Source organism: Erithacus rubecula (assembly GCF_903797595.1).
Source record: "Erithacus rubecula genome assembly, chromosome: 4".
NCBI lineage: Eukaryota > Metazoa > Chordata > Aves > Passeriformes > Muscicapidae > Erithacus > Erithacus rubecula.
In genome coordinates this window covers 20,618,810-21,535,359 of record NC_136686.1, presented here as the reverse complement: position 1 = coordinate 21,535,359, position 916,550 = coordinate 20,618,810, and the positions used below count along the sequence as shown (strand labels likewise).

Below are 916,550 nucleotides of genomic sequence, written 5' to 3'. Positions count from 1 at the left end.
CATGGATGGTTGTGTAATAAAAAGAATGTGAAATGGGATTTCTAATTTAATTTTGAGGAGTGACCTTGCAAAGCGGGTGGAAGAGCTGTGTAATGGCAGTCAGTGTTACCACTGAGGGGAGGGTCAAGACTTAAGCAATGTCTTTTCAAATCAGTATGAATGATTATCACAATATGCATAAGAGAACACATTCCATGTCTCCAATACAAATTAAACATAACTCCATATGGAGAGACTCAAATGAATTGCTTTTTAAGTGCAAAATATGCTTATTACACCAACCTGAGAGTAGAGTAAGGGTGAATAATATAAGTATCAGACTATAAAACTGAAATAGAGATAAAATCTTAAGGCTTCAGGCGTCCTAGATGACATGTCTCTAATTTGAGATGTCCACAAAACCTTCACCATGCAGCAGATACACAGCAAAAATGCCCCAGGAAGCCAGCCCAGCCATAAAGCATGGTAAATTCTACCATCTAACTATGCAGATTAAGCCAAGAACTTCCAGGTGAATTAAAAATGGGATAGAGTTACTAAAGAAAAAGTTAATGTATTTTAAGTTTCAGAAAAAACTTCTCAATATTAGTAGTATGATAAATAATTCTCAAGGGAGTTTGCTTTCATTTAGCTCACATTTAGCTTTCATTGTCATTTCAGTCAAAGTAAAATTACCCTCGTATTTGTATTTAAAATGCCAAATCAAGAAAGTGTCAGTATTTTTTTTACAGTAATAATTATTTCATCATAATTTCTGTCTGTTTAAAAAATGTATTTACTTTTCTTACAAAAATGCAGTGTACATTCTTATGTCTAGACTTTCACTGGGCTTAAAAGCTTGCAAACCACATATATAAATGAACTGAAAATTATGTGTCATTAATATAATTGGTAGAAAAGTTTTTGAATTTTGCTTTCTTCATAGCAATGTTTTAGCCAGTATAAAATATGGTAAACTACCATTTACTCTGGCAATCCTGTCTGTCAGCAACACCATTTTGTTTACAAACTAAAAGAATTGTTTTGTTTGCCTTACTGTTTTTTTCTACAGCATATGCCACAGCCTTCAAATTGCATGAGTATAAATTAGATGATAATAGAGCTCTCCAACTGTGTTGTTGAGATGATAAGGTCAATAGTAATGTCTTTTCTGCAAACCTTGATAGATATTTATCCAGGTCAAAGCTGAATTTTTATTCATTACAATATGCTAGTGAAAAGAATGCCTTTCTTGCTTTTTAAAAAATTTAGGCAGAGAAAAATAAATCCTACCCAGTGAACCTAATTCTCCTCACAGTTAGGTATAAATCTGTAGTAAGACCTGCTATCTTAAAAGCAGAGTTTTCATGACTGTTATCTTCTATAAATCAAACTGCCTCAGAGTCCTAAGGAAGTTAATGTACCAATGCATAATTTTAATTCAAGTGCTGAATTTAAATACAAAGTTTTAAGGTAACAGAGACTGCAGTTGCACTCTGGGGACATAGTTTCTTCTTTACTGAATAGTTCCTTGGTCTGGGGCAAGGTCATTTTCCATACTGTTCATAAATCTGTATTGAGAATCCCCTATCACCTTCCTAGGCTTTTTGCTTTTGGCCTCTTTGCTTGCCAGTCCTTTCACCTTCCTTCTCAGCTCTTTCTGTTCATCTGAGAATATATTCTGGGATAACATTGCTAGTCCTCAGTGAAATGGTCTGAACAGTCACAGTCATTCCCTTCAGCCTGATGTCAGATGCATTTTGCAAGAACCAGGATTGGCTATTTTATCTTAGAGATGAAGGTGAAGTCTGCAGTCAGAATTATGGCAGATTATGAGGTGCAGTAATAAAGTGGTTCCTGCTGGGAATGGAAAGATCATTCAGTCTTTGGTTTGGTTTCTCATTCTTGTTTGTATGCAAACAGAAGTAGCTACTAAGGAGTGTTGCTTCCTGGTTAAAACAAAATAATAAGTTTTAAAAATCAGGAAAAGAAAAGAATAAAAACAGACAAAAAGCAATTTAGGATGGGGATAATAAAGCCTCTCCTCAGTGGAAGCTTGTCTTTACCCACACTGAGATTGGACTAAGAGTTTGCTAACTTAAGCTCAGTAATTTGATCCTAGGGAGAAGTTCTGCCCAAAGGAGTGTTTGGTACTAATTAGTTTAAGGATTTTGGCTAATATCTCCTTGTTCTTTAGTGTGGATTTTCAAAGAAATGGCGATTTCATATGGTCTTTGATGTTGGAACTCTAAATTAAAATGTTCTTTCTGAAGATGAGACCTTAGATTAAGTTATTCTGGGATTTAAAGTGGACTCCTTCATTCCTTTCTTTCTTCCTTCTGCTGAATCTATGGCCTACACTTTCCCACCACAGTCACAGAAAGGTATTATCATCATTATTCCCTCATAAATACAAAGGTATCTGTAGAATAACCTCAGGGATTTTTTAGAGCATCAGTCATTCATCCTAAGTTTAAGAAGACCTGTTCAATGCTAAGGGGTTTTTATTAGTTTCCTCTTCATTTTGGCTTTTCCTTTGAAAATTATTAAACTTTATCTCTGACCTAACTGTTGGGGTTTTTTTTAGGAAACAAGTCACGCCATTTCCATCATATAGAATTTAATAAAAATGTTTACATTTGACTTTTCCCAGAAGATTTATATTAGTTTTCTTTCCCTTCTACTCTTATTTAAATACAACTTGACTTTTTTTTTCCTGCAGTTACTTCTAAAAAATCCTTGATGTTTTTCTTTTGAGAAAAAAAGGTTATTTGCCAAAGTGATTTACAGTTTAATTGCCAGTTTAATTACAATCTAATGTCTCATTTACTGTGACACACTGTACTCTGCAGGCTGACCTGTGATAGATAGTAGGAGTCAGTGGCAACAGATTCACCTGTGTCTGAAGCTGGGCAGCCTCACACTGTTGTCAGCAGACCTGCCCTGAAAAACCACACCAGCCCTCCAGTGATGATCAGAACAGGAAAAATTCTTTGACAAAGCCTATTTGGAGTATTTCAGTATTGTGGTATTGTGGCAAAAAACTCCAAGATTTTGCCACTGATGCATAGTCCACTGACTTTCTGTACTGCCTGTATGTTGGTGAACATGTTCAGTGGCTGTCTTAGAAAAGACATCTCAGAGTATGAGTGCAGAGACAAGCTGATGCTTTGGCATGTTTTGTCTCACTCCTCTATGGATGCTATCATATATCTGATGTCAGCTTACAGTCCTCCACAAGGATCTCAGAAGTCTGTCTACCTTTCTGGAAGGATCTCCAGAAAGGGGGTTGTAATGCCATGCTGCAAAGAACTGTATAGATGAAGAGTATCCATTTCAGGTTCTGTTCCTATTTCTGGTGCTGGTTAGAGAGTTATGTGAGAAATAAACATTTGATGCCTTTGCATGCCAAATTTCATAGCCTTGAAGGTTTGCTGCTAATAACATGTAGTCGTGTATATGAAGTAACTGAGGTTATGAAACATTTAGGGGTCATTTGTTCTAAACACATGCTCAAAGCAGATCCTGATAGAACAGCTTCCTCAGGGCTTTATTGAGTCAAGTTCTGAGCACCATGAATGATAAAGGGTTTCAAGTCATGTAGGTGGCCCTCCAAACCTCCTCATAATGCACCAGATGTGGCTTTCCAAGTACTGAATAAAGAGATTTCTTGCTTTGACCTCCTGTGTCTTCTCTTGCTGACACTGCCAAGAATGCAGTTGGCCACTTCTGCTGCAACAACATAGTGCTGATTCATATTCATGATGCAGAAGCACAGCTATACATTGAGAAATTGAGAGGCTGTCCATCCTTGATCAGAATCTGCCAAAATGGCTCGCTTCCCACACCTCCTTCATGAATTTGGTGTCAGGGAGTCCATGAGCCATCCTGTGAGGGGCCACAACCATCTCTCTCCTGTTTGAGAGCTGTGTCTCCTAGGGTAGTGGTCAACTATGAACACCATTTATCACTCTAAAAAGTTGGGGAAACTGTGCAATACCTGGAGGAATATAGGGATTTTTCTGAAACCATTCCATTATGGATGATATACATGAGGTCTGTGAACAATTTTTATGATCTTGACAGTAGATTCTCCTAGCTCAAACTAATGATCAGGAGTGACTAAGCTTGAAAGGATAATGACATCCTTCTATGATCTGGAGCTTCAGAGAGGTATACCAAACACTTGACAAATGCAATTATTCTGGTCCTGAAATTCACTGTCACCCTGCAAATCTGCTTTAAGCTGTTGCAGGCCTGGAGATGGATGCTTTTCCACTATCTGAAAATAATTTCATTTGTCCTAAGTTTCCGGACAGCAAAGAACTCATGCAGCTGATTGCACTCATGCAGCTGTGGTCCAGTCTGTTCTGGTAGGATGTTAGGATTTGCCTAAGAGATTTTGTTCTGGTTCTTCAGATGGAAGAAAATGAATGACCACTCACCTGCAGGATGTCTGCAGAGCAGATTTAGATTTGGGCTTTGGGAAGCAGAGAGCTACCCCTGTATTTGGGACAGTTACAGTATGTGTTTGAAACAGAAATTGAGGGTCAAAAAATGCAAAATAACGATCTATAATTATCTACAGCCACTAAGATTTTGTATTGAGGGGAAACCAATCTGGGACACAATCTACAGATTGCAGAAATGTGGATACAGCTCGAGTGTGTACCAAATACAGACAGCCTATCAATCACCTTTGCAAAGTATGTAAGGTATGCAACACTTCACATAGTTTTAAATTTCGACTTAGACTGTTCATGTTCATCCATATAATCCAACCTTGGAGTACATTTCCCTGCTTACCTTTTGAGCCTTCTCATTATACATTGGAGACTTCCTTTCCAAGCAGTCAGGCACAAATTCATACTGAGGTGGAGAATGGTACTTATATTTTCTACAATTAAATGTTATGAGCTCTAGGATAACTTACATACTTATCTCTATTACAGCACTAGGAAAACCTGTATAACAGTAGTAAAGATAGTATAAAGTAGTGAAGCTAGTATAGCAGTATTAGAAATGAAATTAATTAATTAATATAAAAGTAAAATAAATCAGTGTATTTTCTAAAATGAACCAAAAATAGCACATAAAGTAAAATAAAATAATACATTAATTAACAAAGCTAGCATAGCTGTAATAGTATAGTATTAAAGATATTTACTATAGCAGTAAAGGATGTAGTACATTTTACAGTGAGGCTACTATAGTAGTAGTAGAGCCAGTATAGCAATTAGGAGACTCTTCTCTTGCATGGAGAGTGAGTTTAAAGTTTGTTTTGGAACTGGGGTTTCTACTTTCTGGAAAAAGATGAAAAAGGCTCTTTCTGATATTATTCTTTTTAACTTCAAGGGGTTGCTGGAATACCCTGAAGAAACCTTAAAATATGCAAAAGTCTTTCACTTTCACAGTAAGAACTACATTTTTAATACAGTTTCAGTAACAATTCCTCCTATAATAATTTTGCTGCAGAAAGTTAATGTATGTTTACTCTTCTAATTAAAAAATATATCTAATTCATTTTTTTTTTTGTGATAGAAAGTATAGCAGAGTAATCTTTGCCTTCAGGTCATAACACTTGAGCCAGAACTGGGGAGCTGACTGAACTAAGATTCTCCTAATAAGCCACAGAAAAGTGACTAATACAATGATAATCTCTGCAGCTCTTGCTGGAACCATCCACACTATCTGAGATTGAATATTATTACTATTCATCATCAATATCCTCTGCCTCAGGATGTCATTTCTAAGGTGATTTTCTCATCACTATTTTTTTCCCCAGTTTTTGGTTTCTTATCTTGTCTTCTTTATCCTTGCCATGTATTTATAGCTTCCACACAGGGACTGTAATTAAACCTTTTCTTTGCTCTATGCCTTCAGCCTCTAATGCATTGTATAATGTTATAGTCCTAAAGTAGAGGAGTAAGAATCCACTAATGTAAACTTTTGGGAAGGTTTCCAAAAGCACATTCTGATTTGAATCATGTAATAAATTGCACTGACATACAGTTAAGCTAATAATGGTGTACTAAGATCTCTCCACAGATATAACAGAAATATGGGACTTCTGTGACTTAGAATTTCTAAAATGGAGCTCTGGGTGAAAGAACACACGTAATGTGAAGTCTGAGGATGCCTATGATCAAACACATCTTTTTTTCTATTGATATCTAAATATAGGTTTAATGACTTAAATGAAGGTCATTTTCTGGCCTTTATTCTTCCTAGTGTGAGAGATGTTTGGCTACAGGAGTACAAGGGTTTTCTTTGCCTTTTTTATATTATTTTCCTTTCCATGTCTTGTTTGTATTTATCTGTATCATTTTACTCCAAGTTCTCTAAAGTTCTTCCCCTATTTTTCCTTCTCTAATGCTGTTTGTAATATTTAAATTGCATTTGAACTAGACTCCCTGTATCTGACTTGCTGTATACAGATTGCATTATTTAACCTAAGTTTTCCATTATGAAACTCCTCAAAAATCCAGTGCTCACAAGATGACTGACAGTTTTGGGACATGTACTTATTGCTTTCCATTTGGACATTTTACTGGTCTCAAGGCAGATTTAATAGAACCCACATTTCTCCAAGTAGAACTAGTTTAAGAGTGTAAAGGTAGTTTGATCTTTGACTATCCTATCTTCTGAAATTCAAGCCTTTTAATTAAATGCTCTATTTTTTGTTCTGATTCTTTATATATTTACTTGATAGCATTGACCCCAAGAATACTGGCCCTTCATGTGAATATCTTATTCTAGCAGCCTAATTTAATGTCAGCCTAGCTACTGAGAAGATGCTGAATATATTGAGTATATGGCTACTTAGAAGCTGCTGAATCTCAGGTTTCTCTCTACAAGTTGCCTCTATATTTTTGGTATCCCTTGAAAGATACCTGTTAATGCATTATTCAGCTTTAACCCGATGCTTATAGTAAAAATATAACAGAATTGTTAAGTCTTTATTATTATAATTTGCTTTAAATAACACTTACTCATTTTTTTAAAAATTTGAAGAAGCTCAGATGTAGGTGGGCACAAAACCTCTACTTGTAACAGCATAAAGCTATATATTTCTGCAAGTGGTTTCACTTGTTTTCACATCTTAAGGATTCAGATTGGCTCTTACCTTGACAGGAGCAGTTTGCTGTTAAAACTGAGGCAGATTTGAAACCTGCATCCCAAAACCATATGTGTGCTCAAAGGTCATTGTGCAGTGGGAAACAGGGCCAGTTTTACACAGGGTCAAATTTATCTAAGAACAGAGATCCAAGGTGCTTTTATTGATGCTCAGTCTCTACTTAGTTGAAGAAATATAGCAAATCTGTAAATGACAGATTCTCAGTGGAACTGTGCTGGAAATACAAGATGTGGAAGTGGAGGAGGACACTGTAAATTCAGATTACCATATTACAGCTATGTCTGTGCCAGGATGCCCTGACTAACACAGTTTTTATTGAGGTTCTGTTTGTAGGGTGTAGGTAGTTCATAAACTGTTCTGTTTGGGGCTTGATAAAGTGAGCCTAAACCCATTACCCAGGGTCTTGACTAAGAGATCACATTCACATCAGGGCTGTGTCCTCTTCAGAGTGTGTCTGCCATGGCAAATGTAACAGGAATACCAATCAGGAAAGACTTTTAAAAGTTTTACAAATTGATTTGTGTGAAACATGTCCTAGCACCTGCCAGTACCTCCCACATGGACTAGAACCACATAGCATCCTGCTTATAAAACAAACTCTCAGATGTTTCCTGTTATTAAAATGCCAGTGATGCTATAGCACTAGAAGACATTTAGCATAATTGTTTTGCATTGGCATCCATAATTTCTGATGTCTGTTCCACATATCCTTGTTTCTGATTCCACCACGATTTCAGTCTTCTGTTTTACTATTTTTGTTTTTTCTATGATTCATTCAAGCTTGTAGTTTGAAAGTCCATCTGCTTATTTTAAGAGCACATCTTTCCAATCAGGAGAAGAAACAGCAGAATCAACATGTTAACATAGCTGGAATTCAGGTAATGGCGCATATATTTTCAGAATGCAGATGCTTTCCTTTTCACAGTCAAAATTTGTAAACCAGTTTAATAATGACTGCCCTCCAAAATATTCATGCTATCATTGCAGGAAACAATTTGTTTTGTAAACAAATTATGTGGAATGATGCAACTTGACATGAGTCATGCAGTCTAAACTTGATTCCAAATTAATATAGCACATTTCATTAATTGGTAATATTTCAAACACAGAGTTTTACAGGACCAGTAGACATTGGTATTGTAATTTGCCCGTAGTAAAACAACAAATGGAAACAAAAATTCTGAAATTATGCTTCAGACAACTAATTTTCTCTTGGCATTGAGCGCTCATCTCAGCTCTACTCTGAGCCTTGGGATTTTGTGAACATTTCAGATTTATTTTTTCACTTGTTTTACATTTGCAGCTAGCTTAAAAACATTATGCAGTAAAGCTTGAAAAAACAGCACCCAAGTGTTAAATAGCACAAAATGCAATCCCCAAATTAATGTATTTTTCTAAATTTAATTTTCAAGCCAGTCTTTTAGGATTTTGATTATTTTTAAATAGTTGCAGTACTAAAGATTCTCAAATTCTCATCAATGAAGTCATAATACCAATACACAAGAATTGATGTTAATTGAACTTATAAAAAATCATTATCAGAAAAGAAAGATGAATAAAAAGTCGTTTGGCATGAATGGACCATGTATTTTGGCATGTGCTGAAGTGGCAGTATTTGCTTTATTGCAAAGATTAATTTTCCAACTCAGTTGATTACCAGAAGGCCAATTTTTATGCTTCTCTCAAGAAAAAATTAGCAAGATTTTCTTCTATACCTTTCTTGTTATATCTCATAAATGTGACTGCTTTCTGGTGGGTTAGAGCTCTGGTGCTTTTCCTGGTTTGAGGTTTTCTTCACCAGTTTAGTAACCTGTTCTTGTGTCCCTAACTGTTTGGATTATTATCATATTCATTTGGAATGCACTTCTAAGGAATGCAGAGAGTCTGCAAAATACAGTTGACAGGACTATAGGTGTTTTCATATCCTTGGATTTGCATATATCTGTAATGGTTCTTAACCATTTGCCTAATCTTTTCAATTTCCATCGTTTCACCTTGCCCCAAGTTACCTAGGAGTTGAGCTGAAAAACAGGCAAGATTAGACATTTAGACTGTTTTGTATCTGAATAAAGTGGGAGAGATGAAAAATGCAAAATTCTTCCCTCTATGTAGATGATTTGCTCAAAAGATTAAGTTGGTCTTTCTGAGGAAAGCAAGTAATATAGAAAGCATCTATAATAATGGATCAAAGCAGGAGGTATGTCTCCTTAATGAATGATTTTGAAACTTCTGGACAAAAAAAATCTCAATGCAATTAAAAGGAATGCAGGCAGTATAGAAAACAAAAGGATGCTTATGGAAATATAGGTCAGAAAGTGTGAGAATAAGAGGACAAGGAAAATGCTAGAAGAGAAAGCTTTGCTGGCTACAATAGACATCAAGGGTCTTAAACCTAAACTGGGCTCTGGTGGATTTCTATAATTGCAGTTTTCCAGATTAAATCTGACTTTGATAACTCAGTGAATTAATAAACAGCACCTTCTCTGATCAGATGTTCACTGGTGAGCAGAAAGTCTGTTGGCCTTGTAAACAGGACAGGTATTCAACCAGGAATGCTCTAGAGATATTTTTAAAAGGGAAGTTTTGGTTTCCTTTCCAAATAGGAAATTATCAAAATATCCAAATATCTACCTTTATCTCTGATCCCATGCCATTCTCCTCTTTTACTCTTCCCATTTTCCTTCTTTGAAATAATTTTTCTTTAGTGTAGCTCCCCAAAATATTCTTGATTCATTGGCATTGGCAGAAAATGCTGATCTGTTTTAATAAAATTCTGTAGGAATGTATTTGTTTCAGTGAAACTACAGATGAAAGCAAATATGGCCTCCAAGTCTGAATCCCTGTAACAAAATTAAAATTTAAAAAATCTCAGGAGCTTTTCTAGCTACTAGGTTTTAAGTTAGTGGCACTCTCTTGGGAATTGAGGCTGCAAGTTCAAGTCCCTGTTGCATCCAGTTTGGAACTCGAATTGGAACAGAAAATTGAATCTGGGTCATCTGCATTTCAGGCAATTATCCTGCTCAGCAAGCCAAGAAGTCAGCATCCCCTATCCAACAAATGTTTTTCATTTAATGAAGTCTTGAATAGGAGGGATGTACCTTCTTGCCTGCAGTGCAGAGACGCTGGTACCATGTGCCCTTTCCTGTCCTGAGCCACGTGGCAGAGCCAGGAACAGACTCAGTCTCAACAGACCCATTCCTTCCTTGTAAGTGACTATCAAAAGCCTTGCTAAAGAGAATTGGTACACTCAAGCTGGCACTCCCCTGAAGTCCTGGGCTGCCATTCTCTCTGGCACTGCAGAGGTGTTCTGTCCTCTCTAGAGATAAAGGCAGGAAACATGGAAAGGTAACTGAGGTTCCCCATTCCCCCTTGATGCTTAGCCTAATAACAGCCCAGCCCTCCACTCCCTGGTCCAAGGCTGGAAAATAATAGGAGAGACTTGTGCCTGGGTAATAGGAGATGCAGAACTTGCCTGAAGCAGTTTTTCTTTTCTTAAGGGAAAAGGCTGGTAAATGGAAATTTAGAAGTTCGACATCCATTTGAAGTATTGAACTCTTGTGTTTACTTTATTCTCTCCCTGGATTTACAAGTATGAGCTATTTTCATCCAAACTAGAAGAAAAAGCAAGGCAAACTGGCACATGTAGTAATCAGTTTCTTCCTAACTCATATAGGCCTGTTATGAAGGCCTATTTTAAGTTTCCTTTTTCTCCCAAAAGACATGTTAAACTCAGTTTTTAAGGGCTTAACAGTATAATCAAACCAGCTTGGCACAGCAGGAATTCACATCTTTTTTCCCCATGTTATTATAAAGTCTACTTTCAAGTGTCTTTGTACACCATTGCATTTTGGGAATTCTGGAGATTATAAATAAAAGCATCTTCTTTCCTTGAAAGAACCTCCAGGCTTGTTCTTTCAACAGAAGCTTCTCTTCACAACATTAGAGAATGCAGTGTAAAGTTCAGTGTTTCAGGAAAAATATTCCTCCCATTTATCAAAAGATTATTTTAGACACGTTAGTTTAAGACATAACTTTAAAAGGTTGAGTGTTTAGAAAGCACAACAAAACACTTTGTTTTCTCAATCTGTATGTTTTCTTTGCCACTTTCAGGCTATACCTTCATAGTTTTGTTCCTTGTTTACTGATTTATTTTCTAAATGCACACAGATCAACCTGGAAACACCATTTGTGCATGACCTTATCTCAAAGTGCCAGATGGATATAGACAGGTAGCATGAGAGCCATGTAAAAAGTAAAGATTTTCATTTGCACTTCCTGACAAGTCCTTCTGAGAGATGGGATGGGATTTGCTTAGTCCTTCAGTGAAGGTTGGATTCATATTCTCAAGCAAGTCCAATGGGAAATTCCTATTAGGTCTGCCAGCTTTGTCTGTTGCATGAGATGATGGATTTGTATTCAAGTAAGACCGTGAGGATTTCAATGAAAATACTGGTGATTCAAGAAATTTAGCTAAAAGTTCTTGGCTGACTCTAAGGTGTTATACAGTAATTTGTGGAGGGTTGGTTGTATAGGACACAGAGATTTCCAGAAAAAGGTTCACCCAAATGTAAGAGTTAATGACATATTCAAAATGTTAGCTAAATACAAGTCACTTTCCTCTAAACTTTTTTATGTATGACAGGTATCTACCATATTCCCATAGTGGAATGAACACCAGTACAGAAAATGGGAATTGATCATAACTGCTGCTGAAATGGAGAGATAATGACCAATGACCTTCATTGATGCAAACAATAACATTTACCATGGGTAAAATATATACTTGCAGGAATATGGCTCACAAACAGAAAATCAATAAGGAGAAGGTTCAGATTCTGCTGCCTGTGTACTAAATGTTTGCTGACCAAAATGAGAGCTTAATCGGCAGATCTGTGACCTGAATGTTACAGCTTTGACACTTTGAAACTGGTGAAAAAGTTGGAATTGAGACTTACTCTTCACACCCACTGTGTAGTTTCACAGACAAGAGAAAATGAGGTTTTTACAAAAAATATGGGAAATAATAATTTATCAGAAAAAAAAGTTTCTTTCTCTGAAGAAATGTTAACTCCCAATTATTTTCAGAGATTATTTCAGCAGGAAATTCAACACACTTCAAGTTGCAAAAAGAAAGTGTAACTATGCCTCTTTGTATACAAATGTTTATTAGGAACCCTTTATTAAAGAATTTGACACATAGGATCAAAATGTAAGATTGGTTTTAAATCAACCATGTCTTAATTCAATGAATATTTATCTTTACTTGTGCCAAATAAAAGCATGTGCGTGTTGTAGCTCTTGCAAAATGCCATTAAATTAAATTAAAAATACATGCACTGTTATTTTTCAGAATCAATGGCTTCACAGAGTATATTACAACAGGAACTCAAAGAACCCATTGGGTTCTGTTTTAATTTTATAATATTCTGGATAATAATGTCTATTAAAACATCCATTAAAAAACCATCACGCTAATTTAACTGGGAATATATAATAGATGCTGTTTAATACTCCCATTAAATTAATGCCAAGACTTAGCATCTTCAATAGATGTTGTTATTAATGATATCTTAAATAGATACTATTATTAAAAAGAGTAATGCAACATTAATTAAAAGCAAGCTAGGACTTCACTGTCAAAAGAAAAACTCCTTACCTAATGGGCACCAAAACATTAGCAGTAGCAAAACATTTTCTTGTTTGGTTCACTGTCTTCTACATTCTGCCATTATTTTCCCTTCAGTGTAATGACCTCAACTGTGCATTGTAATCACATGAGGTGTCAAATGGATATAAAATATATGCCCCCACAGTGATGGAATGCTTCTTATTTTCTTTTACTTTCTTTCTATTTTTAAATTAGTAAATGCAAACTTTAAATGAACCAGAAAAGTATTGATGTCCAAAAATTATTTCATAGTAATTTCTGTATTTATAATCTGTATTACATTATGGATGCTGATTGTTTTATATATGTGCATATATTTCTGTGCAATTGATGGTATAAATTTATTAGTTTTTTCAAAAATTCAGTCTAATTCATAAAGGTCATATGGCTGTAAAGCAACTGAAAGGCAAGAAATGGCCATGTTTGACTGCTGTCAGACAGAAACACAAGTAGGAGTCATCACACTTGCCATGATGGAGCTGCAGCAAGTACAAAACAATATAAAAGCCAAAACCCATGGTTTGTTGCAAGTACTGCATTATAATAAACCTTACAGTTTACATTCATGCTACTATTGCTTTTCTCCAACTTGAAATGCAAGCTAGAGTACACTGATCACCAATGTAGGAATAATATAACTTTGTTTTTAAGCTTGAAAGTCATTGCTTTTCTCTGTCATCAAAGACTGGAAAAACACTGAGCAGAAACAAATACATGAGAAAGAAAATATCATGAAGATAATGCTCACAGTCACATCTCCGATAGGGAACAAGATTCACATCACTTTGTAGACTCATATTTCCTGACATTTGTCCTAGCAGATTATGATCAAAGAAATAAAGCAGTGGCTGGGAAACACCACAGGAAGGATTAAATTAAATGATTATGTAAACTTCCAAAAGAAGACTACTTCTACTTGCATCCTGGCAGCTTTTTAGAGTTTATTTAGAGACTGACTCTTTTTCAACGTAGCAGGGTCTTGTTTAGGGATCCCCTGACAATTTTAGCTTGTTTTATTGGGCATGCATTGCCCTGCAGTTACCATCTCCTTGAACAGAACTGGCTGACAAACCAGCAGCTGCTGCCTGCAGCCTCTTCACCAGTGCCAGCCAGCAGGAGACCACGGCCGAGCTGCAAAGTAAGAGAACATCACATCAAAATCCACTACAGTAATATTAGGTTGGTACATGATTAAAAATCTCAGGTACAATGCTAATGGGAACCTCTGTACCAAATCCTTGTAATTCTAATGAAGCATTATTTCAAGAAAGTAAGAGAGCTTTGCATTTAGAAGTGAAAAAAAAATAAAAATGACTACCTTCTTTTAACCCCAGTTGCTTAATATATTTCAGGCAGGGAATTCAATCAGCAAAAGCTAAGTGAATTGAACACTGAAAAGATTTTTCAAACAGATTGGACAGGTTTATAGCCTATGTAAAACAAAAATAATCAAATCATATTCATGTGCTAAACTGATTACCTTCAGCTCCAGTACTGCACAGCAGGCCTGGTCATGAGGGAATGGGAGGAGAACTGTAAACAGTTAGGCTGACACTGACTGGGATTTTTGCCTGGTGGAAAAACAGGGAGAAATAAGGGTTGACACTCACAGTAATAAATCTTTCCTTCAAGAAAAGGATTATCTGATAATTGATATAGTTTTTAAAAAAATTCAATTTTCATTTTCCTTTTGCTTTTAGAATTAGTTACAACCCGGTTGCAAAAACTGTGTGTGGAATAATATAAAGGGTACTATTTGTTAGCCATTAACCACAAATCTTTTAAGAACTCTGGTTTTTAACTTATGGGCTCTCCCTTCTCTTCACTCTCAGCAGAGAAGACACCTTTTTAACTTCTCTCTATCTCATACAACCCAAGTTATCCAAATCCTTGTGTCTTGTGAGATCAACTGCTCAGAGAGTACAAAGGGAATACTATATGTTAATTGTGTTGGTTTCAGACTTTGCATCTGTTTTGAACAGCTACACAAATGAAAGTAATGCAGAATCTGATTCAGTAACCTTTCGCATGAAGTGTATAGAGACTGTTTTTCAGTAGGGAAAAAAAAGTAACTCATACTATTAATGATTAATTCATAACTTACCACTCTGCCTGCGTTATAAAGGGAAGAGTAGGTAGGTACTGGTGAATTGAGTACTGGTGAGCAAAGTTGAATATCACTGCAGAGTTAAAAGAGATTTTAAATTCTTCTCACCAAGATTTTCTGAGATGACCAGCTGAGGAGCACGTTTAATTAAAACTGAGTGTTTCCTTACCCTTGTTTACCACATGTATTCATGGCTTTAGAAACAAAGAAATAGGTGCTTAAAGTATATGAACTAAGGTCAATTGACACTTTGTGATTTGTGATATTCTCATAAAAATTTGCAAAGACAAATTATAAAGTTTTTGTCAATAATCAAAATCATTATTTTAAACTATATATAACTAACAGCATGCCTTTATCAAATAAGGGATTTCAATAAAATTTTTGGAAATATTTTATCCAGCCATGTCACAAATAAGAACAAAAAATTAATTGATTTTATTTAAAACTCTGTCTTACAAACAGAGGAAAAATTCCAATTTGGATGTTGAAAAGCTGAAATAGTTATAAAGCTCTAAGAGCAGTAATTTTCAGCTTTGAAGTCAGTACAGATAGTTTAAAAAGCAACACCTTATGCATTCTCTTTCTGGCAACAAAGTGCCTGATCTGTGGTACATTATTAGAACTAGAAAGCTCCAGCAAATAGCATAGAAAACAGAGGAATTCCTAAATCTGATGGCTGAGTCATTCCTCTTATTTCATGGTTCCCCTCAGCATTAAAGCACACTGCTGATCAACCTGCAAGACAGGGATTTGCAATGCCAAATCTTTCAGGACAAAACTGATTGCTTATTAAAGATTCCTTAATTTTGGTGGTTGTGAATCAAGAGGTGGAGCTTTGAGAGCTGGCGCTGGAGAGCAGCAAGGCTGTTACAGAAAAGCTGACCATGGGAAGTAACCTTGGGTTGTGTAATAAAGTCATGATTCATCTTCTACTCACAGATGGAAGAAAATGCACTGAAAGATAAAGAAAATTTTATTACAAAATGTATTCCCTCTCAAGAGGAGAAACTTGGATAAACTTTGATAAACTGAAGATATTTCTGGTATTAAGAGTCACATTGAGGACACCAGGACTCACATGTAAAGATTTAAATTCCCTCCAGTCAATGGATTTAAAACTGTCTAGGATTTATATTACAAACAACACAGGGGTTAAAAAACCTGCAGGCTACAGTTCTGCTGGCTGGATGACTACTTTGTGAAGGACACTTTGGAACAAGGAGAAAGCCTATTCAGAAAGGAATAAGGCCTGATTAGCAAAGAAACATTTAAGACATCAAAAAGGGCAGGAACAAGAAAGAATTTGAGAAATATATCTAAATAATAAAAGGTTCTCCAGCAATACAAGTAAAAAGAGAACAGAAATACCCAGGGTTCCATACAGTAGGAGGAAAATATGAGCTTTGGCATCATGCCTTTATTAGCAAAAATAATTTTTTGCTTTTAAAAAACTGAACTATGGTATGAATTGGCAGGGCAAAGCTAGAGGGTAATGCAAAGAAAATGGGTGTAAATTCTTTCCCCCAATTTTAATAGAAATGCCATTATGAGCTTAAAAAATAAATTCTGTGTATTTTTAACAAACCTTTTCAGTAAGAAAAGATTACTACTGTTACTATATGGTTGGAGAATACAAAAAGCAGTTATATTTTCAATGGAGAATAAATGTGATACAGACAAGTGCAAACTTGCTCTTTTGTCTGTATCTAAGATAACAAAAGGTGAAGCAGAGCTCATTAGAGACATTAGGGGTTAGAGAATATTGGTTAAATATCAGAGAAAGTTACCAAAAGTAACTTGGTAGTGTATTTTCTCAACAAATCAATATAGGAGGTCTTACCTACCTTAAGAGGTGTAGCACCAAATAACTGAGTCAAACGTAGAATTGTGGGTGAGGTTGAGTGTTGCTGGAATAACAGTATTTGAATTGCTTGACAAAGAGATTTCAGATATCTTTGCATTCACCAGGATGCTTCAGAAGCCCATCTTCAACCTTTTAATTTGCATTTCAAAAACCACATGCTAAATTGGCACGGATATTGCTTCTGTTTGATGCATAAGTAGTTTACATGTTCTTGGAACAATCTGCCCACAGTATCCAGATGCTCTGGAGTCAGAAAGATAGTGCTTATGAATCTGACTGGATCCCCTTGCCAGCTTTACAGTGCCAGTAAAGCCCATAACATATGCATGGGAACCCAACATTCATATCAGATCAGTCTGAACAAGAAAAACCTTGGTAAGGTATTTTGGCAAGGCAGTAAGGGTATGCATTGGTGGAGCCTATGCCAACAGTAATTAAATCTTTACCATTTACTATGGAATTCTTAGGTTAGATATAAATGTACTCCCAGTTTTTACTTCCACATTACTAAGCTTTACTTGTCCATAGCTATTTTAGTGATCAAACCCTCCTCTTTGGGTCCCCTAGATGCTAAGTTTCAGCTGGAGAAGACCAGCTGAATTAGCACACCTGTGGGATCTCTTTTTGATAGCTTCAGACTACCTTCACAGAGAGTTTGAGCTGTCTGTTTCAGGTGACAGATGAGCCTAGCTGCTCATGAAGAAAGTCATGTCTTATTTCACCAGGATTTTCTAGCTGATGCTCCTGTCTTGGGAGCAGCACAAAGAGCTTGTGGAGCCACACTATATGAACTAGGACAAACAAGTGAAATCTGATGTTCTGCAAGCAAAAAGGTTAGTGTAGGAAGGCCCTTGCTGCTTTGTCACTCCAGGTTGAGAATTGTGTTGCAACTGAACTCAGTTGTGAGTAGAATTATACATAAAAACATTTTCTTTAAGCATGTTTTTAAGTTGAGTTGGTTGCACAATCATTCTGCTCTGCTGGAGGCATAATCTGTGGGTATGACCACTCTCTTGTGTCAGTTCTTCAGTGAAAACATACCCTAAAAATCTATCTTTGCTGCAGAGTTAGTTCCAGTGACAGGAGTTCATTTGTTAAGAACTAAGTGGATTCTTGCCCTGCTTTTGGGCAGTGCATTTCAAAGACATGCTCCATCCCTGCCCTACCTTATGTGTTTACAGCACAGCACTCAGCAGCCTAAGTGGAAAGGCTGCCTTGCTGTTGCCTGTGGCACAGATTCTTGCTGTAGCTTTTAAACTGCACCACTGCTCGTCCTTCTCTCTCGATTATACATTCATACATAGGAATAAGTGTGGAATAAGTGACTGCTTTACAAATGTGCTTTCTCAGAATGCAGAGCTGCTGTCTGCGTGGAGCATTTATTCATGGAGGGCCTGCAAGGCTGCTGTGTGAGCAGTAATGCAAGCTGACTGTGGCTGCCTGGAACTGAGGGCAGCCACACCAAGCTGGAGAGCTGCTGACCTTCGCAGGGCTGTGTTTACTGCAGGCACAGAAAGGCACCAGAACCAGAACAGGTGGCCCTGAGTTGTGAGAACAGCCTACGGGGTTTTAAACAGTTTTGATTTATTCAGTGTGACAGTCCCTGTATAATAAGGTTGGACTTGAGATGGCAAAATATGAAGTTTCCATGTGTTTTTTTGGTGAATATGATAAGGAAAAGGGGCTATAGCTTTTCATGTAAGTGATTGACATTCACTCCATTATCACTTTTAAGATTCTGAAGAACACTGCTTGTGGACACATCTTGTGTTCCCTGCTGTTGCCTGATGTCTCAGCCAGCAGTGCTCAGGCAGTGCTTCCTTATAATTTGCTACTTTACCATAGTGATCATATTCCTAATAACTTCAGACTAAGGTAAGTGTTACTGAAATTATTTGTTGAATTTTTTATTTTTTTTCTGTTAGATATATTTTCTTATTTTTTTCCCGTGTGGATTTTTTCAGATTTAGATCTTGATCTTTCAAACAGGCAAATTAATTCAGTGGATCTGTAATAACAGATAATAAAACAGGAACACCAGTGCCCCCACAAAAATCAAAATACTTACCTGGTCAGCTCTCTTGAGCAAGAATCTTTCAAACTTGTGTTTGTCAGACTATCACAGAGGTATATCACACATCTCACTACACTATCATTTCTTCTGGTCTTAAACAAGTTTGTTCTTGTTTCAAAACTGTCCATTGCAGTCGAATATTTAGCAACCACAGCTTGTATTTTGGGTAAGTTCATATCTTTACAAATTCAATTTTATTGTCAGTGTAATGTGACAAAAGTCATGGCTGAATATAAATAGTCTAAGTCTTTCCATCTCTTACAACTAAATATTAGGAGTTGGGCATTAAAAATAGAAAATGTGTATATACAAAACTTTGACAACTCTGCAAACCATGTCTTTACAAAACTGTTTTCTGCTAGATGTTTCTTTCAGGGAAAGTCACCTGCACTGACCTGGGGATGAGGATGTAATACAACCATACTTCACAGGCACTTGCATCTTCTTCTCTAAAAGGGCTTTGTCAGAGCCTCCAAGTGCAGTTTTCAATCTAGTCATGAAGGTGCCTCACCTTTGCTTTAAGCAGTGCAGAAATTTTTGACAGAAAAAAAAAAAAAAATCCAGTTCTTCACTTTTGGTGTAGATTAATTTCCATTTACACATACCTTCATAGCAAAGGGTTGAGACAGAACATCCTTTGAGGAGATAATTACAGTTCCAACCCTGGGACCTTCCTAGATGAGCATTCTCATGGCCTCAGAATTCTCCTCTATGTTTCCCAGCTGTGGTTCTTTCTGACCCAGAGTAGAAGTTACCTACAATACCCACCTTCACTTAAGGTAAGGCTGCTATTCCCCACAATTATGGCTGCAGGCTGTATCCTATACCAGCCTTTTGTCAGCCACCCAGTTGATGGCCAGCTGCAGGGCCCTGGAGACATGGGAAAGAGCCTTTTTTACTTTTTTTGAGAGCAGCTGAATTTGTACCCCACCTGAAATGGTTGAAACTCTCACTGTGCAGAGAGCCAGAAAACATTAAAAAGAGGTTTCATTGCTGTAAAGGGACCCTTTCCAGAGAATACCAGATAACCTGGAGAGTTCATGTAATAATTACCAGCTAATGCACTTACATATAGCAATGGTCAGTAAGGCAACACAGTGATTATACAAGGTGGGGGAAGATTATATTGCATCACCTCTGTTTTCTATAAAACTTCAAATACACAGTAAACTTTTGCCAACTTCTGTCATTTGTTGATGTGATTTTGTCTTACAGAAGGCAGAAATTGAAATGGGCAGAAAGCCAGTGATTTTCCATGTTATTTACTTTTCATTTTATATAAAGCCTCTGTTACATGGTCTTTTTTATCTTATCAATTTTTATTCACTAGCCACACTCTGTCACCACCTTTTAGAATCACATCAGTACTAGCAGCACCATTATTGTTCTTATTCAGCAAAACACATATGTTCCAAAGTTTCCAAAACCCCTGCAGCAAGAGTAGTTAAAGAATGATCTGAAAAAAACCCTCTCATTTTTCTTGATATTCTGTCTAACAACACTGTACTGTAGATGTTTCTGAGGTTACACAAATAATATGGAAAATGTGTTTGGGTTTTTATCGTATTTTTTATCTTGATGAAGTATTAGTAGGAGCTCTCTGTGCCAGATAAAGAGGTGGAATCACATTTATATTTGATACAAGAAAGGTACATGAAAGCAGGCAGAAAAAAAAAGTTGTGTGACTTAAAAGCAATCAGGTGCTGTAGAAAGATGACTTTTTTTTTTTTTTTTTTTTTTTTTTTTTTGAAAAGCCATGCATATCTCCAGTCAAAAGATGGGGATGGAATGAGAATTTGAGCTGCACCATTTGCTCCAGCAGTATTCTCTTCACCTACTCTCTTCAACTGTCCTTTTCAATTTAATTTGATTGGTGGGAGAGTAGGAACTAAAGGGCAATGAAGAAAGTTGAAGAGAGTATTTTTGTTCCCTGGAAAATCAGTATCATGCTTCTACGAATCAGGAAGCTGTAGCTGTCTGGGCTCCTTCCACACATCAAACTAAACTCCAGTGCAAATTTTCTTCCTCCATTTGCTTATTTTAAGCACCAGCTAATTACAACTCTTTCATAGTCTTACAAAAATCACCCCGTGGGAACATTAGAATAAAAGTATTTTTCTTATCATTGTACCTACTAGGTATTTTATATATTTTTCTTCCAGATAATACCTGAAAATGCCCATAATGCACATGAGCATATGTTTCTCTGTGTGTGCATATGTGTAGTGCATACCTACCTACACAAGCTGACAGACACCTTGTAGAAAGAGGAAAGAAATGAAAGACTGTCCCTGATCTTGGGGTCAGGAACTTAAGTCTGATTAAAAAAAACAAAAAAAAAAAAAAAACAAAAAACCAAAAAACAAAAAAAAAAAAAAAAAAAACAAAACCCAAAAAAAAAAAAAAACAACAACAACAAAAAACCAAACAACAAAACCCCACCCAAAACATCTTTGGGATGAATATAAAGGTTCCTGCATGAGGCAGCTTTTTTTCCAGTGCATTTTACTTTGTGAAGAAAAACATTTGGCTTGTTTACAATACTCCCATATGTCAATTACTTTCACAACTGATTTGTGCAGTAAATTTCTCTAAGCTACTGGTTATTGTCCTTTTGCTATGGATGAATACAGTGCCTAGTGTAATGCATCACTGGTGCTCAACTATTCCTCTAAGTGAACACGAATAAGCTAAGTATCTGAGTAGATGTTAACTGCTTTAAAGTAAGTTAGGTAGTATTTGTCATGTACTGAGTGTTTTTTAAGTCCTGTGGGGAAGGGATTACTTTCTTCTCCTTTTTCTTCCCTTCAAATTTTCTCAACTCAGAAAAGCATGAACTGCTTATTGAATTACAACCTGCAGTTCATGAATCACTTAGATGCTGGAGTGATTAAATAATAACAAGACCATTTCTATAGAAATTGACTCATTTTTATGCTACTTAATTTTTTTTTTTAGATGACAGTTGCAGAAAATAAATCCTAAAAAATACCTTTATTTTGGGACAGGGGTTTGAGGCTGGGAGGGAAACAGTCCTCTTGCACTGTACTAACATTATTTCAGTGTCAGAAATCCCTTGTACAGAACTGGGATACTAATCTGTAATTTTTCTTGTCCCAGATAATTCTTTGTTTAAATGACTGCTGATTATAAGGCAACTGCCTCTATCAAAATCCTGTATTTTACTGTGTGTAGTTTTTGGATATATCTTAAAACGAGACTGATTACCCAAACTCTTGAAAAAGACTAAAAAAATAATGAAAACTGAAATAAAATATTTGGATGTTCCTCAACTAAATTGTTTCATTTCCAGTTTTTGTGCAGGCAGAAGGAATTAATTTTGAGCTGCTTCAGCTCTGAATTGCATTACCAAGGAGGGGATACTACCACTAACCACTGGCATTTGGTAGTGCTATTTTGCTTTTAGACTGGATTTCCTGGCAGGAATGTGTATTACTCAGAGTTAAGAGGTACTGTCATGTACTAAACAGCTTTGGTAGAAAAGTGACCACAGTCATGACAAACCTGGGTGATTGTTTTATAGTAGTCACAGAGGAGTTGCATGAGAAGAATGAAGAAATATTTTAGTTTAAGAGAAATTTTAGATAAAATGTCATTTCAATTAGCATATTATGCTGCTTTCTCTCATCCGTGTGTTTCTATGTAATTCAATTGTGAAAAGCTTCAGGGTTTTTTTTTGTTGGAAACTAATTATCAGTTTCAATGCAATTCAATACATCTTTGGCTTTCTACCTCAGTTCATGATTTTTTTTCTGCTTGTATTGCTGAAATTAATTGCAGTTTATTACATGTCTAGAAATTATTAAGATTTCAACAGATTTTTGTGGTATGTTCAAGTCTTTCCACAAGGAAAGAGGATTTTTCCAGCAAATTTGAAAGAGCCATGAATATGTCTCTGTCAGCAAGTTTTAGAATTCTAAGTTAGGGTTTTAAGTTTGAACATTATGCAGTTATGAACCATGTATACACATGCATGCAACATTCTTTCAAAAAAATGTTTGTATCTCATGTCACAGTTTCAGCCCTTGAGTAATTTATGCAGTAATACAACTATAAAATAGTTTAGGCCAAAAAGGACTTCTAGAGGCTGTTTTGTTCAATGTCCCCACTCATTGGGTTAATCTGGCCCTTGTCCCAGCTGAGTTTGAACATCTCCAAGGATACAGATTCTGGGGGATTATCTCTCAGTGCTTGACTGCTATTACTGTGAGAAGCTTTTTCGTTGTATATAACCACAGTTTTAGTTGCTGGAATTTTCATTCATGCCTTCTTTCCCTCTCACATAGCTCCAAAAAAATCTGTCTCCATCTTATCTACAGCCTCTATTAGCTAGCTGTGTGCAGTCATAGCATCCTTCCACAGCCACCTTCTCTGGGCTGAGCAGACCCAGCTCCCTAAGCCTCTCCCTGTTCACCCTGTGCTCCAGCCCCTGACCACCTTGGTGGCCCTCCCCTGCTGGACTCCTTTATCATAGTGCTGCTCTGGCTAGAAGTTCTCACCAGATCATTACTTTGCTATTAATCTGCTGTTTTACATATTCATGATGTCATGAATAGTAATGAGTGGCATCATAAGCAGATTGTGAAAGCATATAATTAGCACTGGAAATGTTCTCTTTTTCTGGTTTGTGTCACCCTTGGAGAACATGCAGTTGCACATGAACATGCACGTGCTGGTTCTAAAAGTCTTACTGCAGAAATACCTTGCCAGGTGCCAGATTGACTGAGAACTCTCTCTTGAGGACTCATCTCAAGATCTCCATGTATTCAAGGAGGTATCTGCCTCCTGAGATCTATCTGAGCCAACAAAAAAACCCCAAAAAAGTTGAAGAATATTTATCATTTTCAATATCATGTCACAAAGATGTTATATATCATGGTCTCTAAAACATTCTTTGCTGTATATTTGGTATAAGAGCTGGTCATCATTTATTTTTAACATTTATTTTAAATTAATTTTTAAACATAATGTGCTTTAATATTCATCTATTAGTATCTGCACCATCAAAGTTAAATTTTCTCGCAGTTTAGTATTTAGTTACAATTTTCTCCTATTTTAAAAATTTTCAGGTAGACAACACTTTCAACAGAATATTCAGACAGAATGTGTCTTCTCAGTGGCAGATTAAGTAATTTCTCTTCACAGTTTTTTAAGAGAAAATGGCTCCTTTGGTAGTAAATGCCACAATAATGTAAAAGTAATTATATGTAAAGATGCTGCTGTTTTTTTGCTATCTCTTTGGGGAGAGAATATTCATAATTGTCTTAATCACTCTCAGGTTTTTGTCTTTTCTGGCTGTATTATTCAAGTTGCTCATGTTCCCACTTCACAGAAAGCACATTTCTCTTTACAGTTACACCAAGTGATCCTCCTTAAACACTCTCCTCAACAAAACAGTCTACACTAGCAATATAAAACAGTAAAGCTTCATAAGAGATGAAGTACTGCTATTTTTATAGGATGCAAACCGGATTAAAATTTTCAGAGTCCTGATATGATCCCTACTTATAAACTTCCAGAGTTTGTCAGAAAAAAATGCCTTATTACTGTTTTTTCAAAGCTCTCACTCGTGTGTATTATGCAGCCTAAAAAAGAAATACTAATTCTTCTGTGAATCCTGAAAAAGAAGCAAATTCTTCAAAATGAAGCTTCAGGAACACTTTGTGTTCCAGGTCTTATTTTAATTCAATCTTATGACAACAGAAAAGAACAATCACAGTCACTTTGGGCTGGCTTTTGCTAAATGCCTAGTTTCCTCAGGATGAATTTTACACCAAGAAGAATGTTTGATCAACAATTATGTTCCTGTTTCTTTGCAAAGTTTTGTTTGATTATTTGGCAAATCTCATTTTGCTTTTATTACAGTGACAAATGAAGCAAAGCAAGAGGTTGCCATCTCCACACTGACATTACATCCAAACCCCTGGCTATCAAATCAAGCTTGCTGGTACAGTACTGAATTTTGCCTCTTGTGAGTGTGATCAGCTTGAGAGAAGTGGAGTCTTTTGGGGAAGGTGGGGAACTCTATGTTGGTTGCTATGGAACTCATAATCTGTCTAGCAAATGCAACCTCATTGAAAACAACAAATTATTAGTCTCAAAATGTTTAACTCCTGATCATAAACTTCCCTCTTGGCAATCTCTAACCAGAAATGCTCTGACACATTTTTTCAGTGAGAGGAATATTAGCAGTCAAAGATAACTCATGATGTGAGGCAGACTTGAGTTACATGAAGAATCTTGCATTCAAACTACTTTACTGTTCCAGCAAAACTGCTGAAGTGGGAGCTATAATTGGTCTTGAAGGACTACCACCTCTGTTCTCAATTTGCTATAGTTAATAATATTTTCAAACTGGGATATTAGAAGGGAGAAGGTTTTCTGTCTTTTCTAAGGGTCTGATTATGGATGGAACAGAGTTCTTTGTTTGCAATCATAATTTCTGTTGTGGCTTAATCCATGGGTGGATTCATGCAGAAAGGCTGGATGTTTACACCATAATCAAAATTATATACTGTTTTCCTATCTAAACACTGCTTTCTTGTGAATCACACTTGTTAGATTCTACCTGTTGTCTAATCACTATATTAGCAAATAAACTTAAGCCTCAGTGTGATGGAGGGACAAAAATCAATCTTTCTTCCCTGTGTTGTGTCATTATCTTGCTATTGGCAGGTTTTGTATTTTAACCATTTCCAGTTTAATTTCTGTTTCTTTTCACAGTTCATGTAAGTAAACACCACATAGAACACTTTTTTTCCTTATTGCTTTGAAGGCTAGAAGTGTCCCTGCCTCCCTGCCCCCAAAAATGACCCTTATGATGTGTTGTGGTTTTTTCATTAAAAGCAACAGTGTCGATATATATTTCCCTTACAACCAATACTCTTTAATTAAATCTGGACTTTTAAGAGAAAACCTTTGGTAGTGTGCAGTTTTGAAGATATGATCTCCATACACTGTTTCAGCCATATTTTTAAGATTCTTTAATGCTTTGAGAAATGCCTGCAGGGCTCTAAATTAATGTCTCCCACTGATAATTATGGAGTTGCCAAAGTTAGCTAATATTGACATAGCAGAAGCATGAAATTAAATATTTTTGTAACCTTCCATACCAAGGCTAGAGCAGAAGTCTAGGGAGAAATTTATCTGCAATACACTTGAATCAAATATGTTCTAGTAAACAGAGTGGAGTAAAATTACTTGTTTTAGGAGTGATTAAAATTTTAAAAAGACAAAAAAATCTTTTCAAAGTGCATAATTATTAACTATCCAAATAATGATTTTTAAAATTACTAAACAACTTGAAGAACTTGCTTGAAATTTTTCCTGAATATCTAAAGTATTCTAAATGTTTTTATTCTATATATTTTTAAACCTAATGGGCTGCTCTTCTGTTCAGAGAATAATTTGTTGTGCACCCTTCCAAATTGTGTGCCTGTTTTGGAATTGCAGGCATACTGAAAGCAAGACTATGACTAAGCAAGAATAAATCAGCCCAGTTTCCTTCTATCAATTCATAGGCTGAAGACCCTCTGCTTTTGCTTGAAAGAAGCAATAGTGCTTGCCTGCTTCTTTTGACAAGGGAATATTATCTCCAAACGAGTCATCTACTCTATTTTTATTGACCACTACTGTATTTCACTTTTACATCATGAAGATATGATCCTGTACAGAAGCCTATTAGAAATGATGAGTGTCATCAAATGATAACAAGTGGTTTGATAAAACAAGGAAATATAAGCTGCTAAGGAAAAAAAAAAAAAAAAAAAAAAAAAAAAAAAAAGGAAGACGAGAAGAAAAGGGACCAAAGATAAGATTAAAAAACCATAGCAACAAATCCCCCCTGCCTAATTCAACATAATGTGCAAAAGAACATAATTCTCCTCTGTGAACCCTGCTAAAATTTGAATCTGCTGGCTCCCAATTTGGCTGCTGAGACCAGGAGAAACAATACCAGTGGGAGATTTCTGAAAACCAACAGCTGAAAGCATCCCAGACACACAGAGGGTGTGGGCAGGGGTGCAGACAAAGATGGTGAGGAAGTCAAAGTCTCTGGAGACCTAAAGTGAGCAGAAAGCTTGTGTTTTTAAAGGCAAAGTGTGGTTGCATGAAGTAGGGAGGAAAGGACTAAGGGTTCAGCTGAGTCCCAAGCTAAAGTGGGAACACCTTTCCTAGCATCATGTGGTCTCCCAAAAAGCTCCCATGGTTAGTCACAACACATTCTCCCCTCTCCCCATCTCCCTGTGCCCTCTCCATGACCGGCTGTCCTTGGCCAGAGCTGCTGAAAGTACAGCTGCCGGTGTGGAGATGTTAATTCTTCACTTCTTTCAGCTTTGGAACTGAAACAGCCTGACCTAAACCATTGCTATTTCTGAGAAGTAGGTCATAATTTAGCAGTATTATAGAAATATTGTAGTTATATGTGGACATATATCTACAACTATATATATTCTTACTAGCACTTCAATTAGAAGATTCATCTGCCAAAAGAAGTATGTGTAGTAATGTTTGAATTAACACAGTACATTTTCAGCAGAAATATTCTTTTTGATTACTTAAACTGAAGTGCTCCAGTGAATTATCCCCATAATGATTTTTTGGGAAATATTTAGTTCATGTAAGAAACATCTTGGGAAGTGTACCTCTCCAAACCATTAGGTGCTTTGCCATACAACAGTTACATGTAAGTAGTAAGACAGTGACAAGACTAATGGAGAAGGTTTTATCAAAATAACTATTGCTTAAAAGGAAGAAAATTATAGTGAGGACTGCAAAGAAGAAAATTACATGTTGTCATCATTTATTTCACACAGGAGAAAAGTTGTGTTTTTCCATGCTAAGTGCAGTTGCAAATTCAAAGAGCCTCATATAAACTCTGTGTGATTCCAAATAAATAAAGCTGCCTTCTGAGCCTCAAGATAAAAATTGAAAATTGTGAACCACCATCATGATCCTTTATTTCCTTGTGACTACTGAAGCAATACTGCCTAAACCAGACACAGAACATGCCTACTCTTATACCTAGAATACAGAATAATAATTCTCTATGGCATGAGAGAAGAGCCCATTTAAGCATCACAGGCCCACCCAAAAACACTAAGGAGGGTAAAATGAACTTCAAGAATTACACAGGACCAAATAGTACTGCTGCATCTCTATCTCTGTAAACTTACTGCCAGAAAAGTAGAGGGAATGTTTGCACCTTAAGGTTAGGTGTTTAACATACCTGTCATGTGTCTTGAAAAAAAGCTGTGTGTCAATGCACTTACCGTGTCTGCCTTTACATGTTGAGTCAAGTATGCCTTTTTTAAAGCCATAAATTACATGGTTTAATTGAAATCTATTTTAAAATCAATTCTGTTAACTCAGTGCCTCTGAATTCACTGACGCAAATCGAACAGGAAAAAACAGGTTTAAGCTGATTAAAGTGACTGAACATAAAGACTGAATACAACCCCTTTTTTCCTGTAGCCTGAGTAAATTCGGATAGTGTGGATTTATTCATGAGAAACTTAAGGCTAATGATACAGAATTTTGTTTTTCAGGACAAGGAGGATAACCAGAACTTACTGGGACAGTTTTACTCTATTTTTTTCTCTGTTTTACTTCTGTTTGCATCATGCCTCACTTACATCATTTGCTCTCACAAGCATTAAATTCAGAAAGAAATTATTTTAAAATTGCATTTCAATGCATCATGAATCACTTTCACTTAAGAAATGACAGCTTAGAATCACATGAAATTGCTTCCAAAAAGGAGCAAGATACCTTGGTAAGTATTAACTAATTTAGAATCTCTTAAATCCTTCAGAAGTACCAGATCTCAGATGCTCAGCTCATCATCCCATCCATAGATTGGTACAAATGTTAGAAGACCAAGGAGGGTCCTTGGTAGCTCTGATCTCATGCAGCACAAAGGGGAATACTTCTTCCTTTCTTTGCTTCATGTGTTCTGTCTCCATCATTCAGTGTGTATCAAAACCACCTACAAACTCCTGCAAATAGGAACATTTATCCATAATCTTACACTCCATAAAATTCAGCGACAGCCCTAGGGTTTTTTTGTAGAGGTTTCTGATGCAGTCAGCATCAGCATCAGCAGACTTGTACTGTGATTATTTAGTTGGATTTTCAAATTTTTTCAAAAGTACTATCCTTCTACAAGTGTCCCAAGTGTTTTGAACCTCATCCTATTTCTCATCAGCAAAATCATGTGCAGCATTCTTTTATGGTTATGACTGTTTTTCAAGTGTGGTCTCCAGTGTAGCTATGATTCTCATGGAAATTTCACTACTGAAGCCACCAGGTACCTCTAGGCTTTCCAATATCTCAACTTTTCTCATCCTGGCCTCTATTTCCATTAAGAAAAAATGATGTAAAAGTAAGAAAAATATTTTCTTTCTGTTAATGCATACAGAAAAGAATCAGAAGGTCTGAGTTTGTATTTGGATCCTTATCTGTTGTCATTCAAGTCCAATTGCTAAAAAGCTTTTACTATGGCACCTTCTGGCTCTTTTTGATAATAGCAATTTGGTATTGGCTTAAGCAGGAAAAAAGCAGGACTTTCATGAAGTTGCTTATCTAGGTACAAATGCATTTTTTAAAGTTTGGCAGCAATGAAGAATAAAACATACTTCCCTTCATTGTTGCCAGGTCAGCACACTGGGGTTTTTTAACATTAAGCTCAGCAATAACAATCTAATGGACACCAAATTACAGTAACATGCATTTCTCCTGCTTCCTCTTTTCATATTTAACAGTGTTTCATTACAAATCTTAGTGCTTCATTAGCATAAAGGAAAAAGTTATTGTCACACTCTGTTTTGCTTTTCATTACTAAAATAAATTAATTATGGTTCTTGAAATTCATGAAGCGTTGCCACTTCCAGTGGTCTAAGCATATTAAGCTGTCTTTTTGGGAAAAAACAGTAAGGCCACATCAGCAAGACTGACATTTATTTCAATTTCTTGCTCTAAAATCTGTAGTTAACAAGGTCAAAAAGCATTGGGTGAATTATGGGACAAGAATTCTTAAGATGATTTGCAGCAGGGATTTATTATGAAGCCAAAATCGTATTGTCAGGGGGAAGCAGATATGTAGTGAATATGAGCAAAAAACCAGTCCATCTACTTTACATGCTGTCAAGTGTTAAAGGCAGGAATGATTCACAACTGCACAAATGGTGCAATTCTGAAAGTGTAGGAATTATTTCCTCTTGTATCAACCTTTGAGAAAAAATACCTTTGCATATGGGTTAAGTGTGGAAATAACAAGTTTTTTCCCCTCTAAGTCAGGAAAGTATTACCCTATGTCCAATTAAACTTTGCAATGAATAACTGACATACATAAGAATAAATTTGCTGGAAGTAGATCAAACCATGCATTTAAAACTTGCCTACAAAAGATTTCCTCACTGAGATTTCCTTTTCTCTCTTCCAAGCAATGGGGATTTCACAGGCCTTATTTTTTTTAAATTCTTCTTACACTCCACAGGAGTAGGAGGTCTTGCATGTATCTTCACATTCCTCTTGAAAAGCTGTTGCACTCGGCATCAGGAGTAAGAGAATGTTCCAAGAGGCTAGAGGACAGCATGGGAAAACAGGGCTGGATGAAAAGCCCATCCCAAACTCTCCAAGAAGGAGCTGAGAAGCTACAGGGAGGCTCCTGTTGTCTGCAGGCTTTTTCAGATCTTTGGACTCATGCCACATGTGCTGTTCAATGCCAACTCCAAATACGTTCCCTGCTTATTGTTATACCAGTGCTAAGTGATCTAATAATGATGTGAAATAGTTTGCAGTGTAAAGCAAAGCAAGATCTCTGAAAATCCAGCTTGGCTGTTTCACCAAAGCCCAAAAGAGAAAATCCAGGGAAGAAGGTGCTGCAGGGCAGGTGCAGAGAGATTGAGAAGTGGTTGAGTCACCCCGCTTGAAAACCAATCTATATCTAATTAGTGAATCCTTTTCACAGCCCTGGAAGGTATAGAAGTATTGCTGCTCAGTTTTACAGCAGTCTGGGATGGAAAGGAACAAATTCTGCTGTGTTTTAAAAATGCCTTAAATGCCAGTTGAGTGAAGGCAAATTAGGCAGTAATAGCTGTGAATGTGCCTTATAAAGTAAAACTTAATGCCCCTGCTGATTACAGTTGCTGTTTACATGCTACAGAACCCTTATATTTACTGTTCCTTCAATGCTTTATGATTTTATTCAATTTCACATCCACAAACTGCTTTTTCTTGGAACACATGATGAGATATATGCTGGAAAGCTGCTAGCAGTTGGGTAACTCAAAGAGAGGAGATTTGTGTGCAAGTGTTGTGTGTGATTCTGATGGGTCTTTGAGCAGCTTGCTCTAGAGGAAGGTATCCCTGCCTGTGTGCTAGGAGAGTTGGAACTAGATGGTCTTTAGCCCAGTCCTTCCCAGCTCAGGTAACTCTGATTCTTTGAAGTATCTTCTTACCAGAGTGACTCCATCTGGCTTGTAAATAGGTATCCACTCTGTCCTAGCTCCCATGAAACATATGACGTAAGATGAATGACAACATATAGCACCTGAACACAGCACAACAGAACTGAGATACAAATACAGGTTATCAAAACATACATGGAATTTTCTCCTCCCAGGGCCCAATTCCTTTATGCTACTAATAATTACTAGGTGAGTGGGGAAAGGAAGGAGGCTTGTACAGGTCCTGTTAGAGAAGAAAATTTTAAAAAGTTAGTCTTGAACTCTTAATGAAGCTGGAGTACTTATCAGTCTCTAGACTTATTGCATGTTTATCTAATAAATATACTAATCATGTAAAAATATATTTCTGGCAAGCAAAATAATATTATATACAGGTGTTCTTTTGGGGACATCTGCTGAACCTGGGCAGGAGATTCAGTGTCTTGAGAATACCATGTATTTCTTGTCACTGTTTAAAGCAATCTGTCCAGAATACATTATTTCTTTGCACTCTAGGCTTTTATTATTTATCAAGAAGAAACTTTTCCCCCCTCTGAGTGGATGTCACTTGAACATAACCAGAAGAACCAAAACTGATTTTGAACATCTTGAAAGAACCTATTACACAAATAAAGTGCACTTTGGGGCTTCCATATTGACTAGTTTAAAGAAAGACACTTTCAAATTGAGGCATGCTTGGGAATGCTAATGAGCAGTCTTGGACATATGACTAAACAGCAGTGTTACAATGCTATTGAGTAGTCATCTTCTCCAGGATGTGCCTGCCAAACAATAGCTACCAATTTTATTTTTATTACAGAATCTTCCCCTGAATATGCTATTCCTTCTTTCTTTTTTTTTTTAATTTTTTTTTTCTCTTTTATTTAGTTTTCTTTTCATTGTTGTTTTATTTTTTCTTCCTCATTTTCTGCTAGCTGAATATTAAAAAGAACCCTATTAGTAAAAAGTTATTGTTTATGGTCAGTTCTTTTTTAAAAATACCTCTTAATTTATTTATTTTTTTAAAAAACAAAAGCAGCAGCAAAATTTAAAAATAACACTCTATAGTTTTTCTAGAATGCATTTGAGGCATGTAAATGGGAAAATCACTTTGATAAGAGGTACTTTATCCTTGGTTAACTGATTTCTTCTAAACTGCAGAATGTCAGGATTGCTTCCAGATTTAACTATTACATCTGCATTACAGAGAATTCTCAAAATTTCAATAGGTCTGGCTGGAGGAGTACATAATATTCTGAATATCTGCAGGTATACATATATGTCTGAAACCACTGAAGTTTCCTCACTTCTGTAAGGTCCAGTCAGAATTATTGTTGTTTTAGCACATCACTTTTAAAACCTGCTGAATGCTCAGCCTTGCTAGTTACTCCCTGAGCCTTATTAGGGTGATGCCTGAGGTTGTCCTGTCCTGTATTCCTTATATACACATTTGTCACCCTCAAAAAGATGTTACTGGTCTGTAGGAAAATGAATAACCTAAGATGCCAACAACTGGAAAAGCCCAACAGCTTACAAATAAAATGAGTGAAGTGCTGTAACAGATAGAAGCTTTGTGATGCATTTATATTCTTGATGGATATGAAAGGTTAGGGCCCAAATATGGAAATACATGGCTAAATACATTATGTTAGTTAGACTGACAAACATGTCAGCATGGAAAAAAATTACAGAGAAATGTAAAGATATTTAAAACATTAAGGCAATAAATAACTAACAGCATGGAAATTGTCCATTTCCTTTATTAAAGGAGCTTATATTGAGAAAATACACCTTGGGAAATACACAAATGAACAAGAAGATGGGCACTAAAGACAAAACTGCTGAGTGCAACCAAGCTATAATTTCTTGGTCCAGGGAAAAAGGAAAAATCAGTACTGTCCAAGGTTAAAAGTGACTTAAAACTCCTAAGTGGCAATAACTGTCCAAACAGGAAGAAATGACAGAGTCTTTCTATTACACTGAACATAAATTAAATACATTTGTCAATGAGTTCTAATGGCAAGATAGAGTGACTTTTATGCTGGTGAAGTCTCCTGAAGAAGCAACTTCTCCTACATATTGACAATAAGTTTGAATAATAACCTTTATGTTAAAATTTCTTTCAGAAGACAATGTCACCTTGTATTTTTCTTACAATGGGCAATAAAATCAGACCATCAGTTCTTCTAAAAATAATATCCATATTTTGCTATCAATAAAATAGTTCTTTAAATCTATTGCAAAGACATTTTCCAGATTTTTTATTTGTATACAAATATATGAATAATTTATGTGGCTGAATGTGATTTTACAGATCATCAAAAATTTGCACAGCCAGAAATGCATTCCTGAAATCCAAATTTTGCTTATGTAAAAAATTGTCATGTTAAACAGTCTGTTAAAAATAGTCATGCTGATGTATCTGCCTTTGTTGTAGTTGTCTTATGATGTCAGAACTGTTTGTGCTAGTTTCTTTACTGTCACCATATCATTACTTTTTGAAAGAGATGTGATAGGCTTAAACATTCTGCTTATCTAACTTATGATTGACAACTGAACTTCTGCATGGCCAGATAACCACTTATCTTCAAGCAACATAGTATTCAAAAATGTAACAGGTTGCAGTTATTCATAATTGCATCTGCTAAAGCTGTAGCCTAGAAAACAGACTGTATTTTCTTAGAAGATGGTGTCTTCTGGAAAGGTGTTTTTTGGGGAGGAACTGCTTTGTCATTGTGGAGGTACAAGAGTGTGCAGGTACTGCATACACCCACAGGCATATCCAGGGATTTCTAGCTAGCTACATGGCTTTTGTAGCATGAGTCAGCTGGTTCCTTCAGGAAAGAGGGTGAGCACAAGAAATGATAAGGTAGGAAAATGTTGCTCTTATTACTACATACCACAGGAGTTTACTGAAATTACTGTTTTAAAATCCAGTAAGTTCTGTGGTCCAATAAAGTATGGCTAAAATATGTCAGTTTCCTAGCCATCATTGTTTTAAAAATGTCTAGTCCTCAATTTCAAAATATCAGATGGGTTTTACGTGCTTTAGCCATTAATGATGACTAATGCTAAAGCAAAGATGCTAAAGGTTTTAAATCATAAGACCTGAAATGGTATTTAGGAACAGCAGAAAGTTCAGCTTTCACCCCTTTGAAAGGTCAAATGGGAATAAAAAAAATGACAAGTCCCCAAACTTTTATAAAAGCAGTAATATCTTGCCTTTGTATGGTGTTTTTTTTCTGAGCACTGTATAAACATTAATAACAGCAGAAGTTCTGCAACTTGTGGAGTATCCATTTTACAGATAGAAGAAAATAAGGAATGAAAAAAGTTATGGTCTAAACTTTCAGCAGTGCCACTTAGGTCAATCTTAGAAAACCTTGCTTAATTTATGGCATTACAGAATAGCCAAAATTCCCAACAAATTTATAGAAAAGATTAATAATTCAGTACGAATATAGCCAGATCCAGAAATCCTGAACATGCATTCTTAAAAGTTAACAGTCTTTCTCACAGCCACACATAGGCAGCAAGAATGCACATAGGCACTAGAAAGCTCTATTTGAATTTTTACCTCAGGATTAACACGGGGCACAGATTCTTTAGATAGCAACCAGTGAAACTGGTAATGTCTCCTGTGCATAAAAAAGAAAAGAGTAAATTGCAGTTTGTGTTTAGTTTCTTTAAATCAGTCCTACCATGGTGTATTACATGTATTATCAGCCTCTTTGAAGCCAGGTCGATTCATGTTTTGGCTTGCACCCTGCAAAATGGCAGTACTTTAATTCTGCTCAGTAACTGGTACACAGAACTCCCTTGCACACATCTTTTAAATGTAGTTCATAGCAGTATTTTCTGTTTTAGAAAAATCCCACATATCTTTACCATGTGACAGAACCTCGTGTAGGTACACTTCAGTTACGCCAGAGCAGGTGTGCCCATCAGTGAGAGCATAAGGAACACTCTGTGCATCAGAACACTGGTCTGTCCAGCCCCTTCTTCTGGCTGGCTCTGGGAAGAGCATCCTGGCCTTTCCTCTTGGTTGTCTTCCAGCATCCACAATGTGTGTTGCTAGAGGATACATCCATGACCATCTCCCTTTAGTATCTATTTATAGATTTTTTGATCATGAATTTGTCTAATCCCTTCATGAACATGATGATGCCTATATTCTCCTACTGATTTTCTGAGTTTCCTTGGCTGCTATCTAGTCCTTGTCCCACAGAATTTGTTGAATGATGGACTGTATTCATTTCACTCAACAGCACCTTCATGTATTTCATCATAGCCCCCTGGACCAAAGGGATACTCCAGACCATATTACATCAGGTTCAGTATACAAAGTTGAGGAAAGAAGGAGGAAGGGAGGGACATTTGGAGTGATGGTTTTTCTCTTACCAGGCCACTGTCACATATGATGGGGCTGTGCTCTCCTGGAGATGGCTGAACACCTGCTTGCCCATGGAAAGAAGTGGTAAATTTTGTGTTTGTTTTGTTTTTCTTTGCTTGTGTGTGCACCTTTTGCTTTCCCTATTAAACTGTTCTTCTGTCAACCTACTGGTTTTGCTTTGATTCTCCTCCCCGTTCCACCACACTGTGGGGGAGAAGGGGATTTGGCAAATGGCTGCCTGGTGCTTCATTTCCATCTGGCCTTAGACCACAGCACCCCATCCAGTTTTTCCTTTTCCAAACTGAGAAGTTGTAGTTGTCTCTTTATGTAGGCAACTGCTCTAGCTTTAATCATTTCAGTTGCCCTTCTCTAGATCCATAGCTTCATTCCAGCTCAATAAACGTGCATTGCCAGGCTAAGCAGCTCAGCTCAGCCTTGCTGGATTGGGCATCCCTGCCCTGTTTTAATGTCTGGTGTAGTCCTGCCACAGAAATGTGATTCTATATCCACTGACTGCAACACTAAAACTGCCCTACATTCCCATCCCTGTGATTAAAATAGGAACAGTAGCTCACATTGCGTGTGCAAATTTTTTTTTTTCCCTTTTAATTGAAAGAATAGGAATAAAAAAGGAAGCTATTTCATTATGCTTTTAAAAGGGATTTGGAGATGCTGGCAACCTCTAGAATAGCTTCTTTTTTCTGCATTTTGTCACAAACCTCACAAAATTAGTGTTCAGCTATGCAGTGACTGCACAATGCAGATTTGCTTTGTGATTGCCTGGATTAAATCTTGTTTTACAATATACCTTTCAAACAAAATACAGATTCTCAAGCTGTCTTTCATTTATAGAAGTAACAAAGTCCTTCCTATTTTTCAGTGTTCTTTTTAAAATGGTGCTTCTAAAAACATAAGGAATTTCTATATCTTAAAAGTAGGAAGATACTTAGCAGCTTTATTAAATAAAATAATTAACTTATATGTTTCAGAAGAAGGAAAGAAATGAACTGATTATTATTGACTTGTTTGACTAAATAGGTGCTGCAAGTCCATCCTGGGACAACAGATTAGTGACCTCATTCTGGTCCACAGCTTTTGCAGCTGGTAGGAATATTACAGCTATTTCACAGGTGGTAGGGATATTATCTTGACATTCAATTGTCACAAATTCCTACTGTCTTCTGCTATCAAATGCTGTGTGAATACATGCATGCTAGTCAAGTCACAGATTTGTCTAGTAAAATTCCGTTGGAATAAAGACCTTAAATCAATTTTTTAAAAATTATCTTTGTTTTCCCTAGGTGCCAAATCTGTGCCTGTAACAGAAGTATTACTGTGTGCCCAAAGCATGGACAACCCAGGGTAGCTGCTTGTCACTCAGCCTCATAAGTAAAAAATGTACACGTCTGAGTGATTCAAACATCTTTCTGTTCAAACGGAATATTAGGGTGCCTTCAGCCAGTGAGATGTCTGACCTATTTTATATTCATGCTGTCCTGTCCCAGTTTCCTGGTTTGCTGCTGGAAAATTGCTGAAGAAGGGGTCCTGTGTCCTCCTGGGGTGTCTTTAGATGAATCCAGGACACAGAGCTTGAGTGTGGCTCTGATAGCTTGTGGCATGTTCACTCTCCATAGATTTGCAATCCTTGCCCTGCTGTGTTCTGTGTTCCCTTAACCTCCTGGCAGGCCTGAGAGCATCCAACACATCCTCCTGCTGTCAGTCTGTAAATACACTGCTCTGTGGGCCACTTCTTTCCAGGTGATTCAAAGCAAAAGGCATGAATGTGTGTATAGTCACAGACATGTACCTTGGGCTTGCAGTGAGAGGTCTGTGCTGTGGGAGGTTACTCAGGGGCAAGGTCACTTTACAGCAGATGATTCTCTCAGCACCCCCATACCCTCCTTGGACACACTTGGGTGTTTTCTCTGGGAGATTTAGGACAGTTTAAAATGACACATAGGCCAAAGTGCTGGCTTTGGTGTCTGTACCTGTTTACCCATGCTCTTTTCCCCAAAGCTGTTGCTCACTAGTGTAATAGTTTTGATCCCTTCATACTGTCACTGCTTCTTAGTGAAGCTTGAAAATATCACAAGGCTAAATGAGATCTTAGTTTACCTTTAAAATAGACTCCAGCAGTTCTGAGACAAATGTAGTTTAAATATGGAGCAGGAAAAGGTCTCTCTGGAAAAAACACTTGGATCTCTGCCGAAGCCACTGCAGAGCTGCCATTTCTCCATTAGTTCAATATTCAAATGCTAGACTGAAAATGACTCTTGCTCTTCCTCACAAGGACTACTTAAAAATGGAAATTACTCTAAATTGCCAGGCAATAATTTCTCTCAGGGGGTCTGCTACATTTTAATTCTACTTACTTCTCTCTTTTCTCCTATGTACAGCATCCTTCAAATGTTCTGTTTCCTTAAGGCTGTTTATACTCCACTGTGAAATTTCTGTACTCTGCCTGCCAGCAAAAATAATCAGAAGTAGGTGGCTGCAGAAACCAAAGGATGCCTGTCTTAGCTGGCACATCTGGCTACAGCATTTCTATGAGGATGGGTAAATTGACCACATGTGAAAGACCTCACACAGAGTAAGTACAAGAGAGATTTTTCCTGATCAGGATAAATAGTTGATTATTTCTCAGATCACAGATAATGTTTTGCAACTGTTCTGAGTGAAATAGTGAAGCAGTCAATTTATAGCAACCACTTAAATCAAAAAAAGCCTCTATGCTCAGCAATGAAAGAGGCTGCAGAGCCAAACACAGGTGGGGAGAGCATGCAGAACATGATACACTGAGAGCTTTCCTCTTGAAGCCCTCCAGGACTCTCCTCGATGCAGGAAAGGTACACCCATTCATCTCAGTAACTTCTGCAGTCTTGCTTTGATTTTGGTCTGCTGCTGAATTATCTCCCTATACATATATGCAGAGCACAAGTGAGCAAAATCCTGTTGAAATTTGCATGCCTTCAGCACTCGATACAAAAGTGCTTTCAGAACTTGTTACAACAGCACCAAACTTCAGTGGTTCCTTAAATTAAATTACTGACATAAAAATATCTCCAACAGCTATGTACTGGAATACCTGGAATACCAGAATTGCTGAGAGTAGGAAGGGCAATTTCTTGTTTTTTCTAGTTATTAGAAAACTTCAAGAAGGGGAATGGCATTTTCCATGAGGCAACAAGGATCACATCATCCTTTTCACCATCCCACATGGAAAATGGCCAGTGAGCAATTCATTCTGTACAGAACAACAATTTTTTTTGCCATGCGTTCTGCAGTGCTTGTAACCCATAACCTGGAAAGAATAGAGTCCAACACAAACTTCTTCTTTATAGCACTGCATCTCCTTGCATCCTTAAACCTTTCTGGTTTATCTTGATCCAATGAAGTCCAGAGAGTTTCTGAGAGTTGATGCTGAGGTGGATAAACCAAAAAGAGGAAAGGAGGACCAAATTGATGTGGAGCTGTAAGACATATATCAGTGTCAATCAATATTCTATGCTTTTGGAGACACTAATCAATAAGAGGCACAGCACTGACAAGAATGCCTTAGTTTTCATTAACATATGAAAAGAGCAAAGTCAAAGAGAGTTTTTTCTGCTTTTTTGTTTGCTTGCTTTAGGTCAGTATGATGCGTTGTGTCTCAGGGAGAAAATTTCAAGTTGTAAATTATGCAGAGCTAGGCAGAGGTGGTCTACTGTGCATTTTTTTTAGGGGTAGAACTATAATTATTTATTTTCCTTTCTGTTCCCTAAATGTCTGATTATTTGAAAAGTGTAACATGAAAACAGTGATAGGGATTATGTGCCGGATAAAAGAAGCAATGTTGACTGTATAGAAGGTGCTGAGTTTTAAGAATACCAAGATCTATATTTCTTTTTTGATGTAACATGTAACAACCTTGGAAGTAGTCATCCCTGAGGATTTACTAGGTCTGGCCTTATTATTTTCTTAAGCTATGGTTAGATAAACAGTAGGCAAAGACAATCACTTTGCAATTAATGACATTAAAACAAGGCTGAGCCAGACATGAAAGTTGTGTTTAGCCTTGAATTTTTATTAAACTTGTTGAGATAATCTGACCTAAGCATTGCTATTATCCCAGCTGAATTCATGAAGCGTGTATTCAAAGCAGGCTTTGATATTGTAACTAAATTAAAATTGATTTTGTAATGGGAATATCTGGTATTTTTTCTTATTTAAAAATCTCACTTCAAACTAAGTGGCTTGTGTTTGACAAGTCAAGGAAATCAAATAATTTATATGTGATGGCAGGCAAGTTCATAATGAAGATATATATGGACACAAAGTTATCGACAACAATAAAAAACCTTGTAGTACTCACCCCATAATGTTCTTTCCTTTGCAGTTGTGCCATTGCTAGGCAACTGAAAATGGATGAATAATAGATTTCAGATGTATATCTATACACTTACATTAGACTTCATTTGCAGGCTCATGAAAGGGATTTGTGTAAAACGATCATCTTTCTGATCAATATGGCTTTACTGCCAAAAAGGACAAGAAAACAGATTATTTCTAGCAGGAACAATTTTTGTTGATAAACAGCACAGTATATATTTTTTTTTTAATGCAGTCTTCAGTTTAGTAATTAAACATTTTCTCAAATTTTCATGCTTCAATTTTTTAGTCATCGTATTGTGACATTGCACAAGCTATGCATCCCATAGTCAATTAAATAATTGTTGGTGAATAATCAGTAACTAAATTTTAAAATATTAAGAAAATTTCCTTCAGGAAGGATTATAAGTAGTTCTAACAGGTGGAAACTCTTTTTACTCAAGCAAATAATCTAATGACCTTTGTCATTTAAAATCAAGTTACTCAATTCCAACTGAATTTTCTACATGCTTCAGCAAACATTAAATTCATATTTCTAGTTATGTTTCACAGTAGGGGCAGAGAGATTGCTATAGGAGTTTTAAGAGTAGCTGACAATTCATATTTTCTGTACAGCCTGCCATTCCTTCAAAAAGGGGGAAAAAAGGAGAAAAATCTAGTCCCTTGATAATTAGTACCCTTTGTCAAAGCTTCAGTTACAGTTTGATGAAAAAAAATCCTAAATGTCAAGAACCATGCAGTCTGATAAATATGGATGACATTTAAAAAGCAGAGGAGGCTGTTTCTAGAAAAGCAGAAGAGGTACAAAGAAATGTAATATTTATGTTGAGAAATATTTTTTTTTACCATGTATTCTCCTCATATATTGACTATTTTGTACTCCTAGTTCTGTTTTCCATGATGGCTGTGATCCCTTTGTCTTATATCAAATGCCTCATCTGCATTTTGCAGTGTTTCTTCAGTGGAAAACAGTACATTTGAATGACCCAGGCCTTTCCACTTGTAATCACTCAATATAATTGATTGAAAAGACAGAGTCAGAGAACCCTCCAAATATTTTAATTTTTCAGTGTCGCCTAAATTTAGCAAAAAAAAAAAAATGACACCCTGAGAAAATGAAATGGCATGTACTCGTAAATTGCTAACTGTGTGCTACAGATCAGTCACAGCCCTCAGTGATTACTCTTTAAACAAGTCTGTCTCACAAGCATATTCAAAGCAATTGACTTGCTGAATGTTAACAAACTGAAGGGGAAGATCTTTTGCTTCTGACAAGTTTGAAAATTTACTTGTTGGAAAGTGTTTTTCAGCAGGTTGAAGCAGAAAGCTGGCTCTGCCCATTGCCTGTGCTGGGAGTGACAATGCCTCCTACTACAGTCTTTGTCAGCACAGCACTCCATAAGCAAGCTGTAGCAGAATGGAAGATTGGCATGGAATAAACAGCTAATTGAAAAGTAATGTGCAATGAGAAAAGATTAAGTGGCCAAACTTCTCAATGACAGGGTTAGAAATGTGTCAATGTATTACAATGACAGAAGGAGAGACAGGGGTTGTAAGGAATTAACAATCTTCATTTCCTGGTTTATCATCCTGCCAGAGCCAAGTGCACTAAGAATGTAAATGCAGTCACACAGTAAGATGTCATCTCATCCTGCTTTGACAGGATCCAGGTGCTATTCCTCTTCTGACTTACTTTTCAAGGGATGTTTCTAGAAACAGCCAGTTCCCACCCATACCCTTATTGCCTGTCACAGCAGCTCTTACTGCCAAGAGGTACCTGTGAGCTGCTTAGCCAAATCTACTTTTATCAAAATTCAGGAGCTACAAACAAAAAAGTAGCCTACCATATTACAAAAATTGACTGAAAAAATTTATTTCTGGATCAATTTTATGATGTCCAAAACTGTGTTTGACTTATTTATGAATGTCAAATATGTGTCTTTCCTATTTAATTGCAATATATGAAAATCTAAAAATAAATATCTCTCAGATTGTCTTAGCAAGAGCTGTCTCAACAGATCTTGATCCTTATAATAGGTTTTGAGATAGCTTTCAGATGGAGGCAGTAATATAGAGCCAATTTATCTCAGATATCAAATCACACCTTTCATATATGTTGAAACTACCATGCTTTTACTTAGTAATCTGAGAGATTTTGAAGAGCTCATTAAAATTTCCATCCTTTAACCAGCTCTATGGCCTCCATCTATTTGATTCATTATCTCAAATGTATTTCCAACACTGACTCCATATTGCTTTGCACTTTTGGAATACTGTGATACCAGTTCTACAGTAACAAGGACTGAGAGACCTGTACAAAAATAACGTGTGAGATCTGCTATGTGAATGTGCTTATTCCATCCCTAAACACTTGAGTTGCTCCATCCACTTGGTGCCAATATGCAGGTCACAGAGGTTCCCCTTTCCCCAGTTCAGCAAGGCAAATGAATGGTTTTCAAGTTTACTGCAAGACTGTGTTTCTCCCCAGACTTCCTCACTGATGCAGATGAAGGGAAAGAAGAGCTCTTGTCATAGTAGTAGTTTTCTTTGCACCAAGAGGGATACAGTCTGGCCTCAGATAGAAGGATTATGCCCTACCAACAAATATCCTTTAAAGTGAGATTAAAATACCAGCACTGAGAAAGTTCCCAAAACCCTATGAAATTAAAGATGTATGCATACAAGTTGATATTTTTTTAACTGATAAATGAGGAGAAAGATGCAGGAAGAGAAAAAAAATTGGCAGTATTGAGTTTGTGGAAAGACACAAATCTTGAAACCCTCTCACCAGGCATGTGTCCAATCATGGCTCTGTGTTTCTGAGAAAACACAGATGCTTTGCCAGCAATCGTCTAATCTACAGAGGTGTGACATTCTGCTGTAGTGCATGACGTTCCATCATCTGCACTCTGAGAAAGTCCTGAAACAAGGACTTCAGCCACCAGTTTCAGCTGTGATCCTAATTACTATTCTGCCCTGTTTCTGGTGAAATCAGGGAGAGCATTGCCACTGTTTTCAGGATAAGGCTTTTTGTGACTGAAGTCCTGCAGTTAAACAATGCATCTATATATTCAGGTAATTTTGTTTTCAGGATTAGTCACAGTATGGCTAATTTAAATGTCCTGCAGCACAGGTAAAATACTTTCTGGTTATTTGTTAAAAGCAATAACATACCTGCACTTGTACGCAGCTGCTACAGCAGAATATATATACTGTATTTTAAGTCACAACCTTGCTTATAAAAATTTCGTCTGCCCTTGTGTAGTCTGTTGTGTTGGTTGTGGGCTTTGTTTTCATTGTTGATTTCTCAAGTGAGCTTTCCTTCTTGCACTGGCCTGTTTGATATGCACAGCACAGCAGTGCCTTTAACTGTGATGGTAGTTATACAGAGAGAAACGTGGTGTTGTCATCTCCCTTCCTTCTGGGAGGGCTATGCAAAAATTGCTTTTCATGAAAAAAATCATTGAATCTTCTTAAGGGTGTTGGAATTCAAGTAGCAAAAGACTAGACAGAAGGTTATTTAAAATGCAATCCTTTTGTTTAAATATTCACATCCCTTAAAAAGAAAAATTCATAAAAGCGATGCATGGTTAAAAATTAATAAAATTTAATTTTTCACATGCCATAGGTTCTGTTTCATAAAACTATGTATTTGAGAATGAAAGCCATGTGGTATTTTTAGCATTGTCATTTTTTTCTAAGGCAAATGTAAGAATATCTTTGTCTTCAGGAATAGCACTTCAGCATGAACTTTGAATCCCAACCCCCAGCCATCAGCTTCTTCCTAGATTAGCTGAGTGCATTGGGTCTATTTAACCATTAGCTTTTATTGAAGGATAGATGAATATCAGTCCCTGAAGAATAGTGAATTAGCTACTGCCTTGTAGCAAAGCATTTTCTCTTTTCACTCTACAATAGGTCTGCTATAAGCACAGCTTTTCATGATACAACTGGCAAGTAAAGTGGCAGGTCGGGAGAAGAAAGTGGAAATCTTTTGAAAAAAAAGACTCTTAATGTGCAAGGGCTTTTGCTTTCATTTTAGTAACCTTTGAATAAGGTTATTCTTTTGAGAATAGACTTTTATGATAAAAGGATTTGAGTAATGCTTAACTGGTCAAAAATATCTTCTAGTGAGCTTTAAACAACATATGTTTAATTGCATATTAAAAAGTCATAGCATCTCTTAGGAAAAAATAGAAAACCAAAAATAAAGACTCAAAAATAATTGAAATATGAAATTTGGCAATATAAACCCTAAAACAAAGAACAGCAAAAACGTAATGGAGAATACCTATAGTAAATGCATTTATGAATTTCTGTTGCTGCATCTTATGTCTATCCCACCAATTTTCCCTTATTCTTTCTCTTGATAGAAGGCCAATTGAAATGACATCAATTTGAGAAAAAAAGATGAGTCAGAATTACTGGTTTTTTTCCTTTATTTAAAAATATCTGTGTTTACACTGAAAGAAAGATATTAAGGCTGTATTCTCTTCCTTGTTAGCTCTCAGCTAATGCTCATGCAGGTCTTGGATTTTTCTTTTAAATTTGAAAGGATATTCTTAAGAGAGCATAAATAACTCTCCTTGTTTTCTTCAACAGAGAGCTAACAGAGGGAGGAAGGGAGCTACAGATGTTTATGCCTCAGTCCCTGATAAGCACAGACTAAAAACCTTCAAGGCAGACAACAGATGATGTATGGGTCAAAAAAACACAGGTCTATGGGCATTACTGTATCTTTTCCTACTTTTTAAGTATTGTTGTGCTTTAAATTTAGTATTTTAGTTAGAGGAAAAAAAAAACCACAGGTTTGATAGTTTGCACTAGAGGCAGAGGAGCATGAGACAGCCTCAGGAACAGAGTGGAGTGCATTTTCACAGACTCCACCGATGATCAAGACAGATGACATCGCAGTGGGAGAGGAAGGGGGTTCAGAGGAAACTTTTGGGAAGGAAAATAGACTGGTATCTTGGCTTTTTTTCTCACAATCTTGGGTTTGCCTTCACACATGACAAATTATAATTTTTTTAAAATAAAAGTTACCAATGCACCAACTTTTTAAAAATCAGTATTCAGGCCTGAAAGACAGAGAGAGCAATTGTTCAGCTGACCAGTTACATACTCGGGATGCTGGATGGGCTCTCACATAACATGAGAACTCTTCTATATGAGATGCCAATTGTTGTGTCATTTTCTTTCATCATTCACAATACTGGCCAACATCTTTTCTGGTCACTCCATCCTTTTCCTTCTTGATGAAAATAATGAAAGTAGAAATCTCTCAAAGAAATAAAGAAGACAAATTTCCAGATCTGTACTGAGGAGGAAATTATTTCTCTCTGGATAAAAAGAGAATTCCTGTGGCATCCTAAGGGCTTGATCATTTTCTGTAATCAACCTGAGGTCAAAGACCTGGGCCTAATGCTCTTGGTCTTCATGGCTTTGGTCTCTAAGACCCAGTCTTAGAGAACAGTTGCCTTTTAGAAATATTTTGCTTTCTCTTTTTACATAAAGATTTGACAAACCAGAGGCTGCTGACCTGGTATCATAGGTTGGTTCCAATAGCAGTCTGTCTTCCACAGGGTGAGTTATGAGACATTCAGTTCAAATGGGCAGAATCTGTCAATGCATTAGAAATGCAAACTCAGGCTTACAAATACCCTATTTGATCCAATTGCTGTATATTCTTACTGTTTTTCTTATATGCTGTGGGTACAAAACCAAAACAAAATAGCCAAACCCTCTTCTTGCATAAAAGTGAAAGTAGCAAAAAGGTTGCTTTGGCAGTTTAGGGAAATATGGTTAGCTCAATCTTGCAGTCTCTTGCTGAGCTTTAGTTACGTCCATAGTTGAGGAAGTCCAAAGTTCATCTTGCATTCTAAATACTGGACTATGATTAGGCAAGCCTGCATGTGGCAGAGGAAAATCACATTATAATATTTCAAGTGATAGAAGAGTGAACTTTGAGTGCCCACTCTTGAAGCTATTTGTCAAAGAGCATTAAGCTACACTTGGAACAACAGCGCAGAGGTCAGAGAGATAGAGACAAAAGTGGGTAGCTTTTCTACCATGCTGGGAGGTAGAAGAATACCTGGATTCAGATATTTTGAGTTCTGTTTAATGACCTCAGTTTAAATGACAGAGTAGAAAAGTTTTTTTCATTCATTCACTGGATCTAACCCATGTGTGCGTCAGAAGCACAAAAACTTCTAAGGTTGAAAGACAAGCTAGAGTTTTTAGGCAGTGTATCAAGTTATCAGCCTTGGCTTTACTCTGAACTAACCTATAGGACTGGCCTGCTTTCCGGGTGAATAAAATTCGAGTTAAACTCATATAGGGCTAGAGTGAAAGGGCAGTCCTTAAAAACATAAGGATAAAGAGAATATAACTGCCCATGGAATTAATGTTACTGCATCAGAAGGGGGTATAACAGATCAAAAAATGTTCAGTGCCTTCCAGAATGTACTTGTGTTGCCTTGTGATTGACTAAAACTCAGATATTGAATAAATCAGGCCTTCTTTGGACACTGGCATTGTGACTTGGGATGTTTCTGAATGCCAGAAAGTTATAGTAGAACCTTAATTCCATAAAGGCTCCAAGGTCTACATATTTAACCCTCATGGACAATCAAAGAGTTAATGAACCATGAGATCAGAACATATCCAAAATAGAGTTTAATTTCATAGTATCAAAATGGTTGGGTTGGAGGGGTCTTTAAAGAATATAAAAATCCCTTGCTGTAGGTGGGGACACCTTTCACTAGACCAGATTGCTCCAACCTTGCCTTGAACACTGCCACTCTCAAACTGTGACACTGAAGGCTGAGAATGTACAGCAGCAGTCATCAATAATGAACAACAATTAAATTTTTTAAATGCTAGAAGCTTCACTTCCTGACGCACATAACCATGTTTAAGCTTGGAAGAAAGTGCAAAGACATTAAAATATTTACTTCAAATGGAGAAAGAATTACAGTAGGTTGGTGCAGAGACTGCTAGCCTCTATACATTATCCCATTCTTATGTTCTTTTATATTCTGGCAGCCACAGGACTCATCAGCTAGTGACAGAAATATTCCTACTGACATCTGGCACATTCCTCTGGCAGCTCTGGAATCACCTTTAAGCTTGAAGTGGTGATTTTGCTGGTGGGCTGCCAACTATTCAAAATTACTTGATAAAAATAATTATAAACACTGGCTGCACATGAAATTTTTAAGAGTTTTATCATAATCCTTTTGTCCAATACAGCTAACACTTCTAAGCTTGAACTACATGCTGGAAAATTTTGTGTATGATATATCACAGATTTGTGATGGAACATGACAGATTTTTGTAAGGCCATTTCATCTGTTTGTATGACTTTCCTCAGCCAAAAGTTGATCTGAAGTCAGAATTTCTGCTCAAGAGCTCTACTGCACAAAATACAATTGAGACAACATAATGGAAAAGCTTAAAGGGACTAAATTGCCAAGCAGCTAGAACAATCAAGTGTCTGTGAAAAAACAAAAGGCACTGAGTTAATCAAAAAGGCAGACACTGTGGTAACTAAGTGACATTTACTGTTATCTGTGTTGTGTTTGGTGAACACAATTTGTGACTTTTTCATCAATTTAGATATCATCACGTTGTTTGCTCATGCAGGAGTCACAGGCCCATTTTATCATCTTTTCCCTGAATTTGCATCCTCCTCTGCAAACTTTGATGGGTTTCATTAATTCCAGGGGCTCAAGGGGAAAGAGAGAGGCCCTCTTGAATCATTTGCTGGCAGCTTGTATGTCTGAGATTCCCCTCAAGCAATTGCAAACAACTGGTTCAACTTCCTTGGTGTTCTCTAAGTCAGTTGTTCAGAATCCTTGATCCTAGCCTTAGGACTGCAAAGATTAAACCTCTCTAGCTTAGGAGGAGGCAGGTAAGAATATTGGCCTCTTATCAGTGCCTCACTGGCTGAACAGCTTAATATATTTTGGTTTGTTTTGGTTTTTTTTTTTTTTGTTTTCTATTCTTCTCTCTAAAGAATATCTCATTTAATTATCCCTGTGCCATCTGGCAAAATACCACCACACTAATAAACTCACTCTTTGGCATAATACAGGGAAGCCCCTGAAGCTGATGATCTGGAACGGGAATATTGACATGTTCCATGCTGTACTCCTTGCTGAACCTTGAGTACGTGCTCTTTTAATTTGTATGTTTGGAGATAGTGTCTTTTAAATGCACATTTAAACAACACTCTCACATGTGATTATTTGGGCTGTCCTGTACCAGGACTTTGGTGAATCCTGTGAATCCCTTCCAACTCAGAATATTCTGTGATTCCCTGTTTATTTTTCCCAGACACTGATGTAGCTTCCATTTGGTGGATGTGCAAACTGCAAAGTCTGTATGCTTTTAAAACATTCAAGAAAATTTTAAATCTACTCAGGAGAATTAGTTTAACCCTACAGTCCAACACAAAACAGATTAAAAGTTGAAAATAGAGCAAGTCAACTGAATGTAGCACTGTGCCTACTAAGGCAGGAGGACTGACCTGCTGACAAATGAGTTGTCAGCAGCAGCATCCTGAGGCATCATGATGCCCCTCTCAACAGTAATGTGTACTCCCAGTCCCCTGTCCTGTTGTCCCTGCAGTGTCATATTTCACACTAGTGTGGGTGCTGAGGGCTTCAGCCACTGTGATGGCAGCCAGTGAAGTACAGACTGGGAAGCCCTCCCAGGTAACAGAGTTCCCATTCTGCCCAGGGAATTGGAGTCTGCAAGAAATGCTGCTCACCTCTGAATTCACAGCACATACTTCCAGAAGCAGCATTTAACAGAGCTGTATTTGGGATTGTGATCTAAAATTAACTGATGCAAAGTAAATCCATGCATATTTATTAGTTTTGATTAAACTGACATAGCCACCAACATTTTTAGAAGTAGCAGTTCAAATCTAAGATTTTACAATAGTTTAATTATGTTATATTCATTTCCTACTCATCCCCCAAATCTATGCAAAGCAGCATCATTAGTTAGCCTGCCCACTGCAGCTGCTAATGAGGTCACTGATTGATAACAGAGCTTTCTCAGTGTAAGCTGTGGAATCTGAGTCATCATTTTAGGTTAGATAAGATGGACTGTGTCCCTCACTGCCTTCGGGTCACTGTCAATCAGTGCTCTTTGCCAGTGCATTTATTTTTCCCACCACAAAAATTTCAGTAACCTAAGAGATTCAGAAATGTTTCAGTAATATATAAGACACAAATCACAGGATCACAGAATAAGCTGAATTGGAAGGGATCTACAAGGATCATTGAGTCCAGCTGCTCACCCTGCATGGGACCATCCCCAAGAGTCACACTGTGTGCCCAAGAGCATTGTCCAAACACTTCTTGAACTATTGGTGGCTCAATGCTGTGACCACTTCATGAAAGAAATATATTTATATTATAAATTTAATGTTTCAATTCTAGCATATGAGAATATACTTTACTCATACAAAACATTACAGTCACTTCTAAATTTGTGAAAATTGGCAATATGCTTGAATTAGGGACCTTATCAGAATAAAGGAAGAAAAGAAATTTAATGCAACTTGTGAAACAAATATCCCTCTATCTCTCTAAGTGAAAGTGTAAGATGAGGATTCAGATTAGGACTAACATTAAAATCCTTTATATTGATTTGTAATCTCTATTTTCCTGATCAAAGGAAAACACCCTCATTAAGCAGGCAGTAACCCTGGAGATTTGCTGTTTCCAGCCCCTTTCTCTGTGTATTTCTGGCCTGGCTGTGGCCAGAAGATGTAAAAGTATGAAGGCTACTCTAAGTAATATTCAGCTAGTAATAAGTAGTTAGAGAAGCTGTGATTTTAATTAATTAATAACTCTCATCAACAACCAGTGTAATGTACTCACAGACAACATCAATCAGTCAATCAATCAATCAATCACTTGTAATTGGTCAGCTGATTGCTGTGTAGCTCTCAATGTAAAAAAATAATCATATTCATGAGAACATGGATGTTGTGGAATGACAGCTAATAAACTTCTGAGGAAATGCTGAAAATATTCAGTGGAGTCATTCTAAAAATGATTATGGACACAATAATCTGTGGAAACCATTAAGTTAAAACCAGTGGGACAAGGATTGAATATTGTCTCTATATAAACATAGGTGGCTATTTAGCATTGTGTCTTCATTGAGGCTCAACAGTGACATCTGATAGGAAAGAGGCTCAGAGTGTTACTTTTCTGGTAGGTCATGACAATTTTAAGAGAAGGTATTTATCTACCTACTCTTCAAAAGTATCAATTTTGTATTAGTTCTATTTAAGTCTTTTTGCCATTGATTGCAGTCTCACTGGCTCACACTAAAGAAGTGTAGTGCTTTGCAATCAAAATGTAGAGCCATAAAAAGGTCAAAATTACAAATAATTACAATAATTTGTGAAATTATATTAAAACTTTAAATCCTGATGACCTATTCAGTGAAAAAATAAATGGCAATACTAAATGTAAAATGCACAACAGGATTCCACTCTCTTGACAAAAGGCTACAAAAGATTTTTCAAAATGATCCCATAATTACAGAGCAAGATGTAGTACCATTTTATGTAAGGGAAAAGTAAATTGGCAAAGTTGGTCATCTAAAAGTAAAGAAATAGAGTTGTGTTCCTGCATGATCCTGGAGAAAAAAAACGTAACTGAACCTTCCCTGAGCAAGGGGAGTGAACTAGATGGCTTCCAGAGGTCTCTTCCACCTTTATCTATTCTGAGATTTTTGTGATTCCTTCCAAGACACCCTCTGTGCACAAGCTTTATTTATTTTGAGTCAATTACAAGGTCTTGTGCTACTATTTTCCACAAGAATCCTGACCTGTTCAAGAGACTGATCTAAATCTCATTAAAGGCCACAGTAGTTTTACCAATGGACTTCAGTATGTTCTAAATAAAAGCCATAATTCATATGATGGATGGTATGTATCAAATAAGAGAAAAAGTCTTACTTGAGAGAAGACTGACTTTTGTTTTGAAATAATAATTATCACAGCAGTAAAGAGCAAGACAGCAAGGAGTGCAATTGCTGTCAATGCAAATATTATTTATCAATGGATAGAACATTAAACAAATTAATTAGTAGTTAAACAATACTTTAAATACTTTTAAAAATTAATTTCTTAGTAAATGAAGCCTTGCATTTATGTCTGTATTCAATATATGATATTATCTGATCTTCCCATTGTGAGTCAGGGTTTGTTCTTTCTTACTACAATATGAATTTAAAATAACTTCTTTACTTTCAACTGAACTATTCCAAACTTATGCTGCTCTGAACTGGGGCGTGATCAGGGAGGAATCAGCTGGGCTGTTATGTCTGTCATCATAGTTTAGTGTAGAAAACACAGAAGTTGGTCCTGGGATTTATTCAAGATTTGCAGTGCTTTGAGCTGCCAACAGAGCATTCAGTGCTGAAAAAGCTTTGCTTCTGTGAAAGGAAAAAAGGAATTGCCTTTGTGAAAATAAGGAACAGTAAAATATTTATTCTTTGATAGTTGCTTACTTTTTTACCTTTTGATTATTTTGCTTGCATGACAGCTCTTTTTCTGCCCACTGTTCTAATGTGACATCTGTTCTGTCTTTTGGGGTCTACCTCTGTCCAGTGAGTGGCATTTTATGAAAATAATTTCCCATCCGTTTTTGTACTATAAAACATCTAGTTTAAATAATACTCAGTTAAAAATAAAAAAAAAAAAAAAAAAAAAAATAAAAAAAAAAAAGAAAAAAGAAAAGAAGAAGAAACAAGGAGAAACCACAGTATACTTTCTGGATGTGAGTCAAATTAATTTGGTTTTATCTTTTGGCTTTGTAGACATTTTGTGGAAAGCCTGAGTGAAGTGCAAAGATAGAAGAAAGCACCTTAGCTTGCTTCTGACTCATCTCCTTCTGTTTCCTATAATTTCCTATGCTGACTAATTGAGCTTATCTCAGCTCAGGTATTCTTTGCAGAGGGACCATTAATTTGCCCTGTAACTTTAGAGTCAAAAGCAATAGATGCTCAAACCCCAGCTGTGGTCTCTGGCGGGTGTGTACAGTGGATGTGTAGTGGTGGGAACAGCTACAACTGGGTGCCACTATCACAAAAATCTGGCAGTTTATGTTTATCATCGACTTAATTTTTTGGAAACACACTTAATGTTACATAGAGGCACCAAAAGCAGGTCAAAGCCTCAACTGAGGCAATTTAAAAAATTTCAATACTGTGAGGAGGCCGTGCATCTTTTGCTTGAGGCTTAAGGGTTTTTTTTGTGGAAAAGAATACGAGTTTTTATCTTCAGAATATCACAAGTCTAAAAGTTATGAAAGCTTTAAGGCTAATGGTCTTTTGTCTAGAGGGAATATATTTTATTTCTGTCTTGTATAAACAACACTTATAGTCCAGTTATGTAATAACTGAAAATTTCTGACCAGAAGTGTCAGTGCTCTCCAGTTTATCTCACTCTTGGACAAAGAGGGTAAGATACTGAAGTAGAATTCCCTGAGTAGAAATAAACTGAAATTGTATCACATTTTATTTTGATGACACACTGTATTATTTCAGTTGCCTTTTCACCTTCCTAGTGGAGCACTTGCCTTTGGAAGACTGAGTTGTATGGTGAAAAGTGAGAAACATGAACTCAGATTGTTCAGAGTTGGAAAAAATAAACAAGAAATTTCATTTTTATTAATTACAAACAATAAACTATTGCTGGTATTAAATTGCCCAATATTAACTTTGAACAGGTACAAAATTCTAAGAAACCAAGAAGCAGAAAAACTGGAAAATGTATTAATAATAATTTTTTTAATTAATAAGTTCACAGATCCACTGCAGTATTTTAGCCTACTGTCAAAACATCAGCCAGGAACAGAGCTGTTAGCCGAGGAGCCACAGGACCCTGCTAGCTCATCTTTTGATTTTGTTCCTAAATGAAATAACTTCTATTACCAGGACAAATTAAGTCAAATTTCTAAAAGTAGGAAGTTTTAAGTCTACAGTAGGAAAAAAAAGAACAAAACTGAGTTATTTTCAAAGTAGTCTAGTAATGGCTTATATGTGGGCACTTTTGTGATGTGTGATACTTGCTCTGTTCCTCATTTTGCATCATCATGTCACAGCAACACCTTTGCAGAGAATTTCCATTTGTAGGAAGAAATAGGAGTTGAAATGGTTAGACACTGACCTTCAGCATCTCCCAGCCTGTCCAACAGCTTCTGGATGGATTAAAAAAGTTCAGAGGTCAGCCTTGCATGGATTGCACACTTGTCTGGTTTAAGACCTTAAGTATATCTAGCCAAGAAAAACTATAATACATATATCCTTATGTTTTTATTAATTTGGTCCTTCCCAAACACTGTTACAAACCTCACTGGTAGGACATAATTCAGATGAAGAAAAGGAAATCCTGATCTGTGTTTACCATGGAAAAGAGCTAATAAGTAGGAGTCCTTAGTCAGTAAAGAAAAGAAGGATGCAATAATTTGGAGACAGTAAGGTTTTCTCAAATCAACCAAGAGCTGTGATGGTCAATGTAATTTAGTCATTGGTGTAGACAAGCACTGGACAGAACGTGATTTAAATTATCAGTAATTTAGAAAATACTATTCTGCCATGTCTTCTCTTTCTCATTAACAAATCTGGATGCAGGGATAATTCCTAAGTTTTTGGCTTGCCCCCAGGAGAGGCAGGTTTTCTGATGATCCATGCCACTTGAAATTCTCTTTTACTTCCATGTTATGGTGTAAGGATAAGGTCAGGACAAGTGTTTTTGCTATAGCAGGCTCCTGCATCTCATTTCCAAATGGGAAACATCTCCTAGAGCATAAAAGGGAAGCAAGGATCATAGACTGTCACTGCTCAGGACTGCCATGTCCCATCACTTCCTCCCCACCAGTTTTGCCTGTTGGAAATATGAGAATCTTAGCAATATGTATTTCTTTCTCCCATCCACCAAAGTATAACTTACAAACTTTTATGGGATTGTTCCTGCTTCAACAAGAACTTGGTACCTGAAGAACAATTTTCCAATGAACAAATGATTGCAGGTCTGTTTTATAAAGACAGTGGCAGTAATATGAATATATGTAATCTTTCTTGCTGTAGAATTCAAAGCAATCTATACACCAGGAAAGATAATTGTGTCTTGAATCTAAAATCTGAGAACTGACAACAATTGTAGACAATACTTTGCTGTAATGTGCCAGGCTTTGAACTACAGAATCATTAAATTTTGAAGGGATTTCCAGAGGTCTCCTTGTTCAGCTCCTGCTGCTTCTTCAAAAGCAAGGACAACTTGTATCATCATGCTCAGGGCCATGTCCTGTTGAGTTTAAAATATCTCCTAGGGTGGAGACCATGCAATATCTTTTGACAAGCTGTTCCAGGGGATGGTCAGCCTCACTGTGAAGTTTTTGTTCCTAGCATGTAATCATAATTTCACATATTGCAAATAGTGTTTCTTCTCCTTTTTCATTTTGGCAACAAAGACATCTAAAATGAAAGTAAGTCTTTTTTCACGTCAGTTCCTTCAAATGTTATTCTGCTACCTCTTATTCTAGAGAAAATGTTATAAACTGGAGATATTTGGAATTCCCAAAACTAGAAAGGAAAAGAAAATTTTCTAGGGAAAAAAGGAAAGAAAAATGCTAATAAATCCATCTTGATATATTCAGAGATTAAATATATATATTCTGTGAATAAACAGTCTTGAAATTTTTTTTCAGTGTCTGGACAGAAAGACAAAAATATTCCAAATGTTGAAGCAATCCTAAGGAGTTCACAGGTATCACAAATGATAGTTCAGAACCAGACTGTATCAGGTACATGACTGGGTTTTTTTACAGTTGGCTGATTACTCACCTTTGTCTGTCACAAACCAGCTGTCAGCTAAGAGAAAGGTCACTGAAGATGATTAGCATAATTTCATTTTGTCTAAGTAATTAAAGGGTTAGTGTGGTTTTTGGGGAGTTTTTTTGGTGGCTTTTTTTGGTTTGGTTTGGTTTGTTCTTTTTTATCTGAAGTAAAACCAAGTACAATTATTTTTTTAGTTCCAGAAGAAGAAGCTGACAGAAAATATACTTCATTTTTTCTATGTCTTACTGAAAAGTGGTTTTGATCCTGGTGACTCAACTGGTATATGTTTACAACTACACAAGGGAAAATGGATCATCCAAGTTCAAAGATGCTGCAAGAAAAGTTATTTATTCTTGTCTGAGCAAAATAATGGCAGTCTTTTCAGATTATTAATTTATTCATGTTTGTTCAAATCTTTTAATAATGCAAATGTTTTAGTGACCTGAATATATTTACCCATGCTTTAACAAAAGAGAAATAAATTACTCATCCTTTTCCAAACTCAGTGTTTATAACTGCAAAATTAAAAATTACATTACCTGAGCTCCAGTCACCTATGTCTGGCAGAAATCGAGATTTAAACTGGCCTTTCTAATGACTCTGTACAACCTTTACTGTCTCTTAGGTTTTTGTGTTGAAACACTGAGATGGCTGGGCACAATAAAACAAATAGCCCATGGATCCACTGTGCCAGTAACTTCTTTTAAGAAATTACATGGTCTTTGACAGAAAGCTTTGCAGGTTGAAGGGACCACTGCTTACTAAATCTGCCCACCACAGGATCTAAAGGTGAAAGAATGACCATCTGCACATCACCTACATAACAGGAAGCTACTTGTTGAGAATAAAAGGACAGTTCCTGACAAACAAGAAAAACTATGAGCAGTTATTTTTGAGAGGAATGTAAGATTAATCTCTTATTGATGCATGCTGAGAAGCCTTTTGCAAAATTAGAGGCTGAGCTGGAAATATGTAAATTGTAAATTGTAAACCAAAGGGTCCCATATTGCATGCTGACTTTTCAGTGAGTTGTCACTGGCTTGGAGAATCATGTTGGATGTAGGTGCATATATGGGGCATATGCACTATAATAGAAGACAGAAATGCTAAACTGGTCAATGGGATCTGATAATCCACAAAGCATTTTGGGTTCTCAATCTTCTATGAATGTCTTTAAATTCCTGCTTCAAACAATACTCTCCTAATGTTCATTAACAGGCTGCCTAGTCTAGCTGCAACTATGCTGAACATAGCCTTATTATGTTTTCTGGGATATTTTCTATGGCTCTGAATGGTATTTGCATGTATGCTCTATCTGCATTATCTGTTTCTCCATCTGACATATTTGCCTTAGTCTGTAGGGTTCTCCATATTAAGAAGAGAAAGTTATAAGGAAACAGTGTCAAAGCAGCACTCAGAAATGCAGTCTCTGGTGCAGGGTATGGCTGAATTCCTGTCTAGGCTGCATCTTTGCCCTCCTGGAAAACTCTGCTGACAAAAGTGGGGTAGAGATTAGAAATTCTCCACATCCAGCTTGTCTTTATTTCTTGTTTCTTTTCTTGTGTGTGAGCCACTCATCTGGCATAAGGGTTTCAGGCAAAATTGACCTAAATGGTTGCATGAACTCCTGAACTCCCCAGTACACCTCCCAATAAAGGTCAAGGGGCAAAAGGCACTATTTTTTCTCTGTTTAGCCTATAGTGCAACCTCTAACTCAGAAAAAATAAGATTTCCACAGTGAAAATTTACTATCTACAGATTGAAGACCAGTCGTAAGATATAGATACCTCCAGGAATTAGTCAGGTTTTTTTCACCTGAGCTGTTAGTCTAAAGGTTGAAGTTTAAAAGTCAAAATTCTCAGAAAAGCACTGCTGATTGGGGAATTGGCAAATCTAATTCTTCCTGCCTGCTAGGAAGAAAAAAGCATCCTTACAATGTGCAAAATTTTCCTCCTGAATGTAATGACTATGTCTGATACTGCTTTCAGTCTACTGGAAGACAAAAATACCACTATAATAAACCCAAAGGCCTTAACACAAGGGAAAAATAGATGGATTCCAGCTGAGAGACATAGATTTCTCAGATCATTACAGGACTAGCTATTTGCACTTTGCTAGCAAGCACTAGGTTTTCCTTATATCTGTTTCAACTCCTGCGAGTTCTCTTTAATACTGCAGACTCACATTGTGTGTGACAGGCTCCAAACCATAAATTGATTGAAGCTTTTGTCTAACCAGGTATCTTCATCTGTGTAGAGGTAGAAAGTGATACAGGTCTAACAGAAGAAGACTGTGAGTGCTGGTGATCACTCATTTGTAAGGGAATGTTGGCACTCTGCAGAAGAGGCAGCCTAGGCAAGGGTACTGTATCTAATCCATCAGTCAGCTGGCAAAACAGAAAACGGGGTTGTTTGTCAAGATTTCTTCAAGGGCTTAAAGCTTGTTGTTCTAGACAGGAAGAAAGACAGAAAAGGAATAAAATGTGGAAGAAAAAATCTGATTAAGTAAAACTTGGAGGATTTTGATTGGTTCCTTAACAGAGCACCACAAGAAGCAAATAAAACTACCTTGGACAGCAGAGAAAGGTAGGAAGCTGAAACACAGAAAGGCATGTAGGCATTTTAATTTTCTGTCTCATCTACTGTGAGATGTTTTCCAAGTCCACAATTCAAATTCAATAGGATAAGGTCTCTTGTTTGACACGGTGGTCTGGATTGAACTTGCAGACTGATCAATATATATTATAGCATTGGCAGCAATTGCCAGCAGTTGTCAAGGCTTCAGCTGTACAGCACATGCATCCCCACTGCCCCTGAGAGCATTTGTCCCACTTGCCTTCTCAAACCCTTACTAGACTCCACACTTGCAGCACTCATACTTTCTTCACTAGAAAAAAAAAATGTAGTGGGTTTTCAGGGCACTTGAAGCAGTGGAAAACAGTGGAGAAATCAATAACCCATAAACATGCCTTTATAGCATGAACAGCGAGCTCAGCATGCTCTGTGGTCACACACCAAGAACCAAGTGTGCCACACACAGTATGCTGAAGGCCTAACCAAGCTCCTTTCCATCCCAAACATGTTGGTGGTAACAGCACAAATGGGAGGCTTAATACAGCTTCTGGAGAATCTATCCCATCTCTCTAGTTTCTCCCCAAAAGGGTGAGGCTCTTCATTAGCTGCTGCAGTGCAGTGCCAGTAGCATGTGTGGCACCAAAGACATCAAGCTGCAACAACAGATAGGAAAGAGTCTCCTCTTTGCTCCTCCTCTGGAATATCTATGCCTATATATTGAAGTGTCAGAATTGGCTGGTCTACAGAGAAATGAGAACCTGGAAGTTTTGGATTTCACCCATAATCCGTATGACTGGAATATGCTCCTCATCTCTATGTTGGTCCTTCTGTTACTTTAGACTAAATTTATTTTTATTTATGTCCTTTTTGGAAATATGAAGAAATGGGGAAAATAATCAATGAAAAACTCCTTCTCATCTACCTGAAAAATGATTTAGCTGATAAAACTTCAGCTTCTTTCTGGATTCTTTCTGCACTGTACAGGTGCAGATTTAATGCAAGCTGTTTCAAAACCTGACACTGTTTTAGTTAAATGTGTACCAGGTATAACAGATTAAATTAATACTATGCTCTATTTTCTTTACCTATTAAGTATAAACCACAGCTCAATGCAGTTAATACAGACTGAAATTTGAATAGTTTACTGAGTTGTTAGTAAATTAGTATTTTTAAAATAGGTTTACTTTCATTAAGATACTTCTTAGAGCCACAAAGAAAATCCAAAATGCATCTGGACTGGTAATGGGAGACAATAATTTCCTCCTGGAGTATCACCTCAAGTCCAGCCCAGACAATAGTAACCTGAATTTTTTATCTTCTTGAAGTTACCAGATCACATTATATTCTCTATAGACAAGTGTGTCCATTAGAAATATGCAACAGCTGGCACAAGTCGGCTTCTTGCTGGCATTTGCAAGAGCAAGGATGGGATAAGAGTGTGGTTGGAATCTAAATGATTCCTCCCTCGAGGTGGTCTGGCCAACATGGATAGAGGCCCTTTAATTTGAAAGGGAAACTTGAACTTTGTAGTTAATGGATGAATAAATGGAAGGCTTCAGACTGCAGGACTGTTAGATTGGTAGTTTTCACAAACACTTAAATCAAATACCACATCTGAGGGGAAGAAATTAAGACGTAAATATCCAGGAGCCAGTGCCAAGACCAGTGAAATCAGAAAACAAATTTGCACTATTTTACTTCTGTGCTTCAAAGTATAACAATACATCAACATCTTATTGCCTGTAAAGTTGGTTTGTCATGTTTTAAAAAAGGTACAAAGGACATAAAATCTTTATTGTCTGATCTGCCAACAAAATGAATTAAAAAAAAAAACACTTAAAAATGGCTTCTCTGAAAATGCAAATATTTGTATAGGGAGAGATTAATTGGACACTACCATTGCCATCAACAGTAATTTCTGTCTGCTGATCACGAGCACTTTCCTGAAAATTATAAGCAGCCCACTCCTGTGTCTGCTGTGTGTACTTACTGATGAATCATGCCAGTCAGACAATTTATAGAGCAACTCTGAGTGACCACTGGACAAGTCTGAAAAAAATATTGGACATTCTATAAGCTTACCCTCAACTATTGTTAAATGCAATAACCCAGATGTATTTATACCAATGTAATCTAAACATGCATCAAACCTCCTGAGCTGGTAAGAAATGAGTTTCTTGCTTTCTGGGAAGGCTGTGCAGGGCAGAAGCTGTGACTCCAGCATGGTCAGCTGCTAGCACAGGCTTCAGTGACATTCAGGGCACTTCATGGTTCAGGAAATCGAGCTGCATTAGTCTACACTGTGGACATGTAGTCTATATTCCTAACTGAATATGGAAAGCACCAGCTGTAAGGAAACATAAATTGTACAGTTGGTTTGGTTTTGCATATCAAATATGTGCAGCATATTATTCACAGATTCTGTTAATTAATCCTGATGAAATCATAATGAGAAAAACATTAACACTAATAGATTTGGATGAGATGAAATTTCAGACCTTCCTGACGTTCTCATTTGTGGCACATACCATAATGAAAAACAACCAACCAGCTTCCCCCTTGCAATGCAAGCATTAGCTTCCCCAGTGGTAAAACAGAAGATCAGCTTAAAAGTCCCATTTTCTACAATGAACAGCAATGCTTTGATTGACATAGAAGAGCGTGCAAGTGTTAGAGCTGTTGTTTTCATAAAGCTATTCTGCTGGTGACTATTCATAGCCACCCTTTGCCACACGATTCCTTTCCTGAGCAGCTTTCCAATTTAGGTTTCCATAGGCTACAGTTTGACAGAGTACCTAGAAGAATTCATGCATGTATATTATGGAGTTTCATTTTCCTTTTTTCTTTCATGAATAGCATTCCTTAGAGGATGTGTTCTGTGGGTGCTCAGTGCCAAGGCAGCATTATTTGCACTTCTTGACTGATGAGGGTTCACCACAGACAAATGAATAACAGGGTTGTGCAAAGTGTTTTTCAAAGGCTCAACAAAAGGCAACTTCTGAAAGCAAGCAGTTGGACCTTCATGAAAATCCCTCTGGAAAGCAATATGAGCTAGCATGTTTCCTGGACTGGTCCCAAGCTGGTCACTGATTGCCACAAAAGGTCCCTGGGAGCTCCCCACTATTCCCTACTTGCAGAGGTTGTGTGTAGCTGCCCATGCCAAGCACCAGAAATCATAATCCAGGGCAAAGTCAAGCCCAAAAGGCTTACATTATCTCTCAGCCAAGTTGAGAAATACTGTGTGATTTCTCACCCAGAGTCTAATAATCATTCAATCAATCCTTTCCTTCAGAGTGTTGAGTACTGCAGAAGTTACCCTTTTATCTTCTCTCTCAAATAAGACCACATGTCTCTATTTAAAATGCAAGTGACAAAATCAAAATGCACCTTTAGCTTTTCGTATCTGCATTTTGATTCTATAATACCTCCAGCTGACTGGGTAAAGTGGTGAGTGCATCAGAAGAAGTTTTCAGCAGAAAATGTGAAAGATGTGGTTTCATTATGCAGAGGTAACACCTTGCTTATTGCAGAGACTTCTGCAGACCTCTGGAAAGAAAAAAAAAAGCAGCAAAGTAACCTTGGAATAAAGTATCCACCTTTGACTACCCTACAAGAGAGTCCCCTCTTAGAAGAGAGCCATTATAAAAGACTATGAAAAAGTGTCCACTTCACACTTTCCTCAAGCATGCACAAAAGGGGGACTTTTATCACAGTTTATCTTTTGTTTTCTTGTATATTTGTACTCATGGCTTGTGAAGGCCTAGAAATGAGTGTGCATCATGCCCAAAGTTTATATCCATCTGTCACCAGCACAGAGGCTGCTGCATTTTAAATCACTTCAGCATATTGCTTGCACAGTGACTCAGCCCTGACAGGGGTGTCCACCCTGAGGATGAGAAAATGATTCAGTATTCATTAGTCTAACTTAATGCAGTCTCTCCTCAGCAGGAGAACAGCCAATCACACACCTTATCTGTGCCTGCTTCTGTGATTTATCCACTAAGGACTGACCTACAATCAAGAACTTTATTTAAAACCCTTTGACAGGCAGCTAGCTGCCAGTCTGGAGATAAGGCTAAGCTAAATACACCCATGCTAATTTCAGACTTTGCTTTTCTTACAATCTGAGAGCTCTCCATAAAGTTTTTGAATAAAACAAGTCAGACATACTGCTTATACATATATACAGTTTTCATAAATCAGAGGTGTTCTGTTTCCTAAATTGATCTTGTGGGGTTTTTTGGTTTTAATATTTTTATATATTTATTTTTTTAATGTTCAAAGAATGACACTGTTCTTAGTATATGATTCTAGAGATGTGTGTTCCAATCTGTACAGCATTTCAGAATGGTAATGTAATGTAGAATGAAACCACTAAGTACCCCAAACTTTTTCATTTGTGAAGGTGGAAAAACAGACTGCTTGACTAAAGAACAGAGAAAGAGAAAGCGAGTCTAATTCCAGCACATTCTTCTCAAAAAACCTGAAGTTGAAACATTTGGAAACTCTCTATATCACAAGACAATCTAAAATGCTTTCCAAGGGTGTCTGATTTGATAACAAGATGCAAAGAGGAGAAATAGAGTGACAGATCTGTCCATCTATAAAGAACTCTTCTATTATTTTCCATTCCCTGTGCTGATTTTTCCTTGTCAAACTTTCCTTATGTTTGTAGGTAGAAGGATAGAAGAGCAATAAGCTGTTTTTTGTTTTTCTGTGCTTTGCTTTCAATGCACTCCCAAATACGATTTTTTTTTCCCCCCACCTAGGTTAAGCTGCAGTTGTGGAAATAATATTTCCAACAAACATTCTCAATCTCAGTGGATTTTGCCCTGTACCTTTACAGAACCTTTAATTCAGTCAATGTGTGACACTTAGTTTCAGTTTAGAGAAAGGAGGACAGAGTGCTTTGCCCCACAGCAAAAGGGAAACAAGAAGGATCAGCCCTGAAGAAGACCCATTTTTAAAGGATTCTTTGACCTCATGTAAATTTAAATTCAGAGAGAGGAAAAATTATTACATTTTTTTCTTGCCTCAAGGTGAAATTATTGGACTCCCAAGGAAGCCAGATAGATTTAGAAGATTCAGGTGCTTTCAAACACCTAGTCAATTTACAGATAGCAGTTTTTCATATAATCCCATGATTGAAGAATTAATGAATCTGACAGCCAGCATCTCAGCAAGGTAAGAAATCAGACTATTTTTTTTCCAGTGTCAAGTCAGTGTCATTTTGGGAAATAGCCATATTTGGGATCAGTTTTCCGAGTTACTCCTGCCTTCAAGAGCAAAAAAGGGAGAGGAAGCAGCCCATAATTAATATAATTAATAAATATGTGTTGATTTTTTTCAATATGTCTTCCTTCTGTCAATTCCAACCACTATCAGATGGAGTTAGCATTAGCCATGAGATACTTTTTTTTTTTTTTTTTGCCTACACATTGTGTAAGTTATGAGATATTTTTCAAAAATATTTTCTTAAATTTGGCAAAGTTTCTCCTGGCTCAAGAGTAATATAGGGGCCTGGTTGTTGTTTTTGCATTGAGGTTTCTTTGATGCATTAGAGAATGATATAAACCCTGTAGCACTGAAGGTTAATGGTGGAATTGTATGTTCACTCTACCTGTTCTATGTTTTTTTTTATTTTACTGAATTTCTACTGAGTGTCATACATTTGAAGTAATTTAGGGTGTTTCCTTGTAACTAACACAACTTATGTTTTAAGTAGCTATTTTAATGTGTGTGTAGAAGGTAATCTTCTGTATTGTATCAGATGGAGAGCTGGTAATTCCCAATGTCCCAATGACTTCTTGAAGCCCTGGTGTTGAAAAAAAAAAAAAAAAAAAGGTTTAAAAATCTTGTTTTCCAAAAGTTTACTTCTCTGTAAAAACAACAAATGATTTGTATGCACCTGAACATTACCATTTTTAAGACTGCCAGACAAAGCCAGTAATAATGATTTGTTTGTCTAGTAAGTATTGGTATTTTTGAACCTTCTGCTTTTGAGATAAGCAGATGGGAAATGGATGAATGCTGTGAAGCTCTATGGAAGCATATGAAGCATAAGAAAACATAAATAAAGTGGTGTAAACCAATATGTTTAGCTAGCCTCCAATTTTAACTCCCACAAGCAATACAGCAAAGAGATTGGTAACATACACTGATTAAGGCTCAAAGGCAATAGTCAATCCATAAACGAAGACAAACTATGTAGAACTGGGATTTTTATTTTAAATTGAAAATATGTAATTGCCAGCAATCAAAGCCCTAGCAATATTCAAGTCAAAGCTGAGAAAAGCCAAAGTATCTTTTTGCATTGCTATGTGGTTGTCCTTGATTATGTGTAAGTGCAAACAGTACCTTTTTATTTTTAAGGCTGGTCAAGAACTGAGACAATTGGGGGGCTTCTTATGCCTATTTCACCTTAGTATGACAGAAAGTTATGGATATTTGATTTTGTAACCCATGAAGCAGCAAAAAAATCTTCTGTGAAATCATTTATGCAGTACCTTTCACAAATGCTTTCTATCACTTATGTCATGTGAAAGTTTTGTTCCCAAAACTCTGCAGAAAAATGTTGGAACTACTGGTACTGCAAGGTCAGTCGGGATCAAGAAAGAACAACTACATTTTTCCTGTTTTACTTTCATAGTTACAGAGACCTTTTTTTTCCCTTTACTTGGGATTTAGTGTTTTGTTTTGTTTTTTTAACCTGACAGAAGCAAATCAGACTGTGCTACTTCTACCAATATGTGAGTACAGGAATGGATAAAAGAATTTCAAGAAGAATTTTCAAGTGCCCTCAAACTGACCTTTACTTTTGTATGTGAAAATTAATTGAACATGGGGTTTTTCCCACTTTAATTATTTTTCCTTTTCTTTTTTGTCTTTTTTTTTTTTTTTTCCAGAGCTGGAAATCAGTCAGGCTGTTATTTGAGTTTTTATGAGCACTGTCTGTTTCTGAATTTCACCTAATGTCCAGTCAAGTTACCGGAATGTCTGTGGATGCTCACTCATATCATGTAACTTCGAGCCCCTTATTTCATCCACCAAACCAGTGAAGTTGTGTGCAATATTTCTCCTTGCAAATTACTGCTAAGCCATTTAAGAAATCTGATTTTTGGTGGATTTAGTGCTTCTTCAGAAAAGAAAATATCACTCAAAAATCTATTGAGAAATAAAGTACTGACTGATGTAACGTCTCCTCTCTTCTTGTGATACTAATATTTAAATCTAAACAATTTCTTTGTCATATCTTACTGAAGCTTTTCTCTCATCATGTGACTTTCTATCCTGTCTGTCTGTATAAAATTTTAAGGTGGCCCACAATAACTTAGAAAATCGTGTAGTTTTGCAATGCATTATAGAATCAATTTTCATGGCTGCTAGTTTAGCAATATTCAACTCTTTGCTCTGGAGACTTTCACTGCTGCTTCTTAAGAGGATGAGGTTTGATTCTGTGAAGGCAGAAAAGGTAAAGGGATTTTGTCATTTGCAAGCTGTGAAATTCATAAGATGTATTCTGTATTCAAGTCAATATAAGAAGAATATGAGGTAAAAGGTTTAAAAATAGTCTTATGTAAAAAATAAAGCCAAAGATGTAGAAATAACGTTACTGTAGCTGTTTCTTTTCCTCATAAGAGAAAGATAAAGAGAAATATTACTTGACTCAAACTCTCATTTTTAAGATATAAAAGATTAAAATATTAAATATCTATATGCACACATATATAATATTACCTTAAAAAGAAAAATAGACAAAACCTAAAAAATATATGCATTCAAAACAGATTGCTAGTATATCCTGAGAGTCCTCTGATCTCACTGGATGAGTGCTGGTAGTAGCAGCTGTTATCTTTGAATCCATGAGAAATACTTTTCTGTGTGAAATCACATTGGCCCTAGCTGCTTTCTGTAGCATATTCCAGTCTGAAGGGGGAAGGGAGAAAACCACAGATACACCATAACTGCAACTTTACCTTATGAAATATAGGTATGAAATATTCTGTTTTCCCAATGGATGAATGGCTCTTTGGAGTAGAAAGTTCTGGAATATGCATTAAGTTGCAGCATATTAGGCATTGCCACATTTCCCATAGATCTGTACATAAATATCAATGCCTGTCAGTGGCTCTCTTAGATGTTTGTAGCTTCTTCATGATTATTGATAAAAAAGTCTAGTATTCAAAATTGGACGGATACTTGATAAGCTTTTCCATTTCCTTTTTGCAAAGATTTAATTTCCTTTACTCATTTATGTGTGTGTATTTCAAAACTCTCAAGGTCACTGATTCTCTAAAAGAGATACTCCTCTTAAAATAGATTAGCAAAAGCTACCAAAATCACTTCAGCAAATTTTGGACTAACCTGATGGAATGCAAATGCATATTCTTTAAGACAAAAGCAAAAAATTCTTTTCCAATAGGCATTCTAATTGGTATCTAAATCTTAAGAATTGATTTACAGCTGTAGCTCAGATTTACATCTTTTGGGTCTTCACAGGACAGGGGAAATTCAAAGTCACCTGATGCAACTTGAAAAACTACCATGATTTCATACATTTAGACAGGGATTATCTTCTTTCCAATATTAGCAGCTTTTGAGCATTGTGAAAGATAAAAATTTGGATACATTTGTCTGTGAAAAGCAGTTCTTTTGCAGAAATGTGGTCTCTTTGCAGGGCAAAAATGTGGTACAAAGAGATAAAAAACATTCTTAACATAGTGGATTAGAGTGTTCTGAATACACATAGGTTTTTTTTTTTTCATTTTGGTGTTGCAAATTCTTTATGATAGTGAACAAAATATCCTAATAAATGTCAAGAAATCACATGGCTGCCATATAATTTAGTGGTTAACATAATGGTCATAAAAACATCATGGTTCTCTTCATCTTCATAATTATTACTGGAAAAATATCTGAAACATAACAAAACTGATAATTTCATATTAATAGATTCAGAACTGATGTTACACTGTGTACTTTCACTCTCCATGGTAACCATTAATAGAATGTATAACTATTAAAAAAAAAAGTGTAATTAATTGAATTAAGAATCAAAATTAAGAACCAGAAGTAATAGTTTATTGATGTATCAATATAATCTGTGTCATGAAAATGAGTCATTACTTCTGTGATTAGATGAAGGGAAGATAGGATATGTTCATGGACTCATATAATGAAAAGTCTGAGTGAATTTTAAGAGGGATTTTCATCTCTATGAATTCAGATTGTGTACAACCTAGATAGGCAGCAGAGATAAAAAACAAAAGCAGTGATGTAAAAACTTTAAGGTCATGTTCTACTGAACTGTGTGATCCTTACCAGCTCTTTTCTCCAGAATTTTTTTTTATACATTAAATTTTGCTACAGCATATCTATGCCAAGAAGGTTCAGACTTTCCATTTCCTCACAACCCATCTGCAGAAGAAAAGACATAATATCACACTCATATCGTTTTAATTCATAATGTATCTAAAAATATGTAGGGATTAATAAGTAATCACAATCTCCAATGCTCTCCTTTCTCCTGGCACGTGTGTTCTTCCACAGTTGTCTTTCCACCTTTGACATCCTTTTCAAGATGTATGTTCTGCTCTTTTACTCTTAGGACTGGCTGTAAATAAACTAGATCACTATATTACTGTTAGAAAATAACACCTGTCTTGATGACTTACAACTCTCAATTTTTGTTTCCTATAGACATGTTGTACACTGATCTATGCAAAGACCAACACTTTCCAGGTGACCAGCTAATGTTGGAGCCACAGCCACCGCTTCAGAGAGCACAGGGAATACGGAGTTAAACGCCTGCTAATTTGTCTGGGCTGGTTTGCATCGATTTTTGGTTTGCTTTGGGTGCCAGTCACCACTATCTAACCTTGCTGTCAGAGTTACTGATGGTGTTCCCAGTCTCCTCCTAGGCTGCCCCTGTTGGTCTCAGCCAGGATTCAATTTCCAGGAGGGGTGGAAGGCGTTCAGAGCTCCTCAGTTGAGGAGGAGGAGGCACCTGCCCCACGGTGCCTGCAGGATCCAGATGAGGCAGGCAGATCCAGTGCTGGCCCCTGTGTTTGCTGACAAGGGAGCTACAGGGGTGGCTTCTGTGAAAAATTGCCAGATTTCCCCATGGGCAGCAAAGCCAATTCCAGCCAGCTCCAGGATGGACCTGCTGCTGGCCAGGGCTGAGCCATCAGCAATGGCGCTAGTGCCTCTGGGATAACAGGCTTAGTAAAGAGGGAACTGCTGGAAGAGCAGCCAGAGAGAGGAGTGAGACTATGCAGGAGAAACAGCTCTGCAGAAACCCAGGTCAGCGCAGAGGGAGGAGCAGGAGGTGCTCCAGGCACTGGAGCAGAGATTTCCCTGCAGCTCCTGGTGCAGCCCATGGAAAGGCAGGATGTGACCCTCTGCTCTGTGGAGGTCCATGGAGGAACAGAGATCCAACTGCAGCCTGGGGGGGCTCCACACTGGAACACGGAGAGCCTGAAGGGGGCTGTAAGTGTGTGGAAACCTGTGCTGGAGCAGAGTCCTGGCAGGAGCTGTGGCCCCATGGAGACGGGAGCCTGCACTGAGCAGGTTTGCTACATGGTGACCCCATGGAGGACCCCCTCTGGAGCAGTGGGCTCCTGAAGGACTGCACCCAGAGGGAGGAGAAGCTGCAACCCCTTGGAAGGACCTACCTACATTTGGAAAGCTTGTGGAGGACTGTCTCTTGCTGGAGGGACCCCCACACTGGAGCAGAGGAAGAGTGTGAGGAGTCCTCCCCCTGAAAAGGAAAGAACAGCAGAGACAGTGTGTGATGGGTTGACCACAGCCCTGATTCCTCATTCCCCTGCTCCACTGGGGAGAAGGAGATAGGCAAAATTTGTACTGAAGTTAAACCTGGGAATAAGAGAGGGGTGGACAGTTTCAGATTTAGTTTTTATTTCTCATTACCCTACTCTCATTTGATTGGTAATAGATTAAACTAATTTCCCCAAGCTGAGTCTGTTTTACCTATGATGGCAATGGTGAAAGTTCTCTCCCTCTCCTTTTTTCAGTCCAGGAGCCTTTCATTATATGTTGTCCTCCTTTGGGCACTCTCTAATAACTTAATATCTTTCTTATATTGTGGTGCCCAAAACTTCACACAATATTGAAGGTGAGGCTGCCCCAGCTCAGAGCAGAGGGGACAATCCCCTCCCTTGCCTGGCTGTGATGCTGTCCCTGATGCCCCCAGGACAGGGCTGTCCCTCCTGGCCCCAGGGCACTGCTGGCTCTGTTCCACTTGTCATGGACCAGGACCCCAGGGCCCTTTCCAGGCACTGCTCTCCAGCCTCTCACTCCCCAGTCTGTGCTTACATCCAGGGCTGTCCTGTCCCAGGGCAGAATCCAGCACTTTTCCTTGTTAAACTTCACATGGCTGATGATTGCCCATCTCTGATTTGTCAAGGTCTCTCTGTAGGGCCTCTCTTCTCTCAAGGGAGTTGACAGCTACTCCCAAATTAGTATCATTGTCAGACTTCATATTCTTTTGAATACCAAGTTACATTAAGGGAAAAAGCAAAATTCTGCTTTTGTGGTCATCCATGCTGTTTTTATTCTCAACTATACCAAGCATTTATTATTGCATTAATCTCCTATGAAAGGAACATAGTATGTTAAAAGGTGAAGTGAATTATTCCTGATACTGAAAAATATTTTCAAGGCATTTTTGAAAGAAGTGCCTTTCACATCTCACTGACCATAGTTTTTGCAATTAAAACTAGTGGATTTTAGGTCACATGAATTAATATACAATGGTAGCTATTACAAGTTTTTATACTTTGCCATATTTTTCTCTCCAAAATATTTCAAAATGTACCACATCCAGTTGTAAATGTTGATCTCTGTTTAGTCAGAATGATTAAGTGACGGTCATTGCAGCATGACTCATTGCTTCTGAATAGGAACATTTTCACAATATTATCTTTGTTATGAAGTGCAGTTATGATTCACATCATTCCAAGCCTTCTTCAAGAGAGGATAGTTATGATTACATTTGGAATACTTCATGCTACTTGGTGATTTACTGGTAGTGAGCTCAGTACTTACACTGATAGCTTCTAAAGGAAGAAAATAAAAGAAAGGTTGACTGCATTCCTTAGAGATTGGTGGTGCCAAAACCACATGTTCTCATTGGATAAAATGAACCTCTTTAGAGGAAAATTCTTCAAAAATTCTCTATTAGAATCTTCCCACAAAGAACAGGAGGTTGCTGACTCGTTTGGTCTTGTACAAGGTTCTGACAAAGACATAGGTTAAAGTCATAGCAGAGATTCAGTTTTCAATGGAGCTTTGATTTTACATATGTTACTAGCTCTGAAGGAAGATTGCAATAAAACAGTTACTATGAAACACGTCCCTATTAAGCTGAATTATCTGAACAGCTGAGCCTAGCTTGTGTACTAATATTGGAATCTGGGATAGTGTTCTTGCATCTGTGTGTGATCTAACCTAGCTTTTTGCTATGTTGATCTTGCACACCATGTTCAGTGTTTCAAAAGTAGCTCAATATCTACTCTAATCTGATTGTTTCTATCTCCTCAAAATGGTGTTCTAATAGTAAAGAGAAATAAAAAACTTCTTAACAACTTGGTTTTTAATCATAGGGCCAGCAGCATCAACTAAAGTATATGTTTTAGACAACTCTAAATGGATTTCTTTTGAATGGTCTATTAAAGTAAATAAATGTAAATATACTATCAGTTTTAGAGCATAGTGATCTACACTTTTTTTTTGCAAAGTAAGAATGTGAGTCTTGAGACAATCAAAACACTCCAGGTGTGCTTGAAGAGGAAAGGTTTTGACCTTACCAAAAAGCAACATTTCATCTTTTTCTTCCTCAAAACAAACAGGCACATTGACAGGCATCAAAGGAACTGATGAATTTTAAAGATGTCATATTCTCTGAGAGAAAAATAACATTCTTGACTGCAATTTTTTGACCACTACTCCTTCAGATCTTTTAATGTGCACTTTTTAATGTCAGAGAGATGCCTCTGCTTGCCTTATGTAAGGCATGCCTAATATACAAGTTAGCTATGCATTAGTTCTGCCTTCCACATAATGAGTCAGTCAAGAAGGAGGTGTATTTGTCATTTATATGTACCAGAAGGTGTGAGCATGGACTGAAATGTCTTTCTTTCACAGAATCATGCTCACCTTCTCTTCAGTCCACTTCCGTGTCACTTAGGCTATAACTTAATTTTTGCAAATTTCATACCGGGCACATCTTACTTAACCTCAGCCAAGTATTAGGGAGCTACCTAATCAGACTTCAGCTGCCTCAGACTTCTATGGGAATGAAAAGACTGTGTTTCTTCAGTTGTTTCCATTAACTTAAAATAAATTCAAAATTAACATCCCACTGTTTAATACACAGAAAGAGACCTAATTGTGATGTTGAAGCAATGAAGAAATTCTTTTCCAATGCACTTTGACAGCAGAAAGTCCACAGCTTTCTTAATAGCATTCAATTTACAAAAGGTATGTCATCTATGTAGGGCAATAAATACAACTCTACCTGCAGCAGTTCTGGACATCTCATTACACAAGAAGCAGTGACAGGTGGAAAGAAATCCAGGGTAGCAAAACAAAAGTGATAATTCACTTGGAAAACAGACTTATGGAAATATTATAAGGACTAAATACATACCAGTTAAGCCAAAGAGGAAATAAATGGAGACAGAATTCCACTGCTATTTGAATAATGCAGAGACAGGAGATGGGCATGTGACACATTTGTTTGCCTGATCTTAACTTTGACATAACCACACCAAATTTAGAGCCATATATGAAAGATTTAGGATAATGCCAGGAAAAGTCCTCAGCTGTGCCACTCAAAGTACTGGGCTGTTCTGAACTGGGTATACCACTTCAAGGTGCAGAGCTACAAAAAATGGACTCCAATATAACCAACCGACCAACCAACCCCCTCTGACCTTCCAACCACCCACCACCATTCAGAAGCAAAACAAAGAGCTGCCAAAGCACACCTACTGAGCTGCACAATGGGGGAAATTTCTTGCTCACAGAAATTAATTTCTATCACCTAAGATTTTGATGTAGATGTTTTCTTAAAACATTTCTGCCAGCATAATAAGGTCTGGTAGTGCTGTTTTTTTCTATTGATTGAATAAAGCTCCCTTCTCAGGAGGGACTGACAATAACCTAGCACATAGGTTTTTTTTTTTTTTCTGGAGAGCCCTCAAACTCTCATGTTGAGAGTAAAAAAACTGCATTGTTAGGACATATACAGTAACAGAGCAAGTATCACTGCATCCTGAAAGTTTATCCCTTCATGCTCCAAAATTTTATTCCTTCCAGTCCAAATGCTAGCTGCACTGAAAAATTTTTATTAGTACAGAGATGTTGAGAATAGTTTTGGAAGGAAGATACTAAAGTTACACATTATTCCATATACACAATTTATCTAGGAGTCTTTCTGGATCCTGAAAAATTCAAAATCTTCACCAGGTTCATCTCCAGAGTTCTGAAAAGATCTAATTTTCAAAACTTCATAATATAGAAAGTATTTGCAGATGTATAATCAGTCCAACATCAATAAGAATACTTTTTTCTAAAAAATGTTTTAAAATATTTTCTAGTAACAGCCATTACTTTAAAATAATTCTGTTGTCATGAGGACATGATTAATTCCTTCTATTTTGTCTCTCATGGAAGAATTAATAATTTCATATTTTTTTTCAGGGAGTCAGAAAGAAAAATAACTGAATCCTTCCAATCTTATTGTAGTCATGGGACCAGAGGCACCAGGAGGATAACAATATTCTGATAGCAGTGGTGCTGATTATTTTCTTCGAGTGCTCTCTCTTTTGTGGGATATACCAAAGATAATCAGTAAATATTACAATTATCCTAGATTAGTTTTGCATATTAGCTTACTAGGTGAAGCATAAATACTACTGATAATTAAAAAAATGCCCTATTTCAATCAGTGCTTTGTAGTGATGGTGACATTTATTCAAAGTATACAGAAATGGGACTCAGTTCTCCTTGCTGACAAGTTCTGCCATGATTATTAATGGTTACTTTAACATAACAGGAAGTTTAGCTTAAAACAAATGTACAAATAAAGCCCGGATATTTAAGGACAATGTCATAATGATAAGAGCATTGCACTTATAGGCAGGCAGATGGGAGATGCTCAAGGGGGCTGCTCAGCAGGGCAGTGTACAAGTGAGTCCTGCTTGCACAGACTGGACATCTGTGTCTGGCAGCTCAGCTCTGTCTTTCTAGAAAGGAGGCTCTAAGCTAATAAAAACTGCTGCCAACAGCAGCCCACACAAGCCCATTTGACTGCCAAGCTGCAACAACATCAGGCTGTGAAGTTGTTTTTCCCTGTTGTTGCCAGAATTATGAAGGGACTATCACTTTAATGCCTTTTTTTTAATTTTAATTTTTTTCTAACCACAGATTAGCAAATATCTATTTTCTTTTAATTTACTGTGACAAGACCTATGGGGCATCAGTGCCAACAACACATAGAGCTCTACATCTGCATTTCCATTTTACAGAGGAATAAAACCAAAACAAAAATAATAATCAGTGAATACATATTTTCCTGTTACAAGCTAGGTTGGCAGTGGTCTTATTTTCTATGACAAGCCTTCATAAACAGTCAGAAGAGACAGCTGTGCTCAGAATTGTGCACCTGTAGCATGTCCTTCTCTCTCTTCCAGCTGATTAGGGGTAAGAAAATTTAAACAAGGAAAAAAAATTGCCAATGTTTTTTAATTCCATAGAAAAAGAATAGAAACATTAAACATGCTGAGCACTGTCTCAACACTTATTAGAAAGAGTTATCAGCTTGAAAGCAATTTAGAGGTACACACATTATACAGTACACTCACTGTCAACAAGCAATCATACTGCCTCAAGTTGATAAATCAGAGAAGTGAAGAGCATCAGTGGAGAAGGGAAGCCAGCTAGAGCCAGGATGAGAAAGGAGGAGAGTTAAAGCAAATTTATAACCCTCTTAACTGAAAATTCAACACCTGCCTTCAGCTCTAAGATGTTTTAAAGCAAATGCCATAGGCTGCTAGCTTACATTATTTTGGGATATGATTGTTGGTATGGAACCTGTTACTGAGGAGCCTAAATGTTTATAGTATCCACAGAGGCACAGAAATGCCTCTGTAGACCTAACTTTATCACTATTAGGTCACTGAGGTGAAATGTATGTTAATTTTTTTCCCCAGAAGTTCTATTTTTGTGTTATTTTAAAAGAAATGCATATTAAAAAATGTTGTTCCCTTTTATAGGGCCCCAGTATAACTACTTGTAGTCCTAGCTCTTTTGGGGAATAGGTAGCTTATTTAAAAATAAACCTCTCTTTCTTCAATTAATTGCCCATATGCTACAGTTTTCTTTATGCCTCCTAAGAACTCACATAATACTTTTAGTCTCTGGACTGCACCATCTTGTTTTTTCTCAAGACTGCCTCTAATCTGGGCATTCTGTAGGCTGAATATCAGCCAAGGCTGTTCTGCATTTTCCATGTGATGCTCACGTGTCCCTAAGTCAGCTGTGACCAGCCATGAGCAGGGTGGCAGTGCTGCTGAGGTGCTGCCACCAGGCTCACACAGCCCACCCAGCTGCACTGCTCTTGCAGTTGCTCTTGGTGCAGCTGCTGCATGTGCAAGGTTGGCAGTGTGCACTGGCCCCAGATGACAAGCCCTCCCTGTTAGTCCATTATCTGACCATGCAGCTCCTCAGATGTGTGTGGTTCCAATGACTGTTAAAGACTTCCACAACATTACAGCTGTTCCCCATACCAGCTTGGCTGGATGCAACATGTGAGTTTTGATGCAGCAGAAAGTCATGATGCCCAGGTAATGCCAATTGGCACTAATAGGCACAGTGGAACCCTCCAGCTCTGTGTTCAATGAGGGGTGAATAAATGCTTCTAGGTACATAATAGAATTTTTAACTGCCACTTCCTGTCACTGGAGTTTTTCTGAGCAGCAATGCTGGAAAATCTTTTAGGTGGAATCACACCTCCACGAGTTACTTTTGGCTGTGGCTGCTGCAGAGCTGTGCACCATCTGTCATGAAGGCGGCAGAGAGGAGCACTGGAATAGCAGCCCAGACTCATTTGGGAAACCCTGGCATGGGCATTTGGCAGAGCAACTGGGAGCTTCCCGAAGCAGGCAACAGCTTCCTATTGTAACCTCCTGAGAAATGACAGGCAGAGCCATTGCACACACAGATCTGGGCTCTCAAGCAGTTGAAACTGCAGAACGAGAAAGAAGTTGTGGCAGGCAATTCTCCACACTTGTATGAGACCCCTAATCTGTTCTTGCTAGCAAGAGCAGAGCCTATGCCTTGAAGTGTTTTTTCTCCCCATACTCTTATATCCCACCATTAACGAAGATGACAATATGTAGGTAAAAATATATTTTGGCACAGAGCACATGTTTGTGAGCAACAGTAACACTCTTGGATGCTCTTATTATTAATAGAATATGGGAGAAATCAAGCATGCGTCAAAAAGATACACATGAAGGATTTGTGGTAGCTTTAAACTATGTCTACTCTGAAATCAAAGAAAATAAACTGAATTACTGCTAATGTCTCAATTTAGCATAGTTTAGAAAGCTAAGATTAAATCTCATGTTCTGTGTTGTATATATGTCAGGCTTCATTATCTATGAATGGGAAATTAGCAGCAGTTACTTAGTGCCCAGCAGGGTATTTGGCAGCTGTTTGAATCAGGAGCTGATCATCAAGTTTAGAGAGTTGACTAGAAAGGAGAGAAGACTAGAAAAATCCTATAGGGCTACAGTGCAAGCAAAAAGGCTTAGTTCAGAGACTTGTGAAATCAGAGAAAAACTCAATTAATTTCATAGTGAATTGTGTAGACCTTTAATAAAGGCTCGTATGATCTGAGTAGGAATGAACAAGGACAGTGAAGTGGCTATGAACTCTACAGGACTGGACAAAATTCTTCTTTCAACAAAGAACAAAATCAGCTGGAGACACTCTGGAATTTTGTAGGGATTGGAGGAAGAGCTGGAATCCTCTCAAGATTCACCAGAGGATGGTAACTTTACAAATAGGATTGAATTTATTAAGCTTCTTTTAGTGAAAGATAAAGAGTGTACTGGCCAGTCATAGATTGTTGTCTAGGTTTCATCTGCAGCCAGGAGCCGCCATAAGGCAATTCAGTCCCTCTATTTTCCACTAACAACAAAAGAAAACAAGATGGCTATCGTATGCTACAAGTGTTAAAGGACTAAGTTTATGTACAAAGAGTGCAACTATCTGTTATTAAGCTGTGGCACTTGAAAGACTGTTTTGAGGAACTCAAAAGATAATCCAGGATCTACTTCTTGGAACCTGCTGAATATTGTCTTTTTATAGATTGAGCTGTGATGTTGTAATTGTATCTCTTTTAGAGAACCGTTTACTTAAAAGAACAAAATTACATTCAATTGCACTTTTATTAGATAAAAGGAAAGCCATTTTCTGCAAAAGTGGCTGTTTAGAAAACACTGACACTCTAATTGTCTTTGTTTATCCTGGCTGGACAGAGCTCAACCAGGTGGAAGCTTCCTAATGCAAATAGCTATGATGAGAATTGTTGAACACTTTAATCTAGACAGTCCTCAAAACTTTTCTCCACTGGTCTGAGAAGGCATAGTAAGAAAAAAAGATCTCATAAATGTAAAACAATGCCTTAGGCTGGGCATTTGGAGCAAGGATGGTGAAAATTAGCTTTAGGAAGTAGTAAGAAAGGCAAGAGATTTCTTAGGGGGATGAAGGAAGCGCCAGCATTGGACACTTTTGCATGTTATTGGCAACTAACCTTAACTTTGGAGAAATGGATGGTTCTTTAAGGATCAGAATCTTCCATCAGAAAGGAGCACTTTGAACTCAGGATAGTGACCTGGTGTACACATATAGCCTTGATTTATTTTCCTTGATTTATTGTTACTATCAGACAAATTCATGTTAGACAATTGAGTATGCAGATAAATTATTATGATGAACACATCGTAAGAGCAAAGCACAGAGCACTTACATTGTATCTGGAATTAAGCTGTGAAAAGTCTTGGGTAAACTAAGATTTACCTTGACCATGCAGTTTGAGAGCTCTCTACCATGCTGGGCTGATGGTTACTTTGCTACCCTCTGTTCAACCAGCTCAGGTTATCAACTGTATCTCAACACTTTTTTAGTAGTCTCAACTGGTTTTTAATGTCACAGGGCCAGACAAATAAATGGGTTTGATATTCTCCTGCTTAGACACCAACAATGGAAAACCACTCAACTTGGCCAAAAAATTTGTTCTAAGAAATGATATATGCAGTGAGAGATATTTGATAGTTATACTTCTCTTCATATGATCTTCTGAGTATATTCTTGCATTTATGGTCTTGAATATCCAGGACATATTGCAACTTTTACTTAATTTTTATTGCATAAAAATCCCTTTAATGGACATCAGTGCAAGAAGAAAAAAATAAATGTCATGTTTAAAGACCTTTACATATTTACATGAACTAGCGAGAATATGAAAAATATTATTTAAATGTAAAAATATAACAGTGGTGTAGTGGTTAATAGCTAAATTACGTTTTAAAAAATTATATGAAGTTGAATGCTTCATAAGGCTAAATGGGTAAATTTAAGCTACTAAGTGGTTAAAATACTAATATCAAGCAAAAAATGTCTGCTGTAATGAAGGAGGGCAAGGGTTAGGAATTAAAGAGAATCTCATAAAGTAGAAGCTGTTTCCACATGATATGATGATATAAGACTCTGTGAGATATAAGGTGCTCTGATAATCCTTGAGGAGTGATTCCACTTAATCCTACTTTATGCCACTTTATTTATATATTTTCTTGTTCACCTGCTTGTAGCAAACATTAAGACTGATAAAAATATATTTGTAATGCAGTACAACATCAGAGAAAAGAACACTGTTAATGAAGTTCTGTGATTGAAATGGCTTCTAGCAGATAGTACACTTGTATTTTTTCCAATGTGACCCGTAGCATATACTACACTTCTAAAATTCCAAGCTGCTGCCATATCTCTTCCTTACACCTCTTTTTAAAGATATAGCCACTGGAATGATAAGGCTCATTTAAGGATAACATCCTCCAAGAGAGGTAAAAATGCTAAATTAAGAACAACTTCAGAATTCTGAGGACAAAGCTTGACACCAAGAAAGAAAATTTAAAAATCAGTATTCAGTTTAACTGTTGATCTATTTTGGAAAGAAACTCACCTGCTTTTTCACCAGTATAACAAATTGTCATACAATTACTTTAGTGTGGCCATCAGAAAATTGAGAGCAAATGTATCTGCTACACTGAAGAATGAAGATCTAACTGGACCCAACCATTGTGAAAGTGAACAGCTGCCAGCTGTGGAGCCTACATGTCCTGTGTCACCCCTCCTGTACTCACAGATCTTCAGTCTGCTTATTCCAGACAGCTGAGGGCAAAACTCAAACCTGACTCCCACAAAGTGTTTCAGGCAGTGAAACATGCCTTGCTGATATCACAAGGGAACAGAAAATTTACTTTTCAAGCCTCTCTTGAAACAAGTAATTTATTTTTCTTCTTTAATCAGAACTCCAATCAAATCAAACCATATTAATGGGGATATCTTCACCAGTTCAAAAATTGCACTTAAAGACAGGTGGTTTTCCTTAGAAGCATAATACCAAAATAGGCACTCCTACTCAAAGATATAAAAAAGTAGAATTTTTCCATGTGTGGCTTTGGTATATAGATCATGCAATAGAATTAAATTAAATAAAGAAGTCTAAGATGTTATTACATTGTTGGAAAACATTGTTGGATGGTTTTAAAAACTTAAATCTCTTGCTGTAGCAGAAATTTGATTGAAATTATTCCTGGTTGTAAAATTTGTCAGTGATATTTCCAACCATTTATTTTTTTTTAAAATACCTCCTGAATGCTATCAGTTCTACATATAATCTTTCTATATTTGCATAGATAAACGAAATACTGACACAAACAGGTTGAGCTTTCATGTTTTTAGGCCAGGATTTGCAACTCCAAGACAGGTGGTGACCTCATCTTGAACCATGCTGAAGCATAAGTGAGATAAGAGTCCACAGGTTATCCTCCAGGTAGTATTTTTGGTAAATTAAGACATGCCATAGAACAGAAACTGGGGTGAAATGTGTTAAACCCACATTAATTATATTGGTCCATTTTCTTCTTCCTAAAAATCTTTACATGAAAGGTCTGGTAGATAGCACTTTACACAGTGGCACTTTAACAGTGATACAGATCTCTCCCTCTGGCAAATTCTGATCTTTGGGTATAGCCAGACAAATGTGTTATTAAGGAGTTAACTTGTAGCACAGCAAAAACATACATGACCTATATTAAGACCTACTCCATGGTAATTTATCCTCCTCCACTAGCAGAGAGGAGCTCTTCAGTGTGTACACTGGCAATTGGTGACACGCTGGTCTCATGACGTGTGTCTAAATCAGCTTAGTCTGCAGAGACTCCTCTGCGCCCTGCCAGGCACACCGGATGCTGTTTGAGTGCTAAAGGAGTCACAAAGATGATATTTGGGACAGTGATCTGCCTGCTATTTATATTTAAAACTGAGTCAAACTAAATGGATTTCTGAAAGCCTCTTAAGGAAGATTTAAGGAAAGCAACAAAACGAATAGAGGAAACAAAACAAAAAGAATAGGGAAAAACAATGCAGAAAGGTGGGAGGCATTTCACCTGAATAATAGTTGTGTGCACAGTTTACCTGTTTGTTACTAGATTGGACAAAAGAACAAAACTTAAAGATAAAAAAGGAAGGAAAGGGAAACTATCTTCACTTGGGAGATTCTGACTTTCCTGATTCCAGCAAGGAGAGCATGATTATTTTACCTTAGGCCTATGCCTCAGGGTTTCCAGCAGTACAGACATGAAAGAAAGACACTAACTAACAGAAACTGTGAGTGAATTTCTAACAAAGTGCTGGCAGCTAAACACTGCAGGGATAGTCTTATGGCCCCACATCAGATACAGGGTCTGAACTGTGCTAAACTTATCAAAAAACAAGCAAGGACAGAAGACCTGTGAATTCACATGGCCGAGGACAGTATATACTTCTGTAGCCACTGCTATTCTTTTGACTGTCATATCTTCCTTCTGACAAAGCTGCAGTGTACATTTGCTGGCCACCAGGTAAATTGCTTCTGTTTATCTGAAAATAAAGTAATAGGCAACAGGGCTGAAACCTTAGTACAGCACTAACTCCATTTGTTAGGAGAAAGGATGTACAGAGAGTCTGCAGGAGAGCAAGATGTAGCAAACTATCTTCCCTGGAAAAGGGCAAACTAAGTGAGAGTTTAAATCTTTAACATGGCCAGCTAACTATAAACTGAGGCTTGTTGAAAAGATGCACTGGCTCTCAATTAGTAGAAAAAGCCAGTGACATGCATATGATTTCAGGCTTTGCTTTAAAACTGGTTAAATAAATATTAAAACAGCATCTCTTGAAAAGTTCTTCTTGTAATGAATACTGAGGAGAAAAGTAACTTAATTTACAAGTACAATTGCTTGATATTGTCAAGAATCCTGAATGCTGTACCTGCAGATCTTCTTACACTTCATAGTAAATAAGGGTTGTATGCAGCTAAATGCATTCCTATTAAAACTGGGTAATATTTAATGTATCTGGAACATCAATCTGGTTTTACCTATGTTTTTTTCCTTGAGTAAATGTATTTAATTGTCCTTGTGAGTCAATTCCTGTGAGACATAAAAGAGAAACTGATACTGATATGAATGAAGTAATTGACATTAGTGTACCTGAGTCATCATAGAAATTCCCTAAAAACAAAGATATCGTAAAGCCACAATACCTTATAAATGAGATATTGCAATGGGGTCCTTAGCTGGTTTAAGTCTTACTGATTCCTCTGTGCCAATTCCATTTCTTAAAGAGATTCAAGTGTTCCTCAGAACACTTAGCTGTTTTTATATGATGCTTAAATCTCATCCACCCACAAGTTACCTTTTTTCCTAAATCCCTAAGCAAACGTGATTTTGAGGGATTTTTTCACTCCTCTTTTTATGGAAGTGGGCAGTGTGCATTTACCATTAGTGCCACTTAGTCTAAGGTTTGCTGAACCACAGCTTTTGCCTGCTGAAGCATACACAACCTTTAAAGTTCAACTTCCAGCTTTTGGAGACTGCTAAAGACTCACCCTGCTTAGCAAGAGTTTTGCTTAATGCTTCATATTTTTCACCATTTCTTTCCCTGACACTCCTAATGCTGAATTTCATGGAAATAGTTCTGTATATCAGTATTTGAAACAGAATTGTAGCCACAGAACCAGCATCAGAGCTTCAGACAGAAAAGAAAAGGGTGTTCCTGTTTCTCATGAAAACTCGTATTCCTCTGCCAGGAAGGAATGGAAGTGTTGAGCATGTTGTTCAACCAGTCACTTATGAATACACTGTTGATTTAAAATTAAATAAAACAACATCCAGCCATTTCAAATATCGCAAAAATGCAATATTTCTGCTGGTTGTTTTGGAATAAGTTTTTGAGCAACATCCCCTGTGAACTAAAAAACTAGTTTAGCAGCCAGCAAACCAAATGGTCTGTCTTCCTACAGGTCAGTGCCATGTGGGTGATTGTTGCATTAGAAGGTACAAGAAATTCCAGAGCATATGGAGGATGTTTATTTGACCAAGCATTGCTTGGTGAACTAGCATTAGCCCTTCTTTATTGGGCCTGCTACAAGAGTGCCACAGCTCTGTAAGACTTGACAGAGTTAAATGATTGTGGGAGCTTCAGGTTTCTGCCAAATTTAGTTGAAACTTGTGGCTGCTACTAATACTGCTATGACTAATAATCATAATAAAGAGGATGAGATTTCTTTTTAGTGTGAGAGCAGGCATGAAAAACAAAGCAAAGAACCGTCTACACTTTTCCAAAGAAAATGTGATTTAATTCCTCTTTCCTCCATCTGCCCACCAATGTCTTAAGCTCCATCCTGAATGATGTGGTTAATGTCAGTGATTTCACAACTGTTAATGGGCATGAAGATTGCAGCTACTTTCAACTTTCAGTTTGATTTCCATTAGCACACCATCATCACACTGTACCTAACATAAGGTGCCAAAATATCTTTCAGTAATTCCTCTCAATTTTCTCCCTTATGGAATTAAGAATGCATCTCACAGGTGAAGCAGTGTATCCATTTTCCCATGCATCTTGCTAAGCTTGGTATTAATTCTCAGCTTGTCTAGATACTGCTTCACCTCAGTGCAATTATTTGCATGCATGCTTTGCAAGTGCAGCAGACTTTTCTATTTCTCGGATTACATGGAATGTACTTTATTTTCACCTGCTCATATTAAAATATTATCTAAAAAATATTTCTAGCTCTAAAAATGACATTTAATAAATTTTCATAGACACTTGAGCACATATTAAAATCTAACTTTTTGCATAGCAGATAGGATTTTTCAGTTTCTCAGAACTTATTTTTATGTAGCTTTCCTCTAATAAAGCATGTAATGCCATGGAGGGGGCTGCAATGTCTTTAACTGTGAAGCAGTCTTTGTTTGTGGTGATCTCTGCTGCTAGTACATGACACTCAAAACATGTTCACCCCTTGTCTTGGATCAAAACTTTCATTTCTGCCAACAAGCACAGGTCATGTGTTTAAATAAGTCAGGAATGAAATGACATGGGTGTACATTAGGGTCTTAGGACTCAAAAGTGGATGAAGAGTCCTACAAATGTACTTGCCCACACCTCAAGGAAAAGAGGTCATCATTTTTGCAATGTCCTTTGCAGGCAGCAGGGTGGAAAAACAATGGACAGAGGGAGATGCAGTGAGCAGCACCAGGGCAGAGTCCAAACAGCCCTGTGGAGACAGCAGGTCTGAAACCCCTGTGCTGGAGCTCTCTTCTTGTGATGGGGAGCTGCTCTGGCCTGGCACACACAGGATGGTGTCACACCATGTCCAAAAATAGGGTCTGCAGAGGTTACCAGCTGTGGCTGCTGAGGGGGCCCCAGCTGTGGGTCTGGTGACACCTGAACAGCTCAGGTTAGCAGCTGTACCTTCCCTTGGCCACGTGAAAAGCTCCTGAAGTGCCTTGTTAAATGGAAACAGTTTCTGATAGAAAGAATAAATTCTCTGACCGGAATTTAGATAGATAATAGATATTAGAAAGGATTAGGTGTCTCCTTGTACCACTTCACACTTTACCACCAAACATGTTCCTGGTCTGGAGGTGCAGGTTTGTGCAGACACTGAGTGCATTTTGTGTGGATTTATACTGGCCACACTCTGATGCTGTTCTCATGGCTGGCAGGAACAACTGAAGCCACTCAATAAACATCATGTCCAGTTTGTTTGGTGTTATAGGTGTGAATTGGTGATAGGAATCTACAGTGGAGCCAGCAAGATTGAAGCCTATGAATTTCCTAAATGTAGATAGCCTCAGATAATAAAGGAAAAAGTGATATTTCATCCTGATATTTCAAACTAAGACAACATGCAGAATAAATGGTCAGAATATTCTGACAAATTCACAAAATTCTATCTAATTTTTAAAACTAGTCACAACTTGATACACAGTTTATCTTCCTCTATTTTTTCAAAGTAATCTCAAAAGAAAAAGAAGTTAGAGATTACTTGCAAACTAAATCACTTATTTAAAAGAGAAAATAAATATTGCTAAGAGATTCAGCACCTGCATATCACTCCTGTTTGACCACTGTCTTTTATGACCCACTCTACAAAGAACTTTTGAGAATATATATTTTCAAGGACAGGAAAAGTATTTAAGAGATGTAAAGGTCCATAAACATATAGTCAGCATATCTGCCACTAAACACACACGTTTCTACTTTGTTCCCCTAAAAAGCAACCCTTCCTCATTCAGCCAAGGAAATTTGCAGCACTGTTTTTTCCTTTATCAAGATCAATTAGATATATGAATTCAAACTAGCTTATGCATGGGTAGAAGTTCTGGGTGAAATGTCTTGTAATGGGCATGTTTTTCTGCTCCCGTTGTTTTGATTTTATTATAAAAATTGTTATAAATCTATCTAAGCTTAAACAAGCCCTAAATAAAACATTAACATTTTTCCCTCGTGTACTCCTGCACTGGATTGACCTAGAGTTCTCCATAAATGAGTTAATTGATCACAAATGTTTGTTTCTCACATCACAAACCCACAAAATAATTTAGATTGGAAAAACCTTCAAGATGATCAAGTACAAACTTTGATGGAAAACCACCGTGTCAACTAAGCCATAGCACTAAGTGCCATGTCCAGTCATTTCTCAAACACATCCAGGGATGATGCCTCCACTTTCCTGGACAACATGAAGACACAAAGAGTGCCACCAGCTCAAAGCCACAGCTTTTCACAGTCACCCTCTGTGAACAGGCGTGCTTCCCAAAATGGAAGATCCAAAACTGTGCTTGGACATCTTTAGGCCTTAGGTTTCTGAGAGTCAGTTTGGATTTTGAGTCAACAAAATGTGTGTACTTTAAAATCCTTGCACATATTTAAGGAACTTTTGGACATATGCATGAAATCCTGCCAATGCTTTCCTGGTCTCCTGTTACAGAAAAACAAAACGAGTCAGCACAAAGCATAACAGGAAACAGCTCTGACAAGAAGTGTGCATGTGGATTCATCAGATGGACACAGACCTCCTGGAAAGGAGCATGAACATGTATCTACTAGATGTAGATAGATCTAGAAGAAGTTCTCATTCTGTCCTACATAAATATAATATTCAAAAGTAAAATTCAGTAGAAGCGTAAATGTAAGTTGTTGCTCTCATTTCTGTTGGCGGGAGGAGAAAGAGTTACTCAATCCCTTTTTTTTGCCTTTAGAAATCCTGATAGCTCAGTCTTGGAGAAGAAGTGAAAACTGGTTTACTGTGAAAGTAAAATAGCATTGCAATACTGCTCTGCCATCTACACAATGACAAGATCAGGACAAAGCTGCAAATCTATTCCCAAGGCAATGTGAATTCAAGCAAGAGCAGGGGGAATCAACAAAAAATCCTAAAAAACGATCATAATAGGAAGGTGTAGGATACATATGGCTTAAACTACAGCTCTTGATGAAGACACAAAAGCTTTTAATGACATGGTATTTGAAATCCTTGCAATACCTGGCTTTGAATTTAAATCCCAGCAAATACATTAAGGGTGATTGTGTGCTAGCCAGAAAAATCAAACTGTTCCTTCTTGGCTCTTGATGAATCATGTGAATGATGCAGCAGGACAGATAGTGCATTAATGGTCAATACTTTATGTAAGACTGCCTTGGGATGACAGCAGTACTCCATAATGTGTACATTACTGTTCAGAAGATTTTGGGAAAATACAAGGGGTCTCCAAAACAACCCCAGTCCTCAAGTTGTACAGTGGGCCCAAGAAGATATTTTTAACCTCATTCCCAAACAGCTGTGATTCTCAATCAGTGTCTCAAAAATGCAGGAATCAAAACAGGAAAAGAAAAAGGAGGAAATAATTGCATACATGGGGGAGAATTCAGGTTAAAATATAAGGAGATGAGAGTGCAAATAGACTCACATAATGAAATTGCATGGATATTTTACAAGTGGATGTCATGAATGATAAAAAAGGCAGTTATGCCTAAATATAGCTGGTTTATCAAAGTAATTTTCCCACTATTAAAGACAATGTAATAATAGCAATTCTATATAGTGTGATAGAGAACAGTCTTAAATTAGAGCTCTCCAGGAGATACATGCTATCAATACTGAATTTGGAAGCTCTAGGCAGAGCATGAACACAGCATTTTCCCCACCAATCTGAAAGACAGAGTATTCAAGATATTTAAATCTTTTAAATCAACAATTTACAAACAAGTCAGCTGATAAATTTCCAAGATGTTTTTCATTTTTCCATGCTCCAAATATACTTTTATAGTTTCTCAGGCAATTATTAATCCAGTTAGAAATTCTTGAGTTTGGGGATAAACCTGATAAAATCTGTGGAACTGATTCAAAGTCATTAATAAAATGAGTGATCTTGACTTTCTTTTCACCTCCTTATATAACAAGCTGAATTAAAAAGTCTGCATAAGGAAGACAGAATTGTTCCAGGACTTGTCTCCTTGTCTGTGAATGATTAATATGTAAAGTCAGATTAAAAACGTTTTGGTTTTTTTTGTTTTTCCTGGCAGGTGAAAACAGAGATACCAGGACCAAATTCATCTCCAGTGACAATTCTTTAGAGTCAATACAATTACCCTAGGACAGCATTTAACATTGTTTCAAAAACAAGACAGAGCAGAAATCCCTCTGCTTTTCAATGAATAAATATTGAACAGGTACTTCTGTCTTCATTTACCTAGATCCCTTTAAAGGAAGTTATTTGAAAGGCTATGAGACATTTTCTGTTTATTCAGAAAAAGAATGCTTTTATCCTTGCACACCCGTGTCTTCTAAGCTAGGAAATTAGTCAGCTATGTTTTGCTGAAGTAGTATATTTTTAACAAATTATACTGAATGATCTGTGTCTGAATAGGAGAGTAAAGCACCATTCCATTTAGTATGGTAACACACAGAAAAATTATTTACTGTCACTTGCTGCAGGAAGCCACTGGGATACCTCTACTCTGCAGCACATGACATTGGGATCAGGCCACTGGGCTTATTTGTTGAGTTCTTTGTAGAAACTCCTCTCATATCTTGATGAATAAAACTGTCTGCTTGAGCTGTTACTAAGCTTAAGTAACGAGAACCTTATTTTGATAACCCAGTTGCCTTTGAGCAAGCACAAAACATTTAAAAATGTGGCTTGGGTACTTACCATGACTCTAAAATTAAAATTCTTGCCTATAAATGTGACTGAGAGTTTGTATTTTCTTATTGGTTCAGCTCAGGTTTTTTTGAGATGTTGAGAAGACAGGAGCTCTAATAATAATCTCAGTGAAATTCCCACCCCAATGTCTCAAATGGAGGCACACCATGCTCAACAAAACTCCATTATTCCCAACAGCACCTGGAGCAGGGATTCTTTTCAGCCATAACAGAGAAACATCCTCACTTGTTCTGTGCTATCATGTAGGGTGAACAAGGGCTTTTATCTTTTTTTAAGCAAACAATTCAATCGTGCAAAGAAATTGATAGCACCTGCAAGTCTCTCTTGGTATTAGCCAGCCTTCACCATCTAGACACTCTATCAATGCACTAAGAATTATGCAGTTTAAATGAATCTAGAATTGGGAAATAGTAATGAAAAGCTATAGCATAAAACTGTAAAACTGACGATTATATTGAAACTACACCCCTGTGGCAGGGCATTTGGAATTGGATGATCTTTAAGGTCTCTTCCAAACCAAGTCATTCCATAATTCAATAGCATGTTACAGTTATACTCTCAGTTGTTCACTTTCACTTTCTGAGGAATTCTCTTAATTGACAGATGAATGTTTAGGGAGATTATTTTCACAAAAACCAATTGACATTCCCATCCATTCTTATCTGTTATGAAGTGTAGAGTATCACCTATAAATTCCTCCTATTCCTGCATATGGGTGCAGTTATTAGGAAAAGTCTCAGGAGATTATTAGAGCGTCTTAATTTAAATTGGGTCTTCTTTGATGTTATGAGTAGTCAGGGAAGGCACAGACCTGAGGACTGGGTGAGAAGGGACTTCTGCTAGTCTCAGGGTTGACATTGGTGTCCTTTTAATTCTTTTTCTCATTTCAAGAGTCATCACACAGACGACTACCCACACAAGTTACAAAACAAAATAAAAATCTAAAGTGCCAAAGGAGAGATAGTTAAGAGGGATTTTTTGCTCTCTTGCCCTTTTAAAGAATATTTTGCATGTCTAGAAAATGCCAGAAAAGTTGAAATTTCAGAATTCTGCTAATCACAATTATGTAATACAAGTGTTGATGCCAATATAATATATTAGCTCTGTGAAGCACATCAAGAATGGGACAGTACATTTCTGCAGTGATTTTCACAACATGATTAAGAACATATTTATATCCTATCAGAATGGTTGCATTGATAAAACTTACCTGGCCTGAAAACTATAGGGTGTCTAAAACCAAAAGGATTGTTATATCTATTTTTGTGGTGTTGTTGAGCTACAGGAGGCCAGTTCAAGAGCCCTAAGGATAAAATATGGAAACAAAGTTCAATAGACAATGTGATCATGTTTGTACCAATCTTCTTGGTATAGTCAATTTTCTTATTGCTTCCACACTAGATTTAAATTTTAAAACCTATTTCTTTGCTAAGTAATGGATATTTTCCCCTCCTTTATGACAACTGGTCAAAGCTGTGCTCTTATTTATGTGCAGGTGCTCTGTTGCCCTCTTGGGAAAGAGGAAGGCAGCAAGCAAACTTATTTTCCTACTTAACTTCTAAAAATATTGAACATTTTGATGTCCATGTCATTATAAAGCAATAAAAAGGTGCCTCAGAACTAAAACAGAGAAATAAAATTTCAAACTGCTCCAAATTATGTTAGTGTAGAATATATGATTTTATACGCAACTATATCAGGCACAGAGAGTAAATTTTGATTCTTTTTGGTTCAGTCTGTAATTAGAAGCAGCAGATTTCATTGTTGTTGCTGCTGGTGGTTTGTTTGCTTGTTTTCCTGCCTGCTCTTACTCAGCTGAACAATTCCCCTTAGCAGTGAGACGAACCTCTCTGAGGTCATACCATCCACCAGCTTATGAGGCTGAGATACAGCAAGGTGAATTTAATTGCATGATGCTCTGCTTTGTTTCTTCTGTATTTCAGGGACCTTTCCCAGCTCAGAGGGACACTTGAATTCAATTACAATTCCATTGAAGGAAGCTTGTTAAGAGCCCTTCCAGAAGTGTTCCCTTATGAAAGAAAGCTGCACCCCAAAGATAACTGTTTGCCACGCAGAAATCAAGTTCTTAAGAAAATTTTGTATTTTTTCAAAGTTGTGTCTGTATGTTTGTCTCAATTACTAATGCTGTGGCCAGAAAGTGAAGGACAAAGACACAAATTATTCCATTTCTTTTTCTGAATATGTATTCCCCTTTTCAGTCATTTGAAAGACAAAAAATGCCCCATGATTTTTATAATCATTAATTTTTTTCCAGAGTTCTGCAAAATTTCCAGTCTAAATAACATACTCTTTCCTCCATCACACCAGACTCTACAAATTCTTTTTGAGCACCACTTTCTTTGATGTAAGAATTTTAATATCTTTGTATTCACTTACTAATCCTCAGTATTTGTATTTCACCACAGTACTCCCTATTGTCACAGTCAGACTCCTTTCAAAAACTTCCCAGTACTTTCTCATGGTCTTAAAAGATATATCTACAGCATTAGTTAAACCTAAACATCTCTTAAGAGCTACCTAATTGCAGTTCTAAGACTCCTGTCATCATTAACAACTTTGTCTTCTCAAGTTATAAACAGGATCTCTGGGAAAATTCAGGAAGTTAACTAGTCTAGAGAAACCCAGTCACAAGGATGGTTTTATTATACACAGCTAGAAGGAATTGCCACCCACTGATTAATTGACCTAGGGAAAAGGCAATGCCCATATTTATATTAACTGTCCTATGGTGCTGTACATTTCAAAATCCAATCATGAACTTTGCATTGATCATGTAATTAAACACAAGAATTCATGTCTGTTCTCTATTATGAGTCAATAATATAAACAACAGAACCCCAAAAAATGTTAAAGCTATGTGAAGATTACAGCTGAAAAATAGGAGAGAAAGGTAAAGCAGATACATTGTGGAAAAATAATACAGCTCCAGCTTATCTGCACAAGTCCCAGCACAGTTTTCCTTTCAGTGCCAAATCCTTCTGGGTCATCATCAGCAGAAATGTAGTGAAACTCTTCCCCTCTAAGCACTTTTATTCTTCCCACTGTTTATTTTCCCCCACTCCAAATCTTATAGATCTGCATTAATATTCATCTGTATTTATTGATACAGGCTCTGTTAAATGTTTCCATTTAATTGGTCTGGTGTGTTTCAGCACTGATTGACTCAAGTCCCAGCTTCTATTAATCTTCCCTGCTGACTATGACAAAGCTCTCATAAATTTTTCCCACAAACACAAGTGGCAGATCATTTTTCAAATTCATTTCATGTTACCTTGTACAGGAGAAACTTCTTGTTCCCTTGACCAAGGGTGGCACTTGTTAAGCTGCAAGGCAGCATTTAGAGAGTGACTGCTTCAGTGTAACGTTGACTGGGGACATAAACCAGTTTGAGTTGTGATACTTCAGGGTTTGTTAGATCAGGTAGCCTCCAAAATAACTTGGTATAGAGCAGCCTGAACTAGACTGCCAAACAGAATATAGTTTTGGAACAATTGCAGAAATTTGTTTCTCTCTAGCATAGATTCCTTTGTTATCATCTGCAATATTAAATAAAGTAAGTTTACACAGGGTTTACAGATCTTTTCCTTCTAGATTGAAAAGAACAAGTGAACTGTTCAAAGCCACACAATGGAAAATTTCAAAAAGAGTTCTCAGCCTGTCAGTTGAATTCCCTGATAACCATGATTTTGCAATAACAATACTAACTGGTTCTTTGAGTGCAGAACTGAGTGGTATCATTCATGGTAAACACATTTTTGTTTGGTCCATTCAGGAGAAAACTCTTTCTTGTCCTCCCTTCCAGCTTCAGGAAGCTGAAGAAAAGACAGAGAAAGATGTATGTATTCATCTACATGGCAGAGAGATGTTTGAAGACAAAGGCTGGACAACTGTGAGCATTGGAATGAAGGAGTAATGAAACCCACAAGGCAGCTTTTGTTGAAGACTGTGGAGACTTTCACAATAGAATATTGCTTCATTAGGTTCATCTTTGTAACACTGCTTTGCAGACAACTTTTATGCTGTTATAAGAAGAGAATGGAAATGGAGCAAGGACAATTAGACTCATGGTCTATCATTAGCCATGTTGTAGATACCTAGTCCTAATATTCAGCGTATTTCTTCTTTAATAAAGGACAAAAGTAAATAGTCTGTCTATTAAATAAAAGGGATCAAATTTCCAGCTCCTACTTTTCTTCTCAAGTTGTAGAACAGTATTTTCTCCACAATACCACATCCCTCTACATAATTACCAGCAGAAGGTGTTGTCAATGTCTTTAGCTGTCATTAGCTAAGTAGGGTTGAAGAATGAAATTTGAATTCTTTCATAAAGCTATGAGCTCCTGGAAACATCATCAGAGTGATAAATGTTTTCCAAAAGTTAGCTGGAGTAGGTACTGCACACATTGCTGCAGTTAGGAAATACATTATTTCTAGAACAGGTAATCAAAGAAAACATGTCAAATTTCACAATCCTAATAGAAATTTTACAAGATATTTTCCTAATAGAAATTTTTACAAAGATTATCCCTTGCTAGCCATCCTGTTCATACAGCAAACACTTTTTCCTTCAGGCAGCTCCAGGCACATCAGGAGAACTGAGAACAGTTCATGTATCAGCAGTCCTGCCACCTGGACCAAAACCTCAAAATGATGAGTTCACCAAGGAAAAAAGAATCCAGACACATGATACAGAGACTGCAAGTGAAAGGGTGTTACAACTGAAGAAGGGAAGAGGGAAGGGAAGGGAAGGGAAGGGAAGGGAAGGGAAGGGAAGGGAAGGGAAGGGAAGGGAAGGGAAGGGAAGGAGGAAGGGAAGGAAGGGAAGGAAGGGAAGGGAAGGAAGGGAAGGGAAGGGAAGGGAAGGGAAGGGAAGGGAAGGGAAGGGAGGGAGAAGGGAAGGGAGAGAAGGGAAGGGAAGGGAGGGAAGGGAAGGGAAGGGAAGGGAAGGGAAGGAAGGGAAGGGAAGGGAAGGGAAGGGAAGGGAAGGGAAGGGAAGAAAAATCCCAATCATACAAATTGAGATTCTCTCAATTTCATAGCTTATCTCCAAAGACAATAAGTAGGCAGGATCAAATTTTGGGAAGCCTGATTCTCTCTGACTAACCTGGTTTAAGGCACTGTTTCTGGAGTTAGGCAATGCATGTTAATCAAAGGAAGATTTTTCCATGTGGATGTTTGGTTCCCTGGGAAGAGAATGCATTTGCCTTCAGAAGGTAAACATTTTCCTTTTTTTCCTTTCTCCACATGACCTAGAGTTTAGAAGTTAATCCTTAAGCTTTTTACTAAGTGTTACCTTGTTTACACTGATCAAATGTTTTTCCACTCCCACTGATACAACCATTTTATTAAGGACTGGGTGCTTTTGTTCTCTTTACTGGTCAGATAGTATCTCCATAATCCCTAGTACCATCTGTATTGTACACAGCTGTGCTGAAGTTAGCAGAGCTGACTGACTTTCTGCATCACATGCCTTTTGATCACACAACACAGCAACTTCAAATGTGATGCTGGGAGAAAGGGAGAGAGACACAGTCCAAATGAAAATTAATTTATCCTGTCCAAGTCCACTCTTTCCCTGAGGCAGAGCAGCAGGACAACACAGAGAAAAGCTAACTCCCTTTTCCAGAACCACAAAAGCACAAATAGAAAAAGCCCTATGAAGTCATACGGTCCTCTGACTTATCACTATAGAATTGTCCTTTGCATTATATTTTATGCTTCAGTTTTAACTTACACAACCATTGAAATAACCAACATTTCCCTTAGGCATATATTCCAAAAACTACTAGGTCACATTCTGAGGAAATAAAGGGATAATAATTGCAAAAGCTTATCATCTGTCAGATTATAAGTCATATATGAAAAAATAAATTTAGAACTACGTTAACAGATCATGACATTTAACATTCAAAAATTTAGAAATGAAGAAATTAATGCTTGAGTACTTAATATCATGCACATTTACAAGATGATATATTATCCAATTTAACAGTTATATACTCTTCCTTCCCCCCCCCACCTCACTTAATGAGCTGACTGTGACAGTTTTCCTTCTCCTCGTTTTTAGGTTTCAGATTAACCAAACCCTTCTGAAGTTTAATCTCCTTAAAGGTTTTTCTCTGGTGCTCTTAAAAATACAATTTGGATGTTTCACACACACTATGTGCAGGGCAGCCTTGGGCATTGTCAGGAGTGGTGTTAATTCCCCCTGACAGCCACAGAGCCCAAGCGTGGAGCTCTCACAGTGTTTGGTGCTCAGCCTGAACCCCAGAGCCTAAATGTTCAAAATAGTCAGACTTATGCACTTCCATGTGCACCCCAAGTGTAGCTGCTGCTGCATCAGTTCCAGTGAGGTTCATATAAAAATCAAATCACATGTCCCAGGTCAGACTCTGGAAGCCAAGGGACGAAAGCACTGAGTGTCAGTGCAAAATAAAGATTTAGAGCTGGATAGACCAACACCCCAGACTCCATATACTGGACCCAGTCCATTTGTAGGTTTCTATAGCCTCATGCTCCCTGTACAATATCTAAGAGCAGAATTCACAGACTTGCTTATTCACAAACCCTCAGTGGAAACTATTTCCCATTGTGTGAAATAAACATGTATATGTTCAACTAGAGAAGCAGAAAAAGCTTCAGACTTAACAGATGGGCATTCATGGACATGCTACTATGGTTAGTAGGTGCAAAACCTAGGGAACAAGTCCTGATACTACTTCAACTGAATGTTTTAACTGTTTTAGTCAGAATGGAGAAGAATCAGCAGAAATAACTAAGATTTTTTATGCCAAAGAGGGCCATTCAATGCATTCATTACAGTACAGCTTATGGCTTAATAATTTCAGCTGAGCTTCCCACATCTAAGGGGATATTCTAGAGACTGGAATTCTGAAAAAGTATTGGTGGAAGTGTCTTTGCCAGTGGCATCCTGTGTTGTGAGAAGATTAATCTAAGAGTTAGTCTCTGAAACAGATACCTGATGAAAAGAGATAGGCAAAATAATGGCAATTTGTCAATCTTGACAACATTTTGTTGAAAGATAGGTAGTTATTCAGCATTGTCAAGATTTACAAGACTTAGCTAGAGTAGGAAAATTACTATCACTGTAAGGTATGGGTGTCTGGGGGCTAAGGGAGAGATTCATCATCAGGGTGTGGAAAAGAGGCAAAGTTCAACATGGTGTTCAGGTTGACAGTCACCCATCCTACCACATCTAGACCTATTGGATAGAACTCTCCTTATGTTTTATTGCAATAAATATGTTTTTGTGTATGTCTTTGTGGTGTTCCCTGTTTTATTGAAATTAAACTCTCTCAACAATCCCAGCTGCATATGTGAGAGCTCTCAGCCAGACAAGAACTGGGCCAAACTTTTGACTTCTTATGCAGATATGGGGATTTTTGGCCTGAGAACAGGTACTGTCTATCACAGACTGCAAAAGCAGTGTGTATCAAACAGACACCAGTGTGGAGCACACCATGGTGTATTGATATACTGCGGCATGTTGCAACACATGAGCTTTTATTTAACCCTAATATATATATGGTGTCCGAGGTTTTGGTATGAATTAAGCCCTTCCTGGGTCTCTGACCAGGAACCCTTGCACCTAAAGGAGATCAAGCTGCCATATTCTTGTTATTATCTTGTCTAAATTGGGAAAACTGATACGGGTGACTGCTGTTGTATATTCATGGGCACCTGGCCTTTACTGGAAACAATAGCATACTATCGTATATAAGAGGGCCTGGAGCTCAGATCCAGTGCCAGGCTCTATAGAAAACTGTGCTTTACTGGGAACAGACTTGGATATTTTGTTCCCCACCTTCTCCAAACTTGATTCGTCATCCAGTGCCTCTGGTCTACTCCTGGTTGCTCCTGAGACACATCCTCTCACTTCATTAGTCCTAGAGAAGTATTCTCATTTCTCATCCTACTCCCGGTTCTTTTGCATAGCCAACCCTCCTCTACTTTTCTGCACTGCTGCCCACTCACTGCCTCACTCCTGCTCTCTCACCCAGTAGTCTTGTTAAGTAGTCTCATTTTTCTTTCTGCTACCTCAATTATATTTTTCTTGTCTCACGGGGTATTCAGTTGTCTTCTAAACTCTGTGTCTGTTCCAGTTACCTCCTTCAGCTTTGCTCCCCACCACTACTAAGAAGTTGCTGCTGTCCTGCTGGGACTGGCACTGAAGCTTCCTTTCAGACCCATTTTTTCTTTTTTTTTCAGATTTCATCAGTTCCTACATCCCTATGCAAGCTGCTTAAGAGATCAAGAGCATTAGCTACACTCAGAGTAGCCCTCTGGTCTTGCCCAAAAACATTTCAGAGTCTCTGACAGATGCTCTATGCCAAATTCCCAATTTTGTCCCTCAGTCCAAATCACAGTCTAAGTTTCTCCCTTTGTTTGCCATGTACCTTTCCAGCACCTTTGCCTCAGCTCTGCCTTGTTCCCTGTGCATAAAATCTGGTTAGCTCTTTGCAAACTGCTGGATGAAGGGACAGGAAGAGAACTGGAAAAGAACACAACTCATCCAGTGTGGGGGTGTAAACCATGTACAGTCACAGCAGCACAGAGCTGCAATGGCAGGAAGATATCTCCTTCCACTCCACATTCAGAGAAAATGACATTTTCAGGGCATTTATATTCTGGAATTTCAAAATGTGTGATCTGTCTACATTGGCTTATCAAGTATGTGTGGGTTTTCATGTATAAAGAAGTTGCTCCTCACTAAATGTAAAATTTGCCTCCAAGCCGAGAACTACTGGAGTTTCTAGGCAAAAAAATAGTTCTGACAATGTATATTCCCTCCAAACTTTCTCTACTCCAATCTCCCTCTTTTAAAAAGGGAAGTTAGGTGCTTATAAGAGCCTTAAACATTCTTCTTAGCATTCTTCCAAATTCATCTACAGCACAACAAAAAAAACGGTTACCGGGGAAAAAATTCCAACAATCTGCTAATGCTTTCCACAGACAATAATCATCTGACGACTGGAACTTGAAGATCAAACTAGAGAACAGGATATAAGAAAAAACTCCCCTAACATGCTTCAGGAGTAACCTGTTATCAGTTCAATGGACCAGATGCTAGCTTGGCAGTATGATGAATGTTCAAAACAATGGAAAGCAAACCAAAGCACAAATGCTGGAAAAGTAAAAATCGAGTCGTTACTGTCATTGATTTGTTCTAGCCCATTCGTATAAATTTAGCACTCAATGGAAAATACAAAAATTCCAGTTCAACAGAATGGCCTGTGTGCTGAAGGTGTATATGTTGTAATTTACATCCACAGACATGTTTATCTAGCATTTTCCTACCTCTGTAAAGTATATACCAGGCTATTTTAAAACAGTAATTTTATTTCCCTTGTAACAGTTTTTTTCATTAGTTTTAATTAAATATAACAAGAAAAATGGCATCTGGATTAAATAACATGCTGTGAGAGCAAAACTACCCAGTAGTCAAAGATAAATAGTAACGTAAATCCAAAAATGCTAATGACACACTGTGAGTGCAGCGATCAGCTGATTAGCCACTTAATTCCTCATTTGGAATCAAATTTGCATACCTAACTTATCAATTCAGATGTGACAGTGGCATTAAAATTAAATATGTGTTTTGGTATTTCAGTAAATGACAGCCATTGGTTAAATAGCAATAATACTAGCCTTTGTGACAAACATGTAGGCCTAATTCATTTCATTTTCAAATGAACAAAGAGTGACTCTGAATACCCTGTTTCCCCACAAATACGCCTGGAAGGGTTTGTTGCTAATACTGGAGGCTGAAAGATGGCGGCTGCAAAAAATAAGTACCATTTATAATGTCAAAACCCAACCTCTGAAACAGAAGGTTCAGACACCAGCTCCCCAGACAAGATAAGTGTTTTGGAAGTGGTTTGGACATAGCTGCTCACCAGACATTATGTGTCCATGAAATGGTCTTTCTAGAAACTAATATCAACTCTCAAGAAGGAAATCTGAGATTTCTATGGCTCCTTAATTGAGAACCTCTCCCCTCCAAACATCCCCGACAATTAATGGTTTGTGTAATATTTAAATATTCATGTTCAGAAAAATGACCACCAAAAAATTACACAGCTATGAAATTTTGGTCAATGTCTGCTTTACTGAGGAAGATATTGAGCCACTTCAGGGACATTAAGAGCAAAATTGTGCGAAAAATAAAGATATATCTTCTGATGCATTTCCCAGTACTGTTGATTAGGACCATGTATCTGAGATACCTATACCTTATAAGAATTTCTGCATTATAAATTCCTATTTATATATCTGGGAACAGAGACATATTGGAATCCATTGTGGATGGATTATCACTGCCTTTTAAATATGATTGAAAAAACAATAAGGAAAAGTAAATTTTTTGTCTTTTTGACCAAGTGACAAGAATTGAATTTCACCACTTGCAGGTTACCTTTTCTTACATTTTCTGTTTGTGACAAAGATACTTGCTTGGAATGTTAATTCATAGAGGATAGAGAAAAGAAAAAGAAGAAGCTGGAAGATTGGAACTCTATCTGCTACTGCACATTTGGAATGATGGAAACACAGCCTAAAGATATGAAGAAACAAACCACAGTGCAAGCTGTGTGGCAGAACCTGAATGCAGAAATCACAAAACTGTAAAGACTGTTATATAAGATTGTGGATTACCATATGATTATCTTTGCTTACTATATATATATATGTATATATATGCACACACATATACATGTATATATGTAGTTCCCAGATACATGCAAGGATGGCAGACAAAATATTCTTTGCCCTGTAGTGTTTAAGGCTTTTAGTCACATCTGTCCCTACTTATCATGGTTATTTTTCCCACCTGCATAGCAATGTTCTGTGTGTCAATTTGTGAAAACTATAGGAGATCACCACCTACATAAATAAGTATAGAAATTATAACATTTATGGATTGAAAAAAGTGACTGAAATGCTGTATTAGTTGTTGCCGAGTTCCACATACCTGTTTTCCCAGAATTTAGTGTCTTTCAGCACAAAGCACTCTCTGTGTCAGTCTTGAAAGCAGCCTGCAGTTTCAGAGACAAGGTTTGTTACAAGCTTATTTCCTTTCATTTCTTATGTTATTAGGAAAACCCAACAACTTTTCTATCTGTCAAACATTGCCATGCCATAAAAATTAGTCTAGTGGATGTGGGCATTAAATTGCTGCAATTTTCTAGCACATATTTATCTCAAAATGATCCATTTGCAGTAAAAGAGAAAACCTGGATTTGCAGAGGTTTGGAGGATTAAAGAAAACATTTAAGAATGGAAAGAGAGACTTCCCAAAGCATGCAGAATAGCCTTCCTTCTGGGCTCTGCAGCAGCCTTCTGTTAATAGCAGACCTCTGCTTTTGGCATCAATTAGGAGGATAATTTAATAAAGTGCTGTCATAAAACTGTAAGACCAATATTTTTTAACAGGTGTTGCTCTTGGAGAGTATTACATGGGACACAGTTTGATCTTCTTCAGACTACCAGTCTGAACAAAATGCTGTGGAAAGAATTCATACTCTGACCATCAAGTAACAGCCCTGAAGGGCACTAATTAGTAAATCTAAAGATTATAGTGACAGAAAAGATTTGGTGGCATATTTTTCATCACAAAACAGAGTTAAATTTGGCAGCTAGTCTGTCATTTCTTTGAAGGGTAAAGGAAAAATATGTGCTTTGTTTTTCAGGAATATTCAAATTGGAAAGTCTGTGGACACTGGCACTTTTGTTAATCCAAAATCCAGTGAGTGCATTGAAACTCTCTTAGCCAGATGAAAAGCCTCAGTTTCCAGTTTTTACTGGCTTAATATGCAGCCAACTTGTCACCATGTCATACAAGAGCCATAGTTATTTCTGTGCCATGCCACCCCTCCAAAGCTAAGCCACCAGAAATTGCTGAAGAGTCACTCGATTCATCTTCTCTCCAGCAGCCCTAATGGCACTTCTGGAGCAGGCAGACAGCATGAGTGACAGCAGCCCTGAAGCTACTTTAATGTATTTCACAGACACAGGCTGGCATTTGTTACCTGAGGTTCAGGGATATGCTTCAGTGTCTTAGTGCCTCTTCCTTCTAGTTCAAATTTGCTTTAAGCACTATTCTTCTACCCCAGAAAAACAAGGCCAAACTGCAAGATATTAGTTACTGCCTGGAGTAGGAGCTGGCCACAGCCAGTGCAGAATGAAAACCTTGGTCCAGGGATTATTTGCAACAATACTGTATTCAATTGATTTTTGCATCAAAAGGGGTTTTTGCCCCCCTCCATTTGTTAACTAAACTTTGACTGTATATATATCTGCCAATGCTACTGCTTTAATAAATAAAGATCCCGTGATGGATTTGAATACAAAATCTGAGATAATCCTATCCAAGGAAACTTGTATTTCTTGCAACGACAAAAAAATTACACCTAAATATTTTTTAGTAATATAAGGTAGCATCACCATTCCCAATCAATGCTGTCAGAAGATGGTGCAGAGAGATAAACATGACAGTTGCTGAATCCTCACAACAAACATAGATAGAAAATAGCATCCAGAAGGTGACTGACTTCTATAAGATACTGTAATGGATCAATGTCATTGCTTCTCTTAAGTTTCTGGATCCCTGGTACCCAGGCCTAGAATGAGAAACAGAGCCTGTAATCATTACCTTTTGTTCCACAGCAAGATCAGAAGTGCAGAAGAAAATTTGTTTTGAAGGATGATTTTTGGGGTATTAAATAAGAAATAGAGGACAGCCATGTCCTTTTACAATCCCAAGGATCTTCACATGTCCTAGGACAGAAACATTTGTAACATTTAAACTCCTCATCAAAGTCATACCAATATCAAACCTCCTGTTTATTCATTTTATATCTTTATTAGAAAACTGGGAGAGTAATATATTTTTGGCCACTTACTTTTTACTTACATATAAGTACTTACATACTATGACGACAAGATTCATGTGTTGCTGTTTCCTCTTCTAACCTTACTGCCTTTTATTTTGACAGCACACACCTGGCTGCTCATTTTTCAATTTTTCCTAGGGTTTTGGCAATTCTTCTCTGTCTTGTGTTGACACCTCTTGTTGCTGATACCTCTCTGATCATGAGTCAGAATGGAGGGAGAGGCTCAGAGCAGGGCCTCAGATGGAGGGTCTTAGACTCAGTGCAAGTGGTCAGTGTAGCATTTCTTAAGTAATCTTATGATACTGACTGAAATGATTTGGAAAGTGATTTCCATGGATAGGTTTTTTTATTTTTTTTTTTTTTTGCAATGTAACTACATCTGCTGCAGGCTCACAGAAGAAGCAAGCAGCTCAGGAGATAATGCTGACAGATTAGTGGAATGAGAAACTTGTTGCAAAGGCAGATTTGCTGCTGATCCTGTTTGTCTCACTTGAATGAAAAGAAGGTGGGAAAACACTATTCTTCATCAGAGCTGCTACAGGTGGGCAAATCATACTGTAGGTTTGGGGGTTGTAATGTACTGGTCCCTAATCAAATTTCACTATTATTCTTTTATCTTAGTCTTACTTCTCAGTTTCTGTTTCTTCATTTTGCCTAATCCATCCCATTTTTGTATTTTCACCTAGTTCAGTCCCAGCTCCACTTTCTGTTTTGCAGCTGTTCTCTTCACCATTTAAATGACATGTCAAATGCAGCACTGCAGGAAAAATGAGGAGCCAAGAAGGGAGAGAACTGCAGCTCTCCCCACGTCTGCAGCACTCTGCCACTGCCAGGGTTGGTGGCAGTGCCTACAGCAACTGCTTCTTCCACTTGCTGGTGACTCATGGTTCCTTTTGCATAACCACAATAAGCAACTCCCACACAGAGCCATCAGTCAGTTCAGCGATGGCAGCAGAAAAAAATTCTTTATATCTTAGGAAATGCTGCATTTTTGGAAAAAAAAGGAAATCAAAACAACACAAACAACTACTGGACAAAGGCTTAACCATTCAGTGTTCTGTTTTCAAGGACTATATAAATTCCTTTTTCAGAGAAATTCTCTTGCATAGCCTATTGGGGATTTTGCAAAAATTTTGACTTTTAGGAATAACTAAGATTTTAGGGAATCAAGTTCATTGTAATCTGCTAGTGGAAGATTTAGAAAGAATAAAACAGATTGAATGTCACAACAGCTAAATAACTGACATCTCCTCTATGCTAAACCTCTCACTGTCTTCCCTAGCATACATTACTCAAACTACTTAAAATGAAATCCAAATAAATTAATAAAAACATAATTACTTGAGGAACTCTGAGAAATATAGATATAAATTACAAAGATAACAGCACATGCCTTGCAGTCCAACTTCAAAAAAGAGACAAACCACAGTTTCTGGTTTAAATACTCATGTCTAGGTCTTTTGGTTTTCTGACTTTAGGACATATTTAAAAATGCAACTCTATTGCATAAAGACCATGAACTCTAAGTGACCAAAACTATTGTCTTTTGGAATTGGAGGCATTTTTTTCACTCTTTACTGAAGTCTCATACATAGAAGCTCAGATCACAGTTTCGTGCAGACATTGCTGTATGCTTTTGAAATAAGCACAGTGAGTAAAGCAGAACTTTATCATCAGAAGTAGCTCAGAGACATAGGGCAAAGTTAGCATATTTCATCCTTCACCCATCACTTCACTTCATTTAAAGAGCCAGTTAATGTACAGCCAAAGTGACAAGCTTTTAAGAAATTGGAATTTCTAATTATTTTTTTGCTATTTTCTTTAGCTTTTAAGCAACTTCATGTTGAGATGGGAGAATGCATGATAAGGCACCTAAAAAACGACACAGACAGCATGCATCACTCCACTTGACTATTTTTTGAAAATAAAATCAATTTTCTTTTCTGGTTTGTTTTTTTTTTTTTTTTTTTTTTTTTTTTTTTTTAATAATAATGAAATGCATTTATTCTCTGGACTGACTGAGATACCAAAGGCTCCAGTTTAATTTACTTGATAATAAACTTTAGCAAGGCCACAGTATGTATGCTCAAAGAGGAAATTAGCATGTCACTTACTGAACAAGATAATATTCACTAGATGTGTGGGCATCTTCTGTATTCTTCTCATTTCTTGGCTTTTTCACCTCTATTTTCAGCCCTTTATACCAAGAGAGAAACATGAATACTTATTCACAAACACACCTTTGTAGCTCTCATTTCCCATATAAATCAACAACTTATTACAAGTGACAAGAGGTGGCAATATTTTCATGATCCATGCCCTCAATTAACACATTCCAGTGGCATCCGTGCTGGGATGGATTTTTTCCTGTGTTTCTGTTAGTGGGGTCCAGAGTCACAAACCTGGGAAGTACAAAGCCACACAATGCTCCCCCCAAAGCTTTCATTTGGCCTTTCAGTAACCCTCACCAAAATCTCTATTAGCATTTCAAGTTTGTTACCACTTGCAGCAGTATCATCTATGGGCAGATGGAAATTCTTCAGGCTGAGGTTTGGAAACAACTGAATCCAGGGGGAGAGGATTCCTGAGTTTGTTCTGCCAACGTTTTCAGTCTTGAACTGTAGCTTTTCCAAAACACTGACTGCTGCTGCTGCTGCTTGAGCTCTCTGTTCTCTCTATTCCCCATCCTGCCACTTAAGCCAAAGGATCAAGGATCAGTTCAGTGCCTGCCTGCATTGCAGGAAGCCTCTACTGGGCCAAAAGTTTTTCCCAATGCACTAGATGTAAAATTCAAGACCACAGCTACTAAGGCCCTTCCAAGTGCAACTACCTCTAAAACAACCATTCTTCTTATGTTTTCCTAAAGAAGTCTTTTAAAAGGCTTTATTAATTTCGAAAATGTGTGGTCTTTTGATTGTTTTCAAATAGAGAGTAGATTACTTTGGATGAAATTTGAATTATCTTCTTTGTAGTAATGCCCAGAAATAATTAGCAAAAGCACCCTTAGCATGTGACCTCACTTATAGAATGGTTTTCCTGGCTTGGTGATTGCTATTTGAAATAGAAAAAAACATTTTTCTTAAGACAGTCTTAGCTGCAGAGGTCATGTGCTGATCCATGCAGATGAGGGAACGCAATTGTGTTCTTTCTTATTCCCAAGGACCTCTAAAGGATTTTCAGGCTAAACTGGCAATTAATTTGTTGAACTGAAATTCATTAAATGCTCAAATTGCAAACATGCAGTTGAGTATTAACAGTATATGAATCATATTTTTCTATTTTATGCAACAAAATAAATTTCCAGTTGAACTCAGTAGGACGAGTCACACTGCCTAAGGGAGCAATTTCTTAACTCAGGGGACTGAGTCAGATTCCTTTATTATCATTATACCCCCAAGAGGGAAAAACGCAGAATGAAGTTGAGCTAAAATGTTGATTAAAATGAGAGTTCTGGATTATTTAGTAGTGGAATTATTGTGTATGTCCTCCTAATTCAGATATCTAAGTGAAAAGCCAGTGAACTGGTATGACTGCACACAAATCACACAGGGATAAATACCTCTGCACATATGAGCATGGCCTGGCATGAGATTTACACAGTATCCTCCAAATTTTCAAGGAGCAGCAAGAGCTCACTGTGTGCTGCCATGGTCATGGTGCTTTCCCAGGCTCACACCCTTCTGTCATGGCAAAACAATTTCAGGATATCATGCCCTTCACAGAGAAAACACACATTTCTCTGGATGGTTTTGCACAGTGGCACCGTGTGCATTTTCTAAAAATGATATGAGGAAAGGCCCAGGGACTTACAGGTCAGCCAGGCTCACCTCAGACCTTGGACAAATCACACAGCCTGGGATGCATTGATAAGCATGTGGAGAACAAAAAATAATCAGCAATCCCCAGGTTTACCAGGGGCAAAAGATGTTCAGCAAACTCGGGGGCCTCCCACAACAAAGTGAGGTTTGTGGATGTCGTGTATCTCAGCATTAGGAAAGCTTTTGACTCTGTACTCTGCCAGCTGGCAGCTGAGGAAGTGTGTACTGGAAGGAATGATGTTTAGATGGACTAAAAATTAACAGTACCTCTGGGCTTCAAATTTATCAATGAGTAGCTCAGCATCTGCTTGGTGGCCAGCAGTGAGCAGAGCAGTTTAATGGCTGCTCTTTCTCACAGCTGGATGTTTTAATCAATGAACTAGGTGATGACCTCAGGTGTGCCACCTGCAAATCTATGAATTAGGCCAAATTAGAGGAGGTTACTTGCAAAATGAATGTCATAGCTTGAATCCACGGGGATTTTTATAAACTAGAGAACTGGGAAAACAGAAATGTAATAATGTCCAAAAATGAGACAAGCAAACTTCCACTCTTGGAATAGTATAAGCTCACATGTGATTAAAGAATTTGTAGTAATCCTGCTGAAAAGAAGATTATTGTTTGTTGGACTCTAGCTTGAATACTCTTTCTCCCTGTGAATAAGGTAAAATGAAGATCACCCTACTGTTGAAAGGAGTTCCCTAAAAGAGATGAGGAAGTTGCTTTTCCCATTGCCTGGGGCTTGGGAGGCTTCATGTCAGAAAATGAATCAGGTTTTGGACAACCTACTGGACCACAAGGAAATACTGAGAGATCTTTAGACTGCTGAAGAGTCTCAGGTTTGGTCTAAAAGCAGGCAACAACTGCTTGAAGAGGAGTGAAAAAAAACCCCTTAAGCACTTGAGGAAAAGCTTTTCACTAGGAAGAAAACCTTTGCAGTGTAGCCCTGTTAAGCTGTGCGGGTAAACTGAAATTTCCATCCATTTTTTGAGGTTTTCAAGATGTAGCTACACAGTCATGGCTGATCTGACCTAGTATTGGCAACAGTCTTGCCTTTTAAGGTGAGCAGCCTCAAAAGTCTTTGAAATCTTTCTGTGATGAGCAGCTTTATGTTTACCCTCTATTATTCTATACTGCCTAGAGATTTCTGCATCTACACCAGAAATCCTGGCAGGTTCCACAGGATTTGAAGATTAATAGGTTGAAAAATACCTTTTCCATGGTTGCCTGGAAATCCTTAGCTCTGCCTCCTGTGCATGCAGAATGTATTTTTATCAAGATCTGGCTCCTACGGTGGAAGCTTTATAAACTGTAGCTGTCCTTACAAATTTGTATGTAAATTATGATTGCACAGAGAAGCTAATTGCAGAAACATCCTGTATTTCAGAAGTTTGGCCTTTCAATATGATGCAACTTTTCATAGCAAACCCAGCACTTAGTCTAAGGAGTGTTAGGACTGCATGCCTCCAGAAGAGACATCTTACAGCACATCTGCTTGTAAGCTGCTGATAAAGGAGAAGTCTGCTGTTCCAGGGGACAGTGCAGAAGAATCAAACCCAACATATATTCCTTTGGGGCTTCTGCACTTAACATCCATACACAGGGAAGAAATGAGGAATCTAGAAACTCCCCATGATGGCTTTCCTCATCATCTCACCTCAGGGGTGGGGCTGGTACCAACTGCAATCCCAGAGAGCTCTGTGTATTTTTCTCCACCCATCAGAAATGAGGGAGTGGGAGGGATGGCCCATACAAAATGAGACAGTGGCACTGGTGATATATTTTGAGTCCAGGGATATTTTAGGACACAGTAGGTGATGCAACTGGTGCTAGAGATGCCGATCAAGCTAGTGAGCAATCCTCTGCAGAACATTTTTAGACATTAGTTTTAACACACTGAAGAATCTTCCCAATCAAGACACATTACTGAAGGCAATTAATTATTATAAATAACTTTCACATCAGTCAAAACGGAATGCAATTTCACTGCTCAAGAATAAAATTTATCCCTACCTAAGGATCTTCTACCTTCAAGTTCCAAAAGCCCCTGGGAAGGAAAACATCCTCAAACAAACAAACTGCAAAATTCATTTGCTGATCCAGGTTGTAAATTGATAAAGGAAAACAACGTGTGATAGAGAAATGCCTTGCTGTCTGAAGGCTTTATTTTTAAGACAAGAATTTTCAGATTTTTGAAGTAGATGCAGGTGCTCCCTTTGTATGTCAATGCCAGGAAAATTGCAGAGTTTGGCACAAAACCAACAGAAATACAGTCAAAGAGAAAATACACTTTAATTATTGTTCCACCTTAAAAGCTGTGTTTCTAAGCCACCACAAGAAACTCGACTTACAGATTTGTTTGCTTTTCTTTCATTTGCTTTCACCCATTATGCTTTATTATTCTCGCTCCTCAGACCCATGTCTAAGAAGTAGGAAATTAATTGCCTCCATGCTGGTGGGTGCTCATGCAACTTGTTTCATATAGTGCTTCTCAGTATTTCAGAGACCATCTTAAAATTACATATTCAGGCTGCAAAATAAGCACAAATAAAATTAGAGAAACACAGCACTGATAATTTAGCTAGAGAATCTGTCAAAATATGTATGCAAGCAGTGCAAGCCCAGACCACATGCTCTGTTAATCTCTTTAGCTGTGTCATGTAGTAGTGAATATTTATCTCAACTATTGATACCTGTAGATGAATGTGTTTGCAACTGGCTGTTACCAGCTGTGAGTTTTGGGTTGTGGCTCATCTAAAGGCACTTTTCCAGTGTCACTGGGTGGGGCTTACCCTGTGGATGCAGGGCTGTGGATGGTGGTAGCTGCACTCCAAATCATTAGTCAAGGTGTGGGTAGAGGAACAGACACCTGTCCATCTCCTCTACCTGTTCTGTTCTAATCTCTTCTGTCTGTTCTACCATCTGCCCTTGATACTTCCTTGACACTCAGTTTGCCCCATTTCCCACTTTCCCTGTTCTCTCATTTACCTGATGAACAGGTAAAGAGATGAATTCCCAGTACTCAGTTGTATCTCAGTGGTTCCCTTTACTGCCCTACTGATCTTGAATGCCCCAGTTCATCCTTAGAATCTTTTTGAGCTGAGGAAGGTACAGGACTGGTCTCATACTCTCCATCAATGTAATTCCAAACCCAAATCCTCAAAGATACATCCTGGAAGATGGCAAGCAGAGGCATCACTGTGATAACAGCCTTATGAGAGTTAATATCACAGTGTAACAGTCACCAACTATTTATACATATTCAATCTGTACTGTTTGAGAACTAGTCTGAACTTTAAAATTTACATGCCTCAAAGCATTTGCCTTAAATAGATGTTTCATTTCCCCAAGTAATGGGCAAGCTGAGGCTTGCTTGTTATATCCCACTCTCCTCAGTGAATCCTACAGCACGAATTACAAATCTTCACTTTCTTTTCTCCTGAACAAAGCAGTTGCAATGTCATTTATAGAGTGAGTCTCTGAATAGAACTATGGCTTATAGCTAATATGTTCTCAACACCCCACACAATTGTGTCAGACTCCTCAGAGATGAAATTTCCACTTTCTGATGCTTTTTGGAAGAGCTGGGTCACACCTTTTTTCTTTTACTGTAAAAATTACAAGCCTAATTTCACTGTTAGTCACTCTAACCACGAAATTTCTATATACAACCATATTGTTCTGGAAATTGCATGAGTATCCTCTGCTAGCTCATTGTACAAATTGTCATAAAACCAGTCAAAATGGTTGAAATCCTAATTTGGTGCTTTCTGAGGAAAATATATAGACTGACATACTGCACATATAGTCCTTCCCAAGCATGCATTTTGTAAGCTTGTTTACAGCCCACTGGCCTGTGTAGAGGCCAAATAGTTCTGCTGGGTAAAGTTCTAGCTCTCCTCTATAATTTCCATTAGCAGCAGGACTCTCTGCCCTTTCTTATCTTATAAGTAAAAGAGTTTAGGAAAATCTGGCAGGTTCCTTGACACACAGTGAGGTGGTTTTTCTTAATTCTTCATTGCAGTTTAAAAATCTCTACTGGGGAATAAATTTTCAGATCATCCAAGCTCATGCAAGTCAGGGAGTCTATTATATTAATGGCATATTTCATTGCTTTAAAATTCAAAAGTGACAATCTATGACACCAGTTAGGAATAACCGAGAGGGAATAAGCCCAACAGCCAAGGCAGTGAATGACACACTGCTCCTTGAGCACTGCACCTTCCTATGTCTGAAAGTACAGCCACAATGGAAAATTTACTGCATCAGAAGGAAAAGACTTCTTCTGGTCCACAACTGTCAGTACATGCCCAATAAAATAAATTGGAAATTTTGGGGGTATCTGCTTATGATAATTTTGTCACTGTTGTGCCACTGGGGAATTTGGGCAAATCCTCCAGGAACCAGAAAGAAATGATTTGGAGGAATTCCTAAGGAGAAAAGGGATGGATTTCATTATTATGAGACCTCTCCTCTCTCTAAACAAATGCTCTCAATGACAGTGATAATGTCTTTCAGTAAGGTAAGCTACATCTGAAAGAGTTGAAACTATGGTCATAATGACTGTAACAAATACATAATTATCATCTGAAATGATTCATAGAAACTGCAATAATTTATGTTTTATCTAAATTATGGGAATATAGCAGTGCCAAAAAAAAAAAAAAAAAAGAAAAAACACAAACCCAAACCAAAATAAAACAAAACAAAAAACCCATCAAACCTTAATTCAAAAATATATACAGAAAAATCTGTAACCTATCAGTGATTTTCACTGCACTAGAAACCATGAGGAATCTGATGATACAATATTAATTAATTTTGTTTGATTTTATGAACTCTATTTATTACTATGACCTCTGCTTTGCTTTAAAACTTTCTTTTTTATGGTAGAAAAAGGCAGTATCTTTGAATCTTAAACAGGAACATCAAAGACTGTCATCAAAGAGACAGGCTCTTCAGGAAGAACAAAAAGAGACGAATCACCAAACACATCAGAGGGCTGAGCTGAGCAAGCGAAGGACTGGAAAGACATGCTCTCCCTAAGGATGCTGAAAGGTATCCCAGTAATGGTGATGATACAAGAGGAGGAATTTGCTGTCAGATATTGTTTTTTGTACACATCTGTAAATCTCCTCAGTTGTCTGCAAGCAATGCTATTGCAAATTTAAGAAGTGCTTTAGTAAAGCAGACTGGTTTACGTCTTTTATTTGGTCAAAGAAATAAACCAAGAATCCTACTCTAGCCATTTCTGAATAGTGCATGCAAGGGTTTGCAGTTATCCTGCAGTAGTGTCAGGTCCAACACTGGTATCTAGAATCTGGGAAGTGGCCTGTAGCCTTCCAGTCAGGGCTCACTGGAAAGCAACACCACTTTTTTTCCCTGGAAGGTGTTCCCAGTGTGCCAAAACTTTGTGTGGTGTGTGTGCTTCTGCTCTCACCATACGGCATTCACAATGTCCCAGTTGTCAACATCAAAACTCATATTCCATGCCCATAGAATTTGTTTTCAGAGCTATTTTTTTCTGTCAAAACAAGAAAATTATATTCTGCTTTCTATCAAAATTGAAGCATTTCATATGCCAGCAGATGACTATCACTTTCAATCTTTATTGGACTAGGCTCAATTGTGACCAACAATAAAATTCAGAAAAGGCTCCAAAAGCTTGCACCCATTCCAAATTATCTCCCCCTCCCTTGATCTTTCTATTTCAGTTTCTCCCTTTCTTTTTAATAGATACAGATTTACTTCTTTCCCCCTAGGTAAGTGCCCAGATTTAATATAAGCCATTCATTGCAACATAAGCAAAAAAAAAAAAAAAAGCCCAAACCAGATAAAATCTGACAGAAACACTCACTATTGCTTCTGTCATTTCCTAGAATCTGAGCTCATATCTCAGCTGTCTTACCAAGCTTTGAGCAAAGCCTCACTTATGCAAGTTTGAGGGGGAGAAAAAAAAAATCTTTAAAATCTAAGGGATGAATTTCTGCTGAGCTGCATCAAGAGCTGCAATTTCAGGAAGTTTTGCTACACCAATTTTTATCTTCCCAGTTCTTGAATCTTGCCTACCTCTTTTCATCCTTTCTTTCCACTGCCTACCTCTGTCATCATGCTTAAGATGCTCTCCATTCTTTATTGACAACTGAACACAAAATGGCTTATTTTTCATTCTCTCCTTTTCCAAGTAGCTCTTCATTCTCTTGTTTTCTTTCCCTTACAGATTTTCTGTTTCAAATTAATTGTTCCCAGTTCTAACTCTCACTATTGTCCTCTGCTCTGTCTTCTCTTCTGTACATCTCTCATCTCCTGTTCCTCACTTTGTGTTTTGGTCCAACCTCTTCCCATTAAAGAGAAATAAAGGTTTTTTCCAGCAAAACTTAGAAGGGCCAGCAGATTAAAATTATTCCTTGGACAAGGAGACAATCTGTCAAGTCCAGGCCATTTACTGGAATATGTCAGAATTTTGCTATCAAATTTATTAGTACTACTTACAGTAACATAAATGTGTCATTTTGACTATGTGTAGTTGAATTTTACAAAAATAGCAAGATACTCTATCTTTGAAAACAAGTTTATGTGTGTAGTAAAGGCCCTACTAGAGGAAAAAAATACTAAAAGGAATAAAAATATGGACTAATTATTATGAGAAGTGAGAAACCAATAACAAATAGAAAATAGGATATACCAGAGTTTCTCTGTCAAACAACTTACCTTCTAGTGTGGAAAAAATATTCTTTTGTTAGTAATATCAATCCTGGAAACACCTTAAACTTTCTAAAACAAATCAATTATGCATTTGAGCAAAAAAGCCCCACTATTCTGAGCCATTCAAGTTATTATATGTTATAGGCATTTAGTAAGAGCATCTCAGTGTTATGTGCAGGGTCTGCTCAGTCTTATGGGTGCACCACTTACCACAGCAATGATTGCCCAGTATAACAGTGAGTCAAATATAATCCTTGCAAATTTAGTACAATATTTTAAGTGTTTTTCCTGAAAGCACAAGTCCTTGGTGGTTGTAGGCTGTACATCTCACCACTCTGTGTTCTCATCATGTCAAATCCTTCAAGTGAAGTGACATTACACTCAGTCTGCACTAAACAGTGCTGGTGATTCACTAGACTGCAGTCTTCCTTTTAGGTCTGTACAGAGTCAATACTCTAATAGGGGCTTATTAAAGAGCACCCTGATGTTGCAGGTCTAATCCTTTGATGGGGCCTACTGTTGGGATGTGCCCTCTTTTTGATCATGTAACACAGAATAATTTTTCTGAAAGTCACAGTTTGCCTCTTAACCTGGATATTTTAGATAAATTCCAGCTCAGGAATAACATGTTGAAAACTCAAATCCCTTGACAATTTCAGTGATAGAAACCAAGTTACTACTTGAACTGTTTATTAGTGATGAAGACTTTAACTAGTGGTGATTCTCTGCACCAAAGGAAATTACCTCTGGTAATTCCATCCTTAACTGAGTACTCATTGTGCAGGTGTTCTCTGCATCTTAGAAGTCTTATGAAAAATACTAATTTCAGTCATTGTTAAGGCACTGCAGACTTTTATGCAAGAGCTGCCATGTAAGGGTTAAGTATTATGTTGCAAGCAAGTTTATCACTAAATTTTTTGGGGTTTTTTTTAGTAGTGTCCACCTATCTTCACAAATGTTTAAAAATACAGTTCACAGGAAGCAATTCTTTCCACAGGCTTGGAAAATGGGGCATTAAAATATTTTCATTTAAATACCTGTCATATAAATTCATGATCACTTCACTATCTAGGAAACAGAATTAAAAGAAGTTTGTTATGATTCCTATTTTGTATTAAATAAACACTATCTATATATCATGTTTAGAAAATGAAGATGCAAAATGTCTTTTGGGAAAAAAAATAAAGAAAACAGAGCTTTCTAGAATCTTTAAAGGAGGCCAGTCTTCCTGAATAGGAATGAGTCATCTATAATCACATATCACATCTAAGCAGTTCTTAGTCAGGTGTATAGGTTTAATTTCCTGCTGGATTATTAATTCTGTCAAGAAACCCCCTTCTCTAAAACTGTCATTTGGATGCTCATATTTTGGTCTGTTACAGTGCCAAACACTGAGAAGCAGCAATAGTATTTTTTACAGCATTTTTCTTTTCCTCTGCTGAAATTCCAACACAATTATTTTTTTTTTAAGCATTGTCCTAAAAAGCAATAAAACAAATAATTTGTCAGGGATCCAGTGCAAGCTATATGCTTGCTAGGATCTCTGGCCATTTTAAATCTCTGAACCAGACGGAGAACAGCTCTAAACAAGTGTGTGACTGCACAGTGTGACACTTCTCCAGCTGTCAGGAAGGCATGGGGGAGACAAAAGTTTGGAGGGACTTTGGTTAAAGCCTCTCCAGAAACCAACCAGGGAAGAGTGAGGAAAGATGAGTTCTCTCCCTTCCTCATGCTGAAGTAAAATTTATATGTTAATAAGTGTTACGTGCCTTTTAGAACTTTTGCATCTTTTACTTAGGAATAACAACCTTTCCAAAAAAAAAAAAAAATAAAAAGGAATAAAATCAGGTAAATCAGGTATTGATTCTGGAAATATAGCTTCCTTTGATCCTGACAAGATTTAGAATTTTCTAAAATGTCAGAAATAATTGATTGAACAAAGACTTGATCTTTCAGTCATTCAGACCTGTATCATGACTGGAGTTTTCCATATTCTCTATCTGAACATCAAGGAGACAGATTCTAGCTGCTGAAGAAAGAGTATTTTCTGTGTAACAACCTTTTCAATAACTTCAATTATGACCTACAAATAGAGATATTTCCGAATTGCTCCATGTTCTTTGCCCTTAATTTGAATTTTATAGCTCCAAAAGTGATGACTAGAATCTGGATCAGTCTCTCAAAATGCACAAATGAAAAAACACTCAGGAACCTGCATGGATTTAAATAACTTCTAAATACTCCCAAGGCATCCATCTTCCCTCTACATACCTGGAAAGAGCTTCTCAGAACATTAGGGTGTGTAATCCTCTAGTCAGTGCTAAGTAGGCTGCTATTTTTCAAGCAGAAAGAGCTATTCTTTTCCCTCCCCCCCACTGCCCTCCAAGCAAAATGGAGACTCTATTTGAAGTCTCTATAAAAGAACAGACAGAGAAAGAAAAAAAAAATCAATATGAGCTCCTTTGGTAGCTGAAATTAGATGCTTCATAATGCTGTGCCAATCTCCCTGAGCATCATGTGCTCTACCTTCAATGCCTTTCACTTCTTTTTGTCCATTACCTGTGGGAATAAAATACAGTCTTAGGGTGTTTGGTTTGGGGTGTTATTTGTGTCAATTTTTTGAATGCCTTAGGACTTTTAAAATAATTATTAGGAAAAATGTTGCATCCCATATCAATAATTGGAGTCCCCTTGTAATGAACTGCTCCCACATTGTGTGTTCTAAGTTCAGTTAGGTAGTCAAGGGGCATGTTCTGTTTACATCCTAAACAAATGAAATCAGTAGTTTTTTGAAAGCTCACTGCTAAGGAAGACACACAGAGTAGGCAGAAACAGCATGAGTGACATGCTGCTCTGAGACTGGCTGAGAGAGAGTGATTTTGGGATATTCTTAAATAAATTAGCATTGTGTTGATGAAATCCCTCCAAAAGGCTTGCTGAATTTGCAGTGGTTGCCTCAAAGTACTTTTGGATGGTCAGCTGGAAAGAACGATATCAAGCTCAACTTAGGATACATTTCATTATTGAAAGGGCAGTCACACACTGAAACAGGCTTTCTAGAGAGGTGGTTGATGCCCCAAACCTACAAATATTTAGGAGGCATTTGGAAAATGCCCTTAAAACCATGCTTCAACTGAGGTGGTCAGGCAGCTGGACTAGTCATAAGTCCCTTCCAGATGAAATAGTAACTCTGCTTGATTCAATTAGATTTGATTTGATTCAATTCTAGTTCTTGTAGAATATACTGTTTAAAACATTCTATCTAGCAGCTCTTCAGAGGTGCAAGCAAACTACAGCTTTTTTTTTTTTTTTTTTTTTTTATTTTCTAGTGATACCCATCAAAAGGTAACGTTGTTGAACACTCTCATGGGAGAAGTGTGTTTCAGAGGCTGTCCATGCCCTTTATTGACCTTCACAACCCTGATTAAGTCAAGAGGCTGAGTGCTCCTTGTTCAAAATGCTGCCTGACTGAAGCAGCATGAAGCAGCAGGACAAACACACTGAGGAACACCCCAAGGTTTTTCTATTTTGGCAGAAACAGCAGAGAAATCCTTCTCAACTCTTCATTAGCAGAGTGGCTTCTGCAGAACAAGGGGAGGAAAGGGTTAAAACTGGACATTCTCTATTTCATTATTAATAGGCAAAAAAATTCTTTCCAAAGTGAAGAAAAAATTAACTGTGTTTTGTAGATAAACACTTGGTCATTGCCTTAAATTTCTTTCTATTTTCTCTTCTCTTAAAGATGAGAATATTACCAGGTTGAGTAAAGAAGGATGCAGTGGTTCTGCTTACTAGGGGTAATAAAAGAAAAACCGATAGAGTACTTGATGTTATCATTCTTATTTATTAAACTCAGCACATTAAACTGCTTAATAACATCTAAGTTTATTAACTGGTGGTATCTACAGCAATGCAAGGTAAATTTCACTCCCTGCATTTCAGTCAATTAGTGGGTGGCAGTGTTCTGAACTGCAGGCAGGACAACAGGTGTACTCCCTGCATAGCCTGTACCCCTGCCAAGGGTTACAAAATGTTGAATTCTGCATCTGTGACCTTTATGTAATGAAGAAGGTCATTTTAATGCTAGGACAGCTGCACTAAGCCATATGGTGAGCTAGAAATGGTGTGATCACCACTCAAAATATGTTGCAAAGATATTATTCTGGTGCTGCATGCCCTCTGGTATCCTCAGGCAGAGTCTTATTTATCACAGAGTAAAAGCATAATCATTCGAAGAAAAATGATCTGGAGTACTTAAAAAGATATTAAGTACTTAAATAGAAATATTCTCTGCTGGATCTGAAGATCATCTCATGGACATTGCTCTTACATGCCCTCGCCTTTGGCTTGGGATGCACACTGCATTTGCTGCAATCCATCATAGGACCAACAAAGCCAGGAGCTCTCACAAGTAATGAATTAATGAGGCTAATTAGAGAACTGTGGGCTATTTCTGCTTCTGTTTATATGGTGTCCTGATTTAAGCCCACAGTGCAGCCCAGATGCTGGTCAACTGGATGAGAAGACCCAAAGTGGTGAGCACCCAGAATAGGAATGTTCCTTCAAGTGGTTTCTGTCCAGCACACAGATCATTGCTCAGATTTGAAGGAACTGTCCCAAATTTTAGATTTCTCCATGAATGTCTCTCTTTGTACACCTTAGTGATGCAAGAAGACCCCTCTGTGTGGATAGAGCCAGCTTTTAAGAGAAATGAACATTGGAAAATGTATTCAAATCCCAAAAGAATAATGCTTGTGTAAGAATGCAGTACAAAATAGCCAGGAGAGCCAGTCTCCTTGTTCCCAAAGCTGCCTTACTATTGTTAAGAGTATTAAGATTAGAATCAGGATGTGCTGAACACAAGTGAAACACCTGTGATAAATGCTCTGAAAATAACTCAGCAGTACAGAGCTCTTACTGGGTCGCAAATTACTTGATTAGAGCTGGAAAAACCAAGGTTGTTTTTGCTTTTCTTTATCAAAGAAATGACAATTTTTCTCCCAGCAAACAATGCTTTAATGTTGAGTTTTAATGGGATCCTTATCATTCAGATGCATTCTATAATATTTTAGGGATTGTATTTTTTTTTCCCCTAATGTTATTCCACTGTTACATTTGAAAAGCTTGATGAACAGATAAAAGTGGAAAAAAATTAGTTTTTCACGTAAACAAAGAAAGACTATGTCCAAGAGGATTCCTTGATTTTAGGAAAATTGTCCTTTCTGTTATACAAAAAAAGAAAGCTTTGAATTGATTTGTAGTTTCTTCAGATTTGGAGATTGTTAGCTTTGTCTCAGTAAGGTAATTTAAAATCAGCTCTGAAATAGGCCAGGAAAACTATCACACCTTTTTTTTTAAAGAATAAGATGTAATGAAGGAGATTACAAAACAAGGACGTGTGGTTATGATGGGGGTCTTTCCTTTTCCCAAAAACCCAATTTCCTGGAAGGTAATTTAATAATTAAAAGAAATTTGGACTTGATGCGCAAAAATACTACTTTCAACATCATAATGAAAGATCACTAACTGAATGCTTTTAGAGGAATAATTTATAAACAAGGTTAACTGACTATCAAAACTTCTACTGTGCTACTAAGATTCTCACTGAGATCTTCAAAGCTTTGCCTTTTAACAAGGGGCAGGGTTTTGTCCTGAGAGATTGCACATCTGGGGGTAACAACTGCATTTGCAGTCTTTCTGCTTGTTTGTCCCCTCTTACAGTTGTGGTAGGAGGAAGTCTACCTTTGCAAAAAGTGGATTATAGCAACTCTGACTGAGCCTACAGGAAAAAAAAAAAAAAAGAAAAAGAAAAAAAGCCAACCGACTCCCTGTGGTTATTTTTTTCCAAATTAAAAATCAATCTGGTCCTGCAGCTGCAGTGTAAGCCCAGCAGTCATAGAAGGAAATGGGGAAGGTTGTTACTTCCACAGCTCCTTCCTTTGCAGAGTGCTTTTTCTCAGAAAACACTAATAATCTCCTGGTAACACCTGTAGACTTCTGGACAATAGGAGTGTACTATGGGGAATCTGCACTTTGATATTTCTCCTGAACTCTAAGAGAAGTCTCCCCACACACTGGTTTAACTACAGGATTGTATTTTCAGCATCTGTGCAGTTAGTCTCTAGTGAAATACTGTGTTTGAGACACTCACTAATTTATTTCTGCTCTTGCCAACTGATTTACCCTGCATATTAATATTAACAATCATGTTTGTACAAATGGGTCCATTAATTCTAACTTCATTTCCTTTTCAATTGGTAATATATGTAAAGAACAATAACCAATGCAGCATAATTTTACCCATGGCTATTAAAAGTGAGTACACAATATCACATTTATTTCCTTCTAAAAGCATTGCTTTTAAATGAGCAAAGGATATTGCAACAGTGTTAGCTTTTTTCCTTCCCTCAACGCACTGCAAAGATATGGGAGAGTTGGGGAAGGAGAAGCCATTTAAAACCAAAAGGGAGTTTGAGAGCTTGAGCCAAAGTGAGATTCCTCCAAGGGGAATGTCCCCTTTTACTTTGTGAGGGTTTGGTACAGGCCCATAATGAGCATTAACAAAGATGCCCCAGCAGACACAGAAAGAGAAAATGTTCTGCAAACTTCACCATAATAAACAGTATTTAACTGAGTCATTATGGAAAAAAGGAAGAAACATATTACAAAGCATGGCTGAAAAACATTCTGTGAAATTTCAACACCAGAAAAATCTGACTTCACAATCCATATCATGCAAGCCAAGAAAAATTTGCAAACATTCTTTCATAAATTGAATTAGTATTATTTTTCACATTAGGAGCACAGAAATAGATCAAGTGATAGTTTCTATCAGAGTTCAGTGTTAGATTGTTCAGCAGGGAAGGCAATCAAGAAAATTAAAATTACCTTTAGAAAACTCAAGGAGTAACAAGGAAAATAACATAGTTGTACTAGCTTTTGAGTTTGTATCAGGCAAGACCCTGGATAATCAGGAAAGAGAAAATTAGGTCCTCCATTATGGAAAAATACTATGAGGATCAGATGATCTTGGTTTTTTTTTTTTTGAGAAAAAGGGGTGGTTTACTGAAGAATTGATGGCGGTATGACTAGAGCTTCAAAGCTCATAGATTCTCACACAGAATATTTCAAGAAAGAGCACACAAAAAATGCAATATTGTCATCTTTTACATGGCAAATAACTGCACACCAAACTCAGCTCATACATCCCACTAAAGTTACTTCCATGAATGTGACGGAGAAATATTACTTTCAATTTAATTTTATAAAGGCTGTCTATATTTTTAAAACTTTTGTAAGAGGGGCAAAACTCATGAGTTTCTAAAAATAAGTTTTGCCACTTTCTCTGGGAACGCTACCCTAAGATCTTCTTACCAGAATGGGCTAAAGCATTACAGAATAGAATAAGCATCTTCAAACAACTGAGCTGGCCTTACTGAGTGGAAATATCCATTGCCACCAAGAGATCTCTCTGGCATCTAGTCCAGAAAGAAGCATTGCAAAGATAACAGAAATGAGCTGACTGATTGCTTTCCACAGCAATCTATGTATCTTAATTTTCCATGTTGTTTAGTGGTGATTTATTAGATAATTTCTGGGAAACACCTGTCATGTAGGTCGTAGCCCACCACAATATTTGGTAGCCAATATCAAACTGGGATCATCTTCCAAGTTTTCCTGGACTTTTTTCCCTTGGAACTTGGAAAAATTAGGATTCAATATTAACTCTTAGTGAAGTGTACTGGACAGCAGCTGATTTAGCCTATTTACTTTTATAAAGCTTTTTTTTTTAAAAAAAGCCTGACAATATTCTGTGGCACAAAAACCTGGGGGTAGGAGTTTTGCCCTAAGACATGCCCACTGCTTCAAAGGGAGCAGGCTACAAGCTGGCATGTGATTTCAGGGCAAATCTTTCTCTGTGTGATGGTGTCAGGTATCATTAGGAGGTTCATTCCTCCTGAATGGTTCATTCCTCTGAGGTTTGTCTCCCTCACTGACACATGCAGACACAATAAAAATTATTTCAGAAAGGTCTATGGGACCACATAAACCCCAAATACCCTAAGTGTATGGTTAAACAGTAAAAGCTCATTATTACAATGTGTCACAAGTGCAGAGCAGAAGAGACCAAGGGTCTCTGCAACAGGAAGAAATTTGTGCAGTTAAATTCCTGGGCTGTCTATGGTAATACCTCATGAAATCAGGGAAAAAAAAAAAAAAAAAAAGAGATATAAAACAAGCTTTGAATGCCCACCCATGGAAATATTCCTTCATTCTCACAAAGGCATTAGTCTCTTTAAACCTGAGCAAACCAGAGTAATCAAGCCCCTAAGAAATTTTAGAAGCAGTAGGAGTGCTCCTGTGCTACTCCCACCAACCTATCTCCAGCTGCTAGTGCATAAAAAGAAAACTTCTCCTCTTTTCATTTCCCTGTCTTCTGCTTTCCTCAAACCAAATTATGCATCCAGAGAAAATTTGCCCAAGCATTTTTTCTTTCTCATTCTCTTGGCTTCATCTTCCTTTTGGTATCCCTTCATAATACTTTTTGGAGACACCCTCTGCATTTTGATTTAATTTCCCAAATCAAAAACCCACTCTGTGTAAAAACTCTCTTTAGCATAAAGTTGGCAGGCTTTCTCCCTTGCTGATAACAGGCATTTAGGTTTGCTGCCAGCAGTTACTTCAATAATAGTCTCACTGTCTTACTGACAATTAACGTAGGCTTCCCTGTTAGACTGGTAATTAGGGCATCAAAATGTCAGAATCTGGTCCAGGTTGAATATCCTGGATAGTGATGGTGAATAAATAAATCACAATAAAAAAGCTGAATAGAAATTGACAATATCTGGCTGAAAAGCAATCCGGACCACAGTGTAATCTGCTTCCTGGCATGGGGGCCAGACTGGCTCAGTCTTGGGAATTCTGCTGGTTGGCCCCCTCTGGCTCACTCAGCCAAATCAGTGTGGTTGCTCACCAGCTGCATCAGGTACTTTCACATGAGTAAAGAAAACAAAATCTGTCAGTTTGCAAGACAGAGAAAGATCTCTTTGAAACACCACTGCAGTGGGTCGTATTTATTAGGAGTCTTAAAGAATACTGCATTTAAATTGTCTGGAATGAAACTTGTGCTCCAGCTGCACTATAGGTGATGACAGAAAGACAAAACCAGAGAATTCCCAGTTATGCCAAGTTATGACAGAGGACCTGCAACAAAATCCTTCCTACTCAAAATAGAAAAATTGGGTAAGGGACATCTTCTATTGCCCTTTGTCATAATAGTATACAAATTTACAAGACTTTTCACAGAATCAAAATAAACATTCCTTATAAGTTTACCTTCCCTGGGAGGATTTGGAGAGCTAAGCCACTGCCAGTTGAGGTGCAGAACCTTCCTGTCCCACATGTCTGAGTCACTTCTCTTTTTAAAAACACCAATTTGTCAGAAGACAGACATTTAGCCAAGTTCTGCCAGCTCAGCTCTACAACACAGCTGCCCTTTTTGACCCATGCAGTTAGACAGAGGATTTTGGGTCAAAGGAAAATCTAAGATTAGACTGACAACTCTCCTATGCAACCTGTGTATTTCTAACTTCTATACTCCATGGGCTAAATGAAAAAACAATTTGTGTATGAGTGAATTCACAGCCTCTTTTTATATAGCCTTTCTCCTAAACCCCAAAATGTTAGTTTTCTTCTAATTACTTTTTTTTCATAGACTCTTCAATACCTTTTTTGCCACATATATCCCTGCAAAAGAAGGAGAAACCCTTAACCCTATCTCTTTATCCACATGTGTTCTGTAAGTATGCCAGGGATGGCTGTGTCCCAGAAATTGTTGTACTATCCAGGTCTTCAGGAGAAGATACCAAATGTTCTTACTTTTCAAAAATTTTTTTACAATGTTTATTAATAGTGAAAGATACGTAATATTAAAGTCAGGGTGATTTAATCCAGCCATATCAACAAATTTTGCAAATGCCTTCCAATTTTATACCTTGAAAAAAAAAAAGTAGATTCTATTTCCAAGTTGTGTCAAATGTAATTTTTTACTGTATATATAAAGCAAATTATACAAAGCAGTTACAAATTTTGTCTTATATTTAGAAGGAAGAAGACTGTTCTGAGTTTTTTAATTTCAGATAAAATATCTCTGTTTTCAGTAAACTTTACATATTTAACATTTAAATGAAAAATATGTTCCAGCCATGGAAAAATCATCGATTTGGCAGCAAACTTATTCTAGAAAATGGATTTATCTTTATTCTGAAGCAGCAGTAAGTTGTTTATATTTTATGTTGGTTTTCTTTTGAACTGAGAAATCTGGTTATTTAAAAAATAAACCAATATTATATTTCAGTCTGCCATATTCTGCAGGAACAAAACATCAGACTTGCAAAGTGCTGTAATCACTGGAAATAAGAAACTAGAGTTGATAAGCTTGGCTTCCCATATAATCATTTCAGGTGAATTGGTGACAGCTGAAATCAAATTCTGGGGATGAGCAGATGTGTCTTTAAATGGCTGAGATTACTGAGTTTCTTTTCCCTCTTTTTGTGTATGCAGACCTAAGGAGAGAAAAAAATATTTTAAGGCTTTGATAATACAGCTTTTAAAACAAGCTGTCTTTTTTATCTTTGCTCATGTTTTTGAGAAGGAGGGGGCTTTTGACTGAGAAAATAGAACAAAATCCAGCTTCCATTTTGAAAGGTAGCTTCTTTCCCTCTGTTTCAAATGTTAGGTCTATTGCATTTTATTTGGATATATGTTTATTTATTGACCAATGTGTGTGGTGTAGTGATAAGGAGGTCCACTAGAAAAAAAAATACTTATGGGTTTGATTTTAAGGTTTTTTTTTTTTTATTTTTGACTTTTTAAAATTTTTCTCTTAGCTCCCTACAGCCAGCAGAGAATAATAGGGAAATTCTAGCTGTGGTGGAGCTGCGAATGCACAATTCATGTTTGATAACTTCCTTTTAGGTAGGGTGGGTTATTTATTTCTGAGGTCAGTGAAAGAGGTGGGCATGGAGGTGATGGGTTAGAAAACACGACTCTGGACATAACAGGAATTTGAGGTGAGAGGGAATGAATTAGAGAAACCTGGAAAAGGACAGTAAATATTTCCTTCCGAAGAAAAAAGAAATTCTTTTTTCCTATGTAGAAAATCAAAGGGAATAAAAGAGGATAAAGGAGGGCTTGAGGATGAAAGCTGTGACCCAAGCACCATTAACAACACAGTAGCTGCTCTGAACTAAATCTGCATTTCTCTTATCCTATTAACTGGGAAGGCCAGGTTATATTTACTGCTTACTCCAATTAAAGAGCAGCACAGAGCGGCTCTACCTCCAGAGGAAGCCTCTGTGGCAGGTTCTTCGTGCAGCTACTGCTGTCCTCCCTCCTTCCCCCTGCTCAGCTGTGACCTGGGGAGCCCCTTGGCCTCCCCTGCCCTGGGCTTGTCAGGGGAAGGGCAGTGCACGTCTCAGCTCTGACTGCATTTAATCTTTCCTTACTGCCTCTGTCAGCATGTCGTCAGGAAAGGTGGAAAAAAGCCTCTCCTCACTGAATTGTAAACCTCCAACAGGGTAGCTGGGGGAGGGGTCAGAGAATTACCTTGAAGTATATTTTAGTGCCACCTGGGATTTAGAATATTCAAGAAGTAGCAGAAAGGGGCTAGAGAGGGCTTGACACACACAAATGAAGTGTGTGTGTCACCCTCTCTGGTGAAGGAAAAGAACAAGCTCTTTTTCAGCTTCCTGCCTGCTACCAGCAAAACAGCTGCAGTGGGAGTGAAGATCTTTGAAAAAGATCATACCCTCCCAACCTGGAAGGACCTTGCTCATCATTTCAAAATAGAAGAGAACAACATGCTAAAGCATTCAGTTGGATTTTCAATTGCTGAAAAGCTTCACTTTCCAAGGCATCAGGTCTGGCTCTCCTGGGTTCTCTAGAGGGGCTCATAGCTCCTCACCATCTTTTCAATATATCACTGCAGCTGGCAGTCATCCCTATGCACCAGGTTTTGTTTATTCTGATACACATTTATTTTTTGTTTAGGATGAAGTAATGAACATTGCAGATTGCCCAGCAAAGGTGTGTTGTTACCCTCAGTGAGGGTGGAATAACAGCTCAGTTCTTGCTCCAGGTAACTGAGGGGACCATGCAATTGTGCAGAGAAAGGCACAGTGGGACCAAGCCAGTATCTCACTCAGCTTGAAGCCAGTGTGAGATTTAACAGCCTAATGTAGTGCCTACAATGCTGCTCAGTGCCTGCCCTGCTGAGGACTGCAAGGACTGTGCTGGTGAGGAAAGTGGAAACAGAATTAGGCCAGATGCCAAAGGCTTGTGAACCAGGATTAGTTCATGCAGTCTTCCTCTACAGCACCTTTAAGAACCAAAATGGCCATCATGTTCATTTCTTCTCTACTCCACCTAGAAGAATTCCAAACTGCACAGTTAAAGTTCAGCAGAATTCCTGACTGGCAGTCACAGACATCATTTCTCATGAATAGGCTGAGGTCTGGTGAGTGCCTCTGACAGAAGATGGCTGCTGTGTCAGACTTGGATGAGAAAGCCCATCCTGGTTACCCCAGACTAGTTACACGAGAATTTGTAGCATATTTCCCTTGAAACAAAGAAACATGGCACATAAGACAGCCAGAGACCTGCAGCATTTCTCTCCCAGAGCTCCTGAGTGTTATTATCTTGGAAGGCAGCACTGCCATCTGGGGATGGAAAAACAATATTTCAGTCACAGTTACTGTCTCAGGAGGGGGGTGGTGGTGGAAACATGGAAAAATAAATAGAAGCTTGCAGTGGCTCACAATGATTTTCTTACAGTATACATGAATCAACAATCCCCTCTTGGATTATTGCTCTCAAATTGGTTTACATTATTTTTCCCTTTAATACAAAGGTTCTACCCTTCCACAAGCATAAGTGGGGTCTTGCCTTTTTAATGTTTGTATCATTTAACAGCTGGCTACATGGTGCAAATGTTCAGCAATGAATTCCTGTAATTCCTTGAATTACAGTATTATTCCCTTTTTGCTCACTTATACCAGTAAACAAGAGAAGAAGTGATTTGCTGAGCCCAGCTAATAAACTGTTCCAGAGGCCAGTCTGCAGTCTTTGGAATTAATAACAAATAATAATGCAGGCATTACTATACCCATACCTTTTGACATCCTACTGAGTCTACTGTCATTTTCTTTACACACAGCATTTATTCTGAAACACGTGTCTAATTCCTGGGAAAATTGCTGTCCTTTCTTCCGTCTCATCTAGGTCTGTCAGGATTTCCTTCTGTTTCACTAAGAGAGAAATTTCTGCACATACTTACATAGCTAATTATTTCTCTGATCTTGCCTAAATTCCATGTAGAATATAGAGCTGGCAGTCTTGAAGAAAATCCACAATCTCAAAAACACACAACCCCCTCTAGATCCAATAGTCAGCAATGTGATTTATCAAGAATTATTATATGCTGGCATGTAGCCAGCTGCTTCTGATATCTTGAATTGCCTGCATGTTTTCTGTATATGTGTGTTCATAACAAGTGTGATGAAGCACATTAGAAGCATAAACTGACCTGAGACCACATAGGGGCCAGAAAGGTGATTCCTGTTCCCTCTCTGCCCTTAACCTTGTCCTTCCATCCTTTCATTGACTTGGCTCAGCCAAAAAAATTGACCTTGCTGAAAAATTTGTGCTTGTTTTTTACTTTTAATTTTCTCAGTTGAAGGTTAATCTTCAGCCAGATCTGATCCCTGCGAGCACTGGCACAAGGGAAAATTGAGATCCTGCAGTTAAAATTGCGGTTTTGAGAGGTAGAACAAGATATGTATCTGCTTACATTGAGCATAGAACCACATCCTCCCACATGCAGCTTACAAATTTAATAACTGACTCATATCTGAGGTATCATGCTTAAGTCCAGAAAACTACTGCATAAAAATTCTGACAGTTCATGAGTTTTCTCAAAAATTTATTTCTTTTCTGTAAAACATATGGAAGGAATGTTTGTCATAAGCCCAAAAAAACATAAAACTGAACAAGACTCTTAAAGCCGAGTACAGAGATTTTTATGTAGATTCTAATCTTATAAATAGATTATATAAGCACACCCTAATAGATTACCCCAAACAATATTATTCGAACTGACTCACTACTTTTTATTTGCCATTTTACAGCAAATAACTGCCCTCTGCTTGAAGCCACTTTCTTTTTATATCATTTGCTATTTTAGTGAGCCCATCTATCTTACCTCTGCTGAAGGGTTTCTCCTGCAGTAGATAGAAAATATCTTTAATTCTGTCTTAGAAACCTTTATTTTTTCGCAATTTTCATGGAGAAATGTTTCATAACAAATGCCAAAGGCCTGTCTATGTTTATGAAATACATTTGCCATCAGACAGGCTTTACTTACTCACAGGACAGAAATAATTTGGTGCAGCATTTATGCTGCCAATCTGCTTAGCAGTTTGCTTAAGAATGGTTACCAGAGTGATGTTCAATTCAAATGTGACTCCCCAGCACAAGTGGGTCCAGATGTTCCAGCTGTGGGAGCCTCCAAGCCCTCAGCTGCCAGAAATGATGAAGAGGGGCAGTTAAGATCTGTCCTCACAGTGGAAATCCAGTCTGCAATATGACTAGGAGCAACTGCCTGGCCTCTTTTCTCATGTCTTCTGCAAATATGGAAGTGGTTTGGTTGGCTGGGATCATATGAATATTTTGGAACCTGACATTAAGGCTGGCCACCCTTTGTGCATAGCATTTTGAAGCAAATTTTTTTGCATTTATCCTAACAAAGGTAGTGGCTGCTACTGAGGCTTGCCAGAATTTTCTGTACTTTAATAAGTACTAATTTTGCTCTAATGTAAGACATTAAAAATGTTGCTTTTATAAGGACAACAAAAAAAAAAATCTTTCTGGGCTTCAAGTTAATGTTTCCAGAATAAAAATTAAATGTACTTGATAAGGTCCTTAAGAGGTTTATCATTCTTAACCAAGCCAACAGTATTGACTCTCAGGTACAACAGAGCAAGCTTTGGTCACTTCACACAGAAAGTGGCATTGAGCATTAATACTGGACAGCATCCTGCCATCTCAGGTCAGATTCATGGCTTTTCTGTCTGAAAGTCTCAAAGCACTTCTGAACCCCAAAATATGCAGGTGATGTATTCAAAACTGCCCAGGGGTTTTAGACACCCAAATCTCATGAATTATAATGGGAAAAAAAAAGATCTTTCAACCCCTAGAGGCAAGTCTGAAAAACTCAGCCAGATGGTATTGTTATTAAAGCACAGAGCTGGGAGTTAAAAGCTGCTGTGAGGAGCTTCACAAAGAAAACATTGATGTGCAATAGAAAAATTAGCATTACTGGATCTACAAAACAGACCCCAAACAAAACAGGTGTATGGGTACATAATTCAATGTAGTCTGTTCTACACTTGGCAAAACTTAAAAACATGGGCATACAAGTCCTTAGAGCTTTTTTTTTGTGGCCTGTATAATCCCTCTAATATAATTCCTTCCTGACTGTTGAACTTACTGTGCTTCTGCAGTAGCACCTATGGAAGTGGTTGATACATGGCTGAATTTTATATTTGTACTTTAAAACAATTCTAACCATCATTATGTCTGAGGGCAAACTACATGGAAAGAAATTAAACTTTTTTCCCCCCACTGGTACTTCAAAGTTGTTGTTTCAACTCAGTGAGTGCAACTTATTATGAAAGCTCCATACTAGAATCACTTTAGGATGGACTACAAACCAATGTGGGGTCTTATTGTTGAAAACGGAGGCAAAGAAGATGATAAGTACCTCAGCCTGGCAGAATCACAGCATTCATTTCCATTGGACAACATTTTGACCCTTTAACTGGAATGAAAGCTTACTAACAGTAAATGGCAGCACAGCTCTTAGGCTGCTGAAGTTTTGCAGAGTGGAATGGTATTTCCTCCCGGAGACCAGAAGCAAACTCTGGGAGCATCAGGGCTTGTGTTATTCATAATCCACACAACTTTGCTTCCCTATAACCACTGTAAAAGAATAAGCCACATTAAGTCTCAGGGATTGTATCTCAAGGATTTGTTACATCTACTTCTTTATTGTTTCATAGCAGAAAACTTGTTCTCTTATTTCCTTTGCTCCATATTACAGGATATTGCTGGAATCTCAAAAATCACAGCTAGGTGAAGATACCTTTTTTTAAAAAAAAGGTATTACATTTTAGAAAGTTTCCATTCTGGATTGTGGTCAAAGCATATAGTCTATTAGTTCTGTTTATCTCTCATACACCTATGCTTTTGCATCTGAGTCCCAGTCTTGGCAAGATAGCATCTTGCAAGACCCAGTGACTTCCAGGGTCCTTGAAGTGACTTGGTGGGAGTCATATTTGCTCTGAAAATGAGGGACCAGTGAAGGTGGCAAGTCACAAGTGGGGTGTTGTGTTTCATCTGTATTACATAAGCATCTTTATTGGGAAAATATGGGAGGAGTATGTGCAGGGTATTCCTTCAGAGCTAAATGGAGTATCCAGCTCATGGTTTACCTTTTCTGAGGAACCTGACTGGTTGTGGAATAGGCTCAAAACTCTCAGTGGAATAGTGAAACCAAGTCACAGCTATAAACAGCTGCACCTATAAAGCACACCCATAGGACCTAGTTTTAAAGTACTGTCAGTTTTACACAGCTGCAGTAAAGGAGCTGTTAAAGGACTTCGGGAAATGGAAGCAAAAAGTACCACAGAGAAGCAAAAGAGTCTCCAGAGAAGCAGCCATCTGAAGAGGAGGTGAGAAGAAGAAGCTGGACTTTTGTCCCTCTTCTAGGAGTGATGAGGAAAATAGGTGGACAGTGGACAACAGAAGAGAATGAAGACAAGTATCAGCATCTCACAAATGCAGGGTCAGCATAGGGGCTTTGACAGGCCTTTGGCCAGACACTCTACATCTGCTCTTTTGTCATTTGCTGCTGTGTCAAGATCTGCATATTTGTATCAGTGAAAGCAAAGAGGGTGACTCTATGCATCTCTCTACTAGCATCTTGGTGGGTCTTCAAAGAATTCAGAGAAGCCAGTGCTCTGAATAATAAGGAACTCATTAAAAATATGAAATGAAGGGTTAGTTTCCAAGAAACAAGGAAACTCAAGGGTTTTCTTAGGAAAAAAATTACTAAGGGTTACCTTCAGACCTGTCCCAGTAAGTATAGCAGTTTGGTCATGAAAGGAGCCAACCCTGCAGGCTATTCAGACTAAGACAGACTCAAAAGCTGATGAGGCCAGAGCAGCGGTTACCCAGTAACTGGATCAATAGGGGATGTGCATCTGATATCACTGAAACCATCAGGAAGGATATGTTATAGCTTCTCTGTTTGCTTATTTTTTTGTGTAGGATGCTATTTTTTTTCAAATCAAAACTTTCTCCCATTTATAAATGCTTCCATTTATAAATTATATGTGATTTTCTTTTAAGAAACCATGTAAAATAGATGGGATGTTTCACATAAACAGGTTTGTAATGCAACTGTAACTCTGTCTGAGCTGTAATAAGGGATATCTATGAAGAGGGAAAAAACCACAACTCTCAGAGGAAAAAATGCCCTCCCACCCTTGCCTTTTCTTGAAAGGTAGCAAGAGAAAGTTTTCCCCCATTCCAGTAAGCAGCCTTGCCTGAGGCCATTGTTCCAGCTACACTGCAGGGAAAAAGCCTGGAGGAGCCATCACATGTCCCAGCCTGCCCTTTCTAATACGTAGCCTTTTTGTTAAGAAGGCAGCTTTAATTGAAAATATGTCTGCTTGAAAAAGAACAAGGGTCATGATCTTGCTCCACAGTGGGAGCCTGCAGGAAAGAATTGGCCTAGCTTTTTTAAAATGCCTTTCTCCACGAGCTGGATGCTATCTCTGCAGTGTCCAGTCCTGCTCATATGCACATCACCCCTCCACGTCCTGCTCCCAGTAGCTTAGTTGGCTTTTGGCTGTCCCAGCAGAAATAAGTTCAGCCAAGATACCTCTTGAAGACAGCTTTTTGATGAAGGTGGAGCAAGGCATGAGGAAGGGCACAGACCTGCATCCAGGGATGCACATTACCCCCAGTGTGCACCCCAGTCCACTGGGTTCAACCACTCTGAGCAGTGAAGGAATTTGCAGGTGCTCATGCTACATCTACTAAGACTGTCCAAGCTTATGCTATCCTAGCAATTTTCAGTTGCAAGATGGCATTTTGCCCAAATGACAGCAATAAAGCGGCAAATCAAGCTAAGGATTAATTCTTTCTTAGTCTGTAAATTTTAAGAAAGCTGTGGAAATAAAGAATAGAATTCATGGTCCAAATCTAGTGTTAATTCTTATTTAAGCTATAACCCAACTAAACAAGGCACTTAGAGACTTTTATCCTGAAACTGAAAGGACACCCTTTCAGAAACCTAACCCTGTAACAACCTTGAATTTGACCCCTGCCTTGTTACCTTGGTACAATACAGAGCCCCACTGATACTGCAGACACACTCACCTGCCCAAGAGCTGCCTGCAGGAGGTCTTTTTAAAGGAGGTCTGTACTCCTCAAACAGCCAGGGAAAGCAGCAAGAGGATTAGTGACACCTCATTTCTCCTGTCTGCTACAATCAGCTAAGGACTTGGAAAGGACAGCTTTATTCTTTTGAAGCCTAAGTTGTGTGGGGTAAATTGATTCTTTTACCCTAAATCTTTATCTGGTGGTAGGAGCTGAACTGATTTCCTCCAGGTACCCAGGAGTGTCATAACAGGTTGTCTGTTGTTCCATTGTGCTGCTCCCGATACCTCTTGCTGATGGCAGAGGCAGCACCGTTTACCTGTTGTTTTTTTTTTCCTGACAGAGAAATCACAACAAATACAAGTCAATCACTTTCCTTTGGAGGGTAGCAGCAGGAAGGCAGGAACATAGCTTCTGAATTAAAGCTATTCTGGAGAATTTTATTGTCCCCTTGGGCTAGTACTGGAGGGGCAGTTTGTTAAATGGTGTAAATCAGTACCGTCACAATATCACCTAAGCTTCTAAACAAAAGGTTTCATTGCCACTCTGAAAAGATGCCTGATCTCTACCATGAGAATATTTACACATATGACACTAGTAAACCATTGACAATTGAGATCACAGTATAAATTTTGATGATGAAAAGATTCATGTAAACAGAGTGATTGACAACACAGCATTGACTTTGCTCAATCAAAAGCGTGACGTATCCAGCATAACCAAAAGTCACTGTGAAAAGCAAACATATTTGTAATTCATCTGTTAAAACAGCAGCAGAAGCAAATTAACTGACTGCTACCATCTGAGAAATAGGATAGAAGCATTTCAGTTGGAAGCAAAGTTTGTGAGGTTTTCTTTATATTCTGCTTATTTAGTTTTATTGTCTGAATATGAGAGGTCCTACTTCAACAATGAATTTGAGTGCATTTTTAGCAGAGTCTTCTGCTAAAGCAAACAGAACTCTTGTGCAGCCTTTGGGCTGTCAATCCATAACCCAGTAAGGCAGCCTCTCCATTAAAATTCAGTGGTTATATCTATCCTGACCTTTGAGGGCCTTCCTACTTGCCTCTAAATTTAGGCGCAGTCTATCCTGACTGTGAATTTGCCCCATTTGAAGAATCTGACACCTCAAGTGCCTGAGTGTGTCTCAGAACTAGATGTCTTAAGATGCTGTGAATGAATTCAGATGTTGCCAGAGACCATCCCCCATCCTGGCATGTGCAAAGATAATTGCACTCACTGAAAGCTGGGAGAGGCAGATGGGACAAGCAAAACTGCCCTTAGTGGTGCCTGTGGAGGGCTGTGCAGACAAAACCAGCCTCAGAACAGACCCCTCTCAAAAAGGGCTGGACCGCAGCAATTTAAGTGTAAATTAGGGAAGTAGCTATCAAATTAAATAAAGCCATAATTCTAGTTAACCAGATCTTTGGCTGGTTAAAAATTCAAGGCAGCATTTTCGCCCTGTAGTTTTGCAATCTAATTTGAAAGACATTTATTCTCTCCCTGCTCCACTTCACCCAACCATGACGATCATCAAACAGAAGTTGTTCAGCCTCATTGCATGAGATGAGCTGTCTGGCTCACAAGCAGTCAAACCTTTTCCTCCCCTCCAAACTCTTTTGTAACCAAACTATTGATCACCATTTTTATTACAATAGTTCAAAGGTGTAGAAAATGAAAACATCAGTGTGTAACCTGCAACATTTTGGTGACTTTGCCATGGGAGTGGGGGATGAGGGAGGGAAATGACAGGGGATGCTGGGGGAGACAGATTTTGAAATGCAGATTAATCACAATGGTTATTCTTACAGCAAATTTCCATCTGTGCTTGTGCCTAGTTCTCATTTTATGTCGTTGTTATTATCACTCCCTTCAGCTAGGGAAGGAGCCCTGTGTTTTGATTCAGACTTCTAATGAGAGGAGAACAGAAAAGAGCTGAGAAGAGCAGAAGGTACCCATATGGGTGAGATCAGTGCCCAGAGAGACAGTGGTGTAAATTAAATGACTATAGCTAGTCCTTCAAGTAAACTGGGTCTGGGAGGGCTCCCAGGATACTATTGCAAGAAACAACTCTAGCCACTGATTTAGAATATAAAAAGTGATGCTGCAGAGGTAAATAAAACCTAGTGGAAGAGAAGAAGGTGTGCCAAAGGACACAATCTCTTTTGGAAACCAAGAAATGTAAGTAAAAGTGCATTACATAATTTGCCTTAATGATATAATGAAACATGAGGTGAAATAAAGAATAGCACAGACAAAGCAGATTTTTGAGTCACAACCATTTCATTAAGAAGCCTCTGTCAAACCATTTTTTTTGGTCCTAGAAGAAAATGTTATAGGAGGGATTGGAAGTGAAAGCACCAGATCTGAGGTAGTAGCAATGCACATGAATTAATCATTCTGTAATGATGACTTGCAATCAAGTAAAAAACGACAAACATGACACATATCAACAAAATGGTGTGCTGGTCCTCAAAGAGCCCTCCAGTACCCTTAGAACTTTGGAGATATAAGAAAAATGTTGTGAGAAAATTCGAACCTGTAATTTACACAGACACAGAAAACAGCATATAAAAAATCAGCAGGGGAGAGATATACTATAGTCTTCAGTTTTTCTCTATGCTTCACATACATTTTCCTGCTGGGACCTCATCTGCAAGACAGATGTTTTCATTTCCATATGTTCAAAATACCTGACTCACAATGGAAATGCTGCAGATTGAGCAGATGCAGTGTACTTTTCCTGGACTGGCAGAGGATTAAAGGCTTGAGCTTAACAGAACTTGGCCTGCTAAGCTAAACTATAAGAATGATGAGGGTGGATAAGACTCCTAGCTAATAATATGTAGGGTGGGGAAAGAAAGAATAAATGCAGAGACACTGGAACTTTTTTAACTCAGAGGCAGTACTGGCACAAGAATAAATGATTATAAAGCAGTCATGAATACATTTAGACTTGAAATGAGAAAAGATTTCAAACTATCACAGGAGTGAAGCAGCTTTACAATGGGGAAAAGTAGTGTTAAAGACAGAGCTTAAGAGCTATTGTTTAATGAATGGAATTGAACATGATAATGATAAGAAGAGAATAAAAATATGAATGATTTCTTCTAGTTCACTTTTTGCTATAAAAATCCCTTTGATTTTTTATAGTGCTAGATAAAAACGCATTTTCTTTAATTATCACCTGTAAGTTATTTTCTAAATTGCATTAATATGAACACTAAAGAACACTAATTATCCACTAATTAAAATGCAAATGTAATGCTAATAGTCACCTTTCATTTGCTGCATCTCACAACTGGAATATCTGAAACCAATCTAATATAATGGGAGTCTACAAAAGAGCCAAGAGTTTTACTTGCTTTATTTGCTGGATAGTAGCACAGGGTTCCAGAAGGAGAGAAATTTCATTGCTTGATGAAGAAGGGATAGATCTTAATTTCAAGATATGAGCCTTATTGTAGAGATCACTGTCCCTGGATAAGTGATAAATAGGAATTAACATGTTCCTTTCTTTTCCCCCTCCCCGTCTTTCCCTTAATGAATCCCAGAATGGGCTGCCACAATGGCCCTTATTGTGACAATTGCTCTGGTGGACTGATGTCCTGTATTACCAAGATAAAACCAGACAGGGATTGGCCTGAGGTACTTTATGCATAACTCTGATACCACAGCTGTCACATTCAGCACCTACACACACACAGAAACATGTTAACCCATTCCTGGATGCCCTTCCTCATCCCTCGCTCCATCACTGGATTCCAAGTATGAAACACCTGCTGCAGGGAAGCACTTATAGGCAGAATCTCCTCTTGATAGGGCCAGATTGTTTTCATGCAATCTTTTCTTCACACAAGAGGGATCATAGGGTAATACAGAGGCTTCCCTTAGGGAGGAAACAATCACACTTGGGCATAACACACAAACCTCTGGGAGCCATGCAAACCGGTATATCCTCTGCCTTCTAAAATAAATGTTTTTTTAAACTCTTCTACAGTGGTAGAGTCCTACTGTCGTAGTCCTAAGACCTACATTGGAACTACCAATGGAACATTGTTGTTTTCAGACAGAAATCAAATACTTAAATAACACTGAAATCAAGTCAATGTCTCTGTCTTTAGAAACCCAATTGTCTTATCTTGTTCTGCACAGTTAAGCAATTGTTTGTTATATAGCACATTACACAATTATATGGTTATAATTGCAATAGTCAAACTATTTCAAATTATATTGAGAATATATTTATGCTGCTTTTTGCAAAAAGCTGGTAACTGTACAAAATGAGGTTTTGAATAACTCCTTGAAATCCCAGGAGGCATATGAAAGTGTTAAAGGTAGAGCTTAAAAAAATAACATAACAAGAAAAACAATCACTTCATCCATGATGTCTATATTACTTTCACAGTGCTTAGTTTAAGTGCTTCAACAACTTTGTTATTACCTTCTCAGTGTAATATAATCTCAATGTTCACTAGACCATTCTTGAAACACATCAGTGGAACCACTAATACAACAGTAGCATCTATTATTAGTAAATAAAACTGTTGAGTCTCAAGCAAATGCAAAATTCTGGAATTAAGAAAATTAGGAAAAAATTAATGGGGACTTTCACCTTTTAGAAAGAAGTATGACAGTCATGATCTCCAGGAAACGAAAGGACTCCACACAAAAAGATATAATAATAACAGGGAAATTCAAACCTGGTATTACCAAATGTGAAAGGTATGAAGAAAAGACTTCAAAAGAGAAGCATTCCAAGACCCAGAGCAATTGATTTAAATAATTCAATGGCTAGCCTTCTCTTTTCAGTGCTTCCCTCCTGCAGCAGAAAGTGACTGAAGGAAAGCCTGAAAGCAAGAATTCCTGCAAGATCAGTAAGTAGATTTGGACAAAAGTGTCAGTGAGCCTAGGAGAGTAGACAACATTACAGAGCTGATGAATGAAGAAGGGGTTTAAGAAACAGTTGAATTTAATGGGATCTGGAGTAGTCCCTCGGACTCCAAATCACTAGCCAATTTTCCCTTGAAGGTAGTGGGGAGCAGGGAAGTCAGGGGCCACTTCAGGCAGATGGTTAGAACAAGGAGTGAGTGCTGCTGCAACCACCCTGGTAGTGCTTTGGGGCAGAGGTTCCACAGAGATGGGTGAACAAGGACCCAGCACAGGTTACAGTGGGACTCAGAGGTTAACAAGATTCATCAGGCCACGTTAAGCTCCCTCTTCTGGAGAGCAGGGAGTTCAGTATAGCAGCTTTATTCTCCAGGACCTTCACTGCTGCTACTACAAAAAACTGGTGCTAATGGGATGAGCTTATCTCATCTGTGGGGAGCACCCAATCGATTTTGCCTGTATGTTACAGCTTTGATGCCTGTTTTGTCCTCTTTGGTCAATGTCTTCTCAAATAGTCCCATTGGCTCCTTGAAGTGCTCTGCTCTTTTCTTCACTCAGATATTTTTGCTTAGGTTTTACCCTCCTGTTCTGTTCCAGATTCTTAAAAACTAAGTCATTGTATTTGGCTTAATTTTTAAAGCAACAACTTTTAAGCTGATTTGATAAACTGCCAAAAGAGTTTTCCAGGACATCCACATGAGCACTTTTGTATGATGATAGTTGAAATTACTTTCTTTCTCTTGCTAAAACAGCTTTGATACTGTGCAAGACCAATAACAGAGGTTCCTTTTTTACTGAAGAGACAATGTAATTCCAGTTAAACCTGAACCACAACCATGACAGAAACCTATTGTCCTGAAGTAACTACAGAAATACAAATGAAAACTGCATACTGCAAAAGGATAAAGAAACAAAATTAGATGGCAATTTACTGAGTTTTGCTAAGCCACTTTACTGAAGGGATAAAAAGAACAATTCATACAAATGAAACCTTGACAATTCTCCTTGGGCTAATAAATTTCTTGATGAGACATAATACAAATGAAGAGATGCATCAGAATTTTATGAAAGAAATAGACAAGGTATTTTCATTTGGCCTTCCTTCTAAATTAAATCTCTAAGCAATATCACACTGTTATTTTAAAAATAAGCTTTGCCTTGAGGGAAGAACCACAACCTAAAAATTGTTTCACAACTCTTCAAGCATTAAAAGCACACAGGCTTCCTAATGAGCAGCTTCTGAGGTAATGAATCCCATTTCTGTGCTAACTCAAATGTTTTCTTCTTCCACCAGTGCATTCCTCTGTACTTTGCTTCCATGTCTGTACTCCAATTCTCTGAAGTATTGCCCTCAAGTACCCCCCCCATGACACATTTACCATCACACCAGAGTACTAGCTTGTTTCACAAGTCAAGAATAGTTTTTTAACAAGGGTTAAAACCAGTAGACTACAATTAAACAAAAAAATTGACTAATAAGACAAATCACACCCAAAGTCAATGAACCTCCTGGAAAGAAGAATGAATAGGCTTCGAAATATATTTTATTGTAAGTCTATAATTATTTAGTTTCCTTTATGCTTAATCCATGAACTTTAATGGGGGTATCTCTTCTACAATCCCTTTTGCATCTGCAGGAATAAATCTTCTACAATACTTGTTGCATATTTAGAAAATACTGTCTTTCTACACAGGAAAATATATTATCACTCCAAATAATTATTGCACAGAGCAAAGAGAATCATCTCTCCAGAGCATCTCTGCTCCAATAAGAAATCAGACCAGCAGAAAACCTCGCTAATGAAAGCAAGGAAGATGGAGTGAAAAAAGGTTTTCCTGCTCCTCCGCCAAGTACAAATGCTACTTACTAATAGTTTTAATGAAGAGGAATGCTTTAAAAAAATTCTAGCTGAAGCTTTATTTAACTGGGAATATTTTTGATGTTGACAACACGACCTTCATGGAGATGCCATAGCACAGCACTAATATTCAAAATGCTCTCCCACCTTGATGCAGTGACAGGATGTCCTTGTGCATGTAAGTTGTTTTTCCACACCTGATAGCTTAGAATTATAGATCTGCAGGATGACAGTGACTTTTGTCATCCAGTGAACACTTCATATTGAGCTTCCCACTAAAAATAAGGCAATGAAATGACAACAAGTGAGAAGATTCAAATTCATTCAAACTCAACTCACAAGAATTTCAGTTGAATCTCTTTTGTCACAGCAGTGTGATTTATGTCTTTCAGTTTTCCACCTTTACCTTTGCTTCATTCCTGAATCTTGAATTTAATTTTGATTATAAGTATCTTGGAAGATAAAACTGGAGAAAAGAGTACAATGGCTGTATTGTTTGTCCCTTCATCCCTGTTTCTTTGCATGTTTGCAGCTGCCTGGAGCTTTGTCTTTCAAAAGTGCTGCACAACACAGAGCTCTGAAAACATTTCCTGATTTATGCTATAATACATTAATTATAGTATTTATTTAAATTAAACCATTTGTATGCACAAAGGGTACTTTCAAACCAATTTTGTTCACAAAATCGGTCCTACTATTTATTACTACATGAATATTAATTGTTTTAATTAAATTGCAACAATTTCAATGTCACAAGCCATAAAGAATAACACACAATGTATTCATCAGAAAATTTGGGAAGGAGTGGGCAGGGAGCATCTAAACTTCATTATAGCCAGTGAGAAAGACATATTCAATATGTTAAGCTCTATGTGTAGCCATCATATATGTGAAAATCTCATCTCTTCAACAGATGTAAGTTAAGGTACAATTTGACAAATATGCACATTGTATACTATTGTATTAATATTTCAATGATTTAAAAGAAATAAATCAAGATTTCCAAACAAGCAGTGTTAAGGAGCATTCAAACTCAGAAAAAAAGGAAAAAAATGTCCCCATTCTAAGCAGGCCATAGCTCTCTGATGACAAAATGCCTCAAGCAGGACAAGTAGGCAGCTCCTGACTGGGCTCAAAGCTCCCTGAAATTCCTTGGGAGCAGTATTTTAAGCCTTGACATTTCAAACAGATGAATGTTTCCCTTCTCAGCCCATCCTTTTCTCCTTTTCCCCAGTGCTCTCATATCTTCTTTCTAAATACTCATTACTTGGATGCTGTGGTCACACAGAATCGATTTCAAAGCTTTGCTTCCATGCACAGAACTGAGCAGCCACAGGAGCAGGGCTTTGAAGAGCAGAAGAGACAAGCAGCTGAGTTCACACAGCTTGAAAAACTGAGCTGCAAAAAAGGACAAGAGAAGGGGAAACTCGAGTCTGACATCAGAACAGTGTTACTGACAGTCATTATACATTATATGACACTCCTGCTTTTCTTCAGGGAGTAAGATACAGAATCTAGGGTCTTGGTCCAACTGCACTTAAAGTTTGCACAAAGCTTCTCTTCAGAGAGGGGGGAATGACCAGGCATCTCCTGTGAGCAGTAGGATACCTAGCCAGACACAAGTGTCTTAAGCTTTGCTGCAATGCTTTCAACAGGTTTCAGAAATAAGTCACTTATAGACCACTTCCTTCTTAAAAAATGTGACAGCATTGTTCAGGTCACTGAAATCAGTCTATGAAGTGTCCCAGTCCCCTTCATTCCAGCATCAATTTGGCATTCATGCATTTCAGTATTTTTAAATACTATTTAATAACAAATTCCTCAGCAACCATGATCACACAGACACTCTGAAATTCTTATAATAACTCTTTGTGCAGAAGTAAAGCAATTTTAATAAATCTTTTAATCTGATTTTCAGGGTTCCAGGATGATTGGGAACTGTAGTACTTGCCAGTACTTGGAGTGAGGAAGGAGGCATGTTCAGCCTGGAGAAAAGACAGCTTCAGGTGGGATTGACAGCTTCCCCCTGGTACCCATGAGGTGCTCACCAGCAAGACAGAAACAAATCCTTTACTGTGGTGTATGATGAAAGAATGACAACAGTGGTCACAAAATGGGAGTTTCAGACTTGAAATATAGAAAAATAAAAATTTCAATAAGGAAAACTAAGCGTGGGAATAAGTGGCCCAGAGCTGTGGAAAAAGCCAGCTGTGAATTCAGTGCTGACCCCACTTCACCCAGGAAGTTTGTCCAGGAGACCTCCAGCATAATTTTCAGCCCAAATGAGTTTGTGGCTCTCTGTGGATCTTATGACTAGAGCGACGCCAAGGGAGCAAAGCCTCAGGATGTGTGCACTAATGCAAAGCTCAGTCTAGCTCTGAAAAAGCCCTGGAGTCTCAAGAGTGAATTTACAACTTTTCACAGCACTGTGAAATGAATAAGATAAACTCAAGCCGTGTCTGTTCTGTATTCTCTATGTGCTGTTCCAGATAAGAACTTAAAAAGATAAGGCCCTATCTATCGTCTAGTCAGTAACCATCTTATAGCAATATTTATTATTTCAGTTTTACTGTGAGTCCTTGCTAAGACTTTTAGTTTTGCAAACATAGGTATAATATTCTAGCTCAGTCTTACCTCTATGAAATACAAAATCATTATTTCCTAGCATATACACACCTTTGAAGTGCTAGCATTCTGTGCATATGTGATCCAGTTTGAACAGAGCCACAAATTAATTTTATTCATATTTAGAATAACCTATGGTCCATAAATATTTAGAGATTTATCTTCAGTCAGCCGTGTAGAATAGTCCTCCAGTGAACCTAACCTTCATCTTAAGGTCTATACTATGCCTTATTGGGATTTCAGGGCAACTAAACCTTTCATATTATTAACATCTCATGAGATGCACTGCAAAGATAAGGATTTTCTCATAAGTAACTTTTGACTAAAAAGTTGTGGCACAACTTCTGTTCACATTTATTAGGAGTTTTGTTATTGGTAAGATTTCTATGTTTTCATTTCTACACGTAACAACACTTCAGTGTAAGAAACTAAATCCTAAGATGTGATAAAGATACAATCACATTAGTTAATCCCGCTTCGTGATGTATAGAATATAAACATATTTTGGAACAGAGTGGATCTGGAGATTTTATGTAAGTTCTGCCATGTGGACCCAATGTGGCACTGGTTATCCTGTGAAATGCAGTATTCTGCCTTCCCTGTGGCTTAGTACAGCTGAATGCAAAAGGGAAAAAATGCAGAAAAGAATCAGAAGGGCAAACAAGGAGCTCAGCTCTCAACATGAAGGTTAAGAGAAGACAGGATTTTTCTCCCTAAATATATTAGAGGCTGACAGCAGGAGAGAAGGCCTATTAAATCTAAGGAACAACACTAGCACAAGAGCAAATGGGTATGTGGTATGACTCATTTTAGGCTGGAAGTTAGGAATATTTACAGGAATGGCCTTTCAGTATGAGTAATCGAGAGGCAAACAACTTGCACAGCATTGGGATAAAGCTTCATTAACTGTATGACACAATTTCTCATGATGGCATGAATCCAGGAATTCCCTTCCATCTTATGAAATGTGCTAACAAGGTACATCCACTCAGATAAGGCTCCTCCTCCACTACTGCTATCTAAGGATAAATTTAGGATGGGGAGACATTCTCTTCCATGTGACTAAGCAGAGCAATCTTGCATCTTAGATCAGGAGAGACATTACATAATTTGTTCATGCCTCCTTTCCTCAGAACAGAATATCCTTCTGCTTTAAAATCCTGGCTCCCCAGAAGATTATAGGAATTTTGTAACTGATAAAAAAGTGAAATGTTTATAAAAGACAACATATTATATGAATAATGCTATTCATATAGCTAGTCAAACATTAAAAAAACAAACAGTCAAGCTGCTGAAATCACAGGGTAACTGTTACAGAAAAAAGACCCCAAAATCATAGTTGCTCCTTGTTACTCCTTGTTATTCCTTGCTTACTTCTTACCAGTCTTTGGAGGATAAAAAACACCAAATCAACACCCGTAGCTATGTAGCAATTAGCAGTGCTTGGAGTAAAGGGTTTTTCACTAAAGGCAACATTGCCTAGGTACCCATAATTCTGAGATACTGCACATTAAATTAAAAAAACAAACAAACAAACAAACTCCTGACAAAAAATAACATGCCACTTAAAAGAGGAACTGAATTTGCTATTACAAAATAAATATGTGGCCAAACCCCCAGACTTCTCATAAAAGCATCTATAAAATAGCATGAAATCAGATTAATAAAAACTTCACAGTGAAATAAAGTACAAACAAATCCTTTAAGAAAAGAACATCATGCACACAAATGAGGCTTAAAGACCATGAAAAGCAGGACAAATTAAAAAAAATATAGATATGCACAGCTTGTGAAGTAGCCAGAAACAGTACATTGTGTCTACTATGTCTGCAGCTGCAGTATAAAACCCCTTTGCTCTCTCAAAATAATATTTTCAAATTATGGATTTGCAACCCTAAGATTTCCTGTTGCCATGACAGCATGAAACTGTTGTTGCCCATCACTATGGATCATGTGTTTTAGAAATTTGATTATATTGCTGTAGTATTTAGGTTACTTGGAAAACACCCTGCTGCTTTTCAATGTATTTCATTTTTTGGAGAATGAGGATTATTAATTCTTTTAAAAGGCACTCTTATAAAGGGTGACATACCAGAAATATAGTGTATTCTGCTCCAAACAAAGTAAATATTTTCTATGAGCACAAATATTTTATGGGATATTTAAGCAACTTAAACCATAGTGCTATGAAATTCTGTAAATCTATACCAGAGACAGGACTCTCTTAATCTGGAAGGATGGTTCTGTGAATAATGGAAATATACATTTTCAGCTCAAATAACCCTTTCTAGTCTTGCATTCGACAGGAGTTTTTATATCTAATTATCTATAGGATGATTACTAAGTGCACCACATTTGTTATGCTGCACTAGCTTAAGGTGGCACTTATGCTTGGAAAAGGGTGGGCTGATAGTTGCATCAGGATATCCCTCACTGAGAAAGTTCTTAGTTTAGTTTATTTTGGTGGGGGTTTTTGTTCTTCTTAACTTTTATGTATTGCAAAGGGCAAGGAGATGTAAGCCTTGATGGCTGCACAAATTCAGTCCTCTAAGCTCCAGGTACAGTAGATCACAAGTGACAGCTCTGGCAAGTGGATAGATAGAACAAGTCTCTTCTGTTCACATTATTGGAGCAACTTTACACTTCTGATTGATCTCTTAAAATATATTTGTATATAATAAAAGCACAGGGGCTTTATTCTTGGATCACACTGGCAAACACATCCTCTGCTTTGTTGAGGGTTACCATTAGCAGTACTTGCACACAGGCTGATGCCCAGGAAATGTCCCTGCAGGATTTCCAACATCAGGAAGACACTGGAGTGCTGCTGGGAGCAAAGAAACCACATAGCTCTGTTATGGGCAAGTCTGTTCTGTTTTCTCCTACCATAAAAATAATACTTTGTTTTTCCTCCATCCCATACAGCACATCAATGATGCCACCATTTTGAGAGGTACCACAACAATGTAATCTGCATCTCATAAAAGCAATTTTTGTGACTTGTCATTTGCCAAACAGGAAAAGGAACATGAAATTCTCCATTAGGGTACCATCAGTGGGATAATTAACTTGGGCAAATACATCATGATCTAGTGACAGAGCATCAGCTAACAGGATTAACTGGCTGATTTTATTCCCTTTGGTCTTACTTCAGATTTCTACATGTGATGATTGTAAATAGCTCAGTGGTGCTTTAAGTAGAGAGAAAAGGATATATCTGTACACCTAAGACTCGGTCTCTCTATCATATAAGGGATGAACAAGCTCTTTTTCCAGCAACAAAGATGTTGTGGTACCGAAGAGGAGTAGAGGGGAAGAAAACATAAGAAACATTTCTTTTACAATTTTTTTCCATCACTAAACATGGCAAAAATTAAAAAGGTACTAAACCTGATAATGGGTTTGGAAAAACCAAGAAATTATCTCCAAAATCAAGGTGAATTGCTGAGTTAACATGAAGAATTGAGCAGTATATTCGTATACTATATAGCACCAACTGCCTCTGTAAAAGATTATAAAATAGATCTATGATGTGTGAAAAACAAATTTAAGCCTTCCAGAAAAAGCAACTGAAGGTATGCCAATAAATCAAAGTATTCAGGAAAAAGTAGAAAATCAGATGTTACACATTTAATGAAAATGTCTGTTATAATGCTTCCTTGGACTATTTTGGTCTTTAACAATTATCACTATTCCCAGCAATTACCAAGCCTTACTTGGATGCTGTTTGCTTCATGGAACACTCCCACAGTCAGCAGGCTCACAGAAAATTTCCCAGGTCTGTGCCTCCCTGCCCACAAATGTTCTTGGGCACATTTAATTGACCTGTATATGGAGTCTACAGCATCTGAGACATACAGGGTAAGACAGGGATGATAAATAATGATGTGAGAACAAACTAGAAGTTAACCTCAAAAGCGTGTTCTGGCTTACATCAAGTGTTAGGTTCTACTAAGAACAGATAGAATTTGGCTGGTTTAAAGATTAATATTTTCCTAAATATCTCTGCATATGATTTTGTAGCTTATCATAGGTACATTTTACAATTAATTATATCCGTTCCATTTAGAGGGTCCTTAATTCTGCCTTCTGTATGGTTGCATCTTGTATTTCTGTGAATACACTCAGTGATGCAATCACAATCAAGTGATGTAAAAGAAACCAAGTAGTAGCAAAAGCAGATTCTTTCAATGGTTTTAAGCATTAGCTACAATATACTGTTCCACTGGCTCAGTTTTGTCTTACAATTGCTGCCAGGAGCTGGTAGCAGGCAAAAACACTTCTACAGATCTGTTCAGCCATCATAATTCAAATGTCTGCAACTGTCCTGTCAGTCAGTAGAAGCCACATCTCAAAGCCAGATGCAATGCCAGCCTGAGTATTCCAACCTTCCTACTCACTTTCTTGAGAATGGGTCTATATCTGCAAGTTTACAAGTGTGCAAATATGCTTAAAAGCAAGAATGGTCTTTTGGAGAGAATGGGTATTGGTAAGTGATTTTTTATGCCTTGTTTAACTGAACTCTGCTTTATTTAAGCATGTTCCTTCCTTTTTCTTAGCACAGACATGCTTTGTGAATAATGCTATGAAGCTTGTCTGAAGCAGAGTTGCAAAAAGTTATCAAAGGAGGTAAGGAGAACACAAGGCTTAGTCACAAATGGTTAAAACAAGCTACAAATGCTTTTAACCATAGAATGGGTCAACAGCCACTTAGACTGAGGGAAAATGAGTCAAAGCTACTAACGATGGTTTTCCAGACTTCCCTGTGGACTGGCATCAGAAGCTAATCTCCTCTAGAAAACTCATTTATTTCCTGGTGGACCATCAGAAAGTATACCAGAAAACTTCATATATAGTGTTTACTATTCAAACCAGCAAATCACTGTTTTGCCTGATCTGAGCCTGAACTGAAGATCTAAGCAAGATACTGACATAGATGGGTATGTAACTGCCTGAGGAATGTAGCCCCCTTCTTAAGAAGCTGATTCTAAACACTATCTGCCTCCTACCCTTCACTAAACTTGTCAGTTTGTTCAAAAATGACATTTGCTCTTCCTCAACCCCTTCTTTCACTTTAGGATGATAATTCAACTGCAATTTTGTGGTCCAGTTTTGCACACTGTAGTAGCATTAGATTTTCTTTCCCTTAACAAGTCTCTCTGTGTTATGCTTAAAGCAAATACATTTCTTATGTTTCCCAGAGCTCTTAATAGAGTTTACAATAAACATGATGGGACTTGCTGACAGAAAAAGCTATTCAGAGGGCACGCTCAGAGCAAATGCATGCAGCACAACATCTAGTTCATCCAAAAGGAATTATATCACAGAGGGCATCTCAGCATGCTTATGCTTTCATCGAGAACTAGTAATTTGTTTTTTCTTACTTCACTACTCTACCAGCTCCTTGCAAGTGTACAGGGAGAAGCCAGATTTCTATTATGTGGTTCATATAATAAGAAATGTGGGAAAAAAAAAAGAAGAAAAAAAAAGTATGACAGCACACGCCTGTCGCACCCAAGTGATGGAAGTGTCAGGAAAAGGTGTCTATAAAGCATCTTGGGATTATGAAGACCAAGAAGGTCCATGAACAAGAATGCTTCACCCCCACCTCCCAAAGAACCAAGCCTTAAGTAGGACCCCAGAGTGCTTGTCAATCAGAACATCTAAACCAAGGCAGAGTCCTGAACAATTTGGCTTACAATTTGGCATTTATTCTCATAACTCAAAGAGGCCTCTAAATTTAACAGCCTTTGTAACACAAAACCAAATAAAAAAGGCTCATTCACTCAATCTGCACATTTTCCAATGAAATTCAAACTACTGAAGTTTTGTCTCCTTCAAATTCATCAATCTCTCTATACAATGTAGGAATTAAGGTTTTTCGGTCTTTCAATGTAGTCATATGATTCTGTTTTTTATCCTGTCTAGAATCTTACAAATTTATCCATGTAATGAACCTCCCAATATGGTTCCTATTTAGTACAATATATACATGAATCAGAAAACCACCATTGCAACAATTTATTTTCCTAGGTACCAACCATGTCACTAGTGTCAGTCTGCTAGCAAACAAGGATGCAAAACTTGCAGTTTGTGGGGGATTTTGGATGTTCTATGCAGAATTTTAAAGGAATTTTTTCCCACCCCAGAACTAATGTCAGTCTCACACCTAAGGAAATAGGTCAGCAAGAACTGCATTGCCTATGGCACTTTTTATCCTTCTGCAACAGTGAAACAGAAGCTGTCTTTGAAAGACAACAAAGATGGAAGAAAATTGCCATCAAATAGATCTATATTTAAAAGTTAACATTTCAGACCTTGGTACAGCACAGACAAGAAGCTGATTCTCAGACAATCTCTCTCAGTCCCAGGCTTCCCTTTACTCCTGGAATTTTGGTATTGGTGTAAGTACAGAATAACCTTGAAATTCAAAGCCATATGCAGAGAAATTAGAAGTTCTCAAGAAGTTCAAACAATTGGCTACTGTGCTCTGGACTTTTCCACCCATTCATCCCTAAGTTTTGAGTCCTGATAAGATTTTATATATATATGGGGTTTTTTTTGGCTTGAATACAGCTGATGTAAATTCAGGAGTGAGCTGCCAGGCAGAAAAGTTGCTGGTTTCAGAAATATATGACAGTAAGACATGAGGTAAAGTGTTCTTTAAAAGGTTTCAGGCATGAAAAAGGTGGATAAGGACTCATTCTGCTGGAGTAGAGTCCTAGCAGAAGGAGAAGATGGAAGAAGGGTTGTTGAGACTAGTGGGAGCAGAAAGCCAACAACAAACAGATTGCTGCTCCCCGACTGGCCCAGCAACACGCCTGCAAGGTGTTAAACAAAGAGCATGAAATTATGGCACTGAGAGGAACACACTCCAAGGGTTTATAGAGTTGATAAAGCTTCTGGAGCACAAGCCTAGACAGGTGCTGTCTGTTCAAACTCCACACTACTGCATAAATTGCAGAGGTATAAAGTCAAGGTTGAGAAAGTAAACGTAAAATCCAAATGGTCGTAGTCTCAAGGCCCAGGATAGATACATTTTATACTTTGGCATACTTTTGCCTGCTTTGGGCATTAAAGTAATGAATTCTTGTCACTGCTTGTGTTGGACTAAGTGACAGGCCTCTTCCCTCATTTGCATCACTGGCAGGGCCAGAGATGGATGGACTTTATGAAGACAGATATCTCTTTGCTTGGCTATAAAATTTACAGGCTCTTACTCCTAACTATACCCCAGAAAAGCATGACAGAATGACCTATAAAACAAACAAGTAAATGAACAAGCAAACAAGATATAGAACAAGTTACAGACATTCTTGTAAAGACTAGGGAGCAAAAAGAAACAAAAATCAAACTACCATTGCACCAAAAACATCTGAAAAGGGAAAGTGGTTTTCCCAAATATATATATAACCTTCAGCTGCCTGTACAGGAAACCCTTCTGGTGGGGTTCTGCAGTTTCTGATTTCACCTGAATGTAAAAAAAGTAGCAATCTTATTTCCCAGCTCTTATGTGAGCTAAACTCTCAGCTGGACTTCAGAACTCACAGTACAGACTGCAAGTAAAAATAATTCTATTTGAGTAATTCAGGTAGTTCTCAGAATCTGTGGTGTCCTGTGATAATTTTCTCACTTTTCACTGGGCTACTGAAGAGTCCCTCTGGATACAGAGTGGTGGGATGCTGAGCAATACTCCTCAGAGCCCATTTCTACATGGGTGTGGAAACAGTGATTTCTTGGAAAGACAGCACTTCTGTCTCTTTGTATATCACATCCAGTATAACAAAGCTTCTGTTGATTTATAGCAACCAAGCCACTGCTTTTTCAGAGCATGACATTTACTATTATCTCTTTGCAAAGCATGACAATCTCAGGGCAACGAGAAGAAGACTTGGCTATCGATTAAAACAAACTGGATTCATTAAAAGTACTGCTGACATTTCCACTGATCTGTGATATTCTTTTCCTTCACATTAAACAATGTAGTCGTTTAAAGCTCTTAAGGTCACTGTTCTATAAATGTGCTGTGTTTAAGGTACCTGCCATTTAACCATTCCTTGGCCTAAAGGAAAAAAAAAAAAAAGAAAAAAAGAATAAAGGGAAGAAAAAAAATAGGGGTTGGGTGCATTGCTCACATTGTATTGCTTGAATTGCTTCCCCTCCTCCAGAGCAGAGCTTCCCTCAGAGGTGGAGAAAAAGATTCACTGGTTAAACACATGCAGGTACTTCACATGCACACTCTCCCATTAAATACAAAAATAGCAAGAATTCATGCTGTAGGACTACTTGTTTATTCATCCCTGATGTCACTTTAAAATTGCCATTACAGAAGAGGGTCCAGCAAAGCTTAGCCAGTACCCACACACAGCCAACAGAATCTTAAGGCAGAGCTCCTATGAGTCCAGCTCCTCAACCCCATCAGCAGTTTCATCTGCCAGCAGTTCAGTTTCCTAGCAGCCCACGACTGTACCCTGTTCCCTGCTGAAAGCAAGATTTCTATGATTTAACAGTGCAGTTCCTACAATTTCGCTACACAGCGTGAAACTGTTTAATTCACTGTTTGTTTTACAATTAAAGGGGGAGAACATATTTCTAGAGAATTTCCCATATCCAGTAGGGTTACTGCCTCAGGGAAAGCAAGTAAAAGCCCACATGTGGCAGCTTGACCCATTAAGATTACTCACACTCTAAAATGCCAAGCCTATATCAATTGTCTGACTTCACTTCTAATGGAGTGATGGTATTCTTTCCCCAGAGGAAAACAAATACTTCCATTAGGTAGAGGGTCCTGGAGAATGAGGGGAGCCAGTCTCCCACTAAGGATGCTGCCTAAAAGCTCACCAGTTTTCTCTTGCAAAGGGCTGAAAGGCAGGTATATGCTTGTAAATACCTAATGAACACATATTTTCTGGATGTTTTTTGCTTTGGAAGAGTCAATAATTAAGATTCAGTTGTCTGTAGAAGAATTGTGTCATGTTATCAGTCTCTTTTTTTTTTTTATATACAGGGTTTTCTTTTATATAGGCTTTAATGTTTGTGTCACTGACACAACAGTGGTTTAATCTCAACACATATCCCTGCTTTTGTTATGGAATTTGTCCCTTAGTCTTCAGGTTTGACTTTTTGGGAACAACTGGATATTCTAAATCCTTCTTGAAGGTCAGGAAAAAGTTATTAAAATCCCCTGCTTTTTCATTTGTCTGTACATTGACTGAATCTCCTGAACATGAGACAAAATGTGCTTAAAATGGCTGGAACCAGGTGAGAATGAAGTAGGTCCTGTGTTGATCGTTCTCCAAACAAGAGGCCATGTTCTAATTTCTTCTTAAGCCTTTGCTAAATAATAAAGCTTGAAAGACCAGGAGCATTACTTTTATAATTTGATGGGCTGATAAAAGGCGAAAATTAGGAAGAAAAAAAATAGAGAAAATCTAAGGGGAATTTGTTCTTAGAATACCAACTGCTGTTTGTCTTCTGACAAGCGTATATGATTCTAATTTATTGTTGGTCAAACCCAAAGTGTATTTTGGAAGCAGAACCAGTCACTAGATTTTAACACTCAAACCAGGATATATTTCTGAGTATTTCTATGGCCTATCTCATAAACACGTGATGAATTGGTACAGTGAAAACTCCTGTGAGCAGCTCCAGAATTTACAAAACCTAGGTGGAAGGGGGACTGCTGCATGCACAGTTTAGCAGACAAATGGGTGTGCCTTCCCACACAGAAAGTGCACTTTGAAAGAGTCACCAGGGGTTGATACCTGAGAGGCGCAATGACCCTGAAGTAGCTCAGCACTTGTGAGGGGATGATTTATTATCATTATAACTGGAACTTTTGAGGGGATAATTTTTTGTCGTTATTAAAATCATCCATTAATTATTCTATCTCTCACTGGATAGTGAATTCTGCCTTAACATCACTTATCAGCGATTTTCTGCTATAATCCTACTCTTACAGCAAAATAATATGGCATGTTAATGATTGTGGTTACCAGTCAAGCATGAATTCAAAGCATTTATGTCCACACAGAGTTGATAGTACTGATTCTGCACATTTGAATGATGTGTAAAGTAAATAAATGGGATAGTATCTATATGTGTGAATTACTTCTGAGGTAGAGAATTGGTTGTCCTAGGGGCATTTTAGACTGTCTGCAAAAATACAAGAAATACAAATGCAGTCCAACTGCATTGTACATTGAAATTGGGAATGAAATTAGAATGACTTTGGAAATCTGAGAGTATTCAGAGCTTAATCCAGGGGAACTGCAAGACTTTTCTTAGCATACTTCACAAAATCTGTTCCCAACTAGACTTCTCCTGCTGCTGTAAGGTACTAGAGCTAGTTTAAATGTGAGGTTAAGGTGTACCACAATTCCCAGAAGTAAGGCAAGATTTTTTTTTCCCCTTCCTTTAAGATGAAAAATGCATCCAATCTAAGGAAACTCAAGATTTGCTAATTTGATTTTAGGAGTCTAGGGGTTTTCATCTTATATTTATTTCTTTCCTATAGTATGATATTGCAATACATATTCATTTTTCTAAGAATTTACTGATATTTCTGGAGATATTCTCAGAGATTGAAGACTGAAGATACGAGAGAAAAAAGCTGCTGAATGGAAATCTAAATGGTGTATTTTTAGGAAGAAAAAAATGTCACACTTTTAAATGCTTAAACATATACCTGTATTTCTAGAAGTGTAAATATCTTGAAACAGAACAATTAATTTCAGTTCAAAAGGATGCATGACCCTAAATTACTAAAAATATCTAAGAATGAAACAAACCTTCTTTTGCAGAGATCAGGAAAGAAATTAGTTTAGTTTCTGAAGTTTTTTCAACCTGGAAACACCTGAATTCTAGATTCTACAGCATCAGATAAAATAAATATTGATCTATAGATAAAAATTTGGTTTTGCAGCAACGCCAGTTATGAAGATATTTGTCTGGGTGATTCCGCTTATTATGTACAAAGAGCATCCTTCCTTCACTTTCTTGCTTCCATATATCTCCTGCTGTGTCAAAACCTAAAATTAAGATGCTTGCTCTTCAGTCAAGAAATCTGCCTGTCCTTTGAAGCACTAGCATCAGTAAATACAAACTCCATAAAGAACTGCCTGCAACCAAAAATCTGTTGAGAGGCACAAGCATTTAAACACAATTCTGCTAAAAACCTCTAATGATAGAAAGGACAAAAAGATTCTCCAGAGCCATATTTTACATATAAAAGAACTAATTTTTTTCCAGTATGTTTTCCCCTGAAATGCAGATCAGCTTTGAATGTGCTAGTATAAGAAGGTAGTCTGTATGCAGACTGGGCTGGGGTAACTTTGTAAGGAAGGCCAGTGTGAAAATGTCACAGACTAGAGCACAAGCTTGGACAGATCATGTTATGACTGCTAGCTGAGATGCAAAATCATGGAGCTGCAGTTCAGTTAGTTCACTCCTGCTTCTTTGCTGCCCTAAAACTCTTTTGACCTTAGCATTTTTTTACATGAGGTACCACATTTCCTTTGTGACTTTCTGGTTCATCAAATAAATAATAGCAAATATGTTTTGCAATGCTAATTCTTATACTTGATTGTTATTTCTTTCAGAACATTGCTGGATTAGATACTAACCTCTTAAGCCCCAAACCTCAATAATTGTGCTCTCAGAAACATGCCAAATATGTCTGTGAAGTTAATGATGAGGAAAATGGGTAGCAGGAAAGTTGACTATGTGAATTACGTTGGTTATTGAAATAAATAATGGAAATAACAGGCAGCATCAGTGAAAAGGAGGTGAGATTCTGGATAAATCTTCCTGATTGTTAAACCAATTAATTATGTAGAATCTAATTCTTCTGTGTCTTCAAGCAAAATTTATGGAATTAAACAATACAGCAAACAGAGTCCTAGCCATTTCTTCATTATTATACTGTTTTGAAAGGTGCACTTGTTGCATTCACTAAAACCATGGAGCACTGTGTATCTCACAGAGGAGGGAATTACTATATTGCAGTGACATACCAGGCATGGAAGGTGCCTTTGAGGCATGATGGCTTTGGACTGGCTGCTCTCAATCCACTGGTGCCTGTTGGAAGGGTAAGGGATCAACCTGTGCACCATAATGGTGGGAGGACCTTGCTCTGCAGGTCATTATCCAAGCAATTGGCCATGGCTTCCTTGATGCTGTGAGAGAGGCTGATATTTTAAGTCACGTTTGTACAGGCCAAACAATCCTATCTGTTGCAAAGGTTTAATTAATACAAGGTCTGTGATAAAACATTAAATAAAAAAAAGGAGAAAAAGGCAAGTGGGTAATACAAACACAATTAGTATGCAGTGCTCTGAAATTTAAATTCTGTTCAGCCTAGCTGTACTGGAAAAACAAATAACAGAGGTGCTATCATTGCTACTGATAGGCTTAATGCACCCAGGAATTGTGCAGATAGAAATTAGAGTCTGTTTTTCATGCCTATCTAGACCTTTTCATGTCCTCCCTGTTCTTTTGTTTCTCTCAGTTGCTGTTTCTTATCTCTACAGTTTAGGTCTTCTGCTTTGGGGACTCTCTTTTATAGCATCCCCATCTAGTACAGTGGGACCCTGACCTAATTAAGGTTGTAAGAGCCAATGCAATGGAAATAAGCAATAAGAAATTGTTTTTCATCAGAATCAAATAATGAAATTATGCATAAGAAAATTCCCCGTATTTCAACATCTTTCAGCACAACTTTTACTAATAAGCAAAATTAATGCCACTGAACAAAGAGACAAGAAAAAAAAAACCCTAAAACACAAATTAACAGACTGGGGAATAAAGGAGAAAACAAAACATTTATAGCTCAGTCTCAGGTATGTTGAGATCCATGTACAGTGAACTCTGAAGATTCAGGGAGACCTCATAGCCCTTATTGTCAGATTGTTTGAGTTTGTGAAGCTCAGTGGTGGTCAGTGGAATGACAGCAATTACATACCAGAAGGATCTGTCTCTCTCATGACTATTGCCTGTTAGGAGGCAGACCCAATTAGAACTTAATACAACTATCATCCATTTAATCTCTCCAAGGACTTATAAGAATGCTTCTATAAATGTATAACAGGGAGCATAAAATTTTTTCTCTAATTTACATTTTTTTTTTTTTCTGCTCTAAGGGGAAAATACTGCATTCCATTTTGTTCTAAGCATGTGGCCCTAATAAGGTTGAAAAATCCTTAACTAAAAAAATATCAATTATAATACTATTAGCTGCTCAGGGTATTAGAAAAGATTGCTTAAAAAGGGGAGATGATCCTGTCTAAGATGTGCCCAGAATTTGTGCTGTGAATGTGCAAATGATTCATGTGCAATGGGCATTCCAGTGAGTTCTGTGATCTTGCAAGTGAAATTCCAAACAGATTTCACTACCAAAAATCTTCTAGAGAAGTTTTTATAGTAAAAGAGAAACATCTACCCCTGAGTGACTTGCTTAAATAGTCTGTGGTCTGAAAATCCCCTGCCTGCAGCAGTCTCTTTTGCCTCCCTGCTGAACAGACTTGGCTCCTCATGGTTCAGCCTGGGCTCTGCCAATTTCCCAGGCAGCTGCTCCCATCTGCAGAACAGGAAGCTACTACAGCTCCCTTTGAAAGCAAAATAGGGTACAAAACCCAGAGTCAGAAAAGGAATTTAAAATGCCAGTGTCTCATACAGGAGCACTGCCAGTAATGCAAAATACATTGCCAAGGACTGTCCTCAACCCCCAGATTCTCCTCTGTGCAATATCAGCTCCTTAAAGCTCTTCAGCATGGGATGAGCTGTGAGCTTGTGCAGTTGTGCATTAGACACCTAGAGGGTCCTTGTCTGTAAGAGGCTGAGAGAAAAAATATTGTCAGGAGAAACCTCCTGAAGGAAGAGCAAGGGAAAAAGGGGAAAATCAAGGACAGACAGAAGGAAGGGATCATTAGACAATGTAGAGAAAACAGGCACCATAAAGTCAGAGACAAAAAGGACAATATTAAGGAGTCACTAGCAAGTCAAACAATAGCATGAAATAAGTGCTAATAGCATATACACCGAGCCCTTACACTGGTGAGGTCTGTCCCCTGATGAGGTCCAGCACACTTTCCCCCATGGAGCTTCTCTATCTCACTGTTCCAAGTGGTATTCACCTACCCTGGCTTAGATATTTCACCTTCAGGCACCAGTGCTACTCATCTGAAGATGTCTTTGTATTCAAGAAAGAAAAATAGATGCCTCAAAAGAGCAATTCATTTGACCTACATTGGATGTCTTTCTTTGGATGAGATGAATCACTCTCTAGAAACGCCATTTCTATAAAAGGAGGCAGTGGTAGCTAGATTAATGTTTGATATCAAAACTTTAATGACCTCTCCTTGGAAGAAAGTTTCTTTGGTTTTCTACATTAGGATTTTCTACATTAGGATGAAGAAAATTACTTTGATTTCCAGAAAAATATACTCAGAGATGAAAGTGAGATCTTTTACCCTACCAAATCACTTCACTCTTTAGTTTAGAAACCATGTTGAGAATCCACTCACTGTGATCTATCACACACATTTTATAAAAATTATTCTCAGACGACCTTACATGACCGGATAAGGGAAGATTACACTGACATGCATTATAGTAGGACTCAGGATTTGACCTTGAATCAAAAGGACAAAAATCTCAGGCACACCCTGACCAACTGAATCCATACTGTAGTCCCAGTGCTTTGCTGCAGTGAAGGAAATGCTGCCCTGATGCACTTTCAGGGATGGATCAGGAGCCTAATTAGATCTGACACCCTCAGCATCTTGTCAGGGTGCCAAGCTACTCTGCCAAACTTTGTCATAACTGCAAGAAAGTGACAAATCTACCTCACCCTGTGGTCTTCTAAATTGTTCTGCTGGGCAAACTAAGCACTGCTTGTATTTAGACAAGCTTGTTGGGAAATCGGTAGAGATTTACTTTGGTGTTTGGGCAGCTGATTAAAATAGTCTTACAGGAGATACTGGACTGCCTCTCTCCACTGTGGTGTGGAGCTATTAGGAGGCTGTTTCAAAAAGCTGCAACTTGTTTTGTACTTTAATTTTAATTTGGCAAGCACACTGTGTGTATGGCTTGTCCTCCTCCATACTACATGCTTCCTATAAAACCACTCAGAGAGTCAGGGGAAAAAGGGTAGACTGTACTTCTCCATCACAATTATAAGTAGCAGCAAACCAGTGAGAAGAAGAAATACTTCAGTTCCTTACTTGTATAGTCCCCTAGTCTAGAAGAAAACTATTTCACTGCATCTTCCATTCTCTGCATTCTCAATAGAGAAATTTCATCTTAATAGCAAAGTTAAATTAATGAGCTCTTCACTTCCAGAAGAAAATAAATACATCTCTAGTGCAACTGCTTGTGTTAGATACACTTCTCATCTGCAAAACTGATTTCTAAGTCCCAAAAGCATGCACAGCAGTAAAGACAGAATGCTAGAAATTTCTTATTATTTTGCCTGCAAGTCTTATAAAAAGAACAATATCTCTGCCCTAATAAGCAACAGACAATCTCCAGAAGCTTTTTAGCAGTATTATTTGGCTGGAACACAGCAATTATCTAACAAAGTGGCTGCCAACACAGAAGAAAAGAAAACCTTCTTGAAAACTTGTTTGCTCTGGGAGTATGGAGCTTCTATCTTAATGTTATCTATCTTCTTTCTTTAAAGATTTCCAGCTAACTATTTTTTTTAACCTTTATGCAAATTAAAACTTTCCTTACTACCTTCTGCACATATATTCATATCCACTGGAAATGGATGATGGCTGCAGCCTTGCAGGGCTGACAATGGCAGTTACAGCCTTGGCCACACAGCACAGGATCTCATCTAGCCCACAGCAGACTGGGACTGAAGCTCCAAGCCTCCAGGTCTGTACTGACTGCTGAGCTCCAACATCCTAAGATTACACAGGCCATGGGACTTGGACATGAGCAGTAGTTTTACACATCTGGGAAAAGCAGGGGTGGCACAAACAGTGGTCTCAGCATCCTGCTCCTGCCAGCCTTGCCTCCCTTCACAGAAGTATTGAGAACACCCTAACTTCAGTGTGTACATACCAACCACAAACAGAAAAGCAAGCTCTGATTCCACAAATCCTACTGTTTTTTTATTCTGGTAAATGGAGCCTCTTTTGATCCACTGCATTTTCTTTAGGCTAAGATTGAAATGCAGAGATATTGGGTCTTAGGAAATAAAAAATACATTTGTCTGCACTATGTGTTCCACCAGGTCCTCACATGAAGTTTAAGTAAGTTTTAGGCAGTCTGCCTTATTCAATCTGTTTTTGCTTCCCTAACAAGAAAATAATTTTATAAAAATAAAATCTCTCCAATCACCCGAGAAACACTATTATTTCAAACTGCAGAAACAATATTCTCCTTTAACTAAGCACTAGAAGACTGCTTTTTTAGACAAAGTGTGGGTTAGAATATGTCAGAAATATTTCAGTCTGCCTGCAGAAAACAGGTATTTTGTAAAAACTTTTAATATGCAGCTTCATCGTGCACAGACTACAGCTGCCAACACTCAACATCCTGCAAACTGTCTTCTGACCTGCAGCACTGTGAAGCATTGCAGAGTGGGACTTGCAGCCTAAAAATGACACAAAGTGAGAGGATTGTTATTGGATGTATCTTTCAAGGTGAATATTGGCACTATTTGTTCCAGAGGCAGTACTCAACCTTCTTGCACTCCAAATTTTATAGTAGATATTCTCTCAGCTAGAAACTTGTCTGAATCTTTTCCTGTTTAGTGCAGCTGCTCAAAAGTTTCTAATATGTATTTTTCTAATTGAAGACAGGCATAGTGGAAAAGACTAAGGCATTGAAGTACACATTGTCTGCTGATAAGCCTATTCTTAAATACAGCAAGATTCTGCCCTCTGTGCAAAAATGATTGTCACCAGTTTGATTTGAAACTAATGTTCAAAAACATCCCAAATCCTAGTTACTTAGTTTTTATTGGAATCTGACTCTGCATTCTGTAATTCAAGCTAAAATTCATTCCTGTGTTTTGTATTATCCCTTTTCTTTAGATAAGAGCTTAAGTCATAAACTTCAAATGGAAAAGTTTGAAGAGAGACTCCTTCATACACCTTGATTTCAATGAAACAAGGCATTAGTCACTACATGAAAACATCAAGGGTACTGAGGTGTCTTAGTTTTATAAGAAGTCAAAAAGAGATGAAGTTCAGCATCAGCTACTCTGGAAAACAAGAAGTATCTTTCTTACTGTTTGCTAAATTATGAAGAGCTGTCATTAGTAGCTGCTCCTCATCTAAGACTAGATAAAGGCTCCATATGAGATATACATTGCTTGAACTTGGCTACTTTTATAAGAAGGCAAATACAGCTCTGAAACACATGATTTCTAGAGTCTGTTTTCACCTGTGTCTGTTACCATACATACAATTTTTCATGCTCACCTGCCTTCATATGTGCAAAAGCCAAGGTAGCCTCAAAAACAGTGTTCCCTTCTGTCACAGAGAGAATCTCTAGCCTATCTTTTCTTTCTCCTTCCTGAAAAGCTCATGAATAAAATTATTTAATTACCAGAAGATCAAAACTTAAGGGCTATAAAACATGATGAGCCACTCCCCATCACAGCCAGATCTAATCCCTACTAGAGTTTTCTATTTTGGGGGTCTTAGAAAAATTATTCCCAAGCCACTTGCAAAGCCAGCAGTAAGACTTGAGGTTTGGAGTCTAGATAATTTAACAATGATCCTTATGACTGTGTCTAAAAGCAGGCAAATTCCTTCCTGCCCAAGGAGTATTACTGTGTCTTTGCCAGATCAGTATGCCTCTCTGAGCCATGGCAAAACACAAGATAGCCTTAGCCTTACCTCATTATTTCAAGAAGCTTCCTAATGGTTTTTCTTATTTTATGGTTTTAGAAAATCTCTTTCCTCTTTTCTGACTCAAAAGCCTTTCTTCTTGCTCAGTTTACAGGACTATGGCCTCATTAAGAGAGGATCCTTGCTGTCTTTTCTAAGGATGCTTTTCTAAGACACAGGCAAGGAGTGGTCCCCTCTTGGGAGAAGCAGCCTCTGAGAGTACAGAAGCCAGACATCAGCCTGGGTCAGCACCAAACCCTGCCACTCCCAGCTGAGATTCTCTCTACAGGACCTGCAATTCTGAGAAGGGTCTCCCATGTCAGCAGCTCTCATTGCCCACTTTGAGCTTCACCTTGTTCTTGTGTCACAAATCAGAAGAACAGCCTGCCATCCTCACAGTAGCTGTGAGCCAAGGCCTAGTCACACATTCCAAAATTTTATCTGTGACTAAAACTAGGTCTGCAGAGGACAAGAACTAACCAGTGACTGATGGTACCATCATCTGGAGCTTGGCTGTGAAGTGCTTCCCAGGACTGGTGGCCTCCCAGTATTTATAGGAACATTCCTGACAACCTTTGGACTCAGGCTGAAGTTTTGTGGCTCACTCCACAGGCAAAGGCTCCCAGAAACATCAGCCAGCAGTTTTGTTCTGTCAAACACTTCAATATCAGCCATGAATCCATAAATGGGCACTTAGTGGAACCACAGTTGATAGCTGGCTTTTTGCTAAATCCTTGAAAAAACACACTGCTTTCACAAATTTTTCAAAAAAGACCATATCCTTCAACAAATAAAAATGTTCTTAATTTCCAGGTTTTTATCTCCTTTAATTGGGAAAAGCCTAGTTGTCATTTCATGGAGATCTCACAGTACTCATTCTTCTTTTGAGGCATTTTTCACCCATTTAAAAAGCAGGAATGTTTTCAGCTTTTGTAAGAGAGGTTGAACAGATGGGTGGGCAGACGGTGAGTATAAAATAGTGCTGCAGGAAACAGCCAGGGAAGCAGCTTGCTCCCATCCATCCCTGCTTGTTTGTTAGAGAGAAGATGCTATTTGAGGTGTGGGCTATAATGGGACAGTGCCTCAAAAGCATAAGGCCTAAACTTGTCGTGGTAGGTTTGCTCCATAGCTCCCACTGACTTCAGTGGGAACAGGGCCACACTCTATGAACAGCACTATTTAAGTGCTGCCTGATGCAAAAAGGGTATTTTGTGCAAGTGTTCTGCCTTCCATGCCACCTGGCATGCTGTAGGAGTCTGAACAGGAAAAAAAAAACAACCTTTTTACATAATGGAGAGCAGCATACATATTTTCAGGATGCTGAAAGCTGCAGGACAGAAAGAGAAGGGCAGACCCTTTTATAAAGGCAGTGAATTGGTACCAAACACAAGTGATTCCATTTGGCTAATCTTTTCTAGTGCTGGTGCAGACTTGATGTCTGCCAACAGACCTCTCATTCTGTCACAAGCCTCCAGTGAACACCATCCTCTCAGGCACCAGCTTCATCTCTCCTCCTCCTCCAGCCTCTCTGCTGTCAGGCATGTTCTTGGTGGGACAAGGTTCTCCCCTGGCATCTGATTGCAGCTTCAGTGAAGGTCTGTCCTCTACCATCTCCTTTGTCCATTCCAATTTCCACACTAGTGTCCCTGCTTCTTTCTGACTTAATTCTTCTTCTTCTCCTGTTTTCTCTTTCAACTTTACCTCCTGTATGACCTCTACATGGCCAAGGGGCTTCTCTCTCACCCCATAATCAGTTTTTCCTGATCACTGTCCTCACTGCTGCAAATGTTTTTCTAAATTCTAACTTCTGAATATATGAAGATGCATGTACCACAAAAAATTGGGCCAAAATATTACCTTGAAGACCTATTAATATCTATCTATCTATCTATCTATCTATCTATCTATCTATCTATCTATCTATCTATCTATCTATCTATCTATCCATAAAGAGATACATAGATATAGATATAGACATAGATATAGATATAAAATGAAGGAAAAGGCTTAGAAATTATCTTAAAGAGTGTTGGTTTTCAAGAGCAGAAGTCCTTCAAGTACAATTTATATAAAATATGAATAATTGAAGTAGAAGCTGGTTTAGAATACTAACATAGGGCATTTGCTTTAATGGCAACACCTCTGTACTTCACAGAGAGTTGTGGCAGGAATCAGATTTTGTGAAGAGTGCTATGAGCCAAAACCCAACAACCTTCCCTCCCTCAATTAATTTATATTGAACTTCAAAATTTTTACAGTGTTGCCTGATTAATTCTGGAGTATGCATGTGTATTTTCTTCAAGCTCATCTTAGTCCAGATGCTGTTTTGCAATTTTAGGCTTTACTCCACAAAGACTGTTTGTAATTTTACAGCCAGTCTCTTTATCTCTGAAAAGCTGCATGTAATAAAGGTTATTAAAATTTTATGAGTGGTGGATCTTCAGAGCTAGTAAGCCTGGGCAGTCCTGTTCCACATCAGTGCTATCATGCTTTTGCAATAGGAAGAAATACAACAGGGAGTTGAAATCCTGGCTGCTATTTACTTGCCTCACCTTACTCTTCCTACAGTTCTATTGATTTAACTGTATTGTATTCTTTTGTGAATATTTTTACTGTGTTTTTTTTCTTGTCTTCAAGGACTTATTCTTGTCCCATCAACAATATACTCATTAAGAAGTCTTTCCTCTTTCATCTGATTATTAATTTCAAGTTGTAGTATAATAATAAAACCATGCAAATTGTAAATAATGTAAGTGCATTTATGAGAACACAGAAATAGACAATTTCTATCTAGCTGTCTATATCAAGAAAATATTTTCCATATTTAGCATTACTTGCTACTGCTGTAGACAGGGAGACTGAAAATGCAGCAGTTATGTTTGCCCTTCATCCCATTTGGAAACCCCTTCAAAATATTTTGGCATATAATTTCTTATCCAGTTTAAGGTATTTTACACAGAGCTTGAAAATTTCCTTACATTACAATTCAGTGATATTATCTAATCCAGTATTTTTTCCTCTACAAACGGCCACTGGCTAATTTTAGATATTGCATCTGATGAATTATAAAAACAGAACAACCAAAAGAGTATATTCTTCATCAAACCCAGTAGGTCTTCAGTTTATATGTAAACCCATGCTGATTTGTTATAACTTTTCAAATATTTACTTTGAAAATACATTTAGCATCCAGATTCTCCAGGGAGTTCAGAAATCCTGAACCACAGTGGTTATTTCTGATAATGGATGAGCTGGGGTTTTCCCTGCCACAAGCCAGGAGAAACATCCTGTGTATAAAATGCAAAATTATCCAAAAGAGTCATAAATTAGACCAAGAAGTAGAGATGAGTAATTTAGGATAAGACGAAATTTCAAAGGAGAAAGAGCTAGTCACTGAGGAATGGGAGAGGGAGATTTATGACGCATAGTCAGTGGAAATTAGAAGCTGAGGACCAGGGCAGGGAGATAGAGAAGAATGGCTTCATTCTTGCCAACATAGAGGAAAACAGGAGAATTTGATGTTAGATCATTAGACATGACAACTGCAGCTGATATTGTAGGTGGCAGTTGGCCAAGAAGGAGGAAAAGCTACTGTGAAGAAAAAGGAGAGGAAGACACAAACACACAAGACTCAGCTGTGGGAAAACTAAGTAAATCTATCAAATAGATGACATCTGTCCAAAAAAGCCACACAGACTTTTCCAAAACAGTCCAGCCTGTTTTGAACATAGCTGTGATAGAAGGTTTATGGTTTGGGTTTGGATTATTTTTTGTTTACCTTTTTTTCATAAATTTCAGGTAAAAAATCAATCAAAGTTGAAGAAACAATAGTCAGTTTGTCAGTGTTGGGTTAAAATAATGATTTCAAATAAAAGTTTAAGTTACTTTCTTGTTCAAGGATATAATGTTTAAAACAAGTTTGCAGATCAGAATGGAGTTTGGTGTGATGCCTTCTCCCCCAAAATGGATTTGAGAGAACATCAGAACATCCTGTAGAGGACGAGACAGCAGATGGTGTGCTATCTCCCTGCGGCAAAGACACAAGGTGTCACTCTCTAAGTACAGCTACTGGCAGGTCTGGAGTGAGGTATTTCAGTATCAGTATCAGAACTGGTTTTCTGAACTGATACCAAAAAAATTTAAAAAAAGTTAGAAGAAGAAAAAAAAGGTCAGGTTTGCTTGAGTCTTGGCAGCAAGGGAGCAAGCAGTAAAGGAGTCAAGAAGTCAAAGGAGTTAATTGTCCTTGCTTCTTCAGTGAATTACAATTTTACAGCTATGGCCCTTGCAAGGGAGCTCATTTAAGGTTGGCTGGGTACCTCTACATTATTGTAGTCTCTACTGTACTTGGAGATTCAAAAGATTTGTGAAATCTCAAATGAAGGAGGTGAGCCAAGGATGCTGCCCAATAGCACCTTCATAAACTGCTTTAGAGAAATTCAGAAGTGAGCTGAAGGTAGAATACAGCTAAGAGGTTTTCCTGGCTTTTTCATCTTTCACTAGCACCTGAAGATCAAGCCAATTTTTTTTTTTTTTTTTGCTGCTTTGTTTTGGCAAGTTAGTTAAGACTGATGTTCTCTCTTCTGCTAGAATATTTAGTTAGCCTCTCACAAGGTAAAGGGGTTATATTATTTGGTGGAATCTATATCAGTATGGTGAAAGCTTTGAGGGGAGAGTCCAGATAAACAAGTCAGAAGACATTGAGAAAAAAAGAGAAAAGATGAAAAGAAGAATTGAGTATCAGAATAAGGTTTCCAATCAAAATTAATCTAGAATGAAAGCACGTGGGTAGCAAAACCCTCTAATTGCATATAAAGCAATAAAAGGGACCTGGTTAATGAACACAAGTAATCAGAAATGCTTATTATAGGGCATATACTTCACCTTAAAACTATTACTGAGATGTTGTGGGAACTTTGACATGATCAGCTATTGAGCAGATTCAATTTCAGGTCACTTAAGTGGATGGAAGGGCAAGAGTTTGACCGGCTCAGAAATAACTGGTCTCGTATCTGGGTAACAGAGTGTCTTGGATTGTGCAGAATCACCTACTACAAGGCTTCAAACATGACTTGGTATAAATTCTGATCATAAAAAACCCAGAGTAGATGAGACAATATTGCAGCATCTTACATATCTTCTACTAGCTGAGAGAAATAAGAGAATACTTCATTATCATGGGAGCTTTAGTTCTGCATGACACTGCCAATACTAACTGATATTTGTAAGTTTATGCCTTAAGTCAGACATGCTCACTCAACACAAAGGAACTTTGTGTTGGGCCTCATCTTGACAGAAAAGTAGGGTTTGGATCACAGGGCCAGAAATCAGGAATAACTTGTGATACCTTGGCATCACAGAAAGACCCTTGCTGTGATCTTTGGGATTGTCCAGATATGCTTACACAGTGCAAATGAAATAATGACTTCTTACATTGGCTTTTTGCCAATGAAGAATAAAAATTTTCTTGATAATAAGGTTTCTTGAAACAACAACAACAAAAAATTAAAAATGGGGAAATGAACCATTTGTAAAAGAAATTTGACAGAACTATGTGAACATGACTGGAAATTTAAGAACGTCAAAAACTGCAATACCTCTACTCAGATAAAAACAACAATAAATATAAAATAATATAGATAAAGCCCCTTATTTATGTGTCTAGGTTTGTGTACAATTATGTCTACATTTATATTTACATTAGAAATATTTGTCTTCTGGTATGCATATTATAGACATATTTACAAGATAAGACCTTTCTGATATTTTGAATTGTATGAATCAGAAACAAGGAATTGAGAAATACTGAGAAGTAAGGCAAAAGGAGAAGCAACCTGTTGTAGGAAAATATGAATCGATTCCAAGTTCATAAAGCAGAGCCTGAATAAAGAAAATTCCAAGAATCTTAATAGGTAAGATAGAATTGCCAATAATTATAGATGCAAAGCAAAACATAGAACTACATTTATCCACAATAAGAAAAGACAGCAAATAGTAAAATTATGTCATACAGTGATAAAATACTTTTTTTCCCAGAGTAGTTTGGGATTTTGTTAAATATCAAGGATTCAATAGAAGCAATTTACAAAATGCAGAATACTTATAATGCAAGAACTTTTCAAAAGTCAAAACTGATCACAGAATTTTTTTAGGAAACTTAGACTACTTGAGCAGTTCTGCTAATTAAAAATGAGTAAATAGGGCAAACTGAGTAACTCCAGACCCTTCCAGAAGAATGATACTAGACATGGTTAAAAACTTTTGAACAGGAGAAGCATCCACAAGGTAATAATGACCAGAGTAAATTTTAAGGATTTAGAAGGTGATATGAATGACATTGCCTGGAACAGATTGTCCAGTTTCCAAGCTCAGAATTCAAAATGAAAGCTTGTAAATCAGGATTGGGTCAGGAGGGAGCTATGATATGATGTAAAAGAGTAAAAAACCCAGTTTTTGAACAAAATTCTGGGAATTTATTTGATGAGCAAGGTTAAAAGGTGGCATAGCCATAGCTTATGAGTACGTGCTTGAGTAAGTGATTTCTGAGAAGTGAAATTCTTCTGCAGAGAGGAAAGAATGCTTAAATAGGTCCAATAAATGAAAAAATGTTCCTTAAAATCATTATTTTTTGTCAAGTGTAAGTAAAGGCTCACCACAATTTTGTTGTTCCTTTTTTTATGGTACTTTAACAAGCCCATCAGCACTGTCAGTTCTGCCTGCAGCACATCTTCATGTCATCTCTAGACAAACAGGTAGACCAAAATCTCAAAAATTTATCATAGACACAAGACTTTTGGCTGATCTTTCTATCCAGAAGGACAACAGGGATTTCAAAGTTAGCTTTTGTGTCTAATTAAGGTGAACTGCTGTAATATTACAGGCACAAAGTCGTAGCAAATCTGATTTTCTATGATAACAGCTAAACAAAGTTGAAGGCTGTGCTAAAACCTGTTGTGCCAATGAATGTGCATTTCTGTTGCCAAAGTCGAGCCAGGTGAACACTACACAAAAGCACCAGGGGGAAACAGGTGGTGTGATTCCTGGCTGCCCTTGTACTTTCAATATTGTACTTTTTCCCCCTCTTTAAGTAAACCATGCCACAAAGGCAAAAGAATAGCAAGAGGAGACTGGAAGCATGCAGGATTTGCCTTCCTTGTGCCAGACAGCATCCCAGGGCTGTGTAAGAGATGTGCTTTGCTCTACTGACAGAGCTTTCCAGAGCAACAGGACTACCAGCTAAAGAACACAGAGCCCAGTACTCAGCTAAATGTGTAGTGTTGATAAGGATTCTGATCATTGTGTTTCAGCATAATAAATGTTTGTGGACCTAATGGGACCTTCCTTTTTTTAAGGCATTTTGTTGTTTCTTTATCCTGACCCTTGGACTCTGGTGGCTGATACCATTTGCCCAGCTGTGTTTGTATAATGCATCCTGCCTACCAACAGTACCAGGCTGTTAACTCATAATCTGGTTCACTGGTTATCCTCCCTCCTCACTTGTAGCACAGAAACAGGAAATTAAAAGAATCAATTTTTAATTCTTTATTATTGTTCATGGCTTATAACACTTTTACTGATCATCTTCTTACTGATCTGAATTCTTGGCTATTCATCTCCACTCACAAACTGTTAATAATTTTCTTCTTCTACTGTCTTTTTTGAATGGGGATCATCAGCATACCAGCTGAAAATATTTATTCATATAACTGCAGTGTATTTTAAATTTAATTTTTCAGAATTCCCAGCCATCCATATACATTTTGAATCACCACTGTGAAGTATGAGAAGGTTTTTCACAGATGGTCAAGATTTACCATTAATTAAGAACCTTGCAAGTATATGAATAATTCCATGTACTTATTAAAGAGTGAAATACTTCTGTTTTCTAAGGCATTTTTCATCTGCCATTATGTGTCTTCTTTTTTCTCCAAATCCTCTGAAAATATTATCACCTCCATATTCTGGAGGTGACCATCTCCAGACATTATAAACTAAGTAATGCTATTACCTGTGGCTGTTTTCTTTGTTTCCACATCATGAATAATCACAATAAACAGTGATATGGTCCAAAATGCTGCCCCTCCTAGATGCAGGATGTGACCAGAGCACAAGTCTGTAAGGCTCTTGTCTATCACACTCACTAAATTTAACAGTGAACTCAGTGTTGAACATTTCCATTAGAATTCACTCTTCCACCTCACACACCCTAAAATAATCAAGGAGTATCCATAGGTCTCACTATGGGAAGTAATCAGCAAATCTTGTAACAAAGATGACAATTTGGTGAAGAAGAGGGTGACAGAAGCACAGATGATTGATTGAAGAGGATGCAAAGCTTCTCTTCAGAAGATGGGATTATTATCTGAGTTCTTCCTGCTGGAATGCAGTGAAGAGATATTGAAAAGAAATGTACAAAGGAATTGGTGTTTCACTTACTTGTTCTCTTTAGAGCAGAATTGCAGCTGGCTGTAGCAAGATGCAGTGTTTCGTTTTAGTAAATAAATCATTTTTTATGGACATATTTCTTTTCTGATCCTTCTTTACAAGAATCACAGAATAACTAAGGTTGGAATCAGCTTCTAAAGGTTACATTGCCTGTCTCCTTGCTCAAATAATATTTAACTTAGCAGGTGGAGCAGACTGCCTGAGGCCTTATCCTTTCAGGTTTAGGATACCCGTGCAAGCTCTTCCAGTGTTTCACCATCTACATTTTGATCTCTATGTAGCTTTTTTGTCCTATAATCTACCATTTTAGCTGAGAAGAGGATACATTTTTTCCTGTTGCTCTGTTTTTACTTTCAAAGACAGAAGAGTATGTAAAATATTCTGGCAATTGAGAGTAGTTCTAATAGCAAGCATTTCATGTTTCTGTAAACTATTCTCTCAAAACCCTGTCTCTAGCACTAATAACCTCTGTTTCTCAGCTTCAGAGAAATAGATCCAGACAGGATCCAGCTATGCCACCTAGAAACAGCAAAGCAGAAACCACTCACTTCACCACATCATCAACCATTTGAAATCAGAAGGGTGTGATATGAAATGAAGTACAGAAACACTCCTGAGTTTTTAGATAAAAATTCCCACAAAATACCTTTTCTTCTGTAGCCTATCCTGGCTTCTTCTGGCCTACAGATGATTGCTATCACAGTCTTGTCTGTGACCTTCTTAAATGATAATTCTTCAGCTGTAACATAAACTTCATGTATCAACTCCAGCCCCTGACATGCCTGCTCTGGATAGGGGTAAGAGATCTATTTTAAAAAACACATTATTTCCTCAAACTCACCTGCCTTGTCCTTCTTAAGAACTGTCTCTTTTAGGAGCATTGAGAAAAAAGGGAGAAGCTCTTCTCAGAGAAAACTCAGTTTTTTTCCTTATTCAGCTATTTGGCATCCCAAAGACTTGAATACTAACTCTGATGCTTCTTCACCTTAAAGAAAATGTGGCTTATTTTCAACTCCTTTCTCCTTCCCCTGCATTTTTATATTTTTTTTTCTTCCCAGATCACAAGTATACCTAAAAATTACAGGTTTCCTGTTGGAACCTACATAAAACCTTCCATTTCTACTTGCTGTAAGCATCAGGCAGAAGAAGGCTGTTTATGTGTCAGAAGGCTTGGGATTTATTGGATGGGTTAATAAAAATAATAACTCCTGTTAAATATCTAACCACAGATGAGGAATTCAACAGCTTCAAGGGTTGATCAGTATTTGGGCACTGATCAGACACTCAGGCACTGATGAGGTTAAGAGCAACCTGCAGCCTATTCAAGATGGCAGAAATGGATAGAGGGTCTGACTATGGACCTGAGACAAGTTATATTCTTTGTGTAGGAAAACTTGTTTCTCTATGTGGGATTCCTAGATGAACCAAGTAAGAAAAAAGCACAACAGTATGTTCTTGTCTATCTTTGTTTGTTTGTTTGTTTGTGGAGATTTTTGTTTGTTTATTTTTTTGTTTTTCAAGCAGCCATTACATTAATAATTAGAGAACATTTGGGGATTTTTTTTTCCTAACCAAGAGCAATAAGTCTGGACTCATGTGCAACTATATGTGAAAAATATAAATAACTCATCCTTTGTCACAGATAACTATATCATTGTCATCAATACCATCTCACACTTGGATGTGATCAAAACACTGATGAAAAGTGGCAGGCTGAAATGGAATACAGATCACAACTGGCAAAGGAGGATAAGGACAAGGAAATGGTTATTCTTGCTTTTGTCACCTGTCAGCTGGACTGAGGCTCTCTGATATATCTGAGTGTGAAGTCCACAGCCCCAGAAAATTCCAAGTAAAATGGAGCAAAACAGCTACCTTTGTCTGCAAGTCAGGATGCTGCATATGTAGCAAATCTCTCTCCGAGCTGCATACAAGCTTTTCATAGCATTTAAAAGAAAATTTAACATTTGAGATAAAAAAAAATACAAGTGAAGTTGTGCCCAAGATATGTTAATAAATGTCACTCTGTACATCTGAGTGGAAGAGAGTCCTCCACCTCTCTGTGCATTTGGTACAAAGGATCCCTGTAAGCAGGGTGGATCCTCCCCATCCACTTGGGAGCATTGTACTGAAAGCAGCCTCCTCACCTAGTGCTCCCAGAGACCCACCTCCAGCCACTCCAGTCTCACAGCAGCACATGGATTTATAGAAAAGCAAACAAAAATGTCTTCAGAGAACAAAATGTTGTGCCTCTACTTCTACCCCTGAGTGAAGGATTAGAGTACAAACAAGACATGAAAGTTGTTTGTCATGGTACGTAAGTGCTCAAGTGCTCTCAATACAGCCTCAGAAAAACCCATAGGATTAAAATACAAAATAGCCTTTTCTGCTTTCCTGCCTGCTTCTGTCATGTTGCTGCCTATCTTCTCTTTCCTCCTTTGCCTCATTTTTGTCTCCCATGGCAGAGGGAAATCCTGCTCACCAGCAAGCACAAGCACTGTCAGTAGACTCTCACTCTCCCTCTTCACCCCTCTGCTGTGTTGACAGAGGGGACCTTTCCAGGCAAGCTGGAGCAGTGACATGCAATGGTGCTACCCTGCCACAGCATTGCTTAAAGTGCCTTGTTTGGATGGCTCAAAAAGTGAAAGACGTGTTTTGGGTTACATATGAAATATTGAGGTAAGGCCCAGCTAACTCATATTTCTTTATCTGTGGTCCTGCAGCCATCACTGTCAATGCACAGAACACCCACAGGTCTGTATTTCTATGCAAAATGCTCCACATGGCTGCAGGGAGGATTTTTCAGGGGGAAGAGGTTGTTTCCCACCTAACTATTGCTTTACACCTCATGCCACTCAAAGTAAATGGAAATGATTGCAGCCAATTCAGGAATGCTACTGCTGCCATCTCCTGAGAAAAGCTAGGTTGAGCATGTTTAATGGAGTTACAGAAGCTGCTGCTGCTGCCAGAATGTCTGCCTGACCATGCCCTAATGAAATGGGGTCTTTTGGCTGGACTAGACTAGTCTGTAAATGAGTTATATCTAAGATTACAGTTATCAAACTAGAAATATGGGATCCAAACCCACATGTCTAGCAGTTGCCTGGAAATCTCATTTGCAGACATAACATTAGATCACAGTGTATGATGTGATTAATCTCTGCTTCCCAAAGGCACACAGGAAATCCCTGCTCTACTGAGCCACGGAAGCCTCCAAGCCAGCTAACTGGGAGACCTGAAATTTTGAATTCAGAGACATAAATGTTGATGTGACTCTAAGCAGAAATGCTTACCTTCTCTCATTTAATCCTGAGCGTAGAAATTTTGAGGAAAATTGTCATAAACTACCATAAATTTAAAAACTGTCAAGGGATAATATGAAACCTTCTCAGGTAATCCTGAGCCACCACTGAAAATGTAATTCAGTCTTCTTCACCAACTAAGTAACATCAACAGCCCTGTGAAATTCCCATTTATAAAATCCCCAAATCAAATTATTAATATATCCCTTCTCTTTCTCCATATGCAGACATATGATTGCATATGTTCTCACAGACAACAACTTTCTAGAAGCAGATATGTGGGTCTAAAAGGCCTTCCCAGATTCTTCTTTTTCAGATATTAAAAGCAGTATGTTACACTATAAAATCCAAAAAATGTCCTAAAGCTACATATTATATTCAATGTCCTCTGAAATAAGGGGTGATGGACAGTAGGAGTGCCAATTAGTTCCAGAGCTTTCTTCATTAGCAGCACCTTGACACTCAGTCCTTGCAGGAAGCTGGGCTATGTTGTCATGTGCACCCTGCTGCTGTTAATGAGATTTCTTTCCAATTCACTCCTTAACAATAATGCCCATCCTGACCTTTGTAAAGTACTTCAACATGATGCTTCAAAATCACTAAGAAAGTATTAAATAATATTACCTGATCATTATAACTCCTGTGACAACCATGAAAAAATATTTTCTGTGTTTGCCCAGAGCTAATGACTACTTAACAAATATCACTATAGTAACATGACTGTTTCTAATTTTCTTTCAAATTACCAATTTGAGACTTTGTTTTACTTTCAAGATGAGATGTTTCTGCTCATAATTTCTGAAATTGAAAAATTCTAACATTTTTTACAATAAAATTCACCTTTCTTAATCACAGTAGTGGCAGTGCTGATAGCCTTCTTTTCCTTTAGCCAACCATAAAGAAAGAGAATAAAACTGCTTTGAAAAGACTCAGTCTGAGAGCAGAAGAACAGCTTTGGAGCCTCTGCTCCCACTGTCCTGTATTCTAGATAACTGTGTGTCTCCCTCCTTACATCCCACAGTCTTCCCCTAGCTACAAAATACGATTTATTTAGTTTTGGCAGAGTACTAAAAGCAGGAAAATGTTGCTTTTAGCTTAATATTCTTCAGTCAGCAGAGATGGGGGTATAGGGAAATGGATGGGAGTACTGAGGGGCCATGACCTTGCAAGTCATTCAGCTTTTTCACTGCAAACTTATTACCATGGGTAGGGTACAGGCTTCCAGGGGCTGCTGACCTCTCCTGCTGCTGAGTGGGTCTTGCCATGGCACTGGCAGAGGAGTCAGCACTCAGGCAGAGTCCAGGAGGGGATGTTGCTGGCTGGATTGTGATTGCCACACTCTGCTCAGCTGTGACAGCATATGCTCAGCATTCAGAGCCAGAAAAGGACATGATGCTGTCCTTGCACACTCTGAGCAGCCAGCACCTACCAGGCAGTGAGGAGATGGACAAGGGAAATGTGTCAGGCAGAGAAGGGGAGCCAAACTGAGTGTCAATGGGAACAGCAGAGAGAAGAGGAACATGTATGAGAAAGGCAAAAGAAGGGATGTGCTAAATGGCCTAAGGGCAGAGAGGGGAGTGAAAAGGAGGGAAAGGACCTGTGACAGGTGACACTTCTTATCCATGAAAGGATTCAAGCAGAAAAAAAAAAAAGGGTAAAATCTCAATGCTTGGAGTTCTCTGAGAGAATGCCTTCCTTTCTTTGGAAATGACAGTTCTCAGAACAAGTTGCAAAGTCTGCCTCAATAAAGCTACCATTGCCACTGCAGTCTAAACAGACTGTTAAGGATCCCATGTTAACAAAAAGCTGGATCCATATAGAAATTATCTTCACAATAACATCCTCTATGTACATGTGTTGCAAATAATTTCAGTAAAAGCTTATCTAAAAAATACCACTGGGAAGAAATTCTCCATGCTTTCATTCTAGAAGGAAGAGGTGGCTTTGCTCATATTGTCTGGAACAGATCAGAGCAATGTCTGCTTTGTCCTCTCTTCCTCCTACACATTCTAGAAATTTTTACCCCATCATTAACTTTATGCCATGTTCCTCCATGGGAGGTGAGGTTAGTGAGGCTTTTCATTGTGAGGGATTCTAGGATATCCTACCCACTTGTGCTGCTGGAGCTTCCAGGGAGTGATGGTCTGAATTCCTGCAACAGGCACCTTTGTAGCAAGAAGGTGCTCTGGATCCTGAACAGAACTTCACCACATCTGCCAATCTCTGCAATTCTGGTTCTGAAACATCTGCAGGGGAGGTGGCAGAAAACAAGGACAAAAACATTCTCTGTTTGTGGCACATCCAGAGTTTAGTTACTCTGACAATCTTTGGTGCACCATTTGTCCTTCAAAGGACAGCCTTGTTAGTTGGAAAATTTCTGTCCAGCTGTGGTTTGATGTTCAGCAGGTCTGCTGATAAAACTGAGGGGAGAGAATTCATAGACACAAATAGGCAAATGAACCAGACCTCTTTTCTTTTTTTTTTTTTGCCTTTATCCTGCGTCCCACAGAGGAAGGACTCTGCATAACTGAGCAAACAGGTGGCTATAGGTGAAATTTCTGTGCATCATAGTATGTCCCCAAGAATTAGGCAGAGAGTTTCAGTATAACAGCCCTCAAATCCTGGATATTTGTTCTAAAGTTCACACTGAATTTCAGTTTTATATTTTACATTTTGATTACTGTTAGTTTAGATGCTCCCTTCCCCCCCCATATCGTTGACACCTGGTAAGAAAACACTATAATTAGTTTAAAAATTACCTGATTTATCAAGCAATGGTAACAGCTGGGTGCTAGTGATATTTTTTCAGTAGAAACCATTTCTTCCAGCATTCCCTGTAACACTATGCTATAGCTTGCCTGTCTTTCTCCAGGTGGAGTTGTCTTGCAGCTAAAATTAGGCAGTTAGGCTTTACTGCCAGCAGCTGCTCCACCCCAGAAAAAGAGAAGGACTCCCTCCATCCTGATTACCAGCATGGTCTGAAGACTTTATTCAACACTATAACTGGCAAAATGGCAAACCACTGAATCTGTGCCTAAGCATGCAATTACATTACAATTTTTGAGTGTAATACTCTGCACAGTTGCTGCAATGTTCAGCTGAATCTTGCAGCAGTTAGTTGACCATCTTATTCTCTGAAGATAATGGTTTATGGAGGAATAAATTGCAGGCTCTGAAGTTGAAATTAGGGAAGCACTTCATATGCTTAACCCTACATTCAGGACAGAAATTAAAGAACATGACTTACTCAGAATACATAGCAAGACTGAAAATGTTGTTTAACCCCAGAGATCCTTAACCTAGAGATGAAATTCACTGTGTGTGAATGTAGTTCATTAAACAGGCTGGTAGATTGATACAAGGTAATAAACAGCTCTCAAAAAAGCTGTATAATTTTATATTTGGAAACATAATTTGTTTTTACAAGAAAACTATTTATAAAGTATTTGAGACACACTGACTCTACAAAAGCAGTAATACAAAGACATTAAGTAGTAATGAGATTAATCACAGTAATTACTAATGAGACAAGAAGGTTTTCTTATATAGCTTTTAGGATTCTTATTTCCTCTAGAGGAAGAATACATTTGCATTGTAATGTTTGTTCAGTTAAGATGCAAATTCTGCCTCCAGTGTGACTTTGCACAGCCACAATCAAGAGTCAGTACCATTAGTTCAAAACAGTGCCACTAGCTTGACCCAGAAAAGCAGGGACAGAGTATGCTAAAGATCATGGCAGTTACATGAAGGGCATGGTAATGATGGAGCTAAATTATTAATTCTGCCACCATTCAGCCTACATGAGTGGAACAGTTTACCTGCACCGAAGAGCCTGTTTTCAGACTGTGTCTGTCCTTTCACTGCACTTGTAGAGTGCAGCAGGACATATATAAGGTGTATTGAATTATCAGTGCTAAAATACAGTTAACTAATTTAAATTAATTTTTCATTCTCTAAGTCTTTGGGCTTTCGTCATACAGATGACATGTATTTTGTCTGCTTTGTTCTGTCAGAGCCATCTACATATGGCATGATAAAATCATTAGTGCTGGTTATGTGCCACCACATAAATGCTTTGTTTTTTTACTAGGTGTCTTTTCTTCCAGGTTTGGCATTTAATTGTCAAGATGCATTTAAGTTTCCTAAATTGTATAATATAATTTAAGAAAATCTGCTGGAAAAACAAATAAATGCACTAACAAAGGTGAAACATTATTTCATTTATGAAGTTTTTTACTAAAGACATGATTATTCAGTGAGCTCTCTCATTGCTGTTTATCAGCATTTGTTTAAGGTTGCAATTGAACAAAGAACAGTAAATGCAGTTTAGTGTAGAAAGACAAGGTCACATGGCCTTGGCTTTAGTTAATTTATCTTTCATGACAGATTCTATTTTCTGCTACTAGTATTATTACCAGCATTACATTTCTCCCATGACAGTGCATCTGGAGCTCTTGCATTGCCAAACTTAGTGGTAGCATTTAATTTATGTGACATTATTCAGTTATCAAGAAAAAGCACATGCTGAGAAATGCTGTAGCTAGTTAATGATAGCATAAAAAATGAGTTCTAAGAAAGAGCAATGTCTCAAGTACTTTGCTAAAAACATTTCTTTCTGAGGCTGCACTATCCCAATCCTGTCATGGGAACTTGGGCATTCCCCAATCAGGTCTCCAGATGAAGGTTAGCACATAGATATGCTGAGACAGGAGACACAGAATGAGTTTAACAATTAAATTTCACACCTTTCTCCTTAAGTAATGGCAGATGGACAACATGCAGACTGCAGCACTGAACTATAGGAAAGGCATACAGAGATCACCCTAGTCGAGTCCTTTCTCTGTGGAAGATCATTTCCACAATGTAATTCTCAACAGAAACTAATCTAATCCATCTTTGGAGGCCTACAGTGATGGAGATGCCATGTAACTCATCATGTATTTCCTGTATTATTACATACAGGTGGCTTTGTATGCTTATATCCATATTAACTGAAATACAAATATACCCATGGCAGAAGTAGCTGTAAACAATGCAGCTGTAAACAGGAAATCTTCATGGAAGGTCTCCTGCTTACAGGATTCAACAGGGCTCTGCTCTTGACAAAACATAACTTATTACCCTTATGTACAAACTTAAAGACTAAGTAAAATGACAGTGCAGGTTTCAGAAATTATGAAAGCTGCTGAAGCTGTAAATTAGGCAGATGATAATTGTAGAGAATTAATCATTTAGTAGGGTGGGCTGATTTGAATATCCTGTTTTAATACAGATAAATATGCACTCATATATCTAAGGAAGAAAGAGCATAGTTTATATAGACAGGATTGGACTAAGTATTTCAAAATGATGGAACATGAAAAGAAGTCAGAGTCTTGGTAGATAATTAACTGAACATGAGTTTGCAGTGGGATGATGCAATTAGAGATTGAATGTCAGCCCTGAAGCCTAAGAAGGGAAAATATGAAGAGGGAGTAGGAAGGTGATATTAGCTCTGTTTATAGCAAATGTAAAACCACGACAGGAATGCTGTGAACATACCCACATTTCAGAATGGATTATCTGATAAAACACATAGTCAGAAAGTCCTGCAATAAACATGTTGAGGACTGAAAGGCATGGCTAATTGTGAGAAGCTAGGAATGAGCAAGCTGCCTGTCCTATCAAAAAGACAAGCAAAGTACTGTAAAATATGTTTTTCATTGTGTCTGCTTTTTAGTAAAAGAATAAAGGGCATAACAAAGGACAGTATGGGATATTGTTCTCTTGGAAAAGTGATATGTAAGATTTAACCACCTATAAAGCCTTTAAAAAATCCAAACCACCCAGTGAATAATTATTCACATCTTTAACAAGGTGATGAATCTTTTGCTCTGTACTGATATGTCTAAAGGTCTTTCCTGGGATATTGCACTTCCAGGAGAAATTACAGACCTGCTGTTGAGATTTACAGCTGAGATGCTGCAACTTGCAGAAGCATAATGATCTCTTCCAAACTCAAAGTCTATGATTAGGTGACTAAGAAAATTACACTTTTCTTCTTTGAATTCTATAAAATAATATTGATATATATACCTGTTCAGGAAGCAGCTCTAAATTCTTTGGTTTTCAAAATAAGGTATTATACTTCACTGGTTTTGAACGGATTTTTTGTCGCTAAAATCAATAGGCTTGAATGTTAAAATAATCCTGAGAATGGGGAGATTGTGAAGTTGTTTCTGAATGGCATAAACTGTTCCCACCAAGGAAACAGCCATTCAACAATCCTGCTGAATCACTGGAACTGGAAACAGTACTTAATTTTGTTTCTACAGAGATTAATTCTGCTGAACACAGAAAAATCATATCCTTCAGTGTGCCATTTTGTTTTCATGTTCATAGATTTGAAATAATATCTGTTAAGTAGTCCTGACTTCAAAAACACCAGACTGTGTTTTCAATAAATAATTCCACTTTAATGGCAAAGTAATAATTTAGACAGATACAGTGTGCACACCTGCAAAAAAAAAAAAAAAAAAAAAAAAAAAAACGCAAGCTGGTTTACAAGCTAGAGGAACAATAAACCAATAGAAAATACATCATCCAGTTAAGTCTGATGACACCAAATACTTATTATTAGGGTTTTACAAAGACTACAAAAATTTTCAGATGATTTATTTCACTGTTTCTGTCTATTTACAAGATATGTTACATCAAAAATGTACAAAATATAAAATGTGTACAGACAAATGTTTCACAAACAATTTCTGAGTTGTAAACTAGGTGGACTCACTGAGATGTATTGCAGGAAGTTTTGTATACGTAATATTGTGTGTTTGTGAACTAAATATGGCAGGAAAAGATTTGCAGGTTTGCTCAGAGCACAGGTACAAGAAAGAGCAGCTTTGCTTTAGTTATTTGAGTCAGCCAAGGTGTATGAACTGACATTTTGCATCAGAAATGGATCCAGGTTTTGGGGGGCACGATGTTGGTCCGACTGAATCCTACGTGCATAAATTCAGAGTTTTATTAGGGCAGTAGCACCGTGTAGGAACCTCTAGATTCAGCGATGCAGCTCAGTGCCATTTGGAAACTGCACTGGTTTTGTAAAGTTACAGCAGGTGGCCACGGGGAGGCCACGAGGAGTGAATAGCACCAGATACACATCCCGAAGGTAACATCCATGGAGGTGTACAGTACATGACTACACAATGCCAGAGCCCTTAGGTACCTCCTTGTTCACGTGCACCTATTTTAACCTCATGGCTCTTGTGGTAGAAGAGTGTTTCCAGTTACTCTGAGCAGCCCAGATGCAGTCTGGTTGTAGCCTGCCATGACATATGAACTTAGAACATTTTCAGACTTTTCCCCCCAAAATGTATTGGTTTCATACAGATATTGAAACGTGCTAACTGTAGCATTGATAGCTCCTGCATAGTCGTAACAACTGTAAGTACAGGACAAACACACCAGGTAATAACAGCTTTTAGGTTTTGCATTCTGTATTTGTTTGCAACATACAGGAAATCTCAGCAAGTGAAACATCTCTTAACACCAACAGAATAAAATACAATTTTTTTTGTTTGTTTGTTTTTGATTTGTGCAAGGCTTTTTTTTTTCTTTTTTTTTTTTTTTTTTTTTCTTTTTCTCTGTATTTACAATACCCACCCAGTAGACTGTGCAAAACCAACCCACTTTTACAGTATAAACTCTTCCTCTTCCACAGTGGACATCACTGCTTCAGTGTTCTTTTATGCTGAATTCTTCATGTACAACTATAGCAATCAAAACAACATGCTGAAACTAGAAAAAGGAAAAAAAAAACCAAAAAACAAACAAAACCCATATATTTGTGCTCATGCTGCATCAAGTGCATCCAGCTCTGCTGGATAAGTATTCAAAACATCTATCCTCCCAAAAATTCCGTTCCATGGGACCAAATGGATTTGAGCCTATTTTGTCAGCATTTAGGTGGCAGTGAAAGTGGGTTTAGGTTCCTTGTGTACTTCTGAGGGTAGGCAGAGAAATTTATTCACAAGATAAAAATATTATATAGCAACTGTTCTTTCTCGTATCCATTACTTTAAAAAATCATGATATACAGATATGAGGCTACTATGTTAACTGATGTTTTCTCATTAGTAAATGAAGAAAAAAACAGTGTAAATTACCAATGGTTTAGGAATTAAACCAACTGTAAAACTGTTCTAGAAATCTGTTTTAAGGCAGTGAGACAGCACCATAAGAAATGTTCCTTCTTTCACTGAAAAGGCTCAAACAAATGAAGCCCTAAAAAGCCTTTGATCAGTGTTGGTTAATAATTGGTAGAAAACTGTTGTTAAGGAGTGGGCAGGCGGTTAAAAAAGACCCTTGTGGTAAAAATAACTTTATAAAATCTGTGACTCGTGTACTAAAAACTTGATGGAGCGCATCACCGTGACCATGGCAGTTAGAATTAAATTGGCACTTATCCAGCATATCACAGTCATGTTTTCTGGTGATTGCACAATACTGTTTGTGCTTTCTGAGTTACTATCATCTTTTACTCGTTTTGGAATGGGCAGTAGTGTGTAACACAAGCACCACTGCCGTCCTGTGACCAGCACCATGCGGCACAACAGAGGTTAGAAGACAATTAGAAGACTGCATTGTTCATGCAGCATCTCAGGGTAAACCAAAGGAAAAAAAGCCAAAGATGTTTCGCTGTAAACTTGTACAGAGAAACACAGAGAGACAGAGAGAGACAAAGAGGATAAGGAGAAAAAAATATTCCAGTTTGGCTAACACGTGTGCAATCTGCTCAGATGCCCTTGGTCTAGGGCACTTTCCAGTTGACAAATGGAGTCTTACTTGGCTCCATAGGTATTGAAATGCCTTGAAATTAAACTAATTCAAGCTTTCCACTTCAATTTTTCTTCCTGACTTTGCAGAGTTAGGTCTCCTGCCTCCCTACAACACACCATTCTTACTCAGAGACCATGGTGTGCTGCTTTAATACTGGCAGTGGTCTAGTGGAAACAGATTTTACCATCATCCTACAGCAAGACTTGTCCCTTTCAGAGAGTTGATTCGAGGGATGAATCCAAAATGTCGTCATGGTGGCTGGTGCTATCACTGTCACAGCTCTGTGCACTCGAATAGTTGGCTGCCTCTTGAAGCCTCATTAGCATATTCATCTGAAAGAAGAAAGCAATGTTTACATAATCTCATCTCATCTAATTCTGCAGTGGCCGTGTTAAAATTTAATTAAGCTCCCTTGCTGTATGAGGTGTGCTGGTACCTAGGTGAGTGGCTGTACAAAAGGATTTCAGAAAGGGCAGGGTGTTAGCAGCTCCTACTGGCACACTTTTTGTTGCCTTCTGGTTGTTAAATAAAAGTTTAAAGCTCCAAACAGGGATGCAATGGAGCTGTCTGATAACTCTCTTTAATTCAGGGGTGAGGCCAGCTGCAGCTGCAATACTGGCAGAAGAAGGAAGCTGTATCTCAACTGGACATCTGGGCCCATATTTGGAGACAGTCAAGCTTCCAGATAATTTTTGGATGGTGTAGATGCCTTACACTGGAAAAGCAACTGAAAACAAAATCACAGTAACATACCCCCTCTACAAGAGAAAGAGGGGAGGGAATGAGAGAGGGGTGGACTCATGCCAGCTGCTTCATAAATGAGTCCCATCTGCTGTTGAGGGGCTGATCTCAGGAGTGGAACAGCAACAGATCCTCCTACCCAGGACAGTAGAGCCCTCCATAATTTAGGGATTATTGATACCTGGAATCCATCTGAAAATCATCAAATAGCAGCATTAAGATCCAGAAAATTACTTGGATGCCTGATGCCTGACTGTATAATGGTCATGATTTTATTTATAAAGCATCCACTTCTGCCAGCATCCTAAGGACTGCAAACAATGTTGACAGCACTTCAGTGGTTTTCAAGGAGCAAATACACTGTTGTTACAAAAAGCAGGCAAAGAAAAACCAAAGCCAAGTATGTATTTCTACTGACTTGTGTTTCAAGCCCTTATTTCCAGTTTGTTCAGAAATCCTTACATCTCTGTGCTTTCACTTGCACAGTGAAGTTTTCTCTAGGCACTCAAGAGCGTTCAACAATTTTGTGTAGCTTTTGCTGAGGCTTTAATAGGTATCCATGCTTGTGAACACAGGATACCTGTGATGGGTGTTCAATACAGCCTGCATGAGATGTGTTCTGTTTCCACAAGTGCAGTGTCTGTCCACTCATGAGCTCCACTGGAGGTGGGGGCAAACCCTCCAGGCACAACTTTCAGGCTCCTGATATTTACTCAGGTACAGATGCTGACCACAGTATGCAGGGAGCAGAGGTGAGTGGACACAGAACTCAAGCTGCCCATAGCCTTTTCACCATAGGGGAGATTATGCTGTGCTGGAAGCCTGTCCAACACACTCACTGGAAACCCAAATCACAGGGTCAAATTATCACCTGAAAGCTTAGGGAATGCGAGAGGAGTTCAAATAAGATGATTTTCTACACCTCTTCAGGATGCAAGGCTTGTTTTCAAATGTGAGAAAATGAGGCTGAAAAACTGTTTTCTTAACAGTGTTAAGAGTTAAATGTATTCTTCCCTAACAAATTCGCTTTTCCAAGGGCTGCCTGTATTCTAGAAATACAGTTCTCTAAAATGGTATTTCGAATTCTCATAAAGGCAGTCCATAGAGAAAGTACTACATAACAATAGCAGTTCAACATATGCATTTTAATAGACCATTATCAGAGGAGGCAATGGTAAACCTGAAAGTCTGGGATCATATTTAAATAAAACAACACATGGCGTTGAGGGAAATCAACTTCTTATCATTTAATGCCACCACAATTGCATTTCTTCTACATTAAATCTATTATACAGTCTTCAGTTATCTTGAAATATTAGAGAAATGGGAGGATGACTAATTTCTATTTTCACTAAATTCTCTACAGTAGGTAAGTTAGACAATGTGAATATCACAGTCCTTCATTTGTACAATGTAGATGAAATACTGCCTGATGAAGAAAGATGTTTTAATGATAAAATAGATAAATCAGCTGCTGGAGAGTGGCACCCAAACAACATAATGATGAAGACCTGATACATAGTACCAGATACATCTGGGAAGATTGGAAATACAAACAATGTAAGGACATATTAAGGTGTTGGTGATATATGCCCTCCTGCTTCCTTTAATTTTCAACATTTTCACACATTATAGAAGGATTCAGTTTAAAAGCCTATTCTGGAACAGGTGCACAGAACTTTTTTACTGCACAGTGTACAGTTTAACATGTGAGAGTAAAGTGCATATTAAAAATCCTTTTCCCAAAGTTTGAATCTTACCAAGGGATCCCCTTCTGTATCAGTCTGTGGAACATGCTTAGAGGTTGTTCCTTCTTTTGCTGATGCATAACCTTCATAACCAACATCTTCAGGCCTTAACTGAAGTAGTGATGGCCACTCATGCTGTAGAGTTGCAGAGCTCCATGGATAGGTATCACCTACCCACTTGGAGGGATCCTCCCAGGGCGCTCTCTTACCATACATCTGTATATGGATATAACACAGGTAAATATTCGACAGAGTTTTCAGTAACAGTTGCAACAGCAGAAAAAAAAAGTCATCAAAATCATCTAAACTGCTTTAGAAAGAGATTTGCTTTCAGATGTTCTCAGTACTCAGGCAAAATTAGACCTTATGGGGATCAGATCATTTCCACTAGTGCTCCTTCATTACACAGAGTAGCTGCAAGGTGGAAAATGCTCCATAACTTGTGATATTTGTAGACAAGAGCAAGTTCTTGATACAACATGAAATGAGACCTCCAGGTAATTTGCTAAAGGCATATCAGGAAAATTAACACAGACCTATCAAATGCATTAAAATTGGATTTTGTTTGAAGTGAATTAGAAGGTGGCACTTTTTGAACTATTGTTCACTTTTCCTTGCAAAATGAGATACTGGAGCAGACATTTGTCCTTATCCTACAAGTCTTAACTTTCAGAAGGTTAAGAGAAGAACTTCACAAGGGATATATTTTTCCTTACTATGAAGCATAAAATGCTTATGAATCTGGGAGGAGGACAGAGAAAGTAAGAATGATAATTTTGTAATATTAGGAGATCTGGTAGCTTTGTCACTAAAATTTACCCTACTCTGTATTGCTGTTCACAATCAACATGTTAACTGAGGGCCCTTAATGGTTGCTTGCTGCTTTAAAGATTTCCTTTAGCTGTGACAACAACACACTGCAATGGGGAATCACCCAGCAGGGCTTTTTTGTAATTTCTCCTGCCTCAAAGAACACTGTGCTATTGGCAGGGCACACACTCCTGGAGGATGCAGTGGGCTGCACTCCTAAAGGGACTATAACAGGGGAGGACTTTAGTGATAAAGGCAGAATGATGGGTTGTGCTTATCACTGCAACACCTGCTGCCAGGCACTTCCTGAATGCAGAGCTGCAGGTTAGGCACCCAAGTTCCCTGTATTAGGCACAGAGATACTCAGAATTCTGCCCTGCACTGAAGCTAGGCTGCTACAACAGGGATCTGCCTAAATAAACCAAGAGAAATGTTTCTCAGAGGCAGCAGGCTAACTCCAGGCTGTAGCACTTCCCTTCATCTGAGATTAAGAGCAACTAAATCTTTTCTGGAATCTAGAGCAAGATTTGTAAATCCTATATCTGACAAGTGAGTTTGCATAGTACCCAACCAGAAAGGCAGTTTCTATTCCTCTTTGGTTCCAGGAACACTTAATTATATGATATAAAATATTTCTGCTTCTTATTAATAATTTTATTCTATGGAAGCCATCCAAAGCAGCTAAAAATCAGTACAGCTCATGAAACAAACATATTCTCTTCTATATGCTGCCATCTTCTGCTGCACAACTGAAGTTTTCATTTAAGCAGTTACCCTGTATGCTTGGTAAAATATGAGCATAAAGAATATCACTGCATTTTTATAGCTGGTCTAAACAAGTGCTGTTAATCTCACTGTGGCTGTTCTATCAAATGTTTGGCAACATTCTGCACCAGGCATAAACACTGTAATTCCCAGAGAGAGAAGCAGTTTTAGGAAAGCATGAGATATTCAACAGGCAAGATTCTAAACCTCCATTGCATCAGTATGTCACTGTGTCAATACAGGTGATAAAGAAACTGCAGCTGCTTACACAGTTCCTTGCCTTCTCCATAACAATCCCCCCTGAACTATGCAATGATTTCTTTTGGTGTCATGTGAAAAGATGCCTTTCCACAAAGCATCTTTTTAGAGGACATAGAGTTGCAGTGCATAAACGAAAAAAATAAAAAGAGAAAGGGAGAAAGCAAATTAAACACTGGGGGAAAAACAAAACAATGGGAAATGGATTAATGTAAAGATACAGGTTTCCTCCAAAGATGTGGAATTATCCAAAATCCTAACCTCCTCTGGTATAACCTAGAGAAGCAGAGTTATCCTCCTGGGAAAGACCTCATTGCAACCTTCCAGGGGGCTTAGAAAAAAGAGGGGGAACTACATTTTAATGTGGGCAGATAGTGATAGGACATGGGAGAATGGTTTTAAACTAAGGCAGGAGAGATTTAGATTAGATGTTAGGAAGAAATTCTTTCCAGTGAGGGTGGTGAGGCACTGGTACAAATTGCCCAGAGAAGCTGTGGATGCCCCATCCCTTGAAGTTTTCAAGGTCAGGGATTAGATGATTTTTTTAGGTCCCTTCCAATCCAAGCCTTTCTATAGTTCTATGCAAACACCCTTGTTCACAAGCTTTTTCCCCATGAACCTGTGTACCTACATGTGTATGTAGGTGGTGGGAGGACTAAACAGACCAAAGCTGTTTTCTGGCACCAGTGTAAAGTTTATTACCTGTTCCATTCAAGGGTAGGCTGAGACTGCCTTAATTCAGAGAGACAATCTAAGCTGCTTTTTATCCATGCTGAGAACTCTTTAAACAGCAGAAAAAAACCACCTTCCTCCAGTCACAGAGAAAAAACCCTCTTCATAAAATACAAGGTATGCTAATGCTGGAGCAAACAATGCCAAGTTATACACAAGAGGAAGAGCAGGTCTAAAGGAATTTGAGTCTGCCTTCAATAAACCATTCAAAGATTTTCCTCTTTCAAATGCAAAAACATTCATACCAGGATGCACTGCTTAAAAACAGCTTCGAGAAAGCCTTTGAAAGCAATTTAAAAAATTTATAGGAAACAAATGACATACCTGGAGTCCTTCTCTCACAGCTTCAAGAAGATATGGAACCAGGGAATAGTTCCAAAGGTCTGTGAACCACACTCGAGAGCCATCAACATCCATAGGGCAAGGGAGGAAGAGACGGGGACCTGAGAAGTCAAGTTGTGAATTAAAAAAGGTAGAACTGGGAAAAACATTTAAAATAATCTTCTCAAAATTAAAAGAACAGTACTGGAACAAGTTCAAGCTAAGAGAATACTAAAACAGGGTTCATTAAAGGAGCTAACATTCTCCTGTTATTAAAAATGAACTGGTGTCATTTAGTCCAATCTTAGGGCCTGCTGAACACTTAGAAGTTTTATGGCAAAGCTATGTAAAACCAGACATCTTTGCTAACATAGTTATTCCATTGAAAGGCCTCAGGTCCAAGGGGTTTTATTGCTGTAATTATACTGCAGTGTGAAAGCAGGAGAAAAAAAAATAAGCTTAGGAAAGTTACTATGGGGGTAATTGTTTTTAAATTTCATTTTAAAAGCTGCAGTATTTAGCAACAAAAGAACTACCAGCAAATACATTAAACTTTCTGTTTTCCTTTAGACAAATTCCCCACACCTATGCTGTACTTCTCATTGAGACACGGTAACTTAAAAAAATAATAATATATTATTTATAAATCCCCAAAAAGCTCAGCCTGTATCCTTATTTCAAACCATTCCACCAATGGACTCACCAATGGTTACATCTGAAGAGCTGTGTGTTTCTAGGAAGCTGTTGAGATGATGCCATGTTTTGGGGATCCAGTCAATGATTTTCATAAGCTCATTATTGCGTATGTTCTTTTCTATTTCAGTTTCAATCAGTTTCCTTCTCAGATATCTGCCTAGGAAACCTTTAACAGGCTCAGTGTGATTAGCACACAGCACCCACCTGGGTAGAAGAGATAAATGTCAAGAAGCAATGAATAGCAAATACATTATTTCCTCTTAAACATATAGATAAAAGTAATGTCATAAAGTCTCATTAGTCAGCAAGTACAACACTGCTCCCATAAACCTCATTACTGCTCACTGTTTCAACACAGCCATTTCAGGGTCCAGCAGGAATTCAAGACACTGCTGAAGACAAATGAAATGCAGGAATGCAATCATCTTCAGCAACTTGCTAGAGGTGCCAGACAGTATCCTATTTCTTTTACCATTCCCCAACAGCATTCAGAGACCCATCAATAGAGGAGAGACACTGAAACTGAAATACTTTACTGTGATGAGACACAAGATCAATATTTGTCAAAGAACTGGGCTTAGAAGCAGGGAGCTGTGCAAACATGGCCACAGTAAATACAGAGTGAATGTACCTGAAATTGTGATGCATCTCCAGATTTGGTGAAGAAGAAACTCCCTGGTTCATGGTTCCAATAATATAGGGACTGGAAATATAAAAGCAGTAGGATTTTTTGAAGGAGAATTCATTCAAATATTCAGAGCATATTCCTTCTTATTATCTGAACTAGGCCAATTTCAAAAGAGTCTCTGGCTCTGCTAGAGTCATAGATTTAAAATATTTCTCAGGTACCCTTTTAAAAATGTTTATTCTTGTATGATTTCCCTCTTGCACATATGTATTTTACTAGTGCTCATCTGTAATGAAGAAATAAATAAAGCAACCCTGTCTTAACCTAAATCATAATTTGGCAGTAGACTTAGTTTTTTAACTTCAAAACCCAGTGAAACTCATGAGTAAGAAATAGCATGCAATGATTTTATGAAGAGAAGTCCCTATGATGTCACTTTTACAGCAGAAATAACCAAAATTATAGGCCAGTAAAAGTTCCAGAAAACCTTTTTACTCTTCTTGAGAACACAGGACAGTTGGCCAGCTTTGTATTTCTGCACTGCTGCAGGGAAACTGTGGGAAGGGCAAATCTGCTAGATACACAGCTGCTCCTGTATGGCATGGTTTATCCCAAATTCCACTATTAGAAAATATAAGCTGTACTCATGGTACTAATGAGCTTGTGAAATCTGACAGGGTGCAAAGGATAAGACTATAATTTAGCCAAGTGTTTAAGTACATTCTTAAATTTTGTGGTACATTTGCATCTCATTGGGAAGCATGGGAATCATGCTTCACATGAAGCATGAAATGAAGGGGAGACAACTATGTTCTTGGTTGAAAAGGGTTAAAATTATTGAAGCACATAACAGCCTTGCAGATGGCCTATGGGAGCCTAAGTTTTTATTGGGACATTTCATTTTGCAAAACAACAATGAGTTTTTATTGTTTTAATTGTAAAACCTGTGAGTAAGGAGAGAGAAGAGGTACTACCTACCATTTATTATATTTACAGTTGAGGAAACCATTGAAGATGTCACTTAGTGAACTGACGTGGTGGAGATTATCAAGAATTATGACGACAGGGAGGTCAGCACCATTGTTGTCAGCACTGCATTGCTCAGCTAAATTCGCTAGGTATTGTCGCAGATCCTTCAGCAGAATTAATAAAAAACAAAAACAAAACCTCAAAAAAATGCCCCAAGCCCAGAAAAGATTAATCCAATTGGACCACAGATGTAATTTTACTGGAAGAAAAAATTCAGAAAGATAAAGTGGCTACTAAAGAGTTTTCCTTCTATAGATCTCAGCTGAATCTGCACATGCAAGGAAACATGATGCTTACACAGCCACATGCTAGAAAAAAAAAAAAAAGTGATAAACACAAGGCAAATGGCTGAAGCATTCTGATTTGGGGGATATATTCCTTAGAAATTTGCTGATAAAATATCTTGTATCTAGAGGAAAATACATTGCATTAAAATGTGCCATTTCCTATGGGCTGAGATAGTCATTAATTTTTGGACCTTAGTTCTTATGAATACCAGATTTATACACTAAAACCCCATCACATAGTCACACAATTTTGGTGTATTGAACAGCTCCTTTAGATATCTCCTTTCAGCACTCTCACAAAAAATCTTCCTGACTTCTTGGGGATGCTTTATCACACCTCATAATAAAATTTGTTGTGTAAATTCTTATTTCCTGACAGCAGTCTGGCTGCTGTTTGGTGCAGAAGTAATAGAGAGCTTTCTAAAATCACAATATTTCATATTTTTGTCAACAGTTGCTCTTGAGAATTTGGGCTAGTCAAGTTTTACAGCTGTATCTCTAGAGGTATCTAATTTTGTCAGGGTTGAAAATTATGGACAAAGTTCCTATTGCCATTTCATTTTCTGGATCGGAGATAGCAGAATCTTTTCCTCTTTAATGGAAACATGCACCTTTTTATTTCAAGAAAGATTTTTCTTTGTCTTTTTACAATCAGGTGTCTCTCAGGGAACATTATAGGTTTCTTCCATGGAATAGTACCATCTGTGTTATTCAAACACCCTTGGTTTTTGACAGTGTTGCTTTTTCTTTGCTTTATTACAGACTCAAAAATTCTACATTAATTTTTATATAAGTAAAGAAAAAGGGGAAAAAAGCCCCAACCAAGCCAATCCCAAAAACAACAGCTAAACACCAAGACACAGAGACCAAGAAATTTATCAGAAATCCAAAAACTGGCTCTTTTGTGGGACAATTTTCTTTACAGATGTGTATGGTATAACAATAAAACATAAACATATTCTCTGCCAAAGTAAATGGCATCACAAATCCTCTGTATAAAGACAGTGGAAAGCAGTTATTTTTGCCAGAATGGTCCTTTTGCCCCTTTGGGATCTGTATATTCTCCCTTCTTATGATAGCATTCATTAGCTTTCTGTGCAAATCAGAAAGCTCTGGGAAAACCCTTTCATTTTTTCCCCCATAGGTACCAAGTTAGGAGTACACTCAATTCAGGACAGCCAAGTGAATAGTATTATCTGTGGCTAGCACAGTAGTCCTGCTAAAAACTTGATAATGTGAGCTATGTAAATCCCAGGGAGTGTGACGTGATGGGTGAGGCAATTTCAGCATGGTCAGCTTCCTGACTGATGCACACCAGAAACCATGACAGTGCTGATTAAGAAATTGAGCCTAAGACAGTAATTTCAAATCGCCCCTTTGAAATCTTTGCTAACAAAGGCTGATGTTATAATAAAAAAAAAAATAGTATTAGTATATAGCCAACTTCCGAGAAAGGAATTAAAGACACTCAAAAAATTTAATTTACATAGGAGCGAGATTCTACATCTATAAAGTGGGTTTCCTGAAGAGAGAGAGAATTGAGACTTCCTTGACAGTGTTTCAATGGTTTCTTTAGAGCAGAAGGATCTGGTCCCTGTACATCACTGGGATTGGAGACTGAATTCTTGTGGGAAAAAATGCTAACTGAGCAGCAAAAGAGAACACCAATTAATGGAATCTGTTCTGCATCATCACTACAAACTGGGCAATAGATTATGTTTCCAACTGTAACTTACCTTGCTTGACTTGTGATCTATGTTAAAAGTAGCAATTGCATCCTCAGTTTTTTTTCTGCCAGATTTAGTTATAATATATTCAGCCAGCCTGTTAGCTAAATAGGTCTTTCCTGTGCCACTGGGTCCCGACAGAATAATTCTGCGATGCTCCATCAGTAAATTAAAGTACCGTTGGGTAATCGGCTTAGGAATTAATGTGTCAAACACAAAACTGTCCAAGCTGTTTTCTTCTACTCCTGGGGATAAAAGAAAAGAAAAATGCCCTGTCTTATCCTTGCCAAGGTAGTTATTTGGCCCAGCATTTGATGGCATCAGTGCTATGCCCAAAGCAAGGTAAAATACCTCTTAAATCAAATCTTATAAATCAAATCACTGTTAAGGACTTCTTTACTGTAGAAATACTGGTATCCCTCCACAAATAATTAAACAGCAGGAGTTGAGATGAGTGGGAGAGATGCAATCAAAGTAAATGTGAAGAGAAGGCTCAGTGAGGCAAAGATATGTATTTCAGACATTACTGGCATCGATGCCAAAAAAAAAAGGTCAAATTGACAGCCACAAGGGTTACCAGTTGTCACATCAATGTATGTAAAGTCCTCCTGAAGGACCCCTCTCCCTTCCAATAGCCAAACCCTAGAGCTTTTGAAATGTATAGAAATTTTCCTGTGGATAAAGCATAAATATTTCATATTCTCTTATTTGGGGGTGGCTTTTTTTGCCACTGTTTAGAAATCTATATTTTTTGTGATTTGGCAGTCAGGCAGGGGAGGACATATTTTTAGATTTTCCTCAAAAGGCTGGGATAGATATTATGCAATGTCTTACAGACAGTTTATGTGACATATATGTCCTTCAGCTAGAGACAATACAGAAAGATCAGGTGTAAGAAAAAAAAAAAACCATAAAAGAATAGGGAACTGCAGTGCAGAACTCTACTGTATCTGCAGAAGTGTTCTTGGGGCTTTACCTTTCAGGTTCACAGTGATGACGTTATTATCTCCAACCAGATATCCACAAGGCAGCAGTTCAGGCACTTCTAGGCTATGGGCTCTAGTTATATCCCCTATACAATAGCTAGCAATGCAGTCAGAGCTTAAACCCAGGCTAGTAGTTGGATCCACTCGAAAAATATACTCCTGGAATTATATGAAAGCATAAGTCATAAAAGTATTTATTGAATGAAAGCTATTTGGAAAATTGCCTACAGTAATTAAAAACAAAACAAAAACAACCAACCAAAAAACTGCAAGATCAAGAATAAAGTTTAGAGGTGTTAGCTATATATCAAAAAAACTCCAAACCAAAACAAAAACTTGGGAAGACAACTCAAAGAATATAGAAATTTTCTAAAACTGAAAAAGAAAATTCTAATAATACGTAAGATAATACAAAGCAATTTTTCAGTGTCTTACCTTAAAGAGACGTCTGATTACACCATCTAAAACATCCCATTTTGTTTTTCCACTGACTCCAATTGATCCTATCAGGTATGCATGTGGCTTTTGATCCTGCAAAGAGAGATTTTTGGAAACTGGACTAAAAATGGTGCTAATTTGTTTTCTATGAAGATTTCATAGATTTCATAGCTCTCCTAATGAAGAACAGGAATATTATTTAGAATGAGAGGTTAAAACTCTGTGAGAGAAATTGGTATAGATTTTCTTTATAAAGGAGGGAATACAGAATCTTGTTCTACTCTTTGATTGCATTTGTATTTTTAAAGAGATGACTGAAAATAAAGGTTGCACTGTATTTATAATTTTTTATAACACAGAACATGAAAACGTGACAAGACAATTTCTCATCAGTAAATTCATAGTTGCACCCTAAGGCATAAATCTAATTTCTAATGACTTTTAAATGGAGACAGCAAGTCCCAGGACATCCTACTACTAATTAAACTAAGAATGGGTAGTGTCTAAGCCACCACAAATGCAGAAAGGGGCTACATGACATTCGTCTATGGAGTGTGCCTAATGTATTGAACTTGGATGATGGAGAAGAGAGCTGCTGTCTATGGGATATTTCTCTTCCGTTCCTGTCTTAAAATACTGAAAAATAATTGAGCTACTATATTCCAGGATTTCCTTGAGCTATAATTCTGCTCTGGGTAATGCACTTACCTTGGCGCGACTGTAGCCTTTGTTTATAGTGACTAAAATTTTGACACTGTGACCTTCTTTGTGGAGTGCTCCATCAGTGACATCATCCAACAAAATATCTACATTAAAAGAAAGGGAGTGGTTAGTCTGAAAAATCACATCAGTTATATTCACATCATCAGTTCAATATTCGTTCAAAGAATTTTTTGGTTGAAAACAACGACTTCCATGACAAAAACTTGCAATTGTTATAATCTGTACTTGTTTCTAATTAGTCATTTCTGATGGAGGTGAAAAAAAAATGTTACAAGTTGTCAATTTTTGAAGGAATAATAGGAGTTTTAATCATGTAGAAATAAATGGATAATCCATTAACAAATAAAATGTTGGCTTTGTTTTGCTTGGAACTTTTTCAAAATTACAGTATCTTCACAAAGAAATGTTGTTTAAAAAGCAAAGTAAATTTATGTCTTTGGGCACTCATTTTGCCCTTTAGAATTTTTACGACGATAAAACAAGAAATTCTTGCATTGATATTTTTGCTGTTCAGTAAAATAGCATTTAATTTCACTTTCCAGATGATTCCTTTACTTTCTCTACATATGGCATGGATAGAGTCCTTTTCACCCCCATTAGAACACCATGTTGGACTCCTCCAGGATATGGGACTCTATTTCCAGTCATTCCTCTAAGGAAAGGCTCCATTTTTTTTGGAGGTAAAGGGTAATTTTGATCTGCTCTGCACCTCTGTTTCTACCACCTCATTAATTCCTAAAATGAGAAAGCAGATGTATTTCTGTTAAAGGCTAGGCATACAGCTTTATTGCAAGTGATAAAACTCCTGCTTTCTTCTAGAAGTTCTTTCTGAGATTTTACTGTTAGACATTTAAACTAACTATAAAATTAGATGAGATTATGGATTTGCATTTTCTTCAAAGGCCAGGGCTGTAATACACTAACCTAAACCCTGTTCTCAGTGGGAAAAACATCAACCTCATGACACAAGGTCACATTTCACTGAAATTAAATGAGGTACCAGTAAGATCCATTAAGCCCTTTGTTCAAAGGAAAACCAAGGAAGGCTTATGAATATAATTTCAATTAATGTATTAAAAATAAGTTTTCATGTTAGAAGTTTGATAACTTACATGCAGATATAGAATGCAGATTCTGCTGCTGGGTTGTGGTGTGGGGTTTTTTTGATTTGTTTTATTTTGTTTAGGTATTTTTTAATTTGTTGAACAAGGAATAATTTTTTTTTTTTTGGTGGGTTTTAATAAATCTATGTTTGCTTTGTTCCAGGCAGACAGATTTTCTGTGTCACCATTGAATGTTTCACTTCATTTGTCTTGTGTTTCGGCATATTTGACAAACCTTTGAGCAAACTTAAGAGCTTTGATAATGTCATAGTTTGTCTGAGGGCAAATTATAGTATGATCCCCCTGTGAAAATTTTCAATCTCTAAATGACCCTTATACAGCCCTTTAAATTCATTTCTCTTTAAGTCTTTATGAATGAGGAACCACTCCATAGCAAAAGAACTAATTCCACTCTCTAAGAGCTCTCTCTATCACTGATACAAGGGGCTGAGGAGATGACCAAGAGCCTCTAATTTCATGGTGGTACAAATTGTTTTAATTACCCCCTGCCAGTCTGCATTTTAGGCATGCTATGATTACTTCAGTTCAATTCTTGTCAGAGCTCTGGCACTCTGGGCCAGTCTTGTACTGGTCCTTGTTTTCTCCTTTCACCCCAGTGACTGACTGAATTAGGGGTGTCAGTAACCACCAAATCCCTTCCCAGGCTCACACTGATCTGGAGGGCACCATCACACCCTTGGGAAGTGACAGTGGATAGCTTTGGTCATTTCCAGATGACCATGGTTAATTAAAAACATTGCTCCCAGGAAGCACAATAGCATTTTTATAATATGAAGAGCCAAAGCACTCAATTCTCTGAGCTTAATCCTCATCATGATTAACCTCCCCATATCTCAGAGACTTTTGTTCACTAGTACTCCAGCTGTCTCAGAAATCCCACAAGACTTAAAGAGATGCTGTCACCCTTCCAAGTTCTCTGGCATAGCAACAAAATGATCATAGCAATGATCAAAAATTCTAGATTCATAATTAAATGTAATTATCTACATCTCATTAGGCACCCTTATATATTTAATTTCTTATAATGAAAAGTAAATACTTTGCATGTGAGAAAAATACTTAAAATTATAACACAGAAAATTATATAAAGTTTATGAAATAATGGAACCATTTAGGCTGGAAAACACCCTTAATATCATCGAATCCAACCACTACTCACAGTCATCCTGGTCTCCTTCTTCTTGTTCCTTTCCCCTGTCTTTTTTACTTCCAGCTTTTATTTTTTCTATTCTTTTGCTCAACACTTCCTTCTAATTTTCTTCACTTACATTCTTTTATGTTATCTTTTACCTTCCCTTTTCTCTCCCCCATTCCTCTTTACCCTCTGTATTCTCATCTAATTTCCCCTCCTTTTCTTCAGACCTTTCTTCCTATATGTTTACTCCTAGACAGAATTAATGCCAAGCAGTAAAGTGCTAATGGCTGCTACTCATGAGAGACATTCTATAACCATCATAATGCAAACAATTCTGTTGCTTTTTCGGGGTTTTTTGTATGTTCGTTTGATTTTGTTTGTTTTTAATATGTGTGGATCTGTGAGCAGTTAAATTTTTTTCTCTCTGCTTTTGCAACATCTCATTGCATGTTGAGGCCTAGTTCAGGGTCCTCCATGCTAAAAGTTAAACCTCTCAAAGAGCTGGAATGTAAATAAAAAATACACAACTTTTCATACAAAATCTGATATTAACCAGAAAAAATATTCAAATATCCATGCAATCAATGACTGGCAAGATAATATGACTAACTGCCAATCCAAATTACAGTCAGTTTGGCATGTTCCCAGCTATATTCTTGCCTAGACTCTTTCCACAATTATTAGCCACATTTTTATTGCTTCCAGAGACTGCATTATAGTTTCTGTGGCGTCTATGCTAATGAGTGCTGCTTTGCTCCTGCTTTACTCCTGGTTCTAATGTTAAGAGACAGCACTTTTGTTTCTTGGCTCCATTATCAAAACAAATGTAGGAGGCTTGTTATTATAAACTCCATGGCATGGAAAATAATCAAATGTTAATATTCAGGATGTGGACAAAAGTTCTGCTTGCTTTCCTTCATTTACAGAAGACAATGAGAGTGCCTAATAGGCCAGGAGAGGTTTGTGATAAATGTCACAAATAAATGGCCTGTGATAAATGGTGATTTGGTCCAACATAGGCTAGCTAGCTGTACCAAATTAAAAAAATGTAAGGGATAAAGTTAACTGAGACCACCTTCTGCCTTAGCTGCAAATACAAAGTTAAGGGAGTTAACTGAATGATCAAAGGTCTGCAAACAAAAAGAAGAAAGTTTCACATACTATAGTCATATTTATCCCATATGGGCAAGAGAATATATAGATATGGTTGTCATGTATACTTCAACAGATATTTATTTTCAAAGAAATTGTAAACTGGATGACCAAAGAGTATTGTAAACTACATTGGTAGTGAGTGTCGTAGCTAGGAACAAAGCAAACATATTGAACAGTCTGTTACTGCTGTTCAGGGGCTTCTAAAACCTTCATTTCAGACATGACCACTAGCATTCATCCTCATCTCTGTTACTGAATATATATCTGATGTTAACCTGAATGATATGAGGTGTTTTAATTTCCAGTCATGCTTCTCCTATGTGGCCCATTAAGGGGCTGAAAAAAATCTTAGTATCAGCTGAGGCATGCATGTGCCCCAAGTATGTTTACCTGATGTAACAGATTCTGTGATGTTTAGGTTGTTCAGAGAGAGCCCCAGCGACTGCCGTGATGAAGAAGATGATGTGCTGCTTGAGGACTCTGATGAGGGCCGGGCAGGCTTTCCAGTATTGCCAGTCTCTGCCTTTAAGCGATCATTCTCAGCTTTCAATATCTCAATTTCATTCTGTATACAAAATAAAACAACACCAAAGTACAGGAGGTTATTATTTTGGAAAACCTGTGGTGGTGGATAGTCTGGTGATGCTGTTTTCCTGAACTTAACCAGTTAACTGGTTCAACACTTTCACAGCAGAGATATAACACAGTGAAAGATGGATTGTCTTTACTTCTTAAATGAAGGAAAACCCCCAATTACCTTGTTTTAGCTTTTGCCTCAAGATGGATTCTAAACAATACAAACTTTAAGCTTTTGTACATTTGACTATAACATGAGTGTGGTTAGAATTTCCCCAGCTATCCCAATTTTTTTAGCTGCTTTTCACTGTCAAATACCACATGTAACAGTAACTTAAGAAAGTTACTGGATATTTCAATGTTTCTAAAGCCACAGAAAATTATTGCTGCTATTGAAAATAAAATTTAAGCAGTAACTTCACTGAGAAATTAAACTAAAAATAAAAAATTAGAAATTGATAGTTTAAGAGTTTCATAACCCTTCTTGCTATCAAATAAGACTTTTTGATCATTCAAACACAGGATTGTTCACATAGCAGTGAGCAAATTCTCTCTGATGAAACAGACAGTGACAGATGAATCAGAACAACTGGAATTTTTTTAGCTGAATCCTCTATGGTGCCAAGTGATGATTGAATCTACAATAATAAAATGAAAACTTAGCTTGAGAACAGTCTGGTACCAGCTAAATCTAGCTTCCAGTCACTTCACAAAGCACATTACAAAGCAACTGCTTATTCTTGCAGATGGTTCTGCACATCAAATTTGATTCTACATTCACTGCCACCCTCCTAAAAGTCCTGTATTTTTATGGAGGCTGCACAGCTGTATTACACAATATGTATACAATATGTAAGAGATAGGTGGCACAATAAAAAAAGACCCTACTACAAAAATATTAGATCACATACACACGGGTGAGGAGATAGTGAAAGAGAAGGAACAAACCAGCATAATAGTAACAGAAGATAATGGATGTGTGTATCAGTTTAGTCTAGGGTTCAAATCAGGAGCCACTCTGCAATTTATGCTGATTAATTATGCAGCTCTTAGCAGTCTTCAATTCACCTGAGCTTTTGGTTTTTAACGTGCTTTAAATCTAAAAGTACTCACCTATCACTTCCATCAATCCTATTTTTTCCCCTTACCAGTCCTCACCAATCCTCTAAAACATCCCAGCTTGGCAATGGCAAGGCAGCTGCCTCTTCTTTTAGGTAAACTTCAGAAATGGTGATTACTAGTAACAGCATCTCAACTAGTTGCCTCTGCTCAGATTTGAGAAAGTTCAGACCTTGGAGAACTGTGCCTACAGCAGACTCCTCCTTCTGCAATCAGATGATAAGCCTTCAAATCTTTTTTCCACCACTGCAATTGATTGTATTCTATTCCTCATAGTTCCTTAAAACCTTTCAGTGCCTCAAGATCGATGGCTTACTTGTATCTGGTCAAAAGAAACCATATTTATGGACATGTTCTTGATAAGTCTTTCTTTAACTGAACTTCAGCCAAATGTCCCACAGTAATGTTGGCACCCTGTGGTGTGAGCACCTGAGAGGGTGGCAGGTATAGATGTTTAAAGATCTGGCTGAGACTGGTACAGGCATTGTCTAAACAAAGAGCTCTAGAAAAGACATTGAGCACACCATTTCTGTAGTTATGAAATCAGGTGCTATGGACATCTACACCTAAAGGTGCACCTGAGCTAAGCACCCAACACAGAGCAATTCAGCTGGCAAGACACTGGGCTTGATTCAGCTCTGCCACTCTGGGTTTCCAGTGGCATGACAAACATGGTCTTCCATGAAACAATGCTAAACCCAGATGTCCTGTGCAGATGCAAATACTTGAGGCTGGTTCAAATGGAAAGATGTGCCTATGCTCAAAGAACTCCATTTCACCTTCTGTACCTATCTTGGGGTAATTTTAGGATAACTCTTTAGCCTTCACTACTACAGGACTAAAACTCAATTGACTACAACAGAAGTTTATCACACAACTCCTCCCTAGACTTTTAAATGCAGCCAACCTTGTCTCAACCTGAATCCCCAGCCCATGGCCTTGATTCTGTTCCCCAAAAACAGATCTATAGTGTCTTCAGGGATGATGCAGGTATCTTAGCTGCCATTCCAGAAAGGCCCAGTTCTGCAGAATGACAGCATGTTCTACTGTATGTTATACTGTGTGGATATTACAGATACTTCTGGGCACCTACCATGGTAGTGGGCATTAGAATGTAAGCAACAGAGTTGAGACCATAAAGCCCTGTGCTCCATTGAAGAATGCTGCCATTTCCTTCCAGCCTCATGAAAGAGAAAATCTTCTAATGAAAAATGTGTTCATGAAGGAATTGGAGCAGTGTAACAAAATAATGTAGCAAAATTTTATGATGTTTAATACAGTAATTAGTTCCATTTTATGTTCTTTGCCTTGGCAAGCCATAACTGAGTTAGGAATCAGAAATGATGAAAGAGTATGCATATAACATCCTGGCCCCTCCATGGCTCAAGGATTTAAAATGCTGTAGAAATCACTTTTTGATCTACTTCTCTGTCATGTTGCCTACCCCAGTCATAGGCCTGAGATAATAATTATCCTTTGGGCAGGGATTATGTCTTCTTCCATATCTCTTAAATACATTTTAGCTATTAATATATGCTAAGAATGTCTTTATCATAAGGTGAACACTTATCACACCCATCATTCAGAAGTACTGTCAATCCAGCAATTTACTTTGTATTGACAGTTTTTTGGTGCCTGAAGGAAAGCACTGGGAAAGGAAATGCAGCAGTCATAGCTTTGGTGTGCATCTTTGCCATCATTTAACTCTGCACTGACCTGCATGCGGTTCATGGCCTCCCGAATCTGATCCAGATGGTGAGCAGAGCTCAGGGCTTCCAGACGGATATCCGTTAATTTTAGCTCCTTCTCCCTCAGCTCGCTTTTTAGCTGAAGAATAATTTCAGCCTCTGCCTCTGTGCACTCACAGATCCTAAAGAGGAGCAGGAAACAGGCAGATTAAAGGAAGGCTCTCTCCCCAAAGCAGTGTCATTATTAAATATCAAAGAACAGAAAAATGCTTGCTGCTGGTGAAACCTATGAGTGAAGAAAGAAACTTGTCAAAGAAACATGAAAATGATCAAACAGCAAATTAAAAAAGGAAAAAAAAGCCCTTTCCAGAAGAACTGATCAGATTTCTTTATTGCTTTTTAGTTTAGTTCACTAGGGTGAAAAACAAATTCTTAACTACTTTTCAGGTATCTTTTTTTGAGTGTGCATCATCCATTGGTTTTAATTGGATTTTATACTCACATAATTTCTTTGGTGGAAAGTTCATGATTTCTCCACGTAACAGTAGTCAGAACTAAAGTGTGCCAATTAAACTGTACTGCTGATATTTATTATTTGTTAGGCATCAATATTTTTCTCTGATTTGAATGTAACACAAAGGGACAGTCCTTGACTTTATGACCTAGAAGATTTTGATCTGTATGGTTTTGATTTGTGATGGCTGATGTTTTGCCTATAGCCTGTCATTTTGTAATGTATGATATAGGAAATCATATATAATATCACTGGTTTTTTTCCCTTGAAATTGGATTACCATGTGGTTATTTTGCATGAGCACTTATCTTAAGAGGAGAAACCCCTATATTGTAAGAAAAGATTAAAACATGGCTCACTCAGGGATCCACAACTGTCCAGCTCTCATGTCAGACTGTTTTGCCTCTTTGCATCATCATCAGAAACACCAGTAGAAAATAAAACACTGAATTTTGGCTACATTGTTACAGTAAGCAGTATTTCCAGTCAATTCAGCACATGTTATATGTTCTTTATTACTATAAATAGTTAATATTTGCAGAAAAAAATTCAATATGAAAAGTATTTTATGAAAATAAGTATTATTATTGCAATTATTTCTGCTAATACGAAAAAAAAGAGAAGAAAAACAAAGGTCAGCATTTAATTGCCAGAATGCATGCAAATGCATTTTGGGGAAGAAGATGCAGCACTCTTCAGGTGAGCAGTTGGGTGTACAACTCCATGCCCCACACTCAGCTTTACCGGGATCTATGCTTGTAGACCACACGACCATTTTGCCTTTTCTTTGATGCCCAGACTAGTGATGACCTGCACACAGATGTATTAGACAGATGCAATTGGAAGAAAGTAAAGGTAATGGTTTAGAACACAAGACTTGGTCAAGAAAATATATGAAGAAATGTTAAGCAAAAGGAAGATGAAGAAGTTCATGGTAAATAAAATATATGTAAAATAAGGAAGAAAAATAATGAATATAATTCAAAACATGCACAAATACTTTAAATGTGATTAAAAATGATAAAGACATACATTAGATTTTTTTTCCCAAATATTATGGCACAGCTCTTTCTGTGATGTGTCCATACCTACCTATGCTCAGCAAATAAGAAATGAAATTTTATTTCCATGGATATTCAATTTATTATTTAACAACACAGTCATGAGACTAGAATTCCTTAAGAAAGAGTAATTGTGACTTGATTAATCTCAATTAGGAGAAGGAAAGTAAAGCTAGCATTAGTAGTAGGCATTTTTTGGGTTAGATTTTCCCATATTAGAAAGAGATACAAGTTTAGCAGAATGAAAAAAAAAACAAAGCAGAGGAATCTGAATGAGAACTGGGAATTTTATAAGAACATATCAGATACTAAAAAAATATTGAAGAAATGGGACAGCTGATGACTGATGACTTGTTCTCAGACCTGAAACCTTAAGGATGTTGATTTGAATAAAATATAAAAGAAAAATCTCACAAAATATCTAACAATCCCACAAGCTGGTAAAAGGGGAAATAGATTAAAAATCATATACATCAGGAGCTACAAAGTAGATAAAATAATAACAGGAGGAATGAGTATACTGTAAAAACTCATAGCCACCTGGAAAAAAAAACACATGCTAAGAATGTAATGACATTGCAAGATTTGGCCTTTACTGACTGGATACGATAGTTGCTAATGGTGCAGGAAAGCACAACACAAGCTTTTGGAAGCTTGTACAGCTAGGTGATTTTGGGTAAAGTCTGTGAAAGGAGAAAGATTATGAATAAAGGGCTGCTGCAGAACCAGCGTAAAAACAGTGAAGCTCAGGAGAAATCTGGCAAATGGGTGGAGCTCATGATGAAAAGATCACAGCTGTTGACAGTGGTTTCTGAACTGCAAATGGTCACTCTGGAGGTCTCCGTTTCCCAGCCCATCCCATTTGCCAAGAGAGACACTTACGCAGATGCTGACTGGGATGGTTTCATCGATGTGGCTGCACACTCTCCTGAGCTGTGGGGCAATTTAGGTGAGGAAGGAAGAGAGGAGTCTGTCAGCTCTTCTATGTCTGAATGTGAGGAAGGAGGTTTGGTGGACTTTTTCTTCCCAAAGGCCTGCTTGAAAGAGCTTCTTAGCTGGAAAACAAATACAGAGCAAGATTATTGTCCTCATTGCAGCACTTTGTGTGCAGCTCATGTTTTGAAGAGTTAGTTTGCAGATGCCATCCTAGCCACTGCCTGAGGTCAGTACTCAGAAGCAAGGTATTAACATATGCAACACAGTATCTCTAGAAACATGATACAGTGCTTTTTTTTGACGTTATTAATCCAGCGCAGTGCAAAAGTAATGCTTTGGAAAAAGTGCAGGACTGAGTGGTACAGCTATTGGGGAGGGGTGCTCATTTAAAGCCATTAAGCCCCAGTGGAATCCCATTCCCATGGCATTCCCTTCGAAGAGGTGGCTTTAAATAACCACTTTGCATGTAGGTACAGGCAGGACTAAATGCTGAAATCACAAATCCAATAGCCAATTTATTTTCCCCATTAAAACTTTGAATGGTCAAACTATGCAAATGCTATGATTCGGATCACAATCACAATCTAAGCTGGGACATGAGGTTTGCCTGGTTGTACTATTGAGAAGAGTGTTAGCTGAAAGGAATATACTGTTTGTTGCAGTTTCCTTTAGAGTGGTAAGATCTCTGAAAGTACAAGCATTGCCTGTTCCCTCTAGAAGCTTGTATCCAGTACTGAAAAGGGACAGAATAGCCAAAGAGCCATTTATTTCAGAAGCCAAGATGACAACAGTTTTGTCTGCAGTTAAAACTAACTAGCTCATTTGCTCGCACCTTTGTCTAAAGACAGAACTTACTCATCTTTGGAAAAATAAGAGTTTAGATTTATTTTCAGAAAGTTGTTCTGATCAAAACTGAACAGAACACAACAACCAGCTGGTTCCTCTACGAAAAAACGAGGACTTCAAACACATCATTCTTATTGCAGAGTGGGGAGTGTGACCACTGATCTTAATGAGAGACAATATTTATGTCTTTTCCAGCTCATGATGTCTGATGAGAAAGAAATGGATTTTGGCTACACTCCCCCTTTCTGTAGCCTAAACTTTGAGATTAAAATTAATAAAGACAAACTGAGAAGACATACAGGATAATCTGGTTTTAGAAGGTATAAAAGCCTACTGCCAAAATAAATAGCAATCATGCCAAGACAGGGTTTGTTTATAGATGCATGCCAACTTTTCCATGGTTTATATTCACCTCACTTCCTCTAGAGTTCACCTTGCAGAAACATGAAAGAGTGTGTAATTACAAATCAAGGGAATAAAGGCTCATCAGTAATTTTAAAAAATGTTTTTGCAAATAATATTTTTTAAACAATAAAAACATATTTTCTGATTCTTTATTGAAATTATTTAATTAAATCTTTAGCAGTATGTGCTATTTGTATGCTCTGGTTAAGAAACATCTTAATTTAATTAATTTAATTTAATTCTTGGTCAAGAAGAATCTTAATTTCTTTAAACACCATACTACTTTTAAATGAGAATTCTTAACAGATTTACAATTCCTCCCTAGCTGGGTAATATATTTGAGTCAAGCTTTTGAAAAAAACTCCAACTGAAGAAAAATCAAACAAGGTTTGGCCCAGAGTTGATTTTGGTCACAACAGCTATTTTAAATTTATGTTGTTGTTGCTTTGTTTTGTAATTGTTGCTTGTACTTTGGTTTGTTATAATTACTCTGACTTACACAATAAAACCCTGCTGATATTCAATAATTTTTAGTTTGCTGGTAGTGTCACAGTATGGATACACATGAATTTCTTTATATCCATCTGGCCCCACAAGAAAATTGTAGATGAAATGGACCATTACATTACTCAGACACTGGGAAATGACATGTAGCTAGAAGATAGGTTTAAACCTGCTGAGTACTCACCCAGTTTTTCTTTTTCTTTTTTTTGGAATCAGCATCATTACCACTGCCAATACTTGAATGACTTGTAGCGCTGTTGATACTGGAAACACTTTCTGAGGAATGTTGCCGCCTTATACGTAAATCTAAAGGAAAGAAATTACTGTGAAATCTGTTTCTGTTTTAAGATAATAATAATAATTTTTGTATTTATATAGCATCTGCCTCCTCAAAAGCAGCCTAAATTAACATAAATGACATTGATGCTTGCAATGGCACAGATTCAAGTTATTGAAGCCTGTGAGAAACCCCAGAGGGACCGAGGGGCATGCATGCAATTAAACCAACACTCAGGTGCTTCTCCAAACGAGGCAGTTCCTGCCCTGAAGGCAATGACCCTCCACAGCGAAGTATGCACGTGTATCCTCACAGCTGAGCACGTGGAATACTTGACATACCAGTGCCATGTGTATTATAGTTCTGAGGACTGCAGGCACTACTCAACTTGTAGCAGCCCTAATCAGTGTTCAGATGCTACCTTCTAATGTACCATGGTGGAAAGAAACAGGCAGAAGTTCATTAAAAATAAATGAAACAAAATAACCAGGAAGTGGAGAATATTAAAAGTAGTTGGTGAGGCTTCTGAGCTTCAATTTCTTAAAAGTCTCTGATAACTATATCTTAATCACTGGAAATTATTCTTGCAGAACATGCCCACTAATAGCAAGAACAATTCCTTTTTAGATTATTTTCTTCTTCCTAGAAATTCGTTTTGCTACACTCAAGTCATGCAGTGAAATGACCTTAAGGCAAACGCCTAAATAATGACCTCTCTAAAGTAAGATCAATAACGCTCTCAAAAACGAACACCATCATTATTTCTTTCAAGTAATTCCTTTGCTGTTGCTTATCAGCAGGTACTTTTGAAGTAAATATTTTATCATGCAATATCTGCCTAGCTGCAATGACAAATTAATTCAACATCTGGAATTTAAAACCTGCTTTCCTTCACTGATTTAGCACTTCTTGAAGGAGATGAGCTGTTGTCAGTCTGTCTCTTACCAATGAGAACACCAAATTTACAAAGCTACAACTTTGATTGGATTCCCAAACTATAACCATGTAAAGACTTCACTTGTATCTTCACACACTGCACACACTTCATTAGTCAATTGCAGGGACACAGTTAACCCTTTATCAATTCCTGGCCACCCAGCTCTCAGAAGATAAAGCTCTAGGAGCTTTGGCAGACAGGAAACTTGTGCAAGGTTTCCAGCTCTGGAAATACCACAAGTATGACCACCATTTCCTTTGCAACAGAATTCCCAAACAACAGAAAAGTAGTGACTTAGCTGTCTTTTTTTTTTCCTCTGGGGAAAAATTCAGCATTTATTTTGATAATGACAAACCCATACCTTTGTGGGTATGATCAGGGCCATTCAAGGCTCCTTGAATAGCAGCTTGTGCAGCAGAATTCTGGGCTTTCAGCATTTCAATGGTTTCCCTTAGCTCTATAAGTTCAGATTCCTGTGGGAAGTGCAAAGAGAGATCAAAATAATGGCAAAGAACAATGTTTGTCTAGAAAAAAACTACAAGAAAAGAGTGTTCAAAATAATGATCATGGGACTGCTTGGGTGAACATAAGAGCAACAATAAAAATAATGCATACTTTCTCCCAAAAGATATTAAAGTCAACTAACATATTCTTTTTAATTTATTCTATAAAAAGCAATAATGTTACTTTTAAGAAGAAAACATTTTTAATAGGGAGTAATCTAAAAAGGATCTCAATCAGTTATTCAATATAAAATTAAGAAAAGCTCAATGACTTTATTGCAAAAGACACTGAAACCATTTGAAGTACATCCTTTAATGTGAGGCTACTGTTTAATGGATGAATTCAAAAGACTTAATTTCTTAAATACTAGTTTAATTAAAAATCTCCTGTTTAATAGAAATTGTCCTGCAAGTTGAAGTAAAATTACTTCACTTGAGTGAGGGAAGTTCTGTATTAGAATTCACAGCTGGTTTTTGTTAAAAAATATCTTTTATTATTGCTTTTATAAGCAATATTTTATTTATTACTCCCTGTCCTTCCAGTCTGTACTTATATAATTAGGGTTAAAGGAATTTAAACTTAACAATAGAGAAAAGAAGGAAAATAATAAGCTCTCAATCTTTTGGGAAAGATTTGGAGATGATGTGTTTCAATGTCACTGCTTAACCCCTTCTGGAAAGAAAACCTCCTGATGGAATTATACTTTGTAAAACAGTTTTAAGTTTCGGTTTTAAGAAAATTCCATTGTGATTGTGATCTTTTTCCTTCCCTCCCATATGATGAAACAAAAGCAAACAATACAAATATTTTCTATCCAGTTCCCAATGAGTCTTGCCACATTTCATCTGCTGGTGCTCAAACAGACTCTGAAATGTTATTTTTGTAGACAGCTACAGACTCCAGTGGTGACTAGCAGCTCACAGATAAAATTTCTTTCACTGTTTGGCTCAAGGAGGCCTTTCTGTTAATAGGACATTGTTCAGAACTCGTAAGGGTAAAAAGTTGCAGATGGTTAATCTTGGAAGGATAAACAGCCTCTTTATCCTGAGCTTGGTAAAAGGACTTACATAAAATTCCTTCCTATTAGGTTTACAGCTTTTTTTCCCCCCATTAGACAAAGTTTTTTACTTATGGATAGGATGCCTAATCTTTGTTAACTTCTCAATGGAGCTACTTTCCTCTACCTAAACTTCTTTGTTTCCTGTAATTCTGTTATTCTGGTATCAGTGGGAGGCTGGAACAAAGCACTGCAGCACCTTCTGATAAGTTTTTGTTATAGGTCTTTCAGTATGGAGTAAACCTGAAGTTGCACATGTTTTAACTAAATTCCTGAAATGAAAGGTTTTATCTTCAAAGTATTTTGTGATACTGTCTGTGTAAATGTGATGCTGCGTAGTTTTTTCTAGATTCTGCTGGACATTCATGAAAATTTGACTGCAGCAACCATTAAAGAAAAATGTTTCTTATTTTCACAGATGTCCCTGTTTCAGTGTTTTTTAAAGTAAAACTCTAATATAATTTGCTGACTGTTTTCTACATTAAAGCATCTGCTTTGCTAAACCTACCTTTTGTTCAGCTGTCATTGTTAGACTTTGCAATCGGCCTGTCATATTTCCCAAGCTTTTTTCGAAAGCTGCTACTAGATGAGCCTGTGAAAAAAGACAACATTTGTCATTATAATAAGGCAATTTTCCCAGATCTATTTGATTTTTTAAAAGTATGTTTTTCCTGCAAGCATATTTTCTCCAGCTCTTTAATATTAGTTTAAACTCAGACTGAGCTAAGTTGGACAGATGAATCAGCCAAATGAATCCAGTGTTCCTCAGGCTTCTTTAGTCCCCAATGAGATTAGCTCAGGTATCTCTGACTGGAAATGAATTATGGATTTAATGCCGAGCTTTAAGTTTACTGATGTATTGGCCAAAAGTAGTCTGCTCCAAAAGAGAAGTCCAGGAGCAATTATTTTCAATTACTGGTACTTCAAAACAGGAATTCAAGTACTTTATCTTGAAAAACAAATTTTAACTTCACAAATAAAACTCTTGAAAAAAATCCTCAGCCTCAAATAAAAAATATCACAGTTACTGTTATAAAATGTCATTGCTTAGTCTATTAATATTATATTGATGTCTGTGTGTGTATAAAATATATTTTTAAAAACATAAATATAACATTTATAGTGTGTGCAAATATATATATATAAAATAAAATCTTAAAAACTGGAAGTTTTGCTTCTCAGGACGAAAAGCAATAAAGTTGAAACAGATTAAAATATTTTATAAAACTTTTTATTTTCCTTTTCTTTTTCTCTCTTTTTCTTGTTAAACAACCAGCATCTTACACTGCAAGCAAGCTAAATTTATACAAATGATATTTCATCAGATCTAACTGGCATTGAGCTTTGTAGGCAAAGAAGAGCAAGTGGCCATTAAAAACCTCAATATGCTAAGCCAGTTTGCACAGCCAAGGGAAAGTAAGGGTTTAATTTTTAAAGAAGTCCATATAATCCCATCCATTTCTCTCCCAAAATCAAACAGCAAAAGCACAAGGAAATGCTTATTTTCTTGTTACCATCTCAAAGTGGTAACAGTCTCCATACATTGGCACTTGGAAATACAACTCAAACTCACTATTTTTACATGCACAAATTGATTAGCTGAGTTTCCCCGCTGAGGAAATTTAGTTTTTATTATAGCAGTGCAGGCATACACAGTGTCTGGCAAATTTTTCAGTTGCAGGTTTGCATGCTTTTACAAGCATAATTGAAATTGTTTAAATGTATGTGGTTGCACTGAATCAGGTATAATCAGAAAAGACATGGTCCAAAAAGGATTTTGCTCTGCATTCTAGGAGAGGGGAAAAAGTTTTGTGCCCCTTTGCTCTGTATTATCCTTCAAATAGAAGATTATCATATATATAATAGTGGGCTACTTCTGCATCTCTGCTTCAGAGCTGTTATACTGATGAGTGACTTTTGTGTTTTGCAAACAATTTTGGATTGCTATAAATATTTAGATGTCTTGAAAGCACCTTATTTTATTCTTATTAAACTTACTAAAAGTTTAGTCCTTGTAAAATAAATTATTAGTATACTTAGAAATACTTCATTACTTATGGGTATAGTGGTCAATCTACCTGCTTCCTGCATCTGCAGTGATATCTTAGGGATAATTCTTGTGGTAAAGGACACATATCACAAGGACTAACTCCAGACAAACATGAGACTAGATAAATATGCAATCTCTTAAAGATTAATTAGTAATTGTATATACTCCTATTTTAACATTTATAACTTAGGCTACATTCTTGAAGTTATAATCTTTGATAAAATGAACCTGGAAACCTGTAAATCAAAACTACAGCCTTTGGTTGTTTTTAGTACTCTATTCCTCTGAGAAAAAAAAAAAAAAAAGTAACTGTTTTTTAAACTTAATTTTAACTTTATTAATTAGCTACATGTTAAAAAAATCCAGACTAATCTATAGTGTTTTATTTCCAAAGATGATGACCACAGACCCAGAACTATCAGAGACAAAACAGATGCACTACAGAATTTCAGCCAAATGTCTCTTCAGTACTTTTGTTTAACAGGAAACTAATAGAGCTCACTGTTCCCTGCCCCATAAAAAATATATGGCTTGACTGATGGCCCATGGTTCTGCTTTACTCTGAGAATTACAGGGGGGCTGAGAGATTGAAAGAGGAATAATTTGTTTAATTATGCAAAGCTTTTGTCCTTTTCCAGCAATTAGACTGCAATAACCACAGTACTTTGGCACCAAACTATGTATACTTGTGCAAAGTATTTTTCTATTCCATAGCTACAACTTCACCCTGTATTGCACATGAACAGACAACAAAGAACTTTCAGGAAAAATTAAGTACTAAATAGCAGGATTAAAAATGCAATCAAAAGTCACTGAAACTGTTATTTTCTTACAGCCTTTAGAGAAAGACAGCCATGTCACAAGGATCCTTACAAAAATTCAGCCAGTGACAAAGCACATTACCTTCTTGGAACATTATCCCAAAGGTTTTGCATCATAAACATAATTGGATCAAGATCCATTTTTCCTAACTCATTTCTAATAAAAACTATTCGGTCTTGATTTGCTGAAAAAAAATAAATGGAATTCCAAGTCCCATTGACCAAAACTATTCAAGGAAAAAACATTTTAATTGCATTGTTCATTACTTTAAGTGTTTGTTACAAGACAGCAGACTCTTCTTCTGAAGTATTAATTTTACTTTCAGAGTAATAAACTGTTCTGTCTTTCTCCATGGGAACTAACATCCATTTATTCAGCTGTCTAGGGAGTCCCTACTTGAAAACTTAAGTAGATTTTGCCCATGGAAATACTATACAACAAAATAAGAAAATTTAATTTGAAAAAGGCTAAATTATCAGTATATTTATTTATGTGTTGAGGCATACATAAAACATATATATATGCATATATTCCCATTTGAGATTAGGCTTTGCATTTAAACAGTTAAATGCAGAGTAATTAATAAAACAATTAAAACAAAGAGAAAGAAGTAACTGTCTTTAATAACATTAATCAGAAATCAAAAATTCTAATTAGAAACTTTCTGTACACTTAAAGATTTGGTAATTTATTTTGACTGGATTGCTAATCCTCAGTTTCTGAGGATGATTTAATTTGTCTAAAAGTTTCCATTCTTTCATCCTTGTAAAAATATTTAGGAATTGCTTTGCTTGGTTTTTTTTAGGATACAGCCAGTTTCTCACACCTTAGAAATCTCTGTATTAGTTTCAGTAGTTTCATTCATGGCATACACACATCATTGCAATACTTCTAAGAGTACCCTGAATATTACATGTGCTTTATATAATGCTCATTCTAAAGTAAAAAATTAGTCTTCACAATTGAATGCAGTATTTGTACTTGAAAAAAGACATCCTGGAATTAGAATTTAGTACCTGGGCATTACTTGAAGTATGACAGCAGCAAAATATATCTACGATTAACATGACACAGATATTAGATACAGAAATGTACAGTTCCTAATCTGTAGGTATCCTTCATGTATGAATTAATTTTGACTTCTATGTACATGTGAAATGCCCACTGGAAATAGTCAAAGAGATGTATGCTTAGGGAATAACTTCAGTGCTAAGATGACAATTCTGATTTTAGACATTTCCTTAGCAAATTATCTCAGCCAGGCAAACCCCAAATACCTCAGCTCTCAGGTCTACAGCCTATTTAGAACATGACATTCACATAGGAAACATCTGTCTTCCAACACACTTTGGGATTTGACCTGTGGCATTCAGATTTATAAAACAAAGGTAAATAAGTAAAGTTCCTCCCACCTGACACGGCTGAATGAAAGGAGGTGTGAAAGGCCAGAGGAGATCGGGCTGATTGCAAGCAGCAACTGTACATCTGGTGACCTTTTCTGTTTGCTGCCTGCTAGCATCTTGGTGCTTGGCTGTAGGATAGTGGTTCAGAGCTGGCCAAACAAGAGCATTAGGCAGCAAACCCCCTCTGCTTTCCACTGGCATCCTGGCTGCACTACAGTTTGCATGTATGCACCCTTCAGCTTTATACAGTTCAAAGCCTTGATCAAAGTCCCTCTGAACAGGCTGGGTCAGGCTGCTCCCTGGAATTTGAGCCCTTGTCAGTCACACACAGAGTCTGCTGGTTGGACATTTTCTGCACTGTAAACAAGCCCTTTCTGAATTACTATTGAGATTTAGCCTTCAGCCACACTGAGACAGATGCCAGGGGTAAAGCAAGAATCTCAGAGAAAATCTGTATATTAAGCATCCAAATGACAGCTGGGCTCAGCTTGAATTTAATCATATGCAAGCAAAACACTTCAGCACTTTGGGGTTAATCAAAAGAAATAAACTGCTGAAGTCAAACATAGTGCTTGAGTCCAGCCAATGAAACCTGAACAACAAATGAAACCAAGTAAGAAAATTTTTAGCAGTTGTCAATAATGCCTGAGAAATGCTGTAACTTCCAATGTGGCAGATTTTGGTATAAAATAATGTACCATGCAAAGTCTCGATCAAATAGGTCAAATTTCAACCTGCCAGTCTTTTAATGGCTTATGTACCAATGTCACCAATAGTCTTCTGTGGAGAAGCAAAGAAACACATAAATGGTGTTGAAATGACATGAATAAGGTGCTCTTTTTTCCCACTTACATACAACACTTCTGCTCAGTTCTACAAAGGGAAATGCTAAAAACAAATTCACATCGAGATGAACTATGAGGGAACAAGATTTATGGCTCTTAAGTTTCCTTCTTCAGACCACAGCATAGCAAAAGTGAAGGTATGGAAATCAGAAGGATCTTAGGACTAACACTAAGGACTAATTATAAGATTAATGCATTTGTCGCAAAAGCATCAGAAAAGACAGAGTATTTTTCTGGTTGGCAAAGGCATCACAAAAGATACTCTGTTCATACATTCCTCTGTCTGCCAGAAACAGATGTATTGGCAAAGACAAACAGTGATCAAACTTTTCTGAATTAAACTTAATGCTTGTTCAATTTTTAGCCTTACTGATGAGCAAAGGTGACCCAAAATGAGGGTCACAGTAGTATTATCCATGTAGACATTTGATTTCTCCTCTGAGAATAAACTCCACATTTTGTAATTAGGAATATTTCCTAATTACATATTTAAAGGAATATATCCTTTAAAAGGCAGTGACTAGTGAAGTATGTCACTTAGACTACAAAATAAATGACAAAAGAATACATGCAAGGAATGCATTGCTAAGGCAGTACAAGTTAATGAAATTTAGAAAGCCATCTAGGTTTTCCATACGTTGGCCAAGTTAAATCAACTGTTTGTTAATAATTATCAGAATTTTTATGAAAAAATCTTAATAACTGGCATTTAAACATCAAGTCTGTAAGTAGACTAAATTTAAGTGGTTCTATCACAATTAAATAGTTGATTATACACTCTGTTTTCAAGCTGGATTTTATTTGTGATATTTAACAGATACTTTGTAGAATTTCTTCTCATAAAGTGCTTGAAGGACTGACAGAAGGAGTACTAAAACATTTAAGCAGTCTCTTTTGATTGTTTGGATGCACATGTAAGTCTTTTTTTAATACTTCACAAGTTCTGTACCAGAAACAGCAGAGAATGAACACAGGACCAGGTTTATTGTGAAATACTTTTCATTTTTTTTGGTTTTGTAAAGTATGTATCTCATGAAAACATCCTGCCAAAAATATTTACTCCCAATATCCAGTAATATCTATTTTTCTTTTAGTATGGTATTCATTGTGTATTTAATTTTGTTCATGGAGATTTTGAAGCCTCTAAGTTTCATGGTCCTGAAAAATTTAATTTTGAAGGAATTTCTACGTGTTGTGGATTTGGCAAGAGGAAAGATTTTTTATCATTTAAAAAATGCACGTGCAAAATGGATCAGCCTTAGGGTTGATTATAGGTTTAGAGCTTAAAGAATATCTCCATGGAGATGGATTAGAAGGTGTGTAACAGTCAAAAGAATATAATTAAATTAACCAAATGTGGTACTTCTGGATAGGAAAAACAGATTTCTATGCATATATTTTAGCTAGCCTATTGAAATGTTGTCCTACAGTTAGATCAGTAAAAAAGCATTCTTGCTAGCTGTTCAGAAGGCCAGAGGCAGTATATAGAAACAATTTCCCAACAATCCAATCTTATTTATACAGATCAACTCAAATTTATTTCTTATCCATGCAGCTGATTTAGTTTGAGTGAAAACCAAGCCAAAAGACCCATCTTTAACTTGACTCAGTTTCTTTGAATTATGGATCAGATCTGATTACAACTTGGAGCTGGCTTTGACAATGAATAATAAATAATGTTATTACAAACCATCCTATATGGTGTTTATTTAATAGAAAGACATATTGGCCAGAGGTATATGAAGGACTTCCAAATAAGACTGAGGAGAGATTGGACACAGTTTGTCCAAACAAATAAAATAATGGCTTCATTTTCTCAGCTGAAGAGAATGCTCTGACATTCCCATCTTATTGCATTTGTTGCTCTATTATAGAATACAGCATTTCTGGGTTGACTGAAAAGTGGTGGAGACTGAGTAGTCTTTCAGCTCTCCCTTTCAACACAGCAGTTATAAAGAATATGCTGGTGTTTTCTGTTCTGAGCCAGTGGAAGGAGAGAAAACTCCTTTTCTGCCTGCAAAGTAAAGAGAGGAGTGGTACCAGGGGCCTGTGCTCCCCACTTCCATGCAGAATTGCTGCACCTCTGGATTTGTGGTGGAAAGAAAAGTGCCCTGCAGAGAACAATAGACTCTCTAGCAAACACACCTACCCAGAGCATGCTATTTAGCTCTTCTGACCTCTCAGTGCGGGTTTCAGTTTGTTGCTGTCAGGATAGGTGAATGAAGAACTGCCCAGACTGGTAAAGATGGTCAGTGTCTAAACCATGTGAGGGAAAGAACCCCATACCCAATATGCTGGCTATTCTAGCTAGACATTTTCAAATGAATAACCCAACTCGAAAACCAGGTTTTGAATTTACAAACATTGCAACGTCCCACATCATCTGATCCACTAGTTCATTCTCAGTATTCAGAAGAGTCTGGCAACCCACACTGTTACAGATGTACAAACACCCACAGGTGCTCTGCAGCCATCTGAAGAGAAAAATAAATTCTAAGCATAGCTCTTCCCCATTTTCATGTGTGGAAGTCATACACAAACAAGCAGCTACCCCAGAGCTAGAGATTGTTTTCTCACAACATGAAATAATTTCTTTAAAATCAGCAGTATTTGTAAATCTAAACATTCAGGACACCTACACTTCAAAGAAAGGCACTCTATGGGCTGTCCAAGGTATCAGGAAATGGCTTTCATGAACTGCAAAATGATACATTCCTCTAACAGCATCTCAGATTTCCCTCACAGTAGTAATGACAATTATAGTCTGAACTGCATTTTAAAACCACAACACTAGACTGTTCAGCAACTTCATTTGAAGCCACAGCAATCAGACTGTATAGACTCACATTCTTTATCTGGCATTATTTTCAGATAACATATGCCATAACTTAGATTATCAATATATGTCAATTGGAAGGAACTCCAGGACGCTCTCTGTAAAATAGTCCAGTTTTAATTAGTTATATATCAGCACTGTTTTTGCAGCATAAAAATTCTATATACACTTGTACACTGTTTCCCTTCACACCTGACTGCATTTTGCAGGGTTTGTCTTTGTGAAATGAAACTCTAATGAATTCTATTAGAATATGCAAATAATGTCTTTCTTTGGTTGTGACTCCTTAATTTTGGCCTTTTTTTATAATTGATTCTGAGAAAAGGGTGAAACTGAACAGGATAGGACTGTCACATTCAAAGTGTGGAAACTCTGAATTCCCACTGTCTACTTTCCATTTCCACAAGATTTCTTCTACTTGAATCTGGGGCAATACAGAAGTTTAATGAAATCATTAACTTGGAAAAAAAAAAAAACCCAGATAAATAAATAGTAAAAGTTTCCAAGACTATGCATCAAGTAAGAGCTATTGATAATGTATTTGTTGATACTCCTTATCATCACAAGCAAAAAATACTTACATTTGCTGAAAGTTGAGAAGTAAGGGTAGCAACTTTCTCTTGTGATGCAACCAACTCTCTCCGTAGTTTCTGAATTTGCTAGAGAAAAAGCAGACTGCTGTCAGCATTTCACCTTTCTTTTTTTTGCTGTGGTTATTTTGTATGTGTTCTTGAGAGACCACCTAATGTCTTAGTTTCAGATTTTAATCTCAGAACTATCCAGAAAGACAAATTATTAAAAGTTGTCTCTTAATGCAGCTCCAACTGTTTCCTAGCTCTTAACCAGTATACAAGCCAGGACTTTAGTTAAGGGAGCACATATGGGCAAAGGCTTAATTCCTTTGTATGTACCATCCTCTTTTGCAAAGGAAATGTCACAGGTTTTTACCAAATCCCATAAGTTTCACACATAAGCTTAGTGCAATCAAGGAGAGCCACCCTATATGTGCCATGAGGTTTTGATCATGAGTGCATTTGGATGAGGTTTGCTCTGCCTGACTGCAGACATAATGCGACCAACAAGGTCTACATTAGACTAAGGTAACTTGAAAAATGTACTCTCATGCTGCCTGGCATAAAGATGGCTTTGATGGCTACCTCAGACACAACCTTTTTTTTTATGGATGTTTAAAATTAGGTAAGGTAAAATAGTATTTTTTTTTCTCTAACACATGCTTCCTCCAGTCCCTGAAATTCAAACAATTTAACCTCTTTAAACGTATTCAAAAACTTGCTTGCCAACTTAAAAAAAATAAATGTAGCTATAAATGTGCTTGTTGACATGAAAATAAACTCAAGAATACTTTATCCTTTAATGAAAAACAGAACCCTTAAGAAAAATATCTGTTTCCATTTCAGCTAGGGTAGATACCTAGCATGAAGCTTGCACATCATTTGAAGATCATTTAACCCTATTTGAGATCTTACAGGGACTTCTGGGTATTGAATTAAAATCAAGCACAGCATGGAGTTTCACTTTGAAAAGCCTTTCATATTCAGACATAAACTATTCCAGACTAGAGAAGTAAAATGGGGAAAAACAAACCTAGAAAAGGGAACATGTAACACACACTAGTAAAGACTATTACAGTACTTTAGTTTTATAACTCCTGTGAAAACCAACCCGGAACACTGCATAAACAACATGAACATGTTTCTGTATAACACAAAAACGGCTCAATCATTTATACTAGTTCAGTGCAACAAGGGCAGATTATTGAGCTGTTCTCCATCCTTGACTGAACCTCTAATTTTTCCAAGTTTTCTCTTTGGTTTTTAAACACAATTATTTGACATTCCAGTTTAGGCTACACTTTCATCATGGTCTTGTAAATTCACTATGTTAGGTCTCATGAAGCACTGTTCAACATCTCCTGTAAGAGCATCTCAAGGAGACCCAGATACTGAGAAAATATCACATAGAAACATAGGAAAGAAATGTTTCATCTCTATGTACAGTCCTATACACAGGCAATAAAATGAGGAACTGTAATTTGCACTACTGAGCTATGGCATGCCTCATTACCTCCTTTGTTTTAACTTTAAGAGATGTGAGCTTAGACAAAATTATCTTGAAATATACTGCATCAAGGAGGGAAGAATATGTTTATTTGTTCAATCTCCTCAAAATATCTTTTTGTTGACTTTTTCTTCAATTAGAATAGTAAAAATAGGAGCAGCATAAATGCAGGAGTTGGAAGGCATGCATCTCTGTGAAGTGGAAATGCACCCCTTGGTGCTGTATTTTATTGCTGCTACTCTTTGGTGCCCTTTTAATACAACCAGGACTTCATTTTGAGAAAGGCTGTAATTGTATCCAGCTGCTGACCCAGGCTTGTCTCCCGTTCTTATACACTGTGAGGAGAAAGAAGCCATTTTCCACGTCAAATTTGATTTATATCTGAAATCAATCCTTATTGCTCTGAAATCCATCAAAGTGGTCAGTTTCAGAAATTTAATATAATGCAAAATGTGAGGGAGAGAAGTTCAAAGCGACCATTTGAAGTATTTTTTCTCCTGAAAGGCAGCACCTTACCTTGAATTGCACAATCCCTTAGATCCTGCACAGAGTGGTATTATGACTGAAATCAGACCTATCTCAACTCCTCCACTCAACACCCATCTTTTCATCTTTTCAGAATGACAGCCAGGAGGCTTTCTTCAGCACAATGCTAAGAAAACACCTTCTAGTGCACTGAAAGCTGCACCAGGTTTTCAGCAATACTTAAAAGGTGATGCAAAGACACAGGGTGTGTTTTCTCCATCAACTATGCAGTTTAGCAAAAGCAGGTAAACAGTAAACTATAAAATAATGTAAGGCAATATAGAAGTATAAATATGAAGAAAAATTCTTACCTCTGAATGTGCCTTTTCTTCTGCCTGGAAGAAAACAAAGAAGAAACAGCTTAGAATCAGTGTGCAACATAATTGCGGTAATAGAACATAAAAGCCAGCTACACTGAAGTGAAATGAATAGCTTCAGGCACCCATTACATTTAAGAAAGATATCCAGGAAAAACAAAAAATGAAACTCCTTTTAACTTGCTTGGCAAGGCTCCAGCTGAAACCCCAAAGAGCTTGCCAGTGTACTGACAAAATGAAATGGTGGAGAAAGGGAGAGCAGGACCAGAACTGCAGAAACTGCAGCTACATTTCTAAGATATAAACAAAAATTTACTATGCTTTCACTAATTGGACCTTAGTTTGACATAAAAAATGTTTATGCTGCAATAATTATTAGGGCTCCTGGACTTATATTTGTTTTACTGCATACAAAGAAACATTCCTAATATGATAATAAGTAATCCCTGGTAAGAGAAGTTGACAGAATACCAGTAAAACATACATTGGGAAAGGTGAGGGGAACTTGAAATTTAATGTGAATTCTTCCATACAGAGTACTGAACAGAATATTAAAGGCTATCAAGACATGTTAAAGTTTTCAATTAAACTTGCCAATATTATTTAATAATTTAGGTATTTTCCGTATTGCAAAATATTGTGTCATATATTGAAGTTTTTTACTCAGCATCCTTTTTCAAGAAGCTAAGAAACTAAATCACTGCAAGGCAAACATTTGAAAGTCATTCAGTTTCTAAGCATTGGATTAGTCCTTGTCAGAGACATTTGGTGGATGGATAAATCTTGCTTCAGTAGGATTCTAATGGAAAAGAATGGCATGCCATGAAAAAGGAACCCTTTCATAACATAAAATCAGAACCAGTTAATGTACTGGAAATCAATCCACCCCGTGGTCTGAAGTGGCCCATGTTCAGAGAAGCAGTCTACATTATCTGGAAAAGAATTTAATTATTTTAATTAAGATACTTATTTATAATAGAAATGTTTTTTTGCTTTACCTTGTGTAAAGGGAGAAGACTTCTGGAAAATGCCTCTTTCCACACATGCTTATCTGTTATCAGTCACTAAACAGACTATCATGCTATGATATTTACCTTGGTAACACTTAGAAATGCTTTTGGCTGAAACTAATACCTGACACATCACTATGTGAGGATGATTTAGTATGAAGAGATTTTTTTTCACTGATGTGACACACATACTGTAATACACTCTCTGATCTATGTTTGTAAAAAGGAGATCTGCCTACAAAAAAAAAAAATTAGATTCTATTCCCATTTTTGTTACATGAAATATGTAGTGCATTGAGAGTCACAAAGCGATTGAGGCCATGATTTCCACTTATGATTTCTTCTGTGAGAACAAAAGCAAAAAATTAGATTTGGTGACCTTTCCCCAAAAGTGCCATGTGGGGACAGGGTACTTGTCCTTGGACCACCAAACCTGCTGATGAAGGCATTGCTACATTTTGTTACCAGACAATTAATTTCATTTTTAAAGAGGCACAAGGAAGTGTTGCCTTGCCCTGAGCTCAGAGAGGTGGCTCCAATAAATCAGATTTTGTGGGCAGTGAAGGAAGTCAATAAATGAGAAAGACCAGGATTTTGAACATGCTGTCAGCTAAGAAAATAGAATCTGACAACTGAATACATCTGAGCAGTTTTTACTAAGTTCATGCTAACACCATTGCAACCCAGGACTCAGCCATTGTTTCAATAGGTTCTAAAAAGAAAATCTCTTTTTCTCACTCTACTTCTCCATCATATGCACGCATCCCATCCTTGCAAGGAATATCCTTCCTTTCTTTGAAGGCTCAGAATATTAAGGTACAAATGACACGTCCTTACACAACTCCTCTGAGCATGGCTCAGTACAATCAATGAAGCCTAGGGAGTCAAAGTGTAGCTAATGCTGAGAGCCAGTGCAAGAAATTGGCAATTAACTAAATATGTGAAAATTCAAGTGTTTCACCTACTGAGCAGGAGGCAATTGAAACAGGAGCCAACCTATCAGAATTTTTTCAATTGCTCATGGGGTTAAATTAATTCACTGCCAAAACTGAACCAGTTTACTACATCTGCTTACATGGTATATTTTCCTGTGAAACAAAATGGATGTCTCTGTACATGCATATCTTTACAAGCTATATTTCCAGTCTGTGCAAGTTAAGTCCTGAAAACCCAAATGCAAGTCAAGAAGAAAGCCAATATATACAGAAAGAGTAGTGAATGCAAAACTTCTGTGTCATTGGACTTATGTAATGGCAGAAAATAATGAAATATCTCTTCTGAATATCACATTCTAATTCTCAAAGAAACAATCTTCAGAGAATAACTTGAAGATTTTCAACTATCTTCTGGTAATGATCGAATTGATGACATGAAGGTCGTGATCTTCATTTAGTACTTTGTCTGAATTTCTCCAGTGATTAAGCCACAGAAAACACTATCACTAAGGCTTAAGATAATGCTTGAGAAATCTGACAAATACAATTAATTGAGATAACCCTGTGAAGCTATCCCATTGCTCTCTTCACTCAGCTGATGTGATACTGAATGTTAAACTTTTCATGTTTCTGCACTCCACTTGTGCATCATCTTTTGATTAATTGGTGAAAAGTTTAAACTCTTTTCACAGGGGGCTCAAGCAGAAGAAATTCAGATCAAAAATCTGCAATAAAAGTCAATCCTAGTAATTTTTTCATACCAATTTTTTTCAGTCCATTTTTAGATTTTTCTGCAACTTTCATTATCTTGCCTACATAATCCATTACTTAAGGGGCCTCAGCTGCAATGTGAATTTACAGTAAGAGGATATTTATAGTATGAACCTGGGTGAACAGTTTAAAGTTTATTTTGCAGGAAAAATACCATTCTTTACTATCATGGGGTTTGGTTAATATTTCCAAGATATTCTGTTGAAAGATAACAGGTTATATAAATAGTAAGTATTCATAAATTCTTGCTACATTACACAATATCAGAGCAGAGATATTTCAGAGTTTCTCACCTACTGGGTGCTGAAAGCATCCTGTGTCACTTTATAACTTGATTTTTTTAGTCTATCAGTTTCATAACATTCTTTAAAATTTGACATCAACACCTGAATTATAATTTTTGACACACCTTCCCATGCAAACTGATTGCAGTGTCTCACAGACAGTGAAATAGTTCTAAAGTTTTTTTTCAACCACCAAAACATAAGTGAGAAGCTTAACTCTGAATATTAGTCATGTCTCATGTGTATTCAGTCTTTATATACACACTACACTTTCTACTTTCACCTCCTCTCTCCCACTTCCAAACAATTCAGGAATGGTCTGGACTGGAATGACTTGCAACTTGCAGTTTAAGGCCTGTAAAAACCTAAGGTATGCATACTTAATGTTTTAGATATTCCCTTTTATGAAACTTTTTATGATTAAACACAACTAGGAGAGGCACATTGTACAGGGATACAACATACTTTCCAAGCTAGCATGAGTTTAGCACTGAGACAGAGCTACCACGTGCTACAAATGCATCAAACTGCATGAGTTTGGTATTCCTAGAAAGAGCTGGTGCTGGGTCTGGGTAGAGGAGTCCATCTCTGGAATGTCAGCTGACACTGTTCAACCCCTGGACACAGGGAGAGGACTCACACTATTCACAAATGCATGGGATGAAAGTTGGTGAGTGAGATGCTCTCCTGTGAAAAGGGGCTACTGCAGCATGCAATTATAGTTAGTGAGGAGGTAGCAAAGCAAACTGCTGTGTATCAGCAAGGGAATGTCCAAATATGTTCAACTACTCCCCTATGGGTGATTTCTTGCTAGTGGAGCAACTGAAGCAATAAATGATGCAAAATATATTTTAAAACTCCCCATACAGTTGAAAAAAAACCAAACAAAAACCAAACAATAAAATACAGGGAAAAAGTCACCTAGAACAACTTCTGCAGATAGAAACAGATATTAGTCAATCTAATTAACCTAACAAAGATTGAAATTTTATAAAGCTATTCTCTTTGTAAATAACATCTAAATGCTGTCACTTGCAATAAAAATCAGTAGACACCTAAACTCCAAATTACATCTCCCTTGCCCTAAGGCAATCGTTTGTGTTTCAAGTTTACCTCAAACAGTGCCAGGATAGAAATAATTTTCTAAGCTGTGCACTAGCTGAAAGTAAGAAAAATGACTCCAAATGGTCAACTACAATAGCATAAGGACTCCCATAAAAGAGACACTCTTAGATTGTGACCTCTTCTTAGCTTTCAAAATGTATACTGGCTAATTTTAAACATTTAAAAGCAATTCACATCAAAAGGTGAAAAAATGTTTTCTAAAATAGTATGCAGTAGTACAAAGCTGAAAATAAACATTCCTACTTTCTTGAAGTAAAATTCTAATTCTTCTAGATCACAAAGTACTGAAATTTTCATGAATGATGAACAAGAACAGAGGCAATCAGAACATTTTTCTAAAATATCAATACTCACCGTAGAGTAGAGAGAAGACGTGCTCGAGACAAGTGATAATGAGGACCCATGTACTTTAAGAAAAGGAAAATAACATGAAATATTGATGAAAGCATGAAATTTCCCCCAAGTAGCTCAATAAGTAAACAAATTTTTAAAATGAGAACCAATTTTCCACAAAGAGCAATTATGAGCTATCAGTATAGAATAGCTATTGATAGATTTCCCTGCATTTAGAAAGATTGTCCTATACAGAGAAAACATTTTCTACTATGTGGGGCAGGTGAGTGAGCCAATGACATTTTGTATTATTATCAGCAAACCAAGCATCACCTTTGTTGCTTTGACTAAAAATCACTTGATAATTACACTCTTAGAGAAACCAGGAATCCAGCTGTTTATACACCTGTCCTAAGCTGAGCAAATGACTTTAGTAAGAGGCTGTGCTTTGGGAAACAGTTCATATTCCATGGGGTGAGATCCCAGTTTTCCCTCAGCATTGCTGCCCTGTGTAGTTGTAGTCCACAGAAAAGGGCAGTTTTGAGGGGTAGTGCCATATTTCCCCTAATCCTCAGTGGAGTTAGCCTCAAGAACATTGAGTGAATGTTGTAGGGCTGCACTTTAAGAAATGGAGTTCCTGGCCTACCTGGAAATGGCAAATGAAGACTAAAACTATAAAAAAAAATTGGCCCTTTCTACTTCTGATGACTCTCCTGAGGAAGGCTATACTCACAGATAATTTCAAAGAAGATAATTTATTAATTATTAAATTATTACTATTTTTATTTTTGTTTCACAATAATTTGCCAGGGTTTGATTTAAAAAAATGCTTTAATAGCTACCTGTATGCAAAAAACACACTCTAAAAGAATACTTGGATTAGCAAAAAGGAATTTAAATCTAATTTTGTCTTTATAGGACCACTGACCATTGAAATGGAGTGGTTTCCAAAGTATGGTTGGTTTTCAGTCTCTGGTTTAAATGTCTCAACCAAACTGCCATTCTGCATGCATACACAGTGGCTCTATGAATTACCTCACTTGCTTCACTTGAACTTTCCTCAGAGCTTCCACCTTAAAATACATTTGACCTTGTAGCAGCATTGCTTCATGTTAATCTCTAATGATTGTAAACTGCTGAAAACTGTTTATTACCACTGCATTGACTTTCATTTACTCAGAGTGATCATGGTTATCCACTCCAGCTGGATATGAAACATAACCAATGAAAAAGCTTTCAACAAACCCACTGGTGACCCATTACTGAAATTCTACACTTAACACCTCTTTCTCTATGCATAATTGCTTTGTTTTCTCCATTATTTTTCCAGTGTTTCCTTTGATAATTCTGTTCCTCAGAAAGGGTTTGTAGTCAGCTCTGTCCTTGAATTATGTGATATTCTTCAGTGCAGTCAGCCATCCTCTCTGTGCTGACAACTCACAGCTTGAGTTGTCCTGCACCCTACTGCTAATATTACATACCCAGATGTCTGCCTGATATATCCTCTAAAATACAGTAAAAGGAATCAAAAAGTAGAAGTATTTTTTTGTTTTATCTAGGACTTTCACCCCATTTTATATCATAACTGTGACCTTTAGGGCTAAGGCAAGACATTTTTTATTTGCCTATTATAAAGATAATTTACATTGCCATCACTTAGCAGTGAACAAGAGGAGAGCTGTAGAATGAATTTCATGGAATTTCAGTTGTCTATTTTTGTTTAATTAAAGGGTATAAGGACTTTGGACTCATGAGAATTCTGAAAATAATCATATTTACCAGAATATTATTTAGAAGAAAATGTTACAGTGCATTTAATTAGGAGTTGTCAGGTTTTCTGTGGATAAAAAGAGCAAAACCCAAAACCAAACCAAAAAATATTCACAAAGTTCCAGATGTTGTAGATAGCATTAAAGAATGCAGACAGTAATAATCTGCAAAAAATAGTGAGGTCAGTTTAAATGACAGAATTTCAATATAGAAATTCACATGGTGTTTGCTATAGGAGGCTGTAGGAAAGTGGGGAGATTAAATGACTGCAAGAGCAAGGAGATGCTAAATAGAACTGGTGTTTGGGGAAAAAAATGGAAGGACAAAAGTAAGACTAAGAAAACAGAGAAACATAGTAGTCAAGTATGTTCAGACATGTCGGATTTAGAGGAGAAAATAATAATTTTCCAAGAATGGCTTCCTTTTCTTCAAAATTTCTACAGAGGATTTGTACATTTATGAGATACATACAACATTGCTTATTACTGGATGAAAATAATACCTTCCATGTTTTAGGACAATGCAGGCTTTTGAGTCCAACTCAACAGGATTAATAAAAGCTTCACAAAATCATTTAAGTTTCTATAGTGCAGAGTGCAGAAGAAACATTTTTAAATTTAACGACGCTTTGGACATCTACTTTGAGAAATGCTTGCTGATTTAAGAGGTTTCTCAGTCTTACCTTCTTCCATGCTGTCCCTGAATGAACCTGAATGACTGATTGCTCGTGGTCTCTCTTCTAAGGACGTAGCACTGCCACACAGCTGGGAGTCATCATAGAGATCAAAAGAGGTGTCCTGAGCAGGGATGCTGTTTGAACGCATCATGCTGGGTCCAGGAAGGTTAAACTGTGATAGGTTGGTTGGACTCACTGGAATAAAAAGCTTTATTAGTGAAGCACATTTCTATTAAGTGAATTTTGGTTCTGCACAAAATTGTAATGTAGAAGTAGCAAGGTTAGGTGGACTTCATGCTGTTGAGAAAATGTAAGGCTTTTATTCCTACATTTATAGCTACAACAAAAAGGTGGAGCAGATGGCCTCAAAGGAGCTGTAGCTGGATGACATCAGTCCTGTAAAACACAGGGTAACACTAACACTGGTGTCTGAATACCCTTTGGCAGCCCAAGAAGGAAGATCAATGGGGGAGATTCAAAAGTTAAAAAGGAATAAGAGGTCATAACTATTTTAAAAGCAGCTCTTTTAATTAATCAGTGTCTGTATTTTATTGTTATATACCTGTATTACTGACTCAAAGTTAATTTGCATATGCATGACATTTATCCTTTGTTTTTTAGGAGCAGCTACCAATATATTAAGTTAAATATTCGTATAGAGGCCTCAGTTGAATCTCATCCTAATAAACAGGTGTAGTCAGACATGGCTGAAATCAAGAACAGCATTGATGAGCCTACTTTAAGCTTTTGCAAGGTTCTTTTGCCAGTAGGAAGGAAAGCCTGGCTATAGTGCTCCTAGACCACACAATCTTAATGCCTAGAAGAAAAATCAAACTGTCTAGCCAAATTCAGTCTCAGTGTCTGGACTTTTATTTTAGAACATCCAAGATGTGTCCTAAGTTATAAACTACCAGAACAGCTGTGTTGTGAGATGAAATTATTCCATAGGACTATGAAAATTAAAAAAAAAGCAAAGGACAATGAAAAAATAGATTTAAAACCCCATTATCTTATTACTCTCTATTGTGAGCTCACAAGAACTGTGAACAAAAACAAAAGGAGATAATTGTAAATAGAAAATAAGATAGTGAAAAAACACTGCTTACAAAGAGCTGTGTGTAAAACTATAGGAGGAAAATTCAAAGCAGTGATTTGTTCAGTGAGGATCCAATTTCATTTTTAAAAGTAGCTTAGCTCAACTTCTTTTCCTGTATACAATAAATATTAACATGTGTATGTCTGAACAAATTTATTTTGAGTGATCATAATGTATAGATGCCATAAGCTGTGACAGAGTGATAGAAGTGCTAATGCTTCAAAGGATGGTACTAATTCCTCAGTAAGGGCTCATTGTGAACCTAGGTATGTGTGAAGTGCAGGGCAGATAAGTGGTTTTTATTCGGAATTAAAGAAAGTATTAAAATTATTTAAAAAAAAACAAAACAAACAAACCAAACTTATGTTGGATTAATTTGAAACAAGATTCAGAAGAACCAAGTCTAAATCTTGCTGTGTAATCAAATAAAACTGCAGTGTGACTCACATCACAAAATACAATATTGCATTCAAGGTTAGGATTTGGATGACACCCAGTGCAGTTTCAGCCAGGTCCAGCTACTGAAACACATTGAAAAGATCTGTCTCAGAGCAAACCTATATGTAGGAAAAATCCAATATTTAGTTTCTGACCTTCACTAAAATCACTGGAAAGAATCCTACTGACTGTGAAACTTAAATGATGAAGAGCTTTGAACTAGAAGCTAATTTCCAGCTCTCCCTCAAAATTTATCACCTTGGTTAAGCCATAAAGAATCTGTGCTTTTTTTCCTCTGTGCAAAATAGGTGGTACCTCGATCCACTTCACTACCAACACCATGAGTTTCCCCTCATTAGTGAGGTAAAACAATTTGGTGATGAAGATGTTAAAAATAAACTACCTAGTCTGGCAGGCTAAGAAATATGTACAGTGGAATTTCACGGTTCTATTATGGAGGGGAAGAAACAGTGAAGGGAAATGGCATTTACCCAGGTTGGAAAAGTGATATTTTCCAGTTGCAGATGAAGACATAGCTGAAGGAGAAACAAGTGGGGATTGACTGCCAGTGTCTTGCAGGCCTCCAGTTGAATGGGAGCGTAGCCACTCTTTGCCTTCCTCCTGACTTGTCTGCCGGGATGATGGCGTGTATCTGAAAAACCACAGCTGACATGCTCAAGACAATGACAAGGATGGTTTGGCAAGAAACAGCTGTAACACAAATACCCTTCACCAGTTAGATAGAACAAATCCCTAGGAAAACATCAGGTGTAGTCAAGTGGTTATCATCAGAGAGTTTAATTAGGTAAAATTTACCATTGGGTTACAACAGAAAACCCACAGGACTTGAAACCCCCTTACTCTTCATCCCCCCACCCAAAACAGCATTCCCTCCTTTTGAAGAGACAGGATGACAAACCATAGCAGACAGACAACTGAGCTGACAGAAAAAGACTTCAAAGCTGTAGGAAGTGTACAGGTTGATGCAAAAGCTTGGAAGCTGTATGGTTAGGATGGGGAGTTGACAGAATAGAAGCCAAGGAATGTTAGTAGCCACTTACAAAATGAAATCTGTCACGTATCATGTGGGCAACTGATTAGACAACAGGACTGAAACAGATCAACAACTCTGAAAAAGGAGTTTGCATTGGTAATGACAGTGACCTGGTCATACTCTCTGCCACTCCGATACCTGGCATTTTGTCCTGCCCCAAACTGAGGGGAGGGAAAGGGACAGGAAAAATAAACAACTAGCAGAAATAAGTTCACTGGAAGGAAGAAGTTTGGCAAATGGTTAATCAACTGCTTCCTATGGTAAACCAATAAAACAAGAGCAGTCTGACATGTGGGCTAAGAGGAAGAACTGGTAACTCACTGGTCCAGCCTTGGCTGAGCTGGAAGAAGGGAAATTCTGGCAATGATTAAATATTAAAATGTGCAGACAGTGTGGGTCTTAATCAAGAGATTGTTTTCAGAAATGTCTGAAACAGTCTGCTTCATTCAGACAATATCCTGCTGAGAAATGAACACCTTCTTTGCTACTGTCATGAGCCATCAGTGTTCCCCAAAACAGTAGAGCAGAAAGGGCTTTTGATATTCTGGCTTCAGGCTTGTGAGGCACAAGTGCTTCTGCTTAGAGAGAAGATTAAATGAACATGTAACTACTTCTGTTGTGGTTGGGGTTTTGTGCAATATTTTACAGCAGTAAACCATCTTGTCCTTATTAAATATTTACTTCCTTTCTCCTTTCAAAAAGACAGCTGTGATCTTTGCCTATAAATGTGGTAGAGAACAGAGTGGTTATCAGGTTGGAAAGATGGCAAAATGAGAATTCAGGATCTGAGTTTTGGACTGGGATCCCTGCACATTAAGTCTAACTGATTTTTTCTTTTTTTTGGGGGGGGGGGCAACTGATCATTCTTGTATGCCTATAAGCAGTTTTCCCACTCCACTTTCAGCTTTCAGCCACCATTACAGCTGTGCATCCACAAACCTCAATCATCCCATTGTATCCTCACAGGGTTCCCATTATGCCTTTAATATCTTCCACCTCTTCCATTCTCTCCAAATCCAGTGATTGGTTTGTGATGATAGGAAATTTGACTAAATTCTTATTAAGGAACAGCTAGTGCAGAAGCTCAGAAGGTGCATTATAGTGACAATAGTTTAGCATTATCTTAACATTTTATAAATAGATTTTCATAACTCATGAGATGTAATGGTGTAATTTCAGTTATTGGAAAGCTGCAGAGTGTCTGTGTACATGCACATTTATCCTTGTTTGCCAAATCTTTTTCCTGGATTGGGGAGATGGGCTTCCATACCTGATGAGACCAGCCAAGTTACCTAATGATCCGCTCTTTTAACCATGGAGGAGAGAAAAGGGTGGATAAATTCTGTTTTCTGTGATGAAGACAGAATTTAGTGATGAGTTAGTAGCAAAGTTGGACTCTGTGTATTGCTGGATAAGAACCAAGAAAACTGTATGGAGCAGCACACATTTAATACTTACAAACCTTGGATAGTAAAATTATTATTTTGTACTTTCTGGAATTAGTATTTCTACCCTTTAGTAGCTCTCCAGTTCAAATTTCATGGGTGTTTGCATTAATTCAGGTCAGACCCATCTCTAAAACCTTGCTTTTCTCCATAATGTTTTCAACAATTAGTTGTATTGAATTGCATAAATATCTTGTTCTGTCTTTTAGCTCTCCAGGATTCAATGCCTTTTAAGATTCATTGCATAAGGAAATGATCCCTAATGGCATTTACTTTCCATAGTATATATTGAAAGAAGATTTATTCCTTAGGCAGACATGGAAAGAAAAATTTCATTGTTAAACTTGACATTTTCTGGTTTGAATCAAAATTTCAAGAACTCTATTGTAAACAGGATCAACAAAAGAAGAAAGAAAAATAAAGGCAGTGTAGAAAAGATTACAAGAAAATAGAGAAGCAGCAGTCATGCTCAAAAAAAAAAAAAAATATACCTTAATCCCTTTTTGGGTAGTGTATTTCTGTCAAGCTGCATGCTGTTAAAACAAAAAAAATCCCTAAGGACATACAGTAAACAGGACTGTTCAGCACTACATATTTTAAAGCTCTAGGTTTGTGTGCATAAGAAAAGGTCATTGAATGCTTTTTAATAAAACTTTCATGATGAATCCTTTACTTATTGGAGGGAACAAGAGGACAAGGGCTGCTGCACATTCATTTTTCATTTAGACATGCTCTGGGCTGGGTCAATAGTAATTTGGAGACTGTCCAAGTCAGAAAAAAAGTGCTTCTTTACCATTCCTAACCTTTCTACAGCTTTGTTCTGCAATCTGTGTGAGAATCATATGGTCACAGTAGGAATCTTTTTTTTTCACAGTTGCATATGATAAGGCAATAGCTTTCCAAAAGGAATGAAGATTGTGGCACCTGCTAAGAGGCAGCATGGCCTTGCCAGAAGCCAAATGACAGCTCTGCATGTAGAAATATGTCCTAAAGATTCAGACTCTTGGCTTTCTTTGTTGAGGGTTTCACATAGCAAGGTGATGGTGGGGACAATGAAAAGTGGCACCAGAGTGATGTTGTTTCATTTTCTTGCACACACAGTGTCAGAGTGGCAGATCACCCAAAATATATGGATGGAATTTTCCTCATTGAAACCACATCACTAGAAGGGCACCCACTAGCCCTCCTTCCAAGTGCCATTTGAGCATTTCACCATAAAGTCTTGGTAAATTGGAATCTGATTGGTGTGGGTTGAACTAGTTATCATCGAAAAAGTAGTGCAAAATTTTCTCCCTTCCGAACATAGCTTAGTATCAACATACAGACTAAATGGCAAAATGGCTTTTCAAAGCCTCTGTATTACATACCATAATCACACCTCTGAGAGCAGCAATACCTTAGGACCCTTGCTACCCAAGAAATCCCTTTATTAAAGGTGTTTCCTATTGTGTTGGGGGTGATGATACTATTACGTAGTCTTGATGCAAGCAGATAAAGGCAGTGGTATGGACAATGTATTACTATAAGAGCTTGGATGAATGGAAGCCAACTACTCTTAGCACCAGGAAATTTTACAGACAATTTTGCTAGTTTAATGAAGGGCCTTGTTCCTGCATTTGGAGGAAGCAAATGGATGAGCAGTATTTCAGCACAGGCCCAGTTATCACAGTCCATGGGAGAGTCAGACTGTATTTTCAGCATTTTGCTCCCAACATATCTAACAAGACCCAGAATGGCTGGCAAAAAGACAACACACATTTGAATTAATGACTCACTTTTTTTTTTCTTCACAGAGAAAAATGGGGCCATGATGTTCCTTTATTTACCCTTATGCACCTCTAAATTTCAAGATGAATAAACAAGATCATGACACCAGTTTCTTATGCAAACACTTAAAAGTCCAAATGAACAATGTATTTTCTAATATTACTTAGAGATATATGTATTTCAAAGTAGTCTATAGCACATTATCTGGAAAAAAAAAGGAGTCAGTGCTCCTTTAAACCAATCACCAAGCCGAAATGATGCCAATTGTATAAGTAAGTTAAGAGTGACCACAGGATTTTCCATAAATCTTCTGAATTCAGAATATCAAATGAGATAGGGAGGAATATTCCTCAACATAAACAAGGAGTTACTGCAACTGCATTAAAGTGACTGTAGCAAATGTTCATTGTGTGTTTTTAAAATAATAAAGCTTACAAAGATGCTCCTAGATTTCAGATAATTGTATGAAACCATTAAGCATGGTAACTATTACTTCAGATCAATAATTGCCCTTATCTTTTTAATATCTGAAATAATTCATCCACCAAAAGTTGGGTTCATTGCTTCCATAGAAATCAGACTTTTGATAAATGGAACTGAGTTTACCTTTATCTCTAAAGTTGATAATGATAATAAAGACAGTCCTTTCCTGAAAGAAGCAATGCATACATGAACAAAAAACAATAAAAAGTGAGTATGAGAGTATCATAGCATTCCTCATATTTTTCTTTGCTATGCAAATTGGGAAAAGCAATCTTGCAGAAAGAGGACTGAGGATGTAGCCTGAAGTTATCAAGCCCACTGTACCTCATTCTCTTTTGTTTATTTTACACTGCTGAAACTGACTGCAATTTCTATGACAGAAATTACAGGAAGCCTTACACTCTTTTTCCTACCTGCCCTTGGTGATGAGGTTATCTTGGGAAAAGGCCAAAATAGTATATCCTTGAGCTACATCTAACTCTTTCAGAGCTGTTAGGGAATAAAACCAATTATAGCAAGCTAAGAAACAACTAGAGAGCTCCATGATAGGCTTGGCCAAGGTGATATAGGCCTTACAAATTAGTTTCTACAAAAGGCTAGGCATACAAGAAAATCTGATACATGATGCACTGTTTCACACCTTAAAACCACAACTATCAATTATGATAATTTAAAATAATTGAAATTCTTGAAGGGTTTAAGTGGATTTTGATGCACTTTCATAGCACTCAAAACTAAGCATTCCTTTAAAGCAAAACAGAGAAAGCCAGTCATGTAACTAAAAACCCACTTCTACTCTGCTAATCTTAAAATGCAGCTATTACTGCTGATTAGACTACTGTTTATTTCTTTATTTCTGCAATCTTATACCTTCCTTGCTGTGTCCCTTGGATCAAGCAGAAGAAAGCTACAAATATGCAATGCTCAACAATTAAGGCTCAGCAATTAAGGCTTTGAAAGAACTACTGGTGATGTGTCCACATGGAAAATTTCACAACTAAAGCAGTAATATTTACAATTAACCACAGAATATGTTTTAGAGTATAAGTACCTGCATGATTTTTTCCTAATCCCCCTAAATTGTTGTAAGGTAAAATAGAAGTGTCCTCCCATAGAGGGAATGACACTGCTATGACAATACAATTAGACTTCTTAAAATACTGCTAGTGCAAAATCAGCAAAAAGCCTGAGAGAGATGCAAAATCTACTTTCCTTCTGAAAAAGAAAAATATTTTGCTTGCTTCTACTGAGTCTATTTTCAGTTGTTAAAGTGCAACAGAATCTCACTGAATGATGCAGAATTTGGCTGGATTAAACTTTGACACTTCATTCCAGGAGTTGTCAGGCAGCTCTGTGTTGATGCTGTACCATCACTCAGTGGGTAGCCTGAAGCTGTGGGCAACATCTGATCATCCCTGGAGGGATAGGGCAAATATAGCAGAGACCTTGCAGATTTGCTGAAAGGTGACTCTTTTTTTGGAGGCAGTCAAGGGCTACTTAACTTCACAGAGAATGTACATGTATCCGATGTTTTCTTTCCAGCTGTTCTTTCCTAAAACTTGATGTCCCAAAGTCTAAAGTTAAAGCCTTAATGTTAAAAAGTATAATGGGAGAGCTACTTTCTAAAACTTATATGCAATACTTCCATTTTCAAAATGCTTTGTCCCAGCAATGGCACTACAACTCTGCACACACCTTCTGCAAATTAGCCTCCCTATTTTCGATTTTCTATCTATGCAAATATATCCTGTCCCATTCTATCCCTTCAGACTAATAAGCCATTGGTCACTCATCTTCAGTAACTCTTCACCAACTATTCAAGCACCTTTATTTTCCCCATTTGCTTATGAGAGTGTTATCTGCAACAGCACTTAAAGCTTGAGTTGAGTAAATTCAGGATTTTTATTTCATTTATTAACTATTTTTCTTCTATTCAGAGAGCATGTTTTCCAGAAAATTAATTAAATTAGTCTTTATCATTTAAAAGGCTGTTAATCACTAATCCCATGTTGTCTGCTACTTAACCTATTTTGTTTAACATCTTCTGTATTTTTCCAGGCAAACTGGCCACCGTGTAATCCCCTCGCCCTCCATCCCATCTCTCCCCCTCACTCCTTCCTCAGCACAGACCCTTTGAAAACTTTTCTCCAGTTCTAATGACTGCAAGATTTTCAGGCTGTATCTGAAGCAGGGAAATGAAAACTTCATGAGGACCAGTAAACTGAATATATCTTTAACCTTTTCACTTCCTCTTAGTATGCTTGCCATCACTAATATCTATCAAATTACAGCTAATGCTTCAATGAATAAATCTGTATTTTTTTTTTATGTCATCTATCATTAGCTCTCTCCTCTCTTTCAGTTCTTCCTGCAGTTTCTTTGCATAGACTTTATGTTGCTTTCTAGTTGTACCTCATCATGCACTTTGGTCTGATTTTGTCCCTACATTATATTAGAACATTTGATTATAAGGACTGCTGATTCAGTCTTTTGCAAGCTCTAGGGTGACTGAGGAAAAAGGAAAAACCTCCTTTCAGATAATTTTTTATTCTATGCCATGCTATAGTCAAAGGCATTCCAAATTACAAAGAAAAAAGGACATAATTTGCTGCCAAACATATCTGCCTCCAACATTGCAAATCAATGCTTTTGTTGTGAAAAAATACTTTGCTACATGTAAGTTTCAATGTAGAAAAGAGTTTAGAAACTCAGCCCTTGTATCAGACCTTTCAGAAAAATCAAACTGCTAAAACCCAGTTGGGGCTATAATTCAAGAAATGACACCATTTACTCGAGGTACATATATTTGTTTTGAGGCCAGATCAACATGAACAATGGCTCTCTCTGGACTCAAACATAATATCCCCATATGGACAAATCTGAAACTTAAAAATATTGCCAATGGCAAAGTACTTGGAACCACTGAAATTAAGTCACTGAACAAATACATAAAGTATTAGCAGTGGGGGTTGCTCAGGAACTTCTGCCAAGCCATTAATTTTTGAAATGTGATGTTTAAGGTCCTGCATATAAATATAATTTTTGGCATAAATCCATACTTGTCCACATCATTCTATTGACCTCAGCATCTGCATATGTGGCAGTGAAGGATTCTGTAAGCTTAGTATTAATAATTGACCTTTTAAGAAATATTGTCACATTCAGTTCATAGTACACAAATTCAAATTCCTACTTAAAAATTAAAGGCACGGTGTAAACTACAAACTGCTCATGTATCAGTGTATTTATAATTACTGTATTTTTAACAATACTATGTATTGTTACAGAATATTATGTTTTATAATTATTAAAATGTATAATAGAATTAATCAGTATATAATAGTAATATACTTTGCAATTATATTAATAAGAGGTGTGATTTTTAGCTGATATAGTAATACTTATGAATGTAACATAAGAAAATGAAATTGATTGAAAGTTTCCATTTAGATTGCTCAAAGCTTTGATTATGATTTTTTTTTTAAATGCTGGCTCACTGAATGTGAATTCCAAAGGATGGGTATCAAAAAATCTCTGAGTTTTATATAAAGGGCAAAAAAACCTGATGTTTTATGCTTCTCCTTAAAATATTTCTGCTGTTAAACAACTAAGCTTAAAATATTTATGACTGATTCAGTAAAATTTTCTTTTTTGAATCAAAGGCTAATGAAATATTTAATATTAATTTTACAGTCCTCATGTGAGATGAGTTTCACTGTCAAATTCTGAAAATTTTCATGCAAAGCTGAAGTAACTTAGTGTCTCACAAAGATAACTTTTTTCTCTCCTGCAAAAGTCAAATAAATGTTTCACAAAAAAAAAAAATTAAGAAAAAAAATATTAAGAAAAAATATTAAGAAAAAATTATTAGGAAAAAAATTAAGAAAGATTTTGGTTCAACTGTGCCAGATAGATTGCATCTTATTATAATGCAACTTAAATGGTAAAATATCTTCATATAAAAAAAAAAAAATCTTTAATAGAACAAATACAGAAAAACCTTTTCTTTTGTTTCTTTGCCTGTTTTGGGCACTTGCCAGGACTGACCATAAAGCAAGGATCTCATCTTGTAAACTTTCTCCCTACCAGGGAAACTGCACTTCAGTAAGGATCTGTGTAATGATTACCATGCAAGAAGCAACTTGTCAAGGCTGAGTATTTTAAGGCAAGACAGGTCAGCTGAAGACCAGGACATACCAGCTCTGCCTGTGCTTTCAGCTAATGGGAGGAGAAAAGCTGGACTCCCACAGCTGGAGGTTTGCTGGCTTTGGAACTACCAAATACTGGGACAGCAGGTGGATCCAGCATGCAGGAATCATTATGTACCTGCTGGCTGTTTACACTTGCTGTTAATTAAATGATTTCCACTCTTTTCTCTCCTTGTCTCCAGAACAAGGGAACCAAAAAAATTTCTCAAGATAGAAAAAGTGCTTGTAAAACCTTAAAAGGCAGTTGATTCCACATTACAGTGCCTTTCATCTCTCTTTTCTTCCTTCCTTTTTTAACACAAAGGACTAAGCTGCTAATTAAACAGTGTCCCTTTAGCAAAACAGATGGAGGGTTTATATTTTTGGCTCCTGTCCTTTTGCCTCTCTCTTATTTTGTGGTCACTATATCTATAGGTAAGCTCACCTTTCCGAAAGAGTAGATCTGACGCTGCCAGTCCTCATCAGCAGGCTCTGAACCTCCTGAGTGCTTGTAGTCAGTCCAGAGAGCGAGCCATGATGGCTAAGAGGAAGGTCAATGGACTCGGAACTGGTGTGGAGGCTAGTCATGGACTGGTAACTTGGTGTGTCCTTACTGCCCGCTGAAGAGCTGCTCAGGTTTGCAGCCCACACAAGAGCACCTGATGTGAAAGAGTGCACTGAGGCAGGACTGGAAGCCAGGGAGTGACTTAAGCTTACAACATCTGCATTTAAGTCCGAAGGTTTACTGAAGAGGGGGCTGCTGCTACCACTTTGCCCACCTGCACTGCCCATGCTGCCTGTGCCCGAGGATGGCGATTCCAGGCTGCCTTGCCGTGCCAATGTGGTACTAGGGCTGGGCATTGCCGATGTGGGTTTCACACCTTCAGAACTGGGTGCAGAGGCAGCTTTACCACTTGCCTTGGCACCAAACAACCTAAATGTAAAACAAATAGCTTTAGAGAAACTGATAGCCACATCAAACATTCATGGCGCAACATCCTAAGAGCCAAACTACACATTTTTCATTACTGCTACGAAAATCACGCCTACCTACTTGACCAATTGCAGAGAAAATTTAAATTCACTTAACCATTTCACAGTAATCACGGTTTGTATCTTTAGTAATCGTTCTTATTCACTCCTATTCAGATTTGCTCTTTGCACAGAGACTCTCCCAGAGAGAGGTAAAATAATCACATTTTTGCCTTATTAGTGCATAAACAGATTACACTTTCACCCAAATTCAGTAATTAGGCATTCCCAAGTCATTAGCTTTTAAACTCCTCACTTCTCAAATCTGCTTAAATGATTGCAACGAACACTTGCAAAATCCTTCATAGTTTAATAAACATCTAAGTATTTGTGCCAAATTCCCCTCTCGTTGTTTTTCTGCACAGCTGGTCATGTGGTCACCAGTCATGTTGTAACCACTCAGACAGAATAAACTGCACCATTTCTGCACCATTTAAATTGGCACAGTTTGTCTCCAAGGACACGAATTATAAAAATTTATTTCACATAATACAATCTAGCAATTCTAGATACAAAAATCCTATGGTGATGATGAAAAAAATAAATTGCAAATCCTCTAAAATTTGAACTAAAAGGTCATGTGATGTTTTAATGTATTTCTGAAAATATTTTAAGCTGCAGCTAATGTACAGCTTATAAATTAAAGGTAAATATAATGCAAAACTTATCGTGATGTAAAGTAAGCATGTCTAATAATATATGAATCCGTTTTACATTTTACTAAGCCCACAAAACTAAGCTGCACCTCCCCAGCTTCTTGGAGATGCTGTTTTGGTAAGTAGGCACGAGAGGGCACTATTGGCTCTTTCTCCAGCAGAGCAAGTGCTCCATCCCTAGTCACGGAGCATTTATCCGGATTTATACTTCCAGAAATGGTACAATAGAGCATTTACAATTTTGCCAATGTTTGTGTCAAAAAATGTAACAAAGCTGCTAAGATAATGAATGAAGCGTCTGTAGCTGGAGCTGCCAACAATGTGAAAGCAAATCTAACTCTTTATAATTTAAAGCGCTCTTCAGTTCTCCATCCACAATATGGTAATGCCTGTTCCATTAAGAGAATGTGCCTGAACATAGTGTCCTTCTTCCCTTTAGGGGTTTACCACAGAAGAAACTGCACATGTGGCTGAACTCAGAATCATAGAATATCTTGACAGGAAGGGACCCATAAGGATCAGTGAGTCCACCTTCTAAGCTTCAAGCTATGGATGTGGGGATGTACCTAAAATGCTTAAAGCTCAAGGATCAGCAGCCATTTCAGGTCTGGTAAGGTCTTCAGATATCAAAGAAATGATTATGTTGTATGAAAAAAAGTACTGCCCTTTTCTTTACCTGTACTTGATTCGTTTGTGGCAAAATATTCCCTGACAAGGCTTTTTGAACACTACTTCAACATATTGAAAATCCTTGCTTTATAATATTGCAACTTCAGGGGATCACAGAAATGCACTAACCTTCGAAACGTGGGGGAAGCGATGTCTGGGTATTTGGATCCTGGCTGTCTAAGTCCTGGTGTGCCAGAGGCGCTTGCCGAAGTCGGGCTGGATTTAGGGGAGCTGGACAGCGAGACGCTTTCAGAATCCGACACGGCCACTTTCTCCTTTTCCTTGTCCGTCTGGTTGATGGTGACAGGGCTGGACCTCCCGGAGCTGATCTTGCTGGGCTCTCTCAGTTTGGTGGCGGCAGCGCCCGCAGACTTGCTGCTGACGTTGGAGTCGATGCTGCTGGTGCTGGAGCGGTGGCCGCCCCTGCCCGGGATCCCGCTGCCGCTGGATTTCGATGGGCGAGGCAGGCTCCGGTACTGCAGAGTTGTCTTGGAGCTCACGTGCAGGACGCCGTCATCCTGGTTTTGGGAGCCGTCTAAGCTCGTCTTCCTCCCTGCGTTGGACTTCCCACTGATGGCTGAAGATTTTGGTATTTTTCCTAGCGTTGCTGACCCGCTGGTGATGGTCGCTCCACTTGTGGTGATTATGGTAGAAGATCCCAAGCCAGATTTCTTGAATCCAAACGACCCTGTAGCAGTTGATCTCCCAATGCCCGAGGGAGGCTTTTTCCCTTCATCACCACTGCTTTTTCCTGCATCTGATGGAGATCGCTGTATGGAAGCTCCTTTCAGGGGAGTTTTCACTTTTTCTGAAGCTTTTGCGTCATCGGTTTTTCCTAAGCAAAAGTATATTTGAAAAGATCACTTGTGTTTAAGCTGCAATTCTTAATATGCAATTTCAACACTGTTTGAATTTCAAAATGAAAAAATACACAAATAGAATTTCCCTAAAGAAACAGACGGGTTTGGTCTTTAGTCTCCCATCTGTAGCAGGTATGACACATTACAGGTAAGTTTAAAGTATTAAAAGCTTGACATTCCTATGATGACTTCCAGTATCATATATATGTGGAAAATATAGTTGTAGTAAATAATCTTGAATGAGCTATAAGGAATTTTGACTATTTTTTTTCTGTTAACTGTATTTCTGTATGAAAGAAATAATACTCCAAAATAATACATTACATGTTATAACCATTTCCTGAAGTATGACATCAATTATGCATGTAGAAATTAGTAGTACTTATAGAGTTCTTCGATTTTCACTGATTACATCTTTTTAGCTTATGAATAAGTTTGTTCTGGTTTTAGTTATACAAAATTATCAGGGAGAGATTATGTTATGGAATGAATCGTCTTGATCTGTAACATTATCAAACACACAAGTTAATTGGTCTTTGTCATATCCTTCATGTCTTCTCAAGATTTTTGATTTTTTGAGAGGTCTTCTTCAGTCCTGTGTAGGCTTGTGACTATATAACATATATTTCTATGTTTCTTCCATATTTTCTAAAACTTTATTGTAATGTGCAGAAAGGTCAAAGTAAGATGTTCTGCTATATCAGAAACTACCCTCTTCCTAATTTACAAATAACTAAAAATTGCCATTTCAATTCTAATTTATCTCTATGCATCTATTGTATACCACTAATAACTCCTAAAACATACCAAAATTTTTAATTAAGTCTTCAAGTGATTATGGAAGCCTTGGAGGTGGATGACTCAATTTCTCTTAAGAAACTAGAATGTAGTAAAGAGTAACACCTGCAAAGCAGAACTACCTCCACTCATGCTTTTATCCAGCACACATTTTATGCTACACAAACAGATGCACATGCCATGATCCAGATCAGACCCTGACCCAACAAACACATAGACCATTAGTAGTCAAGGCCTCAATTCTGTGTTGCACAGTGGCTGCCTGATCACCTTGACCAAAACAGATTTGGAAAGCTTAGCTTGGCATGCAGCAAACCTTTTAGTATCTTTGTTTTTAATTGCTATTAGAGGGCTATAGTTTCTGTATCCATATGATCACCATGGCAGTGCTCCTCAGGGATCTCACAGATCAGAGAGTGAACAATGTTTAGCAGTTCCAAATTGCAAAGAAACAAAAGAGGTTCACAAAGGGTAGGAATTTTTCCTGAGGAGATCTTTGTTAGGTGCCTTTACAACAAGGGGTTGAAGCAGGCACAATTTTGTCAGGACACGAAAAAGCTCCAGAAAATGTTCTACTGAGAATACACATTTCCTTAGTAAAATGATGGATTAGGATTAGATGGTTTTAATAATTATATTTTTCACCAGCTTTGTAGTTTTTGCTTCAAAACTAGACTGCAGAAGTGGTTATTACTTCTGAGAGGCCTTCCAAAATTAGCACTGAAAGTGTGTAAAAGGACATTTTTCATCACTTTTCATCACTTAACACTGGTCTGTAGAACACCCATGGTAAGTGGAATGTGATTTAGTTCAGAAATAACTAAAAATATAATTTGGAGTCCCTTCCCTTGAATATTCAATCTTTTTGACTCAGCTTTAATATTTGGCCATTTCTATGCATATACTGAATTATCAAAGCTAAGGTATTCTAGACAATAAGGATATGGAACAGATGAATCCAAAAATACTTTTAAGAATTAATAGACATTGACATACACAGATGATAGCATAGTACAATGCAATCACAGTTTTTCTTATGCATGCACCCATGTGTACTTAAATTATAATTATGCATGTAGCAAACCGTTATAGAAATGAAAAAGTTATAATATTACAATCTTAGCTTGCAGTAATTTCTGTGAGGAGAGGACAATATGCATATAGATTATATATATATATAATATCCATCAGTTATTTTAAGAGCACTGTAATCTGAACTACAGAAGTTTCCTACCTGGGGTCTTGAGTGCGCTTGTTCCTGCTTTGTTCCTGGACTGAGCTGCTCCTACTTGTGCAGTCATGCCTCTTCTCCAAGACCCAGTCTGTGATACAGAGAGAGGTGTTTTCTGCCCCCCTTTCTCTGACTCTTCAGACAGCCCCGAGGGAAGGCCTTTCCACTTGCCACTGCTGTCTACGCTGCTGTCAAAGTCTTCCTCTGGCTTCTTCAGCTCTTCAGTGCTGCCCCAAGTTTCACTGTCTGTCACTGAGCGCTTCTCTGAGTCTGTCTTCAGCTACAAGAGATTCACATGAGAAATGGTCAGTCCCAGCATCTCCATTACTTGGTGATTTCTTAAATCATAGTATGGGGGGAGAATTTGGTCTATTTGCAGAAAGGGCCACAGAAACTTTCCTTCAAAAACGTTCGTATCCTAATTCCAAAAGTTTAAAAATATACAAAATATAGCCATTTGGGGCTATAGACATTTCTCTTTCATTTTCAAAAGATTTAATCCCTTTCCTTTATAGATAAGCTGTAATGAAATGAAACAGCAATTCACTCTAATCATCAGTGGTGATACCCTATTGCTCCTCAATTCAGTCTGAATTTCAGAAGTGAATCATAGTGCTGAGAGGTTTTACTTAGAGCTTGGGTGAGCAAATTGCTGAACATACTATTAAAATCAGCTCAGTGTAGCTTCTTGCCTTTTCCTATCCAAGACTTCCAGTGACAAGATTAGGAATATTTCTCGAGCAGAACAGAGTATGTTGTACCACCTGTGAGCAAGGATAGCATCTTCCCCAAAATTATTTGTACTACAGCTGTTGGCTTTCCTCCACAGAAATGATTTGTTTCCATCAAGAAACTCTCTCTAGCTGTATCAGCTAACAGAGCAGAAGAGAGGCTTGTGCCAGCACTACTCATCCATGGTGTGAAGACAAACAGCTGAGCTCATTCTCCCTCTAAAACTCAGACCCATGTGGAGGATGCACCAGTGAGGACCTAACACCCCAGAGCACCTGCCTTCCCTGAGGCATGCTGATAAGGGAGTGCTGAGGGAGCAGCCCAAGACAATGTAGAAGCTGTGAAAGTGGCTTAAATAGAAGCAGAGACTGACCATACCCTCTGTGTTTGACAAGACTGGTGTTCTTTGTGCTGACAGGCTGCTCAGTGTAACTCTCCCTTCTGTGTTTTTCAGCAGCTTTCTGACCTCAGTCTGAAGCCTTATTTACACATCACCCTCTCACCACTCCTGCTTGCCTCTGCCCCTCTTTAACAGCAAAAATATGCTGCTGCTCTCAGGTATCACCAGCCTAAGAGGGGCTGCAAAATGGATTGCATTGAGGGACAGGCTATTTATTATTCTGTGCTGTCACAGCTCCTTCACCACAGAGACCCCTCTGTGGCTGTTTCCTAGCCACTGCTGTCATAAGTAGGATTAATACTGATTAGATGACCGACATAATAACCAGTTCCTGTTTGCATATTTGTCAGCTGAGGTGTACAAAATGCAACAGCTCTCTGCACTTCCATAATTACATATATGCTTTGGACATGATAGCACAGATTATGGGTAAGGATTAACATGAAAAAAGCCCAAGGAGATATCTACAAAAATATTGCAGGGTCGTTCAAAATAGAGTTTTCATTAAAGTTATTGTTACAACATGCATAACATGGAACAACATGCTTACAGACATTTTACCATAAATGAATGACTGTAAACATTTAGCCATACATTTTTAAAGCAAACTGCATAATTTAGAAAAACAAACGAGTAATACAATACTTTCTAAAATACTCTCTTCACCACTATAATTCTTTTAATAAGAAAACAACAAAATTTGCAATTCCTGTCTCAGTCCTTACTGTTCCAATCACTTAAAAAGACTGAGAAAGGGATCTCTGTGTTGCAGTATATCTAAGACTGAAAAGAACCCAGAAAAATGAGTATTCTATTCATTTTAGCTTCTGACTAAGATTGCCAGCTAGCATGGAATACAGCAAGTTCCACTTAATGTACCTAGTAAAGGCATATCTGATAAAGAACTTTCTCCTAGTCTTCGTAATATAAAGAAACTCTGGAATGAAAGTAAAATTTGAACATGTTCTGCCTCTCCGTCTATCGCTGAACAATTAGCAAATAAAACAGAGGCTTATTATAGAGCAGCTAGAACATAAGATAATCCAAATGAAAACAAAACCACAAAGAATTAAATTATCAGCCTGAGATTTCCCAGCCCTGATGACAAGCAAGCAGAACTAGCTGGCCATCATTGTTGATGTGAAAGGGAACACAGTAAGCAATCATGGAAGTCCCTAATGGAGTGGGAAAGGCAATGTAAGGGCTGAAGAATGTTGGCATTTGAGTGACTATCTTTTCATGAATAAGCATTGGTCTGAGATCTGTCCTGTTGGAGATTAAAGTAATTTTCATTCCAAAAGTAACTATATTTCCCTATTGTCTGGGGAAAATGTGTTTTTGTCCTGCTCACAGAGTCTGCTGCAGTCTACACTGACAAAACAGACCTCTGAATTGCAGACACTGGCTGCCTGCAGGAGTCTAAATGGAATCAGAAGTGTCTCTCTTGTGCCCTGGATACTTGACATCAAATCACTGGAGGCAGCCACTCTTTCTCTGTGCTGAGTCTTCAGTGTCAAAGTTCCCTGCTTGTAAACAGATGACATGGCAAAGAATATTTCCTATTGAGACAAACTTTTCTGGTTTTATTTCCTTTTTGGAAGGAACCAAGTCCTGCAAGGATTCTGTATTGACTTCTCTATCACTTGCAATTTTGAAGGGAGCTGGGAAGAAATGCTTGGACACTTGCTACAAGAGCTTTACACACACACCCATAAATATGTGCTTTTTCAGTGGTAGGATGCAGCAGGGGCTGGGACCAATGGGGGCTGCCCCAGGGTGGGCAGAGCTGGGTCTCACCAGCCAGCACCTTCAGCAATGATGCATGCCCTGGGAGCAGGGAATTTGGAATGTCAGCTCACAGACCAAGGTTCAGTCAATGGAGTCTATGGATTCTTGCATTCTGGTGTAGTAGAGGATTTTGTAAGATATGAACACTTCATTTGTTTAGAGGTATTGCTGTCAACCTTTTTCATTATCCTGCATGCTTGGGGGGTGTTGCAACAAGTGGCAACAAAGCTACTCACCTGAGCATGAGTGTTCTTCCTTGAAGAGGCTGTTATGTTGGAATAAGAGCTGACAGAGGAGGTGGTATTCAAATCATCTGTGCTGAGGTTGTCAAGAGTGTCACTGAGGCCACTGCTAACCGAGCTGCTGTCATCCCAGCTGCAGAGAAAGGAGAACATCTACTTTACATACCATGTCTCAATAGGTAGAAAGCATCTCAAAATCAATAGATGAGATTACTTATTTTTCAAGTGATTTACCAGAAACTTTCCAGTACTATTTCCTAAGGTACAATGAATATTGTTCTTCAGACTTTTAAATTAATTATTCATTTGCAGTCAAGAGGTTGCTTGCTCAATTAATGAAAGAAAGATGCAGGTGTCCTTGAAAAATTAACAGCAGGTCTAAGTGTAAGTCATTAAAATAGTTCCTTTCATGCTTCACTGCAATCACATTCAGTACACTGGCAGGGAAATCCATTAAGCTTACCTGTTATTGCTAGTCAAAATATTATTAATACATTGGAGAAGACCTGATGAATTGCCAGGCTTAAAAAAAAAAACAACAAACCATCTTTACTGCACACTAATGCACTGACAGCAAGAAGCCAGTATTTTCAAAAGTTTTGTTTTCTTGTCTTCAGTCTCTGCCTAGCTGGTGCCATGTCATCAAATTAGGAATCCCTGAGAATACTGTCACTGGAGCTGACAGAGAGTAAGTTATACATCTCTTAAGAAACACAGCCTGTCAACTGTTTTGCTTTGGGAGATTGAGACAAAGGATGCAAACGAGAGGCTGTCCTTACAGGAATATGATTACCAATTCCCACAAATGCCTTTCTTTTGCAAGGAAGGGAGATCTATCTGTATTTCTCAGACTTTTCTCCACAGAATTACTTCTCTATGGCATCACATTTTGACTTTTATTGTCACATACAGCACCGTACTTCCAGTATTTTTGCTACATCCCCACCTGTTCATCTTGTTTTGGATTATTCACAGGCCAAAAGTTTAAAAAAAAAAATCACCTTATCATTTTCATCTGGATAGGATTCATCTCCTATAATTTTAGGAATACAAAACTTAGGTCTCTCATTTAAGTTATCTAGGTGTCCTCTCTAACCAATATTAAAAGCATTCTCCTCCAGGAGGTGAAGCATCCTGGCTTAAAATGTCTCAGGCTTGTGGGATACACTGCCCACTGAAGATGCCTCTTTTTGACTTTTCCTCTCTTAGAGAGGAGGGGGTTGATGAAGCCTTTCCTAGATATATAACTTCTAGAAAGACAAAGCCAGGTGTTTACACCTGCTGATAAAGTCTTAAACACAAGAGAGTGCATTTTGTCCTTGTTTTGCTGTAGCCTCGTGAGAGGATTTTTAGAAAAACAAATGTAATTTAATCCTCTACTTAAATTAAAGCTCAGTACTATTGCCACTAGTCATTCAGAGCAAACAAGAAAAATATCTGTGAATCCTTATTTTACATTTGGAGTTTTGGGAGACAGCAGCAGTGACAGGGAACTGCATGGAACAAAATGTGTGCTGATGTACCAGAAAGTTCAGTGCACTAGTCTTGTATCATAGCAACTGCAGCATGCATTACCTTTCTTTTGAGCAAAGTGGAAAATCACATTAGTAAGCCAGCTCAGTGACAAGATAAACATATTTCAGAGGGCAAGAGTTTATTACAGTACTGCACTTTTCACCACTGAGTACAATCACTACAAATAAATATGTCTTCTGCTACATTTCCAGGTGATAAACACATGAGTGATTTAATAATGAAATTATAATGTCATACATAATAGGCTGTACACATTCATCTAAGAACCATCTCTGAAGCACTAGTCATTTTGTTCACAGGCTTTCTGTGTTTTTCCCTGTCTAATGTGATGCATAATTTCACTGATGCTAAAAAGGCATTAATAAAATGTTATGTACCGCATGGGAATATACCTTTAGAAGAACAATGTTAAGACTGAGAACCTTAGGAATGGATAAAAACATAAATACTATAAATGTGATTATGTTGTAGAAAAGATATTACCTAATTAAAAGCTGCACTTAAAAAAAAAAAAAAAAAAAAAAAGAGATCATAAGCCAGATACAAAATTATATATATTAGATACTTCCAGAAGGAGTCTACCTAAGACTCTTGGGATCAAATTTCATCCTCTTTCCCATTGTCACTTTGTTATTATACTCTAATTTAATTTTTCATACTTCATTTTGGACTCCTTTTTCTCTGTAAGAGAATTTATATTTTCTAAATTCTGAAATAGTTCAGCAAATTCACAAAATACAACTAATCTCTCTACAGCCAAAGTTTTCAGGATTTTTTTGTTTTCTATTATGGCTTCTCTGAGGAATTTCACACTCATCACACCTCAGTCACCAGTGGATTATTAGTTTGTTCAGGGAATACTCATGGCCATCCTGGAAGCTGTATTTTAATGTATTATCCAGAGTTGTTTAATGTTAATGTGCTCATGCATCTAAATTTTTGTATTTCAGTATTTACTGTTTCTGCTTTTACAGACCTCTTTCCCCAAATTGAGATACTAGAGCTGCTATCAGTCAAGTATGTTTTTGATAATGAAAATGCCTTGTCTATAATTTGGAAAAAAATTCTTGATGACTCATATTAATGTATCCTTTAAACTAGCAAACTCATTACAAAAATATCTGATAAAAGTATTGTGCATCACTTTGAGACTGAAAACAAGTTGTGGGAGTCCACAGCAAACTTTAATTTTAGTTTTTGTTCCTCCTAGTCTTCCTTAAAAAATATTAATTTATATTTTAATATACTGTCTGAGATCTATCTTTCATTTTTTAAATTTTATTTTTCACTTACTTTTCACTTTCTCACACATTCTACAGAGTCTATGACAGGTCAGGTTATCACTGCTGCTCATGAATGCATTATACCACATTGCTGTTAAAAACCACATTTTAAATACTTATAATGTTGACAGAATTTGCTTCATTTTTCTTGGCATTAGACTCAGGCTGATTTCTTTAAAAGAAAATGTCACCAAATGGTATTCAGCTATCTGGTAGACTGATTCCCAGTGGAAAGTGCATTGTTTTGACAAGTTCTGGCAACTTCATGTAGAAACCCTTGGATCCCAAGAGGATCTGTAGAAGAACCTTGATATTCAGCAAGACATAAAATTCTCATTAAGGATATGAGTTTTGCTGTTTCTAAGAGAAATCTTAAATCTGTATAATTCATAATTGTCTTCAAAATCTCTGCTTGCATGTAACTGACAGATTTTTATTTTCAGCAGCTCAGCTCATTCTGCTTGTTTGGGTTCAAATCAGCAAACAGAGAACAACAAACTACCCAGTAGTCACTGCTCTCATTGTGAATGCATATAACACCTAACAGTGTTTGATAACACGTATTATTTTTTCTCTAGAAATGCTTAATTAATTTAGTGTTTGTAAGAGGTCTGCTTAAGGGATTAATCTGAATTTTGCATTAAGGAAATATGTTTTCTGTCATCATTTAAAGAAGCTGAAAGTAACAAATGGGATTATATGAAGCATGATTGAAGCCCCTGGTGTAACAGACTACCTACAATCTGAAAGGTGACTTTAACCAACATTTTAAAATAAACAGGACACCAATAAAGAGCTTCTAATTTACTTTAGTGGTATGCATTCAACTTGCAAAAATTTAATGCATGGAAATATGTGCTTTGAACCTACATTTTGTTGCCTTAACATTTACGTTAGTATCAATTCGAATTGCATGTCCAAATCTAGCACCACTTTTTTGGCCTTACTATTGGTGCACCTCAGCTTTACACCTGTAAAGTGGAGACAAATACATGCTCAAATGGTTAAACTGATGGCCACTGTGTTACAGTTTTCATCCAAAAACATACTTCATGCCCTCTGACTTTGCCCAGACTCTTTGCAGTAACCTTGCCAATATTCTTTCTGCTCATATCTACATTTTCCTTTATGCCAATGAGATTGTTGTGCCAATGAGACATTTGCACTAGTTAAAGCTCACCCCCCAATTCTAGCATACATCTTCAAATCTGAACAATTCTTGCCTATGTTGATGCAAGACATTGTCACTAACTGGTGAGGGTGGCTATGAGTATTGCACACATCCCAGTGCTTCACAAATTGCTTCAAACCCTTCAAGTAACATTTCAACTCCTTGACCATATCAAATATTCCATAAAGTCGAGAAACTTGCTCTCTACACAGTTGGCTAGTCTTCACTACCACTCTTTGTCTCTCTTTCATTGGTGTGTGCTAGTACTGAAAAGATCTCCTCATAATAATCCTCTCATTGACCTCCCTATCATATAATGTTCTGGAAATAGCAAGGTGTCTGAAGGCAAAACATGGTGCTTAGCATCAGTATGTAGAACTGAACAAAGATTACAAACACATTCCAAATATCCTCAAACAGAAAGATAAAATGCACTCAGCTGTACTCTTGAATCTTGATGCTTTCCACAAGTATCTGGGATTTTTTTTTTAGTTCACACACTGAAGTATGTGAACCAAATGAGGAATATTAAAAAAAAAAAAAAAAAAAAAAAAAAAAAGACATTATTTCATGCACCAAGCAGGCAAGCAATAGAGCTTTAGGGCAAAGATGCAGTTTGACTGTAGCCTACATAATGAGAACCTGCAGATAATATGCAACACATTTTTCTAGTTTTTTTGCATGATATCTGAAAGTAAAAATGCACTGGATAAGGAGAGGGATGAATTCTGAAGGTAATACCACAAGAGGAAGTGGTATTAACAATCCGTATTAAATATAAATATTTTCATTTCAAAGTACTTGTTTCAGAAAATCAAAGCAGTCTAGTTGCAGACAGGACATGACAGAACACTTAGACATGACCATTGTTCCACCCACCCTTCCTGCTTCTACTTTCAACATTTTCCTACAAGCCCTTAAACTTGCCAGCTTATTGAAGTTCACCATACTGTTAAGCTGGGTCACTGCCTGGAATTTGTTTTAACATTGGCATACTTCATTAATTTTAGGGACCATCTCCAGCCAAAGTGCCTGAGTATGCAAATAAAGAAGCTTTTCATAAGATCATCAGACACAGCAAGACTCCAGCCAATGTGCTATCGTGAACACCAGAAAATGATTCCTTCAATGCATTCAGTCCTTGCACAGTTTGATGAGTTACTCACGTTGTTTTCTTTGGTTCATTACCATTTTTGCAAGCAGAAGCAGGAGCTACAGCTTTCAAAAATACAGATCTAGAAAACAACACCAGAATCTTTCCTCTTGAAGCATTCATTTAATCATAATAACTGTTCTCTCTGGGGAGGTCTGTAGCTGAAAAAAATAGCACTGTATTTGTCACTTGTTTTGTAGAGCACATGAAGAGCTTTAGACCACAGTGGACACATGTACTTGATTAGGAATGAGAAATCCTTAGTCACATTCTTGCTAATGCCAATGGAACTCACATACCCTGAGGGACTTTTGTATGGATTTGTGATTCGAGGAACACATCTAGCAAAATAACCTTTACTTGCTTTTTATGGTAACTGGGCTTTTGAATTTTGAACCCCTTCTAAACACTTTTAAATCTTTTATAGCCATGGCAGGTACATGCAGGGTGGTGCCCAAGTGTACTCCTGCTGGGGGGGGAATGGTCTTAGAGGACAGGTAAGATAACTGAGAACATGACACAAGAGTAACATTCAGAGCTAAACAGAAACTTGACTTCTGAATGTTTGAGGATCTAGAAATCCATTCTAAAAGCAGATCACTGGTGAGCAGTAAGGTGATACCCATGTCTTTGCCCGCATACAGCTCATGGTTTTATGCTAATGAATCCATAGGTGATGCAGGTCTCCCTGTCCCTTTCTTAGAGCATCTGATATCACCACACAGTTTTGCATGGAAACAGTAGATGTATGAGAAACACCAGGAATTTTTTTGATTAGTAGAGCACACTTCCATATTTGCCAAATAAGACGCTAGCACAGTAGTCTACTGCAATAGATAGGACTAGGACATCCTCAGTTAAACAGATACTTATTTAAACTACGCTGTTCTAAAACCACAAAATCCCTAGATTTAGGTGCCTGTGAGGTGAACAACTACCTGGGGTGCAAGATAATTTGTGTCAGTGATGTGCATTAAATGTGAGCTAGGAAATAAAAAGTCAGCATTTAATCCCCTAGGTAGTCAACAGACAAAGGCAGGTATATTCAAAGGGTAAGAAGGAAACACTGGGGAGATAACAGCAAAGTATAAATATATGTCCACAGAAGAAAGTTGGAACTTGTTACACCTTTACTCACACAGAATAAGCCCTGCAAGTGGAAGATAGAGTATAATCTACTTCTACATATATAACATCCACAAAACAGGGGGAAATGGAAAAATCAGCCTCCACAACACACTCCATGCAGGTGATCATTGCTCCACAGCACACCAGTGAAATCAATATTAACATGCATTCTGGGCTGTTGCCATGAACTCTCTTCTCTGACACCCATATTTCAGGTCATGTTTCAGGAGAGTAAGAAAGGATTCAGCTGAATATAAAGATTTTATAGCTACTTCCATAATTGACTTTTGAGAACAGAAATGATCTCTTAGCTCATTAAGAGAAAAAGATAAGAAAATAATTGGACAGTTTTACTTCAAGCAACTCCCCACTTACATGCCAATATATCAGCTGGCAAAATTTCTCCTTTAAAGTTCAATTCAAGATGAATTAATCCTTTTTAAATCTTCTGCTGTGATCTCAGCTGCTCATTATTCATGAAACAGCTACACTGACCCTTCACAGTCAGATTCAAGAGGGCACAGAGTTTGTAAAATCAATACTTTCCTTCATTCCACAGATTGTGAGAGCCAAAGCCCAGGCCTTGAATCAGACTAGAAACTTACAGGAGCCGTAAAATTCCCTATGGCTATTCTTTGCTCATAGCTAAATGAAAACATGGCCAGTACTACTCATACTCCATCACCTTTTCCTCAGGAAGTGTAATGCATTACCTGTCATACAGAAACAAGGTGACTGCTGAAGCCTTAATCCTGAATTACTTTGAGGTCTTGAAGGTAGAAAATCATGCCATGTACATTTCAAAATGGATGTACTCAGCATATTTGAAGGAAAACTGTTTAGAGTTAAAACTAATAGGAATGCAACTGCTTTAATGTGATAGTTGCAGTATCACATTGCAAAGACTTTTATTTCATGTTAGAAATTTATTTTATAAGAAGATCTGTTTAGAAAATTATATCCTGCAGCAGAAAATAGAGCTAACCCAAGAGCACAATTAAAGAAAAATGCATTTTTGCAAGGTCAGTTAATTTCCATATTCTTCCAAGCATTTCATAAGTGCCATAAGAAATAATTTGGTTTTAGACCCAGCAGGGAAAAAAAAAAGAGCTAATGGAAGATTTACACTCTTTGAGATAATTATACATACCTTGCAAAACCTGCATACCCACACCACAGGATCTGAATAAGTCCTTGCCAGAACCCCTTCTGGTTTCCACTTATTTTTGAATAAAACACTTAATCTGACATGATAGGGACAGCAGAAAGTCATTATCTAGCTCTAAATTCCTAACAGAACATATAAACAATCAGAAGAAGGAATTTTGAAAAATGAAATTAAGGCAAGTGAATAAAACAATAAATATCCAACTAAGAAGATATTTTGTTTCTGGAATGGACAGCTTTGTTTCATTTTTTTCTACATGAGGCACATTAACAGCATCCATTTTAATTATATTTTGAACAATCTTCGGAAAATAGTAATGTATGGGTGGAAGCAAGATATAAGAAAGTAATTCCATCAAGAGCTGTTGACCATATCACAACAAACCAAGTGAGAAAAATCTTTTGATGGAATGGTCTTCCTGCTGCTGTTTGTTAAGTTTTCTACACACAAGATATAAGAGATGTTTACATTTTTCAAATGCAGATTCAGACCAGCTAATTGCCATTAGTTGAATGAGCATAAAAAAACAAAATACAAACTGCCCATGTGGTTCTTCAGAAATTAACAAGCAATATAAAACCCTATTACTTCTTGTTACCTCATTATTTTATGAAGCAAAAATCTCATTCTTCACTTTGTGTATGGCCAATTCCCATCCCCAAAATTGAGAAGAAAAATATGATGCCCCAAACATAAAGAAGTGTGTCATGGTATCTGCATTTATAGACAAAGAAAAGTCATACCAAAACCAGCCCCTTAAACACCCTGAGACAAAAAGAATTTTCCATTCATTTTTGCAAGCTGTCAGTCAACTGCTTCAGATGGGAGAGAGGAATTAAAATATCAAACCTCTATTCAGCTTTGTCTCTACAGCATATTAAGAAACCAAACAGATCTTCCCGATAATAGCTCAGAGGAGAACCATTCCCAGTAATTATTTGCCCAGTCTCAAAATCCTGATTTACTGGTAGCCTCTTCTGTTGTGTGCAGTCTCTCATGCTTAATCATCTTTGTTCCTAGAACTACCTGTCTTGTTTTTGCTTATGAGCAGAAGCAGGGATTTATTTTCCTGTCTGCATCTGATTTAACTCAATCTGAAAAAAAACAGTGTACATAACTATGTTAGCAGAATGAAAAATCTGTCTTCATTCTAGTCATGATACTCATCCTATAAATCTCCATGATGTAGCAAGTCTTAAATCCAGGAGTTTTATACAGCTTTGCTGCTGTGGTACAGCAAAATTTGGAGTGTTTTTGGCTTGTGACAAGTATTTGTTACCCCACACTGTCATTTGCTTAGAATGGGGAGATGTGGCAGACAGAGACTAAGCAAATTTTTTTATATTGAATTTGTAATTTAACTAGGGTTTTTTTAAATCGTCCTTTACAAGTGTAGGCTGACAGCAACGACATAGAGTTGGACCCCTCATATCCCTGTCACCTCACTGCAGCACTCCCTAATAACCTTCTTACCATAACAGGGTCCCAGAGTTGGCAGCCTTGCACTGCCATCCAAGTAGAGCATTCCAGGAAGGGCATTCTGGCTGCAGGAAGGATCTCTGAACACATGAGAACTGTTGGAAAAACAGTGCCTCTGGAAGTGTAAAATGAGTTCAGTCTGGGGGTACAATGTGCTTCCTCACACACAGTACAAAGTTATTTTTTCCCTGCAGGTCTCAAGAGGAGATGCTGGTTTGCTGAGTTTAGCAATAAGCTGTGCTTATGGGAAAAGATGCTAGTTCAAGGCCTAAAGAGTTCTTAATAAAAACCTTCCCCCCTGAACCTCTCTGACAGCTTGATCCACCCAAATATTTTCAGATAACAAGGTAAGCCTATTTCCTGAAGCATAATAGGATTACTGCTTGCAGTCAGCATCGCGACAACCTGTGTGGCAAAGGACAAGTTGAGCAGAACACAAGGGTCTTTCTTTGCTTGGTTTTGTTTTGCCATGATTGCATCTCATACCTCTTGCTTCTCTCCCAAATTTTGCTGAGTAATGACCCAGGTTACAGCTTTAGCAGAAGGTGGGAAGGGACTTTCTCCTGCATGTGCATGACCTGATTTTCAGCATCAGAAAGGAATAAAGGCTCCAGTGGTCACACTCACTGTGCATCTGGCCATAGGGGTCTTGCTCATCACTGCTGCCTGGACAAAACTAGTGGCTGATTTTAATAAAACTTTTCTTAAAACACAAAGGTCAAAAATTATTTCCTAACTCTGAACCAAATACACAGCCACAGGAAGACAGAGGCAAAGCAGAGGTATTTCTGAGACGAAATGTGCAATATGAATTAAATGTATTCATGAAAAATCAGAGTGCTTATAAATTAGCAAAACCAAAACCTTTATGTAGTTCAGGTGTATCTTTAGTCTTTTTAAAATAAATAAGTTCAAGGAATATTTTTATTCAGGTTTGAGATTTGGAGATTTTCAAGACCCTCTAGCCTTGTCACCCACAAAGGCCAAGGTGCTGAGTTTAGGAAACACAGATTTCAGAACCTAACTTATTTACAGAGGTTTAGCCATCCAAGCATTTATTTGATATTTGATTTTTTTTTTTTCAATATCTCAAATATTCAAGATTTTCTTGCTCTGCATTAAAGGGCTATCTTGGAATTTATATTATTGACATAGCTTAATTTAAGATAAATTCAGTTTGAAGGGTTTAATATTATCTTTAATCCTGACTTGGATTAATCCAGAAATCCAAGCTTTTGCAGAAAATCTAAACACTATTAATTTGCACCTTATGTTACATGACTGCTTTTCACATGGTTGTTAACAGCAGTCATTGACAGTAACAGTAATTTAATTGTGCTCAGAGATCACAGCTGTCATTAATTCTATCACCAGACATTTTCAAACATATTTCTTATTTCATATGCTAGTGGCACCCAATCCCAGTTGGCCTCATAGTCTCTTAAAAAGTCCCTGTGCCATGTGTTTATCATCTTGCCAAGGATAGGAGCTCACTTATGGAACTGTTACTTGAGGTTTGAACCTAACCCTCATCCAATTTTAAAGAGTCTGGAAGAGGCAGGGATTTAGGAGTAAGTTATAGGCCAGATAAACTGCTCAGGTTTCTGGACTATGAAAGAGTAAACTATCATGGAGCTGTGGGGATATAAAGATAGGTGGAAATTTTCAAATAAAATATATTGACAATACACTATTTTTAAAATGTCTTGCAAAATTATAAAAATAATGATTTGTCAAAAAAACAGAATAGCATAGGAAACTAATTTTTACATTTCAATCAATCTATACTTACTTAATCATATTAAAATCAGAAATAACTTTCTTGCAGTAAGAAAACCGGTGTAATAGGACACTACAAATGTTCTTTTGGTATCTTAGCTTCCAGATGGTTCAATTTACTTTACTTGATATTTCAAATCATTGTGGAAATGATTTAACAATTGAACAAATGTACCTTTTAGTAAATTGAAACATATTCAATGAAATATTTAACATATACTAGCCATATGAAAAATGTATATATAATAAAATAATAAAGGGTAACATAAAATGGCAACCAAGATTTTAGAAGATAATTTCTTATTTCCTAAATGAAATATATTTGATTTTTTCTTGTAACAAACTAATAAACCACTCAGGATTGAATGCAAAACCAGAGCCAAAATATAAAAAAGTCCTTTAAAAAGAAATGACATATTTTAATCAAATATCTAAAGATACACAATGAAAAAGCAATAAATAATTTTTATGCATACTAAGCATTTTGGTATTCTTCCTAGTACAGTGACAGATATTTCTTGGAGGCATTGCTGCCTTCTGTTTTGTGAACAATTTTCTTCAAAAAATAAAGAACCTAAACCCTTTAGAAAGATGCAGTCCTTTTTCTAGATAACAGAATAATTCCCTTGGCTATTTTTAGCTCAAATTTCAGAGAAATAGCACATTTAAAGACCCCCTATAGGCTGAAAAGGTGGCTGCACTAATGTATCTCACCATGAGTTCTCTCTTTCCTGGGGATGAAAGTACTGAAATTACTACTATTGCCAGATTGACTGAAAGAGAATAATGGTGCTCATGGACTCAGGACACTTTTGACACAGCTTGTAGATGTGTTGTGAACAGAAGGTTTTAAAAAGAGGACACATTTCTGCCTGCAGCAGAAAAATGCCTGATCTCCCTGTAGACACAAAAATAATTGCCCAGGAGGATTTATCCCTCTGACATATCAAAATATGTGAAAAAACTAAGGAATTAAGTTCTGGCTGTTTTTAATGAAATCTGGAAGATTGGGAAGTGCAGTGACGTCAACACCAAGGCATAGAAAAATAATTTTGTGATAGGACTGAAGAAGTCATAAATGACAGGGACAAAAGTCCTCTGGTTGGTCCTCCCCAGCCCACCACAGCCACACACCTGTTTGAGGAATGGCAGCAGCAGACAGAGACCACAGGGGAGGAGATTTTGGCACTTGATGGGCCTTTACTGCTTGTCAAGGCATTTGTGACTGACTCTGTCATTCCCACTGCATCCTGTTGGGCACCAGGGGCAGGATCTCTCCATCTGACACCTCATCACAGAGCCAGTCTAAATGTCCCTCCAAAATGATGATGATTCCATTTGGCTTGCAAGCAAGACACATTTTAAGTGCAAGTTATGCAGCTGTGTGAATTTTTAATTAAGTTCAATAATATAAAGAATAAGTTCAGTATTTATTATTACCACCCAAAAGACCCCAACCCTAGGCAAGCTGTGAAAGTGGGCAAATGGATCTAAAACCATTGAGAAAAGAAAAGGAAAGAATGAATGCTCACTCTTTCAGTTCAGTTTTTCTACATGAAAAAAAATCCAACAAAACAAACCATAAAAGATAGGCAGGAAAACTGTGGTCCTGCTGGAAAGGGAACAGAAAGGACTAGAATCCTCTTTATCACCTCCTAGGAGAACTGAGAATTAAAATTCTCATCTGCAATGTTGCAGAAAGAATTAGGATACAAGAAAGGCAACAACAGACCAGGCAGCAAGAGATTGTGGAAATATGATGGATTGCAGCAGAGAGGGACACCAAGCTCAAATCCTGCATGAAAAAGGGTGAATGTCACCTACAAAGGTCAGAGCTCCAGACATTAGCAGGGAGTGGAGTTTGGAGAATTGAATTGCTGCATCTCAACCCTGGACACATACAGCCAGACAAAGGGCACTACAGACAGCAGCACAGGGCCTGCAGCAAAATCCCTCCCAGACAATTCCAGCAGAGAAACTAAGCTGTCTTTACATTAGTCAAGTACTCTGTTTACTTACTTTTCACCTGAAATTGCCCTATTCTCTTCCATTTAACCTAAAATTCAAATAATTTTTGCTCTCTGACAGACCACATAAAATTACCAGAAACAGTGGAAATTAAAGGGCAGAGGGTATTGCAGCAGTGAGAACAGGTTATGGCAGGGTGAAAACTCTACTGTAAACTTACCTTTAAAATTCCCAGCACATACAATATGGTCTACTACTGATATGATAGCTCTTCTACAAATAATCCATGCTTCTAACATCTAGCTTTCTTCCTTATAAGAAGCCCCCATTTCCATATGAAATCCCCCCAAAATTTCATTTTCCAGGAAAGATACAGATTTACTGGCATAAACACAAAACCCAAAATGTCCTAAAATGGTTTTGAAGAACTAAAATTTGAGCAATGGGGTACCTATACTGGGTAACAATTAGGATTATTGTTCTAAAATGTAACAGATAGGACCAACTATGAGAGAAGCAACATTTATTTCAGTATTAAATTTCTAGAAAAATGAATGAGTATCCTTTTCTTTTGCAGTAGCGCAGAAGTAAAAAAAAAAAAAAAAAAGCAAAAAGCACTACTCCCTTTTCTTGATTATATTGCTGCAAAGGCAAAGGGGCAGCAGTATCACAGAAGGAATTTTTCAATTGCATTGCTATTTTTGTGGCTTTTTCCAAAGGAGGAGAACACCAGAGAGAACAGTCAGAGGACCTCTGACCTTACCTCACTTTTTTGCTAACTCACTGCTGTAATAAGGATGGTTGCTCTCTCATCTTTCATTCAAACCTCTGGTTTTCTATTGGCACCTCTAAAATTGCCATTGCATCTAAGAGAAATCCATGTGAAATTCGTGTCTTATTTGAGTAATACCATTCTAATGTTCTGATTGCGAGACACTTAATTGCAGAAGATGCTTAAATGGGTTAAAGATTCATTTTTAATAACAATGTGAAAACTGGATGTTGGAGACAATGTATTCACACTGTTCAAAAGCCAGGTTTGGGTAGGGAATAGGGTCAAATAGAAAAGACCATGGGGTGCTCTGTGCTCAGCAGTGAAGCTCTGTGTCTGGCCCTCCCCTCCCTTGGTATTGCTTCTCTTTCCCTGCTGAGGCACCTGACACATGTACTGGCTTAAGCACACACCTGCTTTTGGCCTCAGATTCATTCTGCAGAAATACAGGCATACAGCCAAATGCCACAGTAATTAATGCTGGTGAAGAGTAAAAATGAGAGTGCCAAATTCAAAGTTCAAGTTGGAAGCCAGTTCCAGGCCTCTGCAAACAGACTTGTCCAGCTCTTGGCAGGTGCTCTCACATAAAGCAAAGAAAGTCTGATTGCTACAGATAATTACAGGAAACATCACAAGATTACTTATTGTGACAAACAAGAAGACTCCACTGGACTTTCATTCACTATTCGAGTTTTTCTATGAAAAATTGTAAATTTACTCCTTCTTCCTCTTATTAAAATATGGATATGAGTCAGGCATGGTCTGTTGGCAGCACAGCAAACCCTAGGAGTCTCCCAAGACTGACAAGGCACTCAGCCCCCACTTTTTTTGCTGTTACTCTGCTATTAAAAGCATTTGGCAGAGTTTAACATGGCAAGCTGCTGGTTCAGGCCTCTGGTCATTCTCAAATCTGTCAAATGTGATGGCTTATACTTGGGAATGCTGGAGTGTGCATCCTTGGAAAATAAACAAGCTATTAAGTGGTCTCCTGTATATCGTGCAGCATGTGAGTCCATCTCATTATATCTTTATTCTTTTCCACTATCAAAATAGTCTGTCAGTAGAATTCAAGATATTTATTTGCTAGCATAAACAATTCTGACATCTATTGATACTTAATTCTCTGTTTATTTGCCTTTTGTCTTATCAAATTCTTCAGTTTAGGTTTTTCTAAATATGTTTTTGCTTTTTGTTTGCTTGCTATTTATGGTATAAAAGCTTTTAGCAGAGTTTGTCTGAAGGAAATTTTCACTATTTTATTTATAGTTCAATTGCTGAAAGTGCTTTCTTTTAAAATCCTTACTTGAAACACTCCCAAAAGCAGAAGTCTCTCAGGGAAGAAATGAAACAAACTGAGATATAAAACAACATTACAAATTTTTAAAAACACTTACTGAAAACAATGAAATATATTTAATAAAGCAGTGCACAATTAATACCTGATCCTAGCTAGCCTTTTTGAAGGAATTGGAAATTCATAAGGATAATGCAAATATACATTTTTAATATTAGAGTTAAAATAAAAGCCCTTTATGTTTCAAGGTGTAAATGATCTCTAAATATCCTTCCCCTAAGATTAGTATTTTCCTAAAACTTTCCTTAGAGAACAGAGATTGCCTTTGTTATAAAACCGTAGAATAGAAGATTTCAGCCCTTACTTCTGAGTGGTTTAAAAGACAAGTTTCTTGATGTAACATAATTTTTCTTTACAACATGTAGGATTTAGGTAGAGATCAAAATTCTCAACCACTGATGTCTAAAACTGTAACACTTAAGCAGTTGTCCTGATTTCCCCAGCTATTGTACACCATTCAGTCTGTTGACAGACAATCTACTTAAAATTATGGCAAAAAATGAATCTGAGCAGGGAAATTAGAAAGGTCTCCTATTGCTTCTTTGTTTCTATCTATTGCTCCCAAATAAAAGACAGATTAATTTTCCACTTTAAATTATCTGATTTCATTTATTAACCTCTTTTTGCTTTTAAAGTTTGAAGGGGGAGGAGTTGGTTTACTCCTGAGTACTAAGTCTTCCTTTTTTATACACTCATGCTTTTTATTTCTCTGAAATCAACAAACTTTACAAATACTGAAGAAAATTTAATGATAAACTGATAAACTGCCCTGTTTAATGCTGCTTGAAAAGATCCATTTGAAAGTTAATAATTTCTGAGTCAGGTTCTGAATGCATGGTATGTCAAATTTGACAGCTTTCCCAAGAAATGTTGCGTTTGATGATTATTTTAGGGAATAAGATCTGATGAATATTCATGTTCCAAAACTAAATTCACTGGCTTACAGCTCTTCAAACTAGCCATTTGGTTTCCTCTGCCTTTTTTAATGCATCCTATGTACTTTTTGCTGGGAGACAACTGAGAAGTAGAAAGACTAAATTGCATTTTCAAGGCCACATCTTCTCTTTGCAAAGTAATTAAAATCAGTGGAAGTTTGTGACACATGTCTTTTGACAGGTTACTCTCCACATGGTAGTTTACTTTTTGGGACTGGAAAGGAACATCTATTCTGATTTGCAATTGGACCCCTAAAAATAAAAAAAATAACTTTTACATTGCAACATCCTGCAGAATAACTGGAGTGTACAGGGTCAGCAAAAGACCCCAAAATCTGAATAGTCTGAATGGCTGACGAGAGAACATTTCACGGAGCTGGTGTAAGAATAAAACTCTCTACCTCCCAGATGGAAAAATCCAGTATTGAAAAAAAATTAGTCCTCTTAAGTGAGACCAGGCCATCAGTTCCCTAAATTCAGATAGCAGCCTTCATTTCACTGCAGCTTGGTATCATTAAATGCAAATCAAAAGCTGGCAATCACTTCCTATTTCTTCTAATTCAGGCATCATTTTACAAACTGCCACTTTCTAATTCACTGCCATTTATGTATAATATTCTTACTGGGTATGTAGGCTTCAGTGTGCAGCCTGGTAAGTTCACAACACGCAGCACTGTGAAAGATAAGCCTTTGAAATGGTGTGACACTTCAGGGTGAACAGCTGAGCCATCGTTTTCCTAGCAAGCCATATTTCATAGCCAAGATTACCTTGTGCAACTGAGAAATTGCCTCCTAAGGCCATGACATGCTACACAGTCCTATGAATCTGTCCAAACAACCTACACCCCAACAACTAATCATGTAAAGTCTCAAGTAATGAGATCTTCAGTTACTCCCTTACTAAAAGTGGGACACAGACATTATTAGGATTGAACATGAATTCTCAGTGAGACATAGATGAGAGCAGAATACTGTATGCAACTTCAAAAATAAATTATAACCCAAGAGGAACTTTCCATAGCTTAAAAACTTCTGCCAGTAGAAAGAAGTCTTTTATTTCCCCTTGCTCACCCAGCAGTGCTATGCTGGGTCAATATGTTCTATTTGGAAATGACACAAACAAACAGAATTGGGAGGAGAGAGAAAAAAGGACAGTCCTATTGACATGAAGGCTGCCTGGCAGTGAAATTAGAAGCAGTGTTGATAGGCAACAGCACAGATAAGCAGGAGAGAACAACCAAATCCTGCTTATTCCTGCCAGTGTATAATTTACCCAAACCCAAAGCTCCCCTTGCAGGCTCGTTGTGGCTTCACCTCCCCCAGTGTACTTCCCCTCCTTTGTGTACTGCAGTGGTGACCTTTTCCTGCAGGGCTCAGCAGCACTAATCCTCCCTGTCAGCCATCCCAGGAGCCTCTTCTATCTTTAACCTTTGTACAAAAACCTTAGGTATCGTGGTAAGCAGAATTAGTAGCTGCTACCAGAATCAAATCATTAAAGCCAAATGAGTTCATCGACACTGTTGTCACTACAATGAACAACCTAATCTCAACTGCTGTAAAAAATATTGATTAAAAAAAAAATTAAAGAGCTGCAGTTATTTTCGAGAAATTGCCTGCAGAACAATGGAATCTGGAAACAGCATTCTGGAAAATTTATCTTATTTCGATTTAGGTTGAATTATTTTACCTAACTTCATTCTCACTGTTTTCTAATCAGTTTACTGTGATTTGCTCTAATTTCATTTGATATTCAGGTATTTGATGGATGAGAACTTCCTTAACCATTTTTCAGCTACTATAGAGAAAATGTGTTCATTATTCTATTAATTCATTAACGTAGTGATATATTAAGAGCACAATGAATATTAAAAACCTATCCAGTGACAACGGTTACTGTGAAATGCCATAATTTTCCTGTTTCTTTATGGTTTATGTGCCAAAAAGCATTTTGAAATTGCTAAATCTCATTTTGGTCTACCATTTTGTCTAGCAAAGTGTTTATTACAACCTGCTCTGGGGGATAGCATTTAATAGGTAGACCACCTACAGTGTGCAGAGTTATATAACACTGCAAAGTGAGTCAGGAGATTCCTCTCCTTGATTAGATAATGAGCTCATACTGAGTTCTCATGTACCAAGTCTGGGAGGCCTCTGCTATTTTATAGCAGAAATCAACTGTCAGTGAGAGGAGGTATTGAAAGCTTTATAAAATAGCTTTTTCCAAAAATATAAAACAAATGCAAGGGAGTAGCACTGCAGAAAGCAGAAATATGCTTGGCATTTTCTCTTTCATCACATTGTGACTCTTTGTCAAATATAGCAGACCTTTTTCCCATTGTGAGGATTATGTAAATAATATACACTTGAATTTATTGCATAAAGCATAAGAAATACTAAACAATACCTCTTGATTCCCTGTGGGTTGTATTCCCATTGTGTGGCTCTGCATTTATTTTCTCAAATTAACTAATACTAACTTCCCGCCTTCGAGAATTCACTGAGCAGAATTTTAAAGTGTTTCCCTGCTTTTCCTTTCAAAATTCTAGGATTGTTTTTGTCCAGATACATCAGATTAAAAAGTTATCAAGGAACATTTCTTTCTGTCATTGTTACCACATGCTAATTGTACCTTTATAATCAACCACTGCCTTGCAGAAAATCAATAAATACTTTATCAAAATGGACATAAACATTACTACCTGATAAAGGCCTCTTTTCTAGTGCACTATTAGTGAGATTATGAAATCTATTACTTTTTTGACTTCCCTAAAGGTCTTTATATTATTTTGCCTTGCTTTTTTGCCTTTTATGCTCTGACTTCTTTTATGATAGCTCCTTACAGATATTCCCTGCAATTTCTTGCCTTCTAGTATTTACTGCTAATTTTTATATTAGTATTTTATGTTACTGCATTTGAGAAAACCTATATAAAAACCCAGCCCAGTGAGAAGAGTAAATTTAATGAGATGCTCTGGGCATAACATAAAATCTTTACTATGGGAAATAGAATATTCAAGTGAGAACAGCCAAATATAATTATTTAGCAACAGTGCTGAATTAGACTACACAGTGAAACAAAGGGGCTTTCCAATCCACATCTCTAATTTCACAGCCCCACTATCTCAGTACAAAATACCCTCAATTAATCTTTTCATGAACAGCTATATTCCAACTATTTTTGGAATGCCATTTCAAGGAAGAATTCTGCTGAAAAGGAACAACGCCCAGCATGACTGAATCATTAAGGAATAACATTAGGTGATGCTTTCTGACTGAATTTGCATAATGGCTGTAAAGCTAACTTTGTAGGGGTTGTTTCAGATATTCTTTACTTATGGTTACTCTAAGATGTACTATGGTGTCCCGTAGAAATAATACTACAATATTTTAGTTGAATATGTTTCCCTGCACACTGGAGCAACATGCAACTAAAATATTTGCCCCAGAATATTTATAATTTCCATAGTGTTTAGGACACAAGAAGATGAGAAAACAGCCAGCATAAGCATTGAAGCACCAGTGGTGACCACGTGCAAGAACTGAGCAAAGAAGCAGATGAAGAAATCAGACAAAAGTCATTTGCTTAAGGAGGCAAATGAGAAGTAAGAGTGTAAAGACCAGATCTATAAGAGTTAACAAAAAGAATACATTCTGACAGTGCAGATATAAGCACAGGTAATATATGTATGCTTTTGAGGAAAAATGGGTGTTTGACTTTTGAAAACTAAACTCTGGAAGATTAAAAGGGTTGATAACCAGTCTACAAAACAAGCAGACTTAGTACTTCAATTTTAAAGAAAAATATAGCTCTTTTTCTTCTGTTTCCTTTATTTCAAAATAAGGAAAATACTCAGCATTGGGATTTTCAGAGTAACAGGGAATGTTTATACATGTAGATAAAAATATTAAATATTTAAAACCAGAAATTTCCTATGACTGGTGATGGCAGAGTGATAATAGAATATTCCCTTCCTTTGTAATTGTGACAAAAGGAAAATATCAGAATATGCTGCTTGCTCATTTCTACTTCTGAAATATATAGTGAGAGATAATGTAAATTAGGTCTAGTATACAGTACTATGCTGTCAAGCAGAAATTGGTAAATAATTAGCAGATCCAAATGACACTTGCAGAGTAAATTTTTAATTATCTAGTTCATAAGACTAGAAGAGCCAAAATAGCTTCTGGAACCTAACTCATCTTTGCAAAATTCTTTGATGAATAATTTTACTCTATCTGTAATCACTTGGAGAACATATCTATAATCACTAGGGGAACATTTTCACTGCCTTTTTCTCTCTTTGGCTCATAGTGTGATTATTTATCCCTTACCTTCTTAAGACAAGCCTTATACTTTATCCTTCAAGAGCTAGAAACTTACCATGCTGTGTCATTGCTAACCACTTAGGGTCACAACCTCTTAGTTTTTTAACACCCATTAATTTCCAGGGTGATATTCAAAGTCAACCAGCTGTAGGCAAAGAGCCAGCACAGATGGTGACAGCATGAAGAGGCAGTGTAGCTTGTGAACACCATTTCTTCCTCTGCTAAGAACCTGATCCCTCACTGCACACACACAGAGGCACTTACTCAGGGGTGGGTACCAGGAGTACATGCTCACACCACCTGGACAAGAAGCTGCATGCAAGGACATATGTAGGCATAGACATGATGATATAAATGTAATGTGCTGGTTGGTCATTTGCAGTGATGGGTTTTCTGCAGAACAGAAAAGCAACACTTGGAGTTTGTTCAAATCTTGCATGGCATAGGGGTGGACATGGCAAAGAAAAAAAGTCACAATTTTGCCTTCTGAAAAGTTGCCTACAACAAAAATGCATACCCACTTCTCCAGTCAGTCTAGGGAAACAGTGCATGTAGATTTACTGTACTATGACAATTTAAAAACAATAAATGGAGTAGTATTAACCCAGGAATATCAGACCTTTGCTCTGTGTGCCTGTTCAATTATAGCTTACTATTTGATTTGGGATTTTGGTGCTTATTTTTCAAGGCAAAGTAATTATATCTAGGCAGCTTGAAATAGAGGCTACTTAATAACAATTTAATGATTTCCTCAATATATTTGCTGTAAGTTTGGGACGAAATACACCTGTAAGTTTCCAATTTTGTATTAGGTGAAACAGAAAAGGCTGTTTTGTAATAGCAAAGAGAACCCACGTTGTAGTAATTTTCCTGGCTTATCCTCTGATTCTTTTATTAGATTCTCTAATTATTTAAGTCCCAAAGCACCTGCACACAATGCAAAAAGCCAGTATAGTTCTGGCTGAAACCCAGAGCATATTCATCCTTTTTCAAAAATTCTATAAAACATATGCTATTTTGTCAGAGAAAGCAAAACAGACTTTGCATGTAAATTATACAAATGGCAATATGCATCCAAAATGGCTGATTGCTTCCACAGCTTAGTTGGAACTTATCAATGTTTCATATTAAAAATTAAATAACTCTTAGGCTTAGGACTTGAATGACTAAGTCTGTGACACAACAAACTTTTGCTGAGTAGGTAATTGGACCTCTGGCTATCTGTGTTTATAGCATTAAATATACCAGGCTCACAGTCAGGGAGATAAGGCAAGCTGCTTTAGTAAATCACTGCCAAAAGGCAGCCAATCACCCAGGATCTCACCCCAGCATCCTGAAGCTCTCTCATCTTCCATAAATGTCATCTTGAGTTAAAGCCAGAAAAGGCAAAAAAAGCAGGACTACTGCTTGGCTGTGCACACACACAAAAATAACAACCACAAGCCCAAACCAAAACAAATTAAAAAAACCCTTTATGAGCTAGAAGTCTTGAGGAAGACATAGCAGTGATACAGCACATCTCTTTTAGCCTATTAATTACTCCAGTTAGGCAACTAAGCTTCAGAGGTTAGTCACTAACAAAGATGGAAGGTGGCCATAAATGGTTTTACTATATAGGGTGAAGAAAATACCTACTTAAAAGTCCCCATTAGAATAAATACTTTCCATACTTCCTACTTTCATAGAGGTAATATTCAAGTTGGAGAGCAGACTAGCAGGTGACAGATAAAATAAAAATAAAAATATAGCTGCAGATAGCAAAAACATTTAAAGTCTGTTGCAGTTAATTAAGTCTGCCATCTTGGGAAACTTTGTCCTCCTCTCACGCTCCAGACTTCTTGGCTGTCATGTTGTTACCACCCACTTTGCAAAGCAGAAATAATTCTTTGGATGTTCCGCATAGCAGCAGTATGTCAAAGAATTTTTTCCCAAATTGAATACTGACAACAGCCTTTTGCAGTTCTTTCTCATCCCTGACCACTGTTCCTATCTCCCAAGTCCAGCCAGTGTCTATCACTTAAGTTTACTCTGGTGTTAGAAGAGATTGAAAGATAAGCTGGAAGAGGACAGAGCTGTTGAAAATTGGTACACTGGAAAAAAATCTGAGACCACAAAACCAATCCGGAAAACAAATTACAATTATCTTTATAAATGCAACTGAACAGCAAAAGTAGGTTCTCATATTTACTGCAGTGACAGAAAGAGACAGAAAAAATACTGAAATTTCAGAATAGACCCATTGGTGAGCTATAATCTCACCATCAAAAATACTGTGGCAATAAATTTAAAAGAGAGGATCACTATGGAAAAGCCAGGAACTAATAGAATCAAATACCTATTAGAATGGGGAATCAGAGTCTATTTTGAATTATAGTCTATTCAAGAATAGTGCAACTAGAGGAAGGAGCTTGGTATCTTTTTCTTTGGTCAAACAAACAAGCAAACCAAACCAATAGATGTTGAGTATAAGAATGAAAGTAGATCAAAATGTGAAAAAAACCCCAAACCCAAAGAACACAACTACTGGAATACAGAAAAGCTGGTCAAACTTAAAAGACACCCCAGGAGGTATAATGGAATTCAATACTGCTTCAGAAGGAAAAATGCAAGGAAAAAGAAATGACCAAAGTGAGTTAAAAGTTCGAAGGTTTAAAAAGTCCTTTCTTGTAAAAGAAAAATGGGGAGGAAAGCAATTAGTAATATGGCTTCAGACAAGTCTTGCAGGCAAGAGATAACACCAGACAAGAAGCATAGTGAAGTAATGCTACCCAAGTGGGAATACAGAAGGCTTTTATAAAAATATCAGAAGAAAAACTAGCACTAGGAAGAGAAACCCATTAAGGAAGGAGGTCTAACTTTAAATTAGCAGTGACTCAGAAATGACTGAGGTAGCTGCTTGTTTTAAAAAATCCATCTCCAACAAGAAAAAATTAAAACCTCTGCTGAAATTAAAAACTCTGCCAAAGGTTTGTTCTTAAGAAATCCTTGCTTTACCAGTGACAATTAAAAAAAAAAAATTCTAAGACTTCTCTTGGAATTTACAGAAAAATATCAGATGCAAGAGCTTCATAGAGAAACATCATAATACTAGCTTTCAGGAAATGCCTGAATGATTCTATATGTACTTGTCCAACAAATTATTTTTCTCTCTGCCAGCACAAAAATGAAAATATACTGGGAAACCAAAAAATCTTTTCCTTAAGTAATGCAAAATTAAAGCAACCTGAGTATTAAAGTGAATTGATGGATAAAGACTGCAACTTGTTACACATCACACCTTCAACTATGTATTTTTTTCTTAAAAACTGTTGCTGCATGCGTTTTTATAGAGCCTCTGATATTAGCTTTGTGAGATCTTTCTCTGATTATAATATGAAGCTGGCTGATTCCTAGGGTTTGCATGAAGTCCTGATGGAGCTGACACACAGCCCTTGTTACAAACTAGCAGCTAAATATGAAACAAAGAACTTTGAAACTGTAGCATGAGGAAAATCTACCAGTAATTTTTTTGTCACTATAGGATATTACTCTATTATTGTAATAAATGTTTTTCCATTCCTGACACAATAATCAGTGATTTATTGAGATTTAATACACTCCTCCTGATGTACTTTGAGTTTTACATAGCCAGCTACTGCAGTTTAAATTCCCTGTTTCATCCCAACTGCACACAGAATATATTGATGCCCCCAGGCCACGTCTGGATTTTCACAATCTGGGGATAGCTGGCAATTAATGAAATGGTTTTTGTAATTGAGAGCATCACAAAGGGTTCTTCAGTGATCATTTTGCTACACGTAGCAACTGGCAAGAGCTGAGGCATGAAGCTTAGGGAACCACACCACCACTGCTGAGCTCTCAGGTTCCTCTGAACCACCAGCAGCATTTCAGGGGTGCTTAGGGCTCTCTCTGCACCTGGCCAGCATCCTCTGCAACAAAAGACCAATCATGTTTCTCTAAAAGAAGTCAGAGCATCCATGCTAAAGCCAAACATAAAATAAATACTTGATTTTTCTTTCTTTTTTTTTTTTTTTAGTCAACAGCCTATAAAATAATTTGAGACTATCCCAGTTGAATTGAAGGACAGTATTTCAGGGTGTAATGTTGCTGGCATACTAACCAGAGCAGAAGGGCAGCCACACAGGCATGCACACTGTGCTTGTCAGGCTACAAACACAGCTGAGAACAGCAGTCTCCTCAGCACCCTTCTGATATCCTCTATGCAGTTTCAGCAGTCTCTTTAGAAGACCATGAGGTGTTAGGAGATGTATGATAATTCTGCTTTGATATATAATTAGTAACACAGTTTGCATCTTCTTGACAAAGACCCTTCTCTGCTGTCTCTGGAAGTTTCCTGCTCCTGGTTTAGCCCAGCCAGCAGGTCACTTTCTGACTGCCCTTTTAACAGGTTCTCATCTTGAAGAGCTGCTCAGGAAAGTACTAAATTATTTTGGCAATATGCAAAAAATATTTTGAGTGTACTAATAAGAATCTTTTTGGGAAGCTCTGAATGGCAAATACAGAATTGCATGTAGGGTATGCACTGGAGAGGAAGTGTAGGAGCTTTTTCATCCTTTTTCACTGGGACTGAGTAGTAAAATACATATAGTGAAAGTTAGACTGTTTAAATACATTGCAGAACCACAATATTCTCACCAGACTGTTCCACATCTTCTAAAATTATAGCTGTTCAACATAATGGAGTTTATTTTCCTATCAGAAATAGAAAAAGACAGAGAAGAGCAACATTCATGTCTAACTGAGTTTCTTTAAATAGATATGGCTTTCTATGACATGTACATTAATACACTGATTTCTCTTGAGGAAATTCTCCAGGGTCAAATAAAAAGAGAATGTAATTTGCTAAATGTACAGCTTAAGCATTGAGCTCTTGAATTTAATCATGTGCCATTCAGAAAGACCTGACAGCACGTTTGGCATAATTTCTACATTATGGCAAGCTTCTGCAAACAATATTTTGGAAAAACATTCAAAGGTGAAATTGAAGACAATTAACTGGGAAAGATTCAGTTTTCTAAAGTTCACTCAGGAGCATTTCTGTTTGCCTAAAAGACGGATAGTAAATATGTAAAGATTTAAATCTGTCCTCTGAAAATCTATTTTTATTTGTAGCTTTTCAACCTCCATAGTGCAAGCCATTCTGAAATTATTAGGTTACTTACAATTCTTATTTTTTAAATCAAAAGTTTTTTATTTATTTTGCCTAACTTATCCTATTATTCATTTCTAGACAGTACTTATTTCTTGATAACAAAACTCTGGTTTTCAAATAAAAATCCTATAAAACCAGGTATGAGATACTTAAATTGGATTAGTCTTCTTAGGATTTATCTCAGGCTTTTATCCCAGCTTCTCCTTGCAAAACACAACTGAAATACCAGGAACAAAACCCACAAAGCTCCTACTCAAATACAAGAAGGTGTTTTTTCAGAAAATGGCAGCAGAAATAGGAGAATCTCCTTGCAGCTTTAAGACAGCCAATATCACATTATTCAGTTCTCCCTTGCAGCAGAGTCATGGCTAGTAAAGGAAAGGAGCTCTTGTCAAGGAAATAGCTATGGTTACCTCACCAAACCCACCACAGACTGAGGACCAAAATTACATGTGGCATTCTGATCAGCTACCTTCAGTATTTATTGCCTTTGTGCTGACTTGGACCAAATAGCTGCAGCCAGTTCAAGAATCTGACAAAACATCACCAAGGCACCAATCCAAAATTAATAAACTATCTTTCATAAATTGTCTGTGATGTAGGCTGTTCTTACTGCCCACACTGGAAGGCTGCAGAAATTGATCAGAGTTACTGGGGCTCACTCAACAATTCCAATCCAATAGATGCATTTCAAAAGAAAATACATGGATAATTGAATTGAAAATAAGCTGCTTAGGGAAAGCTGTTGAAAATCTAGTTAGGATATAAAGTTTCAAAATTCATCTGGAAGGCTCTAAATTATCGTTGTTACATCTATTATTTTTAATATATAAAATTATTTTTCCTACATGATTTTGCATTGAGTTTATCCACTTGATATTAATCCATTTCTCAATAGTATGGCTGGTATCATTAATTTAAATTATTAGAAAGAAAGATGTACAAATGAAGGGATCATAAATTTCTTTCTGTACTGAAAAAAGGGAAAATGCTTTTAAAATAGAGCAAATTCAGTTATTTACTATGCATCAGAAGGTTTGGTTCATAAGTGGCACACTGAGTCAACTCTTTTCATGAAGGGGAATGATTTTGATTCAAAGAGGAAAAAGAATAATTCTTCAGCCTTAAAAAAAAAGGTGCTGATTTTTCTTTCAATAACTTTGATGTACAGAGAAAGAATCCATTTTAGGGAAATCATTCTGAAAACCCTTGAAAGATAATTCCTTCCACTAAGGAACCACCTCAGTGACAGGCTGTTCCTTCACTGCTCTACTAGAATTTATTTTATTTGAAAGAAAAAAAAAATACCTTTTTTTTCATAAGTTCTTCAAAACAGTTGTGCTTCATCTTAATATAAGCCAAAAGCTAAAAGTCTATCAGTGTTCCTAGTACAGTCGATAGAGATAAGAACTTCCAGATAGTGGTTCATGAGTCATGAAGATTACACACCTTTGGTGATCTCCGGCTTCTCAGAGAGCATTACATGTCCTCCAGTCACCCTAGATGCAAACTATTATTAAATTTTGTCTACTTTAGTATTTAAATCATTAAATAAATGTCTTTCTTAGAGAAAGATTAGGCTTGATTTAAATACAATAAAGTACCTTTATTCTTCATATCTTGTTCCTAATGTTTACAATGCTATTGAAATTGTGCATGCATTTCTAGTTTGAATAAAAAAAAAAAATTCTGGTTTTATATCCTGGCTATCAGTATGAATCTGTTCACTGATAAACTCTCAGAAAACAGACAATACATAACTTAGTGTTTTCTGGCTCTCTAGTTTTGGGGTTTTTTTTCAGAAAATGGTTGAAATCCTATCCATTTGAAATACCCTAATTTCACTTTTAAATCAGTATACCTAATGGCTGATCAAAAACTTCGGGGTATTTAAACATAAAAGACACTAGCTTATATCAATAAGGTTTGTTTCTAGATAAAATACTTTGAGGAATGACGGACACAAATTCTAACAGTTATTGTCCTTCCCAGGGCAATGCAATTATTTCCAACACTAGACATGTAATTAAACTACAGTAAAACAATTTTTGCTTCTATGAATTTACATTCACAGCATTTGACAGGGTTAGCAGCCATTTTCCATTCTATTCTGCAGTATGAAACATACTAGAGTGCAATGTATATAAAAAGAATAAAAGGGAAAATTTAGCACATCAGAAATTAAAGCCAATAGAGGCAGGAGATTAAAAGTTTATTGCAGTAAATGAAATTAGGTAAAGCTGGTATTAAAATCTCCTTTAAAAAATGCAGTTTAGATTATTTTAGATAATTAAGTCAACTATACAGGTTTGAATTATTAATATATTGTATCCTTTTGCAAAAAGCTTCTGTAGAATTCATTGAGGGTTCCATTCTTTAAATTTACACATCTGATCCTGCTTAAATTGTTATGACAATCTTTTGTTTACAAAGGAAATCTTTGAAGACTAACTATTTTAGCAATTAGATACAGATGAGATTAGTGCTGTAACTTCAAAAGAAAACAAACTCCTAGAATATTGCTGCAGCAAATATTCCCCTGTGTGGAGCTGAAGTTATCACAAGGGGCTCAGGACGGGCAGGAAGCCTCCACAACAGTACTTGGAGAGCAGATTGATGAGGGAGTCTTGTCTTTTTCTCTCTCCATCAAAAGAAGACTCAGAGGTGACATGATTAAGATTTATAAATAAAATATTGATATAAACAAATGGAGGGATTTTTGTCCCCAAAAGATAAGGTTAACACATGCTGTGCCCTGCAGCAGGCAGCGTGTTCTATGAGCTGGCTGGCAGATTGTCAGCCATGTGATATTCTTCCCAGCTTTCCCTTCATGCTCTCTCCTTTTGAACACAGTCTTTAGCCAGCCTACAGTGTTCAAAGTCTACTTCTCTGTCAAGGGAAATAAAAGGCTTCCATGCTTTTTAACCTGCCCAGCTTTAGAGACATCCTTCTTATAATTTTATTTAATCATAGATAACCCATGACCAGTTTTCATCTGGATTCCAGCTATCTTTAACCACTAACAATAAAGTTACCTTGCAATGCAATTTTAATCCCAAAATGAAACATCTCTGCTTTCCTGGACGCCCAGGACAGTGTAGCACTGTTTTGTTCCAAGAGCAGCACTTTGTAAAAGAAAGAGTCTAAACCTTTCAATTTTCTTCTTGTGCACTGTAAGCAGACCTGCAGCCTGAGCAGCAAAGTGCACTTTTACTTTAAATGTTTAGTTTAACTTAATTTATTCTTCCTTTCACTTAACTATTTTTTCCACCTGTCAACTAGGAGAAAGTGCAGGTGTACAAAACAACAGTTCACTTAACCCCTTCCTCATAACATCTCATGAGTGTAAAAAGTTCATCATGATGGGGCTATCCATTTCTATCTATTTCTCATTATTCTAGAGGTCTGCTGAAATTGCCATATTCATATTTTATTTGAAGTAAACTTACAGCTTATAAGTCCAAGGCAAAGGATTTTTATATTGTTACAAATTAATTTATTTCCATGAAAGGGTTAATTGGAATGTTCTTATAATTCATATGTTTCATTTGACAAGCATGCAACTACCTCAGTCTGAAATGCAACTATTATAAAAGCAGTTCTTTAAAAAGTGATTTAAGCAAGAAAAAGTATCTATCAGGCAATTTAGAACAAAAGACAGCTTAGCAATCATGAACTGCTTTATCTCCAATAATAAATCATCAAAATTCACATTTTTATATCCAGTTTTAAGAGGCTTCTGTCTAAAGTACTGCATGCTTGTTAATGTTAGAACTGTAGTATCGATTGCAGCTATTCTATTACAAATTTCAAAAGGATTTTTTTAAAAATGGCCATGCAGGAGAACAAAATGACAATAATTGTTTCCTCCAGCCATCAAATGAATCAAGACATTTTAAATAAATTAATTTGTTTCTTGACTTCAGGACTCAAGTAGGTATCACATGAGAGATTCAAGTTCTTGAATTTTATATTTGAGCCTGGGGTATTTGGTTAATGATTAAAATCATACTACCCATGTTTTATTCTAACACAAAGAGGCAGTACAATAGTCTTTGCTGGTAACAATTAAGTACAGTGGTGGACCAAAATGTTGCTGCTGCTAAAACTGTAAGCTGAGTCTTGGAAAGCTTTTATTTTATTAAATACATTGATACTCTTCAGAGGTAGACTGCAATCAAAGTAAACCATCTACACTTTGCCTGAAGCATTAGAAATCTGTTAATAAAGACAAATTCATGTCTCATTTCCAATAATTTTAAAGTATTAAACCAAATTTTGAAATAACCAAAATACTTACAGACTGCATGTCATTAGTACCTAGCTCCACACCACCCACTTTTAAAAAGTACATTTACAGCAATATTATACATGTCATCTGTAAAGAGCCAGCCTTTGGTTCAAAGAATGTATGCTCAGCTCATTTAGCACTGAATGAGAATGTATTTGTCTTGTATTCCTCAAAAGTTTACATACTTATTTCTAATAACTCCTTTTTAATCTAAACTGAAACTAGTTGTCCCTCTTTCTTCGACTTAATAAAAATTTTAAAAACAGAAATCTCAATTTGTCATTTGCAGCCTGGTCTTGTTTTAAGGTGAACATCTGCCATTAACATTTGCCTTTTCTAAGTGTGATTTTCATATGTAAGCTGAGTGAAAAAAAAAGTGTCTGCAGACAGGATGTTGCATGATCATGACATTTCAACATACTAATAACAGCATGCTAAAAATGTAGTTTGTTTATGTCAATAATATTAATATATTATCTGAACTTAAAACCACACAGCTGGTAAATGTTTCCATGTTTTGGTTTGTGGTTCTATGGGCAATTACAGTAGATGCTTAAAGCAAGTAAGGCAGGGTGAACTTCACAAAATTAGATCAAAGTCCAGTTGCTTTGCCTATTTTATGTTATCCAAATCCTGACTTTGAACGCATGACCAGAAACAAATCATACAATTCAAATAACATTCTTTATAAATTAATAATGCTGTACAATATTTTTTAACTGAAAAATTTATTTCTCATTATGCTTTTGAAAATAAGGAATTCATCCTCAAAGAATTCTGAATACTTAACAACATAATGATCCAAAACTCTAGGAGTGCTCCCTTTGACACAATTATTCTGCCCTTCATGCATGGGTACACACATATTTATGCTTTAGGTACTTAAATTTAACATCCACACTTTCCAGAAACAATAAAAGCTGAGATACACACTGAAATAGATACTACTAACTAGTTACTTTTTTGATAGCCTAGCAGATGCCAAGATGAGGAAAGATTTACACCAGAGACTGTGAAAATGTAGGATCATTTGAGAATAATAAAAAAGTAAATGGTGGGAAATGTTAACAGCAACAGCTGTGGAAAGAAATTAGAGAAGATTAAAAGTATAGAAGAGAACAATAATAGTAAAAAACACTTTAAAATTTAAATTGCTTCACAAGAGATATTCTATAATTATGGCTTCTATAGGTATTTGAATAGTAACTGCAAAAACAGAGAGGTATAGGTATTTAAGTTTTTTTCAATATCTTAAAAACTTACTAATACTATAAAATCACAACCACCGAATCTGAATCACACATCTGAATATTATAGCATCATGAATCATGCTGACTTTAAGGCCTACAGTGACTTTTTTAGATAGTGAACAGAGTAACAGTCACAGGCACACTGAGTGGTGAAGCTAGATGCAAAGACATTGGAAGCCCCCCACAGAGTGAAGTTTTAAGGCAAAATTCAGTTTTGCTCAAGAAAGCCTTAGACAGCATGAAGAAAGTATATCAGTTTCTGTGTTTTATTATTTATTATTTCATATCTGTGGGATGGATATTTGTATTTATTGCCACAGACACAGGTACACAGTGTTGGAGAGAACTGAAACGTTGGCAGACAAAAGAAAGGATAGAGGGCTGAATGTGTGCATACAGTGAATAGTTCAATACTGTGGCATATTTCCTTTATCCACATTAAATCCTGCTCTGCAACCAGAAGCAACAAACTGAACAGGTCATAGTTGCAACTTGGCAGAAAAATGGTCACATCAATACCAAACTGCAGAGACACATAGCAGTAAACACAGTATTTGTACAGTGATGAAACACATCACACAGAATTACCTGGATAGAAAAGCAAAATGTAAAGTATGCACCTCCATTCAGCAACATCCCAATGGGATAAATTCCAAATGACAGCAGAAATTTCAATGTGCTTCTAAAACTGTCTAGTATGAGAACAGGCATTGTATTCTGGTTAGATTTCAAGTTACTGTTCAGGGTGTCTCAGCCTTTTCTGATATGACCAACCCTATGAAACAGAGCTCCTAGTTCAATTCCTATTGAACTCTGGAAAAGTTCCTTTCCAAAAGCACAGTATTCCAACTCAAGGCTCATCTACTCAGACAAACACCAGAAGAAGGCTTATAGTCATTCATGCAGGAAGATAGCTAATAAACTACAGGCAAAATCTGGAATTATTTTATTATAATTAATAATGTATTATGGTGATTATGGTTTGGCTGAGAGCAAACAGGCCAGCCTGAGCTAGTCTGAGATAACTGCCAAATCTTCTGCACATGTGGCAGATGGTGGAAGCATTTGGGAGACTCCTTATGCATAAGAGCTCTGTATTACAGGAGCTCAGATTCCATGCAACAGCAAAGTAGTTGATAGAAGGGTCATGATAGAAGCACACTAAGCAGCATAAACTTTAAAGCTTTGGGTTCCACCCAAAGAAAAGGTGAAAAAGAAAGAATATCTCATTCAAGGGATGTCAGGGGAAAGTGGTTGTACAACCTATGGTGACTGTTGAAAGTGAAGAAAACTGTGGCTTATGGCACACTGCACTAAGTTCTGCAGGTATAGGGAGTAGAAGAACAATGTTTGAACTCAGTGGAGCTATATTCCCTTCTAATAGGACTTACTTTAGATTTCCTTAACAATTTTCAAGAACATCACAGGGTGGTTTGGAAACATTACAACTTACATTGCAACAAACCTTATTCTTCCGAAGAACATAATTCATTTTGTGTATTTATGTCTAATCTCTTTTGGCTCATCTCACTTTGAAAAAGACTTTGAACTCCAAGAATGTTCCTCAAATACTCCCTCTATAAGTCCCAGGAGGCAAATGCTGGAGCTTAGAGGAAGTAGACAGGACAATAAATTAAATGTAATATAATACCACTGAGAAATCTCTTAGCCATATCCCATGTTATATCTGATGCAGAAAATCTATCTTCCTCTCTGATTAATTTCTTATGGTAAATGAAGCAAGGTCAACTGAAAGGAATAAATATTTATTAAAAAAAAAAAAAGGAAAAAAAGAAAAAAAAAAGGAAAAAGAAAAGTGTCATGTTAAAACAAACAAACAAACAAACAAACAAACAAACAAAAAAAATACCAAAAACAAACCACCAAGAAATAACACTCAATGAAACAACTGTTGACATCTGATGCTGCCAGTGTCATTTCAGCCTTTACAATTCCTTTCCAGAACAAGCAAGTTTGCTTTACTACTTTCTGCACCAATGTGCTTTATAGAGCAGTGTGCAAGCAACACTCAAGCCTTGGCTTATGTTGACTTCATGAACTGTTATGAAGTTGTTCAAAGAGAAATTTAATGTTATGGGGATGAGCACTCTTGGGCTAACATAGGTATCCTTCAATCCTTTGCTTTTTGGCAAGATGTGGAGATACAGGTGCTATCTGAGCCAATTTAGTGTCATCACACTGGGGACCTGCTTGTCCTTTTACACAATCCAGGAAATAAGAATCAGTCTGAGAGTATAAATTTACCAGAAATGGCATTACCCTTTAGAGATATCAGCCCACATCTCTAAAGAATATTGTACTTCCAGCTCCCAAAGAGAAAAAGTTTGAAAATATAAGCAGAAGCTACAATTTCAGTTAATCAGAGAAAACTCAAGTTGACTTTTCATGAACATAGGATTGCTTTCAGCAAAAGCTGCTGCCTCTAGTAGTGGATAAATACCAAAACTTCTCTCCTGCTTGCTAATGTAAATCAGATATTTGCAGCATATCATTTATTTTCTGTCAGAGAAGAGATGCCAGCAGAAAGTCCTTTGCAACTGAAAGGCAAGGGCAGACCATGCCAATTATGAAAAAGGTTTAGAGTAATGATACCACAGAGACAATGCAGATGTCCTTCACATATCTATGTGAAGGGATGACAGTGAGGACAATAATCCTCTTTCACATAAGTTCATCGTCTCAGTGGCAAGGCATATCTTGAAGCTGTGACACAAACCCTATTATTATGTGAGATCAGATGAAATCTTAGGTACCCACACTGTTGTGAAGGACTGAAACCTACCCTGCCAAAGTCTCAGCAATTTCTATTGCTTTTTTTCCCCCTGATTTTACATCATAAATGTGGCACACATTCTTGAAGATCATCATAAATATTTTTTTCTACCTACCATATGTTTTTTTGCAACCAACTTTGGCAAGCATGTGTTTTATTATCATCAGAACTCATAAAAGTATTTACATTTTACACTTCATGAACAGCTTTTGCTTTTTCAAGGAGTAACATATACTTACATCTAAAAAAACCACCCTATTTCCATGAAAAATGGTTAAGTTTGTAAAATTAAAGCACTGAAAGGTCAACAAATGCCATTACTGTCTGAATAGCCATAATTTAAATACCTCATGCCTGTGCATTATGATAAACCTTTTAATTAAATATTAACATAGTATGTTCCATGAAACCTCATTTACAGGGTCTAGAAGAACATAGGAACTCAGTTTTCTTCCTTTGTGTAAGGAAAAACAGTCACTTGAAGTAAGTTCCACTTCATATTTGTAGATGTATGTACATGCACACTGTACAGAATAAATATCTACATTAAGACAAATAAGCATCTCATATTTGAGAGCTTGAGGAATACTAAGAAAGTAAAAATCTCTTATTTTGGATCTCTTTTTTTTTCCTTCCCTGGGGGAAGTCTGCGTGGGTGAAACCTGGGTGTGAATTTTGCATGGTGGGAAGAGCAATAATAACTTCAGTCCCAAGGGAAAAAAGAGAAACATACAAAAATGTGGGCACTAGTGACATTCTCTAATTACATGACTGCCAGCCTCTAAATTTTCCACCCTCTCTCTCACTTTGAGCATAAGGTTCCTGTTCTCACATACAGAGCTCCACAAAAGTCCCTCCTGCCCACATCTCATTTTTCATTTTCTCCTTCTGTTACTGCCTGAGTTCTATCCAAATTATTTTCTTAAACACCTACTATACACTTTCTCTGGTCTTTGTGTCAATGCTTGCATTCCAAAGAACGTATCCGTGTTCATTTGAATTTCTATCTAAAACAGGGTTTTTCTGCAAAGTCAATAAATGCTCTGATGTCAGCTAAAGCAACCTTCTTTTTTAAGTAACTGGTTTCCTAGACGAAAATTATATCCTCTATCCTGATGCATTGCTTGCACTGTTTGACCAATACAGACTATTCCTGACTTACATCACAGGCATATTAGAAAATGTGAAAAGTAAAACTTCTATCATACCTAAGAAAATATCCTAGAACTTCTTCTAACTGATTTGCCAGGTTTATAAAACCAGAACCATTCCATGAACCTTTTCCCCCTCTGTGATTCAACACTTTCTTTTTTTCCTAAAAGAAACTTGATTTTAAAGTGAGGGCGCTCAAACTGACCCCATAACATTTTAGACTGCCAAATTTCACAGCTGTTCCTTATCTCTATGATGGTCTGAACAAAACCTCAGAGCTGACATCTCCAAGTTCTGCAAAGGCTGGTTTATGAATTTTTATTTCTCAGATGAGGATACAAGCCATGAACATGAATCTACTTGAGTTTAATGAAAAGAAACAGACACATGCTAGTGGGAGCATGTTTTTATGCTCACACTCATACATAAGGGCAGGATGGAGCTGTTTGTTTTTTCACACTGTACAAACAATGGGATAGAACCTCACTATTCACTGTTTGTCAACACTGCCTTCTCCTGGTACTTGCAAAGGGCAGAACAGGTGGACAAGACCACAGTTCTATTTCCAGCCAAATCTAAATGTATGTTTTGAACCATGTCACCAGGCACATACAAGCTGTCTGCTGCCCAGAGACCATGCCCCTTTTTCCCTTTGCTCATCAATTGCAAAAATCATGTCACATTTCAGAAGTTTAAGATTGCAAATAAGGCCTTGGCTTCTCAATATTGTCTCTTACATCTACAGCAAAAACTTCTTTCCGAGTCTCCTTCCCATGAGAGAAGTTTACTTTTTTCCCCCCACTCATTTGTGGTATTTGCTATTTTGGGTGCTCAGGAACCTTGCAGCCTCAGCAGTTTGCTTCCTATTCCTTATGTGATATTTAGCAAGTATGAGGGATGCAAAATATTTATAGAGCTGATGGGTTTTTTACTTAGCAAAGCACTGTTACCTGTCAGCATCCACAGTCACGTCATGAACTCCTCTCTGGATGACGTCTCGAGAGGCAGCAAGGTCTGGTATTCGGTTCAGACTTCTTGTATATAGGTTGAGTCCTCCATCTGTCATGTACCTGAAAATAAATTTGTGGTCAATCAGTGGGAAATGCAGCCATCTGGCAACATGTTTCACTCTAAAGTTAATGGTCTGTGAAATTCAAATGTTTAAGGTACAGGTTGTCTTATTAGATGGTAGACTTATTCTAAATACTCCCATTTTATGTGCCCAACACAGGGAGATTGGTTATCTTCCTGCCTGTTTTCTGGGATCATTTGCCTTTTTCTGTCATGGCTTACACGCCAACCTCTTTTTTGGAAATATTTTTGGACTGAAGCCGTCAAGTGCCTTTCAAAAGCACATAATAAATACTCCGTTGTAGCCAAAACATAGCACCAGGTGCAAAAAACATCACTCTAGCTAAAAATAAAAAAAAAAATTAGCATTTGTCCAAAGGGGAACAAGGATTAAGAACCCCAATTCATAGTCCATGTTGGGATTCAATTATTCAGATATGAAAGAGATATCCACTGAAGACCTTACAATGATATTAAAGAATATTTTTATGTGTGTTCCTTTTACTTAATTTTCACCACTTCACATTATAATGAAAGTCTAATGAATGAAACAGTGAGTATACTGCTGTTTAGTCACTAGAGAACCACTAAAAGTTTATTAATTGAAAGTACCAGTTGTAATGTATTGAACGTCTACCTACAGTTTGGCTGCGTCTCTGAGAGGTCTTGGCACTTAAGATGGAGTAGCATCACAAGCCTGTCTCACCCCCAAGACTTCTCCATTATGTTCCCAAAGGGCATTTTGTTAAACTGTCTCCCCTCTTAGGCTCTTTCTGTTTCCTGTTTGTATTTTCTGATAACTTCAATGTACCAAAAAAGTAGCATAAATTTATTTGTGAAAGATCACACACGTGCACAGCACTGAAGATACAAGCATACATATTCAGAAAAAATAATTCTGCACCTCACTGAACCAACTCAAAATAAAATGCAGACTTACTAAAATAGTTGCCGTCCCAACATTAGGTTTATGGCTAAAGTGATTTACCATAGTTTACTCACAATTCCATCTTTAACACAAGCCTTCCTTGAGCCATGAAATGGTGCCACACAAACCCACCTCAGCCTAAGCAAGTGTGCAAGCACACATTTACTCCAGTAACTGCACACAATCCCAGGCACAAACCAAGGCACGTGCACACACTGCTGCTACTCCAGCTGTTTTATTGGTGCTCTCCCTGTGGTTCCTTCTGGGAGCAGATTTAATTGAAATTATCTGTGACAGAGACCTGGGGGCCAATTCAGCAGTCTGGGAGCACCTGCCTCTGCCTCCATCCAAGTGGCTCAGGGTGGCTGAACAGATGCAGGCCTTGAGAGCAAAGCTGCAGTAGTGGAGCTGTGTGGTAGCTCCAGTTTGAGAGGGCATCATGTCCTGAGTGGTGATATGGATGAAGGTAACCTCAAGTGCATTAAAACACAAAGGGTTCCTTTGATAATTTTCAACAGAACTCTGAGACATTTAATGGATGGGTAAGATTTGGCTGGCAATTTGGCAAAATATTTCTGAAGCCTTGGTATCTGGAGTTTGGAGAGTTTAACTTCACATTTGTTTTCCAAGGTAAATTAACAGTCACATTTACATACTATGTTCATCTTTTTATTAAAGACAAAATTCAGATTTTTTTTTTTTTAACAGATTATTTAGCTGGCCTTGAATTATCCAGTAGATTCCACAGCTCTAGAACTGCATATTAAATTTAGCTGTGGCTTGAATGCAATCCAGACTATATGCATTTTCATTCCTGTATAAGTGAGGAGAGACTTAACAAGTGCAATAGGCCTTCCTCACACTAATTTCTAATTACTGCTGCATTCTTTTCCCCAAGTGTTTAAAGTAATTAAACTGATTATGGAAGAGGCATAGAAGAGATAAGAGTTTACATGCCTCAGTGAATCCTGAAACTTCAGAGCTTATCAACTTGTTTTTAACATTTACCACACCTAAGAATGCTATCTGAGCACAGAGCAACTATCTATTGAGTTATCCTTATTACAGATGCAAAGAAAAGTCACATAAGATGACTATATTCGCCCTTTAATGTGATAAACTAATTAATACAACTCATGAGGCACTGCAAAGGATTATAATTAAAAAAAAAAAGAATAAACTATGCATCTGTCAAAGGCAGCATTAATATTTCCTTTATGATAAGAGGTTCTCAGATATTAAAATACCCTATTTTCCATATGTATTGTCTATTTTCTAGACCATATAAATATGGCATTCTACTTGACAGTCATTAATGTGTCATATGTTGTGGACAGTGTTGTCAGCAGCGCTTCATACACAGATCACTGAAAAAGTAGAGATACAGGAATATGATTTCTTTAAAATGATGCTTTCTCTACAGATCTATCTTTGGATGCTGCTTGAGAGGAGATGCTACTCTAGAGACAGCTTTGATCACAGACTTAGATTTGCCTTTAGGAATGTATCATACTCAATTTCATCACCCACTATTCTCTAATCATAGCTATACTTCAAACTAAGAGATTAGATTGACAGCAAGAATTCTAAAATTATAGAGTGAGTGAAGCAATGTGGTGTGACATGACCAGGTGGAACTTCTATTCAACACAGTGTTACACCAGTCAGGAAGCAGCCTAGAGATGCCAACAGCAGCAATGAATAGTAATTTAAGTATAATTGTAATGTGGCAGTTCTTTTTAAATTATGTTCTAGGAGTTCTAACATACACAGGGCTGAAGTGCCTTGTATTTCTAGGCTAGTATAAGAACTATTGAATTTGAAACACAGGGAATGCAGTACCTCAAAGTACTTCAAATTGCAGTACCCCAATTGATTGAACAAACACAAATAGAAACTGTAATTTTTACTTCTAGATATACTAAGAGAGTAACTGGTCTAGTCTTTTATGAAAAGATATTGCTGCTGCTCAAATGCGTTGAAAATCTACTATAAAGGCCCATTGCAATGACTATGCTAGAAATTATCTGAAATGGAAACAGAGAAAGTCAGTGCTGTCAACAACTGCTTTTCATCAGCTGCATCCAATGCCATACCTACCATCTCAAACAAACATGAAAATACCAAAAGAAGACTTATCCCAGGGAAAGCAATTCAAAATAATGGCTCACAGGACAACCAAAAATTTCCAGTAAGTAATATTGCAACTCAAAGTTCATAGCAAAGTCATTTTGATGTTAAAGGAGAAGAACAGAATATGAAGGCAGCTGAGAGTATCACTTGCAGAGTAGAGGTTTGACTTTTTATATGTGTGTATATATATATTTTTTAATATTGCAACTATAATGCAACTTCTACTCGTGTGCCAACATTTTTTAGAAAATCCTTCTACTCCTACCAATCACGCATTAATCGAAATGGAGAAAATGTGATGCTTACCCGCTGTTGATGTCATCAGTCCTCAGGCTTTTCCCAAGAATGTCTCCATCACTCATGTAGCCGCCGACGTCGGCTTCAGACGCTATGTCCAAATCAGCAGCTCCCTTCTCGCTCACGTCCACCTGCGGGATGTTTCCCAGGCGCGAGACGGCGGCGCGGCGCAGCGGGGTGGTGTACATGAAGCGGGAGGGGTCTGTGTGCATGAAGCGGCTGCTGCGGGCGTAGCCAGCCCCCAGCGACGGAGCATCCCCCGCCTGCAGCCGAGGGCTGGCCTGCCCCAGCCTCCAGGTCACAGCGCTCGACCGGCCGGATAAGCTGGGAATGCTTCGCCCGTTCACCTCGGTTGTCACAGTGCTGTCAAAAGTTGTCTCCAATGTGCTGCCAAACAGAATGGAGAAGTCAGTGAACTGTGCTTGCTGTGTTCCTGAGAAATCAAGAAAAGTGAAGGCTGGAGGGAAGTGTATTGTTTTTTATAAAATTCTCTGTGTGTATGTGCTTTCACTATATGCACACGTGCTTGTATTGCACGCTCAGTACTGAGGCCAGTCCTGTTTAATATCTTTATGAATGATCTGGATGAAGGGATTAAGTGTCCCCCTCAATCCCTTTACTGTTGAAAGTTGGGCAGCAGTGCTGATCTGCTGGAGGTCAGGAAGGCTCTGCAGAGGGATCTCAACAGGCTGGATCAATGGACCAAGGCCAGCTGGATGAGGTTCAATAAGGCCAAGTGCTGGATCCTGCACTTGGGTCACAACAACCCCACACAGTGCTACAGGCTGGGGACAGAGTGGCTGGAAACTGCCCAAGGGATAAAGTAGCTGGGGATGCTGGTGACAGTGGCTGAACATGAGCCAGCGTGTGCCCAGGAGGCCAAGAAGGCCAAAGGCATCCTGGCCTGGATCAGCAATAGTGTGGCCAGCAGGAGCAGGACAGGGATTGTCCCCCTGTCCTTGGCTGGTGAGGCCACACCTCGAGTGCTGTGTCAGGTTCTGGCCCATGACTGCAAGAAAGACATTGAGGTGCTGGAGAATGCCCAGAGAAGGGCAGAGGAGCTGGTGAAGGGTCTGGAGCTGGTGAAGGGTCTGGAGCTGGTGAGGGGTCTGGAGCACAGGTCTGAGGAGCATGGCTGAGGGAGTGGCCTGGAGAAAGGGAGGTGCAGGGGAGACCTTCTCAGCCTCTACAACTGCCTGGAAGGAGGCTGCTGTCAGATGGGGGTTGGCCTCTTCTCCTAGATAACAAGTGATAGGACAAAAGGAAATGGCCTAAATTTGTGACATGGGAGGTTTAGATTAAACATGAGGAAAAGTTTCTTCATGGATAGGGTTGTCAAGCACTGGAACAGGCTGTCCAGCAGAGAGGGGGAGTGACCATTACTAGAAGTATCTACAAGACTTGTAGATGTGGCACTTCAGGACAGGGTTCATTGGTGGACTTGGCAGTGCTGGGCTAATGGTTAAATTTGGTGATTTTATAGGTCTTTTCCTACCTAAATAATTTTATGATTCCATGATTCTAGAACCTCTACTTGTGGGAATGGTGCCAAACACCTGGTATCTTAACCAAGATGAGAACAGGAGAATATTGACACAAGAGGCTTTGCTAATCTGTGCATGTGATTGAAGGTGCTGTGGGAAAACTATTTTGGTGGAAAATCCACCATACAAGTGTATGACATGGTGTGATTGAAAATAATCACATGCATGGAATGCTTGAGACATGTTTTGTGTGTTACAAAATTAGCAGAGACCCTAGGGACAATCAGAAGGTGGTGGTTTATCTGTAACAAAAATAAAAAAGAGCTCATGTGGGAAGAAAAGAGATGGAGATGAAAAAACCACCACCTGGAGAGCTCAAAACTATAACAATACACCAGCGTGTCTTTTTCCCATCATTGAAATTTATTTTTTACATTTAGATTTTTCCTTGCATTTGATCTCATGTCCCACATCTACTTATAAAATTACCTGTAACAAATTTTGTTGGCTTTCAGGTAGATGTGTATGATGCAATAATTATCTTTGTGATCAATTATAAAAGACACTTTGACACTAGAGTATATTAAAGTCACAGCTAATTCTCCCTTGCAAGTCTCTCATTCATCCATTCATTCATTCAGCAACGAGTACTACTGTCCCATGGTCCATATTTTTAGTCTACACAAAACCAGTATACCTGTGGCTTATCTGGGTTCCTCTAAGGCTGGACATGGTTTCTTCCAAATTCTGTCTCAGGTCTGCAATATTCTTGACAGTTCTCATTCTTCTTGTCTCAGGGTCTTCCCCTGGAAGAAAACAGTAAAACCAGCATACACTTTAGCAATGAGTTTATTAGGCAGAATAAAGTGCACACATGTATCCACAGCTGAGAACACACACATATGATTGTAAATAGGGCTATGCCTTTAATTCTTAAAAAGTAAAACTTCATCCTTTTGATAATAAAACACATATATGCTTGTAAATAACATGATATGTAAAAAACCCACCAAAGTATCCCTGTAAAGGCCCAAATCTATTAATTAAAGTCTGAATTACAGTTTTGGGATGCTTATCCTCTGTAATCAAGGCATGATGCAGCCCCAGACCACTTGATACATTATAAAGTCCCTTTTTAGTTCTTGACATTTTACATAACTCCCTATGAAAAAAGCCACAGTAAATCTGTGTCTGGAAAAAACTGGGACGACTCTTAGAACAACTCTTCAGGATTCACTTAACATCCAGAATATTTCAAAGTAATTCTTAGGTAAGGCACTTAATAAAGTATCTTTCCTGGACTGTAATGCTTTCCTAAAGAGGGACATCATTCTTCATATGGGATAAAATAAAATATGCTTCTTGGGATATAAATCTGAACACTGGAAGCACATGCATCATTTATACAATTACAGATTTCAACAGCCTTCGGAACCCATTGTGAAGAGCTAGTTTCATATCTCAGATAATGAAGCTTTCAGAACTTCACCTGGAACATCCTGAACAATGTTTACTTCGTACAACTAAAAAAAAAAAATTAAAAGAGTGAAGCTATATATGATATGTTACACAAGAGAAACATAAACCTCAAATAATCCTCCAGTGTTCATAAATAAAGAGACAGAAATGCAGGTTTTCTACCAAATTCATAGATCAAGGAAATTTAATTCATTTTACTTTTAAAAAATAAGAGAATTTTAAAAGAACTTTTGTGACAAAATGTAAGATTTGTTCAAGGCTAGTATTCTACTTCTGATCATGTCCTGCATCTCTTGTTTGTAAGAAGGCTGGCAAGCGTCAGTATTAGAGTTACATGTGAATGCTGAACTTGAAATTAAAATAATTTCTTTTGACTCTATAAATTACAAATTTCACATCATACCCTACAGACCTTCTGCAGTCAGGCCCTATTGCCCAAACACTGTAGGCTATTTAGAAAAATCTCAACTCCTGATATTAAATGGAAATAAGTTAATTCATATATATTCCATATAAGCTTTATTTCTTCCTCAATAGGCACATGATGCATTAAACTAGCCAACAAAACCTGCAGTTGTGGCTTAATGTCAAACCAGCTTTCACAGCAATGCCATTTTGAGGTTTTCCCATCTACTCTGCCCTGGTTGTGTCTTCTGTTCTCTTTGCTGCAGCCAAACAGTCCTTTGGGAAATCATGTTTGCATATTTTATCACTCACAAAAAATTCTTCAGTGCTTTAATGATGCTAATGTCTATAAACCTCTGTTTTGGCACCATGGAACTGAAGGTGGATCAACACCTAGGCAGGATGGAAACAAGAAGTGGGGATACAGGCCCTGTGCTGCTGCCAAACTCTGTCAAGCCACACCGCAATTTCTGTTCACAATATTCAGTTCCATAAAATAAACTACCTGTGTACATTTTTACATGTAGTGCCTTGAAGGAGGCAAATGCTGACAGTCACTGAAATTGCAGCTGTTCCTGTGTTTCAAGCTAGATGTGTTCCATAAAGCACTGGCAATCAGTGGATGGATCCACCTGCTCTTTGCAGAAGTTTCTGTACCACCCTGGAGATTCCTGCAAGGCAAAAGGGCTCATGGCCAGGCTAAGCTGAAGACATTTAGGCCTTGTTAGACTGAGACTGTTTTTTAAAGCTAGAGAATTCCAGGCACACTGTCCATGCCTGCCTCCAGCCAGTTGTCTGTGGTGCACTCAGCTCCTCACTGTCACTGCCCTTTGCCTCCCTGCTCTGCCAAATGCATTCAGACTGACTGCCAGGAGCTCATTATATCCTGCCATAATACCAATACAGGGAAGATCCAGGAAATGGTACCTGCCCTGCCTTGAACCAGAGGTGAAGGAGTAGCTTGAAAATCCTCTATTTACACAGAAACACAAATTCAGAGGTATATGCGGGCAGAATTGAAGGCAAAGCAATACTTTACCTTTATATTTATTTGAGGAACTGAATACAATTCATATTTTACAGTGACCTTGCTCTTTTCCTTCTTTGTTTATCCTTGTCAGTTGTCCTTTGCTGCATGTTAACATTGCAAATTCTTGCAGCAAAAATGACAGCAACTGTCTTTTCAATATGTATTGCACAGTAAATGGCATAACAAAGCCTTGAGGTACAATTGCAATACATTAAATAAAAAGGTACATATATGGCAAGCTGCCAAAGTATGTTTTTCCAGTGAAGAATACTTCACTTTCAGACAAAATATACCACAAAATTGGTGTTATTATAACCTGAAGACATAAAAAGCTTGAAATCTAATATCTTTTGACCTCTCAGTGACACAGAGGATAACTTAAAAACATTTCCACCAGTTTTAATTAAAAAGAAAGTGAAAATCGAAGTCTCATTATATTAAAATACTACATAGTACTATTTTAAAAATTCTCACACTAACTGTTAGAGTGGTTTAAAAGGAATTGATCTTTTCTCTTTCCATCATTCTCTAAAGGACATATCACAGGAATCCTGCTGTACCATGGATGAACAAGTCAGAAAGTATAAATAGTTGAACATGACAGTGAAGAAATTTTCTGTAGTGAATACAAGAACCTACATTTTCCTGAGAGCATCGACTCCACCTCCACATCAAGACCCCTTCTGTGAAGAGGGCCACAGGGATGATGAGTATGTTTATTTTTCTGAAAACTAGCTACACCATGCCTGCTAGTGGAGACACTATGGTGCTTATTGCATCAGAATTGGGTTCTAAGGGATCCCAGACTCCTCTGGGGACCATGTTTCTTATAATATGGTACACTGCCATCACAGAGTCTGGCCATAATTGCAGGACCTAACATACCAGAAAAACTCCCTCTCTTGTTATGTCAAGTGATTCTGGTTTTTACACTAAGAAAAAAACAGTCTGTTTCACACATGAGGAGACTGGGATAAGACTAAAACCAGGGTAACCTGAAACTTTCTGTCAAAATTCTGTTCCTTTTACAAGAAAGGCCATTTGCTCCAATCATCTGTAGCTGCAAAATTTATATTAAACATGAATATTCAAAAGATGATCCCCAAATTTTTGCCAATCAACAGTGAATCATTATTTCCTTAGTAAATTACTGAAAAACATGTTGATTTCTTCCACTGTGTGAGATATATTCATAGGAAATCAAAACAGACATTTTACAGAAACCACTAGATGCCCAGGTGAACTTTTACATTCATATTTCTGAAGATCACCCATAATTTCAGATTCAGTAATACTGTTCATAATAATTTCTGTTCTTCTGCACAGAATCAAATCACAGCCCAAAGCAAATGGGAGAGTAACAATTCCATCAGTTGTCTGATTTGCTTTAAAGTATTTACAAATAATAAACGTTTCCCCAGAGAATTGTCCACTATTAGATATTAATTCAGAAAGGAAAGTTCCAGTTTCACTCTGCAAGCAGGGAAACTGAGGCTTACAAGAGAGCAGGGATTTGTCAGTGACAAACAGCTGAAGAGGAGCAGAGGCAGGTTAGAGCTCAGTCTCCTGTGCTAGCAAGCTTAGGATCTCTAGCAGAAGCCCTTTTAACCTACTGGTACAGTCTAATAATAAAAGGTAGGCATACAAAGAGAATTCTTGCTTCTTTCTTGTTTTGAGATGGCAGCTTTTTACACTACATACACAGCAAAAATTTTGTCCTTAATGTTCAAACACAATCAGGGCTAACATATCTACCAGCAGGAAGCTCCAGGCTGGACACATGGCATATAACCTTCGAAAAGCAAGCAGCTACTTCAACCATTTAACTGGCTGCAGAACAAAGCTTTGGAAATGAACACTTTGAGCACTCTTATAAAGGGCTGAGAGATGAAAAGTAAAGCCAGCAACACAGAAGTCTTTGAAGCACCTATGGCTGTGGACTTCAAATACTCACTGGCATGCACAGATATAAGAAAACTGGCTATTTAAGCTAAACTGAAACCCTGGCTCTTGCAATTCCACATGTGAGGGTGCACTTATCTGCAGGGGGGCTAGAGAAGGGGAAAGAAATACTGGAGGGAGAGTTTGTAGGAAGGCTGAGACATAGTTTGTCTCATCCAAAACCTGGATTCAAAATATCAATTTCAAATTAATGAGAAAAAATGTCATTAAAATAAAATTATTTAACAATAAACTCATAGCACTTAAAAATGTCACCTTTTTTTTTCAAAAAGGCAAGCAGACTATGTTCAGTTATTCACAAGTTGTTGCTGCCCCTACACCCATCAAAAGCAATTTAGACATTTGTCTTCATTTCACACAGTCTTAAGAGGTCACAGTAAGCGAACAAAGAAGCAATGTCTAGACCCTATTTTTGCAAACTACTGCAAATAAACCCAGTTCTGTCTTGGGAAATCACTGTCAAGATCAAAAAATCTGCTCTGCACAGATATGTGCTAACACTTGAGCCTCCTCCTGCCCTTCCTGATGTCGAGCCAAAGTTAACTTACCTAAAATATCAGTATAAAGGACCTGTTCTAGGTCACCCAGCATTGTGATTATGACATCTTCATCCAGATGTGCAGTCCCTTCACGCAAGCACCCCTCCTCCTCCTCCTCTGCCCAGGTCCTGCTGGGGAAATGGGATGTGCAGGCTGCATTTTCATCATCGGAGTTTTTACCCTCCTCACTGTCAGTCTGGAGGCCTTCACCTGACCTCCTGGGTGTCCTGCTTCCTGCAGGTGGTATCCCCAGAAATGCCTGGGGTGTGGTGAAGCTGGAGTGGCACAGAGAGTGCACTGACTGTGAGAATGCCTTGGACAGGGAGCCTCTGCACCCAGCTTCTGCATCCCGCTGCTGGTAACTCTGGCTGGACTTGGAGGCGTTCCCAAACCAGTTCTCCCTGTATGAGTATCGCCTTTTCTCCCCTTCACTGATGAGCGTGAGATTGGTTAGAGACTTCTGCTTCTGCAGACGAACACACCCTCCTCTCCCCTCCGTGCCTTTGAACACTGACAGTTCAGCAGGTCGCTGCATCCTCCTGGCCGGGGCTTCCCTCAGTGAGATTTCATGTTTCTGAGGCGGGCAGCAGCTCGGCTCTGGAAGGCGCGGGCGGTGCTGCCGGCATCGCCGCACGCTGCGCACCCCAGGTGGCACACTGGCAGTCACGGCGAAACACGGCACTCTGGGCACGGCAAGGGACTAGGCAGCCACAGGCATCTTTGAAATTACGCTGCTGTCTCTGCTAAGCCACTTCTCGTCCGTCACATTAATCTGCAGCACTCACAGTCATTTTCACTTAGATTTCTCTCAAGCAGAAGAGAGTTGATCAAACACTCTGCTCCAGCACAGAAGTAATCCCAAAAGCCAACTGTGTTTTCCCCTCTCCATCCAATCACCAGTCTCATCGGAGCAGTGGGCCTGCATCTCTTTCTACAGCTGCTGCCTTCTGAAATCCAAAGTAGGCACAAGAACTGTCTCGGGCTTTTCCCTCCCTCTCACCAGCTCATGACTGATCCTAGTGCACAGCTTTTCACTTTAGATGGGCTGACACAGAACTGCAAGTACAGCCTCCACGTCAGAGCTCAATAAAGAGCCAAAATTAACCACTGAAGCACAAGCCTCCTTACATTTTAGTATTCAACCTGCATTCCCAGATATATGACTCTTCTCTGCTACTGCAGTGAATGCTGCTGGCTGCCATGGCAGCAAACATCCCGGTGAATTAAACCGGAGACACAGAAGCCTCTGCCCAGTTTACAGTGCCACAGGTTTCAAGACACAGCTTCACCTGGATGGGATGCTACAGTAACAGGTCTAGCTCATGGTCAGTCAAATCCTATTTTTCTCCCCGAAAGGTAAGGATGAAAAACTATTTCTTCCATATCACTGTTACTCCCTATGCAGGAAGCTAAAAGCAGACTTGCAAAAGGACATTCGGTCTTGCAATTTCTGCTCTAAATATATATTTAAAAAATTAAGATAAGACAGGGAACACAACAGTATTTGTCTGTTTTCATAAAAGGATTCATAAAAGGAAATATTTAATTTCTTTCTCCTTAGAAAGCTACCTTGTTTGTACCTCTGTGCGATTCAGAGGCTAGTATAGAATTTAAACAGCTGTTAAAAAAATCGTTGTTTCACAATATTCTGAAGAAAACCTATTAATGGAGGAGTAATTTTTTTTATAAAGCAAATCAGTATTGTGCCTGAACTAAGTTCAGCAATTTTGAATGTTATTTTTTAATTCATTATACAGAGAGAAAGAAAACTTATGCTTAAATGCATGTCTTTTCTCACAAAGAAAAAGATATTAGTCCAGAAATAATGGACAGATGAACAAAGAAATAACTGAATTTAATTATATTTTTCTTTAGATGCAAAATTGTATCTAGGGGAAATTAATTTCACAAAATATTATGTAGAAATCTACAAATAATAAAATTGCTGTATAAAAATAAACTGATTTTGTCAGTGTGCAAATATACTCAAGTCTCTACCTGAGAAACCTTGACAGACAAATAACCTTTAAAAATGCCACCCTAAGAATCACAAGCTGTTCACAGATTTCCTGTATGAATAAACAGATGTTAACAGAAGCCTCAGTGTGTTTCTTGCCTTTCACTGGTTCAATTTACAGTTTTTGAAGATACACAGGGGAAAATTCTTGGAAATTTCAAAGGAAAAGTACATTTCTTCCTAGATAACTCTCAGAAACACAGAATACCTGAGAAAAAATCAGTAGTCTAAAATAATGGTGGTTTTCCATATGAAAGTGCTGACGAATTCCTAGAAAGACATGTTCCACATCAAGAGGAGGTGCCACTCCCATCCCCACCCAGAACACACAGTCAAAGAGAAGACAAGAGGAATGGTCTGTCTGCCCAAGTACAAAACTATCCCAAATATTAAACACCTATCATTTTTTCAGCATGGAAACAAAAGATAAAAGACTGCTGTATTTACTGCCAGGGTCTGCCAGCTGCAGTGACATATGGGCACTTGGTTTTATGAACGTGCTGGTTTCTGCCTGCAGCAGAGCCCAGTGTGGTGTGGATGCTGATGGTGTCTCAGAGCTGGTGTGGGGCTGGTGCTGTCCCAGAGCTCCTGCACTGCCTGCACACTCCTGTGTTGGTGTGCACTGACAGTTCCATGTGGCTCCCCACAGCCTGTCCAACATGCCTGATTAAGCTGTGGTTGTTATAAAGTCCTCACAGGGAGGTATTAACAATAGAGAATTTAAAAAAAAAAAAAGGGCCAACTCACTCTTTTCACAATAATTTGTTTTATATCCTAAATTTATACTCAAATTGGTATTCCCCACTGCTATGTTTTGAATTAACAAGAAGTGTAATGATTTTTAGCTCAGTTGGTCAGAGCACAGTGCTAATAATGCCAAGGTTGTGGGTCCAATCCCTGTATGGGCCATTCACTTAAGAGCTGGACTTGATGATCCTTCTGGGTGCATTCCAACTCAGACTATTCTGTGATTTGGCCCTGTGATGCCAAAGTACTCTTGGTGATTGTCTTGGAATCAAGAGAATAAGCTCTTTTCCTACCACAAAGAGCCAGTCTAAATCTCTCCCTGATATTTCAAATCCATGAATTTGAAATGTGTCCACCTGCCCTTTCGTGCCCCAACACCTGCAGGCAGCGACCTGTCTCCATGGCAGGCTGCAGGCAGATGTGGACACACTCTGCCTCCATCCAGGCTCCAGAGTGTGTGCTCACTTGCAGCAGCCAGCCCTGCAGAGCTGCAGCTGGCCTCAGGAGCCCCTGTGGGCAGGCACACCCCTCCTGCTGAGCACTGCTCTGCTAGAGAAGCAGCACATGGCACGGCTGCTCAGCTCCAGCAGACCTGGACAAAACTGCCAGAACTGGCCAGGAACAGTCCGTCCTATTTCTAGCTGGGAGCAGAAAAAGTTATGGCAGCCTCTCACAAGCCATAGGTGCCACAGCCCTCCAGGCTGGGCGGGTCTCTGGCAGCAGCACAGCTGTGTCCAGGGCAGCCCAGTGAGCCTCAGTGTCTCTGCTGACCTGTCACCTGTCCCAGCTGAGCTGTTCACTGCAGCCCAGCTTCAGCAGCACACAGGGCACAGACCAGCACACTGAAAAGGGAATGACAGCTGGACTGTGTACGTGTGGCTGGCAGCTACAGCGTTCATCTGCCTCATTTCAAAACACATTGAAAACACACTGAGTCAAATGCTTTTATACAGAGGAACTGAGGCTAGTCACACAACCTTCATTCAGCTTTCCTTCAAACATTTTACTGCATCTCTTACTAATAACATTATATGAACTTTTCTCCCCTTAATCCCATTGCCTTGCTTGGGAGACAGGCCATTGTGATACGGCAGATACTTATCTTAGATTAAGTGCTTAGTAGAAACAACACTGAATTTATCCTTGCACTTTACCACATCTCTCTGCAGGGTGTCATTTGCCAAAACATAAAATTGCAATGTGGAAAATTCTCAGGTTTATTTATTGAAAAGTAACTTTGTAAAGCTCAGCTCTCCATTTGAAAATGTTTAGATATAGCAACCAAAAATACATCTTTCTAAGTTAAGATGAAAGTATAGGAGACTAGAGGAGAGCAAATGTCATGACAGCATTATTCCCCAAGTACCTTGCAATTCAGTGTGCTCTCCACCCACCAAGAACACCTTAGGGAACTTCCTCAATCCATCACAGTCAGTGCAACATACTACTTTATTTTTACTATTTCTTTCATAAAAGGAAATATAAAAAATATTTTAATAACTAATAATCTTTGGGCAAATTTTACTATTAGATAAGACTTTCTTTGAAGTCTCAGTGGATGGTTTAGAATCCTACAAATGAATTATGTAATAGATCTGGAAATGCATAAGATTATAAATCTCTTCAGCTACGCTTACTTGAAAAAAAAAGTAAATTATTCCTGCATATATTAATTAACTACTTCTTTCAAAAAGCAAACAATTAAGCATAATAAACATAAAATATTAAAATGTGACTGTTTTTATGTTAATCTTGCCATTGAGATAGGCCTATAATTTTTAAAAGTACTCTTTCATTTCTGCTTCATCCTTCAGATTTTTAATAATTAGTCAATATTTATAAATTCATGAATGATTACTTAATCAAACACTTTGTATTAAGCTCTTGGAACATGCCAGCATTTCTGAAAGCCAGATGTTATCACTGATTTAATAAAATCATGTTTTGTAGTTTACTGACATGTACAGTTTACAATGGATAATTAACTAATTAACTTACTGACATCCTTCTCCAATAAACTTGCTGCAGAAGGTGATAAATGTCACAGCTACTTTATGAAGAAATAGTTGCTAACAAAGCCTGAACAACTTGTTCCCAGCCATACCATGAATAACAACAACCAAACTAGATTACTTTATTAGCCTTTCTTTTCATTATCATTTTATAATCCTGTTTAGGAAGGTGCATTCCAGTTTTATAGAAACTGAATGGATAGATACTTAGACTTGTTGAGGCAAATGGCACATACAGTACAAGCAAGACATTGTGTTCACGCCCGAATGCATAATTGTTTCTTATTTAGGTGTCTCTGGATTTCCTGGACAGAGGTCTGCACAGCTGTGTGCCACATGAGCAACAAGCCTACCACACACAGAACACACCAGCACTACTCCTCAGGTTTCTCCTGCCTACAGACAGGGCTCATTCAGTGGGAATACACATATCACTGGAGCTGTGCACAGAGGGGATTTAAGGTGTGCAGGAAGACTAAACACTGCTCTAGGTATGCCCTGGAGTTGATCTGCATGTGCACTGTGGAAACACTTGGGGCTGCTCTGGCTGAGCTGTGGAATATTCAAAGTGGGGAAAAGAGATAGAAAAAAAGACTGAAGCACTTCAGATCACATCTAGAACAAATTCCCACCAGAGACACAGGAACAGATTTAGAGTAGCTCCACCAAGAATCAGAGAAGTCTTTAGGCATAAGCCATGTATTCACCAATGGCAGCAGATTATTGGTAACAAGGTAATAATAAAAAGGCTGTCCAGTTTATCAGGACAACCACAAGCCACACTTCTGAGTCCATGTCTACACCAGCCTCCCCACCTCCCTTGCCTTCCAGCACTATTCTCTTCTCATAGCTGTGCAGGTAAATCCAAGTAAACACTTGCAAAGCAGTGGGCAGGAAACAAGCAGCTTGAGCTCTGACTTCACCTTTCACCAGCTCTGAGCTAGAAGACAGGAGAGCCTATAAAGGTAACCAGCTCCCTTGGAGGAGGAAGACAGAGCAGAGGAGAGCTGAGAATACATTCTAGATTCTTGCTTTACTTTCTACTTCCCCATCACCACTGTTTAGACAGTAGCAAAGGGATGTGAACTGCCTTGCTGGACACAGAAAGGAGAGTCATGATTTTCACCACTGGCCAACCACTCCTAAATAATTTTAACATTATTTTTTTGTGCATCCAACTTTTTTTTTTTGTCTTTACTATGGAGAAGTCTTGAACTAGACATACTTAAAGCATTAGTTAAGGTTAAATTGGCTCCAATATTGCTCCAAAGTGGATTAGGAGTTCTGATATAAGCAGCTTGGCTGGTTATGGGAGCAGTAATCTTCAGCCAAGAAGCAATAACAAACAGGAATGTGTAAATGCTCAGAAAATAGAGAACATTATGTAACAATATTGGCTAGAATATTCTAGTCCTGAGGATGTCAGCCTTAGTTGAAAATATTTGGCATTTTAAAAATAATAATAATTAATGAAACAGAAACACAATATTGGTGGGATAGAACTTTGCAAACACACTCCTCCAAGCTGTTTAGTGATTTCCACTGATGTTTGCTCTTTTGCATTATCCTTACTGATCCTTACTATTTATAAACATATTGTGCTAGGGTGGTGACTACCAAGCTTCAAAAAAAGATCAAGATAATACAAAGATAAAGCCTACCCATAGCAACAGTTGACAATTTCAGGAAATAGGTAATATCAAAGAAACTGGATTGCTTAATACCTCGAAAATAAGTGACCAGACCATGGAAATTAACTATGCCTATCTCTTTGTTACAACTAGTGTAATCCCTTGATCATGCCAGAATAAAGATGCTCTTAAGTAAAATAATTTGACTGTCCTATCTCATAGCTAATCCATCATGGAACACTCCTCTGAGCAACTCTCACATGAGCTTTTATCCTAATAGATCTAATAACAGAACGATAACAATCTAATAACTAATAACTATAATCATAAATAATGACTATCATAAATGATTTGGTGATAGTTCATCTACTCAGACAATTAATTATTCAGCAAATATAGTTCTTGATCCATTTATTCCTTTGCTGCTAACAGTTAAATAAGTGACACACCTCTGTTTCCCTATGGACACAGCAAGTCACTGACCACATTTTCCCAGTGGTTCTGCTTTACAGTGTGTTATGCCAATCAACAGCTAATGCCAGAGTTTAAATAATCAGATTAGGAACATCTCTGGCATCTAGTTTTCTTTCTGTTATTTCTTCTTTTTGATGCTGTTTCTTTTCTGTTCAGAATGTAAAAGGTCATCAGACATGATATTCTGTTTGATCATTTCAGCATGTATTGAATTATTTGGGGTTTTTCTAGCATCTCTCTGCATGATTCCTTGAAGCATTTCTTGATTTGTGGTAAGTGTTTCAATTAAAATCTTTATATATATTAGACCCAAGAGTCCAATTTCTGGAGTAATTAAAAATAATTTTATATTTTAGCAGGCATACATCACCTCCAAAGAACATTACACCGTGTTTCAGAGTGAAATATTTATCACAGAAGCTGACTGTGCAAGTAAAGGATGTTAGAAAACTTACAAAAGGACAGAGACAAACCAGGACAAAACGTTTTTCAGTATGAGTCAGCTAAATGTCAAGACAGTCCCCATAAATCTTGGGCATCTGATTTCCCTTCTGGTGGAGTGATAATTTTATACTGACGTTTCAAACGAATGCTTTAAGTGAGTTATATCCTGTGCGAGAACCATGACTCATTACAAATTCATTTGAATGCTAAAAATTTGTGGTAAAAGGGCAAAACTATAGGTAAAACCAGTGAGATAGGATATCACCTTTTGTTTTTCTAAAATTATAAGAGTGAGGATGCTAATGAAAAACAAAACAAAGCAGCAGCAAAAATAAAACCTGAAACTCCTAGGCAAAAGCTTTGCAAAGAGTCCCAGCTTGTATGCAACCCTGCAATTGAGTCCTGATGAGAAAGTGAGCTGTGGAACACTTTGCTTTTTGCATCTACAGGCAGAGTCATGGCCAGATCCAATGATGATGTATCTCAGCACAGTCCTGTTGACTTCAAAGGACTTATTCCAAAATGACTAAAATACCCCACCCCTTCAGCTTTTTAACCTAGTAAGGACTTTAAACCATGTTTACACGGAATTCCTTGTAACACAACCTTTAGCAGCTTAGCTCTAACAGCAGCTTACAGGTCAAGTACAATACAAAGGACTTGCTTGTTTTCTGAATACAGATTCAATTATAAAAGCAACGTGCATACCATATAATTTATGTCTCTGATATTATGATTTGATTTAATTTGATGTTAGAAATGAGAAAATTTCTGAAGTCGACTTTCCACTGCCCCTCTTGAAACATTCAGGATGATTAAATAAAATAACAATTGCATGAAACCCTAGATTGTGAAAGCCCAGTTTCTGCAAAATGACAAAGAGGGTATTTGAACAGAAGGAACCAGTTCAATGAGATAACAGTCGATTTGAAGCACTAAATATGCATGACCTAAATTTTCTGTGTATTTAATACCACTCATGATTAGAGGTTAGAAGTATTGTTTCAACCCATCACAAAGCTCCTGGTAAGAAACAGATGTAAATAGAGAAGTTCACAGTCTTCTCCTGACTTATTGTTACTCACCAGATATCTCCTCTAGGCACTGTTTGGCAGTCTTACTAAACGACAAATCCATTTTAGTAGGACTGGTACAGGAGTCAGCAGGTGGTAAAGAGGTACTGTCATTTTCTGAGAGAGTTCTGAAATCAAGCAAGAAGATTGATTATTATTATCTATCATTCATGTATTCATGGAAAAAAAGTGCTAGTTGCAGCTCCATCTAGAATCATATCATATCATATAGGGTGAAAATACAATTTTTGTCACATTATTATTATGCTAGTTTAAAGTCCAGATACAGAAATGTACAAGCAACTAAGATTTCTTTTTTTTCTCTCTCTGTCTCTCTCTCCCTCTCTGCAGAAACTACTTGTAGTTATTTCTGTGAAATTTGAAGCCATTTTTTCTCACTTCTTTTTTTTTTTTTTTTCAGGATTTGTCAACTAAATCTAATTTGAATTCATTTACATTGGTTAAGTCACATCCCTGCACACACATAAAGGAAATAAAAACTTGTAATTAATGAAATATTAAGTGAGAAAGGCCATGGGGAAAAAGCTTATGCAAGGCTGGATGGAAATTTGGCCCAGATACTTAAATCTATGTGCAGCTTCTTTTGATAATGCCCCTTATATAACTCTGGGGAATGCAATAATACAACTTTTTCTATTAACTTTCTAACAAATAGCTCATATTTTCTTTAAGGGTATATTTCTGTGAATATCAATGATAAATTATAATAGGAACCCCTCACTGAATGCAGTTACTTTCTCTTATATGAAGGTAAATAGCAAGAAATACATGAGCACACTGGTTATAATAAAAATATCTCACACCTATTGCCTCTTCTTAAGGAATAGCTGTAGAGCCTACTTTACAGTGAAACTGCTGAATAATGATGTCACCAAACAGCAACATGTACCACCATGTGTATACAGTAAAAGAATACATCTAAAGATATAATAGCCAGCTTTAAATATAAAATTTTATAAGATCTTCACTTAGAGCTTAAGTTCTTCAAGCTTTTCTAACATGAATAGCAGTCATGCTTATGATTTGTTAAAAGACTAGTAAAATATTTATATCCTAATTTTAAAATGTGACATTTATAGTTCAATTTTCAAAATTCACCATAAAGTGTTTCCAATGATCAACTAAACTTTAAAAAGAAAGATTTAACTGTGTGATGTCTTTTTTTTATAAATAAAACTCATAAAAACAGTGACATCTCTTAAAATAATTTTATAGCAACAAATTTTACGAAAAAAAATTTCAGTTAATATTTTCTTTACATTTAAGGAATGGATTTGTTCAGTAATTGATAATAATAAATGAGGAAACACATATCTGCACAAGAGCAGAACAAGTACTGACATAGTGGAATCCATTGGTTAGAATCATTCAACTCAGAAACAGAAATGTAAATTATGCCTGATCAGATGCACTGTTTTCTTATCAATTTCTGTACTTTTGAAATGCTGGAAGCAGACAACTGCCCTATAAAAAAAGTATTTTTGGTTCTTTTCTGTCACACACTAATGGAAACACAAGCTCAGCACATGTTGCAAGGTTAACTCTGTCCTGCCAACCTTGAATGTAGTTTTACATTTGATGCTCAAGTGTCTCTTAAGTAATAAAAGATCTCACTCCATCCCTCTGCAGTGAATGCACTCTGAAATTCCAGTTCTGCTTGCTTCCCCAAAGGGCTTTAAATCATCCAAATTTTAATTGTCTGAGAGTAAACAGAAATCTCATGGAGGAGTCTGGATTTCACAGCAACCTAAGTTCTGCTTACTTGAGACAACTGGTTATTTGTTGTGGCACAGAGGGACTAGATAGCATCAGCCCTTGGGCAGCTGTGATGGAGATGCCACCAGGAGGGCACAGGGACAGGTGTCTCACAAACAGCCCTTTTTCTCCAAGTTTCCAGGGGGTTGCTGGCTGCCAGCACCTACACACCAGTCCTGCCTTTCCATGCATGATGGACAAGGTCCCAATTTTCTCTGGAGCTGAGCTTAGCTCAGATGCACTGAGAATAGTGAAAGACTAGACTAGGTGTGAAGAATTTCCAGGTAAAATGATGTAGGATTTTGAGGCTCTTGGGGAGCAAGGAGTCCCAGATATACACTGGGTACCAAAACTTCAAGTTGCATTGCTGCGGGCTCGTTGTGGGTTGTGATACGTTGGACCAAGAATATAAATGCCTCTTCTAATATTAGAAAAAATGGGAAATGAAATTGTGAGGTTTGACAAAATAACCCCCACAGTTTGTCTTCTATACTTCTGGCTTTAATGTGTTACTATGGGATGTATTAATGCTATGAATGACTCAAGTGATCATTGCAGGACTGCAGCACAGATTAAGCTCGAGGCAACTAAACAGCAAATTAAGTGATCTTCTCATTAACCTTGCATGCCAGCCTTAATGAATTATCCTCTATTCTCTACCTATTCACAGCCCACTGCCTTAAAAATAATTAAATTCTTGTATCTCTCTTGATATAAAGAAAAGGGAAAAGAATTTCAGTTTAGTCAAAGCCAGCCCAGTGATATCTATTCCAGTGCTGTACATCTATAGTGCAGGTTAATTTAGGCAACCTTCATGAAAACAGGACAATCTGTTTCTATTTTAATCATAGCAATCAGAGAATATATTTATCCCCAACCCGCTGAGTTACATGCTACCTATATGTAAAAGCATCAAACTCACTGAATGGGACAAATCCTTCCTTCAGTTAGACCTGCACAAGCTTATTCATTCTGATTAAAATGAGCCTGTATGGGGTAATTAGGAACAGAATTTGAAACACTGCTTAATAAGTGGTCTCTGAAACAGTCAGTCATTTCCTGTCTCTAATGAAACAGCCAACCTTAGATAAACATAGATAACATCAAAGATTTGTTTGCTCTTTAGTTGACATTCCAAAAGATATCAGATGAATATGATGGCATTTTTCCAGCAGCTCTCTGAGATGCAGCTGTCTTGAATGTGTATCACTGTCAGTGTAACAGACTGGCAGGACCACGTCTGCAATATGAGCAGTTAGATCACTCATGTTCAAGAATTGTGAGTTAAATTGGGAACAGATGCAAGGAAGGGCTACTAGGATGCTCATGGGGAAAAAGAAACTCTTCTGGAGGGATGGGATTATTTCCTCACATATTTAAAAAGAGCAGTCAAAGAGAATTAAAACACATTGTCCAGTCAAAGGATGATTAATCAAACGTGTTTATAATGATTTCTTCACTTATTATGCTTCATCCCATCTCTTAAACTAACATCTCTATAATGGAAACTTTGCTTGCACAATTACTTGAAAATCAATCATGGAAAAATGGGAAGATTTGTCTAAAGACCACGTATTTGTTACAAGTAAAACTGGTGAGTGCTATCTTTAGCACTACTACAACTGCAAAACTTTGGTAGTGAGCATTGCTTTATTTCCACAGCAGCAATGTAAATAACAGGAATCAACAAAGCATTGCAGCATGACTTTGAGTCCTTACTTCATCAAAGAAAGTGTGTTTAGCAGCATAATATCTTATTAACTGACAGAATGTTTTTTTCTGTAAAATTAGTTTCAACTCCACAGTGACAGAGAAGAAGCTTCTGGTCATTAAAACCAGATATCAATATAGCTTCAATAAACCCTGCACATGTTATGGTTACAAGATCCTTGAAGGGCAGTATAATTTTTCCCTAAACTTGTATAAAAACATCCTGGATAGGCATCTGGAATTGAATTTCACTGTACTTCCAGAGATAGAATCAGATTACATCCTCCTCCCCACCTGTCACTACTCTAAACTTCTTGCTCACCCTTCAAGCTAGTACAAGAATTGTGTTAATCACCATGTATTAAACGAGTTGGAAAGAAGGTTTTAGTAACCAGTAACATGTTCACTTATTACATTGATATGTCCTTTTTCTGCCCTATCAATCAAACACTTTAGTCCTTACAGAATCATAAAGTAATTGAAATCAGAAAGATGTTCTTGGTGCCATCTGATCCAAAGACTTTCTTAAAGAGAGTCTGGTCACATTAAGTTGCTCAGAGCCTTGATTTGTTGGATCCTGGACTTGCCCAAGGACAGAGATTCCACAACTTTGCTCCACAGCCTGCACCAAGTGTTTCATTGCCCTCAAATTAAACCCATATTTTTTAAACTTTCAATCAGCACCTCCCCTTCCTTAAATTACATCTGATACCTCATCCTTTCACCCTGCATTTCAGAGAAGAGTCTAGCAACATCTTCTCTACACCAACATATTAAGTAGCTGAAGTTACCAGTTTCTTGCTTTGCAGAGACAAAAGAAGTGCCAAACTGATATTTGCAGTCCAGCATTAACACTGAAGGAGTATCTCTGCAAGACTACAATTCACACACTGCTGAAACTTCTTCCAGATGTTGTTATCATCAAACTAAAACTTAGCTGAAAAATGGAAATTCAAGCAGTGCACAACATGGAAGTGCAGCTTGGGAAGATGAGTGCTCAGCTAATTCTCAGCAGCAATTTCTATACTTTCAGCATTTCAGGCAGTAAGCAGTTCCTGAGCAACACAGGCTCTGGGATTTCAGATTCTGTATCTCAGCCATGGGGAAAAAAACAACTAAGCCCCTACAGCGGATACTGGAGGAGTTAAAATAAAGCTGAAGTGCAGTACATCCATCCAGTTACAGCTACTGAAATTCAGTAGTATTTACTTTTTTTGTCATTAATGTACCTTTTTCCTCCAGTCTGCACAGTAGCCTAGCAAGTACTAAACTTCTGTGTTATTCTTCTCTATTTGAAATTTAAGCACTACTAGGAAGACAGCTGAATTCTAAGACCAATTTCCATATAAGTTTAAGGGACTCAGGAAAATGGCACAATTTTTGGCCTCCTACAATTCTGTCTAAGTAGAAGAATGTGTAATTTTAAGTAGTGGCTGGTGCACTTTAAACAACACTACAGTCTCTTATACATTCCTACTGTATCTCTGTTATCAAGCTTTCTGGCAAATAAATTACATCTTCTTCAGTCTTACATCCATTGGACCCTTCAGTCAACTTCAGAGGAGACACATAGAGGATTGTAAATAATATATTCATAGCCACATTTGAAAATAAATAATCACTTTCTGACAGAATGGAAGGAGTTAAATTATACCAGTTTAGATAATCTCAAATGCAACTCTGACTGTTGCTGCTAATCTTTGAAGAGAAGTTGTAATCCCATATGAATCTTGATGTCAGGTGTTTAAGAGAAATAAAAATACAATGTGATATCATATAGGGCAAAGCACCAAGACTGCAAACCTGAATAGTGCAATATCCCACTTGAGAACCTCCCAGTAAAACAATATTTTCCATTTACTGTTCATTAATAAAAATATTGACTTTTTGAAAACATGATTATTAATAACTATTATAGGTTTGAAATACTTAAGGAGAATACATGGCTGTCTCAAAAAAACTCTTTGGAATACCTCATTTTCCTCACAAATCTACAGTAATATCCTCTTGCTTAACAAAAAAATATTTCAAAATATATGGTATCATTAGGTATCAGCAACAAACCAGAAAAACACTAGCTTACTTATGCTTATGCTAATGGTCTAAATAGATGACACAAGTATATTACAAGATTCTGCAGAACTCTGGATAAAAAGCACTGTGTTTTTTCCAAATTGTATGAACATTTTTTTACAAGGACTGAAGTACAAACTTACAGAGTCTAGATATTCCTTGCAGGGAAAAAAATCCTTTTAGTCTAAATGATAATAATTATTTAGTAACTCATATAAAGCTGTTAAAAAGCACACATGAAAATTCTGTGTTATTAATTGGGGTAGCTGTTTTGAAAACAATTATGTTGAAGAATTTAAATGTAAATATAATACAAAATTAAATATAAGTACAAACTCTTGCTCATTTCCACTTACCATATATCCACAAAAATAAATATGCCAACTTTGAAAATTAAGATATTTTATCCTTGGCTATATTTACATTTTTCTATTAAATCATTGTGTGGTGGTACAAAGCCCTTGAGATTTTAAAGCAAATTAGTTGCTGTGTATTTTTTAGTCTGTATCTGCACTCAGAGAGATACATATTGAAGCAGCCTCATCAAAGTCAGTCTTTCAGTCTGAGTTTATGGTATTTTGAGATCAGACACTGGCTCTGAGAACTTTATTTTCATGTGAGATTTAACTTCAAATACAGTCTCCTTTGCTGTTTGTTTGAAGCAAAGAGACAATTATTAATACAAAATGTTACTGGAAGATGCATGCTTCTATCACCCTTTAAAATTCAAAATACATACTGCTTCAAGATGAAGCTTAAAACAAAAATAAGACATCTCCTCTATGCAATGAACTGGCACCAATATGTGGTAAAATAGCCCTTAAGTAGCACATACAGCAAAGCATAGGTCCTTTTTCTCTCTCCTTATATAGCACCCTAATACATATGTAGGCTGTCCCATGTACCACACTACACATCCTGTCCATCACTGAGGTTATTCCAGATAGCCACATGCATATTAAGTGCATCCAGTGATACATATAATTGAAACTCAAGAGGCTTCACTGCATATTAGAATAAATATAACCCATACTGAGCCTTTTCTTCCTCCATATGATTTTCTGAATTTATCAGTCATCTAGATTGGTTTTGAAGCTGTGTTTAGTTGTGTGTAATGATATATATACTTCCTCAGAGCCTACTTCATCACATCTTTAATCTTTAGCCAAGATTATCCAGAGTACTAGTCACTAACAAAAACTGGCAGTGTATTTTGCTTATTAATGTCATTTTATCAGATGTCAAATTTACCCACAACTGTAACTAAATCCCTCCAACAGCTGGCATCTGAAAACATAATTCAAATCAGCCTGTCAATCTTTCTAAACTTTTTGTGTCTTCTGAATTGTACAGCAATGAATCTCCCAGCTTCTCTTCAACTGCTCTATCATATAGCAAAATAAATTCAGAGAAATGTTGATACATTTAAATGTTCATTCTTCTTTTCCAGAGCCTTGGCCCTCTGAAGAGTTATTATTGCCTGTAAAAATTAACTGCCTGCAAGGAGATAATCTACACCTATTTCACGGAGAAAACTAAACAGGAAAAGAACTCCAAACAGCAATCTTTCCTGTCTACACAAACTGTGGAAGTATTTTTGAATACTTGTAGAAGATAGGATATATTTATTCCTCAAATATCCATCAGTACTGTTAAACATTTTGAAAACATCAGGAGTTTATTTTATGATATTTGAAAAGAATAGTGAATTCTAAGCAAATATTATTGAATATGAGCAAATAGATGTTAAGGTTCTTAGAATACAAACAAGAATATTCACATTAGAAACCTGACTCAGCTGTGACCTTTCAAAAGCAGCACAGAGAATGTACCACATGGTCTGTATTTATAATCAAAACATCCTGAATATTAAATGACAAATATTTGAAGTGGATTGGTTTTGTGCAAGGTAAAGACTCGGAGTTCTTGTAAGAAATTGTTCATACAGTAACATTAATTAAAAAATAATATTAGGAAAACATTGGCATTATACTGTGACAGAAACTGGGGGATGACAGCGTGATCAACCATTACTTTATCCATTTTAGCTCTCTTTCTAAATGGTATCACAAGCCCCAATTTTCCTCCACGATCTTACCTATAAATGAAAGGAGCTACCGTGGCAGTGTTGGGGTGGCTGTATTGCTGTTGCTGAGGAAGCTGGACCACACCATTTCCTGTGCCTTGGCCACTGCCTGCAGCCATCGAGGCTGACAGACCGACAGAGGACCCTGGGGTCAGAGCAGCACTTGGTTCTTTCCCTTCAGAAGAAGCAAGACCAGAGGAAGGAGAAGCCTTGTCACTAAGCTGAGATTTTGGTGTTGACTGGGACTGGTTTCCTTTGGTAGTCCTCAGTTTTTCAACCTCCTTACTCCCTGTGCATGCAGAGGAAGCACTCTGCTTTGCTGTTGGTACCTTTGATCCAGGTTTTGGGATCCCACTAGAAGATGATATTAAACTTTCTTTCTTGGCTGCCGTTGTCTTGCTTCCCTTTGGGATTAAGCTTGCAATTTTTGAGCTCTTCTTTGTAGATGATTCAATGACCTGATCCTTCTCTTCCTTGACCGCTTTCTCAGTGCAAACTTTGTTTTTGTCCCTGTTCTTTTCCTCTTTGTCCTTTGGCTGTAGCAGAGACTTTTTATTGCTGAGATTTTTGCTGCCAGCTTTCGGAGGGGTTAATTTCGGTGATACTTTGGGACTGCTGCTTGTGGAGCCGCCGCTGTTCACCCCACCACTTAAGACATCCACTTCACCACACTCTGAAAAGTTGTCATCCTCTCTCCCGCTGTCACTGGGTCCTGAGCTCAGTGACAAAGGAGGTCTCAGAGCAGTCCTAGCATTAACCAGCTTGAATTTTTCCAGCATAGATTTTTGTCCAGATGAAGGGGGCTTCACACCTTCAGAAGGGGGTGGCTTGAGCCTGTCTGAAGTTGGAGTAGGGGAGGTTGCGGGGCTGGGCTGCTTCACGGACAGCATGGTAGAGGTCGCGCTGTGTTTGACATTCATGGATTTGCTGCGCCAAGGCTTGCTGGCACTTGGAGAGGGTATGGCAGAGACCTGCTGCTGCCCGCTGCTGGTGGGATGCTGCACATTTCCATTCATGCCTGCAGAGGGGTGAGGGCCTTTTGGTGAATCTGCTTAAAAACAGGAAAAAAAATAGCGGTATAGTTACTGTCCCATCTCCTGATTGAAGGTGATGTCATACTCCCCTGGCATTGAAAACACGCTTATATGTGATTTAGAATAAACATAATTTATATGTGCAACAAACATGAAGGATGCTGATAGAATACACTTTTCTTTCCTCCATTATCATGGTGTTTGATACTTTCACAATTCCAAGAAAGCCTCAGAAACACATTTGTTACAACAATTTCATCATGCAGATCAAGTCTCCAAGTTAAGATTTTATTTTTTAATCTTTCAATCACTTGTTCATAACAAAACACTTAAGAAGAAAAAAAAAAGAATGCTGCAATTATGGCAGAAAAACAAAACTGGACAAAGAGGAGTTTGATGTTTAGTGAAAGAAAAATATGTGCTAGAAAGCTAAGGTTTTGGGAAAGAGGAGGAGGACTTAGTAGTACTGAAATTAAATTGATAAAATCAATAATTGTAAAAGCAAAAAAGGCTAGTGACAACACTTTTTTTTGTTTTAGGTACTGTTAACAATATTTAACAGCTCACTTCAGGAACTTATCCCAGTACACTTTCATAGGTAGAAAATAATTTTATCAACAACTCCACCAGTGTCAGTACTTGAAAATTACAGATACAACATCTGTATGGATACAGCAATGACAGCTGATTAGGCTCTGAACTCAGGTGAGGCACATTCACTACACTTGAATCATCCAGGAACTTCAGTGGATGTTCAGAGTGAATGAGAACAAAGCTCCTTCTGCAGTAATCAAACTATGCCAATTAATAGCTGTGATTTTTGTCATCTAGCCTTATGAAGTGAAACAGACCAATGCATGAAAGGATTAAGTTATTCTGTATGGAGTTCAGATTCCCAAGACTTACCTGAGTATATAAACACAATCATTCTGAAACACCAGAGAAATTAAGTGGTAATGGCAATCAAATCATGTGGAACATAGCTATTTCAGCATCTGACATATATTCTTTGATTGGATATATTCTGCCATGCCATTCAGTATTGGGACTGTTGGGGAATTAGATGTAAACTGGTCTATAGTATATTGAATTCTGTACTACAAAAAACCCATGAAACATGCAGTGCAAATATAGTTTGTGTAGTGACAAAAAGAGTGCTTGATGCTTTGTATATACACATACTATCTCATAACTTGAGGCACACTTGTCTGAGTAATATCACACACGAGAATGCTGAGGACAGCTGTCCCTTCAGCACAGAGTATGAAGCTATGAAGCATTTTCATTTTTGCAGTCTCAGGTCTAAACCTCAAATAAAGATTCAACTACTCATCAGGAAGTCTGAAGGCTTCTAGTACATTCAGGAAGGGCAGGATTTTGAGAATATTGAAAGTGAAACTGCTTTTTCTTTAACAAAGAGAATGTGAACATGGCAAAATTTACTGCTCTGAATAGCACTAGGAAGTTCTAGTTTTAAAATGTTTTTAAAATCTGAACAAAAGTAACATGACAACATGTAACATTTTTACTTGCTTAACGCTATTAGCAGCTAATCCCATTAAGCCTATCACCTCCACCTTAATAGAGATGCTATGTAATTCCAGCTGCTCAGCATTTTTTTTGTGAGCTCCTCAGCCTGGTATGCAAATGCCACAGCACTACATGGGTGACAAAGATGATGAAGGGATTGGAGTATCTGTCCTGCAAGAATAGGCTGGGAGAGTTGGGCTTATTCAGCCTCCAGAAGAGATGACTGAGAAGAACCCTCAAGTATCTAGAGTACACAAGTACACTAGTACACAAGTATCTAGAGGGAGGTGTTAAGTCAGGCTTTTCTCAGTGGCACCAGCAATCAGATAAGAGACAACAGGAAGACCCTGATGCACATGAGATTCCACCTGAATATGTGGAAGAACCTCTTTAGGTAACCGAGAACTGGAACCCAGAGATGTTATGAAGCCTCCCTCACTGAAGATACCAAAAACATCTGGATGAACCCATGTTCAGTGTGTTGTGAGATGACCCTCCTTGACCAGATGACCCACTGTGGTCCCTTCCAACCTGACCCATTCTGTGGTTCAGTAAATGAGCTCATTCCACCTTCACAAAAGTTTCAAGCAGTTCTGGCAAATCTTGTTTTAAGCAAGAAAACATTGACTGGTAAAGGTTGCTTCAGAGTATTTTTTGTGACAGGTGAAGTTACAGCAGATTTCCTGGGCTCCAGGTTGCACCACGGAGCCCCTTTGGTGGGCAGCTGTAGTTGATTCCTTGGGACCAAGGCAGGAATTACAGCTGGGCCCCTGTGCTTCTCTAGTGAGCCTCAGATGCTGTAAGAGAGCCTGGGGCCAACCACAGCTGTTGGAAATTACTGCAACCCTCAGGCTTTCTTAATTTATACCAGGAGACAGCCACAGGGCTGATAGCTCAAAAGTGGGTGTGCACTCGCACGCATCATGCCTTGCACTAAGCTAGCCCTAAATACACAGGAGGATTGGGGTCTTAAGCTATACCAATAGGTTTGCAGCAGAATATGCATAAGAATATGCAAAGCTAATGTAGAATACATGTAACAATCTGTGAACAGTGGGATGTCACTACATTCTGTTGTATTACTTATGTTACATATTTATGGCTTCAGGCTATTAGCTTTACTGCAAAAAAAAAGTGTTCTGATTAAAAAGAATGCCTGCCTTGCCATCTTTCCAGCTGTAAAATATTGAACTCATTGAGGGGAGAAATGTAAAAAGAAGAGTATTTACTGCTTCATCAGCAGCTTGTTCTGCTACATATATAGCAAAAAAAATACAGGTACCTGGACCCATTGGTATTTATTTGATCCCCGTGTCACAAATCATAAACAAAACCAAAAAATTACAGAGAATTTTAACTTGCCATTAATCTTCAATTTAAAGGGATCCTTAATATTTCTGCAAGGAATGTGAACTGCATACTCTCAGGAAATATTGACACCCCGTCTGTATGTTTAAAGATGTAGAATTAAAAGATCTTCCCCCCCCCCACCTCCAGCACAAATGCATTACTTGAAGATGAGCACAATTAACTGCTTTCTGTGTGTTCAATTGGGCTTGGCTTTAGCTTCTCATTATGTGAAACCTGTCCCCACCTTGTGGTGATTTTGAGACAGAATGAACCCAACCTATGAAAAGGATTTCTTATTTCTGTAAACTAAATTGTACAAGAACTCAGTCTTCTGTTTTGGGCTTAGCCCCTTATTCCTGAGATGCACAGTCAGCTTCTGGTGAAAACAGTTTTGCATTCTGCCTGAGAACTCAGTGCTTCAGAGCTCAGCCTCAGCAGAAACACAACACCCTCAGATGTTCAGTGCAAAAAGAGAAATTTCTATCATAACCCAGCAAGACCATGATGATCGAACAGACATTTTCAAATCCACTTTTCATAGGCTGTTGAACAAATAAAGGACATGTGAAGAGCTGAAATTGGGCCCAGTACATAACCAACCTCCTTTGTCTTTTCATCTGTGACCTTTACTGTGTCCTGTGCTGCTGGAGAAGACAACCTCTTAACAACAGCTCCTCCACTGCAGCAAAATTACTTATGATAATCTAAATATTCTGTAGCAGGCAGGTGTCCAGATTGTCCATTTTTACTCAGTCACTATAAAGAAGGTTAGTAGAAAATAGAAGAGTTGCAAGGGATTACTATAAGAAAGTTTGAAGGAATGAGAAATCTATCTAGTGAGATTGAAATAATTCAGCTTGTCAACTCTCCCTTTCAAACTATGCTAAGAAAATAGATACCCCTTATCAGCACAAGAGGAAAACACCACCAGGGACAACTGGAAAAACAGTGGCACCAGAAGAAATATACACAAACTAGCTATAGGTGTACATACTGCCCAGAGAGGGACAATTTGCATCGGCATCATCACATAACAGAGTTCCAAGGCAGAGTTTCTCAGAGTTCATAGAGGCAAAATAATAAATATTGTTAAAATTGAGTTTTGAGAAAACAGAAATATCATATCACTAAATTATATTGAAAAGCTGGAAATACAGCTCCATGACATAGAGACCTTCATTAGTGTTCAAACACACTGTTTCTAAGATCTGAGGCGTAAAGATATGTTTAAAAATAAGGCAAGAATTACTTAATAAAACATTATTTCATTGCTGTACTCAAAATGCACTGGTTTTCCACCTCATTAGCATGCTGAATAATTACTTCTTTAAATAGTTTAATTTTTCCTAGTTTTATTTCTATCTTTATGTTCTTTTATCAGAGACAGATAAATCTGAAAGCAGGCATGCTCTTTAAAATTTATCTGTAAGCTGCAAATTCCAGAAAAAAAAAAAAAAAAAGAATTGCACTGAAGCTCCACAAAAGAGTTTGAGCTAATGGCTTGTTGAATATTTTGGTGCACTCTGTATTTCAGAGTTAACCAGAGCTACACACAGTGTCACACATGGGATTGGGTCTGCTGGTGGAAACTGCTCTGCTTAGTAAAGAGCAAACCTGCATTTACTCAGGGGAGCCAGGTTTCCTACTGAGCTGAACTACTCCCTAAGCAACATTCAAAGGAGATCACATCAATGAGACACGAAATAATGTAATACAGTGTAAGGGGCTGATATCACATCTTGTTTTGGATCACCTTCAGGTCTCCTCTATCTCTGTGGCTGCACATCCAATTCACACTGTGACTGAGTGACTGTGTTATGCAGGAATGGATTACAGGTATTACTTACAGCTGGATTAAAAAAGAATCTTATGCTGTATATATCTACTGAAGTCTCCTTATTGCACATACAGGAAGATGTACGGCAGAGAAAAATATAACAACAGTGGTCCTTGAAGAGGTTTGATGGTCCCAATATCTAACAGGTATTTAATTAGCTCAAGTCATCTCTCTGTTTTAAAAATTAGGGCATATAGACAGTGCATGTGTTAAAAAAAAGCTGGTAAAGTTATATTGTTTCAAGCATGTGCATCAGAAGCAAAAATTGAGGTATAAGGTCTATTATTTATCTGCACTGTAGGGAAATATCAGTTTTTATTGTATGGTGACACTATTTTTTAAAAAGTCGGTTTTTATGTTATTTTATATTATTACTATTGTAAAAGCTGAAGTTTCTAAACAAATTATTCAAAAACCTCAGGTTACAGAGCATCCTAAAATACTTTTTGAAATATCAAGAAGTAACTGTAAATCTCATTTTAATATTAAAAAAATTAGTCACTATAACAACTAAGTTCAAAATATAGCATGGTGGTTCATTTTCTCTTTAGGAGAAGTAGAGCACAGTGTACTCAAATACAAGTTCTTCTGTTCTTTTAGGAAATTATGAAAGAATATCACTTTGCTACCCTTGCATTCACAGCAGTCATTTTCTCTAATGAACTTCTGCTTTACACCTTAGGACAATCTTGTATTTATCTTTATCGTGTAAGATTAATGTTTTTTTCATCCATTCTGCTGTTTCAATAGGAAAAAAAAAACACATGGAAAAATCTCAAATACAGTATTCTATAGATAAGCAGCATTACATCTTCTATTTTCTGTAAAATTAATTGTTTGACTTTACAAAAAAAGCCACCCCTTATTCTCTTGCAAGTGGTGACTGCACTAAAAAACTCAAAAAAAGGTTCTCATTCTCTGCTGTAAAGAAATGGGAAAGAAATACATAATGCAAAAAGTCACATAAATGTACAGTGCAATGCAAGCCTTAGCAGTCAAAAGACAGTTTCCAAGTAATGAGCTAAGAATATTATTATCTACATTCATGTCTCACCTTGAATAATTTCATTCTCACATATTTCAGTAGCAAACATGTCAACATTTTGAAGCAATTCTAAAACCTAAACTGCTGTACATACCTTCACTCAAGTAGCCACATCTCCTGCTTCATAACTTCACTATTGCATTTGTGAACTATACAGTGCGTGCTCAGTCTTCACTCTGATCTTTTTCTAGTTTTAGCTTGGTTGTCTTGACACAAACAAGTCCTTGATAAAATAAAACCCACTATAGAACTATGTGAAACATTCAATCCTGATAGTAAAAATAAAGAAATAACTATTGAAAGGATGGTTTTATATCTCCAGATACAGCTAGGGGCAAAGCATGTTCATCAGTTTTTTGTAAAAAAATCTGGATAGCTGCCTGTTGCTTGGATGAAGAACATTCACTGCATACTTGTTCCTCCCACAGACCCCAAGGATGCAAACGGGTACTATGTATATTGTATCATTTTCAACTGGGTTCTAACCCAGAGATATGAATAAAATGCTGTTCATTACACAAAGGGAAAAAGAAGGGGAGGAAGGGGATGGATTAGTTACACAACTCAGAAAGCTGCATTTTTGCATTATTCTTTTTGAGATAAAGCCTGAAGAGGCACATTTTCCAAGAAAATAGAGTCAGGGTGAGAGAAACGGAAGGACCCAGGGTACTCAGTTTGTTGTCGTAATGGCTCCAAATCCCTGCAAAATTTCCTTTCACTTCGAATTCTTTATTCAGTATTATACCCACACACATGGTCACATTCTGACAGAATTGATAGATCTAATATTCTGATGCAAATATAATATTTTGATTCTTCTGTATTAGAGAATAAGATGCCAAATCCCCTGAAAATGATGGCAGTACTCCTTTGGGTAAGAGTAGACTTAGAGTCTACTTAAGAGTAGATATGATCTTATTCCAAATAAGGCATCCAATATGAATTAACTTTTACTTTGCAGAAGTTACCCTATGATATTTCCATCAAAAATGGATAAAATATAATTATAACATCTCTAAAGTCTTCATACCAGAACTTAAATCCGAACTGAACCACAAGTCTTAATTCAGGCCCGTATTTCCATAGGTATTCCTTTCCAAGTATAAATACCATATTCACTTCTTTGACCCTCCTTTTTTTTTCCCCTTCTTGTGTGTTACTGAGAGGAAGCTTAGTAACTTTAATCCCTTACCTTTTTCATTTCCATTTGCATATTGTGGAGGCTTGTTTTTGTCAATGCTGTTGAAGCTCTGACTTCTCCGATTTAAATTGGAAGCTCCCTGGACTTTGGTACTGCTGCCTGCAGCTGGCACCCTTGAGGGTCCTGGAAGCCTGGAATGGTGAGAAAATCAGTAAGAAACCAGTGAGAAATCTGTTAATTATATGTCATTAATAATGCAACATATAGTGGAGACAGTGTGCAAATATCAGATCACAATTTTAAACCAACTAAACCCAATGAATTCAGGAAGCAACAACAAACAGGAAGATTCAAATTAGTTAGACTCCACAAATGAAAATTAAAGCTTATCCTTATGCACACAAAAAGAAAAAAAGATGCTTTCTAGAGTCACAAGACATGTAAGAAGATGCTTTGCATTTGCCATTAACATTGCTAAAACAGATTCACCCTAACAAATATTAAAGTGCAATATGAACCTTTATTAATGTCACTTTTGGAGAGGAAATACTAAATAAATAGATTAGAAAGCACAGCAATACATAATTGAGAAATATTTTGTATCTCTTACTCTATTACATTTTTCACAGTTGTGTTTAGCGTAAAAGCTGCCTTTTTAGTTATCTTCTTCAGTTATTTTTCAGAGGGCTGTTGGCTAAAATACTTCCAACTTTTAATTTTTAAATGAAAAGATTGAAAGTACTTATTTTATCTAGATGATACAGATGTATTTAGACTATGCAGTTCATTTCTTAGTATTTGCTGCCACCATCTGAACCCTTACTATGTGGTTATGCTAAGGAAAAAATGTAGATTCTTGTTGTTTCTGGCATGTGCAAGCCTGCATCTTTTTCAATTTGTTTTATGCTGTAAGATTCCTTAATGCAAGCCTAGTTCAAACTTTCTGCAGCACCTGTGTGGGTACCCCAAATTTTTTCAAGTTTTGTTATTTCTTAGACAAAACTAATTGCTCAAATCAGTCATAGGCTTTTACCATAGAAGAGCATCTCTTCTGTTTCTTGCTTATTGGAATGATTTTAGTAATGGCAGTGCAAATTATACAAGAGTTATCAAATTCTGTTAGTTTTACTGTATTATAAAAAAACAGCATTAGAAGGAAGGAAAAAAAAAAATCACATTACGAAGAAGTACAAAGCATTTAATTTTTTCCAAAGTTTTTTCTTTGTTTGATCCACTGGGATAACAGAAATGTTCAAATAATTTTACTTTCATTTGTAAACATATGTAAACAATTCCATATTCTCTTCTTTACCAGTTTAAACCTCAGAGAACTAATCCACTGGTAATTTTCATGGCTCATTCTGGCCACCAGCCTGCCCTGCTAGTCTCTGTGCTGAACCCAGAGCAGACTGTCTCTGCTCTGCAGCTGTACACATGCTAACCTTTACCATGACCCATGAATTCAAGTGATCTTCTGCTCCCTGAAGAATGAACTAAAACAAACTGAAAAATCCATTTGCTCCTTCTCATTACCCTAATTTGACAGGCAGTAAGAGCCCTGAGACCATTTGTCAAAGGTAATGACAAAAGCAATGAAAAGGCATGTGCAACACTAGAAATTAATCTGTTCTGTTAAAATACAAAATAGTTCTGCATATATTCTGTATGCCAGAATTCAAGAACTTGTCACAAACAGCACATTATGCATTAGGTCATTTTCTCTACACACTTTCCAGTTTACCTCATTTGCTGACTTTCTTAATTGAATTCAGGTTTTACATTGCTCTTGCAGAATCATGTTAAGCAGCTAAGGAAATGCAAAGAGTATAACAAGTAAGGGACAAGTCACATACCTCTGAACAGGCTTCGGAAACACTGCCACAGATTTAAAGTATTAGACAATAAGACTGTTAACTTTGACATGTTGAATGTGGACAAGACAGGAGCATCAGCAATAAGGAAAATGAAGACCTATAAATGCAGGTGCAAAGCAACTGGACCGTGGTATAGCTCATTTCAAGCTATCACCAGCAACTCACATTGTGTTAGTGTTCTAAACTGCAAAATGCAATCTTTATTGTAGATTATGCAATTCAGAGTTCATTAGTCTCACCAATGAACTGTACAACAAAGGTATAATTAATGAACACATTAATTACCCTCCCACCCCCCTAAAAAAAAAAAAAAAAAAAAAAAAAAAAAAAAGAAGCTAGAAACAGAGTAAGCTTTTAGACCTCAGCTTCTTTCTTCCACAATCTGGCTTGTAGATTTTAGTGCTCATGGAAATGACAGACTAAAAGTACTGACAAAATCTGAAACAAGTCAGCTCCTACACACAGTTCTGTCAAATTCACTGCCATAACAAAGCCTCTCATTCATGGGGACTGTGTGCAGGCTACTCTTGATGGAGCAGAAGTCTCGGAAGTCATGCTTTTATTCTGCTCTATTTTGCTTCTGTGTAAACTTGACTCTGTGAACTCAAACTTTCAGGTGGGTTTGCTGTATATGCAAAACATCTAGTGAGAACTGGGGTGGACTCCCAGACTTCTTTTCACTCATGACTAAATTCAGGAATTGAGCCAGAAAGTACAGAGCACTAAAATCACCAACTAATCTTTCACATCCAATATTTTACATGCAGAATACAAAGATGCAGGATACATAACAACCAGAAATATTGCTAATATATAGTACAAATCAGCCAATTGGCCAAAAGCCAATTAATACAAGGCTTTTCTGTGGCAAAGCTCATCATTCCAAAGCTTGCACACATAACAAAAATTGCACATTGTTTAGTGTCTGCTTAAGTCCAAAGGATAAAATATCAGTGGGCATATACTTGCTTGAATATCACTAACAAGCAATAAATTAGAGATATTTAACTGACCTAGAAGCCTTTTTTTGACTGGTTGCAATTCCACTGTGATTAGACTGAGTTGCATATCTGGCTGTGAGACTGTATGAGAAGAAACAGAGAAATTGAATTAAAGAATTTCTTTGAATATGTACAGAAAGAACACACTTACCAGCAAACGATGAGTTAATGAATGCAGATTGAACATGGATAGAAAAGGCAAATTAACTGGCAACAATAAGAAACAATGTAAACATGAAGATTTTATGAGATGCAATGAACAGGTTATAAAATAATGGATATTGTTATAAAATGTCTCATTTGCTAGAAATTATCTTATGAATAGAAAAAGTGAGCAAATTTCCACAATGACTGAATTCCTGAAGTATAGCTCAATTCACAGAGAATGTGAACTTTAAAACATTGTGGGTTTTGTTGTTTGTTTTTTTTTTTCTCTGTGAAAAGCACTAAGCACAAATACACTCCTACTGGTCTCTCCACCAACCTGACTGCATTCACAGTAGGGCTCTAAGGAACAAATCTGATATACCAAATTCAACGTGGACTCAGAAATAATTCCTGCTAAAGCAAGGTGACCCTCCTGACAGTAGAGCTATATGGAAGAACCACCCTGTCACAAATTTTATTACTGTTACACTCAGGTCATGTATATGATGACCCAGGTAGTGAATCAGAGGCTGAATTAAGAAAGTCCTGGCATGTGCTTAGACTCCCTGTGAAATTCCATGGGAAAATGCACCTTTGTCTATTAAGGCATCCAAGTAGCATTTCTGCAACAGAAAACTTGCTATGCTACAGGGCTAAAATTTTTGACACCCAACAATTTGGCATTATTAGACAGCAAATTATTTCCTCTAATCTTTTAGACATTTGCATAGGGGATATGTCAAATGTATGGCCTAGGTACAGCTTTCTGTCAGGTAATTTCAGTTTCCACAGACAGGTGCATCCTTTGAGATGCACACAGTCCAAGGCTGTAGACAGGTGCCTAAGCCAGGTGCAATCACAACATCAAATTCCTTGAATTATTAAGGCAGACATGGACAACTAGGTAAGCAAAAACTCTGATAGTCACAGATGTCTTGTTTCTCAGTTCTGCATCTTCCAGCAATTCTTGTGAGTAGCAGCAGAAACCACAGTGCTCTAGTCCCAGCTTTATAGACTGCCAGCACTTTTTAGAAACACCTGGTGGTGTTGAGTCTACCAGAACAGTGTTAAGCAATTTCTGCCAGTCCACTGAAGCAGCCAGACCTGAGTGTAAACCGGGTGGGAAAAGCTGTCAGGTAAGAAAGGTATTCCCTTCCTTAGCACTGCAGTGCTAAAAGGCACAAAACAAGACACAATGTGAGACTAAAATGGGATGAGAGATTATTGCTACTTTACTAAATTAAACCCCAACAAAGGTTCAGAGCTGCCTCTGATCCTGCCAATTAAAAATGGCATATTTGCTATCATGAATATAAAAGAAAGAAGAGCACTTTAGTCTTAAGAGGGCAAAAAGGAATAATTCAATAAGAAAAGCAGCATTCAATTCTCTGACATATATATTGAGATTAATGCTGAAAAATTGCTTTATTATATAACCATAGCTTATGTGGATATTGTAATGTATAATATCACTTATAATAATATAATACATTACTTATAATAATACCAAAACAATTTCCTAATAATTACACTTTATGGATTTCTGTCTATCTAATTTTTAGTACAATGAATTTATATTTAACTTACAGCTATATTTCTTAAAAATGTCTGGACTCATGATGCAAATGTGATAAAAGTGGTTTTGCTGAATTTGCTACACTTGTGTCTGGTATAATAGCCCAACTTTTGATGAGCTCTCATGTTTTTTTCTCCAACATATTTAAATTGAAGGAACCTAGAAATTAATAGCTGGTTATCTGCATTGACTAAAATAAGAGATTTGTGAGAAAAATTGTCAAATAAAACCATAATGCGTTTATGCTGTAAAAGGTGAAATGACACACAGTATAATCAAGACAGAAAGTCAGATGGGAAAAAAGAGTGAGTAGGTTGCAGTGCCTCAGTGTATCATAGCATTTCTACCTCAAACAACACATTCCAAAGTAAACTGAAAGATAAAACCTCTTAATCTCAGTACTGATAAACTAGCCCACACACTTTTAATAGCAATAAATACATAAAATACCTATCTGATAATGCTTGCTAGAATGCTTCCCTTCTGTGCCTGTTACTTGAGACTCCATCCACTAGCAAATTCATGAAACTTCAGCCTATGACCACCTTCAAGCTTTCCAGCTTTCCAGCTTTCCAGACAGGCTTGACAGGCACTGATGAAAGTGTCAATGTCAGCAAAACATGATTTGTAAAGCATGATTTCCACTGTGACTGAGTAAATTTATTTTCCAAAGTAATGTGAGAAAAGAAAGGCAAAAGGAGAATTTAACAACTCATAAAGCATGTGCATCAAGTTCCTAATGACTTTAGGTTTTCCTTGTCAATTAGCTCTGGATGTGATGAGCCCGTGAAAGCTTTGCATGGATGCTTTTCCCAGTTGCTGGATTCACTTTTATGAATGTGAACTGCAATGCTATTTCAGACTAGGCTTGCCTATCCACTCTTTTAAATTTATAAACAAGTATTTACCTATTTCCCTCTATCCTACCAGATAATTTTCTGTGGATATAATGTGTCAGTCTGGAAAATAAACTTGTTTTGTTTAAAAGTTATTTCTAACACTTACAAATCCACACCACATTATAGTATGTATGTGTCTGCAATAAAGTAGTAAATGGATCTTAACATATCAGACAGTACCAGTTTAATGCTACAGCATTCAGGACAAGGAAGGATCTACTCCAGAAGGCTAGAAAGGGGTTTTGAAGGCCTCTGGTTCTCAGCTGTCTACAACAAAGACCCTTTCCACTGTCATAATACTCATATCAGCAATCATCTACACCATGTACACAGGACCAGATATCATGCTTAGCTCTCCTCTTCCAAATAATATGTGAAGTGAAGCAAATGCTGCCCAAAACAGTAAAATGGTATATAGGCCACTGATACCAAATCCTTAGAAATAATCTGGACTCTGCAAAAATAATAAGGACTTTGTCTTCCAGATGGAAGACATCAATATTTTGACTTACAACCAAGGAAATATTAGTCAACGCATCAGACATGAAATGGTGACAACTGGAAAACTTCTTTTGCTGTGATGGAATGGAATAAACATCCTGCGACAGCCCAGAAAGGCAGCTCAGCACAGAGGTAGCTGAGACAGCATTGAGGAGAAAGGACAGTGCTGCTGCTGAGCCCGAGGTGCTGATGGAGAACACCTTGTCTGTACTGTCCTGGCTGGCTGCAGGAACCTGGTGCATGGTGCCATGTGGCTGTGCAGCACAGTCAGCTGCCCTGGGGACCATGTGCCATGTGCCATCAGGATGGGGAACTGGTAGAGTGTTCATTTGCAGGCATGACACAGCTAGAAAATGGTCCTAAAAGGTGTAGAGGAGACTAGGAAATCAATACATTAAATGACTTTATGTGGCACTTAGGGACAGGTTTTAATGGTACACTTCCCTGTGCCAGGTTAGCACTTGGACTTGATAAACTTAGAGGTCTTTTCCAACATAAATCATTCTATGCTTTTATGAAGAAGGAAGGCAACAGACTGACACTGAGCTAAACTACCAGAAACTCTATCTTGCATACAGTATGTCAGAAAAAAAGCAGGTCCTTAAAAGTGGGTGAACACATAAAGCTGAAGGATGAAGTTTCTATAAACCTGAAAAGAGCATGAATCAAGCTAAAAATATTTTAACCTTTGTCTTCAAAAAGTAACCCATGCAGTGACACCCTGAATATCATATACTTTTTATTAAGTCTTCCAAAAGATCAAAAGGATCATGTTACATCACACTGTCATTTTCCTGTAATGTTAAGAGTCACTTGGTGGTTCTAAAATGCAGCTATGCACTATGTTAAAATTACAAGAAGGCAAGGGGTTTTGTAGTATATAATCAAACTCTTTCTTCCTTACTGGCATACTTGAATTTTAATATGCTGTTGATAAGTGCATTTAGTCTCTAGTGTGAGAGCTGTTCAAGACTTTTTTATTAGAACAATTATCTGAAAAATGACTAGTTTAAAAAGAATGCTTTTTCAATGTAAAAATATGCCTAGAAGGCATCAGTTGCCCTGTGCACATTTTTTTCTTTTAAATATTATTTTTTTTACTTAAGTAAGCTATTTGGCTGCTCATCATCCTACTGGTTGAAAAGCACAAGAGGTAACATTCTATAATATACTTGACTTCAAATTCCAAGTGTGCCTGGGAGGATTCCACAGGAAACAAAAATTTCCAAGCCCTCACCATACCAAACAGTTTGGGCAGGTAGAAAATCCCTGTTCTCCCAAATGTATTTTGAAGGAACACTGAGGAAGAAACCAAAAAAAACTTGATTTTCTAGACAAACAATATTTTTCAGACATTTCTTTTCCATTTTTAGCCCAGCCTTGGTGCATGTATCTATATATTGACATATATTTATACCTATGCATATTTATTTATTTATAAATAAACATTTAACATTCATATAAAAGTTATTTATGAATGTATATTTTATAGATAGATGTATATTCTCTGTATATATCTACCACATAAATACTTTATTTTTTTTTTTTTCATTCACAAGAGGAGATTTCTATGGCTCAGGCAGTTCTAGCTCATACCCTGTCATCTGTTCTAAATTATTTGGACATTTCTCCTTTCTGCTCTTCAAACTTCTGGCATCTTATTCAGGCAGTCTGTCTCCAAATGATTTATGCTTTAAAATTATGTTTTCAGTGTTTTCCTATTGTTCATAACTCCTAAACCAAAATGCAGACAACCAAAATTTGCATCAATATTTATGTTCCTGCAGAATACAGAGACTTTATAGTGACCATAGCTTTCCTGCTTTGGTCCCATTATTGCAGTATAGGTAGTATAGGTATTTTGTGGAATTTAATGAAGGAATACATGAATCACAACATCAAAGAAGCAAACTGGCTATCTAGCAGAAGTGTGTGTTGTGGTTTAGGACACTGTGCTACTTAGCTGCTGCTCTTAACCTGTAGCACACCCAAAATACCATCTTTTAAACCTTACTATTTTTCTCTGAATGAATTGGATAAGTGGGTAACAGTGTGCTGCCAGAATAAGTATCAGGCCCTAAGGGACCAATTGTGCCATTTTATGACCTTATCTCCATACCATTTATGATCTTATACTAGAACAAAATTATATCAGAGTATCTGCAGAGAATCATCTGCCAACCATTCTACTTCACAGTTTAATACAATAAAACTGTAATAAAGTTTTGTCCTAGAGGGAATGGAAATGGAGGCGACAGAAATGCTGATGCTTTCACTTCTTCAAATCTATGCTAATTATCTCTTAAATCTTTGCACAGATTTTCAGAAAGTCCACATATGTAGCACAGACTAATATATGGTTGGGATTGCTATAAACCTGCCTCAGTCAAAAAATTAACACATGGTTAACTGTTTCTATTAACAGCAGTAAAATATGTTTGTAAGCATTTTGTTTGGTCTCCCCATTGACTTTAAAATGGCAAAGTGCTTTGTAATATAAAGAAAATACAAAGGATTCTACCACCAGTTCAGTTAACTTCCTGTATTTTCAAAACACAAGTAAATCCTTGTAACTCTAGTGAATTATAAAAATAAACCCCCTTTTTTTTTTCCACTTCTATTTAATTGATTTTCCACAGGCAATGATTGCCAAACATCCCTACCTATGCTGCTTCATAATTTATATGGATTTTTATTTTGGATTTCTTTTTTTGGTAAATGAAGAGAGAAAGTCATCTCCTGAGCAGCATCCAACTATAATGTTATTCCATTAACTGACACCTGCAAAACCACAATATGTAGAATATAAAATTTGTTGCAAAATCTGAGAGAATAGTAAGAAATAGCAGATTATAAAAAGGCCTGACAGAAGCAAAGAAAGTAACAGTACAAACATAAAAGAACATTTTGCTTGAAAATAAGTAAAAAAAGAATCATTTGAAAAAAAGAAAAAAATAACAAAGACCATGCTAATTTAATATGGCTACCTTTGCATTTTACATGTGTTGAAATTCTATTTGTCGTATACAAATAATTATAAGCAACCTCTAATGTTGACAAGACATCAGAATTAAATTGATGGCAGGTCTGGGAAAGTAATAATTGCATGGACATTTGCACCAGATTTCATTTTCAGAGAATGAGAATATCTAATGAATCTCAGTAGAGAGAGTGAGGGTAGAGCTACAAAGAATGTCTGAAGGAAAAATATCTTCATTATAAAGCTTCTATTCCTTCAAAAGGAAATATATAAAAGATTGGATTCAAGTGCTACAAGAATGAATGGAACAATTCCCATTAAATTCTACATGATCTGGATTAGCACCAATCAAAATTATGGCCAAAATGCATCAAAACTGCCATATAAAAAGTAATGAGTGGCAAGGGTGACACAGGCCAGACAATGAGAATATCTAAAATGGACAAAATTAAAATTGCCACTAAACTGGTTTAAAACACTCTTTTAAAAACTGTAAGAACAGATAATGAAAAAAGATGACAGTTGTATTTTGAACTGCAAACAGCAGAAGAGGCAGGGAAAATATTGTTCTTGAGAAAGGCAATTTATAAACAGAAGAAAACAGGGTAACTGCATTTCACAGGTTCCTAAAGAAAGTGCTCAGACAGACATCAGGTACTTTGCCAGGTCAAAAAACTGTGTGCAACAAACAAGGGGAGGCACCAATCAGTAAAGGACAGGTTTGAAGGATCCAACCCACAGAAATATGTAAGAAGGTAAAATACACAAGCAGTTTATGAAGGATTAGTAGTGAAATGGTCAAATAGGGGATGAACAGTTTAAAAAAATCTGAAATGCTCTTAAGAGACCAAAAATGCTTTTTCATTTACAGTTTTTATTTTCTCTCTAGACATGCTATTGTCTGCTAGAGTGGTGTACTATAACTATAGAAAAAACATTTATTTTAGAACCTGAATATCACTTTGAAACACCCTTTTCCCAATTATTTTAAGCTTAAGATATGTTATTAGACATCTTCTTAGAGAGGATGGGTTACATGGAAGAAGTATATGAAAAATAAATTCTTACAACTGCTTTGTTCTCTTTTCTGTGTGAAGGTTATTAGGCAAGTTAGCCATTTGCCACTGAGACACACTAAATGATTTATTTACTTGGGCTTCAGGACAAATATGATGAAAGAACTTCCTTTCTGAAGTTTCTGTGATTTGGAACCTTGAGGGCTGTAATGACTGCATCTTTGGGCAATAGAACAAGATGGGACCATAGCTGATTTGCAAGGTAAAATAAAAGGTTAAAATAAAATTAAATACCCAAGGGCCATTTAGAGGTCAGCTTCCTTCAGATCCTGGAACAATCACATTAAGCAACTTATTCTACATTATCTTCCAGACATACAAAAATACTTCAGATTAGATTAATAGCACTTTGTTTGCTTAGACTCTTACTACCAAACATAGAACAGAAAGAAGAAATAAATATTTTCCTAATTTTTCTTCTCTTCAGAGTCAGTCATTTGATAATGATTCCACAGTGGGAAAAGCAGGAACTACCTACATTTTTCTCTTTACCAAAACTAAGTGACTAGCAATGGGAAGACCTAAGGACAGCAAAGGGACTTGTTTCATCACTTTCCTATATATTAACCAAGAAATCCACACAACTGTGTACACCTTCAATTTTCCAGCCTATGTCAGTGCAATGCACTTGGTGTAGACTGCTGTAGCCATATTTTAAACCTTCAGAATATTTAAATGAAGGCCTTTTTCTAAGCACAGTGATGTAATCAAGATTGCTATGCAGATTGCCACTATTCTGCCATGTATCTATTTCAATTCATAATCATAACCACTACATTTTCATTACTGTATTTCACACAGCACAAGCTCTGTGTCCAATATGCTTAATTTCCTCCCTAGTACTTCTGAGCAGCTGGCAACATGAAACCCTGTTCCTTGCAGTAGTTATATATGCAACTTCCTGTAGAAATCAGCTACCTAACTTTGTTTATATGCCCAGGAAAACCAGGGTGGACTTTTAATTTAGCAAATTTAACCAAATCCATCTGGACCTCAAGCTGTGCTCATCATTCCTGTATGTGATAAAACAGTGTGTCCATCTAGGGGAATTTTTTTGACAGCTTACTGAAACTAGTTTCTGCCTAATCTGTAGATGAGACAGAACTTCTTTCATCCACATGTGTTTTCTCTTAGTGTCTGGGTGGTTGAAAGATCATCACCACAGATGTATTGCTCCAATAATGTAATGCACTACCAAAGCGAAGCATAAAAATATAATGTAGCCATTGTTGTCATCTATCTGCACTGAAAGATATAAATAAGGCCACCAGCACTGTATTTTTAAAAATAAATCTCAGAGCTGCAATAAAGTAATAAGGAAAGAGTGAAGTGCCAACTTCATATTTTGAAATATTAAATTCCCCCCATTAGTCATGGAAGAATATAGGAAATTTTAGGGTAAAAAGAAATCAGAAATCACATCTAAAACTATTCTTTGCCTTTGGTTACAATTTATTAACCACAGATTTTTCACTAATAGTCTAACAATTTCAGAGCTTTTATAATTACGGGTACAAAACCATGACCTTTCATAAAGAAAGTATGCTTATTGCAAGGCAATTTCACTTATCATGAATCAACTTCCTTCCTTCCTTTAATACTTAACTTGAAATGTTGCTGTTGGCCATAGGACTAGATAGGCCAATGATACTCTTTCACAAGAAGAATCTTGCTTGACTTCTGTATGCACAGTTTTCACAATTCTGACGTTGGTCACAGACAGCTTACATGAGAATAGCAATGTCAGAATATTGCCACACTGACCAATTTTGGATAACTTTGTAAGGAGCCTGTGAAAGGAGATTCATTATCCTCCCATGCTAACTTTGCACTTAGGAAAGAGAGGCTCCTCCATAAACTGATTTAATTGCATTCTTGGTCTGTAATGTCTCCTAGACACATGAGGACAACTAGCCTCCTGAAATTAGTCTCCATTTCTGCACAAAACAGATCCATCCAGTCTTGTGATGTTCTGATTAGAACTTCCCCCCGGGGAGGTTTACCTTACCCTGTTTGTTCACCTTAGCAAAACAACCTGTGTATGAAACCTGTAGAGTCCTAATATAACTTGGTGCCTGATTCAGCTTTTGTTAACAAAGGGTTCAGACACTTCCAATTAGCTTGTCTTCAGTGGCACAGGGAAGCTTGCAGACACAGCAATGACCACAGACATTGCTCATTACTGACACCACAGCCTGGAAATGGGGATGAGTACTGTCACCACCACCACCACCATCATCACTATCATCACCAAGAGTACCAATCTTTTAAATTAGAATGAGATGCTAGCCCTACACATAAAAAGACAAAACTTTCATGGTCTTCAGCAGGGCTTGAATACTACCACCTCTGTAATTTGATCATCTTCAGTGTGACTTCTTAGAGGCATTTCCCTTTCCCCATAATCTGTATTTCTCTTGGAAAAGTGAAGGGCATCACTTTCTCATATTTGTTTAATAAAGAAAATACTACAGCTTTTTACCTTAGGAAATAAAGTTGAAATTACACAAGATGCTTATTAGCTGGAAGCAATGAAGAAAATAACTTTTCGCGTAGAATATTCTAAGCTAAAATGACCTCAGTTATTAATTGAAACTAAGACATAGTTTCAAATACTTAAAGTACATGAAATGTAATTGATTATTGTAGATTAAAAAAAATCTATGAAGTCTATAAAAGTGCCTACCCATTTCAGTGTGTGCATTTTGCTTTTGCTTACATGTATGCACACATACAAGCACATGGATATCAAATGCACTTAAATGTACAGAGTGCATCAGAAAGACATCTTTATTCCTCACATGTCCAGCAAAATAAATATGTGTGGGTCTTCCCCAGTAAAATGAAATACCCATGGAGTAAGATGAAGATTTTTGCAATACCCTTTAAAATTTACTCAAATTAGATTTGAGGTGTTTTGCCATTATTGACAAAAGATTAATGTCCCATTCACTTGTTAGCAGCTACATTCATTATCTTCTGCTATAATAAGAAAATAATTTTTCTTGTTCCTTCCAAAAATCTGAAAGAACTATTTCTAGGTAATAAAAGACCACAGGTCATTTTAATAAAAATTACTCTCTGTTATGTGCATTTGCCAAATATTTTTTCCAAAATATACACCACAAGGGATTCTCTGCCTTAAGGCTTCTGCATACCAAACCTTTCCACAGTTATGTTACAAATGTTAGAAAAGAGAAAGAATCAAGAATTTTTAAAAACATACTCAGAACTCTAACACAGTAATAAAAAAAGGACATACATGTACAGTAAGTGTGTAGTAATAAACAGCTATAAAGATTAACAATCACTATGAAAGAATAAAACAGCTTGTTTTATCAGCACCACTTCAGAAAAATAAAATTACTCAATTTTTGATTGATAGCAGTTAGATTATTTATTGAGTTAATAATTTTATATGGACCGTGTGAAGAATCTAAATTAAAATACACTTCATACTTTCCAAAATTCTCCATACAGTGAAATGTGCAGGTTTCACTATCTGTATGAAACCACTTTTTGCCAAAAGTATCTAAAGGTCTCAAATGTCCCATTGAGCAGCCTTGTGAATCCTTCAGGACTCTCTAAGTCATGAGCTTCCCTCAGCTCAGTTATGTGGGTTGCTTTTGTAATTATTGCTGACATATCTGACATGAAAGCCATCATAGAAATCAGTTTGAGGAATCCTGTAAGCTACCTAACCACATTCCAGACAGCAAGAAGTGGGCAAGAGGCAAAATGAATCTCACTGAAATCATCTTTTCTTTTTTAATTAATATTTGGCTTCTTTCTAAAAATAAGCTTTTATTTACTCATTAGCACCTTTAAACTAGAAAGGTGTTTGGTAAATATTTTTAAATAATTTTTCAAATTATTTATTTTATTGGGAAAAATTAATTGAAGTAAATGACTGCTATTAAAAGAAGTGTTGGAAATTCCACCACAGACAATTCACATCAGTGTACATTAATATATGCCTATCTATTTGTGGAAAACTTGTTTTCACATGTAGTCATTTTTCTTAGGAAGGGAAGTATTATTTTATGCTAATTTCTTTATATTACTTCAAAACAGTGACAAATGAAAAAAAAAATTAGTTTTGAAAATAAATTTCATTTCTGTTTGTTTCTAAGTTTCAGGGCTCCTTGTTTTGCTAGCAGCTCATAGTACTAGATGAATTTAAGGTAGAAGATAGAAACTTTTCATAGAGGGGGTAGTTTTTTAGTAGGCACCTTTCTTTATCCTAAAAGACTTAAATTAAAAATTTTATGGATAGAAGAAACCATACTCCCTCAGGTAATACAGAATTTTATAGCAACAAGCATCAAACTTCTTTATATGTGAAAGCAAACAGAAAAAAAATCTTGCTTTAGTTTACAGATGAGAAATAAGAAAGATGGCAGCTTGGTCTAGCAAGATCTTGGTCCAGTAATTTTTTACACAGAAATATTTTACATCTGAAACCTAGTTATGAGCAGAAATTTAATTAAAGAATTAAATTATTTTAAACTCATAGATTAAAGGGAAAGGTCTAAAGCACACTGGTGGAGGTTGAGTTTTTTTTACATCAGCCTTAGATGTCACTCTACAAAATATAAATGTGGAGGATCTGGGACATGGAATAATTGTCTTTCTTCCTAATGAAGCATGATATAATATAACAAAAAAGAAGAGGAGAAGAAACTGCAGAAGGACCATGAGATCTCACGAAATTATAATGGAAAGCTTAATAAAAGATTCATCACCTCTTTGCCTACCACGTGCAATCACTGACATCCATACAGTAAAAACTTTCTGTACCTGGGCTTTTTTTGGACAAACCCTTGAAATAGTAAAAATTTATGAGGGAATGCTGTAATTTTATTTTTTTTTTTTGTTATTAAAAATTCACCGTGGGTAAATTTTAAAACCAGGAAATGTTTTAGTTATTTCATTAAATTTAAAACAAAAAACAGTAACCAAAGGTATTTACAGGAAACTGTCTAAGCTCTTAATTCCCCTGATTAAGGCAGTTAACACTTAATTCCTGAATAACAAGATGTTAGTCCCTCTCATGCAATATTAAATACCCTTCATTAAGCAGAAATTCAGCTTTGGAAAATGTTAAGAATGGTCAGACTCTTCTTGGACCCCACCATAATTTCCTAGATTACACATTAATAGTATATTTCACAGGAAAAACCTTCAAAGACATTAATTTTCAGCAGCAGAGAAAATAAAAGCAGTTTACTTCACAATGCCCCAGCCTAACACGTGTATCTCAATTTTTGCATCAAACGAAATAATTTAAATGGTATTGGCAACGCTTTTCTCCAAACACATTTTTAAAACATTTCTAGTTCCAAGATATAGACTTCTATCAGGTTTAAATGTTAAAGCTTTGTCAATTGAAGAAGAAATATGTGTATTATACATGTGAAAGTATAATTAATATATCAAAGTAGCTAAAACCAGAATCTCAGTGTATTAGTCTGATACTTTTAATCCAATCTAGATCATTAACTTACCACATTCTAGACATACAGTTGTCCAGTGAGTCCACAAAAATGTTTTAAGCAAAGATATAAAAAAATATCAAGTCCTAAACCCAACAAAGCAATAGACAGAACTCTTCATGAAGATCTCCAGTTGAGTTTTTTTAAACTTCCCCAATAAAATATATATTGTTAATACTCCTTCCATTCAAACAGATACTTTTGTTTCAAATTCAATCTTCTATAGTGGCCTTTAAACGACTAAAATATGTTTTCAGATGCAGTCTGAAAGCAATGTAATTCAGCAATTATTGAATTCTGATAAGTGCTTTGCTTTCTTAAAACTAAATAAAAAACTGGTTCCTTAAAAGGAACAACTAGATCAAGGCTATTTCTTCTCCCTTTTAAAAAACTTTCAAATAGAATTAGGCCATCTAAAAGCAGAATGTATGGGGATAAAAAGTGTTTATAACAAATTAAAGTACTAATTGTGCCTTTTCCCCATCAGTTTTGTTAATTATTGGAAATTGTTCATTTACATGTGGAATTGTGTATGGGAAGAAAACATGAAAATAACCAGTATACTAACCACAGAGTGTGCTAGCAGCCTCTTATTTTGCAATGGGCAGAAAAATCAATATTAAAGTAATATAAAGGCTTCCAATTAATTGAAATTGGAATTAAACCTAATTGGGAACATTCCCTGCTCTTGCTCTTAACTCTACTCCCAAGAAATGTGGGCTTCCTACCAAAAAACACATCAAAACCACTGTGTAAAAACTAAAAAAAAAATTGTCTAATTATTATACAAAATTTTAACTCTTTCAATCAGAAAAAAATAAAAAGCTTTTACATCTGAGAAAAATACATTTTTATCCTACCTTGACTGCATATCTTGGTGTGTTTTGGACTGGCTGATGTCAGCTGGAGTTGAAGGGACTTGCTGCTGGAGCTCCACCAGAGACTGGTAGTACTGCTGCTGCTGATGCTGCTGCTGTTTGTACCGAGACAAACTGAAAAACAGCCCTAAAATGGCTTTCAAATTTCCATTCCTTATTTCTATTAAAAAATAAAAAAAATAAGAAAGAGAAAAGGAAGTGAAAAACTTTGGTTTTAGATTTCAGTTTTGTAAAGGTCATACTAAAATATGTCTATATTCACCTATAGCTATACATGTTTATGTCATATCTCTTCATATGCTTGTAATATCAGAGACATTTTAGGTGCCACTGATAGTTTATTGTTTATTATAATTTTAGGGGTTTTATGTGTCTGTGTTGTAATAAACACCTATCTCTGCAATATCTTCATGATGACTGATTTGTATGGTCATAAAGAAGAGTATATCCAACCTAAAATATGACACATAACCTGAAATTAATATTCCTGTCTCAACAAAGTACAAATACTCTAATTAAAGCTCATTCAGAAAAATCTGACTTTTTTTTTGGTCTTAAATATGCATCCCTTCTAACCTCATGACCTTAAATTTCTAGTTTTGCTTTTGGGGTAAATTTTGTGCACATTGGTAATAAACAGTGAATTCTGGAAAAATCAAAAAGACTGTATGGTGATGGTTCTTCTTGGGGAGCACATACCCATTGATATAGATGTGCAGGAAACATGAGAGAAGAAAATAAATGGAAGGTTGCATTTTAAAAATGTGACTGTAATGCTCATGATTTTAACTTTCAAATGACATGATTTTATAGCATTGTATTTCATGCTGCTATTACTGATAATGAAGACAAAAACTAAGCTTTGATGTGGGCAAACAGCTACCTGAATACAATTCTAGTGAACCCTGGTGGCATCCCTATGTCTCCCATTAGTTTTTTAACTCTTGACCAGCCTGAGATGAAGATTTTACAAGGATGTTGTTATTCTTTGCTGATAAAGGATCTCAGTGTCAAAAAAGAGACCTCATAAGATTTTAATGAAATTATCTGCATCATGTAGGTCTGTTCATAACCTCATTATTAATTTTCTTTGGCACTAACCCCGTTGTGAAAGGTTTTTATTAGACCTATAGACTTGCAACCTGACATGTAATGCCACAACTATTCTGCCTTCCCTGAAAATCAAAATACTGTGCTGTATGTGCTGCACAGCTTTTTTATGCAAACTTTCAAGTTGAATTTATACAAAATTAATGTAATTTTCGTGTCTCTTAGACCATATTAATTTTCTTTTAAATAGGTGAAATATTAGATTAGGTGAAATGTTAATACATATCCTAAGGCCAGTAAACACTGGAGCTTTTATGCTTACAACCTGTTCTTCAAAAGTAAACCCAATCCTGGAGACTGGAATATACTTTTCAAAATGTGAATTTGTTGTAAGCAGCCATACTTATTTATCTCCCTTGGGAAGATGCTGCACGATCTTTGATTAGCAGTGAGACCACAACAGGTATGCAGAACTCTCTCAAAACAAGTACAATTTTTAGGCAGTTATGACATTTGCATTTATGCTGGTTTCAAGGAAGATCACTGTCGAGGAATACAGAAAAATGGTATTTAAAATTATCCTAAAAACACCCCTAAAAACCATGTAACTATCCATTTTAAGTGTCTCTGATTTGAGAAGACTGTTGGTAAATTACACCCATTTATTTTATTTATTTATTATCACTTTGCTTAATTTAATGCTTAAGAAGAATCCTTTGTTAAATCCCACTCAACATTTTTTAATTTAAGATTTTTGAGTTAATATATTACTATTTTTAGAGAAGGATGCTACCAGCAAAGTTTTCTTTCCTACTCTTAATAGAGTTAGAGTTTGAATATTTCTCACAAGCAAAAAATCCAGAAACTTCTAATGTCTACTAAACATACGCTCAGAAAATGAGATTGTTTTCCTTTGTAGTAACTAGATAATTATTTATCAGCTGGGCTCTCAAGCAAGCATTTGGCAGTCAGGATTTGAAAATTACTTTTTTTTTCCAGAGCTCTTTGCTCAATTGTCAAAATGAAGTCATAAACTGGTTGTGAAATCCTCAAAATTGTTAAGCTTATGGTTTATTGTTCCACAACCTTTCTGGCCATTAATAAATGATCCTATTGACAAGACACATTTACCAAAGCTTATTGCAAGAAACTCAATTTCTTCTCCCCCTAAAAATTGTACTGTTCAGGATTATACATAGTAAAAATGGTATATTTAAGGAAATCAAACCTCTGCAGTACTTTGAAGAATATCATTATGAAGATAATAGTGTTTTTGCTCCAGATTCATGACCAACTATGTAACAGCAGAATTAATTTTAATCTTACTTCAGCACTAAATGTTAAAATTCAGCTTTGAAGAATAATGAGCATTTTAAATCAGAGTCCTTGCATTTATTCTTATGTAGTAGTACTGCTTTTAGTAGTATATGATCTTAAGCTACACAATTGAAGTTTATGTCTACCCATATTATTTTCCAAGGCAAAACAAAAGTACGAATAAAGGCATTACAGAACACAGATTCTGATTTTAAAAAGTACAGAAAAAGTGTCATGTGCCATGTCAAGGTATTAAAGAATGATGAGTATCCTCGTAAAATAAATTCATGCTATTCACACATTTAATCCATATTTTATATGAAAGTCAAAACAGGCTGCTCTAGAATTTCCGTTTCTAAATATCTTTGAAGAGAATGACAGATTGAAAAATTCCAGTATTCTCTTGCAACAAGATATCTACAAGTATACACAAAGGTTCTCTTCTATCGCTAAAGTAGCTTTTCACAATTTGACAATCAAGGTGAAGAGATAGTACATCTCATGTCTGTGTTGCATGTTTAAAAATAGGTTCAGATGTTGAAAGATAGTAATTCTAAGTTAATATTAAAATGTTCTAGTGTTTAGCATTCCAATATTTTTTCTCCGTGAATCTTCCAGAATTCAACTGAAATTATCATCTCCGAAAAAAAAACCCAAACTTCTAGCTTTTAGTTGAGATATAAGCAAATTAAAAATACAGGGTTGTGTCTCTGGACCTGTTACCTTCAGGTGCCATAGAGGTCAAAGGGATTTTGAAGGTGCACAGCACCTTGCAGAACTGATTAATTTGCTACAGGACAAAGTCATATAGATTTTATTAATTCATTTGCCTCTTACATGAACAGGGCAATATTACATAATAGTTAAGCCAACTGGTATTTTTAATGCTTTAGTTTATTATATTTATTAATTTAGTTGCAACCATGTTAGGCAATCACTTACAGTGACTAATACAACAGAAATAACTGAAGCAGCAAAGCCATTCACTCTTTCACTTAACAAGAGACATCAAAGGAATACTGTAATTTTCAAACTCATCTGGACAGCATTACTACTAATAATAAATTTGCTGAAACAAATAATCTTCCCTGGGTTTATTCAACTGAGCAAGATTCTTTTGTTCTTGTTTGCTGTTTTGAAACAAATATATGAACAAGTGGAAAAAAATGTATGCTTGGGATGTTCTGCGCCTATCTAATATTGTGGAGGTAACATGAAAACATTAATACCATTGTAAAAACATTCTTTTAAAACATTGTCTCAAGCTTCATAAACATTGCATTTCTTGGTTCAATTTCAAGGGAAAATTAAAAGGAAACTCTCCCACTTGTTATCACTAATCTATATTTGCATGCTGTTCAAGACAGCTGGAGCTTGGTATTTAGGTGCAAGTGATTTCAGAAGAAAATCTTGTTATTTGTTCTGATTATTTGTTTCTCTTACCTTCTGCAGAAAGACCTTGAACATTTACGCCTCTGGCTGCCAGAAAGCTAAGGCAGACATCAACATTCTCAATCTGCAACATGAATAGAAATAACAAGCAGGATAAGGCTATGTGACAAAACATAGAAATGTTAGGAGAGGGGGGAAAAAAGTAAAACTGCCCAGGAATGAATACTTTACATTCATTGCATACTACAGCTCTTTACTAAAGTTTAGCAAGAATGATTATTGCTAATTGGGGAATCAAGATAAAGCTTTCATTGTCCTCTTTGGTACTTAAAAACAATTCACAAATGCCCAATCCAGAATGGCATGCTGGCAACTCAGCAACCCACCTAGTTAACATAAAACTGGATTTTGTATGCTACAAACAAGCAGCAGTGAAAGCACCCATAGAGAATTAGACACGGAGTATATGTCTAGAGATGTGAATGGCTGAGTTTACTAAAAAAATGTAAGCAAAAACCTTCAACTGTGTAAGCAAAGGTACTTGCTTGGGGTGATGAAGGATTCTGTGAAAATGGTATCACTCTCATAAGTGGTTGTTCCTCTAAATCTTTTCCTTCAAATCTTACAATAAATAAATTTATTTATTATTTATGCTCCTCAGAGGAGTTCTTCCTCAATAAAGAGCATGGTGCTGGCTTCTTCTGGTGATTTAGAAAAAAATTGCAGTTACAACAGAGAGTTTTATGTATAAAAATGTAGCCTAAATGTAGATCAATAAAAGGATAAGTTCTGCCTCTAAAATGAATAATCACAGACTGCTTTCATGTGTCTAACAGATGAGGGAGATGGGGTGTTCCAAAATGTTCTTGAGTCAACATCCTCAGCTGACTACCCAGTCTTTCCAGGACCTCTGAAATAATAATCAGCTATAAACATACAAATTACTATCTTTGTCTAGAAATATATTACTATGAAAACAGAAAAACAACGTATAGAGAGGTGTTTGATTTTAAAATACTTTTTTTGGTTGATTTCAAGGCTATTTGGACCACAAAAATAAAACAAAAATTTAACAATATATTTTAAATACCTATTATCATTGGAGAATATTTAAAATAAAGCAAAGAATATTCAACACTAAAAGTATAAAACTGTAGTAGCTCAGGTCCATGCAGTTATTTTATTTGAATGTCTATGTTTCACAATGTCTCACGTCAATGGTTTTCAACCATCAAAACATAAGGGGTAAATTAATTCCTGGAAAGAAAGCTACTTTCAGTATCTTTCTGATAGTAAAGATCCTAGGCAGTATCTTTCCCCAACTAGGAAAATCTTTGACTACTATCATCTTTCTATATTAGAGTTCTGACATTGTTCTCCAGAAGTGGTAGTAGCTAAAAGGATGTAAATATTCTTTTTACTCCTGATCCTAGAAATATGTATTAAGAGTCTACAGACTGTCTTGATCCATGGGTGTAAAAGTATAAATACCTGAAAAATATTTAGGTATGCTCTTCAAGAACAATAAAGGACAATACACTGCTAAACACATTTTAGAAGTCTTTTCAAACCTTGATTTCGAGGGCATGCAAACATTTACAATGAATGATAAACAATCTCTTTACTGAATCAATTACGGAAAGAAAACAAAACTCAAAGTCTGTAGTTAAACTATGACATTTACTAAAAAACTGGGGTCTACCATAAAGTTTTCATAAATCGGTTTGGTGGGTATCACCAATTTTCACAGATTAGAATGTGGAATATCCTTCCTAAAATCAATGGGATTACTGCAGCTCTGGCCCGGTGCAATCACTGCAGAAACGCAGACATTAACCACAAAAAATTCCAAATTGACTAGGCAATTTTGTTAAGTCATAGAAACATGACACAGCTAAATCAGTTGCAAACTGGCTGAGCTAAAATAGGAAGATCTGATTCTTCCTCACCTCCTCTTCCTCGCAGGTGAGGGTGCTGGGCTTCACCAGGCTCCGCGCACAGAACTCACCCCGCAAAAAGGCAAAGGGATTTCAGCCACCCCAGCTCCCCGTGCAGCCAGATTAGCCCAGGAGCCAGCAGAGGCCAGGGCGTGTTCCAGCCTGAGTAAATCGTGGCTTGGGAGAGGAAAGGGGAGGTGGGAAGGAGGGACAGGGAGGATGGTGCCACTCCTGGTGGCTGTGCAAGGCACTGGGCTGGCTCAGCCCTGACCTCCAGCTAAACCCCTGCATCACTTTAGAAAACAGTGAAGAGAATATTTCTACTCAACCTTTAAACAGTGTCAACTACATAGGAAAAACTTTGAATGGAAGTTTTTCTGCCCAGATAAATTGAAAATAAATGAAGATTTGTTAGGCTATTAGCTGTATAACCCATTGTGTCTGGACTTTTGGGAAATCCTGATCTATAATTTAGTACTGGAAGCCAAACAGAGAGAAAAAAATGGAAAAAATAAACTAGGAGAAATTAGTACAGTACATCATTAACAGCCATCTTCAAATAACTGGAACAATATTTCCTAACACATATTCTAGTTTAATCAAGTAATTTTTGATAATGAGCATGTCCCCTCTGCAGTAGTTCAGGAGACCACAGTTATAACAAAAACCTAACTAGTTCACTGGAGAATACTTAAGGCTTAATGTGAAAATATCTCAATATCTATCTGCAATACCGAAGATCCAGAAAATAATAAGCCTAATACCTAAACCTTCACATACATTTAGTGAAAAATATCCTATATAAAAAACACCTGGTTACTTTATGAGTTTACTTTTACAGCATGTGTCTTTGAAGTGATGTCTCAAACTCCCAGAAAAAAACGAATCATTGCAACTAACACCAATGACTCAGTATGCTGCAGAACTACAAAGCAAATTCTGTTTGGCTTCAGAGAAAGCCAAGAGAAGTGCAACAGAAGCCCTGAATCCAAAGTCACCCTTATGGTAGGGGTGTATGAAGCAATAGCAGTGGCCAAATTTCAGACAATACACTGGGGTTGCACTGTTAGCCTTATAATAAAGTCTTGTTTTGACTTGTGAATTGAGCAAGTTTGGTGTGGCAACTCACAGTCCCATAATACCCTGAAAATGTCAGAAAACAACTCTTGCAGTCAGTTTTCTGATAATAACTGCAGTTACTATACAACTTTCAGAAACTCTTAGGGGATTCAACAAGACATGCATTAATGTATTTTTGGGTTATTTTCACTTTCTTTCCACTCCAGTCTAGAAAATGTTAGCCTAAAACTTGTCCCATTTTCAAGCTCTTAGTGTGTCTCTAAATATTGCTTTAATTACCTACTTCTTGCCCTGGCAAACCACAGTTATTCTTTGAACTCAAACCCAAGCAGCCCCAAACACTTTTTCTTCAACCTCACACACAGATGAGAGTAATTTTGCAATTATAAAAGTTCCAAGAGATTTGAAGCAGCTTCCATTCCTCAGTACTGTTTCAATCAAGAGTGGTAGGAATTCCTGAAGTCCATGTTTATATAAGTAGTTATTCACTGGGATAAACTCCTAGAGCTGACACTGTGTGTAGAATTCTGCTGTTTATATACCAGCAGCTGAAGATTTTGTGCTGCAACACAACACAGACACCAGACAAATTTTGTACCTTATATTTGACCACAATTCTGTAGTGAATTTTGCCTGCAAAAAGAACTAATTTATAGCAGTGATTATATTTATCACTATAGTGAGTAGTATCATAAGAACTACAAGGTATTGTAGCAGAAGATGTCATTCATTATGGTACAGAATTCAGGATATACAAATTGACAACTAATTTTACATAACAAAACAGAGAGGAGTCTCAAATTTGTAAATTTGCTTGTACAGGTACATGTAGCAAAGATCATTCTGTTGTTCTTGATAAAGTTCTTCACCACTATCAATCCCTGATTTTTCTTTTGTTGCAAGGCTCTTATTTTATATCAAAGATTCCAAGGAGTGGAATAAATGCAGAACACTGAATAGCAGAACTTCAATATTAAAAACCTTAACAACTGTAAATAGGATAAGTTAACAATATAATAAACCTTCATTGTCATATAGAAATTTGCCACTTAGCTACTCAATTAACCATGTTGAAAGTCAAACAACCCTACATGAAATTGCTTTTCAGAGGTAACAAAAGTCTAATTCTGATAAGTAATCACCTCCTTATCAAAACTCAAGGATATTATGTCAAATTCTGAAATGTAACTCCAGCAGTGTGGGTAAATATACACTTGACTAAGATGATGATAATTTAGGAATTAATTTGTGGGCATCATTGGGTAGATAACACTATTTGATACTTTTAAATTTAAGCCTAATGGGTTATGCTTACAATATATTAAACTTTCTTCATAAATGTGATCCTTTCAATAGTATTCATACTCACAGCATCATAAAAAAGCACCTGGAATACTTAATACCAAAATATTAGTGATCTCCAATATATTTTTACACTGACATTTAAGGAGATACAGTTTACATGATGATGTACAAATAAACAGAAATCTCACAGCTCAGATAATATTAATAGATTAGGTGGCATGCTAAGAAGATATATTGGAGATATGTTGACACATGATATTGCATAGTTGTGGGTAATCTGTTTTTGAATGAAAGCCATTGGAAATTTATCGACAGAAATAAATCACTAAATCAGACTGGGGGAGTTGCATGTAGATAAACAGTAGTACTCAATACCCAGCTGACTTACAGGAAGAGCTCATTTGTGGGATGTACTCACCAGTGATTCAACACATAGAACATGTCTATTTATTCCTATTATTTTTGCTTTTGCCAAGATTAGTTTTCATCTCCTTTGTCTGAAAGACACTTTCTTCCCTTCAAAAATACATTTAATTGTGGGATGCTCAGAAGTCATGTAATTATGACTAACACAGCATTATGTTTCTCTGTGTGTATAAGAAGCTCAAAAAATATCTTGCTTTGACTAACTCCTTTTATTAAGTTTATGGCAATACAGCTTACAAGAATACATAGACAAGTTAGTTACAATTTGTCTACTTTGAGCTCGATTCTTCCTGAAAAATGGGACACCTTTATAAAAACAACAAATTATTATAACCATGTAGAGTTTCTATACATATATGCTCTTAAATACTCTTGTTTTGGCAGCAAAAGTAAAACAGTAATTTCTGTTAGCTCTACATTCAGCACTATCTTCCACAGTTCCATGTGTGTGTTTTGACATTCTGATTTGTGACGCAATTCCAGATAAAATTTGGCAAAGGATTTTCCCTGTAGAAGTTTTGTAATATTGCTGATGATTGATTAACAACATCCATGGAAATAGTGATCCACAGAAATCCAGAGAATCACATACATACTCACTTTCTAGAGAGCAGAAACTTTGCAAAACTCTTCAGTATCTGGTGCCCTTTTTTTTGAGATTGGTATTATGGTATGATACAGTATGTGTCATAAATATCTGTATTTCAAACACACTTTACCAGCATGTTTCTTCCTAAATGTCCCCAAAGTATTGAGGTGGGAGACATGCCTTTGAATCTTCCTCTTTCATGGATATTCATTACTAATACAATTTGTGGAGGATTTAAATGAATGCAGAATTAGAAAATGTATTATTGTTGTTACACATCTCCTCCTTCAAGTTCTGTAGTACAAATACAAACAAAATCAAATAAAATTCAGGCCTCTCAGGTGGCAACCTGGACTCCAAATATTTACGATTCATAGGTTGTATAAAATTATTTAAATTTAAAGAATGTAAAAGGAGATACTATTTGTCTGATTTTAACAGGAGTCATTCAAGTAAGCAGATGCACAAGATTTTGAGTTCTGGCTGCTTCTTCAGTAGGTGAAGAGCCAGTGATCTGGTCTCAGTTGCAGGCTCTAGAAAGATCAGAGGTTCAGGCAAGCAACCAAGATGTCTTCATGAGTAAATAAAATCATTCTTGATGCACATGTTAGAGTTGGTAAGGGAACTAAACTTTTCATATAGATTTAGTGATACAGAATGCTCTGGGAGGCACTGAAAATTATTTCAAGGTGGAAATGGCCTGAACTCTGATTTTTCCACGTCTAATAGCAGTAAGAGAATTGGTCATGTACAGTCTCACAAATTCATGATTAATCCTCATACATACACTACCTAAACAGACTATTCTTTGGCCAAATGCATGAACTTTCACAACCTGCTATGCCCATAGGTGTTCTCAGAGATTTAAAAGGACAAGATTATTTCACTTTCTTTTCTTAAATGACTCATCCATTGCACTCATTGTGACTTGTTGACAACTCACTTGTCATATGGGAAACACCCAGATTTTCAGTTTGCTTTGTAATTTTGTTCCCTATGGGTTTCCTTCCCAGCTGGTTTCACTGGTTTGTATTTATGTTCTGCCAGTCCTTAAAACAAAGAGCTAAAAAGTTACAAGACAGAGAAATAGAAAATGTTTGCTGTTCTCTAGTGCCATATTTTTATTCTCAGTTTTATACTGAGATTATTTAGCAAAACTTGATAAACCAGGCTTCATAAACTAGGCTGGTGGACATTTAGTTTTTTTCTACTATGTACAAATGGACATGTATCAAATACTTCCTTCACCAAAAAATAAACATCAAATAAATCAAGAACTTCCTCCATTTCAGTGATAAAGGAATACACTGCTCACTACTTATGAACATCCTTGCTTTATACATGTCTATATGTGCTATGATTTTCTAAGGCTGAGCATTGGGTGCAGAAATACATTTTTGATGGCTGACTTACCCTAAAGAGATCCAACTGAAGAGGTCAAAAGCACCATCCAGATTAAAGCTGATATACCAAAATGGATTTCCCAGTCCAATGTCTTTATCCTCCTGTCTATCCATTCTTCAAATGTTGCATGTTCAACCCTGTTTGGGAGTCTAGGTGATTCTTAAATGATCATTTAAATAATATTCACTAGTGAGAGTTCCCTGTTCTTCACTATAAAACAGGTGTTCAGCACACCTGAAATTCTGTTATGTCTTTAGAAAAATGTGCAATGGTAATATAAAGAAAATATAAAAAAACCCTAATGCCTTCATAATTGTATATGTCTTGTGGGATAAAATGTATCTAATCAATTAAAAGTAAGCAATTATTATTTATTTTTTATAACATGGTAAGATTTATTTCAATTATTTGCAAAAGTATCAATCAGTAACCTCAATCACTATAAGAAGCACCTTCTATGACATGTTCCTTTTCAATCCATTGTTGACTCACCTGCTTTTTGTGAAAAGCTGTCATGAAATTTTACTTGCAAAACTGTCATATCATTTTCACTACACTGTATTGTTGTATGGTATCTACAATAGTTGATTCACAGATATTCTAAAGGGAGAATCCTTTTTTAAATTTAAGAGTAGGGTTTAAAAGGGAACAATGAGAAATAGACTTATATGGAATCATTTTGTGAGTCTTATAATTGAACTGCCACAAGCAAGCTGGTTATTTATATATATATATAAATATATTTATATATATAAATAGTTTAGAAACAGACATACAGAGATCTGCTTTGTTGTCTCTTGCATATTCAAATTTGTATGTTCTTGTTAACATGTAAATGTGTTAATACTAAATTATTTACAGATTTTTACTCTTGAGCAAGACTTTTAGAAAGTTGCATATTTCCATCAAGATTCCTTGTGAAGAAAGGGTACCAAGTATTACTGTGTAATAAAAAAAAATTACTAATACTACATAATAAAGACACTTTGAAGAGCAGAGAATACACACAAATTGTTCTAAATCTGGAAGTAAATGCAATGGGAAGAAATGTGGCCCAGAGTAATACAAAACTTATAAAGACTTCTGAGGAAGCAGTTTCATTTTAAATTTGCAGTTTCTGTGGAAGATGCTTACATGGCAGGCTGCATGTTACACAGTTCCCTTGGCCACAGACTACTGAGAATGAGTGAAATTTGCCATGAATTCTCCGTTTCCCTTGTAGAAATGGGGAAATTGGAAGAAAGGGAAAATCTGGAGACAAACAAGCTCTCAAAAATCATGTTATTTATTTTCTAGTAATTTATTTCCCATAAGTTCCTACCATGGCAGCTTATTGGAATAATTTTTTGTGACTGCACTGGAAGGTAATGTCGAATTTCCACGAGTGGTGTAAATTAGGAAACCCACCCAGATAAAACAGGTGTTAACAGTCCTGCTGAGAGATGTTTTGTGCATTCTGCTGACTTGCTGTTGCATGTGGCCTAGATTAAGGCACATTCCATATTCCTATCAAAATTATGACACATGTTAGGTGGCTAAGCAGAACACACTGACATTCAGACACACTTGGCTTAACTCTTTTGTAGCAAACTCCACATTATTTGCAATAGAATAATTTAAGGAGCATTTAATAAAAAAATCTATCAGTGAACCATGTAGCTTCATTCCAGAAAACTGTTCCAAACTAAGCATTGACTTTGCAATAAGAGACCATACATACAAATTAGAAACTGATTTACTGGAGGCATTTGGGGAGAATTTTACCTTAGAGAATAATAACTACTGGTATGTAGAAAGCCTCCCAGGCAAAAATTTTTAGGAAATGATGTTTGAGTTATTTAATTATTAGTTATTTTTTGAGGAAAAAAATTACAATCTTATTTAAAACTGAAATAACTTCCACTTCCTTTTCCAGCAGATATTAAGGAACACGCACATCAAATTCTTCCAACATGCAGTCCAAACACGAAATATGACCAGTAAACCCAGAAATGTGAAAACAAATTAACTTCTCAAGTACTTGGAGAATTCAACACACATATGTACTGACCTGCTGATAAAAGAATGTATGAGGTCACTGCTGAGGTCAAAGCATGAACTGGGGTGTGTATTGTTTTTAAGAAAATGGTACAGTGGGAATAGGATCACTTCTGGCATGAATTAATCAGCTCTGTCAGAAACACGCAAGTGACAATTGGCAATGCACATTTTTCACCTTGCTCCTCACTTGGAGTTTGGAAATCTTAGAGTAAATGCGAGATAATTTATGTAATGGCAAATACAGAACATTGTTTGTTTGCTTCTGTCTGTACACATCAGCAATTTAATGATTTTTTTTTAAATTCTAAAAAAAACCAATCCTAATCACAATTTTTAGATGGCCAAACAGATCATTATAAACATCTGCTGGTCATTTTCATATCAAACAAAAACATGGTCTATCCACAAACACAAAAAACCCTCCACCACATAAGAGGAGAATGGAAAATTTTACTCTGATCATCTATATAATGGTGTGAGCTTGCTTCCCCACTTTTGTATTCACTCTTTTTTCTGTTTCTTGTCTTGTCTGCATTTGCTCTCCCAATTTTTATGCAATAGTCTCTGCAGCAGACATTGTAAACTACAAAATACAATAATAGTAATTTCTGAAATGCTTTTGCACTACTATAAGAGAAATTGTGAGAAGAAAGTTTTGGATTTTTGATTAGAATATAATGCTGGGTTTGAACTCAGAAAACCACGGGTGTATTTCAATATGTTGCACAAATTTCTTAGCAAGCTCAATATGGCTGCACAACAGAATGGATTTAAAGAAAAGACTGGACAAAATTCTCTTCCAGTGTCTGCAAATAACTTGCTACTTCAGGACTCTCATCTCTGCAGGCCTGAGGCCACCACCACCATGAAAGAGCCTTATACATGCACTAAGAACATTAAATGGAAGATAAATACTACCCTGGGAGTAGTCCTGGGAGGACCTTTTTTTAAGGCAATGATAAAAAGAACTCTGTTTAAACACGGTGTTTCTTAAAGCAATGCTCTACTCTAGTGAGCCTTTTTATAAACTTTTCTTTTTAATTATGCAACACTTCTGAATCAGCAAGGTACCAGTGTCTAAATATTTATGGAGCTTGGCAACTTCTGAAAACTGGAGGGCAATGTGAAAAAGCACGCTTCTGTAAAACAGAGGAGGTTGTCTCCATTAGGTCAAAAGAGAGTCTACAACAGAGTCTTCATTTATTAGATTTAATTAAACCTCTGAAAGAATTCCAGTTCTCTCCTTTACCACTACTTAATGCATAGCTACTTCATTCAGCTCACTCAAAAAAGGAGCTTTTAGAAATAAGGGCAGTACAAGCAGTGATGGAATGAATCCTTTAAAAAATAAGTAAACAAGTAAATTATGAGGTATTTCACTTCATCTCTTGAACTTTGCAACTAGAATCCATCCAGATGCACTGTGTGCTTGCTGAGCCCTCCCTCTTGACCATCAGAAGTCATAATGCTACAGCTTGTGCAGGAGAGACACTAAAAGTTTGCTCCTATCCATCTGGCCTTTTGATTTTAAAAACATTCTAAGGTTTTTTTAATTAGACATATTTTTCATATTACCCTGGGAATAGTTATAGAATTTATAGAACATGCAGTGTTTGTAGAACATTGAGCTCAAAAAAAAAAAAAAAAAATAAAGTGATAAAAAATACTTGTTATTAGCAACCTCTAAAAGTACAGCCCAAAGTTTTCTGTAGGACTAAGGTTATGGGTTGATCCTCCAGCTGGGACTTTAAGTCCAGCTTTTTCCAGCTGGGAATACATGCATGAAAGAACATAATTTACTAGTTTTCCTTTATGCTTAGTTTTCATATTACACACTCAAATTGATCTAAGCCCTAAAGATAAAGACAAGGAAACCTGATGGTGAATTGACATCCCAGGTTATTAAAACCATTCCAATTAGACCAGATGTCTTTAAAATCCATGGGGATAATACAGGAGGCTCATAGTCAGGCTTTCACTTTTGCTAGTGTACCTGAGCATTGCATTTCAAACCATGCTTAGCATAACATACAGAGGAATATGAGGCCATGTTGCATATGTTTTCCTGCTATGCTCCTAGACAGCTTTCATGCTTGTCTATGTCTGCCCTTTTCTCATAACTATGGTGAGAATTTTCCCCCTTTTCATAAGATCTCATGTCTAGATTCTCAGTCAGGGACAATAAAAGCACCTGGAACCACAGTAGTCAGGGGGATATCTGCTTGTAGGGTATTTTTTTTTTCTTCTCAGCCAAATGCTTTAAGTGGTCAAGCCTATAAAATGAAGCCTTAACAAGCACTTAGGGCTTGTTGTCACATCACTTCCAGTTGTAACCAATGAAGTGTAAAGTGTAGGAGGAAACAAATTTTTAAATAGTTATCCAAGTGTTTTAAAGTTCCAAAATACTGCCAGTATTTCTTGAAAAAAATAAGCCTTTTAGAGGGGGCACATATCTTCAAATACATTAACTCATACAATGCAACAATCTAAATCTTTCAAAACTGTTTATGACAAGAAATCTAAATAGAAAATTTACATATACAAGAGCTGTGAAAATACCCTAGCACATGTTTACCCTGGAGTATTATTGCTGATCTGCCCATGAACTAAGTAAGAGCTCTTACCAAAAGAAAAACAACAAACACCTAATTTAAAGTTGTTATTGGGATGAATTACTGAGAAAAATCTGTGTGACAGGCAAAACAGCTCACAAGGCTGGATGCTGGTTAGTTAGTTATGTGTACAGTTAGAATACAGAAGACTATAACTACCTAACTACATGAACTACTATTTATGAAAAAAAAAAATAATATGAACTATTACATGCAAATAGGTCTCAGTTCTTCCGTGTGGAAACCGAGGGACAAAGAAAATTCTTGTGGTCTTTTTTCTCCCCTAGAGGAAAAAACCATTTGTACATTCCCATTGCAATTCCAAAGAAACGCTGAAGAATGAAAAGGTATGAATAATCCAGCCAAGGTTCTAATTAGCTACCAATACATGCCTAAACAAAATATAATCTAATGGTTATAGAATTAAAGACTGCCAAAAGCTACAAGCTAAAATGCAAATATATTTCTCTTTCAGGAAGACTGTTCACATTCATTCTTCAGAACTTCGTGGGTTTGGTGTTGGTCCGGATGCCACCTGAAAGAGCTGCTAGGAACTGCTTAGGTAAACAAATGGTTTAAGTTGATATAAACTGTCTAAAAGGCAAAAAGTATATGTGATCAGTTTGTGAGATTGAATACAAACATGTCCCAACAGCAAAAAAAAGAATCTTGGACAGACACTGAAAGGAACCCTGCCCAAACTAATGCATACCCAGACACTGGGCCAACTTAAAATAAGTTCAACTCTAAATAAGTATACCTCTGATTTATGTCATGTGGTCATCTGTTGATCATATGGTCAGCAGACTTCTCAGACTATGAGTGTTTTAAATAATTCCTGCACATCTGATAGCTGCCAAATAGATTACTATATTTATATTTACACTATTTCTTTCAGCTGAAAAAAAAATGGTTGTAGTGTATTCTAACTATTTAAGTATTAAGTTTCGGGTCATAATGAATTTAAACAGACAAGTTACATTTAGAAAAATAAGGAGATTGTGGTAATATTTTAATTAACTTGATCAAAAGCCTTTACATGAAAAGGGATTAGTTAATGCTGTTGATATAAGCAGTCTTCATGATAACTTGCTTGTTCCACAGTTAATTTAAGCCAATTTACCCATCTGTACCTTTATAGCATTCTCCCTTATAGGGTCACCAGCTGTAATAAAATTTATATTTAAAGTTAACATCAGTCCAGTTCAAAGTCCACCAAAATCTTTACCAACACAGAATTTCAGGTGCCTCATGCTGTCTGGTCCCCCTTCAGAGTGGTCAGATCCATGGGCTCCTGACAGCAGGAGAAGGCTGGCAGAGCAGTTATTTCAATGAATGAAAAAGCCATGACTGCTCTCCATCTGATCTCATGGCTGTGGACATGATTGTGAAGGACACAAGACATTTTCTGACAAATGCGGCATGTTCATTTTGACATTTCATGGAATATATGGTGATTACAACAGCAGTGCATAAATATATACTTAAAGAGCAGGCCTAGAAGTATATTCTAACTCCCTAACACAACAACTTTAGATATTGGGCTAAGAGGAGGAGAATGAAAGGAAAAAAATGCCAGGGTCAATTGCTCTTTTTAAGTGACCCCTAGCATTGTCATCCTCAGAGAGGGCATAGTGACCTGATGGACCACTGCAGCAGGCTAGCCATGTGTGCAAGCACTAGCAAATTGGGGAGAGGCTGTAAGTGGAAGGGATTTGCAGCAGAGTTCAAAGAGGAGTTTGTTCTTGGAATATAATTAAGGGCAAATAAAAGCACAGGGTTAGGAGGGTTAGTGTGCATAAAAGTCAAGGAACTCCAAAATGGTGATTATGTAAAAGACACTGTAAAATCAAGCAGATTTGGCACTCTTTCCATGAAACAGGCTTACACTAAGCTGCAGCAGATGTAGGCAGCTTCTGTTCCAGCAAAGATCAAGGGCAGAGTGAGAAAATACATCCGGACAGATCACAGTAGTTTCAATATGCACCTACTTTTATTCTTTCTCTTCCTTTTCTAACATTGTAATTGTATTATATTCTGGAAGTAATGCAATAGTGCTGAAAAAAACTCAAACTTTTTGAGGCAACACATTTTTGATACTTTACCTTCTAGCAGGAGAGCAGGGAGAGGTTGTCAAGACTTTCTAATGTGTCATGATTTTAAATGTAGTGAGACAGGATAGCTTTTGTTGCCACATTAGTCTATAATTAACAACTAGCTTGCTAAGACATTCTGTGTTACTTTATTAGCCTCATGTCTTGCCATCTCTTTGCTGTAAAACACAACTTTTAAATACCAGGTATGTACAGTGGCTAAAAGATGATTGAGTGACTGGTACTGTCACCTAATCACAATGTACCACACAATACCTCCAAAAGCTTAAACATTGTTTGGATAGAGTTTATTTCAATTTTAAACATATGTATGTGGTTAAAATTACAAGAAGGGTGTTTTCTTTCTTCCCTTCTGCAGCTAAACTCACAACACAATCACTGTTCCACCCTAACAATGGTAGTTCCTTTAATTACAATGGAAACCACAACTTGTTGCTTTCTGGCACCCTCTGCTGCTCCACACATTACACCACAGACAGCATTTTATGGACAGTTGCACAGTTCCTGTATCTTCATTAAAACATCTCCTCAGTAGTTGCATTTCCCAGCCCAACCAAGTAAAAGCTGATGACACTCATACTTGGTGTGTGCCCTAATTTATTGTTTGCAGATGTTAATGCTTAATTATCAAAATCTGTTTAGTAGCTCTTTTCTAAACTTAATCTGGACTCACCCTAAGGAACAGAGATACTAGTTCTGGCAAATCTGTAGGAGAGTGGCTATCTCATGCTCTCACAGATGTCCAAATAATACAGTAATTCCAGGAATTTGAAAACTCCCACAAACTTTGATTCACAAATGAGAAGTGGAGTGGCTTAAAAACCTTTGGAAGTGAATAAAATAATTGAGAGTTCAACCAGAACTGCACTAGGTACTTTACAGAGATGCATGGCCATGTGTGTGAGCCACACACTAAAACACACACTCACATTGTTTCTCAAGACACTTTTATGCTACTGAGGCTTCAGGATTCTCCATTGTCAGGAGAGGCAGTGGAAGATTACTTTAGGAAGAAAGATGAGTGAAAGGCCTGGGTACTTCACCTCAATGTTAAGAAATGTACTTTTGTGAATAGTCTACCTCTCTGAGGAAACTCAGAGCTCCACAGACATAGAACAATATGTATGTTATGGCACTCAAAATTACGAAAGTCTAAGCAGAAGTGGGAGTGGTTAGAAAATATTTACATAGAAGTCCTCAAACTCTAACTATAAGAGAATTGGCATTTTGCCATAGTTCCAAAATAATCAGACATTTTAAAAAACCTAGAAAGCTTATGAAATCTCAGCATTACCAGAAAGCCTTGTTTGGTTATACTGTAAAATAAAACCCTTCAGATACATTGCTTATTTTCTTGTTCAGCTTAAATATGCATTTTTGCTGTTCAGCTAAATATCACGCACTTTCTTCTCTATTTTTAAATCCAGTAAACATTCTAGACATTCCTGGTATTTATAACATACTCTCCCTATAGAACATGATAAAAATATACCATCATGAAGCAGACATATTTACTGTAATCTGCTGCTGCTAATATCTGGGAAAAATCTGGTAATGTCCAATAACCACAGGTGCTTTCTGGAATGTATGTTATAGTCAATTTGTGTGTATGTATTTTAACTGCATGTTTATATTAAGACTTTTCAGTGTATTGCTATTAATGGAGGTTTATTCCTCACCTCTTTGTCTAAGCATATGCATTGCTAATATTTGTCCTATTCCAAAACTCTAGGGAATGTTCAAATATTTTTTTGGGGGTAGCGGGGGAACCCACCACAAAAAAAACAACCAAAAATTGAAGAGCATGAAAAGCTAATTACAGATGGGTGAAATGGAGAGATTGTAACTTGCATCTCTTCAAACAATAAATACTTCAAAATGTACCTCACTCATTAGTTTTCAGTGCATGCTGCAGCATTTAATCTCTGCATGTCCTCCCAACACAGTTTAAGTCAAGTTTGTGATCAATTTATGTTTCTGACAAGCATGGCTGAGGGATGGGGAGAAGAGACAGATGGTGAGATGGTCATACCTCAGGGGCAGGAGTGGCATATTCCAGATAGAGATTGAGGGGAGGTGGATTTCAAGGAACTGCAAGGGGGAGAGGGAGAAGGAAGGCAGTGATTGAGGGGAAACAGTGGACTTTAAGGAACAGTCTTGGTCTACAGAAGCAAAGAGTGCAAAACCCTAATTCCAGTCCTAACCAAGCAAAACCATCTATAACCTAATGACTCAGTAGATTTCCTGGAGACTGTATAAGTATTCATCACAATACTTTTCATTACATGATTAGTTCATTAACATCTAGATGAGTTATTCTCATATGATTCTGCACAGTAATAACACAAGGGATTTGTAAGTGTAAACACAAAGGCTAATAACAGCACATGATTTATACTTCATGAATAATGTACTTCTAGCTTAGTAAAATAACACTCAGGATGTGTTCCTGCAGAATTTTCTTTTATGGCTTCAGACAGTCAAATGGGAGTGACTGAGGGGAATATGAATCTCAGTGCCTGATACCAGTGAGTAACTCTGAGCTATTCTGTGAAGAGAGATTGTTATAAGTCTTGTGGTCTTTTTAATGTTCTCAAATGTAATGTTATAAATGTAAAGAGAACTGCTTGTCTCAGTGCAGAATAAAGAGGTCTTACAAAGAATCAAACTAGCATCAAACCATATCAAAAAAAGGAATGATTTTGTTGCCTTTTCCTCCCCTTCCTAAGACAGTAACATTCTTAGGCAGGATGAATGAAGTATTCCATTCTTTATTCTCTACTAATCTCACACTTGCAGCAGTTCTTCCATCCTTTCCTCAGCTTCCTTGCTCTCTCAGAGTAAAAATATTCTTGGTCAACCACAAAAAGGCAACTGTTACTCTCTCTCCAGCTGTCATTCCATCTATATTTTCCCCTTAAATTTCTCGAGTTCCTGGAAATTTTAGTGTTTGTTTACAAAAGCGCTTGGAATTCCTCCTTTTCCAGGAGTTGCTTCTTACTCAAATTGGCTGTGTTAATAACATTAATAATCTCTTATCAGCAAAACTTGAAACAAGAATTCAAACATTTACATCCTCAAGATTCAACCATCGCTAACACCTTTAACCTTGCCCTTACCGAATTTGTTCTCTTTCCTTTCTCTGGTCTCTCCATTCATAAATTCACAATTATTCCCAAAATATATTCTTATATAGACTCCCATTATTCCCTTTATATTTTTTTCTTTTGAGGTTACACATATCTCCAGTCTTGATATACTCATTTTTATTTTTACTCTGCTCATTATGTCAAGTTAATTTTCTCTGTAAACAAAAAAAATAAACTTCAATGTCTACACTAATGAAGATATTACTTCCTATAACTATCCTTCAATTTGCATTATCGATTTGCACATTTTCACTGTAGATACATCTACACGCATTACTTTTTCCCAGATAATTTCTGAATTTCTGTGGCACAGAAGATTGCATAAAAAAAGGCATAAGCCCTCTACAAGGCATACACAAGGTTATAAAATGGCTTTGTTGCTGTCTAAAACAAACAAGGAAAATCGAGTCCTGAAATTCAGCTTTTAAAATTTTGTCCTGCACTTATCATTCATGATTCGTGAGTTTGAAATATGGGAGACTTCAGTGATAGCTGGCTTCAGCATTCACTGCATGCCAGATAAATTATAAATGCTCTGAAGCTGTCTTGTATATTGTACACTGAACAGTGGCTTGCAAGTGTCTGGATGTGTCAAACATTCAAGAAAGTCTTCAAACAGCTGAGGACAGTCACTGGGGAAGGATGTGGGGATGGGATTAGTTCTTAAAAAGAAGACCACACCCTGAACCTACCTAGGAAATGAGAGGACTTGTCCAAGAAAGCATCTTCAGAAGGCTTGTTAGGACATGCTCCTGGCTACAACAGTATTGAGCACTTGGGTTCTGGGAATCCCAGTAAGGTTAAAAGCTTAATGTAAATCCCCTACCTAGTGAAGAAATTCACAAAGCACAGCTAGTTCTGTAAAAAATATACACTTGAAAGTCCCATCAGAAAATGGGAAATCTGGATATGTATCAGGTTGAGGAGTGTAATTTCCCTCACAGAAAAACATCTGCTTACATCCCTTCATGATGGAGCTATATCAGCCTTGTCTGCTCTTCCTCCTAGAGCTGCCAATGTTGCAAGGCAGGAGAGAACAGATTGTGAAAGGAAGTGTTTGTTACCAGTGTGGCTCTAATGTGTATTTAACCCACAGTTCCCCCCAGAAAGTTATTGCACAAGACTTAATTCTGCCAAACCACAAGAGTTGGATTCAGAAATGTGTACTTAACAGGTAAGTAAATTCTTGTGACGCAGGACACCAAAGAACATATAAGCTGTGCATTACCATGACCCAATTCTCCCACCACTTAAAAAGTCCAAGGAAGAAATGCAATTGATGGGAGCTTGGTAACTTTTGGGGACAGGCTCATCTACACTGAGGGCAAAATGTCCTCGGCAAATTCCCAGCTGGACAAAAGCCTGGCTTGAGTCTGGACAAAAGTGTGGATAATATGGTCTGAATTTTACAAAAAGGGGATTGTACAAATGTCAAAAGGGGTCATATAGGTGTCACTGCAGGAAGAAACTGCTTCACACACTGAAGGAGCTCGAGTTAGTTTCCAAAACTCAGATTGAGTTCTCAGTTTGCCAAGGGACCATATTTCTTCACCCAGCCAAATTTCTGTATATATTTCAATCTGTCACACTTGTGTGGAAGGCTCACCTGAAGCTGCTCCAAAGCACCTGCAGCTGCTCCAAAGCACAGAAAGTATATTTTGAATCCATACAGCCAATCTCTCCAACAACTGCACCAGCAAAGGCAGGAGGTTCTCACACAGTTCAAAACTGTGCAGCCAGGAAGAGCTCACGTGTGGGCCCACTGGCAGTGAACACAGGGATGACATTTTCAGGTTTCCCATTCCTCAAAGAGCAACACACAACCATACCACACACCTTTTCACATGGAATTCATGAACTTTAGTAGAACCTTCAATGCTTTATACACGTTATTCCTTTTTCCACAATCTTTAGACACAGAATATCATGCTGATTGTATCCATCAATATCCATCCTTGGATATTGACATTGCTGGACATGGATGGGTGCTACTCCACAGTGTCTGCCCAGCACATCCATGTCAGAGGACGTCTGAAGGACACATTTCACATTTAGCAGTTGCAGTTTCCACCCATCTATCCTGTTAACAGACTGACTCCCTGTTAAGAAGAGTTCTGCATGCACTCCATCCTCTTGCAACCTTGTCCTCCTCCAGAGAAAAGCCCGAGCATATAAGCAGAGATGGAGCTTCTGGGGGACTACAGGCACACTGCAGAGCACATCTAGCACAATAAAATACAAAGCAATGTCTACCACTGCATACGTGGTAACTTTGCCTGTCTTTAGGCCTCATACACTTCTTTAACTTTTTAATCTCTCACAGAAAAAGCTCCCTGGTTAAGCAGAGACTATTTCACCCACTCCACCTTCCTCTTGTTAATGCACACAACTTTTATTCAGTCTCATACAATAAAGCAACATTTTTGGCATTCTTCTGTCTTTTTTACAAAACATTTTTAATTTATTAGTGTCTTTTCAAAGGCATTATTAATGAAATCAAGTACTATATCTTAGAAGTTATTTTATTAGTTTTAAACATAGTTACAACAATTCCTACTTTTATCAGATACACTGCTGCTCACCCCAAATTGGTGCTAGCTCTGGCAACTAAAGCTTTTTGCTGAAGATTCTTATCAATTTGGCAATATTCTGCAGTTCCAGCACCTTTTCTCCATTCCATGATTTCCAGGATGAGCAAAACCTGCATTTTTAGGCAACTCAAATTTCTCTGTGGGACTACAGCATATCTGTATTCCAAATTATATAAATTATCTTATGCATACCTTTGGTTGTATAAACTGGTAGAAAAGTGTGCCAAAGATGAGACTGACAAAATAAAAGTAGTCTTCATGAAGTGCATATAGCAACACTAGAAATAAGAAAGGTCTCTCCAGTGCTATGAGAAAACCCCTGCTACCAACAAAAATTAAGGATACTTTTGTACCTAGATGGGTATTGGCAGAGACAATTCTTGTGGGGAGTAGCAAGAGCTAATTCTAAGAAAAAACACCTCTTAAGGCAGCATTAATCTCTGAAGGAAAAATTAACTTACAAAGAAGCAGAAAGGAATTATCTTTAGATTTTATCAAAACATAAACCCTCAAAATCCCATTTTTTTAAAAATAAAGATGATATGAAATGTCCTTAATTGATAGACTTATGGAATAATTCATACAAGGAAAAAGATAGAAATTTATGTGGCATTATTTTCCCTTGAAGGGATTCAAAGAGATGATGAAAAAATTAGAAATTCTATGTTGCCCCTTGAAAACACAGCTTTCAAGAAAAAAAATAGGCAAGACTCTACGTGACAATCCAGACAGACAACATATATTGTAATACACAGAGGTTTAAATCCTTATTATATGTATGAAAACAATTCATAAGAAATACTAAAATCTTTTCACCACAGTAGGCTGACCCAGCAAAAAAGCAAACCTGACCAATTCTCTTACAAATTTCATTTATTTAAAGCTTCTGAGATTTGAATATGGAACAATTTACCCCACAGTACATCTCAGATTCTCAGGTTCTGTGTGCAACATCAAATGGGTGAACATAATGAATCCTGCTAAAGGAAACTATGCAGAAACTGGTTTTTTTTAGTTTTTATGAACCTGGACCTATAGAGTCAATTCAGCTTGTCTGCAAGTACTTTATATGCCAATGCCAAAATGAGCATAGAGAGCAAGACATTGAAATACAACTAACTAAAGGAAAGCGAAACCCAAGCTTTTTATATACATTTAAAATAAACATTTAAATATGTTTACAATTTAAGGTAACAGCTGAATTGAGATGCCTCAAAAATCACTTGAAAGATGATGCCATTGGCAAGAGGCAAACCAAATTATGAGTGGAACAGAACTTGGGAATATTGGTAGTGATTAATTATGAGCTGGTATCAATATCATCCACAGAGAGTATCAAGAATTTCCAACAGCAGACAATCCATGTCAGTTCTCCCTAGCTTTTTTAAAACTAATAAAATATCTTAGACCTCCTGAAAATGGGTATCAAAGGCCTTCTGGAAAGGGTATCAAATGGCAGAAGAATAGAGAAAACATTTCCCCCTAATTGTAAGTTATGAGAGCAAGGATTATGAAAATATATGTGCAAGAGGGTGGTGGGATTCTTGAGGTTTATTAACAAAAAATTTTAAAATTAAATGAGTGAATGAATGGGTAACAAATGTTATTGGAGTATTTTGACTGCTGCTGGTTTGATGGCTGATGTTCTAGCAAGTTCTGACAGGACATATTGCTAAACATTGGTGTTTGTCAAACACACAACATACAAACTAGTTTTGACTACTGTTATATTTTGTTTTCCTGCATATCACAAACACCTTTAGAGTCCACTGTAATAAGACTTGCTCTACCATTAACTGAGCAAAACTGAGCACTGCCAAGGAAAATTACCTGAAAATATGGTAAAATTGTGCCTGTGGCTGGGTTAGACCAGTGCAGGCCTGAAGGAAACAAATGGAGAGCAGGCTCAGAACTGGGGTCTCTGAGAGAAAAAATGGCAAATTTGAATGAATTTAACTTCAGTACATTTTAAATTTCCTAACCCAGTTTAGAAATCAGCAGTATAGAATTGGCATGTGAAAAGGCAGGAAAATAATTTAATCAGTTTGTAGAGACAAAACAATGCAGTAAAGAGATTGTGTCAAAGGATGGATAAATACATATATTACTGTGAAGTTAAAGTAGCTAAATGTGACACTTCAGTCCCTGTGCAAAAACTGATGTATGACTATGCACAGCAGTTTTCAAAGCACCTGGTTTGACATGTTCTTTGTCCTAAGGTAAGGTGATGGGGTTATGGGAGAAGAAAGATGGACACAAGGAGAGCCACAAGTGCTGCTGCAGAGTGGGCATGCACTGACCACATTTCCTCCATAGCTGCATGGAGCTAGAGATAAAATCCAGAACCCCTTTGCCACATAAAAATGCAACAGGCAACATACATCAATGCTGCTTTGCAAACATTGCCAGAGTGAATAGTTCTCTCTGCAGCTTGTCTTTCTCTCATGGGAATGAAGCTTGATAGACAACAGAGCACTGGGTCCCTAAGCAGCCCTAGATGGCCACTAACCACATGTATAATCCTGGAAAATCACACCACTTCCCTGTGCTTTTGTGTCTCTTTGTTTGTCTTGCCTGTCTGGAATGGCAAGTTTTAATGTGATTAAAGTAGAGAGTGATTATCTCTTGATCTGTGTGTGTAATATTAGAGTTCCATGCTGGAGTTCCCAAAGTTCTCAGCCAGAGCCACTAGGTGCTGCTGTAATATGAGCAATTAAAATAATAACTATTATTAAGGAAATGGTGTATATTCTTTCTATGGATTGCTTCAAAAAGTCTGAAAGACAGAGAAAAAACTTATTCTAAATCTGCATGTTTTTTAACAATAAGAACTAAGAGACCCCATTATAAACATCACTAGTATTCAAAAATTTTCCCCTTACCTTTTGATGCTTTGCAGGAAAAAGCTGCAAACACCTTTCACCTTTAAAAATGCACTGAACAAATGCACTTTTTTTCTACTTCATTTCCATTTTTAAACTCAGTTTCAGCAGTTTTCTATTATGCAAGTTCAACCAAATCACTATACTCCAAAATCCTTGCCAGCTACACAATTATGCACCTTATTTAGGTATTATTTGAATGTGAACAGAAAGGTAAAGACCTCAGCATAGGAGAACATGCCTTGGATTGCAAATTATTCAATAAATGCATGGTGATTTTACTGAGGCTCAGATTTTGTGTCTGTCACTTTCACAGTATCCTAAGAAAGTTTCATCTTATTAAATGTAGTAGACTAGCCATAAACACAGTAAAAGAGTAATAAGACTTCATATGAATCACAGTCACTATATGCTTCTTGTCTGAGAATATTAAAAAGTCTTCAGACAGCTGCCAGCTATAGCTCAGACAGCTATATGACTAAAGTGCTATTTCTGAAAGTCTTGGAGTCCATCTAACTGGACTTCACAGTGGACAATCCAAATGGCTATTTATATTTTAAAAAATTTGGCAAGTGTTGTTTATCAAACCAGTTCTCCAGACACAAAGACTCCACTTAAAAATTTATTCTTGGATTTACTGCCCTTAAAATGAATCTAAATGAAATTATTTGGATCCTCAGAAGAACAGGTCTGATAAGGTAATTCTGGATTAATTAGAAGTGATGAAGTTTTGCTGCCAGGTTCTCTTAAGTTAGCACAGAAACAAAGTTAAAAACATTAAGCATGTGTGGAAAATAAATATCAGGAACCTGTATGAGAATTAGGACTTTATGGTAAAAATGGGACAGAATATTCATATTTTATATAAATCCTTACTAAAATGCATTTTAGGAAGGTGGAGTGGTGCCAATAAAAACTAAAAATATATTTTATTCTTACCATTTGAGATTGGCTCCGTGGACAGCCATTGATATCTTCAACCTTTTCATTTGCTACACAAAAACAGTGAGGGGAAAAGCAAAAGTAAACAATGAGATAAAACTTTCCTTTCCAACCCCCAGTCAAAAAAAAAAACAAACTCTCAAACCCAAAAACTTAAAATCAAAACGGAAAAAAAAAAATCCCTGAAGAAAAGCAGAAAAGGCACAGCAATAAAGTGCAGAGGGTTTTGTTGACAGAGAGCTCCTTTCTAAGTGCAGCTCAGTCATACAGTAACAACACTCTTGTTAGCAGCAGTTGCTTCCATATGCCAAATCATGCAAAGGGGGAAGTGCGAAGGAGGTCGCTGCTAATTCTTCAGCCCCTGCAAAATAACTGCTGACATGAAATCTTCCACAATTGTCTTTGCAGGGTCAGGATACAGTTTCAAGGCATCCCAGAAAGTATGAGCCACTCCAACTAACAAAATGCACACATGGGAGACATATGGTTTAATGGAGCATTCATTTCTGACAATTCAAAGTGTGTAAGATACAGTTCTGGCCATTTAAAGTATGGTTAAACAGCAACTTCCAAACATGCTCACATAAACATATTTTTTAATTAAGACAAGGATGAACCACACAAATATCAGAGACATATGGACCCAGTCAAATTCTATTATTCAGGGTTCATCTTATTGTTAAATACATTCAACTTGAATTATATATTCCCCCATGCAAGGAGTCAGCTCGCAGTGCTCCCCTCAGCCCTGGTCTTACCGATGATCTGGATGATTTCTGCTAGCAGAACTCCATCTGCAATGTCCTGTTGCAAATCCTTGATCAGCCGCTTGTGGCCAGATTTTGCTAGGTAGTGGTTAGCCCAGTCAGTGTAAATCTGCAGAGCAGAGCGGGAGGGCAAGGGGAAGAGGGGAAAAAAGACAATAAAAAGTCTTAAAACAAATGTTGGCTTACATAGCAGAACTATTCTGGAACACATTCCCATTTAAGAAGTCAGCACCAAGGGAAACAATTTTAATGTGTTTTTTGACTTTTTTTTTTTTTTTTTTTTCCCTAACGGTCATGCCCCTCCCCCTCCCATCCTCTGTTTTATTTTAGCTTCAAATGATTCAGGCTGTTTCATGAGGGTTCAAACTTGCTGTGACCAAGCAAAATTCCCCTTATGACTGTAAAGGAAACTCCTGTCGTAAATCAATCACATCTACCAAAATTCCACCTCCCACCACGTTTCTACCTCCACGCATGCCCTGCCAACAATGTTCATACTCTGGACTGCCTGAGAGAAAGTGATAGAAGAGACATGTGCCTGTGTCTGAGTAAGGATTAATTGGGGTGTTGCTGGGGATGCTCTGTAACACTTTGTGCAGTAATCACTGTGTCCCACTGCCCAGGGACAGGTCATTTGCCCCCTGCCTACAGTTCAAAGTGCTCTAATGTGCACAGAGGAGGCTGAGAGCACCAGATGCACAGTAGGCTTATCACTGGAATTAGAGTGCATATATTCTGGAAATATGCTGTGCCCTTTCTTTGCCTAAAGAGCAGGGAGGAACAGTGAGACTGAGCAGCACCAAATACTCAGCAACAGGCAGCACAAAAATGGCAATTATTAACAAAATGTTGAAAAGGACCAGCTGCATTGCATCCTCCAAAATAAGGGAGGAGAGGGGCATGAAGAAAGAAGCTGAAGGTATCTCATAAGGTGTGCATGTACACAGAGTGTTTGGTAACAGCTACAGCACACACACAAGTAGAACCAGGTTTACTCAGAGTAGGAAAAGAGGAACACATTCCCTTCTACACTGAAGGAGAGGAGTTCACTCCAATAGTTTCTCACACCTCGCTGGGGTGTCCCAGCATGCAGAGGCACCTCACAGAAGTGGAGATTGGCAGGGGGTGTCACACGACAGGAGGGCATCTGTGGCCTTTGGCAGCCAGCTCTGGCTGCCTTTTGCAGGCTGTCTGTGACCTCTTTCCTCACTCCAGAAAAAAGAATTTGTACAGAACCTCCCAAACCTCCCACTGCAGTGGGATGATACCACTCAGGGAAAGCACATATGTATGATGCCACCACCCTGTGAGTAAATATAATATCTAAGAGTCTTTCTCTGCTGAGAATATTGTTTGAAAATGATGAAACTGCACCTTTTTCATAAAAAAAAATATAAGCTTGCTTTATAAACATCCTTTTATTTAACCACATAGACCCTTGGGAGAGGAAGGGGTCAGAATCCCATTTTACAAAGATGAAAAGAGGCCAAAGCCATTAACTTGCTTATTTCAACAGGGAAATCTGTGGCAGAGCCAGGGTGGGAAAACAGATGCAATTCCCAGTCCAGAGCCTAACCCAGAGAACCATCATCTGCTTTCCACTCCACAAAAGTGTCACCACTTGCTACCTGAGAACCTTTCCACAGATTTTCTCCCTCTTTATTAAAAGAGAGAAAAATAGATCTTGTTTGGTCTGCTCTATTTCTTTCCATATTCTTAAAGGTGGATTTGTCATAACTTTCTTGACAACTGTAGAACTTTAAATAACTCCACAGAACTAAACTGTGGAAGTAGATTCAGCTCTCCCAAAGGATGCTGCTGCTAATCTCCCTGCTACACCCAGAAGTCCAGTTGAATCTCCTGTGTTTTCACTGATTGGTATCCATTTTTTTCCCCTATTACAGCTGAGTACCACAAAAAGCTTCATTGAAATGTTTTGGTGTTTTTGTTTCTGTTTTGTTTTTTTAAGCAAACTGTAGCTAGGAAAATGTTTCTCCAACCATAAAATAATCTGGAGTGAATGTGGAGTCTCTATAAAGATTGAATGAACACATATTTAAAATGATATGAAACCATGATGATAAAAGACACATACCTCACCCATAGCATCATATATTCCCTACTACTAGTATTTCAACTTCAGTCATACTTTTAAAGTAATGTTTCAAAAATACTCTCTATTAATATAAGCAGAACTATTTTCTGTATTCCAATGAAACTGATCCACTGGAACATACAAAATTGAATACCACTAGTATTATTTTTGGTTAGTTTCATATTACAAATAAAAATACCAGGCATTTCCTTTTTCCTTTGTCACACCCTCACATAATCGGGTGTATCACTCCTAGTTCTGACTACAATTTGAACTATCCTCCCACTAAGCAGACAAGGAGATCTCAATATAGCAGCTGCTTTACAAGTGTCTAGTATTCAAAGAATGGACTTCACTGATCCATCCACCCCCTTAATAATTTTCTTTTTTCATTAATTTAAAAGTGATAAGCATAAAGAATGCAAACAGTGTTTTGCAAGCAAAGGCTGATTATCCACATCATACCAAAATTTTTCTGATGGTGTAGCATTTGAAAGTCATGTGATAGTACAGAAACAGTACTGGGAGAAGCCAGTGTTGAAAGGTATTATAAAAAATCAAGAAGGCTAATATTTATTGATGTTCAATACAGCAAACCAACACCCAGCTGGCAGTGGAATATCACATTTTATTTCCTCTCTTTCTGTAGGAAATGCCACTTGCTTCTGCTTCCCTCCCCTTCTCCTTAGGATGCCTTTCTCATTCATCTCATTCTTCTGGGGACTCATTTGTCAGGAGTCTTACAAAAAATGAAAAGCATGTAGATAGACACGTGAAATTATAAGAGTGTGCATATGACACTATAATCTTTTTGCATTAAATTCTCTCATGTAAATGCAATGAGATACAGAGACTCTCCCCTTCACAGTTTTCAAGTATCAACGCACCTCCTAAGTTTTATCTTTAAATCCTTGGGAAAATAATAAGCTCGAGTGTGCTCCATCATTCACAATACTCAGTTATCCTGGGAGAAAACTCAGAAGATCAAAAATCAGTAACTTCATGAAAGTCTGCTTTTTATGACTCAAACTCCCCTTTCGCTGGGTGCAGAGCAGCTCTAAGGAGGAGCTGTGCACTCTCTTCTCAGAACTAGCAATAGATCACGACATCTTGCATTAATTGCGCAGCAATGTTTCCCAAAATCTTATCTTAGATTTTTCAATAAGGAGGCTTTCAGAGAGAATCACAGACACCAGTGCTAGCTGTTGCAACACTTCCTTCCTTCTCCACTGCTCCAGTAACCCTGCACTACAGCCACACACTGGGCCGGGCTGCTGACTTACTCATTTCCTCCCCAGGCTTCCTCTCCTACCACCCTGCTCCACAGGCACGGCTGACCGTGGCCACTCCAGCTCTGGATTTGGCAGCTGGCAGCATACAGGACAGAGAGACTGGAGTGCTGGGGACCCACAGGACACGGTGATCTGACAGCTGGCAGCGTACAGGACACTGCGGTCGGAGTGGCAGCCTACAGGACAGACTGCTGGCAACCTACAGGGCACCCACTGCAATCTGACAGCTGGCAGGGTACAGGGCACCCACTGCAATCTGAGAGCTGACAGGGTACAGGGCACCCACTGCAATCTGACAGCTGGCAGCCTATGGGGCAGGCACTGCAATCTGACAGCTGGCAGCCTATGGGACAGCCACTGTGACCTGCCATGGGGCAGACAAGGGCACAGACCTGATCCTGCGCTGGTGCGGTCCGAGCCCCGTGCCAAAGCTGGCGATGCAGCAGGATCCATCCAGCCGGGCAATCCCAGCCCGGGCACAGGCTGCCTGTGCTAATGACGGTTTCCCCCGGCATTCCTGAACTGCTCGTCATGCTCCCCTTCAGCAGAGTAGAGGAAATAATCCCTGATACCCAAATATAGTTATGAACTTCACCTCGATACTTCGCAAGGAGCACGGAAGAGCTGCCTGGCAGGATCCGTAATGAAGCAAAACACTTGTAATGCAGTAGCTTAATGAAGTGAGAAAGAGCGGGGATCTCACAGGTTACTGCCTTTTTAGAAAATGTTTAGTCATAAACCGTGTAATACACATCAGGCAGTGATATAAAGCATCCTCTTTAAAACTACTACAGAAATGTTACTGCCCACGATCAGTGCCAAGTGGGAAATGTCAGATGGGTTTCAGAAGTGCACTCAGACTAATGCAATAATAATGCATGACACTTCATCAGTGTCTTTGACTACATCAGCTCAACATGCTTTCCAGGCATAAATGAGATCACTCCTTCTATTTATTATTTCTGTAGATGTGAGGAAACTGAGGCATAAAGGCTGCTTTTGGATGTGGCTCACTCAAGGGCAAATAGCTGGGATTAAACCCCAGATATTCTGAGTTGAAAATAATTTCTCCTGTGAGCTTTTATACCAGATATTTTTAGAAAAATGCTTGGTGGGAAAATGCATATTCCAAGAATTTGGACCCTTCCTGATTTTTTTTTGTTTTTTATTTACTGCAGAATATAGAATCTCTATAGAATCCTGTTGCTATTGAGAAGATGGCTTTCCATATGCCTCTGTCACTCCCTTATGTGCCAATGCTGCTGCTAAGGGAGAAGAGCTGCTGCTGCCAATTGAAGTACAATAAGACCTTGACAGACTTCCATGTCATTTGGGAGCATAGGTTAATTTAAAAAAATATTTAAATGTTTTTCCACTGAATGAAAAACATATGAATTGAACAGACAGAATCCAGTTCACTTGTCCTTTAAAATACTCTGTAGGAGACAATTGTATCCTCATTCATTAGCATGGCACACTTGAAATGCTGTCCTGCAGTGCTCTCTAATATAAGGACCTTTGGGGGTGGGGACATTTTTTAAGAAATCCAGTTCCCAAAAGGAATCTGTAGTCAAAAGCAAGCTTCTCACAGATTATTCTTTAGTGTTTATTTTGTGGCAAACAACAGTTGGACAAATGGAAGGAAAAATTATCTGTTTAAACCAAAAAGTTGCTAGCAGAATATCTGGGTTGCAGTATTTCACAGCAATACAAAATGCTACTTCTCAGCAGACCAGGAGTCTTTTATGCTGTTTGGATTATATCAATACATTTCATAATTCTTTTTTTTTCTTTATGAAAAATAGAGTAAAGGAAAATGAAACTATTAAATAGCCCCAAGACTAGAATTTTAACAGTCAGCCAAAGTGGAAATATGGCACTGTTAACTTAAAAAAAGGGTTATGTGACTTCTACTGTAATGTTTTCACTCTACTTAAAATGTTGCCATTGGAAACAACTGATAGTTGATAGCACTTAGAGCTTTTCACCCATGGACACTTTTTCAAATTGCCCTTGAAAAATAAGAGATTGATGAGTTGTTTCTGTTGTTCTCCAGTACGTTACAAAATGGGCTGTAAATGCTGTATATCCATTTCCTGGGAGGTTTTCCAGTGTGTGGCCTCCCCTGCATGCTGAATACCAAACAGAGCCTGCAGAACAGTCCCTGAGTCCCTGTGAAGAGGATTTGCTGGAGGAGAGGGCATGACCACAACTTTATTTCAACTTAGCTGGTTTTGGCTAATAAATTGTGGTAGCAAAGCACGTGTTGGAGTGTCCCTGAAGCAGTTTGTATTTATAAAGAGAACCTGGGAAACACACTGATTAGTGTTAGATTAGAGTGAGGAAATCAGATTGCAGAGAGATGCCTTTCTCCTTTCCACTGCCTGTATATTAAGGAAAACTCAACTGGAGGGCAGGATCTGACCTTTTAAATATTTTCTTATTGAAGGTTATGCCTCTGGGATGCAGAAGAATAATTTATTAGTTTCAGACCTCCACTTAGCAAGTAAAAAGACTTAACTTTGAAAACAATGATTCACATTTAGACTGCCATAAGAGACAGATCAACCACTCAATTTATGTCTTGATTTAATTGGCTATAGAAAATACTCTGTAATTCATTTTCTATGAATTAAATCTAGGGTCTGGAGGTGGCACTTTTTGTAACAATAAGCAAATTACATGAGAAAGAAAAATATTTACACAATTAAAAATATATAGCTAGAAAATGAAACTAGAATTACTTAATTTATAAGCAAGATGGAAGCCAATGCACTTTATTTAACAAAATGAAATGAGTATTAAATGGCATTCCACAAACCCTATTTCTGAATCCCACTGAGTAATAGAGAACAATTATGAGTTAAGGAATAGAAACCACTTAGAGGGATACATGCCAATTAACCAAAATGTCAGAATCCCTGTAGTACAATTCTATTTTGTAAATAGCAGCATGTATCCATCAACACTACTCAGCAGTTTACAGATAAAAACACAATTAAACAAAACTCCACTAATCCCAGCTAAGAAAATTAGTAGAAACAATACCCTTCAACAATCACTGGCAAGCTTTAGATGACTTACTCAACTTTAAGGGGGCTGTTTTATATTTCCAAGTTCCACTTGCAGTTTGGGATTGAATCACTGAAGTAACATTAATACTGGCTTACTGTGCTCCTTTTCTACTAATTTCTTCCCAAACCCCAACTCAGAATTAATTCAACATGTTTCAGGCCAATACTCACGAATGGCACAGGAGCAATACTTTTGATTTTTCTGTGCCAGATGGAAGGTTACAGTATAAGCTTACTTGAATTTACATGTGTGTGTGTGTGTGTGTGTGTGTATTTGCCTGTAAGGGTCACTGAGTAATTTGTATATTAGGCCAGATAAAAAGTCAACACTTTTTAGAATAAATTCACTTGTTCATGCTTTGAAAAGAATCTCACTGATTTGCTTTACAGTCAAATAATATAATTTTATTCAGTGGCTCCAGTCTTGTGCAATAACAATAAAATGCCACTGGAAGGAGCCAGATCTTCGTCCTGAAGCTGCAGGGACACCCTGAACAAGCAGCTGCTTCTCTACAGGCTTGTGCTGTGGGGAGGTGATACTTGTCAAGGGAGCAACAGCACCACAGTTATTAACACTGGCCTCCAGATTCCTGAATTACCAGGAGACAGCATTAAGTGCCACCCACACAAAGCAATCCTCCAAAGCAGTTGACCTTGAGACTTTCTGTTATAAATGTGCCATATACTTGATCATACAACTTTGGAACTATTTCCATAGATACGGATATAGATAGACACATAGATGTATAGATAGATACATATGTGTGTTATAAGGTGCAATTCAGCATCCATTTAGTGAAAGTGCAATAAAATACTGGGCCTAGTATTCAGTGCAGCTTTTACATAAAACATCAATTTAAACTAATACGTCAGATAATTTTAACAGTAAGGAAGATCAGGATTATCCAGGTGGCAAAAATGTTACTCCTAGAGACACCACTAAGAAGGTGTCAAATTTTAGTTTAGATAAGCAGTGTGATTCTAAAGTCAGTCTCCTATCACTTGGGCCCTCTCAAAAATCCATGTGACATTAAAAAAAAAAAAAAAAAGTGTTTTAGTTTCAGGAAAGCCATAATTCAAGTTTTCCCAGCATCCAGGACAAGAGAGACCCCATTTGTGTAAATCTCAGGTCTCACATGTGTCTTGTCACTTCCAGGATAAGTTTCATGACGAGTCCTGCATTCACTTTGTTAAAGAAACTCACAGTAAGCAGAGTTAATTTTCCTGTAAAGGGAAAAAAATTGACTGAATTTGAACAGGTTTCCTTTATGGCTCCCCATTATAACACCACCAGGTAAATGGACAAGACTTCTACAATCTGAGGAGGAAGCATGAAATAATTTTGAGAACAAAAGCATTATTGCATTGTTGGTTCTTTTTTTGTTCACAAGCAAAAAGCCATTCTTGCTATCAAACAGACCATTTCTGGGTGAACACCTGCCTCTGCAAATCAGCAGTGGGGCTCCTCATATGGAGCTGGGAAGATTCCACTGTGAGACTACTCCAGATTTTCCATCAAAGCTCATTTTAAGGATTTATAACTTGGACAGGGAGATTCTTTCCACACTGCAATTTGGCATTAAAGATCTTGGCCCAGGGATCAAAATAACTCTCTTTGCCAGCACTTCTTTTTAAGTGTGGAAAGGCAAATTTCTGATATATAAAAATACAAAAATATTGGGACATACATTTGTTCTCTTCTTATGAGAAAACAGTAGCAAATAAGGCCATAACTAATTTTAAATAGTCTTCAGCACTTTTTTGAGGTTTAGATAACTAATTTAAATTCTCTAGTTTCCTCTTATATGGAAGAACAGTTTTAAAAATCAAACTAAACAAAATACACTGCTTTCTGAGCTACATATTTTGTAACAAGATATTTTAACTCCTGGGTAATTTTTCTCTGTGCTTTGATGTTTAAAACTTGTTTTTCACCAACTCCATGATTTTAATATCAATAATGGTCTTACTACTCTGAATATCAATATTCAGAACAAGCATTGAGTAAGGTAATGTTTCAAGAGTCGTGATCTGAGACTCTTACTGTCAGCAATCTCTGTTAAAACAGGCTTTGGTGGTGAATGGAGAGTTGTAATGGTTGTGTGTGAAACTGCTTTGCCTTTTGCTACCCCTCTGAAGCTTAGGAAAATGAAATTATGCTTACAGGGATGACAGCCTATACTTACACCTCTTTAGCTCAGGAAATGCAGTGTTTCAAGGACTTGAAAGACTGAAAATGCAGCTCGGTACAATTGGGATACCACTTCAGAACTCTTTTTTTTTTTTTTTCCCTTTGATCAACATTGAAAGAACTGTCCATAATAAATACCTACCCATTCTGATTATAATAAAATTAAATTTACAATCACTCAGGTCAAATAATTTTAAACAATAAAGAGGATAAAGAAATCTTATCATAGACAACATAGACAACAGAAGTCTTTTCATCTCAAATAGGAATCAATGGTCTAATCTTTCTCCTTTCTTAATGAAACATGTGTATCATGTACACTTTCTGTAACACAACCAGATTTGGAAGGATCCTACAATGGAAAGAAAAAGGCTCTAGATTTCTAAAAAACTGTCCTTAACACCCTTCCTTTCTATCATAAAAGGTGCCTAAATGCCTCTAGTGAGTGCTTTGGCTACACATCACAGAGCAGAGCCAGTGTCCCAGAGGGAGGACCTTAAGATGTGGGGGGTTTTATCCACTGCTCAATTTGCAGTTTCCCATGCATACATTCCACCAGATTTTGATTCTCCTACACCCTTCTGTAGGAGGACAGCACCACTCAAAATAGCCCCAAAGATATATGACCCATGACTCAATTTTTTTGCCCATGATTTACCTCTGAAGACAATGGAGTCCCCTTCCTTTATGAGACAAAATGGTGCTTTAGTGTTTGAGGTTTGTGGCCTGGGTCGTCATGACTGCCTGTAAACTGGGCCCTCTTCCTCAGGGGACTGCTTTCCACATCTGCAACTCTTCATCCACTATGCTATATTTTCTTTTAAAATGCACATTCTGGTGATACCATGTCTCTTGGATGACAGACTAGGAATGAAGGATAAGGACTGACTAACTCACTTTAAAGGGCCACTGCCTGTAAATTTAATTAAATCCATATCTTCCACCTCCCACACAATCACCCCTTGGGACTAAAGGCTTCTGTAAAGGATTAGGAAGGGGATACTCTCAGTGCAGCCACACCACTATAGAGAAAATAATTCAAGATTGGGGAAGTTGTGAGCAGGAAGCAGATGAGGAAGAAAGGGACTCACTGAAAACACAAACAAATAACTCTGCTGGCTAGAGATTATAGCATTTATTGTGGACAGAGGCAATTGTGCTCCAGCCATTCCTTCCAAGAGCATTTTTGCATTTTGTCCTACTAATGTAAGTAAGAAATAGAAATGTTCCAGTAAAAGAAGAATCATGTCTCCTCTCAAACGAGTTCCTAACTCAGCTGTCTATCTCCTTGTGTCCCATCCCATGTCAGGCTCAGTTATTTTCTCGGGCTGTGGTGCTGCACTAATGGCACCAGCAGCTCTCCTCAGGTAGCTCTGGGAAGCTGGCACAGCCCACAGGGCTCTTCAGTCATTCAATGCATACGGAGGATTACTTCAGGGACTTCTGTTGACACTTCTCCATTAAGTCAACTTCTTTTCAATAAGAAAAAATGGGTTTTTCTGACCTTTTCTATTAATGTCCTAACTCCCTGATAACATTTGAATAAACGTAAATTACACATGATAGCTTTTCTTTTCTTTTTTTTCTTTTATTTTTTTTTTTTAATGAAATACTTATTGCTGATGAATAATAAATATTTCATTCTGAAACACTGGCAAGACTTATTTTTTTCCCCAGTTCAATTTTTTTTTTTTATAGTAGGCAGGTGCTTATTTCACCTGCCCTTTAAATAAACCTTGCTGGCAAGGTACTTGACTTTGTGAAGCCAACGCAGCTTTTGAGCATTCTCAGAGGTGCAATTTCATGTCTGTACAGATCCTTAATGTAAAAACCTGGACTGGCTATGGATGGAACATGAGCACTGCCAAAATTGACAGCTGCTGAGTGGGAGTTCTGAGAATGAGAATGATGGACATAGACACCTAAAATGCAAGTGAGATAGGTCATAGGGACATAAATTCTTTGGGGGAGGAGGGAAGATCATGTTTCAGGAATTACTGTACAAAGGATATACTTTGTTAAAAGTCCAACCATTTCCTACATTATTTAGTGCAGACGTACAGGATAGAATAGTCCTTAAAACAACTTCTTCCTTAAATTTTTAAAGTTGCTCTTGAAGGTCCCTGATAAAGTTTTTACTAGCACTTGTTACATATCTCTTATTTTGATGCAAATGTAAGGACAAATGCTTTGGAGGAAATTTCAGAGAACATTAAAGAACCCAAATGCTGCCTTTTCTTTTTTTTTTTTTTTTTTTTTTTTAATTTGGGAACTTGAAGTTGGAGTGGAAAGTGAAGTTTCAAATTTTATGAAACTGGTATATCTCTCAAGTTGTTCAGTCCCAGAGAGAGGCTTCTCAAACCTTTCACCAGATGGCTTTGTTCTCACCTTCCCTGGACAGTTTAATGTTACTATCAGGAATAAAGTCCCATACTTACACCAATGTTTCATTTTATGTTACTGTCATTATCTTGTTACAGGTTATAATGGTATTGGCATTATCTGCCTAATAATTATTCTTGAGTAACAGCAGTAAAACTCTTTTAGGTTTCATGCTCTGATCTTGAGTCTGCTGAACTACTTAAGTTTCATCTGTCTCTTTGACCGAAAAAAGATGTTCCTTACATTAAAGAAGAATGAAAGTGGGCAAATGGATTCTCTAGTCTGTGGTTTTGCAGAAAAAAAAATCCCATCTCAGCTAGATAGATTAAATGCATCTCACCATAATTTTTCTTTATATATCTATATATATAAATATAAAGTTAATATTATAATATTTATATATATATGTATTGTGTAGATGAATTTACTGTATTCCTTCAACTTCTAATCCACCGAAGCAGTCTCTTATAAGCAACTGTTTCTATCACTGTGCAAAATAGGTGACTTTGTTACATGTCAAACAATCTTGCAGAATTTGAATCCCCAAAGAACACTATAAAATGAAAATAGTGCAGTATTTTAGCATAAAAATGATAAAGTGTCGTGTATTGCAAGCCATTAAAAATATTATACCCTAAAAATGGTATTTAAAGTGCTCACTGTGATATTCAGTGGTACATTTCTGTAAATAATTACTATAAGAACTATATTTTTCAATTAATACTGTTAGCACACTCCAAATTCCAATCACACAACAGCCACAGTGACACAGAGGGCACAAAACAATTCTGCACAGTCAGCTTTGAAATGATGCTCAACCAACAAACTGCCCACAGAGTAGGGAATCCATTTGAATGTACTTGATGTGCAGCAAAGGTTATTAAAAAAATGCATGCTATATAAGCAGAGCTCATGAAGAATCTGACAAGTAAATGAACAGCAAAGCCAGGTGAAGAGAAGCAACAGAAGTCAGGGAAGGCATGATGTTGAAGCACAACCTGCAGAGTTGAGCAAATCCTCAGCTGGGTACACACCCTCTTGGTGCCCTTTGTGGGAAGAGGCAGGGCAGACACCCCAAAGGAGCTGTAGCATGCTCATTTCTTACATTGCTTTTTTCAACTGACCAGACCATATGACTTTGGCACCAGGGGACTTTTTTTGTGGAAAGCTGTCAGAATCAGATGTGCAGGGAACCCCAAACACTTCTAAACAAACTTCATGTATTTATTCACTTGAAGTCAGGAGGCAGAACAAAAAGGCTTAAAGCAGCAAACAGGGGCTTTTTTCCCCCATTGCCTATTTTCAGTGTTCCTTGAAAGCATTTACAAAGTCTCTTTAGTCTGTTCTCTGTTCCTGGCTGGAAGGGGCTGGCATCTTTTCTCCTATCCCTGTGACTGTGGAGTTTTTAGAGAGCCATGACAGATACATCATGGCTCAGTCCATTCCAAACCTGCAGTTGGGCCCCTTGAGGTAGAAATGCTCTCTTAAACCCTGCAGCAGTTCATGTGATCCAGGAGATGCAGGGCCTCTGTATCCACCTCTCCTGTGCAAGCTGGAAGTGCTCTGTCCCTTTAAAATGGTAACCTTTACAAAAGTAGTGTTTATCTATTTTTGTCTTTCTGTACCTACAAGCTCCTACTGATGCTTCTGCTTTCTAGCACCATCATTTTTAAGTTTTAAGATGCCCTGATGCCCTTTAACCTTACTCTTCACACTTACCTTTGGGAAGAGTAAATTAGACTCAGCTTGAAGAGAGCAAAGACATAAAATACTTCCATATAATTACTTCTCCTCTTTTTGCATAAAAGATAATTTTTGCCATCACTTCTTGTAATATTCTTGACAGATTTTTACATGGTTCTACCTTGAATCCAGAGTGGCTGTCAAAATCTATGATAGCCTCAAAACATATTCCTGCAGAACTGTTTTATCTTCTATATAGCCATGTAAACTGACTTACAGTAAGCATTTTTTTCCAACTACTTTTCACAGATGCCTTAAAAACAGTCCACTGATTCATGTAGGTCTCTTATATGATGTGTGTGAAATCTTAAAATAAGGAGGGAATATTTCATATGACATCAAGTATTGAGAACTAAGCAGGAAAATAATTAGGAATTAACATATCCTTTCATAAAATATTCTTATATCTTATTTTTCATAACTACATTTTCCATTAAGAGACCAGTTTGATATGTTGTCTCTGTGAAGATATATCTAAATTAAGAGATAAGATATATCTGAAAGACAGCTAGGCATGCAGTTTTGCTAGGAGCAAAGGCAAATGTAAGGTTTTTCAGGGATTCAAATAAATTTGTCGATATGACTTTGTGAAAATTGTTTTTGTTGAGATGATGAACAAAGAAAAATGAGCTGACTAGAAGTAGCAGAGACAAAACTCAGGGTCAGAAAAATCACTTTAGGAAAAAAAACCCAAAATCACAGAATAACCTGAATAGTATCAGTGTGAAGAATAACTAAACAATTCATGTTAAGCTTGTGGCTAAAGTAGTCTTGGGGTGTAGGCAAGGAGATTGGCCTGGATTATTTGGATATTTTACCTTTTAAGATAGAAAGCTGTCCTAAATTCCTGTAAAGTATAAAATGGGATTAAAAATCTCTCTTTTGTTTCTTTTGCTAGGAATAACCAACTAAAATCTGAATTTTTTACTAGCTATGCAAGACAAAGGGTTAGGCATGTGCTTCAGTAACTCTGTTTACTAGAAGGACACTCAATGTCATGACATCAAGTACAGGCAAGATCTTCATTTCCCTCAAAAACATCCAACTGCAGCATATACTGATGCAAAAAATAAATAACATTCCTCTCCTCACAGAGGAGTTTAAACACATTCATCTGTTTTAAACTGAATCTTTCATTACACTTTCTGGGGTCTGGCCTCCCCCTGCCTGAACCACAAGAAAGCAGAAATATCTCCACAAAAGACAGTATATAAACAGAAGAATTGTTGCATTTAGGATAAGAAGTAGGGCCTGGAGCTAAACAAACAAACAAACCAACCTACCAACCACATCCCCCCTTGGCACTGCTGAGCAAATTGAAGTGTTCATCACAGCTTATTGTAAGCTTATGGCACTAATGACTATCTGATGCTCTGTCTTGCTTAGAAATCTGCCTTGTTTCTATGCTGGATCAACTGCTTCACTAATGCCATTCAGAACTTTGTCCTGCCCTAATCCTTTCATGTGGAATTAGGTGGAATGAACTGCTTTGTCTAGCACTGCCATCTTTGCCAGGCACCAAGAATCAGCTCAGGGCAGGCAGGAGAAGCCCAGGACTGTGGCACTGAGGCCACTGGGTGAGAGCAGGATGAGCTGTGGCTAACCCTGGATGAGAAGGAGTGTCACCTGCCACCCCCACACCGTGAGAGTCCCTCATCCCACTGCCCAGTGACACTGAGGATGCAGGGGAGCACTAACAGCATTTACACAAGAGACCTGTGGAAAAGCAGGGCTGCATCCACCAGTGCACACACTCCCAGCTCAGGTCTGTGACCTCTGCTGCTCCCACTCTCGAGGGTTCAGAGCAGTAAATGCACCAACTGCTACAGAATATATCAAATAACATACAGGATAAATAACCTTGCAAAACTATGTTGCAATATCTCTGATTTTTGGATATTTGATTATGTATACATATTTCACTTGTTTATACTTGTATGAATATCCCATACAAGTTTGTCTGTTATGGAAATAAATATGGCTGATCACTTAAAGTTGCTAGTATTTAAGAAGTAGATATTTTCCTCCAAAAATCAGGCATCTAGCCAAAGGTAAGCATCTCTGCTCCATCAACAGTCTGTACCAAGAGAAACAGGAAAGTGTGAAGCAGTTTAACCCAAGCAGGATGTGAACCTAATACAAGAAGAATTAATTCCTCTCTGGAGTTAAATTTCTATTTTTTTAAAGGACAAAAACTAGCAAGGCTAATCTCCCACATGTAGTGCATGACTATCTTTAAACTCTAATTTTGGGGTTGACTCTGGAGCATTAGGTTGAAAGAGTGAAATAGGAGGGTCTGTAGAAAAAGTGCACAGCAGATACTCCTCACAGTTTTAGTGAAATCCTTGCTAATTTATCTGTTGATTTCTACTGGAGCAAGACTGAATGGATTACATCTGTTCTGTATTGACTTGATCCTGCAAAGGGACAGCAGGAATTTGCAAAGCAGGAGCTTATGGAGATGCATGCATTCCAAGAGGGCCAAACTCCTGGAATATGGACATGGATAAACATCCCCTATTTCACTATCTCATTGTCCCTTCTTTTGTTTTCTACCTGCAGAACCAAAAAGTATCCCAGGCCTGGCACATATATTGCTACGAACAAGCTGATCACACATAAGTGATCATGTATTTAATAGGAACTGAAGGCTGGAAATAAAACACAGAAAAAGATGTTGAGAACAGGATTTCATAATGTGGCAAAGCCTCTGTTTGGGGGTTTATCTCACTGAAGGATGTGATATGGGGAGAGAAGTGAGAATGTATATCTAAGCAGAAGCCTAATAACTTGATAGAGCATAGAAATGCAGTCAACTGCTTCTAGCAAATTCAGTTTATTCCACCTATGGAAATAAAAAACCACTAAATATGAGAAAGAAAGTAACAGCAGTAATTTACTCTGGAGCTATCCATCATTTCAATATAAAAATATAAATATGTCAAGAACTACTAATAAATTTATATGACATATACAGATCACATACAGATGACACAACAAATTGCTTTCATTCTCCTCTGATCCCAGGCCATCTCTGTATCAGGCCAATATCTTGGCATTAATTAATGTAGACTTAAAAATGCTTCACCTTTTTCCAGCTGATTAAATTGTCCTATAATTCTCATGAATTATGGGGGTGAAGCTGTCCCAAGTTACAGCTGCTCTATCACACCTACCAGCAATCATGGCTCTCCATGACCCACCATTCTGAGTGTCCCCTGCCAGGACATTGAATGACAACCATCTCACCTGGTAAAAGTGCTGCTCTCAATCCTCCCAAGTCTCTCCTAAACTTCATGTACAATTAGTCATCTGGCTATACAATAATGCACTATTAAGAGTCCAGCACTGGGGAAAATTACTGAGGGAGAGGGTCATACTTTGATGTGGTGTTTTGAGTTCCATTTAAACAGTCCACACATAAAGAACTAAAGTTGCTAGTGAGCTTTATTTAATGCAAATCCTTGGTGAGAGAAAGGGAGGAAAATTATCAGTGTGATAAGTTGCAATCAATTCCAATATGAACGTCAATTTTTGAACAAATCAATAATTTAGTGAGAGAAATGTTCTGACTGGTTTCCTAGAACATTTGTTTCTAGGCACGTATTTTATTTGCAAAAGGAAAATCTGCAAAGGGCATTAAAAAATTACTACCTTTGTAGACAAACAGGAATTGTAGGATTCTCACTGTTTATTACACTGTGTAAAAGAAAAGTACACATAATTTGTGGTTGTTTCTTGAAAGAGTCACTCAAATGTCTAAAGTGAAAACTGGAAGGAGTATGATAAAAGCCACTGTTAAGCAGCAGCCTGGAGTGTTAAGGGTGTGTTTTCTTGACTTGGATTTTCGGTAGAAAGAATTTGAAAAGGTGTTTTGGTAAAAACTGGACTCTCTATATAATTAGTCCTGTTTCACAAGGAGTAATAACTATATTGGATTGCTTACAGCCAAGGAGCAGTAGGCTGTGTTGACATCCACTTACACTGACCACTAAAGCATTTCAGATTGCAGGAAAGAATGGCACTACTACCCCAGACAAACCAACAGGTAACTTCCTCCTGACTTTTGTTGATGTGCAGCTGTAACCCTTTTCCTACCCTCAATTTTCTTTTTAAATCATTGGTATCCCTCTACAGCAGCAATTCCACTTGTTGCCAAACTTCACATTCTCATTCACTATTGCTTCAAGGGCACTTTTGGTAAAATCAGTTGCACTTAAGAGTTACAGATCTTTACAAATGTTTATTAACTGTAAAGGGACTCTTTCAAGTGAAGCTTTATGCAAACAAAATATGTGGCATTCATAAGCAGGCCAGAGCCACAGTGTATTCTAAATAGGTGCCTTACACCAGCAACATGTATTTGCTCTTGCAACTTATACAATCCAGATATAATTCATTACATCCTATTAAAAAAATCTATTTTATTTTCAATGTGAAATATTTATTTTTCCATCACATCAAAACAAGTATAAAATGAGATCATCAGCTTTCTTCCACAAGGCTAGAAGAATTTATAAAAGAACATAAATAGCATATGAAAAAATCTTTTACAATCCTCCCAGGACATTCTGCAAGCCAGAATCTTTAAGGTGATGTTAGAATTTAGAAGTGCACCTGATTCTCTGCTTGGAAAAAGTCAACAAGAATAAAGAGCAGCCAGAGAAAGAAAAAAAACTGTCCCAAACCAGATCAGCATGTGAAGCAAGAAATCAAACTCATATCCTGAAAGGATCACTGTAAAATCGCCTGGTGTCTGATTCTGAAGTATCACCTAAGAGTATGTATAACAGGAAACACATTTCATATTTGCATATTGGCAATAGGAATTAAACAGTCTTGCAAGCAACTAAAAACACTCTGATAATCAGTACAAGCCATTTAAAGTTTTCTGTTTCAAAAGTCTTTCCTGGCTTACATATGTAGCTGCAATCAACTAACAGGGAAGAAGGTTTTGCCATTAGGCAGAAGCAGATTCCAGTCTACTTTGCCTTTTTTGTATTCCTTATAATTGTGATAATATTCTATTTGGGATCACAAAAATTTTCCAAGGAAAAATTCTGGAAAAAAAAGTGAGAAAAACTACAAACTGGCTAGCTGGTCTACCAACTAACAATCCTACCTCAATCTTTGAAATTGTTCTTGCTACCTAAGTAGACAGTGTACAGTGCTTGACTCAAATACCATGACATATTCAAATACTGAAAAAATAAAATTTTATTTTAATTGGTGATGAGGGAATATGTGCTATATAGGTAATAACAGCTGAATTTGTTCTCTTTATTCTCTCAAGATATGATGGAAATCCAAATTACTGCAGCAAGTCTGAGTGAAAATCCTGCTCTAGAAATATTAGGGATATATTATATTATATATTTTACCCTCACATTACTTAGACTCATGAAACTTTAATATCATCAAAATATCTGAGGAGATAAAATAACTAAGGAGAAAAAACCAAAATGCATTAACCAGAACTGAAAAAATAAATTAAAAAGAGCTTGTATACATGGGTAAGGAAAGCAACATCTCGTCCCACCCACACCACCAGCTTCACAGTACAGTAAGAAAACAAATCAGAACAGGGGGAGGAAACTAGGCCACTATGCCAGGAATGTGTTTTTGATGAAAAAATTAGTCCTGTTTTATACAATGACTGCATTCAAACACCTCTCAAAGCAAGCCAGATGTTGGTTGGAGCAAACTAATAACATTCTGTCTGTGCTTTTAGCCCACTCTGACTCTCATCCTATCGGCCATTTGTCCCAAAATCTCCACTCAGCTCCTGACTGGAGGAGATTCCTCACCCAGCTGAAAGATCCATCTCCTGAAGCAGCTGCTGCTGTACAAAACTCCTGAGCCTTTCTCACCACTAGCAGCCCTTGGCACTGGCAGCAGCACAGCTTTAATTGAAAGGCAGGACCCATGTCCTCTGCTTGGACACCCCTGGGCCCATCTGAATGTGCTCAGCTGGGTGTGCTTCCCCAGGAGCAGCCTGCCCCTTTTCAGCACCCAGGTGGATCATTCCTTTTAACTGTGCAGAAGCTGGAGGCAAAGGAAAGCCTGGGCTCCAGGGAGAGCAGCTTGGCAGCCCCTCAGATGCACTGGGCTGACAGAAAAAGAGAGGTGCAGGGGAAGGAGCAAAGCAGCAAACAGAACCTGGGGGAAGCTCACAGCATTCAGGATGTAGCTGCATCATATTTTCAAAGTAAAATCTCAGGAACCTATGCTAGAATCACTGAAAAAATAACTAACATTGGAGAAAACACATTTAGTGCTGATTATGTTATTTCTTTTCTGCCAGCTTATACAGTCCTACATGAGCTTCAAGTTATTTCCTCAGCATATTGTAGTGCAAATCAAGATTTTCAAAATGCTGACTAAAATTAAAAAATCAGTATTTTGTCTCCCAAAGAACAAGTGTATCCCAAAGTATCTCAGCTTAGTAAAGAAAAGGAAAATCGTTAATGAAACTAAGTCCACTTCTAATATGAGAAATTCACACACACACACACACACAAAAATTACCTCTCTCTCTCCCAGTAGCCTGCCCAATCTCTGAAATTCCACCAGCAAGTCCTTTCTTTTTGGCACCTGTTACACTCCCCAAATTGCTCTCAGAGCCAGTGCACCACCACCAATGAAGAGAAACATCTAGAGAGTTTCAACTACTGCACTGCCCCTGAAATGTATTTCAGAAATAACAGCAGCTGTAATGATTTAAACTAAAACACTCCCCCATCGCAGAGATTTAAAAATATTCTAGAGCAGCTAAACAAAGTGCTGCGTGTGTTACTAATTAAAGTACTATAGCATCAAGAAGTCCTCCTACACTCTAAGATTTTCAATTCAACTACAGAACTACAGAAAAAAAGTAATTGGAATAATAAATGAGGAATAAAGTAATAAATATAATAAATAAAATAAATAAGAAATTAAAAGTATTTCTTGCTTTAGATAGTGAAAGATCCATCTACAAGAGAGGATATTGCAGATTGATAGAAAAAGACATTTTTAGAACACCAGACATGCCTACTCTGTAGGTGCAGGTTTACTCTCACAAATGTGTCACCCTGGAAACACTAGAAAGGTAAACCCCCTATCCCTCAGGGAGTGAATCCCAGCCTCCAGCTGCAATGTTTGCATGCTTTGCTGGTGCACAGGTACCAATGCACAGTGCAACAAGGTGTAGAAGTAGTGAATCAGCTGACTGGTTTGGGGTTTCTACCTTGGCAAGGACAGAGTTTTTGGGCATGCATAGGACACTAACAAGGGTGACTGGAGTAGACAACACTCACTGCACAGCACCAGCAGACTGAACAGCAGGTTTGCTTTAGACATTACACTCAGCTCAGGTCATACAGGCTCAGACAGAACTCTATGGCTTACTTGGCCTGCTAAGGAGGCAGTTTTCAGTGTTAATATGATAAATAGAAGGAAACTCCAAATGGTTTACATCTTATTTTCTGCACAGTCCAAAAAGTCCTCATCTTGGTCCATGTTATCTTGGAAGGAGGCTACTTCATACCTATTTTGTTGGAACTTAAGTGTATAACATATTTCTAGCTAAGAGGCTTCTACTTATATTTTTTTTCCTTCTCACGAGAATTATCAGCATGTATTCTTTAGTGCATTAATCTTCTCAAATGATCTGCCCAATCTAATTCATGTTTTGCCTGACTTCTTTTGGATTTTCAACACTATTTAAATAATATTGTGCCCTTTTGAAAAGGACTGCCCACATTTTTTTTACAGCCATGCTACTCATCTTTTAAAATTTCACTCTTCAAATTCTCATATAATGTGTGGCTTGGCACTGAAAGCAGTTTAATTACTATTTGAAAATACTGACAGCTGAAGCTAGAACAGGATTTGATTCACATCATTATGTTGTCTAATTAAAAATATATTTCATTTTGCAGCCTGCCACTAAAAAGTAACATACTGGAATTCTGCTGAGCACTCAATCGATCCAATGCTACAAAGGCAAGAAGGCAAAAGGACAACTGCACTCCTTCTTAAACATTAAGCTTCTGAATGTGTTGAACTCTCAAAAAATCTCTCTTCCATAGCAGTGGTGTTCCTGTCCCAGATCTAAATGACCAGCTGGTACATCATTTAAGAAATCACCACCACCGAAGCTGTTTATCAACAATATTAAAAAACAACAACAAAAAAAAAACAAAAACAAAAAACAAACAAACAAAAAAAAAAAAAAAAACCCAAAAAGCCCATCAACTCTTTCTTTCTTAAATTAATTATTTTATGAAGGTGAGAGCTTAAATTGCCCAGAGGATGGCTGCCTGAAATTAACTGCTTCAGAAAGACCTAAATTTTTTCACAAATTTGTCCTTTAAAGTACCTCCCTTCCCTCCAAAGCAGCTGTTCATCCTTGTAGCTCTTCCATAGTTCTGAATTAAGAGACATGCTGTGACTGGCACTTTTGGCTTTCTGTCAATAGACAGAAAACTGTGAAAACTGGATCCTCCTATCCTCCAGCAGGTAGGAGGTGGGAAGTGGAGGTGGGGCCCTGGGCAATGAAGTGAGAGAAATGTGTGTAAAGAGCAGAGGAGTAAGAAAAATGCAAAGCAAGAAGATAAATAAATCACACTCACTCTTCAGTGAGTGTTAGGCACCAGACAGTAGAAAAGGGCATTCAGAAAACAAAGTAAGAATAGGACAAAAACTGTGATTTAAGTAGCCATAAGGGAGCTTTTATTTTTCTGCAACTCCACCCCTTTCCTTACAAGATGCAATCCCAGTGGTGTTTTATGCAGAGACAGCTCTGTGAGCTACCCTATTTTTATACACTTCTGAATCACTACTGTCTACATGAAGTTCCAAATGAATCCCAACAGGGGCCTCAAGATCCTCTTGCAATTGCACAGTTTGCAAAAGAAAATAGTTGCAATATTCACACAGTGAATGATGCTAATTGAAAGGCAAATTATCCATGACATATGTACAAACATAAATGTAGTAGTCAAAATACTCTGCTGTCTAAAATCAACGTCTGCCTTTTCTGAGGGGAAAATAAACAGGTTCTGCTGCACAGCAAGGTAGTAAAGAAAGTGTGCACATGTTCTGCTCTCAATATTGACATTAGAAGTTGCTCTCTATAGCTGGGTGTACTGACCATTCACAAGAGAAGGCAATTACTATGCAGAGGGGAAAAGTTTTAGATGTTTTGAGCTCTGTGGATGTGTGGCCAAATTGTGAAATACTGGATTATTTAGTGTGTTAGTAGATAAATACCTGGATGAACCAGAATTATATGTAATTAGGAAATAGTTTCAAGAATACACATGAAGCCACTGAAAAATTATCTGTACAATGATTTTTTTTTTTTTAATTGCATTGTTTTCCCTCACAAATTTTAAAAACAACATGGCTAAGAAGAATCCTATAAAGCCTACCTAGGGCTTCAATGCAATGCTCAGAAAAATCTACATGCCACTCTTGTTCAATTCAGAATGTTCTTACCACCTTAGAGAAATTCCATTGAAGGTACAAAGAAGGGTCCTGTGCTTGGCAGGTGAGGAGGAGAAACCCCAGGAGCAGGGTCAGGGGCATTTTCCAGATCAGCAGTGCCAGTTCAGCAAACTGGAAGACTTCTAAGTCCTGGTGACAGTAGCCAGGCACCATGGGGAGACATAATTAATGTCTTTCCTGCCTCAGTCTTTTCTGCCTTTAACTGTTCAGTCTCTAGTTCAATAATAAGGATGCTTAGCAATTTCTTAATTTACTCAAATATCAGGCTCTGAGGACATGTATTCTGCCAAATTTGACTGCTTCCTTTTCCACTCCTGGTATGGCCTGAATATAAAGGGCTAAGATCAACACCATAATTTAATTCTCACTGATGGCACTCCTTCTGACTTCTCATCCAACTTTCACAATCCCATTTTTTTTTCTCACTTGCCCATTTCTTTGGCCCCAGCTTTTTCATAAACTTGGTTCCTCTTCTTAACAGAGCTCTAAACTACATCCTCTTTTTTTATTTAATTGATCTTGTTTCCCCCAAATGCCAACCAGGCCTGAGGAAGATAAATCCTGTTGCTCAGGGCAGACCCTTAATTTTCTCAGTGCCTGTGTCTGGTGTTACAGGGACCTCTGATTGCTGGGAAAAGCAAGCCAAGCACTGGAGTGTGATCAGTACAAGTATAATTAAGGGTAATTTATTTTCTAATCTCCAAGTTTAGAAAGCTTGTGTGAACTGAGATTCTCCAATGCTCACATCCTGCTCAAGTTTCAGAAGATTTTTCGCATGGAAGGAGTGAAAAGCATTTTGCTGACCCCTCCAGTGTTCCCTTGCCAAATTTGAAGACTGCTTCAAAACAGAGTTGCCATAGTGAAACAGCCCTAGGACTCTCCTCATTGCATCCAGCACCATAGTGCTTATCTCCACCTCACTTTCATTCTTTTAAATAAATTAAATACAATTTAATTGCTATTCTTCTAAAATTTCTGCTTAAAGCAAATACTTGCCTTAAAAGTATTAGCCCATTTATTCAAGCTTTTTAAAGCTATAAACAAGGCTTTGTGATGAACACAGATGATCCATCATCCTTACCTCTTTTAATATATCTGGTATATTGGCACTGAATCTCATTGAGCCCTAGATGCTAGGTCCCTAAATCACTCTGAAAATTAGCTCAGAAGCATTACTTCAGCTTTATTTCTCTTGGGAGGTTTTGTGGCATATATGGGGAAGGTGTGCTATGCCCTCCCTGAAAGAAAAGAGAAAGATTTCATGGTTCTTGTCTCCTTTCTGCAGTCTACTTCAAAGGGTGGATATCTCTGAATTTTGAAGTCAGTGAGAGGCTCTAGTCTTTCAGAAAGCCTCTCAGAAACCCCTCACCCCACCCTAGGACAGGTGTGTGCAGAACCTCAGTGAGCTACATGATAAGATGTCTCACCTCCAAGACCTGTTTTAACTGCAGCATCACCAATTTGCAGATACAAATCCTCTGCTGGAAAAAGACACGGAATAGAATTAAAATCCACAAGCTATGAATGGTGTGGTGTGCTAAGCAGCTGGCTGGAAGGAGGAACAATAGTAAATGAGCCCTTGAGTCAGAAGCCAGATGTGGCAGAAGCACCCTGCAGCTGCTGGGCAGGCTCAGCCCAGCCCTCTGAGCTGGAGGTAACTGCACCCCCTTTGCTATGGGGTCTCGGGCATGGACATTGTGGCACTCAGAAATGGAGTGACACAGTCCCAGAGGATAATCCATAGAGTAAGATTATTTTATTGTTTTAAGTTTTTAACATGTAGTGTATTCTGTTTTTTTTCCATCCAAAATACAAGTTGTAATTTTCTGTCAGTCCCAGCAGACCACAACTCCTATTCTAAAAATAACATTTCTTCAAGTTTCTCAAACAACTATAAAATAGGCTTATAAATGAAACAATAGCCTTAGTCAAGTAGCCTTCTAAGAAAGGTGCCTTTCTCAAAAGTATTTATTGTTTTCAGAAAGAAAACACCTGGAAAAAAAGGTGTTCTCTGGTTATATGACAGACAGTTTCTGATTTTTCTCTGAATATAGATTACCTGAGCATCAAGCACCTGAAATAAAAAAAAAAAACAACATATTATGGGCAGCTAAAATATAAAGGGCTGTGTGGGAACTTCAGATGAATATATTGGTCTGAGAGAGTAGAAGTCTCCCTTAAGGAGAAGGAATGGAGACTGGAAAAGGAAGAAGAACTGGGCAAGCATACAGTTGTAAGTCCTGAAAGCACAAAAATAACAGTTTGCAAAAGCCCAATAAATAAGTTAGAGGAATTTGGTGAATACTGGGCAAGTCACTAAAGCCATTTGTTATCTGATTTGAAGCCTGCTAGGATCTTAATGCACTGTTAGCTACTCTGTGCCCCTGACTGACTGACAAGGGGTGGGGACATTCTAAAAACAGTGGGGAACAATTTTTTTCAGCAAAAAATATGCTGTCATTTCACTTTTGGCATCATTTGTTTTATAGTACTCACAGTAATCTCAGGGTTTAAACAATGCTGAAGCAAAAGCAGGCATGAGACTGTGGTCACAGAAAGGTTTGGGGTTTGTTTTTATTCAAATAGAGCCACCAACACTCAGGCTCAGAGTATTTGAATCTGTTTTCCTGTTACGCTTTTCCTTCGTAATAATTGCTTTTCATTTTTTTAAAAAATACAGCAATAAACCCGGAAATTCCATAAAAGCCTTCTTCTTTTATATGAAAGCAAAGGGGGAGGGGAACCACAAAACCATATGGAAGTCAATGAAATGTTTTATTTGTTCAGCAGAGAAAGGGGATTGTGTATTTCCTGAATTAAATTTGTTTTCATTGAACTTTTGTGGCCAGCTAGTTTAGGGAGATCATATACAATGTCACTCTTCATTTGTGAATTTTTAAAATAAGAGTACCTGTATTCTGCAGGTACATGGTTTTGCAGCTGAAGCTAACTTCTTAAAATCTGTTCTCTGTGTTTACAATGATGTAACCGGAAAAAGACTGGTTGCTGTTACAATTTTAGCAATGCAGCTTTCATGTAATTCTCCACAGTTGGATAATAAAAGTATTAACAGCTGTATAATTTCTGTTAGCAATGAAGAACTAGTCCTTAAGGGAAAGGGTAAAACCAGTCTTCACACATTTTTTTTTAATATCCACAAATACAATACGTGTAAGGGTATAATTTGGGGCAGCATTAGATATAGGGCTCTGTTGAAGAAAAACTATTAAGAAAATATTATGTATAGACTGATCCATTATTGCAAATTGCAGGTAATATTGTGATGAAAATTGAAAAAAATCTCAATGCCCTACGTTCTTTGCTGAATACCGGACATGCAGTGTTCCAGTTTTAAGAGGATTTAAGAGCAATGAGTCATCTCGTGGCTACTGTTTTACCATCCTCCTTTCTAAACTATTACATTTTTAATTGCTCATTAAGATTTTTAAAATTGGCTCAAACAATAAAATTTCACATGCAATCACCAAGTACCTCATTGATTGTTATAAGGATAATATGAAAATCAACCAATACTCACTGATATTTAGATATTAATTAGAAAGTTCTCTCACAAATGAATGTATACCTTAGTGCAATACACTGTTACTAGATCCTATGATCTATAAAAAGTACCTGGTAGAAAGAGAAGAATGACAAATGTTTGTCCCAGGGAAAACACAAAAGGGAAGAAGAAGAAAAACAAGAATAGTTAGCATGAAAGTCTTGGCATGCGCTTTTAATTTACCTGTATGGTATTAAATTGGTATTTTGGTGACAGCACCTGTAGATACTATGTGAAAGCAGGAGAGGGACATAAAACATAGACTATAATAGATGGAAATTATGAGGAAGTGATAAAAAACACTGTTTTGGAATAGAAAGATGCATAGTCAGCTTTTTATACAGCATATGAAGAGCAAAAGGAGATGGCTTTTAATTCTGCACAAAAACATAAAAGAAATCTGTGCTTGATTATTCTCTCTGAACAATACTCTGGCATGGTCTCAAAATACAGAAATGACTGTTTATTAGTAATTTCAAAAGTTGGATTACTTGGTCATTAAGTTATCACTACATCCAAATGAGCTCAGAGATAAGACTTATGCATTGCTCTAGTTTTCATACCAAAAGAAACAATGCAGAAAGAAATGTGAAAGTACAGAATCACTATGTTCTGTTGATATCTCAATAACATCTCAAACAAATTGAATAAAGGCTGATTAAAAAACTGAGAGAAAATGATAAGAAAAAATAAATCTAGAGACATCGAATGCACTTTACAGATATTCAAATACAAATATCTCAACTGATAACCTCTTCTCACACATTATGTCTTTGGATATAATCATATAAAAACACATAATAGGCTCCTAAGAAAAGTTACAAAAGTAGAATACAAAGCTAGGAACTTCAGACAAGGAATACTATTTACTTCATAAAATGGAATAATTTGAAAATTGAAATGCTTAAAACTTCTCAGAAATGTGAGGCAAGTGGGGAGTTTTAACATAAATAAAAGCCAAAGTGAACCATTAGCCAACTTAAAGGGCTTACATTAAGGCATCATAAGGAGATGAATTCTAACAGCTGCCATAAATTTGCAATATCTGGGTGCACTAGTCACATAATGTGAACTCAAGTATCAGCAAAAGGACATTTATTCTGTGAGTCACACACTTGTTTGAAGAATACTCCATTGCATGGGAAGATCAGCTGAGCAAGGAGGAGGAAAAGGAAAAGGAAGCACTTTTAAAATTATTTATGGTCACAGTGAAACTTGTCAATTCAGACCTGATTTAGAAGCACTTCTGGGCTCCTTGCTGATGTTAAGCTTCCAGCAGTATCTGTAATTCCAGATACAAGTTCCCTTTGTATCACCTCCAAGAGGTCAGCAAAACCACACCAGCAGAAAATGGCTTACTCACAGATAAAGATTACTCTTACCTCAGTTGCTTCTCAGCTGGGCCCTAGAAACACCATTTTACTATGTGTGAACCATTTTTCAACCATCATCGAATTCTACCTGGAAAAAAGTACTGCAGCACTCTTGGTACTCCAAAATGCCTATATAATCTCATGCTGGGTGACTCATACTCACACCCCTCTAATCTTTTCACTTTTTCAATCAAGCTGAAAGCTTATTTTAAGTTACTAAAATACTGCTATTTTTTCAAATACTCTTTGTCTTCTCTTAGAAAGATAATTAAACTCAAAGCTGCTACAGTACTAAAGCACATAGGAACAGCAAATGAAAATAAGAATTACTAAATAGAAGGATAGACAGCTGACATTAAAAATTGATATGTGATGAATGTATGGAATTCTACAAGTTTCTTTAGCTTATCTAGCAAAAAAAGAACATTGCACATAGGAAATTAAAGCCACATAGATGTATGAGGAAACATCAAGGCTTACATTGCATGACACAGTACAGAATTCTGTCTTGTTCCATTAATCTCTGTCACCTGCTCCTATAACCCTATTGCCACCATGAGTCTTCTCCAAAATTGGGCACCTATCAGCCACCTTGCTGAACAAATTTAATTTACCACAGCAGAAACCTGCTTGACAAGCAGAGAGAAATGATTACCAAAAAGGTGAGCAAGCTGAATCAATCCAGCTGTCTGGCAAGCATCTGTGCTGGCCAAAAGCAGGAGAAGAGAATGTGATCTTGAGCAGGAAGGGAAGCAGCAGATGAGGAGGGAGAAGGAAAATATCCTCTTCATTAACCAACATTATTTCTGCTTAGCTTTATCACTAAACACTATTTTGGGACAATGTTATTTATTTACTGTTGGTCTTCCTAGCTTCAGACAACAACAGAGACAACAGACAGCAACTTCTGGTGAATAAAAGCTTATGTCTCCAAAGAATTTTCAGAAAAGCACCAGCAAAGAATGTATTAGTAAGGAAAATGAGAACACAGCAAACAGCATAAAACATTGTAAGAAGCAAAGAATCCTGTGAATAAGATTTAAATAGATGTATACATGTGCTCAACCTTTACTGGCACATATTTAAATACAAGCTTTCACAATATAGTGACTATTACTCATGTGTAAACTTCAAGCCCACACCTTCTTTCCAGTTAAACAGGGTGAAGTTACACAATGTTTGCTTTGCTCACAGGTTGTTATTGCTATTTTTTAAAAGAGAGAAAATTCAAATCAAAAGCAGCTAACAGTAGCAGTTTATGAAACTTCTGTAGATAGATTAGCACCTGGAAATGCCAAAAATTTTACCTTTCCTGTCCTGATCCTTGCACAGTAACACGTAGTCAACACACTTGAGTAAATGTTGTGAAGTGCATCATGATGAATGCACGCCAGCAAGAGGGAACAGCATCTATGTGAGTCCAAAATGCACACACCACTTAAATGGGGATGCCTCAGGGCCATCTTTAACTCTTTTGTTTGTATCTTTTCCACCCAATTGTTCTGTCTCTGGCTCCTCTGTTGGAAAGGATGGGATGTAACCCAACAGATGACTAACTATGTACAATCAAACCCATTTTGTTCTTAACCCCAGCAGCTGCCATATGCTATTTCTGAATCTTAAGGACCCTTTAGCTATCGTGCTGTGGTGACCCAGAGCATTAAAAAAAACCCCAACAAACTAACAACAAACTCCTCTTTTTTTTAAAGACAAACAATAATTTGCACTGAAAAGTGTAACTGCTTGCAACAATCTAGATGTCTCAGAAACAGCATAGTAGAGTTTTGTTCCATGTTCAGTTAATGTCACTATTTCCAAGCACATTGAAGTCAGTGAAAATTTTTTCAAGGATTTTAATGAGCTTTGTGTAAGACACAACTGATTTAAGTCACTGACTTCAGTTGATCTGTGAGCTTGATGTGATATTCCGAAAGCAATACCAAAAGTTAGTTAATAAACACATGCATGTAAACAGTGATGTACCCTAAAATACAATACTCAGCTGGTTTCCATCTCAAAACTCACATTAAAATAACACAGAAGCCAGGTGTATGGCACTGTCCCAGACTTACAGTTTCAGATCTAATCTCAGTAAAGCAGCCCAGCGTGTATTTTATAACAAAGTTATAAAATCTGATATGAGAAGTAGTAATGGCAATCTGAAAATCCAAAATGTATTTTGCAGGGTTTTGAAAATAATAATTTTTTCCATTAGATGGCTTTACAAATTGACCTATCATAAAACCAGCATTCTTGTACACTTATGTCCATTATTGTCAGTTTTTGGTAAAGCATACCATTGCCATTTGAAACAAACTATTATTTTTTGCACTGTAAATATGATAAAATATTCTGACTATATGTTTATTATAGCACAGATTTCACCCAAGGTTTATAATTTGACAAACCTCTAGGGTCACAGAGCTACTAAAATTGACTTGATATTTATACACACATTTAAGAAAAGGAGCTTTAGGCATCTGTGAAAGCTTTAGGCTTCTGACTTCCTGATAGCTTACAACAGAAAAAAAGAAAACTGTATGCACCCACCTGCATTGGATAACTAAATCCATTTATAAATTGGTTGAACTTTAAACACAGAGAAAAGGTAATGTTTTTGTTCATATTAAATATTAAAATGCTTTTACTATGATGATTTACAACAAAGAATTGCAGGAGGATTCCTGTGGTTATGGCTCCCTGCTCTTTTTGAACACTTAAATAGGTAAAGAAAATAGTGCGACAAAAAGCAATGTTTAAAGATAAGATTGTCCATTCATGGCTGTCCTAGTTCCTCCTATTGCCAAACACTTTTGGCAATAAAGTGTTTCCAGCAGTGTTTTAAAATGGTCCTCTACAGCAAATGTGGTTCAGGTCTTAACAAAGAAATTAATCACTTAAGAACTTTCTCCTTTCCCACTTACAGAGCATTAAAAAGGTTTTGCTATTTTCTATTTTCTGAGTACTTTGCTAGAGAACCCAAAAGTCAATACTGATGACCAGCCAGCCCTGCACAAATTGTTAGGGCTTTACACAAGGACTTTGGGGGGGCTCACCAATGGAAGTGCTGGACTCAGACTGTACTTTATTTCATTTCAGTGTTTACATGTATCTTTAGTCACTATCTATGTGAAAGGGCAAAGCATGTTCATACAGAGGTAAGTAATTTTCCCCAAAGCTGTCAAAAATAAAAGAAATTCATGTGCTAAGAAACCAATGGGGAAAAGGAGAGACTTAAGGCCCTATTGTGTCTCATTACTGTCATGACTGAAGAAACATTTCAAGTAGGAGGAAATAAGGGTTTGCATATTTATAGATCAAATCAAATAATGCTAGAGATAGCCACTTCAGAGTTTTTTAGCATCAATTACATGCAATGACCAAAATTTCCCAAAGTGGTTTGAAAATCCTGTCCTCAAAACTAAGATTTTTCAAGATGATTTTAGAAAGTCACTTTATAGTCCTAACTATTTTTAAAGATCTTCCACATTTACTTTATGCATGCATGCATCTGCTGTCTTACAGCATTTAGAATTACGTATCTTATTCTGACAGGCTCTGAGACAGGCAATTATTAATCATCTTTGCTTGAGACAGTCAGTGGCCAAATGAGGAAAAGCCTGTAACTTCTGATCTAACACAGAAACTCAGCTCCTCTTCTATCACACATCTGCTTTCCACTGACAGACAGCATCTCTCTGCACAAACACAAATTTGACATAGACCTCCTAGCCATCTTGAAAATGTCACAAATTACCTCAAATTCCAATAAGCAAGCTGAAATTTAATAAACTGGCAGGAAAATTAACTACTCTCTGTGTGGTATCCTATACATCCATTGCTTTTTGAAACTGGACCAAAATTTGGAAGTAACTGTATGGAACTGTACACAAATGATTCAGTCAAGCACCTTAATTTCTCCATATTGAAATCTTCCACAATGCTGTAAGCTTTTCCCTAAAAGAGCAAGAATTCCAGCCATATGATTTCAGCATTTAATGGATACAAAGGGATCTCTAATAAGGTGCAGCAGTTTCCACCTCTCTATACACATACGCGGTTTGAAAAAGTAGCATAAATTTAAATTGAGCTAAAGTATCCATGGGACTTTCATTACCATCATTGCAAATAAGGATTTGTAATTAATTGGCTTTACAAGATCTGGCCATACTACTTTAAGCAAATCATTAACATCAATACTATTGCATGGAAACAAGACAAGGACAATGGAGTTTAACATTTTTACTTACCCTATTTTATATGAGTTTAACAACCATTAAAGGCCTCTGGAATCTAAAAATGTGTAATTTCTCTGTTTACCCAAAGCATGCATATGACACAGATGATAGCAAGTTTCTCAATGATGACTATGTCAGCTGCCACAGGCAGTCACCTCTTGGGTCAGAGGACAGTTTAGTCTCCAAGTTATCTCAGTCAGTGGCCTCCTTGCTGTGTTCTCCAGCATGGTATTAATTAGTTGCAGTTGTAGGGTAGACTTCTGAAATATCAACATCTGTTCACATGCAAGACCACACACTTATCCTACACAGGCCTAGCACAGCCAGTTATGACTGATCTGGACTTCAGCTGCATCACAGCCACAGAGTAAAACCCTCTACAATGTTCACATTAGTTTGACTTTTCATTAGTCGCTGTTTCTTCACTAAATACATTTAAATTCCTAATTTATTTTCTAATTTTCCTTTTTTAAGCTTTTTCTTTCCTTTTTCAGATGTGTTTTGGAAAGCTTTTGCTTGACATGGTTTCTCTTTGAAGAGAAGCTCTTCAAACAGGAAGATAATTTGAAGGATTTGACAAATAAGAAAGCATTAAACTGAGATAAGTCAGTAGTGTTCAAATACCTGATAAAGGGTGTATGTTTTAAACCTAAAAAGTTTAAGACACTTTTGCATAAGAGCTTTTTTCTGTCTAGGAACTAAGAGTCTGTAGAAATCCAGCTGTATGCCTTTTTGTGCTCATTTAACACTCTGATCTGCAGACAGAAATGAATGGATGTATGTACAGTGGATGTTCAAATGAATGCTATCTTCAGAAATATGATTAGAATAGCAGAGATGTTCCTAAAGGGGAGATTTGGAAGCTTCTGCAGGGTCACAGATCTCCTGAGTTTTGTGGACTCTTCCCAAAACTTCTCTTATAAATCTTGTTTCACTGATGGCTTTTAGTAGTCTATGGTCTCATGACCATATTTAGGGAGAACTAAATTTCACTCCAGAAAACAAAGTAAGGTTTCACTGGTACAGAAGATAAAATCTGAAGCAATGGATAAACTATGTGATAAGTAAGAATGTAAGTAAACTGCATTTTCTATTTTTGAGGCTTTTAGAACAAAAAACATTATATTTTCAAAAGCTTGTCACTGTCTTTACATCATGTAAGAATTCTAAATGCTTTTTTTTTATAAAGGAGGTTGCAAGAAAAGTCAGCTAAACATTCTTATTAGAAATACTGTGTTCTTCCTCATTCTTCATCAAAATTCATCAAAATGGATAGACTCCAAATGAAATTCCTACATTATGTGAAAACTCCACTTTGTCTACAAAATTATTAGAGCTCTGTTTTAGTTGGCATTTGCCATATTTAGCAGGGTCTGAGGTCACTATTAGCTTGATTACAGAAGCATGAAGTCATTAATATGAATTAGTTGATATAACCTAGAACACTAGGCATCAAATTATCCTTTTTTTCCCCCTCAGTAGTCACAGGAACTAAATTCAACCCTGATAAATCGGAGTGAGGAGAAAAGAGAACATGATACTAAAGACTCATTAGTAAATAAAATACTCTATTAGAACAGCCCAGGCTGTTTTGCTCACAATATTTTTGACTCATTAGGGAAGCTGGGTGGCCTCTAGCTGAAACTGATGCAGAGTTTCCGGGAATCACCTCAACAGTTACAAAGGGAAAATCTGCTGCACCTATTTTTCCACATCATGTCCCACTACAGTCATCTGCTGTACCTCTCTTTCCACACCATATACAACCATAAATATTTTATGTTTGTCAATGGCCTAGTTTTCTAGATTAAGCAGGAACATCGTGTCTCCTGGTCTCCTAAGCATTTTTCATAGAGTCAGCAACATGATTCATACAAGGAAATTTAATTATTTGCCATTTCGTAAAAGAACATATTTGAAGTGATCAAGCTAAGATATAGAGCATCCTAACAAAGCAGAGCATTTCTGTTAAATGAAAAAGGTACAAGAGATCAGATGTTAAAATTACAAACTTTAAACCTTTTGCTACACAGACAAATCCATTAATCTTTCTGAGTCGTCTGCTACTTATATAGTGCTTGTGGAAAAATTGGCATCAACAAAAACCAGTCTAAATGATCCACATACTGGAATTACAAATGCTTCAGTGCATAGCATGTTTAAAGACTGAGAATCAGTTAAAAGGCTCAGAGAAGGCTCTATTTTCTTGAGGATTTTTCTCACAGGATTCATGAACTAAGTAAGGATTACATTTCTGTGTCACATCTGAGGTGGCAAAGATGGCGTTTACTTTTGTACTTGGTATGTCGAAATTATTTATATGTTCATTTTCCCAGTATTTTTTAACTTCTACATTAAACAGATACTAAGTAAATAGGCCTTAAAGCAAGACTGGAATTCAGGGCCCACCCTTTAAAAAAAAAAAAAAAATCAAACTCGGTGAGATGTTCTTCCCAAGTCTTTTATTATTGGGAGAGAATTAACTCAAAAACAATAAATCATGCTACATTTGCCCATGTCTAATGATTTCAGCTCTCCTGCATGAAGTAGGAAAGGTGGGGTTGACTCCCTAAGTAGAATTCAAAACTTCAGACTTTTGCTCTCAGCTATCTGTAATCATCAGACTCTTGTAAGAGGATGAGTGCCAGATTTCACACCTTTTTATTTAAAATATCCCTAACCAAAAGTGGTCAATCCACTTGCATTAAAATTGCAAATGTGTGTTTAGGAGCTTTTGATTGGTGGTAATACCTTCTTGGGGCAGGACACAGCTCTTCTGACCAGCTTTTGATCTTTGACTCATCTCAGAAGAGTTGGACAGCCTGGGCTTGCTCCAGAGCCAGAAGTCATGTTCACAGTGGGCTCAAAGATTACACTGAGAGAATCCGGTAAATTTAAGATACTGAAGGCTGAGCTATCAAGAGATCTTAGGCTGAAAGATTTCAATCACCCTGCTGAAGACACACATTTTATTTCTTCTAGCCTGACAAGACTTTCCATCTTCTGTGGAAACAATTCCTTGCCTGACAAAATCTACCCATCAAGATGTCTTACTAAGAGCAAACTGAAGGGTTTTTCCTCATATCCACTAAGAATCTGGCTTTACTGCTCTTTACTTTGTACATTTTCAGTTTTCTCTCTCAGTTGATTTTTCAAGACAAATCAGCCCATGGATGTACTTAGTTTTGATTATGCATTCAGTTTCAGAAATGAATTAATGTCTTACTTAAGGGAGAGATTAAGAAAAAGTTTCAATGAAATATTGCTTGGATAACCAACTTTTTCATGTAGGATGTATAAAAAAATTATTGGGACCTTCTTCACCCAGTTCAGAGCAGAATTCATCTGTAATCCACAGTGCACTAAGAATGGCATAGAACTAATGAACAGTTTCTTTACTCCAATTCACATACCCTTTTGATTAAAACAAAACTTTTACTCAAATGGAATAAAAAAATTAAAATCCAAAATCTTGTCCTATTAGTCTTTCTAATGTCTTTTTTTAAATGCTGTGAACTTTTCTCATCACTTACAGAGATGAACTTCAGCAATACTTCCCATTTTGGCTGCATACTCATGATTGCAATTTGAACTGCAATTTTTTTTAGCAGCTGTTAGCACCTACAAATATTGTCTTATTTGAATAATTATCTAGCAGGATTCTACATAATCAACCTATTTTCAGCATGAATAAGACCTATGACTTTCACCTAGGATCAACTTCCCCACTGTGCAGTGGACCAGCCAAAGTTTTATGAATTGTCCCTATACTGCATTGCTAGAAGGTATCTTTATTTTCATGCATTGCCTCTGCATGACAATGAAGTACAGATCTAACTGCAAAAAGCCAGCAAATGGTGACAAGGTTTCCAAATTCCTTACATGTTAATAATTTAAATTACAACAATAAATTGAATTATTATTTGAAGAAAAAAATATGTTCAATGCACATCAGGATAACACCAGATATTTTGGCTTGGACCCAGCATTTTTATTTCCTCAAAGCAAGAGGTTTTGCAAAGCTTTTTCACAGTACAAATATTCATCAGAATTTTTTGTGTTTATGTTATTGGACAAATTATTTTTACCTATATTATTTGTAACACTATGCAGTTGCAATTAATGGGGGGGAAAAAGCATGCTTGATCTGAGGCAAGGCTAAACCAATGCATTTTTGCTCTACAAACTGGCTAAAGAGTTTTACTCTTACTGTCCCCAGATGTAATGGACATTTCAAAAAGCCATGGTGCATTCCTGATACTTGGCTTTGGTGGATAGAATGTGAAATAGCACATGCAACTCAGAGTCAAAACTGGGAGAAACAGCAGAACATCTACACTGGGGTTTGTGTTTCCTGCAGTCATGCCAACAGAGCTGGCCAATGTTTAACCCTGACACTGATAAAGAAAGAGAGTAGGCACAAAGAGCAGAAAAAATATTCTTTGACAAAACAATTACAAATATTCTTGAAGAATACTATATTTTTTTAGATTGGACGTGAATTTGCATCAGTGTTGTCCATTTCAAGCAAAATGCTAACAACAGGTGTGGTACAAGTAGGGGAATTCCACTAGGCATCCAAAGTTCAAACACTTTTTAAAACCAGGGGTTATTACAGCAAGAGAGCTCTGTGAAAAGAAGACTGCAGTTAGAGACTCGTGGTTGTTATTTGCTATCTCTGTTCCAGTATCTTTGAAATGGATATTCAAAGTCTTTTCCATTCAAAGCCTCTGATCTTCAAGTGTGCCAAGCACTCTTGAAATCCTGAAAGAACATTATGAATCATGTAGGAGTATTCACTGACCTATCCATTTTAAATTTTTTTTTAGTTCTGAATCATCAGTAGAAATCTACTCCCTTCCACAAGTCCCTATCAACTATAACTTAAAATTTGGACTGAGATGCACTGACTAAAGTCTCAGAAAATAAATAAAGGTTAGCCTGATGAATGGGACTATAGCACTATAACTTATGAGAGGAAATAAAAGAAAGAAATGCTAGGTTTTGCCAGCTCTGTATGCCTGACTTGTAAAATAAAAACATTCAGGATGTCAGTGAATGCAATAAAGATGAGGATTGACATTGAGATCTGCTGGGCACTGAAAAGGACAGAAAATAAACCTCTGGAGAAGCTCTCTCTCTAGTACGACACTGGATCACTAAGAATTTTGTCCAATATTTAGGTATCACCATGAGAATTAATTACCATACTTTCATTGAAGAACTGCAGAATATTTATGTCTAATTTTTATCTATGTTTTATGAAATGCATAATCTAATTAGAATAAAATACAGAATGCTGAAGATACGTATTTGTGACCAGTGAGTCTACATTATATGATTTAAAGGTTAATTTCAATTTCTGTTGTTTTCAGAATAAGATAATATTAATATTGCTGACAAGTCTGAAATTCTAAATTTGTGGATGCAATTTTCACATATATTTACATTTAAAAGGAACCCAGGATTTATTGCAGAGCAGGACTAACTGTTGTATAACAGTGGGAAAATCAAAGATTACTAAACTTAATGTAGACTCATGGGAAACTCCAGCTTTGCATTTCTATTGGAAGCACATTTAAACATATACATCTGTGTTTTTAAAGTAGAAAAGTATTGACTTTCAATTGACTTTCACAAGAACTGTACAATGTAATTCTTTATAATCTGATCTTTCATGTTACCAGGAGTTAATGACAGCACACAGAGTACTTAGTTACCAAACATTACTCAGAAGTATCCTATTTTTTTTCTAGGAAGATGAAGTATGACAATTTCGCCTTAGGACTACAAAAGCATGTTACAAGATTTTATTTATCAACAGTTCTCCTGCTCATATGACCCTGTTTTTGAACTTTCTCGAGTTAGCAGAGCTCATGACACCTTCCTCTCTTCCTGTCTCCAATACTTTGAACTGTCATGGAGATTTCTGGTACAGCATCCACTTATAAAGCAGGGAAAATAACAGGTATTTATTTCATTTCAGCTCTCTTGTGTTGTGCATTTGCAGGTGGTGGAAGGAAGTGCAGTTTTGCCAACAGCTCTTACACCATTTCCCTAGATCTTGGTAATTATCAAGAGTGTGGACACGAGGTTATTCACAGTGTTGTAAAGCACAACCAGACACAGCAGCTCCTTTGTGGTCTGAAATTGCACAGGTGCAACATGAATTACAAAGATATGGCACTTAAAGGATTTCACTATTCTTTTGATTCTACCATGACAGTTCATGGACAAATTCACTCTTTTAAGCAACTCTAAATTTTTAATATTTAAATAAGAACTTATAGTAAAATTTACAAGTTAAATAGAATTATAATGCATAATTTATATTTTAAAAAAGAAACAATAAGGCCACACCAATACCTCAAAGACAAATGACATATAATTGGGAAGAATTAAATTCAAAACACATGCCTCATGTAAATTTGCAGATAACCCTGTAATATGTCTGCTCTTCAACAGCAATAGTTTTTAGTTGCTGTTTTTTTTTTTTTAGTAATTTCAAACAATTTCTAAAATCCAAAAGTGTATTATTGTAATAATGATGATGATGCTTATATAGAGTTTATTTCTCAAGTCATTTCTTTGTCTTATGTCCCATAAGACAAATTGTATTCTTTGGATGTGCTACCCCTTTTTGATTCATTGAAAATCATGTATAACCAAGAGCAGATTTTGGTTTCTTGAAATGCTCTAAATTATGGTGTTAAGCATTCAAAGATTATTTTCTGCTTATTTCAATGGATATTTCTTTTTATTCCCCCTATTAATGAGGAAAATACTTCTCAGCAAGAAAGGTATTTGTTTTGTTTTTCAAAAACCAGTAACAAAGTTTACAGGTTTACAGTAACCTTTATACTAACCAATTGAAAACTGGTAGTCATTCCCTCCATAATGTGGCTTGCATTAAAAAACCTTTAATAACTGATTATAACTGAATTTTCTTCTCCCCCCACAGACATTCCATTCTTATATTTCCTAACTAAAACAGAGCACACAGGCAGGTGATATAGACATTGTCTGCACAAAATCCTGCACTCACTTAGCTAAAATATGTGTGTTTCAAGCCAATTTAGTTAAACTTATGCAGTCTGTTCTAGCACACATATTTTCATTTACAGATATATTAGAGGGAACTTTGTGAGAGCAGTCAGTTGGATTATAGATTCTTATTTAGAGAGTGTGGCTGAGATTGAAATTGGATCCAGAGAGCATATTTCTAATATTAAATCCATTTTGCCCATTTGGAAAATAAATAGAAAACTAAGGGATTGGTTATGGAAATTTCTGTTCTCACAAAGAAAGTGGTTTCTTTCTATATTTTCTTACAAAGTTTAGAGTATTATAAAAACTGTCACATCATCTAATCCCACAGAAGTAATGTTTGCTATAAACCTATAAATTGAGTTGTTCATTGGTGGTCTGCCTCTTCACTTTTCCTGTGCAAAGCCAGCTTTCATAGGGAGCAGTATTTAAGGTCCCTTATCCTGTTATTTCATGTATCTGGCTTTCAGGCACCTATTTCTCCATTTCTGCATGGACACATTATACTGGGGACCTATTTAATATATTTGCTCCACAGGAACATGTTTAATCCTCTGTAGAAGTAAAGTAATAGGAACCTGAGGATCATATCACACTGAAATTCAAATAAACTGATTTCCTTTCTACATATTGTAGGGAGCATATATAAAGGCAGTGGGTTTTCTCTGCCTTTCAATTAATCATCAGCTATACTTTGAACAGCCCCCCGTGGTGAGAAGGAGCTCTAAGCTGTGTGGTCTGTGCTCTTCAAGTTGCTGCAGCCATCTCACTCTCATTGCTCAGGCCATAGCTGCAGCCTGGTGGGAGACTTCTCCTTTTGCAAATCTTCTCATCAAATAATCTAACAATATTTAATTTACCTCTAACTGATACTATCACAAAGAATTATTCTAATTCACTCACAGAATAGAAACAGAATTTCTTTTTCTGAATGGTGCCAGAATGAATTTCCCAGTAACTTCTGCTCCTGGTTCCAATACATTCCAACAGAACGGCTGATGGATTCTCCCAGTTAAACCAACATGAGTAGGGCACCTTTCAAGGAAATGGGGGCCTGTGGATTGAGACTGAGAAAAGCCTAAAATTCGTGTCTACTGTTTCTTGCTGTGGGTATAAAATTTATGTGCAATATTCAACTGTTAAGCACAAAGTAAACACATCCTCCTTCTGCAATAGCTTGAAAGAAAAACAAGAGATGTTCTCAGAGTTTTGTCAAAGAGCTAAAACCTCCTGGGGACTAGCAAATCCCCAAAAATAAATGAATAAAACAGGGACCTAGCTTTTCAGTTTGACCACAAGGAGCCTCTCTGAGGTACCCAGACCAACAGAATTGTTCACTTAGGTACATCTTTGAGGAAAAACTGAAGTGCTTTTTCTGGCTAGAAAGCACTGTAAAATTGGTTTGCTTGCTTTCCTAAATCCTTGGGGGTTGATCCCAATTTGTAAATTTGTCATTTCACTGTTAATATAGTACCTTTTGTCTTTAACTGCTGTGTTTTTTGTTTCTACCTCTAAACTATTTTCAAGACTGCTCTTAAGTCCTTTATTTAAAAGATTATCATCTCAAAGAGGTTGTGAACACACTCCTTGTTTCCACCTCTCTCTTGTCAAGATGGATCAGCTCATATTGGATTAATGTATCAAGAATAATTGTCCCAGCAGCTAGAAATTTTGCCACTTTAATCAGCACTTCTAATAAAGGACATTCTTCAAATGCCTTCTACCTGGGGCTCAGAGCATGGATCTTTATCTTACAGCCAGAACCTTGTTCAATTTTCACTTTCACAACAACATGCCTACCTTTGAAAAAAACTATATCCCTGTTCTTCTAGAATAATTTCATTCCTTAATATTTAATTCCACCACGGAATGTTATTTTTTCCCCCTAATTTGGCATCATCTTTCTATATTCAGATCAAAATGCATTGCAATCCTCAGTCTGTTCCATTCCAAAATATCATTTAAAATATGTTCCTCTGAGATGTTTAAAAAGTTTTCCTTCAGTTATCTCACTTCATCTCTTGCCAATCTGTGTTCTACTTCATCAACAGATGTCTTCTTTTTCCAATGCCTCTCCTTGTCTGGCCACTGAATGGGATTAATTCCCCTTTCATAGTGTATCTTTCACCTCCTGGAAAAAGAGTTCTGCATTTTGCAAACTCTGTAATTTATTTTGCTCCTTTTCAAGCCTTTTCTTCTCTCTCTTCCATAACTTCTAATCACAGCTGTAATAAATAGAGTAACTACATTCTATGCCCAAACCCCACATACAACTTTTGCACTATTTTTACTACAGTCTAAACACACATATGAATTCAAAAATTATGTTGATACATAATTTAATGATATTTCCTCTTCACAGTGCATATTTTTATATTTTTATGAGCATTAAAGACCATAGCTAGTATTTGGTTGTTCAGAACTCCTTTATCCTCATAAGAGTTACGTGTTTAAGTAAAAAATGTTTTGTTGCATATCATATTTATTATGCAGTTACTGTGACGAAGAATGTAATAGAATGTTACAATTATTTTGAGAAAAAGGACAAAAAGGTCCACCCTCCAAATTAACTCAAAGAGGAAAAATCTGAACAAGCCAAATATCACAGTACTCTTTCTATCTCTCTTGTATTTCTAAAATTATTTCCAAGATGGTCTAATTCTCCTCCTATGACTGACATGCTAGGGAAATAAAATAGCTTTTACACAATCAGAAATACCCTTTTCTCCTCAAACACCCCATCAACACCCCTCCATTTTTCTTCCACACTTAGGCACACCATGAAGGTGAAGGAGAAAGGTGTGACAAGAAAAAAGTAATGCAAACAATGGAGGAGATGTGATAAAGAATGTAGCCAGAGAATATTTCAGAAGCAACAGGGGATCTTAAGGGGGAGCATGGAGTGAAAGACAAACTGAAAATAGTGAGTTTCTCGAGCAATTCATCATAGGGACAATAAAAAGAGGAACCTGGGGTAGAGCAGAAGAAAACAGCCTGACCTTTGGTGAGACAGACAATGCAAAAATATAATATTAACAATATTAATAATAATAATAATCATAATTAAATTGTCTTTGGAAATATCTCATCTTGACTTAGCAATAAAAATTCAAAAGGATTACTTGATTCATAAATCTGATTTGTAACTCCCATAAAAAGAATAATAAAAAAGAGAGATAAATTTGATTAGCTAAGGAAATAGATGACTTGCTCTTAATGATCAGAAATAACTCCCTTCATGTTTCCAAAACACATATACATATATACCTGTTTTTCATTGTTAGGCACTAAATTAAAAGAATTTTTTCAGTCAACTGAATGTTTCCTTCCTTCCAATTACGTGTTTTTCCTTTGAAGTATCATTATATCTCTTATTTAAAGAAGGACTTAACATTCCTTCTTTATTTACAGACTTAGTACAAAACTACATAGATGTACAGAACTTCATCAAAACTTTATGGATGCTAGTTTAAATATGTCAGGTCCTCAGGAAAATTTATTCTTAACTCCTAAGACCTAGCACTGGTTCAACTACAGTTTGTTGTAATAGAAAAAAAAAAAAAAAAAAAAAAAAAAAAGAAAAAATAAAAAATGAAATTTTTATAATTTCTATATAGCGATATATATTCCATCCCAGGAATAATCATACAAAGGTGATTTTGGTAGTATTTCTAGATAAAAGTAACTCCAGACATTTTAGAGCTTTAATTTAATCTGGCAGCCATTTTAGAAAAAGCTTGCCATATTCAGTATCCTGCATCATCTGTAGAATTCCTTTCTTATTTATTTCTAATACAACTTCCCAGTTCCACAGCTTTATTTAGTATAAATCTAATGCTTCATTTTCAAACCAAGAATATTCAGGTTCAGATTGTCTGATTGGCAGATGATCTTCCAATGATTGTAGGTAAATTTAGGAAATAACACTAGACTGATTTTAATTCCACCCACAGTACTTTCAAATTGCAGTTTCCTATCCATCAAAGACATAAATACAAAATTTAAAAAGCCTCCCCTATTTTTCTTAGGTTCTTTTATTTTTAATCTGAGGCTATTGAGTCTTAGTCTAAGAAATGTTTTAAATTGATATAAACTGACAACTGCTTCAAAAGTCCTATTCACTTCCTACACCCACTGCTTACTCCTCCCTTCATCTCCTGTTCCGAGAGTCAGTGAACAGTACTAAAAAACAGATCCAGATTAAGTCATGATTTCTATTTAACTTCTGCTAAAAGTCTATGAATTCTGATCTATTTATCTACATGGCTACTCAAATAATTGTGCTACTTCAAGGCTGAGTGTCAGAGGAATCAAAAGAAGAATAACAGCCATACCTGAGTGTTTGCAAAAGCAGGATCAGAGAGACTCTAATCATTTTCCAGAAAATGCAGGTGGAAAAGCACTAATGCCTTATGCATTGCACACGACTTCAGGAAATATTCAAAGTAATGTGTGGATGAGACGTAGCCTTTGGGACATGTGTAGTTCATAAGCTGATTATGAAACTACTTGGCCAACATGTACATTTGAAGTAAATTTTACTGAGAAAAACACCATTTAAATTTTAAGAATGAAATAATTTTGCTCCTTCTTCATAACTTTGACTACACACTAGGCATGCAGTAGGTAGTTAAAAGCAAAATTAGCAACAATGTTTGAGTAATTTCCAGGGAATTTTCTAAACTCACATTTGTAAAACCATCTTGCCTAATACTAGGTAGCTTTCTCAAAGAGGCATGGACCAATCTACAATAATATGAACACATTTTCAAGGATAGTGCTTCAGATTTTTCTTTTAACCTTCAGTTCTTGCCTTTCTGATTTGCATCTGTGCTGATGAGAACCTCACATTAACTTCACTTGGAGTTGAAAGATAAAACATATAAGGAGATAAAAATGGGTCTGGGAAATTGCTTGATAAAATTTCTTGGGTATCAGCAAGGCCCTGTTAAAATCAAACAGGTCTCTCAGTTTTGAAAATATCATACATTAGTAGGTTTCTACATAATCCCCTATAACTAGCAGAAATGTCCCCAGGTAAACAGATGAATCCATTTATATGCATCCTCTTTCTCTATCTACAGCAGCATGACAGAAGTGGTACATATTACCCAGAAAAATGCCAGTTGATCAAAATGTCAAATTCATATATTTTTCAGGTGTTACATTTGAACAAATTCTGTAATGGTTAATGGAAGTTATCTGTTACTCTGTCTTTTTCACCTGACACTTATGAGGAGAATGAAGACCACTCAAGAGTAGAACTGCCATAACTCAGTATCATTTGTGGCAAATAAGAAAACTGAAATACAGGAACTTACATCTAAGTATCAATAGTAATGTTTTGTGCATTCAATATCTAATCTGTGTTTCATTTCTGCCACACTTTTAGTGGATCCTAATTTGGCTGAATGACAACTCTGAGTGTTTTCAGTGGGTTTTTGCAACTGTCAGTGGAATATCCTTTCCCATGTAAAGGAAAGAAAAGTAAAAGAAAAGATATGAAAATGAAACAGTATTTATCTAGGAGGAAATACTTAACATTAAGAGAGACATCCAGACTCAGGCCAAAGCACACCATCTTTCTTGTTTTAAACCTCATTTCCATGCTATTTACAACACATAATTATGCCTCATGCTGCTTTTCAGAAAGTCTGCTTTACAAAGTCTAAATAGGATTAGTGACCCAGACAACTAGCTTCAACTCCAAGATCAATGTCAGCTTCCTCAGAGGGTCTCAGTAGGGGACAGACAAAAACAAATAAACAGACAATACCTTTACTGAGGCCTCTTTTATTTGCTGTTGAATGGGGAGCAAGTATAATTGTGAAGGGGAACTCAGTTGTCCCTGGAGTTTTGGTGATGTATGAAATCATACCAAATTTTTAAACAGATGTGAGTGGGTGGTAGAGAGGAGGGAATCATGTCATAAGCACACAGGAACTCTGAAAGGGCTGATGCCTGCTAAGATCATCCATCTGCTCATCTGCAGTGAGGTGAGGTGCACCATCCTCTAACTTGGCATGAAGTAGTGAGAATCTGAATTATTGCTCCGTCCCAAGGCTACTATGGGCATCAAAAACCATCAGCCCTTCCAATTTGCTGCAATGGCAATCTCTGTGAAATCTGCAGTTTTGCTTCTGTTCAAGAGGAAGGCATGCAGAAATTGTTAGGAATAAAGTTTTATTCTTTGGCCGAGGAATGGGAAAAGACTTAGCTCCAAAGTCTTTTAGGAAGAATTATGAATTATTAAACTTACAGGAGTTGCAGTACTTTGATCATATACACCAGGACCATATAGAGCTGCTCAGTTTTTACAGAGACATGAATTTCTTGGCATCATGATGCACATGCAGAAGTCAAGCATGACAAGATATGTCCCCTCTCTCTCCAAAAGATTGAAAAGAGAGAATCATGGAAATGTACAGATATCTGTGGCTCAGCAGTAAGTTGAATCATATTTTATCCTCGATGTGGATAATATACACTGACAGCAGAGGAAGTGAAAATATCTTTTTGACAAGTTGAAATCAGTCTGAGATAAAATCACAGAAGGAAACTTTTAAGAAGATGTGGTAGAATTCAACTGTATTTACTGAAGAATAATAGATATCATAAAGAATACATGTGGCTAATGAAAGTTGTGTGCTGATTAAATGGTCCTGCCCTTTTTGTTGGCAAGAAACACCTGAGGAACAATAATTTCAGTATTGGACCCTGCTGAAGTGCAGAAAAACATAGGTTTCACCAAATGACCCAGTGAAAGAAGTAGAGAGGAACAACATGAAGATTTTACCCAAATATTTATCAGAAAATCATTCTTTGCCCAAAGCAGGAAAGAAGGTTTTCCAAGAAAATTAGGCTGTAAGGAAATTACATTTTATGAGTAGATCTGTAATATGTATCCTCATGCTCTAGTCTATTATGTTGTTACAGGTTTTCAAATACAAATAGCAAACTATTTTTAAAAAAAAGATGACTGAAACAGATCTACAAACAACAATCAGTACAGTCAAATCAGGTTTCAAAAACTTTCCTTATACAGTTGGTACAGATTTCCCTGCCATTTGAAAACAAAAGAACGTGGCCAACCAGATGGCAACCATGAGTATAATCTTTTCCTGTGTAGGAATTTCAGGAAAAAAACTCAAGAGTTTGATGCTTGAGTGAGGCAAGGATACCTGCCAACCACCATAAGTCTGCTGTTGTGCATATGTGCAGTCTTCTGAAGAAGAAAGACAACTCCTAATATATGTTATAAATAAATTTTCTAAGTGCTAGGATAGTTTCATTAGAATAAATAACAACCATGAGGCCAATGGGACTTTCAAATCCTTAACTTCTGGCAAAGAGTTAAAGGACTCTATTCTGTCCTTGGATATGCATGGATCCCAGATGTACTCACAGATAAAATACTCAGCCCAAAGTGATGTCAGGTTTGGTGTGAATTTTGCCTCATCTCACATCTGCTTTAATCTGGGCCCCCCTGAAGTTGCTGCAAAAATGCCTTTGATATTAGTGACAGAAACACACAATAATAGTGGTTCCTGTCCTCCTGTGTGCCCTGGTAAAACCAAAGTAATATTTGTAATATTACAATTTGGGAACAAGAATGGTTACTGTGAAGTAAGCTGGTGGTTTTTATTCCTTGCATTTAGGTTACAGTGAAAAATGTGCACATGATATTATCATGGGATAGCAATGAAATACCAATGAATCCCAATCCTTGGATTAGTGGTAATTAGCATTGTGGTAATTATTCACCTAGATAAATGTTTAGAACTTTTCAGGGCTAATGAATACTGGCCTTATTTGTAGGGGTGCCTTAACAATCTGTCATAGATCTCACAGAGTAATGAGAAAAACTTTTTCAGTAAACCATGAAAATGGGGTAAGTCTTATAGGAAACCTATTTTCAAACCACATTTTAAATCTGAAAGCTAAATTTCTTGATTTTAGGTGCCTTTCCCATACTTTCTTTGTATATTATTTTAAGTATATATATTTTCAGCTCAGTAATTTCTTTTCCTTCTCTACACATTCGTGCCATATAGGCCTTTAAAAGTGTCCTCAAATTCTGCTTGCAGTCAGCCATCCAGAAGCATCTCATATATAATACAACAGGTGAATTTTTACTTTCTCCCAATAAGAAAACCTAAAGCTTCTCAATTCAGTGAGAGCAGGCCAAAAGTAAAGAATATCTAATGCAGTAAGATTTAGCATACTAAAATAATTATTGTATCAGATATGCTGAATATTATACTATCCAGTTTATAATGGTTACAATAATGGATGTGTTTGAAAAGTCAGTAAAGACGTGAGCAGTCCTAGATAAATTCAATTATCAGGCAAAAAGGAAGTCTTCTTTCATTGCCATTTAGTGGCAACAGCTCTAACATGAACTGTATTTTTCTTTTGATGGTAGTAAACAGTGAGATTAAAACAAACTTCACATGCAAATCATCAATCTATAATTTCTGCAGGGGGAATACTTAAAACTGGCATTAAAACTATCTGAGCATTAATTATAGATAACTCTTTTTATTCTCTACATTCTAGAAACTTTTTTAACATGGAATGTTTTAAAAGGGACAATTCCTTTGGCATTAACACAATCTCACCAAGATAATAAGAATCAATTTGTTTCAAAAGATGGAAAGAGTGTTTAAGGTAAAAATAAAGCAGTTTACTGGGATAAACAATTTACTAACCCATAAATAACACACCTGAACAACTCATGTGTGTTAGGTAAAAAATAAGGTTGCAGTTAGCAATCAAATCTGAAAAATAATTGTTGTCCCAAGGAAAATAAAGATATTTCCCCTATCAACTTCTCTAATGCAGTCTATTAAGTTATTATGTGCCAGTATAAAAAGCAAAGAAAGCAGGATACAGCCCCTGTGTTCTTGAATTTACTTCCTTCCATTGTAACGTGTTCTTACTTTATGTGGGATTACTCTGCTCTTGAAATGAGTTTTAAAGTTGACTCTTGTTTTCTTTTTTCTTCTCCCAAACATAAAAACAAGCCAATCTAAACATGCTGAAATTACTCAGCAAAGTCTGGTCATGTTGTTGTTTCTTGCTTCTTTCACCAATGGCAGAAAACTCAGTTTTGACAGTGTGCATTTAAAGCAATTCATCATTGGTGCATCAGATTCACACAACAATGATCAAAGGAAGCAAAAAGCATCCTTTACCACAAAAAAAATCCAACAACCTATAAGTCACAGCAATAGTACATAAAAGTCTTCTTTGGCCAAAAACACTGTTGAGAAATGAGCTAACAGCTGCACATTTTTACTTGCTGAACTTAAGTCCGTGAAATGAACCCAACACTGAGTCTAATATGAGGGAATCAATGGACTGTTGCCTTACTCAGTGCTTCTCCAAAGACTTTTGAACTAGAACAGAATTCATTTTAATGAGCATCCAACATCTGGAAAAGCCCCTTAAGAGTTACAGAAAGCCAAGTTTAAAAAACCTTGCAAGAGTACCACATCTCTACTGAGAAAACACGAGAAAGACTGTAAAAGGAGAAAAGAAAAAAAATAAAATCTTCAATTCAGCTAAATACGTTTTGGAAGCAAGAGTGAATTATATTATGGTTTGGAGATTTACTTTAGAATAATTTCAGACACAGTTTCTCCTTTGAGTATTTGATAAAAACTGATATACCTGTAATTAGCAGTAGATTTTTGGACTGAGTCCAAACAGCAATTTTTCTAGTGGCTTTGAGTAACATAGTTTTACTCCTTTCTGTAGAGCATAACTATACCTTTGACAGTACCATAAACAACCATGAGGAAAAACACTCCATATCTCTAGAGGGGTTTTTTTATTGCCTCCTTTCTGCTTCCCGCTCAGTTTTCAAAAATTGGCTGCAATGCTTTGCTGTCTTGAAAGTAAAAAGAACAGAATATTTCTGCATCTCTATTTTATTAGTCCTATAGCTTATGCAACAGGTGGCTAATGTCAGAAGAGTTCAGGTCAAGCAGTGTCTGTGCACTTGCAGACATCCAAAGTCCTTTCTAACTCAAAAGTACATTTATGTATGTGTAGATATATTTGACTTTTGGCCCTCTGTTCCCCAGTAATTTACATTAGGCCCTGAGAAGCTAGAAAAGCTGGATCTACTAGGTAACATTCAGAATATCTCCAGATTTTACACATGCAGGAAATGCTTTCTGAGGTATGGATTCTGAGGAAGGACAACTAATAGCATGTTATATATTATTAATTTTAATATTCTGGAACTTGCTTTCATCATTGACACAAATGAAAGCAACGTGCTAGAGTGAACTTTTGATTTTTTGATGGCTGAAGAGCCTTATAAAGATGAAACATTTAAAGATTTTTTTTTTTTTCTCTTTGGATTTAAAATTAAAAAACAGTAGATAGTGATAGATTAATATATATAGGAGAAAGGTTGGAAGGAGGAGAAATAAGATTAAATTTCTAAAGAGTTTTCCTTTTCTATTTGCTATGATTTTAATAAACTGTGACCCTATTAAAACCACCACTCCATACACTTTTGTAATCAGTTCCTTTTTTGTAATTGTGCCAGTGTTGCATCCACTGTATATGAATTAATGCCAGATAAATATGGCTATGCTTCAAGAAGCACTATTTTTCATAGCACTACCCTGAACTTTCTGGCTCAAGTACACAAATTTGAGGGACAAATGTCTCAGAAAAGAACAGTCTACAGTGCTTCCAACCCTGCTCTCCTACATGACTCTTCTGCAGTTGTACAAAGGCCAATGAACATCAAATGAGACATGCAGACTGAAGCCAAATAATTCAGACTAAACTGATCAAGTTTACCCATTCAGTGCAAGATGTTTTCAGTTCACGAGATCTTTTTTCTTTTGTAGGCTAATTAGAACAGCTTGACTAAGACTTACTGAAATATTATGTTCCTTGCCATTCAAAAATCGTATTAGCCAATGCCAACACTACACCCTGTTCTCTTTTAAAGCCATATGCACTTCTCTTAAAATTTTAAACCTGCTTAAGGTATCCACAGCTGCTTCTAATATTTTGACCGTTAAGTTCTGTTCTTCCTCTCCAAGTGAATTGCTATAAAGTATTCCAAGCAGTTAACATTGCTTTGTTTTTTTGTCTTCTTGCAGAGCGATGCTGTATTCAAACATGGGAACTGTACAACTAAACAACTGAAGCTTGTATTTTTAGGTTCAAAATTGAATAGCTGCCCCTAAAAGCTGGAGTTGGCATATTTTGTTCAGCATTCTTCATATTGGTATTACATACGGTTTTACCATGTATAGGCAGCATAATGAATATTTGAAAATATATCTCTCCAAAAAAAGTCTAATTAGTATTTAAGGTTTATCCTGGCAAAAGTAAAGAGAAGCCATATAGTTTTGCATTTGTCTTTTATATTTCCTTTTTTTGTTTGTTTGTTTGATTTTTTGTTTGTTTGTTTGTTTTTTGGTTTTGGTTTGGTTTTTTTTTTTTCTCAATTAATCTGTTGGGTTTCAGACTGATAAAGGATTATGTGTTAATTAGGATGAATTTAACAAAGAATAAGACTTGTAGGTTAATGATTTAAATTTTGCATAGAAGATCTTTCTCATGTTGCTACTCTGGAAAATATTTAATTTTCTACAAAACAGAGACTCTTTTAACTTTAATGAATTCTAGGTAATTTTAAAGTGTGTGTTTTATCTCAACAAAGTCTTATGTTCTCCAAGATTCACACCAAGAATAAAAATCCCTCTATGACAAGCATATAAAATAAGAAAATGCAAAAAGACTTAGAAACAAATGTTCAGAAATTTAATAAATTGCAAAGCAGCTGAGAGGAAGAGAAAAAATCTGAACTTTAAAAACTGGAGAGGCTATATAGATGTATAATATTATACAGATACATACATATCTCCATATATAATGTGGATACTATATACAGACAAGACTGTCTATGATGAGAGAGAGGGAAAATAGTGGAATGTTTTCTCCTTACATGTACTCTACTCTGACACTAGATTACAAATTTATTTCCTAGTGCAAATCAGATTATTGTATTTTATTCCATTCATACCTATACCTAACAATTGAACACATTGGTTGCTTTGAACAAAATCTGCAGGAAAGTGAGTGTTCTTAAAGATTTTAAAGACTTTTCATTCTGAATTTTTTTCTTTCTTTCTTTTATTTTTTTTTCTTTTCTCTTACAAATGGAAACAGGAAGCCAGGAGAAAAAGAAGACTCTCAATTAAGACTGCAGTGTGAACCCACCCCTGGTTAGATTTTAGTTCTGAGCAAATGATTACCAAAGGGCTAAGTACTGAAAACCAGACATCCCTACTGTTTTCATGGGTGACATTGCATACAAAAATGTAATCAGTTGTATATAAAAATGTATCACTATTAGGGGAACTATGATACCTTGAAATAGTAAGAATGAATAATGGAGAAAAGGTGCTGACTAATTTTACAAGCATCATACACTGTGATCTTTATGGAACATCAAGCTATCATCGGTCTTAACTAGCACTAGGAAAGTCCATAGATGCAACTTTATGTTAAAAATGTACATGTGCAACATATCCAGTTTTGGAAGCAGCATGATGCTGCTACAGCAGCACCCAGCAGAGCATCAATGATTGTTTACATACCACTCAGGTATGACACAGACTTCAAGCTCTGCAGTCAGCCACTTCCCTGTATTTCAGGACCCCACAGATACAAGTTAGACTGCTGGAGAAATTTTCACTAGCTCCAGGAAGGGAAATCTGAAGTAACTGACATCATCTGTAGTCATCCACAATTGGAGCTTCCTAGAGAGAAGCCCACACTGGCAATGCTTCCCACAGCTCTACTCAGCAGGAACAACCTAACAAGAGCTGAAAGTGTTGGGTAAGGGAAACATTCCCTCCATGAAGGCAGGGGCAGAGGATGAAGTTATCCTCTCCAATCAATCAGAAATCAGAGGAATCAGAAAGGATATCCACCTACAAAGACTGGAGCAGCTGGGTTCAGTACTCTTTATAGACCATTTTCATTACTTTGCATTTTACAGCACCTGTCCTTGGCAAAATTCACCGTTTTCTCCATTTCGTATAAACACCATCCAATGTAAAGTCAAAGGAAAAAGTTGTTTTTTCTTTCTTTTAGTGGCAAACTTTGAAAGATGATTCATAGTATGTTTCTGAGACAACCTTAGATAAGAGGTTTTTGAAGAAACAGGAGAGGAGCAGCATCAACAAAATCTATTTGCCTCACTCTTTAGTTAAATTGTGACTCTAACTAGGTCAGCTATAGAAGTGTAAAGCAATCCAATAAAAGGGTAGATTGTTCACAAGATCACAGAATGGGTCATCTGGTCCAACCTCCCTGCTCAAGTAGGGTCATCCTTAGAGGGCATGGTGCAGGATTGCATCCACACAACTCTTGAGTACCTCCAGTGAGGGAGAATCCACAGCCTCTCTGGGCAATCTGTTCCAGTGCTCAGCCACTCACACAGTAAAGATGTTCTTCCTCATATTTAGGTGGAACTTCCTGTGCATCAGTTTCTGCCCCTTGCCTCTTGTCCTATTGCTGGACACCACTGAGAAGAGCCTACAGACCTCCTCTTGATACCCTACTTTGAGATACTGATAGACATTGATGAGGTCTCCTCTCAGCCATGTCTTGTGGAGGCTGAACAGGTCCAGCTTTCCCAGCCTTTCCTCATAAGAGAGATGCTCCAGTTCCTTCATCATCTTTTGCTGCTGTTTCTGGACCCGTTCTAGGAGCTCTGTGTCCCTCCTGCCCTGAGGAGCCCAGAACTGCACACAGCACTCCAGATGTGGCCTCACTAGGACTGAGTAGAGGAGCAGGATTAACTCCCTTGACTGTTGACAATGCTCATCCTAATGCACCCCAGGACACCACTGGCCTTCTTGTCCACAAGGGCACTGCTGGCTCATGGACAGCTTGTGGTGCACCCCCAGGACCCCCAGGTCTTTCTCTGCAGAGCTGCTTTCCAGCAGTCAGCCCTCAATCTGTGCTGATCCCTGGGGTTAGTCTTTCCCAGGTGCACGACCCTGCATTTGCCTTTGTTGAAATTCAGTTCTTGTAAACAATCAGATAAGGGTCAAGTTGTAATTTCCTTTTCAAATATCTACATTTCAAATATCCTGCATTTTCCAGGATTGAGGTCATAAGGGCTCTAAGCAGTAATGCAGAAAGTGAGGGAACCTAAATGCACATGGAGTCAGCGCACATAGAAAACTTGCTGGACTCTTAGTATGAACCCTGTTATGGCAGAGACTGAGTCAGCCCTTTGTGTTGAGCACTGAGATGTACAAGCCTATTCTCTGTAGCTGGTAATCCCATCCTATCTCTTCAGGGTTCCCATCTCCCTCCCTGCTCACCCCTCCTTAAAATCCCTTTTATTGGTTTGAGCCTTGCAAGGAAAGTAGTTGGGAAGAACATGCTAGTTGCAAGCACAGTGACACTCAGATTCAGGACAAATAAGACAGAAAAATCTATATTAATTTTCTGCTTTCTTTGCTTCTACCCTCCTGTGGAGTTAGGAAAAAAAAGCTCTCTTTCAATAAGAAAGTAAAGTCTGCCTGAACAAGCAAGTGAATGCAGTATTTGTGTTGCAGCCATTCTCATACAAACAGTTTCAGAAAACTTTGCAGTATCAGCCTCAATGTGTACTTTGTTTAGAAAAGATTCCCCTAATCATCAAAGCACTGCATAAAAAACAATCATAGCAATTAGGACATGCCAAACAGAAGAGACAGCTGTGGAGATTTTTTTTGTCCATTTCTCTGAACATCTTTCCTTTGATTCACTTGAGTTGAGTTCAATTTTCTAGTCTTTAACTTCAGGCTCTTTCAAATAGACACAGGCTTTACACATCTACACAACTGCCAACACTGCTCCACTGTCTTCACAGTAATAGCAGAGCCTTGCTCCTCACTCCTCCAGCCCTCACCCAAACATGCACACTGTTTTCACCCCATCCCCAGGCCACTGAAAGTCTCTAGGACTCAACTGCCTTTTCCCAAGAGTGATTTCTGCGAGGTACTTGACAAGAAATAAGTTAGCATACTACAGCAGGGCCAAAAGAAGTTCAATATTTAAACATTTATGTTCCAACATAAGCATAGATAAAAACTTTCATGTATCTGTGAGTTGCTTCCTTTTCTCCTCACTAATTTGAGACACTTTTTACATCACAAATGATGTAAGGGGAATTTAGATCACTATTCCACTTCTATAGCATCTAGTATCACTGATCTGTCATTTAAGTGCTTGGATTTAATAGTTTTTAAGCCATAAGTGGTAGAAGATAAAAGGTGGGGTTTTTTAACTGCACCTTTTTCTACAGTATGGCTTTTCATTTTCCCTGATACACTGTCAAATTCATTATCATGAAGCTAAAAAACATAGTTGGTTTTTTTTTCTTAAAAAAGAGCTTGGAAGATCTATTAAGAAATATCCTGAAGCAGGTAAAATACAAGAACACAAGGCAAGGAATTATTTTTTAGGAATAAGCACTGTGGCACTTTAAGAATAATCACTTTAAGAATAAGCTGTGCTGTGCCACAGCTGCACAGTGGCAAAAGTGAAAAACAACACCAGTTTCCTATAAGTAACCAAAATTTTTCAGAGAAATTTTTAAAATTACTCAGTTCAGCCTGCTACGATTAAAAGAATTTTGTTGTTTAAAATTAATTTCAAAAAGCATGAAAATATTAACAACTTGAATATTTACTTTTCTCTGAGCTAATCTGTTTTATTTTCACTTCTCATATAATGGAAGAGATATGAGAAAATTAGCACAGTATTAGGCACTTTCTTTAGCAAGTTCAGCAGTGTTTTGGACGAAAAGGAATGGTTTTTTAGATGTATCTAGGAACTTTATAGCCTCAAATATTAGACTAACTTAAAAATTTTGAAAGGAATTTAGTTTCCCTACTATGTAAAGACCCTCAGATGCAAAAGCCAATCACCCCTTTAATATCATCATTTCCCATATGCCTTTAACACACATCAAAATGTTTATATTATTGAAATGGCGGGCATTTAGCTACCTTTGGATGACTATTTTGCAAGACATCATTGTAATTTCACTGATGGCTTCTCTTTCTTACACTGGTATAAGGATCTGCGTCTGTGTTTTTGGGACTGCCTTGCTTGAAATACAAATGGCAGCAACCAAATTGTCAGGAACAACACACACCTGCAGGGCACACTCAGACTAATCTGCATATTCCCCCTAGCAAAGACAACAAGCACAGTGTCCAAAATGAAAATAAGCAGACTGGTTAGACAGGTGACATTGCCAATGCTTTCCAAACATCTCTACTTCATGAGTCTGCCAAGCAAAGTAGCTTACAGCTCTTGAGGGGTTTACCAGAGATTACAGCAACTGCAGCCAACGAGCAGCACCCTTTGCAGAGCACACATCCAACCTGATTAAGCCTGCATGCAGCCCTGTCACTTACTATAAGCCTTCCTGCTCATTTCGAGTTGTTAAGCAGAAACCACAATTCCTTAATGATATCCTTTGCAATAAGCAATGGCTGTAGCAGTTACAGCAATGTCATTCAATTCCTAACAAGAAAAAATATAATTCACATGAGGGAGGTGGCAATTCTCAAGAAAAACTTTCCTAAAATGTTGTATGCAATGCTCTGCAAGGCTGAGAACATATTAATGAACATCCCATTTTTATACTGGCTGAAATACTTGCCTTCAGATTCTGTCTCTTTTAGTATATGAGTAACTTCTAGATTAATGCCACTCTTCTCAGAAAGACTGTGACAGCAAGTGAAGGAGGGAATCTAATGCTGGCAGATGAATGCAAGTGCTGTGTGTATTTGCATGAGATTCTGCAGAGACAGTAGAGAACTTTCAAGATTTGTGCAAGTACACCCATGTGTACATCCAAATGTGCAAGTTAATTCCCCACCAACTCACTAAATATTTCTCCTTGTCTGTGCACACATAATACTCATGTGTTTGTATACACAGTTGTGCTGCCATACATTCAGTAAACTAATTCATTATAGTATTTCTAGGTAATGACCCATTTCATTGTCTCTACAATCTCTGCAGCATTAAGCAGAAAGCCATGAGAATTTATCAAAATGAAACCTGTCTTCTTTACAGAGTGGTCTCCATCTCCCATGCAATGGCTCATTTTGAATATTATTTTTGCTTGCCTATTACTTCACCACTTCTCAGGGATTATCCTTATCTTCATATCCCTAATCTGTTTTAAGATTCCAAAAGAGGATATCCCTCTCATAAAAGCATGCCCAGATTCATCCCCCTTATGAGGTCTATGTCTACACTAGCTTGCAAAGTGGCCTCCAAAGATTTAAATTATGCACTTTGAAACACAATTGTACAATCTGTTGTAATAATGATAACTTTAGCAGCAAGTACCTGAAAAGAACTTCACAAATAGAAGTTCTGTACTACAGGTAAGATTCATCTCAGCTAATTTCAGACACTGAAAATCAAGTGTTTAACTTAAATTAGGTGGTTCATCTCCCCTTAATTAAGCAATATATGCATATATTGCCAGAGGGTGAGTCATTCTACATTTACATAAGCAACTCAGAAAAAATTAAGGAGTTGCCCTCAAGAAATATTTATCTCTACCATCTGGATAGAGTAGGAGCTCAGACTAGATGTCAACCTTTTAACTGGCTTTAATGACGTAAGATGAATTCCACTCTGACTGGAGCCTCATAGAATCACAGGATCATTAGGGTTGGAGAAGATCTCCATGGTCATTGAATCCAACCTTTGACCAAACACCTCCATATCAACTACTCTATATCAGTAAATGCCACACTGGGTTGTTTCTTGAACACTTCCAGGGACAGTAAATTCACCATCTACACTGTTTAAGCATCCTTTCACTGGAGAAATATTTCCTGATGTCTATCCTGAACTTCCCCTGGTGCAGCTTGAGACTCTGTCCTCTTGTCCTGTTGCTGGTTGCCTGGGAGAAGATGCTGACTCCCATTTGGCTACAGCCTCCTCTCAGGTATTTGTTCTCAGTTCTCAGTTTTCAGCAGCACCTCCATCCATTCCTAAACTGACAAATACAATTAAAAGGGTTCTAATTCTCAATAAATACAATAATTACAAGACAGAATTAACAACTATTCTTCAAATAATTTTTGTTCCATGCTCCCCACTCTTTGTTGATTCTGACTATGATGCAGTAGAAAAGATCTAGGACTCTCTTGAATTTTCTAATATTTCCATTTGTCCCAAGTTATTTGCAGGCAGGAGAAAGCAATCCTAAAGAGCCTCTCACCTGTGCTCCACATATTCTATTCATACTGACCATTAATCACATACACTTGGTCCTGACTTAACAGCAGCATTCAGCAATCGGGACCTACTATTACTGAACTTGGAAAGAAAGATTTCCTTAAAGAAATACAGTATTTTAGGACAATGATCCAAATAGACTGGACTCTTTTGGTACATTGAATAAGACAGAGAGAGCTGACATGGATTGGCAGTAAAGATTGTGAGTAGATTTTTACTGACCACATTTCTACTGCCAAAAGTAATTTATGGGTGGGGCAGAAGGAGCCTCAATTTTAATCTTTAAAGCCATGAATGTGAACAATTCTCTCTGCAGAATTTATGAGCTGTTTTATTTATCAGTATTTCCTCAGAGTTTTCACACAGTCAGATTGATTACCCTTTCCTTATACTGTTTCTGCATACTCCAGTTTGGCTATACAGTGCATAAAATGGACATGAACTGCATACTGTACCATACAAGGAAATAAAGGCAGTGACATGCCAATCATAGTTCTTAAATTTTTGCCCAAAAACACAGCAGGGTATCATGTATAAGAAATGTCCAAATGTCCATCTAAATGTCCAAATTCTTCAGCAACAAGGATAACCTAAATATTTGGGAATTTTTAATTGACTAAATTCCATATGTCATCTAAAGAGATAGAATTTTAAAAAATAGTACAGTTTTATTTCTTTTTGTAGCAAGCCCAGCTTTCATAAAACAATTCATCCTGAATGTTTTCAGTGCATAAAGAAGTAGAATTTTGGTTTTTTTTCTCTCTCTCTTTAAATGCATAATTTCCCAGAATAAAAATCTCAGAAAACACCTGTCAGCTGACATAAAAAATCACAGGATACAAACACAGCCCAACATTCCCAAAAATGAGACACAAAAGCATGGCTTGAAAATCTTACCTTGTGAAAATGTAAGAGGTCATAAATTGTCTAACCACAATGAAATAGGATTATGTTCTTACTCCAGTGAGCAAACAGAAAAACTCCCATTGATTTAAAGAACACAGCAGTTCTGATTTCAGAAGGATTATTTTGTCATGTATCTAGAATGAAGTATGTAAAGTGATGGAGCAAACAATGGACATCTTTCTATAAGACATCACAGACATGGTGAAAGGAGAGAGCTGCAGAAGCATACAAATATAAGGTAAGAGAATCTAATCTGTTTGGAAACTGACTCCCAATAAGTTAACAAATTTATTGACTGCATTTTAAACTTCTGTAAAGATATAGATAAATGTTAACAGATATCTATATATGAGCACACATATCCACTTCTGCATTTAATATGAACCACAGAATAAATATGCATAGTGGTTTCACTCTACGTAGGATTCACTACTGGTGCCAAAATGCTAAGGCATTTATTATCTCTGTGCTAAAAAATTGAACCTCATGGTGGCTTCAGAAGAATTGTACTAATCTATTCATGAATTGCTGGACTTGGAATCATATCCAACTGTATCCTGCTACTCGAAAAATGTTGGGGCAAATCAATGCTTGTCACACTGAAACACATTTGAAAGTATCCTGAAAGCAGCTGCAGAACAAAATTAATCATATGAGCACAAAAATTATTAGTTAAATAGCTGTTCTAAAGAGTCTCACTGTTAAGGGCAAAACACTCAAATTGCACTCAAAGGAAGACAGTGTGCTGATATCAAAGAAAAAGCATTGTATACTAATGTTGCCTTACACAATCCATTAGTATCCAATCGGAATTGTATCAAATATTAGTTTAAATATCATCATTCCAAAATGAAAAGGAAACTAAAGGTAGTTGTAGAAAAGTTCTGTTGCACTTGGAATTTCTTATTTTTGTATCTAAGGCTCGACTTGAATATTTCTTCTAAAATATTTCAGCATTAAAAAAAAAAAAATTAAAAAGAAAATAAAAAAAAGCTATATATTCACACAGCTAGTGATAAATCCACATTAATATTACCAAGCAGCTCAGGAACTACCAATAAATTACACTTTGCCTCATAGTGAATCTATGTGAAGTAATACCCCAGCCTTTTTCAAAATTATCTGAAATATTTATTTGCTTTGAAATGGTGGCAGTATTCATACATTGTAAAAAGCCTCTACTCAACCTTCAGTTCAGGTTAGCTACTGCATCCATGCAGAATTTTATGAGAAATAGACTAAATTACAAGCACAGGCTTACAAGATGGCAGGAACCAATATTCACCTACATCTTCCAAAAGACCAATACTTGGATATGACACTGATTAATGGCTTGATGAAGATACATAATATTTCTCTCTAATTAAGTAGGATAAAATAACTTGTTTTTATTGAAATGGTGTCGTGAATTGCATTACTCTGTATAAAGGCTGCTGAGACCTTTAAAGACAAATATACATCTGAGTGAAAATTATTTTTGAAAATACTGACTTTATTTTCATACAAAATAAAATTTTTACAGGAAGTGAAGTTTTGTCCCTTAGACTGAAATGTGACTCTGTCTTTGCTGGCATTTATATAAGTATTTAAAAATGAAATCTGGCAACTTGGCTTAAATAAACTAGCCTATCAATTGTCCAGGAAAAAAGGGATAACATTTTCCATAGATGCAAATATTTCCATAATCCCCTTGCTTTTAGGAGGTCTACGTATTTTGCTGATCAGAATCTCCTGTATAATATTACTTTTCTTTTGCCAAATTACCCTTAAATAATTTTTCTAATGACATTATTCAGTTCAACACACTTGTACTCAGTATGTTGAGATTTGCATGCTCCCTTTTCTGAAACTTTTCTTAATCAGGTCTCCTCAGTACTCTACATCTCTGTATCATGTCCACAAATAAGGCTGAATAACTCAGAAAAAATCCTGCACTGACTTGGTGGGGCCCTGGGAAGAAAGCCTTGTTTTCATTTCCACACATTTTTCTTTTATTCCCCACTCCCTTGTGCTAATAGCTTATCTTATAAACCAAAACCCTTTAAGGCTGTGACTGACATAGCTGTCACAGATGGGGAGGGTTACTTTGCTCTTGCTCATCAGTAACACAAACACCAACCCATTCCCAACACCCAGCTGGAGAAACCTTGTTCTTGCATAGGAGAAGTCTGGGTGTGAAAGTTCTGCAAATTAGACTGTATTAACCCCCCCACAAACATCTGGAGAATAGCATCACCTATAAACAGAGTACTTGACTGTCAATCATTACAATAGTTTCTTTGTGGAGCAACCTATTTCTTAGGTTTCAGCTAATAATACAGAACCATACCAGTCTTCAGAATGATACTGCAGCAAGGTAAAGGAAACAGCAAAGATGCTATTATTCTCTCCTTATTTTTGTCAGAATCACAAGGTTATACAAGAAAAAAATGCATGTTGTATATAAAATCCCTTCTACCTCTGTCTTCTTATTACAAGCAGGAAAAAAGGATGGATGCATTATTAGCCTGACAGACAGGAAGCTGAAAACATCAATAAGAGATTAGGTAAAAAAAAGGGGAAAAAAATGATGATAATAAAAGTGACTTCAGTAACGCTTTTAAAAGTAGCTAATCTGATTATTTCTTCAGTATTTAAAAAATAATAATAATTTAAGAGTTAGCCAAGAAACAACTGCACTCTAAAAATCCATTCATTATTACCATTTCACATATGAGCTGATTTCAAGGAGGTACTTGATAGTAACCAGAAATGAAAAACTGGATTTTGTATTCCCATGTGAGTTGCTCAGCCTTACTCCCTCTCAGAAGCATTTCAAAAGAAAATCTGAACCTGCAGCTCTCAAGTTTTCAGATTTGTGCTGCTCCTTCATGAGAAACAGATTCCTTCAGCTCTTTCTTCCAGCACTCTATGGCTGGTGAGCTGGCCAGCAATGACGAAAGCAGGCAGACTGCTCAGCTGAGGAAATTTCTAAACTCCTTTTGAACTTTTATTTGTTATTTCACATTCTTATTTAATGCCTATTTATTTCCACTACAGAGACAGCTTACAAAAAAAGAGCCTGAAAAACAAAAACCAAACCAAAACAAAAACACTCAAAAAAAAAAAACCTAACTTGTTTACTGCATAGATGTGTTGCCAGGAAATCTCATTGTTGTAGTGGTGAGTAAAAATCCTGCACCCTGACTTATGTCTTACTCACCCCTAAATCACATATGAGCCATGCACTGATTAATGAAAGTGTTCAAATATTTTACAGCACTTGCTGGGAAATCATCTTTCTGTGCATGGCCATGTCATTACTAAGCTGTGATGGTTCTACTCATGCCCTGTAATTTAAATCCAGATGCACAACAGGAAGTTTTCACTGCCAAACATTTTGGAGCTTAACACAACACCAACAAGATACAAAGCCAGGTGTTAAAACTGTCACAGAGAGATAATTCGAAATGGAAAACACAAGAGAGAGCTCAACAGCTATTTTTGCTCCAATTTGTTTTCAAATTTGCTGCAATTTGAGAGTTTCACCTGAAAAAAATATTTTGATGAACTGTTGAGAGATATATTGAAGGATGAAATGCTTTCTGCTGAATTAAGTTCAGAAGGGCAGAGCAGCAAAGGGTTTATAAGGAATAAATATAACAAAAAAGATAAGTCAGACCAAATGCCATGCTGAAAGTAGGTTAGGACAATACTAATATTATACTTGGTCAAATTCTCTCATGTTTTATGCAGAGTTAGTACATTTAGTGGCTGGCACCTTCTCAGTTTATATATCCAGAAATATTATGATCCAGCTCTAACCACTTCAAAATTATGCTTCCCTTCGATTTGCTTATTTTCCAAGTTCTTTCAGCTTGGTTTACACAGAACTTACACAAGAGCCATCAGAAATCTGCACATCTTACATGAGGGAATTATCCCTTCACATTTACCAGACAAAACACTCTGCATTCCTTTTCTGAGTTTTAAAGAAGTTATGCTGTCTTTCAGCCAACATCCTCCTGCCAGCAAAAACAAAAAGGAAGGTTTGTGACCTTAAAAACATCATGGGCAAGTGAAGATTCGCACAAAATAGTCCACTACTAGGTTTGAGAATAGATATATGCTTCCTCCTCTTCCAGCTTAATCCCCAAACACCCTCACTTGTCAAAAGGCTATTGTTAAGGCATGGGCTTCCTCCAAGACCACATCCTGTGAATCAGGTCAGAGTGAAACAGAGAGCTGATTTAAATGAACTGCTCTTTGCATGCCCTGTATGTAAGTGCAAGGAAAACTGTGTGACTCAAAAAATAGCCCAGTATAGTAGGGAAAAAGAGGCAGTGGACCTAGACCAAAATGAACAGTTAGACAAAAAAATTAGCAGTTCTCATTTGTAATTCACACCATTAGTATTTACTAAATACAAGTTTTTGCTACAAAGAAGCTAGGCAGTGTACTCAAAGGCACAAATTAGTACCCAGAAAAGCCATTTTTCTTCAAAACAGGCCTGCTTCACAAATACTTAGATTTTCCACATCATATTTAACAAGTCAACAGCCTATCAACAGCATTACACACAGGACCATTGATGAGTGTTATACTGCCTCACAAAGGGCACAAAATATTCTGCATCTTTAATAAATTGTGCTAGTCAGTGCTGGTTGGATATATCAAAATCAAGAGAATATGTCTCCTGGAGTAAAATTCCACCTCCAGCTCAGAGCTGGGCCCACACTTAGCTAGCTATGGACATAAAAATGATGACAAAGTCAAACTGTCCTTATGAGGCAAGCAGGAAAAGTAACTCATTATTTGGATGTTTCATTCTTAACTGATCCCTTAAAAGACAAAGGATAGGCTTGTGGTTATGATGTGGAGATTGGGACTTGAGATATATATGACTTGAAATTCCTAGTCCTGCCACAGAGTCCCAGCCTGAGTGTGGGAAAATCATCCATTTTCCCTTTAATCTCTGCCTTCCCTCTGCACTATGGGCTTTATGTTTTTCCCTTTCTCCCACAGTCCGTGTAATGCAGCCATATGTTCTACAGGGCTGGACTGACTTTTGCACACATGTACACTACCTGTCATAGTAGGACATCAATCTAGTAAAAATATCTAGGATCAAAGTGTGGTTGAAATAAACAGAAAAATCCACAGAAATAACATTATTTTTATTTGAGAGAAGAAATGTTTTTCAGTGCAACCAAACTCCCTAATCTTAGTAAACCCCTCAATAAACTCATTAACAAACCCCTCACTCTGATGGGTACTTTGGGATGCTCCTGTCTTCTAGGGACCCCCTATAAAATGCAGCTGGAAGAAATAATCATTGCATGCTCCTGAAGGGATTTTAAATCAAGGATTTTTATGTTCATAGGGCTTTTATGTTCCTTGTTATAAAGAATTGAGTCTCCAAGATCCCTCCATTGTCTCACAGGCTCTTGAGGCATGAGGACACTCCAGTATGGATAAACCAGGGAAATAAGTGTTTCCAAGCAAGCCACTAGCTTGCTTGGGCTTTCTGGGCTTCAAGAGCACCCTACCAGTGCTTTTGGGAAAGTTAACAGGAACTGTGATATTTCAGTGCAATGCCTCTGGAAACACCCATACTGCCAATGGCACTTCTTCCAAGGAAGTGAATCTGTCTCCAAAGTGAGTTCTTACACATCTATATCATTGTGGGCCATGGTGCTGTCAAGCTCAGGTTCTCAGGGAAGCATGGTTTCATTTCAATGTGCCTGAAGGCAGCTGAATCAAGAAATGACAAAAGAGAAGGAGAAGACCACCACGGCTGTCACTCATTCCTTTGCACAACAAAAGATCACTGCCAATAATACTATGACTGGCAACTATACACATTGGGGTGTCCAGAGATACTATATTTTCCACAGGCAAAGTTTCTCTATTTGACTACTGTTACGGCTGGGAAGTTTTATTAAAGCCTAACTAAAACATCCTGAGGTACAATATAAGCCCACATTTTTGTCTGAAGATGGAGACCACTTATCTCCGTTTGTTGTTATGAAGAATGGATTATCCCAGGGGGCTGCAAGTGTTGCACCAACCAAATGTTGCTGGGTTGCTTCAGTTCTGCTGGTGCACTCACAGTGCATCATCCTGCAGATACACTCCCATTTTTGAGGAAAAGATTTCTTACTGAATGGTTGTTTGGTCAGAAAAACCCCAAGCAGGCACAAATGCAATATGAAAGAGTGGGATTGTTTTCTGATGATGTATAATACTAGCTCACAATGCATCAATTAATATGGAATAAGTTGAATTCTATGCTCTTACTTTGTAAGAGAAATTATATGAAAGAAGTAGAAATTTAGACAGAAGTCTTAAGCTCAGGTTGGCAAATACTCTCCTATACATGATCCCAATTACAAATTACAAGTAAGAAACATAATTCAATCTACATTCAATGTAATTTGTTCACAAATAGAAAAGATTTAGGAGTTGACATCTTGTTACTTTATATTTATCTCAACTCTATGAAAATGTGCTTGACACGGATGATTAGACAATAAACGTGTAACAGTGAAATTTACTCCAAGCTCATACAGAATGAAGCTCTTAAATCAGTTATAATATAGCGTAGACAGATGGTACTGGATACATAAAGCACATTAAAGACACTGTTATCTGTTTGATAAAGAAATAATTCAGAGCACTAGACAAGAAGCTGAAATTGCTGACAATCTGAACTCCTGCCAGCTGTCCTGGCTTCACTGGGGCTGTGTGAATTTTAAACACACATAGTCCCAGGTGTCCAGAGTGCTGACTGAAATTTCTGGCAGCTAGTTGAATGCTTTTGGAACACTGCTGGCTTCCCATCACTAGTGGTCACCATGGGGAGAAGATAGGCGGATTCTGGCTGCTTCTGCTGCCCTTTCTGCTGCCTTGGCTCTGGTGCTGCAAATGAAGCACTCGGCACAATGAGCAGCCTCTTCTCTTGCCAACCCACAAGGCAGATACCTCCAGGGCACTAGTGCTGAGAAAAGGAAGGGCATGACAAAATGGGGAAAGAAACTAATTTATTTTTGTTCCCTAGATTCAGTGCATCAGGAAACTCAGTGGGGCTTGGCCCTCAGAGACCTGACAAAGACGTATCCAAGAAATTGAAAAGTCAAAGAGATCTGTGATTGCAACAGATGCCTTGCTTTGGAGAGATTTGGGGAATGGTGGGAAAGGGTCACATGAAACCTAAGTGGTGCAGAAGGGTTAGCTGAGGAAAGACAGAGATATGGAAGTCATTTATGGCACACATCTGGTATTCCAATGTGCACAGCACTCCCGTTGACGTGACCAGGAGCTCCACCCATGTATGGAAAACAAAAATATTTGTCTTGAGATCTGTCTTTATAAAAGAGCCTAGCTGTTTTCCCAGTTTGGTGTCTTGTGACAGGCAGGATTTACCACATCACTTACAAACTACTTAAAATTGATGAAGGAAAAATGAAAGGTTTCCATGCACGTCTTAATGACCTAGTGCAAAGGGGCTGGCTGAATGATACCAGAAGGCCTCAGAATAAAACTGAGATGCAATGGTATGATGCCAAATGAAATGTACCTTAAGAGTGACTTTAACAGCTACAGAACACGCTTTTGCCTAATCAGATCAAAGATTTTAGCTTGGTTTTTTGACACTGACATTCATTTTAGATTATTTTAACAACATCCACTTGGTACAACTAAGTGTTTTGGATCCCATTCTCTGTTGGGCATGCTCCCCAGATTGCACAATCTGTTCTGCTCTGTCCTGATGATTTACTGGGAACTGCTTTCCCAGCTTAATTGTTCAGATTTCTGTGCTCTAGAGAAGTTAGTTGTGTCTCTTCACTCAGGTGGACACATAAGTGTGGAAAGAAACTCTTTTTCGTTTCTTCTGGAAGGCCTTGGAGAAGATCAATGTCATGAGCCCCCTAAGATCTCCCTGTATAACAATGGAATTGTTTAATGTACTTAGTGGGGCTGAACCCTGTAAGAGAGATCATAAACAACTGCCTATTCATCCTCTGGATACCAGTATCTCCATACTACTAGAAGCTTACTACAAGCCCCCTAAAACAAGGTATCTAGAAAAGGTTTGGGTTTACATATGTGTACTGGATCAGCTGTGGAGGCTGACTAGCACTTTCTGATAACGAATAGTGATATGAAAAATGCTGCAGGCAAGACAAGAAGACTTGATTAGGGGATACAGAGAAAAATAATTCATATTCAGTAGCCTGTAAAGATGTCTGCCAACAGGAAGAAAGAAGTAGATAAAGCAGACAGCCACAGAGAGATAGCATGAACAAAGAGAAACTGAGAACAAAAAAACCTAAAAGAAATAAAATAATACAACAGTAAAGGAATTAATTGAATCAGGAAAGAAGGCTAAAATCTTATCATCCAAGTCATACAACCAAAACACTACAATTAATATATCAGATTAATCTCAGAGAAAATTCCCTTTGCAAGCATAAATGATGGTACAGGGTTCTTGAAAGAAGGAAGTCTAGTGATAGGAGGAAAACTTTGGGAGCATAAAGCAGTGCTCTCACTGCAAGGAGCTGGACCAGAAGACCAGTGTGCCTAGCAGGGGTTGCTGACTCCTGGTAGCTGCACAGCTTTGTGCTAGAGAGGATTCCTGGCAATGCCCTTGTGACTACACCATCAAATGGGTGAGAGTAGCTGCAGTCAGTCATGCTTTCAGGTGACTTGGAGTAAAACACTATTGCCATTGGCATTTTGCTACAGATCAATTTTACAGACTCGCTGGAGATCTTTTGTCCCCTCCCTACTAAACACCTCGAACAGGTTGCACAGGATTGCATCTAGATAGGTTTTGAATGTCTCCAGAGAGGAAGACTCCCCAATTTCTCTGGATATCCTGTTCCAGTGCTCTGTCACCCCCAAAATAAAGAATTTTTCCCTGAAATTCAACCGAAATTCCTGTGCTTCTGTTTGTGCCCTTTGGTGCCCTGTTTCTAGGCACAACTGAACAGTCTGGCCCCAGCCTCCCAACATCCACCCTTAAAATAATATAGTCCAGAGTAATTATTTAGTGACCAAGAAAGCTGGTTTTGCAAATAATTTCTTTCTTCGTTTGTATCATTTCAATTAATTGTTTAATTTACCTTTCTACAATATCAATGGATTTTTTTTTCACTTTGTTATTGTTTAGTGGCTCATTCTATAACTAGAACAATATCAAAATGCAGCCTATCATCATCTGATGATTTATTTTTCAAGCATTATAAATAATACTATACCCACTATATTAGAAAAATATTTGAAAATATAGCAGTGTTTACAGACATGGTTTTGCATAAAAACACTCTATGGTCCAGCTGAACAGAAAAACTCCATCTGCTTCAAAGACAGCCAGCATTTCACCTCATGAATCCAGCAGCTGGATTCTGTTCCTGTGTACATATATAGGAATAAACTTTTGTCTATATGATACTCAGGGAAAAAGAATGTGCTCTGAATACTTGTGTTGAAATATTTTGCATGACTATTCACATCATAAAGTGCTCATGCAGTCAGCCTAAACATTAGTGGGTTTAGCAAGAAAGCAGATGGACTTGTTGTATGAGACTTAGGCACCAAAGCACAAATTATGAAAATCATGAACCAAAGTGCATTTGAATAAACTGCACACAGAATAATTTAAATCATTAGCAACTTATTATTTGCTTTCATAAGCTTTACTAAGTTTTATACAATTAAGAAAAAAGGTAAACACCTCAAACTTTTTCTACCACAGTTTTTATGACAATATCACTTTTATTAAACCTCAAACTTCATCATCTCCACAAAAAAGAAAACAACCAAGACTGCATGTGCAAGCACAACAAAATGGTGTGAAATGAAAGAAACAGCAAGGGAAAAGAGAACTGATATTTGCCACTGTATCCCCTACCAGCCTTGGCCTTGTGAGAAAGCCAACAGAAGAGACAAAAGTCTCAAACAATCAGGTTTGGTGAGAGTGAAGTTCATAGAGGAAACAGCTGGATGGCAATGACCTACTTTAATGACAGACATAACCCAATTTTATTTTAGAATTATTAGCATTTAATAAATAGCAACAGGATATGTCACATGTCAGTCTAAGTGCCTTGCAGTCAGGATGAGAAAATTTGTAATCCACAGTGCAGCAAATGTTAAACACCAAAAAAGCAAGCAATGTAAAATGCACTGTTTTCAGCAGACAAGAGCCAAAGTTAACTAGATGATGAATTCATGTGTTCCATTGTCTTTTGCAAATAGAGATTCCATATTTTTTCCTCTAAAATCAGTGCTGCCTCATATGCAATGATATATATAACATAAGCATACAAGAAATATGTTAGATTTTACTCTGAGTTGGAAAGTCCGACTAGGTGATCACTACATTTTGATTGAAAAACTTTTTATCTGACCATTTTTATTGCTACAGAGTCCCAGTGTACAGCATTGCATACAACAGTCACACAGAGATATCACATGGATTAATGTGTTTGCTAACAAAAGATCTGCTGGAATCAGCACTCACAAATGGTCAAGCTTCAGGATGACACAACCTGTAGTGAAGAACTTGCATCTGTTCAGCAAACCTAAAGAGACATTAACTCCAACAGTTCCATCAGATCTGTGCTTAGAACTCCTCTTTAAATAACCTACACATATTTCTGAGGCTACCCAGGTAGTGTGGATCTCCATCCCTGATGGAGAAAACAGCATTAATACTTTTAGGCTGATCCTTTGAAGCTTACTGGTAAGGAGAGCATTAAAATAATGTCATCTTCATAAATACCCATCCACCTTACAGTCCAAATCCCTTTAGCAAAAAGATTTCAGGAAACTGTTTAAAAGGTGAATAAAAAGAGAATCTTTCAAAAAATCTGCCAGGACTGAGTAAAGGGCTGCCACTAAGCATTACTGGGAATGTCAGACTTAAGAGGGGCTAATGCAGAAAGGCTTCAGAAATTAGCAACTTTTTGAATGTTCAGCACTTCTATGAATCCAGGTGGCTGGGGGAAGTTTTCAGACCATCATGTGCACAGCCTGGCCTTACTCTTTATGGAACATCTTTTAAAACTGCTCAGCAGCCTCCCTTGAGAACACACATAGAGAAGGCTGGTAGGTTGTTTTTGGGAAGTTGGTTTGCTTTTTGTTCTTTAGAAACACAGTCACTGAGATGACAGCTATTGTCAAACCAATGAAAATGCCAATTGGTACCACAGTTTGTGTCCATCCAAGTTGTTACTTTACTCACTAGAAGTTCAGCAGAGTTCAGGACCAGATGCCTTGGAAGGCTGCGTCTCCCAGTTGGTATCACACTTATTACTAATAGGTCCCAAGTGGTTTAAATGCTGAAGGCAAAATGCTTTATATCTTTCCCCACACTCTTATAAGTAAACAAGAAACACTTCTAAGCAGCCAATGTAACCTTCTGCTTTTTAATGGAAAATAGTATTTGCAAATCTAATTTACTTTTCATGGAATATCCATTAAGCAACACCATTAAAAAACAAACAAAGAATATTTTCTATTAAAAAGAAGTAAACAAGCAGGAATTGCACTGTGTTGAAAACCTATTACCTTCAAATTTATATTATCTTTGTACTCATGTTATAGAAATGGGCTGTTCATCACTTGTAATCAAGACATAAACAGTTTTCTACTCTTTTTACATTACTGTATAGGCTATCTGACACCACCAAATGCATCATCTCTGGGAGACAGGGAGATGTGACACAGAAAACTCCAAGGGAAAAGTTAAGTGGCATGACTAAAATCTCATGTGTAAATAAGTGGCAAGGTTTGAAAAAGAAACCAAATGTTTAGAATCCCGACCCTATGCTTTAACCACAAAACCAACTTTCTTCACTCAAACTGAATTAACCCACCAACCAAAAACAAAGAAAAAACAAGTCCATATATTATGTGCATCTTGCCACTCTAACAGCTCTAATGATATTTAAGTGCTTTCAAACTAAGATACAAATAAAAATATATGTTTAATTCCAGTGTGGTAATCAGTTCCACAAACCAAGAGTCCTAGAAGAGCAAGAGGAAGTAGCCTCACAGCTTGCTGAAGCTGTGTAAACCACACATGCAGCTGTAATGTAGTGACTGAAAGACCTACAGAAATATATGCTGCTGACAAGAAGGGACTAAATACTTGTGTACAAAGCATGAAAAATGTTTTCAACTACAACAGAAAGCCTAGTTGAAAATCAAGCAGAAGTTCTTTAAATGTTAATTATGACTCAAACTTAATCCCCTTACAAAACAAACAAACAAACAAAAAAACCCTAAGCGGTCTAAAAAATATTGTGGCATCCTACTTCAGATAATCCTTTTTTTTCAAAAATCACAATGAATTGGGGCTGGATAGGGGCTAGGAAGAAGCTATTTTGCAGAAGAGAAAAGCACAAGTACTTTTCACTGAGAAGTTGTTTTTCTGGTTCAGCAGTTCTGCAGCAAGAATAGCCAGATCATTTGAAAATTGAAAAGAAAATCAATTGCATGTTTTTATTTTAAAAGAGCCTCCCTGTGGGAATAGGTGTGGGCGTGAGATCTCTTTTTAAATTTCATAATATAGCATAAAGCTGCCAAGATTTTTTTTTTTAATGCTCTGTTTACTGGGTGCCAGAATGATTTTTCTCTCCTTATGATTCCACTGATCCTTATCAAAATTAATCTGTGAAGTGAATAACACTAACATTTAAAAACAGAATACTTATTCAGACAGCAGCACTGAGCAAAACAAATTTTCAAGGCTGCTATGGGAGTTCAGTGATGACAGAAAAGTCTATTTACTCATTTACCCCCAAGTTCAGCATGCAGAAAGTTTGTATCAAAGATTTTTTCAAAGCAAATCAACATTTTTTTTTAGAAATGAGTTCCACAGGTAAAGTTTACAACTAACCTTGCTATCTTCGATCTCCTGGGTTTTTCCTTGAAGCGTTTTCCTCTCTCCAAAGTCACAGGTTGACTTTAATGTGAGCTGACAAGAAAGCATGGAGCTCTCTGCCCCTGTAAGCTCCAAAGGCTTTGGTGAGTACCTCTGGTTGGGAATCGGGAGGGCAGTGTGGACAGGCTTTGACCCCACGGCTGGCTGTCTCAGCTTGGAGGCAACCCCAAGCACAGGCATGGCTTCTATAAAAGCAGCTTCTTTCTGCCAAAGAAAATGCTCCTGACCTCAGCCTGGTAGACTCCAGCTTCAGCAGTTTCAGAACAAATGCTTTAAACAAAAGTAGCAGTCATCTTTTCAAAAAGCCTTAAAACAATAATATTACGAGTTTCACAAGGAAGCAGAATTTTTCCTTCATCTCTCCCCTTGTGCCTCGCAGCCACTCACACGCACTGCTCAGTGAGTCAGTGGCTCTGTAAGACTAAACGCTCCTCTGGGGCGTGAACTTTTCTTGAAGGTAACTGCCACAGAGCTGCCTGTCTGGGATTAAAGAACTCATAAATTCGCTTTCTCTTCTTCCTACAGCATTCCAGGTCTGTGCATTCAGTGAATGAAGGATGGTAGAAAAGCAGAGAGAGAAGAGAGGAAACCTCCCCGTACTCCAACTGTCAAAACAGCTCAGAGACCACAACACTGGAAGCAGAGACCTCTTCCTGGCTACATAAATAACCAGCCCACATCTTAAAAAAAAAAAAAAAAACAAAACCTCTTTTTTTTTTTCTGTTTAAAAAAAAAAAAAAAAAAGGACCTGAGTAGTGGCCAAAGCAAACAGCTGTTGGACGAGTTTTCATCCCGGAAATAATCTCAGCAATGAAGCTGTTTGTCTGATTCCTGGCTATTTTTCACTGCTGACAACCACGAGCTACGGTGTTTCATTCTCTGTCCCTCCCGTGAAATCAGGTTAAAATCGTGCAAGAGCGTGGCTAGAAACAGACACTGAATCACACTGAATCACACTGTGGGTAGCGTCTGTCTGTGCTATGAAAAATCCATACAAAAACACAGAGCAGGATATAGGAGAATCACAAGCATTGTTAGAAGATTTAGTCAATACAGCTTTCAGAACTCTTTTTTTTCTTTTTTTTTTTTTTCTTTCTTGGTGGTGGTGTTAACGTCATCTATTCAGTGTTAACACTTACCTTTCTAAAAAACATTGAAAGCTCCATGAAGTCCATGTCCAGTGCATCATTTCTGCTTGTTGCTCACAGAAATGTTCTTTCTGACAGCCTCAAATCCTTGCATATAGAAATACAAGACAGGCAGGCAGAGCAGGCTCCAAAGTGAGTCATGATGGACAGTCCAAATGGCTAAGCAGCATAAACACTTAAAAGAACAACTGTAAATTCCTTTGAGATCCTATACCCTTTAATACTGACATGAGGAAAACCCTGTGCAGAAACACCACACTGTTCAACTCCCATGGGATTTTATCACCCAGCATTATAGACATGGGGTATTTTGCTATATCTTCCAAAGTAAAACATAAGATGACTTGACTTATTGTGCCCCAATATACTACATGGTATTAACTATGCCTTCCTAGAACAGTATGTACTATTACCACCATAGATAAAAGCACAAGAGAAAATAAGAGCACTCTGGACATTTATGTTCTCAAAAAAGGGATGGCAAAAGTATATTGAAAAGATCTTAAATCATGATTTAAAATTATTTTGCAGAATAAACCTGTGATACCTGCAGCATTGTCTTCTACCAATCACTTACAAAGATCACACTAACACAGTATATAAATTCAGGTCTCTGTATTGACTTACAAATTATCTCATTCTTGTTTGTGGTTTGTAGGGGTGAATTTGACCTGTTGTAGTAATCTCCTGAGTTTTGAAGTGAGAATACATATCATCATCCTCTGCTTATCTGCCATTTGGTTTTGCCACCAATAATAATAGATGCAATGGGTTTTGTGCAAGAATGCACAGAGGTAGTTGCCCTGTGCAGCTTTGCAGCTTGCATTTTAGACAAGTTCAGCCCACAGGATCCATCTGTTTGCTCCAATGGGTGAAATATTCTTGTTCAGTGTGATATTTCAGATCTTCTGCAGAGCAAAGGGGAAGAAAACTCCTTGTGCAGTCTGCATTCATTCTCCAACATTATAAAGCACTGAGGATGTGTAAGGAATTTCGATTTCTAACGCACAACTGTTAATAGTTAACACTTCAGAAAATACACTTATGCAAAGACTGAAGTGGACCACAGGAAAAGAGGGATTTATCTCTTTCAAGGTTTCAGAAGATGAAAAATCCTCATGAGAACTGTTACCCAATGATCAAGACAAAGAATAAACTACAGCCATGAGACAGATACTTTCTTAAAAAGAACTTTGCCAAAAAAATGTAATTGAATCTTATTACTTCCCGGGGTTATAATTTTACAAAGTAATGCACTTTGGTAATCTTGCTGATCTTCTTTTGAATATGAACGATGAGGTCATGATACCCACAGTCTCTTTTGCAACCCATTTTCCCAGCACAGAAACCCTGAAAGTAATAAGTAAGCAAACTTACTAGGAGAGAGTCATCTGTAATACATAACCAACAGGATTTGGAAACAATGATGTGAGGCTGGTGTTACTGCTACTCTTTTGAAATAATTCTTCATTATATGTTGACTTTAAAGCTAGTACCAAGTCAGGGCCTTGGTGCCACTTTCAGAACCCCATCTACCTAGAATTTGTACAATGATAAATCACAGAAGTGCTTCCAGTCTATTGAAGATGCAAACAAGAATATGCAAGATTCTTTGCAGGAATTATGGAAAAATAATGGAGAAAAACAATTATACTCTGTAAGTAAAAATGCAGCTTCAGATCTAGTGTTCCTTTTCTTTTTTTTTTTTTTTTCTCTAATTCTAAGCAAAAGATAAACAAACAAACATCTGGTATTTTTAGAAATCACTTAACTACAAATTTTGCTTGAAAGGCCCTTGTGTACCTCATGGTAAATGTGGGTTTTATGAAGGCTGGTTTGGGGAAAAGAGTATTTAACAACTAAGCTTCAGTATACTGTTTTCCACACAAATAGGAAAGTACAGGATAAAGCATCTGTGGACAACATACACAAACTGTCAGCAGATGCAGGTGGTGATGGGATGACCCTGCAGGCAGGAGGTGTCAGAACATTCTGTAAGGGAAGGAATTGTACTGAAAGGGAAAAGTTGGAAGCTGCAAAGAAGGGCACATTGTCAGGCATCAAGCTGAACATGTGAGTTTAGTGGGATTTTCCTCAGTATCTGTAGAGTGGAAAGCTATGTGGCTGTCAAGCAGGGCAGACAGGGAGAACCTGAAGTCAAAATGAGGATGGTTTAGATATGTGTGAATAATGTCCAAACAGGAAAAAAAAGTCATCTATGAGAATATAGGGGTGGAGAAGGTGTAAACTGTGGTTATTACCTGGAGTTACAGGAAATCAAACACAATACCAGACTGTCTGGCATGAGGCACTAAAGTATTACAGTCAGGATGAAAAAAGCAGTGAGTAAAGAGTATGACTGACAGAAATAAGGGACACACATATTCATTTGGTTACATGAAACTGATATATCTAGAAAGGGACTGCAAATAAACAGGTCAGGCTAAGCATTGTTCAGAGAGGAACTGTAGATTTATAATTTATCCTCTTAGACTTTAGAGTATACATCCTCCAGCCAGGCAGGTAGGTGACATCATCTGGATTCAGAATTCAGGATAAACACAGATCATGACTGAAGTCCTGACACAAGGGAAATGATGTGCAGGAAAGGTTGGAGAGTTATGAGGATGCTAGAAGAAAACTGATGTGTGAGAAAAAAAATAGATGCTAACATTTCAAGTGGGATGCTAGATAAGAGGATAAAAGTGTAAAGAGGAACCAAAAAATGGGAAAGCAGAGCAAAGGTAAAAACACAATCTTTAGTAGTTTTGTCAATGGTAGTGGCATTTCCAGTGATATGTTGAAGGTAGGCCCACTGCTTTAGCTGATAAAATAGTGTCAGTCTGGCTGTAAAACATGACTGTGAAAGTGTCACACCATCAATATTTTTACAGAAATTATAGATTATATTAATTATCTGAACCTCAAATTAAGACAGTATGTATGTATTCAGTATATTAGTACCCACATCCTAAAAAATAAAGCTGTAATATTTATTTCAAATAGCAGGAGCAAACACACCTGAAGTCTAAGCTACTTCATAAAAACGTATCAGGCACTTGTGATGCTATGGTGAATTTTTGCTCTCAGGACTGAACAACAATAACTGTTCACAGCACAACACCCCAGCATATATTTCCTTTCCTTCATTGAGTCTGATACCAATACAAAGTCCCGTGAAGACTGCTCCCCTTCTGCACCCCCAGTCCTCAGACAAACTGCTCACATGAACTGGACAGCTGGCAGAGTCTCCCAGAGCACAGGAAATATCAAGAGAGGGGACACCTGCCTCAAAAATGGAGCCAAGCTATTTGTTTGCTCCTTCTGCTCTATGATCTTCAACAAGGAAGCTGTTGCATGTGTACAGGGTCAAACAGGAAATGTCAGGGGTGCAGAGACTGCAGAGCTCTGTTCTGAGCTGTTTCCCCACTTCATCCCACTGGTGTAGCAGCTGTGTGTAGAGTTTACATGAGCCAGGCCAACTTTGGAGTGAGCTTGAATGTGCTGATACAATCACACGAATTTGTGCTCACTAATTTCAGGTTGAGCAGAAAGTTTTCCCCAGCTGAGGATGGACAATTCTTGAAAAATCAACCAAGGGTTCTAAAACACTGGAGGTACCTGAACCAATATGATTAATTTATTTACTCCAGATAAGAAAGGTTTAAACTTTAAAAATGCAAGTACAATGGACGTGTCTGTTTGGTGTATCAAAATAGGTTCAACCTGTCAGATACTGATGAGACAAATCCTGCAGCTCTGACTCATGTTCACAGCATAATTCCATGGACATTATTTTTGTTATTACAAAAATCAGGTGAATCCATTAGTCACAAGGCAAGATACTTTAAAAAATTATTTAATCCTATCTGCAAGTATGCAATGCAACTGAGTAAGCTGCTGTTGTTTTTCTTAGCAGTTTTGTATTCCAAAAGATATAGAATCCAAAGCCCAGTTACAGTCACAGAAAAAGGTGCATCCGGCTTCCTAAAGGAAATCCTTCTGCTTTGGCTGAATGTTTGGGGAAGTTTTTCAAAGAGGACAACTTTTAAATAAGGATATAGTTTTGTTGTCTGAACAATTTGGTCTTTCAAAACTCAGGCAGGAATTCAAGGGTTTGAATGCATTAACTGATAAAGTTACCAGTTCTTCTATAAATTTCATTCATGCTGTATGCTTGCAGGATCTTCCATCAGATGGTTTTAAACCTCTATGTGTAATTTAGCACCATACCACCTTGTAAAGTATGTAAAGTATATTAAAATATTTTCAAGTGTAACCATGAGGCTAAATGACCTTCCCAGATCTTCAGTACTTTTTTCTTAACTAGTTTTTTTTTTTTTTTTTAATTATAAATCTGTGTGGGTTAAAAATTAGTTTTTTCTCTCTGTTGTCCACTCTATTTAATCATGAAGTGTTTGGCTTAAAGGAATTAAGTTTAAATACTACAGGATTGGAAAACATAAACTAAAAATTTATAAGGATAAGAAAGAACTGATGGCAACTGAAGACACTATGTAAGTATTTACATACTGATCTACTGGCTAGACCACACAACCAGCTGGTAAAGCTTAATGAAAGGATCAGCTTTTTTCTTTGGGAGGAAAAAAAGAATAATCTATTTGTTCATTTCTAAGCAAATGACCCAAAAAACAAATGCTGAAGATTCTCAAAGCTGATGTGAACTGAAGCTAACAAGGAAATGCCCACAATCAGCATAAACTGGTCAGAAAGCAAATAGTCATCCCAAGAACTGAAGTGACAGCTTTTCTATCCCTTTTTCCTTGTCTCCTTGGTTTCTCATCTACAAACTCTCTCCAGGACACAGTCATAGCAGGCATACTGGCTTCTCCAGTATCCTTCTGGACACTGGCAGATATCTTTGCCTTTTTCCAGTTCTGCTTTCCCAATTTGTCTTTCTTCCTCTGCAAGGATTTCTGGCTTTGTATTGCTTTTGGTAGGCCCTGGTGAATTATGATTTCTACTGCTTGCCCTCCATTCTTCTGTCTTAGAACGTATGACAGAAACATGACTTCAGTGCTGCATTGCCAAAGAGCATTTCTCCCACTTATTATGGTAATTAAGTGCTTCAGTTCTTTGTAGAACTGCTGCAGGAATGTCTAAGGTAGACATGACAAAACATTTATAGAATGCATGATTAAGCTCTTATGTGATAGCATTACTTTCAGTGTAAGTGGTGAGGAACAGAATCCCTAGCCTGTTTTTAATATTGTTATTGATGGAAGAAGTTTTGTTCCATTTGAAATTTTGACCAAAACTCAAATTATCTCGTGTTTCCCTCAAAAAATGGTCCTCAGAATTTTTTGCAATCACCACTGCTTTCAATAGGGATTCCCCTGGAAAAAAATTTTCCCAATGCAAATGCACCCTAAAATTTTGATGGACTATTTCATGATGCTATGGAGACATTTATAAGTCTTAATCAGATGAGAAGAAAATGGGCAATGTTTCTAATTAATCAAAGCTGTTCTGACTCTTGATACTAAGTGTGAACTGTTCAGAACTTTCATCCAAAATTTCTTCAGAGAAATTTACATGCTTTACTTACTATGAAATATCCTAACAAACTGTAAAAAATAACCCATAAAAAGAAACTGAGACTAAGCAGGAAGGAATCTGCTGATTATCTGCCATCAGGTGGCTGGCAGAGTGGCAAACCTATGCTTTCATCTGCAGGAAACTTTCCTCTTATGAACACTGTGGATCTGATAGAGGGTTTCAAAATCACAGTTATGTTGGCATTCACTTCAGCATTGCAGTGAAAAACTTCTACATAAGGTTCCCACTAGTCTATTAAAAAAAAAAAAAAAAAGTTACTGTAGGAGAATAGCTTAGAAACATCTGCTACAGTCATGATCAGACTCTTGGCCAAGAGCAGCAACAACAGTAAGAGACTTTGAAGTCAATCAGCTTTGCTATCACCAGCAGATACCCCTGCAGTCAGTGGAAATTACTGCACAGAGAGTTTAGGAGATATGAAGAAAACTCACTCTGCCAAAAGTGTATATAGACAGCAATGAAAGAAAGAACAATTTTTTACAATCACTAAAACTGTTAGGAGTGAAAGGTTAGCAATAGGTGCTAAAAAAAGACTATATTAATACTTAGAGAATACATCATGAAAACAAAGATGGATATATTTTAAGGGATTAGCTTTGATATTTGACCTTAAACAAGTGCAAGCTGCACTGCAGATGGAGGAGCACTTCTGACTGATGATCTGCTGTCTGCTTCCTTCTTCCTTTGAGACTGTAATCACTCAATGCCAACTTGCATCCCCCACAGTTTACACCTATTATAACAATGCCACCTCTACCCATCTGCTACCCCAGCCCTCGATCTAAGTATTAATTATTGCATAATATTTCCTGTTATTCCTCACTGCTTATCAGTATAGTGGAATTATCCCAACAATATTTTTGGTTTCCTGTTGGCCTTTGCAGATAGTCCTCATAACTAATTTTGTTATCAAGTAACCCTTCCTACAATGCCCATATCTTCATCTTCTTTAACCACATAAATATTTGATTTTTATCCTACATTTCCTGTAACTTGCACTAATATGGGAGGGACTGATACGCATTTTAAGGGCAAGATTTCCCATGGCAAACATAACGCTTCAACATAAAGTACAAAAAAACACTGTATATCTTGGTAAAGCATTACAAGATTACCATTATATCCCCTTCCCTGCCACAATTTGCATCAGAAAATCTGTCATTTACAATGCTCTCATGCTGGATGGATGTACTGTAGCAGCTTGACTGTATGATCTCAAGGGTCTTTTCCAACCTAAATACTTGTACGGTTCTATAGGCCCCATTGCCACACACCTTCCTTGCACATCACCTCTTGCTAATGGTTAGAGGCACCACCCTGAGTGTTGGCTCTTTTCTGTGAACAGGACTATTATTTTTGATCTCAAGTTGTTGCATGAACAGATATTGTACTTTCAAGTCACACTAGGGTTTTTGTTTTGATAAAGAGACATGTTCTTTTAACCATGTTTTTTGTGTTATTTGCCTGCTCTTATGGAGAAGTTATGGTAATACTGTGTAGAACCCACATTTTTCAACAGTGTTTCCTCACCAGGGCATATCAATACACCCACTGTGGTTTTCCTGCTCCTGTCTTGTGCTTGATCAGCTTGGAACTCTGGCAGAGATGGTCACTCACCTCTACCTGTGAAATATTAAGCAGAAAGGCCTTGTGTGTCAATGAATGAAAAACCTTGACAATGTACAGTTGAGCTGTTCGTCAGTGCTCTTTTCTTTCAAATAAAAATTGGCCTAATGCACATACTAAAAGTTCAACCATCTGCCTCTGTCTCCTGTTGGCCATATGTGAACATTTGCTACAGTGAGCCTTGAAAGCTTGTGGCTTTCTCCATTCTGCTGTGATCAGAGCGTGCTCCAGGCCAACTTCTGAAATGGGTTCTGTATGTCACTAGAGTAAACCTTCCAATTTTTGATCAATAAGTGCCAAGGAACTGCTGTTTTCCATCACCAAACATCTCCCATCTATGCTAAACCATACACCTTGTGTCATCCCAACAAAAATCTAAGAGTAAATTACAATAGCAGCTTTTCTGGTCAGCAAACTATATTTCCTCACCACTACTCTGTCTATGATTTTATCTTTTGTGTATATCTTTATGTACACATGAGTACACATGTTTAACATGTCAGGCAGACATTAATGTGCTTTAAGCAATACACCTGGGTTGTTTTATCTTTCACAAAAAAAAAAATGGAAATCATCAAACCCTCAATAGCACAGCTGTCAAAAATAACTTCAAATCCTGCAGATGTTAGATGCTTCCTTCCTGCTTCCCTGCATACTGGGGAGAAATATTACCTTACAGATGTGGCATGTTATTAAAAAAAAAAAAGAGGACACTATGAGTATAGCTACGAGTATATTGGTTTTACCTTCAAGGGCAAGAAAAGTGCTAAATGGGAGACAAATGATAAAACTCTTCTCCCAGCTTTCATCCATCACTTGGGCCTTTAGAACTGACATATGTAACAAGCATTTGGCAGCCATAAAAGCAACATCAGCATTCACAAATTAAAAAATAAAACAGAAAGCCAAAATAATTTTTTTCCACCTACAATAACTCTAGGATGAGCTACAAAGAAAGGACATTTTTATCAAAACCAGAAGGGAGACTAATCTGGTTATTTAGCTGCAGCATCCAGCTAAACAGACACTGCTAGGTATAAATCAGCAATAAGTAAGTTAACAGCCACTAGTGAAAAGGTCACTGGTGGAATGTGCACTTTCAAAGGTAACAAAGGCAGAAACTATTATCTTCAGATAGATTTGTCCTCAGACAGAAAATGTCTTCATTACATGTTCATGCAGAATCACAGCCAAGAATACAGTAACTTTGCTGATAGAACCAGGAAGATTTTCTATTGCTACAAAACCTTGTGATTCCCACTTCTTCTCCAGGCCAAGTACAAGACATACAGTGCAGTCTCTCTCTCAGTTTAGAAAAGAAATATAATTATATTACATACATTGCTCCTTTCTATGCCTTTATTTTTTTCTTATATTCTCTTTGAAAGTTTTATTTTTCATTCCATTCCTTTCTCTGCACCCAGTGAGGGAATATTCTTCAGAATAAGAACAAGATGTGCAGGCAGTATTTTTATTTTCTTTTCAGAGACCATTACAGCACAGCATTACAATTTCTGCAGTACAAACCACCTGAGCATCACTGAGATCTGTAACTATCAGACTATTAAAAAATCTCCTCCGATAACCTCTCAAAAGCTTCTGGTGTTCTCTGAAACCTACTTCAATTTAGGAAATTTCCCAAGTTTTCATAATTTTGGTTTTATATTTTACATTTTATATTTTTCTATTTTACTTGCCTCAACTATAATCCAGACACTTTTGCTTATATTGCACTACTTCTTTTTAGCCTTCTATGGAATTTCTTGACTCTAACATGCCTGAGCACTTTTATTCTGCCTTACATAACAAAGCTGAATAAGTCCAATGCCTAATGCCATGGGATGCTAATGTAAGGAGCAGGAGTCTATACTTGTTTGAATATATCAACTAAAGATGGTAGAGGAGCAGGGGAAGAATAAAAGAGGGATGTACAGTGTGCAGTCTGCTTTCTGACCTGGAAAAGGTTTCCTTCTGTGATTAGAGTTTGTGTTAAAGGCTAGTTACATTCTGGCCAAATTGATTTTCCCACCCTTACATAACTGAACTCTGTTCTTCATTATATGGGTGTAAATCTGCAGCAAAAACTTTGAACTTCCAATGAGTAATTCTAGATTTATGCCAGAGTAATTGAGAGCAGAATGTTGCCTCTTGGTTGCTTGTAGATACTGTTTAAGATTTCTATCCTCCAACACACTTGTGACTACTCAACTTTACCCTAGTCCCCTCTCTTCCTTCCTTTAAGCTATTCTACAAGTTGACAAAATATTTGGATTTTTAAATACAAATCATATTTGGAAAAATTTTACTTACAAAACAAGGGAAAATGTAACTACTGAGAATGTATGTATCAAGAGGTGCATTTTTTTCCTCAGAGAAAATCTTTAAGAACAATACAGAAGCATTCTTCTGGGCTGACACAGGCTGCATGCATGACTGTCCAGCTCTTTTGCAAGTCTGCATAACTGTTATTATTTATTAATCTCTAGACTACTAATATTATTCAAATAGCAAGCAGCTCAAAAATTTCACTAAATCTGTATCTTTAAAACTGTTACACAATTATTTTGTAACCAGTGAACTCATTAAAAATAAAAATTATTTCAATGAATTATACTTTTGAAGTGTTGGGTAAACTTTACCCCTGGTATAAGTTTGATTTATTCCAGTGAGTTTTCCTCCAGCAGGAAAGAATTTATTGGTTATATTACATGCCAACAATTTTCTAGATTTAACAAAATATGAATCCTTCTTATGTTATAACTTCTGTTTAAAAATTTATCCCAGTAAGGTTTTTTTTGGAAACAACTTTGCTGATAATGTCACCCCTTTTTTGCTCTTCACAGAAGCCAGCAGGGTCTCAGAGATATTCTTGCATGTGCTAGTGGCTTCAACCCACCCTGTTTGTTCACATAACACCAAAGTACCTGGAGCTCAGAAATTCTGACATTGTCCAACTGTGACTAGAGAATTGCTTTCCTTTGATCTTTGCTTTCAAGAATCCTACACTTTCCCCCTCTTTGAGGCATGTCAGTTGGTTTTAATTAAAAAAAAGAAAAAAAAAAACATTAAACAGGAGAATTTCCCAACAGGAAGCAGAGTTAAAGTGAGCCAAACCTTAACACCATACCTTTTGGATCATGCCCTCAGCAGGGTGTAAATATATATAGTCCTTTTAGGCTTCAGTTTAGGCCACCTTAAATTCTCACTAAGATCTGGATTTACAGTGTACAAATGAAATCAAAATCTTACAGAACAACTATTTCTCAAACACGGCTTCAAGCTAGGCTGTTGAAAGGCTAGAATTTTAAAGGTTTCTACTTTAAAGGTCTCTGAGTAAGCAATTGTCATTGATTTCAATGAAAGGGAGAGGAAAAATCCACTCCTAATCACAGTGGTCTCAGGGAACCCAAGCACCAAGCCCAATTTCCACAAAAATCTTTCCACAGACAGAAATCTTTCCATAGACTTTGGTGGCTACATGTGCTAAATAGTTCTCACTCAAGGACTCTGAGGCTGGGATTATATTATTCACTTATGTAAATGAGTTCAAAGAAAATGTAGAAATTAGTGGGAATGGGAGAAACTTTAGGATCACTATGAGATTTGCTTAAATTGGCAGGCTAAACTATTCGGCATCACTTCTATAAACTCCTTGAAACAAATTTGGTTTAAGGAGGAACTCTTCTGAACTGATTAAAAAACTTATCAAGGCTGGTTTTAAAGATTTATTTATTCAAATTCTCTTATGCTACTGGCAGCCAAGTTGAAGTCAAAACTCAACTGTGATTGGAAAAAATCATTTGAATGTCAGTGGGTTATGTAAAAGCTAAGACTTTTTGCCCAGAAGTAAATCTGTGAATGTTATATTGATAGTGCTATTCTGAGAAGTCACAAAAGGATTTAGAATCTCAAAGCCTCAGATGCTTTTCAAATTATTATGGTTTCTTCTTTCTGGAGAGAGGTCACTGAGAGAAGCCATTGGGTTTTTCTGCCATGATATAAGAGTAAAACGTCTATTCCCAAATGCCTTCCAAATTCCAAGTCTCATGCCCTGAAGTTTTGACCCTAAAGGAAAAGCTACCAGAGGCTTTTTGAAGTCTGTTAGAAATCTTCCTGTGACTATTAATTTTACAGAGATGAGACAGCATAGCAATGGAAAGCAGTATCAAACCTTATTAGTCTTTTTCTATTTGTTTCAAGACAAGAATGATAACCACAGGACCCCAAGATCTATAGAGAGAACAAAAAAGTCAGTCCTCCCTTAGGGGATATAGTGGGCGAGAGACATCATCCAGATTTTGCTGGTAATACCTCAACACATGCCAGACTGTTTGAAGAGATCTGAACTGTCAGATCAGGAAACCATCACAACTATGATGCTAAGAGAAATATTGTGAGTGATTAAGATCTTACAGTCAGTGGAATTCAGATGGAACAGAGTAGACACTGAGAAAAAGTATCTACTTGCAGGAAAAGCAAGATGATATTCCATCACCATCCATCATCCAATCTTGCATCTATCTGTGTCAAAAATATTATGGAGCCTGGCCACTCATTATTCATACACCTATCTGTTGAAAAAAAACCAGTACTGCTGTATCCTTATGCTTACTGTAATAAGCGTGTTTATGAGTCATGACCTGGATTCTAGAGTAATTTCATCATTACCCATTCTACTGTCCTTCAGCTGATCAATGTAGGAAAAAATACCACATTATTATGCATAGCCCATGACTGCATTTCAGTTAAAAAATCCTATGATTTAAGTTTTCTTCTAATCCTCCTAGAGCCCTTAATTATATAGATTTAAAAATGTACCCTATAACTATTATGGGTCCAGCTTGAAATTAATACTTGTTTTTTCCCCCCATTTACAAAATTCTTAACTTACCATAATTTTTTTACTTTAAAGATTCTATACTAAATCCAAGTTTTATTAGCTCTTAGAGCTCTTAAAGGGGAGAACTGAGAGTCACCCTTTTTTCTGCTTGCAGCTGAATCTGTTTTAAAACAATCAGTGTCTATAAACTTTGATAGAAGTACTCATAAATAGCTGTAGTTAATGAGTATTTTTAAATTCTCTTTCTCACATTCAGTCAAAAATAGTGAGATACAGATAAAAATACACTAGTTCAACAGTAGTGAAAAAACCTGAGGAATGCTACAAGCCTTCAGCTGTACAATAGGGTAATGTACTTCCTAAGGGTTTGATCCTGCAGCTCTAGCACATACTCATTTCTCATCACCATCATGAGTTCAATCATCACATGCAGACTATAAAGCCATATCCATTTCAAGTCTTTAAGAACAGCTTGCAAGTTGAAGCAGGTGGGAGTCATGCAGATATAGGACAGTAGCTGGCTCTGAGGTTTTTGCTAATTTGTTCACCATCCTTTGAAGCACAAAAGAAGGAAAGAAAACCACATGAAATATTAAATCATCCCACATTTCCAGGAAGGTTCTGAAACAATTAAAAGCTACTACCCTAATGTATAGATGCTAGCTGGTTCTTAAAGAAAACCAGAAAAATTGTAGTAGGAGTAATAAACTTTCTACTTACAACAGCAGAGTTTATCTTTGGTTGTTTTCCACTGAGCAGTAAAATATTTATTGAGCACTAAAAAAATAACTATATAAGCACAGGCTTTTTGTATTTCAGGCAATAGAGATTTTATTAGGAAATTGATTTAGATATTCCTCCAACTTTGAAGATATATACCCATCATAAATTTAGGTCTGGACTTGACAAAGAAGATTTATAAAAAACATGAGGAGACAGATGGCAACAAAATAAATGCTTTAAAAAAAAATAGGTAAAATATATTAAGAAAATCTAAATTCCAGACTGAAAATTACTAACAGCAAATTATTCCTTCTTTACTTTTAAAAGCAGTCCTGCCTCTTGTCTGAAAACTACTTTGTTCTCTTTCAAAATTCTTCCTTCAAACCAACCAGTTTTAGTTACATTTTAAATCAGGTAGTGATGAGGCTTAGTGGTTAATCACATTTTTAAAAACTCCTGAAAAGCATTTCTTTGCCACCTTTCTTCCAAATATTTTACTCCTAATTTTGAAAGTGTTACATTTCAAAACATTCTAAATGCTTTATTTATAAAAAGCATTTAAAACATATTACATCAAACAAAATACTTTTCTCTCTCTGAAACAATTTTAAAATAGAGTTGCACAGCTGTAAGGCAAAAGAAGAATAGCTGATGTTGGCAAGCAGCTGTTGTGCAACACGCCTGTTTCACAAATGAATCATAATTGTGTCTCTTGAAACTTGTGCTCCCCCATCTGTCTGTTGTATCTGTTACAGAGAGGAACATGGCTCTATGAAATTATGAACTACATTTTGTGTTATGTTAGAGCACATGTCTAATCTTGCCCAAAGCAAACCTATCGAATTCCTTGCCAGACAGCTGCCCTTCCTGCAAAAGATGCTTGACATCTTAGTGGAAGAATAACACTGAAAAACCATTGAAACTGCAATTTGAAGCCTATTTCCTCAACTGTTAAGTCTACTTCATCTGTTTAACTAAAGTTATCCCATGGAATAGCTATGTAATCTAGGCAGGGAGTCACTAAAATTGACGAGGCAACTTAGTATGGAAAGGGAGCCTTTGAGAAGAACAGCAGAAGTCATAGTTAAGACGTGGCTGTATGAAAGAAAGGAATCACACAAAAGAATAAGAGGATTAAAGAGGGTTTTGCCTGTTCTAGGACACGTGCAATCAGGAATTCATCTCATGCATCCTCATAGATCTTTGTCCAAGCAAGCCAGCCCCAGCTGTAATGACATTCAACAGAGAGAAACTAGAGGCTGCTTTGAGTGTGATGCTGACCAACCTCCTGTTTCCTTACCCTGACCACTGTGAGTCTCCTGGAGGTATGACAAGGCTACAGTTTAAAGTTACAAAACACCAGGCAAAACCACTGGATTACTCAATTAGACTATTCTCACCTTTGTCCTCCTGACCCCAACGTTACTCCCAGCCCCAAGCCACAGGCCTCTGCTCCTTAAAAGTGCCAATCATGTCTATTAATTGAATGGATCCATTTTTAGACAAACCTTTTCCCTTTTTCTTTTCCCTTTTTGTCCCCCAAAGCCTTTTTTTTTTCTTTCTTTTTCTTTTTTTTTTTTTTTTTCTTTAGTATTTCCTAAGGGTAGAATAACTTGCCTAATCTAACTCCAGAATAACCAACAATTCCTTATGAAAAACAGAAAATATGGCTTCAGATCATGCCTGAGAGAAGACAGAATTAAATCTGGACTAGTCAGAACAAGGACAAACACACTAATCTCCTGAGTTGACTCTGAAAAAAGTCCCAATGCCACTGGTCCTTTATTATTATTTTTTTATTTTTGGGTTTTCCTCCATCTTTTGCATTTGCTTGTATTGGCAAAAATAAATAATAATTAAAAAAAAACCAAAAAAACAAAAAAAACCAAAAAAAAACCCCAGTCAGTATATTCTAAGTCAGTCTAAAATTCATGTCATAACAGGAGCCTCAGGTTATAATCCAATTATCCAAGACAACCCAAACTTTTGTACTAAGGAAAGGAGCATTCTATACCACCACTCATCAAAGATAAGTGCTGAGACTGGGACTGTGCACTGGTCCCATATATAAGGACAGTGGTTATATTCCATCCAAAGCCATCTGAGATGGGGCTAAATGGTTCCAGTTGCCACACACAGGAGACCCTTTGCATCCACTTAGACTGCAAGTCCTTCAGGTAAATAGCTGATATTGCACATCTCTAAATTGATGGTCCCCAAGATTTCTGGATAATTCTTAGCCTGCTTCTGCAGAGTTCCATGTATCCTGTTTATGAAAACAAGGATCAGAACACAACACACATATTGAAGACTGGCACTGAACACACCCATGTAGTAATCTGAGCACTACAGCTCTGAATCAGGTAGCACAACGAGACTAGTTTGCTTAAATCTAACCCCAAACAGCAACAAATCCACAGTGTTATTATTTTATTCTTCACACACACATGGGACTATTTAAGTGGTCAATACTGTTAGATAAAACTGTAGTGGGATAAGAGAATTGCAGCACTACAAATTTCCTGTGGAGGAAAAATTAGTGTCAGCATAAAATCAATCTCAAGTCTCAACAACTTTTGTACATATCCACAAATTTAAACCTAGTTTTTGGCAAATTAATGATTGGTCCTAACACTCAAACTTTGAGCTCAAACTCATAGCCTTGCAACAACCTCTTATCTTTCACTGATGACTAACAATTCCATGTGAAACACAAGAAACCCATACATGAATTGAATTATCTCCAGTTCTTCTCTTAATTCATAAGGAAAATTCATAAGGAAAATTGTTCCTAAGCTGCTTCCCATCCATTACTTAATATCTTTGACCATCTACTGCTAGCCACATAATAAAAGTATATGAAAATCCAAGTTTCTTTCTCAGAACTTCAGCAAGTAAAAATGTTGAGAATGGAATATCTCTTCTTGAGCAAACTTAACAACATGAGTCCTTTAAATTTAAGCAATCTGTCAAACCTTTAATCTCTTTTGGGTACTTCAGCTCTAGAATATTACAGAAGAATGGCATAAATTTATTTGATGATTTCCATGTTTGAAGGACATCAGGTTATAGGCAAACTTTATTAAAGCACATCAAAAAGTATTTATATATAAAAACTAGAAAACTTTTTCGGAACAGCTTTTATGTGTTTAGCAGGAAAACAGCAATTAAAAAGTAGTCAATCAAATAAGTGTTTTTCCACTTACAGTTGTGCTTTATCCATCTAATTCTTTCTGTTCACACCCCAATATTTCAAATGGGGTTGCTTATACAGGCACATAGTGATATTAGGAACTGTCTTACCACAAACATCCTTCAGTGTTACTGCTTATGGATGGTCCTTACAGTATATTTTGGCTCAAAGGCACAACTCACTCTTAATTTCCTCTCTTTGATAGGTTTTCTGCCCTCAGGCTAGAAGATCTCCAAGGATATCAGCTCAGAAGTAACACAGAGGTATCTGGAATATTTGTTATGCTATGACTGCAGCTCATATGGCCTCACCTGGCTTGACATGACGGGTGGCAAAACCTGAGCTATCTGCATTTTTATCTAGACAAAAAAGGGATTGAAACTACTTTCTCTAACTGGAAGGACAGTTCCACTTTCAGTCACTCCCTGGATTTAAGGACCACAGGGTTGTATGTAGCCTTAACTGAAATGTTTGTTGATTTACCAGTCAAACTGGATCTGTGCTGAGGGCTTTGGGGAAATTTTCCACTCTATCCAAGTACTGGTTCAGTCCTTCTAATACTAATAATATAATGAATATCAATGCAAATAATCTACTCATTGTAGCCATCACATCTGTTTGCCATCACAAAAGTCCTAGAAATTTGCCTAAGAAGGGCTCTCCAGAGGGTATCCATTCTGCCAAGCACAGAGGGGGATTAAATACAGGGGCCACACACATCAGCTCACTGCCTGAGTGTTTCTTCACCATCTCCCATGAAGGGGATAATACAGTTTTGTTAAGCAACCTGTTCCAGCACTTTATCTTCAAAGCAATTAGAAAGCTTTTCCTGGCACATGGTGTTGTGGTAACAGCATGTATCCTGGCTCAGGAGAGGTCTGGATGACAAGGGAGCATGTGTATGGGAGTGGCCTTTAGCAGCAGGAAGTTTTTGGGTTGTTGCTTTTGTAACTTAGGAAGCTGCCCTGAAATCTTTCTTGTGGGCAACACCTCAGTAAGTTCAGTCAAATTATGTTCTGTCACTAATCGTGTTTTTGAATAGTCTAAATCCTTGGGTATTGATTTTATCACACCTCCCACTGGAACTTTTCCACCATATTTCAGACCAGAGTGGGGGAAAAAATCCATTAACGGCTTTTCTTTTCATACAATATTACTACAGTTTTTCCTTCAACAGAAAATATACCAGTAGACACAGAAAGCAAACAAATTTTTTTTAATAAAATAAAGCAAAAGATAGTCCAAATAAAAAGAAAAATACTTTTTAAAATGCATAAATTTAAAAAAAGTCCTTGATTCTGTAAAACAATTTTTGTATATTTAATTCTTTTACAATTTAAGTGGCAATTTTAGCAAAATTAATTAATTGGTGGGAGCTCTGCAACTAAATCTTTTAAAGGGAACTTAAAAATCCCTTGGAATTTCTCCTACCATATCAAGTCAAGGAGAAAAAAAAAATTGGTGAGATTCAATTGCAACAATTTTATTACCCTACAAGTGATGTAGGATACCTTCAATAAAGGCTGGTCCTTTGGCTGTGCTCTGCAGTTCTTGCAGACCTAAGCACAAGTGGAACTGTTAGTTTATAGCAGTCAGGTCTACAGGTCTTTTGGTTGTGCCTGGGCTCCCATCAATGTCGAATTAAGAGAATTTGGCTTACAGGAAAGAATTGGGCTGTATTTCCTTAATTTATATTTCAGCAAGAGATTGTAAATATATATGCACATGTGTATAAATTGGTTTTAATTTTAGCTTTAAAAATGGTTCTCAAACATATGCTCAGTTTTGGTTTTCCTCTTTTTAATTCTTGGGTAATTCAATCTTGATTTCACCAATGTAAAAGGGAGAAAAATGAAGAGAAGAAGAAAAGTCACTGGTGGCCTAGAGACAGCTCTGTGGCAGGAATGAACAAAAAACCACTGCTCATACCTCTGCTGTTATATGAGGATATTCCATTTAATCATAACCCTCATCACAAAGTGCTCCTCAGGAGAGTATTCCAAATCAAAATTTGCATATGTTATACAACGACTTGGTTTTACTAAACTGTATATGTCTCTAATGTTTTGGCAAATTATTATAAATGGGACCACAACTTTAGGAAGTATCCAGGCCCATATGCCACCCAAAATACAAAGATGCCTTGTAAATTTGCAGTTCATTCTCCTTTCATTTCAGTTCAAATGGCTCAGATTTTCCTGCTCCCTACAATCTTTTTTCCCTTCTGAAAATGTGAGCTAGTGCCTGTCTCCTGGAGCCTTTCTGCCAGACATATGGCATTACCTTCCATGTGACACTGCTGATCAGCTTGCTCAAAGGGCAGCTCTTCCTACCATGCCCTCCCCTGACATTTCAGAGACAAAATTAAGCTGAAACTTTTCACAGTTTTCACACTAATTATCCATTCCCTCATGAAACAGTAAAAGACAGCATTTGTGGTGCCTAAGGAGCTTTTAAATTAGGCAGGGCAGTTTTGAAAATTACAAAAACTTATTGAAAAATCAGGCATTCACTAAAATGACTCCATACACATAACTGCAAGACATACTTATGATTTTCAGGCATTTTAAAATCTGGTTTTAATAGGTTCGCAATATAATGTTTTTATAACAGTAAAGGTGACAAGCCAATAAAAATATTTGCAATTTTTTTTTTTTTCTAGTGGAATATAATGAACCCAAGTTAAGACAGATATAACAGTCCAACCAAGTGCATGTCTATCATCCTTGAAAGACAAACTGATCTGTAATTCACCATGGAAAAAGTTGCAAAACTGTGGGTTTGCTATAAAATGGGACTGAACATTTCAACCCAATTTCAGCAACAGAGTGCAAAGAAAAAGAAAAAAAAGAAAATACAGAAAGGAATAAAAGAAAAGAGAGCAAAGAAGCTGTGTTTGATTTGGATTTATTTATTTCATAAGCAAAAGAAAAAACTCTGTCTCAGGAGAGCAAAAATTAAGGCAGGGAAAAGGAGGGAAAAAACTGCCCATTCCTACACAGCCATTGTGTCACACAGAACTCTTTAAATGCTAACTGAACAAAATGATAACTTGGTTCCTTAAAGCTCTGATAAAGTGTGTGCACAGAAGACACTGACAGGAGACAAACTTCTGACTACATTAGCACTTTTTTCCAGAGGAATGTCTTGTCTCTATAAACATGGCAGTGACAAGGTCAAAACCACATTTCATTTCAAGAGTTTCTAACAGAATACAAAATTACCTTCTTGGCTATTTCATCCAGGATATTTGTATTTTTCCAAAAGTATATGCATGTTCAAATATCTCTCTCTGTCTCACTAGAAGTTGCTACTCTAAAATATGCAGAGGAAGAATAACAGGAAATTCATGTCAAAACAGCAGAAACATTATATGCCATCCTGACAGATATAAAGGGGATGTGCATTATCTTCAGCAAGATTCAGAGAAGCAAAGACATGAACTGTCTGAAGTGTATGGTTTAAAATTTGAAGAATTAGCCCAAAACAAATGCCATGGATTTGGTTCTTGCATATGTTACAGCTAGGTTTAAAAAGGCCAGAATTTTGCCAAATTCCATTGAATGTTTTCTGTCTTCTGGCAAAAGTCTTAGTCCACGGACAGTGCATAAAACTGAGTATCATTTTAATGAAGAAGAATGAAGATAAGGCAGCTCTCATTACTTTGAAGGAGATATTTAGCATGGATACTTGGAAAATTTTTATTTAAGGAAAAATGTAGTCAAGGATTACATAACAGAAAGTGTGGGGGGAAAAAAGAAACTTCAGGCTATACAAACACAAGGAAACAGCCTGCTATATGACTTCTGCTAAGGTCAAAGAGGCAAAGCAGCTTTCATGACACAGAAGCTGTGGAAAATCCCCAGGAAATAAGAGATCAAAGCAAACCACATCTCAAAAATAGGCCAGTTTTTCCCAACATTAAACTCTAGGTCACCTTAAGTGCTATTTCCAACACATAATGAAGTTTAAGCAAAGTACATTTTTTCCTCAATGTCATGACTTTTATCACCCATAAAGTAATAAATACTTTGAGTAGATTGATATATATTTATATATTTTTACATAAGAAAAGAAGAGACAGTCTCAACCTTTTATATGAATGCTGTAATCAGATTAATACACATAGAGGAGAAAAATCCTCTTCCCAAGGCCAGACTTAACACAACTAAGTGGGCTGCTGCAAATACCATACAAGCTCATCCGTAGACAGTTGACTGCAAAATTTAAAGAAGGTGTAGGAGGGCTGAAAGCTCAAGCCCCCATATTCAAACCAGAAATTACATATGTATTTCTTAATTGTCAGAATAATTAACCAATAAACATGTAAGACAATGGTTGTGATGATCTCTTCATTACCAGAAATTTTTTAGGTAACACTAAATTTTTGCTGAGAAGACAGACCATAGTTCAGCTACAACTATTGGAGACTCAGAAATCCAGACCAGATATCACACAGTATTCCCATCACCTATTTTGTCAGGAAACCTCAGTTTTAAGAAGGAACTAACCATAAAGCCAATAATTAACTATAAATGTAAAGGAGAGAGATTGAGAGCTAGATGTGCATGCAGTGTATTTCTCAGGCAGAAACAGCCCTGATGGTGCAGACCTCAAAATCAGCCTCTGTTTTCTAAGAGTAAGAGTAAAATGCAACTGATACAACACAGGTAACCCCAAGATATTGAATTGTTATCTGAAGGTACCACAAAAGGAAAATAAAAATAGGAATTTCTCCCTTCTGTGTTTTCAGTTCTCTGCCCTTTGAATACAGTAGGAAACACCTTGAGTTGATCACTCGTTGTCCTGAATGTTTGGAGGTAGATAGGAAAGGAGTAATATCCAGCTCCAGCTTTGAACACAGAAAAATAGATTGATTCAGGGCAAGGCTACTGCTTTAAAGAGATTTTGAGGTGTTTCTAGTATGGCTAGGGCTGCCCCAGGGCTGACCTCCATCCCAGGACCCAGAAGTAGTTTTATTTATTGATGGTGAGACCAATCTGTTCATGGATAGCATGAGCAGATATTGCTTGAGGGGGCTGGTTTTTCTAAATGTCAAAAATTACCCCAATAAGCATGGAATTTTTGCATGTCTCTATATACATAGAATCTCTTCAATAATCTAAATCAAAACATACATTATTAAAACATTTTCATGTCTTTATCTAGACATTTACTGGGAGACTTGTAGAAGAAAGTGGAAGGGAATGGACTTGCTTTCCATGTGAGCACAGCATGGAAAAAAAAAAGGGAAGTTGGGGCTGAAATAACATTTCTGTATTGAACTACTGCAAAATATGGAGCAGCTGTTGTTGCTCAGAGATTTTCCTAGCTTGTACTCATCCACATTCTATTTAATGTGGATCAAGCAGAGACTGAAATTTTTTCACATAAGCTTGTCCTTGAGTGGGGCTTTGTGCTCAAAAGCTTGTGTTTTTCTTCAGCTGTATCAGCTGTTATAATAAAAGATAGCACATCTCCCTATACACCATAAGCTGTCCTTTCATCAATGGAAGCTGAAATATCTGTAGCTGAAAGCACCATTTTCCTTCTGACAAAGACAAATGTGGAATTCAGAAGGCTGAAAAGAAGCAAGTGTTGAGCATTCAACAACTTCATGAGATTTTTTTAGGAAAAAAAATTCTAAAAAGCAGACGTCAGTTATAGTGGAAGTCAAAGATAAAACAAAAGCTGTAGCAAATGAAAAAGTGTTAAAAGGGAACCTAGGCTGACACTTGACTGCTTTGATTTTCTGATTGTCTGGTCCCAGTTTCTGTGTGATTTGAGCTAGTTTCAATCTGGCCTCAGGTGAGTCAAAGGTAGATGCACAATGCTGAGGAATCAAGGCTTCTTAACAATATCTTCTCTACCTCCAAATGCAACAGGGTTTGAGTAGCTGAGTGTCTTACTGCAGACTGAGACACCAGGCCACACAGGGATGTTAATACAGCATTTTAACAGCACTGTTTCCAAGGCCTTACTCGGATCTAAGTCACACATATTAAAAAGTGTGAAAAATGTGTAATCAGGGTGATCCTGTGGCAGTACAAGAAGGGGCAGGGTTCACATCCAATAATGAGTGTGCCTTCTTAATAGTATGAAATGAATTTCTGGTAATGGAGCACCACCCCAGCACCTCCAGAGAGGTCTGAGTCACAGCAGGTTACCCTGTGCAATTTGAGGAAGAGGGGAGAGACACCAGGAGCACCATTGTGGCTTCACAGCTGTCATCATGGGTTTTCCTTTAGGTGGGACAAGCAAACACCCCATTCACCCTATGAAGTTTACTAGAAAAACTACTTTAGGCTACTGGCAGACCTTTTGGGGATTCCTGTGAAATGCTGGGGCGGAGAATCATTACAGTTATGGCATTGAGTAGGTAACTACCTGAGTAAATGTCCTCTATGATTACCCCTGTTTATTGCTAACCCCATCAAATTTGGGAGGTTTGACTGTATGTTTTAACAGTCATGCATTTGCAGTTTGATAAGGGATAATTTACAGGTTTTGTAAATGACAGGAGATGGGAGCAGTGGGAGGAGGAAGGAGAGAGAATTACACTCCATGAATGTCCATGACTTTGTGTAATTATACAATTGGAGATAGATAGGAAAGGACTCCAAGTCCAACTGTGACCTAGTATAAAACCTAGAATTTCAAAACCAAAACAATATTCTACTCTAGGGGTAGCACATATTCTATATCCCTTTACTTTAGCTTGTACTTATCTGAGAGGTTTATTCCCAATACTAACTTGGATGTAAGATCACTGAAGGAAAATAATGTGATGTGTGAACAGAAGGAAGAGCAGAGTATGAAAGGGCCACTGTAATTACCTCAGTTTGTAAAACGTGTCTCTAACCATGAGACAACTGCCCTATGACATGGAGGCCATTACAGTTAAGGATTTTCCAGTGCTTTTGTTTTAAATTCCTACATCCAGAGCTTTATAACTTGTCCATTGACTTCAGCAAACTGATTACTATGGTTGAGCAAAATAACACTTTCTTAAATATTGATCCGGCTGTGCCATTAAATTACATGAGCCTGAACAGAAAGAGCTTTCCAGTAACATGATTTAAGAAGAGACTCCCTATTTAAAGTGCAAATGGTTGCACCACATCCATCACATTGTCTCAGCTGCAAAGCTGCCATAAGGGGCATTGCACATTTTGCTCAAAAAGAACAGCAGAAACATCCACTATCAGATTATAGCTGTACCTTCCTATTTACAACCTACAGATAATAACCGAATGCTAAAGTTCATGCCTTTTTCATGACCATTTTGATCTCCATGAAGAAGCCTGAGGACAAGTGTATCTCATCCTCACATAACATTTTATGAATTGTTTGTGAAGCACAGTAGGAAAGCAAAATATTTACTCTACTTCTTGCACTGAGGGGGGTTGAAAGTAGCCCCAAATTTTCTTAGTGCCAGAAAATGTCTTCCTGAATACTCTTCCCCCACAAACAGCTGTGTGCACTTTTTCTTTAATGTATGGTATCCCTGTAGGATGAAAATAACTTTCTTTGAAAAAATGCTTGAGGTAAAGTTTACCATTGTTTAGATAAATGTTTACATAAAATTTTCTAACATCCATAAAGTCAAGATGCTTTTTGATATTTGGGGAAAAAAAAAAAAAAAAGCAGATGCCTCCACCTCTTGTATGAGAGTTCCCTTGAAAAATTAGACCTTATCTTCAGAGTTCAGCAGGAAGATTGCTTGCATATGTTCAGAATAAGATTGTTTGAAATGAAAATTTTCTCTCTGCAATCTCTATGAATTACATGCAGAATTTTTGGAAAAAAAGGGTTGATTTCTGTCTTAAGAATCTACCAAAGAATTAATATGAATTAATATGAAGAAAAATATCTGACACAAAAGAAAAGCAATCCTACATTACATAATTTTATGAATTTTTTGCCTACTGATGTATTTGAGACAATTCAACCCTAGGTAACTTTGGACAAAATAAAATTGCATGCAACAACTACGTTCACAGAAGTGCATCTACCAACAAATTTTACTTTAAAATAAATATAAATTACAAATGCAAGCATTCATGCACATATATCAAAATTCACAGAAAGATAAGTAATTAAAAAGAGTAATTGTTCAGCTGAACTCAAAAAACATCCAAATAGAATAATATGTGAAATATATTGTGGTCCAAGTCCATTACTGAAGGCCATTATATTTCTCTTCATAATAAGAGGGAATACCTTATTTCAAACACAAAAGTCCAAACTTGCCCCTTAGGTTCTTAGTACAAACTATTTTGTTTAACATCAGGCATAAAATAATGGTTGATGAAAGGTAAATTACCTTCAAACCACCCAGAGGTTTCTCACAGGCTCTAAATTTTTAAGGATGCATTAAAAAATAAATATTAAAAGAAAATTTAACTGTGTTAATGCCACTTACAAGAGTCATATTAAAAAGAAATCAGATCACTCCCATGATCATTCAGAAATCTTGTTCTTAAAATGTTTAAATGGCTGAATTTACAGCTCAGCATGCTGAAATCACGGTTCATAAAAAAGGTTAATGGTGAAACAGTGACAAAATCTGCAGCCACAGGTTGTCCTCAACAAGATACCACATAAATGATGTCAGTAATTATCAGGTGCTGAACCACATACTACACTCCTGATGGGAAAAAAGTCCAGTTATGTTCCAATTATTAACAAATATTTCTTTTTGTCTTTTAGTTTAGTTCATAAATGTTATGCACTTGTTCTAAACTATAGCATTTAAAAAGTATTGGTGCATTTCCTAACATTTGACTAAGCCATAAAAGCAAGATGTTGATTTATGTTAAAGCAATATATTAACTTTTCTGCAAACACTGCCCTTGATTTACAGGTATTTGACTTACAGGTGGTGAACTGCTGTCCAAAATACCATCTAAAAAACACAGTGTTAGGAAGTGGGCAAGAGAGACTGCAAAAAATAAACAAAATAAGTAAAAGACCCTTATTCATTCTATATTAAATTCACCCCTGTGCAGAGAGCTGGCACAAGACTTGTGTACTTCTTATGTCTTACTTAAGTCCCATTTTAGGAATAGGTGCATAAATTCATGCTGTCACAAATATTTCTTAGACTCTATAAAATATGTCATTCCTCTCTCTATGCATGTGAATTTCTGCCTTTCCTGCAGTATGCCAATCCCAATTACAGAACAGTAAATAATGAACTTTCTTCAATCTGAAGTAGCACAGTTATGCCCCTGATTTTCCATGAGCATATGCATAATTTTCAGCCACTCTTGGAATAATTTATCATTGCTGTACTGTTCTTTAATTTTCTCCTAATCAGGGACTAATAATGTAATATTGAACAACTTTCAATATTTTTTTCTCACTCTAGCCTTCTATTCTCCCAAGACAACAAATGGTAACATAATAAAATTCAAATAAAATGAAAGGTTCTATTTTAGAATTCATGCAGGGGTTTACCCATATTAAAAAAAAATACTTATTTTTCCACTATTTTTCTATTGAGACCCATAATTTAGGAACATGCGAAAAATTTTCCAGTGGAAGCACTCTATCCAAATACCTTTCAGAAGGCATGTTCCCCAAAACTTCAACTTGGAAGTGTGCAGCCTTGATGATTTAGAAAAGTATGCCACAACGAAATGAAAAGAAAATATTGCTCTGGTTCAGCTGTAGTGAGCTGAAATGAGACCTCAATGTCTTGTTTCAAATCCTTCACAATCCCATTAAGCTGCACTTTTCACAGTGAGTGGGTTGGTTTGAACGGCTGCTTGGGGACAAGGCACGTCCTGCATGGCATCTCCTGCCATGCCACCAGCACCAGCACCACTCTCACAACTGGGCAGAAGAGGCAGCAGGTGAGATTAAGTATTTGTATATTAAGTATGATTTGGGACCTGGAGGGAAGCAGCAAAACAACTGCAGTGCTGCCCAGGAGCCGTTTGTAGATTCCACCTGATGCTTTCCTGTGTAACCTGCTCTAGCTGACCCTGCCTTGGCAGGGGGCTGGACTGGAAGAACTCCAGACATCCCTTCCAACCCTAACTGTGCTGTGATTCCTAGCAAAAAAAAAAAAAAAAAAAGGTGTCTTATCCTAGGTGCAGAAAGTGAAGTTTTGCCTGCATATCAAATCACACTGTAGAAACTGTTTTCCTGCTGGGAATCTTGAAGAGTGCTTTGTTCTCTGACAAGCTCCATACAACTGAGAGCATTACAGAGAACATTTTTCCATCTTTAATATAATATGATGTTTCCATGAAAAAAATCAGAATTTGTTTTGACATTTCCAAAAATATTTGCAGTCCTCACTCCTACACATATAGACAAGCCCAAAAATGCCAAATTTTATCTCACTAAATTAAAATTTCCTTCTGAATAAGCTACCCATTCCTAAGTCACTAGCTCTAGTGAAGTAACTTTCATTATTAAAAGACAAACATTGAGCAAAGCATCACAGATGGTGTAAAAATACCAAGAAAATCTAAAACTTACCTATAAGACCTAATATTAGTTATTTTAAGAGACAAAACAACCTCCCACAACACTTGCATTTAGACCTGACATGTCATGCAGAGCTAGAAGGAGACAGCAAAGCTTGATAGCCTGCCATGCTGCACAACATCCTCTAAGCCCATTTCTTAGCCTACTCCCACTGATGGTTGTTACAGACTTCTCAGTACCTACAGAAGATACTTTGCTCAAAAATGCCCAGGATAATCTGCAGGCATCTGCAATAGTACTGTTTTCTTACTGAATCTTATATGATTAGTTTCTTTGAAGCAGAAATACACCTTGTGACTCCTAGGCACTGGCAGTTGCATCTGGAAAGATATGCAATTTTAAAGATTCCAAATCCTACAGATTAAAAAAAAAAAAAAAAAAAAAACAAACATAAACCAACCAAAAAAGAAAAAAGAATAGGAATATTTCAGTTACATTTTCCTTTTTGGGAGTATAAGGTCACTGAAAAAAGCATTCCCATCAAGAGTAAATATTCTATGTCTGCATTTTTCCTTAGGCTGACAGTTGCTAGACATAAGGAGTACAAGTTATACAGAGAGTTTTTCCATTTCATGATATCTTTGTTGAAATATCTGAAATACTGAACAACTAATAGAGAACAAAGTATCTATTTTTTTATCTGGGTGAAGATAAAAGATGGCTCTATGGACTGCTTAGCAATAGTTGCAGCAAATATTTTTGATTAAGGTGAATAAATTGTTTGCATTGAAATATCTACCCTTCACCCTGCTGTTCATTATAGGCAGCCTCAAAACACTGAAGAAATTATCTTCATTCTTTGAGTGATGTTTCTGTTGATGCATTGCCCAAGTGTACAAAACAGTATTTCACATGACAAGATTTACAGTGAAATAAAAGCATTTCAAAAAGCATTCTCTTTAAATTGTCTCTGTGTTACACTGATGGAATAAATTTTATAACAAGAATACAGTTCTCCCAAGTTTTAGACAGATGACCTACTAAAGAACAATTAAGAGTGTGTACTGAGGCAGTGCAGTGCATAGCACATAGGGGATACAGCTCTAAGGATTTGCCTAAGCTAACCACTGCAAAGAACTGTTTGTGACATCTATCCTCATCTATCCTCAGCATCTCAGAAAAGTGCAGGAAGAAAATGACTGTCATCTGGACTAAAATGCACAATTTGCAATGAAATATTATTGCTCCTATACACACAAAATGGAGGGGCTAGAAAAGAGGTTATCATGAGGAACAAAAAGATAAAAATGAAAACACAGGCCCCAAAATGAGAAAACACAGATGGAGTGAAAAAATGAGCTTAGAAACATACTAGATAGAGATGATATAGATAGATATAGATTATATAGATTAGATATAGATAGATACACTTAAATCACTTAGTATTCTGTGCTTTTTTTTCTCTGCTACAGTGTTTTCCCTCTATGCTATCTCCATATGAGCCATCAAGACACGTTTGAGACAGAAATCCCTGAATTGGTGACACCTCCAGCTTATAACTCCCAGAGAAACCATCTGCAAATGAACTTTTTATGGCACCTTCACCTACTAGATAAACTTCTGCTGAACTGGTGAGAAGACAAGAGGACATTCCTGTAAGGAAAGATTCCATTTTTATCTCAGGTATTCAGTCAAGTCTTCCACGTCTCCCATGCACTTTACTCATGACACAGCAACTAAACATTCTCTCTTTATGAGTTAAATAGGAATAAAAATTACATGATATTGACTGAACACATGAACACTCATAGCAACAATTCTTGATTAAATAGAAACATATCTTTACAGAACAAAGCCCAAACTTTCTCGGTCCTCAACTTGCAGGTAAGTGATGCAAAGATGCAGAGTAAAAACCAGACCCAAGCTTTAAATACTGCCATATGGGGTTTTTTTTGCTACTGCTACCACTAGCATTCAGATAAAAATCATGCACACACCATCCCCACCCCACCATATGTCAAACCTAACTGACAGCAGCACCATATAGTTTCAGCCTTTCTGCTTATTATCATTAATTAAATTATTTCATGTCTTGATATCCCTAAAATGCCCAGAAGGATCAATTTGATGTTTCTTTAATGAGAGGAGATCCTTAGAGCCAACCTGAAAACGATGAATTGATGATAGTAAGCAGCTGGTAGAAAGAGTACTCCAGTGGAATGAGGAGAATCAAGCCTGAGCAATATCATATAACATTGCTTAATATCAATGTCACAAAAGACCATTTTAGTGATCAGAAGTAATCCTTTCAACCCAGGAAGAATGCATCTTTGTTTCTGGTTGTTTGTACTGACTCAGGCAATTTAACTTTTACCCAGCTTCTCAAATAACTTTATCCATCTAACTTTAATCTCATAATAGTAGTCAAAAGGGACAGAAAATTAAGATAAAAATATAAAATTTGAACATAAAATATAGTTCTGTGTTCAAAACCTTCTGGGCAAGATTTCAACCCAACTTTATCCATGTCCAGCTTTTATTCATAATAAGCAGCAGCACAGCCCTGTCAGCAGTTTAAAAACCGTGCTAATTATGGAAAAAGGAACTCTCAACTCTTTTTAGAAAAGAGCTGCTTCTGATTTAACATAGTTATCTATCCCTTCCACATCCCCTTTCTTCTCCCTAATGTAAAAAAATCCTCAAAAATAAATTGCAGTATGAACCCAACTGAGATGAAGCCTTTCTTCAGAACCCAAACCAAACAGAACTGAATGGATTTGGATTCTTTTATCTGGTTTCAGCAAATCAGAAGAAACTCTGTTTTTACTTAAGGAAATAAAAGCTGTTTATTCCAAAAGAGGCCTTTAGGGTGAAATTCACTTTAGCACAGGAGGTCAGTGAAGATGTAGTCTCTACTTTAGTCCGGCCCAAACCCTCAAAACACAAAATAAGAGGCACAGAAGCCCTTGGGTTAGCCATCCTGTGCTGAGACACACACAAAAAAAAACTAATGAAGCAAGACCGAGAATCCCTTGTTAGCTTTCAGGGGATGGAGTAAACTCATAGTTCTCATGCTCTTGTATACCAGGATCACCTGTGACCACTGACTACCTGGGACCTAGTCAAGACTCTGTTCCTTTCCCCAGATTTTAACTTAGGTTTTTTTTTTTTCTTCTTGCAATTGAGCACAATGTCTGACCAAATATAACCTGGAATACTGCTTTTCAATTGCAGACCATTTTTTAAGAAGGAAATATCCTAAAGTTGCCTATCCCAGAGCCACCCAGTTCCAGTGTACTTTTCCTTTGGATATGTACCTGCTTGATTGTATCAAAATTACTATTAGAATGGTGTGAAGGGAGCTAGATGCAATAGACTTATATCAAGGGGGTTAACACTTCTTATGAAGTGATATGACCCATCTTTTTTCCTTGTATTCCTAGTGTTAACGTTTTGTTCCCTGATTATGGAATTCAACTTTAGCACTCATCAACATTTACAGACCCACTATATCTGTGGTTTTCCTCTCCTGACTTTTCAGAAAAAAATATGACTACAGTTATCTCGATGGCAATAGCCCTAATATTGAAGAATTTGAACTGCAGGTTAAGAAATATTAATATTTTTAAATGCAGCATCCCAAAATTATTTTGGAATTTAAAGCATTATAAATGAAGCCACAAAAGATTTAGGAGTTGATACTTTGCTAGCAGTCAAGGCCTCTGTGTGGAACTCCTGGAAGTACTTTAACCACTGTATAGTATATTGGAAGCCACCTCAAGAAACCCCAGACCACAGAGTGAAAATCCCTCATCTGTGACAATTAAACACTGTCACATGAAATGTTCAAAGCATAACGTTCTCTGAACAACATATATTCTAATTAGTACACAACACTTGTATCACTCTGTCTTAAAAGAAGGCTTTTTAAGCATGTAAAGTTTGTTGTCACAAGTCTACAGTGAGATAAACCTCAGGAAAAAAAAATCTGGCACTACTGAAGGACTGCTTCTCACTAATTTTACCCATGGAATATTATATGCCATTCCACAGAGAGGAGGAAACAAGCATGGAAGCTTCAAACCAGTCAAGAAATAAACACTTTAGTAATTCAGTAATTCATGTTTCTGTCTGCTCTATCACCACTGGACTAGACTAACTCTCTCTCCCAACAGACCATCTATGACAACAAATTAATGTCTACTGATAACAATGAGCCAGAAAAAATATGCAATTAGCCAACTGAATAATTATGGGTTTTATTTTGTATACTTAAAATATTAAGCAAAAAGAAAAGACAATTACATCTTTCCCCGCTTTTAACTACTGGCCCTAAAACTAAAATAAATACACTCAAAAACTTATCAACAAAAAAGCAAAAATTTTTGAAGGGCCAAGAAAAACAAAAATCTTCATATAAAAATTGAGTTTTCACAGAGATACTGGAGAGCCACATAATTTACTTTTCCATGTCCTTATCCTGAAAGTCTTTGTACACTCACTCACATGCATAGTCCCAGCGATTCTCAAGAGTATTCTTGATATTGCTTTCATTAGCTCTTTTCCAAGAACGGGATTTTTTCTCTATCCCATAGTACAAGCATGTATGATCTAGCAGCCTAAAATCCATTTGCTAATCCATTAAACACAAAAGGAATCTTCACTTTCATCCAATATATGCAGAATCAGAGCCTTCTAAAAGATTTATATTGTCTTAAGGCAAGATTTTAAGTTTTACATCAATTGTTTTTACGTAATTTTTTTCCTTAGTAGAAGTTCTGGATAAAGATCAATTCCTTGGTTTTTTAGTATTAATTCTGATTTTAGGTCCTTCTTGTGGTGTTATGAGCCTTCCTTATTCCTAAACTCTTTTTTCAGAACATCTAATATTTTTCCCCCCAATGGCATAATAATAATTTCCTCTTCATGTTTCTAATTTTTCAGGAGGAATCTTGACCATTTTAGTTTGTTGATGTATCCTCAACAATGCAGCTACAGATGCTCTGTGCCCAACTCTTTTCCTTTTACACAGAATATTGACCCAGCCTATTGTTGAGCTACCCCAGGGGTGACAAATGACTATATTTGCATTTACAATAGTGCCAAGATGGAATCACTCTATTACATGTCTGATACTTCCAGATTTGCATTTCATTTGTAACAGTGGTGCTTAAGAAACAAAGTAAGTATTTGAAAGCACTGAAATATTTCTTTTAAAAGAGACTGCAGCAGCTTTAAGTGATCCAAGGCAGTATGGCTCTTTTTGTGGATTAATGTGTTTGACAAAGCAAAGTAATTTGTATAGGACTTGGTGTTACAACAGTTTGCCCACTCCTGATACTTCAACTACATGGCTCAGAAACCTGCAGAGCTCATTTATATCTGGAACATTCTGCAATCCATCTTGAAACTGAAAAACTATAAGATAAAGATTTCAGATGTATTTTATCATCTAATTCCCATAAAAAGTACTGGAAGCTTGCAATTTATTGCAGTTTAAAATTAAAGCCAAAGGAAGCTGTTGAATACATATGGGATGAAGCACGTATTCATCCTTAGGGAGAGATATTTAGATGACTGCATACAGGGACATGGATTCAGAGGTGTAAAGCATTCTCACATCCCAATGACCAAATCTGCAAAGGTACTTAAGCATCTAACTCCCACTGACATAAACAGGAGTCAATAATCTTAAACATCTGTGTTTAACCCCAGTTTTGAAGTCACTTGTGTCTGGTTTTTAAAGACATTTCTTGCCTAACATGCTGGTAAATTCTTAAGGGTATTTTCAAAACTCCACAAATTCCTATTTGCATGATAAGACTCCTTGAAAATTAGCCTGTATTTGTAAACTGGGGCTTTAGATACATCAGTTAAATTCAAATTCTCACCAACATTAAGATGTGTCACTGTCACAGAAAGAGGGAAACAGAAGGCCCTGACAGTTTTGAAGATCTTGCTGCTAGGGATTGCTGAAAATTCCACACATTTTATTGATCTGTACCAAATACTTAAGTACAATCTGTGATTTTATATTTGCAATTTGACCTTTTTCTTTTCAACTTAGTGCCCTCACTGACCTCAGCTGCAGTTGTTGAAAATAGTTGCACTAATGCTGCCACTAATGGGAATTGGATTTGGTCTTCAGAGAGTGAAAGGAGTAAGGAAGAGGAGTTTTACATTACTACATAACTATTTGAAGGAGCCATCGCAGCAGAATTCACCCATTCAAACATAACCACCAATATGTTTTTATAGAAAATGTTTAAGGCATCATTTAATATTCACAGTTCTGGAAGCCATTCTCATCTCTATAAATTGATTGTTCTTGGCAACCAAGCATTCTGCATGTGCCAAGAAGACTTAAAAAAAACCCCCAAGAAATTGAAGCCAGCATACAGCAGCCTTATGTCAAGACTGATTTTAAAAAGAGAGATAATGAGATATCATTGTACTATGTTTTTTGATAGTGCTTCTAATTTATTATTACAATCAGCACAGGAATTGTTTTTAAAACCCAACTGATTTATCATCATCGACTGTCTCTGCAGTGCTATTCCTCCTTTAATGGTATGGAACTTGGGCACAGAGAAAACTGTTTCTCCAGAATCAAACATGTCACTTTACAACACAACCAGGAATTATAAAGCCCTGCAGCTTATTTCATGAACTTTACCACAAGATCATAATTGTTTTCTGTACTTCATTTAAGATGAGATATTTAAATTACCTCAACAGTTTGGGGCTTTAATTGGCTTTGTACCTCTAGTCACCCAGGAATTTTTTAATTCCCATGCATAATTTACATTAAAAATGTGCTACTCCTGCTTCTTAAATAATAAAGAAGTTTCTAATAATAGAGTAATATTTGATGTCCTACTTCTAGGACTAAAGTTTGCTGAATGCATCACAGAATGACTTTTTTAATATGGAGTAGCACTGTGAACTCATTGGAGCTTTTAGTAGAAAATAAGAATTCAGACAATCAGCATCCCTTTATACTTCCTACAGTTCCTCTAAAAAAAGTTTAATACCTGCACTGTTCAAGAGGCAGAGAAGAATCTATTACCTGTAAATATATTTACATTACACTATTTTAAGAGCCAATTTTTAAGACTGTACTACTTAATGTAACACACGTCCTGCCTAAGAAGCAAAACACTTGAGAGAATAAAAATGGCCAATAGCACCACTGTTCTTGGAGCAGCAGTATGATGTTTTGAACTGCTTTAATATACACACACTCTTCTACTTCTTGGAGTTTCAATGTTGTTCCACACCAGCTCTACACTGGGGTTCAGTGCTGTTTCTACTGAAGAAACTGAACCAATGGAAACACTAGGACATTTTGCAAATTCTGGCTGGCAAGTGTAGAACTCCCATGTAGATTTTAATAACCAAGAAACTGAAATACTTCTAAGTGTTCTGCAGCTGGTGCTACTACATTAATCTCCCTGAAAAGCAGCATCACCCATCAGTTTGATGTAAAATGTTCAGTATTCAGATGAATTCTGTAGTGGGAAAACCAGGATGGAATTAAAGAATCAGATCTTTATTTCAGAGGAACAGACTGGAAATTAAGAAATGTATCCCAAAACTCAGTTCCTGTCCTGCACACCCACTCACTTTCTTAGCTCTGTTCTGTTCCCAGCAGTCTGCTTCTGGCAAGGAAGTCCTCTCCTCTAAAACTCTCATTCCAACTGTAAAGCAAGTGAATTTTTTTTTCTGTTTTTTCAGTGTTTTCTAAGTATTTATTTCAACCTGAGACAACAACTCAGTGAAGGAGTATTTTATATCAAAGTTCTTTCTTTTGTGGTAACCATGGAAATAACATCCATGAAAGAGTCAAAAGGACCTGAATTACTTTTTCAAGTCCAAGTGATGGTCCCACTGTTCTCAAAGGCAGCAGGATAAGCCTTTGTATGTAGGTAAGTATAGCATAGTCCAAAATGCAGATGAAGATCAACTTAGTCCTTATTTAATAAATTATAGCCATTCAAGTGCAAAGTTCAATGTAATGTTTTTGTTTTTGTTTTTTTTTTTTATAAGACAGCTAATCATGAGGTAACAATGATGGAGCACTTTCTAGCATGGGTCAGAGATTTTCAAATCTGTCTTAGTTTTTAGTTCAATAATTATAAAAAAAAAATTGAGCAGAACTTCAGCAATTGCCTATTAATTAAAAGATTCCAGCTTAAAATCTAATCATGACTGCCAACAAAGAGAGTAGGCAAAATGAAAAAGAAATATTTTCTTCATCATAATCACAGCAAATTCAAACAATAATTTTCCTAACACACATGAATTTATCCTGCAAAGCTTGGGCCTAACTTCATGCAAAAAATGTTTTGAAATGTTAAATGCCTTGTATCCTAATTTTACACAGGAGAATCCTTACAGCTTTAGCAGAGTTCAGGAGTCTGCAAAGCTCAGCTACTCAGTTCACTATAAAAATGATTGCAGGAATCAATTTCTGACACCTGGATTATTTAGGTGGTTCTTATGCTCCACATTTAGGAAAGGAACCCCCAGAGAAATAACTGTGTCCAAAGCAAAGAAAACCTATAATTACTTCACCCTTCAGTTGTATGAGAATACATTTCCTGTAGGTTTGAAATTCATAAGAAGAAGAAACATCAGAAGAATGATTTGCAGCCTGAAGTCTTTTCTCAGCTGGGAATTTCCTGGAAAATTGTGTTACTCCATGCACTTGAAAATAATAAAAATCTGTGTATTTGGGTACCTATGGATGCAGAGAGCCCTGGGCACTGTTTATGTATAAAAAGGAATTAGGTAAATTCATGAATATTACTTAAGTTTAAATAAAATAAAGCCTATTACACACTGAGCCCAACAGGTGAGTTACAATCCCATAGCTGAAGTTTAAATCTAGAATATAGGAAATTCCTGCTGTTTCCTACCTAGAGTCTGAACCTCCCTGATTCTTCAACCTTGTGAACACATCTATGGCTGTCAGGAAGTCCAATAGTTATAGTCTAATGGGATGTGCTTTCCAACTTTGTGCCTTCCAATTATCAGGAACATATCTAAGTATAATATTTACAATAAATCTGTATTTATTATGGTAAGGAAGGTCCTTATGGCCAGGTGGCCCCCAACAGGTATTTTATACTGGTTTGTGTAAGTTGGTGGCCAGAACAACTTTTCAGGGACTCAAAAATCTGTTTTCAAAAATCTAATTCAAATTTTATACTCTTAATTTTCTTTCTTTTTACTTTCCATCTTGCAAACTCTTACAAGGTTGTCAGTTTAAAAGTGCTAAAAGTCACCTTAAATAGATGAGTGCATCATGTACAGGTGGAATGGGAAGCAGCAGCCAACTATCTGCAGGAGAAGCAGAACCATTTCCAGGAGAACATGAGACTCCATTCAGTTTTAGTGATACCACATAGTGACACAGGAGTCACAGTAAAGGACATAGTAAGGGGTCAGGAACATTAATGCCTATCAGATCAGGCTTTTCAATAAATTATATACTGCTTTGTCTAATCCTCATTCTAAAAATTCTTGTGAACCCTTCATTCAAATTTGAGATGATAAACAGATTGGGTTTGGACTAATCCCATTATCTCAGTCATGCAGTTGGGTTTGCAGAGGTATCTAGGCAGACTACACTCTACACAATTCCCAGAAGGGGATTTTACACAATTATATGTAGCTATGTGTCATTTGCACTTTTAAAAATCTTCCCCTTAGTTTCAAAAAACGCCAGGTGTACAGTTTGTTTCACAATTTAAAGATTATAGCCTGATATGTGTGTCTGGATTTTACAGGTATTTCAAAATTTTCTTTAAAAACACCAAAATGAGTTATTTTTGTAGAGAAACAGATTTTATAAAATACTCTAGTAAATACACTTGCCATGATTTGTCACTGAAATTTCAAAATTAGATGCCCTTCCTGCTTTACATTATATATATATAATATTATATATATTATATATTATATATATATATATATAAGAAATATCATGTGTTTTGTCATTTATCATTAAAGAGGGATTGGAAGAAATATTTTTCTTTTCTAACTAAAAGATAGTGATAATTCATTAAGCTGCATTTGGCTGTGTTCATATGCTTCTGACAAAACACACAGCATATGTAGATAGGACAATCCACTGCTATGTTTGTGTTACTTGATGGAAGATGTGGTGGGTAACTTGTTTATGAATAACCTCCACCATGACATTATTTTCCTGCTATTTACTGTGCAATATTTTTCATTTAGAGAAAATTTTATGAGCCAAGAGACATGTCAGCTGTGGAAAAGGTATTTGCAGCATCTAGAGATGGAGCACTGCACAGCAGACAAATAAATCACTGATAAACCCTAGATACAAAACTGTAACATGGGGCCTCAGGGAGATCCTCATATATTTTCATAATATCATTGGCTTTCATGATGAAATGTGACTTTGTACTCTAGGGAGACTTAGATTTTTAATGCAATTTTATTTCATCAAAAGGAAATGAAATGGAAAAGAAGGAAGGGGTTCAAAAAGGGAAGGAAAGGAAAAAACTCTTAATTCAATCACTTTTATATTAAATTGCAAATTATATGCATTTATCTCTGTAACCTTTGTCAGTTTTGTTTTCTCCAGTTTTGCATAAAGAAAAATGCAGTTGTCACAGTATTGAAAAATTGAACTGCATTATTAATACAAAAGTGAACCATACAAGAAAAAAGTAAGTTTTTAAATGAAAATCAAACTCACCTCATTTTCTGCATCAAAATACATTGACACAAATTGATTAGAAAGTTTTGCACAATTCTTTCATTGTAAGGATAAAGTTGCTAAGAAAGTTTTCAAAGGCACATGAAAATTTAATTGCCTATCAATTTGTATTCACTACTTTGTAGAAAGCCTTAGCATTAGCAGCCATGTACTTCTGCTAAGAGTTACCAGCAAATGGTTCAGTCTTAAGACCACTGGATCAAGGGATCGCAATACCAGAAGCAGAAGAGTGCAATAAGGCATGAAACAATCCAAGAAAAGTCTTGGATGGCAGTCTGGCACTTGAAGCTTTAGATCTTTAAGAAATTCTGACTGATGGAACTTGAACATTCTTAGGAAATCTAGCTCAAACTAAAATTATGAAGAGTATTAAGAATTTTGGAAAGTTGTTTTTTTTTTTTTTTTTCAAGGTATCATTGTAGCAGTTTGTCCTTATCTTTTCTAACCAAAAAAAATCTTAAATGTGCTCAGCAGAGTGGTGTGACACAGTTCTCATAACTTCCTCTGAGGAAAGGGGAATAAAGTTGTCATGATGAATGTGACACAGTGTGAGGGCTGAGCAGGACAGGATCCTAAGCAAGGCTGAAGCATAGGAGGACACAATATAAACATGATGGAGTTGGTTTTGGACAAGAGCCCAATGATGCAGGCAAGGAGAACGGAATGTGTCTCAGTGAAAAAGTCTATGGCCAAGGCCATCACAGCTGCACTCTTCTTTCTCAACCAAGCCCTGAGAACAGCATAAAACAAAGTTCATTTTATATGGCTGGAGAATATCTCAGATGGGATTAAGAGGGGAAAAAAAAGTCAACAGCAACAAAGAGCAGACTTCCAATACTTCAGGGAGTTCACTTGACTTTAGCTCCTCTGACTTGTCCTTTAAGTCTTATCTCTTTATTTTTTTAATTGGTCCTTGCTAAACAAAATTCAATTTTCTTACTCTTGTGAGGGCTGATAGAAATGCCTACTGATATAATGACAAATTCCCTACTAGATAATATATAGAAACTTATAAAGAAAAATAAATTTTCTAATAAACTATGCTACATAACTGTGGTTTATATGGGATTTTTCCAATGAACTGTACATGGAAATCCTGAATAAATCAAAGTGCCATAGAAAGTGTGAGCCTTTCTGTTGGGAAAAAAAAATTAAACTAGCATTTCAAATATGCCACAGTGTATTTTAACGTGAAAGTAACAGTATATATTATTTCTCTTTTACTACTAGATATCATTATTATCAGAAAAATTAGCCATTTCAGTATTTTGTACTGAAGGCAATAAACTACCATTTTTACAGTTGAAAACTCCAAAGCAACAGAAATTACTTATACCAAATATGAGACTTTAGCCAGTATTATAACTAACATATATATATATATGTATGTGTATGTATATATAACTAGCCTTCCCAGGCTTTTGAGATGCTCTTCTCTCAGTTGTAGTGCACAGAAATGGGGACTTTAACTGTATACCTGCATTCTTCATTGCTCAAGCACTGACAAGTCACACCCTGCAGGCCAAAAGCACTATCTAGCTGTGCTCTTACCTAAATGGGAGATTTCTTTACCTTTATTTTCAATACAGACTATAGCTGACTGAAAATTTTGATAAAGATAGGAAGAAATTAGTACACTAAAATGAAGTTTTGCTTTTTCAACAGGTCCCAGACTGCTGTAATATTCATCTAAAGATGATAAATCTTGTAGAGCTATTACTAGGATCTCTTATGGGTTTTGCTTTGAAAATCTCAGAAAAGCATCAGTTAAAAAATGTCAGTAGGAATGAAGTTGGAATGACTTGCACTGTCAAACATCACAACAGCAAGGATACAGACACCTGGAGATTCATGTTTATATATCTAGGCCAAACAGCAGAGTACTTGATATGCTTAGGAGGAGTTAGGTTAGTTGTTCAAATTGTTGTGGGTTTTTTCACCTTTATTTATAAAATATAAAACAATCATCCTTAAGTTCCAGGCTGACAATATTTATATTAGTATCTGAACTGAGCTGCTCTAACAAATAGAAAGGTATATTCTTTTTTCCCCAGTGTTTGAAAGCATAAATAGCAACATTTTCCACTTCAGAACTAGGCAAGGAAAGAAAGAGACTGTGACAAAGCAGTACAGCTTGTATAATTCAAACCTTCTCCCTTCCCCACATCCTAATTCTCTCATTCCTGCTGAGATACAGATGACACTAAAGAGCTCAAACACATCAACTTATTTCTGTGTGGCTAAGACAAGGTAAATCAACAGTCTTTTGTTGGCTTCTGACTTGATGTTGCTTTCCCCAGAAGACAAATGATCAAATAAAGGGCAGAAAGAGAAAGGTAGGTCATTAGGAACTAGCTTCTGATACTCTGTACTGCAACAAACATAGACTGAGCTCATACAAATTTCAGTAGAAGTGAAGGACTGAGAAAAGCCAAAGGCTGTACTTTAACAGTTTTTTCTCAGAAAAACTTTAGCAGATGCTGTCTGAGATTGCAGTGATACATCTTTGGGGTGGGCAAATAGATGGCACAACCATGACCAAATAAGAGGTTGCCATAGCCTGCAGGAGGCAAGTAAGCTCACCATCCTATCCACAGAAATTCTGTATATGCTCTTCACAGATTGTTTTGGATATCCTTGGCTAAGACTGCATAACATAAAATATTATATTGTAATTTCACTTCTTTCCAGGATGAATAAGTAAATTGCTTTTACAATACAAAGTGAAGTACAGGAAACTTTTGTGCTTTCATGCTTATTACCTCCCTGTTGTCCACTACTGTGTTTGTCATACTTCACACCAATTGGGCGTTTCAAGTTTGGTCTTAAAAGGAAGGAAATAAAGAAAAAAAGTAAAGAAAATAAGTAAAGAAGAAAGAAAAGGAAATGGAGGAAGGGGATGAAGGAGACGAGGAAGGAGAAGATAAAGGGAGGATAAAAAAGCATGCAAAGGAAAAGAAACCTTCTCAACTGCTGTCATCTTAGTCTAACAACTTCTTATTACCATTGCTACTGGGCAAAGCCACATGTGTTTATATTTTAGCAACTGGAACCAATTTTTTCCACTTTCACATATTTCCAGTTTGCTCGAAGACACCAAAGTCATTCAGACTAGGGAAAAAAGTAAGAAAGAGCTGGTACAGCTTTCTGATGGAACACCCTCGTCAAAATAAACTACCTCTCCCCAACTTTTAACTTCCATATGTCTTATTACAGCCTGCCCTGTATACTCTAAGACAGATTGACCCCAGTAAATATTCAATCATCAGGTAAATTTTCTTGCCTCATCCCTTATATCCTGCTTCCCAAAACAAGGAAAGTAGAAAAACTCACTCCATACAACAGAACCCACAGTCAGTCTCTAATGAAGGAGTTACCTCCTAGATTTTATGTCAGAAAGGATTTTGTTTCATGTTTTACACCAGAGGAAGACACTACGCCAAGTTTAAATTAAGAACAAAAGTCCAAGTAATGGTGCATCACTTGTGGTTTTGGCAAGAGTAAAAAAAAAAAAAAAGAAAAAAAAGATAGCCTCAAAGAAAACATACCTTTTATGGAAACCAAATATAGACCACAACTGGCAAAGAGAAAACTGCATGGACAAACAAAACTGCTGGATAAACAAATCAAAATTACACAGGAAGCTGACACCCATTCTTTACAGTGGAAAACCAAAGATAAAATGAGTCATATATCTTATATTTTTGGACAAGGCAAACTCCCGTCTGTCTGGCGGTATATGATTTATATTCTCAAAGTAGTTTAATATTTCCAATATTACCCCTAAATGACCAACCAAATAATCAAGCAGAAGAATCATTTAAAAGAGTTGATGTCATGGAATAGCTTACTACTTTGTGAATAGTAGGAAAATGACTGGCCTTGAACTGCAATATGCATTTTAGATGAAATTATTAGAGCATAGATATAAAGAGTGAGCAGGGGAGGGAGAAATGGAGGAAGACAGGAAGAATGACATAAAGAAAGAAATAGGGAAAATTCCTAATATGCACTAGGTACATTAGATACTAAGTTTCTTCTTAGGAATGTAAAAACAATTCTAAAGTAAATCACCTTTTTTTATTGGATTTTAAAAATTTGAGTCTGGTTTCATTTTCTTGCTTCTTCTCCTTGAATATCTTCATCCTGATTTTTTTTCCATATAAGGTGTCATTTATAAAGAATTTTACTTGTTTGACTGGCAGGAATGTAATCACATTAAATTCAATAGTAAGAAAAAGTCAGTACCACAAACTGGGTCAGGAGAAATGAAACAGTCAAGCACCAACACATCCTGCCTCATGTCTCTGAAAGTTTTTACAATTCTGGAGCCCTAGCAGATCTTTTAGTAATTTATTTTTACATATTCTCAAATACACAACGCTGTTATCTCATTGTGGTCTTGCTCATTCCCTAGCCAGAGGTTATCACACCTCTAGAAGAACTGACAGAAGCAAACGTGCACCTACACCCCAGCCACCCTAACTCACAGGTGGGTGAGAAGCTGAATCAGGAGCAAAAGCAGGCAGCTAATTGTAATGCCTTGTGGGCAGAAACATCACAGTTTTATCACACCTCTGATACGAGCACAGTAATGCCTTTAGGCACAGAGATATTGTGTTGATTTGAATTGCAAGAGGGTAATAAATATTAGCTCTTCTAGTGACTCCTCTTGAGTCCAGGTATGTCCTTTTTATAAGCCACTTGTCACTTTTCCTTTCAGATAATAACTACAAATCCTTCCTTTTCTACATAGAAATAAAAGAAACTTTAAATTTACTTATAAATTTTGTCATTGCAAAATGTGGAACAATACTTTAAAGTGCATGCTGGATGGATCATTCTGATGGAAGAATAAACACTTAAAAGATTTAGCTGATGCTTCCCTTTGAAAGAATGAAAGAATTAGGTGATATCTGATCCTTATTTAGGATGCCTACAGTCTTTTCTACCACACTGCACTTAAGACCATCTATATAAGTCTACTAATTTGGAAGCTTCTTCTCACTAGAATAAATACATAGATGAAGTACAAATTGCTGTGCAATGCATTCCTGTGTATCTGTGTTTAGACTCCCTTAAATTAACTCCTACTCATCTAGTGATATGCTAGTGCTGTGTTTCACCACAATCCTAGGAAGCCATGGTGATTCTGCTGAAGGATAAAGAAAAGGAGGTAGGATTTATCTGTAAATAACATATATATTGCCAAAGTCAATTCATCACCATGATCTTTGAGACATCTTTCTATCCACCACCACACACAGAAATAACATTTACTATTGGCTCTTTACTGTTGAGCAGAGCACAATTAAATAACATACACATATGCAAAATAATATAGAGATACTTTATATATCCCTTTAAAACTTGCTTGTGACAGAAACTCCAACAACTTTTAGTATGGGAGCTATGATTCCTATTAGTGGGACTGTAGGCTTCAGGCAAACATTTTGTTATTTAATATGCTGAATAAGATACTTGTACTCTAGGAAGCAGAAAGAAATGCAATGATTCTGTTTTTGTACAGAATGCTCTGTTTTTATACAGAGCAGTGAATGTTCATACATCAAAGTTTTCTCTCACTGCTGTAGCAACAAAGCAAGACAGAAAAAATAAGTAACAACTTCTAAATAGTTCAGAACAGCTTAAGAAGAAAATAGGGCCAAAATATTTTTAAAATACTGACCTGAATGATTGCACTTCCCCTGGAGAGGTGGGGAAGAAAGAGAGACAACAAAATGCTTAATTCCCCTTCTATAAATCTAACATTGAAGAGAATGAGAATGGCTGGGAGCTGCAAGGTCCCTAAAGACATGCCACCCACTGGGGGGCTGATCCCCAGAACTTCACTCTGCTGCATCCTTCCACTTTGCTACCTCCCTTCTTACATTGGAGAAGAAGAAACACAAGTATTAATATCTCACTGTGAAATCAACGTACAACCATCTTCCCAATTAGAAGATGTCCGTATACAAAAGTAGCTGAAAAATACAAACCAATAAATGTTTTGAAGGCCATACTTCATTATGTCCATTTTTATTAAAAGCCATAAATTATTTTTGGAGATGTGAAATTACCCTAATCATCTGTATTAACTCTCTCACAGTTTAAGGTTTCCTCCTACTGATGTTATTTAGGGGGTTTTTTGGTTTTGGGTTTTTTTTTTCTTTCTTTTTTTTTTTTTTTTTTTTTTTTTTTTTTTGTTATATTCAAGAATAATATCAAGCATTTAGATGGCATTATATTTAGGAGCATTAGCATATAACTTATTTTATAAAATTTAATAAACATACAAAGAAACAAGTACCACATCTTCAAGGGTCAGGATAGTCAAAGCAAGTTTCTTGAGCAGAGCCTAAAGTTGGATAGATGCAAAAGTGAGAGCACAAGCAAACAGCACTCTAAGTTTCAGAGTTAAATATCAACCTGATCATGTGCAGTCACCCAATTTGGCTTTAAATAGTCAGCTTTGAAATGAGAAGTCAGAAGTTTGTTCAAGCCCTAATGGCCCACCTACTGACTGAGGTTATGGTAACTCATTCTGCAAATATGTGCCCGAAGTTACCCATTTACTGCTGAGCAAAATGACAGCACAGGCCTGGGTCAAAGCTGAAGCACACGGTATAGACAAGTCAGTTACTGTCTGTCAGAGATCTAAAGTTATTATTATAAAAACAGCTCAAGGTAGTTAAGCATCCAAGTCCAGTACCTTCTGAGACAATTAACTTGGTATTTTACCCAAGAATATGTAGAAAATTATCTCCAACACATTTCCACAAAAAATATATATATGAAGAGAATTATTAGACAAGCCAATCAATACCCAAGAGACAAACTCTCTTTCTCTCCACAATGAAATGGGGCATTGAAACATTGTTCTGAGTTACTATGAAGAGAGGAAAGAGGTGCCTACAGAGATATCTGCTCCAACAACTGCAGCAGTGGGCTGTCATCAAAATCCCTGTACCATTTAAGGTCTCAAATGCCTGTGGACCTTCTTCCAGTAAGGTTATTTAGAATACACATCTGGGTAAATATTCAATGTACAGTGTAAAGGAAGAATTCTGTATATTGAAAATACAAATACTTGGGGAAGAAGTCATTCCTTCTTACTACTCCTGTGTAGAATACCAAACCAAGGAGTGACTCTTACCAGTAATATTTTTCTATCTTTGCACAGATATTCCTGTGCTTATGATGTGCACTTTTGTGAAAGAGAAGGCACTTTGGTCTTCAGAGAGTCTGCTTCACAGATTCAAACTCTCCATTGATCATTGAAACAGAGGTTGAAGAAGGGAAAAGGAACAACAGTATAATGGGCAGCCCAAGTCACCTCATGCTATATAGTATGCACATATATCCTTCATCAGATTAGACTTGTAAATTCCTTCTCAATTTTCTCTATGTTTTTCATCAGCTCCTCTCATCACTGGGATCCACACATTGCATCAAGAGATAAAAAATGCAGCTGATTTCAGAATGTTTCTAACCTTCCAATGGCAGGAATGTTAGGAGTTTATTTTAAAAATAAAATTAGTAACAATAAAAAAAGCCAACGGTATATTTGGATATATTGGTGGATAAGGTGAAAACAACATTCTTGTCATATCAGCCTTAAGAAGATGTTTAAAGAAATACAAGGACACACAGACATGCAATTAGAATTGCAGGGAGAGGGAGCATGGCTGCATCTTTCACTCTCCTTTGAATTGTCTTTACTCCCTGACAGCCTTGACATTTACCAGATGGAGTCAGATTTGTCTAATGCACAAGAAGAGGCAGGCTTCAGCTAAGCCAATATTTTTCCTTTCAAAATACTGGCATTAACACCTCAGTTTTAAGTAAATATAAGCATTAAGTAAAAGGAGAAATTTAAATTGCTGCAGCCACACAACAGTTTTTCTCTGTGCAATATGTGAAGTGATTTGTAATATTTAAAAAAATAATTTCAAAGTCTGTAATAAACATCAAAAAGTTGTTGCAACAGAGATGAAAGAGGTGATGGTTTTAGCAGGTGAATGACTAGCTTTGTAATAATCCTTAAGCTATTACCATAATTACCCATTACTTCTACTCAAACTTTGAATCTAAATTCAGTGGTGCAAAAGAAAAAAGGCAAAAAAGAGAACATATGAAGACTTATATTACTTACACATTTTTCTGGCATACTTTTTCCTAATATCTATCCAAAATTAATAGGTACTGAAATACATGAAGCACTTAGCTATCATTCTGAAGGAAAAATAAATATTGTTTGATGACTTACGGGTTTCACTTGCATGTAAATAAAATGTATGCTGCTTGATGCCATGATATTTCTGCCAATGATATCTTAGGTGAGCCTATTGAAATTTCATGCCAAATTTGATTTGCTTTCCACAGTTACTATCCGAGTCAAGGAAAGCACTAAACCAGATAATCAGATCAGTACCTACACATATGTGCTCCTATTACATTTCCCAGTACATTCTCCCAGTAATGATGCTAGTTAGATCCTCAAGAAGTGAGATTAGATTATGTATCTGTTAAAATCAACAGAATAAAATACCTGAAAAGTATCAGAATAAGTCTGACTACTTTGGTTATTGGTCTTATTCTAAGAATAATATTTTTGATATGTGCTGTTCATAACTGGTCATCATGAGCCAACTGAAAACCAATTTTTTTTTTTTCATAAGGAAAAGGAAATTGAATACAGCTTTTCTGGAAAAACTCATCCTATACTTCTATTAATGTCAACAGTTATAAAAAGTACTGGGTTTGTCTTCAATTACATTGAATTTCACATGGTAGGAATCCAAATGAATTCCCTTTCTTCTTCCATATTTGTATCAGGATCAAAAAAAAAGGAGGGGAGGGGAGGAATAACAGATCCTCTGAGACACTAGAATGTCTTAGTGACCTTTTATAAGCCAGCTTTGAAAATTCCTTGACTTTAAAGGAGGATGAGTTCTTCACAAATTTTTTAGAATAGCTATTGTCTGCAGAGCAGAAAGGAAAATAATGCAAATAATTACAAGTAATTCTACATATTAATAATGCAGAGCTGTGAATAAAGCTGTTATTAGAGCTCCCTTTTTCAATCAAATCATACTCTGACTCTCATTGCTAGTACTGTCACTTACTAGAATCCAAAGGGATGCTTTACATAAAGGTTATACCTAGGCAATCTCTTTGATGTCATTATCCACTGTATTTGAAATTTACTCCTCTGAAATAAAGGAAAAAACAAGAAAAATGAAAATACAAGTATTTATTTGTGTTGCTTAAAAGCAGAGACAAAGATGACCAAAAAAACCCCAAAAACCTGTTATTTTGAATGGTGGGTCTACCAAATCAATCATTCAGTAAGAGAGCTCAATTTATTATTGCTGGACTTGCCTGAGAAAGCTCCAGGGCACCTCAAATGTACTTTAATAGAACCATTTAAAAGGGCAGTGGTTGCCTCTGCAAAGTACTGACATTTCAAATATGCATTGGGAAAGTAAGTATCCAGAAAAATCAAAGCAAAGACACAAATCTCATCTTGCAGAAATGTTGCCAGTTTTCCTGTAAGGCAGAAAATACATAGAGACCCCAGAAAGCTCTAAATGGTAAAAGAGATTTGGTATCATTTTCTTTTTTGCTTCATTTTTAGTGATTTCTCCCCATACCCAAAAAAGAATATATTTTGAACCTAGAGTTGCTGTCTACTAAACAGAGATGAGGAAAATAGGGTGTAGCAATTCTGAAAAGAACATAAATGTACATGTGCAATGCAAAGGAAGAAAAAGACATCCTTTGTAGCCACAATTTTCTTTGGACATGCATGTATGCAATGTACAGGGGACAAGGGAGTAAGAAATTCTCTAAAGGAATATTCTGTTTCTCCAGCCAGACTCCATTTCCCCTTCCTCTAGGCTTGAGGGATCTCCATGGCTCTCACCAGTGGCTGGCCCACAGCTCTCTCCTTCCCACTCAAAACCAGCCAAAATTCTACTAAACCCCTCTGCTGATTCCCAAACCTCTCCATCATAATTCCTCTCACAGTTTGTTATTTTCCCATTGTCCTATTTTCTGGTCCCAGCCTTCTCACCCCCTATCCAAGCCTCCTAACTAAAGCAAGCTCCTGCTTTGGCAGAGGGAGGGGCAGGACAATTGGTGAGAATTCAGGAATGACTGGTTGCCTAACCTTGGAGAGTACTTTATGGCCTCCACAAAACACCAACATTTCAGGAAAATCCTGCTTTACCTGCCTGGATTGAGAAGCACAGAGTGACTCTGGCAAACAGCTCCTGTGCATTTCATGGACACATGCAAACAAAAACTTGTGCCAGCACAGAAAAGGCCACAGAAGCCTTTACTGAACATGTCTGATTGATGCAATCTTCAAAGACTTATTTATCTCCCAGATCTCGACAGGTTTCCACAGCTACAAAGAAGTCATGTGTTCAATGCAGAGGTCACATGATGATGTTTAAAAATTACTTAAAATGAAATATCAAAATTATTTCAATTTAAAAAAAAAAAAATTTCCAGTTTTTCCTAAATATGAGCGGCAGACTGAAGCTTTCAGAACCAGTTTCTGACAGAAGATGAAAAGGCAAAATTTAATTAAAATTAAGAAAAATTTGGGTGAACTCTTATCTTGGTGCCCCCAAACTTTGGTGTTCCCAAGTGAGCAGATGCCTAGTAACTTGAACACATGTACTGCTGCTCTAATAAACAATATTCTACCTATGGTTTCTATCACTTTCCCCCTTTTGTAAGTATTAAAATTTCAAAAGAGAATATATGCTGTCATCAGCAGGATACATGTAGACCATCTACTTATATTCTGCATAGGAACATAAAGATGTTATGTTATGCTATTTACACACTCATTTATTGATCTCTGCCTAGAAGCAGTAGCTACAAGGGAAGAATAGCAATACCACTTGTTTAAAACCAGAGATCTTACTATTTACAAAACAAAACAAATAAATAAATAAACCAACCAAGAACCAAACCCACAAAAGCCCACAAACAAAGACCCAAAACAGCAACACAAACAAACCTGAAATTTCTTGATTTCTCAATTGGCCATAGTGGTGTACTGAAAGGCTAATAATACCTTATCTATAACAGGATCTTATCTATAAACAGCATTTAAAAACATGTCCATTTCCCCAGATTTTTATGTGAAGAACCACTTTGGGATGACTATCTGGCCAGGCAAGTATGAACAAGGGAACAGAAAGATGCTAAGTTTTAGCACAGGATAATAAATCAAGCTATTCAAAATTAAACTGAACTGACTAAACATGCTGAGACAGCCATGAGGAAGAGACAGTGCATGAAATTACTGAGCTTAGAAATGCCTGACTTTTATTCTGCTGGTTATCAAACTTTATAGAGCTTTCATAATGAAGAATTGCATCTGTAAATGAAGTTAAATGAAAGAGGCAGTGGCCTACAATTCTAAAACTTCACAAAATCACCAAATCATTGAGATGGAAGGGACCTCTGGAGATCTTTTAGTCCATCAGAGTGCCCAAAGCAGGGTCAAACTAGAGTAGGTTGTTTTGGTTCCATGTACAGTCAAGTTTTTAATATCTCCAAGGTTGGGGACTCCATGACCTCTCTGGACACCCTGTGTCACTACTTGACCATCCTCTCAATTTAATACAGTATTTTATATTTAAATGGAATTAAAACAACCTGCTTTGATTTTTGATCACATTTTGGGCAATGTGTGCTTCATCTTATCTACAATAAAACAAGAATCTTTAGACAACAGAATCACAGATAATTATTGAAAATTTTTAAAAACTATAGTAGTCATATCTTAAGGTAGGATAGATATACACAGACAGTAGTATAGAGCAAATTTTCTTTTTGGTTTGGAAAATATCCATGAGAATAAATAATTTCTAGTTAAATTTCATTGTTCTTAATGGATTAGGATTTGGTTTTAGCCACAAAAATCCAATAATTCCACACTGGCAATGGTTCCCTATCTGTTATGAGTAAATCTGCTGTAATAGCTCAGTGCACTTCCGAGGTTCCCAGCAATGAAGTTAGGACACTTCATGACAGCACCAAAATCTATGAGACTGTGCATTTTAAGAAAAGAGCAATTCTAGTGAAAGAAGTGAATCTTAACTGAATGCTGCATATAAATAAAGCAAGAGACTGGTGTTTTGTTAATATCCAAAGAATATTGTGGCTGAAATCCATTCTTATGGGTCTGAAGGCAAAGTGATTGGTCTATAATTAGCAAAAAGGCCTTGGATTCAGTTCAGTCTTGCTGGCTGTGGACTGAAATAGTAGCTGTTGCCCCTTAGCAGGCAGTTTGGATCCATGTGTTCCTGCTAAGAGCTTGGCACCTGTGCCATCTTCCCCCTGTGCTGGCCACACCAGCCCTGGAGTGGGCTCACAGGTTGCCATGCTCCACATGAGTGCAGATGTTCCTTTCTGTGCAAACCACAGCCTGTTCCTCCAAAATTCATGTGTGCAGGCAAAGCTGATGACAACGTTTTCTCCACAAAAGCTTTCAAGGCTAAAAATATGGTTTAATTTAAGGCAGAATTCTAAGGAGAATGTGATTGTTGCTGAAAATATTTTATTTTAATATGCGAAATGTAGTTTTAGTTCTGCTTTTCTGTTAAAATCCAATATAAAAGTATCAAAGATATAATAAAGAGAAGTACTTTTACTGAAAATGTAGCTGTGTTTTAGAGAAAGTTATCTCCCAATATCAAGGGTGCCCACATTATAAACAGCACTGTGTAATGTGTGAGGTGAGAAGAGGATTTAAAGTATCCTCCTAGTCTTATCTATATATTAAAGCAATCTCAAAGTTGCTGCCAGGAAATATGTTTAAAAATCGTGTTTCTTAGACCACGACCCACTAGACTTTCTCAAGTTCAGTGTCTACTAGAACTGATATCTCCAGGACCAAGTTCTAAGCTCTTCCAGTCCTTTCACCACCAAACTTGCACCTGTCAGGCAACCTAGAGCAAGCAACCTCTCTCAGCTGGAAGAAGAACCAGGGACCTGAGATTGCTTCCACATGCAGCTCACAGCACCCTGATCAGAGCCAGGGGCACAGCAATTGTGGGGAGTGAAGAGACAAGGTCACTGGAAAACCAACTGGGGTTCAGAACCATGATCAGCTAGCTCAGATATCAATCCCTGCCAATGCCTGTGGGGCCCCTCCAAAAACATATGCCAGTGTGCTGGATCCAATCTGCAAGTCAGGAGAGTAGAGCCCCTTGCTGATTTTGTGGTTAGGCTGCCATGGGACTCCAGCATTAGTGTTTGCCTACTGTTTGTTTGTCTGCTGGGTTTTTAGCTTTTTCTTTCTTTTCTATTCTGATTCTCAAGTTTAGGCTATGTTCTTCTCCCCATTTGACTATATCTTGCAAAATGGACAATGATCAGCTCAAACTTCATGTAACAATGTAATATCAAATAATCAAAACAGTAAAAAGTGAGGATCGATGAAGAAAACTCATAAAACTCCATGGAAAACACTTGTATCATGGTTTGGAATACTAAAGCAGGCACTGGAAATGCTCATAATAAAAATGAGGCAAAAAACTTCAGGGCAGCTCACTAAACATAGCATGTTAATCACAGGCTAAAACCTGTGATATCTCACAAACATTTCCAATTTTGAAGGAATGGGATGATATTCTGCCAGTAATGACAATGTATGCGGCTGAATACAAGAACAGTTCTGATAGTTCTTTTATTCAAACCATATCCCTATAAAAATAAGTGTGGAAACAGCTTGGATGTTCTTCAAAGAGCTCAATGGGCTGCATAATAACATAAATTAAGGCTAGTTCAACCAAATGGAAGGAGAGTATTTTCATTTTATTCCATTTCTGTAATTTTGATGTAACTTGAACACTGTTGTAGACATGAAGTAAATCTCATTAAGGCTAATCAAAACCTAATGTAATGCACCATTAATATGAAGAATATAGAAGATATTTATTTATTTTGTATAATCAGCAAAAAGTTTCAGACTACAGACTTTCATATCAGATTCCTGCATCTCCTCACATAAATTTAATTAACTAAAGTTTTCTAATTCTTTATCATCTAGTCATATATCTGTAGTACTAACAAAGGTAATTAACCTAAAACACAATAGTATTTGTATAGGTGAGGTCAAAAATTAGTTTTTAAATCATCTCCTTTTTGAGAGTCCATCTGTTTTTTATCCAACAGCAATGGAAACCTATCTTATTTCTGAGCAATTTACCCTCCAACTCTTTCTAAACTGTAGTGTCAACACTGAAATTCTCAGTGTGTGTTCCTGAGTCAACCACTTCTGAGCTTGTATGCAAAGTTCCTACCACAAAGGCTGCATTCCACTGACTGGAGGTTGTCCACCAGCATGTTTTGAAATCCTTGCTTAAACAAGCAACCTCTCACAGTTTTCAAACAATGGGAGCAAAATATGTTTTCTGATTGATATTTATTTGTTTTCAACCAGGTTTTCCCACACTTGCTAGTTTGCTTGTCTGCAATTAACCATAATTTGGGTGTGGACTCTCTACAGGCATTCACTTTGTGCCACATCCGTTACTGTATAGGAGGAGATTGATCCTTTTTTTTCTAACATTGTTTCACTTTTGCCTATTATTCTGTATTTGAGAGTTGATGTAGTAGTGTCAGGTCACTCTAAAGTGACTTTCCTAAGCTTCAATACCTTGATGCGACCATATAATTTGGGACTAAAACCTTCTCTTCCTCTTGAAATTATTATAATCCTAATATTAATACTAAATACTACCAATATTACCATTGGTTATAGTACATAAAATGACTTCAGTTCTTTTTCTAAAGTGTTTGTCTTAGTTTTCTAAGCAGTGGCTTTCAGCAGCAAGTCCAAGAAACACAAGGAAACTCTGCATTACTTCTATGGGGCCTTGAAGGGGCAACAAAGAAGTGCAAGATAAATATATTACACAGAGACTCATACCACCTCTGACAAGCATGTAAATGTGAAGATTTTACAATCAGCACTCTAAAGCTGTACTGTGAAAGACTAAATACTTGCTGCACTTAGGTCTTGTAAATACACATTAACTTTTCTCTCCTTTCCTAAACTTTGCACTGTTCTCCTACTGATGCTCTGCTTTACAGAAGCTGAAATAGGCCCTGTAAACCAAAGTTGATTGGCATAGCTGTACAATATCAGGCTGTAAACAGGCTGAGTCCTCCAGGAAAAATAACAGAACTTTATCATAATTCACTTCATTCTCAGCAGAATTCACATATGGCTGTTAACAAAAATACTTGAAATGAGTAGAACCACGTCAGCAAATATTCAGACCATATGTTCTGAGCTTAGTTAACAATAAATTCTGAGGTATATTAACAAAAACTAATAGAAGAAATGAATACCATCTCAAAGCTCATCAATAATTTGTGCTTAAAAAAACCAAGTCTTTTCCTGTCAATAGCAAGTTTTCTTTCAGTTATTACATTATTAGTATTTTTTCTACACTGTAATAATCCTATATATTTTACTTTTATTAAGGAAAATATTTATGGCTCATTATGCTTAGTTATCTGATTTTTGATCAAGGTTTGTGATACTTCCATGGCAGCGGGCATATTTGCTAATGTGATCACGTGTCTTAATTAAGCTCAACAGAGAAGATGTTTATTCAATACCTATAATGTGTTCATCCATTTATACACACATTGGCATAAAATGTGTTGGTTAAGAAACATTAGAAGTTTGGGGCTTTTTAGTTTATGCTGTTTACCTTCATCCTTGCTGTTGATGCTAATTTTAACATAAATTTAACATCTTAGTTTTCTTAATCTTTGCCTTATTTTTTTATTCATGATGTCATAAGTGATTACTTACATCAAGGGAATTGCTACAGAATGACTGCACCTTTGCTTTAATATCTCTCTGCTCTTTTCCTGATTGATTGATTGATTGTAAAGCACCATGGTAAAAAATTTGTTCAAATAGTTACTGTTTTGAGGTGCCTAAGTGTTTCTATTACCTTTGTTCACTGCTGAAATGATAGCTACAGTCTTGATTTTACATCCTCTCCTGCTCTGCTCATGTACAGTAATTACTGAGAGCTGGAAGCAAGTGACAAGTGATGAGACTTGTGAACACCCTGAGCTGGTCCCAGAGCACACAAACCCACAGGACAGCAACAAAGCAGCAGTCAACAGGTTACAGAAAAATCACATGAGCCCTCCCCTAGCACAGAAGAGTACCTCTGATTCTATGCCATATTTCCAGCCAAAAGATTATGTTATTTGAGACATCTAAACTAATACCACACTTGAAGCTTGCAGGGCGCATTTCCTTTCATTTTCTGCCAGATTCTTTTTGCCATTCCCACAGAGAAATATAAGGAACATGAAGGGACAAAATATCTGATAAAAGCATGAATGTCAGGGAATTCAGAACCACCTGCATCACTGAGCGTTAAATAGAATTACATTTTTTATGAAATCAGCACTGTTTAAAAAGCAACATAGAGGTGAAATGAAAACATACAGAATAATTGTGTTGTAACTTCCACATTTTAACTTTTGTTATCCTCCACTGGCACTAATATCATAGTACTGTTTAAGACAATTATATAATACTGTAAAATAGCTTTCTGTTTTAAAGTACACCATTTCTAACAAAAACGGCTTTTTTAAAGACATGAAATGGTATCATAGTTCATTGGGCTCCTTTTTCTTTTTTTTTTTCTTTTTTTTTTTAATAAGAAAAATTTCATTTTGCGTTAAATCCAGACATATACAATTACAAATATAGACCTCAGTTTGTGCAAAATTAATCCAGGCTGGTCAACTTCTATCAGACTTAGTATTAAAGTGACTTAGTTTCCCCATCTTCAGAATATGTATAGGTAAAAAATGCTGTGTTGCATTAATCAATAAACTGTAGAAAGAAGAGAAAATAATATATGTATGCATTTTGAAAATGTTATTAAACAAGAAGTCTCTGAATTTTATCAATAGTAAAACCGGGAGTGTGTCCCGAAAGGACAACTGCTTTTCACTACCCAAAATTCTCTTCCTACCAAGGTTCACCCAGACAGGCATGAGTTGCACTCCAGTTGCTCAGAGAGATCCTTGCAAAACAGCTGAGGTCAGGACTGTGGCTGAAGGCCTGATTCCTGAATTAGGGAGGTCTTGGCTTCAGATGTACTTCAGATGTATATAGCAATGAAATGAGATCTCCTGTAACACAGAGGACTATCCCACACTTCCAGGCCACCAGCAGGTAGCCAGCTCTCTCTTTTCCAGCCCACCTGAGCTTCTGTGCAGACAAAAACTGATCAGCTGAAGTGCAGATCAACTAAAACCTGCCCCTGTGATCAGGACACTCAACTGTGAGAAGATAGACCCTGGAAACTTCCTATTTTACATGAGACTTCCATCAGGTAGTAACACCAAAAAGCCCAGAGAGCAAAGGCCAGGGCTCTGAGCATTTCCTCTGCCTGTCCTCCAAGTGCTCTATCTGCATGCCTTCATTCAGGCTCTTTCTTGTCTGCTCTGAAGTTTCCCCTGCTGGGATTTTGATGAGTTCTAAGATGGAAGTGAACTGCTAGTGCTGGCTGTTCTCAGCTTGGTGCTTAAATTGTTAAGTAGAAAAGGTAGTAGTCAGATATTAATAACATGCTTTGGTGGAAAGACCCCTGGCTATTTCTAGGATCTTCAGAATCAGTGTTAAAGGGAAGACTGGTGAAATCAGGATGCTCCAAACCAGAATAACACCAGGAAGCTGACATTGCTGCCATACAAGTTTCTTTTTTGTAACTAATACTTAGTTTAAAATGCCCAACATTTCACTGATTTTACTTTGCTTTATAAAAATTATAGAGAAAAAAAATCCCAACCCACAATTATTCCCAAAACAAAGGAGTATCCAGAAATGGCAATTATGCACTTCCAAATGTCATTGTGCAGTACTAAGTATTTCAACATTATAAGAGTACTTTACTTCAATTATTTCATAAGCTATTTGATTTGGAAATCAGCTAACCAATATAATAGCATAATATTCATGCCAAGATAGAAAATCTAAATAAGAACAAAGCCAAGACATCTCAAATAAGATGAAAATAGCTGCCAGAAGAATCCACATCAATACAAAACAAAAATCCACAAAGCTTAGTTTCATCCATTCATTCTGAATTAGTCCAGGAAAGGAAACAAAGCAGAATGGAAGGACAGGACAGTGTGCAGACAGAATCAAAGTACAGTGACACATAGTAGCACTGAACATGCAGTAGTAATGATTCAGAAAAACAAGTATTGAAGATTTAGGGGCAAGACAAAAGACTTCTTATAGGACTGATTTACTCTAAGATTTTAAGGGGAAATAGCTGTTTCATTTGTATCTTGACTAATGATTAAAATATGTATCAGCAGCAACAGGGTGGTCGAATCAGTAAAGCTGTTTTTAGCTTAACTGATGATCTTACAATGTAATTTCTCTCTTCCTGTCACATTCTGTTATGAGTCAGTTGTGTTTAGTCATCTCAGTGCTTACAGTGTTATGAGTGGTCACCATGTGGAAATGTGCGCTGTAATAACAATGCACTGGCTAAAAAAAAAAAACTGTAGCAAGAAAAAAAAAAAAAAAATCAAGATTAGACTGAAAAATAGGGTGGTGTAATTTTTCATTTCCCCAGGCTGGATCTTTCCTCTCTGCATTTTATATTATGGATTTTTCCAGTGGAGTTTTATATGTCTCTATGATAGGGATTTCTTGGCTTCCTGGTATTCACCTCTCTTGCTTTGCTTAGTTTTATCCTATTATTATCAGTTTTCTCCTAGGGCAACATGAAATAACTTCACTCTCTTCTCAGTGTTTACATCCTTATTCATAACAACTGAGTTTACAAGTGCTCAAATAACAGAAATGGAACTTCCAGAAACAAACAGGATTATGGACATAAATGTAGGATTACAGAAACAGAAAGCAAGTTAGAGTCCTTTGTAAAGTCTGCCAACATTTTAATATGTTAAGCAGAAACTCATTTATGGAAGCAACAGGAAAAAATACTACATGTGTTGGTATAAATAAGAGTCCTATTTTTTTTAAGTTATATAACAGTGATTTAAGACAATCAACATTTTGTTTTTTGGGGTTTTTTTTTGTTTTGGTTTGGTTGGGGTTTTTTTGGGTTTTTTTCTTGATGTTTTTTTCTGTTCAGAGGATGGAGATCAAACATCATCCCTTTCATAGATTACTACCCTACTCCATTTTAAAATATCATTTCCCCCCCACCACCCCAAGTATATAAATTTGAAAACTATTCCATAACTTCATTTCTCTTATGGTTCTAATTTCTAATCTTGATTTTTTTTTAGGATCATTTTACGTGGAATTTTCTTTCTTGGAAGAGTCATTAAGTTTTTCTTTTTCCCTATTGCTCATGCCTCCCTATCATGTATTCATAAAGAGAAATTATTTCCCCTCTCAGCTTTTGATTCACTTGACCAGAGAAGCTCTCACAAAACAGGCAAGATAAACTGAGCATCCTCCTGGCCATCCCAGCAGCCCTCTAGTTGTATCCCAGTATGTGTACTACGAAGGCTAGAACTGAGAACATTCCAAATCATATCTTAACAACACCCCATATGGGGAAGTTTTCGTGCCATTATTTTCACTGAACATTGGATAGAGGATCACATTTAGCTTTTCCTCCCTCTTAGAGCTCCTATTCATCTTATGATCAACAGGTATGATTTTCTCTTCTTGTATTTTCTGATGAAGCAGCTCATATATTATAAATGCAGAGCCACTTTGCCCCATTTCATGTTGCTTCATGGACCTTAGAGACTCTCTTTCATGATGTCTTGATCCTCCTTTGATGACGCATCTCAACTTTTTGATCTCCAAATGCCACTGGCAAAAACCTTGTTGTGCCATAGTCATTAATGAGAATGTTAAATAAGATCCACCCTCAAACCTATCCTATAGCAAGGCTCCAAGCAATCTGCTTTAAATGGGATTTCCTCATTAATGTTCCTTACATATCTTTTTAATCATGTACTAATTTTAACTTTCTCTTACTAAATACTTCTTCAGATGAGTATTGACTTTTTGTGATCTATTATATATCCTTCATAAAGAGGGCTGAATGTAGTGAAGGCAAGAAGGTATAACCTACCCTGGCAAATCAGTGTCACTTTCTTGTTCATCATCCATTTACCTCCACATTCATTCTTCTGAAGTATTTCGTGGAGCATTTTATAAAGTTTTATAGATCCTTGGATTATTCTTTTTCTTAAAATATTTGTAAAACACTGATCAATTTTTGTTCGCCCAGTGCCATCCCTGGTTTGATAGTCAGTAAAACTCAAGGCCTGTGGTTTCATAAATGCCAGACTTGCCCTCCCCCTCCCCCCATTCTGTACCTTGTGAACAAAAGATTCCTGTCTGTTTACTGAGAATACAGTCCTTTGTGCCTCTTAGGTACGGCAATTTCCATTTTATGCACTCATTCCTGTTATTTAGTCACTTGGCCTTTGGCCTCTTGTTCCACATCAATATTCTTACTGAAAACTGACTCAAAGTATTCACTGAGTTGTGAGGTCACACTGACTTTACCTTTAACCTGGATGATACAGTCACAGTGTAATGATATCCCATCTTTCTCCTCTCTCTTTTCTAGTGACTAAAGAGCCTACCACAATTTCTCATCAGTTCCTGAAAAATGCTTAATCAGCTTCACTTTGGAAATGTCACTTACTCACAGTACTTCCTGACTTTAAAATGGACTTGCACTACTACCTGCTCAAGTTCTTTGCATATCTTTTCTCTCTAACAACTTGAAAGATACCACATTGCACATTAAAATCTGTATGTCTTCATTATCCCATTTTCATGTAAGACATATCGATCCAAATTTATTTATTTATCCTTCTTGCTATCCATATCAGTAGATGCTGAACCCTTCAGTCTTTGTGCCAGTTGTATTAATTACTCAACCATACTTTTGTTAAACAAAATATCTGCTTTCAAAATCTGAATTCCAAATTTTTCACATTTAAGGATAAGGCCTTGAACTGTGGTTGGTGGAGCACAGTCAGTTCCAGGCCATACTAACTATGGCCCTTTCCTTATCTATGCATTGTACCTTGAAAGTCACAAAAATGTTTGCTTTCCTTACATTTGCTACTTCATTGTCTCCAAATGACAGCCCTTTTTCATCTAATTGTCACCTTTCTACTTCATAAAAATGGGTTACAAGACTACATGATTCTTTCCCTCGCTTTGTATTAAAGTAATTATTCATGGCAAAGCCAGAACTCCAGTCTATCCACAGTGAAGGGACTCATTTCTGTAAACGCAGTCTAGGCTTGTATAATTGCTAATTCTGAAAGTACCACACTCATTACATAAACAAATCTCAGCCGACATTACCAGACATTTTTGTCTGAGCTACACCAGATAAAATCTATTCCTCTGATGCTGCACCTTAATCAGATGAAGAAAATAAAATGGCAAGTTTCAGTAACTGATGCTCAAGCTCTACCAGGAATACAGTTTTATACTTTATCAAGAATTTATCTTCCAGTGATTATTTCCACAAACAAAAGCACAACAGCCCTTTCCATCAAGCTACTAAATAAACCTTAGTGTAGAAAAGTTTTACAAAAAAGTAATTGTAAATGCTTCATAATATGGTAGTGTGACTCAAACCTCTTTTAATCATTGTATTTGTTGTTTGCAACATGGAAAAAGAACTACAGTGGAGACAAGTATGGACTCCTTTGACAGGGTAAGAGGGAAAGAAATCAGTTTAAAGGAAATACCAGTTAAATATAACATGAAAGTGAACTTAATTCCATATGCTTGCTTTAATGTGGTACATCAAAAGTGTTAATGGAGAGCAAGTTGACTGTATATAAAATATATATTTACTGGCTACTCCTCTGAGAACAGGTTTTGAGTTTTGGGTTGGGTTTTTTTTCTGAAGTTGCTTTCATATTCCAGAGGATTTCAAAATAAAACTCCTAGTGACTGTTTCACCCCCTGAGATAGAAAGACTATGTGGAGTAGGAATTGACATTTTTCTGGTTTTCCCCTCTAACCTCTGTGTTTTAAACTGTTTACATTTCATGGTTGTGCATCTCTTGGCTAACAGTGCTTGAGGATGAACTCTGTTTTGCATTTGAGTGAAGAAGAATGCAACCAAACCTTCTGGAAAAAGTATATTCAAACCAACTTTCATTTTAGAAGCTGCCACATAAATGAATCACATGTGAGAAAGCAGGGATGTGCTGCACACCCTTCTAAGCACCTTTTGCCTTCTATTTAGCCTTAAGTGTTAGAACTTTACCCAAAGAACAATAAGGAAGATCTTCCTTAAGGAGAAAATTCTTGAAGTTTTACTGAAGAAACTTAAATGAATATTTGGTCTAGGATGTACTTTGTAATCTGACCTGAATATTGGTTTGCCTTATGATATTTACTTCAATTCCATGTTCATGGGAGAGTGCTTAATTGTCTTGTAGGCTCAGGCTGGAATATCTTCAAGTGCAGTATGGCCTGGAATGAACTGCTGGGTACTGAGTGCAGCTTTTTCATAGTTTACTTGTTCTGCTCCAACTACATACCAATCACCTTAAAGCTACTTTTCTTTATATCACATTTTTTCCTAATTCTTCTCCCATCTCATGCTTCATCCAGAATGTACATCTAGAGCTTTAAAAGCTTAAACTAATAGAGACACACATAGCTTGGCTTACTCTTACATTAGGCTCTATTTTGCATTTTTAAAAAACTTAAGCAAGTTCAGTAAGGCAAATCTCAAGGGCAGAAGTTTTTTACCCCTTCTTTTGCAGTTAGTGGGGTGTAAAATTCCTTCAGTTCATCAGTCAACTGACACTAGGAAACTGAGGAGAAAAACTTAACATTTTGCCTTTCTTAACTGGAAACTGAAATTTCCCTGGGAAGACACATTTTGGAAAGATTTAAAAGAATTAATTCCTGGCTTCAACAGCTTGCACAGAGCATCTCTTTAAGAGGATCAGCAGTTGGAGAAAGAATATCTGTTGGGACAATCTAAAGAGTTGATATAATTTTCATGTACTTTTTCTTGAAATTTTTGATGTATCATGTCAAGCTACAAGCTTTGCTATAAACACCAGGCTCCCTTTTCACTACCCATCAGACTTGAAAAAGCTCATCTTTCAATTATCTTGGAGTTTGTATACAATTCATGTATGAAATCTAAAATCCTATTTAGAACTTAAATCTTATTAAAGAGAACAGTTTAGAATGAAAATTAAGAAAAAGACAAAATTAAGCCTGTTAATAGCAATAAATGAAAATAAGCAAAAATCTTAGTGGAAGCAACCCAAGATCTCACACTGAATTAAACACTGATGGAATCCAGCAGACTGAGAAAGCTGGAACTTTGATTTTTCCAGAATGAAAGCTCTAATTAGGCAGCTTAATTTGAAAACTGGGTTCAACTATTATTGCACATAAGAAATTATTCCAGTTTGTCATTTTAAGCCAAGAAGGCAGCTTGTGGTCATTTCACATGCATGAGACTGGGACATAGAACAAGGGTAGAAAGACTTTTCCAGTACCAACAGAGGACTGTGAAGTGAAGGGCAGTGTACAAGACTCAGCATATTTCTATTTGGGGAAAGGTTATTGCAAATTAATGCATGTAGAAGAGGGAATGAATTATAGCTGGGCTAAAGGGCACTGAAATTATAGGGACTTGGCAAGGCACTTAAATCACTTTTAGACTCAATAAATCAAACCCCATTTTTTATCAGCAACTACACATAAAACCTGAGAATGATTTTCAAGATAGTTAAAAATAATTTTGAAAAGCTTTCCCCCTACATCTCCAATTTTTCTGCAACATGGGTACAGTTCTCCCACCTGAACAACTTTGTTTCTCAACTGGGTTGGTTTGGATATTTTTTTGATAGCTTACTGCTTTTATTTCATATGTTGCTTCTCACTGCCTGATCAAAATGCATAACTATTTTAGAGCAGCAATCAATTTGTTAGAATGATGCAGGAAACAGGAACACTGCTTAAAACTTGACCAGGTTTCAATCTAAAACCACTACACAAGCTAAAGTGGCTGGCTGAGAATTGTGAGCTACTTCCTTTGGGACATTAACCTGTGCAAGGATACCCACTGCACTAATTTCTGTAAGAGATACTTGGGGGATGAAGGCACTTTCCAATTATTTTAGAGGGAATGTAAACACCTGGCAATTCTGACAATATCCGGTAGGTGGCAGATACCACATGCAATACAGTAAAAAGTTACAGAAATGCAAAAAGGCCCTCTGAAAAACACTGGTAATAGTTATGAAAAGTTAACCTGTCCTCATACCTAATTCTTAATTATATAAAGCTCCCAAGTAGGAATCTCAGTGTAATTAACAAGCAAGGCTAAAACACAAACCTAAAAGCTCTTTCAAACAATGGAAACCAATTTTTCTTTTATTTTCTTAAAATACAATGGTTTTCAGTACAAGGCACAATTCACCATATGTTTCTCAGGATAAGAAAAACATTTAGTAAAAAAAAAAAAAGATTATAATATAATCATTTTCTAAAACCTGATACTCATTTTCAGGATTTTGTAACATTAGTGAAAGGATAATGAAACACAGAATTTGTTAAGCAAACCCCCTGAAATTTCATTTGAATTTTAAATTCACATACTTTCAAGAGTCTAAAAGCATTAATGTTAATGCAATTTAATATTTGCAAAATTGGCTCTATGAAAAGAGGTACACAATCTCATGGAATGTGGCAAAATGGGATGTCTGACACGATTCTTTTTCAATTTAAAATGAAAACATAACTATTCTCTAATAGCTGGAGATGTAGACTAGGCTAACGTGGGCAGAAGTAACTGATGAAATTAAAAGGGGAAGGTCACAGACTGTAACTGAATTGTCCAACCATGACTCATGACATTAATTGAGTTTTTAAATGTCTGTGTGCAATCAGGCTTCATAATTCTCAAATCCCACTTGACTCTCCATACCACCTGTCCACATTCCCAACTGGAAAGACAGGATGAAGCTGCTGTTTCTATATTTTTAGAACCTTCCAAAATCACTTTTAAATCCTGAATTTATGGCTGCATCTGTAAGTAAAGACTCTGTAATAAACAAAGTGTTTTGCCAGTGTTTCTTAGGATGCATTAATTTAAGCAAACTTATTCTTGAGGAAAAAATATCTAACTAATCAGTATTAGGAAAACAGGGTTTTTACCTTTTTTCAGCTGATGTACTTTATGACTTGCGTTTACACTAATCAAGTTATTCCAGCTTAAAAAGTGCCCTAATGAGCCTCTTGTCCTTCAGCAGAGGAAAACTGCTGCTCTAGGAATTTGCATAGATCAGATTATGCATTAGCCTTCTAATGCTGTCTTCATCAAGACTCTTCAAAGATCTGCTTTTATGCATCAGAGTACAAAATTCATAACTCTTAACAGGGCTTGAAATCAGAAATCATGTGCTACTCTGTAGAAACACACCTTTGACTCTATTTATGAAATAGAAACATTTTTGCAGGTATAGGTAATGAAAAAGTAAAACACATTAAAATTCCTTGAGCCTAAGGGTTTTTGAGGGGTAGGCCTAAAAATAATTATCAGAATTTTTTTTTTGCCTTCTTTCTGCTTCTAAATATTCTTTCAGTCCTACATAAAACTAATTTTAAAGAAATTACTTTCTCAGTTTCAAGAAGAGTTTTTAATGTTTCTAAGGTGCTAGAGGCTAAAAGTAGTGAAATTTGAATAAAATAAAGTATGTGTTTTCCTCAGTGAGGAATACAACTATATGATCTTTCACTCAGCAAACAGAAGCTAATGATAAATCTCATTTATTTTTAATAAGCAAGATTTCTTATTTTCAACATGACTGTATATAATTAGCCGAGCAACAAAGTAATGTAACATCTTCTGGAGTACTGACATTTCATAAATATCTAGTGTTGCAAGCAAAAAATACTTTTTTAATAAATGGGAGTACTGAAGAAATATAATCAAATTTGCTCAAGAAATTATAAAAACTAAGAAGCTTTTCACTTTTGATCAAAGGGATCAAAAGAGAACAATGAGTATTTCTCAACAGCATTCTGTAGTTTCTGTGATGAACAGAGATGACAAACCCATCATTTTATGCCCAGGTCAGTTCTTTCCCTGTTTTTTTTTTTCTCTCTGAAAATCCAAAGTGTTTTGACAATTTATAGCAACTGGCATCATTCTATGTGTCATGAGGATACCTGACGCTGAAAACTGAGGCACAGTTGCAAAGTTATTTTATACACAATAAACAGTTGGCAAGGTAATAATTAATTTTCAGTTGCTAACAGCTTGCAGTTCCTCCCATCAAGAAGGGAGGAGGTGGCAATCACAATTATATTACTGTTCTCTGAGCCTTACATGTCCTCTCTCTTGTGATCTGGGAAAAGAAAATGACATGTAATATTTTTTAAGTCTACAATGAGAGTTATTCCTTTGAAAATGTAGCACATAGCTCATTACCTCTAAGTGACATCAGCTTCAGATACCACATGTGAGAATATATTTTCTCAAAGTCAGACTCTTTGCAACGTTTTCTGCCAGAAAGACTGAGACTTCATCTCAGGATGACAGCTGCATATGCTCCTTCTAAAATAAAGGAATTAATTCAAATACTGCAAGCTTCTGCTCCTGCTAGAGTAATCCTCAAGCTATCTGACTGCGAAGGGGAACCACAGGCTACCCAAAATAAATGCTAGATGGCAGAAATGCAAGATAAAAATGTCAAAGGTGTATTCTGATTGCCAGCATTATGTGGCACAGGCACCAAGAATCGAGGGCTTGGCAGCACAGACCCCAGGAGCAGGAGCTGCTCCTCACTCAGGGACTTGGGGACTCTCCCATTGCCACCAGGAGCTCGCAGATGGAGAGGGCAAGGCACCAGTGTACAGAAAACTTCTGACATTATGGACAAGGAATGATAAAAATGTCCAAATTATGGTTGCACGTGCAAGGGAGCGTGAGAGAGAAAATTAGCAGGTGCATTCAATTCCACATTGCCTGTAATCATTCCAAATAAATGAAACAGAATTTATACGCTGATAATGTAACATGTTTTTTATTACTGTGAAATAGATTCATGGGAAAAAATTGTCTTAGGACTTTGAAAACAATAAATGCTGAATTATTTAAAAATATTTCTGAAATATCAACAAGAAGTATGGAAATATCACAGGCTAATTACCTTCCAAAATGCCATTTGAAAAAGCAGCTCTTTCATTGTAGATGAAACATCTTCAATAAAAACAAACAACAAAAAAGAAAACCCCTGCATCTGTTCTGAAAATTAATGTGGTTGTAAAATACCCGAAATTCTCCTTTATCTTTCATGCTTTTCATGCCTGCTTCAGCATATTTTAAACACCAAGAAAGTTTGTGTATGTGTAAGCTCACACTTGGCACTACTTCTGATTAGTTTTATATACAGAAATCAAAAATAATTGCAACTGTTCCTTAAACAACATTATTAAGGTGTTTTTACAGGCTGTGGTGCCCTGCACGTTTTAAGTGGCCTAGAAGAATATGGAGAGATGTTTTTCTTGGCTTTTACAGTCTCCATTCTGCTAACAGTAAGGACACAATAACAGAGCCAGAAACAATTTATTAGCCAAGAGTAAATCCAACTAAAAATGCTTTTTTTGGACATGGCCAAATTACTCACAATTTCAAGTCAGATTTGGCAAAGAATTCTGGCTGAATGAAAATCCTGGGATAGCTTTTTGACTTTCTAGAAGTAATTTTCTGAAGAAAATGTTTCAGCATTTTGTTCTGGAAAAGGATTTTTATTTCAAGATTGACCTACTTTTAAAAAAGCTGCAAGAAGTATTGTTGAACTGAGATCCATTTGTTTCAACTACAGCAAAATTCTTTTTTGACAGCCTCCATACCTAAACACTCATATTTTGCACTCTGTCATACAGAAACTCCCTTGGAATGGCTGATAATATAGAGAGAGAGGACAAATCATCTGCTTGCACATTATTTTGTGCAGATATATTGTCATAAACCTTGTTGATACTATGATTTTAGTTTCTTCCTTCAAAAGTAACAGATTTTGCACTCTGGTACAGCTCTCTCTTCCAATCCAATTCTTATTGAAGTCTTTGATTTACTACTATGTCAACAATATGGGCATATATTGTTATTAAAAAAAGTGATGACTCCTTATGGTCAGAGATAAATGTTGTTGCTGCTTACATTAACCTTTATTATGCCTATATAAATGAATGGTTTCCAGCATAAGCTTTCCAGAGACAAAGGCAAATATAATCCTGTTTATATAGCTGCATGATGGATTTTACTTGAGAAACACACTATTTTTATTAAGTCTGGAATTAAGATAGAAACTAAAAGAGTAAGAAATTCCTGAAAAAAGATGAAATATGGTGCCTCTTTTCAAGCTAAATACAATGGATCTGTTTTAGAAATGGGCAGACTTTCTTGAATGTCAGCTGACACATGGTTCTATTTACATCTCAAAATAAAGTCCAATTTATACTCCTGTAGTTTACTTATTTTGACTTGTTTATGAAGAAAATTCACACATAACATGCACAAATGCCTTCTGACAGTTTCCAAACATGTTCAAAAATTATTTTTTCTGGTTTAACCAAAGACTATACTAATAAAAAATACTGTAGCTGCAAAGTCAAACACTAAAAAATTTAAGGATGTTAAAATTATGCCTATTTGTCCCACCTTAATGCACCTTGCTTATGTATCCTCCTAGGAATTAATGCACTTTCATGCATTAAAGATAAGTCATAGGCACAGTACTCATGACCAGGATGCATTCTCACTAACAAACCCCAAAACACAGACATTAGCACAAGGACAAAGCCAGCACTTTTATACAAGCTGAAGTTAGTTGAGAGTCATGTAACAGGACAAGCACAAAACTGTGAAGTCTCTACCCACAGAACTTTCCAGAGTGAGAAGGAAGGAATCCCACTTAAAACATATTTGCATATCCTGACTGTTCTTTCTTAGGAAGTTTAGGAGAACTGCTTGCCTCTTTCTGTTTGTACAGGTTGATGGGTACCCGAGGTGTGCATGTGTCAGAATCCTTTATGCACCTATGTCTGCATATTTGGATTGCATTCTGGGAAGCTGTGAAATTAAAAGAACTATAAAATTCAAAACAGGACCGTTATGAATTATGGATATTTATGACACTGCAAAAATAGCTGTAAGTATTGATGTTCTGTAGAACAGTAGGGAGATTCAATGTGCCCTGTCTGTCTTCTGGTCCTGCTCATTGTTGAGCACAGGTGCACAGCACCTGTGCACACACCTGTGCTCCACAACCAAGCTCTGTCCCCAGGATTGGCATCTTTGTCCTCCCATCTCACACTTCAAAGAGAAATCTAGTGGGTTTTTACGTTAATTTTTATTGCAATTACTCTAAGGAAAAAAAAAAAATCAAAATATATACAACTATTTTTACTGACACTCCTAGACTTTACATTTATAATCATTCATTCTATGTTCTTGTAGCTTTATGGCTCATGCATTTAATCAACAATAATGCTAAAATCACACTTGAAACAATTCATTGAAAACATCCAAATAATAGATGATAATAAAATACACAGATTCCTTCATAGTGGAATATATCTTTCTTAAATAAAAACAACTCTTAAAAGTTCCTCATATTAAGGTTTCCTATAAATTCAAAATAAAATATATTAAGTATAATTAATAGGTGACAACTGAGAGTATGCAGTTTAATGAAGCTTTTGAATGTGAAGATATGTATTGGTTCTGGGATTTTTTGATTAATGCAGCTGAATTTAATAAGAAAAATCACTCCACTTTCTTACTGCTGAATTAGGAGCATCTTCAAAGTCATTGGGACATAAAGTTTATGAAAGATCCACCTCCCTTAATACATATTACTTTCATGTGTTATATTTATTCCTCCAGTGGCTAATAGCACTATTTGTCTTCCCAGAAATCAGAATCAGTGTATGTGGTAAATGAGTACAATGTAAGAAAGGCTCCACATGGAAGCCAGAGGTACATTTGTATCACTTTTAGAGTTGGTCCATGGCGTGTTGGTCCAATGCCACAGTGGTTGTGCTAGTACACTGTTTCAGTTGCAGAGTGTCAAATTATTTTTAAAATATTTAACATATTTATAATTTTTTTTTAAATAACGTGCTCTTTTTTAACAAGTACAGTAAATCTAAAGTGCAACATACAACTCCTAAAAACCTACACAAGAAATATTGGAATCAACAATACTAGAGAAATACAATTTTATGAAAAATGTGCTTAGCACTTACCAGTGATGTTTACTAATGTGATCTCTTTCAATGATTCAGAAGAAATTACTAAGGTAGCTATTAAGATCTACTGAATGATTCATGGAACATGCTAAGCACAATTCCCTGGTAATGCAAGCTGATTTGAACAGATTAAATTTTAAATTCAAAGTGCATGTGAGCTGTAAAAGAAATTACTCAGTGTCAGTGAAGCTTAACTTTCTATAGAAAACACCAGAAGCTCATCCTTTATTTATTTTTACAATTTGGGGGAGGAGGGATGAGGAGGAGGAAAACAAACCAAGAGAGTGAGAGAAAATTGAGACACCAGTAAGCTGGTGAACGTGTTTTGATAATTAAATGATGCTTCAGGAATAAAATGCAGCTGCATACAGAAATACATATAAAAACATATTGCCTTTCATTTAAATACAAAGATATCATTGGTAGAAACTAAGCTTTTCAATCTTTTGTGAAAGGAAACATTATATGTTATAGAGACCATTATACAGTGCAGGTATATTTAATATAGTACCAACTGTTGGTATTTTTTTTTTTAATCCTACCATGTAACAAAATATTGAATATTATAGGCATATTTAATACACAAGGAAGATATTGTTATTTTATGGAGATGTCTCTGACAGAAAAAATATCAGTATAGTTTCTGAGCTATTAATATCTACCTGATTGAGGCATCTTAAAAGAGAATAAAAGGAAAATAATTTATATGCTACTAAATTTCTTATCCTGACCATTCTCTTCCTCTTTGTACATCTGAGATTACTCTTGACATGATGAATTAATTTGTGGCCTTGCAATGCTCTACTTCAAAGATAGTGAATCCATCTAAGCAATCCCTTGAATATGCTGAATTCTTGCTCTACAATAACATTATTTTGTAATTCCAGATAATACTCAGCAGTAAACACAAAGGTTCATACATTGATGAGTTAATACCTCCACAGACTAAGAATTCATTTGCAAGAGCCTGTTATCAAAGTCTAGCATCAAAGTCTTCCTGTAGGGCATTCTGTCTAATTAGTAATATGTCTGACACTTAAATTTATAATCATCAGGTCAAACTATAGCATTTGCACCTATAAATTAAGCAACAAGCTCCCCAAATCAATCATTCAACTAACCAACCAATCAATCAATATTACTGGATAGCAACTGGTACACAGTAAATTACATGTTTCTAGTGTATTTTGTGTCACTTTGTATCTTACTGTATTCAAAAAGAGTGGGAATGAAATATAAAGAATAATATTGTGCCAGAAAAGAACAGCAAACAGGAATAACATACATATAAGAAAAGGCAAAAGCCATTTTTTGTTAGGTCATAACTTATTCTTGAAGGATGTACCTTGAAGATATATACTCCCACATTCCATGAAAAAAAATAAAAGTAAAAGACATCACAGAGCACAATAGGTTAAAATACTTAATTAGCCTTGCAAATTTTAATCTATATTTTTACTTCTGATGCCCTTCACAAGGGGTAGGGAGTTACTCAACAAGATCACACAGTGAGAGTCCAGATGCACACAACAAGGATTGCAAAAGCTGTAACAAGTGTGGGACAGTGATTTGCCAGCTAAATTGGAGGCTGGTAGAAAAGTCTGATGATTTATGTTCAGCCCTTCTTGATCAGATGCAGACTGTACTGATTGTATGAAAGAGGCAGCTTGAGCGAGCCCATTGGATTTATTTGCTTTTTGGTGCTATGGTTCCCCGAGTCCTCCTGCTACTTAGAGGCACTGTGTAGTATCTGCAGGGTAGAATGCCATTCCTGCTCTTGGCTCTGCTTCTCTTGAGCCTTGTTTTTATTGACCACAGATCTTCCAAAGTCACCTGCAATGCTCTCATTTTCACATTCAATTTCTATCTTCTCTATGGAGTCCCCTGCAAATCCTGTATTGACTCTGACTTGGAATGCAAATTTTGGGATCACTGTACCAAAAGATGGTATCACCACATTGTCTAAGTTAATATATACGCAAATAGGTAACAACTTTGCTTCAGGATATGACTATATACATTTTTAGAATTAAAAAGAACTCACAGACCTGGGCGTTTATTTAGTCTTACACAAGAAAATCAGTGGGTGTGCTAAGTGGTACTTATTCTACAAATGCCTGTTCATTAACAATATAATTTTCAGTATCAGTTAACTTTCTTCTGTTATTTACTGTTTTCCAGACCTTGTATGCTTGTGCATTTATCCAAACACTGTTCTGCAGATTATACTGAAAATTGCAGATAATAAAATCTCACTTTAGCTGACTCTATGTGTACATTAAAAATGCATTCTTACAAAATGCTGAGTAATCTCCTCCAGTCCCTACTGAACTGTTAGGATAATGAGATCCACTAAACTCACCAGGCTTAATTGAAGGAAAAAAAAAAAAAAAAAGTTCTGGCCTACAAAGTTTCATCTCTGCTTTGTCATCATTTGAGTACATGGCCACCTATTTGTGTTCAAGAGTGAGTACCTGCACAGGAGTTTTGGAACATATGAAAAGGTCATACAAGCAACCACACTTGAGGAATCGTCAATGTCAGAAAATACACCAGTTTGGTTTTTTTCTCCTCACTCTTTGCATTCACATTGGTTGACATTGACAAGATAAGACGTCAAAAATAATTTTTACCAGGTAAACGGCACCTCTCTGCCCAGACGTTTGCATTTGAGTGCTGCACCATGTTGTAAATTAGTTTAATTCAATGAACACATCTCATTCTCCTAAAGTATAAATTGTAACCTAATGAGAAAAGTAGTAAAGCTAGGGGGACATACACAGCCAATGCACTTTTCATAAAAGGAAAGACATTACAGCAGCACTGCCTGAGTTTTTTTATGCTATAATAATGGGCTTGGAAGTAGAGAGAATCATAGTCAATTATCCATGTTTTGGAGGGACAGTTTCTCCATGGCCACATCTATAATTGAAAAGCCATAGTCAAAGAGAACTCTCCACTATTTCATTACAGCGACAGCAACAACAAAATGGTTTAAGATGCTGAATTTTCAATGTTTTCTGCTAGTACAGCATTCAGCACTCTTCCTGGCCTGAAAAAGGCTTCACCACAGTATTGATAAATCTAGCACACAGATTCTTGTGTGTGCACAAGTGAGAGATTGCCCATGTGTTTTCAGTGGGAGAAGGGGAACATGGTGACCACTGACCATCAACCACTTCCTCAGGAGGTAAAGGACCCAACTTGATGGTAAACTGTGGCAGGCATTAGGGCAGGATGTAAGAAGAAGCAAGGAAAAAGAAAATACTAACAAATTAAGAATTCTAACATATATTAATGAATGGAGAAGTGAGCTAATAATAAGCCAGTTCCCAAAAGTTCTGTCACATTTAAAGGAGTCAAATATGGTGCCTGCAGCTCTGCTCTGACTGGCTGAAATTGTTTTCTTTTTTAAATATAAGAGGGCAGAATGAGCAGGAGGGGAAAAAGAAGGCCAAGAAAAAAAATACAAAGTAACAAATATGCAGCAGAGGTAAAAAAGGGAGCAGCTCTGAAAGTAAAATACAGTGTGTACATTCACTAAAGCAAATTCTTTCAAGAGAGCAAACATTTAAAATTAACCATAAATTGAACAGATCTAATGGATGTAAGCATTATTTCCATGTCTGTCAAGCATATCCCATCACTGAAGTTCTTTAATGACCAAGGCAGATGACATTACAATGTCATCTATGTACTGCAACGAAATACAAACAAGTCTCAATTAGATAAGGTAAAACATGGGCAAAGAAACCCAAATATAAAGTATTAGGACATCTCAACATCATACCCATTCCAACTTGAACAAATTAAACCCATTTGTGTTGGGGTTCTTATGTCTAGGGACTATAACTTGATAAACAAATTGGAGCCAAGGGAAAGACTGACCCAAGGATGGCATATTTAATGGTCCAAGGACTAAAAGTGTTCCAGGGGCAAAACACCTCCACATCTTTCTCTAAAATGCCAGTCCTGAAAGGAGGGTGAGGAGGCATCTCCCTAGAAGAGGAAGTTAGAATTAACACACTGCAGAGGAAAAGTCAGGAGACTCCCTGTGCCCATTTTCCACACAAGAGAGATTATTTGCCATAGAAGGAATCAGAGGAAAGTGTGTACAAATCTCCAAGTTTTTAAAATATGCCACATGTAAAGCTGAATGATTTTATCCTAAACTCCATATAGTGACTTTCCCAGAGGATACAATAAACTCTGCACAAAACTTAAGGCTTGTCAATCCAGCTATTTAGTATTTTAAGTACAAAAAGTAGCTCTTTCATTAGCCTGTGCTGCCAAGTAAATCTTCAAATGGTGTAGTTATGATCTCCATTGTCAGATGTAAGTCTTGTAAATTTCCTTGCCATTATTGTGCCCTCAGCTTTCCAGTATTCCCTTCTCTTTTAACTAAAGACAGCTACTATAACAATAGTGAGAGCTTACTTGAAGCAAGAACTACATTATTTTACACATCACTTGTATTTCATTTTTAAATTTGAAGGCCATTAAAACAACACTCATCTTCTGTGGCTCAGGAACACATTCTAGCTAGGTCAAATGATCTCTTTTATCATACAAAGCAGACACTGTAGATAAATCAAGTCCTTCCTGTCTGTTTAAGATGCAGCTCACATTGACAGCTAAGCACTGATCTGGAGATCTAAAGATTTAGAAACCAGGCTTATTTTTTAGTCTCTCCCTCTTGCACAAAGTGAATTCAATATTAAGGTTTTAATCAGGTGTTTATTCAGTGCAACTGGATTGTTTGGCTTGGTGGAATGGAGGGGGCTGCTTCTAGTTTGAAAAATTAGAAGAAGGCAAAAGGAAGCAAGTTTTATGTATGATTTATGATTATTGATTCACATTTCTGGAAGAATGCTACTTTGAATCAATGGATGCAGGTTTTGTACAGCTTTGTATTGCCAAAACCACTTCCAGAGCTAGAGAATAAACCTTGATTTGAAGCACCATAACATTTGTGCAAAAAAATTAATGGACTCTGCTCACTACTGGTGGCATGAGTAACTACTAAGACAGACAAAAAATCCTAAGTTCAAAGATTCAAGATTTTATTTAAATAGTATTTGACATTAACTGCACTTTGGTGAGGATTCACTGAGTAGATTATCTTGGTCAGATTAAATAATTACAGGAATCCATATTAAACAGGCAGATTATTGAAGGTTGTTTCTTTTGTTACTTGAGCTATTCATTTAGCCTACTCATCACTGCTAGCATTCTAAAATATTCTTTGCTATTTCATGCATGTCTTTCACCTTATTATAGTTTCAGCTTCCTCTTTCATGCTTTAAATCACTTAACTAGTAAAAACTGGATTGTTCCATGCTCCCTTTGTAGCTCTTCATTGGCTTTTGTTTTTCAGTCATGCCTGTTTTCATGGGCATCTATGCAGTGCTCAAGAGGAAATTTGGTATGTGTACACAGGAGTTAGGCTAATCCTAATATGCTTCTGAGAATGTTTATAAAACAGCTAGAAAGCTTCTTACTGTGTTCTTTCCTCATTGCATTTTTTCCTCTCTAAATATTTTTTTTGTTCCTGTCATGAGGTTCAGTATTTAGATTTTTCATTTCCCCATGCTGTTTGATTATCAGCTTCTTAGAAAGTGTGCCTCATATTTCACAAATCTAAAAGTAGAAGTTAAGGTATGCATTTCTAATATGACAATTGGAGGATATATGAACACAATGCCAGAGAGGAAACTTGTAAATCAAGCATGAGGATGTGTTGTCTTCATTTTCAATGGCAGTTGTTGTTAAGTGGGTTGCAGAAAGCCTATTACTTTTCCAAAGCTGAGACTTTTTATTTTTGCCAAATCTCACATAAGCAAAGATACCTGGGTTAATTATCCATTTTCATCACCCATCATTCACTTGCTACATTCCTTTAGACCATATTAAGAAAAGACAAACAGGCAAAGCACATCCTTGATCTTCACTAGGGCTTGTGGTCAGCACTATAACATAATTATTAAAAAGAAGAATCCCTTGGGAAGTAGATGTGCATGAAAACAAGCTTTGGCAAAGGCAGAAATGTGCAAGCTTTTTCCACAGTTCAGAGATATGCAACCAATTCACACCAAAAACAAAATTAAAAGCAACTTAGAAATTGGGAAAAAAAGTAAAGTTCTTCATTTTTAATTGAATAGAGAAAAAACCCCCTACTTTTATGCTAGTTGGGGTTACAGGGGTATACTTTGAAATACCAATTGAGAACCCCTCCATCTCAGACTTCATTGGACGTTTGGAAGAGCCCTAGACTGAGAGCACAGGATATCACTGGGGAGTTTGGTTTGTAAAAATAAAATCTATAGGATCTTGCATCTATACTCTATAGGCTCTGTCGAAATCAAGCCATGTTCTGTTACTTACTGGGCTTGTGGTTACACTATGATTTTCAAGATCCTATGTACTTGTGCTAATCCATTAAAAAAACCCAACACAAACACTCAATACTTTTGAGGGCTCAGGCACCTTATCAGAGTCAAATCCTGTTATTCTGGAGGTGCTTAATAGCTGTACAAAGCATTTATTTAATTTTTTTTTTTTTTTTTCTGATCAAGAGTTGCAAGGTTTGAGGGACTCCAGTTTCCAATTCTCAGCTGATTGCTTAAAACTCCACTACATTGACTGTCTAGTCGTTTGACACTTGTGAATTATGCAACAGGCAATCACAGTGCATGCTGAGTGATAATCTACCAGGAAGTTACCCTCAGAATCTGTGAGAGGAGAGAAGTGTGTAACAGCAATGGGCATGAGAATGAAACTATAAATTAAGGAACATTGGGTTGATTATATGAAGTAACATAGACAAGGATGCTGCCTTCTCCAAATCCTACTGCTTTCTAGCAGACTGTTTCTGTGGACTAGGAAAGCAGTGATGTACTCCACAGGGTTTGGTGTTGTTTATTTCATTTGGGGTGGGGGGAGAGGGGGTTTGAGGACTGGAAATTGATCTTCTTCATTAGTGATTCTCACCTTTCACCAGTGAGGAAAATTCTGCTCTGGCATATTGCTGTTTCATCATTTGGATGAATTCTATATAATTAGTTTTTAGTAAGTCTTCATGAAATCTAAATCTTTCATCATCATTGATGCCTTTCTCTGAATTCCTTCCAACTTTCCCATGCCAGCTTGTCCAGGATTCAAACCTTGCAGCACTGTTAAACTAAAAGACAGCTTGCTCCTAAGATCTCTGTGTATTAATACAGGGTGATCCAGTAGGAAAGCTGTTAGACTGGGCACAGTTTCTGAATAATTGGCCAACAAAATGCAGGCTATAACTTATGTTTGAATTCTGATGCATAAACTCTCTAATTAGAAAATATCAGGCATTCAAATATTCCACTTACACCAATGATAACTAAATAGAAGAAAATAAGTGAACAGCAATGAATTACGGTATATAATGTTGTATTACATAAAGATTTCTGTCAGCTATATGCTGATTCTCTTTCATAGACTTTTTCACATGAACAGCACAAATCCTGGAAGGAATCAGCTAGAAACCTCTGTCTATCATTAAAAAAATGACAATATGCTTCCATGCTACTTGTTAACTGTGTGACATCCCTTACACTTCATCTTCTTTTGAAACCTTTAATGAAATACCTTGTCAGAAATCTACATGGCTATGGTTTCCCATGCTCAGCAGGGAGCTGACTATAGTAGTCCAGGTGAATCCCAAGGGAAAATATGGCAGCTGAGCTGGAGCTGCATTAGACTGTAAGTCAATGCTGGTTGGCTGCGTTTATTTGAATTTTGTGTTAATAATTTAAACAGTAAGCTCTATCCTACAAATGTCAAGCACAGAAATGAACAGGCACTGAGTAAGCATCTGTGAAGTTGTGATGTTGAGAATGTAGAATGTTGAGACTTGACATCTTCTGAAAGAATAATTGAAATAATATAATTTATACAGCAGGTCACTACAGCCTTCCTTCCACACTTATCTTTGGCAGCATCAAGGGCATGAGGCAATATGGAAAAAATAATATCTCAATGCCAGCCACTCTATGGTGGAAACAAGTAGAGGAGGAAAGACAATTCTACAGCACCCTCACTTGTCCTGATGAACATGCAGGATGTGGAATGACGAGATATTTCTAGAGAGGCAAGAGCTGCTTTCTTTCCTCTGCTATGCACGTCAGTGGAAGGGAAGCATTGCAGTTTTGATCTGAGTGCTTCTGAGCAGAAAAAAGACCTCTTTGATGTTGGTATAAATTCAGGCATCCATGTATTTCCACTTTATCAGGACAACCTGTCTTTCCTTCCTGCAATCTCAGTTGAGCAAACCACTCTTTCCAGTAATGGCAAGCAAGTGCTGAGGTTAACTACGTGTATGGGTCTTGCTGAATTAAGTGTTAAGCACACAATTAAATGCCTTTCTGACACTAGATGTAAGCTTTCCTCAGGCAACAGCAAGGGGTGCAAAAGCTCCTGGAGCACAAAAGCAACTACAGAGCAGATTTCCTTGCTGCAAACAGCTTTGGGGAGTACTCTTTTATCCTCAAAGCAAATCCATGCTGTTTATGCAGTTTTCAAAGACAGAAGATTAGTTCTTGTGTTTGCAATATAGCTCATAATTTTGTTAAGCAGTGGGCACAAGATTGTATTTGAGGTAACATGCAGGAACTAGATTATACTGAGATGTTTGAGCAGGAAAGTAATTATTTCATTTGGTAAAAAATGAATAACTATAACCATAGATCAATCCTTTCTAGGACAGAGGGAAAATATTAAAATTCTGCAAAGATCTCCCATAAACAGTCAAGTGAAGCCAACTTGCTATTCTACCCATGAACACAACTCATCTCAAGCTACAGACTGGATGTCTTGTAGTATTTGCCTAGTCCCATAAATGTAACTGAACATCGCCATCACTGTAAAAATCTTTTAAAAATCACCACTCTGCCACTCTTGTTGCATATGAGAGTGACCATGACGCCTTTATTCTTTAAGGGGATGAATAAAACATGCTGTTTATTGAAATGACATAGGGACAGACTGTCTCAGGCACTCAAGTGAAAAGATGACCAGCATAAGAAAAATGAACATCAGATTAATGGTTTATTAACTCCCTTGAGAGTGCTTCACAAGCCACCAGTCAAAACTCCTCATTACTAATTCAGAATTTTTGTTGCAGTTGCCCAAAAATATAGAAGTCCCAAAATACAGATCACTTACCTTTTTCATATTCCATTGTTAGTACTTGCTCTTTCTTTAAAGTCTATCTAAGATCTCATTTCAGATATGTATTCTTATTGTATCACATCACACCAGCTACAAGGGTGTAGCTCACTTTCTTTATAATTTCTTTATAATTGCAATTAGGCATAATGAAGCCATGGAATAGATTGCATAAGATTTGTGCATAATGTTTTTATGCTACACATATTATAATATTTATTTCTATATAGCACATAAATATAAATATACATATGTGTATGATTTAGCTAAATACAAAATGCATGCCTATACTCCTTTAAATAAATTAGGCAATTTACAAAGATCATTTACACACAATGTACAAAAAACATACTCATTTTCTGAAAGAAAATAATTTATGTTCTTTTACTTGGAGTAGTTGGAGAGAATGCTTTACTGTGCAGAGGAAAGGTGTGTTTCCCCCAGTTTTTAGAGGCAGTTGGTATCTTTAATTAGATATCTGACCTTTAAAATTTTATTTCCTTTCCCCTGCTGCATCAGATGCACACCACTCCCATAATTACTTTGCCCTGCAGACAGCTTTTTTTTTTTTTTTTTCTTTTTGTCCTTGATCAATCATTCACAGCTACAAATAACAACCAGGACAGAGCAAGTAACAAGTGGTGAAGAAATATGTAGGCAAAATTTAGAGGAATGTTGGTGAATTTGATTTGATTTTTCAATTTTAAATTTCAACATGGAGTTGAATTGTTGCACCCCTTTATATTTTAATCATACATGTGAGGGCTGTTTGGCAGGGGAAGAAGGAAATGCTAATTCATACTTTCTCCCCTATCTCCTTAATAATTAGGGAAATATTAGATGCATACTTAGCTATTGGTATAGTTTGATGAGATATAATTCAGAGCCTAATAATGAAAAAATCTTGATGTGCTTGTTTTTTTTCTTTTTTATACTCTATGGAATTGGCATAGAAATATACCACCCAAAGTATATATTGGAAAATTCATCACCAAATAAAAAATCCCTTTTTTTCCTGTGATGTAACCTCGTAGAAAGCAGAACCATACAAATCTCTGCCTATTCACATTGCATTTGCTGAAACATCAATTAATACAAACTGAAGGCAAATAAGCTAAGAATGTGTTTAAGAAGAATGAAGGCAAATATTTTCAGTCTGTAAACCATGAAATTATAGGAGGTACAGGAAAATAAAACTTCTTAAATTACAGAGCTACTGGAAATGAAACAGCTTTTAGAAGTCCTTTGAAGGCACCCACTGAGGACAAATACTTAAAGGCACCACAAAGCATCCAGAAGAAACCAATTACAGTTAGAGAAAGAAAATCTCATTGCAATGAGTCATTGCTTAACTGTCTGGGAGAGGGGATACTGTGCTTTGGAAGGAACATCAGGGCTTGTGTTTCCTAACCCTGAGACAACAAGCAGCTCTCCAGCATCAGGAAAGTATTTTCTTGCCATAAATTCCTCTTTGTGCTTTTGCAGAGCTGGAGCCCCAGGTGGCAGTGTTACCTTCTGGGATTGCCCTCTGCATCCCAGCAGGGAGAGACAGCTACCAGACAGGACCCAGCAACCTCCCACCAGCTGCTTGAGATGAGGTGCCTTTTCAGGGAGTTGACCTGTCCCTCCCATACAGCAAGAGGCACATCTTATCAGAAAGAAGGTTGGTCTCACTTAAATTTTTCAGAAGACACACTCATTAGAAAACTCAAGATTATTATTAGGCTGGGTACCATTTTGAGCAAAGAATGGGGTGAGGGGGGATGGAGGGGGGGAGAAGGATAAAGCCCATTATCTTAAAAGCAAGCTCAGTCCTGTATTAAAATAAAGCCATCATTTATTTTCTTAAAAACACATCGTTGTCTTCTAAACAAACTTACACAATGGGTAAAGAAGAATAAAAACACCTTTAAAGTCCACTGTGAGATCGAATTGTGAAGCAACAAGATTACTTTTTATGAACATGCCCTTTCAAGTAAATTTGCCTGGACCTGGCATTGTTTTTCCATCCAAACTTTAGTAAAGGATTCTGGCAATATGTTCTTGCTGTATTTGAGTCAAGAGTTGTTTAAAATTATTTTAATAACCTGCAGCATCCTTGTTTGTTTGTTTATGGTGTTCACAGTGTGGAAAGAGGAAAGTCTGGTCTGTAAACCATCACAGCATATATCATCAGCTCCATTAAACAAGCCAAGACAGACCAGGCAAAATTCAAAAGATAGCTCAGCATCACAGAAAGCTTGAAAACAGAACAGGAGCTACTCTGTTTGACTGCCCTGAAATCATCATGGAAAACAGTCTGTTCTGGAAAGATAAAGCAAATTGTGTTACTTCTACTCAATGTTAATTCAAACTAGGTGGGAAATGTAGGAAATACCAATATGAAGAGCCCAGCATTAATGACGGCATCACTTTAACAAATTTCAACCACCTTCTGTATCTATACTTGAGTTTCTCTTACAAATATTGGAAAGAAGGAGGGCTCCCATTTTCTGTGTTTGCTATTCAAAGATGCTAAACAACAAATACAGACTAGAAACCTAATTTTTATGCAGCTATGCTTAGGCCACCTATGTTTACCTAAATAAAAAAATTAAAAAAAAAAAAAAATCTGAGGAAGCGAGAGGTTTAAGAGGACAGTTCTTCAATATGCAATAAAAAGTTTGTTGATGAATCTGATTCATTTATAAAAATTGATTTTATAAAATAATCAAATATAATAAAGGAGAGCAGAACTGCTAGTAGTAGTAATTATTTCATCACTAGCAGCCAATAACAATATTGTCAAAAAACCAAGATTTTAAATTAAAATCTAGGCTTTTCTTAGGATAAAAAAGGTATTTGTCTCAAAAACATTTGTTTAAAAGCAAATTAAATACTAGGTAAAAGTATAATTCTGGAATCTCTCATTTTTAATTTTACTTTTTAGTGCCTGTTTTAAACTACTAATAATTTTCTATCATATGAGAAAAACCAGAGCAAATTTAGCACACTTGCAATCTGTATCCTACAAGGGAGGAATCTCTGGAAACACTTTATTATCAAAAAACTGGTTCTCCATTAGCTCAGAGAAATGAGCTATTTAAAACTAGGAAAAGAGACTTCAGAAGAAGAAACAGTGATTTTTTTTGCTTGTAGTGAAAATACATTTGGCTCTTATAATTACATAAATAATTACTATAAAATTGCTTTCGGTTTTTGTATTACTTATGACACTAATAACATTTTATCTTTTCCCTCTGAAATCCTCAAATTTTTGTATTTCTTTAATCCACTAAGAAGGTCTTGTTTTTTAATTGAATTAGCTCTGTAAATACCACTTTCTGTCACTTCAGAGTAAAGAACCCACTAAATAAAAAACTAGAAACAAAAGAATTATATTAGTATGATTTTCACACAGAAAGGAGCTTAGAATAGCTACTAGTCGCTACTAGTAGAAGAGGAATTTGTATCTTGTTTTTTTTCATTTTGTTTGCTGTGTCAACAACACTGTGCAATTTTTACAAAACAGCTCTGTTAGTCTTAGAGAAATGTTAGAAGGTATAGAAAACCTATTATTTTCTTCTAGTGTTTTTTTCTGTGTTTTTGCTTTTTGTTGTTGTTGTGAGGGGTTTTGCAAGAAATCAACTGCTTTTATCAAGTGCTTCCTGTTATATTTGAAAATTGGAAATAAATGTCAAAATACTCAATAAGCACAGTTGCAGCACGATTCTAAGACTACTTCTGCTTCAAGTAGTCAAAAAAATCCAAAGGATTAAGTCCACAATATCTGAATTTGATCCTCAATGCTGCAAAACCTTTGCACAGCCTACACCTATCAGCATGGGAGCATTTGTATTGCCAGCACAGACAGACTGAGCTGTGACAATGAACCTGTGTCAGCTGCACATGAGCCAAAGGCTGACACTGTGTTTCTTTCAGATGTTTCCAACTAAAGAAAAGCTAATATTCCAGAGCCTAGACACACATAAAATTGATGGAGAAAAGGATGATTGCAAAGAATGTGTTATCAGCAAAATATGCATTCCAGCTTGAAAAGGCACAAGCATTGTCTGCATTCAGCAGGTCAGACACTAATGAGATTGCCTGTGCCACTGCAGTTGATGGGGAGCAGAACAGCTCTCTAATTAGGTTTACTGACTAGGGCCTTTGCTGTCCTCTCTGCATTAGCAAGTTGGGAATGCCACAACCCTCTGCATTGAAAGGAAACGAGGCATCTGCCTTACTCCCCATGCAACCGAAACAATTACAAGTCAGGAGTGTCTCCATCACTTCATCCATTCATTCATGAAGGTAATTACTTCAGTCTGTCATTTTTACAAGCCTTGAAGTTACTGAAGGCAAGCCTTAGGCAAGTCACATGCATATCACTGACAACAGTAACCTACTAGATAATATTTACTAAACTTTTCTCTTGCCTTTTTTCCATGTGTCCTTGCTAGGGTTCATACTTCAGCAAAACTGCTTCCTATTGCAACATTAGTACTGATAAAATATATTCAGAGAGCCCATAGTATCCATGTCTCATTCAGCCTCTTCTCTCCAAGAGCATGAAATTAATGGACAGTCACTGGACTACTTTTTCTGAAAATCATGCTTGCAGTTGCAAACCATATCAGCCCTATATCCTGTGTCCATATTGACACATACTAGTACTTGAACTCAGGTGGAAATTCTGATATTCAGATGCTTCTGTGCATGCAGCAGCATCCACCAGATAGGACCTGTTTGGCAATCAATCCTTTGGCCTCTATTTCACAAAGCACGACATGACACCTATGCCACTTTAACTTACTGGTTAAAGCTACCCAATCTGGCTCCATTAGGTCTTTATTATTATATAATCCTGCTGACAGGGACTTGTGGTTTACACTGAACTTCATACAAAGAACAGGAATGGCAGCACAGCATATCAATGTTACCTGAATTTTGTTACAATACCTGTATTTCAATAGCATGTACTTTTGTCAAAAATTAGCTATTTGATTTGAAAGTTTCCTCACTAGCTTCTGCATTAAGTGTAGAGAGCTGTCAGAGCAATGAACTTCTGAGGAATCAGCACCTTCAACTTTGGTCTTTGCTACCATGGTAATGCTATTTTGCAGTTCTCTTTTAAGATGACTAAATATCATATGTAAACACATGATTTTATATAAAAACATATGGAAACTAGAATGGTACTGATTTATATATAATCTATAGTCCTGAAAAAACAAATTTTGTTGGTCTCTCACCTGCAAGGTAACAAAAAGCAGATGTGTAACACCTCACTGGATACTAAATCCATGCATAATGTACAGAAGTGTGAGGATGAGAAGAAAGCACTGCTGCTCAAGTTTACTTTGCAATTACATGCCATTAAACTGCTTCAGGACACCACTTCTCCTTAGAGGTTTTTGAGGGATCCTCCTAAATACCCTACTCTGTTTTATGCTAGAATTGTTAAAAATACCTCTATAGATTAAATTCTAAATATTTATTAGTGGAAAAATTAATTCACAATGAGATTGAGAACTGTATCAAGCAGTTTCAAGAGCAGTTCTGCTGGCACAGTCTTTGTGTAGCTTGCGAAGCAAGTAAGGGCATAAAAATTAGATCCTGCTTTTATTTCATATAAACATTACAGTATTCTTTTTTAAAATATCAAGAACATTATATCATAATAGCTAATAAAAAATGTAAGCATCCAAACCTGACAATTAAAAAGAAATGGAAAGCATTGCCGATTCATTTTTTAATGAAATTGGTCATGTATGACTTCATCACAAGCAAGAGATTAATTTCACTCAGAGATTATCTGAAATGAGTTTTTCAATTAATGGTCACTAGCTGAATAAACCCCTAAGGAGATCTTAGTCTGTATTACACTATACTACGAAAATAAACTTGGCAAAAACAGAAACAGAAAGACAAAGGTCCTCTTTGGTATATCAAAGAAAACCTATTGTCTGTGAAAGCCTTTTATTTACTAATTTTAATCTAAAAACTGCTGTATAATCTCTTCAATAAAGATGATTGTCTGTAATGTGGCTACTTCCTAGATACTTTGATATTTTTTTAAAAAAAAATAGGCTCCTCTCAAGTTTCAGTTCAAGCCTGAAAATAAAGGGCTTCTGTTGCCACACACCTCTTATAAGAACATCATATTAACATCAAAGGCTTACAGAAGGGACACTGGAAGATGTGAACCCAATTGAACAGCTGTGGTTGCTCTGCCAAGCCCTGTAGCATACACTGAATATGGAGATGGCCAGGTACATATGCCCTTTGAAGCACAACTTGCCCAGGCATAATTTCCACTCAGGTTCCTTGGAGAGAAAGTCTGCTCTGTATTCCCAGTCTCTGCAAGCACTGAGATCCATCCAAGTGTTATAGTGCCCAAGCATCCTCCCACAACTTCTAAATATTTTTATTGTGAGCTGGGTTCAGAAATTATTTTTTTTAAATGAGGTTCTCCCCTTAAGTAGGCAGCTCTAAACCCAGATGCAATTGAGAAAGGTAATCAAGGATAAACTGTGACAGGATGTTGCTGGAGGAAGAGTTCCATACATTTTCACAACTTCAATGCTAATAATGACTTGCCACTTTCCTCCTTTGCAGACTCAAGTTCACCAAGCCTTAGACTTCAGATTTCCTCAGCATATGTATTGTTTGGGGCTACCTCATTTAAAAACCATCAAGATTAGTCCTTAAATACAATTTTGAGGGTGTAATTTACTGGATTGCATCAACAGTGTTTTTTGAACCTTCCACAAAGAGCAAACATCCAGTTCCTTGCTGTTTATCCCATCTCCCCATCTCCTCTGAATTTTCCTGTCTTGTTTCCATTCACCTAATCTCATTCCACTGCTCACCAGCAAGTGGACCATTTGCAACAGATAGTTCTGAAATGCTTAGAATTAATTCTAAGGTGTCTTCATGGAAAACAGAAAGGGCCTCATCTAAGAACAGGAGAAAAATAATGTACTATTGAAAAAATTACAACGAAACAGTCCCTTTCAAGTTGCTGAAAGTTACAAATGTTTTTGACAGACATTACGATAATTTCTAATAATTTCATTAAAAATAACTCCCTTTTTGAAAGGCAGTGTTACTATTTCCTGAAGATGATCTAAATTCACTGAATACACTGACTATTCAGAGCAGTCCACAAAAACAGTCATGGTCTTTACTGCGCTTGTTCATGGAAGAATCTTGTTTGTCCCCTCCCCCTCAAAAAAAAACCAGTCTATGTTGTGAAGAAAATAATCCTCATAAAAATTCTGTAAGTGTAAAGGATTTACTGGATTTCATTAAGAGAATTTAATAGGAAGAGAGTGCTATGGGTCATTCTACCATTAAGAGTATTGGGAACAAAATATATCCACATTTACTTTTTCTTACATATATATTTTAATAAGATGCAGAGCTAAATATTGATATATTGATATTAAATCACAACATTACATAAAACCCACTTATAAATACTTGTCTTTTCAAGGAGCATGCGAAACAGAGGAAAAGCTGTTTTTCTGTGAAAGTTATGATTAAAAGGATAAAAATCAAGTATAAATTCCAGTTCAGGCTATGAATTTTTAACTGGCATCATCCTTATTAGTTAATCTGTTATTACAATCAGTTGTAAACACAGATGTAATTTTCCACATTAAAAAATAAATAAAGAAAAAAAATTTTGTTTTTTTCCTTTAATGTGTGTGTCTGTAAGATAAATTTGGTAACAATGAGTGAAAATTGTTACAATCTTGATAAGCAGAATATTTAGGTAACCAGATAGTACTTATTATGTCTTTAAGTTTTTAAATATTTTTATGTTGCACTAAGCAATTGAGGCTTAAGTATATACTTTAATTATATTACTAATTCTGGGACCCAAACATCAAGTTTCAAATTCTTAATCATGCAAGTTATGTAGAAAAACTCTTGTGAAGTTTTCAGAATGCTATGATTCATTTTCCTAGTATTTGTTAGTCAACTGTAATAACTTTCATGAGCTTTCACATTGCATATACATATACACCATTTAGTAGAAAATGTACTCTTTTAAACTTATCAATTAATTTGCCAGTGTTTAAATGTCAAAAATTTTATTCCCTGATGTCAATTTCAATAATTAAAAATAAATAAAAACCATGTCAAGCACATATCCTTACCATTCTTGTCAACCAACTCTACAAACTTTCCATTAACTGAAATACAGGATATTCTCTGACATTGCTTACAAAGCTTACATCCTTTCCCTCCCAGCTTTTCTACTTTGATATACTTTCAACAACTCCTTGAGATGCTGACTGTAAACTGTCTGCAATCAAGATTTTGGATATGAGGTCAAAACTCTTCAGAAGGCCACCCAGTCAGCAGCAAAGGGTGACATTATCTTTGTATGAATAGCAGGCTCCCCTTTAACATCTTTGGTAACCATTGAATATGCATCTGTGATCTGCTAACTTTAACAAATTCAACTGCTAAGAAGCTAATAAATTGCAACAAATTCCTTGTTTTTTCTTTGTTAAAAATGATGAGCATAGATCACCTATATCAGCAACCATGGACATATGTGAGACTACACAGGTAAATGTACATTTATGGTTTGAACATGCCATATGTGTTTGAGTTCCAGCAATATCATGGGGTTTATTCAACGAGTTACCAAAGATAAGTATCTCTTCTTAATTGTCTTCTGGACCCTGCTTGGGCAGAGGTGGACCAGATGAGCCACAGTGATCCTTTCCAACCTGACCCACTCTGTGATTCTGGGAAGTGATAATCTGAGCAGTTTAGATTTATGAGGCTTTTTAATCCTTTAAACAGTGACTGTGTATCCTGACAGCAAGAGGTTTCAAAGCACTTGCTGCAAGTTTTAGTGCACATATTAAAGAAAACAAGAGTTTCCCTACATAATTGAAAGTGTTTAAGGCTTTGTAAGCAAAATTAGCCTTTTTGTCTGGAAGATTAGTAATGTTGGGGAGATTGTCCTCACTAAATGGTGTTGGAAGAGATGAGTAGATGCATACAGGAGCAGGGGTACCAAAATAGTACCATGAAAAAGAGCAAGAGGAGTGGGGTAAGTTGTGTTTGGCCATATGTATTAGAGGTGTGACAGCAGCAATAATGAGTCCTTTGATTCCAATACAGAATAACCCTGAAAGACAAATTTATCAACTACAATAAAGCAGGAATCTTTGTCTGGAACTGAATGGTTCAGTGTAATGTAATAATACACAGAAAAGCAAAGTTTGAAGTCTGGAGTCTGACTCCACTGCTATGCTATTCAAAAAAGTTTGAGTGTATAGTCCCTTAGCATGAATCTAATTCCAAATGACAGATATATTGTAAAATGGAGTAAATTTCTTTTATCCTGACTAAACTTAAAGACTTATTATCCCAATGAATGGGATATGCTCCTTAGAGAAAGACATACAGCATTTCTGTAACTCCAAAGAATCTGCTAAAAATAGTTTATAATAATGTAATAAAGGACTGCAACATCACACAGATGCACAAATGGAAAATAAAATTTTATAATCTACCTTAATTCCACCTCTACATGATTAGCTTCATATTCATGATATCATTTCTTAAACACAGTTTTACTGCTTTTGATACAGTCCATTCCATAGCAGCCCTCAGGAGTAAAAAAAGCTAATGAACGGTATGGATACAGCACATTGGGACTCAGTAGGCAGACTGTAAGCAGTCTGCTTACAGCAGCTTTCAGCTAGAAGACTATTCCTATAAATACTGATGCATTTGCTAAAACTTGTCACACATGTGAAAACTGCAAACAGGCACAAGATTGGAGCCTAAATAGCTATGGTATGGTTTAGGGGCATGGCTTAGTGGTGGACTTAGCAGTGCTGGGTTAACAGTTGGATTCAATGAACTTCGAGGTCCCTTTCAACCTTAACAATTCTACGATATAGAGGAGGAAAAGTAAGAAGGGATTTTAATTTTTTTTAAATTTTCTTCCTTATTTCACCAGAGAAAATCACGTACCACAAAATCAGGCAAGTCTATGTGGCAAGCAAAATTTGAACCCAGACATCAGCTCATCACAGGTTTGTTTTCTTGAGGTATAAACTGCTAATTAAAGCTTGGGATAAATCCATTACAACACTGTATCCAAGAGCATATTCAGTATTAGCAAGCTAACTTGAAATTCACATTAGCATGCTAACTTACACATTGAAATATCTCAAATATCAAAAATATCATTGTGAAAGAGTCATTATCTTTCCCATAAAGATGGATTTTATTTTTTTTTACTGTTGTCATGCAGTATAGACCATTTTAAAAATTGAAACAGCTATTCAACCATCATTTTAAATCTCACTAAATATCAAATTGCTTCAACCTTAATTGGATGCCTACACCACAGCATAGCCTTTTAACACTGAAAGCTGGAGACAGCCCTGACTTAGCCTGCAACTCAGCTGTCTGTGCTGTACATGATGAATCACTCCCTATTTTGAGCAGCTTTCCACACACTGGAACTTGCATTCATAAATCCACATTAGCAGTTAATGGGACAGAATCGAGGTTGCTATGGCAACAGTGTGATGTGCCCTATCACTTAAGTGAGAAAAGGAACACTAGTAATTATCACCAAGCAAATGGTATTTTTGTCTTTTGTATATGGTATCTTTTCAATGTTTTACATCAGTTAATGAATGGATTTGTGATTTTCTATAAAGGTAGAACAAAAATCAGCCAATGTATTACCTGATCTCCTACTAAAAGTGAGCCAGAATACATCACCAAGCAAAGTTCACATGCCTTATGTATTTGTAACCAATATTGACAAGATTATAATGACATTAGGAAACTACAGCTCTGAGTTTAATAGTAGGATGCATCAGATGAAATCCACAGGATGAAGAAACACTGCCTCAATGATGCTTTCAATCTGAAATCAAGATTACCTTCATGCCATGAAGCCCAAATAGTCATAAAGAACATACAACACTGAATTTTCTCATTAGAGTTGCAGCTGATATACTTTATTGCAGAATAATACAGTCAAGAGCCCTTTGTGCACTTGCTTTTCCTTCTGAGAAGGTCAGACTGTCCTATTAACACCTCTTGTACTTAAAAAGACAGATGCAAGCAGAATACGTCTGGACTGATATTAAAAAATCAAATATTGCTGGAGTCAGTTTTATGATCTCTGTTATGTTTCTTATTTATTCCATACATAATTTAGAATCAGCAATACTTATTTTATTATGTTAAGAAAAAATATATGTATATGTTCACATTTGAAGCCTCTACCTCACACCATTGATCTGACTCCCCTTTAATCTCTGGGAGTTTGAAGATGTTTTTTTACCCACTTAGCAGTAGATAATTTGAAACTGTCCCTATTTTCTTGGTCGTTGAGTACAGAAGCTCTCATTTTTATCTTAAATAACCTGAAAGAACAGACTCTCATCCTCTGAAACTGCCAGTGACCAGTATGTTTTAGAGCTTAAATAAGATAGTGGTGTAACCTGCCTTCTGTCTGGCAGAAAATTCAGGTATGGTTTTTCAAAGAATTTTGAAACAGCCTATCATCAAAATACTCAAAACTGAAACATACAGTATATCTTTAAAGTTCTGAATCTGCATGATAATAAGATAAACTTCCTTATTCCCATGAGTTTAGGGGTTTTAATAGAGGCACAAATCCAAAGATTGACATTTAGGTTTAGTGCAGTTCTGACCTAACTTCATAGTCATTGCTACACCAAAAAGTCCATCTGCCTCTGACAGGTGTAAAAGATCAAAAAGTGTACTTGGAATTGTCCTTCTACCTTTACAGTCTCCCAGACTCTTAAGTGTCCTAAGAGACTGAATTAGAAGCTCCTGTCCCACAGTGAAATCAGCATCCCATAAAATATAGATAAAGCTCAGGAGCACCAGAAGAAACAAGGAAAATATTTCAGTGATACACAGTAAAAAGAGGAATAAGAGAGAATGATGCTGCCACAGAATGAGTAACTCTTCTATGTCCAACACTGTAAAATAACTGTTAAAAACTCATTCATCAGTGATTTTAGTGCATTAATGTAATTTATTTTTATATTTTCATAAAATAATGTTTCTAGATAGCATAAGGTGAATATATTGATATGTGTGAGGTAAGGGAAAATGACGAGAGTCTGGAGAAAAACAAAAAACCAAAAACATACAAACCAGGTAGTCAGAGATTAACACATTTCCCAGCTTTTCACAATATCCACTTTACTGAACATTCCTATAAAGCTGAATTTGGTACATATACGTCTGTATACTCAAAGGTGATTTTCCATTTAACCAGGACTTGTTGGGTTTATTAAGTAGAGCTTAGCTGCAGCTGTTCTTTTTTTCTCATCCAAAATTTTTATCTTCATGCTTGCAGGAAATATTTTGCTTCAGATTTTTAAGGAAAGTAATGTAATTTGAAGTTCTAAGCCCAGCTGGGAAGTTAAGGAGATTTAAGGACTATATTTCAGATCAGTAATCTCTACTATGTGACCTTTTGATCAGTGGAATTTTCTAGCCTAGACTGCAATTCCCATGATATCAGTAGAGGCACAGATTTTGGCTCTAAGCAGTCTTCATTATGGACTTTTTCCTCAGGCAAATTATAGTAGTTGGTGATATTCTTCTGTGTATTTAATGGCAAAACCAGATCCACTCAGAAAGGCAGATGATATGAGCTGAATGCTAATGCACAACATAAGCAACATTTTGTAGATAAGAAAGAAATAAAATAAAGTTGTGGAGTCCTGTTTCTACCTGAATGTAATCATCCTTCAGTGTAGAGCTGTATATTATACTTCATTACATTCATAAAACTAAAGATGGCTTTATCTCAGCACTTTAATGAAAAATGGCAGAACTATTATATTGTGATCTTTCAGAGGTAACATTCCCATTTACTGCTCTGAAACCAATGATCTTAAATAAGCTACTGATTTATAGAGTCTTCATGCTTTTCTCACTCCAACACATGATCAGTGGTAGGGCACAGAACTGAAGGGGTTTTTTCTCTCTACAAATGCAAGTTTTTCTCACATAAATGGTTACACTAAATCACAGAACAAGCCTAAATAGCTACCAGAGTTTCACCAAAAGGACAGTTACTCACACATGATTTATAAAATCCCTCTTCATGGTGACCTCCCAAAACTTACTCCCAAACCAAACAGCCCAGCTGGGAGATATCTTCTATTACACTTTGGAGAAAGTTTTGTACAGCTGTTATCTATCAAATCCTGACAACCTGCATAAAATAAATTATCTAATCACTTGCTTTAAGAGAAAAATCACTGATAGCAATCTTACTGTTAAACACAGAGATGTACATTTATTTACATAGGGAAAGGCTTTTATGCTGCACTTTCTGCTGCTCATAAATTGTGAGCAGGCAATTTAAGAACTTACTTTCTTCATAAATCTTCATTAAATATTTTATTAAAAAAGTAAGAACTTCAATTTAAAGAACACACTTGGCTAGGAAATGATGGTATAGTTATAAATAAAAATTATTAATCAACTGTCACTTGAGAGTATTCTCAGCAAATTTACTGTCAGTGTCACAGATAAATTTTTGTACATTTTATTTCCTTGAGCAGGAATTGTACTGTGAAAGCAACACAATAATGAACAATGACCATGACTTCATTTACAGTAGGAAGGGAGAAAAAGAGGGTGTCTGAAAACAGATTAGTGCCTGTATAATCTTAAAATTCCATTTTTCATACAGCCACTGATACTTGTAAAAATTCAGTGTGAATTTACAGCTTTGTACTGTAAATCTGTACTGTGCAGGGTTTACATCAAACCAGACATGATCTGCCCTTCCATAACAAGCCTAAACCAAATGGACTCCACATCATCTTCTCATGTTCATTAGAACAAAAACAATGCATGCCCATGTCTAATCTAATCCAAAGTGCCATTAGATGACCTCAGACTATACAGGTGAATATAGATTCATAAATTATATTTTCTTTAATTTCTTCATATCTGAATCAAATATTTTAAATTGATTAACTGTTCTGATGTTCTAAAAAACTCCTGGGGTTTTTTTATGCGTTTCCCCTCAACTGGGCTTGAATCAGGGCTGACTTAACCATCTGTCTGAAAACAAGGCATTTGTAATCAAAGAACATTAAGTCCTCACTTTCTCAGCAGTTCCTAAAACTAGGACACAATGACAAGTGTCCAGATCCTCCCCCATAACTTCTTCTAGACTAACAGAAGTGCTCACCTCTAAAGATGACATAAGTGTCCATTTAAAAGAGAGAAAGTACCACCATTCAGGGACAGCAGGGTTTTGATTTTTAGGGTAGTGTACTGTGAAACATCCTTGGGCTAACAAGCTTTTGTTGTACTCAAATGGGCTCAAAAGTTAGCAGAAATACACTCTACCTTTTACAGAACTGTCTCTCCCTTGGCAGAAACTGGTACAGGGAACAAGTATCTATTCTTTTCTAATGCAAATTTTGTTGAATTCACCCTGCTGAGATTTTTTTTTTTCCTGAAGTTTAAACTATAAAGCAATATTGAGCAACATGGATAATTTTTAAATACATAGCTAGGATTTTGACAGGAACAAAGTTTACACCAATGCAAGCACTTCTGAAAATGCCAAGCTCATATGATATTATGTCTTAAATATTAAGAAAAGCCAATGAAATCACTATGTGTGCAACACTAAAAGCACTTTCATGTTTTACATAAACATCATGTGCAGTTCTGTGCCCAATACATGCTGTCTTGCCACTTTAGATGTGTGCAGACACAGCTGACATCTTTACACACCCACATGTACTTTCACTTGCAAAACCTCAGTGATTTTAATTGAGAGTACTTACCATAGTTACAAGTGATGTGCATAGATCAAGTATTTGTCCACAACTTTCCTATATTCAAGCAAGTGCATGTAATGAAAATTAAATCTCTTTAAATACTAAGAAAAAGTTAACTACTATCAGTAGAGAGACTGAAGCATGAAAGGTGCTATGTGAGAGTCAATGAAACTACAGAAAAAAAGGAAAGAATTTGTCATTCTCTCTCGTTGATGTTGTTATCATAACTTGCAAATCAAGATGTAAAGAGAGTTGAAGCTGACACAGGCACACAACTTTAAAATTTTCTATTGAATACCATATTTCATAGAGCACAAACAGTATGATGCACATAACAGAAGCAAAATTATAGCTTTTCTAATGTAGAAGGAAATACCTGCATTAATGTTCTGTATCCCAGAGGCTCCCTAAAAATTTTGAGGCTGTCCTACCATATCTGCATTTTACTTTCATAATCAAAGATTAGGAGTATGAGGTGGGGTAAAAAGAAGCCCTTATGAGATCAAGAGGTCATCTGCAAAGGTGTTTAAACTCTTACAGTTTCTCAGTTGTACACCACACAAAGGAGATAAACACAGTTACAAACTGAAGAGACTTAAATTTTCAGCCTTTCCTTGTATTCAATGAAGAAGGTTATTTGTTTGAGGGATGTGATCTTGCTCTGTAAAACCCACACATGCCATGCATTTAGCTCTTGTCAAGGAGACTCTTGTATGAAAACATGGGGTCATTTCAAAATGAGACTAATGGCATTTAAGCAGAAAAGTAAACATTAGCTACAAATAGCACAAAAAAACTCTTTTCAAAAAGAGTAAAATGTTGCTTGCCTTAAAATACTGCCTTTGAAACAGTAAGCCCACTAATATTGTAAAAATATCTAAACAAAGAAGAATGGAAACAGCAAGTGTTACAAAAAAATGCTCCTACCAAAATAAAAGTCATGACCTTGAAGAATAAGAAGCTTTTAAGAGAGACAGTTGATTCATCAAGGATGGAACTGCTCAGACAAAGCTAACATTTGGAGAGCTTTGGTTAGGTAAAAAAAAATCCCTTATTATTCACCCCCCACATTGGGATTAAACAGTTCCTTGCTTGAAAATGTTGTCCCTGAATGTATATAGAACAGAGGACCTTTTAGCCCTTTTAAAGGATATTTAGGAGCAAAAGGTTGAGCAAGGGACAATAAAGTGGGAGAGAGGAAACAGAGAGAAACAGAACTGACTATATAGATTGGGATCCCTGGATCCTTGACTCCAGATGTAGTGCCAGATCAATGCCTTCCTCTAAAATAAGCTGCTGTTACAGGAGTGGCAGAAACAACACCTCAGATTTCTTGCCTTCAGCTAGGATAGGGATCTGTCCTGAAGCTGTCACTCAGCACTGTGTGCTTGCTGCTGGAGCAGACACAGGGGAGCAGCACTGACACGTCTTCCTGAAATTGAACCTTTGCACTAAAAATCTGCCCTGTTCCTTTCACAGAATCCCCTGATTAATAATTCTGGAAATGCTGCATTTCTGCACTGCCTGTGTCTGATTTAACAGAGAGGATCTGCAGTGCTGCCTAGGAAGCCTGCTCAAGGCATTTTTGCAGCTGCCTCTACTTTACTGTTTCTTCTGGAATTTGAAAAGGTGAGGCATCCAGAGGAGTTACAGAAGCCTGGGGTGGTGGGGAGGAAAACTAGAGAGAATTTAGTCAGCCCTAAACTTCTGGGCACAATCCAGAGTGCCCCAGAACTGACATGGGCAACTTTGCAGTCTTGACAGCAAATCGAAAGTTATTGATACTGAGTGGTTATCAAAAGACAGATACATGCTTGAGACAGTGTCTGCCATGAGTGTTTTTAGCTCCCAATGTTGCCTACCCTCCTGTCCCACAGATAACCATCCTGGGGCAGCAGAGCACAGCCCATGGGCTCACACTGGGGCTGGCTGGTGCCCAGCACAGACACTGAGCCACTGGCACAGACTCTGCCAGCTGACACTGATGGAGCACAGCAGCTGGCCTGTGACATGCCATTAATGACAGGCCACTACTGCTGTGCCATTATCTGCTCCTGCTGCCCCTTCAGTACTCAGCACAAACAGCCACCCTGTGCACAGCACACAGCTTCATCCTGCCCCTTCCCTAACCACTGTGTTTCCTCAGGCTGGACAAAACTGACAGCTCCTCAGCACTCGACAGGATGTCAGCATATGGCTGAGACACACAGGAACAAACAAGCTCTGTAAGTGTATTCTCAGTATAGCAGAACCCATTGCATTGACACAGTCTACTACGAGGCAGATTTATTTCACAGATAAATCACACAGTAAAATTTGGGAAGCTAAAGCATAAAACATTCATACCATGCAAACCCAGGTAAACAACTTTAGTGTCCTAAATGAAGCCCATGCTTTCTTACCCTGTAGAAATGAGGATTCTGGAGAATGATAATGCAATTTCAGAGAGTTAGATATAGCTAAAAAGACAAAGGGGAGTGCTTATATGAAAATATCCCAAAGTTAATGGAACATTAATTGGTTAAGAAATCTTATGCAGGAACAATGGAAGCTTCCCATTCAACTTTAAGATGCACTCATACCATCAGAAGCAGTTACATCAGTAGTTACAAAACATCACCCTGCAATTCAGGAACTGTATACTTCTCCATATGGCAGTAAGATATGAACAGCTGTCTCAGAAGTCTAAAGAAATTTCTACATTAAAAAAAAAAATTAATATCCCCACATTCCCATATCATTAAAAATATGTTCATTGTCTTTATCCCCAGACTACTTACTATCCTACAGACCATTACTATTTTCAATAAATTTGTTTACAAGATCCTTTGTGGAAGGCAATAATGAAAAAACCCCAGTATTTGTGAAACATCTGCTAAAAATTTCTTCAGAAGGCAGTTGACAGTTTGGGAATCCCTATACAGTCCTAGTAGAACTCTAATAACATTTAAAAAAATCTAATAGAAATACATTAATACTTTTTCACATGCATATAATTAATTCACTTAAAACACAGAAACACCTTCAAACACTAGAAGAAATTCCAATATAGCATTCAAATAAAATCGCAATTAAACCTTTTCTAACTAAAGGTAATTGCTTTGCAACAACCAGAATTAAATCCTTTTAAGTTATTTGCATTTTTTAAAAAAATCAATAGAAGCCTTGGGAAATAGAGCATAAAAAGTAGTACAGGAGATAAAATTATTCTTTCATGTTCTGATTAAGGGTTTGTAGATAATGAGGTGTTTGTAAGGCAAATACAATCAGAGAAACACAAAAATACTCATAATTAAAAAAAATAAAAAATGAAAGCAGAGAAAAAATTGTTTGTTTTTGATTGCTAGTGTTTCTTGTTTTGTTCTTTAATAAACCAGAGATTTTTGAGGTTTACACACAGGCAAAATAGCACATTCATATGTGAATATCTGAAAAATCTTTCCTCAAGCTACAAACTCCAGACATACATTTTAAAGGACACATTTGGTCTCCCTGAGCCTTGGGGACAGCAATCAGTCTGTCAATGGCAAATAGGAATGACTTGATGAATATAAAATATCTTTCAGTTGAAAGATTTTTTTCACTGTTTGGAAAATACTTGTCAATAGTAATCCATTTCAGTCTCTCCTGCTGAAGAATACAAAACTAATTTTATTAACCAACAAACTAATTACTTGGACATCAATGCTTAATAAAGATTTTATTACAGAATTGGGTCATATCTGTGGGCTTCACTACTCAGAGAGGTAAATTCAGTTACAATGCATCTGTTCTCTACCCCAGGCCATGGTCTAGACAATTGTTACAATAAGACTTGCATACTGTGAATTTCTCATCCAGAAAAAAAAACAAATAAACAAAACAAAAAAACCCCAAACCAAACCAAAACAAAAAAACAACCAGACAAAAAGACTAAATACCCAAAATATCAGCAATAAGGAACATAATGGCTGTCTGCACATGTGGGTCAGCATTGGGAGACATAGATAAGGTTTTAATGAATTTGAATGACTAAAAACCAGAGACCTGAACTTTTCACTTTGATATTGACATTATTTTTAGAAAGAGGACTCATACCTAACAAAAAAAAAAAAAAAAAAAAAAAAAAAAAAAAAAAAGCAGAGAATTTATTTGGGGAAGTGATTTTCATCTGTGGCAGGATCTACTTCATCAAACCAATGACATAACATTGGAGCTAACCTGAGAAAAATTCCCAGTTGGATTATATCACCTGGGTTGACATAGTGCTGTCACAAAGCAGCACAATAAAATATGGATACTAACACCACATGTCTCTCTGGAATAAGGGAGGGAGAAAAATAACACAGGTTTAAAGGTTGTTGTCTGTGAGACTGGAAAGCTGGAATTGCAGTAGATATTACAGAAATATCCAACAGATTACACTGCATTTCTTCTTTGATTATCTTAATATTTTGCTGCAGAAAACACAACCATTTTAGCTTTCACACCAAAAGCTTTCCTAAGTCAGAATTGCTTCAATGCAAGTAAAAAAATAATCTCAATAGTTAATTTATTTTAATACTTTATGAAACAATAGTATTTTCTCATAAATGTGTTCAGAAACAGCAGTGCTACCCAGGAATGTGAAAAGAATGATTTATACACTCTGCAGAAAAATGTACGTGGCAATAGGAAGCAACTGAAAGCAGCATCACAAGAAATAATCAATTTGTACTCTCAGTGCTGATAAATGGACAGGCCACAGGGTACTCTATTCTCGTGTGTCAAGAAATTAAAACAATTACTTATGATGAACTGAGGAAAATTTGAGACATAGATACCATTACAATACAGAAAAGAAGTACTTGAGTTGATCAAGCTGCTCATGAATGAGGCATTGTGGTAAAGAATTTCACTATATCCAGGTAAGCAGCATTTGGGTTTGTCTTCTTTTGGTTGCAATTTAGAGAGTCTGATCATACCCTGTCCATGTTACTGGTGTTTATGTCTCTTAACTCTCATCACCAAGAAAGATGTAACTCTTAAAACTGACTTCGCCCACATATTTCTTTTCCTTTAACTGGTGCTCTGCCTCTGCACAAAAGTTCCCTGTCCCCTTTATTGCCTCAGCTCCACTGTGTGCAGTTAGCTCCTCACAGACAAATTACTGTTCCTCATCATTGATCAATGGCACTCCTGTGTTTGCATTACCTGTCCACAAGTGCATTTGATGGGACCCTGATCTTGCCAAGAGTGGCAATGCTCTAAGCTGGACAAAGGATGGGAGAGAGATCAGAGAGGGCTGCATGGGAACACTGATTCTTTATACCATGACTACATATGAGATCAGCATTCCCAAGATGCTTCACAAAGAGCTGGGTCTTGTTTTATGTGGCATCACTTGCCTTCTCTTATGGTAATCTTCATTTAGCATTCTTTTGCAATGAGACTGAACATGCATCTTAGTGTCTGAGACTGACTTCCTTAGCTCTCTGTGTTCATCTTCTCTGCAGTCACTACATCCTGTTCTTTGTCCCTCCAGTTGCAGAGCTCTAATCAGGAAATACATTCATATATCTACATACACACATATATTAGTTTCCTTTTTCCTTAGGGATGACACCAATGCATTGTCATTGCCTTCTGGAAAAGGCCCTGGGGGAAGCTCCTGTCAGATCAAATGGTAGTGATCAAAGTTATTAAGAAAGTAAAATAAAACAGGAGTCCCAACCAAAGAGGAAAACCCCCTTCTGTACAGAGGAAGCCCATGGAATAGTTAGTGAGCTGAGGGAGAAGCCTCTGTTCAGTCTCTTCTTCAGATGTAGCATACAGAGCCCTTCTGTGTTTGTTTCTCATTTTGCATAGCTGGCAACAGGATGGAGAAGGACCTTTGAGGGGGAAGGGACAATTAATTCTGTTCTAAGGATATATATGTCTACTGATGGCCCTGTCTTTATACAGGAGATATTTGAGGAAGGGATGTGTTGTGGATTTTTGATGGGGGTGGTTTTGATGTTTTTTTGCGAGATTTTTTTGGGTCTTTTTCCTTTCAATTATGAGACCAGGACACAGCTGTTCTATTTGTTTATAAAGTGCCCCTCTGGATAATCACAGAATAATTCTGGCTACAAGAGACCTCAAGAGAGCCCTCTACTGCAATCTCTTCCAAGAAGAGTCTTCTCAGGCCAGCTTGCTCAGGGCTGTTCTCAGATGGAGAATCTCCAAGGACTGTCTGCACAGCCTGTGCAAGTGCTCTCATTACTTGTACTGTCCTCATGGTGAAAAACATTTTCCTTTCAGTACAGCTCCTCTTTTTCCAATTTACTCCTGTTGAGCATGGGAGAGCAAGAGTCAAAGAGCCTGTCATGTCCTCAATGACCTCCTGGGAGGAGCTGATAGACTGCTCCTCAAGCCTTCTTCCAGGCTTCTCATCACAGGTTGCACTCTGCTGAAGTCCCTACAGCATATTGATATCCTTCTTGTTCAGAGGGGCCCCAAACTGTAAGGAGTAGTTTAGATGGGTTATAAGAAATGCCAAGTAAGGGGCATCATCAAGTCACTTGATCTCAGGTTATGTGTCTGTTCACCCAGCTGAGGGGCTGTTGCTGCCTTTGCTGTCAGGCAGATGGTGCTGCCCCATGCTTGCCTTTCTGCCCACCACAGCCCCAGGCCACAGACTGGTACACCTCAGTCTGTAACTTTGTGAGGAATTGCTCTTTCCCAGGAGCAAGGGTCCCAAAACAGCACTTTGTACCTTCCTGCAAGTCTTAGTTTAAGATACTGAACACAACCAGAACAGAACCCTGTAATACTTCTCTCACTACCATCCTCCAAGCAAAGTATGACCCATTAAAATCACTCTCTGGGTTCAATGATCCAGACTAAGTACTTGTTCATCAGACCACAACTCAGATTTCAAACACCTTCACACAAGAATGCTGTGCAAGAGAGCATCAAAAGCCTTGCCAAAAATCTACTCCCACTCTGTATTTTTTTATTAAGAGACAAAATCACTCAGCTATAGCATTCCTACAAATAAATAGTATTTTTCTCCCAAACTAAGAGGCTGGTAAAAAATTCTCACTGTGAACTAGTGATGAAATCACTGTACTGGGATAACTGAAGACAGCTGTTGACTTTGTATCCTGGATTTCTTCCAGCTGTCACCTGCAAAATGGCATTTTCTCTGGTGTTATTTCAGCTGGCACTGTGGTCCAGTTTCCATGCTAGAATTCCTCCTTGCAAGTTCCAAGACTGTGGATAACCTTTGCTTTCTAAAACACTGTTTCCTGCAGTATTAAGAGAATGAATTTCCCATAGCATCAAATCTCAGTAGGTAGGGATCCCCTAAATAAATAAATAAATAAATAATTCAATTCTTAGAAGTCAGAGTAATTATACCTAGAAATATATCAAATTTTAGGTGCTAGTGGCAGTATTGCCAATTGGATGAATTGAAAATGTACTGCTAAATAGAAGAAAGCGCCCTGGGGAGGGGAGTGGAAAAAGACAATTTTTTTCTGTGCATTTAAGATATATGTCTGGATACACATCCACCCATACAAAAGGGCTTCTGCTTCTTTCCACCAGAAAGGCCTCCAACATCACCTTTACAAAAGTTTCATTTGGAAATAGCTACCAACTACATGGACACATTTGTTACATAAACAGAAAGGGCTGGTTCTAAAAACATGAAAAACTGTTCTCAGATTCTGAAGCTTAATACTTCTTCACCTCTGGACATGGAGTGCATCTTTCAGAAAAGAGATCTCCAAGTGGGGAAGAGAGTGCCTCAACAGCATAGAAAAATATCTGATAAATTTAGAGATTGCCCAACTAAAAACATCCTTTATAGAATCATACTATCTTTCCAATCTAAAACTAGTCAATTATTGAAGAACCTACTATACTGAGAGGTATTAAAATGTCTATATTTAGTTCTAGATTTTGAAAATATTATCCCTAAAAATTTTGCCCAAGATCATACGGATCAAGAAATATACACAACAATAATTTCTATGGATTTCAAGCTTATATTAAAAAAGACTTTCTATAAGTGCAAAGATCAAATACCAGTGCTGTGATTTCTGCTAGCCAGTGAAGAAAATTAATTGCTTTTTATATTATTGTTTATTTGGGACAGAATTAAAACATGCTGCAAAAATTGCTGCTACAAAAAAGCAGGGCAGTCATCCTATAAGGCTTCCCCTAAGCTCTACATGTAACAACTGAGGCACATTTATAATTCCAGTGATGTCAGACAAATCAAAGCCATAACCTGGCATCAAGAGTAAAAATGAAGAACTAAAGTTTTGAGAGGCTTTTATATATTGTTCTGATCCTTGAAGAGCTTTAATGCTAAAGCACTTTCCACATCTGCTGGATGATTGATGATTTCTGGGTTCTGTAAAAACTCAAACCATGGCACAGCTATTTATGTCTGAGAGATCCTAATTTTTTACACACACGTGCCAAAACCTGTCTCTGTTTTCATCTTTTCTTCACTATGTACTTTTGAACAGAAGTCTGGGTTATATGGGAAGCAGACAGACTACTTCAGAGACCAGCCTGGAATGAGGGACGGCAGAGTTGTATCAGGGAGAGGATGAGGCTGAACTCATCAAAAATCATTTTTTGCACCAAAAATGAGAGGGGAACAGATGCATTCCTGTGAGCACAGAACTGCACATTTTGTTCATCTATAGAATCTTGACATGTTGCAAAGGTGGTGAAGGGCAAGGTCTTCAGCTCTCCTCTGTCTTGCCCCACCACAGATTTCAGTCTGATACAGCCACAATGCTCAGGTGCCATTTTTTGGAAAGATGCCTCTTCTCCTTCAGGCTTAAGTGCTCATGAGCCCTGCACAGGTGGGTGAAACTTGGAGATGAAGGTACTTGCTCTGGGCATGGTGGGTCTGTGTTCTGCCTGAGAGCACAACAAATTCAGAGCAAAGCAAGTTGCCACCTACCTTCTCTTAATATTTACTTCTAAGCTAAGATTCTGGATTTTTTCCTAACCTTAAAACAGTAGCAGTCCTCTATTCTTTGAGCTAGATTTAGAGTACAGATGCTGATTTTCCACCTTATTTAACAACATAGTAAAGGCAATTAGTGTCAGAATCTACCCCCACCTCCGTCCTCCACATCTCTCTTAGAAAAATTTTATCTGTCTGATACAACAGTTGCTAAGAGATGACTAATTTAAACAGCTCCATCACATCTCCCTGCAGATTTAGCTTGAAATCACAGATATGCACATTTGCATGGCCATGTACCCTAGCAAACAAAGATTGGACTGCTTCTAGGAAATGGTTTCAGTAAGAAAAGAAGCTTCTGCAGCTTGCCAGAATACCAGATAAGTATGGCAAAGTTCAGAAAAGTCATGAATACAGTTAAATATTGAAGTTGATTAATACACATAAAAAGACAACCACCTCAGCAAGAAATGGTTAAGTAAGGCATTGACAGTTTTAATAGGATTCAGCAGTTGGAAACCCATGATGTCATCGCTAAAGCAGTCGAGGATTCCTTTACTTTCACAATCCTTTCTGAGGTCAGCACTCACTGTCTGTATTGCAAATCACGGCACCACACCTTTCCCTGTAGCACAGGAGCAGAACTGAATGTGGGGATTGCTCCTTTTCTGAAAATTCTGAAGCTTCACATAAAGAATAAGTCTCTTTCTAAAATAGAACTGAAATTCTCCCTAAAATATTCTCTGAAACATAAAAACAAAAAAAAACTAGTAATTACTCTGTATATTCTGTATCTAAAAGAGTATCTGAAAGAGTATTTAAAGAGCAGCCTGAATTTTGTAGTACAGATACAAATACAATTTATTCTGGCTGTGATTAAAGCATCAGAAAGCACAAGTCAAATCAGATCATGTCAAGAATATAACAAAAATTCTAGTCTAAAATCTTTAGGATATTTTGCTTTTCACTCTTTCATTATTTGCAGTATCTAAAGAACAAGAGACAATGAGTGATTTTAAAAGACAGGAGTAAATTAACAAAACAAAGTTGTATGGTCTGCCTGGTAATACAAGCCAAGGATGGTCAGATTTCCTTACCACTACTCTCACAATATCTTCATTCTGTAAAGATGGCCTTAATAGGAAACACATAATTCCTTTAGTACCTTATAATAGATATTAGAACTTTAGAATTCAACAAAAACAAAAAATAAAGGCAGGGGGTCAAGAAGAGCAGTTAAAACAATAATTATGTTTAGGCTGTGGGCCTCAATTACAATCTGCAAAATATAAAAAATATGGTAAAACAGGTAAAGGAGACTTTTCAACAAGACACAAAGAATTTCTGCTCTGAGTGGAAGTAGTAGTCGACATATTTTAGTTAAGCCAAAACAAATGTGAAGTATAGTCAATTTTCAATTACTCATGGAAAAACTATCCAGATTTCAGACTAACCATAATACATACAGAAAAGATCCTGAACTTTTCCCCTTTCATTTTTAACCTCACTTCATATCTTCATTTTTTATTTAAATATAAATTATGTACAGAATGCTCTTGCAGTTATTTTACATATGTTTTAAATTTGTGGGTTTGTTTTATTTTCCCTATCCTGTATCATTTATTACCCAGGATGGCAGACTCAATTGTAAATAAATACATACCAAATGTACTTCTCATTTTATTTTTTCCCAGTGTTTTTAGTTGTTGTTACAATAAATCTCAAAAGACCAGATTTACCTCTCTTACTAAGAGACTCTAATTCCTGTAAATTTATTATTAGCTATACTATCTATAGAGTGTAGATCTATGTGAGACATGACTAAGTAAGAAAGATGACTTCTTTTTAAAAGAATTTCTGAATGGCCTTTGTATGTTGCTAAACTCAGGCTAGAACACCATGATCCAATCTGTGACAAGAGAGAGATAAAAATTGTATAAAGGCTGAACTGGAAGAAAAGGTCACCCTAACAGATACTGTACAGTCAAGGACATATTTAAAACATCTATTTTAGAAAAATACATGAAAAATATTCATCAAGATTAATAAACTTCTCAGCTTGTTAAAAGTGGCTAGCAAACATCTTTCAGGAGACTAAACAGAACTCTCCTGTCATTTACAAATACTCAGTCCTCATATCAAAAATTCTTCTGCATAATTTAGACTAAAGCTGAAATATTTTTTACCTCTGCCTTAATTTCATACAGATAATAGAAAATCCATATTTAATGAAATCTTCTTTTGGCAAAAGGGAATTTGGACTCAAACAGACTCCCAGCTGTAACCCAAATCCTTCCAAGAATTGTTTCACAGATATAGGGTAGAAAAATGCTTGACCCAGTATTGTCACTCAAAGAGGTGCAAAATTAAATCCTGAATTGGAGTAAGAGTGCTTGTAGAACAGAAAAATCATCAAGTTTTAACTCCTTCAAAATAAGACAATAGAAAAATTTAAACAACATTCTGCTACCCCTTTTTAAAACCCAATACCAGAATAAATCAGTAAAAATAAATCAGCAAAAATTACCCCAAAAATAATCAAAAAACACTTATGTTCTCTTCATTTTTGTGAGAAAAATTGTCTAAGGCTTTTCAACAGGGAACAAAGATGAATTCCTAAATGCCTAATTGTATCTAGTACTTTGATACCATCAGTGAGCTAAATTATCAAACCATCAATGAATATATATATATCTGTGCTCAACTCAGTTTGGAATACAATAATGGAAACAGGAAATCTCATCTAAATCATAATCTGAAAATGTTGAAAATTTGCATCCAAATTTGCTTAGGAGCATCAAGCCATCCAGATGTTGATATTATAAGTTAAAGTACAATCCATCACACCCAGTGGGGCCTAAAATTCTGGATATGAAAGTGGAAACATGTATTGCATAACTCACATATTCTGACAAACCCTGCTGCACTGACTCATTGTAATAGAAAAATCACTTCATCTATTTGCAATGGCTATTTTTCCAAGTTTTTGAAATTTTTGGCAGGTTGACAAAGAGATATCCAGGAACAGTATTTGCACAAGGTCAGAAAAAAATACATGTCTAAGACCCAGACATATAACTTCTTGTTTATTGAACATGGAGTTTATATAGGTTTTTTATATAATTGTAACAATCATTTTATCTTAAAGAATGGAAATGAAAACTCCCCCTTGATTTTCCTCTCATTATAGAGATGTCTTAGGAACCCACAATAGCAAAGTTGAACAAACAAAATCTTGACACCTGCCACATAAAAAGAAGAATAATGGCAGATCCGAAAGGATGTTTTATAAAATAAAATATAAGCATCTGCCTATGTAAAATGTGTATATCCACTGATTTATGCTTTTCCAATGACACTGATTTTCCTTGTGAGCAGTAACACAGGGATTATACATGATTAGCTGCTGCAGTCATTGTGAGGAGAGGCAGCAGCCCTCCAGCACAGGCTGACTGTGAGCAGAATAGGAAAGTGTTTTCTTTCCTTCTGAAGTAGACAGAACTCAAACTAAAGCTATATTCAGTTCAAAGACTTCAAAAAGCACATACCACAGCTCAGGTTTTAGATAAATCTCAATATACAAGCTTCAGCAGAGAGACAAAGATTTGGGTGTTCAGGCAGGCAGTACTTTAAAAAAATTATTAGGAATTAAATGCATAAAACCATGTAACTGCAACATTAAGTTATGAGTATCTTTGCAGAGATACTGAGAAAAGCTAAAGGTTCCATTTGCTGGCTAAGCAGCTCAGCATATTCTTATTTGTCCAACAAGAATAAGCATTACATGTATTTAATGTCTGCATACAAGGCATACAAAACCAGATGAAGCAAGGCTACTCTGACATCTTTTCCATTTCATTGTCTGGATGGTCTAATATAATTTGGCCCTTCCAGATGGTATTAGAAGCCTGGTCATACCTTCAGGATACAATCACATATTAAAATAAAATGGCATAAATACAGAAAGGGAAAAGTAGTAAAGAATGTGAGAACTTCTACCCAAAGAGAAAAAATATGAGACAAATCAATTCAAAGAAAAATGCAATCAAATATAATCTTTTAGGAACAATAGAGAGGTCAAAAGTAACTCAAATTTCAGCATCCTGATGAGCATCTATTCTTATAAGTTGACTGTGCTGAAAGTAACGCATAATAAATCATACATTTTCCAAATGAGGGATACATTTTAAAGGCTTAAAGGCTTTTATAGGCTTGCATATATATTTGGCACTTGATAATGAAAAAATAGTTATTTTTAGTTTAGCTTTAACAGCAAAATTAGGATTTAGTTTACTGTCCAACGTGACCTCTTATTCAGAAAAATTCTCTCTGATCAAACACACATTCCAAGACAAATGTCTGACTGCCATTTAGAAATATGAAGACTCATTCACTGGTGAAAATTAATTGGGGAAAAAAAAAGAAATAAAACAGTATTCAATAGAGCAACTAATACCAGAGAAATATTTTTTGCCAGCCTAAGAAAAGATTCAGTACCCAATAGTACTATAACAACTCTTCTAGAAAGCACAGCACTTCTGCTTTGATTAGATCTTCCTTGGACACTGAGTTAAAGAGACTTCTGATTTTTACCTGTTGCCCCTTGATTGCAACATTTCTTTTGAGAGAAAAGCCACCATGGTCCAGGAAGCACTGACACATTCCATTTCCTACAGTGCTTGCAATGATTTGAAAAGCAAGGCTTCATAGCTGGAACTAACAGACATAAGGATTAGCTACAAAGTCTCTTTTGTTTTAAAGCTCCTCAGCCCTTTCTGAATTCTCTCTCCCTCACCTATATGCCAAATCCCACCCTCTCTCAGTTAAACAAAGTCCCTGCAGAATTTCATTTTGCAAACCCTATATATATATATATATATATATATATATATATATATATATATATATTCTATCCCTTTATCCATTGTCTCAGATTTGATTTGCTGCCTTTCAGGACAGACTACAAGATGGATTTCTTAATAGTAAAGACCTTGTCAAAAGACAGTTCACTGAGACAAGTCACTGAATTTATGTCTCAATGCTGTGCCTGGACATAAGCACCCACAGCTTAGAAGTTCAAAATCAAAACATGACAACTAAACAGTTGAAAAAACTACAAATTTTTACAGGTTTATCAGAAACTTCTTAGTCAATGCTATTCTTTTTGTTCTCTTTCAAAGTGATAAAAACTGGAGGGTGTCCTCCACCTGGCCTGTCAGGCCTACTCATAGAAATGCACAGCTGTATTTCAGAGACATCTGTTGGGTGGAAGAAATTGTCCAGTTTCTTCTACACAGTGGGATAAATTACAGGTGTTTCAGTGCATGGGATCCCCTGCCTTGCTCATTCCACTCTGGTTCATTCTCCACCTGACTTGAGGCAGCAGTGGATGGTCTGAACCTCATAATAGCCAGGGACATTCCTGCTATTTGCAGTGGCTCACAGATGTTAAGCAGCAATGATCCTGAACAGCTCTAATCCTATTTGCACATCTATTAAAATACAGTATGTTATCTGAATAGCATAATTCTGGAGTTTTGTCATATTTATGAATTTTATGAGTACATTGTGAGTAGGTCTGATGTGGTATGACTGCATTAATTTCACACTGTATCTGCTACATGCTTGAAAGTTATTTTTAAAAAAAAGATCAGAATAGTAGTAATGCATAAGCAAATTGAGTCAGCTACTTCAGTGCCTTCCAAATGTGTCTTTTTCTGTCAATTCTCATTCTTTATATGCATTTATTTTTTTCAGGTTTGATGATAGAAATGTTTCTGAAGTGTACATTTAAATAAAAACTGGTACTAAACAAGCACCCACCACTACCAATTGAAGCACAGCTATGCTGAAAGACTACAACTGACTCCTGTATCTTAACTGTAGTGTTAAAGAAACATTACATAGATTTACATATACATACACAAATCTAAGTGCATATATTCATGAATTTATATGTACACTGATAACAGAATAAGATGATAAATGGTTATCACAAGACTGTAAATGTTTAATTGATATCCTTATTATCATTTTAATTAATTATTTAGCCAGTACTGTAGTAATTAGAGCATTTACAAAGCATTTTGAAAGCTATAAAATAATTTTCCAGAAATATTAAATTGATATTTATATGGTTAAAATTTTCATCTCTATTTCCATGTTTATCACATTTCTAAGCTAATAGTAGAGTCTAAAATATTAGATTGCAAAGGCTATCAACAAAAAAACTAAAAATACAAAAATACTCCTTTTATTGAACTCCAACTATACATTAACAGATTAGATTATAGCAGGGAAATTGTTAACTTAATATCTTTTTAAGAAATATTCTAGATTAATACTCATCAAGAATGCAGATTAGTTTCAAAAATAATGTACATAATGGTAAAAGGGAAATTGATAGTTAAATTAATTTAATAAAGTACAATTTGGACTTAGCTATCAAACCCAGAGGGGAAAACCCCCCCCATGAGATCATAAAATTCTTCTAAATCAAAAGACTGAATTTTGTGAAGTGCCTAGTTAACTTTTACTTTGAATGTATGGAGCCCACTCTTACTGCTGTTTCAAAAATTTAATTACATCAGAAGCAAATCCTGTTAAAATAGCTGAGTGTGTGTATATTCAATACCCCACTTCTTTTGCTCAAAGGTCATAAAAATACAATTCTAAGTACTAGGGATCTAGAAGAGTGTTTAAAGCTTATTTCTTATGCATTGTCTCATTTCTTAAAAAAAGAGTCAGGGAAATTATAAAAATTACATGTATTTAATTCAGTAGGCATTTAGTTAAATTCTAATAAGCAACCTTTATACATGCAAACCTTCCTGACTAGGGAGAAGTGGTATAAGACAACAAGAAAAATACAGAACTGCTCAAAAGGTTCTTCAGAAATGCTGTTCTGTTGAAGTTTTATATGGTTCACAGGCAGGCTGTGTCATCAACAACATTAATTAGTTCTCTTACAGCAGTAGAGGAAAGTGTCAAGATTATGAATGCTGGAAGGGTTAGAAACACTAAATACTGCATGTTTCTATTACCACATTGTTACAGAACTTACTGACACTTTGGAAAGCAAAATGTAAAACATATTGGACTTCTCCCATGGTATACAGATCAAATGTGCTTGGAGCAGAGACAAGCTTTTCACCTCACCTTGAAACTGATAATCAAGAATTTTTTGCTTTCAGCTGGTGTAATACCAACTGCAGAAAATAACTCCTGCTGATCAAATTTAACTCTCAGTAGCAGATGCTTGACTTAAAGGTCTTTACATTTTGGCTTCAGCTGTTCACAGACAACAGGCTCTTATCTTCTAGTGCAACTGCGCAGATCTAGCTAAAGACAAATTTTTCTCAAAGCAGTACCAAAAATTCTACAGAGTCCATTGACTTTTATTTTCTGTACATTGGCTGTAAAATAATGCCTAAGCCAAAACAACTAAATGGTTGCATTTGCAATGGCACAACCAAAAATAGTTACAAAATTTGTACAATAACAAAGATTCAGACAGTTGGAAACAAGAATAATAATGGTGCCTCTGTCTTCTGTTATCAGGCCAAATTCTCTTACAAGCAGTAGACCATCACAACTATATTGCAGGACAACCTACAGGTGTTTTTTATTTTCATTAATATTGACCTCTTCCAAATTCAACTTTATATAATTTGTTATTTGACATCATGACTTTGTCTCCCAGCCTTCAGAACACTGGGAAGAAAATGTGGCAAGAATGATGTAAGAATCACTTATTGACAGAATTTTCTATGTGGGTCCCAAGCCACAGAAATGCCTCCTTTTATGGAAAGGAAATTGAATTAATGCTTTTGAGACTACACATTGAATAAGTGAACCACAAGAGGAATAAGAATCCTTCATTAGAAAAACCTAGAAGAAAATAATATAATCCATCTCCAGACAATTCTCTCTTGCTATCTGGAGACTCTCGGGCTAAATGAGAATACATAACAACATAGGATATTTCCCTAATAGTTATAAAAAATCTGTACTTCACTTGACTTTCTCAAGAATCATCTTTATGTGCTTCCAATTTGGGGTCATCTCCCTTCATACACAAGAGCTGCATATTCGTGCAGGAAAAAATTAATCAAACCTGTTGGTGCTCTGGCAGATGTCACCTTAATTGTGACAAAATATCAGAAGAATTCAGTATAGCCATCAACCACATCCTGTGTTCTAGTAGATAAAATACAAGGTTCCTTTCAGTACATTCAAATATGCTGTCTATTGACAATAGCTGAAAGATTTCCTCCCCTCCTCCTCTCTGGCTCATGCATCCCGTGGTTATAGGTTTAAATTCAGGAATTCCTTAAGTCCTCTGCATTTTCATTTCTCAGGAGACTGCAACTACACCTTTGCATCACGACTGGGATAATCCAGTCCTTGGGAGAACAGCAGAAAACAAAACCAACCAACAAAAAAAAAAACACAAAAAAAAAAACAAAACAACAAAAAAAACCCCCCACAAAAATAAAAAAAAAACAACCCCAAAGATATTGTAGAATCACAGGCAATAATTATAAATTCCCAACCTGCTCACACAAGTTCCAACCTGGTACTTGGACTTCAATGCAAAAATAATTACCCTGTATAATTTTGCATGGTGACAGGCACCATGTGGTCTGATTTAAGGTCATGGCTGGTAGATACTATTGTAACACAAACACTACAGGAGAAATACAAAAATCACAAATAGATAGTTAAGACTTCCTGCATATTACCATTTGCTTCTTCCAAAAGTCTATTCCTGTCTAATTGCCATCACCACCTACTCTCACTTAAATCAGGGTAAAAGGAAGATAAAACATATTTCCATGACATCTTAACATTAATTAACAGCACTACCTAAACATGAAAAGGACTGTTCTAATTTATATACCATCTAAGTATATGTATTTCTTTGGAAAAAACAGCAACAAACAAATCTGCTCTGTGATTGAAAGTATTCATGTTGAACCCTGAGATGAAATGCTATCAGCTTTGTGCAGCACAAAACAAAGAGGAGGGAAGAAGGGAATACAGGAGGAATACAATAGCTGACACTTTGATTAAGCTACTTGCTTTATTTTATAAAATAAAGTAGAAAAAATGCTAAGAACATTAAGGTAAGGTTTTGTGAGTGAAAATCAGTAAGTTAGCACTTTCTGTGGTCCCAAAAAAGCTACCTTTTCTATTACATTATTTTGATCGTGTCTTTAAATAGAAGTACAGCTACTAATTCATTAATGAACACCACCCAATTATGTTATTCAGTAGCACTCTACCTTTCTATTTGTCAAATTGTTCTACAATAAAAATATACTGGAACATACCCAGTTTATTGATATATTCATAGCCTTGAAATATTAAATTTTATTCAGGACATTTACAGTGGGAGTGTGAATAATTTCAATTTTAAAAAAGGTGTCTGATTTTGGAAGCATCTCAAAGTAGACCAGCTACTCAAAATAGGCTGCTTACCTTACTTATGCTGCTTCTGACTGACAATTTTTCAATTCAACCATGATTTGTAGGTATACAAGGAATATCAACCACCATGGGACTTTATGGCCCTGACTCTTAATGCCAAAATCTTCTTAAATACAAATTACTATGAAATAACAATAACGTTAGTAATTATTTGTTCTTCCCTGGGGCAATTGCTGTCAAGGCCCAGCTAAAGTCAGGGATTCATTCACAAGAGGCACACAAACATCCACCTGCAAAATGAGAAGACTACAATAGATTGATCTCCACCCCGTGCTATGAGTTAGGTCATCTTTATTCTCTTATCAGCATGCAAATAAATCAATCACATTTTCTGAACTTTAAGATGTCTAACCTCCAAGTGAAAAATGAAGCTGAAAACTTAATTAAACCAAGCACTGCATAGACATACCATAAAAAGAAAAAGCCACTGTCCCAAAGAGCAGTCAGTTTAGGATAAAGTACCACAGATGTAGGGGTTAAGAGAAAAAAAGATGAATTAAAAAACAGGCAAAAAAATCTGAATGTAGTAACAAAAAGAGACTAGTGCTCTTAAGATGAGTAATAGTCAGCTAGTTAAGGAGATCAACAAGTTAAATCCCAGTTGTCACCATAATTTCAGCAATTTCAGAGTTTGGGCTATGGTAGCAGCATGCAGGCATTGCTGTGTTTCCTGAGTTTGTCTGTGTTCTCCAGCACACAAGGTACAAACAAAGATGTGCTACTTTAACCCCTAGTATTCTAATTTTTCATTCACCCCTTCCTTGATTCTATGAGTAGACAGTCTGTCCCCTCCCATTATATCTTTTCCCATTATCAAGACCAAAACTTTCATTTGTCAAATTATCACTCAAAATACTGTACAATGGAAAATCTGGAGACCACATAAATAATGTAAGACAATATCAACATTACTGATTAAAAACAGTACATTTATAGGCATCCATGATTTGGAAAAATAATAAACTGCAAGGAAAGGCAAGTATACACTGCCTCTACCAAATCATCATATGATTTTTTTATTTCTGTCAAGAACATAAAATAAAATAAAATAAATGAAAAAAAGAAAAATGAAAGCTTATCTGAAAATTCCAAGCTGTAGATAAAGACATGAAATGCAAGTTGAATGACAGTTTATTTAGGTTTTCATTAAAGGAATAAAATATCTTTTTTTTCCCTGCTAATTTACGGTTTGATTTTCTTTTCAGTGGCCTTTAGAGCCACATTGTCTGAACAGTCAGCTTCATGAAACTGTAGAACAGATATTGTCATCTTCTGCATTTATTTCCATATGAATGGAAAACCCAGACACTTACAACTTATCAAAAAACCCCAATTCAGAACTCTGTGAAAGTAGAAAAAATTAACCTGACATTTGTATCTGAAATTGCCAGTGTGTTTTCATGAGAAGGATAATTTATAGCACAAAAGCTCTGGGCTTTATTGCAATTGGTTTTCAGAACCAGCATGCAGAGCATGTGTTTTTGAAAAATAAGGCATCAGGTGATTCTGTATAGGTGGCATGAATTGTTTCAAGGTAATATCAATATCACTCAGAAACTGAATTTCTGCAGTGCTAAAAGCTCACACTTTTATAGAAGGTAATAAACACAATATAAAACCAGCCCAAAAAGTTAAGCACCAGAGCAAGAACTAAATAAAAGTACTGTATAAAAATTTGATTTGATACTGAGAATATAAGGAACTATACATAGGAATTATATATCTATACTGAGAAAATAGAGGAATTGTACTATTGTATTTGTCTCCAAGGTCACAAATCTCATTATTCTACCCTGAACTTTGTATAAGCACATTTACAACAATCTTCCCATATAAATTCTAAAAACAAATAAAAAACCTGCATCTGCATCAATTTCTAATCAATCCCCTTCATCCACCACCCAGCAGCTTGACTACCTTTGACAAAAAAACCTCCCAGGTGTTTATAAGAGCAATGACTGGAAAAGCTGCTCCCCCTGCTGTCATATACACTATCTTAAAAAGACTTTATTCACCCAGACATAGGACCAGATAGATGTGTTGTGGGGCAGCCACTGATGGGACAGCCCAGAAAATACAGAACACAGGCCCCCTATAAGCAGCCTTCTCCCCCAGCTCACTCCTTTGGGAGAATACTAACCTAGGTCACCTCCTCCAGTTTAACTCACAGGTTGCTCTTTTCTATCAAGGCCGATTGGATGTACTGCATATGGAAACTGTGAACTCTAAATCATAACATGGGAAGCTCTGGAAGGACAGCAGCTGGATGATCTGGAGAAATCTGATACATTTTCAGCAGCAAAGTGACTATATGAGAAATAATGTTAAAGTAAAAATAAGAGTATTGTCTTGTTTTTAGCTCATGTTCTGCTTTCTGGACCTTCTGTTAAATAAATCAAAAAGCAAACTACATTCAATGAGGAATTTTAAGAAATATTAAAATGTTTCCTCTATAAGAGACAATATGTGTTTATTCCAAACAACATTAGAGGCAATTCAATCAATTTAATCTTTGTCTGAAGAGTCAGCCTCATTAAAGGGCCTTGTTCAGACAAAACATGGTTTGGAAGATTTTTCAGTCTTTGAAAGCAATCTGTTGCCTTTAAAAGCATTGTTGCCTTAAAAACAAAACCATTGAGGAACCTCCTTTTCTAATCTTGGATGACATTGATTTGTTTGTTTGTTATTAGGACATCTTTTTTTTTAAATCCAGTCAATTAATGCTCTCCAAGAGGTAACACAGAGGAGTGTGGACTTCAATGGTTCTGCAACAGCTTTGGCAGATTGATAAGCCTTTGTCTGACAAACTGAATTTAGGTTATTCTCAACAAAGTTAACAGCTACAAACACCTTACTTTAATGCAACCCCAGGACCCAAGTTTTATCACAGACTGCATTTATACACATAAACCAGCAACTAATGGGGATTGTAACTCTCAGCTGCTGTGACTAGACACATTTGGGCCTGTTGCTTTTCCAGTTTTGGGATTTTTAGTGAGTTAAAATACCCAAACAAAAGAATTAACTTATACACTATTTCTTGGGGGAAAAGAATTTTCCATCAAATATCAAAATTTAAATTTTCTACAGAAAACTTGCCAAAAATCATTGGAAGGATTCCCACTGTACTCTAGAGGTCTGAGTAATTGCACCTTTAGAATATAACTGTGAAGTATTTTAATGCAAATCCAAGCACAGCCTAAACCACAAGATTGCCAGCAGTACTACACCTCTTTAAAAATTTATGTTCAGCTACTGATCTTATTTTCAGAAACATGATGTTAGAAACACTCATGGCACATGCCTAGAGCACTTATCAGGATGCATTTGTAGATATAGTGCCAAAATATTCATGGTGTGTCTTGCAAATATAACAAATGGTACCTACCCCATTCACTCACTAGTTATGTTATTAAATGGTAAAAAACCTAACATTAAAAACACCTAGATAAATAAATTTGCCATCTAAAAATTGAGGGGGGTGGGGAGGACTTACCATAAAGAACTAGCAACCTTGTATTATTTTTCTTTACTAGAACACTCATAATTCAAGTGGTGTATTTATAGGAATATGGTGTCTACAGCATTCCCGAACATTCACTGCAATAAATAAGGAAGAATAATGGAACTCAGCCTGCTGAAAATACATTGACAACCAATATCGCACAGAATATGCTGTGTTAGAAGGGACCCACGAGGATCATTGGGTCCAGCTGCTCCAGGAGCACAGGACCATTCCTAAGAGTCACCCATTGCCTGAGAGCATTGTCCCAACACTCCTTGAGCTCTGTCAGGCTGGTGCTGTGGACACTGCCCTGGGAGCCTGATCCCATGCCCAACCACGCTCTGGATGAAAACCCTTCTCTAATACCCAACCTAAACCTCCCCTGACACAACCTCAGGCCATTCCCCAGGTCCTACAAATCAGTGTCTCCCTTTCCTTTTCATCTCACAAGGATCTCTTGATAGGAAGAAACGAGTATTTTTGAAAATATTAAATAGCAGCAATGGATTTATTTTCCCACTTAATGAGGCATCAGTTGATGCATTATTATGAAAAATCCTCCTAAGAGGAAAAAAAATAAAGATACAAAAATTTTAAAAGATCATATAGTATACATGTGCTGACTAACACACAGGAGAATCTTTGGTTTCTCTGTGCAGCTGTCAGAGCAATCAGCTTCAGCCACAGAAAACTCCTTTACAGGGCATAAAAATAAAATAAAAATTAAGACTAGTACCCGTCAAACATATGTTGCATTGTTTCCCTTTTATCTTTGAAATTCTATTGTTATCCAGGCAAAAAGCACAGCCAGAGCTGAAAATTTAACAGTTTAAAATCTGCAACTCAACTTACCTTTGTAATAAATTAATCCCTGGAACACACAACTTGGAATCTGTTATGCCAGCTGTTCTGCATTAGCAGAATGACATCTCCTCCTTTCTTTCTAGTTGTGACATATCAAGACAACACAAGATTTGTGACAGATCAAATTTTGATTGGCCACAATTATTAGATACATGTTATGGAGGAATGACTTGGTTTGCTTTAATCTTTTGATGGAAATATGAAGATGAGTAAAGGGCAAGAAAGAGACTAATTACTGTTAAAGGTATTTTGCATCTCTTTTACTTGTTAATAGTTTATAGCAGTGCTAACCAAAAGCAAACAAAAACACTAGGGGAGAGGAGAAGAGAGCAAAGCATTATTTTTGCTTATGATGCACTAAAAAGAACTCCGAGACCTCCATAATCACTCCTTGGCACTTTTGAAATATAGATCCACATAAGAATCTGGCTCTTTGGATCATTTTTGTTTATAATATTTACACACCATTTTAGGTCATTACTGTTGACCATGGGATAGCATAGAATATTGAACTCCTTTTCTGCAAGAGATGTAAATAAAATCTTGATGCAATGTTAACTCTCAACAGACAGCTATAGCTAATGAGTGTTTCTTTCATACATGATTTTGTTGGTTTGTTTGTTTTTAATGTCTGCCAGTTCTGAAAATCAGCTTGTACTACTTGTGCATTTTTTAAGAACAGAGCTCCTCTGGATTTTGAGCCAGAAGTCTCATTTTACAGCAGGATTGGTGCTACTTCAGAGCAAATTGTAATCAGCTCCATCTGCTTTCAAAAAAAACCCACAATCCCACTTGTCTATACACACAAAGGAAAAAATTAGGAAATCCTGTCATTTTCTTCTATTATTTGTATCTTCTATTCCTCTAACTGATCAATTTGATCATCTTAAAATTATTTCTTTATGTGACCATTTGGAAATATATAGAGAAGTGGCATTGTAAAAAGTAGCCATGTTGGAGTAGGCAATAACAAGAAAGTGCCATCTACTTTAGCCATCACCTAAATGGAACAATTAAGCAAGTACTCCCCTATCTAATGAACAGTCAAATAGGTTCCTGTGTTCCTGAGAGCATATTTAGATTATTACTGGGAAATTAGGATAAAAAATGAGATACAATGCAGAAACTGCTAAAGCATCATAAATATTTTGGTGAGCATGACAAAGAAAAAGCCTGTATATTAATTCTTTTCTGTACACACTCTCCTCCCTCCTCCTTCACACATATTTCTAAATGGCATGTGTTTTTGTATAGGAGATCACATTCTACCAAGAAAAAGATAGGGATTGAATACAAGGGTGGAATCAAAGGGTATTAGAAGCAAACTGTAAGGTCTTTCAACCAGACAGTTTATTTTACTGTATTGCTACAGCAGAACTGTATCCTGATTCATGACTGAGAATCCACAATGCAAATAAATAGACATGAGTGCAGCATATTTATTTTAAACACTAGATAAATATATTTGACCTTCAATATGAGGATCTTAATGCTCTGAGGAAATTAAATGATAAATGATTCAGAAGATCTTTTAATTTTACAGATGAATAAAACCGAGTTTAAGCAACTTCCCTGAGGGTACAAAGAAAATTGACAAAGCTAGAAGAGAAACAGACCTTCAGTGTTTTGCCTAAACCTCAACATACATAATCCTTCTTAAAAGCAATAATGCAACAGCTATCATACAGCAATAGGAATATTTCTATCATTAATAAGCTATTGCATAACATCTACAGATAGAAATTGTTTCACAAAGCTGTAACTGCTCCACACTAGCTGTAGTGTATGCTCAGGCAAACTACCACCTTCCAGAACTGTGACTTAATATTGATCTGCTACCTTGTATTGGATTTGTGTGGCCAGATTTTGGTAGAGGAGGGCAAGGGGTGGCTTGTGCTTGTGCATGGTAGCTGCTTTTTTTACTCATTTACAATGCCAACAATAAATCCGAAGTTGCCTGACCTCTGCAATCAAGCCAAAAATAGCACCTGCTGAAAATTATCCCTTCCAAACTACCCATTATGGACACAGTGTTTACATCAGGCAATTTAAAACAAAAAATTATTTTTGGCAGCTTCCACCCAGTCCCCTTTTCTTAGTACAATGCCTCAACCATACTTACTAATAATTACTCACTGTCATGGAGTTACCATGCACTCACTCAAAATCCTTGTACAGAAAAATACACATGCAGGTAAGCATGTTCATGCATGCATATTCACACACACACATGCACATACACTGGAAAAAGTGATGAGCTGAGGTAAGTTGAGCACAGGAGAAGGAAAACAAAAACAAAATAGATAGAGGACAACAAACATGCAACAAGGTCAGAGGGAAAATGACAAGTAATGAGAATACTCCTGACAGATAAAGGAGAAAACAACAGTAACAACAAAAGGAAAGGAGAAGCAGGCAAAAGAAATAATACCAAAAGCCCAACTAATAAAGACAGCCTGCTGACTTGCATTTCAACTACATGTTTATTTTTCTATCAAAAATAATAAATGTCAAATTGGTACAACAGCTGCTTTGCTACAGAATTTTGATATATCCCTGTATTCTGGAGCTGTCCCTCACCCTAGTAAAATCTACATTCAGTCACTTAGGTAAAAGTGACATTAAGAAACATTTCTGTGCCCAGTACTGACAATTCTGGAAGACATCAAGGACTTTTAATATCAAAAAACTATAGGCATTTTACATATACCAGTGCCTACTGAATCACAATTTTATTGCACCTTAATATGCTACAAAAAGAATAGTCTAAGGCTCACTTAGCTAACTATAGAGTATCCTGAAGTGAAACACACACACATAAAAACCAAACCAAAACAAAACCAAAAAAAAAAAAAAAAAAAAAAAAAACCCCAAACAAATAAAACAAAATGCCAACAATAAAACCCACAAAACCTAGTTGTGGAAATAGTGGAAACATTGGTATTAAGCTCAGTGGCTCTAACAACTTTTTTTCTCTTCTAGCAAACAAGCTTTTCTCATTTACCTGCAGGAAACAGCATAATTATGTTAGTTTGTACATATACACATACTTATATTTAAATCAAAATGGATATGTGTGTGCTTGCCATTAACCAGCAGTGAAAGGAAGGAAGAAAATGGTGACCATTTCCATTCCCTGCCTTTGTATTCTTTTGTACTTGAGCACTGGAGAACAGCCAACATCAGTGCCTAGCCACTACACAGATAAAAATTAAGCATCTTCCCAGCAGTATTCTGTTACTGGGCCACAGCATGAATGCACCCTGGTTAAGGTGTAACAAAGCACAGTCTTCCATTCTGGTACAATAGCCAGACTCTAGAGATTCATATTCGAGGGCTGCATGCACTATGTAGTTAACATGACAAACTAATGCAGCCTTTGCAATACACCTTGTCTTTAATTCTAGGTTTGGTTTTTAATTCAGGTTTGGGAGGGTTTTCACACGTATTTCTTTCAGTAAGGATGCAAAAATCATAGAAAAAAACCTCATTTGTAGAAGCTAGGCTTTAAATTTTCTGTGCACCATGTCTACATCCCTACAACCCTTTCTGATTTTCTCTATTCAGAGTGTGTATTTACATATCGTATCTAAGAAAACCAGAACTGGTTTAATTTGGGACTACTAATTGTTCTGGCAATCACTCAATGTTCCACCATTTGAATTCTATTCAAAAGCTAAAAGCCACAGTACCAGGCAAGATTGTCTTGTCATATATTGCTCTAGGCTAGGTCTATCCAGAATGGGTTTAAAAGGTTATTAACTCTGCTCTATAAGGAGACACACAATGCAATTTCACCAGAAAATTCTTACTTTAATAAAATATAAATAAATAAATATATAAAATGAAATCTAAAAAAGCTCATTATATCCCTCCCACAAAGGCACACTGCAGTACAGCCCTTCACTTGTTTACTTCTGATATAGCAGCAGCAGCAGCAGATGCTTCTCCTTCCAATTTCAAAAATTAGCCTTCCAGGGGAATTAGAGAAGCGAATAGTAGGACTTCCTTGTGTGACATTCAACAACACTTTCAATGTCTTACTTGTACTGCAAGACTGCAGAGATAATTGGGAAGCTGCAGAGTCCTTGACCTGAATTTAGGATGCTCTTAAATCTCAAGGTAATGTTACAGAGTGATTTCAAGAAACTAGCTCAATGCAAATATGGTAAAAATAACAACAGCACCAGGTTTTCCCAACTACTTTGTAAACACAGCATCATTTTTCATTAAAGTAGAAAAATTATCAAAGTGAAAAAAATCTTAAGTTGCAGCCATGACAACCTTGCTCTAGTGACTTTTTTGTGTCTTTCAGAGATTCAAATCTAGTTTAGAACTGAAATAAGCAGGAGGCTCAGGTGATTTTTACTTCTTGCAAAATTTTGGGAGGAATCCTTTCTATTCTTCTATTAGTCTTTATTATATGAAGCCTGTTCAACATAGTGAAGAATTCCAGGAAGTGCAAGTTGAAAGGAAGAAATGCAACAAAAAAAAAAAATAGGTATTTTGTCCAAATGCATGATTTGATAAAGAATAATCAATAAAATTTAGGAAAATACTTTCAAAATCGGCAAGCAGGATAGCTGAGTGCTAATGCACTCATTATGGAACCTATCACAGAGATGATATTTCAAGGAGCAGAAACCTCAAATCACCTTTTGAAGGTATGATCTTAATGAATCTGGGTGATAAAATTCCCAAAACAATGTCACAGTGCAAGAGAAGGGATCAGCTTGAAGGCCAAGTCCAGATTCTCCCCTGCACAGTGTTGTATGCAACTGCATCTCAAGTTTATGCTCCTTCTTAGAAGATAAAAGACAGGACAAGGTTGCAGATTAGTTCAGCATTTCATTCTTGAAGTTCATAAGATTTTCCCAGATGATAATTTCAGGACAAAAGCAGATAAACATTACTGAGAACAGTTTGAAAAATAACAATGCTAAGAGTGAGAAAATACTGAATAACAATTACAGTGATTTCCTTGATTTGCAGTGACACTGTAAAGAAACAACAACAAAAAAAAGAAAGCTTCATTTACTTGCTTAGCTATTTATTATCACTGAAAATATTCTTTGTACTGAGGCTAATAAGAGCTTTGTTTTAAAAATGAGAGCAACAGCAATCAAAAACAGGATTTGTAACAAAATTCTCTAGTCTTATTTTCTTTCATACTTGACATATTTAAACCTCACCAAGCTGTCCTAGAGAATCTTGTATCATGATATTAATTTCATTTATTTGACTGCTTTCTGCTTCTTAGCCATTGCACCTTATTCCAAATCAGAGAAAACCATTTGAGAACAGACACTTAAATCTACCTTTGTAACATAACTGGTAGAAATTGAAAACTGTGTCTTTGGCACCAAGTGAAGACCAAGGCCAGTCTGTTTGTTCTTTCAGTGGGGAAAGGGAGGGAAGTAATCACCCCAAGTGAGAAGCCACCTTCTCTCACTCATCTCTGTAGGGTATATCCCAAGCCATGCTGCATCCATACATATAGAGTAGCATTCACTTCAGCTATCTGATTACACAAAAATCTGCCAGCAGTAACAGCTGCAAAGCAGCTGATTGCCTTCCAACCAGGCAGTGATGACAATCTGTACAGTTTTTGCTTGGTATTCCTGGATAAAATGAAGATTTATTCAGTTATCAGGCATACATTAGCAGCAACAACTGTAAGATAAAACTGATAGTGAGTGAGAAGGAAAGCAACTATCTATAAACCCGAGGCATACTAACAAAACATTAAAAAAACAGCCAGCCTGTATCATTTTAAGAAAAGAATTAATTTAATCAGTATTTATTTTCTTAGCTGTTTTGGTGCAGCACTGGGACAATATATTTCTCTGTAATCAAGTCGTTATTGCAAATAGTGGCTTGGGGAAGGCAATGAAAAAGTATAAAAGAGAAATATGTACTATCTTATTTACATCATGGTTCTCCAAAAGGAAGAAAAAGCCCTGTTAATATGCAGCAGAGGACATGAGTTCACTTTATAAATTATTAAATACAGGATTCATATTCCAGAAAATGATGCTTGACTCCATTTATTAAGATTGTAAAAGTTGTGTGTTTCCTTGTTTTGATTTTTTTTTTTTTTTTCAATTTGAACTTCTCTTGCAGTGTGCCCAGAACAATTCCAGAAAGTGAGAAGAGTCAGATGGTGGGGCCCCAGGGAGGTTTGATAGACAGGGAGATAATTCAAGTCTTTCTAGCAAAACTTTTGAAACAGAAAACACATGGGCCATGGAGGGAGAAAGCTTAAGGGAAAGAATGACAGCAGTAATATATGACAAGCTCATACAGAAAAGCAACTGTAGTTTTATCCATACAACCCATTTCTTCTTACCAATTGTGTTGGCTTTTCTTATCTGTGACTAATTCTAGGATATCAAAGTAAAAAATAAAAAAAAAAACCACAAAAAAAACCCCCAAAACCCAAATATCTTCCCTCAACCCTGATGATCTCTCACCATTCCTGAAAAATACCCCACAAAATCCCTGCCAGTTGTTGTGCAATATGAGGTAATACTGAGCATTAAGCCTATGGAATCTGTGATTCTTCAACAGATCTGCAAACCTCCAGTTGCCTGCAAAGCATCCCCTGACAGACAGATGAGCAGATGGACAAGAACTGCACAGAATATACATGTATATGTATAGATACAGGTCTCTATATATATGTGTGTGTGTAGGAGGGACTGGAGAAGGGATAGAAAGCTCAGAGCAGCCTCAGAGAGAGAAATAAAAATAGAATAGGAGAAATGAACCTTTTGTTCACATAACAAGCACCATCATTCAGATCCTAGGCCTTCAAATGAAAACACACTATTAAACATAATAGCAACAACTCTAACCTGCTCAAGATTTCATGCTATTATTTTTCAAAACAGTTGTTGTATGACTTCAGAATAAGTCATAAAAATGAAAACTGAAGTGTGAAAATGGGAAGCACAGACACAGAAGTAGTGGAGTGTTCATGAAACAAATTATGCTTCTGGCCCAACTGCCTCATGAGGACATCATCTGATTTTCCTGAAATGCTGTCCCGTGCAATGAATATTGACTAGGACAAAGGAGACAGGGAATGGAGGAACAGTGTGATGTACATGCTGATTATTTCTTTTATATCTGGCCTGTCTAAACATTCTCTCTTGATTTGTTGTTTTAAAGAACTGCATATCAAGACTGCCTGGTGCTTTCAACAGTAAACCATTATTTTACCCTATGAAGCAAAACCTGACTGATTATTGTACTTTAATTAACGTCCAAATGGCAGTCAGGGAGATCAGCAAAACATCTAACACTAGACAAGGTTTGCTTGCTATTCCTATTAATTAGTTATATTTAATTATTGTCCAGTAATAGAGCCCTGGTGTCTATTTGTCTCAAAGTACAGTGGCTCACGTGCCTACCAAAAGAAAGACAAGAAAATAATGTCATTTGTTCTGAAAACAACAGATATTCTTATACTTTCTCACATTAAGCTTCAAATAATGTGTTTGGAGGGGAGATGGTACAGCGCCAAGAACTATCTTCTATTTTCATTTGGTTTTGACCTGCCTTTAAACAGAAGAATCAAGGCTTTTTGTCAAAAGAGTGTAAAGGAAATGTGATGACACTATCCCTGTGACCATTCTGGGTGTGCAGAATTCCAAGATATGGACAAGATGTGCAGAGTCTCCTATTTTGGAAACAAGAAATTCTGCAAGAATATAATTCCTAGTGTATTCTGCATAACAGATTTCAAACCCAAGCACACATCTTTTGGTGTGAGTCAGGATAGGGACCCAGGGCTTGTCTGAAATGCCCTAGACATTGTGGAACAGAAAGCAGTAAATTAGTTGGCAGACAAAGCAGATATGTCAAACCTTTAAGGCACAGAGTATTATTGTTACTGGGAAACATTTTGTACATTCCTGTATTTCTGAGACAATTTTACAGATTTACACATGATCAAGTGCATAAATGATACTTGAGGGTACAAGAGCCTGTGTTATTTTCTTGTGTGCTGCCTCACAGACATCTGCTCACCCACAGTGAGCCACAGCCAGGCTCCCACCCCCGGGCTCCAGACTTCAACAGGACCACAGCAGCAGCAGCATTCTAAGCCTTGGCTTTGCCTGCCTGCAGCAAGCAGGTGTTTTTTGAAGATACAGCATAACCTGGATAGTCTGTCAAATAAATGGCCACAATGGAACGTTTTTGTAGGGGAAACATTAAAATTAAACAACTGGAGTTGTTGGGAAATTTTGAATATGCATTTTGCAGATTGGCTAGCATAAACCATGCATGTGGCAGCAGATTACAAATTGCAATGTTGATTTTAAAAACAGAAGAACCCTTCTGAATGATGAAATACAATTAGATAAGGCAGCCCCTTTCAGGTTTTAAAATGGTAATTTTAAACAAGTTGCCTAGAGAAATCTGTTATTCAATAGGCTAGGTTGTGCTTCTCTCTGCCATGTGCTAAAATCATGAACTTGCACACCATACTGTAAACAGCAATATATGGACCTGCTTCTTATTGGCATTTCTGTCCTAAAGCCTTGAGCTTTATCATGTTGATTTAATAAGGAGTTACAGCACACTGTGGAAAGGGCAAACAGACAGAGAAGCACAGCATTTAACCTGAAATATCTGCATGGATGAAGCTGTATGGCTGGCACATCAAGCCTGCAAGAAGAAAAGGCTTCTTTCAGACAGCTACCATGGACACATGGTCCTTGGGCAGATAGAAATGGTGGACATCCCAGAACTACCTGCTCCAGCTCATTCCCAGTTTCCCGAGACTTTGCACCCAGACAGAAAAATTTGTAGAGGGAAGGTCTGTGCCTGTTGTCTGTAAGAGGTCACATTTAATTAATTACAATGATCTTTCTAAAACTTTTTACCTCTCTGCACTATTAGCCTGCCTCCCTACTTTCCCCAACACTTCAGCTACAAAAATCAGACTGCTGCTTCCACATGGCTGCCAAAAGCTCTAACTTCATGACTAAGCTTCATCTTTTACTGTGAGCATCAGCCCAGTGACACATGCCAGTCCCACAAATCTAAACAAGCTATTGCTAGAAATCAAAAATGTCATTGCATCTTGCAGCTACAGGAAGGATAAAGAACTTGACAGTCCTGCAGCCAGAAGAGAAGTATGCACCTCTTCAAAATGCAAGTGATAGTGTTTGATGGGTCTTGAAATTAGGAGTATATTTGAGTGCCATACATACCAGCAATACAAAAAATTATTTAACTATATTTTTTCAGGCCCAAATCCAGACCACAGAAAAATAACCCTATGCAATTATGCATATAGCATAGCTATAAAATTATTAGAAAAGTTACATCCCAAAGCACAATTTGCATTTTTAAAGCTACCTGAGAAGTCTTATATGGAGCTTTTTTCTCAATTTGACTTTTTTCCTAAATAGCTCATGCAGAAAACAGTCATAATATATTCTGCAGCAGCACAACAGTTGAGTCTTTTCAGAATACAATATTTATTTATTGAGAGTACATAAAGTATCCAAGAAATTCAGCTTGACTCTTGCCTAGTCTGACCAGGTAGTATGCAAGTAAGGCACCCATGTCAGTCAGTAAGTCAGACAACATTTCCTGAAGTGGTAAAATGCAAAATTATGCAAAAATTTTATTTAGAGACAATGCAGCAAAAAGAGATAGCCAAATTATTACTAATTCTTATGTTTGATCACCACCTAGAAACCCTTCTTTTTAAAAAATATTAGCCTTCAATAACGATATTAGCATATCAATAATATTCAATTACTAGAAAAGATCTCTGAATGAAATTAAAACTAACAAGACTTCTGTTTATTATCCTCACATTTACTTCTTCAGCATCAATCACAGCACAAAAGCAGAGCCTGTTATCAACTGCAGAACCTTTGTTGGTCATTGCATGGTTCTACAGATGGATAAAATATCTACAGACTGGCTCAAAGAAAGATTTGACCTTGAGGTACAACACATCCTCTTTGAAAATAACCTTTTCCTCCTAAGCAATCCAAAGTGCTAGTGTCTAAGAGTGAATTTGCAGGTATTGGACATGAAGGAAAAAAATTCCTTTGAAATAAGAGGAGGGTTAGAGGAAAAGGGGACTCGAGCATACTGAGTTCCAGGTCACATAATAATGGTTCAGAAAACAGTTCACCAGACAGTGAAATTAAAGCTAACATTTCTCAGCTTTTCTTTTGTGCCACAGAAGAGTAAAATTATGAAGTGGATAAAGTCTCATGTGGTAAATTAATTATCTTTTCTCATATACCATGCTCTCTATTATCCATTGCATAAAAAATGCTCAAAGACTGAATATATTTTCTGCAATAATTTCATCATGAGTGTTATCACAGTATATTTCCTCCAGTTTTTGAACTTTGGAGAATTATTGGCTATGACTGAATGACATAGTTAACACATACAAATGTCAGAGACACTAAACCAATATTTGATTTTATACAACTCAAAATTGTTTTGTTTCCATAAATGACACCAATTTCTACTTTTTCCCAAATAAGATCAAAATTATTTAAAATATTAGACAGAAATATTCATACCAAAAAACCCAAAAACATGACCTCCCTCCAAGAAAAAAAAATAGCACGAAACAAACAAAAAAAAAAAAAATTCCACCAAAAAAACCCCCACAAACCCACCCAAGCCAGAAGCAGAAGCATATATTGAAAGTCTGTGTAATAATGAAGCATATAAACTGCACTTCAATACATTATTTGGGAAGTCCCACTGAACCTATGCAACAGCTCAAAGAGATCAGTAAATCTCGCTTCAAGGCATTGTATGAAGCACACCACAGCCCCAGATGCTACATCAGAACATATTCTCTCTGCTGGTTGCCTGTCAGTGCAGGCCTTACCTTAGAACCCAGGCAAATAGAAAATTCAAGAGTTTTGAACTTTTAATAAACTAGAGGTTGAGAAAACCCACAAAACAAAGCAAGCAAAAAGCTTTTTCAGGAAAAATCCATTCATGTAAAACCAAAAGACCAATAAAGCATGTGTTCTATTATCCCTAAAAAGCTTAAGACATCAAATTGATGTTTCTGAAATAAGCATTAGACAAATTTCTAGACCACAGTATGAGTAAATAAAGGACATGAACTCAGAAGGTGAGATTTTTAAGACAGTCTGTCACAGTAGTGGAATTCCTGAAATAATTTCCCATACTATGGAAGCACAAATTTATATTCTTAAACTGCCTTAGATACTGAAGGATAAAAATCAAGCATTACTGAAGAATAATTGACCATTATCCAGAACTATGTGCAGGACAGAACCAGAAGGGTCTACCCACACATCCACAGTAAAAACCAAAGATCTCACCCTGTCTCAGGCTGATGTCAGATTTTTGCTTCAGATCAGCAAGTCAGCAAGTACAGGTTTTGACAGACAGTTTGCTAGACAAATTCAGGGAGTTTTCTGTACTGCAATATCATGTGAGCTTAGCAGGCTACTTTACCCTCAAAAGCACATTCATTTCCAGTTTACTGAAAATCAGCGTCAAAGAGTCTGCAAGTCATTCAAATATAATTAAGTCATTAAAAATAATCTTACCTTCTTTTGATCTTCTAGTTTATGACTTATTGGATTCCTTCCATGTTTGTTCATCTCTGAAGATAAATCCATCACATTCACTCCTTGCCCTTCAAAATGAAATCGGTTCAGCAATGCAGCAAACTAATCCACAAAACAGGGGCTACAAACACAGAAACATGGTGCTTTTTTCCATCACACACCATCTCTGAACATCAATGACTTGGAGAAATGACTAAGAAATGCATTGATTGAGCTGAGGAAAACTTTGCAGTTCACTCTTGAGACTTTCCAAATCACCATAGCGTTTTTAGAAGCTGATGCTTGAGAAGAGAAATATTCATCTACTACTTTTGACTGCAACTGCTATCTGTATCTTTCTTCACAGTTTTCCATTTTACAAGAGGTTACATCCTGACTGTGGACCTGTTGAGATAAATAAAAAGAAAAAAAAAAAGTCAGCTTTCTTTCACTCTGTATTATCTGTCTTCATTAGGTATGCATGTGGATTTTGTGTGGTTTGTCTTGGAGGTTTTGGTTTGGTTTTTTTGGTTAGTTGGTTTTGGCTTGATTTTTCAGGTTATGTTTGTTTGTTTTGTTGCATTTTTGTTTGTTTTTGTTAAGTGGTACTGGAGTTTCATACAGTACTTGGCAGGGTAAAGTAATATAAGATCCCATTCATTCCCCTCTACATCCCTGTGGCCACAAGGAGTATTCACTGAGAACAGCTAGGGAACTCCAGCTACCAACGTGAAGGAAAAGTTATAGCAAAGAGGAAAGCAAAGATTATTTGGTTAAAATACTGAAAACACTAAATTAAAAATGGCCTCAAACAATCCTCCTTAAAATGCCAAGTCAAACCCCTAAGATTTCTTATTGAGATCCAGTTACATATAGGAAAAAGGCACTAGGGTGAGATGAACCCGAGATAATATAAAGAGATCAATATTAATATAAAAAAGCACTGGTAGCATAGCACCCTGTGAGATAATTTTTTTTTCCCCTGACTACAGTGTTCCCACAAGGAACAAAATTGTAGTTACTCTCAACACCACAGTGTGAGGCACCTATTCTTATCCATATTTATCTTCATATACAGCTGGACATGATAGCAATAAAAGATTAATCAAGCAATAAAGACAAGCCCTTCACAAAAATAACTAGAAACAAACAGAAGATGCATTTGCCTTGGGAAATCACAGGAATATGAACAATCATACACTAAGATACTATAAGAGAGAACACATACCCAGATAGTTTGTTACTACCCTTGTTAGCCTGATACATCTTACCTTAAAATCAAATTAATTTTCCTTGCTATTCTAACTTTTGAGAATCACCTCCTTCTGCAGATAAGCAGTGTATCACAAACACACTCACCAAGGAAAACTCAAATGCTTAGAGACCATTTCTCTATTCATTATTTAGAGCATTCTGGGGAAAGTCAGTGAAATAAAAAAACAAGACTAAGGTGTTAACTGCCCATAAAATAGGAAGTAGTCATTAAAAATATGCTGTTAAAATCCTCCATAAATTTAGGATTTTATTGGATTAATAAGCAGATCAGATTCAATAGTATACTATAACCTTCCCAAGTACACATGGCTTTTCTCACCCCATTTCCATGGAATCTGAAGCACAGTGGGACAGAGCCAGGTATCACTCTCTGGTGCAGCCTGTTCCCACCCCCACCTGTGATTTCCCCATCTGACAGTTTCACAGATCCAGGGAATGCACAAAACCAGAATGCCAGGATGCAGGAAGATGAAACACAAGATACCACTGCAGGGATCAACATCTGGATTCATGCTTATAACAGCTGTAAAGCCAAGGTAAGTCAAAACCAAGCTGTTAAAACCCAGCAGTTTCTCTGGTTCATTTCATGGTCAGACGTGAATTATATTACTTCCCATGCCTGGCAATTATGCTATACTAGGCAATTAAGCTATTCTTTGGAATTGCATGGTGTTTTCAAGCCAAAGTTGGACAGAATGCAAATAATTTTGTTTGGACTGCCCTCATTACTTTTAACATGCAAAGCACAGGGTGGCAATTCTTACTCGTTCCATTCAGCACATTGTTCCATGGTCTTCAGCCTTTTCAACATAAACAGCTGTAATTAAATGCTCTTGGCTGGCAATTTTTTTTTCTTTTTTTTTTTTTTTTTTTTTTTTACTGTGGAACCAAATTTATGATTCACTTTTTTAACATACAAACAATCACAGAATAAAATATCCAGGGTCCTAGATAATATGATAATCACACACACTAAATAATAGATTTCTAATAGGCCAGCTTGGCATATAAAAGTCAAAGTGAGAGTTTTTTTTTTTACTTTTTTTTTCTCTTAACAGACACAAAAAAGACATTCAATAAAAATTTCTAATAATTTATAGATACTTAAAATAAAATAGTCTTCCAAATGCATTTAACACTGCAAACCCAGGCCTAAAGGAAGTGGAACAAGCTATCCAAGCCAGGAACATCCTTAGACATTCTTGCTAAACAACACAATGAGGAAAATACTATGGGGAAATATTTGTGATGGGAGTGGGGGGAGGCGTGGAGATTAGTGACTTCCTCTTCTAGAGAAATTATGAAAAGCAGGGTGATGAAGTACCTGGTTTAAGTACCTCAAATACTTGCCTAAATTCAAGTGACATTAAGTTAGGTGAAATGTGTCTGTACTACTTCTCTGTAAGCTACTTATAGACTACTGGGGAACAACTCCAGAATTTACTCTGAGAATTATCCAGAATTATTCTATGCTGCCCTTATTATCAACACAGATAGTTCTTGAAAAGTTTACACTGACAGAATTTTCAGAAAGCAATCAGAATCCTCAAGCTCCTTGCAGGTCTCTTCCATGCACTAGCAGTAGCTGCAGTAGTAACAGTAGTAATAATAATGGCAATATTTTCCTGTAAGTGGCACATTTACTAAATATTTGGTGGATGTTAACACAAATATCTTTACAGAGTCTGGATGTTGCAAATCAACCTGGTTGAGGAGAATGTTCAGGGAGGGTGAGTTGTAAGCAACTACTGTTTCAGTCAATTCTAATGGTTCTACAAAATCTCCAAAGAAAAAGTTGCTGTACAGCCATAGAAAAAAATTTAGATAGTTTTTTTCCCTAGGTTTCTTCCCATTGTCATTGGCATTCAGATGTACTAAAACTCCATGACCACATAAGTGCATTCTGATGGCTACCTGGGAGGCTTCACACCAAAACCCTTCTGTGGTTTTTATCATTGGCAAGGATGAAGATGAGGGCTACATTAGAGACCCAAAAGATTACTTTCTTTTCTAAAATCCTCTTGCACCCATGTGGACATTCTCAATTTTTGCCTTACCAATTTTGAGGCAGGCCCAGGTATAAAACTTTGACTAATTCACACTTCTCAAACTTTCTTATTTGTGGACAGGGTAAGTCTACTGAATTGCATCCTGGGTATTATCATCTGCACTGATAATGGTTTATCCTTAATAAAGTAATGTTTTTATTAAAGAATATCTAGAAATCTAGATAGAGAAATTATTTTCTGGATATGCTCATAGGAAATGCCATGCAAACTCTAGAAGGACACAAGAGGGATTTTTAGTACTTATACCTCATTATTAAAATGAAGCTTCTAGTTTATGTGCAATTATAATAGATTAAGAATTTGGGGGGTGAAAGGGAGAACAAACTAGAGACAATATCCATTTACTTGTTTCAAACACGACTGTGTGTATGCCAGGACCAAAAGCAAGTGTTGTCTGTAAATCTCAGTGTAGAGTTAAAGCAAATCCTAGATATAAACCAGCCTTCCCAGGGTTGGCAGCGTGGCTGAGAGAAATGCTGGGAGAGTATCAAGACTCTATGACTCCCTTGAGATTGGCAAAGGGGCAGATCTTGTGCAAGGCATGCTCTGCCACACTGCCCTTGAGGTCGATAAGGCTCACTAATAATCTGCAAAATTATTCAGGTTCGCATTTAAGATAGATAGGCAGGTCTGGAATATATATGGAATAAAACTTTCATACTTGATATGATCCTATTAATCCTCTAGCTGATGTGGCAGCCCAGTATGGCTCCACCAACTTACCCATAGCAATAGTTTCACAGTGGCCTTAAAAAACCTCTAACTATGAAAGCTTCTTATCTTTCTTTGTCGTCTTTTCCAACTGGGAGAAAGCATTAAGGCTCTCTGTATAAGTCTAACTTCAAACATTATGACCAGGCACACAAAGAGTTATCAGAAAAAGATGATGGTGTTGACTCTTGAAGGATTTGAGAGCAATTCCAGGGAACTTTACTTTTAGCCAACATTCAGAAAAAGAAGCGAGTATCTGCTTTCTGCACACACATATGATAGAAGTGCCAGAGAAAGGCTTGTCTGCACCAGATAAAAGCAGTCTGGGAAGGCAGCTGGTGAGCCAAAAACACATCTCTAAGCACTGAGGCTTGCCTAAAGAATTATTCATTCTGATACAAAATTAATGCTGCTCCAAACACATGCCTGATTCACAGCAGTACAAAAAACTGCAGTGTTTACAGCTCTTTCTAATCAATGTAATGGCTTTTACTTAGATAAAAAGTGATCCCATAAGGACAAGTCTAGAGACTCCATTATTAAATGCATGTGTGGCTGAAATATTTTGTATTGTTTCTGTAAATGGTGTCACCTTATCCTCTGCATTTCTTCATAGGGCAAAACTCCTCTTCAGTACAGAATGCTATGTGGAGCCATCACATTACCAGTGAGGACAGAATTACAATTTTTTGCATTGTTCCTGGCTCGAGTCAGTGCATATTAAAACATTTATTTTCAGATTTGCATGGATTAAAGGAAAAGATAAAGGATAATCTAGTATTTACATCCTTGCAATGCTTTTCTGCTAAGCAGGATGCCAATTACCTCAAAATCAAACTGAATGCACAAGTTAACACTCGTGCACATAATGAATTAGAAAAAATAAATTCAAAATCATATGTGTGTATATATACACACACACATATTTATATGAGACTGTTCTATTCTCAGAACCCATTTTTAAAAATGGTACAGCAATTCAAATTTTTTTGGTTTTCTCAAATCCTTTTTATCTTACATAGCAACTTCCATCAAACAGGCTGAACTCGCTGTACAGAATTTAGAACTGCTATTACATAACAATTTTATTTCAGGCTTGGAACCACTACCAAATAGGAATGCCTTCCCTCTCCCATCATCCAATTCTTTTGCACTGAGCATCAGAGATAAAGCATAAAAAAGGGAATACAAAGTCTATTTTTAAGAGATAGTCCAGTCTAGCCTTTTATTATGATATCTCCTAAAGATTTGTTGTGAGGGGTGACAGTTCTGTTGCATGCACAGCACTCTGTGCCAGCACACGTAACTGAGCATCAGACTTGGATGATATTTGGTTATCTTACCCAATGCTGGCCTGCTACATATGCAATCTCTGAAAAGATTCATGAAACATCTACATTTCACTGTGCCTTACAGCACTTCTGCAGACGTGCTGCAAAGGACAAATTCCATCTTATATCAATTCTACCTCTGGTTTCAGTGGAATATTTCTCCATTTCTGTCCAAACTTGTTTTGAATGTTCCTCTGTACTAATGAAATAGATGAAAACAGTATGGTGTAGCTTTTACATTTCCAATGTTTGGAAAAAAATAGAAAGAATGAATATTCCTTATTTACAAACTAAACACTCTGCAATATCTGCATTACTTTTTATAAATCTGCAAGTATAACAAAAGAGCTATCTTAAAAAACAATATAGGAAAATATTCTCCAAAACCTACCAAAATCCTGGATGGGATACGAGAAATGAAGACAACACTAAGGGTGAAGTGAAGGGGAATATAGAAATCATATTCTTGTATTTTCTAGGTATACAATAGAAAGGGTAATCAAGAAAATGTAAGTCAATCAAACAATGCAAGTACACCTATAAGGATCTTAAATTGCTCTGACCCATTAACCAAACCAGTCTCTCTATGCAGGAAAATTATTTAGGAGGCTCATGAGAAAGAGAAAGGCTAATCAAAAATAGCAGAGAGCTCAGATACCTTTGAAATTTTGTTTCCTAGGGAGCTATTAAGCCTTCATTTCTCTTGCTTTTAAGTTTTGATTGGCATGCTGAAAAAAGATGCAGCTGACCTGTGTCTGAGCAGTGGCTGATCTTCTGGGAGTTTTAATAAGTTACAGCTATTGCTCTAATCAGATTGCTAAGACATTAAAAAATCCCAGAAAAACTGCTAAACACTTTTTTCAGTGCACTTTACATAATTTCCAGGAAGAAAAGGCCCTGGGCTTTGGGAAATATGCTGATGTATGGCAGCTCTATCAAGTATCTAGTATCTATCTAGTATTTCTGGTATATTGCAATACCCCACATACATTAAAACTTTGCTACCATCCATGAAGGGAATGCAGCCCAAGGGGAGGTGGTTTTTTTCTGGTTCATAGGCTGTGAATATGACAAACAGGAGCACACAGTTTAACATATGTTGCTGGTTTGTGCAATTTACATATTCAAACACAAAAACAGCATACTGAAGTTACTCTTACATGAAACACTTAAATCTACCTCCCTGCTTTACTGGAAATAAGAACTTATACTACCTAACTTGATAAATCTAAGTTCTTGAAACTTAGGAATATCATTAAATTAGCCAGCCCCTCTTGATCTGTCCACTCTTACTAAATAACTCATTTGAATAAAAGATTCAGCTGCGTTTTCAGAACATTTTTAACTCAGTGCCTGGTACAAGAGATAAAGCAAAAAAAATCTTAGCTATGCTCACAGACAATTTCACAGCTGCTTTAAAAGCTGCCAATTAATTCTTTCAGTATTTGTTTAGTGGCAGCCTTTCCAGGTGAACTTCATGCTCATCACAAGAAATTAGATATAGGTGCTGATCAAACATTGCAAACAGTGCTCTGCTACCTTAGTATTCAACCCATGTCCAGACCAGTCTTCTGCAATTAAATCAATTGATTCAAGCAAATATGTGACTGAAACAACAACTCCTAGAGACTGCAGAGCAGAGAGATAACTGACTAAATGAGACTGCTGATTGGGGTAGGGGAAGAAGGTAGAGAGAGGGGAAAAAGGGGATGCTAAAGGATGATACATATTTTTGATAGAAGGAGCCAAGTGACAAAAAATATTTCAAAAATTTGAAGACAAAAAGCATCAGCAGATGGTGCTATCTTAATTGTGAAGTAGAAAGATGACCTTTGATAGTAGAAGCTTGTCCTGCATCACTGCATCACAAACTAGTTTAAATTTGGGCTGGGAAAGACCTGCTGGGTAAATTGCTTCCTGGTCTGCCAGTGCAGAATACATTACTACATTGTATTTCATAATGCTTTATTCTGGTACTACTCTAAATTCCCAAGTGACACAGCTCACAATGCTTCCCACATGAGAACGTTAAGCAGCCCAATAGAAAAGAATCCTCTAAGAGGTTTCTAAAAAGATAGATATATTGACTTAAAATTTAAGCTGAATTTTACATTCTCCAAGCAATTTGTATCAATATTTACAATGGCTCACTCCTTATATTTTTATATACTTATTGTAGCCTCACAATTTGGAACACAAAAATCTTCTTTTAGTAATATGAGTATAATTGATTTTTGACTTTTCTTAGGCCTCAGTCCATTCAAGTGAAACTCAAATAGACCTTGAGAGTACCACATACACAACTGCATTTTAAGATGTCAAAGTACTATATCAGTTGTTCACAAGAATCTCAAAGCATATGTTAAAAGAGCTTTAACTATCAATAATATGGACTGGAAATACAGGAATACCTAGACAGTCCTAAGTTTTACTGAAAATATAGAACTAAAAAGGGTTTGAGGTAACTTGCAGGAAATAGTTATTCTGCTCTTTGTGTCTACCTAGAGCACGTTCACTCATGAATGCCTAAATTATTTCTTAAGACAACAACATATTTAAAGAATAATGCCACACTCCACTTGTAAAGAGATTTGCATCACCAGGTACACCAAATTACCCCATGTCTGTGAGACAATCTTGAGTGGGATTAATCTGTACAAACATTGTTGCATAAATCTAAAATCATGGCTTGGTAGTCTCTCTAGTTTGAGAAAATAAATAGGCATTTTTAGAATGTAATTCTTCTCATCCAAACTAACAGAGATGAATCATGACCTAAAAGAATCATGGCATAAGTGGGTTTGGAATGCACAGACTTTTGCTATATGTATGAAATCAGGTGAGAAGAATCTATTCCTTCAAGCCACATGTTTTAAGGGACAGAATACATGAGGCTCATACATTCAAATGTTAGGATGCCATTAAAAAAAAACCCCAAAACCCTAAAAAAAAAACCCCAAAAACAACTACCAAAAAGCAAAACCCAAAAACCAAAGTCTAAACATGCCAACACATTTGATCAAGTCCTACTGAAATAATCCCATACAAGTAATCTACCAGGTATCTCTTCATTCAAAGTGGATGTGCAGGAACAACAGATTTTTCTGTTTTGTTACAGGTGAGAATGCTGGGTGCCACAATAACTGAGCTACTCTAGCAGAAAGGAATCTTCTCCTTTCACAAAAAATTACCTACAACAATTGCTTCACTGAGAGCTATACCTCTTCCATCTTAAAAGTTTAATGCTGACTTGACAGATAGTTTTTCAATAGTCTCTCAAAACTTACTGATTTCTTTTAAGTACAAAAGGCACAAATACATCTCAAGTACTTCAAATTTCTTCCCATTTTTCATTTACGTTAAAGAAAATGTATTCTATAGCCACTCAAATCAACAATAAACCTTGTGGTTTAGGAATGATATTCTCCAATTTAGTCCTGCTAGAACCACTCTGCACTTGTTTCCCTCTTCCTCAGCAAGTCGGAGCACAAAATTCATAGATCATGGGTTGATATAAGAACAAAGAAAACAAAGAAAAGATTTACAAAGAAAGCCTGCAACAGTAGACAGTAATCAAACACCACTCAGCTCTTCCCACATTTTCTCCCACTGGAAAGAATGTCCTCCTCAAAAGCAAAAGCAAGAGCCTTTTCCCAACCTCAAGCAATGACTGTAGGATAATCATAGCTCCTCAGCTACTGCAAAATATTCACTCTGTCCTGGCCAAAAGTAGGACACTCACAAAGACAAAAAGTTGGCCTTTAACTATTTTCTTTTAAACCTTTGAAACTACTTTGAGTGGTTTGTTGGGGTTTTTTTCTTTTTTTTTTTTTTTTTTTCCTCTTAATATGCAGAACATTTGGCACAGTCTTTTCTTAGCAGAGATTACTTGGCCTATTTCTGTAATACAGCACTGATGATCTCCTTATCACATCATACAAGTTACTTGCCCTGAAAAAATAACAATAACTGGGAGAATCTTAAGACTTCTACCTGTGTAAATGCCATTCCTTAGATCTAAGTAACATGGATCCCTGACCTAGCTACAAGTTCCTTCCTCACCCACATCCTGTGCTGATATTTAGAGATTTTGTGATTCTTTGTCACACAGTGAGATTAAAGAAAATTAAATCAATGACTCAATTTGCAACATATTTTATTATACCATTTGTAATATCTCCTAATATTTACTGCATGAATTACATTGTCTGTAGCACTTTAGATTTTATTTCTAAGCAATTCTTAATATCGTAGAGTACTGCAGACTTTCCTCAGATCCTAAAAGCTAAATTGTAGCAGTGAATTTCTGGACAAGGTGAGCTACCAGAGGTTCTGTTCCTCTTTTTAAACAAGCACATATTACGGCCCTTCAAAAAGCGCCAAAAAATTAACCTTGAAACGTGCAATAATTAAAGAAAAAAGAAATGCTAATTATCCATGCAAACAATTCTTATTTTCTCTGCTGAGACAGCTGTCTTTTAATTTGCCCTCCCAATTATTAAAATGTGATTCATGTCACAAACACACTGCTGAATTAGCCCACAAATGTGCACTGCTTGCACTGCTGTATTTACATCTAAATATTGTCAGTCTCCCAGACACTCTTGGTAGTCAACACAGGGAACATGTATCATTCAAAATAAAGAAATGCAAAGGTCAGAGATCATCCACAATGACAAAAATAAGCACAAGTGCTTCATGTGATAAAACATGTACAGACTTGTGAACAGTGTGTATCTGGAAAATATCTGCATCTCATATGTACAATCATCCAAATTCACCACTAGCCTTACACAATCAGAAATCAGGTATGCAAAAAACTTAGAGAGAAATTTGGCGGCTGGGTTTTTAAGAAAATCTGGTTTTTGAAATTAAAAACTCAGATTTAATTATTTTGTTCGCCAGATGCTCATACTGGCAAAAAAGACTGAAACAGTTCTGTAAAATGTGTTATGTACTCTACCTCAAAAATAGTATCTATCTGAAGAACTTTCTGTAATTAATTGCATTATATATTTGTGTACGAATATTAAAAGATTTCACCCTAAAAAGATGTCCCTGTCCTACTCATTTTTGACAGTCAATAACATTTCAGACATTGCAGAGTAAAAGGGTAATCCTGAACGTATTACTGCTTCTAAAAATAGAGCCAATATACATAGAATATTATTTTTATGCAGAAAAATACACTTCTTAAACAATGTAAATTTACATACAAATTCAACGACTGCTATTAAATAGCATGCACACAAATTTCAAATAGATACAAAATCTTAGTGTTTACATTGTACCTCACTTTCCCATAATGAGACCCAACTTCTCTTTTAGCAATATAGATGAACCAGCCTACACAGTCTTAACCAAAATAAAGATTGTTACTGTTATTACTGGATAATACTAACAACCACATTGCAATACTAGTACAGTATTGATTTGATTTGTTTTTAAAAATAGAGGACTGTTTCCCAAATCCCACAAATTTATACAAAGCAATGTGATATGAATGATATCTCATTTTATAAATGCTTATACATACCAGGTAATGCAGTAAGAATGTGAGATTTTTCATCATGTCACTGAGATTCTGCATGAAAGTGTTTTGGATGTTCATAAATCTATGGGACTAGATGGGATCCATCCCAGAGTGATAAGGGAGCTGGTAGATGAGCTTACAAAGCCACCCTCCATCATTTACCAGCAGTCCTGGCTCACTGGTGAGGTTCCAGGTGACTGGAAGCTGCCATTGTGATGCCCATTCACAAAAAGGGTGGAAAGGAGGATCCTGGCAATTATAAGCCAGTTAGCCTGAGCTCAGTAGCTGGTAAAGTAATGGAACAGTTTATAAAGCACTTACAGGATAGCCCTGTACAGGATATCAGACCCAGCCAGCGTGGAGGGGTAGGTCATGTTTGATCAACCTGATCTCCTTTCATGACCAGGTGATCCACTTGGTGGAGGTAGGAAAGGCTGTGGATGTTGTGTTCCTGGCCTTCAGCAAAGCCTTTGGCATTGTCTCCCACAGCACACTCCTGGAAAAGCTGCAGCCCATGGCTTGGACAGCAGCACTCTGTGCTGGGTTAGGAACTGGCTGCATGGCTGGCCCAGAGAGTGGTGAATGGTGCTGCATCCAGCTGAGATCAGTCACCAGTGGTGTCCCTCAGGGTTCTGTGCTGGGCCAGTCCTATTCAATACTTTCATTGATGACATAGATGAGGGTATTGAGTGTTTCATTAGTAAATTTGCAGATGACACTAAGCTGGGAGTGTGCATTGATCTGTTGGAAGGTAGGAGGGCTCTGCAGAGAGACCTGGAAAGGTTGGATTGATGGGCAGAATCCAGTAGGATGAAGTTTAATAAGTCCAAGTGCCAAGTCCTGCATTTTGGCTGCAATAACCCCCCCTGTAGTGTTGCAGGCTGAGGACAGTGTGTCTGGACAGTGCCTAGGTAGAAAAGGATCTGGGGTACTGACTGACAGCTGACTGAACATGAGCCAGCAGTGTGCCCTGGTGGCCAAGGAGGCTGATGGCCCCTGTCCTGGATCAGGAATAGTGTGACCAGCAGGAGCAGGGAGGTCATTCTTGCCCTGTACCCAGCATTGGTGAGGCTGCACCTTGAGTGCTGTGTCCAGTTCTGGCCCCTCAGTTTAGGAAGGATATTGAGACACTTGAGCACATACAGAGGAGGGAACAAGGCTGGTGAGGGGCTGGAACACAAATCCTGTGATTTGGGATTGTTCAGCCTGGAGGAAAGGACACTCAGGCGTGACCTTATCACTCTTTACACCTCCTTGAAAGGTGGTTGTAGCCAGGTGGGGTTGGTCTCTTTCTCCAGGCAGTAACTGACAGAACCAGAGGACACAGTCTCAAGCTGCACCAGGGAAATATAGGTTGGATGTTAGGAAAAAGCCTTTTACAGAAAGATTGATAAAGTTCTGCAATTGTCTGCTGGAGAAGGTGGTGGAGTCACCATCCCTGGATGTGTTTACAAAAAGACTGGATGTGGCAATCTCAGTGACATAGTTTAGTTGAGGTATTAGGGAATGGATGGGCTCAATGATCTTGAAGGTCTCTTCCAATCTACTGATTCTGTGAAAACACTGAATTATTACTACTTACATATTTCTACATTCTTGCTGTTTGTAGATTTAAAAAAAAATAAATAGCATCATACGAGTAGAGGCTAGGACAGAAGAAAAGGCTCAGAAAACAATGTCTTTACCCAGGGAGTGGATCACATTGCAGTGATATAGAAATTTAATGTTCTTCAGGAAGCATAATGAGCAGCCTTATCTCAGGAGACCTCTGTTCTCCACACACACAGAGTGGTGACAGCTCATCCTTACCAGAAACCGATACACAGAGGCTTGCCTGAGAGCATAAACACTCAGCATGTCAAACCCTGCTGCCATCAGAGACAAACACCACCAAGCAGCCAACCAAGCTAGCTCAGGTACTGCAGCCCAGGCAAAGAGACCTTTCTGTATTTCTCAGTGCCACCCATCGAGAACACCTCTGTTTAATTTGAGCCTTTACTAGTCTGGCAGCCCATAGCCTAGTTCCCCACACCACTACATTAACAAGCCAAATCTGGTCTTGGCAGGCAGTAAAGGCAGTCCCCTGGAATGGAAGGAACACACTCTTATCCTGCCACATTCAGAGCAGTATTGATTGGCTGCAATAAAATTCTGCACAGACATCCTCTGACAGAAAATGGATCTCTAATATAGAACCCTTGAGTACCAAAATAAAAGGGAAAGCTGTGAAAAATTTGGGGTTACAGAAGCATTTGACTAAGCTTTCTCCAAAACAACAGCAGAAAGAAAACCAGTCTAACTCAGCAACTAAGCATTTACACACACAACATTCCTAGATAATAGGAAGCAGAACACAGTCTTTTGCACAAGAATCATCATGAAAATTCATGACCCAGTGTAACCGAAAAACGCAAAAAGCTGTGTGCTCCATAAGAGTCTGAGATAGGGATGGGTAAGTAAGACTTGCAAGCAATAAAGCATATACTCAGCTATACTGTAAACAAATAATAACAAAAGAAGCCTCAGCTAGCTCTCTCAGCTAGATATTTCTATGCATAACTTCTCAGTAAGCTCAAATTGTACTCTAGTATATATGGTCTAGATGAACTTATGGCTCTGAAATCAACAAGTTTTATTCACACTCCATTGCAGTGCTGGACACACACACTAAACATCAACACCTTCAACTGGAACAGTCACACCTTGCTTTAAATATCTCTCAATTAATACATACAGGAAACATCACTGAGAGCAATATCAGGGTCTTTTTTGACAAGCCATAAAAGTAATTTATTTTTCACAAATATGTTTATTTAAATTCATGTTTAAAGCAATTTTTTAAAACTGATAAAGCTGGTAGGGTCTCTATTACAAACATACTTGTTTATCTTGAACATGCTACTAATCTGTAGGAGCAAAAGAACAATGTCATGCATCTCCTCCCTTATGCCTTTTTCATTCTTACCTCTCAATAAAATGAGTTGAAACAAAGAAACATGGCCAATTATCATGACTGACTCACAAAAATTGGACTAGTTACAAAGACAGATTATCTGTGCAGATGTTAGTAGCATAAAATTCAAAATGCAGAGACCCATATTATAATTTCCGACCTGAAATTGTTTTCATTACGTATTTATAGTAACCTTTATCTGCATAAAATTTTCAAAAATAAAACATAATCAAAACAATGCTGACATTTTATAAGCAAGCAGCCTGATTGCAGGAGCTGGACCAGAAAGCTAAGAAGCATCTTAGCAGCCATTCACACTTACAAGAACATAATTTTCTATCTCCACATGAAATGGTGAAAGAATTAATGAAAATGGCCACGAGACTCACATTTCATCACCTTGTTTTGTGAGCTCTCCTTCCTTTATATAAAAATTCTTGTTGTGCTAGATAAACCATTTAACACCATGTCCTTTATTAGCACAGAATGAAAAATGAAATGGAGAAGAAGATAGTCTCCATCCTCTACACAGCAGGCAACCACCCAGAGTAAAAAAAAGCTATAATCACAAAAGCAGGTATGAAATGTCAGTTTTAGCAGAGCCTGGAGGCAGGAAGCTGGAGGCTGTCCTAGGACACAAGGTATACTTGCCATACTACTGCCCAGGGTGTTCTCTGGGTACAGGATCAGGCAACAATGTCAATCTGGCTCCTCAGACGAGCCCTTAGCTCTCTTGCACAAGTATTTAAAAATAGTTTGCTGTTTTCATGATAAAAAAACATTTTCTCATATATTCCATTTATATTGGGTGCCCTTTTGCCAGACAATTTTCAAGTACGTAATATTAATTAGCTCTCCAAAGGCATATTTAAAGAATAGATAATCATTTCATCCCCACTTCTATCCTCTGTGGCATAATGTGGTGACAACAACATGACAGCTACTTAAAAAGCAAAATATAATAATGGAGAACCTAAGGCTGCTGAGGGTAAATTTTCTTAAGCTTGAATTTTCAAAGCCTATTCAAGGCCCCAGCTGAGCTCCTGTGGGCTTCTTTGAAGCTTCTAGCTTTCCTAATCAACCCAAGGATCTTTTTTCAAAGATAAACGAAAAATTATTAAACCCCATTATGCACATACCTTTGCCTCATCCTGGCTTTATTTTGTCATTGAACCATTCTTTAAGGTTTTTGTGAAGTACTTATGGGGGTTTTTTGTCCCCTGTGGATTATTTTTCACTCTCCTACTTTCTAGGAGGATATCCTATTACTATATCTCAAATTTAAGAGTATGTTTTCTATTGACCTTCATGTAAAATTCAAAATATGAAATTAAGATCATACACAGACCCAGGATGGAATGAGAATAGTGAAGGAGACAATTATGAGACTATATTTCTAAATGTCTGAAAAATGCATAGCCAACAACAACTGGCAGGTAAGCAATAAGTAATATTGCACAACAAGTTTGCATTTTAAGGACTTAATGTACTAACAGTGATAATTAGTTTATAATTATTTGCTATTGAGATTTTTTTCTTGTTCATCTGCACTATTCATGATATATTTATTCCACTTTTTTCAATGGCAAGCACTGCAGGCTCCAGGTCAAGCACTATGAAGTGCATTGGAAGAGCAAGAGAAAAGGATTTCAGTTTTGTCAGAACAGCAAAATACTATTTTAAAATATCTTATATGGATATTGAGATGACATAGATAAATTATCTGTAATGAAAGAAGTAGCTGATGCTAACAACCAAGCTAAATTGGTAAAATAACCAATTAAAATGTCATCTTTAATTAAAATGCCAATTAGAGCAAAGGGTTATTAAGATACATGTCAGTCACTAAAACTGATGAATCGTAATTCTTTTACAGGATGTCTTTTCTTTAGCCTCCCCCACAAGCAAGAGCTCTTACCCAAAATAAAACCAAGCTCTCATTGCCTTTTTTTTAAAGCATATTGCATTCAAACTACTCCAAAAGGCAAAAATTTAAAGTGCTACAGCACAGAAAAAAATTAACCAGCTCATAAGATGAAGAGATATATTAAAAAAAAACCAAAAAACAAACAAAAAAAAACGAGGTGGAGAGGAAATGAAGGGGGAAAAAACCAGAGGGTAAATAAGGCAGCCTGATGGTAGCTTGGTATGGCTGCTGATATGAAATGCAGATCCTTCTTCCCCCCTCTTGCCTCTGGAAGGAAGTCTCCAGATTTCAAAGCTTTTAAAATGAGGAGCCAATAAAACATTATAATCTCATAATGCCTGATGTTACTGCTGATTCACAGGACTTCCTTTCCCTTCAATTAACCCACATCACAAAGATCACCATGGTTTACCAGACAGTGCACGAGGATGGGGATTACACCACAATTGACACAAGATAATAACACACGCAGTAGAAACAGAACAATAATTCCTCCAACAAGCCCTGTAATTGCAGCTGAGATATTCTAATGACAGGTCTATTAGCACTAGGTCAGTGGGAAAACATCTGGGTTTCAAGGGGCAGTTTTCTGGCCTGATCATTCTGTGTTTTCTTCCCTGTTTAGCTCAGTGGGTTTTGGATCAAGACAGCATCATTATTTTGGTATCTCAGCATTCCTGCATTCAATCACATCAAGAAACCACAGATCCATGCATATAAAGTAGTCCACCAACTGGATACCATGCTGCCTTCCTTCTACTTCCTCAAAACCAAAATTTAGCAAAAAAGAAGACATTGTGAAACTTCATTCACAATCTGAAAACAGGCTTCCAAATCTAGAAATCAGCAGCAAAATGAACAAATATGCACACATACATAATTATTTTGCTTGAATATGCCCACTTCATTGACTTCATCTCAGTCTAGCCTTCCCATATGCAATTCATTTCATGAACATGTGAGCCAGCTAATCTGTTCCCACCCTAATCAACATTGGTTTCTATGGTTTTACCTACCAGAGTAAACCTTACCTGTTCCTACTACAGTACAGTATTAAAATGAAGGATTAGATGACTCAAACTGTCTCTATAGTTTTCTCATGAGCCATGAAAACAAAACAAATGAAACAGCACACTCGGTGCCTATTCATCCCCTTTATTTACAGCTTCTTTCTATTCTATAAATCCTTTTCATTACCATGCTGTATTTCTAATATACAACATTAGAAAATTCATAAAACTCATACTGAGAAGATGTTGAAGTTTTTGTTGTAGGTTTTTTTATTACACTTCTGCTTAAGGAGAACACTACTTCATTCCAGTCTATTAGGAATTATTGAGAGACATTACCACCCTCCTCATCAAGATCTCCAGTCAATGCTGACAGTGCTTTAACACATTCATTATGCCTTCTTCCATATTGCCTGTTGACATTCAATCTGCCCTTTGATGATGAAATATGCAAAGTGTAGAGGCAGAATTATAAGGTTCATATTACACTTAGATCTACCTCCTGAAATTCAGCCAGAGACACAAAATCTGTGTGATGCATTCCTGCACTCCAACCAGGCCATCAAATATCAGACTGGTTTTATAACATAATATTTGAAGGAAAATGAATAAGAAAAGAGATCAAAAAGCAGTCTGAATCTTATTACTAAAACCTCAGAAAATTGCTTTTCTGAAAGGTTCATAAATTGGCAACTGACCGCAGAATCAACTAAGTTGGAAAAGACCTTTGAGGTCCAGTCCAACCTATGACCTTAAACCACACTGTCAGCTAGACCATGGCACTGAGTGCCACATCCAGTCTTTCATTAAATACCTCCAGGGATGGTGACTCCACCACCTCCCTGGGCAAACCATTCTAATGCCCAATCACTCCTTCTCTGAAGAAGTTCTTACTGATGTCCAACCTAAGCCTCCACTGGTGCAGCTTAAGTCTGTGTGCTCTTGTCCTCTTGCTGGTTGCCTGGAAGAGCAAGAAGAGACCAACCTGGTACAACCTCCCTACAGGGAGTTGTAGAGAGTCATAGGCTCTCCTCTGAGCAACTTCTTCTCAAGTCAAATTGTTTTATCTTTACCATTTAATTGCTTTAGCAGATGTTTTCTAGCCACCATAACAGCTAGCTTAACTTGTTTCTATATTCACTTAGTAGCACCATTGTACTTTGCAACCCACGATCCATGGGGCTCTACTGAAAGTTCAAAAATTGGTTGAAAATATCCTAACCGTGTTAACCAGTTCATAACACTGAAAATGGTCCTTCCAACACTAGTCACTTCAAAACAGATGCATTGCTAAATGGAAGGTTAAATCTTCCATCCTAGCCCTGCATAAGCAGAGGAAAAGGGATAAAAGTCACATTACACTCAATGCATTGGCCACAACAGATCCATAAAGAAAATTAAAGCAGTCCAGAGACAGTTCTCATTTACACTCTGCTATTCAAAGAAGTCTGCTTATCATCTGAGGAATGGGAAAGTAGGGGCACAGTTCAGCAAGTAGTTCTGTTCCATGAAAATTTCTTTCCAAATCAAGACATGACAGGAGATGAGAGAAAGCTACAAAGAAACCCTCAAGGATCCCATCTTTGGAAAGCAGAGTAGAGTTGGACTTGCAACTTACTATTCTGTGCTACACTATACTGTGCTAAACAATGCTCTACATTCCTAATATTTATTGTCAGGTAGAGGTCTCTCTGTATTTTGATTCTTTAGGAGGTAAATTATGATGATTAATGGTGAATAAACTGAATATTGGTGACTGAGATTATTTGAGTCATTTTTAATTACCAAAAGAGGAAGAATGAAACTTAAAAACCACTAAGCTCTGACTTCATAAATAAGGTAGTATAAGTGTAAATATACTTCTATTTGATTATTTTGGCATACTCTCTAGTGAAAATAAGACACGAAAAGCTGTTTAAGATCTGAAAGTTTTCAGTATCTAATAGAATGTTGAAGGAAGTGCATCAAAGCAGATTGCAATGGCTAAATAAAACTTCAGTACATCAGAAGCTTCACAAGAAAAGAAAGCAAACAAGCTATGCCAGCAGAAATAGATGATCAAGAACAGAGACATCTAGAAACAGAGTGGGGGTAAAAAAAAAAAACACACTGAACCCTAAAGGTTTAATCTCTTTACTACCAGGCATCCCTTTTTTTACTACGTTTAGAAGTATCTTTTTAACATACCTGCCTTTGTTTTTTAATAAATAACAATCCATCATTTGCTGAGTTATTATACAGATCTTCCTAGCAGAAATCCAATAGCCTGAGTTATAACTGAAGAAAGTGTTACCAGAATCAAGTTTAAAATACATCTACAATCAGTAGGCTTGCTTTCAGTATAGATTCTATAGGTCGCCTTGAAAAAGACTACATGAATTGATAACATCCTCTCTCTGGATTATTAAATTTTCAGATCTAATGAAAGCAAAGAGAACTGGCAAAAGAGTCAGCATCTTAAATTGGCCAGATGAAACACAATACACTGAGAGGAAAATGAGATTATACAGCTTCTGACAGTGAAGTAGTGACAGCACCAAAACACATGAAATGAAGAGAATTAAATACACTGTAAAACTAATTTTTTCGTTAGTATCAAATTCAAGGACACACGGTATACATAAAGTCATTGAATATATGTATTAAATATAATTTGCTTCATTCTGAAATATTGCTTCCTCAGAAAGGTGAGACACTATTAGGATGATTTGACAGTCTTGTTTATTGCTGTATGGAAAACTGTTCAACCCTGACTTCATGAGTTGCAGTCCATCCCTATGAAACAAGTTTTTCCCATTCTGTCCTCTGTTCTGCATATCTGGATCATTTCATCGCCAGGGACTCTTCACCTGTACAGAATAAATTACTTTTCCAACAAAAAGGAGATTTGATCCTCTAAGTCTCTAATGCCATCCAATTCTCTTTAAGCCATTTTATTTCCATCATGCAGCTATCTTTGGTGAACATTCATAAAGATGCATTTTTAAAGGCCTGACATACGTAAAGACTCATCATTCTACTTGCCTTTGTCAATGCACAAAGCTGAGGACAGGTTACCTTTCAAGAAAAACTTAGAAGAAAAAAAAAAATCTTTACCCATTGGTTTTTACTTTGAGTCACTGCTTGAAAGGCTTTATACCAGTCTACTACCAGATGTGTTATCTCAGCACAGGACCGATCATTTTGAAGCACACAAATTCCTTTTCACATCACTATACTGCTATTGCCACTACTCAATGGCATGGGATTTGTACACCACCCAAGCACACAGTGCTACTGCCAAAGCACATCTGGAGTTAGTCAGCCATGTCTTGTCTGACTATCAGTCTCCTCATGCTTCAGGAAACAGAAAAACACCACACATCTGGTAGAACTGCTTATGATCCTCATTTGTGTCTGAAAACGGGGGATTGGAGCCCATCTCAGAAAAAAACATTATTCCAGAAACAATAACCCATAGAAAAAGATGAAACTTTGATCATATTTTTATATCAGAGTGATATTTTTTCCTTGATACTGCCGAAAACCTTCTTTAGGAAAATATGTAAAATTACTTTGTTTTCAGTTGGTGAAAAATCTTTTCAGAAACTCCTTCAAAGCCCAGCCTAAGCTCTGCTGAACAAGAGCATGCACATCTATCCTGTACTTCCCAGACTCCGTGGGCAGTGAGCTGTTCACACTGATGTGTCTTTCACACCCTCCCCACAGCTTCTGTCCTTCAGAAACCCATGTGCCAATCTGGACTATGGCATATTTATACATTCCCTCCTTGTAGGCTCCCAATGCTACTAATTATTCTCCTCAAAGCAGTTAATATTAGACACTATAACAAATGGTGTTTTCTCAAAGAGCCTGCTGAAGATAAACATCCTGGAGACTCCAACATCTAGATCAATTTGACAAAACCATCCTGGAGAATTTTAATTTGATTATAAATGCTAAGGTCAGAGGAAGAAGGGAAAACAGCCATTTAGCATAAAGTAATATTTACATAGCTGAAAAATTAAGCAGCACAATGCACAGCACAGAGCCTGAAGGACTGGCATTGTTCAGTCTTGACACATGACTCACAGCCTTAAGTGCAGTTATGTGCAAAGCTGAATCAAGTTGTTCCAACATTTTTATTCCTGCAAGGGTAAAAGCTCCAAAACAAACAGAAAAACAGAAAATCCAACCCTGGCACATGACCACAGGCAGCAAAGGCAGCAGTTCAACAGTTTACCTGACAGAACCCTGCATGTCCAAGACTGTCTCCATTTTCCCCAGGAGGGCATCTAAGGACTGCTCTCTGCTGCCAGCACCAGTCCTGTGACTACACTGAGTCTCTTCTCGTGATGTGCAAAAATCTCTATTGCTTGGCCACTAGCTGCTCTGGAGTAAATCTGCTCTTTGGATGGAGTACCCAGCCCCAGGCTGCAATAAGGAGGGTTTGTCCATTTGGAATCTTGATTATAGCAGACACAAAATTTAGCTCCCAAAAAGTGGCTCGTCCCTAACAAAAGGCCACCATTTTGTTTGCAGGTTATAAGTTCATCACTACATTTCCCTGTGTCACAACTAGGACCATTAAGAGCATTTCTCTTCTATCCTTTCTGCAATGTCATTCTCTTGGGAAATTAATTAAAATTCTGCACAGAGACTTGCATTTCAATCTGGATAGTTTCCCTCCCTCCCTTCTCCTCCTCCCCCATTTCCACTGTGGACATATGATAAAATTAAAGAAAATCATTTTGAAGGAAATTCATATGTGATGCAGTATCTCAAAGATTTATGCATTTCAGAATATCGTCATAGAACAATTCATTCTTCACTAGTTCCAGTGGGAGAAAATATAAGGAACTCACTACTAGTATCAGAAGCTTATAAAATAAAAATAACAAATAAAATTAATAAAAAGACAGCTTTTTATTGCCACAAACACACAGAAAATTACTGATAACAATGAATTCATGTTACCAGGATAGAGCTGTGTCTTCTCATAGTATATATTCATTTAAAAGTCACAGAGCAGCCTGTGACAGCTTACTCAGAAATAAAAAAGCATGTAATACATCCCAAAGTTTTAAACAGTAGCATTATCCAACAGGCTAGTAAAAAGGTTATTCATTTACTGCTCATAACACACTGGTGGGATGGTGCTTGATAGCTCCAATGGAAAAGAACATTTGTTTATATTCTTACAAGATATCGATACTTAAAAACTCATATTAGTTGTGCAGTGAACCATCTGAGAATAATGCTCTTTTTTTCATTTCAGATAAGCACAACTGCATTTATGTACTCAGAGATGTTCTCATACCAGGGTAGGCCAGCACATTTTCACATGATCTCTACTAGGAAAGAATCCAACAATCAAAGTGAAAACAAAGTTCCTAACAGAATATTATTTGTTTGCAGGAATGTCTTTACAGATCTTCAGATTTATTAATAACACATTTCCCTAGACACTTTGGTTCCAAGCTACAATTTTAAAGAAGACACACTTTTCAATGGTATATTTCTATAAAATTTAGCATATAAAAGGCTTCTTCCACTTTTATAAGAAACCATAAGCAGCAATTACTCTCAGATGTGACTGCTGTCATTCAAAAAAATAGTCACTACATGTTTACACATGTATTTCCTATCCATGTAGGAAAGAGAAATGATAATTGGTGCTTTGGGAGGACTCCTTTTAGTGTTCACATAGAATATATTGGCAGGAAAAATAACAAGCCCACAATTAGCTGAAAATAAACAAAAGGGCACAAACAAAATTCCATGTTCTTCTGCATTTCCTATATCTATAATGCCCCACTTCAGGACAGTTGCTTTAATACATTCACTGTTCTCAAACAAGCATAGAAGAAGTGTTAACAGCCTCCTTGCTGAAGTCTCAAGGGAAGGATGCCCCTACCAGCTATTCTGCAAAGCCCAGAGCAGCAGTGCAGTTTCCCACATCACCTAACAGGTTTGCCAATTCTGCACCAAATTTACCACCTTTTAATCTGCACCTGCAGAACAAAACAGTGCACTGAGATTCAGTGTGACAATGGAGTACAGACTGAAGCTGGAAGCCAGTGCTTACAAGGTGCTCCTGCTGCCATCAGCACACCTTGTGCCAAGACCAGGCCCTTTTCTGGTCTGCAGTTTGCAAGAGTTTGAAGAGACCATCCAGGAGTTAGGCTAAAGCAAGAAATACATCTCCTCTCAGATAGATTACACATCCTACTTGGTTTCTCTACCTTTGTGTTGCTATAGGGACATATCTATAATTAATAATTTTTCTGAGGCTTTGTCTTATTTTCCCCTTAAGCTTTTTTAATTTATATATTTACATTTGAAAAAAAAAATGCTGCTAAGGAGGAAGACAAAAAGGGGTTCTTGAACAGGGAAGATGTTGCAAAGAAATGTTTAGTCTGCATTAAATGGAAGAATACTTAGGAGTCCTTAAGGCAAAAATCAGGAAAGTGGGCTAAAGAGAAGGCACACATGCATATCTCAGCATGTATTTCTGCTGATTAAAGAATATTCGTCTTATTAGGAAATAAGTTAAAAGTTCCTGACTCTTATAATAGTATTTAGCTCTATACTTATGCAAATACAGCTTTCCCCAAACTAAAGTAGTGCTCTCATCTGAGAGTACAGTCAAAAAGAAAAAAAAAAAAAAAAAATCATTCAGCTATCATGAGAATCAGTTACTCTTATCATGGCTCAGCAGTTCTTGATGTGTTACTTCACCTGCAGAATATCTGAAGCCAGACTGTTCTAGTAGGTGCTGCACTTATTGCACTTATGAACGAATAAGAATTTGGACAAAAGCAATTAAAATAAGTATTTGAATCTGAGGAATTTCCTGAGTTGTACAGCAAAGATTTGATAATTGTTTTTGTATGCTTTTGTTTCAAGTTTTGAAAAGTTGTTTCTTTCTTGACTCAATGCTTTCTTGGCCACCTAGACTCTTGATTATGCCTTATCATAAGTCATTTTTTATGACAGTGTTTATTTTTAATCAATTGTATAATTGCTAGAACCAGCAAGGATTTGTGGAAGACCAAAAATTGCCAGCTGCAATAAAGCTTCATGTGAACTCGCCTTTATCATGACAGCAAAAATAAACTAATTCCCAACTGGCAAAAAACACAGTGAAAATTAAGAAGTTGAAACACTTACACCTCCTTTTCATATAGATAAAAATTATATTATTTGGGTTTTTTTCCTAATTGAAAGATACAAAATATTAAAATGCATTTATTAATGGCTATTATTACCTTCAGCTTCTGCATCGCATGCAAAAAAAAATGTTAATATGTCAAAACATGGCAGCTACACGACTAACTTCAGAGATGAGCTTACAATCCCAAACATAATTACATGTTTTTTGACTCTGGGTTGAAATATTCACTACTTATATACTTTTAGGTATATTAATAAGCTTCTTGGTTTTGAGGGACTTCCCCTTTTCCCCTTAAGATAATGTTATTATGGTTGAATTTCTTCTTGCCCCCTTAATGGACAGAAATTGGTGGAAGACAAGACTTTCACCTGTAATCTGATGTACAAGTTCAGTTTCTGCAAAATCCCAAGCAGAAAATAAAATTAAAAAATTAAAAATTAAAAATTTCTCTTCTATTATATCAAGAAATTTATTTTTATGAAGGGCACAGCAGCTCCTTTCAAAGAATATGAATCATGACTGCAATTTAAAGAGCTCATTTAAGAGCAACTGTCCACACTGAAAGACATATACAATACACATTGGGCAACCTTGGAGCTCAGACTGGTATACCACTGGACACCAGACAAAACTACCTAACACTGAAAAGCACAGATAAATGCAAAAGCAGAATTTCTCTCTGCACTTCTGTATTCAGAGCCTGGATGGGATCCCAAAGTTGACAGTACTGATTCAATCAGAATGGCAACTCCCAGGATAAACCTATTGCAGATGGCTGGAACAGTAACATACACTCTCATTCACCCCTCTATTATTCATCCTGAAGTCCCTCTTGACTAAACTGTAATTTTCAGAAAAATTACAATGATAATGGTAGGTAAATGAACAAAAATTAAGCCTAATGCAAATGAACTTCATCCATAAAATATGATTCATGTTGGAGCCATATTTTTAAAAAACAAAAAAATGCAACTGATCATGCAGATGTAAGTAGATACACAAATATACAAGCACTACAATTACATAAATAAAATTTTGTGTGCAATTGTGGCTTGGCACAAAATAGGGTTCATCACTTGCATTCTATTCTTCTCAAAAATAATCCTTCAGTTGCTAGAACTATAATTAGGAGCTGAAGGTTTGCTACTCTGTCAGTTGAATGAATTGATCTGCAAGGAAGCTTAAAAAATAAGAATGTGAAAAGAGCCTTAAGCAACCAATCTTCAGCAGAGTTTATAGCAAGCAAAACACCTTTCACAGGAGGAAAGTGTTGTGACATCTGCAAACAGAATTTTCTTTTAAACTAAGCACGTGTTAGAGCAAACTGGAAGCACTATCATCTGTATGAAAACCAGTTTCAATCTAGTTCAAAAGTTTCTTTTCATGGAGCAGGAAAGGAAAACATCTTTTCTATGAGGATATTATTAAATCACTCAACTGTAATTGGATATGAATTACAACAAATACAAACAGAATGTATTTTGATAATAAAGCTATGCATGTATAGGACAAACCACAGTCTAATAAAAACAGCAAAGCAGAGTTGATAAATCATCAAGTCGATCACTCTGCCTGTGTGTAGAGCAACTATTCTCTCTGACACATTTTCAAGTGCCCTATTTATTCAATGAAAAGATTATGCAAGAGCCTGACACGTATCAGATAGTGTGACAGACAGGCAGACACACACATATTACCAAGCCCTGTTACAAAGCCACAGTTTTTGGCAAACCTCAGTGCTAATCTAAGCTGTCATTTTAGCAGGCACAGAAATTGATCACAATTATTGTTGCAGATATATTCAGGTTTGCTTATTCAGCCTTTCCACCAGAAAGCCCAATGCCTTTCATGCTGCATCTTTAAACAGCTGCTTGAAACAACATAGGGAGACTGACAAAAGTACAGCTCGTCCTTCAATTCTTCAGATTTTAAACTGAAACAGAATAGTCAGGAAACAACTGCACTTAACTTGCTACAGAGCCATCTTCCAAATGATCGGTGAAAAAGAAAATACAAGGAAAAGATATCACTGATTCTCTTCCAGCATGTTTTATAGACTTCCCATAAACAGAATATCATATGGAGCACCAAACTAACTCTAATTTTTAAAACAATTAAAAAATTACCTTCTGCTTCTAGCAAACATTACTCTTGTTCTCATTTAGGTAATCTGTATGAAAGATAAGCAAACAAAAGTGTAGCCAGTCTAACTAGAAGGCAAGTGCCAGCAAAAGCTGCATCTCTGCAATGCCAGCAAAACCAAACCTACAGTTCTCTCTCAAATTATCACTATTTACATAGGCTGGGTAGTTAATGGAAAATATACAAGAGAGACATGATAATAAACAGTGAAGATTTACCTGGACACAACCAAGATCTAGTGAAATCACAAAAACATGTATCAGCAGTTGTGAACTCATGTTATCAGATACTTGTGAAACATTTTCAAAAGTTCTTGAAATATGAACGTACATAGTGCACTTGTTCATGGCATAGGCTTCCAGGAATTTCCTTAGGAACAAGTTATATGGTATTTGGGAACAACAACTGTGTTTTAGAATTCAGGATCTGAATTGCACACCATTTTAGTTCTTAAGGATAACTCCAGCTGAGAACACCAAACCCAGGAGCAGATTAACTAGCATTCAAATTTGTGAATGGCTTGAGATATGAAGGATTTTTCACAGATATTAGCTCCCTAATTGTTTGGGCCCTTCAAAACTTATTCCTGTAACTCACACATTCAAGACCAATGAATTCTCTGTAAGCTTTTTTTTATGTGTTACAACAAGATCCAAAAATTAATTTTCTTTTCAATATTTTTACAGGTTCTTGGGTGCAAGCATTTCCAATAAATGCAAGTTAAAACTGTACTGATGCAGCTTGATTCAAAGAAGCTGTGAGTCTGGAATTATCAATGGCATTGGCAAGAAACGGCTTCTACTGAAATCACCAGAATTTTTCTACTTCATTCTGGGATAGCATTTTCTCCAGCGGTCTGGAAAGCATCTACTACAATAGTTTTTTTTAAAGATCTATTATTCTGTATTTGTTCTGCGGTACTGCCATGAGATTCTAGTCAAGACCATGATTTCCCAGGCTAAGTGCTACATAATAAAGTGCTAAGTCTCCTTTCTGAGAAATTTAGCAGCATTTATACTAAATAATTATGGGCAAATCCACTCTATGCATGAAAATCTTATCCATGCTCTTATTCATCACCTCGGGCTACTTAAGACACTCATTTATAGGGAGAATGAGATTTGCAGACTTACAAGTATCTAATCACACCAAACACTTTGTCCACATTTCAGCACCCTGTTACTTCTCAAGTCTCTGGGGCATTTCAATTTTTCCCTGTCAAAGTTTGCAAGTCCTTCTACATATCAGTAATTTCTTGCCCTCTCAGGTTCCAAAAAACCTAACACACCTCTCTAAGGCAGCCTCAGTTCTGAGGGAAGTGCCAGAAGACAACTAAGTCCCCACAGCTCCCAGACTCTGAAGCAGGTTGCATTTATCCAGCACTGATACCCAAAAGTAGCCGGGGGAAATAAGAAAAATGTATGTCTGCATCCTGCTGAGCCCAAGTTTAATCTTGGATGTAGCAGGCAAAGGTACAATTCCCTGTTCTGCCTGACTTGGAACATATACACTAGAACTGCTACAGAATTTATGATTCTGCATAGAAATGAGGGTTCTGCTTGTTGCATCTCCCACAGAGCAGGAAGAAAACTAAAAATAGAGCAACCGAGTAAATCATACAGATTGATTTTGGCAAAGACAGACTTAACCCCACCAAAGCTTCTTAGGAGAACTACAAGACAGGAAAGAAATGCTTTTATATTAACCAAAGCAGATCAAGAGACCCAAGAAAAAAGGATCAGGCAAGGGGAGAAAGCTGAACTGCCAGCAAAGTTTAATTCTGAAAAAGAGCGCATAAGAAAGCAAAAAGTGGAATAAAAATTCTCTCAAATTCTTAGGAGTTTTTTATTCTACTCCTGTCAGCAGCCCAACACTGAAGTGCTCCATGTCTGAAATAATAACAACCATCCATCTACACTGTCATCTGACAGTCCACAGTGCAAGCCAGTACACCCCTCAAAACACAAATACAGGATATTTAGATGAACTGATGCCTTTTTAAGAGTAATTTCTTGCATGAGTGACTCTAATCTGATTAGACTACTATGTGACTCTCACAACCATTTGCTGTTATCAGACTGATTCAACAAATAACTACTAATAGTGATAACAGAGAATGAAGAGCATGGGAGAACAATTTAACCACGTCTCATAACATTTCTTTTTATGGAAGACAAGAACTAAAGCCATAGTAGCCATAGACTTTTTAAAACTCTCAATACCAAAAATCCCTGAGTTTTAGAAGTGTCAATACCTGGTTACTGGCAGCTGATATCTCCTTAACAAGCAGTGCTCCAAGACAGCAGAATGGAAGATGCGCTGATCTCCACAGTGAGTGTGGGTGCTGCTTCTGTGCCAAAATCCACTCCCAGTGCTGCCTACATGAACACTGCCTCATCCTATGCTTTTTTCATCAATGGCCTATTTCATAGAAGTCTCATGACATCATAGCTTCTTTTTTAAAATATGGCTGTAGTCCCCAGAATAAACTTGACACAAACAGATTAATTACTTTGAAATGTTGCATTTTACCCAAATCCAAGAACAGCCCAAATTTAAATCACAAGATCACTTAAAAATTACTTCCTCAAGCTAGATGCTAACAATACAGCTCTCAGTTTGGTAATATGGAAAGTATTTAAGAAAGAGGAGAAAAAAATACTCAATTTTCAAATATCCTTTTATCTAGTCATGTAATTTTAACAAAGCAAGCCAGTAAATATGTTTTCTTTTAACCACAGTGCATTACTAGGAAGAGCTACTTTTCCTCTCTTCATACCTCTGAACAGCTACTCATTTCCTTTCATTACAGTGTTGCTGTTCATCTACAAGATGAATACATTTCACTGGCTTCTCCCTGTTTCAGATACAGATCCATTGTGAACTGAGAAGAAATAGTTTCCTTAATTAGAACACGTCCTGAGCCAGTTGCAACAGTTCAGTAATGACACAGTGAAAATCTAAATAAAAATATGTTTCATTGCACAAAATAACTCAAATTTTCCTGCATTCACAGCCAGGCAAGAGCAGGGATAAGAGCACTTGGCTGTGACCAACAGTTCCTAATGTCACAACAATAATGGTTTATATGTTAACATCAAAAAGGAGCTTTTAAATACCCAGAAAACAAAAGAAAAAAACCCAAAAAAACCACCAGAAAAAAAAACTGGTTTAAATAAATAAGATGAATAAGGTACAAAAGCTAGCTGATTAACACACCACAATGTGGATTCATGACCTGTATTTAAAAAGGTTGCAGCTTGCTTCTTTGGAACTGTAGGAGCCCAGGGCATACCCCTGGCCTCCTTGGGGATCTCAAAACCCCCCTGGCGAGGGTCTCAAAGACTCCTGAGTGAGACCCTGGTGTCACAGGCACTGAATTCTAACCCCTAGGGGAAGTTGTCAGCACAAAGGGAATGGAAACAAGCTACCAAATTTAGTGAAGTGTAAATTAGATTGTTAGAATGTAGATAAATAGGGGTTTTTTGAATGTTTATGATAAGGAACACGTGGCCAAGATGGAGAATTTGGGGGATGGACACCTTTTCCTCCTTCTCCCTGTCATCCATTCTGGGTGACACGTTGGCACTTTCAGATTGGATGGAGTCAGGGCTGGACCATTTAATAAAATTGTATTGGGAAAATTTTGTAAACATGTAATACATAGTACAAACTATATAAGATAAGCCCTGCCTTCACCAGGCAGATTCCACCATGCCAGGCTGAGCAGACCGCTGCTGGCCAGGCAAAAAGTCCCTGAGATATGAAACAAACAATCCCTGGAACAAGAGAAAACTGTCTCCAGCAATCTCTCTTCAGTTGCTTCAGAGAAAACCAGGGTTTGAACCACCTTCATGTCCCTCTGGGGTGATCTCGGGGCAAAGGAGAAACCTCAGACCGGGACACCTGGCATCCCTGGGTGGGCAGTGACATCTGGCGTCCCTGGGTGGGCAGTGACAGGAACCATAGAGTCATTAGAGTTGAAAAAGACCTGTAAGATCATGGAGTTCAATGATTAAGCCAGCACTACTAAACCCACCATTAATCCATGTCTCTGAGCACCAGATCTGCATGTCTTTTGAACACTTTCAGGTATGCCTGTTACAATGTTTGACCAGCCTTTGGGTGAAGAAATTTATTCTAACATCCAGTATAAACCTCCCCTGTTGTGGCTTGAGGCCATTTCCTTTTGTCTTATTGTTTGTTAACTGGGAGAAAAGACTGCCCCCTACCTGGCTACTAGGCCAAGTCCTGATCTTTGGGACACACAGTATTTGAGGAACAGCTGGGTGCTGAAGGTGCATGGGGTGGAGAAGGTGTCTGACTAACACCAGCTGCTGCACAGTATGGGGAGGATGAGCAGTGGGACACTGGCATCACTGCCACACCCTGACAAGAGGAGAAGAGAATAAGAGGTGTTGTCTGCCCTGAAAGCCCTTCTGCAAGGCACTGGTGCAATGGCTGGAAGGGATAACCTCTCTTTCTCTTTCCTTCAGTAGCTGCAAAGAGCCTCTGACCACTGTGAATGCTCCAATTGCATCTCTCCATTCTGCCCAACACTCCTTGCTTGTTTGACAAAATTACAAACCCCACATTTTGTTTTCCAACTTTGACTGCAATTTTCCTCCCACTGTGCAGCATCCTAGTGGGCTATCCTGCTGCAACTGGATTTTCCACCCCTTTTGAGCTATGACAGTGCAAATAGTCATGCTGCTTCCTCGTAGTCCCAAGGAACAGCAACAGGGATTAATCACATTCATTCTGGAAATTCCTGATTTCTAGTCTATTAATGACATCACATCTTACTGTGGTGGTTAGGCAATCATAAAAGTAAGAAAAGTTCCCGCTTTTGAAATTATCCAAAACACTAACAACTGAAATTACAAAAGTTGAAAATTATTTTTCTTAAATTAACCTATCCTTGTGATGGTCTGAATCCCCTTGTTTTCAATTTTGTTTACTTACTTTTTCTAGAGGTTAGGCATTCAATCCAACTACAGGCTACAAAGTTAACTGAGGCATACCCAGTGCTAGTTGAGCTTTATCATTTCCTTACTGGGAGGAACTAGAGAACAATATAATCTTCACAGTAACAGACATTCAGGGATAGTTGGTTGGCCTGGTAAATGCCAAAAAAAGTATCTAGGAACTGTTGTTCACTTAGACCACATTTTGTTAAAAAGCAAAAACACAGACAAATGTTTTAGTCACGCAGGTTTAACTTACAATATGTGGACAAAATGTTTGCTACATGAACCCTTGAAATTCAATGTAAATCAAGTTAATCACATGTTGACAGGAATACCTTTCAATTTCCCATTTCTGTTTGGTAGGGTTTTTCCCCCTAAGTTTCTTAAATTGCAGTCTTAAGAAGCCTGACATGCAGTTACAGGAAACAAAAACAATGTTATTGCAAAAATTAATCCCATAAAAAAAATCTCACTACACCTCCATCAGTCTGAAAATAGGTGAGGGTTTCTATTATGAATTACAGGCCACGCACACACACAAAAAAATATTTCTGCCAGTATATTTCAGCTCGCTAACTTCAATTGTTATTAAAAGAAAAATGTGCAATAACAGATGCTCTGGTAGATACATATTTCACCTGGAGATATTTGTGTGCTTCAGCACTTAAAACAGATGCATTGGATGGGCAAATTCTTTCTTTGGGAGCTGTGCCAACTCACCTGATCTTACTTCTGCCAGGACACTGAGAAGTCTGGACAAATCATCTGCTGACCAAATCATGACCCTCAGATTTATCTACAGTAAGAAGGAAAGTAACTCATAGTAGGAAATTCTGTTACCCAATATGGAAAGAAGGTATATCATAGTTTTTCTTCAGCAAGTTATGCAGTCAGTAATGGAGACTCTCAAAAAAAGTAGATAAATGAGGGAGGGACCATCAGAACTACCCTGTAAGTATTCACTGAAATTCCCCAAAGGCAAATATTGCTGCAGAATTACCAGCTGTCAGAAGGTTGAGCATAAATTTGGGCCACAAGTACAGCCACAAGTGCTTCAAATTCTAATAACTACCAAAAACTTCTCCTAAAAACTTGCCTTGAACAGAGTAATCTTTATTGTATATTAAACATATAAACACTTCAAGATATTTCCAGAATACATAAATATGGTTAGAAATTTATCTTCAATAATCTTTTGAATTGATAAATAATCTTTTACTGTCCCCCTTAACCTTCCTGTCATAGGTTACAATAAATCATGAAGATAAGCCTTTTTGCACTTTCCAAAGGCAAGGCTGTATTCTCAATTAAAGCACATAATGATTGTACTAATGTATTACCATGTAGTTTGGAGGGGAAAAAAAGGTCTGAAATTAAGTCTTCATGACGGCTATTTCTTCAAAATAGTGATTAGAATTCTGATTTGTGTATAAGACAGCCCTGATGAACCTGTGGTTCTAAGGTGAAATAATGGTGGTGGGTCTCTCTTTTAAATAAGATCAGAAGACCAGGAAGAAGAAGAAAAGCCAAATAAATTTTAAATCCCTGGGGGTGTGGAATACATGTACATTTAATAATTTAATTTAATATTCAAAGACAAGACAGATGAATACATCATTCTATAGACAGGTAAAAGGCATTGGCAGCAGAATCCTGTTTTTCCCCATTTAGTGTCAAACTTTGATATAATAGATTATTAATTGATTATTATTCATTTAATTAAAATGTTTGGGATATTTCTGTGATAAGTAATCTTTTATGTGGGATTTAAACAGTGAGCATCTGTGCTGTGATAGACCTATGTGCATTATCTATCCTGCAATATTAAACTCAAATAATATTTTAAAACATAGTAAGTCTGCAATTAAATTAAAAACACTAACAAATAAAAATTGTATGGGTGAATTGTTTTGTACCACAGTTGTCTGGGCCAATTGCTATCTCCAGTGCACAAAATGAAGTGCTCTGTACTGTAACTCAGTTAAGAGCTCTCACAGAAATTCTGAATATTTTACTTTCCACATGCAGCAGCAATATCTGGCATTTGAAAGAGACTGGTCAAAAAACATAATTTTTTCATTCAAGAAAATTTTCTGCTAATTGATCTTTTATAGTTTATATGAAATTTAAGAAATGGAATTTTGCACCCCCAAAACATCTGCATTGCTTAAAAGTTTGAAGCTGGTATGCAGTTCAACAATTCATTAAACCACAAATTTATCTGAATCTTATTCAGTATGTCACTGCATGCAGGTGACACTTGTTCTTTCCATCCACATTTATTTTCAATTATCTTTAATTGTCAAAACAGACACTTAATCAAATGCTGAGGAACTTGCCTTTGTCAGGCAGAATTTTGATTTCTGATGCGGAATAAAGATAAACAAAATAGATCATAAATACAGTTTCTCATTGACCAGAGTTGATATGCAGGGTGAATGCCTTGGGAGTTTTTTCTGAAAATGTTACTATATCTGGTGAGATAGATAAGCCTTGCCACGGCCAAAAAACAATGCCAAGGAGAAAAAGAAGCCTTAATACAATGTTCAACAACTGAAGTCATGGTAATTTCTAAAGACACTGTGGAAGATCTCTTGTGCAGTGAAGAGAAGAAATATCCAGTCACATCTCTTGCTGAGCTGTGCAGCACACTCCTGTTCTGGAGCTGAGATGGGCAAAGGCAGCAGAAACCTGAAGAATCTCATCTCCAGCCCAGGGGAGAGTAGGAGCTTCCATAAGAAAATATAGTGATAAGAACTACTCAAGGAAAGCTCACTTGCTGGTGGATAACACCAATTCCACTCACTACAGAACTTTGGCAAAGAAACAAATTAGTCCAAAGTGAACATGACCATAGAAATTTTACAGTTCTGCTGGTGAAAACATTAACTGTGCTCTTTCACGCATGCTTAAAGTTTCTCATCTAGTTTCCATAAACAAAAAACTTGTCTGCCTTCTCATTTCAATTAACCCTTAATACACCTTTCTGAAAAATGAAAGCACCATGCTTGTTTCTGAATAAGCATATCCACCAAGACTATTAAAAAGCTATTATGTTCTATTCAAGCACCAGAAATCGATCCAAAGTAAGTGATCCTTTAGGAAGAAAAAAGGAAGGACTTTTTTAAAATGTGGAATCACATTGCAAAGGAGAAGGTTGGTTACAAATGTGACATGTCAGTGATCCTAAAGAGTTATTTAAAATACTTTTTAAATCTAGTACTCAGACATGAAATGTCAAAGCTGAATGTGATTTTCCACATCAGGCAGCTTTTCTTACCCTGGTTCATTATTTGATGAATTAGCATATGATGTGGGTAGACACTGAAAGGTAACTTAGAGGCATTTGTTAAAGCACAAGGGTTTTACCAAATTCCTAGGTGAGAGAGTGATCTCATAAGTAGTAGTCTCCTAAGACATAAAAACTACATTAGGCATCCTTTTCTTTGGGCAACTTTAACAATTGGTCAGTTTTGATCAGATGGCAGAGGGGAAAGTCTAAATTGCAGCAAGAAGTTACATGAAAAACACCAAGAGCATCGCATACATAGTTTCTTTTAGTTTGCAGTGAAACAGGGCTACAGTGTGGAGTGGCAGAGTGCACCAAGATCTGCTGCTAGTACTCTTACTGCTATAATAGCAGTAACCAAAAATTTAAAATGTTAGCAATTACTGTTAGATCCCTCTAATTAATGTAGTCTTCTTGTTAAAAGTTGAGAACCACCTTCTTTTACTAATATACATAATTTGAAACTAGAGTCTACCCTTTTTCCTTCTGTTTCACATTGAACAGATAGATATTATCCATGATCAATACAACTCAAGGCTAAGAAAGGCCAAACTAGGGCCTCTAGTCTGGTTTAGTGTACCATGGCCCATATAATGTGGACTATCTTAGTTGGTCTGGGACTGACACAAAGAACTTAAGACAGACTAGCCCAAACCTTTGAAAAATGCATCCAACCTTAAACCAACCAAGGCACATATACACAGGCATTAATTGCACTTCCACAGTTTACTTTATTGACAAGCACAAAATTTAAACAAAATGCAGAAGTCATAAGATTTGAGTCCTCAGGCAGTGAAAGTAAATTTAAGAAATTGTTTGTGAAGCAAAGTGGAAGAGAATAACTGCTCCTTAAAACTCTGGACTACCTTATCCTTATGCTCAGAACACACAAAGGAGCAGATTAATGCAGACAATAGTATCAACTTTGGCACTAAAGTGAAAATGCTATAGAACATTTCTGAAGGGTTTGTCAGTGGTTTCCCTTGGAAGAGGTCAGATCTGCAGCATAAACATTTTCAGATTTGCAGAACACTATACCTTACTCCTTTTCATATCTTAGTTATAATAGACAGTAAAAATCATCATGAACAATGCCTACAACTGTTGAAATTATGAATTGCAATCCTATTTTAATTTTCCAATATTGCTTGAAAGAAAATGTGAACACATTTTTCTTTAATCTGCGTGTGAAAAATAGCTTATGAATAATTCATTCAATGATAACTCCTCTAATCAGAGATTTAAATATTTTACTAGTGTTGGACTATGTTCATTATTGCTTTACTAAAGAAAAATGCCAGAATTTCTCCAAACTCTATTATTAGCAAGTAGAATTATTCTTCCACCACAATTTCCACAAAAGAAAACAAAATTCACACTGGTTACACAGAAGTTTGTCACTATTCTCCAAAAACAGACATTTAAACAAATGTGTAACTCTAGGGAAGAATGAGTGGTCTCTTTACAAATTTAAGGATTGAAACTCAGTGGAAGAGAGATACATCCCAAATCCATTTTCATCCAAAAAACCCCCAAGCTTTTGTAGACACATCATCTTCCAATTGTGGTTTTGAAAGTTTACCCCTTGGAGCATGCCTGGCAGCAGCTGAAAATGATAAATGCTCCAAATCAATTTCCTGAAATCACAACTGTGACCTCGCTGCTTCTGTCCTCCAGGAAAGATTGTGAGGCACACACCATGTGAGAACAACTGAAACCAAATTGATTTTTCATTTGTACTACCATCATCCCCTCCTGGAATAAATGAGAGGCTTCTATTATAGAGTAGACCTCTGTTTCACAAAATCCTGGGTTTCCTACTTTGCTTTTCAGATTCATTTTTATCCTTTTCCCCCCCTCTTGTGCAAGCCTTATTGTCTTTCTTTTCAGCTGAAATTATCACTTTTCAATACTAATCCTTTCCCAAGCAGCCTAGATTTTTCACCCCTTTGTACTGATCCAGGTTCCTCAACATTTGATCCAGTAACTGGCTTATTTTACTCTCTAATCCCTCATTTGCCACCTCTGCATACAACCTGGATCTTTCCCTACACAAACAACTAATTTTCTATGCTCATTACTTCTTTTGTACTTTTAGCCTCAGCCTCTCTGCTTCATAGGATTACCAATTCCTTTTCTGTCCAATAAACCTTGTTCTTTTCTTGTTTTATTTAATCTTATTTTCCCAAAATGTGTTTTAAGCTTTTTTCTTCTATTTAATTCATGTTTAATACCCAGACTTTAGCTGAATACTTTAAGTTGTTGCTTTGTACGGTGCAATAAAGAAAATCAATGATAATCAAAAAGCATACCAAAACACACAAATGAGAAATATAGAAGATTTGTTCCAGTGGCATGCATGCACATATATAACATTGTTAAACTATATTATCTCCCTATTGAGTTGTGATGATCCTCTGTCTCTAGTGGCAAACAAAAAAAATTTCCTTTGTACTGGGCTGCATAAGCACAGAGAGGAGTGGAGTTTCAAATGCCTAGCATAAAAATAAAATTACCAACAATTTGCAAGGGTTGTGAAATAAAAATGTTTCAATCAACCACAGCATCTGGCCAAATGCTCAAAATCTGGCCAGCATCACCAGACAGACAGTCTGAGACCTGCCACAGCCAAGATTTTTAAGTTCCAAAGACAACTTGATGCATTCCTTTGGACCTCACTGATATTTCTCCCTAAATATAGCTTCTGTTTGAAAAAAAATGCAAAGAACACAGAACAGTTCAACAGACAAAGAACCATTTATTTCTTTAATTGTAATCAGTATTTTATACATAGGTATCCTATAGGCACAGAAGAGTTTTGTCCACTTTCCTGGCACCAGTGGCTTTAACAAGACAAGCAAGGCTCTCCACCTTTAGGCAGAGAGGCATGGGCTGGTGAAGCAGGGACATTCACATGCCAGATCCCACAACTGGGCAACAGCTGCCAGGGTATCATTTTTGCCTACAGGACCTGGAGGGCCCAGGAATGTGCAGGATGCTGTGCACTCCTGATGTGACCCAGTCAGGACAGAGCTGGCACACTGAGCCAGGCTCCTGCACGCCAGGAGCTGGGGTGAGAGCCAGCTGCTCCACTCCAGCTCCTTCAGACAGTCCCTGTGTGAGTGAGAGAGCTAGCACTGCCTCAGCTCCCTCCAGAATACTGCCAGGGTTTTCCCTTCGTGTTTATATCCCAAGTATTTCCAGTTTACACTAGACATAAATAGGCATTGCTGCAGAAGGACCCTGGTTCAGTTTTACATCTGTGACATCTGGCTCAACTAGAAGTTTACACCACTGAACAGATATGTCTTCAAAGATGATTCTTTAAAAGTGAACAATCCAATATACACTGTACTTGGATTACATTCTTTCAGAACATCTGCAGTGATACAAACATCCAGAAAGCAGAACAGATTGTAAGGATTTAAACTTACTTTACTGCTAGTTTTATGCATTTACAGTTTCATGCCAAAAGCTCCAAAGAGTGAAACCAGTGGGGTAAAGGAGGTTAATGGGATTGATTAGTCAAACTACATGAATTTCCATAATACTGAAACGATAGATTTTTTTTTCCCCCCCTCAGAAATGTAAGGATTACTATCAGATGTCTAGAGGGCAAGTATCAAGGCACAGAAGTATATGGACCCTTATCAGACTTATCTTTAATGTGCAGTATTGTTAGAAAAAATGTAAGGATAGGAATAGGGATTCTTAAAAATAAATTATGCTAATTATATTATCATTTTAAAATTATAATTAAATATTCAATTATAAGAAATACAAAGGAGATTCAACAATTACATGGCATGTCTCTGTCATGGTGAATATGTTTTAAATTAACACAGCAGCTCATTATAACCAACTGATTTTATCCAAGTACACATGACAGTTTTACTAGGCACTTCCACTGACTTTTAAATCAAACTCAATATACAGTATTATGGAGACACTTCCATCCCACTTGCTTAAGCTAATAATCTTTGCTCAAAGAACTCATGTAACTATGTTCAAATGTATGAAAATGGGGAAATCCCCTATCTTTTGTGGTACTTTTTACTCAGCTTTTTTTTTTTTTCCCCTATAGACCTCACTTACAGTTCAGCTGCCCAATATCTATAGGACTCCAACCATGCCAGTGAGCAAATGGTAAACTCCTACTCAGGACTGCCATAAGGCAAACAGGAACTTCTTAGAAAGGCTTCATCACCAAAACTGGAGATTGTCCTATACTGCCTAGCCCACACACCTCACTGTTCAGTGAAATCCCTACAATCTGCTTTGAAAGATGTTTATCCAAATATTTGTTGATGTTTAAGAACTGCTTGGGACCTAAGTGGTTCCGGAATAAACAGGCATTATGTAAAGAGGTCAGTTCAGAAATCTGCATTCCCTTTCTACAATAAAATGAGTTCAAGCAAGCTGCAAGTGGTTGAAAGTTTATCCTATTAATATCCTTCCTCCCCCATCCTTAAATACATCAGACCTATGCTACTACGTGCTTTTTGGAAACACGTTAAGAAGAGTTGAAGGGAAATCAGGTTATTTCTAAATAAAAGAAAAAAAAAGAAATTAAAATAATTTATAATAAAAAACACACTCATCTTCATTATCAATTACTAAAATTCTATCACATGTTAGGAGCAATTTGATAGACTAAGTAGGAGTAAATATAAACTTTTCTTTTTTGGCCAGAAGTTTAGCTTTTTGAAAGTCATTTTTAGTACTGTATGCAGGAAACCCCTAAAACTTTAGTTCAAACACTATTGGAATCTTAAGTCAGCTTAGAAAATAAAGATAAATTGAAATTCATAATGAAATACCTATTTACTTTGGGTACGGTAATCTAAAAACTACAGGTTTCTCTCAAACATCTTTCCTTCATGCAAATTCTAAATGTTTCTATTAAATTTTTAAATGGTGATCGCATTCCACTTAAGCACAGGTGTATTCTATGTACAAGATAAAGGAAAACATGAAGATCATTTATATTGCCTAGTTTAATGAAAAAGCATTTAAACCCCACCAATTTAGTTGTTTGGTGATAGGTAAGACAACAGTCATTGTAAGTAGTCTCCTGTATTGCCACTACATGCTCTTAAATAAAGATCAAGTCCTCCTCATACCTATTGTTATCGTTCTCAAGATAAGAACCACAGCAACATTACAATCATATTAACATTAAATTGTATGCAAAGATAATATCAGAGACTCACCAAGCCTCAAAGAGCTTCCAAATCTGCTGTGATATTGCCCAGAGAATCTAGGGAAGATTTTGACAAAACTTTGTAAGAAGCAGGCCACCAACCAGAAAAAGGGAAATGGATTTGGTGAAGCTGCCCAGGAAGGTTAAGGTAAAAGTGCTCTCTGCTTTGAGACCCTTAAGAAATATGCATTATTGATTCATCCAAAACTGTCTTTTCCATACAGCTTTTTCTGTCCTTCCTTTCATTCTCATATAAGTGACACACTTTAAGAAAAAGTTAGAGGAATTTCACTTTTCCCAAGTTCACCACTGTTTATCTATACACACAAATTACATGAGAGACACAAACATCTTTAGAGGGAAGGTATTTAACAAATCTGTTGTCAGGCCCTACCAGGTCACTTTGTTCTGTCACTTTATCATTTGTTACCAATACACCCCTGTCTCAAGGTGATAAGAACATTGGCTAGTCAACAAATGAAAGTTAATTATGATGATGATGCCAAGATTGACCTTTTCACAGCTGTTCTGTTACTCCCCATCATCCCCAAGATATTTGGAAGTCAAATATGAAGCAGTATTACTAGTAACTCCATGAGCTAACAACTGATAAGATTATGTGTTCTGGATTTTAATTTTCCCTTAAAGTAAAACAAAATACCCAGGCCTTACAAATAAAAATGAACAAGGGAAAGTCTCACTAAACATGGCTGTGTGGGAAACAAGAACTTCTACGCACTGCCTTCTTTTCAGAGTTGCCCAGCAATTCTCACTACAGCATTTAGTGAAATTTGGTGTTAATCCCATCACATTAAATTACAGCACTGGAGCAGGGGGAATGAGGAATTAGGAGAGGTGGTTAGGAAGGGTAGTATCTTCACCTGGAAGAGGTATTCCCCCCTCTTCCAGATCTTTTGAAGCATGGTACCTGCACATAACAGTCTTGCAGATTAAAGAGATCACACACATGACCTGTGGAGCCATCTGGTTTTATGTCTGGCAAGAAAAGTCTGTGTTTCAGGTTCATAATGAGCACCAGGGGCTGATAAGCACTCTCAGTCTTGGACCAGTGCAGTTTAGGCATCTGATGAACTAGAAGGTCTCACAGAAATATGCCTATTCTCAGCATAACAAATACACATACTAACATTTCTTATTCTAAGGCTGAGACTTTTCACAGCCACCTGCTGGTACTTGCCCACTAGTACTAAGGAGAGTACATCTGGTGCCCTTCCTTTCATCCTCTCTGCTCTCTCTAGGAACTTACTGGTCACAGCAAGAGAATACAAGGCCAAGAAGGACAGCTACACTCTGCTGACTTCTGTACTCACTTCCTGCCTCTTCAGACAATGATAGATAGGAACAGTTCAAGGGTTTGTTGACAAACAAGATCAAGAGGGGTCAGTCCATGTACATGCAAGCATCCAACCTGTGTACCCCTCAAGCCTCATCACCTCATTTTCACAGAATTACAGAATCAGCTAGGTTGGAAAAGATCTTTGAGATCATAAAGCAGCACAAGCAACCACACATTTGAAAGAGACAGCCAGCCAGCAGCCCACACTGCATTCAGGCCTGCCTTGTTCAACCAGGAGGATAATATGGGCTTTTGTACCCACCTTGTGAAGTACCATATTCTAGGCAGTGGATGCTTTTATTTGGTCCCTCTTTGTCATACACAAACATACACTAAGTGCTATCTATAGCCATCTCTTAGCTACACTTCTGTATATCCAGGGAAAGAATGGTTAATTGTTTTTCATCAGTTAAGCCACTGGAATAAAGTAGAGAGAAAAATACAGTATATGCTAACATTTTCTCCCGTTTAACAGCTTGAATGAGGCGTTTTCATCTGAACAGAGCACACAGTCATGCTGCAAATAAGGCAGGTATATGCTGTATCATCACACTTGCATTAAAAACACCCAATTGAGCAAGACATTAGCAAAACCAGATTTTCTGTAGGCAGAAGAGGGAAGGAGGGCGAGAAAAGTTACTGTTCTCTGAAGAAAACTGGAGCACAAAAATGCTTAATATGTCTCAGTTAAATTTGAAAAGGAAAATGCAATAGCTTTGCTTCCCATGGATTGCACTTTTCATCCACTTTGTATTTCCCAGGAAAGTCAGTTGGACTCTTTCCACAGACTTCACAGAGAGCTGGATCAAAGCTGTTCTACCAAAACAATAGCTTTCCCATTTGTCCCAGTTCACTAGAACATTTAGGCATGTGAATGCCACAAGGGAAAGAAAAAAGGGCTATTTGACAGATATGAGTGCTTTCCCCCACACAAATACAATTTCTGAAGACTAAAGCAGCCATGTTTCAGCCATTATTGGTACATTAGCCATCTATCCTTGAGAGGAAAATCCTCCTGCTTTACTCCTAGAAAGGTGCTAAAAGGCTATGGAGGACCTTAAGTTTCCAGAATTTTGCATTGCAGTTGGCAAGCAAAGAAAGTAAGAGTGCAATAGCCAGTGACACAGATGATGAAGTAATACATTGCTTTGCTTATTATCATAGCTATTCCTCTGAAGATTGCAAGAACATTGGGGAATTACAGCTTCACATCCCTCCTTATCTCTTACCCCCTCATAAAGAGATGGTAATTTCCTGGGTTATAAAAGGGCAACCTAAATAACTTCCACATGTTTCAGGGCAGCTTACTGAAATACAAATCTATATAGCACAAAAGAATTGGAAAACAGCATTGAGAAAGGATAAAGTAATGGATTTTATTCTGTCTCTTTTCCATACTCCAGAAATATGTGGGACAGAAAGTCATCTCAGTTCACATGCCAACAAAAGCCCTGATGGGGCTGTCACTGTCAGCATCAACTAGAACTGCCTTCAGCCACCACATGCTGTGTGAGAGCTAACCAAATCCCTATTAGCCCTGTGCATAGGGGTGAGATACCTTCCCAAACCACTTGCATTTAGTATATTTCACATGTGCCTGAAAAATTGACCCAGATACTTGCATTTTCATTCTATCTCTTAATAAAATTAAGAAGGGAAAACTATGAATATTTAAGCCCTGCCTCATCTTTTTACAGCTGAATAAATTCTTAGACTGTGGGGATCTTTTCATCAGGTGACTATTAGCATACTATACTTTTAAGCAATAGAATTACATATCAATAGCATGGTTCTTTTTCACAGCCAAATTTGATTCCCATTGTGATATTTTAATAACAAGGTAAAGCCAGCATGCATATAATAGCAGGCTGATCAGAGTTTTAAAATACATCACTTCAAAAGTAACAGCAGCAGCACATTCTCTGCTGTTGCTTTCAGAAATGACTTTATTTGGGTACCAACTGTCAGATTCATGGAAATTGAAGAGTAAGAATGCTGAAATACTTCCTATAAGTGATCACAGCTGCCATGAAGATGACAGCAACTGATTTTTCAAGAGAAGTAAGACAATAAATGTTTGTCATATATTACCTGTGTATCTCAATCCTTCTGACTGAGGTAAAATACAATTGATATGAGGCTTTATAAATACATTTTCTCCTTTTATCCAAAGCACAAATAAAATATTAAAGTAGGCTCTGAAACTGATCTACAGCTTTAACAATTGAAGTGTCATCTTATGTACAATGGTAACTACTTTAATCATATATTTTACATGACTAAAACAGTAAGGGAGCTCAATACTTTTCTAAAACTGGTCAAAATTATTGCTAAGAAAAATCTAAAGTTTGAGAAATATTAGAAGAGTGTCATTGCCATTAAAATATGCAGTGGCATATTTTTAATTTTAAGAAATTCATCTTTTAAAAAGTATAAGAGAGTATTTCTACTTTTAAGATACATTCTGTCAGGAAACACATTGGAACAACTTGATAAAATTATTTCTGGACATATGGCTGGCTTTATTTAGAGAATTCAGAAAGATTTTTATCACTTCTTCACAGATATTTAAACACTCCTTCTCCTTCTGTCCTTTCCCCAGATCATGGGGACCACTGAAAGAGTTCTCATTGGAGCTCATTAGAGCTTCCCAGAAAGTCACAAGAATTCTTTCATGCCCCTTTCAAACTGAAGCTACTCATTCTTTTAATGCAATTCTCCACTATTCTCACTGGGGCTTCTTATACAGAAGAGGTGGCAACAGACTTTGCCCAGCATCCACTAGTGCCTATCAAAACCAACAATAAGGACACTTTAAAACCTATTACACATTAAACACGATTACTAGCAACTAGTTTGATTCATTCCATTTACAAACACCTTCAGTGCTATTGATGCTCTGACTCGCAGGTTTCACTTGCACAGTGAGACTCACACAAGCAGCACAAAAGATAATCTCAACTCAGTGTCATGAGGGATGGGTTATGGTCACAAGACAAGGTAATTTCCCCATGATGCACAGAAATACCCAGTCTCTGCTTGCATGCTAAGTATATGGCATCACCTCAAAGAGGAGAGAAATGGAGAAATGCATCCAAGAATCACATCCACAAAGCCTTGAAAAAATAATCATTTCCACATAATCAGATTTGGAAATATAGGCACGAGGGGGAAAAAAAGTGCAATGTCTTCCAAAAAAAAAGCACTTTTCCCTCTAACAACTCTTACATAACAAAAAAAAAAAAAAAAAAAAAAAAAAAAAAAAAAAAAAAAAAAAAAAAAAAAAACCACCAAAAAAACCAAATCATAATGAACTATACAGATAATTTTCTAGGAAAGCCAGCTAGAACTGACTCCTCAGAACACAAAAACATATTGACTATGTAAAATTCCTAGAAGCATGAAAATTGTGCTTCAGCAATATGAAGGTGTAGATGCTCTGATAGTAACAGGAGAACCCATGAACACAGAGCTCTCTTTCCAGAGTGAATAATTTACCCCTATGCAACAGCAACCTTTCCCTTACCACAAACAGAGAAGTGAGATGCCAAATGACAACAACCAGCAAGAAAACCTAAGGGCTGGCAATATGCTATTAAAATTTCCTGTTATGAAAATAAGGGAAAGCAGCTGTGTATGATTTTAAAATACACCTGACAGGCTCTCATCAGGTTGTCTGGACTCCAGACCTGGCCTCATCTGCAGTTACTTCAGAGCACTTAAGGGTCCAGACATGACATTTGTTACTGTGATCCTGTCCATCTTTCATAAAATTCTCTTAAGACTTTTCCTATCCTAGTTATGTGTAAATTAATTCACATTTTAATAATCTGGAGGAAAACTAAAATAATGCTTATAACGTTCAACAAAGATTAAAATCTCCATCCCAATTTGTAGGCGATTCAAAACCAGACAATTTCATCTCTGAACTCTACAATGAGGTTTCACTTACAATTCCTTCAGTTCTTTTTCCCAGGATTTACTCTTTTTTGTTTGTTTGTTTAAATGCATAAAAATAACTACAATTCCCCTCTTCCCTTATAGCTTAAAGATTTTCAGTTTGGAGGTTTGGATTGGGTTTTTTTTGGGTACTGCTTGCTAACTTTTTCCTCTTCCTTTATAATGTCACTGCTAAAAAAGGAACCAGAATTTTATAAAGACAGAAAACGAAAAGCTTTGCCTTTTTTATCAGATGTATCTAGTTTGAAAAAGCATATTTCTTTATAGAACATCAACCAGAATGAATAATTATTCCCCTCTCATTCGAGAAAACTAAAATGGTTGGCTGGCTTATATGAAATTTTTTAGTGTAGGAACATAAATCTCCAACATTTTCTTTACATCTAAGTGACAAATCTTTGCCTTTTTACTTCACTGTGTCAGGGAGCTCTGAATTCTATTTATGTACAGGAATAAAACTGTTCTTCATTTCCTACCCTAAGGCCTCATCTTGACAGATCTCCATTATAGCTTTTTGTCTGAAAAACTGGATGCCTTTTATCATTTTCCCTTGTCCATGTTCCCAAGAACCAGTCTTTATATAACATCATATTTTCATTCAGCTGTATTCCATTAGCCACTCCAAACCTCTCTGTATGTGTGTCCACAATGCTGAGAGAGCATCCACAGCAAAGCTAATTGAGACAGAGTTATGCTTCTACTTCCAGTCTGGTAGTTCTGATGTGGATACTTTCATCAGCCAAGGAAATGGGATAAGAAACCTTTTCTAGTAAAAAAATAACTTAATTTCTAAATCAAGGGTGAGTAAAATTGGACAAAGAGCTGAAAGGGCATGCCTGATGCAGTCTTCGGAGCTTTAGGAGATTCCACATATCTGTAGCATTCACTACTCTATTCCTTTCCATACTGCTAAAAAATAGAGAGAAGAAATTCACCAAAATGTTCAGCATTGATCTGTGTTCATTCAGTGGCTTTACTAGAGCAACCACCCCCAGAGAGTATTTTCAAAGGCTCCCTTAAAATTTGACTATTAGCATCATTGCCAATAAAACTGAAAATGCATTTTGCCATGCAGTCACATCACTATGACCTGCAAATATTTAGATTGATAGAACTGACTGTCTTCTCATATGGTAATAGCTGGATCCTCAATTTCCCCAGTGTTTTTTCATACAAAGAAAATTTATTCCTGTGACCTTTGCTTCCTAAAATTAAACAGAATAAAATGAGAAATTATTCTATAATTGAAACCCACAGCATGACTATTGGTAGTTAAACTCTAGATATTTTTACCTTTAATCCACACCTCATAAAACCTGTAACAAAAATTACAATTAAATACACCAGGCAATAATAATAATAATAGGGTGCTGCTTAAAAAGGCCAGTAATATTATTCTGTTCTGTCAGTGTCAAACACATGCACAAAAGAATAATCTCATAATAATTAATTCATGACTAGTGTTCATTTTCTTCAATACCCTTAGAATGAAAATTTTGGTTAAAAAAATAACTAGTTACTAATTCTTATTTGAACACCAGTAGGCAAAAAGTACAAGTGGTACATGTATAACTAATGCAACTTCCACAACTGTATTAGAGATTAATTTGACAGACTGAGATTTTTTTTAAAAAATATGTTTGTGGAGTACTTTTTCAATATTCTTTCCCTTGTGTATTGTAGGCAAGAAAACAGGAGTCAGCACGTAAATACATCAACCCTCTATAGCTTCTCACTACCACCACCTGAAGTGCAATTAACTGTTCTATTTTTTCAAACATCAGCTTATCTCCACTGCACACACAGCTTTCTAATATGTACTATCAAGCACCTTTTTTTTTTCTGTTTAGGCAAACCTCTGTTATGAAAGAAGAAAATCAGAAAATCCATTACAGGGTATGATTAAGAAAATGTTGCTTCCAGATCTGAATTTTAAGTATGTTTCTAGATAAATAATCGATGCAGCAATAAATATAATTTGAATCAACTGTTCATTAATAATGTATGGTATCCATAGATAATTATGTCACCACCATTTGCAATGTTTTGGAGTCATTTGAACCTTGAGACTCAGTTCTCAAAGATAAGGAATCTTTGCCCTGTGGGTTTCTGACGGAGTTGTGACCTTTCAGATGACCTAGACTACACCTTTTCTTACACTCAGCATCCCAAAGGAGACAAAAAAGAGCTTTGAGTCTCCCATTCTGGGTTTTATTAGAATAAAAGGTAGGACCTTTAAAAAGAGAGGGAACTCCTCTCTGGAGTGTAAAACAGAATAACAGTAAGAGACTTTCAAATCCCTCTCCTTCTCAGCTCAGCCTGCCTTTTCCAGAAGGACCCTTTTGTTCATGCTAACACTTTCTCTGAGGTTTCTTCTCCCCTGGACCTGCCCCCACCAGGCTCTCCTGAGACCCAAAGGCACTACATAGAGAGTCACCCCAGCTGCTCCCCATGTGTTTCCTCCTTGCTGTTCCCAGGAATTACCATTCCCCTGCACATTTATTCCTCCCCTTGGGAGCAAGCTGTCATCCTCCTTGCAGAGCCTTCGTGGAAGCTGGCACACAGCCACAGGACAAGAAAAATGGGCAGCTGCCTTCTTCCCCACCACAGCAAGAGAGCAAACAAAGGAATTAAATAGCAATATAGCCCACAACATTTTAATAGAGACATATTCCTGTAGCAGTGAAGGATCTAACTAAAGACTGCAGGACTTTAGAGACAGTATATTGTTCTGATATTCATTACCAGTTTTCAAAAGCCCATCCTCATCCCTACCACTCTGTAATTCCCCCCACCCCATTTCCATGCATCCAGACTCTCAGTCAACTTAAAAAGCCTGAGTGAAGCAGGCATCCAGGCCAATCATTTAAGCAATTGATGAACCACCACATTCCAAGATATTGAACATGCCTACTCCAATACTTGCTTTTGCAGGATTTTCTTCTCAATTTTCCCTTTTTTTCCCTCCCATCTCATTTCTTCAAACAGTTTCTTTCTTTATTTCTGCATAGCAAGGCACATCTGGGTCAGGTACTTGGCAAATTCACAGGGTGGACCTTGGTCCTGATTTATCCCTTGTAAAAGGAAGAGTGCTTTATAATAAAGATCTCTAAAAAAGCCACAAGAATCTCAATACTCTAATCTTGCTCATGATCTCCAAAGCTTCCTGTCTAAAATTTAAATTTGCAGGAAATAAAGGCATGGATAGTAGCCAGTTGAAGTTTAGTTATGTGCTAAAATGTGGATTCAATTTCCAGATCTGATAGGAGTTTCCTCCATGATTTTCCCCAAGCCTCCATTTTTATCTTCAGGTCTGTACATTTAAGATATTGGTATTCTCCTGCCGAGATTCTAGATAAGATTTCTGAAGAACTATGCCCTGGAACAGACAGGAAAAATATAAAGGAAAACAAAAATACATGAAGAAAACCTCCTAAACAAAGATTGCCATAACAAAGAGTAGGTTTCTCAATGCTATTGAGATGATACAAAAGCTGTAGAAGAAGTCTACATGAAAAAAAAAAAAAAAAACCAGACCAAAAACCAGTATTTGGATCATAGTATCTGAAGTGGTCAGAAAACAGCTGACCATATCGTCATTTCCAGTTTCCAGTCTTTATACACAATATTGAACGTGGTACAATATGGACAGGAGCAAACTCTTAAATCTACTACGCAGCAGTGGATTTTAAAACTTTACATTTGAAGATTCATAATTAATTGATTTTAAAATATTATCTCCATGACCAGATTTTAACAGCAGTACATACATAAATTAGGAAGTTCAAAGTCACTTTCAAGTGCAAAGTTACCTTAGAGTGCAACTACAAATCAAACTTAGAGACACAGATAAAATCATGGCTCCAGATCTCTACAAAGTACTATACATTTCTATTTGTTAGAAATAGAAATGTTTTGTGTTACCAAAATAGAAAAATACTTGTGTGTCCATGACAGCCAAGCTTTGTAAATGCTGTTTTCTTTAAGATGAAGGATATTACTATTCCCCCCTGCATTTAGAAAACTGCTAGAAACAGACTAATAAGATATAATAGAGTCCTGTATTTAACTGGTGCTAAATACTCAGTTTTTCTGATGCTTTGAAATCAAATTAATTCTTTAGAAAATTTCTTTCACCATTTGCATAGGATAAAACTAATCTTACTAAATTAGTTTTAAATCTTAAAATATGAAACAAAATTCAAAAACAAGAGAAATGTGAAGCTACTAAATTGCAGTTGAAGCTCATAACAGCAATGAAAACCATCAGCATAAAAGTCTAGTGCATGAACTTCACATTTTTCTTCAAGTTTAATTTTAAGTAACTCCATAACATTTAACTATTTTTTTCCTTCAACACCAGTACTATTAATCTTGCCAATGATTTTGGCACTGTTATCACTATCAGTTCATTTGAAGTCAGACTTGCACCTGGCTTCTGATTGCTGGCATCCATTTACAAATTTAAATCAATTAAACCTATTAGAATGTTCTCTGTGATGCACTTTAATTTTTATAGTTATGCATTATTAATGTAATCATCTCAGCAAGTCCTATGTCATATAAAGAAAAATTGAAAGGATTCAGGCTACAGGAATTTAAGTAGTTCAGTAGTTATAGTGCTGTATATTACTTTAATATTAAAACAAATAATTTGGCGAATATTCATTGTAACTTTTATATAATTGACTAGGAGAAACATGAGTAAAGCTGACAGAAAATTAGTAGACAAAGCAACTGCAAGGGGGCAATCTATGTAAATAAATCATTCTATGTGAATAGATCAGGTTTTGTTACTAGATTTCTGTACTGAAACAAAATTTGTCCTTCCTTAAAACCAAGCATGAACAGTGCATATAAGAGAGGCTCAAGTTGCAATATCATATCTGTATTTGACAACTGATATGTACAATATCCAGAGAAAGATGAGGTTGATTGCTGCTGCGATCACCTTAATGGACTCATTCCCTAAGCAAAAACATGAGTAGCTTTTAATTCAAAAGAAAATTTTCAAAATTAAACAAGTATGGAGTGTTATTCAAACTATAGTGATGGAATCCCAAAAGCAGTATTTGAAAGTCTGCTCAGTGCTAAGGATTTTGTCCAAGAGTTTAGGTTTTAAAAAAAAAAAAAAAAGCTCATTGCAATAATTTCTTGGTGAGGACAAAACCTCCTGTCTCTCTAAAATATACTTCTGTTAAAATCAGCCAACTGAAACAAGATTTCTTTTTTTTTTTTCCTTTTTACTTACAGATGTATCTTTCAACTATTATAGACACTCAGTTCTTCCCATCATATTGAAGAGATGGTTTTTTAGCTGTATCCCTTACATAACCTTTCTTCAGCTAATGATCACCTGTAAGTAATCCCATTTTAAATAAAGGTCAAAATTTTATACCCACTAGGGTAAGCAGGGCTGCAGAAAATGAAACTACAGCATGCTATACTGTAATGCTCCAGGCATCATTTTTAAGATGGGTTTGCACTATTAGAATTAATTAGTTTTAGAGTTTTGTATGTCATTCATGGTTAAACCTTGTGTTAATGGGCTTCGGTTCAACAAGCAAGACCTCTTTGGAAATGCCAGTTCATGAAATATAGTTGTTCATCATACCTCTGGAGCAGTAAGAAGGGCACACCATCTGATAGCTGTAGCACAGAAAGCAAATGCTATTTCATGCTTCACAGCATCAACTAATCATAGCAGAGGCTGTGACAGATCTGCTTATGGGCTGCATCACCTCCCTGGGCTGGTACATTCTGGGAGCTGCCTCAGCTGGAGCCTGTGCACAAGAGCTCTGTAACAGGACCCAAATGGCTGTGGAGGACTCGGGACAGCAATCCTGATGGCTCCATCCTGCACACCAGTTTACAGCCCCTGCTCTGCCTGCAAGGCTGAAGAGCTACAATTTGGCACATTTGGGTTAATAGGAAAAAATCTACCACTGAGGAGTGTCACCTTCCTTTAGAGGCACTGGGGAATGGGGATGGTCAGCATCAGTACAATGCTCACAGAGCACACACACTTGTCTGTCAGCTTGAAAGGCAGGCTGAGGCTGTCACACTGTCCTGTATGACCTCTAGCTCCTGTAATTCATCACCACCATGGAACAGGAAAGAGCTGCTTTTAGAAAACAGATGAATGTTCACAATCTTTCAAAGTCAGACTTACCACACCCTTCCCAGTGCTGCCAACCCTACATATTTATCTTTATCCCAGGATGTGTGATGGGTTTTAACAAATCTCATGGGCATACAAACTACAGGTATGGCAGTGAAAGAAAGCCTCTACATTGCCTTGTAGCCTATAAGGACAGGTTTGTCAATATGCCCTAATTAACAGATATCACATACAGCTATTAGAGTCCACCAAAATTCACAGTAGGAATTTTTTAGGGGAAAAATCCAATAGCAGATGTTCACAGCATAAAAATCACTGCAGCTATAAGGCAAACCAATTTGCCCTGCCAGATTCAAGCAGCAACTTTTTGAGACCTCTGACATTTAAATCAGTGTATCAGTATCTACTGTAAGTTTCTGCTGGTATGTCTAAAGCCCTTTAATCATATTTTTGCTTCTGATCTGCTTACCATTTGGGCTGAAGAATTAGTTCCTAAAAGTTCAGAATAAATATCGGATTTTGGTTGTACAGCTTACCCTTGAATCTCAAATGATTCTCAGATCATTTCTATAGATAATACTAAATTAACAGAGGTTTAGACCACACAAATAGACAATAATAAATACAACAAAAAAGGAAAAAAAATGTGTCTCCAACATTCACTGAATTTCAAGATCAATAATTCCATCATTGAGACGACATGTACATAGCAAAGTAAAACAAAGTCAAAATTGTGCAAAATGTGCTATATGCTTGTGGAGTATCTACAAGCCTGGCTCACTCACAGCAGCTCACATAGCTGAAAAAAAAAAAAAAACCAAAAAAAAACCCAACCCTGACACTAATCACAGATCCAGTATTGTCTCAGTAGAAGAGAACAGGATTTTTTTTTCTTTTGTGTAATAAATATCCAACCTCACTCCCCCTTCTAAATGTTTTTCCTTTGTTTTGGTTTATTCAAGAACAAAAAAGGCCAGAAAGGTTAGATGCTATTTCAAAGCAGGAGGTAGAAAAAAAGAGCCTAATATTATCCCCTCTCAACTCTCCAATCCTCAATACATATGATTTACTGTTTGAATCAGAATGTACAGAAGAGTATTACAAGCCAGTCTTGCTGCTCAGTGCAACTTTATGTGCACACACAAAGCACCTTGTGCTGGAAGGATAGAAAGAACTGGCAAGAAGGTTCATAATTAGCACCAAGGGAACAGAATTTTTTTTTCATCTCTTATATGCACATGGAAGCATATTTGAACATTGTAACCATAGGGAAGAAATGAAAAATTAAAGAGTGCACAGAGAGAGGACAGGGGATATTGAATCTAGAGGGAAGTGAACATCTTTACAAGGACAGAGAAGGCAGGAAAGAGGAGGATGGACATTTTATGAGATATGAGAAAAATAAAGAAGCAGTTAAGGAGGGGTTGAAGGGGAAAAAAAAAATCACTGGAGACCGTCAAAGGACAATGCAATGCAAAAACAATAAAGAAATGAAGACAAAAAAGATAAATAATGTGAGAACACCAAGAAGTGAAAGACAGAAGAAAGGATGAGACAAGAAAACAATGTATGAGAAACTGAAACTGTCACAAAAATTCACAGCTAGTCCGAGGTGACCAGGGAGAGAGATTAGAATTCAAAGCATAGAATTGCAAGAGTAAATACTCATTCAGATATGAGGTGTCAAAGCCAAACTGGGGCACCTCAAGTGTGATTCTACAAAAGATTAGTATACTCCACAAATTTTTCAGGTACAATACCATTTGACAAATTACTAGCACCTACACTACTGATTACTGCTTAGAATAAAACTTTGCTAAGCAACCACATTCCTGCAGCATTCTTGATATGTCTATTGATCCAGATGTCAGTCCTGCTACAGCTACTTATCTATGATGTCAGACAACACTGGAGAGGTTCCAAAGACTTGTTAGCAAGGACAGGATTCTGGGGATAGTTTGGCTGTCCAGGGATATCTTTATCCTTCACAGGAAGCTCTAAGTTTCTACTACACAAAGTTTTTATTTCCAGGGCTAAACTGTGTTTTACATCCTTTTACTCAAGCATTAGCAAAACTCGACTCTCCAGTAAAATTCCACTGCCTCATTACATTACAGTATAATGTAATGTAAACTTGTTTGTACATATATATATATATAGATACACACACCTAAGTTAGTACACTTTACTATAAAGAAATGCTGTTATAAAAGGAAAGAACATTTTCATAAGAAAAATATTCTTTATAGCAATTTTTTTAGGAAAAAAACCCCACTACTGATTTATGATTAAATGGCCTTAAAGGACAAGCATTTTAAAGTTCACAGAAGGAAACTCCTTTCCTGATCTCTGACTATTCTCTAATCCCATCAGCTATTTACCAATCAGTGAATCTGTAAGAAGATATTTCCCAGGTGAACTGTTACTGACTGTATTCTAGGCACAGCACACATCTTCTATTTTTATTATTTCTTTAGATTTATAGAAGATGTCAGGCATTCTGGAGGGGCCTTTTCTGTGGTGTAGAATCCTGTGCAACAAACAGCTTCACGATCTAATGAATGTCATTCCAACAAAAAATTGAACAAAAATTGTTCCATGCTCACTAAACAGTCCTATAATAGTCTACAGATGAAATAAAACACCAGGGGGACATAAGCACTCCCATATTCCTTCCAGTGATTTCACAAAAATACCTCAATAACAGCCTGCTCTAGGTGACCATAAGAGGTACTGCCATCTCTGTCAATGCAGAAACAGGCTAGATATTCTCCCTCTTAACTAAATCTAGAAAAACTTATAGCTCTCAAATTGCAAAAAACAGGGATTTTACTGAAATATGCAGGTTGCCAGAATAGGTCCCAAGCTGCTGCTTTAGGCAGACTTTGCTGAAGGCCAGTGGGAAATTGCTGCTCTTACCTAACACATCAGATCAGTGTGATTGCAAGGTGGCAGATACACGTGAAGGATCAGAGTAAGGTCAACCTGAAAGACAGACAGCAGCTTTCAATGTCCCACTCTAGGCAGATGAAAGATGCACAGTCCTTTTTATGGTGGTTATCAAAAAAAAAAAAAAAAATTGCTATCCCAAATACTAAAATGAAAATGAGGATTCTAATACCAGTTTTGTTGCAGGCTTCCCTAAAGTACATCCAGGTTGTTTAAATTTCATACCCATTCAGAACAGTAAACTATGCACTTTGGAAATTGATAATAACACCTCCACACTTGCATAGCTCTATCTATAGTTTATGTCTGTGCTGTCACAGGTATGTGCTATCCACTGATTTGTGGATAGCTGAAGTTTTTCCTAGCTTATATTTAGGGATGTGAATTCATATTTTATTATGGCTTTAAGCCATCCACACACCTCCTTTTTTATCTACATATTGAGAAAGTGCTGTACAGGGCTTTTTTTGGTTTTAAGTCACTTGCATATTCACTCATAGCAGCTTTGATATTCAGCTATTTTGTCTTTTGTGTGTTATACCTCATTAACATAGAATGCAGACGCCCTAGTGAATAATTAGCTAGGGTAGAATACTTGACTCCCATAGAGGCATTCTTAATTTGACATTTGAATTAATATCAGATTACTGTGGCTTCATTCAAAAGTCATCAAAAAAAATGCAATGGTAACATACACAAGAATATATTCACAGGGAAAAAAAAAATCTGTCTGCTAGATATGCTGTACAAAAGTGGCAAGTTATTTATGGAATTAATTCTGCTGCACTGCTCAAGAAGAAACAGAACAAGGCTGTGCCCAAAAATAAATCAAGAGGAGAGAAACCTATAACAAGGCAGCAAACAACTGTTATTTAAATATTTTTAAACATAGATGGCAATAGGTGATCCACTTTACATGAAGAGCAGCTCTGAAGATATCCCAGGCTGACTTAAGAAGCACTGAGGTGATTATATCACTTGAATGAAGCATCCTCTAACAAATTCACTTATGTACTGACAATGAATCACTTCCTACCTTATGAACACAGCTACAAGGTTTGTAACACTTCTCAATTCTCAAACTATTCTAATCTGTCTTATGGTCAAAAAAGACAACACTGTTTATCTACATCTGGCAAGAAGTTAAAGAACATTTTAGATCTTATGCAGCACCCACAACATTAATATAGCTTTTTCCAAATTCTCTTGAGGAACCCAAAATCCAGATAAAAAGGCAAAGTTGAAACTGGTCACATGGCTAGGTGATAACTGGTATTTCTCTACACAAGTATATTTCTACAGGTGAAGTCTAAAATGTAGAGTATATAAATTCTGGTTTGTTAGCACAAAACAAGAATTTCAACACTGGATAAAATCTATCATCTTCATAAAGGATATGCTGCACACTAGATAAAGATTACCTGACTTCTGAACCCACCAAAAAATTGACTCATAAATGTGTGGAGAATGCTGGCTCAACCTGCAAGCTTGAATTGCCTATTTTCTTGTGATTGCTCCCAAACTTAAATTGACAGGATGGAAAATCTGACTTTAAGGTCTAGACTCAGATCACAATGACTACATGACATAAATAACTGATCTTATCCAAGCTCAAACAATTCTGACAGTTCAACTTCTGCAGCTGCATTACAATAGAAAAGGTATTGCCCTACCAGTAATGCTGTCACTTTATCAGGTATTTTATCCAGCATAAAAACCATGAAGGTAGAATAAATCAATCATACTTTCTGACTAATGCAAAAGGAATGCAACTGCTTGAATAAAGCTGCCACTGAAGGGCTTGAGATACAAGGAAGGAGGCATATTAACTTGTCTTGCAAACTTCCCGATTTTCTTCCCACCATCATATCATGTCCTTTCCTACAGCTATTTATTTAGTCTTGCTGGCAGAGCTCAGCAAGAAGACAGTGGTTTACTGTACAGGGTTGCTTGTTGACTAGGGAAAGCTCAAAAATAGAAGTCTGCAAAAGCAGACATGAAGAACTTCCCTCTTGGACAGAGGGACTGTGTTTTTGTACAGCAACTGTTAACATTTCATCAAATGGTGCTGCCAGTCTTGTATTTACTCAGCTCAAGCACCTGTTTTGGTACTCCAAGCACCCAAAGGCTCAGTGTGCCTCAGAATGGAGTCACTCTGTCTTAGCCAAAATGCCTTTCTCCCCTGTGCAGAAGTGTTGGCCACAGGCTTCATAGCTCCACACTGATTTTGAAAATACTCTTGAAATGCTAGCGAAGGTTGATAGTATCTGAAAGCTCAGGTAAGGCAGAAAACAGGAGGGGGAGCTCTCACTGCACCACACAGGAGGAGAAACTGGTCAGGAATGGCTCTTCTGCCAAACAGGGGAGTTCAGGCATCATTTCTGCCTCCCAATGCCATGCTTTGGCAGCCTCATGATGGTGGAAAGGGTGTGTCACTCTTCCAGCTAGATCCTTTTCTTTGAAGCATTTCCCATTTTCTAAACACACCGTTTTTAATGTACTGGTTTTAATCTAATATTTTAATTTATTTTCTTTACCAGGAGCAAGAAAATAATGAACTTCTGCCACGTGAAAGGCTGCATTCTCCTACCCTGTGCTTTTGTCTGACTGCTGAGCTGGGAGACCTGCACACATTTTTAATCTGAAATCCCCCACAGCTTTGGTTCCCTCAGTAACTCAGCTATGCTGCATGCATGCATTAACACATCAGCACTTGGTGGCACTGAGAAGCATGCAGCACTACTAAGAGTACAAATGTGGAAGAATCATAGTTGCTTTGGTAACCACCCCTTTGAATTTTCTTGACTTTGTTTTTTCTTCTTGCCTTTAAATTCTCAGCCATAATTCCACATGTGTCTGCACTGATAATCATAAGATTTCAATAAAATACAGTTTACTCAATGTTAAAACCTGACAACCACAATGTCTTTTGTTTTAAGCATATTCCTATATCTATTCAAAATTATTCTCATCCAGGGCTTTTGCAGAACATCATTATTCCACTGCTGAAAATTTTATTTCAATATACCAGGCAATTTTTAAGAAAAGCTACTACAAAGAATGAAGATAACAAAAACAAAACAAAGGCTTTTATAGACCCAACGTGAAAGTGCTATTTACAGCAAATCTGGACTAAGGATAGTATTGGAAAATTAAATGTTTCCATGAATTTATGCCTCCAACAATGAAATTCCTTAGCAAGGGATAAAATTGCACAACAATTTAAGAATGCAATACTTAATTTGCAATAAACATGAAGCCTGACTTTCTCTCAAAGAAATATTAAGAGCCAACAACTAGTCCTATTAAGGGGCAGGGTGTGGGGAAGGCAGTGGGGACAAGAACTAGGTGAGAGGAACTCTAGTATGCTGCTCTAGTATTTCCAGGTGCTGTAACTGGAAATACAGGGAGTTACCAGACTATTCCAGATGTGCCTCCCTGCTCAGCCATCAGTTCCTGGGCACCAACAAGCCACATGGAAACAAAGGCCCACATCATCCACTGTAGTTCTAAGGGTTGCATTAACCTTTAAAAAACAAGTCCAGCTGCTGTGGATTTGCAGAAAGTATGACTTGGGTTTGTGAATAGGATGGAAGAAAATTTGTCTTGCAATCTTTATATGTAGATATTAATCCTTTCCCTCCTCAAGTATGTGCACCAAATATCACATAGGGCACATGTGAATAGAGGGTGCACCATTTCCTCTGTACCTACAAAATGACAGAAACAAGAAATTGCCTTAAATCTTGACTGGGTGACATTCACTTGAATCCCTGTGAAAAGACTAAGTGGAAATCAACATCCTATACTGGGGCCACTTTGAGGCAGAGCAGACTGAGGAGAGAAAACCTGGATCCTCACAGTTTATCCACAGGATCAGCCTTGTGGATGAAAATACAGGATTTGGGAAGCAGATTCAAGTCAGCTACATGCATTCAACAAAGTCTATCAAACCTTCTTATAAAACTCTAATGATTACACCATCTCTAAAATACTGCAACTACTACACAATTCAGAACCCAGGTCCTACCTCTAAAGAAGGAATTTATTTTTAAACCCTCCCCATTTTACATCTCTTCCTCTAAAGTAAAAAAATTAAAAAATTAAAAAGAAGAGAAGATGCCTGACAAGTGGAACCAAATGCTCACTGTTCAAGTCTTGCTTTTACTGCCTTGCTATTACAGTAAGACATCAAAACAGATTAAGAAGGCTAATGCTGAATTATGCAGAAATCAGTAATACAAAATTATAGTGGGAAAACCAAGTAGTCTGTCAAACTGCCTGTAGAGAACTTGGAAGTATCTGGGGCATTTGCCAGATAAATTATTTTCACAGAACTATCTATCAACCTAATATTTTTAGGATCTCCAATGTCAGTTATATAGAGTTCTAAACATAAATTTTCATTGACTGAAAAATACCATTAAGATGGTCAAAACTGTATATAAATTCAGATTAAATGTGGTGAATAATTTTGGATTAAAGAACTGAATGCTGAAAGGGATTGCCATTATTCATCTATTGCATTTTACTTTAAGTTGATTTCCCAGCAGCTACTCACAGAACTGGAAAAGGAGATACAGGTCTGCCTTGTAATTTAAAGTCTGTAACAACAGGACAGTTTCAAATCTAGTGTTCCAACAGCTCTACCTGAAGCATTTAGGGACTTAGTCACTTCCTCTTTTCCATAATAAAAATTAAAATGCAAAAAGAATAAAAGCAAATTACAGGAAGCACGTAGAAGCAAAACCAATAGGTAGAGCACAACAAACAGAAGCATACCAGCACAATTTGCATTTATCTGATGTCAAAGCCTGAAGCTCCTAGAAAGCTCTGTACAAGGAAGGCCATGGGAAGCAATATCCAAGTTCTCCTGGTGCCTGACCAGATCCTTCCTGTCTCAATGCTGCAGCTCCACTGCAGGAACCACTGCCCCCTTCTGATTCCAGCCAAACCACACCTGCTTTCCTTTCAGCTCCTTACTTACAGATCAGCTACCAGAGGTTTCCATTTTAATTCCTTTTTGCATGCAGGTACGTTTTGCATGACACCCCAGCCCACAGCCCTGGCTGTGGCCAGTAAGGTGGTGATTTACAGGTGATGATTTACAGGCTGCACTAGGTTTCTGTAACAAGACAGCACGTTGGCATTCTTAGGGAGTTTCATCAGAACTGCTCCCCAGATGTCCAGATACATCAAGCTTCATGAATAGTAGCAATTCCTACAGCTGCATGATGCAGTCTAATTCTATATGTAGCTCAAGAGCAGGAATTAATCTGGTCCACCACGTTTCCCTTATACAGTCCAAACAAAGACAGGTTGCTGCAGAGTTCCTTTGCTGATTGCTCTAGGAGCACAGCTGCTGCATAAATTAGCAAATTAAGTAAATCAGCTGAAGCCAGTCTGAATATTTGATCTCAGCATGGAGTTCCAGGATGTGCATTTACATGCATAAGGTAACTACCCTCAATACCTAGTTTTAATAACTAAGCCATCTGATTTTTGGTATTAAAATAGAAATTATAGTGCTACTTTACCAAACTTTTTTTTCATACTTGTATAGATGCTTTAGATAACAGCTGCTGTTTTACTGGAAATTGAGCATAGTATCACTTACTTCAACAGGAAAAGAAGTAGCCTCTCCTTTGTTAAAACAAAACAGAGCTGCCAAATCAAAGTTTATCAATTAACTCTCAAATTATAGTACACTTCAGAAACCTACCCCTGAATCCTCAATTTTCTCTTCCTACCCAATGCTCTGCAAGCTGTTGGAAGAATTAAATTAATGAATTTAATTAATCTAGTATTTGTTCTGTTCCCTTGCTCAGTCTGAGATGATGTACTTGTCTGCAGACACAGAACCTGCCTGCTGCAGTTGTACCAGAGCCACCTCTGTCTCTGAGCATCAGTAGCTGTCACCTTCCAAGAGCAGAGAAGCCAGAATAGGATTAATGCACTTTCCAAAATACTCACACAGGCAGCTACTGTAGAGCTCCAAAAGGGAAACAGACCAGAAATGGATCTCTGCTAGTTAGAGAACACAGGATTATATTTTGGGCTATAGATTACACCCCTGCAATTCAATGAAACATGTTTCAGTTCTTTTGTAGCTAATGGCAATAATGAAGAGCAAGTTTTATCTCTAATTACTCCCCAATGCTTAATCCTGCCATTGAAACCATTTTTTTTAACATTCAGCCTTTAGGCAATGACATAGCAAAGAACCTACATATCAAAGTAGCAACTTCTTGTTTGGATACTAATATCTGGACATTAGTTTTATATCTGATTCGGGCTTTATTATGGCAAAAATATATTAAGAGACCAACTACTATCTCATATAGTTGTATGAATTACATTATCACATGCATATATTACTTGAAACAAAATAATCTGATTAGTCTGATTAACTACATACATGCTTAGAAATTATGTTAGTGAATTCTCCCTTCTCCAAGCCAACAAACACCAACACCAAGCAACAACTTCATTTCTCCATATTAGAGACTCCCTACTCAGCAAAAGAATATCACAGAAGGAATCAATAAGATCCTTCTGTAAATTTGTACAGAGATGACCTTTACAAAATAAATATAGAAATATCAGATTCAAAGTCTGGCCTTTTTCCATAATCCATACACCAATAAGGAAAGAATAAAACATTTCCCAGGTCTCCATTTGTGAATGGACTTTGAGTGTTTCAAGTGAGGCAACAGAAGCAACATCTCTGACCAAAGAAAACCTGGGATTCCCTCCACACCATTTCACCCTCACACTGGAAGGGAAAAGCAGTTTGTATTTGGTGAATAGGGGGTGGGAAGCTGAGACAATAACTTTCAAGTTCTGGCCAAGATGAAACTCAGGATGCTACTCAAACTCCAAGAGACAGGAACAAACTTAAGTGCAATTTGTGCTCCCAAAGTAACACATCTGTGTTAAGGCAGCAAATGCACAGGCACCTGTAAGTTCAACCCACCTCACCTTTGCAGACACCAAGGAAGAGTGCAGTTAAAATCCTGTACTCCAAATGCAATTCATTCAGGCTACCTGCATGTATAAATTCTTGCATGAAAGACATTGCTTGAACCATTCCTGAAGAGCCCTTTGTGGGCATTGTAAACAATCTGAATGGCTTTTTTCCACAAGACTTTAAATAAGCATTATATAAAAGTAAATTTAGTTGGCAGTCATTTTAATGAACAAACAGGATGGTAAGCATATTAGCAAAATAGGTCACCAGAAGCAGGAAATTAGGAAAAAAAGACAAAGCTTTGAAAGCATAAATTAAAAATAAATTAAAAACACAAATATACGTTTAAATTTATAATAGTTTCTCTTTTATGGTCAAAACAGCAGTAGACAGTAGAAACTAATTTTTAAGATTAGATAAATATGTCAACCATACCCATATTGCCAGCCCCTAGAAAACCCCATGAAAGCAACAACTACAAGGCAAATTTATGATGTCAAACAACTAGTTAAGAATGTTTTCATAAGAATGGTCTAAAGCCCAAAGTCCCAAGAATTAGTCCCACCTCTTCTTAGCTTTTGTTCTTCAAGATGCTTGTGGGAACGCCTCAATCATCTTGACTGAATTGCCTTAAAGACAACTTCTTTGCAAAAGTACAAATCTAGCAGCTGGAAAACAGCCTAGTGGGTTTTGAAGGACAAGCTAATTTCTTCTCTGCTCAGCTAGGGCTATCAAACTTACATCAAGGGAAAAAAAAATCTGCAGCTATTCCAATGCAGTTCTTTAGCACTTAAAATAATTTATACTATGGAATTTGACTGACCAAACTCAGAATAAATTGGCCCTGAAGCTGAGGAATAGCTAACAACTCCAACGATTAAATATGAAGGAAAATAAAATTCATTTTTTGCTACATTATAGCTTACTAACCTACTGGGATAAAACCCAGTGAAATATGACCTTTTAGTCATTAAAATTAATGAATGAAACAGACAGAAAATATAGCTATCTAAAAGGTGCAATTTCTGTAGTCATGTTTCAGTTCAGAACCAAAGAACATTTATCCTCTCAGCTAAAGGTACATTTTCACTTTTTGCTAAGACTCTCCTGACAAATTAAAGGGAAAAAAAAGCAGATAGCATTAGAGAAACTGAGGGTAAAAAAAGTAATGATACATAAAATACATTTTAGTTGGCTCATGTAACAGTATGTATGACTACTGAACTTTACTTCTGTAAGGTGTTTAATGACAATTGAATATATTCAAATACATAGGGTATAGTCACATCTACTAAATTATCACTAAATACTCACTATTCTCTTTGGTATGTGCTTTATCATTTCATTTTTAACTGAAATCTGAGCATCTGAATGTCTGGAAGGACTGACGAATCTTATTTAAGCCCTTTATTAGATATAAAAGTATTCTCCAAATGATTAATCCTATAAGAACACATCTTTCTCCAGCCAATAAACTGCTTGAATTCCACTAATGTTCAAGTGATCTTCACCAAACACTGACACAAAACACTAACAACTTGGAACTTACACTAATGACAGCATTACTAACAGAAATGTAACTCTATAGTGAAATCTTCTGTCAGCCCACTTCCATGGCATAAAATAAACTGAATAGTTATCCAGCTCACAAAGACTTTGAAGAATAATCTATCCTGGATTACAAAGTTATTTGAGCCCCTAGAATAAGGAGTTATGCAGTTATGGAGTAGGAGTATGCTATTATTTTTAAAGAAATGTTGAGATATATCTGCATACGCACTAATTTCAATTAATTGTACAATCTGTTTTAAGATAGATTTTGATCAGTTATGTATTTGACAAACTGAACTATTTTAACTGAAATAGCCTACCCCAAGTGCCTACTTTAGGATGCATTAATTTAACATGCAACATTATAGTAGAAAGTTATAGATAATTCTGACTTAACAGTTCCACTACTTAATCCCTGCTAAAATCAATAAAATTAATTGATAGTCTAGCATTTTTAATTTTTATTTAAAGCATGAGAGAGGAGTGGTCCATGCATCTGAGGAAGGCTTCCTTTGGTTACACCCTCTTTGCCAACCAGAGGGATTCCTCTGTCTGCAAAGCTTATGCACACCTATTCCTTTCCCTGAAGTCCCAGAGCATCACCCCCACCCACCGGATGGGAAGTTAGGAACACCCTGAGAAACAGGAGGGATGGGAAAACACTGTCTAGCAGGCAGGATGAGGGATAACCTTATACACTGAAATCTTATATCCAAACCATTATTATCTGGACACTTCTCAGACACAGACTTTTTGGCAAGAAATTCACATGATTGGGCACACATCCTGCATCCCATGAGTGGGGTGGACATCCCATTCTCAAACAGCAGCACCTAGCTGGGAACTCCTGCTAGAGAGACATAAGTTTCAAAATAGCCAGGCAGCATCTCCATTACCTGGACCACTCTTTTCTCATCACTGATGATCTGCATTGACTAAAGAGTTCATGCTTGCTCAAAGACTCCCTAAGAGCTGGCAACTGAATGTCCCAAGCACATCCTGGCCCCAGCTGTGCTTCTCTGCAGCAGTCCTGCAGCTGCTCTCAGCAACTCCTCAAGAGCACTCTGCAACCCTGCTGCTCTTAGTACAGTGACAGTGGTAAGAATCTGCAACCCTGACACCCAAACTGTGCTCAGACAAATTAAACACTTCTTGCAGTTCAAGACTTACACACACAAAGTGTGTAAATCAATGTAAAGTCATAAAAGAAAAGTATCAGGAGAAAAATCTTATCAGAGTAAGGAAACACATTTAGGATAAGTGTCCATCATGTCACAAAGGAATCAGACTAAAATATTTAGTGTAATTTGCTATATTGGAATAGAACAATATCCTACTCTTAATTTCATGAGTATTAATTCCATCATGTTTTCACTCACCACCCTTTCAATCTTTGTCTGAAGCATTGCACATCACTTGTACACATCCCCTTTGACAACACTTCCTTAGTTTTTTTGCAATGACATGAAAACTCTGAACCTCCAAGTCAACTTCTAATTTTATCTAAACCTATAAACAAACTGAATTCTACCTTTCTTCCTGAAAGCACTGGGAAAGCCACAAAACAACCATCAAGAATGTGGAGCTTAAAAAAATGAATAAATAAATAAAAACAGCAAAGAAAACAAAAAAAATAGGTAATAAAGCCTTGGTTTCTATTAGCATTCACAAACAACTTCACACAGCAAGACTTTCCCAAGTGACCAGATCAAATTGTGCATCTACTAATTGGACCTTTGCCTGTAACTTTGAGCCAAAACCCAAACAAAACCACAGAGCCCTAGACTAAAGCAGGGGAGGAGGTCTGTGCTCTGCTAGAAGAGAAACAGAGCAGAGGGAATGAAAAAACAAAAAAAATCAGAGATAACTTCAGAATCTACTTGTGCAAGCAAACATGAGCACAAGCCCAGCAGGAGCTGACACATTTTCTGGCTCGTGCTGCTGCACAGGATGCCTGAGCTGCCCTGTGCCATGCAGGTGCCAGGCAGGCACAGCTGGGTCAGTGGTGCCAGTGCAGCTCTCACTGCACTGCTGGGTGCACATGTCTGCATGATCTCCCCAGAAGTGCTAAGGTAGAGCCAATTCTCATGCTCTGTAACAAAAGGAAAGGATCAAAGACAAGGATCTGGAAGGGGAAGAAAAAAAAAGAAACACCAAACAAGTAAGCTAACCACCAAACCAAACACAACAACACAACCACAGAACAAACCAAAAACACAAAAGCCAACAAAACCCAAAACAAAAAAAAAAAAACAAAAAACAAAAAAAACAAAAAAAAACCTAAAAAACAAAAAAAAAAAAAAAAAAAACCCAAACAAAAAAACCAAAACAACAAAATGAAAAAAGGGGGGAAAAAACCAAAACACAGCAACAAAAAGCCAAAAAAAAAAAAATCCCCAAAACTACAAAAAAAACCCAAAAAACACAAAAGAAACAAAAAAGAAAAACAAAACAAACAAAAAAAAAATCAAAAAACCCCAAAAACAAAAGGCACAAAAAATAGCAACAAAAAACATGAAAAGCCCAATTTGAAACAAAAACCAAAAAAGAAGCAAAAAAAGAAAAACACAAAAGAAAAAAAAAAGACCCAAAAACCTAAAAAACACCAAAAAAGAAAAAAACTCAAAACAAAGCCACAAACAAAACCCCCCAAAATATAAAAAATATCCAAGCAAAAAAAAAAATCACAAAAAACCTGAAAAAAACAAAAAAAACCCCAAAGAAACACAAAAAAATCCAAAATAACAAAACAACCTCAAAAAACAAACAAAATAACCCTAGAAACAAACAAAAACACTAAACAAAACACAAAACCAAAAACTAAAACAACCCCAAACTCCCCGCCCAAAAAAATTCCACAAACCCCCCCACCCAAAAAAAAAAAAAAAAAAAAAAAAAAAAAAAAATCAAACAAAAAGACCTAAAGTAAACATCTTGTTTGCCTGTTCAATAAGGCAGAAGTCAGCTACAGGTCACAGAAGCCACAATTATATAAAACATGCTGTAATTCTGGCAACTTAAATGGAAAATAAGATGACTTATTAGTAAATAATTTATAGACAATTTACTAATGACATAGCAGCAATAGTTGTTTTCCCTCAAATACAGTTAAGTGAATGAGAAACCTAAAAGATAAGTCGTAAACGTTGCAAAATGGTTACAAGACTTGTTTGCCCTAGATGATCTTTCAATGATCCCACAGCAATTCATTCTTTTTCATAGAATGTCATCTTGAACTAATGTGTCAGTAGAACAGCTGTAGGACAAATCAATAAAAAATGGTAACAAATTTTCAAGGCCAGATGGCTTTCACCCCAGAGATTTGAAGGACTTCTTATGTGAAGCTGCCAAAGTATTGTCATAACCATTGTGCAACATCCCATTTGTACAATCTATCATTTAAATAATCTTCAGTGTTGGAAATTACAGTAAAGAATAGCATCATTAGATTAATGAATATCCATGATATACAGGACAAGAGCCAACATAGATTTAGCAAGAGAAATGATAATAGACAAAAGTATTGAAAACTCTTTGAAGGAATTAGCCAGCACACAAGTAAAAGATGATCTCGTGGGTTTACAAAATGTCTTTGATCAGGAAGCAAGAGAGCAGCCACAAAATCAGCAAGGTTCCAGATTAAAAGCTATGAAAAATGTGGCTATCTTGAAATAGGAGGAAAGATCAACTCAGAGATTAATATGTGCTTAATGATAAAAGGAATATGAATGAAAAACTATCTTGAACAACTCTGAGAAATTCCCAAAAATGTAAACTATGAAGAGAGACACAAACCTCCAGTGCTGAGAAACTGGGCAATACGTGAAATTCAAAATACCAAAATAAGGCACATAACCAAGACTTGCATTGGCTGTCAAAAGCAGTTCATAGACTATAAATTTGCTATTACCATTTCAGTACTGTAGTGTAGATCCATTATCAAATGCATCAGTTAAAAAAAACCACTTAACTACAAAAAACTGCACACAACCAAAGGCACCCCACAGACAATTCTCAGTTTGATGGCTTTCCAAAGGACAATGGAATATTGGGAAGAATTACAGTAAAATCCTTAGCAAGTAATTTTATATATATATATATATATATGCTACATGCTCACAGTTTGAATACTGCATGGAGTTCTGGTGTGTAGCTTTCATCACAGAAGTCTGAGACAAGAAATAGAGAGGAAGACAACAAATTAATGGAAAAGACTTTTGTATTAGAGGACTATAAAGCAGAACTATTCAGTTTGAGCATAGGAGAGAATATAAAAGTGAAAATTTCTGTACAATCACAATCACTTAAAAAGGTCTAAAAAGAAACTAATATTCTCTAATTCTAATGAGATTTGAAGTGTCAAATAAAATTAAATTAGCAAACTGAAGTCTGATGATAAAAAAAAAAAGTAATTTCTTTCCTGACGAAAGAAATGTGGTGGCACATGTTGCAGCATATGTTAAAAGTCTAAAATAGGTCCAAAAACTTTTTAGGCAAGCTCAATGATTAAAACTGCACATCCAATAGTTCAAGAAGCCTGTACACTGAGGAAAAGCTGGATGAGTATACAATATAAGCATATTTGGGACTGCTGTGACCATGCATCTCTTCCTTGCACTGGCTTGACTGAGCAATATCACCTTCAAACTGAATATTAGGCAAATGCACCCTATGTATCACATTGCTCAATCCCTTCTTTAAAACTGATAAAAACTTATCAAAAGATGAACCCATTTCACAATTAGAGATAAGCCTGCCAGCACTTTGAAACACAAAAGACATGCAAGATATGAAAAATCACACTCTCTTCAGTGCTCAGGCTTATGCATCTCTGCATGGTCATAAAAATAGGAACCCTCTGAAACAAGCTCAGCTAATGACCATGAGGATATCCACAGGTCTAGAAAACAAGAACACAAAAAGAGAACTGAATAGATGTGATCCATGAACACACAAACTTCAACATGCTTTTCAAACGCTGGTGAGAAGTGGCTTAAGCTGATCACATTGTGGGAACACAATGGACACATGGCCAGTCTCTTGCCATCCCTGCTTCTCTGGATTTTTATCCATGATGGCTGAGTTTATACACCTTGAAGAAATACCATTCTCAACATTAGGAATCCAATACCATAAGAGTTGAAAGAAGAGAGGTAGTATTGCCTCAGACATAAATACTCACGCAAATAAATGATAAAGGGAGAGGAACAGGATTAACATCATCCATATATGTCAACTTTTCCACTCAGTCTACATTCACCATGCTGTCAAGTTATCTTAATATTATTCTTTGGAAGCAGTAAATATAGAAGTTAATGCAAGGCCCTGTAATTTTCCTTTAACTGTCTTTTAACATCAGGCAATAAATCAAAACTTCAGAATCAATTAATAGATAGGAAATATGTCTTTTGTTTTTGAAATTTAGATGATTAATAAGTAAACCAAAATGCTTTTAAGGAAAAAGAACCAAACCCAACACTTTTTTAAATTACATATGCTGCAAATAAAATTAGAGAAATGTTTTGTACAATTCTTCTAAAATTTGAGTTAGATTATCCAGTTCCCAGGACTGCAGACAAATCAATTCATGACAGTTCTGTGAATAATTAAACAATTAGCTTTAATGAAGAATGATATTTTGATACAGACTTTTAAATTGGACTTGTTCACTGAAGGTCTGTGATTATTAATGATAGCTGAACCTTGGCCATCTTAGTGTAATGGAATTTTAATACTATTGAAGATACTCAAGTCTATTTTTTCAAAAGGTTTAAGAGGCTTGTAATTCTTTTAAGTTATGAAACACTGATCATTTCAGGAGCAGGGTGCAATATTTCTTGTGAAACTCAGTCCATTTCTAAGCTCATCTTCCTTAGAAACTCTAGAAGGTACAGAAATAATTCAGCTACATACATTTAAAGGATGAAGTGTGGAAGAAGAAATTACTGCAACATGAATCACAACTAAGTGTAGTGCTACAGGCGGCAGAAGAGTGGCTGAAAAGCAGCCCAGCAGGAAAGAAATTTGGGATACTGGCTGGCAGCCAGCTAAACATGAACCAGCAGTGTGCCCAGATGGCCAGAAAGGCCAAAGGCATCCTGGCTTCTGTCAGGAATAGTGAGACCAGCAGGACCAGGGCAGTGAACCTCCCCATGTACCCTGCACTGGTGAGGCTGCAGCTTGAGTGCTGTGCTCAGTTTGGGGTCAGTCACTTCAAGAAGGATATTGAGGTGCTGGAGCATGTCCAGGTGGGAGTTGGTCTCTTGTCCCAGATAAAAAGCCATAGGACCAGAGGACATAGCCTTAAGGGGACATATACACTGAATATTAAGAAAAATTTCTTCACTGAAAGGGCTGTCAAGAATTGGAACAGGCTTGAAACTTATAGTAATACAGCAAGAAATATGATTTATGGCAACTAATTGCTTAATAATCTTGTTGCATATGTTCTTCATGAACCAGGATGTACACATCCTGTTACCTTTTCCAGGATATTGCTCATGGTGATTAAACACTGAAATAGAGAGCAGTGCATACTCATAAAATATATTCTTGCCATATCACCATAAATACTATTCTATAATGTGACAGGGAAAACCGAAATCAATTTAAATTGTGTGTCTCAATACCACAGGAGAATTAAAGTTAAGAGCTGTTGCAGACAATGCAGAGCTGTCTGCAAATAGGTGAGTTACTCTGAAGAAGTACCTGTTCAAAGACTCTCTCCTTGCACCATGTTCACTGGACACAATGGATTCTTAGATCTGAACAAGACCACAAACTTGAGGAATCATCAGTGTCTGCCAGTAAAGGCAGAACTATGGCTCTGGTTTCAAAAGATGTTTCAATACTGGTCAGAGGCCATAACATATTTTAAAATAATTTTCTTAACAGAATCAGCTAGCTTGGGAATAATCCAACAGCATCTCAGACAGTATCTACCTTTCCTGCACCCACCAAAGCATCAAATTCTTGCAGAAGGTCAAGAGAGGGGGAAAGAGGAAAATATCCTATCTTAAAACCCACAGCTGAAACATGCTTGACAGTCTCTGTCCTCAGCAATAAAAATAACTTCTCTGTAAAAATGTCAGTATTAAACTACACATCAGAATAGTATCTCCCCTCACCAATTCATAAAGTTGGATATAAACATTTATACTCCCACCATCACTGGTTTTGGATATAATTTCAATTTCTTCTCCTTTGTGGAAACATTAGCACAGCAGCCACCAAATATTTTATTTCATTTTGGCTAGAGATGTTAAGATAAATTTTCTATTTGATAAGCAGTTCAAGAGTCACAGTAATGTCACATCTATTGCCCTCTGAGGAGGAAATTGCTGTTTAATATTTTCCTTATGGAAATAGGCAGAGGTTGCAAAGCAATCAAGATTTTGTGGTGTTAAAAAGGGACAGAGCTTGCAACACTTAAAGAACAAGATAAGATGCAATAAACACATAGTAATGTGACAAAGGGTGACAGAATAGTGGGCTTAACAGTGATAGCAATGAACTGTATGATTTGCAAAAAATCCATTACTAGACAGAAAAGCAAAAACAAAGCACAGTTATGTAAAGAATATTCTTTCTATAGTAGAAAGAGGGATTTGGCTTTGAATTTACCAATGTTGTTTCTACAGTAGTAGTAGAAAGTCCAAGAAGGTTCAAGGGTTTTCCACTGGATAAAGACAAGATCAGAGCAGTAACAAGGCAAGAGGAGGAGCATGCAGAATAAGCAAGCCACCAGGATTAGCAGTCAGTGTTCACAGGCACAGTTGGAGGCATGAGCAATGCATGGGTGTGCCAAAAAGTCTTCAGAAGTGATCTGAACATTTAGTCACTTCTGCTCTGATTTACGTGTGAGCAGAGGCACTGGGGAATGAAAGACAGACAAGGGTCATTGGGAGTGGGGCTGTGAAGCTCCAGTGGGATGGCCAGTCTAAAGGTGTTATCCTATCCAGTACAGGCAAGACCCTCTCAGAACCAGGACATCCACAGACACAGCATTTTTAAAAGTAAAGAGCTTAAAAACAGTAACAGTAATAAAAGTAAAAATTAAGTAATACAGGGTTTCATCACAGTAGTTCTTAATAAGGGTGACAAGAGGAAAACCCACCTCTTTTTTGATGAGTACAAGGAACATGCCAGCAGAAAAAAGGACCTACAAGTGCAAATTTGCAGCTTCATTGGGGATTACGATTTCCTGTAACTGCATAAAAGTTGCCCTACATAGGGCTGTTATCGTCACCATTTTCCCTGGAGAAGTCTACATTCATTAAAGTACATAAAGAGAGAGGAAGAGTAAGATCAGCAGACATCTATAATGCACATGATCTCACACAATGCACTGTAAATTGGGCATACACATGGGGAGATGAACTCAGCCATCACAGGCACTTGTGAAGTAGCCAAAAAAACAGCTGTGCAAGCTTGAAACCAAATTATTATCTACCTGAGCATTCAATAAAGCTGTGCCAAGCTCTCAAGCTACAGGTTCAAAGCAGCCAAATTATTTGCACTGAGCTTTTTCCCTGAAATACTGAAACAAGAGGATCAGAGATGCTACAAGCCACAGGTCTTAGAAGTGCTTCTCTTTTATTATTGACATTGTTAATTTAATTTCACTACTATATAGGTCCATATTTGCATAAAACAGTTTTGGGACTACAAGATTTCTAAGCTGTCAAAGCAAAGGTCTTTCAGAGGCTGACCTTAGTTGATGGGTTTCACAAATTAGGGTTTGTGTATTGAATGAAGAGTTTTAGACCCAATCTGATTGTCACTTCTGCTGATCATAAAGCAAACCCTCTGCCTCTAGGAGGAGAGTGATGTTTTATTAGTTTAGACCCCAAAGCAGAACTAAGTTTATCTCCAACATTCCCCCCACCAAATTGCCCTGAGTCAAAGCACACATCCTTCTTCCTGTCAGCAGAGCTTTAGGGCTGTATCAGGAAGCAGCAAATCCCAATACAGGATTTGTAGTGTGAAGCAGCTGGTGTTGAGTATATGATATCCATGGTATACATATAGTGTGTGGGAAGGTGACTATTCCTAAATAACTCCATGGGCTGAACTCCTCCGGTGGCTGGAACAGTTTCACCCTGGAGGGAAGTGCTCAAATACTGCTCTATGAACCAAAATGGAAATACTGATTTCAAAAGTGTATCCACAATTTGAGCTCAAACACTACTATAAACAAAAACTAAACATGGAATTCACCATACTTAGGCAACCAACACAGATCATAACATGATCAAACAGTCTATCCTGCTTTCACAACTATCTTGCTTTTTGATGTGTGAAGCGTTAAGTAATTAATGAGAGAACAGGAGAACCTGTCCAGTATTCAAGCCAGTAGATGCTCAGAGCATGCCTGCATTCCAAATCCAGGAAAGGGCCATGAATCAAATATTATTTTGAGTTCATCACCAGATCTGATGGCTTAAATTGCTTTTCTAGTCTAAGGAGAAGTGCAGATGTGTTTGGGAAGAGAGAGTAAGAGCATGCAGACCAGAACTCCAAGAAGCAGCATCATTTCCCAAGTGTGTGGTACATGGCACCTCCATCTTGAGTCACCCTGTATTTCAGCTCATGCTAATTTGCATGTGTGGATCCCTATATGGTACAATCTATATGCCACCTGCTCTGTGCCTACATATGCAGCCAAAGACACAGGGACATATTCCCAAGCACAAATCATCTTTTCACACCAAGAAGCAAAGAGAAGCTCTTATCCTGCCAGACTTCACCAGCCAAAACCCTATTCCAGGAGACTTCCTGCTAGCATACATCTGCCAGTGCCAAGCCTTGGTCTCAACTTTCCTCTGCCCTGCAACATGCTTGGAATGAACAAAGAACATACTGGTTCTCTCCTCTGTGGCAGAAATTTGTCACTGAAAGATCCTACTCCAGTGACCTAGAGCTATTTGAAGAGTTAAAGTTCAACAAACTCACACTGTAAAACCTGGCTCTCAACAGAGAAAAATCTGTATTTGCACCAGTATCCTCCATTAAAAAGTGACAATTTTAGCCACTGCAGATATTGGATGAAGTGCTGCCTGGCTCTGGCAGGCAACAAATCTCAAATGCTTTCTACTAACCAGAAGGTTTCAAAGAGCAGCAAGGAAATGTAGATTGGACACAGCTCTGCCAATTAAAATAGAGCAGATAAAGTTTTGAGGGTAAAATTAAATGCTTTGTCCTTTCCCATCCTTGGGCTGCAATTTCTCCTTCAGTATATAGAGCAAAAAAAGGATTTGGCTTTCTTATTATATGCAAAATTCCACCAAGCATCTTGAAAACATATTAAAAAAAAATATGCAATTAAATACTGTTACTTTAATGCCATCAACAAGATGCTATTTTTGAGAGCATGCGTGACATGACGTAATCCTATGCTATACTGAATTTTAATACTCAGAGTTCTGCATAGACTGAAATTTCTTGCAGTCTAAGAAAGTAAAGACTGTATTTTCAGCCTCAGAGAATTTTCTTTGTGACTCATGTGGGACATCTGGGCTCTAATTTTTATATATAACTAGGTAGCTGTAGCTTTAGCTTTATCCTGCTGCAAAGATAGGAAAGGAGAGAGGGGTATTGAAAAATCCAACCTTTTCCAAGTCTAGTAGTATTGCAGGATAGCCCAAAAATGGCCACATGGCTAGCTCTAGTGCAACCAAGAACAATGGAAAGTTATGATTTACATTCTCCTAAGGGTGGGGGTGCAGAAGTGATCTATTTGATGGGATTAACAGGCCCCAGCTGGAGCAGCACACAGACAAGTACCTGTGATTTTATATGTTCATGCAGCCCAGCACACAACACAGGTGGTCCACAAAAAAAAAGAAAAAAACAAAAAACAAACAAACAAACAAAAAAACCACAGCCTTCATTCAGAACACTTCTAGGACTGAGATGGATGAAAAGTTGGATGTTATCTTTGTAGATCATGTCTGTCTTTCATCATCAGTCGGCATAGATTAGGACCTGTATATTGGACAAGAAAGGCAAGGAAAACATAAGTTTAAATAAATGTTAGAGTGAAAATAAAGTAGAAAAATCACACAGTGGAGACTCAGAAGAAGAGGCAGATGTGAGAAAGATTTGACAAGAAACAGACAAGGAAAGAATAATCAGCTACAGGAAGGAAGAGAGCAACCTGCAGAAACCCGACTTCTAAAAGTAAAGTTCTAGAGAGATCTCAAAGGATCTTGGCCCAGTTTCTAAGGAGCATTTCAGAGAGGCAAGGATGGAATGAAAAACTAGTACTTTCTAAAATGAGAAGTGCTGAACCTTTTGCAAGGAACACATCTGTTTGCTTTCCTCACTGAGGGAGCCTAAGGAGATGATGCCCTGTCAGCATGCTATTTTCTAGATCCTCTTCTCAAGCTAGTGACAAATTTGAAGAAGGAAGTAGTGGGCACAAGATCTCAAGTTCTCCAAAGAGGGTTCAAAAAAGGGAAACTTACAAAGCAAGTTACTACAGATTACTAGCTTGATGCTCAAAAGATGAACAATCATCCCTCCATGTGCTAACTGGAATTTGGTGTGGGCTAAAGACTTCACTTAGCCCCCATGGCTGAACCAAGTACAGCTGTCCTGTGCTGACTATCAGCTAAGCAAGTTGCACTTCACAGGTTTCTGCAAACCTGTTGTACCCCAATAATCTCAGCCACAACCTGAACCATCAACTCTGGCTTGGGGAGCCAGAGGCAGCACCTTGGGTGTGTTCAGCCAGAGAAAGACCAGAAATTCACATTCACATTCAGTAGAATCTATGTGCAGAAGCTGAATGAATGATCCAGGCTGTTGGAACTGTTACATTCCTACTGGCTGTATTTTAATATTGGGGCATGTTCTGTAAAGGAAACATTTATGCATTTTTTTAAACAACACACCAGATTAGTTTTCCACTATCAGTCTTTACTTCTCTATCACTCTTTGCCTTATATTCAAAACCATAATTTTCACACTGAAATATCCAAATTTCATCTGAATCTAAACAATGCATTTACTGCACCAAGTCTAAAAAGATAAAGCTACATTACATGCAATTATTTCAAACATCAGAAAAAATTTTAAAAACAATAGAAACTTTATCTGCAAGCCCAAATTAACACTACAGTGACTTATGCAAAACTTACACTTTGGTGAAGAAAGGGTCAGCTTAGCTGCAGATAGCTGTATAGTCTAAACCATAAACTCTAAATTAAAAACCTGAATTCGCTCATTCAGAGCAATGGGAAAGTCTGGCCCCAACAGAATCCAGAAGTGCATTCACATTGGACAGTATCTTTCAAAGCTAAATGACATTAAAATCTGAAAAGGAAAAATGAAGTTAAAATTCATATGATTTTTCTATCAGTGAATGGTCTCATTCTCATAAGAAATACTTGAAGTCCACAGAAAACACTGAAGTTTTTTGCAAATAAAATTTGTTTCCTTCCAGGATAGATGGCAACTGAGCAAACAATCTGAAATTTTAAAATTTTAGTTTAGATAGAATAAATTACAAGCTTTCTTGTTGGATCTAGCCAAAAATGCATTAAATGCTTACAGCTGAGCATATGCTTAAATATCTCACTCAACTTCATCACAGAAGAATTAGTTTTTTCACCTGTTTTCCTAATTATTTTCTGCTTTTTTAGAAATCAAGTTTTAAAAAAAAAAATCTCAAAATGAAACCTTAGTATTCTATTCGAGCTTAATTCTTCCCTCTACCTTTGCTACTTATTAGCAAAATTGTTTCAGCATGCATTACTTAATATATAGGGGAAAATATGAGACCACTTTGTTAGGGCTGGAGTTCTAATTGCATCAGTATGACATTTTTCTCCTACCCCTCTTCACAAAGCTGATCTCAGTTATTTGACAGGAAACATACATACAACACCCTGAATTAGAAGATTTCCAGATTCTGCCAACTTTTTTTGTCAAATTCCATGACTCACAATTTATCCCAGCCCTTCTGTAAAATATAATCAACAAAGCAATGTACTGGTTGTAGCAAGGTGGGAGTCAGCTTCCTCTGCCAGACAACCAGCAACAGCACAACAAAACACACCTTCAGACTGTACCAGGGAAGGTCCACATTGGACATCAGGAATAATTTCTTCACAAGAAGGGTCAAGCATTGGAATAGACTGCCCAGGGAGATGTCCATCACTGGATACCATCCCTGGAAGCACTCAAGGAGCAAGCAGAAGTAGTACTCAGTGCTATGGTTCAGTTGACAAAGTTGTGATCTGGGAGTCTTTTTGAACCTAAATGACTCTGTGAATAAAATACAAGCAGGAGATAAAGTGGTTTATAAATTCATGCTGCTATTGGAATTTTTGTGGTTGTTTCTTTGGGTTGTTTTTTTTTTTAATAACATCAATGTTGAAATAAAATAGGATCTACATTGACAGCAATTCAGGTAATATGGGATGTGCAGCCCAGAAAACTCATAAAGAGATATGCCTTTTTGCTCAGAAGTCAGAGTGATTGAGTGGCAGGCTACTCTTGACTGTATTTCAACTGCTGCAGGTACTATTTTAACCAAGACCACATAAAAAGTCATCAATAAATAGTTTATAGATCTATTATTTTATAATATAACTTATTCTGTGGTAAGAATGCTAAGTGCTGTTAGGACAATTTGAAATTAAATCAGATGATAGAAGAAACCTGCTTTTAGTGTGTATGTGTACAGGGAAACTATATGCATGCCTAGGTACAAATTATTCCCAGCAAGCCACTTTCAGCTTAAACAATTACTGAACTAAGTATTCTCCAGCTAGGTATTCACATCTATATATAGATTTTCTAGCAACAACATTTGGTAGTTAATAATAAAGAAGGCCAGCTTTAAAATGGAAATTCTTATTAAAGGTTTGCTATTAGTGAAAGCTGATGTTCTACAAAAATTAAGTTCTCATAATGTAAATTAACAACTGAGGCAGCCAAAATCCCAAGCTGTTATCAGAGGCAAGGTAATTGCTCTGGCTGGGATCTATCCAAGATTAAAACATCCATACTTAAGAGTCTGAGAAAAGCATTGAAGTTCCCAGTACAGTCACTAGTCAAGGCAATGGATTTCAAGTATCTGCTTTGGGGAAAGTTGAATCACTCTCTAGGAGCCTGTACCCTGTCCTAACTTGAAACTCAATGCAGTTTGCCTTGCCATTGGTACTTCCCATCATCTAAAGTGTCCAAGGGATGACAGGTACCAGATGGGACTGATGGAAGGCTCACATGTCTGTGGACTAACAGCTGAAGACCACAAGGGGTGCCAGTATTAGGCATGAGGGGTGTATAGTCAAGAACTTCTGAGCTCTTCACCAATAAAGCAGGAATTAGACATCCTATTCATATGTAAGAACTGATGATAAATGTTTAAAATTCAGGCACCAGTCTCAAACTGCAATCAACCCCAAGACATATTTGAACATAAGAAGGGAAAGGAGGAGTGGTTAGCTGGTGCTCAGAACCACTTATTTTCTCTTTAGAAGCTTGCACTCCTTCTCTCACCTTTCCTTCTGGCCAGCATGTACAGATGTAGACCAACTGCCTGACAAATTGAATTCAAATCCCATGAAAATGCAGTCTGCTTCCCATGCAAACAATAGAAAAATACAGCTCCAGCCATTATATATTTAAATAACAAAGGATTAGATAGTACACATAGAAAGCTATTTTTCAACTTGAAGAGTTGGAGGCTTTGAAGAAGGGAGCAGAAAACACTTTGGCAGCATATTTACTATGCATTGTTCATAATCATGCCTAGGAGCTCTACACTTTGTAATCCAGTTGGAAAATGCTGATAAGTCTTAGCTAAAAAATAGCCTAAGGTACAATGATCATAGGGCTCAGTGTAGTTAAGGTTTACTTGTGAGAGATTAATCCAGCAATTAACCCTCCAAAGTTTTTGTATTTTCACTGTAGAAAACACCTTAAAACCTCTAGCTGTAAACCTGAATTCAAATCAGAAAATATATTTACAATCTACCACTGACATTGTAATCTTGTATATAGCTCTTATTGCCATGTTAAGCTTTACTATAAGCTTCATTTGCAGTTTAATTTAGATAGTTGGTTTGTGGTTATATCTTGTCTCTCAATGCTAATGAGAAATAATGTGAGCAGTCACTGACAGTGCTCACATTCTTCCAGGAGTGGCCACTGAATCTCCCCTGTGACTTTTATCAAGGGATCTGGAAAGCAACTGAATATATATTTAAAATGTGACACCTGAAGAGGAAAAGAAAGGTCTGGCTGCAGCTCAGGAAGGTAGTTGCTTCTGTGGAAGTCACTTCTCTCCTCTCCAAAGCCTTCAGGTACCCAGGGAGTCTCTTGTCCAAGGGCCTTTCAGACAAGCAGGGCTGTGGGACTGCACTGCCCCACGTCCACAAATCTGCCATCACATACACTGCAGGAAAGCTAAATCAGTCACAGGGATGTTACTGCCTCCCTAGTGGGCTCTCCTGTGGGTTTCTGCTGAGGAAAGGATGAATTTTGCAAAATAAAGCCACATTTATACAACAGCAAATGCATCCCTTCTTCCTTCAACACTTGGAGAAAGGGAAGGTAAATGCAAACATTTTGAGAAAAGCAAAAGAGCAGTTTTGCATTCAACAGCACCCATGTTCAAATATTCCTGATGAAAATTCTGAGATAGAAGTCAAACACTAGCTTTAAAAGCTTTCTGCAAAACACTTCCTAGAAGCATTCCAGAAAACATAATGAGAATCATGATCAACACTACTGGCAAAATAAAAATGAACTTCAAAACAGCAAAGCTAAGGAATAAATCTGATTTATTTTTTTTTTTAAGCAGCAGCAATTCAGTCACAACTATTACAAATTTCAAACATACAAAGCATATGGACACTGACTTGAAAACAAAACAAGAAATTCTGTCTGGCAACTGATTCTTCACCATATCACATAGAACAGAATTGCTTTTTATTTGCTTGAGATTTTACTGCTTTATAGATTCTGCATATATCCCATTGTAAATAGTGAAATATCTGCTTCTTATTTTCTCCTCCAAGGAAGAAAATGAGCAGAGAAAATAGCTAGATCCACAATACCACACGGAGCAAGCCAAAATAGTCCTCTCTGGAGAGCTACAAAAGGGAAGCAATGCATGCTTCCTCAGTGGATTTGTAATCCTTGCTGATGGCTGGATGGTGGTCAAACCCAGGGTGACCACTGACATCACAGCACAGCCTCTCATTCCTAACTCATCCAATTGTCTCATCTTTAGCCTACACTGAGTCTACTGCCACTGCAGATATTCCATTTCCAGCTCCCTAAATGCAAGGAAGTACTTTACATCCTCTCAACAGTAACTAAATTCTCTCCTGCTGCCCAGGAACAAAGAACAGGATAGAGATGAAGTGTTCTTGAGCTCTGTCTCCTGGCCACAGACAGAAGCAGCTACAGAGAGGTCTCATTCAGTCAATGCTTCCTGGCTTGGAAAACGTTGCATGAAGATGAAATTTTAATAATTTCCTGAGTATTAGTATGATTCAGTTGTGTTCAGAACCAAGGATGGAAATGGCCATTCTGATGAAACAGAAATTTCAAGGGTTCCTTTTAAGAATTTTAATTAACAAATAGAACAACACAAATTTTTTGAATTCATGATTTTTTTCTTTCCAAAAAAGCCATGCTTCATTCAAAGACAAAATTTATAATGTTGTTTCTTATTATATGGAACAATTAGAGGAGTCAAAAGCCGAATACAATGTTTTGATTTTCTTAATATAGCGCTTCAATGAAGCTAAAATAACATGTTTTGTAAAATCAGTTTTATGGACAAATTAATGTTTGTTTTCATCCTCATTCAAAAGAAATTCAGTGTTGGCATTTCATTGAAAACAGGCATGCCAAGTTTCAACCAGCTGTAATATTGTAACTGCAAAAACAGATTCCAGAGGTTCATAATCAGATTTGTGCTATTGTTAAAAATTACACCCACACCCCAAACAACCCCCCTCAGAAAATGGCAAAAAGATACAAGATGTCACAGAAATAAAAAGCCAAGCAAACAAACAAAAAAGCCATCAAACAAAACACTCTAGGAAGAGAACAGCTTTTCAGCAATATTCCTATGGGATTCTACCATGGCCAAAACAACTCACTTTTCATATTCTTGCTCTGAAAAATGGAAGAATTGCTTTTGCTATGTTTTCCATATAAACCTCTTTCCCTCTGAGATCTTTTGAGACATAGGAGCCATAGATGATTTTTACCCAAAACTTCAATATTCAGAAAAGTTTCAAGCAACTTAAGAATTGATAATGCAATGTAACTCCCTTCTAACAGAGAGGGTTGAAAACCAGTTTTTCCCATTTATGACACCTAAAATTATTTGCATTTATACCACATATCAAGCTCATTCATACAAATATGATGTAAATATTTCCAGGAAAGGCACATGCATCCCTTACTGCACTCTAAACACTGCATTCAAGAACTCAGATTTTTATTCTACAAGGCCCAAGTGCATTATATCACACCATAAGTAGCAATTCTAACACTGCACCCACATCCAGCAAAAATCAGTTTGTTGTTTCTTTTAACCTTTCTTCAATGGTGGAATTGTTTGAGTGATTTTTGTTTGAGGAAGATTAAATCTTCTGTTGACAGAGCCATGGAATTGTCTGTGAAATACCTGTTTCATCTGCTACTGGTATGCTCAAAGATTATCTGATGAGCTGTAGTGGCTGCATGACCAGAAATCACACATGCTGAGGTTTATCTTGGATAGAAAAAAAGAGAAATGTATACAATTTTCATACCCACTGGCTCTTCTTGCTCTCCTACCTACCTCATCTTGAGAGCTTATAGCCATCCAAAGTCATGCTAAGTCCTGCCTGGAAATTCTCTACCAAGTCAGTCCCACAGTTTATATAAAATGTAAGAAAAAGCATTAGCCATAAACCACATACAAAAAGAGAAACAATTGTTCAAGAAGCTAGTGTTAATCCCAGAAAATACTTCTGTAGCCTAGATAAAACTTGCATCACTTGATCTCCAAAATAAAAAGAGCTAAGATCACACAGAGGGACTATTTCTGTCTAACACTGTGGCCCACAGCCCAGGCATGGAGGAGGCAAAACCCACAGGGATCACTGCAGAGCCCTTCCAATGGAGCCAGGGCATCTCTGGCTCCTACTCAACATCTCAGCAGCCTGATGTACCACACCCAATGCTTTTGAGTGGTTCTCTGAGCAAGATAGGCCCAGAGATGAAGCAATAAGACTGTAGTGTCCAAATTCCTGCATCAGGACTGCATTATCAGAGAAGCAGCTGAGCTAATTCCACCAGCACACTCTGTTCCCTGATGAGCACCACCACATGAGAAAAGCAGTCTGAATTCTGCCTATGGATGACTTTCACTTTGTGGCCTCACTAAAGTGCTGAACTGGAATAGTAAATCAGAAGATCCCCCAGGACCCATTCACCTGAGGGCTCTGGGACCTGCAGAAGCAAACACAGATTTCACTCAGGGACCTTAGATCTGCAATGCTCCAAAGACTCATTTATGTCAGATTTTTCCTGCACTCCCATGAGCAATAGAGGAGAGGAAAAATGACACTAAAAATATATTTAAACTAACAATATCAGTTAGGAGGAAGAAAAAAGATCATCTTTAATTTTTTTTGTCTCTTGAGTCTAAGACTTCTAACAAGAAATTTTCCATTTTTCTTTCTGCTTTTCTACACATATGTGGTCTACACTTTGAAAAAACAACCAGATACATCCTTAACCACCCAGAAAACATTCATTATTACAGATCTCAAAGAACCTGAAGTTTTTTTCCTTCAAATTCAGTAGGGGCAAGAAATGGGGAAAACCCAATAATGCTGTCATGGCTTACCTTGTGTATATCATGTGTTCAGAATAACAAACTTTATATGTAACAGAACAAGTTTTTAACAGTGATAAAAAGCATAAAAATAAGCACTTTTCACACTGTCATATGCATGGGTATTAAGTGATAATGAAAAGCTATTTAGAGTATGGCAGAGCTGGCACTCCACCAGAATAGAGGGAAGCTCCCTGTCAAGAGAGGGAGTTTTACAAATGCACAGTCTACCTGCTACTTTTTTCAGTGCTCCTTTATCTTCAGGAAGAATAAAGCTTACTAGAAAGCTTAATAAATACACCAATTATCACAAGGGAGATACTCTAGAGTGAAATCCAAGCAGATGGTCTTATGAAAATTCTGATCACGTCTGCATCATGCTTGGAAATAAGCACATAGGCTTCCATCAGAAACTAGACTAAAAGCACAATCCACAGTATGAAGTACAGCTCTTTATGACTATCTTGATACATGTTAAATTTAATTTGCATCCAGCTACCATTTTAGTTTTGTGCCCACCATCCTTGGAACCCCAAGACTCTCAGTGAAATGCAGAGCATGAGCCTGCTCTTCCAGATGTTCCTGGCTGGCAGAGTGACACTTCATGCAGTCAGAGCAGCCTTTGGAGAGCTTGGGCTGGCCCAGGGGTTTACAGCTGAAGTTATCAGACAACACATCTTGTTAAGAGTACATGACAAGAGCATTTGGCAAAGCCACATTCGCTGCCTTCAGAAACTTACTCCTGCATCTGGATCTGCAGGATCACATTACCAACTGACTCTGTGCTCTCAGCTTACTTGCTGCAGAACAAAAGATGTCTGGAGGGTTTCAGGACTAAAGCAAAACAGGTGCTAGGAAGAAGTGTCAAATAAATGGAGCTGGGAGCAAGCTAGACCACATAATATGAAAAGAAAAAAAAAACTACAACAAAAAAAAGTATTTGGTGTCACTTAAATTATCTCCTGCCTGTAATTTTAAAAGTAAAACAGCTTAAAAACACCCCCATACTTTCACTTAAAAAGGAGATTTTTGGATCACATCATTTAGCATATGTGCAATTATGCCTTTACAAAGGCTTATATTGAATATATCCTAAAGAGACAGATAACTAAAAAACAACAACAAACAAGCAAACAGCAGAAAACTACCAAATAACAGTAAAGAAAACCAAACCCAGGAACAAAAAAAATATTAAAAAAGGCAAAAACCAAACACAAACCAAAACCTCCTCCAACCTTCCTATTCTTTCAACAGCTTGGAAGTTTTTACTCAGCCATGTGATTTCTGCTTTTCTTTCACCATCACTAACACTCACCAGACATGGTCAGTCCTCATTGCTCCTGCAAAGATTTTCTGTGTAGAAAAACAGCCTCTCTAGCATCTTATTTGTCTATACACCAACAAAGTGAGACCTTCAGTGGACTGCACCCCTTTAAAGGCAGCAGGGTATGTACAGATTATTCATATGTTGAAAGCACATGCATTGCCACTCCTACAGGCAGCCTATAATCTTAAGGGATCACTTTGAATTATCCTTATTCCAGAGTGGTTAAGTTCGACCAGTAGTTTAAAAAGAAAAAAAAAAAAATCCACATTTATTAAGCAACCAATTTCTGCTAGTTCATTTCATCCTCATTTATGAGATTTTTTTGCCCTAAAATTTTCTTTCAGAGAGATTCCTTTCTCTCAGGCACATACATTATGCCAACATACACAAATATTATTAACCAGGTACTGTTTTCTGGGTTTCTACATTAAAGGGAAGTATAAAGGGCCAAGATTGTCACTATAATTCAATTTCAAACTTCAACCTGTCAAATTTCAGAGTGCTATCACTGCACATTGAAGGTGCATTGGCACAGTAGCTGCAGTTGTCTTTGACAGTGTAAAGAAGAAAAATGTTACATTAAAGAGACAGCATTTTCATTTTCAAGTTTAAATGACATTATTTCATCTTAATTGGCATCCAGAGATTTGTACACTGGAATTTCCAGGTTATATAGTGTCTAATTTCTTTATTTCCCCTCAACGGTCATTTACATTGTGACAAAAATTCTTTTATTTATGAAGCTTTAGAATATCCTGCAACCAGAAGAATGCGACCATGGAAGCTGATTCAAAGTGAGAATAATTTGTGCACAGCTAGAGAGCCACTGTTTATTAACATCTTGCCATGAGTTTTACTATTCTAACTTAACACTTTTTCTGTAGAATTGAGTCAAAAAATGTATTCAAAAATACTATACCATAAAAATATGCTATATTATGAAATCTCTTTGAAAATATGCTGTTTTTCAACTGTTTTGCAAGGCACAGTATTCCTGATTTATGAGCCTCTTACTGCAAATCAGAACATTGCTGTCACATAAAGCTGGATAAATATATCTGTAATTATACAAAGAAAAAAAAGAAGCCACCATAGCACTGACAAAGAGCAACAGACTTACAGTAACAAACTACATAAGCCTTCTCTGCCAGCACTAAACACAAAATACAGGAGTGCATCAGTTATTAGATGGTTATAATGACCTTTCCCAGCCAGAGAGACTTACTTGCCTGTGGGAATGAATCCCAGGCTGCTGGGGCCCCATCTCAGGCCAACAAAAGCAGCAGCAATTAGCAGCTAATTCCTGCACATGGCAGGTAAAACAGGGGATTCCTTATTTGCACTAATGCCAGGCTGAGGTGGGGAATTGGGAGAAGAAATTACAACAGTAGTTTGGGTTAATGGGACAAAACACATCCTGCAGACTAAACGGGAAGAGTAACAGGTTTCAATTAGACAGAAGTCTGCAGCCTTATTGCTACCACCAGTTGTCACTTACCACACTGGCACAGACAACCTGTGCAGCAATAGGCAAAGGAAAAGCAAATAATAGCTCAAGAGGAACAGGAAAATATCTTAAAACACTGTTCACCCAGGAGGTCATCATTCTGGCAAGTTTTATGTTGCAAGAAGAAAAATAAGTACTGGCATCACAGTTCTGAGAGGGTTGGTATGAGAACAAGCCCAAAGACAGACATGTTTTCTTTCTGCCTTCTGCTACCCAGGAGCCATCTCCTTGCATACTGATCTAAAAGTGACAGTATTAAATCAGTCTTCAACAGTTAATCAAGATTAACAGCTTCTGCACACAAATGTCGACAAATCAAATGGATGTGCTGCTGCTCAAGGTCAGACGAGCTTATCTTCCTTGGCAAACTGAAAGGGACTTCTACAGCTCCTTGATCAATGTCATGGAAGTTTTCTTATTTAAAACTTTGAGGCCACACACTCTTCTCCCAACCAATTGACAATTTAGCTCAGTATCAGGATTTTGTGACACCTCAGTCTTAATTGTCTGGAGAATCGTGTGGAGTTTTTATTTTATTTTATTTCCCTCCAGATTAGTATTTTTCTGTTTCCTTCACATAATTAGGGACAGCTTTAAGGGTATAGGGTTTTGGGGTGGTTTTTTGTTTTTTTTTTGGTTTTTTTTTTTTGGGGGTTTTTTTTGTTTTTCTTTTTTTTTTTTTTTTTCCTTTTTTTTTTTTTTTTTTTTCTTTTTTTTTTTGTGGGACCTCTATACCACTAAGCCTGAAGAAGGAATGTAAAAAAAAAAAAAAAAAAAAAAAAAAGACAAATAGAGAAATTCTCCTTTAGCAGCTCCTGGCAATAGTTTAATGACCTGTTGAGCTTGAGGCTGAATCAAGAACATGTTTAATAATAACCAGTGCACCTTTCTCTCATTATAAAGGGTTTGGTCAATTTCTCTGGCACTAACCAAGCAGTTCTACCTTCTCTTAATAAGGCAATTTAATTCTTTTTAACATATATAGTAAAGAAAGATGACCAGAATGACTGGTTAAGATGCAGGACTGAGATTCAGAAAATCTGATTTTATCTCTTTGCTCTCTGAGCAAGTTCACAATAAGGGGAAAGTTATTGTTAAAAATCAGCTATTTGACTCACTTCTGCAGAGGGAAGATTTCCTGTTTAATTTCACTGAGATTCAATTCACCTTTAATAAGGAGAATAAAGTTTGTTTTTCAGTCTTTATTTAAATTGTAAGACTCTAAGAGCAGGGTTCATACTTATTGTGATTCAGTATTCCAGTATTCTTTTCCTGGCTTTCACCAGTATCCACACTTTTTTCCCCAGCTGGCTTATGAAGCTGACACAAAACCACTGGTGCTAGCAAAGGAAGGCAGCTGGTAGGGACAGAAATAAACAGGGAAATATTACAAATATGATTTTTTTTTAGTGGATTGTGTGAGGCAAAGCAGTTATCAAGTGTGTTCAGACATCATCTCAAGTTTATGAAATTTTGGAATTGTATAAAAAGAAAAAAAGAAGAAATTGCTAATATCAAGTAACAATTTTTAGATCTTCAAGAAGTGCCCAAGTGCTATAAGGAATAGATAATTTAATCTCTCTGCTTTTAAGTATGTTGTTTCAACAGTTCATCAGCAACAGGAAACACCTATTTATTTTATAGTGAAATATGATACAAAGAATATAAAACTCACTTGATTAGTTCACAGGGGAGCTCGTTCATAACATGTTTTAGAGAGGTTGAAATACCTACTTGAGTTCACATATTGCCATTTGATCATATCCTGTACATTTGTGTGGCAGCTGCTAATCACAATCCTTTCCAAGATAAATTATTAATTTTTTTGCTATTCATGCAGTATTTCTGAGTTCTAATTTTTCTTATACTTTTGACTTTGAGAGCCAGGTGTTGCCCTACAAAATAAAAAAACCCAGCCTGGATAAGATGAAAACCTCTCTACTTACCAGAAAAATTAAGAGTCTCTGTCAGATCTCACCTTTGCATGAGGCATTCAGAAGTATTTCAGCAGTGAGAGCAGTTAAATAGTTTTTTGTTTGGTGGTTTTTTGTTTGTTTTTTTTTTTTTTTTTTTTTTTTTGTTTTTGTTTTTTTTCAATGTCCAGCCAGTCAGAAGTCACTATATTTGAGTTGTGTTCAAGATACTTCATCAAATATGGTGCTCAAAGAGCATATTCAAAATTGGTTCATGTGACCTTACCTTGCATTACCTCTTCAACCTTTGCACTCCCTTAAGATGAATGTCAAAAATGGAGAAATATGAACAACAGATACAAAGCTTTGAAAAGCTCCATTTCTAGACAAAAAATTAATGGCGTTTTAGACTAAAATGTGTGGTGGCTTCTCACCCTTTCCCAGATAAATTAGCAGTTTCTTCACACAAATCTGTGTTCTGATTTGCTCCTGAAAGATGGGAAAAGTTTATAGAGAAAAAAAAATTAGAAAGGATAGGTTCCAGGCAGTGATCAAATAAGAGAAATAGTACTCAGGATCGATTGACCATTTGGGGGAGGTGAGGACATGCAATATTTTTTCCTCCATGCTTTAAAAAATTATCCATATTTTCAGTTCAATAAACCCAACATGTCTGTATCAGAGTATCTAGCATTAGAGATCTCAGTGTTAGTTTCAGGGTGCCAGAAGAGCCTCTGAGAATGCTTGCTGGAGAAAGCTGTTGCTAAACTAGACATCACATACATTTTAATTTATTAATGAGTAAAGGTGTTAATTTTGTCCTTTTGAAATTCTGAACTTATTGTAGCAGTATTGTTTTCTGTAATTAAAGTGAAAGCCAATTTAATTTGGCAGAGAAGATGATTTCTTGCCTGCCTAATCATAGTTCACTTTCCCCACAGAAATCTGGAGTGCCATAAATCCACAGTATTTCTGAATTTTCTAAAAAGCATTGAAATTTGACTGACAGACACAGGCCTATATTTACTTAAAACTTCAATAATAATAGAGATCTGGATATAAGAAGTCTTCAATTATTCCTGGTAAAATTAGAATTAAATTTAATTGAAACATTGTCCTATACCTCTGTCTCTTTCCAGTGGTGTAAGTTTGATTTAAATAGTTTTCATGATTATTTTATTATGTCATTCTTGCTATAAAAAAATTAGAAAACTCATAAAACCCAGACTGGGTGGACTGAATAGATAACAAGATCTTTTGATCTATAGACTGATATCACCTCCTTTATGTAAAAAAATAAAAACCTTATTTCAACATGAATGTGACAAATCACACAGCTTTAACACTTTGTGATTTAATTCTAGAGGCTTTCCTATAGTCTGAGAAGAAAAGCATATTTTTTCAAATTGAAGAATTAATTGAAAAATACTACCATGGAAAAAAAAAATAAAACACCAAAGGCAAGGGAGGGTGATGAAGAGAGAATATGTTTAACCTCCATATTCTCATCTCCTGTCATTTAAATTAGGACCACAGCCATACAAAACTCTAAGTAGTGAATCCCTTTGTGTATGAAAATCCTCTGCTATTACCACTTCTCTAGCACTTCCATACATAAGTTTTCCAAATACCTCTCTCTGCTACAATCTCTTGCCCTTTGCACCTCTGCCCTCTCAACTTGTTGCAAACCATCTTGTCACCCTCTCAGCTCCATTTGTTCATAAAAAAGCAATTTTCCCTCTGTGTCTAGACCCTCACACAGGCAAAGCCCTGGGAATTGTGCTAATCTTCTAGAAAGCCCAGCTGAGATTCTGCTCTACCAGACTGGGAGCAAAGTGTCTCCCTTTGTGATGAGGTGCACACTGGTCTCACAGTCTTGTAAAGAGGAGAAAAACTTTCCCAGCTGAAAGTATCTGCAGTGAGCAGACAATTTTCACAGATCAGGTGGAATGTATAAAAGGACAAGAAGCTGTCTAAAGTTTTGATGTACTACTTCCAAATTTGCCTATGTGAAAATAAGGAGTGAACAGCCAGATTCATTTTTAATTAGTCCCAGCGAGTCATTAAATTGTTGCTTATTTTGCAGGCTGCAAGATGGATAAGAGAGTTCCTGCATTGCAATCTGGTATAAAAACAGGAAAGTAAACTTATTCAAACACACACAAATCCAGACACATTGCTAGTAAAATGTTTATTGATGTTATGCAATATAGTCCAAGCACATCTCAAATATTCATTAAGAAAAAAAGATGAACACAGCAAATAAACATTTTTCCAATTAAGTGAAATCTCTTTAAAAGTTTAGGCTGTATTCATTAAAATTGGATTCCAATCTGACGTTAACTGAAAGCAACTTTGTGGGGTTCCACATTTATCTTTTTTCAGTAATTTGCATATAGAATGCAGCCATTTGCAAATCAAAGCTGCCTGTACTGCACATTCATCATGGACTCTCAACACAAATTCTTCCCAGGGCTGTCTCTTGCACAGTATTCCTCCATGTCCTCCAAATGCATCAAAAGAGTGAGATCTGCTACTCCCAGGTCCCCCCTGCAGCACCTCTCTCACATCTCTCTACCCCTATTCCAGCTGAGTGACTCCCACAGCTCCCTTCTATTTAGCCTAAGCAGCCATGATTTTACCAGGGTAAAAAGGTCCTTATTTTATAAGGCTTTGGTTATAAGCAACAACCACCCTCACTGTCCTCAGCATCACACCTGGTTCCCTCCTCAACTGTAGAGATGGGAGCAGACTGGGGCTCTTCCTCAAGTACACATACAAAGAGTTACTATTAGTATTTGTGGAATCTTCTGCCATTTTCATGATTAAATAGGCTTATAGTGTCAAAAGAAGCACAGCCACTCCAAGAAAGGGGTAGATGATGAAGTCATGGGAATGGGACAGGAGAGAGCAGGAGCATGGCTCTCACTCCAGGCACAGCAGCAACACACCAAAGAGGCTCAGAGACTGAGAAAGAGCATTCCAACCATGATGAACTGGAAGCTTATTATAGCAGCAGTGAAAGGTGGAAGGCAACTACACAGAAAAATCAGAACAATCACATTGCTTCAGTAAAGCTCTGAAACATGGATGTTTCACATTACATTTGTGTGAAAAGAGGTGAAGACATGCCAGTATATGTAAAAATACATACAATATATGAGAAGGGTCACATAGAGCCAGTATGAAGCCTGCTACTTCACTGCTGCACTGACACTGTGGGAAAATCTTCCTTTCCTCCATGGATGTGAGCAAATACAGCTCAGCACTCTAGGGGGGCTGTTCTGCAAGGCAAGGTGATATCCTTCCCTAAAGCTATTTTCCTGTCTATGGCCACATTAGGCTAGTTCATCAAACATGATCAGGAGATAATGACAGTGTGTTTTGTCTCCCCTGCCCCTGTGAAATGGTTATTGCTGGAATTTACATGAGCTGCATCTGCACTACTACTTGCATAAATTTTAATTAATTTTAAAAAGCTACTTCTTGCACAAAGTGCATGAATGATAAGGTAGAAATGAATAGCTGCACACCTTGCAAGGGCAGGTTATTTCATCAGCTTGGTCCATTGGTGTGATTAACATACAATCAACCAAAGTTCACCAATCTCATCTCAGTATTTTTCCTGAAGATACTGTGAATGAGGCGCTATATCTACCTTGAACTTGCTGTAATTTTAAACTGCTCCACTTTATCACAGCTCTTCATCTGAATGACTGGTGCCAGGAACTTGCCACTGTAAAATTAATAACATATTGACACTTCCAGCCCCTCAGTCTATCTTTGAAGTTTGAAAGCAGTATCAAGGAATAGGTTATTTTACTTGGAAGTGATGACAATTTATCTAAGACCACAATTCTCCAAATCTAAACAAAACTGAAAGTACATATTTTGGCAGTAATGTATAAATCAAATTTGCATTGGAAAGCATTGAAGGCGAGATATTTCTGGCCTCTCTACAAGGACTCCAGGACTATGTGAAATAATCTCTTTCCTTCATGATTAAAATCACTGGGGATAGACTGCTCCCTTCCAAGGCTGGATAGATGGGTCATGGGTCCAACTCCCTCCTGGAAAACACTAGCTGTGATCCAAGCTGTAGCATGATACTTCTCTCTTGTATCAGGGATGGTTCCTTTCTCCCTCCACATGCCCCTGCATCCTTTGAGGAGTCAGTACTGCTTGTAGGAAGCAGAGTCCCAGAGTTAGACCACAGGGCAATACAAGCAGGATTTAGAGGTAGCAGCTGTGAACTTTACAGGGTGACAGCTGCCACTCAGTGACTGCAAAGTACTGATAACATGTGCAATTCCTTCCTTGCCACTGCCCCTCAGTGGGGCTGCTTCCCCTTGCCAAATGTTTATTCTGACAGATCTCATTGTAGAAACAAATGTGGGTTTTCATCTGGGTTTAAGCCAGGACATTCTACTGCCCACAGTCTTCTGAGCCACAGCACATGGTGCTGCGTGTCTGAGTTGCCTGCACAGCTTTGGGTATCCCTTAAAGGTGGGACTTCAATCAAGCTTCCCTTTCTTGCATGAAGCTACAGGGTGAAGCCATTTGAAAGCATTTAATCTTGCAGTGTTAAGGAAAAGGTCAGAAAAGACCTCCAAGACCATCCAGTCCAAACTCCAAAGGAATACTACCATGCCTGCTACACCACATCACAAATTGTCCTGTGCATTCATTTTATGAACACTCCCAAGAAACTCCACTATTTCCTTGGGGAGCCTGCCTCAATGCTTAACCACAGTTTCAGTGAAGAAATCATTCCCAATACACATCCTGAATGTCCCTTAGTGCCACATGAGGCCATTTCTCTTAGTCCTTTCTCTAGCTGCTTGAGAGAAGAGGCCAATCCTCAATGGAACTTCTTACAGCCATGAAGCCTCCCAGCCTGGGCTGTCTCATTGCTTAAAAGCTCCATGGGAGTGGAAGTGGGTACCTAGCAGAATCACAGAACAGTTTGGTTTGGAAATGTTGCTCTCCTAGTCTTCAAATGACAGAACAGTAATTCCTACAGCAACTGGTAGCAATGAGTGGTGGGGAGTCACCCTGGTTCAGCCCACAAAGCTGTTGGGTCCTTATGTCTAATCACTGTCAACATCCTTGCACACTGGTTAAACATGAACATGCTAAGTTTGGGATGCCAGTACCTCAGGAACACACCTGAGCAGAAATATTTCACATGCTTCACATGGAGCTATAACTTTTCCAAAGGGTTTACACAAACAGAACACAGCAGTAACAGTGGAAAACATGAAAAGTCAGAGGGACAGTACCCTTGTCTTACAACAATACACAATAAAAGTCAGAAACTACCTCTGATATTGCTTGAGCATCCTCCTGAATGCAGTATCCAGTAAGACTGGTTATTCTTGGGCAGCAGTATGCTTTTCTCCTCATAATTTATTCATTGCTAAGTCTAATCCTCATGCTGATAAGGCAATATACAACAAGAAGAAGAACATAATCATGTTTGAGGACAAGAGTAAAAAAGCATGCCCAAGCCATTTCCTGCTTTGTCACAAATGATTTCAACACCGTTTTGTTTTATTTCTTCCTGGAAGCTGGAAAATGGTGTCTAATGTTTCAACCAGAGAACTGTATTAAACATAGTCTTTTCTCTATCAGTGTTATTAGTCAAGGATGAATTTCATTGCCTGAAAACATGGATAAGCTGGATTAAAAGGGAAAGAAATGGTGGGAAGAGCTTTGCTCTACAGGGAATATGATAGAAAAAATATGTACTATATTATTACGGTTGTCTTGTTCATGACTGAAGCCTCTATTAACATAAACCATAATTAGAGCTATATTGACTGATGATGGAAAATACCACTGGACTGGTACTGCTCCTGAGGACTGTCCTAAAAACCTTCTCTGCACTTCAATGTACATACTTCTTGCAGGGTTCAAGCCACTCATGATCATACAACTTTTGAAATTCTGTTATCCAGCTGTAACCATCCTTTTCAGCCTAGAATCTGTTGTTATGATGCCTGGGGCAGGAAGGAGGGAAGTGGTCTCCTTGGGGTTAATGGGGTTAAGGAATTTAAGGAGGTCACTGGTTAGAATGTCAGTGCTCTAGGAAGTAGATCTCCCATTGGAAAGAAATCACAAAGCAAATGTATTTTCCATCCAGCACTCTATCATACACTATGAGGGAATGATCTTCCCATTTTTGCTCAAGTATTTGGGTATTTTGTGTCAATATCTGGATTCTTTACAAGTAGATGCCTGAACACATAGCAAAAATAGCATGAGGCAACTATCTCAGCATCTTGATCCAGGAAGTTTCAGGAGCCTTTCATACACTGCAATTGAATGAACTTTCAGATTAAAGACCCATCTTCAGCTCTTTGATCTGGTGTGCATCAGTTAATTACTGAACTCGAGCAGCTGCTATTTCCTAGAGGAAAAGAGAAGTTTTATAACAACCAGACAGGTGAGAAGACACAAGTAGAACACAGAAATCTGTAAAGAGAATGAAATAATATGGGGCAGTGAAACAGATACTATGATATGTAGAGTATGCAACATCAGGGAATAGTGTGCAACATGTCAGAAAGGCCATTGGAGGAAAAGCAGAGATATCTTACTTTCATTGTACAAAACAAGAAAGACTTTCTTGAACAAAAGACTGGAATCAGCATTGCATGCATCCAAAGTTTGTTTTATGCACCTGATTCAAGTGAGATGTGACAAGAGGAAAGGAAAAACCAAAGCAGTGGACAAACCAAAGTATTATAAACTGTCCTAAGGGCTTGAAAGGATAAGAAAAGCTAGTATATATATGCATATAAAAGTCTTCAGCAAATATCATCTTCATAAAACAAGCAACAGTGCCCTGGGAAGTCACCTGATGTCTCAGATCTTGGCTAATTTTATAATTATCCACTGTCTTTGTTACTGGATCAGCATTTTGTTATCATCTATTATTGTCCAAGATTTGGTTCCAGTATATTTCACAGCAGTGTATTTCACATAGATGTAAAGTTATATTTTTATACTGAGATACTAGGCAGTTAAGCTTTATTACTGAGATGTTCTCACATAAATGCTTCAGGTTAAATATGGGATTTTCCAGGGTTCAGAGCCTTAAGCAGGACTCACTGAATAAAAAATTTAATTTCATACAGCTATAAGGCAAGTATAATGGCACAGTGGCACATGGTCCCTCATATAAAAAATAGGGGAAAAAAGGAAATTATGGTGATTTATTACTATTTTTTATTATAAATAACTAGTTCCTAATTGAAGAATCAATTTCTACTCTCCATTACATACATATTGATTTCAAATGGCTCCTGATTTTAGTGAAGAATTTTTGAGTTGATCTTGTTCTTAGAGTTCTACAAAGTGGTTCACTAGTTACTATGTTTTAGTCATAAATATTTTTCTGATTTTTAGCCCATCATATTAAAAGCCAACATCTTTTAAGATAACTTTTCATCAAGCTATTTAAAACAAGTTTCACTAAACAGCAATGAAAATTCAAAAAGTGCAATTGTGACCTTAGAAATGTATATCTATAGTACAGACCTGTGACAATGCTAAGGGAAGAGGAGGAATACTGTGATCTTGTTACTGAGCAGAAGATCATAAAATTGAGAGAAAAGATAAATTGGAAAGGGTGAGATAAATTTGCCATCCCAAGAATGAGAGAAATCATTTATTCAGCTGGGTTATTCAAGCACAGCCTGTCAGCTTCAAAATCCTAATTCTACTTCTACATTTTCCATACATGTTATAAACATAATTTCCCATATGAGAGAGCTTTCAATCATAACAACTGTAATTAAGTTACCATTATTAAGATTATAACAAACTAAGAACACACATGATACTTGATTTTTATTTTTTTTCACTTTGGGTGAAATAATTAGACTTCTTTGAGTTGTGACTGTTATCCAAAATTTATATAAATGACAACAGTGGTAATTGCTAGGCTGGGGTAAAAAAACTTCTGGAAGGAAAATAAAGTACTAAGGCTGAGGAACAGGTACTGCAGAAAAGGTTTCCATGGACCAGGGATATCACACACCTAAGCAACTAAGTGATCCTTATCATACACCAAGCCCCTGTTGAGCCTGACTGTCTAAAAACAAAATCAAAATTAATCTTCCTGTCTTAGAGAGCTAACATGTGGGAAGAGATGAGAAAGGAAGGAAAAGAGAGATTGAAATAAGAGAGAAAGGATTTATCTGGCAACTAGCCAAGACAACACACAGCATGCCATTGGTTTTAGAACATTACAACAGAGGAGGAATCTGAGGGAAAACAAACATACATACCACACATCCCCAAAACACGTTTGCAGATACTTATGGGACTGTCACCAGATCAGGGCTGGAGGAACCACCCAAGTGGTAACATGAAAGTTTTGGAAAAGCATCATAAAACTGGCATTGTAAAGGCATTAGTCCATACACCCCTAGGAGAGCTTTGGAAGCAAAGTGAAACATCTTAACTTCAAAATAAAGGGATGAATACCAACACAAATAAGAAAATTGGATGGCAAGAATCATTAAAATAAGTGATAAAAATATTAATGGAATAGAAAAACAAAATTGATAAGAAAGGAAATAATAAATTTCCAGAGGAGATAATTGTCATAAGACAAAGCCAGTACCTTCCCTCTCCTTATAGAATAAAAGATCGCTCTCCACGAAAACCTTAATAAGGAGATACTGAAATGGGATCAAATATTGGAGTAATGCACTTGAAAACTTTGGAGCATCATCCATCCCGCAGGGAAAGACCTGGATCTACAGAGTCTACCAATCGCCCTAAACAGTGACCTCAGGACTTCCCAGGGATCAGAAGGAAAGTTCCTGTCTGGGCTCAGGAGCTGCCTTGAGGGAGCAGCTGCTTTGTCTCTGTTCTGTAAAGTGCTTGTCATGCAATTGCTGCTCTGGAAAGAGCTGCACGAGACCTTACCAAGTCTGTACTGGAAGAGCACTTTCCTCTTCTCTCATGCAACACAAAAGGCCACCTGCTTACAGTAATTCTCCCTCACTTGCTTATGGGCAATAACCAAAACAAAAACAAACAGAGGAGGTGTCCACAAGCAATAGAAAACAGCTTCTGAGAATGAACTTTAGAAAAATGTACAGAGAATCCAAATCACTACAGACTAGTTAACTTTACATCAATATCTTGACAAATACAGGTAGCAATGAACAGAGGAAGAAAAAATAACACTTAAATAGTATTCATTGTAGCTTGTAATCACACAGAATATGTAAAGACAAAAACCCCTTCATAAAGAATAATGCAATTCCAGAGCTTGTTGGCAGTTACAGCTCAGTGCTTCTGGAGACTGAAAACCAGTCCAGCATGAATTGCATGACAAATGACTGCATTAAATCCAGTTACTAGGCCTCAGAATCTGGCACCAATCCTGAAATTCAGCACAAAGCTACAGCCAGGCTGGTGAAACCATGGGCTGCCATGGGCTCCCACCAGACTGCTCCCCAGCATCAGAAGTAGCAACGGTGCAACCGTGGCACCAGCTGGTGCAGTGACCTGCCTGACAGAAGATTAATCTGCCAAAAGGCTTTTGATCCAATCAGTTGGCTGAACTGACTCACTCTGCACTCACAGATTGCTCAACCCAGTACAACATAAGCCAGGGAAACAGATGAGATGGAGGAAGCGTGGGACTGAACACAGCCTCTACCCAAACCACGTTATGCACCAAGCCAAGCCTCACACTGAGATGTTCATAGGGGCTAGAGGGGAAATACGTCAGTCTTTGCAACTACTGAATAACTGAGAGTTATCTCAAAGAAAGTGCCATTTTCCTACTGTGGCCATGACTGAGAGGTCTGCAGTCTAACAGCTGCTAGAAAGCATAGACTTTGGACCAATATGGAGCTTCTGAAATTGGAACCTAAATGCAGAGCAGGTACATTCTTCCACATAGAAAATTTGTCAGACTATGTCTAAAAAATAGATTTCACTTTAGGAAAATGTTCCAGTACAATACTGCACATGAATCAACGAGCTTAGCAAATTTAGTTCATTGCAACTGAGGAACCTGCCATGTCTTCAAAGACAAGGTATTTTTACCAGCTGCAACTCCCTGAATGGAAACACCTGCAGCATCCACAAGATACTCTGTACCATGTCTACTGTCAGATATACCCACCAGCCAATATTAAGCTACAATTAAGCTATTTTGGATTTTCCTTATCAGCAGAATCCATCTTTAATTCAGGTACAAATCAAACTCTTTATTATTCCCACCACTAAAAGAGATCCATGTGGAAAAATGTATAGATGACTGTAACAGATCATTAAAATATCACAGAAAAGGCAATTCAGATACAAATTTAGACTTGGCACTGCTGTGTACCTCTGATGACTAGCAATGTATTAAATTAGTGAAAATTTACATACAGGAGAGATAAAGATCCCCAAAAGCAGAACACTTTAAAAAACCCATTAGAATCAAACAAAAATGTATAGCCTAATATGTTCCATGTCTCTGTCCCTTCTTCTTTGGTGTAAAGGATGTGTTTCTGATGCTTGCAAAGCATGCTTTTCAAATGGCAAATGGCTGCCAAACAAATGAAATGTTGCAGCTGACACCATGGAAGTTTGGCTCTTTTCTTTATTCCCTTAGGGGAGTTATCACACAAGCATTTGCCTCTGGCAACCCATTCTAATGCACATTGTGATAATGTCTCATTGGGACACAGACTGGCAAAAATTATGCATAGTTTACATGGAGACTATGTCATATTTTCAGGGCCTGATCTTGGACATGGTTAATTGAAAACATGGGTCCCTTTATTCTTCATGCTTTGGTTGTCAGTCTCCACCACATATTTCTCTAGTGCAAGCCCTGCCTCCCCCTTTTCTAAATCTCATTCCTGTATGTTCTCCAAAGGGAAAGAGCCATGGAACAATGACATCCTCATACTTGATTTATTCTGCTGATTTATTGATTTATTCTGCTGATTTATTGATTTATTCTGCTGTCCACCTTTTCTTAAGACCATATTTCATTCAGGAGTTTTGGTTTGCAAGTCAGGGGAATTGAATGGCATGATTTGCAAATGAAGTAAGTTATAAAGAGAACTTCAAATTAGCATACTCAACATGATGCTGCTGTAATAGAGGGGGATTAATTCTATGTTCTTAGAAGTAGCTATTGGATTTTTTTTAAATCTGCAGGTGACTGTACACTCATGCTGGAGTTTATCCCTTCCCAGATACACTTTGCATTTCTCCCCATGCACTTCTCCATTATGGGGCCAACCCCCGTGCTTCAGGCATGGATTATTCACTGTGCAGTTATTCTAAGCATGTCCTCAAAGTAATGCTCCTCTGCCCTTGCCAGTCCTTCCCAGGGAACCAAGGCCAGCATGGATACTTACTGCCCACTCTGTGAAGTGTCTGGGCATGAGAGACATTGCTAGAACCTTTACTCATAGCCCTGAGTCCCATTTCCCACCTGAAGGGAGCCAGCTCATGCTTGCATGTACTGTAAACCACCTGTTTCATTTTTCATCCCCCTAAAACCCCTTCTCTAATGCTTTAGCTACCTATTCATATCATGATTTAAGACTCAAATGTCCACCTACCTCCTTTTTTCCACCCCTTCCAAATCTTTACACTTTGGAAGAAGAATTGTCATAGATCTGTGTTGCAAACAATTACTTCTCTCAGCTCCATTATTGGGAGATAATAGCCTTTGATACCAAAAGAAATTGTTTAAACAAAAGAAACCCTTTTGCATCTCAGTGCATTTGGTTTTATTCCAGAATTTTAAAGCCGTGTTTTATTTTAAAACTGAGATATTATTGATTGCTTAGTGGCACATATTTAAATAGCACTATTGAATGCATCAGAGCTTTGTAACTGCAAAAACATGGAAAATAATGATGTTGTCTCTCCTTCACCCAAGTTCTCCTATATAGTGACTGGTTTCCTATTACTGCAGTATTGCAGGAATCTGATGGCATAGAGTCGATAACACTGTCAAAACAAACAAACAAAAAACTCCTGGCAGTAACATATAGAGATGGATGGGAAGAAGAAAACTCAAAAGCTACCCAAATGACAGTGTGAAAAATAGCTCAGAAATACCAAGAAAACAAAGACAACTCCTGTGATAAAGAGGATGCAAGGGTCCCTTGCATTTTATAGCTTCTTTCTCCCAACTTCCAATTTAATGTTCCAAGATTTCTGGATTATGTAACCTCTTCAGTGATATCACTTTGTAATGAATTAAATACAAAAATAAATGACTGAATAAATATAGCTATTAATGATGATAGTTCAGGCCAGCAAAGAAGCAGCATCCACTAAAAAGGACAGCACTGTCCTTTGTGAAGTAGTTGAGCAAGCCTTAAAATTATCAGAGCACTGAGTTTCAGAGTTAATAACCTCTCAAATCAGGTTCTCAAATTCCACCTTGTCAAGATTATGAAGACAAGCACACTTCACATTTCTTAAGATTGTGTTTGCAGCAATAAGAGTCAAGAGACCATTTTCTCTTTAAACAAAAATTCAGATTTCAGAACCAAATGCTATAGCAAAAGATAAATTTTGAAGATGTACATTTCTAGAAAATAGAAGACTTTTGCTAAATTATCTACCATGTTCGTGTTAGGAAATCAGCACTATTTTCAAAGTCTTAACACCTTTCTAGAAAAGATTATTTGAACATAGCTCTAATTATAAAATGGTACCAGGCATGTTCCTAATTTGAGATATGCATAAAATATGCAAAGAAAATTATGAGCAGCAAGAACTGAATCCATCTTCAGAGAGGTATGTGTATCTACTAAATCACAGACCAGATAGAGCTTCAGGACTGTAAAAATATGGATACCTACTAAGTTTCTACTTAATAGCATAGCCAAGAAACATTGTCTCAAACAAAGCTCTAGCTACAGCCTGCCAGAAAAAGTCAGTTTTACTGCCTTCAAGCAACTGAGGTCTGGAAAGCATCACTAGCCAACATCTATCACCGTCAAATGTTTAAACAAAAACACATTATTCCTTTCTCAGATTTTCCTTCTTGCTATCCCTTATAAAGTGCAGTGTTTGTATTATTCCACCATTTCCTCATAAAGTCCATGGTCCTAAATTACAATATGCTACTGATCCTCAAGCATGAGATTAAGTCATCACATGGGATCTGCCTAATTAAGGTAAGGAAGATATGATATTTTTGAAGGCCATCCTTCTTGAAGAAACACATTTCTTCATATTTTCACCAGATATAACACGATTATGGTGCCAGCATAAAGTCAGAAGTTGACACCTTCTCATGCCTACCACTTCTCTTATATCTTAGTCACTGCCCTGTAGGAAAACATGCTGTTCTTTATTTCTGTGCTGATCACTATAAGCTTTGACTGGTATTGCCAAAGCTGGGGCAGTTTGTGAAGAACTGCTGCCCATGGGCAGGACCCACTCTGGAGTTGTGAGGGACTGTATCCTGTGGGAGGAACCCCACGCTGCAGCAGGGGGAGGAGGAAGGAGCAGCAGAGATTAAATATTATGAAGTGACCACAATCCCCATTCCCCATCCCTCTGCACCAGCTGGGGGGGGGGAAGAGTAAACTGAGCCTGAAAAGGAGATGGGGGAAGTGGTTTTAGTCCTGTCTCTTTCTCGCTATCCTACTCCATTTTTAACTAGGGGAAAATTAAATTAATCTCCTCCAAGTTAAGCCTGTTTTGCCCATGATAGTAACCCATGAGTTACCTCCCTCTCCTTATCTCAATACATGAGTTTATCTTCTTCCCCCATCCTGTTGACAAGGAAGAGTGAGACTGGCTGGACAGGCATCTGGCAGCCAGCCAAGGTAAAAACTGCCCTTCCCAATAATAGCAACTAATCCCCACAGGTGGGAATAAAAACCAAAACCAGCACCTGTATAGCTGGTTAGAGATCACTTACTCCAGCTCTCAGTGAACAGAACCTTGAGCCTGTGGGCTGAACCACTGTCTGATGAGGGCCCCACTCCTGCTTCTGCTCCTATCATTCAGAAGACAATCCAGAGTCAGCTGGGAGAAGGAGTACAGGACAGCACATTTTCCATTTGGTGGTTTTCCATGTTACCTTAATGTGCTGTTCACACTAACCAAACTGAATATTACCAGCAGATAAATAGTAGCTATGTCCCAAGGAGAGCAAACAAATATTTTCAGCAGGTGGAATATTTCACTGCAGCAGAAGGATAACATTTTATACAGATATGTTGCTGCAAATCACCACTACTATCAGCAGTGCTTTGATTGGTTTATTTCTTTAATATGAATATATAGTTTTGAGAGGAATCTTGGGGAATATTTTAGGGAAAGGAAGAAATGTATCTCTAAAGTTCCTTCAACATCAAAATCTTCATATCCTCCTTACAATCAAAGATGGGGTGAATGACAATATTGGGCACCAAAAGGCTTGGTTGAGAAAGCTATTTTAAACTGAGCCACACCTTTTCTAGTCAAGATGCTCCACTTCAAAGGGAGCAACAGCATATCAGTTGCTGTATGCAGACTTTTTTCTCTGCTTGGTTTTTTCCAAAGATGATTATAGAGTGGAATATGTGAGAGGGTAAAAACTCCCTCCTGTTTTTGCTACCTTTGGCAACAACCAGTCAGTCTCCACCAAATTTGACAGAGAGAGGAAGTCAAAAATCGACTAGGTTTCTACAGTTTTTGAGCACAGGAATCAGAGCAGAGATGTTAAATTTGATCAGTACCTCCACTGAGAGAAAAGCTAAGTTCTGAGTCTGGCTTTCAACACACAAGGAAGAATCAACTCATATCAATGACAACAGAGATTAAATTGCCTTTATCCCTGTTCAGAAAACCAGATTTCACCTGTAACTAGATGTGAAAGGATTAAACTACACTCCATATGACACATGCACATCCATACCCACATACTCTTAGTAAACCAGCTTCATCAGTCTTAGTGTTCCTGAATGTCTTTCAGTGTTAAAAACTAGTATTGGTTTCTCTTCTTTCTTCAGCAACAAAGGCACTTTAAGCTCAGTTAAATACCATTATTATTTGGATTGACCCCAGAAGGCTGGGGAACAGCTTCAAAAACAAAAAATATCAAGATATCAGTCAGCAGTCCCTGGGTTCTTTGGCTCACCTGACACAGCCTCAGTCTGCCCTAGGGATAAGGTAAAGTGAGTGCATAAATGCAAAACATAACATTTCAAGTAATCTGTTTTGAGGCATAACAGCATTTGCCATACTTATTCAAAACCACAGATCATTTCCATGGAGAATGCTGCAAGACAAAAAAGGCAAATCACCCCACAGCATGCCAAAACCCTCTCCATCTCTGTAGTAAGGAACTGAAAAAGGGTGCAAGCACTGCATGCACACCCCAGGATGACCTGCACATATCCTCTCCTATAAATGCTTAAGTAAGTAGGCAATTTTAACCTCATTTCTAAGCTCATATTGCACACTGCCATGTGAAGGCAGTTCTTTCTTCCATACGAAGTTGAAGCAGCTTGAAACAGGATTCAAATTCTGGCAATTTATGCCACTTTATGCATTTGCTGACAGGAATACTATTCTACTATTTTAAATTATTTCCTGGGGTCGCTCCTGTGCATTGCCATATAAAACAGTGTCAGTATTAGTCCCTTGTGCTGCAAGAGGGCATTAACACTACTACATCAAATGTGTGGTGTCAACAAGTAAATCATGGAGAGGAGTTGATGAGCTGAAAATTGAACCTACCTTTCAGTATGGCTGGAAGACCGACAGTCTGGATGGTTACCATAGTAATCCTGTGGCAGCTTCAGATTTATTGCCTTGTACTGCACAGTTACAAAGGTTCTTCAGCTACCTTCTGCACTGTTTCCAGAGTCAAGAGGAATTCTATGATAAATGTCCACTACCCAAAAGATACATTCAAGAGGATGTAATGCAGGAAAGCTGTACTTTAAATGCAAATTACATGCTTTTTGCCCCTTTTAGAATATTAAAGAGTGATTTCAAAGGAATGAAAACAAAGAACTCTGACCTCTGACACCATGATTCTTTGCTCTGCAGATCACAATTTTCTGTGGGACTACCTACTGCATATTTAAGTACCGTGAAACTGAAAATGAGGTAATAAATTCCACTAAAGATAGTCTGAGTAATGCATTGATTATGAAAATAAGCATACAACTGAGCAATTACTAGAGCAGGCAGTCACAGGGTCTTGTTCAGTATATTTAGATCATTCTGTAGCCATTAGAAATTAAATTATTTCATTATGTTTAATTTATATTCCTTTATGTTTTCAATAACACAAAAGGGTATTGCTCTGTGGAATAAATATGATGAACCATTAGTATACCAGTATTCACACTCTACACCATAAAGAGTGTGCATTAATGCTACCAGATTGCATTAGATTTTAGTTTACCTCCATGATAGGCTTTAAAGGAAAACACAGATAATTTGCCTTTTATAACTACCCTAAATATTGCTTGCTGCTCTGCTCAGCCACGAATTGAAAAGAGCAACTTCTCTTGTTAGTAAACATTGCAATTCATGAAATATTCCATTATATTTTACTGGATTTTTTATGTCCATAATTCTCTTTGATTGCACAGCAATAAAAGGCTGAAGGAACACAGGCTGTCTTTCCTACCAAGCACAGAAGCACCATGCACTAATTTGTGTATTAGCAATTCCCACGTGAATACTACATTATTGATTCTGCCATCTAAATTCCACTATATGACAGGAAGGATATTGTGTGTAGGATTAATAAAATTATTTCCTCAAGCAATATTTTTTAAAGCATCGATTGTGTGCTTTTACTTCAGAAAAGCATCTCACAAATGTACGTTACAATATGAAAACAAAATAGTTCTGTGGTGCAACACAGTAAATACAAATGAAGACAAGCTGTGTGACACCAATTCTGCAATACGCCTGTGTATTAAAACATCAGGCTAAAAGTGCTTTTAAAACACAAAGGGAGATGCACACTTTATAGATGTTTCATGCAAAAGGACACAGCACATATCTGATTAATGGAACACATATTGACATTGTAAGGTATGCTATCCCAAAGATAAACAGCACAATGTTTACAGTCTGCTGTTTGCACCCATGCAGCCTAAATTTCGTGACCTTTGTATTGCAGGAACAGAGCCCCCATTCAAGTGTTTGCTTTTAAAGACAAATTGAGAAAACATTATCAGAAGTGTCATCCTTTGCTTGTAAGATAAATAAAGGGGAGACTTTGTCTTATTGTACCTCTGAAACAGCAAGGCACGCTTAGCTAGGGCTCTCTGTAAGAGACACATGAGTAAATGCCATTTATTTTCATTAAATCTGGGCTGCCCGTTCACCTTAATGGTGATCCCCCAAGAAACCATCCCACTAGAAGAATCTGTTTGCTTTAAATCAAGAATATTTTGTAACAAACACAAATGAAAATGGAAGAATTTAAAATTTAAAAAAAAAAAACAGGTATGAAAAAAATCCTCTAAGAACTATATGCACTCCCTCTCTGCCAAGTCTGTCTGCAGCTGAAGCAGCCTAAATGAAATGAAAAGTTCATCAGGTCAGGCCACGGTTCCTGCCTCCATATGTTCTTTCTCTCATAACATGTTTTTAATGGCTCTGTATGCAGATATCAGGAGAGACCAAATGGAGTTCTACACCTGGGGACAGGGTCTGTGGCAGTGGCAGAGGCTCTGGGTGTGGGTGTAACAGTCCATGCACTGATTGTTGAATGCTCTGCCATACAGGCAGCAAACCCATCCCCACACCCAGTGGAGCCAGGCCACTAATGGAGCCAATTCTCCTCTGCTTCCCCTCAGCATCCTCAGATTTCCTCAAGGAGCAAAGGAAGTGCAGGGTGTGAGCAAGGCTTCATCCCTGTCTTTACTTCAGGTTTTGTGCTGACCAGAGGTCTTCATGGTTTACACATAGACCCAGAGGCACTGAATCTACAAAGCTATTGTATTATCACAACTGGTGATTAGTCATATTTCTTCCCATTAATTGCTGTGCAATGAGTTGGGAATCCTTGCACCCTCCCTACCCAGACTCATGCATACCCATTCACTACCACAGAGAGATATCCCAACTGTGGTCCTGTTTCTCCTACCAGACTTCAGTGTAGCAAAATATAAAGCTACAAAGCTCACAGAATATGTTTCTTACTGTATGTTACTATCCTTATAAAAAGTGTGTTGTGTGGAAGGATCTAAAAGAGTTCTCCCAAGACCAAAGCCTGGTTAATGCTCCTCAGGAATGACAGGTTCAATCCCACATCATTTATTCCTTAGGAACAAGTCCCAGAAAATTAATTTCTCAGTAGCTGACTGAGAAGCACAGAATCAGGAATTATTAGAACTGAAGGATGGCATTAATAAAACATAAGGAATAGAAACAGATCAAATATGTAAGACTCAACAGCTGGTTGTCAATGAATTCATGTTGCTCGTCAGACACTATTACATGCTGTTCTAATCACTCTCACCAGGAAACATTTCAATGCACTATATTTTAGGTCACAAAAATATTTATTTCTGTTTTATTTTAAAAATTATTAACAAACATAAATGCAACTATATGTTTCTTTTTCTCTCCTTATCTCTTCTGGTCAAAAGAACTATTCTGCAAAGGGCAGGAAAGGATCAGGGATGAATTCTCCTCATTGACTGTATAGACCAGCCACTGCTGGGTCCTTTCCTCTCTGTGTAATGACAGCAATGTGACATTTCCAAGCAGCAATGTTTGCTGACATCATGAGTCACTTTAATGCCATTTTCTGTACCTCATTATCAGCAGCCATTTAAATAAAAGGCTGTGAAGGAAAACAGAACTCTTCAGACTGCCCAGAACTTTGCCCACCTTTCACAGACTTAGAACAACCCAGTGCAAGGCTTGATGCAGAGCTTGCTGCAGATCAGCAGTCTTATTGTTTGCAATGATGCAGATAATAAAAATAATAATTTTTGACTGCACATGCAATCACAAGATGGAATGTGAATTGAAATGAAGTGACAGTGGGATGCAGCCTTTACCCTATATCAGAAGCTATACAGAAAGCATTAGCTTTTTCCTCTGCAAGAAAAAGAAACACTGAGATAAGTGAAAAATGCAGTTTGTGGGTACTATGCTGCTAACTAGTAAAAGCATTTTGGTCAGCTTGTTTCATTTCAGTACTGGCATCAGATGTGGACAGCAAGAAACTCTCAGTAATAAGAGAGCTGGGCAGCAAAATTACACCAGTGTCCAGTTACAGAAATCCTTCATAACCTTGCCTGGTTATGCTCCCTGGCAGGAGAAGAGGTTGCTACTGAGGAAGATGGTCCATGAAGCAAAGAGAAAAGCCCAAGGATCTAGTTATACACACATCTACCAAGGACCTTGTGCTAGCCTTTCAAGGGCTGCTCCTGCAGAAAGCTTTGTGGCATGGAAAACAGGCAGGGGACCCATCTCTTCTTCCTCACAAGAAGTGAGGAGTAGTACAAAAGAAGAACAGAAATAAAAACCATGTCCTGCCCAGCAATTTAGGAATAAGTGGAAGCAGTAGAAAAACAGCAATAAACACCAACAAGCCCATAATAGTTGTGGGCCAACAGTCATGTGATGAAGGTATAGTCTGAGTCACTGACTCATGATCCAGCATTTGATCAAAAAAAAAAAAAAAAATCAAGGTTACCATCCTAATTTAAAATTGAATGTCCAGGTACCCTCAGGGGTAGACCACCTGTTAGCAAACATATAGACATTGTCCAGCTTATTCCAAACTCAATGTAAAAATGTATTTTGATGATAATTTTAAGTTTGTTAACTGAAACTGTAATAGTTTATCCAGGGCTGTTTTATTGCGTACCTTAAGCTACTACTATCACTCCAGAGACCATAGAAATATTTCTGTTTCTTTCAAAATACTCAGCATGGGCAGAGTCCTTCCCTGACAGTCCTTTCTTCCTGGCAGATGAACTACATGGACCTCAAACAAAAAGGAGGCTTTTGATCATACTTAGGAGAACAACATTTAATGACAAGATGCTTTCCCCTTCCCTCATCCTTCCAATGACATGGGGAGATTAAAAATGCATCATGAGGTGTGACTTTTAGACATGGGCCAGGTAATTTTTTCTTCCCTTGTGAGAAGTGGTGAAGGTGTAGTCAGCAATATTTCTTGTAAGGCATTTTAGATAGAAGCATCAGTTAAGACTGGGGAGCTGAAGCAGTAGGATTTGAGAAGCAATCAGCATGTGAAGAGAAAGAACAAAATTATTTAGCACTAGCCAATCTCTTGAATTAGTCATAATTGAACAATTACAATACTATCCAAGTTCCAGAGGAATTTTCTTTTTCTGCTTCTAGTTTAGATGGGAGTGATGGAGCAGTAAAGTCTGCAACTAGGATGAACACAAAAGACAAGGTGCCTTCCTTCTTTTCCACCTCACTGCAGCCAGTGTGGGATCTTTGATCAGACTTCAAAAGCCTTAACATGCTCAGTTACAAGCTGAATCAGCATGTGGAGGATAAGGAGTGAGGGAATGAATGGGATACGACCAACTGAAAACCTGCTCAGTTCTGTCTGATTCTGAAAAGATTTCCTAGTTACAGGAGAGTTCAACTCATTCACATTCAAGCCCTGAAAGAGCCTATTTTTTCACAGCTTCTTAGCTGAAGTGGGAGAGCAGCCCAGAGGAGTGTTAACACTTCCTTTGTTCCCAAGACCTGAACTTAGTTACATTTTCTCACACAAACCGGTTGACAATTGTTTTTGGGTTTTTTTCTTACTGGCCATCTATTTATCTTTTTTAATCTAGCATTACTCTCATTGCCAATAGTACCATGGAATAACTGCTCAAAATTGAGAAATGTTTACATAAACACTGAAGAAATTAAGCACTGTTTTCTAGTGCATGGCCTTTGTCTTGTTCTTATCAAAAACCAAAGATTTGGTACACGTTTCATTCGATGCACAAAATATTAAACAATAAAAAACCTCATGATAACATAGTTTTAATTCTGGTAGAATTAATTATGTAATTGAAAAAAGAAATTAGCAATTTGGTGCTTGGAAAATGAACACCTAACTTTTGGATGCTCAGGCACCAGAATTACTTTAAAAGTCTTCAAAACTTAACTAGTTTACTGTCTGTTTATCTTAGCAGACTTGGTCACACAGAAGAAGGTTTCTTATTATGGAAAATACATACTTTTATGTTGTTGTTGTTGGCCTCAAATTACTGTATTGTGCAGTGACTCCTTCCAATAATAGAGGCAGTTTGACAAGTGCAACATGATGTAGCAAATATCCCACTGCTAATCTACCAAGGCTGTAAATATGAGAACTATTGTCTCAAAGTCAAAAAATGCTGAATACCTGAAATATATTGCAGCAGTAAAATGCAGCCTGTTACTCAAGGTGGGTTATTAAAAATTTCCTCAAAATATTTAAAGGGAATTATGATTATTTGTGAGGCTCTGAGCCAGGGTTAGCTTAATGGCACACAGGAATGCATGCTGAATGAAGAAACCAACTGGACGGGGCACTGATTCAGCTGAATAGTAAACTAATATGCTGACCAACTGCCCTTAAGGCATTGTGGTTAAAATTCTGACATTGATACTTGAGTTAGGAATCATAAGTGGGTGATATATGTATACACACACAGAGAAAATGTCTTTACTCTGGTATATCTAAACAGCGAGTCAGTAATTTGGAGCTGCTGGTCTGTGCCTTTGAAAGAGTAGGTGGCAATTATAATGAGTTAGTGTTATGAAGCAGTCTTATTCCTCTGGATTATGGCTTTCATCAGGATTTACAAAGACTGCTGTTGCAATTCCAACTTCTCATTGCATATAAACTTGCTCTTGAGCAAGAATTTTCTTGCCTCCTTCAGAAATGTCAACAGGAAAATATTTTGCCCACCCAGCTGAGAAAAGTGTAATAAAATCATAATACGAATTTTTCATTATTTTAAAAAGAAACATTTTATTATTCTTGCTTCACAATAACCCTTAGAGTATTTTAGGACAAAGTGTTAAAAGATGATTGGAGTCACCTCAAAAGAATTTTGGCCTTTTTGAGAATTAGAGTAAAAGCCAGGTCCCATAGAAATTGCTTTAAGTACTACCAAATAACAAGGTAGTCAATAAAAAAACAGTATTTGACTTAATGGTAAAGAACTGTGCCTGTGTGAAACATTAGGCACACAAAAGTCCTCCTGAATGCTAGGGATATTAAGCAACAGAAATTACGTCTTCTTTCACATTTTCCTGTGTCTTAAATCTTCAATGTGTGCAGAATTAGAGACCACAGACCAAGCACAGAGAATAAAAAGCATTGTGTACACGTTATTCCTGATCCTGACCCTTTAACAAAAAATTGGAGGGTTTAAAATTTATAGTGAAGAATGGTCTGTACTAATAATTTATGTCACATTACTGATAGAGCAGACCAATTTTCACTCACTTTGTACTATGGGGACAGCACACTATTAAAATCCCAACAGTATTTTCTATTACTAACAACAAATAAAACTCAAAAAACAAATAACTGTGCCATTCAACTCTAAGACATGCTAAATTGTTTTCTGTATGTGTTTTCTGTCCATGCATATACAAATGCCATGCACTTATTTTCCAAATCTTCAAAACAGGAATGCAAAGCAGTGCCATCTGGACATTCCATTCCCTCGTACCAGGGAGTTTTAGGACAAGCTGGCAAAACGCGTCAGAAAACCCAACGGCTGTGCTCCTTCTCTGTCCCAAACAATAGATAGCACAAGAATAAAATAAAAGTGAATCCTGTTACAGCAACTGCTGAGCATTGCACGCCAGGCATGGAGTGCCTGGGCTGCAGAGGATGTGCCACGTTGTTATGGCAACAGGATAACAACTCCGGTGCACGCAGCCGGCACTGCCACCGCCGAGCCTGGAATCCAGAACGGCTGCGGACCCGCCACCTGCCTTGCCCCACCACACCTGCAAGTGAGACCTAGTGCTGCTGCCCCAAAGTGAAGCCCAGGCCTTGCAGATGGGGAAGTGACAGCTTTCCCTGGCTCTCTCATGGCCTCCCCATGAGCCTCAGTGTTTGCAGAAGAACATGCTGCAGCTGTCAGGACATTACTGGATACAGTAGAAAGGACACAGGCATGACATCTCCAAGTCACTATCTATCACTAAAGATATCCATGAAACTTACTGGCATTTTGGCTGAACTGGATAGCTAGATTGAATCCTTAATTTTAAACAAAGATGTATAGCACACCCCTGCTTATGTAAAAGATGCAGAGGCAATTTTCTTTCTCCTATAAATAGACACCATTCATTCTACCAAGTCTTTTGTCTCATTGCTTTATACAATGAGTAGTTGGTCCAGTCTATCCTCTGCCAGCAGAAGACCATTTCCCTTTCTTCCTGTGTCCCAGCTTAACCTCTCTACCCCATCACCCTCTCCAACTATTCATGTGATTGTTGTTACTTAGGTATCTCTGTATAAGTTTGTATGCTGGGTTCCCTGGGACACAGCACTGCTGTGGGCACCTGATGGAGCACCTCTGTGCTCCAGGTGTTATCACAGGTAAAAGCTTCCAGTATTTAGCTCAGCATGCATTAAGTAAAGTGTTTTCCTCATAATGCTTTGTCCCCTATTTCTGTCACTGCCACACAGGGAGCTACAATGAGACAGAAAACTTGCTTAACCTCAGCCAAGAGCACTTGCACATCTTTCCAGGCAGGTTTCTAGGAAGATTGCCTTCAGAAACAGTTATATTGCCCATAATCGGTGCAACTGCCTGGAACTGGAAAATCAACTTCCCATTGTATCCATGGAAGTGAGGTGCAGTGCACAGGGATGTCCTGGGAGCAGGTAGGAGAGAGAGGGTCAGAGTGAAGTTGCACAGGCAGCAGTGGGGAGCACTGTGTGTCACACAGGCTGTACAGAAACCTGAGCTCACACCATGGCTCCATGTGGCACAGCCCTGAGCAGTTACCCACCCAGCCCCAGAGACACTGCAGGAGCCTTGCTGCAGGATGGTACCTGCTCTTCCCTGAAGGACTAAGGTTCTCAGAGAAAACATGGTCTTCCAGGGATGTTAATGGCTAACAAGTGCTGGAGATGATAGATCACTGCCTGAGGATTAGAGGCTAAAGGGGCAGCACATATCCCATATACCCTATATCATCCTACAGATATCCCCTATATCATCATATAACCTGAGATGTCCTTAGTAGAGAGAAGATTATGAGTGATGGTCATATTGGAGATATATGAGGATGAAAAGCATTTTGATAACTTCTGCTTTGAGGTCTATTTTTAAATATGATGTATTGGCCTTGACCTATTTGTGTGCCTAGAGAAATTCCTTAAAGAAAATGGATAAGAGAAGAGATCATTATAAAGATGAGAACCATGTGAGCTTTTTCTCTTAATGGCATCTTGGGAAACCTCAAAAGACCACAGCTGATACAACTAATGACATCTTAGATTCCCTGAACCCCTATGTTACAGGAGAAGCACACGCTGCACAAATGGACAGCAATATAAATACCTGCTTCCACAGCATTAATTCCCTCATAGATTAGCTATAGTAAAAATGTGCTGAATTTTAGAGAAAAAATCCAGCTTTGCTCTGTAAGCCTGCTGCTTTGAGTGTGAAAATACATAGCATTTAAGTAGCTGCAAGTGACTTCGATGTCCACATCCCACTGACCTGGCACAGGGAGTGAGGCAGTTGTACCCACTATTTTTTGCTGAGTTCCTTCTACAGCAACAAATCTACACAGAGCCAAGATTGATTTACATGGACATTTACCAATTACATGGGCTTGCCTAACCTGCTCCATTTTTTGACTACGTGCAAATATAAAGTAGAAGCATAGTATGAAATGTTACACAGCCAAGCACTAGCTGTGGCACAGCAAGCTAAAAATTCTATATATTAAAAGTTCATCTGACCTGCTTAAATCAATGGTTTCTGCCAATGGAATGCTCTGACCTCTGGGTTCAGCTGTTTTTTTCCTCTTAAATCTTTCTTTGCTAACACAGAAACCACACTGCTCTTAGCAGACCTAAAGTGATGACCCTTCAACTACCCAGTAGTTTTAATGCACTTTTGTGAGAGCACAGAAACCTGATATTTGAAATGAGACAACACGCAAGTCTCATCTAAAAAGAAAAAAGAAAAAAATTGATAAAAATCAGAGATGGCTTCTTTCTTTTTTTTTCTTGTTTTTCTTTTCAAGAAAGACAAGAAATATGCCTATTTTAAGATTGCTTGGATGCAAATTAATTTAATTAATAGCAGAAAGTTTAATTTTTTTAAAATCAGACTGCTTTCCAGAACAGCACATGCTTATTACATTACCCTGGCTTTTTTTACTGCCACTTTTTTTTTATCCTATCACTTCGCCCTTTTCCTCTTTTCACTTGTTTCCTGAGAAATTAACTAATAATTAGTAATTTCTTTATGAGAATTAAACTAATTTGGATCTCTCCACTGAGGGAAGATATATAGGAAAAATCCTGGTCCTTACAACATGCCAAAGGCAGGCCCAGGCTCACTCTCACCTTTGCTGGTGCTCAAGCCATGCTTGAAGTACTCTCACTCAGCCTTTGGGTCTCAGCTTCACACCAGGCTGTAATCACAGCAGCATCTCCTTTAAACCTGTGGCACCTGGCTAAAAATGCAAAGGTGGTCTCCAAACAGCCCTAGTCCACTGAGAATTGCAGGATCAGGATCTCAAAGTGTACTCTGAGTTGAATAGGGAGCCACCAGAGTGTGCAGAGCAATTAGGCTGATATGCTCCTGGTACTCCTTCCTCCCTAAAACACACACCATTTGTACAAAACTTTTAGCAGTGGCTTTCACCTTCTCTGCAGTTTATGTCTCTGGCATGATGCCCTAAATATTAAGTTATATGAAACTGGAAGGGATTAGTAGTTTCTGTTTCATCAATTATATTACTTTTAATTGCCTTGAAGGGTTCATTTTTCTTCACTCCAGTAACCTTTGGCAGCAATCAGCAGTTCAAACACCACTACTCCCACACAGAGCAGCTCTTTTCAGACATATTAAGTTTACTGAAAGGTCCTTAAGAAACAAAAACAATCTCATTCAGACTTTTTCATCTTTCCAGATGTATTTATTTAAATTCCACCACCAATAAAATTAAAAGATTAAGTATACTTCTGAGATGCAAGAAAATGCTTCATAATCACCAGGAATGGGCTTTAAATTCTTGTCTATGTTTTACAAACAGCATAATCAAAGTTCAATAGAGAATATGCAAAGATTGCAAATCTATGGTAGACAGAGAAATTTACATAAATAACAGATATGAATATCTGATGTTTACAGAAATAAACCGCATGCTATGCAAACAGACTAGTCTACAACACTAAAAAAAATTCATTATGCTGATTTTTCAAACCATTGTAGGTGATTATGTAGGAGACATTTCAGCCACCTAATGCAAGGAGAAAAATCCATAGAAAAAAGAATATCTATATATTGTTATGCTGTATTGCTAAAAGAAATTTGGATTAAGGATTGGATGAAAATGAGGATTGTTTCCCCTTCAAGACCTTTGAATTTCACAGCTAAAGCAGAGACCTGTACAATTCAATGGGGACCTGTGCCCAAAGACCTTTAACAACCTTGAAAAATCTTTCATACTTCAGACTGAAAGTGGGAACTTGGATTTTTTTAAGGGGGTAATATAAAATACTGATATCAAGTGAGTTGCACTGATCACACTGATTCTGCTCTGGAAGCACGACAAGGTCACATACAAAGATGACAATTTACTTATTACTGTGAGTGAAAATGTGAAATATACGACTGTCAGCAGAGCAGTACTTAACGCAATTTGTCCATCCTAGAGCTAGTCTTTCTCAATGCATGACTGAAGATTTATAAGCCAAACTGGGTTCTTGCAAGTGTTGTCCATTGGGAAGTAGCAGGACCCCACAGGTGTGGCAAAGGCAGAATTTTATCTAACACTCATAGTTAGTTTTTTTAAGGATAAAACGCTGGTTTCAGTAGTATCTGGAAGACAGTGACATCTTGTCACATTAAGAATACTATCAGTACTCACGCAAAAACATTAAGAAAGAGAACATGAATAACCTAGCCTACAAATGACAAATTTCAGGAATAAAGAAAGAAAAGAAAAAAAGACAAAAAAATCTTGAACACGGAAACTCCCTAAAAAGCAAGGAGAACCTCACATCTCCAAACACATTGTGCTGAACAAGGTCACCCTCCTAATTCAGAGAATCCAGCTAATCCTCTGGATGAATGCAGCATGTGTTGCACTCCCAATGAAACCACACAAGCTCCAAATAAGAGGCCATCAACTACTGCCATAAATGGCTGGGAGCCTGAATAGCATAATTTGATTTTCCCCTTTCCAACAAAAAAAAAACAAAACAAAGAGAAGTGTTTTACTGAAGGTGTGCATCGTTTAAAAGGCCAAAAGGTGCCTTTCCCTCTAAATTTTAAAAACATCAATCAAGAATGAAATAAACAACATGTGCAAGTCAAAGGTTAATATCCCAGGGTCTTTAATGTGCATTTACCACCCACTTCTTTTTCATTAACACCATCACCTCCTCCCTGTCTTTCAACACCCCTCCAACTATTCTTGCCTTGTGTCTCACTTATTCACAGAACTGAAAAGTAGTAATTATTTTGCAGTTAATCTTCAGGAAACTGCTGCATAGAAAACAGGCTTTGCCTTCTGTTCCAAACTCTGAAGGGAATGACCACTAGAGAGAAGCAATTGTTTCATTTCTCCTCTAAAGAGTTTGCCCGGGTTTTTGGGGTTTGCTTTGTTTGTTTGTTTGTTTTGGTTTTGTTTGTTTGTTTAAAGATGAGAAGACCAGTTTCACTATTACCTTGAAGACACTGACATTGTAACACAACAAAAATATCACAAGAAAGAGGATAATCAAGGTCTATGGAGGAGATTTTGATTTTAGAGATAATGGCATTAGTCCAAGTTGTATTTAAATTATTTAAATAATGTGTCCGTAGAAATCCACAAGCACTTTTAAGGATAGAGTATGGCACTAATTACATCTGAACAATTAACCTTTACAATTGTGCTGTTTAGAATGCTTTTCTGAGTGGGTATATTCTTAATAATTGGGCCATTAATAAAAATTCCTATCTCAAGGATTGTCAGGAATCTCCAGTAAAAAAAAAAATATTGGGCTGTGATGAAACCAGGATGAAATAGTCCCTCTCTGAATGTGTGTTCCATCATATTCACTGGAAAGAAAAAAAAAAAAAAAAAAAGGAAGAAAACAGGCATTGTTCCTCTATGTTCTCTACTTATGTAGAAAATATAGAGCAGTATATGAAAAATTTCAAAAGCATTTCCATATCAATAAGGAAAGGTACCAAAAGGATAACAAGGTAACTTAGATGTTTTTTTCCTCTTTTCTTTCCCACAAGGAAGAATGAACCTATTGGTACAATACATCTTTTTCATTTCTCACACTGATGTTTTTTTAATTCTCCCTAAACTGTCTTCATGATTCTAAGCAAATCTCTAACATCATTACTTGTATTTACAGAATGAAAATTCTTCCCAGGTCGTCCTTTCAGCAGTGAAAACAAAGGCTATGGTATTTACTCAGAAAATATTTCTCAAACTCTATTAAGCTATGAAAGATTATGTTAGAAAATAGGAGGAAAAAAATCCCAACGGTGAGATTTAAACACCTGTATAGGTCAGTCATGAGAACCTCTGACTAATACCACATCAAGGGTGGTTGGACAGACTGAGCTAGCAAGTTCATCATTAAGTTTAATTCCTTTCTACTGAACACACCTTTCCTGAATTAAAAAAAAACAGATGAGCTTATAACTACTCTTCAGGAGCTGAAACTTAAGCTAAACATCTTTGATTTTAGTAAGAAGTTAAAAAAAATCTGAACCTATGATTATATCCAGACAAGCCTCCTGGGGAATACTCTTAGATGAAAACTCATATGCAAAACCACAGATAAGTCTTTGATATCTAAGTCCAAAATAAGTCTCCTTATAACTTCTGGCCTTGTACTGTATTGTACTTTACTGTATTGTATTGTATTGTATTATATAGTATTGTATTGCATTAAGTCTGTTAACCTTATTGTTAAATACTCTCCTGTTGTGGAGTTACTCTGTGTTACCCTGGATGGGAAAGCACTTCACATGTGCAGCAGGATGTGCCTTTTATGATTACTTTGGCCAACTCTAGAAATCTGTCAGGGAGACCATTTTTATGCCATGTAGAGACAGCTGCATGTTCTGGTGCTTTGCAGACAGATTTCTTCCACCTTAAACACCAGTGCCTTCATATCTGCTATTTGCTCTCCTGCACACTTTGGCAAAAGGTTGTAGGGCACTGTCAGGATTTTCACATCAGACACAAGGAAAATCTATTTCAGGATCTCAGAGTGGAAAGTGGTACTATAGGTCACTTAATAGTATCAGTCATTTTATCTCACAGGAGACATGGGTGAGAGGGCTGGGTAGAAGGAGGATTATGCCTCCAGCAGCTCAAGACTGACTCTGTCCTGTCTGCTCCCTGAAACAGGATGGGTATACGTGGCAGCAAATACACATGTGCAGGTAGGAATGGACATTCAAATACACACTGCTATTCAGCAATATGGGGAAGTGGGCTTAAAAAAGAAAACAAAAAATCTTGGAACCTCTTTAATTTTCCATAACTCCCTGTTTCTGAAAATGTATTTTTTTTAGGTTTTTTTCCCTCTTTCTTCTCAAAGTGTGCCGCACATTTTCAGAAAATTAACATGAGGATCTATAGTGCTAACTTTATCAGCAGTCCATATGCATTTTAAATAACTGAGTTAACCTTAGGCTACCCTTAGCTTATGCAATATTTGGTGGCATACACTGGAAATCCTGTGTGCTCATGCAACAATGAAGCAGCAGGAAGGAAACTACCTTCCACAGCAAGCTTCATTTAGTATTATGCCATGTGTAACTCTGCTACTGTGGCTACAGAGAAACTGCCAGGTAGTCCAGGTCCTACCAGAGAAAGAAACTGAGCTAAGAGATGGTGCTGAGGCTGCTGATGTCAGTCTAGGACCACTCTATCTGTAAGGACAGTGTGCTGGATCTCAAGGCCTCCTCCCTCTCCCTCCTGAGAGAAACCTTACTTATCCCTCTCATTCTTCAAGAAAGGACATACCTGCCCTGTGGCTCTAACTGTGTGAAGACCACAAAATATGTGTGCTGGAATATCAGAAGCATCTCGTTCTGGCAAATGTAGTGCTTGCAGTCCAAACACCCAAGAATCTCTGCCACCTAATGGCTGGAATAAAGCAGGATTTGACTTGCACACATTGACTGATCTCCATAAAATGACAATGATTGGAACTCAGAGCCTAAAAATCTTTGCAAGAAAAACTAATGTGATATTTGTAAAGAGAACAGCAGTTTGAAAATGGAAGGAACATGTGATGGGACTGGAAGCAATCTGCAGGTAAATCTCAGCTATATTCAGGTCACAAACTCAACTCTCTTGTTATTTCCGTGCCTGAAATTTATTTAATAGAAAGAAATAAAATGTGAGAGAGACGGGAATAAATTATCCTATTTAAACATCATTGAATTATGTGCCATGAAGTTACTGCACTGAAGTTTTCATCAGCATGAGCAGAGGATGAGTAAGCAAGGGCGGAGCAGATTGCCAACAACAGCCTTTAGCTATATCATTATATATGCTTTTAAAAGGGCTTGTAAATTTGTACACTTGAGAATTTCATGGACCCACACCTGGTGTTAATCTGGTCTTAATCATGTCATTGATACTAGCAAATTCTTGCAATGATCCTTAATAACTAGGGAAACTGATTTTACTTGACGAGGATTGAAAGCTGTTAACTACTTTGCTGTTCAACGTTTTAGCCATCAGTTATTCAGTGTTGTAGCCACTATGGTTGCCTACCTTCCTAAAGCAGATTACAAACAAGAAATAAAAACTGAGGACATAAAACCAATTAAATACCCCAGAAGGAAATGGCCACAGAATATGATAGTGCTTTCCAGGTAGTCAGCCAGGTGACCCCAAATCGGTTTCTTTACATCCAAAAGGTAACTTAAGGAGCTTTGGTTTTTACCCTTAATGCAAGCTATTTCCAATACTCTATGCAGGAAAAATATACAGTATTTGGTGCAGATCCACAGATTCTCTTACAACAGAAATATTTGTAAATTGTCCCCAAAGGAAAACATAAATCAAAGGTATTGGAGTTTAATTTCCTATCAAGGAATACAAAATGAATAGCAAGGGAATGGGCTAGAATGTAGCAAGAATTTTTAATTGATTCCTCTATGGATGAGATCACAGAAAATTATCTTACAGCCAACCTATTGTAAATAAGAGAAATTTCTGCTTTGTTTATAATGCAATAGACCTTTAAAAAACAAATTACAAAGTTTTTTAGACAAAACTGTCTCAGTCTAAAAGTCGGTTTTTAAAAACTAACTCCATTAAAATGAGCAGCTACAGATAACAGAATAATCACAAGGACTCAAGCATAATTTGAAAGGCACTACAGAAAATGTGGATTTATATTATTAGTACACTGTCATCCAAACTAATAGTATGTCTACATTAGGCTCAAATGCTCACTTGCATCTTTTTTAGTGCCACTGTCACATGCAAGATTCCCACAACACTTTTCCATTTACCAGCCAAACCTAGCTGAGTGATGCAAACTGTCATTTTGTCTTTATCTATTTATAAATAACATGGGGTAAAAAACTACTTAGATATATGAGCATGTACACTTCTTGTACTACACTTATAGTAACTTGTTATAGATGTCCTTTATTTCAATTCCTTTTAGCTAGTTATTAAAAACCAACTAAAATGTCTTTTGACTTCAGAATGTGCTGAGCACTTTCTAGGAATGAGAAATCTACCACCTTTGTGAGCAAACTGTATTAGTGTTTACCACCCTTATTGTAAAAAATAAATGTCTTCCTTCAGTCCAATCTAAATCTACTCTCTTTTACTGAAAAGCTGCAATAAGGTGTCCATGGAGCCTTCTCTCCTCCAGGCTGGCAGGCCCAGCTCTCTCTCTGTTTTCATACATGAGGTGCTCCATCCCCCTGACCACCTCATGGCCCTCCTGTAGATCCCCTCCAACAGGTCTATGTCCTTATGCTGGGGACTCCAGAGGGGGATCCATGTGGGGTCTGGCCATGGCAAAGTAGAGGGGGAGAATCCCCTCCCTCACCCTGCTGGCCACGCTGCTTTTGTTGCAGTCCAGAATACCTTCTAGTTTTCTAACTAGGCTTTCTAGTTACGTCCAGCTTTTCTTCTACCAGTATCCCTGATTCCTTCTCAGCAGGGCTGCTCTCAATTCCTCCATCCTCAGCTTGTCCTATCACTGGGGGCTGCCCAACCAGCACCCTGTACTTGGCCTTGTTGAACTCATGAGGTGCCCATGGGCTCATTTCCCCAGCTTGTCCAGTCCCTCTGGACAGCATCCCATCCCTCAGTTGTGTCACTGCACACTCAGCTTGGTGTCCTCTGCAGTGCTGCTGAGGGTGCACTCAATCCCCCTGCCATTGATGAAGATATTGACCTGTGCTGGCAGGGCAGATCCCTGAGGGACACTCCTTGTCACTGACCTGCATTTGGATATTGAGCTGCTGACCACCAGCCTCTGCATGTGACCATCCAACCAATTCCTCATCCACCCAACAGTCCATCCATCAAATCTGTCTCTCTTCAATTTAGGGGGTAGCACATTTTGGGTGACTGTATCTAAGTCTTTACAGAAATCCATATAAATGCCATCTGTAGCCTTTCCTTATCCACAGAAGCAGTCACTCCATCACAGAAGGCCCCTCAGTTGTCAGGCAGGACTTGCCCTCAGTAAAGCTGTGCTGCCTGTCTTGAATCACTGCCCTCTCCTCCATGTGCCTTAGCACAGATTCTAGGAGTGTTAGTGTTGGATAGAGGGAGGGAGAAAAAAAGCTAAACAGACATTGGTTTTATTTAGAAGTAATTCATGATCTGGGCACTGTATTCTGCTAACAATAAAAATCTCAGCAGGGTGGTTTTAAAATGGTATCGGACCACTTGGGACTGTTTATTTTACCCAGCTGTCCAGACTGAAGCCTACTTATCAATGCAGAGCTTCTTTGCCTCTTTGCTGAAATTATCTCCAATGCTCTGCCAAAATAATGACAATGTTGTGACAGTCTCTGAAGGTTTGCTTTGATTACCTCTGCATCATGGTGACACAGAACCACTGGACTGCTTTGATACTCAAGAGAAAGGACAACAGGTTACATAAACAGTATTTTCTAGCCACAGAAGATAAACAAATTCCTCCCATATCCTCTAAAGCAACAGCCTAGTTCATTTAATACTGCTCCAGACTAAATCACTGCTAGGCTATTTCCCTAAAACTTGTGTGTTTTCTTCTCTCTTAATAACCGGCCTGCATCTCAAAACAAACCCTTCAAAAATGCCCTGTGCATCAGTGCAGATGTGACAGGCTTCACTTTCTTTCACTTTTACTGAGTTGATTCCTACATGCAGTTACCCTCTTTTTATATTCTTCAGCATGATATTTTTCATTTTCCTCACTTATATCTTAAAGAAATCATGCCCCAAAACACATGAGCTCTACAGGAATTACAGCTGAAACATGCAGCTAAAGCTTCCCAATTAAATAATAGTAATTTTACTGAAGTCTCATGCTGCCTAATGGTTTATAGTGTAACTCAGTGCCTCATGCATGCTGAAATGCCTTCAAATGACTGCATCAATTCCCCTGTGTATATTCCAAGATATATTGACTCTTGCTTTAACTGTTTTGGTGGCTTGGATGACTAATCAGCTCTGTTGTGAGTCAAGACTTTCTGTAAGGATATCTGGAATTGCTACTTCCAGAAGAGTTGGAATACTGCATGAATTCACAATGGTTTTAAATAGATCATAACAACCCTTATCATCTTCAGCTCTTCTGAAAATTCATCAGCTGTTCCATCAACAATTTTTAACTGCTGGTTTGTCAACGCTATTTTAACTTTTGCCAATTTAATGTACTTCCCCCTGCTTTATTGATTTTTAAAGCTTAATAACAACACATTAGGACATAGTCCAAAGATGAAAGTTTTATAGTCCAGCTGGAGTTCTACCATAAAATCCATTCATCTACAGTAAACAGAATTGTTCATAATGAACAATTAAACAATTTTGGTTTTGACCAACTCTTCCAAGTTGCCATGTTACCTAGGATTGGTTTGCCAATTAGCTCGACATTTTACAAAACAAAGAAAGACATGGACATCTATTTAAAAACAAGATGGAAGTGGGCAAATTGGCCAGAAATAGTTAGATATTACACATATTTGAGGAAAAGTAACATCACTGTGTAAGAGGTAATTGACATCACTGTGAAAAAAAGACAAATATAAACAAAACAGTACCCTTAATACCATAATGACTCCTGAAAAAGGTAATTGCACCATAATTTCATATTTGTAACTGTAAACTTAATTAATGCTTCATTAACAGATTGTAGCATCTTCCTTATGGATGATATTTCTTCCCAAACCTAAAACAGTGATTCTGCTAGTCTTCAGCAAAATATTTTGTTTCAAGCAGCATCTATCATCTTGATAATGAAAATGTCAATAACACAGAGAGAAGCAGCACATTTTCCACAAGGAAGGTACATATGTAATAAATCTAATATGAAAAATATCCCTTGTTGTTTTTATTACATGTAAACATATTTGATATATTTTTTCTTCAAATCAAATTATTTAGTACAGTGCAGGACATCCCACTTAAAAGGACTACAGCATTACATTTTATTTCTCTATGAGCATGGTTCCAAATAACAACAAAATTTCATATTCTGCTTGACACTGACAGAAGACTGGTTAAAATCTGCAGAAACAACAACTGTTACTAATTCTGTCAGCTCTCAGTCAAGCACTCTCTCTTACAATTGTTAATAGTGCTTAGACTTTTTGTAACTTTATGCAAATGTTTTTCTGGTTCAGTATGAATATTAATTTTCTTTATTTGCAGTGTTTCCATCTAAAATGTATTATCAGTGGGTTACCCTCCAAGCACCAACTGGGACCACCTCTGTTTCAAATTAGAGCTTAGCTCTCCCTGCTGCAGTACAAGTAAACCAAACAGTCATGACTGTATCATGGTGTAACAGAATATAATTATTATTGTTTAAATTAAGTTTGGAGATGGAAAGTCACCAGAGGTCGAAAGTCATCAGTGGACGTAATGGCGTGACCTTATTTTTCTTGCTCACATTTCCTTTCTGTCTCTTGGAATGAGTCTAGAAGGACACTGCTGCCTCCTTTCAAACACATCTCCTGACGTACATGTCTGGATGTGGAACACATTTGCTCTGTGGAGCCATGAGCCTGACTTCAGCTCTGTAGAGTCCACTTAAACGCTGTGAGCCAGTCATTGCAGTAAGGGACATTCACCAGCCCATTCCTGAGAGACCTGACCATCTCCACCCACAAAAATTAACAGTCAAAGCTCAGTGGATCTCAAGATCCACTGGCTCCATTTCAGACAAATCCCTGGAAAAAGCTTTTTTGCATACAGGTTCCTGGCACAGCTACACAGAAGGGAGCTTAGTGCTTGCACCATCCAGCCCTGTCACCAGAGGACACCTGATATGCATGCAGACTACCAAGTGAACCAGTGCTCCAAGAAGCTAGTGAGGAACAAGAAGCTCTGTCAGAAGGAAAACCAACTTTTTAAATGCTTCTGTCGTTTCTATGATGCCTCAAGGTGGTCCAAATCTAGAGGACTGAAAGCAGGAACAAGGACTGGTGAGCCTTGGGAACACTAAGAGATGAACTCAAAGCTGAATCCTGGTCTGCTAACGACCAGTTGAGAAGAGAGGACATCTCACACTCCCATTATCCTATGTGTCTTTTTCGGGTTATCAAAAGAACATTTGTCACTCAATTAAATAGATGCAATTCTAAATATAGATAGGGAAGTGGAAGAAAACAACTAAGAGGTGCTATTAGAATGCAGTCATTTTCAAGAAGAGAAAAGAAACATTACAGTACAAGCAAAACATACAGCAATTACCAATACATATTGCATATTTTACAAAATGTTTCTGCATGGAAATTTTACCATGGTATTTCTTGTAACCATTGTCAGGCAAACAGTGAGAATGTGGGTGAGGGTCTGATTTGACACTGACAAAACCCCAAGTCTTTTCATGGCAAGTGTAGTATAATGTCCTTGCAATGTATATTATACTGACTGACATAAGCAGAACATAATAAAAAAAAAAAAACCACAGTAGTGTTTTTTTCCCCCATCTTGCTTATTTCTCTGACATGATGCATGAAGTTTATCTTGAAGAGGCCCAGTTTCCAGAAGCCAGCATCCATCTGTGGTAACAATTTTCCATGCATGCATTTATCTTTGCAGTAATAACTGATCTACATATAAACAAACCAGTTCCTTACATACAAATTCTGACAGCTCTCAGGCAGATTATTTCATTAGCACGTGCAGGCAGTACCACAGGAGGCTAGTACAAAAAATGCACATGCATCATTGCAAGTCAGATTCCCTGCTAAAAAAACCCAGCTACATCTCCCAGCCATACACCTCTGATCCATCTCAGTGTGGAGCATAACTGCAAAATTTAGCACAAATTAGATAACACTTCTCCAAGAAAATGAGAATCTCTGCATTATTACATCCCTGTGTACCAATCAAACATAATGAATTTTTGATCCTCTGCAGTATAAAGCACAGTACTGCCAGCCATCTAAAGCAAACATTCCCAGACTCTGAAACATAGCTGTAAATATTCTTGCCCAGGGTGCTGATCTTGGTGGCAATTCCTGGCATTGACTCATGCCTACTTCTCCTAAGTCCACACCAGTAAAATCTGGCTAAAACAATAGCTCTATGAAGGTTTCTGATAGTTCCTAAGAATTACTGCAGCTAGCTGTCCAGTGATGTAAAACTGACATTTTACAATTCTCTTAAACTGAAATTCAAACTAATTTTAGCCATTCTCCAATAGTATTTTTAGTTGAATCAATATCATTCAGCCATTTTGAAAGCTATTATGACAGACATAAACTAATACATACATGAACACATTCTTTAATACAGGAGAATAAAGGTTATGCTGCAACTCTTTTTTTATACACATTCAATGTTTAAGTGTTTGTTAGAGGAGCCCAAGAGGGCCATGGGTTCCTTCAATACACTGTAAGTGCTTTTCTCCCTGCAAGGTAACAGCCTCACATCTCCTGCACTTCAATCCATTCTGTGACTGATGGTGACCCCTCCTCACAATGCACGGCAATATTCACTCGTAAAAAGCCCTTAACTGCTCTGAATTTGGACCCCTGAAGACATATTACCATAGGAGTTTTTGATTTTAACTGCGGTAGTCTAGGCTAGATAGCATGTGAACTCAGGGAAGTAAGTCTATTAAAAGGTTCCTCAATTCTCAGATCTGATTTTTGTACATATTTAAAGCCCACAGTAGGGGAAAAAGGAGAGAATTATTTTTTCTCCTTGCAGCACTTCAGAGTCAATACATTTACCAAGATACAATCTGGATTCCATTCTGATTTGCAGAATGGTTAGCTAATTGGCAAGCACATACAATTTAAGAACTAGATTTCATAGATTAAACTCATTACTTGAAGCTTTTTATGTTAGGCTCTGAGTCCCCGCATAACCTCTTCCCCTGCCGATTCTCTGCCCTGCTCCCTTTTCATATTCCATTCCCCTGCTTGCCTGCTGTAACCCAATGTTTTCTCTGGAAAGGTTGCCTCACCTGCCCCCAGTGCTTCCTCCTGTCCAGGCTCCCTGTGTGGCAGCCCCGGCTCCCCATAGCCCAGGCGTGCCCCGCAGGCTGCGGCAGTCCCCTCTGAGCCCCCTGCACCCCGGCTCCAATCGCTGGTGTCACGGAACTGTCACATTTCCCGGAATGGAGCCAGGGAGCAGGCGGCGGAGCTGGTTGTTGATCTGTGATACCCTCCAGCTGACTGCCTTTTTAGCATGCACGATCTTCAGGCCACAGACTACGCCTTTCTTTTGTGTCTGGAAAGCCTGTAGCAGTTGCTGGGCACTAGGAACAAACCAACCTTTGTATTGGGGGCTACAAAACTCTTCTTACCTAAGAGGACTGCAATTCCCGTCCACCTTCACTAAAGAGAAAGATCAAATGAGGTGTGGGGATGTTTAAGGGTGAGTGGACTACTCCGAAGCAAGGCTTGTTTTCTATGTTGACTGTTTTGCACTGAAAATAAAGCTCATCAAAGGCTTGAAGTTGCCTTTACTTTGAAAGAAATACGTCATCTTCAAATATGCAAAGCAGGTTTACTGTTGATAACAAGAGTTATTGACCTTGTATTTCAGCTGTTCTCGGTCTGCACTTTGGCTTTTTCTGTAATAAGATCATCTTACCACCAGATGATTATTGATCACTTATGACAGAAACAAAAAGCCTTGAGCAGACTAACCTATTCATTGTGCTCAGTGCAAAGTGATGTAAAAAATGACAAACACTCCCCTCTTCCTGCCCACCCCAACCTGCCCCCTCCCCCCTAAAAAATATATATATAGTCACGGTCAAAAACACCATTTCATGATGAAATCCGGACAATCAGGGAAAATGGCAAGCAATGGTAAGTTTTACCAGAGACCTGCATGGTGAACAGCTACCACCTGGCCAGAGCAATGGCACTGCCAGCCAATTGTGATCGCAATTGGAGTCGTCGCCACCTAACCCTGTCTGCTGGGCCTTCCCCGTGCCCACCCGGGAAGGGGGGACAATGTACGGCTGGCTGAGAAGGCTGCGGAGCAGGGCTGGGTGGCTCTGGACCCACGGGGCCACCAGCACCCTTGCCAACCCAACGCCGAGGCAGCGGCAAGATGTGTCCCCCATCCCCGAGTGCTCCGGACCGGCCCAGGCAGGTGGGCAATGAGCAGGTCACGGAGAGAGAACCTTCTAGACTAACCTGCTGACAGGTTTCCACGATGTGCTTTCTCCCCCCTCGGGGGACCCGGACCGTGACACCCGGCTCGGGGGATGCTTTGGGCTGCTCTGCCCCTCTCCTCTCCGAGGGCGGTCCCGTGCCCGCGGAGCCGGGGGTACAGAGGGTGCGGGGGCACGGCCGGGGCTGGGGGCCAGCGGAGATGCGCAGGTACCGGTGGCAGCGTCCTCGCCCGCCGCAGATTTTAAGGTTAAGTGCGTGCGATTCCTCACCCTCACAAAAGGGAGGGGGAAGGAAAGATGATCAAGGAAACAAACCAGGCAGGGGAGCGATGAAGAGGAGGGGGGGGGGGGGGGGGGGGGGGAGAAGAAAAGGAGGGAGAAACAAAGGGAAGAATAAAAACCTCTCCGGGAAGAAACAAACAAAGAGGGTAAAAAGAGCTCGGCGGTCTCCTCGGGGGGCAGCCCCCGGCGGGCTCCCCGACACCGCGGCACCCCGCCCCGACGTGCGGCCCCCCCGGCAGCCCCCCGGGATGCTGCCCCGGCTCCGGGATGCTGCCCACGGCCGCGCACGGGGAGCCCCGCGGGCAGCACCCCGCGCCTGGCCGCTGTCGCCCCGGGAAGTTCGGCGGCGCGGAAACACCCCCGCGGGGTCGGGGCACCTTACCTGTCGGCTGGCACTCCTCGGCGAGCGGTGGGATGAAGCCTTGGGAAAAAACGGGGAGGGGGAAAAATAATAATAAAGCCACCCCAGTTTCCGAAATTGCACCGCTCGATCAGGTTACTATGGAAATCGTCGCGAGGAGGCAAAAAAAAAAGCCATAAGCCATCCTCATCCTCTCCGCCTCCGCGAGGGACCGCGGCGCCGGAGCCGCTGCCTCCCCGGGCGCAGGGCTGCGCTGCTCTCCGCCGGCCCGGCCGCTCTCTCTCCCCCGGCTGCTTTCCCCCGCCGCTCTCCCGGCTGTTCTCCCCGGCCGCTCTCTCTCCGCCGCGCACCGGCCCCGGCCCCAGCCCCGCCGCCAGCGGTGCTGCCCCCCGCCGCACAGCTGGAATTTAAAGGGGCCGTGCTCTCCGGGCGCCGCTGCCCCCGCCGCGCACAGGGCCGGCTGGGTGTGCCTTGTAGCCAAAAGTTTCCCGCGGGTGCGCTGAGATACGGGCATCCGCAGGGACGCGGGGGATGAGGGAGCGGCGCGTTTGCTGTGCGTAGCCCTGGGCGTTATGAATTATTATAGGCGTAACAGCAGGATCCAAAGGCCTCAACAGAGCTCGGCTGCAATGAGCGCTGTACGCAGACACGGAGAAGAGGCAGCCCCGGCGTCTGAGAGCTTGTAATGTGAGCAGTGAGGACAGACAGAAGCGAAAAAAATGTATAAAACGCATGAAGAAAGGCTGAAAACTTCCTAACTACCCCAGACCGGAAATCACAATTTGTAAATTGCAACTAAAATAGTCAAAAAATACAATAAGCAGTTCTGACACAGGTCGTCCTGTCCCTTATTCATAAGCTGAAGCATCTGTCAAGCTTGCCTGTTCTGAGAAGTGAGCTTGGCCTGCAGGACACCCTGGCAAGCCCAGAGGCTGGATCCATTTGAAGTCCAACTGAGGAGAGCTGTGCCAACAGCTGCCACTCACAGGCACACACAGACTTTGGCCTGATTGGGTGGACAGAGCTTAGCAGCCCTTGCCACCACTTCACTCTGTCCTATCTGTCCCCACCATCACCCCTCACACGCTGCTCTGCTCTGTCCCACTCCTGTGTAACACATTTCTCACCACAAGCCCTCTCTCTTCTCCATGAGGTTCTGCAGCTGATTCAGGATCTAGCACCCAAAGTAGGGTTTTCACCCTGCAGAATATATTCCACAAATTTCTGCTGATGGGGAATGAGGCTTCTAAGTTATTCCAGCTCTGAAAAATGTCTGCACAGGGAAACCCCACCTTTGCTCTATTGTTGCAGTCCTACACTATATGTGCTTCAGCTCACAAGAAAGGGGGAAAGTGTGAAAAAAAGTCTACATATGATTGCCTTAAACACCTATGAATAAAAGGAATCCCTTCTGGAGTAAAAATATGAATATATTCTATCCAGACGAAGAACACTTTGCAAGTCATAGGTTTAGGGAAGATGGCTTGCAGTAAGTGGTACCCATGATACCTGTGGGTCTTCCAAAATCTTCCTCTTCCAGTCTATCAACCAGTCAAACCTTGCAGCTCTTTATTTTGCACAAATATTCATCAGGGCTGGTCAGCACAGCTGCAGCTGAAACTGCCTCGTGAGGCGAGGGTATTGGCTACTGGAGGCATGTTTGGATGCAGGAGTGAAAAATAAACAAAAGAAACAAAAAAATCTCTCCTACTGAGCTGTGTGGTATTTCCCCATTCTGAAAAATGCCTGACATTTCAGCTAGCTATTTCTATTTAAGAGAGCAAGAGGCATAAAATATAAAGCAGCTTGCAGCCTAGTGAGAGCTTAGTAGTGTTAAGAAATAAGAAAGATTATTTAAAAGGGCAAAAGGCAGGAATTGACAGCCACATTGTCCAGGAATCCAGCCTTCCAAATATCATCATGACTTGAAATATTCCTACCAAAATACCACCATCAGTTGAAATATTCCTGGAAATAAATAAAGATAGATGTTGGCCATAATTTGCACAGTAAAACATAATGGGACATCTGAGGCTGCCTTTTCTTAAAGCTGTGAGACAAGAGAGTGGCTGAGTATCTTAAAATTAGAATTACAAATACATGAGTGAAGATCCCAGGTGACCGACATCTTCAGAAATAACAATCCCTGGAGTGCATAACCTGGAGGTTATTTCTTTCAATGCATGAAAGGCACAGAGCAGTGAGTTATCTCAGTAGTCTCTGTGCTGCAAGACTTCTCCCTGAAAGGTTAATTGGGTTAGAGGTGTAATTTTTGCCCAGCAGAGATGTGCCAGCAGAGGCCTCTAATGTAGATGCAGTTCATATTGACAGAGCTATGGCTTTGTTTGCACGACATTTTTCACCATGGTGTGGAGTAATTTCGTTTCACCAGCACAAAGATCAGGCCTGGTGGTTCAGTCACCTCTGGTCAGCCACTCTGTCAGTGCAAGCTGCAGACCCTGGTACCAAAACAGACAGCACATGCACAAGGCTCCACCTCTTTTTTGCCAATGGCTACTCTGGAACTGCTGGTCTTTGTCGTAAAAGATTTTGTGAATGGGTAGAAAATTTTTCTGTTTCCTAGGCTCAACCATTTAATCTTATGCCTCAAGCAGTTTTAGGAGCCTGTGTCTGACAGTGAAACATAACCAGCCCTCTAGTTCTGTAGGAAGTGGTATTCCAGGGAAGAGAAATATATTGAAAGTTTACTTATTAGCAAGAATTTCCTGCAATGGCTTTTGTAGTTTTGCTCAGAAAATATCTAAATAATTGTCTATTTTTGCCATTGTTTTGAAACATTTGACTAACAAAGAATGGTGCAGAATAAAACAATGATTCTCAGACAGCTTTAGAATAAACTGCATAGTTATACCTTTAATACATGAAACTTCAACGCATTAGTTACATTGTAAGTTTCTTCTGCATGAGCTACAAACAAGTGCGGTGGTATCATTGACATGAGATTAAACATATTTAATTAAATGTATTAAATTTATTTCAGGATATAGAGTAATTTGAAATTGCCATATCTTGGCTTGTGTATTTAAATACAATCAATTATCTTAGCTAACATAGTAACATATGTAAGTGAATGACAAAACAATGACAAACTTACAAAGGCAAACTAATGTATTATCTCTGTGGACTTTCAGTCCTTTTAAAATTACATTACCATATGACATGTGACCTCATTACAAAGACTAAAGGAGTCTCCTATCAACCATAAAGATTTAAACGTCGCTAGTCAAATGCATTACCACCTTTTGTCTGCTAAATCCCCATCTCAGACAAAAACCTGTTTATATGACTCTGGCGTCAAGTGACAGCAGAAGAGTGTGCTTCTTCATCACCAAAGGATGCCATACTAAAGCAAAAGTTTCTAGCTACAGCAATATTAAAAAAAATTGAAAGCAACAAATACTGAAGTTTGTCTCGAAATCTTAATCATTCTGAATATTCTCCATATTTTCTGCTATAAAATAAAACTCAAAACCTTTTAACTTGGCATGAAAAGCATGGTAATCTTGAATCACACATCATATATTGGCATGTCTGAATGCAAAATTCCAACTGAACTTTAATATCTGAGAAAGCTTTTAGATGAAAATAACGTGGTAAAGCTCAAGCATTTCACATCTTGCAGCTGAACCTGTAGGGGAGCTCTGTGGCTTCCTTCTGCAAAGCAGGGCAGGACAAGTAACTGGCATTTGCAGAGCTCCTTCCAGATCTACAAATGCCAATTTGTACCTCTGCACTTTAACTTTACATTGCCCAAGACACCTGCTGTGGCTGAGACACCCTTTCCCTGGGTGTCAACCTTCCTTTAGGCACTGTGACACAACTGCCTCCTTCCACTCTCAGCTGAAAGGTTCCCTCAGATTCTCCAGTTTGTCACTCTGCTGAGCCTAGTGTGAGTCCATGTTCCTGATGCCCTGGTCCATCCCTGCCTCAGCAGGAGAAGGAAAGCAGTGGTGGAAGGTAGGAAATAGAAAAGAAAAAAGGAAAAGGAAAAGGAAAAGGAAAAGGAAAAGGAAAAGGAAAAGGAAAAGGAAAAGGAAAAGGAAAAGGAAAAGGAAAAGGAAAAGGAAAAGGAAAAGGAAAAGGAAAAGGAAAAGGAAAAGGAAAAGGAAAAGGAAAAGGAAAAGGAAAAGGAAAAGGAAAAGGAAAAGGAAAAGGAAAAGGAAAAGAAAAAGGAGTGGAAAGGAAGTAGAAAGGCTCTATCAAGAACAGACATTTCCAGTCCCCGTGAGGAGGTTGCTTGGATAAGACATTTCAGCTCATGCATTTGTTGTTAGGATTCGCTTTTTTGTTTAAGTGCAGCCACCTGGTAAGAACCTTCCAGGTTTTGACAGTCTCTTTCTTTCTTCATTTTTGGCTCTTCTACGTGATTTTCTGCTTTTTTTCTTTTTCTTTTTTTTTTCCCCATAAATGGTGCTTATTATCAAGTTTTCTGAAACACTGTTGATATTACAATTGTCACTGATTAAGGGCTCTACTTTCCAACTGAAAGTATGTTCCATTTTCAAGTGTGATATTGGAGTCACCATCCACTGGCATGTCCATGTTTTCTACAAGGACACACATGAACCCCAGACTAAAGCACTACTGCTTTCAGGTGGCAGGCATGTCTCATAGGACACAATGTGACCTGAAAAATTACTTTCATTCTTTTGTTGTAACACCAGATATGGGCAAATTCACAAAAATGTGTATTGTGGAAGGGAAATAGGAGGGAGAAATTGTGGTTTGCCTTAGGAAAAAAACATTTTGCAGTAACTTCCAGATTTCTGTTAGCATATTGATCTAGACTTTGTATTCTGGAGAGCTCCTGGCTATATCGTGATGTCTTATCACCTTCTCCTCTCCAAGATGTCTGCAAGACCCATAACTTTTTCTTTAAGGTTCAATGAATAATCCCCAGAAGGTTCTAATCCTCACTGAAAGCAAACCATGTGTACTGATCTCCTGTTTACATGTACACAAACATATGCACACACATCTATGGGAAACAAAATTTACCAACTCAAGCATTCCACAATTATTTAAATTGTCTGTCAAGCATAATTTGGCCACTTAAGCCTAGTCATACTCTTAAATGAGCTCACATAAGACTTGGTACCTATTGAAGGATGTTCACTTGATGAGCATCTTCTCAATTATATCTTTTATACTAATTGCTCACAATATAGTCTTGTAATGTCTTTATCATGCCCTGTAGGCAAAACTTTTGCATATCTATGTCCCTTAGTAGTGTAGGCAGTAAAACTTCATCATTAATTAGCACATGGAGAGTTACTGAGAACAAAGGAGAGGAAACTTCCCTCCAACATTGAAAGCACTTTGGAGCAGAGGCACAACAAAAGCCTGACCTTGCCCTTGGATCTCTGCATAGCTGGGGATCATCATGCCCTGTTCCCTGCTGGGCAAGGCAAGGCTGCCTGCAAAGGTGTGGGAGCACAGGAGTGCACAGTGGTGTGCTCAGAAAACAGAACTGCTGAAATGCCCCTGCAGCATCTGGGTAGATGTGGATTTCCAAGATCTAACAGTTTGAGCAAGTTTTGAAATGGGTTTTCTCAGTGAAGATGGAGTCTCTGGCAACTTTCCTTTGGGCTGTTTATGGAGAAGGCACTGCAAAGAGCAGCTGGGGATTCCAAAATGGCTCAAAGTGGAGGTGTTTCTATAGAATGGTGAAGGACATATCTATGACTAATTCACTAGTAATTTTCAAATTTCTGCTCTAAAACTGGAGTTACTCAAAGAAGAGAGGACAGCTTCAATTTTTGTAAAGGAACATGATTTTTTTCCAAGTCTCATTTTCACATGTAGCTGAATTTTTCAACAATTTTGGTTTTTATCACTCTATGGCTGCAAAACAATCTGTTAGAAGTATCTAAAAACAGATATTAGCAGGGAAAAGTGATTTAAACATCTATTTCATCGTGCATTAGCAATTGCAATATGACTGAAGAAGGGAAAAACTCTGCAGTCCCCTGAAACAAATTCACGACTTCTTTAACAGCATGCTCAAAGTTTTCTACTTCAAGCTTTTTCAGAAAATTCACTTTCTGAATTTCTGCTGTTTCTATTAGCCCAAGACCCTGTATGGTTTACACCAGCTGCATTCAACAGAAGGGATACCGAACTGGGGATACAAATTACCTGCTGAATGGCCCCCTCTGATTCCATGCTGTTACTTTTGACCTTGGAGGACACAGAAAATGCTCTCCAGTTGACGTGCTTCCAAATGCCAAAAAGTAACCCAACTCCCAAACTTCTAAACATAAAACACAAGGAAATCTAAATTATTTAAAATAACTCTGCAAAACAGTTTTATCAAGTATAGCAATAAAAAATGATATAAAAGATGTGCCTCCTGATACATAAAGATATCCTGAAGAATGGCTTTGTATTATTTGTAGAAGACTTTATACACATTAGAAATTAGTTTCCATAATTTTCTTACTGAAAGCAGTGTTTTCATAGGCCAACAATTTTTTTCCAGCAAGTGGATATCTGCCTGGCAGATGTGAAAATGTTTCTGTCAAATTCTCCATTCTGCTGTGGATTTCAGAAAACATCTTGGGTTGACACAGACCTGGTTTTGCTTCTTTTATTAATCTTTCAGTTTCTTGGTTCTCACATGACTTGGATCTCTTCTGATCTTCTGTACTTCAACTCAGAAGCTCTTGCCAGAATACTCTTTCAACTTTGTTTGTAGTTGCAATGCAAGAGGCCTGCAACTGTTGCTTTAATTTGGGACCGGACTTATTTCTTCTTGCAACTGAAGACAAATGGCAAACATCACCTTCCCCATTTCTCCTTAAGTAGTACCTCAGTTCTCTGGTCAGCTGGCTAAATTGTTTCCTTTCTAAATGTCAAGTTCTGCTGCTTAGAGAGGATATACTTAGTATAAGCAAGCACTGAGAGGAGGGATGTACTAAGAGTATTTTCTGCAAGATACATATAATATCCTTTCTGCTCCATGTGTTTCTGCTGCAGCCTCAGCTGTAGCTGTAGGTCCAGATTTTGGTAAGGATTTTAAAAATGTTGGGCACCACTTAGGGTCATTAGACTAGCAATGACCAGAGGTTTAGAAATTGCATTCTATAGAAAAGTTTTTTTTTTCTCAAAAACCTGCAAGAGGTACAGGGTCATACAGACCAGAAGCCTGGTCTTTCCCTTATATTAAAATGGCTCCTAGCTAAATTTCTAGGGCACTGTATGGTAAGAGAGGCTTGTCAAAGTAAAACTAATAGTCAATGGCAAAATTCCTTATCCTAGCAAAACAAGTGAAATGTAAAGTGCAAATTAAGGATCAGAAAGGAGAGAAAGAAGATGAGGTGTAAAAAGATTCTAACAGAGGCTCCTGACTTTGTCATATCAACAGCTGAATTTAAAAGGTTAGCAGATGTTGGTCTGACTGTTAATGTTTTCTCACCATTTCCTTTATGAGAAAGAAGGTGGCAAGAACATTTCCATCCCTGTCATCAGGTTAAGTTATTCTGCTTGAGTGGGACAATTTAATGCTTCAAATATACAAACTCCAAAGAGGATCACACAGGAATGTTTTTCTCAGACTGTAATTGAGTAGATCCATTTGTTTGTGTAATTGCCAGCACGGTGAAAATCCATGCTTCTGTATTTGCACAACTGCAATTATTTTCTAGGAATGAACCATCTGCATTCTAATATCCTGTAGATTCAGTGCAACACAGCATATTAAAATATCTTGACCTTTTCAGTGTTCCATAAATTGATTGTCTGGTTGTTCCAGTCCTCCCCACATTTGCAGTCCTGGAAACCTTAGAAGAAGAGGTAACATGGCTATCCCTGCATGGTATCTTGTATATTTATCAGTATTTTCAGAATCACACTGCTGGTCTCTTGAAGGCTTGACAGAAGTTACATACTGTGTGCCTGAGGTGCAGTAGCTATAAAATCATGCCAGAAAAGGCAGGGATGAGTGCCACAGGAGGGCTCACATGGTCCACCACAGGTGGTCCTGTTGAAAGTCACATTGGTTGACCAGTGTGGTTATCAAATTGTGATATATCCAGTGAGTTATTCTGACAGCCAGACAAACCTCCAGTTAAATAAATATCATGTGTGACCTTCAACCAACCAAATGTAACTGTTTAATTAATGTGCTTTTCCTAAATAAATTAAAAAGCAGAGGGAAAAGGCTTCTGTTTTTTTAAGAATGAATAAAGCAGAAAATGTAATACCAGATCTAAACATGAAAGGGAGAGAATCCTCTTAAAGCTGAGGATGCAGTGGTAATGCAAAGCAAGAAAATGATTTTTCATTTCCAGACATCACCTCAAACTGGCGGACTAGTGAAAAGAAGATACAAATTTTAATAACTGCAAATGATGGGGGGAGATGCAGAGAAATAGCAATTGCCACTTTTTCATTGCTTGTCCTCCATCAAAGAAAGGAGAGGGAAAATTCACATTTGGTAGTGTTCATTATAATTATTACACCCTCAAAAACAAACAACCCCAAATCATAGAAAAATACAGAAATATCTATGGTGGATCAAATTCTTCCTCTGAGACTAAATGCAGACATTTTTTCAGATGATGCTTTTGCACTTCCAGATGTGCCTTCAGGTGTGTGCCTTGAGGTAAATTCCTCTGCCTAGTGTGTGTGGAGCTGGAGGCCATTACTGCTTTAGCAGCTTTCTACAAGCACAGCTCTAACCATCTCATCTCATCTGCCCCTTCAAGCAGCAGCAGAAGGAGCTGTTTTGTCTCAAGCACTGAACAGAACTGGATGTACATGAAGTTACCTGCAGTGCTGAAGTGTGGCAGAGCAGGTGGGCACGTCCTGCAGCTCAGCCCTGTGGCACTGACCACTACCACGACACTGCTGCTGACAAATCTCTGTGTCTGCTCTGGCCAAACTCTTCTGTGCTCAGACATGCACCACCAACTGAAGTCTCATATCCAGTCTGGGGTGTGGGGAGTGCTGTGAGGCTATGAGACAAACCATGTAAGAGAGCCTGAAACACAAAGAAGACTTCAGTTACTTTCTTCTCTGCATCCCATGGAGAGTAGTGCTGTCTATCCAGCCTCCTGCTGAAAGCAATACCAAAATGAAAATAATCAAATTAAGGCAAATCCAGACAAAACAGAGGCGTTGCTTATGGGAAGAGGAAAGTATTTTTAAGAATTTTATCCTTATTTCAAAAGCATAAATCTTAAGATTGTTTATAAGTCTCACTCTCAAGTTTTTGGACTTATTGGTTTTGGATTCCCATTGACCTATCAAATGTGATGTGTAAAACTCATATGTCTGTCTTCAATTGATAAGAACATTTTGGATAAGCCACGAAGAGCTAAATTTTGTCTCCCATGTTGATGTTATTTCCTGTAGAACTGCTGCTGAAACTGGAGTTCCTTGAATGCTGACCAGTAGAAAATGTACCAGCCTCTTACCTAGCAATAAAGACCATCATATGCTGATCACTAGCAATAATAATCTGCACTTTTTCCTTCTTCTTTGTTCAATATAGAACCTAATTCAAGGCCTCTCTTCTGGTAATCAAAGGTTTTACTGCTGCTGGATTATATTATTTAAGGCATTACCTATGGATATGTTACCAGTGCTACCACTTGTGCCTTAACAGAGACTGGACATCATCCCATTATCCCAATATAATAGAAAAAGCACAATTGTCAGAAGTTAAAAAAGTATTTATTGTCTACATCACCCACAGGAAAAAAAAAAAAAAAAAACAATCTAGGACATCTGTGGTGGCATAATTTGACTGACAACCAAAAAGCCTGCAGTAACATCATGCTGTGGCTTATTGTGAGAAAGGCAGGGGAAGAGAGGCAAGCATCTTCCAGCAAAAATAATCACAGTAGGCCAGAAAGAATGGAAACCTATACTAAGAGATTAACCAGTGGAGGTGGATGCTTATATGAATATATATCTCCAAGTTTTATCACCAGTGAAAAACTAATATCTGGAGGCCAAGCTATAAGATTGTTTGGAGTGGAATGAAATAACAGTGAAGTGTGTTCTTTATTTACATTGTGATGTGTTCTTTATTTACACCATTCATATTATGTTCATTAACCTCCAGCTGACATGGGAGATCTGGAGTAGACACACTGTAATCAGGAAACTCTGCCTTGCAAAGCTTGCTATCCAAGAGGGTGGTAAAGGAGTCAAGGAGAGGTACAAAGTGTAGGGACATGCCCATGCCCACATGAGAGATGGGTGCCAGAGCCAGAAAACAGACAATAAATTCACAGTGCTGGCATCTTACACTTGGCAGACAGGCTGGGCAATTTATGATTCTTAAAAGGAACAAAATGAAATACTCCTCTTGATATCTAAACACTTTAACTCATAAAAACAGGATAGTATGACGAGGTGGAAAAAAAAAGGCCTGTGTATCTGAAAATTAGTTCAGAGACTTTTTCATAAATACAAAAAAGTTTTGGTTGTCAGTTTGAGGTGTGAACTATTGTATATATCCACCTATAGCCTCTCCAAAGTCACATAGCATAAATGTCTCACTGGAGGATTTTAAGCTAGGTCAAAAGAACAGAGAAGGCCAAAGGAGAAGGATCTTTCTTTTTTGGTATCCACTATATATTATTTTACTTCCCTTGTCAAGGTTTTTCATTGATTTCTGAGAGAGATGTGGCCAGAAATAGTTTGAGAGGATGGTGCTTATGAATTTGTGCATATTTTATTGCTAGGATATACTGCCAATATATGACACATTTCCAGATCTTTCAAATAGTATGTGCTCAACACACAGTGAGAAGGGTTTTACTCATAAAACTTAGCTAAAAGGAAGTGTACAGTTTTCTTTCTGGAAAATAAGAATGAGTCATCCATGCATGCATTTGATTTCCAGATCCAAGAGTCTGCAGTCTAGACTCACAGTTTTCGTTTTTCTGAACACCTAATCAGTCTCTACGTAGGCTGTTACATCCTGCTGTCAATAGGAGGTTCATGAGGATGTAAAAAACAGGGCAGAAGGTACTGGGGTTTTCTGGTGAGAAGGTGCAATCATTTTCCAGAGTGGCTAATAAAATTTAAAAAAATATAACAAATTTTAAAAAATTAAAAAACCAAACCTGTGACCTTTAAAGTGAGGGACCCTTTAGTCATCTCTGTGCCTCATCCACAGAGAAATGACTGCCTATCTCTGCTCAAGTCTGCATAAATTAATTTCTGCCTCCTCAGGGTAAGCAGGCTTTTAAGACTGTAGTTGTACTCTCAAGTAACAATTCAATTTGGCTCTGAGCTCTGCAAGACCACTGAAGAAATGGGAGATGATTTGCCTGAGAGGCTGCATGTGATGACAGGTGGAATAAGAGACTTAGGAAATGAGAAAGTGGTGATGATACATGGCATTGTGTTATAAAAAGGATCCTCAGAAAGGAGGTTTTTCTTCTTTGACTCCATGTCCTGCAAGGGTGGAGGACCAAAAAAGCCATCAGAAAATATATACACACACAGAGAGCAAGGAGCAATCATTCCTTCACTGAGTAGGTCCTGGGTTGTGTTTATGTTTCTCAGTCACTTCCTGGGACCTCAGTGATTGAATGATTTTAGGAGTGAGTACAGATCGAGGCGTGCATTGAACTCAATTGTCCCATGTAGGAGGGGGGCAGAGGAAATCCTTCTGCTTCTTCTGTAGACCTCAGGTGAAATAGCTTCTCCTTGTTTCTCCCTGAAGCAGAAGAGGAAATAAGGAATTTTCAGGAAAACAAGCACAAAAGAAATGTGGATTAGCAGCAGCTGCCCCAGTAGTCAGTGCAGCAGGCAGTGCATCACTTTTCTAAAGATTGCTGGTGTGAGTCACTGTCAGAGACAGCAGGGCACAAGGGCAGGCTGTGGAGAGTATCCTGTGCTGGTCCCTCATCCTGCACCCTCAGCATTCCCAGTGATCTCCTGACAATGTCAGACAGGGATCAGAAATGAGCCTTTTAAAGGAGAATGCTCTGCAGTCTTAAAGCTGCAGCCCTGTATTTTTAAAGCAGATGGAGAAGTTCCTCACCAGCAGGAATGGTGCTTGGATTCCAGTGTTCTTCCAACAAGAAATTATTATAATAGAAAGCAAAACAAGTCCTGATAAATGCAGCTAAGAAGAAGGAGAAGAAGCAGAAGGAGAAGGAGAAAGAGAAGGAGAAGGAGAAGGAGAAGGAGAAGGAGAAGGAGAAGGAGAAGGAGAAGGAGAAGGAGAAGGAGAAGGAGAAGGAGAGGAAGAGGAAGAGGAAGAGGAAGAGGAAGAGGAAGAGGAAGAGGAAGAGGAAGAGGAAGAGGAAGAGGAAGAGGAAGAGGAAGAGGAAGAGGGAGAAGAAGAAGAAGAAGCAGCTTCAACTTCTGAATAAAATCTACACATGGACACAGTGATAGTTACAGCACAGTCACACTGTCCAGGTGTTCTCTAATCCTAGACAGAGCTGTGGTGTAACAAATTTGAGTAAAGTAGCAGTATCTTCCAAAAAAGCAATCTATTTTCCATCCATATCCAAACTAAAGCTGTCAATGCACCTGCCATCAAAGCAGTTAGTTATTTACCTGGGGCTACATGGGCAAAAGATTGCTTGATCTACCCAAGACCTCCACTTCTCTTCTGCGGCATTTAAATCCTGAGAAGACATAAATAACCTATCTTTATTAATTCAGTTGATATTTAGCTTAGAGCAGCATATTAATTCATAGTAAGGAGCAAAGACAGCAACAAAAGGAGACACCACCAGTAGCAGAAATGGAAATAATATACAGGCAAAGAAAGGTAATGAAGCAGGTGAGAGCAGCCATCTCACAGCTCCCATGAGAATCTGCTCTGAGTGGTCAATCAAACTCTCTGGTCTTTGGCACATTTCCATTCTTCCTTGTTTCAGGTGTTCTGTACTTCTCACCTCCTCCTGCTGAGGCAGAAATAAGCTGTAATGAGTACTTAACCCAAAATCCTCTCAGTCCTCAAATATTAGTGAATTACTATCCAAAATAAAAAGGCTGCATTTAACCCCCAGCTTGCTGGCTCCAGTGCTTTCAGTGTGCTGAGTCTAACAAGGCAAAGTGCAGCCAGGAGGGATTCACAGCAGTGACCCAAGGTTCAAATGTCCTCATGGGCAAAAGAAAAAAACAAAACTTTGTGCTCTGTAAAGCATGGCCAGCAGGTAGTGATTTCATCTATTGAGTCACCCCTGGTAAAAAGGGCACTTGTTACCTCTTCCTTTTTGTCTTTCAAGGTCTTCCAAGGCAGAAGCAAGGCAGAAACTCCTAGAAATCTTGAAGTAAGCAGCAGTGTGCTTCCAGGGATTCTGACCTTGCTATGGCTCACACAGGAAGCAAATCAGCCCTGCAAAATAGGACTTCTCTGCATTTTCCATGTGGATCAAAATATTAAAAAATGACTGGAAAGCTTGCTCTTTCAGAGCTGTGCAGGGTTTAGGCAATTTTTCCCATGAATGTATACTGACACTACTCACTATTTCATTTTCTGTTTTCCCAGTAAAATAAGTTTTGTAGCTCTGAATTTGATTTCTGTTGTTAGTGCTTATTATGGCACCATGGTCATGTCACAGTGTATCCAAGAGAGAGAGTTGTAGAGAAACATTTATGAGAACATAAAAGATGGACAAGCTCTCAAGCTCTATTTCTTCAGATCTGGAAATATTTATCATGATTACTGCATTAAGCAGAGAATTGTAAGAGCATAGGGAAAAACACCCATAAGTACTTTTGCCACCATCTTTAAAAAGTCTTTTAGAGTCACCACCATTCAACTCAAACTCTTTAAAATGCCAGTTTACATATTTTAATGCTGGGAAGGAAAGTTAGTGCTCATGATCTTTCTGTAAGGCTGCATCCTGGCCACAGCTCAAATAATCAATTTTCAGGCTCTTCATAATGTTTCCCTGAAATATCCAAAGAAAAGAAATGCAACTCATACAGAAATGATGTGAAGTAAAATCTGATATCAAAATGACCTGAGGTACTATTGTTCCCTAGAAATGAAAGAAAATTAAAGACAACATAAAACACTAAAAGTATAAAAATGTTTCTGTATCTGGCAGGGCAAACTAGCATCACAATCCCAGGAGGTTTGTTCTCATTTTCATTATCACTACTGATACTAGCCTACTCTTATGAAAAAACAACTCGGTAAATTTTGGTTTTGTAGTTTTTAGCTTTAAATAATTCCAGAAAAATTGGGGGACAGGGTGGGGAGTGCTTATTTTGTTCAATCATGTAAGTTACTATCCTACTGTGGCTACATCATGTTCTTATATTCATTTTCCAAATTTGACCATATATATTTAAAAACAATGGCAGAGGATGTTTTTATTAAAAGCATTAAAAACAAACACTTGAACCATGAGCCATTTTACCCAGCTCTGGTACTGAATTTCTTTCCTTTGTCATGTCTATACATATGTCAATAGTTGAGTATATTTCTTTTTTTTTTTTCACAAACTCTGTACAGTAATTGCATCTGCTATGGAACATCATATCTTTTGGCAGAAAGTCCACTATACTAATGGAATAGTTGGTCATATAATTGGGAGATATAATCTTGGAGCATGCAATAATGACTGAGATCTCAACATGTCAGAGTAAACTATTCAATTGAATTGTTAAATTTTTTCAGCGTAGAAAAATAATTCCCACTGACCATGGTTGCTGTTGGTTTGACCTGTATCTTGGCAAACCTCCAGTCAAAAACAACAAGAACAAAAAATTTAGTTATCCCCCACAAATATTTAAGCATGTTTACAGCTCACAGATCACTGGAAAGTGACAAAAAAAAAAAAAAAGAAAAAAAAAAAAGAGAGAGAGAGAGAGAAAGAAAAAAAAAGTGAGAGACACCTGTTTTTGATAGTGTGTCCTGCTTGCAAGTTTGTTCCTCACACCACTGGGGGCAGGAGAGAATGAGCTCTTGTCCCCAGGCTGAGGGGCTCGTATGGCACAGCACACTGGGGAGGATGGCTGGGGCTGAAAAAAGCCCCATTCTATCTTTTGAGGAAGAAAGGAAGGCAGCTGCAATATTTTTTAGGAGTGGGTGACAGCTGAAAGTATGTCTTGTGAAGTTGCTCTTTGATGAATGTACAGCATACCTGGAGGAAAAATAGGAGTTTGCCAAGTGCAGACATCTTCTATTCTCATATAACTAAAGCTGCTTTGATCTCAACGTGACAAGCAATGTGTGTATTATGCTACTGAAACCTCTTTAGTCTTTTTAACTCAAAAAACAAATAGCCCAGGGACCTAAATCTTAGACACCTCCTCCTGGAACTCCTTCTGCTTTCAGACTGAGAAGGAGGAAAGGTGCAGCAGAGGAGGACCCAGGAAAGGCACAAGAGGTTCAGATCTTTGGGCACCTGTACCTGGCTTGGTGTGCCTGGTACATGTGCCAGCCTGGATTTGGATTGCTTTCCAGGGGAAGGGTAGTGGTGCTGGTAGAGGCAGGAGAGGCCAACTCAGCCATGAAGTGTTTCCTAATCTGCACTGATACTAACTTACACTTTATATCTTTTTGCTTGAATTTCAGAGGGATCAGCACTTCATCCATCTTTGGAAATTAATGATACACGTCTTCTTTTTTTTTTTTTTTTAAGATAGCCTATGATATCTAAAAAAGATGATTTATAAACCCTTCAGTCGGCTTAACTGTATCTGTCTCACCAAAGTCTGCTTGAAATATTAGTAACTTTGATTCATTTATTGCTGAAATGAGAGCAGAATTCCCTCTATCTGCTATATGCATTGCAATACTTGGCTGAAATTCAATAATGTAAGAAAGTGCAAGAAAGTTTGTGAAAAAAAACTGTTGTGACACTGAAGTTTGTGTTCTGCACATAACATAATCTTCTGCAAATATATCCTAACTAAATACCTACATCGAAGATAGCAATTGCAGATTCAATAATGTACATTTTAAAATTCTTAAAAGTATATTTGTTTGCTGCATTGTATCAGAGAGAGCAATTTACTCTGACAGAAGCTCTCATACTTACATTTGTACTTTACAGTTTCTACTAGCTTCCATCTAACTCCCAGCTTTGATTTACTTCTTGGTAGACTGCTTCAAAATTATTAACAATTTTTAGATTAAATCTAATCCTGACATTTAATATAGGTAAAAAATACTTCAACTACTTTATTGAAAGCTGATTAAAATACATTTTCAGACATTAACTTCTTTAATAAAAATATTATATTTTAATGGGAAGTGTTGGATAAAAAATTGTTGTAAAAGATTCATTACTATTATTTACAGAATGAAGAAACCTCTGAAAAAAAAGCCTTTTCAGTTGGTTCTGCTGATAAGTGACTAAGGGAAACTTAGTTACTTGCATATAACATACTGAACTGCATAGCAGCACTATAGACTTTGGGAAGAATATTTGTTTCATCTCCATCCTTCAGCTGGGGCAGCCAGTGTTGACCAATCTGTTACCATTGCTTGAACTGATCCTTCTCTCTCCAAAGCAATTTACATATCCCTGGTAAATATGGAAAACAGAAAGAGCTGCCTACACTTTCCTGCTGGGAAGTTAAGTGAGCACCAAAAAATAAAGATTCATACAACAGTTGGAGTCAGAAAAAGCCCTAAAGAAAACTTAGCTCCAATCCTCCCTTCCACAGACAGGAATACTTTACTCAGAGTCCCAGCCAACCTGACATTGGACACATCCAAGGATGGAACATCCACAGCTTCTCTGGGCAACTTGTTCAGTGCCTCACTACACTCTCAGTAAAGAATTTCTTCTTTGCCTCTAGTCTAGATCTGCCCTCTTTCAGTTTGAAATCATTCCCTGTTGTCTTGTCATGACAGCCCTCATAAATAGATAAATAGCCCTTCTTTAGCTATTTAGTGTGTTCCCTTAAGGTACAGGAAGGTGGCATAAGGTCTTCCCAGAGCCTCCTCTCCTCTCCTCTCCTCTCCTCTCCTCTCCTCTCCTCTCCTCTCCTCTCCTCTCCTCTCCTCTCCTCTCCTCTCCTCTCCTCTCCTCTCCTCTCCTCTCCTCTCCTCTCCTCTCCTCTCCTCTCCTCTCCTCTCCTCTCCTCTCCTCCTCTCCTCTCCTCCTCTCCTCTCCTCTCCTCTCCTCTCCTCTCCTCTCCTCTCCTCTCCTCCCCTCCTCTCCTCTCCTCTCCTCTCCTCTCCTCTCCTCTCCTCTCCTCTCCTCTCCTCTCCTCTCCTCTCCTCTCCTCTCCTCTCCTCTCCTCTCCTCTCCTCTCCTCTCCTCTCCTCTCCTCTCCTCTCCTCTCCTCTCCTCTCCTCTCCTCTCCCCAAAACCCAAGCTCTTACACTCTGGCTTCGTAAGAGAAGTGCTGCAGCACTGTGATGATCTTTATGGCTCTTCTCTGGACTTGCTCCAACAGATCTGTATACTTTTTTATGTTGGTACCCCCAAAATAATGAAATTCCTTTCACAATACTTACTCATGAGAGCTGCTATCACATCTAGGGTTAAAATGTTATATGTTGCACTTTGCTTTCTTTTAGTAAAGACAGATATTTCCTTATTTCTTTCTCTCCCCTCTTTTTATTGTGAGGATGATTTCCCAGGAAGAGATTTCCAAAATTTAAAATCAAACAATCTCCAGATTGGAAGAGAGAAAGAAGATACAACCCTGTGATTATGAGAAGCTGCACTTCCTGTGAATTTAATTTGTGTTCCGTAAGCAGGAAGAAAAAAATAATGTTTAGTTTAATATTTCAGGAAATTATACAGTAAATGCCCTGAGAAATGTAGTGTACTGGGGCCAGGGCACAGTCCAGCATAACTTCCCACACATAGAGCCATTTGCCAAGCCTGGCTTATGCACAGTTCTTGTACAAGTACTTAATTGTGTGGCATGATTTTTTTCCAAATTATTTTTACTTTTCTAAAAAATAACATGAATGTTTTTACACCAAAAAAAAAAATTCTTTTGTGTTCTAATTAGGAGCACACTTAATATAACAATAAACAGTAGAAATTGGAAATAATTTTGGCCATCTATTCCATCCCTTGCCTGTGATGAATTATTTCTTAAATTGCATTCATTAAAGTTTTTTTGACATATGAACAACAGTGAAAAGTCATGTCATGCAACTGGAGGAAATAGAATAGGATTACACGAACATCTGCTGGAAACTTTTTGCTTATGAAGTATAATATTTATACCTTGGCAAAGAGCAATATTCACATTAACTGCAGATTATTTGTACAATTGAACTCTTATTCCTTTTGACAACTCTACTCAGCCTGTTTCTATGGCAGTCCAAGAGACTTCACCCCACTCTTTTGGGAGAAAAACCTTTAGGCTGCTGGGATTTCAGGGTTTAAGCAGGATGCATGGTACCTGGGTATTGGCTGGCTTCCTTTGAGGTATATACCCACATATACTGTTTGTGGCTTTAAAACAAGAATTTTTCTTAAGAAAGAGAAGGGAATAATAGAACAGATATAAAATGGCCAAAAGAAATGAAGGCAAGGAGAATATAGCACTGCCCTTATATTAGAGTAAAATGAGGAAAGTTGTGTTTTCAAGACAAAACTCAGTTGAAAGGTTTTTTTATGTACACAAATTCCTTTTCTTTGCATTTTTCATAAACCAAAAAGCAGTTGTAATGACGGTGCTGCAAAAGGGCAAGAAAAGGTAAATAAAAATTACTTTAGGGGATTAACAGGATTAACAGGCTTAATGAGAGTGACTCAATACATACAACACTGTTTTAAACAAAAGCCATGCTGCTCTGGAACAGAGGTAACATTAGACAATGTGAATGTTCCCTCTGAATTTCAAATGCCATTCCATTTCTTCATTGTGTGTGCATGTGCAATGGGCTCCTGGGAGGTCACTTGGGGCAAGTTCAGAGTCCCACTGGGATGAGTCAGGTAACCAGTGACTGTGTAAATCACCATGCTGCCTCAGTCCTGATTTTTGTTTTAGTTGAGAATGAGAAGGTGGTAAGGGCTGATGGAATCTTGGAAGGCTTTCTGAGGCAGTGGGTAGGAGTGGGAATGATGTAGCAGGTCAGGGCCAGGGCACTTGGCCAGAGTCAACATTGAAGCTGATAAGGAAACTGCTTCAGCTGGCAGAGAGTTAAATGTATAGCAAAAGTGAGCCTTTACTCATTATTGTCTGTGCAATTCCAGACTCTTTATATCACCAAAACAGAATCACACCTTCTTCCTCCAAGTACAGAACAGGGCACTCAGGGAGAGCTCCCTGTCCAATATTTGAATGGTGGCAGAAATCCTGTCCCCAAATTAACAACTTTGGCTTTATTTCCTGAGTGTGTTCAGCTCCAGTCAGAAGAAATGAAAGTTTTAGGTTATCCTGAGCAGACAGACTGACAGGCTAGGGCTCCTCCATGCACTGTTTTGTCTCTTCTCACTTGTGCATAGATCGATAAGGGTTAGTTCAGGGCTGTGACTGTCCCAGTGCAGACAGCTCAGGTAGTCCTTGCACCCCTTTAATGGAAATGCTGGCACCAGACTGTTGGGCATATAGAATTACAGCAGTCAAAATGTTTCTCTAGACATCCAATGAATAATGAAAAGAGTTTAATAGATACTTTAAATTATTGCCCTCCCATCCTTTGGGGTATGGAGTTATTTTTTTGAAAGGCTAAATCCATGCAAGTTGAAAGTTTCCTCAAATTGTATGCTCTTTTGTGACAAAGGGACATGGATACAGAGGTAGGGAGACAGGTGCTTTTGCACTGGTTTTATTGACTGTATTTTGCCTGTTTGATCCAGATTCATTCCATCATTTAACTCACAAGGCTCCCCTTTGAATATAAATCCCTAGGAAGGGGGCTGGGAAGGTAGCACCTGTATCCTTGTCTTAGACATGGTATTTCTGATACAGAACAGAGGCTGCCAAATGACCACATCCACAGCTGAGGAGGCTACAATGACTTGGCATATCCTTTTAGTTCATTTCATGCACATTTCATTTAAAGACTTATTATAAATTATAAATGTTAGCTAACTTCACAAAGCCTTGAAGGAAGCTGACAGCAGGCACATACCAGGGTGCCCATAAACTTGGCCAGTTTAGATTTCAGGCTGGCAATACTTTTCTTTCAATCCATAGTCCCTGTTGAGGGAGTATCTTGTCATGTCAGCAGTAAATAACTAATGCAGTCTTCATATGGTGCCAGTAACCCATTAAAGGAGTTAAAGGAGCCTCCCTGCCATACTTCTACTGTTCTCTTGCTGACTTTGCACCTCACTCATACAGTCACAGCACAGGCACTGTCAAGACTTGCACTGTCTTTGCCTTTTTAATGTACAGAAAGCAGCTATATAATAATATATTTCTAAGATAAATATATGTCTAAGATAGAAATAGCAGTGGGTGGGAATAAGGAGAACCAGGTTGTCTGTGTAGGCTGTTTTCAGACCACAACCTTCTCCTGTCTGTTTTTTGCCATAATGATGATCTGCATGCTTTGTAACGTCTCAACACTTCCAAAGCCCCAGTTAAAAAACACTTAAAAGGAAATAAGGAAAGGCAATGCTTTTGAGTAAACTACCAAAGCTCAAAAAACAATATATATGCTCTCATATAGTACTGAAGAGACCTGAACATGCTTGGTAAATTAAGACATGAACTATGCACATTAACTCCTTTCAATTCCTTGAAATATGGAGATTAGGAATCAAAATGGATCATGACTAAGAGCTGAGGATTCTTAATTGAGGGAAGAATTGGAGAGATAATCACAGAGTCAAAATTGTGTATCAAAGGATGTTGTTATTCAGTCTTGTAAATAACCTTCCATAATATCAGTCTTTTGTTCATAGTCGGTGAGGAAAAGGCATTTTGTATTTCTTTATAACTGTTGCTTAATAGGTCATTTAGTTTAACTGCTGACTTGTTCTCCCTATCAGGTGGTGGCAAGAGCAGCCTTTCACAGCAAAACAAAATCTACATACGATTTAGCAGCCAGGCAAGCCACTCCCTGCCACTCGCCTTCCCTTCAGCCACCCCTGCAAGCCGGGTGCAAATCCCGGTGAATTCAGAACATCTTTTTTCAGATCTCCAGAGCACACTCCTAAAGGCTAAAACCTGGTTAATACTCCAGCAGATAACATCTGATTATGACATGGGGCTGGTCAGGAACAGTAATCAAGTTACCTAAAGGAAAATATTTAGGATGCATTATTTAAACTGCATTAGATATCTGTAGGGTCATTCCCAGGCAGAATGAATATTTCCTCAGTTTAATTTAATTTTATTCCATTTAATTTACACCTTTCATTACTTTGGATGAATATTGCTCTACAACATGTCTTTGCAAAACAGGCTCTGCAGTAAATGCTGTGAGCTACTCACATAATTTCTACTATCATTACTAGCACTATAAAATGCTGCAACAGTAGAGAGTTCTTTCTTGAATAAAATATAAACCCGAGGTTCTTCCCTGGATGCAGTTATGTGGTAAATATAATTGCAACCTAAACATGTGAATACAGAGATCAGCAGTAGCCAGAAACAGCTTCCTTAATGTTCAAATTTGCAATTTTCCCTTACTACATGGAAACAAAGTCAGCCAGCACAGTCCCTCCCTCCATGGTGTCTGTCCTGCACTATCCTTGCAGGCTTTGGACCTGGTGCCAATGGCTAAAGTCCAGCAAAACCAGAGCGTAGGTGCATCTGAGTCATCTAAGTCTTGGAGACCAATTTCATGCTCAACAAGGACCTTTGCATCTCACAGGACCTAAAATCAAGAAGAACCTCTGCTTTTGAGCAGCTTTCTAAGGAGCTTTGGAGTTTACTAGCAAGAAAAGCAGGATTTTAAAAGGCAAAGGGAATTTGATACTCTGACCACCTCTTCTCCCCACTCTCAAATGTTCCAATCACTGAGCTATTGTGCAAAAGCCAGAGCATTGAGCACTGTCTTCCTGCTGTGCTCCTCATCAGGTTACCCACCATCTGCAAACTAGTCCCAGCACCCTAAAAGTATCCCTCACTCCATCAATTCAAGAATGATTTTCAGAGATAAGAAATCATAACTCTTTCTTGCTGCTGCTACATGCTGGGTCTAAAGTCACTGAAAGGGTAAAGGGTGAATAATCTCTAGATTTTAAATTTCAATGGAATCTTGTTCATTATCCTCTGAAATTAGTGGCAATACAGAGAGTACTGTGATTACTCAGTTGGTAGTTACCAAAAATCTACTCACCATAAATATTGAGTTGTTCATTATCATTTGTATGTGCTGGGCTTCCATAAATATTGGCATTTAGTAATTAAATAGCTGGCTTTAAATTTGTGTATGCAGCCATTACAATGGCCATTAAGAGAGTTCAGAGCAGGAAAAAGGCTGCTTCTTATTCATTCAGCTCTTATTCACTGCAGCTCTCAAAAAAGGCAAATTTTTCATTTTAATAGGTCACATATTCTGTATTTGCTGTAATTTGTATTGTACCTCTGATCTCCTCATATCCCTTCAGCCGAAAAATATATTTTGCACTTTCATTTCCAGATTCATCAACACAAAATCAGGCTTTGTTTCTGCAGGTGCATGAAATGTGTGAAATGACTGACCTATACTAAGTTTTCACAGGTTATATACCAATGCTAATATATACCAATACCAATGCTTGGGGTTTCTGTTATAAAAGTTGAGACATGGTGTTATTGGTTAATCTTTCCTCTTGCATTTCACTAAAAAAAATGAAGAATTTCAGGCAGTTTGAAAATAAGTTAATAAAATCACAATTAATGTTTTTTTATTATTTAAGGTAAATGAAAAATAAGGCAAGGATAGGCTTCACCTTTTAGATGGTCAAAATGACTCCTGTTACTTACTTAGTCACACCTGTTCTGGGGAAAACAAGGATTTTTTGGAGCAGGAGCAAAGCAGACTGAGCAATAATGTTTCCCAGAGTGCAGTCAGGGGCCACTGCTGCTCTGCCAGCCACCAGCAGGTGAAGCAGCTGGAAATATCCTTCAAACACCAAAATCCATGCATTCCAACACATACATACTAGTGAGCAAACACGCCTAAAAGGTAAAGTGAAAATGATAAAAGGTCAGTCTGATTGTGTGTTGGTCGTGGCAGTGTAGGTTGCCATGCTGCAGAAGACAAGTCCACAGGCTTTTTTCTTTCCAGGAGTTCCAAGTGGTGCTGACATTTCATCTTTAAAAGTTCCAGTTGCTGGCTGACAGGTACCTCCACAATTACTGTGAAGACACAAGCAGCTTTCAAATTCACAGATTTCAGTCCCACAGCAGGGAGGGAGGGAAAACACTGAGGTGCTGCCACCCAGCAAGCAGGCTCCCTGTTATTGCCATTAACTGCAGCTCTCTGCCTGCCCCTTTGATGAGAGCCAAAGCCAGTAAGCTTTACAAGTGGATTATGGGTTTACACTCTGCATGAAAGATGTATCTAATAAGAAGAAATAAGATTAATCTAGAATCAGTTTAAGGGAAAGATTGCAAATTGAAATGATTTGTAACAGTAAGTCTGCAAATTTATGGTGGATATATATATACAGCCATGGAGGTGTTGGAATTTGGGAGTTGCTGGTATGGGATGCATCTCTTGAGTCTGCTCAATTTTAGCCTTAGTAATGACACTTCCACATTTGTTTGTAGTGTACTGCACTGCAGCTGCATGTCTACACAGACTCGTGCATATGTATGTGTGCACCTACAGGGAGAAGAAAAATGGATTTTTCTAACTTAAGATAAAGTTATATGAATTCATAGATTATCCTGTCTGGAAATAAATATAATCTGTTGACATTTGGGTTTATGAATGAGCATGTGTGTCTTTACAACAGCAGAATGGTATAAGAGAAAGCCAGACAATTTGTTCTTAGCACAGTGCCCAACAATTCACCTCTTGATCCTGCCCTTTTCACAGCTGCTTCTCAAGGAATTATTACAGCTAGGAAGCCTGAAAGCTGACAAACATCTTATCTCTATGCACAAATGATGATTTTTCTCCCATTTGAGAGGGCTTTAGAGCTACACAGGTGCAGCTACAGCAGGACTTGACAGAGGGGTTGGGCTTGGACCAGCCCATGTGATGGAGATCCTGCAGTTGGACTCAGTGGAGGGGTCTCCACCTACAATGCATCTGGTCTGGTTGAGCTTGTGGGCTTGCACAAATTGCTACTGTGGAGATAGCTCTAAGCTTCAGGTCTCCAGCTGTAAAAACAAGCTGTTATCTCCTTAGTGGCTTTTCTCTGTCTCTTTCTTCCAGAGTTCTCCAGGGCAGAGGCTTTTACCCTGGTATATTTGGAAGGTGCTTGCCTTAAGTTGCTTTTCATCCTATGGTCACATCAGCAGCCTCTGATGGGGAGACAGGAGCCACACCACAGTCTCAGTGGCAGATAAGTGGAAGAAAAAGCCCTCTAACTGACCCCACTGCAGGAGGGGTTGTCCTTGCAACAGGGGAGGGAATATCTGCAGGCACCTTGAAATCTGCAGGATTTCCTCAAGGCACCCATGTGGGTGAGGTCTAGACCCTTCTTTGCTGCAGGGAAAACAGTGTGGAACGTGCTGCAGGTTGCAGAGATATCCCCAGTCAGCTACCACTGGGTGAGGATATAGCACTGGATCCATCCCTTGGCATGCTCTGAGGCATGCACTGTGGTTTTGTTGAGGGAAAAGAGAAGAACAGGAGGGAGGGGCTGAGGTTGGAGACAATGAAACACAGCCTTGATCCAGCTGTAGCAATTACCTGCACTGTTAGAAAAACAGCAGGTCTTAAATTTTGAACAGAAGGAACTAAATGCATCCTTGGAGTAGCTCCAGAAATGTTTGCATTTTATAAGAGAAATATTTTGGCCCTCTGTCAGGTGCACAAAACTAAATATTTTTCTAACACCAAGTCAAAAGTCTGAAATTATTTCTAAGATTGAGAAGTTTGGTGTTAAAGCCAGAGGAAAGAACATACCTTACTGCCAATGAAATTGGCCTCTCCATATTTCTAAAGCATGTCAAATAAAACAGCATTTTTCAGGTAGATGGTTTTCACTGACATTCATTTCAAAATTTCAATTTCAAGTGCACTAGAGGGTTTCTCTATGAGAGAGGCTTGAGTCTTACTGTCATTTTTCAAAGGGTTCCTGTGACAGCAAAGAACTGGCTTCCTTTAAAAATACTGCAACAACCTGAGCTCATTTGGTGGTGAAATGTGCCCTCTACCAGTTACTGCCTTCCTTGTCTGGATGACTGCCAGAGTAGAGCTGTCTGAAGAGGTTATCTTAGGCTTTAACTCAAAATGTTTGTACATGATTGCATTCAGTTGGACTAAAAATATTCTAAAAGTTGAAGTATGAGGTAGTGATGTGTTTGAACTGCAACATATAGTTCAGTGGGATTCCCAGCATTTCTTGCAGGTTAATTCTGACTACTTTTGTTTCCATGGACATCTCATAGGCATCAATTCCCAGAGGTGGAAGGCTAGACATCATGGTCCCACAGCATAGCATGGGGGCAATGGCCACAGATCCCACATCTGATGCTCCAGTCCTGCTGCAGCTCCCAAGATAATGCTCAAACAAGCAACAGCCACAGATGTGTTGTGGCTGCAAAGGAGAAAATGGAGAAAGGCTGAGGGTACTTATCTGAGCAGGAGGTTGCCGAGCTGTATTTCAAGGGAGGCCACTTCTGCTCAGCCTTTTTAAGTCTCATTTTCCCCATCTGCTCTGTAACGCTCATTTGCCCACTCTGGTGTCAGGAGACTTCACTGGTGTCTGTGAAGTTCTTTGATGCATGACAGCTCTACATGAAAAATAAAATGATCAGAGCTTGTTTCTATCTGTAACACTTTTACTTGGACATCAGCAGCTGTCCAGTGTTACTGAATGCATTCAGAAGCAAAAAAAAAAAATTATGAACCCATGAATGGCACTTCCCCAATTCAGAGCTGGTTTCCTAGTCTTGGGGGTTTTATGCCAATAATAAACCAATAATTATTTGGTTTTTTATGATACTGCTTATGACTTTCTTTTCCCTCTTGAAACAATGCACAAATCCCCTACTCCTCTCCCATAATGACTTTTCCCTGGATTACACCAATCTGCATCATTTGCAAATTATTTGACACCAAAAAAAAAAAAAAAAAAAACAACAACAAAAAAAAAAACCAAAACCACTACTATTTAAAAGTTTTTCTTTATTTCTTTACCAGGGATAATGTTACAAGCAATTAAAAAAAAATACAAACAGGCAGACAGCCGATTGTAAACTGCAAGTGATAGTAAAGGGTTTGCTCAGAGGATGGGTGCACATGGAGCAGCGAGTACTCAGTTACAGGCTGCTCCTCCAAAGCCCTGGCACAGGAACAGATCCTATCACTTCTGTGTGGCACCACAGATCTATGGAGGCTGCAGCTAAAGGAGTGCAAAAGCCAAAGCACTTCTCCTCATCTGTCAGATTGACTCGGCAGCGAGTCTGGGAGCCACGGCTGCCCAATGCAAAGCCACTGGCTGACAGCACTGCCATTTACATGCTGTAGTTAGAGACAAGAAGAAGGGAAGGGTCTGAGTCAGGCCAACAAGAGGCAACTGAGCACCTGAGAGCCTGGGTTTTTTCACTCTCTTTTCTATTTGCTTCATCAGCATCATTGCTGCTGCCAGGCTAGTGCGTATTACCTGGAGTTTTTATTTCTAGGTTGAACTGGAGATGCTGCATGGTAGTTTTGGCATTCGGATGTCCCTGCTGGCCTGATGATGTATGGCTTCTCCACAAATGGATACGTGCTGCAGACACAGCACCAATGTCAGCACATCTCCATTAAATTGCCCCCAGGGCACTGCTGGTGGGCTGCAGCTCCCAGCCATGGCTGTGGGAGCATTTTTGGGTGTGGGGGGTGTCTGCCTCACTGCATGTGGCTTCTCTGTTTTCAACAGAAACATAAATTTAATATCAGTATGACAATGTACCTGAAGTGGAAAATTACACAGAATAGAAATATACAGTGCAAATTTCTCTTCGTCATTTACTAGTCTAAAATATATCTATAGCTCTGCGGGTCTCAGACACTATGTATCTTTTTTTTGTCACAGCTTATACTGTTTTGAGTTTGCTGCTTTAGATACCTTTAAAACTAAAGTTTTTTTAATTTCTCATGGTTCTCTGAAAACCGATGTTACCTCCACTGCTGGTGAATACAATCTCATAAAGGTGAAATAGAACTGTGGTTCATCTCTGCAGCTTTATCACAAATAATGCTGTAAAAGATTCATGCTAACTCCTGCTCCTTTTCCTTAGCTGCAGAGCTTTTAGTCCTTTTTTTCCATAATGAGTTCCAAATTCTCTGTAAATCACAGTGTTTGGGTTAGAATGCACATGCTGGAATCTCCAATGGAATTTACAAACTAGTGTGAGATTTTCTGAAGCTATCGTAAATAGTAAATAAAATCTCAATAGGAATATATTCAAATAGGGGCTTTGGGTGTGAAGTATTGCTCTTGTTCCATAAGCGTGTAATTGTATTTAGCCTAATGTGGGTAACATTGGACATGACTCACTCACTTGAGTTTTGACAGCAAGCAGAGATTTATGCAGGAAACCTCATAAAAGCCTCTTAAGTTACAGGGGTAACTCAAGAAATGCAGGGATTCAACTTGTAGAGAACTCATGACAGCAAGAAGGCACCACAGTAGTGAGGTATGATTCACCTCTTCTGAACTTAAGTTTCTAAAAATGGCACATCTCAGGTTGTTTGCTACCCAATCAATGGAAAAAGAAGGCAACCTGCAGGATGACTGACTCACCAGAATGGCTGTGAATTAGGAAGGACCCAAGGTGGCTGATCTTCAGCATCAAATTTGAGTTAGACAAGCACAGTTAAGCAAACTCAGTCCAGCCCCAAATGACCTTGGTCCTTATAGGAGTTACAAAAACCTCTAGTGCAGACCTTACTTCAGAAGTAAGTGGGGCAGGGACTACCCCATGAAATTTTATGTCATAATCCCTGCAGCAGCTTTCCCATGGGATTTCATCTTTCTCAAAGCTTTGTTTTTTTCTAGAAGAAGGGGAGAATGAAAAAGAAGATGGATATGTAAGGAAAGACCTTTAAAGGCCACTGGGAGTGTGATTTAGTGGTGGACTTGGGGTTAATGTTTGGAGATGCTGACCCTGGAGGCATCTTCCAAACAAAATGATTCTATGACACTATGAAATAGAAACTGCAGAACTTAATTTCCTGATATTCCTGATGGAATTTTCAGTGGCTTGGCCAAGAATGGACATAATGATTAATGCCATATTATTCTCTTCCTAGAAAAAAGAGAATCAAACTCAGGTAATATAATAAATTGAAGGATGACTATAGAAAAGCCCTTTAACTCATTTTTCAGACTGCTCTCTCATCTGTTCCCCTCCACAGATGTACAAAAGAGAGTTGAAATGATCAAAACAGCAGCACTGGTTGTTGGGATGACTGAGATCTCCAGGAGCACAGATTGAGGATTTTACACTCAAGAGCTGACAGGCAGGGAGAGATTAAATTGTCAGCTCAGTGAATGCATAAAAAAAAACCAACAGAGTACCTAGCTACAAGGCCAGTGACTCAAACACTCAGCCCAATACTTTATCTTGCAGCAGGATTCATTTCTACTGGATGTTCTCAGGGTGGTATCATGCCTGGAGCACGGAAAAGTAGGATAATATAGAATATGTCTACAAAACACCCTCAAAACCTTGATTACCAAACAACATCCATTTGATTGCAGCTCTAAGGATGTGCTCTGGCTTTCCTCAGAGCAGCAAGGAGCAAGTGTCTTGTGTTGAACAGCTGGTACAGATGGGGTGTCCTACCAGTGACAAAGGAGCCAGCAGCAGAGGAGCCACCAGAAAGTGTCATTCTCTCTAGGGCTCCAGGCTGAGAATGGAGAAAGGCTTCATGGTAAAGAAAATAAAAAATGGATGGGAAGTGCTTCTTTCCAGAGATGACTGATTGCTAAGAAGGAAAAATGTGCAACTGAATAAAGGATTCCAAACTAAAGCACACTACTTCTGATGAGCATTTTGTTGCAGCAGCTGAAAGGTAACATAAATTTAAGACCCCTGACAAGGCTGGACTTTAATCAATACCTAAGCACAGGACTTTGTCTCAGGCTTGCAGACAGGAGCACAGACAGCCCATGGGCCAAACAATGCTCTGAATTTCCATTAGATCTAGGGCCATACTATTTTTTTTCTTGTTATAACTGAGCAACATTAAGATATGTTTTGCTGTCTGTTCTGGCAAGGCTTTCAGAGATTTTTTTGTCTCCTAACTAAAATCAAGCACTATTTCCTGCTTCCTAATTGCTCTCATAATTGTTATCTTTATCTTAAAACTGCTTGATAACAGAAAGACAGGTAATTAAATAGGAGAGAAATCAGGTTGCATTTTATTATTCTTTCATGTAAGTGAAAATGTTCCTTAAAGAAACAAAAAAACCCAAACCAAACCAAACCAAAACAAAACAAAAAGTATAATATCATTCTTCTTTATTATGTTGCAGAGCTCCAAGGGATGATATAGCCAGACTGAGTTGTGTCCCCAGTCTGGAAGTCAGGGGTTTATTCTGTTTTTAACTACCAGAATGAAGCCAGAAGGCTCTAGTTGACCTTTTTACTGGGAATTCCATGAAGGCATCAATATGATGCAGCATCACTTTGCTGGTTTTGCTGGACTCTGCACCCACATAAGAAGCAGGGCATGAGAAAAAAACCTCTGGGCCATGTGCTTCTGCACCCCAGCTATCCAGCCCCTGCCAGAGCCCTTTGTAGCCACCAGGCTATATGTAGGTGGAATTCAATTAAAGTTTTTTTTCTTTCTATTTTTTTCCATAGAAAATCTAGATATGTGGAAATAATAAATGTCTCAGGTTAGCCTTTCTGAAGGCAAAAGCTGGCCTGCAAAATATGGTTATTTCCCCACAAGATATTGTAGTCAGTTTGTTCTCTCCTGCACTGGGACTCTGCAGCAGATATTTTTCCAGGGAATCTGGGCTCACAGCTGGGAGCTCCTGCCAGCCATGAGGTACCTCACACCAAGGGGACTCACCTCCAGTCTGAGTGCTCAGTGCTTCAGAGGCATTTCCCTCACTAGAAAACACAGGGCTCTCAATGATGGCTCACTGCCATCTGTGATGATGTCTAATAAGAATATGAGACCAAAATAAAGCCTGGGAACCTAAGTAGGCTGAAAAAAGTGTTGCCTCTGGAAGAACTCAATTTTTCTGTATGCTGCTTCCTCATGTGGTGAACACAAGCATCTCCTAAGACCTCTTCTAGCACAGTAAGCTGTAATTTTGGACCACTCCAAACCCCATATTATGTATGTAAGCCACTCACAGCCATACCATTTTTAATAAATCATTTATTATCTAAACACAGGCTGATAACAAAGACATCTATACTGAGAAGGATCTCTCCTTTGAACTGGAATTTGCACAGCTCAAACTCCCATTTCTTCAATGGTGGGATTAATGCCTGTGTTATCTGTCTGTGAATGCAGCTCTGCTTTGTCCCCATTGTAACAAGGGCCTGTACACCCAGGATGTACATGTTTGTATTTGTAGGAGAATTGTATTCAAGGCAAGCACAGCTTGACTTGGGGAGGGAAATGCTGCATAATATTTGTACTACAATTAAAAAGCCCCCATGCTGGGTATTAGGCATTACTGCTCTCATATTTGGCATGTTGCAATAGGTTCTGAATGCTGTAATAGCCCTTTGGAAGTAAAACCATGCAGAGAAATGGAGAAAAAAAACTGTCTTGCACATTACCCTATTCTTGAGCTCGAAGCATATCTCACCCTTCTCTTTAATTTAGGCATGGTGCTTATATAAATTTGGAAATATTCCTATGTTTTATCTGGTTTGTAACTTAGCAACCTTTAATCTGGGTTTCTTGCTGCTCCTTATAAAGCAGTTGATAAATCTCAACAAGCAATTACAGTATACTTGGTAGAGTTTAAGGGCTCCACCAAATACATAAGTAATATCCAAAGCTCCATTCATTCTGCTGGCATTTACCTTCATGCATAAGGACAAGCACAAAACCACCCACTGCTCAAAGTCACAGATAATCAGATTGAGTGGCTGCACACTGCACAAAACACTTGCTGGAGGGAAGGCTGTGGTTTGCAGACTGAAGAAGTTTCATAGAACATTATTTGTCTGCAATAGGATGATCTTTCATTTATCCACTTAGTTAATTTGTTATCTCTGCCTTTAAAGAGGGAGCTAGCTAGAGGGAAAATTGAAAGGAAACAAGAAAATGGAGAAGATTATATCAATGCAGTGTATTTTTTATAATTATTTGACCCCACTGAAAACCATGAAGCACTGTTGGGCTCAATTCTATTCACAAGGTGAACTTATTGCAGAAAACAGGACTTGGGAGCTCTGAATAGTTATCAAAAGCATTGAGTATATTTATTAGAGCATTGCACCTTATTGCAAAACTTGTTTTGTCACGCTGTTATGAGTGTGACATCCTGGAGGATGCCCTACAAGCTTCTCTCTGTTTTCCTCACACATTAAGGCAGCTACATCCTCCCAGAATAGCATTTTGATGGTTTGCATTTCATGAATGGCAGAGAGACATGTCCAAAGGGCAGGGCTACAGGCTCAGAACTGGAGACTGCCTCACAAACCACGATTTTTTAGACACTTAATTACAATGCTGCATCTGAATCTTGTTCTGAACAGTGTGGGTATTTCTCAAGATGTCTTGGTATTTTTCATCTCCAAAGTAAGCCCTGAGGTAGCATGGCTCCAGGAGACCAATGCTTAAAGCACAACAGCAGAGGGATTGCTGTTTTGCAGGTTTCAGCTTTAAGAGTTTGTTTGATGGGAAGTGAGAGGGGAATTTTATCAATGCTATGAAATATGTCCTTTGATATAAAGACAGTGAAAGCTATAGAAAAAATGCATCTTTCCAATAGCCCAAAATATACAGCAAAGGTCAAGCCATGACAAGGGGATATTTATGAACATGTCTAAAAGACATGAGTCATATTCATTCAAGATTTTTACAGTCTTTTCAATGGACTTTATTTCAGAAAAGGAGACAGGTGTATGATGGTTTGGCTATAGGATGTTACAAAAAGAGGTACTTCTATCTACCACATGAAAACTGGGGAAGGGGAAAGGGTAACCATATGATCCATGTCATTAGCAGACTGCAAGAGTTTGTTTGGCACTGATAATTAATTATACCCAACTTCAGCTTTCTACTGAGAGTCCATGTGAACCCAAAGCTAGGTTGAATTGGCCAACCTACATTTTTTATCACTCTAGTTTCAGTGTCTACTGAAGAAAGTTAACATTTTAGTACTGTTCCCCCTGAACCTTGTGAGTATCCATTGCAATTGCCTGTGAACCTCATCACCCTACAGTGAAAGGAAGCATCTTCCTTCTACCTGATTTTTTTTCATGGCTGGAAGAAGATTTTTTTCCACATGGTTCCAGTGTTCCCAATACAAAATATAAAGCTCTGTGTAGATGGAACTCGCATTTCTATTTTAAACATCAAGATCCATCATATTAACTTCTTCACAAGGCAAAAAAATGGTCTGCAGTGCACTGACATGATTTCATCTGACAACACTGCCAGTTCATGTAGGAGTAACACCAAGGAGACATGCTGGAATTAGAAAATACAGGCAAGCAACAGCCAAGAACCACATGAGAGCACAGCTTGGTGATAGCTGCCAGTTGCATGTTCGAGTTAGCAGATGTCTGTGGGGCTTTGAGTTTTAACATCTCCATTGGTTTGCTCAGACATATCATGTCTTTCTTGTCAGGCTTTGTGTGCTCTTTTCTCCCTCCCATGGGCTTTTTTGCAGTGGTGCCCTTTCAAAAATTGACTATGGTAAGTTAGATAAATAGACATTTCTTCTTCATATTTGCAATAGCCCTGCACTTTTTGCATTTATGACATAAAAGATAAAGTTTTGGATTGTATGCCCTTCAATAATAATTTCCAATCTCATCATTTCAGGCCTGACCTTTATATCAAAAATATGCCTTGTATCAGCAATAGTGTGGCCAGCAGGATGAGATCCCTGACTGTAACCCTGTACTTGGCACTGGTGATGCCACACCCCAAATGCTGCATCCAGCTCTGTGCCCTTCACTCCAAGAAAGACACTGAGGGGCTGGAGCATGTCCAGAGAAGGGCAACAGAGCTGGTGAGGGCTCTGGGGCAGAAGTCCTTGGCTGAGGGAGCTGGGGTTGTTCAGCCTGGAGTAAAGGAGACTCTGGTCAGCCTCATAGCTCTCTACAACATCATGAAAGGAGGTGGATGGGGGCTGGTCTCTTGTCCCAGTTAGCAAGCACCAGAACCAGAGGAAACTGCCTCAGGTTGTGCCAGGGGAGGTTTAGATTGGATATTAGGAAAAATTTCTTCATGGAAAGGGCTGCCAAGCATTGGAACACACTGCCCAGGGCAGTGATAGAATCACTATCCCTGGAGGTATTTTTAAGATGTGCAGATGTGGCACTTGGGGACTTGGTTTAGTGGTGGACTTGGCAGTGCTGGGTTAGTGGTTGGACTCAATGATCTTTGAAGTTTTTCCAACCTAAATTATTCCATGATTCATATCTGGATAATATGGAGGGAGGTGAAATTCCCCAGAACACATCTAGTGCCCAAATTATCTAATGTCTAAAAGGAGATACTGTGAGTACTCTGCTCCCACTGGAAGAACAAGTAGAAGGGCTGAAGTCAAACAGCAGAAGAGAGGCTGAGCTGAGCTGAGCTGTGGTTCCAGCCTGGTCTCCAATCACCAAGCCCCACTGCTTCTCTGCCTCTGCAACAGGACTTGGCAGTGCAGAGTGAGAGGACCAAGGACCATGTCATTGCAGGCATCCATGCAGACATTTGGTAAAGCAGTAGGCAAGTTTTTAACATGAATGGAGAAATTTCACAGCTTGCATGCTTCCTAAATAATTCCATTTGGTTTGTTTCTTTTTTATTAAAGACATCTATTATATACCATTCAAAAATGTATATAAACAAACATATAAATTTATATTAGCTAGATGTGATTATAATAACATATATAAGTACATATCTTTTTATTTTCAAAATTTCATAATGAATGGGTACTTAAAAAAACCCCTAATCTTCTGAAAATCCAGACATTTTTGTAAGATTTGTTATTTTCTCCTCCTTATTTCCTCAGCTAGTTGTGAACACGATGGAGAAAACCTGATAAGCTGATTATTTTTTCAGAACAAAATTTCAAGAAAATTATTATGATATCTTCAAACAGTTTTTTTAAATTAGTGTATTCTAGAAATTTGAAGGACAGAAAAACAATTGGTCTTGCTTACCTCTGCTTTTCTAATTGTCATTGTATAGCATCCCTGTCTGTCAAGGGCTGTGATAGCAATGCCAACAGACATGAATGTTCTGCTTCAGCAATGCAGCCTCCTAATAATGCCTCCAAACTAAAAAAGAGGTGATGTTGTCCATCAGCACCATGGCTTTATAGGCCCTTGGGCCATTCCAGTGTACTGGTCTAGCTCGCTGAAATATTTGAATTACTACCCATGTTCATTATTTGTCTGGAAAAACCAAAACTAGCCTTGCTAATTTTCTCTTAAAAATCTAACTCCTGCAGCAGCTTACCTTACCATGGTATTTGCCAGGAGTTCAATTAGGGTTAACATTGTAAGTTATTTCCCAGGCAGCTGCTTTTTACACAGACACCAGGAGATTGGGAGGGATGCTCAGCTGGCACACAGTCTGTTCAAGCTCTTGAGAAACCCTCTCCTCACCAGGATCCCTTATGGCCATGGAGACCCAGAGCCCCCGGGTGTCTGAGGTCAGTGAGGCTGCTGGGCAAGGCTGTGCTGGAAAGCTTGGGCTGCAGTCAGCTCCAGTTTGTCGGTGCTGCAGGTTGCTGGCTGTGTTCCTGCAGGCACAGCGTGCCCGTGGCTGGTGCCAGAGCCAGGCTGATGGTGCTGCAGCCAGAGCCAAGCCCTGCTTGCACGTCAGCCAGAACACCACCTGCACTCAGTGGTGGCTCCAGCACCGAGCCTCACCTGGCCCATCTGCTCCTGCAGCAACCCAGCACTCACATCTCTTTCCCCCTGAACCAAGCAAGTGACTGGGCTCTTTCCCCTCTGCCTTGGTGCAATCCCAGTGATGTCCCTGCTGCAGGGATGGCCTCCTGGCACCCACTGGGGAGCACAAATGTTCTCTTTTGTCTCCTCTTCTTTGCTTTCCATATCCATCCAAATGCAGTGGCTCAGAGTTAGCAAGGTGGGGATAGAGATGAGGGGACAGGTTGAGTAAGGATGCTGTGAGGATGCTCAAACAGCTAGGGAAAAAGTGCAGAAAACTACTGCTGATGTACACATGCATTTTATGGGAAGCTGGATTTTTCCCATACTGCCTAAAGTTGCAAGGAACAAGTAGAGTCAGAATTTCTCTGTCTTCACATTGCATTCTGCCTCTGGACCTGCTACTTTGGTGTTGCTCAGTTGCTGCTCAGGTGAGCCTGAGCCACTGTTGTATCTTGAGGGACCCTTCAGCTAGGAGCATGTAGAGCTCAGGCATCCCAGGTCTCATAAAGGGCTGGGATGGAGCAGCAGAGCAAAGGCTCTGTCTCCGTGCACCAGGAGCAGGCAGGCATATCAAAGCACAGGACCCTGATGCATAGAAACACTGACCCTGGAAAGAGAAAAGAGCCAAAGCCTCAATTACCTGACTCTGTGTTTGGTTGTGGTTGTGATGTTTTAGTTGCCTTCACTGTACTGGTAGGATTGGCATCTGCTTAGACTTGAGAATCTAAGTTCTCTGGTGACAGCAGTCTTCCTTAGCTTCTCATTAGTGTTTGCATTGAGTTAGCACAGGTTGTGGAGTCTTTCTGAGCACCAGTGGGAGCAAAAGAAAAGTGTATTTGGACTAAGAAGATTTTTCTGAATAGCTTGCTTTATCATCTTCATGTTAGTGTGTGGCTACCTTGGCAGGGAGAAGATGTATTTTACCAATGGGTCTGAGCAAATTCCTTATATTCTGCATTCTTGGGAACTGTCAGTATTCAGAATCTATGCTTTTAAGAGATGCCTAGAGACAGATGGAAGGACAGAAAAGCAAGAGCAGAGAGAGAGGAAGATGTATAAGGAAAGCATGATGGCATAATACAAAGGGGGTTTTGTCTACCTGTTAGCATGGTGATCATGTGTATCACCACCCCAAAAGAGAGGCAGTAAAACCTCTATTGTGCTGTACCAGATTCCTGGATACTCCTCTGCAAACTCCGTTTTTATTCTCCCTACAAACATTACATCTCTCTATCCAGCTCCTCCAGCAAGCTGTTGAGACAAGATGCTCTGAATAGCTTCCTGGAAATGCTACTGATGGGATCCGGGGACTATGCCTATTCTAGCAATCGAATCAGGGTGACAGACAGAGCATTGGCCTGTGATCCTCCTGCTATTTAACAGAGTAGATGGAGTAACACATTGCCCAGCATGGATCTGACCCATGCCAAGTGGTATTTTCCTGGACACTCCCCAAGCACAGTCAGTGTGACACACAGGCCAGGATCTGTTTCCAGAAGACAGAATAGATACAGTCACTTTGTCCTGGAGGAAGTGGGGAAGCAACTTCTGCTACAGAAGCAGAGCCCAAAGCTTGCCACTTCCCTTCAGGCTATGAAGAACAGACACTTTACCTAATTTATTAACATTTATATACCCTGGGACACCTCAAGCCAGACTGTAGACTATTTTTATTGTTGTTAATAGAAGCCAAATGACACAATTCTGACCAAATCTAAAAGAGCATAAGGACATAAAATATCTCTTCAAATATTCTAAAATACTTTTTGTATATTTTACAAGGTTTGTCTTTTAAATCCCAGAGTTTGAAACCAAAGGAGATTCTCTTGAGAAGCTGGACACTCCCAGTGTTAGGACATTAGAATACAAATTTCTGACTCACCACATTTCTAGAAAGATAGCACTGAGCTTGGCCAGCACTGAGACAAGGACAGGCAGGGAGGGTTACAAGCTCATGAGAAGAACAGTCAGAAGAGGAAGATTTCTTTCACAGGAAGAGGAAAAAAAAGCAATCAAAAGGAAACATTTTTAGATGCTTAAGAGTTGTCTCAGGAAGTACATTAGTATGTTGATTGAGATGTCAAGAATCTAATAAACTGCACAGGAATATGCACTTTTGTGCATGGATTTTATTTCCACATATGGTTCAGATGTCCTATGGGGAAATTTAAACAAAATCTAAAGCTGCTAACAAATCCCTTTTGGTCTGGATTCAGTTTACTCTGCTTTGTTGTAAATGCAACTGGATGATTTTTGCATAAATGTGCATGTTGGCCTCTCATATGATTCTCATTGGCAATAAAACTGCCATCTTTAAGTTATGGCATTTTAAAGCAAATTTCTTAGAATTACCTCAATTCATGTAATTTTGGTAACTCCTTAGTGGCCCCTGATGCATCTGAGGAGAAAGCAGAACTGAAGCATTATATATTAGTCTAAGGTCTTGTAATTGTGCAAGCTTCTGCCAACCCTAGCCTGTGTGTGCTACATTGTACTCATGTCTTGTGTAAACCCAGAACTAAATTCAGTTTAGTTAATATTTCCTGGATAATATTTCCACTTACAAGCATAAATCCTAAGTAGATCCCAATGGGTAAATACAAATGAACTCAATATTCCATCTCTCAATATTCCATCTTGGATATGAGTTGTACTGCCCCATGCTTAATACACAGGGTTTGCTATTCCTCTGTATTTGATCCCTTTTCCATGATAGCAGCAACGGTGGGAGAATAGCCTATGGCACAGCCTGCCCTTTCCTGCATTTATCATTCACTGCACCCAGCTCTGCATAAGGTGCTCTGTGTCCTCTGGCCCCCAGGGTAAGTTTGCCACCAGCCCGCAGGGACCATCAAAGAAATTGAAAAAATTAGACTGTGCTAAGACCTGTGTCATTAAGACTAAACTGAAGTGTCTTTTCAGGGATTTTTTTTTTTTTTTTTTTTTTTGGAAACTACTAATATTTCTTAGCATTTATAATATCCAAGGGATGAATTAAAAGATCAGCTGGATTCTGGCATATAAAGTCAAATGTATTAAATTGCACACTGCTTAATAGAAACAGTATTTTTGCTTGAGATATTCTCTGTCATTTATCAGCCACCAATGATTATGCAAGTATCCTTTCCAATGTCATTTTCTGTCTTTTCCTATACAAACAATATCATATAGTGTAATATACCACAAACTATCAGCAAGCTAGTGCTTGCATAATACAAAAATCTGTTCCCTTTTACCTATGAGCAAATACTCTCTTTCTAGACACTGAAACTTTGATTTGTCTATCAAAAAGCACAAGACTTGGGGATTAAACTACATTACATGTACAAAACCCATGTTAGTCAGTGTAGATGCAAGTGGCTATGATCATTTACTTGCTATAGGCCAACAGCTACATTGTTCACCAGCAGTACATACACTGCTTTTTTGAAAACACTGCTTTCCTAAAGCTGAAAAAAATTCAAGCTAAAGAAAGTAGGAGAGAGTCTGCCAACACCAGCTTCAGGGCAGTGATAAGCAATGAATGTATGTGTGGTAGTAAGTAAGTTGGCATTGTCTGCTAGCATTTGTCCTTCTTGGATGAGTTTTCACACCAAGCAGAGATCCAAGCCAATGTGACTGTGCTGGCATAGCCCATGGTAGCCAGCCATCCCAGTGAGAGTGCAGGGCAGCACCTGCTGTAGCCCTGGCAGGGCAGGACAGTGGGCTGCCACAGGTGGAGCAGCTGCCTGTGCCACAGTGCTGTTATTTCCAAGGGGAAGGGTCTCCAAACACACAGGAACTGTCTGCTTTTGGGATAAGGGGATGGAGCCTGTCAGAAGAGCAGCTGTTAAGTTGGTAGCACCTGGAAGTCTCTTCTCCCCTTTCATTTGGGGCTGGAGGAAGGAGCCAGATTCTCCAGGAAATCATTCCAGATCTTATCCCACTTCTGCCTCTCCTTCAGCAGCAGCAACAGCAGCAGCTCCCCATCACATTCAGTCTGCCTGTTCTTCTGCAAAGCCTTGAGGAAACTCAACACTGGAACCACAGGACAGAGCTGATCAGAGCCAATGAACCCAAAAGACACCATCTGAGGGAGGCCAGTTCTGTACTCTGGTGGATATTTTCTCTATTTCAGGTTGAGAGAAAGCAAATGCTGCAGAAAGTAGAGTTGCAATCACCCATATCTGTGCAAAGACTCATTTTCTCAGAGGAGAAATGCTTCTCTTTATTCAATGATGAAAGGGAGGTAGAAATACTACCAAACCCAAAACTATCCTGATAGTATGGGCAGAAATAAAGAAATGTGGTATTACAAGCAATTACTAAGGATAGAAGAGACAACCCTGGTCATCCAGGGTAAGGCTAACCAGGAGGAGTTATTAACATACATCAGGAGCAAATGAAATTAAATCCCATTAACAGCTTGGACCTGCTATTAGACAAGGTTGGAAGGATTATTGATCACAAAGTACAAAAGACAGAAATACTCAAGCAGTGATTCCCTCAGGTGCTGAGAAGCTGAGCTACAAACAGCCAGAGTCAGTCCCTGGGGACTGGCACAGCAGAGAACACCTCCTCACACATCCTGCTTAGACAATTCTGATTTTGCAAGGCCAGGTAAGTTGCATCTATAAGGGATAAAAATTGTGGTCAAGAAGCTATCTGAATTATTAATGCTAATAAATCCGAGAATGATTAAAAAAAAAAAAAAATCTGACCTGCAAGGTTACAAACAAGCTTACATTGACATTGGTCTCTAATAAAATCCAGGAAAGGCTGGCAGGGAAAACAATCAGCAAGGAGTCAAAAGAACAAGTGATTCAATCAATATTGCTGGTGCTTTTTTAATTTTTATAATCTACCTCAAAAGTTTTGTGGCATTACAAATTTGATTCAGTTGCCCAACCCTTATAGGTCATTAGAGCAAGTCCTTCACAGCATTCCCAGAAAAATTAGCTGTACAAGAAAATCAATACAGACTCATTTTAAAAAGATCAAGGATTGCTCAGTTGGTAGATCCAAGTAAGACATTTGCAATGGTTAGGGGTTTTTTTCAGCAGAAGCCTCCAGGGAGCTGCTTTCATCAGATTCAACGATCTTGAAGAAAATATTAAATCATTGCTGATAGAATTTGTAGCAAAAAGAAAATAATGAAGAGAGAAGAGATGATGGGCATAGGTCAGGGTCACTTGGAAAGAGAGTTTCATTTGAATGCATGTTTCAACACAACCAGATGTAAGGTCATTTTTCAGGAGAAAACAAACCCCTTGATAAAGAGGAGCAGAGAATATCAGAGGAAGCAGTGACTTTTAGAAGGATTTAGCAGCTGTAAAATATAAGAAAAATAACATAATGGCTAAAACAGCAAATCATTTCCATCACAGCCATCATATTTCCATCACAGAAGGAGTAAGAAAATGCCATTGTTTTGTTGTACATAATGCCTGCTACTTTAAAATACAAAATTGACCATAAGCACCAATGGAGCTGCCACTTCTGCTTCTCAGGTGGCCAATCTGGTGCTTCAGCAATGGATTGCCTGACTTTACATTATGAGAACATCCATTTGTAGTGATCCAAAACTGTAAGTTCTTCTGTAATTAAATAAGTAAAAATTATTTTAGAAAATTGATAATTTAAGTCAGTTTCTCCTCTTTCCCATCTCACATCATTATCACAATTTATTCCTTCACTTTTCTCATTCTTAACTTCTTATCTTGCTTGTCATAAATACAGTTTATATAAAAATCAGTACATTTCAGGCAGAAGTATCATGGAGAATAATTTCTGTAGGCCCTAAACTACAGACTCACACTGACATTAGTTACTTCCTTTGAGACTTACATGTTTTCTTTCCTAGATAAATTCATGCAAAAGCAGCTCAAAGTCCTCTTATAGATTAGATTTTGTAAATGGTTCCTTCCTTTTCTATTTTTTTTTCCATTTACCTCTGGCTTGGCTCAAGGGAGTCAAATAGAAGACTTTCTATTTCCTTTGGATGCAGTGTTCCAACAAGGATTTGGAAACCTCTAAACCACCCAGTAATTGAGCACATGACATGGTATGGAAAGGGACTTTCTTTCAGCCTCTTGAACCAGCTGGGAGCCCAGGCAAGAAGTCACATGAAAGAAACAATCCTGACTGAGCAGCAGCAGCCAGACAGAGCCCAGGCAGAGACTCAACCCCATAGATGTGGAGGGAACAGCAGGCATTGATTTTGTTGCAGCAGAAAGTACTAATTCCACTCTATGCCTCCCAATTTGAGATAGCCCCTGACTTTTCCTTTTATAAGGTCACATGAATGATAGAAAAATTCTTGGAAGGGGAATTCAGTTCCAGTTACAACACTGCATCTCAGGCTTGTAATTTAGGCAGCTGTCCTAATTCCATGAGACTCCATGGAGGTCCCATCAGCAATGCCACTGGAGACTGGGGCTTATCTCAGCTGGCCAGCCAAGATGCATCCACTCAATGTGAGCAGAGGCATTCCCTACAGGAAGAAGATTGATATTGCCTGTGACATGAGACTAGTCTCACAGTTAAAATCACAGAGCTGTAGAAAGATTTGAGCTGGAAGAGCCTTAAAGATCCCTAGTCTCAACCCTCTGTCCATCACAGTCTGCCCTTAGTGAAGCCATGTTGGCTGTCACCAACCATTTCTGCAGTACCTCAAATACCTTGAGTACCTCAGCCTTCTCTGTATCCTTGGTTGCCAGGTCTCCCATTTCCTTCCAGAAAGACGCCATATTTTCCCTGGTTGTTCTTTAATACTAAGGTACCTATAGAAGCTTTTCTTGCTGGCCTTGATGTCCCTAGACATATTTGATATTATAAGAGCTTTCAGCTTTTTAACCAAATAATTGTCCACATAGGCAATGTCTCTGTATTATGACCAGGTTCCCTGTCCTTGCTTTCACCTCTGTTGACTTCCTTTTTGTGCTTGAGTATGTCCAGGACCTCCTTGTCCATGCATGCAAGCTACTTGATATTTTTGCCTAGCTAGGATGTATTGCTCCTGAGCTTGGAGGAAGTGATCCTTTAATACTCAAAACCTAAATTTTGATTTTCCTATTTGAGGAGCTGGCCACAATCTTAATGCTTTCATCCTCCCAGTTTGTCCACAGAAATTTCTACACAAACATCATGAAAGGGCACTCTAGTATAAATTCCTAAATCCGGTTCAAAACTGACACTGAAAGTACTAACTAAAAAGCTGTTTCATAACAGCAACTATCTTTTATCCAGATTATTCAGCAGTAACCATTATTTAGAGTAAAGCTCCTGATTTATTTGTAATGTTTATACAAAATGTCAGAACAAATTACTTACATCCAATACAAACTCTGCTTTACAATTCCATCCATTTTGTTAGGGTTTTAATACTGGTCCTAATTTGCATCTTTATGTTAAAACATGAAAATAGAGTTGCTTTTCTTGAACACTCTCATTTTTCATTAACTTCAATAGAAACTTCTCATGTAAAAGGAATGCCAGATCAGAAAGTGGTGGTTACAGTAAGAGCAAGCTAAAAATGACATGCTAAAGGGGACAGTGTCCTCCAGCACTTTACAAGGAATGTCCCTTTTAAATCAGGAAATACTGTGCATAAAGCCTAACAAACATTATGACCTACAGTTTTCTGTGGATCCCATGCTAATTTCAATGAACAGTGCCAGAGTGAGTTGAAAAGGATCCCTTCATTACCTACAAACCTTCAGAGAAAATGGCTGAAGTCAGTTCAAAGAAAAGGGCATCCATGTACAGCAGTTATCTTTTAAGAGCAAAACCCTGAGTATCTCTGTTTTGGCTAACATGACAAATCAAGGGAAATTTAGTTCATGTGTATAAATTATTCTAACAGTGGTATCTTAAACATCGAACACAGTATGCATCAAAATAACTCTTTAGGAGAAACGCTTCTACTTTAACCTTTAAAACATTTATGGGTCTACACTGAATGAGTTTTCTGCTTCTACATATGATATTCACCATCATTTCGTCCTGATCCATCCTCAATATTTGCCACCTCAGCTCTATCTACAAATGGCAGTGTTTTTCCCCAGAACAGTTAGAAAGATTTCAATGACATTGAATATAATTGGGTTTCAGCAACAGTGAATAGATTAAAGTAACAAAAGAAAAGCCTAAAACAAAAGAAAAACAGTTCATACTGTAATTAGTGTTGTAAACCAAAGGTGTTTCTTTTAGTCCCAGCACAACACGATACTAGTGACTTCTGTCTCATTTTGTTAAAGAAGTTACATTCCTTAGCTAAAAATCTGCATTTTGTTCCTGATTACATTATGCATTCTCACTGAAAAAGTGCAGAGGACAAAAAGTGTTTAAGTATGCGAGTCAGACAAGACTGAAATGCTGCCAATTTTTCAGTCTATTTTTTCACCAGTTCACCAGAGGTTCACATATTGCTTCCTAACCATTAATAGGAGTCATTTGCCACGTGCATCTCATCCACTCATTGTGGAAAACTGTAGGCACTTGGTTGGTTTGTTGTATTTTCAATGTAAGAAGATGTTTCTGCACCAGTGATTTCTGTGGGTGCACTGTTACTGTAGCAAGCAGGAGTTCCTGTGATGGAGGATGTCTCCTTCTTTAGACAGGGTGGCAAATCCATTTCAGATATTGACAAAACAGAAATGGTGTGCTAATTAACCAAGCATCTGATACTGTTTTTAATAGATATTTTAGTACTCTTCCTATATATTGCCATAAAGATGCTTTAAATGTGGGTTTAAGGTAATAAAAACATAAAAGTCAGTAATATGTGTAGAACAATACAGACCCACAACTGAGACTTACATCATGCAGTAGAAAACATTAGGAAAACATTAGGAAATATTTCTGTGCCAGTTAGTTAAAAATGCAGAACCACATAGATGGATACCAAGTTGAACACATAGGAATATGTGACCTTTTAGGTGACACAAAGCCTGAAAATTGTCTGATGAAAAGACAAATAAAAGCAAAACCTCAGTGTAAAAATATTCATTATGTCAAGTCTGCACAATAACATCAAGATTTGGCTCAGAAACAGCTGAGCTCTCACTGTTGCCTTTAGTGGCTTTGAGATAAATCACCCTAGAAATGCCCCAATGTCTAGAGATCCAGTTCATTTTCAAGCAGCAACAAACAGGTGGGCTGACAGTGGGGTGAGGTCATGGAGATCTCTATTCTCATATTTGAAAGAGACTATTCAAAATACAGAAGAGGAAAATTTTAGATATCAAGTGTATTGTCTTCATTTGCACAATTTATTGTGTTGGTATTTATACCCTTGGGTGAAAATCTAAAAGATAGCATATTAATGTGTTTTTCAGAAGCTGTATTTTTTTACCAGGGAAACTGGAAAATTTTAATCTGAGTGTGTAATAAACTTACTTTTTTTTTACAGCCCATATTCCTCTTAAATAACCATAAAGCCTTTTACAGAAGCCATGTTCCAATAAAATTACAGATTTATGCTTTGATTTAAAAACAAGCAAAAAAGAATTTATGTTTTCCATTGAATGAGGAAAATATTATATCACTGGTTTAGCTCTTCTTTTGCTCTACTATCTAAAGCAACAGTGATGATGTATAGAGTAATTTGGGAGGAAAAAAATGCTTCAAAATATATCTCAAGAAAGCCCACTGAAATAACACACCATGAGAGGAAGGTGAATCCTCAGCCAGACCTCCTCTAGCTCTCCCAAAAGGACATCACAGACCCAACCCACAAGCACGAGTGCTGCAATGAGCACTCAGTAAAGCAGGGCATGGCCCTGTTACTACAAAATAACATGGCTGTTTGGTGGGATTAGGCTATTTTGTGAGTGTGCATGGGCATTAGCACTAATCTTGGTGTCTGGGCTCTCTGCTGCAGAGTCTTGGCCCAGAACAGCCAGGCTGGTGCCTGGGGAACTGTTCATACTCTTCCAGGTGTTATGGGGTTTGCAATGCTGTGCTGTCCTGGGGTGTTTAAGCAAGCAGCCTCAGCATAGCCAGGAAGGAGGGGTCTGAGAACAGCTTTTGGAGGGACATAATTTCCATTGGCATGCTCACTTGACTTCTGTTTAATCAAATGAATTTAACAAATATGTCATCATAATGCATAAATGACTAATTAAATTAAAGGTTGGGTGGTTCATAATAGTAATCTAATCAGAAGCACATGTTTGGAGGTCAAATAGTTCTACTATCATCTTATGTATTGCCAGCATTTAATACAAACAAACTCCCAGATAAGGCACAGGTTAATTAATCCCCAAGGGGAACATATTAAAAAACCTACATGTAGTGTATCTTCATGAAGGAAGGGGAAAAAATTGAAAACAGAAAAAAGACATCAAAAATATTGTTGAATCAGAAGGGGCAAGTAAATAATTTAGGGTTGAAGAAATCTAGAGCTGTATGAGGCTGATGTGCAGAGCAAGACACAAGCTTGGGTAGAGGGTACCAGTTTGGTGAAAGGCACCTTGTTCAGCCCTCCTCTGTCTGACTTGTGGCTGCACCTGCCCAGGAACATGGGATTCCAACAGACAGCAAACATGAGCCAAGAAAATCCTGCTAAAGAGTACTGTCCTACAGAAACCCTGAAATGTGCAGTTCAGGAGGATTTCCAGTGGATCAGAGCAGGGATGGTGACATTTCACCTCTAGCAAGAGTCAAGTTGCTCTTCCTGGGATCCCCTCCAGGGTACCCCTCCCCTCCTCCTCTGAGGCTTCTGGAAAGTACTACAGGGTGGGGTTTAATCACAGGATTTGGGCCACTTAAAAAAAAAAAAATATTTAATCCTCTGTTTCTCTAGATAGTGATTGGAATTTGTAGCTTTGGGAGAAAACCCTCTCCTGACAGCCCTGTCATACAATGTGACAAAGTACCTGCTGGAGTTTCCAACTTGATCTCTCCTCTCACTTCTCATATTGCTGAGGGAGTCTAGGTGAATGCTTGTACAAGACACCTTATTTTTAGATGAAAAAGTTATATGAAATGAGGCCTGCTTTCAGCTTTTCCTTTCATTTCTGGAAGCTACCACTATGTCTGATGAAGTCTGGAGGCTTCCCTCCTGGAAATGCACAAAGGGTTGCCTTTACTGAATCACACTTGATTTGATGTTTCTTGTGTTTCTGTGTTTGAAATAATTTCCTACATGTAATTATACACTTAAACAGTATTTATGGGCATAAAACAGCTACACAGTTTTCCTGTTTTCCAAAAGAGATTGGCTTGCTCTAGGAACATTTTGCCTTACTACTGTGTTTTTGGACCAGATATTGCTACTTAGGATACAAGTAAAAGACTGTTAATTGTGCTTTTAAATGAATTGCACAAAATGGTTCCACGTGAGGTCACACATTTATCCAGGCAAAAAATGTGTACACATTTTACAGAAGTGTAATTATACTGAACACACATATGTGTAATAAAAAAATTTTGGAAATCAACTCTGCTTTAATAATCTGCCAAATATTAAATTATGCTTTTAAATTCAGATTCACAGTAAATCTTCTAAATTCTAAACAATCTGTCTACTGCCATGACACTAGTGTCTCATTCATCTGCTTCCTGACAAAAATCTGCCTCTGTCAGATTTTGAGTGAGTGCAATATCTGAAAAGAAGCTCAATGATAGCCAAACCCTGCAGCACCTACACAGCTAAAACCCGACCACAAACTGCAAGCGGTTAGAGATGGTGAGAGAATGATCTCCTGCCTTTGTTAAACCCTCCATTTCAAGGTTTAACAGCACAGCTCTGCAGACTGCAAGGAGCAGTCCTGCTTTCATATGACTCATTCGATTTTTTGTAGTGCATGTGTGTTTCCCACTTAATAACTCAATGTGATAGACTATACAACCCCATGACCTCCAACAAAATTGCAAGGATGTAAAGAATGGAGCTTAGGCTGCAACAGTGGTTGTGTAAAAGCCTTTGTGAAACAGGCTGAAAAGAGCCTCAGAGTGGTACAAACTTATCAGCTTTCAGAGTTTTCCTCACTTCAGATCTTCAGCATCCTTGTTTCCCATGCAGCCAGTGGAGGCTCACAGCACTTCCAGGATGGGCTGCCATAGTGCTTTGAAGATAGGTGGCAGGTTTTAAAATGCTGCCAGATTGCTTAAGAGGTAAAATGTCCTGGATCCTCAATTTTTCTGCACATGGTAATCTGAATTGTCACTTGAAGGAGTGTGCAGCAGGAGGTAGACCCTTGCAGATGCCAGAAAATGCCTTTTCCTTCTGTGGTGGGATGGTGATGGAGCATTTACACCAGGATTTGCTCAGTTGGCACAAGCTTCACACAAGGTAAAGTATCCCAAACCCAGCAGGCTCTAGCACGTACATGGCAGGGAGTGGGACATCGTTAAGGACCCAGAAACAGGACTGGCCCTTGTGCTCTGGAGGAAAATTAGGAGCAGGTGCTGGGACTCAGCCCACAAACCTTCGTCAGAGCTGGCAGGTTTAAATGTTCTTCCCTGCCCAAAGTCAGGAAAGATGGTTTCATCCCACCCCTGTGGGAATGGGTGTGTGCCTACTTCTCCACAGTTAATAAACATTGAGAGGTTGCTTGCAGGAGGAGGCTGTTTCTTTAGAGAGATTTGAGGCCAACCCTTTGCAGCTGGGAGAGGGCAACGGATGCTTTTTCCTGTGAATTGAAAGGAAATGTCTCTTTTTTATGCCAGGCCAGGGATAAAAAGTGCTCTGTGCTAGAATGGCACTGCTGAGGGTGTGATCCTGGTGGAGTGGAAGCAAAACTTGCTGGCTCGTGGTCCTCTAAGTTGATACCTGTGTGCTTTGCATCCTTGCAAGTGCCCAACATTTGGTCCTAGTGCATGTAGGAGCTGAGAAGAGCCCCCTCTGTGCTGATGTGTGGTGCCTTCAAAGAAGCCCTGTGTAGAAATTACTAGATGTTTGTGGTCAAGGTAAGTGAAATTGGAGGTGCTACTTTAATCACTCTGGTGAGTTCTGATCTACAGAACTCACAGTCATGAGCAAATCCCTTCTACAGCACAACTTAATGTGGTTTACAAGATGTCAGCTGTGTCAAATAAGCAAATTATCCATTTTTATTCTAAACACTTTCATTTGAAACACCTTTATTTGAGACACCAGGCTATGCAAATAGCTATAGGAATTGAACCTCTGTCTGTGAGCCTTCAAGGCTCAATCACAGAGCCAACTCAATGGCCTTAGTGCAAAGGAAATGAGGAGAAATGCCATCAGGTATAATGAGCCTCAGACATCTAGTCTTTGCTTTGGGGGTGCTTTTCCAAAATTGGCTCTAATTCTTGTTCTGTTAGGTTTGTTTTCATCGAACAGTTAATGGAAAAGTGCAATGAAACTGCTCTTGGGTTCAACTCCTAGCTCAAAATCTCCTCTTTGCTGGGGTAAGAGAGGGGCTGTCGCTTGCAATCTTATTCTTAGACCATTAATTTTTCCTTTCACAATTGCACAATTTCAACTGGCAATGGTAAAGGAACCTATAAACCTGTCTTCCCACCTCCAACCTTTTTTTCCCATTCATCTTGTCTATGCCATAATGAGTAGCACTGTCTCTTAAAAATCTGGAACTTTCCTTACACTAAAGTGGGCATCAAACCCCCATTTACCAGCCCTTGACCAAGATCTTCAGACTACCATATAAAAGATGATTTGTAGAGGATGCTACCATTTTGGAGGAAGAAAAGCCACAATTGCTACTATGCTTTGTGTTGTCAGTTCTTACACTGCCAGTCAGCATTGACTGCTCCATTTGTACAGAATGAAGAATATTTTGCATGAGTCTAATACAAAGGGAGATGTATCCTATTCAGGCTGGAATGCAGATTTTTCTACAGTGGATCAAGCTGCTAAGTTTGACACAGCAGGCACTTCAAACACACATAAAATTCTACAACACAGAGTTGTAGGACAGCTTTTTCCAGACCCCGAGTGCCTTAACCTGGAAATATGAGGTTTCAGGCTTCCCTTCACCCATACCAATCTTTTAAGGAGCTTACTGTTCTAAATTTATTTATTCTGCTTCTTGGTATAAATACCTGCTCTCCGTAACCTGAATGTTCATATTCCCCATGACTTCCTGTGGCACTGGATTTTACAAATCATTATGGAAAAAGACATTTCCTTTGTGCTCAGACTCTTTCACTCAGTTTGAAATGTCTACAATAAATCATAAAATGTCCCAAGTTGACAGGGACCCACATGATCATCAAAGTCCAACTCCTGTCCCTGCACAGGACAACTCCAAGAATCGTGGCATGTACCTGAGAGCATTTCTTCTCACACAGTATTTTGTGCCAGGTATGCATGACATTTCTCAGTGGTGGTGGAAAGCATGGAAAATCCAATGAAAAGTACACTTTGAAAGTCAAGATTGTTTGAAACTGATAGATTAATTACCACAAATACTATTATGTCAACAGCCATACCTTATGCCAGCCTTAATTTGTCTCAGTCTATTGGTGGTCCCTTGTGGAATGTTCCTGCATCACTGCTCTACAGTTACGGAAAGAGGAAGGATCACTTCCACCTATGGCTGCAACCAACACAGCCTTGCTGAAATCAATGGCATGACCTGCCATCTGAAGTCATTAACGTAACATTACAGCTAGAAAGTCTGGGCCAGCCCTGGCTTGCAGGCAGGTGTACATGCCAAAGGATTCAATTAACATCAGTAACAGTGGACTGATTGAAAGGGCCTTGGCAGAGCCACTCTCCTTGCTCATAGCTGAGACACGATCTTGCCTTGTGCATGCACTTGTGTTTGCTCAGGCAGCTTTGGTCTTCAGATGTACTCCAGGCAGAGGAGTCAGAGCTGAAGTCACACAGCTCTCTTATCAGTTTACTCCCTCTTTTGCAATTCTAATGATCTGGACTGATCTTTCCCTCCTAGGGGGAGGTTTTTGGTCCTGGCTGATGCTCCATGTGCTATCCATTTCCCTTTCTGCTGGGATGTTTCATAAAACCACTCAAAACCCTCCATCCCTGCTCTGGCTTTCTTCTGGGAAGAGGTTGAGTCAGTGGAAGCTATGAGTTACAGTCTGGAGCCCATCCAGGGATGGATGTTAAGAGCTTGCTGGGTTTCAAAGCTTTTCTGAAGGAGGCTTCACACACTGCCCTTGTAAAGCAAATGTCCTCTCAGCCTGGGATTGCTGAAGTGAGACTGAATAAGGCAATGTTGGGGCTCAGATTCAGGCAAATATTGCAGCAGATACAAGAATTGCATGAGCTTCAGCCATGCTTCTGAAATGGGATAATCCCTTTTGCTATTATCATAGGGGAGCTCTGAAGATAACTGTGCTGATATTTGTGAAGAGGTCCAATTTCCCAGCAATTCGTGCTTCAGAGGAACACAGGAGGAAAAACTGATTATCTCCATTTCACACTGCTCAGTGCTTAGTCAGAGTGACACAGGACCCCTGCATGGAAGAGCTGGAAAGGGAGGACTGCTGAACAGCTGCCCATCACAGAGCACCCTATGCAACAACTGAAGCAGGAGTTGAATGTGGAAAACACCGTATGTGATCATGTAATTAACAAATGTATCATAATGCTCAGCATAAGGGAGCTAAATTAAACTATGGATGCATAATCTAGCTTGCATGTAAGATCTTCATAAAGACTGTATCCCTTTTATTGTTATCAGTGGATGCTCCAGGCAATAAACAACCCTGAAGTTAGATTTCCTTGCTTGAGCACACAGCTGCTAAATTCAGCATTTATTAGTGGTGTCTGAGAGGGAGGCTAGTGTTATTGATGAGAGACTGTACAAGGAATAGTTGCAGTGCTGCAACTGCCTCTCTATAAAACTGGCTAGGAAAAAATTTAGCACTTGAAAATTGCTGTGCTTGGGGAGGATTCCATAGCACTCTACATGGCACCTGAGTAATCTGAATATAGGATAGCTTTGAACAGAATAACTCCATGGGCTGAATGAAGGCTGCTTCCACATATTTGCCTACTATGATGCTCAGTTTAGATGGTCATAATTGCTTGTTTGGTAATGGCATTATGAAGCTGAATTAATGGTGTGTATGATATATCTTAATGCTCAATAAAGGTGCTTCCATATTTCAGGCTCAGGGAGACTACTGAGTGTGAAAGATGTATATGAAAAGAGAAAGACTGATGTGCCCATTTTTCATTTTCATTATGGATGGACCTGATAACCGTCATCCTGCTTCACAGTCTGCCTGGGAAGAAATTATTTACATTTCTGCTTTGCAGCATGTGCCTTCCCTGGGTGAATGCCATGAAGGGTATTGTCCAGCTCACTGCTCCTTGAAGACCAGATTCCTCACTCTCAGCCGTGACAGGTCTGTGGTCCACCAAGATAAAGCTTATTAATGTGGAAATTTCACGTAAGGGGAGTTGGAAGGAGGGCACCTCCCATGCACTGAAGGATGCTGCTGATTCATATTTGTATTCCTCACAGAAATGCTAAAATGTACACAGCCTTCAGTTACCAAATAAGCACAATACCTGCATCCGTGTCTTTGCAGAGAATACATGTTTACCAGTTGTGGGTGGCTGTCCTAAGAAGAAGGGTGGCCTCAGAGGCTGATCTAGATCATATTCTTCCCAGGCAGGTGCTGGGTTCATCACCCTTCCCACCCAGCCTTCTCTTGTTAACCACAGACAAAAAGCACTGACTCGGAGCAACAACATTTTTCACTACATTCTCCGAGATAAGGCTACAAAGAGTGCAGGTGGGTAACATTTTGCCATCTGTAAGTGGAGAAGGTAATTTGTTGCCTCCCGCTGGTGCTGGGAGGTTCTGTTTGTTGCCATTTTTTGCTTTGTATGCAGAAGGTAATACACAAGTGCATGTTTGATACAGATATTTGCCAGAGGCTTACATAGTTTCCCATATGGCATTTCCACACAGTGCTCATGAGCTCAGATTTTCTCTGCACGGAGCTGAGGCAATAAAATAGTGTCTCTGTCAAACTGGAAGTCTCTAGAAACCAAAGTCAATGCCTCAGAAACATTTTAGGGGGTTCCCTTTATTTGATTTTTTTAAGTCATTGGAAAGTTTTCTGGACTTTCAAATTTTTGTTCTAATTCTCATCCTAAATGCCCTCTGCTCCAACCTTTAAGCTTTTTGTTCTCCTCAGAAAACAAGAAACAGCTTTAAAAGGTTGAAGTTAAACAGTTGTGCTTTAACACATGTACTTTTGAAATAATGTTCCCATTTAAGAATTGGAATTGTTACTGTATGCTGAAAGTAATGCTTTCTTTCACTTCATGTGTTAACCTTGAACTCAGTAATGCAGACTTTTCACTTAAATGTAGACAAGGAATGTTTCTGCCCACTTTCCAGCTTTAGTAATTCCCTCTCTAAAGAGAACAGTGCACAGGGGGAGTGGGCAGTTCCTAAGGACAGAACTTATCACCTGCCACCTTGCCTCATCCCCTCCATTGTCCTAATAACAAAAATCACTTGCTGATTTCAAGAGCCATACTAAATTTTAGCTAAGTCATGTTTAATTATGACTGAGAGGAATAATTTTCAGTCAAGCTCAATGTCATGTTACATAGTGGTACATAAGGTCCTTTTTCACCATGGGAGATATAAGCACTAATGCTTTTAATAGCTCATTAATTAATTCATTTGCTCTGAATAGCAAAATATATGCATGGTGCTTCCCAAGGATGTAACATATGGAGATGGAACATAAAAGGTCACACTGAGTTGAGTGACTTGCCTAAACCCAAGTCTGGTACCTGAGTCTGACCTGAAGGTTAACTGGTACTTTGATTCTCCTTCAGCACTCACCAAAAAGACAACTTTACAAACAGTAGAAGAGAAAGCAGACATAATTTAAGAGGAGTGTGTTTAATGCTGCTTCTTGTTTTCCCTGTAGTCCTGAAAATGGGACAAAAGCATTTGGGACACAACATTCTATTCCAAATGAAAGTTGGAAAACAAACTAACTATTTTAATAAAGATATTTAATTCAAACCTAAATTGTACTTAGGAAAAAACACCAAAGCAAACACATAATATTATCATTAAAGATCACCCAATGAATCCACAAAGTATTTTAGCCACCTCCCCACTGCTGGCCAGTCTGTGCCTTTGTAAATGCCAGATCTCAGTGACCCAAAATTTAAAGGGTTATTTTACCCCTCATATACTGACTTTGTGAAGTGGAAGAAGCATTTATCCTGCTGACAGAAGGATTATCAAGACAGTGGATTGCTTAAGAGTTTGAAGGCAGCTTTAATTTGGAACAAGGACAAGGAGCTGTGTTAAAACAGGGGAATTGAGCTTTTCCCATTCTTCCTCCAGTGCAGGCTGTAGCTGGGATCAGCCCCAAGCATGCTGCAGAGCCTGCTGGTGGTTGCAGGAAGCCTCTCACTGTAGGGCACCTCCAGCCTGATGCCAGACTCCTGGGTGCCCATGCCCGAGGTGCCACAGTATGGCAATGCCCTGCCCAAGTGCCTGGCAGCCCCCCTGCTGCCCCTTTGAGCCCCTTTGGCTGTGAAATGCCAGCCAGGAGCAAACTGTGCACCCAAAGCCACAAGATAGCTTTGCATCTGACCTGGCAGTCGCACCTACATCTTGCAATGCCCTGCAAGGCATCCCCCAGCTTCACATGGCTGCAGCTTGAGAGAGGAGCTCCATATGGATAAATGGATGTATAAAATGGCAGAGATTTATGGATTTGGGATCTTATCCAGGCTGTTATGGTGATTTAGGGTTGGGTCAGAATCAAAATCTTTGATCGCACACACAGATTTAGGTGGCATTCGAAATCTGGATCCGCTTCTAAAATCTGCATCTGACTCATCTCTAGCTCCAGACATGGTGTTTTATGGTTTTATTTCTATTCTAGGGGGACATTTTCATGCATGCCTTGTAGCAGACAGAGGAGGTGGGGATCTCTATATGATTTATATTCAAGGTAATGCATACATAACTACATCTCTATTTCTCTAGCACATAGCAAGATGTAAATTTAACTTTATTCATTTGCTGCACTAGGAAACAATGCAGCTCCCTTGGCAACACATCAGCCACAGACAGGAGTTAGGTAGAAGAGAGATTCAAAGCCAGTCTCCTAATTGACTTTTTGAAGTCATAAGCCATTTGTAGCTATAGCAGTAAAAGCAGTAAATAGATCAGTTTGGGGACAGTAGAGAAAAAAAAGTCCCTGGCGCCAATCTTTATTTAAGTGAATGCTGGAGCATTTCAAATGATTTCTGAAGATTTTCAAGAAGAATCACTTCTTGTTTTGCTTTAGCAAGCCGCTCTGCTATCAGACTGCTGAACGAAAAATTGCAAACTTTTGAAATTATAAAAGGTTAAGACTTCTGTTTTTTAAAACCCAGTAATTTAATCTACATGTAACAGAAGATTGTATTATCCTGGAAGAAAATTCATTTGTTTAGTTGGGAAGAAGTGACCTCATTGTATATGATTCACTTATCTGTGGGTTTAGGTGAACAGATTTTTAAAATGATCAGGAGAACAAGGTGTTCAGCTGGCTCCAGCAAAAAGAAATAAAATGCTGTTTTCTGAAAAAAAGTAATGGCTGTTTCTTTTTGTGGAAAATGTGAAGTCTAACAGGTGTAAAGCAGAACAAAATGAACATGAAAGCAAGAACACATTTCCATATGCTATTTTGAGATCTCTGAGTGAGACTGAATCCATTTCCACATGGAAAAACAGCACACACACAGAGTGGGATATTTCTGTTCTCCAACCAACACAGGTATCTGCCCATGGGGATACAGAAATACAAATTATGCTTTGAATTCCTGGGGCAAAACACCAGTATCAGGAGCTTGGCATCCTCTGCAGGCAGCAGCACCAGTGTGCACTGTGACAGAGCTCCCTCTTGGCTGCTCACTCATCTCTGTGACCCAGGGGAGGGCACTCTGGCCAGATTTCTTCCTCCTCTAGCTGCCACTTCACCTGTCTGCTGAAGCATCCATGTCCAAGGTCAGATTTAGGGTCCTTTTAGGTTGCATTGACATATTTCTCAGCTGTGCCACAGGATCCTGTCTACTGGCTTCCAGCTCTGAGATACCTGACAAAGTGATGGATGCAAATTTACAAAAGATACTGCATCATGGATCCTGAGACAACTGAGGCAGAAGAAACTTGTGGGTGAGTCAAAGGATCTAAGGATCCCAGCTCCCACAGTGAAAATCACTGCTGCAAGGAAGCACATGGTTCTTTACACCATGCATGGGGAGAGCCAGACATCCAGCAGGACAAAGCTGAGAACTCACCATGCTGAGAAGGGAGCTGTTATATCTTAGCCAGAAGGAAAGAACAGGGGAAAAAATGGGACTGCAAAGCTGACTAACTTCTAAAACTGCAATAACAGCAATTCTTGTCTGTGAATTTGCAAGGGTAAGTGAGTTCTTACAGGTCCCAGAATGCTGTTAATAGTTCAGCTAAGCAAAGATGAGAGCTACTTATTGCTAAGAGGCTTGATCCCACTTTCCCCTTCTTCCTTACACCTTGAGCTTGGCAGCAGCTCTTGATTCAGCAGTCAGTCTCTGGGCAGACAGGGGAGTGCCAGCACCAGGAAAGTGATGTGAGTGCAGGAAGAGCCATGGGAATTCCAGTTCCAGGGACAATTAGCTATTAATTCAAATCACCCACAGCATCAAATTGCACCTGTGGAAATGACCTCAGACCTTTTCCAGTGCAATTTTCCTTTAAGCAAAAGCCCTGGTAAAGTGTCTCGTTTTCTTTCTATCCCAGTAGCTGGATAGAGAGCCCTGACTGCTGCTGCCACATGCAGAGTAAACTGCAGGTTTCAAGTGTGATGTAGCTGAAGGGCACTTGTTTGTGCAAGAGGATTTTGGTGATGTTATTTATCACAGGCATCAGCAGAGGATGTAAAGCTGATAGCTTATCACCCAGGCACCAAGAAGACACATGCATCCTGATATATATCAGGATAGAGGAAGGAAGTTATTCAGCCTCCTGGAGTGTGAATGCTGGTGCTCTACAGCTCACAGAAGCCAGCACATATGAAAGATTTCCAAAGGCTGGTGAGTAATTCAGTGCTGACTTATTCAGCTGCGTGGAAAACTACAAACACAGCAGCTCTGCCATATTTGTGAAACGTAAAATGAAAAGATATTGATGGCTGGTATCTGCAGCTGGGTTTGTTCTGCTATTTAGGTCTTGTTTCAAATGGAAAAATTTAGAATAATATGTTAATGCTTACACTGACTGTATTCACATATCAAGGCTTGAACTATAGGCATACAGAGCAATTCTCCCTCTATTACTGTGCTTTTGAAAATATCCTACAGGAAAGAGATGGCAAGGCAGCCTGTTCATGTTCAATAGCTTTAGATACACTAGATTTCATCTTGATTTTATCAATCTAGAAAACAATAGAAAAGCTATATCAAATAAAAAATATGGCTGTTCAGATTACAGTTTTTAAGAGGATATGAAAACGGTTACAGTCTTTCCTTAATGCCTTCCTGGAGTTCTTAAATTAACACACAGATTTCTAGGTCCTTGTGAATCAGTCTAATACCTTTTGTCTCTGTTCACTCTCTTTTCCTCTCTCTAAATTGTACAGCTAGTTACATGCACAAGCATTCAAAGTGAGACCAACTCTGAAAATCACTGAGGCCCACAGCAGCCTTGAAACATTAACAAGGAACTGTAGTCCTTCCCCCAGTCCCTGTAATGTAGCTAACATGTCAAAATAAAAATACCTTATGCTGTGAAGGTAGAGATGTAAGAGAGGGCCAAGAATCTACATACCTCCAAAAGGAATGGAATCCTCCATGCAGGAGGTTCCCACAGGTTTCAAATGCATTCCTTCATCTGAAGTGTTTCCTCACTCAGAAACCTGTGTGCTTGTATTAAAAACATCATCCTACGGCCTTGTTTGAAGGCTGAAATCAGAAATTTGTTATACAGCTCACCTTGACTTTAACTGAATTTTATGTTTACATCATTTTACATGAAAACTTGACTTTAAATTTCTTTTTTTACCTCTCTGGAGATTGCACAAATCAAGGAAGCAAAACATTTTACTGCACTGCAGACTGAAATTTGCTGTTTTCACAGTAAATGACCATGATGGATTGGTGCTTGTGATTCTGGAGCCAGTTCACAGAGACATCATGTCCTCTTGATAAAGGGCCTGCTAATACTGTTTGCAAGGCAAAAGTTTGATCATTAACCATCAGCTTGATAGCTTACAAAGCCTTTCAGTCTCACATAAGAGTAAAAGCACAAGAGGGGGTCAATTCTGTTCACTAGATGGGACATTAAAACTCTCTTCCATCACTCTGGTCCATCACTACAGGCAACATTCAACACAACCATTCTGAAGTGTAATGCAACTATTCATTAAGAAGAACTGAACAAAGCTATACCTTCAAATTATGGGCATAAATTCCTTGCAGCACAAGAGCTGCCTCAAGCAAAATAACTTTTTGCCAGCTCTGGCTTGGACTCATAGTAAAATTCCAGCTACTGGAGCTCCCAGTCAGTGAGCAGCATCAGCTCTGTGCTACGTCATTATGAATGCTGGACATACCAAACATACCAAAAGTTCTCTCTTTCTTTTTTTTTTTTTTTTTTTCCTTAGTGAATAGGGGATTGATTTGGCCAAACACTTGATCTAGGTCTATGCTTACTCTTCTGTGTGGAATTTGAGCTTCATTTTTAACACAACCTGCAGCTATTGCTCATTGCTTGAGACAGATTGACACAGTTTAACAACCAACCTCTGTGTAGAACTCACAATTGAGATGTTCAGAATGAAAGGGAGCGTGTAAGCCCATGAAGCACACTACCCTTCTTTAAGGCATGTTTTTTTCTCTATCTTCTTAAGTACATGGAATCTACCTGTGATTTTCTCTTCTTAGAATAGAATATCCCCTTGCCAGAGTTTTGTGAAGTTATCCGACTCAAGAAGGAATGAAAGAAGTGGGATTTGTGAACACTCAAGACTGCCAAGAAAGCAGCTGAATGTAGCACAAAATCTCTTGGGTTCCAAATATTTAATCTTCTTACAATACTATAGAGTTTGAGGCCAATACTTATTTACTGCTTTCATACTGCAGTAACATAAACCCTACCTGAGAACCAACACATTTTGCTTTTCATGGGGCTGCATCCTAAAAAGTGTCTGCAGGCAGATTTAAATCTCCAACCACTGCGAGGGAAGATCATCACTGACTGCTGCTGCTGCTGCTGCTTTGAAGGCAGCTCCTGGAGGAACTGCCTGCTGCCATCTATTGATGCACTGGAGGAAGGCTCTCACCAGCAAGCCCCCACTCAGGTGCTTCAGGGAACATTTTCTGTGCTTGGGTGAGAAATCCTTTAAATCTGAGATCTGGGACTCAGAGTTCACTACAGACAAGCCTTAGCTAGGTGGGCTTAGGATGGCCTGCACTCCAGAACCTTAAACACCATGAATACCCTTATTGCATCCTCTTTCCCTTCCACTTCAGGGATTAAGATCTTGGCTTTTAGGGGCTCCACCTTATGGAGAGGTCACAGGATCCATACACTACTTCTGCAACTCAGAATTGGATGGGTTTGTGATTGTCACTGTCTGCCAGCACCCACAGCACCAAGGTCACTTGGCCTGGGTAAAGCTAGGAGCCTCCCAGCCAATGCTGGTAACACACCAAAATGAGAGCAGCATCCCTTGGGAGCTGTAAGCTCCTGTGACACCAGCTTTGTGTGACACCAGCTTTGTGTGACACCACTGCAGCTGCAATCACTGCAGGGGCAAACTGCATCCAAAGAAAGAGGCTGGTAATAAGGCAGCCTTCCCTGAAGGGCAGCTGCCTTTGTCCCTGCAGTTCAGAAAAAAATTTTCTTTCAAGAAAAGAGAGGAACAAGTATGTGTTGGGCCTGGTACTGGATCCTTCAGTCCTAAGCAGCTCAGCACCCTGGAGGTGATGCACCCAGAGGCAGTACCCAGAGCATCAGTCAGCTGTGACACAAGCCAGCCCTCCTGTACACTCATGGTGTATGCTGAGAGAGCACAGAAGGATCACACCCACCAGCTACATGCTGTAAATTCAGGGTGGACAAAGAAAGAAGCAAAAATAGCCTTAGGGATGGGGTTTAAGTATGGCTGGCACCTGGATTGTCAGTAACCTCTGGGAGCAGTGCAAGGGGTGGGAACTCACTGGTGGTGAGTGACTGCTTCTGCAAGCACAGAGACACCAAGGAGATTTATTTGAGTTTCTTCAGTGTTAGGCAGCAAAAGGATGAGAAGATTCAGTCTGTGAACAGAGGCTGGAAAAATTATTACAGAGCATTGTAATGAAAGAAGCAAGTTTTAAAAGGAAATCTTTACTCATGATCTGATCCTAGTTAACCCCGGCAAGACAAATGACAGGAACATCTTTGAGTTAGTCCCTGTAGATAGCAATAGGTTAGAGAGGAAGAAGAGAGGTGAGCAAAGAGCTGTGATCTCACTGGAATGGATATTTTAGTTACTATTGGCAGCCCGTGGATTCAATGCTTCCATGATTTTCTTAAAACAAAAGACCTTTCCCTCTTTGATCCTCCCTTATTCAGTTTGAGGTTGTTTTTATGTGCAGATTTGAACCCTGAAATTGAAGTTCTGACTTCTGAGGTTCCCAGTAGAGATAACAAGACTTGGGTGTTAATGGAAATATTTTTGTTTTATAGTCTTTTAATAACTTCATTTTTTGCTAATGACAGAGGATGGTTTTCATAAATGCTTTTGTATGGCCTGCACAGAATAGTGGGGCATCTGCAAAAGACCCCCTCTCTACCCACAGTTTTCATGTTATTTTATGAAATAATCATGAAGAAATTTTCAACCCTTTGAAATCTGAGTTCTTTCTATTGAGTTACATGTCATACATGAGGAGCAGATCAAGCAGGTGCAGTGATTAAAAAAAAAATCAAAACTCTGGATTTTTGAGCCTAGGTATAGGCTGTGAGAAAGTGGAAATAGAAACTCCTCACCAAATAACAATTAAAAACTTGCATCCTCTTATTTGACAGGGAGGCCTAGTCTTTATTCACCCACTGTTTTACTACATACTCCTCAAATTTCTCTTAAATTGCCTTTGGAGTGTGAATGCAAAGAAAATAGGTTGGCAATCTATCTGGAGAGACAAATAAACTCGTCAGATTATCTCAGGAGAGTCCTGTACATTCTAAGTAGCTGCAAGTTTAGGCTCAGGAAAAGATTTGGTCTATAGACTAATTTCTCAAAGGATGAATTTTGAATTACAGAACCAACCAAGGCTTTTGTCAGATAAGATTAACCATTCTAACATCTAATCCTATAATTTTGCTTTCCCATCTGCTATCTGGTGCACTGAGTAACCATTAGCATTTCAGTTTGGATCCTTGTGTTCTGTTCATGCATTCCAGGAAAGGTTTAGATGGAATATTAGGATTTTCTTCATGGAAAATGTTCTCAAGCTTTGGAAAAGGCTTCCCAGGAAAGTGGTTGAGTGGCCATTTCTGGAGGTATTTAAAAAATGTGAAGATGTGGCACTTTGAGACATGGTCTAGTGAGATTTGGCAGTGCTGTGTTAACAGTTAGACTTGAGGATCTTAGGGGTCTTTTCCAACCTAAATGATTCTCTGATTCAGTATCAACCTGCCTGCATACAGAGTGATATGGAACTAATGGCTCCTTTGACCAGCATCACATACAATTTGAAGAACTGCAAAGAAAATATTGACACACATTCAATCTACAACATGTATTACTTACCAACACTTCCTAAAGTCTGAGAGTGAGAAATCTGGCTTTTTTCTCTCCTTTTATTTGTGGACTTAGGTGGTTTCAATTTGTTGCTTGAATTGTATATGGAAAAAGTCTACCATTAATAATTTGGCAACAATTTTATTTCAAAGTCAAAAGAATGATCATGCAACTCCTAAGTTCCATGGGTGAATTTAAAAACAGTACAAGTATGAAGAAAGGTGAGAATTTAAATTTCTATTCAATGTTTCTCTTTTACTTACTTCTGGAATTTTATCAATTTCAGTTTCATAATACAATACTTTTCTAAATACTCAGTGAGAAATCTGAGTGGCTTATGTACCACTAAGGCTTGTAAATCAAATTTTAAGACTCACAGCAGAAAAAAACCTGTGTATTCTTCAGCTTATTTTTTTGTCTCAATGAGAATCTTTTTCTCTTTTCTTGGCAAGTGTTTTCTCTTACAACTTTTGGCCACCACAACAAAAGTAAGATATTAGAAAGCATCCAAAGGAGATCTACAAAGATGGTGAAGGATCTAGAGGGAAGCTATCCAAGGAATACCTGAGGTCTCTTGGTTTGTTTGGTCTGAAGGAGTCCTCTTAGCAGTCTGCAGCTTCCTCCTCAGGGGAAGACAAGGGGCAGGCACTCTTCTCTGTGACAGGACCTGAGGGAATGGCCTGAAGCTGTGTCAGGAGAGGTTTAGGTTGGATATTAGGAAAAGGTTCTTCACCCAGAGTGTGGCTGGGCACTGGAACAGCTCCCCAGGGTGGTGGTCACAGCACCAAACCTGACAGAGTTTAAAAAGAATTTGGACAATACTCTGGAGCACATACTGTGATTCTTGGGAATGGCCCTGTATAGGGCCAGGAGTTGGAATTTGGTGATTTTTGTGGGTCCCTTCTAATTCAGAATATCCTATGACTCTAGGATTCTATGATTCTGTAATTCTGTGATTCAGAGGCAGCAACTTGTCTTTTTCTGCATATCTTCAACAGAGACAGAGGTGTGAAATAGTTAATGGCACATGCCAAAACTTTTCCAAAACCCTGGTAATCTGATCATGTTTCATTGTCTGTTCCTTTGTGAGGTTAGGGTGTGCAGCAAGGGCCATGGGTCAGCCTTTACCAGAGGACTAGATCTCTGAATTGCTCTCTACAGTTTCCTGCAAGGATATTTCCTCTATGTGCATCTATATTACAGAACATGAGTCTGATGCACAAGGTCAAATGGAAAAAGAAGCTTATGCCAGCAGCTTTTATAAATATACCTTATAAAGGAAATTTTAGTGTAAACAGAATAAGAGAGTGATTTAATTCCCAATGATCCAGCCCAGAGACCTCACTAATGTGCTAAAGAGGTTTGAACATGGTTATGTCATGCTCAAAATCAGAAAGATTAAGCAAGCTGTGGGTAAAGCATCGACTGGAAGAAGGAAATCAGGATAGAAACTCTTAACATTTCTCCAATCATAATGAATCACCATTTTTTGCCAACAACATGGGCTGAACAGGCTGAACTTGGGCAAGTTTATTTAATTTATTCTCAAACAAAAGTCATAGTAGGGTGATGAGAAATAAAACCAAATCATGAAATACCCACCCTCACCTCTCCCTCCTCCTGGGCTCAACTTCATTCCTGATTTTATCTACCTCCTCCTGCCTAGCAGTACTGGGGGATGAGAATGGGGTTTGTGGCCAGTTCATCAAACATTGTCTCTGCTGCTCCCTCCTCCTCAGGGGGAGGACTCCTCACACTCTTCTCCTGCTCCAATGGGGTCCCTCCAACAGGAGACAGTCCTCTATAAACTTCTCTTCCTTCTCATGGGGTATGGCTCTTCACAAACTGCTCCAGCATGGCCCCTTTCACAGGGTACAGTCCTTCAGGAGCACACTGCTCCAGAGTGGGTACTCCATGGGGCCACAGCTCCTGCCAGGACTCTGCTCCAGCACAGGTTTCCACACAGTTACAGCCCCCTTCAGGCTCTCCGTGTTCCAGTGTGGAGCCCCCCCAGGCTGCAGTAGGATATCTGTTCCTCCATGGACCTCCACAGAGCAGAGGGTCACATCCTGCCTTTCCATGGGCTGCACCAGGAGCTGCAGGGAAATCTCTGCTCCAGTGCCTGGAGCACCTCCTGCTCCTCCCTCTGCACTGACCTGGGTTTCTGCAGAGCTGCTCCTTTCAGAGCTGCTCTTTCACAGCTGCCATATCACAGCATTAAATCTGTTATCCCAGAGGGGCTGCCACTGTCACTGCTGGGCTCAGCCTTGGCCAGCAGTGCATCCATCTCAGAGACAGCTGGAGTTGGTTCTGTGGGACACAGGAGAAGCTGCTGTCAGCTTCTGTCATCCCTGCTCCCACTACAGAAACCTCACCACACAAACCAAATGCAGCATACAGAAAAGGGCTTTTTAAAGAAGTGCTTAAAAACATGAGTTAAACTTGTGAATAATGAGAAAAAGTAGTAGAGCATCATACCTGAAGTTGAGAGTAGGAATAAATTTACTATTATAAATCCAAAACACAGGTAGCTTCTTTTTTGTGTACAAAATTAATAGAAAACTGATTTATCTCTCCATAACTAAATCCACCTTTTCAAATCATTGGCACACACATCCTGCACAGGCACTTCTTCCACCTTGCTCATCAGTAGTCTCTACCCTTTTCTTTATATTGAACTGTCAAAAGAAAAAGGCAGGAAAAAAAGGAGCAGGAAAAAAAGGAAGAACAAATTAAACTATTACATATATGTATGTATGTATGTATGCATATATACATGTATATATATATATATATATATATATGTATTTAATTATATTTTTAAATTATAATTTATTATTAGAGACATTATCTCTGCTATCAACAGGAATGTTTGATTCCTTTAAGCAAATGCTTTTATTGTTATAGTCACATCTTCTTCCTCCTTTCTTTTTAACAACAACCAGAACCACCCCCATTTTCTTCTGACAAAATCTTATTGTTTTGCTTCAGACTTCATAGATAATTTCAGCCCACTTCAAGGATCCCACCTGAAATCCCAGATGACAGTATGGAACTTAAGCTCTCCTTCCTCAAACAGTGGTAGGCAGCATGACTTTGAACAGCCTTGGGCTCCCTATTCTCTCCTTGCATGTCTGAACTTAAAATTGAAAGAGATGAAATAGATGAAACTCTCTATTCCATTCCTGCAATAAAGTGATCTACTGTACAGAAGAATAAATTTCAATAAGTACTCCAGGGGGAAAAAGATGCATAAAAGATATTGTGCTTTAGCCAGTGTCTGCTTAGCATCATGGAGCTACAGCTGTGAGTTTAGCACAGAATATTACTGCTAAGCAATGACTTGCTGGCTAAAACCCTGCCCCTCGTGACCCCCCAGCACCTGGCATTGCCATGCTGTCTCCAACCCTCTGTCCTTGCCCTGCCACACACAAGGCTCAAGAGGCACAACTCCTCTCTTACTCTGGAGGTTGCTGGCTGTTCATTCAGAGACCTCTCAGCACCTTGCCTTTCACAGGGCTTGTCAATTGCCACCAGCCAGCAGTGGGAGCAGTACTCTGCTCACAGTTACCTCTGCTGCTAATCACACTGCATTATTCATGATGCTGACCTTGCTAAAATAATAAATGTTCACAATAAAGCACCTGCAAGCTTCCCACGGGACTCTTCACTTAATCAACTTCTAATTTCTTTGCAGACTCTCTTTTTGTCCTTTTTGTTCATATCTCTGTACACACAAATCCAGTTATTTATCTGCTGGGATCATTCTGTCAAGAGTTGCTCATTTTCCTGTCTATTTATGAGACCAAACAAACACACATTTACCTTCTCTCTCCCTCAAAAGGTAGAATGAAAAACAATGGAATTAATAAACCACTGTATCCTAACTAAAATTATAGATGTTGTATTTTTATTTTCAGAAGATAAAATACTATGACTTACTGGTAATTTGCTATTCTGAAGTAATTACTAAGATGGTAATTTTTTCAATACTTCAGACAGGATAAAAAATAGCTCATTTAAAATATGGCAAATAGACTTTACAGTACAATGAAAAAGATGAAAGAGGAGACTTTGAAGAGAATCATCTTTAGATTTAAAGTAGGATTAATAATATGCCATTGTCTGGCTGAAACTACCCAAATATCTAGTGGCAGTTGGCAAGCAATCCTTCACTATTATTCATCAATAACAACACAATTTTATGAGGTTCCTGTGCTTCTTGTGTCTGATACAGAATTGCCTCAGTGTTCAAAAAAAGGATATAAAATTAAAAGTTTGGTCAAATTCCAATTAAAAGCTATAACAATTATTTCAGTAGGAACTGGATTGGACAACTTTTGTGCAGGAAGCATTTAAGCAGGTGTAGGGCTACTATATTACTTGTTACAGCTATTGACCGGGAAAGTAATTGGTGCTGAGCACCATTAATAGCTGATAGATATGACCTATATGTAGAGAAGTATTGAAAAGTGCAATAGAAACATATTTAGATATAAGGTTTGGTGAATAAAAAAAGCAGTAGAAGTAAGAAAGGCATTTCATGAGATACAATTTACTGTTTAGTATTCTTCCCATCAGTTTTGGAACAACCTGGTTTATAAAATTCTCTAAATATCTCAATTTTCTAAGAGAGGATATCCCTCAGTATCATTTGAAAATATATTCCAAAATAAAATTTCTTCTTCATATTTCTCCTCTATTCACAGACTATCTCCAGAAAGAAAGAATCACTCCTAGCTCTTGCTTCTTCCTTCTCCTTGAGCAGAAACTGAAGCCCAGAAATTTCAGCCTGAATATAAGGAAGAACTTCTTTACTGTGTGGGTGACCATGCAGTAGAACAGATTTCTCAGAGAGGCTGTGGAGCTTCCCTTGATGGCATATTCAAGAAGCATCTGGACACAATCCTGTGCATGTGCTCTAGAATGACCCTGCTTGTGCTGGGAGGTTGGACCAGATGACCCACTGTGGTACCTTCCAACCTGATCCATTCTGTAGTTCCTGATGGAGGGAAAAGCTGGCAATAAATATTGTCAGAATGACACCATCTGTCCTTTTAAAGCCAAAATGTACAGCTCTCTAGTTGTGCAAGTGGAGGTATGACTAAAGATAGAATAGGTGCAAATGAAGCAGCATATATGTGTGCAACAAGAATTTACTAAGGGGGAAGCCAAATTGCTTGTAAATATTTACTCTAGAGTCTTGTAGTTCATCACAACTAGATTCAGTTATGGTGGGAATGTAACACTTTCTGGAATCTTCAGTAGCATCCTGGCAGTGACATCCTTCACCTCTCCATGGTGACTGTCACCCAACACAGGCAGGACAGCCAGCAACTACAGTGGCTTTCCTCAAAAATACTGGGTTTGATGGAAGGTTGAGTTCTGTACTGCATGGCCTCTACCTTTAGGCAAATGCTGAAGAAAAACATGCAAACACACACATTGGTCTATATTGATTAAAGTTTTCCTGCCAGCTTGGATCCATAATTTCCTCTGAAACTCCTTTTCCTGCTCTCTGGAAGAAATTTATCATCTCTAATCCAGATCCTTTCCCTCTAACCCTTTCCCCCCATTGCTTTTCTACAAACCTGGGTTGGATATTTCCTGCTCATTCCCAGAACTGGGGAACTCTCCTCCCTGGAAAGTGGAGTGTCTGATGGCACACACCACTGGATACCATGGCTTCAGTAAGTGCTACAGCTTCTGACAAAACTCATATATCCTACAGAGACTACCACTAAAAGAGTCATAATGCCATCACATTCTCTGAAGGCAACAGAAGTATATTCTGTTCAATTCACTTCTCTGAATACAGTTATCTAACATCCTAGCCTGTCCCAACACAATTACAGATGCCTCTCTGTTAAGGTGCAAGGCTTCCAGACACCCTATGTCACAACTTGTGAGTTTCATCTTGAGCAGGAGTGGGTTCACCCTCTGGGAGCTGCTCTCCATCATTCTCTGAGGGTCTCTTACCCCTCAACACACCATGTGAGAGGTAGAGCATGCAGAAAAAGTTCAACACCGCTATCAGCAATAATGTGGTTTTAAAAAATTGCAGCTCAGTACATATTTTCTTTCTAACAGAGCCAGTATGAGTTTTATTAAGTCAGGAATTCTTTAATAAGGACTGTACCCAGCAGAAGCACGAGTTCCACAAAGGAAGCAGATTCAACCCCAAGAGCCTGAATCCTGTGACAGATGGGCAGGACATGCTTGCATTCACAGAACTGGCTCTCCTCTCCAAGTCTGCATGACATTCATCAGCTCAAGGCATCTGCTGGTGAGCACCATGCAGATCAGAGAGAGGAGCCAGTTCCACAAATGCAAGAGAGTTCAGTGCTCAGTGGGTCACTAATCCTTAATCGTGCTCACAGCTTTGCAGGCTGACGCTGTCGATATAAAAATACACGGATTTGCCAGGCTGAAATCCTCCCACCTGACTCAAGATCCATGAAAGGACATAGGAATGGAAATGGCTGTATGACATATAGGCTCTGAAGGACATTCTTGGGCTGTGTTACACCCAGGTGTTTTGTGTGTGGTGCCAGGTGCAATATTATTGCTCAGGGAATGGAAAATTGAGACTGTTGGAGTTTTATCGTTTAGCAAGGGTAGTCAGACTACAAAGTTAACTGCAAACTGAGTTACTGTGGTCTGAGAAGCTGACTCATCACCAGAAAGATTTTAACTAACCATCTGCATGTTTCTGACTCATTGTAACTAAGGAATAAACCCTATATATTTAGCTTAGTGTAATATGTTTTGCTTTACCATGGCACCAAGTCAGGAGTGCATAAACAGGTTAAGGCAATCCACCTTTCCATCTGTAAACTGATCATCTGTTCAGCCATTAATACTTTTAGACAATCAGCACAGCCTACTAGGAAAAGTTTGTAAAACATTTTGGTCCCTAAGCATTTTGTTTCCATTTTGTGCTCTGAAAATCCCTATTTAAATCAAAGACATTCCCTAAGCCTCATACTCCTAGCTGGAGATCCAAAGCTGTTCAATTTGCAGGGAGAGGTTTGAGCTTCTACAGTGTACCCCATTGAATATTTTTCTTGCAAGATTTTGACTGATGTTTGTAAATCCTCACAAGCTTAATTAGTTTGAGTCAAATCTACAGTTCCTTGGTTCAGTGAGTGTTCTTGAATAAGAAGCAGAATCCTAGTGAACTGTGGAATGATATAGCACAGTTCCCTCTAGAAATAGATTAAATTCCATAACTAGAGTAGGGTTGCATGATATGTTTTTCAAGTGGCCAGATTCAGGAGTTGTTTTTGTTAAAGCTTTCTGGTAGAAAACACCTCAACTACACAGAATCATGCTACAGATTCAGATTTTTGCATTTCACATAACTAAACTTTCAAAGGTTAGACTTTAGTTGTGTTTCCAGAACAGTTTTTAAAAGCATTCTTCCTAAAAGTATGTTCAGCACTAAAATCAAAGCCAAAACACTGAGAAATATTTTATTTCCAGGTAAAAGAATGTTTTCCTCCCAAGATAAATAATCACTCAGGCACAAAAAGAGAAAGTATTGGCTCCTCAGACAAAATGTGCAGCCTTAGGCTATTGTGCCATTTTGTTCCATTATGTCTGCAGCAAAGCTTAAGCAGACCAGTGATAAAAAACACACATTTTATTTTGTTTATGACCAAGACAAAGTATTTGTCTACATAAATTGATAAAAATACTTGCCTAATGCAGTTGAAGATGTTTTTGGTGGTTCTGGATTGCTTGAATATGATTGATTTTCCTGCTTTATCCTTATCTTTCTCAATAAAAGATTAATGTGGACATATATCAGCATAATTCATGCCTAGTCATTCTCAAGGCTCTAAAGAGTTTTATATTGTTTCCCCTCAAGTCAGGGTATACTTTACCAGATCAGCCATTTGATGTTTTTATGTATAGCTTAAGGATTCCTTTGCCCAGTAAATCCCTTGATGCTAGTACCTGTTTGATAGACTTGTGTCACTTTGGCAGGTGTCTTAATTCTACTTACAGACACCAAAACTAAAAACTGATTCCCAAACCTTACAGCGCAGGAAAAATATGAAATAGAAAATCAGATCAAGAGGCACTTAGGTAATAAATAATAAAATGACATATAAAATGAACAATCTATCTTTGACAAGATTTTTAATCTATAGCTGTTGGTGATTTTTTTCCCTTGTATCAAGGAAAAGCCTAGCTTTTGGAGATACTCAGAAAAACATGATATGGGGTACAAGAAATGCAAGAAGGGGCAGAGACCATGCACCACAGGACATTAGATCACCATTACCTACAAGAGAGCAGAGGACAGTCACAGTCCTGGGCTCCCATTCTGCAAGGATCTGGACAACACTTACAAATTACTGCCTGCCCTGAAAATGCAGGGCATCTCATTATCTGGCTAGGATTCAGTCCATACTTGAACCACTGGCTTCCTTCATGGGTTTACCAGGAAGAGATCTAAATGGGAGCATCTAAGCACATTGGAGTCCACTGTTACAGAACTTAGAGCAGAAGCAGCCCAACTCACCCATGGAAGGTGCTGCCTAAGCCATGCACATCATGTCTCCTGCTATTCTGTGTAAAAATCTATGTGAAACTCATCCAAGTGACATGATGAACAAGAACAAATTTTTCATGGTAATTCATTATGAGGAACACTTCCCTTAATTCAAACATGCTTAGTTTGCAGTTCATAATGACAGACAGGATTTGCAAAGCTCTCTTCTCCTCAGTGGCAACAGGGAGAAGACAATTTTGACACATATAAGAAATAGGTTGACTGCCACAACACTGACATAAAAAATGGCCACCAGGTATATCATGAGATCTGTTTTTATTTTGCTTTTTGCATTACTGGTGTTAGAGTTTCTGGGGTTTGTACTTCTTCTGAAAGGTGGAGGCTATCTTTAGACATGATGAAGATACAAGATTTCCTTAAGCACAGGCTGTCACATAAAGTTTTATGACAAAGACAAGTTATTATGGGATTAAATATAAAATCTGAAGGAAATGTCAGAAGTGCATGACTTTCTGAAGGGCCCCTCTTGCCTGAGGGAGCCCAATGGACCAGTTGTCTGTGATTTTCCTCCCTGCCACTTCTTTTTCCAATGCCTTCCTCCCAAGGACAGTGTCATTCTGGACTTAACACCTGCCTGTATGGCTTCAGCAGTGTACAGTCTCTCCTGAGCTGCAGGTGACTGCTCCAGCATGTCAAGCAGGACCTTGAACACCCTCAGTTCCTCCTGCCTCCACAGACTGCTTAAGGCACCCAGCTGGAACAGTCCTTGGAATCCTTGTCCATACTGCAGGCACCTGATAGAGTCCCTGCTTAAACTTAGGAAGGAGACATTAATATTCTGTCCTTTATTTTTCAGAGCTGTCCTTTATTTTTCAGTACTTTCTACTGTAGTGCCTGCAGAGGCTACTTCTCAGCATAAAATAGCAGTACCCTTGAAATTTCCTCACAGTGGCAGAAGGAATCCTGCTGAGACCCAGACAGCTGCCAGGACTAGCAGGCTGCCAGCTACACAGCTCTTCAAGATCCTCCAAGAGAAAAGCTTCCTACCCATGCAAGTCCAACATCTCATTAAAATCTCTTTCGCCAGACATTAACTAATCAGCCCAAGCAGATCTGTAAAGAAGTATTTTGAGCTCACTTTCACCCTCCTCAGGCCCTTTCCAGCTACTGCACAGTCTCCTGGCAGCAATGCCAGGAACTCACAGGCAGTGAGTGCCCTCTTCCCACAGCCATGGGATGGTGCCCTCCCCATGCTGCCTGGGGCTCTGAGTCCATCTCTCTTCAGATTAAATGGTTCCTGCAATGCAGCATCCTCATGGTGGAACCCACCTGGTGTCCAGACAGGGCAATACAGTAGTATGGCATATTGTGAATAAGAGGAAAAAGATGGTCTAGTAGACATATGTGCTAGCACTGTCCTCCAGAGGATGAGACCCATATATTTAAAAAAAAAAAAAAAAAAAACAAAAAACAACCAAACAAAAAACCAAACAAAAAACAAAAAACAAACAAACCAGAAACAAACAAAACAAACAAAAAACAGAAAAAACACCCAAATCACAAAACAAAAAAACCCCACACCCTGAATTTATACATCCAAATGATTATTGTAACCTCCTCTGCTTTACTGTCCCACTTCAGCACGCTGCCTTTGTCTCACATTCACTATTTCCCCTTACATGACCAATGGGTGGCTGCTTTGCTGTGTGCTCACAGGCACATCCAGGGGCTTAGAGATGTTATGATTCTTGGCAAACAAAACCAAACATACATGTTTGCTTCCTGGCTGGACAGTCAGGATCTTTCCTCACTTCCAGACACCCAACTTCCTCTACTACAACACCTTACATGCAATTAGTAGCTTTTATAGTACTATAGTACAGCAAAGATCTGCATGTGGAAGAACATACAAAACCCACAATCTTTGTTGTAACACAAATTTCTGTGTTTCTTTAGGAATGACAACTAACTGCAAATATGTTTAGTTTAGGCTGCCTTTTGTAAAATGTCTCAAAACAGTCTACTGGAAAAAATATTATTATTCTTCACAAAGATTAAGGCACTTTCAGGAGTGTGGGTTATATTTCTTAGAATGGCTACAACTAAATGGACATGAGACACTTTTTAAAAGCTCAAGAGAGGAATTATGTTCAGCTGTCTGCTCTTTCCTAAAGCATAATCTGATAGACTTAACCATACTTCTAGTCACAGTTTTGACAGCCAGCAACTCACACAAGATTTACACATGGTAAAAATCAGAAACTAGCTAAATCAGGTTGTAGGGAGCTGAGCTAAAACATGAGTCTATTTTAATGAGCTTGAAGAATGGCCCATAGTTGTTCAGAGAAGCCTGCTCATCTACCTCCTTAGAGGGTGCTCAGCTGCCTGGCAGACTGATCCCTATCCCTGCTCCAACCTAGTCTGAACCACATTTCTCCCCAAGCTCAGCACTGTGTAACAGATCATTGATGGTGGGGCTTCCTGGGCACAGTGAGCTGCTGCTGCCCTGGCAGCTGCCAAGGCACTGCTGTTTCAATAGTTGTGTGATGTGTACAATGATTCAGCTGGAAGCAGGTCAGCACTTTCAGGGGGATCTTCCTCAGGGATAGACCTCATTGCCTGACTCCATCTGCCACTATTCCACAAGAACAAAAAGCACGAGGCCTTGTGAACAGGCATGCTTCACCTTTTTAAGTGCATAACAAGAATCACTATCCTTCCTCCACTAATCTAACTCTTCTCTTCACCTGTTTCTTTTTTATGGAAGCCCTTGTTCTCTTCTCCTCTCCTGCTTAATTTTACCTTTAGCCTTTTGCCTTGTTAATTGATTATTCCTCCTTTGTCTCTCTTTCCTTCCCTCCCTGCCTCCTCTTTGACAGAAGGTGACACACTGCTCATGCTGAGAGCATCTACCAGATGACTGTGAAAACAAGCTCTGGTTTCTAGACTGCTGGAGGAAATGACAGCTACTCCTTCCAAAGTGACGGCCACGCAATTATCAAAAGATTGAGAGGTGAAAATCAAGTTATTTTCAGGTTCAAAGGTATCACCTTAGCAGGACCTGAACAGCTAACAGGAACCTGTATGCAGTGTATGTGTGAGGCTTTCTGTTCAGGCTGTTGCTCTGGTCTGGCAGCTCTTCTGCAGAAGCTTTTGCAGATACATTTCCCCTTGACAGATTGAAGATTTTGTTCCAAATTTGACCTGAAGCAGATTGCATAAATAGGACATTGCATAAATAAGTATTAATATCTTCCTATTTTCGTACACAGCTTTACCAAGATCAGCATCCTCCTCCCTGCTTTGGAGAGAGAGAGGGACTGACACACAGCACAGGCTCTGTGTCACACAACAAAGCAGTGACAGAGCCCATAGCTCATCTGTCCCCAGGCACAGCTCCTCAATAATTACTAGGATGATAGCTGGGGTTTAAATTCTCTTTCAGAGACACCCTGCAAATACTATGTGATCTAATTAGACATTATTTAATAGTCTTAATATTCACAGACCCACATGATGGCTGCATGGCACTCTTTCTGAAAGGGCCAAACCAAAAGAATTTACTGCAAACTGTTACTCTTGAGTGGTTTGGAAACTTCAGGACTTTGGAAATATGAAGGGTCAAAGTCAACACCTGAAATCCATCTACTGGATATGAATTTTCATTTATCCTCCATTGGTAAGTGTTGTTTTGACACACCAGTCTAGAATAATGACCAGATCAGCTTGGTTTCAAATGGCTGCCTTTGGAGTCTGAAGAACTTAAGACCATCTGGAATTTAAGCAAATTTAACTTTCAAAGCCACTAAAACTTCCAACACTCAAGAGATGCTTTTGGCTTTAAAGCTGACGTGTTTTTCATCTGTTATGTGGTATAACATTATCTACCCTATCCAAAACAAATTTATGTTAATATTGGATGGTTTTAATGCTGCATTTCATACACAACTGAAAGTTGTAGAACAACAGACAGTTAACAGGAAAGCAAGACCAGTTCTGGGAGCCCTTCTTCTTTTAATAAGGTTTGGTATGGTAGCTGGTTTATGTCTTGTGACTATAAAGGAGAGCATGAATAAAAGTGAATGAATCTTTCAGATCCTCCAACTCCAGGAAGCATAATTTTGCTCATTTAGTTTGACCTCTTTTGTTTGAAAACAAACTAAAAATAACAATAAAACCCCTGGCCATAAAATTTCTAGATGTTGCTGAATCAAACCCATAAATTTGATGTACTAGAGCAAGATAAAAAATTCTGCTGAGTCTGCATTTTACAATAGCTAAGATGTGGAGAAACATTTCTTTCCTTACAGAAATTGTCTATAAAAGGCTAGCAATACCAACACTGCTGCTTCTTCCTACACATTCAGTCTTGTCTTTGGCCTATCACACATGGAAGGGTGCTCTGTTACAGCTCTTGCTATCTCAGGACTCTTCTCTAACACAACAACATCTGCAGGTCCTTTCAGACAGCTCTGTGCTTGTCTGAGCACTACAAGAAGCTGCATGGAAAGGCCAAATCTCCTTCACATATATAAGAGTTTTGCATATACCAATATCAGCTGTATCAGAGCAGTGAAGACACATTAGAGATGTCTCTGTGCTACAGAGAAATGTTGGGTTTGCTGTGGTGGCTGTGTCTTTGGAGTGGTTAGGTATGTCACATCTTCCAGACCCAGCTGGTCCCTCACCCCCATGCCCTACAGAAGTCTGCAGCTCGCTCAGAAAAGCCAATTGAAGAGAGAAACTCCTCTAAGGCAATTCTTACAGAAATAAAATGCTACTGCTTTCTCTGTAGGAGATAGTTGGAACACTGTCTGCTGCAAAGCCAATTTAAAATCTTTTTTTCTCCTTGCCCCTCCTTTCTGGGCTCCAGGAATTAGTCCCTTCACTCTTTCCAGGGTTATGCTGAGGCAACTCCTTAGCGTATAGTGCTCTAAACCATACCAGTAGTATGATACAGATTAAAAATGGATCCAAATTAAAACATGACACAAACAGAGATTTTTTTAAATGCCTGGTATATCTTATGGTCTGGCATCCACAGCATCCACAGAAAAAAACTGTACCAGCACATTAAAAGTGCTGATGGACTGCAGAATGGAGATGGGAAGGAGAGGGAGGACTATGGAAAGATCATCAGCCCTTCAGCAGGTGGAAACCACCCCCATGGGATGCCAGATCTGTCCTTGGGCTTGCGTCCTTCTATAAGAGGCAGTCCTGTCCCAGGAAGGTCCAGCTTCTCTCTCCTGGTCTTCAGATACTTCATCCCTCACCACAGTGCCAAGCACTTCTGGGGCTGTGCTGGGAACTAGGCCAGGCAATTTCTTGGGGTCAGCAGTAATCCTTTTGTACCCAGGGATGGGAACTCCCAAACCAGCATGTCTGCTAAAAAAAGTGTGAGATTACAATAGCCTGGATTTGATAGTGTGTGTGTGTGTGTGTGTGTGTGTGTGTGTGTGTGTGTGTGTGTGTGTTTAATTAAGTCAAATCATTCCAGATATTTAAAGAGCAGTCAGGCAAACACCTCAGCTGGCAGTGATCTCCAGAAAACCAAGGGGCAAACAGACCAGAATGAGCAGCAAGAAGAATTACTACACCTAAAGCACATTAAATGTTAAATAAATAATCTAACTTCCTTTCCAGCTCCGTTTCATTTCCCTGTCATGTCCTTGTCAATCTGTCAAAGAACAGCAAGAACATTTCAAAACTAAAGTTCAGGCTGAGTCAAGATGGTCATATCCCTTTACTTAATTATGCTACTGTCATCCAGTTGATCAAAATCAGGCCATAGAATCTGGACCCAAGGCTAGATGTATTGCATGACATATTCAACAGAGAAACCCAGTTGCTCACAAAAAGGGCTTTCCTGAAAAACTCAGTAACACACTCCTTTCTGAGCACATCTCTTTGGATACTCTGTAGAAACACAGATAGAACTTTCATGAGAAAAGGAAATGTCTTTACTTAAAAGTGGTGTGTCAATATTATTCTGTATAATAATACATTGGTTGAAAATACAGGAATTACATGAAAAGTTCTCAAACATTTGTCTTGTGCTGTGTATCCAATCCCTTGTGTCTTTCAGAGTCTCACTGAATAAAAACCATGAGAGTCTACTCTGAAATGACAGAATATCTCCTCCACTCAATGGAAGGCAAATGTTTCAATTATTAAACACCTCAAAAGCTGTGTCATGGACATGCTATGAATACAGAACATTAGAATCCACAAGAGGGAGAGAAATGATTGAGCAGGAAATGCCTGGAAAAATCATTGGGAAAGCAAGGCCCCATGCTGCAGCAGGGGACAAAAACCCCAACATCCTCTCTAAACTCAAATCTGATGATAGTATAAACCAAGAGCATGAGAAACAGGCAGATGTGTGTGCACTGAAGTCCTTACAGTTCTTGTCAACACATGCTGAATTTATCCTCTGTCTACATGACACATGGTAGAAGTCATGGATCTTTCTGTAGGCATAGAATAGTCACAATCTGGTTTAAAACAGTAGCTGGAGCATGTCTTTTTGTCCTTCCCCCCAGTTTAATAGGGTTTTTCACACTCCAGTTTGAGTTACCTTTTTCAGTGAACAGATGGTATGTCAATGTACTTGCATTGAAATTACTTGGAAAACAGAAGGCTGCCCCGTGCATTTTTTTACCACATCCTTTACATACTGTTATTTTCACCTCTGAACTATTAGCATGCTTTTTTTCATTTCAGATGCCAGTGTCATACCTACTAAAATGGACAGGAAGTACAAATGAGTAGTGACAGGTATACACTTAGAAGTTTTATTCTGTCAAATTCATTCCTGCAACAGTAGATTTCCAGAATCAATATTGACTGACAGCCAGTCCTTCTAAATATCAGCATCCACATGAATCAAATCTACTCTATATCACGCTGCACAGACAACATAAGAAAAGCAAAACCTTGAGACCTTCAATTAGGTATGTCTATGATTGATGTGCCTAAGCTCACAGTATACACAAATGTGCTTGCTGAATAATTTGTACTTAACACGCTTCCCAGTTTTGTTGGAAATGCAGCAACTTTGACAAATCCATCTCCATGTTTGTGGTAATGTATGCCTCTTCACAAGAAAATAGGTATTTCTCCATTCTCAGCTAGACAAGTTATCAAGTCTCAATCACAGCAAGGACATTTCATTCCTGTAAACACTTCATGCTTATCTCTAGTGCTGATGACAAGATTCTGACCTTGAACCAATGTCACCAGTCACCAGCCAGTGGCAGCAGACCTGTTTGTTCTGTAATTTTGTACAAAAAGCCACATTATTGTATTACCTGAATGCTTGAGAAAGCCTACTATTCTTGGACTAAATGCAACCACAAATGCTCACTGGAGATGACAGTGGGATGCAACTTTATCTTCCAAATCACTCATCATTTCCCTCCACTGTCCAGCATTTCCCTCCAGTGCCCAGTTTGCTACACACCTTTCTGTGTGACTCCTCTAGAACATGGAGGAATGTCCAGATCCAACATAACTGGAAACACTCAGCATCTATGCATGAACACCATCTGGATCTCAATTTCACATATAATTAGGGTACTGCCAAGCTCTACACGGAAATTCTAAAGCCAAGATCTTCTTGCAGAAAGTACAAAATTAGGTTATTCAGCAGAGAGTGGGTCAAGCATAATCCAGCTGACTGCAGGATAATCTGAAGCTTGGTCTCTCCTCTGGGCCTGAAACTAGTGCTTCAAGCATCCTTATGTCTGTAACCTGGTTAGAAATGCAAGACTGAAACTCCTCCTGGATTTTGCATACCAAGCTGTTCTAGTGGCTGCTGATCATATTTTCATGGAAGCCAAGGAGTTCAGATTTCAAAGACAGATTTGTCTTGTCTTTATTTCAAGACTACTCACTCTCCCTGGCAGGAGTGTGAGCTTCTAACTGTGGAGTCCAGAGTCCATTCAGGTGAGTGTTTACCAAGTAGCTCTTTACTGGTTCTAGTAATTAATTTTTTTGTCAATGTTGCAACAAAAGAATGATCAAGTCTAATCTCAAACAAGCTCATTGTAAGCTTCAAACTTGTAAAGCTCAAAAGAAGAATATACACGCTAACATTTTTTCACTTTTTTCTTATATATTTGATGAGTATAGACAAGTGGTTCTTTAACAGCCATCCTCCCTCTTGAGCATCTTTAAGTTTCCCATTTGTATTGATCATTTGAAAAAGAAAAGAAAAAAAATTAAAAAGGACTAAGTTAAAATAAGAGCAAAATTAGTTCCTGACTTTTCTGGAAATTATTCTGATTCCTTAATGAGTGAGAAGGCTTAAGCACTAGATTATTAACAATTTTTACCAAGCAATAAAAGTAAGCCCTGAGCTTTTATTTAGCCACCATTGGTATTCAGACCAAAAAAAATAATAAAAGTAACTTCCATTTAATGTTTAGTGCCAATTCTCTAGGTTAGATACAGCATCCTTCCTTGATATTGTAGGCAGCACCAGTAAAATCAGTTCTTAGTATTTCATCTAAAGAGATAAGCCACTGCACTGAGCCCAATTATTGGTGTTCCCAGCTATATGTCAAGAGGACAATAGATATGCTGAATAAGCAATTCACTCAATGTTTGCACTGCAAATGAGTAGCATTTTAAAGGCATGTGATAGACTACCTGGTTTTTGCAGCTTTCCAGACATTTAGGAGGAAAGCAGTGCTGTTCTTTATTTTGAGCACTGTCTCATTTCAGACAATTGCAAACCATGTCAGCAAGCTGCAGTGCAGGCATATTCTGAGGTTTCACACAATTACTAGGGGCAACAGAGCCTTGATAATTATTTTCACTTTTCACCTGCTCAACCAGAGTAGCTGAAAGAGATCAATTTCACACTGTAACTGAATTGCCAAAGGAACCAGGAGCCTCTGGTTGCACACACTGCAGCTCAAACACAGCATCTCATTCATATGTTCTAGAAGGCTTTTGGGAATAAGAACATCACTGTCCCTTAAACACATGATTTACACCTGCAAGTCAACTAGCAATGCTAACACACTTGGAGATCAATCCTATAGTGCTATATCATAGCAGACCTTTCATTTGTTCACTTTTACTGTTTTAAGATACAGCTTCATGTACTCTGTCAGACATATTTATTTCAAAGTACTTTCCACATGGTGTAATTCCACTGTGTAATTACAGTGTGGAACTTGTCACTTCAGAACACTGATGTGGCCCAGAGTGCAGCTGAGTTCAAAAGGGACTTTGTGCAGGTGGAGTTCAGAGGTGGCTGCTCAATGTGACTGCCTAGATGCAGGTGTTTTCTCAGAGAGTTCCTTGAAGCACTGGGCCTGGGAAGGATGATCAGGGAAAAGATCCCTTTCTGTATATTCTTGTCTGATGTACTTCCCTTAAATGCTTTTTTCCTGCTAGTTGTGAGAAACAGAGCTGCTCAGGGCAGACTTCTGGCTTAGCCTGACATGCACATCCTTGTGTTTTAGTTACCAGCACTAACTGTAATTACTGAGCAACATGGATGCTGCACAGTTTTGCTGAAGGTAACTTCCCTGAACCTGGTATCCTTCCTGTGAGCTACAGATTGTATGTACACGGGAGTCCTTAATAAAATGGATATTAAGTGTGTTTACACAAGCTAATTGCAGCCAACAGGCCTGACCAGACCCAATCTAAGTGATTTCCTTCTCTGTCCTTCCTCTCATTTCTTATTATCATCTCCCCCACAGGGCATATGGCAGAGTTATATTTGAGAGAAGGTAATGTTATCTCTGATACAAAAAGAGGTAATGTTTGTATTTTTCTAAAAGAATATAAATTTGACTAATCTTTCTAGCAAACCACTGCTCAAAACACACTCCAAATGTTCCATCAGTGTATCTTATTTCCCATTTGTTTTGTATGAACTATATCAAGCTTAAGCACACAATGGCTAAGATCAAAAAAAATTAAAAAAAAGAAAAAGAGAACAGTTAGAAATTTCACCAGATGACGAGAGAGGGTATTTTCTTGTAGTTTACTCTATAGTACACTGAAGCAAGAAATGTAGAAAGGGAAACAAAAAGAGCAACTATCTAGAAGGTAGATGGGCTTTCTGAGCTTGCAAACTACTTTCATATCCAATCCCCTGTACTGCAACAGAAAAGATGCTGTAGTAAGTCAGGTTCTAAAATGCACCAAATTCCTAGCCATTCCCCAGCTCATTTGTGGGGTTTATAGGGCAAATCTTGAGCATCAGACAAATAGTACTTGGTTTTTAGCAGAGACACATAGCTCCATTCTCTATTGGTATTTTAAACTCTATTAGGCAGGGGTTCTGTTGTTAATTTTATGGCATTGGTTGACCCCTGCCAAAATAGCCATATTCATACCTCAAAGAAAGGGGAAAATATTACTCTGGGCTTACAAACATTGGAGAAATGAAAATGTATTTAGAGAAATCTCCAGGACACCTTTTGTAATATATGCCACAAAACATATAAAATGGCAAAAACATAAAAGATGGCAATGCTATCCTCTTCTCTAGCCCTGACAAGATCATTACAAATAGGTGTATTTTTTCATCTCCAAGAGCTTTCTTTCATATCTAGGAAGAAATTTTGATAAATCACAGCTTTCATGTGCCAACCATAAGACTTTTGTTTTCCTTGAAGTGCATTGTTAAGTATAATACTAAATCCTTACAAATACCAAGAGTTTTAGGATCTGCTTCTGGAAGGTGCTAAATGTCTTCATTCCTTTGCAGGTCAAATAAGCCCCTACTATCTATCAAATGTAATACTGGACCATTGCTTTCCTTAAGTATCATTATTTTTTTAAAACACAATATACCAGACTTCAGATATATAGTCCGCTCTGCTCTGTTTCTTATTGGCAATTTATCTGGCTGCCAGATTGACCTCACCACAGCTGGAGACACATCATATGGCTCTGTGCAGAAGCAGCTTAGTGCTAGTTTATTACCCCAGGGACAGCCCTGTATGAGTGCATCTGTATTGCTCCATGCTACAGCCTGGAAACAATGCTTTTGTGTGGAAGTAGTCCAGCCAATAAACACGGCTGCTCTGCCAGATTGTAATCAGTCCCCTGAAGAACCATGGAGCTCTCTTTGCTCAGAACTCTATGGAATAAAATACTGAAAAACAGTAGAGATATCACTGCCTATAAAACAACAGATCAAGGGCAGCTCCAAGCAAAGTGGTTAATGGCCTTGGGGTAAGAGGGAAAAGTAGAGGCATGGAAAAAAGCAAAGTGATATAAGCAACAGCAGTTCCAAATACTACTTTGTCCATGATAGAAGTGAGGAGGGTCCTGCTGGCCACACTATTGCTGATCCAGGCCAGGATGCCTTTGGCCTTCTTGGCCTCCTGGGCACACACTGGTTCATGTTCAGCTGTCAGCCAGCATCCCCTGATCCTTCTCTACCAGGCCACTTTCCAGCCACTCTGCCCCAAGCCTGTAGCACTGCATGGGGTTGTTGTGACCCAAGGGCAGGAGCTGGCATTTAGCCTTGTTGATCCTCAGCCCTTGGATCCAGCTTGTCCAGAGCCCTCTGCAGAGCCTTCCTGCCCTCCAGCAGATCAACATTCCCACCCAGCTAAGTGCTGTCTGCCAGCTTACTGAGAGTGCACTTGATCCCCACATTCAGATGATCAATAAAAATATTGGACAGGACAGATCCCAACGCTGAGCCCTGGGGAATGCTACCAGAGCTGTGTGTATCTCCATTCACCACCACTCCCTGAGCTTGGCCCTCCAGCCAGTTCCTTACCTGGCAAACAATGCACCTGTCCATGGGAAGCCAATTCTCCAGGAGAATGCTGTGGGAAATGGTATCAGATGCTTCACTAAAGTCCAGGTAGACAACATCAACAACCTTCCCCTCCTACACTACAAAGGTTAATTTGTCATAGTATAAGATCAGGTTGGTTAAACGGGACCTGCTTTTCATACACCCATTCTGGCTGGTATGTGCTGTATGATGGTACTCAGGATGATCTCCTCCATAAAAATTAAAAATACCTTTTAGTGAGCAGTGAAGTCTGTTAAAATGAGCAAGAGGAGGCCTGCTTATTATTGCCATGGGAAAAAGCAATACTTGAAAGGTCTTGCAGTTTAGGGTATGAAAGTATAACAGGAACTAATGACTTGAAACTGAAGTCAGAAAAAATCCAATTAGAATCAAGGAAAAAGAATTAATAGGGACAATGGGATAATATTTAAACTAATAATAGTGGAAATGATGGATTCACAGTCTTTTGTTGTCTTCAGATCAATACCACATGCTTCTCTGGAACACAAGCTTTAGCCAAGCAGAAGTCCTTAGAATCAATACAAGGATAATGAATACAATTTTAATGGTCTGCAACACATGTGAGGTCAAATCAGAAGATTTAATGGTCCCTCTGGCTTTATAATCTAGGAAAAATCATATCAGATCAAAGAGTACAGGGCAGAGAAATTAAATGAGTTAGGAGTGTTTAGGGCAGGCTTTGCCAGGACTACTGTGCTAAAAATTTAACAAACGTGGGACTTTTTTTTTCTGTCATGCCTGTCCATCTGTTGATTTTCTTTCTCCATTGGAGGATATTTCATGAATAGATTTTATCACTAACTGTAAACAGTCTTACAGAATTTCCTCGGTAGCAAATCACTAGGTCATAGTGAGATTTCAGTTATAATATTTATGACAGTAATTTCCAGGTAAGAGCCAATTTTTCAAATTTTTGTTTTCTATGTTTGGTCTCAAGAGATTTTTTTAATTATTAAGGAAAGTTGTCCTGGTTTTAGACAGGAAATCAGGAAGGAAAACCATTCATCTGTAAGATACCTGGCCTTCTATTTCACTGACAGTTCAATACTTAAACTTTCAGGAGGCAGATCGATGGAGGAAACTATCACTGCTGAACCATTCTGCACAACGAAATAACAGCAAATAATCACTAGAGAGAAGTTCTGAATATTTACAACACAGAATGCATCCCTTTTTATGTTAAACTACTGACAGTTTTATGGAACAAGAAATCTTTTGCTGTGAATTTTAGGCAGGAATGGTTCTCTATTGATATCCCACAAAGGAAACAAAGAACTCTAGACTTTATTTTGAATCAATGGAGATGGCAGCTGCATAGATGTGTGGTCTCATGTTTGAACAGCATCCTATGCTGTGAGGTCCTGATTTATCTTAGGATGTGTGAAAAGAAGCTGTGTAGAGGTACTTAAGCACTTTTCTCTAAAGGTAACCTGAGAAGAGACAATTAGCACACAGCTTGTCTCTGCTACAGTAACCAGATGAAAGATATCCATGGACCCTTTTCTTCAAGACCAAGGGCTATCCAGGATGAAGATATTACACAGTGTGCAGGAAGACAGGGCTTCAATCATCAAGGTGGCATTCTGGATTCACCGTTCAGTAATCATTTTAATAATTTTAAAATGGTTTTGCAGTAAACACATTGATTCTTTGTTGACTTCTCTTTAACTCAAAGTTATCTACCTGAGCCCTAGCAGAGGTTTGTGGTTTTAAGCAAATTGTATCCCACCTAGAGAAGAGTAATTGGAACTTTACATAGAGCTGACCATTAATTTCAGTATGCAAACAGCAGTTAACTTCTGAACAAAACAATGGCAGTGCAATGGTACCAGTGCAGTCCTTTGTGAAGGATTTAGATTTTTTAACAGCAGCAGCTGGAAGTGATTCTCAAGTGCAAAGCTGATTCAAGGGCTGTGTGATTTAGCAAGCTACCTGCTTCTTTATGTCACCTTTGTCAGGTTACTTGAGATCAGACCCATAAAAGGACTGAGACATGGCCATGCCTGTTCCTCAGCTTCCAGAAGGGATTTTTCAAGCCAACTAGAGCACTTGCCTACATTACTCACGAGGCAAAAAGTCAGCTGCCCTGTGTGAATCAGCAACCCTGAGCAGGGCTGCTCCTGAATTAGGCAATGGGAAACACCAAAGACCTGAGGCCCTTCCATGAACCTGTTAGCCTCAGGTTAAACAACATTGGTGTCTTCCTTGATTTGAGTATTGGGTGAGTCAGGGAAATCACCTCCTGTTTTTATAGATAAGGCAGAGCCAAGGGACAAAGCAATGATACTGATGGAACATTAAGCAACTACAGCAGGCAGAAAATGGGAAACTCATCCAATGCCTTCCTCTAGTGGAATAGCTTCCAACTTGCATATCTTCTCTGCCACTAAGTGAACCACTCACCTGTGGTCTATTTGTGACCCTTTTCTGCCCCTCCCATGACAGCTGGGGTTCTGTATTACAGAGAATGCAAAATTCAAAAGCAAGTGACCCCACAGCACAGAGGGAGAAGGGCTTTGCTGGGTCCAGGTCCCACTCCCAGCCCTGCTACTGATGCCACATGTCCATGGAATCACTCTTAATGCAATCTCCTCCAGCTGCTCTTGAATGTCAAATGGTCACTCCTGCCAGTGCAGAACATGCCTAGATCAAGGCAGCCTTGAAGGGTGGGAACTTCCAAGCTGCCCCAGGGAAGAGATGATACCTGAGTCAGCAGCATTTTGGGAAACCATCACCAACATACACTGGGCACACCACTGCCTTCACTGGTGAGAATGCTGGTATGCACAGATTCCCTGATGGCTCAGCAATTGGGTGACTCAATCTGGCTTTTAACGGAATAGAAGCTCATAATTGGATCTGTCTCTTCCTCCTTTTGACTTGAAATTTCAAATATCAGCCGAAACAGATGGAGAAATATAATTTTCCATCACAACTGAGCTCACAGGAAAAGGCAGCCAAGAAAATGAGAGAAAACAGAAGAACTACTGGGTCTTTGGGCCATCATATTTTTTGCATTACAAGAAGTCATACAGGTTTAAAGATCTTAAAAACTACTTCCTATTCTAAATGAAAAGTGCTGTTGAACACATTGATACTTGTTTTTATCCATCTCATCTGTCAAAGGTATTGGCTTTCTATGACAAAAAATTGGCACTTTCACCTTTGCATGAAATACTGTATTTAAAAGTCAAGAAATAAATGGGCATAAATTAATGGAAATGCTTAACTTTTAGTAATATTAATAATAACATTAATTTTAAATAGAATATATATATATATATATATATATATTTAGTGCATGTACCATTCATTCAAAATCATAAATAATAAGATAGTGGGTTGTAGTGGGTTTACATCTACATAGTAGATGTAAAATATTTCTATAACAAAATCATTCAAGAGCATGTATTTGTGATTAAATTTAGTCGTCAGTTTGCTAACTTATTCCTGACAGTTGCAGTAGATTACCTGTGCATAACAAAATAAATATAAAAATCATCTTGGATAATGTTATTATATATAATTACAATTAATCTTATCTGATAATCAGCAACCTTCTTTCAGCTGCTATAGCCAAGCAAGGAAATGAGGTGTCTTAGTTTTGTTCTGATTAAATTGTAACATGTCTACCAGTTAAAATTTGCATTTCACTATTAGAGATTTGGGGGTTTTATTTCACTGAAAACAAATTTTGTTTATTTCAACAAACAAATTGCTTATTAAATGCACTACAACACTGTGTGTTCATCTTATGGAAAAGATTAACATTGCTTAACAAATATGTTTATATATAAAGGTATATAAAAATAGTATATTTTTATGTTATATATGTTCATCACATTGTGTAACAGTTTAATACGTTCATCCTGAACATTCTTGTTTCCATATTACAGAGAAATCTAAATCACTGTCAGTACCTCCCATGGAAAGCTCTTCTCCAGTCTAAATAAAAATCATTTCTCAGAGTAGACCAGCTCCCAGTGTCCCTTCACACCCGCTGCAGCTCCCACGGCTGCCCACCTGGTGCTGTGTCTCACTTCTCCCACCTTAGTCTATATATGTGGCTCACACACACCCCTCACTGTACTCACTGCCAAAGTGGGCTCTAGCACCTCTCTCAAGCACAGGAGTGATGCCCCTCTCTCTCCAACTCAGCTTTCCTGCTTCTCCTCCACATGCTGAGCTCCACATCTTCTGGGGCTGAATTTAACCCAGCAGATTCAGCCAGGGCCCTTCAAGCAGTACCCAGCTCTGCTGCCAGGAATACTGTCTGTGTCAAATGACAGCAACATTAAATGAAAGTGTCAAACTTCATTCAAATTAGTTCTCCCTTGGCGACTTGGAGAGAACTTTAATAGTAACTAATTTATATTCAGAGGCTCCTTAACCTGTAAGAAGTCACAAGTCTTGAATGTCAAATAACGCCTCAGGTCCATTACAGTAGCAAAATTACAGTACAATAAATCAGAAACATCCCAAGTGGAAAGTGCCCCATTGCCTACACAGCCTGTAATGATGTTGACAGGTATTTAGACTTAGGCCACCCGAGTCTCGTGCCAACCTACAGACATTCCAATTAATGGCTTATAAATGACCAGATTTCCAAGGCCAGGAGCAATTACTGTAATGATCAAACTAATTTCTACGTGCACGTGCCATGGTATTTCAGCAAATATTAAGCTCCTAACCACCATTAAGGTCTTAACAAGAAAGTCTCTGTGCTAGAGCTGCAAATACAGTTAGACCTATTAAACTTTCACAACACATAGTACCTTAAAATAGATGTTATTAATTGGCAGGGGATACACAAATGCCTGTGACAGATCTAGGTCTGAGAATGTATATTTCTGTGTCACTTTAAGTAGATGACTAAAAGATGGCAATTTCCTGTCACTGGGGCTGCAGCACACAAGCAGGTTCTCAGCTGCTACACTCTCTTCTCAACTTCTTCCCTTTGCTGTAGAAGTCATGCCCAGGCTTGTCAGTCTGTGACATTCTGCTTACATTTTCCATGACTCTGCATTTCTTATAATTCTTATGAGCCTGTTTTTAGAGTTCCTATGAGTGAAAGCTGCAGTAATAGTTCACTCCTTAGAAATGTTTCTCTCTACATATCTGCAAATATGTACTGAGAGACACACTTTGCAGTTATGGAATTAATGTTCCTCTTTAAAATAAGAAGATTTTAAAAGCATTTAAGACTTAAAAGCTTCCCTGTATAGCACCATTTAAAATTTTTGTTTAATAAAAGGAGATTCTCTGAGAGTTAATATTTCATTCTCTTCACCAAACTGTGGTGTACTGGAACTTGCTGAAAAGAAAAAAATATCAGAGTGTTTAAAAATGAATAAATTATAATTATTAAAAGAAAAAATATCTACCTGTTTTCTACATTCTTATTGGAAAGACGTTTTTTCTATTCCTCAAAAATTGCTAAGTGAGTATATTTATAAATTATCAGAACTGTGCCTTGGATTTTTTCTTCTGTGACAACTCATTACTAGCTCATGAGCTATTTCAGAGGAAAATCCTCCCACAGCAAAACAAGACAGGAATAATGTAACAGTGTGTCTGCTGCTAACATAACCAAAAAAATAAAATATAAAATAAAATAAAATAAGAAGACAAACAAAAAAAACCAAACTTAAATAGAGGAAAAAAACCTTAAATACACTTCAAAACACAAATTTAATTACACTGCACAGAGCAAATTTCTCCAGAAAGGATCTCAAGCTTAGAGCAATTACTTTCGTGACCGAAGTATTCTGCACTGCAGAAAGCTATGATTTTGACAATTTCTCCTCTTTTTGCAAGACTGTATCTCTACAGTCTCAACAGGTACAACTAAAATCTCATCCACGGGCCGCCGGGATTTGGTTTGCTAACTTTGGGCAAGGCTCCCTTCCAGCTCCTCCTTTATCTCGGTATGTAACGAGGTGCCGAAGGAGGGAAAGCCACAGAGCAGAGTCTCAGGGAAAAGCGGGAAGTGCAGGCTCTCCCCATGGCGTCTGCCGTCCCCACCTTGCCGGCAGCAGTCTCGCTGCAGGCCGTGCGCGGAGCATGACACGGCCGTCCGAGCTGCCCGGGCTGCGGCGCCGCTCGACCCACGCCCGGGCGGCGCTGCCCCGGCGCGGGCACCGCGTTTCCTACGAGTGTCCGGGCGAGCGGGGCGGTAGCCGCTGCCGCTGCCGGTGCCTCAGCCCTGCTGCCGGGGTCCGGGAGGGCGGCAGGGCCCGTGCCGGAGGGATCCCTGCCGGCGGCCGTTCGGCGCGGCACCGCCCGCCTTTCCCGCCCGGCGCGGCGGCGGCGGGAAGCGCGCGCGAGGGAGGGCGGGCAGCGCCAAGAAAAGGAGCGAAACGGCTCCGCGCGGGCGGGAGCCCCGTCCCGCGCGCCCGCTGCCGCGCGCCGCCCGCCCGCGCGCTGATTGGCCGGCGGAGCGGCAGGGGCTCCCCGGCGGCCGCGCCTGATTGGCCGGATTGTAAAGCGATGTCTGAGGGCGTCTGGCGGGAGCGGCAGAGCCGCGCGCCCCCCGCGCGCCCCGGCCCCGGCCGCGGTGAGGGCGCGGAGCCCGCCGAGCCTCCCGCCCCTCCCTGCCCTCCGTCCCTCTCCCTCCGGCCCTCCCTCCCCGGGAACGCTGCCCCGAGCAGCCGCGCGTCCCTGCGGGGACGGGAGCGGCTCCTCTTAAGAGCCGGGCTAAGAGCGCCTTCTCGCTTTGCAGATGGAGGTGAGCGTCCTGGCGCTGCGGGACCTGGCGAGCGCCCGGCCGGGGCGGCGGGGCCGCGCCGAGGCGGCCCAGAAGGTGAGCGGGGGGGCGGCGGGGGGCCCCGGTTCCCTGCACGCCTTGTCCGGAGCCAGCGCGAGGAGGAGAGGGAGGGAGAGAGGGAGAGCGGTGGGCGCCACAGAGCCGCTGCCCCGCCAGTGCAGGGCCGCCAGCCGCGGGCTTGGAAGGGGGTCGGGCTCCGGGTCGTGCTGCTGTGGCTCCCGTTTGAGGTGCTGCCCTTCGGACCTGCTCTGCCCTGCTGGTCTGTGCAGCAGCATCTTACCTGTGAGCACTTGGAGCACAGGGATGTCCAGCGCTGCCCTTGAGATAACTAATCCAGTGTAAGAAGCCTGAGTCATGCCAGCCTTGTCAGTAAGTGAAGCGATTGCACCCTGGTACTACACACCGGGAACACCGTTTAGCTTTTACCTGAGTATAACTCCCAGAGTGATCCCAAGTATCCCAATGGCTGCCATGTGGTAAGGTGGAGAGGGCTGTTGTAGAGACTCATGGGTTTAAAGGTAAGAACTACCAGGCCTGACCTGGCACAGAATTAGTACAGTTCTGTTATTTAGCATAGTTTGAGCACGCTGATGGACATGTCCACTGGGCTTGCCTTCTGGTCTATATTCATGGAGTGGTGTTCTCCAGTCAAGAGGCTAAGCAGGGCCACTCACAGGGAACAAGCTCATTGTTTCCCTACTACTTCACCAGCCAGGAGGGCATATGTAGATAGCCTTGGGCATAACCTTGCTCTGTAATGTCTCCTGAACTAGATACATTTCATGGCCTGTTGTCCATACTCAATCTGAGTCCTCCAAAATTCACACACTTCTTGTCAGATTCTGCTGCTCTTATGACAGCGATTTGTTTCAATTACTGCTTACATACTAAGTTCATCAAGCTGGCCTTTCCTGTCCTCTATTTCACACTTCTACCAACTGCCTTTGCGGTTTTGTGCAATACAGATAGGACTTCACAGAATGTTTCAGCTACTGGAAAAAAGAAAAGGGAGAGAGGGTAAAAGTATTTCTTACCTTAGTAGGTAATTATGATAGTAGAAAATAAAGATCTGATAGCAGGAAATAAAGATTTGAAAGGGCATAGTCATATACTTTTCATGTAGAGCCACTACTTTTTTCATTGTGATGTTTACACAAACATGATGATCTGACGTACTGAAACAGCAGGTTGCTTCAGCTGCCCTCACTGCAGTTCCATTACCACCAGCCATAATGAACAGGAACTTTAGGGGAAGATAGACTTTCTGCATTACTTAAGGGTTGATTTGCTGCCAAACATGAAATTGCAAGAAAATACTGAGTGCCAACACTATATGAATATATATTCCAAGAAATACCATGGCCTCTAAATTGACCCCAGTTTATCACAGTGTAGTAAGTTATAACTGGCTGACTGTTAGTTGTAAAAAAAAAAAAAGATATGTATTTATTGCATCCTTTTGGGTAATTCATAGGTGAATGTATAGAGTTCTTCATGAGTGCTCAGAGCACAGTCCTTTTGATGTGCCAAATTTACTTCCAGTCTGAATGCTACAAAACTGCTCCTAGTGAAAACCAGTTTCAGTTGTTATTAGAACTTTTTTCTGCTTTCCAGCTAGACTGTGCATGTTTCAAAGACCTTTAAGATCACCTATTTAAATATATTTCAGCTACAGAATAGTTAAATTACTCCAACTTAAAGGCAAAACTTGAGAAAGTTCTTGTGGTAATCCAATATAAATTCAAATTTTGTTTCAGGCTTTTATTCAATTTCTTAATTGGATTTCTTACAGCACAAAATTAAATACATTATATCAAGGATATCAATAATGCTTCCTTCAGTTGGTCCCTTGAAGTAAATTCATCTGTAGTGATAATTCTTGCAGTAAGAGAAAGGGATCCATAGATGAAATATGAAAATTTTGATCACAGCTAGGGACTGGAAGGAGATGAGCTTCATTCAGGAAATGATAAAAATCAGCTGATGAAGTAGACTTTCCCTCCTAGCAGCTCTTAGCTGTAGCCAAGGAACAGTTATGGTTATTTCTTGGTTGCTTTGAGCAGCAGAAATTGAAGACGCAAAACTTGCCTTGCTTGCATGTGAGGTTACATCCCCTTTAATTTGACATTTTGTGAGTTTGAGCCGCATCCCCAGCATGAGGACCTTTCAAACAGAGCTCTGCTTTTCTGCTAAGTGTAATGTGACCAGTGTATGATGTCAGTTTCCCTGTGATTTGGTGATTTATGTTTGTGGCAATGCTGACTTGAAATAGCAGTCAGAGCTTAAAAGCCTTATAGGCAGCAGGTTGTATTGGTTGACCTCAGGTTCTGTATTTCAAGGCAGTATCTCAAATACACTTCCTCCAGTACAGCAGCACATAGAATGTGTTAACATTCCCAACAAAGGCAGAAGAGCTGTGCTAAATATAGCGATGAGTGCCAAGGCACAAGTCAGTAAAATTACCTTCATAAAAATCATGAAATTGATTGATGGAATGTTTTTTTTCCCTCTTGTGTCTAAAAAACTTTGTTTTTAACAGGAAAACATATTTGATCGATCCAGGATGGCCCCAAAGACTCCCATTAAGAATGAACCAATTGATTTATCGAAGCAAAAAGGCTGCACACCAGAAAGAAATCCAATTACACCTGTTAAGATCATCGACAGACCTCAGCCTGATCCCTGGACTCCTACTGCTAACCTGAAGATTCTTGTTAGTGCTGCTAGTCCTGACATGAGGGACAGGGAAAAGAAGAAAGAGCTCTTCAGACCCATAGAAAACAGTGAGCAGAGTGACACGCCTGATTCATTACAGGTGAGACTCAAAACACAATTACCTTATATTCAGATAGGATTCAGACCTTTAGTAAGTTGCTCCTCAGTTTTCTTCTAACTGGTTCTTTGCTCTCTAAGGAAAGATACAGAATTGTAAGACCCCAAGGACAGCTGCCTACACAGCACTGGCTGAGCAGTAAGACTTTAAAAGTAACTGTCTTACAAGTAATTGACCTGAGATCCCTTCAAGAGCCTGAATATTACTTAAAAGGACAGTGAAGGAAGTAGAGCTTAAATGTTTGATTTTCCTAACTGAAGTACTTTTGAACCACATTACAAAGAAAATTGCCAGATCTGTTTTAAACAAGCATCCTTTTCAAAAATAAATTTGACAAAATGTATACTTTCCAAATCTTAGACCTCATCTGCAATTGTCCTGCAAAATGGCCCGCTGAAACTTTTTTTTGACACTTTCCGCCCCTGCCCCCAAACCAGTGGTCAGAACAATGCGAAACATTAACATTTCTACTTCACAAAACTCAGGCAATGCAGGAGTTGACCCCTGTCCTCGGAGAGAATGACATCAGATTGTAGTAAGCATCATTATGGTTTTCCTCCTTCATGCTTTTTTTTTTTTTTTTTTTCTTTTGTTCCAACCACTGCTTTTCCTCTCCTGATTTTCTTGTAGGATATGCTTCCCTGGTGATTTCAGCAATAGGAAAATAGTTCTGGGTCCTTCTACTGAGAAGCATCATTTCATAGGTACACATCACTCTAGAAGTGTAGTTTTTACAGCAACTGCAGTAGTAACAGTAGTGTAGAAAATTCTGCAGTTTTCATAGTCATAACAAAGCAAACAGCTCTTTAAAGATCATTCCAAACATGGTGTCCAGTAGGTAAAAAATAGTTGACATTTAAGGCTAGTTCATTACCACTCCAAGCCCACTAAGATCACACAGCATTTTTGGGTGGCAACTATAAAGAGTTCAAATATTTTCTAATTAGTAAAGCTTTAATAAATTTCTCCACTTAGAAAGATAGCATTCAAAAGAAGTAGAAGTTTTAGAATAAAAATACTGCTGTTTCCATACCATATAAAACAATTCTATCAGAGCACCAGCCTGCCACAAGGTTACTTAGTTACAAACTAGCAAAGGACTGTTTAAGATCCCATAAGCAAGGAAACATAGGTTTCAACAGCTACCACCACCTTCAGCTTTCCCTTGCCTGAGGGCAAGACTTCTTTTCATAACACAGAAGAAAACCCCAGAGTTACCAATGCAAAATATTCCTCCATAATTCTTGTTTTGTGATAAATAAACATACCTCTTCTTACATTCTTGCCACCACAGTTTTGCTGGTTTCTATTTATTTTCCCACTGCAGGGTGAAAAAGACCACTTCAGGCCATCTTACAGAATTACTTAAGCCAACACCTTGACTAAATTTAAGGTTCAAAGACTGAGTAGTACCTTTTATAATTTCTGAGCAAAGTGCCCCCACCCCTTCCTCAATCACCAGTTTCTTAAAGTTATAGAGTCACTGTAAAAGTCAGTAAAAAGATATTGCAGAAACTTCTTGATGGCTTCTGCATCTCCCAGTTTATTAGATCCAGAAGTGTCTGAGAGCATATTCTTCCTACTTTCAAAAAGAAATACTCTTTCCAAGTATAATCTTACCATCTGCTAGGCTTGGGTGTTGATCTCACTGGTTTTTTTTCCTCATGCATGACCACTGTTTCATGATTGCACAGATAAGAATTTTTCTGTAGGTATCTTGTATGATGAAATAAGAAGAGCTTGCAATTATGTTATCCAAGTGCTCTATGCTTTCAAGGAGTCCATGTTGGTTTTTTTTAATTAGAACATCTGATCTTAAATATTGGTAACATCTGAAATATGTCTCACTTGACTATGTCTTGCTTTGAAAAGCTCTGCACTAAAGGGTTAACATTTATTTTTTAACAGTATGATATAGTAGATGACAGCACGGTTGATGAATTTGAAAAGCAGAGACCCAGCAGAAAACAGAAAAGCTTAGGACTCTTGTGCCAAAAGTTTCTAGCTCGCTATCCAAATTATCCATTGTCAACAGAGAAAACTACCATTTCTTTGGATGAAGTGGCTTCAATTCTTGGTATGTATACCTGCAGAACTGGGGTAACTGATCACCTGGGGTAACCTAACAGGTGGGCCTTCCAAAGATCATATTCTAACAGACTACATTCAAGATCTGCCTTTCCCAGGGTCTGGATGCTCTTCTAATCATACTAATCAAGAGTTTGAAATGCCTGATATTCTTCAATGACTTTGTTGTTTGGTAGCACGACCATTTTGAAATCTACTTTCTGACTTTCTGCACTTTTTACTAGACACATCTTGATTCCAGCTGTTTACCAATTCTCTTGCTTTCTTAAATATTCAGTTTGTTGAACACTGAAGGAGTTAGAATTTAAACCCTCTGAAGGAGGACTTATAGACAATAAATTTATCAAAATGAAACCTTTGGGGAAATGATTGCAAACTGGTATGTATAGGAGATCTGTTGTGTTTACTCCCTGACTTCTAAACATGTGTGACATCATATCTTCTGCTATCCATGGTTCATCAAGATTACCTTAGCTTTAAATATCACCTTGTGACAGGCAGGTACTGGGAGAACTGCAAGAGCACCATGAGAAGATGTTTTGTGTTGAGGTGACAAGAGGGTTTTGAGTAGCTCATTTGCCGGTTCTGCTGTTAAGTTTGGTTTTAGTTAAAAAATTAATGAAATACCTGCGAAAAGTAATAAAACTTGGGAGAGAGGACTCAGCCAGGACACATTATTAACAAAAATATCTGAGTCCTTGGAGAGGTTGTTTCTTAGCTAGGAAGGGCTTAATAAAATTGGAGTTAAACTAAATAAATATTGTATTTACACCTAAAAGGAAAAGAAAAGATGTAGCAAAAATGAAATTTGTTTTGGGAAGAAAAGTAATAGATGAATGATGTCTTCTGTGACTCTGTTAAGAAAGGCCTTGTAATACCCATTTATTTGCTTTGATAGAGTGAATTAGAAATAAGATAGAATACAGCTTAAGTCTTTTAAAATTAATTGTTATTTTAGATTCTGCAGTTACTCCTTTATGTGTTTACATGAGATGCTCATGCTCTAACCTTGTTCAACTGAACATGAATAGTGCTCTGTTCTTTGTTGGGAGTGGCATTACCTCACTTTCCTAAATAACGGAAGCTTTCTTCTAAAACTTATTGTTGGAAATTTTAACTCCCAGAAAGTTGTCTTTGGTTGTCTTCCCTTTGGTTTTCCCTTCCTTGCTTGTATCCACTTGCTTCAGTGACCACAAAATTACCCCCTGCTGATGTTGCTGCTCTCAGTGTAACAAATGATGTCTGTGATACAGCTTTTGCTGAAAATGTACATCACTTTGTCCATGGAAGATGGCTGTACTGTTGGTGCCTGACAGACATCAGAACATGTGTAGCACTCTTGTTTTTCTGAATTATGTTTCACTCCAAATTCTTCACACACTTGGAAATGCTCATGAATTGTTTCACTCAATATGTGTTTGAGGGTGGTAAGTATTATCCCTATTCTCCAGATGGGTAAACAGGTACATTACAGCCTTGCCTCCCAGAGGGAAGTTCTCAAAACCTGTTATCCTAATTAGCATTTGTTCTGCTCAGCTGATGGTAACTGTTAGAAGATTTTTGGTGCAGATGCAGCCACCAGTGTATATTACATTGTGTTGCATATTACAGCCATGCTTCAAGTAGCACTGGATACAAGCATTTAGTACAGAGAGCATGCCACCAACATGTTCATATTCAGTTCCCAACCTTGCTCACATAAGTCAGGCTGAACTCAAATTGGACATATTTCATAAATTTCCCATAGGTGCAGACTCAACCAGCACTGATGATTCGTTTCTGTTGTGTTTAGGAGCAGTAGGTGTCATTCTACACCACTCTGCACCTTGTGGAGCTTTTGATGCCCCTTTACTTGGTACTTGATTAGCAAGTAAAAGTAATTGTCTCACTGTAAATGCGGGTGAAGGACTGCACTCCCCCTGGTTCCTGTCTGAGGGGCTTTTATCTCTCTGCTGTGGCAGACTCTTTTCTTCCCTCTCTTACACACAGGCTTGTGTACAGGTGTGTGTCTGAGTGTTGAAGCTCTGTAAGGAAGGGCCAAAGTGCTCTGAAAACCCTGAGGCAGTTCAAGTAGGTCTGAGTGAATAGGTCTGGCAGGCTGCAGTCAGTTCTAAACACAGTGTAGGTGCTTTGACATTAAGCCATGGCTGGGCTGGAAGTTAGGAAAATGAACAAAGAGCAGGATACTGTGAAGCTGGCCATGCATAAGTCTGATTTTCAGTGTGCAGATATAGATGTATCTAATAGAAGGTGTCCACATGAACATTGAAAATGTCTATTAGAGCACAACCTGTTCTCTTTGCTTCTACTGAACTAAGATGAGAATTTATGTCTTGTCTGTTCCTCCCCACTTCCCAAACAGGAGTTGAGCGGAGACGAATTTACGATATCGTGAACGTCCTGGAGTCGCTGCAGTTGGTCAGTCGTGTGGCCAAGAATCAATACTGCTGGCATGGCCGGCACAACCTCAGCCAAACTCTGAAAATGCTTCAGGATGCAGGAGAGCTGCAGTATGGAGAGTTAATGACCTCCCAGCACAGGGAGCAGGACTTAGAGTACAAATTTGGAGAACGGAAAAAGGCAATTATTCCAGATTCTCAAGACAGAACATTACTGGATTTTTCAGAACCAGATTGTGTTTCTGGTAAGATGATTACTAAATGTGTGATGATAGACAGACACAAGTCTCTTTCTTCAGTTTACTATGTCACTTTTCCCCTTGCTTTGCTTTTAAATTAAATAATAAAAATTATCCTTTGCAAAAAGGTGCTGAATTTACCATGGAAGGTACAGAATTCTTCCTTCTATTCTGTCCCTAACATAGGTCCCAAGGCCCAAGATTTTTCTCTCTATCCTACAGACTGGCAGGAAGTTCTACTGGACAATCCAGTTCTTTCCCCACCTGTATCTGACAGTAAATGTTTTGTTCTGACAGAAAGCACCATCTTTATTTGTCTGCTCTTTGCATGTTGCCCATATAACACAAAATGGTTTTAAGTTTCAAAGTCCTTTAGAGTCACAAAATTATAGTGGCACAAAACTGTGTAATGTAACATAGAATCAGCTTTGAAATTTCACTTGCTAAAAGCTATTTCTGCAAGTTTGAATTTTTACTGCCCTTTGAAGAGAGAGACTCCTGTCTGTATTAATCAGTTTTGTCATTTGCATTGAAAGGCATTTGCTGCCTTTCAATAAATTTCTGCTTTCTGGCAAGAAAATGCTTTACTTATTTTGTGTGTGAAAAATGTTCTTACTAGTTTTCTGGCTGTGATGGATGACATATGCTAAGAGGCTGGGTTATTATTTGTTTCACAGCATCTGCAAACAGCAGAAAGGACAAGTCATTGCGGATTATGAGCCAAAAGTTTGTCATGCTGTTCCTTGTCTCCAAGACCAAGATAGTCACTCTGGACATCGCAGCAAAGATATTGATAGAAGAAACCCAGGATACAGTGGACCACAGCAAATTTAAAAGTAAGATGGCTAATGAAAGGCAAATCAATCAGACAGTGAGTAGAGAAAATGGGGCATGTTTGGACTGACACCAAACAGACACCAGTATGTAACAGCAAAAGCAATTTGTGCATCTTTTCCTGGAAGTGTTCTGGGGTTTTTTTCATTGCAAATGCATATTTGTGAAAACAGAGCTTGTTGTGGGGAAGAGTCACTGACAATTATCTCCCAAGTAGAGCTTCAGAAGAAAATTTCTTCTTGTTGTTGTTGATTTTTTTTTTTCATACGTAAACCCTCTTTCCTGTACTGCTCTGGATGATGTTTCAGAACTGAAACATGTTGTTTAATTTAATGGAATGAATTTTCTCTCTGCAGAAATATGTTCCTTCTCTTTTTTACCCCAGAACTCTTTTACAGCTGGATGGCAGTTTGTATGCAGTTAGTGACGATTACTACTTCAATTGCTTGGATAACATGGGAAAACTTAGCATTAGTAAATAAGTCTTCTGAGATAAAGACTTTTAAGTCTTTTAAAGTACTTTTAAAATAAAGTACTTGCACTTCAGTCTTGAAATTCTACTCCAAATATAAGAAGAAATGTGAGGAATTTAGCTGGAAAATATGTGGGTATCATAGTCAGCTCAAAGATGTTATTTACTGGAGTCACAAAGATTTTTCTATATAACATTTTTAGAAATTATAAATATGTGTCCTCTTGTGATCAGCTGTGCACTCTTGTGCCTCTTTCCTCCAACTTCTCTTTACCCACATGAAGGTAGTTGCTTTTTCTGGGCAATTTGATGATGTAATCACCTGTATCCATCAAAATGAGGTAGATGAGTTTAGAGCTGAGCAGCTAAGCTATGAAGTAGCAGTAACAATCAGGTGGGACCTGGCATGTCAGGCTTCATGGGAGGCCTAAGTCATGGGAGGTGGCCTATGTCCATCCCAATTTGATTTTGCCCACCTCATCTATGAAAGCCATGGTGATAGTCTGGAATGAAGTTAGCACATAAATATGTTCTATATGCATAGTAAATCTGGCTCTTATCTCCTCCTGCCCTCTCTTGTTAGCAAAGGTACGAAGACTGTATGATATTGCCAACGTTCTCACCAGCCTAGGCTTGATCAAGAAAGTCCATGTCACAGAGGAGCGAGGACGCAAACCAGCTTTCAAGTGGATTGGGCCTGTGGAATTCCCTGAAAATACTGGTAACTTGTGCAGCTTGCATTTATTTTCTTTTTGCTTTTACAGTCCCTTCCCAAGTGATAAAAGGTTGCTTTCTGTGTGTAAAGAATGGCTCAGCGTTTAGTGGGTACCCTGTGATTATTAATTGCTGCCAGCTCAACATTTGCCCTTGTTAAACTTCATGCCCAAAATCTGGGTCTGTGGAGGAATGTTGAAGGAGTCTTGTAGGTATATTTACACTGACTTAGATAACTGTATGCATTATAGAGCAATAGCAAATAGCACTGATGTCTTCAAATCTGGGTCCACAGATGGTCTAGGTTGCAGAATTTTGGTAATTCCATAATAATTATACAGTGAATTATTTGTTTTGTAAGACGATGTAACAAGGTAAAGCAGGGCTGTTTCTTCTACATGGCCCTTTTTACAAAAAGCTTTGGTTTTTTTTTTGTCTCTACTCTTGTAAGGTGGTGGGATAGAGCATCTCTGTAAGCTGATGTTCCTTGGCTAGAAGCCAGAGCAAAGGGAAGCCCTTTTGCTTTGATATTTGCATCAGGACAGTGCCAGGAACAAATAAAAGTGAAGGATAATGTAAATACTGTCTTAGTACCATTTCACCTCCTGGCTAGCACACTAGGATGTAGTTGCTGCAGCTGCTACAGAATGGATAGGAAGGAAGCCCTTACCATGTCTGTTGGTGCTTACTGAGTTCTAGGTTTGTTTCAGTGTTGTGAGGTTTGAGATAATAGAGGTTGCCTCTTCCCTTATCACCAAGTTTGGTAATATGACAGAAGCCTAAATGATAAGCTGTGTTGCCTGAAGGACTGTTGTACAAAATTATGTCCCTACAGATGATCTGAGAGGGCATAGCCCAGCATCAAATCCTCTGCCAGAGACACAGAGAGGAGCCTGTGCCCCGTACCAGACCAGCACTGCTGGAAAGCAGAGGTTTACACGTCACGCTTCCTTTAACAGTGCACAGCCTTGTGAAGCAACCAAAAGGAAAGTCAGTTCTGAGCCTAACAGCCCACATCAAGAGAGGCAAGGTAACTACTCATGAAGCATGTTCTTTTCTGTTCCACTGGACCTGCCCAAATGAGGGCATGCATCAATTTAAGGCACTTGATGGGGTGAATCACCATAATTAAATATGTGAATTACTCTTAGAATGTTCCTACATTTCTGCTGTGTATGTGATAATGAAACATCCGATTTAGAAACTCTGGTTAAATGCCTGAAGTTACATTAGGTATACTAGGCCATACTGCAGTTTAATCTGCAGTTTTATTTTCTGCAGGTAAATGTTTCTGTTCTGTACTAACTGCAACTATACTAGAGTTTCTTCTTCTGTGGAAACTTGATTAAGAAAAATTCTTTAGCCGCAAAATGCTTGCTTTATTTTATGGTTTCTAAAGTAGTGAAATGTACTGTAACAATCTAATGGATAGTTCTTAAGAAAGATAATGTAATTACAGGGCTTTTCACAGTTTCCTCTTATAGGAAATGATGATGTTGAACTTCAGTAGGACTCAAAGTTCTGAGTGTCTTGCAGGTTCTGACTGTAGGTGATTAGTGGATGTTATAAAAATGTGTCAGGACTGAAATATTATAGCAATTATTTTATACGGCCAGTATCAAAATATGCTTGGTAAACCTATCTGTGATTAATTGAATGCCTCTTTGTTCTTTCAGCCTGTAGTGTGAATTCAGATAAAAATTCCTCCAAAATGATAAATCTGGCAGCTGTCTGCAGGCAGAAAATAGAGGAAGATACTGGGTAGGTTGGTCTTAACTCTTGTCCAGTTGCAGCTTTGTGCTTGTCATATTTAGTTTAAGGATAGATTCCATTGATGAGACTGAGATAAAAAAATGCCATGAAGTCTCATTATTACAATTTTAATACTGATAGATGTCAGCATAGCATTTTTTTTTTTCATGGTCATTTTACACCCATCTGTATTTGTTCTAATGTTGGTGTTTTTCTTCAGTAGTTCTTTCTGTCATATCTGTTCATATGTAATTCCTGCATCCTTTGGCCTATTGTCTGGGTAGGTTGAGCAAATTATGATTCCATGGAAGGGCATTTCTGTCTCTCATATGTCTTCTGTACACCTATTCCAGTTTAAATTCATTTGTGAATGATTAACTAGTGCAGCCAAAAGCAGTATTGGTCCAGCAAAAACCTGAGAACTCTGCTTCTGTGTAATTAGAAGTGATAAGAAGTGACTCTTCCAAACTGTGTAAAAATTGTTGTTTGAGGGTGGGGTTTTTCCCACATTTATGTCCAAATATACATATCTTTGCTTCTAAGGATAAAATAGGGATTTCGTTTTGGAATAAATGTTTTTCCTCTTCTCATTATTGTTTGATTTGTTTTGTTTTGATTTGTTGTGTTTTGTTTTTTAGGAATGAAGCTTGTGACACTGAAACAGTACTAAGTTCAGCGAAGAAGTCCAACATAACCTTACCAGTCTCCCTTCTTTCAGTTCCTGGGGACTCTGATTTTTGTGTTAACCCATTGCCTCAGGCAGTTTTCCCTGTGGTTCAGGCCGATGTGCCAAGTTTCTCACTACCAGTTGGCATCAGCAGCCAGGCTTCAAACCCTTCCATGCCACCAGCCTCCAAAACAGAAAATGGAAAACCTACCCTGCTCCCCAACCAGCCCTTCCTGTGCTTCCCTTCTTCCTCCCTTTTTATGTTGTGTGGTGGCCTTCAGGAAAATAACATGAGTGAGCCCCTACCCACTGCAGGAGACCTGGGAAGCAGGAGTGCAGAAGCTCAGGCTCCCACTGTCTGCCAAAAACGCAGCTCCCAAAAGTGCTCATCGCCCGCTGCACCTGGAGATGATGAAGAGCCAGCTGCTAAAAAGCAGACATTGGAGCACAGGGATCTGCCCCTCTCACTTGTAGTACCCAAGGTAAAGTGAATTTCATTATTGCTTAGGCTGTCTCATAGTAAGGAAAGATTTTTGCCTAAGACAGTTTTTTCAGAAGGGAAAATTCATACACTGCTCTTGAGAGATAAAAATGCTGCCTCCATGTTAATAAACTTGCAAGTGGGCTGTGTCAGGAAGTATAAGCATTAACTGGGAGATGTTTTCACACTATCATGGGAAAATGGGCTTAGATTGCTTTGCATAGTGATGTGAAACTCAGTTATTCTTTGGAATTAGCATCCTGATCATTTTATTCAGCAAAACAGTGGGTCAGAGGGGAAGAAATCAATGTAATTATTATATCTCATCTTGCCCTGTTAGCTTGGGCTTTCCCAGACAGCAGTAGCATTGCTTACTTCACTGAGCTATAGCAAATGTGATTTGTTCTTTTCCCCCTACTCTCCAGCCTGAGTCCCTCTCTCTGAGGCCCACAGTAGGCTGGTGAGAGAAAGATGATGATGAGGAAGGTGATGGATAGTTATCTCAGAATTCTCTTAAATACTGACAGAAGGGTCAGGCTCAAGACTATGTCATATAAGCCATTTGAATATTGAATATAAACCATTTGAAACAAGTGTTTTTCCTTATCAATAGAAAAGTAATCCCGGAGATCAGCTGTTTCTTATGTAGTATATCCAAGTACTGAATGTGAACTATAGTAAAGGGCACAGGGTTTAAGTATCACTAATATGATTCTTCAAACCCTCAAACAAAATGTTTAACTTGGTGATGTGCTAATCAGGTTTGTGCTGCTCTGTTACACAGATGCATGAGCAAGGTGCATGAGAGATATTGCACTGTTTTATTTCAGTTTCTTCATTTCCACTTTTGTTTTTGCTTAGAAACCTGAGTCACCCAAGGCAGAATCTTCCCCAGGAAGTGACTGTTCAGCTGCTGTACATCTACAAACAAATCATCTTGATCTTGCAAGTCCTGCTGCTCCAGAGACAGCAAACAAGGAGTCTACTAAGCCTTTAGATTGTCAGGAGCAAGGAAAACAATCTCAGAAAAAAGTTCCCGATGATCCCCCTCCAGGAAATGAGCACATCTCTAAAGAAAATGCCAATCAACCTTTCCAGCCACAGTATCTTTATGTTCAGCCTACTGCTGGTAAGGACAGCCATGAGATCTAGAGGCACCCAAACCTCTGTATCTGTTCAGTGAGCAAATACTAAGTCCTACAAATAGGTGAATGCTTAACATAAAAAAACCAGCAGTTTTCTGTAGTAGTTTAGTAACTCTGAAATCTCTTGACTCAATGTGAACTGTTGCTCCTCTGAAAAGAGGCATTTTTCTGAGGTTCCCAAACATTAATAGCATTGAACAGTGTGGGGTTTGCATGAGAATTATGTGCAGCAAAAACCACCGTTTATTCAGAACTCAAAGGAGCTGGATTTGGCAGTAAGCTGGCCAATATAGAACAGTAGCATCCCCTGAGTGTATGAATTTCATCACCTTCAAACTTTGTACTGTCTTGTAACATGCATTATCAGTATAACCCCTGAAACCAAAGGCGCTGGGAATGTAGCCAGCCCTGCTTGTATGACACTGTGGGGATCTAGAGGAAGCAGCTGAAAATACTACAGTGGAATTTCATATCCACCATGTTTTATGCCTGTGTTTGTGTGCAGTGGGTGACTGCTTTGTGGGAATAGGACATGTGGCATATTTCACTGCCTTAGTCTTTGATTCACTCATGACATGGAGTGGGGTCTGTGGCATTTCACTTAGACTGAAGATGCTCAGTTTAAAAATGGTGATCTGGGTGTTTTCGAAGGTCAGACAAACTGAGAGTCAGAGCAGCTTCTGCTTCAACACAGTAGTCCAGCTGTTCTCAGTAAAATTAATGCCTCTGTGATATATCTTTGTGGGTGTCTCCCATTGGTTTGGTTTGTCTGGGGTTTTTTTTCCTCACTAAAAGTAATGTATTTGTTTTCATATAGCAGAGGATGATTAGCGAAGAAAAGGAGTTTGTTTAGCCAGGATGTTGCTTGTAATTGAAGTTAGAAGCAGAAAACAGCAAGGGCTGTGGTTGGCACTTCATATGGCCAAAGTAAATGGATGCAGGTACAGTGAATAGACAAGTAGGAAGGGAAATGGAGGAAGATAAGGAAAGGGTGCTGGACAGACGATTCAGAGGTTTGTGATAGTTTTCATCCTAATTTTTTGTTATTTTTGTCATAGTTTACTTCCTAGGCAGACTTTTCTTTATTGTCACGCTTTTTTCTTATTCTGGATAAAGTTACAGTAGTTTAATTCCCTTTTTCGAGTTTATTAATGGTTTGTTTTTTCTCTCTTTGGTTTAGGATTAAGCAGTTTCAATTTCCTGTTCTCTGCAAACCAAGCCCCTGGTGCCATCAGCCTGGGTGCAAACCAGATGCCTTCTCTAAGCGTACCCTGTGTCATGGTGCCATCAGCAGCCCTGGCTTCCTTCCCTCTCGTCCCATTCACCAGTCCTCTTTCCCCAGTTCCCGACAGCTCCTTCTCAGCTGCTGCCTCCACGAATTTCAGTGTGTCCAGCCTGGCATCAGCCACCCCTGTGTTCAGAAGCAGCACGGCCGTTGTCACCCCCAAGGTCTCAGCCGCCCCTTCGGCGGATCCACAGCAGCCGGCTCACCCCGCTCTGCACCTGAGTCCTGTGCTTACAAGATCCTGCAGCGCTGTTAAGCTGGACTCCCCTGTGTGTATGGGACACCCAGTGACCCTTCTGAAGCTGCAGCAGGTAAGGGGGAAAGTGAACAGGGGTGGGGATGAAAGAGCTGTGCCAGGTGCCTCTGTGTCAGTGCCGAGCTGTCACGCCGAGAGCTGGTGTCTTCCACTTGGCTGGTGTGTGCCCAGAGTATGGGGCACTGTTGAGGTCATAGCCCAGCACATTTAGTCCTGAACAGTGAAGTGGTTTTATAACTTACAGAAACTCTAAAATACCCCAGCAATCTAAGGTCTTTTCCACCATCTGAAAATGCCATTGTGTGCTATGCAGTGGTTACAGAAAAACATTAGGAGGACAGGACAATTATGTGTTAGAATTCAGGAGTCAGCTGGCTGCAACACTTTTTCAGGTAGTAGTGTCCTGGGTTATCCCCTCAGTCCTGTTCTGATTTCTCTTCACTATGTAATGGAAAAGTAATAGCAACATCAGAGCTGAATGAAAACAATTATTCTTGGAGACTGTTGATCTTTTTGTATAATGATATTTTTTAAATCTACCATAGTACCAGATTTTTTGGATAAAAATCAGAAATTTAAAAGGAGGACTCATTTATCTGAAATACAGTGAGTGAAATAAAACAGTCATGCCACAATGTGTTACCTGGGTCTTTACAACTATTAGCAGTGACATTTTGGCACTAATTCAGCTTATATTTGTAAATCTGTGATTTGTTTGCCTATTGTCTAATGCAGTGACAAATAGGTCAAACCTTTGGAAGCATTATAAACATTGCTTTATCATCTTTGAGCTTAGAAAAAGGCGGTAATAAGAGGCTGGTTGGCAACCAATCAGATACGAACATTGGAGGCTACAGTAGAGTGGAACTTAGAAATGGACTGGGTTTAGAAGACTAATTTTTGATTTCTCTTCATGATAACAAGTACCAAAAGTGAGTAAAACATCATGGAAGAAAAAGAGCCAGCTGAGCTAAAGTACATGACTGGCATAAGAACAAATGACTGTGAACTAATCATGAAAAAATTTAAGTTGGAAATGAGATAAAGGCATTCATCTTCCAGCAGTGATGTTCTGGCATCCAGTTCCAGAATGAAAAGCAGGGACAAAGCCCATAGCTTTTCACATGGCACTCCTGAAAGGGTGTGTGACCCCTAGTAGCAGAGTACAGGGATTAATGTCTCCCAGGTGTCCTCTGTTTGCCTGCTTGTGTGTAGGCTTTGAGATAATCCTGCTGAATCACTTTGGGTTTGTTTTTTGTTTTTTTCTTTCACAAATAGCCTTCATCAGCTCCTCTCACTCCCAAGAATATTCGTCCTGCACATCATGAGGCATTTTTCAAAACTCCTGGAAGTCTTGGAGACCCTGTGGCATGGAAGAAAAATGAAGGCACCCAGACCAGAAATGCCAGCTCTGTGCAGAGGAGACTGGAAATCTCTAGTACCAGCCCTGACTAATTCTGCTCTTTGCAAGGGGTGGGCAGATTGTCCTGGGACCCTGCATCAATTACAAGAGAACCAGCTCTTACCTGGCAAGAGGAGCACGTTAAAATGTCACCCCTTTTGGCACGCTTCCCCACTATCCATTCACCCACTGGTTCTGTTAGCCATCTTCTGCAAAATCACCCTTGGTACAGAAATCCTTTTACTGAATTGTCCCTTCACTACTGATTTGAATTCACATTCTGGGCTTCACACAGCCTTGTGGGCATCAAATTGTAATTGTGATTTTAATTTGGAAAACTCTATTTCTGTGAGGAGATGCAAACAGATTCTTTTGGAGCCCCCAGGGGTTCTTTATTCATGGTTTTAAGTGAGATGTCTAGCACTTATCTGGGGTAAGCATTTCATTTGCATGAACTCTACATACCCTGAGTAAATCTGTGGTGAAAATGATACACTTTTGCAATTGTGAGAGCAACTGCTTCCATGATTCCAATCTGTCAAATCCTGCCTCTGCAGTGCAGCCTCTTGCTTTTTATTGTGTGTGTTAGAGTGGGATTAGTGCAAAAAGGGATTTTTGCAGTTTCAGAATAACAGATTTTCTCAGGGTAGGATTACTTGAATGTCACTTGGTTGTTGTACAATTTGCCCAGCACTTGTGGTTAGAAAAACCTGATAATAACACAGTATGATTGAATGTATACGTGTGAAAAATATTAAGACCAAAATAACTGTGAATGTTAACATTTTTATAGTTGTGTTAATGAACTGTATTAGTCCTTGGGTTGGTTGGTTTTCTCTTTTTTTCCTTTGAGCAAAATATGCAATTTAGATGTAAAGAATACAAAACCTAAATCGTTCAACAGATTTGACAAAGTGATTTGAGAATGACAAACCACTGAGAGGACTGTGCTAAGATGTCATCTCCTGTTTAAATATCCAGTCTAGACTTTATGACCAAGGAATGCTGATAAGTCATTAACATCACTCATTATTAGATTCAGTCTAACCTGAGTCTACTAAGTGCCTACTTAGCTGTTTACTTAAGTGTACTTAAGGGATATCTACTTAAGTGCCTAACTCTTTACTTACAGGAATTTTGTGACTAGTTAATAGTGCATTTGAGAGTGTTGGGAAGACAAGGGAGATCTTATATATCTAAACCAGAAAAAGAAGTTGAAAAGAGAAGGAGTCTTGAGTTTTAAATTAATATAAAAAATTAATAACAATTATCTAGGAGAAAATAATGAGGAAGAAAAGTCCTAACAATTCACATTCAGAGTGCTCAAATATGGATGGTGCTACTGTCAGTATAGGACATAATTTTAAGAGCTAATGCTCTTATGTTTGGGTATGTTTTCACTAATGTAGCAAACTGCAATTAAACTTGTGTAGTCTCCTGTTCAAAAGACAGAAAGTGTTGCTATTGACATCACCTTAGCCTGGACTTAGCAAATGTAAGGCCAGCATGATCAGCTCTCCCTTTGGTACTGATATTGATTTTCCAAGGGTTGATGCACTCTTGGATGTGTTATTTGTTAGGCAAGGGTGGTTAAGACTTTCAGGCTGGGGATTTGATGAAGGCTTCTTATTTTTATAATGAAAGTGAAATTTAAGAAAGCATTTTAGTGAAGCTGAGAGTTTGAGTAATGCAGCCTTCTCTTAAATAGACCAGTAACAGGTTTTTGAGAGGGCTTGGTTAGCCCTGATTGAAAGAAAATCTGTATCAGAATTATCATAGGAAATTTCAGGGGTGGTAAAGAGACATCCTCAGACTGCTAACTTTTTTTATATTTTAATGACACTACAGTTATGAAAGTTTACAGTTTTTTCTTCTGAGTTATTTCTTCTTACACACCCACTTAGATTAATTTTGCTTTGAAAAGCAATGTGTAACTAGCACAGTGTTGCTCCTGCACTTCTGCTGGCGTGCATGTTTTGCTGCCAGGGCAGGAACAGGCTGCTGGGGTTTCAGGGAAAATGGTGAGTGCTGATTCTCCAAACCTTGTCTCTTCTCTCTCCCTCTAGTACACTGCAACCTTTTAGTGAAATGGCAGCTGGGAGCAGGGAGGAGAATTAGAGCTAATATTGGCTCTCTGCTCCAGTTGAAGCATCATCACCAAAATTGCCTTTCTTTGTCAGTGATGTTATTGTGTGCCATAACTAACTTAACTATACTTGAAAATGCAGGGAGTGAAAATGGATTTTCCATTTTCTGCTTACAGTTTTTGAGTTTCTGTAAATATAGCATGTCTGGAAATGAGGATTGACTCCCTCTTCAGTGAGTCATGGTTGAGAAAGCAGATTTTGAGCCTAGGAGAAAAAGGATGTTGATAAGCTGTCTTGATTTTGTCAATGCAAAATTCTCACTAAAATAGAGTGAGATCACTGAAGCAGTTGGGCAGCTTCGTTCTGTACCCGAACTAGACTGGTAAGGGGGAGCAGTTGGTTGTCAAGAGGGAATGGGTTTACCTTTCCTATCTTTACCTTCACTGAAAGCTATGAATTTAAATAAACTAGGAACAACTCTTCAGCAAAGTAGCTTTGGAAAAGCAGAATTTGTATTTGCACTGAGGCAAAGTGCATACCCAGGAAGTTCTGCAGGGTTTGTGAAACCTTTCTATCCCAAGTCAGTTGGTGAGGAGGCTGAGCATATAACTTATACTTGAATCTATCTGCCACGTTTACATTTCTGATTGTCTTGTGTAAATTGGTGCTATTTCTGTATTTAAAAAGCTGTATTTTTAATGTAAAGCTGCTTCCAGTTTGTTTTTTTGCACTGCTAGTTTAATATAGATATTAATTTTATTGCTGTTTATAACTGTTCTTCAGTGATTAGATGTCCTGCTTTTCATGCTCTCTAGCTATCTGTTTATCTGTCTGCATATAGCTTTACTCCAATCACACTGTTGAGTTGAATATTTTTTTTATACTATCTTTTAGCAAAATATTAAATGTTTACAGAATAAAAAAAAAAATGAAATTAAAACTGAGGCTGTGATTTCAGTATGGAAGACTTTCAAGGACACCCTTGAAAAGAAATATTCCTGTATTACATGTCCAGGTGAGGACATGTGAGCACTGGAGGACTAGCAGAGAATAACAGCTTGTCCCAGTGGTTCCAGCATCCAGCTATGGCATGCAGCATGGGCACAACTCCCACCCAGCTGTTCAGGCACAACAACAGTTGCAGTGCAGTGTAAATTGGCTTCTTAAAGTCCTGGAGCAGACCAGGGCAAGGCTGGGTGGCCCTGGCTCAGAGCCATGTGAGGTGATCCTCATCGGGCCACGATGGGAGCCCAGCCAGCAGGGCTGAGGGGCTGCCCAGACCCTGCCTGGGTCTCCTGCTGGCCCCTGTGTCCTGCAGCCATCCCTCGGTCCTGCTCCCCACAGGATGGCAGCACTGCCTGCCCGACTGCAGACACAGACACCCCAGGGGCTGGTGCCTGCTTTGCACCCTTAGAACCACCAGCTGCTTGGAAAGAGCAAGTGCTCAACACAGCCCCAGACCTGTGGCTTCCACTTCCCTCTCTCCTGCCCTTCCCTAACCACACACATCAGACAGCTCAACCCAAACCTGAGTTTGCTCCCATTAAAACCAATGGCAGGTTCACTATTGATTTCAGCAAGCCCTGTATTGGCACCTTACCCCTCCTTGTGATTAAATAAAAGTGAGTTAATGTCCCATGTCACCAACAGCTTCAAAATGACTGAGTTGCAAATGGTTCAGATGCTCAAAACTCAGCAGCTCACTCAGTGTTTTTATTGGACTTTTTCTGACCTGCTACTCCAACAATAATTACCTTTCCCTTTCAATTGCTACAGGAAAAATTAGAAGTTTAATAAGATTAAATACACTATAAGAATCACAAGCTCTAACCCTATCCAGCTGCACTGATGGGACCATGGCCATCACTTCCTTGAGGAGGAGCATGGCTGAATCTTCCAACAGCTCTTGTCCTCACTGGTGCTCTTAAAACTTCCTGATTTTGAAGAAAAAATAGAGCACAACCAACTCTGTCTGATTGAGTTCTCTCTGAAAAGGGGAAATTAACAAGCAGTACCATTGTGGGTGAGCATAGTGCTTCCCAGCCTGGGCTGGGCAGCTCAGAGTCAGCTGGGAGAGCCACCCCATGGTGCTGGAAGGCAAACCCAGCCAAAGGCAAGCAAAAGAGAAGCCTTCAAGGGGCAGCAAGCAAAGCCTGCTCTCCCATGTCCAGGGAAGCAGGTCCAGCTGCCTTGGTCAACAAGGAGGATGTCCTTAGAGGTGCTTGGGTCATGGCAATGTTTTCTTCTTCCAGTCTAGAGTTCCTTAGCCAGGCTCCATGGCCTGCTTAAAAATTTAAAATATAATATTTTGGGATGTAAAGGAGTGAAAAGAAAGACTTCACACACTACTGAGGCAAATTCAAGCCATGCTGACTGTGATTGTCTGAGAAGATCCATGTGTGCAGGAAGTATTAGTGTCCAGATTCTTTCCAGATTCATTTGTTGCACCAGAAATGCGATGAGAATTTAGGATATTTTTTTCAAGCACTTTCTCCAAGGTCTCCTAGAGTGATGAAGTGAATTCTAATCATGTCAGTCAACACCAGCTTAAGTTCTGAGAGCATGAAGCCTTCCCCCATTCCCCTTGCAGGCCATGGTAACTTTGTTTGTGGGTGGCAAAAGGCTGCATTGCTTGTTCACAAAATGCTGGGACTGCCAAGTCTGATATCACCAGACCTCCTAGGAGACAAAACCTTCTGCCTCAGCTGGAGCTCCTCAATTTTACTGCATTTTCCAAATAAATGAATTCTCATTTTGGCCCTGAATGTGAGGCCAGGCTTGTACACCTTTCTCCTCCCTCTGGCTGGGTATTTCTCATCTTGGATGTGACAACAGTGTAATTTCATAGATGATATAGCAAATCTGGATGGGAGGGGAGCATGAAACTTGCTTTTTTCCACCAGCTGCTGTCTTGTTTCAAAACTGACAGCTATGACCCAGCAGTTCACACTCTGATCCCCACAGCATAGTGTGATAGCAAAGGTGATGAAACCATCAATATATGTAAAATACTGTATCTTGGTAAGTGCCTACAGCAGCAGCTGAATTTGTCCAATTTGTTTTAAACTTTTGGGAAGAAAAGGGAAAATTTAAAGCCTATAAAATAAGAAGTAAAAATAAAGATTCCACAATAAATTGTCCTGAAGGAAACACTTCCCTATTTGGGCAGCCAATTCTTCACCACTAAGAAAAACACTTTGCCTGTGCTTAGTCTCTGCATCTCACTGATAACCAACCAGCATGTAATTTAATCACTCTACACCTCTTCCAATTCTTAATTGGTACCAATTAGTTCTGTGCCTGGAATGCACCAGGAGTTAAATGAACATAAGGTAGAAGATTTTAGGGAGGAGTTGACTGGAGCTCTGCTCTGAGGCTTACCCTGAGTAATGACAAAATCTCCCACTGGGCACAGTGGGATTTTCATCCTTATTGCACTGAAACTAGGATGTTTGGATGACAATGGTTAAAAATATCTCTGCAGACACTCTAGGCCTAAGTGGCAAATACTCAAACACTCATGTTCTATTCTGCCTTTATAGTAATAGTACTGATGGTTCCAGTGAACTCACTCTTGATCTACACTGGCTTGAAGGGGAGGAGGGTCAGTCTCCTGCTTCTGGAGTCTTTAATTCTACTGCACATCACTGAGCAAAGAAGCCTTTGACTTCTCTAAAGCCAGAGAAATGTCAAACTACCAGGAATATCACCTGGCCTCACAAGACCTGAGGATCTAGCTTGTGGATGTGGAGGAACATGGAAAGAATACAGGGATCAGCCCTGTTGAGCAGGTGTTAAGAAACAATCAGATAATACATTCACTGATTGAAATTAATTTCGAAAATAATTTAATTTAGGGATTTTTTATTTAGTCTTGTTTGGGTCTTCCCATTATTTGGACATGTCAGAGTCTACTGGGTTGGGACAGCATCAAAACCTGCCCTTGTGCTCCCACAGGACAAGCCTGATGGTTTTGGCATGACTTGGCATGACCTTCCCTTCAGTTGTCTGAACACTGATTTTTAATGTAAGATTCCTCTCCATCAGTGTGAGGCAAAAATCACATAGTTTGAAGGCCTTATGCATATGAGACATTTACAAAAACATTTCAAATGCATTAGAAAAGAGAGTATTTTAAGAGGCTGAGAAAGCAAAAGTTCTTCCCAGCATACACAATTAAAGAGGAAAAAATGTTTCAGGGAATATATTTTGGTACAATCAGATAACTATGCAATGCTCTGCCAGAGCAGCTGGGGCTGAGCTCCAGGAGCCTCTGTAGGGGATAAAAGGATTCACTTAGGCGCCAGCCTCCCTCCTGCCCTGTTAAGAGTCTCTGGACATCTCTTCAAGTTCAGGCAAGCTGCAAAGTCCTGCACAACCCTAGTGAATTGCTATCTCTGGGAAAAACAGCAGGCAGGAAGAGAGTACCAGACCACCAGCTTTTTCCTAGAAAAGTTCTTGCCATTTGTTATTTGTTAAAGATGTCTGTAAACCTCCCCTTGGCTTTCTCAAGACATAAGCTTAATTAAAGAGAGAAAAATTAATCTCAAAGGTTCATAAACCTTTTAAGTCTGTTGAAGCCCAGTAAATCTTTGTCTGGATTATGATTTTGCACAGAAAAATGTTATTTTTGTAATACTATGCAAAATTGGGTCATACTTATTTGCTCTGTTTCATTTTCAGGGATTCTGCTTGGCCAATATTAAAAGAAAAATGAGATGCAAAGACAAGTAGCAGAAATCCTTCCCTGAAATATCTCCCATGAAGGGCTACAAGGCACCAAGAAGGTCTGAGGCATGACACAGACCTGGATCCTTCTCCATCAGGTGAATCCTAAAAACCTGTGCAGGGCACAGCATGCCTAGCTGCTCCCCAGGGAAGGACAGCTGGGAGCCAAGGGTGGTGGCAAGGCTGGTGGAGGCAGCACCTCAGCAGCCAGGAGCTGGGATACCCCTGAGAGTGTGGATGGTGCCCAGAGACAGCAGCCATGGCCACCTGCAGCCCAGCAATCACCCAGCTCAGCCACCAGGCTGCTCTGAGGCCAAGCCAGAGGCTGAGCCCAGCACAGCTGCTAACATCCAGCCTGGTGGGACCAGCCAGAAAGCCTAAAATCAGCTCCCAGGGGAGAGCAGGGGCAGTGTCTCACCTTCAGCTCTCTTCACCACAGCCCTCATCAGCAGAGGACCCCACCTTGGACCAGCCAGCCAAGCTCCTCAACTTAGCAATGACATGTCTGGATCAGGGATGTCTCCATGACTTCAGCATGTCATTCAGGTTGAAGTGAATAATAAAAAGGCTAAAATTAACTTAACTCTGCAGAGCCATGTCCACACAGATGCAAAAGCTTGATCATATTTTCCAAAGGAAATTGGCTTCTGTTGTGTAAGGGTAGATTCCAAGATAGGGAGGAAGGTTAAAATTACTCTGTTTAATGCAATAGTGTGCTAATGAGACAAAGTGATTAATTACACCTCTGTAATGAGAAAGAGATTGTGTAAAGGCTTGAACCAGCTTTATATCACCTTGTAAACTGACACCATGTTCACACACATCTACTGGCATCTCTGGGCTCTAATTACTAGTGATCCTCTGTTAAACCAGTGTAATTAAGAGGGAGAGAGACCATTCTTGTCTTGGGCTCCTCCTTGGCCAAAGAAAGCCTGGCTGAGAAGATTAATCATAACCAGGTGGGAGTGAAAAGAACTTCCCCCTTCAGCAGTACTTCAACCAGAGGACATTGGGATCAATGACTAACAGCATGAAGAGATGGATTAAATATCTTTCCAACCAGAGGATCTGTGGTCACTCTCTGTTGTGCTCACCAGGACTAACTGAACCCAGCCATTTGTGGGATGATGGCAGCAGCCACTGCTCACTAAACAGTAGCCCACCCTGGGGGCACAAGGGGAATTGTGCCCTACTACATCTGGTTAAATCTTTCCTCTAGCAAACAGTCAGAGCATTTGCTAAAAATGCTAAATATATATATAGCATCTAATTACCACACTGGAGGTGCAAATACCAGCATAACCACAACTGATGATACTCAACCTCTTCTCTAAAGGGAATTAATTTTTCTGTGACTTCTTATCCTTTGAAGTTGTTTCCTGTCTGTTCAACAGCAATACAACTTGTTTACAGCAGCTCAAAATTGTATGTGAGCAGGGCAAAAAACCTATTGAAAACATTTTGGAGGACAAGATGCAGAACTGAAACTAACTCTATGGAGGAGGAGAGTAAGAAAATAATTCAGAAACCTTTGTGGTAACAGCAGCCAGGCAGTGACCTACAGCTGAACCAGAATAGAAGTTAGGTCATTTCCATTTCAACCTAGGAAAATGTGAAACAACTAAGAGATGATCACACAGGTTCAAAAACAGTTCTGCAAAGAGTGAAAAACGTCAGCAAATCCAAGCAATTAGTCACTGAGTATTGCAATGGGATGTTTTCTCATGCCAATTTTCTCATCCCCTGAAGCTCCACCTGATCTTCTATGGGATTGCAGTAACTGGCACAGTTCTGGTGTTCATCCAGCACTGCACAGCAGCTGGAGACAGGGCTGCCTCTGCCTGTGTGTATTAGCTGAGGATGAAACCCTTTGAGTCAAACATCCTGCATTTTCAAAAGATAGCCCCTCATATGAATGTCTTATCCCACTTATTCCTGTTATATCACTGCATTTTGACATGTTCTGATGGGTCCCATCACCCTCCATGTTGCAAACCAGATGCAAATCCTAATTCGGTTCTGTAAAACAGGGAAGATGTTACAACTTGAGGTAAATCCATACATGTTCTGCCTGGAAAGTGGCACAATTGTTCATGCACAGCCCTCTGGGGCACGACCCCCTTCACCCATCCATCTTGCTCCAGGGGTTAATTGTCTCCAAGACTGAAGCCCTGTACTAGCTTTTATGGGAGTGGAGGGGTTCCATGTCAGGGATGTGTGTTCACATCCTTTGAGGTGGGTCTAAAAAGGGAATATAACTGTATCACCTCTATGGGGACAGTCTTTGCTGTCTTATCCTAAGCAGTCATTTAGAAATCAGCAATTCTAATACACAGGATATAGAGAGAAGCTCCTGGAAGTGGAATGAGGGAATTTACCTCACTGCAACAGGTCTCAAAAAAAGGAATAGAGAATTCACCTAGTCCTGATAGCAGAGGATTCTTCCACACCATACAGTCTCCAGAACGTTGGTATGCCAACACATTACATTTTAAGGAATTGAATGTGTGTCAGTCTGTTCTGAGGAACTTTTCTGCTATAGTTTGAGTCCTTGTAGCATTATGGCTGAACTTCCATAAATAAAGTGTAAAAATTCTTTTCCTCTTTTTCTTTTTCTTTTTCTTTTTCTTTTTCTTTTTCTTTTTCTTTTTCTTTTTCTTTTTCTTTTTCTTTTTCTTTTTCTTTTTCTTTTTCTTTTCTTTTTCTTTTTCTTTTCCTTTTTCTTTTTTCTTTTCTTTACTTTTCGTTGCCTAAATTATCGAGTCATTTTTTCTATTGCAATTGCAGAATAAAACTTTTGCTCATTCAAGTAAGTAATGAATTCTGTCAGCAGAAATTCATAGATCAATTTGAATCCATAAATCACATTTGTGGTTTCTTCTAGAGGAGTCAAATATTTTTGTGCTTTTTCTCAAGATATTAAAAGTTATACCATTAGCAAAATATCCATATATATCTATATATAAAACACTGAAGGTATTCTTTAAACTCTCAGTTTAGTGGATTCAGCATTCAACCTTACCACAATCACCTCCTATTTTTACCAGTTTGCAATTCAACTGTGCATTTTTGGCTTGTTGTTTGGGATTTTTTCAATGACTATCCTGTTGCATAGTGACCCAGTTCCAGGGGATTTTAGGAGCAAATGAGCCACTCCTATGGGACACTGGCTATGCTGTAACAATGATTTTAAAAATTCTGCTTTGGACCTGGATTAAATATCATTGGAAACACTTAGAATTCATATTATGACATACTACAGGGACAGTGTTTTTTGTACAAACAACAAAAATATCAAAAGGTCGTGCTTTGATCTCTGCTTCCTAAGGCTTTCAATTTTGTGAGGCTTGTGGGACTGATTTCTCTGACTAGAGGACAATGGCTGTAGCTGGAAATGTGGAGAAAATTAATGCCTAAGAAAAATATCTTGGCAGTATGCTAGTTGGGCTAAGGTGTCTCATTGCAAGACATTTTTTAATTCCTGCAGTAAGGTCATACAACATAATATTGTTATCTCACTGCATTTATCTGAATTAAATTCTGTCCTATCAACACTGTCCCTGGAGCAAAGTGTGACAAGATGTTCATACCTTCTGATTTTATGCCACTGAAATGCACATCTGGAATGGGAGCTGTACACAATGAAAATATTTCAGTTGACATGAAACTAAGCAACATTTCTACTGAGCAACAAATGCCTGTGAACACTTCACCACCATGCCCAAGCCACAATCTGCTGTGGCCAGGAAAATCACATTCCAAGTATGATGTATTTGAAGAGCTGAGAAAAGTGCTATATGGATATTCTGGTTAACATAGACAGATGAAGTCTACTACCCTACAAAACTACTGTTTGGCTGTATACATAATTAGATAGATAGATAGATAGATAGATAGATAGATAGATAGATAGATAGATAGATAGATAGATAGATAGATAGATTTTTAGTAGAAATAGAATGTATTTTTTATACATTATAAATGTAAGAATGGGGAGATAGAAAGGTAAGAATGGGAACATGGAATAATCTCCAAGAGCTCCTAACAGCCCAGCTAGCAGTGCTCCTCATCATCTATTCAACACCATTTTTTTACAGTTCTTAGTGCACTTGCAGCTGGTTCCTCTTCCAAACACCTTCACCAGATAGAGAATTACAAAGGTTTATTTAGCTCTAAGAAACTTAAAATTTCCAGAAAGTCCTGGACACAAATGCATCTTAATAATGTGGATTTCAGAGGACAGCAAGTGGGAGCATCCTTCACTACACAAGTGCTGATATGCTCAAGTTCTGCCAAGTTTTGTCCATATGAACAGCTTGCTGATTTCTAAGCAAATACCAACTGTGAGGTTGAATAAGGAGCTTTCTTGACTCCACTTTAACCACACCAAGTCCCCAGCAGCAGCAGAACTGCAGCCACTCAGCTTTGCACCACTAAAGCTCTCACCAAGTGACCTCAAATTGATGACAGCTTTTGATAATGAAATCTGTAATACTGCATTCAAGACCCAAATATGCTCAAACCCAAATATCCTATAACCAAAATGTTGTTTGGGGCTTTCTTGGGGTACTTGGGCTTTTTGTGTGTGTATGTGACATATAGTCCCACATAGGGGAGGTTTAGAAGGACCCTGAGCAAGTCAGTGCTTTTTCCTGGGGTTCTGAGATGCACCAGCAGTATTCCCAGCTGGAATGAATGCACAAACTGCTCCTAGAAATGCAGCATTGCTGACTATAGCTCAACTGCAAGGATTAAACAGGTCTCTGGGTCCAACCAACTTGCCAGTGCCTGCCCTAATTTTCTCTCTTTGTATCCAGGTACATACATTTCCTCAGGATATGTGCAAAGCATAACCTGTGCACTGGGCATTATTCTGTTGGATGGGAATTCCAGACAACAGTTAAGGTGCATAACTGCTGCCTCTTTATGTAAAGATAATAGCTACTAACCTGACAGTCTTTGGTCTCAGATGATGTTACACACTGGCTGTGCCAAGGTTCAAATGATGCTCTGCCTCCAGGGACCGTGTCTATCATGTAGAGCTCCTTTCTCTTTTCCCCCAGCATTACAAAGTGATCATATTGCACTCATATTCCAAAAAGCAGCAAGTGATTTCAGTTTTCCTTGCTAAGCAAGAAACTAAATCTATGCATGATATAAGCAGAGTTGGTTTTTTCCAGTTTCTAAACAGTTTAAATAGCATAGATAATAGTGTCTTGGCATGACTTTTAGTTTTCCTTGTGTTTATTGCTCTTCTACCCAGGAAGGAGTTTTCCCAAGCATCTGTAAATTTTCTGAGATTGGAAATATCTCAACAGCAGTGGAGCACAGACAATAATTTCTATTTCTGCTTATGGTTTCCATCTTGGATAGAAAGATGTCCTTCCTCACATTTTCTGCAATTTTCTATTTCAATTTTATGAAAAAAAATTTCTAAAAGTCTTGAGCTTTTGAGAATTTTCAGACAGCCTTTTCCTTGATATCCCTTGGCATTTTTTCCACAAAATTATTAGCCTTCACATGAGAGAATTAACAGTTTCTGTGTGGGTAGCATCATGCTTCAAAACTGTGGTTTCTGGAGCATCATTCCATGACTATTCCATGGCTGACATCTCCTGAGCATGAAAGGCTCTGCTGGAAGCTAAACTGTCCTTTCAGTTATCTGCACACAGAGAGCTGCTGGTTTGAGTGAGGAAGTGAAAACATTATAGAGAGAACGTCAGAAAAAGATCCACTTTCCCCTCCTGTGGGAAAACCAGACAATATGCTAAAAGGAATGAATAAAACACACTGAAGAGTGAATGAGTATCAGCAATGCATGTTGGAGGCATAAATGCACACTCATAGCAGAGTTGTGGTGGCTTAGGCAGCTTTGCTCTTTCATTTTAGCCACTTATCAGTAGCCCATAAGTCCATCATCTAATACTGGATTTTTGTAAATTGATTTTATGTAGCCCTGTGTTTGTTGGACAAACTGTCCTTTTCCAGGCCATTCCTTACATCCTTTGCAAAGAGAAAGACACAATTCTCTGCCTTCTCTAGTTAGCTGCATTTATTGGTTGCATAAAAATCATGTTGGTAAGCTGGTATTCTGTACTGGACCCCTATGGACATCTGAAAACATAATTCCAGCCCTGAAAATTTAACTCCAGTTAAAGTATGCTCAGAGCATCACCAACAACATCCCACAGTTAAGGAGACTGCACTAAAATACCCATGCTCCATTCCCATCACCAGACCAACTGCAAGTAAATTATCACAGAAGGCATTTACAGGCCATGAGTGGTTTAATAAAGCCATCACTCAGAATAATATAAGAAACATGCACATAACTCCAATTTCTTTGAATCTGATTGGGATTTTGCACATCCTTTGCTTTTAAGGGTTGGTTTGGATAGCACATACAACCCTCTTTGAAAAACAACCCAAATTCCACCAGTCTGGACATGGTGAGCACAAAAAAGGAATGTTCTCTAGAGTTTTTAGGAGTTCCCAGTTCATAAAGGAAGCATGCATTGGTGTTGACTTCAGAAAGACTGAAATTATTCTAAAGGCATCAGTGTGTTTATGGAAAAATCAATTTATTTTAATGGGCTTTGAATAATAATTGTACTGCCACAATAGTGTTGTTTTGATGACTTAAATGCACATTTCTAGAGCATGAGATACTCTCATTTTGACAAAATACTGTATTTGAGTTAACTTGACTGGATTCAAAACAATTATTTGGTGACACTACCAATATGCTTTGGAAACAATTTTGTTCTAAAGGTTCTCTTGGGTAAAGTAATTTATTTTACCTAAGTGTATATGAATGTTTTCCTTCTCAATCAGGAGCAGAGGTTGCCCATGGAGCTCTGCCAGGCTGAGCCCCAGGAGGAACTCATGCAGTTCATGTCACTGCACTGCAGACACCATCCAGGTGGGATGAGCCCCTCAGGGTGGGTTCTGGGGCTATCTGAGCACAGACCCCACTGCCTGCTGATCTACTGGGGCTGGCCAAAAGGAATAGCTGGAGAAGGCTAGTGGAATAAAATCACTTTAAAATATTCCTACTGAGGTGCTGAATGTGTGAAACTGCCCTTTGCCCTTGGGAGCTTCTCTGTGCTGGGCTGAAGGGGCTGTCCAGCTTCCCCTGGGGAAGGCAAGGCTTGCCCTGTGCCCTTCCAGCATGGAAGGGTGGCCAACATCCCCTCCCCAAGGCACTTTTTCAACTGCTTGGCATATATTTGCATTCATATGGCATTTAATGTGATGAATGTAATTTACTGTTGTATTTATAAACCCAAGGTAAAAGCAGCATCACAGAGCTGAATGTGGGCCTCATAGCTTCTGATATGCTCCTCACAGTTAAATGGCCTTTGCCATATTGTGATGTCCAATAGAAGAAGAATGGGAATAAAACTTCTCAATTTTTCTTTAAGAAATTCAGTCTAAGTGGACCTGGCAGGAGAATTATTTGCTTTCAAACATATAAAGAACACAGCTACAGGGCAAACTTACCTGGATGATTTGTGTGTATAGTCCTCTTATCTTGTGTCAGTTTCTTTTAAAGCTGAATCTTCAGGCTGAGTGACCTGGTTAATCCTTAGTCTGAGCCTAACCATAACATTATCATAATGTTTCTAAGCCTCCCAAGAACACCTTGACCCAGGTTTAGCCAATTTTTTCCCTCCCAAAAAAACACATGTGAGTTCAGTTGTTCCAGAACATGAAACATTTCTTTCTGCAAATTTTTAGCCTGTGTTACATTAGCAATTGAACTTCTCCTCAGCAACAAAACCATAATAAATGTGCAGTTTCCATTGCACAAAGGGAAAATCAGAGTAAAGTCTGCTTTGCTTCCTCTGCCTGCGAACTAATGAACACAGACCATAAATGACTGTCTGCAAGACATAGTTATCTGTCCCTGCAAAAGGAACATACACTGCAGGAGAAAATGAGATTGCAAGAAAGAAAGAAGCTGGAGAATTAATAATTACAGGAAAGGAAACTCATTTAGGAGCTTAACATGATCATTATGTAACTAAGTTTTGTTCAAGACCCTTCAGATGATAAAGCAGTATACACTCAGAATCAGCTAACCACTTGCTTGAAATGTGTTACAAGATAACCAGATTTTTAGCATGAACCTTGACCAAACCTTGATCAAGGTGACTGACACTATTAACTAATTCTTTTCAAATGTGGTCTGTACACACAAAGCGTGTGTACAGACCACATTTCCTAAGAAAGGAAAATGGCTCTTACCTTTCTCAGAAGGTTTATTTTTAGAGACCATATCTGAGCTTTCCTAAGTCTTGTTCTTTTGGCTGCACATCTCCTTGAATCCAGCAGTGCCAACAGGGGAGAACAGCTTGTTCCACTCCTCCAACAGCAGGAGTGGTTGTGCCTCTAGAGGAGCTAGTTCTGCCTCTAAATCTGCTCTTCCAGAAACAAGCCATGTTTTGAGTCACCTAGCCAGAATGGCCAGCTCAGACCTGAACCATAAGGCACATCATCCCCCACCTACCTCAGCAATCTAACATCCTTGTCCCTCCCAGCAGGTGCATGGATGTCAGGCTGTCCATCTTCTGCTAGATGGCAGCAAAGCCAAAAAACCTGTGGCTTCATGGCTTGTTTTGTCATCACTGAATGATACTCGTGGTTGTCATGGTTCTCCTTCCTTTCTATTAACCCTTCCTGGTAAAGGAAAGGACTCTCATCCACTGTTTCATGGACATTCCAGACACACAGCTGTTTTCCCCATATCTCCATGTATGTCTCCTTTCATGGTGGAAATGAACCCATTTAGCCCCAGTACTAAAGAACAGAAGGGAAATGAAGGCATTATAACTGTGTGCTTGTCAACAAGGAAAAAATGTTGAATTACTCCAATGGTTTTTAGCTCCTCTTTATTTCCATGGCAGTGCTGTTCCTTTTGGCAAAAAATACCCAAAAAATAAGCTTGGGTACCAACAACCAACCAACCACCAATTTAGGACAAAGTCTGATTTAACTTTAATTGGTGGAAATCTAATGTTTGGCAATTAATACTATTTTTAGTCAGATTTTATGAAATGTATATTTTCTCAGTTGTTCTGAGAAATTCAAGATTTCTATTGCTTCACTGTGCTAGAGAGGTCTCCCATTACATATTAAACTACAACATAAGAAGTGCAGTTACATCATTTTAGTACATTCATCTGAAAGCTCAGAAAAGTCACAACAATGCCAATGCCTTCCAGGGATTTGACATAAAATAAATTTATGAATTTTAAGCTTGTTTCATTTTAATGGCATACCCAGGTTCAGATATGATTCTGTTGTTTGCCTGGGGATTGAAGTGCTATGGATTAGATGAATGAAGGAATGATTGAAACCAAATTCCCCTGTACTTGCTTGAAGTGCCAAATCATGCCAGAAGGTGGAAAAAATTTTCATCTCTAGTGTACAATTTCTGCAAAAATTATTATAATTTGTTCCTTAATTGCTATAAAAGATTGGGCACTCACACACAGTGGATAGTCAGTGACCATGTAGATTTATAACAGCTATGTGGAAACACCAATGTGAAATTTGCATTTACTTATGGACAGTCACTGTAGCCCCCAAACAGCAGCGGGATGCAGAGGGTAAAATACCCTCTTGATCTCAAAACTTCAACATTGTTAAAGCAATAACTATATTTATTTATGTCTTCAAAGCACTTTGTAAGCATTAACTAAAGAATCTTCACTACATATCTGTGAAAAGGACATTTTGTAGGTGAGCTTATGCACAAAGAGATGCAATGATTTATCCAAGGTCACTACACAGTCAATATTAATGGAGACTATTACACAGTGTTCCTTAGACCATATTCACATTGGGACCATATTCACATTGGAATTAAATATTTCATTAAAATTAAATTGCACAATCTTCTCATCCAGAGCAGAACACTATTACAGCTGTGACATGCCCCATACCAAAACAAAATTATCTTGTTCAGGGTCATCTCCTCTTACCTCTTGGCAAATATGCTGCTCTGTCTCCTTGGTTTATTCCCACAATACAAAATATAAAGAGAAACTATAGTACAGTGCAATTATCTATGCACTCTTACAAAACTTGAAATATTTTAAATTAGTACTTTATATACAAAATAAAAGGATTGCTTGAGAAAAAATTTCTTCTACATATCTCAGTTGCCATAGAACTGTCCTAATGCCATTCTAGGTGAAGGTGTTGGTAAAACATTATAATTATATGCCTGCTCTTGGAATTCACAGTTGAAACCAGATCCTTGTTTACAGGATGATGAATTATTGGGACAAATTCACAGGGCCTGACCAAGGACAAATGCCACGCTGACAGCCAAAGAGAAAAGCACTCTTAGCTTGCTGCAAACCACTGCTCACCACTCTGCCCTGCTCCTCAGGAGAGCATCTCCTCAACCCCTCCTTAGAACAATTCCATTCAGAGGTGTTGGTTACCTCAACCCACAGGGACTGAACAGGGGAAGGGATTTTCATGTGTAGCCCTACCAGCACATCTGAGCAAAGAGGAGTTTTTGGCAGCCCAGCAGAAACAAAAGGAGCAGGTAACTCCCTCTTCCACTGCTGCTCTGTTTGCAATGCATGCATCCTTGTGTCACTTGCACCTTTGGTCACCAGACACGAGCATGCCTCAGTCCCACTCCTGCTCCCATTCCATCATAGTATCATTCCCATTGCACCTACAATCCCTCTACAAAAAAAAACAGGTAATGAGGAGAAAGCCAGACACATTACACGATGTGGCATGTCAGAACACCTCACTCATGGCTGTCATTCACAGCACCAAAATATTTAATTCTAAAGGTAGGTACAGCCCTCTGGAACAATTTACTACAGCTTCAGTTCCTTGGTGACCAGAGCTTGGGAAGCAGTTGAAGAATGACATACATTAATTCAACCTGCACCTCTTCTGTGACCTGCACACTTACAGCACTGCTCAGCTTTTAATTTCCCTGGCTTAGGATCTCCACCTCAGTATTGTCTTTGAAATCTACCACTGATACTGATACAGGTATTTCATTGCACCTTTGTATTGTTAATTCACACAGCCCTGAAGAACGAGGAGGATGTCTGTCCTATTTTATTCATCATTTCAACTTTTGAAAATTTTTCTTTCCTGTCAGCAGCGGAAACTGGTTTTTTCTCCGTGTTTGTTTTTATCTTGCTTTTGCTGCATGTTAGACTGTATCCTGCTTTCCTCCAATTGTAGTTAAGGTAGCCTTATAGGGAAAAATTAGTTTGGACACTGGCAAAATCCTACAGGAACAACTCTGAAACAAAGGAGATGTTTGTATGCCTACCTGAAACATCTGTAAACCATAAGGTAGTTAGAGTAAGCTCTCCTTCGTTTTCCTTGCCAAACTGTTCCAACCTGTTAACTTTTTGGTGTTTGTTCAACTACATCAGAAATAAAACAGGGTATTTATGCCAAAAATGCATGATTTTTTGTTTCAGACAAGAATAATTTTATGTTTTTTCATAGCAAAGCAATATTAGCTCACTTCTTACCAGAACAGACATCCTTTATTTCCCTTAAATTCTGCATGCTCTGCCTCAGGTGAATGGTTAGTAAAGGGTCAAAGTTGGATCAGTTTATTTATCCAAATAATCCTGTTAAGAACAGTGGGGAGTCCAAAGGCTGGTAAGAAAAATAACCCACTTGTTGAAATGTTTGGACCAAGTAAGAGAAAATGAGTCCCATCTGTTTTTTATATAATCTTTAGGCAGAATGAATAGCCAATGTAGGAAAATAAATTTCTGGTGTGTTTTAAAATCATCATTTAAAACCAAGAGGCCATTTTCAGACAGTAGGGGGGAAAAGGGTTTTCTGGAAATAAATGCTCCACCAGATTCCTGGATTTTAACAGCAGGACATGGAGATTCAGTTTGACAGAAACCATTACTGAGCAGTAGTTTGCTACACTTTAAATAATGGACTTCTCTTTTTCCACACAGCTTTTAAACACCTGTTCTTATAGACACCACCAAGGTGGTAGATTGTGTCTCATAAATGTATTTAATTATATTTAATAGCACCTCATCTCAGACATCACAAGCTGGGAATGAAGAGTATGCCTGGGAATTAAGAGAGCTGCCAGCCCTGGAGAAGACAGAGCAATGGGGAGAAGTTACTTCAAAATGGGTTTAACCCCTGCTCTAATTGATTTTTTTCCCAGTTTCTGACCAATTCCATCAAATAGAATATTATTTCTTATATACGCATTTCAACAAACAATAATGGGGAAATTCCAGGAGAAGAAAACAATTGCCAAGGCACCTATCTGAACAACTACATCATGACAGATCCTGTTATAGTTCAAAGCAACTGGGATTAAAATACCACTGTTGGGAATAGCATTATTAGAAATACCACTATACCACAGTACCCTGCCATTCTTTTACAGGCAAATCTGGGCTCTCCTGAAGCCATGCCTGCCAGATTAGGCCTGTAGCACTGATTTCCAAGGAGACATATGTTAAGACCCAGTGCTGACAGGCAGGATTCAAAGCCCCTATCACTCTGAATAGACCTTTGGCACTGTGACTATTCTGGATCAACATCATCGTCTAGTGGATAAGTAGGGCAGGAGAATTTATTTGTTTTCAAATGTTGAATTACCACAGCTTAAAGCCCCACAAATCTCCAAAACATTCTGCAGAACCAGCTTGGGCAGCCAGCATTCCAGCAGTAGCTTTGTGTTAGATCTCTGTGGCCTCTTTCTCTCAGCTGCTGGTGTGCCCAGGCTGTGCCAGGTCACCCTGGGGACTGGGGTGCATGGTGCATTTGTGCCAGGTGAGTGATGGGTGGCAGTGCCACACAACGTGTGGGTGCTGTACACACTAGTACACAGAGTGGGGGTGCCAAGGTGTTGCCTTCCAGGTCCTGCCAGGTGCCCAGGGAGCAGCCTGCACCTGATCACTGCACACTCCTCACTCTGACCAGACACACACCTGGGCTCCAATAAATGATCTGCAATAAATCCCCACAAATGAGCACAGATCAAAAACTCCTCGCCATGCCTGTTGACCTCCACAGTTGTTTCCTTCCTGCTCACAGGCACATGGGTGTCCTTGGTAGGTAAAACGTGTTCTGTGCTTCTTTGGGAAAGCAAGACTGTTTATCACAAAGAAAAAAGGCACTTCAAAGTGCTATGGAAACCCTTGGCTACACACCAGTGGCCATAGTTGCTGTCCCCTGCTCTGGGCCAGCCGTGCTCTGGCCACTGGAGGCTGTGCAGCTGCTGCAGGTCCCTGGTGCTGTGTGGCTGAGAGGTTGGATGCTGCAGCTGGCAGCACCACAGGGGCAGCCACACTACCCCACAGCCCAGCCTGGCTGGCTCTGCCCTGCAAAGAGCTCTTCTGAGTGCTGCTACATGTCTCTGCACTACTTACTTATGCCTAGATGAACTAAGAATTTCTATTTCTTGTATATAATATGCATCTTCCAGATGATTTCCAGGGAGGTGGAAATCTCTGTCTGTAGCCAGGCTTACACAGCCATCTGAGTCATCCCTGATTAATCCAATACCTTGAGTCTCTAGGGAGGAATCTGGATCCCTCAGGAATGTGTGGAAAATTTCAGGAGTGTAACATTGGAAAATGAGGTAAATACAAACTACTGAAAGGCAAAAAATGTGTTAATTCAATTAAGCGTTTGGGATTTTCCTTCCACTTTTTCAAAATTTCCCTTTTTGTTTACACAAATGGATCACATGTCCAATAGATGCACAATGAAAGGAAGAAGGATTTCCTACACTTAGAGATACTTTTATACAGACATGGATTGTACACTTTGAAACAAGGAAAGAAGGAAACTAACACTCAGCATGTGCTTGCAACTTCAAACAAGTGGGTGGCTGCATGAAACAAAAGCTAAATGTGTATTTGGACATCTGAACAGGAAAGCCAGCATCTTTCATGGGTACCAACACCATTATTTCATAGAAACAACTCTTGGGGCTTGGGATGCATTTTCTAGGCTGACAGCAGGAAAGAGGAATTCCAGGATGCAGACAAGCTCCTTTAGCAGCTCAGTATTCATGGCACAGTCCAACCCTGGTCCAGGATAGGTGAACAGCAGAGAAAGAAGGACATACTTTGATGGAACCTGAAGAAAGCTAAAAAATACCAACTACCACCTGTAATTAGCTTGATTTACTGGACTCTTTAGTACAGTTTTTAAAAAAATCTTCCCTAATCATTGCAATAGCTTATCTCTGTGGTGCCCTTTTCTCTTTCGGTCCATACACTGGTAATAAATTCTTTTCTTAAAGTATGACACAACTAGCATGTCCAGAAAAATTCCTGGTGAGTGTGATAAATGGAAGGGGAGACATCACTAACTGCATTCCTTAGAATAGGAGAAGAAAGACAGTGCCATCTTTCATGACTAGTTGGAGATAGTGCTGAGAAATAACATGATTGAATCAGCTCAGGTCCAGGAGAAGTCCACATAAGCTGCTGGTAAAGAAACCATTAGCAAGAGGCAGTCCAGCCCTAAAGAAAGCTAATGTTATTATCCTCAAGGCACTTAGTGTGTAAAATGCTGCATGGAAGGAAGTTACTCTAACCATCTCAAACCATACTGATCTCACAGCCTGTCTGATGCCTCCAAGAAGGAAAAAGAGGGAAGAAAATGGAGGGGGTGCAGCTGCAGCATGCTGACAGCACTAGGCTGCTGTGCAGGCTGTGGAACTATTTCTCAAGTTCTGATCTTACCCTCAGCTAATCTCTTGCCCATCTGTCCACAGCAGAGTCACTGAGGTTACTGACTCCCTCATTTCCTCTGTAGCATCCTCTAGATGGGAGGGAGTAAATCAGCAGTGTGTCAGCCCTGGGCTGGCTCACAGCAGCACATCATACAACAAACAGAATCAACCACAACTTGTAATCTTTCCATAGAAAAATATCTAGACCCTGAGTTTCATACCAAAATGGAAGTTTTGGAGTGCCTCCCTGAGTCACCCAAGGCTTCCTGAGCATCCAGTGAAACACAGTCTGAAAGAGTAATTCAAGTTGTAAGAGGAATAAATGGCATTCCAGAGTCCTTTGACTACAGGAATAAGAGAACTTAAAGCATTTAGACTCTTAATTTAGATGCCTATAATGTGTTGGGATGAATTTGGGCCAAAGGTGTTTGTGCCACTGCAACAACAGGACCCTGAGAAGGTTTCTGTTGTGTTTTTAATTGGAGAAAGTCTAACTCATCATTTTCCCATGAGCTTTGATCTCAACTCAGTGGCTATGCTCAAATCACTAATCCCCAAAAGCACAAAGCATTCCATTGCCATTTTAGAGAGTGGGCGTATGAATGAGTATCCCAAAATGGGTTTCGAGTAACTGGAGCAAGATGGAGAATATAATTCCAAAACCCTGTTCTCAGCAAGGGGCATGCTCCATTATCCTCTCCCATGATTCAGAGGAGAAGATCAGACTTTATGCTGCTGCTGTAAAGGCTGAGTGTTTAACAAGACATACTGTTCTCTTGTCTGAGGACACCTGGAATACAAAAAGTGCATTTTAAGGAATCATTGCTTTTATTAACTGTAATTATACAGGACAGTAACCAAAACTAGAAATGACTATAACCCAATCCCTCCCAGCTATCAAGACTCATAACAACCAACATAAATTAGCTAAGCCATAAAGCAAATAGTTTTAAGACAACCAGAAATATACAGGGTAGGAATGTAACTGGCCCAGCTCCCAACTTTCACACACCACATTCATATTCTCTGTCTACCTTATGATTTCATGGTTAGTGTTCTTGCCTGGGGAGGGAGATGACTACGTGGAAAATTGAAGTACTATCTAAATCCACACTGATGATTACCTAGAGAGTGGAGTTTTTCATACATCTTTGCTAGGAAAATAAAACACTTAAAGACTAAGCTGTTGTTGATATTGAAGCTATAGGAGTCATGGATCTGTGGGTTAGAGTACATCTTTAACCACCATCTACTCCAATCTCATGTTCAAAGCAGGACTGTTGCCATCCCAAGACTCTTCCTAATGGAAAGCTATATTATATCTTCTCTTATTTACAAGTGAGATAGTGGTTGGTTTATGCAATGAGAGTGCCCTGCCAGCATCCACCCGCTATAAACACTCAGGACTTGTTCAGCAGGACTAGTCAGCCACTTCCCAGCCTGTACTGGTACATGGGGTTATTCTGCAACAGGTGCAAAACTCTGCATTTCTCCTTGTTAAACTATTTGAGCTGTTTAGGTTGGCTTGGTCCTTATATTTAGCAAAGGTGTTTTAGAATGAAGCCCTGCCATTTATCTTGTCAACTGTTTATTTTAGTTAAATATCTTGTATAAATTCACTGATGGTTCATTCTGTATAATCATTCAGGCTACTGATGAAAATGTTAAGCAACATTTTCAGTATTCCTCTCATAAGTGACCACCAATCAGACATGAGCCACATTTTCAGTCCAGAGGTTCAGCTGCTCTTCAGTCCACCAAACATTTTGCTTTTCTAGCCCATATTTCTTCAGTTTTCAAATGAGAATGCTGTGGGTGATGGATGGCACCAAGACCATTAACAAAGTCACGGTGTATTGCCCACATGGCTCTCTCCTTCTCTACACAGTCACACTGTTGTAGAAGGCAATCTATGTTGATTATTTCTGAGTACCTTCTTGCCCATCTCATGTCTGTAAATGGATTCCAAGAAGACATATCCCATAATATTTTCAGGAACAAAAGTGAAGTTGACTGGCCTTAACACAGTGAGGTTTCCTAGGTAATTTCTTCCCTTTTCCACTTCTTAATGATTTATTACAAGTTTTCTTGCTGTTGTCATAGATCTCTCCCAGTCACCAGATTTGTCACAGAGAACAGGCAACACACTGTGAAATCACATAAACCAATTCTTTCAGCACTCAGGAAAATTTCATCAGCCCCTCAGGTCTGAACACATCCAGAATCTCCAGGGAGTACCAGCCCTGCTGTTCCCCCACTGCTGCCTGTCCTTCTAGTCTCCAACTTGTGCTGATGTACATGGTGCAGGTTCTGCTCATGCAAAACAAAGCAAAAAGTTGTTTGAGTTTCTCAGCCTTTTTGATATTGTCCAAAACTGACTTTTCTCCTCCAACAGATCTGCATCCACTCTTGCAACTAGCATGCTTGTAGGATTCCTGGTATCCTTAAGATGCCTCACTAATATCAGCTCCAGGACTTTGACCTTCCTGATTTTGTGTGTGCACATTAAAGCAATGGTTTTATACCACTCCTTTGCTGCCTGCCCTTCTATTAGCACCTGGTGTATACTTTTTGTGTGTAGTTCATCAGCTTTCATCCTGAATGCTGGCATGGAACTACTTCCCTTTTTAAATAACATAATTTGTTTTTTATCTAAACAAGCCCATAGTCCCTCCATGGGAAGGATGAATACAGCTCTATAGTTGTCTGCTTCTGTCTTATGATGCTTTCTCAAGAAAGTATGGCCCACTAAGATGTAACATTGACACCTTATTACACTGCAGATTTTGGTGCCTTGCACATTCTGTAGTCATTTACACTTGTGCAAACCTGGATGAATAAATAAAAAAGCTAGCAAACCCAAGATGTCATTGTAGTTGTTGATTCATTTTTGTTTCCTTCTGCTTTCAAGCACTAAGTAGTGCAGAATCAGGCCTCCCATATTAAGTCACGTTCCTAAAGGATACTTCTAAGGATGTTTGCATCTACTTGTACAGCATCTGAGAAAAAGTTCTCCAGTGCAAAAGGGAGCAAGAACTTACCCTCTCTTGGGAGGGCAAGCCCATAATCATCTAGGCTTTGTGTGCAAAGACTTGGTATGATCACAGAACAGATACAACCTCAGGGAGCTCACAGAGTTTGACCAGTTTTACCCTCTGCCCCATTATCACCCTATTCTTTCCCCAAAAGCATATGCTTTAGACAGAAAAAGGGCAGATGATAACTATAACAGAAGTAAGGGTGTAACGGCTTTGGCTCTGGTCCTTTCTACTCAAATGGTTATGTTTTCATTGAGAATAAATTTCTTTTTCCTGTTTGCATCCTGCACCTCAGATTGTGAAAATCAGAATCCCATTACCCTTGCAAGCAGGGTCTCCTGCAGCCTTAACAGCTTTTTGGATCTTCTTCCTGTCTCTTAAATCACTCCCAGCACCTTCAACAGTGCTGTGTTTGTTGGCCTCTTTCCTTATCTTATACACACAGAGTTTCTTTAACTCTTTTCAAATGGGCTTTAGAGTTTTTCTTTAGCACTTTGGATATCAAGTTATCCATTAATACTCTTTGCTGAGGCTAAGTACTCAATGGTTATACTTAGTGCTGTTTCTCCAGCCTCCCTCCCTAACCAGGATGTTTATTTTCCATAAGACTCTTACAAGTTTAATCTCCTCACTGGAATTTACATTTGTCTGGTGAACACAAATTCCCTCCCACTGGCACCCGCTAGCCTCTAACAAGGTAAGCTGTTCTTACAGGATGTCAAGCTCCCCAGCAATAAACAAAATCTCTTCTACTCGAGATTCCTTTGGCTTTTGAAATGTGCTGGCTCTGGAAACATATCAGTGGGGGTTCTCAGTTTGAAGAAAAAGTCAGTACCAGCTATCTTAGCCTGCTCATCCAGCTGGTCATGGCTCTTGGCAAGGGGAATGGCTGTTTACCAAGATTTACCCTTCTTAGCAGAATTTTTGTAAGGACTTACCAATAGTGGGGATTAATCCTGATCAGTGCTCTCAGAGACCAGACACCAGTACAGGCACATCCATGCAATCAATTCCCAGAGCACAGAAAGAACCAGCTCCTTCTGCACCCAAAGCTTGTCCCTGTTTGAAGGTGAAGCCTGCTCTACCAGTGGGAACCATTGGTTCCTGGAGCTGTGCTCAGGACAGCAGCAGAAGCCACTATCCCACACCTTGGCATGTGTGTCATGCCCAGTTCAAAGACAATAATTCCTCCTTCAAGGCCTCATCTCTGCACAGCACAGGAGGGTCTAGCTCAATTTCCCAAGTGGATGCCAAGTGCTGGAAAGGGAGTCTGTGGCTCTTATGCTTTGTATACACTGTGCTGGCCAGAGCACTTGTGTTAGCATGGCTGCTTCTACACCAGAGCTGCTGGCACTGATGCTCTGTATTAAACACACTCCTCCACCCCAGCCAACATTCCTACTGCAGCCAGCATTTCCAGGGTAAGCCTAGCTGGAGCTCCCTGCCAGCTGCAATCGGACACAACCAGCAGCATCTGTCTGCTCTCTGGTGAAAGCTTTGTCCTGCAGCACAGCTTTCCAGCAATGGCTCAGCAGGAATGCTTAACCAGGCATGGGAATGCTTCTGAGCTTTTCTATCTTTCAGCCCATAGAAATTATCTCAGAGTAATGGTACATTTACACTCATTACATCACTACAAGGATTCCTGCCTCACTGGAGATCTTTTCTGGACTCAGAGATAATGGAAAGTTTGGAAGAGAACTGTTTTCAAAGCAAAACAATTCCAAAATACCCAACTCCAGCCAAACAATAGAGGTTTGTCACCATCTGTCACAGTCTAACCAGCTGTAGCTGAGCATGCTTACGAGAAAGAGCCATGATGAGAGACAGTTACTGTCACATACAGCTAAGGAAAATGAAATACAGTGAAAAACTCTGCTTCTCACCTCCCACTGATTCCCCCATGATAAATTCTTCCAGAAAATTAATTAAGGTTCTTTGTGTTTTGAATTCTATATTTGGCTGTAATTCTTTGCACTTGACATATTGTCTAAGTGCCACAGGGAAGAAAAGCCTTATAAATTGTTGCATGTTATGTTGCAGGAAACCGTTTCTTCCCAAGGCAGTAAAATTGCACTCATTCAACCTTAATCAGACTATCTCCTAGGGCTTGCACTAACAGAAAACCTTCCTGAGGCTAAGCAAATGTTCTACAGGGGTACCCACTTCAGAGGACAAGGACAATCAGATCAATCAAACAGCAACCTCCAGCACAGTCAGGCAGGGGTAAGAAGGACTGGGAACTACGTGTCTTAGAAGGTCTCCAGCTGCCCCACTCATGCTCCACTCTAGGCAGGTCTCCTTCAAGTGAAGATAAAAAGTTTTGGTGGCCAGGCTTTCCCAGTGCTGGAGAGCTCAGCATAAAGCTGTGATTTATGGCAGCTTTATGTCATTGCCAAAGGGCTGCCACCAAGCTGTTGTACAAGTCCACAGGAAGGAAGACTTTGTGTTGAAGAGGAAGCACAGGTGCTGAGTGGTAGTGATGTCCAGGGAAAATAGAAGGGAATCCTTCCATTCATCACTCAGGATATAAGACAATAAATTCCCTAAGGGAATTTTGCTTTACATCCCCAGGATTTTCTCAGCTTTTTCTTTTTTTATAGTCTATTCATCCCTTCCCAGTGATAGTGTGTGTAACACCATTCACCTAATTCTGGCTAGGATTTAGCTTTCTTCCCCAAATCGGGGCATAGAGACCACTGCATATGGAGCAGAGATGCCAGCAGTGTCTTCTGAACAGGCAAACAGACCTTAAACCACAACAAGCTGCTGTAGTAGTGACCAGCTTTTCAGCTGGCTGTTTTCCAGAGAGGGATTTACAGTCCTTGACTATGCCAGCATTGGAGGTTAAGAGGCAGAAATCTGACCTAGCCAAAAGGAAATGCTTAAAGGAAGGGCGTAATACAACCTAACCCCATCACACTCATCCTGGGCTTGGGTGTTTCCTGCAAACTCCTGGAGCTGGACTTCCAGCCCAAGCCCCTCCTGGCCTGCTGTTTGGCCAGGAGTGTGTACCCCTCTCCCAGACACACTGCTTGCTGTGCACCAGGGATGTTAGCTTCCTCTTTCCAAACCATTGCCAAATAACTCACACATTCACCTCTGACCTCCTTTGCATTTCTTCTGCACCTACTGCTCACACTTGGCACTTTGTTCTCCCCTCCCTGGCAGCACTCTGGTGATGCACATTTGGGAGAAGCTGCTCTGTGCTTGGGGCAGTACCTCAGAGGACTCATGACCCACGTCAGAGCAGGGACACTCCTGCAGCTGGTGAACAGATGGGAAAAAGTAAGAAGGAACTAGCAGTTGAAAGAAATCTGTGGGCACAAATCCACCATTCAGCAGTGCTACCACCTCACCACAGGACCTGGAAGAGGCTGGATATGAGGGATGGCAGAAACAAAGGAATCTGAGGCTTGGCTGGTATCTGGCTTAAGCTGAGTTAGGAGAATGGGGAGGAAAGGTGTTTTCCTGTTATTTTAAGCATCTTAATTTCCTCAAAATCCAAACTGGTAATAAAAATATTATGTTAATGTGCTGAAAATTAAACTAGTTTCCAAAGTCAAGGTTGTTTTGCCAGTGTCACTTTGAAAACTGTCCTTGGACTTGAGATAGATTTGAAAAATGGTTACAAGCCCCTCATGTGATTTGATTCCTCCAAGAAGCCTTTTACCCCTTTTACCTACTTCTCTTCTCTCAGTTTCAGAGTCCATAATATTCCTCTTGATATGTATAGTTCACTTTCTTGGATACTGCATTCTGCTTCAATCTTAACAGCTTGAGGCACATAGTTTAGAGTCAGCTCAGTCTACACACACACATGCACATGCTCTGTGACTGCACTAGCAGGTCTTTTCCTATTCTTTTTTTTTGGTTTTTTTTGAGGAAAAAGCTGTCTGGCTGTTGGACAGATCAAACCCTATCACTTCCAATGGACACCTTTGCATGTTAAAGCTTGTTCTCTTATACATGTTCACTCCTTCCACACCCTCACCTGTAGCAGAGTGCTGGAGGAACAGCCCACCTCACCAGTCAGGGAGGTTCTCCATTGTGTACAAAAAACACTATAACCACGTGCAGCAATGCTTCATTTTATGCAGAAAGTGGGGAAATGGTTGTGCAAACCAGTTATACATATGGAAACCATCATACCCAAACCTTGGCTAGCTTCACTGGAATTCCAAAAGTCTTGTCACCTCTCCAAGGACTATTTCAGTCTTCACTTGTTCCCACCCATTTTGACACAAAAGCTGTTCAAAGCAATCTATCACTTTCTTCTTTTTTCCTTCAGATGATGGGAGATTTTCCCTGCCTATAAAAATAGCTGCTCTTTGTTAACTACACATCTCAATAAAATTAATCTGGGTAGAAACCTGGTCTGGAAACCTTAAGCTTAGAGGCCCAAATTTTCAGCAGGTAACCATCATCTGAAAATAGAGCTGTTAAACAGGAATGAACATACATCTCAATTAAGAATGAGGGGAAGAAGCACTCTATTCGAGGCTGAGCACAGATACCTATCCCAGTGGAGAATGGCCTGGAAGGAGAATGAATAGTGAATAGTGCTACTTCATTGTGAGTCCAGGACAGGGGAAGGACTGTGCCAGCAGCAGCTCTGAAAATCCTTAGTTGGTGGATCTTGAGTACTTTTATTGCCTTTCATTTCTGCTGTTGAACCACCTTCTTCAGCATACTTAGCATATCTGAAGTAGAAAGTATTTTTTTCCTCTTTACAGATAGAGCACTCTATGATGGGGATACTAAGATGTGAGCCCTCAAAGGTATTTTGATTCCTAATTTCAAGGAGATCAACAATACAAATGCATGTGAAGGTTTGGGATCAACTAACCTTCAAAGGCTGTGTACCCACTGCATGGCCTCAAATCTCAGCAGGTTTCCTGAACTCTGAGCTTGTGTTTCAACACCTAGAGATGTTTTTTTCTGTTAGTACTGTTCCCAAGTTCAGAATATTTTCTTGCTCAATAAGGGAGTGGGACCAGTGCACACATGACATGGACAGACAGGCACAAGGAACTCCTCCACTGCAGGTTTCTGGCTTTGGCACTTTGACTAAAGTGACCCTGCATCAACTGCTCATGCAACATCTCTGTCTAGGAAACAGGGGCAAGCATATGGACACACTCCCTGCCTTTACAGGGGTGTTGTTGTTCTTGCCTGACCATAACCTCTCACCACAAGTAAAATTTGGCATTCATTCCTTAACCCTTCTTTTTCCTTGTGAGTCCCAAGAGCAGAGGAAAGAGCTGTACTTGACAGAGAGCTATTTTATGGAAGTCTCCAACACTCACAGTTAGACCCAATGGCAGAAGATTTTCAGATTTTTTTTTTTAGCTCGGGTGTTTTGGAGCTGAGCCCTTTCTAGATATTGAAACTCCACAGATTTATTCCTAAAGTTGGTTCCTGAGAATCATACCTTCAACCTCCAAAGTACAAAAATGCTTCTTTTGTTTGAGGATTTAACTACTGCTTAGATTCATTAGCAAACGTAATTTTGGCCTAATTAGTCTTCTAATTTCTATGTTATCCCTTGTAGGAATATGCCCTCAGAAATTAGTAAAATGACTTATAATATATGCTAATCACCATAATCTGATTTGTCTTCAATTATACATGTAATGGGGAAACTAATTGGAAGATAAAGGGTATTTGCAAGGGCCAAAACATGTGAATCAGGAAGAGAATAGAATGTTATCATTAAGCAACCAAAAAAAATATGCTTTTGAGTTTGTTGAAGATTACTTGTTTCCTTTAGCAGAAATGTCAGATTGCTTCACTCCTTTTAGAAATCCTTATTGCAGACAAACTGATTCATAAATCTAATGACAACTGATGTTTTGGCCTTACAAAATCTGCCTGGCCTCAAATGGAACACCTAATACAAGGACTAAAACATGGAAAACTTATTTGCAGAATAGAAGGCAAAGCTTACCATTTATATTAGTGGCTTCTAAATTAAATTTTCTTAGTTCAAGAATTTCCTGCTTGCAGAAAACACCACTGAAGTTTCCTCTGTGTTTAAAAACCAGATTGAGCTGGTGGGTCTTTTACCAACTTTGTAGTGTATTTTTCTCCCTTTCCATGGATTAAATGGACAATAACAGTAAAAGCAGCAATTTCCTGGGCATTTATTATTTTTGTTCCTGAAAAGTACATTTGGTATGAGGTACTGTCAAATTCTGTCCATGCTTTAAATGTTGCAGTGTAATATGACTTTACAAAGCACAGCAAAAAAAGGGAGAAAAGAAATTATAGCTGTTCTATAAAGTTATCAGAAGGCTGTAATTTAAAAATATCTTATTATACAAGAGGACATAAATCAGCAAAAATGAAGATATCAGAGCTACCCATGTCCTTTTGCATAAATATTTTAAAGGATTAGCATTTTGTTATCTTAGTGCTTTCTGACAGTAGGAGAATTGAGGTGCAGATCTGTAATTTGTCTTGATGAAAAGCATTTTTGTTTAATAGTGGGTGTTATTACAGTGTATTGTTTGGCTCTTTTTCCCTGTTGTTAGACTAGAGTTGACAAATTGCACTTTGACTATTCCAGTTCAATAAATATGTCAGTGGCCACTGTCTTTTGTAGCAGACCCTACTCAGAGGCTGAGATGTGAATGGGGGAAGCTGATGCACCTGCTCTGACCCTCTCAGCTCTTTGCCAGGGCTTGTCTCCCAGTCCTACCTGTGCATCTTTACTTTGTGCCTGCCCCAGAACTGCAGCTGTAATGGATTTTCTATTAAAAAACACCAGCTGAGAACATTTGCAATTGTTTTCAAGCATTCAGTCTTTATCTTTGGTGATCCCTTGATCCTTTGATCAAGTATGTGCAAAGCATCCACACCAGATTTTCAGGTATTTTAGGAAGCTTGAGTTGTCACTTAATTGAACGCCCAAGTGCAGTTAAATCCAGCACATCATTTTGGGTAAAAGCTTCTAGAAACCAGACAGACACCCTGGCTCTTCAGCTCCATCCCACAAACCAGATTCTGTAACTTAATGCAGAGGGAAAACTACTGTCCCCAGGAAAAACACACTCCCCTCTCTTGGTACAACCTGTTGCTCTACCTGGTCACATTCTCCTCCACAAAGGATTTGACCAACATGTCCCAGCAAAGCCAGTGCTTTGCTGGGGTACAAGCCATTTTCTTTCATACAAAAGTTCTCAAGGAGGCTTCATTAAATGACAAGCCACATGTTATTTTTCAGGAAAAAAAACACATCAGCATCTACCATTGTTCTCCATTTTAAAACAGAGTACATTTAAATTGTAAGAGACTCATACAAATTTCTCTTTGGTACCTTCACACCAACAAATAGCCAGAAAGAGTGGTGGCCACACCAAAGTCATGAGTTGGAGAGGACACCTTAAAGCAGGACACAAGCAATAAACCTTACCTACATGCTTAGCAAGTACAATATATCATACAAAAAATCTCATTTGCACTGACCATTACTATTTAAAAACACAATTTTAATAGCTGGTATTTTTGCTGTTAAATAAAAAGTCATGCTAAAATTCTTTCCAGATCTTTAGAGTCAGTTGCATTTCTTTCTGTGGCTTAATGTCAGCAAAGAATTTGAACTAGTGACTATCGTGCACATCTCCCAGTTTAGGCAATATCAGGACTTCTAATTTAGGCAACTTAAAAATATCAACAACTCTATTTTTTAATGACTTGTGCATCTCAACCTTTCAGCCACTGGCAGCTGGGACCACAGCACAGCTAGGATTGTCTGCTAATCTTCTTAAGAGAACTAACCACACAGCAGGACGTGCCTTAAAGCTTGTTTTTAATTTTTTAATAAGTTTTGTTAAATAGGGAATTGGGCAATAAGAACACGTTCATGCATTTTTTATTTCCTCTATCAATAGGACAAAATCAGGCCAGCTACACAGAAGAAATAAAACATGAGTCAGTCGAAATATGAATTTAAAATAATATTCTGCACAGACATAGATCTTTCATGCTGACAAAATATTCAAATGTTCTATTTGTCTGAGAACTTGCAATATTTGCTGAATAATTTCAACAATTAACTTTCCCATGAGGTACTACAAACTGCTTCAACAATCCATCAGTCTTGTTTGGCTTAACTTAAGTCATCTGGTATTGATTACTGCTATTGGAAGTTAAAATAGCAACAAACATAAGCAGACCCAACCTGTACCTTGTATAATGCTCACAAGAATGAAACAGCATTACTGGAATTGGGAAGCCTTCAGCACAGCCTCACAAATAGCTGGCAATTTTCTGAACATTTACAGCCATCAGACAGTATCAGCAGCACTAGCCAATCATGAGGAGGTGTGGGATTTTCTCAACAAGCACATCCCATTATTTCACATGCCCTGGCACAGCAGACAGTGCCACAAACCATCCCTGCAGGGCTCACTGTGCCATCAAACACCATCACTGCTCCTGACCTGGCTCCTTTCAAGGAAGAGCTGACTGCACCTTTATGTGGGAAGAGGCCTGTGCAGATGCAACCTGTCCACAAATGAAGCCACAGGCTAGAAGGTAACTTTGGTACTTCTCAAAGAGTTAAATGGGAAGGATAATCACCATCCCTGTGGGCTTCATTTGACCTTCATCTAATGTTTTTCCATGGGTGTATAACTGAGCAAGCCCAAATGTGGCCACACACCATAAATTACGAAAATATGCCTAGAAAAGATGCAGTGCAGAGGAGAATGATATGAACAAATCTGGATGACATTTAACATACAAGTTAATAGTCATATTGTTCTTGGATTTTACTGAAAATTACCAGGCAGCCTCTGGAAAATATGTGCAGTTGGGAATCTGTTCAGAGTTTTTATCAAAGCTTCTTTGCAATTAGTGGCAAATTATTGTTCATTCCTCTGGAATTCCTTGAAAAAAGATCACCCTGATTTCAGCCTTTTACTTTTCATAGCATTGCAGTCTGTAGCTCTATAGTAAATGTATTTTCATAATAGGTGTAATTGCAAGTATTTGTGCAGCAAGCAGTAGTAATAAAGTGTTAGCACAATTCAATAGCATTTTCTCTGTCAAGGGACTTGCCAGCCTTAGTCTTTGCAGCCCCAGTGAGGTGAGTGTGTGACCAGTTTATCTCAGTAACCACAGTGATAGGAGAGCTAATCTCAGTCCCAAGGCTGGTGGGTCACACCCTGTCCAGCAGCTCTGGCGTGGCAGAGGGAGGCTCAGCTGGATTTAGGTGCTGTTCAAATATGCTGCTCTGTTCTTGTTCAAGTACCCCACAGCCCTGTGAGTTAATTATTAACATCTCTGGCCAGAGTGAAGGCACATATATGGCAGTTGCTTGCCTAAAGCCAGGGTGCTGGAGCTGATCCTGTTTCCAATTTAGGAAGCCCATTGTGCTTGTCCTCCCAGTGCTTGCCCTGTTAACCTGACATCTGGGCTGCTTCTCCATCACCTCACAAAGGGGAAATATTTGGCTCTCTAAGTCCAGTTTCTCCCATGTGGTCACCCTAAGTTCAGTGTGGGTCTGGTGCAGCCTGGCCAAGCTACAGAGGGTAGGTCCTTGCTGGGGATATGGTGCAGCCCAGCTGCAGCTCTGCTCAACCTTTACTCCTTTCTTCATACCACCCTTGCTGTCCAGGGTAACAGGCAAAGGTGTGGAGGAAGGAAAGCAGAGATACCTGACCAACCTTTCTCCCTAAGAGAAAATTTCCATCCCACAGTCATCCATGGGCTGTACCACTCTATTCTTCTAAGGGGACACTGCAAAGTCATTTCAGAGAAAGAAAATTGGAATTAAATGTTCCCTTATTGAGGAGCTGCACAAAATCTTGATGTAGCAACATCTACCTCATCTACAATCATGGTGGTGATGGGCCACAAGGGTACACTAATAGAAAAATAGATTATTATTAGCTACACCACTGAGAAAAAGCTGACATTAAAAATACTATAAATATCTGGGTTTTTTTTCTTTTTTTCAATGACTTGAGGTATGAGGCAAAGAAAATGAACCATAAGGGAAATAGTTGGAGTGGTGTCACTACTTTCATGGTTATTCCTAGCAGCATAATTGCCAATAGCATGAACAATGGGAAAGCACTGTTAACTTAAACTGCAAAATATTTTCCAGCAATTTATGCAGAAAAAAAAAAACATCAACTGAAGGCATGCAAGGATTTTAAAGGCAAAGATGCAACTAACAGTTCTGCTAGAAATATACTGTTTCTTTTTCTCAAATAATAAAAATGTTACTAATCTGATTAATTAAGAACCTTCAGAAATAAAAAATGCAGCATGAAAATCTTGATTAGCAATCATTGCTACCCAAAGTTAATGACTGCTAGTGATTAATTAACAATTGCTCAAATGAGTTCCTGCAGCAGTTGGATGAAATTATATAGGAAATTACTGTGCCATGGTACACTAGACAAATGATTCCCCTAGTGTGTATTTATAGAAGTAAATTGCACAAAGAAAGCAGCAGAACAATTATCAAAACTAATCAGTCCTGGAACACAGGGTGTTGTTTATCTTCTATCTGGGGCTGTGAAGCAGTCAGATAATAACCATGAAAACCATATCACCTGTGGCAAGACTCAGCATCTGGTGGTGGATGCTCACCCAGAGTGCCAGCAGTACAACAACATATGCTTTTCATGCCCCCTTGTAACTTTCTAGTTTTGAAAGAAAATTTTAAAAAATTGTGGAGACTGTTTTCTTCAGGGATCAGGCTCAGGAACTGCAATGATAGGTTTGTCTTTAAGGGTTTTATCCAGCAGAGAAATGCAGTCAGGCAATTTCATATACAGCTGTGTGACCACTGGTTTCAAGGAACACTACAGTTCTATTTGCACTCATCTCACTGCAGGATCAGTTCTTGGAAACTGATTTTACTGAGCTGTGCTAGAAACACAGTGAGGCTGGAAACTGCTTTATATTACATTGAAAAGAAGAGGAGGAAGGGGCAAAGAGGAAAAATAATGAACTCAGCAGAAAATTATTTGAGGCAGTAATAAAACATTGATAAGCTAATGAAAAGGAGAGACAAACCTACAAAACGTGTCACATGGTTGTATTTTGTTTAATAAGAGAATTTATTTTTAAGTGAATGGATGATTCACATGGAAAAATATGTCCTAAGTATTCATCATCTGTGGGAGAGTACTGTTACAACATGCATAATGCGGTTTCAGAGAGAACAGTTTGGCTTTGTAATAAAGATGTGGGTTTCAGTGGTTAGAAATGTCTACGTTACTTTAAAAATCTATCAAAGTTCCAGAAACTAAACTTTTGTTAATGGAAAAATGTACCAGAATTATTCCCAAGCTGTTATTACAACCCTAGTCCTGTCATGTGGAGAAATCTGCAGTTAGTTATCCATGCTACTGGATCATTAGATAGTTTCCTTGAAAGATACAAATCCCATCCATTTTATAACATTATAACAACACAGCTATGGTTAATCACCTTTTCTTTTACAATATAATAGAGTTGTAACACTGCAGCAGGGAAAAAATTACCACATCCCAAAGCCTTCATTGCTCCTGCTATTAACTCCTTACCTACATCTGCTGTTGTACTTAGTTCTCCTTACTTCCTGCATTCATTTGTTCAGCATGGAAATCTACTGGAAAATAAGCTTCTTAGCCAGTTTTCAAAAAGCAGAACATTTTTTCATGGATTCAAAAGGAGGCCCAGGTTCATTGCTTCACCCAAAACCAGTTCTGCCAATGACTGCATTTGATGGGAACCCTAGGACTAGTGTTTATTCCACAGGGCATTTGCACACAGTTCATGGGGAACATACGTGTGGTCCTGGGCATAAATCAACATATTCATGTGGTATAACCCCCAGTGCCTTCAGCTGAGGTGACTTGCTGAAATGGGCACTAGAGACACAAGCAGGATGCAGCTTCTGCACTTCTCAGTACAGATTCCAGGTGAGCACTGAATAGAAAATAAATGCATTGTTTAATAGTCCTTTCTGAGGAGAAAAAAAAACCTATGAAAGCATGACGTTTATCACTTTGATTGCTCATTCATTCAAAACATTGCAAATGGAGTGATTTTCTCTAGCAGAAGTACATTTACTGCTTGTACAGCATAACCAGGACCAATCTGAATTTTCATCCCTAACTATACTACTGTCTGGAAACTGATAACTTCTGAATTTTTCAATTAAACCCAATTACAAAGACTTAGAGGAATTGATGGATATATTTGAAATAGGTGAGCTGGGAAAAGGAAAAAAGAGAGAAGAAATCTGTTACTGCAAAACAGCCATTACCAGATCCATGCATTTCAGGCTGCCAGAGCCCAGGACAGGAGCAAATAACTTGTTTAATTCATTAAGAAATAAAGAAAAGATGAAGTGTCATTTCTGCCCTTTGATCCTAACTTCCTGAGCAGTGTGCTGATTTTGGCTGGGGTACAGATAATTGTATTTACAGTGGCTGGTGTGGGGCTCTGTTTTGCACTTATGCTGAACACAGGGTTGATAATACAGAGATGTTTCTGTTACTGCTGGGCAGGGCTTACACAGAGCCAAGGCCTTTGCTGCTTTTCATGCTGCCACACTGGTGAGGGGACTGGGGGTGCCTGGGAGGTTGGGAGGAGACACACCCAGAGCATGTCAACCAGACTTACCAAAGGGGTATTCCAGATCATTTTACATCGTGCTCAGCTGTATAAAATGGGGGGAAGAAGGAGGAAGGGGGTAACATTTGAAGTGATGGTGTTTGTCATCCCAAGTCACTGTTATACAGATGGGGCTCTCCTGGAGATGGCTGCACACCTGCCTGCCCATGGGGAGTGATGGGTTCGTTCCTAGTTGTGCTTTGTTTGTGTGCACAGCTTCTGCTTTCCCTATCCAACTGTCTTTATCTCAACCCCTGGGTTTTCTGGCTTTTACCCTTCAAGTTCTCTCCCTGATCCTGCTGGTGGGGGAATGGATGAGCAGCTGTGTGGGGCTTGGCTCCTGGCTGGGGTAACTGCAATTAAAATGTCTGCATAGCTCTGTTCTCATCTAAAAAATCTAATATGCTCATTTCCATGAGATGTGATGCTAAGAAATCTTCAAGTAGGAGAATGCATCCACTGCCAGGTACTGTAGGACAGCAACTATACTTTTTCAACATTACTTTCCTGTTAAAAGATATTAGGACTACACAGTTGCAATTTTGCTCCACTTTTGACCCAGGATGTAACTTTGTCCAATAAACATCACAGACCACGCCATAAAATATGTATCTAGACAAAAAGGTAATCCATTAAATGTGTATTTTTAGTAAGTAATAGTCAAGAAAAAAAAGAAAAACGAAACTGAAAACTCCAGAGCACTAGAAGCCATGCTGAAGGAGAAAAATTAACCTTTTAGAAATGTTTATATTAGTGGCTTGTATCAACAATCCTGATGCAAACTGAAGTAAAATCTCAGAGGCTAACTCTAATACATGCTGCATAGAATTTGGAAAGATCAACATTTTGACACCTTTGTTTTGGCTAAACTCAAATTAAGACCCAAATCCTATGCATTACAAAATGTTTCCATACCCTATAGAGTGCTCCCATTTGACCCTGCTCCCAGTAATTCCCCTCCATTGCAGATGTTTGTGCAGATCTATTTAAAATAAAAGAAGCACAGGTTCCAGTTTCCTCTTGGGTATCATTCTAGGCCTGGGGAAATTCAAGTCAGGTAGAAAACTTTTCTTCTGCTGACAGGAGAAATCCCAGTTCTACAAAATGAAGCTGCACACAAGTCGCCAAACATGGGACAGCTGCACGAGATCTGGCAAGTAACCAGAATGCACAAATTGAGCACTGTCTCTAATGATGAAGTTCAAGGCAATGGCCTTAATTGGTCCCTTTGAAAATGCCAAAGAATTGAGCAAAGCTGACGAGACAACAATGGCCATGGAAACAAGCCACTACAGCCACTCAGCCAAAACCAAGCAAAGGGATGAGTTGGCCAGAACACTGAACCAAAAAGCAGCTGAATCTTGTACCCGCAATGCTCCTCTGTCTTAAAATGCATTCTAGCTATAAGCCAAGAGACCTGCCTTCCTGTCCAACCCCTCACCCCCATTCTGCCCTTCAAAACTGTTTTTCAAAGCATATTCTTCACTTGCAGTTTTACAGTTCCCTCCCTCACTGTAAGACATCAAACACCGATGCTCTAACTCTGTATGTACTCTGTACTCTGTATATATTCTGTATATACCTCCCCTCATACAGACAAACCATCTGATGTTAACAGCCTGCTTGAGCCAATAGTAGCATGAGGACTTCAGGGTGTGCCAGCAATAGCACACTGTATCTTTCAAGCCCTCTCAATGCTGCTCACCAGCCTGCCCCATCAGCTAAGTGCTGCTCTCTTTGGATCCCTTCTTTGCATCCAACACTCCCTGTCCTGTCATTTCACATGAACTACAAACAAACCAAAGGACATCTCTGAGATTTCAAAGCCTTGATTCCAGAGCTAGGGGATTACAGACGAGGATGTTGGAGCATGTCCTTCTTCTCAGGCCCCCCAAAAGGTGGGAATACAGCCAGAAGCCAAGGTCCCAGGAAAACTGAGATGCTGGGGGTACTGCACACATCTGTGACACAGGACTGTCTACAACAGCTCCTTCAGCTGAATTTCAGAAGATCCAGATGCCTAAACTTCAAGTAACCACTCAAAGGCTACAAAGTACAGCCCTACATTTTAAGCAACACTGCAAGCTGACATTTAGCTATCTAAGTTGAACGGGGCACATGGTGGATAAAAAGTAACCAAGTGTTGAAACATATTTTCATCCCCCTAAAAATCATTTGAACATTTTTATCAGAGCACCTGTAGCACAGGGCATCAGTGACACCCACCCGCTGCTTTCCTGAGGGCTGGACTGACATCCACAGGCTGCCAGAGTGACATTTCCAAATAAATGCTGTCAAACCACCATAACTATTTCCAATATCAGGGCTCTGTGTTCAGGTTTTTCAAACACATGCTAATGAAAGCCAGAATTGTACCCAGCAAGGCTCCCTAGGTACTTAAGGCAAATTTTTGGGTTTACATTTGCTGAATTGGGCCTTTTGCAGTGAAAGTTGGAATTTGTGACAAATGAGGAGCTGTCTCCTGGAAAACTGGATTCCTGGAGATATTTTCATTGATTGGCATTTTAATAAAAGCCTTGAGAAAATATGGAAGTGCTTCAGTTCAAAGGGCTGAGGAGTCATTTTATGAGCTTCAAATGAAAAAATGTTTTAAGTGTACCACTTCTGTTGAACTCTCCAGAAAACATGTCATGTCAGGAGAGTACAGAAAGACAGCACAATGCCATTTCTGTGCTATACATCCAAAGAGCTGGTCATGTCTTCTACTAGGAATCAAAGCCTGAAACCCTCACTCAGCTCCAAGACCTGAGCCATAGCATGGCAATACTAGCCCCTACATCCCACTGATCACAAAGCCTGAGCACGGACAGTGAAATCACGACTTGTGGGTCACAGCTCTCTTCTGCAAAACAGCTACTTAAGATTCATTCAAGCTGTTGGGAACTTAAGTGTGTCCTTAAGTGGACATTTTATCAGGGTGATTACTTACTTCATGCCTGAGCAAACAAAAGCCATTGTTGAAAACTTCTGCAATAAAAATAGCATAAGGACAGAGCCTGAATCTAGCAAACTGCTCTGGATTGTAAATCACTGGAGCTCACTGACCTCCTTAGCTTCACAAAAATCTGTCTCAACTGTGTAACAGAATGAAAACCCCAGCTGGGACCAAGCCCACAGACCTGGGAGTAGTAGAGATGCTCAGACCCCTGTGGATGCTCTTACAGGATGCAGTCCCTGAGTGATGAACTAAAGCAGCCCTAAGCATAAGGAAAAGCAGGGGGGATAAGCCCTAATTCCAACAATGAGGGGTTCTTCTGCACCCACAAGGGACAGTCCCACTCCCACAGGGCAACTTGGAGCCTGGTAAGGGGACTGGTGAGGGCTGACATTCTTTCTGCCTGGAAAGAGACCTAAATCCAGGTTTCCCAGGCTCTTGTTAGCTGCTCTAATTGCAAGGTTGTCTCACACAATAGCACCACAAGCTGTCTTCAGGGAAGCTGGCAATGGTATTTCTGTGAGAACAATCCTGCCTGTGTACTAAGCACAGCAATAGCTGCGGGGCAGGGACATTTTTCTTAGGATCCTGGCTGGTCTCTGGTATCCTCCACACCCCGAGGTAACATCTGTGCCAGAGCTAGGGCAGCTCTGGGGCTGTGCAAACGTGCAGGTCCAGCCATCTTTAGATCAGGAACTGAGGAAGTTTTGCCATCAGGTAAAAATCCCCACACTTTAACTGCTCAAGTCCTCTACTGGATTTGACTCCAAGTTGTACACAATGAGGTAACACTTATACGTGGAAAAAAGTATGATTCAACTTCTCCAGGTACTATTGTAGAGTATGAAAATCATATCTGACATCTAGTGAGTGTCAGCAACAGTGACAGCTGCTGGTTTTAGACAAATGCTGGAGTGCTGACACTGCAATGTACAAGCACAGTATTGTACATTATCTGCTCATGTCCCCCTCCTACCCACCTGAAACTGAGCCTTCTGGGAAGGCATCCAAGAAAGAGAACACCTAATACTCAGGCCTCTTGTCTCCTTTGACAAAACCCCTTAGACCAGAGTAGATTTAAGAGGAACAGAAAACCTTAGCAAAACAAAGAAAACCATTTTTAAGAGCTACACTGAGTGCCAGAAGGCTAAACAAAGACTTTATCTACTACCAAAATAACAAATTGGTCTAGTGCCATGAGTAGTCTAGCAGTTCTAGAAAACATATCACTTAATGCCAACAATAACAGATACCTTTGGTCAAATAAGACCTCTTTAGAGAAATTTACCATATATGACTAATTCAGACAGACAGTAGTAAATCAAAAGTCTGTTCCTCATCTACATATGAAATTATTTATAGCACAGTAAAATTCTAACATTAGAGTATATTGAATGATATATTCATGTATTAGTGGTATATTGCACAATAATTTATTTCAAATATATTTATTTTCTCCAACATTTCTTCCCTGAAGTAGAGTTGAACTAGGGAAAAAAGACTCCATCTATAAAATACTATATAAATTCAACTGCAAACTTCCTACTTAGATGAACTAAAATAGCACTGAAACTTCACATGAGTTATTTGAAAAGGTCAGGGCAATAGATGTGAGATGATGTAAACCATGCTATGCTCCCAGTCCACATGAAAATAAGTTTGTGTATAGATATGTATACACATGCACATGTGTCTGTGCATGTGTGTGCATTCCATACCACCTTGAGGGCTGCTCTAAGCCAAGGAGAAGTAAAATACGTCAGACTAAGGCTTTGGAATGAAGGTGGTAAAAAAACCTGCCAGGCCTGGAGGAAAATAAAGGATTAAGCAACATGTTATGTCCTGCATTTTCCATACAGTGAGAGCAGGAGCAGCAAAAAGGCAATGAAAGCAAAATGAGTATCAGGAAATGCTTGTGTAAGTTAGTGAACAGCCCCTAGAAACTGCTTCCATACACATTACCAAGTGATTAGCATAGAAAACATGAGGAATTACATTCACAGAGATTTGAATATAATATGAAGTTTCAGTAGCTAGAATAAACAACTCCAAGAATCACTGACTTTCCTTATTTAAGAAGGAAAATTTCCTTTGTCCAAAGCAACAAGAGCAGTGTCCTGATGACAGGCAAGCTGTCAATGGTCTCCACTTGCAGGACCAGGCAACCCATTGTTTCCTCATTTATACAAACCCATTTCAAAGGAGGCCCCAGTGATGTGCTGACCCCCACAAATATCCACAGGCAAGTGCAGGGTCTCCATCTCAGTGGTGAAAGCCTCACTGAGCTGGCACAGGCTTGAGCACATATAGTCAGATCCCAGCACAATGAACAAAACATGGGCAAACAGGCTAAAGAATGTCTGGCTGAGTGCCATGCCAGCCTTGTACTTATTGCTGGGCTGTGAAACAATGGGCTGGAAGCAAGGAAAGAAACTTGTTGAAATCTCCAACATCTCCAAGCCTCCAAGGTGTCCAGTAAATCTGCAGTAAATCTGCATGATCAAAAACTGATTTAGTATCTAACCAGTCTGCCTGCCATCTCTCAAAACAAGAGAAGCACACCAGTTCTTAGGGAACATTTTCCTGAAATACCAAACTGGTAAGAGCAGCAGGTGGGCAGAGAGAGGAGGCAATATGCACATGAGGGAGCTTCTGCTGTGTGTCTTAAATTTGGGAGGTACTCTGCTCAAGCAAAGCAGCTGATGGATACTACCAGCATTGGTTACTCCAAATTATCAGCAAGAGTCTTGTCCAATGGTTGAACACTCATCTCTCAGCTGATTTCCATACTGGTTTTGCCACCAGGCTCCAAATATTCACCACAAGCAATGGAATTGCCCCATTCCCTTCTCTGATTATTAAAGACCATGGAAAGAATCACCAAACAGTAAAAATTGCGCTAACCTGCCAGGCAGTTCTATTTTACCTAACATCTTCTGCAAAAATAAAAATCCTCTTCTATTTGGCATAAAATGTCTGTTTTTAGGAGAGCAAATTATTTTTCATTTCTGTTAACCCTCTTGCTGGGAACATAATGCCTAATTGAAAATAGTATCTGGTTGCCTGACAACAATTGCATGTAAACAAATCAAAACAAATTTTAGCTGTGAATTTCAAGCCCACGTAATTACTCTTAGAACATTAAAAGCCAGGTTTGGAAGAATGTGTACAATGCCAAGGGGCCTTTGATTCACACCAAATTATCATAAGCTAGAAACTAAAATAAATAAAAGTATTTTATTTCTCTTGTAAAGTGAACAAAACTGTTAGGTTTTGGATTGAAAAGTTAATAAGCTTTTAATGCTGCAATACCTGCTGAAATTTTCCAGTGTTTGTTGCACTTTTGCTCCCTGTTTCGGCAGGGTTTGGCCTGAGCTGTGCTGAAGATTTGCTGTTGAACAAAGAGAAGTTGTGGCTCACAGCAGGAACAAGACTGAAACCACCTATGGAAAAGCAGAGACAGACAGCAGGCTGGTTGCTAAATGAACAGCACCATAGCAGTATGGCCTAACATTTCATCTTCTACAGACTAGACTGCTGACCTTTAATCAGTGACCTTTAATTATAGTTGCAACCAGCTGTGATAGGGATATGGCTCTCTAAAACTCACTGCTCAGTGATCACAATGTTAGCTGCCATCCTCACTTGACCAAGGAAAAGGAGGGAAAAAACATCCAAAACTTACTGAAATCCATGGGCTTCTTTTAGCTGCCATGGTGGAGGGACAGGGAGGAGGGTTGGAACTAAGCTAACTTTTAAGCTCCTTTCCAATTCAAACCATTCTATGATTCTGTGATTAGTGGGTTTCTTGATTTGGCCTCAGCCATGGCTAGACAAGGGGATCTCCTACTCTTAGGAGGGTTTTGCAGACAGCAGCTGGCAGCCAAAGCTGCTCCAGCATGGCCTACACCAACCCCTGGGAGAGAGAAATGCCAAAAACTTTCTGCTGTTCCTCCCACTCTGAACCATTTCACTGAGGCTGCTATGTGCACACAAAGCATAGTATTAAACTGCAGGGTACAGCATGATAACTTATGGGTTTTCAGTTGAGAGCAGAAATGTTTAGCTGATTTACATTGGACTAGTGGGTGTGTACTCATGCTGACAAAATGATAGAGAATAAATAATAATGTGTATAGCCTAGGATCAAAAAAACCACAGATATCAGCATCATAGAATCATAGATTAGTTTAAATTGGAATGGACCTTTAAAGGCCATCTAGTCCAACACCCCCTGCAATTAGTGACATCTTTTACTGCTGCTCAAAGCCCCAGCCAACACGACCTCCAGCTTTCTTGTCAGCCCCTTTAGGTACTGAAAAGTGTTAGAAAGTGTTCCTCTCCTCTCCTCTCCTCTCCTCTCCTCTCCTCTCCTCTCCTCTCCTCTCTCTCCTCTCCTTCTCCTCTCCTCTCCCTCATCCTCTCCTCTCCTCTCCTCTCCCTCTCCTCCTCTCCTCTCCTCTCCTCTCCTCTATCCTCCTCTCTCTGTCCTCTCCTCCTCCTCCCTCTCCTTCACGCCCTCTCCTCTCCCTCCCTCCGATCTCCTCTCCTCTCCTCTCCTCTGCCTCGAGCCTCTCCTCCTCTCCCTCCTCTCCTCTCCTCTCCCTCCTCTCCTCTCCTCTCTCCCTCCTCTCCTCTCCCTCTCCTCTCCTCTCCTCCTCTCCTCTCCCTCTCCTCTCCCTCTCCTCTCCTCTCCTCTCCTCTCCTCTCCTCCCTCTCCTCTCCTCTCCTCTCCTCTCCTCTCCTCTCCTCTCCTCTTCCCTTCTCTTCCACAGCTCAGCCTGCCTTCATGCAAGGTGTTCCAGACCTTTGGTAATTGTTCTGGCTTTCTCTGGACCCATTCCAACAGGTCCACATCTGCATCCAGATAGATAGATAGACAGATGGATAGATACAGCTATATATATTTCTCACTTAAAATTCAGTACTTGCAAGAAATATAGAAAATACACGCATTCCTGTATCTCATAGCCAGTTTGGAGTTAATAAACTTCTGAATTTTAAAATATTTTTTTAATGTAATACTAAAACTTCTCTCATGCAGTCATGATGACTGTCTCCCTAGGCCAGTCTCCAGTCTCAAACAGCATTAAAGACTGGTTCTTTGTCCTCTTCCAAAACCTTTTCCACTAGCATCTTGCATATTATCTTCCTACTTATCTCTGTTCCAGTTTCTTTTAGTACCACTCATCTTGTTTCTCCTATTTACACATTTATCCTGTTTACTGTCTTTGTTTCCTATGCTCACTCCAAACTTGACACTTTCTCTTCTGTCTGCAACAGTGTCCCCACTTACGACTACAAAACAACCTCCAGAACATTCCTTTTAAAAGTCCTTTTTTAATCCCTACCCTTTGGACAATAAATCTCAGCCACCTCCCCTTCAATCTCTGTTAGTACATATCCTCTTGGGGTTGGGTTAAGCAGGCTGTCTTCCCAACCTCCCTACAATCTCTTTTAGAGTGTAATATGTTTTTAAATTAAGTATATGGAAAAATATACACTTCAAGGAAGACCAGAAATTACTCTGTGGTAGACAATTCCCTTATTTCTAAAGTTTGTGCAGATAGCTATCTCATCTCTCCTAGAAAAGAAAATAGTTTGCTGTGGCCTAACATCTAGAAAGATAAACTGACTTCAAACACAAAGCAGAATCAATAAGAAACACAACAGCCTCATTTCATTGCCTTGCTTAATGAAGTGCAAAAAACAAACTGACAACACAACAAAGAGAAAAGAATAATTGATTTCAAAACGTATTCCAAAGCTGACATTTGTAATCCAATTAAGGAAAATATTGGAAATAATTTGGGCTTTTTCCTGACCATGGAATTTCACTGTTGTTGATGCTGGATCTTCTTTCCAAGTGATAAAATTTCCATAGAAATCCTTTCAGCTCCTTCATTGCTTTTTTATGCCTGCATTTCTCAGCAAAAGAGATCTGTACTTTACAGGCACTGGTCCATCATAGCAGAACAGTGTGTGGCTGTCACAGAGAATGCATGACATGACAGTGGTTGTCATAATCTGAACACAGCATTAACAATAATGGCTAAGCCAATACTGAAAACTGACCATCGGCGCCATGCAGACGAGCTTCTGACACCCCCAGCCTCCTGGAGCTTCTGTATTTGTGCCAAGAAAAAAGGAATCACTGCCAAGAGTGTGTGATGTGCAAGAGCTGGCCAAAGTGCTCTTCCTAAGCACAGTTGTTTTCACTCTCTCTCTGTGGAAGGGGTCATAAATTGCTATCCAAAGAAACCACAGACACGCAGAGAGCCTTCCAATGATTTATTCCTGATGATGCAGCATTGCCGCTAGGTAGGATTTTTGCACAGTCGGTTTTAACTGGAGACTGTTGAGCCCTCTGATTAATTCTGTGGCCAATAAGAGGGGTAAAGCATGGGCAGGAATGGAGTAGGAATGAGAATTGGGGCTGAGGGACACAGGGAGTTCCAGTGTCAGTGCAGGTTGATGGATGTATCTGCTGATGGGGAAAAACAGAATCTTAAATGAGCAGTTTCTGCCAGGCAGCTTGCATCAGGTGCTCACTGTGCACTACAATGGCTTTTATGTTTATACAGTCACAAACATATCTCCAAGCACTCAGTACTGAAATCCTCTCCTTGCTGAAACCTTTGCATACAATCAGCATTTCTATGGTACTATTATTACCTGGTCTTACTGGTTCAAATAATTATTTAGTGATAGATGTAATTAAAATACTCCTACCAGTGATGATAACTAAATTAATTAATAACCAGATTAACTGATTGAACTGACAAGGTATTCTCTCCTCCTCAGATAGCACTGAGGTGAGCAGCTCAGCTCCAAAATGCAGATGTGAGGTATTACTGTTGTGTCACATAGTCGCAATAGGGACTGGAGGGAGGGGGCATCTTTCCATTACAGGAAGTTTTCCACCTTCCTTGGCAGAGATTTGTCTTTTAAATCAAGACAGCCACACAGCTGCTGCCATGGATCCTGCACACCAGGGATATGTCAGAGACAGAAATGGGATCATCCAGAGCTTAATGGAAGCTCACTTTCATGGCAGGAGCTAATGCAGCCTCACCTGAAGCTGGTATCCACTGGAGAAAGGCATCCCACAAATGCAGTGCTGCTGCTGGCTCACCACAGGGGGTTAGGCTCACAGCTGGTAGGCACCAAACCAGGAGCTCTGGAGGAACAGCTCTCAGAAACAGTCTCCCTTGGCAAGCTGCCTGCAGCCAGAATACCCTTGCTGTTTCAGACAGAGCCTGCTTCAGGTGCTTAGTTTTCAGGCAAAGGGATCAGAGTGGGGGTTGTATCCTATGGCTGGCTCTTGCTGCTGCCACACTCAGAAGCACCACTAAGAATGAAGTATAATCATATTTATGAAGAGTTCTGTCTTTCTCCCGGCAGGAGATTCAGTGTGAGATGAGGTTTACCTACCCTTTCCTTTTCTACTGCTGGATAAAAACAGGCTTCACAGCATGCTCATACACTCCCAAATGACACGTGCTTGTCACTGGCATTACAGTCAGTAAAAAAGAGTCTGATGCTCATGTTTTGTTCAGATGAGAACAAAACCCCATCAAGGCCCTCTGCAGAGAGTCATGGTAATTAAGCACTGCTGGCTGCAAGGAGACATGCTAGAAACTACCAGTCCCACCACACTCAATAGCTTATTCTCCTTCAGGGGGATAGTTTTTCTGCCAAATTTTTTACTTCCTTTCTCTGCATTTGATGTTCCTAACCTGGGAAAGGTAAAGCATCACTGTATCTTAGCGTGTTGTGCTGCCAGGGGCAGGGACAGCTTTTGTAGCAATGGTTTGCAGCAAGCATCAGCACGTTGCTGGGTTTACTGCTGACCACTTTCTAGCTGTTTCTGTGGAGTCTGAAATGCTTTTCCTTTGATGTAAGGATGCTGGAAACTTCAGGTAATGGCAACACAATGCAACTTGGAAACCATCCGCCCTCTTCTTTCTCACAATACTTAGCAGGGAGCTCTGGCACAAGACTGCCAGTGGCTCTGAGGAAGGTTGCTCACAGGTGATGTAACTCCCTGGCACAATATGCCTTTGAGCTTCCTCTTCTTCTCAAGACAAGAAGCTGCATGAAGAGGTGCTGACATGGTGCAGAAGGGTTTAGAATCCTAAGAGTTACTGGGAAAGGGGACAATGAGGGGAAAATAAGATCATATGGGTTCTTTTTTTTTGTCACAACCAGTGCTTTTTGACATTACGTATTTGGAGAAACTGCTATCTACTATCTGGGTAACTCCCTCAGCAGACTGATGGAGCTGGTAGGCTTTCTGAAAACAGCAGTGTTTCACCTGGCAATCCCCTCTTTGCTTTATATCTAATATTAAACACATTTCCCTGCCTTCCTGAAAATCAGTAACAGTATTATTGGAACAAGCTGTGTGGGTCCTCAGATTTTGTCCTCTGCAAATGATACCCTGTCAGTCAGCAACAGAACTCATACATGGTTGAGATTACTGAAGCTCTTGCCTGCAGCTTTTTCCATGGCACAACATAAGGGATAGTCTGGCCTTGTGAGGGTACAGTGAAAAAATCGTGCTTTATTAAAGAAATCCACACTTTCAGCCTAGATTATGCCTCCTGCCAGGGAGGTGACATCATTATTAGTCCAGGTATTCATATTCTGCTGAGCTGGCATCTAAAATAGAGCTCATGTTTCCCCAGACTTTTCAGAAACCTCTGTTCAAACCCTTAGAACTTCAATATAGTAACTTCAATGTTTTGCTGGGTTTTTACAGTGTTGAGATATAATCTGATAACTTTCTCACTGGCAGCCTACACTGTGCTTTACCTCACTAAATGTATCCAGGATTAGATGAAAACCCTGTGTTTCATTTGGTTTAGTCTCACATCAGGCTGAAGTGCTGCATGCAAGACCCTCAGAATCAATGGATCCATCTCCCTGGGGGACCAGCAACACACTGGGTCCCAAAAGCTTTGCTGAACTGGGGAGGAATCTGAGAGCCTCTGAGTCAAAACCCACTGCTCAATCTCCTTAAAATCCCGTCAGCGCTCACACTTCTAACTGTAGGAAGCTCTGCAGCTGCTTCCATTTCTGCTTGGAGCTCCTAAAGTAAAATAAAATAAAAACATGACCAATGATAAAGAAATCAATAACCTTAGAAAGCACAGTCTTCTCATATTGATAATGCTTTCCATATCAGTAGATTGGACTTGAAGAGACAGTTAAAAAGCAAAAATCACAGCTCCAGTAAACTCTAGAATTGTCTGTTGTATTTTTCATTAATTTGTGCAACCTTCACTATTTTATCATTATTGTATTTATAGTAGAATAAATTTATAACACTATTGAGATGCATGGATGCTTAGACATGGAAATTAGCTAAAAGCTTAGTTCCTCCTGTGATAGGAAAAATCTAGGTAATGCTGGGTACAAATTAATCTTTCACTAGCTGATATTGCACTTGAAAATCACTTTTACTAGAGGGATGGCCAGTGAGAAATTAACCAAGGTACAATGGGAAACACTGCACAGTGTCTGACCTCTCAGGCTGGTAAACAATAAACTCTAATGCTAGCTTCAAAATAGCTTTCCTAATAGAAAAAAAAAAAAAGCTAAAATTATGCTCTTATGAGAACATAGTAGTTAGTCAGTAGTAATAGTATTTGGATTAAACTGCTTCTGAAAAAAACCTGTGTCAGAATATGAATATACCCCCTGCAAAGTAACTAGAATACTAACTAGAATAAACATTCAGAAAATGATAGCAAAGATTACCAGCAGAGCAGATTGACTCTGCCATGGGGCCATGCTTACAAGATCAAACGAGGACAAGATAATCCCAGGTGAGTGGAAGGTATTTAGTGGATGCAAAAGTCCTGAGTACACTGATGTGTGCCAAGTCTTTTGAGAAGTAACTAGGTCAAACAAACTGATGATTTACTCAGCTTTTCAAAACATGGAAAACAACTCTTGCATAAAATTATGGCATGGCTAAAACGTTGAGAAATTTGTTCTGAGGTGATAAACGTGCTTCAGGTGAATTTTACATGCAAAGGGAGAACTAGTTTTGTGTAGAGCCTTTCCCATGGCTAAGGAAGCAGAAGAACAGAGAGGAAGGCCACACACACCACTGCCCCACCTCTGAGCTGCTGAATCAGCAGGGGAAAGGAACAGGAGCAGTTAATACACTTGAACACTGCTTTTCAGAAACAAACTGTCCTAATTATAATTTGCTGAACTCAAAATGGCAAAAGTCAGACAAAAAGCTGGCAGACTGGAGGAGCCAGGCTGCCTACAGGGGTCTGCCACGGTGGTTGGTGGGAATTCCTCCCCAGGCCACTGAGGAGAGGCATCATCTGACATTTTGGGTGAGCCAGAAAGAGTAGTTTACAGCAGGTGTTAGGCAGGAACACAGGGAAGGATAGGATCAGGTCAGCAGGAGGCTGAGGAAGGTCAAGGAGGCAGTGGGCTGCTTGGGCAACAGCAGGCATGTGCAGGGTGACAGGTTGAAGGAGTGCAGGATAGCAAGGAGGAATGCAGCAGGGCTGGATTCAGGCTTTATCTTAAATAAATTCTGAGCTATGCCCTCAGGAAAGAAAAAGAGACCTGCAGAGGAGATAGAATAAGTATGGTTATAAATAAAATAACTATGTATTTTTAGGTAAAAAATATACATATACATACTTGTATTTATAAAGTTAAGTGATAAAAATAGTCCATAACAATAAAAAGAAAAGTAAGTGGTAAAAGTTGTCATTCTTTCCTTTGTTTTCCTTCATTCCAAGGTATTATTCCCAAGTGTTGCAGTAATGTGTCCCTTAATATTGTTCCTATGGTAATGGACTTATTTGATATGCTTGTTTCTGACCCTCATAGTTACTGTGTTTATGACAAACTGACTAAGTACTAAATATGAGAAAATGAAATACTGGATGTCAGACTGTCTTCTAGCTCACTCAGCAGTGCCTCACCACTGAAGGGTGTTTTATTTCATACCAGCATGGCCCCTTAGTCACAGTGAGAATTTCCTTTCATTGAGTATGGGCAGACCTTGCTAGGTCTGCAAAGCTCCTCTCTTCCCGTTGAGATCTCTGCTGTTTATTTTTTAGAGTCTGTAGGAAATGTATCAAAAGACAGAACCTATCAGCTCTGGAGGCTACCCGAGGAGACACGGCAAATAACTTAGCATCATCACACGTGGATCCAGCAGGGCTGGGAGCAGGACAGGTTGGACAAGAGAGCACAGGCATTTCCCGCAGCAAATGGAGTCAGCCTGCTCTGACTCACAGCCTCTTGCCCGGCTTTCAGAGATTCTCCCCTTCATACAACCTTCGGTTCAACAAACAACAGTTGCTAACACTTCTGCTTCTCCTGGTGCTCACTTCCCTCGAAGCCTAGGCTCAGGTTTTTGCTATGATGCATGAGGTCAGACTCTTGGTCTTGCTCACAGGAAACACCAACTTGTTCCACAGGAACAGATACTGGCTTTGCTTATGGAGCAGGACTCTGAGACGCACAGAAATCAAGCACAGTCCGATCATTCAAGATTCATTACAAATATTAAAAACAAAAAAAAAAGAAAATTAAAAATTGGAAAGCAAAATAACCTCAGTAAGTTGCGGCTGCCAGCACGCAGGCTGCAGTACATGGAAAGACCATTTTAAAGGAGTGAACAGGTAATCCCTCTCATTCTCTGGCCTGGCGGGGGTCGCTCTCGGCCATGTCACAGCACAGGCAGTTTGGGCACAGAATGTCACCCCGCTGTGCCGACAGCTGCCGGGATGTGCCGCCCCAGCAGCACAGCCCATCGCACTGCAGGGCTTGCAGCAGGGCTACGAGGAGCTGCTTTGGTACTGGATTGATAACGAGCAGGGGATAAACCCACATCTCCGCTAGACACAGGGAGCGCTGTGCAAAATCCTGAAACCGACAGAGCCAGCGTGGAACAGCCCCGGCAAACTGCGACATGGGGACGCTTATAAAAAGCAGCTGAAGCCTCGGGCAGTTTTCTCCAGCATGCTGTAGACAGCCCTAATTGCTGGGCTTTTGTGAAAACTATTACGGCCTCTCCTAATGAGTCCCCACTGGAGCAGTGGTGGTGCCGAGTCCCCCGAGGGAGCACAGGCTCCTGCCTTCGCCTGCTCCTCACGTCCCGGGAAACCTCTTTCCCGAGCCCTGGGAAAACACGGTGACGGAGCCTGCAACAATGTCAAGCAAACTCCTAGAGCTGGGTAAAAGCACAAGCCGGGTCCCGCGGGGGGAGGCGGCAGCTGGGACATCTCCGGCCGCCCCCGGGGAGGCCGCGGCGGGCCCACCCCGCGCCGCTCGCCCTCGGGCGGCCCAGCGCGGGCAGCGGGGCTGGGCCCGGCCCCTCATGGCCCCGCCCCGGCCCTTTAAGGCGCCGCGGGGCCGCGCCGAGCCGAGAGGCGCCGAGCCGGGCCGAGGTGAGTGCGGGCAGGGCTGGCCGGGCAGGGGCAGGGGTCGGGGTGGCGGGCGGCACAACGCGAGCGGTGCCGCTGTGGGGGCCGTGCTCACCCGCTGTAGTGATGGAGCTGCCGCGCACCGGGCTTCCCCGAGAAAGCCATCTCGGATAACCGGATAGCCTGGGATTCTTGTGTGACCGTCTCGGATTAGAGCTGCCGTTAACAAACGGGTCGGGAAGGACTTGGCGGCTTGTCCCGTGGGTGACGTGCTGGGTACAAGCAGCTGTTCCCCAGCCGCAGCCGACAGCCAGGATTGTCGGTGCCGGCGGTGAGATCACCTGGATGTTTAATTGCTCTTGAGCTCCCCGGAGGCCCGCATGGACCAGGCAGAGAGTCCCGAGGGCGCAGGGCCGGCTTGGGGCGGGGATGGAGGTCTGAGCCCGCTGCCCGGGGGCTCGGGCTGGAGCCCGGGCGGCGGGACCCGCTGGGCAGCGGCAGCACCGCGGCTCTCCCGGGGGCTCGGCGGCGGTGCCGGGGGCTCGGCGGCTGTCCCGGGGCAGCTACGCTCTGCAGGGCAGCAGCCCCTCGCCCATGAGCCCCACTGCCGGGAGGGAGCTCCTGCTGGTGAATAACTGGGGGAATATTGGCCGTTCTTCCCACGCAAGCCGTCATGGGAACATCGTGGAAATGGAAATACTTTCTCTGGAAGAGAATACGGTTACCTTGAAGTAGCGACTTCAGTTCCTTTTTGGTTTTTATTTAATGATTCCCAAAGCCCTTATCAGAACTTTTGAGTTAGCTAATGGTTGTCGGGTCCTCTAGTATTTTGTCTCTTTCAGGAGGAAAGGGTGGGGCTGCACCCTGTGTTGCCCAATATTGCATGTGAAATCTGGGGTAAAGCTGGGGAAACCTGATTTAGGTTCTCAGTTCTAGTGAGCATGAAAACTGAATTATTGTTTGCTAACAAAATGAATAAAATAATGTAAGGTCATGTAAATGTACAAAAGAACATGAGCATGGTGTTGATGAGAGGAAAAGACAGAAGTAATTCTTTTACCAAATACCATTTACATTTTGGAAAGCATACAGAATGGAAAGGAATCTTTTCTCCTTTTTTTTTTCCAGTCGATGCATTACTTTTCCAAAACGTTGTGCAGCCTATATTCTTTAACTAAGGAGGATCTTTGCTGTGATTGATGTCAGCTGCTGTGCAGTAGCACAGCCAAGCACTTGGATAAAAGAAATGGAATCTTGATTTTTAGACTGTACAGTTGTGCCAAGAATGACAAAAGCGAAGTGGGAAATGTCATAAAACTAATTTTATGAGCTAGGTCAGGGTATTAGTGCTAAACCATGGAGCAGTAATGATGCTAATCCCATGGAAGTATTAAACAAAGGGCTGTCTCAGTAATTGGTGTTGGTGTGCAAAAGGCAATGCTCAGCCACTCTGAGGAAGTTTCCTAAGCTCTTGCTTAGGAATGTACCTAAGGTGCCCCAATTTAGTTTAATAAACTAATCTTATTTCCCCACATGCCATGAATGGTTCTCTGCTTGTCCTGGACAAAAGTCTTGTAGCAGCTACCTGGCAGCATGTCTTACTTGGGAACCACACATCCTGCACTGCATCCCTAAAACTGCTGCTCGTGCTGCTGGGGCAGGAGGCTTGCTTCACCAAGCAGGATGGGTCATGGAATTCAGGCTTAGCCAAAACTGCTGCTCTCAGTCTGCTCTACCTTGCCTGGGGTGCGAGGTGGCTCACTCTGCACTGATGCAGAGCCTCTTAGAGAAAGGAGCTCTCAGAGCAAAGTGCTCCTGTCTGGCTACCTGTGGTGGCACTTGCAATTCCTCTGTATTGATGAAGGAGACTGGAGATCAGTATTCGCCTGCTTCTGGCTCAGATGGATGAGTGCAAAGTTCACTGAAAGCAGCAGGCTTGGGGCTTTGTGTGGGGATGCTGGTATATCTTCTCAGGGTAACTGAAGGTGAGTTTTGCTGAGAAAAGCCAGAAGCTCCCAAGAAATTCTTTCCCAGTCTCCCTCCCTCCCTATACTGCAGTGCTGCTGTGGGAACTCTGCTCTTGGTGGTGGGGGTGGCAGGAGGTGCCCTCTGGGCTTCCAGTGGGCAAACCTCACCCAAAAACCCTGTGTGAAATGAGGGTCAGTACGGAGCACTGGGGGTGATGAGTGCTGAGCAGCTCTGCTGGGCTGAGCTCATGGAGGCAGTAACCCTGTCGGGCTGCTGTTGGCCTCTGTGCTGGTGAGGGGTGCAGCCCTCAGCAAACACGGCTCCATTAGTCATGGCGGTGGTGGGGAAAGCCTCAGAAATCCTGAAGGTGATAGTCAGGGCTCTGCTTTGGAACTTTAACCCCAGACAGTTAATGGGAGTAGCTGGGGGGAGCTGCTGGTGATGGTGACTGGGGAGTTTGGGACAGGGTAGATCAGCATGAGATGGGACAGCCACTGCTTCTGGCCTAATGTACAAGGCTGTTCCCAAGGCTGCAGGTTAACACAATGGGTGAGATGCCTGTCCCCATGGTTTTCTGAGTGTCCATTACAAGTAATGCAGGAGAGGGGGTTTAACTTCCTTTTAAATCAGCTGTGGCTAACGTGAGCAGTTGGGTTTGGTTGATATACTTGCTTGGTAAAGGTGCAGTTTGTGTAACAGGGGTGGAGTCCCTGGAAAATAATTCCCCTAAACTTTGAAGTGCAGGTGTGATCTCAAAGGAGTTCACAAAGTTCCTACAACCCTAATTAATAAGCGGTTTTCCAGTGAAGTGAACTTTGGCTTGTACCACATCCAAAATGACAAGGCCTGCAGTAAAACAAAATGCCATTGTTGGCACAATTGGTTTGCTTCTACCAGACAAGAGGCCCAGCATTAATGAAGCATAGAAACTGAAATTATATCCATCTGGGGGGACATTTGTTCCAGGTACAGTAAAGCTCTTGTGCATGAAACAGTAATTTGTGCATATCCAATTTATGTAACTTTCAAAATCCCCAGGCAGGGACAGAGGACATGGCTCATGAAGACCGTGTCTCTGTTTTGTTGCTGTTCAGCAGCAGTGGTCTCTGTTCCCCTTGCCAGTTTGTCTGCTTTTACAAATAACCGTAGAGAGCCCGCCTAAGCCTTTAAGTCTGGTCTGGCATCTGAAGAGCTGGGAAGTTGAACTGGTCCCAAAAACTTCTCACGCAGTGGAAGGTCATGTTTTGTAACAGTTGATGAAATTGCAGGGTTGTGCTCTGATGCTACACCAACTTCACAGATCTGGTTTAAAGCAGCATGTAACCCCCCCAGCTGTGCTGGGGCCAGGGTGGTGGAGGACACTGTTTAACAAAGTTTCCCCTTCTCCCCTCCTGCCTGGCTGGGCACACAGAACCATCATGCCGAACTGGGGAGGTGGCAACAAATGCGGCGCCTGTGGCCGCACCGTGTACCACGCTGAGGAGGTGCAGTGCGACGGGAGGAGCTTCCACCGCTGCTGCTTCCTCTGCAGTAAGTATACTGCAAAATCTCTCCTGGTATATACCTGTGGGGGTCACACAGTCCACAGGTGCCCCAGACTCAGCGGGTACCTGTGATGTACTGGGGATGCCAGTGGCCAGAGGTGACCATGTGTTAGGATTGATTTCTGCTTCCCCATGTGTGTCCTGGGCTCGGCAGTCCTGAGGGGAGAGCTCAGCTTCTGGAGAGGTTTTGCCATATCAGGGGGTGGGATGTACATCTCAGAACAGAGAACACCCATTTGCACTCTTGCCAGCCTTTTCCTCAGGAGTCTAAGGGATATTGAGGTTGGAAACCTGGATTAAGTGTTGCTTATGGAGAAGAGGAAGCCCAGTGGCAGAGCCTTGTTTGCACTGATCTGAGCTCAGCTGGGCTTCTCCCCGTGGTCCTGGGGCTGGCAGAAGCTGAAGGAACAGTTATCAAACTGCTGCCCTGGAGTCCTGTGCAGACCAGGACAGCAGTACACACGAGCACAGCCAAGTTGTTGATGCTTTAGCACAGCCAAAAGCCTAAACTTTCTTGGCACAGAGGCCTGTGGTTTATTTCAGATGAAAGGAGTCCAAAGCATTATTTTCCAGTCCAACCAACGAGCCCAGTGAGGCATTGAAAATCGCCTTCTCTGCTGAAAATACCTCTGCTTAGATGAAGGGAACAAAGGGTCCCTGTGAATCGGAGGCTCCTACTTTGCAAGCAGCCAGCCTCTGTCTGAATCAGAGAATTTTACCTTATTGCAAACATGAGGTACTTTTTTGCCCTACTTGTTGATGATTAATACATATGGGCAGGGCTAGGGTTTAGCCTTCATTGGCTGCAGTTACAGCTGGGCCCCTCAAATAAGTTTGCTGTTAAGTCTGCTGCCTAACCTTGGTGTGCTGTGCTGGCATTGAGAGCCTCGGCACACCTACGCTCCTTTCCTTGAGCTCTACAGTGGTCATGAAAAACAAAGATTAGATGCCTCAGCTGCCTCATTTTCAGCCTTTTATGGGAGTTGCTATTAAAAGAAACCTGGAACTTGCAGTAAAACAATGGCTCTAGTGTGTCTGAATACATGGTTTTCCTTAGTGCATACTTGTTGGGGTTGGGGTTAAAGTCCATAGACTTAACAAATATGCATTAATTGATTTACTTATTGGATATTAGTGTCTTATAAAAAGAACCTTGGAGCTAATGATGGCCATAAGCAAAAGTCATCCAGTGTTTTGAAGACATTTAAATCTTTAAACAAAAAATTCTTGAGGGCATTTCTTTTTTTTTCTCCCCAAATTCTTTTTCATAGGCATAATGCTGTTGCAGATGGAAAGAATGTGCCAGTTGGCATACAAAAGGAGGTTTAAGAATGAAATAGTTCTCCCTTCTACTCTAACATTGAGTAGAGGGCTTGCATTGTGCTGAAGGACAATGTAGGAATGCCAGGAAAGCACAGCCCCTCTGGTGACAGCTGTGAACCAGCCCCAGCTTTGCCCTGACGCAGTACTGAGGTGGGAGGGAGAGGAAACCTTGAAGGTTTGTTTTTTTTCCCAGCTCCACGCTTGCCAAAAGGGCAGGACAGGGGCTCTTCTGTCCTGATGGGCTTTTGCTTCATGCTGTATGGCATCTGTCAAGGGAAACTGCTGACTGCCCTCTCTGGGTTTCTGAGCAGCCTTGTTCATCAAACCACGGCAAGTTTCCAGGTTTTAAATGTCACGGTCATGAAGAGGTGGGAGGGAATAAAGCCCTTTATGGGGCTAAGCAGAATTCAGAAATTGAAGCAGCAACTTGCTCCCTCTAATCTCTGGTGGTCCCACAGCCTAATGGGAAGAATTTTGGACAAGGAAATCCATAACATCACTTCTCACTTGATTTTTGGCTTACTATATGTGTTGACGGAAATAGTCACTTAAGGCAGTTTAACTTTTTTTTTATGTCCAGTGGTCTGCCGGAAAAACTTGGACAGCACAACTGTAGCAATCCATGATGCTGAAGTTTATTGCAAATCTTGCTATGGGAAAAAGTATGGCCCAAAAGGTTATGGATATGGCCAAGGGGCAGGCACGCTGAACATGGACAGGGGAGAGAGACTAGGCATCAAGCCTGAGAGGTGAGTGAACTGAATTGAGGGGTGCATGACCCTTGTCCTTCAGTACTGTTTTCAGAGGAGTCTTTCAGGCTGGATTTTGTTTATGTTCATTTTTAGAATAGAAATGCTGCAAAATACCCCAGTCTAGTTGAGTGCAGGGCATTGAACCTGCATTGTACAAAGCTCCCACTGGTGACTGTGTGAGTCAGAGCAGTAGAAGCAGGAGTTAATGTGAGCAAAGATACACTCATCCTATCAATGAGCCAGAGGGGATTGGATTATAGAGCTTGCTGATGGCATTGCATGAGCTCAAAGAGGTGACTGTGGGTCTCACATTGCTCTCCTAAATAAGCTGGAAATGGCAATGTTCAACCGGTTCTTGCAGGGATGGATTTGGACAGCTGAGGATCTGGGGCTACAAGCAGAATGAATTTTTAACTAGCAAATGAAGAACCATTTGGGCTTAATTATAGCCAAAACCAAAAATGACATTAAACAGTAAACGTTCCTAGTCTGATTAATTTCTTGCTGTAAAGCAAAGCATGTGGAAAGAAGCTGAGGTATGTCTCACAATTTGCTTCATGCAAGTTCCCAAATTATTGCTTAATGTTTACATGATGTATGCTTTCCAGCCAGGTTCAGTGATTCATTGGTTCTTGATTATGATCAGTGGACAGGAACTTAACAGAATTATTTGTAGCTTACTATCTGAAAAATCCAGGTTCTGATAGAGTTCAGGTCTTCTAGTTAAGTGAAAAGGGGAAGGCTTCTCAGGAAATTTACCTTTACAGAAGCTTCTTTTTATCCATTAAAACATGACCTTTCACTTTTTGTTGTCATGGCTTTGGTTTTTCCCCTACCAAGTGTAATTGGATAGCCGTGCTGGTAACTTACTTCCCCAGTTTTGCAGCAGTACTCTATTCTGTACCATGTGCTGGATGCTGGTTCATGTTTCTAAGCAGAGCAAGAAATCATTTAGTAAAAGAGTAAAGAAAATTAACGTCCTGTTTCTTTCAGCACGCCTTCTCCTCACCGGCCCACTACAAATCCAAACCCTTCCAAGTTTGCTCAGAAGTTTGGAGGGACAGAGAAATGCTCTAGGTGTGGAGATTCTGTTTATGCAGCAGAGAAAGTAATAGGAGCTGGAAAGGTAAGGAACTGCATGTGCTGTTTTGTACTTGCTATGTGTACTTAAAATTGAGCAAGGTTTTATGTCCATCCCAGCAGGGAACCAACTGCAGGCAGTTACCTTAAAATTGCATTTCTTGTACTGGAAATAGTCAAATCAATCAACTTAATTGAAAAAAAAAAGCACTTGAAATGCAGGGTGAATGATCACCTTAAATTTCAGAAGAGAAGATTGAATATCATCTCATGCTAGAGACTTGAAGCAGACTACAGAAGCCCCTCTCACCCAGAAGAAGAAGTAATCTTTAGTTGTGCAGCTTGTGAGGGAGGCTGAATGTTCCAGCAAAAGGGGGATGATCTCTGAAAATACAGTCAGACTCACTCACTATAGAGAGCCACGGTGTGCTCCCAATTGATCATGGCAAGCCCAAACCTTTCAGAATGCTGCTCTGAGCAGGGTGCTGGGTGTGCTGCTCACAGAAATGCAGATGCTCATCTGCTACTGGTGCACTTCAGCTGGTTTTCACTGCAACAGAGTATAATCAACAGTGATGCAGAAATCTCCAGTTAATATGTTTGTTTTTTTTACCAACTTGGGCATCCTATGTATTAATACTATCTTTTTTATTTTTATTTTTCTCTAGCCATGGCACAAGAACTGCTTTCGATGTGCTAAGTGTGGAAAAAGCCTAGAATCTACAACCCTAACTGAAAAAGAGGGAGAAATCTATTGTAAAGGTGAGAAAAGAATCAAAGATCATTTGTTTATGGTTCAAGGTAATGTCTTACAAGGACAAATAGTCAATATATTGCTGATATCAGAGACTTTCAGGCTCATGTTCACATGGAAGTGCTCTGTAAATCATAGGAATAGAGTAAAACGAAATAGATGTTACTGAAGCTGCTGTTTACATCAAATAAAACATCAGGTACTGAGAAATGCAGCAGCAGCCTTGCCCTATGCCTGATCAGAGTAAGAAAACAAGCCAGCTAACATCCTGCCTTCTTGAGTGGTTGTGGATATAAACTTGATCTACACATGATGGATGTGTCCATACATGTTTGATGACAACAAATGCCTTAACAGATATCAAGCCACAGAACCAATCTGTGAATTGCTGTCTTGGAGTGGGTGGGGAGCTACACGGACCAAAGAGACCTGGCTCCCGAGTTTAGTCCTGTTAGTTATGCGGCTTAACAAAATGTTTCTAAGTGTTGCTTCCCAGGAGGATATTCTAGTGCCTGAGGAGAGGCTTAGAGGCTGAGAGGCTTAGCCTAGACAGTGCTGTTATTAATTAATATGCCAGAAGACTCAGCTACTGTGTGTTCATCTTTCTCACAGGTTGTTACGCGAAGAACTTTGGCCCCAAGGGATTTGGGTATGGCCAGGGTGCAGGTGCCCTGGTTCACGCTCAGTGAGGGGGATAAAAATGCCTTCCAGCTCTGCTGCAATCCTGCTAGAAGGAACAAGAGAGCTTTCTAAATGTTACTAACTACTGTGAAACAGATACTAGTTACTGTAGTGTATGTTCAGCCCATGATTTTAAAAACAAACACACACTGCTTTTTTCCTTGCCTTGTGTATCACACTGTAACACTTTTAATATTGAGTATCAATTCAATAAAGCTTTGCTTGTTGATATACCCTAAATTTAAGTGTTGCCTACTTTGTCAGCAATAAAGGTGAGGAGAGTGTTGCTGGGTACTTCAGGGGTGGAAGAACGAGGCTTTACAAACTTGATGGACAGCTCTGCTGAAAGCTGGACATAATTAGTCATGGTCTTCACAGCTGAATGACTCTCCTACAGTATCACACCATCACATGTGTGTGCAAAGGCAACAAGCTCCTCGCTGCACAGAAGCACTAAATAATCTACTGTACAGGGACACAGCTCTGAAAGTGATAGATAAGGGGAAACTGTATGCATAAATGGATGCTTGTCTCTGGCACAGTCTGTAATAAAGGAAAACCAAACCATTTTCACCATAATACTCTGGGAGGCTGTGCATGCTTTGGTACCAAACTTACTGTGCAGGAATACTGCACCAGGACTGCTGCAGATTAAGAAGTTAGGTTGAAAAAAAAAACCAAAAAACTCTGAAGCTCTTGTCTGGTTTGGGAAGCAGGCTGATAGTTTTTAGGGATAAAAGAACCCTTCACAACACTGAATTTATGAAAACACATTCAAGACTGGAAACGCTGGTGTATCAGCACGAAAGCAAGTGTGTCAGCATGGTCTAAAACAGTTTCAAGCAACATCTATGACCACGGTCTGAGGCAGTAAAGCAATTCAAGTCAAAAGCCTAATTAGGAAAATATGTACTACACTCAAAATAATACACAAAGAGCATTTTGTACAGGTTATAAAGGAACCATGTGGATAGGAGGAAAAACAAGCCAGCTCAAAAGTGACCCAAGAGCTTGTCCAGTTCACCGAGCAGGAAAGATTAGAGCTGAAAAAGACAACAGTTAAGTCTGAAGCAGCACATTTCAGGAGGAAGTGAGGCAGAAAGCAACAGCACAGCCTAGGAACTATGGGGGAAAAAACCTCAGTCCTGTTACTCATACCATAGACATTGCTTTCATAGCAAGAAAGTCTGATTTTGCTAAAAGGCAGCAAATGGGAGGTGGAAGGCACTGAGCTCTATTCAAGGTGTAATGAGGGTGCAGAGGGTTGGCTTCTTTCCAAAAAAGCCCCACACCCAGAAATCAGCTCTCGAATCATCAGGACTCCCAAGCACAGCGATTCCTCTGACAGTGTACTGCAAATCTTGGATAGAGATCTTCAGCACAGGTTGAAAGTCTTCCCCTGGTCTTTTCCTGACAAGCCAAAGGTGGTCAGCCTGGACACAGCCTCATCAGGAACACTTGGGGAAGGGGAGAACACCACCACCAATTCTCAATGTAAATACCAAACCAAGACTCGGTAGAAAAGACTTTTTTCTTCCCTTTAGATGTGGTCCAAAGTCTAACCTTATATTTTAATACATACTCTGGGTACTCCTGGTTAAATTCAAACTTGGATTGTTACCTTGTTTCAACTCAAACTCTTACCTTGAGCATGGACCAGAAGAGCCAGTTGGTTAATTGGTAGTGCAATAGTGTAATTTACCATAAATAAATAATCCTATGAGTGTAGTAACTCATAGGATTTCACATCTGTACAGATTTGGGTGCATGTCATCTGTAAGACACCTGTACATCTTTCCAGAAAGGCTTCTGAAACTGGACACAAACTACACTATATGAAATCACACCCCAAGTCAATACAAACACTGCATCTAAGAGTCAATATTTATTTGATTAATAACTTACAAAATTTAACAGATTTAATTTATGTAAGGAGAGCTAGTTTATTAAACATTTTACAGATTTTTTTTTTGTTCACAATGTAATACACATCAAGATCTCGACAGTATTAAAATAATACTTGGCACAGTTATAAATAATATACAAAAAAATCCACAGCTTAAAATGTAGTGATGCTGTTTTACACATTAATTGAAAAAAAAATCTGGTGGACATCAAAGAATACAAAAACCTGCAAAGAAACAGCACATGTTTAGGGCCAAGACAAAATTCCTATTTATTCTACCTATGTCAGATTAAGTTGGTCTGATCTCCTGTTGGTCTGGATCAGCTTAAGTTTCAGAAGGAATGCAGTTTTGGTTCAACAAGTAAATTTTAAGTTTGATAACTTGACAGAAAAATGCTGCATAGTTGGCTCCCCCCTGCTTGCTTTATGATTTCATATCAAGTGTTTCTCAAGACAAGTTACATTTTGCACTGGAAACTTCATACACCCCAAATCCTTATATGCACGTTAATTTTCACAACTAGCTACTATCGCTCAGATTCTGCGGGTCTCAACAAATCTGTCACCAGAGTTACTGACATGTAAATAGTGCAGAACTTGCTACCAAGGATCACCTCTTCTTTTGCAAACATTTTTGACATGGAGTGCATGGTGCAATTCATGGCAGTTAATGTTACTGGGCAAACATGACCAAAACTTGCATCATGCACTGAACTGCTCTTCTGGTGGCTGGGTGATATTTAATAAAGTGTATTAAAGCTCCTCAAGTCAACCGACCCCAACTAAAATGTGAAAAAAGAAATTAATGAATTAATATGCAGAAGATCATTGGTGATTAAAACAAACCATAGTGTAAAGCTTTCATGCTTTTTTCCTGATTAGAAAAAACATGAATAACTGAAATAAATTGTTTTCACAGAAATAGAGCATGTTTTTGTTAAGATTACAAATTTTATCTGACAACAGTAGCCAAAGCTTCTTGACACCCTTATACCCAAACCTCTCCTGTTAAAAGTGTCCAAGACAACGTTGATTTTTCCAGTATTAAACATTCAAGGTCTCTAATGCTGCACTTCTGTAAATCCTGATATCTGGTACTTGCAAACTAAGTGTGTGTCTTGAGATCAATGAACAACTACAGAAAAAATGTTTACTTGCAAATACTGAACATCAACTATTTACAGTTTCACTGCTCCTCTTACTAAGGCAAGGGCCGGGAATACCACTAGATTGCTTTATTACCTGTAATCTGCATATTACAGAAAACGCTAATTTTGCCAAGCATCAAACATGCAGTGAATTTGCAGGGCATAATGCCTATTAACAGCAATATTTAACATCACTAAAAGCTCATTAGATATCTTCCTACACTTTTTTGGTTGAATAAAATGAAAATGAGCAGCTTTAAATACACTAAACACACACTCACAGAGAGAAAACTATTTGATAAATTATTTATATACAGATACACATTCTTTACACTGGTCTCAGACATCTGCTTTCAGGTCCCTCCCCAAACTCCCCTCACAGGTTTCCTCGAACCACTGGGTTGCTACAGCACTTAGAAGAGAACTAAACTGATTCTCAGTCTCTCTGTAAACAATAGTTAAGGAAGCAGTGAACAATTCACTATAAGTATATGAAAACACCATAACAAAAATCAGTGCATCACATTCAAGAAAAGCCCCATTGGAATGCAATTTCAGATCATTCCTTACCTTCCAAACACATCTGTAGCATGAGAACTTAAAAACAGAAATTAAGGGCCATTTCCACGTGCCAATACACCATTTTCTTCAGAACACTGCTCTGCATTTTCTGTGTGCACGTGCTGCTATGGGGGATTTTTAATTTTTTTGTTTAAGTCTGGGTTCCATTATTTTCATCCAAATGAAATAAGCATTTCAGGCAAGTTTGGGTTTTTCTTCTGCAATTGCATTCAATTTAGAACTATCTTGCTTTTTTATAACTGAGACATTTTCTTTCACATCTGAGGTATCCCCCATGTAATTTCCCTTCCAACATGTCTCCAAATAAACTACACTGTACTGCATGAGGACCAAACCTAATACTAAAAGATTGCTAGTTTGTAAGTTGCTTATACAATTACTTCAAAGATAATTATTTTTCCCCACTTTTTTTCCCTGAACATTATATACTGTAAACTAATTTTACAGGTGTATCATGCATTTAAGCAGGGCTTTAACTTTGACAGAAAAGCTTTCCTTATTGGCGCAGTTGTTTATTTCAGACTACATTATTTCAGAACAGGGTTATTACAAATATTTAGTTGTACCACTAAATGGTGGCAAAAAAAAATCACCAAAAAACGTGGGCAACATATTTTTACTCAACATTATCTGACGTGCCCTACTACTATAACTTAACATGTTACAGGGGATCCCCACCATAGGATGTTTTTAACAGTACTGAAAAGCACATTTTTCAATGTACATCTTACTACAGAAAATCTGTATTAAAAAAATCACATTACAGGAACTACAACATAGCGATCAGTGAACTCTGTATCATGAAATTTAGCTTTAGATTCTAGATTCTTGTTTCAGTGGAATTATTGATATTGGGATACAAACTTTTCTGCTCAGCACAATATAACTACTTATGTCAATAATCTCATGCTCCATTGTGAAAGACATTAAATAAAAAAACCCAATAACAAATACTGTGAATATGTTGTCATGAATAATTTTCATGTTAAGAACTGTTAAAATCCCTTTTTGATCGTCCTCCTCTTCCTTATCAGGTTTGGCAGTTTATTCTGTCCATTTTTACTTTTGTTAATAAAATTCTGATGAAGAGAAGGTACCTTTATGATTCATCATCAGCCCTACACATAGCATGCTACTCTTCAAGGGATGCGGAGTCGAGAGAGAGAGAGAAAATTTTTCAGGCACCACTCAGTATGATATGCTCACAGGATGAAGGTGGTGCTACACTAGCTGGTAGCCTGATCCTGAAGTTTGGTCATATTCTATTGTATACTGCCTTGTCCAGTCCACAATAACAGGCCGAAAAAGACCACAGCATCTGAATTCAAAGAAGTCTATAATGTTCCTTATACATCCATGGCTAAAAACAAAAGAAAGACTCATGTTAGCAAGCAATATCATAGCTTATCTAACAAAGTACATCATCTTTTGCCTACCTACAAATTTTGATTCTTCACCCTTAAAGTTTCTCGCTTTAGAAAACCAACTCTGTTCAGAATTATTCTCTTACTTACTAAGCAAGTTGATTTCAAAGCAAGCTCTGAAATAAGAAGTGGTCATAGACTGGTGAATGCTTGATCCTTAGGCATAATCAAGACACCAACTTTCTTCCACTATCTACCAAAAATGTTCTTAGTAGTCCACCACCACGTAGCACAACATGCTAATTCAGATTCTGTTCTAAGAGGAGAGTTGCATTGTACAGATGGATGCAAAACAAAACCGCACCAAGTGAATGTCTTCCTAGAATAATTTCCATCTTTACTGATATCTGTCTCTGCATACATACTGGTTCACCAGCTGCAGGTCTAGGACCAATCAGGTCCCTTGACAACACAAAATTAAGAACGTGTTATTTGAATTAAATGAACTATTTAAGCCACTTTCTGTGGCTGAATAAATTAAATGTCATATATTTAAGAAACCTACATAAAAACTCCCAACAAGGAATTTTTAACTTAATTAGACATGGGCTGAATAGATCACAGTTTTCTGGAAGAGAAGCTTATGTAATGATGCATGAGAGAGCAGGTCTAAGCAAAGAGGAGACAAAATTCATGTCAATGCTTCATGTGACAGGTGATGCTAAGTCAGTTATTTCAGACATCTGGTGTTATTTTCAGGCATAATTTTTATAATAGCAGTTATTTTAGTTAAAACAGTTTGTGAATGTGACAGTAATTTGAAATCAAACCAGCACTTTTTTTCTATCCTGTGCACCACCCTGTGTTTTCCAGGCATAGTAATTATCTGGTTTTGTTACAACTCCAATCTGTAGGACCATTGCAACTTCACAGAGATGCTTGTCTGCTTTCTCTACAAGTTTTATATGAAGAGATATCAAAAAAGATCACACATATTTCAGCACGGAAATCTATCTGCTACATAACAGAATCACAGAATGGGCAAGACTGAAAGGGACCACAGTGGATCCCTGGTTCAACCAGGGTCATCCTAGAGCACACTGCTGTGTGTAAACCCATGCTGACTGCTCCTGATCACAACTCCTATCTCCTTCTCCCTGTGTGGCACCTGAAAGAGCAGGAGCTCCCAGAGGGGAGACAGCATATGCAGCAGGATGAGATGTGCTCTTTGCTTTGTAACATGCTCTCAACCCAGCAATATACCAGCTTCATGCCTTCATTTATGTCCTGCTTTGGCTCCACAGGCTGCTCCATGACCCTGTATTCCTAGCTCAGTGCTCTTTCATCCCCAAGTCCCCATCTTTCATCTTGTACCCTCATCACTACAGAAACCAGAATCCCAACCCACCCTTTTACAAACGGATGCCCAAAACCTGTATGCAACAGCTTGCTCTCACCCATGCAACACCCACTTCAGTTCCTGGGACAACCTGCTCCCTTCCCCACAAATAGCTTTGGCCATGCTTTTCCTCATGAACAGGAAGAAAGTGAAGCCTCTTTTCGCAGAGTAGAGGGAAAGAGGAGCTACTGAACAGAGGAAATTCAACAGCACAGTAAGTATAACTCAGGAAAAAGTGCCCTGTGTGGAAATGAATGTCCAGGTCAACATAGATATGCTGCAGTAAGCAACTACCTCTGGTTTGAGCATCTGTTCATAAAGAGAATATTTATTTCCCCATCAACTCTACAGTGAAATACAACCACTGCTGGAAAACATCATTTTCTATGTTTATGCACCTCACACTACAAAGCATTAATCATTTCCTTTAACTGGACAGAATGTGTGACTGAAAATAGCTGACAAGATTCAGCACTCCAAGATTCTGAATGTATTTAGGTGTGTTTTGTTTCAACAAGTAACATGATTCAAATGTATGCAAGGCTACACAGATCAGATATTTGCATATGCTTCAAAACTTACTTGAATGGGCTTTCAATAGACGTGGTTGTAACTTTAAAGTGCTTATATCTTCTTGCATTCATCCTTTCATTTGTAGTGATACCCAAGCAAGATATCTTAAGAAGAAGAATAAGTAATTTAGCTCACATAAAAACATGCAACCAAGTACTGCACGAGACAGACTGAAAAAAAAACCAAATTTACTGGTTTAAAGTCCTCCTTTTGACAAATGAGTTTTAGACTGGGGAAATTATCAGGAGCAAACATAAACTATAAGACTTTGAAATTTATATACATTGTAAGCAATGAGTATTGCAAAAATGGACAAAACTTAAACTCACTGAAAAGTTTTACCTAAGCCTTAGAGGATAGTTTCTATTTCCAGGAAATCTTTCTGGAAAAATTAAGTCTCATGGTTCATTAATGACAAGTCATACTTCAAGGTTTACAGTATGACTTTTCTTTCCTTAGAAAAGATAAAGACAACTTGGGTTTGGCCAGATTAGAGTACAATAATATGGCCTCCACCCACAGTGAAGCAGTGCAAGAAATTATTGCACCCTTTTTCAATCTACCACTCCCTTTCTGTTAATAATATACAGCATTATTGTAAGTTGGCCCCACAGCTCTTATTCTCTATTAGTCTTTATTGTCTTTTTCTGGTCTGTTTTACCTTGTTCATTCTGAGAATGGAAAGCAGGAGGTAGGCATTTTAATTTCTTGCACAAAAAAGAAAAAAAAAAAAAAAAGGCCATGTGAATTAGAAATGAATGATGCCTAATAATGAGAGACAGCAGATACTTGCCTCCTGAAGTGAGAGATTGAACACTTACTCAAGCACAGTGGACATGGAAATTTAAATGACAGAACTATTTGATATTCTTATGCCACTCCCAAGACAAAGCATTATGAGAGAAGTGCTCTTTCATACCTGATACATCTGACACATGAGTAACACAGCCACCCACATGAAGTGAAACACACTGTTTAGAAACATCCAAAACATCCACGGAGAACAGGTAGCAATCTGTGTAACATAGGTCCAAAATCCATCCTTTGTGTAACTTGTCTCACAGTGGAAACCCCAGTCTAGAGAAAAAAAAGTCAAAAAATACATGAAAGACTTAAGCTATGTTTATTGTACAGCAATATATAATGCCCACATTAGAATGTGTTAAATTAAATAAGAAAATTACAAGTGCCAGAAGAGCTTTGCTTGCTGTCTCTTCCTTTCCCTACTCCTTGAATATATGACATATGCACATACTTGTCTGTGATGAAGAAAAAAAGATCTAGGAGAGGAAAAACATCATCTTCTAAATTAAAATACCCAATATAGTCAAATATTAATGTGCAGTTCAATTCCAGGATAAAAATACCCAAAACTCTGATAGGTGAAAGATCTACAAAAATCCGTAGGAGGAGATAAAGCACTTAGAAGCTACCTTAAAAAAAGCCAAAGAAATCACATTTACTCACAAGAGATACATCCATAGATCATCCAGCAGATCATAAAAAGCAGGAAGAACAGGTATCCCATAAAATAACGATGGTTCCCTGCTCCTAAAGTTGCACAACAGAGACCAAATTACTACACTTTCAGCAGCAGAAAGACAACATTACACCAGAAAGTTTAATTGCCTGCTTAGAAGTACTGCTTATTATGGTACACAGAAACATTACAATTTTAAGCCACTATAACTTCAAGACAGTGAAATTAACTGTTTTACTTAAGATTTTTCTTTTATTTCTCAGACAACAAAACAACTTTCTTTTAATTTTCTGTCACATTACAACTGCAACTCACTAATTCATTTGTAACCTCTTTCACGAACTAATAAAATTACTGATAGACAATATTTAGAGCAATGCTGGTGACAGCTGCTGCAGAGTTCTTAACAGTCAAGAGTTACATATTAATAAATATTTTTTTAAAGCCACTGGAAAACTATCAAATTGCAGAGTTCATTTTCTTAAAAATAAATATGAGTAAATACACAACCTTCCTTGAAAATAAGCCAATACCCATCTTATGTCTGGATGCTTGATGAAGCTAGTTAAAAATAAAATATCTAGTAAAACTTTTAGAACTAATTCCTGTAACTGAACAGACAAGGCCTAAGAATCTAGTTATAACAATGAATGGGATAAAAACAACTCTGCTTTAGACAGAATTCTAATGCAAGAAAATTCAGTTACTAAAAGACTGATCTATTTTTAACAGTAGTAGAGCTAAAAATATGCCTCTTATGAGAGTACATCATAATTCTGAAGTACTCAGCCTTCCTTCTGTTTGCAAAATATGTCCAGTGTTGCAACCTTCCAACAGCTCCAGGCTGTAAACTAAACCCACAGAGATGATAATGGGCTACAAAAGATTTGGCTGTCATCATTTACCAGCACAGCATTTACTTCTTTATTATGTCAAATGTTCTCCCTGCTAAAACAAGAGCATCCTCTGGAGGTAGAAAATAATCAAGTGCTTTTCGCAAGTGAGCTGGAAGACTGTATAAATAAGAAATGAGGAAAAACATACAGACAACACAAGCTAGACTAAACATAGGACACTTCCTTGAAAATCAAACAAGTTCCTGAAAACACAAAATTATGCTGTTATACTGCCTGTTCAATCACCTAAGGGCATATGAGAAAGTGTTTGGAATGCCCTTAAGGTACCGCTTTCATTTGCATTCTCATTTTCAGAACTGTTAAGTTTCATAAAAGACATTCTATAAAGAACACAGAAGTTAAACAATGGCCTAAAAGTCCCTCTGAGAGGCAACTGATGGGATGTTTCTTTCAGCAATATCTTTAATGATACTAAACCAAATTCTGCCGAATAGGAAATCCATATGTGTGAGATAAAAAGATGGGTGTAGCATTTAAAACTATAAATGAAATAGCACAATCTTGATCAGTTTAAAAAGAAAAAAAAATCTGTGAAAAAGAAACTGGAGAAACTATATTTTGAGTAAGATTAGGCAAAACACAGTACTGTGCACTACAGTAGCCTCCTGGACTGGCAGTAATAGAATCATCGTCTGCAGTTAGAATGAAGACAAATAACTGTAAACAAATGTCATGCTATTTTGATACTCCATTTAGAAGATAAATAAAATCACTTCTAGAGATTTGCTTGCTGTATTTTAACTAAAATCTTGAAGAAAACAATTTGCCCTAGATGCCAATTCATTTATTTTTCAAATAGTCTGCACTTTTTGTTAACTTCTTCAAAATGGTAAAAATATTCTAAGTCTCTTTATGTGCCAATTTTTATCCCCAAAGGATTTATTTTAGAGTGTCTATAAACACTCTTACAAGATTTCTCAGTCCTATCTTTAGCAACATTCTTATCCTTTTAACACATTCCACACACATCTAAATTCCACCTTTCCAGAAAAGGCATGATTCATGTTTCCCTTTTTGGCAAACATACCACACATGCTGTTTTAAGAATGGATTCTGTTTTGCAATCCCATGCTTAGAGTGACCATGTACCAATCTGAGACAGAGAAGCCATATAAGGTTGTTCAGACAATCACTCCCTCCAGCTCAGCTCCAGCTCCCACACCATGATTTCTGATGCTTTTTCCCAGCATACTTTCAAAGGCCCTAGTGTTTACTTTCACCTTCAGTTACACCACTCTGTACACCACCACTGAAAGACAGATTCTACTTTTCCATTATCACTGTTACTCAAAATAATTTCCTACACCTACCCTAATCCCATCACTCACAACTCTCCCAATACACACAAACTAAGGTCTTTCCTCCCCCATTTGTTTTTTGGTTTTTTTTCCTGTTACTGATTAAAATACTGGATCTTTCTGTCTCATTGACACATACTCTTCAGTCTGCTTGCAAAACCTGAGCCCATTCTCCCCTGCCTGTCCGAATAAAAAATTTCTTAGTTTTTAGTTGTAAAACATCTAAAATATAGATAAAAATATCTCAGACAGTAACTTCTGGAGGAAACATAAAACAGGAGGAGGTAATATAAATTGATCTCAATGAGACTTTAGAGATGTTGCATTACAATTTAAATGCCAAGACCCACTATTTTACTTTTGATTTTCAGACCAAACTACTCTGATTATTGATTATGACATTATTTGAAAGGACTACAACTGAGCTTTTATGAACTGTCAACTGTCTGTGAACCCAGGTGTTAATTCTTCCCCAAGATTAAAGTTACGTCTGCTTGTGTCCTAGAAAATTAAACACATGAAGCACGCTGCACTCATTTCCTAGTTGAGAGGTCTTCAGTGTTCCCTGCGTAATAATGGTTTTCAAATAAATTTCCCAGAAAGTATGACTGGGAATGGCAGCATTGAGAGATATTATATCTGTTCTATATCCATTCATTTCAAAATCACTGGGGAGAACAAGACAGCTTGGATGGTCAAAAAGAGGAGAATATCTCAACAGGAAGTCATTCTGTATCTAATGTCTATAATCAATATGTATACTTTACCAATAAGTTACTGAATATAGGTCAAAATGAAAATTCTCATATTATGTAACGGATAATAATCAGTTGTGAAATTGTCACATGCCTTTTCAGCAGTTAAGCTTTGCATCTTTCCATTACTAAACTTTATCTCAATAAAAATACATATGTAACAAACTGAGTTAGACATAGAACAATTTTGAGGACAGGTATATAACACACAAATACAAGTGAGAACAATGCAGAGAATTACATGAAGAAGATGAATTAAGCTCAGTATGGAAAAGCTTTTCTTCAGAAGCCAAGTCACATCTACTGTGAAATGAGAACAGGCCAACCCTTGCAGGGCATTTTAGCCAATCACTCACCTACACAGTTCCCCACCCAGGGGCAGTGGTGATCAAACTTGGCTATACACCGATTGCAAACACCACAGTGTTTGGACCTCACTGGCTTCCGTATCTGGAACAGATAACAAGCACTTCCTTAGAAGGGTGAGTTACCCTGATATAGTTTAAATAGAAAAAAAAAAAACAAACCCTCCATTTAAATGTAAATTGATTCAAACTTGAAGCTAATTCTTAAGGCAATCCTAACTATTTAGCTTAATCTACACACTGTTTAACACAATCATCCTTACAACTGCACTGAAATGATTTTCACATTATATTTCTTATACAAAGACTTTTTTCAAAGTTCTTCTATCACCTCCAGCTACTGAGTTTTGTATAGCAACCAGCTTCATTTCAGCTTTTAATGATGAAAATATAAAATGAGCTTGAGTTCTCTGATTCTGTATCATTCAAAAGCAAGCTCTAACAAACTTTTCAGGTTATTTTCTAAAGACAGAAATATGACTCAACAAGCAGAATTCAATGGAACTTAAAATGCTAAATTACTCCCAAAATTTTTTCTTGAAAGTTTATGCCTTGAAAGAAGTGGTATGAGATATATGTACATACAGACACATTTTTAAGGTGCCACATCTGTATATAATTTTCCAGCTTCAAATTTGGAGATAAAAACATCATTCATGTTCCACATACATCAGAACTCTGCATTTTGTATTTCCTAGTTAACTTCCAAAGAAAAAGCACATTCTACTTGCTTTACAAAAATTAAGATTTTTTCCCCCTCCTGACTACTGCCAGATACAGAAACACACTTGATTTTTGAAAAAAAAATATTTGATTAGAAGCACAACATAATTTCACTGAGAGTTATGAAGGTAATGGAATGCCATGTGTGATTTTTATAACTTGCCAGGTGTATAACCAACCAACGTGGCAAACATACTGGATACCTGAATTTTGACACTGGCAAGTTATTTCCACAGTGATTTTTTTCCCCCTCTTACTGTTGCTTTTTTTTTTTTTGTACATGTTATGCATTGAAAACACTGCTTAGACTAAATAGTACAAATCAATTCTGTCTGAAACTACAAGAATAAGATCAAATATGTGTTCATTACAGGAAAACTAATTTTGGCTTAGCATTAAGGGAAAAAAAAAATGGTGAAATTGATTAAAAAATACACTACCAAGCAGGTACTGCAGAATATACTGAGGTCCAGACTTCCTGTCTCTGCAAGTTCTACTATTGTCTGCAGGAAAAATAAAAATTAGAATTTAGCATATAAACAAATGGTGACAAGCATTTCCAGACTGGTGCCTGTGAGCCCTTCATTTTGGGTACTTTCTACACAGATTGAACTTAGATGAAACTGATTTTGAAACTACTTTATAAAACCAATATGCATATTTACTTCTAAATTAAGTCTAGTTTATACTTATTCATAGTCACCTACTGTGATTTCAATGCCGCTGGTGTGACTTTTGATACCCTGGACAATTTCATAATTAGTCCTGATTTCAGTGTGAGTGTAACACTATACTACAAACCAATGAAAGGATGCAAAAAGGAATGTGCATGGAGTGAATACACACTGGAGTTCAGTATTGTCCAAAAGCAAAATCCCAAAATCTCAGGAGAACAGAACTGAACAAGAACAGATAAATAGCTTTTAAACATAAGTCTTGTGCAGATCCAGCACTACTTCTGTTAGATCCACATCACTGTGTTTTGTAAACTTCTGTGTACCTTCTATACTTTTGAACTATAGGAAAATTTTATTTATTCTTTCACTTGCTTTAAGTCTGATATGGATTTTTTAACACAGAAGAAAGGGCGTGACATACTAAAAAAACAAACATCTGAAATTGTTGCTTACTCCACATTTCTACACATATTTAATATGACCATCTGAAATGAATTTTCTTAGTTATTTCAAAGCTATAGGCTACCACAGCATTAAATACTCAAAGACAAATTACAAAAATGTTAGGAAGTGCTACACTGCATGAAGGTAACACACATGTCCTAGAGTGGTTCATACACCTAGTAACAGAACATTTTGCCATGTGGTAAGCTGCAATGTAAGAAACTCAAAAGATTCACAGCCATATGCATCTGCCTCAAGAAGTTGCATTTTGCAATTCCAACCCAGTTCAACAAGGCTTTTGGAACCACACTTGCCTACTTAAGCAAGTATGCTGAATCCAATCCAAACTATCATAGTTAAGAATTTAGTTGGGAATTTACTTTGGCAAACTGGCAATAACAGAAAAGGAATTTTCAGAGTAAGTCCAAATCTGCACATTGAATAAGAACTCAGCTATAAGCTACTTCAAAATACAAAAATCATTTCATCTACACCATCCTTTTAATGGCTATTATATTTTTATTCCTACATAAGGACATAATTCCAAGTGGTCTAATCTTGACACACATAGGTCTTTTCAGAAATAGCCATGAAGTAGATGCTCAAAGTTCATTTTAGGTGGAATGTTGGCTTCTAGGAAGCTTAAACAAAACAAAAATGCTTTAGCTGCTTGTATAAATTTGGCATATTCAATGCTCAGTTTGGCTGCTGAGAACAATGCACTTAATTGAAAATCAAAATATGAGATGCTAATAACGATACAACGTCTTAGGTATCATTAGATCACCCATATTTTCTCTGACATTTATGCCAAAATAAAAGACTACCCCAAACTGCCTGGGGTTTTGGTGTTTCGTCAGTTTAATATGTTTAGATACAAAGATAAAAAAAAATTAGAGGCACTTAAAAGTCTGGAAAGCTTTCATAAAATTAACTAACACTTTTCCTATAATGAGCTATTTGCTCCAGTACAGCAAAAATCTGAAACTTCTCATTTTCTTTTTCACTTAACTGCTTTTCAAATTGAAAATTCAAGTTACAGTTTTATTTTGCTACTCAAAATTACCAATATCCAATTTTGCACATAAAGACTTGATATGCATTCCACATGTCAGAAAAATAAATTTGGGAGAATTTCCAACATTTTAAACCTTATGATACACAACCTATTGAAATGTAATGTACTGAAAAGTAAACTATTCTGATCAACTGATGGAAGGCTGTTGAAGAACAAGTTGCTATCTCTTGGCTTTACCTTTTTCTTTTGTTCTTCTGTGGCTTTGATGATTCCTGGATCAGATTTCCAGGATTTTCCAAAATTGTAGAAAAGTGCAACACTATTAGCAAGGAACGGAAGATGTATAAAGAAGAAATTGAGATGTGTTTACAGTCAAGGAATCTCAAGTGTAAAACTGAATTTCCTCTTGAACATTCTCACTGATAATTCTGAAATAAAATTTAACTAAATTTAAATTTTACTAATGCCCTTGAGTCACTGTCTTCAGAATTAAGAAAATTCAGCACTGCTGTAAGAACTAGCTTGGCACTGGGCACTTCCCATTGCGTGACCTTCAAAACTTACTTTTAAAGAATGATCTATTCCAAAAGGTATTTCTAAAGCATTTATCCTTCTAAAGGATGAATAACGATAGTTCAGTTTTTGTAACTGTTCTCCCTTTTAATTAAATTAAATCCCATGAAATTTATCTTCTTAATAACTATTTCCTGTTTTCAGAATAAACATTTTAGAGCACTATTTATAAGACAGACATTTGACTGCCTATGTCTTCAGTGGCTTGACATTCCTGTGATATCACAGGACGGGCAGTTTCTAGCCATAGAAGGAATTTTGCTGCAATGGCCACCATTGCATGGCAATCATGTCCCAACAACACTTACTGCCAAGAAAGGTAGTGTCTGAAACCTGGTCCTGTAATAAGGCAATACACATATTTTGCATCACTGGAAGTTATTTTTAACATACTAATGTGTAATACATAAAAAACCCCACAGGATTTATTATTCTCTGAAGTGTTTATAAAATCACTTACCATAAAGGCAAAAAATAACCATTTGTTTTAAAATACATTTCCTGCATTCAATGTCTTGCCATGTAACATGCTAGTCTTACAGCACTTGACATTTCTTCAGAGAATTAAAACATTTTTAGCAGTGATGTGTAAAAACCAAATACTTCAGATGTTTCTTTTCCACAAGGATAATTATTTATTCTCATAAATCTGCAAAAGACCTGATTAAACTGACTAAAGACAGTTGCTGCCAGCTGCCAGTTATAGCTGCAAGAAGACAGCCTACTTGACAAATCTATGGTGGCAGAAGCCTCTACAGCATTACTCAAACAAAAAGGACACCTAGTACTCAGGCAGAAAACACCACAAAACCACCCAAATTATGCTATATTTTGAGTAGCTTAGATACATTGAGATCTAAATAGCTTGTGATGCAAAAGAACCCTGAAATGCAAACAAATACAAGTAGGCCTCTTTTTTGACTTCTGAAATCCTAAGGAAGTCTCATTGTTCATGTGAATATCCAAATATCCCATATCCAAAATAATTTTCGTTTTCCTCTGTTGGGGCAAGGAATTGGCTGTCAATATTTAATAAAAAAATATTGGCAAGTTAAATTAAAATTTTAGTAATATATCTTACATAGTAGAAAGTTAGTATCAGCTCACTAAAGGCAATTAATCATTGCAGTAACAAAATGTTTCCTGCAAGTTTATAACAGAGAGGAAAAAACATCAGCTATACTATAACCCAAACACTCACGGTTCTATTTTATTCATTAGAGATTTAAAGCTCTGACTTCAAAATTTACACAATTCAACTTCTTCCTATTTTTTTCTAAAGTTACCTGCTGCCAAGAATAAGCTGGTACAACTGAATTGCTTGGCTAGAGAGTGATTACATTTTCTTTAGAATACTAAAATAATAGCTGGGTTTTTTGCAACAGTAGAAACTGGTTTTCCATTAAATGTTCCTTAAAAGGTACAACTGGAACCAATTTTATGACCCATTCCCAAATACCATATGTCATGTCTAGACTTTTAGAGAAGATGTGAGAAAAGACTAAGAGGGTTTTTATAACCTTAATGCTTTGGAATTGTTTTTCTACTAACTTAAACCTGCAACAAAGCAGCTGTCCATTGTTTCAACTTACTCCTCCCTTATTTTACTCCCTCAAATACAGAGGGAACATAAGAGAAGCCCCACAGAGCCCATTTTTCCTGTCATTTTATCACAGTGGTGTCCAATGAGTACAATGCTGACAGTGTAAATTGTGGCAGATAAGGGACTTCTCTGCTGCAGCTGGGAGACTACATGATAATTTAGAAGTTTTCTTCTCCAGTATATTTCCAGTATGTGATGTAGATAAACAACTCCACCTGTAGGATTCATCTCACCCACTTGAAATCACTCAGCACCCTTTCACAGACATCAAGAAGGAAAAAAAGCCATGTCCAATCCATTCACAGTATCAAGATATTTAAATTATGTAAAAGAAGCAGAGCCATTACAAGTGGCTATTTCTTGTCACTGGCTATGAAGAGTGTTTACACTTCCAATACAAATGCCCACTGTACAGGTACCTAAAATCATGCTGAACTCCCCTCTCTGAAGTTCACTTTGAAAGAGATCTTAGCAACTTGCATCACAGACATCTCTCAAAACTCTTCACATGTAAGAAACCCTTGTAGGTTTGCAATAGCTTCAGAGTAGGGAATTGGTTCTCTAGAGAGGGTATCATTTTGTGTTAACATCCTCATTTACAGCTACACAAGGAAAACATACATTACTCTATTATTAAGGGCTGCAAAATTCATAATATACCAGGCATTCACACCTCCTGCCTTGCCACTAATTTGCTCCTCTTTTATGCAGTTTCCTCAGTCTTCATTGGGAGACAAAGCAGAAACTCCCAAGAAACACTTCCTACTTTTAGTCCTGAACAATATCCTTTAATTATTAGAACAAGTACAAGACGTTGAAAATTATTCAGGAATTGGAATGAAAAAGGTAATTTCACCAAAAAGAAAATTAAAACCAAATAAGCACCACACAACCCTTAAGTCAGGTACGCATGGGATAAGTTAATTTTTCATTGTGAGCTGTAGTCTATTTAAAAGACCCCAAACACATGTAGCTTCCTGTTATCAGGCATCATACAAGTCTGAAATCAAGCCAAAATGCACATTATGACCCAGATGTGTCCTTTCACTAACCAAAAATCCTTTTCTCCTACACAGAAAAAATTGCAGCCAGTGTAAGCTGTCAGAGATCAAATATATGCTAATAAACCTGCCAATTCACATAATCACAGCATCACAGAATGGGTCAGGCTGGAAGAGACCACAGTGGGTCATGTGGTCCAACCTTCCTGCTGAAGCGGGGTCACACCAGAGCACACCACACATGAGTGTGTCCAGAGACTTCTAGAATACCTCCATGAGGGGAGACTCCAGAACCTCCTGGGCACTCTGTTACACTGCATGCTCACCCTCACAGTAAAGAGGCTCCTTTTCAGATTCAGCTGGAACTTCCTGTTTATCAGTTTCTGCCCACTGCCTCTTGTCCTATTGCATAGCACAATTAGGAAGAGCCTGGAAACATCCTCTGACACCCTCCCCTCAGATTCTTATACAAATTGATGGAGTCCCCCCTCAGTCATCTCTTCTTGAATCTCAACAGGCTCAACCCCCTCAGCCTTTCCTTGTAAGAAAGATGCTCCAAATCCCCAATTTGTAACAGCTGCACATCTGGATCTAAGAGTCCAGGCAGGTAACAGCAGATAGCTACATAAGAAGCCTCATTTGACTAGGCATTTATTAGACAAAATCAGTTTGTAATTAACTGAAGCTCTGCAAAAACCCTCTACCTGCATTTCTATCTGATGTAAAAGTATCCCTTACCTTGCAAATAAATTCAGTATTCTATCTCTTCCACCCCAGAATTTTTTAAAAAACTTTTTTTTTTTTTTTTTTCACTTCAGAAAAAGAATTCAGACATGGGAACAGAAGTTCTGGACACCTGGGCTGAGAGTTTGGATTTTTGGGGTCTTCGGTTCCTGTAGAAACATGGCTGCTGACTTCTATTTTTCTGCATGAAGGCACTTTGCTCTTTTCCTGAAATGACTTTGGTAATAACTGCTTAACTGTACCAATTAGCTTGTTACAGTTTTTTAAATCCTATATAATTGTATCAGCTTTATGAAAGAATGAAAATCATTATGAATTCTCTTAAACCTATTTTTAAAATGATCCCTCATTGAAAAAGTGGGCAATGTTTGTTTCCTTTAACCTAGACCACATCAGTTGGTGAAGTATATTTGAGATAAGATAATCAACACAGTATTAGTCAATGATAAATTATTTTTAAAAATACAAATTGCCTTATATAATCTTAATCTCAGCATTCCAAATAGGATGCAATGGCCATAACAGCTTGCTTAATTAAAACTATACACTCTCATTTGCACCAAATGGAAGCAGAAGAAACCAGAAAAAAGTTAATTTTGGGTTACAGTAAACTCTTGACATCTTAGAACAACAGAGCAGTGTAAGAACCTTTTGACATAACAAGCAGTATTTGTTCAGCTGGAACTGAAAAGTCTGCATGAACAATCGAGATATAATCTTGGTAGGACATTTACAGGTCACAAGAGAATGTTCCACCTATAAATACTAATGAAAAAGAATGAAATGTGGAACTCTAGTCTCAAATTATTAAAAGTGCAATTTTAAATAAGTTTTTTTCTTTTAAAAATAAAACTAAATTAAAACAGTGACTTGGTGTGTAGGATTTTTGAGGGTATTTTCATTCCTACTCTGTAAATACTAGAAAACTAGAACACATTAATGGAGCAAGACATAGCTATCCTTTGTTACAGCAAAATATACTTACAGGAATGTAGCAAAACAGTGGTATGGAGGCATAGGACCACAAACTCAAATATAGACTCAAAAATACACATTCCTCATTCCCTGCAAGAATAGGATTTCTACTTTATCAAATACACTAGACTCGGAAGCTGCTGAGAAAAATCCAATAGAATGGAAACACTTACAAAAAAATCAGTGCATTTTCAATATTGGCTTTTTGAAAGACACATCATGAAACATTAGAATTTAGAGATGTATTTTCCATGTAACCACACTGAAACTCAAGAAAATGCACTGCAAATCCTTGGTTTTCTTCTTCTTTATGATACATTGCATTAACTGTCCTTTTCTGTCCCATTAGGATTAACCTCACAAGAGTTGATCATCTCCAAGATATCTTCAATATATCTAAAAGAAAACTCTTACCAAACACCTAAATATTAAAGTTCCACTTGCAGCCATTAAGATCTTTATGTTATTTGTAATTTAAAATTCCAATAAGGCAATTCCTGGTAGTTATTTAACGTCAAAAATTCTCTTCCTCAAGTAAAAGACAGACAGAATTTGTGCAAATTACCAGGATGGGTTTTATCTCTTGAACACTAGAAAGTATAAAGTAGTACACTAGTCTGCTGTAAGCAATCATATAAAGCTGTAAAAATACAGGAATTCTTTATCCAACCACAATGCTGTGCCTTATGCTATAAAAATAGAGGAGGCATGCAATTTCATTTTTGCAATAAAGCTTCAGGGCTATTTTCCAGAAGAATGAATTTGGAATCTTATTACAAAGACTTCCAATTAAAAATCACCAATTAAAGGAAGATGGCCTCCAGCACTTGGTCTCTAAAACTGCTTGTCAGAGAACTGTATCAGGTCTAATGAAAGTAATTAGTAACTGAAGGTCTTAGACCACTACTTCCATGTACAAAAAGACTTGCAAAGGTTGAGAGACAACACCTTGGGACAGAAGCAGGACAGTATTTTATTGACATTCTGAAGTCAGGTTTTATTAGGGTAATTGTCTATACCTCTAGTGAAAATCTAAGATTCTTCAATGAAAAAAAAAAAAAACCCCACGAACTTCAAGCTATTTAATCAGAATAACAGAAATAAAAATCTAAGCAAGTTGGTAGAAATAGGAATGAAATATGAGTTTCAGGATAAAAACCTCACAAGTTGCCAGCTTTAAGGGGCAGCTTAAGATACAAGTCACCATCAAATTGTATTCATTGTGCAGCCATTTTAATGTAGTCAAGGACTTTAAATCAATGTTGGACACAGATTAGATCCAAACTGATGTTATATCAGCACAAGAAAGCATGTCACAGTACCTCAACATCTGCAACCCAAAACATTGGCTAACACGAGCTTCTATGTCTAACTACTGATTTTTAAAATCTTTCTCATATTCATTTTGTACTCACTTTGCTCATTCTGCAGCTTCTACTAAATTTGAGTAAAAACATAAAAAATCAGGCCAGGCAGAAAGACTGGTAGTAGGATCAGCATTTCTAAATAACTGTTTCAAGAATACTTATAAAAATATAACTTTTTCTTTTTTCTTAACAGCAATTAAATTTTAATTCTTAAGCTGTTGGGTTTTGGTTTTTTTTAAACATGCCATAAGAGCCATTTCCAGTTGCATGGGACTGCTATTCATAGCAATATCTTTGCAAACACTGACAGAATGAAAGCCAAAGGTAGCATGGAAGCAGGGTCTCCTCTCTGTTCTCAACCCAAAAACACACAGCTGGTTTAGTTAAGCTTGCAGAACCTATCAAGAAGACACAAAAACAAAAGCACTGCTATTATCCTTTTTCATGGCAATTCCTTCCAGGATGAAAAGAAAACCAGTTTGCAAAAAAGCCAAACCAATATCACCATAAAATTCACTTCAATTATTTACAACTATAAGAACTGTACTAAACATCGAATTTCTGCTTTGTTTTCTTGGCTACTGAAACTAGAGCACCCAAGAAAGTTGTTTAAAATTTTGAATCTACTTCCTTGTCATGGAAAACTAACATTCCCCACTGAACTCTGAATCAATTTCTACCTCCATGAGTAAGGGAAATTCATATCTAGACAGACAATCAAAACAACAAAAATGTGGCAATATGCTGAATCTCTATAATCTAGTATTGTTAATATAGATATTTTCAAAATAACTGAAAATATAGTTATCAAATGTATCTAAGGTTTGTATAAAATGGAATTTCCAAAATCTTTAGGAAGATCTAACTATGAAACCAATTCCACTGGAATTGTTACAGACCATGAAGAGTCTACTATTCTTCAGAATAGTGCCTAAAAAATGCAGTCAATTACATTGTGTCACCTCACAGCCAGAGAATATTTCATGACATTGCTAGCATTTACCTCCACATAAGAAGTTGGTAAAGCACAGGAAATCCTGCAGACTACTGTAAGTAAACTTTGAGAAAAATCTACTTACCGAAGCACAGCAATAGCATGCACATTTTTAAAGCAATAAAATAGTTAACATTAATATAATAATATAATACAATGTTTAGTGGTGATTCCCTTTTAAAAAACTTTATTAGATTACTTACTGTTATATGTAGGATATAACTGTGTAAGTCCTCATAATATGAGCATGAAAAAAATATTACTGTACATAAAAAAGGATATCATTCCAAAACCAGAAGAACCACGTCACATACATCCAGAATTTTGTTGCCAAATATATTCCAAGAGGCAGTGCACTGTGCATGGAGTGATCAAAGAATGACCTGTAATGTAGGAACAATGTCACATGGTAAGTTTTGATTTTTAAAATGTAAATCCTGAACTACTGCTTCGGGAAAAAACTTCCTATTAAAATATGCACTATATGGGATATTGCAAAATACACCATAAATACATTTTTCTCACTTTTCTGTTTAAAGTTCATGAGAAACGCCCTTTTTCAACCTGCCAAGACAGGCAGAATGAGTAAATACTCATGCAAAACTACATTGTGAAAGCAGTTAGGAACCTGTGAGTTTCTTAGCAACATGGACAATGGTTGCAAACTATATCAAGTTTTGAGATTCCAGTGCTAAAGACATTTTGGAACCTCATACAATGAAAACTGCATGTTAAAATTACGTCACTAAGAAAAAAGCCTAATAGACCTTGGTGTTATCAGCCTATATACTTGAAATATTTCAGATTATTCAATATTTTGTTTCTGCTACAATTGCCAATAGAATGTTGAAAAAAAATCCAAACTAATTAATTTCCCATATACCACTACATTTGCCCAGTTCTAAGATAAAATGCTGCTTCATTAATAAAATAAAAAAAAATTAAGACGTCAGAATTATTTTCACTTTCTCACACTTCTGCATTTTAAAGACTCTTCTGAATAAAGCTAAATACAGCAAGACAAACAAGGTGAATGACTAGGCTACTCCACATCCAAGAATAAATTGCTATGAAACCTATGGAAAGTGACACTCTAAACAACTAACCTCCCTGAAATAAAATTTCTGCATCATCTGCCTAAACATCCTGATATTGATCCATTTTGCTTTTTGTGCTGGTGGGTCCCTCAGGGCTGCCACAGACAAATATGTGCAGGAAGTAGTTTCCATTTCACTTCTTTATTCCCTTACAGTATCTCTCTCTTCTCTAGTGGAAGTTCCTTAGGTCTTGGAGAAAACCCTGTAAGGAACATGAGCTCATTTGATGAATAATAAGCAAATATACATTTGGACACACAGTAGTTACTCTGCACTAATTTTTCTTTCAGTGACTTCTGTGCATTTTTGTGTGTGTGAAAGTAGGGAGGAAAATACAGCTAAGCAGATCAGCTAAAATTTTGTAGGGAAAGAAAGCAGTATTAGAATAACAGCACAATTTTAATTCAAAACTGGATGTTATGAAAAACACTTCAAAAAGGATTTATACTAAATATTAAGCAACAGGTAAGAGAAAATAAAAATGTTTATCTTGAACTCATTTCAGTTAGGCCAAAAAAATAAAACTTAACAAACCATAGATCTTGAGAGATTGGAAAAAATCTTGTCCTTCCTTTCTGCAGGAGGCACAGTTGAGGATTTGCACTGGCAAACAGGCTTAATAGGTTTTTTCATGGGAGAAGACAAGCAAATTGCACAGTCTCAGAGGTGACAAAAGGACTAAACAGATCATCACCAAGATCCTGCACAAACTTGATAACTTTCCACTTCCCTCCTGGTCTATTAAGTTCACTAAAATCTTCTGAACTTGGTTTAAGGAGCAGATATATTTTCCTCTTTATATAGAAAAAAAAGAGAAGTCAGTGGTTCTAAATATTCATGTCATCCCACCCCAGAAAATCAGAAAGCTCCCAAGCATAGGGATACAACAAATTCTCCTATCTTGGCCACACATGATAATGAAAAGCCAAGGAGAGATGATGTAGTCTACAGATCCAGAAAATCCAGTGGAGCAAGACAACACGTATGTGTGTGTGTATGTGTGTGTCTATGTATATTCGTAGGTTCATTTACAGATATTTAAAGTAAACAAACTAAAAACTAAAGGTCTTTATGATTGGGTAACAAGATGTTTCAAAGACACTATGAGAAAGCAGCCTTTTGCTTTAGTCCCCTACTTCCACAACAACAAAAGCTAGAAAACCTGACTGTAAATTAATTTCTCTCTCTGAATCTCTTCTGCACAAATGCCTTTGTGCATTTAAATTAGTAAAAGAAAATAATTTTAATAGTACACTTGCACATTGTCTTTTTTACTTTATAGTAACCTTTCCATTGCCTGCTTTCTGCAATATTCATGCTGATAACTCTTCGTAGACAGATATTCAGCACCCTCCTCTGGATAAGGACTGAATTTCTGTTCTGCTGTTAGCTTCTTTCAGCTCAGTGGTATTCACCCAAGGTAATTCCAGTTTCACAAAAGAGCATTACAGGAGCTAGAGCTGCACAAGATCTTTTGCAGAAATAAAGACCAATTCTAACAAATGGATATTTAAGGTTATCTATAGCAAAATACTTCTTGCATGCACACTTAACAATCTCCCAGTAAAACACTTACTTGGAAAGAAACTGTACCATAGCCCAAACGCCACCATACATCAGCCCTTTAATGAGCCAAGAATCAATGTCTAGGTCTGCTATAAACCCAACCAGCCAAATAACTAGGAAAGGAGTTCCCAGCATCACCTTCTGACGGAATTCCTATAGAGAAACAAACACAAGTAAGTAACTCTGTTTTCAGGAACAGACTGTATAATAAACAGGACAGTCACCAAAACTTAAGATTTTCAGAAAGATTGACAGTGGGAGATAAATCTTCATAATTTTTTCTCATTTCCTGTATTTACACACCTCCAATGAATTTGCAAGGAAAATAAACCTTCTTAAAATTGTATTACAAATCAGTAACTTTGCTTTAGAACTGTCTTCTAGAGACTTTGCTGCTAATCCAGAATCAAGGTAATTAACTGTTTTTAAAGAATTCATAAGTGTTTGAACTGCTGCACAGCACATAACAATGTCAGTAAGTTTTTATTATTCATGCAACTGCAGTTTTTAAGTCATACTGAAGCATCCATGAACAAACATAGGATGTTTTTTGTCTTACACTGTGTGGATACAACTCCTGATGAGAGCATTGAACTCTTTCCAAATAACTAAAGTACAGTGACATGAAATGTACAAACCACTTCAGGTCAATAATCACTGCTACAATGCCACAGGGTGTAGCAGTACTTTGAGCATCTTGATGCTTGATATCTTGAATTCAAAAAATTGTAACAAATCAGTGGTAGCAATACTTAATATCCAGCACAACACTCTGCCTGTTGATGGATACCAAGATGAAAACATTTACTCTTTCTAAACCATCACACAATAGGCATAGTTCTTCGTGCTAGAGCAGTATGTTAACCCTTACACCCTCATTTACAGCCTCTTCCTATCTGCAGTATTAAACAATACTCTGAAAAGCAAAACAGCTTCACATTAGAGATTTATGTATCACTTGATAGTGCTAAGACTGACTGCTTCTTTCATTCAACACAATACATAACAATAAACAATACATAATCAGAAAGGAGATCAGAGCTCAAGATACCCAAAATGCTTCTTTCCTCAGCTACCAGAGAGTCAGTTTTGGAACATCTCAGCTAGCCCATAATATGAGACCAAACGACACTTTCCTAACACTTGCTTCTAGTTAGCACAAAAACTAAAAGTTAGTGATTGGAAGCCTAGGGTTTTATTTCTTCCTGCCCTAAATAAAACATTTTTTTTTCTTTTGCAGTTACTTTAGTCATAATAAAAAGACATTCCTTAAAGCTGAAATGTGAGGAAGCCACAGTCCTGAACTTCTTTTAAACAAACACACAGGTCCCTAAACCAAGAGCAGCCATAAGATTGATTTATAAGCGTTATGCTACTACCTACCTTATCTGCTTTTAGTTTTCTCAGAAAGGATGGACTATCATACCCCTTTGCCTGTCTTGCTTCTTGTAGATGATTGATCATCCAAACATTCTTCCTCTGTTTTGCAAGATCAAGTGGTGATTCTCCCTGTCAAGAGTATAAATGTGGAAAACATCCGATTTAAAAAATAAAATGCATTTGGAGCACTTCTGAAACAGAAGATTGGCTGTTAAAGCCAACACATTTTAAATCAGTTTAACTACATTCTGGCATACTTTTTGCTCTGCACCTTACTTGACACCAAACATCATTCATTCCTTTTGGTTTTTCACTCTCTCATAACCATACAAATATGAACAAGTCGCATATTAAGTGTATGATCCTGACAAAATGTATGTTCTGACAGCAGTAATTGCCTTTGCAATTGCAAGTTGCCTTTGGCAGAGAACAAATCTATGTTCCACAATTCTACACACAGTCTACTAGTCTGTAAATAAAAGACTGTGCTTCCCCCTCAGCTATTGACAGGCAGCAGAAATCAAGCAAATAATAAGAACTTGTGACCCACTGGATCATGGAAACTCTCCCAAGTCTAAAGCCTGACTTCTTAGTTAATTCTCTGCCTTTTGGCAGAGTGACGTTTCTAATGTCATGGAATGCTTCTAGGATTTTTTTTTTTCCCCAGCAAGTCTCATGTTCTTAGGTTCATTTCAGTTATGGAAGTCCTAGGAAGAAAACATAAAACAACAAACTGAGTGCTCATGTCCAACTTATTTCACAACTCTGGGCTTGTGTTTCATGTATTTTGGATGCTAAGCCAGCAATGGCTCTTGTTTTTATTTCTGTAATTTCAGAAAAGACTAAGAGATGAAGCAAAAGAGAAACAGAGCAAAAGATACAGGGACCAAAGGTGCCTACCAAACGGATTTGATTGCTCTTTAAACATTTAGGAAGAGAGCTAAATTAAAAAGTTATTGACTTGGTCTAAAATTATAGAGGAGGCAAGAGACAACCAATTGCAGGTACCTCCAGCTTCAGTTTTGCATTTGACTCTTCCTCTCTTCTACTGGAGTTAACTCCCCTCCTAAACAAATCATTCATGGAGGCTTGAAAAATGGCTGAATCCTCCATCGTTCGGCCCCCTCCTAAAAAAAAAGTGAGACAGGTACTAGAAACTGAAACTACCCAGAAAGGGCAATAATTACTATAGACAGAAGCGATTCCAAAGATTAAAAACTACAGTTAGCTACCTACATCCCACAGAAAGACAATGGGAACTGAGTACTTAACTGTCATCTCTGCCTTTGAAATCTTGCTCCAAATCTTTAGGAGAGTAAATAGCATAGAATATAAATTATGAGGTAAAGTTTTTTGCTGCTTAATAGGACTTTTCACACCTTCTGTGTGAGAAGTTTAACTAGCAAAATCAGTTAGAAAAGAATAACTTTATGATTTGGCTTCAAAGTTATTTAGCCAGATGTTTAAAAAAAACCAGATTAAATTAATTCCATTCTCAATAGAAATGCCTGAAATCAAACTATTGCTGCCTGTTTCATCACATGTTTAACAGCACCTTCAATTGCTAATATCTGGGAACTCCAGAGATGCTGCTGTTTTAATATCACCTTATATATCCAGACTGTAAAGATTACCTGTGGACAAGCAATCCCCTCTGGGAGTTGATCTCCCAAGTAAATCCTGAAGTTGTCTTGGGGTCCAGCTGAGCATCCCTTCCACTAGAGGGCCATGAGACACCTAGGAACTGCCTAGATAAAAAAATTGAGGGAGCTTTAAAGAAGTCTTTGACTATGCTTCTCGTCATCTGGCCATTTTAATATTTTCCACTACAGAAGTAGTGGATGGCTGACTTGCTTAAAAATTTAAAAAAATATATTGGGGAACTTAATCTAGAAATACATTTGAGATTGTCATCAAGCAATAAGGCTTCAATAATATATATTTAAAGTATTTAGATAGAAAAAATAATCTGAAGAGTCATTATGATAGGGAACTGCACATGTAGACTTCCATGGACAAGCCTAAGATACACTGCATAATCAAGAAACTGCATTTAAAGTTCAATAAATGATTCACATACAGATTTTTTTACAAGTTCTTTCAATAGACCGTAAGAGCTCTTTTAGGTCTCTATATCTTTCTATTTAAAAAAAAAAGTTTCTGCTCACTTCAATAAAATTTACAAGTTCTCCCCAAGTCCCAGTGATAATCTGGCTCCCTGGGATATCCTGTCTTTATCTGCCCAATCTGTCTACTGGTGTGACAAGACAATTTCCTTAAGAAAAAAAAAATCAACCAAAGAAAGAAAATCACTCTACTTTCATTATTGAAAATCAGCTTCCAACTCTAACATTAATCTAGTTCTCAAAAATGAAAAAAGAAGTGTCTTACTACCAAAGGGAAAATATGAATTCCTTGTTACAGCATAATAAAAAGAGACTAAAGAACAAAACAGGACTAACACACTGCTTGTATCAAGCTTTGCTCTAGAATAGCAGTGCTATAGTTCAAATACTTCACAAACTGTCATGCAAAGCAAAGAAGACCTTATTGAGATAGATGACTGGTCCAAATTTGTTCCAAGCCTAGGCAGCCAGCAGCACGTGCCTTTCTAACACAGATTGACTGGAGCTCATAACAAAGTCAAACCTCACATCTAATATTTCGGTCACTTCATCATCTCAAGAAGATAAAAAGCTTTCAGTCAACGTATTTCTTTAATATCAGCTATCTTACCACCATTCTTGGTCAATTCCATGGACTATCTGAGAAAAGGACTTCAATAGATAGTGCTGCAGAAATCTGCAACTGACTGCATCAGAAAGAAGCCTTTCACAATTCCTTTTATTTATGAGGAAACATGAGCCAAACACTTAATTAGTTTTTGGCTCAAAGAAAAAACTTTTTTTGCTGAACAGCCAAAGGAGGGGCACCAAACTGAGTTTCTACTGACCTTTAATCTACCAAATTTTTGTATTTCCTATGTATTTACTACCACTTAAATCAGCATCAGTAATAAAGTCACTGGCTGGATGGCAAAACTGCCATTGCTCACATAATTTTGATCCTCTGAAGATCCTAAAAACCTGGGAAAGCATGCAAGAAACCTAGACTTCACTGCAGAAGACAGGCAGTGGTCAGTGAAACCAGACACGTCTTCTGGCATGACTGGAAAGGTACCATGATCCAGCAGGTTCAAAAACCTGTTTTTCTACTGACTGCTGCTGTCTGTCAATAAAGAAGGCAAGACCATGAACTACTTCAGGCTAGCAGATACCTTTTCACATAGCCAAACACAGAAATTTTTGTTTCAATTTTGTAACAGTCCAGAAATGTAGGTAAGCTGATGGCTTCAGAACTCTTGTCACACTAATCAGTCTGTCAAGACAAGCAAGGTACGACATACAGATTTTTTTTCCATAAAAATACCTTAATTTCTTACCATATGTAGCATAGGAAAATAGCTTTTCAACAGAAAAAGTGAGACTAAAATCATAATTCCTCCACCCAGCTGACCTTACAAATCAGGAATAATTAATATATATTCACTTCAGTGCATGAAAGAGTCTAGATGATTTGTTTTAAACATGTATAAAAGTGATTTTTTCTAATGAGTTTTCATTCATGATTATGAACATTTCTGATATTCTGAAGTGGATGTAGGACCTAAAAACCTGCCAGCAAAATTTGGCTGCTTCCTTAAAAAGGCCATTACATGCTTTTCAAGGAACCTGATGTGTACTTTTTTTTAACATACATACATATATATATATATTTCTATCCCTTGTGGCCAAACAAAATAGGCACTGGCTGTCTTAATCAGTACGAAAAATGGCAAAAGGACAAATAAATTAAGTTACAACTGTGTTTCCAGCATAACCATTCTGCCTGTAACACTCTAAGTGGAAAATACAAATATTTGAAGAGAAACTGAGTAGAGAATTCTTTTTCCAGAAGTGAATTCTTCTCCGACACCACAGATGAAACAGCTTGGGTAACAAAATGCATCTAATTTGATTATACAGAGTATCTGGAAGTAATGGACAAAACCACATTGCAAAGGATTCCAAGGCTGGAGAAGTTCCAAGCCTATGGCAGAAATTCTAAGAGCTGTTTCACTGGTCTAACACATACTGGAGATGGGCTCTGTTAATACAGAATATAGATTCATTGTTAAGAAAATCTGGCAATCAGGCAAGTTAAGTTCACATGCAGAAAAAGAGCCCATTTGCTTATTTTACTTCAACTGGCATTTTCAGGCCTCCAATTTGCTTAGTAGCACTGGGAGACCAACCAGAGCATTTGTCAGTTCTCTGCATAGGACTGTCTCACATCTCACACCAACACTCACCCCAGACTTTCACTACAAGATATTCAGTCAGGTTTCCAATTCTGCACCCAAATACACTGGTCTTCACACATGCAGTCTAATTGCACACCCCACTCCCTTATATTTACACATAATCATTGTTACACTATTTACTTGAGTATCTTTTATGGCACAAATCTAGTGATTATGCATCACTGTTAGGAAAAAATTGCCAAATGACACATTAGTGGCACTGCTTGTGCTCCATCTTCTCAATCCCATTACATCCATAATAATAACCTATTCTTGAGATTTATCACAGGCTGTTATTTCTGCCTCAAACCACTTACAATTAAAACAGACCAAACATTTACCTTAATATTTTGAGCATCAACATTAGCTCCAGCTTCTAACAGAAGACTAATAACTGTAGTGTTTCCTGCTAGCACAGCCCAGTGCAATGCTGTGTTTTTGTGATACTTGTCTCCCAGATTAACTGAAACGTTAAATGTAAGTAGTAATCGTGTTGGATCCACACTAGAAAAGAAAACTCTTGTTAGATCTACAGATGAACTCAAAGACATCCCAACATTTTGTTGATGCATTCAATTTCTATGAAGATCATTGACCAGGTACACTATGTAATAACAAAGTGACTTTTTTGCTGCCAATTATGAATGACTCAAAATTTCCTCCCACCATTCTGTTGACTTGAAAGGATCTCCCTAAGACAGCTCATTCTGGGGTATCAAGAAACATATTTGTTCTACAACCCTACTTTTGAAGAGTTTACCAAAACCTAACAGATTTGTAAAAATATGCCCATGATTATATTCTTAAACAATCAAAGTTCAAAACATGTTTCCACTTCTCAACCCAGAAGATGAAAATAGAACAGGATGAGAATATTGATAATGGCAGGTATCAGTAAGAGCTAGTTTGTCTTCTTCCTAACAATCGATGAACATAGGCCCTTCCAAATAGGAATCTAGTTCAAACATTTGCTCTTTAGAGAAGTGTTATTTTTCATCAATTTTCTCCAATCATCACCACAGGAAGAAACTTCTTCACAGTACCTTCTCCCTTGAAAAAATCATTGTACTGGGTTTGGCTGAAATCAAGTTAATCTCCCCCACAGTAGCTGCTATGGTGTTATGTTTTGGATTTGTGACAAAGCAGGATTGATAAGACAGGGATGCCTTAGCTACTGCTTACCCAGCGCTTACACAGGGTCAAGGCCTCTGCTGCTCCTCATGCTGCCCCACAGTGAGCAGGCTGGGGGTGCACAAGGAGCTGGGAGAGGACACACCTGGGACAGCTGACCCCAACTGACCAAACAGATAGCCAATATTGCATGAAGTGTGCTCAGCAATAAAAGCTGGGGGAGAGAAGTACATACCAGAGGACATTCAGAGTTACAGCACCTGCCTTGCCAAGTAACTGTTACAGGTGACAGAGCCTTGCTATCCTGGAAATGGCTGAACTTCTGCCTACTGATGGGAAGTAACAAATTAATTCCTTATTTTGCGTCATCTATTGAATTGTCTTTATTGCAATGCATGAGTTTATTCCTTTTTACCCTCCTGAGTCTCCTCCTCATCCCACTTGGCAGGAGTGAGGAGGCAGCTGAGCTACCAATTCACAAAACTCTAAATGAAGAAAAAAAAAAAAGGCAATTGTGCAAAGGACAAGAAAAAAAATCTTCCCAAAAATCCTTCAAACCAGTCACTACTCTGTGCCACTTGGTTAACATTAAGATAAAATCAAAACTGCATTTATTACCTATGTGTTCTGTAAGCTGCCCACATTAAAGGAGTCATTCCATTTTGATCCATCATATCCACATCCTAAAAAAAAAGAAAAGAAATTGGTGAGGTAAGTAAGCATACTCAAGATCCAGCAGATGCAACATTTGCAATGAGAAGCAGTGTTCTAAGACTAATCAACTAAATTGGAAGAAAAACTGGCAAGCTTTTAGCACTCAAATGGTATTTAAAAAATGAAAATAAACATTAATGCCACCATTGCCAAAATATAACTGTTTCAATCTATCTTGGAAACTATGAAACAGACATGCTGTGTAAGACCAGTAATTTCTAACTCACTATTCATTTTCAACATTAAAGATAAATATATATAGATGGTATGTTATTGCATTAAAAAGCAGAAGAAAATTAAAATAATGCACCAATATTTGAAAATATGTAAGATACTTGATAAATTATTATAAATACTACTGTCTGAATCCTACATCCTACCAAATGCTAGTTGCACCTATTTTTCCACTTGCAAAGCAATTTTCCTTAGTTCACTGAGTTCCAAAGGTATTTTAAGGATCTGGAAATCCAGTTAATGAAAGCCAGAGAATTTTAAGGCTGAAAAAATGCCATTAATAAAAACAGTCTGCTCAGAAATATGACTGATGTACAACTGAGTGATGACTAAACCAATGGCTAGAAATAAATTTAAAATTAAAAACATTATTACATTTAACAGAATGACCAAAAAGGCACCACACAGACAATTCCTTTAGACCCATCAGAAAGGATTAAAAATATAAGCATTTTTTTTCTTTTTCCTGCCTAGGGAAATTGGTAATTCCTACATACCTCAAGGCAGATTAGACTCTCAAGCACATTTAGAGCAGGTTTCACAGACCAGTACTAACAAAATCACTGCAAATTAATGTAATGCAGAACATGAAGAGTTTTCCTTAGAGGCAACAGAGTTATGACATCACCTCCTATACCACTTTCCTCAGTTCTTACCAAGAAAATTAGATTGAAAGTGTTTCAATACAAGTCTTCTGTTAGCCAAAAACCCAGAAAGTGATTGATGCTGCTTTCCATTACCCCCAGAACCTCATCTGCTCCACTAGTCTATGAATGCCCAGCATCCTGGTATCCCCACTCATGCTGCTGCTAGCCCTTTTTTCCCAGAAAATCCAACTTAGTTCCTCCAAACAATTGCTTTTAAAACACCTCTAGCCTACAGATAACTTAATATTTCTAAGTTTTACTCTGTTGCTCAATTTTAAAAAAATTAAAAAACACAGCTGATGGAGGAGAAGGGGAACAGTTACTTTATTTACTTGCATGTACTGTTTGTTCAGAAGAGTTACAAGGTTTGAGATAAGGATTGAACTCTGTTTATCCAGAATACTAGTATAGGTTAGATCCTTTAGAGCCTACTAGGACCATGCAACTGCTGGTATTGCTTTTAGTCCCCTGTGGTTGAAATCATGCAGGAAACTAGAACCACAGCCCAATCTAAAGTTCAATCATCCTTGAGAAGCATGACTGATTCACAGTTCATACTGTGTGAACAACACACTTGGAGGATTGTACAAATTACTGCAGTGTGAACAATCGCTCTTTCATCTTTAGATCTCTTCTTGAAAAGCACCTCTTTGTGACAGCAGGAACATGTCTGGATATAAGTAGAACAACTCCTTCAATGATTCCACCTGACAAATCCAAAGCAAGCTTTGCACACTAGGTGACACTCAGCTAAAAAAAAAAACCCAAACCCATCAGCTCCAGAGTAGTCCCTGCACATAAGTTACCTAGGCAGTCTACAGCTACTACTCATATTAAGCTACTATGTTGGCTGAGGCAAATCCCTTTTCAAAGAAACTTCAACAAGAGGCAAAGCAGCTAAGACTGACTTGAACACTGTTGTACAGATATAAAGATGTAGCTGTGGATAGCAGACACATGCTCTAACAAACCTCTCATCAAAAATTCCTTCTTATTTCTCCACTCTCCAAAAGTGATACATTTTAGAAAGGAAGCTCTGTTCCTGATTTTTACCAAAGAGAGTGCAGAGGCAAAAAAAGTAAACCTTCAGCAGCTGGTTCATATTAAGAGACTGTTCTTCCATTCTGGTATATCCCAACAGGTACTTTAGCATTACTTTCCTGTTTAATTCTCAGTGACTGATCAGTGCTCATGGAGGGGTGTGCCTGTGCTGTTAGGATATGATGCAAGAACTGCAAGAACCAAAGATTTCAACAATAAGTGATGCAATGATCAAAAATTGCAGATATTGCTGCCCTCTGCATCTGGTTCAAGTATGAACTCTGTGGACCACAACTGGCAAAGTTTCCTCTTGTTTCTAAAGTACAATGACTGGTTCTGAAAGAGAAAAAGCTTTGCACATGCAAAGATAACCAGACTTAATCCTAGGACACTAATACAAGATTGCACAAAAAGCTTTCAGAGACAAAAATACTGGGGAGAAAGAGCTTTCTGCATGAAAAGGAGTTGCAGCAACTCTTCTGCTGCTTGATACTACTTTCTGAAAGCAAGCCTTGACAAGGAAGGATTCTGAAGAGCAGTCAGAGATTGAAGAAGCATTAGGCTTAACCAGGACATTTAACAAGCAATCATCAAACCAGTACTGTGATACAATACAGCCTTTCCAAAGCACATAATGCATCAAGACATCCCACTCAGAATTACATTAAATCACACAGAAAGAAACCAGGAATTTGACCCTCTTTAGAACCATTATGGCTTCTTTCACAAAACACAGACCTTCATAGAAAAGACCCATCTCATCCTTGTTCAGTATCCTATTATTCATAAGGAAAAGATCCCTTTCACATGAACTGTTGGCCAGGGAAAGGAAAAAAGGCTTTAAAAGTATTTAGTAAAGAAGATTTATCAGTAAAGCTGATGTAAGTCTGACAATATTTCTTAATTTAGAAAAGATGTGCTAGTTACTAACTGGAAGCAGAGATTTTGTAAGATTCCCATAGAACAGGGCACAGACCAACAAGGAAGATGACAGAACTCAGCCTACCTCATTCCTTCAAACAAAAGCTCTGTTCTGAATACCTTAGTCCATCAAACACACAGTCAGTCTTGAGAGTCAAAAGAAAGAACACAACTGGATTTGAACGTCTCTAAGTAATGTACTCTGAGTTGGCCTAGGAAATAAAACAGTTGGTTCAGGGTCCTAACACTGGCCTGAGCTTGCTGGAGTGAAGGAGCCTCAGTGGCAAGTGAGGTGACACTGCTTAAGAGCACTGCTCATGGATCACAGCACCGAAGTAACCAAAACTACTGGGACCACTCTGACATCTCCCAATCTAGACGCCACCTACTTCTAGACTACAGCTCAGCAGGTAACCCTACAGAGCTCAAGACATTAGTTAACATACAAAATTGCAACTCTGGGAGTAAAAAATAATGTACTTAATGAGTAAGTGCTAGTTAAACCATGATAGTGATAGTTGGAACTATGAGTATGAAAAAGTTAAACTATAATTTTAGAGCTAGAATATTTCTTACATTATATTACAATACAAGCAACTTTATAGTCACTCATTATCTGTGATTAAGTTACTTCACACATGCACAGGATGAGAACACATTATTCAACCATTTATATACTACATCCATATCTTAACCCATTACATGCAAATGTTTGTGTATGCAAGGTCCTGATATGCCTCTGGCATTTTAAGCAGCACAAGCACAATATCAAGCAGTCAAACCATACATTGAATATCTTTAAGTGCCTTCAAGTTTTTTTTTCAGTTTTTCTTTCTTGCATTTTTTTTAACAAAGACCTTACCTAAGCTCGAACTGTGCTACAGATTCAGTTATTTGATTTCTGATTATACTTATATCTTGTACTTGTACCAGGCTTGATTTTGACCCAGGTAACCCACTGACACAACCAACATATTCAAATTCTGATACAGCCAGCTGTCAGTCTTTCAGAACTCAGTAAGACGTGTGACTAAACAAAAAGCAATACCTATCAGCCACTGCTGCCTCTTGGCTGAGTAGTACTTAATGGCATTGAAGTGTTTTCACTTCCAGTCAAAGTCAGAGGGCACCTGACCAAGAGTTCTTCCTCTTCACCTCACTCTGGAAGCTGGAGGGCTGGACTCAAGCCTCAGATTGAAAATTTTACCATTGGCTGCTGCAGCCCAGAAGAAAGTGAAACAGCAATACTGAAGGTAAGTTCCAGTAGGAGCAATTCCTTAATCCACCTGTCAGTCTTCTATTCAGTTATGAAAACTGGCTTTCTTGGACAAGACTCATCCACAAAGTTATCAGCATCTGAACTAACACCGCACAACAGCTTACGCTAACCCTTGACATTTATTTAGCTGCCCTTCATCACACAGGTACTAGAATCAGGTGCAGAAAAAGGGCTAGCCTACTCTTTGGATATAAGGGTATCTGGTCTCTGTAAAGACAAAAGGAAAATAAGTAGCAGTATATAGGGTAAGCCCACAGAAGCAGAAGTAGTTCAAGTTTCCAAATCTCAGTACCACAAAGAAGGTGGGGAAAGAAATAAAGGGAAGAGATTAATGACCTCACTACTAATTAAAGGAAAATTTAAAAATAGAATCATGCAAATTCCATAGCTTCTAAGTAATGATGTAGTTTCTGTAGTTGTATGTAATGTAACTAGAGAACTATCATTTTAAGAATTGTTATTATAATTCTATTGATATTACTAGATTTTAAACATACAGACCAATACATCATTTTTAAAGTCGGACATTTGGAAGTGCTGTGATAAATTACTATTAAAATTAATTTAAATTTATATCACGGAAAGAATACCAAAATCATACTTGAAAATATTTGATGTATTTAATAAAAATCAGAATTTAAAAAACTATGGAAAAGAAGAGCTGTTTTGAAATAACAGTAAATCTTAAGGCAATTTTTGTGTCTTTATGTATGTACTCATGTAAAGACATATAGCTTCTTTTGAATTGAAGCATTATATGTTCAAATAAACAGGACAAATCTGCATACAAACATGAAAACAAACCAAGGGAGACTTTATGATCACAGTGCAATACTTTAAAGGCTATTGGTATTTTACTAATGCTATGCTTCAAACAAGTTCACACTTGCATAGTATCAGATTTTTTTTGGATAAGATCTTCTCTGGTAACATAAAACACACAAACAATTAAGCATAACTTGACAAGAAAATACAAAACTTGCTCCTCATAAATACACAGTCTTATCCAATCATTATTTCCTATAAAACAGCAATTATAAGATCAGACTCTTCTTTTGTCTAGTTTACTCTTTATCATACACTAAGTACTGTTTTACCAAACAGACACAATCTGAATACTGCCTGGAGCAATAGCTTGGGGTTTTTCACATATACAGGTGTAAGTAATATTCTGCAGCAAATTTAGTGTTTGTCTTACACAGACCAAACTCACTGATTTCATATTCTACATGACCCATTGGATTGTATCTCACTTGGTATTTAAAAGAATAAGCGAAATACAGAAGTGTGAACAGCATCAGTAGGACTATCATACAACAGGGAGGTTTTGACTTTTCTCTGTGGTTTATAGAGTAAATCAAATTTGTGCTTCAGGCACATGCCTATGGATGAGTAAATCTACAAATTATAGTGCAGGGTGCCTAGCAAAGAGGATCAAGTTTTTGAGCAGACAGAACAGCAGATGGGACAAACAGGAACAGTAATGAATACACATTATATACACACTTTACAGATCTTGTTAGCCCCTTATATTTCTGCCAGAAGATTTACAAGTGTTTCGTTTTCTATTTGCACATGGAAGTAATTAGGAACAGCAATAAATTAAAAGTTGTTGACTGATGTGTCACTAGATTCTTTATCCATGTATAACTGATGATTCTATGAAGAATTCTGTAACACTTGCTACCATTATCACAGTTACACTAAAAGATTATATTCATTAGAAATAAAGAATTAGAATTTCCATATACTACATTAGCGAGGTGTTAACTAAAGCCAAAGCACTCAGACAACTGTTGCAGGAAGTTAATTTAATAGGTAGCACATCAACACTGTAGTCTACAAAAAAGACCTGGAATTATTTTGGTATTTGTTCAAGCAAATATTTTGCATTTCCTTAATGGTAGGTGTAAGTTTCAATTGTGTTCCTATTCTAAATTTTAGTAGAATCTATTTAAATATGATATCACTTAAAATTTACCTGTCCCTTTGCTATGAGGTAAGCAACAATCGAAGTATGTCCAAACTGGGCAGCCAAATGAATACAGCTACATCCTTCTCCATCAATTAGCGACGGATCTGCCCCATATTTCATCAGCTGCACAACCATGGATAAGTGACCCTGTCTAAATGCAACAAAACACAAAAAAACAAACAAACTGAATAACTATATGCAGTAAAACTATTAAAATTTGAATACTGAAATACAACAAATATGTTCAGCAATTAATTACACTATCAGAGCTCCCACACTAACTCATACTTTGAAAATGGCAACTGCCATGATCTGATTCTCCAAGTGAGTAAGCAAACTCATTCATATGAGAAATTCTATGCATATAGTGCACTTGTTACATGCAATTTGCTTAACTGTACTGCATAGCAAAAAAGATGGTCAACAAAAAAACAGGTTATAGCTGAGAAATCTAGTCTACTGTGACTTTTTACAAACCACATATATGAATCGTGCGATTTTAAGAGATGTCAAACTGGCTAGATACTCTCACTTTCTGTGAGGCTTAAAAACTGTAGTAAAACAAAAGTAGGAGAAAAAAAGGAAAACTGAAGTTCTACATTTCCTCCACACTATCTTAAAAGCTTATGCATCTTTTTGGCATAATGAGCATAGGCATGTCTTAGTTTTAGAGACAGTGCCTAAGTGTCAGTACAGTTTCTGACATAAGCAAAAGACCTTTTCAATTTTGCAGGAGCTACTTCAGACAATGCTTCAAAGAACTGATTACAAGCATGAATGAATACCAGGAAATTTAGTCAAGATTATGTGCTATTAACACAGAATCACAGACTGTGCTTTGTAAGAAAAAGAAATATAGAAGCTAAAATCTTCAAGAGAGGCTAACAAGCAAGTCCTCACCTTTAGCAAACAGATTATTTTGATACATTAAATCTTCTAAAAGCTAATTTTCCAAATCTCCTTTTGCCATCTACAGTTAAAATATTAATATGGACACTATTTCTTTCCCATCTATTTCTAGGTGGTTGTCTGAAGGAGCAGGTACTGCTTGAAGGCTGTCTTCAATTTTTCCAGCCCTTTATCATTCTCTGACCATCTTCTACATAAGAAAAGATTTTTTAAAAATCCACATACGCAATAGAACACTGTAAGGACAATGGCACACAACATCATCCCACAACCCATCAGCAAAAGTGCCACTGAACTTCAGATGACTTGACAAAAACAAGATCTCAGAAGTAAGAGTAAGCTGACTATACTTTACGTGTTTTCCTATTGTAGCAATCATCTTCCTCTATACCAGAAAAAACCATATGCTGAAAACTCCTTTAGTTCAAACATACCACACTCACAGTGAGCTCAGTTATCAAAGACTGAATTAATTCTAGAATACTATTAATTCCCAAAAAATACAATAATTTAATAAAACTATTCATACTCCATGTTAAGCAAAGAAACAGAGAAGAAAATTTCAGAAGATTTTTTCCTACCTTGTTGCCCAGTGAAGTGGGGTAGAATTTAAATCTCCCCCAAGCTGATCAACAATAGCACCTTTTGATATATAGTATCTGGAATAACAGAAACAGTAAACATTATTGCTTTTTTGAGTTAAATATAAAGGACACAACTCAGCATGTTTGATGTTATGCAAAATAGGCAGTTAGAGATCAGACCAGAACCTTTTTTTACCTTCATACAACCTTCCCTTTTAGAGGTCATGCAGATACTTTAAATTTTGTTGCATTTCTGACATGGGTTGGGAGACTAGAGATGCCTCCTACTGTGTCTTACACATTATGATGTTTCCTAATTTTATTTTAAGGTAAAACAGAATAATCGCTACATACAATAGTGCAAACTGTGCTCCCACAGAAGTATTTAATAAACTACTCTTAAATATTATGGGGCTGTTGGAATTCTGAATTACTGGTAAAAGATGATACTAGAAAACTATCAATTTTAGAGAATTTTGGCTAAATAGTAAAATTACATACCATTAGACCTACAGCTTATATAATCACTGGAATAATCCTGCTGAAGTCTTTGATCCCAGAGATCACATTTAAGTTAAACATTTAGTGCAAGACTGAGAATTTTACATACTTTTTAATTGGTATTAATCAAAGGACAAAAATCATCTGAGTATTTAAAATATTTCTAAATGATGGGATATAAATTCTTTTTCCTTCAAGAACATTTATAAAAAGATGAGCTATCTGTAAGAACAAAAGAAGTTAACTATTTTTAACTGCAACAATTCATATTCATAGTAATTTGTAATGTTTCTGGGAACTGTTCTCACTGCTGTTTTATCTGGGACACTAAACTGGCAATATTACTTTCCCTTTATGAAAGAAAATGCATGCTTCAGAAAGAAATTAAGGTTTCTAAATACAGGCCTTCCCAGAAGGCTTCTAGGTTTTCATTCACCACCATCTAACCTTTGAAAAGTACCACCTAGCTACAGATTTGTGTTTGCACATTTCGAGTACCTGTGCCTACAGACTTTTCACTTTGAAAACACCTGTCAGGTACACATGAACACTGCTCTCCCACCCACACGAGCTGTCTTTCAAATCCTCAGCATTGAATTTCTGGCATCTCAAACTCTGATAAGCATTTCAAGACCTGGAATGAAGAAGGGCAATGAACAGAACAATTTGAAAACCAGTACTTTTAAGTAACTACCTTAATTTTCTAGAGTGCTTATTGATTCCGAGAATGAAATTTCGAAAACAGCCTTTTTAGGAACCTTTATTAACAGCAACTGAAAAATGCATGTCAGACTAAACACATCTAAAGAAAAAGTTTTTATACAGTTGCTTTAGAGCCACCAGACACAATGAAGTGTGTCAAACAGACTGACAACAGATATGTGATCGACAGATTTGCCAAAGTAAAAAATACAGTGTGAAGTACAAACAAGATCTACTCTGATCGATGAACAACAGTCCGCTCATCTCCAACACTAAAAGAACAAAACTTTGACATCTATCTGCACAAGTTACATTTTTTTTTAATTTCTTCATGAGCAAAAAAAAAGATTTTGTGAAAGTCTTGGTCCCACCTAGGTGAAAACATGAAGCACATTATATGGAAAAGAAAATAAGTAATTTTGTTACAGTAAAGTATCAGCTACTAACTGAGGAGCTATTTATTCCCCCTTGGGAAGAAGCTCCAGAGGAAATCTTGTCTAGATAAAAAGCACAGAAATTCACAGCCAAAGCTTGGATTCATCTGTCTGATGTGACAGCCGCTCATGGGGAGGTGAACACTAAACAGATTGTCTTCATTCAAACACTGGTCCTTGCAGAAATGCAGAATACGTTCAGATTCTGATAGCAGAACTGCTTATTGGTTAGTAGGTTTTATTTAGAAGGAAGAACTTCAGTTTGACAACTGGGAAAAGACAAGGCGACAATCTGCTGCCAGATGGTGCATTGAAATAACATTTTATATTTTTCTAAGAGTGTTTTTAGACTTGGTTGAGAGTTATCACTGCATTTCGGTTTCAGTACACAAAAATGGTAAGACTTTTCTGCAAAACCAGACTGAGAAATAAATCTCCTTGCCTAAGCAGATCTTGCAGAAAGAAGGATGTGCTAGGTGAGAAGGTCTCTGAAGAAAGAAAGAACTGGGCAATCCCACTCTCAGTGAGTCATCTAAGCTTCCACTAGAAGATGCCAGGCATACAAGCCCTATTTAAGCAAACTACTTACACTCAAAGCAAGCAGATCTCATAAGAGGTTGCCTTAAGAAGAAAATACTTCCACTGATCTCCACATTAGGATCATTAAGTCTTTGGTAGGCATTTGAAAACTACTTCAGCTTGCATTCAGTGCTTCAGGAATCAAAGTACATGTTATTAAAAAGTACATGTTATTAAAGTCACTGCTATTAAAAGAAGGAAAACTAGAAAAGAAATCCTAGTCTGGAAAAAGCCCTACACTGGGGATGGGGAAATGTAGGAAGTAATTGTAGAGACAAGAGGCCATTTTTTGCATTTTTAAAAAACTGAGTTGAAGAGATACCAGTGCCATGATGAAAACAGAAATTTATGTTGCAGAAATTTATCCCTGATTTACAGAAATATGAAAAGGTCCTGTAGTTTTCCTCATCAATGGATTTCACTACTATCTACACTGAATCTCAAGTCTCAAAATAGATGGGATTATGAAATACTGAGAATAAGAGAAGTCTAATTCCAAGTCTGCACTCCTGACAGACAAGCTGCTAACCTACTTCACTGCAAAGAACTTACATAGTGAACTTAGCAATACTCACTAAGCAAGACACTGAGATCTAGTATCACAACAGTAGACAACTTTATCTCTGTACTACCAAGCTTAATAGCCAACATATTTCATGAAATTTTCTACTGCACATAATGAGAAAATTGAGAACACTAGGAGAAAGATGTGATAAGCTTGAACAAAAAGAGAAAACACTGAATTTCATTCTGAAGAAATAAAATTAACTAGTGCCTTGCAAAAAGAGTGAGAGAACACACAATAAAGTGACTGATATAAACAAAAATAAATCAAGTTCTCCTAAAGACAGAAGAATCTGAAGTGCAAGAACTGCATCAAGAGAAGGGAATTTTAGATATAGTTAGACACATCAGTAGTTACATGCACTCTAGTAAATAGCAGAAGAATAGAAGAAAATGCAATGCCGCACATCACAGTGGTAGAGATTTCATTAATAGACAAGAGCTTTGACATACTGTCAAGGAAAAAAAGGACAAATTAGACACATGAAAGTTTTAAAGACATTCAGTTACAAAAAGAAATCAACATCTTTAATGACATAATCAATTTTTGTTTAAGTTAAAGTGCCATACATACTTCACCAGATCTATCCTGTTGTTGATTGCAGCCCAGTGGAGAAGCGTTACGTTTTCTTTGTCTGGCTGTCGAACGTCATAACCGGCTTCCACCAACTCTCTGCATCGTTCGTATATTCCATATCTTGAAGAGTAAAACAAGCATTTGTCAAAATGCTTACTTTGGATTAAAATGCATTCAGTAAACACCATACTTTCAGTCATAATACAAAATATCTTTAACAAAAAAGAAGAAACTTTCCTTTTCTATATGATTACTTATGTCTTGCAACAAGAAACTTCCAATGGCAAAAGTTACACTAATCAAGATATTACGGAAAACTTTTGTCCACAGAAAACTATACTGCAGAGCAAGGAAAAATATCTGCCAGTAGTATACTAAGTTTAAATAACTGTTCACTTCCCAGGGACTCCACTGCACTGTTTTCTCCCACTTTGGTTCTTCTTCCTTTCCAGCTCTTGAAGATCAAATAAAACTTAGCCAGCTGATTAACAGTATCTTCTTAAAATTCAGAAGATCATCAAACCAATTACAAACACTAGCACTCAAGTATTTCCCACTTTTCTCAAGACAACAAATAGCAATCTTTCTGACATAAGTTAGTATAATATTTTTATTAGGGCACTTTGAAATTCTGTACATTAATAAAAAATTTATTCTTCTATTAAAGAGAACTAGGAAATGTGATGTACTGCCATTTGAAAAAAAAATTCTGCATATATTTGAAAGTTGAAACAAATCAGGAAGCATAAACTTGACTTAGGCATTTAATGTAGGAGTAAGCCCAACATTAAATAATATTTGCCTTTATATTTACAGTGTTTTACCATCTATTTTTAGTGTCAAAAATGCATTGCAGAAAAGCAAGTAAAGACTACATTTCGAAAATATGTACATCCCACAGGGATTCCTCAGATGTTGAGGTGGACAATTGAAATCAAGACCAATGCTTTGTGATATACGACTTCTGCTAAAACAGAATTTTAAAAGCGTCTCAAAGTGACTTAACTAAGTTTCTCGTATTCTGCTTTTATGTTCTACTTTCTGCAGAAGAGACAGCCTTAGAAAAGGCTGTTCTGTTCCACCTGAGCAGCTTGCATAACTGATGCAGAGACCTTCTTCCTAGGGTAGTAACCATTCGTACTTTTTCTTCCACATATTTGAATGGAACCTCAATCTGGATGGTGCTTCCATAATGAATGATCAAATGACTCAAGCCAACAAAACTCAGGAACGCTTTCTAAGCCTATCACAGATTTGATGCGCAGAAATTAGTTGGACACTACTAAAAAAGTACTAGACATAACAGCCCACTTAGATAATGTTGCTTTCAATTTCTTAGGAAAGTTGCACAAGAACTATGAAAAATGTTGGAAATTGTTGTCATACTTATTATCTTTTCAAACATTACAAGAGATCAGAACAAAGACTACTGCATGCAGTATATACTAACTGGCAATGCACTGGTAAAATGTGGTGCTTGTCCTCCCAAGTAACTATTACATGGACATGGTGGAACACCTGCCTACCCATGGGAAGCAGTGAATGAAATCCTTTTTTTGCTTTGCTTGTGTGTGGAGCTTTTGCTTTATCTATTAAACTTCATTTATCTCTACATTTTTGTCAATTTATCCATCCCAGCAGAGAGAAACAAGGGAGCAGCTGTGCAGGGCTCAGTTGTTCTGAAGTTAAACCACTACATCCCTATTGGCCAGCTATGGCAAACTGCACATATGCTTTAAGATGAGTGACTACACAGCACAAAACAAACCTGCTTGAATTTGATTGCTACCCAAGTTTTTGTCAGACTATGCTGCCAAGATAGGTATAAACAAGAAGCACTGTGACAGTATTGAGGGTATTATTCCCCCAAGTCTTGGGGAGGGGTGATTATTCTTTGGGGGTTTTTGTGGGGAGGACGTTGGAGGGGTTATTTGGAAAGTTATTCAATTAAAAGCAAAACTGTAGTCTTATAAAAAATGTGATGCTACCTTCTGAAGAATTTGGCTCAAGAGGTATGAAAGCGAAGGAAAGCTGTGATAACCCTGCTGCCTGCTGAGGCAGAATGCTGTTGCCAGTTCCCATAGAATGTTCCAATTATGCTCCACTGATGTTTACAAGTACCTCCTTCTAGAATTCACCAACACACTGCCATGAAGCCCTGGGCAAAGACTGCTGGCATGGCTTAATATAAGATATAAGAAGGAATAGTAGGAATGGATTCCCTCTTCTGGGCTTAGCATCATAGACTTCCCATTCTTCCTACTAGAAGGCAATCTACAAGTCATAGTACGTGGTAACAAAACAGAACATGAAATTCTGCAATAAATCAGAACACCCTTTACAGGAAAACAAAGCTCTTCCCAAAAGTGATACTAAGAATGAGGTACACAGCAATTTTTAAATTTAAGTCACCCTCAGTTTGTCTGTTCCTAGCAGGTTACATTTGGTGTTTTGAACTCAATCATAACCGTTCATTAAAGATGCAGCAAACAAGATACAATTTTCTCCATCTTCAATTTATTAGATTGTCAGAAGAGGTCTTAATGATCTTGACAGACAAAAATCTGCCTGGCACAAATGTTAGGAATCTACAACAATTTGCTCCTCTTCCTGGAAACAACGGGCTCTCTACAATTAAATAAAACACTGAATCTGCTGTAGCTATGATTTCTTCAGCTCTGTCCCAGAAGTGCAGCATTCTTCTCTCACATACAACCTACAGTCTTGTTCCATCAATTTGCTGCAGCTGACCTCACCTTGCCTTCTCCAAAGGTTCACAATGCACTGTTAGGTTAGAAAATGACAAAGTCACCTATTTCAGACACTCAGCATAATCATGCTTGTAATAATGTTATAAAGGGCTCCATGCCCTTGAAGAGTAATGGAGAGTATGATTGAAATCCTCACAGGAGACTGATATATTACTTTAACAAATATTCAGCATCTGAGTGAATTCTAGAGGGGTAATGCTGTAAACATCAATATGGAGCATAATTAAAGCATATTATTGAGCATGTCTTGTTCTGAAAGAAATGGGATTAGTCCAGGACAAAACACCATTGTGCAAGCTCAATATGCTACCACATATCTCTAAGCCATTTCAGTAACTAACCAGTAACATTTTATTTGTCATCGCAGGTTAAAGACATTCTGACCTTAATGCATTCAAAACCAGTACCCTATTGCTGTTTGTCTACAAACACATAGTCTCTTTAAAATAGATACTGCCAGCTTTGCAGCACAATTAACATTAAATTTGGCCAGAATAATAGGAAGGAATCTCTCTACAGTGAGCACATCACCATGCCAACAAAGAGTAGGTAAACCAGGAGCTCACTCTCTCATCTTGCTATCCTTGTAACTCAAATTAAAGCTGTTTGAACTGGAAATGCAATTAACAGAAAAACAAATATTTTCTTCTCTTTGGAAATCTCATGCCCATGAATAATGGTAGTAAATACTAAGAAAGTCTTTTACACATTCTCAAGGTTTTTGTGTTAACAGAAAGACAGTTTTGTTTTCAACAGAAAGGGTTTGACTCAAGAGCTGCTTAATAGAATATTAACAGCAGTGTTGAAAGACAAAAGAAATTCAGCTCTTAAATATTGTCCCAAAGCCCTGAATTGTCTAGCCAGTTGTGGCCATATTACTAATGTGGTCAGGTACATTTCACATTCAGCAATGAAATGAACTCTGTGGGCACAAATTATCAGGAATAATGGATGTGTACTTGTGTCACAGTCTGTCCACTCTCTCCTGTGAGTAGTTGAAACCGGCCAGGAGTAACTGTTCCTTTGGCCAACCCTTAGCAATTTGATTTATTCCATATATGCCTTTTTTTATCAGTTACCCTATGACTGATGAGAAAAAAGCATGGATCCAACCAATTTTTCCCTTGGTGAGATTCAACATAATTCATATTTTATGCTGCACTATTTCACAATGCACACAACTTCATTTTGAATGATCTCATTGAATTAAACTTAAGAGAAAAGTTAATCTTGTGATAATGAAATCATAACACTTGAGCACAAGGAATCAATCTTCCTGAGTCACAAAAGCACTTATTAATACCATTAATGTTTAATACCCATGTTCATAATGGTCATTTAACTTACTTTCAACAAAGTTGGAATTTGATCAAGCTCCCTACAAGCCAAGAGTGTCTATTCACTCTCAACAGAACAGAAGAACACAATCCGAGCATTAATGTGTCTCAGACTTGGTTCTCAGAGTGACAGCCCATCACACGCTTCTCTACCTGGGAACTTCAGCTACTTCTCAGTTTCTCAGCTTAAAAGATTCAACACAAAACAAAGGCAACAACTTGGTCAGGTTAACACCAGACACTTTCTAAGACATCATATTAAAAGTTATGACTGCTGTCTTGGATGACAGTAGGCTACTGCTGTCTGACAACAGAAACAGATGCACCCAATACACCATCATTAAATTTCACTTTTAAATCACTTGTGACGGTTTTGTTGATTTGGTTTTGGTTGTTTTTTTTAAACAACACTACATTCCCTCCCTGGAGCTCCAGTGAGAACTCTAATATCACAGAGGAACAAAACCAAAGGCAAGCATGGATGATTTTTTTTACTATTCCCCTGAAAACAGTTTTTCCAACACAGATGACTAGCCTGCCTCAGCATTCAGTAACACAGCGGAGACTTTCTATGAACCAAACAATTTTGCTATAACCAAATATAAGATAGCAAAAAGTTACACACATTCTAACATCTGTAACATGAAAAGCCTAGACAGTGCAACTTTTAAAGCTACCTAGATGCTCTTGGACATGTTAACAACAAAGTCAGTGAAACGTGTTCTTGTATGTATAGGTACTAACACCAAACACTATGAATTTCACCCCAGCAGAAGTTTCTGCACAATAAAAAATGGAGACTAACTATTTTGGATACAAAATATGCCTAGGGCCCGAGGTCTTTGTGAGAATTTATGAGGAGCCTAATGGACAAAAAAAAAAAAATACAAATACAAATAAACTCTTTTCAATGAGCCAAACCTCTGTTTTCTATACAAAATCTTAATGTGATAAGAAGTTATTATATTTGCAGCTTGTACCATATCATCATGTTAATTTGTGCCAAATTTACAGATTAAGAAGATAAAGCACTGAAAACAGTTCGGTAAGATATGAAGCAACATACAAGTATTCATGGAAGCATGTGAAGAATTTGCAAGCTCTTATCTCTCCTTGCTGAAAAACAAAATCAAGCACAGTATTTTACTAACATTGTTTTATTTTTGTGCAATCTAGTGTCAAAATAAAAACATGTCAAAATAGAATTTTAAACTCAAACAGCATAGATGAAATATAGATGAGTTTTAAATATTTTCATCACATTTTTCTCAGCAACATATTTAAGGTTTAAAGAATTATGCTCTCAATTTTCATGTATGTTGGAACAATAACACAACTAACTTTTTCTAGAAGAAACTGGACTTGGGAAAAAAAACCCATCCAAACCAAGAGACTGAAAGTAATTCCTGTAATATTTTGCTATATCTTGCTTCAACTTACTGACCTCCTGGGGAGAAGAATTTTAGGAGACTGATGAGTGGCCCTTATTTAAAATAAAACTTCCGTGACAACATTCTTACACTAGTACTGAATTAAAAAGGAAGGGAAAAATCAGTAGACAGTCTAATCTTATGAAAATTAATATTTGAGGACAAAAGGTACATTATAAGAGAAGCTACTTTTTCTACATGGATGCAATAGGTTATGTTTCTATAAATGCAAATAGCTACATCATTTTAGTAGAAAAAGGTGTATCTTTTCAAAAACAAAGAATTAATAACAGCAGCATTATTTATTTTACTGCAAGTCTTATGATATCTGGTGGGTTTATTTTCTACCTTAAATTTTAGAGATCTTTCTATTTATAACAGAGATCTTTTATACCATAGCCTTCAAAACCTAGTAAATGCTTAAATGAAGGTGTCTGAGAAGGCACAGGCTCAAGCTGAACCAGGGGAAGTTTAGGCTTTTTTTTTGAAAAAAATTCTTCCCAGAAAGAGTGGCTCAGCATTGGAATGGGCTGCACAAGGAGGAGGGTCGAGTCACCATCCCTGGAGGTGTTTAAAAAAGACTTGATGAGGCACTCAGTGCCATGGTTTAGCTGATAAAGTAATGTTGGGTCACAGCTTGGACTTGATGATGTCAAAGGTCTTTTACAACCTAGCTGATTCTGTGATTCTGTGCATTCCCCCTCTAGTCAGGGAAGTGCTGACTGGATACCATAACCTGATCATGTTGACAGTCCCCCTTCCGTGCAATAGTAACCATTAGGGCTACAATATGAAACTGCAGTGCTTGTGGTGAGGCATCAACTCAGAGCTGTTGGTTCTTGTATGAGGAAACCAGAAAACAAGTGCAACAACTCAGCTGAAAGCACAGATCAGCCTGAATCTGAAGGTTAAGAGGGACAAAGATATTTTAGGTTTTCAAACATCCATTTAACATACAAGAATAGAAATAGGTAACTTCTAAAACCACTTTTGCTGAAAAACATGCTTCCATACTTTTGTAAGAAGCAGCTAGTTTGATATGCCGATATTTTAACTTCTAAAAGTACCCTAATGTGAATATTATAGGTTGTAGTGCTATTGTTCAGTATTTAAAGCAACAACAGCAGAGTCAGACATCTGTTTCAGGAAGCTGAACTCCTTACAGCTCAAAACAAAAATCTAAGGAAAATACATACTTTCTATGCCTAAACTGGGCCTGTGTCACATGCAGAGCTGCAAAGTTGCTTTCAGTTTAGGCAGGCTTTTTTTTCAGGAAAAAAATGCAAGAAAAATCTTCTCTTAAGAAGAAAAAGTCAAATAGCTCTGCAAGATACATAATGGTTTAAGCATACAAATTAACAATACAATAATAAAAATAAAAATCTTACAGAACTATCTCAGCTCATTGAAGAAGTGATGGTGGTAATGGTTTCTGAATGGCAAACAGTAGCAAACTAAAAAATAGTGTCACCATAACTCTCTCAAAAGTCATGTAAATTAGTGTCTGAGGACTGTGGAACAAACAAAGTTGTACAACACATCTTCATAAAGAAGAGCAATTAAATATGTACTCAGTTCACCCCTACAGTCCTCCTTCAGTACTAAACTTAGTTTCTTTGTAGGATGCGGACTGCAGGATCAGAGATAAGGGAAGTTAGAAACACATTCTTTCTAACCTAGAAATTGATCACACCCCTTATGTTTGCATATAAATTTACCTATTATCACCTGTGGAAAGTAAACATCAGTACCATCCTCTTTTGCAACAATCTGTCCAGCAACCAGCTCTATTTACAACTTACCACAATTTCTCTCGTATTTCTTATACCATGATCATAAATTTGTTGTAACAGTAATTTTGTAGAGGCTATTTCTGAAATCTCCCACTATTGGATTGAAAAATACAGTTTACTTAACACAAATAACCTGTTTTACTGTTTCTAACTGATACACAGACAAATCTAACATTCAGAAATAAACTTACTGTGTGGCTTTGACAATGTCCCAAGTGCTGTAATCATCAATGTGGCTTTTCCGTCCAAGAGATTCACTGTATCCATGGTTGTAATGGCTTTGAGGTTTTATTTCCTAAAGAAGAGAAACCTGCTTTTAGAAAGCAAATCACCAAGTTTCTGAGAAAAAGTATAAGCAAAAGCAGAACCAGTACACAATTCAAGGTACTATAATGTCATCTAAATGTGAGAGTGGTACATTTCTACATTTTGGAAAGCAGGCCACCCTATTTCCTAGTATAGTTCACAAACACTTTACAGAAAACACGACTTGCAATCACAGGGTTCTGCCAAACCTTATGCTTTTTTTCCTACTTGTACTTCTACAGAAGGCTAACAAAAGCTAAGAACAAATTTCTTTACATAGTATTGGGTTTGGGTTTTTATTTTCTGGTTTGCTTTACTTTGCTTTTATAAAGGCAACATAACATAGGCAGAAAAGCTATTTGCCATAAACTGACAAAGTTTCTCTCTGTTACTATAAATAAATGTTGCATTTCAAATAGCAGAGATTATCTGTGGATGTTTAAGCTGCGGGTCTCAAAGTGAATGGCATGACCATGACGTGCTTTTTGGCAGATACAGCTCCCTGACTTAATTCTGTTGATGAAGGGAAACACTTCCAGGCTCAGTGTTTCCCTTGGTGGAATCTATATTCAAGCACTGCATTAACACATCTCTAGGGCAGCAATAGACCATTTTATCTTTACAAACACATGAAAGCTCAGCAAGAGAAAATTGAACAATTAATTTTATACATCTTCTGGACAATTTTCTATGTGTTGCAGATGCTATGGCCATGCAATTCAGCATAGCTACATAAAAAAAAACCATGAAAACTGCAACACGGGTGAAAAAGAAAAAAAGAAAAAGAAAAAAAAAGAAAGAAAGCTCTCTATAAGTTCTAAAGCTTACTTTCCATTTTCCCCAACATACACTGCCATAAGAAGAATTATTACCTTTAATCGAAACCTGGAAAAACTTTTAAACACCTCATTAAAGGTGTTTAATTAAAACAATTCCAACTTCCACTTAGTTACTGAAATAAACAATCAACTTGTTCATTTTTATACTATACAGGTTTTTAATTTTTTTTTTAATAAAAATAAATGAGTCAAGACAATGATCATGCAGTGCACCTAACCTTAACAAGGATTCATATTCCCTAATCTCCACTACCACCTCTCTCCCAAGGTGCATGTTGCCCTGTTAGCTCAACTGACTAAGAGATGCATTACAGGTAGGGACAGTTCCAGTTGCCAGCAGGAGCAGGCCTTCCTGTTTCTCAAGTTCTCTCAGAGGGGCAGTAATTTCTGCAAAGGAAGATGTTGGGCATAATGAGAAATAACTTATTCTGTCCAGCTGTGGCTAGTGAGCCAAAGTGTTTTCTTGCTTCCTGGGGCATTAACCAGCTCTCCATTGAATGGATGGGAGTTCAAGTGAACTGCCCTCTAACCCTTGGATGTTATTCATCTTGGCTGCTGTTTTAAAATAACTACTTTAACAATATTACATACATAATCTCTTTCAAAGAGGCTAAAAAAATAAAGTCTGAAACCCACATTTTAAGTATTTGTAGATTTCAATATGCTGAAGTACCTCTTAGGTTGAAGTCTAAAATCAGTTATAACTTCAGAGTAAACTATCAAGAAATTAGTCTAGTTGCAAATCTGGAAACTCTTGAAATTTATTTAAAAACTAAGTAACTTCAGTTGAACATGTTTGTACTCATTACATACAATATACCTATTCCAGATAGGAGGAAAACAGATTCAAGTAAGAATTTCTAATGCATTAAATATATTTTGTTGCACTAAATTAATATAGTAATTAATACAGTTGGAAAAATTATGAAAATTTATATACTAAAAAAAAAAAAACTTTCAAGAAACTGAAGTACTCAGAGCTTTAAAACCAGAAAACATCAGTTAACACTGATGACTAGTGCAGGAAGTCTTCATGTTCAAAACACATTTATTCTTATGCATGATTTTTCTCCAAAAAACTGAAGTTTTCCATTTCACACAGTACCTTAGTGATCAGTAGATTATATCCTTTTTTTTCTTACCACAATGTTATTTTGCAGCATTTAATTTTTCTTCCCTAGCCTGGAAAATTGCCTAGATGAACCAATTAGCCATTGCCAGCCCAGCAGGAAGATTGCTCTGTTCCATCTCTACAGGAGAGACAACCTAAAAATGTAACAGGGCATCTGCTATCATCCAAATTGCATGTTACAACCAAACCTCTTACAGTTCAGAAACATAGCTCTGCTTTCTATCTGAAAAAGGTAACAGCTTAACCTAACCAGTTTTTCTTCCCCAGCTACTAGATAAGCCAGAGATAGATCATTTATAGAGAGAGTTGAGCTCATATTTTATGTTTAGGAATAATTGAAACAACTCCAAAAAATCCTTAAAGTTTTATGAACATCACAGCCTCCAAAATCGTATCATGGAGTCTTTTATATCACAGTGTAAACTGTGGAAAAAAAGATTACTTTAGATGTGCCTGAGAAGAATATGCATACACTGCTCATTTTGGAAGTAAATCTTTAACAGTAAATCACAGCAAAGCATATAAAATCTGAATTCCCAGCCAATATAGTCAATTCTCTGCAGCCTGGACACAGATTCCCAATCTTAGACTTGAAATTTTTACTCATTATTATCTATGCAACTTGACAGCTGCATGCTGGCTACTTTAAGTGCCATTCTACAGGGGTAATTCTTACCTGGCATTATGAGTTTATGAGCTTGGTCTATGGCTGTAATCTGCAAAGTAACCTCTGGGTTCCTAAACCAAAAAGGTATCAGGAATCAGGAGAAAAGAAAACCTGGATTTTGTGAATCACAGTAATAGGTGATAGGTGATTTGGACGAAGTCAGTGCAAATAATGCTTACACACTATGCTTGGCTGACAAGGCAAAAATGAAAGAAGCAAAGTAGCAACTAGGAACTGAAAATAATTGTTTCAGCGTTCTGAAATTCCTGTGCAGGGCTAGGGCACCGGAATATAAGTGCAGAAGAATTGTTCTTCCTAATTATTCTACAAAGAATAATTTAGAAAGAAATAACCAAAGACTAATACTAAGACAATGCAACACAGGTTTACAGCACTAACTGGGCAAGCTACCAAAAACAGGAAAACAACTGACAGCCCAGAATAGAAGACCCTTAGAAGACCTGCAATGACTGAATGCAAACTAGGTATCTGCTCAAGGGGGCATATTTTCCTTTTCTAAACTATAAGCATAGCAGTTTAAAAGACTGCCATTAAAAAACCTGTTGATATTAAACACAATCTCTTTTTACATGCATTGCTACCACAGACAATAGTTTCAACAGGCACAACCATCAGATACTGCTGTAACACATCAGGCACCTCCTTAACTGGACAGCAGGCTGCCTGAACAAAGCTCCCTCTGCCCAGACATCACACAGCCTGCCCAGCCCCAGCAGGACCAACTGCAGTGCTGCTACACCTGGGGGAATTTGCCCAGAGTGGGTCATTTTGCATCAGCAGCTAAACTAGAAAGAAATCACACCTAGGACATTTACACAATATCTCTTTTCAGAGTTAACAAAAAATAGTAACACACAAAATAGAGATTACTTCCTCCATCTTGCTGGACAGAAGAGAAAGCTCAACTTTTAAATTCTACAATGATCTAGATTACCTGCCTTCCATTAGTAAAGACACAGAAGCATAAAAAAGTGAAAAATTGTGAGCATAGGCTTTTAAGTTCCCATTTAAAAGAATGCACCTCCCCTAAATTCATACACCTTTGCACAAATTTTAGGAATATACTTTAAATTCTTGAAACTACTACGACTCGTTTAAACATATGATACAACAGATTGATAATAAAGTAGCAACATAACATTTTGAGCCTAGAGTATAAACTGCATTCACAAATGGCTTCAACATTTCCCAAGTGTTAACATGTTTTCCCTTTTTTGATGAAAACATTTATTCCAAGAAAATATAATTTTTCAATGATGATCCACTGTCAAAAAACCTTAACAGCCAATTAAAAGATAAAAAGCTAATTGACACTCAAGTGCATTTGTTTTCTGCTATCTTGATCTTTAGTGACAATGGCTATTCCCCAGCTGAGTCAGGAAAACCAGGAAGAAGACAGTAGGGCAGAGACCTTATGTCACTAGCAAAGTTGGAAACACTAGATGTCTAGTTGTTTCATTCTGTTTCAAGGAGCCATTTTCAAGTAGGACTTGAGCCAACATTGTTACCTTCGCTGAAATGGAGAGTTCATTCCGCTGCCCACTCTCACCCACTGCCCGTGGTTCGGTGCTCCTGCTGCCTAACTCAAGCCAGCTTTGAGACTTGGAGCTGTGGTCACACCACGCCCACTCCTCTCATTACAGGACAGGGGAGGGGAGAAACAGATAAAACTCAATCTTTTAGTAGCACAGAAAGCTGAATCTGTTTCTCCTTTGAAAACAAAGGCTCCAGAGCCACTGACAGAGAGAAAGCAAGCCAACAGAAGGCAGCAGGAACATTTCTGCACCTGCTAATTGTTAATTTGACTAAGTAATCATGGACAACACACTTCAGCTTTTCAACAACCAAGAAGTTGAGCTGATAGGTTGAAGAAAATTCTTCTACTTAGAAATTAGTAGAGTTGGATGGTATGGAAGCTTACAAAAAAGACAAATTTTGCTCATCAGAGCATTATTTGCTTCTCCCATTCCTACCAAGGATCACTTCTAGATGAGCTTCCCACTTCAGTGACTATCCTTTGACAAGGCCCTAATCACTCATATGCATCTGTGACTATTTTGTCATTACTCATTAGTCAGAAAATATGCAGACTGCTTGCACAGATGCACAAGTAATGCAGCGTAGAAAAAAACAAAACAAAACACAAAGGAGAATAATGCTTTAAAAACAACAACAAAAAAGACATATTTTGGTAAAAAAAGAAACAACACAGAAAAAAGCAAACCTCCTCTGGAAAACAGGACCAGTAAGACAGGGAGAGAGAAGATAATGCAAAATACAAAAGATAACTCCAAAGGAAAAAAGCATGAAGCACAACAGAGAGGAGAAGGGAAAGCATTTATTCTTGGAAGCTCTGCTAATATCAGCATTTCCAATCAGTCCTCCTCTCAACCAAATACGTAATAAAGTTATGCTCATTTCCCCTCCGTACTCAAAGCTTTTAATCTTTTCCAATAAAAAATTGACTAAATGAAACAAGCTTAAGAAGGATTCTTAGAATAGTATTTACAGAAAAAAAAAAATAAGCAGTTATGCATGAAAGAATAAGATGACCAAGACTGAATTATTCTGAGATAGCAATTTCTTAATTCACAATTATACACAGCAGGAGGATATGAATAGGTCAATATGCCTGCTTGGACATAAGGAAGGGAGGAAAGAACTGCTGCTTACAGCTGCCACACATGGCTCTGGTAGGCATTAACAGATGGCTAGGTCTGCTTTCCCTTCAACATTATGCAATGTTGCTGTAAGGAAGAGATACCATGATCAAAATCAGACACTCAAATTCTGAATAGTTACCAAGATCATTGAGACTTACAGTGAAAATACTAAGAGATTTTAAAATTAAAACTTAGAAATAAAATATTCCATACTATTGCACCTGTTTCTTAATAGAAAAGAAAGCACTTCATTTTTAATTGATGACTACACTATTTCCATATCTGGCTGCAGTCAGAGAATCATCATAAAATTGGAAGTGACTGCAACTGTTTCAGGGAAGCTAAATAATAATTCTCATGTATGTATGTTACATTTAGCAGGGACTACTGGAGGTTAGTATTAAAGAATTCCTTCCCCCATATTTGGGTGTTCAATTTCCCTCTTCTTCATTTACTATAATACAGTGCTTTATAATTTGCACTCCCAGTTTTCCTCCTACTTTTAAAAAGGTGCAAGAATCTCTAACAAATTTATATATAGTTATTTGCATATTATAAACACCCACATTCATTTATATACACAAAAACTAGTCACTCATGAACTAACATTAATAGAAAAATGCTCCCAAAATAAACCACAAGCAAATCAATCACACACAAACAACAACAAGGAAGAGATACTGCTGGTATTTTAGATTTTTTAATGAAAGATCTTTTTCTAAACTTTATGGTAACTTTCCTTCCCCTACCTCTTTAGCTAACTCTGCAATCCACAGTGTCACAGAAACAGAGGCTAAAATTTGTTGGTTTTACGGGCATAAGAAGAGTATCTTTTTCTTCTCTAGAAACCAGTTTCTCCCAACATTTACTGCTGCAACAGTTAATCTAACAGTTGACTGTCATCAAGGGAGAACTGTCTGATCCTTCTCATACTCACACAAACACCTAGCCCAGAAAGTTAAGAATTCTCTAGGGCTATGTAGGTTCATAACTTTGAGGAGCCAGACTGTTCAGCAGCTATGAACTGTTAGATTGTCTGGACTAGGATGATTCATACACACCTTCAGTTTAGCTAATCCATGCTAGAAAATTTCTGCCTAAACCAGGCTACAGTCTCCATGCGAAAAAAGCATGCCATACCATTTATTTTATGAACTGATCAAACTATGCATTTTAAAAAAAGGTTCAGTGTTTGGCTTGCAAATACATACCACCAGACTTGCCTTAATGGTTTATCATTAAACATTAACATTAGGATTCTCCCTGCCTCTATTATAGCACTAAATTACACAAAATGATAAAATAAACTTCCATTCAATGGTATTTCTGTTGCTGCTTTGCATTACTTTCAACATTTTACTGCATTTTGTGAAGTCTGTTCAGTTTGCCTCCTACAATTTTGGTCTAATTGCACAGCTTCATGCAGTAGAAGAAAAGATGCCTTTATGAAAATCCCTGGAGAAACTAATTACAGAATACATAAACAATGGAAATAAATCTGTGCCTAGTAATATATTTTTAATCAATCTATAGTTTAAATTGACAATGTTTTCTTTAAAAAGTGATGAAATAAGATTGCGAAAAGCCTCACCTCAAACACCATAAATCAGTCCTTTTGCTGCTACAGATTTCCACCCACATGCAAGTCAGGCATCACACTGAGAGCATAATCCTGCACACTCTCCAACACAGATCTAATTTTTTACATAACGAGTTAGAGATGCTCAACTAGAGCCCTTAATCCAACCACTCTATGCAGAGGTCAGAGATCATGTGATCTAAAGCACAGCTGATAATGATAAGTTATATTTCTTTAAAATAAGCACCCACAACCAGTCAATTGTTTTCTAGTAATTTCCTTGAAGATGCTCCTAAATTGTACAGTTGTACTTTAGGAAGCCATAGCTTCAAAAACAGGCTTTTCAAGAGGCTTTGTATTTGCACACACAGCATCAAAAGTAAGTGCTGTTTAAAAGAGCTACATTTACTAGCCTTTTTAAAGGTTAAAAAAAAAATAAAAGTTTAAAATGCTATGGTGTAAAGCTCACTACAAAGCTTTTGTTTAGTCAGCAACTTACGTTAACATGTACACATATCTTTCTGGCTTTCTTTTCAAGGAGTGGTGTATTATGTTCTCAGCCAAAAATCTCAGGTCTTTGGCAAAAATGAAACTATTCTTTTCCAAGTGACTTACACAGGTCTGGGTTTCACAATACACAAGCTTACAGAGCTATCACCCTAAAAAAAAATATCCCTGAAAGACCTAGCATTAAGAGAGCCAGTCATGAGATTAGTTTACATATTTCATTCTTTTAAACCACTAAACTTCAAAAACACACCCAAGTATATGTCTAGCAAAATACTGATACTTAGCTACTTTTAAAAATACACAGAAAAGGGTATTTTTAAAAGTCTTTTACAAAGGTAGATGCTTTTTCCATCCATCAAGAATTAGATCACCAGCAAGCACACGATAGAATGAGCAGTCAGCCTAGCTACAGATGCTCTTTTCTCCTTGGATGATACAGGGAAAATAAGTTAGTACAAGTTCTGTTCAATCCTTAAAAAAAATTCAACTGACTATTCCCATCTCAACTTTGAAGTAGCCAATGGAGCCTCACATCAACACCAGCAGAGCAAACTCCCATTCCCACTGTTAATTAACACAGGGTGGTTGACCCACCACAATTAGGAAGTGCATGAAAGGTGTTTCTAGTCACACTAATAGACAATCTTCTGCAGCAAATGAGACAGCTCAGTGAATCCATGGTCTAACACTGCAGAAGGGTCCCATTCTCTCCACTCCTCACTTTTCAAACCAGGACTGCCAGCTCACCATCTACCTTCTGTCTACACTTTAGTGCACTTGACCCTCCCAAGAGTAGGCTTAGTGAACTGGCAAAGATTATTCACAGTGGTTTTTTTACTGGATGCATTTTCTACTGATTTACTTTCCTGAACTGGCTCATCCTGGGAGCAGACAAGCATCACTGGCATAGGAGTGTACCTGGAAGCACCTAAATCACAATCAGCTTAAGACAAGCTAAAAGTGACCTGCAATCAGGCAGGTGACCACACTCCTGGTCCTGGCTGCACCTTCTCCATTACCTCCTCCCCTTTCTCACAACAGCACAGAAAAGATGTCAGATTAGGTCATAGTTTCAGCAAGCAAGTACCACCCCAAGTCACCCACTGGCCACACAATTGCAAGAGCTCACTCCAAGAAGGGTGAGGAGCTGAGTTGAGAACAGTTTAAACCAAATCATAAAAATTACATCCTTCAGAGCCAGCAATGCAAGTGTTCTCAGAGCACACTCTGATGTCCTCCCTCTTGCTACTGCACTCCCTCCTTCTTGAGACATCTTCTGATCTTAAGCAGCTTTCCAAGCTCTGACCACAGCATGCCCACTACCCTCTACTTTTGGTACCTCCTCCTTTATAGAGACAATCAAGGAAACACTTGCACATACCTCAGGGCATCCTACAAGCCTAGAAAGAAATTACTAGATTTCAAAATTGCACAAGACAAATTGTAGTCTAATGTTACACTACATACTGGGCATAACAGGCCCAAGGCTTCCATTCAGCCAGACTCTCTTTGACTTCAGAAAAAGCTTTCTACTCTGCTCCACAGTCTCATTTGTAACATACCCCAGTGTTTCTCTCAGCTACAAGGATACCATGAAAGTCAAATCTTTATCTCATACTGTCTTTGAAAAGCCAGAGGACTGTGTGCACGCTGAAATACCAATTACTGAGACTGCTCCTATCTAAACATGTCAGTACCAATGGCAATGTTGTTCAGTTTTCAAGCAAACAGCAAACAAATATTTTCCTCCTTAATTCTGTACATTTTCTACCACATTCATAAAGTCTCATTATTTCCTAAGCAAACAGGCAAACACAGTGAAAGAAGCACTGCTGAAAGACAAATCTTCTGTGAAATCTGAGAGAAATAAGGCCTGTGCTTAATAAGCAAAAGCAAACTGAATCAACACAAATTTGGGTAAAACCAGACATTTATCTCTTATGCATTAAAAGATAAATTAATAAATTAAGAGATGTCTCAAAACACATTTTTAACTTTAAAATCACTTACTGCCCAAATCAGTAGAAGATATCTAGAACAAAAAATGTAAATAGCTGAAAACTAGTTTAAGTGTCTTACCAGATGCCCAAGAAGCCACTAAGAAAAAGACCAGATGCCGAAAAACTGCACTGTTTCAAAGACAACTGTACCAAAACAGCTATTTTAAAAAAATCTTGCAAGAATAGCAATTGAAGCATTAGCAATGATCATGACAAACTAGAAAAATAAGAAAAAAAAAATGCTAGCAAAAGGATACAATACCTCCCTATCCCTAGAAGGAACCCTAGCAATAAAATAAATTAACAAAAGTTGTCAAGATTACAAAGAATGATAGAACTGTCAATAAAAACACAAAACCACGAAATCTGAAAATGTTCAGTAAATGCAGAGTAAGGTCTGGCCAGAAAATTTAAAGTGCCCCAATAAAATGCTTTCTAAAGAACAACAAGTATTAAACTTCTGTAAAATACAGGTTGTTTGGGCCAACCATATAGTCCAAAAGATGTGAATATTGCTATTCATTAAGCCAGAAGAAACTCCTGCAGTGTGGATACAAGATGATATGGGTTATAAATGGTTGCCATTTAAAATTATTGCTGGCTTTTCTACGCTTTGATATAAAACTGACAAAAAAGCAAATACTAATAATATAGCAGACTAGCTAAGACTACTACCATGGCTTCACAGGAAATTAAACCTGTCACTTTTATTTGATAAATTAGTAGCAATGGTCAAACACAGTTATTGTCCAAAGTGCCTGGGTTAGTAGTGCCTGATATTTTAATTAAGAAACTAGAATATAATGGAAGTTAATGTGGTCTATTTTGCATGTACTAAAAACTACAGGTGAGCAAGCTTTATTCTTATGATTTGCTTTGTGACTATTATACATACTCTCCTAGTTAAGGAATATGCTCCAAAAGAACCTCATCTTGTTTTTTTCTGTAGCTCCCATTTGAAACCCCCAGAAAAGTGTCAATATGATAACACTGAGCATCCTTCAGAGGCTGTACCTTGACCCATCCTCTTTTACCATTGGATCCAACCTAGAAGTAAACAACAGAGATAACTCCTACTGGGAGGAGAGGGCAGGAAGTGTGTGGAGAGAGAAAAAGGGAATAACTAATACTCTTTCTAATACAACTTGGGGAATGTTGGGACAAGACAAAAATAGGGTTTTTTAAATATCAACAAAAGCAAAGTTCTAAAATAAAGACCCATCCTAGAAACTACCTCGAAGGGATGGTCATTATCTGAGTACAAGTTTCTAGTGTGACACAACTCCCAATAAAACCAGTTCAAATATATGTATGGGGAATGATGAGTAGGAATCACAGGATGGACCTTGAAGTCCATCTAGTTCCAACCCCTGTGCTGTGGGCAAGGACACCTCTCACAATAGTTCAGAACCCCATCCAGCCTGGCCTTGACTTCCAGGGATGGGTCAGCCAGAGAGTGTTTGCTGCCACAGCTGTGTGACTGCCAGAACAGTGCTCTGCTCCCAAGTGCCTGCTACAGCTACTGAGAGCAAAGCCATCAAAACACAGGAAGAACAAATGAACATGAGAGACTCAAAAGGGTCAGGAAGACTGCAGACCATAACAGTAGTCCAGGGATCTGATAATCATCCACATATTAAATATATACAGAGAGACCTATATTTGGATAGATCTCACAAGATGTAATGAACAGAAATAAATTAAATTCAGACTAGAAACATGTTTAAGTCTTAAACAGACTAATTATATTTGAGGGCAACTTCCCCAGTTAAGCAATATGACCTATTACCATAGGATTTTTTTTTTTTTTTTACTTTATAGTTAGTACTCTGGCAATAAAAAAAAATTAGTTTAAAAAACTTCAGCCTGTGATGTAGGGTTGGATCTGCAGTCCTGTCCATCCTCAACCTCTAAAACTACCCAAGATACACAAAGCAAGGCTCAACCTTCAATATCAAGTATGTTAATTTGTCTGAGACTTCACAATTCTGTTGTCCTTTCTAAGCAGTATAATAAGTGATACCTGATCTTTGAATGAGCTCATAAATGCAAGCCTAGTCTCCAGAGTGATCCTGACTAAACAACACAGTAATTCCTGTATCTGCACAGGACAACTAAGAACAATGTGACCTCCAGTACAACATCAACAATATCTACAGAACTCCATGGAGAATAGAGCTGGATATATTCTGAAATACTGAACAGAAAAGAACTAAAAAAAAAAAAAAAAACCTCAGAAAAAGCTTGTACTTGTTTTCTTCAAATCACCAATAAGGAATACAAATAGATATGCTTCTAACTTCCTAAGTAGTCACAAACTGAACCACAAGGAGAAAAAAGTAAAAAAGATAAGAATGATGGCTTCCCTCTGGAAAAATTCCTGTCAAACAGAGCCCATAACTGTTAAAAATGCTTTTCAACTTTGCAGGAAGATTGTTCTTGGACAAGACTTTTTAAAGGCCAAGAGATGTCTGTAAAAACAGTAATTTTCATCTTTCTCAAATATATCCCACACCACCTGACACTGCTAAATGCACTACACTGAAGTAACAATCCAGATCTTCCTCCCCAGTAATAGTTCTTACCATTTAGGAAGAGATGCAGCTCTCAACAGCTGCAATACCTTTGGCAGTTCAGTCATACTAGGCACATATCTAGAATATTTTTCAAATACAAAGGTGCATTACAAGAAAAATCCGTTTTCTAAGTCTGTGCTGCCTCCCTGCCCCTTGAATTTCAAAACAAAACATCCAAACCTATCATCATCTACCATAGAAGAGCCAGGAATTTACTCTTATTTAGAAGATCCAAGGAATTTAAAGTCAGAAGGTCTGTTGTCCTATTAAAACAATTTAATCAAAGATAACAAACATAATCACCATGAGTAGCATTCCCATACCAGGGCTACACTGTATAAAAGGAAGCAGAGCTTGCTATTCTGTCACACTCAGAAACCTGAACGCTGAGAAGGAAACAAACCAGCAGGGACCACTCAGCCCAATGGCACTCTGCCATCGAAAGGGTGCCCTGCATTCCTCATAATGGAGCTACTATATCCCACTGCAGGTCAACCAGTGCCGTGTCCACTCTGAGACTGGCACCCACGGGGCTCCCTTTGGTCGACCAGGCACTTCCCAGTCCTGCTGAAGAATTCATGTATATGAATCTGAGTCACTACAACACAGTCACTACACTCCTCCACAGCCACATATTTGACACAATGCTCAGTTATCCATTTGTGGAATTAAAAAACTTGAATTTGGTCTATAGAAAGATTGCTGAACTCCAGCTGAAAACATCAACAGCTGGATAATCCACCACTGCCCTCCTTCCTTCATTACAATGATTACTCACCCTCATTTACCACTTGTGCTTTTCAATTTGACCCCATTCAACTTCACTTTCCATTCACTGGATCTTGTTAAAACATAAGCTGAATAAAGCACTGGATTTAAGCAAGAAAATATTCACATAGGGGAAAAAAGAAGATACCTCTCACCTCTTCAGATAATGTGAACAGGGTTTTTTGCATTATTTAAATAAATTTTAATTCTTTCCCATACAATATTTAAAAATAACTTTAAAAGACAAAACTTCATCATTAGCATTACCACATGTTCAGGCAAAAATCATCTCCTTGTTCTTATACATTTTTAAACAAAGCATTATACTGAGAACTTCTGCTGAACTGCTTGTTCATATTTGTATCCTATCAGTCAATAACTTTTGGGATACAATCCCATGCATATGCTCCTTACCTTCAGCACACTGCTTCAAGGTGTGCCTTGCTTTACCAGCATAATTTCATGTGAATTCTAGATGGTTTTGTACAGTTCCATCCTCCTTGCTTAGCACCCATCTATTTTGTTTGTCTGCAAGTTTTATTATTGACAATTTTGATATTACGTCCAAATCATTAAAGAAAAATTCCGAATCTAGTAGACTAACTCCTCCAAGACTTTTAGGAGCAATGAAATTCAGGAATAATCCTAACAACTACTACCGAGATGTATCAGTTAGCCAGCAGCTCTCCAAGCATTTATCACATACTATAAGATCATTCTACAAGTATCACACGTGCAATTAAAATTATTTGTTGTACTTCATCACTAAAATTTTCTTCAGAAGCTTGTTGTTCCACTAGCAATCTAAGAGCCACAAAAGTGGAATCTATACTGTCATACTAAACTGAACTTGTCATAAGGCAAAATAAATACCCTTGGAAAGAAGAGTCTATTAATAAAGTTCAGCTTGCATTCACGAGGGAGGGAGCAACAGAGGCCCAAGAACTCAGTCAGCAAGGTACCACACAAATCCCACACTAAAAGCACTCCCACCATAAGTTGCCTAAAGCATTCACATTTCCATTAGTTTCTACCTCTTCTTACTAAAACTAATTAATCACTTTAAACAGTCTTTCATGATATGTCTTTAGAACTTCTTTCCTACAACATTAATATTGTGTTCATATTATTTCATGGCAAAATGCAAAGTCTTAGAGACCAGATAAAAACAAACACATCCCTTAAAAAAAAACCAAAACCAACCAAACAAAAGACCCCCCAAAACTTCAAGCAATTTGAAAGTAATCCAAATTAGTCAACACAAAAAGACAGTAAGAAGCAAAAATAAAAAAGCATACAAAAATACCTGAGATACCCAAAACAAACAACAGTACCATGAAAAAAAGTGGTTAAGATTTTGACAGTCCTATAAAAAGCATCAGTTTTAAATGTACACAAATATTGAAACTGATTATGTGCTCCAACATCACGACTTACATAAGGATATAGTGCTATTTCCTTAAAAAGTAGAAATCACCATGTATTAAGGCCCCTGACCCTCAAAAACAACTGAACTCAGATGCACTGCATTGTTCAGTGGGTAGATCTGTCACAATACAGCTTGGCTATGGCACACAAGATTTTAAAAGAGTCTGTTAACAGCCAGTCTGTCTCATCACCAATATGAAAAACATCCTTTTCTTTTAAAGCTTATCTGTACAAAGACTTCAGGGAATAAGGAAACACTCACTGAAATCCATGTAGAAACTATCTTGTGAGTAAGATCTAGCTGGACACACAGCATTTCTGGAAAAATCTAATGAAACTCCCTCCAAACTAGTGATATTTATTGCATATTAAAAAATTCCAGTTGATGCTACAGCACATAATATATATTAACCTCCTTTCCCATCTTTTGTGCACACATTCAACTTTATGCATCAAAGGAACAGTACAAAATTCTACCAATTAACTAGCTAGACTACCAATGAGAGATTTCAGCTTGCCACATAGTAATTACTCAAAGTTAACAAACACTAGTCTTCAATCTTTAAAATAAATGGATTTCTGACAAGCTGTAAATGCTTTTTATTCCATTTTCCAGTCTTAGATTGACTATCTAAAGTTTCCACAAGTTAAGAACACTTTCTTTCAAAGAACATCAACATCCTACCGTCTGGATCACCACTGAAAACTAGTGTCACTTCTGAAAATCATCAGACACTGATACTGAGGGCACTGCATCTAGTTTGACTCCAGTTAGTCTGAAAAAATGTGTAGCAACAGTCCACACACATTCATTAAAATAAATCCCCCAAAAAACAACAACAACAACAACAAAAAACCAAAAAACAAACAAACAAAAAAACCCTCAAAAACAAAATAAAAAACAAACAAAAAAAAACCAAAAACGAGACACTTACTTGGAGTTTATTACTAGCTAATTACCTTTCAGAAAAGACCGGTCTATTGTAAAGTCTTGAGCACAGTTCTGAGAAGTAGAGTAGGTAAGGTACACGACTTAGCATATAGGGGCCTACAGAGCCTTTCAGTCACAAATTAAACTAACAGTCTTTTAAGACACTGTTTAAGAAACAGATACCATCTGTTTAGCAAGAACTGGAGCCTGACATAGGCACTTATCTGTTTTGTAGGCTGAAAAATCAATTCTTACAGTCCTTAACGTATCAGGTGACAAGTCCATATGTAAAAGCTTTTCTAAGCTATTTAAAATACGTTTCAAAACAATCATACTAGTCCTCAAGAATAGACACATGCTGCTGACGGTGGGCGGCCCAACAGAAGGGTAACAAAAATGGCACGAAACGACCTCTACATGTTACCTGCAAACAATTCTCCCTTCGTCAACACAGTGGGGAAAACAGAGCGCTTGCTCTCACGCACACAGGGAGCGCGGGGCCGGATGGGGAGCGGGAGCTGCACACAGTGCCATCCAAACCCAAGGAAACACCTATTCCCCGAGCCGCTCTCCCGGGGCAGCCGGGCCGGGCCGGGCGCTGCCGCTCGGGGCCGGTGCGGCGGCACCTCCCGGGGCGCCTCTGCCCCCGCCGCTGCTGCGCCCCCGCCCCGGAGCGGCGGCACCGCCGGCCAGGGCGCACGGGAGTGCCGCCGGCGGACCTTGCACCGCCGCCCGCCTCCCCGCCCGGCCCGGCCCTGCCCTGCCCGGCCCGGCCCGCCGCCGCCGCGCACACCCAGGCCGGCGGCGGGGGGCGGCGGCGCACCTCCCGCCCTTCGTGCACCCCGCCCGCCCGGCCGCCCGCCGAGCTCCGCTGCCTCCCGCTCCGCGCCGGAACGCCGTCCCGCCCGCGCCCCGAGCCCCGCTCCCGCGGCCCGCTCCCCCCGGGCGAGCCGCTCGCACCTCCGGGTGCAGGATGGGGACGCAGCCCGCCTCCTTCTCGTACTCCTCCAGCGGCGCCGCCATCTTCCTGCGAGCCCCGCGCCCGCTGCATGCCGGGTAGTGCGCGTGCCCGCGGCCGCCCCGCGCGCCGCCGCTGCCTGCGAGGGCCCGCGCGCGGGCGGGCCGTGCCCGAGTATGGCCGGCTGTGTGTATAGGTTATTTATATATTTGCAAATAGGCACACGCACCGTGTTTTATACAGGGTGCGTGAGTATATGGGTGTACACCCACCATGCTTTTGGAAATACCGGTATCCGTCCTCCTGGAATCAATATTTAGTGTAGCAGGGGTTTGCGGAGATAGCCCTAGTAAGGAGTGAGGTTCACTACAGAATGGAATGTGAGACAAGACAGCCATTCAGCTTCTACCTTTAATATAGATTTGGTTCCGCACTAAGCAGTGTCTGTCCATTTTTCGTTTGGAGTTATCTTCACGCCTGCTCGGGTAGCAAAGACAGGATAGGAATAACCAGTAAGGTTTTCATTAGGTTTTTGCCATCAGCTGCGGGATGTTTGAAACCCCCCAGCAGTCCTTAGGCCTTGCCGAGGATGCAATTCCTTCCTTCCAACCATTTGTGCCTACACAACAACACGCGCACCCCGCCCGGGCGGCTGCAGGTTACAGAGAAGCCTTGGAGCGCTTTATTTCTTTTCTTTTTTTTTTTTTCTTTTTTTTTTTTTTAATAAATTACATTTTAATAAAAAACGGTTTTGCAATTACAGAATGTTATTGCTGGTTTGACTGCTGTTTTATATTGCTATATCTATGGTGCTGTCATTTGCCTTTGTGAGAAAGGGACCTTTAGATAATACATTTTGTTGTATCATAATACATTAAGCTCATAAGCCTAAAACCCTACAATGATATTCTCTTCATTTCTCTTTCCTATCTCATGCAAAATGTAACAGAGGAGCACTAATAAAATCTGACTGCAGCATTATTAAAATGTTAAACCATAAACGTCTTTTTTTTTCTGTATTTAAATTCAAAATTGTGAAAAAGAATGACATAAGATTTAGAAACCGGGGGTGTGAAACAGGTCTCAAAGCACATATTTGAAACCATAAGGACTGAAGTGCTAAAAGAGCAGAACAAGACACAGAATATACAGGAGAGGATCTTTTTTTAACTGTCTATATTATTAAATGTACTAAGGCTTAGATATAATTTGCAATTTGATATGCATGAGGAAGAGGGTTTTCAACCCCCTACAACCTCCAGAAATAGAAATCCTATTAATCATGACAGTTCATCACTCCTATTTATAATAAAAGCAAGGGTGATAAAATAACTAAAAATCTTTATAGTGTTTTTACTATTCAGATTATTTTTCCTTTCAACTCTGAAGAAGTTATGCTTTCTCCCATACCTCTGAACTGGATTATAAACAAATACTCTGATATCTGTCTGGGTATTTATAGCCTGTTCTTCACAGATTTACATATTTGCAAACCAATTCTGTTCCCAGATGTATCTGTATAGAAAATTTTTGCTGTTTAAACTGGGGCCTCACCTGTGAATGTAGTTCATGTGCAGCCTATTATATCTTTCTACAGAACGAGCGTCCCTTTTACTGCCAAGTAACAGCAGAACTAGAATACAGGATTGTGCTACTGTCCCTGCATTAGAGCTGCTCACTCAAAAGCTAGCAGTGGTTCAGAAGTTTAAAAAGTTTTCCACACTTCAAGTATTCCCTGTCCTTTCCTAATCTACATACAATCTAAAATAATTGCATAGAAATGTGATTCTTCATTGCTTTGCATTGCCATTGCAGAGAGGTTATGCTCTGTGCAGTGTAAGTAAATGGCAGATTAAAACACAATAATCTGCTACAGCAACAAAGTTTACTCCTATTTCCTACAAATCTAAAAGGCTTTAAGGTTAGATATTTTTCTGGACACTGCCAAAAATTACCATTAGCAAGTATTTCACTTCTCTATGATTTACTTTGCTCACATGTAAATCAAAAACTTTGCCATATAATTCAGAGGGGCACTCTGGGAATTTATTACCATTGCAGAGCAATTTTATCTCTCTGATTAAAGATGCCTTGTAAATGCCAGGAATTATTGTTGATCAATGGCAGGAAATGCTCTTCTGTGTGATTGCATTGAATGTTCCGTAGCTGATGTGTGAAGTGCTCTCCATATTGACCAAAGAGGTTTTATCCATTTCTACTTAACTAGGCATGCTATAGGGACAAGTCTGTAGTATTGGTTAAACACCACACACACTAGAAAATTATTTTAGGTCATATTCTCAGAAAAGGAAAACAATTCGCCAGTACCACAGACACACAGATTTTCTTCCCTTTGTTTTACTTTATGTTAATCACTGTGAAAAGGGGCATAATATCTGGATACCTTTTAATTTTCAGGTGAGCCAAAAACCAGCCAAACTGGGAAGAAAGTACCACAAAATCTTATAATTCTCTATTCTGCAACATGAATTTTATATTCTTCATAAGCTGTTGGGGGAAAAAAAATCTCTTTGGCAGACACAAAGCATTTATGGAACAGACATCTGTACACATGATTCAGTACTAGGCATGACTGTGCTGCCTTTTTAGCTTCTATCTTCTACTAAACTGTGAAATATGACAGTGAAATAAAAGACATTTAACATATATTTCTTAGTAGTAGCTTTGTATTATAGTGTGGGTAAACAATGTCTACCTTTGCAACAAAATACTGCAGTTAAGGCTAAATGTTTATTCTCATGGCAGGTCCAAACTTGAAGTGAAAATATTGGAATGTCTTAGTACAAAAATAGGTGGTAAGTGAAAAGTCCCTTACCTAAGCTTTCAAGAACATGTAACTTTAGAACAGTTGTACATCCTTCATTTGATTAATCCTATTCTAATTAATAAATAATGACATGCATTTGCCACCATACTGAGGCACCTCTGAAATTTTCACTTGCATAGTTGTCACTTGCATAGTGACCCAAAAAAACTATCTTCACTATCCAGGGAAAAAATATCTGGAGAAGCCATGTCGTGGTCCTGTTCTCTGAGTAAGTTTGCAGAGAGGCTATGAGTAATTATCTTTATTATCCTCTATCTGTGTTTCATTTTCTAATCATGTTACTGTTTGAGCCTTGTGCTTTATGTATTGGAAATGACACCCACCTATGTAAATGTGTATACCAAAATGAATGTATAAAACCTGTCATCTTGCATGGATTTGTTCAAGTCTATGATTTCTCTCTGCATTCACTCCTACATGAAGAGCAGCATCCACTTCTCACAGTTTGGACCAGTTTGGGTGACTGAAAGTCTGTGAGTTTGCATGACAGCTCCACAGAATTGGTCTTTAAAAATATAATCTGGCTGAAAATGCTCTCAAAGCAAGTGCATTAAGAGAATATTAAATATGCATGATTGAAAACAGAAATCAGATAGTGAAATTGTTCAATACAGTGCCTCCTGTAACTGCAGGCTCTGCTTCTGTTATAGTATTTCAGGGCTCTGACAGTTGTGTGGGTATGAATGAAACCTGCATGACTAAACCTGGTTTTGGTCCTCACTGGCCGCTTCGCCCTCTTGAGAGGGGTGACTGTCCTGGAAGGCAGATCCATCAGATCTTGCTGTAGGTCCAATCCTGAACCACTGCAGGCTTCATCCCTCTCTTCTAAGGTAATGTGAGATTTCAGCATGCTGGGCTGAAAGCCATGGCAGCTCAGGAGAGGATTCATGAGGGGATCAAGTGTCCTTACTCAGCGGTGGCAGCATCTGTCAGCCGGGGTGGCTGGGGACAGTAGCCACTCGACCGTGTGACCGTGTAATGTGCTGCCACATGCCAGTCAGTGCTGCCAGCAAAGAGAGCAGTGGCTGATGTGATTTCCCTCACTACTGAGCGTGGTCAGGCTCTTCTCTGCACAGCCAGTGCAGAGGATTACTTACAGTGGCTTGTTCCTGAGCATCACCGAAGAGAGCCTGGCTATGCTCTTACACCAGTTTTATAACCAGCTGGCATTTCTGAATTCCAGTGGTGGTCATCTTGATTTACATTGTTGTGAAGAGAAGAAAGTCAGATGCTGTGTTTATGCTATCCTTTTCTGTTTGCCAAATAGCACTGTATAGCATGCCAGGCAGTTTTAGATACCATGAAGCAATCCTCCTAAAAGGGGGAAAAATGTTGGAAAAATTCCAGCTGAACTATCATTCGATGTCTGGGTCCTTCCTGTAGCTTGAAGTGTACACAGCCTGGACAGGGTTTCTAAAAGTGTATCTGTTGGGGAAAGCTTCTTTTGATGGAATAGGAAGCCATAATATTTTCTACTGATCTGCAAATGACAGGTGCAGGATAGGAACAGGATAACTCTGCCTAAGGAAGTCTTCTCTTTTGCTACATAGCCTCTTGCTCCCTTGGAACTGTCCAGGAGGTTGCTAGTCTTAAAAAAGGCCTAATGACAATGTTTGATATAAAATATCAGAAAAATAATGCATTTGTACTATTTTCCCCTCACTTTCCTCAAGGGAACAAGCTTTCCATTTGACTACTGGAAGCTGGAAATGCCTTTCCAATGGTGAAATTGTCACTCATTTCATTTAAAGGGAGCCTTTTCTACGTGCAGTTTCCCATAGCCTAATTGGACCACAAATCCCTGTATTAAATTATATTCAGGGAGATTTACCCATAGAGTTATTCAAATATAATGCTCATGACATAAGCACATAAAGAAAACAGGGACCGACTGCAAGATGCTAGACATCTATTTAAAAAAAAAAACCCTGAATAAATTGTATTAGTTGAATCCTAAATGTTAAATGAATGTTGTGCTTTCAAAACAGTAAGCACATCAGCCTGTGAATCCAATGAATTTTTCTCTCTTTCTGGAGAGATTCTTTTTGTCACTTTCTGTTGCTTTCAAATAGGTTTTTTGTAGAATCGTTACTTAGTATTTGAACACAAAGGGGTAAGAACTAAGCTGCTACTAAGCATAGTACCCTTGTTCTTTATTTTTGGTGGTTTTGCATTTTATTATATATTTATTTTCTGCCAAAAGAATCTTATTAGCATGAAATATGTATAGCCCTTGAGTGACATAAAGCAATCATATTTTTTCCCTAGGTGATTATCTTTGCTGATGCAATTCCACTGCTGACAAATTCTGCGTTGATTTAAAAGTGCAGAAAATAAGTGGGGTTATCTAACTTGACTTTTCATTCCCACTTTTTTTCCCTTTAAGATGATATGCTTCTGTTTCCCACTCATTGTGTTTTAAATATCTTATCTTAATATCATACCATACTCATGGATGACTTTGCTGCTCTCTTTTATGTCAAAGGACCATCTCTCCTTTCTTTGTTCATTGTAGTCAAAGTGGCTATTACCAAGTGTTCTTGATAGTTAGACTAGGTAGATCTGATAGTGCACTATAATAATTTTTAACTTCCCTGAATCTGTTAGTCTCCTGTGAGTTTTCCCCCAGAGTTTGTTCTTGCACATTCAGCAACACGCCTCACGTACCAGTTTGTTCTGCTAACATATCTGCCTGTGCTCATTCTTTGGGGAAATCCAGGACGACTGTAATACAGCCCTGTAAAATATCTGACACTGGATTATGCTCCATATTTGTAAAGGGAAATGAACAGACTTGAAACTGAAGACTAGATTATACTTTATGAACTTATTTCCTTTTCTATTTTCATTTTCATTATCCTTTGTTCTCCCAGACCTGTCTTTACATCTTTCGCTTTGGGCTGATTATTCTAGCTGCCTTTGGAGAAGGTACAGAGTATATCCAAAGAATGAATTTTTTAAACACAGGCAGTTGCTGAGGCAGAAACTCACTGCCAAAATAAATACCAGTGACATACCAATAAAATAAAACGAGTAGTAATTCCACTACTTTAAAAAGATGCCATTGAGAATGAAGCAATAAATATTCAACAATGGTTTTATGGAATTATTGCAACCTCAGGAATTTAGGTTGAAGTGGGCTGAATGATAAAATAAGAGAAAAAAACTTTAAAGAGTTTTGTTAAAATCTTTGGTAGAAAACAAATAAATTAATTATTTTTGGTATTTTATATCAAAAGAAGTAAATATTTTCCCTGCTCATATCTAAAGCAAGGTCTGAGGAACATGGTTGACTAACAGCCTTTCTCTTCAGTACCCAAGGTGTTGTCCAAGCATAAAATAATATGACACTTCTATAGATAGTGTGATCATGGAATGCTATTGTTTTATACTCCTCTTCAGGAATTGTTGTCATCATGGTGATGGCAGTGAATATGTAGAACCCATTGTCAAAGCAGGTATATTGCCAGGGATGGACCTGTTTGTTCATTGAGCATGAAAGGTGCTTTGCCTTCATGTAAGAGGAGAAAAAAGAGATAGCACAGAAAAAATATAAAAGAGGGGAACTTTATCAAAAGTAGTAAAAAACAAAATAAAATACTAAACCCAGATATGCTCTGATATTAGAGAAGAGCAAGATATGAGAAGTACTCAGTTGGAAGACACCTACAATAATCTTCTAGACCAACAGCCTGATCACCTCAGGGGTGACTATTTCCTTTTAATGGGAGGTGTTTAAATTCTCTGTGATTGGTTTTGTTTGGGTTTTTTTTGTAGAGAACAATTAATTGGCTTATTGAAGTCCTTAAAGTATGCCATGTGGGTATTTCAGATTTTTTATACTATTGGAATTAAGGACAGACAAAATGAGCCAACAGCACTTATGAAAAACTTTCAAAATTGTGATGGAAAATGTTACATGAATTACCATCTTATTTAGGTTTTTTGCTGAATTTATGGTGAATTACTAAGATTGCATACAGGCAAGTACTCTAAGCATAGGGGCCAATATAAATTCAACTGTGTTTTAATGGGAAAGGATGGTAGCAGTTTTCTGCCCTTGACTAAGCAAGGATACATAGCAACAACCTCTTCCACTTACTCATAGATACAGTGGGGGAAAATTCCTTTATTAGATTCATATAAGGACTGCCAGAATACTGAAGGTAGCAAATGAAGAAATAATCCCCACAACCAGCCTTTAAAATAATAAATAAGTAAAATGCATCAAACATTCATAATGTTTGAATAAAAATGGCTAATCTGAAATGCAAACTCAAACATCATGCTGTGAGTTTATAAAAAAAAATAAGCCTGGAGTTCAGAAAGTTGTATGTTTAGATGGTATACTTGGGAATCATAAAAGACATCAAAATGTATAGGAGGTGCATAGTCGGTATAATCAAATCTTGAAACTGTGGGGAATGAACCAGTGGCACTGTTTTTGGAACAAATGCAGGCAAACTGAGCTGTCACATTAAAGCTGACAGCCCTGCTACGCAGCTCTAATCTGCTGTGCAAAGATCTGGGTTAGGAGAGGATGGAAATCTACAGATGCACTATTCCAAGTCTGCCTTTCTGAGCTTGCAGATTCAAGTCAAAAAACCTGTCTGATCAGAAACATCAAAAACCGTGGGCAATGTAGATAATTCCAGAAAGAGGCAGATCCTTTAACCCTCTTTCCCGATTCTTTTACAAAAAAAGTAGTCTCTAGATACCAAGACATTTTCAATGCAATGGCTGTGTTATCTCCCTTCAGATGCTGAGGTAACACAGTCAAAATAGCATCGGTGGTTCTTGCAGCTTGATGAGACAGACTTCCCTTGGATTGCTGCAAATAAACATCTCCTGTTCTCAAGAGAATCATCACTTAAGAGATTTCCCAGCACTCTAACTGCACATCTTGATGATAATGGGAAGTGGCAACACTTCCAAACTTGCAGGACCTTGGTCACCTTGGGTTTCACTACTGCTGGTGCTTTTAGTGATCCTGGGGAAAGAAAAAAAAAGGAAAATAAAAAGAAAAAACACTCACTCATGCTTTAATACAGTGGAAGTAAAAGGTTTGGCACACAGAATGGTATTTAATAGATGAGTATATATCTGGGCTTTAAAACTGCTAGAAATTGTCATATATTGTAGCAAAAGAAGTAAGGAGTTTATTATACTGTAGCATGCTGCTGCTAATTTACAAGCTCTTTCTCTTAGGTTTCAGCAGTTGCTAGAAGCACATGAATGTTTCTGTCACGTCTTGGAAACAAATAACAAAACATGTCCATAGGGAAAGTTACACCACAGAATTGAATTTTAATAGAGCAGGAGGGGGCTGACAGCAAAAATAATCATTTCATCTGCGAAGTTACAGGTCTGCGTATTGCAGCTGAGAGTACTCTGGCAGTTGCATAGATGTGAACTCCCCTGTGTAACACTAACCCAGTCCCTGCCTGTCTCACAGGGAGAAGGGGTAATTCTGTGAAGGTGAAATGAAATGTAATACAGACCTAGTGGCCATATGCTTAGTTTCTTATGAATATCTTCATTTTCCTTGACAGCCCGTGTCTGGCATTCCCAGTTTTTAACTCAGTAATTTTTCTTACCATCATGTCCTACAGCTTCAGGCAAAGGAGCAGAGCTGCTGGGCTGGGAGGGGGGCAGCAGGGGGGCACCAGCATCAGTCACTGCTCTAGGGATGCAGACAGGAGTTGTAGAAAGCTGCAGGCTGGTGCTGCTGCGGCATCTCTGGAGCAAGGCTGATGGCCCTGGGGGGCTGACCTGGGGTGGAAAATGTGGGGGAGCCCCAGGAGTGTGGGCAGGAATAGTCAGGGCTGGTGGTACCATTGGGGCCCTCATAAACTGAGTAGATCAATAAAATCCTCTT

The 916,550-nt window shown here is 37.9% G+C and overlaps 4 protein-coding genes and 1 long non-coding RNA gene across 10 annotated transcripts; 2 read left to right on the top strand and 3 right to left on the bottom strand.

The window, feature by feature from the left end:
* Positions 1–173,729: 173,729 nt before the first annotated feature.
* Positions 173,730–676,154, bottom strand: NAV3 (neuron navigator 3). 6 transcript variants are annotated; one of them, XM_079304164.1, is made up of 41 exons: positions 676,013–676,154; positions 550,450–550,672; positions 550,268–550,356; positions 352,541–352,658; positions 351,780–351,832; positions 328,763–328,835; positions 324,935–325,112; positions 311,413–311,481; positions 308,577–308,716; positions 300,601–301,636; positions 292,956–293,071; positions 279,828–279,936; positions 277,656–278,033; positions 274,168–274,287; positions 238,500–238,638; positions 235,347–235,623; positions 232,584–233,289; positions 230,543–231,031; positions 224,152–224,193; positions 221,653–221,813; positions 219,634–219,822; positions 217,203–217,255; positions 212,718–212,741; positions 210,384–210,461; positions 202,355–202,438; positions 200,647–200,758; positions 199,256–199,377; positions 198,575–198,595; positions 197,263–197,435; positions 194,834–194,987; positions 191,813–191,987; positions 187,994–188,091; positions 187,283–187,378; positions 186,838–187,006; positions 185,871–186,106; positions 183,797–183,951; positions 182,822–182,893; positions 182,198–182,394; positions 181,498–181,616; positions 178,621–178,824; positions 173,730–176,451 (listed from the first exon to the last, which is right to left on the bottom strand). In XM_079304164.1, the coding sequence occupies exons 2-41, from the start codon at positions 550,547–550,549 to the stop codon at positions 176,332–176,334; spliced, it is 7,044 nt and encodes a 2,347-aa protein (XP_079160290.1). In that variant the 5' UTR covers positions 550,550–550,672; positions 676,013–676,154; the 3' UTR covers positions 173,730–176,331. The 6 variants fall into 6 exon arrangements, with proteins under 6 accessions (XP_079160290.1, XP_079160288.1, XP_079160287.1 ...); XM_079304162.1 differs by lacking the exons at positions 550,268–550,356; positions 550,450–550,672; positions 676,013–676,154 and adding an exon at positions 423,152–423,906 and having other exon boundaries at positions 173,730–175,078; positions 176,304–176,451; XM_079304161.1 differs by lacking the exons at positions 550,268–550,356; positions 550,450–550,672; positions 676,013–676,154 and adding an exon at positions 423,152–423,905.
* Positions 676,155–763,490: 87,336 nt separating this feature from the next.
* E2F7 (E2F transcription factor 7) lies at positions 763,491–782,885 on the top strand. Its single transcript, XM_079303637.1, has 13 exons — positions 763,491–763,582; positions 763,748–763,828; positions 766,332–766,607; positions 768,534–768,702; positions 771,076–771,357; positions 772,029–772,187; positions 773,241–773,378; positions 774,207–774,401; positions 775,048–775,132; positions 775,762–776,272; positions 777,133–777,400; positions 778,597–779,012; positions 780,236–782,885. The coding sequence occupies exons 2-13, from the start codon at positions 763,748–763,750 to the stop codon at positions 780,410–780,412; spliced, it is 2,757 nt and encodes a 918-aa protein (XP_079159763.1). The 5' UTR covers positions 763,491–763,582; the 3' UTR covers positions 780,413–782,885.
* On the bottom strand, positions 764,248–768,001 carry LOC306801026. Its single transcript, XR_013773961.1, has 3 exons — positions 767,894–768,001; positions 766,630–766,700; positions 764,248–764,784 (listed from the first exon to the last, which is right to left on the bottom strand). It is a non-coding gene; the product is annotated as an uncharacterized lncRNA (long non-coding RNA).
* Positions 782,886–836,269: 53,384 nt separating the features above from the next.
* On the top strand, positions 836,270–841,272 carry CSRP2 (cysteine and glycine rich protein 2). Its single transcript, XM_079304168.1, has 5 exons — positions 836,270–836,428; positions 838,346–838,514; positions 839,511–839,643; positions 840,266–840,359; positions 840,964–841,272. The coding sequence occupies exons 1-5, from the start codon at positions 836,317–836,319 to the stop codon at positions 841,038–841,040; spliced, it is 585 nt and encodes a 194-aa protein (XP_079160294.1). The 5' UTR covers positions 836,270–836,316; the 3' UTR covers positions 841,041–841,272.
* A 1,632-nt stretch (positions 841,273–842,904) lies between these two features.
* Positions 842,905–907,974, bottom strand: ZDHHC17 (zDHHC palmitoyltransferase 17). The gene is made up of 17 exons (XM_079304167.1): positions 907,827–907,974; positions 891,638–891,741; positions 884,113–884,235; positions 880,756–880,833; positions 879,272–879,416; positions 873,073–873,137; positions 871,665–871,827; positions 866,985–867,110; positions 865,612–865,754; positions 863,221–863,321; positions 855,919–856,043; positions 853,983–854,045; positions 852,811–852,904; positions 849,472–849,555; positions 848,924–849,081; positions 848,014–848,108; positions 842,905–846,028 (listed from the first exon to the last, which is right to left on the bottom strand). The coding sequence occupies exons 1-17, from the start codon at positions 907,887–907,889 to the stop codon at positions 845,890–845,892; spliced, it is 1,869 nt and encodes a 622-aa protein (XP_079160293.1). The 5' UTR covers positions 907,890–907,974; the 3' UTR covers positions 842,905–845,889.
* Between the last annotated feature and the right edge of the window lie 8,576 nt (positions 907,975–916,550).

Bases quoted from the DNA above. Each gene is read 5' to 3' on its own strand.
- NAV3 (XM_079304162.1), bottom strand. From the start codon at position 423,376: ATGCCTGTGCTTGGGGTTGCCTCCAAGCTGAGACAGCCAGCCGTGGGG. The intron at 198,596-199,255 runs GTGAGTACTCAG...TGTTTCTGCAAG, and splicing joins AAAAGAAAAAGAAAAACTGG to GTGAACTCTAGAGGAAGTGA. The intron at 182,894-183,796 runs GTAGGTAGTACC...TTATATTTCCAG, and splicing joins AACTGTAAATATAATAAATG to TCCCTATATTATTGGAACCA.
- E2F7 (XM_079303637.1), top strand. From the start codon at position 763,748: ATGGAGGTGAGCGTCCTGGCGCTGCGGGACCTGGCGAGCGCCCGGCCG. The intron at 766,608-768,533 runs GTGAGACTCAAA...ATTTTTTAACAG, and splicing joins ACACGCCTGATTCATTACAG to TATGATATAGTAGATGACAG. The intron at 774,402-775,047 runs GTAACTACTCAT...TTGTTCTTTCAG, and splicing joins CCCACATCAAGAGAGGCAAG to CCTGTAGTGTGAATTCAGAT.
- CSRP2 (XM_079304168.1), top strand. From the start codon at position 836,317: ATGCCGAACTGGGGAGGTGGCAACAAATGCGGCGCCTGTGGCCGCACC. The intron at 839,644-840,265 runs GTAAGGAACTGC...ATTTTTCTCTAG, and splicing joins AAGTAATAGGAGCTGGAAAG to CCATGGCACAAGAACTGCTT. The intron at 840,360-840,963 runs GTGAGAAAAGAA...TCTTTCTCACAG, and splicing joins GGGAGAAATCTATTGTAAAG to GTTGTTACGCGAAGAACTTT.
- ZDHHC17 (XM_079304167.1), bottom strand. From the start codon at position 907,889: ATGGCGGCGCCGCTGGAGGAGTACGAGAAGGAGGCGGGCTGCGTCCCC. The intron at 873,138-879,271 runs GTAAATTTTAAG...CTTTTTTTTTAG, and splicing joins ACCTCATAGCAAAGGGACAG to GATGTGGATATGATGGATCA. The intron at 854,046-855,918 runs GTAAAGCCAAGA...TTTTTCCTGCAG, and splicing joins CAGAAGAACAAAAGAAAAAG to ACAATAGTAGAACTTGCAGA.